We start from the raw sequence: 1,153,433 nt of genomic DNA, 5'->3' as shown, positions 1-1,153,433 counted from the left end.
TGGGTGTCTTAAATGAAAGCATTAGAAGCGGTCTGAGTAAAACGCGTCGCTCACACACAATAAATCTGTTTTTAAACCTCTGATTAAAAGGCTCAGTAAACTGTTGGATGCAATGCACTTTATGTAAAACACATAACATATCTCTTACCTTTGTGTTGTAACTGTTATGAACTACAGAAGAAGGTGCGTTAAGCTCGTCATCCAGCTCCCAGAATGCGCAATACGTGTAGAGAAGTGGATCCATTAAGCGCATCATTCTGCACCCGGGATGGGCATGGGCCCTTTTGTGCCACTTTTCATTAGAGCAGATATGTACAACAGTGAAGTATTTTCACTTTGTGCATGTACATTTTTCAAGTATCTGTACTTTATTAAATTTTTACTTTGAAAAAAAGTATTGCATTACATTGTGAAGCGTATATCATTATGTTCAGTCAACTTTCATAAATACGTTATAGTTTTGTTCAATACAATAAAATGCATGCAATTCTACACTGATCAGGAAAAAGAAGTACTAGTATTGAATCGGATCGGTAAAGGAAAAGCTGGTATCGGCCCACCCCTGCTTTTTAATGGACTTGGAATTTGAATAGCTTTAGCTATAAGTTTCTCACAACAAAGCATATCATGCTATTAAATGTAACCGTGAATTGGTGTAAAGAAGACCTGGTTGTCCAGTCGCAATTTTCTGTCAGAATTGTGGGTTAGACAATTTGATTTAAGTTCTAATCTTTTGTCTGTTTTCCTCAGCAGTTTGTGAAGACCTGCAATGGCCTAACCAGTACTCGGAGCACATCAACACCAGCTCTTCAGTTGTCAGTACAATGTCATTTGCAGTTTGAAATAAAACATTTTGTCAATTAAATGGTCTCTCTATTCTTAATAAGGCAAATGAGGTGTTTGGGGGGAGAAATTAAGTACATTTCTCTGGGATAGGTGTGGAGGGAGTTTGTTTCAATATCCTGATATAAGTAGGCAACTTGGATTGATGTGATGTTTTTGGAAATTTTAAATAAGGCTACCATGATAAATATTAATTATATATTAATCATATATTATTATATCATATAATATTAATCATTATAAATAAATGAGCTAACTATAGTTTATGAACATTGAATATAATAAGTAAGCTCAAATCAAGTTTTGTTTTCGATATATGAGGGGCAGGTATTACTGATTTAAGTTATTTAAAGTTGTCACAATATACGAGTTTATCTCAAGAGATCCTTACACGTGGTTGGATCTGTTTGTGGTGTGCTTTTACATTCCAATTCCGTTTTGAGGTATTACTTCAGTCGTTGGTCATAAGATGTCCACGAGATGGCGCGCTGTTGATTGTAAGTGTGGCCTATCCCAGGCACCGACACAGCCCGTGTATAAACCGCAAGAGCTGTTTGTTTTTGCTTTAAAGGCTGACCAGATTCTTTTGTTTTGCAGATGTTTAGGTCAGAGGCTCATTCATTGTTTAGATTAGTTTTCTGGTCCCCATCTGGTGTCCTTTATTATCAAAATTATACTAGTGGGTTGTATATCAGCAGCACTGATTAGTGCACATAGCATTTGCAATTTAATGAAACCTTATATTCTGCCAATGATGATTTAAAAGGGGGACAGTTCAAATTACTCTGCAAAACAAGTCTGTTGCCTACTGACTGTTGCTCTAAAAAGGTGAGTCATGCAACTCGAACAAAAGCCATCAAGTTCCTGTTGAACCGCTTCCAACAAGACAGACTTGAAAGCAAAAAAATACTTTTTATAACAGTCCTATTTATGCACAGCCATCAGACTGTGAGGTGTGTGTCTTCAAAGGACATAAGTGCATGAGATAGCTTGAATGTTTATCCCCGACTGTCTTCATGTCCCTGAGTTCTCATGTTTCTCCCAGGGAAAACAGGGTGACTGTCGGACAAACTCACCAGGGTTTGTCACCTGCGGTAAACATCCTGATGCTGTGCAGTGCATGAACAAGAGAAACCATTAAATGTTATCAGGTCATTGTGCTTTAATTATATTGACACAGACATTTTAAAAGATGTTATTTGTTAAATAGGTGCATGTAAGAGATGTAAAAGGCATCCCAAGTAGACTAGTAGTGTGCTTTCTTGTAAATGAATCACTTACTGTCAAAGTTAAATTAGCCCTGACCTAGTCATAGTCGACATAGTCGTGCAACCTTTGTTCATTCTACATAGGGTAGCTATGCCTGAACCTCTGCATCCATTAAACAACAGAAGTGAGCCAATGAAGCATTGAGTTTCACTTGGGTCAGTAAGCAGAAAGACAGGTCTGACCCTTCTCCAGTTTCTTTGTGCAATAAGTGAATTGTAGTGATGCAGTTCTAGAGGAAACCACTGTAATTCAATGCTCGTAGGTCTGCAATCACCAATGTTTATAAAGTCAATGTCATTTATACAGAGCACAAGGGTGCTGGACATGTAGCACCCTTTGACCCAAGTAGGGTGCCCAAAAATACCTTTCAAAGACAGACAGAGAAATAACTGTGCATTGAAATTTAATCTTAACTCTCGCCCTGTCTATATTAAAATGACTCACAGTTAACTGGGTTGGTTGTAAATACTATGGGCTCAGGGGCGGGCCGGCCATATGTAATATCTCAACTTTTCCTGATGGGCCGCTAATGTATGGGGTCGTAATTGACGCTCGGGCCTGATAAACTGACGTTATTAACACGAATGCACGCACGAAGGCATTAGCGAGACGGACACGTATACATGTAACGCAATAACACGTCACCGACACCCCCCCAACCCCCCCCCCCTCGACACAAATGGTGGAGGGCCGATGTGGGCCGAAAACTCCAGGGCCATTTTTGCTTCCCAATCCGCCCCTGTATGGGCTTAACATCTATTGGGCCCTTATCTTTAAAGGCTTCCTACAAGGACATTAACATGCTTACAATTTCATCAGATTACATGGAAATATACGTTTTTAATCAAAGAAACTAAATATACTGCTTTTTAAGTTCAATTCTTGCTTTGTCTTAAGACAACAGCATTTTTCTCAGTTAGCCATTGAGTGTGTTTTCAAGTACAAGTGAAACAGGGCAAAGGTTCAAGGGCAATTCTGATGTTATGGTGAGCCCTCAAGAACTACAGATCACAAACAAGTCTGATTAGATGATGACCTTATAAAAAAGAAAAAGTATAAATGACAATACTGGTTTTATCTATGGAAAATAAGTCTGCAGTCTACACATCACTTTTTTCAAACAGCATGTGTATGCAATGCAAGTTAAAATAAAAGAAAGGAGCTAAATCAATGGTTTTCTAGACATCCCAAGTACCTGGCGTTTTCAGCTTTTGCAGAGTTAGATTTTTCTCCGTTTCTGGAATATGTAGAGACATGTGGCCTATCATGCATATCATGGAAAAATGCACTGCCTGCACAATCCCAGCTCTCTGTTTATTCTGCCTATTGTATAAGACTCTTCAGGGAATGTAAGATTAACAAATCCCTAATGTTGTTTATTTTTAAAAGTCATAGGGGGTTCGGCTATACCAGATGTTCGTAAAGTTAAAAAAGTTCCCAACTTGTAAAGTATTTTATAATATGCTGGAATCCATTTGAACGTGCAACCTGATTGACCTTACAGATATGTAAGAAAAATCATTTTAACAGAAAACAGAAAACATCTATTCATGAATGTTCCAGACTGAATGGCTCTGTCAGACATATTACTTGCAGCTGAAAGCAAATTACATTATGACAAACATGAAATGAAAAATTAATGAATAGAAGATACGAGTCCTCCAACTCAACGATTTGGCAGAAGTTTTAGAAAATCATGTTTTCTAACATTAATTATTTCAAATTCTAAGATTTAAATATTCATCAAATAATACGTGTGCGTGTTTTAAGATCCTTGCTGTGTTTCTCATTTCTGCAAATTCGGACACATTCACATTTTGCACAAACCATCAGAATCTGAAAGAGCTTTATTGCCAAGTGAGCTTTACACACACAAGGAATTTGTCTTCCAGTGCACATATAGTTGAAAGTGACAAGACATGTAACAAAAATAATAAAAATAAAAAATATGCAGTACACTTTTGAAAAAAGACAATATATGACAAAAGAGCAACAGAGTAACAGTGTATTGTATGTACAGATGTGCTATATACAGTACAAGTTGTAATGTGCTGTATACAAACTATGTAAGGGAATTGTAACAGTATTAAATCAGTAGCCTAAGTATAATAAGTAAATAGATATGAGTATAAGTAGTTGGTATTGCACATATTTTATTGCACAGTGGGGGAGAACATTTAATCTGTTGAAGTAGATGGCCTGAGGAAAGATACTTTTCTTATGTCTGGCGGTTTTGATGCTTAGTGCTCTGTAGAACCATATGGGGTGACTGGTTGAAACCGATTTAGTGAGTCTTAAGAAGAAATGGAGAAGTGATATCTTTCATGTCATTTATCTCTACAACAGCTTCAGTTTATACACTACATTCTTGTTCTCCATTATCTATTATAATAACCAAAAAACTATACAATTTAAATTCACACTATACTGACAATATAGGGTGTCAATATGTTTTGTTTAAAATCATTTTTACAAGTCTGCCCGAACTCAACACATTTTAAAGCATCCTGTGATTGTACATTTACAGACCCTGGGTAAAAATGCACACATCTGCAACTGACAACCGTTACAGCATTTAATCATCTGTAAAATCTGTACATCCTCAACTTTTTTCAGCCTCAAGGGTTCTAACAGATTCAGCTATGCACAGTGCTTGAGTATGCATGGGGAAATGATTTGGAAAACATCTGCGTAATCAATTAGTTTTCAGTTATACTTTAGGCTATATGTATGCATTTCTACACCTCTCAAATACGATATAAAATATAAATATAAAATAACAACATGCACAACCTAACTGAAAGGGCACAGGGAATATCTGATGCCTGCATGTGTTCAGAATGTGAATAAGCTACAGCTGTTGCATTTTGTCATGTCGTTTTAAAGATGGTCCGCTGCGCCAAACTGCTGTTATCTGCTGATTAATCGCTTTATTTAGATGTTGAGTGACACACAGCTTTACACAGTAATGTCAGTAGCAATTAATAGAAAAAGAGCAGATAATCTGATGAAGCTACTGAAGTTACATAAATGGATCTGTTTAAGTTTCCTTACTCCAGGTCCTTAGTATATCATTTTTGAACAAGATTCTAATATTATTCCAATTACATGACAAAAATATATTTATAAGTACAGAATAAGTCAAGTGTAAGCAGTAAACTTAACCAATAAAAGCTATTCTATAAATGTTCATCCTTTCTAAATAGCTGTATATTTGTACAATTGTGTTGTCAGAGACAAATGGTTTGTTTGACTATTAAGATAATAAGGTACACATCTGTAGGTCAATATGACCTGAAGCTAAATATTAACTTATATTCCTACAAACAAAGGTCAAGGAGCAACAAACCGGAACTGCAATACAAAATGTACAACACATTCATGTGAGATGTATTACTCAGAATATACATACAGATATAGATATGGAGATAAGATATAGATATGAAATACAATATGTTAGTAATATAGTAGTCTTTGACATATTAGTATTACATAACTGACAGCATATTCAGTTTTGTTATATACTATAAGATTGTTCAAATATTTTTGTCAGCAAATCAGATTTTGGTATTAAGAGAAATATGTCAAATTGTTAAAGTGCAAAGCGGTTCAGTATGTCCTGCACTATGCCGTGCCTTGCATCATAGACACACTGAGGAAAAACGGGAGCAAAATAAGAAGTAAACCCAAACAATAGTCCTATAAAGAGAATTATTTGTTCAGGTACAGAAAGAATGTCATTGATGGGATTCACAGCAGGCTATTTTTACCCCATATGTGTTTTCACCAGAGAATATGAGTTGTTTCCTGCTACTTCAGTTTAAGTGTTTGAGAGACAGACCACGGGGTGATAAAGGACATTCTCTGATGAGTCTCTGTAGGATCTGGGTTATGGGAAGATAACCTTCACATTTGTCCACAAGGAGGCAGGCGAACATTAATTCTAACCAGCCCGGGCCCCAAAAGTCTCTCCTTTCAAGCACATACACTGAACACATTCCCAGATGTGGTTTAATGTACAAGCCAGTCAGAACAGAAAGCACTTGTGTTCTGTGCTAAGCAAAGACGTTAGATTGTCATTAACAATGATATTTCTGTGTTGTGATTTTGTTATCAAGCAAGACGTTTTCGACTATATAAACAGCAATAAATTGGCTCCTGTTCTGAAGAAGTCTGAATGATGTGTTATCTTTATTCTTGCTTTCCATTTAAACAGGTGTTATGCACCGATGTAGTTCAGGTCAGATGTGGCTTCTCAAAAAGACTTTAGCGTGAAGTCCACAGAAATACACAAAAAAGAGCAGAAGATACGTGTATGCTTTGTGACAATGCAAATGTCTTGTAGTTGTAGCAAATCACATATCAAACAGCAACACGGTTCAGTTTACGTGCTTATATGGGACAATGCATCTGGATACATGACCCGAACAGAAAAAGAAGATAACATGTTTTTCCTCTCAAACAAATAACAAAACAGGTTGTATTAAAACTGGCTCATAGGTACAGTATACAGATAGGCGGCCACAGTGCAGTGATGATGCAATAACACAAAACAGAGACATCATCTAGTCTAAAACTGGACTGTCAATAGCTAAGAAATATATAAATCATTCTGTTGTATGGTAGTATAAAATATTTAATCCAAACTTATTATTCATATTGAACCCTTTTTTGTACTATAAACTACTCCAACTTTGTCATTTTTGGCTCATTTTTAATCTGAGTTGAAAACCATTAAAATGTATACATTTATGATTATTATACAATGAAAATGATCAGATAACAATATAAGGTTTAATAGGGCTAAAAGAAGAGATGGGATAAATAACGTCTTTTGTCTGTATAACCAAGACTTCAGTATTGTTTCTGGTAGCCATTGGAAAGCATAATAAAATCAAAATAAATTCCACAAAATAAGGCTATTAAACATGAAATAAGTTCAACGTTTTTATTCTGTGGTGCTTACTTCAACCTGCTTATAATTTTGGGGATAAAATGGTTTATATACCTATAATGCTTCTTTCATGCAAATCTGGATTTTCCGCCGTGATACAGATGTTGCACATTTAGAATGTGGGTAAAAGGTCGTCTTGCCGGGTGTAACACCATCTTAACTGGAAGTTTGAAGCACAGCTGTGCTGGTTGTTCCGGTAGCACGTCTAGTGGATGACTAACGCATCAGTGTTTCTGGGAAACGCGTGGAAAGGGCAGATACTGAATATCCTTTACATTCATATGCTAATAACTCTCTTCAAGGCTATTCAGCATCTGAAAAGACTGAACTGCATAGTCTGTGCCTCGCAGATGATGTGTACATTAGATATCCTGGTGGATGAATGTTCTGGTACTTCATTAAGAAGAGATGTGAGGTTTTTGTCTATCAGTAACGGGTGGTTTTAGTAATCAAAAGAATGTTGATTTGTCTTTCATGCATGCACTAACCGAAGGCTGAGCAAAATATGTGGAGTGGTGTTAAAACATTGACAAGCCCCCCCCGAAAAGGTTTAAATGGTACTACATCACCAGCTGAAACAAATCTATTTAAGGTAATGATACAATATCAATCAATAACATGTTAAAGGCACATGGGTCTGAGGTCACGAATATATATAATTCCGAATGAAACTGGCATCTGTTTCAACATCAGTAATTTTGGCTCCACTTACAAATGTTGTTTTGACCATGTTTGCAAAATACACAGCAAAAACAGGAACATTGAACAGCACCCAAATTCTTAAGTATAAACTCAGTAACATTTGTACTTTGATTTCATTCAAGTGAAGTAAACACCTAATCCTTCACACAAGAAGACAAAAGACAAGAAGAAGTGTTGCTTTTCTATGGGCAAGGCACATTCCCAGGCATTACCTGACTGATCCTAGGAGGTAACTGAGTCTGGCCCTCAGAAACCTTTAAATGCTAGTTTTCTGTGCGTGAACTTTCCCCTAATTCTCACACTGCTCCTCCGTGCTCACAGTGGAACAGACCACCTCCGACCACGACACGCAGTTACGGCACGTTCTCCTCATCTCTCCACACAATGCCTCTTTGACAATATGACTTCTAACCAGGAAAACCCCCAATGTTCATTGAGAACATTATGTTTATTTATAGAAATGATGTATAGTTCACAAATGCTATATATTTGGAAATGAATACATAAAAACTTTTTTTTTTCAACCAATCAAAAAGCGACAAACCCAACCATTGGGTTTTAAATGAGCGTTTACCAAACTGAAATGAAACATTCACTTTTAGAAATCCTAGGATTCAATATTTACATTATACCTACATAGATGGACTCTTTGTTTTATAAAGTAATGCTCTTTAAACTGTAATGAATTTAATATTATAACTACCAAATTCAAGTAGCAGCGATACAAAAATTACATAAATAAATTGCTTCATATTTATTATTGTTCTTTGCCAGCTAAACCTACATCTATCAATAAAATAATGAGAAATCATACGAAATCTCGCTGGTTGTATCCAGGTCCATTCTTACATCATGGTCCATGTCTACAGCAAATAGGGTTAAGGAGGCGGAGACTGAAATCTGAGCAGACTCACACACTCCCTCCAGACAGCCAGCCAATCAAAACGCCCTAGACGGCTCAGCAAGGGTATAAAATCGAGTAAGCCCTTCAAGAACATGAGCCTCAGCTCTCGAGAATTCTGCGACAGCTAACAAGAACAAGTCAACAGAACAAGTTAGAATAACCAGAAAGAACAGATACTGCACAAGCAAGATGAAGGTATCACTGGCAAATCTGCTGTGCATCACAGTCTTGGCGAGTTCTGGAACAAGCTCTCCACTGGAGAGGAGGGGAGCTGCTGGCAAAGAGAAGAAAGTTCAGTATGCCGCTTGGGATGATGTTAATGTGCTTGCGCATGGCTTGCTGCAGCTAGGTCAGGGTCTGAAAGAGCACGTAGACAAGACCAAAGGCCAGATGAGAGACATCACAGTCAAGATGAAAGTCTTCAACGTGACCGTATCTGAGCTCGGCAAGCTGACCCAGAGGCTGCTGGAAGACAGCGAAGCACTGAAAGCAAAAGCGCAGAACCTGGAGGAACATGAGAATCTGGTCCTCAACATGTCCATGGATCTGCAGGAGAAAACGGAAGAACTGATCAGAGACAGAAAGAGGGACCAAGAGAGGATGAATAAACTGGAAGAAAAAGTATATGGCATGATGCAAGGAGAAGGTCTGGAAGCTAGCAATGGCAACAACAGTGATGTCCGGCACATTCAGGTATGTGGACAATGTGCTCAATAAAAGTGAAGAAGTGTGTGTGTTTACCAATAGCCACAATAATGTATGACTTTAGACACTTTTTATCAACTGCCTTAACAAATGCACGAAAATGCAAACATTCAAGACTTCATTTGTAAACTAATAAAACAAGAACGAAAACAACAGTTTGAGTACCTTAAAAACAGTGTACAGCTTTAGCAGAATGCAGGATGAGAATATGAGACACGTGTGTGGGCGTGATCGCGCTGCGCTAAACGGCTCCGATAGCCATGGGGTACGTGCGAAACATCAGCCCCTCGCATCCAACGAAAAGTCACTTATTAGCAACCTGTTCACTGTTCAGCCTCGACCTTTGATGCAGGAAGAAACCGCTTTATCTGAACTGTTAATAACACTTGATACACAAGCACCCAGATTAGATTTCAGTCTTTTACTGTGCGCACGGACTTCGCGAGTTCACGCTGTTAACAAGTTACATTACATAACTATAAAGAAAGCCTGTGCCGATTGAAGAGACCGGTTACACTGGAAAATACACGATTTTAGTCACAGCCATAGGAACTGTATTTCCTTTCTTATTTACTTATTTCGGTAACTTGGTTAATGGAAAAAATCTCCCCAGAAGTCTATAGGTAACGGCTAACAAGTTATCTGTTGTGTTGCAGTGGATGCTGGAGGCGCAAAATAAGCGCATCGATGAGCTGGTTGAGCGCATCAAGCAACAGCAAGAAAAACTGGACAAACAAAACATTCGCATTCGGACTCTTCAAAACCAGGTAAAATATTAACAAATTATGAAGCAGGAAAATACAAATATACGAAACGGTGGGATAACTGCGTCATCAAAAATATATATATATATATATATATATAAATTGTAATTATGTATAACGTTATTATATTTCATGTGACATGCAGATTCATATAAAGAACGAGCAAGCTTCTCTTAAACGTAAGGAGGGTGACATTCATCTCAACACGAGCTCTGAACAGCGAGATTCACCTATCGGTAAGCGTCATTTTGTTGTTTTGATACGATTATAAATGTGTGATCTTAAGAGATGATATGGCTTGCGGACAATAAAACTGTAGATGTAATGCCAAAAATATACAAGTGCCGCTTTTGCAAAAATCAAAACCAAAAGCATGCTGGGACATGCAAGACTTGTTTTGCACCTTAAGTGATATTATGAGCTGTTTATGAGACATAATGGAGGTTGGACGTGTTTCAATTAACTGTTAGGTAAAAGATCAGACCCAACAATGTAGCACACAAAACATTTTGTTTCTGACTGTTCCTCAAACGTTTGTTTATTGTCCGAAACCAACCACAAAGTTTTATGAATGCATTTGCGAGCAATGGTTGTCTGTAAGTAGGTGAAAGGTGAGGCTGACTGAAACACATGGAATGAGGGAACGGAGTAGTCATCCAAACTAACGCAATACAGCCTCTCGTGGCCAGTTCTGACATCAGTAGGATTAAAGAATCCTTTAAAAGAAAACACTTTCCCTGGACATGTTCCAAATGTGTGAGAGTTCGTAAGTCAGAGACAGACAATCCCCCTTCAGCCCCCTACCTACCCACTCATCTGCTCAGCCAGCCCTCTTTATTGTAATGATCACAGAGGATCTGACACCTCTCTAATGCCATATGCTTTGAGATTTTGGCCATTTTAGTATTTTTGAAAACAAATGAAATCACACACCGCACATCCGCCAATTGCATACCTACTCTATACAACTACACACATTACTGCATATAAATGAAATAAAATCTCAAATGAGTTGGGTTGCGTTTAAATATAGGGTGTCCTACTTTATTAGTAGTAGCATCGAAACCGAAGACTAAAAAGTCTGCATCCGATATATATCCCCCTGAGGGCTGTTGAGTTGGGGCTCAAATAGCAGCAGCCGCCTCATTCCTTGATCACTCGCTGCCCATGCATTGTGATGTCATCAGAGGGGTGCTGTGCACGTGAAGGAGGCATGCAGGAGCCAAGTAGAGGGGGCAGGGAGGAACAGCCACAGTAAACATATTGCTCTGGGGGATGTCTCTGCTTGGGAACTGGGGGAAAGGTCATGTTTACACCCTCAATTGTTTCAGCCAGGTCAGTGTCGAAATGTGAAGCTCCATTTGTTAGGCAAATGTTTGCAAGGTAACTCGGTTGAAAGAGAAAACGGCATAGCACACGTACTGTGCGAATGAATAACTTGCATAAAGGTACAGAATATACACATTAAACTTCGTTTCAGACAGATATGAGGGTTTGTTTAAGAACAACCGACCAAAAGATTTGGACTGCGGCCTGGATTTCAAAAAACAAGTTTGCTTCTTGGTACTTAGAAGTTCAAGGTTCTTTTTCTGAGATAAGAGTTTGTTATTAAACAGTGAGACATACACGTGAGGGACTTCCATTCTGTGCCAACCCTTACTAAGCAACAGGTGAATGTCAAAGTGATTTTTAGATAAGTAAACATGTTTGTTTTTATACAGTGGTGGCCTCAGACTGTCACGAGTTGTTACTGCGGGGTGAGACTACTAGCGGATTGTACACCATCCAGCCATCTGACTCTCAGCCCTTTGAGGTCTACTGTGAAATGACACCCGGTTAGTGAAAAAAACTTCTTGCATACCTTCTGACCACCTTAAGCATTTTTTTATTTCTAGTGGAGTGTTTAGTGTCACACATCTGAGATCACACATTCCATATTCCAACATACGAACAGCCTGTAATCTGTTTGCTTTGTGTTCCTGTCCGCAGAGGGTGGATGGACCGTCATCCAGAGACGCCAGGATGGATCGGTAGACTTTGATCAACTATGGCAGGCCTATGAGACTGGCTTTGGAAACCTGAATGGTAAGAATCCAGCGTTGTTTGGTTTTCTTTAGGGACACGAAAACAGACTCGTGCGTGTGACAAACTGGTTCTTCTCTCTCAGCACAAAGCTACTTCTCTTTGATTATGTAAAAGTGATTACCACACTAACAAGGGACGCTGAATGCCAGATTAAGAATAGAGAATCAGATCAATCCTGACTGGAGAGGATATCCCAGATCCTTAATACCGCTAATCCTTAATTTAATTGACAAAGTGACTAAATCTCCCATCCTGTTTTTGAACTTTAGATTTAAACAAGGTTACACGTTTGAGTTACACATTTCCTTTGTCATTTTCAGGCGAGTTCTGGCTCGGTCTGGAGAAGATCCACTCTATGTCCAAAGCTGGCAACAACATCCTAAAAGTGCAGTTTTCTGACTGGAGAGATGAGAGTCAGAGCATCACGTACTCCTTCCGTCTGAACGGCCAAGAGAACAACTATTCTCTGCACGTTCTGGAGCGGACTGCTGGGAACCTGGAGAGCTCCCTGTCAAGCGAAGGGTCCGGTGTGCCCTTCTCCACCCGCGATAAAGACAATGACCAGAAGAATGACCTCAACTGTGCCAAACAACTGTCAGGTGAGATGTTTTTATGTATTTTCCACAAGCTATAAAAGAGGTTTCTATGTGCTCGTATTCAATATTCTAACGTTTTCTTTTTGCTTCCCAGGTGGTTGGTGGTTTAGCAACTGTGGCCGCTCGAACTTGAACGGGAGGTATTTTGTAACCCCTGCACCAAAGCAAAGGCATCAGAGAAAACAAGGAGTGTTCTGGAAGACCTGGCGTGGTCGCTATTACCCGCTGAAAACTACCACCATGATGATCGCGCCCGCTGAGATCGAGAACAAGTCATAGAGGACACGAACCTTTCACGTGAAAGACACGAACCACTGGGCGGGGAAAACTGCCGTTCTTAACCTGCCAAATAAATTAGTGGTGCTGGAAAGGTTTAAAGCTCACATAGGAGCGTCTGCCAATCTTCAGATTGTTGATGAATGTCTAGCAAGATTGGTGGACACTCAAATCCCAGTCTGAGTAAAAATGGGCTATGGTGTCTAATCAGATGGAGAAGAACTAAATGTGCCTCGGGCCCTGCAAGAAGCAGCATGTTTTATATGGTGTAGGCCACTGTAAAGATCTGCTACGTGTTAAGACAGATCTAATAGGGAGACAGAAAGTGAGCTGATGCTTTAGCACCATGGCAGCACTAAATAAAAGTGCTCGAGCGAAACATATGGACCAAATAAGCTAAATAAGCTTGAGCCAGTACTTTTAAAATGCGTATTGTAAAGGCACTGTTTATGTTATGTTGCGTCAAGGCATTATCCACAGACAAAGATGCATCAGTAGGTTTGATAATCATGAAAGATTTGTTACCCGTCAGTCATTTTCGGTTGTAAATTATTTTCCGGGTTACGTTCTCTCTTTCAAAAGCTGTACTTGTGTACTTTCCTGTTTTGAAATCAAAAGGAGTTCCTGTGGAGATCCGTTTTCTCAGTCACATTGACTGCCTTTAAACATTTAGAACTGTTACTTCTGTGTACATAACATGTATGCATATCCTTCGTAGCATTACAGCTGTATTCTTGCCAACCTTGAATGTTTATGCTCTGATTTCTACTTTATTTAAATGTTGTACAAATCTTTATGTATTCTCTCTCTCGCTTATAATTTATGTTTCGCATAAAGTAAAACGTTTTGTTATTGTTTTTATAAAAGCGTTTGGTCTTGAAGAGGACCAATAAAGATGAATTTTATTTTACAAAGTCCTCTTTGTGATTGTTTTTGAAGTTTACACATTTCATTTTAATAACATCTCAATACTGTCTACAGTGCATGAAGCACAAGACAGGCTTGTTCAGATCCGATCTTGTTCTCGGGTGTTAAGAGGATGTACAGATCTCTCAGCAAGCGTATGGGGTTAAGTACATTTGAAACACTAAGATGGCAGGTGATGGTGGAATGTCTTGACGGTGCTCAAGCTTGCACTGTGCCCCAGAGCCAACAAACACGGTGCAGCCATTCAGCAGGTGTCTGCACGTGTACCCATAACTTATCTATACACTTTTCATATGTCCATAGGGGTTGGTGTTTGGAAAGTGAACCAAGGAAAGTGGTGTTTTATTTCATGCTACAATTTTACTTACAATAACAGAGGCTTATATTATCATCCAAGGCTAATATGAACATATAGCAGTTTTATTATAAATGACTAGACAACCAATGCACATCACTACAGATTTGATTCTTTGTCTGAACCAAACATTTCTATGTCCTTCAGCGTTGCTAAGAAGCAACACCATATGGTCTTTACCACACGTGAACTTAACCAAAATCAGCTTACTCTTCTGACGTGACTTTAAGTAACCAAGTTAAATTGGCTTGTGAGTGTCACATTCAATGTTTCACACCTGAGACTGACTCTTAATGTGCCAAATTGCCACTAATGAGCTTGTCGATACTTAATTCCAAATGACTTTACTCTCTAGCTGTGATAAGCTGTGTAGATAAATGGAAAAGTGTATAACATGAACAACTTCACAATCAAACACTAACGCTGACGCTAAATTATGCAGTGGATTGCAAAACATACCATACCAAAGAAAAACTGATGGTATAGGACAAGGTCACTGCATGTACTATAGTTTCTATATGTACAGTAAACACATTCTTTATTGGACCATTACAACACCAAGAGCAAACCAGACCCATGCACAAACAAATACTTTTTTCTTATATAACAGCCATTATGTTTAGCTATTATGTTTGTTAAAGCTTCATTCAATAGTCATCCTTTTCGCTAATGCCTATAATTTCAAATAAAGTATTGTTTTTCCTGTTAAGAGCCACTGGGCGGAACATTAAACATTTAGTTTTATAACAACTTCAACTCAGTCATTAAATCTGAAACCCAAACCCTGCAGTATAAACCCCTGTTTTTTTGCATTTCGGTAAGTTGCATTTCACTAAAGAATTGATTTATGCATCGTTAAAAACAAATGTTGCCATTATATTTTTGCTAGATTTTTTTAAGAATATATATTAATAGCTAACATGTGTTTCAATGTTAAACTATTACAGTTTGAGCTGAACACTACCTGCTTCAACAGGAGCCAAGACGATAAATCAGTCCCAAACACAAGGCCAAACAAACACCCCGTCAAAATGGAATGCAGTTGGAAGGAGAGAGATATTCGATCATTTTGACAGAGAAATTTTAAAACGCTTTGTTTGAAAGCCAACATACACTCGAACAAATTTGCACCTACGACGACAAAGGCTAGGCCGCAAAAGAAAATCACAACCTCGTGCATTAAAATGAGGAAAGAACTTGTAAAACAGCGCCATCTAGTGTAATTCCACGCTACGCTAAATTGTTATAGGCAACACATGTAGTATATTGCTCACGATATTTCATTTACAATGGTATATACATTCAGAGCATCTCTGTAGAACCATTTCCCAAAAACAGAAAAACAATTTGTGCTTGTATTATTTATTAGTGAATACATTAGATAATTTAATAGTTGATTGTCCAGTTTTCGGTCTGATCACAATATTCACTTTTAAGAACACAAAATCAATTCCGTGCATGTAAGAGAGGTAAAATAATAGGCTACTGCATTAAATAATAGTAAAATAATGCTGCATTCACATGCATTCAATCTAAATGTGTTTTTTTCAGGTTCTAGTCGCAGACATTCAGACAAAGAAACTAATTAAACCAACCTAATTTTTTCAAATTTCTGATTTATGGAAGCTGGCATCAATAACCGTAAATTTAAGGTTGAAGGCTTAAAAATGAAGGCTGTGTGTATCACTGATGTTGTGTATATTATCTCTATCCCACTTAGCGACAGGAGGTGGCAGTATTTGGTAAATTTTCACGACGCTTGTATGTAGATCTTTTTAAACTGTGGGCCCCGTAATGCAATCGTGAACTGTCGAAATGGAAGAAGTTTTTCATTGAAAAACGTGTCCTGAATTTTATTGCAATCATTTTGTTAACTACGTAGCTTCTTGTTACATCATTTGATGTCAAATGTAAATAGTATGCAGTGTAATGGATTTTGAATATTTGTAAAAATGCACGTGTGGTACACATAATTCACACATATCCCTTACAGATTGATAAAAAAAATGCTGATCATTTTGTGCAAAGAAACATCTACTTTATTATGTATAAACATTTTTTTTTCCTTTCAAGGCAAAGTAAAATATGGGTGCCTTGGTGCTTACAGTATGTTTAGTCTACATCAGCACCCAACCAAACCCATGTCTAAATTGTGAATGATGACAATATGATTGATCCTCACCATTTACTTTAAACCCAGTCTTTACTACATCCATCTACTCACCAAATTCCATTTGAAAAGTAAAAAACATGGTAGAGCATACATTGCCGTATTTAATTTAAGCAGAGTAGCACATAGGCACAAGAGTTTAACCTGGATTTTTGCAATGACAGAACAACGAAGGACAAATACTGTAGAATAAAAAAGTAGTGACTCCAGTTCCTAATTTGCAATGTTCAAGGTTCACAAATTTATACTTCAAGTTCCTTTTACGATACTATAATCCAAAGAAAACAAGGTTTGCTCCAGTTGTTCTGGCTCTGCAGACAGGGAAATATTTCAGAAAAGTTCAAATAACAGTGAGGACAAAATGCTTATACAAAAACATTAATACAAAGATGACCTCTTTAACACACATTGTATAAACTGCAAGTGAGACTTTAACTAAGACAATACATTACAAGAACGTAAGCCACATTCGTAGCTCTTCGTATCAAGTGAGGAAGTATAATATTCGGAATGTCAAAAGCAGAAATGACTCTGATACGCTGCTGAAATGACTGCTAAAACCTTCCTTTTTGCACTTTACAGGAATGTGTTCTCACTTTCAGTTTTTTTACATATTAACAAAATAATACAGGGGAAACAAGCTCTTAAAAGAAGACATTTGACCACATAACTCCAGTACAATCACATCTCACTAGTTTAACTAACAGTAACAGCATGAAAAATTCACCTCACCGTGTGCTTATCTGAGCAAAAGAGCATGATTATAAACCCCTGAGCATGTTATACCTTCAACGATTGAATTGGGCTCTTGTGAAGCTCTTTTTTGTCTTAATATCAAATTTTTAATCAACAGCTTGATTAGAAAAAAACACAGTTCATCATATTGGGATTATAGTGCTGTAACCGTGCTATAACCCTCTTACATACTTGTGTTTAACATCAAAGTCGAGATCAGCATTTACAAAAAAACAACAACGAGTAATCAAACAAATACTAAATATTATTATAGTGGTTGTGCAATTAAATGACTGTAACCATACATGACACAAAACGTATCAAAAGATAAAAAACACTTAAACAGTATTAGGTCTCTTGCTCCAAATTGTCAAAACATACTGTTTATAAAAAAAGAATTTTTAACATTACATCTAAAACATACATGATATGTTCTGTATTGGTCACTTACAGCATCTACATCCAGCAGACGGCACTTTTACTGTGGTGTAATGACATGTTTTGGCTCTTTTGTTTACAAGGAAGTGGTTACTTTTACAGCCATTCAGGAATCTTGGCCATCATCCTGATAGCCCTGGTAACCTTCATCTTGATAATCCATGTAGCCAGTAGCGTCAGCCCCTCCTTCAGCTGTGCCGGACACACCACCTTTGGGGCAGTATTTGGCATCGTAGATTTGGCGGCCCAGTCCAAAATTCTGCCCGCTTTGGTTGGCCCCTTGAGTGTAGCCCATTTGCAAAGACATGGTGGAGTTATCACACTTGTCGGTGCCAATTTTTTGGTCGTAGATGGCACGACGGGTCCCTGGAGCTGTCATGCCAGCCTGGATGTAACAGGTACTATTTAGAGAAAAGGAGACACCTCACACATCGTATAACATGAGGCACAAGGATGGTGATACAGTACTTACCTGACTTGCACCCTTGTTTGTCCCCATCTGAAGACTGATGGTTGAATGGTCCATTGGTGGCAGAATGTGTGACTTAGGGTCATAGAGATGCCTTCTAGTACCATAAGCATTCATTCCAGCTTGACTTGCACATTTATTAGTTCCCATCTATAGAGACATATGTTGCGACTGAGTAAATACAGTATATAGACTTATAGAAGTGCATATACAGTACTTGGTGTGGTCATACTACATTTTAAGACCAATTTTTCAAATTCCTATACTACTAAAAACAGTTCTGCATTATAAATCAGATTTTTTTAAATATATAAACATCATACCTGAAGTCCAATGACACACTGCCCAGCTTTCATTTTTTCCTCATCGAATGCTCTCTCCTGTTTCTCTGCATACTTCACTCCAATATCTACGCTCGAGTTGATGCCCTTGGTTTTAGTCTATAAGCACAGTAAAGTAGGTTTATTTATTAAGACAGTATACAATATTTATTTATTAAGAATAGTACAAAATAGTCAAATAATTATTGCAAACATTAATAAAAAGCAAAATATTTTAATGTACTGTAGTACTACTCCTTTAAGGGAAAAAAGCTCACCATGCCAGCAAGAGCAAGAAGGGTGGTCTGAACCTGTGTCATATTTCCATTCTCAAAAATATCATTTGCTTCAAAAATATCATGTGGTTTGAGACCATAGGAGGTGATTGCTTTAATAAAGTTGGTCAGATTCTCCAGCTGCAACAGAATACAATAGGTTAAAGGAGTTCACCCCCCAAAAATCTGTCATTTATTCACCCTTACGTCTTTCAAAACCTGTATACGACTCTTATTTCAGTGGAAAACAAAAGAAGATATTTTGAAAAATGTGGTTTTGTGTCAATAGGGGCCAGTGTTGTTTGGTTACCAACATTCTTCAAAATATCTTCCTTTGTGTTCTGCTAAAGAAGGAAAGTCATATAGGTTTGAAATGACATGAGGGTGAGTAAATGATGAAAGTGTTTTAATAACATGCAAGAGCTTAAAAACATTTGATCAGTAGCTTAAAACAGTAAGTAGAAAAGATCACCTGATGCCAGTTCATAGATGACTGGTTGATCTTTTTCACAGACCCCGGCTGAAGTTTGTTTATGAGCCTTTGGGGAAATACATGTAGTGTGTTAGTGTATATGAATCTAGCATTGAATATACATGAACACAACCACAACACTAAACTTACTCGCAGAGTATAACACCACTTTTTAACCCTTTCTGGAAGTCGTCTCCGATTGATCGTCCAGTAACGTCTTCGATCCAAATGCGTAACTCTTCCTCTTTCTGGATGTCATACTTCTGTGCAATCTAGGGGAAATGTGGAAATGACAGCAGTTATTATTCAGAAAAATAATTTCTTTAATGCTTCACGTTATATACACACATGGTTATATAAATAAGTCCAATGTTAAAATTCATGCTTTATACCAATATCAAGTAAAGCAGTTTCAGCACTGTTCTTGACGCGTCCTAACTGTTCAAGATCAAGTGTCCAACAAAACAAGCGAAGTAGAAGCTTAGAGTAACTTAATATATCGCCAAGCACAAACTGTGTCTAAACGTGTGTTTGTGAGTCCAGATTACAATGACATTTTAACACTTAAGTTAAGGCAACGCCCCAAGAACTACTTGAGACATTTCTTTTATGTTTCCGTGACATTCTTAACAAGTAACTTTATATCTTTTGCGTTTCACCAACTTTAACATGACGCACGAACGAACACAACGCACGAATTCCACAATTCAATATGCATTAAGCTTACAAAAGGCACAATTTATATTTAAACTCGTGGAGTAACACGCGCGTAACATGTTAATACGACAGGAAGTTATGAAACATATGTCGATTTACTTTCGTCAGAAGCAGACTGCTCGAGCTTTCGGTGACTAGTTGCAAAACACCAAATAAAATGTCAAGTCGCTTTAAATACTTGAGAAAAAAAAAACACTTCATGAATTTCCTCAACATACCTTGTTTTTTACTTCCGCTGAAAATCCGTAAGCTGGACCTCTGTTGAACTGCGAAGACATGGTCGAGAACTGAAGCAGACAAAGTTGCGAAACAAATATTTGCTTTTCGGGAATTGAAAGAATGACCTCGGCAAAGTATGTGATATTTTAGCTCGCTTTACTATTTTAGCTTATGCAGATTCAGTCCTTCCCCGTTTATTCCGCCACCAATAAAAAGTACACGCCACGCCCCTTTTTGGCCGTGATTGATATAGAAAACTCCATATATGGCACTGAAGTACCAAATTCCTTTAGAAGGGAGTATCCCGGTGTCCATCCTGGTATTCAAGGCAGGCGCGCAGTAGCTGTGGAATGAGAAACCTCTGGGAATACAGCAGACTACTGAATGATGTCACTAACATTCATTCAATAATTTTCTGGAACATACATCTTCACGATACGTGCTTTCAAAGACTTTAAGCACAACTTTAAACAACCCTGTGGTGATTGATAATTTGTTTCTGGTATGAACAAACAAAACAGTGAAGCTATTTATCTTTATTATAGCTGAATAAAAGTTGTAAAGATTGACTAACAGATGACACAAATAAAGATTAAAGGAATGAGCATTCTGTCGTAATTTGTTCACCATTTTGTTGTTTAAAACATATGACTCTTTCTTATGTGGAACACAAAAGAAAGATTTTGAGAAATGTCTCCATGGTTTTGCGTCCATATAATGGATGTTGTTTGGTTAACAGCATTCTTCAAAATATCTTCTGTGTTCTGCATGCATACATACAGGTCATACAGGTTTGGAATGACATGAGGGTGAGAATATAATGAAAGAATTTTCATTTTAGGGAATTTGCAAACGTTATCTAGTGAACACTGACAACAGATAAATTGGGTTCCATGACACACCATCTAATACTACAACAAAACGACACATGAATGAAAATATGTTGTGTTGTTTTCTCTCCGAGTTTCATAAAGTTCCTGAAGTTACAGTGAAAAATACAAAAAAAAGGTAACACTTTACAATTAGGTTGTATTTGTTAACATAACTTCAAGGCATAGTTCTCCCCGCACAACGGAGGTACCCATTGACTTGCATTGGTTTTGTTTCCATACAATAGAAGTGAATGGGAATGTTGTTCAGTTTACAACATTCTTCAAAATGTCTTTAGCCAGAAGAATGAGTCCTACAGGTTTGAGGGTGAGTAAATGACAGAACATTTATTTTTGGGTGAACTATCACTGTAATGCATTCTCTAACAAGAACTAACAAAGCAAAAAAATAATAATATTGCCATGTTAGTAAATGGCTCGTGCGTTTTTTTATTCATGTTAGTCCACTGTGCATTAACAGTCAACAGTTACAACTTTGGATTTTTAAAATGTATTAGTAAATGCTGAAATGAACATGAATCACAGTGAATAAATGTAAAAGTATTGTTCATTGTCAGTTCATGTTAGCCAATACATAATAAATACAACCTTATTGTAAAGTATCACCAAAAACACCTACGCTTATCCTTATAAAAAGCACCTCAAATATGAAGCTTCGGGGATAACCTGAATGTAAGAAAGCGTACCATGATGCAAATAGTTTTGATCATTTTATTTTTTTGAACAAACGAGTGATGTTAAACACTGAACAAATATACTGATCAAAAATGATCAAAGTAGTCTCTCCTCTAGATTTAAATTGCAAATTATATTTGCAATACCCTAACCAAGTATGAGTTCAATGATGGCCTTTGCTTTAGAAACAACGCATATACCTGGAATATCTGACATTGTAAGAAAACATATGCTGTACTTTTTAAACCAAATGAAGCTAGCGGAAGCCTTTTCAAACTTTTTACATCAAAGGCACATTGGTAGGACGAGGGTAGCAGAGCACACAGTGTTTGCAAGTCGGCAGCAAATTGGTTTCAACCCCTTTCACAAGACATTTGTCTTCAAACAATGGCAAGGCATGTTAAAAATTTTTTTAGGAAAAAAACACGATAAATAAGTAAAACTGAAAACACTGAATGAATAGTATGACCGTAACCTATAAATCTAGGTCTATGAATGTCTGTGAAAACAGCAACACAAACGATTGGGTTTTTCATTCAAAATGCTTTTTCTCCCAAATTAATGACATTCTCACACACAAACAAAAATGAAGACTTTTACATGGACTTCAAGAACTATGTACAGACAAGCAGGATAATGCGCATATTTATTGACACATTTATAGCACAATGTGCCGATTCAGAAAAAAAAGACCATGGCAGATGCCAAGAGGGGTTTCTTTCTGTACCACCTAAACAAAAATCTAAATGCCATACATTCACTAAGGCTCGTCAAATAACAAAGTCATTGTTGAATGGTACTCAGTAAGGCAAAAAATATCTAAAGGAATGATAAGTATATTTCCAGCATATAAACATTTTCCTGCTTTCCTGTCCTCACAGTATGAAGATGAAGAGTAGCACCCTCAGTGGCCATTCACTGCATTCAAACATTCTCCTCTAGGACATGATTACTTATCCACATGTTTATCCATATTTGTTGTTTTTTGTTTTTTTGTTTGTTTTACAATTATCTAGGCAAACAGATTCGTTTAAAATATCGTTTTATTTAACACATCTAAAAATAGATTGCTCTTCTCCCATATGAAAATCACGTCTTATATATCGAGAAAGAAACGTTAAGCAAGAACTGATGTCTGGTACAGTATGGAATGTCGGTATCTACTGCAAGTAGCATGCGCTTGTGAAAGCCGCTGTGGAACAGAACGCATTTTAAGACGCCTCGTGTACATCACAAATAAGGGGGCACATATGCGACGCAAACAGAAAAGCCTCGAACATATCTGCACGTATCTTAGTGGATAAGAAAAACGAAAAGAAAACAAAAGTGGTCAAATAAATAGATGCATACATGATAAGAAACTTTTATAATTTATTCTTTGTCACATAAAGCTTTTTGTAACTGCCCAAAAAATGTTTATCGACTTGCTTTTAAACATATCTGTACTGCTCAATGCTCGCTCTGACCCTCCTATTCACACATTGTGCAATAACTGGCCCAATGAAATCCCTGCGAGCCATTATATACAACCCTTGTTTGCAAATTCTTGTTGGTAGCAGCACATTACAAACAGGACACCTTTTCAGCTCCTTCCTGTGGAAAACTGAACTTGGAACAACCCTCGTTCATTCATTACACCTGTAAGATGAACCTAGCGCAGAGCAACGAGGAGAGCAACTCTCTCTCTCTCTCTCCTCCGACTCACAGTGGGAACATTGAAAACTTTTCCAGCACAAACCCTGTTCTCTCAGTCTAGGCAAACATATGGCAGGATGTTCAATTTGCTCTCATCACCATGAGGATCCAACGATATGCACTCTGTCCAATCATACCAGGTTCCCTTGGTGTCTTGGCAACCGTTCACCCCTGGCCAGTGTTCACTGTGTATTCTGAGAAGGTCCTCATTCGTTACCTCCCGAGTCACCCCGGGAAGCTCGCTATCAGGGTCGCTTGGTACTAAAACATGCATTTTTTTGGAGTCTTTTACATCGTGTTCCTCTCGCTTCAAATATTCAGTCATGAAAAAGTGTGCCCCGTGGGTCTGTGCTCCAGAGGACGTTAGAACATTGCTCTGGATATTAAGGTAAGATTGAATGATTTCGTTTCTGGACAGCTCCTTCCAGTTCGTCTGTTGAAAGGGGTTGGGGACAGACGTAGGCGTAGGCATAGTCATTTTCGTTTGGGGCATCTCGGTCCTTGCGATCTCTGAAACTGGCGGCCCTTGGCACTCTTCCTCGTGGTGAGATTCTTTCGGAGTGAGGGGCTTAATCTGTCCCGTCACGGGATCGAACGTCAACCTGCGTTCTTTTAACCGCACGGGCTTCGTTCTGTCCTCCGAGGTCTGTCCCTGAAGGTTTACGGTGTAGTCTCTGGGCCTGTATTTCTTCCGCTTTTTGCCGTCCGAGTTGGAATTCGCGCCCTCTCGCTCACTCTTGGTCTCGGAGCCCTCCGAGCTGTGGGTCACTTGGTGGGTGGTGAGAGGGGAGCCAGTGAGCGGCTCCAGTGCTGCGCTGACGTGTGGGGGTTGGGAGACTCTCTCGGTCGATCTTTGCAAGTGCATGGAGTCTTCCAGCCCTACGGAGGATGGACCATCACCGATGCACATCTGGGCGGGGGAGGGTAAAGGCTGCAATGTAGGCAAAGGAGAGGGCACTTGGGCAGAATTCTGGGACGGGCTCGAAAGAGTCCCTTTTGGTGCATATGTCGACGACCTCTTTGCCATTGTCTCGTGCGGTAAACTGCGTGGACTGGAGGAGTATCGAGGGCTTTTAGGCTGATGCTGCCCGTCTCCGGCACCATCCATTCTCGCGTGCTGCTGTAACACTGACGTTTTGAGTAAAGAGGAAGTGCTAGGTAGTTTGGTTAGCCCGGGAGAGCTCGGATGAGGCTTCACAGCATTGACAGGAATTTTGTTGTGCCTGTCGTTCTCAAGGTGCTCCGTGCACATTCTGTCGGATGGTGCGTCATTATCTTTCTCTGGGAGAGGTTCGGGACTCCCCTTAATTCCATTTGATGGTGGGGAAGATGAATATACTTGCTGATAAATGGATGTTTTTGTCATTTTGGCTGGCAGATGGGGACTGTCCCTTTGCTCCGCCCGCCGTTTTCGAGTGCCGGATTTCTCAGCCTTGGGCGAGTAGGTGTTGTGGACGTCATTCCGGGTTTTGAGCTCCGGGGCGATCTTGTTGGGTGGGGGGACCGCTGGAGGCGTGTCTGTCCGGCAGGGGTGAGCACCTCCATTGGCGGAGCCTGGGACGTTCGGCACTCCTCTTGCAGGAGTGTCGCTTTGGCCGGGCTCAATGAGCTTCTGCCAGTTCCGCAGGAGTTTCTTGGCACGTTTGGCAAGGTCCTCATCCTTTGTTTTCTTTCTTACATCATTAATCAGTTTTCCTAAGCGAGTTTCCTGCATTGAAAATACAATTTTAATAAATGGGGAGAAATGACTCACCATAGCTGGTTGTTTCATTACAAATGCACTTCTTTTACATTAAAATATGTTTAGGAGAAGACAGTAAACAGTTAAAAAAAGCTCAATATTTTGATCAACACTGCAAACCTCAAGTGCTTCTTTGGTGATGGGGTATTTCTCCAAATTGGTGATAACATCACGAACTGCAACCATGTTACAGATCTGTTTAGAAAAAGAGACAACAACAACAAAAAATAAGTAGACAGAAACATAATTATTATTACTTAAAGAATATTGTGCTCTGTATTCAAAGCTGAAAACAAGAGTTCAATGAGAATTGAAAAACCCACATATAATAAATTATTTTAAAAACAATCTAATAGCAGTCTTTCTCACTGCCAAAAATAAAAATACTGTCTTCATTCACACACCCTTAAGTTGTTTCAAATCTGTATAAATGTCTTTGTTCTGTTGAACACAAAAGATGATATTTTGAATATTGTAGAAAAGCAAACAGTTCTGGGGCACTTTTGACTACCATTGTCATTTTTCCTACTATGGTAGTCAATGGTGGCCAAGAACTGTTTGGTTACAAGCATTCTTTCAAATTTCTTTCTCTGTGTTCATCAGAACAAAGAAATTTCTACAGATGTGGGACAACTCGAGGGTGAGTAAATGATGACAGAATTTTTATTTTTGGCTAGACGGTCCCTTTAATATAAACAATTAAACACAATGATACAATGTTTGGCAGAGAAAAACTGGAGTTCAAATATTAAAATACATGAATCACAAAATATATTATTAGGCTAAATATAGAAAATATAGAAATATATTAGGCTAAATAATACTGATTTTGAACTTGAAACATGTACATTCCACTGCAACTAATGCAACTAAAGTTTGGCCTTAGCGGGTACTTTTTTCCATACTTAAAGCCTGTATTTTCCTCCTAAGAACTTCAAATAGGGTCATTGCCTGTAAATAAATCCCCACGGATGTTTTTTTTTTAAACGCGCTGTATTTCCTTAGTTAGGCTACCTTAGTTCATTTTATTTAATGATGGAAAAAGATGCAAAGCTAAACAAGACAGTCACTGACCATGAAACAACAAAGAAAACAATATTTATATGCGGTGGTGATCAGCAGGATTAGTAATTCTTCTCCAGATGACGGTCACATAATAAACAGGACAACAAGCACTACAATGGCTCCGTCTTTGTTTTTAGGATCAATTAACAGTCGGCATGGAGGTATCAAGCCTGTTTATTTTATTTATTATCTACTAGAGGTGGGCGGAATGGCCAAAAATCTATTTCACGGAATGAGTCATTTTATTTCACGGTAACGATATATTTCACAGTAACAATCTCCCATTATAATTCTATATCTTATACCTCATTTGTCTTAGATTGATTTCCTTTATTTATTGATTTATTTATTACAGTTCATTTAATTGCTCACCATAGTTAAAATGTAGGCAAGTCATGAAAATGTACTGAAGATATCAGATTAAGTTCTGATAGTGAGATTTATTATTTATTTATATTTATCTTCTGGCTATATCATATGTATACAGTAGGAAGATAGACAACATGTATAACAATGAAGTATGAATATATGCACAAACAAGAACAGTGTATGACTGGTGTTATAAACTTGGGTTTCATGGGGTCTATACTGTAGGTCTTTATCACTCTTCACTCTCTATTAGATGAGCATTTTGTCTGTTTGTTTATTCTGGCGCTTGTCTTTGCACTGCGAGTCTCCGGTGACACACCTCTACTCCACACATGTCTCCCAAAATGGGGGAAAGTGGCGCGTCACGTCAAAGCGCTCACGCGGCGAGCATCATCGCTCGTTTCCAAGAAAGTTTTCCCGCCTGAAGTTAAACTTTATTAAAACTATTAACAGCTTCACAAAGCAATCTGACTTCTGAAATACGTGGTGAGAATGAGCAGAGAATATTTGATACGTTAATTTGTTATGGGTTGATTAATTCACTTGTTTTTTCAGAATAACGCCCAATTTGCAGAGCGCCGAGTTAACCACGCCTACTTATTTACATTCCTCGGAATAGAAAAATCTCTTACGGTTCAGATTTTATTCTGCGGTAACGGAATAGTCCGTCATACCACCCAGCCCTATTATCAACATTATAAACAATAAAGCCAGATATTCTTGTCAGATCTGGGTTTTGTTACCGGGAGTTAGAGAAGAGCAGTGCATTTTCTCCGCTGTCAGATTGTTGAACAGACTTTCACCAGAGTAAAATAGACCTATATGCTTGTTTTTCTTATCAAGAACATGTAAAACAAAATAAACAAGATAACCATATATCACAGACTGTCAATATATGTTGCGTTTTGTTCGTTTTGTTTTGTATGTTTGGTTTTTGTATGATTTCGCTTCGCGCAGGTTTAAGTGCAGTTTTTATGTACCTTTCTATTTTTTTCCAATGTTGCTAATCTTTTCAACATTAAAAAACCTATATACATGATATAATATTAGTGCGTTATGAATAATTAATGATAATTAAGCTTGACAAATTACGTCTTTATTTCCCTAATTTAAATAAACAAATATTCAAATATTAGTTTTTTATTAGCTCAAATATTCGAATATGACATTATTGAAAAATGCCCATCCCTAATCTAGCGGTGAGATTGTGAATTGCAACAGAAAGGATTAACGTTTTCACTTTAATTGTAGAAAAAAAACTCACCTTTACGATATATGTTTGATTTCCTAAATAAATAACGCTATTAATCAAATTAATCGTCAAAGCGCTCACGGGGCGAGCATCATCGCGCGTTTCAATGAAAGTTTTACCTTGGCTCTGTTGTGGAGAAAATATCAGTCTTGTAGTTCAAAAAATCTCTCAGACAAAGAAGGTCCAGGTGTCAAAGAGTTAACTTTATTTGCTCGAGTCAAACAAAGTGAGATGGTCTGAGTCATCAAAAAAACCAAATGTTTTCCAACGTGCAGTTACAGTGAAACTTCTGAAAGGTATATCAGTCTTGTAGTTCAAAAAATCTCTCAGACAAAGAAGGTCCATGTGTCAAAGAGTTAACTTTATTTGCTAGAGTCAAACAAAGTGAGATGGTCTGAGTCATCAAAAAAACCAAATGTTTTCCAACGTGCAGTTACAGTGAAACTTCTGAAAGGTGGTCCTCTCTAAAAACCAATCAGGTACTTTCCTGTTATCTCTTATTTTTTATTAACCAATTGTCGATTGCCTGCCACCAATAAGTTCCAGGCAACAAGGTACGTATCTAATGGTGGTACGCTCGCTATTACCTCATTTTTTAAATAATCTGCATACAATGGTTACCACACGAGACCACCAAACAAGCCATGGTCACCATACGAGACCACCAAACACACCTTGGCGTACGTGCGTGATCATGGTTACTTTTAAACAGTGGAAAGTCCCCAGGTTTCAGAGAGAGCACAACATGTCTCAAACTTTAGGCCTTTAAAACATCACTGGATTTTACCTTGTTACATTGTGCTCAAATGTGCTTAAAACATGCTTAAAGTGACATTAAGTGCATTTATATAAACAATCATTAGTTACAGGTACAGATTGTATCATTAAATCATCAATTCATCTTCAAATAATCAAATCATCATCATAAACCTTCTTATATGTAATCATTCTTGATTAAATGTGATTTCAGATCAACCCATCTATGTCTGCTAAAGTTCCTATGAATACTTAATATTTTTAGGTAATTCTCATTTGTATAATAACAGTGCTCAACACATGTAAATATCTCTTGTTTGTGTTCATATGTGCTCAGAAATTACACAATAGCTAGCCTGAAGTTAAACTTTATTAAATCTATTAACAGCTTCACAAAGCAATCTGACTTCTGAAATACGTGGTGAGAATGAGCTTTTTTATATGCTCGCGCAGATCCCTGCACGTGAGCACTGTGCGGGTGAGAGAGAAAGCGCCGGACTGGAGCGGATCACAAAGCTATAGACTGAAAGAAGGTCAAAAGAATATTTGATACGTTAATTTGTTATGGGTGGATTAATTCACTCGTTTTTTTCAGAATAACGCCCAATTTGCAGAGTGCCGAGTTAACAACGCCTACTTATTTACATTCCGCGGAATACACGGAATAGAAAAATCTCTTACGGTTCAGATTTTATTCCGCGGTAACGGAATAGTCCGTCATACCACCCAGCCCTATTATCAACATTATAAACAATAAAGCCAGATATTCTTGTCAGATCTGGGTTTTGTTACCGGGAGTTAGAGAAGAGCAGTGCGTTTTCTCCGCTGTCAGATTGTTGAACAGACTTTCACCAGAGTAAAGTAGACCTATATGCTTGTTTTTCTTATCAAGAACATGTAAAACAAAATAAACAAGATAACCATATATCACAGACTGTCAATATAAGTTGCGTTTTGTTCGTTTTGTTTTTGTATGATTTCGCTTTGTGCTGGTTTAAGTGCAGTTTTTATGTATTTTTCTATTTTTTTCCAATGTTGCTAATCTTTTCAACATTAAAAAACCTATATAGAGGATATAATATTAGTGCGTTATGAATATTTAATGATAATTAAGCTTGATGTGAAACTGTGACTAAATAAAAATGTGACAAATTACGTCTTTATTTCCCTAATTTAAATAAACAAATATTCAAATATTAGTTTTTTTATTAGCTCAAATATTCAAATATGAAATTATTGAAAAATGCCAATGGCGTGGTGGCAGGTATGGATATGACCAAGCACCCGAAATAATATCAAAACACTTCAAAATAGCCTCCATTATTCGCAAACGGTGGATAAAACTAGGGATGCTCCAATCCGATATTTGTATCTGTGACAATTGGCCCTATCTGACATCAAATTTCTGCTAGGCGATGTAAAAGTTTACGGAGATGCTGGCTCTTAAACGCCTTTGCGCCGCCGCTGTGCTGTGCGCAGTGTGTGACATTATATGCTAGCAGCGTACTCTGTAAGCAGGTGAACAAGCTAACATATCAGGGAAACAGCATCGAGCTAGCAACAACATCCGCGATTTAGAGGTATTTTACAACAGCTATGCCAACAAGTTCCACCTCTGTTGTAATATATGCTGAGTAAATGTTCCGAGGTCGTCTAGTTTAAACGGCACATCTCCTAGTCGACACTGAAAACAATGGTCGATTACACGAAAAAATTACACAAAATGTTATAATTCAAATTACTTTCATTTTAATATTTTGTTTAAACATTTTAAATAACATACTAAAATATGTTTGAAAAAAGCATTATGAATAGTTTTTAAAAGTGTATGAGGAATGAAATGTTTTAATTTTAGGTCAGATCTAGCATGCGTTTCCTTTGTGCCACTTGCAGCGTGCTCAGAAATGACCACTTGAAAGATGAGTTGTGGGGGTGTTTTGAAGGAGGGAAATGGTAGGTTTTATGCAAACTATGTCATATCAAAGTGGCATAATAATAATAATAATAATGTCACTGGAGCCATACTTAACCATACTGTATTGGTTTCTTATTGCCGCGATGCAGAAAACGCGGACGGAAGCGCGGAATGTAGGCATAAAACGTAAAAGTAGAAAAGCTACATACAGTTATGTTAACAATTACTTAATTATAAATTATGACTATTCAGTTTGTGCAATAGTGAAAAAAATTGCTTAATAAATAAAAGAAATGCAAAAAACCATGTTCGGTGTTTGGTATTATTCGGCCTTCGGCCAAGTGTTTCACATCATGTTCGGCTTCGGCCAAGAATTTTCGTTTCGGTGCATCCCTAGTTTTCTGTAAGGATAAGTGTAAAAACATCCCTTACCTCTGCAGAGTGGCCATGATGTGCGATGCATGGACCTTTAGATCAGAGGTTTGGGTTCTCAAACTGTGGATTGCGCCCCTCACGTGGGTAGCACAGGGGAATAAGGTGGCTCACGCAAGTCACTTGGCTGTTGTGGTGCATTACAGTTAAAACACTGAACATGGGCAGTATAAAACCCCTGGTTCATCCGTGCTGTAAATGCGCTGGTGTCACATCCGTGAAAGCACAATAAATGTCATTGTTACTTTTCTTAATAAACTTTTTGTCTAATGCACTGCAGTAGCCAAGTGACTTCTGCCATGACTTGCGAAGCCTACAAACAGCATTTATTTTATATTAACTCATTACTCCATGGCATGCCTTATTTTTAAAACCAAAGCACACCCACACATCAGCTCTGAGAACTCGAAGCGTTCATGTAGTTTTCGATATGCTCGCTTCCACTTAATTACTTTCGGCCGTATGTATATAACATGATTTTAAAAAAATTATGGATAGTAGAGGTATCACTATCGATAAACTATCAGAAAAAAATATATTGCGATAGTTACATGCATCGATATTTTTGCACAGCCCTACTTTACACTAGTTAACGATTCTTTAACCTTCAAACTTTTCTGGTATATTTAATAAACAAATTATAGATGTTCTATTATAGATGTTCTTCCAGAAAAATGTTTTCAATAGCCACATGTCTAACAGGTCTCAAGACAGAAAACATTCAGACAGCAGTCTGATTCAAACAATATGCTTTTGTTCCTATAATTTACACATTCATAAATACTGTATCTACATCAGCAATGTTTTGATAACAGCAGTAAGTGAATGTTCACGACAGAAAGACAGTAATGTACTGTATTTTAACTGCGAACAGCAGATGAGGTAGTTTAACCAGAGGAAATGATTTAAGATTTATCGGCTTTAATATATTGGCATAGATTTTATTATCGGCTGATACCGATAACATTAAAGATGTCCATTTATCGATTTATCGATTACCGATATGGTCGAAAATGTATCGAGCATCCCTAGTTAAAATTGATGTCTTAATTCATGACTCCTTTAAGGAAAAAGAGTAAACCACTTAATATTTTGCAAATGCTGGCACTGATTTACAATATTATCATGCAATATTAACACAAAATCAATAATCACGGTTACACACGTCACGATTACTATCAATACCACTCTACTGCAACATTCCTAGTTAGGATATGCTACATTGTTTGTTTGCGATCACATCACTATACTGAAAAAGCTGATTTGCGTTGCATCACTATGGTGACAACTTCACACATTTATTTCATTTTAACGCTTTTCTCCTCTCCTCTCCTCTGTTGAGGAGCTAGCCAAGTTAAAGTTTGCACTGTGGCTGTCACCCTTCCCAGCCAGCAGAATCTAGTTAGGTCTGGGTCCCCAGTTAGCACTAAACGCAACGTTGCCGGACAGTAACAGTTAGCTGCTTATGTGTGCTCGGGTTAGCCATCTACACAGTCCACATGGATTCACAAACATCGAGGACAGTCACGAGCACAGTCGTGGCTTTTACGGTTTCCATGCATCAATACAAACTAATCTGTGATTGTGATTTAGGTTTACATACAGAATCAAGCAAACATTCTTGGCTAACTCGCCGCTCCTAATATAAATCCATCTGCTAGCGCCTGGCTAGTGCCACTGTGTCACCTAACGTTAGCCACATATCGAGCTTGCTTCAGTACTAAACTGCGACGCACAAGCAGACAACAACCTGTGTCATGGCACTAATGTATAGTACGGATACTATTAAACTTATAATAAGCAGCGACCGAATCGAGCGGACCATTCTAAGTAACACATCTGCTCCAGAACTCAATAGCAGGTAGCTTGACATCAAACGGCTAACGGATAACATGTAACTATGTCACGCAGACTTCACACAGCATGTCATCCGTGTCTGACCACACCGTGCATGTCAAACCGAGGTGGGTGGTTGTATAAACCTTTCGCTGCACGTATACCTTTGAACTTTGCGCTAACTCGTGGCTGTCTAGCTGCTCGGTTAGCACAGCGCGGAAGATAAATGTGGCTGACTGACGTTAAGTTAGCAAGCTAGCTAGCTAACGAACGCTAGACTCAACGGTGTGGTGTAAAATAAAGGAACGAGCCTGTATTTGTGGTGGGCAAAGTGATCTTCGACACTCGGGCGGCGGGAGGGTGAGCGGGTTACTCACATTGCTCTGGCTATCGATGGCCTGCAGCAGCCGGTCTCTCATCTGCTGCGGGGTTGCGGAGGCCGTTGTCATTGCCTGCTCGGTGCGAATCGGCCGACGGGGGAAAAATCCTCCGGATTCAAGGGCTTAATGGATGGCAGGAAGTCACAGGCCTCTCGGGGGGATCGAGAGGTGGCGGAACCACATGTTTCTGATGTGACTGTTGGCTTGAAACGGTGTGTATGTGTGTTCAGTTGGGAGATGAAGATTCGACGGCTGTCGTCTCTCTCCGCCTCATTGCGTCGAGCGCTCTCACCGATCTCATGAACTCCACTGGATCAAAACCCCAGCACCGCTGCATTATGGGAGAGCGCGACGCCGCCTGACGTCATCACGCAGGCTGGAAGATACACAATGATGCAAAACACATCAATATTTTTTCTTTCTTTTTACAGTAATGCTGTCGTAAGTCCCAACAGCTATCTGGTTGAATTAATTTTAAAACAAGACACCAGACAAATAATTGTTCATTTGTACATTTTTTATTCAATTCAATAAACAAATATTAATGCAAAGGTACAAAGACTTTAGCTTCCACACAGAAAAATACAGTAAGGACAATGGAATTGAGCTTGGTAACATTTTGTTTTAAATAAGTAGCACACATCTACACACCTCACATCGTTTTATAGTCTCCTTTTTCCTTTCTATATTTTATAGAAAACGATTAGTAAGAGGAACATGGTTTTCTTTCATTTTAAAGGGTCAGATAAACAAACCACAGAGCTGCAAAGCTGTTCCTGAAAGCTAGGTTTGCATATTTGGCATGATGACCTGTTGCAAAAAATTTAATTAATGTCTGAACTTTGCCGTCTAATGTATGTGCAACATTTGAATCATCATACATTGAAAAAATAGAAATTAGCTGCCTTTGTAGAGATATGAACTACTAAGACAGTAGTTCACATTCATTAAATGCACATACTGTAACAGGATTGTAAAGTTTTGTTTATGTGTTTTAATTCCACTGGGTTTTGTTACCATGTCATCTCGCCTTAAAAAAATGTTTGTAGTTAAAACAAAAGAATACAAAATCACTTGATATGAAAATACTTCCAGTTGCAAGAGTTTTAGTGATGTAATAGCATTTTAGATATACTCAGAGCTTGATAACTGCAAAAAAGCAGGACATCACATTAAGACTTACAGGTATTTTAATATTCAGTACCATGCAGCAAAAGTTCACCCAATATAAAGAAAGTTTTCCGTGTTAAAGGCTGAAGTGATATAGATTTCATGTAAATAGGTGGCCAGGAAGAAATAATACAGTATAAATAACTGTTTTAAGATTTTTAAAACAGGGGTGTCCTAATTTAAGTGTAAAAATAATATCCATATGAGGCAAAAGCACCTACAGTTACTCTGAGCATAATTAAATTAAAATAATTGAACAGAATAATTAAAGGGTAAAAGTAACCGTTTTTGGCTTTTTCCAATGGCTTTGTTGATAAAACAGAACGAATTCAGGTAACGTATACATGCACACTTTATGCACAAGTTATTTTCTGGTCTTATGAACAGGGCATTTTGGCAAATGATTGAAATGATTAATTGAAATGACTGATTAAAAGTACTTTTGAAAAGTAGAAAGAAAAAAGTTGTTGAAACTAGTTATTTTGTATAGGGTTATTTTGAAAAAAAAAAACTATTGGCACACTCATTGATGCATAAAATATATAACCATTAAAAACACCATATCTGCTATTGGGGGAAAATAGACAATACTTTATCAATGTATGGGAAAACAACTTCAACACTTTGTATTTCCCATGAAAGATATCAAGTACAAAAGAAAACCTTTTTATAATACTCTGTATACTTCAGTTTATATCCAGGTATTCTGGTAAACAACGTATTCTGGTTTTTACCTGCATTATGTAGATACTTGTGACAATATTTTTAATTAAACCTGTAGTAAACTGCCTTACAGGAAAAATACATTTGTAAATCTAAGAACTGAGCAGATAAAGCAACCATAGCAAAGAAACCACAGATCTACATTGCAGCCAACAGACCTTGAGCATGAGACAGTACTTGAACATCAAATTCCATATGCACATACATAAGAAAAACAAAACAAAACAAAACAACATCTGCCAGAAACTAATAGATCTACTGCAAACACTACAAAACAAAGACAAAAGAGGATAATATTTCACAAAGCTTTAACAAAGTTCAGTGTATAGAAAGCAATACTGCATGTAAATCTGCAGCAGGGATTCTTAAAATTTGGCTAGAAGTGTGATGTCACTTGATAATGGACACAGATGTTTATTTAAACCATGAGTTAGAGGAAAGTTAGAAACCCTTGAACAAAGGGACAGTATAGAGTCCACTTCAAGCATTTTAAAATGTAAAAACATAGTTCCATATTGTTTGTTTTGTTTATATATATATATATTAAATATTCATTATATTTTACGCTCTAATCTTAGATTTTAAAATATAGTATTAGTGTAGCATTTATGTACATGAAGGCTGTGTATACATTAGTTACTCAATAAGTTTCAATGATGAAAGACCTTTTTTTCTTCATGCTCTCCTTTTTTTGGCCAGTACTGGGTTGCTTCAATTCATGGTAATGATACACTTTAATCCACAGATGAAAGCTTTACAAAGATGGTGAATTGAGATACAGAAAAATTACCTTCCTTCTTTAATGCATTTTGTTAATATCGGGGCACTTTCATACTTTCCTAAAACTACATAAAGTTTTTTTTAGCATTGACCAAGTATAAAATCATAATACACAACAGACACTTTTCACGTTTTCAAAAATACTTGTCTTATAGTAGAAGGCAAAGTCGGCCAAACATAGGGGGAAATAGACCCAGTGCACTTAACAGTCACTCAGAGGGGTGTAAAAAGTACGCAAAAGAGACCGAGTACTGATTAAAGTGCCAAGTAAATGTAAGAAGTGATCTACTCTCGTTAGAAGTTCACATAAACGCTGACTACACAGATACAGATGTGAAAAAATGTCAAAGAAAGCTAAGAGTGAACAGCTTACAAATCACCAATACTTGCGATGGTGATCAGCTATGAGCCTCTGTACAATGCGAAGTGAAATGAAGGCGTCACACTGATGCACATGGAAAAGTTCACGTCACAGTAACAAAATAATGCTAGCTCATAATATGTTTGGTCCTACATAAAATGTGATGAAATACATTCTGGAACTTTCCATTAGGCAGTCAAGTAAAGGAATATAACAGTAACTGTTTACCTGACACATCCTTCCCCTCAAGTATTTTACATTTTTAACATACACAGCATGATCCTCATGAATACAATTGTCTGTGACAAAGCACATGTCGGTCATGCTTTAAGTTTGTACACAGGTTACAAATTTACATGGTGCAATCATGGGATGAACCCCTTACAAAGTGGAGATCTAAAAGCATTTTTCATGCATTTTCCGCTGCTCTTTTGTCCACTTTGCTGAAAATAAAGCAATCCATGCATCCATAAAATTCAGCTGCACTGACTCAGAATCTTTAGATGCTGTAAAAGCAATACTTCTGTTTGAGCTATTCTTTAGTAGTTTTTGTGTGTTAGAACATTTGATTATACTTTGCATAGATTTAGGGTTTTTCCAAATCTGGTTATCCCTTTATATGTAGACTAGAGAAACAAAATTTCTTAAACATATATACTTTTATATTTAGCATTATTTACTTTAAACATTGTATTAATGTTCTTTTTAAAGGTTTTGTAAACAAAATCCTTACACTTATAAAAGTGGTAAGAGTATAAAAATCGAGAACTAAAGAAAACACAAACATGATAGGATTTTCAAATAAACAAACAAAAAGTAATACTTAAAGAGTACTAAACCTCCCCCTTTGGGCATATGATGTCACGAGAACCAAAAGACAAATGAGCGCAGTGCACCAAAGTCACAATAAATTACAGCTAAATTTACAGTACCACATTTCACTAACAAAATACAAGAGAATCTTCACAGAACGGAACTGACAAAATACTGAATCTTCTCAGTGTAAGGCAGAATCTGGTTATCACAGTGACTAGTTTTGATACATGTATGCAAACGAACATCATAATGATGTACTGTGTCTTCGTGTTTCTTTCGTAGCAAACGTAATCTGTAAGTAATGCCAGCATTATTTTGATTGTATCAGGTTCACTGCAATGATAGTAAACATGACTGTGCTTACAGTTACATGCAGACTACACAGAGGTCCAAAATGAAATGTTTGATTGAGAGGCAGTTGATCTGCTTAATTTTTTAATTAGTGCAATGGTGTGTAAGCATGTGCATATTTTGCACATCTAATTGTGTACCATATTAAGCATGTGTGATATAAAGATTTTTTTTCAACCAGATTCATTTGAACTTGAACCATTATCTCATTACAGTGTGACAAAACTAGACATTTATGACAGATTACAATCATATACTCCGACCACACTGAAGAAACATAGCTGTCCTTGAGTACATTAGTGTTCATGTGTAAAATGTGTTTCATGCATGAGGACATCAGTACTGCCCTTAAAACGGGGAGGATTAACACTCCTTTCTAACCATTCTTGGTGTCACACAACACTTGTTTAAGAATATAAATAATAAAAGCAACCCATGGCAAACAATGTGGTGGCATATGCAAGTATAAAAGTGCATAAATAAATATCTGTAGTCAAAACAAAGTGGCATGTAACACAAGTTTGTAAAAGGTGAGCTGCAAATATATGAATGACACTGGAGGGGAGTAGAAAGGACTTCTACAGAAAATAAAAACGGAAGGACATATGGAAGGGAATCGAGGGAGAATACAGATTTATTCAGTCATGTAGTGTTAAAGGTGTCAGAATAATCCTAAGAAATTATGGGCTGCGTCTTTGAAAGGTTGATTCATTAGTTTAGACTTTTAGAGTTTTTCTATGAGAACATGCTCAGTCATCACAGCCACCACACACCTTCCTTAAAGGTGGGCTTTGAGAATCGGTTAGGACACGCTGTGAAAACTTGATACCGATCTAAAAAAAGGACAAATGAATATCATATACCTAAAAGATTACAGCCTGTCCATTCGGAAAGCGTCTTCTGTGGCGGAGTCTGCAAGAACCATGTCGGGATCGTTGAGCATGTGCAGGCCGTCCAGCGTTAGTGGGTCGATTTTCAGCTCATCCAAGGGGAACTGGGAGTCTCCGTCAAAGCTCATGTCACCTGTCAGGGAGTAGATCTTTCAGTAGGCCGGGGGGGCTAATGTGACTACAAAATGACCAATTTAATACTCTAAACTTGAATCTCAAATCCTCCTTGATGTTGACATTGCTGGTATTTACTCAAGCATATGTACTACAAAGCTACAGGCAACATTATGCAATATCTGACTTAGGCAGGTGCAATACCTGTGAGAATGATGTTGGGGATGTTCCCATGGCTGCTATAGCCTAGCTGCTGCGCGTCCTGCAGGTTGCCGTGGCTACCGGTCAGGTTGAGCATTGCGGCTTGCGAGTAGTTTAGAGTGGATCCCTCTGTGTAAAGACTGTTTGAGCTGATGGGATTCTCAATCATGTTAAACTGCTCCAGCTAAAGATTGAAAAGAATGTAGTGTAGGTTTGGAAGATGCAAGCAAAACAAAAAGCAAAACATATTTTGTGAACATAAAATGAAAACGCTGTTCTTGTCCCATTGTCAATGGTTAAAGGGATAGTTCAGCCAAAAACGTACTCACCCTCTTGTCATTTCAAACCTGTATGACTTTCTTTCTTCTGCAGAACACAAAAGAAGGTATTTTGAAGAATGCTGGTAACAGTACAACAGCGGTACCAATTCACTTCTATTGAATGGACAGAAAACCAATGCAATTGAATGGGTACAGTAACTGTTCGGATACCAGCATTCTCTAAAATATTCTGCAGGAAAAATAAAGCCCTACAGGTTTGAACCGATGACAGAAATTTCAGTTTTGGGTGAACTATCCCTGCAACTTGAATCTTTATTGTGACAGTATGTATACACTTGGCTACAGTAAACAGCTGTCACCATGAACATGCCCCACATTTTTTTAGAATTAAAAACACAAACTATATATAGCTTAAAATAAAACTGATGCTATCAAACTTTAAAAAAATAAAGAAAAAAAGCAGCATAAAATGTGGTCTGTACAACTTCTAATAAACAGAAAACAGCAGTTTCACCATTCCTAAAATTCCCACCTTTGATGTTAAAAAAACATGGGTTTAAAAACAACTTGGGCATGAATAAGTGCTCTCTACTTTATCAGAAAAAAAGAAACCCTAGGCATGATAATCTCAAAGCTTTCAGCTGCCCTCTAGTGCCCAATACATGTAAGAGGCAAGGAAAACAATAATTCTCATATCTAGACAAAACGGATCCTAGAAGGTTGGAGGAATCCTAGAGCTCCAGTAAAATTTAACATTGCTTTATATGCATGTGTGACCTGTGGCTTATAATCCCACTGATGGTCCGGAACAGCTCAAGAACAAGTGAGGTTATTTATACCGGACACAGTGGTCTCACCTGCTGAGACAAAGCGCTGGTCTGCCGGGGAGACAGCTGCTGGTCATAAAACGCATCACCAAAGACACTTCCCAGAATGGAGGAGTGCTAAAACAAGAACATATCAGACATAACCATTTGTGAAGAGGTTAAAGATTATCAGTAGAGACCACTTACTCTCACTGTACAGGCCTTTAAAGGGATATTTCACCCAAAAATGAAAATTCTGTCATCATTTACTCACCGTCAAGTTGTTCAAAAAGTTGAATCTGGGAAACCAACAGTTCTGGGTCACCATTGACTACCATAGTAGATTTATATAGTTTTAGCTATACAGTTTTTCCTACTATAGTAGAAACTATAGTTTTAACATTCTTCCCAATATCTTCCTTATATAGCCTTCCTTCCAATAACTAAATGTATACCGTTTAGGGGTGAGAAAATAATGACAGAATTTTCATTTCTAGGTAAACAATCCATTTAAAACAATATAGAAGCTCATATCAGACTTCACATTTCACAAACTTAAGTTTTTCATTACAATTAATGATGCAAGAAAAATAAGTGTATCAACATGAAACCAGCCATTTCCATAAACACATGGTGCATGTGTATATACAAAAATGTTGATAAAGCATTGAGGAACAGATGAATAAACACCTGAATGTACTGTAAGATCTCAGATTACCATGTCATGTTGTCTAGCTCAAACTGCAATTATTATTTCAGACCTTCATCTGTAATAAAGCAATAAATCCCAAGAAGCAGTGGGTTACAGTGAAGCGGATTGCCTAAAACCCCCTGTTATAAAATGCACTGTAACCCACTGCTTTGCAGGGCTTATTGCTTTTATAAAATGGTTATTCCATATGCGTAGCAAGGTTTCATAAAATAAAGTAAATAAAGTGATATTTAGGCTATGTAATGCGGTCAGCCGTTATAAATCGGGGTATTTTATATCGGCTTAGAACTCGGCTCAACCAATCAGAATCAAGGACCAGAACTGACCGTTTTATAATGACTTTTAGAGAACAACAGGAAGGAGATGATTAACCAATGAGAACACAACAAGTCTCTAATGTTGAGGAAAGTGTGCCTGAATATTACTTCCTGAATATGAAGAAAATAGTTTTCCATTTGGAATTTTATATGAATTCTCAAAAAAACAATCAGCTGAACTTTAGATGAATTATAAAACTCATCTTAAAATTCAATTGAACTATAATTACCCCCTGCAGACCCCTGTTGAAGACACAATATAACAGAACTCACGTTTCAAATCTTTCACATGTTGTTACATTCATTTTTAATTTCAAGGATCACAATTGTTAAAAGCTTCAAACTGACACTCAGTAGTAGGTCAATATACACAATACATATGAGTAAGTGAGAGAAAGTTTAACAGGAATGGGACGTTCACCGAGTACATTTAAACCATCTCGCTACTCATCACGATACACACAAAAACTGAGTGGAGCTCAGACACACAGCAAAGCAGCCGGGATCAGAGAGACTGGGGACAGGACAGGACTGAGACACACAGAGCAGCTAAAAGGACAGTTTCCAGATCGGCTCCAAACAAAACAAACTACAGGGAGGAAGCAGAGGCTGCTGGATTCGCCCTTACTTGAGGCGAGCCCCCCGGAGAGAAGCCTTGATTGGAGACCGGAGAAGTCGGAGACTGATTGGCCGAAGACCCCACCCTACAGCGGTACTGCTGGAGGGAAGAAGCCTATGTAGGACAACACCAAGTTAGACCACCAGAGCCCCTGTAGGGGACCTCTGAAAGGGAACTGTCATGAAGTGTCAGGGTTACAAGGCCTGTGTCTTTAAAACAAAAAAGTTTGACAAAAATGAGATTCAACTATGAGATTTCAATTACACTACCAGCACCCTGTCATCAGGACAATGACTGTAATCAGAACAAAACGGCTGCATCTTCAAAAAAAGAAACTGTAATGAAGAGACCAGGATATCAGGTCGAGTTCTGTCAAGGCTAAGCAAATGTTCAAAACAAAGAGAGTTTAATTGGTGCTTATTGCTTAAGCACCAAAAACAAAGTTGGTAAAATACATGATTTACACTGCCAGTAAAAAGCCTGAAGGCATTTTTAAATTTGTGTTTCTTGCTATTAAAATCATGATGTTAAAAGCACAATATGTAATTTTTGCTGCTAGAAGGTCACATATTAAAAAAAACAACAAAGGTGTAGCTTGATAACGCTGTAAAGGAGCATTGAATAAAATTAAATAAAAAATACTGAACAAAAGGATAACGCAATGAGCAAGGTCGTAACACTGGAAAAACATTGTTAAAAACATTTTACATTTTTAACATTTTTTGGGATATTGTAAGTACACACCTGAGGAAAATATATAACACTGCTATTGTGTTTCAAATATTTTAAAGGGGTCATATTTTGCCTATTTTTCAAAGTCTTTGTTATGCTATGATGTGCTAATCAATAGGTGTTCATGTTTTGATTTTCGAAAAATCCTTTATATTTTACACATTTCACCTGTTTTACACCATCATCTCGATTCTCAGAAAACAGGCTGTTAAGTTCCTGGTTCTATGATGTCCCTCTTTCTGAAACGCTCTGATTGGTCAAACTGAGCCAGTCTTTTGTGATTGGTCTACCGCTTAGAGTGTGTGTTGGCAGATGTGGTTTATGCTCAAACAGCTTTACTACTCACTAACTAAATTTAACGAAGTGAAATTCCATCAGACCTCCCAATTTGATGCAAAAATCGTACATCTTGTGCCTTTAGGGCTCATATGTAAGTGCTTGACAGTCTCAGAAAAAAATGATGGTGGCAATCATATATGAAAACACCTACAATATGGTTTTAAAAGCTCAAAGTTGGTTGAGAGTGTAGCAAAGGATTGTTAAAGTTGATTCAATAAAGTTGAACGATTATCATTTCTTCACCCATTCAATTCCCATACACTTACTTCTGACTAGTATTCATCAAAAATGTAGAAAAATAGAAAGAAAAAATAAGATCGACCCCTTTGACAGGTGGTGTATTTTAAATGTAGTTAAATCTACAGTATCAATTCTCATTTCGTTTGACACTCCAGAACTAGAAAGCCAAACACCAAAGAAGCTAAAGGTTGAGTTCAAATGTGATCTTACCGTATTAATGTCAATGTCCCCAGAGGTCTGTGTCTGGCTGACTGAGGCAGGTGGCAGTTGAGTGTTCTGTTGGAGCTGAGGAAGTCCACTGACTCCCATCTGTGTGGACGGCTGACTGAAGAAAGCATACTGAGCTAACTGCTGCTCCAGCGTCATGGTGTCTATCGTCACCGCCTATTAAACAGAGATCCAGACTGAGTCTTTCAAAGCCTGTGAAAGATGCTATTTTATTCAACTGATGCAGATTTACATTTCCGCATCTGCGTCTCCTATGCATTCTAATGTAGCATATTACAAAGTATATGTGAGCACTGTTGCAAGACATCTACAACTGATCTGCGTGTATATATCACATCGAACTGCCACAACTAACACTTCACACTTAAGTTTTCTTTGCCAAAAAAGAAACAATGTATAAACATCTCTACTACAGTACCACAGCTGAAAACGTTGGTATCAATCCAATAGTCTTTTGCAGAGCTGGCAGGATGCATTGTGAACTGCCTGTCATTCCTCACACTTACACCAGCAAAGTATTAATGCGTGTTCTCTTACACAACCTTCTGGACCAGACAGCTGAAGAGGAAGAAGAACTGAATGTTCTTTCTGTAACACCAACCTGAATAACTGCACACAGATGGTTTCAGCAGATGAAGGTGTAAGAGCAGTGTTACCTGAGCTAGAGACAGTGGAGGAGAGAGGGTGGGAGAAAGCTGCTGGAGACTCTGATGCAGCTGGGAGTCTGTGTTGAGAATAAGAGGAACCACATTCTCGTGTCGGCGCTGAATGCTCACCGTCACCGTGGGCCGGGCTGATGTGAAGAAACGTCAACATTTAGAACGCACACAGTAAATTCTGTTTTGATTCTTTTTAATGTTAATGTGAAAATCAGCAACACATGTTGGTTACATTGTTACTGACATTTTACAAACAGACAGGACTAATCTAATATGTATCTAATATGTACAGGTTTATCTGAAAGTTGAGAAATGTCGGTCCATGATGTTGAGTAAAATCAGTGTAACATATTTTTGTAATTTCTTTAAAGGGGTCATATGGCGCGAATACGTGTTTTTCTGTGTCTTTGGTGTGTTATAAGTTGCCCATGCATGTATTAGACACGTAAAATTGCAAAAATGAAAGTGTCAGAACAAAAGATGCATTCTATCTAAAAGCGAATGCTCACCCAGACCTGCCTGAAACGCCTCGTGTAACCACACCCCCACAAATCTATGTCAGTTAGTGGTATGATTTGACTAAGACCGCCCAAATGTATACGCAAGTAAGGTGGGCGTACTTGTAAATCTCATTGTATCGTCGCCGCCGCAGCCATGTCGTGGAGACGCTGTGTGTTTCGTTGCGAAAAGAAAGCCTCTTTGTTTGCCCTTCCAAAAGATGAGACAACTAAAATCGAATGGTTACATTTTATTTACAATACTGTTCCAGAACAGTACAATCCGAATATTCAAGTGTGTGCAGCGCATTTCACAGATGATTGCTTCATGAACCTGGGAGAGATCAAGGCCGGCTGTGCACGAAAGCTTTTGTTAAAAGGTGGGGAAATTCCAACCATTACAACTTCGCAAGGACAGTTTGGCGCTTCAGATTCGCAGCCTGTAAGTACATTTTCATTGTTCATATTTTTCATATATTTCATATTTTCTTTGTTACGGACTAACGCGAGTTGAGTTTGTCGTGTGTTTGTAGCGCATGTTGTTTCTTTGTGTGATCTGCAAATGCAGACATGCACGCAAAGTGAAAAAAGACAACATAAGTCTTAATAATCAGTAATTATGTTCCAACTAGAGGCAACAAATGTCGTGTTTATAATGGGGTTTATTGTCTTTGTTGAGTCGCGACGAGACATGGTGTAACACTGGTTGATCACTAACGGCAAATCTTTATAACATCGTATATAAAAGGTAAAACAGTTAGCTATAGTTTTTAACCGTTGAACATAATATTTACAAAAAACCTTGCCAATCCTTTACATCCTGTCAGTACAATTGCTTTGGAACCTGATGTTCCAAATATGGTAAGAGGCGTTGGATTTCCGTCACACGCTTGCAGTATTCGACCCATCACTACTGGTTAACTGGCCAATCATAGCACACCTCGCTTTTCAGAGCGATGAGCTTTGTAAAAAATCTGCGCGTTTCAGAGAGGCGGAGCAAAGAGGAGATACAAACATGCACGGTATGTGGAAAATACAGCGTTTTTGAACCTTAAATAGTGTATACACATTGCATTACATCTAAAACAAACGATAATATTCGCTTTAGCCGTGTCATATGACCCCTTTAATATTTTAGATTTTTTGAGAATTTGGTGGTTTTATGTATTATTTATGCAATAATTATTGTCTATTTTTCTATCTAATATAATCATATTATAATTCAAAACTATTCCTATTCCCATTCATTTCCTATGGCAGTCAGAAATAAAAAGGATATTTTTAAGGATAATTTAGCCTGTTCTATTATTAATTTTTGAGTTTGCATTCAAGTGCCACAAACTAAGTCAATGGGACATTAAACTTCTTTCCTGTTTGCCATTCATTTCCTATGGTAGTCAAGAGGACCATTTAGCCTTTAAGAATCACATCCATAATTTTCTGCACATAGCAAGTGCCACAAAAGTCGCCAAGGTTTGCACCATTCCAAAAAAAAGTAAAGAATTTAAATGTTTCAGTGATAAGTGACCAAAGGATAAATAGGGGTACCTGAGGGATAAATATTTTTTATGTCAGCTAAACTGTAGTTTTGGCCAGCGTTCAGTGTCAATCACCTACACAGCTAGTTTTATGTCTCTTGAAGCCTTCTCTTATTTCATTATCTTCTCACATAATCATTTTTGCTTTTTTAACACTTTTTAAATGTATTTACTTATTTGGCTAGCCTGTGTGTAAATATCAGGTACAATCAGTCAGTCATCATCCCAAAATAAAGCCCTTCAGGATGATAGACATCTTTACATACACAAAACCTATACTGTATAATCTTATGGTTGCGTAGATATTGCATATGGTTAGTGGAACCACCTTGGCTGGCAGAAGTGAGGCCCATGTGAGCGTTGGCCAGGTTGCCAGTGCTGTTGGAGGCACTGAGAGTGGAGGAGGAGTCGTCAGGGTCCAGAGGTGTGGGGAGAGGTGGGGGGATCTGGATGTTGGTTAGGTCTGGCAGGGAGCCGCCCGTGTTGTGCGCCGCTGGGATTAGAGATGCAGTCATTTCCTGATCTGGAGATGGAAATATGCTGGGAAAAGGAACATGAGGGCTGTTAATAGTAATTGGATGTGCCTCAACAGAAAAAGTTTCTTGCAAACAAGGCATGTCATAGTAGATATAATGTCATCGACTTAATTATATCTATGACCAGTAAAGTATTGAGTCTACTGCTGTCAGAGTGTTTTCAGCTGCAACAAGATAGGAAGTGCTAACGAACACAACTATTGTACTATGTCCAGATGGTTATGTTGGTTAGGTAGAGTTATCAACCTCCTCGTCTGTATCATTACAGAAACCATAATGGTAAACAAGCTGTTTGCACACAAAAGCGGTTTAGTCACTGTACTGAAGAATTCTTCTATTGACTTTTTAGCTAACCTTGGAGGGAGGGGGGCTCTGATAATAGTTTGCTTTTATGACCCTTTTACCTTGTAACCACCAACTGCGATGCAGCAAGGCCGTTCCATTCACCTAAACTTTACAGGCGAATTCAAAAAGAAAATTTTTTTTTCCGTTTTTTTCCCCCCCAGAAAATTCTGCATTAAACTCTCTCCAAGACTCCATATGAATAGCTGCACCCACAGAACTTCACAAAATTATCCTCGGTTATCTACTGATCTATCAGATGAACATGGAATGAAACCAAACTTACTTAATTCCAGGTATTTTGTTTGATTTGGGCCTTGATGATGTATTCTATGAAAATAATAAAAATAATAAAACATCAATAAATGAACAGACAGAACTACAGTAAAGCCACGGTTGTTCAAGTATACCTTTTTATGATCCCATATCTGTTTTTGACCCTCTTTGTCCAAGTCACTCTCTGGTTCCCCTGTTCCTGGCATAGTGAGAAAAAGAACTACAGAGAGGGATGAAAGCATACATTGAAACAAGTGTGTAGACAATTCTACAAGTAAAGCCCATTGCACATTGAGTCCGAAATTTGCGTCCGAAATTTCCGCACGTTAAAAAATAAATACGACCTCACGTTGTGTCAATCACATTTACACACTTCCTCCGATATTTTCGTCCGTCATAAAAAAATTCGGACCGGGTTCAATTTTCTGCGTTTTCGCATCCGTAGCAAGCATTTTGAGTGGCCTTTTATAACAATTCAGAGACACCGTACAAACGAGCGCCAAATACGAAAAAACGCATACGAAAATTTCGGACTGTATGTGCAAAGACCTTTACAGTTAATTATAATGCTTACACTATTACAAGTATTCTAGACTAGAGGAAGAAACACAAACTAAATACATTACAAACCTTGTTTTGGCTGCAAATCTTGAGAACCTCCTGCAAACCCATCTTGTGGGGTTGGGTTCAAAGTGCACTGGTGCAGGGCAGAGTCTGAGTTGGTCCTACAAAACAAGCACAGAAAACAATAATGAACCATGTTCAAAGTCAGAGAACTTAAACAATAGATTGGCAGCACATATTTAAATAAAATGTTGTGTCGGAATCTATTGACATAGTACAAAATCAGCAATTAATCTGAAAACTAACCCGTTTTAAGGATATATGTAATTATAGATATTAAATGAATCAGTTTCTCTGTCTTGCAAGCTCTGCACATACGTTTGATCTTCAGCACATGCAAACAGTATCAACTCTCACCTCCTCCAGCTGGTGTCAGGTGGTGGTGACAGATACACCGAAGCATATGGGCAGCTATCAATGTGAGAATCAACATTAAGGAAATCATACTGTCTGAATGCAAAACCGATCAAATCTAAACAGCCACACAAATGTTAAAAAAAACGAAAGTTTGTTTTTGTATGCTACCCAAACCAAACAACAGGGTACCAATTCAGTTTCTCACAGGTTCCCCGCCTATCTGCATGCATAAATAGACTCATAAAGGATATCTGACGTCCGTGTTTGTCCACAGAGAGGGGTCTGCGGTGTGGGGATGTGATGCGATTCCTGTCTCGATACACCCTGTCCACCAACCCATGGTGACGAGTCATTCTACTTGTGTCCAACCCGGAATTCTGAAAAGGAGTCTATACCAAATAACCAAAAATAGCACCATTTCTACATTTCACTTTTATTCATGCATACCATCTGTTACATTTTATTGTGCGTAACAGAGCTCTTCTCACCTGAAAGGGAAGGTCAATGGAGTTGTTTCCAATCTGATTGACATTTGGCAAAGAGCCACCGTAGTACTGACCTCGGTTCTGACCAAGCTGTAAATACTGTGTCTTCTGTAACTGTAACTGCAAAAAAAAGGATAAACTAAGAAATACTGACAATAACTTCCCAGCTGCCTAGCTTAACAAACATTTTTAATGCTTTATGATTATTGATTCTAGCAAGGGGTTGTCTGCACTGAGGCAGTTAATGAGTGACCGAAAAGGTTATAGGTTCCTACCCCACAGGGGACAGTCCTCAATGTGTTATTCAGCATGGCACTTTGCACCAGATTGTTTCAGGAGGTAATCTGTCTAACCTAGTGTGAGTGTGTATGTGTATAAATTACACAAACAATTCCACTGAGCCCAATCATGTGGGGGATTAGGGCTGTCACGATTATGAAATTTGGCTGACGATTAATTGTCTAGTAAATCGTTGCGATTATGACGATTAATTGTCTGTTTTAGAGCTTTGACATTTAATTCTCATACGTTTTTGATTCAGCTTTGAAACGACCATATTGTTCTGAATATAAAAAATATGTTTTTTTTTCTTGGAAATACATCAGAAAATATTGGTTTATCATATATTTAAGGTTTAGGCTTTTACCTGTCAAGAATACAACCGCCAAATACTTGTAAATTAAGTAAATTGATCAGGAGTGAAGCCACCATTAAAATGCTATCAGTCATAGAAAAGCTTCTAGTCTGTTTTTTTCTCAATTACAAGACTACAATAAAATTTTACTTCTATGTTAATGAAATTTTGGTAGACTGGTTTTCACACTGAGATTATTTTAAATAATATTAAATTGTACTGCAGGTTATTTTTATGGTATATGCTTTAGTTTTCATTGTGTTGTGGTGGTACATTTTACAGTTATTACAATGCTTTAGTTACAATAAATACACTAAAATATGTAACATGCAGGCACTACAGCTCTCCCTAGTGTCTTCTACAGAGATGTGCAATAATTGCGATGATCTGAAACCATCGCGATGAGACGATTATTTAATAATCGTGACAGCCCTATGGCCGTGCCTACAGAATTGCATGTATGCATGAGAATAGATTAAGCCTGACTTTGTAAAAGTAGGATTCACAGTTATAGTTTTAGATCAATTGTATTTCATCATTTAACATTCACTCCTGTTCTCTATTATATATGCTCTATTTTTTATAAATGTTTATCTTATGCATACTTTCAAGAATTGTTTATATATGTTTATCTTCCTAGTGAGTTTTTCTCACCATTTTATCTTACTCACTGAGGTTAATTCACTCAAGGCAGTATTCTTTGTAAAACCAAAGATTGATTGTGAAAGTTCAAATAAATTTGAATTGAAAATGTTTCTCTTTAGTTTTATACATCCACTATTTCTATAAATATAGAATACGGTGTCTTATAATATCACATTTATTTATCTAACAGATTTTTTTATACAAAAATATATCAATATATATATGGATATGCATTTTAGGACGGGGGTATTTGGGGGTGCTTGGCATCAAAGTTTGAAAACCCTTTTGACATCATGGATTTATGTTAAAAGAATGCTACATAACCAAACCAGTTTGATTTAACTAATTGCTGTCTAATATATTGCTTTAGAGCTGCCTTCTACTAATGTCAGACTATATGGAATGATTCATACAGTACTGACTTCATACAGTGGCAGATTAAATATATATGAAGAAATGAATCAACGAAGAAAATGCAAAGCTCAATAAAAAACTATGACCATTATTCACAAAGAGCATCATGACTGTCCTGTCATCACAGTTTGTTACTGAACAGGAGTGTTGTGAAACTGGGCTGAGCAGAGCAGAGCAAAGAATGCTGAACAACGCAAATACATCTACTGCTTAAAACATTTATTGAGCACATAGTAGAAACACCAATACACATATCTAGACCAACATCCTGAGTTAAAAACGACACCTGAAACGAATACTTAGATGCCAAATTGCGCATTACAGACGTGACACGGATATGGCCTTGATCACAGTGCATATGTATAATGGTGAGCGACTAATGTGGGCTGTCAAACACACATGCTCAATCCATTCGCAATGATCCACTGCAGCTGTAAGCATGGCAACTTTTATAAGGCCTCGTCGTGACCGTATGTTTATAACGGCGTCAATACGGCTATCCGTTAATCAACCCCAGAGATTAACGCACACCAGAAAGGGGCGTTTGTTATTGTTTACGTCTCGACAGGCGGCTTCCGTGCGCGTCGTATCAACAGAAACCATAAGAACGATAATGAACGCTGTCATTACAAGAGAAAACATATACTTACGCGGGCCGCCCGGGTAATACTCAGGTCTTTCATCACCTCCTCGAACGCAGCTGTCTCCTCCGCTTGCTTCTGGTTGTGCAGCGCGATCTTCTCGCTGAATTTGCGCGGATTATTCGAGTTCGCCATGTTTTACTCTTGTGCTCCGCTCTGCTTCAGCGTCTATAGACGCTGCTGCGTGCGCGCCTCCGTGCGAGTGGGTGTAGCGAAAACACGCACATCTGGAACGCGCGAGTTCGGAGGACGAACGCAGTTTCACGAATGCTATCGTTGCAAGTGTTTTCCTTTTAGATTTTTTAATTATGCTTCTCTGACTTTCTTTCTAAGATTGTTGAATGCACTGTTGTCTAATGTAGTGCATTTGTTTGAGGCCAATTTGTTCCCAGCAAAATTACATTGAAAAATGTAATTGTGCTGATGTCCCTTTCAGAAAATCTTAGCAAGCGTATGAATTTAGGGAGAGATCATTTGGCAAGATGTAAACACTGGTCCAGACCAGAGGCACTTCCGGTTTCATTTTTATTTATTTATTTATTTGACATCTTACATAATTATTCCTAAATATATTAGTTTAACATTTTGATTCGGTTATAAATGTTCTGTTGGTTGTATTTTGTTCATTGTGTTTGTAAAAAAACTGAAACATTCTTCTGGACCAGCGTTGAACCAGCGTTGTTTAGCCTACGTCATCCGAAGTGGTCAATACATGTTTTTAACAAACAACTTGACTGATATTTGTCACTTGATGGCTCAACTGAACTTTTGTCATTGTGGACAACTGTTATAATCATGATTTAAAACAAAGTTAACTTGCTAGTTTACTGTAGAATTTGAATAGAGGACGTTTGAAGTTATTACAGGTGCTGTGTGTAATGTTTTAGCGGCATCTAGCGGTGAGATTGCAAATTGCAACCAATCGCTCACTCTTTTTCCAGAAAGAGATAACGTATTTATGAAACGCACTCCGTAGAGCAGTTTGTCCGTTTAGGGCTACTGTAGAAACAACATGGTGAATTCCATGTAAGGGGACCCACTGTGTATGTAGATAGAAATAGCTCATTCTAAGGTAAAAAAAAACCCATAACGCTTCATTATGTACGGTCTTTATACACCTCTGAAGACATAGTTATGTTAATTATATTGCATTTCTGACAAAAGATCCTCCAAAAATTACATACTGGTCCTTTAAAGGAGTCTTGGTGTTTCTCTGACCCCATAGATAACATGAGGATCAAATTAAACAATATCAACAGTATGTAATGTGTGAAAGGAAGTCATTCACAGCATCTACTGGGTGCTGTTGTAAAAGTGAGTGTTTGAATAGAGAAATAGAGAAGTTGCGTTTAAGATAGCTTAGATAACAATAGGCTAACTGTTTCACAACATGTGTGTCACATGTTCCACAGCTTTTCCTTTCAGCAGCCAACAGACCATGATTTTACACCCATGCAGGATGCAGACAGTCTCTTAACTAAATTAGTAATTTAGTTATTTTGGTGGATCTTGTATCAGTTAAAAGCCTTAAAGGGGTCATATGGCGTGAATACGTGTTTTTCTGTGTCTTTGGTGTGTTATAAGTTGCCCATGCACGTATAAACTGCACAAATTAAAGTGTCAGAACAAAAGATGCATTCTATCTTCTAGCAGAGCAGTGAATATAGATGCATTCTATAGAGCAATGCATTCTAACAGAGCAGTGCAGTGTTGGCTTGCTCACCGGGAGACTGCATTTATTTATTTATTTATTTATTCATTTATTTATTAGATATTATTTATTATAATGATCTTGCTTGGTCTATAAACACCATGAACTGTGCTGTGTTTTACCTTTCTGTGTTTTTCTTATTTGCTCCTGTAAAGCTGCTTTGGAACAATGCACATTGTGAAAAGCGCTATATAAATAAAATTGAATTGAATTGAATTGAACTATCTAAAAGTGAATGCTCAGACCTGCCTGAAACGCCTCGTGTAACCACAGCCCCACGAATCTACATCATTTCGTGGTATGACTTGACTAAGACCGCCCAAATGCATACTCAAGTAAGGTGGGCGTACCTGACAGTACAATTGCTTTGGAACATGATGTTCCAAATATGGTAAGAGGCGTTACATTTCCATCACACGCTTGCAGTATTCGACCAATCACTATGCACTGGTTAACTGGCCAATCATAGCAAACCTCGCTTTTCAGAGCGATGAGCTTTGTAAAAAATCCACGCGTTTCAGAGAGGCGGAGCAAAGAGGAGATACAAACATGCACGGTATGTGGAAAATACAGCGTTTTTGAAACTTAAATTGTGTATACACAATGCATTACATCTAAAACAAACGATAATATTCGTTTTAGCCGTGTCATATGATTAAAAGACCATTGTGTCATTTTTAGCGACATCTAGCGGTGAGGTTGTAAATTGCAGACAATGGCTCACTCCAACCCTCCCCCCTCAATTTCAAAGCACCACAGTGGCTGACACAGAACTAAGATGTCATCATGTTTTCACTTCTTTGCTGAAGGAGATAACGTTTACGAAACGCACTCTGTAGAGCAGTTTGTCTGTTTAGCGTTATTGTAGACACAACATCGTGAATTCTATGTAAGGGGACCTGCGGTGTATGTAGATAGAAAGAGCTCATTCTAAGGCGATAAAAACATAACGCTTCATTGTGTAAGGTCTTTATACACCTCTGAAGACATAGTTATGTATATTATATAGTATTTCTGTCAATAGATCCTCCAAAAAATGACACACTGGTACAGAAGAACCTGTACAGCTCCTGTTTATTTGGCTTAGGGTAAAGTTAACAGTGGTAAATCCAGTTTCTGAGTTTTGGCTCCCTAAGTATAAAAGTAGCTGTTTGTTTTGTTTGACCTACTTAATACACCGTGCAAAAAAAACAAGAGCAATGTAAAAAGCAATTTACAATTATACGCCTAAATGAGAATTGAGTATTTTTTTCACTGGCAACTGATGTAGATTCTTTTATATTCATCCCATTTTATTCCAAGCGACATCAAGTGCATTCAGGTACACGTTATCACTGGGCTCTCTTGGAATTTAACCCATGACCTTCATTTTGATATGCTTTTACCAGGTAAGCTAAAATAATGGTAAATGATTTATTATTTCCAAAATAGTTACACTGCGTATCATCATAGCACTCAGTCCACTACCAAAATAAACAATCATGCAAACATAGAGGTTAATTTAGATGCAGGTGCACAGTTTTCAACAGCAGGGGGAGATGTACACAAGTGATCAGGACAGAGATTTCAACTGACATTACTTTGTCATTATTTTACTTTTAGGCAGAGGTGTAAAGAGTACCTGAAAACCATACTTAAGTAAAAGTACAGATACCTTGCAGTGAAAATTACTCCATTACAAGTTACAAGTCACCAATTCCAAAACGACTTCAGTAAAAGTCTTCGAGTATCTGATTTTAACAGTACTTGAGTATTTTACTCATACTGAATGTAGGCTCAAAGCAGCACTATAGTCCTCAACACTTAAGAGACACGTCAGTGAAAAACAAGAAACAGATGATTCGTGAGGAGAGCAATCGCATTTATTTTCTTAAATCATAATAAGACTGAACACCTCAAAATGGCACAAATCATGGTCGACACCATAACCTACGTCATTACAAACACCCAAGTCTCATTTAAGCTCAAGTGCTCATAAGTAAACCAAACTCCTTCAAAAAGGTCTCTTCAATATAACGGATAAATAAAATAATGTTAAGTAGAATTAAAAAGTCAAAGCCTTTTTGCACTGGACATGCTGGTTTGGGCCTCATGGCCAGCTGCAGTCATGTCCTCATTTCACATACACTGTTAGCCCTTACCTGCCATTTCTACAGTAATATATTGGCAACACTGTTGCCAGCTAGTTACTGTAGGTGTTTTACAGTAAACTACTGCAATGGCTGTTTGAAGATACATTATTAAAGAATCTATTAACGCACTTAAGTCACACAGTCTTAGATGAACAAGTGTAAATAACAGATGAACACAATAAATCTGTCAAGATTTCACCAGAGGAGAATTAAACACAAACATCAATAACATCTTCACATATTACAGACACCACTTTCACTTTATATCTGTCATCTGTGTAAGATCTTATTGAGATTTAACTCTAGTTCATAGTGGTTCAATTATGTTTTAAGTCACCATTATGGCGATCAGTGTTTGCTTTGGTTGGACTCTTTGACTTTCTTGTAGCTTTAAAATGTACACTTATACAATAACACTGAAAGGGACTTTACAGGAACCGCAACTTTATGTTTGCTTAGTAACTGAAGATACATCTGAAAGAATTCAATCATTAAATAATAATAATATAGCATTTAAGATTTATTAAGATATGTTTGGTAAAGTGATTACATGTTATAATGGAAAGATCTCTGTCAGAAAATCTTTCTTTGCAATTGAGACACAGTTAGACACTTGACATACAAACCTCATCAATGGTGACAAACAATCATGAATGAGTTTTGTACTATGTACCCAGCATGCATTGCAGCATGAAGCTGTTCAGTTGATTGTCACCATTGTTGAGATTCATATGTGAATTGTTCATTTCTCTGTGTCCGACTCATTCTATAGGTTAATATTTTGTCTATATAGTGTGAGAGCACTTTTGAAAATTGAAATACTATACATTCTTTTTACTGGTTTACATCACTTCATGGCAATAGTCCCACCACATGGTCAAATTTTGAGCAAACATGTTTAGAGCACATTTAGGAAGAGTTAGTTTTAAAAACAAGAGCTTTTGTAGATGTGTGACCTACAGTAACTAGCTGGCAATAGTGTTGCCAATATATTACTGTAGAAATAGCGGGTTAGGGCTAACCATGTATAAACCGCCAGCGATTGACATCTACCTGATACTGCACTCATATTCATATAAAGAAGCCATGTTGACAAGTTTTTGTAAGTTATGGCAAAATCCACAAGATTGTAGTACCTTCAATGCCCTGTGAATGGCAATATTAATTATAAGATAGGTGCCATGCAAAATGTAATGTGTAATTGCATTAGTCATTACAAATGTATTGGAGTAAAGAGTACATATACTTGTTCAAAAATGTAGTTAAGTAGAGAGTAAAAGTTGCTAATATCTTTAATACTCAGTACAACTACAAAGTAGCCAAAAAGATACTTAAGTAAAGTAACTAAGTACATTTACTCCAATACTTTACACCACTGCTTTTAGGCGCACACACAGTGTACACGAATCTACAAAAAATCCTACTGTGAGCAAAAACTACATTTACTGATGTCCGTTTGTCTTGCAGTGTTAGCATAACTAAGTTCCTCCTTTTCACAGAGCATGTCTGAAATGTCTATCAGCGTTAACCACACCATCTGAAAACTCTCATAAAAAAGATTTTTTTATGATGGTTGAGCTTTAGTTGAATCTGCTTTTATTTCTGTCACTTTGCTGTGAGTGGTGTGTAACAAACTCATAATTTAAACACAAGGTTTGTAATTGATACAAGGACTTTACTATACGAGACTACTTTGAGAGTAGGCTACATTCAACTATGATCTGTTTTATCTTTTAATAACTTCAACCAAATTTGCGTCTTTTTATATCAAATGGAAGCTGTTTACTGGACGTTAAGTTTGAAGCACAGGAAGAATGATTGTCTGGGGGTGTTAATTTCCAGGTTGCATGACTGCTGTATTGAAAGAGGAACTTTGAAGAACTTTCAGCCAAAAGAAACTTTAAACGGCAGCTCAACCATTTGCCAGCTGCCTTGATATAGACAGGTGATAAAGCTACACCTACACATCATGGTAAGGTTATTTTTATGATTTACAATTTAGTTACATTAGGTTAATTTAAGTTACTATAATTCAGTTTCAATGTTATGAATTCCAGTGTATATATCAGACTTTCTCTTTGGTCTCAGAATTTATGTAAATGTTTGATTATCAATACAATAACATCCGATTTATTTTTTAGACCACGCCTGTAAATGAAAATCATGAAGCTAATTCTACAGTGACTGTAGTATTCTCTGAGGGCAAATCATCGCTGGGACTTGCTGTCGGTTTGCCAATATTATTTGTGGCTTTACTGATAGTGGGGATAGCGGCTATTTTCTGGTTTCGCCGCAGACAAGCAGTTGATATTGAAGTATCGAATAAACTACAGAGCCAAGATAAGAGCCATGATGCTAAAGCCAGAGAGTCTCCTTACAGTGGATACGCCGGAGGACTTCAGCCCCCACCGCTGAGCCCAATCTATGAGAACTTTCAAAGGGGACAGTCTGCTCCTCACGAATTACAGAGAAGTGCCATACAAAGTGAGGACATCCACAGGTAAAGTGCAAAGTACAAGTCATTCCTAAACTTCAGAAATGGAGATCATGAGAATCCAGGTGAAGGGGGTATTGTGATAAGTATATTAGGCAGAAACAGAATTTCCTATAGTTATTTGCTGTCAGTTTTGCAAGCTCACTGTGACATCATGAATGTGTTGTAATAGTGGTATAACAGTGTTTTCCCAGGTATTTTAGCATTTCAGACTGTTACATGATAGGAGTTTCTGTTTTGCCGCAATATTATATTGAGAGAAAAGAGTTACAGAGTTGTAAAATACCATAAATGATTGTCTTAGTGTGAGTATTTTAATGCAATATGGAGAGATTGATAGTGATATTTTTGCATGCACATTTATCAGAGGACTGAATTTTACTTTTGCTCTCATTTAGACCCCATGATGTGTACCTTCAGTGTGATTCAAATGAAGCAATCTACAGTAATGATCCTGCCCTTTACCAGCCAAACCCAGAGTACTCTGAAGATCTGTACATCGTGCCGGATGTTTAAAAAATGTTATGTTCAGTATTAATCCTGAAAGTGTTCGATACAATAATTTACACCATGATGTCAAACAAGACTATACGCTTCACAGAGGGTTAAAAAAATCTTAATATTGTAAGCAAGAACATTTGAACCCACGTGATTCATAAAATGCCCTGGCACATACATGAGCCATTTTAATTCAGTTTAGTGACAAAACAGGTTAAACAGCAAAACATAATAATTAAGACGTTAAAAATGAACACCAAGCCTTTCACAAGAGCCTCTTCAAAGGGAACATAAAAGGACACATTTTGCAAACACAAAATCTAATATCAAGTTTAATTGTTTAGGTGACCATAACACATATGCGATTTTTAAACATGCCTTTTGATCTTTATGTCAGCTGTGAATTTAGTCCGACTCATTGGAAGATCAGAACTCTGAAAGTTCAAAGAACTCTGGAAGGATGAAACAGTTGAAAATGTCACTTTCACAATCGCAAATAAAATATAAGGAACCTGAGCAAATAAGGAGGTTTTCTGCAGCACTAAGAACCTTGAGAAGTGTCATAGGCAGAGATTTGTTTGTCAATTATAATATCTAGTTTCTATGAATTGCTGTTTAACCTGTTTGTCATTGCGTCTCATGCATTTTTGTTTATTTGTGTCTGTGTGTGCCTGCGAGTGTGTGTTTCAAAAGTACATGAGAAGCAATTTTATCTCAGATTGAGATTTAACTTTGCATTTACATGGTATTATCTTGGAACACCACATTATTTTTTTGCTTTATTATTAGCTTTAGCCACCAGACTGAATGTCCCAAATTAATAAATCTCTAATTTGCAGTGCCCCAACTTAAGTCTATTTAACTTATTCATAATGTAAATTTCTCTTGAGCACATCAGATCTGCTTTTTCAGGCCATTGGTTGAATTTACTTTTATCATGTTTAATTCACAACATTAAACTAATTTATGTGTACCGATGCCTGCTGGACATTATTTTTAAAGCTATTGTAATACAATGTATAAAGGATAAAGTATAAGGTCAAAATCATATTTTATTGTCTAGAGAAATAATTGTATCATGTAATAAAACATATCAGATAATAAAAAATATTTTGAGTCAATAAAATCTGCAGAGACAAACATCGACCAATGTTTATGGGGCACAGTGACATAGTAAGTATTGAAATACTGAGTCACTGATGCGTCGTGTAGCTCTCTTCTCTCATGTGTTTGTTTTAGAGACCGTTGACTCTCTGGTCAAGGTCAATGTATAGCAGTTACAGATGGTTTCAAGGAGTTTGTTTATGGCATCACCTGACCTTGTGATATTATCTGCAATTGAGCAAATATTGTAAAAGGAATATTTGAAAGGTTATTTCCATTCTTAAAGCCATAAGTGGAAAAGTGTGCATCCACAAAGGTACATGATAAGAGTGAGTCACACACAGATGACTCATACTGATGAGCTATTCTCTGCTATTGAATAGGACGAGCAAGAAAATTGAGGTAGTCATGTTTATGTAAAACCAATACTTTATATGAGGATATTCATTTTTCATCTTACAGTCAAGAATTGCTTTTAACAGAACAGCAATTGTTATTTCTGGAAAATATTTTTCTTTGAAAAAAATACAGAAGGTTTCATGATTCAAACTCGCAACACATTTAACGAGTTTCCAAATAAATTACAATAAATATCTCCAGTATGCAAAGCATGTAAAACATACATTGACCTTTCAACATTTCAATGTAGGCATTTGGCCCTTGGCATTTTGCTTACGAATAAACCAAATGCATTTCATAAATGTAAAGAATGTTACCAAATGTGTGTGAGAACTCTTCACAGTTTATTATGCTTTCACATTCTTATCACATTCATTCTTTATTTTAAAAAGCATGTTCCAATCCAGTTCATGCACAGTGGCATTCGCTGACTATCAAATCATTGAAGGGTGTGAGCTTTAACTTTCCACGACTGTCATAATGCATCAGAACCATTGGTTCATAGCTGGCTGGTACGCAGCAGGGCTGAGGCGCCGTCCCCTTGGACATGAGATATAGACGAGACTTTACCTGTGTGTGCATACTGGCGGGTTTGTAATTATGTGGGCACGAACCATCACAGTAGTGCATCGTGTAGCCCGAAGGAGCGATGATCCAGTCTGACCAGTCAATGTCTTTAAAAGAAACGTTTAGCGACCTCCTCCTGCATTGACCTTCATCTTCCTCAGCAGTCAGAGCTCTCCTGACCCTCTTCGCTGCTTGGTTAAGTTTTAAACTAAGGCGTGGTGTGGATTTAGCATGTAGTGGTCGTTTTTTGAGGCAAATTTCAACCACTAAAAGCTCAGCACTGCTGTCTTTGAGCCACTTCTCAACCACACCTGTTAAATCCAACATAACGTCCTGTGTAGTCAGGCCTTTTGTGCGAAACACAGCCTCTGTTTGAAAACCAGAGGGTTTGTGCATTCTAACCAGAATGTTCTTTGTAAGCCATGGTCTGTTTGAAGTTTTATGCCTGTGTGGTCTGTGAATGCGCAGCCTTGCTTGTTTAAGAGCCAGTCCATTGTTGATGCGGGAGTCCTTATGGAAGGCAACTCTCAACCATTGTTGCTTTAAATCCGTAGAATTTAGAGGCTCAACTGTTATAACAATAAAAAGTAACCATAAAAACACAAATCAAAGTCTAAAGATGTGTGTGTTTCGCTTTTTACATGAATTATAACAAATAAGGGTTTGTACTTTTCTGAACCAAGCATTTTTAGAGTGTAGTTTTAAGTTAGAGTTAAGTTAGTTGTTTTTTAGTCCACACATAAATGGTATAATAACTTACATTATTACTCATAATTTACATAATAACACTGTAATGTAAGCTTACCTGTGATTGGAAAGAGCACTGTGGAGGCTCTTGTTCTCCCCTGAAGCTTCTCTTCTTGCGTGGAGTTTCCTCTAAGGAGTTGTCGTATTCTCCTGTATTGATGAAACATCCTAACCAGGTCCTGATGAGAAGCTTTTTCACCAGCTCCAGGTGGAGCGTCCAGCCCCAGGAACTCTAGAATACTCGCTTTCAGAGCCTCAAGCTGTAGGGCTCTGTATGTTTCTTCATTCTCCTCTCCAAGACAAGAAGTAAAGAATACAACCCAGACAGAAAGGAGAAAGTAAAGTGCGACTAAATTCTGCATGGTAGGTTCTGTTTGTTTGTGCTATCTTTGTGTTGGTTGATACTATGAATGAAATTCCATGCATGCTTTTATTTATACCTCGACTGGCCACGCCCCACCAATGAGAATCGCTGCTGTACTCCCACACTTCAAACTGCACTTGCAAGAATATTACCTTCACCATGACATCATATGTTCAAAAAGAAATCAGAAATAATGTTGAAATAATACCCAAACAAACAAAAGTAAATTAAGTTTAATATTTCAAAGCATCCTAATTATTTACTACAGGAAAATATTCATGTAGTAATTATGAGCATGATGTAACAACAAGCAATATGGAGTCATGGAAGATGACTTAAGCATAGGAAACTATGCAGTCCACGTAATACTACATATATAGCACTCTGTGAAGTGGACCAAAGTTGGGTTTGTAAACATTAACATCTATTATTTTCAAAGCATAATCACTACACTGACTCGAAATATGGGTTTATCAAGGACTGTGTGGTCTCTGTTCCACTGAGCTCATTTTGTAAATTATTTTTAGTTTTGTGTCAACACAACGTTTGTTTACACATGGTGCTATGTACAGAAGCACAACTAAGCTACAAACAGTAGTAAAATTATGAAAAACTAACCAAATTTGATAATGATAATTTGCAGTAATGCTGAAACCTGTCACGTGTGGAGTGTCACATGCTCAGATGACTCTTTCTTTTGTAAAAAAAAAAAAGTGTGTTAAAGGGTTTCGGTAAGGTATGCTTCGGACAAACACTGAGGCATTCATCCCCTCAGAAATCCAAGAGAGCAATGTTGAGTAATCTTTTGGCCAAACAAAAGAAGTCTAAAAAAACGAGACACACCTTTAATGAATGTATTTTAGGAATAACCTCAAGCGTTAGGAAGAACAACAGACTAAATATAAACTATTGCCTATATGTATTTTTTTTTAAGTAGACAATACTTGTTGTATTTTATATTGGTTGTTGTTATTGCCACAGGTTAAAACCATTCGTTGGGCATTTAGAACACACAAAATTGTCCAATGCATTTAGTTTATAATTTAAAGTTTATATAAACTACATTACAAAACACTCAACATTATTTTAAACTCATCTGATTAAGAAAACTAAAATAGAAATCTCGTGACATATAGTCCACAAATAGACTATTCTTTCCAGTTAACTGTGTTAAGATATCTATGTGATGGTATTAACAATTGCAGATGAATTGCATAGGACATTCAGGTAGCCTATATGATAATCGTACAGTCATTGAAAAAGGTTATTGGGTCGTTCGGCTATATAAGCTATAAGTAGATAAAGAAGTCAAATGTAAGGTAGCAACAGTGACGCAAATCTCGGTTGTGAAGTTAAAGATAAGAAAAGTGAGTGATAAAGAGGAACGATAACGATTTACATGATCAGACATTCCGATGGTGTCATCATGAAAACTAACAAAGTCATTTGGGTCATTGAGTCCCCCTAGTGGCTATAGTGGGGAATAGCAAAAGATTCAAGATTTGTCACATACTGTAGGCCTACACAGTTATTTAGAGAATATACATCTAGCAGTGAAATGTAGGTCAGTTCAGCTCCAAAGGTCAGCTCTGCGATTATTATAAAATACAATACACAAAAGAAAAAATATAAATAATATAAAGATAAAGATATACTGTACATACTGTAGTCTTTGATAGAGTACATTACATTTACATTTAATGCATTTGGCAGACGTTTTTATCCAAAGCGACTTACATTGCATTGTATTATACATTTGTTTCTGACTATGTGCAATCCCCTGGGATCAAACCCATGACCTTGGCATTGCTAGTGCCATGCTCTAACCACTGGAAGCCACAGGAAAGTAAACTGTAAATATTTACATAAGCAGGAATGTGCAAGAGAATGTGCAAACAGATAGTAACACAAGGTGGTTACTCAGCAGCAACAAAAAAAAAGAGCAATCAGTGCTGTGTGCAAGTATATCAATGTCACTATATTGGATGTTGAATGTTCTTAGAGTGCAATAAGTGAGGTCAAATGATGTTAAGAGTTTAGGAGCCTGTTGGCCTGGGGAAAAAAGCTTCTCCTAAGTCTCTCTGTTTTGGCCATCAGGCTACGGAAGCGCTTACCAGATGGCAGCAGGTTAAAAAGACAGTTACCAGGGTGGTTGAAGTCCTTTATGATTTTTGCAGCTCTGCTTTTGCAGCGTTTGAGGTAGATGTCCTGCAGAGATGGTATAGAGCAGACCCAGAGATGCGCTCGGCTAAGCGCACAACTCCCTGCAAGGCTTTGCAGTCTTGGCTGGAGCTGTTCCCATACCACACTGAAGGATTGTTGGTGAAACCCTGAATTTCCTCAGCTGTTGCAGATAGTACAGTCTTTGCCTGGCTTTATTCACCTGTGTTTGAATGTGTGAAGTCCATGTCAGGTCCTCAGAGATGTTTACACCGAAGTACTTTCATTTACATTTAGCAGACGCTTTATCCAAAGTGATGTACAAAGTAGGGGTAAAACAGTAGAAGCAATTTGTGCAACAAAAGAACAACAATGCATAGGTGCAGTACAACTGGTCTCAGTCAGCCTATCACAGTATACGACAATATACAATTTATACAAAATACACAATATATTTGGTCATAATATGCATAACTATATACTATTAAGGATTTTTTCTACTGGCCCAGTCGGGCAAGTGATTCCAATTTTTACTGGCCCTGCCAAAATTTTCACTTGCCCTACCACAAAAAAAGTGTTAAATAATATCTAGTTATTTGTTTGTTGGTTTTTTACCTATGTAATCTTAATAAATAAGCATATGATACCATAAAAACTATTAGCCTATAAACTAAAAATGTCAACTATTGTTGAAAACAACTAATCAGTAAGTAATCAAATAAGATCAAGTGATCAAAGTAATAAAGCAAACATACAAATAATTAGTGCATTTCAGGTGTTTTAGATTGGTCTAATAATAGTATTTATCAGGTACAGAAATTAAATAATGTAAATACTTAGTTGTCTTCACTGTATTAAATATAATATTGATTTAACCTTACTAAAGTTATAATTCAATCAGTGAAGAGCCGTGAGTGTTTTTTGTCTTTGTTTGTTGTTTGATGAACAAAACTGAGACGTTTATTATGCTGCTGCCCCTTTAAGAGAAGCACGGATCTAATGTAACACACGCGTTTTGTTCCCGTTAGACATAATTGATTACTTTTTACAAGTATACTTGGTAATATTGGCATTTTGGCATAATTTTGTGTCGATATGTCAGATTAAGAAGACGTGAAAAAGAACTCAATTCAGTATTTTGCGTGTAGTCTGATGCGGCATTCCGGCTGCGCATGTATATTAAACAGCATGTGAGAACCGAATCCAGTGCTCTTTTGCATCTTCTTGGGAATATTTAAATAGGCACGTCTTAAAAACGTACAAATTATAAAGTTCTCTCAAGTGGCCCGAGGAGGATCTCCCATCGGGCAGTCCTTTATCTCGAGCCCTGCAGGCTTACATAAAAGAACAGGCTTCTTTGACTGTATTTTGGATCAAATCAATGCAGGCTTGGTGAACAGAAATGACTTTTGAACAGTAGTGTACGTCCAACAGAATAATTTTAGCATAATTTACCAATGTAGTATTTACTATTTTCCCTAAAAACAACTGTATGATTGACACTTTGTGATAATGTTTGTTCCAAAAGTCTTGTTTAAATGCAAGAAACTAGTTTATTAGACATTAAAAATATAAATTGTGACAAGACCGGCTGTTAGTCGTGTTAAACCGAGTTCACATTGCCCGATTTTCAAAGTCGTTGCATCACTGTTCTTTTCACACTGCATGACTATCTTGTGTAGCATTCAGTTGCCGCAGTGTTCATATTGAACGATGAATCGGCGACAGGAGATTACACACTGCATGACTTTACAATAGGTCAGAATCGCCGACCACTGTCTGGTCCGCAAACTACGTTTCACAACCAAACGCAAAGGAGAAGTGATACGTGATATCAGAGTTCTCGCGTGACATTGGAAGCCATGCTTGCTGATGTGGTCTCCTCCCCCAACCTCATTTTGCCTTCTATCTTGCCTTCTCATTGGCTGTAGGTCATCGCCGTTGTAATTTTCAGTCAGAACTCACTTCACACAGCAGGATTTTGAGTCGCCGACAGGTGCAAATATTTAGCATGCCAAATATTTCGCGGGCGTCTGCGATGCGTCGCCCACTCTCTCAGATCTCGTCTTTGATCATTCACATTGCGTGATTGTCACTCGCGTGAACGAGCACCGATTTCCCTCTGATTTCGGAAATTTGTCTGTGATTCCTCAAAACTTGTTGGCGACTGGAAATCGGGGCAAAAATCATGCAGCGTGAAATCGGCATTAGTGTTGTGGGGATTTTTCAACGATTTCAGTGCAGTTTACATAGTTACGTCCAGTAGGTGGCAGCAAGGGACTGTTATGAGTGAGTGCTTTATTCAGGAAATAACTATGGCTATCAATATGTAAATCATAGCTATTTCAAGAGTGAATCCCGCATTTATATGCCGATGTAATTCCCGAAACTTTGTAGCGTGTATGTGGCCGTTGGTTTTAGCAGCATGAAAAACAAGTTTTATACAATTCTGAACGGATTAACTGAACGGATTAGCACAGAAACCGCACAACGAGCACTCCCTTTATAATTACTAAAAAGCTGTCACTCATCTTCATCGAGATCTCTAGCACCCCAGAACCAGGCCTAATAATAATTTACGCAAGGAATACAAAAGCCCCGACATGGAGTTGATAAATATAGTGGATAGATATATATAGAGAGAGAAAATTACCCCTCAAAAAAGTAGAAGCTTCCCCTTCCCGACTGCGAGTGGAGGTTTATTAATATTCTCCAATTTTTAGCTGAAGTTAGCTTCACCGGAGCGACGCCAGTCATGTCAACGATGTCCTGCGCTTAGCGGTCTTTAGACGTGGGGCGGGGCGTTTAAAATTTAAAGCGATATGACAACTAGCCCATAAACAAACTTAATATAAATTATTGTAAATAATTAATTCACGAAATTTACCATATCCATTGCATGAATTTAATCACATTTGTCATTATCATTTTTACTCAAATAAAAATATCTGAGGGACCCCCTAAGTCTATTTTTTACTTCTTATGGGGGTCCCTAATGCCTTATGCATTAATTAACTATTAATTTTGACAGTATTCAACATAGGAGTCTTTTAAACTTAAGAAACAATAAAAAAATACATAAAAATACAAGCGGACCGTGTCCCTAATGCCACAAACAAACAAAGCACATCAAGCAGACTATAACTAATTGAACTAAATTGAACGGCGGAAGAATACTAAGGCGAACAACCATGGGCCTGACTGGAAGTGGATGCTGCCTGTCAGTCTGGTTGGCGGAAGAACACTTAACGTTACACAGTAGTTGAGTTAAGTGAATTTATAGCTTGTTAGGGAAATAATTGTTCATTTTTGGCATAAGTAACTTGTAAATATAGAAATAAATTCCGTTTCAGCTATGTTCTTTGCATAATTTTTTACGAAGATGCGCTTACCCTGTAACTTAATTAACGTATTTTATAGTAGTGTCGATGGTGCGTTATGCTGCCTTCGTACTCGTGCAATCACATTCTTTTTAGTCACAGAAAAGATGACAAACCAAGTTTCTCTGTCTGCTATATATTATTAAGGTGGTCATGTTGATATATTTTAAGTGTATTGTGTCGTTATAAGCCCGCACCCTGCTTTGTGTAGGACAGTGGCTGAGGCGCAAAAATAAACCCGCCTCGCGCCCATTATAAGTGGTCTGTCAGTCATCTTGCAGATGAGTTGGTATTCATTACTATGGAGCCAGAAATATGACAAAACAATCTGAATTTGAATTTTGTAAATCTGAATTTTAGATGCACAAAATTGAATATTTCCTGACATTCAATATAGTTCTGAATTTGAAATTATTTAAATAATATATAAAAATTTCAAAACACAGAAATTCAGATTCAAATTCAGAAATGGTTCAGTGGGTAAGGTTAGCTTCCGGGTTCGACAGGGAAGAGTAGAAGATCTCGGAAAAGTCAAACGGAGCGCTTTGGCCACAATGGCCAGTTATTTATTCTTATTATCCAATCAAACTCCAAACATGCTGTTTTGGAGAGTGGAGCTTCTTACATTGCTATAAAAAGGATTTACAATTTTCAAATTGCGATCACGCCCACAAGACTACACGGGTTGATTGTTTGTTGCTGCAGCATAGCCAAGCTCATATCGCTGCAATTTTAGGCAGCTGCCCGGGATGTGTGCGCTCATTGCCTGCTGCCTCCACTGTTTGCGCTCACTCCCAGCGTTTGCTGTTGGTGCTTTTACCCACTGTGTGCTTAGTGCACGCTCGCTGCCAGCTGCCCCACTATGCGCACTGGCTTCGAGCGTTTGTGGGTGCATATACATTTAATATATTAGACATGTATACAATTTTTATAAAGAACGTTTGTGGGTCCTGCAAAGTCAATGACATACGTGGCACGTTGCAATAAAAGTTATGTATAACATTTAATGCTACAATAGAGAGAAAATGAAAACAGTTTAATACAACTTACCAATGTGCCCAGACATTTATTTTAAAGAATATTTCCACTAATTTGTAGTTCTCCGTCAGTGCTTCGCAAGAATCTTTCGCCACTGTCTTGCCCACTGCCCAAATGCGGGAAAGCAAAACGCTTCTCGCCAATATTCAGCCAATTAAATTCTTTGCCCACTGGAGCCAAGGCGCAATGTTTATCATGATTGGATGATACTGAACGGTTATCTTTCAAATGCTTGTTGCACTGATTTTCTAACCTTAAAACAAATTCCTAAGGGCAGAGACAAAACAGAGCTTTTAATTTCAGAAACTTAATTTCACACACCCTTAAAAATGTAAAACCACTGTTAATTACATCAAACAATATTTTAATTCTCAAAATCAAATATACAAATGTCAAGATGGACATAGGCAGACAATTTAACCATACAATTTTATAGAAGTCCTTATATAAAGCGTTACACAGAAAATCATGATTTTATCACACATAGGCCTATGTTAAAATTGTTTATGTCCTGTCTCCTGAATTGTGGTTTTTAAGTGCACACTGCACAAGGGTGTCAAATGTGTTCATGTATTTGTAATAAGACATGTTAAAAGGGCGATTCCACGAAACAACCTTGAATGTTGTTGTGACATGAAAAAATTAAGTTTTTACCATAGCACAGATGTCCACATCTGGTGGTTCAAATACGACTTACTACTTTGTGCGTCTTCAACTCAGTGATGACGCAAGCTGCGTCTAAAAACACACACGAAGACCAACATATACGAAACGCGCTCTGTAGAGCTGTTTGTCCGTTAGAGCTTACTGTACAAAACATAACAAATCCGCTCCCTATGTAGATACAACTGGTTTATTCTAAGGTAATAAAAACATAACTTTTCATTACGTAAGGTTTTTATACACATCTAAAGACACAGTTTTGTATGTTATATTGCATTTCTGTTAATAGATCATACAAAACATCCCGCACTGTACCTTTAACAGACTGTCATTTGTAACTGCAGTTGCGACATTACGCCACAGTGGAGGCGCTGTTTCGTTATCAGCACACTGACGCGCTAAAAAGAGTTGCAGAACAAGAGCCAGCCTGTGTTTCACGGCTGTTTGTTTTGCATCCAAGTACGTTTAATTTCTTGACATTTATTGAATTAACATGACGTACATCATTGTAATGTCTTTAGCTGTGCAGTTGGATCGTTGAATCAGCGTATACTGTACACAGCGAGTTCGCCAGTATGAACGCACATTGCGTTCAGAACGAATCGCACACGAATGACTCATTTGAACCGATTCATTTAAACTATTGAACTTTTCAGTCACTAGCGAATATAAGAGATCCTTGAATCATTTAAAGTGAACCACAGAGAACGCAAGATGTGAATGAGCTTTGCTCATTTAGAAAGACTGGTTAATTCAGTTGGATATTGTGGGCTGAAAAGTTAGTTGAAATGATAAAAAAACATTTCTGTTTGGTTGAATAAAAGTTATGTTTTATATAACTTAATAATTGTCATTTTTATCTAATTTTATTAGAACTTTTAATATGTCAAAGTCACTTTGGTTAAGCCACTTAAAGGTACGGTAGGCCTAGTGTGTGTGTGTGTGTGTGTACAAGATCAGCTGTTTCTCTCTTTTATAGATGTGATCAAACTAAATACTCTTCGAAGATACGAAGCATGCAATACTACTCTAGGTACTCAATATTAATATGAGATTGGCAGAAACTGCTTGTGTTATGGCAGCTTTAAAAGCCTTTGCTTATTGAATTAGATTTGAGGGAAAAAGGATGACATGCTAATTTTATATAGTAAAATGCAACAATATCAATCCTAAATGTTAATAAATTTATTATGTTCACAAAATCCCACATCACTGCTAAAGTGTCTGTGTAAATGTGTCACTCTAGACAAAATCCATACATTTGGTGTACACCAGAAATATAATTATGGCATAGGGGTGGACACATGGGCAGAGAAGAGCTCAGGGTGTATAGCTGGCTATACGCTCATCTCTAACAAGCATTTGCTCCAGGAACACAGTGCATCAGGCACACACTCTAATAGGAAAGGTCAAAAAGCAGTGGACTGTAAAAACATGCATTTCCTATTATTCCCACAACAAAGAACTAAAAAAGTAAAAATAAAAAAATGACTAGAAACATAAAGGAAACTGTCTAGTTCATTCTATCATTTGTGCTTAAAATCATTTGACTGTGAATAAAATAGTCCACATTATTTACGACTTGTAAACAAAGGAAAATGACTGGATTCTGTGCATAAAAGAAGAGGAACAAAAAGGGATTCATGCAGTATTGCAACGTTGTTTAAATCAATGTTCTATTGTTAAATCAAAGGATTGTGGTGACACTTGGTGACACGCATTAATCAATCAGCGCACGGTATCCCACATGACCGACAGTGCCAGGCTTCCCGAATTATTGCATCGTGTTTCTGAAGGAAATGTTTGATACTATTTACACTACCAAAAATGTAATAAATAAAACTTGAATACTTTAAACATAAATGAAAATGTCCCACAAATAGATTCCAACATATTGTAATTGTTAACCCTCATGGCAGAGATAGGATATCATATTTAAAAAAATGTCTCAGTGGTTTTGTGCTCATACAATAGAAGTCAATTGGGGCCAGTGTTATTCGGTTATAAGCATTCTTCAAAATATATTTTTTTGTGTTTGTTCTGCAGAAGAAAGTTATCAGGTTTAAACTGATATAAGGGTGAATAAATTATGAAAGATTTATTTTTTATTTTTAGGTGTATCCCTTCAAAGCTAAATTGTTTTTATAATAAACAAAATAAAAAGACTAAACAAGGACCCTTTAAATGTATTGTCATTAAATTAAGATTCATTTTAACACACTTTAACACACAGAATTAAAAGTTGGTGGAATAATGCTCGATTTGCATTTAAATTCACTCTAGTTCACTCAGCTCAAAAGCCTAGCTTACTGAAATATAGATTTAATTATACACATCCGTTATTTGATTGGTCGTTTACAGATATTCCCATGGTCAGGTGACAGCAGTGTTTGAGGGAGACTCGGGTGAGGAAACTGGGTTAGTTGTCTGATGAGTGGCAGACATTCATCACTAAAGCATGGGTTGAATGAACCCATAGTAAACATAGTCTACATAATACAGACTACTGTCTTCATAATGGATGAGCCGAATATACTGAGACGACGTGGTCTTCAGGTAAGATTTTTACAATGTTGAAACGGACGGCAGCATTTATAGTTTGAAAACAGTGGCTTGTAAAATAAAAGGGCATTGTCTATATGATTAGAAAGAAGACGAAAACTCCATTAAGCAGTGTGGTTCGGAATGTTGTGAATCGACACGTTTAGCATACATTTGCATACGTGTGATTTATAACGTTTTTAAAAACGCGTAAGTGGCTGGCGTGTGTTTGTAAATAAACGCTCCTTTTTGTCACACTTTAAAAGTGCATCCTCTATGTTGATCAGATTTAGGCTAACATTAATAATTCGATAAAACAAACGTGTGTATTTGATATTGTAACATTGGTGAAAAATTAGTCTTTGCTTTTGATTTAATGCACGTTTCATGATGACAAAACATTAGTCGACACGTTTCATCGGCTGTTGCCATGGTGATGAAGGCAATCGTTATGCTCCAGTCTGTGTATGACTGAATGGACTTGTCTTTCATCCTTTTCTCCAATAGGCTATTTGTGGTTTCCTGACCATCCTTGAGCAATTTATTTAAGCCTGGACTTGATTCTCTTCAGATGTGTTTTGCACAGTGAATTTGCATGTAAATATGAATAGCATTAAATATATAAGCGGTATGATGACTGACTGGTGTTCTGCCTTCACATGTCAGGTCTAACCTGTTACTCTGATATAAAAAACATGTCTCGTTGTGTTCCAACAGCTACATTTGCATATGCTCACCTAACCTATGGCAGCTAAGGCAGCAGTGTAAAAAACATGTTGTTCTTTTCCACAGCAGTTTAAATTAAGCAAGTGAAGATATTGTTGTTGCATATTTTTAACACATCATTCAGTAAGAACAGCCAACTGCTTACTTTATAAATAGTGTATATACATGCTTTAGGAAAGATTGGGCACAAAAGAAGTAAAAGACACAAGAAAACCTTTGTTTTTGGCCATTCTGCATTCAACACAGAGCACTACATTGACAGTCCCTTTGAAACGCGCCAACACACTAAACGCCTGCTACCCCCTTTTGAAACAAGATGAGAGGACACAAGCATCTCCTTCTTCTCAGTGTTGGCAAATTGATATCCAAAAGCATATCCATAAGTAAACAGGGTCAATAGGGTTGAATATTGGATCTCAGCAATGAGATGGGTTGTGCTCCATCATCAATGGTTTTACTGAAAGCCTTCGCTTTTAGCCTGAATATTTGTATTTGTAAAAGAGCTATTGCAGCATCTCCCAAAAATTAAAGGAATATTAAACAATATAACAATTTTTATATTGATTAATTAATGTTGTCATTCTAAACATGTAAAGTTTCTCTTCTGTGAAATACAACATGTAAAATTATACGATTGTTTATTCATGGCCTTTTCCAAAGATTAAAGCACAATAACAATCATTCTTCACCCTGAGGCAATGACATAGGCCTAATAAAAAGCATTAAAATTAGCGTTCAATTAAAAAGCTGTTTGATGTAAAAGGCAATGCTGAAAACATAGACAACTTTTATTTCAAAACTCCATTTTCATGTGTACCTTAATCTGGGCTTGAGTTCAGAATGACTTTATACAACCGAAAAACACCAATGCTTGCATTATTTGTTATATACAAGTCATACATCAAGTTGTTTCTTAAGATGTATCTTTGGTTTAAAACGTCCACATTAAATGCCTCACAGATGTGAATTGAAAAGCACTGTCACAAAGATTTGCTGCTAAGTTATTAAGATTCATATAGAACTGAATATATATTATTGTGTATACACATTGGAATTGCTCACCCATGAATCTCATGAGGTTCAAGGTCTCCCTTTCCCATCCTTTTTCATTTTTATTAAATGCAATATTGGCAGATGCTGCATTTTGGGGATGTTTTGCTAAAATAAAATAGTCCAGGGCCCTGTTGCATAAAGCACCTTAAGTGTAATTTTCCCTTAAGTGTGTCCTTAAGTATACCTTAAGTTTTACTTAAGTTATTCTCCTATTGTCTTTGGTAAAGGAAAATCACCCCTTAAGTGTCATACTTAAGGGAAAAACTTAAGGTGCTTTATGCAACCGGGCCCAGACCTTTTGTATAACTGTTATGTCTCTTAAACGTTACTCACTTAAATGAACTCAATCTTTATTACTTTGCAGAAGGAACTGAGCCTTCCACGGAGAGGAAATATGTAAGTAGATTTCTCAATATTGTAAAATAATATTTTGTTAACCCCACATTTATGGTCATTAGGTTTCATTTAGCTTTTCTAAGTTCCTAAGCACCTTAAATCTAATGCCCTGTGTAGACTAAAAGGCATAAATATTTACCTTTTGATACCGAAACCAGCGTTAAACCCATGCTAAAGGATTTAGTATTATATTAACAGCATTGAAATGGTTTAGTATGGGACATCTGTGCGCGTTAAAAGGAGGCGGGTTTAGTGGCCCCGGCACAGTGACGTTCACACCCCACCGTGACCCTTCTTTCAGTTAGGCTCTATGACAGCTTCCTCCACTCCACACACCCGATTTTCTTTTATTGTTGCCTTCAATTTATAATCGTTATGCTGGTTTTAGTGCATCTTTAACTCCGCGAACGTCCGCTTCGATGGATAATCACCGGTGCCGTGACAAGGCTTGAGTATTACCAGACGATGGCATATTCCAAAGCAATGTGCTAATGTGTCAGTTGTGAAAAAATAACGCGATGATGGTATCAGTGTTGCTTTACATAAGGCGCTTTCTGTTTACTCCGTCGTATTATAAGCAATGGAGTCCGCGTCGACGTGGAGTTTGTTTGGGAACTGCGTTAACCATCGCTGCTTTCTCTCTGTACAATGTTGCGCTTTATCATCGATGAGGATTTGTTGACTGCGGGCATAAAGAAGACGGGCGTATCGACATCATGTCTGATCGGAATTACTGGACTGTGTGCCCGAGTTACAAAAGTCAGTTTGTTTCGGGAGGCTTAGTGAAACGACCCAAGAGGTAACTATAGGTTTGAGTGTATTCCTATTGTGATGGCGATTCGTTTAGCCTATTCATCTTCGAGCTTGCGCCGTAATTTACAAACTTGGTGCAACTTGAGGAAAAACCCAGACACATTAGAGAGAAACGCGATAGTTTTTTTGAAAATAGATTCTTTTAAACACCGAAACGGCACTGTATTTTCAAATAAGTGCGTTTAAACGCAGTCTATCCCGTTGTCGACAGCGTACGTACGCTGTTTTTCCACCCAGCCCGTTTTTGTTTCCGACATTAAACGTGGCCCATGCAAGGCTGTAAGCGTCTGCTGTTCATTGTCTTGTGTTGGCGGCGAGTACTCACATTCTCGTGTTTAACACTCATACAGTTCAACCGCCACCATCTGTAGGCCTATGTGATCGTTTTGTTGTTGCATTTTGGTTTAAAGCATGCACTTAATTGTAGTCCTGCAAAATGTTGTAAAGTTGTTGAAGTAATGTTTAGGGCTTATATTTTAATCATTTGTGAATCTGCCAGACGGTGGTAACAAAGTCAACATTCAAAGCTTTTAGATGCAACAGTTTGCATTGTAATAACGTCGCCTTTACGCAACAAAATATATGGGCATATACTGGAAAATAAAATGCAATAATATACAGTATTAAATAATACATTTCCATATATTGGAAGCAAGTTCTTATATTCTTTCAATATATTCATTTTATATTATATGTATATAATTAATATTAATATATGGTTTAATATACTGACAGTTTATATATATATATAAAAAAATCATCTTTTATCTAAGGAAGGGATCCCGTTCATCCAAAATTATTTTGTAATTTACTCGCACCTATATTATTACAAACCTGAATGACTTTCCTTCCATAAGATCTGTTATATAGAAGAAAGAGTCATATACAGGTTTTGAATGACATTAGGGTGAATGATGAATTTTTATTTTCGGTTGAACTGTCCCCTTAAAGATCATTCGCCTGAAAATGAAAATACCTTCATAATTTGATTTCAAACCCGTGTAACTTTCTTTCTTCCGCAGAACACGAAAGAAGATATTTTGAGAAATTATGTTATGGCCCCCATTGACTTGCATTGGTTTTGTGTCCATACAGTAGAAGTGAATGGGCGCCGGCGCTGTTCTGTTACCAACATTCTTCAAAATATATTTTGTGTATCTTTGTGTTCTGCTGAAAGTCAGTCATACAGGTTTGAAACGACAAGAGGATGAGTAAGTGAGGAAAGAATTTTAACTATTCAACTATCACTTTTTGGAAATGTGTTTGTACACCCATAATGTTCAAGTGTGGTCCAATAATAAGGTTATTAACAGCTTTGTTAATGATGGGAGATGGGAAAAGTATTTTTTTAATTACACCAAGATTTTTGTCCACAGTAACCGAAACAAAAGGAAGAGTCTTGCTCCTTCTCCTACCCTATCAAGGCCTCTCTCACCCCTTCCCTTCCAAACAGGTACCTATGATTATACCGCTATTTGCTCCTCGCTTAATTGAGATAATGACAGATGTTTGATTTACACTGTCATTGTTGATAAACAAAGACAAGCACAATATGCTTGCACAGCCATACCCGCTGTTTAAATATGTCGGTGGCCGGCAATTTTACTGCATAAACACTACTCAGCACAGAATTGCTGTGGCGTCCAATAACACTGCAAACCAACATTATGTGCAGGTTTATCAAAAAATGTGTCTTTTCTGCAGGTAGCAGCCCACTGGATAGTCCCAGAAATGTCTCCAGTAGTCCATCGGTTAATTTCCCGTTTATACGGAGGTAAGGCACCACACTACAAATGTGTCCAGATTTGTACACTCTGGTATTTTCAGTTCCATCTTACCTGCCCTTTCATAATGACACTATTAAAGCAAGGAATGAGTGTGATCTGCTGGCAGGCTTTCTAGCCGGCCTATTAGTTTCTGTTTGCTGCAGTTGCCCCCAAGGCTGTGCTGGGGATGGGAAGCTTGGCATTAGTCATAGCAATTGTAGTGAAGACAGTGTGTAGCTTCTTGACTTTATGCTGCCCTGATTATGTACGGAGGTTTTATTCACATTTTTGTTTTAAAGCTTGCTCATACAACTGAAAGGATAGGACTCTATCAACATCTCTCTATGGCCCAGAAAACAGGCATCTGTTTCTATACCTCTTGATTCCTGTGACACATATATGTAATGCAATGTCCTAACCAAGCACTATATAAGAAGATTTCAGTGACCAGCATCTTTGCCGTCCACACTGAAAGCAAAAATGCTGATGCGAACAAGTTCTCTCTGTTTTTGCAGCTGAAAAGTGCAAAACACATTCTTTGTTTTTTAATGACTTCTGTGATGCTTCACCAGTTGACATGCTTTTTTATTTTCTGTGTGGAAGATGGGGAAACAGTCATATAAAATTCAGCTCTGAATGTAGGAAAACAGTCTATTCAGTCTACAGCACTTGTTTGCTATTTAATATACAAAAGAAGTGGGATATAAATCTTTTGGGTTATTGGTGTCGGTGTGGCTACCCCTCAGAAATAGGAACTAAGCAACTGTTAATACAATGCGTCACTTATTGTCATAGCTTATTTGGGAAAGCTTTTACACGAACTTATATCACTTGTCACTTCAGTTATTAGTTTTATTGTCATTATCATATAGCAGACTGTTAAAAGATTTGAACACTGCATATAAACACGACCTGAGTTGATGACCAGTCATTGGTCTTACCTCTGTGGAGTAACCTACACTCTGTCGTGCGATGTCTGAATATTCCTTTCCAGGACACGCATGATAGTGTCTTACTATCTCTGTCCTATTTTAGAGCGGATACCCGAAGATGGTCTGTGGCATCGGTCTCGTCTGGATATGGAACCAATCCACCCAGTTCTGCTGTTTCTGTGAGTGGGCCACTCTCATTTATTCTGAAAAGATGCTCTTTGTTTTCCTTCTCTTAGCCTGTTTTTCCACTGATCAGCCTACTGTTACTGCAACAATGCATACAACACTGCTGTTTCATCTTATCGTGTAAGAAATGTGTCTGTATATTGATAGTTTTTGCTCTTTACATTATTCAGCTAAAGTCACTTATTCTATTTCAATCTGTACTTCTGTTTATACAGTATACATGCTGTTTTTGCTAAATGTGGATTGTGCAATACTATTACTTATTATCACTTTTATTCAGCTACAGTCACATATTCAGTTTTATTCTATTACTTATGTTTGTACTTGCTCCATATACTTTTTCTCTTTTACTTTATATTCACTTTTATAGTTTATTTGTCTATTGCCTGTAGAGTCTGTTTATTGTTTTATGTTTATGTGTATTTTTAACAAGTCAGCGCTGCACCTTATTTCATTCTATACAGAGCTATACAATAGCGGGGTTTCCATCCAAAGTTGCGAATTTATCTTATGCGCAAAACTGGAATATCGCATAAAACATTTTCGAACAAGCACCGTTTCCATCCAAATAGTCAACTGTCACTTCCTAATAAACTGCCACTAAATATCAGTAAGAAAAGTAAGAGAAGCCACTGAATATAATGATTTTCATATAGAATAATACTTGCACAAGCAGACGATTACGAAACACAATAAATGCGGTGCTTTTGTGGAGGCCTGCTGTTTGGGAAACACAGTTGTGACAGTTCTAAGAGGCAATTACAGAAATACTTGACGACTTTGCTCAGGTATTTAAGAATGACCATAATAATATTTCTGATGCTGTGTAACAAGATCAGTACTCTGGTTAGTCAGGTTACGCCGTCTCATAGTGCAATTACGTGACTTTTTGGAGGAATTTATTCGGCAAATGCGTTTCCATCTCCCATTATTCGCCTTAACCCTTTTTCGCAAAAATGAAAAACCACCTCAAGCGAGCGTAAAAACGTTTTGCGAATTAAGGGTTTTTAATTCGAAATTTGGCGTTTCCATCACTCGTTTCTGATGCGAAACTTCAAAATGCGAATAAAACCAGAGTGATGGAAACCCGCTTTCTGACAATTAAATTTAATTTATTTTCAATTCTTGGAAAGCGTTAAATAATCATAGGTAAGCCAGTGGGAAGAGACTGATAAATACACAGACAGCATGCAAGAATTGCTTATTAATGTAGTTCTGCACACCTGAGCTTTGTGGATGGGTGATCTGTTTCAATATTAATGTTTCTCACAGTGTTCCAGTAATCCCATCATCTTCTTATTTAAATATAGGTTTAATACTGTTGGCCAGTCCTGATTAACTCACAGTAGTGGTGGATGTTGGGAACAATTAATTGATTTATTTTATGGGGATTCATTAGAAAAGGACCCTTTCTCTGTTTTGAAATGTAATATGGCTATTCATGGCTCACGCAATGAGGTCAGCCTTGTTTAACAATGTCCTATTGAGCTAGTGTCAGTGAACACTTTATGCAGAAGGACGCTGTGAAACTTTCCTCTGCTTTCTTCCAAGCGCTTGTCCTGTCATGTGCTTATTCTATCAGAGATCTGAGTTTAGCTTGGCCTTAAATTACCATAGGCTAATGGAAAGTGCCCTGTAGCTTTCTAAACCAAATATGACCTGCCTTGCTATGTAGCGTGTGTTTTTTTATGTCAGAAGTCCATTTTGGAGTGTATTGCTGGCTACTAGAATACAATACTGTATATTGTGTTCTATTATTGCAAATCCACATGTTTAGGATTTTAACCTCTCTTTCTCTCTCTCTGCACTCCAGTCTTCCTCCTCCTCGCAGGAGCTCTTGCACCAGCTGCCCTCCCAGCCCACCCCAGATGACCTCCATCGCCTCTTCAAGCATTTCAGGAGCTCGGAGAGTGTGGCAGATGAGGATGGACAGCTCTTACCTTTCCGGCCTCGCTCAAGAAGTCTTAGGTATCTGCTTGTTGTTGGAAAAAAACAAGATTATGGAAGGAGAAATCTGACTGGCAGAATTTTGATAACGTCACATAGCAGCCGTTATCTGCTTGACTCGACACGTTTGGATGCATCGTCTAAATATTTCGTAGATTTTATTAAATTACCATGGCAAAAAAGATATGACCCAACAACAGATGTTACTAGTTATAAACCATATGCATGCATATGGTTATTCGATTATTATTATTCAATAATAAATGATCAGTTTCCACCTATCACATTAGTTTGATAGAATAATACTGGTACTGTACTGGTATTGGAGTTTTGACTAAACAATGTCCTTATCTTAATTTGTAGCCCTGGGCGAACGTGTGGGTCTTTTGATAATGAGATTGTGATGATGAATCATGTCTACAAAGAACGCTTTCCCAAGGTAATTGAGCTCTGACATTTAAACATGCTTTTCATTATGGACGCGACCAACACTGGGTGTAATGTCATCACGTGTTGTTTACTTTGTTAAAATTGTGGCTGTGGGAAAATTGACTGCCTCGTTGCTCCAGACAAAACAAATGGCAGTCACCTACGCAGTCTCACAGCATCTCATCATTCCCGCAGGCCACGGCTCAGATGGAGGGGAGGTTGCTGGCCGTGATCGCAGACTTCTCTCCAGACAGCGCTCCTCCTCTTGCCGACGGCGTGCTGGGCTTCATTCAGCACCAGCTGGTCGAGCTTGTCCGAGACTGCCTGGAGAAGTCTAGGAAGGGTCTCATCACATCTCGCTACTTCGTGGAACTCCAGAAAAAAATAGAAAATTTGCTGCATGAGGTAGACACTAGTTTATAAATCATTAATTTGTTGTTATTATGTGGTCTTTTGTTTTTGTTGTGTGTATATTAAAAATATCACAACTACTGACTTATTTTCAAGGGGATAGTTCACCCGAAAATGAAAATTCTGTCATGAATTACTCACTCTCTAGTTGTTCCAAATCTGTATAAATGTATTTGTTCTGATGAACACAGAGAAGGATATTTGGATGAATGCTTGTAACCAAACAGTTCTTGGACCCCATTGACTACCATATAGGAAAAATGAGAATGGTAGTCAAAAGTGCCCCAGAACTGTTTGCTTTCATACATTCTTCAAAATATCTTCTTTTGTGTTCAACAGAACAAATAAATGATAAAGTCATTTTTTCTACTATGGTAGTCAATGGGGTCCAAGAACTGTTTGGTTACAAGCATTCTTCCAAATATCTTTCTCTGTGTTCATCAGAACTAAGAAATGTATACATTTGTACATTTTTTTATACAGATTTGGAACAACTTGGAGGTGAATAAATGAAGACAGAATTTTTATTTTTGGGTGAACTATCCCTTTAAGAGCAGTGAATACGAATTGACGGAGAGCCTCATGACTCCAGACACAAGACCCCTGAAGCTGAAGTTATTCCATTTAATATGAAATTCCCTTCGTTTTTCCTCTGAAAATGATGTTGAGCAAATGCTGTGTTGCAGCAACATAATGGAGATACAGAGAGTCCCCGCCGTGTATCTATAAAAGGACGTGGCCCTGTGTTTGTTATAAAATAAACTGGCAACCTTCATTCCTCATACCAAGCCACTGTTGTCATATGAGGTTGTGCTGGAACGAGTGAGGCAGAACTGCACACTAGTCATCTGCTGGGTCTTGCGGTTGTGTACCCAAGCATGTTCAGTCTAGAAAAGGAAAGATGGTTAATTAGGGCAAGTTAGAGACTGTGTTGTCTCCCTGAAGAGCTTTTGCTTCATGCTTCTGAAGTCATGAAAGGCAAATGAAGGAAAGAGGTTGAGCAAACTAAGCGAGAGAAAACAGGTTGTGGTACAAGAAATTTCATTTCCAGTTGGATTTTGTGTACTTGATTTTAAGGAGTAGTTCACTCAATAAAGAACATTTCTTCTGTGGAGCAAAAAATGAATTATTAGTAGGAAATAATTAATTCAGTTTTGGTTTGTTCAAGGTTGTCACATGACGTCAAAAGACTCCGAGTCATATGAACTTCAAAAACTGTCCTATTGTATTCTGAAAGCATGCGGGTTTGGGTTTGGAAGAGTAATAATGACAGAGTTATCATTTTTGGATAAATGAATCCTTTAAATGTGTTGTTTATCTAAAATGTCATCATTAGCTGGAGGGGTTTTTCTTAACTTTTCTCTGTTATCATCATCTGATGCATGTCACGATAAATTGGGTCTTATTAAGCCTCTGTTCAAATCCTCCAGTCCAAACTTCATGCAAAAAGTTTGTTTTGTTTTGGCCTCGAAGAGTTGATTTGCATTGGCTCTGTATGTGTGTGTTTCCTCAGGCGTATGAGCGCTCTGAAAGTGAGGAAGTGACTGTTATCGTCAAACTCGTGAAGAAGATTCTCATCATTATTTCCAGGCCAGCAAGACTTCTGGAATGTCTGGTAAAATGATGACTAACTAGTTCTGTGTCAAAAAGAAATGATATGTTTTGCGTTGAAAATTACTTGAATTGTTTCTTTTGTAATTATTTACATATTCGTCGTCATTGTCAATGTTTGACACGCATCTTTTTTTTATTATTTGACAGGAGTTTGACCCTGAAGAGTTTTATCAACGGCTTGAAGTTGCAGAAGGTCATGCAAAAGTTGGTCAGGGGATCAAGACCGACATCCCCCGTTACATCATCAGCCAACTCGGTCTCACCCGAGACCCTCTGGAGGGTATAAACGCATATTATACTATCCAAATATCATTTTGTCCATGTTAATGTCAAGCAATAAAAAGTAATAACTTAACAATTGATTGATATTCTCCTTTCTTTGAAATCAGAAACTCCAACCAGGGAACTGGATGACACTGCAGAGGTAACAAAACAAAGTCCTGGCATAAAATCTGTGTGTTGAAAATAAAAGTTGTATTGTTCTGTTCACAAGTAAGTGTTTTGTTTCTTGTTTTGTATCAGAATCGTCCTGGAACCACAACGCCTCGAAGAAAACCCCTGGAAAGAGATTTTGAGACCATAAAGCTTATCAGTAATGGGGCTTATGGGTAAGCTCACACTAAATGCAAAGTTATTCAAAAGACATTTAATATTTATACAGAACCCTGACTAAATGTAGATCAGAAGTTCTCAGCTGGTGATTCAGGGCCCAAAATTGGTCGCTGGTCAGTTCTAAAGGATTGTGGACTAGAGCCCTAGCCCAGCCCTGGCCCGAGACATTCAGGCCCGAGCCTGGCCCTGCCCGACAAGCTTATCAGAATTCTCAGCCCGAGCCCGCCTAGAGCCCGATTTTTTAATTTATTTTTAATCCCATTACACAGCCAGTACTACTGTTGCAGCCATTAAAATAGTTCCGTTTTGTTTTTTTAATGGCAAAGAAGTTATATATATATTTTTCCTTTAAGTTAATTTAGAAAAAAATTTGGAGCATTTTTTTGTTTGGTAAATTAAACTTTTTGTTTTTTAAATGGACGACTAAGCGGCTAGCGGCCGATGGTGAGTTGACTACGCTTGATCAATTTAGTCTATCAAATCAACACTGGTCTTGCCTGCAATAAAATCCAAAGATTTTTTTTAAATAAAGAAAAAGCAATTTAAGCATATCACAATGTTAGTTTAATATCACCACAACAGTAAAAGGACACTTTTTTTATAAACTGAGGTGCTCTGCTGCTTGCAACGGCGAACAACGTGCTGAAAACAAACAAAAACGTGTAAAATCGAAACAATTTAAAATAATAATAATAACAACAACATGCAGATTGTCTTACCTTACACTTAGGCAACAATTACCAATGAAAAAAGTCTAATCCCAAACAGAAAACGAGACAGCCTCCTAACACAGGTACAGCCACAAGAACCATCTCTTTTCAGTTTTTCTGTGTTTTAAGTTTGCCATTTTTCTCTTTATGTTCTCCATTGCACGTGAGGTGAATAGTGGACGAGGGAAACCTGTGTAACGCACGGGCGCAACTGCGCGCAAGCAGAATGTGTAATGTGTGTCAGCGTGATATGTAAACTTGTTCAATGTTTTAAATTGACCATCATCAACTTCTTATCGCTTCTTTATTTACTGAATTTCTAATATACAGTATATTAGAAATATTAATGAATGTCTAATATATAAAAAGGAGGACAAGCCTAAAACAAGCCCGAAGCCCGGCCCGCTTGCGAGCTATGACGTAAAAATTGGCCGAAGCCCGGCCCGAGGGGCGAAAATAAGTCGGGGCCCGTTGGGCCCGGGCTGAAATGCAGGGCTCTATTGTGGACAACAAAAAGATTAAACACAAATTTTCATACTTGAGTTGTTGGGTTGTTTGAACAACTTGCGATTAAGTAATGTTGATGTCTGATGTAAAATTTGGGTCCAAAAGCAAAACCACTTGAGTACCTTAATATCTAGAGTACTTAGAATTGAGGTCACTAGTTGACTAATGGCGCTTTTCCACTGCATGGTAGTTCAAGTTCATTTTATTTGTATAGCACATTTACAACAGCCACTTGACTGACCAAAGTCAAAGCACACATAGGAAAATTTACATTTAAAATTTTAACAGATACCCAAGTCCAGTACTTAAAAGGCTAAAGAAAACAAATAGGTTTTTAGCAGAGACTTAAAAACAGACACAGAGGGGGCCATTCTAATCTTTAAGGGGAGAGAGTTCCAGAGACGGGGACCGTACCGTGCAGTACTATGGAGTGGAAAAGCGCCATAAGACTGCCAATCAGCTTTGATCCTAATTCAAGAGTTGACTCACAGGGCAGTGTACCTGGTGCGGCATCGCGGGACGCGGCAACGGTTTGCCATGAAGAAGATCAACCGGCAGAACTTGATCTTGAGGAACCAGATCCAGCAGGTGTTTGTGGAGCGAGACATCTTGACGTTTGCAGAGAACCCCTTTGTGGTGAGCATGTTCTGCTCCTTTGAGACACGACGCCACCTCTGCATGGTCATGGAGTATGTGGAGGGTGAGTCAGAAGTCCTTTTCTGCATTTATTCTGCATTTATCGTTTTTACACTCTGAGCAATAACACATAATAATAATAATGTTACATTACACCTTGCAGGTGGAGACTGTGCAACTTTGCTAAAGAATATGGGTCCTTTGCCAGTGGACATGGCCAGAATGTACTTTGCGGAGACAGTTCTGGCACTAGAGTATCTTCATAATTATGGCATCGTACACAGAGATCTCAAACCTGACAAGTAAGAGCTTCTTGATTGATGAAATCTGCAGTGACTCCACATTCTGCAGATATAGAGTGGTGCAGGGATGACGTATTTTTGTAGGCCAACCTGGAAGTTAGTGCCACACTGGTTCCCTCGACCGAAAGCCTATGCATTTTTCCCATAGACTTTTGGAAGATGGCAAAAAATAAGCTCTGTGATTTAACAAAGGTTTATGATACTTGCATGTTTTGTCTATCAAGATAATCTACAAATTAACACAACATTTGATACTTTTGAAGCATTAGTACCATCCGCAAAAGTAAAAAGCTAAAATGAGGCTATAAACAGACTACACTACCGTCGCTCGATATCAATGTCACCACCAGCAAGCCTATGACAACTTTTTTCAAACTTTATTAAAAACGTGTTTCCTGGCAAGTCATTACTCCATGAATGAATCCCCATCCACGTTTTTTAGAGATTTGTGCCCATGTTGCATTATTTGTGAGATTTATATGCGTGATGACGTCTAACGTCCCCGCCAAAAGATGTAATCACTTTTAGCAACTTGTTAGCAACCACCATTTTTAAGACATGATGAATCTTTAAAAAACATGAGCGGGTTATAACAGCTGTGCTTTGTAATAGATTAAAACTAGGGCTGTCAAACGATTAATCGCGATTAATCGCATCCAGAATAAAAGTTTGTGTTTACGTTATATATATCTGTGTACAGTGCATATTCATTTTGTATTTATAAACACAAAACATACATATACTTGTCTGTATATTTAGGAAATATTTAAATGTATTAATTTATATTTACCAATAATTTAAATTCTAAATAAACCTTTATTAATTGTTATATTTTATATTTTTCTAAAATAAATGCATTTATGTGTATGTGTTCATAAATACAAAATTAATTAGCACTGTATACCGACATAAATTACGTAAACACAAACTTTTATTCTGGATGCGATTAATCACGATTAATCGTTTGACAGCCCTAATTAAAATGTGAAAATATTTCGATGTTTTGTTAACCACAGATCTGAAAACCCTTTTAAAAGACCCTCTGACTTTGGGGCGATGTAACCGGAAGTGTTAAAATGTTAACTCGCTTCCGGGGTTTGCATACAAAATATGTCTGCTCTGAGGTACACTGTTGCATTCATGGTTTGGGTGTCGTTTTTTTTCTTTCAGCTTACTCATAACAGCAATGGGGCACATCAAACTGACTGACTTCGGTTTGTCTAAAATCGGTTTAATGAATATGACCACAAACATGTATGAGGAACACATGGAGAAAGACACAAGAGAGTTCATTGATAAACAGGTCAGTCATCACCATACATGAGTAACTCGCATCAAATACTGTAAATATTGTGTTTGTTTATATTAAAAAATATAAACTGAAAAATGAAAAAATTTCAGCAAATAATAAAATCATTGTATAATTTACTCACCCTGATGTTGCGCTATATTATTTTCTTCTTATTACAAATTGTAACATAGTCGAGCTTCAAAAAGTAGAAAACAAAATGTTTGTCTAAAGCACAGATTACCGAAATTGTCATTTTAAACTGCCTGTGTCGTTTTCCAGGTCTGTGGCACTCCAGAGTACATTGCACCGGAGGTGATCCTGAGGCAGAGTTATGGGAAACCCGTGGACTGGTGGGCCATGGGCATTATTCTGTATGAGTTCCTGGTGGGCTGTGTCCCTTTCTTTGGAGACACACCAGAAGAGCTCTTTGGTCAGGTGGTCAGCGGTAAGAATTGAACCAATGCTTATAAGTAAGGGTTTGTTCTAAACCCCTAGAAAACACAAGCAAACAACCAGAACAGCCCAGCAATACCTAGTTTATGATAATGTGTTTGTGTATATTCCTTACTTCACAGATGAAATAGAGTGGCCAGAAGGTGATGATGCACTGCCTGCTGATTCTCAAGACCTGATCACAAAACTGTTGAGACAAAGTCCCTTGGAGCGTCTGGGCACCGGTGCGTGTTCATAAGAGGCCGTTTTTCGCCCTAATAAATTCCCGTTGATGATAAAGATATCCACTTTTTATGATAGATTTTTAATTTAGACTGGCAATTGAATCGTGTGTGATGTAATGCACAGGTGGAGCAGCAGAAGTCAAACATCACATCTTCTTCCATGGTCTGGACTGGAGCGGGCTGTTGAGGCAGAAAGCAGAGTTCATTCCACAGCTTGAAACTGATGAAGACACGAGCTACTTTGACAGTAGGTGGCACTCTTGTTCTTATTATGATGACCTCTGATATATTATGCAGACGTAACCCAACCTTCTGTTCTTCTGCCGTTTAGCACGTTCTGACCGGTACCACCACTCTGAAGAAGACGATGAGACGAACGATGACGAATCCTATCAGGAGATCAAGTTCTCCTCCTGCTCGCACCGCTTCAGCATGGTGAAGCAGCTAATGTTACACCAGCATTTTGCGTTTGCTTGTTATGCAGAATAATCATTTAATGCATTAAGGATCTGGGTGATTTGACTTGTTTTTATTATGTAAATCAGGTTTACAGTAGCTCAGAGCATCTGGCTTCTCCTTCCAACTTGAGCCTGTCGTCTTCTGAGCGGAGCTGCAGTGAAGAGAAGGAAGACAGATGGGATGGTCATTCATTGCTCTCTCCAGGAGAATCCCCCAGACAGCTGCCAAGCAGTGATGGGAAGCAGGATGGCCAGAGGGGCAGGTGAGCAAAAAACAGCATACTACTGTAATCTTAAAAATGGCATACTACTTGTATATTGTGCACAGAATGCACATGAATTGTATGAATAGAATGCAGTGTTCCCAACTTGACCTTCTACTTCAAATATACTGAATAAACTAGAAGTAATTACAGACGGTTACTTTGCACAATATAATCCTTTTTAAACTATTTATTTGCTTGACCCTTCAAATTATGCAGAAAAAACACATCTACCATTTGCTGGTCAAAAACAGTTTGAGCTTGATTTTGCGTAAAAGTTAATAATATAATGATATCTTTGTGTTGGACCATATAAAAACTCACAATATCAACTTTGACAATGTTTATTTAAAAAATACATAGTAAATGCATTTTATAATACAAGTAGTGTAAACCGTCCGACAGGTTTCTGTCCGACAGCTACGATTTATTTATATGATTTTTTTAGCTTGCGTGTGATGTGATAAGAAGCGTGCGATAAACATGTGATATGCTCATATTGCTGTTTAAAATGTTTCGTGTGGAATAATGCCTACTGTTAAAATCGTATGATGGGCCAGTAAAAAAATTGTATGAAGTATTTAGTTACTACTAATAATGCCACGTTCATCGCCAGAGACTAGCAGCAACAGAGCAACATGATCTTATTCATTTCAATGGTAGCTTAGCGACATGTGCGACAGTGACCGTTGGCAACAGGGCAAAGCTGAGAGTGGCAATAATCTTTTTTAAATTATTAAAATTGTTGTATTTTTACTTATTTAACCCTAGTCCAAGGCCAAGAGCGTCCTCCAGTTCATCCCAGCCTGAGAGGGGCACTAGTCCTCTAGTTTTAAACAGCACTCAGAGCCTTGAGGCCATGCCACACTTTGCTTTTCCTGAGGATGAAGGTAAGATTTTGTACATTACATTTTATTTAGCATTTTGTAAAATCAAAGTGCAGCTAATAATCTACATATGCTCACTATTTTATCTTTCAGTAGGACTCGTATCAAATCTTCAGCGTATACGACTGCGCAGCAACTCAACTGGCACTAGGCCTGCTAATCGCAGGGGCCACAAGGGTCCACGTCGCCTTGGACTTCAGCAGGAACCCACCGAGAAGTCAAGATCACCATTCACATGCAAAGTCCCTAAGTCTGCGTCTGTGTCTGGCCTTTCCCTCATCGTAACAGCAGGTATGGAGATAATGTATTCGTGCAGTCTATGCCCCGTCATGTGATACCATCACACTGATACCAAGTGATATTCATGTGACTGCAACAAACAAGTAAAGCAGGTGGTATCATGAAAACAATGAACAGTTGAGTGGAACTTATTGAGGAAGACCTTTATAAAAATAAAAACATTACTTAAAAATATGATTCTATAGAAATGAACAGTGTTCGATACACGGTGTCAGTATGGTTGACACTGTTGGTAAGGTCATGATTTCCTTATCATCGTATAGATGACATCCCTGGTGGGATCCAGACAAGCCCCAAGTCCTCGCACTCCTTCTCATCCAACCCTTCATCTCGGGACTCTTCCCCCAACCGAGACCTCTCTCTCAGCGCCAGCAGCCTTCGACCTCCTGTGGTCGTCCACAGCTCCGGAAGGAAGTACGGGTTCGCGCTCCGTGCCATTCGAGTCTACATGGGGGACACAGATGTGTATTCAGTGCAACACATGGTCTGGGTGAGTATAGTGGATGAAATGTAATTTACAGTCATAATGAAGTTATTTGATGGTTTGACCCATTTCTATATATATNCCAAAAATGAAAATTCTGTCACCATTTATTCCCCATATACTATATATATATATATATATATACTGTATATGACCCGTTTATACATGTGTTGTCGTTTATCTAGAGTGTTGAAGAGGGCAGCCCTGCTCATGAGGCTGGACTAAGGGCTGGTGACCTCATAACTCATGTGAATGGAGAGTCTATCCAGGGTCTGGTACACACTGATGTGGTGGAGCTTTTACTGAAAGTGAGATAAATCTGGAATTACAGTATAAGTTATACAGCCGAAAAAGATGCTCGACGATGCTTTTCATTTTTTTGTAGAGTGGAAGTAAAGTGACCCTACAGACAACTCCTCTTGAGAACACCTCCATTAAAACCGGGCCTGCAAGAAAGACCAGCTCAAAGGGGAAGATGGCACGACGCAGTAAAAAGAGCAAAAGAAAAGAGGGTCAGGACAGGTTGGGAGGATGTTTTGTAGTATCTTCTTAATTCAAGAACTTTATAAACACGCAGCGTCCCACTGGGACTTAAAATTAAACTCAACCCTTAACTTGATATTGTGATTTTTCTAGCAAACGCCGCAGCCTTTTGAAAAAGCTGCCCAAACACAGCCCAGGGATACAGAATAGTCGCAGTTTCACAGCGGGGTTCCAGCACTCGCCTAATGATAGCTTGTCGGATTCTCCAACACCAAGTTTGTCTCCTGGGCCCAACACGCCATGTAGAAGCCCAGCTCCAGATCTGTCGTGTGGTATGTACAATCTCTTTATTTTCAAAGTAACTACGGCGTATCGATTTATTCTGTTTTGGTAGCTGTTTTTTTCCAAAATCATGAACCTTATCCCTCATATAAAATAATGTAAAAAATATTAAAATGGATAATAAAGTTTAAAATGATGTAATGAAAAGCATGTTTTTCTACTTGTTTTACAGATTCAAATTCTCCACAAAGTTCCTCACCATGCTCAAGCTCTCCAAATTCACCAATTCCTCAAAGCAGACCAAGTTCTCTTCACGTTTTGGGATCTAAGATTGGCCTCCGCTACAGCAAAGCAGGCCGCTGCAAGTCTAACAACAGTATTCCCCCCTCTCCCCTCGCCTGCAATCCCTCTTCACAGCCTCTGTCTCCACAGTGTTCTCCATCGTCTCTTACTGGAATTCCTAAAAGCATGCATTCATTTCATAATAAGATGATGTCCCCACCAACCATTGTCAGACAGACTGCGTGTCCCCGCAGTGCAGAATCCCCCCGCTCGCCTTTACTGAACAGGGTTCAGTCATCGGACAGGCAACATGGAGACAAAAGGGCCTTCTCTCAAAGGCACACTGCAGAGGTTCCCCAGGGTGAGACTGAAGAACTTGAGTCACAGATGAGTGACATTGCCTCAGGTTTTGTTTGCGTCGGTGACCATGCCAGACAAGGCCTATATCTGGCTGGTCAGCGAGTGAGGGACCCAAAGGAGGTGGTGGTTATGAGGAAGCTAAACTTATCGGAGAGACGAGATTCATTTAAAAAGCAGGAAGCCGTTCAGGAGGTCAGCTTCGATGACACCGATGAAAAAGAGGTCATGATATCCACACCGGTTCAGTCTCAGCCTCGTTTTAAAGTAGCTTGGATCGGCGCAACACAGACTGAGGGTATCACTGAGAGGACCAGTGAGCATGGATCCACGCTAAAGGAGAAGAGGGAGAAAGATGAGGGGTGTTAGCCGTAGATAAGACCAGAAAACTGTGAGACTCCGATGAATAGGTGCTTCCGTGATAGCATAACCAGAGAAAAGACAGGGGTAGGACGAAAGATTTATAGGAGAAGATTTGTAAGTAGAGGTCATTCATTTGCCAAAAGGTCTTTTCTAAAATGGTCGTATGGATTGACTTTTGTTTTAGGTTTTTCAGGTAGAACGCGGAACTTTTATAGATTTTTGGAAGAGTTTATTTATTACATTGAAGGTAGCTTGTTTTGCGAGGCAGTAATAGAAAGAAGATAAAGTAGGACCGCTTTCTAAGAATTTGCACATACGTGGCCCTGCTGAGGTTCTTTTGCTCTCACGTTTTTCTATGTGATGACTGGTCATTGAAATTTTAGTTGACATCTTAACAGAGAACTTTTTCTTTTTTATCTTTGGTGTTTTGTCAAAATGTATGTACATCTAAATGTATCTCGCATTAATGTGGTCATGTCCCTCAGTACCAAAAGCCATTGGGCCAGTGTTGGCATTTTAGTGTATCATGTTTACATAAGAAAAATTGTTCTCAGTACGCTAATGAACAAAATGGCTTACAAAATCTAGTATGGTCATGTTTTGTAATGTTTTGAAACCGTATATTGCAGTGTTTCTGCTATATATATACTGGTTGCACAACTGATTTTATTTTACCTATGTAATCCTTAACACGTTTAAATGGTGGTTTTATGCGTTTCAGTGTTTAATAGTCTTGAGTTGTGTAAAATTTCCACAACAGCTGCGTAAAATGAAATAAATAAATCTCATATTCCTCTGCACGATAACCTTCTGCAATGTTGACTTGTTCAGTTATACAGAAATTATGGAAATGAACTTTGTTGTGTGCGTAACATGAACTGTCAGTGTAATTATTTGCTTTAAATTCATTTCCGATTTATTATTCAAAACTAAAAAGATGAAATTCAGACATCTGTGAATTTTAACTTGCACTCCCTGTCGGACTTGTCAGAATGGTGTTGAACTATTTCCTCATTCACATGCTACCTTTAGTTTTCTTTTATATGGTACTGTGGTAGTTTTTCATTTGTATTTCTGTGTAGTAGCTATATTTTCCAAGGGCAGCATTGCAGGTGGTTTTTCTTGGCCTGGATAAAAAACTCTTAGCTCCTAAACTAAATCCACTCACCATCAACTGTTTGTAAAGATTGGAATTCAAACATTAAACAAGTTGCAAATTCATGATTTGCTCTGGTTTCAGTGCTTATTGTGACTGCATGTTTTTTGGTCACTCATAAATGTTGTAGAGCCTGATTTACTGCAAATTAATTCCAGTAATTCCATTGAATTACTGGCAGTTAAACCACACTGGCAAACAGAGGTAACTTCCTGCAAAATTTACATGTTTAACATTGTTGAACAAGTTTACAGATCATTTCAGTTGGGCACTGGTGAAGAGTTGCTTTTTAAAAGCTGTTCAGTTCAATACCTGGGACCAGACTTGCGACATTTTTCATCATCAGTAAGAGCTTCGTTTTGGATGTGGTCGCTTTAATGCACTGCCAAGCAGGATGGCGCATAGTGAGTGCAAGAATAATGCGGACTAAACCGAGATTTACTCTTTCGGATGTTTTCGGCTCATTCCGCTATTTTCCGTCCAGATTTCGCTAGTTCTCACGCAGTCCTGCCGCTCTGTGCTGTGCTGGAAAATGGCAGTTCGGCAAGTTGGAAAGATTTGTGCGGAATGAAAAGGAAAAAGAAAACAGCGCTGTAGTGTAAAGAGGGAGCGGACGGGAGTTAAAAACGCGAGTGCGCACTTGGTTCGACAGAAAATCAACAAAGCCTTCGCCACGACGCGATACTGGTAAGTTTTCCTAAGTTTTGCACATTACGTTACTGTACTCCGCGGTGCTGGCTAGCACTCTCCGGACGTGGGGAAATGGTGGAAAGGACACGCCGCGTGCTACCACGTATAATACGCGTAGACTTATTTATATTTGACTGTTTTAAAGCAACGTCTGTTTACGATAGAAATAGCGACAGAAATGTTTGAATCGATATGTTTGCGTGATGCACAAGCATACTCGCCTTGTCTGATGATCAAGGCAGTAACGTATACACCGCGAACAGATTGCAAGAAGAGCTCGAGCAGTTTCACTAGAGTTGCATGGCAACAACAATCAAACTTTTCGGATTCAATTTAAACAGTTCTTAATATAAAGGGTCCATCGCTCGCTGCTTATATTCGCGGCCTGTGTTTGACGATGCATATGCGTCGGTCTATATCTGGAGTCACTTTAACTTGTAAAAGCGGTTTTACAATGCACGCCATCTCTAAAACTAAGCACCGCGAGCAGCGTTAATGCCACGGCGATAATAAAAAATGAAATCTGGGAGAAATAGTTATAATGATACTTCTGTGATTTAAATTAGTCAGTTACGTCCGCCAATAAAGTGCCGTCTAATGTATGTTTCCTTGCGTTAATTATTTGAAGCATTGCACGCCATGTATCCAGAGGGCATTTTCTGTATGCAGTTTCTTCAGTGCTGCACAGTCCAAGCTTTAAAAGACACATTGTTTGCAGAACATTATCTGTCACCAGACTCATTGGCATTAGTCAAGGTACTTGGACCAAATAAAACGAGCGAAAGAAGTTCTTACATAAGCTTCATCGTTGTCCTTCTCCATGCAAATTTGCTAAGTACTGTCCTCATTTCTTTAATGTTAGAAGGTCCTGTTTATTGATTAAGCGCCCTACCTTGATAGCCCCATGCAGGCAGAAGACCTGAATCCTGATCCAGTTTCATCAGTTGAACTCCTACCAGCAACAACGGCCTCTTGCCTTTTAAAAATGTCACAAATGATCTTAATGTTACCTGTACTCCTAAAGAGACAAGTCTTGTCTGATAAGTGACACTCTTCTGATTTTGCCTTACTGAGAATTGTCTCCTGTCTTACAGGATTTCTGTTATTTTCCTCCTAAGCTAAATCGTAAGGAAAAGGTTGTCCATTTATGTAAAATAATGGTTTGGGTTTTGCTCACTGCCTGGATACGTTTTCTAATATTAGAACGTTTGCTTGATTTGCTCCAGCTTCTCTGGTGATCCTTGAGCACATGGCCATATTCTGCCCAATAGGAATCCAGCATTACCTTTTCCCTTCTGTAGCAACAGTGAGTCTCCTGCCTCCATTCATTAATTATTTTGTGGTCTGCCTTGGTCACAGTGTTTAGCAAACTGCTCTGCTCAAACCGAATAAAGAGGAGGACAGGATTCTTGAAAAGACTCAATTTGTTTTATTGTCATGATGATTTGTTTCATAAGAACTTTTAGCACTCAGACTTGTAATGGACCTTTCCTTTTTTCATGAACGAACTAACTACATATTTAAACAGCAGTAGCTTTATGCCGAGTACTTTAGTTATAATAATGAAAAGGCGAAAACGGTTATGACATACTTTTTTTTTTTTGGAGGGGGTGTTTTGGTGGTGTGAGGATTGCGGGCTGTGGTTGGGTATGTCCGTGCCACGTGTCTGTGCTACCACCTCTTTTCTTCACACAGAGGATGTCGGACTGAGACCCTAGTGCGCCTGGTCAGTTGAAAAAGTGGGGTGAGTGTTGCCCTGTGATGCCAGTCTGTGTTGTCGGACACTTTGGTTTCGTTTATTTGATTGTAATCTGGCGAGGTTTGTAAATTGGACGCTTTCTTGGTAAGCGAGCATAAACCTTTGGTTCGAAGGTGTGTATGCGCATGAAGAAAAGTCGTGGGTTTTGCGGTTCAGTAACATGATGCGTATTGCGAAGTATTTCTAAAAATTTTACTATGTTCTTTTGCTCATGGATTCTTGGAAGAGTATGGATTTCAAATTGCCAGGTTTGCGAAATTGCGACGTGCACCCATTCTGAAATCCTGTTTCTAGAAAACACAACACGTGACTGAGAACATGTGTAACAAATATAGGTTGACCGGTATCTTTTTTACATTTGCTAGAATTGCTGCACAGTTTAAAGGGTTATATAAAGGTTATTTATATTTCTGCTTTTATTTTTTTAAAGGTAAGCAGAAGAGCTTTTTTGTAGTTTCACTTTGCTTTAAGATTATTGTGCTCATAAATTCTTTTGGTCATATCCATAATGACCATGTCAACTCTATGATACATGTATGAGGTGCATCATAATTTGATTGTGTTTAGTAGAACATTTAAGTATTTTGCTTTTAAAACGCTGCTGTCTTTTTTTTCTTCAGTCATCAACTCATCATGTTACACTGGGAGGAACGCGTTCTGAAGTGGAATGTTGAGTGACCTGCTACCAGACGACACCAGCTAATTTGCCAAAAGGAATCGGGATTTGAACTTAATACTTCATTAATTTCCCTGTGCCTGAACGAGCATGCTGCCGACTCATTCTCTCTGCTCCATCATTTGGCTGAACCGTGGGTTCAAGTTAAGAAAAATTCCCTGTTTGGTTAACACCGGTCAGGTCTAAGCTGCAACGCTAAGCTTCCAACGGCACAGGCCCACTCTGTTGGACATGCTTTTAAGCTCCAGTCAATAGCCTTAGCCTTAAACAAAACGTCCCTCTGTCCGACATCACCCACGCCCTCCCAAAGTTTCATCCCAAGTCCAAGGTTCTTCTGCCTGGGGTGATTTTTTTATACTCTGAGAAAATGGCTACCGATGGCTTCCAGTACAGATCTCTGTACGCCTATTGTAAGGACCGGGAGAATGATATTGACCTTGAACCTGGTGATATTCTGACCGTGGAGAAGGCGTCTCTACTGTCAATGGGCGTCAAAGAGGGTGACGAGCAGCACCCGGAATGCATTGGCTGGATTTTAGGTTTTAATGAGCGAACCAAACAGAGGGGAGACTTTCCAGCGACGTACGTGCAGTATGTTGGAACTGTGAAAATGTCAGTGTCATCCTGCCAGCCTCGTTCTCAGAGACCACTTCCTGCTGTTCCCAGACCTGAGCCAACAGCCTCAGCACCGGGTAAGACTCCAAAAACCTCTCCTAAACAGTGGTACAACTCTATCACATCTGATTTAATAGCTTATCTGATGCAGACCTTTTTGTGTGAAAAGTAACTAATAAAAAAACGTTGCCTTTTAAATGTAATTCTTGCTTAGTAGAACAAAATATGTTTAAAATCGTATTGGGATTATTATCCAGGCCTGTATGTAATTTAGAAATTGCAGCGTGGCAAAATTAAAGAAATGTAAATAAATCAAAATTAAACATAAAACCGGACAAAAAACATAATTTTTTATATACACCTTTTTTATTATTTCTAAAGCGCATTTAAATCCAGCTTACACTAACCAAAACAGAATAAAAACACACAAAAAAAGAATGAAACCAACAACATCAAATTAATATGCTGTGAAAATGGAAATAGCACAACTGTTTTGAAGCAATTTAGATTCAGTTTTAAACTGTTTATGTTTATTTAGTCGTCATATCGGTTATAATATGTGATTTTACAGAGAAATTTGCTTCTACTGTAAATAGAAGCCTGCTGCCATAGTTGGGTATTTGTTTAAAAAGGATTTCTGATGTCTAATTCAACAAAATCTCGACATTTACAGACATGAATGTTTTTTGCTGCTTCTCTTTTGTCTCCAATGTCATCTAGCACACCTTTTATAGATCTTACCCTTTACCCTTAAGTTTCAAGATATCTTGTGTTTCCCTCTTCAAATCGCCTGTATTTCTCTGGCACTTTCCCCAAGCTCTCCCTCCCACTCCATCTATGCCCTCAGGAAACAGTAAATTATCGTATGTTTAGAGGACTGGGAGTTGAGCAGGCCAATCTGGAGAATGGAATTATGTATCAGATAGAGCTTTCAGCTTCATACGCACATTCCACTTTAATCAGGTGATTTTCGCTTCAATGTCTTCTCCCTTTTTTAGCACAGCTAAAACTCTCCACTATTCCAATGCGGTGATGTTTATTGCTATATAATAAAAGTCATATTTATTGTATGGTGCTTACTGACAAAAAGACACATACTGCTAAAACTGAAGAAGTTGCGTTGGAAAACAGAGTCTGCAAATGCATAAATGTGCTGCTGCCATGCAGTCTCGCTGAAAGTATTTAAGTTACTTCTAAAAAAGAGTTTAAAGTTGGCTAACCTATACATTTTTCTCAGATTTTTTCCCTGTAGAGGTAGAGAATTGACCTACATGCCTCCAGAATTTGCCTGCTGCTTAAAAACAATTTGCATGAGGATGGAAAAAAGAGAAGCATAAGGGTACGATCACACAGAACGCGCTTTTCATGTTCGAAAACACGAGGCGCGCCGCGCTACTCTTTTGGTGACTCTTTGAAAAGAGCAGCGCGCAGCGTTTTTTGTATGTTGCTAGGTAACCCGAAACAGCCACAACAAGTTTCTCCTCCATGTCTCCAGGCGTTCCGAGCATCTGTAAACTTCCGTTGCCACAAGGGAAGCCCCGCCTCTCCACTCATTCGATTGGACAATGGAAAAAAGTGCACATGACGTCATGCACTTTTCTGCTCAGAGTTGAGTTTTTTCAACTTCGGGCGCTCAGAGCGCTCCGCCTAAAACGCGAGGCACAGCAGGCGGCAGAAACGCAAGGCGCCCGGCGCGCATAAGCAGCGCGCAAAACGCTCCCTGCCAACTGAAAACAATTCAAAAGAGGCGCGTCTCACAGCAAAAGATGCGTTCTGTCTGATCAGGCCCTAATACTGTAGTATTAAGAATCTAGAAATGTAGATTAATCAAGCAAATTATATTATATATTTTTTTTCCCGAACGTTAAGCAGCATTGACTTACATTATTTGATCATTTGCAGGATCTTATCTTTTATTTGCATAAAATGTGCGCTGGTTAGAAATGACAAGATCTATTTATCAATCACAAATATTTATTTGAATGTTGATCAAATTAAAACCATCAGCATATAGGCCATGGGTCAAGTATTGGGATATTTGACATTATTATACAACATACAATTTTTTTTCTCATTTTAGTTTGGAATTGTTCACCAACTTATTAGAAGGTTAAACTTGGATGTTGATAAACAGACGTTTTAACTGTTAGGATGTATTTCGTTTTTTAATTGATTTATTAATTCAAAATTAATATTTAATATTATCAATTTGGGGTGCTACATTTTTTTCTCTCCAAAAAATCCTCATTGGTTTTGAGTAAAAAAAATACTAACTCAGATTTTATTGTTTATTGTAACATCAGTAGCTTTAATGTAGTGTTTTGTTGGTAGTTTGTGGTGAAGCTACAGCCTTCTGTCAGAAGCTTCTGTCTGAAAGATAGCATTTGACAGTTGACACATCAGATTTATGAAACTAGATGGACAGGTTTAATCATTTTTCTGTATTAAAGGGGTCATTTTACGCGGCTAAAACGAATATTATTGTTTGCTTTAGATGTATTACAATGTGTATACACGATTTAAGGTTAAAAAAACGCTGTATTTTCCACATACCGTGCATGTTTGTATCTCCTCTTAGCCCCGCCTCTCTGAAACGCGAGGATATTTTACAAAGCTCATCGCTCTGAAAAGCGAGGTGTGCTATGATTGGCCAGTTCACTACTGCGTAGTGATTGGTGGAATACTGCAATTGTGTGACGGAAATGTAACGCCTCTTACCATATTCGGAACATCAGGTTCCAAAGCAATTGTACTGACAGACGATACAATGAGATTTACAAGACCGCCCACATTACTTGCGTGTAGATTTGGGCGGTTTTAGTCAAATCTCTCCGCGAGCTGACGTCAAGTTGTGGGGGTGTGGTTACACGAGGCGTTTCAGGCAGGTCTGGGTGAGCATTCGCTTCTAGATAAAATACATCTTTTGTTCCGACACTTACATTTTTGCAAATTCACGTGTCTAATACATGCATGGGCAACTTATAACACACAAAAGACAAAGAAAAACACGTACTTCCGGGCGAATGACTCCTTTAAAGATAAAATGTCCATAGTTATTCTTAAATATCTTTAAAACCTTAATAGCACAGTAATTACAATGATTTAAAACAGCTTTATAGGTAATAATTGGTTGACTCTCTCAGCCTTCTCCACATGAAAGACACTCACATATCTAGATTCAGAAACTTTTCCATTTTTCTCTCCTGTGGTTCACCGGCCTACAAAACTTCTAATTTAAGACACACTGCATGTTTGAGACACACCCTTTAAGTGTAACTTAATTAAACTGGTAGATTTAACAGATTTGTTAACATTAGGAGATGCATTAGCTAATAAGAACAATGAGCAATATAGTTTTTCAACATTTATTAAGCATTGTTAATGTTAAAGGAGCAATGTGGAGATTTTAGCGACATCTATTGGTGAGGTTGTGAATTGCAACCAAACGGCTCACTCCACCCTTCCCTTTCGAAGCTCTAAAGGGCTCAGCACACTACATTCGAAATCGAAAAACGAACATCTGTGACCTGATTTCGAACAAAATCTGGTCCAAACGACAATTTGTTTCACTAGTTTGCAGCAGCAAACCAAACAGAACTCTTCGGGAAAGTTCGTGTTGGCCGGTAAACACCCTCGAGCCACAATTGGTCCATGGCCATTACGTAATAGGTGGGGGTGTTGTTTGTGTGGCCACTTGCGCAGAGGCTATTTGGATACGTCATGTAAACCCCGCCTCCAGAAACAAAGGGGTGTTGGATTGTTTGAAAACACTATACCGTCTCTCAATGTTTTCGAGCTTCGTTTTACCCCAAACGCAGAACGAAAGCGCAATTCACATGGACTATGCCGAGCCCTTAAGGCGACTCTCACAGGACAAAGATGTCATAGTGTTTTTGCTTTTTTGGCGAAAGAGATAACGTATTTACGAAACGTATTTACGAAAAAAATATCACATTATGTAACCAAGATATCAAATGCTGTAAAAATATTATTCAGTGCTAGTTCATGTTAACTAATGTTAACAAATGCAGCCTTATTGTTAAGTCAATATAAACACTTTGACTTTACATGTCAATTATGTAAATCCGCAATTCTAGATAGAATCTGATCTATGACGCATTTTCTGTGTTTTTTTATTATATAATAAACAAACATGCAAGATGTATGTATTTGTAACAGACAAATAAGACTACTTTGGCATTTTACTTTATTTGTACACAGCAAAATCGCCAGTGTTAAAAAGGGTCAAATTAATCTCACAGTGTTTATATAATCCACACTTTGAGAGTGTGGATTATACTGTATATACACTGTGTCAATTTGACCTTTTTAACACTGGCGATTTTACTGTGTAGATGTAACAATTTTATGCAGTCCTAAAATACATCTACGTGTATAGATTTAATCTAAATCCACTAACACTATCCGTACAGAATAAAACTTATTTGTTTCACAGCCTGTGACAAAAGGTCTCTTTTTTCTCTCTTTCTTTTCCTGGCCTCAGTTTTACTGCTGGTTTAAGTGAACCATGGCTTGGCATTTCTACAGTCTCCGCCTGTTCCTCCTCCCCTGTTTCACAGACTCTTCTGATACTGTCTCCAGGCAGCTATAAACTATCCACTCGCTACAATTCTCAGAAAGAGAAGGCCCCATGAATTCCCCCCGGCTCCATACCCTGAACCTTCCTTCACAGAATTAGTACAGGGCTAGTTAAAGCCTCCAATCTGAGCATGTATTCTGAATCTTCTCCATGGTACTTTGGCTTGTTTAATTAATACAACTGGGTTTTATCTACAACGCTTCATTAATTGTGACAGATTGAAAGATTTCCTAAATTGTCCCGGCTAGGTTTTTTTGTTGGCATTTAGATCGAATATGATTTTTCATTGAACTGTTAAAAATAAATGTGCATGCATAAATGCATTATGCAATATATTTGTAATCCTTTAATCTGTTAGAGTGAAACATTTTCTGGATTTATTTCCTCTTTGTGTTAAAATCCAGTCAGACCAGAAGCTGGTTATTCACAACTGAAAGAATAACTTGTGGCTTTTATGTTGTGGTGTTTCTTAATACTGTTTGCACTGCATTAAGATTAAAACATGTTGAGAGCTTTAGAGTTCCAGTGAAAGGAAATGGGCAAGGCCTTAGGTTAGCCATGAATGAGGTGCCCAGATTACCAAACAGTACAAAGTAATGTGGGTGAAAGGGTGTCTTACATAATCATATTCACCGAACACAAAGACATGGTTTTCCATTAGTAGAGCATGACTGAATCCAAGTTAATGAGTGCAAGTGAGGCAAAGAAAAAAATCCACCAAACTGCAAAGCTAAGTGGGCTAGCCTGCCAACATTTTGTTTAACTTGATATCAACGAGCATGAAATTGAACAAAAGCGATTGAGCAACAAATGGCTGGTTTAAAGAAGTGCATGAAGTGCTGTAGAATGAAGCCAGTTGTTGTTGTAATCATGATTAGCCGTTGCAGTTGTTTTTTGAGAGGCATGTTTTGCTGTAGGCCAGCCAAGATGCAGACTACCAGGACGACTATAATTGGGTAATGATTAGTTGGTTCCCGCTCCAAAAACCAACAATGACTTGAGGACCACAGCTGTTTTTCCTAAAAACAGTATTTTGCACAAAACCCCTGCTGCGTGTTTTTAAGCATGTGGATGCTGTGTTTGGATTTGCAATTTAAGTGACCTGGAGCTATGAGAAAATATGGTTAATAAATAAAATGTATCATACCATTAAAGTTAGTTAATGTTAGAAATATAAAAATAACCAGGGCTGGGGAGTAACGAAATACAAAATTTGAGTAACTGTATTTCATTATAGTTACTTTTAAATGGGCTGTAATCAAATTACAGTTACATCCAAAAAGTATTTTAGATCACCAAAGTGATTACTTGAAATTGTAATGTCATTTACTTCATTTAAGCATATTATAAACTGTAGCCTCAGGCAACTAATGTAAACAGCAATCTGTGATTCTCTGACAATCTGCAAAAGCATCCTTAATTACAGTTATGCTCACAAGTTTCATAATTCTTGCAGAATATGCAAAATTTGAATAATTTTAACAAAATAAGAGGGATCTGGTTTCATAGAAATCGCATATTAATTGTATTTAGTACTGTCCTGAATAAACTATTTCACATAATGAAAGTTTACATATTCTCCACAAGACAAACTGACTTAATTTATACAAATTGCCACATTAAAAAATGTACATACCCTTGAATCTTTATTGTCCGTTACCTGAATGATCAACGACTGTTTTCATGTTTTGTGAAAGTTGTTTGGGAGTTTCTTGTTTAAGTAATTTTTTAGGTAATTGTGACGTTTTGTCTCACAGTTTTGACTTTTTCCTCACAGTTGTGAGTTTGATCTGACTTCTTTTCTTAGAATTGTGAGACATACACTCACAATTGTGGACTATAATGTCCAATGAGGGAAAACTGTAAAACTGCTGTTGTTTAAAATAATATGCAGAGGAAAGCCAAGTCATCTGTTTGGTGATCCCTTTGTTTATATGTACCTTATAGTATTCCAAAGTATTCTAAAGTATTTAGATAAAGTTACAAAACTTGTTACAGATTACTTTTAAAGCATGTCTGAAATGATTTCTCTTAAAGTGATAGTTCACCCACAAATAAAAATTCTGCCATCATTTACTCACCCTTGTGTCGTTTAAAACCTGTATGACTTTTTTCTTCTGCAGAACTCAAAAGAAGTTGTTTTGAAGAATGTTGGTAACCAAATAACATTGGCCCCATTGACTTCCACTCTATAGAAAACAAAACCTCCAAGACATTTCTCAAAATATGTTCTTTTGTGTTCCACAGAAGAACAAGTCGTACACTGGTTTTGAACAACAAGAGGGTGTATAAACGATGACAGAATAATTATCCCTTCAAAGACGAAATTTTCTATGATTCAGAAGTATTATATGGAAAGACATTTGCTGAATTAGAATTCTTGACTTTGTTAAACACATTTTAAATTTAAAAATCCATAGATTATTTAAGAGTATTTTTTTATCAAAGCAAAGCTGGCTTAAAGTGGAAAATGGGAAGTCTTTTTTGTGTGGATTGAACATGGATTCATGTCAGTTGTCCATGTCGTAGTTAATGCGCGAGAGGTAGGCTTACTTCCGAAAGAGGGAAAAGCAAGCAGAGTTCCATGCTTAACGTGCAGTGGAAAAGTGAAGAATGTGCTGACATGGCACTTTGTCTGAACTCCAAAATTAATAATCAGACGTGGTTTAGCCTTGCACTGCCAGGAGAAGAAGGCAGCCAAGCTCTGGCCTCTTTGTGGTGGGCCTGAAAAGGAGGGTCTGGCACAAGGCCAGTGGGCTTTTGCTTGTTCAGGATTTTTGATTAAATCGTTTATTGTGCTCTGCTCACGCGAAGGGCCGAGGCTGCTCTCACTCCAGAAGGACTGGAATAAGACAGGAGGGAATGGAGGCTTTTTTCCTCCGGTAAAAAATATATATTTTGTATTTGTTTATATTTGTTGATGCTATTTAATACTTTGCATGTTTAGTTGTTGTTTTTAGCCATTAATCTGTTTTTTTTTATATCCGTAAAAAGCAAAATATATAAAAACTGTGAAAACCGAATTAAAACCTTATCCATCCAAAGGCCATCAATCTAAAACATTAAAGAAGAGAGATATGTGGTCTGCACTGAGTTCACTATTGGCTCAAAAATACCCAGATTGTATAGAAGAACTTCTCATTATATCACATCACAGCCTCCTCCGCTAAACAGTTGCTGCTTTTGGCAGCTTTAGTTTCCCACAAAGGACGGCACATTTAGCTCTTTATTTAAAAAAGGTAACAGGCAAGTCAAAGTCAAATTTAACACACTGGGCTCAGGACAGTAAGTCACAACAGTAGGTGAGGAAGACTAACAAGAGTTGAACATTTTCATTTTTGAAGCGTACACTTACTTCATGAAGATTTTATATATTTATGTAAATAAAAAAAGAATGCAAGTTATGTCAACATTACTCTTTACAATATTCAATGAGAAAATACGCAAAGTAGTTCATTCAATTCTATTATAAATATAAGCAGAGGTTTAAAGGAAATTTTCTAAGTTTTTTTGTTGTTGTTCCAGCCCCGGACCTGACCAAACAGTTCACACAGTCGGAAAGCGTTCCCCCTGATCTTGTTAAGTTGGTTGAAGCAATTGAGCGGACAGGTAACACTTTCCATCCATTCTGTCATTGACCGTCATGTTGAGGGCTTTATTGTTTGCGGTTTGCACGTCAAAGTACTTGACACCCGATTCCAGTGTGAGCAAGAATCCCTGCGGAGAGCCTCCAGCCACAGGCAGAAATGAAAATAAAAACAATTACACTTAGAATGCCTTTATTTAATAGATTATTTCCACATTGAAAATAATACCCAAAGCCAAGGAGGTGCGAAATGTTTCTCATTAGACCATATGGCAGTTACTACCATCCAGATTTGCTCAGCGTTCTCTATGAGCCCTCCTTCTTTTTCACTTCTGAGTGAGAGATGGAGTGACGCTCACACTGCCTGGCTCAACTGAAGCCTTCGTTTTACTTCTCCACAGACTAAAACATTGAGGGATAGAGCTCTCAGATAGCTTAACTGGATGTATTTATAGCTTCAGGCTTTTACATTTAATGTTTAGGTATGACTCTGATGCTAATCCAAGCATGGAAGGGCTATTTTTGACACGTGGATTTTCTGCTAGGTCTGGACTCTAGGATACTGTACAGGACGTCCAGTCCCTCAGCCACTGATAGTCAGAGCGTTGCTGGTGAGTTCAGTTGCTGTTGACATGTTGACGGCAACATGCAGCATTGCATTGAATAATTTGTGTTTTGCATGTTAGTTTTAGGAGCTGTAAGCTGTTTTATTCTGTAAATGTTCATTTACATTCAACCAACGTTTAACCAAGAAGATAATGGATAACTTTTACTTTTTTAATACTTAAAAAATACTTTTTTTTACTTAATTTAAGTTTGACCACAATTTAATTATTACCTTATTGTTAATTTACATTATTGGAATAACAGTTTTACATTTTTTAGATTGTTTCAAAAAATGATTTAGTGCACTTTAGAAAAAAACCAGCAAAAATTGTGTAACCTAGAAATACTGCAGAAATAATCTAAAAATTCAGATTCATTTCACATACTTATGTTTATTGTTTTTCAGTTGTGTTCTGTTCATTTACTGTATTAAATTGTTTGAATCTCAGGTTCTCAGTGGTCTTTTGAACCCTACTATGTACCATAAAAAAGTCAAATAACCAGGAGTTACATGACAAAGTAAAACACTTAACAGCCAAATTAAGTTACCCAGATATTTGGTTACAATAATTGTCATATTTCTGTGATTGTACTGTTTGCCTTTTTTTCAAGCATTTGACAGTCATGTATTAGAACATCGTCGCTGTCCTTCCGAAACCTCGTTTGTCCAAATTCTCTGTTTTTCAGAACATTGAAAAAACTATACTTTTTTCAATGATTAAATACTGTTTTTGTCAAAGTTGACAAGCACTTTTTTAAAACTTTTTGTTGGTTAGATTTTTACAAAACCCAGTGGCAAACATAAAGAGTGACATTTATGGCAAAAATAAAAATCACAAAATACGGAGATACAATGTTTCAGAAGGACAGCAGCGGTATAAAACATTCATCTTATAGAGTTCACACTGGCAGGTAGAGTCTTTCACTGTATGAGATGTCGGTCATGATGTAATTTTTCCGTGTGCAGAGCCGCAGGAGCTGGACGTGGGACAGTGGGACGTTCACACACTCTCGGAAGCTCTCATTCGGTACCTGCAGGAACTTCCTGCACCTATCATCCCTCCTTCTGTTTATACAGACCTTCAGACAGCAGTGCAGCTAGAATCGGGTAAGTGCCACTTTTTGCAGGTCTGCCAATGATGGATGAACGGCGTCTATAGAAAGTAACAGAATAATACGAACAGAATAAGCAAACAAGTGCTGTCGGCCAAGAAAATGCGAACATTTTCCCTTGCATTTGCCTGAACGGCTTGTGAGATTCACTGTGGGGGTTTCTTTCGGTAACAGATGCTCCTTCAATGAGGAGACGAGAGCAGTTGTTGCATGCGCTGGAGAATCCTGCCGTTCCACTACAGAACCTCCTGACACTGCAGTATTTACTCAGACACCTGGAGAAGGTCTTCCAGTGTGCAGAGCAGAACGGTCTAGACATTCACACGCTCGGCCAAACCTTTGGCCCTCTGCTGATCAGGGGCCCTGTGAGCGGGTAAGTGGGGTTTTTGTATTCCCCAGTTAGCTTTATCCATACTGTTTAGAATAAACTGCTGAACTTTAGTACACACGTAAACCTTCCCCGTTTCAATGTGTTTGATTTACAGGTCAGAAGAAAATGAGGAGTTCCCTGCGGTTGTCGTTGAGAGACTTCTTTTGGAGAGAATTTGGTTACAAGAGCCAACTCCTCCAGGTAAATCACTTGCGATACTTTTTGTCAGTTTGAGTTACTTTTTATTCAATAATTCAAATTGTGGACGTGGATGTTTTTTTACTTGGGGTCAACCGGGGATGTCCTTGGCTCTATAATAAGGGCCTATTAAGGTCTTTATGGTATAGCTAACTCCTTGGTCACAGAGAGGGCGCCACCCATAAAAATTTAGTCTCAGGCCCTGTGAACTTAAACAACCCGCAATAAAGATTTTTTGTAAATCTAGTTGCATATTTTTAATATTTTTAAGTGCTGCCAGCTTGCCTTTCAATGTGTTTACTATAAATGCGTGTCTCATTTGTTTATACACACTGCGTATTGTGTCTAAATTATTGTTTGTGTTAATCGACAGCATTAAAAAATTCAGGCAAATCACAAGCTTTCACTATAAACTAATGTAAAAGTGTGCTGTGGACAAAATATTTATGAGAGGGAAGTCCCACAGTTTATTGAACTTTCGGGATTTCAAAACATAATGAGATAAAGACTTTTACTTCAACCTGCAATCTGGATATCACTTAAACACCATGAAAATCTCATGATGGTAACTGAAATGTACCGGATTTGTTATTTCCCATTCAAAGTTGATCGTTGAGTCACATTACCACTTAAGCATGGCAGGTTGTTCCAGGAAGACTCCTTATAATTGATGATGGTGTGGTTCTTCAGTGATGCACATAACATTCTTGGAGCACAAAATAAAGACTCTATTTATTTGAATCATAAATATGTTATTTGTCTTGTTCATTCAGCTCGCTCTCCTAAACCGCCCAAAGCCATGGCCTCATCTGTTACCAATGGAAACAGCAGCTTAATGAGTGAAGCTGAATGGTACTGGGGAGATATTTCCAGGTAAACCATCACCACGATGATTACTTCATATTTTTGTAAGTGATGGATCTCTGTCTGATGTCAGTGGCTTTATTTTGTGTTGTAGAGAGGAGGTGAATGACAAAATGAGAGACACTCCTGATGGTACCTTCTTGGTGCGGGATGCCTCCAGCAAAGTTCAGGGAGAATATACCTTGACGCTCAGGTGAGTGGACCTGCAGACGAAACGTTTTGTTTGTTCGCTATCAATAAATGCATTACGTACGTGCTGGTCCATCGTTTGTTTTGATTTGCATCATTGAGGAAATCAGTAACAGGAACATAAAGTGTGATCGAAGCCTTACCTTGTTTATTCCAGGAAAGGAGGAAATAACAAACTGATCAAGATTTTTTACCGTGGAGGGAAGTACGGCTTCTCAGAACCTCTTACTTTTCACACTGTGGTGGAGCTCATCAACCACTACCGGCATGAGTCACTGACCCAGTACAACGCCAAGCTGGACACGCGTCTGCTCTTCCCCGTGTCTAAATATCAGCAGGTGCGATGTCTCCGCTCTTCACACATCTCAACATGATCAAACTGATGTGTTCTTTTCTTTGCAGTCTTTATGGTAATGACATTCTATTTATAAAAATCTTCACGAGGGCTGGGTCGTATCACAGTATATCCACGCAAAACTGGTCATTTTTGGTAAAAAATGGTAAAAACGTTGTTGACCAGTAGAGGTTCTGCTTTACCATTTCTACATTTATCAGTGTGTGTAATGATATTACTTTTAGGTTGACATCCATTCCAAAGAAAAATGATAATAATGAATAATTAGATCATACTTTTTGAATGTCAAGTATAGGCCATGATAGAGTATATATCATGTAATATGAAGGTTCTCATATCAAAGATTTTGTTCATACTGTACCACCCACCCCTACTGTCCAGCTGCAGCGTGAGGTTTTTAAAAACATTTCATTTTTCTCTACAGGATCAGGTGGTTAAAGAGGACAGTATCGAGGCGGTAGGTGAGCAGCTGAAGGTCTATCACGAGCAGTTTCAGCAGAAGAGCCACGAGTATGACGTACTGTACGAAGAATATACGCGCACAGCACAAGTAGGTCACGTTTCATCTCAGCCTTTTAAAATGCATTGGGATGAGTCGCTAACAGAGATGATCTGTACAATCTCTCAGGAGCTGCAGATGAAACGGACAGCCATAGAGGCCTTTAATGAGACCATCAAGATCTTCGAGGAGCAGTGCGATACCCAGGAGCGCCTCAGCAGAGAAAGCATCGAGAAGTTTCGCAGAGAAGGCAACGACAAAGAGATTGAGAGGTAGTCTCGCTCATGTCCCATTATTCTCTGCTTTACGCCATGTGTGGCTCATATATCTAGAGGAGTCATTTTCTTTGTCTGTTCAGAATACAGAACAACTCTGAAAAGCTGAAGTCCAGAGTGACAGAGATTCATGACAGTAAGAGAAAGTTGGAACAAGACTTGAAGCTGCAAGCCATGGACAATCGCGAGATAGACAAGAGGATGAACAGCCTGAAACCAGACCTCATCCAGCTGAGGAAGCTTAGGGACCAGTACCTTGTGTAAGAATATGAAAAATGTGCTTTACTGAATTCTGGTGGGACAGCATGTTTTCACTGATGATGATCATGAAAATCCTTTTTTGCAGATGGTTAACCCAGAAAGGCACCAGACAAAGGAAGATCAACGAATGGTTGGGTATAAAGAACGAGTAAGTTTTGTTCAACGTGGTTTTGCGTTTTGTCGGTTTTTACAAATTTAGAAAATAAACAAGTTAAAACAACACAGTTTTTTTGAATGAATGAACAGAAATGACCAGACTCTTGAATTTGTAAATGTTAACAAGCTGGAATGGGTTAATTCCGGCATTATGGATGTGACATATAAACACTCAGAGAATGTATTTGTTACCAATATACTGAACCATCTGTTTATATTTTAGTAAACCTTTGTTGATAGAGTCTAAACATCAGAAAAATATCAGTCTATGCACAAGTTTTCGGTTTTGAAAAAGAGAAATAAACGTGCGTTATGGACGTGACAGAAAAAGGACACAGTTTTTGTGAGACTGCATACTTTGTAGAATTTCTGTGAATTAAAATGCGCAAACCAGAAGCAATAATACCAAATAACCAATAATAACAAATGGAGAAGGGATGCCTCTTATAGAACATAAAATAGTTACTTTATTTTAATTTTCATGTGTCTGTAATGAGAAATGGCACTTACCAGACTATGGAAAATCATATAATACAGTAACGCACAGTATTTGAACCCCCAAATGTTGACATCTGTGCTATCGCTATAGTAAAAACCAATTGATAAAAACTTACCAAAGTAGTATAGTAGGCATATGCGGTATTTATTTTTACGCACTCACATTTTTACAAAAAAAAAAGATATGGATACTACATAACTGCCTAAAGAGCCTTTTTTTACGTACTGAGATTGATTAACGTGGGCCCAACATACAGTATATCACATGACCAGTGCACTACATCATATGCTCATTAATGCCTTGTGACCTTACAGCTTCTACTCTCTGTTGGATGATGATGACGATCAAGCACAACACGATGAGTGCACTTGGTACGTCGGGGACATTAAGCGCACACACGCAGAGGATCTCCTGAGAGGCAAACAAGACGGCACCTTCCTTATCCGAGAGAGTCAGACCCAAAAGGGCTCCTTCGCCTGCTCTGTTGTGTGAGTTACTCTCGTATCTCAACTGACAAAATTCGATCAAATCCATACCTCAAATGCTTTGGATGAATGTCTGCTAAATGCAGTAATGTCTTTATTTTCAATAGCGTGGATGGAGAGATCAAGCATTGTGTCATTTACAAGACGGTCACAGGTTTTGGATTTGCTGAGCCTTACAACCTTTATGGTTCCTTGAAAGACTTGGTCCTGCACTACAAACACACCTCCCTGGTCCAGCACAACGACTCACTGAATGTAACCCTGACCTACCCCGTCCTCGCACAGCATCCTAGATGAGCACCGGGACACGACGAGACACATTTAAAGCATGATTAAGCACATTATACGGAGCAAACTATACTAACACCAAACTTTTATGTTTATCCTAGAAAACAGATAAGCACAATATGTTGTTTTTTGCAAGCCCGTAGTTTTCCGTATTAGGACTAGTCAATTACCGTAAAATCAGAGCTTAAATACTTTTATTAGTCGTCCCGAAAATAAAGAAAAGGTTTCGAAGACGTTGCAAGTACTGTATTGGTCTGCAGAGTTCAAACTTACAGATTCTGACTGTGTCTAATGATTCCATGAAAGCTTGAACTTGCGCTCTGTCTTGGATACAACTGTGGCTGTTTCTCGCCTATTTTAGATTAGGATGCCAGACAGGGATCTAGATGAGGAATTAAGTGAAAGTCGCAGCTGTTGAAAATCAATCTTTTAGCCATTAAATCACTGCTGTGGGTTATCATCCTATGTGTATTATGTTTGGTAGTTTGCTTCTGCCAACCGTTCAAATAGATTTCTCTTTATGTGAGTTGTCCTAGAGAAGATGTGAAACAAACAGTTTTTTATATCGTAAGTGGTGGAGGGACACTTCAGCCCTCGTAGCTTCTAATCTGCCTCTTTAAAGCTAGTTGTCATGGTTAGTAAATAGCCATCAACAATTTTATACATTTCTTTTAAATGTCCTACCACAGAGCTGGAGATTTTACTGGTTTCCGTGGGCTCGTATTCTAGCAGATGTTGGTGCTTCCTGGTGCTTTATTTTTGTCTCTTGTAACGTGAGAATGAACGCATAGCTGTAGAGAAGCATTGTGATCCAGGACAGAGACAGTGAGCTGAAGACAAAAGTGATCCCAAAGCAACGACAAGTTCAGTCTAAACTCCATTTGCTTTAGAAAGTTTAAGGGCAATGAGGTTATCCAATGCAGCGAGAAAAAATGTGGAACAGATTCAAAACGTTTTCACGTGCGATTTTAGAGTTTCGTGGAAGTCATGGTTACAGACCACAGTGTAATTCTGCAAAAATATTTATAGAAGAAAGTGTTTCATACTGCAGTCATGGCATGGTTTGACTCGTATTAAGCCAAGCGATACACTGGTCAAAATCATAGAAGTTGGATAAAAGAGAAAAAAATCACTTTAATGAGTGAAATTTAAATACTAAGAATTGGTGATTAAATGTGACGTTTTTGGAATTTGCACAGCCCGGAGTTGCCAGAAAACTGCAATGTGAGGAAGTGCATGAAAGATGGTTTTCTTGTGATTAGGACGATAAAGAATTCTTCATTTACACAGATTAGACCTTTCAAGTAGTCCCACAAGCAGATGTTGAAATATTTCCCTACAAATCAAGTTCGATTGGCATTAAATGGAATTCTTCCATTGAGTTCTTTAAAAAATTGTAACTACCTGTAATTTTAAATGAATTCTGTTACATGCATGTACTTTAAATGCTTTTTAATGGCATTTTCATTGGCAGTACCGAGTTAAAGAAGAACATTGCCATTTTGACTGTGTGATAGATGTTAGGAGCCCTTATTTGTAATGTTAAACATTAGCTTTATAAAGAGGTTTGGTATTAAACAACCAATTATGCACTTTTGAGGATGTCAGTTCATAACATAAAAGCATTTGATAGTAATTTTATCCATTAAGTCGTTTTACAAACTTAGCTAGCAACAAGGTTAAAATACCGTACGCGTAAAACTGATGCAGTGTAATATTTTGAAGGCAAGTAGAAATATAAACTTGTGAAAATGACTTTGGAGCGAATTTAGTGTAGCTTTTGACATCTTTCAGTTCGATTCAATTTTGTTTATAAGTTCGCCACAGTCAAAAAATGGGGTTAATCCTTTACATGGTTCGTAAGTGTGTCTTTCGGTATAAATGTTCGGTTTGTTTCATCGTGGTGATAAGATCAGAAGTTGTTTTGTTAAAATAGTGTCGGAGTGGAGCGAGAAACAGCGACTTTCAGCACAGACACTGTTTGTGATTTCTTGTATGTTCAGATTGACTTGTTCGAGAAATGAGCCAGAGTGCTGGATGTGTGTGTGAGCAGAGTAAAATCCTTTAAATGCACTATACGAGCACATCTTGTGGTGATATGATGCATTGTTGGTGACAATATATGAAGCTTTACAAGCCTGTATGAGCAACAAAAAATAATTTAGGTACAAGTTTTAGTTACAGGCCTAAAATGAATCAGTGGTAGTGTCATAATGTGTTATGGTAGTGCTGATACTGGTTCTGCTTTATATATATATTTCTTTTTTTTAGAGAGAGAGAGGCTATAATTCTGTCATTGTTTTATGTTTCTCATTGTGAGTAATGACCTTAAGAATTCAAAGATAAGCTAGCTTGAATATCTTCCATTCAGTACAGTTACAAATGTTTACAGTATCTAATAACCAAATAGAAGGTGTATTTTCAGACGTGCTCTGTCTGTTCCTGCGGGAATCTGTACAGACTGAGTTACTTGTCTTTTTTTGTGCCTCAGTTGTTTTAAACTTGAAGATTTTTTGTTTCCTTCTTTGTTTACTTCGAACAGTGCTCCCTCACCTTGAAATGTCAGATAGAAATATATTTTGAACAAGGAAGTTTAACACAATCTGTTACAGTGTCTTTAAAAAATGCAAATGTTACCCAGAGCAGGTTTTCATCACATATTTTCCCAACAGATATATTTTTCTTTTGGCTATGGTACAAGTACTGTAACAAAAGTACAGAAGGAAATATTAATAAAATTCTCTTGTAGAAAGCAATTTTTCGAAAAAGTGCCAAGGTAAATTTGGCAGCTTCTTTTTTTCTATTTTCTAAAAACCATGGATGGACAAATCCTAAAAAGCATAAAGCAAAATGTTTGATAGAAGAGTATTTTCACGTTGTTATTAACCACAGTATTTGTCAGTTATTTTCCCATCCATTAATAATACACTTCCGAAATTATGTTAAATAATTAAATTGTTCTATAAATTACTTTAAAATATGAAATGTTTCCTTGATGCTCCTTTTTTGGTGCACAGGTCACAATCTCTATCTATATGCATTTAACAAATGTTTTACATTTTATTCATTCAGTGTCCTTTCTTCTGTGTTCTACTTTTATTTCCCTGTTCAAACAAATACCTAGTCCTGTTTCCCTGAAGTGCATGACATCTATTGAAGCTAATGCACACCAAAGTGCCATTAGATCTTTAAAAGAGGGGGAAGCACTGTTTGTTGAACTCTACTGTGCACATTTTCATGTACATAATCTGCTTCCCTCATTTCTTTTCACCCCAATCTGTTTTTGGGTGCAGATTTATTTCTGTGTACAGTTTGCATCAGTGTTGTTTGTCTACCAAACAGGTACACAAGTATAGAGACTTGGCTCTTTAATAGGTAGATGAAATTATTTTTAAGACAATAAAAACATATTGAGTCTATTGCACCTGCTTGTCTGTTGTCATCAGTTTGACTTTGTGACCTCGGTTTCTGAAACAGTGGTTGCTTTTACCGTTTACAGTGTCATGCTGAAGCAGCAAAACTGCATCGTCTCTTAACAAAAACTTCAGGAACTGGTCTTTTGAAATGCACCTTTTTACATTCCCTGCAGATGATAATATCTGAACGAATATGATGAAAAACACTGGAGAGAGTATTTTTAAAAAAGTAGAATTTACCAGCAGCTAAACCTGGAACTAAACCATTGACCCTGCAAAGCAATGATGTTAATGTTTACTTCTTTGTTGAGTCATTGTCGGATGTCTTATCACAAAGTTGTGCGTATTTAATAGTGTGGAAAAATTAAGAAACAAATATAACTCTTGCCATGATAGTTGTTGTGAAACCAATTCTATGCCGATTGTTTACTTTGGACTTAAGGGATAAAGTTGATAGTTTTTATGCTGATGTTTTCACAGTAGCCACTCATGTGATGGGACAATAATTCACACAAATGACAACTCGTGACAGTGGCTGTCTGTCTTTACAGTAAACCACTCTCGTCTTCGGGGTTTAAGTTCTCCTGGATTTTAATGACGTCATTTACACTTTCCGCCAATCAAAATCTACTGCTTCAGTTTCCGTAGGAGGGCTACGATTTAAGATGGAAGGAAACGCGCTCACTTCCATTGAGAGAGTAGGGCAAGCATTAGCAGAGTAGTCATGCTTGGTTTTAACGTGTTTATGCTGTTTTTTGCTGTCTTTAGTCAATGTCAGGGTAGATTTGTATTTCCATGCAAGTATCCGCAGTCACAATGGTGCGACTCGCGAGAGATTGCAGCGGAGTGCGGGGTAAGTGCTTGTATGAAAACAATGAATTTGGCACTGAAGCAGAATATTTCTTAATCAGCAACGATTCAAATGTAAACTAGATATTTTATTAAAATGCAGCGAACGATAATGAGACTTATCTTTCAAAGTCGGTATGACTGGGGGAATCCCGTTCGGTATTTTTGCGGAAGATGAAACTTTTGTGGCAACACCAAAGCCTCGTTTAGTACTATGAACAAAACCAAGTAACGTTAGTTCCTTTAATACTGTTTTCAGGTCCTGGAACAATGCAGGAAGTTTAACATGACAAAGGCTATTGCTAACCCGGTGAATGTTAGCCTTTACTACGAGTCCCTGTGTCCTGGATGCAGACAGTTTCTTGTGTCACAGCTCGTGCCAACTTTTATTATGTTGCAAGACATTATGAATATTGAACTGGTTCCATATGGGAATGCACAGGTACAGATGTCTCGCATCAAGAATTGACTAACGTTCAATGCAATAATGTTGCATTCCAAAAGTCTCAGCTTTTGCTCATCCAGTGTTTCTGTCATAGGAAAAACCCGACTACACCTTCGTATGTCAACATGGAGAGGATGAATGCCTGGGTAACATGATTGAAGTGAGGTTTTGCCATTTATTTCATCACTTATAATTAAAAAAGTTGACGGACTTGTATTTTTGTGCTGAATTGTAGAGGTGATGATAATGAGTCATGTTAATGTGTTTCTACTTGTTTTGTTTTTTTGTCAGACCTGCTTGTTACATACATTTGGCCTGGACGCTGTTCCAATTATTTTCTGCATGGAGTCAGCAGCAGATGTTCTGAAAGCTGCCCAGCCTGTAAGCGGTCATCTTAAATTTTACTGTTCATCACTTTATTATGCTCATCCTGTTTTTTATATAAATGGGTCTGATAAATGATTCAATGTTTCTTTATAAATGTGAACCCCAGTACAATGCTAATCTGTACCTCTTTTATCTCAGTGTCTTGGAATCTATAAGCCTGAAGTAACATGGGATAAACTTATGGAGTGTGTGAAGGGAGATCAGGGCAAGAAGTTAATGCATGAAAATGCAGTGAAAACAAATGCTCTGAAACCTCCTCACGAATACGTGCCTTGGATAACCATTAATGGAGTAAGGAAGTCTCATCTTTATTCTTCTCAAGGAAGTTTTGTTTTTGTCAGTGTTTTTATAATGTGGTTGAATATTGTTTTGTTTTGCAGGAGCACTCTGATGATCTTCAGAATAAAGCTATGTCTTCTCTCTTCACTCTTGTGTGCAGTTTGTACAAGGTTTGTTACCTACCTCTTTGTGAGTCTGCTTATTATCATTTCAAATGTATTATTATAACAACGAAGATCATGTGACATATTTGTTGTGTTCATATTTAGGGTGAAAAAACAGCTCCTTGCACTCTTGGGATGGGGAGGAAAACCAGCAGTTACTGCATGAACTAAATCAGTCGATAAATGTGACAAAAGCACTAATGTCCAGAATGTAACAGCTGTATGAAACGTTTATGAATAAAAACATTCTGTAATGTACTGTTTTTATGGTCTGCTGAAAACTACAGGTGGCTTCATGACCATAGTTTTGTTCGAACCTTTTTATATCAATAAATAAATTTGACAGCAACATGAACAGCTTTCCTGTAGCTCACTCAGTGGTTGGAGCATGGTGTTAGCAACGCCAATGTCATGGGTACGTTCCCAGGGATTGCACAGACTTGGAAACAAATGTGTAGTATAATGCAATGTAAGTCGCTTTGGATAAAAGCGTCTGCCAAATGCATAAATGTAAACATTATACCACCTTTGTAATATGTTGTCTTAAGCTTAAGTTATAGTCGTGCGTAGGACCTTAATGATCTGTGGTAAATGTTATTGTTAAAAGTGTACTTTACTCATCCTTAGTTTGAATTTTATGCTTATCATTAACCTGAGCCTTTCCACAATAGGCTGGTCAACAAAGTGATAAAGGAGCTATACTAATAAACTGAGAAATCGACCACTATTCAAAAAACAAGGGTGGTTCTATGATCGGGGCATAGGGGTCATGCTGATGTGGCTGCGCAAAGTTGACGCAATCTTGATGTTTGTGAGCGCAACCACGTTACCCAATGCCCATGTGACTTTCTCTGCCTCATGTACAGGCAGTTTTGCTCATAGTTTCTGCGTTTTGACTGTTGTTAATTTATTTAAATGAAAGGTAAAGATGCTAGTGTCCTATAGAACTACTTGTAAAAGTTGTCGGTGAATCTTTAACGCGGTCTGTTGACAGAGATCGCAAACTCTAAACATATTTTTTATGTAAGAGTATTAGGATGCTCTCTTGTCTGATTTAGGTTAGCAACGTGTTTCAGTATTTATATACCTTCATCGTGTATCCCGCATCGTTTCACCTGGAGTAAAGGAAAAGAAGTTGCGAATGAAGCCGTCAAGCGCTGAACGTCGTTTTACGTTACACTCTTGATACTGAATTGAATCGGACACAACATGATATCGCGACAGAGTAAGGATTTTCTCATACGGATCGCCGGTTACTGGAAGCCGCTTTTCAGAGGCAGATTTCTAATCGTGACGAACACAGTAAGTTGTGGAGGAATGCTTGCAGCCGGCGACCTCATCCAGCAAACGAGAGAAACACGGAGAACACCCGGCCGAACACGTGATTGGTTTCGTACAGGTGAACCAAACAAACACCAAACGTTTAGATTATTAGAAAAAGTATAACTTTTTATTAAATTTGGTATATGTATATGTACCAATGTAAAAAACGTTATTTTTTTAGTTATAGCATGTGAATGTCATGTCATGCAAGTAACGCGAGAGTAATTAAATGAAATATCATGGTATTGCGCCCTCTATAGGTTGCATGTTTGCAGTCGGGTGCTCCATGGGTCCCTTTATGCACTATTGGTACATGTGGCTCGACAAATACTTTGTTGGTAATGGCATTAATAATGTCTGCAAGAAAGTTCTCACAGATCAACTGGTCGCGTCGCCAACACTGGGAGCCTGGTATTTCCTTGGTAAGATGTTCGTAAGAATCTTAATCTGAACATTAAAAAACAACACATCTTAATAAATTGTATTGTTGAAAGACAAGGTTATACTGTGTATTTATAATATTTAAGTAATATTATAAGTGTTTTTCATGTCTGTTAAATAAAGGCATGGGTGTAATGGAGGGCCACACACTGTCAGAGGCACAGGCAGAATTCAAAGACAAATTTTGGGAGTTTTATAAGGTATGTTGCACTCTGCACCTTGTCTTGTTTTTTGTAGAACCAGAAATGCCAAAAAACGAAGTTTTTAATACAGCTTTGCAACTCCATTTAGGCAGATTGGTGCGTTTGGCCAGCGGCTCAGATGGTAAACTTCTACTTCTTGCCTCCCAAGTTCCGTGTCCTTTATGTAAATATAATTACTCTAGGATGGGACACTTACCTCTCCTACCTCAAACACAGTAAGAAATGTTTGCTTCTGTTACATTACAAACAGAACATTATATCAAACTTACTCAACAGATGTAATAGTGTACGACTAAACTAAACAAAGGGTTAACATTTGTTTTTCCAGGGGACCAAGTAGGGGACACAACAGATGCTGATTGATGTCTGAAGAAATGGTGGACTATTTGAAATGTGATCACAAGCAACAGTGTTTTTTTTTATTTCAAGTTATAATTTTCTAATTATTTTATCTATATAATAATATTGCCCTATTGTTTGATGTTTTTTTTAATGTTTTCAATTGTCTTAAAATGTGTATTGTAGACACATGAATGACTTAAATTATATTGTTTTACAATTATTTTCTTTTAACGGTATAGTACACAGTTTTAACAGTAGTTTTTTACTGTAACAAGTCATACTTTGATTTCAGCCTACCAGAAATGCCAATACGTCATGTGAAGGTATACTTTTATATTATGCTACTTTAGAAGTATCCTGTCGTGTTTGTTCGCCACTGACCTATACATGAACAGTTACTATTCCATCATTGTTTTTCACAAATTGCCTTCATTATGTTCATGCTTGTAGTATTTTTTATGATGAAAGAAATGAGCTCTATTATGAGATATTTGATCTCTGCGTTGTCATTTATGGAGGACTAAACCTGCAAAAATTATAAATAAATTAATGTATAAATAAATAAATATATAAACGAATAAATGTAATAATACGAAAATAAATAAAGGAATGAATGGTTTGATAAAACAAAATAATTCGTTTTAGCTATTATTGATCTTAGCTTTAACTTTTCTTTTCATTTTTTAAATTGATTTATTATTTTTTGTGTCCCTTTTTTAATTATTTTTTATTTTTAGATTATTTTATTTATCATTTCCTTTTATTTTTACATTTATTTATTTATACGTTTATTTGTTTTTATATTTATTTATTATCGCATGTATTTATTTCCACTTTTATTTGTTTATTCTTGAATTCATTCTTACTTTTCTGTGTCTTGTATGATAATTAGATGGGTTGGTCTTGCCTACTATTGGTTCAGCGTAGATTGAAGCGTTTGATCGATTACTCTTGATTTGTTTTGGACTAACGTCACGTCACTCACTGATCGTTTGCTTCGTGTATAACGTTAAGTAACTATGGCGGGCGCACAATTAGCTAGAGAGATACGGCATTTAGCCAATGAAGTCGATAACCATGCATCAAATGACGGTGTGTCATTCAGATTAGGTGCGTTTATTGATGTTTTATTACAGATTGACGGCGAGATAAATGACAAAGTTCTCCCTCGGTTGTTAGCCTCTTTGCAGCACATTCAAAGTCTGTGCGAGTCAGAGGGTGCTATGGTGGTGTTACAGTTCAACTGGTGAAAATCATAAAGCACAAAATGTAATAAGGTTTAACTACACAGATGAGCTTGTAAACCGAAGTCGCAAGCTAACGCTTTGTCAAAGTGATAGTTATAAGCAGCCTTTCGGTTAGTAAAAGCGTAAAAATTTTATGTAACAATGTAAATGAATTGAGACATAGTGAACTTAAGTCACAAGTTAACACGGTAGTAATGAGCATCGTTCTTTCACTACAGAGGCCATCAAATGGAAACCATTCATTCTAAAAAGACGTGGTTACTAAACGGTACTCGTAAACTTTACTACATTTCATAAGAGATAAATAACACAGAGGTCACAAGTTAACACGGGCATCTTCCCTTGATTCATCCAGCTGCATATTGTTGTGTGACATTTTGATATTATTGCAATGATCTGCAGCAACTAACCTTCCGAAATAGCTTAGTGTGATTGTTACCGTAGTGACACGCTGCCTCGCTTTATTGTACGGGTACGAATCCCGTGTCAAATCGCTTTATTTATTTTTACACCTCGCTTCAGCCGTTACGGGCGATCATACCAATAATTTGCAATCTTAACAAGAATGTCAAAATCATGTAACAAGAAAGTCTGTGTGTATTAGACATCTTACTATTAATTCGTCTTGTGCTTTCAGAATCGACGAATCTGCTGAGGTTGTTCATGCACCTCTTTGGCAGAGGACCTGTAATCGGAATTTGGTCACCACTTTAGCACCCTCTGACTCGCACAGATTTTGAAGAACTTTGTCATTTATCTCGCCGTCAATCTGTAATAAAACATCAATAAACGCACCTAATCTGAATGACACACAGTCATTTGATGCATGGTTAAATGCCGTATCTCTCTAGCTAATTGTGCGCCCGCCATAGTTACTTAACGTTATACACGCAGCAAACGATCAGTGAGTGACGTGACGTTAGTCCAAAACAAGTCAAGAGTAATCGATCAAACGCTTCAATCTACGCTGAACCAATAGTAGGCAAGACCAACCCATCTAATTATCATACAAGACACAGAAAAGTAAGAATAAATTCAAGAATAAATAAATAAAAGTGGAAATAAATACATGCGATAATAAATAAATATAAAAATAAATAAACGTATAAATAAATATATGTAAAAAATAAAAGGAAATGATAAATAAAATAATCTAAAAATTAAAAAATAAATAAAATAATAATAATTAAAAAATGGACACAAAAAATAATAAATCAATTTAAAAAACGAAAAAAAAGTTAAAGCTAAGATCAATAATAGCTAAAACGAATTACTTTGTTTTATCAAACCATTCATTCCTTTATTTATTTTCATATTATTACATTTATTCGTTTATATATTTATACATTTATTTATTTATAATTTTTGCAGGTTTAGTCCTCCATAGTCATTAGTGATTATTTGTTGAACTATAAATTCGTTTTGGTGTTTGATGAATACTAAAATAATTTACAGTTAATATTTATACAATTTTAATACTAGTCATATTTAAATGTAAAAGCATCAACCATAATTTACATGAATTAAAAGTTTAAACCTTGAGGCAGAATCCTAATATGATGGCTCAGACTCGCTCTTCTATCAAGGTATCCATCTTTCAGTGTGTGGTTGACAGTCCTTGACAGCATGTGAGCTGCTCTGCAGTCAGCACAGACAAACCTGCTGAGTGAGAGTGACAGGACACTGTTTGTCTTCATAGGGGCTTCCAACCTGTGATAAAACACAGGTGTTCTAACAGTATGTTCCCACATATGGTTTTGATCTATAAAGGTTACTTGCCACAGGCTCTGAAAGCAACCTTTTTCAGATATTGTCAGAATATGGAAACTTGGACTGTGCTTAAAATGCATTTTGTCAAATGGCATACTTTTTGAAGAAAAACACTACACATCTTATCTGATTTATGGTAAGTGATATTTGCTTTATATTTGTCCAAGTTGTTTGATAAATTGATTTTTATTAAAGATTGTTGATTGGCTGGTGGTTGGTGTGCCTTACAACTGTTTATATTATCCAGCTGTATTGGCCGGTAGACTTTTTCAGGCACCTAAACATTTTTTTCCCATTTCATTTTGAACGCACCTTTACTAAAAAAAAAGTCAAGAGTGTGTGACTGCCTTGCAAGTCAACAATATGAAGAGAAGTTCTTCTTTGAAGTCTTTCTGGTCGTCAGAGGTAGGTTGTTTAAGTTCATCAGTGGTTAGAGGAACAATTTCACAATTTGTTGATCTCTCTGGTTTAATCTTCATAGACATCTGTGTAAATTCACTGACTATGCAGATTAACACCATTGTAACTTTAAAAACATTTGAAATAAAAAGTGAACTACATACAATGAAAACATATTTCAAAATACATGCAATTGTTAGAAGTACATAGAAATGATGTCCATGATACAAATGCGTTGTTAGAGCTTGTTTTAGATGATTGACTCGCTTTCTTTATTTCAGAGAGAATGGGACTCGGTAAACCTCCAGGGCCTGCACGGATCCAAATCCATGCCCAGTCACTGTACAGTGAAGAGGACGTTTTCAGGAATCCTTCAGCTTCCTCGGCTGTCCCGTCGATACTCTGCAGGACTTCCTGACAACAGAACAGCACCCAACAAGGCCACGTTCTGCTTCGAGGTCACCAAAGGGCTGGAGGCATCCTTAGACACTCTGCAAAATTCCCGGTAATCCATTTATTTGTTTAAAGGTTTTGACTTAACGGAGAGCTAAAGATAAAAAGCGCTTATTAAGCAACAACAGGTTTAGGTTTTCTACGTATGATCTGCGTGTATAGTTTTGTGGTTTACGTCAGACGAGGTCAGTTTTTTTCTGGTTGGTGCAGATCATGGGCCTCATTTATAACCGTTACGTACGCACAAAACATGCCCTGAAACAGGCATTAGACGCCCCTTGTCTCCAGAATGTGTGTACGCATGGGTCAGAGTTTGCGTGCAGGTGCGCAAATTTTTCCGTCAAGTTTGTTTTTATAAATCCCATCTTTTGCGTGGGAAGTGGCGTACGCCTCTTTCAGGGCATGTTTCGTGCGTACACAACGGTTATAAATGAGGCCCCTGCTCAGTTTAAGAATGAGGAGTGACTTGTTTTTACAATCACATCTTGCATATGTGGAAAGGTTACATTAATTTTGCACTGAAACAGATTTTAGTTGATAACGCAGTATCACAAAGCTGTCTGTCTCTCGTACCTGTTTTCAAAATAATGGCATTTTAAATGTCAGCAATTTAATGCCACGTCAGAACAGTCTGTATTTCTATGTTGTGTATGTTTTTTTGGGGGGGGGCAATAAGGTATAGTTCCTTTAAAAATGCTATCTTTAAAACTTGGCTATTTTAGCATTTGCTCCAGCAATGGGCAAATTCAGTACATTATTTCAGCATATGATGCGAGATGCTGTGGTACATTGTGAAAATAATCACGACTGAAGGACACAAGTTTCTTATCGAAGACTTATGCCTGCATAAAAAGTTAAACGTTGTGAATAAATCATTGCAATTAACAAATTAGCATCCATGTCCACAAAACAATTTTTATTATACAGTATATTATTAAAGGCGCCGTTTTTTTTTTATTAACAGCGGCCACTAGCGTTGTATTATAGATTTGTCACAAATCGCTCAGTCCAAACACGACGGTGGCCACCACAGTACAAAAAGATGTCGTTCTCATGTTGACGCAGGGAAGAGATTTTGCGGGCATTATAAAAGACTGTAGAAAGAGCTATGTCTTATGTATTACATAAAATAAAAGGTTTGTGGATTTTAAGTTTAAAAAGAAGGATAAAAGTCAGGCAGGAGCTAGGACCTCCGTTAATATTATAAAGTCTTTCCAGCAGAGACGCGTTAGGACCCGCGGTACTAAGGCTTTTAGCAGAGATACTCACAGATATCTATGGAGATACTTTCCAGCAGAGAGTCGTTGGAGAGAAAGATCGTCTAAAAATCACCCCCGAGGAGATTGCTTTGATTCGGATAAGTATGTGAGTAGCATTGGTTTTTCTGTTTGTTAGAACCAAGATATGTTGTTGTTGTTGTTATTGTTCTAATATTAGCTGTGTGACGGAGCAGTTTTGAGCGTCATTGTTTATCTGGAACCGCTTTAATATTGTACTCGTCCAGATACGCGAGAGCGCGTTGGAGCTGAAACTGGAGAGCGAGCGAGAGCACGTTTTAATCTTTTACTCAATGATGAATAAACTTTCAGTTAATCCGCGGGTCACATGCGTTCCGCACCGAAGAGCACGATCCGTACGGATCTTCCCGTGATCTGTTTCACCACGATACCGCGGCAGAGAGGAAGAAGAAACGCGCGTTGTAGAGTTGTTTGTCCGTTTAGGGCTGCTGTACAAAACATGGCGGCGAATTCAATGTATGTAGGGCCGCTCTGTATGTAGATATAAATAGCTTATTCTAAGGTATTAGAAACATAACGGTTCATTATGTAAGGTCTTTATACACCTCTGAAGAAATAGTTTTGTATATTTTATTGCATTTCCGTCAATAGATCCTCCTAAAAACGCCGTATTGTTCCTTTAAGGGAATGTAATGATGATCAACATGTTAACATTTACAGACAGCAGAGGGAGCCAATATCTCCCCAAAGGCCAGAAACAAACATCCCTGACAATGAATCAACAAGAAACCAGTTAAAACAGATGCATAAATATGTGCAGTTTACAAAAATTCTTTTTAATAAGTTACAAAACTTACTTTCCAGCATAACATTTTTGCTTTTGTTTAATGATATTCTTATGTTTAGAAAAATGTAGCTACAAACAATTTCACACAACTGTCGTAAAATGAGTAATACCTAGGACCTCAATCTGTTTCCTTTAACATATTGTATTTTGTTTTTGCATACATAATTCATCAAGCGGGCAAAAGATCACAGGGAACCTTTCTCCCCCCCCCCGATAATAAAAGCCCATGGGCCCCATGATAGAGGGCCATCGTGACACCAGCCGTGCTCTCTGTTTGACTTTATCTGACTTTTCTTTTTATAGGCAGGGCATTCATGTGATTTCTCCCGGTAAACCTAGAGCATGTGAAAGGCTTACGCATCTCTCGGAGGAAATCTGAACGCCATGATCTGTTCTGTCTTCATTGCACTAGTATGTGACGTTGGGTTTTCGACATGTCAGGGGACTAGAACAGGAAGTCATTATAGAGCAGTAAACACTGGACTTGCTCTCTAATAGGGCTTAATGTGGAGGCGGGGCTCTATCGTGGGGTCCGCTCATTGTAAATCAGACTTCCATATTTAGTCTGTAAGAGGGAAGGCTTCCAAGTTATGTAAACAAAGAAAATTCACGAGGGGAGATGTTCCATTGCTGTGATGTCTGGCTCCGTTGTGATCTCTGAAGCAAGGCTGGATTGGTGGGTGAGAGATGTAGACTCGCAGCTCTGTGGTTAGTGTGTTGATACAGCAGTGAGGTTGACCGACCCATGCCACATCTACCCACTTGGCAGACAGTTGTGAAGACACAGGAACTCTGCCGTCATGAGCGATGTGCTCTCAGAGAGCTCTGAGGAGGAGAGACCTCAGAGGCCTTCTTATCTCAAGCTGAAACCTAAGGGAAGCTCTCCCAACGGCTCTCCCAAAATGTCTCCGCGGGACTCTCCTCGCAGTTCACCCCGCAATTCCCCTCTGCTCTTCCGGAGGCTGATGATGAACCGCAGCATCGCTTTGCAGAGACGCTTCACTCTGGCTCACACTCCAAGGTAGGATCTGAGTCATCTGAACTTGGTGTTTGTCATGATGTGGTTCAATGTGAGGGTTGGCCACCGAATTCACCTCAGCTGTGATCTTACCTCAAGGCTTCGCTTCAAAAAGACACACAGGAGTCTTATGGCACAGGGACCTGCGTAACAAGATGTCACAAGGCGAAGTTTGCAGCTGCTTTTAACACTTGCCCCCTATGTGAAGTTTGTATCAATGGTACACTTCTAGCTACAATTGTAATCATTAGAATCAAGGAGGTGGTTTGTCTGCTGTGTGGAATCATGAAAAGATCTCTTTGTGTGGGAGGATGTCTTGACCTGTTGTTTATTGTCATCTCAGGGATCAAATGAATTCAGCTGTTTTTGCGGCGTTATACTTGTTGTGTGAAGAACAGTGCAACCTTTACGTATAATGTATAAGTGTGTACAAGGATCTGTATCAATCTGATCTGACCCTCACAAGTTACTTCTGTAGGTGTAACTCAATGTCAGAGAGGTTTAATCATTTTAAGTAATATTTTTGACCGGTTTTGAAACCAGTTTATTCACATTTAACCGTAGGAAGCACATTTTTAGGTTGTTTACCATGTGTTTAATGTTTAATGCTAGGTAGTTAAAGTGATAGTTCACCCAAAATAAAAATTCTTCAAAACCTGTATATAATTCTTTCTTCTGTGTAACCCAAAAGAAGATATACAGAGAAATGTCTCAGTGGTTTTGTGTTCATAGTGGAAGTCAATGGGAGCCAGTGCTGTTTGGTTACCAACATTCTTCAAAATATCTTCTTTGTGTTCTGCAAAAGTAAGAAAGTCATGCAGGTTTAAAAACAATTATTAAATGATTAATAATTTTCTTTTTTTGTGTGTCTGAACTATCCCTTTAAAAAGATGAAAAGAACTATGGCTTTATTCGTCATGTTCCGACCCAAGTAGCAGATTCTTTAACAAACGGTGAATAACAGAAAAGATAGATTAGATGTACTGTAAATGTCTTTTCTTTTTTTTTTGCAATTGCATTCACAGAATTTACACTCTTAAAGAGAACGTTAACATGCACTACACTGTGACAAATGTGGCTATTATATAATGCAAAACATATTATGTTATAAACTCCAAAAATGGTTATAAACCTTTTTGAAAGCTGCGCTTTTAAAAGATGGGGCCAAATGACATCTGCAAAGCCTTTGTTTTGGATATGAGACAGCCTCTGTTGCTGTGTCTGTTAAACTTCTATTAAGATTTGAGGAAGTCAGAGCCTGACACAAAACTGTAAACATCCCTCACCATACATGCGCGTGCGCGCACACACACACACACACACACACACACACACACACACACACACACACACACACACACACACACACACACACACACAATAATTGTTGAGAAATAATCGGCATACTTCACAGGACGTATTATATCTTGCAACTTTAATGGTACTAAGACACAGACGTTGTTTTACTAATTTATTGACTGATTACAATAACCAAGTATTGGTTACTGGCCAAGAGCTGACAAATGCACTCTTAGTTGTTTATCAAAGAATAAATCTGCAAGGGAAGTGTTTCAGCTGAAACGTTTAAACACGGGTCACAATGTTCATGTCAGCTAATTTGTGTGATGTAAGTGGAAAAGAGTTGACCTGTTCTGTTTCACTATCGTCTATCTAATGGAAATTTAAGCAAAGCTGTTCTTCTGGTTCTGTGTATAGTTGAACGCCACATAGGTCAGATCTGACTTTAAATACTGCAAAGATCTTATAAAACAAAGTGTGTCAAGGATTTTAGTGAAGTTAAACTGTTGGAGAATTATGGCAGGATGGTGTAGGACCAGGAAAGATTAAACAAGCCGTTTGTCTGTCAGAATAGTGTCCGTAGGAGATAAAGCAAATCAGAGCAAGACAATTTATTTCCGGTAGTGTTGGGAACTTTAAAGTGTTTTTATCCAAATGTTAAAAAATGTTAACAGATCTGTTTGGCCTTAGAAGTGTTTGAAAAAATCTAGTTTGAATAATTTAAACATAAGTTTCATTAATTCACTAATTCAAACTTTTAACGAGCAAATTGTGACAAATACTTTGACCCAAGAAAAAGTCAGTATTGAGTGATCTGTTTCTGTAATACGCTTTACCTACACTCTACTTGCAGTACGCGTCAAACTGCATGTGAAGTTCCACGTTCATATAATTTTTTTAGAGAGGAAATATAACTTCCTCTGATTTTTTGCCGTCTTATTTACTTAAAGGGGACATTTCATGAAAATCTGACTTTTTCAATGTTTAAGTGCTATAATCGGGTGTCTCTACCAACTCAGAAACCGTGAAAAATGACAATCCAGTAACTTTGTTTACGTGAGCCTATCTCTGTAAGCCTGTGAGAAAACGAGCCGTTCAGATTTCGCTCGCTTTCTGACGTAGGTAGTCGTTCTTATTATAATATTACCGCCCCCTTTTCTTAACGTGTCCACCCATGGCGCTGCCACCATTTTTGTTTCCGCAAGCGACATATGTGAATTAGTTCCGACACCATGGCAAAAGTAAGCAAAGCATTGTTGGCTGCACAGAGCAGCACAGAACACTGTTCCCAGCCTGACAGGAGAGCAATGGATTTATTTTGTTTTCAATGGAAATCTACGAGACTGAACGAGGCAAAGCTGCAAATAAAGACATTGTAAGTACCGTTATTTTTTAAGTAAGACCTCAGGGACCTGTGGTAACTTAAAAGTAGGTAAAACGTCATTGTGAAACGTTTGTCCGTTCACGCAAAGAAAGTAATGTGTATGGCTTGTAAACACGCAACGGGATTGTCCTGTGTAACGTTACTTTCACTTAGAGAAAACGCGATGCGTTTGTCTTGAGTATCTTCACTTATAGATAGCAGTGTGTATGGTCTGTAAACACGCGACTGGTTTGTCATGTGTAATTTCGCATGTAGAAAACATGACGCCTTTGTTAGGAGTGTGTTCGCTTTTAGAAAACAATGTGTTTGGTGTTTAAAGACGGAAACAGCGTTTCTCATTCACTTTATGTGACCCTTCTTTTGTCGATGTAAGCACAGGCTCACAGCCCTGGCTGAGTTTACTGTGAAAAGGGGGCGGAGACTAGCAGCTCATTTGCACTTAAAGAGAGACACACCAAAACAGCGCGCTTCTCCTCACATGCAAAACTGGGCAATTACGGCATGGTATAATAAAAGATATGCGGTGTATTTTGAGGTGAAACTTCACAGACACATTCTGTGGACCCCTAAGATTTGTATTACATTTGTGTAAAAGTAGAAAGAAACCTCTCCTTTAACAATACTACTGTACTACTATTATTTGTTATTAGTACTAATGTTGTTTTTACAAAAGAAATTCAAAGGTTGGGCTAAAATGTCTGCATGTCCATTTCCCCATCTGTTTTAGAAATCCATATATTCATATCCAATTTGGGTACAAAGCAGCATTGATGTACCAACAATCAAACATTAATTTACAGAATTTGTTTAGAATAGAATATACCTTTATAATAAATAAACGAAATAAGCCAGAATCAAGTAACAATGTGCAAAATAAATGTGTTATATACTAATATAACACATTTATATTAGTATATAACAGTTTTGTGCACGAGCAAAGGAAATTGGCGTGCGAGCGGAGAGATTCGCGTGCTCGTATTGCTCTCGCCTTGTAATAATGCGCTCGCGACATTTGTCATTAAAATAACGCCATAGTCAGCGCCCTTCGGCGTCACCTTTGAACGCGCAGGGCACTCCTTTGGCGTCGTTTTTCGACGTGAAGGGCACTCGAATTTCACCGTCATTATGAAAATGTATATTAGATATAATTTGCAATGATGATGTTTCGGGGTTTAATTTAAGTTTAATGGCCAGGATAATTGTGTTTACATGACACTATTCAGATAGTTTGAGCAAGTAATGTAACAGTGTATTTATCGTAATATAAAACACATAATACAAGCAGTCACAATGTCGTTCAAAAATACAGATATTCCAAGGGTACCAACGCGAAACGATCGATTTGTATTTGGAACAGATGCGAAAGCGATCACCGTCCGCCAATCTCAAATCCAGTGAAGAACGAGGTTCAAGATTTGCCGCCAGAGGAAGTTACGTCAGCTTCGATGCCATTGGCTGTCCCGTATCTCGTGACCAATCGCGTGATTTCGTTGGTTTTGAACGTGAAACGGTATTGGCTCCCACAACCGACTGCATCTAGCTGTTCCGGCTTATCATTAAAAATGGGTGCCGACCTCATGCATTCACGGACACGCACGGCATCTTCATGTAAAGTTATCTTACGGCTTTGGTGCAAAAAGGTGTTCGAAACGAGTTGTTTGTTATGTTTTGTAATGTTTTTGGTCAGTTTGTGCAATAAATACCCCTGAGTCTGTACTTTTATTCGCGTGCTGTGTTTTATATGGCTGAGAAGTGGTTAGGGTTAACGTTAGGTTTAGGGTGAGGTTGGGGTTAGGTGCTACAAAATTAAAACCATAAGTAATTATGAAATACTAAGAAGTGCACGCATCTCGGTCTGGAGCATTTAGAAAACAGCAACGCAGTTCCCTGTTCGTCGAAAAACGACGCCAAAGGGGTACCCTGCGCGTTCAAAAGTGACGCCGTGGGGCGCCGGATAGACGCGATCTTGCGCTGAGTCATAGCCAGACCTTGCGCTGAGTCATAGCCAGACCTTGTGTTGAGTCATAGCCAGACCTTCTGTTGAGTCATAGCCAGACCTTGTGCAAAAATGTCCCACTTCTTTACATCATAAATAGCGCAGTGCATGCCCGTCTGCTACGCCACTGCCCATATGACCAAAATGACATGATCCCCATTGCATAACACCTCTGCGAAGATTCGACTGTGAGTAGAAGAAATCAAGGGCTAATTATAGTCCAGGCGAATTGCGCTTTCGTTCTGCGTTTTGGGGTAAAACGAAGCTCGAGTTCTTTTTTCGGGTTTGCTGCAGCGAACTAGTGAAACGAATTGTCGTTTGGACCAGATTTTGTTCGAAATCAGGTCACAGACGGTCGTTTTTCGATTTCGAATGTATGCAGAGCCCTTCAGGCTCCTTCGATCGAAGCATCGAATCGTCGACTATTCGGGGTCACCCCTATATCCAATAAAATTATTTAATACATTATTGCACATTTATTTGTTTCATTAAATTGTTATTTCAAACATTATTTAAATATTTTTCACATTTAATGTAATGTACGTTTATTTCCAACAGTTAGACTACTGTACCATATGCTACCAGTTTATAGGTAAAACTTTAACTTATTTAATTCTAATGTTTTATCTCACAATTTAATGTGAAGGTGTCACACTGCAGCACTATTATGTACATAGAAGTAATTGATTTAATAATATGAGGAAAACTGATTAGCAGATTTCAAGGATCCAAATAGAGTTTTTGTGTGTCACAGCACTCCACTATTGGTGATAGAATATTAGACTTTTAAAACTAGTTTTTAAAACTATTTTAGAGTACTTTTTATAAGTTCACAAAAAAAACCTAAAACCGGCCCGATTAGATAATTAAACATTTTTAATTAAGGATTTAAAAAAGCTTTTTTGTGCCCACTAGAGGGTGGAGCTGAGTACATTGTCCATACTTTCCCCTGTATTGAAATTCCTGTAATTTGGTACCTGAGAGGTAAAAGGTTTGTGTGTTTTTTCCAGTATTATCTCACTGTCACAGAACATCTAATCACTGTTATAGTTAATGTACATTCTATAGTCTATAGTTTATAATTTAATGATCAGTTTATTTCAAAATGTTTTGATAGAAGCATTAGTATAGCAAAGGTATAGTCTATAAGTACTAGTTTAATATAGTCTACTCTGATGAGTTTGAACAGGTTTAGGAGTTTGCGATGCTCAGTTTGGGGTGTTATGTCAGGGTTCCTCATCTACTGTATCTTCTAAACATGTGAAACAGTGCTGCTGAGTTCCTCTGGCACTCTCTCTGTCTCTCTCTCTCTCTCTCTCGCTCTCTATCTGTCTCCCTCCCATCTCTCTCTCTCTCTCTCTCTCTCTCTCTGTCTGTCTGTCTGTCTCTCTATCTATCTGTCTCCCTCGGTCCCTCCCATCTCTCTCTCTCTCTCGCTCTCTATCTGTCTCTCTCTCTCTCAATTTTCAATTTCAATTTTTCAATTTCAAGGTACTTTATTGGCATGATTGCGTGTTCTTACAATATTGCCAAAGCATTGAACATATAACAAAACACATACAATAAGTACAAACATTAAACTAAAATTAAAATAAAAAAATAAAAAAAGAGTAAAATTAAAATAAGGTGCTGAGTAAGGCATAAATATAGAATGAAATATAAAATAGAGTATATGTAAGTAAACAAATTAAATATGGAAATAAAATCTCAATATCAAAAGTAAATTTCAGGCAGAAACATGAGAATGTAATAAAGTCAAGAGTGTAGATGTGCATTGATTGTAGCAGATGAAGGCAGTAGTTTGTTTCTGAGGGTGTGCAGCTGATAGATGAATGAAGCAGCAGCTGATGTGTGTCTCTTCTCCCCCAGTAACATCTGCATTCGCTCTGTTTCTGAACACCTATCAAACTCTGGCATGACCTTTGACATTTTGTGAAAGTGATTCTCTCTCACATCTTTAAATTGATCACAATGAAGGAGAAAGTGTGTCTCTGTCTTGACCTCACCAGTGTCACAGTGTGCACAGACTCGTTCTTCGTTTGGAAGCCATGTTTGTCTGTGTCTGCCTCTCTCTACGGCCAGACTGTGATCACTGAGTCTGTATTTGGTCAGGATCCGTCTCTGTTTCACATCTCCAACAGTGTAGAGATAATCTGCCAGATTGTATTTCCTGTTTAGGGTCTGATACCATTCTAATTTACTTTGGTTTTTACTTTCCTTCTCCCAATGGTCTAAATATGACTTTTTACTTTCTTTGATCATTTGGTTTATTCTGATTTGGTTCTGTTCGGTTGTGCCGGCATGCATTAGTTGGTGTTCTTCTCTGAACTCTTAAAATGTTTCTACAGAATTCAACATGCAGGGATTCTATGGGGTGTTTATCCCATTTGGAGTAATCTGTCAGACACTGTAGACCCCAAACCTCACAGCCATAAAGAGCTATGGGCATAATATCGCTATCAAAGATTTGACACCAGACTGGAATTGGAATATCTATTTGGGTGAATCTGCCTTTGATGGTGTAAAACGCTTGTCTAGCTTTCTCTTTCAGTGCATTCACTGCCAGACCAAAACCTCCTGACACTCTGATTTTTAGGCCGAGATAATCGTAGTGTAAAGTGTGTTCTATTGTAGTGTTTCCCAGAGTGACTGTGTATATCTGTTATCCTGTAATCTGTTTTTTTTCTGGAAAATCATAATTTGAGTTTTTTTCAAATGTACAGTCAGGGCCCAGTTTTGACAGTATTTCTCCAGCAGGTGTAGGTGTTGCTATAGACCTTCGGCGGTGTCTGACAGCAGCACCAGATCATCAGCATACAGAAGACATTTCACCTCAGAGTTGTTTAGCGTGAGACCGGCTGTTGCAGATTGTTCAAGTAACACGGCTAACTCATTGATATAGAAGTTAAACAGAGTTGGACTCAAGTTACATCCCTGTTTTACTCCGCGCCCCTGAGAGAAAAATTCTGTTCTTTTATCGCCAATTTTAACTCCGCATTTGTTTTCTGTGTACATGGATTTAATGATGTCATAAACTTTTCCTCCTAAGCCTGATTGTAGAATTTTATAATATAGGCCGTCATGCCATATTGAATCAAATGCTTTTTTTAAATCAACAAAACATGCATATATTTTTCCTTTGTTTTTATGATGGACGTGCTCATTGACTAATGTCTGTATAGATGTGGTCGGTGGTGCGGTGGTTTGGTAGAAATCCGATCTGACTTTTACTGAAGACATTGTGTTTGGTAAGGAAAGCTTGAATTCGAGTATTCAGGATACTACAGAAAGTCTTCCCCAGATTACTGTTCACACAAATGCCTCGGTAGTTATTGGGGTAAAATTTATCTCTGCTTTTATATAGTGGCTGTATTAAGCCTGTATTCCAGGATTCAGGAAAGTGTCCAGATTGTAATATCAGATGAAATAGTTTTAGGAGAGCTTCCTGCATCACTGTAGGACTGTGCTTTAACATTTCTGTTCTGATGTTGTCTAAACTGCATGCCTTCCTAGGTTTTAGTTTGTTTAGTGCTTCATTTAATTCTTTCAATTAATTTTCAAATTCCCTCCCATCTCTCTCTCTCTCTCTCTCTCTCTCTCTCTTCCCTCTCTTCTCTCTCTTCTCTCTCTTCTCTCTCTTCTCTCTCTTCCCTCTCTTCCCTCTCTTCTCTCTCTTCCCTCTCTTCCCTCTCTTCTCTCTCTTCCCTCTCTTCTCTCTCTTCCCTCTCTTCTCTCTCTTCCCTCTCTTCCCTCTCTTCTCTCTCTCTCTCTCTTCCCTCTCTTCTCTCTCTTCTCTCTCTTCCCTCTCTTCTCTCTCTTCTCTCTCTTCTCTCTCTTCCCTCTCTCTCTTCTCTCTCTCTCTCTCTCTCTCTCTCTCTCTCTCTCTCTTCTCTCTCTTCCCTCTCTTCCCTCTCTCTTTCTCTCTCTTCTCTCTCTTCCCTCTCTCTCTTCTCTCTCTCTCTCTCTCTCTCTCTCTCTCTCTCTCTCTTCTCTCTCTTCCCTCTCTTCCCTCTCTCTTTCTCTCTCTTCTCTCTCTTCCCTCTCTCTCTTCTCTCTCTCTCTCTCTCTCTCTCTCTCTCTCTCTCTCTTCTCTCTCTTCCCTCTCTTCCCTCTCTCTTTCTCTCTCTTCTCTCTCTTCCCTCTCTCTCTTCTCTCTCTTCCCTCTCTCTCTCTCTTCTCTCTCTTCCCTCTCTCTCTTCCCTCTCTCTCTCTCTCTCTCTCTCTCTCTCTCTCTCTCTCTCTCTCTGTCTCTCTCTCTCTCTCTCTCCCTCCATCTCTCTCTCTCTCTCTCTCTCTCTCTCTCTTCTCTCCCTCCTCCTCTCTCTCTCTCCTCCCATCTCTCTCTCTCTCTCTCTTCTTCTCTCCATCCTCTCTCTCTGCTCCTCCCTATCTCCTCTCTTCCCTTTCTCTCTCTCTCTCTCTCTCTCTCTCTCTCTCTCTCTCTCTCTCTCTCTCTCTCTCTCTCTCTCTCTCTCTCTCTCTGTCTCTCTCTCTCTCTCTCTCTCTCTCTCTCTGCGTATATGTTGTGGACCCCCATAATTAAGGACACACGACACCACATAACAGCGCAGTAAGCCCATCAAGTCAGTCGGCCCCGGCAATCTTATCCATCCATCGGATCGAAACGCGTGCGCCATCATGCAGTGGCGGTGCCCTCCCATCTCTGCTCTCTGTCTGTCTCTCTCTCTCTATTCTGTCTGTCTGTCTCTTTGTCTGTCTGTCTGTCCGTCTCTCTGTCTGTCTGTCTCTATGTATGTCTGTCTGTCTGTCTGTCTCTCTCTCTCTCTCTCTCTGTCTGTCTGTCTGTCTGTCTCTCTCTCTCTCTCTGTCTGTCTGTCCCTCCCATCTCTCTCTCTCTCTCTCTCTCTCTCTCTCTATCTGTCTCCCTCCCATCACTCTCTCTCTGTCTCCCTCCCATCACTCTCTCTCTCTCTCTCTATCTGTCTCCCTCCCATCACTCTCTCTCTGTCTCCCTCCCATCACTCTCTCTCTCTCTCTCTCTCTCTCTCTCTCTCTCTCTCTCTGTGTGTCTCCCTCTCTCCCTCCCTCCCATCACACACTCTCTCTCTATCAAAGGCTGGTTGTTTCAGACTAGAGTTTAGTTTCAGGACTTCAGAGAATGGAACCAGGCAGCTGGATATGACAGCACATTCTGTGGGGCACCTGACGGTGGGATTATGAGCCTCTCATCTGTTTAGGAGCAACATTTGAGACTTTCATTCAAAGATTAAATTAACTAATTATATTGGAGAAAACCCTTTACAGTTTGGGAGCATCTTTTAATTGAGCTCAGTTTTGTTTTCTTTAAGATTTGATAGTTAACAATGTTTTATTTTTTGTAAATTAAAGGATAATCATCATTATCCTAGAACTTTCTAGGAAACATTCAAGCAGACTTGCAGCTGGAATTTCCTGCAACATAGGGTCTACGTAGACCCTATATCCTCATGTCTACAATGTGGCTCCTTTAGGTTTAAAGTGTTGATGTCTTAACAGCCTGCTGTAATACAACTGTTCAGACAAACTTACAGCGTCCATCTACATTACATTTAAGCAATCGAGAAGAACACTTTGTTTCACTCTTTTGGAATTTTTTTGCAGTTTAGTGACTGTGGGACACCAGTATGTTCCTTAGCAGCTGGAGATGCTGGGCACAAAGTGGACGCGAGATCAAAACCTTGGCATAATGTCAGTCTCGGATGAAAAATTAGAAAGCAGCATTTAGTGTTGCAATAAGTTCCATCCTTGCTTTCTGAAGCTGTAATCGCTTCAAGTTTTAACAGTAACATCCCACAGTCATCTCTCAAAATGAGTAAAGATCTTCGTTTCCCCAGGAAGGCAATGCAGGTCGGGTACTCGACACGACGGCACTCGTGTATTGGGTATGTACAATCGAGCAACCATAATATTCAGTTTAATTCTGATGGTGTCCATTGCTTTAATTGACTTCACTGCTGTGTTAAAATAATTTTTAAAGTTGAAATTTTAACGTTAACAGATACTTTTGCATAATGTATGTCCCCCCATGGTGTTATAATTTTTGTGGAAGATCAAGCAAATAAGTCTTAAAGAGCACTGCAGCATTTTAACATATCTTGAGAATGAAATTATTTTATTTAATTATTTTAATTAAATTGTTATTTCATAGTTTTTTCTGTGTAAGGCTTCTTTTGCAGGAGCCAAACCAGCATTTTCATAAAATATCTGTCATCAGATATGAAGCTGTGATGAGTGCACCTTCTAGTGGACAAAGATGGTTTGGAAATATTTAGTTAGTTTCATCTCCACTGTTTGGGGTTTTTGATAAGTAACAGAGTATTAAGCTAGCAGAAAACAGAACCGGCTGTCATTTAGTGTGTTGTAGCTGCTGTATTTGGGGTCTGGACAGCCTAAGGCCAGTAGAGATAGAGAATCGATGGTTTAGCCAGTGTCTGTTGATGCTTGCCTGTGGGGTTGTTGAGGAGCTGCCAGGCAGAGTCATGATGGTCAGACACATCACGCAGCTTTACACATGTCACTGAATGACTGTACAATCTATAATGTAAGTTACGTTTAGTCCATATTTATTATCCAAAGCAACTTACAGTGAATTTGTCATATACATTTTTATCCCATCTGGAATCGAACCTATGATCTTGGTATAGACTGTATAGACCGTTTCATCAGATGCGTGTGCGCCTGACCCCCAGGTAATGCCAGTAACGCCAAGGTTATGGGTTCGAACCCAGGGGATTGCACATAGTCAGAAACAAATACGGATAAAAGCCTCTGCCAAATGCATAAATGTAATGTTAATGTAAATGAATGGGTCCTGCAGTTTGGTCACATTTAAACAACCCGTATGGTACATTGACATCTAGCGGTTGAGCTTGGTATTGCGGTCTAAATTCAAAATATTGGAGAGACAAGTTTAGCCAAGTAACGGTTCTTCTCGGTTTCTTTTAATTGTTATCAGAAATAATCTACAGGCACTCTATTGTTTGTGAAAGTGTACCAGAAGTTCAGTTGGAGTCACAAAAGTGCACATGCGCAGTAACGATTGTTTATGTTGTTAAGATGAAACCATCTATACTTATATCACTGTGCTTTACCAGTTTATCTGCAGGAATTATTTGAATTGTATGCTCTTAAATATTTGTGCAATCACATAGAGATGTCACTATACCTGATGCTTTATTGTTATGTTTACGTGAGCACATTCTAATTAGAAAATGTAAAAATAATGCTGCCTGTGTTTTATCACTATATAATTGAACTAGTTAATCTAAAATCTAAAAATCTAAAAAAAAAAATCTAAATCTAAATCTAGTTCAGTTGTCAGAGAATGCAAGATCATCATATCTGAAACTGCTTGAAGGGATGCTCCACCTCAAAAATGAAAGTTCATTCGCAAGTCATTTTGTACAAATAAATTGTGAATAAATTATAGTGAAATCAGTATTGTGAATCGCATCGCATTGCATCCTGAGCTGAGTGAATCATTACATCCCGTATTGCACATGTAAATCCTAAGAAATACCATACATTTTAAAATTATACCTTTTTTATTTCTTTACTGAATACTATTCTATTTTTCTCATGTAGGTTTGTTCCACAGTGTTTTCTGTAAAGCAGCTCTGCAACAGTGCAAAATAGTAAAGTACTGAAATGACTTTTAATTGAAATAAATTGAATAAGCTAAACTGTGCAGAAAGCTTTGCAGATTTCTGTAGAATTGCACGTTTATCAAATATTTCGGCTAATTTGATAATGTTTTCATCTATCAATAAGGCTGTAGTATAGTTAACTGATTTAACACAACTTAACAGATCCACTCCACAGATTTCCCCTCCAAAATCAATGCAGAAAATGTAAAGATTGCCATTGCTTGATGATAACAGTCAAGACAACAGTCTGTGCTGTATTAGTAGATTCATTTGAGAAACAACCACTCTTCAATCTGTATGGCTCTCTAAAGGACCTGTCACAACTCCGCACAGCATGTCACAGTGTTACACTGTTTACAAGAGAAGCTTTCACTTTCAGAGACACTCTTATTCTCCACGTGACTCGGACAAAGCGGTGACTTGTTTCCTAGATGTGTCTCGCCACAATAGCCATCCAAAGCAACACAAGTAATGCATTAGGGCGCCAAAACATGAGATTGTACATTAACCTCCTTGTTCCTCAGATGTGTCTACTCTGTACCAGAAATGTCCTAAACAATCAGACCGTGCAATGCCTATACTACAGTACATCTGTCTTATCATTTGAATTTCGTGCTTACAAAACACTTACTGTGTTGACATAGACACAAGGGGCCTCATTTATGAAACGTTTCCACGCAAAACTTGCCATTAATCAATATGGACGTGAGCGGTTGCTACGATCAAATCTCACGACAGGTCTCAGCTCGTGTACGCAAGTTTTGAGATAGGTACGTGTAGGCTTTACTCTTTTGATAACTGATAAGGAATAATGACAAATGTAAAGATAGATTAAGTTCTGTCGTTTAGTAAACATTGTAAAATTAGATTCCAATGCGTTTTCTTATTTTCATTACATAAGTAAAGTATTTTCTTTTCTAGCCTAATTACAGTAGCCTATATGATCATTTAAATGTTTAAAATTACAAGGTTAACGGGTGCTTTAGTGTACAAAACTTCAATGAAATTGTACATTACTTATAAGATTATTTACGACAATTAAAATGCACAATTAAAAGTAAAACGTTTAAAAAACTACAATAGGCCTAATCGATATATTTACAAGCAATGGGTTAGTTTACCAATTGGCAAGATCATAGCTTCTTTGTTCGACAAATATGCATTCTAATGAAAACAAACACAAAACACATGATTTAATGTTTTTTTTTATTTGTGCGATGTTCACTTGGGAGTGGAAGGTGCGAACTGGGTCACAGCTCGAGGTTGCCTGGCTTTGTGTGGCAGGCTCCAGGCCGGTTTGTGGGGGCAGAAGACCGCTGGTTCTTGCCTCTGACAAATCTGAAAGAGAAAAAAAGAAACGAAGCAAACATAAAACTGTGTGCTTGATTTAAGCAGCCTGAAATGCAAGATTAGCAGCACCCCGTTTAGAAACATGCACCCGTCTCCTCCGCCACAGACCATTTTCTCTTCACCTACATGAAAAAAGTTAAACATTTACACATTTAATTGCGCCGCAAAAATGATCAGTAATTTACATCTACATTCGTTTTTACATTAACACATTAATGTAACTCAAACAAAATTCTTTAAGACTGAAGTCAAATTAATTTTGTTTAAATTTAAATGCATTACACAGCCAAAGTAATTTAAAGCAACAACAATACTTTCAGTGTAAAACGATAATAATTATTTGCGGTCATTTTTACCATATCCAGTAAATATCCAATAAAATATACAAACCTCAGCTGGAGTTCGGTTCGCTGTTGCCCGCAACAGTGATCTCTTTCCAAACTGTTTTTCACTTCTTCGGATTTCGCTTTTCAAGGTTAAAGTTTACATATCTAAACCGTAAAAGTTCCTCCTTTTGGCCGGATTACGTTTCTCCATGTCGCAAAATCCAGGGGCGAGGCGTCTACACCCACGAATTTAGAGGGGCGTGATATGTAAATTACGATCGATTTCAGCCGCCGCATTTATCAAGGTACGATCATTCGTACGATGAGATTGGCGGCATACGAATGTTTGATGAATCAATATCAAATAAATGAGGCCCATTAGAAGGATCTATTCTGTAATAGAAATTCCTTACACAGTCGAATAGTGTTACTGTGGTTGTTTGAATGTATTTCTCTTTGTACGCAAGAGATGGGGTTCTCTTCATTTGTGTCTTTGGCCACTCTGACTTTTAGACTTTTTTATTTAAGGTGGATTCGGATTCATTGCGCCGGTTGAACAGTACAGATTGTAGCAGCAACTTAAGTTGAGTTCGTCAGCGACATCGAAAGAGAAAGTCAAATGAGGTGAACTAATCACAGGGCAACAGTGTCAGTATCCATAGGACCCAAAAATAAAAGCTCAGGGCCCTGGATAGTCAATAAGGGCTGATGCTGTGACTGGAGTTACTGTGTGCGTCAGTGTGCTGCTCCATATTTTCAGCATGGCTGCTCTCCCTCATTGATCTCTCAGCCTCTCTCACTGATGACGGGAACTCTGACGACCCGTCTGCCCTCTCTCCATTATAAATCAGCAAACTAACTGAAACTCTTTAACTGGCCTTTGTCTTTTCGGAGATTGTTAAAGTGCTCTTAGACAGTAGTCTGGTGACACCTGTTGGTAAAATGATATTATTGTGAAATGAACCAGAAGGCACGTTAGTGATCTTGAACTGTGGAAAATTTAGTATTACGTTGTGTTATACGTTTTAAGTGATATTTCGTTCGTGTCTCCGGTGAGTCCTGAATTTGGATAGAATGATGGGAAATATAGAGTTTAGAGACTGTGGTCGTTGAACGTGTTTCACCAGCAGGGGCCGCTATAGTCTATTGTTAAATACCTCAAAGTCTGGACAACATTGATGCTGGTGCTGAGGCTCGTCTGCAAAATGCATGACACATTTCTGCATGATTCGTGATGCCATATGAACGTTTTGGTGTTAATTTACTATGAAGCATGTTATTTCATATTTTCCTTTTGTGATTCCATTTTATAGTGTTTACATTTGAGATTTGCACTGTAACTAAAGCTGAGCTGATTTTAACCTGTGAAAATGTCACAGGCTCAATATTCGCGACTTCACAATATTACAATGTCAGATTTTTTTTTTCAGATATTTTTATTAATGTTATCACATTAATACAGCATTTACATTTTTAGCTGCCAGACACGCTTCACTGCTGGCCAAGCATTAAACCGTGATATGCCTGTTATGTCAGCATAGAGATGTCATGCCTGCTGTGACATCTGTTTGGAGATTTCCCCTTTACAGTCTTAATCCTGGCAAGAGCGCTTTTATATGCCCACTGATATTGTCCTGTTAGACTAGCCAAAGCTCTGTAGTCATTCTCTCTATTTACTCAATACATTTAGACTAATTTATAAATAAGATAAATGTTTCTCTTCACAAGTGGTTTATGCTTTGTGTGTAAAATATAGATACATTATGGAATTGCATACAGTGCAAAATCATGCATACAGTGAATGTTACAGAGACCTTATAGACATGCTTTGGCAACTGAGATTATTTACTTATTACATGTATCTTGTTATATTTAGGGATGTGTTGCCTTTTGAGTTTTAAATGTAGTTTGTTTCAAAAGTAAACTTTTGCGTATAATACCTGTAAAACTTCTTCACAGTATATATACAGCTCATCTGGTACCAGCCCATTAGAGACATTCCCCAGGCCTAAACACTGAGGTCTGTTTGCTCTCTGGAACCGATATGTTTCCAGGACACTGACGTGAAGTTGAACACTCTGAATACGCTGTAACCTGGGGTTATAAAAAAAAAAAAAAAACAAGCACTGAGGTGAACACCAGAGAATGTTTCACTGTGTTTCAGAGCGAAAAATAACGCTTTAGACATTTTATCTTGACCTCTAATTCCTCACATGGTAATTTATTAAAAACTTGCATCTTTATACATGGTTTCAATCCATCAGTAATTGGTTATTCATTGCACTGTGGAAAACGGTTATATTAGTTGTTAGAAAATCATACCACACTGACATTCCACACCTGTTCATTTTATTTTGTTTGATAGGTTGAAATTTAATTTAAAGAGTTTAAGCATCGATGTTCTAAATATCTTGTCAGGTTTATTAAAGCTGATAGAGTTTAGAAGGTTTTTATCTTTTAAACCTTATGAAAACTTTATTTTAAATCGGCACAAAGTTTGGCCATTGGCTGAACCCAGATTAACAGTTCTGTGGATGAACTAAAGCCCTCTTGTTATTCATATTGGTGTGCTAAATACATGTTGTGCACCAATGCTTAAAGGGATAGTTCACCCAAAAATGAAAATGCTGTCATCATTTTCTCACCCTATTGTCATTTCATACCTTCCGCAGAACACGAAAGAATATATTTTGAAGAAAGCTGGCACCCATTCACTTTTATTGTATGTACACAAAACCAATGCAAATGAATGGGTGCCATCTCTGTTCGTTATCAACGTTCTTCATAATATCTTCTTTTGTGTACTTTGGAAGAAGGAAAGTTTGAAATTATGACAGAATTTTCAGTTTTGGGTGAACTATCACTTTAATATTTTGAGGTCTTTATAACATTATAAATTGACAAAGACTAAACTAATATTCCATTATTTTCAACCATTTGTTTAAGAATATGATCAACAAATTGCCCATTGTTGATTCTTGGATCAGGATTATGATGTCCTAAATCATTGTTTTGATAAATACATGTACTGTAGATAGTCCAAACATGATATTTCAAAAGAACATTCTTTCTTTTTCAAAGATCCTTCTTGACCCACATGGTGTCCAAGATCATTAGCATGCAGAAACGACTATATTCTGGCAGTCTCTGTGTCACGAGGAAGGCGTGTTCCCCGAACTATACCTTTTGAGGTTACTTAAGGTAAACCTTCTTAAGTGCGACGTTAGCAGGTGCTGTCCATGGCGGTGGTGCTGAATAGGTTGATATCGATGCCTCGAGAATCGATTGTTCGCTCTACCTTGCGCTATAGAGTGGGTAAAGTATTGAGAAAACAATGTTTATTATAAAGAAACGCTTGCGAAATGGTACGCATTGCATTTATCAGGGCTCACTGAAATAGTATAAATAAAGAAAGAAATATGTGTGTGTGTGTGTGTGTGTGTCTTTGCGTTCATGTTTGTATATCCCGGTGGGGACCTAAACCTGAATACACACCAACACATGGGGACTCGTGTCACCGTGGGGACCAAAATTGAGGTCCCCAGGGGCAAAAAAGCTAATAAATTGTACAGAACAATATTTTTTACAAATCTAAAAATGCAAAAAGTGTTCTATGATCTTTAGGTTTAGGGATAGGGTTAGGGATAGGGGATAGAATATACAGTTTGTACAGTATAAAAACATTACGCCTATGGACTGTCCCCACGGGGATAGTCAACCAAAGCCTTTGCGTGTGTGTGTGTGTCAGTGGTGTAAAGTATTGGAGTAAATGTATTTAGTTACTGTACTTAAGTATCTTTTTGGCTACTTTGTAGTTGTACTGAGTATTAAAGATATTAGCAACTTTTACTCTCTACTTGACTACATTTTTGAACAAGTATATGTACTCTTTACTCCACTACATTTGTAATGACTAATGCAATTACACATTACATTTTGCATGGCACCTATCTTATAATTAATATTGCCATTTACAAGGCATTGAAGGTACTATATCTTGTGGGTTTTGCTCTTACTTACTAAAACTTGTCAACATGGCTTCTTTATGTGAATAAAGAGTGCATTATCAATTAGGGTTAGGATAGGGTTATCAATGTCAATCGCTGGCGGTTTATGTGAAATGAGGACATGACAGCAGCTGATGATGAGGCCAAAACCAGCATGCCCAGTTTAAAAAGGCTTTGACTTTTTAATTGGACTTAACATTATTTTATTTATCCGTTATATTGAAGAAACCTTTTGAAAGAGTTTGGTTTATTATGATCACTTGAGCTTAAATGAGACTTGAGTGTTATGGTGTCCACCATGATTTGTTGCAATTTTGAGGTGTTCAGTCTTATTTTGATTTAAGAAAATAAATGCGATTGCTCTCCTCATGAATCAACTGTTTCTTGTTTTTCACTGACATGTCTCTTAAGTGTTCAAGGACTAGTGCTGCTTTGAGCCTACATTCAGTACGAGTAAAATACTCAAGTACTGTTAAATTCAGATACTCTAAGACTTTTACTGAAGTCATTTTTGAATTGGTGACTTGTAACTTGTAATGGAGTAGTTTTCGCTGCAAGGTATCTGTACTTTTACTTAAGTATGGTTTTCAGGTACTCTTTACACCACTGGTGTGTGTGTGTGTGTGTGTGTGTGTGTGTGTGTGTGTGTGTGTGTGTGTGTGTGTATGTATGTACAGTATTTATAATTTTGCAAGTGTCCGATCCCACACCCTCACGGCCATACGTTTTCTGCATTAACCAGCTACATTAACAGGCTGTTTGGCTTCGCTTGTTTTTGAAAGGGTCATTTATATTCTCATAGTTTGCCATCGTGTGTTAATGTTCTCTATGATCTGTGTTGATTCACATTATTGCCGTAAATCACTCATTTGTGTATAGGGATAAGTGTCCCATCCAGAATGCCAATCACTCCCAGAATTTAGAATTCTAGTCCCCCTAGCCAGGGGACTAAAATGTTCTCTAATGAAATTGTGCAAATACACTAACTGGTTCCGCGGACCGCACCGTCTTTGATTTTAAGACAACTATTCGCTGTCTCGCTGCCATAGTTTGACCAAACTCCCCATAACATTCATTCCCTTTATATAGACTACGCCTTTCCTGTCAAATGGTTTGCCATGCAGCTGGTGTGCCTTGGGATAATAGGCTGTAATTAAAAACGCTAACAACCATCAGTGTATGACAATTTTATTCGTGAGAACACTTCAATAGCCTACACTGAGTGTATTAAACCAGAGTATTTTATTTGTAAAATTAAAACTAAGTTAAAGTAAAAATGTAAAGTTAATACTAAATAGAATTTTATATGTGAAATTAAACTGCGATGTAGAAAAGCTTTTTGCATAGCGGTATGAACCATCAAAAGCGATAAGGTATAGCTAAGAGCGGTCCAGACCAACCTTACGAAAGTATGACTTACAGAAGGTATACTTAACTAAGAAGGTTTCGGGAAACACGTATTAACGATAAGGTACAGCTTAAGGTATAACTTAAGAACGACGTAGCGTTAAGAAGGTTTTGGGAAACACAGCCCATTTTCTCTGCCCTGGGAGTATTAGAAGTAGAGAAAAGTAGGTCCAGAGAGACCTTGGAGATTATTTCTGTATCATTGTTTGTTAAAGTACACTGCAGAGGAAGTTTTGCAACAGAGAAACCAGCTCAACCTCTGTATTTACTAAAATGAAATACAGCAGCAATCGTAATGACAATTCAGTACTCACCTGGTCTCAAGTGAGGAGTTGTACATCCTTGAGATCCCAAACTAAATGTATAATCCATCAGGAGCGAATATGAAGATTAAGGACCAATAAGAAATATTGGCTCGGGAAGTTTTGTGCGTGTCCGTTTCAGTTCTTGGCAGCGGTACCAGGTGCAAGTGTTATCTTGAGTTTACTGTAAATCACTCTTGAGGGAAAGGAATAAATGTGAAATGGATTAAACTCATTATACATTACATGCTTTAAAAAGCATTTTTTAACTCACATTTGTGTATAAGTAATCGAGCCACTCCAGTATTAAGAGGAAATTAACCATTGTGGATGATGTCTTTCCATTTTGTTGTATTATTTTAGTGCTATACTCTTTCTGTATGTCAACATTGGTCCAATTGACATAAATATATATAAATATAGATTTTGTTTACACCAATGTAAGTTTGGTAAAACATTAACTACACACTGTATGTGTCTAAAAAATGTTTTTAAATGCTGGAGACACAGGAAAGGGTTAACGTCTGATCCTCTTCAAGGGGGCAGGAACTGTGCTTTAAGGCCCCGCCCGCTTTTTGGAGAGTGATCTCACAGTAAGGGGAACTCAAGCCGTTTTGCAGCTGTGGGCCAAAGAGTCTGACTAAAGCGTGTCACTGACTCTCCAACGTAAGCGCAGCTATCATACATCATCAGAGTAGCACAGGGGGGGTGAGATCCCAACACCCAGAGGACAATCCTTGACATGAGAAGTTTCAAGAACGATACAACAAAGGAGAAGATCCATGTGTAAATGTTTCCTGAGCATCTCTTGAGGTTGCTGTGTGAGTCACACATGCTTTCAGAGTGAAGCATGGGCTGTGACGAAGCCCGTCGCTCAGACTCATATCTCCATTCACTCAAGATGTGTCTCGCAGGAGGTGAGAGCTAATGGACTGGTTCTAGAGCACAGTGCTGTTTTTGCAGTTTTTCCTGTTGTAGTAATTGCCAGAGGCAATGAGGACCCATTTTGATTCACAAGCAACGTTAACCTCTAGAAAGAATGAAAGGAAAGTGGATTTTTGTGTGCTTATTCAAGTATATCTGAAGGTGTTTAGGGGGTAACGTGAGAGACTGGATCACCGCATGACTGTGCCGGCAAGATGAGTGTGCCGGCAAACTGTGGATTCTCCTTTTTAGCGGATCGGGCACTAAAGCCACGGAACTGGAATTTGAATGGATCCCCATGTGCCGTCAACAGACCCATCGACATTGTGCAAAAACGCAGGCGGTAATGAGCTTTCATCATTTGTGTGTGTATTTCCAGACAGCATTACTGGCAAATACAATGGGGTCTGAAAATCAAGACCAGTATTGAAAATGCTCGGTGTCTCGATTAAAGCAAGAAAATCTGTAATATTGCGCAAAGGATGTATTATGGTAAATGTGAATATTTTATTTGTTTTTTATGACTTTTTTGTTATAAATTCTTAAAATCATTGAACATTTAGTTTTTATTTTAAAATTCAGATTTTCAACGTGGGCTCGCACTTTAGACTCCACTGTATGTGTTACATGTAAAAATACTGGTGTAATTGTGTTGGGCAGTAACATTGTATTAACTGGTTGCTTCTTTTAAGAGCATGTATTTTTCTAAATTTAGCTGTATTAATATATACTTGTTGTATACTTCCACATTATTATATATTATTATATATACTCCAGGCATAAACCTTTTGATATTCACTGACCTATATGGAAACTTTGAGATAGCTTCAGGCAGTGCGATTTATTTTGCCATGATTTTATGTTATTATGTGTGTGCAGTCATTAACTGTTACCTCAATTCAATTCAATTCAATTTTATTTATATAGCGATTTTAACATTGTGCATTGTTCCAAAGCAGCTTTACAGGAGCAAATAAGAAAAACACAGAAAGGTAAAACACAGCACAGTGCATGGTGTTTATAGACCAAGCAAGATCATTATAATAAATAATATCTGATAAATAAATGAATAAATAAATGAATAAATGCAGTCTCCCGGTGAGCAAGTTGGCTTGCTCACCGTTTCACTTATATAATAATCTGAAAAAAGTGAAAGCCTTCCATATAGTGTGAATTTTGCAAGGCATGCAACATTTCTTCTTTTTGTCTTCACTAACCTGGAACATTAAAGATGAAAAAAATTCTGTCACAAATTACCCTCAAGTTGCTTCAAACCTGTATAAATTTCTTTGTTTTGTTGAACACATAGAAAGATATTTAGAATATTGTTAGCAACTGAGATTTCTGGTAGTCTAAAAATGGGAGTCAACAGTGCCCCAGAACTGTTTTTTCCCTAAATTACTCAAAATATCTTGTTTTGTGTTTAACATTTTTTTTTCTACTGTGGTAGTCTATGGTGCCCTAAAAATGTCAGTTGCTCACATTCTTCCAAATATCTTACTTTGTGTTCAACAGAACAAAGAAATGTATACAGGTTTGAGCAACTTGAGGAGTAATTCATGACAGAATTTTCATTTTTGGTTGGACTATCCCTTTATGTATCAGTATTCTTCATTGTTAATGACTTTAAAAGTGACCCACTAATGTTAGTTCTGACCCACTAACATCAACTAAACTTTAAAAATAATGACCGTTCCCCCAACTCACATACTAGTTGTTGGAAAGAGTTGTTTGCATAAAACTAAACTTATACTGATAAATAACTGTAGTAGCATAACTGTAAATGTTGGCTGAAGCGTTTTCATAAGAGCACTGCTGCATTGTGTCCTTTGATATTTCATTCAACAATAATCTTGAATTGTGAGTGTGATGTGCCAAAGGCTAGTGGTGGTGTAGTAATTTTGTTTGGGATGTACGGGGCTTCTAAAGTACAAAGGAAGTGGGATTGAAGGGCTTTTGATTTAAAGGGAACCATGAAGCCTCTGTCCTCCCACAGTTTCAGCAAGACTGCATAGATCAAGCCAGAGTCAGTTCACTCCTTTTGGACACACACATCTTGACAGGAGAATTACGGATAAAACGTAGTTTATTCCTATTTCATTCCACCATTTATTTTTTTAGGCCATATCTGTGTTTATCTGATAAAGTACAGAACATACAGAACAAGGAGTTTGAGAGTTGGATAAAAAATAAAACTAAGTTTAATTAGTAGTGATTCATTTGAGGGAAACTTGAGTGCGAGGGAGTGTTAACTTAATACACATGCTGTATATTGTATAATACAAAGGCGAATGTTGAAATTGATTCAGATTTGAATAACATAACATTGACTATTGGTTAGTGTGCAGTCATTAAACTGCAAGAGACTTGAATCAATAGAAGATTCAAGTTAAAATACATTCATACCAATTGATTTCAAAGTGTGAATGCAGACATCTGTCTCTGCTCATAAGTCCACCTTTTTTAGAAACTGTAAACCATTTGTCAACTGTTCAGCATATTTTCTAGAGCCAAAAAATGATTTATGGGATTCAAAGGATTAGAATCACCAGAGGCTGGGAGTGACATCTATGCTGTTAAATGCGAGGAGCAAAGAGTTTCTTAAAGACCAAGCAAAATAGAGGTTAAAGCAACACTATTAAACAAGAATCTGCTGGGAGCACCTTGCAGTTATTTCAAGTTCTTGGCCTTAAGTTGCTGGATTCTTATGAGAGACGTTTGCTGTAAAATGGTTTTTTAAGACTATCTATTTGTCTCTTTTTTTGACTGCATAGGGGCCATTCAGACAGAACGCATTTTTCCATTCCGATGTGCTACTTTCCCATTGCTTGCACACGAGCGCCGCGTTTTTAAGACGCCATGTCAAGTTAAAAAAAAAATTTTTTACATGCAGCGCTTCTCATCAATGTCAGTTCTAAAAGCAGTTAACCGCAGTAATTGTAATATGATTCTTATCATTACTGCATCATTTAACACGTGACGTTACTGCAGTCTTTTTATATTGAAATGTATTATTGTTGAAGTTTAACAAGTAAAATACTGTTATTACCGCTGGGTTAATATATTCAGTACAGATCTAAGACTGTCCATAAAGTGTGAGGGAAAAGTTTTAGATTTTTCTTAGAAACTAGAAAGGCTTTAACGCATTAACTGCTCTTTATTTTGAGTAAATGGTTACATGAAAGTGTAACACATCAAGCCACATTTGCGTAAGTGTTACGAACTGCTCTGAGGCTTGATGAATGAGGATCTAAGTGCAGCTTTATTAAACAGAGTCCACAAAACAGGCGATGGTCAGGGCAGGCAGCAGAGGTTCACAACACCAAAATACAGTCCAAAGGTCATACACGATATCCAATATAAGAGAATGCTCAGAAATGCAGGGTGTAACACTAAACAAGACTTCGCAATGATTGAAAGAACAGACCAGGCTTATTTAGACAGAAGTGACAAGGTTAACTACAAACAGGTGAGGGTGATCAACATGAGTCCAGCAAAGGGTTATGGGAACCGTGGTGCAGTGGTGGGAACCGTGGTGCAGAGCCAGAGAAGGAGCTGGAAGCCACGGAGGCGCTGGCCGGGCTGGAAGGCACGGAGGCGCTGGCCGGGCTGGAGGGAGGCGGGGAGCTCGGAAGCGTCCATCCTGGACGAGGCGGGGAGCTCGGAAGCGTCCACCCTGGACGAGGCGGGGAGCTCGGAAGCGTCCACCCTGGACGAGGCGGGGAGCTCGGAAGCGTCCACCCTGGACGAGGCGGGGAACTCGGAAGCGTCCACCCTGGACGAGGCGGGGAACTCGGAAGCGTCCACCCTGGACGAGGCGGGGAACTCGGAAGCGGCCACCGGTGCGGATGAGCAGCGCACAGCCCAGGCACACAGCAGAGCAGCAGCCACAACTGGCAGAGCTGATTCCAAGGACAACTCCTCAGGAACGGACGCCAGCGGACTTGGGACCACCGGACTGGGGACCATGGAGACTGGAAGTTCTGGGCTGGAGACCCTCTTGGCAGCAGATTCTAATGAGGTGGCCATCTTGCGATTGGACTCTGGATTGGCGGCCATTTTGCGAGTGGACTCTGGATTGGAGGCCATGACGGATGGTGATGTTGGCTCTGGGCCAATTCGGCTGCTAGATCCGTTTCGTGGCAAAGTCTTCTGTTACGAACTGCTCTGAGGCTTGATGAATGAGGATCTAAGTGCAGCTTTATTAAACAGAGTCCACAAAACAGGCGATGGTCAGGGCAGGCAGCAGAGGTTCACAACACCAAAATACAGTCCAAAGGTCATACACGATGTCCAATATAAGAGAATGCTCAGAAAATGCAGGGTGTAACACTAAACAAGACTTTGCAATGATTGAAAGAACAGACCAGGCTTATGTAGACAGAAGTGACGAGGTTAACTACAAACAGGTGAGGGTGATCAACATAATAAATCCAGCAGTGATGGAGACTACAGCTGACAGACGTTACAGTAAGAATTATGTGAGTGTTTTTATAATGTGTTGCGCAATGGCGTACACATGGCTAATTTTACTGCACTAACAGGTTATTAACAGGGTTGAATGTGCCCCTAGAAGGTGAGTTTACACTAACTTCAATAAGGGTACTGCAGATTTCAAAAGTGTGCCAGAGTTCAGAGTAATATATGGAAAATAATTCCAGTAACATCCTATTGTGAAAACATCTTTAGAAACTTTAAATACTCTTTTCATTCTTGATAACACAATATTCACCACCAGATTGCTGTACGTGAACCTCTCCGAAATAGCAGGAAAATGTACTGTATTCTATGTGGAAATATCAGGGTAATGCGGCGTCTCTATGACTTAATTTTGGCGAACCCCCGCTCGTGCTTAAAATGTCAGTCTAAATCAGAGACAAACCGAGTTTATTTTTAATCTTGACCATAAATGTTCAGTGGAAAGCTGAGATCACAGCGCTGCTCTCACTCCCGGTACACCCTATTGTGCCTCAGAAATCTTTATACAATCTCTGCGGCTCTTGCCGGTATGGATGTGCTCCACTTTTTATGTGTACAATTAGGAAAGAGCAGCATGCACACAAGCGGTGATTAAACAATTGTGAACACATCCTCTGCCTGCAGTGTCTACGCAAGACTGTGTGACCTGTTGCTTGACCTTGTAATTAGCAGCTTCATCAGATCGGTAATGTCCCCTGTCGTGAGGCTTCTATCTCAAAACAAAAGGTCTTTATAAAACCTAAATGCACCTTTGCTTTGGAGTAGTCTTAGCTGCACTTTTCATCTCAAATTGCAAACTTTCAGTCGTTCTGTGTTGTGCAACACAGTAACAGTTTATTGTGTGGCAACAGCTGTCTTCCAAATCTCCTGTGGTATGTTCATATGTCTGGGCCCATGGGTGTCCATTGACGTCATGCGAAGTCTTAAATGTCATTTTCTTCTTGTTGATTAGAAACAACGGAAAGAGGAACAGGACAAACAGCTATTTGGCTGTGTCCCCATAGACTGGTTATTCCACCATGAAATTAAGTGCGAGACTAGAATTCATATGAACTCATTGCCCCATCTTTCTGTCTTTTAAGCCCCGGTTTCACAGACAAGGCTTAAGGCTAGTCCCAGACTAAAAGGAATTTTGATCTGTCTTAACTGAAAATATCTTGCCCTGACATACCTTAAAATATATCAGTGCCATTGTTTTGTCTCAAGATGCACATCGGTAATGTTGTTTCTAAGGCATTTTAATAAAAGTGACTTATATAGCCTAAATTAACTAAGGCATAGTCCTGACTTAGGCTAAGCCTTGTCTATGAAACCGGGCCTAAAACAAACATCTTTGTATTTTACACAAGATGTTTTGACTAGAGTTTGTGTTTACTATCTGGTCATCTCATGGTGCAGTGCAACCCTGTAAATGTGCCCGGGATAGAACTGACGTAGCAACGGTGTCTTGTGAGGCATGTGGGTGTCAAGTGTTTAGATACTGACGGAAAACATACAACATGTCATACATCTGTAGAGGATTTAGTAGCAGCTTACTTTTGTAGCAAGTTAATCCCTATTTAGAATCAACTTCTAAACCGTTCTCAAATAAATTATCCAACAAAAGTCTGACATCACTATTGTAGCGCCTCATTTTTAGTTTATTGTACTTGAAAAACATAAATCTTTCAGAATATTTAATGTATTTTTATTTCTTCACATGTCGTTTTCACAAGCAATTTAAAAGTATTTAAAAGCCGTATTTAAAGGAACAGTTCACCCAAAAGGAAAAATTTCAAGTTGTTTCAAATCTGTAGAGATTTCTTTGTTCTGATGAACACACAGAAATATATTTGGAAGAATGCTTGTAACTGCTATAGTAGAAAACATTCAGATCTCATCCCCTATTGACTCCCATAGTATTTATTCTCCCTACCATGGCAGGAAATGGGGGATGAGATCTGTTTGATTACTGACATTCTTCCAAATATCTTCCTTTGTTTTCAGCAGAACAAAGACATTTATACACGTTTGGAACAATCTGAGGGTGAGTATATGATGAATTTTCATTTTTGGGTGAACTGTCCCTATAAAATCACCAGTCCTCTGTACTTCTACTCTGTCTTCATGCCCTGACAGCTTCACACATGCTTATTCTATCATGAGCCACAGGAGGCATCCTATTCCCAGAAAAACAAGCCATTTTTTTCCACAGCACTGCAAGCAGAAAGACCTCCGATCACGTCGCGTGACATTTCTAGCTGTCTGAGCTTATTGGTGGGATTGACCAATGATGCAAAAAATTGTCATGGCAGTGTAAATACAGATCACTCTATACTCTGAGGTTAACCTTATGGGCTCCTCTTACAATGTGTCATACAGAAAAAGATCCCAAATAAACACTGTGCAGTTCACAACAGACTTACAGAGCTCTAAACAATTGTGAAATTGACTTGACAGTTCATTTTGTTAATGCATTTGCAAAAACACGTAGACAAAAATGTTATACTTATTCAGTATTATATTTACAAAATGTGGCCTAGTACTACGTTCATACTGTATGTATTCTTCCTAGTTTTTCTCTGGAAAAAAATAGTGTAATCAATATTTCCCCTTTATTAACACTGCTGCCAAGCTCCAGGGAGCCAGTGGACCTTTCCCACGTTCTCCTGCATGATGTGCTGATAAATACAGATCTCCCTTTAGGATGTTTTTAAAAGTTTAATCAGTACATCGCTGATGCAGTATTCATCTCTCAATAGCCAAATAATCGAAAAATCTTATCAATTTAATATTTGAAATGATAAAAGTCTAGCCAACTGTAAATAATGAATTTTATAAAAACGTTGAAATTGCATGCATATGTGCACAATGCACTGATATTGAATTTTTTACTATTATTTCTATTATTTTGATTTCTCTTGGGGTTTGTTTCCCAAAAAAGCTGAGACAGATATAACATTTGTTTTTGTTTACTTGCGCTTGCAGGCGTATTTTTAGCTCCTGTGTTCTTTTTTATACGCTCTCCGCATGCAATATAAAACGCAACTTCATTCAGCTGTGAAATTCCCAGCGATGAAGGATGTTCTAAAACGGCAACGTGGAAACGTGTGGGTGGATGGATGCGTGGTCTGAAAATAGCGCGGCAGAACTTCCCATAAATATTCATGAATGGGGGAAGAATCTGAGGCTACCTGCAGAGCTAAATATAGCGGGTCTCTTGCACAGAGACTGGCTATTAATAGCTTTGGATAAGCATCTCTCTCTCTCTCTCTCTCTCTCTCTCTCTCTCTCTCTCTCTCTCTCTCTCTCTCTCTCGCTCTCTCTCTCTCTCTCTCTCTCTCTCTCTGAGTGTGCATTGGCTGCAGGGACCCATACACAGCATTAAAGATGAGGGACGGACGCAGAAACCGAATGGATGCGACTGATGCTGCTCCGAGCACAGGTATTTTTAGAGATGCGTGCGGTGTCCCCTCACGGCCGGATTGTACAGTAGAGATGCGGTGATGTGTGTGTTTTGTCCATTCAATAGGGTGCTCTCTCTCTCTTTCTCACTCGCTCACTTCTGGATGCTGTCACACGAATAGGGTGCACTGCGTTCATTATGTAATGCAGTGTTACAGATATTCGCACTGACTTCATGCAACATCTGTGGAAGATGTGAATGGGTACGTGATGTAGAAAATGCTGTGCATTTATTCAGCTGGATTTTACAAGCTGAATGAACCATTTTGGGAACTCATCTGATGTGTTTGATGGACTGAAGAATGTGCATCCTTTCAATCAACACCCCATAAACAAATATCAGTAATATATGCAATGTATTTTTTGTTTGTGAAAACATGTTTTGGCTATTGCTTGACTGTGTTGTTTCTCTCCTTGCACGATGTAGATGAAAACCTTTAATAAGAATAGATTACTGTCTAACAGTGAATGCAGAAGAGGCAGGACCATTGACTAATAAAATGGCCATATATGGCGTGTTAATTGTGTGCCAGTTTGATTGGGAATTGACTTCACCTGAGGAGGTTATTTTTAGCCCTCTCACAAGCTCCCACGTCAGTGAGCCCAGGTTATTTTTAGCTCCGCATTCCAGCATCACATTGACCTTGCAGAAATCCAACCCATTCAGAGCTGCTTGTGTCTCACGAGGTCTTACGCACTCCACAAAACCTGAATCCATCACTCAGACAGACACATTTACTGCACTCCAGCTATGCTTTTAAAAACCTTTTACAGGTTGCACTAATACAGCAACATGAATATTTATTGTATCTTTAATTAAAACTAACACTTGTTAGCTATAGTCACTTTAAAATCAGAACATTAGTCAGACTTTTCCCAGCATGCATAGAGTGGATAATAGTCTATTTTAATGTGTCTTTTTGTGTGTTTAGAGGAAAATAAGTAAAGATGCATGTTGATGTTGAGTGGTTTGTTATGTGGGGTTTTGTCAAATTATTTTGGGAGTTATGACAGTCGGTGAATGGGCATTAAATGCCAAGACTGTTCTGTATATGCTTATAGTAAATAAAGAGAACATTTGAGCAATTTTCAGCATGTGATCAGTTTTACTTGAATGACGTCGCTGTTCACTTACAATATAATCATTTCAAGTTCATTTAAATCTGGATGTCACTAATAATATCTGAATCAGTGGTTTAGTTTGAATCAATTATTATCACTTGTTTTATCCATCCTACACTGTAAAACATTCCTGTAAAAAACTGTAATATTCTGGCAGCTGTGCTGCAAAAAAAACTTTTTTTTTTTTCTGTATTAAAATTATAAGTCTTTCATGTTATTATACACCTAACTTTGAATGAATGAATGAATAATTTCCTTCATTCATTCATTCATTCATTCAACTTGTAACTTTGCCATTTATTTCTATAACTTAACCTTTTTTTACTATTTCAAAAATACGTAAAAAGATCTTTTTTTGCAGTGTAATTGTTTTGTATATGTGCAGATATGAACATGACAGGCAGGTATCATTACAGTATATTGACAGTATTGGCACTTCCTCTTCTCATATGAGTTTTCACTCATTTTGCACTGGCTACATTGCTTCCTCAGACAAAACGCTACGTACTGGATGAAAACACTAATTTACTGTAACATGCTTGACTTTGCACCTAGTAAAGAAGTGGATTACAGTACTGTACTGTTTTGATGTTCTCACTTTTTTGAGTGACGTGGTGTCAATGCTTGCAGGCTTGATTTTGGTGAAGCATTGAATGGTATCCTGGGTTTGAAGTCATGGAGATCAAAGAGACTGTAGTCTCGCGTAGCCAGACCTTCGTACGGAAGGTCTTGAAGCTTTCGCCGCTTTCTTTGTGAACCTCGCATACGTTTAAGAATGAAGTGTTTAGTCGATAGTGATGAATTCTTATCGCAACCGTTGTAAACCCGACAGCTTGCTTCTTAGATCGGACGGCTTCATGTTGTTTCCAGGCGGACAGTTAAAGAACGCGACACACACGTCTCCCGGAAATCCTGTGAAATTCAACCAATCAGATGACGACTTCGAACGTGCTGAAGTGTTTCCAGAAAAGTGTGCCTTATGCATCAGGGCCCAGTTGCATAAAGCACCTTAAGTTTTTCCCTTAAGTATGACACTTAAGGGGTGATTTTCCTTTACCAAAGACAATAGGAGAATAACTTAAGTAAAACTTAAGGTATACTTAAGGGAAAATTACACTTAAGGTGCTTTATGCAACCGGGCCCAGATGTTTAGCCAATGGTCTGTGGGCATGACGTCTGAGGCTGAGACTAAAGAGACTGTAGTGTACAGTGTGTAGCTCTGTCATGTTAACTCGCAAGCTTGGTGCTTACGTCTGAATTGACGCAGGAATAGGGAGTCTTGCTGTGCAATTGTGTGTGCCTGTTTTCATCAAGGTCATGACCTGCTAGGTCGTAAAGCGTACGTGACCACAGTAAAAACACTGGGTACATCTAACATGATAGGAGTGTAACAGGAAAATCAACCAACGCAAAATATCCTAGGTCAACTGTATTAACCGTCTGTGTTTCTTTCCTCAGTTTTGATGTGGAGAATGGATTGTCAGTGGGCCGCAGTCCTCTGGAATCTCAGGCCAGTCCAGGCTCTGGTCTCGTGCTGCAGGCCAATTTCTCCCACAGTCAGAGACGGGAGTCCTTCCTGTATCGCTCCGATTCTGACTTTGACCTTTCACCCAAGGCCACGTCCCGGAACTCATCCACGGCCAGTGAGCTGTAAGTATTTATGCCCCGTTCCTACACCCCTAATACAAATAAAATAAATATAAAATAAAAATTACAAAAATGTAGAACATCTAACCCCAGACCTTGATGAATTACTACATCAATCTAAATCAGAGATGTTTAAATGTATATGTACAGTATGTATAAATCATTGCTGTTCTTTTGGTAAGGTATAGGTAGTATTTATTGTCTCCCTTAGGAGAAATTCATTCAGAGTAAAGGTGCTGCTGCAACATCCACACATGACACATATTACATTACCAAAACAATACAATTACTGTACATAAAAAATAAGAAAATCATCCATTTCCTGTAATACCAACTATTGCAGTTATATAACATCTTGCTGTAGTTGCTTAATTAAGGTTACAGACAATGGGACAAAATGAAAATTTATATCGATTATGCCTGCATAATGGAACCTTGAATGAACCTTTTGAAACCTCGGGTGTCCAAATTCACTGTTTTTCAGGAAATAAAATACATAAATACTGTTGTGTCAAAGTTTACAAGCATTTTTTTAATACTTTTTATTGGTTAGATATTTGCTAAACCCAGTGACAAACACAAGGAGTGACTAATAGTAATTATATAATGAAAAAATAAAAATCCCAAAATATGTGAAGGACAGCAGCGATATGCATATACTGTACATCTATTTCATGAACTCTGATTTGTTATAATTGAATTCCAAAGCCATTAAAACAATCATTGTTGATGTACAGACTCATATACATGTACCTTGCAAACAATAAAACAAAACTTTTATTCTTTTTAACCATATATGTCACTATTGTGTACTGCAGGATCTCTTCAAACCAAACCAAAATGCACACTGTGCACTCAAGTGGAAATATGTAATTCTCTGCAAAATATGTGTAAAAATCTCAAATCTTGTTTTATTTCCTAAGAAGCCTGACTGAGGCTGTCATAAATTCATGCATAAAAGGGTTACCGTCAAGAATAGGTGAACCTGTAGGTGTCCACTCTACATATTATATACATTTAACTATAGCTAAAAACAGAAAACAACAGATCAGTGGCTTACATGTAACCACGAAAACGTTTGCTGTGGTTTTATATGCCTGCGCATGCTGTTTGATACGCTACAAACAGCACATGTTAGCCTCTATACTTCAGTTACAGTCAGAAAGTTCTGTTAATTGTGACTGTAAACGCTGGCCTCAGAACAGATGTGGCTCTCTCCAGCTGGTTGATTATGTCTGCAAAACCGTTCCCACAAGACACGCCATTTTAATAGTGTATTACATCAAATCGTGTTGCTCTGTCATTTTGGAAAGTCCAAGGCTCTGGTTAAAAAGTCCTTATTATTACCACTTCCAGCTGTTCTTTCCATCCGAGCACGCTTGCATGTCAGCTTCGGTTTGCTGGGATTACCGTCGGAAAAAGGGGACCACTTTTATTTTTCCAGTCTGCGTCAAAGCTATTTACCCCAATCTAAACACCTTAGTTTGTGATTAATGGACTGCAGGTCACTGACTCTTCCTTGTGTTTTTAAAGGAAAGAGAGTTTGAAGCACTGGGAAGTCAACTGGCTGACTCGGTGAGAAGAGATATTGAAAAATATTGACTTGGCTCTTGAAAATGCCGTCCCGCATTTACAGGATCCAAGCCGATTCTTTCCCCCCAGTGTCTATAAGCTCTGACCAGTCTAACCTCAGAACTTCCTCTGTATTTTCTTCACAGCCATGAGCGATGTGCATGTGACGCTGTGTTAGTGTCGCTCAGGCTCACGGAAGAAGCTTTGGAATATATGAATCAAAGCACATTTCCCAGCGTGTTCCCTGGTTCAACTTCTCCTCTGCTGCTCCTCACATACACGTGCATGACACACCCTGACCACGACCACGCTGAGCCCATTATGACGATTTTCCCTCCGCTTTTAATGTATGATTCCTAATATCCCATTAGAGATCAAGACAACTACAAAAAGAGTCTTAGGTGCCTTTTTTCGCTAAGTATTCCCGTTTTCAGCTGTGTTTCTTTATTGCCATCCAAACTGCATGTTATTCAAAAGCGTATTACCGCCTACTTGTCCTTTGGAATGATGATGTGTTGTAATGTGAAGCAGACCACATCCATTACTCTTACTCCTACTTATACTTTTTCACATACCCTCAAGTTATTTTCTGGACCTCAGAATGAGCTGTCTATTCAAATGTGTAATGTTGCGTTTCATATATGATCGGTTTGTGTATTTTCTTTTGCAGACATGGAGAAGACATGATAGTTACTCCGTTCGCACAGGTTGGTGGAGTGGTTCATGAAAACGTGCTTGCATATTTGATCTTATGGTTGTTTGTGTCACAAAGTGGTTTTGAATAGTCACTCTATAAAAGAATGTGGTCATTTGTTTCTGCACCCCCTACATTTTCAAAGACAGATTAATCTCTTAGTATTTTAAACTTGCGTTTTTGTGTAAGTGATGTGTGCTGCCTTTGGCATTGGTGGGAATAGCCCTTCCGCTCTACGCAGCTCGCTTTACGTAGGATTTGCGTCATCGCTGTTCTCAGTTTACAAAACAGGCCAGGAATCCAATACCACATTTGTCAATATGGATGCTGACAGATGTGAAATCTGCATGGCTTTGAAAATCAGATACCTTTCGTGTCCTCTTTATACAGTCTGAAAGAAAAGCCAGACATATTAAGCAAATCTTTGGGTCACTTTGTAACATTTATTCTGAATATGAAGTTACAATTAAGTGACATGTAACAGAAGAGATTAAATGAAATATACAAAATATATGGCAATTATCAGCAAATACATTTTTCTTGTAGGTCCTTGCCAGCTTGAGGACTGTGCGAAGCAACTTTGCAGTTTTGACCCATCAGCAGGACCGTGTGCCGAGCAAGTAAGCCTTTTAACAGTTACAGTAAACTGTGTGATGCCTCTCCAGTTATTCATTACATTATGTTTGATCTCCACTGACATAAATCTCTACAGGAGGTCTTCTGGAAGCCACCCACCATCCATGTGCAAGTCAAGTCTACCAGGTTAGAAAATAATCTGCCATAGAAAAGCACAGCAAATGTATATTTTGCACAATGCCTTAATAACTATTTTCATTCATCACAGTACCCTGTAGTATGAATATGTGACCCTTTCTGTGAAATCCGGGCTAAAGTCTTAATCATAATTGAACTGATTTCTATCTTTGATGTAAGTTCAGTACAGTTAAAGTATAGTAATTCACAATAGTATAGTAATGAGCAGTATGGCTAAACAGTGTGAGTATAGTACATGAGCAATATGAGTATTGTAGTGAACAGTAGAAACGATGAACAGTATGAACACAGTAATGAATTGTATGAATATAATAATAAACAGTATGAGTAAAGTGATGAAAAGTGTGAGTACCTTAATGAATTAGTGATGAACCGTATGAGTAAAGTAATGAACATTATAAGTATAGCAATGAACAAAATGAGTATAGTAAAGAATGGTGCATTGCAGTGATGATAAGTATGAGTATAGTAAAGAATAGTACGAGTGCCGCGGTGAACAGTATAGTATTAAACAATATGAGTATAGTGAAGAAATGTATTAATACAGCAATGAACAATATGTGTATAGCAATTAACAATATGAGTACAGAAAAAGAACTGTATGAGTACAGTACCGAACAATGCATGAGTACATCATAGAATTAAACGATACAAGTTCAGTAAATAACAATATAAGTACAGTACCGAACAATACAAGTACAGTGAAGAACAATGTGAGTATAGTAAAGAACAGTATAAGTACAGCAAAGAACAATGTGAGTATAGTAAAGAACATTATAAGGACAGTAAAGAACAATGTGAGTATAGTAAAGAACAGTGTGAGTACAGTAAAGAACAGTGTGAGTATAGTAAAGAACAGTATAAGTACAGTAAAGAACAATGTGAGTATAGTAAAGAACAATGTGAGTACAGTAAAGAACAGTGTGAGTATAGTAAAGAACAGTATAAGTACAGTAAAGAACAATGTGAGTATAGTAAAGAACAATGTGAGTACAGTAAAGAACAGTGTGAGTATAGTAAAGAACAGTATAAGTACAGTAAAGAACAATGTGAGTATAGTAAAGAACAATGTGAGTACAGTAAAGAACAGTGTGAGTATAGTAAAGAACAGTATAAGTACAGTAAAGAACAATGTGAGTATAGTAAAGAACAATGTGAGTACAGTAAAGAACAGTGTGAGTATAGTAAAGAACAGTATAAGTACAGTAAAGAACAATGTGAGTATAGTAAAGAACAATGTGAGTACAGTAAAGAACAGTGTGAGTATAGTAAAGAACAGTATAAGTACAGTAAAGAACAATGTGAGTATAGTAAAGAACAATGTGAGTACAGTAAAGAACAGTGTGAGTATAGTAAAGAACAGTATAAGTACAGTAAAGAACAATGTGAGTATAGTAAAGAACAATGTGAGTACAGTAAAGAACAGTGTGAGTATAGTAAAGAACAGTATAAGTACAGTAAAGAACAATGTGAGTATAGTAAAGAACAATGTGAGTACAGTAAAGAACAGTGTGAGTATAGTAAAGAACAGTATAAGTACAGTAAAGAACAATGTGAGTATAGTAAAGAACAATGTGAGTACAGTAAAGAACAGTGTGAGTATAGTAAAGAACAGTATAAGTACAGTAAAGAACAATGTGAGTATAGTAAAGAACAATGTGAGTACAGTAAAGAACAGTGTGAGTATAGTAAAGAACAGTATAAGTACAGTAAAGAACAATGTGAGTATAGTAAAGAACAATGTGAGTACAGTAAAGAACAGTGTGAGTATAGTAAAGAACAGTATAAGTACAGTAAAGAACAATGTGAGTATAGTAAAGAACAATGTGAGTACAGTAAAGAACAGTGTGAGTACAGTAAAGAACAGTATGAGTACCGTAAAGAACAGTATGAGTACAGTAAAGAACAGTATGAGTACTGTAAAGAACAGTGTGAGTACAGTAAAGAACAATGTGAGTTCAGTAAAGAACAGTATGAGTACAGTAAAGAACAGTATGAGTATAGTAAAGAACAGTGTGAGTACCGAGCTAAACAATATGAGTACAGTAAAGAACAGTATGAGTACAGTAAAGAACAGTATGAGTACAGTAAAGAACAGTGTGAGTACCGAGCTAAACAATATGAGTACAGTAAAGAACAGTATGGGTACAGTAAAGAACAATGTGAGTACAGTAAAGAACAATGTGAGTACAGTAAAGAACAGTATGAGTACAGTAAAGAACAGTATGAGTACAGTAAAGAACAATGTTAGTTCAGTAAAGAACAACGTGAGTACAGTAAAGAACAGTATGGGTACAGTAAAGAACAGTATGAGTACAGTAAAGAACAGTATGAGTACAGTAAATAACAATGTTAGTTCAGTAAAGAACAACGTGAGTACAGTAAAGAACAGTATGGGTACAGTAAAGAACAGTGTGAGTATAGTAAAGAACAGTATGAGTACAGTAAAGAACAATGTTAGTTCAGTAAAGAACAACGTGAGTACAGTAAAGAACAGTATGGGTACAGTAAAGAACAGTATGAGTACAGTAAATAACAATGTTAGTTCAGTAAAGAACAACGTGAGTACAGTAAAGAACAGTATGGGTACAGTAAAGAACAGTGTGAGTACAGTAAAGAACAGTATGAGTACAGTAAATAACAATGTTAGTTCAGTAAAGAACAACGTGAGTACAGTAAAGAACAGTATGGGTACAGTAAAGAACAGTATGAGTACAGTAAAGAACAGTATGAGTACAGTAAAGAACAATGTTAGTTCAGTAAAGAACAACGTGAGTACAGTAAAGAACAGAAGTAAGTATGTTAATGCTTAGCCGTGCTGTGCCCTGCAGAAGAGCAGCTGCAGAAGTTGGCAGTAGAAACACTGGACGAGTTGGACTGGTGTCTCGAGCAGCTTGAGACTCTGAAGACACGTCACTCTGTCAGCGAGATGGCATCCAACAAGGTAGAGCTTCTAGAATAACAGATGACATGTTAATGGCAGGCCTCAGATATCCAGGGTATCACCCATGGACATTTATAAAATGTTGCCATGGCTCTAAGGCAGAATAAATAACCAACTAACACAATACGTCAGCACCCACAGACTGGAATACCCAGATGCTCCACATGCCTTTGTATGAATTACACATGCAATAAATCCAGCCGTTGCATTTCTGTTTTGGACTGGAATGGGATGCATGCATATTCTGAAGCACCCCAACCAGATCGTGTGCTGAAAAATGTGAATGAGTGGAGCCATGTATGAATCTGTATCCCCCACCCCCTTCACTCTCTCTTGTTAGCCCACCCACGCAGTAGCCACGTGGATATATTTTCTCACTATCATGCACACATACTTATACGTGATCATGTCCTTATTAACATCAATAATGCATCTGACATCCATTCTCCTTTCTTAAAAAATCTTAAAATAAAACATTTGCAGTAACACAAGTTTCACATAAATAACGTCTCACATTTACATTACAAGGATAACACATCCACACACAAAGCATCAAGGCACTCCCGCATCTTTTCGTCTTCAAACCTCGTGCACATGGTGCATTCCCAGCCCCCCGTATCCACCCCATCCAGCCCCTCCATATGCTGTGGAGCCAAGAGCCAATCAGACGCCTCCCCTTGACCTAGCCTCGGTTGCAGAGCTTGTCTGATTGGCTAGCTCGCATCCGGCGCGTGGCAGTGAGTAGGGAGCTACCTGGCAGGAGGGAGAGGGGCTGTTAGGGGAGGAGTCTGTTCTCTCTGTTTACACATGAATCAGGCAGAGTAGGAGAGTGGAGCATGCGGCAGCGATGCAGCCTGACTCCAGCCAGCGGCATGCGCTCTCAGCCCGCCACAGGTGCTGCTTCTGTGTCCGTCCGTGGCAGCTGGAGCTCCTGGTGCTGGGTTGAGCTCTGCAACGCTGGAGATGATGCCGCCACATGCAGCGTGGACTGTTAGATTCAGATCAGGCAATCTGGACCACAGCACAGAACGTGGTGGTAGCATGTGCATCAGCTGGAGGGAGCTTCTGTTGCAGTGGATGTTCTGTACGAGCTTCATTTTGCGCTGAAATGCCAGACGTCAATTACCTGTTCTCTGTCTCGTGGATGTACATTCAGGTAGGAGAGTGCACATGGACTGTGTTCTGCATGCTCATGTTGTGGTGATGCTGCAAGTCTGGGGTATTTGTTCATTTGCACAAAGCTTTCGCATTGTATCTGAAGTCTGATGTTTTGATATTAAGTAAATCACAGATGGTGCAGTGTATCTAGTTAATAATGTTGAAGAGGATATCAGCCTGTGTGTGTTTGGGTGTTTCTGATGTCACTGTTTGTGTGTGTGTGTGTGTGTGAGAGAGAGAGAGAGAGAGAGAGAGAGAGAGAGACTGTTCTACAGAGGCTCTGACAGTACTACTGTTTGCTGTCTCAGTAGAAAGTGTTTCATTCTGAAACCTCGTGTATGATTACATAATACCACTACACAGATAAAAGGCACTCCTCAGCTCAGCTCAGCTCAGCCCAGCCCAGCCCCTAATCTCAGATGCTTGTAGAAGCTGTGAATGAAGGGTTGCTATATTCAGATCTGAGTGTCTGTGATCTGAATACTCTCACTTTCCATTAAAGCCATGTGATGTTCTACTTTGACTCAATGAAATATGCTTAGTCTTTTGTACAGCAAAAAACAAAAGATGGACATTTGATGATGTTTATCAGTGAATTGTTTTGTGCATTGAGACAACATCTTCAGGTCTTGTGTATCTCAGTTAAATAAATGTAATACAATGGTCACAAAGAATATGTTTATCTTTTGTGTTCTGTCCTAAAGTTTAAAAGGATGCTGAATCGAGAGCTAACACAGCTGTCAGAAACAAGCAAGTCAGGAAATCAGGTCTCGGAGTTCATCTCTAGCACCTTCTTAGGTAAAACTAATGCTTACATTCAGATACAAAATGTACAGTATAGATGTCTGTTTGTTGTCTACAGCTACAGTGACATCCAAATGTCTGAGGCCAAGTCAAAAAACTATTATGCATTTTCATAGTAAATTACATGAACAGCATAACAATTTAAAGCACAAAAATTAAATGTTTAAAACATTTATTTGATCATCCCCATTTTAATGTAATGACAGCATGCACTTAAGATAGAATTGGACTCCTCCAGTTTGTGCAAAACCTGATGGACCATGTAATCCCGGCATGATTTGAGAATGCTCCAGGAAGCATCTTGTGTGCTTCAATGGAAGCAAGGAAATCTGACCTTTTGTACAAAGGAATGAACATGGTCATAAATGTATTTATTTGACTGGTGCTCTAGGAATAGTAAAGAATCATAAATCATAGGTTTTTACATCATTATGTGTGTTTGTTTGTTTGTTTGGATATTTTAGAAGTCCGGACACTCCCAAGTTTGAATGTAACATTTTGTTATTAATTATTATTTTATCATTAATGTGATCTCAGACTTTTGGACCCTACGTCATACAGCATCTCTACCTGTATTTGTTTATCCTACACATCTCCTATGTTCTTCAGCAGTTACTGCCACAATGCAGTGGAGCACTTTGAATCTATGTCAATTAGGGCTGTCAAACGATAAATCGCGATTAGTCGCATCCAGAATAAAAGTTTGTGTTTACATAATATACGTCTGTGTATTGTGCATATTAGTTTTGTATTTATAAAAACATACACCTACATGCATATCATTTATAAAAATATAAAAAACTATAACAATATAATAAACATTTATATATAATTATTTGTAAATATTTCCTAAATGTGTATACGTGTATGTGTTTATAAATGCAAAATTAATGGGCATATTTATGTAAACACAAACTTTTATTCTGGATGCGATTAATCGTTTGACAGCCCTAAATTTAATACGTAGGGTACGTTGCTGCATCTACGACTGTATGTCGTCTGAATCTGTGTTTCAGAAAAGCAACATGATATGGAGATTATGTCACCACCAACCAAGGAGAAGGAGAAGAAGAAGCGGCCCATGTCCCAGATCAGTGGAGTGAAGAAGCCCACACAGAGCTCCAGCGTGGCAGCTTCCAGCATCCCACGCTTTGGCGTCAGCACTGACCAGGAAGATCAGCTGGCCAAGGTGAGTACTCACGCCCAACATCTTATCAGGAAACAAATCCATCATGGTGAGCGTGGGCCAGTGTTGGGTAAGTTACTCTGAAAAAGTAATTAATTACTAGTTACTAATTACACATTCAATAGTGTAATTAGATTACTGTACAAATTACTCTCTACAAAAAGTATTTAAATACTTATTACTAATTACTTTCTATATCCTATATCAACCGTGATTAGTTAAGTGAGTCAAGGATAGACATAAAACGACTCTCAATTCATTCAAATAAATAATATAAAACTACATAAAGTACAATTATTAACTGACTTTTATAACAAATGTGAGAAAGATACATTAATGCATGCATTTTAAAGTTAGATTTTGAATTTTAATGTCAATTCCACTATTGTATACATTACACAGTATTTAATTCAGTTACATCAGAAGTAACTGTAATTTAATTACAGAACAATTAAGAGTAATCCCTTACTTTACTTTTTTAAGGGAAAGTAATTAAATTACAGTAACTAATTACTTAGTAACTAGGTACACCCAACACTGGCGTGGGCTGCTGTGCAGTTGTACAAAAGATTTGGGTTGATTACATCCAACTCTCTTTTGCAGGAATTAGAAGAGATCGACAGATGGGGTGTGGATATTTTCAAGATATCAGAGTATTCCAACAACCGACCGTTAATGGTAGCAATGTACACAATCTTCCAGGTATGTGATTTGAAGTGTTTGGAGCACGAAAGGAAACACATTTAATGTCGTTTGGGATCAATTTACCTTTAAATTCCTTTAACTTTTAATCCACAGGAAAGAGACCTGTTGAAATCCTTTAAAATTCCTGTAGACACATTCATTACCTACATGATGACATTGGAAGAGAATTACCACTCAGATGTTGCGTACCATAATAACATCCATGCAGCTGATGTGGTCCAGTCCACCCATGTTCTCCTCTCCACTCCTGCCCTGGAGGTTTGTCTCCAAAACACCCTTTTTCTTCCTCTTTTAATCAGAATTAGAGCATACATTACTGTCCTAAGAAATCGTTCTGGACTCCATGCATCCGAGCAGCCAATACACAACATAATCACAACACAATGTAATATATAGAATGAAATAATCACAATATAAAATAAATCGGCATGAAATGTTCCATAACAAAAATAAAGCAAGATGCTTAATATGTGCAATTCTGTATTTCCAGGCTGTATTCACTGACCTTGAGATCTTGGCCGCAATGTTTGCTAGTGCAATACACGACGTGGACCACCCCGGAGTTTCCAACCAGTTCCTCATTAACACAAGTGAGTTGGCCGTACCAGAAGCAACAGCAACTTGATATCGTGGTCACTGTGTTGTTTACTAATATAATACGTTTCTTTAGACTCCGAGTTGGCTCTCATGTACAACGATTCATCGGTTCTGGAGAACCACCACCTGGCTGTTGGCTTCAAACTGCTGCAGGAAGAAAACTGTGACATTTTCCAGAACTTGAACAAAAAACAGAGGCAGTCGCTACGCAAAATGGTCATTGACATGGTGGGGAAATCTTTGTGCATTCTTCTACTGAGAGAAAGTTCATGTATGCTATCAACAAGTGGTTTTGTTTATCTGATGTGCATTTTTCTCTTTGCAGGTCTTAGCCACAGATATGTCTAAGCACATGAATCTGTTGGCAGATCTTAAGACCATGGTTGAGACCAAGAAGGTGACAAGTTTGGGCGTGCTACTATTGGACAACTATTCTGATCGCATACAGGTTAGCATTTGTTATACAGAACATTAGCATACAGAAACTTTGAGCATCTGTGGAGCTTTTTCAAATGTGGAATTTGTGGGGAAGTTAATAAACCTGGTTATAAAATTATTCAAAATAAAACTTTTAGAAATCACAGAAATTCAATGAAAATTTCTGTAGTGAATACATTTTCTTCGGAAGTCGGTGGCCATGTACAGTCCTATCTACTTGAATAGACCGTCTTAAATTGCTGGCAAAAATCACAACGAATAGCATAATTTTCCGGTCAACAACTAAACCTATCATCAACTATATTATAACTTTTGTTTCTTAAATCTAAATTGCGCTAAAAATACATCTTTTGAGCTCGCTACTGCTCATGCACACAGGTTGGCAAGCGTCTCATAACCAGAGCCATTAAGAGAGAGAGTTCTGCCAACGGAAGTCCAAAACGCTGGAGCATCACGTGATTCATGGAACCTTCAGATAGTTCCAGGAAGTTATGTTTTCTCTTTAAATGCTTTATTTTTTTATTAATTAAATTGCTTTAGTCTTTAAATGGGTTAGAAGTTTACCTCAGTTAGTCGCAGCTCCATGTGTAACTATAACTTCTGGCAACTATTGAGAGCCTCCATTGCTGTGAAAAAAACTGTTCCATTGGAGTCAACGAAGTTGACGCGACTCTCTCTCTCAATGGCTCTGCTCATAATGAGACTGTTTAAAGCCCCACCCCAGAGAATCGTCAATCTTTATCGATTGACGATTGGCTCTTTTACTAAAAGGCGGGACTTCCTCCACTAGAGGGGCCATACTGATCGTTGTATTCCCTCCCCATTCATAGTAATGGCAGTGCATTTGTTAATAACTACCATGTTTGGTTACACTTAACTCTAAAATATAAAATCTGTAAAGTGCAGTTTGTAGTAGATCTCTAAAATGATTTTGAAAAACCTCCAGTAATCACAAATGACTGGAAAAGTTGTGGCAATAGAAAAATGAGTAGGAATCCTGCATCTATTATTATTATTATTTTTTTTTCATAAATTAAAACAAAATCTAAACTCAATTTCAGTTTTTGAATGTTTGACCAATCAAACAGGTTCTTCAGAATATGGTGCATTGTGCCGACCTGAGCAACCCAACAAAGCCCCTGGAGCTGTACCGTCAGTGGACGGATCGCATCATGGTGGAGTTCTTCACTCAGGGGGACAGAGAGAGAGATAAGGGTATGGAGATCAGTCCCATGTGTGACAAACACAACGCTTCCATCGAGAAATCACAAGTGAGTGGGAAACACCAAGCACTATTGAGTACAACTATCTATTTCTGAGTTTTATTATAAAGATGCTTTAAACCTCATCCGTCAGGTGGGCTTCATTGACTACATCGTGCACCCACTGTGGGAGACATGGGCCGACTTGGTTCACCCTGATGCCCAGGAGATTCTCGACACGTTGGAGGACAATCGTGAGTGGTACCAGAGTATGATTCCTCACAGCCCCACTTCAATCCCAGAGGCAAAGAGCAGTGTGACCGGGATGGGAGCAGTGGGGGGAGGTATTACTTCAGCGGGGGAGAAGTTTCAGTTTGAACTGACCTTAGAAGAAGAAGGAGAGTCTGATGTCGAGAGTCCCGTGGATGAAGAGTTTAACCTTGATTCCACCCGGACTGATTCAGATAGCAAACATCCATCTTCAGCTTCCTGCACACAACAGGCCAACCTGACCACACGGTCCCCAGGCTGCAGGACTCTTTCTTTTGAGATGGGTGAGCAACCAGACAGTGAAGACGAGGACAGAGAATTTGACCAAGAAGGGAAAAGCGTGTCATTCCTGAGCCTGGGAACATAACAACAATGCACTTTTTTGCTTTGTTTTAATTTACATTAGTACCTCTTTTGCACCAGCTTCCCATCCCTCTCCATCTCATTCTTAACTTCCTCGGGCAGACGGGACACAGAGCAGGAGAGCAAAGGAGGGACCGGAAAGCTTCCTTGGGACATGTTTTTACACAGCCGTCACCTCGCACTGGAGAAAGCTCCTAGTCTACAGACTCTAAAAACGTTTTGTTTTTGTAGTTCTCAGTCTTGTGACTTCAGAATGGTGTTTGGCTTTACTGTCATGCAGTCTAAGCAGAAAACTGCCGGTGTCTTATGGACGAGGAGGAAATGTACTTTAAAGTGTCTTCCCGTGACATCTGGGGTTTGATGTAATGGAGTTTTTAGTTGTCAGAACATTTTTGATGATGATTGATACGCAGGAAACTTGTATGTTTTTATGTGAGACAGATGTGCACTAAAATGTTTTTTAAAAGATACACTGTTGACTTAAAGCTGGTTTATATAGCTGAACAAAAACGACCTTACCTTAACATAACAAAACACCTCAGGACACAAAGAAATGATGGCTTTCATGTAGCACACAGCTTTGAGGGTACCCATGTAGCGACCACAGTCTTCCTTGGATTGCTATGAAAATCTTTAGACAGAAGATCTTTTGTATTTGTATGTGGCTCCACCTAGTGCTTAATAGTAAAACTAGAGCCGCAGACTTAACACTCCGACAGAATACAGTGGCTCTGTATTGTTACGCACATTTGCACAGAATATACTTATTTCAATTGAGCTGTAACTTAAACCCTTTCTCTTCTTTGCTTCTTTAATTTATGTCATTCACATTGTTTACATCCTTCTTGTTTTCTATTCTGCACCATCCAAAGCATTATTATAATGTATGTTGAATCCATTTTGCAACAGCTTGCTTCTGATACAGTAGCTAGCACTTTAGAAATGTCTTTGTCATTGCCAAACATTGCTCCATTAGTAAGGCCTGGAGTGACTAAAACACACCAAGGTCAGCAGGGTTACCAGCACGTGTACACACGCTGTAAGTTGTGATGTTTGGTCTATGGAAAGGCTGGGCTCTGACATCAACGTTAGCCGTCGAGTGAGTCGAAGTGAGCAGTGTCCTTAAACCACATGTGTACTTTTTCTGTGCAGGTCACACTGAAAATATGAGACGCTGAGGTATATTAAAATCTTTACAAATGTATTAAATTCTAAAGGAGTCAACAATTTTGTTATATATTGAAAGCTGTAGAATGCACAATTCATGCCTAAATTAAACTGTCTAACACAAAGCCAAAGTTAGTTTTCTGTCCCAGACTGTTTCTGTTCTTTGGTTTTTGGTGATGGATCAATCCTCTGCTCTTCACAGGGACATAACCAATGATGGTACAAGTGCCAAGCAAGCATGATTCGTGCCGTACTGTAATTTCCATTTTGCCACTGGCTAATTTCCACCAATGACATCTACAGACTGTAATACACCAGTTTGATCCTTTCTTTATTTCTTCAACTGTGTCACTTGAAAGCATTTTGTCATTTGAACACATTTAATTTTAAATGTAAACGTTTATGATAAATACGTTTCATAAGTCTTTGATTAAGTAAACGCGTTCATCAATCAAGTCGCAGATTTGTGTGCCATTTTCATACAATAGTATGGATTTTAATCTTTGTATTCCTCTTAAAATATAAATTGATTACATGAAATTGGACTTTTCATCAGAGTGGTGAAAGAAAAACTGAGTGGTCTTAAAAGGTTAGACTTATTTCTCATCATGGCACGCCTCTGTTTTGGTCTTTTCTTGTTGCATCTGCCGATCTGACCATCTCGACAGTATCGTTTACCACTACAACGCTGTTACTCAGGTTGCTGTGATTGTTTTCTTGTTCCCAATGCCAATAAAATAAAATATTAGTAGTCTTGTCTCAATTATGTCAGCTTTCCAAACCAAAAAAATAAAAGGCGGAACGCATAAACTCTTGCATCCAGAAGGCCAGGTAAGGTAAGGTACATTAGCTGAACGAGCGTGTGATTGGTTAGTCTGTCAATCAATCATCGTGTAGCCCCGCCCTCGGCTCCAGTCGGGTGACGCAGCCAAGAGAGCAGGTGCACGGGCTGAGAGCAGTATCCAAACCGCACTAAATAAACCAACCGTTACGGTAAGCAGTTTTTTTCCTCAGACGACTTTTTACAGCTTCATCTTTTATTTTGAAATAATCAAGCGTCGCGTTGAGAAAACAGGAGACCGATTTTACTTTTAAAACAGTAACCTTCACTTGACACAGCTAACTGTGATGTTCTGCTGTATAACGTTAATCCATTTACGTTACTGTCTACACAAACATAACGACTGGCTCGGTGTTAAACACTCATTTATGATGAATTGTATCGGTGCGATGTTAGTCTCTTATGACCCTAATAGACATGAAAATCTATTAAGCGGATAGATGCTAACTAACGTTAAGCTCTACTGACTAAAGCAATATTAACGTTAGGCATACAGCAACGAAAGAGAGTGCTATTTCATTTAAACGCATCGACAATGATCGTTAGTATAAGTATGGAAATAACACTGTTAACACATGCAACTGCTTCTTGCTTTTATCTCACACAGTGCATGTCAAGCTTGAGCCATATGTTTCAGCTAACGTTAAACCTGAAATAGACGCACAGGTACATTGATGAATAGTCTAAATAATAAAAGACTAAAGGAGAGCAGGTCATTTTGTTATGAATGACGAGTCGTATGCTGATTCGCCCATGTTATGGAGAAAGATACCCACTATATAAAATACTGATAAGGGAATAATCTTTCCGTAGGCACGCCTGACAACGTTACAGTGCTCAGTTCTTGACAGTCAACTAAGCACAGGGTTTAGCCTTTACAAAACCTTTCAAATCCCTCACCACCCTCTGACTGCCTAATGCAATCCACACTTACCGCAGTATCTCGATGGTTACACCCTCTATTCACTTTATATTTGCAATGTTATTCAGTAAACATACTGGGAATATAAAAGCTATTTATTTTGACATACTGACAGGAGCAGTTTCTGACCAATGTTAAATTGTGTGTAAATAATCAACATTTTGGTTGTGTCACTTAATTGCTTGAATGTCTGGAGAATTCACGAGAAAGGACTCGCATCGACAGATTTCTTTTAAATATTTGGTTTGTTAGAAAAGAGTGTTATTTTCCTGCCATTGTACAGGTAGTTCTTGTGTTTTAATGGTACCCCTTTACTTCCATTGTTTTTTTTTTGTGTGTGTGTCCATACAATAGAAGTGAATGAGTACCGCCGTTGTTCGGCATTCTTCAAAATATCTTCTTTTGTGTTTTGCAGAAGAAAGTCATACAGGTGTGAAATGACTAGAGGGTGAGTAAATGATGACAACATTTTCAAAAATGAAAATTCTGTCATCATTTACTCACCCTCAAGTTGTTTCAAACCTGACTCCTGAATAAATGTTGTTGTTCTGCAGGAAAAAAGGTATTTTGGAAGAATGTTTGTAATCAGTTTTGGGGCACTACTGACTACTACTGTAATGAGGGGGGGGAACTATGGTAGTCAATGGTGCCTCAGAACTGTGTAGTTTCCCACATTCTTTCAAATATCTTCTTTTGTGTTCAACAAAACAAAGAAATTGATACAGGTTTGAAACAACTTGAGGGCGAGTAAATGATGACAGAACTTTCATTTTTGAATGAACTATTCCTTTAAGCACCTGCCTATTTCGTTTTATAGCATCCTCTTCTGCCAATAGATAAAACCATGTCCTAATTTTTTTCTTTTTTGAAATTAAAAATTTCATTTAACTTTAAAATAAGTCATTATGGAACTGAAATGTTGTTTCATGTATGATATCAGTAAATAGAATTTGCAAAACTAAGTGTCTTTTATTTTGTTACCAAGTCTGTTTTATTGTTGCAGATGGCCTCAGCCAATGATGCTCGATATGGACAAAAAGAGTCTTCAGATCAGAACTTCGACTACATGTTCAAGATCCTGATTATTGGTAACAGCAGTGTGGGCAAAACCAGCTTCCTCTTCCGCTATGCTGATGACTCCTTCACACCTGCTTTTGTCAGTACTGTGGGCATAGACTTTAAAGTAAAGACCATCTATAGAAATGACAAGAGGATAAAGCTCCAAATATGGGTGAGGAATTTATCTCTCATGTTTTCTCTCTGCTGAAGTTCTAAACAATGGGTTTATTTTCCAGTGGAGCACAAATAGAAATTTCTCATAGTGTCTGTATCATTTTTCTCTCCATCTTTTTAGGACACAGCTGGACAAGAGCGGTACAGGACCATCACAACAGCGTACTACCGTGGAGCTATGGGCTTTATTCTTATGTATGACATCACCAACGAGGATTCCTTTAATGCCGTTCAGGACTGGTATGATGTTATTTAATTTTGTGCATGGGTCAAATAAGTGTTATGTATGCTGTTCAAATGATTTAACTAACTGTCACTGATCTCAGGTCCACACAGATTAAGACATATTCATGGGACAATGCTCAAGTGCTTCTGGCAGGAAATAAATGTGACATGGAAGATGACAGAGTAGTCTCTTCAGATAGAGGAAGACAGCTGTCCGAACAGCTAGGTGAGCACAAATTCACAGAAGTATATAGGATTTGGGAACCAGGGTACTAGTCTCGCACCTGCTACAGCAGTTTGTTTGATTTTAATGTAACAGTGGCATCTCTCAACTGTTACAGGCTTTGAGTTTTTTGAAACCAGTGCCAAAGACAACATCAATGTGAAGCAGACGTTTGAGCGACTGGTGGACATCATCTGTGAGAGGATGTCAGAAAGTCTGGAGTCTGGCGATTCCAACGTCGCCGAAAACAAACTAGGACCTCAGCTCAACGAACAACCGCAGCGGTCCAGTAGGGACTGCGCTTGCTAAGGATCGTTCTCAACTTCTCCACCAATCACTTCCCTGCAGACTGAACATTGGATCTATCCTCTATACTAAAGGAAGGCTTGGGTAGTAGGAGTCAGATCTGATGTGATCTTATTTTCTGCGTCACCTTTGTAAGGTTGACATCCAAACATTTCTTAAACATGTTGGCATATGTAAGCAATGTTACTCAAGTTAATTGGACAAAAGTATGGGGGAAATGAATTTCGAACAAAAATACTCCGTTAATCACGTTATTGTGGCACAGTATCAAAAAGTCTCTTTCTTGAATGAGCTTTCATGAATATTTGTATCTATGTTTTGAGTTTTGTCGAGGTAAAGTTGTATACATACAGTATATGTATACAGTTGACACCAGACTGTTGTATAGAAACTATTAGCATAAAGGGTCAATCCTACAGAATGAAACGTTGGTAGAATTTTAAAATTGAGCGCACGCTAATACATTTGTTCAGTTTTACTTTTAAATAACTCCATGTTAATATATGACATAAGGAAAGTAAAGATGATATTGTGGTATAGATGTAATAAGGAAGAGTTTATAAATGTGTGGTTTTTGTAATATGAAAGAATTAATTACTTTAAAAAGATATGGGGGATTTCAGGACTACATTAATGCATGTTCTGCTTTTCCTCTGGTTCTTCAATCTTTTCTGTTACTGTGCTTGTGCGCATGTTGGTATGTCAACATATACGATTTTTGGTTTACAAGCATAGCTAAGAATTGCTGTCATTCTGCAAGCCAAAAATATAATCAAAGCTTTAATAAAGAGAAACTTCATCAGGGTCATTAGCTGTAAATAGTTAAATTAGTTTCTGGAAATGTAATTTTAATGAGCAAATAAAGTAATAATGCATTGTGATTATTATTATGATTGATCCCAGGTTTTAGAATATTAAAAAGATATTTTATAGATAACTGGTTTATGCAGGTATAGATAGGCAGGTTATGCACCATTGGTTGATCACTTTCTGTTAAATCACTTCCAATATGTTATTGCATGTTATGTTAAAGTGATAGTTCACCAAAAAAACGAAAATTCTGTCATCATTTATTCACCCTCTTGTCATTTCAAACCTGTATGACTTTCTTTCTTCTGCAGAACACAGAAGAAGATATCGTGAAGAAAGCTGGTAACCAAACATCAGTGGAACCCATTCACTTGCACTGGTTTTGTGTCAATACAATAGAGGTGAATGGGTGTCACTGCTGTTAGGTTACCAACTTTCTTCACAATATCTTTTGTGTTTTGCGGAAGAAAGTCATACAGCTTTGAAATCACAAGAGGCTAAGTAAATGATGACAGATTTTTCATTTTTGGGTGAAATTCTGCCGTTTTATTTATTTTATTAATAATTTATTTATTTACATGCATTTTTTTATTAGTAGAAATTGAGGACAGAATGAGCTACTGCACTCTCTCTGAACAAGCCTAGACCCCGGATGTGTCACTTTCAAAACCCGATAAATGTCTCTGTAGAAATAGCGAGTGCTGGTTTCCCCCTATGCAATTCAGAAGCTATGCTATACCAAATAGTCTCTGAATATGCAGGGACATTTTCTGTGTGTTTGTGATGTTTTTTTAATAAATTATACGTTCTTAAAATTATGAATTTATAACTTGTTTATGATCTATTCTGGTCACATTACAGCAGAGTCACAGACGTATACATTTTGAGACATTTACATAAAGGTCGCTGTTAGAAGCAGAAGCCAATACATTGGGTTTGAAAATCTGTTTGGTTTTGATACTCTTTTTGTTGTAGTTTGTTTCATAATGAGTTTCTTGTATGTTTGTTATGTTGCTGTTTTTTTTATTAAATTATAGATTTCCTTACCATTTGACACTGTTTTATTTCCATAAAAAGAACAAGAAAAACTGTTTTAGGTAATTTACCTCATGTCATGTTGTTTTCTCACTGGGTGCAAAGAATAAGGTTAGGCTAAACCACTGTATTGGAAACTGATATAAACGGCACACAAAATAAGTTTTGTTCAGAATGAAATGGCCACATGCATTCCATCTATTGAGTTAAATAAAAAGTCTGTTTGAAATATTTTGTGGTGTGATGTTATTTTTACACTTCAAATCACTTTTGAACTAGAGAGTGACCCTGGTTGAGGTGTAATACCAGTGGTGTAGTCGGGGCCATACACACGCATGCTTATGCTTACTTTTTCCATAGCCCTGTTTGCGTATAACGACTTTTGAAGATCTATATTAGCGTATACCCTCCGCATACCCACTTGTTTTGCTGCTTAACAACGTCTCCAAGCAGCTTTTGCTTTCCCTTTAACTTTATCGCCTTTTACATATTTTGTTTTTAAACACGCGATTCTTTCATTCAGTTTCTTAAAAACCTCCGACAAGCGCGTCATCTTCAGTGTTGGCAGCGCGCCAGAGAGGAGTTCGTCCTGTGAGTGACTGAAAGAGTCCCGCTAAAGCCGTCAGGTAACATAACATTGATAAAACTGCTCACTTTAAATCAAAATTGCTTTAAAGTGTTCTTACCGGCAGTGGGTACTCTGTATCAAAATCCTACTCCCCGAGAGATTACGACTCCCCTGTTTTCCCCTACAAAAATTAGGGTTAGGATTAGGTGTGGGGGCGGGATTTAGAGATAGGGACCAATCACAAAGCAGCATCCTAAATGAATGAACCAATCAGAAGTAGGGGAGTCGTTATCTCACGGGGAGTCGAATTTCGGTACAATACCGGCTCGAGAGAGATTGACACTGAATTCACAGGTTCTCTTGCGCTGCTTTATCTCTTTATGATATTGCGATGAATCTTTAATATCTGTCACAACTTTTAATACTAGTTTTATTTAGGCAAAGTTACATCTGTATTCTGTACCAAGTAAAAATATTGTATTGTGGTCAACAGTACTGGCATAGACCTGTTTTTTCCAATGATATAACTTCATAATCAAAGCATAAGTGAAGAATTATGCATATTATATATATATATATATATATATATATATTAATAAATGGCATATTTAACTGTAATAAATGTCACGTTACTAGAAAAAAACACACACTGACTAATTTGTTTTTTGGCCATTTGGGGTCGGGATGTTGTGTAGTATAGTACACCACTGTGTAATACTGTTCTGCAGAGATTGTGAACACTCTTCTTTAGGTTATTTATTTATTAATTGACAAATGACAAGTCCACAGATGTTTAATGAAAGGAGTCTGGGGAATTGAAATCATCCAGAGTTGAAAGTATAAATTGTCAAAGCCCTGTCGCACAATCTACTGTAGGCTATTCTGAATATCACATAAATTACTGCGCTCGGCTCTTGTTTCCATGTTTATGGATAATGCTCCTGATGTACAAGCTGATGGGATTGGACAAGGACAACAGATAACAAAGTGCACCCCAGTTTACTACCTACCTGGTGAATTTTGGTCTTATAGTCACTACCATGCATCCGCCACAGACCTTTCTCAACGTGACGGGACTGTTGTTGACGTTTCTTGGGAACAGAATTACTCCACAAACTACTGGTATTCTGTAGCAGGGTGCGGATTTTATCAAGAACAAATGGATTCTTGGGAAACAAACAGCCACACAAACTTGACCCAAACAGAGGAGCTTTACTTTGGAGAGAATGGACAAATGAGAGAAGTAACCATGTTCAACAGTTCAGATCTGTACCCTAAAGAAGTCAATCTGAACTCTGATGGGTTTATCTGCCAGTGGCTTGAGCAGACCATAGGTGGTCTACAGGCTTGTAAGAAGACATACTGCACAATGAGAGACCTCATCTCTCATCTGACAGCTCAACATGTTGATGGATCCGTAAAATCGAATTATGTTTGTCTCTGGGATGATTGTCCCCGCGAGAGGAAGCCGTTTAAGGCCAAGTATAAACTGATCAATCACATACGAGTGCACACGGGTGAAAAGCCCTTTCAGTGCTCATTTGGATGCCGAAAGCAGTTTGCACGTGCAGAAAACCTCAAAATTCATGAAAGGACACATACAGGTAATGCCAAAAATACTTGATTTTTTTGTACGCATCTTTTGTAAAAGTTCTGTATCTTTTATCAAGTGTTTGGATTGTGTTTTGTTACAGGTGAAAAACCTTTCAGATGCACTTTCGAGACCTGTGAGAGACGCTTTGCAAACAGCAGTGATAAACAGAAACACATGCGTGTTCACACATCTGACAAACTATATCTTTGCAAGTTCTGCAATAAATCGTATTCTCATGGGAGCTCCCTCAGAAAACATTTTAAGGTAATTTACAAATTAAACCAGACATATGTCGAGCTTCCTGTTCCATACAGTCAAACCAAAAATTATTCAGACACCAAATAGAATGTTTGATATTTTTTATAGTGGGTGCAGGACACTGTAGTTCATTTACAGTATGTAAGTGAGGATAGCAGAATACATATTATACCCCAAAATAATTCAGACAATTTGACCTGTCCGTGTTTTATACTTTAATTGCTAATGCAACCTTTTTACAGACTGAACAAAATTAAGCATTGTTTGACAATTGGCTGCCCATAATTTAACAGCTGACAGCTATTTAACCTAATCCATTACATAACCTTTCTATCAAAGATATCTGACATTATCAAGATGGATTTGTTCTGACACAGTTTAACTCTAAATTCTATTTTATTACCATTTTCTAAACTATAGTGAATAAACTGAAATGTTGACGGTGTCTGAATTAATTTTGTTTTTTTATGCGCACACACACTCTAAATTAATATAGTTTTTACAGATAATTTCCTTTTCATTTATAATTTAAATTATACTTTGAAATTCAATTAAGTTTGATTTAACATATATAAACAAATACATATGGCTTTCGTTTCTTTTCTCTGTCTCTATCACTGCAGGTCCACTTACCATTTGTGAAGTCAATTCAGAACTGCTGCTATGACACCAGCTATTAAGATCCAACCTTATAGGTTTAATTTCCAACAATATTTATCAGGTTTAATGTAAAAGTGATAAATATAGCTGTTATTTTTCTTAAATATATATGCATACAATGTTTAGAAACAGTTTGGAATCTGTAAATAGCTTTTAAATGTGTTTTTTGTGTATTGGTCCTATAGGCCACTCTAAACAGATTTAACAATGCATGTTTAATACTGTTATCTTATTCGTGGTGTGAAACTTGAAAGATTTCTGTATTTTTTAAATGTCAATGTGCCGGTTAATGTAAACAATTACGGTTAACTGTGTTTTCTTCACCAGACAGAATAAATCCTTCAAGCATCCTTCAGATGTCTCTGAGCAGACAATTGTGTTCATTAGAACAGTCTGAACTCCACTAATCTGAGCTAATTCCTTCGTGTGTAAATGGTTTACCTGAAATAAATAATTTGCCAACAGAACCATTCTGCCACTGTATAAAGTTAACATTTATTTGAATTAGTTCCTTGTTTTCTGTGGGGAAGTAGTGATATAGTTCAGAACATTCTGAAGGTAAAAATCCTGTCGACAATAAAGAATAGTTGTCACACTAACTTTTAACTGTAACCAATTTTAACAAGCTGTTACATCTAAATTTTCTAGTATGAAGGGGACATATTAAGTGCAGTTGTCATCATGACTACATGCAAAATTATAAAGATTTTCTCCTGTGAGTGCTCCCCAGTGATTGTCATTCTGATGGGTTCTCCCACTGGACTTTATCAAGCTGGCACCTGTCAGTTTAAAGTACAGCTGTCAGTCACATACCTGCATCTCTTCAGATCCTCTAATTGTCATATGCCATTCCCAAGCTTCATTGATTGGCGTTTTTCCCTCGAGTCTTTCTTTATAAAGCTTTCTGTAGGTCTATCGTCAACGCAGATGTCACATTCATTATTAGTGTTAAAAAGTTTCAGTAATATTAATTAGGCCTATTAGACACCAGGGGACGCCAGATCTTTGTGTAAACCTTGATTGTAGAAAAGACTGCTATAAAAGTAGAGCTGATCTCAGGTGTAGTCTGATACTTACAACCAGTGTTGGGTAAGTTACTCTGAAAAAATAATTAATTACTAGTTACTAATTACATATTCAATAGTGTAATTAGATTACTGTACAAATTACTCTCTCCAAAAAGTATTTAGTTACTTATTACTAATTACTTTCTATATCCTACATCAACCTTGATTAGTTAAGTAATTGAAGGATAGACATGAAACAGCTCTTTTAGTTCATTCAAATAAATAATATTAAACTATAAGTAGTATTATTAACTGACCAAAGTATTACAAATGTGAGAATTATACATTAAAGCACAGATTTTAAAGATAGACTTTGAATATTTATGTCAATTCCACTATTGCACACACATATTACACAAAGTAATTCATTTAATTACATCGGAAGTAACTGTAATTAAATTACAGAAAAAATAGGAGTAATCCCTTACTTTACTTTTCAAGGGAAAAGTAATTAAATTACAGTAACTAATTACTTAGTAACTAGTTACACCCAACACTGCTTACAACACCAAAATGTTGATTGCCGAGGTATCTTTTTTTTAAAAAGCATATAGTTCTGTTTTAGTTTTATAAATAATTTACCATAGGAGAGTGGCAAATCTTGACAAAATGTCTATAATACAGGTCAGATATGTTGTTATTAAACCGAATATAACCTATAAGTACAAAACAGGAAAAACATTCATGTCCCAAAAAAGATAGGTATAATAACGGTATAAAAAGTGAAATAAACATAGGTTTACATATAGAATATAAACGTAGTATAAAAATGTAAGCATAAGCATTACAAAACTTCTACATTGCAACAAAAATCCGGTATTTTTATTATTTCTGATGATAAAGGTTAAAGCGGCCACATATCTCATGACGTCATGACGTGCATTATAATATTACGTCTGTCTGATGTCAAGATTCTTCTGTGTGGTACCAAAGCTGACGGTCATGATAAAGATCAAAAGACATAAGTAACCCATGCAGAAGTAATTGAAACACTGTTTGAAGCCTCGGGCCATCTCTTGAATATGTAGTTAAACACGGTTTAGACATCCATTAGTGAGTTTGATTTGGTTAAGGTGACAGCATAGTGGAGGTCTGCTGCATTTTCCTAATATTGACTGATGTGTCTACGTGATGAAGAGGACTGGCATTGACTCATCAGATCTTCTCTCCTGACTGTAAATCATAAGATCCACCGTTCGGTGTCAGTTGTTAATCATGTTTTTATATGTCCTTTTATATTTAGGGATGCTTTTCAGAAGCTTTAAAAAATTCCCTGAAGACAAAAAACAACATTCATCCTGTTCGAGAGTTTGCATATAGACCACTTCAGGAAACGTAAGCAATGCTGGTCTAGCAGAACTGCATAAACGTTTATTCAAAACACAACCAACAGTATTTAACCGAATCAAAATGTTAAACAAATATCTTCAAGATTTATTCTATGTAAGATTTGAAAATAAAATACAAATGAAACCGGAAGTGCTTCAGGACCAGTGTTTTAACCTTGTTAAGTGGTCTATAAAGATCTGTCTCTTATTATGTTGCGCCTTCTTTATAATCACTAAATGTTTGCAAGTTGAGCTGAGTCTCTCGGTTGTCCTCAGTATGAAAAGATGCATCGAAACATTATTGTCTGTTGGAAAGGGGTCAACTATTTAGAAGATGCTGGAAAAGCAAAAAATGAGCAGGACCTAGAGGACTTTTTTCTGAGGTGTCGTGGATAGTTTATAGCTCAGATCAAACAAGAGATTCATGAATAATATCACACTGAAACAGATTTTTGACAAGACTTTTTGACAATAGCCCTGAACTGGGCTATTTTTGTAACTCCATCTGTTATTGTGTTTTTTGGACTGTAAACATCTTTTATGTTAAATCGCTTATTAAAACTTTTATTTTTTCTAGTTATTAACATTTTGCAGATTCTGTACAGTATAAGGCAAACAGTGGGTAACCCATGAGTCCAATTGTATTATAAATCAGGCAAAAACTAAACAAATAGGCTAAACAACAAGAAATATACAGTATATAGTACAATTTATACCTAAACCATCATCATATACTGTATGTGTAATAAATTCTGATTGTCTTCTGTAGTAATTTCTGTTTTACAGAAACCGGTCTATAAATAAATGCAGTACATTGTGTACCATTTTGTAACTTTTCTATAGATAAACATTGGTCATCTTTTTGTGCTCTCAGTCCCCCAAACTATTGTGGATGACTGACTCCCAGGCGTTTTTATTTTCTTAGAATCTGAACTTTATTAATATTAACAATGATATGGCCTCGTGAGACTGAAAACATAAAATATGTGCGTGCGCTATATTAAGATTTCCTGGTGATTTCCTTCTTTGAGTTTTCACACAGATTTTAGAGAACATGAAATCTCCAACCTTGTAATTGACCACTGCATTAGTAAACAACTGACCTAAAGCATAGATTTATTACTCTTCATACTGAAGCTGAAATGTGTGTTACTTCCCTGATAGTCTCCTCAAAGCTGCAAACAAAAAAAGGATTATAGAAATAAATCCAGAATGACAGGGAAGTAGTAAAAAATTGAACACGAAAGAGTAATTATACAAAGAATATGAATGATAAATAAACGGGGCAAATCCAGTTAGATAGTCCTTGTGTTCTTTGAGGTCTGTCCATATCTGTGTTTCATCCAGAACCTCATTGATTCAGTTTAGTATATGTGGCTTGATATAGGGAAAAAGGTGTTCTTTGATTGAAATGACACGTTTGCTAAAACTTTTTTTTGCTGAATGCATATTTGAATTTATAACTAGAAACTCAGTAACAACTACTTTATGTTCATAATAGAGGAAAATAACAAACAAAAACACTTTAATACTGTCTAACTTCCTCATAAAAATCTCATCAACTTCCAAAGAGCTAAACAATAAAACTTCCCTGGGCTTGTCCTCTAAAACCAGGTAGGTCTTTTTTTGTTGCAAATATCATCAAATTGACTCACGCAATATAAAATGAATATTTTTAGCATGCTGTGTGCTTACATTGCTCATGCACTGGGAGTGAGACGCTGAGGAACTGAAGGGGATATTCTGGGCAGTGGCACATCACTGACTGTGAGGTGAGAGTTCTGCTCTTCATCAGAATTCCTCAGTAAGTGTTGAGTTTATGTCTGATAGTTAAGAGCAGTCCACCAGATCAAACTCATGTACTTGTTAATAGAGACCGCATGAGGGGAATGCCTATTGCAGCATCCAGCCAAAACAATATCCAGATAATTCAATGGTGGGCCAAGTAATGCATTAGATTTTATGTTGTGTACCTATGAGAAACACTTTGTCCCTATATTCCACAGTGACGGCTTTTATGTTTCCTGTAGCCTACTGTGAAGCTAATGCTAGTATTATTCAGGATGTTTTTCTTATGTATGTGACTCACATCAGCAGTGACAGTCGAGGGCAGAAGTTAGAACCCAGAGTCTTAGTCACGGTAAATGTCCTAAACATAATTTTTACCAAACTCATATCCTGGCAATGAGGAAAATAGCTAAAATCTTTGCCTATAACAATTTTTTTATCTTTATTTTTTCCAAACATTTAAAAAGACAAAGTTATTATAGGCTATAAGATTGCACCTATATCTACATTTTACTTATGTGATTGAATTTATTATAACATAGCAGAGTAAAGTAAGAATTCAATAGTATGTCTTATGCAACATATCTGGTTTATTAATTCCATCAGCAGGACAAATGTGTTTTTGTGAGACAACAGGGAAATCTTAAATATCTATGCAAACAAAATGATAAAACTCCCTGAGGGGGGTTTGGTGTGTTGGGGGGGGGTTTGCTTATAGCTTTGAGATTGTCATGTTGATTTAGCTGTCGACAGACTAGAGCGCTCTCTGGGGTAAAACTACATGGGAATCAGAGCTGTGAGTTTTGTTCATTAAATCTGCCTTTAAAATCACATATGAGTCTCATTATCTTTGTTTCACAGTACAGCGCAACAGCGGTTTCCTATATTTAAAATCCTCGGAAGTTTACCAAAAGGCATTTTTGTGTTTATGTGCATTATTAATTGTATTTCATTATTTTCAAAATTAGGTATTTCCAAATCTACATTCATAGATCTGATATTTGGTAGCAGATTATTAATAGAAATGTTGCTCTTTAACATTTACCCCAAACAAACGGTGTAACAAATATCCTTGAAAATGGCAAAGAAGGGAACTGCAGACATCAGGATCGACACTGCTCCCTGAAGGCAACATTAACTTTTGAGCTCATGAGAGTATTGAATTAGCTCCCTATTGATGGCTCAGCAAGTAATCCACCATGAGACTTATGCACCACACTCACTGTCTCTGACTAATACCCATGTATCAGTGAAAAACAATATTTATTGTAAAAAAAAAGAAAAACGAAAAATGCTATTCTCTATATTAGGTGTTACTTATGACCTACAGTATTTCGATATAGCGTAAATTAAACCCTGTCTTTGTATAGTTTCTATAGGATTATTTATGCTAGTGCATAGATTAGTGGGTAAATCTCTAAATCTGGTAAACATGCATTTTTCTGTTAAATGTCAAATGTTTCCATGTCATAAAATACGAAATTTATGTTTTACAGGCATGACCAGATCCTGGCACACACTGATATTTTAAAGAAACTGTCTCACAATTGAATTACTTTTAACTATGACATCACATCCAGTTGGTTTTCAAGTCTTTTAGTGTAAAAACCTAGCTGTTTTGATTAAATGTTTAAAAAAAGACGAAAGACCAACAACCGAATTGATGAAGCAGATGGAACTGCCCTTGGGAGCTCACAGTAAAACAAACCCATGTTCCCAGTGGTCGACCCTATAGGAAAAAAAGAAAGAAGGAAAGCAGAGGAAAGAAGTAGCAGTTTTAAGATGCAGGGCTAGGAGAGATTGGCAAAATTGTTCATATAGTAAAATGCACTGCATATATTAAATTAACATTTTATTTCATAACAAAAGGCATCTGTTGATTTTTCTAAGCTTACAGTAATGAAGCCTCTCTTACAGCCACTTCTGATACTCTGCCTGCTCTCTCTCATCATGGACATAATGTCCAATGTGTTCAACCTGCTGTCTAATGAAAGTGCCGGAATGAAATATTGTTTCCTTGAAATATTGTAACATTCTTAATCGTTAAGTATTTTTCCCCTAATGCTACCAGATTTACTTGCCTTTTTGGGGCTTAAAGGATAATTAAGCAATTTGTTTTATGCTAATTAGTAAAAGCTTTTAGTTTTAAACAATCAATTGCAAGATGACATGCACAATCGTCAGAGCAGAACATTGTGTATTTTTGTGCAACAGAAAAAGGTGACCAAATAAACGATGGGAAAATCTGTCTGTGCCCTAAAGGGTCTCTCTCTATATGCCCCCACCCTTGCTCCCATGACCATGGATGTATCCGGCCAGTACAGCCCCTGCAGTGAAACTCTGGCGTAGTTGTAGGACTATGGGAGAGGTATAAGAGGGGCGCTGAATACTGGGCACTCATCACGACAGATCTTTTAAAACCACACACTCATTTAATTTTGGAAAGACTTAACAGCCTGGATGTTACATTTTACAAGGTAAAAACAAAAAAGGAAAAGTTTTATTATATTCGCATCTATATTTTAAATGTTAACATTTAATCAAACCTAAACTTAACTTAAAATGAAAAAAAAGGCTAAATTAAAGCTTATCTTCAACCTTAGCAAAGAACTTCATAGATTCTATATTTTATAATATTTGTTTGAGAATTAGTAAAAACTAAAAAGAATATAACCTCAGGAAGCAAACAGTGAACAAATATGTTTGTAATAGAACATATTTTCACTATCAAGGAGCATCTAATGTGTTATCTCTGTGTGTTTGTCTGGCCATGTGCAGCTTCTCTCCAGCCACTAACCCACCACTGATGTATATCACACGCTAGTTTATGTGACGTCAAGATACGCTGTCAAGGTAAGTGGAATCTCACATTTTATGTTTGTGACATTTATATTTGATGGTATACATGTTTCCTCCATTCTTCTTAGAGATGGGGTTAATCTAAACCATATTTTTAGGGAGTCCAGAGATTTGTATTAGATTGTCAAAATAAGATTAAAGCAAAACAAAACATGTCCCTTATCAACATGACTAATTGCAGTATTCTGATCAGAAATCACATCCTAAACAACACCGGATGTCTGATAAGCGTATTAAAATAGGATTCTTAGACAGAGTGATATTCAAAACACATGAACCTTGTAATGCAATGTTGCTGTTATGGTTGCTTGCTTCCTTTGGCATTTCCACTCCTTCATCTGCTTGCATAATAGTTTTGTGATAAAACTAATGAATTTAAAGCTTCTAGCAAAAGATGAAAGCTTTCGTCCATTTGCTTCAATGGTGAGAATCCAGTGGTCATAAAAGATCAGCTAAACAAATGTTTGACCTTTTAAAAAAAGGCATGATATTCACCAAAGAGAGGCAGCCTGGTCTCAAACTCTTTTCACATTGTAAAGTTATGGGAGTAGTTTTAATTGAATCACCAGCCTATGTTCTCACAGTTAAATGTCATTCCACATTAAAATATTTAAGATTCTGCACATTTCTAGCTCGCCCATTAAAAAACGTTACATTGACATTGTTAACTGTTTTGTCAGATTTTCTCTTAAAATCTTAAATCATGCTGGGAAAACATGGACCATCAGATTGTATACAAACTTTTAAAAGTCCATGCCAGCTTAAATGCATTCTAAAATTATCTGCATTTTTTTATATAATTTGTAATAAAAAAATACTTTATAGGTTTAAATTGGGTTTTGGGGTTTTATCTTGATGATTTAAAACAGCCTTAAACAGTTCAGATATAACAGATGAAGCATAACTGGATTAAACTATTAATGAAAGTGGTGCACTTTCGAAACAACAACAAAAGGCGAAGCTAAATGACGTTATGTAGGAGAGTGGAATTATGGGACATGTCGTTTTCACCATCCAGAGGCGTATGGAGATCGCCCATCATGTTCACGGACGAGGTAATGAATGAATTTTATTTTATGTCATCGTAATGAATTTGCTTGCTAGAAACGTGGAATGTAATTCTACGTTAGCCCGCGACTGATATTGGACTTTGTCAATTGATTTGGTAGCGTAATGTTACACAGTTACAGTTACGTGTTTAAAACAGTCATACAGTCGTCGTCTAAAAAGTAAATTTGAACGAACCCACAGCATTTACAAGTAACGCTACTGGCTACATATTTTTGTGCGACATATACTGTATTTCATAGGGTAACTGCATTCATAACTATTCAAATAATCTGTGCATTAATATTTCGTATACAATAAAAACAATTTTGCTTACCTGTCTATTAAAACACATGCGAGAGCGGAGTCTCTGTCGAGCTCTCTCCATTAGAAGCTCTCTCCATTACAAAACGCCACGCCGATAGTAATCCTTGTTTTTTTCGTTTGTCCATAAACCTGCTTCTCTCATTTGGCCTTCGTTTACGCTTTTATGGGTTTCCTTTTCTCGCCAAAGAGTAATCGTGATCCATACTAACAGAACAACAGATGCTGCGTCCCAGATGATGTATAACCACTTCCGCATTTGCGTGTTGCCGTAGTTTCTACAACCGGAAACTGATGGTAGTGCGGAGAAGCAGATATTGAGTCACTGATATGCGACAAATACAAGGGAGACAAGGGACGGGCCATTATTTTAAATAGGAATTTCTCAGGATTAGCACATTCTTGGGAACATTTGGGATAATGTAAGTACACAACTGCATGAAATATATCACACTGTGCAAGTGATTTTTGGATATTTCATAACAAAATTCTTCCATATTGTGGCTTTAATTGTCTTTATAGGCTTTCCATGCTCACCAAGCTCTTAAATAACATGAGCAGAGCGACATCTGGTGTTTGTTGTAATTATTGCACCTTAGTCTTAACCTCTTCATCCACTTTGTTCTTTTAGGACTCCTTTTGTGATGAAGCTCTGCAGGCTGTAAAACTGAAGGACAAACATACAAAATGGAAAACTTTACGACCGGCCCTCTCATGGGCCTTGATCTTAGATGTAACATGACTGGGAGCCACAATTTTATCTTCACATTTATTCCGGTGGTATACAGCTGCAACTTTATTATCGGAATAGTAGGAAACATCATGGTAGTGGCTGTCATCTACTTCTGTTTGAAACTAAAAACCGTTTCCAACATATTTGTTTTGAACCTTGCGATCTCAGACCTGACTTTCCTCCTCACCCTGCCCATTTGGGCCATATACACCGCCACAGGCTACCAGTGGCCTTTTGGAAGCTTCTTATGTAAAGCGATCGCTGGTATGGCCCTTTTTAACCTATATACCAGCATTTTTCTCCTAACTGCCCTCAGCATTGATCGCTATCTTGCCATAGTTCACCCAGTTCAGTCCAGACAGTGCCGCACGGTGGTCTACGGCCGTGTGACGTGCGTCTTAGTTTGGGTAGTGGCTTTGTTTCTGAGTCTGCCCACCGCTGCCATACGGAGGACACACTTTATCCAGCATAGCAATGTAACTGTATGTGGCATCCTGGACAAGGAAGAGCTTCGCAATGTGTTAGCTGCTCTCAGCCTGATGAAGGGCGTGCTCGGGTTCCTTCTGCCCATCACCATCATCCTCACATGCTACTGTCTGATTGGCCGGGCTCTTCTCAAAGCGAGGAACATTCAGAAGAACTCAAAGTCGAACAGGGATGAAGCGTTGAGCATGCTGACCGCTGCAGTGCTGTCATTTTTCCTCTGCTGGGCACCACATCAGATCTTTAACTTTATGAACATGCTAATCACCATCAAAGTGATCACCAGCTGTGATGTCATCGAGGTCGTTGATACTGGATTGCCTTTTACCATTTGTATTGCCTTTTTCAACAGCTGTATGAACCCAATTGTGTACGGTTTTGTTGGGAAGAATTTCCGCAGGAGCTTGCTGAAGCTGAGGAGATGCTCCTCAAAGTCGGTTGCCTCTCATCCCACCCTCAGTACCAAGATGAGCTCTCTCTCGTATCGAAACTCAGAGTCAATTCACCTCTCTGTTGTTAAAACATCCTCACTGTCTCAAGCCACGTAATCAAAGCAAACATTATTCACCAATGAATCATCTTTAAAGACTGATACTGTTGGCTCAAAGAGAAGATTAGTCTCTCCCTATAAATGACTGTTGTGACTGGAACGGGAACACAATATTGTGATTCTTTGTTCTGTTGCTTTACATTTACAGTACATTTGAGCATTAACATTACACATTTTACAGTACACTAAGGTTCTATTAGTTAACTATTTTAGTTAACATGAACTAATGCTGAACAATACTATTACATTTAGTTCTTCTTAGGTAAATGTTCATTTCAACAAACATTTTTAAATCAAAAGTTGAAGTTGTTAACATTTATGCAAAGTAACTTACTGTGCGTTCAGCCGTAATGTTTTATCACCATGTGCATTCCTTAAAATATTGAACCCATGAAGGTTGTATTTTATTGCAGTGAAGCAACAGAAATTTGTTTTACGCTGTGTATAGTGAGCTCAGTGAAAAGTGTAAATTATGAGCAAACATTACATTATTGATATGCTAGTTAATATACTATCATACGTAGATTAGGAACTTTGTATAAATCTACAAAACTCATGCGGCTAGAATTCTGTCTGGGGCTAAGTCCGGTGATCATATTTCCCCTGTTTTAGAGTCTTTACACTGGCTCCCTGTCAAATATCATATTGGTTTTAAAATCCTTATGTTAACTTTTAAGGCATTGCATGACCTGGCTCCTCAATACCTGTCTGATCTTTTAATTCCTTACAAACCATGTCGAAATCTACTCTCTTCTCAGTATGGTCTTTTAGATGTTCCCAAGACACGGCTCCGCTCCATGGGTGATAGAGCATTTTCTGCTTATGCTCTGGATCTGGAACTCTCTCCCGATAAACATCAGGGAGGCAAACTCACTAGCCATTTTCAAATCTCTTCTTAAAACATTTTATTTCAGGACTGCTTTTACTTGACTGGATCTTTTGTTTTGTTTTATACAGTATTTTATTGTGCTGTTTTATTAATGTGTGATGTATTGTTTTGATTTGTTTTATTAATGTGTGATGTATTGTTTTATTATTGTTGTGCAGCGCTTTGAGAAAGAAACTTTTAATGGCGCTATATAAAATAAATGTATTATTATTATTATTAACTGTGAGAAAAGCAAGTAGGCCCTATATGGCACTTTTCAGATTACTAGAGATAATAAAGCTCTTTGGTGTAGGCCTATGTGCGTTTTATTTTTCACTAATTTTATGTTACTGCAGAATGTACTTTTTACACTGTATTTAACCCCAAACAGGACTCTTTATTGGGTCTCCATGATAGCATCGATGTATAAGTACTGACATGGTTAGTGTCATTTAGCATAAAATGTATATTTTCACCACTTTGAGAAGTCCTGAAATGTGTGTAATAGCCAAGTAATTTTTTTGTGGTTAAATTGTGTCTTTTAATGGGGAAATGCATTAAAATATGACAATGACAGTTTATTCATATAGCACAATTAATTTCAACTCCAGTTGACCAATATGCTTTCCAGTAAAAGATATAAACAGGAGAATACAAATCACATCATACAAACATCAGAATACAAATCACATCATACATCACATCAATCATACGCTTGAGAAAATAAAAAAGTCTTTAGCCTGGATTTAAACACACCTGTTCGTCTAAAACGAACAGGTAGCCAGTGTAGTGAGTGCAAAACCGGAGTAATAGGCTTCCTCTTTTTAGCCCCACTTACAGTAGAAGTCGAGCCGCGGCGTTCTGAACAAGCTGTAAGTGGGATAGAGCTGTCTGGCTAATCCCGACGTAAAGTGAGTTGCAGTAGTCCAATCTAGATTTTGAAATCTTTGAGAGAAAGAAATCCCAGATTTTTTCCAAGTGATTTTAAACACGGAGACATATCTCCCAAATCCAGTGTCAAAGAATTTGAGGATTCAGACGGGCTAAAAACTATCATTTCAGTTTTCTTATCGTTAAATTTTTTTTAAATTAGTGAAAGCCAAGCCTTCACATCCGCCAAGCATGCCATTAGAGACTCCATACCCAGAGAGTTGCGTTTCGCAGGCAAATAAACCTGGGTGTCGTCCGCATAACAATGAAAAGACAGCCCATGTTTTCTAAAAATCGAGCCAAGAGGAAGCATATAGAGAGAAAAAAGCAAGGGAGCCAGAATCGATCCCTGGAGGACCCTGCAGGGCAAAAAGCCTTCCTCAAGTATTGTTCCCTCATCTTAACAGAAAAACTCCTATTAGCAAAGTATGATTTACACCAGTCTGAGCTACCCCTCTTATGCCAACACAGTGTTCTAAGCAATCAATGTGAACAGCATGATCTATTGTGTCAAAAGCTGCCGTCAAATCTAAAAGCACAAGAACAGAAAAATCACCTGAGTCACAAAACAGTAAGATACCATTAAGAACCTTTAAAAGTGCAGTCTCAGTTTTCAACCAAGAAACTTTGTAGTTGTAAAAACACAATTTTTTCCAAAATCTTGGAAATAAAAGGCAGATTGGAAATGGGCCTGAAATTTGTTAGAACTGATGGGTCCAGATTGCCTGCTTGAATTTCAAAATATTTTTTTACGTAAAGAGCGACTGACGTAAGTCGTTTTTGTCACTGGATGACATCGAAATAAAAGGAAGTGTAACGTTACAAATTTTGGCAACAAAAAAAACGACTACACGACTTTTATGCATGAAAGCATGAAGCGAACGTTTTTTTATACATTACAATTTAATATAACTATTTCTAGACTATCTAAAGTAGGCCTAATATCAGATAATCTGAGTTTATAAATTATAACTACATTTAACTGAAACAACAATCGTGTCAATTCAGTCTCTGAAGTAGACTGCGTGGTGTGCTAACTCTGGTGGGCGTGTCTGTTGTCAGACTTCACGTGATCATCATCTGTCAGTAGGCGTGTGTGACTTCACGCAGCACTGCGCGGACTAAACAGCATATGACGCAAGAAGTACCGCGAGAGCAACCTTAAAAACCGCTCTCGCGGTACTTTGATATCAAACTGTAATCTATCTGCGCAGCTACGCGTGAGGTCGAACACACGTACTAGTATAAATCCTCTGAGAGCACGCACTTGCTTTCTCTTGTCGTTTCTCAGAGGCCTTGTTTCTGGCTCGGTCTGGCTGTGTTACGTGAACCATGGCAGGTAGGCAATTTCATATGGACCGCCAAATGTCGCCTGTGCATGTCAAACAAAGTGAATTACCGTTGAATTTGCGCTACTGTAAGGATGTATACGGTATATAACCTGCACTGCGTTGTTTGGGAGGTTGCAGGACTTTGGATATTATAGATGACATTTTAATTCGCTGTAATTTAGGCTGTCCGGACCATATAAACTGCGGTAACGTGTGAATTGTTGCGTAAGGGCCTTTTGACTTCTCCTACGCAGTAGTGCAAACAGTTGTTTGTTTGATACACAATATTCACCGCACAGACATGCTGCGGTTCGTCTGCGTTCACAGCAAACTGTAAAGCGTGTCTCTATTTCACAGCGAAACGCAGAGCGTAGTGCGTTACACTTTATGAGTTTATCTAAAACGCAGTAGTAGATGTGTAATGTTTATTCCGAAGGACATCGGCACAAAAATTGCATTTCAGTGTAATCTTTCTGTTCAAACCTGCTGTAAAGACGACCATTTGCTCTCGTTTCTTATCAACAAGGCATACACTTATTTCATTAAATGAAGTATTAAAAAATGCATAAACGTATCTTTGAATATGATGGGGTTGTTTTTTTGTTAAACAAGATGTTTTAAATATTAGAATTGCGTAGTGATCATGTTTGTTTGTTTGTTAATGCAGACCAGGCTTTTGTCACACTTGCAACAACTGACAACTATGCCAAAGGAGCAATGGTACTTTGCCAGTCCTTGAGGAACTACAACACAACCAGGAAATTAGTGGCCCTAATCGGCCCCAATGTCTCCGAACCCTCCAGGTAACTTGTTTGTTTTATTTGATGTCTTTCTGTTGTTTTGTGCTGTCTCAGATATTTGTTTTTGTCCATGCTGCTGAGATGTGATCTGTAGATCCGTCATTGTCTCTGTGTTATATTGCAGAGCAGTGCTTCGTAAGTTGTATGATGAGGTCAGGCTGGTGGACGTGCTGGACAGTGGGGATGCTGCACACTTGGCCATGATGAAGAGACCTGACTTGGGCGTCACGTTTACGAAACTCCACTGCTGGACTCTTACTGAATACTCCAAATGCGTGTTTATGGATGCAGATACTCTAGTGAGCGTTGTTTCTCAATGCTGGTCGTCATTTTTTTATTTCTGTGATGTCATATAGGTTTCTCTACCGTCAACAGGTTTTGTCTAACATAGATGAATTATTTGAAAGAGAGGAGCTGTCTGCAGCACCAGACCCCGGCTGGCCTGACTGCTTCAACTCTGGTGTGTTTGTCTTCTGTCCCTCCAATGAGACTTATGAGAAGCTTATTACAGCTTGTTCAGAAAACGGCAGCTTTGATGGTGAGTGACACACTTTGATCACAGTCGTTATATTTGTTGAAAGAACTCTGGTGGTGGGGGTATTAGTATTTCTGCTCATTGAATGGAGGTTTGCAAAGTGCAGATGTTGTGGAAAACAGAATTCCAGGTTCCAAATTCTCCCTCATAAATGGTGCCGCTGTGGAACGGGTTACGTGTTTCGCAGCACATCTTGTTGATGCGGTCTGGGAAATAACTGCACAAGCTTGCTAGAGCTATACACGGCCATGACGAAGTTCTTTATCAGGCATATGTTGATGAACACAAGAAGCTCTTTGGAATTTCTTATTTTTGGATGTACCTCTCAGACTGGAGTTATTTCTGAGCTTCGTGTGGGGAAAAGTAAATAAAGGCCTCTCCATATCTATGAGAGACTCCAGTCAGTGAATATGATTGAATTGCCTGCTTTGTACCTTTTGACCCTATAACTCAAATTGTTGTTTTGCTGATATATACAAATGTATGTATGTGTATATAATCCAAATTCATGTTTGGGCTTTAAACAGGAATCTTCTGTTCAAGATTAAGTCTCAGACTAAATCGCAAACCACAAAGTATTGAGCCTCAGTGTTATCAGTATTGCTCTGTACTGGATATCTTTGAGAGGTTAAAAGAGCATGCGTGTTTCATGTTTGTTATCTGTCCATTAATATGTGGCACAATGTACAGAGAGGGTATTTAGTTCCTGTAGTGTGATTGATTAGTCCTGTGACATGCTATACAGTCTCTGAATGCAATAGAGGTCTCTGAACATCTACCAGTGTCTAGATTTTGGTTGAACATGTTCATGCTCTTGTCATGAGTATCATCTTGTGCTTTTCATGTGTAACATTCAAATGTCACATGTTCAATGATTATCCGAGGTCAGCTGGACTTTCCCTGTCCACATTCCCCTGTGTTTGCTTAACTCTGACACTGTGCAAAGACCTGGATGTGAGCTTACATTTGTTTAGTGGGTGTTTACTTACAATAGTGACACGCAGTATTTAATGATGTTAAATGATTATAGGGCTGTTTGTAATAATCAATATAATTTTTCTCGCTCGTTTCATTTTATTGATACTTTTTAAATGTTCTGTTTAAATTTGTTAATATACATTTGACGGATGGTTTGTTGTGAGGTATGCATATCATATTGTGTGTACTCAAATTGTTGTTTTACTGATATACATACATATGTATGTGTATGTATATAATCCATATATCATATCTTGTATAGGATCACCTGAAATGTTTTTCTGTGCTTTGTATTCTTTCATTGACTTGGTTTGTCTTGTTTGTTCTGTCAGGTGGGGATCAGGGAGTTCTCAACAGCTTCTTCAGTGATTGGGCAACAGCAGACATTTCAAAACACCTTCCTTTTATCTACAACCTCAGCAGCATTGCCATCTACACCTATCTCCCAGCATTCAAACAGTGAGTATGTGCATGGATCATTTAACAGATTGAACAAATGTCCTGGGTTTTGATGGTATATGTAATACTCACTCTTGTTTTAAAGACCCCCTATGGTGAAAATCAAGTTTTTAATGTTGTTTTTTATGTGCTTTTAAAGGAGTAGTTTACTTTAAAATTAAAATGTCATAATTCACTCACTCACATGTCATACTGTGAGTCTGTGTGTTTTTATTTCTTCTGTCGAAAACAAATTTGAGGCTTATGAGGAAAGCTTTTCAGGGGGTCTTCTCAATACAATGGACTTGAATGGGGGGGGGCTGTTGGTTAAGGTCTAAATTTAAGTTTCATCGCAGCTTCAAAAGGCTCTACACGACACCAGCTGATGAATAAGGGTGTTGTCTAGCGAAAAGATTAGTCATTTTACAAGAAAACTAAAAAATGATATACTTTTTAAACGTAAATATCTTGCTCTGCCTCGAAATGCCTCAAAGATGTGCGTCCACGACTTCACGTACTACGTAATCACGTTGGAAAGGTCACGCAAGTTCCGACCTAGTGTTTACAAGAGTTCTTGGATGTTGAATAGACACTATGTATAATGACACTTTTCACACTGCGTTTAACCCCGGGTTATCTTCACGCTAAACCCCGCTTTTAACCCCGGGTAAACTGATGTTTCACACTTGAAATTTCTAAAGCAGGGTTAGCAGCACCACTTTTGCAGGGTTAACCCTGCATTACGGTGTCAAACGTGTGCAACAAAGCGAGGATGGAATAAAAGGACCAGACGCTTGGCAACGGACACCCAATCAAAAACTGAATCACGCTTGCCTCATTTCACAAGCTGTGCACAGTCACAGAAACTCCATGCGTCCATTGCGCTGTGTAAACAATCTTGAGTTTTTTATTTATTTGAGCAAGTAACGTCTTGGAAGGCTTAAAATGGCCAAAAAGGATTTGCGAGGTGTCATTTTTTTCCCCTCTGATGCGGAACAAGGTATTCGGTTATTTAAAGGGACCATGCACTATTTTTATTCAGTCAGTTTGATGCGGCAGTATTTATAAAATCATGACTGTTGACACCGCAAATAGGAATGTTAACCCAGGGTTTAGTGATGTACAGTGGGAATTGTCTGGTTATGAAAACCCAGGGTTATCTCTTAACCCCTGGTAAATTATAAGCAGTGTGAAACGTGAAACGGATAACCCAGGATTCTGTTTACCTGGGGTTCAGAATAACCTGAGGTTAACGATTTCAAGTGCGAAAAGCTCTAAAATGTCTTTGTGCAAGATTATTGTTTAAAATGGTCAGTTCGTGTGAATATCAGCGATGTTTAAAGGTCTCCTCAGACGAGCACTTTCAACAAGTTGGTATGATTTATTAAGGTCTTCATGAAATGTCTGGAACATACAATGGCTGTGTAAACTAAACCCTCCTTGCCTCGTCAAAAACAGCTATGCTCACAGCAACCCGTTCTGGTGCATGTCTCTTTAACTGATGAGTTACAGCGAACCCCACCCCCCTTCTGTCTGGAACACAACACAACACACGTGTAGTACATTACCCTTACAGTTTTGGCAGCGTCCGAACTGCCTAGTGCGATTGAGTGGAGGCGGGGCTAGTTCGCATATTCATGTAGATGTGTATACTTAAAATAGCTTGAATATAACTCTGCACCTCAGCTTCTTTAAGACAGGAGAAATAATTTTCACAAGAAAAACTCTTTAAATGTTATTTTGATGGTCAAAGATTAGTTTTAAGGGATAAAATTATCAACCACAGGGGGACTTTAAGGTGTTGTCTGCATATGTTCCTCTTTTGGTATGACTGTTGGATTTACATGCAGCAGTCACTGGTTTGTGTGGTGCGACTGATGCCAAGGTCAAATTAAAGCCTGATCACGTTGTGACACGTTGTAACCAAAGATGTAAACGACATCAGAAATCCTTTCTGTTCTTGGCCTTGCACCTTCCACCAAATACATACAGGCCTCCAAAAATAGTGGGGCTATTTTAATGCCTTTACACATAGCCTAAATGTCATTTTGACCAGTCGGTTATGTGATCTGTTTTCCGTTAGCAACGGTAGTGTATCGGATTCATAATGGACAATTTGTTCCTGTGTCTAACAAACTAACAGACATCTTTTTTGAGCATTTTACCAGCTTATTCACTTTATTACTAATGTTTAAATGGTTTATGATTTGTTTAATGTTCCTTTCCTGTAGCTCAGTGGTAAGAGCATGGCGCTAACAATGCCAAGGTCGTAGGTTCGATCCCATGGGATTGCACATACTTAGAAAAACAAAGTGAATAGGATAATGCAATGTAAGTCGCTTTGGATAAAAGCGTCTGCCAAATGCATAAATGTAATGTGTAAAAAAAGATGTCAGAGTGTTTGGGATTGCTGAAAAGATGTCATTTTAATGATGTCTTTCCATTCTTGTTGCCCCCAGATATGGCCATGATGCCAAGGTAGTTCATTTCCTTGGCAAAATCAAACCGTGGGACTATAGTTATGATACCACTAGCAAAACGGTAAAAGGACAGTCCCAGGATGCTTCTGACATGCACCCCAACTTCTTGCTTCAGTGGTGGGAGCTATTCTCTTCCTTAGTTTTGCCCCAGATGAAAGAGGAATATGGTGACCAGCCCTTCCATTCCGGATGCACAGATGTGAGTAGCGCTTAAACTGAATTAACTGCTGGGATTGGTACAATCATCACAATTTCTGAGAGTCATAACACCACGTTGGTGACCTTACTTTGAAAAACGTTAGACTCTGTATATTCAACACGAATAAATTATTGTGAATTGATTGGCTCATGGGGGGGGGAGTGGGGGGGGAAGGTTTTGTAGGAGAATGGCACCAGGTGGGTAGAGGTATGGGTTTAAAAACTAGCGGGATATCTGTATGCACATTTATAAACTTCCACATACTCAAAATAAAGAAAACAATAAGGTTCATTTTGATCTTATTGTAAAGTGGCTCTTAATTGTGTGGGCCACATCTATGTATATATAGTTTATATAACAAAACTTATTAAAAATGTAAGTTTGTAAAATTTAGCAGCATCTAGCGGTGAGGTTATGAATTGCAACTAATGGCACACTCCACCGCTCAACCCTCCTTTCGAAGCACCACGGTGGCTGACACAGGACTAACATGTCATGTTTTCACTTCTTTGCTGAAGGAGATAACATTTATACGAAATGCACTCTGTAGAGCAGTTTGTCCGTTTAGGGCTACTTTAGAAACAACATGGTAAATTCCATGCAAGGGACACGCGGAGTTTAGTAGATCGAAATGGCTCATTCTAAAATATTAAAAACATAATGGTTCAATATGTTAAGTCTTTCAGTGGTGTAAAGTATTGGAGTAAATGTACTTAGTTACTTTACTTAAGTATCTTTTTGGCTACTTTGTAGTTGTACTGAGTATTAAAGATATTAGCAACTTTTACTCTCTACTTAACTACATTTTTGAACAAGTATATGTACTCTTTACTCCACTACATTTGTAATGACTAATGCAATTACACATTACATTTTGCATGGCACCTATCTTATAATTAATATTGCCATTTACAGGGCAATGAAGGTACTACAATCTTGTGGATTTTGCTCTAACTTACAAAAACTTGTCAACATGGCTTCTTTATATGAATATGAGTGCAGTATCAGGTAGATGTCAATCGCTGGCGGTTTATACACGGTTAGCCCTTACCCGCTATTTCTACAGTAATATATTGGCAACACTGTTGCCAGCTAGTTACTGTAGGTCACACATCTACAAAAGCTCTTATTTTTAAAACTAACTCTTCCTAAATGTGCTCTAAACATGTTTGCTCAAAATTTGACCATATGGTGGGACTATTGCCATGAAGTGATGTAAACCAGTAAAAAGAATGTATAGTATTTCAATTTTCAAAAGTGCTCTCACACTATATAGACAAAATATTAACCTATAGAATGAGTCGGACACAGAGAAATGAACAATCCACATATGAATCTCAACAATGGTGACAATCAACTGAACAGCTTCATGCTGCAATGCATGCTGGGTACATAGTACAAAACTCATTCATGATTGTTTGTCACCATTGATGAGGTTTGTATGTCAAGTGTCTAACTGTGTCTCAATTGCAAAGAAAGATTTTCTGACAGAGATCTTTCCATTATAACATGTAATCACTTTACCAAACATATCTTAATAAATCTTAAATGCTATATTATTATTATTTAATGATTGAATTCTTTCAGATGTATCTTCAGTTACTAAGCAAACATAAAGTTGCGGTTCCTGTAAAGTCCCTTTCAGTGTTATTGTATAAGTGTACATTTTAAAGCTACAAGAAAGTCAAAGAGTCCAACCAAAGCAAACACTGATCGCCATAATGGTGACTTAAAACACAATTGAACCACTATGAACTAGAGTTCAATCTCAATAAGATCTTACACAGATGACAGAAATAAAGTGAAAGTGGTGTCTGTAATATGTGAAGATGTTATTGATGTTTGTGTTTAATTCTCCTCTGGTGAAATCTTGACAGATTTATTGTGTTCATCTGTTATTTACACGTGTTCATCTAAGACTGTGTGACTTAAGTGCGTTAATAGATTCTTTATAATGTATCTTCAAACAGCCATTGCAGTAGTTTACTGTAAAACACCTACAGTAACTAGCAGGCAACAGTGTTGCCAATACAGTATATTACTGTAGAAATGGCAGGTAAGGGCTAACAGTGTATGTGAAATGAGGACATGACTGCAGCTGGCCATGAGGCCCAAACCAGCATGTCCAGTGCAAAAAGGCTTTGACTTTTTGATTTTACTTAACATTACTTTATTTATCCGTTATATTGAAGAGACCTTTTTGAAGGAGTTTGGTTTACTTATGAGCAGTTGAGCTTAAATGAGACTTGGGTGTTTGTAATAGACGTACAGTAGGTTATGATGTCGGCCATGATTTGTTGCAATTTTGAGGTGTTCAGTCTTATTATGATTTAAGAAAATAAATGCGATTGCTCTCCTCACAAATCGACTGTTTCTAGTTTTTCCACTGACATGTCTCTTAAGTGTTGAGGACTAGTGCTGCTTTGAGCCTACATTCAGTATGAGTAAAATACTCAAGTACTGTTCAAATCAGATACTCGAAGACTTTTACTCAAGTCGTTTTGGAATTGGTGACTTGTAACTTGTAATGGAGTAATTTTCACTGCAAGGTATCTGTACTTTTACTTAAGTATGGTTTTCAGGTACTCTTTACACCTCTGAAGTCTTTATACACCTATGAAGACATAGTTATGTACATTATATGGCATTTCTGTCAATCCTTCTTAACGTCACACATTGCACCTTTAAAGTATCAGTTGAATTGAGTTTCTACGATAGAGATGTACAAAATGCTGTGGGTCCTCAGAACCACTACTTGTGTGCTTTTAACATATTTTACTTCTAACTTATCTGAATTGTACCCAATGATTAAATGCGTAATTCTTACTAGTTTTCTAAACAACTCAAATGAATCCTCTTAGATTGATCTTGAGCATTTGGGAATAGGTGTGAGGTATGCCTGAAATGTAGAACCGTCATGCTTCACTGGATTATTTTTGGCTTCTGTTGTATGTGAAACACAGCTTTCGGACAGCTTGTCCTGTGTATACTGAATACTAACAATACATTTAGCTACAATTAAGAATGGAAATTTGTTCTGCTCAGGGCTCCAGTGTATGTTCTGATTTGTCTGCTTTTCCTTTCAGAGTAATATTCACGAAGATGTGGCTCAGGTGCATATATCCCATCACCCCCCTCCGCCTCAGATGTCTTCTCAGGAGCGGAAACAGAGGTGGGAGCAGGGCCAAGCTGACTACATGGGACTGGACTCTTTTGACAACATTGAGAAAAGACTAGATTCCTTCCTAAAGTGAGGTGCACCCAGCAATACATCAAGATATAGTTTTGTACTGGGGTATGTATAGGGCATAACATTACAAACACTTAAATGCATCATCACTTAAACTGGTGTAAAAGTTGTCTATGCAGCTCAACCATTCAACCTCTTTCATTGTGATTGCAACAGTTATAAGAAAGTTTTGTGTAATTCGGTGTATCCACACTTTGCCTCATTTCCTGAGGTAACACCAGGCAAGCATAACATGTCTCTGTCACTCTGATACTGCTGTAACATGTTGTTTGTTTAGTTACTGTAATTTAAACGTGTAACCGTCCAAGAATTTTCAAGTTTCATTTGTCTTGTGTGTTTGTGGAGATCAGAAACGGTAGGAAAAAATCATACAGCAACCAATGCCAAACCAAACCTTGTAAATGTGTTTTACACTGCAAGTATACAGCTCATCACTTTACTTTCAATATTAATCCACTGATGACCTTCTTAATGATGGTGTTTACAAGATGCTTTGTATACAGCCGACTCCTGTGAACCGTCATTACTTTAGCTGTGATATACATCGGTAACTCTTATTGTTTGTACCAAGGTCACTCCACCCTCGCTTACTGGGCAGTCACTCCCTGTACCAAGGTTATGGCAACAATGTTTTTGCTACACTTGGTTCCACCTTGTACTATTGTTAACACAGTTTCTGTAGCTGTAACTACTGAAAGTTTAACTTTCCTGTAGCTCTGCCCTTCCCCTGCAACATCTTAAATAAAGAACAAGTAATGTGAATCTTGTTTTACTGTGAACTCTGATTAACAAGTTTAATCACAAAATACACACAGTCTTTTAATGTAAAAATGAAAATGCTTTGAACCACTGTTTAACTGTGCATGGAGAAAGAACTGAATAACTGAAACGGACTAAATAAAGTGTCACATTCAACTAAGCACTGTATCTGAAATGAACTGACAGTAGTCAAACTGGTTGAGAATGTTAACACCCTGGTAAGACTAAATCTCCATGAGGGCTCGGATGTCATCGATCCGGGACTGTTTTCGGTCCTGTGGGGTTTTTGTTCCAAAAGCCTTAGCCACAAGCTCCTGCTTCTTCTTCTGAATCTTCACCATGTTCTCCTCCACTGAATCTTTTACAATAAACTACGAGGAGAAATTGAGATCTTGCATTGGTCATCATTAAAGAGATCTTTTATTCACCCTCATGACTTTACAAACCTGTATAACTTTCTTTATTCTGCAGAACACAAGATATTTAGAAGAATGCTGGTAACCGAACAAAGGCAGTTCCCATTAATTTCTACTGTATGGACATAAAACCAATGCAAGTCAATGGGTATTCGGTTACCAATGTTTTTTTAAATATCTTCGTGTTCTGCAGAAGAAAGTCGTACAGGTTTGAAATGACAAGAGGCTGAGTAAATGACAGATTTTAAATTTTTGACTGATATTTTAAAGTTAAAGAACTGCAACAATGTTGCCGGTGTATTGACCATATATCTTTTAATACATTACAGTGTTGAGCTAATAAGGTAGCCATTCAAATAGTATTTTATTATATCCGTCATCCCATTGTGTTACCACTGAAGAAAATGGCAAGCATGTAAAAATAGCTATTGGGATCAGCTGCTAACATTCTTCTGTGTGGCTGCCATGGAATAAAGACTTACCTTAGTGATCACCACATCTCTGCTCTGGCCTAGTCTATGACATCTGTCGACACACTGATCTTCTGCTGCAGGATTCCAGGCCTGGAACATAGTTAAATCATACTGACATGTTCCGTGTATAGTGCAACAGCAAGGAATAGCTATATAATGATGATACTGCCACCCAGTGGTTGACATAAAATACAGCTCGGTGCTTTACTCACTGGATCCATCATGAAGACATGGGACGCTGTGGTCAGATTAAGCCCCACCCCTCCTGCTTTGAGTGACAGCAACATGATGGTGGGGCTTCCAGGAGAAGAATCTTGCAAGTCCTGAATGGCCTTTGCTCTGGCCTTTTGAGTCATAGAGCCGTCCAGGCGTGTAAAAGAGAAACCATATTCCCTGCAGATATCGCTGGTATTAGCACACAAAATCACTAATGGCTTCTAATGTAAATATTTTGTACGTTCTGCATTGAATGACTTTAGCTTGTACCTCAAAGGAACCTCCAAAATATCTAAAAACTTTGTAAACTGAGAGACCACAAGACTCTTCACAGTGGGATCTTCATTACGGAGCTTCAACAGGATGGTCATCAACGCATCCACCTGTGATCAGAAAAAGACTTTAGATGGCAGCTCATAATTAAACAATTCTTTTTAATACAGGAAACGAATGGTGTCTCAATCTATCTCACTGCATATTTACACATAGTAAACACCTAAAAAAACTGACAATACATTTACACAAGTCAGAACTTATAATTAACAAGGAAAAATTTGTAATGGTTCGTTGCATTGAATCTTTGACATATATTCAGAATCATTGTCTGATACAAAATCAAAACCTATAGCAAAAACAAGCAACCAAAATAACTAAAAGTGGCAAAATTACTTTTGAACTTGATCGCCACTTCTCCCCAGTGACTGATCCAGTCTCCAGCTCTTCTCCAGGATACTCCACTAACTCTTTAGTCTTGATCTGAGCACGACACAGTGGACATCTGGCCTGCTCCTATGAAGCAAAAACAATCAGAGTTCAGGAATGACAACACAAGAGTCTTCAGTATGGATACCACTGACACGCGGCCGTAATGCTGACCTTCTCTGAGCGGATGACCTCACAGATGCAAGGCCTGCAGAAGACGTGAGCGCAGTATGTAATGACGGGTTGACGCAGAGAGTCTAAACAGATAGCGCACTCCTCATCCGAACCAGAATTCAGCACCAATGTAATCTTATTGATGAGGCGTTCCCGAAGCTCACTGGGGGTCACGGGATCTGCTAATGCCAAGACAAGATCATTACAGTGGTATTATGTGTGGCATTTTACATAAAATGAGTCATGCATATTCGAATAATCTACATGCATACCTCCCCCTGTATATTTTCCGACAAGACTAGGGTGACAACAATACTGCCTCAGACGAACCAGAATGGCCAACACATCAGCATAGTTTGTCATGACGGAGCCCTCTTGGAAATACCTGTGAAGACAAAAAGATGTTTTCTGATTTTATGTAGTGGTGTTGCCCCTCACATCCGTAGCGGATGACAGCATGATGCCCACCTGCCGATGATGTTCCTGCCCTCAGTCTTGACCTGCTCATACTTCTCCCTCTCCTCTTCAGAAAGAGTCACATGCTGCACAAACACTGTCCTCTCCGGTAACTGCACCACCGTGCGACCATCCACCTTACTGGTCTTAGTGCGTCTCAGTGTAATCCCCTTGACCAGAGCCTGCAGGTTCCTGAAAACATATACAGCAATGATACATTTTGGATCTTTTTCCTCAAGATGGAAATGATGGGAAGAATGGGATCCGAAAATGTCAACAGCTGGATTTAAAGAACCAAATCTGGAGTGTTATTGTTAACATACTGTAGTCCAACTCTGTCGCCCATGGTTACAGGTCTCTGAATAATTCTGCTCCACCACTCCTTCACATCAAATGGCTTCAGCTTCAAGAAGGACAGAAGCATATAAAGATCCTTCAAGGAGTTTTGAATAGGCGTTCCTAAATGGGAAAATAACTGATTTACAGACACACAGACCAATAATCCTTCCCATGGTTTTATTTCTAGTATGAACGAACCAGATAGGATCCATCTGCGCTCTGATTGGAGCTCCAGGACAGCTTTGCTTTGAAGGGCGCTGGGGTTTCTCACGACGTGACCCTCATCCAGAACCACTCGGAGCCAGTTTACTTTGTGCAGAGGACTGCTGGCCTTGTTCTGAAATTTGAAATCAATTGAGTTTGAATGCTTCTTCATATTTACTATTTATCCAATGCTTTTAATTTATACCGTGGGAATTTACAATGGTTCTACTAGAACTTCTACATCCACTCACTCCAAAGTCTGATGAAAGAACATTGTATGTCGTGAGAACCACATCTTGACTAGCCAGAAGGCTGACCGATCGGTTGCGTTCGGCACCGTAGTACAGATACACGTTCAAAGTGACATCAGCTCGCATATGTTGCTCAAACTGATCCTGGGCAGATATAAAACACAAAAGACGGAACGTGTTTTGGTGATTTTCTTTAAACGTAAAACGATTTGACATTGTAAACACTCACCAGCCAGTTGCTAAGGACCGACAAAGGACATACAATCAAAGTGGCTCTGGCCCCAGAGCCCCCAGTACCTGCAGAGGAGCCCTTATCCGCACCTATAACAGATTATTGTTTATTAATTTAAATTAAAACTCTTTATAATACAGTAAGAAAAAGGCAGAACAAATGTTGCACTCACCAGACCTCTTCTTTACGTTCTTCTTTGGAGGCATGACTTGTGTGGAACTGCATTCCAGAGCGGCAGCAAAGTCATCATCGTCCAGCAAAATCACTTCTGAGACAAACAAAGCAATGGCAGTCACATCTTATACTAACTAAGGCCGTTCAGTTTACCCACAGAGACAAAAAGTAAAAGTACCTTTTGTGTTAGCAGACTTTTTTGAAGTTTTCTTTGTAGTTTTTGCTGTAAGAAACACAAATGTGTGGCATAATCAATGGTTATCAAAACAAGGCTGTCATATCGGCATAATGGAATAATTATTGGCAAAAATTCTGACACTGGCATAGTGAAATCAACCTTTTTTCCGAGGTACATCTTTATCAATGGTATCAGCAGAGGCACTATCAACATGTGATCTTTTCGATGGGGATGACTCCACTACTTCCTCAGATACTTCTCCACTTTTCCCTGTAAATCAGCAATGTAGTGTTAATAAAATATTCGTTTTCTGTAAAAATGTGGCTTTTTACAGGCACCTGCATACAGTTAAGAAGGTGTATGTATAGTGTAAATGTAAGCATGATATTTTACCTTTTGAGGCTGACTTCTTTCTAGAAGTAGAAGGTTCAGATGATTCTCCCTGAAATATATATATATATATATATATATAATATATATACATATACAGCCACAGCCACAGAGAAAATTCAAAGACCATTTTCAGTTTTTCTGAATTTACTATGGTGAATTTTACTATTTACTGTGATTAAAATTTTTGTTTCATTCTGTGAAACAAAAAATATTGTTTATATTTGCATTTATTTGCAGAAAATGAAATGTGGAGAAACAGGTCAAAATAACAGAAAAGGTGCTCTGTTTTTTTTTCAGACCACAAATACTGCAAAGAAAACAAGTTCATATTCACTAAGTACTATTTGTACATGTACTTAGGAAATGTTTTAAAAAAAATTGTGATAACCTCGATTTTTAATCACAGTTTTCATGTGTCTTGTCATGCTGTCAGTTTTTCCGCATTGCTGTTGGATGACTTTATGTTTGAGTTTTTATAAGTGTATCAGACAGTGGACCGGAATGGTCACAATACATTTAGAAATGCTGATTAAATGAAAAGGTGTCTTAATTTTTTCCACAGCTGTATATATAATATTTATTCATTGCCAATTTATTACTAATTTCTATAGTACTTCAAAGGTTCCAGCAATCAGTTCTGTAACCCACTAACGTCCTTTAGAAACATTACAAGCAATTCCATTTGCATCACACTCACACATTTCTCCAGTGGCAGAGGTTTCCCATTATGGAAATTAGACACTATTAAAGCAATAGTGGTAAGGGTTTTGCCCTGAAAAACATGACAAAAAGAAACATTGAAACTGAATGCTAATACAGCATACTGACCAGCAAAAAGGACATCTGGTTTGACTCACCAGCCCCATATCATCAGCCAAAATTCCACCAAGCACTTTCTCTGGCCTTTCCTTAACAGCAAAGTTAGTGAGAACGTTAAAGTAAAGGCCACCCTTCTGCTCCCAGAAAGGAGGCAGATCACTGCTGTTTTCACGCGAGGTCATCCATGAGAGCGCCTGCTTTTGATGTGGGAGCAGTGGAGTGCACACCGCCTGTATGGACACAGGTTAACAGAGACATGATGTGTGATGAATGGGCGACATTAAAAACAACAGCTGTGAGTTTGATGTTTTCTTTCTGTTTTTGCTCTTGCCTCTGCCGGTTCCATTTCTCTTGTTTTATCCTCCATTAAATCGTCAAAGAGCTTGTCAAAGGCACTTTTAAGCTGGTGTGGTATAACAGAGAAGTTGTTTAGTAAATTCAGTGCAGTTAAGCAGACAGTATGAGAAACAGTATAAAAAATCTAGATCAGTGGTTCTCAACTGGTGGGTCACAAGCCATTTTTGGGCTCTGTTCAGACATATTATACCAAACAAGTCACATACGCCATTTACCTCTTCTGCAGTCAAGGGAATGGCAGATATTTGTGAAGATGATTTGAGTAATCCTAATGGATCCCTACCAAATGATGTTTTTGCAGTGCCTCCTTAAAAGAATGAAGTAACAAAGTAAAGAGAATCATGAAAGCATCATGTGTTTGCCAAAGATCATTAAATAGTGGCAAATGGATAAGTGAACCTTTGAAGTCAGTGCCAAGTCTGAAACCATGACGTCTCATATGGTTGTGAACAGCCTCTCTGTTTTCCTCTTTGCCCAAGAAAGTGAGGTTCACAGGCATTGAGAATTTATTTGTCTCCCCATAGGGCACAATCCTATTAAGAAATTAAAAGCATTACAGCAGTTTTTGCCTAACTAAATCTGACCAGATGATTATTATTTGGGATAGCAAACGCATTTTATTTTGTCATGGAGCTAATCAACTGGCAGTAAGATCTGATAAAGCAAATTACTTCAAAAAATATTGAGAAACTAATTTACCCTTCCACTCTTGCCAATTTGTTGTCAATAATATAGGCCATTGCGGCTGCCAGCTCTTTCTTGATGTGCCCAACCTGACTACCATAAACATTGGCAACCACCACTGCGTTTCTGTCATAGGGATTCTGCGGCTCTCTCACCAGTGACACCATCTCTCCTCTGTTGACCTGTAGCAGAGGTCACAATGTTGTTAACCTTTAAAACACTGAATAGAGTTGCAAAGTCCATCCAATCCAATGAACTTTTTGATAATTGCCTTTTGACTAGAGTTTCTCAATCGATTCCAATCTATTTGAGGTATCTCACATTCCTCTTTTAGTGTGGATAGTATGCAGTTGCGAGTTCCTAGACTGTACATATTCATAAGACCATTTTGTTTGCTTGAAATAACCACTACATTAGTGCTAAATAACTAAGATACTGTATATAATTGTTGGTCAGACTGAGAAACGCATTAAATGCAAGCATGCTTACCACTCCAGAGTAGTATCGCAGACCAACTACTGTGCCTTGAATATATCCAATCTCACCGCTCTCCTCCGTCTCCAGGTCCTGACCAGCATCTTCTGTTAGATTTGCAATTTCTTGGGATATTGTCTCTGCACGGCCCACATCCAAAAAATCGATGAAAGCTAATAGACGTACATAAGTATTATAATATTTAGCGTTCAATAATTAAATACACTGGTGAACATTTTAAGAACAAAACCTTTTAGTTACAACTTATTTTTACGACTGCATTTTTTTACCGTATCTCGGCGAGGCGCTGATCGACGGTGTGTGAGGCTGCACAGAGGACCGACTGAAGTTTGACTGCATATCTACAAACAGACCACCATACGAATAAAGACACCGTTTTATAAAGAAACCCAATCCTCCATTAAAATCAAAATGTGTAAGCAAGCAGAAATGTAGGTCACATTAAAAGTAAGAATATTGCATGAGTTACCACGTACAATAAAACCTGCACAACATAATAAACAAACAAACACGTTTACGAGGATCAACTTATGTTAAATCGCTTTAGCAGCCTAGGCACACTCACCTAACGTTACTGATCAAAGAGTTCAATACTGCAGAGTTTACTGTAAACGGATCCAAATCGCAATGCTACATCAGCGATGAGCAGTGCGCTATATAGATTGGCTGTAGTGAAGTTTATGTCAAATGTTTAACTTAACGGTGGCTGTCAAAACACCGAGGCGCGGCTCTTTTGAACTACACACTTATTTCCGGTGCCTGAAAGCGCGTCCAGTACGTCACTGGCACGTGAACCAATCAACAGAGACTGGAGGTCGACGTCAGTACAATACATTTATTACGCTAAAACTTTTGATTTATTTTCTCGGATCTTACATGTGTGTATAAGTTCTGAATGACAAAAGAAAAACACACACACACACACATATATATATATATATATATATATATATATAAATCTTATATATTTTACAAAAATATATTAGATTGATAAATTATTTGGCATTACATAAATGAAACCATCGAAAATAATTATCTTGTAGACTTTGCAGAATGATCATTTACACAAATTAAGTATGCAATAAACAATATATTGAATACTTCTTGTATGTTTAATACTTTAATTAAATACTCAACAGGAACCAAAGAAAACCTACAAGTTCACGGTGGAAATAAACAACATTCACAGTTCACAGATTGCTACCAGTTACAGATTAGGTTTTGTAAAAGAAAGTGGATTTTAACAAAAACAATCCCAATGTGTTTGGTTAAGCTCTGAAGAGAAACAATGTGCTCAATTCATTTGAGCATGTTTTGCCACTGACAGCATAGAAAGAGCAGTCATAAAATCATGACACAAATACAACTATGAAGTAAAAAGGGTAAATATCATGATCATTCAGTATGATTCATTTATCACATGTTAGGTGTTTTGACACATTTACTACTTAAAGGGATACTCCACCCAAAAATGAAAATTCGTTCATCATTTACTCACCTTCAAGTTGTTCCAAACCTGTATAAATTGCTTTGTTCGGCTGAACACAGAGAAAGATATTTAGAAGAATGTTAGCAACTGATATTTCTGGGATATCATTGACTAGCATAGTAGGAAAAATGATTGTATTATTTTTGTTGCTCTGTTCAACACAAAATGGAATATTTTGAAGAATTTAGGAAAGCAAACCGTTCCAGGGCACCTTTGACTACCATTTTAATGGTAAAATAATTAATGTAATTACATAAATGTGTAAATGTAATTCATGACATAATTTTCATTTTTGGGTGAAGTTTCCCTTTAAACTTAATTGAAAGATTGTACATTTAAACAGCAGATGACAAGAACACCAAGTACATACAAATAATGAGTGAAATGATTTCTTACTAAAGGCAGCAGTAGAAGTACAAAGCTTATCATACTCGTATACATCCTTATAAATGTTCAGATTTAAATTCACTTAATAGCACATATTGGACCAATGTTAAAGCATTGTTAACGTTTTATTTATTGTATGGCATTGTAAATACACATCCATTAACATAAAATTAAATCGAAAGAATTCTAAGAACATTTCCACAGTCAACATAAATTCATGTTCCTTATGTGAAATGTTGCAGATTGATGCCAAGCTTAAAATGTGAAGAGTCTGTTGCTCCTTTAGGTTTAGGATAACGCTTTTATCAGGAACAGTTTATCTCCCTGTTCACTGGTAAATATGGGGGCCTTTTTGTAATGTTCCACCAATTTTTCCATGGAGCTAAACCTGCGCTGACCAATGCAGTAGAGTCCATCTTTTTGCTGCACCTTGAAATGCTTGTTCTTATACATTGCCTTCAAAGTAATGGAGAAGTCGTTTGGCTGAAAAGCAAAAAACAAAAAGTATTATTCACGTCAAAGTACAAATGGAAAAGTCTGACTTTTTTGCATGCTGCCTAGATCGGAATAGTTGCATACATAGAAAGTAATTATGCAAAATATCATTCAGACCATAATAACTGAATAAAAGGCTGCTTGCAGACACTGACGTCATTTATGTAAAAATTGTCTGTTTGGAATGTAATACAGCTGCTATAGGATCTGTGTTTTTTGTACATTGTCACTTACAGATTAATTTAAAAAAGAACATGGCAGTTTGGTCAGTACATCAATAACTAAAAGTGTGATGACAGATTTACCGTAGACTCGCTGTCTCTGATGAGAAAATCACCATCCACACCCCTCTGGTTCAAGACCATCTCTGCCTGGTGTCGTGTCACTTTGCCATAGTACCACAACTGTCCTCCAAACTTTCCATTTATACAAGGCCTAATGTAATCATAGTTTGAAGTAGGTGGTCCAGACATTCCCATTTCATTATTAGACGTCTGTACAACTGTAACATGGTTCTTGGGCAATAGACCCACTTGGCCATTTTGTTTTCTGCACTTCCACCATTCAGGGTCATTCTCGGGTTTCTCCAGCACATCCATAAGTTCATCTTTGTTAAAACTGAGCTCCTCATCATTACCGGAGCTAAAATGATAAAGTGCTTGTACGGTCTGCAGAACAAGAGTGGCATTGTTATTGTGAAGTTTTTCTTTATAAGTGCCTCCTCTCATTGTCCCATGTACGTCTTCTGTGACGTAATTGGAGGGGAACCATCCGGAAAGGCCTTTATAGGTTCCTCGCCACCATCCGTCGCTGCACTTCTCCATGACAGTGACCTTTGTGCCCTTGACCAATGAAAGTTCATCCTCACGTTTTGCAGTGTAGTTAAACTTGACCAGTGCTGGTAAGTTGAGGTCATAAAGTCGTTCATCATTGTCACTGTATTTATCAGCTGTGGAGGCCAAATCTTTCATGCAGCTTTTCTGCTTTGCCTTTCCAATCCCTGCAAACAAATGAAGGGTGATGTATTGTTAGCATGTTAGCAAGAGTATGTTTCCTGTTCTTTTATCATGGGTATTGTGTCAGTTAATAAACGTAACCTTTGAATCCATGCTATTTTATCAGCAAGAGTTTATACTTTAAAGGTAATTTAATTTATACTTTATAGGCCTACACTTTATGCACCCAAAAATAAAATTTTGTCATCCAAACAGTTTTGGGTCACCATTGACTACCATAATAGGAAAATTTACGGTATACATTTCTTTGTTCTGTTGAACACAAAATAAGATATTTTGATGAATGTAAGAAGGCAAACAGTTCTCGGGCACCTTTGTAATTTTTTATACTCAATGGTGCCCCAGATCTGTTTGGTTACAAGCATTCGTCCAAATATCTTACATCTACATTTATGCATTTTATCCAAAGCGACTTACATTGCATTATCCTATACATTTATACATAGGTATGTGCAATCCCCTGGGATCAAACCCACAACCTTGCATTGTTAACGCAATGCTCTTACCACTTAGCTACAGGAAATCTTCCTTTGTGTTTAGCAGAACAAAATAATTTATACAGATTTGAAACGACTTCATGGTGAGTAAATGAGTTTTTTTTTTCATTCATTCCTTATAAAATATCATTTTAAATAAACATATGCGCATATTCTATTCATTTTTTTATTTGTCCCCTTTTGTGGCAGGACTGTGACTTTAAACACTCCTACCTACAGTATTGGTATGTAGGCTATTTATACTGACTAATAACACATCAATCATTCCCTTTAACCAGAAAATGGGAACCTCCCCTCCAAATGAAAAGGAAGTCTAATTTTTGACCATCCGTGCATTTCAACAGGAAGAAAAAGCAGAAGAGTGATAGCAACATTTCCTGTAAAATGCTCTGACTGACAAAACCTCACAATATACTCTTCTGCTATTAGAAGTTAAACCTTTAAAACTCATTTTACAACAACCCATAAAGACAGCATTCTTAATTACCATGGAAACCATAGGAAGATGTCTGTGATAAATGACGATCATGGTCATCTGTGACGTAACTCAGTAAAACAATCATGTGGACGTGTGGAAAAGTCAATGAACTGCATTTCAATGGAAATTCCAGGCGAGAGTAATGAAAGCAGAGCTGCACAGTTCATAAGTGTCTTTATATGACGTGACTCAAGGACATAGCTTGAGGCGCTGTATCCTGCCTGCTTTTGTTTCATTTCCTCTGACGAGCAGAACATCGGCACCTCAGCTTTCCAGTCAATTTCCACATGCGGAAAACCATTCAAATGTAGAGATAAGGTGGAATTCTTCCTAAAGAACAGAACCTCTGACGAGCACCCAAATGAATTAGAAAGCGTATAGGGCCTGGTACCACAGATCTGTGTGAAAACAGAAAATCTTGGGAAGGATTAGTGTAGAATAAAATGAGTTTGCACACTATATACTTTGAAAATGGCTTTGCATGTCGGTTATTTCCTAAGAAACGTACTGTAGAGCATGTTGGATTGACCTAATTTTGTCGTCATCTGTGCTCAATATTAAAAGAGCTCAGTTCTGGTTTTCAATAAGCTGAATATGATTATCAATGTAACGTGACCCGTGGCAGTCCGCACAGCCAAAACACCCCGCCTTTGTTTCTGTTTTGCTGAGCTCACTCCACCAATGACATCATAAGACAAATAGCCTCCTCACAAACACAACTAGTTTCCAAAAACTCAGCAATGGCAGCGCCATTAATTCTCTGCACAATGCAACATATGGCCACGCATATAAAAACCTGTGAACTTAAAGGAGCACTCCACTTTTTTTGGAAATAGGCTCATTCTCCAACTCCCCCAGAGTTAATAAGTTGAGTTTTAACATTTTGGAATTTATTCAACCGATCTCCGTGTCTGGCGATAGCACTTTTAGCATAGATCATTGAATCCAATTAGACCAGTAGCATCGCGTTCAAAAATGACCAAAGAGTTTTGATATTTTTCTTATTTAAACTGGACTCTTCTGTAATTTTATCGTGTGCTAAGACCGGCAGAAAATGAAAAGTTGCGATTTCTAGGCCGATATGATTAGGAACTATACTCCCACTCCGGCATAATAATCAAGGAAGTTTGCTGCCGTAACATGGCCACAGCAGGCGCAGTGATATCACGCAGCGCATTTCCACATGAAATGAAAACGCAATGCTACTGGTCTAATTGGATTCAATGATCTATACTAAGCTATACTAAAACTGCTATCCCAGAGATCGGTTGAATAGATTCCAAAACGGTAAAATTCAACTTATTAAAGGGTCATATGGCGGAAGTACGTGTTTTTCTGTGTTTTTGGTGTGTTATAAGTTGCCCATGCATGTATTAGACACATACAATTGCACAACTGAAAGTGTGGGAACAAAAGATGCATTCTATCTAAAATCGAATGCTCAACCAGACTTGCCTGAAACGCCTCGTGTAACCACACCCCGGCGAATCAACGTAACTTCGTAACATGATTTGACTAAGACCGCCCAAATCTACACGTAGTTAAGGTGGGCGTAATTTTAAATCTCATTGTATCGCCTGTCAGTACAATTGCTTTGGAACCCGATGTTCCGAATATGGTAAGAGGCGTTACATTTCCGTGAAATGCTTGCAGTATTTGACCAATCACTACGCACTGGTGAACTGGCCAATCATAGCACACCTCGCTTTTCAGAGCGATGAGCTTTGTAAAAAATCTGTGCGTTTCAGAGAGGCGGGGCAAAGAGGAGATACAAACATGCACGGTATGTGGAAAATACAAAGTTTTTTAAACTTTAAATGGTGTATACACATTGCGTTACATCTAAAATAAACAATAATATTCGTTTTAGCCGTGCAATATGACTCCTTTAACTCTGGGAGAGTTGGAGAATGAGCCTATTTCCAAAAAAAGTGGAGTACGTTCCTTTAAGCACGCGTTTCTGCTGTCCTTTGACCTCCCAACCGTTTTGTTCTTTTCGTTATCAACCTGACAATAAAGAACTATATATTTTGCTTTGTGACTCATTTACCGCAGACTTTCTGAATGCAAACAACAGACACATAAAACTTCTGTATAGAACATCAGGCATTTTTCTTTTGTGCTTGGTGACACCCCCGTTTGGTATACAATAGCCTCTCTGAACTTCCATGGCATACTAATGCACAGAGAAAAAAAGAAAGGCAGACGTTGAGAGCAAGAAAGAGCGTTGGCAGGAAGCCATCTGAGCAGCCAGTCATTTTTCCCTTCTTCTCCGGGAAGCTGAATTTTCTAGTGCATGTATTCAACGTATTCAAAGGAAAGCAAACAAAACCGACGTAACAAAGGCAACCGCAAATAAGGAGGGTCATTTTCTGACATACTCTTTTCATTGCGCTTTATGCAAGCTGCACATCGCTGCTGTGCTTTTGTTCTTGAGGTTTCACTGCCGTCCTGTACAAACTTTTCACTGTCTCGTCCACTATAATGTGGAATAAAACAATCTGAAACGCTCAGTGCGTTACAAAGGGTACAGATTAAGGTAATGATGGAGAAACAAACACACACTCAAAGGCCTTCATTATTCATCCCCTCACATCCTAATGTGTTTCTGTGCTAGAAATCTGTGTTGAATTACAGAGCTTCCGGTCCTTTACAGAGCAGCTCAAGTTGACAGTACTGGAGTTTTTTTGGGGTGGGGGGAGTGCTACGCGTGTTTCTGCTTTGATTTTTTTAGATTGTCCAAGTTACGCTCTTAAAAATAAAGGTGCTTAAAAGGTTGTTCACAGCGATGCCAGAAGAACCCTTTTTGCGTCCACAAAGAACCATTCAGTCAAAGGTTCTTTAAGAACCATCTCTTTCTTACCTTTTTATAATCCGAAGAACTTTTTTTCACCACAAAAAACCTTTTGTAGAACAGAAAGGTTCTCCAGAAAAGGTTCTTTATGGAACCATTCAGACAAAAAAGCAGCTTGTGAGCCTGGAGGGGCGGCTGCTATTTCCTCCCCCTTATGGACAATTGATAGAAAACAGAATGTTTTTGAAGTACCTGGATGTAGTTATGCTCTCCTTTAAATTCATGCAAACTTAAATTTAGGATTCACTGTTGTGTGTACTTCACAGCCTTTCATTAGACACTTTATTGATGCACCATGAGAGGTAGAAATCATATTTTTGTTTTGAAAACTATAGAATATGTTTGATAACCTATTGTACAACATATTTAGAATTAAAAGTTGTGAATGAAAGTTAACCCAGCAATTATAAAAGATATATATTTTTAAATATTATTCAATTTGTTGGATTTAAAAACACGTTTTCATATTAATATCAACTATACTCAAATCGCTGTGTGGCTTTCTATAAATCATTCAATTCAAAGTTGTCACTTTTTTGTTCTTTAGATTTATTCATTTATGCACGTTTAAGAAAATACAATTATGGAAATCAAAGTTTTAAACTCTGCTCAGACCCAAATTCTGGGAACAGTGTCATTTAAAATTGAACAGAAAATCTAATTAATTTACTTATCAATTTACTTGGACATCCTGATGTTCACCCAAATTTCAAGTAAAGAAAAAACACCAAAAACATTAAGTTATAATTAATTAATTGACAACAGAGAGCTGAAGTTGCATGCCTTGGTTTCAAGTTCTTTTAGAAGCAGACATCCTGATTAAAAACTGAAACCTAAAAGCAATTGTGAGGACAAGAACAGTAGTTCTTTTATTTCTTCATAACCCTGTGCATTTACAGTAAGTGCATGTGCAGTCAGCTTTGAAATGCTTATCCACCCACTTCAAGCTTTTCAATGGGGCCAGAAATGGAAAAACAAAAATGCGGCCAATTACACATCACTGACATCACAAGTAAATACACTAAATTCACATCTATCTTTGATACATCACTCAGAGAAATTGTGCTTTCTTCAACAGAAAAGTTGTCAATGCTACATGCAAAAAGCACAATGGCAACAACTCTGTTCAATGTGTAATATTCAGTCATTCAAAGAAAAGAAAACGGTACTCACGAAAGAAGTGTTTAAAAAGATTTGCCATATCCATTACGAGCTCTGCGAGCACTGCTCCCTCTTTCTGTAACAGAGCAGCAATTTCATGAAAACTTCCTGAAAGTCCAGAGTTATTGACAGAGCAGCTCTCCACCCCACCCACATGACCACTTTTAGCCAATCGGGTGTCAATGGTTCTTTTCTGTGGACTCTAAAGTGGCTGACCGGGCCCCACACACTTATGTGGAAACTCATCATGAGACGCTTGTGACATTACAGACAGAGAAAAAGAGATCAAACAGACCATTGGGACACTCCTAAGATTACTATATTTTATATGTCAAGGAACTAATAGTAACCAATGACAGAATTTTAGAGATTTTAGGGTAAACAAACTGTTCTTCGATAGAGACTGTACTGCAGTTTTATCTTCCTAAGTTAAGATGCAGGTAACAAACAAGTTTTCATAGTTCTCTCGGGTCTTTGACTTTTAGATTTGTTTACAACCCTGAAGAGCTCTTGAGAAGATGAGAGTGTCAACTGCATCTCTGGAGCACCTGGTCCACTGCACATGGCTGTAATTTTAAGAGAATGAGGTCATAGTTACAGATACCTGAACTGCATCCTGAAGGGTTCAGTGCCTGAGAAAAGGACACACACACATGCACACAGTCTGCTGTAAGCAACATCCAATCTTTACAGAAAAAAATATGAAATGCGAGCAATTTTCATTGTTACAAAGCAGCTGGAACAATGGAACACAGTGCCTGGAAATCGATTTTCATTTTCCTGTCCCTTATGGATCAAAATTATATGGGAATATACGGCAAAATATAATGCGATATAATACACAATACATTTCCATATATTGGAAACTGGGGCTAATATGTTTCAATATACAGCAATATATGCATTGACAATATATGCCTATATATTGAACATATAAATATATTTAAAAACGAAGACAAAAAAAATCTGATATTCGTCACATTTAATCTTTTATTGTATATAATGCACGTAGATGTTCCCATATAAATGTGAATGTATATTATATGCATATATGGACACATTCACAGAATGAGTTGAAGCAGATTTCTAGTTCCCAGCATGCTTTGCTTCTGACTGTTAAAGGAGAGAAAAATGTTTAAATATAGGTGTTATTTCATCTCTTTTTGCTGAATAATATAGGCGGAGATCTGTTAGTCTTTATTGTTGTATTACTTTGAAATTTAGTGGGGTTTCTAGTATGTGTAAATTTGCGGTTACCATGGTGCTGAAGAGTAGATCCTGTGGTCAGGATAACGATTGACCAAAATACCATCAAGATGTGCACTTTTCATTGCAGCGATTGTTTATTCACTAAGTGCTATAGTATGAGCAGGTGAGCTTAAGCTATTGTAAATTAGCTATATTTTAAAATATAAAACATGTATATTGTAAATGGTTGTTAAACATAAGAAAAATATTTTACACATTTAATTACATTTATTCGTTTGGCAGACACTTTTATCCAAATATATTTCCATATATGCGTGTGTATGTATGGCATGAGTAAATATATTATGTTCAATATATTTTTACATATACAGTACCATATCTTATCACATGTACATCAATATATTAAAAAGTATATTACTGAATATAAAATTTACATACAAGAAAATATGTTTTTCAATGTATGAAAAGCGGCAATTCCTTATGTATTATTCAATATATTGTAATATATTTACTCAATATATTATTCTGTATATTTTCCAATTATGTCATTTAATATATTTTTAATTCATATATTAGGAAATCTATTTTCTTTCCGTAAGGGGTAGCACCTTGAACGGAAAGAAAACAGAGCCCACAAAATCCAAAACACACAATTCAGTGCCTGCGACTCATCCAAGACCTTACAAATACATGACAGCTGTTTACTAAAGCACAAATGTTTTCACTTAAGTGCTAGACTATTGCATCATTTGGACTCCCGGCACTCATAAGAGTAAAACATTTCTAAATTGCCAAGTATCAGAAAAGATGGGAGGATCCAATCGATGTGGTAGGCCAGGTAAACCAAACCATGTGTGTTCTGACTCAGTGTCAGCACTGAGATCAGGTCTCCTCACATTGAACTTCTGCTTTTAGAAGCTGTATTAGACATGTTTCACACAGTGGATGTGGTAACATTTGCCAATACATTGGACAAAACCGGACCTAAGAAAGAACAGGACTGAGGACAGGGACAACTTAGGGACTTCCAAAGCCATGAAGAGAAAATGCCTGTGTGAGATATATGACATAGTATAAGTGACATACTGTATGATTGAAAAGCTCACTCACTTTAGGCTTTCACATTGTTCTCAGTTCTCTCTTCCTTTAAGTTGCTTGTGATTCTTTACACAAGCATGAGAATTCATGTTAGATCCATGGATGATGGGCTTTGTTTTTAGATTTGATAATGACAAATTGTAGTATTGAGCATTCAAATATTATGATGTTACACTCAAAAAAATGATTTTACGATACTGTTCACTTTATTTAAACAATTAATTTTGTTTTAACACCATTGTATTAGGTTTTATGTTCAAACACAATTGCATTGTGTTAAACGGACTAAAAACAGTAATGCTTTGGCTTAACTAAATGTTTACATTTTAAATTAACATGTTTCAATCAAATAGATCAAAATCCTATTTGATGCTTGTTCAATTTACTAAAATAAATCAAGTTAACACAACATAAATGAATTTAGTTGTATTAAAGTAGCGTTATTAACTAGGAACAGGATTTCCACTTCCCATCATGCTTTGCATGGGCTGAATAGGGAGAGTAAAAGTTGCAATAAAATGTTATTTTATACATCTTTTATCAAAATGATGAAACAGGGATATTTGTTCATGTTTAATACTCTTTTATGTTTGTATTTAAAAGAGTTTCTGGTGTGTTAATGTTTTTGGGGGGTTACCATTGTGGTAAAGTGTAGAGCATGTGCTTGGGTTGAGGACCTGCTAACCAGATTTAAAATTGCTTTAATAAAAAAGCAGATACTTGGGGTGTGCCGAAAGTTTAACAAAACCAACTTCTGGCTAACTCCGAACAATAAGAGCTTTATTTAACTTATTTAGTGTGTTAAAAATAACAGCTGGTTCCACATAATGGAAACATGTTATCGCTACTTAAATACTTTTAGTAGGATGAACTTATTTGATTCAAGTTATTTGGACATTATTTGGACATGGTTGTTTAAGTTTACTCAGTTCAGTTTAGTTCGTTTTACATTAAGTATTTGAGTAGAGATAACATATTTCAGTTGTGTGGAACCACTGTCCATAATTTAATTATGTTCGTTTAAAGTATAATTTTTTTCAGTGTATTTGAGTATTCATTCAAAACCTTTGTTTTTGTCATTTTTACATTTTCTACACATCCTGCACACTTGACTTGGTGTCATTAGTTGCTGTTCATAAGCTTTCATGGTGGGAGATAGTGACGCGAATCCTTTAAAGATTTAAGTGTTTGATGAACAGATGTGTGTGTTCTGTGTGTGCGTGTGCCAGTCTGTGTGTTTAAAAAACTAACATGCAACTCAGAGACTGTACAGCTAAAAATCAAAAGTCCATCTCTGAGTCCTGTTCTGAAGTCTACCATGCAAGACCACATCTGCATCTCATGAGGCCTGTGAGCAATCACTTCTCCACATTCACAGAACTCAGCAACAAGCTCTTATTACAGTGAACCAGCAGGCTGCCATTCTTTGAAGCAGTTACAGCACAGATTGTCATAGGTCCTTGAGCCAAGCCTGTTGATTTCTCTAGGGAGGCAATAAATGCTTGCACATGATGATATGGCATGAAATTCAGGACTGTGTTGGTGATAAAGTAAACCACAAATGTTAAAACTACTACATCAATAGGCTGACATTTAAAGGGGCATGTGATGTGGGTGCAGGTTTGCACACTAAAATGATTACAAATAGTCTTCGGGTTGTATTGAAAGTATAGATAAAAAATAAAAATACTAGTTTCATGTACTAGTTGATGTTTTTTTGCTTTCATAAAAAACCCAATAAAAAACGTACATTCAATACTTCAATTAAAATGCAATGTATTTTATTTTTATTTGTGTTTTACTGTATATTTTTATTGTATATATTAAAATATGAATTCATCGGTTGTACAAGTTGTATGGTCTTTATTTGGTCCATTTCTGCCACCTTTTGGACGGTATGGAAAATTACAATGTCACAGAGCAAACATGTGCAAGCAACACTGATAGGTTCTCATGGAAATGCACTCTAAAACTGATGCTTGTTTTTATTCATGAGAATACAGGTCTTTGAAAATCTATTTGCATTACTATTTGATTATATTTAAAACAAACAACAGATACAAAATAGACAAATCTGCGTTTTCTCTTTTTAGAGAAACATTATATGCAATCGCCTAAATGAACAAATGTTTTCATTAAATTATTATTCTTTGGCTTTTTCGTGCCCAGAAAATGAACGTTTTAACTGTTTTTAAAGGACCTTGCCTGCTACACTCAGGAAATGCTGTTTTACTGCTGTTGAATATTACTACTGTTTATATTACTGCTGTTGAAATGCTGTTAAGGTCAGAATTCCTTTTAAACTGTATCCCACGACATCTTATGGCAGCAGAGATCCGTCACTTCTGTCAGATCACATTTAAACTGACTGAAATTCACTAATTCGTCCCAATATATGGGAATATACTGGAAAAATATAATGAAATATACTGTATTGAATAATACATTTCCATATATTGTAAAAATTGCTTATATTTTTCAAATATAAGAAAAGCAGCAATTCCTTATGTATTATCCAATATATTGCATTATATTATGTATATTATACAATATATTCTATATATTTTCAAATACATATTAAATGTATACATTGACAGTACATATACTGTATAGGAAAATATGTTTTGCGCAAGTCATGTTTTGTCAAAAGCTCCTCGTCTCAGATTTACATCTGCTTAGTACCAACAGGGGGCACTCTTGACCACACACATTTAGAGAATCATACAAATGGTGCAGGTATATTGCAGGCATTTTCCATTGTATAGACCAACTTGTGCAGCAGACTGTTTTTTATTCTCATACTGAATTTTAATCATGTTTTAATAAATGCATTGTGCTAAACTGCCTAATAAAATATGACACATGAAACACGTTTGACAGGGTAAAAATAATCACTATCCACTTTAAATTCACATAATACAGCAAACAAAGACAACTTCACAAATTGCACTTTATCAATGACATTAAGATCTTTTTCTTAAACATTCACAATAATCTCAATCACAGATGGACAGCATTAATTTAAGGCTCGAAAAAACAATATACTTCAAAACAATCTACAGTATCAATAAAGAATCATTTGATTGGTGATTCAAGGATTTCTTCATACTCCTCTCTTTTGCTCTTTCCCACCCAGTAAAGCTTTACGGCGGCCAGCACAACAACACTGATGATGATGATGAGACCCCCTATGATGTCATAGACTGAGGGAACCATACGGAGAACGATAAGCTGCAGGAGCATAGCGACAACTATCTCCATGTGCTGCACGGTGCTGACAAGCGCAGGGTGGAACTTGTTGAGGGCATAGTAAACCCCCAGGAACGCCACGGTGGAGCAGATGCAGATGCTGATGAGATACCCCCACGTCTCTGCATCCAGCGGAATGATGGGCTCCTGTAGGATGAACATAGTGGACAGCCCCCATATCATTCCGGTCCAGCCGAAGGTGAAAAGTGCTACCCACATACTCACCTTTTCTTTGATCGCCCGATATATGATCATAGAAAGGGCGGCCATCAGACCTGCCATTACTGTCATGGTGTATCCAAAAGCCTCTTTCCAGAAACCCAGAGATTTATGCTCGCCTACAATGTTAGGTATCATGACCAAGCAAAGACCAAAGACGCTACTGATGACCGTCACCACGTCTGTCATTCCCAATCGCTCATCAATGAGTAAAAACGCCAGTACAGCGCTAAAGGCTGTCGTGGTGGCCCTCCACATAATGGTGCCGTTGCTAGGCGGCACGATAGCAAAGGAGGTATACGCACACGTGATGGAGATGACGTTGCACACGCCATAGAAGAAGAGCCGCAGTCTATAGCCCTTGGGTCCAAAGGCGGGCTCCTTATAGTAAGACACAACACAAATGGACAGGATCTGGATGTCAGAGCGGATGAAGAGAAGCTCCAGCGATGGGACCTTCGAGCGGTCGGCTGCCAGACGCGTGATGAGAGCCACGCAGCCGTGAGCCAGAGCAGCCCCAAACAGAGCGGCCCACGTCATGCGTGAGGAGAACACAGAAGCCTCCCCAAAGCTCTGCAACTGACCTCCCACCCCTTTTTCTTTCTGATCCCCATGCTGTTTTGAAAAAGTTCTGCCAGACTTGCTGGAAGTCAGTCGCTTTCTGTCTGAGGTCTCTTCAACAAATGAGCCAAAGTCTTCGAAAGATGGAGCATCCTCGTAGCCCTCATCTCCAGGTTGGGGAAAGTGAGTGGCGTATTTAACCGTGACTGTGTTGGGGTGGATTTTGACTCTCTTCTTGGAGCCAAGCAAATGCTTTGTCGGTGGCTCGTCCATTTTGGAAAACCAGCTGTCCAGTAGCTCCTGAATGTGAAGGGAAAGAATTGCACACAGATCATTCATAAATAGTATTAACTCAGTAGTAAAGCTGTTTAATATCTCACAACATCATTCAAGCATGGCACATATGACAAGCTTTCTGGTTTACAGGGAGTATTTTTGGATCTGGAACAAGTTCGTTTTTTTCTCTCAAAATGACTGTAACCTACATACTATATGCAGCTACAGACTGTATCTATGGCAAACTCTACTCAAACTAGTCTTTCGGTATTGCGTTTGTTCATTTTACATGTAGATTAATTTCAAATGGGGGAGATAGGATGTATTTATGTTGTTATAATTGCAATAAGCTATACATTTATAGGGACCATAATGTGTGGACTATATTTGAGCTATTTTAAGGACATGGTTTATGACAATGACGCTTTATTCAATGATGTCACTTGACGCAAAAAGCAGTAGATGATTCAGACATCGGTGAATGACATTTGGCATCTAATCAAAGACCAGAACCGATCGCGCGCATACACCGATTTTATGAATGAAGCAGAACGCGCGCTGTCAGTCTCTAGTACTACACAGAGCTGGGACGCATCATCCTTTAATCCAGCATGAAAATGTACCTTTTACGTCGAATTAGATATCTTTTATATGAAACTCTTTACGGATTGCATAACCAAATGGCGCATATGAATTAGAAAGCTGCATATGAATCAAAAGCAGGTGCGCAGCGACAAAGAACGCAGATCATCTCACCTGTCCTCTCAAATACCTCTCGCCATTGAAGATCCTCGAATGACTGTATAAAATCCTTTGATGATTGCTCTATTTGTAAATCAACATGTTTAGTCCTCGCATGTCTTTCTGTACGTGGAGACATTCATGGATTTCTCTGCATGGATACCAGGGCACCTCAGCTGGGTTCGCTGTGGGTTTTCTCAGGATGCTTGCAGGAAGGCAACACACCGGATCGATCCTGAAGATCTCAGAAGAACGGCTTGCATGAAACGTGATGTGGAGGGTGTAGACGCCTGCGTCAATCAGGGGGAGGAGCGTGTCATTGACGCAGTACAACTTTACCTCACATCCTTTAAATGACATGTTTAAATGTCATTATTCCATATAGAAATGGTTATCCCTTCTACTAATCACTCTGTTTATTAAAATTTGTTTGTTTTTTGCAATTTCAAGGCAAAGCGGGTAAATCATCACACAAATGTGATGTAAAGAATGCAAATTACATCCAGACTTACAATAGGCTACTTCTCGAGTCATGTCTGTTATTTAAAACAAGGACCAAAATTGCATGGCTTTGTACAATTTCCCTATAGTTGTAACCATAAAAATAGCTTTAAATGTAAAAGTTAAAAAAAGCTTTCAAATTAAAGTTAGCCTATTATATTAATTGTCGGCCTATGTTATTTCTTAAATTATGTCATATTATAAAATATTTGTTGTAGAAATTGTTAAATCATATAGCTTTAATATTAACATGATTGAATTGTGTTAATTGCAAACATAGTGCATTATTATAGCTTTATGGCTCAAAGAATTCTGTATGCACTGTTGAGACAAAGAAGATGACGTACTTCCGTGGTATAAAAAATAAAAATGGAACACTGCCCTTTGCAGCCTTTTTAAACATGCATTCCAAATGTGATCAGATTTAAGAGTCAAGAAGTGCATCATTTATATTTCATGATATGATGTGATCCCTGTGACTCCTGTTAGCATAATGATGGGAGATCTCAGCAGGAGCATTGACCTCCCGTCAACTGATTGATATTCTGATAGCTTTTTCAGAGACACAGTTGTGTTTGCAAATTTATTTTCAAATAAAAAATGTGGGAAAAAAACAGTTAAGTCAAGATATTGTAGATCTTTGCATGTCTTTTTAGTTGAGGATAATATTAAAGTCCAATTTGTATATTTCCCAAATGTGTTTATCCTACAAACAATTTGATATCTTTATTATTATGTGTTGAGTGAATTTGTATGACTCCTCTGTTTTTAATTAGCTGTTGACTGCTTTTGAATAACCCACAAAGGCCTGTGAAAACAGCAAGGCCCTGTTTCCATAGTAACCACATCAGTGTTCACCAGAACATGCAGTTCAGTCTAGAGGACCATCCATTTGTCTTGAAGTATTTATTTTTCATGCTCAAAATAGCCAGCATGTGACGCTCCCTGAATAAACACTATACATGTGAGCAGATTCGTACATGTTATTAACACGACATGGTCGTTGGGACATCTGCTAACATGACTGGCCGGGTAATTTAGGATTTTTATGAGTCAGACAGGAAGCTTGATGACTTCACACGCCCCAACGTATCATCAGTATTCTATTTCCATGGATTTCACAGATTTTTAGGCTGTATCAGAAAATGTCCCCAGCATCTCTGTTTGCCTCTAATGGATTGATGTCCATTTCATTCCAGTTTTTCACCACATTGTGTCTCAAACAGACAGATCAAGGATCCTTAGAGACACATCCAAGCTCTTTTTTTCTTTGAGCTGTGTTGGAAATGATGGATGACACCAAGAAAAGAACGTTAGCCTACTAATGTAATTATCTCTGTGAATGTGCTTTCACACACTTAGAGAACACATAAGTGAGTGAGCATGATTTATGCTGTGAATTTGTTAATGTTTTGTGATTTTTATTACGTTGTTTCCAAATTGTACCATAGACTAATGTTACACCAAGGTAAAGTGAAAATGGATTTTCACTTATTTTTGGTTCATTTCACTAAATACATTTTTACAATGTGTGTACTTTCGCTTTTGCATTTAACATAGAAACACAGATAAATATACTCCAGCATGTCTTTCCATTCAAATATTGTTTTGATGACATAGGCCATAATGCAGCATTAGCCAATATTTGCTCTTCCAAAACATAATGGGCAATCTGGGCTTACATGTTCTGAGCTGATGTTTTTAATCAGTATGTCAGCGTAAATGCACAGTTTAGTGTCTTCTCTGCAGTTTCTGATAAAACACAATTTATTCATTGTAAAAATCAACCATTCATTTCCCAAATCAACCTGCTCTCCCTTTGTATCTCTGCAGAACCCAGCTAAACATTTGTAGTGGTTTTTATATCTGGGTGAATGCAGAAAACCATGATGTATTCCTGGAATCGTGATGCACTGTGGACAGAGTGAGATAATAACCTTGTCAGAAAAGGATAACAGCTCTAAAGCAGAACTGGAGTCACAGAAGATAGATTTATAGAATTAGATTTATACCAAAGAAATACACCCTTTTCTGCAAGAATACAAATAATGTTGATGTATAATATGGTATACTGCTTGAATACAGGCCTCAATTGAGAATAATTCTAATAAATGTTCAAAGCAGGAGTCATAGAGTTCGTGGGTAAATGGATAAATCAGGCAAGTTTTTCATGTTTTTGTGAGCACTCACCAATGATCCATAAGCAGCTCATTCTTTTTCAGAGATCAGCTCACCGTCTCATTGATTTCAACATGATTAAGAAACATCAGATGAGAAGAAAATGTTATTGCGGCCATGTCCTGACTGAACCAATGTGACTCAACATATTTAACACACAGATTTCCTGGGGTTTTCATAACCAGATTATGAAAAAGAACCAAACCATATTCATTGCCTCTTACTGTTTGTTTGCACTGCTTAAACAAGAACATTGTAAATGAAAGCCCAACTTTCTCTATTTGAACAGCTCACAATAAAAACACTGCTTCTCTCTGTTATTTAAAAGCATTAAACAACAGATCACTCTACTCACGCATGAGGAAATATTGAAAGGCTACAGCAGGAAAAGAGAGATGCATTAGAAAATACTTTTTCTTTTATTTATCACAGGATTTATTTTTATACATAATGATTTTAAACAACGTTGTAGTTATTTGTCTTTATCATATCATTATATAAAGTATACTGTTTTACATGGTCAACTTATGTTTACATTTTAGCAGATGCTTTATATAGCCATATAAGATCTTGTGATCGCATGCACAGGCAAATGAACACAGCTGTTCTGAAGTGTGCACATGTAAACCCTGGGCTTTTAAGAGAAGTCTATTAAATGTAGTCAACCCTCAGAATAACCTTAGATAATCTTCTCTGAGATGAGTTTGACATCATGTCCTTCATAGTCACATTTAAAGCAGAGAGATAGCTGCAGGATAGCCGACAGTACAAATAATTTGTTCATTGATGCTGCGTAATTGTTAGTGCAAATATAAAAATACATCAAATTTCCTGCAGAAAGGAACACAAATTAATTGTAAATGCAATGCTTTTTTCCTCTAGGAACTGAAATCTAGTCAAGCAAAAGCCTTTTTTAGTCTTTTACAGTAATCCATTCACAAGGAGGAAATAAGCCCTTTGATACATCACATCTAAGCTGTCTGTTTCAGTGGAGATTTGTCAACAGGACAGAAAACCGAAATTGTCCAGTGTTTTTATGGGGTCTCTAACTTAATTAAAGGAATTATTGACCAGCTAAGCTCCATTTGGAGAGAACATCTCTTTGGACTACAAATGTAAATGTACATTTACAATGTGTAATTCAAATGGTTCCCAGTGGTCTGTGTTATGCACTGTTGGTTTATCTCAGTCTCAATAAACCTTACTGAGCTTTGTCCTGCATTACACAGCTATAAATAATGATACACCACTATGAGAGTCCAAGTTGATAGATTTTCAGCAACCTCTTCAGAAAATACATCATACGAGTCACAAGCAACATGAAAGAGAAATGCTCTCTGACAACATGATTGTGAAATGCTAAAAGATGACGGATGGCGCTTATGGGAGGCTGGAGATTGGCCATCATAGAGTGTTCTCAACCTCATTCATTTTTAGTGCTGCAACACCAGTGAAAGGGAGGAAAGTGAAACAGCTACTTCAAGAGCTCAGAGCAAGGTTACATGCTGTAAAAAATAGAGCTACACTAGCTGCTGGACATTGCTTTTAGATGGTCCTTGTTTCAAAGGCATTTGGCAGGCATTGTGCAAAAAAGGAAATGTGAGTGACACTGTGCATCACAGCATCACACTGTACCACTTTTATCAGCTTTTCTCATAGTGCTTGTAATGTTGACCTTGCAGAGGTAATCACCTTTGTGAATTTATGGACAGCCCAGGTTATAAACCTTTTTTGTCGACAGTGTAAGTCAATTACACAGTCAGCTTGACATTTTCCTGTATGTGAACTGTATGGACAGATAATGTAACTCAGAAAAACAAAAGATGTTTTGATCATTGGAATACAAAAATCTGGTACATGTGCACAGCCTTTTGTCTTTTCAACATATACGCTCTTTAAAGACAAAACTTTAGATATTAATAACAGAAATTGTTGTTCTACCAGTAAAACTCATCAAAGCCAGAAACAGCTGTGGCTATATTGACTGCCCATGATCATCCAGTTTTATAGCCTAATCTGCCCTCGAAATGGCAGAGAATGTTTATGATTAACCATTAAAATAAAGCATTAAAACTGATCAAGCAATCATAGATCAGATAGACATCAATAGTCTGTGAAGTCTAGGTATGAATGAATGAATGAATGAATGAATGAATGAATGAATGATGGATGAATGGATGGATGGATGGAGGCATCATTTAATGTTATGTATATAATGTACAGCCATGGACAAAATAAGAGACCACTCCAGTTTTTAATCAGCATTTCTGAATGTATTGTCAATTCCAACCCCGTCCCTGACTATTGAATTTTAACAGAAACAAACCCCAAGTCACTCAACAGAGAGTGAATGAGAGAATGCAAAGATGCATGAACAGCATTAAAAACCAGGCTTATTCCATCGTATTCATTTTTTAAACCTTTGTTTTGTGTTGTTTAACCTGATACCTGCACAAGGAAGTCAGCTTTCTGACAATAACGTCTTAATTTGTGTCAGGAGTTATGAAAACACCCGCAGGATTATCATGAAAGCACTTGACATAATGTCCCTCAGCCCTTTTAGTTCAAAAGTTTGCATACTTGGAGAAATAATGCTGGACTGTCATATGTTTACTTTAAATGTCTGCAGAAGTAATTTAGTCAGGAATAAGTCACACAACAGCAATGTGAAAGACTGAGAAAATGCCAAGACACATGAAAGACACAAAACAAAGGAGTCCACTGAAGGCATGACAAAGCGAACATCAAGTATAACGTTTATTGAAAACCATGAACAGCACAAAACAAAGACCTAACTATATACGAACCACAAACTTAACTTGACCAACCCACCAACAACAGCTTAAAAAAAGGACAGATAAAGTGAAACACAAGTGCAAGATAATAAGAAACCATGGAAACTAACAAGGCAAGGTAACATGAGGGTAAGTAGCAAACAAGAAACAGCCCCATGACTAACTAAAAAATAAAAGACATGAAATTGTATACATTTTTACTATACCATTCAGTGACTCCTCATACTTTATGGATGGGGCTTTATTTATTCTATTCCTGTAAAGATAAACCGAAAAATTCACTGTTTTGACAAACGTCAACAACCACATTTTGGTTGGTGTAAACACAACGAGTAGATGTTTGTCAGTGTGAATTTGCCGTAAGTGAACCGAAACCATTGGAATAAGGGACATACAGTATATTGAATATTCAGTATATATATATATATATATATATATATATATATTTGAATACAGTTAAAACTAAAGAAACTCTGTATAAAGTCACAAGATTTAAATAGCTTGTCACTGAGTCAGGTAAAGGCTGTTATATTTATTTCCACCTACAGTACTCTTGCTTCCGCCCACTATTTGTCTCTCAGAGGAAGGAAAGCAGGGAATAAACTATCTTCAAGGACTTTTGTCCACGGTAATTACATCCCTCATGTCAAGCTGCTATGGAGACAAAGAGGAGAGCAGCAATCAGAACAAACATTTACTGAAGCTGTTGAGAATGGCTTTGTTTAAACTGACCTTGTCTTCAGATTGTCACTGAGTTACAATGAATTAACCGCAAAATATATATTGTCATTACAAATTGTATATTTACAATACATGGCAAAAGTTTCTCTCATTGACATACTTTACAACACGGGTGAAATGTTCTATATGGAGTTATGTTACGTATGTCCTAATCTGTGTTTCCACTATACTTATATTGTAAATATAAACAGATTTTTACATTTTCTTAAGAAATGATTGACACTTTTCATGCATAGTGGGCTGCAGGGGCTTTGTTTCCTTACGGGACCAGGGGCACTGAGCGCGCATTAACAGTGTGGGTAATCGTGGCCTAATGGTTAGAGAGTCGGACTCGTGACCAGAAGGTTGCCAGTTCTGCTTCTGGTGTATATGTGTTCACGACTTGCAGTGCGTGAGTTCACTACTCACTGGATGGGTCAAATGCAAAGGTCATAGCTGACAAATAGGTCACTCTCAGAAGACAGGTCCAGTGGAGGATAATCAAGAACTGGCCAATGGTACAGAAGAAGCCAATGGCTGTGGTTTAGGCGGATGGACACACCCAGGTCTGATCAACCTGCAGTGGGCCTCCCTTGGCTGAGGGTGTCTTGTGATAAAGGGCTGAAACACCCAATGAGGCTGAGGTGCACAACTGACGATGTGTCGCATTGATGGGAACCATACAAAGAGCATTATCAGCAGCACCTCACTAAAAGGCATCTTTCACCCAGGATAATGGATGTGATGAAAGTGGGACACACAACTCATGAGATGTCTCTCTGACATTGGCAAGGAAAGGTAAGTATGTTATGTATAATCATTAATCCCCCAAACACAGAGGATGCCTACCCGACGAACCCAGTGAAACCTCAGATCTCCTTTCCTCTATTCATATTCTTGACTGCTTCCCCCTGTCATGCATAAGGCGTGGGAAATGTCCTATTGGGCAATTCAACTGTGCTGAAATAGTGGGATTATAACACCTAGTCCTATTAAGCGAATCACATCCACAATGTTTAATATGACTACTGGAGCTGAACTCTCATGTTTCCATGACATTATGGTACCTAGATACAGTCTGGACGGCATGAGTTTATTGTCAAAGTACATCTATTGGACATTCTTGTCCGTTTTCTCATTTGCCAGACAAAAAACATATGTTTGATTGTTTAGAAAAATAATAGCAAATAATAATTTAGCATCCACTAAATATTAAATAATAATCAATGACTCTGAATGCTGATCGCCAACAGAAATAACCTGCTAGCCAGAGTTGTTTCATTCCTGTCTTACCCTCAAAGGAGCAAAGTGTCCAAATCTATATTTTCCTCTGTAAAACAAGGGGAGTGTCATCAGTGCATTAGCAAATAGTGCTCAGTGAAGATATTATGATTTGCTATTTGAACTCTGCAATAGGAAGACATACATTTCAGTAGATATTATAAGAGAACAGAATCCAGTGAATGAGAAGACACTGAATAACATCTGACACATTTTAAAAGCCACCTTGAAGAGCACTGCATCTGAGTCTGTCGTGTCACAAAGCAGATCACTTAACACTATGGAGGACGAGACCTTTAGATATAAAGCCTTTTAAAACATGCGTGTGCTCATCATCTGGGCTCCCATCAGTGACTCACTCTTTCCACCGCTTGTTTCCATTTCCATTTTTATTTTTCTGGAACAAGAATCAGGCCTGGAAAATTCTCTTTTGTCGTGCTCATAAATCTGAAGACAGTCTAATCGGGTTAGACGACTCAAGCCACCAGGGAGATATGCTTGTATCCATATACATATACAGTATATCTATATCATATGCATGTTTTTATTTGTTGTCTTATTCTCTATTTGTGATAACTAAAGGATCTATAAAACATATTTTTAGATATAAAATCTATAGGATTTTAGCACTTTTCAAATATTTTTCTTATCTCATTGGCAGTTTTTATCTTATTGTTTGGGTAGGTTATGCTTAAAGTTCACCCCAAAATGAAAATTCTGTCATCATTTACTCACCCTCTTGTCATTTCAGACCTGTACGACTTTCTTCTGCAGAACACAAAAGAAGATATTTTGAAAAATGTTGGCATCCAAACAATGGCGATACCCATTCACTTCTGTTCAGACACAATAACAATGCAAGTCAATGGCTACTGCCTTTGTCCGGTTTCCGACATTCTTCTAAATATCTTCTTCTGTGTTCTGCAGAAGAAGGAAAGTCATACAGGTTTGAAATGAGAAGAGGGTGAGTAAATGATGACAGAATCTCTTTAAAAGAATGATGTTTGTAATTAATTTAGATTTATTATTACTGAAAAATAAGACAAGAATACTACATGACAAAACTAAATGAGCCAGTAGGCCTTCAACAGGAAATACAATCACAGAACAAATGAAACAGACACACTTGTATGTATCTAGAATGAGATCAACTACTATCAAACTGACGTTTGCATCGCTATGATCTGACATATCACTTGAGCAAATATCATAGGCAGAATTGCTTTTGCATCTCCAGCCTCTCCTTACAATGTGTTTGTGTACTGTAAACAGTGTGAAACATTAGCCGAGCAAATAGACAAACAGAGTGCCACCTGTTCAGCCTGGTGTTGGATTTCACTGCAGTGTGGGGTCTGCATAGAGGGATTTATCTCTTAGATTCGGATCAGTCCCCATGAAGACGCTGCGGCAGCCTTAAAACAGCTCCAGAGAGAAGCTGCTATGCTCACGGGCAGCCAGGCGAGGTAAAACCCCATTACATTTAATGCCAGAGCCCTCGTGTGGCTATGCAGAGCAGGCAAGATGCAGAGAGATGATGCATGAAGGAGACATACACGGTGCGCTTTCTGAGCAACATGTTACCGCTATTCCTAAGAGAGCTCTCATTGACTCATAAGGATTCAGAGAGATCAATTAACCAGCCAAGATAATGTCATCTAGATTCGGTCTGTCTTCTGTATACTGAATGTAATCGATCTATCCAGATTCAAATAAGTTACAACCCACATACAATTATTATCACATTCATATAACACATCACATATATTACATACACATTAGATACGAGGAAAATATGTTTAATGTTCTAGTTTATTTGTCCAGTGACATTTTGTTATACAGTCAAGATATCATAAAATGAAACAACTTTAAAACTGAAAGTGGCTATTCTAATTGTTTTCTAATATTAAAACTTCTTATTTTGTTTATTGAATGATAAATCAGCTTATGAAAAGTAGCCTACATTACAAATGCGAGGGGGTTGTCCAGCTTAAGTGACCGTCACCATAAGACACTGTTATCATTCTAATTTTTGCGAAAAAGATGCAAATCTTGTTTCATCTGTAATACATTTGGATAGCGTCTGGTGGTCTGACGGGTTTTCATTGTGACGTGGACCTCTTATTTAATTTCGAATGACTAAACAACAGGCTGCAGGCTACACGACGAGAGGTCAGTGTTGACCAAACCATACATTACATTAAAACATCTACTAGTGCAGTTCCACAAAGGCCACTATTAAGTTGTCAATTACTGAAGAATTAAAGCTTTAATAAAACACAAGCATTGACGAGATTTAATAAACGCAAGTTAAATAGTCAATGAATAAGTGTCAAAATGTCCCTGTCATTAAAAACATTTATCAATACGTCAAAAAGAAGATTTGATATATTAAATGTACTCAGCATCAATAAAAAACAAATGTATCTCATGTGTTTCACAGCAGCTTTTGAAATATCAGTTAAACTGAATCTATAAACCGTAAGCCAACTTCATTCGACACTATATAATAACTCGTCTTTGTAAGAAAATAAAAAAGCATAACAGCGCCAAATTGGCTGTGTTTAACCGTCTAGACTGCAGACACGCTCGGCCTACGAGGGTCTCTCCTCCTCCCCCCGCCGCCCCAGCGCCTCTGCTGTTACCGACCGTGTCCGCCAGAGGGCGCTCGGGCTCCGGTGTCAACACGCGCCATTCGATTGTGGAAAATGCCACCAGATGGCGGTTTAGGATTGCTGCTCTTCTGAAAGGCGCGGTTCCTTCTCCCGGTCCAATTTTCAATTAATAAATCCATATACACAAAAACTTTTATCGAATTCCGAATATCGGGAACGCCAATGTATACGACCATGAGCATCTCAGGTGAGTTTCGCGCGTTTTTGTGCCATTAGCGCTGTGTGAAGGGTAGCGGGTCTGGAGATTAAAGATGGAGGACTGCGGGGCTGGTGGGGGATGGGCGGCTTCTCCTCTCTCAGACTCGCTGCATCTCCTCAGGCCAGAGCCGCAGCCGAGCTTTAGCTGCTCATCTGCGGCAGTGCGACCGCTCGTGGCTCGATCGTGGAGAAATGTTTTTGACATTGTGTGCAGACGTGCGTCGGCTTTGTCGCATACAGTGAGCGGTACTCGTTATAAAAGCATCGGTGTAAGTTAGATATGGCAGACACTGATTACTGCGGGTTCGCGTTGATAGCTTGTTTATGGTTTTTGCTAAGACAGTTCACTGGATATAATGAAGGTCCCCTTTTTAAATCAGCCGAAGCCAGTTAGGAATTTTAGTCTTGAACTTGTCAACAGCAGCAGGATCAATTTATTCGGCATCTTTGTTATATTATGTCTCGTCATGGAGCCCGTTCATCTAGTGTAAGCAAAGAATAAAGAGCGATACATGTGTGATGATGTTGCTGTAACAGACGTTAAGTACTGTCACTTAATATGGGAGAGATTTTCGCGGGTAAATATGTGCGTATTTGAGGGGGAGGGGTTGAGTTTTCACCTTTTGTTTTCATCTGTAGCGTTTCTGACTGAAGATAACGCTTGTAGTGTAACTTCACACTCACTTCACACTTCAGCTTTGTTGTTGCACTGTTATCTGTCTCTTTTTCGCAGCTTTAAAAATGTTAACTTAGCAACTAGTGAGATAGCTATACTTGTTGTTATAAATATATACATTTCTAAGTTAACTCATTCACATGTTTTAATATGTTGACAGTTGAATTGCGTTATCTGGGAGTTGCGCTTTATTTCCGAAACACAGGCCTACTGCACCATTTCAATGTGTGTTTTGTGGTTCATGCTATACACTACACACACTGTTACACTACACTTCAGTTTTCCCAGGTTTATCAACTTTTTTGTGATAGTCTGTTTTAGTAATAATATGGTAAATTTCCAACGTAAGTCTTTGTTTATACCCAAGCAATGCAAAATCAAGAATGTATTTACAACAAAAATATAAACATACACTTAAAATGAAAATTGTTTAATCATTTACTCACCCCCTTGTCATTTCAAACCTGTAGGACTTCAGAACACAATAGAAGATATTTTGAAGAAAGTTGGTAACCAAACAGCACTGCCCCCCATTCCATTCTATTGTATGGACACAAAAACAATGCAAGTGAATAGGGGCCAGTTAACAACTTTCTTCAAAATATCTTCTTTTGTGTTTTGTGGAAGGAAGAAAGAAAGTCATACAGGTTTGAAATGACAAGAGGATGAGTAAATGATGACAGAATTTTTAATTTTGGGTTAACAACCACAATTCTGTGCTGTACGGTTAAAACACAATAATGGTCTAGAACAGAAACATAAAAAAAACCGTTTAATTGGCCGATATAGTACTGATGTTCTACTGGTTAATTGTTCATGTTAGCAAAAGAGCTGAACTATCATTGCACTTTATTTATGGAGTTTTGGAATATGTACATTTACATTTCGTTGACTGTGAATTGTCTATAACAAAAACAACAGCTTGTACAGAGCTGCTGCGTAGCGGAAAACATCTAGCTGAGTTTGTCTATGATGTGCAAATGATGTAACTGTTTTCATGCAAAAAGTGCTGGTCTGCTGGCATTAAAAAGTCTTGAGGAAACTGATCCCAGTTCAGTGTGTAAAATGTGAAAACTTAAGTAACGGAAATTCATGTTAAAAAAAAACTTTCCCAAACCTATATGAACCCCGGCAGAGCGTATCGAGCGCAGAAATACTACGTCATACGTCCAACTCGTTTTTTGACAAGTTGACAATGTTACGCATAAGAAACAGTGTAAAAAAGTCAGAATGCATGAAATAGCATTTTACCCCCCCCCCTAAACAAGCCAGTTGTGTAGTTTCTTTTCAATAATGTTTGGTACTTTTAGTTGTTGGTCTTCTCAAATCAAATCAGTATTATTGTCACAAATCAGACACAAATTCTGGGCATGCTGGTGAGAATAAGATCAGTTGTCTCTCAAGAGGTGTGTAAAGTCACCTTGAAATCAAAACTGACAATTATATTTAAATTATAAATTATTTATCCCTGTCCATTTCATTAAAAACATTAACCTCCCTTCCAAACGACATCTCTTCTCTGCATGATGTTTGTCTCGGCCTGGGGGCGGGACTACTGACTGTCCAATGGTTTTCCAACTTCCAAATATCCAGTCTTTTCCTGAGGGATGAAATCATTTCCTCAATTCGGAAGCCATTTCACTCAAATATGTCACAATTAGGAAAAAACACTGCAGCTTTAAAGTCAACATGAAATGTGCTTTTTAAAAAATCCACGATCTTAGTTTAATGGGAATGATTTATTAATGCAATGCCAAAAATACAAATCTAATAATGTAATGAAATTGTAGGTATTTGCAACATTACAGCGCTGTCACGTACTGTTAGTCATTTGTTTTGCCATACTCGTATTCATACCATTCTGGTATTGAACATCCACTTACAATAACAATAACATTACAGTAGTGAAATAGTACTGCAAACCGAGTTTAATGTTGACGTAAACAGTGGCTCATCGAGTCCTTTACCAGCCAGAACCTGTTCTGTGTCAGCATCTCCAGCTGTTCACCATTACCCTACACAACACACTCATAATGACAACTTCCTTCCCGTCTGTCTGCTTAACTGTGTGTGTGCTTGTGCATGTGTTTTAACAATGATTTGTGCCTGTCCAGAATGATCTGTTTGATGTCAAAAGGGTTCACTTTAGAGTCACACGTGCAGGAAATATAAATTTATTCGGGGAAGTTTGGATCCCATCTGTTGGTGTGTTATCTAGAGATAGATCTAGAACTGTGGTAAACCACATGATTCTGGCCTTAGGGGATGTTTTATAAATCATTCTCCTACTGTTAAGATTTAACTAGACTCATCAGCCCTTTCATTGTGTTCATCAGTAGCCTATGCCCAGATGGAAGAGAGGCTACATTTTGTGGGGATTTATGGGATATGTTAAAGTCAATGTGTAGTGCTGTTCCTAAAATATTTGATTTAGGTAATTTGCAGTATTTCTGAGTAATACAGAATATTTACCACGAAATATGTAGACTGGAACTTGATGTGTCTATTAAAGAAGCAATTCATAACTTTTTGGTTAAAATAAACAAAAATCATTTACTAAGCAAGGATGTTGGAAACTGTTTCCTAACCTACCCTGATTGTAAACAGTAACCTCATGAATAATTTTAAAGCGGCCCTAACACACGCGGTTTCTGCTAATCTCATATTAATCTTGAGTACCTATAGCAGGGCATAGAGAAATTGGAGGCGGCCGCCTCCGTCAAATGTCGTGCCGCCTCAGGCTCTCGCCAAAATTAAGTTGCGAGTCTTCACAAGAAATGCTGCGTGCATTTATCAGACTGTCATTTGTAACTGCAGTTGCGACATTACGCCACAGTAGAGGCGCTGTTTCTTTATCAGCACACTGAGGCGCTAAAAAGAGTTGCAGAACAAGAGTCAGCCTGTGTTTCACGGCTGTTTGTTTTGCATCCAAGTACGTTTAATTTCTTGAAATTTATTAAATTAACATGACGTACATCATTGTAATGTCTTTAGCTGTGCAGTTGGATCGTTGAATCAGCGTATACTGTACACAGCGAGTTCGCCAGTATGAACGCACATTGCGTTCAGAACGACTCGCACACGAATGACTCATTTGAACCGATTCATTTAAACTATTGAACTTTTCAGTCACTAGCGAATATAAGAGATCCTTGAATCATTTAAAGTGAACTACAGAGAATGCAAGATGTGAATGAGCTTTGCTCATTTAGAGAGACTGGTTGATTCAGTTGGCTATTGTGGGCTGAAAAGTTAGTTGAAATGATAAAAAAGCTTTATTTGATTAAAAAACATTTCTGTTTGGTTGAATAAAAGTAATGTTTTATATAACTTAAGAATTGTCATTTTTATCTAATTTTATTAGAACTTTTAATATGTCAAACTCAAAGTCACTTTGGTTAAGCCACTTATTTTTGAGCCAGGAAAAACCCTGTATAGAATAGTATTGAATACTTTGTATCTTCGAAGAGTATTTAGTTTGATTACATTTATAAAAGATAGATACAGCTGTACGATTATTTCCGAAAGCATACGGCGCGTGCGGGGGGGGGAGGGGTAGAATGAACTAAAGCACGTGCGCACCCATTGCCAACAAAACAGACATCAGTTTCACTCACGGTATGCGGTTCATGTCCGGCATCTTTTAGCGCTGGGATGGCTCCATATATCAGTTCCAAATGATCTCCAAATCCAGCGTTATATCCACCGTTTATATAACATTCATCACCCAAATGCAGTGAACAAACAAACACCTGAACTTCGCGAACGTATGCTCTCTCTCTCTCTCCTGCACACAAGTGAAAGTGACATCCTTCTCCTGCTCTCCTTGCTGCCGCGTGGGTGTGCCACGTGCTTTTCCGGGAGAATTGTCCAATAAGGGACTAAGAAAAATTGTTACGAAACAGTTTGTTCGAAAAAAACTTTCCGAAACCTGTACGATCGCTGGGGGAGTGTATCGAGCACAGAAATACTACGTAATACGCCCAACTCGTTTTTTGACAAGTTGACCATATTAAGCATGAGAAGACAGCATGTTTAACATTGTAAAGAAGTCAGAATGCATGACACACCGTCGCAGCACGCCTTTAAAGTTTAGCTGTCGGGTACGATTTCAATGGAAATGTCAGTTTGACGTCATTTGAGTTCAGCCCATGTAAAGAGTACGTAAAGTAACCTCTAACTTTACATTTACATTTATTCCTTTGGCATCCTTTATTCATTATAACCTGTAACTTGTAAAGGTGAAGGTTTTGGGTTGCAGCTTTGAGAATAGGTTGGATCATGACACATGGTTTATACTCGAATAAAGCCAAATGGTTGGGTGGGGGAGGTTGAAAAGTTAAAGGGATACTCCACCCAAAAATTACAATTCTGTCATGAATTACCCTTAAGTTGTTCCAAACCTGTATAAATTTCTTTGTTCTGTTGGACACAAAAGAAAGTATTTGGAAGAGTCTAGGAAAACAAACTTTGAATGGTAGTCAATAATGTCCCAGAAATCTCAGTTGCTAACATTCTTCCAGCTATTTTTTTTTGTGCTCAACAGAACAAAGAAATTTATACAGGTTTGGAACAACTGTAGGCTGCTGAGTAATTAATGACAGAATTTTCATTTTTGGGTATACTATCCCTTTAAAGGGATTTGTCATCCAGAAAGGCAAACGACTTAAGAGGATTTTTTATCAGTTAAATTGACTTGATAAAAAGGCAGAGCAAGTCACATTTTGATAAATGATTATAAAATTGACATCTGGAGTAAGGTGCATCAATGAATCATACATAATAAAAACATTATTTTGCCTTTGACTTGACTGTATGTTTTTAAATGAACACGCATGCATTGGTGGATTGCACTTAGTAAATGACAGATGTTACAATTCTGTGGAAATCTGCCAAGCTTTCTTTCGGCGCGGATTCTGTGTGGGCCTGTTATGATATCAGTTTTGTTAGCTTCTATTTCTAATCATCTTCAGCTGCCTTGTACATAACACACAAAAATGAGCCTAGACACAGCATAAAAAATGCTTTCATGTTTTGAAAACTTAACTTCCACTTTTGGAGAGAACATTGGTGGATTTACAATTCAACACAGCATTTGGTACTATCTGTATCGACTGGTACTACCTATCTTAGACCATTTTAGTTTAGAGCACATGTACCAAATTTTACCCACCTCAGGAAATGTCGTAATACTTTACTTTGTTGACATTTCTGTGGTAACAGAAAGTAATAAAACAACATGCACCTTGTTATCTCTCTCATTTTTCAAAATATAGCCACCATGTTTCAGTCAGGCCATGCTTTGCTATCTGCTAGTCAGAGGCAGGTGGGGGAGGGGCACTTCCATAGAGAGCATTTGATTGGACAGCACTTTGGACAGACTGCAAGTTAGTCATCACTATTTTTGTTCTTTCTTAGAAGAGAATGATATATTCTAACTGTTAAATGCGTATGTATGCCATAAGTGAAGTACGTGAACTTTCAATGCCATCAGACACATGGATTAAAAGGCACAATTTCATGTGAGTCAGTCAGCATCGGTCTATTTCAATTAAAGTAGTTGATTTTCTTAAGGCTGTTTCATACTGGACGCAATGCGATAATGCAACTGCATGTAAGGAGCAATATGGAGATTTTAGAGGCATCTAGCGGTGAGGTTGCGTATTGCAACCAACGGCTCACTCCACGGCTCATTCGAAGCACTATGGTGGCTACACAGAACTAAGATACTCTGTTTTCAAATGAAAACGCAGTGGTGTAGACAAAGTCTTAAGGGGGTCGCACACCGGATGCAGAAGCGCTGAGCCGTGCAGCGTCGCGTCGCATCTACTGTTATTAACTTGGTATAATCAAGCGGTTTTCTGTATTAATGTGCTGTTTTTCCGTTATTCCCAAACAGATAAATGCATCTAGCAGTTTATGGGAAGTCAGTGTGTACATTAAAGATGATTTCAGTCAAATAGCATCTAATTTAATGTTATATTATGCGAGTGGCGCTGCAGGACTCAGAACAGCGTCCTGAGTTGTAGTAGAGCGCCGCCACCAGGCCTGTGTGTGTGCACTCATAGAAAACAATATGTTCATTTTTACAAACAGTGGCGCTGCGCGGCTCAGCGCTTCCGCATCCGGTGTGCAAGCCCCTTTAGTCTGCTGGGTTTGTTTATAACTGTTACTAGAGCAGCCAAAGCTATAGGAACACCTTAACGACCCCATAGCAAGAGACATATTTCCGGAAATATCAGTTTTACGACATTTGATTTCACCCATTCAAAGTAAAGTAACCTGCAATTCTATGTTGTAAGCAGAAATGGCGATATAGAGGCAAAAGTAGCATAAAAGCAAAGAGTATTTGTTAGATCCTTTCAAACCCATAACAATTAAAAAGGTTTTGTTCAGCACAAGTATCGGACATCACATGCTGCATGTTAAGTGTTTTTGCAACGCTGAAAATGGGCGAGATTCATTTTATACTTTTAATTCATAGATGCAGAAAATGCCACTTTATGTATGTATAAAACGTGCATAGAGTTTAAAGATATCCATATTTATGGATAAAAGATGCAAAACCTATACATCTTCGTGTCCCCCTTTCCAGCCCTGAGTGTTCGACATAGACAAATGTTGCAAAAGACAATTAATGAAACAAAATGATGTAAGAATTATTCAGTTCCAGGTTTTCTTATTTTGATGGAATGCGTTTTGAATGAGAAACAGTTCTGAATAATCAACCCTATTCAGGGCTCCAGACTAACTTTTTTTCACTAGGAGCAATGTAGCCCCTGACTGAAATTTTTAGGAGCGCAAGCAGATAATTCAGGGGCACACTTTAAATCAGCCTGCAATGCAATTATTCGATTATTTTCCCCCAAATAACCGTATTACTGATACTGACAAGTTACTTGATGACCGCAGATTTGGTTCTGCTTATTTAAAAAGAGACAGAGTCTACAGAGAAGCTTTATTATTGATTGGTGCTAAATAGAGAGACTGTAATCTGGATTCATTTGAACCAACAGAAATTGTGTTTGTCAAAAATTATATATTTAATTGTTAACAGTGTTACCCATTAAAGCAAAATGAAAGGTCTTGTGTTATTACGTTTTTACGATGATTTTATTGTGTATTAGGGACACTTTTCCTCATGTTCACACAACAGATGTAAATATAACGTCAAATAAAACTTAACAAGAGCATTCGCCTGTCGTTCGTTTCTTGCTGTTAACGGATTTGAAATGATCCAGCGCTGTTTCAAGTAGGGCTGTCACGATTATGAAATTTGGCTGGCGATTAATTGTCTAATAAATCATTGCGATTATGACGATTAATTGTCTGTTTTAGAGCTTTGACTTTTAATTCTCATACATTTTTTATTTAGTTTTGAAACAACCATATTGTTCTGAATATAAAGACTATGTTCTTTTTCTTGGAAATACATAGGAAAAGATTGGGTCATCATACTTAAGGTTTAGGCTTTTACTGTCAATAATACAATCGCCAAATACTTGTAAATTAAGTAAATTGATCAGGAGTGAATTGAAGCCACCATTAAAATGCTATCAGTCATAGAAAAGCTTCTAGTCTGTTTTTTTCTCACTTGCGAGACTACAATAAACGTTTACTTCTATGTAATGAGATTTTGGTAGACTGGTTTTCACACTGAAATAATATTAAATTGTACTGCAGGTTATTTTTATGGTATATGCTTTAGTCTTTTTTTTAAGTGATTGTGTTGTGGTGGTACATTTTACAAGTATTACCATGCTTTAGTTACAATATAACAATAAAATATGCAATATGCAGATGCACTACAGCTCCCCCTAGTGTCTTCTATAGAGATGTGCAATAATTGCGATGATCTGAAACCATCGCGATGAGGTCAAACAATCGCGATGAGACGATTATTTCATAATCGTGACAGCGCTAGTTTCAAGTAATCAACAGGTAAATGACGTTTCCTGCACTCCTCCGCAGTTAGTTTCGTTTTAAACGTCTCATATATCAAATCGTTCGTCCTCGGGCTCAAGAAATCCGTCACAGCAAACAGCGACTCGTAGTAATGCGCTCACGTTGTGTGTGTGTGAACTTGTCAATGACCACCTGGATTGTGCTCGGAAACATCAGTGACACGAGTGACCCGCGCAGTTGACTATCACACACAAGTGGCGGGTCGCGTTATACTCGTCTTTCCACATGAAATAACAACTAGAAGAAATTCCAAATTTGCAGGTCGCAAATGCACGAGTACTTGTAAAAAATGCTTGCGCTTTTTCAAAAACTGGTTGCAAAATGCGACGATTTAGTTGCAGTCTGGAGAGCCCTGCTATTCATCAGTGAATGTTGCCAATAGCTGCTTTATTTCCTGTGTTGGTACAGAACTGTGATCTTCAGTTCGTCTCCTGCTCTGATATGAATGACTGCACAGATATGTGATTATCTCTCACTGGCATTACTCTGAAAACAAACCGTAAATGGCTTTTGTGTTCAGTGAAAGACTGTGATGGAAGCTTGTTAAAGGGCAGCAGCTCTGACAGAATAGGATGACTTCATGCTGTGGCTCTCTGTTTCTCCTACAGTCTCCATTTTGTGAACGCCTGCAGTGGAGCGGCCATGACTGCCGCTGATCTGACATCTGCACAAAAGCTCACTGCCTGTCCCATTCGACTACATGCAATTGGTGTGTGGATAAAAATGCTATTGTTTTTGCTTTTTAATAAAATGTAATGGTTAAGAGTATTGACTAGATGGAAAATGAGTTTTTGTCTTGTGAGACACAAATATAACACATTGAGAGCCTGAATTGCTCTATAGCTGTAAAGCTCCCAGTGGATCGGTCTCATCAGTTATTACTGTAGTTTCTCACATGTTCAACACCAGCTGTGTGTGTACGTGTGTGCGCGTGTGTGTGTGCGTATGTGTATATACGCGTGTTAGAGGAATACAGCAATCAGGAACTTTCCTCTCTTTTTCACAACTAAGAATAGTTCACTTAAACATTAAATCAATTATATACTTATCTTGATGCTGCTTCTATGCTGTCATTTCTATTGAGAAACACAAAAGTGGTATTTTTACCAAAATGGCATCGGTTCTTGCGTGTGCTGACCAAACACAATGTATATTTTTATATTCTGGACTAAACAAGGGCTAGATGCAAACTTTGGGGGAGGGGAAGATTAAACCACTCTGTTCCTCACAGCTGGAATATACCATAGATAAAGCTATAGCATGACTTCATCAGATTCAAGGACAAGAACAAGCTGTTGTATAATTGAGTGCCTCAGAGATGACATATTTTTGTATGCAAACCCCGAGTTAGCATTTCAAGACTTCCGTTTCCATCGCCCCAAAGTCTATGGGTTTTTTGAATGGGTTTTTGGTAAATCACCTGAAATAAGGTCTGTGGCTAACAAAACCTCTAAATATTTTCATGTTTTATTGTATGACATAAAACACACCAGTTATAACCCGCTTGTGATTTTTTAAACCTTTATCGTGTCTTTAAAATGGCGGTTGCTAACAAGTTGCTTAAAGTGACTACTTCCTTTGGCGGGGATGTTAGACATCATCACGCATATAAATCTCACAAATAATGCAACATGGGCACAAATATCTAAAATCATTGTTGGGGATTCATTCACGTAATAACTTACCAGGGAACACGTTTTTAATAAAGTTTGAGAATGTTGTCGGAGGCTTGGGGGTGGTGACACTGATATAGAGTGACTGTAGTGTAGTCTGTTTATAGCCTCGTGTTAGCTTTTTACTCCTTCCGATTGTATTTAGGCGTCTAAAGTAGCAAATATTGTGTTAATATGTGAAGATTGTCTTGATAGACAAAACGTGTGAACATCATGAACATTTGTTAATCACACATCTTATTTTTTGCGATCTTCCAAAAGTCAATGGGAAAAATGTATAGGTTTTTGGTCGAGGGAACCAGTGCGGCGCTTACTTCCGCGTTAGCCTACAAAAATACGTAATCTCTGAGGCACGCCATATAAACACACAAGTTGCTGGAACTGTTTTACTTTTATGGTGCTTTTATGTTTTTTTAGGTTTAAAAATGTAGTAAATGTAGTCACTGGACTGTTGTTAAATGGCAAGATCTGTCTAATGATCTGGTTCATGGAAAAAAATGTATGAAGGTTGAAACAAGGGCAAGTACATAATGACAGAGCTTTACAGTGAACTGTTTCTTTAATGTGTTCTTGATTACTTTGTTTAAAAAAAACCTGCAGAACAAAACCAGGAAGTCAGCACAATGCCATTCAGTGTCACAGCTGCATTCTCACGCCCCACCTAATAAAATGATTTTACACCGGAGTCAACATTCTGTGTCTTTGAATATCAGGTTTGATGCGCGCTAAATGTCTTTATCCATTTAATCTGAAGGTATTGGAGTCTGCTGTTACAGATGAAGGTTTTACTGGCTCTGAAATTTTCCCTGTTATGGTGTTTTCTCTGACTTACTGTGTAGGGCAGTGAGTCCCAACTAAAGGTATTTAAGCAGGTTCTGGGAGGTACTTGGAAAATGTAAGGTTTTATTTAGTCAAACCTAGAAATATTTGAGCTGTCAGTTCATTAAAGTAACTTGGGAGGGTTCCATGTTAATTCCATCATTCATTCCATTATTTTTCCAGTTCCTTTTTAATTAAAAAAAGTGTAATGTTAGTAAAGAGAGAGGAAAAAAGGTTAGGAAACACAGATTTAGAATAGCAAGCCTACATTCAGGGCTAATCCTTGTAGACTTCTCCATGATTGGAGAAACATCCCTGAAGATTAAGGGCTTCACACGTCCCCTGGGTCAGTCATCTGCTGTTTGGATCACCTTATCTCATTGGTGTGCAGTTAAACCCTTGTGCTTTAAACCCTGCATTGTGCTGCCATTTAAGTGTTGTGGTGTGCAGAGCGCTTTAGAGTGTGTTTATACGCGTTTATAAAACAAAAATGTTTTCGTTTGTGTTTTATAATAGTTTCATGTACACACAACACTGTTGTTGAAACGATCTGCGTTTACATGGATAAAACAAGTAAAAATGCTGTATTGCGCATGCCAAGCCAGTGAATGGCGATGTCACTTTGTAGGGAAACACTCTACCTGTACGCACACCCAGTTTTAAGCCAAAAGCACTTTTAAGGCCATGTTCACATTTTACTTCTTTTTTTAAATCAACCAGCGTCTGTTTTACATCATAATTCTAAGGAGTAAACCGTGTTTTCAAAAAAGTCCTGAGTGCTTTTTCAAACGCCAGCTCTGGCATCTTTTTCTGCAGCTCAGAGCATCTTATGAAGTTGAAAAAAGTTCTGAAAAAACTTTTCTGAAAAAAAAAAATGCCCTACCTCAAGCACTTTTTTCACAGCTAACCAATGACAGAGACCTGTTTCCATAACAACATGAGATTGCATTTCTAGAGAGAAATTAGTATTGTAGTTTTTAATTATGTGATTAGTTATTGCAAAGACGCTCTCTGTTTATAATTCAAATAGAATTCCGATACGCTACCTATAAAGCCTGTATCTCTGTGCTGCCTTCATGCACAAATGCTGACTCTGAACATTGCCGGCTGCTATTTGTAACCACAACGCTGCAAGGTTTTTTTTTTTACTAAAAAAGCTCCATTGTCAACTTTTTCTTGTTAAAAAAAGAAGTGAAATGTGAACACAGCCTTATACACTTTGTCGATGTGTATGTGTGTTTACAGTTCGGTGTAAAAAACATTGTAAAACATTAAGAGGGTTCTGCAATGACATATGTGTTTGAATGTTTGTGAAATTTCAATTTTTTAAATATTATAAAGACTCATATTGGTCAACCATTAGTAGGATTCCAGTTCTTAGTGGTTCTTATTTGAAACTTATTGCCATATCCTCTTTGCTCCTTCTGTGTTCCTATTTGTTCACTGCAAGTTAATTCTTAAAATGTCTGTTTACTCCGATACGATCTCCCTTTCCTTCACCTGACATTCCTCTTCTGCGGGTGAATGGCCCCTTTGTAGTGTACAGTTCATTGCTGCGGTCGTGATGAAGGCTTGTCTCAACAAAGCCCTTTTGTTAACACACTGCACTCGGCTGCTTATGTTCTTAAGATTTAAGACTTAAGATTTAACTCTGTCACATTCCATATGTTCGTTAGGCTGGAGGATTTTTTTCTGCAGACTTAGGGCCGTGACATATCTATGATTGGAGGAGAACAGATGGAATTACAGAATCAGTGGAGAACCCAAGCTGCCGTCTTACTGAGATCTGGTTTCAGTGTGTTGTGCTTTGTCATGTAATTCTTCTACTTTGTAAGGCAGAAATTGTCCACTTACCCTGGCAGCCAGATAATGAGTTTGGATGAAAATATATTTATGTAACTGCTCCGTATTGCCTGTTATTACCTCAACATCACACAGTGCCGTTAAAATATTTTTTCTCTGCAAAACAGATGGTCAGATTGGTATTCAAATTTTTTTTATCACTTTGAGATTTCTGTAAATATAAAGTAAATAATATAAATAAAATAATATATAATAATATATAAATAAAATGTACTATTATTATTATCAAGTCTTCAGCAGTTCACCAATTATTTTTTTTGTCGTCCAGCCACGGCTGTCTTTAAATACTGGTTTAGGGTGTAGTATTTATTTTTAGTTTAGTATTTATTTTATTGTGCAGATTAACTTGGGGTGTGACGAGATCTCGTGCCACGAGATCCGATTGGTCTTGCGAGAACACAATATCCTCACGCAATTGGCATGATGGAGTGCTGGGCTCGAAATTGTGACCATTTTAGTCGCATATGCTCCCTATATTTAACCTGTGCGACCTCAAAATATGTTTGGGAGCATTTGTGTGATTGCACATTTTGTTGTGGTGCGACCTGTTTTCATTACTGTACAGAACATGCTAATAATTGCACAAAGTATGTGCTTGCTGTGAGTTACAGTGACTGGCCCGGCCATTCATAAAGACAATGGATTTAAGGATGAATAAACACGATGGATTTATATATTTTTGACGATCAATATTGATGTCTCGCCAATGTTAGCTGATGTTGCATGAATTTCTTTAAAATACAGGTTTAGAAAATCCGATTTTTTAATATAATTCACCGAAGTACTGAAAACCCTGATGTTACACACCCCGGTACTGTAGTTGGCGATATACACCTAAACATGTTGGTTGCAACCCTCCATTAAAAGGAAAGAAGAAGGAGAAGAACGTTCGTTGATGGTTAGTTGCAGTTGATGTGTTTTGTAAATATAGTTCGTGTTTTTTACTCAAAACAATTCAAACTTAATTTGCGGAAATTATTCAACATTTTACTGTGGTTGTTTTGTATGTTATTTTGCTTTAAATATAAAATTCCTAAATTATTTGTGTTCACATTTTTTATTTTTATAACAAATAATTTATTTGATGTTTCATTTATTGTTCACTGCTAACAGTGTTGGGTGTAACTAGTTACTAAGTAAATAGTTACTATAATTTAATTACTTTTCCCTTGAAAAAGTAAAGTAAGGGATTACTCTTATTTTTCTGTAATTTAATTAGTTACTTTTGATGTAATTATACTGAATACTTTGTTTAATATATGTGTGTGCAATAGTGGAATTGACATCAAAATTCAAAGTCTAACTTTAAAATCTGTGCTTTAATGTATAATTCTCACATTTGTAATATTTTGGTCAGTTAATATGTGTACTTTATGTAGTCTAATATTATTTATTTAAATGAATTAAAAGAGCCCTTTCATGCCTGTCCTTGAATCACTTAACTAATCAAGGTTGATATAGGATATAGAAAGTAATTAGTAATAAGTAACTAAATACTTTTTGGAGAGAGTAATTTGTACAGTAATCTAATTACACTATTGAATATGTAATTAGTAACTAGTAATTAATTACTTTTTGAGAGTAACTTACCCAACACTGACTGCTAATTATTATAATGTTTACTTTCTAACTACAAACCTGGAAGCAATGTCTGGATTTAGTAACATTAAATGTATTTAATATAATTTAAACAATAATTTTGTAGCATTAAAACATTACAAGTATTTAATGCACATTAAAACGGCGCCGTTTCATAAATTACTTCCGGGTTGAGTTCAGAATTAGGTGACGTATATCCGCTCGAGCTTCGAGTGGAGGTGACGTATTTCCGCTTTTGAGTGGAGCACCACTCACCCCATCGGCTGCAGCCAGCCCCTATTGATTTGTTTGGCCACCTCAATTAGATTGATATTGATGAGCTCATATAAATTAAACTTCATTCCGTTTCGACACAGCAAGTTAAACAAGTAATGTTGTACATTATACATATATACAATAATAATAAAAGTGTAAATGATTATATGTTTTAAAATTATTAAATAGATGACGACTAATTGGGACAATAAAGACCTCGCTACAAACCTTAACCTCATACACTTTATTTTTAAATACCTATTGGCCATTTTCAAATATTTTCTTCGTTTTGTTGAATATAAATGTATGATCTAATATGTGATGTGAATGTAGTTCGGCAAAAGGGGGATTCGTTCTTGCACTCGTATGTAGTAGGGATGCAACAATACAGCTCACCCACGGTTCAATACGAACCTCGGTTTTTCGCCCACGGTTTTCGGTTCGGTTCGGATGGCTTCGACACATTAAAGTGTTTTTTCATTGTTTTATGCTTACTGTGTGTGACAGGAACAGTAAAAACTTAAGAAAAAAACCAATTTTACTTAATTTCTCTTTATTTTATTTTATTTTACTTTACTTATTTTATTATCTTTAAGCAAAAATCAACTTCCTGGTGTATTGAATAAATATAAAGATTTACACTGGCAGCTCACATCAGTTTTTGGTTTACTGTTCATCAACATGCCAGTAAAATAAGCTTCTTAAGGAGGTTTTAAAATGACGTAATGCAAAACTTGCGATTGCTGTAATCAAAGTAAACATACACTCAATGGAAAAGGCCAAAGATAATATATTAACAATGTGCGCCACTGCCATTGCAATAAATTGGAAGAAATGCAATGCTAAATAGCTGCTTGGAGGTGCTCTTGCTATGACGTAAATAGCTGTCCGAAAGGCCGCCGAGTAGCATGACTTTCGTTAAACGGACTTTGGCATGGTGCTGTAGACGTTCTTTCTGCATGTGCTGAGAGCAACGTGAACGTGCTGCTTTCGTATGCAGTGTAAAAATACATTCTTGATGTGCCAAATTTGGACAATATCACTTTAGTACAATGGGCATACAATAAAGCCAGCCCACGTCTGTTCGTCAGCATTATACTCAACAGCACATTGCTTCTCGTGTTGCAGGCAGTCTCGCTTCACCGCCCGACAACAACTCGCTATTAGATATTACTCGTGGGGATGCGTTTATCTATCTCAGCATACAGACAAACACGGACAGAGCCAGTTCACAATGTAATTAAGCGCACAGAATTTTTTTTACGCAAAACCGTAAAACCGCAATTCACTTACACGTATTGAAGCGTGGAGGTCGTACCGAACGGTTCAATGTTATATTGGCATCCCTATTATGTAGCATCAGTACTACTTGCCACGCGTCTTACTCACTAACACCACAGATGCAGCTGCAAGGGTGGCATTGTTTTTTCACTCTATTTTTTTTTACAAAGAAGGACCCGCTCACATTTGCCCATGGGTGGATGTGCAAAAGACACAAAATGTAAATGGCCCCTAAGTGATTCGTACATGGCATAGTAATAAAACATTCAGGGCTTTACTGAAAACTTTCGGGGCTTCAGCGGGCGGCATCATAATCTGCAGTTTTAAGGATAAAAGTATTTTAACAATGAAAATGACACATTACCTTTAAGGAAACAGTGGACAATTTGAATAAATAATCCTTTATTATATTTATTTATTATCTATTCTTTACTAATTTTTCCTTTATTTAACTTTATTAACTTTCGAGGCACTGTGTTAAAAAAACGTACGCGACTGAGGCTAATGTGTAATCACAGAGCTTTATTTCTCCTCAGTGATATCAGTTTCTGTTTCCCTGCACATTATTTCACTCTTTTACCCAGCCCTGTGTCACATTAAGAGGCCATCAGTTGAGCTTGTTCACCAGTCTCCCATCACCCGCCATTGATTTACTCTTAATGGAAATTCTGCCCTTGACCAAACCAAGAGAGTCACAATTCAGCTAATGCCTTCATATTCTCAAAGCTGCTGCAATGTGTAGATCATTTTAAAGGGAAACTTCACCCAAAAATTAAAATTCTGTCATCATTTACCATCTTCGAGTTGTTCCAAATCTGTATAAATTTCTTTGTTCTGTTGAACACAGAGAAAGATTTTTGGAACAATACTTATAACCAAACAGATGTTGCCCCTATTGACTCCCATACTGCGATATTGCACACTCTCTATGCAATTCTCATTGGAGTTTTCAATGTAAACGCACACGTTCACTAATTCGTATAACAGAATGGCGCAGAATAGGGTATGTGTGATTTGGAATATACCTTATGTCTAAATAGCTTTTTGGCTGTTGATGAATTTTCTTCAATAGCCTGCACAGCTTATGTGACATCAGCGTGAAAGGAAGGTCATACAAGAGGAACAAGCAACGTATAACTTTGAACTTGCCTTGAGAATGCAAATATTGTCAGTTCTCATTTTATGTTGGCTTAAAGGTGCTATGTGTAATTTTTTGGAGGATCTATTGACAGAAATGTAATATAAAATAATAACTATGTCTTCCGAGGTGTATAAAGACCTACATAATGAAGTGTTTTTTATTACCTTAGAATGAGCTATTTCTATTTACATACACTGCTTACATGGAATTCATCATGTTGTTTCTACAGTAGCCCTAAACAGACAAACTGCTCTACAGAGCCCGTTTCATAAATACGTTAATCTCCTTCAGCAAAGAAGAGAAAACGTGATGACATCTTATTTCTGTGTCAGCCAACGTAGTGCTTCGAAAGGGAGGGGGAATGGTGGAGTGAGCCATTGGTTGCAATTCGCAACCTCATCGTTAGATGCTACTAAATTTCAAACACTGTACCTTAGGGCTGCTCGATTATGACAAAAAACATAATCACGATTATTTTGGCCAATATTGAGATCCCGATTATTTAACACGATTACTCATTAACTTTTAAAACAACATAGAAAATAAATAACTTTGCTTTTAAACTGTGAATTCAACTGAAAAATAAATGTAAAGAAATAGCACAGCTGAACCACTGTAAGGAAAGGGGTGCGCTGTGGATTTATACCACAAGAAAAGAGAGGATCCTTGCAAAATGGAATGTGGCACAATAATCGTTATATAATCGATTATTAGGGCCCGAGCACAAAGGAGCAAGCCACCGGCTTGCACCGTAGTGCAGAGCCCTTTTGTTTCTGTGTTGTTTCTTCTTCTTCGTCTTCTGCCTCTTTGATCACTAATTTGAAGGCTTAAACATGCTCAAAAACTCACAATAACTTGCACACGCATCAGACCTGTCGAAAATTTACGTCTGATAGGGGTTTTAAAATTAGGCGTGGCAAAATGGCTCGCTAGCGCCATCTAGAACTGCCCAGACCGCTACGATAAACGTACATGCACCAAATTTGGTAGGCTTACGGAACACCCCGAATCATTAAGAAAAGTCTCTTGGAGCATATCTCTAAACCCAACAGGAAGTCAGTCATTTTTAATTTCCTGTGCAATTTGGTAAATTTGAGAAATTTCCAGGTGTCGTACTTTAACAAACTCCTCCTAAGGTTTTAATCCGATCAACATCATATTCATGTCATTCTCATCTTAAGGCCTTTGCGAAGCTAAATTGCAAAGATCCTGACTTTTCGTGGGGGAACGTGACCCTGGTGGCCTGCCAAAGTTTGGCGTTTCGCCATGAACAGGAAGTTGTTGTAACTCAGGCCTACAATGTCCAACAGGCCCCAGACTTCACACATTTGATAAAAGTGCTGGCCTAAAGACTTCTACATGGTAATATTCAGATACTGTTATAGCGCCACTATTGTGTATTTTCTGAGCACTGAGCACATATGAACACAAACAAGATATATTTGACATGTATTGAGCACTGTTATTCATCACAGTTATAAATCCACTTGATAAAATACCTAAAAAGTATTAAGAAGTATTCATAGGAACATTAGAACATAGATGGCTTGATCTATAAGTAGGTTTATGATATTGATTTGATTATTTGAAGATGAATTGATGATTTAATGATACAATCTGTACCTGTAACCAATGATTGTTTATATAAATGCACTTAATGTCACTTTAAGCATGTTTTAAGCACATTTGAGCACAATGTAACAAGGTAAAATCCAGTGATGTTTTTAGAGGCCTAAAGTTTGAAGCATGTTGCTCTCTCTGAAATCTGGGGACTTTCCACTGTTTAAAAGTAACCATGATCACGCCACGGTGTGTTTGGTGGTCTCGTATGGTGACCATGGCTTGTTTTGTGGTCTCGTGTGGTAACCATTGTATGCAAATTATTTTAAAAATGAGGTAATAGCCAGCGTACCACCATTAGATACGTACCTTGTTGCCTGGAACTTATTGGTGGCAGGCAATCGACAATTGGTTAATAAAAATAAGAGATACCTGATTGGTTTTAGAAGAGACCACCTTTCAGAAGTTTTACTATAACTGTAGACTGGAAAACACTTGGTTTTTAGATGACTTGGAACATCTCACATTGTTTGGCTCGAGCAAATAAAGTTAACTCTTTGACACCTGGACCTTCTTTGTCTGAGAGATTTTTTGAACTACAAGACTGATATTTTCCACAACACCACTTGCAGGCAACCAGGAAGTGGCATGTTTCAAACTGTGCTTAACTCCTCATAGAGATTTGAACAGATCCGCATCATATTTGAAGAGTACAGCCAGTATGATCTTCAGACCTTTGTGATGATACATTGCAAGTTCCTGACTTTTCGTTGAGTCGCGTGTCCGTGGCGGCCTGACAAAGTTTGATGTTTCACCATGAAACAGGAAGCTATAGTAAATCAAGTACACAATGTCTGACTGCCCTAAACATCACATGTTTGATAAGAGTCTTGGCCTGAACACATATCCATGGCAGTGTTCACAATGTGACACATTTAAATAAATAACAAATCCTACTATAATTCGCCTGCATTCATTTTATCACCTACCATTTACTGTTTTCCTTACACAATCGGGAGCGGTGGCACTTACTTATCTATCATCTCAATACCAAGAAAGAAATCTCTTGGACCCATGCTCTAAACCCACCGGGTAGTTTAAATTTCCACTGCACGTTCTATGCAGTTTTTGCAATTTCCCGGTGTCCTATTATAACAAACTCCTCTTAGAGCTTTAATATGATTAACTGTCAGGATTTTGGCGGCAAGAACCCAAATGCAGGCAGGCAATGGCAATGAAGGGGTTAAACAAGATATTTATTAAACAACACAAAACAAGGACCCACGATGGGGTAAAACAGCAACAAGAAATAATAAACAAGCACAGAACGAAGACTGACTAAACACAAGACTGAATAAACACTTGACAAACTAAACTAACACTTACTACAACAAATGATAACAGGAACAAGAGACACGGGAGGAAACGAGGAACATCAGCAAACACAGTAGCACAGAAACAAGGACCGTAGGACACGAGAACAACCACATACATACAATGCACGAGCACAAGACAAAGAAACACGAGGGTATTTAAAGGCAAGACAAACGAGGGATAATTACATGGGGCAGGTGTGGGACATTAAACACTCGGGGAAGGATAACGAGGAAACGAGATGGCGGGAACAGAGACGAGACACTGGAAAAACACATGAGAGGCATAAACATCTCATGGTCTTCCCACATAAAACCCAAGAACTCTGTCCCGACCCCACCACACGACTAGAATTTCATAAACAAGACGGTGGGACCGTGACAATTAACATCATATTTGGTTAGTCTCAAGTGAAGTTTTTTTGTGATGCTAAATAGCCTAGACATTGACCTTGAATGTTCATGTGCCGGTTTCACGCACAAATTTGTACGTACGCACGCTTAGTGAATGAGACCGGTTGTCCAGTCTGCTCCAAACTTAACATGTTTGATAAGAGTCATGCCCCGAAAGATGTGTTAGATATGTCAATATTAACCTATGGTACTGCACCACGAACTTGCAGCAGGAAATCTGGTACATGTAAATAAATTAAAGTCTTTCTATAATATAACTTCCTATATGCGCATTGTCCACCGTTCGCTCTTCCTGAGGCCAACGGCTGGTGCTTGCACTGGGTTGTGGTGGCACTTTCCACGAGGGCCCGATCATTGCTGCTCACAGCTTTAATTTTGTTTTTGTAATTGTTGAAGGCCAAAATTGACGATTACAATTAATTTTTGATTAATTGCACAGCCCTACTGTACCTTTAAAATGCAGTGGCATGACGTTAATGTTTATAAATAGGGATGGGCATTTATATTTCATATTTGAATATTTGAGCTCATAAAAACGAATATTTGAATATTAGTTTATTTAAATTAAGTTAATAAATACGTAATTTGTTACATTTTTATTTAGTCACAATTTCACATCAAGCTTATAAATATCATTAAATATTGTCCTGTTTATTACGTGACCATCAGCTGAGGAAGAATTACTAATCCTGCTGATCACCACCGCATATAAATATTGTTTTCTTTGTCGTTTCATGGTCATTGTCTGTCTGCATTTGCATCAATAAACAAAATCAACTAAGGTAGCCTAACTAAGGAATTACAGCGTGTTTTAAAACAAAAAAACAAAGTTACAAGTATGATTTCAGTCGATAGAGGGCTGCATAGGTAATAGCAAAGGCAGTAAAATTTGTCCAGTGAAGAGTTGTCCTACCACTAAAATAATTTTAGAGAGATTGTTTTAAGTTCGAAAAACTCCCTAGTGTTGCTTTAAAGGAACACACATCCTTGATCGATCACCTTCTCTAAGTGTGTAGTAATACTGAACAGTTTACCTTTAGCAATTGAATTTGCTTCTCTTTCAGGCTGCATATAATTTCATTGATGTCGAGTGTAACTGAAGGTAATTTAGTTTAACCCTGGGCTCCTCGTGTAATCTTAAAATAATTCATTCAGTATTGAATATGCAGGCCAATATTACTTTGTGAAAGCCCGGACACTTTCTCTCACACACGCGCCATAGCCATTTGTGGCTGTTGGATTAATAGCTCATTGTGTGTGTATGTGCACGTGTGTGTGTGAGATATAGTAGTTGTTTCCAGAGATGGGAACGTGGCGCACGCATGCGCGCGGTGATTTTACTGTAAAGCACTTAACATGCATGACATGTATTCCAGAAGGCAGGCGTTACCATGGCAACCCTTGTAGGTCATAAGCTGCAGGTTTGATTTGATTGGCTGAATGAAGAGAGCACACACAGGAGAGATCAGTCAGCGTGCAGTACTGTTTATCTACAGGATGTCCTTTTGGATCTGCTCTACCAATTTCATTTCTCTCTTCAGCTGTATAATCTCTACAAGCACTTGAGATTTGCTTTCCTTATTTAAATACCTGGAACATATAATTTTACACGAGCTTTGTAGTGTGTGTTTGCATATGATCAGATAAGATTATTTTCATCTTTATGTGTGTGTTTGTCAATATGTTACTTGTACTTTGTACTGTATGACATATCGTTTATTGCTACCTGAACTCTCTGTAAGTCGCTTTGGATAAAAGCATCTGCTGACTGACTAAATGTAATGTACTTTCTACCTCATCACAGTGGGAATGGGTGGTGCGAACAAAATGTAACATGATAATCGTTTCATCACAGTAATAGTATATTTCACAATATAGTTAGAAAAAAATTGTTTATCACTGTGTGTAATCCAGTGATTTAAAAACGTTACCATTTAAAAGTGTTTATCTATCTTGTTTGGTTTATGAATACCACAAGATACTCATGATAATAAATATAAATATTAATAACTGTGCATTGTATTCAGTTTGGCTTCATTGTGATATGTTTTGCCCACCATCATCCAATGGCAAGTTGCAATGTTTTTCTGCAAATATAAATATATATACATTTTTTATCTATACATATAATAAATATATATTATAAAAGTGTAAATTTGCTTTGCAATATGAAAAATATAATGTCCTACGTCAGCGCCTCCTTTTCTTTTGCTTTGTGTAATCTGTTTCTATAACTGTGAATATGACACAGTATTCTTGAATAGTGAATGAATCTTAAATCTTAATATACAGGTCTTAATAAAGGCATCTCAACTTGGACACGGCCCCATGTGTGAATAACGTCATATCATCAGACCATTCTGCTTGATGCTTATACTGTGTTAGCATCAGCCCTGCAGCACAATATATAAATTAAATTGCTTAGTTTTTTTTGTTTTTGTTTCACAGAAAAATTATAAATGATGGCTGAGATGAAAAAAGTTTATTTTGTTACTAAGTGAATACATCTGAAATGGTCCATGATTTACTCTATAAATAAATTAGGGCTGTCAAACGATTAATCGCGATTAATCGCATCCAGAATCAAAGTTTGTGTTTACATCTGTGTACTGTTCATATTAATTTAGTATATAATCACATACACATACATGCATACAGTATATTTAAGAAAAATATAAAATATTTTTTATAAACGTTTATATACAAATTCAATTATTGGTAAATATAAATAAATACATCTAAATATTTCCTAAATATAAATACAAGTAACTTTTATTCTGGATGCGATTAAACACGATTAATCGTGTGACAGCCTTAAAAAAATCTCCACATTTTTCATTCATGTTCATTGTTCATCTCGCCTTCAGTGGCTCTCAGCCTGTCAAAATGACAAGTGAAACCTTCTGTGGAACCTTTAATGATCCGGTCTGTTTTGGTTCACACCTTATGTGTCTTCTGCACCAATTATACATCTATGCTCTCTCATGTGACTTTGTGTCATAATCTATTATTACTATTCACTACGGTGCAAGGTGGCGTTAAGTGGTAATTAGCATGTTCGTGACGTCATCACGCTGTACTTGCATTTACTCTCGGAACTTGCTGTATTTTAATACAACTGCATGCCCAATAAAGCCAACAGGGCTGCCAACTCTCCCGCATTCGCCGTGAGACTCACACAATTGACTGTTTTCTCAAGCTCTCACGCCACACATCCATTTTCTCACGCAGGGTCGCACCGCCATTTTTTTCTGTGGTGTGTAGTAAAATTTGTGAAATAAATGCCTATCTGTATTTTGGTGCTGCAAACTTTTTTCCTCGGCGGTCTAGCAGTGGACCTCAATGTCAAAATAAGGTGGCCATTGGCCAATCAAATGTAAGAAGGCGTTAAGGTTTGAGTGCAACGCACGACGTTAGTGGCTAAACATTCAATGTTTTACATTTTTTAAATAATAGAAATGTTGAGCGACGGTAGCTACTGTTGCAAACTACAAAACGCTGTTTTAAATGGAAATATGTAATTTAAGAAAATGTATATTAGATATAATTTGCAATGATGATGTTTTGGGTTTTAATTTAAGTTTAATGGCGAGGATAATTGCGTTTATGCGAATGGGAGCGACTTCACTTCATGTATTCACGGACAAGCACGGCATCTTCATGTAAAGTACGGCTTTGGTGCAAACAAGTCTTCGAAACGAGTTGTTTGTTATATTTTGTAATGCTTTTGGTCAGTTTGTGCAATAAATACCTGTGACTGTACTTTTATTCGCGTGTTGTGTTTTAAATGGCTGAGAAGTGGTTAGGGTTAGGTTTAGGGTGAGGGTGCGGTTAGGTGCTACAAAATATTTAAACCATAAATAATTATGAAATGCTAAGAATTGCACGCATCTCGGTCTGGAGCATTTAGCAAACAGCAACATAGTTCCCTGTTCGTCGAAAAAAGACGCCAAAGGTGTACCCTGCGCGTTCAAAAGTGACGCCGAGGGGCGCTGACCGAGCGTAAATATGTGACGAGTCGGGAGTGAGAACGGGTTGATGCGGTAGACAAATGTGACCTACGGAGGCAGCTCTTGTCTGGTCTATGCTCAAAATTTAAAGGGACAGTTCACCTAATATTAAAGAAAGTATGTTATCAACTCACAGACAGTCACAGTACTTCTAATGCGAGGTTTTTTTTTTTACAACTTTCCGTCATCCCATACCCTCTGTAGTTCCTCCACAACATAACCCCTCCACAACACACTGAAGGTAAAAACTCTGTAAACACCGCACCACTGCGCGCCCTTGTGTGTATGCACAGGACGAGGGGCTCTGTGACAGATGCATATGCACCGCGAGTTTCTGCTGACCGTGCGCGTGTTTTCCAAAACGGACCAGGCATTGTAAGTAAGCTAATGACTGGGAAACACACGTACCTTCGCGATCGTGTTCAGGGCAGGGGTAGTAGCCCACGATCACGCTCTAATGAAGGGAAATGACAAAACGGGGAGTTACAAATTGCCTTTATTGGAATCCGTCAAATTGACGGACGGCCTTCAGATTTTTCAATCACTGGTTAAAAAAATATGTCAATGATGGAGAATTTTCGGTTAACGTGACCTCTGCTGTAGTGGTTTGCTTTGGAGTCAGAATTATTATTGTCTTGTAAGGCTGCGTTCATCAGACTGTACTCTACAATATTTGTTATTGTAAACAATCTCATTAGTTTTACAGTGTGTTTAAGTTACATCTGTTAAAGTGATTTTGTCTTGATGCGTACAATGAGAACAGACTTTAAGTTCCAGTTTGAACTGACTGACTAATAAATTTCTCATTTGTGTCATATTAAATGCTGCCTGACTTTTCACAGTTGGAAGCTTTCTGTTAATAAAACAGGGACGTGATTTGTTTCCGCCCCTAAGAATAATAGTTCACCTAAAAATGAGCAATTTGTTTTTGTAATTTAATGGATATTACAGTAGTATTTGAAGTCAAAATAATGTGTAATAGATTTGATTTTATAATGTTTGCCATGAAAGCACTTCATTCAGCTGTTTTTGTACCAGTATTTTTCAAATCATTGCCTTGAACATGTCTGAATGAGATGACAATGTGAACAAGGAAAATTTAGTGCTGTAGTTTGCAGTAAAAGTATGCACTGTTTCTCATAGATCTATTTCCTCGAGCAGCCTTGCTTTATCGGAGTCCAGGTCTGTTACAGACTCTCAAAACTCGCTGTGTTTTACACCGCTGAATGCATCTTTGGAGACTAATTGGCTTGTTGTGGGTCTGTGCATTTGGTTATGGGCCATTATGGATTCAAATGTAGCCGATGGTCAATAATATTGTCTCAGCTCGGCTTGGCAGTCATCCTGGGATGGCAGCCAGTGACTGAAGAGCAAACAGAAACACACTCACAAATATTAACATCATTTATTTGTGTCCCTGTGAGAATGTCGCGCAATTTCTGCTATGCCATCAAACCACCAGTGTAATTGAATTAGAACTTGTGCGATTAAAAACCTATTACAGCGTACCCTATAGCACATTCATTCACGTGTGTATAAAGGTCAAAAATAGCTTTGAGTAAGTTGACAAAAATTGGTTTGGTAAGTAAATAAAACTACATCAATTATTAGGTTTTCTAGCATGTTTATTAGAAACCACAAGATAATACGTAGTTATATATATACTAATGTAGTTGACATGAGCATCTGTTTACTAAAAAATAAATGTTATTACAACTGTGTCTTCTGGTATCTTTAATGCATCTGTTAATAAATCTATGTTTATTACAAAAATGGGTCTAGTATAGTGGAATATTTACAGTAATACGATAATATGGGGATGAGTACAGTTTTAGTGAAATGTCACGTATGACACATGTATGATAGATAAAAAAACATAATAATAGTAGAGATTAGGGCTGGGCGGTATGACGGAATATTCCGTTATCGCGGAATAAAATGTCAACCGTAAGAGATTTTTCTATTCCGTGTATTCCGCGGAATGTAAATAAGTAGGCGTGGTTAACTCGGCGCTCTGCAAATTGGACGTTATTCTGAAAAATCAAGTGAATTAATCCACCCATAACAAATTAACGTATCAAATATTCTTTTGACCTTCTTTCAGTCTATAGTTTTGTGATCCGCTCCAGTCCGGCGTAGACATATGCCCGGTTAACCGAAAATATATGTCACGTGATGTATGCACAACTTGTGAGTGAAGTACGGTAAAATGCTGCTGCATCCGAAAGCCAGAGGCCGCTCTCGTGCAGAAACTCCAAATACGCACTGCAGAAGAAGATCATAACACACGTAGTAGTAGGAAATGCCTAAGGACATGTTTTTATCACCAATCCTCAAGCCTCCTCAGGTATTGTCATGATAATAAAGTATATTTATAATGATCATGTTTGACGGGTGTTGCTTTTTCAAATGCACATTATAAGCGACTCAAACTCACACTGCTTTTAGATCGAGCAGCATTTCTACTGATCCCAGAGCCGTGCTTCACGGACAAGCTACACATCAATAAAATAAACGATACCTTGCATTATCGCAGCCAGCTCGGTTTCAGCAGGATTTGGTGGTAACCGCGGTTAATCGGGCACATGTCTAGTCCGGCGCTTTCTCTCTCACCCGCAGTTCACGTGCAGGGATCTGTGCGAGCATATAAAAAAGCTCAGAAGTCAGATTGCTTTGTGAAGCTGTTAATAGTTTTAATATAGTTTAACTTCAGGCGAGCCGAGGTGAAACCGCGTGAGCATTTTGACATGACGCGCCGCTTTCCCCCGTTTTGGGAGACGCGTGTGGAATCACCAGAGACTCGCAGTGCAAAGACAAGTGCCACAATAAACAAACCTAAAGACGCAACACACTAAAAATGCGCATCTAATAGAGAGTGAAGAGCGATAAAGACCTACAGTACAGACCCCATGAACACCAGTTACCAGTCATATACTCTACTCTCATTGTTTGTGCATATATTCATACTTCATTGTTATACTTGTTGTCTTTCTTCCTTCTGTATACATATGATATAGTTAGAAGATAAATATAAATAAATAATAAATCTCATTATCAGAACTTAATCTGATATCTTCAGTACATTTTCATAACTTGCCTGTTTTAACTATGGTGAGCAATTAAATGAACTGTAATAAATAAATAAATAAAGGAAATCAATATAAGAAAAATGAGGTAAAAGATATAGAATTATAATGGGAGATTGTTACCGTGAAATATATCGTTACTGTGAAATAAAATTACTCATTCCGTGAAATAGATTTTTGGCCATTCTTGGCATTTCTACTTAATCGCTGAGAAGAAATATTTGGTAAAATATTTATGTGAAAATAAATGTTAAAATTAATTTAGTGCATAAGTGCATTTATAGTTGTTTTCATGACATTTGTCATACTTTTACATCTCTATAAAGATTTGATAGGCTCAGGGAGAAGGAAGGGAATTGCTCAGGAGCTGTAAAGCACAGGCGATTATATCAGGAAAGACAGATCCCGGGTAAAAAGGCACTATTTTTCCTAACAGTAGTGTTCATTTTTGCACATAGCACCGGTACTACAGAGGTTTTGTAGCACAGGCCAAACAGTTGTAGCACAAGTGTACGTCTGTTAAAATACACAAATGCAGGTCATCACATAAAAAGACTGGTAACAGGTAAAAGGACATTAACGTTATACAGATGGATAAATTAGGGCCATATAATATTTAGTTTAATAAAAGTATTTTCCTTTTTCATTTGTCTGAGTTCTGTATTTTCTATGATTTACTATACAGTGGTTAATACATTTGTCCATAAAAGTACTATAGTATACTATATTATTTACTAAATTATACTGCAGTAAAAATCTTGTGTACTATAGTATATTTAAACCTTACTATAGAAAATACTATAGTGTTTACTACAGCTTATAAAGTAAATTATTTTATCATCTGGTTTAAATTTAGTAAACATTTATTTTGGTGGCTTGTCGCGAAGACGCTTGAGTTACAGTGTGTTTGACAGTAGCACTCAAACAGTGAAATGCTCGTAAAATAAACTATGTGGCTGAAGTTCATGTGTTCATGTTCTCGTATAGTAAGATACAGTCAAATCCACAAGTGTCACGCTTGTAACATGTTAAAGTGTGCAACACATTCACTTATAGACACTAGGGGTGTAACGGTTATCGGTAAAAAATTGAACCGCACGGTTCTCCACGAACGGTTCGGCTCATCTTAAATCTGACGACACATTTATAATATGGTTCGTTAAAAATTATAATGCGTAAAACAGACTGACAAAGTTCAGCTAATGTATGTTTGTCGATGGATACACATTTAATACCTACAACAAATCAAATAACGTAGACGTTGTGAGCGCGCGAGTGCAGGTGAGACCTGAAGCACATGTTGCTGTTTAAACTACACTCATTCAAGTCTTGCCAATTTAAACATTTAAGTGCAAGATGATGCACAAGAAAACTCGCTTGCGTGCTGTGAAAAGATCCAAAGCGCGCTTAAGGAAAGTCTCAGACATGGCGCAAATATTGAGTTGTCTTGGAAGTCTTGCGCTTAAACGGACAAATTCACACACGAAGTAGGTCAACATGCCCCTCTTGTCGAGTATCTTAACATAGTAGGTTGTGTCTTAAGTGAACAGACGAAACAGATGAAAAACAATGCATGTGTACAGTATCAGTGTACGGGATCTGTTGCATTCGTCTTAAAGCGACAGCAGCATATTCCTGCTGTCTGTTAAAAGTCAAGGAAATCACTCACTGCTTGCTTGTGACTCAATAGCTTCTGTAACTTCAATTATGATTCATCTTTATTTAATTTGTACATATGCAATGTTATGTTTTATTTGATTACTTTAATCCAATTCTACCGGTATATATACAGTATCTTATTTCATTTTCTGCTTTGCTCTATTGTTTTATTGGTGCTGTTACTTGTAGCTTGATTATTTGTTCTTATTTTTATTTGTCAGTAGTCCCTTTTCCCTGAACATAGCACAAACCGAAACCGTGACCATAAAACCGCGAAACAAACCGAACCGTGAGTAATTTGAACCGCTACACCACTAATAGACACTCAGAACAAGCAGAGGATATCATTTAAATAACGTAGTAGAATTCTGCTTTTGTGATTCCTTCCATGTTTTCCCACATCGCGCAGATCATAGGGCTCTAGATCAATTGACTTGATGCAGCCGGAGAACAAGTTTTAATTGCAAAAACTAAATAAAAATGAAAATAATTATTGGTGCGCCATTAGTTAACTTCACACACAAACAAGCACAACGACAAACGCACTTCACACAAACAAGCGGCTCTGTCTAATGCACGTCACAAACTGTGTGCTATACTATTAAATTTATTCTTAGCACAGACCGATTTTTTCGTAGCATGTGCTGTACTAGTGTTGCACGATACACCGGTACTAGAAACGTACCACGATATCCTTTTGTTAAAACGGTACCAATTTCTAATTTTTGGGGTGCGGGTACTTTAATGATGCGCGCCTTTCAAAGAAAACGCATCCTGAAATGCATCCATTTGCGGCAGCCGTATGTGTGCGCGCATGTGCTCTCAGCGCTCTCTTCAGTCAGTGGATGTGTACAACTTTCTTTCCTCGTATTTGCGCTGCAGATATTTGACAAAATAATTATGTAAATAGTCATGCTGTTAATCTGCCAATAGGGAACAATTTTGTTGTGCCATTGAGGCACTTTGAAGAGAGAGAGAGAGGCCATCTCAACTGCGTTAAACCATTTCAGTGTGCCTCAGATTGAACATAAGGAGCAAGTGAAGCACGTCTCATGCCCACTGCTTTTTACACAGTAACCTTCTGACTAGGGATGTGCACGAATATTTAAATATTCGAATATTCGATCCGCAATAACTATTCGAATAATAAAAATGCTATTAGAATATTCCTATTTTTCATAAGAATAAAACTGCGTCACCACAAGGTTAAGTTACCGTTACAGAAGACCTTAGAGTTGTCACGTCTTATTTAACGCTTCTTCACTTCTTCTGTAATTATTTTTTAATGTACAGAAAATATAAATAATAATTTGTATGTGTTCCTAAATCTTTGTTCACTCAGATCGCAAGCTAGTTTAAATATTTTAAGTTTACACACTGGATGCCCGGATCACGTTTTATGCTCGGCTCACATCACCATATTAAAATGTTTCAAAACTGGTGAGCCACAGAATTCGTTAACATTACTTACATTAGGTATAAAAATATCAACCGAATATTAAATGATTAACAATAATTCATTTATTACCATTACTTGTTTGGAGTGGTTGTTCTTAGTAAATTAATATTCGTTCGTTAAAAATATATTTAGTAATGCTAATTTCAACAACTTCAAACATGAAAATGTACATTTCACTGCAACAAATGTTAATGAATTTGTCCTTAACATAAGACTGGCACCTTTTTCCATACATAAAAGCAAGAATTTTTCTTCTAGAAGTTCAAATAGGGTCGTCGCCTTCAAGTTACAGCCTGTAAATAAATTTGCACGGATGATTTTTTTGTTTGTTTTAAAACGCGCTGTGATTCCTTACCTTGGTTGAAATAAATAGGCCTACCTTATTTATTGATGCAAATCTAATGCAAAGCTAAACAAGACAGACACTGACCGTGAACGACAAAGAAAACAATATTTATATGCGTGCTGATCAGCAGAATGACGGTCACGTAATCTGGGTTTTGTTACCGGGAGTTAGAGAAGAGCAGCACATTTTCTCCGCTGTTGGCTTGTTGAACAGACTTTCACCAGAGTAAAATAGACCTATATGCTTGTTTTTCTTATCAAGAGCATGTAAAACAAAATAAACAAGATAACCATACTGTATATCACAAACTGTCAATATACGTTGCGTTTTGTTTTGTCTGTTTTCTTTTTGTATTATACCGTTCCGCGCAGGTTTAAATGCAGTTTTTATGTATTTTTCTATTTTTTCAACGCAAAAACACGATATACAGGATATAATATTAATGCATTATGAATATTTAATGATAATTATAAGCTTGATGTGAAATATAATTATAAGCTTGATGACAAATTACGTCATTATTAACTTAATTGAAATAAACCAATGTTCGAGTATTCGTTTTTATGAGCTCAAATATTCGAATATGAAGTTATTGAAAAATGCCCATCCCTATTTCTGACGCTTGTGTTTTATTCCCTTCTGGAAATCCTCATGGTGTAGCTTTAAAGACTTTTCTTCCTTTTTTCAACCCAGACACTGACAGCTTCTCATTTCAGATGTTGTTTTTAAATATACTGTATATTTCATGTTCTGGCTGACGTGTATTGACTCATGTTTTCTGAGCAAGTGAATTCAGTAGCAGCCAATCAATAAAACACAAGCAGTGACTCACTGAATCACATCCAGAAACAACACGAACAAGCTCTCGAACACTTTATTTAGACATTTATCTCTCAACCCTTCCTGGAGACGACTGAAGCCAAAGCCACAGCCTGAAAAGTAGTTTGATGTGAGCTTTATTGAGAAGTGTTTCCAGCTTTGCTTGTAATCTGTTCCAAGCTGTCTACACTGAAAATGACTGATGTGGTGTGCCAAAAGGATAATGTTAATTTTAAGTGCAACAAAGCCTTGTTTGATTATGGTGTGGACAGTGATGGATGCCATCCGGTCTAAAATTAACACACGGCAATTTACAAATTTCAGTATAAATGGGCTTTGACCTTTATAATACATCCCCATTACGGCAACAAACACAAATCATATCTGTATATTCGAACAACTGTTACCTTTTATTTTGTTCCATACATAATAGGACGCACATGGAATATTCCTTACATTGCATTAAATCAACATAAATTACAACATTTGAACTATACTAGGTTGAAAATATGATAGTATCCCAATATTTGAAACAAAATATTCAAAATTACAGATTTATTTCCAAAACCTCAAAAACAACTTTTTTCAATAACAGTTTTGGTGTACACACAACGTTATAGAATTCAATATTGAACATTCTGTATGTAAATAAAATTTTACAATCAATCATCACTGAAAAATTTAACTGAATTTAACATACAATAAAAATCAAGAAATTGATTAAGAAAGCCAAGATTAAAATACACAACCATAGCTCTACAAATGTTTATTTTTTGACAGTTTTATATCGCAGTGCATGTTGTACTACAACATATCGTGGCACCCCTAATTTGTATTAAAATATGTGCAGATTCATGTGCAGTAATATCTTTCCTAGGACAGATGGAAAAAATTAAAAGACCATTTCCAGTTTTTCTGAATTTACTATTTTTATGTATGTGTAAATGTCTCGTAAATTTCAAACAAAAATATTGTTTCTCAGCGTTTCCCATACAATGCATTTACTTGGGCGGTCCGCCCAGGTATATTTATGGCCGCCCAAGTATTTTAGCGTCACTTTTTTTTAATCCATCCGTGCTAATGACAGTATCTGTGATCGAATAACTAGTGGATAAACAGCGCTTAGGCGTCTTCTCTCCTTCCTGACTTGTTTGGTGTGAGTGGAGCGTGGCCGCAAGCATCTCCGTGTTCGCATTAGTGGTGGGCGATACTCTAAAATTGAGTATCGATCCGATACCAAGTAAATGCAGGGCCAGTATTGCCGATTTCGATACCGATGCCAATACTTTTTACTTTTAAAAAGCATTCACTTGAACTTACATTTACTTTCCTGTAAATTAAATGTCATGATTTATGAGATGAATGCATCATCAATATGCTAAATCTCAATACATTTTCATGACCACTAAAATATTTTGTGATTTGTGCTCTTAATGTGCCTGCAGGCTAATTAATCATGTAGATGTTAAAACACGACATCATTTAAACCAAATAAATCTATTTATTTAGTTATTTATTCCTGCAATCGAATTTGCAAACATGAACTTTGCACCAAATTATCACTGGAAAATAGTAACAATAACAGATTAACAGAACAGAAAAACGATATATAACAAAACAATTTCTCGTTATCCCAGTACTACTTCTCTAGCTTTAAAAAAACCCAAAGTGGACAAAATTATTACTCAAGAACAAAGATTTTAAAACTGCTTTTCCGTTTTTGTTCAGTGCTATGTTTAGACAAAATAATAGAACAAATTAACATGTTTCCCTTTCATTACACTTTTTTAAGTGAATTTATAAACAAAGTGCACACTATTATTTAAGCACTTTATTGACTTTCTGTCTAACACAATAAAGTACTTTCAATCTTTGGCTTTTTACCCCCAAAGGCCCACTGCCATACATCGCAGTTCGCAGTGTTTTTATTCACCGAGGTGAAAAAACTCCACACGATGCTCCTCTTCTTTTCGCCGGCTGCAGCAGCGTCTGCGTGCTTGCGCTTGGCGCTGCTGAGTCACGTGATAGCGGACTACAAAACACAGCAGGGCATGGAGGAGCAACCTGTGCAAAACTAGGTGTATGGGAAATAGTTTTTCTACATTATACAATTATTAGCTACATTAGTAAATAAATAAAATCAGTAGTAAAAACTAAAAACACATTAGTATCGATATTTTTATGTTAGGATCGATCCTTTTCGATACAACCTCAGTATCGAAAGTATCGATACTTCAGGATCGATCCGCCCACCACTAGTTCGCATGCACTCTCTTCCGATGAGCTCCATGTGTGTGCGCGAGCCCTCGGCCTAAATTTAACTGTCACTTAAATTTAAAATCAAAGAAGCGTTCGTAATACAGCAACACATTGTCGAGAAAGGGCAAACAGCATATAGCCGCTCTTTAATGTAGATGTACTGTATTTTGATTTTGTCCGATGATGTTGCGTTTATAAATCAGAATTTTAGCAGCGGTTAAAGTGATTGCTGGTGGCATCCCGTTGTAAAATACAGCCATGTTCAGACTTAAGTTCTTTTTTGAAGCTGCTAGCATCTGTTTTACATTATTATCCTTTAACCGTGTTTTCAAAAAACGTCCTGAGCGCTTTCTTAAACGCCAGCACCGGCATCTTTTTCTCCAGCTCAAAGCGTCTTTTGAGGTTGAAACAATTTAAACTTTTCGGAAAAAACGCCCTACGTCAAGCTCCTTTTTCACAGCTAACCAATGACAGAGACCTGTTGTTTCCATAACAACATGCGAGGAACGTGATTGGTCGAGAAGGCTCATGCTCGAGAAAATAAAATGGCGCCTGAAACGCCCGTTGGAGGATGGTTTTGTATAAATGTAAGTTTAATTTTCACTTTCAACAACTTCTGGTTGCATTTCTATCGAGACATTAGTATTGTAGTTTTTAAATTTGTGATTAGTTATTGCAAAGACGCTCTCTGTTTATAATTAAAATACACTTCCGTTACGCTGCCTATGTTTCTCTGGGCTGCCTTCGTGCGTGAAGTCATGGCGTTCGGCTGCTTGTAACCAAACGCTGCCAGCGTTTTTTTTTTGTTTTACTAAAAAAGCGCTTTTGTCAACTTTTTCTTGTCAAAAAAGGTGCTAACACTAACGACGTGATGACGTCACGCATATGCTAATTAGTTTGTGACGTCAAAAAAAGTGCTAACACTAACACGATGTGATGAAGTCACCAATATGCTAATTAGTTCGTGACGTCACCCGCGCCACAAGTCTGTCAAAATCATATGGGAAACACTGCATTCTATTTGCATTTATTTGCAAAACTGGAGAAACAGGTCAAAATAACAGAAAAGATGCTCTGTTTTTTTTCAGACCTCAAATACCGCAAAGAAAGCAAGTTCACATTCACTTTTAAGCAATGCAACAATAATATTTGTACATGTGTTTAGGAAAAGTTCAAAAAGTTATTTAATGTGTCTTGTCATGCTGTCAGTCGTTCACATTGCTGTTGGATGACTTTGCCACTGGTGAGGTTTGATTTTGTTAAAATTCAACAGACACTGGACTGGCCACAATACATCTAGAAATGCTGATTAAATGAAAATCTCTGATGGTCTCTACATTTTTTTGCAGCTGTCTATCGTGATAAGAAAAACTTTGCCACTTTGGCAACTTCAAGAAGCACCTTGACCCCATGACCTGGTTAATTTGTAACCTGGGTGTGTTGTATTTGTGTCCTGTGTCCTGCAGTGCAGTGTAGGAAGGTGGTGTGTGGTCGGTCGTTGTGTTATGAGCCTTTAGAGGGCTGGTGTGATGTGGGGGAGGTCATATTTGGAGCATTGCCACATTCACGAGGGGGGTTAGAGGGTCATCCAAATCCAGACAGCTTCCTTTCACTCAGATTACCCCCTAAACCTGGGCTTACTTCCTCAGACCTGATAAATAAAACACATATAGTACAAGAAATAGCTTTCAGAGGTTACACTGGTTAAAGTGTGTTTTTGTCTGGGTAACGCAACGCCGTGATGATGAATTTCACTGCGGTGCAGCTCTTAACACCTGCAAGACTGAATGTTTTAAGACACCTGCAGTGTACAGCCATCTAGTGGCAGCCATCTGTCCTCTAAACTAAAGAGGATAATCTTCACCTCACCTGTACACTGCTGAAAACCTGTTAAACACTGACGTTTTACCAACTTTACATGATTTAGTGAAATCTCACTGTATTGCCTATTACTGAACTATACTTTTTGTATATAGTGCTAGTTTACACTGAGTGATTGGCAATGCTATTGATGCATTATGTATGGGTTTTGGATTTATGTAATTACTTTTCCTAAGACACTCAAGTCTGCACTTCTTAATGGAAATCATCAATGGGACATTTTTTAATGCAGGCTATATATCTATTATTGAGTCTGTCTGCATGAGACCAACAGATACGAACGTGAAAGTGTATGTGATTCAATGCTTTTAAGTATTAGTGAAGAGGGAACATTTTAATGAAAACTTTCTTAGCCTGCCCCCTACTGTTGTCCAAGAAGTGCTTTACATTCTCTAGAGTTCAACTTTCTGTAAAACAGTCAAAACTGACTCACAAAGTGTGTTTATGAATAGTACTGCCTGTTAGACTCCGAAGAACATTCATTTTTATTTTTCTGGACTTAGAAAATGCCACAAAACATATTTTGGTATCAAATCAAAGAATGATGAAAGGTCAAGTACTTTATAGTTCATACTGCCCCTAGTGGTCATAGTTAACTTTCGTCAGAACAATAATGTACATCCACATTAAGTGGGTTGTTTTACTTTTATCCACTCATTATTTTGCCATTATTTTGTTGTGAACTATTAAACAGTTCCCTATTTGTGTACAAATAATAACAAATAATCAAGTTAACAATTCGCTTCTATTCAGTCTGGAACAAATTAATTTGACATTCACTTTTAGCAAGCCTTGAAGTAAATCAAATGATGAAAACGTATCAGTTTTAGAACAGAATCCCAATTTTCCAATCACATTTAATATTTAAACCCACTAAAAGAAAATTACACGAATAAGAAAACGTGCCAAGGAAATACACACATTTATTCGAAAAGGTTTATTGATATAAAGCGAATGTATTTTTTAAATGTTGTATTATGATGAATTGAATTCATGTGTGTGCACCTGGATGCTGTGGAAAGCTTGTTTGCGGTTGTGTAGATTGACATCTCTGTTAATGATGTGCTGCTGCAGTTCATAAAATAACCAGTTGGTGTCACTATTTAATCTTTTTAAAACTCCCTCTCCATTTCACTGGTTCAGGTTACAGACCCTAAAAAATGGCTTGGCATCAACTAAAATGTGTTGATTAACGCTGATACTTTTAAAACAAGAAAATTGTGCAATATGTAAAAGTCGCCATCCATTATTTTATAAGAATATATTTTGTAACTTTGTAAAAACAATTCATTGTGAAACCCTATGTCAGAACAATGATTTATACCCCTTTTGTTCCCACCTCTCTTCCCGCTCTCTCTTCTGTAGACTCAGAATTACAGTGTTAAAACTGTACTGTGATCAGCACTTAAAGCACACTGAAAAGCCTCAACCAGCAGAGCTCACAGCACTACACATCAGACCTGTGACACACAACCTGTCTGTCCATAACCATGATCACGTCAGAGCTGCCAGTCCTACAGTGAGTCTCTGCTCTTTCATTCATCCTGTGATAGTATGTCGGCATCGGTTTGTATGATAAGTTTATAATATATTTTTAATTAATATGTACGCTTACAAAACAAGTTTTTTGTGTCATGTGCATTCATCAGATCTTACTAACACAAATGCTTTCATGTGAATCTTTGTTAGAGTTTTCATGAAGACCTCATGCTCTGTTGTTTCTTACAGGGACTCCGGTGAGACGGGTCAGGATACGGTGAGTCTCAGCATGAGTATGAGCGAGCTGGATGACTCTGGTGATGGAAAGGCCAAGAAGAAGAGAGGAAGGCCTGGCAGACCTCCTGTACGCCTCTAGAATCTATTAACATGATCAACCACCTCCATCGATGTGTTGTTTGTGGTTCACCATTGCATTTCCATTCTCCTCCTCGCTCCAGGCACCCAACAAAAAGCCCCGGAAGTCACCATCGGAAAAAGGGCTGGTGGGGGCCCCGCGTGGACGGAAGGCCAATGGGATGGCACAGCACAATGGCGAGGGAGATCCTGTCACTCTTTTTGAAGTGGTCAAACAGGGCAAGAGTGCAATGCAGGTATGGGAACAAACTCCATCGTATAATTGATAAATGTGTCATATTTCATATTTTCACGGAAATGTATACATTTAATTGAATCATTATTGTCATTTTACAATTTAATGTCAAAACACCCAGTCTTTAGGTGTTCAATATTAGTTCACAGCTTTCTGAAAGACTATTTTGGAGTCAAATATGTGTGTATGAATTGAACTGGTGACACATCTATCCATGATTTTTTCAGTCAGTGGTTGATGACTGGATTGAATCGTATAAGCAGGACAGAGATTTAGCACTTTTGGACCTCATCAACTTCTTCATCCAGTGCTCTGGCTGTAAAGGTAAAGACAACTCGCGTTTTAATGCAACTTATTTTTACAGGGGGGTGAAAATGATCTGGAGGCCCTTCATAGACATAGATATCATAGATATCAACTTTTCTCATTAATATTAATAATATGCAGTAGTGTTCACCCAGTAGTCATAATGAAAGCTGGTAAATTTTATGTTGGCCATAGATGATCATTAGTTATTTATTTATTACTAAATATGGTCTGAATGAACTTGCCATTGAACTTGCCATTGATTGAACCTGGTTGCCATGTTCATAATAATAATAACCATAAGTGACTCTATGATTGATATCCAGGCACTGTTAGAATCGAAATGTTTCGCAACATGCAGAACGCTGAGATCATCCGCAAAATGACAGAAGAGTTCGATGAGGTAAGTTTTCTGTTGTATTTACAAAACGTCACAGATGATTGAATTGTTGTGTGAGTAGGTCATTCTTTGTGTGTCAATGTAGGACAGTGGCGATTACCCCTTGACCATATCCGGTCCATTGTGGAAGAAGTTTCGCTACAACTTCTGTGAGTTCATTGGCGTTCTGATCCGACAGTGTCAGTACAGCATCATCTACGACGAGTACATGATGGACACGGTCATCTCTCTGCTCACGGGTCTGTCTGACTCACAGGTCCGGGCCTTCAGACACACCAGCACTCTGGCAGGTAAACGCCTCAACAGATTGTGTGTTTTGAGTCATGTTTTGATTGTGCCACAGTATTTAGAGTTTAAGGGATTTACACAAAGAATGTAATGAGAATTTGTCTTGTTTTTGTGCCTTCAGCCATGAAGCTCATGACAGCTCTGGTGAACGTGGCTCTGAACCTGAGCATTCACCAGGACAACACACAGAGACAGTATGAAGCAGAACGCAACAAAATGGCGGGAAAGAGGGCAAATGAGAAGCTTGAACTTCTTCTCCAGAAGAGGAAAGAGGTATTGTGTCTTAAATACTGCTGTCTTACTCTATATACAGCTAGTTTCTACACCCAAATCATTTATAGGCTCATTCATAGTTTGTTTAAAGTCGACATGAAACGAAAGTAGAAATTGTCTTATTTTCCATATCGTGACGTATATCTGAGTAAAATGGCTTCTGAAATGGGAAAAAAATGTTGTGTGGCACTTAATATTGTCTGTTGAGAACTGATTGGATCATTGTCCTTTGCTAATTGCTAATCCCTGTAATCTTGTGACAGGAAGTGAATAGAGGTGGTTTCGAAGGAGGCAGGAGGTTAACGTTTTAGTTGAAGATTATGTGGGCACATGAATAAAAAAATAATAATGAAATGCACAAATAAGTTATTATAACTGTTTTAATAATAAAGTTATTAAAAATAAGTAAAAAACACTACAATATTCCTTTAAGAATTTGTTGATTTGTCAATTTCCATTTCACAGTGACTAATATAATCAGGCCCAAACTTCATCTCAGTATAACGCATTTCACCAGTTTAAATCCACTCAGCCGAATTTCAAAAACAAGAAGATAGGATAACTGAAATATCTGCTTGGAGCTGTTTTAAAAGTGGCTGACTTCCATAAAGGGACTTTGATATAACTCAATGTGCAGTCATTATGTTGCAGAGCATATATTTACATGATCCTACTTTCTCACCAGCTTCAAGAAAACCAAGACGAAATCGAAAACATGATGAATTCAATCTTCAAGGGAATCTTTGTTCATCGCTATAGGTGACTAAACCTGTGGATCCTCACAATGATAGCGTGCTACAGCACGGTTGAACGTTTAGTAATGTTTCTTGTGTGATTGACAGGGACGCAATAGCTGAGATCAGAGCTATTTGTATAGAGGAAATTGGTGTGTGGATGAAAATGTATAGCGACGCCTTTCTGAATGACAGCTACTTGAAATACGTGGGATGGACCTTACATGACCGGGTATGCTGTCTTTCATTACACAGAGAAACAGCTTTGTGTGCTTCTCTAGCATTTCATTTTTAATTGAGTAACATCAGCGTCTTTCATCTTCAGCAAGGCGAGGTGCGGTTGAAGTGTTTGAAAGCCTTACAAAACCTCTACACCAACCGGGAACTTTATCCTAAACTTGAGCTCTTCACAAACCGCTTCAAGGTAAGAGGATGTTTTAGGTGCAATATTACACATTTTCTGAATGTCTTCTCCATTTTGATGCCAGTAAAATCTCCTCATAGGATCGGATCGTGTCCATGACCCTGGATAAAGAGTATGATGTTGCAGTAGAGGCCATCAGACTGGTGACGTTGATCCTACAGTAAGTGATGAGTCAGATGTAAACTCCAGTGTCTGCTGTCTGAAATCGTCTCTTCATCGGATGGTCTTTATTTTTTCAGGGGTAGTGAGGACGCTCTGTCTAATGAAGACTGTGAGAATGTCTATCATCTGGTGTATTCTGCTCACAGGCCTGTGGCTGTGGCTGCTGGGGAGTTTCTACATCGAAAGTGAGTCCATTTCCTTTCTTAATATACCATTTTTTTTACTTAATGTGTTTTTTCTCTACAGTCGTCTGAATTTTTTTTTACCCACCTCGCATACTACACTATTTTATGTAGATATGTACCAGTATCAATTTTTCATCTTACGATAATTGTTAGGACTTTTATTATGACATACAGTATTGTCACCGTGTTGCCTTTTTATATTACTGTAATCACCAAATAAGTTATGATTTATATATGATTAAACAATGATTTATAGACAGCTGAATATTGCTGCTGTCATTCTAAAACCGTGTATCTCTATATTTTGTGATTTTTTGTTTTTGGCATAAATCATTATTATTAGTCACCCTTTTTGTTTGTCACTGGGTTTTGCAAATATCTAACTAATAAAAAGTATTTCAAAATGCTTGTCAACTTTGACAATACAGTCTTTAATCAATTAAAAAGGACTGTTGTTCTTGCCATTTCTTGAAAAACTGTGAATTTGGACATTTGAGGTTTCGGAAGGTTTGTTATCCGCGCTGTGCGGCAGACAGCTGAAGTTTTCCTTGGCCTAAAGATTGGACAAAAGGCTCCGATGTACAAAGAGATGTCTTTGATCGACTATGTTTACTCTCTGGCTCGTGTCATGTGTAGGTTGTTCAGCAGACATGACCCTCAAGCGGAGGAGGCTCTGGCCAAACGCAGGGGCAGGAGCAGCCCCAACGGAAACCTCATCCGCATGCTGGTCCTCTTCTTTCTGGAGAGTGAGGTAAGCCTGATTTCACATATGTGACCCTGGACAACAAAACCTAAAAGTCTTATGGGTAAATTTTTCGAAATTTAGATTTTTACATAATCTGAAAGCTGACTAAATAAACTTTCTATAGATATATGAGTTGTTAAAATAGGACAATATCTGGCTGAGATACAACCGTTTAAAACTCAGGAATCTGAGAGCGCAAAAAAATCAAAATATTGAGAAAATTGCCTTTGAAGTTGTTAATCAGGGGCACTGTGGCAGACCATCCACTCACAAAAATAAAGTTTTTATATATTTAAGCTAGGAAATTTACAAAATATCTTCATGGAACATGATCTTTACTTAATATCCTAATGATTTTTGGCATAAAAGAAAAATCGATAATTTTGACCCACACAATGTATTTTTGTCTTTTACTAAAAATGTTCCCGTGCTACTTAAGACTGGTTTTGTCATCCAGGGTCACATATACAGTATTTGGTTAAAGCACCAAGATGAACTGTATCTGTGTACTGAGATGAAACTATTGTCTGGGTTGTTGACAGGGTTTACAGGTTTAGCTCCAATACATATTAAAGGGGTCATATGGCGCGACATATTAAAGGGGTCATACACGTGTTTTTCTGTGTCTTTGGTGTGTTATAAGTTGCCCATGCATGTATTAGACACGTAAAATTACAAAAATTAAAGTGTCGGAACAAAATATGCATTCTATCTAAAAGTGAATGCCCAGACCTGCATGAAACGCCTCGTGTAACCACACCCCCACAAATCTTCATCAGTTCGTGGTATGAGTTGACTAAGACCGCCCAAATCTGTACGCAAGTAACCTGTCAGTACAATTGCTTTGGAACCTGATGTTCCAAATATGGTAAGAGGCGTTACATTTCCGTCACACGCTTGCATTATTCGACCAGTCACTACGCACTGGTTAACTGGCCAATCATAGCACACCTCGCTTTTCAGAGCAATGAGCTTTGTTAAAAATCCGCGCATTTCAGAAAGGCGGGGCAAAGAGGAGATACAAACATGCACGGTATGTGGAAAATACAGCATTTTTGAACCTTAAATGGTGTATACAGATTGCATTACATCTAAAACAAAGGATAATATTCGTTTTAGCCGTCTCATATGACCCCTTTAAACTTATCTGAACTGTGTAAAAGGAGGGTCTGGGCTAAGATTGAATAGCTCTGGTTGTGTGTGTTTGTGTTTTCAGCTGCACGAGCATGCTGCTTATCTGGTGGACAGTTTGTGGGAGAGCTCACAGGAGCTGCTGAAAGACTGGGAGTGTATGACAGAGCTGCTGCTGGAGGAACCAGTGCAGGGAGAAGAGGGTACAGCCAACCTGAGACAGTATTAAAGCTGGGCCACACTAAAAGATTTTTCTTCAAAAAACCCCCCCCCCACAAATCTGGCGATAAAAAATCATAGATTTAACAGTTTTGTTCTTATAGTGTGTGGAGTGCCATTATGTGATCAAAACGGTACACCACATTCTAACAGATTCCATTCACAAACAACCAGAGTCCTGGTCCCAGTTGCAAAAACGTATCCGCTAAGTTAAGACGACGTCTTAACAACTAGTCTCACTGACTAGCAGTTAGTTAGGACTAATCAGTCTTACTTTTCATATTTCAATTAGCCCAATCTACCTTTTTATATAACTGATTTAAAGAAGTTATGCGTCTTGAAGAAAAAAATAAATGGCTAACTTATAAAACTAGTCTAAGCAGTTTATGCAACCGGCCCCAGAACGTGAACACAGGAAATCTCGCAAAATCGCGATAATGGTGTTTGGACTACTTTTTACCGAAATTTGCAAGAAAAAATGTTTGTATAAAGTTGTGGAGATGAACCTGCAGCTTTTATAGCTTGCTTTCTTATTTGTAGAACCTTGTTTTATAGTAATCCCTCACAGACACAGTATCATCTTTTGTAGATGATTTTTCTCCTTTCTCTGTCTTCAGTGTTGTCGGACAGACAGGAGAACGCTCTGATCGAGCTCACTGTGTGTACTATCCGTCAGGCCGCGGAAGCACACCCACCTGTGGGGAGAGGGACTGGAAAAAGGGTGAGAACTGTCATTTTGTCTGCTGTGTATGTATATATTCTGAACAATAGAGTATAATTAAAGTCTATACATTTCAAGTTTCTTTCACTGTTGTTTTAGGTCTTGACTGCAAAGGAAAGAAAAACCCAGATTGATGACAAAAACAAACTAACCGAGCACTTCATCATGGCACTTCCCATGTTACTCTCAAAAGTAGGACAGTAACATAAATTTCAATGCCATATTTCAGAATTATTTCTCACATGTATCAGAAAATACTTGTTTGTGTTGATGAATATGTCTTCCACCCACAGTACCAGACAGACGCAGAAAAAGTTGCAAACCTACTGCAGATACCTCAGTTCTTTGACCTTGATGTGTACAGTGCTGGGAGAATGGAGAAGGTAAACCGGACCTTCACAAACTCACCCCCTGTTGTGTATTTTTTATGCATTCGCCTGATGTAATGCTGAATTTTTTTAGCACTTGGATGGGTTGCTCAAGCAGATCAAGATTGTAGTGGAGAAGCATATAGACACAGAGGTTCTGGAGGCCTGCAGCAAGACCTACAGCATCCTGTGCAGTGAGGAGTACACCATCATGAACCGCGTGGACATCGCCCGGAGTCAGCTCATTGATGAACTGGCCGACCGATTCAACCACTCTGTGGAAGAGCTGCTGCAGGCGGTGAGGACAGACTGATTGTGAGAGTGGTTGTTGATGTGTAACTCCAAATGGTGATCATACACAACCAACACATTATTAGAGAGACTGGGATTCAATACTGTGGATGTGTTTTCTGGATCATTTCTTGTCTTGGTGTAACATTCTGTGGCCCCAAAAATTACTTGAGACACTTAAAATGTCTGAATGGGATCTGGCGGGTACATAAGTCTGTATTAGCGAGTGAAGATATGGGGATGCCGAACCAGTGGTGGTCTTGTAGGCCAATTTGATGTGAGCGACAATAGGGAGCCAATGAACCCTAATGAAGAGAGGAGTGACGTGTGCTCTCTTCGGTTCATTGAAGACCACTCTTGCCGCTGCATTCTGGATCATCTGTAGAGGTTTGGTTGTGGAAGCTGGGAGTCCAGCCAGTAGCGCATTGCAATAGTCCAGTCTGGACAGGACAAGAGCCTGGACTAGGACTTGCATAGTAGCATGCTTGGACAGGAAAGGTCTAATTTTCCTAATGTTGTAGAGGATGAATCTACAGGACCCGGGTGGTGCTGGCAACATGATACGTGAAGTTTAGCTGATCATCGATTATCACACCCAGGTTTCTGGCCGTTCTGGAGGTGCGATGGTTGATGAGCCCAGTTGAAAGGAGAGGTTGTGATGACTCTTTGGGTCGACCGGGATTACAAGATGTTCTGTTTTTCAACGTTTCAGGAAAAATGACAATGGTAGTCACAAAAGTGCCCCAGAACGGTTTGCTTTCCAACATTGTTTAAAATATCTTCTTTTGTGTTCAACAGAACAAAGACATTTATAAAGTAATTTTTCCTACTATAGTAGTCAACGGTGGCCAAAAACTGTTTGGTTACAAGCATTCTTCCAAATATCTTTCTCTGTGTTTATCAGAACAAAGATTTTTATACAAATTTTTTATCATTAGTAGAGTTGGTCAATGAGTCAAGTATACTGATCAAAGCTCTTTCTGATTGGCTGCTTGTTTGCAGGGCGAAGAAGCAGATGACGATGACATCTACAATGTTCTCTCAACTGTGAAGAGACTCACTGCCTTTCACAAGTATGCTGTTTGTTTCTTCATTACATCTGACTGCTTGTCATCAATGAACTCAATCAATTTGTCTCTTGTTTCTATCAGTGCTCATGACTTGACCAGATGGGATTTGTTTGGGAACTGCTACAGGTTGCTAAGGACTGGAATAGAGCAGGGATCTATGCCAGAGCAGGTGCGTCTCTTTCACTTATGATGAGTTAAGTGAATCTCACACAAACACCTTCAGGTCAGATTTCACCCCAATAATAAATATACAGCCACGGAAAAAATTAAGAGACCATTTAAAATTTTTATAGATGTATTGTGGTCATTCCTGCCCAGTGTTTGTTGAATTGCAGCAACAAAATCAAACCTCAGGAGTTACATGAAGTCATCCAACAGCAATGTGAAAAACTGTCAGCATGACAAGACGCATGAAAACTGTGATGAAAATCAATGTATGGCTTAAAAGTGAATATGAACTTGTTTTCTTTTCAGTATTGGAGGTCTGAAAAAATACAGAGCATATTTTCTGTTATTTTGACCAGTTTCTCCAGTTTTCATTTTCTGCAAATAAACGCGAACAGAAACAATATTTTCGTTTGAAATTTGAGAGAAATATTGTTAGTAGTTCACAGAATGAAACAAAAATGATCATTCTACCTAAACACAATAACACATACCTAAAAATAGTAACTTGAAATGGTCTCTTATTTTTCTCCGCTGTACAACGAAGCTATTTTTTGGACAACTAAAACATTTGCAATGTAGAAAAAGATCAGTTATGTCAGTTGTGAATTATTGATTCATCATGGTAGTTTGTTGGACTGACAAATGACTGATAAAGGTGACTTTTTTAATAACGTTTCGTCAGTTTTATTTGTACTGTATTTTAGTTACAAAAATGTATAGACAGGATGATTTAATTACACATGAAAATGATGGTTGTGGGGAAATAACTTTTATAACCTAACTGTTATAATAATATCAGTGAAACATGACACAAAATATAATCTATATCACAGTATTATAGAATCTACATAACCCAAATACTGGAGATGTGACTGTTCTCAAGAACTGAAGCAGCATTGATTTCATGTAGATAAAGTCATATTGTGATACTTAGTGTCTTGCCTTGTGTGGTTTGTAGATAGCAGTGCAAGCTCTTCAGTGTTCTCATTACTCAGTACTGTGGCAGCTGGTGAAGATCACTGAGGGCTCCCCATCCAAGGTCTGTATCACACTGGTAACGACTAAAGACTGGCGATATTGAAAATGAAGTAGTGATCTGAGAAATGATCTGAACTACTATTTTGACCAGGATAACACAACACCATTAAAGATGTTCACCACTAAATTGTTGAGCGCAACAGTGTCTTAATACTAAACAGACATCATTATCTTGCTTTTTCAACTTTAGGATGATCTTCTAGCACAAAGAAGGGTTGTCAAGTCTTTTCTAGCTGTATGCCAACAGTGTTTATCAAACGTCAACACGCCGGTCAAAGAGCAGGTGAGATCCTGTTAGAGATATTCAGGAAGGTTAAGTTTCTTACGGAGCCACCAACCAATTTCTGCTTTTCTCTCTGTTTCTCAGGCGTTCATGCTGTTGTGTGACCTGCTGATGATCTTCAGTCACCAGCTCACCACAGGGTCCAGAGAAGGTCTACAACCGCTGGTGTTTAACCCAGACAGCACCTTACAGAACGAACTGCTCAACTTTGTCCTGGATCATGTGTTCATTGACCAGGATGAAGAGAATCAGAGCATAGGTGAGTAACAGCGTCACTTCTCAGATACCCAGATAGTCCATTTAGTCCACCTCTGTGATATGTAAGTAAGTGTTTGGTAGACAAGCTGACACGCCATGTCCTCACATACACAGAAGGTGATGAGGAAGATGAAGCTAACAAGATCGAGGCCTTACACAAGAGGAGGAACCTTCTAGCTGCTTTCAGCAAGCTCATCATATATGATATAGTAGACATGCCTGCTGCTGCTGATATCTTCAAACACTACATGAAGGTAGGACATCCATTGCTTTATTATATTTAATATTAAAATGATGTGCAGTTTTTAATAGTATTATGTTTTGTAGTACTACAATGATTATGGAGACATCATCAAAGAAACACTAAGCAAAACCAGGCAGACGGACAAGATACTGTGTGCCAAAACACTCATTCTGAGCTTACAGCAGGTGAGAAAATATGTTGGCGGATATTATGATACTGGCTTTGTCATTAAAGAGCTTTTTTGTAATAATTCTGCTCTTTTTCTTTGTTGATCAGCTCTTTAATGAGCTGATCCAAGATCAGGGTCCTAACTTAGACAGAACCTCATCTCATGTCAGCGGCATTAAGGAATTAGCCCGCCGTTTCGCCCTGACCTTTGGATTGGACCAGATCAAGACCAGAGAGGCTGTGGCCACACTGCACAAGTGAGTAATTTGTGCCATGTAACAAGGGCATGTTTAAAATAATTTAAGACAACATAGATATCATCACTGTCGGGTGTAAACCTCATATCTCCAAAACCGCAACTCCAAACCACTGTGCTGTCAAGCTCGACCTGATTTTGCCAAGTGGTTGATGTCTTCAGGACAACATATTTTGTTGACCTAAGGACAACATTTTTATAAATAAAACCTAAACCTAAACCCACACCAAACCCCAACCCTAACCATAACTTACTCCTAAAACCAGAGGGAAATGATAAGTGAAAAACAATGGTCTAGAAGCACCTAATCCTGGTTGGAAGATTCAACTTAAAATAAACTGTAAACTTATTTCTGAAATCTGATTGGTTGATTTAAATGTTGTCCCAGGGTCAACATGATGTTGTCCTAAGGATATCAACCACTTGGCAAAAACAGGAGAGCCGTGTTGTCAAAGTTGATACTTTTCATTGGTTAAATATTTGCCAAACCCACAGACAAACATGAAGGGTGACCAATAGTAATGATTTGGGGGGGGGAAATTCTCCACTTTATTGTTAGGTGTCTCACATAGTTGCATGACTGTGTTTAATGCGATTTCATATTTTTTTATTTTATTCAGAGATGGAATCGAGTTTGCCTTTAAATATCAGAATCCAAAAGGACCCGAGTATCCGCCTCCAAACCTGGCTTTCCTAGAGGTTCTCTGCGAGTTCTCCTCGAAGCTGCTTCGCCAAGACAAGAAAACAGTGTATGTTTGTGTGAGCACCGACTTTGACACTTGTTTTCATTATTATGGTCATGTTCATGTGCCTACGATTTGCCTTTCTCTTTTTTCTGTTCTTGTTATGTTACCTGCATGACTTCACAGTCACTCGTATCTGGAGAAGTTCATGACCGAGCACATGATGGAGAGGCGTGAGGACATCTGGCTGCCGCTCATCTCCTACAGGAACTCTCTATTGACGGGTGGAGATGAGGACCGCATGTCCATCACCAGCGGCAGTAGCAGCAGTAAAGCTGGATCTATACGAAGCAAGAAGGGCCGCCCAGCCCTGCACAAGAAACGCATCGAGGGTGAGGATGCCAGACGAATAAAGTTATGTTTTTGTTAGTTGGCTTCACTACCCTCATAATAGACGTGTGTGTGGTGTCCTGGTTCTTCAGAGGAGAGTTTAGAGGGCTCTTGGATGATGAGGAATGACACTTTGCGGACCCCAGGAGCCCTGCAGACCCCCCAGCTCACTTCCACCGTACTCCGAGAAAACCCTCGCCAGGCTGCCGAGCACATCCCAGACCAGGACTCCGAACCCGGATCTGAATCAGACTACGTACATAAGTAAGTGGCGCTTACATCTTAAAGCAGGGGTGTCCAATGTCGGTCCTGGAGGGCCACTGTCCTGCAGAGTTTAGCTCCAACTTGGCTCAACACACCTGTTTGGAAGTTTCTAGTCTGCTTTGTGAGACCTTGATTAGCTGTTCAGGTGTGTTTGATTAGGGTTGAAGCTAAACTTTGCAGGACACCGGCCCTCCAGGACTGACTTTGGACACCCCTGTCTTAAAGTATTCAAGGTTGTATTGAGTCATGGTTGGGAGGGTTGAGTATAAATGATCTTGGATTGTCTCAGTCCTCAGATGCAGATGTCCTGGCTTGGACAGCAGAAGATGGAAGAGGTGAACAGGAAAGAACGCACAGCCATGAACTACATGAAGGCCAGGAGTGGAGGAGGAGTACGACACACTGTGTAAGTGGAGAAACCAGTGTGGGATATTTTAGTGAACTGTAAAGATTTTTCAGATTTGGTTTGTATATGTATTGGTAAGGTACATATTGTTTTTTTCCCAATTAGACGTGGTCTCATGGAGGATGACGGCGAACCCATTTTTGAGGATGTCATGATGTCATCTCGTGGACATCTAGAAGACATGAGTGAGGAATTCGAGGACACTATGGTGATTGACCTGGTAAGAGCCAAGCGGGGTTTAGTCTTGTGAATGTGATGTACTAATAAAACCAGTGAGCTGCTTGATTTTATCTAGTTTTTCAATGTGTCCTTCACATTTTTTAGTTACTGACATTTTACCACTTCAACAACATACAGCCGCTGTAAAAGATTAAGAGACTATTCCAAATTTTCATTTAATCAGCATTTGTAGTATTTTGTCCATTCCAGTCCAATGTCAGAATTTCAACAAAATCAAAGCAATCATCCAACAGCAATGTGAAAGACTGACAGCATGACAAGACACATGAAAACTGTGATATCACATAACATTTTTAACTGTTCCTAAATACACGTACGATTATTACTGCTGTATTGCTTTAAAGTAAATATGAACTTGTTTTCTTTGCAGCATTTGAGGTCTAAAAAATACAGAGCATCTTTTCTGTTATTTTGACTTGTTTCTTCAGTTTTCATTTTCTGCAAATGGGAACAATATTACTATTGATATCAGTTCACAGAATGAAACAAAAGGGATCATTTTACCAAGCTATCTCTTATTTTTTTCCAGAGCTTTACATGTAATTAATGTGGAGTATTATCCATCAGATGATCATATATCAATGATAATGTGGAAAATATTGACATAAACGACATTGTCTAAACACCCTGTTGTGTAGCCTCCATCCAGAAACAGGCGAGAGAGGGCGGAGCTGAGACCGGACTTCTTTGACTCGGCAGCCATGATTGAGGACGAGTCGGTAAGGCTGAAGCAAGCTTTTCTAATTTATGTGGTCTTTATTTTTATGCATGATTTATTTATTTATATTTATATTTTTCTCAGGGTTTCACAATGCCCATGTTCTGAACTGCCATGACGAAAGGTGAAAGAGCGATGTAAAAGCATGTGCTGAAGAGGCATTCACTTCTAAACGTGGAAGCACCGGTCTCCAGTTGAAGTGAATCTGACTTGAACTTTCCAAAAACCCTCAATCTTTTATAAAACGCCACATCAGAGGAGCTTTTATTCATTTAGAGATTATTTTAACTGATGCGGTCCAGTCATATCTCTACCCAGCGGTTTATTTCGGCCGGCTCATATAAATCACACAGGATAGGATCTACGTTGTGATACAGATCGATCATGTAAGAATGCACAGTCCCATGTGTTAAAGATGTACATATTGTGTTCACCCATCCTATTGTGTAGACGCCCTGTACATGTAAATAATGAAGTCGCTTTTGCTGTCAGGTCAACAGATGGTTTCTTCCTCCCACACCACATTCAGTAGTAAATGTTGGTAAATCTTCAATTTCTTAATTTACATGTAAAAGAACACTATTGTTTTAAACAGAGTAAACAGTTTGGTTACAATAATAAAAACGCAGTTAATATTCAGACTGGAGGATTGTCCTGAAAGAGCATCATTTTCTATGGTGAAATCATTTGAATGGTCAGTGCTTTATATTTTATCTCCAGTAGATTTAGTTATGAGGTGAGGTTTATTTGTGCGAAATGTCTGTTTGAACATGCATTGATCGAGTGAGGTGAATCAATCAAGCAGATGCTGGCCTGTCAGGTCTTAAATGAGATCAAATGACAGTATTATGACACCGAATGCCTCAGTTTAAGTGCTCTATGGTCCCGTGTTCTCAAAAAGTGATTATACTGTCCACAACATAAGTGTTGCCATGATTGTCATTACCTCCCACCCCGAGCCCTGGTTAGTTTTGCTAGTGTACCTGTAAATTGTACAATTTCAATATAAAATGTTTTTCTTTTGTACAACCTAGAAATGACGTACCACTTTCCCTTTTAATGGAAAACTGTTTTCTTCAGTGAACTTATGGAAAAGTCACTTTTTCAGAAAAAAATAAATATGTAATCATGAACTGTGGGAGTGTTTTATTGTTTTTGAGAGTTTTTGTTTAAATAAGGTAACGGGTAAAGGAGATAAGGCACAACAAACCGTGTTTTAAAACATGATTTTTTTTACATTTCTCCAGTCTGAGCAACCACAGATGTCATGAAATGCTATAAAATAAGTAGTGTTGAACAAAGATTTACAGGGGAATGTTGGCATGTTTTTTCCAGGGGTTGGTCTGTTTTTTGCTGGCCAACACTTCTAGGTCTCTACAGATCCTCTTGCGTGTGGTTGAGGGCTGAATGATGTCATCCACAAAGCCTGTGTAGCAAAACGACAAATATCAGAAAACCACTGTAACTTAGCACAGTCCTATGAATTGGTGTGTTTGTTTCAGATCAAATTGCCAGGTTGTGTCATATATGTGCACCTCTGACAGCAGCTGGGAAGGGATTTGCAAACTTCTCCACGTATTCGGCTTCAGCCTCAGCTTGGTTTTTCTTTCCTCTAAAGATGATCTGAACCGCACCCTTAAAAATTCAATAACATGCACAAAAATAAGAATTTGATTGCTTGACTGTCAGTCAAATTCTAGTTAGTGATATACCAGTCTATGTAAGTGTAGTCATCATGAGGATATAAATAAGACGTTTCAGTATCATCCATCTGATCTTCAACATCAAAACAAAACCAGCAGAAGGAAAATTATCAAGATGCATAGTGATCTCCAGTGTAATTCTATCTTCACCTATACTAGGCTTAAAGAGATCATGTTAGACATCTGACTGACATGAGAGCGGAGGTCTACAAGTGACATGGCATTTTTCAATGTCTCTGCACTTCTAGTTATACTTCTAGATAGATCTACAATAATTGTCTCCGCTCATAAGTCTTTAGGGTTACCTTTGCACCCATCACTGCAACTTCAGCAGTTGGCCAGGCATAGTTGACATCTCCTCTTAAATGTTTGGAGCTCATCACATCGTAAGCACCTCCATAGGCCTAAAGACAGCAGATGCAAGATTTAATACAGAAGCAAATTAGTTTACCAACCCCACCCGTACATCAGCCTCCCACCTTCCTAGTGATGACTGTGATTTTTGGAACTGTCGCCTCTGCGTACGAATAAAGCAGTTTGGCTCCGTGTCTGATGATCCCTCCATACTCTTGAGCTGTGCCTGTTACATCACAATATGCTCTTTTAATACCTTTTATGAATGTTAAAAGCAGCTGGTAACTCAGGCTAAATGAGTCTTAATGTAATGTTATGGATCTTCAAAGATACCTGGCAGGAATCCTGGCACATCTACAAAAGTGATGATGGGAATGTTGAAGGCATCACAGAATCGGACAAATCGAGCCCCTTTAACGGATGAGTTTATGTCCAGGCAGCCTAGAAAAAAACATTTTGTATGTAACAAAAATCAAACTGCTGTTAAACTAAAAATAAACCTGTATAATAAATTCTTATATAAACACCCACCAGATGCCACTTTAGGTTGATTTCCTACTATGCCCACGGTCCGGCCGTTCATTCTGGCAAATCCCACCACAATATTCTTAGCATAGTTGGGCATAATCTCAAAGAATTTCCTCTCATCTACTATCTGTGAAAGTCAAATGAGAATCTGCATTATCAAAGAAAACTTATTTGTACATGTGCATCTCCGTTTCTATTTCTGTAAATATTTACGTACACTGTGAACAACATCTAGCATGTCAAAGGCTTTTGTGCTTTCAAGAGGAACAAGAATATCTAGACCAGGACACAGGCGATCTCTGAGGAACACAAATTGACGTGATAAAAGAACATGCCACGTTATCAAAGAAACTGATGGAGATAATGTAAACTAAAGATAATACATCTAGTGTGTTACTTGGGATCGTGACACTCAATGACTGGAGCTGGATCCTTGTTGCTCAGTGGAAGGTAATTGAAAAAGTCTCGTAAGTTCAGAAGGGCATCAATATCATTTTCAAAGGCCTGATGAGCAACACCTGAAACACAGTGAAAAAACAGAACTACTGTTATGCTACCTGTAAGCCAAGGGAATTTACGGTCAAGCTAACAAACCACGTCTGTTGTTAAAAAATAATATCATGCTTAATAACACACCACAAACATCTTCACAATAACATACTTGGAGGTACAGGCAAGGAAAATCCATCAGACGGCTGGACCTACCAGACACTGAAGTGTGGGTTTTTGCTCCACCCAGCTGCTCCTGCGTCACATCCTCATTTGTAACAGACTTCACCACATCTGGACCGGTGATGAAGAGATAAGAGGTGTCCTGTAAATACAAGATAATTGATCATTTGGATGATCATTATGCATTTACGCTTTAAAATGTAGACTGAGAATGTGTTTAATACATTGATTCTCTTACCTTCACCATGAAAGTAAAGTCTGTAAGAGCAGGTGAGTACACAGCTCCACCTGCACATGGACCCATGATGAGAGAGATCTGAGGAATTACACCTGACGCCATCACATTACGCTAAAGAACAAATATAGTAGTCAAAAATAAATCCTTAAACATATTAAATATAATTTCATGTCAGACTGTTCATTTTACCAGAAATATGTCAGCATATCCCGCAAGAGACTCAACTCCTTCCTGAATGCGGGCTCCACCGGAGTCATTCAAGCCTATAACCGGTGCTCCCACCAGCATTGCCTGGTCCATGATCTGTAGAATAAAATCACAGCGGTTTTTATTTCAGCTCGCAGACTGTAACTTCAGTAAACTTGAAACAAGCAAACAAACTTGCCTTGGATATCTTCTGAGCATGCGCCCCTGATAAACTGCCTCCAAACACTGTAAAGTCCTGACAACACATAACTATGTTAGAAGAATAGTGAGCTATTCAAAATCAGATTTTATCCAGATGATGTGCAAAATAGTTTTGTACCTGGCTGAAAACATAAACCAGCCTGCCGTTGATTCTGCCCTGTCCAGTCACCACACTGTCTCCTGGGTACTGCGCAAAAAGTTGAGCAGGTAAATGTGGCACACTACGATAAGCGTGATGTATTTGCAAACATTTAAAATGCACATAAAGCAATGTAGGTGTTTGGCAGGGTGTCTATAGTATGTAAGCGTCTGACCTTATTATGATCTTCCTCCATGCCGAAGTCAGAACAGCGATGCTCCACAAACATGTCACACTCCACGAATGAATCAGGGTCAAGCAAGAGCTCAACTCTCTCTCGCGCTGTCAGTTTACCCTAACAGAAACATTAGTAGAACTATGATCATTGCAAAATGTTCTGCTTTCTTCGTATTTTTGCACTCATTTTAAGACAGTTTTATTATGTTAACGTTACCCGTTTGTGCTGTGCATCTATTCTCTTCTGTCCTCCTCCTGCGAGCGCTGCATTTCGCTTCTTTTCGATTCTCTCCTGCACAGACATGTGACGGGAACAATACCATCTTGCGTTTTGCAACAATTTTGATTGAGCAACTGTGCCATTAGGAATCTGATATACGCCTTTTAAGGGATATTTTAGACTTTTTAATAGTCCCAGACTGCTTCGCATTAACGCGTAGGTCGCCATTCCTGCTACACGGAGGGCACAGGAAAGCGTCGAAAATCATGACGATGTTCTTTAGCCAATCACCGATGGGCGTTATGTTTTAAAGCCAATCGCTATGCGATTAGTGAAGAGGCGTGGAGACGGGAACCAATCACTGTAGAGACGTGCTTAGTTAGGCAAACATGGTCGATGTAGTCCTTACTAAATGTGAAAAAGTATAAACTACATTTCCCGAGAATTGTGGCAGAGACCTCAGATTTAGGGGAAAATGTTTTTTAGTTATTTCCTATCTTACCCAGATTTCGAATTTATGACTGAAGATCGAATTAAAGAGAAAACGTTGGTGACTATTAGTAAATACTAAATCGAATAACTTAAATGTATTTATTTAAATAATACATAATTTATTATTATTTCCTGTACTTTACATTTCGGTGTTTCATAAGGTGTACACACATTGCCATTGTGGTAATATTTCAATTGCGCAATTCACTGAAAACATTGTCAAATGATTTAAAACCCCAAAAGTAGCACAACATCTGGTAAAAGGCGTTTCCCAAAATATAAAATAAAATCAACATTTACAAAACACAAACGTTTGCTTGTTTGTTTATTCGTTTCATAAATAAATTCTTACAAATGTTACAATGCTGGAACAGGTTCCATTTCTCCCCACAGGCAGTGTGTGGTTTATACAGTCACACACTAGGGGGCAGTACTCACGCATGTCATGTTCAAATCGAGGCGCTCTTTACTCTTGTTTGGTATTGTCTCTCAGGATGCAAAAGTTAACAGTGGAATAACAACCATAGCTTTTGTGAATATTTTGGTGTAGATAGAATTCAACCAAACGCCGCATAGAAGACGTGTCCCTAAAACGGAAGACTGTTGGACTTATTAAGAGAAAAGCGGCCGTGTTCCAAAACACGAAGAAGTGTACACAACATTAGCTAGCAAACGAGCTAGCAGCGTTTAGCGAATTGTGTTGTCTGTTGTTAGACCCAAGTGTGCATCCACCCGCTGTTACAGACTCGGGCTATTTCAAGGATTATCATTTTTGGACATTTCCTTTTTTAAGCTTTTACTTACGAACTGATAACAGCTCCAGCTGCAGTGTCTCTCTAGCGACAGTAAACCGCAAGGCCTGTTGTGTGGACTACTAAAATGCCTTTTAACATCTCTGTCTCTGTGTGTTTGATCACAAAAGAGCAGCTCTTTGGATTTTGAGGTAATCGGTGTCTAGCATGGAACGTGAGAGTTGAGTTAAACTACAGTCTGCGGTTAAACGCCGAGCAAGGTTTTATTTTCACAGTTCAGATGGATAATCTCTGCAGCAACAATCACATCAAATAACGTTTTGACATGTTAACGGGCATAAAACTCAAACCGGCATCCCTGCTTGTGAGTCATGTCCTCTTACACTCTTTGTTTGTGGCGTTGGGTGAAGCCTGGTTGATTGAATTCTCACAGTTATTCTGCATTGGAAGTCTTGGTTTCGTGAACGAGCATCAGGCTCCCTCTCAATACTGTAGCAGCTGATCGTCTCGCTCTGTTATAAACGCAAATCGCTGAAATGAATCCGGTAAATGCCACCTCGCTGTACGTGTCGGCGTGTCGCTCTCTCATGCAGTGCGACCCCCAAGACCCGGAGACATACGGAGGATTGTTTAACGTTCTGAATTTCTTTAGAGACTCTCTCTCCTGCCTGGCGTGTGGTGAGGATCTTTAAAAATCTAGATTCCTTTCATGTGTGATTGCCTGCAACTAATGTGTTGTTTGTTTCCATCTAGGGAATTTGCTTCAGGATCCAATTGCTCCTAAAAATTCATCTTGCCAGCACTACGTTTGCATGGGTTGCAAAGGTGAAAAGATGATGTTGAAGCCGTCGTGCAGCTGGTGTAAAGACTGGGAGGAGTTCGAGGAGAATAAACAGCTTCAGATTCTGGTTGACTGCTATAGGAATCTCTGCGATTATGTGTCGGTGTGCATCAATACTCAGCAAAGCGCCTTGGGGGTCGAAGGTTATCCCGAGGTGAAGAAAATGTTGGAAGAAGTGTTAGGGACAGTAAAGGAAGAACAGGAACAGTTTAGCATTTCGGACGCGCACAGTCAAACAGACAATTTGGATGCTCCTCACATTAAAACCGAGGCGGAGTCCTCGAATAATTCTATTGATGTGAACCCGTCTGGCTCGGATGATGTACTGTTGACACAAACTGAGCTGGAGACACGCAAGCCAGTCACTGTGAGGGAACCTTTGAATTCGAAAGAATTAAAAACAGACGCTGTTACTGTAAATGTCTTAAACGGCAACATCAGTCAGGCGAGTGGCGCTAAGCTAGTCGCATGTGCAATGGAGACCCCCGAATCTGATTTTGAGAACAAAGACCGCTCCATTGCTCAACAGCACAAGACTGAAACGCCAGCGGAGCAAAGTCAGCAATCGTCGCTGACCACCGTTGCATCAGACCACCCACAGCAGCCTCAGACGGGTATGACGTGTCTTGCCGCATCCCACCGCAAAGTGAGACTGAGCCGAAAGCGTTCTCGCTCTGAGAGTGACAGCGAGATGATCCAGCCTCTGCCCATCGCTAGTTTCATCCAGGGGCCCTCGGTAGCGGCCACAGCACCGGCGAAGTCAGCGTGTGAACCTAAAGCTCCCTCCCAACCCGCTGTGGTGGTCTCCAATGGAGGTGTCCTGAAAGTCAACAAGGCCATGTTGGATTTAACTAAGAACATACAGGTAAACGCAGATTCGGGTAATAAGAAGGTTCAGTCGAAGAGTAAAGTCGCCGTCCCTAAATCGAAGGGCAAGGCGAAGGACAGGGTGCTCCCTGCTAGTATATTACCCGGACAGCCCACCAAAGTTGCATACAAAAAGACGCAAGAGAAGAAGGGTTGCAAATGTGGCAGAGCAACTCAGAATCCAAGTGTTCTTACCTGCAGAGGTCAAAGATGCCCCTGCTACTCCAACCGGAAGGCCTGTTTGGACTGCATCTGCAGGGGCTGTCAAAACTCATACATGGCCAACGGGGAGAAGAAACTGGAGGCCTTCGCCGTGCCGGAGAAAGCCCTGGAGCAGACGAGGCTCACGCTGGGCATCAACCTCACCAGCATTTCGGTGCGAAATGCTGGGTCCAACGCTGGAGTCCTCAGCCTCTCCGCAGGCTCACCTATGGCCTCGTTCCTCACTTCCAGTGCCGATGAGGACCAGAATTTTGAAGATGCTCTTGAGATGCATTTTGACTGTTGATAAGCTGTCTTGCTACTGATTTCTCTCTCTCGTGGGAGGGTTGAACTTGAAAGCAGCCATGTTTGATTCCCAGTTCAGTCTGACAGAAATTGTTTACCAAAACTCTTAACTTTCATGACTTCTACCATCACATACACTGCTGTAATGAAACGTTACTGTGAAGCTAAGTGTTATGGCATTTTTATTTGGTTGTTTTATTTTGAAGGAACTGCACGCTTCACTGCATTATTTTTTACAATCATATTAACAAATGGTAATGTTCCTTGACCCTAACCTTAAGAGATGTTTCTGTTTCCCATGATTCAGTCATTGTCGGATAACAAAGTTTGTTTACATGCTACTTGCTGACATTTTGTCATGGTGATTCAAGGTTATTTTTAAATGCATAATGCTTCAAAATATAAACCGAGGGTGAAGTTATACACTTATGTACATTATCTACAGTCTCACAATTTTAGACCTTACTTTTGGTGAAAAATGTAGCACTTGGTCCCAATATTGTCAACGGGTTTAGAGACATGTAGACTTGTACTGGTTGCCATCGTGATCACTTCCTATGTCATCGTCTTTTGTGTCTCCACAACTGTTAGGTCTGGTTCCGTGCATTCCAGTCAGGATGTATATATATATTTTGTTAAAGAGATTATTAATTTTCTTTATGGAAACTGTCGATACAGCCCTGCCTCTGGTAGCGCTGTCACTTTTTCAATGTCAAATCAATGTTTAAGAGAATGTTCAATGTTGCCCAGATGATTGTGTTCGGCTCGACATGGCTCGAGCAGGTGGTTTTGGTTTTTGTAGGATGATGAAGCACAGATGTCTCAACCCAATGCATTTCTCAACCCTTAAAATAATAGTATTTTTACATTTACTAGTGTGTCTAGCCAGCTGATTCCTTTCATCTCCATTAATTTTGACAAAGCTGGGCTATACCGACGTCTCACAGTACAATATCTACAAAGATTTCAAGAAAAAAGTGAATGTAAGTGTGTTCAGTGTTGCCTGCGAATGTACTCATGGCAGTGATGTTATTTAAGCAATATAAAAATCAGATTTGTAGATGATAAACAACCCATTACTCAACATTTGTTTGGGCAAAACTGTAAGCAAGTATTTCAATATTCATATTGCCTGAGCACCTTTTAGCACCCATTGCCTCAGACTCTACTTAGTTGTGTCGTGTTGCGATTGTGTTGTGATACCTGTTCTAGGGACCAAAACTAAAAATACATGTTGAGAAAGGTCAAAGAACATCTTTACTGTTCCACTGCACTGTTTCATGTCTTATATAATGAAATAGATTAGGCAGTGCTTCGTCAGTATCTTTAAATATGCTTGAAAACACTATCAGTAGGGCTTTGACCAAATATTAAAACTCTTCTTAGTTAAGTCTTGGATCTTATAGTGGGGTATAGTGTTGTATTTTCTAATCCTATAGTTTGGTAGCGTTGTTTTATTTGTTCCTTTTGCTCTTCAGTGGTCATTACTTGAACTCAGACTTTAGCTTCTTGATTTTAGAGAACTTCGAAGATTATTGCCGGTTTGTTCACTGCCACGTTTATGAAAATTGCAGAACGCAACAAAAATAAATTATAGTTTTTTATTTCTTGTTTTTCAAAAAGGTGTGTTGAGTCATGTATTGTGTGTATGTGTTGTTTAATGTTTAATGCAGCACATATAATAGCTTGAGTTAACTTGGCTTGCTTTGCAGTGAACTGTGGGTGAAGCACAGCTGCCCTGGTTTTATTTCATATCTACAGTCATTTCATCATTTGGCCACGAGAGGGCTACATTGTAGCTCTATTGACAAAATTGATAGGGGTGGGCAAAGTCGGTCCTGGAGGGCCGGTGTCCTGAAGAGCTTAGCTCCAACTTCACTCAGCGCACCTGTCTGGAACTTTTTAGTCTGCCTAGTAAGACCTCGATTAACTGGTTCAGGTGTGTTTGATTAGAGTTGAAGCTAAACTCTGGAGGACACCGCCCCTCCAGGAACGACTTTGGAAAAAATGTTTTTTTTTTTTTTCAAATTCTGTCACCATTTACTTACCCTCAAGTAATTCCAAACCTGTATACATTTCTTTGTTCTGATGAATACAGAGATAGATATTTAGAAAATTGTTAGCAACTGACATTTCTGGGACATTATTGACTAGGCCTACAATAGTAGGAAAAATTATTGTATTCTTTTTTTCTGTTTAACACAAAATGAGATATTTTGAAGATTGTAGGAAAGCAAACCGTTCTGTGGCACCTTTGACCGCCATTTTAAATTTTCCTACCATGGTAATCAATGATGAACAAAGAAATTAAACAGGTGTGGAACAACTTGGGGGGGGAGTAATTCATGAAATAATTTTCATTTTTGGGTGGATCATCCCTTTAAAAATATTACTTGAATGAGTGGTTTTAAACTTAGTCCTGAGGCTCAAAATCTTTGTTTAATTCTCTTTTCAATGAATGTAGGCGTTGGTATTGCATTGTTTAAATATGTGCACTCCGACAAACTCTTATGATAAGTTCATTTTCATGCATTTGCAGATGAAAGGAACATAAAACAATAAAACGTAACCTAGTCATTCTTAGTGTTAAAATATTTAGTTTTATTATTATTAAGAAATAATAGATTACAAATACTAAATTCCACCTGGGTAGACAATTTTTTAGTGCAGCCACAATACACAATCCTACAATTCACAGTAAGAATATGAACATTTTGACAGCTTTTTTGGGGGCGGGGAGTAAATTGGAAGTCCATCGCAAATAAGACGGATAGTGAGATTCGACTTATTATTAACTGTGTATTAGCGTTATGGACTAAATGCACAGAAATGTAAGCATTTTTTTAAATATCTTGCACACATTATAAGTATTTTCTGAATAAACAAAAGTGAATGTGGAATTGTCACATACAGTACAGTATCAAGATAAATCTGTTTGGGTTGATTTAGTTTTTAGTGTATTAGTTGAAGAGGAACACACTTCTGGAAACAGTATTAGTTTCGTATAAAATACTTAATTCAAACACATGAAATAATCAGTCTGTTAGTATGTTACTCCATCTACAATATGTAAAACACAAATCCTCAGTCAGTAAAGATAGAAATACTGCACTTGTGAAATTTCCTGTGTGGTAATATTGACATCTGCTGTCACCTTTACCTTTCGCTGCATTTGTACATGTAAGTCAAACAACTACAAATTTTCCTCAAGCCAAGCGATATAATTCTGCACTGCCCTTATTCCCACAGAGAAGAAGCAGGGCCAGAAAGCAAAGCTCACACAGCCATGAAATCCGTCTTCATAATGGTCATTTGTGACAGGCACCCCTGCCAGCTCCAGCCTCCGGGCATACATAATCCCATCATCCCTCAAAACATCATGCTCGCCAGTTAAAACATACGCACGCGGCGCCATACGCAAAACCTCCTCGTCTGCGAGTAAAGGTGCAGCCCTGGCGTCCAGTAATGCCGGTACATCCTTTAAGATGTTGGAAGACCCAGTTACAGGGATGACCGGTTTATAATGCTTTATCATCCGTTTGGGGAGGAGAGTGGTCCAGTCAAGCTTTGAGCGGTTCAGCGACATGTGGTTTTGGTCCTGAGCTGTGTGGTTATTAATCAGAATAGAGTGAATGAGGTCAGGGTCGGCACCTAGATATTCTAGCCAGAAACGAGCCATTAGTTTGCGATACAAGATGGGAACGTTTTGGTTTTGTTGATAGGAAGCTGTGTTGAAGTCCAAAGCTTGGAGCACAGGGTAGATCAAGACCTGAAGCTTGAATTTCACAGAGATACTGTTGTCTATTCCAATCTAGGGAGAAACAAAAGTGCATATTTCTCTTAAAATATTACCATAATCAAATGACATTCAAGCCAAGCTGAAAAAAGCAATTCTAAAAAGATTATATCAATAATATCCTATTTTTATCTCATAGACAGTAATGAGACTAAGAGCAAATTGAGAATTTTGTGTAATTGTTTTACCTGACGTTTCTAAAAAAAAAAAGACAGCTGTAGTCTCGCATGTCCTTGGTACTTTGAAAAATGGTCTCAATTTTTCAAACTGTGCTCATACAGTATTTTGGAAGATACAAAACTCTGCAATCAGAGATTTCATTGTATGTTTTATTGAGATAATGTTAGCGCTGTCATGGTATACGGCATCGCTGTGTGAACAACCTTTTAAGCACCCTTATTTTCAAGAGTGTATCAGATTTTCACTACACGATTACCGTGGCCAATGAATTCACAGTAATGATATTACCACAATATCTATTTAAATGTTTTTTTTTACGCTTATTTTGTGTTTTCTCTTTTTTTGGCTAAGAAACAATTTCCAAAATATTGTAAGGAGGTGGAGAGAGAGAGAGTTTCAAACCATTGTGACTCTTACGGCAATATTTTAACACAATATCGATCATTGTAATATCACAATCAATATCAATAATATCAGTTGTCATTACTGTTATGTTGTGACACCCGTGGATAACATTAAATGTAAGTGAATGGTGAATATGTTGGTAACCGAACCACAGCAGTACCCATTCATTTGCATTGGTTTCCATTCAATAGAAGTGAATGGGTACCACCTTTGTTCGGTTACCAATATTTTTCTCTTCTTCATGCAGTCATGCAGGTTTGAAATAACAAGAGGGTGAATAAATGATGACAGAATTTTCAGTTTTTGGTGAACTGTCCCTTTAAGTTGTAAATTTGAAAATTGGTTTGCTGTGATGTACCCGCTGCGCCACTGCAGCAGCCAGATTCCCACCAGCACTGTCTCCGCACACTGCTACTCGCTCTGGATCCACCAAATATTGTGCCAGAGTTTCTGGCTTCAGGAAGTGCTTAGCGGCCTGGACGCAGTCTTCATACTGCACAGGGAAGTGCACATCAGGTGCCATGCGATAGCTGCACAAACAAAACGCACTTCCAGTGTGACTGTGGTTTTGCTCTTTCTTACAGTGTGTGAATGATCAGGGTATATACTCACTCCACTGTCACAACCACTGCATCCAGATCAGCCGACATTTGTCCACAGAGACTGTCATATGAGCCCAACTCTGATGGCAGATTAAAACCAGTCACAACACATGCACACATATGTACAATTTCTGAATGTTATTCTTCTATGGGCCCTAATGGTTGTAATACAGTATTAAAAAGACATTGTCTGTGACACACTTGGAGCACCCAAAGACCATCCACCACCATGGATGAATACAACCGCCCTCCTCAGATGGCCTTCTTTCTTTCCAGGAGGGTGGTATATGCGCACGTGGACACCATCAAACAGAGTGTCCTCCACCCAGATCTCATTATACGTGGCCGGCACCACACTCTCAAAACTGACCACGGCAAAGTTGATCACACGAACACTGTGACTCAGACCCACCGAGTGAGCAACATCTCCCTAGAAGACAACAAACAAGGTTAGATATGTGAACCCGCTTTATGGTTTTGAAATACAATCTGCATGTTGTGATATTGTTGGTACATTGACAAAGGGAGTAAGTGTCATCATACCGAGGCGATTGAAACAGAGAGAACAGTTTGTAAAGACAGTGAGCGAACATTACATCTTGCCCTTGGGTACATTCTGTGGATGTGGCAAGTTGGCCATAGTTCATCAGAACAGGCTGATCAGGGTCATCTCTTAACATGTCTCTTCAAAACACATTTTGCTTTGATAATAGGGAATGTTGGATATTTTCTTTTGAGTTCTGAGCTGTTCGGAGATATTATCGTAGTAACCCTTAATAGCTTTAATGTACTATAAAAAGAAATCATTGTATGGACAAAAATGTAAAGGACTTTGAAAAACCAACTTAGAATCTTATTTTGATTCAGTTGAAAAATGGATATTAGAGTTAGACATCACAATCATCCAATCAGAATAGCCCTTTCTCCAGTTCACCTGCAGGATTGTTTAAATGGGGTACTTACCATCCACACAACTCCTCGAAATGTTGCATCCAACACCATCAGTTTCCATGGCTCTGAAATTTGCCCAGGCAATGGGATGTAGATGTAATAGGCAACAGCAATTGATAAAAACAAGGTAATACCGCAAAGCAACTTCATCACGCAGTGGTGTATCTCTTCCAGTGTATCTGTAGCTGTCAGGAGGGTAGACAATATGACATTGAGCAATTGTGCAAAGATTTTTTTTAAGTTACTGCAACTTCCTGTAGATTATAAAATAGCATTCTGGGAAATGTAGTCCGTATTTAATCAATCAACAATAGCATACTATACTTGCATAATACCATATACAATGCCTTCTTTATTGAAAATTAATTAAAAATCTATTATTTTAATCCATTTTACTTTATGAGGTCTCTAATGAAAGACATTTAACTAAAATCTACAGTATAGTGTCCTTTCATGTATGGAATTTAAATACAAATAATACACCTGAGATCAAAAATCATTCTAAAAGATATGATATAAAAGACAATGCTCAGTGACAATTGTAGGTCACACTTTTGATTTCAGTCGTCATGTCAAATGTCCACCACTAGGGTTCCCTGTTGTTATAAGAAAAAAACTCGTGACTTTTACATTTCTTTGGTTCTTATTCTATGAACAACGTATACAATTAGAAAAACGACAACTTTCATTTGAAAACGTATGATCAAGCCAATTCATGCAGATTTTTTCAAATGTCCTTAATATCATTCAAATTGAGGGAATAGAGAGTTTCTTAAAGTTATATTCAGTTCCATTGCCTGTTTCTGTATTCCATTACATTATTAAAAATACATCTTTTTCATGATAACATATAATATAACAGATGACTGGTGTGGAGTCATCAGTAGGCTAAATGTGTGTAAAAAAAAGCTTTTTGCATTTGCATCAGTATCTGTTAATCATCAACTGCTTAGTGTCAAATAAATCAAGGCTTTGGTTTGAAGGAAGTGGAGGAGCTGTATGGTTTGTACTTTAAAAAAAATCCCAAATGGATTATTGTTTTGCTAGGCTTTTATAAGGAATTCTGATAAAGCCATAAAAAACTATGTAATAGTATCATATTTGATTATCAGGATCAATATTTATTTATTATTTACCGTGTTTCAACACATCTCAGCTTTATGGACAGGCAGTACAGTAATAGTAAAGCAGTAGCAGCGTCTAAAGGAAAGTGCTTTCACAAATGTATGTGATGCTCCATTTCATTACTGTTGATGAAATGGATTGTGTCACAGAAATGACATATTTGCCATACGCCGAGTGAGTATGGGCTCTGCTGAATAGAAAACCAGACTAATGGTAGGGTTGACATTTACCAAAATCACTCCTGACCACGATCAATGCATGCAGTCCATGTGCGCTTATAGCAGTTCTGTCTCAACCACCTCATTTCGTATTTCTTTTACTTCTGTGTTGTGATTTCTGTAATTGGAATAAAGCTGTGGCTAGCTCAGTGCAGGACTGCCAAGTCAGGGTAAAAGAGCAGCAGGCTTTTCCATCATACATTTGCCTTATTTGCATTATTATTGCCAACCTTTCTTCTCATTCTGAGACAAAATGCCACCAACAGATGTTTAGTTATATTGTGCAGCCTCGGTGAGTTAACATTATAAATATCTGTTGAAGAGAAATATTAAGTATGACTGTTTAATTATAGTAACACATTAAATTAAAAATCTGTTTAAAAATGGCATTTGTTTTCAGGCATGTTCTATCAGAATAATGCTACAAATATGAACGGGAATATATGAGATGTTTTTTTCACTTTAACACATGGCTAGTATTGAAAATGGATTATTGTTAGCCTGGGGCCCAAATATATGAAATAAAAATGAAACATTGCTTAATGAAACCATATGTGTGAAATGACTATGAGACCGATATTATCCTGACTACTGAATATTTTAATAGATTTAAAGTCAGAATGATACTAAACACATGCAGACTGGGTTTAAATGGTTCTTACACTGTTGGAAACAAGCACGGGTATTTTTTTGTCCAAGCATTTGTCAAACAAATAACATGAGAGAACTCTAATGAATGATAAAAAGATTTCAGATTGCATGAAAACCCAGTCACTGTAATTTACAGATCAGCTGGAAACATTTCTGATGACATTTACGCATGAAAAAGCTTTTTTAATCTATCATCGTTGACAAAAGAAGACTTTGTGCTTACCTTCAGAACAAAATGTTGCAACCACTGGATTTATTTCTTGTCTTTTTCAACATATTTCGTCACCTATCTTCACTCTCCAAATGACATTTAATTTAAGTCATGTTACAGATGATCACGGGAGTCACCTCACTAAAGGTGTACAGCACAATTGTTGAAGGCGACACCTCCCTACATGCAAGTATGTGACTAATATGATGTTTACCCTGCTGGAAAAACCAGGTCAATCAACCTAAGGTGGTAAAGCGGGTTTTTGGAGAACAAGTCTCTTTTTAGAACCTTGTAGAATTATTTTAGCCCTGGCGCAACAGCCTTTGCCAGGTTTGCCTTGGCTAGAGCTTGGCTACATGATGACCATAAACCTGTTTTAAAATGAAAAACTACGCTGTGAAAATGTGTGGTTGCTATCTTAAGAAACAGTCTATCTGACCCAACCCTAAAACCTGATGGTGTAGCCATTGTTTACATTTCTTATTTTACATATGGAGTTTGTTGAATTCAGTGTTTTTTACGTAATGTAAAATCCAATCTAGTCTGTAAATCAGGTTGATTCCGTCATGTGAAATAGAGTGAGACCCAATGTCTGAGACAACATTGAGCTGGGATTAAAAAAAAAATGCTTGATGATGTCATCAATGAAGTAAGGGGGCAAATAAATGTAGAGTTCATTAGCAAATAACTTTTTTATCTTGAAAAAAGTTGTTTAAAATGTTCAAAAATCATGTTTTTATTGGGCATTCCAAGTTATATCAATCAAACTGCAGTTGGGTTGTTTTGATTAAGTAACCATAACTCAAAACATACAGCTAACTACCACGAGAAAACACAATAAAAAACATGATTTTTGAATTTAAAGAGTTATCTAGAGTTATGTATTTCTGAAATACTACTCAGAAAACTTATTTATATACCAGGTATCATCGCTGACACCTTGCTGGAGGTCTTGGGACTTTATGTCCTTGGTTTATGTCAGTCATATCCTTTTCTCAGACAGGGTTCCTGCTGGGGTTGAAAGTGCAGCAATGTGATAGTGATCCTTTCATGGTCTTCTTTGGTTCAGAATGTGCTCAGTGTTGACAGACTGAGTGATGCAAATCTTTTTTTGTGTTGGAAAGATACAGTAGATTTTGAGAAGTTCATGTCGATATCATGGCAGGAATACTTCACCCAAGAATGGAAATTCAGTCATCGTTTACTTACTCTTTGGTTGTTAAAACATGAGGATTAATTTTAAAGAGGTTATAACTGCTTTCTTAAAATACAGTGAAGCTGAATAGTGAGGCTTTCCTTCATTAACACCTGCCTGCTGTTATTCTTTTGTGTTTGTGTTGATGAAAGAATATAAATGAGTTTGGAACAACATGAGGGTGAGTAAATGATGACAGAAAGCGTTTTTTTTTGGTTGAAATACTTGTATAAGGTGAAGATAGAATGGAATGAAAAAATGTGCATTTTTGATACACAGTTTACAATGTCAAATAAACGTTTCATTTGAAAATGATTTAATGTTCTTATGATGATGAGTTTTAAATAATTTGAATGGCTTCACACTTGCTAACATGATTAAATGACATATGTACATAAATGCATTGCCATATGAGTTAACCTGATATCAAGACTCAATAAAAGAAAAGTAAGAAAAAAAGTAAAGAAAAGTGACTAAATCAAATAAAAGAAAACATTTTTCAAAAATCACATTTATGTAATTGCTGCGTCACAGTATAATGGTTTTAAATGAAAGGGACAGTTTAAGAGAAAGATATTTGGAAGAATGCTTCTTGGCCACCATTGACTGCCATAGTAGGAAAAATGACAATGGTAGTCAAAAGTGCCCCGGAGCTGTTCCTACATTCTTCAAAATATCTTCTTTTGTTTAGCAGGAAAAAAAATTCTTAAAAAATTTAAAAAGTAATTTTTCCTACTATTGTCCTACATTCTTCAAAATATCTTATTTCGTGTTTGGCAAAGAAAAAAAATCCTAAAAATTAAAAAAGTAATTTGGGGTCCAAGAACCGTTTGGTTACAAGCATTCTTCCAAATATCTTTCTCTGTGTTCACCAGAACAAAGAAATTTATACAGATTTGGAACAACTCGAAGGTGTGTAAATGATGACAGAATTTTATTTTTGGCTGAACTATGCCTTTAAGGATTTTTTTAAACCTAAATCAACAGAAATCAAAGACGTAACTCACTTAAAAGACTCACACTTGCGTTTACAAGATCTGTTAATGCATATTGGCAAGGCAAATCCAGGGAGACACCCATAAGAAAAGATGCGAGACGACTGGAGATATAAAACACTAAATAATTCATTTCACATGGTGTTCCTTGGATCAGTAACAGCAGTCCTCTGAACAGCTTGTTGAAATAACAGGAGGCTGATTTTCCCATATGGGGCATCTTTTATACACTCTACAAGAGACTCAGATTGTTTTACTCACAATGACATCATCTCTCATCATGTTCCTCTGGGCTGGAGTTGCACTGCTGGCCTCAATCACCACAGAAACATTCGCCAACTTTCATTTATTGCAGTTACATCTGAGAGGAGAGAGGGCAGATGAAGTCACAGAGAGTCCTTAAAAGTCAAAAGACTCCTTTGTCCAGGCCCTTACTGTGCTAATTCTAAACAGAGGGACTTTAATGAGTTTTTGAGATCAAAGTTCTTTGATACCCCTATCAGCAGCTTTGAGAGCCACCAAGCTCTCCAGTCCCAAGAGGAATCGGATTCAGAATCTGAGCGCAGAAGAAAATAACTATTCCCTTACGCTCTGCCATTGTTTCATGTGGAATTTGTTTTAAAAGAAGGAATTTGATTGCCTGGCCGACACAATGCATTTAACTAGATAGCACAGCCTTGAAATCCAGACGGGCAGTTGTTTAGTCACTAAACATGAAGCAGCCAGTTTCCATAGCACCGGGACACACTGGATTCAGACAAAAACGTGTGGAAAAATACAGATCATGGACACTTTGAAAATAAGCTGCCAATTTAATTAGAAAGTGAATTGAAAATCTATGCATATGAACATCTATTTCATTAGGTATAGCTGAAATGCCATCTTCATATTTTCAGTTAGAAAATATGAACTCAGCTCAGAGGTTAAGTTCAGAGAAATCTGAGCATGACGTCTTACAAAGAAGGCATACTTGTAGAAATAACCTGCAGGCATCACAACCAAGCCACGCTAACCTGCACCTAACCTGCATTTACATTGTGACTAACTTGTACAAACAGGCACTTCATATTTCCATACATGTCACGGTCCTGCCTTCTTGGTTCTGTATTTCTAGTCGTGTGGCAGGATCGGGACGGAACCCTTAGGTTTTATGTGAGAAAGCCATGAGTTGTTTATGTTTTGACATCTCATGTGCTTTCTCGTGTCTTGTCATTGGCCCCGCCCCTCTCGTTTCATGTATTGCTTCTCTGCCGTGTCTAATGTTTCCCACCTGCCCTGTGTCATTATCCCTCGTTTGTCTCTCCTATAAATGCCCCCATGTTTCTTTGTGCTGTGCTCATGGATTGTGTGTATGTACTTGCGATCAGTGTTCCCGTTCCCGTTCCCGGTCCCATTCCCGTTCCTGGTCCTGTCCCTGTCCCTAGCCTTGTCCGTAGTCTGTGAATTTCTTGTGTTTTTACCCTGCCGTGTTTTTTTTGTTTGAAACGTTGTGTCGCTATTTGGTTTGTTAGTTTATTTTTGCCCCCCCGTGGGAAGTCTTTGTTTTCTAGTTTTGTATTTTAGTTCGTTCCTGTTTTTTGACACCCCCTTGTGGGTTTTTACTTGTTTTTTTATTGAAGAAATAAAAGATTTCTGTTAACCCCTTCACCACTACTCCTCTTCCTGCCTGCATTTGGGTTCTCTCCCTTGCCATACCCTGACAATACAGATGTACAGTTTATGTATCCCAACTGTGCTCTTTAACACTAAAACCGCCATGCTTACCCGTGGATGTTTTTCAAATGTACACAACAGATTTTCAATAAAATTGTGTTATTTACAATCCCCTGTTGTTAATTTTTTTTTAGAATAAAATCAGATTAAAAAGCGGAGCATTTATACCTATAAGCGCCGTCGGGTCAAATTTACCTCTTTATTATTTAGGCTTACCCCATGTTTTGTTCTATTGTCCCCCTTATACATGGCATAACTAAACAAATGAATAATTATTTAGGTAAAACTGTGCGCTTGGATTTGTCGTTGCATCAATTATTATACCGCTAAGAAAAGTGATTTTCTTTGAAAAGTGATTTTCTTACTTTAGCTTTGAACATAAAACAACAGTACAAAAACATATTTGATGACTAAAAATAATCATTTCATGTCTCTAGACATAACAGTGACATAAGTTTTTTAGCAATACCAAAACAATATTCACGTGCATGGGTCAATTTTACCCGCTGGCAGTTAAATATATTTTACAAAGCTTGTGTTTGTCTGTCATGGTGAGTTAAGGTTCACCACCTTACATTTGATTCAATTAAGCACATGAGCAATTAGCGCATGATGAATTTAAACACAGCCGTTATTAGACTTAAGGCAACCAAATCAAAACTGCACTAAAGTTCTCTACAACATGCTACAAACAAATGACAAACACATCTGTTTATACTATGCTGCTATACCAAATACACTGTTTACACCCAAATAGTTCACCCAAAAATGAAAATGTTTCCTCATTTACAAACCCTCAAGTTGTTCCAACAATGTATACAATTCTTTGTTGTGTTGAACACAAAAGTAGATATTTTGAAGAATGTGGAAAACTAAACAGTTCTGGGGCACAATTGACTACCAGAGTAATTTTCTTCCATATGGTAGTCAATGGTGTTTGCTACAGACATTCTTTCAAATCTCTTTCTTTGTGTTTAGCAGAACAACGACATGCACACAGGTTTGGAACAACTTGAGGGTGAGTAAATGATGACAGAATTGTCATTTTTGGATGAACTGTTCCTTTAACAGGGATTTATTCTAAAATAAGTATTTTAATTGTGAAAGCAGTGCAGGTTGAATAAGTCAAACAAATGACTTTAATTAATGTAAATGTAAATGTTTCAATAAAGAAAAAAACTTAAAGAAACATCTAGAAACATCAGATCATAAAATCTTCCCCGTGGACCATCTGCTTTTATTTAACCAGAGAAGGTGATTTAACATCTCTCAGACAGTAACTGCATTTGCAGTCAGTAAAGTACACACACATTTTGCAAATAAAATGATGTGCAGTGTGACATTCCTTCCTGAAAATCTTTAAGAGAAGCGTTACAACTTGCAGCTGCTTTCAAAATGTCTCAGTATGAGACACACAGTTATAGGGATAGTCCACCCAAAAATGAAAATTCTGTCATGAATTACTCATCCTCAAGTCGTTCTAAACATTTTTTTCAAAAAAAAACATTTGTTCTGTTAAACACAGAAGAAGCTATTTTGAAGAGTTTAGGAAAACAAACAGTTCTGGGGTACCTTTGACTATACCATTTTTTGACTTCACCAGAGATGTCAGTTGCTAACATTCTTCTAAATATCTTTCTTTGTGTTCAACAAAAGAAAGAAATTTAAACAGGTTTGAAACAACTTGAGGGTGAGTAAATGATGACAGAATTTACATGTTTGGGTGGAGTATCCCTTTAAATATATACACTTAATAATGATGTGTAGCTTTTCTCTTTTCAGTGATACCAGCATGTATATTGTATTTTTGATGATGATCGTCAGTATGGGATGCTGGTGTATACCTTAACCAGTTTTCTTGGTCAAGCAAAAGAACCATGCAGGCTGGCCATTATTTTTTATTCATGCTGGTTTATTCTGGTTTCATCTTTTCAGAGAGGGTTAAGTGTTTGGGGATCTGAAGTGTGTGTACGGTACACATACACACCGCACTCCCTCACTTTTGCGTCTGTGCCAGGCTGTGCCACAGTTGAAAGATCTGCACAAAAAGGATTGTTTCACTGAAGTGAAGGTACGCTTGTAAATTTATCCAGATCAGATTCCTGCAAATTCCACACTGACACTCCCCTCGGCAAACTGCCTTCATTCTGCTCCAAATCTCAATGTAATCAAAGAGCCGATGGAAGGAGATACAGTTCACCCTGAAAAACAGAGAAGGGCTTTGACTTCAAAGGAGTTTTTGATATTTCCCTGTTAAAAATGACGTATTGATGATATGCTTGACCCAGAGAAAAATTGATCTGATTTGCATTGGAATTGTGTTATTGTTACAGTATTTGAAAAAAATCATTTTAACAATCCAGCTGTATGGTTGTCACAACTTCTGTCAGGCAACACATTTGCACTTGAAAGAGTTTTACTCTCTGTTCCAAAGTGACATCAGAGTTATCGAGGAAAAACAAGCAGCTAAAGAGGAAGCTCGAGTGATAGTGGAGGGTGGTGCTTATGGAGGACTAAACCTGCAAAAATTATAAATAAATAAATAAATGTATAAATAAATAAATATATAAACGAATAAATGTAATAATATGAAAATAAATAAAGGAATGAATGGTTTGATAAAACAAAATAATTCGTTTGAGCTATTATTGATCTTAGCTTTAACTTTTCTTTTCATTTTTTAAATTGATTTATTATTTTTTGTTTCCATTTTTTAATTATTTTTAATTATTATTATTATTTATTTTTAGATTATTTTATTTATCATTTCCTTTTATTTTTACATTTATTTATTTATACGTTTATTTATTTTTATATTTATTTATTATCGCATGTATTTATTTCCACTTTTATTTATTTATTCTTGAATTCATTCTTACTTTTCTGTGTCTTGTATGATAATTAGATGGGTTGGTCTTGCCTACTATTGGTTCAGCGTAGATTGAAGCGTTTGATCGATTACTCTTGACTTGTTTTGGACTAACGTCACGTCACTCACTGATCATTTGCTTCGTGTATAACGTTAAGTAACTATGGCGGGCGCACAATTAGCTAGAGAGTTACAGCATTTAGCCAATGAAGTCGATAACCATGCATCAAATGACTATGTGTCATTCAGATTAGATGCACTTATTGATGATTTATTACAGATTGACGGCGAGATAAATGACAAAGTTCTTATTATTGTTTTCATATTATTACATTTATTCGTTTATATGTTTATTTATTTATACATTTATTTATTTATAATTTTATTTATAATTTTTGCATTTAGTCCTCCATAGGTGCTAACTGTGAACGGATAAGAATCAGGAGGAATCTTGTTCAAGAAATGGGCCACCAACTGGGAGTGTGATGGTTTAACCCCAGTGTTGATGCTTCACATGTCAGATATTGTGATTTCGCAAGACACTTTATTTCCAGTTTGCCCCTTATAATACTAGCTCTAGCTTTACTGTGAACCTCCTGTGAAACATGCATAACAGTAATTGTATTGTACCAACCAAGGATTGAAGAAACACCAGGTAGGCTAGTGTTTCCTAGTATATTAATACAGTATATGTCGTGTTTAAATGGACTTTAGCTCATAGCTTTTGCAATGTACTGATCTGTATTTATGTGTGCTGATGTAAGTAGCAGTCTGGCCTTGAGCCTTGCACACATCACTGCAGACATTTTTTAGCAGACGAGAGAAGATCACACCCATCCTCTAGCTGGCAACCTTCAGCACTTCTACGTCTAAGCCTCTCACTAACAGTCTCTGTTTCACCTTTTTCTCTTATTTCCTTTTATTGCTTGTGGTTTTTCATTCCCTGCCCACTTTTTCACCTCACAGGAAGTTGACAAGGAATTTTTACCTATTAATCTACAGTGCATGAATCATGACTTAAGCGCACAAGATTTTGAAACAGTGATATTATTTAGGGTAAAACAGCTTTAAATAATAAAACACGACAAGAATGATTTAGGCCATTTTTTGTCTGTTTCTACCCAGCAAAGATTCTGTTTAAAAATACTGTTTAAAATTCTGTTTCTAGGATTTGCACTTAACTGGAGGTCTATACTTTACGTTAACAGTAAGCACTTTTGTTCATATAAATTGATTTTTTTTTGCTTGGCTGGAACAAGACATTTTTGAAGCATGCTATTGGAAATCTGCCATCTTTGTTTATGATGCTTCATGGGTGCTTGTTGCTTGCTGTTTTGAAGCAAACACTGTGGCCATAAATTCCTGTGACTATCACTTTTTCCAAAATAAAATAAATAAAATAAAGTGAAGAAGTTAAGTTAAAAATTAAATTAAATTAAATTAAATTAAATTAAATTAAATTAAATTAAATTAAATTAAATTAAATTAAATTAAATTAAATTAAATTAAAGCAAAGCAAATCAAATCAAATTAATAGCAAATATAAAGTCCATCAGCTGTGTGACTTAAAATAAATAATTTTGTAATAAACTTCTACAGATATTCCTTTAACGGCAAGTGCAGGTTACAAAAAAGAACAGAGTTTAGCTGGTTTTTAACATTTTTAAACTCATGTCCTTCAGCTGTTTTGTCAACAGTCTGCCCATTGTCCTGTGGGATTGTATTTAGTTGGCAACTTACTGAATGGCTTACAGAAATGAAAGGAGTTGCTTCATTCATTACACATTTAGTTTTAAATTATCCCTTTGAGGTTTGTGGTTTAAGTATTGTGTTGCCATTGTTCTCCTCTGCAGAAGCATAAAACCATGAGATTTATGATATATATATATATATATATATATATATTTTAGTTTGTTTATAATGTGTACAGAATGGCACCCTAAGGCCATTTTAGGTAAAGCAGAAGTGTTCATCACATAACCAACTTCCTGCAAGCATGCTCTTATTCAGTTTATTTGTAAAAAAAGAAAGAACGTCATGAACCTATAGAAAACCCATCCATCAAGCCAGAGAAGGTGTGGATTTGAAAGAGTGTAGAGCTCATGTTAGGCTGTGATGAAATGTGCTTTTGTTATGTTTGTACATATTATTATTGGACGCTTGATTTAGTTAACGATTAACAAAGTTCTCAAAGTGCCGGAGCAATTACATATTACGTAAATGCTGTTTTGGAAAGGTCAAATAATCAAAACTTTAAGCCCAGAACGAATGTCTGTGCTCAGCTCAGGAGTCTTTCACACCAAATCTGGCACTGCATCCGCGTGAACAGTCTGAACACATAACCTCATGCAATTTTGTGTTGAGCTGCGGCGGTGCCATTAGTCTCAACAGTAGCGCATTCTATTTCAGCCGCATGTTAACACGTCAGATCATTGGCTTTTTATACTTGGGATTTGTAGACAGTTGCGAAGCGTGTTGCGTAAGTATAGGCTACTGTCCACCTACAGTGACTGCGACCCCTCAATGAGCCCAGACTTTCCGCTGCCGATTTACCTCATATGGCAGTTTTTGTCATGCCAGAGGTTGGAGAAAATGTTGAATTTATGTCAATGTTTTTTTAATGATAATCAAAGCCACACTGTGGTAATGCAAGAGGGAGCTACTGAAATTTAAATAGCGGGTCTTCACTCAACATAAATTTTCATATGGAAAAGTTGTATGTCTGGCTCAGTGTGGCTTTCAAGCCCACCAAGGCTTTGGATCAAGAGTCTTTGATTAAGACTAGTTTCTGGACTCAACAGCTGGAAATATAGGCTGCCATCATCCTGCAGATAACTTAAGCAAACACTTAATAAGTTATTGTGTGTCCAGCAGGGATCTGTCACTGTTTTTCTTGGCCTAGACCGAATGAGGACGCGCATGCTGGCCGGGACTGCAGTTGACTTCCGGTCTGTGGCTAGTGTCTAATAATATAACTATTTACAATTTCATTTATGTTAATATTAATATTAATTTATATTATTATTTTATTGTATAATAATTATATTAAATAAACGATACATCAATTTTGTTAAACGTTCATTTTATTAAATAAACAATTTGTTGAATGGGTCCTGTAGCAGGTAAAGAGCAGGTAATGATGGTGATTCATACGTTGTGTTGTGATCACTGTGAAGTAGGTAAAGTAGTTCTGATTGTCATTAATGTGTTAAAATGGTGTTATACTGCAATGTGAAATTACAACAGTGTTATGACTGTAATATTAGAAATTAACAAAATATATTTAAAAAAAAGTTAAACTACTGAATCAATGAAACATAAGGAATCAGTGTATGAAACTAAACAATGGTGACAGTCAACAAAAGAAAGCTTCATGCTGCAATGCATGCTGGGTAACATCATAGTACAAAACTCATTCATGACTCCCAGCATGCATTGCGGTTGATCTGTTTATCTGAATTAGTTTGATAAATGTCACCATTGTTGAGTTTGTATGATGAGTGTTGATGTGTAAGTGTGTTAGTAATCGATTGTGTTTATTTTGTCACAATAATTTAACACTTTTTAATCAGGATACTCGCCTGAATAAAGAAACCTCAATATAATTCATGAAGCAACTCAATTTTATTTCTGCTTGACACTTGTCTTATAAAGCAAATTGCTCAAAATTAACATTTTCAATATATCCCTTTCTATATCAGTACAAAGTGTTATTGATATGCCATCAGAAGCATTGAAAGAGAATTGACTTGATGAAAGTCAAGAGTCAACCCTGATAGCACACATGCATCTGGTTTACGTCTATTTGACGTCTGCATTTACATCTGCAAGACATCTACAATACATCGTTTGCTCATCTGCAATACGTCTCGGAGATGTCTGCTGTCAGACATCATATAGACCTCTAGAAGATGTCTGTAAGATGTTTATGATTTAGAATGGATGTACAACAGCTCTTTCTAAGATGTTTAGCAGATGTTTTTAAGCAGCAGATCTCCAGATCTTTAGCAGACGTATTACAGACGTTCAGACGTCTCCGAGACGTATTGCAGATGAGCAAACTATGTATTTAAGATGTCTTGCAGATGTAAATGCAGACGTCAAATAGACGTAAACCAGATGGATTGTGCTATCTGGGAAGAGCTTAACTAAAACAAACACTCATCACAAAAATGGTGGTGTTGAAATGTCAACATTTTTTAATGATGAAAAATGAATCACTGACAGGCCATGTGGGATTTCGTTACAAAGATAAAGGTTAGGATCGTGTTTTTCCGATAGTTTTATAGCTCACCATGAGCGCATATTAGCATTTTTTGTTGTTTGCCTATAGCATCTTAGAGCGCTTTTCCACCATCGCGGCGAATCGTTCTCGTTGCTTAATCGTTCCACTCCGTGCCGATCCATGCAAGCCGGTATGTAAATGCTTTAAGTTTTCACCGCAGGGCTGAAAACGGAAATTTTTATAATGTAAACACAAACGCGTCGCGCGCGCTAACTTGGTAACACAAGAGACTGAGCTATAACGCCTCTGCGCACATTCATTAGCCCGATTCAACATGGTTAGACAACCGTGCCGAACATTCAGAGCCGAGAACAGTTTGTAATTGTGCCGTGTCGAACCAGGCCCATGTGGAAACATAACTGTAACCATTTCAGACTGTGCTTAGAACGGTTCGGCGCAATGGTGGAAAAGTACTCTCATTCATTGAGCATTTGGACCCGGAAACAGTATATGACCTTCCATATATGGTGGTGCGTGACGTCAGACTAAACAACCGAATAGAAACAGCTGCTATTGTGGCATCTAGTTATTTATATGTATGGTGTGACCTGCCACGGAATGCGTGGCGGAAGAACCCAAGTGCAGGCAGCGGGGATGAAGGGGTTAACGAATACTTTATTTAACAGAAAACAAAACACTGAACAAAGGAAATACCCACGAGGGGGTATCTGACAGAACAAACTAAAATACAAAACTTGAAACCAAAAACTTCCCTCAAGGGGGCAAAACGGGAACTAAAGTCAAAAACAAACACAACTCGCTTTCAGGGACACACAGAGCAAGGCAGGTGCTCGGGGAACAAGCACAACATACGAGACATTGAACACAAGCAACTCAACGAATCCGCACAAGACAGCAAACACACGGGCATTAAATAGGGAGACAGACAAAGGAAGATAACGCGGGGCAGGTGAGGAACACGAGACATGGCAGGAGAGCAATACAGGAAACGAGAGGGGCGGGGCCAATGACGAGAGACGAGAAAGCACATGGAATGTCAAAAGATAAACACCCCATGACTTTCTCACGTTAAACATAAGGGATCTGTCACGATCCTGCCACAAGACTAGAAAATCCTGAACAAGAAGGCAGGACCATGATAGTGACCAATATAAGATCGATATTTAACCTTTTAAAATAATAAAATACATCTTTAAAGTAATAAAAATAACAATAAAAGTGCAAATACGTCAGAATCCATCACAGATTTAAATTTGTATTAACGTTTTTGTCTGGTTGCGGTCATATACGCAGGGCTCTCCATAGAAATGTCACATTCTGAAAGTCCAGTGTGACTACTGCATTACCCATTTGTTTTTAACTGTTACCAAGACAACCATAACTTGCAACGCCTACTAATGACTTCATAGAAAGAGACAGACGACACACAGCCACAGAGTCACTGGTGGTGTGAACGCAGGATGTTTACTGCATTTACAGTATTCACTGTTGTGCATAGCACATTCTGAGTGTGACGTGTGCTGGCTACACACAGTTTGGCAACGCTTGTTGTAAACACTCATTATAACTTGCTTTCTGAAACCTCTAAACCTAGTTTAAACATGCAGCCGTTTTTGTTGGCTCATTTCAGTCTTGCCACTCCACTGCACCGGCACTGCTTATCTTCCATGGTTGTTTTTCATTCATTATTTACACTTGATAGAGTGGAACAACTATAACAACTGCCTTAATTGTGTTTTTCTGAGGCATGGACCTTTAGTTAGCCGAGGAGTTTTATATTACACCATTACAAAGCAGGGAGGTGGACAGTGTCTCTATAAATCTGTGCTCATTAAAAGGCTATGAGAATAAACATCATGCTCATTAGCCAGCTCCAGATCCCATCACGCTTCCCTCCTACAGATTTGAGGCAGATCACTGGGGTCATCTTTTGTGGCTTAAGTCCAGTTCTCTGATGTGGAGGCCTTCATGGTTCAGCGCTGACCCCTGACATGGAGGTACAATGGCTACTGTGTTTGGTTGCCAGTGGGCAACAGCGGCCCGACTTTGACCAGCACCCATGGAGAACAATGAGAAACAGGCAGTGCACCAGATTCTTGACATTTATTCCTCTTTCAGAGTGAAAGAGCTCTTTACTTCCTTTCTGTCCACGCAGCTGACTTCTCTGTCTTTCTCCACTCTCTTTCCCATCAGCTCCTCTGGGATTTAACTGAATCCTGTTGATGGCTTTGCTCTTCTCTGTGGCCCAGCCAATACTGATATTCTTCTCCCTTAGTTGATTTTCCATCTCAGCTGTAGGTGAAGACACGGACAGCTATGACTAAAGCGGAGGGGTCATGCGTGTGAGCGGATCTAGGACAGCAGTCCCAATCAATATTTGTATAGAGGACAAATCACTGATAATGTTATGCGGCCTGTGTGAGTAACAACACAAAGGAATATAAAAATGAAGCAAAAATCACAATTTTATATGATCATGATGGGCACTCAAAATACATTTTCCCCTTTATCAATGATCATTCGAATGATCTTTTCAGGAAAACTGTGGGACTTTGGTGACACATTTAAGCAACTGAATGCAGAACAAAAAAAATCTGTCTTGTCAGTAATTTGTCTTGTGCAATTGTTCACAAAACCCCTCCCATATTGTTGCCATTACAGCAAATTGTATCTCCTATTATAGTGTCATCGCCTGGAAAGCTCAGAACCAGAAGACTGCAAGAATCTCCTGTCCACTGCTAAAAAAATTTGATTTTGGGTGAGGGGTCGACCTAGTGTTGCTTTCGTCAACGAAAATTATGACTAAATATGGTCGTCAACGAACCTTTATCACATGACGAAAACGAGACGAGACGCAACGTAAATGCTGGTCATGTGACGATGACTATAATTAAATGTATAATGCAATATTGTTGACGAATAAAAACGAGACTAAATGTGGCTTACAAAATAAAAACTATGCTAAAATGACTCTTCATTTTCGTTGACCAAAACGAGACGAGACGAAATGTTATAACGTTATTTCGTCTGATGCTTTAACCTAGACGCGGAGCGGAATCCTGTTGTTTAAATGTCATCTGGCTGTTCTGAGTGAATTATGTGCACAGTTTAACATACAACACGAGTGATGGTCGAGGATTTATCTGCGTCTGCACTGTATGAGGATATGAACACATGAACTTCATCTCCACACTTGCTCTGAGAGTTCATTTTACAAGCGTTTACTGTTTGAGTGAAGCTAACAGCAAACACAAAAACTGAAGCGTCTCCCCAAAGACCCGTCAAAATAAAAGTCCCGTTAAATTGAACACTCAGACAAAAAATACTTTAGTGAACTATAGTACTTGCTATTGAAAATTGTAGTGCCCTTGTAGTAAATTGATAAACACTGTATACTATAGTAAAGTTTTTTACTGCAGTTTACTATAGTAAAATACTATAGTATACTACAGTAATTTATGTGGACAAATAACCACTATTGTATAGTAAAAAAGGAAAAACACAAATTAGAAAAATTTAAACAAATTTAGATAGTGTAAAAATTATATGGCCCTAATTTACCCATCTGTATGTAACATGAATGTCTTTTGTCAGTTACCTGCCTTTTCATGATGAACTGCACTTGCATCATTTTTTTTAAATGATGACAACTGACAATTTATACTTGTGCTCCTACTGTTTGGCCTGTACTACCAAACTTTAAACCTCTCTAGCTCCAGTGCTATGTGCAAAGAAAGTCTGCATTAATTTACTGCATTCTGTATGCTACTACAGGGCACTGAGGGCAGTCACTCTTTTCCTGTTGGTTCTTTGCAATGCTGGCAAATGTAACCTTCCAGTTGACTTGCGAAATCACTTCCATTTGTTTTATTAATTTATTAATAAAGGATATTGGAAATAAAATCAGTCTGGGTAATTACAAATACTTTGATTTGAATAGTCACACAGCAAGAAAAAGAAAATTTGTATAGAAAAAAGATGCATCGAGAATCATTTTATCATCACATCGCAGCCCTCTGAATCGTAATAGAATCGCATCATGACGTGCCTAGAGATTCCCACCCCTACCGATGGTCTTAAATTCAAATCAGAGCATCTTCCGTGTCTGGAATGGATGTATTCTTGAGTCTATAAGGTAACAATAATATAATAAGATAACCTTGTTTGAAATGGGTTTGGCTAAAAGAAAATTTTGGTTTCATCTATACTACTAGGTACTTATACTATATTGACTGGGTTAAATAGAATTGCATTACTAAAAAGAGACTAAAATACAATTTTCATTGACTAAAACTAGAGTAAATGTCATCAGTTTTCGTCGACTAAAACTAGACTAAAATGTCATCAGTTTTCGTCGACTAAAACTAGACTAGACTTAAAAGAGTATGAACGTGACTAAAACTAATAAAAACTAAAATGACAGCTTGACACAATGACTAGACTAAAACTAAAATTAAAACAGGCCGCCAAAAACAACACTAGGTCGACCTTGTGGGTCTTCTCACTACGTTCATACTGACAGGAATTCTTTCCAATGAGCTCAGTCTTTAAACTTTTTATTGTTATTTCATTTGCTCGCCATGTGGATTCAAGGGCAACTCTGTTTTGTAGCGTGATACATATTACAATAATTTAAAAGCATCTGATTAGACTCAGACACACCAAACAAACCAAATGTTTTAGATTCGGGGACCAATTGTAAAAGCTGTATGCCATTGAAATACTCTTAGCGATTTAACCCTTTAAAATGTGATTAACTACTAAACTAAATATGGAAGGTATGGATTTGCTGTACGTCTATATGATCTGTGTATGTCAGTGTTGCCCACACATATTGTCTTATGTCCCCACAAAGCCTCAAGGCTGAAGTATTCTTTCATCTATACCAAACCTTATATGTGTTCAAGTCTTAAAAAGAATAAAGCATTTACAACAAAAACTCATGAGATAAATAGCAATAACACACTTTAACCCTTTGAACTCCCTAATGTAAGTTACAACCTTTATTTTATAGGACTAACTGTAAAAATGTTTCCAAGTACCCTGGAACCTGAGTCAATACCCCCTGAGGTGAACTATATGTAGTATGGTTGGGAATCACTGGTGTGAATGTTATCATATTACTAAAAGTCTGTCTGAAAACATAATAATACAACATACCAAACCACAGTGTATGCCCGCAAATCCAGAATTGTACATTGAACTTGTCAGTCAGTTTTAATGGTAACAAACAATTTGTATGTGGTTTGACATATTTTAGGAAACCTAATGTATTTTTTGGTTAGAGTTCAAGAAAGGGAGTATACCTTTTGAGAGCTAGTTACACAGTTGTGTAAAAACATCCAAACAAATATAGATACGAATCAAGATATTACAGAATTTCTCAAATGTATTACAGAAATGTTTATATAGTAAGGGAGAAGGTTCATGTTAAAAACGCGTCTCCTCAGGGACAGACTGCAACAGTCCATTTGGGAGAGAGACAGTGTTGTTTCTAAAATAACAGACACGCTATTAGACAGGTATTGGATGAAACTGGCTTTAGTCCTTAAAGACTTAAAGATGGTTTTGTTCCATAATGAATAGTAGAAGAGTGTACAATTTGTTTGCTTTGTATACTTAAACAGAACTATTTTCCAAATTACACAAATGTGTTACTCCTCCAAGCATTTTTATGTTGCATGTGACCTCAGTTACATGCAAGATTATAGAAAGATTTGGCGTTTTGGCATGTACTTGGTCTATGATATGCTGTGAAGATATGGAGTTGAAATGATGCAGAGGGGCTATAACATGCAGAGATGAGGACTCTCTCTATCAAGACCATGGACTAAAAATCAAGCATGGCTTGCACCATGTAAATGTAATGTAAAAGCATGGCATGCACCTAAACCTTCATGTTCCTTACTCTCACAAATGTCTTCTATGATAACTGAAGCCTGAAGGACAAGCAGGCTCAACTGCACTTAACAGCCCCATTAACTTTAAATGTATCTGCACACCTTGTCAGGTGCCCGTTTGACTGCACAGTCTTTGTTGTCTGTCTGTAGAAACAGACAGCCAAAGAGTATAAAAATAACCACGAATGGATAGTTACATAAGCGTGTCTCTCTTCTTTTCTAGTTTCTTTTGATCATTAAAAAGTTCAATGAAAAGTAGGCTCAGATCATTTTGGACTTCATTATATAACACATCAAAGTATATGTGTGGAAAGCAATCCAAGCGTCTAAAGCATTCAAATTGGCTTTACAAATAAATACAAATCAAAAGTTTTTACATGACTTGAACGCATTAAAAGAAGAGTTGAAGTGACTTGTAAAGCAATTTGTTTGTAAAAATGAAGGAAATATTTTAAAATGATGGATCCTAAAATGTTTTCCATACAGAACATAACACAATAGCTGATGTAGATCACAATATGTGTGTTAAAAATAAAGAGGCAAAAAATCGAAATCTATCTATCTATTAGAGATGAGAGGACGGTAAGTTTAGTGTCAGCGTTTATAAATTCCCGCCCCAGTGTGTGTATGCGTGTGTATGCGTGTGAGGAACTGCCCAGTCCGCGCGCGCTGTGGCTCCGCTCATTTTGCACTGGCTGCTGACAGAAAGCAGACGTGACGCTGTTACTCCACGACACATTACACACCGAACTATCGCTTTGGATATCGGACTGTCCTTAAATCCCAGATGACACGCCTTCAACCCGGAGCGAGACGGTACGTGTTCGTCGACGTATCGAGCCTTTGACCGTTTACGATTCTTACGTTTCACGTTTGCGTAGAAGTTGCGCGTGATTGTCACATAACGCGTCTTTCTGACTGAAAAAGAGGGGCTTAAGTTCAAAATTGAGTTTATTGTTAAAGTTGCGGTTCGAGGAAAATCCCATTTCGCTGTTTGTAAGCTGATATTGGGCAGTGTTGTGAGTTTCATACACAGTGTTTGGACTGGAGCGTGACTTAACGTTACCGCATTGACTGTTACACCGTATCATGCATTTGTTTGTAAACGCACTGCGTTGTATGCTTTCTTTTGAGTGAATTTAAACGGCACTTTATATAATTATGTTATTTGTAGCTTTCCTGGTGTACTTTGTTTGTCAGTTTCACTAAAGTGGACCAATGATTTATTAGATTGAATGAGTTTAAATGCTGCCTTTCATGTTGTATATCCTCACAGGCATGGTGCTGTAAAACAACATTTATACATTACTTGATCATTCAAAACTTAACGGTTTTGCTTTAATTCAAGCTTTCAGACAGTTCAATTAAATGCTCAATTTGACTGAGGTGGTGTTTAACTCATCCTTGGGTAGGAACTGGCACAGCGCATGTGTCCTGTGCATCTTGGAAAGATCAGATCTCTGTCATGATGTCTTTATAAATATCTCGGTGGGGTCTCGCCGCTGTGGGTGTAATTGGGCATCCCGCCTGCACTAAATGCATGCTTGTCCTGCTTGAGAGCAACCTTGAGCTGTGCTCTGTTCTTTGTCACTAGCCTGATAACTTCACAGATACTGAGACGGCTGGCCAGTCTCGGGATCGTTTCCTCTCTAATTAGCCCAAAATAGCACCGGATCACAGCTACGGGATCTCTTACATTAATCACTCGCTGAGTGCCGGGATTGATCGTTCTGGGTCAATCACAGCCTGTTGTCTCTAACATGTTTTCTTCCCCTCTTGGACACATTACGGCGACTGAATTATTCAGTGGCACCAATATGTGAAAAATGTGCTTCCTAAATGTGCATCCCGAGAGTGAAATCATTTGGCAGCTGGTTCGATTACTCCCCACACATCCAGACTGCACGGGCTTGGTTGGCTGCCAACGTGCCACAGTGGAGTGTATTGGTAAGACTTTGGTCAGCTGTGGTTTGCTTCTCTTCCCATTGTACCCCATCCTGCCCTGGCTCGCTATTGACTGGAACTCATTAAACTCCGTGTGGAGGTTAGGAATGAACCACTGACCCTTAGAATGAGACTTTTTTTGGACATGCCATATGTGTGTGGCCCACAGAAAAGTGTGTTTTCAGACCAGCCGAGATGCTTGTATAAAGGCCATATGAAGAGACAGTCAGCAAGGACTGAACACATAGGCTAAAAATATAAATGATGTAATAAAGGAATATTCAAAATTTTGCAAATCAGATATTTAAAACCTAGTTCTGGCATCGTTTTGTATACAAACGGTTCTCTATGCAGCTTGTGCATGCAGCATTACACACACTCCCAATGAATTGCACATAGCAATTTTAGAGGCATACAATTATGCTAGCGCAGTCTATATACCCCCTGTCCTTGTTTAAGTTGAGCAAAGCAAACCTGGTAATTTTTGCAACCATTTGGTGGCCCAGACAGTCTATTTCTGGGTTGCCAGATTAGACAACATTTGAGTAAAGTCAGCGCTGTTATATGAATAACAAGCACGCTGGATTTATAAAGGGTTGTTTGAAAAGAATGTTAACAGCCCCCAGTCAGAGTATGTATCGGAAGTAATCCGTCACTGAATGGAAGCTCTGCTATACTGTTGCCTGCTGTAGATTTGAACGGTTGTCCCACCATGTGCGGGACACGAAATGACAGCTGGACTCTCAAGTAGCTTTCATGGAGGCCACACCTGCACAAGATCTTCAGAAAGAGCAGACAGCCCTGACCATCTCATGAACCCCTCAAATTTAACAGCCTGTTAGCTCCTACCACATATGGAGAATAGATAGAATCGATAGTTTGAAACTGAACTTGTAGTTGTAGGAATAAAAAAGCAATATTTGGATGAGTCGTACTTGTGTACATACGTTGTAGAGTTTTTTTTAATCAAAGTTAACAGGTGATATTTGTTGCTCATTCATTTTTTCCCCAATGTCATCGTGTACCTCCTTCCATTATGAGCATCTGTAATGGTATGTTATAGGATTACAACACAACTTGTGTTTACAAACCAGAAAGGCTTGGTAAGCACAGAAAATTTAAATGAAATACGTTTACAATGCCAGGTTCACCCAGGATAGTCCATTTATTGTATGCATGTTGTCTATGTTGATTGAAGAGATCACCTCAGGAAGGTTTATATCGCCAAAAACAGCCTTTTCCACCACGGTGCAACATTAAGAAAACCCTCAGGCAAGCGGACGAAGATTGTGATCTCTCTCCATCATTTATCACTTGCTTTCTCAACTTGTCTTCTCTTCCATTCTAAGCTCAGGTATTTCCATGCCACAATGTTTCTCAAACATTATAGATTTTATTTAGCAAACTTCAGCATCGCTGTAGGGAGAGGATTCCCTAGAAACCTTCTGAATATAGTTTAATTTAGATGCAAAAACGTTCATGTTGTGTGAGGCCCATCTCCTCGCGCAGTTATTTCCATACAAAACCCTGCTGTCTGTGCCCTGAATAAAACTAGCAGCTCACGACTTGTGTGTGCGCGGTGCAGACTCACTGCTATTGGAGATCTGAGGCTTGCGGAATAAGATGTGACAGCTCCCTGGTGATGCCCAGTGGAATAGTGGGGTTATGATCAAAATCGCTCGGAAACCATAACAACAGATCTTAGCAAATCTCAGACATTATTACGTATCTTGCCATACGTAATGCTGAAGCTAGGTACACCATGGCAGAGAAGGATTTGAAAGTGTATTCTTTTGTGTGAAGGGAGTTGTTTTGAATGCTCTATATTTCTAAGGGCCAAGGTTCAATTCCCACAGTTCTTTATAGACTTGTGCCTCTTTGGAGATTCATGTGGCGCCATTCAGAAAAGAGGTTAATGCTGGTTAAGTTTGTGTCCTGGTTTGTCAGAAGGCAGTGTTGTGTTTTTTGATTGGAGTTTTTCCATCATTTCAGCCTTAGCAAGGGAGGGTGAAATGCCTGCTTGGGGCGGAAAAAATGAACAGTCCAGGGTGATTGTCACTGAATCACACTTTACACACACTAAATGAAGTACAAGGGCAAGTAAACAAAATAATTTAGTCCATTTTTTTGTGATTGTACTTTTGTGCTACAATGCAAGCCAAATCTCAGGCTGTGTTCCTATGATGTGATCTGTTCATTATTTATGACCCTTTTTATTTAGGATGTACTCTCTTACGATTTTTTGTGTATAGACATTTCTCAGCTGCTTTCACAGGATGTGGTAACTCCCTCTCATAACTCCTATTGGGCAGCTTGCTGAAGCTCTAAAGCCCTTTTCACACCGACAGCAACGTCCAGTAACATATAATTCACACGCCAGATATCATTCTTTTCCTTTTGTATATCAAAGTTTGCGATTTCCGGTGACATGAGTGACTGCAACTTTTGGTGATCCAATGTGGATGTGTTAAAGGTCCAGTGTATGAGATTTAGCGGAATCTAGCAGTGAGGTTGCGAGTTGCAACCAACAGCTCTTCTTTGCCACAGGAAGTTAACGTATTTACGAAGCGCGTTCTGTAGAGCAGTTTGTCCATTTAGGGCTACTGTAGAAACAACATGGCAAATTTCATGCAAGGGGACCCGGGGTGTATGTATATAGAAATAGCTCATTCTAAGGTAATAAAAAACATAACACTTCATTATGTAAGGTCTTTATACACCTCTGAAAAAACATAGTTATGTATATTATATTGCATTTCTGTCAATAGATCCTCCAACAAATTACACGTTGACATTTATCAGTATTATTTAGGGAATTCACTGTTTTATATTCTTGCCCATATAGACAGATCGAGTTAGAAATTGTTGGTATTCTGAATAAGTTTTAGTCATGCATTTGATGATATTCAATCAACTGTTCATCATATGATATATTAAACTCTGCTGGCTTAGTATACACTACAAATAGCTTCCCTGCAGAATGTTCATTTGTACTGGAAAGAAAAGAATGTTAAAGGCTAGCAGTACAGTAATCTGGTGACCTCTGATAAAAATGCCTTTGTCTGTTCAAGCATTCAGATTGCATGGCAGGTGAGGAGAAATCTGAAAACTGCTCCCTCCAATTTATTTAAAACTCAGCCATTGCCATAGTAACTATAAATCTATAAGTGGAGAGCAGTTTTTCTGTGGTTAAGATTTTCTCTTTTGAGGTAATGCAAGATGTTTAAGAGGCGTGAGGAAGCTGATATGTAAAAGTGTGTGCCGCAGGTTTAAGAGCAGCTAATGAGCAGGTGAGTGTTTTCCACTGTGCTTTAGCAGACTGAGAGTAGACGTGCATAAATTATGTTTAATAGATATAATCTGAGTTTGTGAATAGCAGTCAGTTTGTGTTTGGTGGTACAAATGTTGATCGTCTGTAGTTCAATTAGGCGCAATCCATGGATTACTGGTTTACAAATCACTTGCAAGGTTGAACTTTTATCACTTGGGATCAGATTGTTTATGTATATCTGAGAAGAAATGTGAACCAGAATTCTTTGGTGCTGTACGAATGATTGTGACATAATGGATGACATAAACCATACATGCCTTATCTTGTGTGCAAGATGGTGATGCACATCAATAAGACAATGGAAATCATTGTGTTTTCCAGTGTAGTTCCACAGCTGAATTATCCCTCATTCCTCCAGATGAAATAGCTGTGATCAAGATCCCTATGCCCAGTGTGATGGGTGGTCATTTCCAAAAGGCCATGTCACTATTTTGCACTTGATGCCCATCACAAAACTGTCCTTTAAACTTTCTTCAATCCTTCCGCAGTAATCTAATCCTGAGCCTGGGTTCCTTCTGATACAAAGCAATACCAAACAAGGGGTTGGGGGCTCTTTAAGGGGTTCCTCGCTGCAGGTCTTTCTCATAAAGAGCGTATTATGCACAGTTCTGGAGCAGAGCCCATTGCCTGAGATCCCTCATGCTCACAGCGGGATGTGTTTCCTCAGGGCAGCACTGGTGTCACTGCACAGCCCTGTAGCGTGCGGTATGCAGCGTAATGAGCAAATGTCCAATCTGCTGGCCAATCTGTGTCCTCCGTCGCAACACTGTTCTCTTTTGTGTTGTCCACTCAGCCGTGGAGGCAAAGAGATTCTTCCAGTGCCAGGAGCGCTGCCAAGAGTTCCACAGGAAACGTAGAAAGGAAAGAGGGCAAAATGGAGTGAAAAAGAGAACAAAGCTATTGTGTGGATTAGTTGTGTGCCTCTCTTATTGCCTTATATGAATGACAGTCTTAGAACCTTGTAGGGTTATATTTGTCTGTGTTAAATGTTTTATGGCAGGCGTTGCCTCTACTGTGGCATGATGTTATTGTGGGTACGACGTTGAGATAAATTAGGATTTTGAACTTTACTGTGGCGATGAAAATGTGAACGGATAGAAAGCCAGCAAATGATCCTCTCTTTTAATTATGGAAACCAGCAGAGGGGTGAGGCCATGGGAACGGCAAGCATGTGGAATAGTAATACCAGAGGGTTGCCGCCCCACTCCCCTGTTTATTTTCTTTCTAAACGTCATTACCACAACAGAACACAATGACCGGTGGATCCTGAACTGTTTAGCACATGCAGGGGATTTTTAGTGCCTACTTCAGAATATGACCTGGTTTCCAAACCTTCTTGACTCTCTTCATCTGCAGAAAGAAGATATTTTGAAAAATGTTGGTAACCAAACAATACTGGACCCCATTGACTTCCATTTGTATGGACACAAAACCACATTTATCAAAATAACATCTTTTGTGTAAATGATTTAATAAAGTATTAAATGTGATGGTGTACATTGTTGTTGTTTAGATGGATCCGGCAGCTGTGAGTCAGATTGGGGTCGAAGTGGGTGGCTCCACCCCAACACTTCAGGGGGAAGGTGCTCACTATGCATTCGTTCCCTCTTTCTCCAGCCTAATGGCTCCATTGCTCAGTCGGGAAACATAGAGAGAAAGCAGAGATCGTAAATCAGACCTGTCCCTAAGGGAAAAAAGAGAGAGGGCCGAAAACATGCTTTAAAACGCTTTGGCACGTCCCATAAATGCAGAGCTTGCTGATGTTGTTTATGAATGCTACCTGATGGGTCTGATACCATGCTGGTCAGTCTGTTGTGGTTCATTGATTGCGATTTGTCTTTTTGGATAAAAAGTGGATGTTGGATCTTAGACTGAGGCCATGTTGAGGTGGTTCGTGGGCGTCAAGATTTTCAGGGTGCCTGTGATCCATTCTGCCTCGCAGGCTGATGTGCATAATTTCAGAGCATGTACAACCGGTAATGGCACCCCTGTGGACCGTGCAAGACCTACATATATGAAGACAGATAGGTCAAAACTATAGGATTTGTAGACTAGTCTTGGTATTGTGAAAGAAAGAGATTGGAGTGTTCTGGAAAATTCTTTGCAATGTTCTATTAATATCCCTTGACATTTTTCAGAAAACATTTATTATTACAAGCCATCAGGGATTAGCAATTCTCGGAGGACTGCTGTTGAATACTGATGTATTTCCTGTATGAAAGTCAATGCTGGGTTTCTTGTTGAATTCTAAATGCAAAATGAAACCTCAATAGATTAAAATCTGCAGCACCTTTTGCTGTAAGATTATAGGACAGAATTTCTTTGTCTGCAGGGAATAAACTCTGAGCTCAGGCATTGTTTTTTGGAAAGATCTTAATTATTGTTCCCTGGAAAACACCCTGATTATAGGTGTGGTTCCTAGTATGGAACAGACTGTAACAAGGTTGCAACATGTCTACATGACTGTAATATCAATGCTAGGCTGTATATGTAGTATTGTATTGGATCATGGAACGCACTTCCATATTATGGCAAAAATACTTCTATTTATGATATGCATTTTTCAAATGACCTTTGAGCCACATGTGGCCAAACGTGATTAGTATTTAGCAGCTAGTGTTCTCTTTTCACCCTATTTATTCTGCTGGATTACTCAAACACAATGACACATTTCCTTCAAGCTGCGTTTAAGTAGTTTCCATGGCTACATATGCTCTTGCAGCTGGATGGGCAAAGTGAGCAGACTGCATGGAAGGTGGCGTGCTCCCAAGCCCCCTCCTCCTCTCGCTCTCTCCCCGAAGGACTTGTTTTGGCGGAGTAGAGAGGGATTTTCTGGGAGGCTTGTACTTCAACTAAGAGTAGAGGAAGTTTGATTGAACAGATGTTGTAACCTAGCACAGGTGTGGCCTTACTGGTGTGGACTGGCTACTGAAGCTGAATTGGAGAGAGAGAGAGAGAGAGAGAGTAAAAGCATCTACAGGCATAGGGTGCTATTGAGAGTTGAGATGTTACTGTGAAAATCAAAGATAGGAGATTTCTTGCTGATGTTTTGGTCAGGACTCCTTTGGGAGATGCATCAAGGGCCTGTAATGTTTACTTGATAAGACAATGTATGTATTTGTTGTTGCGCTATGTGTTGTCTTTCGTTAGCTTTTTTAAATCTCGAAAAGGTATTAAGATAAAGGATAGGGATGCACCGATATGTAAATTTTGGCCGATAACGATAACCGATAATTCTTTAACATTGGAAGCCGATAACTAGTGGCCGATATACAGCATCTAAATATTAAAATAAATTCCCTAAGACTGAAACAAAAGGCAAAAAGGGGACAACTGCTTTTATTTGAAAACATTCACCGCGGATAACAAGTTAACCATTAGTTTTCTTGTTTCCCCTGAAAATCATGTACCAAGCCTACTTTACACCAGGTAACTTTTCTTTAACCTTCAAACTTTTCTGGTATATTTAATAAACAAATTATAGATGTTCTTCCAGAAAAATGTTTTCAATAGCCACATGTCTAACAGGTCTCAAGACAGAAAGCATTCAGACAGCAGTCTGATTCAAGCAATATGCTTTTGTTCCTATAATTTACACATTCATAAATACTGTATCTACATCATCAATGTTTTGATAATAGCAATAAGGGAATGTTCACGACAGAAAGACGGTACTGTACTGTATTTTAATTGTGAACAGTGCAGATGAAGTAGTTTCACCAGAGGAAATGATTTAAGATTTATAGGCTTTAATATATCGGCATAAATGTTATTATTGGCAGTTACGATAACATTAAAAATGACCATTTAACGGCCGATACCAATATGGTGGATAATTTATCGTGCATCCCTAAAAGGAACGCTTTAAAGCTGAAGTGTTTGTTTGATGTTAAAATACTTTCTTCTATTTCAGTCTAATGTGAATCAGGTAAGGCATTCATAGGTTGATTCCCCCAAAAAGTATAAATGCTGTAGCTCTGGAATATCAGACAGGTTTGGAATGACATGAACTATATGAAGGAAATTTAGTTTTTGTGTGAACCAGCCCTTTGAAAAAAAATAAAAAAGTGGCACAGTTGCAGTACATTTCTTGATAGATTGAGCTATGTTGAAATCAAAATTTCTGTCTGATTCTGTAATGCTTCTGTTTACTGGTCTCACTTCAGACGTGTAAATATGAAGACTTTGTTCTGGATTAACACCCAGTAATAATAAATTCTGCTATGGTTCCTCCCAGGGTGGGACAGTAATGGGTGTAAATTGTAAATGTGTGTATCCCTCCTTTCGTATAAAAACAACTTTCTTGTAAGAGCTTGTTATGAAGGGTGTATAAAAGATTGAGCCTCATTATGTTTTTGTTTATTTTAGGGCATGAGAGGTTACATTGCACTTCTTGTTCATCTAGCAAAGGTCTGACCAAGTCTTAAACTGTTAAAATGATCAGATTGCATGGGTAATTGTTGGTAAAAGTCAAGCTTGCCATGGAGAAAACGGCCTGTGTCATTGTTTGTTTTTGCCTGTTGTTTTAAATGGTTGTTATACCATATGCATCTGCCAAACTAGGTCCTATCACGCAGCATGTTAAAATGGGACATTTATATTTGCATGTTTACTTCGGGGTCAGGTCAACACTGAGCTCATCTGAAGGTTTCCAAAAATACAGAACCTAAATAGCCTCAACTTCTCTGAGGTTACAAGTTCAGTAGCTGCTCAAATAGACTGATACGTCCAACATTCAGTAAACATTCTCTCAACACTTGTTAGAAACATGTCCTGGTCATATTTCCCCCTACAATAAGAATTAAACTGATTATTAGAGGTAGTTAAAATAATAATTTTACTTAAAAATGTAACAGATATATTTGTGAATAAAACCAGTGTATTGTAGAAATAGTAGGCCTATGTGCTTGAACATACGTCATGCGCAAGCAAGAATGTTTTAGTGAGATTGTTCAATGTATACATTATGAAAATGCTAACAAACCTCTAAAATGATAATGGTAAAATGATAAATAAAGGTTAAAGGTTTAGGAGTGGACATTGGTCTGGTCAGTTGTCTGACAGTGATGTACTAGCCAAAGGTCCAAAGGCCAAGAAAAACAATCCTTCAAAGCTCTAAAATTTTGATGCTGGCCAAGAAAAATATATCATGGAGCATAGAAGTTTTGCACCTACTCAATCATGATCTTTTTTCTTTTTCGAGTCAACGCACAAGCCATGGCCTGTGCTGTCCCATTGGGCAATGCATGTGCATTGAAACTCACATTGATACATACTAATTTCGGGCAGGCGGGATTTGCAAACAGCTAAATATATCAGCTTTGCATGATGAAGCGAACATTAAATGTGGCCATGGAGTGCTTCCAAAAGCCGCTGATTATTTTTTAGGCAGTTTTGGAACACATCTACCCAGTCTTGACACAAACTGTAATGATGTCATGAATCAATTTGCCAAGTGATTAATTTTACTGTCCTTCAGTGCTACAGAAACTGAAAATCTATAAAGGAAAAGTTTTTTCAAAAATGGAAAGTTTTCTGCAGAAATGTAGTTACTAATGTGTAACCGTGCTCATCACTTATTCGTTATTCAACTAATAATGTCTTTTATTAATATTTTTTAAGGCAGTGCCCCACTGGCCAACTCAAAACTGTTTAATTTTTCAATAAGTAATAGGATTTTACACAAAAATTGTAATGCAATTAATATAGTAACTTGCTCCTTTGAATATGTGTTTGTCCCTTATTGCTTACCGTAGAACCTGCATGTTAATTGATTTGTTCTTTGAACTAGGGCTGTGATGGTGGCCGTGACAACCGCACCACTGCGGTGGTAAAGTGCCATGACGGTGGTGAACTGCCACCGGCGGTAGTGCACGTCATTTGTGACAAATATAAGTGTAATAAAAATGACAGTTGCGATAAGGATTGGTATTTGTAGCCTTTCAGTTGTGGATGTTTTTATTTAAAAGATTTTACATTAACACAGAAATTATTGGCATACGTTACCGTTGGTGCGTTCAAGCACGGGCCTGCGCGGCAAAACCCAGGTTATTCTGTGGGTTTGCATTGGATCTTGTTTTGAAATGAACCGTTACATAAAATCAAAACCAGCTATGACCTGCTTGTTTGGCGTCGGAACGTGCGCAGGTTGCCGCGGTTGCAGAGAAACATCTATTCATTTGCGCTCTGAGCACATCTTCTGAACGCGCATTTAGTGCAGCTGTACACATCTTAATCTGAACAGTGTCAACATGTTAGTTTCCCATCAATGAGTAGTAAAAAGTAACTTTTTTATGGCAATCTGAATACGAAAGCTAAGGTAGGTTTAAATGGTTTGTTTCAAATGGAATTGTTAAGGACTGCAAGTGTTAATACGCCACAACTCAAGTTGTCACTGCAAAAAGAGCTTTTTTATTTCATATTTAACTTTATTTAAGTTTTCATTATTTACTTATGTTTATTTAAATGTTGCTGCTGTGCTGTGTGCCGTTTCACTGATGGATTTGTGCATTAAACATGGACATTTGCGCATGGACATCGACATTTGTGCATTAAACATCATATTTCAAAAAGTATTTAAATAAGGTCTATATTTCTCTTCCACTCGTCATGTGGTTGCTACATGCAAATATAATAATTTGAATATTATTTATATAAACAATATATACTTCCCAACCACCGCAGTTAATTTGGCCATTACCACCGCGGTGGTAAAAAACTGCCACCGTCCCAGCCCCATTAAGTTACCTGGCTGCCTTAACATTTTTAGTTAATTCAACTTAAAAATATTAGTTAACATAACAATTTTCCATCAAATTCAAGTAATAACTAATATTTTTGCGTTGAATTAACTAAAAATGTTAAGGCAGTCGGGTAACTTAATTTTTTATTACGTGAATTTGATGCAAAATTGTTATGTTAAAGGGGTCAAATGACACGGCTAAAACAAATATTATTGTTTGTTTTAGATGTAATGCAATGTGTATAGACGATTTAAGATTCAAAAACACTGTATTTTCCACATACCATGCATGTTTGTATCTCCTCTTTGCCCAGCCTCTCTGAAACGTGCAGATTTTACAAAACTCATGGCTCTGAAAAGCGAGATGTGCTATGATTGGCCAGTTAACCACTGCGTAGTGATTGGTCGAATACTGCAAGCGTGTGACGTAAATCTAACGCCTTTTACCATATTTGTAACTTCAGGTTCCAAAGCAATTGTACTGAAAGGTACGCCCACTTTACTTGTGTATACATTTGGGCGGTCTTAGTCAAATCATACCACGAACTGATGTAAATTTGTGGGGGTGTGGTTACACGAGGCGTTTCAGGCAGGTCTTGGTGAACATTTGCTTTCAGATCTTTTGTTCCGACACTTTAATTTTTGCAATTTTACGTGTCTAATACATGCATGGGGGGCAACACACCAAAGACACAGAAAAACACGTATTTGTGCCATATGACCCCTTTAACTAATATTTTTAAGTTGAACTAACTAAAAATGTTGTGGCAGCCAGGTAACAACAAATCATTTTTTATAGTGAGGATATTCTGTATCCATTTTTTTCTTATAGTAGACTTAAGTCAAGGAGAACATTGCAAGAGCAGATGTGGGCACATGGGAAAGCTCTATAGTTTATAGAAGTATGCCACTTTTTCCATGATGTTAGAACCTGGATAACAGCATTGTTTTTGATTATGCCACTAGTTCTGTGGTTACATTATGGGTGGATGCCAGTGATTCACTTACCGTAAGGGTAGACTTCAGTGGAACAGAATGGATTTATATTCAAGTGATTCATGGTGTCATATAGCACTGCATTATGGTTTGAATAAGTCATTTTTCAAGGGGAAAACTTCACAAAGTCTTTAGTGTAGCATTTAGTTGTTCTTCTTCAAAAAAGTGGAGAGAAGGAGGTGGGTGGTATATAGCATGTCTGTCTTTCATTTGAACCAAAAGCCCTTTTTTTGTTTTAAAAATGTCAATGTTAGCGACACACTGATTCAGAGTTACATTCTTTATTCCACAGGTTGCGGTAAGAATTTCTCTGGAATGCGAGAGCTGTGCTGTGCCAGTGCTGGACTCACAACAAACAGGTAATGAATAGAAGGGGCAGGTAGCTAAAACTAAGCCCATGTGATTGTTGACAGATGGTGCTTGTTTGTTTTCCTCGCTTAATCTAACTCCCAAGCACATGTTATTTTACTGGGTTTCTACAAACGTAATGGCTGCAGAAGGTTGAGCTTACGCTATTACCACTGTACCACCGAACCCCAAAGGCACCATACCGAACACCTGTGTGTCTCCTCAGAACAAGTAAACGTCTATTTCTTTTTTGTATGTTAATGTACCATTTCTGACAAGGGACCTTTTCAAATGCCATTGAGGAAACTAACACATGACGGTAATGACACAGCCTGTAGCCCTCGACTGTATTCACTTTTTTGCTCTATAAAGATTATTTGAGTTTGATGAAAAGAGAAACTCTCAGCAGATGTTGATAGTCAGCCATGCTGTTAACCTACAAATCACGACGGCTTTGTGTGAAACGCTGCGTGGTCCACCTTAGTGTAGCCACGGTGCTCAGAAACGCACATGAGTCACACTTACTGCGGTGGTAAAACAACCTCACAATCTGGCCTCCGTCTCACGGGACATTCTTAAGGAGTGAAGTAAGACTGACCCAGGAAACCTCCCAGCATTTTATTCTTTGGATTATTTCTCTTTATGGGAAAATACAGTCACCACTCCCTCTCTGTGTAGTTCCCTTTGAAAGAAGAAAAGTCAGGCAAAGCAGACAAAGCACAGGATCAAATTCAGATTAATGCGTCTGCACATTGAAACCTTGAAATTTATAATGAACAGTAAGAGAAGAGCTATTGTTTTTTTTCTGACATGCAGACAAACAGACAGAGACAGACTGGTGATGTCAGAAACACATCAGGTTTTGTTATTGTTATGGACATATTGTAAAGTGACTGACTTTGAAAATATTTTTTGTTCTTGTAGACACTTCATATGAGGTCGGCAAATAAAGCTAAGATTAATAATGTTAATGAATTATGTCACACAAATGTTGTAGTGCTCTCTCTTTTAGTGTTTTCACACAGAGATCCTGAAAATACATGGAAAATGTGTCCAGGAATTTGTCCCGGGATTGTTAGATTTTGTTCATCACACTGCCGGTGATTTTCTGGAATCTGTACGTGCGTTCACACACATGCCGTAAAGATCACGTAAAGACACGTGACGTGTGATCAGCGGTTTGTGTGAATGGGGTTTGCGTGATAGCAATGATAGTCTCAATGAAAGACAATGACATCATTTTTTAACTGGCCTTTACCAGCTAAGCAAAATTTTTGCCAATTGATGATTCTGTTGTATTGCATCATGTGAACCTATTCCTGTGTCATAAATCACAGCTGACAGCTTTGGTAAACCACATGTGAAGTTCTGTTCTTTAACTGCTTTGAGTTTTCCTCTGATTTTCTTAATCACAGGTTTACAGCACAGCCTAACATTCACTTTATCCATCGGTTGGAACACATGAGTTGAAATATTGAAAACATGGAGTGCCAGCTCAAAGACCAAACCTTTCTTTTAAGAAAGACTGGACAAATATCTTGCGGCCATAGATGTTTAATATAAATAAATAAAACCAGCTGTTTTCACTTCGACGTGTCTAGACCTCAATGTATGTTTTTTAACAAAAGTAAGTCCAGAGGTCTCCGCACTGGTTGTGTAATTTTGTGCATAACAGGAGTAAACCCATCCCAAAGGAATGAGTTTGTGAAGCTTGAGTGAAAACACAACCATCTGGTTGGAGACTGAGACTATGTCTGTCATTTTTGATTGAGTCGAGCACAAACAGCCTACAATGATGTGCTCAAGGCACGTCTCCATGCGGCCCCATGGGTTTTGTGGGCGAGCAATGGTTATATTTTTCCCTGAAACATAGTGGGCAAATTACATGATTTTTGGATTTAATGGTTTTATGTAACCAGTGCTAAGGCCAATTAGCATTGTTTTTGATTGTTAGCAGAGAAAATGAGACGTCGCCATGCGATGCAGTACATTACCTCATGATACTATACAATATTCTCATGTCAAGTATTACAATTTTCATTTGTCACTGTTCATTATAAAGGAGCTGGTCAGTGAGATGACAACACATACTGTAGTATTCAGGCAATACATACCTAATAATTTAGATTATATTAAAAACCAAACTTGGAGTGAGGATATCTTTGCACAAAGCACCAAAGTCAATGGCAGATGTAAGAGAAAAAGTGGGCTAAAGGTAGCAGTTTCAGTTTCAATTTATTTATAAAGCACTATTCAAACAACAGGGCGTTATACCAAAGTGCTGTACAACCATTAATCAATAATACAGTCCAAAAATCCTAGCAGTCATAAAAACAGACAAGGACACAATAAAATGATTAAGAACACGACTCAACCCTCTACATTCACACAAGATACAGAAAGGAGATACACCTTCAAGCAACTCTTAAAAGAACTTAAAGTTGGGGCAAGTCTGATATAAGATGGTAGGCTGGTCCACCTCTTTGTTGCTACCACTGCAAAAGCCCGGTCACCTCTTCGCTTGTACCTGGTCCTCGGGACACATAGAACCCCTTGTTCTGAAGATCTTAAAGACCTGGGTGGCTTGTAAACCTGAAGAAGCTCAGATAGATAAGGCGGGGCTAGTCCATTTAGACCCTTATAGACAAAAACTAAAAGTTTAAAATCTATTCTAGCTTGGATTGGTAACCAATTTAAAGAAGCCAGTACAGGAGAAATGTGGTCGTACTTGCGGGTCCCCACCAAAAATCTAGCTGCAGCATTTTGTGTTAGTTGCAGCCGTTTTACGGCTGTTTGGCATACACCCACATATAGGGAGTTAAAATAATCAAGTCGAGAAAACACAAAGACATGAATCAGCTTCTCCAAATCTTTGAAGGATAAAAATGCTTTGACCTTTGCCAATAATCTTAGGTGAAAAAAAGCAGATTTCGCAACCAAATTTATCTGTTTGTCAAACTTCAACTCACTGTCCAACAAAACCCCTAAATTTCTGACCACTGGTTTACGGAGAATGTTCAGCTCACCTATATTAATCACGCCATGCATGGCTGGCCCTCCAAAACAAAACAAGCTCAGTTTTACTAGTGTTAAAATTTGAAAAGTTACTTTCCATCCAGGCTTTAACCTCGTTTAAGCAAAGCATAAGGGAGTCCAGCGAGGTCTCATCGCTTTTTCGCACGGGCAAATAAATTTGTGTATCATCTGCAAAAAAGTGGAAAGAAATCCTGTGTTTGCGAAAGATTGACCCTAATGGTAACATGTATATGGCAAATAGCATAGGCGCAAGAATGGATCCTTGAGGGACTCCACAAGTCAACGTAGCAGATGAGGAAAAGGTCCGGCCTAACAGCAAAACTCCTATTCGAAAGGAAAGATCTGAACCAATTCAGGGCAGTACCATGCAATACATCAGAAGTTCAAAAATTAGTCAAAGCCGTTGTGTTTTTTTCTCTCTTCCTATTATTTATTAGTGTTGTCACCACAATGTTTTTATTCTGTCAAGAGAGTGCACACAACTTAGGTGTTAAAGGTGTTCTTAATTAACAGCGGCCACTAGCGTTGTATTATAGATTTGCCACGAATCGCTCAGTCCAAACACGACGGTGGCCACCACAGTACAAAAAGATGTCGTTCTTATGTTGACGCAGGGAAGAGATTTTGCGGGCATTAGAAAGACTGTAGAAAGAGCTATGACTTATGTATTACATAAAATAAAAGGTTTGTGGATTTTAAGTTTAAAAAGAAGGATAAAAGTCAGGCAGGAGCTAGGACCTGTGCTAATATTATAAAGTCTTTACAGCAGAGACGCGTTAGGATTAAGTCTTTTAGCAGATATGTACTCACAGATATCTATGGAGATACTTTCCAGCAGAGAGTCGTTGGAGAGAAAGATCGTCTAAAAATCACCTCCGAGGAGGTTGCTTTGATTCGGATCAGTATGTGAGTAACATACTAACATACCAAGATATGTTGTTGTTGTAATATTAGCTGTGTGACGGAGCAGTTTTGAGCGTCATTGTTTATCTGGAACCGCTTTAATATTGTACTCGTCCAGATACTGGAGAGAGAGAGCGAGAGCGCGTTGGAGCTGAAACTGGAGAGCGAGCGAGAGTGCGTTTTATTATTTTAGTCAATGATGAATAAACTTTCAGTTAATCCGCGGGTCACATGCGTTCCGCACCGGAGAGCACGATCCGTACGGATCACGGATCTTCCCGCGATCTGTTTCACCACGATACCGCAGCGGAGAGGAAGAGGAAATGCGCGTTGTAGAGTTGTTTGTCCGTTTAGGGCTGCTGTACAAAACATGGCGGCGAATTCAATGTATGTAGGGCCGCTCTGATATAAATAGCTTATTCTAAGGTATTACAAACTTAATGGTTCATTACGTAAGGTCTTTATACACCTCTGAAGAAATAGTTTGTATATTATATTGTATTTCTGTCAATAGATCCTCCTAAAAATGCAGTATTGGTCCTTTAAAGGTGATTGAGGACTAATAAAGAACAGTCTGCACAGAGTATGCATGTCATTCTCTGCCTCATTTCTCTTCTCCTTAAATCACTCCAAACTCCAGAACAAATGTATAATCCTTTGAGAGGACTCCAGCTCCAGATGCACTGAGTCAGAACCTGCAGAATGACCTACTCTTCCCGCTTTGACCAGTCTCTAATTTTGAGTCTGACTCAGTGTCGGGGTGTAACTAAAAGTAGCGTCTACTAACTTAGCTTCTTTTTTTGGGTGACGGAGCTCAGTTGAGCCTGTCGCTTTTCCAGTAATGGGGAGAAGTGACACAGTGACACAGTGCTCTTTTTTTAACAAGCAGTGGTGTGGTACAACAAAACGCCACATTGCTGTTTATGTGCCTGTTACAGCTGAACAAAGATATTTTTCTTACCTAAATTGTCTACCTTCTTATGCAAAGCATATGAATGTTTGATTCATTTGGCTCATTCTAAGTTAAAAATTATTCAGCAATTCATTTTGTTCTCTGCATACTAGTTGCTAAACAGCAGTTCAAGTCCTTTTAGTGCCTATATTCTGTTGTTATCACTCTTATAAATTATGGTGTTTTCTAGTTTTATTGCTTGTATATTCATGTATCTGTTTAAATGCTTGTAATGGTAATGCCTGAAAGTTCGGGGCCTGTCACTGGTCTGACTCGTGTGATGCGAACTGATGCTTATTGCATAGTTCTTTGTTTGACTTTTGAGGTTTAAGCAGCGCTTAAACTTACTGGAGGCAAACCACAGTTCTCCTCTACAAAGTGCACTTTAAAACTGAGGCGTCTTCTCTGAGAGTGGGTTGTGACGTTTGGGAAGTGGAGCCACTCTGTCTCTGTCAGACAGCTGAGGATGGATGTGTGAAGCCTGTGCGCTCCATCCTACATGGCACAGTCTCGACTATCCAGACCTGATCTGAGGATCACATGCACTAAGACGAAACTAAGAATAGATTACAAACGCCTTACATTAAATAGTAAGGGGGTGTCAGCAGAAAAGTAAGCTAGTAAACCAAATCGGTATGGCAGTGGTTGGCGTCTTTCCTATGGCCCACATGTTACACATAATTACCCAAGGCAGAACTCTATTCTTCTACTAAACCAAAGCATTGTTTTTGTGAATTGGCAGTCAGTTGCTATCTTGAGCTACATCACGTTCTATGGTGGTTGATGCTCCGTCTGCGCTGCCCAACAAAGTTTGCTGATTCTGTAATGTTTGAGCACTTGATCAAAGCACTTCATCGCAAGTTTCTCGTACAAAATGGCTTTGGAGATAAAGTGATATAGCTAAATATCTGGTCAGGCAGTTTTTACAACATGATTATCAAGTTATAAACAGAGACCCGAAGAAACGGTTTAAACTCTGAACAAGCCCCTTCATATTTGGCCCAAATTTAGCTCTCTAAAAATATTTATTGTTCCACATGCAAAAAAGCTTGTAAAAGGAAGCGCCGCCCTACAGTATATCGTCAGTGGCTTGCATTCTAACAGTCTCGGGTCTCATAATAAAACACAACACCAGCTTCTCTCTGCAGTTCCCTATGCCCACATATGCTGCCTTTTATATTATTCTTTTTCTCACATCATTAGAGCTGTCGGCAGACAGCGACCAATGGGAAATCCACCCAGGCCCATATTTAAAATTCACCAGTCAGCTTAATGCAGTCTGCACAGCATGACCTTAGATGGACATATTTTCATTTAATCACAGTGTCTTTGCTATATAAGAAGGCACAATTTTCTTCCACTCTTTGGACATTACCAGTGGGTCATATGAGTGAAGCGAGATAATATTGTTTACTGTTTAATATTTGATAATGGTAGAGTCATTGTTTCTGATTATGATACATCCTCACGATTAAGAAGCTTTACACTGAGACTTGACAGTAATAGGCCCCGGAATGAAGATATATGTCTCTCATCAAATCAGGGTAGAGCTTTGCATGATTAAAAAGGTTTAGGGCTCCGTTAGAATGAAAGCTTTGTTGAGTGTGCTTGCATTCACCAGCTCTTGTGGCTATGCTTAATAATCATAAAACATGTGTGTTCATGTATACTTTTGGAATGGTGTTCTTTTATTGGGGAAAGGTCATTCACAGTTGCATCAGTGTTTGCCATGCACTGTATTCCCGAACAGTATAATCTACTCATCAAAAATAAGCAAACTGTACTCAAAACTGTGAAAAAGTTCATTTATCTTACAACTTTTAAGTGTGTTTAACTATTTTGATATTTTTAGTTCCAGGGACACAAAAATAAGTCACTTAACTAAAAAAAAAATTATATCTTCCAATGATGTCAGAGCGATTCCCAGCATGCTTTGTGTGGACTGGATAATGGAAGTAAATCTTGAAATAAAGTGTTATTTTATGTATTTATATCAAAATTACAATGGGGGAAGGCTTATACATGTTTAGTATTCTGTTCTATTCTGTTATTTAAAGAGTTTTGGGGCATTAGTGATTTTAATGAGCTAACCATTGTGCAGACGAGTAAAGCATTTGCTTAGGAGGAAAACAGACTCATTTCAAATTTTATCTAAAGGCATTACATTGATAATGCTACAGCTGTAATTGGCTGTTGTTCCTTCATGACAACATTGATAAGTGAAACACAAGTAAATGTAAAATGAAAAATTAAGTTTATAAAAAATGAATTATTTTGAGTTTACTATACTTACGTGTTTAGTGTTCTTTACTCAAAAGAATTGAGTTATCAACTTAAAAGTTTTGTGGCAATAAGTTTCCACAAATGTTTTGAGTTATCTTAACTTATCAGGGTTTACAGTGTGTCTTTCCCCTTTCTCTTATTTTCTTCTCCACATAAACACATTTACTGACATTGTGTGAGCTTTCAACTTGCACATACGTCTTGGTGAATCATCTTGCGACCGGAGGTGGGTAGTAACGCGCTACATTTACTTCGTTACATTTACTTGAGTAACATTTTGGAAAATATGTACTTTTTAAGTCAAATTAAAAGTGTGTACTTTTACTCTTACTTGAGTAAATTTCTAATAGAAAATCTGTACTTTTACTTCGTTACATAACTTACATTGCGTGACGTTCCTTCATTTTAAAATATGCTTTTTAAAACGCGTTGTTTATTTCAAGGTCGTCGTCTCTTTTTACGGGCATTCCCGAGTGATCGATTCTTTTCTTTTGAGTCGATTCTTTTGAAAGCATTAATTGAACAATGGGCAAAACCACTTGAATAGGCTAATGAATCAGTTCAAATGATTTGTTCAGTTCGCAGCACGATCTGAATCATCTGAAGCAGGATTACTCACTCCTCGTAGCGCGGAACTTAAGAACACGCAGAACACAAAGAGCGTTGGATGAAGTGGATATTAATCTATATCTATACAGTCAAAACTGCAAATGTGTCATATTGTTTGCCAGCAATGATAAATGCCCGCCATATGCGCGCACCCGCGCGACCTGTTCGTCAGACACAGCAACATGCGCGTTACCTGTCAGACACAGAGACGTGGGCTTGCAGAAATATACATTTGAAGAACAGAAGGAAGAAAACTTGTTGATGGGCGTGTGGTTCACTGTTTACTGTTTGTTTACAAGTAAGAGCGTTTCACAACACACACGTGACACAACACGAGAAAACATGAGCTTTGTTCAAAAATGTGTATTTCATTTAAGAGAGCACTGCAGATGTTCTAGATCATCTTAGGAAATGCTCTGAGTTTAGTTCATGCTTTAGTTTGACATGGTCTATTATTCTAAATAAGTTGTGTAAACTACATTGACATCAGGACTAGATGAAATTTACAGAAATGCTTGTCTCTTCTGTGTTTGTCTATTCTTTAGTCTCTCTAGTATATTGCAAAGATATCTGCTTATGATTTTGTGATAATTAAAATAAAAAAAATTAATTATGATAATTAAAAATATTGATTAAAATGTAATATTAAAATATTGGCGTTAATATTAATTTTATGAAGTAGGCCTATATAATCAGATACAAAGTAACTAAGTAACTAGCTACTTGAGTAGTTTTTTCATTGCATACTTTTTTACTTTTACTCAAGTAATTTTTAAACTAGTGACTTTTACTTTTACTTGAGGAACAATTTCTCTAGTTACTTGTACTTTTACTTGAGTAAAGATTTTGGCTACTCTACCCACCTCTGCTTGTGACCCCGCCCTCGTGGCCTTGGGGCCCCCCCGGGACTCAATGGTGTGAGAATTAGGATGCTGTTGATATGATGGACTCAACGGTGTGTGAATTAGGATGCAGTTCATATGATAGAGTTTGTGAATTAGGGAGACTGGGGTCTCTGCAGAACAAAAAGGGGCGTTTCTCAATTCTGGGGCGTTTTCAAACTGGTATAGGCATTTGATTTGCAAAAATCAAGTTGCTGATTCCCATTTCTATTCTTCTAATGGACGGTTAAAAAGGCCTATCCTATTTAGAAATGCCAAATAATTCAGAAATGGGCTTTTGCCCCTTTTGATTGGATGGTTGAGAAATGCCTATACTAGTCTGAAAACGCCCCATACTCTGTAGAGATCTATACTTTGAATTAGAATACTGCTGATGATGGACTCAAGAGTGTGTGAATTAGGATGCAGTTGATATGATGGACTCAATATAGCTGTTCTCTGCTCTGTAAATAGAACTGTAAGGCTGTGGTGTTGGATCACTTGACCGTCAGATGGTTTGTTCATTTCAAGGTTGTTACCGTGGACCTCAACAGCATCTCAGTACTGGACATCCTCTCCAGAATATTTGTTTACTTGTTTTGTTTGGCCTGTCTCATGGGTTCAGTCAAGGGATCAGGGCTTGGCTTATAGGCTGCGGAAGTTAGCCCCATCTGGTAGATGCTGTAACTGTATCATTATGCTGGCAAAAACTCCTTTCGTTCAGATGTAGCTTTTGATGGAATTCATTTTCACAAGCAACCTTCAATACTATGAATTAACAAAATATTTGTTATTTAAGCATGGAAATGATAGCTAAGGTGATTCACCAGTGTTTATAAAACTGAGACCCATGAGCAAAGATAATAGCATGCAAGTCACATTGTGTATAAGGCGAGCAGCTGCCATTAAGATGAAAGGGACGGAACTGGATGGCTCTCTCCACACATTATAGAGCGTCTTAATTCTAGCTGCAGACAAGGCTGACAATTTTGTTTTTTTGATAGGTCGACTCAGACTTGGAGCCAATTTGTGGCCTGTATTGATTTATGTCACCCCAGCTGTAGCATAGCAGGGAAGCTGGGGCTCCATATCTGAAGTCAAATAATCTGAAGCAAACACAGCTGTCACGTTCACCCTGCACAGTATCACACACTCGCTTCCCCTCGATCTGCTCGTCATGACTATTAGCTGCTAATTACCCCCACTAGGGATGGGCAATATTATATAGTTTGCAATATACCGGTAGAAATTCTCCACACGATAGGAATGAGTCTTCCTGCGATATAAACGCTAAATCCTAGTTGATGACGTATTTCTTTGTGAGACCCATTCACAGCTCATATGCAGAGCGAAAACTGGCATAGCGGAGAGCAGACTTGAAGCTGAGAAAGAGTTTTCAGAGTGCACTAAAAGAGGTGCTCTAACTCTCGTGAAGGATGGCACTGTAGATGCATCCGAGTTGATGTTTAGTTTCACTTTCGTTTTATTTAATTCGTTTGTTAAAAGCTAAAAGTCTTTATTTAAACATTCGTTAGATGTTTTGAGCGCATGCGTATTGTGCATTATACAAGATGCATGAACGGAGCGTCCAATGCGCAGCTCGCGCTCACATGGACTTTCATAGCGACGCAGCGCGCACCGCACTGCTGCCTGTTTACATCTAGTACAATAATGCGAGTTTGTATTATGTTGTAGATTATTTAATAAGATTTTTTTTTTTTTTCGAGTCATAGACAGATATGTTTCTGTGAGAAGAGAAGAGGTTCAGTCAGTTCACGAGAGAGTGATTGACAGCGTGATGCCATCGTTTCCACCCAACAATAGACTACAGTTTAGGTATGACCTGATGTGTCTATGGAGTTTAAGTTCATTTAATTATTTATTTACTACAACCTTTTGAAGTCGAATGTCACCATCATATTTTATATTTACAAAAATACTGTAGGTATATTTTAGGAGCTTGTTTGATTTGGGGTATTTCTGAGGCTCTAGACTACATGGAGCTACTATCACTTAGAAAAGAACAGAGGTTCACTCAGCAAAAAACAGAGGTGGATGGTGTTATAGTTATATCGTCATTTGTATCGTTATCGCAACAAATACCAGAAAATATCGTGATAGAGTTTTAGGGCCATATCGCACATCTCTAACCCCCACCAACTCCTCAGGCATTGCATTACAGGCAGATTAGATTAATACTTTGTTGTAACCAGATGTGACGCAAGTAGGCAACATGCGATAAAAGCTCTTCAATGTAAGAGTTTTTGTCTACAGTATATCACCTGTGATGACCGACAAAACATTTTGATTAATTTCTATTTCTGCAGCTTCGTGCCAGATCGTTGGTCCAATATCCTCCTCATTAATTGGCCTATTTTGTCCTGCATCTCACAGCATTGCAGTGTGGGCAGAAATAAAAGCTTGTTACTGCAAAACTGCGTCACATCTGATTAAAGCCCAGATTACAGTCCCAGTGAAATTAAAAATACCTGCCTATTTTTTCACGAATATTGCAGCATTTATTGTAAATAGTTTATCAATGTGGGTAATTTCAGTCTCTACAGTCTCTTTTTAAAAATCGGATGCCCTCATAATCTTTAATTAAAATCTGAAAATGCACTTCCATCCTGTAGTGACTATCCATCTTAGATGACGTATGTTAGACGGCTTGGGTGGAGCAACCGTTAACCCCTCCCCTTTAACTGTCAGTCTGCTGCCAGTTCCATTTCAAAATGCAACGGCTGTTTTTATACATCCAATCAAATCGCAGAGAAAGACGAAAGCCACGCCCTATTTTTTCTCATTCAAAATTCCATTTCACTCGGAAATGCGTCAAAATACGGAAGTAAAAACGATCACAACTTCTGGTTCACGGGGACTTTAAGAGGAAGCAAGGACTGAATGTGTTAAGCTCCATATAACATCCTCCTCCTGGAATATTGGCGGTTTGCCTGAGGTCTCATGATTATTGATGTTATGAGTTGTCACAGCACCTGTTCTTTATTTATGAGCTTTAAAATATCAGCGCTGAGATGGATAGGTGCTTTGACATCAGCGTGAGCAGGGACAGACATTTTGCTGAGTTTGGAAACAGGCACTTTAACTAGATCTCATCTAAAAGCTCAGCCACAAATCAGACGTTGGAAACATCTGCAAAAGCAGTGTCCTTTTAAATTCATTACTTGCATTTGTATATGGTCTGGACTGAGCGTTCCTAGTTGGTGCAGTCATTTTTGGAAAATGCTGTATGCCCCTGGCACGTCCATCAGAGACAGCAGCAGTAAGCTAATGACTTTACTACATGGACGGTTTACAAAAGATGAATGACTGTGAGACATGAAATCTGTGAAAATGTGCTAATATACTTTGTACAAAAGTTTGTATTATTCTCCAGAGAAAATAAAGCAGATGTATGAGATGTCATGGCTGACCTATTAGTGTCATTCAGAGTAGGTGTTACTGAGCTCTAGTCACTGTGCCAACACGTGTGCGCATGTAATTTTTTTATATGAATTGGGCACCGTGATTTACTAGGCAACTACAGTGCCAGGCAATTTTATTTGTTTTCATCTCTACATTGCTTGCAAATTGTTTTCAAAAGGGGTTAAAGCTTGGGTGGAGTCTCTTAGTGTTGTTGGTGTTTGTTTTGGGATTGCCGAATGACATCATTAAATAAAAACAGATAACAGGCCTGGGAACAGGCTGAAAAAGGAAAGTGTTGTATGAAGTTCAATTCATACTAAACAATAAAAAGAGTTTTATATATAGACCTTGTTGACGTGCCGATACGTGTCTGCTGAGAGCAATTGGGCAGTGATAAGTCTTATCATGATGGTAGTGTACTGTAGATGTTTCATTTACATGCCAGCTGTATATTTTTACAGTTCTGCTGTTTTTATCTGGAGCTGTTAAGATCAGTCAGGAAATGGTCGGAACTCCCCTGGGCAATTCAGTGAAATAATGGCTGTCCAGAATTGCCGGACCTGTAGCGATAATTGATCTCTAACAGTGGTCACATTTATATGCTGTTGCGGCCATAAATAAAGCAGCTTCTACAAGGCATTTTAGAGCATTGGCTATCGTCTCTGCTCTTCCTGTAAATTTGACCAGTTTTTTAAAAACCTTGTCGACATTCATGTATTTTATCGACAACACTTAAAAGCCCATTAGTGCTGTCCTGATTAACCTCTGGAAAAAAAACGTTTTCAGACAGAGCAGAATAAGTGTAAGGGCTGACGATCTCGCACTTCCTGTGTTCGGTAATCACTTTAAGACTTCCACAACCATATATGTGTTCGATTTAACACTGAGGATGCTTAAGTACAGTAGGTCTAAGTACGTAGTCTCAGTTGTTTCCACATTTACTGCTGTATCTTGTATGCAGCACTGATGACTATTTTTTTGTTCAGAAACCAAAATCTGACAGTAAATGGGGCCATCCTGGATGAGAGGTGTATAGGCCTTAGATGGTGGACGAACACAGCTGTTTTGGTAGGCCAGCAGGAAGTGTGCTGTGTGTTGTATTTTAAGTTCTGGAAAGTTCAGTATGGCTTCTTCTGTGTTAGAATACAATTGAGATTTGTAGGGCCCCAGGAGTAACTAATGTTTAACTAAGATGATGGTGCAACCAATAGCTTTGAGAGTGCATGCAGACTATAGTGTCTTGTTAGTGCTGGGAGGCTGAGAGGGGTCAGACGTAGGTTACAGTGAACGCATTTAGCTCCTGTCTCTAGTCTGCTAAAGATGAAAACTTGTGTCCTGTAGAAGATCTCAGATGTTTATTCACCATAGCATCAGCACACTGTGTGTGATGTCATTGTGCGTTTTGTCTTTAACTGCCTTTGAAAATTGAAGAAGCCACTTGAAACAGAATGTTAAAGCGTTTGCATGATTTTTGCAAGGCCTGTCAATTTATAAAAACAACTTAAGTGCATTTAAGGCATATATTTTTACCAGTTTGTGTGTTCCCTGCCATTTAAACTCATGATGTAGGTGCTGCTAGTGCCCTAGTGTGACAGTTGACTTGCAGAAACCTTTAGAACAACAGAAATTTATATCCAGTTGAACTACTAGAACAAGTCCACGGTTGAAAATGCCTCTAGTCTACAAGAGGAATGCTTTGACTTGTGATATGTCTAAAGTGTGTGTTTTATAGAAAATATGCAGGGTTTATAAAGTCTTAAGTTTGTAGGTAATGAAGAGGTTAAGGTTTGCTACAGCCATGGAGGAACCAGACAAATTCAGGTCAGCTGTCTGACAGGATTATTATTTAGAGTGGGGAAAAGGGATCCAGGATGCAGGGAATTTCTCCTGTCTGCTTGCACACACACACACACACACACACACACACACACACACACACACACACACACACACACACACACACACACACACACACACACACACACACTCACAGCTCTTTCTCTCTTTTGGTCTTACTCACTGTCACACCACCTCTTACTCAACCCAAATGCCTTGGTGTGTTCTGGAAGTTTTCCATAGGCAAATTTATCTTTATCAATAAACCTTTCTGGACAGGCCGAGGTCCAGAAAGAGCTCCGAGATTGTTCTATAATGCTATAGCTGAAATCACAACAGACTGTTAGAAACGTCAGACGTGTCTGAGCACACATACATGTAACAGGGGACATTGCTTATGTTTTATATTTGTTGCTTATGTAACTTATTTTTGAGCAGATTTTAAATTCTTTTGGAGAATTCTTGTTTTGGAACGTTATAGCTCTATGAAAATTGTATTTAGAAATGTTGTTACTTGGCATGATATAATTAATACAGCATAATTAAAATATTGCAGTACTTAAAAATAAACCTTTGCCCCAACAGTAGTAGAAGTGTGGTATTTCTATCCATTCTGTTGTTTGTCGCATCTGTCTGTTAGTTGTGAATTGGCTTAAAGTGATAGTTCACCCAAAAATAAATATTCTGTCATCATTTACTCACACTCTTGTCATTTCAAACCTGTGTGACTTTCTTTGTTCTGCAGAACAGAAGATATTTTGAAAAATGTTTTAACCGGCTCCCATTCACTTGCATTGGTTTTGTGTCCATACAATAGAAGTCAATGGGGGCCGGTGCTGTTTCGGTTACCAGCTTTCAAAATATCTTCCTTTGTGTTCTGTGGAAGAAAGAAAGTCATACTGGTTTGAAATGACAAGAGGGTGAGCAAACGATGACAGAATTTTCATTTTTGGGTGAACGATCACTTTAAGTATGTGGGTCCCTTTGTTATTAGACCAGGTAAGCACTGAACTAAAACACCTGCGGCTATGAAGGGTCTCTTATTCAAGACTGACGTACTTCGGTTTCATTTACCGGACCAATGACCTGAAAGAATGGTTTATAGTACGGTTCTCATCTGAATGAGACAGCTCATATGCTGTTCTCTTAACCGAAGGAATACATTTAAAAAACATTAGCTTATTCTCATTAGAATAATAGAACAATTCTTAGTTGGAATTATTTGAACACTGAAGTGCTCTCTCATGAACAAATGATATTGTTAAATTAGAGGAGTTTGTAAATGAATGTTAATGTGTGTTCATTGAAAGGTAGTGAACTTTAAAGTGATAGTTCACCCAAAAATAAAAATTCTGCCATCATTTACTCACCCTTTTGTCATTTCAAACCTGTATGACGTTCTTTCTTCCGCAGAACACAAAAGATATTTTGACGAAGACGAAAATATTTTGAAAAATGTTGTTAACTGGACCCCATTTACTTGCATTGGTTTTGTGTCCAGACTATAGAAGTGAATGGGGTCCAGTGCTGTTTGGTTACCAACTTTCTTCAACATATCTTCCTTTGTGTTCTGCAGAAACAAAAGTCATAAAGGTTCGAACTGATAAGAGGGTGAGTAAATGATGGCAGAATTTTCATTTTTGGGTGAACAATCACTTTAAAACACACAGATATCTAAAACTCCAACTCCGAGTCGCTTGCATTTGCTGTGACGTGTGCTGAGGAAATGTATGTAATATATTGTTTCATAGCATTTTATACAATTATGTGTTTGCCTTTGCCTCTATCCACATTATTTTTGGCGTAAATGTGGGCGCCGCCATCTTTGAGCTGTTTGTGTTTAGACGTCCGGTGAGCCACTATAGCTAATGGAAGTCGTGTTGCGAGTAAGACAAGTGTGCTGTTTTGACTGGCTAGTTAATATTTATTATGGAATTCAAAGGCACAAGCTTAATGTATGCTGTTAGTGGTTGCCATAATAGTTGGTACAAATGCAAAAACATGTCTACGTTTGTTTTTACCTTAATCCACTCACCAGAGCTGAATCTGGATGTCGCGATTTTGTTGATCTGCAGCCATTATTAATTATTTTAGCCTACTGAATGCCCTTTCTCCTGGACACTTCACCTTCTTGACTACAATAACTAATAAACATCGTTCGAAGGCAGGCATTTATGGTGAAGGTGACACTAAATGTGGAAAAATATTATTATTATATAATAGATTACATATAAACAAAACATATTTAGCAAACTAAATAAACAGTATGTAAATAGTGGTATAATAATATTAGCAGCAGTTAAAATTTAGCTGTTAGCATTTTTATATGTAATTAGCAGTTTAAAACTTAACAGGCTAAAGAAAACCTTACCTGCCAGCGGATCACAGCTGCATGACTAAGTTAATTCATTAATTTGGCAGACGCTTTTATCCAAATCACATTTAACATTTTGTCAACACGCTAAACAGTACTGATAGCCTAGCTTACCAGGCCATGTTACTATGAGGGTTAAAGCTGAAGTAAACAAGGGAGAGAATGAACAACATGAAATCATTTTTATTTAATAGACATAAAAACAGACAGTTATTGGTTAGTATGTATTTTTTTTTTAATAAAGTTCTGATGGATGCTGCAGCTTGGTGGAGACCTGCGATACAAGAGCAACCAGCCGTCTCAATTCTTCCGTTAATAGTTGTAAAGATCCAGGAATGTTTGCTCCACTTCGACTGGGATTCACATCTGCTTTTAAAAACACGAATTCGTGGTCAATGTCATGTATACATTTTGACCGACTTTCCCACTGTGCATGTAAGTTACTGGTAACTTAACGTTACATCTCTGTGCATTTATAGTTGCGCATCGAAGACCCGTCAACTCCGAGAGAAAATACGAAATAATGGAATATATCTTCATATATATCAGGCCACTTCCTCCTCCCACTGTGTAATACATCGCGAGAGGGAAAAATATTCTCCAGAGTTGTTTTAAAGGTGTTTTGAGCGTGCTCCCCCGACACCCCTTCCATTGTTTTTTCCACTGGCCGGTGTCATGATAAATTGAGTCCCCTCTCGAAATCGGTCCCATTTAGGACCCCGCGTGATTCTGTTGCCTAAAAAGAACGGTTCTCACTAAATCCTTGGTGTTTCGAGTGTGACGTCATCACGCGGCCTAAAGTGAACTTCTAATGGGCACTCCTTTTTAGCGCCTAATTGCAATTCTTACAAATTTACATTACGATTTATGTCGCTAGTACTTTGTTAAAATGACCATTATTGTCTTTTTCATTAAATGCTTCACATAATAAAAAATTTAACAAAATTTAAGTTTACGAAAAACATAGGAGCATATAAGCTTGATGTAACATACACGCCAGTATTTCTGGGTCAACATCTGCTTAACAAACAAAAAACATCACTTTTGATATTTTAAATACCATGGTTTTGACCTTGGTGTTGTTGACGCTCTCACCTTGCTCTGTTAACCCACATCAGCCAACACAAGTTTCTCCATCATTGCAGTCTCTGGACGTTTCAAGCAACTGTAAAGTTCTGTCACCAAATCGGAAGGCCTTCCTCTCATTTCATTCGATTGGACAATGGGAAAAAAGGCGCAGGACTTCAAGCGCTTTTCTGCTCAGAGTTGAGTTTTTTCAACTTCAGCCGCTCAGAGCAAAAACGCGAGTCGCCCGGCATGCATAAGCAGCGCGCAAAATGCTCCCTGCCAATTGTTCAAAAAACTATTCAAAAGAGGCGCGTCTAACAGCAAAAACGGCGTTCTGTCTGATCGGCCCCCAACACATTTCGCGTCACGCGCAGCAGGCGTGCGCAAATAGTGGGCGACGTGGTTGCGACGCAATGCGCACATTTTTATAGGCGTGTCGGCACCGCATCGAGATGGATATAGTTCAACTTTTCGGAGTGCAGTGCACCGCGGGCTCATTTGAAGAGAGAAAGCAGTGCGGCTTGCATTTTCCGCACGGTTTTAGACGCGAAATGTGAATCGGGCCTCAGGCAGTCTTTCTGCACTAACACAAACTAGTGGGGTCCGCGTTGACACGATAGAGTGGTTATTTATTAAGGCTGTACTCCATGGAGGAAGGAAAAAACCTCTCGGCCTTATAAGGTCCAGCTCTTTTCAAATCCCCAGGAAGTGCTGGGTAAGACAAGGCATGACTCATTGTTTCTTGTTTTGAACATGCCAAAAAATTAAATTTTTTACTTTTATTTTTGTTGCTTTGCCTACGTTAGGTTTTTCTCTGTGGTTTGAGGTTTACCAAGACTTACTCAAGCTTCTGTTGAAGATGATGTAGGTGTCAGGTTCTCTGTCCCCTCTTTCTTGTAAATTTAAGATCATGGGTTTTCAACCACATCCTATACTGTTTAGGGTCTCACAGGTGACAGTATGTGTGGAGCTTTGCAGATTTTTAACCCACTTTAGTTACAATGTTGGTATTAAATGTACATGTAAATGAATGGTGTTTACTTTTTACCGATGATGTAAAACGTGTCTTCTAGCACATCTACACCAGATGATGTGTTTTGCTGACATTGTAACAATACTAAGTGGGATTAATATTCGTGAAGTTACTCTTTTAGGAATACCAACACAGCTGGTTCATTACATTGAATTCACCATTGTTTACAGGTAGTGCACATAATATTTTTAACTCATAAAGCAGCATACGGTCTGATAAAGATTCAAAAGGCTGAAAAGATCAAGTTCGTTTTTATGTTGCCTAGAGTTATGTCAGAGAGTGAATCAGTATCAAAATATAGCCTGCAGAATTTTCCTTTAAGAACTCAAAGGCAATGATTTATTGTTAAAGGGGTGATATGACATGGTTGAAACGATTATTATCGTTTGTTTTAAATGTAATGTAATGTGTATACTAAGGCTGTGAAAAAATATCGATACATGTAACTATCGCAATATTTTTTTTTTTTCGATAGTGATACCTCTACCTTTAATCATGTCATATACATACGGCCAAAAGTAAGTGGAAGCGAGCATGGCGAAAAATATAAGAACGCTTCGAGCTCTCAGAGCTGATGTGTGGGTGTGCTTTGGTTTTAAAAATAAGTCATGGAGTAATGAGTTATATCAAATAATGCTGTTTGTAGGCTTCGCAAGTCATGACACAAGTCACTTGGCTACTGCAGTGCATTAGACAAAAAGTTTATTAAGAAAAGTAACAATGACATTTATTGTGCTTTGTGACACCAGTGCATTTACAGCATGGATGAACCAGGGGTTTTATACTGCCCATGTTCATTGTTTTAACTGTAATGCACCACAACAGCCAAGTGACTTGCGTGAGCCACCTTATTCCCCTGTGCTACCCTACATTTTCTATTTAAAGTATTGCAATATATCGCAAATGTGTATCGTATCGAAATACATAGCAGTATTATTGTATCGTGACCCATCTATCGTGATATGTATCATATTGGGAGGCACTTGGCAATACACAGCCCTAGTGTATACACAATTTAATGTTAAAAAACGCTGTATTTTCCACATACCGTGCATGTTTGTATCTCCTCTTTGCCCCGCCTCTCTGAAACGCGCAGATTTTTTACAAAGCTCATCGCTCTCTGAAAAGCGAAGTGTGCTGTGAATGGCCAGTTAACCAGTGCGTAGTGATTGGTCAAATACTGCAAGCGTGTGATGGAAATGTAACGCCTCTTATATTTGGAACATCAGGTTCCAAAGCAATTGTACTGACAGGTACGCCCACCTTACTTGCGTATACATTTGGGCGGTCTAAGTCAAATCATACCACGAACTGACATAGATTTGTGGGGGTGTGGTTACACGAGGTGTTTCAGGCAGGTCTGGGTGAGCATTCGCTTTTATATAAAATGCATTTTTTGTTCCGACACTTTCATTTTTGCAATTTTACGTGTCTAATACATGCATGGGCAACTTATAACACACCAAAGACACAGAAAAACACGTATTCACGCCATATGACCCCTTTAAAAGAACTCCTCAAACTGGGCTGATCATCTATGAACTTTGTGCAACATTTCAGCATAGTCACAGTTTCCTGACCTTTTTCCCCCAATGCAGCAGACGGTCATTCAATGGATTGGTGGTGGCAATGGATTTGCAGTGGTGGCATTGGAATTTTTTTTTTTTGGTCTTGGTCAAGTGGCTTTTAACTGTTGTAATTCTACTCCTCTGGCCTTTTGCTACTTTTCACAATCTTTCCAGAAGCTTATTTATGTGTCTTGTGTAGCTGGATTAAAGAAATGGACCTCTGACTCAGTCTGAAAGCAAAAAACAGGGCATGACTGCCAATAGGGGAAGAAATGTTCAACCACAAGTCTTTCCAGCCATGCCTGATATGCCATAATATTAAAGGGTACGTCAGACACTAGGGACGTGTAAAACTACATATCTTTATAATCAGCTAGTCAGTGGGTTGTCTGCAGGATTTATTAGGTTGACTTTAAAAGGAATTAACTTCTCATGAAGCGTTTACAGTATTTACAGTCTCTTGTGTGTGACGTTACATCTCTAAATGTATTTTAATTACCAGTATTATATAAACTTATTCAAGCTGCCACATGTATTAGACTAAACTAGACAAACTAGTTGATCTCACTAATTGACATCCTGACACATAACCTGGCTTTTAGATACCATAGACCAATTTGTAAGGGATTATTTATGGAAGCTCTTGAAGTGTTAAATGAGGAACAACAAAGTCTTTGGGCTTTGTGAAGCTGGTATGTGAATGATGGTGTTAAAGGTAAACCTCTTTTCGCTTGATGTGAAATAAGTCCTGACAGTGCCATAGCTTTGCTCTTTTTCTCCAGCTTCTCTCTTAATTCTTTCACCCCTTTCTCCTTCATTTACCCACTCATTCTCTCTATCTCTCTGTCTATATGCTAATCCCTTTTCAAGAGCAAACACACAAGCATCTAGACTGCCACTGAGCTGGCACGCATGTCACTGAGGTATAGAGCTGTCAAATGAGAAAACCAGAGTTAATTTTTATACACTTACTGGGGCATTGTCTTATGTACAGAAACATATCTTAATGAAGATGATTCTTATAGCTTTAAAAGAAAGCCATGTTTGAAGCCATTGTGAAATCGTGACCACTGACCAGGTATGTGTTAAGTAAGTTGTATGTAAATTGCACCGGATATAATGATTAAAGTTCTCTGCTGGTCAGTACAATACAAATACAAATACATAAATTAACACAAGATGTTTTGCAACATTTTTGTAAATGTTTACAAAAGCTTAATCTGATCTGGTCAGCAGTGATGAGCTGTGATTTATGGAATGTGTTGAGGAAAGTCTTAAGATGTTCTTGACCGTAAAGCCAGGCTCTTCTGTGGTTCATCTGGAAACTGGAGCTCTCATCTGAAACTTGACTCCACAAGCTCTTCCTTAGAAGACCACACATCACTTATTAATGGCTTTCTCAGACGCCATGGTTGAATACCTGGTTTTAGTGTCTGTTATGTAAATTCCTTTGGTCACAGCTGAGCTAATGATGGTTGTTTCTTCATTTCAACCACTGTGAAATGAGGAAAAGCCATAGTACATAATTGCTGGTGGTCAGTAATGACTTTTGGCTTAACCAGTAGTGCAGGGGCTACCTGTTTTTACAAACCAGGGTTTTTTCATTTTTAATTAATTTATCATTATCTTTAAAATACATTTATTTTTTTGTTGGTTGTTAGACTGACATAAGCCTGTTTTGTTTTATAGCTTCTGGTTTCAGATCATTTCATTTTCAATAGTCTCTTATATGTTCCACCTTTCTTGAGTCTTAAAGTGATAGTTAACCCAAAAATAAAAATTCTATCACCATTTACTCACCTCTTGTCATTTCAAACCTTTATGACTTTCTTTTCTTCCGCATAACACAAAAGAAGATATTTTGAAGAAAGGTGTTTCCAACTCATGAGTCCAACTCTCTAACCATTAGGCCACGACTGTCCCATAATGAAATATTTGGACGTGTTTGATGATGTCATGCCGTCACTGAATTTTCTCTGGTTTGGTCACTGTACAAGACTGTAATGAGTGGAATTTTATGTATTTTTGTTTAACAAAGAAAGTGGTTTGGAGGAACGGATATTTATGAGGTGTTACACTTTTTCTTTTTTTGCTACTCATATGAAACCACGTGACGCACATGGCAGAACTTGTCAGGGAATTTTATGGGTTTTGCTCAGCAGATCTTTTTAAACACCGTTCTTTATTTCTCCCCAGTTGAAGGTTTGTACCTGATAGTGATTTTTAGGGGCCACTGGGTTCCCTTTCAGCACTTGTTATATGAAATCATTCTCATTAAGAAAGTTCTTACTGGTTATCATGATGTCAGCGTCCAGAAGATAAAGTTTCATTCGCACAATGGAGCGTAACTTAAACAAACCCACTATATGTTCTGGCAGCGCACCAAAACCAATTATTCCGACACATTTTGAGTTTGGCTATAGTGTAGTCAATAATGAATAATTGTGAAAGTCTCTGAACAGCTGGAGGACTCAAAACTAAAACCTGCCTCCTGTGGGAAACAGCAGCATTTCTCTTCCAGAAGAGCTTCATCATCTGTTCAGTAAGGGGTGTGGATGTGGTGACCAGCAGAAAGCACCTATCTGGTGTGGATGGGGCTTGAGAATGAGTCAGCAATGCTCTGCATTCCAAGGACCGGACACTAATGTGTCTATCCTGGTAGACTGTGTCATCAGTATGCCGCTCTCCTGTGGCTGTCTATCATCCTAGCTGGGCAGCCGTACTACTTCGTCACTGAAGTGGCAAGGTGCTGCGCTACAAGATGCCAGGTTTGAGTTACTGCCTCCTGGACGCCAGTCTCCATTAAGATCTCTATCTGCTCTCCCTACATCCCCTTCATCAAGTATTTGGACACTTAGTAAATTGTATTTAATTAGATAAAATGTCTATCCAAGTGACAATTTTTTTAACTGAACACTTGTTTTCTTTGCTAGTAATGACCAACTGGCCACAGGGCTTTAGTGGATATGTGAAGTCAATTCCTGTCAGGTCTTATTCACTGGGGCCTCTAGTAGAGTGATGACAGGCAGTGCAACACGTCCGTTATTAACATGTTTTGTTAATGTGTTGATGCACGATGACAATATATCAAGCTGGAGTGGGATTTTGGACCAACAAAATTTGTGGACGGAGAGGCCTAGTGCAACGCCAGAGATGCAAAGCGACTGGCAAGATGTCCTTTCACACATGCTTTTCACAACATTGGCCGGTTGGGACAAAAAGTCATATTTGAATGTAATTGGTAGCTTTTTTTGGTCTTGTTTTATTGAGTCACGTCTGCTTACAACACCGTGTAAGAGTTACATAGCAACAAGTAAAAGTCCTGCGTGTTGCTTGTAGAGCCCAAACACTTTCTTTAAGCTTTGTGTATATCTTCCATGTTTCTCTCTGTTTGAATCTTAAGTTATCTGCAGGTTTTCTTTTCCACTGCTGTGAAGTAAAAACTGTCCCATCTGCACTTCCTGTTCTTGAGTTTAAGCCTGGGCCAGGAGCTTATAAATTCCCATGCTGTCTGTCTGTAGCCCATGCCCTTTGTGAAAAGCTTCTGGACAACAGCAATATCTAATCTTCTAAATCCTGCTGGAGGGCCCGGGTGGAGGAATAAGAGATACAGGAAGTTAGAAGAAAAGAGGAGGAATGAAATACGATAAAAAGGCTTTCACGTGATAAGATACATCTGGAAAGCGAATCCTGGGTGTACTGGCACCATTAGTTTTGTCAGTTGAACAAAATGGAAATCGCTGTGTCTTTGCTGTCCCGTTCTCATGTCTCCATGAGCTCCAATCAGTTAGTCAATGAAAGTCTTTGATATATTGATGAGTAGGTAGTGTGCAGCAGATGTTTAGTTTTGTACCTGGTAAGAAAACTAGTGCACAATAAATGCAGTCATTAAAGTTAAGGAGCTGTTGCAGCTACAGCACCAGATTATCAGTACAGCTTTTTTCAAAGGCTGCTTTGTTGTGGCAGAGGGTTGATTGTCTTGTTTCTGTAGGCTGAGCTTTAATGTTGTACCGATGTCTTCATTAGGGTATGAACAGTTATGACCGCTTCTCTATTGTTCCATTTGACTGATGGCGTTTCATAACAAGTAACTGCACTAATAATATGCACCGATTAAGATTTAATTGATCATTTATGAGTTCTTCCTGTTGCAGTAATATTCTGAAGTATAATCTCTTGCCTTTCTGTATGGGTATAATTTATGTTTCCAAAAATGTTCAGAGCCTTGGAAAGATTTGGGAAGAATAAGACATTTTTTCTTTTACAGGATCATAGAATTAGGTCACTGAATATATTTCTTCAGGCTTATAAAAAATCTAAAATAGAAAAAGGCTGTGTTTTTTATTTTATTTTGTATTTGATATTATTATTACATCTGTGTTTTACAGTGCAGAGCAGGATATGTTCCTGGATCATCATCCTCACTGTCTTCCCTTACACAAAGATTTTTTTTCGGTTACACTTTATATTAAAGTACACAAATTAATTGTGTATATAAGGTAATGCAGAATTCATATATGCTTTATACATATTAATATACCACCAATATGCATGTTAATAAGAAAGTAGTTAATATTCCTTAATCCTACCCAATAAAAACTACTTAATTAAGAGTTTACTGAGGCAAAATTAATATTTCATAGTTAAGAAAGAAATAGAGAAATGGACCCTAATCTAAAGTAATTTTTCATATTAACTATAAGTATATTAGTCTATATATTTTCAAATATTATTTAATACATTGTTAATATGTTAGAATATCACAGTTTATTGACTTGTGGAATTGCCACTTTTTATATATTGAAAAATATAAACACTTGGAAAGGTATTATTTAATATATTGCAATGAATCTTCCAATATACTCTCATATTTTTTGTTTAGTAAGGGTTGTCATTGTCAAACAAAGTTTAACCTTATCTGTAAGTATTAAACCAGAGGGAAATGTTATGCTGATAGTACAAAAATTGTATAAACCCCAACCCCAACTATTGGTTGAATGTTGTTAATGGAAAAAATGATGATGCAGGAACATGTCCATCAATGCTGCAAATCTTTGTAAAGCTTCTACATGCATGGTTTTCATAAATCTATCCTCTTTTTTTATTTTAAATCGTTTATGTATGCATTCATGACATGTGCATATTAAAATCATTTTGGTCGAAGTGCATTTTTGACAGTAAAATTCTGATAATAGCTATAGTGATATTGAAATTGCAAGGCTTTGTCACTTGCAAAGTGTCTAAAACCTATTAAACCTTAATCCTCTAATAGCTTCATTCCATTCCAAATCTTACTTTCTGAATATTAACAAAGCACTTCACATTTTGTAATATTTCACAGAAATTGTTATCTTCAGTTTTTCCCATCCTCTTAATGGCTCCGGCATCCATCTCACTTTCTCCCCTGAGGCTTTGAGGGTTAAATGTGCATCCTGGTTACCGTGTGAAGTAGTAGTATCCAGTCAGCTTGTAATCCTTCCTTTATGAACGTATTGTTGTTGCAGGCGGACGCTTTTGAAAGTCATTACTCTGAGACAAACAAAGCGTGCTGCAGGCCCCCTTTAGCAGTTTGTGCACAGCAACAAGACTGGGCCTGACCACTAACAAGTGAGAGCTTACACAAGCTCACGGTTTCTCCTTCTTGGGCTTCCGGTTGCTGATTCTTTAATGATCTGTACAATATATTGTATCCCTCACTTCCTAATTGGGCCAAGTATAAGCAGACCAACATGATTTATTGCTCCACTTGCTTAAAGTAATAAGATCTGCATCCTCGCTGAGGATGAGGTGTTTGAGGCATTATTTGTGGAAGACGTGACTGTGCTACCAACATTGCACAGCCCAGAATCTTGATGTTGAAGACCGCTGTCGGTTGTGACAGAAAACACTGCGACTTCTCAGCATGCGAGTGTTACTCTGTAATTAAATGTGGAATGAATGTGCTGTGTGAAAGTGGCAAGAGGAGAAAAAGGTGCCCAGCAGACACTGGTGCATCTGTTCCTTATGCTTCTTCCAGAGGAATACATTTCAAAAGTGTGGGTGGATGTTGTCTCGCTCTCCAAACAGTGTGTGTTTGTGTTTTACGAGCAGCTTTCACCATAACAATCACTGCATGGTAATTACAGCATTAAAATGAGATAAAGAATGTTGCCTGACAATTAAAACCTAATCTTCCAGCGACGTTCCTCTCGATTTTCATACTGTTCAATACTAGCCACCCCAACACAGCTAAACAAGGTTTAGTCATGAAACCAGGGAGGTCCTATGCGGTAAGAAGATTCCCATCAGACGTATAATGTGTTCGTATGGGTGTCCATACCCCCTCTGTGATGTGCAGGTGTAAAGCTCTGACTCTGGCACCCCACCGGCATGGAAATAGAAATATCCACCCAGGCCAACAGACGTCCCAGCAGGCAAGGGAAAGTGCAGGATCATGTGTTGATCGGCCCATTAAATGGTCATTAAGAACCCATTGCTTTGGTGTGTTTCACACATATCCTGTCATATTGAGTTCAGCCTCACTTGACAACCAGCTATGTCCAGGCCCTCTTTGAAAGCACACTGTGTTATTGAGATGGTCTGTTTTGGGGATACGGGAACTCAAGAGTGTTATCCTCTACAATAAACAAGTTCTTCAGTGTGTCTGTACTGAGAAACTCAACGCTGCACATGGAAGACCGGGACACGCACAACTGTCAGCCACCAATTTCCTTATATTTACTTAGAACCATTGATATTTAACAAAGAAATGCCTGTTATTCTTTTCCTGCAGGAGTGATATACATATAACAGTTTGAGTGAAGACGTACACTGTATGGCCAGCCTGTGTTATGTGGGCACCCATCCTTTTAAACTTGTTTAGCATTTAATTTCAAAAACCATTAGCATTAAAAGTCTAGAGTTGGTCCTCTAATAGCTTCCACTGTTTGGTGAAACTCGGCTTCAGTAATTTGGTCCTATTCTGAGCATCAGTGGTCAGGCTGTGTTGTTGGATGATGGGGTTTGGCTTGCAGACAGCATTTTAGATCATTTGAGTGATCTATTCTATCATTTGAATGCAGGTCAGTTCAGTTCTTCCACACCAGACTGAACTGTTTATTTATGGACTTTGCATTGTGCGTAGAGACTAGATCAAGCGCCCATCCCAGACTAGCCACAAAGTTGAAAGCATATGCAATTCTCTAAAATGTCATTGTCTATCATTGCATCAGAATTAGTCTTTAATAGAATAGCCTAACCTGTTGACTTGAAATAGGTGTCCATATATTTTTGTACTTTATTTCAGTGAATGTGATTAGGTTTTACCCATAATATGCCTAAAAATAAATATTAAAATATTCTATGTATTAAAGAAGAAAGCTTCTTTTGGGTTCTTCTATTATTAATTTATGTTTATGATATGCAAGGGTAAATCCTGCTATGCTGAAGCTGGCTGGCTGTCCTTTATGGATGTGATACTCCTTTTGTGTTCTATTGTAAAAAGCAATGACTGTCTATATAAAGATAAAAGTGCAACAGGCTGGGCAGGCAGGGCCAGTCCATTGTAAACAGTTCCTCCAATATGCAATACCAACGGTGTGGATTGCAGGTTCTCCCTGTAAACTCCCTTACCAGGTTTTTCACAAAAAAAATCTGTCTTCATTTACTCACCCTCGGATTGTTCCAAACCGGTATACATTTATTTGTTGTGATAGTCAATGGTGGCCAAGAACATTTTGGTTACAACCATTCTTCCGAATATCTTTCTCTGTGTTCATCAGAACAAAGACATTTATACAGATTTGGAACAACTCGAGTGTGAGTAAATGATGACGGAATATTTATTTTTGTGTAAACTGTCCCTTTAACTGCTATGTATTTGCACGTGAGTGTTGTGTGAAGCAACTGCATGTTCTTCATAATACTGAGATTATTTGGAATGTTCTTTTAACAAAATGTTGCATTGAGTATTCACTTAAAATGACCTTATTTGGATGCAAGACAATAATCATGGTTATATGTGATAACCGTGATTAGATCACATTATCTTGACAGACCAGTAGAGATAATAGTGGATTCATATTGAAAAACATTTCTGGAGACTTCTGGTCTAATCTGATATGGTATGTGCAAGGAAGTGCAGTTTTAAATGTAGCTATTGCTGTGAATGCTATAATGAGTGATCATATTCAGGGTTTATATGAGGTGAGATAGTGTTGGAGATTCTGGATACTCTGCTGTTGATCTACTTAGACGTGCAGAAGACTCTGCTTTAATGAGGCCTGCTATGAGAAGAAAAAAATAATATTAGCTTTCCTGTGGCTCAGTGGTTAGAGCATGGCACTAGCAATGCCAAGGTCATGGGTTCGATCCCAGGGGATTGCACATAATCAGAAACAAATGTATAATACAATGCAATGTTAGTCACTTTGGATAAAGGTGTCTGGCAAATGCGTAAATGAAGATGGAGATGGAGGAAAAACACAAGGGCCAGAAGGAATAAGAAATAGAAGTCAAGGAAAGAATAAAAGAGTACACGACGTTGGGATGCAATTGGGATGAATAATTTTTTAATGCATGCTAATAATTTGCTTCTTGTATACTTGCATTATAATAAATATGCTTATAGTCCCTCAATGACTCAACTGTTGACTTCATTAGAGAACAAAAGGAGAGTATGAACAATCTTTAAGTCCATATGTTCTCAGGAGCTGCTTGTCCTCTGCAGGGCTGTATAAGAAGCTTTTTGGAATCTTTATGTGCAACGTACATTAAACATTTCTACATACAAGACTATGTGTAAAAGAAAAATGTTTTTACTCCTTAGGTTGTATTACTCCTTAAGTTTGAGGATAAACATAAACATAGACTCTAAAGCATTATTTTTGATTACCATACTAAAAATCGGTATTGTCAGAATGAAGGAGGACGCTATTGTATTTTTATGGGAGAAGTATTGTTTAAGTGTGCCGTTTGTGGACACCTGTCTCTTGAGTAAACTTGCTATTTTGGAAACAGAGTTGGGGGGTGGTGTTGTCAAAGAATGTTAATGAAGCGTCTGTGTTCTTTCATCACAAGCTCTTTAACAGCTTCTACTAAAGTGGGTCTCTTTGAACATGGTTTAAGGACTGCTTTTGATAGCACAGGAGACACAAGATGCCCGAGGCTTAGATATTCTTCATAACCACATGTCAGTCTTACAGTATTACAGCTATACAACTATTACAGTACTTAATTTTATTTCTCTGTTCCTTTTTGGTTGAAAGATGTGGTTTGCGGTTCACTGGTGGTTCACTTTCATGCTGTCAAGTCTGTGTACACTGTCCTTTTTATGACTCAAGAATAGAACCAATTGGTCTTTGACTGAGCCATTTCTCTGAAGAAGAGCAAGGCCGGATGTTCAGTGTTCTTTATTGCTTACACAATAAAGAACTACACCTATCATGAGTCTGAGGGTGCAGTTGCACAGCCTAGGGTCTCAGAGACTTTATATACTTTGATTTCTCTAAATAAGTGCCATCTGTATCTCCCTCATCATCTTTTTGTGTTTTTACTCACAGGTGACGTTCACGTTGGACTCTCAAAGCAGGAAAGCAAGAGGAAGTGTGAAACATCTGCTGAACACATCGCCAGAAAGCTGTCACCAGGTGTGTTGTTCTGGCATTGGAGAGGGATCCAAAGGACATCTTTATGCCCACAGGCTTCCGCTGTTCACAGGGGAGATGATCTGGAGCGCTGCACACAGGCCTATCATTAGGCCATTGGGGCCCATGCTAAGAAATGGATAGCTTTGCCACAAAATGTTATAGTGCAGCTTCCCTTAACTATGGGGCACCGGTGAAGGATCATTATGGAAATATTTGTTTTCTTGAATTCAGCATAAGCAGCAGTTTTTGGAGAAACTGCATATCAGTGTGTGGCTAAGCAAAGCAATTTAGCTTTTTTGGACTTTTTTTATATTAATGTGTATAGCATTTATTGTTTTTAAGTGAATGATTTACATCACATAAACAGATTTACGGATTTATGAATAGACAAAGACCATGGCAGCCACCTATCGCATTGTTGTCAGCAGCATAAACTGTTACAACAGTGTTGTTATCGACCGTCGTGTCCAACATACTGTACACTACTGTAATGGACCCTGCGGTGCCATTAAACATGGACTTAACTGCACAGTGGCTCACCGGAGTACATGTGCTGAGCTTCTTGATACCCCCATGTCCAGACCATGCTCTGAACGGCCCATCAGCATTCATGAGTCGAAAACCATGGAGAATGGCAACAGCGGGCCCGGTGCTTTTTGTGATGACTTCCACCAGGTTGTCCCTAGAGTCAAGAAAGGATCAGCCGTCCAAAGCTCAGCCAGTCTTAAGGATATTACAGGCGAGGCCATTAACCTGGCCAGTGGGAAAATCAAGGAGTTTTCATTTGAGAAGATAAAATATTCGTCCAGCCATGTGACTTTCAGAAAGGGCCGTAAGGTTAGGCCAGATTCCTTTAGTAGGAGGTCTACCGATCTAGACATCATCTATGGCCAATTCACAGGCAATGATGAGAACTGTCCTCCGTTCGGCCTGTTTCAGAAGTCTGTACTAGAAGAGCACAAGCTGAGTCGCAGTGCATCCCTGGAGCAGAACTTAAATAATATGGCCACGCTCTACCTTAACAGCCTCACGGAGGAGAACCTAATTACCCGCATTCTGGAGAAAACTAAAACAGACAGCAGTGCCTCAGGAGAAGATATTAAAGCTTGCCTGGACATTCTCCTCAAGTGCTCAGATGATCTAAAAAAGTGCACTGACATCATCAAACAGTGTATCAAAAGAAAGTCAATGGGTGGAGGCAACGACGACTCAAGTAATCCTGAGGTCATTTATAAAAACGTGATGGCACGTCTTTCCAACTACCTGAAGAGACTTCCTCTTGATCTGGAAGGACAGGCTGGAAGGCAAGAGCACAGTGAGCTTGCTGAACTTGTGAATAGCTTACATGGGCTACAGCAAATTCCGTTCTCCCCCATCTTTGGCAATGAGCAACCTCCACGTTATGAGGACGTGGTTCAATCTTCTCCACCCACAAAGCCTAGGATCAAATCCCCCCAACCAGAACCTCACGAAAGCTCTAGGGATCTTGCAAGCAATCTGAAACCCATTCAGAGCCTCTCTGGTTTGTCAGCACGAACATCTCCGTCAACTAATGGTTTTCAACATGGCAGCTTGCCTTCAGCCTGCAGTGGCAGCTGTTCAATACCCTTTATGTGCCACCACACGGTCCCAACCTGCCGACCGGACACATTCTCTACTACTAACTCTCTTTTGTCTGCCAGTAGCGAAAACCAGTGTAAAGATAACATGGAGATGCTGTATATCGAGGAAGAGGATGGAGATGTGGGGAGAATGGCAGACAGAACAAGTAAAGGGGATGGGAAGCACAGCTGTGGACTCTTAGAGTCCAGACAATACTCCAAGAAACCAGCTGGCTACTCTGAGCCTAGTGACAGCGTTTCAGAAAAACTTAATGAGCTTAACAGGAATGGAACTGCATTCAAGCCTAAAAATGATTCAACAATCAATCAGATGTATTTGTCAAAAAGCCTGGACTCCAGATTGTTCCCAAAGTCAACCTCACACGTTTCTAAAGGAGGAGTGGATGACATTGATAAGCTGCTGATGGACCTTGAGTGTCTTTCCCAGAACATGCAAAAGGAGCCTCCACTGCCCCCTAAACTTAGGAACTGTGCCCAGCAGACCAGCAGCTCCCCTCAGCACCAGCATTTTATTGACAGCTCAAGGGTTAAAGACATATCTGCAGCAGGTTCCTCTGGCCCATTGATGACCAAGCAGTCTGGGCCAGGAGTTGAGGCCACAGAAGAGGATGATGGAGCACTGCTTCTCAGGATTCTTGAGAGCATTGAGAGTTTTGCTCAGGAGCTGGTGGAAAGTGGAGCTGGGAGAGGAACTCAGTCTAAGGAGCGTGAGGTCATGCGTCTCCTCCAGGAAACGCTGGCCACCACCAAAGCAGAGGTGGCTTCACATCCACTGCCTTTACCTCCTTCTGAAACCACACCAATGCCTGTCGAAACACCAAAGTCCACACCTGCACCAACACCCTCAAGTGCCCCTATAGCCATAGCTACAAGTACATCTACTCTGAGGGACACAGGCTCAACACTTCTAATCCAACAGATGCCTGAAGTCATCAGGGTGAGTTTGTCCAAACCAGATAAATGCATATAGATGCATATAGGCATGCATCCGTGATGTGGAAAATCCGTTTGACCATTAGCTGTGCAAAAGTAGAGCCTTCATACTGTTGACAGGAACCCATTAGAGATCAGGTTTCTTTTTGGAAAGTTGTGGTATTCATAATCTGGGCCAATATTAATTCATTTATTTTTCTTCAGAAAAAATGGAATTTGCTATCATAATAATGCAGGAATAGGCAATGACGGTCCTGGAGTGGCTCCAACCCTAATCAAACACACTTGAAAAATCTAACCACAGCCTTTAGGATTACTTGAACATGACGTTTGACATGAGGTGTTTTATTAGGGTTCCAGCTACTGTATAATATGCAGGACATTGGCACTTCACGACCGACGTTGCCTACCCCTCGATTAATGGCTGAAATACACTACACTACTTTTAAAATCTTGAAGTATTTTGCAAAAAGTTATATGTCTAAGTCTATAAGTGTATGGGGTTCTATTTATTTTACTCCTTATTGCATATGTGTCTTAACTATTGCATAAGGTCTAGGTAAATGAACTTCTGCAGTCCTAAATGCTGGTTTTGAGCTGTCCTAAATATTGGTTTCATAGTTTAATGTCAAAATCAACACATTTTAGTGGGATAACCATCTTTGGTTGTGTTTTCAGCACCTTTATATTTTAGCCTTTACCTGGTAATTTTTCACAATCCTTTGTAATAGCCTAGATTTGTCACATACACACTATTTGATTATTTTGACATGTGTATGTAGAAGCAGTAATAGCGGTAGTGTCTTGCCGCTGACAACGCTAGTGGATTGCAGAGAGGCACTTTGCAGCTAACTGTGGGGTCAGTATCATGTGTCTTCTGAAGCTGGCTGTCAACTTAAGCCCATTTTATTCACATCCATCATGGTGGGGAGAAGAAAGCACAATTTGTCATACTCTAGTTCAGGGGTCCTGGGTGAGATTCTGACAAGAAAGTATTTGTTTATAGAATGATATGAATTTCTATAGTCAAGATGGTCCATGATACCATGATACTTCAAATAATCCTTATTTATTCTTTCTGTTAAAGTGTCGTGAAACTACAGTTTTAAAGGGGTCATATGACACGGCTAAAACGAATATTATCATTTGTATTATCAGATGTAATGCAATGTGTATACACGATTTAAGGTTCAAAAACGCTGTATTTTCCACGTACTGTGCATGTTTGTATCTCCTCTTTGCCCTGCCTCTCTGAAACACGCAGATTTTTTACAAAGCTCATTGCTCATTAACCAGTGCCTAGTCATTGGTCAGTACTGCAAGCGTGTGACAGAAATGTAACGCCTCTTACCATATTTGGAACATCCGGTTCCAAAGCAATTCTACTGACAGGTAGAATTGCCTTACTTACCCACCTTACTTGGGTATACATTTGGGCGGTCTTGGTCAAATCATGCCACGAAATGACGTAGATTTGTGGGGGTGTGGTTACATGAGGTGTTTCAGGCAGGTCTGGGTGAGCGTTCGCTTTTAGATAGAATGCATCTTTTGTTCTGACACTTTAATATTTGCAATTTTACGTGTCTAATACATGCATGGGCAACTTATAACACACCAAAGACACAGAAAAACACGTATTTGCGCCATATGACCCCTTTAAAGAATGCATAAAAAAGTGGATAAGTGCCAGCCTGTCACTGCTCACCAGGTCACGACCCTGACCGTTACTTACCTTGACACTGCAATATGTCATACATTTGATACGACATACACACATTCTGATCTTTTGTAACGTTCGCAACATGTTAATTAAAAACTAGACAGTAGAAAATAGTCTACATAAAGCACCTTCCTGATCAAATTAATGGAAATCCATCACACCCTTGTCTTCACATATGTCTGTTCACGTTTCAAAAATGTGTTTCATGACCCTTTAAGAATTAATAACTGTCAACTTTCCAAAGTGCTTCCAAGCTGTTTATATCCTGTGTCAATCCTCATGGCACATTTAAAACTTGCTCTTTACGTGTCCTCTGTTCTCTCTCTCTCTCTCTCTCTTCCATCATCTTTTCTCACACTGGTAAATCCTCACATATTTATTTTCCAGCCTTTGTAAACCAATACCGGTTCGAGCTCTATCTAGGGCATGCTATTTATGACGTTGCCATGACATCTGTCAAGAGTGGAACCCCCCTAATAATGGGGCTCCTCCTCCAGTCCTATTTCTGTACCTGCTCTGTGCATATCTAAGAACCCTTAAGGTGGATGATTCGCATACTTGCACACCAGCTCGAACACACGCATGCAAACCTCTATTTGTATGCAGAGATGTGCCCTAATGACTATTGTGATGTTTTTAGTTCCATATTAGACACGTTGCAGAAGTGTTTTTTTGTTTCTTCAAGCTAGTGAAGATACTGGGTTTCATCTAAAACAATGAGGTCACATTTCAAGTATCAAGGTTGTTATTCTTCTTTTTCATATTACAAATGTTAGAGTGAGATGTTTAGATAGGAAACATGCATGTTGTCATAAACATCATCCAGGAGCAGTCTCTCATTGGTCCACATGTTATTTTGGGACCAGGCTGTGTTGCTGTAGTCATGCAGTTGGTGTAGTGGACACACCGTACTTTCAGAGAGCACCGGTAGGTCACAGCAAGAGCAGGCAGTGGGAATTTTGGCACAGACACTGTTAATGGTGTTGATTTGCCCAGGGCACTTCTCCTCCTCCTTGTCATCCACAGACAAAGGTGTCAGGAGGACTAAATCAGTTTGCTCCCGCCTACTATTTCATTCCGGCAAGAGACTGGCTGTTGCCAGAGGGAAAACGGAACCAGTGTTGCTGTGGGGGTGACAGCTAAGTTTGGGAATAGCTTTCTGCTCACCCGATCCCCTCTCTGGCACCCGAGGGAGCAATAAAAATAAGAGCGCTACGCCAGGAGCCCTGCCCACTGCCCCATTTAAACACAAAGCTGCCAATCACAGAGATAAACAAGGCTGGAGAAAGGTTGGACCCACGTGTTCTTCCTCCGAGCAGTGTCAGATGCGTTTACTTTTTATGAATCTGCGGAAGGGTCTTATCTTTAACATGGTGCACAATGCCCCAAATGCACCCTGGTGTTTAACCGACCTTTTTCCATGATTCGTCTCATTTAGTTCCTGTGTGTCCATCACAAACACAAAAATACGGAATGGATCAAGTTGTGGTCCATCTGTCAGCATTTCAGCACCTGGGGAAACATCTCCAGATCTAACAGTTGCTGTTGTGCATTGCTGCAGACCCGAGTGTGGTCTTTGTTTGTGTGTGTCTTTTCTTAACATGGTTCACTGCTAGACCAAACAGCAGGTGAGCTTGAAAGTGGAAAGTCAATCTGGGTTTGGGATTCTTGCCTCTGTCTCATTGTTGACGGTAGTGGGGGGTTGGGAAGGGGCGGGTAAAGAAATTGTCATTAAAAACAAAATAAAAAAACATGCATGTTGCGTGCAATTCCCTATAGCCTATATTAAATATTTGGGAATTTATATTTTCATATTTTATTAGGTTCTTTGATAAGGTTACAATACGTTGTTCTACGTAGCAACGTAACTTGCGTGATGTCCCCAAACCGGAGGAAGATGGAAGACGAGGTGCTGGAGAAATTAAGGTTGGGAATTTACATCATTAAAAGAAAAGAAGGTCAAGCTGCTAAATCTGATGTTTGGGACCGGTTCTCAGAAATAGTTGCAGCAGGAGTCAACAGCAGTATCGGCAACGTGAAGTGCAAGTTTCTATGGTTCATAAGCTTATGTTGTTGCCAGTTTACAGGGCAATGTAATCTAAGGGCTGTTTCCAAGCATTTTTAGGCTGAAATAAAGCCTGTTTTCATTTACATTACAATGCCTAGTATGTCTATTTAATGGTCGCGGGGCATGTTGTAAAAATAGATACAGCGGTGCGGGCTGGGGCTGGCCAAATAATTTCATAAAAGCGGGACCCACGGGTTGGAAAAAACCCTGACCCTCGCATCACTAGTTGACGGGTAATCTCTTTCTCCGAATGCTGGAGTTAGTGCTTTTCTCATGAGATTGTCTTTACTACAGCTCTCTATTTCTTGGTTTCTTTCAAGTTCTTTATGGTAAAAGTCTACAGTACTAGTGGCCAAAAGTTATATCCGGGGGACATATTTGCGCTATACCTGACCCTCTTGGTTTAGAGAACCATCAAAATAAGTGGTGTATGGTACAAAATGGATAAGGCACTAAACCTTTAAGGTATTTACAGGACAAAATTATTTAGCAAAAAAGCAAACCACAGTGTATCAGAGAATATGGATTTGATTTGAATATGCAAAAAATTTATAGAAAAACAACGCTTACAGGATTTAAAACATGTATCGATTACAATTGTGGTAATATATTGTAGTCTTTATAAAGTTTTTTGCATGTGTTGTGTTGTAATTTCTTCCCCTTCTTAAATTCTTCTCAATGCTGAGCTGAGCTTCAGTTTAAAGGTGTGATGAACTGGGCTTGTTTATTTTCTTATACTGTTGTATGAGGTCTACTTATGACGTTCGCGTGGATTTTACATTTAAAAACATCAAAATCGATAAGTAATAGGCTATTTTCTACCTGGGTTTTGAGGCCAGCTCTACAAACGCTCGGTTTGAATGGGCGTTCCACCATGAAGGCTTGGAAGTAAACGCCCACTGCTATGATTGGATAGCAGTTTGCATAGTAAACTTAGTTGGAGCCTTCTGTGAATTTGGTTAGCGACATAACGTTAGGTTACACATTAGCACCATTCGCACGAGATTAGCATTATCTGGGGACCTCGTGTGATTTATAAATTACCTCCCCACATCAGTATTTCATGTGACGCATTCGCACGGGATAATTTTACTCAAATTTACTGACTTATTTCCCGGATGTGATGGCAAGGCTTCGCGTATAGTTTGTATAGCCTATAGTTGTATTGCGTTTAATGATATATGACCATACCTGTCAGCATTTGAGACCCGTGATCGCAAACCGGACGGATCACTGCATCTCAAATGTTATGAGTTTCCATGATAAATAAACAAACCAGAGACTCCTGGTAACCTATGGATATGACCCAGCACCTGAAATAATACCAAAACACTTCAAAACAGCCTCCATTATTCGCAAACGTTGGATAAAACCTTGAAAATTATGTATGAGCCCGCCAATTCACAGAGATCGGGCTTAAGATGACAGACAACCTCTGCAATTAATACAAATGACTAGAGGTCCCCAGGTAATACTAATCCCGTGCGAATAGTGCTCAGGGCATATCAAGCGATAACAAAGCAATAGTGACGCATAGTACAAAAATGTTTTACTCACATAAGATTGCTGCGCCATTCCTATCGGATCCAATATTGACGGCACAGCACTGCTTTTTAATTTTAGTCTCTCCGCAAATCCAGCATCGACCTTTGCTTTGTTCACGAAGGAATCCTCGGAGAAATGTTTTTTCATGTTTTTCCCACATGAGCTGAAACGTCTTTAAAATAATTTTCCTAATATCGGAATCTGAAGGAAGGTTATGCAGCGACTGTATTCTTCCACAACCAGGGATGGCACAATATTTAGCTATCTTTAACAGCATGTTTGTTCATATTGTTAGTAGTTCACAGAAATAAACAAAAATGATCAACCTTAACACATACCTACAAATAGTAAATTCAGAAAAACTGAAAATAATTTTGAAATGATCTTAATTTTTTCTATGGCTGTATTTAAAATGCAATAGTCTCCATTGAGTAAACCAATGATTTGAGGCCTGCATATAAAGCCTGCCCAGAGGCCGTGCCCTCCACAGTGGATCGGAGTGGATCTTTCTCTGTTGGCATGACCACATGGTGCAGACAAGGCAATATGTCCTTCACTGCACCTGTCAGGAAGTGCCGTTAATCTCCATAGTGACAGGGAGTTACGTTAAGAGCCGCAGACACATCACAGTCGGTCACCACTGGCCAGACAAAATTCCTGCAGTGTTTCCCATTCATTATTTAATTAATGAATGTCTATTTAATGAAATGAATAATAAAATGTATAATTTGTTCCGCCAGTTTCAAAACGAATCACTCCCATTTAAAATAAAAAAGCGCTCATAAAACAACAACACATTGATGAGAAGAGCAACGGCAGTAAAGGCTGCATGAGACAAACAAGTAGGCTAATAGTGCCAAAACCGCCTCATATATATGGTCTTCAATGTGAATGTATGGTGATTTTGTCAGACGATGTCGCGTTTATACCTCAGGATTTTAGCAGCAGTTGAAGTAACAGTTGGTTGGACACAAGATGTTATTGGGTCGTGTTTAGTCACTATTTTATACTCATTTTATGTCTGACAACAGAACAGGTAATATGTGAAAATAGCATTCAGTTGTGTTAAAATACTGCATAATGTGATCAGAGAATAGAAGCAAAACAGATTTCAAGTGCCAAAACTAGACCACCAAACGCAAACACGGCGTGACGACGTCACAAATATGCTAATCAGTGTGTGATGTCATCAGCGCCACAGTCTCTCAAAATTCTGTGGGAAACACTGTTCCTGTGAGAGGGTCGGGTCGACACGACACTTCAGATGAAAGAGATAGAGAGTGAAGAAGAGCTCCAGAGTGCCCTCGTATTTTACTTGAATATAGACATTAGCAAACAACATCTGAAATATGTGTGAGTGTGGGAGAGCAGCCCAGTCTTGATAAGTGTTTGTTGTTTGTGTATCACCAAAACATTGCTATGAGTCCATTTAAAGTAAGTTATCTTCAGACCTTGTTTTATAGGATCCTGTAAAGCCTTCAGCTTTGACCTTATGTGAAATTTTGTAAGTATGGTTAAATGTCATTCACGTATGTGCTAACTTGTATACATTAAAATGACCACAGAGCAATGTTTTGGTGGTGGGCAAAGTGTTTCCCTGTAAACGTGTTAATGAGAGAAAATAAGCCTGCATGATAGAGACTAGTTAGTTTGCCTGCTCTGAGCATTAAACCAAGAACAGCATGAGACCCAGAGGAGGAAACAAAGACATGAGAAATGAAAAACCCACAACAAAGTGACTAAGAGCAAAGACGAAGAAGAAAAAACATTTACAGTATATTTACTGATAACTGATGGCTGTCGACAGCTCTTTTCAAAACACATTTCTGTCTGTCAGAGTCAGAATCACTCAAGTCTCAATCAAGTGACAGCATTGTTGCCTTGCTGAACATAGATAACACACATAATGAAACATGAGTACTGAATGAGGATTCTTGTGTCTCGGACCTCCTGTGGTGTCCACCTTCTTATTTTCTGGAATTGTTTGCATGGGGTCAACAGGGAATTACATCATCAACACGGCTGCCCTGCACTGAGAGGAAATTAAATCACAGCAGGGGCTTGAGCCAAGAAACCCCTGTTCACACAACATCCTTGTGTGAATCTATGCCTGTTGCTATTTGTCAAGTGTTTCCAATACAGAAAGTAGAGGATATACCTAACGATACAAAACTACATGGCAACAGCCTTTAAACAAAAGTGCAGTGTTTAATCACTGATGAGCACTGAATATTGTACTCCTAGCCCTTGGGAATTCCCAGGATTTAGGATTTCGAAAGGGTTTTGCTAATGGAATACTTCCAATTGGGTGCTACTTAAATCTCCAAGCTGGCAGGATGATTTGGCAGTAGAAAAACAGGAGCTTTGTGTTACCTTCTGTGCCATGACCATTAGCGCTGCATCAGGAACAGTAGCTACTTGTAAGTGATAATGTACAGGCAGCTGGTTGTTATCGCAGAAATAAGCCCCGACAGTGTGATACAAGACCCTCCGCTTGGCAATTTGGTTTAATCTTTTGAAAATATGATTTTTCAAAATAAAAGGCCACTCTAAAATGTGCAAGTTTTGAAGGAGCGTGCAATTGGCATGCTGACTGCAGGAATGTCCACCAGAGCTGTTGCCCATGAATTGAATGTTCATTTCTCTACCATAAGCCGTCTCCAAAGGCGTTTCAGATAATTTGGCAGTACATCCAACCGGCCTCACAACCGCAGACCATGTGTAACCACACCAGCCCAGGGCCTCCACATCCAGCATCTTCACCTCCAAGATCATCTGAGACCAGCCACCCGGACAGCTGCTGCAACAATCAATTTGCATATCCAAAGAATTTCTGCAAAAAAACGTCTCAGGGAAGCTCATCTGCATGCTCGTCGTCCTCATCGGGGTCTTGACCTGACTGCATTTCGTCGTCGTAACCGACTTGAGTGGGCAAATGCTCACATTCGGTGGCATCTGGCACTTTGGAGAGATGTTCTCTTCACAGATGAATCCCGGTTCTCTTTCTGTCGGTCTCTCGACGTTGTGTCAAGACAGAATGGGGTTTGAACTTGAGAACCTATCATATCGGAGTTGACTTTTAAAAGGCCAATGAAATTGGCGAATGGCATGAGCATGCCAATCTCCGCCCCGTACATACGGGTATAAAAGGAAGATGGCGTGCCCCATTCATTAACCTTTTGTTCTTTGGAACCTGGGAGGCTACATGCTGAGCAATTTCATCTGCGAGTTTTCTTTACTGCTGGATCCTCTTCTGTGACTTTCCCCTGGGCGTTTTGGCAGAGTCAGAGGCATCGAAAAGAGCAGATTTCCTTTTTTCGCTCCACGGCGTCTCTCGACATGTCTCACCGCTGTGCTTGTGGATGCGGCGGGCTCATCCTGTGTATCTTTGCCCGCAGACGGCCGCCACCTTGAGAGGTCGGCCTAGACTCCCGTCCAAAGCGTGTAAGTTCTCGTCCGCACTCGTGTCGAGAGCTTACACCACTGCGGTCCAAGCTGCCTCCGCCCTGCACGCCATGGCTATCCTGCAGGTACACCAGGCCAAGGCGTTGAAGCAACTGCACGAAGGAAAGTCTGACCCAGGGATTATGCAGGAACTTTGCACCGCCACTGACCTCACTCTCCGGGCGACTAAGGTGACGGCGCGAGCCCTGGGTCGCACGATGTCCACTTTGGTGGTCCAGGAGAGACACCTCTGGCTGAACCTTGCACAGATGCGCGACGCCGAGAAAGTCCGCTTTCTCGACGCGCCCATCTCGCAAGGTGGGCTGTTTGGGGATACGGTCGAGGACTTCACACATCAGTTCTCGGCTGTAAAAAAGCAGAGAGGCGATTAAACATATTTTTCCCGGCCGCCTTCAGGCCCTCGAGGTCTCATGCGGCGTCCGCTCCGGTGCAGGCGCCCCCGCGACAGGCGGCCCCCCAGAAGTGCAAGACCCCACGGAAGAGAGCATCATCTTCCTGGCAGCAGCCACAGAGAAAGCGGAAGCTCACCTGATGGGAGGAGCCCAGGGGGATCGAGAGCGGGCACGATGTCAGCCATTCCATCGCGATCAGGTCCGAGGGGGACGGTCCCTGCCCCATCCCCTCCTCCACCGGGCCTGGTGGCCACTCCTTCACAAAAATAGTTTCCTCTCTCCCTGGGCTTTTCTCTCCACAGACAGTTGCAGCCTCTCCCCGACGTTGCGTCATAGATTGTGGTACCGCAGCAGACCCACAGGCATCAGCGCGTCGACCTCCGGTCCCAGCAGGCAGGTAAGTCAGCAGTGCCGCTTGGACCCCCCAATACAGTAAAACTGCACAATTTAGAGTGGCCTTTTCTTGTGGCCAGCCTAAGGCACACCTGTGCAATAATCATGCTGTCTAATCAGCATCTTGATATGCCACACCTGTGAGGTAGATGGATTATCTCGGCAAAGGAGAAGTGCTCACTAACACAGATTTGTGAACTATATTCTAGAAAAAGTCTTAGATCTTTGAGTTCAGCTCATGAAAAATGGGGGCAAAAACAAAAGTGTTGCATTTATAATTTTGTTCAGTGTATATTATTAAAAGACATATTTAGATTTAATTCTGTCAAAATGATTTGCTGCGTCCGAGTTACCAGATGTTGTTAGTTTTGAGAGGTTGTTATTTGGGAATAATGAACCTGCAAATGTCGCGACTGGCCAATCAAAATCAAGCATTCCAACGAGCCGTGTAATACATTTTTATAACAAATGAACTGTTGCTCATTTATTATCTTGAATGTCTGGTGGTTTGGTGAATAAAATGAGTGGATATACGCACATTCTGCAAGTTCCAGTTTGATCAAATATGTTTTAAAATTGAATCATTCAAAAGGTTGTGTTTTTAAAGATCTGTTAAATTAAGGTCCAATGTGTAATTTTTGGGAGTTTCTATTGACAGAAATGCAATATAATATACATAACTATGTCTTCAGAGGTGTTTAAAGACCTGACATAATGAAGCATTATCTTTTTATCTTAGAATGAGCTATTCCTGTGTTCATACACCGCGGGTCCCCTTACATGGAATTCGCCATGTTGTTTCTACAGTAGCCCTAAACGGACAGAGCGCGTTTCGTAAATGCATTATCTCCATTGGCAAAGAAGAAGAAGAAACGAAATGACATCTTTGTCCTGTGCCAGCCACCGTGGTGCTTCGAAAGAGAGGGGGGTGGATTGAGCCATTGGTTGCAATTCACAACCTTACCGCAAGATGCTGTTAAATTTTATACACTGGATCTATATATGAAAAGCAAAGAATTAGTGTAGTGGTCTGTCTGTGTGCTTGATATGTCAGTGTCATTTTAAGAAAAATATCTTAATGTTAACTTATGTCTACAGTATTGTTTTTAGTCAACCGAGTTGGTGAGTGTTTTAAATATTGCTGCTGTCCTTCTGAAACCTTGTATCTCCATATTTCATAAATTTTATTTTTTGTCATAAATCATTATTATCAGTCACGCTTTGTTTGTCACTGGGTTTTCCAAATATCTAGTCAATAAAAAGTATTAAAAAGTGCTTGTCAATTTTACAACACGCTGTTTAATCATTTAAAAAATGTTTTCCTGAAAAACTGCAAATTTGGACATCCAAGGTTTTGGAAGGACAGCAATGATATGTAACAAAACCTTGTCAGCTTTAAAAAAAACATTCCATTGACATTCCATTACCCTCACCAGACTTATTTGTAATGCTTGTTCTGAAATAGCTCTGGAGATTGGGTGGAACATTATTATGAAACTTTGTCTGTTTTGTATGTGCTACAAATAGTACTTAGATGTGCATGTGTTATGCTTAGCCAAAACAAACTGCCTTTAACAGCAGGTGGGTGTGGTCAATGCCAAAACTTATTTTCTATAAAAGTTTAATGTCTAATCAGCCAAATTCTAAAATTTTTATTACTTTTATACATAATTGTTTATTTATGTAATGTAGTATTCTGGCATATGTGTAGGCAGACAGAGCCCTTCAATTAACCATGCTGTCTAGAAGTTGTTACTCAAGATATTACCCATAATAAAGAAAAAGACAGAAATCACATTCAGAGAGTCGTAAAACCCTCCAGACTAACCATGTGCCCTGAATTTGAGTAATCATAGCAATGATGCTTGTAATGTCTGAAGCTCTGCACAAGTGCTTATTTAGAGGCAGTGAATACAAGACTGCTGAATTCACACAAATTGAATCTTCATTGTGTTCAGTAGTGTTAATGACTGGTTTTACTTCTGTAGCTGGCATGAGAGGGCAGCATTATAGTATCTTACTTTCATCATTATAAACCCTTTCTTGTTATGGTCTGGTATATTTACCTGCTTTGTTGGTTGGTGTATACCAAAAATCAAGTCACAATAGAGATCTCAAAATCACAGCACCTGGAGAACTGGTGACTATCCAAACCAGAACAAGTAGAGTTAGAAAAGAGCATTCGATTTTTGCAGTGACTTGTCTCTATGATCAGTGTTTTGACCGCGTTGCTGTGAGCTTTGGCTTTGGTGGGTGTGTTATTGCAGCTGGTTCTGCTTATAGGATTGAGTGTATCAGAGGTTGAGAAAAGGAAATGCACAAGTGAAAATTGTCTTTAGCTGACATAATATAGCTTGGTGTTACTAGAACGAGAAGTTGTGTGTTCCCATGTGTTTAATCCTTGGATAATGACTGAACTGAACAAAGTCAGAACATCTAAATGAAATATTCATTCAGACAGTTTACTTAGCTTGAGAAGTAGTAAGCGGTAAGTGCTGACCATGACCTTCAACCACACATTTACAGTAAACCAGACTATTTGACTATACAAAGACTTCAAAAAGCTAAAGGCAGCTGTCTTCTGCCCAGTCAGTCAATAACTAACAATAACTGTTTAGTGTAAAGGAACCTTCTAATTTCAGACAGACATCCAGGGTAGCATATAAAGTCACTTTTAATGATCAAGAACAAAGTCGAGTGAGTTTGACTTGACCAAGTTTTTAATGAGTACAGTAGTTTATTTCTCAGTGGAAATTGAGTAATTTTTTGTCATTAATAAATATACAGAGGAAATCTGCACGCATGGGGTTGTGGGACATGGTAGGCAGCAAAGAGATGATGTACAAGTTTAGTGGTGTCAAAAGTTGACCTGAAAGGTTCAGCTTAGTGGAGCTTACACAAACATTGACTTCCGACTGAAAAAACCTTTAAAATATTGCATTCAAAGTGTTAGATGAGACTTTTGGAGTTCAGGACTTTTCAGCCAGGCATCAAAGCCTGCCATCTAGTGTTTCAAAGTGACCATACAAAATAGATCATACAAACGGCACAGCATCACATGTATGGAAAAAGACAAATGTCCCACTGGTATTACAATAATCCTCATTTGTTGCTGTTACTCACCCCTGGCCATATTTTCCACCTGATCTAATGCAGTCTGTGGTATTTGGGAGCTGACAGCCAATGAAAGCTCAGAGATTCCCTTTCCGCAGAAGCCTCGCTCTTCATGAGTCTATAGACCATATCCCCTGTCTAGGACAGGAAGTGAAGGACTTGACACGTTGCACTTTGTTTAGAAACTCTCAGATCTTAACCACTGCCATTCTGCCCCATAAAACACCCGCCTGCTTCCTATATCTGAGGTGATCTGTGAAATTCCTGACCTCAAACTGTTTTACATGAAGCGAGGAATACATTGAGGATGAAAAATGGACAGGTCGTATGGGCGCATTTCAGAATTCTGATGTTCGTGACCTTGTCTCTGGGTGATGAGTAGAAGTCTGACAAACACTTCAAGTGTGACATTATTGACACGAACGGAGTGAAGTGGGAGAGATGAGTCACATTTCAAAGCTTTCGTGGTGAATCCAGTATATAGATATGTATGTTGTAGACATGCTTTGAAGTTTTTGAACTGTTGTCATACGTTTTGTTTTTCAAGTACTCTGATCCTGTATAAATGTGGCAATGAAGTGACGTTTCGTATGAATTAAAAAAATTGCCTGTAGTGTATAAATAATAAAATCATCTGGCTCTAATAGATCATAATTAAGCTCATACCCCCATCTGCTGGTGAAGAGTATTGGTGCAGTAGCCTCATCTCATAACATGACGTTTTCATGTCCACATGTGAATTACAGGAAATATTTCTGTCAGTGTTTGTGCATAGGTGTTTAATGTATAGGTGACACTAACCATTTTTATAACAGAATTTAGAAGGTTCCACTTCGGTTGTTGATGTAAACTTTGCGCCCTGCCCTGTGAAGATATACTGTGTGGCTTGCAACTGAAATTTTGAGAATAGGGATGAAACGATATGTACATTTTGGGCCGATAACCGATATATTGGCCGATATACCGTTTCTAAATATTTTCTGAGACTAAAAATGTTTTTTCCCCCCTGAAAATCATGTACCAAGCCTACTGTACACTAATTAAAGATTCTTTAACTTTTCAACTTTTCTGGTACAATGTTTATTTAATAAACAAATTAAAGATGTTCTTCCAGAGCAACCCAGAAAGGTGTTCTCAGTAGCCAGAAGTCTAACAGGTCTCAAGACAGAAAGCATTCAGACAGCCACTGTCGGCTTCAAACAATATGCTTTTGTTCCTATAATTTACACATTCATAAATATCTACATACTACATCAACAATGTTTTGCTTTATGTCTTTTTGCTAATAGCAGTATGTGAATGATCATGACAGAAAGACAGTACTGTACTGTATTTTAACTGTGAGCAGCGTGCAGCTCAAGTGGTTCAACTAGAGGAAATGATTAATAATTTATCGGCTATAACATATCGGCCTAAATTTTATTATCGACCGATAACATTAAAAATGTCCATTTATTGGCCGATACCGATATGGCCGATAATTTATTGTGCATCCCTATTTGAGAACAATCCTATAGCAAGAAATATTCTTATTTGTCACTTGAGTATTCAACATAGAGATGTTAAATCTAGAAAATAAGTGAGTTATTTGCAGTATGTTGGATTTGGGTCACTTTGTAAGCCAGAGGCTTTGGTTGCCCAGTCCAGCAAGTCTTTTACACAGTGAATAAGAGTGTTGACATCAATTAATGTACACAACCATGCATAATGCTTGATTTTGTAATAAGACTTTTATCAAATACGTTTGGATGTAGAACTGCCTTAGTTAAATAATGGAAAGAGTCATAACTGAAAGATCACAGTTCCACTGCACCCCTATATTTGTTTTCAGGCTCTCAATGTATTTGAGTCTGAAATCGTGAGTGGGGCCTTAGGCCAGAACCTTTAAGCTGCTCTGAGTCTGCCCTGCCCTGAAATAGATGGCAGGCAAGTGGTAAACAACAGCATGTGGAGATTACATTGAGCAAGAGTCACCAACACAAGACAACACGAATCTACAAATCAATTGCAACAATACTGCATGTTCATGTCACCTTCCAAGTGTTGTTTGAACGGTACCACACCAATGTACTTATTCACAGTACAAATATATGTGTTGTTTCACGATAAAAAGGTATATAGCTGCTGGATTGAAATACATATTTATATTTAATAATCTATACAATGAAGTCTGTCAATACTTAATACTGTGAATGTTAAAGTGATGATTCACCCAAAAATAAGAATTTTCTATTCATTTACTCACCCTAAGATTGTTCCGAACCTGTAGCAATTTCTTTGGTCTGCTAAACACAAAGGAAGATATTTGGAAGAATGTCAGTAACCAAACAGATCTCATCCCCCCTTTACTGTCATAGTAGGGAAAATAAACACTATGGGAGTCAATGGGACATGAGATCCAAATATTCTTGTACATGTACACATGCCTGCCACTTCCACAGTCTGTGGGGTTAGTTTAACATATCCTCTCCAGTTCTGTAACAGGAGACCTGGAGTGCATTTAAAATTTTCACAAACTCATCCAATCCTCTGCGGCCCGCACCCTTGTAAGCCGTAATTTAATGGCACTTCTTGCAGTGGCTCCAGCGTGCCGTTTTTCTTAAAGGAAATCCAGCTCGGAATAGAATGGGGCCTCATAAAATCCACTTCCTCTGCCAGTGTGTGCGAGGAAATAAGGCCTCTTTCATACCCCCACATTCCACAGAGGCTCGCATAAGTCCAGGTAAAGGGTTATCACTATGGTGATGGCATTTGGCACTGCTATTTTGAAGCAGTCAGACTGAAACAGTGGCGTGTGTGTTGGAATGGGCAAGTGCGTGTGTGTTTGTGTGGTGGGGGTTGGGTATTTGTGTGTGTTTCTAAAGTCTGCCTGGTGCCTGCTGCAGAAATAAACTGCAAATTAGAAGCTTTATCTTTTGGGGATCGTTTTACACACATGGCAGTAGCTCCTGCGTCAAAGCATGCGAGAGGAGGTGGGGTGCGGAGGAGATGGGCTGTCCTGTACCGGTGCTGTCTTTCTGCACGACTCAGGACCGAGTTAGACGCCTTTGCCATCTGCACAGTCACTCCAACTGTTTGGGTTTCACATGAGTTATATGTGTTGAGACAGGCCTGTGTGCTATGAACACCAGTTTGCTTTAATACCGTGCGAAAGGCTAATAAGATAGTGTTGATCTGTTACCAGCATGTGTTATTTATGTAACTCATAACAGAATATAATAGCTTTAGTAAATTCAATTAAAGAATTTGCAAGATGCATTATATAATGGCTATAGCATAGTTTGAGATATCGCTTTAACCCATTTACACAACAAATACAAAAGACCAGCTCAATGTTTTAAAAATACAGGAAATTGTAAATGCAGAACATTGCCAAGTGTGTTGCATAGGTTATGGTCATGGCACCAGTTAACCTGCAGCTTCTCTGCTTTGTAAATAAACATCAAATCAAACAATAGAATAAAGCTAAGAGTAAAATATGCGTTCTAACAAAAATCTTTATTATAAGACTGACACTTGCATTATAACTGCATTAATGCAGTAGTTGGCATGTACTGTATTAGGGGCAAAACAAAATTTCCCCTTGTTTTACTCACCCTCAAGGCATCCTGAATGCAGTCGGAGTTATAATACCACATATCATTTTTCTTCCAAGCTGTAGAATGGGGGGCAATTTTTTTAAGCTCCAAAAAGTGCATCCATCTATCAAAGAACTGCTCGACATGGCTCCGTGGTTTAACAAAGGTCTTCTGAAGCGAATTCAGGGCTCAACGCTAAGGATTTTTTTCTACTGGCCCGGCCGGGCAAGTGATTCAAATTTTTACTGGCCCTGCCAAAATTTTCACTGGCCCCACCACAACAAAGTATTAAATAATATCTAGTTATTATTATTATTTTTTTACCTATGTAATCTCAATAAATAAGCATATGATACCCTAACAACTATTAGCCTATAACTCAAAATTGCAAATATTGTTGAAGACAACTATTCAGTAAGTAATACAATAAGATCAAGTAATCAAAGTATGTGCAATAGCACAGATAAATGTAATAAAATCAGGTACAGAAATTAAATAATGTAAATATTTTATAGTCTTCTCTGTATTAAATATAATTTTGATTGAACCTTACTAAAGTTATAATTTAATCAGTGAAGAGCAGTGAGTGTTTTTGTCGTCGTTCTTTGTTGTTTGATGAACAAAACTGAGACGTTTATTATGCTGCTGCCCCTTTAAGAGATGCAAGGATCTAATATAATGTAACACACACGTTTTGTTTCCGAAAGACATAATTGGTTACTTTTTACAAGGATGCTTGGGAATGTTGGCATAATTTTGAGTCTATATGAGAAACAAATCCAGTGCTCTTTTGCTGCATCTTGGGAATATTCAAATAGGCAAGTCTTAAAAACTTTGACGATACAGCACTGGCCCGATCGGGCAAATGACAGTTCCCTCAACTTGCCCAAGGATCTCCCATGCTGGCCCTGGGCCATCGGGCAGTCCTTTATGTCGAGCCCTGGAATCGATGCGTTTGTTTAAGAGAAATATCTTAACGTTAATGTCTAGCCTCCGTTATCCCTCGGCTGCGCGTGAACCAGAGGCTTGTTTTTCTGGCAAATGATGGTGACGAAAGACGTATCCTATAGAGGGTATGCATTGACGTCACTTTCCCACGTGCACATGTCAGGATACGCCCTGGGACACACTCCCCTGGGTGGCAAAACACCCAGCAAAATGGTTAAGGAGAATAGTAGAGACAAAGAAACCCGGACTAAAACACTCAATTATTTGCTGAACTCAACGGTGATCATTACGACTTCCCTATTATTTACAAAGGAATCCGGTGTTCCTGGACATTGAAATGTTGCACGGAATTGCGTTTCCTGATATTGTAAGCAGTCATTTTGCACGGGGGCGCGCTCCGGCGTGCTCACGTGGGGTTCACGTGGTACACTGTAAAGTGACGACACATCCATACCCTCTATAGAGGGTATGCACGTGTCGTCACTTTCCCACGTGAATACGCCAGAACGCGCCAGCTTGAGTGGTAAAACACTGGGCAAAATGAATGGTTACAATATCAGGAAACGCAATTCCATGCAACATTTGAGTGTCTAAGAACACCTGATTTCCTTGTAAGTCATAAGGTAGTCGTAAGGATCACCGTCGAGTCCAGCTGCTTGTAGTTTCAGCAAATAATTGCATGTTTTAGTCCCGGTTTTTGTTCCTCCTATTGAATGCAGCCATTTTGCCTTAGTTTTACCACTCAAGGGAGCGTGACCCGGTGTGTTCACGTGGGAAAGTGACGTCAATGCATACCCTCCATTGGAACAAAACGTAAAATGCAGCGTTCATCACCGGAACTTTCAGACACGCCTGCGTCATTTGCTGGAAAAACAAGCCTTAGGTTCACGCGCAGCCGAGGGATAACGAAAGTTAGACATTAATGTTAATAGTTCTCTCAATATGAATATTTCTCTTAAACAAATGCATCGATTCTCTTCAGAAGACCTTTGTTAAGACCACAGAGTAAGCAGTTAAGCAGTTCTTTGATGGATGGATGCACTTTTTGGAGCTTCAAAAAAATTTCCCCCCCATTCACTCCCATTCTACTGCTTGGAAGAAAAATTATACGTGGTATAACTCCGAATGCATTATTCTTCAAGATCAAGAAGAAAGTCATATTCAGTCAGGATGCCTTGAGGGTGAGTAAAACATGGGGAAATTTTGTTTTGCCTCTGAAATATCCTTTTAACCTCATTTGGATTTGGAACACCACCATATTTATTTTGATATTAATTACTGCGATTTTTATTTGTGCATGCTGATGTGCAGCGTGTATGTCTATATCATCACTCGTCGGGTGGAAACGTCATATGCCAGGAAATAAAAACTGACTCACAAATGTTGGGGAGTAGCTATCTACAAGTAGCGACCACATTTTCAGTAGCTTGATAGTAACTAACTTTTAAGACAGTATAGGATCCCCAATAGCTTTCAGTATTTCTTAAATTACAGTAAATTGTACTATAGTATTATAGTAATTACTCTGTTAAATGATACAACAGTATTCTGCCGTGTTAACTAGTAAATTGATCAACTGTAAAAAATCCTGTAGTATACATTAATATTTACTATGTTAAGGTTCAATTTTACTACAGTAAAATTTACTATACTAGATACTAAAGTATAGTACAATATTTTTTTATGCTGGAAACAGTAAATGATGACGGAATTTTCATTGTTGAGTGAACTATCCCTTTAACTACTTTAACAAGTAGTTAGCTTGTAGCTTTAAATCTTCAGGGTTTTTTCACAACTTAAATAATAAAACTATGATGAGCATTTACATTAGCTGATCTGAAAAATTATCCGATCCGTGAACCTAAATCCGTAAAATGATCCAAACTGTGAGTTTTGTGATCCGTTGCACCACTAGCATATCAAACTACAGTTTATAGATTTGCTTCCCCAACACTGTAACTTCATGAAGGTTGACTTTTAGTAATGATTTTTTTTTTAAACTAAAAAACATGAAAATAGAGATACGTTTGACAGTGACAATATTCATATTATTCATTATCATATACAGTACCGATGAAGGTAGAAAGAAATACGTTATGAAATGTAAGAATGTGAATGTTGTCTCGTCTCATCACTTTCAGTACGGATCTCATATAACTATGCACCTCCTCCGTGCCCCATCCTGCTCCAGTCTCAGTGGCCTGTGCTGCACTTGCTATGCCATAAATCAAAACACTTAAGCATAGCTTAGAAAACTGAAATTAAACTCTGTAATACTGGCTACAGGCAGCAATGCACTTTTTCTTAGTGTTGAGAGTAAAGAGCACCCTCTTACTGAGGACCAAGGGACCAGGTTTTGGGTAACGTTGCCAATGGAAAATTGTGACATCGTAATGTAAGAGTAAGGGGTAGAGACGGGGCAGTGTGGGGGACGAGGGGCACATCGTGCTTCAGCTGGCGATGGCATCCCAACACTGTGCAACTGAGACCTGTTGAAAATTATTGGAATGAAAACATTATTATTCCTTCAAACCAAACAAATTTAGCTGAACTTTCATTCTATTCAGCATTATCGAGTATTACCTTCAGTATTTTAAATCCTAGAAAGCCGCTGGTTCAGTAGTTGAAAACAGTCTCCAAAAGGTTACTCAGATAGGTCATTTCGATAGGTCATGACAGTAGACATTTGGGGAACTAGAAGATGACACCTTTATAGCGTTCTGATAGCTCTGGCATCCCGCATAGCGGATTTGCCCTAATTGAAGACTCAGCGTGGCGCTGGTGTTTGCACAGTGTCCAGTATGATGAGAAGAAGACAGGTGTGATGAGGCCGGTTCCTGTCAGTGCAAGAACACACTCAGCACCTGCAGAGCCATCTATATGCCCGGGCACTGTTACAGCACGTCCTAGAACAAGCTGGCCGCCGTAAGTGTGCGGACAGGTGGGATTCTGGAGCTGAGGTGAAGGGGGTTGCAAGTATTAACTGTCTCCTCACTCATAGGGTTTCCCAGCGTTGAACAGCACTGCTGGGCTCAGCGAATGCACTCGCATGCTTGCATGGACAAGCCCCTATCTCCTTCAACACCCAGAAACTGTTTCATAATCCAGCCACCTAAAAAAACTCCAAAGACGGGGCATGATTTGGGATGTTTTTAACTGCAGTCTAAGGGAAATCCCTTAATCTTAAAAATTCTGAGTGCAAAAGGAATGCATCTTTTCTTCATTCTTATCTGAAAAAATATTTTTTAAGAGTGGGTGCGTTGCTCTTTTGCTAAATCCATGTTTTCGTATATTGTATATAGAAGACTATACAGTTTAGGGTCCCGTTCTCTTGATCCTACAAATCTTGTAAGCTGAAGGTGAATGCTTTAAGTGATAGTTCATCCAAAAATGACAATTCTGTCATCATTTACTCACCCTGTTGTCGTTTCAAACCTGTATGACTTTCTTTCATCTGCAGAACACAAAAGAAGATATTTTGAAGAATGTTAAAGGATAGTTCACCTTCAAAATGAAACTTCTGTCATCATTTACTCACCCTGTTGTCGTTTTCAATCTGTGTGATTTTCTTTCTTCTGCAAAGCACAATATATTAAAAAAAAATTGAACACTTGGTCCCCATTCACTTCTATTCTACGGACACAACACCAATGCAAGTCAATGGGGACTTTTAAACATTCTTTAAAATATCTTATTTTGGAGAAAAACAGTCATACAGGTTTGAAATGACAAGAGAGCGTGTAAATAATGACAACATTTTCATTTTGAAGGTGAACTATTCCTTTAATAACCGAACAACGGCAGTACCGATTGACATCCATTGGTTTTGTGTCCGTACAATAGAAGTGATTGGGTACCACTGTTAATCGATTACCACAATTCTTCAAAATAAGTGAGTTTAGTGTTTGGTCTATTTTGTACCTGAAATTTTAAAGGTTCAATCTACATTTGGTCGCATTATTAGCAAACATTGTAGAAATATACAGTATACAAATTCCTTTTGGCCACTACAGTATATACCTACATGCGCCACCACAATATATGTTGAAGCAACATATCAGACAGTCCTAGTTTTATGTAACTATTGCACCAAGTTTCCTGGGTAGTGAGGAAACGAATGATAGCTAAAGGTGTAACATAGTTATAGTATCCAATTCTGTCTGAATGTTCCACACGTCCACTGACACATTCCAGCACTTCTGATAGCATAGACTTAAGTTCACACATCTAAACGGTCCAGGCAAAGCCAATAGAGCATATTCACACCGAGAGATTAAACATTACTCAGCTAGCACTGTATAAGACTGCGAGTCAAGAAGACTGTGTTCTGGATTCATATTGTTGACACTTCTGGATTCATATTGTTCAACAGCGGAGGACATTAAAGACTTGGCCTGCCCTGCCCTAGTGTTTCTTGGCATTGTGCTGTGATTTGTCAAGCTTCGTGACTTCGCAAGAAATGTAATCACCTAAATATACACAAGACCCAGGATTGTATTCTTCATACAAAGTGTGCTTGATTCTCCTGAAATAACTCGCATGCTTGGTTTGACCTGTTTTGTGGAACACAGGGTCCATCTGCTGGGAGCCATCTGAGGTCATTTGTGACCGTTTTTATCCAAGATGTACACTCCACCACTGTGTTTCATAAAACTATCAAATGAAATGGAGTAAATGATAAAAAATCTCCTCACCGTTAAAAAGAACAGAATGCAGATGAATGTATGTTTTATTTGTCATCCAGACTCAAGTTGAACGTGTCAAAATGAACGAATGAGACATGACTGGACTATTTATTTGATTTACGACGACCATGTGAGAACATTTCTTAGTGTAATTCGGCCCTGGCCATGGTAGTGTTCATGCTCATGTGACACACGAGGGTCGTAGTGCTCCCGTGAGGATGCAGATTTGAGTTTGGACCGTGTCATTTCCCGTTACCCTGTCACCCCACCTCCTTTTTTTCAAGTCTGTGTGGACTAGACCCCTAGTGTGGTGTGATACATTGTAACCAGGACAACCCGTTTATTAGAAGAGACAAGTGTATTTATAGTTTTTTTTGGCCAACACAAGAATAAGTATTTCATTACATACACTTGGAGCTGACTGTAATATCTTGTCGTCTTCTCCAATGGCCGTCCTTTGCAGTAGAGGAGGCTGATGGTGTTAGCAGCAGGCAAGGCTCTTTATGTCCCTCGGCCCTGCCCACAGTGGAATCTTCATGTGTTTGATATTCTCCTAACAGCTGCCGCAGACAGAACAGGGAATGCTGGGATTGCTATGTACAGCTGAAATGTCAGGAGGCCTCCTGTACAGCGAGTGTTATTTATAAGGCTTAAAGGAAAGAGGAGAAGATCTGCTGGGCGTTAGGGCTTTAGTAACGCAAAGGGATCTGCTCCCCCTGCCCGCATCATTTTTTTCTTCATGAAAAGTTCATTGGTTTATTTGTGCAGATAAAATGTAAACATAGCACTGATTAAAGCAGCTGTCTGCCAATATAACCACACACCGGCGTTGCATGGATTTCTGGACAGATAGACAGTGGATAATTTACACGCGCTGGCGCTAGGTGTCACTGTCCCTTTTAGTTTTCAATTCGGTCGTTTCATGAGAGGGTTAAATGGACGGTACAATAGCAGATAAAGGAATAGTTCGACTAAAATTGAAAATTCTTTCATCATTTACTCATCCTTGTGTCCTTCTAAACCTGTATGAGCTTCCTTTTTCTGCAGAACACAGAAGAAGATATTTTGAGGAATGCTCCTAACCAAACAACACAGGCCCCCATTGACTTCTTTTGTATGGACACAGAATCACTGAGACATCTCTCAAAATATACTATTTTGTGTTGCACAGAATGAAGAATCAAATACACGTTATGAACGATGCAAGGTAAATAAATGATGTTAGAATTTTTATTTTTGTAAACTGTCCCTTTAAATATCTTTATTGTCTACACAAATTTTGTGTTTAACTGGTCAGTCATTCTAAATGCAAAAATGAACCAGTCACTTGGACATAGATCGTTTTCTAATTTACAAGTGTCATTTAGTTTAACTGCATTAAAGAAAATGTTGTGTGTATATGGCATTGACCCAGGACCAGTGTGAGAGTTTCGGACCAGATTGCAAATATTCTGCATGGTCCATTGTCATTGCATCTTGCATTTGTTGATCTTGTGTTGTTATGCCATGCTTGAACAAAACCAAACTTGAGTTGTGAGTTTTTCATGATGAAAACATAACATTAAAGGTGCACTTCATTTCATTGATGTTATGTTATGCTATGGATGCAGTGCCCTTAACATTTCAGACTGCATTACTCAACTCCCAAAGTGCACCCTGTGAACCTCTGGGTGCTGGACATTGCAGGGCCCTGGCCACCTAAGCTCTCCCCTCGGTTTCTCTCTCTCTCTCTCTCCCTGCCCTGCTCTGTGCATAAACAAAGTCTTGATCGACAGCAATTTGCACTTCATCTGTGCTCTTGCTAACTTTAGCCGGAGGTGGGAGGGGGCTTCCATTCCCATAATACGACTTGCTCAGCCATACACAAGTGCGCACCACAGACATTTGATCAAACTGATCCCCCTCCCCTCTGTATCATCGCGTTCAGCCCCCTGCTCATCAGGACAGGACGGGCGCACAGAGGGTACAGGTCTGGGAGGCAGACCCCAGAGCGGCTCATGTTTCGCAGGGCTGGGAACCCGTTGGCTATGGACTTGAGTTGAGATTTGTGTTTTGTAGTTTCCAAAGGCAATTGGGAGGCTGGCGGCCTGGCCTCTTTGGTACAATGCTCCTGGATTCCAGGTGTCACAACAGCAGACAAGATTCTAGGAATAGCTGCTTGCACCAAGACACATCCACCATACATCCCAGGACGAAGCCTAGCAAATGAGAATTTTGAAGCGTGCCAGCGCATGCGAGTGAGTGACAGCGGGACGAGAGACACTACGAGGGCCACTGTCCGGAACGGCTGCTAAACGGAAGTTAATCCCCGTTAACGGAAGTCACAGAGGACGTACTTTGTTCATTTCACTTGGGGATTTTTCTCTCTTAGCACTTTTCGAATTCTTTTGACATTGCCAATATGATGATCAAAGAGGCCTCGTTGAGGGAGGATCCCGACCTGCGGGGGGAACTGGCATTTTTAGCCAGAGGTTGTGATTTTGTTCTCCCGTCACGATTCAAAAAAAGGCTCAAGTCTTTCCAGCAAGCTCAGGTCAGTAGGCAGCCGTGCGTCGTGAGCCTCTGCAGTTCAACAAAGAATGCTGGCTAACTCTCACATGCCAGGCAAGACAAACTATTCACAGGCAGATACCAACTTGTTTATTAATAGGACAGTGGAAGGGGGTGAGGCAGGGCAGGAATACAGTGTCCAAGTGTTGCGTACGGGAGCTCTCAGGACGGGGGGAGGGTGTGGATTCGAACCACAGCTGCTCTGTTCAATACTCGGTGCATGCGGGCCTGCGCTGCACGCTTTAGAGTTCTTCAAAATTCAGTTGCATTTCAACAGCTCCGGTTGTGTTTGATTGACAGTTCAGAAATGAGCAGCTTTAAGTGCGAACTTTGACTCTAGGGTTTTGCCCAGAGACTAGAATAAGAACAGTATGTGGGGACTATGCATAGAATGTGTTGAACATTTCCACAGCTTGTTATTAGAAGTTTAACCTTGGTGCTGCAAGGTCCCTCAGGAAAAGAATGCTCGAGTATACGGACATCAGCTGTTTGCTGTCAGTGTCTGGCCTGTAAATTGGTCCGTATGTGTACAATGTTCAGTTTGACACATTTGTTGAGTCTTAGATGCTACACCTTGGCACATTCACTATATCTCCAGATCTTAAAGTGTAATGAAAATTATCATTGGGGATTACATTGGGATCTTTAACGCAATGTGATCTTCTGTGACAGAAAAGGCTTTTCTTACTCGTTAATTTGATATCACATACTGATACATATTGATAAACCTAGTGATGTAACAAGTGATGTAAGTACACACGTCTAAGAACATGCTGTCCATTATACAATATATTGACTTGTATATAGATTTTATTTGAGTGTATATTACGAAGATATCTTATGTATTGATTTTGCCTGGAGGTTTTTATTATTAAGTTATTGGTGGAAGAAGTTACTCATCCTGACATTTAGATTTTCAGTCTTTTATACTGATATACTTATTCAGGAGGATCTAAGAGAGAAGTTGAACGATCTAATGAGAAATGAATCGAGACGAAGTTTAACAGAAGGTATAAATGATGTACTAGGATGCAGTTAGTTTGCTTTGGCTGGTGAATGCACATCATGTGTTATGAGTGTTGGGTTGTTCATCACTGGTCTTTATTGAACGTCCCTCTCCATGTTAAAGGAACAGTTCTCCCGAAAAAAGAAAATTCTATGAAGTTGCTTCAAATCTGTATGAATTTACTTTGTTGTGTTGAACACAAAAGAAGATATTTTGAAGAATGTATGAAAGCAAACAGTTCTGGGGCACTTTTGACTACCATTGTCATTTTTCCTACTATGGTAGTCAATGGTGGCCAAGAACTGTTTGGTTACAAGCATTCTTCCACATATCTTTCTCCGTGTTCTGTGAACTGTCCCCTTAACATCACTCTTCATATCCTCTGTTTACTTCAAACATTTCTTCAGGTAATCACTTTCCCACTCATTCTCATTCACAACTCCTTCCTGGTGGAACATTCTTCCTAACTCAGTCCGGTCAGCCACATCTCTCACAACATTCAAAAAACTACTTAAAACCCATCTCTTCTGTGAATACTTGACAGACAAATGAGTTAAAAAAAAACTCTTTCTCTCAACAGGTATTGGTCTGGCTTTTGTTGAAACTAGTAAATTTGTATTAGCACCTATTGTATTATTGCTCCTGTATGACATATCGCTTATTGCTCCCTGAACTCTCTGTAAGTCGCTTTGGATAAAAGTGTCTGCTAAATGACTAAATGTAAATGTATTTGTTAGTATATTCTCTTTCCAGACTTGGAATTTAATTCATCCTCTCTTTATACAAATAAAAGGTTCTTCACAGCGATGCCATAGAGGAATAAGTTTTGGTTTCCTAAAGAACCATTCAGTCAAAAGGTTTATAAAAGAGACATTACTTACCTTTTGTGAAACAAACTTTTCTCTCTTTAATTGTCTCTCACTGTGTCTCAATAGATTCAGCCAGAGAAGAAACCTGGAACGCCTCCTCCATCTATTGCACCTGCACCCGCCTCGCCAACCCCACGGCCGCCCAGCCCTCCACCGGCCAAAGTGGTGGCCACTCCTCCACCCTCCTCCATAAACATTCCACGTTTCTACTTCCCCAAAGGCCTTCCAAACTGTGCTGCCAACTATGACGAGGCCATTGCCAAAATTGAGACGGCCTTCACCGAGTTTGAAGAGGAGAAAGCCGACATTTATGAAATGGGGAAGATAGCAAAGGTACATATAAATTAATTCTAAATCAATTGCTTGTTGAATGAGTCATAATGTGTGAACTGATTTTAGTAGTCTTGCGTTGAAAGCCATCTCATATCAGTCCTATTTTAACTATAATTAAAAATTCTGAATGAGCATTCTTTAAAGCAGCAATACCCATGTGCGCTGCATCTTCAAGTTTATACTCTCAAAGTTCAAGTGTGCAATTTCTGCACTGTAGCTAAAATAAATGATTGCTATCGAACAGGTTTCCCAAAAACTTTCACCATCTGACTTAGCTTTTGGCTCACATATAGCTGAATATTAAACTGAGAAAAGAAAAAACGTATTTTAACATAGAAACAGCTCACTTTGATGAGCTTTAAAAGTTATGTTTATTTTTTTAATGTTATAAATATGGTTTTGTTTTCTATTTTGATGAAAGTGTTTTCACAAAACAGATATTACGTTTATTTTCTCAGGCATGTGGTTGTCCCCTCTATTGGAAAGCAACCATGTTTATTTGTGCTGGTGGAGAGAGGACTGGCTTTGTTTCTGTCCACTCATTCATTGCAACATGGAGAAAGTGAGCTTCTGTCACAACACAACACAACACAACACAACACAACACAGCACCTTTAGTGAACAAAAAGTGCTTTAAAAGTGCTTTCTAAATCTATGTGGAATAATGTGTCCTTTAATCCTTATTTTAAGGTTATTGCACAGCTGCTATGATGATGCATCCAAGTTTGTTTACTTGTTGGCCAAACCAGGCTGCAGTTACTTGGAACAAGAAGATTTTATTCCTCTGTTACAGGTTAGAATATTGCTTTTGCATTCTTTCTTTTTTTTAAGATTGTAGTATTTTTTGTAGAGATGCATGTTGATACTGATACAAATTATTATTGTTGATTAACAAATGATCGAAGGTTCTGATATCTATATTTATTGATTATTTGTAGACACAAATTCAGCTATAGCCTGACAAGTTTTATACTACAGCGAAATGGTGATGGTTTGAAATTGGTTTGAAAATATTGGTGGCTGATCATTGGTGCAATTTTAAGTTTTCATTATAAATGAGTATAGGTACTATTTTGTAACAATTCAGGAAGAAAATAGTCTTCTTGCCCCAATTTAAATTGTAGTTATTATGCAGTATTAATGATTTTTAATTTAGAGCTTATAATAAACACCAAAAGAGATAATCAAGTAGTAAAATTGTATTTAAAGGTGATTATGCGTAACATTTTATTAACGTTCCAGTATATACTGTATCCTCTTAACATGAAGAAACTTTCCAAAGTCATTATTCCTTTTTGTTGACAAATGGATGCCTTATTTAACAAATGTCATGCACTGTCATATTTAACCAATGGCTTAATTTTCAAGGTCATTGTATTGGAAAAGCATTTAAACCAGAACTTTTATGCCTCACGTCAAAATCAGATGTTTCAATTAGATCCTAAGTAGGTTTTAAATGCCCTGCCACATTGTTTAAAACAGATGATTAGATTGCCTGATTTTGCTAAGAGAAATCTGTTCAATTGCGACATGCCCTGTTGAAAAGAGATTGCAAATGACCTCCAGTGCAGTTATTCAGGATCTTATGTCTGAGAGGCTTTATAAAGAATTCTAACAGCGTACAGTCAGGTACAGTAGATTGTTGGAGACATTTGAACCGATAACATCCAGGATGAAAACCTACATGTATGCATGTAACTAAAGGTTAGCATTTAAGTTAGTTTACATTTTTGATATACTGTACAGTATGTTGATTGTCAATAAGACCTGTTGCAATAAAGTCTCTGGTTAATTTTAGGATAATACTGTTCTAAAATAACATTTTCCGGATTTGAACAAACATGTCAAACTTTAGTTAACTTAATGCACATACTGTATAATAAATGTTCACTTTATTCTTTTGTTAAATTAAATAAACGCATGAACAATATACAGTATTAAAACCCAATATATTTAAATATATAAAGAATGCAGTTAGAAGGAGTTTGGTAGACTTTTAAACTTAGATTGAGTCATCTCACTCTTGTTTTGTTTTTCTTATTAGGACATAGTGGACACTCATCCAGGGCTAACGTTTTTAAAAGATGCTCCTGAATTCCATTCCCGGTACATCACAACAGTGAGTAACTTCATTAAAGCCTCAGCGACACCTGACGGGAGATTTTTCATTCTTATATGGTTACAAGAATGCAAGTGTTGTTGTCACTGGAACACTCTGTAAAGTAATCTTTTATTTTCTACCATCACTTCATGACTATTTGAGCGTTTGCTTAACCACAACATGACTTTTCTTTGTCCTGGTTAATCATCTGTCTGGCACCCGGCATCTTTTATTTTTAGCGTTGCTCCAATATTTCCACCTTAAGTTTGAAAGTCTTGTTAGCTTACTGAAGTGTTTCCCATTAATCAGATACAGCTATTTGATTCAGGTCGGTGGACAGTCATAGCAGTAAGACATGGAGCCCAATGCGTCTGTCTGTCTGTCTGTCTGTCTGTATGGGGACAGCTGCAACACGTGCTGGACAGAGAGAGAGAGTGAAGGGGGAGTGGGAAGGCCAATGGCGTCAAAATGGCCTGACATCATGGAAAGACGGATGCCAACAACAGGCCGCTGACCCTGGTCTTGCACAACCCCATATTTAGACACTTCCTTGCACTGGTGCACTGGTTGACACACCCTGCTACCAATCGCTCCTGTGAGGACTGATATACCGGGAAATGCATATTAATCCACACTATGATGTCACTCTTTCTCTTTTAAATAGAGGCCTTTGTCACCACTGGGCTGGATATAGTGTCTCAGTACAACCAGTTGGTAGATAACTAAATACATGTGCAAAGTAAAGTACATTATGTACAGTACATAAGATGACTAGATCTGAAAGATTTAAAATGATCAACACAAAAATTTCAATTATAGTGAATAAAGGGAGAATTTTTAATCCTGTCATTATTTATTTACCGTCGTATTGTTCAAAAACCCGAATATGACTGTGGAACACTTAAGAAGATATTTTGAGAAATGTGTTCGTGGTTTGGGTCCATACAATGGATGTCAATGGGGCCAATGTTGTTTGGTTACCAACATTCTTCAAAATATCTTCTTCTGTGTTCTGCAGAAGAAAGAAAGTCATACAGGTTTGGAATGACATGAGGGTGAGTAAATGATGACAGATTTTTCGTCTTTGGGTGAACTATGCCTTTAATCTCTAGAAATGACCAAAAAAAAGCATTTTCGACAGCCTCATATATAACTCCATGATGTCCTCTCTTTCTCCTCTCCAGGTGATTCAGAGAATATTTTACACAGTTAATCGGTCCTGGACAGGAAAGATCAACATGACCGAGCTCAGGAGAAGCAACTTCCTCCAGGTACACACTATTCAATGCCACCATCGCCCTGCTCCTTCATTCAATCTTTACAATCTCGGTTTAAAAGTCTTTTGGTCACACTTTATTTTAAGGTCCAATTCTCAATATTAACAAACCATTAACTACGACTTTTGCCTCAATAAACTCCTAATTTGGTGCTTATTAATAGTTTGTATGATAGTTGTTAGGTTTGGATACAGCCAACATGCTAATAATATGCATGCTAATAAGCAACCTGTTAATAGTGAGAATTGGTCCCTATACTAAAGTGTTACCAGTCTTTTATCAAAATAACACTCTAACTTTCTCACTAGACACTCGCCCTGCTGGAAGAAGAGGACGACATCAATCAAATCACAGATTATTTCTCTTATGAGCACTTTTATGTCATTTACTGCAAATTCTGGGAGCTGGACACTGACCATGACCTCTTCATCGACTCCAAGGACTTGGCCAGATACAACGACCATGGTGAGTACAGAAGGAACCTGTGATAAAAATATATACTCAGGATGTGTATCATACTGACACCAGACCTGTCCACCTCTATCGATGTTAAAGATTAAATGCGCGTGAAGGCAGCACATGCTGTTAGTTTGGCTGAGTGTTATTTAGCTTCAGGTCTAGGAATGTGTGGAAATAGTTTTTGATGGATCTCTTCTCTGTGTTTGTGGCAAAGCTTCATCAAGCAGAAACATTGAGAGGCTGTTCTCAGGAGCCGTCACGCGGTAGGACCTGTCGATGAAAAGTGAAGCAGATTTTGGTCCGTATCCACATGGTTTATGAGAAATGTTCTCTCTTGTAGGGGAAACTCAGTGCAGAGAGAAGGAAGAATGAGCTACGCTGAGTTTGTTTGGTTCCTCATCTCAGAGGAGGACAAAAAGAACCCTACGAGGTATTCACACAGATCGACTATATTCAGTTAATGCTTTGCACAGATTGTAGATCGTCTTAGTGAACATGTTTGTTTTTACACCAGGAATGGAGAAATAGTGAATAACTCTTTTTTTTTTACAATGGCCCTATATGCCTTTATAAGTGTGTCCAAGTTGACCCAAATGCTTGGGTCTTTATCTCTTCAGTATAGAGTACTGGTTCCGCTGTATGGATATGGATGGAGATGGCGTTCTTTCTATGTATGAATTGGAGTTCTTCTATGAGGAGCAGTGTGAGCGCATGGAGGGGATGGGCATTGAACCACTGCCCTTTCAGGATCTCCTGTGCCAGATGCTGGACTTAGTCAAGCCAGAATGCCCAGGTATGGCAAGCCGTAGAACCAGGAAACACTTAAAGGAATCGTTCACCCAAATATACAAATTCTGTCGTCATTTATTCACCCTCATATTGTTCAAATCTTTATTCTGTGTAACACAAAAGGAGATATTTGGAGAATGTGATTTTGTGGGTATCCATACAATGGAAGTCAATGGGGTCCAGTGTTGTTTGGTTACCAACATTCTTGGTCTTCTTTTGTATTCTGCAGAGAAAAAAATGACTGTACCATCATTTGTTTTGGGTAAAAGCGTCTGGATAGTGAGTGAATGAATGTATGAATGCAAATTTAATGCAAAGATTTCACTGTGTTATGGCTCTTATCAGGTAAAATTACTCTTCGAGATCTGAAGCACTGCAGGATGGCACATATATTCTACGACACATTCTTCAATCTGGAGAAGTACCTGGACCATGAGCAGAGAGATCCCTTTGCAGTGCAGAAGGTAAGATTTTCAGTTCTACCAGAAAGACTCGGGAGATGATATCGTGAATCAATAGAATTTATTGAACAATAGACTTGATAAAACAATAAGATAGAAGACTTTGGCGTAGGCCCCATTCGTAGCTTGAATCTGAAGGGTTGAAGATTCTTGCCATTGCTGCCTGCATAAGTAGGCAGGGGCGGAGCCTACCCCCCCCCCAATGCATGGATGAGGCCAACCTGGTGGTGGTGGGGTGGAAGGAGGTAAACTTCGATGTCAGTATCTGTGAACGCAAAAAGGGGGTGAGTAGAGGGTTTATATACTCCAAGTGTTGGATGATGATTGGCTGGAACTACTTGTAATATATGACGTAGCATTAAGTCTTTCTGGTAGAACTTGCGCTAAAGCTCCCATTTCTCTTTTCATGGAAATGGGTGGTCATCACATTTCTGGCTAACTGTATTTTTTTGCTTATTTCTGTTTTTGTCATTTTAATGGCGTGTGTGCATGTATCAGGATTTGGACAGTGATGGCCCAGAGCCCTCAGACTGGGATAAATATGCTTCTGAAGAGTATGAGATTCTTGTGGCAGAAGAAACAGCCAATGAACAGTTGCGAGAGGGGTGAGCCACTGCAATCTATAATGAACGACATCACATAGACAACCAATACATCTGCATCTGACACAGTACGTTTGCTTTTTCAGATCTTTCGATGACGATTACGAGTCCGATGAGCTCACAGTCTCCTCTGACATTGGAAATAAAATGGATAAGCTGGTCATATCTGATTTATCGGCATAAGCCTCTGTTGTCATCTCCACGCCTTGGCGTTCATCGTCGCCATGAACGGATCACCACCACCCCATGTTTTCCCTTGTTTTCTGAAAAAGGGGAAACCATTTTTTTTCTACATTTCATTACGGACATTTGGTGTGTGTGTGTGTGTGTGCTTGTGTGCAATAGAACAAATTCTAAAACCCAAAGGCTTTCATACACCCATTAAAGGCTTTATGTGCAATATGTCTTAACGTGTAAATGTAAAAGCATTGTTTTTCCACTCTCTTACTCCCTCATACTAAACTGCCGGCTGGTTCCATCCACCCTTCATAAAGACTTTGATGTGAAAAATGGACTTTAGTTACTTTGGAATATGTCTAGAATGTGCTTTTAATGTGAGTGAAATTATATGTGATGCTGCCATTTTAAGAAGCGGGGAAGGAACAGCAGAGCTCACGTTATTCTTTGTGACACACGTAACTCACTGAAACTTCAAGAGTCTTTAGACTGAATCCAAACCACAAGTCATGAGAACAGCATATATTCTTGAGCTGCTATGCTGCGATGCACATTAAGGGACATTGCAACGGTGCAAAACTATTACATAGGTTATGTGTTGCTCCTAGTGGTCACTGATGGTATTGCAAGTTGTTGCTTAAAGGAAAAGAGAACGTAGTGACTTTTTAGCTACTTAAACTTAAAGGCGGGGTAACCGATTTCCGAATTACGAGTCGGGCCGAGTACCAAAACAACCTTGTAGCCAATCAGCAGTAAGGTGCACAGTGCACAGGACGGACATTAGCCGAGCCGAGCGCTGACGAAAGCGAAAGATGGGGGTAGGGGTGTGTTTTGGTGATTTGAACATCAACAACGGCTAAGAGAAATCGGACACCCCGCCTTTAACCACAGGTATAAAAACCTCTATTACATATGAACCGACCAGGACAATCTTAAACTTGAAAACATTTTTGGGGAATTTTCTTTCACAGCCATATCTTCAAGATTTTCAAATCTTTTTACTGAAATGCAAACATGAAATATATATATAAATTCATTATTCTTTTCATCGTCAAGGTGAAGTGTACAGAGACGTATGTCCTATAGCATTTTGTTTATGTGTTGAAATGTTTTAAATGGATCAGTAATCCAATGAATCTGTAATGTGTAGAGATCGAAAAGTGAGCTATAATGCACTATTTATTCAGTGTGGGCATTGTGTGCGAGATTATTCAGAATCAGATCAGGTATAATCGCCTGTCCTGATACAATCCCTCATATCTGATCTCTTATTTTCTTTTATAATTTGCAAACCTTACTGTTTCAAACAGGTTGCTCTGTCACTCTTATCAGCCATTGGTCAAACAAAACAGGTGGTCCCGCCTCAGATTGATGCTCTTTTTCTTTACAGAAATCTATCTGCAAACAGCTTACTTGGTTCTCTCTACAATCATCTGGGATAAGAAATAGTATTCTAACATTAAACAATGCCATACACAACCTTTAACAAATGAATCTTTTAAGTGCCAGACAGGCAGATCAGTGTTTTACCAATGTCTCTCTCTGTCTGTCTATGTGTGCTTAATGGCCAAACCCCCCTCCATTCTATAACACTCTTTGGTTAATGTAATTAGTGTAATATATTTATATATGTGAAGTGGTTTGTTTTTGTTTGGGCAGCCATTTTTATGGTTTACTAGTAGCTTTTCTTGTATTGTAGTCTAGATTTTTTTTGACCTATAGGACATTTATTTTATATAGCCACTGTAAATGTCTTTGTATTTTTTTTTTCCCATGTGATTGACTCTGCCACTGAGTGGTAGAGAAATTTTAAATTATTCTATATCTCTAACTGCCAGTGTTATATAATGTGCATTAAGCTGAGTGGGCAGGGGCTTTATGAAGGAATTCAAAAGGAATTCACTGATCGGTGACAATCAACTGGATGTGTTTCCGTGTTAAAGATGAGCAAGTAGCACTTCTTAGAAAACAGAGCAATACAACTGCTGTAGTGTATTACAATTATATCCGGACAATTAGACGTTAAGATAAACAAACACACACAAACCTGAATCTAAACTTGACTAATGCTAAAATTATGCTTCATCATTTTCATCACTAGCACATTGACCGCTATGCAAATCTGATCTTCTGGACAGCTATTGACAGCCACAGAAGCTGTAAACAAAAAAAGTTGTTAGCTTGCAACTTTTCTTTTTTTCTTTTGAGTTTTATATCTTTCTATGTGTTTTTTTGTTGTTGTTGTTCTGAAAAGTCTTGCTTGCAGACAGTGACAGAAAGGGATTTAAGGAGAATGATCTCACTGTTGAGATGCTGTTGTGTTCGCATGAATTTTCCTTTTTTTCTTTTGAAAAATTACGAAAATAAATAAAAATGTTAATTCATGCAATGTTCAAAGGCTGTTAATTCCTAACTGATAACGAACGGTGATATGCGAAGGTTCTCTTTAAGGTTTAGTTTCAACACAGGATTTTAGTTAACATTTTTGACAGCATCAGTTAAACAGTTAGAAATGCTTTGGTATAATGAAAATGGTTAGTAATGCAAACAAATATGGATCATACTGTACTTTGATGGTCCTTTAACTTACTCTACTGCAGGTTCAGTCCTATAGATCATGACCAATGACCTTGAAGGAAGATTCTTTATTGGAGCTTTCCTCATGCATGCCTCTTAAAAGCAAGAGTCACAATAATATCTCATGATATCATAAAAATGTACCGTGAATGCATTATAAGCAAAAGTGTTTGCCAAAAGTAAACGTTTGAAAGCCTTGGGTGTTTGATATGAAAACACATCTGCTTTTGTAGACGTTTAAGGAATAGGCGTTTCTTAAAGCGGCCGTAACACACGCGATGTCTGCCAATCTCATATTAATCTTGAGTACCTATAGAGTAGTATTGCATACTTCATATCTTCGAAGAGTATTTAGTTTGATCACATTTATAAAAGATAGATACAGCTGTACGATTATTTACGAAAGCATACAGTGCGTGGGGGGGGGGGGTGGGTGGCTAGGCTGAACTAAAGCACGTGCGCACACATTGCCAACAAAACACAGACATCAGTATCACTCACCGCATGCGGTTCATGTCCGGCATCTTTTAGCGCTGGGACGGCTCCATATATCAGTTCCAAACGATCTCCAAATCCAGCGTAATATCCACCGTTTATACTTGCATAACATTCATCACCCAAATGCAGTGAACAAACAAACACCTGAACTTCACAAACGTATGCTCTCTCTCTCCTGCACACAAGTGAAAGTGACGTCTGCGCATGCTCCTTCTCCTGCTCTCCTTGCTGCCGCGTGCCTTTCCGGGAGAATTGTCCAATAAGGGACTAAGAAAAATTATTAAGAAACAGTTTTATATGTTCGAAAAAAAAACTTTCCGAAACCTGTACGATCGCTGGGGGAGTGTATCGAGCACAGAAATACTACGTAATACGCCCAACTCGTTTTTTGACAAGTTGACCATGTTAAGCATGAGAAGACAGCACGTTTAACATTGTAAAGAAGTCAGAATGCATGAAACACTGTTGCACCACCCCTTTAACTTTATCCCCTTTACATCCACAGAGATCAAGACATTGATGCGGATCTACAAAACAATGTGCTTTCAAAATCAGTTTTGTTTTAGAATATGAGATCCGCTGAAATGAAAATTGTGAGATCAATCCCACTCAGCATTGCAATTTGCCCCTCAAACGATGTTTGACAATAAAAGTAAAATAATCATATTTATATTTGGCTGAGGACATAAATAAGAGTGATGTGTATCTAATATGTCGATTTAAACATAAAGCCTCTGGCAAAAATCTGATGCCGTGGAGTCTTGAAGAAAAAAAAGCACATCGGAATGATTTCTGAATTCTGGGCAGGAACTCAAGGCATTAAGTGAACTCCAGGCCAGTCTCTGTTTTTCACTTTGTGCAATTCCTTTTTTCCGCTATTTTGGTCTCCATGGACAATTGTCTGTTTAAAGAATGTTCATCCCATCTGCAAAATGCTCATCCCAGGTGTCTGTATAAAAATATGTCCTCTTTACACTTCCCATTAATGACAAACTACAGTGGGAAAGACATTCTCTGATCAAAACACCCAGACGCATGTACTACGCATGTGTGTCATGAATTATCATTACTTTCCATCCACCTCTCCTCTGGAAGCCTGTGAGAAGATTGTGTTACCCTGATGAAAACACCGAGTTAAAACACATGGTCGAGCTGTTGATGAGAACGTGTTCCATTCAGACAGAAAAACACACTTACGGTGTCATTCGGTAAATCCCAAACTGTGTCTCGTATCTGCCTGATACGTTTATGACGGCACTTTTATCTAGGCCTACTTCAAAATCCAGCATCCTATTCTGTAATCATAAACCTCCAAACTGTCATTTGACATGTTTATACTTGTCAGGAAAACACTTGATTCAGATAAAACACTGAATGTCTGCACACGGATTCATGATTCATCAATTTATTGATTCAATGCTTTAACCTAGTCCAGGTGAAAACCTTGAGGTCAAAAGCAGATTAGAGAGACAGAAAGAAGCACGAAAAGGGAGACAGTCTTGCACACTTTGAATCCTTTTTAATGTCAGAAATGGTCTTTTCCGTGACATGCTGACACCTCAGACACTATCACAGCACTTCAATAAAGAGAAACACACTACCCTGTATCAGCCACAAGCTGTCTCTGATAAAGAGAACCACAGATCCTATACAAGTTGATTACTTTCGCTTATTCGCTAAAAATTCTTATCTCCAGGACATCCCCTAACCATTCAAACTATTTTATAATGTCATGGAGGAACACCTGGACCCTGCAGTGAAATGAACCCCATTTATACCACCCTACATCACCTGAATAAATATTATAAATAACCAAAAATAACGTATTTCTGGTGCACTTTCACCTTATTTCATTATGTTTGGCTTTACGTCCTGCCTCACAAACCAGAACCATTTAGCAAAACCTTATAATTAAAGGAATCAATTTAAAATGAGCTCTTATGACACCTGTAAGTCAGGTTAAAAAAACTCTTTGACATCCAAGCAGCCCTCCGAACTTGAATAATACTTGTGAGTTTTGGGACACAGACAGCAATGCAGGAAAAAAGGCCATGCAAAGATTTGCTGTCTAGATAAAATGCTTACCATGAAATAGTTATTTCCAGTCATTTTCCATATGGCTATCAGACATCTGAAGGTCTGATGCAAAGGACTTTGTAGTAATGTCATTTGGCAAGGGTAAAAAATGTCACAGTTTAGACCAATAGAAAAGTATGAACATACGCCAATATGCTCAATTGCTCGTGCATTTGATGCTTCTACAGATTTTGGAGGATTCTGCCCTGCTGGTGGCAGTAGACGCATTTAGTCCGGGCGACTTGACTGCCCTCGTCAGCAAAGTGAAATGTAGGACAAGGGGCAATGAGTTTGTTCGGCGGTGCTACCTCGATTTTAGGATACAGTATTAACTATTTTCATCTATCTGCCGGATTATTCCATGAGTCAGAGAGAGAGAGAGAGAGAGAGAGAGAGAGAGAGAGACATACAATAAACCTAAAATTGTTCAAGTAGATAAAACGACCTTTCTTGTTTTTTTCTTCTAGTTTGTCTGATGTTCTGATACTAGGGGCGTAATTTCCCCTGGGGACATGGCCCCCTCACTTTTCAAAATCCTGTTCGTGTTCCCCCCACTTTTAAATTAGTTTGTAATGATTTTTTATCCACACGCCGTCATCGCCACGGAGAAATACTAGGACCGAGCAGCACACAGAGAGTCTGCCTGTGTCGATGCGCGCGTCGCGTGCACACTCTAAAAATAGATCACTGAAAGATTGTTTTCAATCTTTTTTATTAGAATGGTTTTGATTAGAATTTAATAGAAATTTGTTTTTACGTGGTAGTTGTTTCGGTAGTTAAGGTGTTTCCTTATAATGGACTTCTAATGGGAAGAACCGTGTAACGCGTGCTTTATTACTTTTCCCGTTTAATAAGGACTCGTTCTTTTAACAGTTAGTGTTTATGACAAGGCTTGACCGAAACGTGGGCTTCCCTGGTCGTTGTTTAGGTACGTTAAACCTCGTTACGCATTTTAGAAAGTCAAACGGCTCGTCACCTTCCGACCGCAGATTCAGGTTTACAATCCAAGTTTTCCTCCGTTTCTCAGTCAATACTCGCATTTCCCCCTTCATGAACATCAACTTTTGCTACACAATAAAAACACCTTTTGGTTTCAAGGTTTAATCAATTTAAACAATCAAAAACAACGCAAGACATAGGTATTTTGAATTTGTCATAAGATTCAAATCAAAAACATTTTCTCCCATTTTGTGTCCCCCCCCACTTCTCAAACCGAAGTTACACCCTTGCTAACAGACTTGAAAACATGCAAACATGCTTGCAAAAAGGATACAAACACAACAGAGGACACACCCCTCGCTCAAGCACAAAAGAAATCTGTGAATTATCAAGTCTGTGCCAGTTTTTGACCCATTAGGCTACAGCTTACTTTACGGCGGCAACACATAAAAACGTTACGGCCCAAACTTAACTTCCGTTAGATATCCGCATATCAACTGTTGAGTATTTTTTATTTTAGTTAATACACATACAATAAAATATTGATATCAATTAATATGAATAAAAATAAACATTAAACACATTTTTATATTATAACCAAACACAGACCGGAAGTTAACTTTGGGCCAGCGCGTGCATCCGTGCAACTATTTTTCTTGAGTGAAAACAGTTAATTTAGATACCACACAACTCATTTTACTTTAATGTTTTTTTTTACTAAACGTGAGTCAAAACCAAGCATCTTCTATCAATCTGTGTATACAACTATCAACACGTGTGTCATCAGTTTGTGGCATTAAATGAACACATTTATGTGATAAAGTTTGTGAGACAAGTAAATTTATGACGACTGTTACATGGTAGCATTGGCATACATTCTTATTTGCTGTGTTTCTTACATCCTCGGTTCGTTGTGTCTGGTTCGGCTCAGTTCGTTTATTTGGTTCGTTACGGTAAAGGGGCAGGATCTAGCTGACATGTGCTGTTGGACATCATTGACATGGCCTCGGGATCTCCCCGCTTCTCCCTGACTGCGCTGTGGTAGGCAGACTAACGCAGGGGATTGCCAAAGTTGTGTCTGAGGTGGAAGTGGAGCGCTGGAGTTTCTTTCAAGACCATTTTATTGCAGCGAGGTGAGCATTTTTACTTATCTCTTGCTGTGTCTGTCTCGAACCGCAGTTCGTGCGTTTTTTCCCCCTCATCAAATGCGTTTCGGTGAAAATATGTCGGTAACGGAAAGTTGGTGCATTTTTGTGTCTGGATGGCGGTGACGCCTGGAGTCTGGGTTAGTTGGCCATCCGGGAGGAGAGGCAAAAAACTTCATTCCGCGGCAAAACAAACACTGTCGCGACGATTATTATTCTAACAAACCGTTATTTGCATGTAGATGCTTTGAGATTGTTACACAACTTTGTAAAACCTCTAGCAGTTTACGAGAAAATATGCAGTTGACGCCTGCGCCGTTAATTTTCAGTATGGATAAAGAGGAATTTTGGCGAATGCGCCATGTTTTATCAAACGGGTGTGAACAGTGTGTTTAAAAAAACTGTGGCTTGGAGTTGGCTAAAAAACTTTAAGTGAGATCTTAAGGATGCTGAACTTCTTCCAGGTGTCGTTTCATAGTGAATGTAGCATTGCAAACAGGCTGTTAACGAAATTGATAGAAGTGCATGTTGTTTTTCGTAGCTGTTATGATGTTGTATAATCTTTGACAATGAATAATAATTGCTGATGTGCACACTCGTGGTGTAGGAGATGAAGTGAAGGTGGTCGACTCCATCATGCCCTAGTATTCCAGACAGCCTATTCTTAAACAGCCGCGTGTGTTTACGGAGGAAAAGCTTGCTCTTCCCTTGTCATGTCAAATATCGTGAATAATAAACGTCAGCTGGGTTCTTGCGTGTCATGTTTTCATTTCTAAAACTGTGGTTTAAAGCAAAGTAATAATAATTTTCCAAGCGTCTGAAAATACCAGTTGCGCTGGGAATTAAAGCGCGGTCATTACGATGAAGACGCGTTTATTCTCTTGGATGTTGCTGGTCACTGAAGTAAAGCTTCAGAATAGTGTGTACCCGGGGGTCTATCCCTGCCTGGATCTAGAGGGCTTATAGGAGAAAAAGACGCACGTTATCTGTGAAAGAAGACATGTGATCTGCTGTAAATGACGTCAGGTTTGCATTCTCCAACGGAGTGAGGGGTTTCAACTTTTTTAATGTAAAATTATTGCACTCGTGCTAAGAACTTATTGCTCGGAGTCTTGCAGATATTTTCCTTACAGATATAAAAATACATTCTTCAGCTCTCGATCAGCTGACTACCGCCACAAACTTCAAAATTAACCAATAATTCGAAAAATGTGCGGAAAAGTGACACCCGGCTGTTTAAAATCATATTATTTTAGATGATCACAGATGGCGTTGACCAGAAGAATATGATCTCCTACAATTTTCTACTTTTGCATTGACATTTGCAGCTCATATTTGAATAGCAAAGAAGACAGACTGATATCACATCTGCCCAGTGCCCAGAAACCATGAGACACTTTCAAAACAAAGTGGGTGTATTATTATTTTTTTGACATCCTTTGTTGATCAGTCTTGCAGCTGTGCTTGGGTATTGCCATGGCTCGTCCTCTTGGACTTTGGTTATAGCTGAAGGAATGTGGTCTTCCTCTCAGGTCACAGGGTTTGTACCTGGTGAGCTGGAGATCTCCCCCCCCCACCCCCCGGGCTAATGGAATAGTACACAAACTCCTCCCCTCCCCCTGCAGTTCCACATTATCGCGGGAGCAGCTCGGTGCTTTGAAGTCTGCTGATGTTATGCAGTGCAGCGTGATAAAATCTGTTGTGATTGTTCCTAATTGCAGTCCACCTTCTTGAAGATGTTTCCTGATTTTCTCTGACCGGTGCTCTGCTCCGAAAATGTTTCATTTCTGGAATCAGCGTCACACTTTTTAAGGAAAATTTATCGTCAAAAAAACGTGTTTATCATAAATCATATTAGCTCCACCACAAGTAATTCAAAACCCCGGAGTTCAGTGGCCTTGGTCTGCGTTTTTGTTTTAAAAAAATGCAGTTGGCAACATCAGCAAAGTCACATGACATGTGCTTCACACTCTTTATCTGTTTACTCTCAAGTGTGTTGTTCTCCCTCGATGCTAAAAAAAGTCCGCGTCTCTTCAACAGACTGTTAAGCAAGACGCAACAAGTTTGTATCTGTGCTTTAACCATTAGCGCTTGGGAAGTATGCATGGGGTGATGATGTGGCCGTCAGCTGCTCTGTGAATCAGTCTTCTGCTGTTCATCTTGAATCGGCAACCACAGAACATTAGTGCTGCATTATTCACAGGACCGTTAAAGCAGCCTTCTGTCATAGCGGTGATGACTCTACCATTGTTTTTGCACTGTTGTTTGCTAGATCTTTCACTCTCACATCCCTGACAGTGTTCTAGCATCTTCTGGTGTCGCATGTTTGTTTGGCACAGTGCTGCTATGTTTGCACATCAGGCTTCCGTGTCTGCTTGGTGATTTACTCTATTGTTGACAGTTGATTTAGATGAAGATAAAAGAGGCCTTTTAAGTCCCTTTCCCATTGCTCCCCTCCATCCAAGTCTATAGTCAACTCCCTGTCAGCGGTACATGCGAGGAGTTGTGAAGATGCCACAACATACGTTAAAGGTCCGGTGTGTAATTTTTGGAGGATCTATTGACAGAAATGCAATATAATATACATAACTATGTGTTCAGAAGTGTATAAAGACCTTACATAATGAAGCGTTGTGTTTTTATTACCTTAGAATGACCTATTTCTACCTACATACACCGCTGGTCCCCTTGGATGGAATTCACCATGTTGTTTCTACAGTAGGACAAACTGCTCTACAGAGTGTGTTTCGTAAATACGTTATCTCCTTCGGCAAAGAAGCGAAAACGTGACGACATCTTAGCACTGTGTCAGCCACCGTAGTTCTTTGAAAGGGAGGGGTGGAGTGAACCGTTGGTTGCAATTTGCAACCTCACATCTAGATGCCGCTAAAATCTCCACATTGCTCCTTTAAAGGTCCGGTTGAACGCACAGTTTCTGGCAATCTCATATTAATCTCGTGTATCTGTAGAGTAGTATTGCATACTTCGTATCTTCGAAAAGGATTTAGTTTGATGACATTTATAAAAGCTAGATACAGCTGTACAATTATTTCCGGAAAAATACGACCCCCCGGCAGGTGTGCGGGGGGTGGTAGGAGGAACTAAATCACGAGCACACAATACATCATCGCATTGATTCACTATAAGTTTGCGTTGTTTACATTATGCACGTATGCGCCGATTGCCAACTTACCGCGTGCTGTTCATGTCCGTCATCTTTTGGCGCTGGGACCGCTCCATCTATCAGTTTCAAACGATCTGCCAATCCAGCGTTATATCCACCGTTTATATAACATCCATCACTAAAATGCCGTGAACAAACAAACACACCTCAACTTCTCAATATTGCAAGAGTAACGAGCTGCAGCTGCATGCCACAGAGGAGCCAATCTTGACGCAGCGCAGCCAATCTTGATGGTAAGCGGGTCTTCCTATCGCTCATCGGTTGACGTGTGGGCAGGTTATTCTTTCGCTTGCCGTGGGCATGCTTCTCCGGGAGAATTGCCCTTAAAGGGACTAAGAAAAGTTGTTACGTAACCTTTTTTCATGTTCGGAATTTTTTTTCGAAACCTATGCGAACCTTGTGGGAGTGTATCGAGCACAGAAATACTTCGTAATACGTCTAACTCATTTTTTGACAAGTTGACCATGTTAAGCATGAGAAGCCAGCACGTTTAACATTGTAAAGAAGTCAGAATGCATGTAACAATGTTAAATCACCCCTTTAAGAACAATGAAATTAGAATTAGAGTCTTTTACTCTGCCTGTTAGCTCTGATGTCATATAAGCTACTGTTGTCCTAGTAGTTGAGAAAATTTTACTTTACAAAATACAATCGCACACACTTTTTTTTAAGTGCAATTGAATTGACCGATATAAAAAGTAAATTAATACGTCCCACCCAACACTTCCTGTTTCAAAAGGAAATATGTCTGCCCATTTTTTTTCTCTGGGATCTAATAAACTGTTTTGCATCTCTCTACAGTGTTGTATTGCCGGAGATGTGTCAGGGGATGCTTTTTTCACTCCAGTTCCTGACATCCACACATGCCAATGCATTATTTAAATGTCCAGGGTCGCACATTAGCTAAAAGCAGAGCGGAAAAACGCTCAGTGTTTGGTCAGGTGGCCGCTGGTATATGTTCGTGCTTGCATTAGCATTCAGAGTGCAGAGATCGGACGCTGTTAGCTGGGCGACGGAAACTTCTGATGCGACAGCAGTTCATTAATGATGCTATTATTTGACCAGAGATGAGGACGGTTTTAGCCTCTTGTGGCAGGCATACATGTGCAATGAGAGGGGTGAAGAGCCTGGCATCAGAGGCTGCATTTATTTTGGTCCATTTATCGCCACCCCTACCGTGCTTACTGTTGTAATTCCCACAATGCCCCCTTAAGGAATGCATATGCATTGCTTGATACTCTCTCAATCCACTCTATGCAAACACATGTTTACATACTGTAATTATAACGCACCTGACAATCAACCAGTCATGTTTTTCTCACAAGCTACATATAAAGATGTGCTCCCTCTAGTGTACACACAGCAAAATAGTGGTCACGTAGTGCCATAAAAGGTCAAATTCATGACATCCAATCAAAAAATATGCGTCCACTCATGCGTAAACGCACGTCTTTATGTACCGCATGTAATTCGACTGCACGCGGCTTGGAACAAAGCAACAACTGCTTGTTAAATTAAAATGGATAAGTGGTTGCAAAGATTTAGGCCCGCAGCCACAGAAAGAAAATCGACTCCCAGCAGCTCGGATGATCCACAGTCCTCTAACCACACCCCGGGTCCCTCCAACAGCACTTTGGCTGCAGGTGTAAATCAACCACCCGCTCTGGTTGACACCGACACAGATAGCGATGCATCGGAGACTACAGCGTCAACTCAGGTTCAGCAGTTCACAGAAAGACGATCAAAAAGGTGTAAATATGATGAGAAATACATTTCATATGGATTTACTTACATTGGCAGTGACGAAAATCCCAAACCTCAGTGCGTTATATGTGCAAAAGTACTCTCTCATAACTGCATGAAGCCAGCGCTTTTGCGCAGGCATTTAGAAACAAAACATGCGACTTTGAAAAATAAATCGCGAGAGTTTTTCGAAAGACAGTTAAGACAACTCGGGAGTAGTAAGGCCCTTATAACAGCGTCAGAAAACCTTAATAAGAAAGGACTGGAAGCATCCTACATGGTGAGTTACAGAGTGGCTAAAACGGGCAAATCCCATACTATTGTGGAGAACTTAATTCTTCCTGCTGCAGCTGATATTGCGGGTATTATGCTTGGGGGAAAGCCAAAAAAACAATACAGAAGATGCCGTCATCAGACAACACAGTTTCACGTCGCATCGCTGATATGGCAGAAGACGTTTTAAAACAGCTATTGCTTCGCATAAAATCCAGCGAATTCTATGCTTTACAAATCGATGAATCAACGGATATAGCTGGTTTGGCTCAGCTGCTGGCATGTGTCCGGTATATTTATGATGGTTCAGTTATGAAAGATATACTTTTTTCCGTTGGAAGGCAGAGCAACTGGAGAGGAGATTTTCAAAGTTTTAGATGGCTTTGTAACATCACATGGACTTCAGTGGACAAATTGTGTGGGCATTTGTACTGATGGAGCGAAAGCCAGCAGTGTTGGGTAAGTTACTCTGAAAAAGTAAATAATTACTAGTTACTAATTACATATTCAACAGTGTAATTAGATTACTGTACAAATTACTCTCTCCAAAAAGTATTTAGTTACTTATTACTAATTACTTTCTATATCCTATATCAACCTTGATTAGTTAAGTGATTCAAGGATAGGCATGAAACAGCTCTATTAATTCATTCAAATAAATAATATTAAACAACTATAGCGAGGAAGGCGGGGCGAGAGCCGTGGGGCGGGGCCGGCGGCGTAAGTGGCAACGAGTGTCAGCTGTGCGACCGCCGGTCCCCGCATGCCTCATGGGGGAGCTCGGGAGCATAAGAGCACGAGCGACCGGACCATCGAGAGAGAGGACACGGGCCCGGAAACTGTTAAGTTTGTTTATGTTCGTGTGGCCGGCAGTCGACCGTGAGGTGGCTGCCGGCCTTTTATTTGTTGGATTATTGTTTATTTATTTTGATTAAAGTTTTGTGAATGATGCCGGTTCCCGCCTCCTTCTTTCCCTTCTATTGAACTTTATTACAACTACATAAAGTACTCTTATTAACTAAAAGTATTACAAATGTGAGAATAATATATTAAAGCACAGATTTTAAAGTTAGACTTTGAATTTTGATGTCAATTCCACTGTTGCACACACATATATTACACAAAGTATTTAGTTTAATTACATCAAAAGTAACTGTAATTAAATTACAGAAAAAATAAGAGTAATCCCTTACTTTACTTTTTCAAGGGAAAGTAATTAAATTACAGTAACTAATTAGTAACTAGTTACACCCAACACTGCATGACAGGCAGGCTGAGTGGACTGGTACCACGTGTGCAAGCAGTTGCGCCCTGTGCGGTTTGTGTACATTGCAGCATCCACAGAGAAGCGCTGGCCACCAAAGGAATGCCTGAACGTCTTAAGGAAGTTTTGCAAGATGCTGTAAAAATTGTAAACTTTATTAAAGCAAGGCCTTTGAATTCTCGTTAATTTTCTGCATTGTGCAATGAAATGGGCAGCGACCACGTCACATTGTTACTACATACTGATGTACGATGGCTGTCCAGGGGAAAGGTTCTCACACGATTGTTTGAATTGAGGGATGAACTTAAAGCTTTTTTTATAGACCATCCCTTTGAATCGAGTAACTGCTTACATGACGAAGAGTGGCTTACAATATTGGCCTATCTGGGTGATGTTTTTTCCCGTCTGAATGAGCTGAACATCGGATTGCAGGCAGTTGCCACAACCATATTTAATGTACAGGACAAAACTGAGGCCATGATCAGAAAGTTTGCTCTCTGGACTAATTGCATTAACGAGAACAACACCGAAGCCTTTTCATCATTGCATGATTTTTTGCTAGCTAACGAACTCAGCCTTACTAACAGCGTTAAGCGTGACATAATGAAACACCTTTCTGAGCTGTCTTCGCAGTTGCGCAAGTACTTTCCCGAGACAGACAATTCAAACACCTGCATTCGCAATCCATTCTCTGCAAACAGCACAGCGCACCTTCCTGTTTCTGAGCGAGAGAGTCTCATTGAAATCTCTACGAGTGGCGCTTTGAGAATCGACTTCGCACAAAAATTACTGACAGACTTCTGGATAGCTTTGCATGCAGAGTATCCTGCCTTAGCCGATCGCGCTTTGAAAACATTACTGCCCTTCTGCACAATGTATCTTTGCGAGAGTGGGTTTTCAGCACTTGCCCACATAAAGAACAAATATCGACAGACTCTGCATAGAGAATGATTTGAGACTCAGACTTTCTCCGATACAACCAATCAAGTTTGGGAACCACTGTCCTAGACTTCCTGTTTTCTTATGCCCCCTCCCCAACCAGCAGGACCTTAGACCACCATCCCTCCATCTCACCAGGTCTTGTTAAGCCACCCCCCTGCAAACACTCCCCCTTACAGTGTGTGAAATTTGGAGCCCTGATGGAAGATGAGGAATTTCACCCTTTGACCTCTGGGAGAGAGGAGGGGTGAAAGGGGGCTATCCATTCTTACAGCTCAGATCTGTTTCAGCCTAGCCTTCAGGTTTTTGAATTACGCAAATTATTAAAAAAGGAGTGAGCTAGGGATGGGCGATATGGCCCTAAAACTCTATCACGATAATTCCTGGTATTTGTTGCGATAACGATAAAAATGACGATATATCCATAACGCCATCCACCGCTGTTTTTTGCGTCAAGTGATAGTAGCTGCATGTAGTCTAGACCCTCAGAAAAACAAATATATCAAAAAGTAAAACTTACCCCAAATCAAACAGCTCCTAAAATATACCTACAGTATTTTTGTAAATATAAAATATAATAGTGAGATTCAACTTCAACAGGTTGTAGTAAAGAAAAGTTAAATGAACTAAAGCTCAATAAACACATCATGTCATACCTAAAACTGTATATATTCTATTGTTGGGCAGAAACGATCGATCGCATCACGCTGTCAATCACTCTCTCTTGAACTGTGTGAACCTTCTCTTCTCACAGCAACATACACTGAATCTGTCTATGACTCGCGCTACAGAAAGAGACCAGAAAAATGCGGATAAAATAAATCTAATTAAATAATCCATGCTTTATATACACTCATATACTTATATGTGCTCATAAACATATTTAAAATAACGTAATACAAACTCGCATTTTGTAAACAGGCAGCAGTGCTGTGTCGCTATGAAAGCACATGTGGGCGCGAGCTGCGCACGGGACGCTCCGTTCATCCTGTATATAACAGGCAAGAAATCATATTAAACAATTTCCGCACGCGCGCATAACATCTAACGAATGTTTAAATAAATACTTTTAGCCAAACTAAATGTTATGGTGTAACGTATTATGACTATCAACGAATACTTAACAAACGAATTCAATAAAACGAAAGTGAAACTAAACATCAACTCGGATGCATCTACAGTGCCATCCTAAATGAGATTTAGAGCTCGTCTTTTAGTGCAAACTCTTTCTCAGCTTCACGTCCGCCCTCCGCTATACCCGTTTTCGCTTCACATATGAGCTGTGAATGGGTCTCACAAAGAAATACGTCATCAACTAGAATTTATCGTTTATATCGCGGAAAGACTAATTCCTATCGTGTGGGGAATTTCTACCGGTATATCGCAAACGATATAATATCGCCCATCCCTAGAGTGAGCACATTTTTAACTGTTTAGACTGCTTGTTTACAGACACTGTGTACACGTATTAATGTTTAAACACATTATAAAAGTGAATTTTGCAAAATACGTGCCCTTTAAGGTTTTCCAAGGTGTTTGCAGATGCTGAGTGCTGCCTATGTTTTGGCGGCTCGCTGTTCTTTTCCCCAAATGACCCGACGAGAAGCGGCGAATGGGGTTCTGTTTAAAGGCTTTGTGTGCAGCGAGGAGGAAGTGGTTCTGTTTGTTTAAACTGAGTTGCCCTCATTGAGAGCGCTCAGCCATGTGGGACAAATGAGCAAAATTTGTCCCCTCAATTCCAACACCCACATCCCTCCACCCCATTCTCAGTGTCCTCCACTGGACTGAATTCATCACACTGGTTTCAGCTGGGGTTGTGCCATCATAGTAAACAAGTCGCCCAGGTTCCAGTATGTCAGATCGGCATTCATAACTAGTTGTTTTCAAAAGCAATACATGGGTGAATTATGTGTCTGTTTCCATGTGTGTAGATTCTTTGTAGAAGCACTTCTCAGTATTTTGGAATCATGCACTGCTTTCCCTCAGACTGCTCTGAAATCTCCCTCTAAGCTCCACTAAAAAAAGGAAAACTCTTGAAGCACAGCTATGGGTACGGACTATGGAGTGAGTCATTTTCATGTTTGTGGGAGTTAGGCTGCTTCCTCTCAGCTTGGTCTAAACACAAGTTCACAGTGACAATAAAAGGCTCAAGAGAGCTCAAATCGGCGACCTGGCGGTTTACACGTTTAGAAGTGCGGTGCATATCGGCGGTATTTTAGACATGACTGTTTTTTCCTGTTTGTGGACAGACTGCGTCACCGCCGTGTCTAAAACGTCCCACTACAAGAGCCACTGAAGGAATCTTTAAACTTCAGCATTCTTGAGATTTTCACTGTGCGGCATTCTTGGCTTCAATCTTATAAGACATTCTTCCTTCAAAGCGGCGTTTATTCACTCTGTTAACTACATTCTATTTTAAAGATCTTCTCTAAGTGATCATTATAATATAATGCCGTCTGTGATATTGTAATTCAGTGCATTTCGCAGGCAGACAGTCAGTTACTGTGGGAAAGTGTTAGAAGACAACATTTTCCTTCTCTCTGTCCTCCTGCGTTAACAGCTACGTGGCAGTCGCACATCGGTCAGGGACTTGGAATGAAATTTACAGCCTTCTGGACATCTGCCTAGTCCACATCCAGATGGTTGGATGAGTTTTCTCTTTCTTTCTCACTTTGGCAATGTTGGATTGCTGCTGAAAGATTTCATCTCTTTTTGGCCTTTTTTCTATTAAAGTGACAACGAAGTACCAGTCCTGCTTCTCGGTTATCTTTTGATCGTATTGGATTTTTTTTGTGTAACTTTTTTAGTGCTCCTTTGTCCTGCTTTAGCCTTGTATTGTCTCTTCCTAAGTGGCTTTCGCTTAGTTTTGAAAATGGCTTTAAATTTGGCAACATGCTTTTGTTGAGTAATAGGGAACTGAACTGTAAAACATGAAGCATGAAACTTCAAATATGAATAAATCAGACAAGAGTTTTTCTTTGGTGGCTTGCCAGGGTGTGACAGGCCAAGGTCTATCACAGTTAATCAAATGAATGTGGGAAAGCGGACTAACAAAGCTTTTAACTGCTGTCGATTATGCATGAAATTACTTCAATCACTGAAACTGTTTGAGATGGCTTTGGCATGCAGTTCATTGAAAAAACAGAACTGAATGCGTAGTACTGAACACACTGAAGGGATTTTTTTTGCACTGTAAATCACAGCTAGTTTTCAGCGGGTGCCTGCAGCATGTCAATACCCAATCAGAGATGAAACTTTCTTCAGTTCTCAAATTTTTTCTGAAAAATTGTTCTTTACATTTTTTTTGTAGAAATGCCATTTTTTTTTAATATTTTGTCTCTGTTTGTCATCACTTACAGTTACATCCAACATTGAATACTAGGGATGTAACGGTATTGTAAATATCGAAGTATCGAGATAGCAAATCTTGTCGATATTATCGTGGTCGCATGACGATAGATCGTCCAGGCAAAGTGTAGCTTTTTCAGCCGAATGGAGCGAGTTGAGGGTAGCGGGAACTACAATTCCCATTAACCCATGCGTGCCTATCATCCTCTGCACTCTGCTGCCGCCCGCTACAGATCAAGTTGAGCGAAAATGGCGGATGCCGCTAGTGGCATAGAAACAGACTTACAAATTGTTGAAGCTAAAGCAAATTATAAATCGGATGTGTGGAAGCATTTCGGGTTTCCCGTGACAAGAAACGAGAAAGGAGAAAAGGTGACGGACAGACAAAAAACAATATGCAGACACTGCCAGACTGCAGTGAGGTACAATTCGGGGAATACGACTAATATGAAGAGCCATTTGTTACATCATCACCCCGAAAAGTTTCATGAAGATACGAGGAGCAAAAAAAAAAATATAGCAGTGAGTGAAGCAGTGAATAATGTGAGTACCTGACTGTTTGTGAGTTGTTAAAAGTTGACAAACAACTCAAACTTTATTCATGTTAATTTTTTCATGTTTCATGTTCTCAAAATTTTTATGTTATTAATTTTTATGTTATTATGTTAGTTCCTCTTTCTTACTGACTTTACTGTTCTTTGCACTTTAAAATGACCTAATCTAAAAATAATAAATGTGATCTTTGTTCAGTCATTGTTTAATAAACACTTATGCCACATTTTTCGAAGTCTTCATCTTATTTTTATTTTTTCCTGCACAAAATTCAATAAATATCGTACCGTAGTCTTCATATCGAGGTACTATCGTATCGTGAAATGTTGATACCGTTACATCCCTATTGAATACAGTATTATGTACAGGAATTTTTTTGCATTCTCGTGTATGGAAACTGAGATACACCAAAGCAAAGCTCGCAGCCTATCGTTTACTGTGTAAAATGTCTTTTCTTTCTAGCATCTGTGGATACCTGAGCAATAAATTTGCAGTCATGTGCGAGACATTCATCCATATACTTTTGGTTCTTAGTGTGCTGTAATGTTCCCTCATTAGAGACTTGAGCTACTTATCACCCCTGTGGTTTAAGGGAGCCAGTTGAGTTTAGTCTGTGAGGAATAGTCTGCAGTAACCGTTGGAGATAATGATGCTGTATGGCTGGCAGATAGAGTAAGAAATAATGTGTACAATGGCCCGCGCCATGCCTGTCTATCTGCCAAAGTTGTGTCAAAGTAGCGGTAGTCTGCTATTCCCAAGGCCTTTCTGATTTCCCTGTGAAAGAATGGCATTGTTCAGGGCGGCCATTCCCTCATTTTCATATAATGCCTATAAACTCCAGGATATTTTTTCCCCCGGTCCCATAAAGGCAAGCTGCCTGGCACACAGACTGTAAAACTATGATGTGGGTTCATTTGGCTGAGCTTTATGGTGTGGCTCGTGTGTGGATGGACACAGAACTATCTGACTTTAGGCTTGGCCAGTTTTCAGTACCAACAAATGTGTGAGGGTCAAATTAGGCACCTTGGTTCTAAAGTGAAAATCTGCTATAGAGCCCTGCGTGGGACTGATTTCATAATCCCGCTCCCGGTGAATTTCTGACCAATCCCGCCCGCTCGATAACCGGAGCATCGATAAGTTCCTCCCTTATCGGTTCTGCTTTCGGTCCTCAGGAAAAAAATATTATATGTTATTGCTACATTAACGTTGTCTTGCACATTTTATCTCAACAATAGTTTCTAATTTTCAATAACACCAAGAATTTAGTCTTTGGCGCAAGCATATTCGCTATTCCCAGCAGAGCGCTCGCGAGCGAGCAGAGCGTCACGTGTCTCTCGTGCAGTTTGTGTCCACACACACGAACAGCTGCACAGAAGAAAGACGCTCTTAATTCGTGACAATGGCAGAGAGAACTAAACGTTCAAAAGTGTGGTTACACTTCACCAAAGTTGATGCTGACAGTGACAATGCTCGTTGCCACAAGTGCAACAAAACCTTTGGCGGAAACACAAGTAATCTGTCAAAGCACCTGTCAAAAGTGCATCATGTACAGACAGAGAGATGCACTGTTTTTGACTGCTTAGCTCAACCTAGTTCATCTCTTGATGCCCCATCTACGTCAGGTATGTATGCTGAATGCTAACAGACGTTACTTGAACTCTGACATTCTTTATATATGCTAATGCCATACACCCTATTTAAAGCAACTGTAAATTCGATCTAACTGGTTTCCATAACCTTAAAACTATGCTAATTCCACATGGGTGAAAGGAAATTACACATTTAATCAATTTTCTATTAACTACTTAAAAAAATAAATCAGCCTATACGTGTAATCATTTATTATTACACTGAGATCTGAAAGAATTCAGTGCAGTATGCACAAAATAAACATGCACAAATACGTAACTATTTAGAGTAAAATTCAATTACCCTTATAAAGATTGTGAAATGTATTTTAAGATGCAGCAAACCAACCCACTCCTTCTGATTTCGTTGGTCCAAGAAGACATATCTTTATATCAAAAAGTACCGATAAGAATACCATTAAAGTACCGGACCGATAAGCAGTATCGATAAGAGTAGTAATACCTTTAAAAACTTAACGATACCCATCCCTAGACCAGCATTCACCTTGGACCTATAAGCCTGATAGCGTGAAATACACAAATAGTATTTTGTATTTTTACCTGAGCTGAATGAATGAAGAACTAAGCAGTTTAAATGACTCTTATCACACATTTGTGCTTGTTTGTGCATAATACCAATTTAATGCAAATTTCCAGAAATTCTGAAAAAAAGACATTAGTCTTTGCATTAGTGACAAGACAGTTTAAAGGGATAGTTCACCCAAAAAATAAAATTGTGTCATCATTTACTCACTCTTTTGTTAAACATGTATGACTTTCTTTCTTCTGCAGAACACAAAAGAATATGTTTTGAAGAATATTGGTAACTGAACAGCGCCAGCATCCATTCACTTGTATTGTAGAAAACCAGTGCAAGTCAATGAGTACCGCCGGTTGTTTGGTTACCAACATTCTTTAAAATATCTTCTTTTGTGTTCTGCAGTAGAAAGTCGTACAGGTTTGAAATGACAACAGGGTGAGTAAATAGTGACAGAAATTTCATTTTTTAGTTGAACTATCCCTTTAAATGATCAAGCTGGAATTTGGAAGTCAGTTTGTATTGCTCTGTAGTAGTTCTGTTCTCTGAGGAAACTCCGTGAATAAAAGACTGTTTGGAGGATAGAGGGACATGTCGGGGTGGGGGAAACTCCTCTGTGACGTAGTGTGGTCCTCCCTTCAACTGTCTCAAACAGAGTGACCAGTGTTACTGTCGTCTGTGCTGCTCATAAAGGCGGCTGTGTGTTTCTTTACATGTTGATTATTTTGATGACCTAGTGGGAAGGTTTTCTACCTAGACTTTTATCTTGTAGATTCCAAAAACAAACCAGGTTAATTTGACTTGTTTTTCAGTATTTATTTTGTCCAGTTAATGCCTGATCTTGATGCAGTGCTTCTATGGGATAGAAAGCAGGGAAAACATACTCTGTTTCAATACTTCATTTCACCTTGAATGGGCCAATCTAGTGTCATGTTCATATATTTTATATAATACAGTCAATATTTCTTTTACTGTAAATCAGTTTTGATCTGGTTCCTATTGAGTCCTTTTCTTTGTAGCATTTCTTCTGTGTTCTGCTCTAAATACTAAGACAGAAGAGCATTTACAGTAAAAAAGCAGTTGTGATAAAATAATATCAGTATTACATCAGTATTGGTTTTGTGAGGTCTAGACAGCAGTAAAGTAGGTCAGGTCATGGGCACATGTCCCTGACAATGGCAACGGTCTGTGTCACAAAGTTCACAGAGGTTTAGCAGGCTTTTTCCTGGCTCAAAATGAGGCGGAGGTGGTGCCATCCTGATCTTGTACACACACACTTAGGCCTACCGTACCTTTAAGTGGCTTAACCAAAGTGACTTTGAGTTTGACATATTAAAAGTTCTAACAAAATTAGATAAAAATGACAATTAATGAAGACTCGCAACATAATTTTGGCGAGAGCCTGAGGCGGCACGACATTTAACACAGGCGGCCGCCTCCAATTTCTCTATGCAGGAAAAACCCTGGTTTAGGGACTATATGATTAAGCTGGTGGGCCTGAACATGTCAGTGAGCCCTGGCTGCCGGTAGTGTTTGTATAAAACTGTCAGCAGATATAGTGGGTACACCTCCCAGTCTGTCTAATATAAAAGCCAATAACTTGTAAGCAGGAGTCACCTGTCTCTTTCATTTGTAATCTGTCATAAATAATGTGGAGTTTTTGCATTACCCAGCCAGGTGGGAATTGACCTATTTCTGATATAACCCGCTGTAAGTTACAGCCTAATATCTGCTTGGCCTGAACCCAGACAGCTTTTCTCTGTTCACAGGCAATGCAGCTGTTAGCAGGAAACACTTCAGTGCTTTTCTCCATGTGTTTCTGTCTGCAGGACTTATCCCACCTGGTACCACCAGTACTCACTGTAAGAATAAGAGGAAGAGTCCATGTCTGACGTATAGTTATTCATGTGTTGTCTTAACATTTGTGAGATCCAGATGTGCAAAGGCATCACAAGGATGAAAAAACCAAGACCAGAAAGGGAAAACCATTCTGGCTGTTTTTGAAAAGGCAGATTCTGGTTCTGATCCAGTCCAGAACCGTGTCTGTCACTGAAGTCAGCCATAATGAGAATAACGTGCTGGGGTGGGACGTCCTGTCAGATGTGGTGCGAGACGATCTGCGTTCTGGAATTGAGCGTTCAGCATCTGCTCCGCTTGTTTACCGGAAGAAATGTGGAGTGGAACCTTCTGCTGATGTTCCAAAACAGCTGGCTTTACTGGCCCTCCCTACAAAAACGGCAGTAAATCTTTGTGCTTGTGTGTTTGGGTTGTATACGTGTGTAATCGCAGCTCATCGATGCCAAAAAAAGAATCTTGTGCAGTTTCTCTAATGTGATGCTGAATCAATGGCCAGACTTGATTCGAGCTCACTGTGATGAGCGAAGAGACTTTAGATGCGGCCGGGTCCAGACGTACCGACTCCTCTCGCAAGGGAAATGATGCACAATGCAGGCCGAGCCAACTTGCTTTCCCACAAATTGGAGGTTGAACTGAATGATCTCAGATACCCCTTGCCCCACTGGACATTGTGACTGGGTGATTATGCATGGAAGCGTTGTGTGCTGACACGGTGTAAATAATGCAGTGGCACTCTTTCGCTTATGTACTGGCTTTCAAAGCAGCTGCCGAATGCTCTCATTCACTCTACCATGCCAATTTTACCCTCCTCTCTCCTTCGCCTAACTTAAGAGGGGTTCACGCTGAAAGTAATTTGAAGCAGAGCCTGCAAATTCTGTTGGGAAGATTGAATTTTGAGTGTTACTTAAGATTCTAATGCTTAAAGGAACAGTTCACCCAAAAATAAAAATTATGTCTTCATTTACTCATCCTCAAGTTGTTTTAAATCTGTATAAATGTCTTTGTTCTGATGAACACAGAGAAAGATATTTGGAAGAATGCTTGTAACCAAACAGTTCTTGGCCACCATTGACTACCATAGTAGGAAAAATTGCTTTATAAATTTCTTTGTTCTGTTGAACACAAAAGAAGATATTTTGAAGAATGTAGGAAAGCAGACAGTTCTGGGGCACTTTTGACTACCAGTGTCATTTTTCCTACAATGTTAGTCATTAGTCAATGGTGACCAAGACTGTTTGGTTACAAGCATTCTTCCACATATCTTTCTCTGTGTTCATCAGAACAAAGAAATTTACACAGATTAGGAACAGCTCGAGGATAAATTATGACAGAATTTTCATTTTTGGGTGAACTGTTCTTTTATGGTGGGGTCTTGACAACATTTTTCTCTTCAACACAAACCTCAGCAACTGTCTTCATAAGTCCCCCGAACAATAATTTAATCCTTTAAAACTCAAGATCAAAATGACATTTAAAAGTTTTTCCCCTGTAAAAATAATTGTCATAAAATGCTTGAAAAAAACTCTACATCCTTGCTTAATTTAGTGTAGTTGGATTCGTGAATATACAAATTAGTCCCTGCCTCCACTCAGTATCATCAGTTCAGACTACCTGATCCACAAGGTCAATCGTGCAATGTGATTGGTTACAACACGATTGTGATGTAGAAAACAGGCTGTTTCAAACTTTTTTATAAGTAAACTGAGGGAAATTATTAAGAAAAGGGAGTATTTTGAAAGCTCTCTTCAGACGAGCACTTTCAACAAGTTGGTATGATTTATTAGGGTCTTCTGGAATGTCTGGAACATATTTTGCTTAAAAACACTCAATGGCTGTGTAAACAAAACCCTTCTTGCCTCGTCAAAAACAGCTATGCTCACAGCAACCTGTTTTGGTGCATGTCTCTTTAACTGATAATGAGTTACAGCGAACCCAGCCCCCCCCCCCCCTCTTGTCCGGCGTGTCAACACACTGCCATGGCAATGGTTTAGCTAAATTATATTTCCTGAATTCCTCTGCGGTTAGTTTCATCTTAAATCATTCGTCTCAAATCATTCGTCCGGAGACAAAAAAATCAGTCACAGCAAACAGCGCATCCTAATGCGCTTACGTTGTGCGTGTATGCTCGCCTAAAATCCACGGAATCCACTGCAGATCTCAGCAGAATTACATGGATTTTAGCGCTTGTCGTTGACAAGTTATAACGTTACACACACAACGTGAGAGCTAGTTTGCTGTGACAGATTTTTCAGCCTAAGCACGAATGATTTGAGACGTTTAAAACGAAACTAACCCCAGTGTTCGCCCCTGTTCATTAGCAAAACAAACAGCTTGCTGCAGCTAAACATATTAACGCACATAATGTATTAACATTCATACAGCTAAACTCCAAGTGTCCATCTGCACTTATACAGTAAGTTTAACACTGGCTTTGAATGTTCTATTTAGCCAGTGACTGACTTAGCTCCCTTCGCTATCATATGCTAACGTTATCCTCCTATATATACGGTACATGTACGTCAATTCAGACTGTTGATAAATATTACTTACATCAGCAGTTTTGTCTCATTCAGTTTTCTCGATCCCTCTTGACAACTTTGAAGCTAATCCTGCTTGTACTGTCCCAGGTTAATAAAGCACTTTGCGCGAAGTGATTCGCGCAAACAAGCAGGTTTTTACTTATGGTTTCTGATGGATTTCTACTAAAAATAAAAGAAATCCACTCCTGTCTCTTCCTAGGTTTACACTCTTTGCAGCGACTACATTGTATGTTGTCCACGAACTTTAGCCATGGCGTCACGTACACCGCTGTCGTTTGTGAAAACAACAATGGCGGAGCGTGGTGGGTGGAACTGTGTAGATTAAGGGGTGGTAACATTATAATAAAATCTGCTTTGGACGTCACAATCGGAGCGAAATCTGAACGGCTCGATTTCTCACATGCTTGCAGGGAAAGGCACACCAAAACAAACATACTGGGTTCTTATTTTTCATGTTTTCTGGGTTGCTAGATGCACCGGGGACCCGCTTATAGCACTTAAACACAGAAAAAGTGGAGTTTTCATCTGATGTCTCCTTTAAGGGAAAGAAAGACTCAGCAATGGTGTTGACTCATGCAGACAGCACATAAAAAAATAACAAAAACTAAATGCAACATAAAAAAATGTGATTTCCACCACAGGGGGACCTTATAGGTTTATCTGGGCGTCTTCAGACTAGAAAAGTAAATCCACCCATTCAGAACATATCTCTTTTAGTGTTGATGTGATGGAGCACATTTGCTGGGATGAGAGTTGGTGCTAGCTGATGTTCCAAAGGTTCAAATAAGAGAACATTCTCTCTTAAAACAAGCCTTTAAAAACTTTGCTTGAACATTGCTTTTACAAGGCGAGAAAAGTTTTTTCTCCTGCTAATGTGTGGTTAATTGGAATGTGCTTAGTACGTGCACATCAGTTTTTCATTAGACTTGAAAAATCTGACAAGGTCTTAGCTGTTTCTGGATGGTGAAGTAAAACTCGCAAAAAGTAAAATGCTGAGGCTTCCATTTGTCAGGGCCAGGTCTGGACACGTCAGAACCCAAGAACTCGAGACATTTTTTCTGACTGAAAGGTATTTGCTGGAAGCCAGGTGAGGGACGTCCTCTGTGAGGTGTTGCTATGGAGAGAGAAGGTCTCTGCTGTTGTCAGTTTTCTCCAGTATGATTAGCATAAATGTGTTTCCTATCAAGCATCAAAAAAGCAATTGCAGGACTACTTAATGCATCATTCTTGCTTGAATGTTGTTTCTGTTCTTTGTTTTTAATAAGAGCTCTTGAGGTGCTCTTGTGTTCAATCAGCCTAATAAAACAGCTTGTGTCTCAGGCTGGCTCCAGACACAGGGAAGCCTTTGTTCCTGACACTCCCCAGTGGAAACGGTACACAGTCTGACAGAAACACAGGCTTCTTCACATCAGGTTTACCAGTCAAGTGCACCTTAGTCTTAATAATCTGAAGTGGTGTACGTGTCACTATTAGAGGTCTGCAACCCGACCCGAGCCCGACGGGGCCCGAAAAACTTGCGGGCTTCGGGTCGGGTTTGGGTTAATGTTTAATGAATAGCCTGAGGTTCGGATCGGGTTTGGGTTTGTAACTAGAAAAATATATAGGCTATATACAAACAAGTTTGCGTGCCGTGGCGTGTGCTTGTGTGTTTGCTGCGTTGTGACCACAAAAATACACGAGAGAAAACACACACTTTTCGCATAAACTGTTCTGCGCACATGCTCCCGCTCTTGTCCTCGCTGTCACAACACAGCAGGTGATGGTAAGATGAGTGCGATAAAGCAAAATATTAACGATGGAAAACGTATTACAGTTCCAAATGATGCAGGGTAAGCTGCACTCTGGAAGAATTATGATCTTGTCATTACTGTCAAGACTGGCCCGTAGATCCTCAGCATCCCTGCAAGTGACGTTAGCAGCAGAAGCGAGAGGAACTTCAGTGCAGCTGAGCTAACTTTTAATCAGAGCAGGACGGCGCTTAAACCAACAGTTCCAGAGGGTTCAAAAAATATTTTTTACTTTTACACCTGTTCACCCACAGCAAAGTTTCGTTATTGGTAAGTCTGTGCTATTTCTTTTCTTTTCTTGTGTGTTCACTGCTGAGGGGGCCGCCGTGCCTTGATGAAACTGTGTTTGCCTACATGTAGCTATTTGTTTAATTATCATCGCAAGTAATCATAAAATGCAGCACATTTCAACAAAGCTTGCTGTTAAATGCACTTCGGGTTCGGGCTTAAAATGTAACTGTAATGGTCGGGCCGGGTCGGGTTAAACAATCTCGGGTACGGGCTGGGTTCGGGCTTTCGTTTATAGCCCGTGCAGACCTCTAGTCACTATCACTATCAAAACATAGTAGATGATGTCTCTCGCTTGTAATTATTGACAGAACACAACTTTAACTGGTGTATGATTAACCTTAGTGAGTGGACATAAAAATGTTGCAGAATGGTAGAGTCAGTGAGATAAGACTGCATGAGAGGCTCTCAACTATCTGAGGTAACTGCTGCAAATGTACCAGAAAACATTTGATTCTTTCACCATCAGGTGTGAAACGTTTATTCTGCCTGTCTAAACAGTTAATATAGCTAAACAGAGTTAATATAGACATTAAAGCCCGATTTCACAGACATGGCTTAGCTTAAGCCAGGACTATGCCTTAGTTAATACTTTTAATAAAATGCCTTCGATAAAAACATTACTGGGGTGCATCATAAGACAAAAAAATGACAATGGCATATTTTAGGATATGTCAGGGCAATTTATTTTCAGTTACGACAACTTTCATTTTAGTCTGGGACTAGTCCTAAGCCTTATCTATGAAACCGGGCATAAATGTTCCTGACCACAGTATTTTACTTTACTTCAATACATACTCTAGTCAAGTTTATCTGTACTTTCAAAGTGTTTTTACTTTGGAGAAAATTTACTTCTCTACATTCCAATGCATAATGCCATACTTTGTACTCCAATATTAATTCAATATACACTTTTGCTTTTTTTACCTTTAGTACTCAAGTACATTACAAATCTAGTACTTACTTTTACTAAATTTTACTTAAATACTAAATGTTAAAAAACAACTTGTATTCATGAAATGAACTATGAATACTATGCTTTATAACGTAGTGAAGTAAAAAAAATCAAAGTAAAATTGGTCTGATAAAGTACAGATTTTTGTCCACCTATGTACAGTATAAGAGAAAACAAGCTAAAACAAACAAAATTCAAGATATTTCTTATTGTTTGTTTATTTTTTAATGACGTAAATATGACGTAATAATGGTCCAAAAGAACTTCCTTTTTCAGTTTTGTAACACTAAACACACGTTGGAACTAGGGGTGTAACAGTTCAAATTACTCACGGTTTGGTTTGTGTCACGGTTTTAGGGTCACGGTTTCGGTTCAGTTTGTGCTATGTTCAGGGAAACGGGACTACTGACAAATAAAAATAAGAACAAATAATCAAGCTACAAGTAACAGCACCAATAAAACAATAGAGGAAAGCAGAAAATAAAATAAGATACTGTGTATACTGTATACCTTTCAAGGTATAACTGGATTAAAGTAAGCAAATAAAACATACTGTAACATTGCATATGTACAAATTAAATAAAGATTAATCCTAACTGAAGTTACAGAAGCTATTGAGTCACAAGCAAGCAGTGAGTGATTTCCTTGACTTTTAACAGACAGCAGGAATATGCTGCTGTCGCTTTAAGAGGAATGCAACAAATCCCGTACACTGATACTGTACACATGCGTTGTTTTTCTGTTTTCTGTCTGTTTCGTCCGTTCACTTAAGACATAACCTACTATGTTTGTTAAGATACTCGACAAGAGGGGCATGTTGACCTACTGCGTGTGTGAATGTGTCCGTTTAAGCGCTTGAAAGACAACTCAATATTTGCGCCATGTCTGAGACTTTCCTTATGCGCGCTTCGGATTTTCTCACAGCGCGTAAGCGAGTTTTCTTGTGCATCATCTTGCACTTAAATGTTTAAATTGGCAAGGCTTGAATGAGTGTAGTTTAAACAGCAACATGTGCTTCAGGTCTCACCTGCACTCGCGCGCTCACAACACCCGGGTGATGAAAGCATAAATGACTGGTCATATTACAGCATACGTCAATCCTATTGAAATTTGTCTGTTATTTGATTTGTTGTAGGTATTAAATGTGTATCCATCGACAAACATACAGTAGCTGAACTTTGTCAGTCTGTTTTACGCATTATCATTTTTAACGAACCATATTGTAATTGCGTCATCAGATTTAAGATGAGCCGCGCGCGGTCCAATGAACCGTTGGTGGAAAACCGTGCGGTTCAATTTTTTACCGAGAACCGTTACACCCCTAGTTGGAAGTGGAACAGAATACAACCAACAGAACATTTATAACCGAATCAAAATGTTAATAAATATTTTTAATACTTTATTAAATACGTAAGTTTAAATAATAATTATAATAATATATAATTCAATAAATAACTGAAACTGTGCTTCTGGACCAGTGTTTACATCTTGCGAAGTGGTCTTTAAATATTGTTTCTAGTGATGCCAAGTGGGATGGTCTTCAACTTTTCTAGTGGACAACAGAAGACATTGAAGTCCAAAAGCTTGAGATCCACTGCTCTGCATCTTCCTTGTCTCACCTCTCTTTACCCCCGCATCCCGTTTCTAGCAATAGCTTATCCTCGGGCTGCAGCTTTTTTTGAGCTGGGAGACCAGTCGAGACGTGTCTTAGCTGTGGGGGGAGGTCTTTTTTTTCCCATAGTTGAAAGAACCTTTAGCGGAGAGGAATTCCAGCACTGCCAGGGCCGGTCTGCATAAACGACATGTTATTACGTCAATTACAGGGAACGGGTAGACTCGGCTCTGTGTGGGCCGCCCCGAAATAAACCCTCAGACAGTTTCTCCTCCTTGTCACTCTCTCTTTCTGCCTAACTTCAATCAGACTCTTACCGTTACCGTGTGTTAAAGAGACAGAATCCATGCTGTTTGGTGGGCAGGTAGGCACACACCTTGTGGTGCATTATGCAGGTATGCACGTGCCCGCCCACAGCATCTGAACCTGGTGAACTCTCTGGCTCGGTCTGAATGGGTGCACTCATTTAGCTCAGCTCCGTTCCAGAGAGACCTTATTACACATCTCCATCGCTGCTCAACTGAGCCTCTGTGTAAAAGCTAACAGAAGTCTCCTGCATTCCTCCCAACCCCCAACGCCCCTTCAACCGAGGTCCACGCACACCCTCGCCCCACCTCACCCGGAGCTGCCTGCACAAAGGTGCTTCACTCTGGGGCCAGCCTTTCTGCTCCCCTCTTTTCAATACCTATTGTTGGATGCGGCGAGCTTAATGGGAGACGTGTGAGAGCTGGTTTCCCACCATATTTGAGTAGCCTCCTGACTGCCAGAAGAGAGAGCAGGTTAAGGTTTAGCTGGGTACCGTTCTCTCAGTCTCCACAGGTGCCTCCATCTTTTAGCTGTTGGCACTTGCAGGATGTGATGGATAGTTCAGGTTCTTTCTGGATAGCATACATTTGTTTTAAGTTTGATGTCCAGTCTAGAATTATGGTAAAGAGCTCTAGTGCAGAGGATAACGCTTGTGTCCGTGTGGAAGACATGGATTTGCAATGTCTCAATTTTTGCAATGGTCTTATGATTTCCTGTTACTATACTCCTTGTATCGAAAAGTGGTTATAAAATGAATAAAAGCTAATGTTATATCTCATCTGGTCTTTTTGGAGGGCAGGTTTAACCAGCAGTATAGATATTCAACACCTGAACTGAATTCTCTTTTAAGAATATTCCCAAGGGTCCAGCTCTTACTGTATGATGTCACCTGAGAGCATTGTAGGTAAATAAAAACATCACAATAGAAGATTTTGAAACATTTAATTTATTAATGATATTAATGTAGTATATTAATGATAGTATATTAAAGGATATGATGTTTACCTCATTTGTTTCTGTTTACATGTTCAACTGTAGCATGACCTGGATAAAGGTAAGCTGACTTTAAGAGATGCTGTTGCTATGAGAGACGGCTGTTACCATGGTGTTACTCAGTTCTGTAAAAACATTAGTTGTCCAGCCCTTGTGGCTGAGGTGTACGTGGTGTGAAGGTTATTGCCAGAACGTTCTCAGCGTTTCTGCGAAACATTCAGATTTATTACACGGCTCGTTGGAATGCTTGTTTTTGATTGGCCAGTCGTGACATTTGCAGGTTCGTTATTCCCAGATAACAACCTCTCAAAACTAATAACGTCCGGTAACCCGGATGCAGCAAATAATTTTGACAGGTTTTTTTTACAAATTAAATATAAATATGTCTTTTAATAACATATATGACATTATATTTACAAATTATTAAACCAAATTTCCTGTTCGTGACATTTGAACATTGTTAAATAATCCTTAAAATGAAAATAAATGGCTTTTCCTCGCAGAAGGTCTGCATTCGATAAAAATGAGCTAATAAAATATTTCAAATTCACATTTGTTGAGTTTTTTTCTCATGTGGCAAGTAGCCGTGTAATAAGTGGGATAATGTACAAGCAGCCGGTTGTTATCGCAGAAATAAGCCCCGACGCGAAGCATTATCCCTTACATAACACACAGACTTCTTTATGATTTATGCATGTATTTCTACACAGCCATTATTACTGTAGCTGCTAGATGTTTTATTCAGTAAATAATAAATGTATTGATTTGTGGCCTAATAAAAGTTATTTTTGGGGTCTGTAGTAATGGTGAATTATTTATTTTGTTGTCATTAGAGCGGCTTGCAGAAGATATAGTGAATGACCTTTTTGATTTGTTAGCAGACATCTCACTGCCTGTGTTTAGACTATGATTGAATGAATGAATTGTCGTCCAGCCATGACAAAGTGTGATTCTGAACTCGAATGGAAAACTCAAGATTTTTCATCAAATTAGACATCACTTTATATTTAATTCTCACTCTCTTTCCAGTATCAACATAATATCTCTTTCTTGGTCTCTCCCTCTGTATGTTTGAAAATGGATGGCTGTCATTATAAATGATAGTTAGAACCACAACAGGCCAAAGTCACAATTCCTCAGATCCAGAAACATCTAAACACAGCACTGCTGAATGCTGAACCTCTCAGTACATCGATCACTCATTACAGCCAGGTCAAATTATACTTCTGTCTCTTTTGTTATGAAGATTACATAATGTGGTCAGATGTGCTCTTAACTGTGTTTATTTATGACTGTATGAGTTTCACAATTGAAAGATCAACTTTATGGAGATGCAGATTTCATATTCCAACAGGACTTGGCACCTGCACACAGTGCCAAAGCTACCAGTACCTGGTTTAAGGACCATGGTATCCCTGTTCTTAATTGGCCAGCAAACTCGCCTGACCTTAACCCCATAGAAAATCTATGGGGTATTGTGAAGAGGAAGATGCGATATGCCAGACCCAACAATGCAGAAGAGCTGAAGGCCACTATCAGAGCAACCTGGGCTCTCATAACACCTGAGCAGTGCCACAGACTGATCGAATCCATGCCACGCCGCATTGCTGCAGTAATTCAGGCAAAAGGAGCCCCAACTAAGTATTGAGTGCTGTACATGCTCATACTTTTCATGTTCATACTTTTCAGTTGGCCAAGATTTCTAAAAATCCTTTCTTTGTATTTGTCTTAAGTAATATTCTAATTTTCTGAGATACTGAATTTGGGATTTTCATTAGTTGTCAGTTATAATCTTCAAATTAAAAGAAATAAACATTTGAAATATATCAGTCTGTGTGTAATGAATGAATATAATATACAAGTTTCACTTTTTGAATGGAATTTGTGAAATAAATCAACTTTTTGATGATATTCTAATTATATGACCAGCATCTGTATATCGTATGCGATAATATCGTAAATGTTGTTTTAACGATGTGCGAAATCACATTATCGAGTATGTCACTCACTTTTAATAACCAATCAAAAACCCGCATTCACTGTCCACGAATTCACTGCGTGCTTTGGTCACCTACTGCGCCGTCTGCGCGTGCGCATTCAGAGCGTGACATAGCAGTGCATCCATGCGGTCTTTATGACATAAGTTAAAGATGAGCAAGAAAACAGGGAGAGAAAATATTCAAACACCAACAACCTTGCAACCTACGCTGGATTTAATTGCCAGACGTGGGTCGTCATCATTAGCATGAAGGTGGTTTGGTTTTGAAAGGTCAGACGTTATTCAAAAAACGCCAATCTGCAAACTTTGCCGAAAGTCTGTAGCTGTCAAAAGCAGCTCGACAACCAATCTTTTTCACCATCTTCGAACTAGTTATCGCCAAGAGTACGACGAATATGAAAATCTGCAGGAATCAACTGAACACGACCCGTCTGCAGCAGACAGGGTAAAAGCAAAAAAACACACGCAGCAAACATTGGGGGAATCATTTGGCAAACAAGTACCTTACAACAAAAAAAGTGGCAGATGGCAAGACATAACAAATGCGGTCAGCAATTATATCGCCAAACTGTACTGTGTCATTTGTTTACATTATAGTACAATATTTGACTGAATCTTAAGTGATTATATTTTTTGGCAAATTGTTGAAAACTGTTAAATTTTCTCTAGTATCTTTGTGCAATTGTACAGTGCTACTGTTAGCCATGTATTTTATTTAATTTTTTTGACACATTTTACAGAACTTGAAGAGAGTCATTTGTTTATAAATGCAAACATTTAAAATTGTAATGTGAAAAATATTTTCATTGAGCAGTGTTTTTTAATTTCTTTGTTTTGTTATTTAAAATAATAAACCTTAAGACCTCTCTTCAATTTATTGTTTTCATTATTACTATTATGAGTAATCAATATTCTGTTAGCGTGTTGCAAAATTAAGCTAGTAGTACAATATAAGACTTACAAACATATTTTCTAAGGATGCATTTAAAATATCGTTTGGTTATCGGCAAAATCCCAGAACACATCGAGATAATCATTTTTTGCCAATATCGCACACCCCTAGTATCATGCTATGTCATGCATTCTGACTTCTTTACACTGTTAAACTTGCTGGCTTAACATGGTCAACTTGTTAAAAAACGAGTTGGACGTATGACGTAGTATTTCTGTACTTGAAACACTCCCCCAGCACTCCAACTTTTTTCGGAAAGTTTTTTTATAATTCTCGATCCCTGTGACGTCAAAGGGATCCTATTCCTTGTATTGGCCATTCTCCTGGAAAAGCGAAAGAAAGAGCCCACCCCCGAGCCAACCGATGAGCGAGACCCACTTGCCATCAAGATTATCTGCGCTGCGTCAAGATGGGCTGCTATTGCGATAGTGAAGTTTAGGTGTGTCTGTTTGTTCACGGCATTTCAGTGATGGATGTTATATAAACGGTGGATATAACGGTGGATTTGGAGATCGTTTGAAACTGATAGATGGCGCGGTCCCAGTGCTAAAAGATGCCGGACATGAACTCGTGCTGTAGTTCCATCCCACTCTCCCCACTAGTCCCACCTCTAGCGACTTGTGTTTTTCCGGAAATAATAATATAGCTGTATCTCTCTTTTATAAATTTTATCAAACTTAGTACTCTTCGAAGATACGGCATGTGCAATACTACTGTATAGGTACTCAAGATTAATATGAGAACTGCCTGTGATACGCAATCTTTTATGAATTTGAAGTCTGATTAAAAACATGCAATGTTCAAATAAAATATACAATGCACAAAATACACATGCTGATGCTAAGAATGCTGATATGCTAAATGTTATGGCCAGAGAAGTCCCAATAAATCAGTGTTTCCCTACCTGTGTATGCAGACTTTGCAGAGCAATAACCATTTTTTCTGTTCCACAGCTGTTGAATTATCCTGTTGCTGAATTTGCTCTTTAACAAGCATGTTAAGCATTAGATGCTGAAAGACACTGTTCATTATTTTCTCCCCTAGAGAGTATTGCTCAGAACCAATGACAGAACTCTTCTTTTGATGAGCTTTGTACCTGTTAACATTACTTTGATGCCAAAACCCTAACACGTCATACCACATATACAGTACAATAACATGGTATACACTCTGTGTTGAATGATCTAAGGGTTCACAAGATATAAAATGGCTCTTTCATGTTTGTTAGTGTTTTTGTCCATCCATCTGATGGACATTATGGCATGTGAATGCCCAGGTTTATTTTGTTCTTCACACTGTGTGATATGCCCTGGGCTGATGCTGATTGTATACAAAAGACAGCAGCTTTCTCAAACCTCCTGTCTTGTCATTTGTAGAATTCAAGGTCTACTGGTATTCTTCTTTCACTCCAACTTCTCTCTCTTGATTTCTCTTGATTTGCTATTTTTTAAATGTTGTTAATCAATCCTCTGTGTCTTCAACTTCAGCAGGTGATGCATCTGAAGCACAGGGCATGAAGAGAATACAAGATTTCACCCCAACTGAGCTTGTATGCTACTGAGCTGTGTGTTTTTTTTTTTACAATTTTTACAGTTTTTTACTCCCACAGTTGAATGTGCAGGACTTTAAAGGGATAGTCCACCCCAAAATGGAATCACTATCCCTTATGTTGTTCCAAAGATATTTGGAAAAATGTTAGCAACTGACATTTCTGGGCCATCATTGACTACCATAGTAGGAAAATTGATAATGGTAGTCAAAGGTGCCCTAGAACTGTTTGTTCTCCTAAATTCTTCAAAATATCTAATTTGTGTTCAACAAAAAAGATACAATATTTTTTCCTACCATGGTAGTCAATGGGGGACAAGAACTGTTTGGTTACAAACATTCTTCCAAGTATCTTTCTCTGTGTTCAACAGAACTAAGAAATTTACACAGGTTTGGAACAACTTGAGGGCGAGTAAATGATGAAGGAATTTTCATTTTTGGGTGAACTGTTCCTTTAAATAACATCTATGTACTTCAAAAAATACCTTTCTGTCAATAGCTATAATTTTTTGGGATTCTGTCAGCCAATTTGTGGTGATCGATATTTCCTGAGGTGCACACAGAAAGTCTTATTTTCTGACAAAGGTGGATGATAGAAGTTTTTTTAGATGCAAAACCCTGTGTCATTGCCAGTGTGAAACTTTCACAATTTTGATATTACTAAACAAAATGTATCATGCCACTCAATAGAAATGAGTTTTGTGGTTTTGTTTTTTGTCCGTCTGGCTAGACTGAAACTTTTTTTGGTGCAGACATTATTAGTGTAATAAGACCACAGCGCTGTGTTTTTGGTGAGGTTACAGATGGTTCACAAGATGGTTCACAGAGCCGACAGTCTTGTTGCACCCCTGACCTTTTGTTTGCATTCCACAAGTTAGGAATTAGTCAGACCCGACCCTGAGTTTCCAAAGGGTCAGCGGCATGCAGCTTGGCTGTGAAGGAACAGTTTGTGGTTCAGCGTTCGACTGACCGTTCCCGCAGTGTTTGTTTATTTTCATTTGTTCCTTTTTTCGTGCCCATCTAGACGACGGAAACCGGTTGGCATGTGACAGGAGGAACCGGACGGGTGAGGGAGAGACAGACAGATGGAGCGAATGAGAGAGATGGAAACTAGCTGTGCCGCACGCCTCGCTGCCCTGGATTTAATTAGTCTGTGTGATATTTATGCATAAATAAAAGTGGGAGCTCCTCAGTCTTTCAGCCCACAAATCTATTGCCTGGTTACAAGAGGCACATTTTTTCCCTGTTGCATAAATCCCTGACTCCAGAAAGTCAATTCAATTCAATTTTATTTATATAGCACTTTTCACAATGTGGATTGTTCCAAAGCAGCTTTACAGGAGAAAAACAGAAAAACACAGAAAATGTAAAACACAGCACAGTGCATGGTGTTTGTAGAACAAGCAAGATCATTCTAGTAAATAATATCTAATAAATGCAGTCTCCCGGTGAGCAAGCCAGCCAACAATGCCCTATGGCGAGGAACCCAAACTCCAATGATAAATCAATGGAGAATAAAAAACCTCGGGAGAAACCAGTCTCAACCGGGAGGGCCAGGTCTCCTCTGACGTGTCACAGCTGCACTCAGTGACTTTGATTAAAAGTTACCGAGTAAATGTTTATGAAGAATAGGGAGAGTTTATTAGTTGTGATTTAGGAAGTTTCATTTGTTGAAACATTCGTCTCTATACATCATGGCCTTCTAATCATCCCCATATGTACTAATTGGCTTCGTAACTCTGTCTCTTCTCCACCAATAAGCTGGTGTGTGGTGGGCGTTCTGGCGCAATATGGCTGCCGTCACATCATCAAGGTGGATGCTGCACATTGGTGGTGGTTGAGGAGATTCCCCCTTCCATGTAAAGCGCTTTGAGTGTCCAGAAAAGCGCTATATAAATGTAATGAATTATTATTATAACAATGGAAGCTAATTCCATGTTTTCTAATAATGTTGCCAAGGGGCAGCATGTATATGGAGAATAGCAAGGGTCCTAAAACTGATCCCTGAGGTAATCCATAATTTACTTGTGTTAGATTTGACGATTCCCCATTTAAATTAACAAATTGATGTCTGTCTGTTAAGTAAGATCTGAACCATTCTAATGCCTGTCCCTGAATACCGGTATAATTGTGTAATCGATCTAAAAGTATTTTAGGGTCTACAGTAGGGCTGCAACAACTACAGTGAGGGAAATAAGTATTTGATCCCCTGCTGATTTTGTAAGTTTGCCTACTTACAAACAAATGAAGGGTCTATAATTTTTATGGTGGGTTTATTTTAACTGATAGACACAGAATATTAAAAAAAATCAGGGGAAAAAAATGTTATATAAAGGTTATAAATTGATTTGCATTTCAGTCAGTGAAATAAGTATTTGATCCCCAAGCAAAACATAACTTTGTACTTTGTGGAGAAACCCTTGTTGGCAAGCACAGAGGTCAGACATTTCTGATAGTTGGTCACCAGGTTTGCACATGTGTCCGGATACATTTAGTCCACTCCTCTGTCAATCTTTAAGGTTTCTTGGCTGTCGCTCAGCAAATTGGAGTTTTAGCCTCCTTCACAGATGTTCTATAGGACTAGGGTCTAGAGACTGGCTAGGACATTTAATGTGCTTCTCCTTAAGCCACTATTTGGTTGTCTTGGCAATATGTTTTGCGTCTTTGTCATGTTAAAGGCTCATCCATGACCCATCTTCAGTGACCTAGTTAAGGGGAGGAGGTTCTCGTCCAAGATTTTACGGTACATGGGCCCGTCCCTCAGCCCCTCAATGCGGTGAAGTCATCCTGTATACCTGTAGCAGAGAAAAAGCCCTAAAGCAGAATGTTTCCAACACTGTGCTTCTCTGTAGACATGATGTTCTTGGGCTCATAGTCAGCATTTCTCTCCCTTCAAACACAGGAGTCCATTTTGGTCTCACAGCAGTGCCAGCACTTTCGCCAAAGCCTTTTCTGAATCATTTTTATGTTCATTGTCAAACTTAAGACGAGCCAGGCGGGCCTTCTTGGGCAGGAGGACCTTGCGGGTGCTTCAGGATTTCAGTCTACTGTGGCATAGCGTGTTACCAATGTGTTACCAATGTTTTGCTTGCTAACTGTGTTCCCAACTGTCTTGAAATCATTAACAAGCTTCTTCCGTGTAGTTCTGGGCTGATCTTTAACATTTCTCATGATCATCTTTACCCCATTGGGGAAATATTGCAGGGAGCTCCAGAACAAGGGCATTTGATAGTTATTTTGTATTTCTTCTATTTCCAAATAATCACACCAACAGTTGTCTCCTTCTCACCAAGCTTCTGTCTGTAGCCTATTCAAGGTTTGTGCAGGTCTCCAATCTTGTCGCTGACATCCTTTAAAACCTATTTGGTCTGGACCATGGTGTTGGAGAGGTTGAACTGGAAGATACAGATTCTGTTGGCAGGCATCTTTTATATACATAACAAGCTGATTTAGGAGTACTTTCTTAAAGTGACAGGACTAATCTGTGGTCCATATAGGCACATAACCAATCTGTGGAGCCAGAATTCTTGCTAGTTGGTAGGGGATCAAATACTTATTTCACTGACTGAAATGCAAATCAATTTATAACCTTTATATAACATTTTTTTCCCCTGATTTTTTTTAATATTCTGTGTCTATCCGTTAAAATAAACCCACCATAAAAATGATAGACCCTTCATTTGTTTGTAAGTAGGCACACTTACAAAATCAGCAGGGGATCAAATACTTATTTCCCTCACTGTATATAGTTGTATCTAACATATTTGTATGTGTTTCTTGTTCAAACACAATTGAAATGTGTAATACTAACATAAATAGGCGACTCTTTGACATAACTTATTCCATTTGTGTTGGGACAACATTAATCATTTTCATTGACTAACCGAAACTACACAGTGGACTGAGTTCCCAGCATGCATTGCCCTTATGACTGGATTTAGATAGTAAAATTTAAAATTAAATGTTATTGTATGTGTGTTTTTGTGCAGGATGAAAGATAAGGAGACTTGTTAGTGTTTACTGTTCTGTAATGTTAAAATTTAGAAGATTTTCTGTTGTCTGTGATTTTTGAGGGGTTACCATAGTGGTGAAGAGTAACGGTTTTACTGAGGTTGGGGACGAGCACATTTATGCCATTTTTCATGTATGCAGCCTTACTCAGTGAGTAAATAGTCTGCAAGTGGTCATGCAGTAAACTATCTGGTGCTTCCTGCTAGCACCTTACATTACATCTTGCTTACATCACTGAAGCATTCAAATTTAATTGGCTCAACACAAAGGAATTACATTCATCTGAAATAAAATAAATTGATGAACTTAAACTGGGTGAATTGTGCAGACAAATAAATCTTAAATTCGAATAAATCAATTCAATTGTGTGGAAATAGGTGTCATAATAAAATTAAGTTAATCCAACAACACATTTTTTTGAGTGTGTGACGTCAGTTGCAGTTACAAATCAAGCGCGTCTTCTTCCCTTGTAAAATTACCGTTTTAGATGTGTCTCTCCATGCAGCATGAGCTGCGCAGTTTTAAATGTCAGACGGGGTTCTCCGTGGATGCGTCTCTTCGTGCAGCATGAGATGCGCAGTTTGAAAGTCAGATGTGTCTCTCCGTGGATGTGTCTCTCCGTGCGGCACAAGTTGCGCAGTTTTAAAGTCAGACGTGTCTCTCGGTGCATGCGTCTATCCGTGCAGCGCTAGGTGCGCAGTTTTAAAGTCAGACGTGTCTCTCCGTGGATGTGTCTCTCCGTGCGGCACAAGTTGCGCAGTTTTAAAGTCAGACGTGTCTCTTGGTGCATGCGTCTCTCCGTGCAGCGCTAGGTGCGCAGTTTTAAAGTCCAACGTGTTCTGCATGCATCTCTTCAAGCTGCGCAGATTTAAAGTTTAAAGGGGAGAGGTGTTTAAATGACAAAATTATAGATTATATTAGTAAAACCCAATTTGTGGCGTTTGCACTTTGCAAAGTACATAATAGGCTAAATACCCTGATATGGTGGTTTATTTAGTTCAGAGGTGGATAACGAAGTACATTTACTTGAGTACTGTACTTAAGTACACTTTTTGAGTATTTGTACAGAAATATTACTTTTTCTGTTTACTTTTTACTGTACTTCACTACATTTGAATGACAAATATCTCACTTTTCATGGCACAAAAAAATTATTTCCTTGGCCGACCCTCCCCTCGCTCCCACGTTTGGGAGACTATTGTCAGTTGCTTCTAATATGACACACATGAATCAACTCACCAGGTGTATTAATGATGGAGACATTCACAACATTTTGGGAGAAGGCTAATGAGTTCAGTTGTGTATACTTTTCCCATATCTGATTTACTTATTATAAGCAAAAGATGTAATTACATTTTATCCGATTAATCGGAAAAATAATCGTCCAACTAATCGATTATCAAAATAATCGTTAGTTGCAGCCCTAGTCTACAGTATTGAACGCAGCACTAAGGTCTAGCAGGACTAGGAGTGAGATGTTACCTTTATCTGATGCTATAAGCAGGTCGTTTGTCATTTTAATGAGCGCAATTTCAGTGCTTTGATGCAGTCTAAAGCCTGACTGAAATTTTTCATGTATGTCATTATTTTGTAAGAAAGAGCACAACTGAGTGGACACTACTTTTTCTAGTATTTTAGACAGGTAAGGGAGATTTAAAAATCGGTCTATAGCTTCCTAGTTCATTGGGGTCTAAGTTTGGTTTCTTGATAAGAGGCTTAATGACGGCCAGTTTAAAGGGTCCTGGGACATGGCCTAGATTAATTGACGAGTTGATAATGTTATAAATTGGCTCAATTGCAACAGGTAGTAACTCTTTTAATAATTTAGTTGGTATGGGGTCTAATAAGCATGTTGTAGGTTTAGATGTTGCAATAAGTTTAATTAAATCTTCCTGTTTTATAGGTGAAAAACACTGTAGCTTTTCTTTTGGGGCGATGGTTGATACTAATTCATAGGACAGACTTGGAGGTTGAGTTTTTACTATTTTCTCTGTAAACAATTTCATGAATTCATTGCTACCAAGGTGTGGCGAATAACCAGGTCATGTGACGCCTTCCCAAATTTATTAGAATCCTTCCGTGTTTGTAGCCACGTCTGTGTGCACATCGTGCTGTGGGAGAGGAATGTTGTGGATGTGGCTCGCCCACATCTCGTGTCATGTGATGAGGGTGTAAGTTGTTGCGAGTTGTTTTCCCAGGATAACATTTGGCAAAATGCATGGGACATGAATTAAGCATGCATATGTGTGTTTGTGAAAGCTTCTCACTTTATAAGGCTCCAGATGACTTGTGTTAGCAGGGTTGTGCAATCATGACCCACAGCTGGCCCTTTCCGCCAGGCTGACAGGAAACAGGAAAGTCAGGGTGTGCATGACCAGTTTTTTCTCTTTTTGTGCTGTGCAGATCTGGACTGAGCAACTGTGCCAAATCACCCACCATGTGAAATAGTCGAATAGAGTGTGTGTGTGCTCACATACAGTGTGTCTGTGTGACCGTACCATACTGTACTTACCTTATTGTCTTCCACAAAGTTAAATACACGGTCTGCTCTGAGCGGCCTCTTGAATGCAGGAAGAGGCTCAGTGTGTTTTGTTCTGAATGGGAGAAAAGTGATATTCATCTCCGGTTATAGTCAAAGCGCTGCCATTCAAAAATACCCCGCTCCTTCATTCAAAAACACCTTTCCTTTTGTATTTCTACAGACATGTGAAAGGCTCTGGAGAATGAGTCTTTGCACTACAGGGAGACTTTAGCAGGTGGAAAGAGAAGACATACGGCAGGTAGACACGCCAAAACACAACATAACAGTTGCGGAAAGCCTTAGCAACGGGGCTAAGCTGTTACACACTTCACTGAGGTCTCACAGTATGCGAGGAGAAAGAAATGAGCAGTGTTCCAAGCGAGAGAAAAATATTTAATATGCTGTTTGTGGGTTTTGATGCTGGTGGTAAGTGAGTTGAGGACCACCGACATAACACGTTGCCTGAGGCTGGAAGATTCTTCTCCTCCCTAAAAGCTCTTATCCACATTAATGCCCACACATTCACTCACGGACATAAACACTCTGTCTTTATGAGGCGAGTAAATTCACTTGGAATAAAAAAAATCGGTGAGACATTTTCTGCTCTGATTTTTGGAATTAACCTGTGAATTAAAATATTGTAAAGTGTCATTAATGGAGTTGTTAATGTTATTACAGTAGGAAGCATAGCAGACATATACAAAATATTGAATGTGTTTCATAACAAAGTCATAAAGGGTGGGGCTTTTTTACAACCTTGTGAATGGTGGCTGTTCAAAAAGCAGTTGGCTCTTTTAACTGTATAGGTGACACGTTGTTGTGGTTTCCACCGATCATTTTTCTATGAGTGGTTTGTCTCCTCATACTGTGTCTGCTAATACTTAAGGTGGCGTAAGGCTAAGTTACCCTTCATCAAAGGGGACAGTTCACACCAAAATGAAAATTCTGTCATTATTTACTCAGCATCAACCTATACATTTTATTGTTGCAATGAACACAAAAGAAGATATTTATGAGATTGATTTTAACCGAACAGTTTTGGGGCACCATTGACTTCCATAGTAGGAAACAAAACTACCATGGTAGTCAATGGTTCCCCAGAATGCTTTGGTTTCCTACATTATTCTAAATATCTTCTTTTGTGTTCAACAGAACAAAGAAATGTAAACAGATTTGAAACAACATGAGGGTGAGTAAATCATGACAGAATTTTCGTTTTTGGGTGAACTATTCCTTTAAAAGCGAGACGGGTAACCTCAGATCTCACACTGGGATCTCCTTACTTCTCGCTATAATCTGATTTCATCTAAGATTAATTTGAATGCAAGTTGAAGAAATATATTGTGAAAGCTACTGAGTCAGAGTGAACGTATTTCCATGGTTTCAATCAGAGCTTGTTTCTTGGGTCTAATAAGGTTTGTTCGGCTGTTGCCAGCTGGTTTGACTCACTTTGAGGACAGTTATAAGTGGAACACTTTAAATAAAGGAGGAGAAGATACGATGGCAAATGAAAGGATAATGGGGCCCATCAGTGCCCTAAAATAACAGTTTGCTGTTATTTGGTGGGTGCCGTCAGTCATGGCATGATCCGCGTGGGTTCTCGTGTGTGTTGTGACAAGGAGGTTTGTGTGTCAGGCTGTGCAGGAAAGCGAGCGCCTCAAATTGAGAGGGGAAATGACTTTGAAAATTATGTAATGAACAGGAAGGCCAAGGTCCCATTCAGACATTTAAAGGGACAGTTCACCCAAAAATTTAAATTCTGTCTTCATTTACTCACCCTCAAGTTGTTCCAAACTTGTTTACATTTCTTTGTTTGGTTGTACACAAAGAAAGCTATTTGGAAGAATTTTAGCAACTGAGATTTCTGGGGCACCATTGACTACCATTGTAGAAAGAATTATTGTGTAATTTGTTTGTTCTGTTTAACACAAAATAAGATATTTTTAAGAATTTAGGAAAACAGACAGTTCTGGGGCACCTTTGACAAGCATTTTAATTTATACAGGTAACAACTTGAGGTTGAGTAATTCATGTCAGAATTTTCATTTGTTGATGAACTATCCCTTTAAGTCCATCCACAGGACATCTCTCCTATTGTGTCTGCTTGTTGTGCTGTAGAACCTGCTTGTGGATCAATGACGTGAAGCTCATTTTTTTGTGTCACTGGGATTTCATTTCATTTAAAAGGGTTAAAATTTCAAAATAAAGTTGCAAATTACTTGCATACATTCTCTTTTCTGAGGACCAGGACTGAAATTCTGGTTTTAATTCATCTTGAGAGAATAATTGGGGAGAGAATGATTGCAGAAATGTCTATGTAAACCGTAAAAACTTGATACCAAAAATTAACCTTGTTTAAAAACGATGAAATTCTCAATAAAAGACCATATTAGATAGCTTGCATAATCTTACATTAGTCCTATTTAATAGTAAATAAAAGTTAATGGAACACCATTGTTCTAAATATTATAATTAATGTGGGGAATCCTGTGAGTCAAGTCATATTCATGAAGTGTCAAGGTGGTGAAACCACCATTTAAGGGGCAATTTTGTTAATATTGTGCAAGAAGACGTGATAGGAAATGAAAGCACAGAGAAGAACCCCTAACTGCTGCATGCAAAGGTTAGAAACTCTTTTTAAAAAGAGATCATTTGACATGTTTAGGGTGTGTCAGGTATTCTTAGGTATGCGTGTCAAATGGTTTGACCCCAGAAATATATTGATATTTCATCATTATTATAAAAATGAGTATTAACTTGATAAATTGCATTTGAAATATTCTCACCAAGGCCGTGTGTGTTTACATAGGTGTCCATATATGCCTGTCAAATTTGATTCAGTTACACCATTGGACTTCTATAACAAACCTTTCTGTTAGGGGCCAATTTAGTCAAATATCACTAATTTATGATGCTAATTGAAGATGTAATATAAACTAAACTACTATTTGGAACTATTTTCAAAGTGGCGCTTTATCCACAAGTTCAGAATTAAAGCTCTGTAAGTCCAAGATGTATTCAATAAACAATGGTCTTTGGCTGTATAAGCAACATGGTCAAGTGGTCAATTGGCGTAACCAGCATTTTTCAGAAAAATATAATTATATACGGGAAAATGTATGCGTAATAAAAGAGAAGCATCTAGTTTAGTGTATGTATTAATATGGTTTTTACCCATTTTTTACCAAGATTATTTAGAAAACAAAGGTGTTTTCAGCATACGTCCCAATAAATGTTGCAAAACACATACAAATTTATATTTAGAGAATAATAAAATCTATTTTCATGTGATATTTTTAAATAAATTATTTATTTTTAGGAGTATATTTACATTCCATCTAGGTGGATAAAATATTTCATATTTCGCATTCTTTGCCAGTTACACCATTTGACATATTTTATAAAAATTCACTTGGAATAAACACTTGGAAAAATGCACATATCTGAACTGCTGAATGTGCATTTTTCCAAGTGTTTATTCCAAGTGAATTTTTATAAAATATATGAAAATATTTAATTTTTTCATACATTTTGTATACATTTCATTTCATTGTCTACCTTGTAAAAAATCTTATTAATTATCACTTTAAATTTAAATTTGTCACCGTAAATTTAAAAAACTGTAATTGAGCCAGAGTCAGTATATATATATATATATACACTCACCTAAAGGATTATTAGGAACACCATACTAATACGGTGTTTGACCCCCTTTCGCCTTCAGAACTGCCTTAATTCTACGTGGCATTGATTCAACAAGGTGCTGAAAGCATTCTTTAGAAATGTTGGCCCATATTGATAGGATAGCATCTTGCAGTTGATGGAGATTTGTGGGATGCACATCCAGGGCACGAAGCTCCCGTTCCACCACATCCCAAAGATGTTCTATCGGGTTGAGATCTGGTGACTGTGGGGGCCATTCTAGTACAGTGAACTCATTGTCATGTTCAAGAAACCAATTTGAAATGATTCGAGCTTTGTGACATGGTGCATTATCCTGCTGGAAGTAGCCATTAGAGGATGGGTACATGGTGGTCATAAAGGGATGGACATGGTCAGAAACAATGCTCAGGGCTGGCATTTAAACGATGCCCATTGGCAATAAGAAAGTGTGCCAAGAAACTCCCCCACACCATTACAACTGCTGGTCATGATTCCAGTTTATTCTGTTTGCCAAATTCTGACTCTACCATTTGAATGTCTCAACAGAAATCGAGACTCATCAGACCAGGCAACATTTTTCCAGTCTTCAACTGTCCAATTTTGGTGAGCTCGTGCAAATTTAGCCTCTTTTTCCTATTTGTAGTGGAGATGAGTGGTACCCGGTGGGGTCTTCTGCTGTTGTAGCCCATCTGCCTCAATTGGTGTGCGTGTTGTGGCTTCACAAATGCTTTGCTGATACCTGCGTTGTAACGAGTGGTTATTTCAGTCAAAGTTGCTCTTCTATCAGCTTGAATCAGTCGGCCCATTCTCCTCGACTCTAGCATCAACAAGGCATTTTCGCCCACAGGACTGCCGCATACTGGATGTTTTTCCCTTTTCACACCATTCTTTGTAAACCCTAGAAAGGTTGTGCGTGAAAATCCCAGTAACTGAGCAGATTGTGAAATACTCAGACCGGCCGTCTGGCACCAACAACCATGGCACCTCAAAATTGCTTAAATACTTTCTTTCCCTTCGACATTCAGTTTGGAGTTCAGGAGATTGTCTTGACCAGACCACAACCCTAAATGCATTGAAGCAACCTGCCAGTGATTGGTTGATTAGATAATTGCATTATGAGAATTGAACAGGCGTTCCTAATAGAGCCTGTATTGGTGGTATTTAGGGTTCAACGTACACGGTAGACCCATGCGATTAATTTTCAAATTAACGCGTGAGAAAATATTTATCGCAATTAACGCAGCATCCGTTTGTTTTGACATCCTTTGTCTAGCGTTACATTATGTAATCACGCTCTTACTCGTGTACAGGCTTTTAAACCACTTAAGCGCGATTTTAAACAGTTGCTTTGACGCGTTCAATGGAGATAGACAGCTTCTAAACTGTGGGACGCGGCAAAACGCAACGCGAGGTCCAGTCTGGTGTAAACAGTCACCTGCTAAGGGCTGCGTCGGTGAATCTCTGTCAGACAGCACATCTGTGTCAAGTTCTCTTTCGTGCTTGAATGGATAAAACCACACAAGATTATGTCAGAAAGCCCGTTTTGTCTAGCATTTTCTTAAGCACAGACTTCAAAGTGTAAAATAAAATCTTAAATGAATGCGAAGAGTTGTGAAAATGGGAGTGCGGTGACGGTCAGATCTGCGTACTGAGACAGCTCTTAAAGGGGCCACGTTCTTAAACGTGCTGCTGTGACTCCTGTCACTAATGTTAATCAAAGAACAAAATAAAAGAAGAAATCAATGTGATTTTATAGCTTTAATGAGAATTCTTCTGCATTTAATTTATAATTTAGCATTAATAAAGACTGTAAAGTGTCCTTCAATTCGTGTATGTTTCCTACACGAGCTCTCAATTATACTGTTGAATGGCTATAATTCATGTTAAAATAATCAATTTAATAGTGACATCAGTTACAATACTAATATCAAAATGTTAGCTTTCATAAAATGATGCTGTTAAAGAAATATGTTGTTTCTACATCAATTTGAAGATTAAATGTGAAATTATTAAAATGTAAAAGTATATATTTAAAATATAATAGTTATGTGCGATTAATCGTGATTAATCACAGAAAAATTAATCCGATTAATTTTTTTAATCGATTGACAGCACTAATATATATATATGTATATGTATCAACATTTGATTTTGGTTTTGCATTGTTGACATACAGATATGTAAAGACCAGTACTGCTGAAGCAGACGATACGAGATCATATGCTGAATGAAAAGGTTTTGTGGTCTCAGGGCTCTGGGTGTAAGCTCAGTGTGGCCTCTTTGGCCCCGTCAGACAGATGGGGTGACACCTCTGTGAATTATTGTCTTTTACGTCCTCTGTTAGATTTGAGAGGCAGTCCTTAGTTTTCGCTTTCAGCAGCAAGCTGGGCCCCTTCACACAAGGCCATCTCTCATCCCACCACTTCCCTCGGCCTAAGTGAACAAGCGGCCGATTGTTGCGTACTATCCTTGAAGGAATTTTTCAATTTAGCTTTTTAGCGTCCTTTGGAATCGACACTTTATTAATCAGACATCCTTCCATAGAAGAGGAAACCTTGCGAATTTAGCTGCGAGCAGAAAACCCTTCATGAGAAAGAAGTTGCTGCAACTGAAGCAAAACAAAACACTTCAAACAAACAGCTTTCCTGTAGGTCAGTGGTTAGCTCAGTGGTTAAAGCATGGCCCCAGAGATTGCACATACTTAGAAACAAATGTTTAGTATAATGCAATGTAAGTCGCTTTGCATAAAAGCGTCTGCAAAATGCGTCAATGTAAACAGAAGCATGAGGCTACAAAAGTACATGAAATATTAGGCCGGACTTTCTGTAAACTTTCTTTCTCATTGTAAGTTTCCATCGTAAGTGGTACAAATCCGAAAATAAATGCAGGCTTCAGTTTCAGTGGAAATCCTTATTATAGCTTTTGATGGGTGAGAGGCCGAGGCTTAGCTTAGGCCCCATTAGCTGCTAAAGCAGGAGGGATCCAGGCATCAAAGCAGCACAGCACGATGTGCTCAACTGTGCTAATCTCAGCCTAACCACCCAGCAGTTTAAAGGGGTCAATTGGAACAACATAAGGACAACAAAAAGCATAAGTGCAATAAAAAACTAGTCTCATATAGCCTACCACAGTATACAAAGCTAAGTTTTTTTTTTTTTTTAAAGAGTAGAAAAGAGATACAAGTCAGAACTGATCAGTATGACACGGCTAAAACGAATATTATTGTTTGTTTTCGATGTAATGCAATGTGTATACACAATTTAAGGTTAAAAAACGCTGTATTTTCCACATACCGTGCATGTTTGTATCTCCTCTTTGCCCCGCCTCTATGAAACGTGCAGATTTTTTACAAAGCTCATGGCTCTGAAAAGTGAGGTGTGCTATGATTGGCCAGTTCACCAGTGCGTAGTGATTGGTCGAATACTGCAAGGAAATGTAACGCCTCTTACCATATTTGTAACTTCAGGTTCCAAAGCAATTGTACTGAAAGGTACTCCCACCTTACTTGTGTATACATTTGTGCGGTCTTAGTCAAATCATACCATGAACTGATGTAGATTTGTGGGGGTGTGGTTACACGAGGTGTTTCAGGCAGGTCTGGGTGAGCATTTGCTTTTAGATAGAATGCATCTTTTGTTCTGACACTTTCATTTTTGCAATTTTACGTGTCTAATACATGCATGGGCAACTTATAACACACCAAAAACACAGAAAAACACGTATTCGCGCCATATGACCCCTTTAACCTGTCCCCTGGAACTGGGACTGTATCAGGACTGACAGCTGACTGAATTAACTCCGCTGCCTTTTATTGAGTCATGTTAACTCTCTTTTCTCTGTCGTTTTGCTATCTCTGTCCTGCCTCTTCTCTCAGAATCCTTACTTTAGCTCTCTGGCACTGTGACTTGCCGGCTTGGAAAGGTCATTAATTATTGCTGGTTAGCTGTAGGGTTTTGTCGCTGTGTGTGGCCGTCTATTGGCCTCACTCCCTCTCTCTTTTTCATCCTCTCTTCCTTTTACTCTCGAGTGTATGATCGTGCAATTCTCATTGACTCTATTTGAAGTTCTGTAACGTTTTTATCACCATGTCTGTTTGAAATATAAAATTGCAGGTTACTTTACATACTTACTTTTACATGGGTTGACTTTTCCCACAGAATCCGGCCCAACAGTGCAAATAACATGTATATTTTTTAAGTTACATATTGCACCTTTACAGGTGCATTGTGTGAGATTAAGAGGAATCTATTGACAGAAATGCAATATAATACACATAACTCTTCCGAGGTGAATAAAGACCTTACATTATGAAGAGTTATGTTTTAATTTCCTTAGAATGAGCTATTTCTATCTACATACACCGTGGGTCCCCTTACATGGAATTCTCCATGTTGTTTCTGCAGTAGCCCTAAACGGACAAACTGCTCTACAGAGCATGTTTTGTAAATACACTGTCGGCAAAGAAGCGAAAACGTGATGACATGTTTGTCCTGTGTCAGCCACCGTAGTGCTTTGAAAGGGAGGGGTGGAGTGAGGTCTTTGGTTGCAAATAATATATCAAATTTCAAACGCTGGACCTTTAAAGTCACTGGTATTTTCAGTCATATCATACAAATCTTTTGAATATTCACCTTTCTTATTTTAAATTTCTGTGTGTTTGTTTTTTGCTGTTTTTATCATTTTTAGTTCATTGTGTCTATCAGTGTTTTTTACTAAGAAGTTGGATTGTTTTAGTAGTCAAAACCCCAAACTCTGCTTCATACAGTATAGACAATACACAAACGTAAGAACAAATACAATTAACCAACATTTATAACAGAATCAAAATGGTAAAAGAACATCTTTAAAACATCTTAAATTATATATGTGAAATAAAAAAAACGAAAACAGGAATTAGTTCTGGATGAGTGTTTTCCTGGGGGGCCACAGATTTTGTGGCATTATATGAAATATAGAAATGTATCATAAATTTAATGCAAACAAACATCAGAAAAATAAGACCACCAACCAAAAGTATGGATGTTCCAGTATTGTATAACAGAATTTGTTTTTGGTTTATTATACATTTTTATTTGAGGAAGGGCACAAAGCGGTGCACTCTACACAAAGGGGCATTACAGTGAAAAGATTTGAGAACCACTGGCATAGGTCATGGCTCTGCATGACAGTGGTGGTCCCAACCCTGCTGGTATATCATCTGCAGAGATGGTCTGTCATTCCAGATTGATCTGTCTGCATTTTCAGGCCAAAGCTTTCTCCTCACACATGCGTCTTTATCCCAGCCTTAGTTCATGGTGATGGCTCAGTGACTGGGTCTAAAGGAGGTCACCATCTGTATAATCTGTTTACCTTTGTTTTGCCATGTCAATCTCACCTGATGCACTGCATATACCCGGAGCTTGAGGAGTGGTTAAAAGGTGATGATTGATAGATGGAAAATCAAACAGTCAGGGAAGAAGAGAGACAATGGATGGACCACATTATGGTGCGGGATGGGATGGGTTCAGATTTCTGCTCGGCTGGTGTCCACAAACATGTATAATGTCTTTAACTGAGTTAAGAAACATCTGTCAAACATAAGAATTTAAAATTTAGAATTAGCTAAACTCAAACCCATTCTATCCTTCCAAAAATTTGAAATAGTCATCCACGCATTCATTACCTCACGCCTTGATTACTGCAACTCACTCTACTGTGGAGTAAAGCAATCATTGATTGGGTGCCTTCAGACAGTACCAAATGCTGCAGCCAGATTGCTGACTGGGAGGTGAAAATTGGATCACATTTCTCCCTTTTTAACTTCTCTCCACTGGTTACAAGTTAAACAGAGAATTGAGAATAAAATAAAAAAAATTGTTTTTAAAGCATTGCACGGACTAGCACCAGCATATCTCTCTGACATTTTAACCCTCTCGAGGTCTCTTAGATCAGGCAGTCTCGGAATGCTCTTGGAATGTCTTGTTCATAGATCTAGGTTAAACCATCGGGGAGACCGAGCTTTTGCGATCATAGGCCCTAAACTCTGGAATAATCTTCCAACATCGATCCGGATGGTGTCATCACTTTTTATTGGGGCATAGGTGCAACACTGTTGTCTTAAAATATGTGATGCCAGGGGGGCCTTTGAGACATCTGTGCCCAGTGCACATCAAAGTCATAATCCGTCCCTGCCCCAGACTGTTTGGTGTGTAGCTTGCTGTCCTGCGCTATTTGGTACTATGTTGTTACTTTTTATGTGATCACAAGGGGGGACTTGAGTCATATTCGAGGCTTGGGGGTCATATTTGGTATGCCCCTATGTAAATCATGAGCTTTTGAGGTCTGATGTAGTCAAATGTTTTGTGCATCTCTTCATACCCATAGCATTGCTTACAGTGCTAAAACTGTTTACATATGTGTTCAAGTTGCAAACGGGTGGCATTGCGTTCGAAACGGAGAAAGTTGCGCATCAATTCCTTCACCCCACCCTTCTTTGATGACTCAGTGACCTTTTAATTCCCCAAACCCTCCCCCCCGGCCTCCATTAACCCAGAGTCACGCAGCACTAAACCGCTCCATCATTACCGTCTTGAGCGAATTGCGTTTTATCAAAGCTGAGTTCATCGTTAGTGGTGAAATCACTCGCCACAGCCGAGTTCACTCTACAGGTCTCAAAACGCAAGCTCCGGGGGGCGGCAACCCTCTTTCGTGTCAGTTACACAATCTTCTCATTTCTTAGTGCATCCTGGTTCACAATAACACCGCTGTGCTCTACGGTTGGCTTCAGTTGCCTGCTGAGTCATCCGGTGAGGTGGTGCATCTCCCAACCAGTCACTCGAACATCACAAACCAACCGAGGATTGTGAAACCAAGTAGAATAAACAAGCGCATCCACTAGTTTTATGAGCATTTTGCAGCTTTCGCATGATCTTTTGTCGACCTTGTTTATATTTCCTTTTTTGATTATCTGTCTTTCTTCTAACAGAAAGGCAGTCCAGGAAAGTTCTCCATGAATGTACGTCACAATGATGATGACCGACCAGATTCCGCTGGACCTGCCGCCGCCGCTATTGAACGGGGAGGTGGCCATGATGCCGCACATGATTAATGTTAACGGGGATGGATCGCAACAGGTGAGTGTGAATGTGCACAGGGCTCGAGCCAGAAATGACTCGATGTGGGGGCATAGTTAGATTGTTGGTCATTTTTTACATTATTCTATTTAGGTCTAGATCTATTTTTGGGTTTGCCTCGGACTGTTCACCACCATATAATTAAACCACATTATTGTTTTATATCGTCACTGTCTTTTTGAAACCTGTATGTCTAAATTTGCTGTTTGCTTTTTTTTAAATGACTAAATACTGTTGACAAGCCCTTTTTAAATACTTTTTATTGGTTAGATTAGATATTTGCAAAACCCAGTGACAAAAATAAAGGGTGACTAATTATAATGATTTATGGCGAAAAAATAAAAATGATGAAATATGGAGATATGAGGTTTCAGAAGGACAACAGTGCTCCTATATTAGGAGAGCATTTATTTTATCAGATTTTTATAGTATTTCTTACTATTATAATAGTTTATTTTTTACATTCTCATTGTTTTTTGACAGATGTTTATAGAAGTTATAGTTATTAAAGGTGATTCTACCTACTTTGTTAATTCTAGCCAGGTTTCCATCACCCTGGTTTTATGCACATTTTGAAGTTTGGCATCACAAACGAGTAATGGAAAGGCTAAATTTCGTAATAAAAAACGCTAATTTGCAAAAAAGTTTTTACGCTCGCTTGAGGTGGTTTTTCTTTTTGAGAAAAACAGTTAATGTGAATAATAGGAGATGGAAATGCATTTGCCAAATAAATTCTGACGTTGCGAACATTAAACCCACAAGACTAAGCGGCTGTTACCGTTGATGGTGTCTTTTTGGTTTTCAGATCTTTTTTATTTACTGTTGGTTACTAGGTTACCAATACCACCAATCCGCTCGAGGAACTTGATGGAAACGCACCAATTTCACATTATACCATGTCTACACCAGACCTGGGGCAATGGGATGTGACAAAAGACAATAGAACTAGGGCTGTGCGATTTGGGGAAAATATCCAATTGCGATTTTTTTGACAGACATTGCGATTGCGATTTGATTTGCGATTTTAACTTTTCTAATTCAAACTTCAGCTCAATATTGTTGTGTGGAGCACAGTATGGGTATAATTACCCTGCTGAAAGAAAACAATAAAAAAAACATTACAGAAATTCTAATTGTTTCCATTAAAACCATTACAAAATTCATTTTTGTAGTGTGTTTTGGGCATTATTCAAATCGGGCTTACTGTTGTTCAATTGGTTCCCAGCTTCAAGATTACATCACACCAATAGAATCCAAATACCAGTGTACACTATTATAGTTTCCATTAAAACAAATACAACTCCCATTGTAACCCTTAAATCCATAACATTTTCTATTGTGTTAGTGAATTTTTTAAATAGTTCATAGGTTACATAGGCTGATTTATTATTTTTTAAGTATGTGGGATTTTTTAAAACTAGTAGAAAATGTGCTGAATGTTTAATTTCATCCAAGTGAAATTAGCAAAACAGTTAGATAGAATTTACATTTGTTTGAAACCTAGGCGTGAGTTGACACAGGGTGCGCGCGTGCGTCAAGGCAACAGGCTGTGTGTGCGCATCAAGTTTAAACGGCTCGTCCACGAGACGCGCAATGCGGGGCAGAGACGTGCGAGTATGAAACAGGCTATGTGTGCGCATTAAGTTTAAACTGCTCGTCCGCGAGACGCGCAACGCGGGGAAGAGTCGCGCGAGTATGAAAAAGGCTATGTGTGCGCATTAAGTTTAAACGGCTCGTCCGAGAGACGCGCAACGCGGGGAAGAGTCGCGCGAGTATGAAACAGGCTATGTGTGCGCGTCAAGTTTAAACGGCTCGTCCGCAAGACGCGCAACGCAGGGAAGAGAGCGAGTATAACACAGGCTGTGTGTGCGGTCTTCTGAATTGGATGGTTCTTTAGCATTTATTTGCCTAATATGATCGATCTGACTCTGCAGATGCCATAATAACACACTCTCTCTCTCTCTCTCGCTTTCTGTTTTTTTTTTTTTTTTGATTAGGCATAACGGAGGTGCGCTCACTCTGTTGGTTAGCAAGAATGCCACTCAAAGCGGGCTTGGAACAGACGCGTTTCCTATGTTTCACATCGTTTCCACATCGCAGCCTCTTGCGATTAGCAAATCGCAACGTCTCACATCGCGATTGCGATTCGATTTCGATTAATCGTTCAGCCCTAAATAGAACGCATTAGAACCCATTATAATTGAAAAATTTGTCCACACTGGATGCGGCGCGACGCGGCAATCCCATTAAAACAAGCCGTGTATCGTGTTGGAAACCTGGCTACTGTGGCTCTGTGGAACCATCAAAACATTGTGTTTGAGCATATGTCTGTTGCCCAGTGGAAGACGGGGATGTGTTTAGAAAATGTTAAACCATTAGTGATGTTTTAACTACAACAACAACCGTAACCAGAGTATAGCCCTAATATTAGCAGTTATGTTTGCTAGTGACACAGAAATTGCACACTTCACCTTTAAAGAGGAACTTAGTGGGTGCACTTCAAGTTCAAATATTGTGATGTGCTGAGAGAACAGTGACAAGTTCATTTGCGGTTCAATAATCAGAAAATGAGAACTTGACAACCTCAGTTGTTCCAGGTCAACTGTTCCCTGAAATCCACCTGACAGTTATGCTGTTCTTCAGAAATCCTTATGGAAAACAAATACTAAAAATATTTCAAACAAGCCTAGCGTTCAGCTTCTTGAAACTTTCAGTGTATTGGTCAGTCGGATTTTTATGAATAGGCATAAATTGCTTGTGTTTTCTAGTATTTTGGTTGTTTTAGAGAGGTTTTGGGCTGAAAGACCAACTACATCCTACCTTAACCTAGAACTCTGTATTCTTGTTATGCCGTTTTGTTCTTCAGGGTTATGCCTAAAACAATGAGGAACATTCAAGTGTTCTTACATTAGACATTCAAGGAACGTTCAGAGCCCTTAGGCACGCTTCACCTCTCCCTCACACGTCTCTGTAGATCTGCACTATCAGAGCGGATCTGTCTGTTCTGATCTCTGCTCCAGGTGCTGCAGATACAGGGCCAGGCCATGTTTCCTCCGGCCAGAGAGGAAAGAGAATCAGACCCTTGAGAGAGAGGGCAAAGGGCGTCTGCAGCAGATAGTGAAGGTTAAGTGCTCTGAATACTGCCAAGTTCACATCCACTCTTCTCACAGAGAAGAAAGACCGTACAACCTTCTTGTCCTGCAGAAAATACTGTTTAGGTTGATTTATGCTGGTTAGTGTAGGCCTGGTGCTGGTCTGACTGGGGACCATCATAGCCATGCTGTTCAACAACACGGTCTTTGGTCATTGATTGAGCAAGTTTGGTGGTTAAAATTGTATAATACGATTGTGATTCTGCAGTTTATGCTGATGAAAACATATACCTTGAATTTTGCAATAAAAGTGTCTGCCTAATTCACAAATGTGAATATATTTTTTAAAAGCTGTGATATTTTTACATTTTTCTCTTTAATCTGCTTTGTAATCTTAAAGAGAGAGTTCACCCAAAAGGTTTACTCACCATCATATCATTCCAAGCCTGTATGATTTTCTTTCTTTTGCAGAATAAAATATTTTTAAGAACGTTGGTAACCAAATTACATTGACTTCCATTGTATGGACACAAAACCATTGAGACGTTTCTCAAAATATCTTCTCAATCTTTTTTTTTTTACAGAGGAATGGGTCAAATACAGATTTTGGATCAATAAAGAATTTTCATTTTGAGTGAACTATTACTTTAATATTTTCTTTCGATTGGATTTTAGATGAGTAGAAATAAACTGTGCCTTATTGTAAAAGTATTGTTAGAAATGACCAAAAGTATTCATTCTTGGCGTAAAAATGTGGATGCAGTATTGTAAAGGTAACACATTGCAGTACCTTAAACATACAATTGTTCCTCCACCCTTGATATGTTGGTTAAAGCGATAGTTCACCCAAAAATAAAAAGTATGTCATCGTTTACTCACCCTCTTGTCATTTCAACCCTTTATGACATTCTTTCTTCCACAGAACACAAAAGAAGATATTTTGAAGAAAGTTGTTTTAATCTGACCCCCATTGACTGGCATTGGTTTTGTTCATACAATAGAAGTGAATGGGGGCCAGTGCTGTTCAGTTACCAGCTTTCTTCAAAATATCTTCTTTTGTGTTTTGCAGAAGAAAGAAAGTACTAAGAGTTTGAAATGACGAGAGAGTGAGTAAATGATAACACAATTTTCATTTTTGGGTGAACTATCACTTTAACAACAGTTTTGGGCTTTTTAACAGGTTGACTATACAAGTTTAGTAGACTTTATTTAGTGTGGAGGATTCGGTATGTGTTGAGCCGCAGGTGCCCAACCTTCACAATTAATTATTACATGCACGACTGTCATATGTAGTATTGCCCACAGAATTTGATCTGACATGCAAAGGTGCAACATTTGTGTAAGGTTGTGCAAGTGTACATTTGCATTCTGCAGATGTTATGTGTCTATGTGTTGGGGAAGTCATTCATCTGCATGATGTGTGTTCTGGGAGGATGGTTTAGGCAAAGGGAGGGCGAGAAATAGAGAGAACACAATCCTTCTCCCTTTTTTCAGTTTGACACGCCAGCGTTTCCATAGCAACAGCAGCAGCAGACATTGTGTGTCTGCATGTGTGTGTGTGTGTGTGTGTGTGTGGAAGCTGGAAGTAGGTGCCCAGATCACCAGGGCTGAAGCGAGGAGATGGGAGGTCCGCCCGACACAATCTTCAGGAGCGGAGCTTTGAAGAAACCCAGCTTCAGACACGCACACACGCACACGCTGCTCTCTTTCACGGGGCTCGTGTGCCATGGCGGGCCAACTTTTTCACATCTATAGGCACGTGTGTACTCTCAACAACCTGTGTGCAGAAAACATGATGGTAAGCAGCCTGGAGCAGAAGATTTCGAAGTGACCGAGGGCTCGGATGGAGATGCTGTGCTGTTTTGAGGGAAAATTTCAACATCTGCTTACATCATCGTTCTTGACTGTTGCGGTCACTGTAATGCGATGCTTTTGGTTTAAATGTTCCATGGCTCATTTTTGATGGATTAATGCATTTAATGGGGAACGTAACTTCAGAAACTTGTTTTCTTTTGTCTCCGATTGTGTTTGCTGACAAAACTTTGACCTCACCGATCCTGCTATGCTCTTACATGCATATCTCATGTCTGCTTCCACATGTTTCACAGGTGATCCTCGTGCAAGTCAACCCTGGAGAAACCTTCACCATCAGAGCAGAGGACGGCTCCCTGCAATGCATTCAAGGTATGGCACGCTTTCTGTCATGTTACACGCTTCCGCTGTGTGAATGCAACAGGTCCTGACCCCCTCCTCCCTGCCATCTGCGTGCTGCCGAGCTCGGTGTTACTGGATTTGTTTGTTGATACGCACATCGAGTGTGCGATGTGCATTCTGAGATGCTGTTCCTGTTTGTATGGTGTTTTTACTGGCTGGTGGTTATTAGATTTGGAGCAGGTGTAAAGCGATGAGAGGACCGGCGCAGAGCCATGACTGGCATGCTTCTGGGGACATAAATGGCAGAGTATACAGATTACAAAGCCTCTTTGTCTAATTGTCTAACTTTAACATTCAATGTCTTTGGAGCTAATTAATGATGGACAAGATGTTTTGTTTGACCAGACTTCGTGAGACTTGAGGTGTCTGGACAGCTGCTTGTGTAAAGACGGTAGTTGAAGAAATTCACGCTGAATTGCAGACCGTTCTTTAGCATTGCTTTCTTGATATAACTGAAAACATTGAGGGAAATTTTTAGAGAGATAGTTCACTCAAAAATGAAAATTCTGTCATCAATTACTCACCTTCATATCATTTCAAACCTGTGTGACTTTCTTTCTTCTGCAGAACACAAAAGAAGAGTGAAAAACGTTGGTAACCAAACAACGTTGGCCCCCATTGACTTCAATTTTATAGACATAAAACAACGGAGACATTTCTCAAAATATCTTCTTTTGTGTTCCTCAGAAGAAACAAAGTCATATACAGGTTTTGCACGACATGAGGTGAATAAATGATGACAGAATTTTTATTTTTGATTCTCCATTGGGTCAATGTATCCTCTGTCATCCCTTATATTCCCAGCTATGAGTCAGCCAAGTTTTTGTCAAACCAGTTCCCCTTACAAGTAAAGCATCAAAACAGCTGGTCATACCCAGCATTAACCTCTCCCTTGAACTATCTGTGAAAGGCTAAAAGTCACAAGGAAGTACTTAGGTGAGGCCTTTGAGGTTGCGCCATTGTGTCGGACAAAAGCGCACTGGCACATCCGACACTCAGCGAAAAGCATACCTTATGTCATCACGGTGTTGAAAAAGCGACAGACAGAAAAGGTGCGGCGCACGGAGGAAAGGGCCATTTCAGATGCACGTGTTTACAAAAAAGGTCGCTGGATTTAATTAGAAGTGTCGACTGAAGCAACCGACTCTGAAGTAGCTGCTTTTTACATAGAAGCTTCTTTGTCATTACACAAACCTCAGAGCAGAAGCCTAGATTTAGGATTTTATATAAAGTAACCGCTGTTTAGCTCGTGGACCGCTGGCAACACAGAACGCAGAGAAAACGGTTTAAAAAGGCTCGGGCCGAAAACACCGTCGGAAAATCGGAAGGTTTTAAGTAAATTCGAAGGTTTGGTCTTTTTGTGGCTAAGTCACAAGACTTTTAGGTCTCTGGATTCGTTTACTGTGAGGCTAGTGGAAATAGTGGAATGAGGAGGATAATGGGTAAGAATTTTATAATTAAGGATTCTTATTGGTCAGTTTTTGTCCTCCCACATCTTATCTTCTTTTTCTGTAAAAACAGCACTTTTTCCTTAAGCCGTCCCACGAGAACCCACTCACCTCTATATTTGACACTCTTACGCAAATTGAGCTGTTTTTAATCATCCCTACCCAAGTTTTAGCCGTACGCAAAATCTTAACCCCTTGTCTGCTGGTTGCTATTGTGAGCATTGCTAGCGCTAGCGTGTTTTCACTCAGGTGTTATTGTGCTGCTCTCTGAATGAGTGACAGGTCATTACTATAGTCAAGCTCTGTGTTTACTGCAGTTTCAGTCTGTTCCTATCTCTGCTAATTAGAGTGAACTGTAATCTTTGTCTTGTTTAAACAGGGTGACATTTTTAGGGGACTGCTTAACAATCCTCCACCACAGTCCGCTTTGGGCGGCAAGGCCGCTTTCCCTCACTTTTGCGAAGGGAGGGTCCTGTTTTGCGTCTTTCTGTTTGCTTTGCGTATTTATTTATTTATTTATTTTTTTGCATCTGCTGTACTGTGAGTATATTTGTGAAATTAAATGTGTTTTTATTGTTTATGGAAATTGGCTTCTGTGGTGTAATTGCAGGTTTTGCTGAGAGCACGTTCTCATTCGCACAATGTAATTTAGCAATGATGCACAGAAGTCAGCAATGAAGTGCAGTCAGCAAACGCTGCATCAGATTTTCTGCACAGCGTGCTTTGAAAAGATTTTGTGTATGCCTAAAAGTATAATAAAATGATATGCGCCTAATGAATTTGTCAGAGGCCCATGAGAGTCACAGACTATATAACACTAATTCAAACAAGACGAACACATTTGGGCAAGGATGACATTTTGCATTCTTTGATTGGTCTTTGACTTCAGGAAGACAAAAGTGTTCTTGTTTTTGCCATTGGACTGTATCTACATGGGCTGAAGGTCATTAGCTATCTTTAGATGGCCTCGTGAATGGCTATTGTGCCATGAAGTGAGTGACTTTCTCAGTTTACCGTACGTTCACAATGTAGTGAGACATAGAGGCAGCTTCTGTGCAGAGATGGGCACAGGTACCCGAGTGCTTGCATTGATTGATCATGAACACAAATCGTGTGACTTCAACTTAAAAACATTTGACACTATAATTGAAGTTACAACAGTATGCCAGTGTGTAAAGATAGGTTTTTTTTTGTTTTGTTTTTGTGTGAATTTTTTTGTTTCACATAACAGTTTTACTGTATTGTATGTAGTGATGTCTCAGTCTCATTGTGTCTGAGACATTGCATGTATAAAGACTCGCAGCACAGTATTACTGCTGGAACTGATTAATGGGATTCCATGTGACGGTACACAGAACGTATGCTTATATGTGCTCAGCACAGAGCTGTGATGAATAGAAGGGTGACAGACAGAATCCAAACTGTGGCCCTGAAGGCAGCTTCTCTGTCTCCAGCAGACGTATTACAGAGGTGAAAGTGTGCTACAATCCCTCCTTTAGGGTTTATTTATCTATGTGCATGGAGCATCTGGTCCTCTATTTATGTTTGGAAGCGCGGTCGCCTGAGAGACAGGTCTCCCGTTAGATAATAGGTCAGCTGGAGAATACACTTAGGTGCTGTGCAGTAGTATGTTTTGAAGAGGTTTTTATCTCAGAATGAGTGCAAGATTGTGTGAAGTGGAGAGGCTCAGAGATCATGTTTTTTTGTATGCAAATCCCGGAAGCGAGTTAGCATTTTAGGACTTCCGGTTCCATCGCTCCAAAAAGTTTTTTTTTAATGGGTTTTTGGTAAATCGTTCGAAATAAGGTCTGTGGTAAACAAAACCTCTAAATATTTTCACGTTTTAATCTATGACATAAAACACACCAATTATAACCCGCTTGTGATTTTTTTAAAGCCTTATTGTGTCTTAAAAACAGCAGTTGCTAACAAATTGCTAAACGCAACAGCGGGGACGTTATAAACATATAAAGCTCACAAATAATGCAACATGGGCACAAATCTCCTAAAACGTAGATGTGGATTCATTCACGGAGTAATTACTTACCAGGGAACACATTTTTAATAAAGTTTGAAAGAGTTGTCGGAGGCTTGGTGGTGGTGACGTGGATATCAAGCGACCTTAAGTGTAGTCTGTTTATAGCATCGTGTTAGCTTTTTACTTCTGGCGATTGTAATTCGGCTTCAAAAGTAACAAATGTTGTGTTAATTTGTAAAGATTATCTTGATAGACAAAACATGTAAACATCATAAACCTTTGTTAATCACAGAGTTTATTTTTTGCGATATTCCGAAAGTCTATGGGGAAAATGCATAGGTTTTCAGTCGAGGGAACCAGCGCGGCATTTACTTCCGGGTTAGCCTACAAAAATACATCATCTCTGAGCCTCTCCCTAATTAATGGCATATTACAGGTTCAATACAAGTTAAGTTCGGTTGATAACATAAAGAGGATTCATATTGATCTTTAAAGGGGTCCTATGTTGTCTATTTTTCAAAGTTTTTATTGTTTATGATGTGCTAAACAAGTGTGTTCATGTTTCGTTTTTCAAAAAATGCTTTATATATTACATATTTCACCTGTGTTTTACACCGTCATCTTGATTGTCAGAAAACAGGCTGTTGAGTTCCTGGTTCTATGACGTCCCTCCTTCCGAAACGCTCTGATTGGTCAAGCTGAGCCAGTCTTTTCTGATTGGTCTACCGCTAAGAGTGTGTTGAGATGTCCCACCCATCTGTGTTCCAGGGGGCAGGGTCAATGGAAATTTTGGGATTCATGATGTCACTAAACTAGGAAAAAGTTCATTGTAGTCCCAACGAGCTGTTCATTGTAGTCTTTAAAAGTGATTTCTTGTAAAGATTTTTTTCCTTTTCTGTGAACAATGAGCGTTGCCACTTGTTTATTCTCAAACAGCTATATTACTCAATAACTAAATTGAAAGAAGTGAAATTCCAACAGACCTCCCCTTTGAAAAAGTCCTGATCACAGCAAATGGACTTAACGCTTTGGATAAAAGTGTCTGCTAAGGCCCAATCCCAATTCTATTTTCTACCCCTTCGCCTACCCCTCACCCCTTGAAACAAAGTGTCAAGGGTTACAAATTTTCCGATAAGAAATGGGACACCACTACTACACTGTTATACGTCATCATACGTCATTGCTAGCTCCTAACGTTACGTCAGAGGACATGCCCCGATGCGCCGAATAAAAATATATTTTCTAATATTGTGCAGTCAGTGCTGTCCGCTAGCAAACTTTAGCGATTTTTTTTGCAAACGTTAAAAGAACATCACCGTAAATACAAACACAAGATTGAATGTAACATACATAAAATGAAGAATTGTCATAAAAATCCTTATTAATGTCAAAAATTACTTACATTTATTGGTCTGCTTGCTCGAGTGAGCAGCCATGTTGGAAATTTCTCTTAGCCCTTCGTTTGAAGTGAGCGAAACGAACGAAAAATCTTCGTTTGAAGGGCTATCTGGCCCTTCCCCTTACCCCTACCCCTCCAACCAAAAGAGAATTGAGACACCCCTTCACGTGAACGCGCCAAACGGAGGGGTAGGGTAAAGTGTAGGGGAATTGGGATTGGGCCTAAATGACTAAATGTAAATGTAAATCTAGCGGTGAGGTTCCGAATTACAACCAATTGCTCACTCCACCCCTCCCCCTTCCTTTCGAATCGCTACAGTGTCTGACATGGGACTAAGATGTCACCTTTTTGCTTCTTTGCTGAAGGTGATAACGTCTTTATGAAACATGGTTTTTTTATTTGCACTTTTCTGGTGCTAATCCTTCAACCCTGAATGCTTTAATAAGTGAATTTAAATAGATTAGAAAATTCTGAAATGGCCTACAAAATATTTAAGAAGTAGTTATGAAAACAGAAGAACTGGAGCTGTCTCGAGCTTCTATTTGTTTTACAAACCACAAAGACGAATGTCTATGTTTATGAGCAAGAAATGTAGTGAGAAAAAAGAGAGATGTTTGAGTGGCCACCAGAGCTCCACCAGAACCCAGGGACCTGGAAAAAACACACTGGGCCTCATTTATGAAACGAGCGTACGACCGAAAACTGGGCTTACGGTCATTTCCACGCAAAACTATGGACGTGAGCGGTTGCTACGATCAAATCTCACGACAGGTCTCAGTTCGTGTACGCAAGTTTTGAGATAGGGTGAAGGTCTGTGTACGCTTTACCCTTTTGATAACTGAAAATTAATGATGACAAATAGAAAGATTTTCGTTTAGTATAACAAATGTAAAAATGGATTCCGATGCGATTTCTTATTTTCCTTTCTAGCCTAATTACACGATCATGTAATTGTTTGAAATTACAAGGTTAACGGGTGCTTTTGTTTAAAAAAAACCTTTCATGAGCTTTTAGGCTACGTGATAGCTTCTTTGTTTGACAAATATGCATTTTAATGAAAACAGAAAACATGCATGCTTTGATTTTTTTTTATTTGTGCGATCTGCGATGTTCGATGGGGTGGAAGACGCGCAATGGGTCACAGCTTGAGGTTGCCTGGCTTTGTGTGGCAGGTTCCAGGCCGGTTTGTGGGGGATGAAGACTGCTGTCTGCCTCTGACAGATCTGAAAGAGAAAAAATAAATGAAGCAAACATAAAACCGTGTGTGCTTGATTTAAGCAGCCTGAGTTGCAAGATTAGCAGCATTAGATTTTAAACCTTTATCCTGCTTAGAAACATCTCCTCCGCCACAGACCATTTTTTCTTCACCTAAATGAAGAAAACTGTATAAAAACATTTACATATAAACATTATTCTATAATTATCCTAAAATTATCAGTAAATTATATCTACATTCATTTTTACATTAACACTTTAATGTAATTTAAAGTTTTTCAAGACTGAAGTCAGATTAATTTTGTTTAAATTTAAATGCATTATACAACCAACCTAATTTAAAGCAACAACAATACTTTCAGTGTAAAAATAATACTGAAACACTAATAATAAAATAAAATAAAATATTTGCGCTCATATTTACAAAACATAAATATCCAATAAAAAAATACAAACCTCAGCTGGAGTTCGGTTCACTACACCAACGCTGTTGACCATAGCGATCTCTTTCCAAACTGTTTTTACTTCCTTTGAATCCAATCTGCTTTTCAAGGTAAAACTTTAATTTCTAAATCAGAAAAGTTCCTCTTTTTGGCCGGATTACATTTCTCCATGTCGCAAAATCTAGGGGCGAGGCTTCTACACCCTGAATTTATAGGTGATAAACGTGATATGCAAAATTACGACCGATTTCAGCCGCCGCATTTATCAAGGTACGATCATTCGTACGATGAGATTGGCGGCATACGAATGTTTGATGAATCACACCTAAAGCCTGTCGTAAAACGATTTCTGCGCATGTATCTGTGCCCGTTTCTACGTTAGATTGATAAATGAGGCCTATTGTGTTTAGTCCTATAGAAAGAGACAAAGGCACTTATACTATCACTCTATAGTTAATTTAACAGGTAAATGAGAACATTTCGTTCTTTGAGTCTTTTACTGAATTTATTCCAGCCGAGTTAAAAAGCACAATGAATGCAAAGAAGTCAAACAGCCAGGAAAGTGCACAAGGTTAAGTCTGATTGAAAGGGAACATTGTCTCATATCTGGTTTTCACAGATCCTTCTCAGATGATGTCTGGTAGGCGCTCAAAAACCAGTGCCATTTTTACTGACATCCCATCTGTCATTTTTTTTCATTCTAACAGCATACAGGTTTGGAATGACATAAGGTTGAGTAAATAATGACAGATTTTTCATTTTGGGCGAATAATTCTTCTAAAGACCCAGAATAAACGCTGACATACTTACAAAAACAGGACTCAACAAAGGGTGACAGAGAATCGCAGATGGCTGAGAAAGATCAAGGGCAGACGGAGTGTGAGAATTCTTCCTGTCTACTGGCCCAAGCTCAAGCCAGTAGAGCAGCATAGGGTGAAAGGGTTCATTTGGACAGGACCCGGTGACCGTGGCCAGAGAGGCACGGCCCAAGACGTTTTGCCCGGTTATTCCAGATGTGCCTCACAGGCCTGGCAGAAGATTAAAGCTCTGTTGCCCATTCCTCAACCACACCTTCTTAGGACTGAGAGAGAGAAACAGATCAGGTCTGCATACCATGCCTCCTTTAGATCTTTGCAGTTTCAGCAAACTGTAACATTTGCACTTTAACAAAAATGTCCTTCGCAGCTCATGCTAATGCCATAACCAGTTATTACCAGAGGACTGAAATCCAAGACCAAACCCTAAATGGAAACTTGATTTCATCTGGAGAGAATGTAAGGTCCAGTAAGTCTCCATTAATGTGAAGACGCAGTATTTTTGGTGGCTGTGCATTACAGCTTTCCTGTAGCTCAGTGGTAAGCGCATGGCGCTAACAAGGTTGTGGGTTCGATCCCAGGGGATTGCACATACTTGGAAACAAATGTATAGGATAATGCAATGTAAGTAGCTTTGGATAAAAGTGTCTGCCAAATGCATAAATGTAAATAGTGTATGTGAAGTTGGCGTTGCAGGGATTGCACAACTGGTCCTGTCACCTCTGTGATTTTCTCTGAACGTTTAGGTTTTTGCAATTACACTTCACTAGAGACAAAGAAGTTGCATCCTTTAGCATTCTTATTCATCTCAATGTTGGTGTCTTGTCTGACACAGAACGTCCAAAATGTACGTTCTTTAAAATCAGACTTGTTCAAACAAATTAGATTTCTGACGCACACAGCTGTCCATATTTTCTCAATTGTAAGTGCATTGCAACATCAGAAGTGCCTTGTAGTCATATGACAAAGCACCACTTTGGCAAACCTTTGTGTTTTTCCACTGCCCTTACGGTGCACCCATTGAAATCAGTTGATTCGTAGCATTCTCTGACATAGCCTACACTCTAGTGTGTACTTGCCCTTACATTGTAGCGTTGTCCAGGTTTCCAGGGAAGGCTTAGTCAGTTTTTGAACATGTTTTATGACCTCTGTCTCCATCTGAACTCCGTCTCAACGTTCGAGAAGTCCAGATGCAGCTCTTCCAAGAACGAGTGCTAATGTTCCTCTGAAACAAAAGGGTTTTTAGATGGAACTGGGCGTTTCTTAACCCTCACGCTAAACTGAACTTCTCAAGTCTGTCAGCAACTCGAAGTCTACCAAGCGACATGCCCCACCTCTCTCATCCCCTCTGCTTCACCTCAGCCAGACATTCACACAGAAGTCTTCTGTTTTTAATCTCTCCTCGCGCCTTCATTTGCTTCTCTCGCTGGGAGTCTAGTCCTACAGTAGTATTCTTCTGCTTACTCTACACCCGCTCTCTCTCTTTTTCGTAGGCAGGCTGATCCAGACAGCTCGAGTGTGACCTGGCAGAAGTTTTGTTGCATGCTGACGTGGCTCTGCTGTATCAAGGCTGCTAAAATCTCTCTCGCTCGTGTTTTCTTCCCTTACTCCATCTCTCCTACTTCGTGCTGCAGAAGCTGGCAGTCTGTACTTTACTCTCACAGAAAATCCTTTAATTCTGATTAGGCTGGTTATTTGATATCTTCTTTGTCCCTGGAAGAGTGTGGTTGGTATGGTGATGTGCCATACTTGCCTGCTGCGCTCCAGCTGAGGAGACTGTGGTCTGTGCTGGAGCCAATGATGGACATGACTCCTGAAAACATTCTGCTGATGCTCACATTTTGTGGGGACAGTTTAAAGGGAAAGCTCACTTTTGTCTTTCTGCAAAACCAAGTAGTTGCAGCATGTCTTTGCAGTGTAATAAAAGTGGATGGTAACTAGAAACTTCCAAACAGTAAAAAAGTATCTTAAAAATCCCTGTTGAAAAAACAGCATCTGCCTGGTTAGGTATGTTTTGAAGCAAGGTAGCTGGTTTGAGCTGGTCATGTGCTGGTCCCAAGCAGCTAGCCCTTACGAAAATTAACCATGGTTTTTTTGTTGTACAAGTGTAGTAACCATGGTTTTTTGGTGCATTGATTACTTGGGGCAAAACCATGGTTTTACTACAGTAACCATCGTTTACTATGGTTTTTACAAAAACATGGTTGTCAAAACCATGGTTATTTTGTGATAACCATTGTTTTACTACAGTAACCTTAGTAAAACCATGGTCAATTTTCGTAAGGGCTAGCTCAGGACCAGCTCATGACCAGCTTAAACCAGCTCATGACCATCTTAAACCAGCTACCATGCTATGGACAATAGGCAGTATATTGGATGTACAGATGTGCTGTATACAAATTATACTGTTATATACAAGCATTTATATATATAACAGTCTCTTGGATATGGGAAAATAAAAGGAGAGCTCGGTGGGATCTTTTCCTCTAGGTCTATAAGGACTTATGTAATGCATAAGGACTTCCTCTTGTATGTCAGTTGAAGGTAGTCTACAGTTTGTGAGTGAACCACCGTTGTCTCCTCATATCCTCCTGGTCAGTATAGTGAAGAACCAGCGAACTGTTTACATGCTCCCACATGTGTCTGTTAATGATTATCTGTGCCTGGACATCATCTCAACATCCCTGTTGTGTATTGAAGACTGAATCTTCTGTAATACACGCACATATGTTCTGCTAGTGTCAAAATACTATTGGTTTTAATGAGACCAACAGCACATAAAAAAGAAGAGGATGCCTGAGGCGTAGCACACAGCTTGTTCATATGCATCTGCTCCCTGAGAGTTCTCATATAATCGGTCCTAGGGAGCCACAGGCTCCGACTTAACGGTTCCTCTCATGTTAATGGAGCCCATTAACTTGGTTTCCTGCATACGTTCCTAACATCCTGCAAACGTGTCTCTACGTTTAAGATACTTGTTTCCCCACCAGATTGGGGCAAGTTGATGGTGACAAAATATACATTTTTCAACAAAAAAATAAAAAGTTCTTAATGTGCATGTGCGACCTGCGTGTACAAACTACTTTACACGCAGACTATTCTCATGACTAAATTGACATGCCCCACCATACTTTGGGCATTACACAATAACTTCATTTGGTTGCCTGAAAACAAAACCTTTGAGAAAGGGTTTCTTAGTCCATGTTTTTGAAAACTATATCTTTATCGTTTCTGTGTAATACAGAAATGCTAATTTTTGAAAACAATGACACGATGTGCATGCCTATTATTATACATATTCAGTTTATACAACAAACAACAATGCCAGACTATGGGACTATGTGTGCTGCTCAACACAAAGTAAAGCAAAGTGTAGGTTTGCTGCACGACTATGACCAGTAGAGATGCACTATTTACATATGCCAAATCTGTGTGAACGGCAATTGTTTTGACAACGTTGACGTGTGTATGTGAAACTTTTCAAGAACGCAAAGATAAAACTTTTCTTTTTTTTACTACATGGTTATCATGTAAATACTCCCTAAGAATAGTGTACAAGAATAGAGATTAAGGACAAAAGAAGGTCTTAGGTATCCATGGTGCCTTTTGCTACTTAAAATAGGCTCAGTTCCAAATCCGAGTTGACTTCATTTCTGTTTTAGGCAGCTACTTTTAACCCAGCATCCTACCTGTAACTAAAATGGAACCTCGATTCTGTACATTGGCAACAACTTGGCAGATGCTTACTCGGTTTGACCACACAAATAGTGCTCATAAACTGATTGACCTAGGAGAGGATACATCCTTGGAAGACTCTTTTATTACGTTCAGTATCACAATAAACATATCAATTTATTTTTGGAACAGTGGTGGGAGTACCAGCAATAGGATACATGCAATGGCACACCACAATTCGTCCAAGTCTTCACATGCATATGATGTCTAAAAATGCTTTTTATGTAAGATCACTATGGTTTGGGACAGAGCCACTTTATGCGTCCTTTGATCCACTTCCCAACACTAGACTCATATAAAAACATCTTCCAGCCAAACCAGTGCTGGCCAGTTGGTCACATGGTCACGACTGTCATCCGTGCCAATGTTCCAGCTCACCTTAGCGACGCACGCTGACTGCTTTGTTTTTTTTATCTAGTTATTCTGGCTGGAGATAGCAGATTAGGGAGAAGGAATGCGAGGCCTGGGCCTGATAGCACCATGAGGGACTGTGAATTTCAGCTATGGGAAGCATGGGCTTATCCTCATTCTTCAGCCTGGAAGGAATTCCTGCATTCTTTCCCTTGTCCTTTCAGAGAAAGTTCAGCTAGACTTGAAGCATAATGACAACAGCCTTAGGTTAACTATCCCTGGACTCGGGTCTCAGGTGGTGTGTAACACAAACTGGGGTTTGCTAGGATCCTAATCTGTGTGATACTTGCATGCGTGTCAATGACGTGTTTTATTACTGTAGTTGTTGTTGGTAATGTTGCGATGTGGCAGTATTGACGTTCCTTATCTTTCTTTTTCTATCATTGGTGATGTTTTTGCAGGCATCGCACAAGTCTAAAGGCTAATGTACCTGTACATAGTCCAACATTTAAATAACACCACAGACTCAATGCAAAAATGTGTAGTCTATGAACCGATCTAAGTTTACCTCAGACAGACTGTGTCAAGATGAAAGATGAAAGTTCATTTATGTTTAATGCTGTAGAGGAAAGACATCTGCTGAGTTTGAACCCCATCCAGAACATTTTATTATATGTCTCTCAACATTTCTTACTTTTTCCTCCTCCTTACATACAGTACATTGACAAGTATGTTTCACTTTGTAAGTGTTCCCGTCTTTAAGACTTCCATTGTAATCAGTCTAATGTTCTCCATCTTCTACCTTTATCTTCTTTTAACTACCTCTCTTTAAAGGAAATACACAGAATCATTCTCACAAGTTTTACTTGATTTGTTAGGACAAAGATTTGGAATTTACAAATATAATTTAACCTGTACACATACTGTATATACTGTACACTTACTTTCAGTCCTTTTGATTATTTGTTGATTCATTTGTTTTTTGGGTGCTCAGGAATGACCGGGGGAACTCCTGACCTGATTCATACCCAAGGTCTGGGTTAGTCAAACTGGGCTGGGCTTGGCTGATATGTAAGATGAGTGAGGTGAAGGTTCTGTAGGGGGAAACGGAGCTAGTTTCCTGACTCGGCCGGTGCGGATCTGAGATTTAAAAGATAAGAAGTGAATTTCCACAGCGCTCCTTGCACCAGACTTGCATCCCCGTGGCGGAACTGGTTTACACGTGGTTGGAGGATGGGGAGATGAAGGAAGCAATAGGTGGGGGGGCCCACATGGTGCTGCTCATTTACTCCACAGCATCAATACTGTATTCTGACACTCAGACATCCAAGCACTAGCGCTGATGAGAGTTTAGTTTTTATGAGTATCACAATCACTCAGCTGAGATGAAAGTATCTGTTCAAAACAGCGTTACTGTTACAATAGGCAATCAATTTGGATTGAGTCATATGCTGTAGTGGAATGTTTGTGAAGTGGATTGTTGAAAGCTTGTTTGTGCTAGCAAACCAGATTGGTGTACCTTATTCTTACCAAATTCTCACAAAATGTGAAACATTTTTAGGCTTTTTGGCATTTTATTAACAGGTACAACTGCTTGTGCGCGTTGACCGACATTATACAGCCTTGGCAAATCTACATACAGTATTTAACATACATTGAAAAATATCCAGGATGGCTGCCAACCAGTAAATATGTGCTTTGAATTCAGTGTCAAACACCAACAGTTAGCTGGTGCTGTGAGAAGACATTCGCTTTTCCGCTATGTGCTTTATTTTATTTCTCAGGGCCAAAACCGACAAGGACCTTCCTGGACACCGTAGTTGTGTTTTGTTGACAGGATATAGGGGGAGGAACAGTATCCAGGGTAACTAATGAAGAGAAGTGTGTTTGTGGACTATTTTCAGAAAGCTTATCTGAAGGGCAGAGCAGGACACGGTTTAGTCTCAACCCCGGCATTCCTGTCATATGATCTCAGGCCATGTCCAGGCCACCCCCTCCTCGATTCGCTCAATAGAGAGGTTTTATTGTGTAAATTGTGTATAGCATATTGTTTTTTATTTTTTGGTCTCTGTTTTAATGTCACTGTCATGCCAAGAAATAATTTGGAGGCAGAGAGAGAGAAAGAGAGAGAGATGGAGCTTGTGTTCACGAGTGTGTGTGTATGTGAGATATTTCCACGTCATCACTGGCTCCAGGTGTGTGACTGGAGAGATGAGCGTGTGAGGAGCGAGACGGCTGCAGTAAACACAGCTGTTGAAACATACAATGCTGGACGTCCTTCCCACAGTGCTCTTCTCGCCATCCCAATGCGGACCAGCAGTGTCTCTGTTCTTTGTGCAGTGCATTTGTGGCAAAACACACACACAGTAGCAGGGTTTTTCCTGGCTCAAAATGAGGCGGAGGTGGTGCCATCCTGATCTTTGAGTTTGACATATTAAAAGTTCTAATAAAATGAGATAATAATGACAATTCTTAAGTTATATAAAACATTACTTTTATTCAACCAAACAGAAATGTTTTTTAATCAAATAAAGCTTTTTTATCATTTCAACTAACTTTTCAGCCCACAATAGCCAACTGAATCAACCAGTCTTTCTAAATGAGCAAAGCTCATTCACATCTTGCGTTCTCTGTGGTTCACTTTAAATGATTCAATGATCTCTTATATTCGCTAGTGACTGAAAAGTTCAATAGTTTAAATGAATCGGTTCAAATGAGTCATTCGTGTGCGATTCGTTCTGAACGCAATGTGCGTTCATACTGGCGAACTCGCTGTGTACAGTATACGCTGATTCAACGATCCAACTGCACAGCTAAAGACATTACAATGATGTACGTCATGTTAATTCAATAAATTTCAATAAATTAAACGTACTTGGATGCAAAACATGCAGCCGTCAAAACACAGGCTGGCTCTTGTTCTGCAACTCTTTTTAGCGCCTCAGTGTGCTGATAACGAAACAGCGCCTCCACTGTGGCGTAATGTCGCAACTGCAGTTACAAATGACAGTGTTAAAGCAGTGGTTCTCAAACTTTTTTGTTGTAAGGCCATCTTTGTGTAGAGTGCATTGCTTTGCGGCCCCCCAAATAAAGACTTATAATCTTAAACTTAAAATTTTAATTAAACCAAGAAAATATTCAGTTAAACAATGCTAAAACATCAATTCTTTTGGTTGGTGGCGTTGTTTTTCTGATGTTTGACTGCACAAAATGTATGATAAATATCTATATTTCTAAAATGCCACAAAATCTGTGGCCCCCTGGAACCATCTTGGGGCCCCCCAGGAGGCCACGACCCCCAGTTTTGAGAACCACTGTGTTAAAGGCACGCAGCATTTCTTGTGAAGACTCGCAACATAATTTTGGCGAGACCCTGAGGCGGCCACCTCCAATTTCTCAATGCAGGAAAAACCCTGAGTAGTATTGGAAATCCATAGGTATTTACACTTTCTGTTCAACGCTTTTGGTTTTGTTAAAGATTCCTTTAACAGTTCTTTTATTGATAATTTTGTAGTAAATAGGCAGTTCAGGTTGCATTTATTGATCTTTAGCAACAGATTTTTAACTTTAACAAAAGTCATTAATCACGATTACAGTGACTTGAAGTGAGAGATGCAGGCAGCATTGTAATGCATATTTGTGAAAAAAAGAAATAATAAGTATGTCACGCTGTACAAACATGTAGCATGGAGGCCGCCATTATTGTTTGGGGAATACTCAGGCATGCCTACAGACTGAAGGCTTAATATGCATGCGTATGATGTCATCCTTTTTGGATAACGCCGCCTTCAGAGTTTACATGGGAACGATAATGCCGTCGTTTCTTGCACTTTGAGACCCGTTTTTAAAAGTTTGCGCTTTCAGTCCTCAAAAACGCTGTTGTGTTGTAAATGAACAGCCAAAACGCATAAAAAGTTTTCCGTTTTTAGTTGAAAAGGGTCTCGTGTGAACTAACTGTGCGTTCACACTGCCAGCGACACCTATCGACAAAGCGACTTTGTCATTCCTTTCAATGGAGACCTGGCGACTTCCGGCGACAGGAGTGACAGTGACTGTTAACGACTTTATGCAAATGATGAGCGACTTTCGGTAGCGACTACCAATAGGAGTAAAGCAGCGTAGCTCATGTCATCCATCTCCTGTCAGTTATAGCAGGGTTTGTTTATAACTGTTACTTAAGCAACCAAATGTAGGAACGCCTACAGAGTAGCTGGCGGTGTGTACGCACATTAAGGTGACCAGATTTTTTAAATGAAAAATGGGGACAAAACATTTTTGTCTTTTTTGTTGCATATAATTATTAATGAGTTTTTGTACTATTGCAATTAATTACAATAGTATAATATTGTTTGCAGATCAAACTGACCATAACTTGTTTTAATAAAGTTAACCAAAACTCAGTAAAACAGAAAACAGTAAATAATAACCATTACAGTTACAAATGATCAAAACAGTTGCATGCATTAACACAAAATTCAATAACACTAAGAAAATATAACAAATATGAAAACATATGACAAATAATACTAGTAGTTACCATTCTTAACATTCTCTAATTGTATTTAATATTTTCATTTTTACAAACTGTATACAGTCATTACAACCAGTGATTAAATCTTTTTAAATAACTTTGTTTGTGCTTTTAGTAATGGACCTTTACATTAAGCTTTTTATTTGCAATTTAGGCTCATTTCTACAAATGTAATGGTTGTCAGTGTAATTGCTATCGCTTAGATAAATATATTTATTTGTTTATATCGCTGCGTACTTTCACCAACGTATGTGTGGGAATCACTCAGTGGTGGGAATTCTGTGTTGTGACGACGGAACTTAATGGTAAAGTTAAATATTTCGTGCAAAACAATCCGGCTCCCTGGCCTTACCCTGTTATATAACAAACAAACAGTTTTACTTTAATTTAACATGAGTGGTTAGTACCTTGAACCCGATAACTTTGACTCTAGTCTTTTGATATTTGATAATAACTTGTGATGACACTTCATTGACAACCCAGCAACTGGTAAATATTGGACAGAACACACCCAGCACATTGGGTTACGCATTTTTTTTACCCAGCATGCTTGGTTATCGAAAAAAACTCCAAATGTAGTCATTTTAACTATTCATGTGTTTAATTCTGGGTTATTTTTGCTGGGTTTTTCTTAATTTCTCCTGTGCTTCATTGTTAATCAAGACCTTGGACATTTATTAAAAAATTCAGATTTATTTGACTGTAAAAATAATTGTTAATAAAAATATAAACTTTTACAGTAACAGCAATATTTATAGATTTGCTTAAATACAAAAATAGTTACATTATTTAAATACATACAATATGTTTAATATCAAACATTAACAAGCATTATAAAATAACTTTAACAATTAACATTCTCCACAATATGTAGCAACAAATATCAATTAATAAAAATAACTAATAAATGAAAATATGGCTAATATCAAACATTAGCAGTATAAATAACATTTGTGAATAAAATTCTGCACAATTACATGTTGCAACAGACATATATCACATGTCAATTAGAACAATTATCGGTGAATTATTAAAATCGTTCATAAACAGTAAAATTTGAAATCTGAATCAGTAAAAACATTCATAAATGTCTACTTTTGACTGTATTTAAATAAAACAAATTCAGATATTAACAAAAACATCAAGGAAAAAATACCAGTTTTAAGTTATTCCTCAGGTAGAAGCCAATTGCCTGGGAAAGTTAATATCAAACACGTAAAATGCTTTGAAACATACATCAACAGCTGAAAGCAGCATGGCTTGTTTTCCAGAGCTTATCCATTCAAAATGACAAAAGACTGAGATATATATGCCGAATGATTCCCATCGCGAGGACAATAAGGAAAGGGTTTCGTGAGTTCTGTCCGGTGAAGAAATTCTACCACGTTTGTTCCAATCTATAAAGTGATTGGAGTCCAATCTGATAAAATATCAATACTCAAATACACTTAGCACTGTGTCTTTCTGACATGAGATATATATAACCTTGAAATTATATTGTTTGGTTTAAAACAGAGGGAGCAATATAACGTTAAGTGACTGGCTGCTTAATGCCCAGAGTGGACACCGAAAGAGGCGCTCGCCGGTTTCGACTCACTTTGTTAAATTCTCATTGAAATTCATAGACTAAGTTTACATGTGATAGGGTTAACTAAAAACTGTATTTATCCGCAGTGTCGCACATCTTAACAGGACTATGCGAGTCAATTTATGTAATGGCGATCTGAGGTAACAGTTGTTGGTCGTCTAAATTACATCACTAATGTTAGTGAAGACACCGTTGCCTCGCAAAATGTTAAATTCTGCTCGTTTTAATAAATATTCATTTAAAACTTACTTTCAAATTGCTCCAACCAGTGACCTTGCCCCTTTGTTCTTTAGAAATTAAAGTTGCGGAGTACACTCAACATCTTCAGGGCGGGAAGGTGAGCCTCTTAAAACAACCCAGCGGTGGGTAGAAACAACCCAGCACAATATCCCAGCAGATTTAACCCAACAACTGGAAAGCTAAAACTACCCAAAGGTTTTTAACATGTGGAAAAATAACCCAACAAAACAACCCAACGGACTCAACCCAGCATTATGGGTTAAAAAATAACCCAGCCATTTTTAGAGTGTAGATTCATCTTAACACGATACAAAATGTGTGAAGTTTGTTGAAGCAAAATTTAACACAATCTAAAAACAATTTAGTTTTTTTACCCTTGCTGGGTAAATATTTCAACCCAACTGCTGGGTTGTTTCCATATAGTTGGGTACAGACAACCCAGCATTTGAGTTAAAAATAACACAGAGTTTGGTCATTTTAACCAGCAGTTTGTTCTGTCCAATATTTACCCAGCATGGGTCAAAGACAACCCAGCACTTTTTAGAGTTTAGTAATATCGTACAGAAAGACTGTTATTTAAAGGTTTTATTTATTTCCCAGTATTGACATAATACTGAACTACTTGGTTGCTGTAGTTTGTAATTGCATTTGCAATGCAAAGGTTGCAGGTTCACACTATTCTAAGCCACTTTGAATAAATATCTGCAAAATGCATAGATGAACAAATGTAAATGCACTTTCAGATATTCTGGAAATAAATGAAGTGGATTTTGGTACTAAGAAACATAGCTGGTCGATAATATAAAGAGGAAAACCATCAGACTGTCTTTAAAATGGCACACTAACTAGTGCTGGTAGAACTGTCTTGTTTCCTGACTGCATGCTCTAGTCATCTGTATACCATCTGAGCCATACGCAACACACATACGCTTTCTTTGAAGCACATCAAAGCTTCATGTATGCAAAACACTTCACCCTCTCAACACGCCAGAGTTATGAGGTTATAAAAACATTATGCTTGCTAAACTGACCCGTCTCTAATGTTCATTATTGTCACTCTGAACTTAAATAGTTCATAACACAGTTTGGTCTTTTAAAGTGTAGCTGTAGCATGCCATCTCAGTTTTCTTTACACATAAAGTCATCTGTTGTGATGATGGGGTGACATATTACTGTATAGCTGGTCACCATGACATGTTCATGTATGGTTTGTATCCCATGGAACGTATACATTGAATGGATTGTAAATTGTTTTGAGTGAATATTTGGATGTAAATCTCTTTTTACACCTGACATTAACAATCTGCCCTGAAAGTTGTTTCAGTAGGGCCCTTTGATTTCTGCAATGTGGAAACCACCATGTCTGCATTTGTGGGTCTCCTCTCACAGAGACTTTCTATGCAACCTTCCCCAGGTCAAAGTAGATCAGAGCGGCTCAGTTTTTGCATGTCCCGTTCAGTTCTGCGCTGACTCTTGTGCGTAAGCTCGGGAATTTGCTGTGTGCTTGAAAAATTTTGTCTGAACTTCTTTGTTGTCTTTTCTTCTGGGTAGTTTCTTGTGATACGTTGTGCCACCATGAACTCACTTTATTAACTGTTATCTGCTCACCCTGTCCTCATTTTGTTTGCTGGTACGTTAAATATTTGCCACCGGAAACAGGAGTTTACAGGAAGTCAGCTAGGATATAAAGGTTAAAGAAGGGTCTTGTGCATCACGATGAGGTGCGAGTCGCTCAGCATCAGGGGCTGTGTTTACATGTCTCTCTTTTCCTTAATCCCACGAGTCAAAGAGTTCAGCTCTTCTCGCTCTCTCTTTCACTTTCTTTCAGTGTCTTTATGTAAAGTCATGCCAACGAAGCTTTGTTGATTCAGACTGAGGTACAAAAGCATTCAGGTGCTTATAAAGTACAGGTGTTGTGCATAAAGGAAATTAAATAAAAGAAAGTGCTATAAATAGACTCTTTCAACCTCTCGGTTTCTCTACAGAAATGTTAACATTTAGTCATTTAGCAGACGCTTTTTTATCCAAATTTTATTCAAATTAACAATGCAACAATAAAGTTAGAAATGAACATAATTTTCCATTTTTGTTGATTCTGAATGATTCAGTATTTAAAGTGATAGTTCACCCAGAAATTCAAATTCTGTCATCATTTACACCCGCTCTTGTCATTTTAAACCTGTATGACTTTTTCTTCCGCAGAACACAAAATATATTTTGAAGAAAGTTGGTAACCGAACAGTGCCGGCACCCATTCACTTCTACTGAATGGACCCAAAACCAATGCAAGCGAACGGGTGCCAGTTAACAACATTCTTCAAAATATCTTCTTTTGTGTTGTGCGGAAGAAATAAAGTCATACAGGTTTGAAATGACAAGAGCCTGACTAAATGATGACAGACTTTTTATTTTTGGGTGAACTATCACTTTAAATAAACTAAACTACTGATCTGAGTTTGCTACATTATTATAGGTGAGCTAATCCAAGTGTGTAAGCATCCAATGAGAAGTGTGTGTGTGGTTCTGGCCTCAGTAATAAACCCCGGACTGTGGAGAGGCCTCACTTTCACTTTAAAACAGGAAGTCATCTGTGCTCTTATTTTTCATTTCCATGGTCCTTAAGAATCGGCTAAAAACACATCTCTTCCGTCAACATCTGACCCATTAGTACAGTCTTCTACTACTTTTCTACTTTCCTACCCCCCCCAAAAAAAATCTTAGCTTCGTATACTGTGATAGGCTGACTGAGACCAGTTGTACTGCACCTATGCATTGTTGTTCTTTTGTTGCACAAATTGCTTCTACTGTTTTTCCTACTTTGTATGTCGCTTTGGATAAAAGCGTCTGCTAAATGACTAAATGTAAATGTCCTGTTTACACACTCCAAGCTGTGACACCTCTCTATTAGAGCGAGAGAGAGAGAGAGAGAATGTGTGCAGCTGCTGGGAACAATGAGTCACCAAAATCAGCCTTATTAGACCGGTAACAAAATGCCTTGCCATAATTAAACCAATCATGTTAGAGCTAAACATTCTCTTTCTCTCTATTTCTAAAGGTGTGTTCAACTGTTGACACAGATCAGAGAAATGTTGTAATCGGTGCCCTAAGTATTTATTAAAAATACTTTGGACAGCAAAAGAAATCTATAATTTTGAAGACACTGCTGTAGGGTGTGAATACAGTGTAAGTCAAAGTTAAAGAACGCATCCTGTGTATATGTTTGTTCGATAACTTGTTTTTAAAGGTTCTCATGCTAACTACTGTTTTCTTTCAATAATTAATAAAAAAACGAACTCTTCTCTCTCAAGAGGTTTTGTCTAGCTTTGTGAAACCTAGTAACTTCTTGTATTATTGGCTCCTGATGATGTATCGCTTCATTTTTGTATAAAAGTGTCTGCTACTGTAACCTAAATGTACAGGAAAGACAGAAACATGTCTATGGGGCGATTTCCCGGATGGGGATTATTTTAAACCAGGATTAGGCCTTCGTAAAAACCTAAATGGTTAAAACCATTCCTTACAAAAAACATTACTGGTGGGCATCTCCAGACAAAACAAACGCACTGATGTATTTTAAGATATATCAGTGTACGTGGTTTTCGATCAAGACACCTCTAACATTTAAGTCAGTCTGGGAAACCGCCCCTATATGTCTCAATTTTTTATCTTTAACTCAGTTGTTCCTTCTGCATAGCGATACGAGTATTTTAGATATTTCTTCTGAGAAAAGAAAACTTGCGTTCTGACATTGTTTCACTGTCTGTGACTGTGGTCAGATTTGCCAAAATACCAAAGTCTGGACTGAAGAGTCAGAGATTTAATTATGATCTCATGGCATAATAACTATTTGAAGTTTTGGGGAACAATGTTATTTGGACAGAATGTTTGATCTGCTCTCTCCTCAGTGACTGTTGTGTTTTAGGGTTTGGTTAGGATTGCACCTTTATACTTGCTTTGTCTAATAATTGATTTTGTATAAAACTTGTACAAATTCAGATCAAATCATTAACTTGTAGGGCTGTTCAACAGTTAATCGCATCCAGAATTAAAGTTTGTGTACTGTATATAATAATATATGTCTGTGCACTGTGCGTCATTTTGTAGTTATACACACATACACCTTTAAGTTACTACGTCAGTTACGTATAACCAAGCACTAAGAGAGCAGTCTCTTAACTGTATTATTCAAGAACCAACATGTGTTTGGTTGGTTCTCAGGGAAAGCACTGAATACACGCATGGTATCTGTCATCCGTGCGCTCTGTGTTTGTTTGTATTCATCTGTCCACACTTCTGCATGATGATCTGTGAACAAAGGCAGGCCTCGCAGCCCAGAAGACATGACGTTAGCCCTGGTTCTGGAGCTCCTCCAGACTCAGAAATAGGTCAGGTTAGTAAAAATAGGCCAAGGGAGGGTCTGCTGCTAACTTTTATAGCTCCGTCACCTTTTTCCTCTCAATCCACTGGATCAAACATTAAGCCATTCCCATATCCAAATAAAAATGTCTGTTTCTGTTGGTCTGTGGACTCCGAGTACGTGCTTGCTATTGTGACTGTGTACTTGGAAAGTGTCTGTTAAAGGGGTCCACAACTTTCCTTTCGGAAGTTTATGCGTTGTTTACTGAGGTTGATGTGGTGGAGGTCCTCATTTCCTCCCGATAACAACACGGAAGCGCATTCACATACAGTCAATTTGCTTATCCGCACCGCACCCCCATTAAGTGAGAAAATAAATAATGAGGTCAGAGGGAAGGTCTTTGACTCAGCATTGTTCTCCACTCCTCTGTTTCTTTATGCCCTGGGGAAAGCTTCATTGCTTTTCATTGAAGCTGCGTTTTCTTAGCTTTAAGGACTTGATAAGAGTTATCAGTTTATCCAGTTTCGTTGGTGTGTCGACGCTGTCTCCGATGTTTCTTCTGTACACGAAATCAAAACCAACACATGAGATCTTTATTGACATACACTAAGAATATAGAGCTATGAAATGGATGTAGAGGTCATTTGAAGGGATAGTTCACCCAAAAATAAGAATTCTCATGTACTCGCCCTCATGTCATTCCAAACCTGTGTGACTTGAAGATATTTTGAAGACAGTTGGTAAAAACACAAATTTGACTACCATTCATTTTATGCCCACAAAACCACTGAGACGTTTCTCCAAATATCTTCTTATTTTGGGGTGAACTGTCCCTTTAAGCAAATGTATGCATTCAGTTGCTGTCAATGAGACATTTAAGGGTCTGCTTTTACATTCTGCTTTTATCTCACCCCTTCAATTCACTTATCTTTATCCTCTTTTACTCCAGAAGGCTCTAGACGAGATTTTTGTGGACATATCTCCATTCTAGTACTATGACAGCTTTCTCTCTCAGTTATGAAACACCTCCATCCACCTCAGACTCACAGTAGCTTATCAGACTCAGACGGAACAAGATAAAGACCAGGAACAGTTGCCAGGCGACAGTGGTTACAATAAAAAGGACAGCGTTTAGATAGGAACAACTCCTGACATACACGTACACATTAACTCTCCTGAAAACGTAGGTTTGTACGTACATGTGGTCTGCTGTGGTTGTTATGAGGTGTAATTATGGACAGAGACTGCTGATTTGAATCTCCATTACAAGGTTGAAGAAAGATGCCATGTTTACATATAGAGATGTTCTGTCTTTTAACACTCTGTTACTTAGTGGTGCTTGTGTAATTTATGTGCCACTAGCATTATCAGACAGAATCAGGAAAGTAGTTTTTCATGCCCTGGTCTGGCCAAACCGATAATGTTTAAACCGGCTTTTAACAATAGCTCCGTTTCTATTACTCTTCAAATAGCACAAATTGAAATTGCTCAAATACGGCCAATGGAAACACATCAATTTTGCGAAAACTCCCATATACCGCAAAAAAAGTTGGTAACACTTCAGTATAGGGGGCAATTCTCACTATTAACTAGTTGTTATTAGCATGCCTATTATTGGCATATTGGCTGTTTATTAGTACTCATAAAGCACATATTCTGCATGACCATACTCTACATCCCTAATCCTACTCAATATCTTAACCTAACAACTATCTTACTAACTATTAATAAGCAACAAATTAAGAGTTTATTGAGGCAAAAGTCATAGTTAATGGTTTGTTAATAGCGAGAATTGCCCCGTATACTGATGTGTGAACAAAAAGTTTTTACGCTCGCATGAGGTGTTTTTTCATGCAATTCGATAAAGGAATATTTCGCAAAAACGGCAATGGAAACTGTTTTTGAGGCATTTGCAGGTCACGTGGCGTACGATACAAAGTCACATGATCATTCTTTTAAGATGGCACAGTATGTTAAGGTCTAGATTTCCCTTCACACTTCTTCAGAGTAGGTGCCGGTATACACCTCTAAAGTTGGTTCGCCACCGGCCATAAAGTTTAGACAGGATGACTTAACGTGAGATGAAACAAATATTGTTATCGAATTGAATATTGAATTATTTCGCAATGTTTTGTTATTGACTTTAAGAAAATATTCAATACGTTTTGTGCTAATCTGTAAGAGAGACCCAGTTTAGATTTAAAAAAAGCACAGTTCAGTTTTAAAGGCCTTCTTAGTTACCGTACATTTATCAAAATATCAACTTTCTCATATTCTGACATTTTAGAAGAAAAACTTGTTGATTTAATATAATAATAGAGTACAGAGTTATCAAATGAATGTGGTGGATTAGCATAGCACAGATAAGAATTTGATGATAAATCTATGACTTTTCCCCAAAATCCCCATTTGCTCTCCATTTAATCTCAGTGCTATCCAAGAGAAAAACTCAGATTTCATTATTTGAGAGGAGATTTCATTTGATTATTCATTCCTGTGGGATCCCATACACTAATGCTGATGGGTCTTTCTGGATGGATCAGTGTTAATCATGTCTTGGATACATTCTAATGCAAATATGTTTACTCAGAACAGTGTATCCAGGCATAACAGATGCAATGGTGAAATGTCCCAGAGGTCTGAGCTCAGGAACAGAACAGGATGACTGGGAGTTAGATCAGTGGAAAGGAAGGTGAGGGTGAGCTGTTAGGTATGTCTGGAACTGAAACAGAGTCTGTATTTGTTGCTCACACTCCTCCAGAAGCACAGAGCCACAGTACCACACGTCTTTTCAATATAGGGACTGACCTAGATTTTGTAAGAACTAAAGCCTGCTGATTCATGGCTGAGACTAAATGTGATGCTTTTATCTGGAGGAAAGAAAAAATAATGCCGCACAGTTTGGAGAACTGTTAGGAATGTGTTGTTTTTAGTGTTGGTCTGCCTGTAGTAAAGGAAGACTTAGATTTAAAAAAAATCTTAGGATGTTACTAAGCCCCGCCTCAAATGCTACTGACCAATCACATTTTGGCAGTTGTAGTCATGTGCCGTGTTATTAAATCTTTTGCTCTTTTCTGTTTAGTCTACTCTATTGAAGTCCTGTTTGTTTGGATGGTTTTCAACAGAATTTACTGAAAAATCATAACCTTTAAATACATGTTTGTTTAAAGTGATAGTTCACCCCAAAATGTAAATTCTGTCATCATTGACTCACCCTCGAGTTGTTCCAAATCTGTATAAATTTCTTTGTTTGGATGAAAGCAGAGAAAGATATTTGGAAGAATGCTTGTGACAAAAAAATATATATATACAGTATATATTGTTCTGTTTAAGAAGATATTTTGAAGAATGGAGGACAGCAAACAGTTCTGGGACACTTCTGACTACCATTGTCATTTTTCCTGCTATGGTTGTCAATGGGGGCCAAGAACTGTTTGGTTACAAAAGCATTCTTCCAAATATCTGTCTCTGTGTTCATCAGAACAAAGAAACGAATACCAGTTTGGAACAACCAAAGAGTGAGTAATTCGTGACATTTTCATTTTTGGGCGAACTGTTCCTTTAAGCCTTAACTGAGCCTCAATAAAGTAAACAGTTGGCTGATCACATGGTGAGACTCAGAGAGACGTGACTCTAGATCTAGTCACAGTGACACTGAACAAAACTCAGTCCTGCTCTAGTTGTCTGCTGATTCACTTGATTGCTCTCACTTTCTTTCAGGAAACATTTATAGAGTGCCTGTTTTGCCAGGAAAAGTACAATGGGGTTGGCAGTTGTTGTGCGTTCGGTGCTTGTGCTATTGTGTGCAGCAGTAAATCTGACCCAGGCTTTGCTCTGTCTGGCATGCTGCTATTTCAGCCCTGTGTCCTGTCTCACTCAGTTCCTGCTTTCTCTCTCTCTCTCTCTCTCTCTCTCTTCACCGTTCTCATGTGGAATGGGTATAGTGGTGTTCTCCGAGTGACGAGCAATGTCAGCAACAACAGACTAATAACAATAGCAGGCCTGAGAGCACATCTGCATCTTGTTCACCACACTTACAATGTCCCTGAAGCCCACTTTCTCTCTCTCGCACTCTCTCTCTCTCCCCTGCCTTGTTGTGTCAACCACTAGAGTAGGTTTCTTGATTTTCTGAACAACCACAGTAACATAGTCTCTAGACTGATACTAACAAAAATGGTATCTTTATCTACAAGGTTTTCTACTCTGAAACACCCAAAGCACCAATGTAGCACGTTTTTATCCGTACTAATAACACTTATTAACAAACATTTAGATACAGCGTGTTTTTTTGTGGGCAGGTTATGTGTTAGCATAGTCGGCTGCGAGCACTAGCTCCATTTTAAGAACTAGTGCGGGGCTCCAGACAAAAAAATCAGTTAAGGAGCCATTGGCTCCAATAGGGGAAAAAAGCAGGCGCCAAATAATTTTTTTAAGAGCCATTTAACATGAACTTAATAAGAAATACTTTTAGTTATCCTGTTGTGTGTAAATCTTCCCTCTTATAAGTTTTGCTCATAACGTTTTTCTTTCAAGTTGTTTTCCCTCATAAGCAGGGTCATACGGAACATACAGGACTTTTTTGTTAATTCCACCCTAAAATTTGGGAAAACTGCAGAATTCCACAGAATAGTTTGATATGTGTTATAAATATGTGTAAATGTGTTCAAATAGTCTTAAAATACTGCCTGTCTATGCATTTAAAGGCAGATGACAGCAGATTGGGTTCTGCTTATTTAAAAGAGGCAGAGAAGTGTTATTGATCATTGCTAAGACTGATTAAACTCTGAATACACCTGACCAAATTCCTCTCAATTCTTTTGAACCAACAGAAATGGTGCATGTAAGGACCATATTTATATATTATACTGCAAGAAAAAGTAGGCTATATATTTTATTTTATTATTACGAAAGGGCTTGTTACGTTATTATGTTGATTTTTGTTTGTAATAATGACACTTTTCTGCATCTTCACAACACAATGTAAAGATAAGTTTTATTTTATAACTTAAGAGAATTCGCCTTGCTGTGAACGGATTTGAAATGATACGGCGGTGTCTTATGTGTCTTATAACAAATACGTTCCCTGAACTTCTCAGGCTCATTCAAATCCATCACAGCAAACAGCGCATACTACTAACACGCTCACATTGTGTGTGTCTACTTGTCAATAACAAGCGCTAAAATCCACGGAATTCTACGGAGTTTTCTGCGGAGAGCTGCGAGCGCTTATTCCGGTGCTGCCTCATCGAGCATTGGTGCACGCACGCAGAGTGTAGAACAAACGCAAACAGAGAACAGAGCGTTGGAAAATGCTTGCGTAACCAGTTTTTGTAATATGTAACCATATTTTTAGTCACAAATGCGACCGTTTTAGGCGCAGTCTGGAGCCCTGTAGTGCATTTTCAGTTAAGTGGGAATCGGTTAGATAATCTGGCACCAGCTGATTTATCCGTCACTGTAGACTAGACATCAACCCTTTCACTCGTTTTTTAATGGCAACCACAGAGTTTTCCTCTCCCATACACCCCAGTATGTAGGTCAATAGCCAAAACAAAGCAGCGGTGATGTGATATAGCTCCACCACACCAGAGCTTTGCAGTTTCTTCTCAATGTGCTCACCGCATGTGTGTTTTTCTGGAGAAGGAGGTCGCGAAGAGGGACAAAAAACAAGTCCACGTGCATTTTTTATCCTGTTGTTTTATTCTTGTAACTAGGTTTGTCTGTTCTTTCGACGTTGCTTTATCTCCACCCTAAAGGAATGACAACAAAAAAGTGGGTTTCCAGAACGTGCTCTCGGATTTCACCTGAGAACTTGACACAGATCAGCGTGTCATAATCTCAGCCGTGATGTGCGTGAGATTGGGAGAGGCTCTCATCTGTGGTTACTGTGAGAAAGATGACCACTTGGGACTGTAGGCATGGAGAGGAGATGAATCTGTAACTCTAGAGATGGATTAGACACCGGATCTGTACACGCTACCCTACAGAGGGACGGTCACATGGAAGTCTTGCTTGAAGAGTGTACAGGAGGCCGTAAAGACCTGCTTTACCGGCATGTTTTGTGAATTGGTCATTAGTACCCGATGTTGGTGTTGATGGGCTTTGCCAACTATGCCAACCTAACGTTCGCAAAACGTCACAATAACGTAATTTGAGAATTTGTGGCATCAGTTATAATTGGTCCCGCTTGGTTTGCTTTGCTTTTATTTGGCTTTTGTTACAGAGGTGGTTCTGTCCATGATGAGAAATTGAACTGTACTGTATAATTTATATACCGTACTGACTAATCACATATAAATAAAAGGTTCTTAAGTAAGTCCAAGTAATTCTTATATATTTAAATGTCATTTGCACAATTTTGCCAATCCAGAAAGCCCATACAGGTCGACTAGTAATCTTGGGTCACCATTCAGACCAAACCTGAGCATTGAAACACATGCTGGTGTAAGCCATTTTTTCTCTAGGTAGTCACTAGACTGTCATTTAAAAGACAGATACTAAGGCTGTTCGAGATTAAGCTTCGTCGGTCGGTCAGTGTAAATCTGCAAATTGCTCTTGAATCTGGCGTCTGCCTCAGCTGGGTCACCCGCTTCTGCTTTAGTGTTTACAAGACATTTAAGTGTGTGTTTCTGCAGCCCTGCTGAGGTTCATATATCTCCCGCAGTCTGGGAGATCCTGAGCTCTTAGTGTGGTGCATGTACCAGGCTGATGGATGAAGGGCCAGCGTGGCCCGGAGGTCCTGTTGGTTTACGTTGTGTTGGAGGAGTTGTGCTGGAAGGGTGCGGGACCACCCATGTGCCGGCTGTCTTCTTTCGATCCTCCCTGCTCATCCGCACACGGACGGAAATATACACAGACTTCTGCTCAAACACACACTCACTGACACAGGCATCCAGTTCTTCCCAGGGACGGATGAAGACATCATGAAAGCGTTCAGAACATCTAAACAACACAGACACATGAGTGTACGCACATGAAGTTTATGATTAGTTTACAGAGCCGTGTTGTCGAGGCACCTGCATACTGTATATTAGGGATGTGACAATATTATCGATATAATGTTATCGCAATAGAAAAGTTGTCTCAATATTATTGTGCTCACATGACTGTATGAAACATGGAGATTGTCAGAAAAAATAATAGATTTTACCTTTGGTGCGTATGGCACGTTTCCAAGTCATCATTTGTCATTTTAAATATTGCAATAAATATCGTACCGCGGACTTTAACCCGGGGTATCACCGTACAGTGAGATTTTGATATTGTTACATCCCTACTATACAATAATAACTGATGGGATTGATAGAGGAAATAAGATTCAACGGAAAACATCACGTACTGTTATTAGCGAAAGTTCTCCAAGGTCAGTCATTGTCGGATTGTTATATGAGTGTAAAGTTTATGCACATTATAAAACAGTTAATAAATTATTGTTATTATATCATATTATATTGCTGCTGTCCTTCTGAATCCATATCTCCGTATTTATTTTATTTGTTTGCCATAATTAATTATTATTAGTCATATTTTATGTTTGTCAGTGGGTTTTGTAGTTATCTAACAATAAAAAGTGTTTGTCAACTTTGAATACACAGTATTTCATCATTTAAAAAGTATAGTTCCATTCACTGAAAAAGAGTTAATTTATTACATTACATTATTTTATAATTTCTTTATATTATAGACCATTTTGCAAAAAATAGAAACCATTTGACATTCATTATGTGTAGTTACATTCTTGTGTTCAAAACTGTGGAGACTCAGTTTTTCCATTGCTGTTGTGTTATAGTCCTTGCAGTGCAAAAACACACACTTTCTATAGTCTATAACTTCTTTGTAGCATTAAAGCAGAACTGTATGGTAGGGAACGTTTAAAGCAACCATCATTTCATGGTTTCACATGAACCCAGGCGACCTTCACAGGCAAGGCGACCTTGACAGAACAGTAGACCGAACGCCAAGAAGACGTCAGGCTGATGTATCTTTTTGAGCTGCAGATCTCTTCTCTGTCCTCGAAAAATTGTCCTAAACAGGTGTTTTTCCAACAATAGCTATCATTTTTAATCTGACAGTGTTTTAGTCACGTGCATGTGCTTGACAAAAAAATGTTTTGTGTTTAGTGGTGCATTTTTTGGGGTAAACTGTGGTGTAAATATAGAGAAAGCCTTAGTAAGTCAGGAGAGGTGTGTGTGTTCTCAGGGGGGATCAGACTCGGTTCAGGGGCCTTCCTTTCCCACAAAGGCCTACTATACAGGGGAGTGGTCCGATGGGAAGGCTAATAGAAATCTGAGCTGGCAGGGAAGAGCTAGGGCTGGGCTTCACTGAGAGAACTTGTCCTCCTCAGGGCACTCATGCTCTCAAAGGTTTACATGCTCCCAAGGTTTCAGCTTTACGGGGCCGAATACCTCTACAGCGGTTTGAGGGAGGAGGATGGGAGTGCATACTTTTAGCGTGCTATTTTTATAGTGGAGGAATGGCACACGTCACGTTCAGTAGGGTCAGACCTGCTTGTGGGTGAGGTTGTTCAAGAAGATAAACAGACAAAGAGTGAAGAAACTAAATTTGTGCATTTTCTGAGTAAAATGTTTGTCTGTGTGAAACTGCCATGCTGCGGTGTTGTTGGATGGTTGCTAAGGTGCTCTAAATGTGGTTATCACGGTTGTTAGGGTGTAGTTATGCGAAACTAATTTGTTCCATGACCTCAACGTGGATCTGAGCAGTTATGATACTCATGCTTGCCCTTGCAAGCACCATTAAATAGTGAAAATTGGTGCAGCAATTGTTACGGTATTTCTGAGCAAAGCAAGAGCTTTAAGAGAGAATGCATAACCTCATTAGAGTATTAGAGACTTGGCTACTGAGTTGGGTGGAGACGGCACATTCAGCTGGAGTTGACGGAGTTTAAAAGGACAGACATGTAGGAGCACAGCCAACATACAGCCCACTCGCTGCACACATTCTGGCATGACTTCAAGCCATGTTTGAGAGAGCATCACTTTCACATGTTTATGTACCGGAGGTATGCAGCTGCTCTGTGTGTGTATGTGCATTTAAATGAGACGGTCTTAAAGAGAAAAAAATGGACAAAGGCAGGAATCCACACGAAGGGGGGCTGAGGGAACGTCATCTCAGTATGGCCCCCTAAAAAATGTATGTGTGTGTTGTATGTAGACAAGGATTTCTGATGGAATCTAACGTTTCACTGATGAATTTCAACCATGTTTGCAGAAACCTTTTTGAACCAAACATGTTTTTCATCCTTTGCGTCCCAACTCATCATGGCTGCTCATTTGAATAAAGCTCCAATCACTTGTACAATATACTGTATATGTTTCTGCACATCAAACTGTGATCGTATAAAAGCGTTAATACCAGGCACCGTTTTAAAGTAGGGGGATGCACTGCACTGAGTCTTTATGTGTTTTATGCGTTCATACTTGCACAGACACCCAAACAATAGCATAATAGAAGTTTTCAGCACTAATGGGAACTAGATTAGTGTCACGTTCTGCTTTATACTTTCGGCTGCACAGTGATTTATACTTTCTGCTACCTACCTATGGCATATACGTAGATTACTGACACTCAACAAGTTAATATTGAACATTAATATTGTGTTAATATGAAACTTTTATTGTTAAACTTGTGTGATGGTAACTTGTTTCTAACACACATTTTATACATCCAACATTACTTCTAGACAATTATTTAATATATGTTGTCTTTATATACTACCGCTCAAAAGTTTAGGATCACTCTTTATTCATATTTTTCCACAGTTTAGAATAAACAGTTTCGAAACCATGAAATAACACAAATGTAGATGTGGGAATTATGTGGTGACTAAAAGCATCGAAAAACAAATGAACTCTTGTTATATTTTAGCGTCTTTAAAATAGCCACCCTTTGACTAGAATCGTATACATTTCACATTTCATACAGATGGATATGTATTTTAGGACGGGGTCCCCACAAAAGGTTGATCATATTTTGGGGCCCTTTGCATCGTAAAGCTTGAAAACCCTTGGTCCAGGAGATACGTGTGCACGAAAGACAACTCACCTTGTAAGACACATTATGATTGGCGGTAATGGTGTTAGTAAAGGGTGCCTAGAATGAGAATGCGGATGTACTTTCACACGTAGCAAAAGCCCTTGAGTGATTAAGTGATATCATCTTTTGACCCCTATGTCTTTGGTAGACTTTTGACTGATCAATATAGCTCTGATTTTTGATGTTTAAGCACATATAAGTGCAGAAGATATGTAGCACCGGTGACTCGAGCAAGCTTAGATATAGCAAGCCAGATATGACCTCTGCCCTCCCTGTGGCAGTGTGCACTTCTACCATTGACTGAATATGCACTGTGACTGCATCTTTTACCTCTGTGAGCTGATGCTAAAACTCCCTGCTTCATTTTTTAGCATAAAGCCGCCAGACCTCAAAAGCACATCATTATAAATCATAACCACCTCCTATCCCCATTATCTCAAAGTAGCAGAGTAGATAAAACCTTAAACCCAGTGCAGCTGAGTCTGCAGGTTCCCAAAAGCTCTAAGGAAAACGTCTGAGCGAAGACACATAATGCAGAATGGTGCTTGGTTTGGTTTAGTTAGGACTAGATACTCATGAATCGGTCTTATAATACACTTGATGGGATTCTAATGGAGCTGGTGATTAATAGAGCCCGAGGTTTTGCCAGGAAGAGATGATGTGTGTGGCTTTTTACTGGATTGCTATATCATACTCTTTTTATGGGCCTATTTAATTGGGCCCGAGTCTGGTTGTAGCTGCACTCCGCTAATGTGACAGATGAGCAGCTTTTAAAGTACAGTGTGGTATGTGAAAAGAGTTTTCTAATGATGTTGTAAGTGAAAGTGTGTGTTAATGTGTGTTTGTGTGAGAATATGCTCCACATAGACTTCAGTTGTTCTGTCTGGTAACCACGTCAGTAAGCACAACACTGTGTGGCTCAGTCTTATAAAATACAAGTATGTTGTTGTATCCTTAACTTTTGAACCACTTTTGGACTTTAATCTTTTGAATTAGTTTGCGCATTAACTATAGTCCTTGATTCTGATTGGTCAATAGCTGTGCTTTATTCACAACAAAACACAGCTAAGACCGTTTCACCTAACGATTCTGTGCATCACTGCACAGCACCCTTAAGGGGGTCTCACACCGGATGCGGAAGCGCCAAGCCACGCAACGTCACGTCTAGGACAACTGTTATTAACTTGGTAGAATCAAGAGGTTTTCTGTATGAATGTGCTGTTTTTCCATTATTCCCAAACAGATAAATGCATCTAGCAGTTTATGGGGAAGTCGATGTGTACATTAAAGATGATTTCAGTCAAATAACATCTAATTTAATGTTATATTATGCGAGCGGCGCTGCAGGACTCAGAACAGCATCCTGAGTTGTAGTACCGAATAGCGGCGCCGGTGTGTGTACACTCATAGAAAACAATATGTTCATTTTTTACAAACAATGGTGCTACGCTGCGCGGTGCTTCCGCATCCGGTGTGCGAGCCCCTTTAGCAACCTAAACTAAACATAGCTGCGCCTCAATTTGAAGGCTGTGTCCTCCGGAGGTCACATTAGTTGATTGCATAAGTCATCGAGGTTGTCTAATGTCAGTTAAAAACATTATAAAATGAACATTGTAGTTTCATTCTTACCTTGAAATGTAACTCTTGCTTTTCTGAAATAAAACCTGAAATAATAAACCTCAATGACTTATGCGCCCGGCAAATGTTACCTCTGGAGGACGCAGCCTTCGAATTGTGACGCAGCTTTTGTTGTTGTTCAAAGTCAATCAGGGACTATTTTTCCAGCGGAAGGAAAGGCTTTAAGTAAGCAATAAGGTACGAGAGGCTGTGCTTTATCGAGAATATATCACAATATTGTTGTTAGGCGTCATGCCGTGATATATTCATGATAAAGCACTAGCCTCGAGTACTTTATTGCTTTTATAAAACTGTTTCCATAGAATACAAATATTAAAGCCAAAGAAATATGTATCAGTGCAACTTTTACGAAGTTAAAAAACTTTTTATGCTGTTTATATACTTTACATGAATTACAGAAGAATTCTATCCCTTTTGTCGTATTTCTGAAATGTCATAGACATTTTTTTTCCCATCTCAAATTATGTGTTGTGTTTAAAGCATTCTGTGGTAGAGAATGGTGAAACCTCTGACATTTGAAAAGGTTTATTTAAATAAAATTGCAGTCTTGTTAAAGGACGTTTCTATATAGTTATGACCCTACACGGGATTGAGAAGACACAGCGAACATGAGTTAGTGAACTTAGTAAAAAATGTCTCATACATTTTCACTCTTGCCTAGGTATACATTTTTTCTTCATTTGAATATCAACTGAATTGAACTGAATTTTTGTATAAAAACTTGTCAGTAACTGTTGGCCTGTTGTAGTTGGTCATTATATTCAAATTCATTAAATTCACATCCAATCACAACAAACACCTTTTGACCAGGTTATCTTTGGTTGTGGTTGTTGGCATGCTTGAAACTGATCTTGCTCAGTAAGATTAGGTCAGTTGGCTTGTAGGACCATTATGATACTGAATGCCAAAATCAAAATATTAGGGGTTTTTGGGGAGCAAGTTTTAACAGTTATGGTAGTCTTATTTTTGTAAAGCATTCAGAGTGTTCTACATAATATATTTGTTGGTCTTCCTATAAATATACCCTTGATGACAGATCTGAAGATTGAATACACTGTAGACCGATGAACTGATGTAATACTAAGTGACTGATTGATTCTACCAGTGACCCATCGACTGACTGATCGAAATGTTGTTGACTGACTAGATGCATTTCTGAATAATTTGAGCCTACTGAGTGACATACAAGCCTAATACAGTCTCCAAATTCCTCCTAGCGGGATGGAAGGATGGATAGTTCAGGCTCATACATTCAGGCTCATACATGGATTTCTACAGTCCCTTGTACAAGCTTGATTTCTGTGGCCGAATTTTTTCTCTTTACTGTGCCAAATCAAATATGGTTTTATAGATTCGACGTCCAACAGGGGCTCATTGAAATGTAATAAAAGTTATATTGATTTTCACAGAGTTTCAGCGAAAGTAAACAAATACCCACAAAATTCACTTCATTGTTGGAAAATGTATGCATTCGCTCAATAAATAACAAATGTTACCAGATTTTATTGGCTTTTTGAAATATGGGATGGAAAAATACTCCCACTCCAGATAGATGGAAGAAAACGTGTTTCTATTCTCTCTCTCTCTCTCTCTCTCTCTCTCTCTCTCTCTAATTATAGTTTGGTTTGTCAATATATACAATATAAAGTTAGATTTCAGTAAAATAGTAATTGGAAAGTAGTATGTCACTTGTTTCGTTTTGAAGAAAATATATTTTTTCGGCTTTGTGGTTTAGTGTAGAAAAACATGACAAAAATAAGGTATATTGTGACAGAATTTCATTTTTGGGGGAACTACTCTTGAGTTGCACATTTTTTCTATTATTTCTTGTTTTATCTCTGTTTTGTTCTGAGTCAGTGAAGAAGTGTTGGTGTACACACTACTGTATATAGGTGTATATTGATAAATGTGGGTCCTGATGTCCTGTGAAGACCTGCAGCCCCCTTAGCATGGTGGATGTGATGGTTCTTTCATGGTTGAACAAAGACTTGTTGCTTGTCGTCAGGTAGAAGGTACTTTGGTTCCGTTGGGTTCGGAGGGTTTTTTTGTGAGAATTTGAGCATCGCGATTGTGTGTGTGCACCCACTGGCTCTGGATCTGCAGGAATGCTGGTGTTTGCTAAACGGAGAGGGCTACAGCGACTGTCCAAACACACGTCTGTTTGCCAACTGGGTGCATATTACTGTCTCTGTGCTGGGAGCCTCAGTGGCTGGCCCCTGAATGGAGCCTCTTGTGTGGCGAGAGAGAACCAGAAGCATGCTGGCAAGAGGTGCGCTGAGATCGGAAAGACAACAGCGCTTAGTGCCACTGCCCTCTCCAGCATTCTGGAAGCGCTACAAGGAGCCTCTGTCACTCCGTCTGAAAACCTAGAAACCTGTTATCAGCCTTACAAGCCTTCCAAAGCTGCTCATATTCATGTAGATTTGTCAGGGTGCATGTTGGGTTGTGTTTATCTGTTTCTTACAACAGGGGATACGAGGCATTCTGATGCGTGTGCCGTGCCTTACCCGTGCCTCGCGTTTTTTTTTGCTGGCTTAGACATTCTTTTGAAGATTAACCTACCTGCCGTCCTGGAATTTCTAATTACGTTTTGAATTATCGTTCCTCGCTTTTCATGTATCCCATGTCCCTGCCTCTGGACACAGCAGTAAATGGAGAATAAGCTCAGGTTTGATTCACGTAGTAAAGGTGAAGAATAGCTTAAGTATCTAGTATCTACAGAAGCTTACGTTATCAAGTACCTTATAAAAAATTCCATATGGAAACCTATCATGACGTCCTCCATAACCAGACCAAAGTTAGCGGATACTTCAGAAATGGAGCGTACTTCAGTGGCAGCGAGCGCATGAGAATACATACATTGAGAATCTAGTTTCAAACTCGGCCATGCTTCAGAGATGCTCAGCATGAAGAGGAGATGATTTGGGGTGTGAAGTGCTCAAGAGCAGGGCAAAGAAAGCAGGCAGTGTCTGTCAAGTGTAGATTTCACATGAGTGCTCTCAGTGTATACAGGCAAAGCTTGGGCCGTAAAGACGTCCTCTGTGGGCTCTGCACACTCCACCAGGCCTGACCGTGACTCCAGGCAGCTCTCTTCATTAAAGAGCACTAACTCCCACAGGCCCACATGTGCTCCCTGTGCTCCGCTGCGGAGGAAAGAAGGGATGAATAATGTATTTGACATGAAAGAGCAGAGCCTGTTCTCTTCCTCTCTGCATAGTCATGTGCTGGACACGCACAGACTTTATGTTTCAAGGCTGTGCGTCTGACATGCCTTTGACAGGTGCTGAGGGGGGCTGGTGATGGTATCAGATACTCATGCTATGAATTGGGCTTTGCTAACTTTCTCATGTTATAATACATTTGTGATACCATAATAAATGGATTGATTGAAACTTGACTACCTTTGGACCAAATAATAAATAAAAAGCAGTCAACAAGAGTCCAGCATAGATGGAAATTCCTTCAGTACTGTATAAAAAGCTTGCCAGGTTAGAACCTCAAGAAGCTTCTAAGATAAAATGCGAAGTGTACGATTCTAGTCAAAGAGTGGCTACTTTAAACTAAAGATGCTCAAATATAACATAGTTCATTTATTTTGAATGCTTTTAGTCACAACATAATTCCCACAGCTATATTTGTGATGTTTTGTGGTTTTGATGGGTTTAATATTCTGAACTGTGGAAAAAAATGAATAAAGAGTGATCCTAAATGTATGACCGGTAGTGTGTATATAACTGTGAAGCTTCAATATAGATATAGAGAGATATTGGATGGCGGTACGCAAAAATACCATAGTACTTTGTTATTTGTGTGAGCTTGCGCGTTTGTGGTGATACCTCAGCACATACTGATGTTCAATGGAAACTGTTTCCCATCATCAGACAGCGTTGGGATTACCGGTTTGGGTTGGATTTACAGCCAGACCTTGAGGAAAAAACTGCTCAGCACTATTTGATATTTTTTCCATTACTAGTTGCCTAATCTTCCTTTGTAAAGGCACTCATCCGTAGCTTTTAAATAGAGACAATTATATCATTTATTTTAACTTTCACAGACATCACTTAATTATTAGTTCAAGATGGACACAGTGGATGTCAGTGAAGTCAATGTAAAGAACCCCCACAGCTCCTGTCTGCCTTTTGGTTGGTCAGGTCAATTATTTCTCTTAGTACCTTGTACATTGGGTCAACTGTGTTTGTGTGCATGTGTATGTGTGGGTGGATGTACACAAGACAGACCTTGATTTCTTGCATAAGTTAAGTAAAGATGGCTAAACACACAGCTTACACCTGCCGAACGCTTGCCCACACTCACGCCCACGTTCATGCGAATGCACAAATGCAGAAGGGTAATGGCAATTCATTCAACTCATTCGACTTTGCTCTGATTGACAGGCTGTTTGTGTTTACCATCATAGACTAATGGGTTTGTTCTACTAGCAAGGTCATGTTCCTGACTGGAACCCATGTTGTGCAGCACACAGACGCACTTACACGTAAACACACACAGTTCCAGTAAGGACTCCTCCTCTACTCTCACCAGTTAACCAAAAAGACCCTTTGGAATCAGCAGGAGTTTAGCTGTTACTGGAAAATTGCTTCTGTTAATCCAGCCTCTTGATTTTTTTTATGAATTATATTTAACCGTTTTTCTATACTGTCAATTTATTTTCCTTAAAACCACTTTACACTAATACTACAGTATGTGACTACAAGCATCTTGCATTATTGGAAGCAAAAATTTTAAAGCTTTGAAAGGACAGTTTAAAAAAGTAGTTAGCTCCCTAGAACTATTAACAAAAAGCATCTATTTTGATATATAACTGTACATAATACAGTATATAGCTGCCAAATTCACTACACAATAAAATATCATATTTCGTGATTGTTTTGCCGTGACGAGTCATTATTACTCGTCACTGGGATTTGACATCTGGGGTTTTGGAAGGACAGTGACGATTTGTAAAATGCTGCACTGATATTTGTGAGTTGGAATTTTTGCTAAATGAATCTGTGAACTGTTTTTGCACCGGTTTATTGGACGGTTATGGACTATGTAAATTATCTGTCTTCTATCCAAGATTGTCCACAACAATCCAACATTTTCAGGTAACACATGAACTGATAAACAAATGTAGAGGAACGTGCTGTAAGTTGCTATGGATAAAAGCCTCTGATAAATAATATAAGAGGTGTCCTCTCGCTTTAAAGTCCCAGTGAAATTAAAAATGACAATTCTTGTTTTTTCATGAAATATTGCAGCGTTAATAGTAAATGGCTTATCAATGTGGGTCATTTTCATTTTTAAATTCACGTACCCTCATAATCTTCAGTTAAAATCTGAAAATGCACTTCCGCCCTGAAATGACTATCCATTTCAAGTGACGTAAATTAGACGGCTTGGGTGGAGCATCCGTTAACTCCTCCCCTTCAACTGTCAGTCTGCTGCCAGTTTCATTTCAAAATTCAACAGCTATTTTTACACATCCATTCAATTCACAGTGAAAAACGCAAGCCACGCCCTCTAATTTTTTCCTTTGAAATTCCTTTTCACTCGGAAATGTCAGAATACGGAAGTATAAAGCGATCGCAACTTCTGGTTCACAGGGACTTTAAAGGCCCTTTCAATTCCAGTGGGTTTTAAATGGCAGTCAGCGTTTTATCATTCAACCCAGTGATATTGTTTCTCTGTATCGTTTTAGTTGCAGTATAGACTCCGCTGTACTCTTGAGTTTCGAACTATTTTGAAAACGTGATACCTGTAGTTACAGGTTCTTGGTGTGAACGGGCCTTAAGCCCAGCGTTTCTCATTAAAAACATCACACATGAGCAGTTCTGGAATGTTGTTCAGGGTATGAGATCGTAGCATTGATGTTGTTATGAGCAGGCCTTTGGCAGCTGCTGTAGAGTCAACTGTAGAATTCATTACAGGCCATCCTGTGATTTATGCTGGCCAAAGTATTATAGAGCTGACTGCTGCTGTCTCATAGGAAGATGATGTCTTTACCAGGCTTCACCCAGACCTCCACTACTGTGAGGGTTCAAGAGACAGAAGGAGACAGGGACCGCAGTGGAAAAGTCAACAGCGCGATTTGCTTCGGATTTGAATACATTTTTTCTAGTGTATCTGTAATTAAGCTGACGAAGAGGTTTTGTGTCTGGTTTATATTAGACTACCTACAGTAGTGAATACTTTAAAGGTACAGTGTATGAAATTTACCGACATCTAGTGGTGAGGTTGCGAATTGCAACCAACGGCTCACTCCCCCTCCCTTTCAAAGCACTACGGTGGATGACACAGGACTAAGATGTCGTCACGTTTTCGCTTCTTTGCCGAAGTAGATAATGTATTTGTGTAACGTAAACGTAGTTTGTCCGTTTAGGGCTACTGTAGAAACAACATGGAAAATTCCATGTAAGGGGACCCACAGTGTATGTAGATAGAAATAGCTCATTCTAAGGTAATAAAAACATAACGCTTCATTATGTAAGGTCTTTATACACCTCTGAAAAATTAAGTCTAAATGTGGAAATATGTGCATCAGAGAAGAATTCTGGAACAATATTTTTTCTTTTTCTTGTGTTTTTTTAAATAGCTAAAAATACTTTATATACATATACATATATATATATATATATATATACTGTATATATATAAATGTGTGTGTGTATATATAAACACATATACAATACTTATAGATATATAAGTATTTTTAGCTATCATATATACAGTATATATACTGTATACATTTCCTCTCTATTACACAAAACAGCTTACTGAATGTTTCAGATTTTTGAGTAAATGATACAACCAGCAGACAAATGAACAGTGGAAAATGAGTGTTTATTTTGAGGAAAGCCTCAGAGTGGGCCTTGAGGAGTCTGATGTTGATTGGAAAAACCATAAGCAGGTATGTGATGTCATGACTGGTGATCCCATCAGTCAAAGCGAGAGAGGGATATGAAGAATAATTGCGCAGTAAATCAGACCTGACGAGAGGCTCACAAAGCGACAGGAGACTTTCCATGCTGCCTGAGTCCTTTCCAATGCTCCATAACAGTCTGTCTGGACTCTGCTTCCATTACCCACAATCCTTAGTTCACTGTGCCAAGTGGGCCGGCGCTTTTTGGCCTGTTTGTTTGTGTGCTTTATCCATTGCTGTTTGGTGTCCAGCAGTTACTGGCCCGTTGAGAATGGAATGATTTTGTTTTGTTTAGCTTTTTGCTGCAATGCAAACATATTTGTTATAATGCATAGTTGGGTGGTTATTAAAAAAGGACCAGTGGAATTCATGTGTAATGTGCATGAAATATGCATGCTTGGTTTTACAGAAGAATAAAGGCTTATGATGTTTGGGTCTGTGTACTGCAGTAAATTTAGGTATTTAACTGTTTTTTTTCTCTCGTGTGCACACAGGGCCAGCAGAGGTTCCGATGATGTCACCAAATGGATCCATCCCACCCATCCACGTGCCCCCCGGCTACATCTCCCAGGTGAGTGCTGAGCTTTGTGCGTTGGAAGAAAAGCAATAGAACAGCAACTCATAATATGTATTTTTATGATTTGCATAATGAGGCCGTATTCTCTTCATTCCTTAAAGTGTGTTTTTTGTGTGTGAACAGGTTGTTTGTTGAGAATCAATACCCTCTCAATACTGTCAGCAATTTACCAAATTGTAGTTTATGGCTGTAATGTACAGAAGGCCTGGTGACTATTTGGAAAAAGCATAGATGTGCTTTAGTGTCCAATCCGGTTTTAATAGACATCAACACAGGAAATTAATCTTAAAGTGATTTCATGGGGATTTAGAGGAATATTCCAAGTGCCTTATTCTTACCACAAGACATATTGTTCTTATTTAACAATGCCCACAACCCTGACAACCTCATATCTTCTCACTTCTAAGAGTAGACGTGGTCTGCCCAGAAGCTCTTACTGCTCAGTATTATAATCCATTAGACATTAAACAATGAGCTCATTCCAAACCATGTGGTGATCTCTATCTGGCAGCTCAAATAATCAACAAAGCAATCCTTAGTTTTCATTGAAAGATACGATCAGTGCAGTCAGTCACAGATCTGGACCTGGAGCCTGGTGGTTACATTACATCTACATTTAGACCTCACCTTAGCTAAGCATCTACCCGCAACAAGCTAACAAATGGCTCTGTTCTGTTTTTTTTCAAAGGCTATTAAGTGTGCGTGTGTGTGACTGCAGTTTAAAGTTGATATATTTATTGGCCACCTGTCCAGACCAGTACTTCAACTTTCTTCACCCTTTCATGGATCATAGACCCCTTGTTGGTGTTAGATATTATATCAAATTGAGTAGTACATTAAAGCCAGGCCTAAACTATTGTATTTTCCTTTCATTTATCATTTAAAGGGCCATATTTTGAAGAGCCGAGCAAAAAGAATTACAGGTTAAAATGTCAAGAAGGGCCAAACAAAGATGGGGTCCCATACAACCGTTAAACGTCGAGTAAAGGTTATTTGTTGTTGTTTTCCAGAAATCCAGAACACAAACAAATTAGGCGTTTGTGTACATAGGGTTTCCTAACTTTTCTGTACTCTGAACTCTTTAATAGGACAACAACAGAAAGATCAGCCTGAAAGCCTCAGCTTCAGTTATAGAAGACGACATCTTTGATATTTACTTTACTTGATGTCACAAAAGACTCTCCTTCTTCTCATAGCTCGCATTCCACAGTCTCTGTTAGTCTGATGTTTCACATAGACATGATGATGAAATGATGGCTTTCTGAGCGCTCGGTGTTTGAATGCAGTTCAAGCCTGAACTTGATGGAGGACTAGATAATCGCTCCTGACATCTCCTCTGACTGCTGGATACTGATTGATAGACATGTCAAGTACACTCTGATGTACACACACACACACACACAAACACTATTGGGGTCAGCAGGTCACACGGATGGTTTAGGATCAACACATCCATACAGACTGCCAAAGAGATTTTTAAGACATGTTTAACCTTTCCCTTTATACATAGTTTGAGATGCTTTTCACTTTTTAGCATTCTTTTTTGTAACAATTATTCTCATTTGTTCTTCCCTCTCAAGGTGCTGGAAGACAACACAGGGGTCCGAAGAGTGGTGGTTACCCCTCAGTCTCCTGAATGTTACCCTCCCAGCTACTCTCCCGCCATCTCTCCAACCCATCACTTACCTCCATACATGGCTCCCCCACCCTTTATCCCAAACTCGCACACGGCCTACTACCCTCCCATCAGCCCTGGAGACATTCCACCACATCAGTACTACCAGCATCATATCCCGCCTATGTACAATGAAGGTGAGTGTGCTTAGGAACACAGACTTATTTTGTGTGCTAGAGTTGTCACGAAAGCAACCTCCTTCGGCAATAACAAAGCCAATGGAATTTCATAATTCTCTATCTAGTTTCAACACGTCAGCAAAAACTATGTTATTGAATTATTTAATGTTACAAAGTACTATACAGAAATATGAAATGAAATCAACTGAATGTGTCCTTAATTTGTAAACATAGCTTCTGTTCTGCTTTAAGTAAACAAATTAAAAGAAAAAAATATTAGGGATACAACATGATTATTTGTTTTGTTTATAAAAATGTATGTTATTATTTTTCTTATTTCATGTTATTTAAAAAAATAAATGTTGGATTACATCTTATTTCTGACTCCCCGCCATTGACAATATTTTTGTCATTTATGACCCATTGCTTCCTTGCAACTTTTTCAAGCTTTACATTTTTTCAATGTTATTTGTTGGGGGCTCAAACAATAAAACAAATGCTCCGTGTTTTGATCATGGTTGTGAATTCGAGACTCTGGACTTTCATTTGATCTATTGTTTGTTTGTTCATACTGTATAATCATAGAAGAAAATATTCTCGGGGGACATAAAATTTGGTTCATGATCCAAAAAAAGTTTTGAGTGATACGTTTTTCAACTAATTGGGGTGAGTTGGCCTTGCTTACATTGCAAAGACAGGCGTTTTGAACAAGTCATTTGACCGTGCATGCTACTGCATTAGCATAAGCCACAGATAAAGGCTTGTTGCCATTGTTTTTTGTCATCTCAAAATTTTCTCTTTTTGACCTATGTGAAAGATTCATGACTGAATGTTGAATGTGATTGTGTTCCTGCAGAGATCATTCCACTGTACGGGATGAATTACATTGGACGAGATGAACAGTACAAACCTCCACCAAAGAAGATGAAGGACCGACTGGAGCGACAGAATCGTCTCAACAGCCCCCCCTCTCTCTACAAGAGCAACATGGGCTGCAACAATACGTACAACGGCTACGGCAAGATCCATGGAAATGGAGGAGGTGGTGGAGGAGGAGGGGGAACCAGTCCCGGTGCTAAAAAAACAGCCCGGGGAACTCGGAGTAGCCCCAGGTCTAGTGAACCTGACTTACAAGGTAAGAGCTTTAGCACTCTCGAGTTAAAGTAGCAGAACAGACTAAATTAATAAATTACTGTAGCAGAACGTCTGTCCCCCATTGTCTCCTCTTCACTTTGTTCTTGCATGATGTAAAGGAAAAGCTAGGTTACAAACCACAGAATTCCAGAAGTTGGAACACATTTGCGCGTTTTGCTCTGTGCCAGAAAATCTCAGCAAGGTTTACCCAATACATATATATAGATGTTATTGTGGTTACATTAAATCATCTCATACACAGCTAGAATATTTAGCCTCTAATGTTCCACAGCTTCCATTAGACATCTGTAATGCATGTTCCCTCTACCCTCAATGTTTTTTTCTGTTCTTGTAAAAAGAAGAAAGAGATAAGTGCATCAATAGAGGTCGATATGCCGCAGAAGCTGCATAGCTGGGAATCGCCAAGGTGCTATCGTTTTTCCAGCACCCACAATGTGGCCCTTGTTGCCCATGTTGGGCCTCTGCTGAATGGCGCCCCACATACCTGTGGAGTCACGTTCTCTCCATGAAGGGGTCCTTTGAGCCTGACCACCAATCCTCACCACTTCTACATGTGCCTTATCAGGCCCCCTGCCGTGTTGTTTAGAAACCAGCTCCACTTGAGATGTATTCTCATGCCGTTTCCCACCCGCAAGGATGTTTTCTTAACATAAACATTTTTCAATGTATAGATCTATATGGCTTTAAACCCACACCTGTTATCTATAAGATCGATGATGTTACTACACAGTGTCTTCTGCTAGATATTTTTCTATTCAAGAGTCTTTCAACTTTCAAGCTATAGTGTATTAGAAAAAATATATTTTGTGCTTAGAAAAGGAGCATTAATGCTATATACAGTATTGATGGCGATATGTTAAAAACATATCCTTTGGACATGAGATGTACAGTACCTTTTAACAGGCTTCAGTCAAGAAAAAGCAAGTCTTATTTCTGGGAGTTTATGTAGCATTGTATTGCAGGTGTTGTGAGATTGACTCGCTGTAGACTGACAGCATGGAAGCAGAAATTAGTTTGCTGCCATCTCAAGCCGTCTGTCCTTTGATCAGTTTATCATAGACCTTCATAATCTAACAAGCTGAACGAGACAGACTCTTACCAAATATATCCATATGGTGTTTTGATGATACACATACTTATAACTGTAGGATCAAAGACGGGTTATGAGAGGAGATAAGTTTTGTATTCGTGAAGTTAGTATTTGCCACTTTTGATATCTTGTATTATACTTTCTGGAAGAGAGTAGTGTCTTGTGTATAGTTAAAACTACAGCCATGGAAAATAACTCCATTGGCGATTTCTTCCAAATGAAAATATTGTCTTTTATTTTTTAGAAAATCTGGTCAAAATAAGATTTGCAGATAGCTTCAATACTGCAAAGAAAAAGTTCATATACATGTTAAAATGACATAATACTGTTTTTACATGGTTTTTAGGATCATATGATGGAAGAAGCCTATGATGGAATTTTTTTCATGTGTCTTGTCATGTTGTCAGTTTACATGTTTTGTTCCCATTTTTTTTGGATGACTTTGTCACTCCTGAGGTGTGTTTCTGTTGAAATTCAAAAGACACTGGACTGGAATTGTAACAATACATACAGAAATGCTGATTAAAGGCAAAACTGGAGAAAACTCTCTTAACCCTCCTATTGTGTTCAATTTTTAGCAACACTTTTAATGTGTGGGGTCATTTTGACCCCAAACACTTCAATATACACTCACCTAAAGGATTATTAGGAACACCTGTTCAATTTCTCATTAATGCAATTATCTAATCAACCAATCACATGGCAGTTGCTTCAATGCATTTAGGGGTGTGGTCCTGGTCAAGACAATCTCCTGAACTCCAAACTGAATGTCAGAATGGGAAAGAAAGGTGATTTAAGCAATTTTGAGCGTGGCATGGTTGTTGGTGCCAGACGGGCCGGTCTGAGTATTTCACAATCTGCTCAGTTACTGGGATTTTCACGCACAACCATTTCTAGGGTTTACAAAGAATGGTGTGAAAAGGGAAAAACATCCAGTATGCGGCAGTCCTGTGGGCGAAAATGCCTTGTTGATGCTAGAGGTCAGAGGAGAATGGGCCGACTGATTCAAGCTGATAGAAGAGCAACTTTGACTGAAATAACCACTCGTTACAACCGAGGTATGCAGCAAAGCATTTGTGAAGCCACAACACGCACAACCTTGAGGCAGATGGGCTACAACAGCAGAAGACCCCACCGGGTACCACTCATCTCCACTACAAATAGGAAAAAGAGGCTACAATTTGCACGAGCTCACCAAAATTGGACAGTTGAAGACTGGAAAAATGTTGCCTGGTCTGATGAGTCTCGATTTCTGTTGAGACATTCAAATGGTAGAGTCAGAATTTGGCGTAAACAGAATGAGAACATGGATCCATCATGCCTTGTTACCACTGTGCAGGCTGGTGGTGGTGGTGTAATGGTGTGGGGGATGTTTTCTTGGCACACTTTAGGCCCCTTAGTGCCAATTGGGCATCGTTTAAATGCCACGGCCTACCTGAGCATTGTTTCTGACCATGTCCATCCCTTTATGACCACCATGTACCCATCCTCTAATGGCTACTTCCAGCAGGATAATGCACCATGTCACAAAGCTCGAATCATTTCAAATTGGTTTCTTGAACATGACAATGAGTTCACTGTACTAGAATGGCCCCCACAGTCACCAGATCTCAACCCGATAGAACATCTTTGGGATGTGGTGGAACGGGAGCTTCGTGCCCTGGATGTGCATCCCACAAATCTCCATCAACTGCAAGATGCTATCCTATCAATATGGGCCAACATTTCTAAAGAATGCTTTCAGCACCTTGTTGAATCAATGCCACGTAGAATTAAGGCAGTTCTGAAGGCGAAAGGGGGTCAAACACCGTATTAGTATGGTGTTCCTAATAATCCTTTAGGTGAGTGTATACAAAATTGCTCAAAAGAAAAGTTTTATTTTGTTTATTATCTTACACAATTAACCTACCTACAATATACATATTAAGAAAAAACACAGCTTTTTCATATTTCTTTAATTTTATAATACATTTTTTTCTACATGTAACCTGTTGCGTTTACCTAGAAAAAGCAGCATTTTGCGACCACATGAATTTATAGAATATTTAGGATAATATTAACATTTATTACATTTGTTGCAAGTTTTTTTCAAAGGGTAAATGCATTCAAGCTATACATTATTTGTATACTGTATCTACAGTATACATTGTTTTATACAGGAATACGTGTTCCCTGGCTTTTGAACCAATGACCTTTGCAATGCTAATGCTTTACCAACTGAGCTACAGAAACACTTCTGTATATAGGCTATACATATGTATAGATATACACCACAAAAAAACAACATTCAACAGCTTCAAAAGTTTTCCTGTTTTCTCAGTTGAATAGAGCATCGGTCATGGGTCCCTACACTGCAGTATACCCTGTTCACTGCCAGTCATTTTGAATAAAAAGATCCACCAAAATGCAAAATTGTATATGTAAACTGAACACTAAATACAATTTCACAATAGTTAGTACTTTTTTTGCTACTGGGAATCTGTGTGCAGATGTGTGTGTGGTGTGTGTGTGTGTTTTGTTGGTTGGTGTTGTGTTGTGTGTGCGTGTGTGTGTCTGTGGGGGTGTGTGTGTGTGTGTGCGCGCGTGTGTTTCTGATGTTTGATACGATAAGTACAAACTAAAACTAATATTTTACTTATGTTGGCAAGAGAGATTCATCAGGAAAAGGTAAAATAAAACAAAAAAATATTTAGCATAGAAAGTTAAGAATAAAAAGAACTTGGGGTCAAAATTAAACGATTAGGTTTAAATGTGTACAGACATTCTGAAAACTCTGTAACATAAGATGAACATGTCTATGAACTATTTTAATGAAATTAGAAAAAGTCAGAAAGAATCAAGTTTTACATATGTATTTAGCATATTTAAAAAAAAATTAAAAGTAGCTTTGGGGTCAATTTGACCCCAAACATAACAGGAGGGTTAATTTTTTCCACGGTGTGTATTTAAAAATGGCTTAAGGATTCTTAAGCTATAGCTAGGGCTGTCACGATTATTAAATAATTGTCTCATCGTGATTGTTTGACCTCATCGCGATGGTTTCAGATCATCGCAATTATTGCACATCTCTATAGAAGACACTAGGGGGAGCTGTAGCGCATCTGCATATTGCATATTTTATTGTATATATTGTAACTAAAGCATGGTAATACTTGTCAAATGTACCACCACAACACAATCACTTTAAAAAAAACTAAAGCATATACCATGAAAATAACCTGCAGCACAATTTAATATTATTTCAGTTTGAAAACCAGTCTACCAAAATCTCATTAACAGAGAAGTAAACGTTTATTGTAGTCTCGCAAGTGAGAAAAAAACAGACTAGAAGCTTTTCTATGACTGATAGCATTTTAATGGTGGCTTCAATTCACTCCTGATCAATTTACTTAATTTACAAGTATTTGGCGATTGTATTATTGACAGGTAAAAGCCTAAAAGTATGATGACCCAATTTTTTCCTATGCATTTCCAAGAAAAAGAACATAGTCTTTATATTCAGAACAATATGGTTGTTTTAAAGATGAATAAAAAACGTATGAGAATTAAAACTCAAAGCTCTAAAACAGACAATTAATCATCATAATTGCAATGATTTATTAGACAATTAACCGTCAGCCAAATTTCATAATCATGACAGCCCTAGCTATAGCCGAAGTAGGCCAAGTGGATGAGATGCTGCACACAAATTTGATTTTCAAATCCGCTCCTTAGCGCCGACCGTTCTCAATGTCATTCTGCAAGTGAAGAAAGCTCATCCTTTGTGTAGTCAGTATCTGGTGTATCTACATGGGTTGCTGTTGCAGTGTAAGCATCAGCACGATGCCAAGAGGCTTAGAGGGTGAGAGTAATGTAACATCAATGTGGAAAAAAGGTTCATGTCTATCTATGTAATCTCACTGTGGTTTGGACGCAGACCCTACATACTGTATGAGAACATAAACAATAGAGGTCTGTTACTATGTTCAAAACCACAAATTCGTTTGTTCATTCATTGTTTTCTGTATATTAGATGATTTTTGACATGTCATGTCCCAAATGGTGAACAAAAGTACCTACAATCCAGTTCAGTATGAGCCACATTTCAAGAAAAACTGATTTATCAGATTTCAGATCACGTACTATGTGTGTCTTGTTTAGGTTGGGTTTGTTAACCAGATTTTATGGCCTGATTTTGCTGTTCAGATTATATAAAACAAAACCGGTTTGAAACGGAACACCGAAGCATCTCGCTCATTTCACTTACAGAGGTCTAGATGGCCATCTGCGCTTCACTTCTCCCAAAGCATAAATCATCATGACCGCACATGCAAACTACATGGCTCCCCATGTCACGCCGGAGATCAGGTTAAAAAAAGCAACTCGCAAAAGTGAGATCAGACTAAAAAGCGAAGAGAGAAAGACACCGACAGACAACAAAAGGGCAGACATTCCAGCTGTCTAACATATTTTGTTGTTGGCATAGCAGCTCGAAGGTCCAGGCCTGGCTAGCAGACGCAGCTGGAGCTGTGAAAACAACTCAGCCTCTCTTCTTCTGCACCTCGCCTGGACGCTCTTTGCTCAAACCGCCCCGTGGGCCCGAGCACGCTTTCCTCCGCTCATGAAGATCTATTACATAATGCAGGAAACCACATCCTGCGGCCCATCGGCTCTTTAGTTCCTCAACTGCAGGATTTTTGTGCCTCTTCCTTCATTAACTAGATTAGACTGAGGCTAAGCCCGTGTGCCAAGAAAGACCGGCCATTGGATTAACCCCCCCAAACCTTCTCACAGTCTCAGGCTTATAGCATTTCAACCTTAACTCCTCTCTGTCGCCGACTCTCCTCGCATGTTTGCATGGACTCGAGCAGAAACAGATGTTCTTTTTTGCTCCTCTTTGGCGCTGAGCTCTTCCTCCAGCCGTGTGCTTGCCCTCCGTCATTACCGACCAGAAGTAACAGATGTTCCCTAATCCTCCATCTTGGCTTTGCGTCACTGCCACAATGGTAACAGTTCCGTCTCTCACATACGCTCTATCATATCACATGAGTCATAGAGTTTATGCCCTCCGGTCAATTTGATAGCGAGCAACTAGGTGACGCAACTCTGGGAAACCAAATCAGATGAGAAGGTCAAGACCAGATAAGAGCTGCTTACCGAATGCCAACTCACCGTCCATTTAAACATGACCTTTCCATTATTTACACATGCTTATTTTGCCATTTACAATTGGAGTGCTAGAACTGTCACCTATCATGATGGCAATATAAGTTGTTCAAGGCGTTCAATAGCAGGAGGTTTTTAAAAGTCTGGTTAGGCTGCCACAGACAGCACTGAACGCTGGGCCAAAATCAACATTGTGTGTTTTTTTCTGGGAAGTCCCTCTTACGGCTCTTACAGTAACACAAGGCACAAACCGTTTCAGTGGAACAACACACAGAGTGTTTCTGGCACTTTCCAGGAAAACTGTATACTTTTGTATCCTGTGAATACTCGAAAGTGTTATAGATGACAAATCCAATGTGCTGAGATATATTAGACATGTTAAACTCTAAACTTAAAGGCACAGTTCACCCGAAAATGAAAATTCTGTCATCTTTTACTCACTCACCCACCCTATTGTCATTTCAAACTTTAATGACTTTCTTTCTTCTGCAGAACACAAAAGAAGATATTTTGAAGAATGTTGGTAAACCAAACAACGATGGGACCCATTAACGTTTATTGTATGGACACAAAACCAATGCAAGTTAATGGGTGCTGCCGTTGTTTGGTTTACCAACATTCTTCAAAATATCTTCTTTTGTGTTCTGCAGAAGTAAGACAGTCACACAGGTTTGAAATGACAAGAGGGTGAGTAAGTGATGACAGAATATTCATTTTTGGGTGAACTATCCCTTTAAGTAGCGATAAATACTTAAATACTTTTGGCAGCAGCTTTTGCCAGAGGGGAACTGGAATCCCCTGGTTGGGCCTGGGTTCCCCTGAGGTTTTTTTTCTCGATTAGAGTTTTTGTACGCGTACTTGTCTGTGTAAGTGTGTGCGCGTTTGTGTGTGTGTGTATGTGTGTTAGTACGTGTGCGTATTGTGTGTGTGGAGTGTTTTGTATGTGGGTATGTCTGTCTTCTTTGTTTTCACATTTTTCTTGTTTTTGCAGGTACAACTTTAATTGTTTTGCATATAGTCAATGCTTATGTCTTATGTACAGCTGCTTTGTAACAATGAAAATTGTAAAAAGCGCTATATAAATAATGTTGAGTTGAGTTGAGTTGAGTTGAGTTAAATAAGCCTGACATGAAAAAGTACTCTGTTGTGAACACATGGAATATCTGTATTGCATTCCCCCTTAAAAGAGATTTTTGTATGTAATAGTCATACATATTGAAGTTAAACCACTATGGTGTGTTTGTTTTTTCGAAAGACTTTACGTCTCGTGCCTTATTTTGCACCCTACTTTTAAGTTCCTTGTCTGTTCCAGAGCTATTAGTGTTGTGGTGGTACTCATGTAATGACTAGTTGCAGTTCTATTGTTTCATTTATCGTTTTCCTCCGACTCTACCTCCTAGGAGATGTCTTGTTCTCTTTCAATAGAGGGAGGAAAAAGAAAACAAAAAGTAGCATTAAACTGGCATCTGTGCCACTGCCTGGGCTCAGTCCAGATCAGTCTCTCTGCAGCTCCTGTTTCTTTCACTCCATCATTGTAGGCCCGGCTCTCTCATTTTCCCCTCTATTCCTCCTTACTCTACACTGCCAACACACTCCATTCTTTGCAGTTCTCTTCCAGGAAGCGCTGGCTTATCCCTGCGTTGCTTGGCAGCGGTTAAGCCATGCATCTCTGGTGTGAGCGAATGCCACTGAGAGTCCCTCTGGAGATAGCTGGAGACGTGGAGCTAGCGCACTGAACACGAAAATGAAAGAAAACATTAGTTTATCAATTACGCACACAGTTGAAACCGTGTTACAAAGGTGGAGTGTTTATAACCTTTGAACTTTACACAAAGACATCATTACATAATGTTATTAACAGCTAGATTTTTCATGAGAATGATCGCCAGGTGGGCATCTCTTGATGAATACTATGAGTTTTTTGGTCATTTTGTCAAATTGAGCCACGTGATTTGAGGCATCGTGTCTGTAGCGCGAAATGGTGCGAGATAAGTGGGTGTCCTTTAGGCAAAAGAGAGGACATGTATCTGCTGCGAATACTATTGAGGGTCTTTCTAGAAATAACTGGACGCAGAGCTAAAGCACTAAAGGAGAGACTGAGACCTGCTTGGCCGTCCTGAAGCATTCACAAGCATCCATCCTACTGATGGGACTGGAGGATTCCAGTCTCTGAAAATGAAAGTAAATAACAGTGTAGCTGACAGTTAGACATTCTCGACGTCTCCTTTTGCCATTTATAACAAATCAAAGAGGGGCTAACATTTATACATTATAGTTTGCTCATACTTTCAGACTCTACAGCTTTTCAGGCTGATCAGGTTTGTCTGGTGTTCAACTATGTGGGCAGTGTACTGCTATTGTTACGTGTAAAAAGGATATGGAATACATAGATATACAGTATGAATATCATTATGTATATAATCATTTCAATATTCAGGTTTTTTACTGTTCATTCCAAGCAATATCAATCAAGCTGCAGTTGGATTGTTTTAAGTAATAATAACTAAAACACAGCTAACTAATACAAAAAAAACATAACGCAATAAAAAACAAGATTTCTGACAAAATTTAAAAGCCAAGTTATCTGTTTTTGCAAATGAACTCTTTTAATTTGCCATGCATTTTTGCATAAAATGACCATAACATTTGACCAAAAGTAAGTCTTTATTAAACGTACCATGTCAACATTCAGTGTTGGTTAGAAAAAGTAAGTGAACCCTGTAAATAATCTATTTACAAAATAGCGGAAGTGTGGTGATTTCAGGGAGTTTTTGAAAAAATGAAAAACGGTGGACAGATGAATGTATAGGTAGATGAGTAGATAGATGGCCATTGTGGGTAAAACCCGTGTGTGTGTGATGAGGCTATGACTGTGGTTCTCAGGTCGCTTTGTGAGAAAGGGATTAGACAGCCAGCTGTTGAACTGATGGAATGTGTGCTATTCTGAGATGAGAATGGTTGGGAGTTGCAATCTTGCTCCCTCACCACCCCATCATTAGTGAAATATTTTCTGCACAGATCTGTGTAATAAAGATTTCTTTTAGCATTTTATTTGGCCGCTTTCATTCTTCCTGCGTTCCTGCCTTTAAATAATATCTATTTTTAACATATTTGGTGTATTTTGAAAAGTATTTAGCTATCATCACGATCTCAATTTCTGTCATTCTAAATCATATTTTTGTTAAGCTATTGCTCATTTTTCCTGTTTTCTTGTATAGTCTCACAATACCCCTCTTGGTCGTGTAGTCTGTTTAATGAATGCATTCATTGAATGCTTAATTCTGTCTCTTCCCACCAGGTGGCAGAAATGAGCATGAGCGTGCGTGCCTAAAGATGAACGAGTCCACAAAAGCGCTCTTTATTTTAGTGCGAGTCGCATGAAAAAAGCTCCAAGAGGCTTTAATCTCAAAATAAACAAACAAACCAGCTCTGCTAATGGAATTTGGGACTGTGATACATGTTTTAGTCTGACTGATCACTGATACTGACACACAAAGTTCTCAGTAACTGCTTTTCAGAATGTTAGCATGTGTGTGCTGTTTGTCTGCAGTACATCTACTGCTTTAGCACCAGCATTCAAAAACGAACGCACACACACAGACGCGTGGGTGGAGTTACCGCCTGGACTTTTTGGCATCTGCAGCTCTGTGGGTGTTCTTGCTTTTTTAATAGTCTGCAAATTCAGTTTTTGGATGTTTACCAGAACCCCTCTTGTGTATGCTTTCGTTCATGTAGAAAAAACACACCTGTCGTAGTTTTCCCAGACATTTCTGTAAGGGTTTGAACAGTGTGGCAGGGTCAAATGTGAGCTCTCCCATGACCTAGTTCATGACCTTTGACCCTCAGGATAACATCACACACTAAACAAATACACTTCTTTATTTACATTTCCCAAAATATTTTCTACTTTTTCGTGATGCTAGGGTGCTTGCTACAGGATTGCTGTGTGGTGGCCAAGAGTGTTTTTTCCCACTCGCTTCATTGTCTGCCAGATGTCGCCCACCGTTCCTCAACAATCTGCATGATTTCCTCAAGCAAAGTTTGCTGCAGTACTCTGAAAAACAGCTGCTTGCCTTGGCCTTTTTTCTCCATTCAAATTCCTTCAACTCCAGTTCTGTCGTTCATATGTGGCCGCTCTGTCTTTACCTTCCTTCGATTTCTTTTTTACACACCGTGTCCCCTCCACCCCTTTACCGCTCGCCTGTCTGTGACCTCACTCCGTAATTAAAGTCAGACACACCTCTCCACCTCAGATATCTAGAGAGACCCAGAAAAGAAGGAAATGAACCTGTTCAGCATGCTTCAGACCAATAACAGCGTCTTGCCTTGTAAAACGGGAGATGTTAGTTTCTTTCCTCCCCTCTTAACTTCTCTGTTTGTTTTCATGTATGTATTGAGGAGCAGCAGTTATTCAGAACGTAGCAGGAGGGCGAGAGAGAGAGAGGGCGGTACGGCTCCCTATAGCGACGGCATGCGTGAGAAATGGATGTAAAGCTTTGGAAAGTCGAGTGATGTGCTTGGCAGCAGTGAAACGAATATGGGCATGATGGTGGATGAGCGCATGATTGACAGCAGCCATGCAGTTTTGTTTTGAGTGAAGACAAAATGATTTTATTTTTAACCCCAGAGTTAATCCAAACTTACTTGATTGAATACCTAAATATTGTAACTCCTTTGCTTTTTTAAATTCCAAACTTTATTTCTAGGTTTTAATTAGCTTGGATTTTAAAGGAGCAATGTGGAGATTTTAGCGACATCTGGTGGTGAGGTTGTGAATTGCAACCAACGGCTCACTCCACTGCTCACCCCTCCTTTTTGAAGCACTGCGGTGGCTGACACAGGACTAAGATGTGTCAAGTTTTTTTTTGCTTTTGTCGAAAGAGATGACGTATTTTCAAAACGCAATCTTTAGAGCAGTTTGTCTATTTAGGGCTACTGTTGAAACACCCGTGGTGTATGTAGATAGAAATAGCTCATTCTAAGGGAATTAAAACATAACGCTTTATTATGTAAGCTCTTTATACACCTATATTATATTGCATTTCTGTCAATAGAGCCTCCAAAAAATTGCACACTGGACCCGTAGGTCATATTTTTATTGTATTCTCAGACTCATTTTTCCACATCTACAGTATCTAATTATTCAATATTCATCACTTCTCAGTTATAACTACGTCTGTCACACAATGATAGATTACATTAGTAAGCCTTTCTGGCTTCTGGGCAACCCTGTGTTCCATTTGCCTGCCTCTCGAGGTCATGTTTAGTTGACTGTGTATGACATTACTGTTGCCATGACACGCAAGAGTCAAAAACCCTGTGAACTCCCAGCATGCACGCTGTTTGAGAAATAAATACACATCAATCACACACATGTAGTGTATTTGGGTCGATGACAAATAACATGCCCCTCAACATTTCCATCAGTCTGAGGTTAAAAACGTTGAATGTATAGTGGTGTAAAGAGTATATTTTGACATTGGGACATCAGTAAAGTATGATATCATGCTGATACTCAGAAATGGAAGTGCCGCTCTGAGTTCTGTATTATCCACTCTCACTTGTCTAAAACCCTTATCAAAAAAAGGGAATTTTGTGGATTTGAAAAAAGCCACACACACTCATACACACACACACACACACGCACACACACACACACACACTCCCCCATATGCACAATGATTTACAACACCAAGAGCAGAGAGCGAGAGAGAGGTGTGGGAAAATCCTATTTAGAGATGCTCATGTGGAAACTAAAAATTCCAAAATGTATCTGTGATTTAATTTAGGGGTAAGAAAATATCAGTAGGTGAGTGTAATACAAGTCAATGGAAAGCTATAGAGTACCGCGATGGCCAGATGTGTTTGGCAGATAACCACACAACCTGTAAAGATTTAAAGGAAGAGTTCACCCAAAAATGAAAATTCTGTCTTCATTTACTCAAGTTGTTCCAAATCTATATAAATTTCGTTGTTCTGCTGAACACTTAAGAAAGATATTTGGAATCATGTTTGTAACCAAACAAAACTAGGGCACTATAGACTTCCATATTAGAGAAAAAACTACTAGCGAATGGTGCCCCAGAACGGTTTAGTTTCCCAAGTTCTTCAAAATATCTTCTTTTGTGTTCCGTTTTGGAACAACTTGAGGGTGAGTAAATGATGACAGAATTTCCATTTTTTTGGTGAACTATCCCTTTAAAGGTTTAATCTTTGAGGTAATTTTTCATGTGCAGATTTCAGTTTGATGTTGGAGTCGTGTACGAGTTACAGATACGATTCACTATGAAGACAAAACATAACCAAAGAACTTGTGTGCCCTGACTACAAAATGTGTGTCGGAGGGCTGCTCTTTCGTAATGAAATATTTCACAGTGCCATTTTGTCCAAAAAATTGACAGAAGGCAAATGATGGACACTGTTTATCCGTTTGGCACTTTCAACACAGTGTTTGCTGTTTCCCGCTCAACTGCGTTTATTTTCTTTTTCTAAGAAGTCTGTGACCTGTGAAAGTTTACTAGCTGGTAATGCTCTGTTTGTGTTTTAAAGCTGCCCTCTGCTGGATCATAGCTGAATGACATGCTTTTGTTTCTCTCCCTCTCTGGTCTACAGATCATGATTCAGAAGCAAAGAGAGTTCAGGATGTTCTTTCAGGAATGGAAAAACCACAGGTGAGTCTGGAATACATATTAAAACAAAAAAAGCAAAACAAAAACTACTGGTTTTAATGGTACAGTATACGATAAACATGATGTCAGTGTATTAATACTATAGTACACTGATGGTACAGACTGCAAATACCAGATCACATAACCGAGGCTTGTGCTAAGAAAAACATAAATATTTATTTTAACATACGCAAAGAGAAAAGGCAGCAATATTTTCATTCAAATCTGTGTACAGTTTCTAAACTCGTCCCTCTGTCGCCACATAGTGGCAGCATTTAGTTTTTTTATGTTCCACTGTCACATGCTTGGGTGCAATAAACACATTGTTTTCTGACCAGGGTGTTTTTAACACATATTTTAACCATATGTTCACTGTTCAACAAGTCAATTTCTAAGGGTGCCAATAATTGTGACCAAGGTGTATTAGAGAAAAAAAATCATAATGTGATGTTCCCCCCACTTCAAATTGTTTTACTGGAATATTGTAGATATTTTTTTTTAATCAAAAGGAGAAACAATGCAGATTTTTTTACAGCCTTCTTTGCTCGTATTTACCAAGGGTAGGGCATTGTATATATACACTGCATTTCCATTAGCCAGCAAGGCAAATCACAAAAAAATTGCATTATTTGGAAATACTCTCAACAAACGTTCTTCTGCAGTGTCATTCGAGACACAGCCAGGATTTAAACAGGCTGGGAAGGATTGTTTTCCCAGAGCCCCAAAGGCAGACAATACATCTGCGGTTTAAGGTGCCCCAAGATAAGACACTGTGAGGGATGTGCAGAGTTGTAAATAAATGGACTTCAATTCTCACCCTATCCTCAGCTTCTAGTGAGTTCAGTAATGGATTGACCTTTCTTTTTTACTTTGATCCTGAAGTTAGAATTACCTCAGCTAGTGTAACTCTCCCAACAAATCACAGAGTCAAAACACACTGTGGGTATGGCACATGATCCTTTATCACGCTGATGTTTAGTGGCAGGTGGTTTTCTTTTTATTTCCTGTACGACATCTTTCCATTGTTAAGGAGGCGAGTTGAATTGTCAGATAGGTCTGGAAGAAGCAGGATGATGTTGTAGAAGTCAAAGAACGGAGCATTCAGTCTTTGTGCTTTGTGTTATATTGGCACATAATAACATCACACAATGTGTAGTTCTCTCTTGATGTTAATAGTAGAACACACACAGATGCAATCTTAAGGACATTCGAATGTAGTGTATATGTAGAATATAAAGTCCTAATGATATTCAAATGTGAAGTCTCCTTGAGGTCACAACAGAAATAGGTGTTGATAAAAGAGATAATGAGTTTTGAGTGTTTACTTTATTTCTATACTGTTAAAATGTATACCCCTCATAAAGTCATAATGATTTTTTTATTTAGCCTATGGGTGAATCCCACTCCCCAGAGCGAAACATTTCCTTTATGCTAAAGAAAGAACCGCAGGTGCACAGAAACTGGATGCTGTAGTGGATGAATTAATGAATTAACTGTATGTCCCTTAACAAAAAAATGCAGCTTAAAGTGATTTTTAATTATTTGCTCTTATGTCATTCCAAACCGGTATGACTTTCTATTTTTTGCAGAACACAAACAAAGATATTTTGAAGAAATATTGTGTTTTGACCGAGACATTTCTCAAAATATCTTCTTTTGTGTTTCACAATAATGCATAGATATGCAGGTTTTGAGTGACATAAGGGTGAATAAATGACATGTTATTTATTTTTGGTTGAACTATTCCTTTAAGATAGTAGCTGTGGAACGTGTCTTCTATCTAGCCATTGGCTGGTTGACCAGCTATCTTATTTGACAACACCGCCACCAGCTTTAGCTGGATTTTCCAGCAGGGAATCCATCTCCCCTTCGGCTTTGTGCGAAAAAGATTTAAAGCACCAAGTTGAGATCTACAGTATATGTGAGAGAATCCAATATTGAAAACACACAATTTCCACAGAGACCATAAGATTGCCTACAGAGAAGTGCGGAGGGGACACAAGACTAGAATAATAGAGTAGAATGAGCTGATAGAAGAGGTGTTACATTGACTGTAATACACGTGAATAGGTGAAAAAATGTAGAATTAATAACCTGAAGTAACCTTAAATTGGCTTTTGTGCTTTTTACTGTATAGAGCACAAACTGTTAATCATATTTAATTGTCTTAAATTGCTGTCTGGAACTGGTCATGTTCATTCTTACACATTAGTACAATAAAAGTGCCCATTACACTTGATTTATGCATTTAAAGGTGCAGTTTGTAACAATTTTGCAGTAAAATATCCAAAAACCACTGGGCCAGTGTTATATATTTTGTTCAGCTGAGTACTTACAATATCTCAAATGTTTCCAACTACTTTTAAATCGTGTGAAAATCGCCATTCTAAACAGTGACACGGGGCTGTGCAGTCACCTGTCAATGGCGTCATATCCACGTTCCCCTTAGTTACCGCCTTTACTGACGTAGAAGCCGCATGACAACAGTGTCGTGGACAAATGCGGAAGTAGTGTCTAGCGTCTAGCTAGCCACTAGCTTGTTTCGAGGAGTCACTTATTTATGGACCACAATTATACGCAACATTTATAAAACTTTATTGCTTTACCTCATCCGCTAACATAATTTCTCGTTGCCGTCTGATTGATGGCCATCAGCGGTGGAGTTGAAGACAACAGATCCCATCATTCCACGCTCCTTCACAGCGTCATCAAGCTACGCCATTGTTGTTGTTTTGATCGTGCGCCATCTAGCGGCGGTTTTTACAAACTAGCTTTAAATATCCTCTTATTTCATTTGACCTTTTCATTTTGGGAAAGTCTATATCTCTAAGGTTATGTGTGCATTTGATGGCAGCCAGTTTGTAGAGAATCAATTGCAGTGGTTTCACAAGTGCCATTTGAGGCCACTGGCATTGCTTGTAATGCACATTCAAGAGGCAACAACCATAGGTTATACACAGACAGTTTTCACTCACACTTATTCTTGCCACGGGAGAGATTGTGTTTTGGGAGTGAATTGGCAAGCCGTTGGTTTTTGGTGTTAGATTGCTTCTATCCGATTGAAGGTAGCATAAGACTTGTGCACGTCATACCCATTTCATAGTCAGTGCCAATAAATCGTCACTCAGTCTGTTTTCATCTATTCTTTTACTTTTGTGCTTTACATATACTGTTAGTAGTTATACCAATTGCAACTTTTTAATTGCTTGTTTTTGAACTTCCAATGTTGCAATAAAAGCAATTAGTATTAAATGTGTCTGGAATGAATTGCTGGGCTCACATTTTGACTCTCAACTCTTCAGCGGCATCTGTTCAATTCATTACTCCAATCTAATTACTTTAAAGGTCTGAGAGACAGCGTTTATGTATTTTTTCTTATGAAAGCTAGTCAGGTGTCCTAAATAACTTTTACCTAACACTGTCAGATTAAACATCCAATCATGGGATTTTGGTTTGAGATGCATTGAAGATGCGTGTTATAAATTGTGAACTAATAAAGTGAAAGTGAAAGTGACCGATTAGTCAGTGACCCATACCCGAAATGTGACCTCTGCATTTAACCCATCCAGAGAGTAGTGAACACACGCACAGCAAGTGGTGAACACACGTACACGTCTCTGCTGACCACCTGTGAATAGATAACTTGATAGTCATAAACAGAGTAAGATATAAATGGGGCCTTTAATTACGACAATGACTCAGTTGTTTGGGATGCACAATATCAAAATTTCACATCAACATTTTTAACACATAAAATAAGTAAATAAATAAAAATAGAAAAATGCACTAGTAACGTAATTTGACCATCATGTTAATTCGCTTAATGTTTCATAGTCTCTAAATTATATTACGTTTTTAATTTTTCTTTCTTTAAAGTACTGATGTAAGTAAGCCTTTGAATATTTCTGATGCCCATCCATTTTAAAGTTAAATTTGTTGTAATGGTCATAAACTCAGTCATCTTTCTAAACAGAAACTGATCTTTAGACAAGTCATTTTACAAGGGGTACTATTACTATATTTCCCCCTAAAAAGTTACAAAGCGCTTATTAGTAGTCTGAATCGAATCATCAAAATTATGAAACTTAAGAGTCATCAATGTAGATTGTACTGAAAAAATGGCAATAATTCTATGTATTATAGATGGTTTCAGCAGCAACGACGTAAACATTGAAGCAAAGAGATACAGTATAATAATGAAAAATCAAGACACCGAATACATGGTATTATAGACGGTTTCATCGGACGCATGCGCCTGGCCCAAACTTAACTTCCGGTAGACCTCCGATCAATAACTGTTGAGTAATTTTAATTTAATTGAATACAACTAGTAAACGAATAAAATTAGGGCTGGGAAAGTTAACACGTTATTATCGTGTTAAGGCATTAAATAATTAACGCCGACAATTAATTTATCGTGCATTAACGCAGTTTTTTAAAGTATTATTTTATTTCGAAAGTCCGTTGCTCACTGGCTCTGAAATGTACAGACAAACCATGGGTCACAGAAGGGGTGGGATGTTGATCGGTATTGGCTGGGGAATGGCGTCAACACGCATCTCAACCAATGAGAGCATTTGGGGTGGACTGCTGAAGCACGCACATGAACCAGGAACATCAGAACTGAATAGAAAGGTACCGAACTCTTACATGGACATTTCATTTTAAATATCTTCCAAACGGCGGAGTTCATAGAACAAACCACTCCATTTCTACTACCCTCCTTCAGCCATGCGCTTATCTATCAGTGCCCTTGCCCCACAAAGACGTAATATGCGCGGGTGTAAGAGGCTTATTAAATGCTATTGATGATAAAGCAGAAGGAAATCAATAGTCTGCAGAAAACAAAAATTTTCCCAGCTAAGGTACAAAACAGCAACGATAACGAATTGTGTTGCATGTGTTCAGTGTTGGGTAAGTTACTCTGAAAAAGTAATTAATTACTAGTTACTAATTACATATTCAGTAGAGTAATTAGATTACTGTACCAATTACTCTCTCCAAAAAGTATTTAATTACTTTTTACTAATTACTTTCTATATCTTATATCAACCGTGATTCAAGGCGATTCAAGGATGATTCAAGTGATTCAAGGATGGACATGAAATGGCTCTTTTAATTCATTCAAATAAATAAAATAAACTACATAAAGTAGTATTATTAAATAACCAAAGTATCACAAATGTGAGAAAGATAAATTAATGAATGCATTTAAAAGTTAGACTTTGAATTTTAATGTATATTCCAGTATTGTATTTAGTTAAATTACAGTAACTAATTACTTAGTAACTAGTTACACCTAACACTGCATGTGTTGTATGCAGTGTGAGGCTAATGCAGAAAACATGTTTTATAATGTTCGTCAAACAGTAAAGGATGGGCCCAAAATACTCACTCATATTAAAGGAATTGTGTTCTCCTTATATGAATTGTTAAGATAAAGAAAAAAGTAGCATACAACAATTTAGTTGTTTAAGATGTGCTTTAAATACACTTTAAATACAGTACACTTTACACATTTTAAGTCAAAATTGTTAATGCTACTATATAAAGGAAATACTGTTGTAAAAAAGCACATTATTTGTTTAAAGTGTTTGCAAACCAAATCTTATTGCACTTTTGTTCATATAGCAGTACTTTTCAAATAAAAGTGCACAATACACTACTTCTGAATTCATTATTGAATTTTACGCTTAACAGTGCGGTTAATCGCAATTAATCACAGAAAGTCATGCGATTAAATAGTTTTAATCTTGCCCAGCACTAAATAAAATATGAACATAAATTAAATACAAAATAAATTGTTTTATTACAACCAAACACAGACGGGAAGTTAACGTTGGGCCAGTTGCGTGCATCCATGAAACCTGAAGTCTGTAATGCCATGTATTCGGTGTCTTTATCTTTCACAATTAAACTGAAATTGTCTTTCTCTTTACTTCAGTAACTACTGTATAAATGTATGCAAAACTGTGAAAAGCGCTATATAAATAAAATTCAACTAAATGATTGTGTAGTCAATAATTTGAATATAATTCAACTCTTTGCATTAATCTATCTCATATCGATTATGCCTATCGCAATATTTAGCAAGTGATCGCTGTGATTTTTCTACGGTATTGTGCAACCCCCTTCATAAGAAAATTACATTCATTCTGCTCTATTTCTTAAATTGAATGTTGCTTTGATGTATCATCTAAAGCCAAGTATTTCAAAGGATTTTTACTTGAAATCAATTTCATTCATAATATGTTGAACTGCACATTCACGCACTCTTTTTTTCCATATTTGCTGCACAGGTTTTTAATATCCAGGCCCGGACAGCCACATTGACCTGGGCACCACCAGCAGGCCTCCAGAACAGAGACTGGCACAGTAATGGACACCCTTTTACATGCAGTTATGAAGTCACTCTCTCAGACAGGGGCCGTAATGGCCAGTACCGCATCCTCTACAGGTAAGACTGAATGACAATATAATGGCAGAGCACAAACTATGCTGTTCAAAAGACATTTTCACATCATTGTTGGACAGAAGTGTAATATGTTTTTTCAATTTTGGTTGTCTGGTGTCCCCACCAAGCTTCTTAACAACTAACAAAAGGGTACTGTAGATCCATCTTGATGCCTCTTTGTGTACTCATATATGTTCACCACATGAAAGTTAGATATGAACGCATCACACATTGAGCAGAAAGACTCATTCGAATCAGTCCTCCCACCAGGACGTGTATGAATCGATATCCAGACAGCAGCTCTTTAAACAACTACACTCACATAAATGATCCGACGCCAACAAAGCAAAAACAGTGAGTGAAGGGAACACCTTTTCCCCCCGAGCTGTGTTCCTCAGTAACTGAACAACACCCCTGATGAACAGTCAATTTTGTGCTTTTGAATACTCTAACTGCACTTTAGAAACTCCATTGCTGACATCCATTGTCTGTCGCCATTTCATTTTTATCCATTCAGCGGAGAAGAATTGGAATGCAATTTAAAAGACCTCCGACCGGCAACAGACTACCATGTAAGGTAAGTAACATCTTGGCCATTCATTCTTGAGCTCAGCAGCAGCTCATATTAAAGCTCATCTTAACAAGAACTCATGCTTTTTTTGATGATCAGTATTGTCATTCCAATGAGCTCCAATTATCTGCAATTATTTACTCTTTTTTTTTTTTTTTTTGATATCAAAGTAAACGGTAATGGAATATTAGTCATTGTGTTTAAGTTCCCCTCTGTTATTCAATCACCTTGGTGCTTCTAAAATGGCTCTGTAATGGATGTTGAATCACCTTCGATTAATTCATCTGAGAATGCCGTGCAACACGGCGCTGGAAAGGTCACGCTTAAGTGTGATGCATGTTCTGTCCTTAAAAAACCTGAGTGTGATGTCGTCTGTTGGTGTATGGGCTTCTTGAATCACCGAAAGCTCTTGTAGAATTCAGAGTGCTGAACAGGTTTTACTGGCTTTTATTGTTGTAACGCGTTGAATGCCAGGTTAGTGCTAAGTCACGTGGTAGAGCTTGACCTTCAACCTCTTTGAGTATGGAGAAGACCACAGTCAGAGGTTTTCCTCTAAGGGGTTATTTGATCAACTCTTTATAAATACGAGTGACCTGTTGGTAGTGTAAGTGTCATATGTGCCCATATCTGGCAGTGGAGAAGCAACAAGGTGAAACATTTTTTTAAGCTCATATTTTTCTAAAAATCAATTTTTAAGCAATGTGCCGTCATGCGTTGACTTCAGACTAGAGACCAATTCATCGGACGCGCGTGCCGGGACTGCAGTTAACTTCCGGTCTGTGTTTGGCTAGTGTCTAATAATATAACTATTTAATTTATGTTGATATTCATTGATATTATTCTTTTATTGTATGTTCATTTTATTAAATAAACAATTTGTTTAATTTTGTTGTATGTTCATTTGATTAAATAAACAATGTGTTGAATAGATCCTGCAGTTTGGTCGCATTTAAAGAAACCGTATGGTGCATTGACATCTAGCGGTTGAGCTTGGTATCGCAGTCTAAATTCAAAATATTGGAGAGACAAGTTTAGCCAAGTTACAGTTTCTTTTGCTTGTCATCAGAAATAATCTACAGGCACCCGATTGTTTGTGAATGTGTTCTGGAAGTTAAGGGCAGTCCACGAACTCGCACATGCGTAGTAACGTTTGTTTATGTTGTCACTTGGAAACCGTCCATAAAAAAGATGAGCAAGGAGTTGATGGATTTGACCTCATCTTGCTTCCAGGTCATCAAATCCTAAGAAACATATGATAAAATGTGTACATTAAAACCATTTTAAAAAAGCGTGATAGATGTCATGTAAACTTTTTAGTTGGCAGTGATCTGCTCCTAACCATTCTCTGTTGACAGTGCGTCTCTTTAGCAACCCCAGGTTCTTCTGTATGACTGTAGGTGACTATGAAAGAACGATGACTGATAAACATGTATGTTTCTCCTCAGAGTGAACGCCGTGTGCAATTCAGTGAAGGGCTTGTGCTCGGAGGTTGGGGCCTTTACCACCCACAGCAGTACTCCAGACTGCCCGCTGCCCCCTAAACTGTCCCATCGCACCAAAAGCACGCTCACCCTGCAGTGGAAGGTTAGACACCATTAATGTATAAATGGGTTGAACTAGAACCGTGCCAAAGATCAGAAAGAACAGCTTTTGTTCTTTGTGTAGTGCTTCTGCAAATATGGAATGGTTGAAACTGAGATTGACTGAAATGTGTGTGAATCAAAAGTGAATGAGAGATTTGGCAGTTTATTTTCATTGGGAACAATGAAAACAATTTGTGTACATTTGTGTATTTTTGACGTACTCTGTATTCAAAAAAGCGTGTGTCCAGTACACAGACAGATTTGCATGTTACACAATAAATACAGTATTTCATGAAATGAGGTACTGTACTAGTGTTCCCTCTTTTTTCTCCTCTTAGGCTCCGGTTGACAATGGATCAAAAATCACCAGTTATCTTTTAGAGTGGGATGAGGTAACGCTGCAGTCTTTTTTCACAATAAAGAACAAAATAGATTTCACTTGATCATTCCTGAAATGACGCCTCGCTGACGTCAGCCCAATTCACATCTGTACCCATTCACAGACAACAATGTTTTTAATGGGGTTTCGAGCGATCACACTGAAACACACCCTTGGCGGTGGTTTTTAGAATCTGAATTCTTTCGTGAATTTTGTGTGGGGTAGTGTCTGAAATGTTCGATTGGACACGAATAGAATATGCTTCACTTCTCATGCACTTGGCTATTTCCTTCATTCTGACTTGCATGGAGTGTCCACGATGTTTGCGTTTATCATGTGCTTCTATCATCTGTCAGGGCAAAAAAACCAACATTTTCAGGGAATGTTACTTCGGAAGCCAAAGGCACTACAAACTAACTCGCCTGTGTCCGGCTATGGCGTACACGTTTCGGGTGGCGGCACGCAACGACATAGGAATGAGGTATGATTATATAATCATGTGACTTACACATGCAGACATACGTCATTTGCATACTCCAACAGCAAACGTACATACTTTATGATGGGAAGATACATAATTCTATATAGAAAGACCTGTTAATGTTACATCAGGTGACAAAATCATTGTCAAATTAGACATATCATTTAGAGTTAACTATAAATAATTCAAAAGAGTCTGTTTTGCATAATGGTTTCAGCACACTGTGGTTTGGGATGCACTAATTCTAATCTCGCATACTATTTAGGTTAATATGCAGATTTGGATATAGGAAGGGTTTGCACATAGTTTGACCTGCAGAGTTTTGAGCTTTGAATGGAGGTTATACAGGGGATAATAAGGCTTTTTCTATGGCTTGCGTACATTATGAATATCTCTCAACCCTCTGTGTGATAAAACAAGCCCATTATCCCTCTGTAAACTGATAATATCATCATCCCTCAAGTCTTAATGGAGTTATAAAGTCACCTTGATGTAGCCGAACATACTCTTTCCCTCTCTTTCTCAATATTCTTTGGCCTGCTTTAAGAACAGGAAAAACAAGAAAAAAATATTTTTAGTTTCCCCACATCACCTCTGTCCTTAAAGGGTTTACCAGAAAATGAAAGTTCAGTTGTCATTTACTCACTTTCATTTCGTTCCGAATCCAGCTTTCTTTCCACTGCTCTTTTTTAATATAATGAAAGTGAATGGGGACCAGGACTGTCAGAGGCTACCGTTTAGCCAACATTTACATTCATGCATTTATACTGGCTTTTAAGTCAGTATATTATATTTTCTTTTATTTAATAGAATAGAAGTTATTTTATTGGATTATTCAGTAACACTTTATAAATTTATGCATTTGGCAGACGCTTTTATCCAAAGCGACTTACATCGCATGATACCATACATTTGTTTCCTGAACCCATGACCTCGGCATTGCTAGCGCATGCATGCATTCCCTGATGATCCAAGCCATGACCTTGAGGTTGCTTTTGTAATTTCTGACTAACTTTTGTGAGGAATTTCTGTGGTCCACGGTTTTATTTTTAGGTGCAGTGTTCATTTCCCTCTACCTGACAGACAGTTAAGCTATCAGACTGAGATATGTAATGTTTGGTGGACAGAAACGAGGCTCTTGAGGAGAAATGGTTACTGTCACAGAGAATGCTTGGCCATCCCTCCTGACATTAATATCAGTGAGACATTCAGAGGGTGAAGCAGCACGGCTAAAATATGAGTCTACTTACAGCCAACCACCTTTCGACCGGTCTGAAGAGTGCATTTTTTATTACTTTCTTAAGTTAGGGAAAAACTCATTTAACATCTCTGGTTTCTCAGTGGCAGTTATAGACATTCTCCCGCAAGCAGTAAATACTGTGGGCTCTTGTAAACTTGTCACAAGCAGTTAAATGGAAGAAATAGGATTTAAAGCTGCTATTGAGAGGAGAAAGGGAAACTATTCAAATTCTCAATTCAGCCTGGAAGGTTCAGATTGCAGCTTCGTTGGAAAGTAAACTCAAATGAGTACAGCCTGAGAGGAATGCTAATGAATATGATGCTTGTAATGGGATGTTAAAGCTTTCGTGTAGCTCAGTGGTTAGAGCGTGGCGCTAGCAACGTCAAGGTCATGGGTTCGATCTCAGGAATTGCACATACACAGAAACAATGTAAGTCGCTTTGGATAAAAGCGAAAATGCATAAATGTAAATGTAATGTTACAGCTCATGCAGAGCAGTATTTGATGCAATTAACTATTATTCGGATTGTCAAATAAATCACATTTAAATGAATATTTGCTTAAAAAAGGCCCTGAATAGCAATACTGTCACGGTCCTGCCTTCCTGGTTCTGTATTTCTAGTCGTGTGGCATGATCGGGACATAGCCCTTAGGTTCTATGTGAGAAAGCCATGAGATGTTTATGTTTTTGACATCTCATGTGTTTTCTCGTGTCTTGTCATTGGCCCCGCCCCTCTCGTTTCTTGTATTGCTTCCTGCCGTGTCTAATGTTTCCCACCTGCCCTGTGTAATTATCCCTCGTTTGTCTTGCCTATAAATGCCCTCATGTTTCTTTGTCTTGTGCTCGTGGATTGTACTGCGTTTTGTACTGTGTATGTGAACCCTTACCATGTGCTGTGTTTCGTGCGTTTGTCTACCTGTTCCCCGAGTTCTTGCCGTGTCTATAAGTTTGGTTTATTTCTTTAGCCTTAGTTTCTGTTTTGCCCCATAGTGGGAAGTTTTTCTTTGTCTTTTTGAAAAGCTTTTGGTTATTGTGTTCAGTGATCCCCATCGTGGGTTTTTGTTTTGTCTTTTGTATTTATTATTAAAGTCTTGTTTTGTTAAACCCCCTCACGCCTGCCTGCAATTGGGTTCTCCCACGCACCCCGTGACAAATACTTTATGGTGGCAGATGAGTAAACCATTACAGTAAATAAACATAACAAAAAGTGGCTTTTAAGTCAGTATATTATATTTTCTTTTATTTAATTGAAAAGAAGTTATTATTATTGGATTATTCAGTAACACTTTACATTATGTTAACAACAGCTACTGTAAACCCGAATGTTCAAAGTAATTAAATAGTTAAAGTAGTGTAAACTTATTTTCATATAAAACATTTTACTAACTTAAATATTTTACTTTTGAGTTAGTATAACTTAATTTAAACAAGTTAAATCAACACGATTTGTTGGGAATGATTTTCAGTTCCCAGGATGCTTTGTGTGAGACTGCATTAGGAGAGTAAATTTTGAAATTAAGTGTTATTTTATGGGTTTTTATAAGGGATAAGCCTTGTTAATGATGAATGTTCATCTTCATTCTTGGGTATTTAGAAGAGTAGATGTATTTTTGACTTTTGGGGTTACCATCGTTCAGAAGAGTGGTGCTTATGCTTAGGTTGTGGGAGGTGAAATAGCAGTCGTGTGTGTTGCATCACTCTCTGTGAAGGCTGTTTGTTAATTGTTGATGTAGCTGAAATGTTTAGGTTGTTTTAATAAACCTTTTTTTCATTATTTAACTGTAAATAAAAAAGGAGTTACCTTACTAAATATTACATTTAAAAGGAAATAACATGCATCATGAGTACAACAAACTCAAAACTTGATAGTTCTGCTTACTTAAAATTGGGAACATCATAACACAAAAAAGATTTGATGTAACTGATTACCTAACATTTTTCAGTTTTCCCAACTTATTCGGGTTTACAGTGTAGTGCATTAGCATGAACAATGAAAAATACCTACTAAAGTATTTATTCATCTTAGTTCATGTTAATTTTTATCATTTACTAATACATTTTAAAATCAAAAGTTGTATCTTTTAACATTAGTTATTGCATAACAAACTAACATGAACAACTGTTTTCGTCACTAACATTACCAAAGATTCATAAATGCTGAAAAACATTATAACTCATTGTTATTGTTAGATAATGCAAATACAAATACAACCTTACCTTTAACAATTAATCATCTTTAACAATCTTTTTAACCTAACCTAAAAAGACTACTAGGCCTTCAGATGCTTGTCTCCTTTTCTCTGTGCATGGTTTGTGATTCTATACGCTATGCGGCTTTGTCAGTTTACATGTTTTCCTGTATGTGTGTGTGTGTTTCAGTGGCTTTAGTCCTGAGGTGGTTTTCTACACGACTGGAAGTCTGCCGCACCTGCCCCATGCTCCTCGGCTGGTGCGTGCAGGCATCACATGGATCACGCTGGAGTGGAACCGGCCAGACGGCTGCACCGCAGAAGAACCTGTCACATACACGCTGGAGATCCAAGAGGAAAACATTGTATGCCAATAGACGGTCAAAGCTACATGCATGCACGCTTTTGTGGTCTGAACTTAACTTCCGGCAAACATCCGCAAAGAATAGAGTGCCTGTAGATTATTTCTGATAACAAGCGAAAGAAACCGAGAAGAACCATTACTTGGCTAAACTTGTCTCTCCAATATTTTGAATTTAGACTGCGATACCAAGCTCAACCGCTAGATGTCAATGTACCAAACGGTTTATTTAAATGCGACCAAACTGCAGGATCTATTCAACAAATTGTTTATTTAATGATAACAAGCAAAAAAAAACAAGTAAATTACATTAGCTAGCAAGTTAAAAGTATGTCTAGTAGCCAGTAGTATTTTGGGTTACCAGTAGAAGAACCGTTACTTGGCTAAACTTAAATGCAACAGTTACACGACCCATTCAACAAATTGTTTATGTAATCAAATTAAGTAAGGAACAATTGACGACGGGCCGTTCAATTAATCGAAAGTTAATGCACACCCCGAAGTGGTTTATAACCTTTCTGTTGTTTAAACTTGGCGAAGTGATATGGAACTGTAATGCGGTCAGCAGACCTGGAAACCAGACCTTTATAGGTGTGCATTTACTTGTTTTTTCTTCCAAAATAAGGGTATACGTACAGATTCCGTCTGAAAGTGCTGATATAGTAGTCTGTATGTTAAACTGAGAAAGAATATGTACACACTTCACCTTTAACTACAGTATAGATGACTGTCTTTCAAATGAACAGGGCTAATAAGCCTAACACGGTGTCTACACCGGACGCGCCGCATCTAGTGTGGACGAATTTTAAAATTATAATGGGTTCTAATGCGTTTCTAATTAGGGCTGTCACAATAAACCGACGATAAATATCACGTGATTTATGCACAGCTTTTGAGTGAAGTACGAGAAAATGCTGCTGCATCCGAAAGCCAGAGGGCGCTCTCGTGCGGAAACTCCAAATACGCACTGCAGAAGAAGACCATAACACGTTCTAGAATCTAGGAAATGCCTATATCTTTTTATCACTGTTACTCAAGCCTCCTCAGGTATTTTAATGATAATAAAGTATATTTATAATGATCATGTTTGACGGGTGTTGCTTTTTCAAATGCACATTATAAGCGACTCAAACTCGCACTGCTTTTAGATCGAGCAGCATTTCTACTGATCCCAGAGCCGTGCTTCACGGACAAGCTACGCATGAAAAATATCGACACATTGCATATCGCAGCCAGCTCGATTACAGTAGGATTTTGTGGTATCGAGATAAATTATCGTGCAGCCCTATTTCTAATGTCTTTTGTCGTGACGCGTCATGCCGGTCGCGTCCGGTGGAGACACGGTGTCAGACTTTTTTATCGCTTAGAAGAACATAACAATACATCATGGTCATTAACTTAAGACTTGTTGATGTTTAAACACGGTGTTGTTGGTGTTTGGTGATGCAGGTCTGCACTGTTTGTTGCTGTCTCTACAGGGAACAGAGTTTCACCCAAAGTACACTGGAGAAAACTTGACATGTACTGTAGAGGGCCTGAAGAGAAGTACACAGTATAAATTCAGGGTGAGTGAATTTTTAAAACAAAAGTCATTAAAAAATTGTTCATCAAAAACAAAAAAGGCATTTTATATTGTACATGTTTAAAACATTAATGATTTAGTATTATCCGTGCATTGTTTTGTGGGCTGGCTAACTGTCCAACACAGCATAAATATTGAAAGCTTTACGTTCATCACAATAAATGCAAAATGACTGTCATTGACATGCTCAAAAACACAAAGGTATTTAATTTGTCTGTTTAAAAAAGAACAGCACTTTCCATTAAGTATTGGTCAAATGTTCAGTGTCAAGTGATGATGACATCATGTTTTGGACAAGCACAGTGTACTAATGATTGGCCAATAGTGTGCTCTGTGTGTGACACATGCTCTTAACAGGTACAAACTGTTATGTTTACTCGTGTGGGTGAGAATAACTAATCCATCTGAACATCATGTGTGTTTGTGTCACGGTGGCACTTGAGGAATTAAGCCCGGATCATACATTGTTCATTGCATTTACAAAAGTGCTTCAAACTCTTTCTGTGTGCCAGTGACTCATCCTGTTATTGCTTTTTTCTGTTATTATTTGAGATATTTTTTTCTTACAAAGCGGACTCTCGTATGTAATTGCAAGCGGATCACGTCCCACAACAAGCGATGCTTTGATGGAATGAGTGGGTCTGGCTTAAGTGCTTTTCTAATTAACAGTAGTTCTCTGAATAGTGACCAACACCCCTTGAGGGTTTTTGTTGCGGCATCCATAAAAGCTGCGTTTGAAAATAATGGCAGTGTAAAAATGAGTTATGTCATTACCTCTAAATTTGAAGCCATTGTTTGCAAACAAAAAAAGTGTGATCATGCTGTGTGTTGAAGGGATGATCTAGTTCTATTTTTGTTCTATTTTTGTTCTATTTTTGTATGATCTAGTGTTTTATATTTGTGGAGGGCAGTCTAAATGATGATTAGGGACCTGATAGATTTCACATTGTTTTTTGTTCACACGTCATATTCATGCCTCATTTGTGCCACCTTTGTTGTATCAAACATTAATAGATACAGTATATGGGAATATTGTGAATATTTATTTAATTTAATGATTTGCCACCTAAACATAGGTATGAAAGCACATGTGGGTGCGAGCTGCGTACGAGACGCTCCGTTCATCCTGTATATAACAGGCAAGAAATCATACTAAACTATTTGCGCACACGCGCATAACATCTAACGAATGTTTAAATAAATACTTTTAGCCAAACTAAATGTTGTGGTGTAACGCATTATGACTATCAACGAATACTTAACAAACGAATTAAATAAAACGAAAGTGAAACTAAACATTAACTCGGATGCATCTACAGTGCCAACCTAAACGAGATTTAGAACTTTAGTGCAAACTCTTTCTCAGCTTCACGTCCGCCCTCCGCTATACCCGTTTTCACTTCACATATGAGCTGTGAATGGGTCTCACAAAGAGATACGTCATCAACTAGAATTTATCGTTTATATCGCGGGAAGACTAATTCCTATCGTGTGGGGAATTTCTACCGGTATATCGCAAACGATATAATATCGCCCGTGCCTTGCGCTCAGACTGTTTGCGTCAGTGTATGACATCATATTATACTTTCAGTGCATACCCTAAATGATCTGCGCAGCACTCCGTAAACTCCGACACACATCTTAAAACTGCTTCGCACAACAGAGGTGGCCAGATAGGTGGCCATCCATCATTCAGGGGTAGCCGTGGCCACCCATGGCCACCATGTAGCTACGCCCCTGCTTGCAAAGACAAGAAAAACGATTGCTTACACTAAATGTTAAGAGTGTGAATGTACTTTTTATGTCCAACACCCTAGCAACCTCATCACTTCACCCTGGCATCAAACCACAATGCCCACTGGCATCATAGCAATAACTTTTTGCATAGGAAAGCACAAGTCACATTTATCTCACAAAATTGTTATTGCAGTCTGTTTTACACACTTTACCTTAACGCTGGTTTGTTTAATCATAGCCCTCATGCTCAGTTACCTTTTCAATTTCATTTTTTTTTATCTTACAGCTCATAGCCTCTAATTTGGAGGGCAGGAGCAGTCCCAGTGAGGTGCTGGTGTGTAACACCAGTCCGGACAAACCCGGGCCCCCCTCCAGACCTTGCATCAGGGGTCCTATCAGACCCTACAACTTCAGTGTCAAATGGGGTATGGGATGTTTTGTGTCTGTGCGTGTGCGTGTAGCAGATCTCTTCAGCTTGAGCTGTTGCATTTGGTGAATCGGTTGCTGACTGTGAGGGAAATTGGAAATCTTGTTTATGCTGCGCGCAAATCGATTTGCTTTGCACTCGGTCTTCTGAATCTTTTACAAATATAGATGTATGTGTAATAAATCTGTATTTTGTAATACACAGAGTGCAAAGATAAGTCATATCCTTCAGACGATATTGTTTTTGCTGAGTCCAGCCTGTGAAGCATGTGTCAGCCATCATTTTGATGTCTGTCTTTGTGATGCACTGCTAGGTGTCTGACACTTTCCAATTCGATTCCTCATTTGTAAAGGAGGATATGCCTGCAGTTGTTTTGTGTCCAGTTCTGCAGTGTGATCAATGCCGTCTAACTATTTTCCTCACAGTAATGAACCAAACTGTTGATTCCTGACAGCTGCTGTGAACTTGAATTTTTGAAATATGTCCCTTAGCAAGGAGATGTTCCAAACTAATCTAGATTTGTACATCTGTTTGAATACTTGTCTTGACCCATGGTATATATGCCTTATTCCCTCCTATATTAAGCACTTACAGTATCTCACAGAAGTGAGTACACACCTCACATTTTTTAAATATTTTATTATATCTTTTCATGTGACAACACTGAAGAAATTACATTTTGCTACAATGTAAAGTAGTGAGTGTACAGCTTGTATAACAGTGTAAATTTGCTGTCCCCTCAAAATAACTTGACACACAGCCATTAATGTCTAAACCGCTGGCAACAAAAGTGAGTACACCCCTAAGTGAAAATGTCCAAATTGGGCCCAAAGTGTCAGTATTTTATGTGGCCTCCATTATTTTCCAGCACTGCCTTAACCCTCTTGGGCGTGGAGTTCACCAGAGCTTCACAGGTTGCCGCTGGAGTCCTCCTGCATGACGACATCAAAGAGCTGGTGGATGTTAGAGACCTTGCGCTCCTCCATCTTCCATTTGAGGATGCCCCACAGATGCTCAATAGGGTTTAGGTCTGGAGACATGCTTGGCCAGTCCATCACCTTTACCCTCAGCTTCTTTTGGGGTCGTTATCATGTTGGAATACTGCCCTGCGGCCCAGTCTCCGAAGGGAGGGGATCATGCTCTGCTTCAGTATGTCACAGTACATGTTGGCATTCATGGTTCCCTCAATGAACTGTAGCTCCCCAGTGCCGGCAGCACTCATGCCGCCCCAGACCATGACACTCCCACCACCATGCTTGACTTGGCAATCTTATAGCCTAGGCCATCTATATGTAGAGCAACAATTCTTTTTTTCAGATCCTCAGAGAGTTCTTTGCCATGAGGTGCCATGTTGAACTTCCAGTGACCAGTATGAGAGAGTGAGAGCGATGACACCAAATTTAACACACCTGCTCCCCATTCACACCTGAGACCTTGTGACACTAACGAATCACATGACACCCGGGAGGGAAAATGGCTAATTGGGCCCAATTTGGACATTTTCACTTAGGGGTGTACTCACTTTTTTTGCCAGCGGTTTAGACATTAATGGCTGTGTTGAGTTATTTTGAGGGGACAGCAAATGTACACTGTTATACAAGCTGTACACTCACTACTTTACATTGTAGCAAAGTGTCATTTCTTCAGTGTTGTCACATGAAAAGATATAATAAAATATTTTCAAAAATGTGAGGGGTCTACTCACTTCTGTGAGATACTGTAATTGTTTATTTTACATTGTGTTGTGACATGGAACTATATATTATCATAATTTATTGTCTTCTACAATAGTTATACCATGGTATACTTTAAAGTATCCTGGAGTTAGGGTGACATACTAATAAGGTAAATACATGGTGCGGGACCCATACCATTAGTTTAGTATGAAGTATTGTAAGTGTAATTGCTGTTCAGACACTTCTCTCCGAATTTTCTCACTGTGTATTTTTGTGGTGTTACATTTTTATTTGTGTGTGTGTGTGTATTTATATTCTCTGTTTCTTCATACTGTAGACCCTCCACAAGACAACGGAGGTTCAGAAATCTTAAAATACCTCTTGGAGATTTCAGAAGGAAGTTCTGACAGTACGTGTCATTTTATTGATGCATGCAGGAGCACGCCTTTCGCCATTTGTCTGCACGCTTTGCATTTGCACGTTCATTTTGTTTGCCTCTGGTTAATTTGCGTAATTGCAGGTCTTTTCATACCTCATCAAGTATTTAAAATCTATCTATTCCTTCACACACCATCTAAAAACTGCCAAGAACTCAATGTTTGGCAGTAGGCAGTCACATAAATCCTTTCAGAAAATGTCATAATTCATCTTTTGTCCTCATGCATCTGTCCTCCGCATGTCGCCTTTTTTGCTTTCCTTTAGTAATTTTTTATTTTCTCAAATTTCTCAACCTAGAAATATTTAGCATTTGTTTAAATGTTTAGAATGTTCATTACACTATACTATACATGTTTTTTTGTAGTGTAATGACTTTTTTGAGTGTTAAAACACTGACTGAACACATGGGCTATAATATACACTATGGAACTGTTCGTCCTAAATATATTTGACTCGCTTTTTTTTTATGTCTGACAGCCAATCAGTGGGACATTGCATACAGTGGGCCGGCCACAGAGTGTGAGTGTGACAACTTGAAACCTGGCACTTTGTACAGACTTCGCACCTGCAGCATCAGCACCGGGGGCCACAGCCTGGTAACGCACATCTCTAATAGGAATGTGACCCTCCATTAGACAGCAGCACTGTACAATTGTACCATTTACACAATTTCAAGAAACACATCCAACTACTTATATTGTACTACAAATATTGTATACATAGTCTGTATACATAGTCTTGTGTCTATATATGTTATGCTGATGTTTTTCCATGGTGTTTGCAGTGCTCGGAGAGTCTGTCCGTGCGTACGCTGTCTGTAGCTCCAGGACGTTGCCAGCCTCCTAGGATTGTGGGTAAAGCCAAACATAAAGAAGTGCACTTACAATGGGGTGAGAGTTTTCACGAACCCATGACATAACCATTCATTTCTTTCCCGTTTCCGAACCGTTCTTCGTATTCATCGATCTTCTAAAGAGTTTAGGTTTGCTTTCGTTTTTAGCCTCATTTATGTCTTCTAGGTTAACACATTTAGGAGATGCTTTTATTCAAAGCAATTAACAGTTTTCAAAGTGCATTTTCTTATAATGTATTCCTACTGATCCATTTACTGTGACACTGAATTGTGACACTTGACACAAAACTTTGCCTATTTGTCAACTGTAGGAACAGTTCAAGATTAATATGTCCGCAATTTCTTTGTTGTTCTACATCAATGCAACATTTGCAAACAAATTTTATGGGCAGAATGAAATGATGCAATGATGAGTCAGAGCGGTTGTCCGCAGTGCGCCTGACTCTCTCGTTCCCTGTACCAGATCTATCAAATGGAAGTTAATAGCTAAACAGCCTCTGCTGGGTAACAACTCTGAGAAACCCACCGCAAATCGCTTGGTCTAATAAAGTTCCTCAAAAAAAAACATGGTAGATTTACTTGGGCTTTTGGAATGGCCGAAAATCTTGTGATAATGTAATTATTGTTTAGCTGTAAATTCATTTAATATTGTGTGGCTGTAAATTCGTTAAATATTTAAGCTCCTTATTTTCACTATGAAAGAGAACCTGTCACTTTACACAAATATGGGACAAAACTAGATTCGGTTGAGTGTCGGTTTGTCCTTTAAATTGTACCGTATGTCAAATGTGCTGTTGTAATTTCTTAACTCCATGGATACTAATTGCTTTGTTTTTTCTGCTCATGTCAGACCGTCCCTCCTCTGAGGGGGCATGTATGGTGAGTGAATACAGTTTGGAGATGAGGGAGGGTGAGTCAGAGCCTGCCGAGGTCTATCACGGCTCTGATCTGGAGTGCACAGTGGGCAGTCTGCTCCCTGGCGCCACCTACAGCTTTCGACTGTGCGCTGCCAATGAGGCAGGGGTGAGTGATGATGTTTCCTATACAAAGTAGTTTTACAGTACTTTAATATCCATCTCATTAATGTTGGTACAAAATTACAATTATTTAAAATGCAGAGCTTTGATGATAATTAAATTCAGCCATGTAAGAAATGCAAATGACTTGAATTTAATGAAACATCCTATTTAGATTTTATGTTAAAATGACAGATTGAAGCTATATAATATCAACCGTTACAATGTCTCATTCAGAGACTGAAGTACATTCAGTGAAGATTGGGTTGTATTCGTCTCTTTGTGTGTGTATGTATGTATCCAAAGTCCCCACAATGCACCACAGGTTCCAGGAACTTTTTTGTGGCATTGAGTGTCTGATAGGTCTCATCTTCACTTTAGTCACGTAGTTCAGGTAATCATTTGAATCTATCCAGAGATGAGAGTCGTGTGGCAGGAATCTTTTTAATCAGACTGAACTGATGCTCTAGTTGTCATCTTTTCCCTCTAGTAATCAATGAGGGTATTTCTCCATCTTTAAGAAATCTGAAGAATTATTTTCTTTTCTGTCAACAGCACTTAATGTTCAACCCAAAACGAGAGTTCAGGAGGCCAAAAGCAGCTCTTCTGTTGTTCTTTATCCTCTTAGGTTTTGTTTGTCGTCTTTCTTTTTGACAGACGTGTTAATTCAGCATTCAGAGCGAGTGCTAAGGCTGCTTGAGAGATTTTAATCCACTGCTTTGTTTACTTGGATTGTTTGTGTGAATCAAGCTCTTAAAGAAAGACGATTGGAAACATGATTTAAATCTTCGGACATAATGAATATTTACATTTAGACATTTAGCAGACGCTTTTATCCAAAGCGACTTACAAGAATTAGGAAAAAATAAAGTGATTTATCATATGGAGGCCATAATACATGAAGTGCTTATACCAAGTTGCTAGTTTTTTCATTTACATAAAGACATTAACAGAGAACCTCCATTTTTTGTGTTTTCTGAAGGAATTGACCTTAAAATGAACTAATACACTGTATGTTTCTACACAATTGTTTGTTTTGTGTAATGTATTCAATGACCACGTTTACATGGACGTCAGTAATCAAATTATTTGCCTTATTCTGAGTAAGCTAATATTACGATTAAGGTGTTTACATGAGTTGCTTTAAGAATATACCTTTCATGTTCCCGTTTTACATGTTACACTACATAGTTCCATTAATGGCATACGTCATTACGTCCCTAAGCGACGCCGTTCGACGTTCCCTCCATAATTTCATGTATCAACAAACAGTTCGTCTTCGCCATGGTACCACATACAGTTTTTGGCGTTTCATTTATTTTCTAGAATTATTGGCATCTTTCTTGTTTCCCGTTCGGACCAAAAATGTGCTTTCTTACTTGAAGCCATGTTGTTTGCCGTAAAACGAAACGGCTGTCCACTGCTGTGCGTGTGTGTAACCTGTCGCAAAGTGCCGTGAAAGTTCCTACGCGCCAGTAATAGTGCGATTAAGGTGTGTACATGTCTATACCGCACTTCGATAATGCGACTAGAATAGGAGTACTCCACCCGTCTTAATTCGATTTGCGTTTACTACGATTATGAGTTTAGACGGATTAAGCTAATAAAAAAGTTCTGTTTACATGGTCCATTCTTAATCCGAGTATTGTCTTAATCGTGTTAATATCGGATTACCGTTGTTCATGTAAACGTGGTCACTGTTGCTCTCTCTTCTCCTTTTCGTAGTACGGACAGTTTTCTGAACCAACAGAAGTAACAACTGCAGCAGGTCCTCCCGGTCAATGTGCGGCACCATCCCTCAACTTATTGTCCAACACCTGTGTGCTGGTCAGCTGGGAGGTACAAATCTCGTTCATTTCGTGCAATTTCATATTAAAGGAAGCACAGTTTATTCATATGTATGGAGCATTCAGCCACCAGATACATATATGAATTCACTTTAAAATCTGATTACAATAGAATAAAATGGAATTGTGGTGGCAACAGGATCAAATAACTCAATTAATATAATCAAGTCAAGGAATAAAATTAAAATGTCAATTATAATAATATTTTGTTTTGTCAGCATATATTACGTACTAGGGATGTAACGATTCACTCAGCTCACGATGCGATGCGAGTCACGATTCTGATCTCACGATGCGATTTATTCACGGTTTACTGACGATTTATTTTTACAAAATGAGTTGAAACAAATTAGAAATGAACAACTTCCCTTGCATTATTTCTTAAATGCTTCACGTTTCTTTGTATAATAAAATAATGTTTTATTTCAAATATCAAAACTAAACTGCAATTTTATAACAAATTAATAATAGAAAAAGTCTCTTTAATATAAACAAACTAATACTGTCTGAGCTTTTCTTGGATTTTTTTGCATTTAAGAAATATCAGCATGTCCACGTTTAGATTTGCAGTGAAAATAGCGGCCCCTGCTGTTCAAAAAATGTATTGCGATTCAGTTCACACCTCAACCAATTTGAATCGTCACTCATTATAACCGATTTTCAACCAGCTCACGCTGAATCGTTACATCCCTATTACGTACGTATACAAACATTTATTAATAAGAGCTGAAATGTTATTTCGATCGTTTTTGTATTCACTGTTTGTTCTTGCTTCTCTGTTCAGAGTCCAGAGAGCTCAGGAGCCGACATCTCTGAGTATCGTCTGGAGTGGGGCAGAGAGGAGGAGCCCATGGAGCTCATTTACTGTGGCTCTGATACACAGTGTGAGATCTCTGACCTGACACCTGCTACTCATTACTACTGCAGACTTCAGGTAGAACTGAAGTGCTTACTATTTCATTACTCATCACTACTACATTACCATACTCGTGTCACTTGAACGGGTTGATTTATTTATGACATTTATTGTTCATGCGCAGTGATTTCCTATACCTGCATGCGTTTAATTGGCTTGTGAGGGTGGAATAATTTATCGATAAGGTCGAGCAGAGAATGGCTTTTAAAGTTCAATTACCCACACTGTCATGATGCTTTGCTTTTTAAATGATTGGAAATATTCAGCGTTTTATTTGTAATTAATGATATGGCTGTCTGCTTATTATTTTCCGTTATGACCCTTAATGGCCTTGAGACCAGGAAAGCGAAAATAACTGTTATTAAATGTTCTCAACCTTTACAGATGCAGAAATCTGCAATAAATAAGGATGTTTTTTCACTCTAAAACTTCGTTTTTGTCTTTGAAAACATAATGATTATGAGATCATTAAAGTTAATTCAAAGGTCATAGTATTTTTGGTGGTAAGATTGAATGTGATTAGCATATTAATATGTTTTTATGATTATGTTCTTACATGGGTGCAGTGTATGTACTATAGTCTCACAACCCGACCAAAGCTGAATATACTTGTCAGACTTGGTATATTTAGCCTGTGCACTTTGCTCATATTTTTGTCCATGTAATTATGACTAGAACACTGAACGAGTATAAAAGGAAAAGTAGGAAAAGTCAATGCCTCATTAACTGTTTCTGTTTGTGCACCGAGGCTGTAAAAACCCTCATTATGTCCATTATGTTTGCTGGTTACGTCAAGATGACGTGATGCAAAGTTTATTAAGATCATGAACAATGTTCATGATAATTATTTTGATTTATTAACCATTTCAGACCAGTGTTGGGTAAGTTACTCTCAAAAAGTAAATAATTACTAGTTACTAATTACATATTCAATAGTGTAATTAGATTACTGTACAAATTACTCTCTCCAAAAAGTATTTAGTTACTTATTACTAATTACTTTCTATATCCTACATCAACCTTGATTAGTTAAGTGATTCAAGGATAGACATGAAACGGCTCTTAATTCATTCAAATAAATAATATTAAACTACATAAAGTACTCTTATTAACTGACCAAAGTATTACAAATGTGAGAATTATATATTAAAGCACAGATTTTAAAGTTAGACTCTGAATTTTGATGTCAATTCCACTATTGCGCACACATATATTACACAAAGTATTTAGTTTAATTACATCAAAAGTAACTGTAATTAAATTACAGAAAAAATAAGAGTAATCCCTTACTTTACTTTTTCAATGGGAAAGTAATTAAATTACAGTAACTAATTACTTAGTAACTAGTTACACCCAACACTGTTCCAGACACATAACTCAAATGCCTTTACAGATAATGATAAGTGATAATGAGATACAAATTACAACAGTTACACCGTGTCTACACCGGACTCGAACATCCAGTGTGGACAAAATGTTAAATTATAATGGGTTCTAATGCGTTTCTAACATCTTTTTTCGTGTCACATCGTGCCGGTCGCGTCCGGTGTAGACAAGGTGTTACAGTCTACATGTATATGGACAGTATTCACACACCACACAACTACGGCGTGTGCTTATTGAACATTTCATTTTAAACCATTGTCATTGATGGGAAACCATTGTCATTGAAGTCTTCTGCACGTCTAGCTGTTGGAACATGGCTGGTTCTTCCACACCACACTCAACATTTTTATTAATTGAAATATCAAAGATTTGTCATTTCTTATTTGGTTTGTTAGCAGTCCATTACATATCGTACAAAAAAGCAGATATATTACTACAACACATCACAAGTACTGCTTTGTTATTTTTCTTAAGGCTGCAAATCAGGCAGGTGCGGGACCATACAGCGAGCCGCTCAGCTGTCAGACCCCTGCCACTGTGCCTGACCCAGTCTCAGTGTTGTACGTACTCGACCACGACCCCACATACAGTAGCGTATACTCGCCTTCCACGTGCTTGGCTTTAAAATGGGATGAACCCTGCAGCAACGGAGCAGAGATCACCTCTTACACACTTAAACTGGGAGAAGAGACCATCAGCCTGGGCAACAGCTTGTGTCATTTGTTGCAGAATCTACAGCCGGACAGTGAATATAGGTATGTGCATGTAGATGCATTACATTACTCTCATGTGTCTTAGGTTGCTTTCCAGTCCAACAGTGCAGATGTTTTTATAGTCCTGTTTTCTCACCTGTCAGAGACCATACGAGACCATAAATGCTGTCAAGAAACGATATGGCTGCACACCTTCCCAGACAACCATACAATGCTTGTTTAAAAGCATGTACTGTAGGAGGTGAGGAACGCCCACCTCACAACAAAGGCATGTCCATAATAACAACCATCTTATTTACCTTTAAACAAATACTAGTAAAGCAAATTAAAGCTTTAAATGAACATTCTTTTCTATTTACAATATCACATGTTTCATAGTTGTTTATATTTAAAGGCGGAATGGGTGAATTGGTAAGGTGCTAACTTTAGCCTGCTAGCACTGAAATCATGATCCCACCCTCCATGTGAATCGCCGTCCAAAGCCACGCCCCCCCCCCCCAATAACGATGTCATTGAGCTAATTCATAAAGGTCCACAGACTACATAAGCAACAGAATCAAAACCCATCAAACCCATCGTCAGCTCTTAAAGGGGCCGCATTCTTAAACCTGCTGCTGTGACTCCTGTCACTAATGTTACTCAAAGAACAAAAGAAAAGAGGAATTCAATGTGTTTTGTAGCTCTAATGAGAATTCTTATGGATTTCATTTACCATTAAAGACTGTAAAGTGTTTGAGAACTTCTGTATAGTTCCTACCTGTTAGACATGATAGCTCTCAATTATACTGTTGAATGGCTATAATTAATATTAAAATAAATAAATAAATAATCAATTTAATAGAGGCATCTGTTGCAGTACTAATATCAGAATGTTGTGTTTCATTCATAAAATGACGCTGTTAAAGAAATCTGTTGTTTCTACATTAATTTGGAGATTAAATCTGAAATTAATAAAACGTAAAATTATTTTTAAAAACATTTATTTTATGTGCGATTAATCACGATTAATCGCAGAAAAAAATTGTGTTTCCTGCAGTATGGGACAACGACAATGTATACCTAACACTGCTTTACAATAACCCTCTGAGGCAATTGTGTATCCTGCCGAGAGCAATAATGCTTCAGATGAGGTCTCATTTGCATTCAGGTTGTCATGCGTCTCAACAGAGTTGTACATTTGAGCGAAGAGTGAAGCCACAACCACGTCACCACCTCTGCCTGTTTGGTGGATGGCAGGTAAACAACAGCATGTTAATGACCCTTTTCGGCAGTGACACCCAAAACAGAGCGTCTGTCCCCGCATGGGGCCACCGCCGAGCGCACATCGCCCCCTCCAGCAGCCGCTTTACGCAACCCATGTTTTTATCTGAGAGCTTTCATTATAGCTTTCGAATTAGTGGATGGCATTCTCATCATCTGTGAGGAGGGTGAATTTTTTATAACTCACCCGTTTAACTTATATTAAGCCTTCAAATTCAGGAAATTAGATGCGTGGCCACTTGAGTGATAAGTGGTTTCAGCAACCAGCCGCCTCGGCTCCAACCACGCCACGATTATCCGGGAGTGACGCGCTGCTAAGATGGCGGCGGCCGGCTCCGCCCACTTTAAGCATCAAACTCCTCGGAAACCTACGGGTGACGTCACGGACACGAAATCCATATTTTACACAGTCTATGGTCGCATGGCGCCACGACACGGTGTTAGGGGTCAGGGTTAGGGTCAAGTTTGTTTTGTCCTCCCTGACTCTAATGTGCTTCTGTTACCCAGAGCACAACCAGATTCTTATGTTCAAAATCAGATATTTGAGCGAATGGGTTAACATGCATATGTCCAAGACAGTCGTTATTGTATCTTTTATCATTAGTTCACCACTGAACATACACTGTACTGTATACACTCACCTAAAGGATTATTAGGAACACCTGTTCAATTTCTCATTAATGCAATTATCTAATCAACCAATCACATGGCAGTTGCTTCAATGCATTTAGGGGTGTGGTCCTGGTCAAGACAATCTCCTGAACTCCAAACTGAATGTCAGAATGGGAAAGAAAGGTGATTTAAGCAATTTTGAGCGTGGCATGGTTGTTGGTGCCAGACGGGCCGGTCTGAGTATTTCACAATCTGCTCAGTTACTGGGATTTTCACGCACAACCATTTCTAGGGTTTACAAAGAATGGTGTGAAAAGGGAAAAACATCCAGTATGCGGCAGTCCTGTGGGCGAAAATGCCTTGTTGATGCTAGAGGTCAGAGGAGAATGGGCCGACTGATTCAAGCTGATAGAAGAGCAACTTTGACTGAAATAACCACTCGTTACAACCGAGGTATGCAGCAAAGCATTTGTGAAGCCACAACACGCACAACCTTGAGGCAGATGGGCTACAACAGCAGAAGACCCCACCGGGTACCACTCATCTCCACTACAAATAGGAAAAAGAGGCTACAATTTGCACGAGCTCACCAAAATTGGACAGTTGAAGACTGGAAAAATGTTGCCTGGTCTGATGAGTCTCGATTTCTGTTGAGACATTCAAATGGTAGAGTCAGAATTTGGCGTAAACAGAATGAGAACATGGATCCATCATGCCTTGTTACCACTGTGCAGGCTGGTGGTGGTGGTGTAATGGTGTGGGGGATGTTTTCTTGGCACACTTTAGGCCCCTTAGTGCCAATTGGGCATCGTTTAAATGCCACGGCCTACCTGAGCATTGTTTCTGACCATGTCCATCCCTTTATGACCACCATGTACCCATCCTCTAATGGCTACTTCCAGCAGGATAATGCACCATGTCACAAAGCTCGAATCATTTCAAATTGGTTTCTTGAACATGACAATGAGTTCACTGTACTAGAATGGCCCCCACAGTCACCAGATCTCAACCCGATAGAACATCTTTGGGATGTGGTGGAACGGGAGCTTCGTGCCCTGGATGTGCATCCCACAAATCTCCATCAACTGCAAGATGCTATCCTATCAATATGGGCCAACATTTCTAAAGAATGCTTTCAGCACCTTGTTGAATCAATGCCACGTAGAATTAAGGCAGTTCTGAAGGCGAAAGGGGGTCAAACACCGTATTAGTATGGTGTTCCTAATAATCCTTTAGGTGAGTGTATAATGTGTTAAATATGTTAAGTTACTCTCACAAAGACATTATCAATCAGGGTCAAACACTTGGTGTGGTGTAGACTGTATGGTCATTTGCTTTGAAATCGATTATGTCTTTTGTCATTAGGGGCGTTCAGACAAATGAAATCTCATGAAAGGTTAAAGTATGTTTTGTTTTCAGCTAAATGTCAGCCAAAGAGTCGTGTGTTGCTGGAGAAGCTGCTGTTAATTCAAGTCCGCTCCCCAACCTCCCCATATTCCAATTCCCAGATTTTAATTTGATTTAATAATACGACATGGCATATTTATGAATAATGGGGTGCTGTGCAAAGCGTAGCAAGTCTTGCAGCCCTTAAATATAAATCTGAATGAACTCACCAAGGTGAAAGTTAAGGATGCGGGTGATCATCTTTGCTTCTCTTAGACGTGACGTGGCTCATTCTTCTCACCTCGACGGGGATGAACCACACCTCATTTCACGAAAAGCCAAAGCTCTTTATCATGTACAAACAAGAAGTAGCCTATTGTTGTGTCGGGGTTTATTCGAGTGTGAAGTGTTCCACCCCAGACCTCTGACGCTTGCTGTGTATGTTTGTGTTCCTGTTCAAAAAACACCGTGTTTATCTGGGAAATGTCATGCAATGTAACACGTGGTTGACAGGAAAACTAGGGTACATCTGTTGGTCTGTTGATAAACAAATGTGAGTCTGTCCTACACTAGATCCATACACGCATATTCAGAAGATATTCAGCACGCGTGTGAACAATTTGCACGTCTAGAACAAACAGCAGTTGCAAAATGACAGGAAATGTTGTGAAACATGTTGGTACACTGACCGTGCTTCTGTTGTTTCCATGTGTCTCTATTGACAGTCTGCTTGTTGTGATTGGAAAGCAAACCCAAATCCAGATATGCTTGAGGCTTTTGCTTTACAATATGGAAAGTTCAGCTGTGAGATAAGATGGCTTGACTCTCTTGCTATAAGCAAGTATTCAGTTGTTGACCTGTCCAAAATTCTGTTTAAGTTACTCTTGAAAACGATCATATTGTTCAATTACAATATTAAATGATTTCTTTTGATCAGTGAGAAGATCTGCAGGGTTTCTCGTGTCTTACTCCATATAAACAAGTAATGTGATAATGATCAGCTATTTTATTACTTGAAACGATATGTAGCGCCAGTAAAGTTGATATGGTTCCACAAAGAAGCTTTAACTTTCTTTCACAAAAGGTTCTTTGTAGTGAAAAAAAATTCTCTAGGCTATAAAAAGGAAAGAAATGATTATTTTAAAGATCCAGTGTATGAAATTTAGCGGCATCTAGTGGTGAGGTTTTGAAATGCAACCAACGGCTCACTCAACTGCTCCCCCCTCCCTTTCGAAGCACTACGGTGGCTGACACAGGACTAAGATGTCGTCACGTTTTCGCTTCTTTGTCGAAGGAGATAACGAATTTACGAAACGCGCTCTGTAGAGCAGTTTATCCATTTAGGGCTACTGTAGAAACAACATGGTGAATTCCATGTAAAGGGACCTGCGGTGTATGTAGATAGAAATAGCTCATTCTAAGGTAATAAACACAACACTTCATTTGTTTCTTTATACACCTCTGAAGACATGGTTATGTGTATTATAACTACATCTGAAAATCCCTTGCCATCCTCCTACGAGAGCCTGCAGACTGACTGACCATCCCAGCCCCATCTCAGGCAATTCCATCACCACCCAAGAGTAAAGCGACCATCTGACCATCCCAGCTCAGGCAATTCCATCCCCAACCAAGAGCAAAAACGGACTACTTGTCACGTTAATGCTGAATTTATAATACTTGATATTTGATGCTAAACTTACATCACATGACAGCAGTTTGAAGTTATAGCTTTGATTGGAGGTTGCTGGGTGGGTGTTTGTGGGGAGTGGGGGGGGGGCTTGTTGTGGTTTGGGGGGTTTCATTTGTTGGGGCTGTGTGGGTCTGGTTTTGTGGTCGATGTCAGACAACAGAGGAATAAAGTTACATTATGCCATTACTATTTTTCCCTGGTTGTTCCTCTGTTGTCTGGTGTCGATCGCAGAATGGGACCGGGTTGGACCTGCATGGTTTTGGCGGGTGGCTCTTCCTGTTCTTCGTGGACGTTTGCTCGGTGGCTTTTGGTGGGGGTCACTGAGTGCAGCTATGACACATCAGAGGAGATCTGGCCCTCCCGGCTGAGCCTGGCTTCTCCCGAGGTTTTTTTCTCCATTTATTCATCGTTGGAGTTTGGGTTCCTCGCCACAGCAGGGCAGTGTTGGCTTGCTCACCGGGAGACTGCATTTATTCATTCATTTATTTATTAGATATTATTTATTAGAATGATCTTGCTTGGTCTATAAACACCATGCAGTGTGCTGTGTTTTACCTTTCTGTGTTTTCTGTTTTTCTTATTTGCTCCTGTAAAGCTGCTTTGGAACAATGCACATTGTGAAAAGCGCTGTATAAATAAATTGAATTGAATTGAATTATATTGCATTTCTGTCAATGTATGCTCCAAAAAATTACACACTGGACCTTTAAGGACCTTTGCCTAAAGGGTCCTTTGTGGAACCAAAAATTGTTCTTCTGTGGCTTTACTGTGAAGAACTTTAATATTACTTTTATTTTTTAGTTAATAGACCAACATTCAGAAATCAAAATGGGGTTTGAATGGTACGGTTTTGATGAAATAAAGGTTTGTTATAGGAATTCCTTACTTGTTAATGAGTTATTGATTTGCCTCCACCCATAGACCTTGTGCTGAAGTTCAGATGAAGTCTGTACTGCCCCTCATACAAATCAAGCTTTAGAAAAACATAAACAATTTTCACCTTTCAGTAATAGCAATCGTGGACATTGCTTTGTGTAATGCACACATTTAGTGGATTACAATTTCATGCATTACCAGTTATGAGATCCAGATTGAAATATTGATGTCTAGGGAATAAGAAATACTTTGCTCTGCCATTTCTCACTTTTTTTAGTTAAAGGCCTCTTTTTCTGTAAGATTGTTCCTTTCTGTATATCATTTAGGATCACCTGGTGTACTGTACTCTTTTGTCCACTGTAATTATTGGAACATTTTGGTGTGTGATATATATGTATATTTTTGGGATTTTGCATTGTTGTCTAGTAGGAAAGTTCAAATCTCAAAAAAAGCAACATTGGCTTTACTATAAAAACAAGTATGAAACTTGTCCGCCGTGTGTTGTAATGGCGTTGTGTCTCTGTGTCAGTGTGCAGATTCAGGCAGTAAATGAAATCGGTGCTGGTCCCCTGAGCCCTCCCCTGCTGGCCCGCACCAGGCAGCTGCCCCCCGTCCCACCCAGACTGGAGTGCACCGCCGCCGGACCCCAGAGCCTCAAACTCAGATGGGGAGACAGCAGCAATGCCAAGAACATGCTCGGAGACGAGATGGTCTACAACCTGCAGATGGAGGACAAGAACAAAAGGTGAGTTTGTCTCTATCGTGCGTTATAAACATCAGTAGATACACTGCTGGGAGGAAAATTGAATTCATTTTGAAGGCAGACTGTGAGCAGTGATTTAATTTGGCCAAGGTGAGATGTCACTGGAGCTATGATAGCTCATTTTGTATATTTTAGTAGAGATTTTTTTCGATAAACATGCCGATTAAATACAGAGATAAAACAATTAGATGACAGTTTTCTTTCAGAAATAACTGTTTGAAGTTATTACTAGTGTTATGGCCTGTACTAGACCAGACAAACCAACACTATACAGCAGAGAGACAGGCCACTGCAGTTTAACCTACACAAGTTTGGCTTATGTCCTACATCTAATTGTAATTTTTGATAGTATTTTTTGGCAAACTGGCATATTGGCAGTTGCTTGTGAGCGGGCGCTGAGCCTGACAGATGGGAATTTAATCAAACATAATGCATTCCCGAACAGCAGTTTCAAAAATCATTTTATTGTTAGTTTGGTTCATTTTCTCATTATGCGCTCTGGCCAGATGTAACCTGCCGCTAATGGTCAACAGACGGAACGTTTTTTTGTACCAGAATCCACATGAACCTATTGTAACTCTCCTAGACCGGTATGAGATTAAAGGGACAGTTCTGCCCAAAAAAAATTCTGTCATTTAGTCACCCTCAGGTTGTTCCAAATCTAAATAAATTTCTTTGTTCTAATGGACACGGAGAAAGATATTTGGAAGAATGCTTGTAACCAAACAGTTCTTGACCACCATTGACTACCATAGTAGGAAAAGGACAATGGAAGTCAAAAGTGCCCCAGAACGGATCTTCTTTTGTGTTTAACAGAACAAAGAAATGTATAAAGCAATTTTTTCAAACATTCTTCCAAAATATCTTTGTGTTCAACAGAACAACAAAACTGACACAGGTTTGGAACAACTTGAGAGTGAGTAAATGAAGAGAGAATTTTCATTTTTGGGTCAATCAAGAGTTGATTGAGATTTTTCTTAGGATTCTCTTTTGCTTCTCAGTTTAAATCTCATATGTTTCCTTTAAAGTTTCACAAATTGTAATTGGATTTAGCTATGCTAGTCTGATTCGTTTTATATTTTACGATTGGATTCATTTTATTTTTGTATTTTTTGAATTTGAAAAGATTTTAGGTTATAAACGTATTAACTTAGTAAATTAATATCTAAATACTACCTTGCAATGTTGGTATGCATTTGGTACATATAGTACTACTGTATATGTAATATGTATATATATTATTATTGCATCCAGTTGTTTATTGCGTCTTATTCTGTTCAGACAGTGAAGGTCACGAAATGAAACTTCAAAGACACAGTTGTAAACAGAAAGGCTATCATTTGGTAACATAATCTCTGTTTGTGCAATAACCCTGATCAAATTAGAGCAATAACCATTCTGACTAAAGCAATTGCCACGATCAACATTAGAATTTGGTAAACATTTCTTTCTTTTTTTTGGCACATTCGCTATGCTAATTATAATCAATTCAGCTGCTTCGATCAATTCAGAGCAATGAGGAAAGATCAAACTCCATTCGTTGCTGAAATGGGCTTTGAACGTTCTGCTATTACATCCAGAATCCTATTAGTGGTCAGATTGCCATAGTAACCATAGATGTACTATCCATCAAATGAACAATTGCAGGTATTCTGTCAGACCTCTTCTCTCTGGACCACTCTGGTCATTTTTTCCCTTTGAAAAATTGTTTCTTCTGGATTATGTTTTATAATCCACTGGATGCTGTGGTGCCACTTGACAAGGTTGATGTTCAGTTCTGTTTCTTTATTTACACAAAAGCTGCTAGAAAAGCATTCCAAAGTAAAACAGCCTTTGGTAGAGATGCTTTGGCAAGTGCATGAGGTACGTCCAGGTTTAAAAGGCCTCGGTAATGATATGAAGTATTGACTTTGGGTCACTGGTTTGTTATCTTCCTCTCATTAGTCAGACATAAAGTTGGCAGGAAGTTCTTAAGTGGTTTGATCAGTCATTAAATAGCAGCTGTTGGTTTGCGCTGTCATTTTGACATGAGGTGTTTGTATATTGGACTGATGCTGTTTGGCTAATGGCACATGGCACGGTGTGCCTGTTACTCAGAGCTGACTGCCAATACCAGACATTTCTGCCTGAGGTATTTTAATTGAGAGCCAAAAAGGTTAGATTAGATTTAAAAAGGTAGAAGCTGTTTTACAGTGTCATTGTGATTTTTGTGTTCTGCAAGTGCAAACACAAAAAACGGTTGTAAAAGAGCATCTTTTGAAAAAAGATACAAATGTATTAGAAAAAATCATTCACAATTCACAGAACAGCTTATGACTCTTTATATAGTATTGGACACTATGTCAAACTTAATGACGTCTAATATTTAGTCTGTAAATGTATATTTGAGAAAAAAATCAACTACTTCTTTAAAGGTCCGGTGTATGAATTTTAGCGGCACCTAAACCTTTCGAAGCACTGACGCAGAACTAAAATGTTGCGTTTTAGCTTCTTTGCTGAAGGATATAACGTATTTAGGAAGCGCGCTCTGTTTAGGGCTACTGTTGAAACAACATGGTGTATTCCACGTAAGGGGACCTGCGGTGTATGTAGAGAGAAATAGCTCATTCTAAGGTAATAACGCTTCATTATGTAAGGTCTTTATACGCCTCTGAAGTTATTATATTGCATTTCTGTCAAAAGATCCTCCAAAAAATGACACCCTGGACCATTCAATTACAAAAAAAAGAAATAATGAAACTGTTTGTGTTTTAGGTTTGTCACAATCTACAGAGGCCCGAGTCACACATATAAGGTACAGAGGCTTTGTGAGTCAAGCAGCTACTGTCTCAGGATTCAAGCTGTGAGTAAGGCAGAAGAGGGACACTTCTCTGAAATACACACTTTCCATACCACCAGGTCTGTCCCTCCAGCTCTCAAAGGTAAGTTTTCCTCTTACATGCACAGCAGCGCACACTTCTTCATGTGCTGGATCGCTTCTTACTGGAGGTTTATATGTGAACTGCGTATTGTCCTTTAGCTCCCAAAGTGGTACAGTTGGAAGGGAATGTGTGTGAGGTCAGCTGGGAGAGCATTCCACCAATGAGAGGAGACCCCATCATTTACATCCTACAGGTGCTGGTGGGAAAAGAGTCGGACTACAAACAAGTGAGTTCCTATTCTTTAGATATAGCTTTAAAATAGCTTGAAATGGAAACGTATTCGAATATCAATTGATTTGATTCTTTGCTAGTCATCTTAAATTTGTTTGGTTTGCATTATTATGTCTTGCATTTCACTTAAAATATATGATGAAATATGTGCGTATTCATATGGAGACACTGAATTGTTAAAGCAGTGATCTCACTCGTATACCTTGAAAACACTGTATCTACTTTATGTTTCCTAAAATACATCAAAAAATCTACAGGAAGGGGCGAAACTAAACAAACCTTTTTTTCCCCACTCTACGATCTTTAACTTACAAATTTACACTGTATCAACAATGTTTTTCCACTGTCCTCTACTGGTTTTTACACTCACAGTTTCTACAAATAATGCTTATTCATGGGTAATATTTCATACTTATTGAGATTCAATGATAATGGGATTCCACTATAAAAGGCTGGAAATGACTTGAGTGTTAAATGTCTCATTCTGATTTGATTTATAAATACATTATCCCATCAGAAGGTCTTTTCCCATCATCTATTAAAATACAAGAGCTCTGCTAATGGACTAAACACACACACACCTGCCCTGTGAAGGTTCTGATCATAGTAAACCCACAGAACAGAGTTTATAATATATTCAGAAAAAAATCTACTTAGTCTTTTTTATGAGAACTTCTACATTCATTTTCAACTCGTGTGGTATTTATTTGCCCAATTTAAACATTTTTGTAAGAATCAAATTGGACAAATCTGTGGAGTGGCTATTTTAAAGGTCATCACTTTTTTGTGTTTAATATCTAGCTGTATTCATTAGGCATCATTACTGAACTAGTTCATATTTGACATTCTTTAAGGAATACAGTAGTTTACCTCACAATGAATTTCAATCGAATATTTACTCATCCTCGTGCCATCCATGACGCGAGAACCAATGATATTCAATGTTGAGATATGTGTAGCCGATGTGTAATTTACTCATCTATAGACCGTTTCATCGGACGTGCGTGCACCTGACCCCCAGTTAAATTCCGGTTTGTGTTTGGCTAGTGTCTAATAATATAACTATTATATTTAATTTAATTTATGTTAATATTCATTTGTATTATTATTTTACTGTATAATAATTGTATTAAATAAACGATTTGTTGAATTTTGCTGTATGTTCGTTTTATTAAATAAACAATTAATTACAGGGTCCTGTAGTTCAGTCGCATTTAAAGAAACCGTATGGTGCATTGACATCTAGCGGTTGAGCTTGGTATTGCAGACTAAATTCAAAATATTGGAGACAAGTTTAGCCAAGTAATGGTTCTTCTCGGTTTCTTTTGATTGTTATCAGAAATAATCTACAGGCACTCTATTGTTTGTGAAAGTGTACCGGAAGTTCAGTTGTGGGTCACAAAAGTGCAAATGCGCAGTAACATTTGTTTATGTTGTTAAGATGCAACCGTCTATACATGTTCGAAGTCTAATGCGACCTGTCTTGGCAAAATATGCTTAAAATATAAATCATCTCAGAAGACATTTATTAACACCCTGGAGTCATTTGGATTATACTTTTATGATGATACCGTAAATGCGCTTTTTTGGAGGCACTATTCAATGCCATTACAAAGCTAGAATATTTTTCAGAATTACTTCAATTGTGTCTGACAAAAAATGAAAGACATCTACACTTAAAATGGCATAAGGGTGAGGAAATTATAGATTACATTTAATTTGGGGGTAAACTTAATTCCTTTAATGATTAGGAAAAATTATTGTTTGTATAAATTCAGAGTTAATTGGCTGTCGAAGTCAAAGGCTTACAAACATTTTTACTTTTAGTTTGAGATATCTGTGTAGTTTTTATTGCAGAATTTATAGACCATTAAGGCATTAAATCTTCCGTCATTAGGGTATATTTCATTTTATTGTGACACCTTTGAGCATATGATGCAATTTTGACAAAATACGTGTTCTTTCTGCTCTATTGGCAGTAAGAGATATAGCAATAGAATAAGCCTGAGATGGGCCCATAGGTGATAAAAGACAAGTAAACAACAGAGAGAGCACAAGTAGAATAATATAATATTCCACCCACTTTTGTCACCTTATTGTTACAAATGTTAAACATTTTATTCATCATCAAAAGTGAGAGTTCATTGAGTAGAGTAAATGGAAATATTAGGAGATGAACCAGTGCCACATAAATCTAACCAGCAGTGTGAATGCACGTGTCGTGAGGACTATCAGTTCTCTCCAGGGAGATACATTTATCATGACCGGAGCGTCAGAGTCTTGTTACACTGTTGCTCTGTGCCTTTTTTATGTAAATGCAGGAATGGATGGGAGAAGCGTGTTGTTTGCATGTAAAGATAAGTAGCATTAGTGCATATGGAGCGTGGGCCCCTCGTGTCAGTGTAAAATGGCAACAGATGCTGTCGTCTGTAACTGTTTGCATTGGCTCTGACATGTCTGTGTGTATTGTGTGGGTGTGAGGTGGATGAGCTACTGCCGCACCAACCTTTCTGATTTAAACGGGACAGTTCACTCAAAAATGAAAATTCTGTCTTCATTTACTGAGCCTCGAGTTGTTCCAAATCTGTGTACATTTCTTTGTTCTGATAAACACAGAGAAAGATATTTGGAAGAATGCTTGTAACCAAAGCTGGAAAGTAGGAAAAATGACAATGGTAGTCAAAAGTGCCCCAGAACTGTTTGTTTTCATACATTCTTCAAAATATCTTCTTTTGTGTTCAACAGAACAAAACAATTACAAATAAAATCCTACTATGGTAGTCAATGTAAATGGTGGCCAAGAACTGTTTGGTTAAAAACATTCTTCCAAATATATCTCTCTGTGTTTATCATAACCAAGTCATTTATTGAGGGAACAACTTGAGGGTGAGTAAATGAAGACAGAATTTTCATTTTTGGGTGACTGTTTTTTTTTTATGTAGTCTTTTTATTCTATAGAGTACAAAACGTGTAAGTTAGTGATCTGGCAGGAATCTGACACTTACAGGGTTAACAAATCCCATTTTTGCAAAAATTACTCCTGGTATGTAATTGTCACCCACCAAATTGGTCATCTAATGGAGTTTGCTTACATTACGCATTACGAAAGCTTACGAAACTGCTGTCGTAGGTTTTTGTAAATAGACACTACTACAGCCCATTTAGCTTTTTAACCAATATCACACAAGCATGTGGGTTTTTGCCCTGTCAGTGAAAATAGAAATGAAATTTTGTGTAGTAAACACAAACACAGACGAGCAGTTCCAGTGCTGTTATACATAATATATCAACATTCTTTGAACATCACAGATTAGAGAAACTGAGCTAAATGGCATGAAATACCTTGCAGTTTGAATTGTTTTGTGTGTGTGTGGTGGTTTGATTTAGCTTGTTTATGGGTCTGTTGAAAAAGTAATGGGCTTGTTTTTGGCCAGCATTCATTAACACAGACTGTTGCGCTCGTAGTATTAAATCTTCCTGAGCTTCAATAACTTCAGTTTTATTCCTCCATCATAATACCTTTCGACCATGAGCACTTAAATGGAAATGGAAAAATGAAATAATAGCTGTCAAAAAGTGTTGGCTTGGATTACGTTTATTTTTGAATGCTTTGTATTGCTAGGAGGGACATTTTATACATACATTTGCTTAGCTTGTGTGTTTCTATTGTACAGTTTTGTGTCTTTAGAAATCAAAAGTATCATGGACATGGTGGGGTGCAGTATAAGCTGGAACGTTTCCCTTAAATAAAATATTTAGTTGTCTAGGATCATTTGCTGTACACTATTAAGTTTCCTGTGCTACAGGCATTTGGAGAGAGAGAAGATTGACTAAAAATGGATTAAATGTAGTTTTTGTGTAAACAGTAGTGGTGACTTTTTTTAGTAAAGACTTTTCACTTCAAACAAAGCGAGAAATATAGTCTTGAAACTTTTCTAAACGGTTCGTGCCATGGTGTAATATCCGTGCAACTGATATAAACAGTAAAGGTATCGGTATGTAGCTGTGGTATTAATGCTGTGTAATGAAATGCACGTTTTGGCTTCTTATTGGTGACTTTTCTTACAGTGTCATCAAATGAAAAGTGTCCATCATCCTAGTGGTAAAATAAAGGAAGGTTGTGGGTGGCTCGCGAGAAATATTTAACAGCTGTTGCTTGGTAGATAGGCCAAAAGTTACTGGTACATGAGCAAAACTCTGTCAGTCAAACATGCGTCCGATTCTGCATTTTTATTGAGTTTCCTTAAAATTCTGCTTTAGTGGTAAACTTGTTTTCAACTGAATTGCATGCATATAGTGTAACTGGAAAAGCTTTTCTGGGGTGAAAATATTTTTTCTTTCTTTGGGTACGTAAACACAATGTCAACATTGTCATCGCTTTAATTCTGTTGTGACCACAAAATGTGATATTTACATCAAACATGATCCTATCAGGTCAGGAGCGTATGTCAGCACATGCTCCTCTGTAAAGCTCATCCTCATGTTACTGTTTGTAAACGCTGTGATTTATCCTCATCATTATTCATGAAAGTCTCTGAATAGCAACCATTTCTTTCAATAACAACCATCAAAATTTACTCAGACCTCTAAATTAATATTTGGATTCCATTAAATTTACTGATAATCTGTCAGATTTATAGAAAGTGTTTTATAGAGAAGTTTTATAAAAACAAATATTTGGTCTAAAAAATAACTAAACATGGCCAATATGTTCAAACATCATTATTTATTTTTTTTACATTTTAGACCAAAAATGTCTAGCTAAATGCAGTATATAATATCCATGCATTAAATGTAATAAATTGTCCTTTTTTTCTCTCCGTCTCTTGTTTCAGTTATATAAAGGAGAGGACACGACCTTCCAGATCTCTGGCCTGCACAATAACACACACTATCGGTTTCGCGTGTACGTGTGCCGGCATTGCCAGGACAACACTCAGGAGCTGTGCGGACCCGTCAGCCCATCCTCGCTCTTCACACTGCGCCGCACAGAGCCGGTGGCGCACGGAGAGCTCAGCTCCACAGAGACGGGAAGACCCACCGGCTTGTTCGCCACAGACGAACGCTTCGCAGCGCTCTTAGTGGGAGCCTTCGCCGCCCTCTCCTTCCTCATCGCTTTTATGATGGAATACTTCTTCATGAAGTGACATATAGAGAAGAGAAAAAGCAGCCTGCCAAGAAAAAAAGAAAGAATTTTCTTACGAGGGACACATACACACGAACACTTAAATATACACGCGCGGCAAATGAACTGCAGGCTGATTATGTAAACAGGCACGCTTTTCTCTTTCTCTCTTATCCTCTGTGTCTCTACAATGCATTCCTGAGCATCGCTGTTTTATTCCACCTGTCGCAGCGTGTGGATTTTGCTCTGCGCCACACCTTGGAGACGCCAAATCACATTGCGGAGCCTTACGGAGAGTGGCGTGATAGCCTGTTTTTGCATGCTTCAATTTTTTTGTATCCCTTTAAGTGGACGTATATGTCTGGAGGAAGATGTATTGAATTTTCTCCGCGTTCATGGCCTTACTTTGTTTTATCCAAGCGTGCTTCACAAAGTTTGTGTTATAGCCATATGCGAGTTCTTGGAATCATAGCTTTATCATGAAAAACATGTTTTTGTATCCCACGATCACAGTTCAAAGCCGGACATCACCGTACACTTCACCACACTACTTCTCAGAAACACTAAATACTGTTACTGTAGTAAAGGCTGGTGTGAAGCCCCCTGCATTAAGCTGCCAAAGCAAGTTGCAATCCATGTGTGGTTTAAGTAATGCTGCTATTGTGTTTATTTTTTCCTGAGAACGGAATCAGTTATCTAATATATAGATATAAGTATAAGATTTTATAGAGGTATTGTAATATAAATAACAAGTTTGAAGTAGAGATCTCTTTAGGAGCTTGTCAATTCACAATCTAAGGTGCTTTATAAATCTGTGGTCAGTAGTGGTGGCAATTGAGCTTAAGCGAGTTAGATTTGCCATGTATGTATGGCAACAACACCCTTTGCCACCACGCGCCCTCCCAGTGAACGTGTTTGGATGTCGCGTCGACCCCGACTGGCCATCTTTGCGTATCTGTCCTAAGGTGCAGGCCGCATGGTGGGCTACTTTCTTGCCTACCTGCCCCATAACTCGACTAGGCTAATGTCGGCTCTGATTCTTGGGCTTCGTGTGGTGTCTGTAGATCCAGGGACCAGCCGATGGCTGGAGTCACAAAAGCCAGTAGCTGTGAAACCGGCTGGTTTTGTTCACGTACGCTGTGAATTTCCCCTGTACTCTTTTTTGTTTGTTTTGTCTGTGGCCCTACATGTCATATTGAATGTTCTTTTTTGAAACCATATGAAAGCCAGTTGTACATTTTTAAGGTGCTTGATCAACATGATTTGGGAAGCAGCGGTGAACTCCTCCACCCGCTGCGCCTTTATAATGATGACTGATGTTCATGCCAAAACAGCCTGATGCGCGTCTTTAGCCAAGTAAAGGTACAAACCAGCAGTTCCCATTGATCCAAAGAGTTTCTCTAACACACTTGCAGACCAGGGGAAGTTTTCCAAAAGGAGACTAAAGGGGAGGGGTGTTAAGCAGGGCGTGGCTTGTGTGTAAGCCACACACCCTTGTTCCCTTGACTGACAGCCTGTATTGTACCTCAGGGACATGGACTTTTCAGAGGTGAAGACGTAAATGCTATGTTTCTGAGAGGGTGCTGCAAACACTATTTTACAGAATGATATTGCTGTCATCACTCTACAGTAGCGTTATTTCGTTGTCTGCCTCCGCAGTTTTTTAAATGCATTTATTTGATCCGTTTCTCGCCTAAGCTGTGCCTTGCTCCAGTTGTCCGTAAGCAAAATCGTTTACTAGCTCTGTATTCCTTTGCCAAAGTTAATGGGAAAGTAAGGTATCATTCTTCTAGGGTTATTTATACGATCTATTGCATACAGTACTTTAAATGGCAATTAAAGTGCAATCTTCATTTATTTATTTTTCAAGAAATTAAGAGATGTAGTTATGTACTAATTCTTTTTATTGTAGCATGTTTTTTTCCAGTTCAGTTTTTTATGTATTGTAGATTAATGACTAAGGCCAGCATTCCTTTCATTTGTATTTCTTTCATTAATGTGGAACATGTAGCATGTACAATGCTAAAACATTTCTATACCATATAATTCCTGTTCACCTTCAAGTGCCGAAACTCCAGCTAGTTGTCTTCTCATAAAAAAACGTAGCAAATGTTTAACCTTCCGTTTTTAATTTGTATGTAATGGGACATACGTTACGTAGCTAAATTTTGCATTGCTAAAGAGTGTTATAACGCTTACATTATCTTACCGTTTGCCAAAGCAAAGGCTTGTCCACTTTGTTTCTCTGTTTTTTAAGGGTTACTTGACAAATCGTTTGTGACGCTAGAACATCGCTTTCTTGAAAACGAATAACAACAGTTAAACTTAATCTACGAGTACACTTGTTTTGTTGGTAGTGAAAATCGTGCCATTTATACAAATAATCCTTTTGAGGTGAAATTTGACATGTTATTCACACTGAGAGGATGCAAAACAATCAACTGTTCTAAAGCAAATTACATTTCTCATTTCCTTTTTGTTTTGTTTTTTCAAGACGTGTCATAGCGCAATAGTGAATTTATTCCAGTATTTTTGCCAAGGAATTATATATAGAGGTATATATATATATATATAGATATATAGTATGACAACTAACAGAAATGAAGCACTTTTTAAAGCAAAACATTAATCTTTATTAGATTTGTCTACATAAACGTGTATTTCCTAGTCAACATTTGTTTTTTAAAATCAAAAGAATCATGTTTTTTGTCTGTTAAACTGACCCACACAGACTTCATTGAAAGTCTATTGGTGACTTGTTTTTAGGTTTAGTTTTGCCCATGATATAAGTAGTGTTTGCTCCTGACCAGTGAGCACTGGGAATACACATGTAATGTTTTTGTTTCTTTTCTTATTAGTCCTTGTAAAATAAAATAAAAAAGAGAAAAAAAACACTCATTTTTGTGGCCCAAGTACAGTTTTGTATTTTTATATTGCATTTTATTCTGTTTCATCTCTGTTTTGTTTTAATTATGGAAATAAATTTGAACGTAATTGCTTGAAGATAGATGAGATCCCCGCATTGTCCCAGAGAAATGTATAGAACCACGAGTGTATTCAACGATTTTCCAAAAAATGTATTTTTACCTCACCATTGAAAATGAAAATGAAAAAATCTATATATATATCAAACATTCCAGGCTTGTCATGATCTAAATTTTTTAAGTCATAAATTTTTCCTTTTATTGTAAATGTTACACATTTTCATATGCATATATATAAAGAAACTGCCATATCAATGTTAATGTATAGATTTTTGCAAATACCCTATGTACGTAAGACTTAACTGTATCTGTAGCGTGTATGTAATATATTTATACCCAATAAATGTTTTAATTTTTACTGACGATTGTGTCTTGCATTGGTGCTATTAATCTCTTCAGTTAAATCAGTGGAGCTTATGATTAAAATCAATTTGCTTCTTTTCTTTGCATGTTATTAAAGCTGAGGCAGGGTTTTACAATACTGATAATCTATATATTTATCACCATAGACATATATTAACTAGACGCCTCATTGTCTGCTGGATCGTACGTCAACGCCGCCATATTGGTGAGGGCAAAAGCCGACGACAAAGACATACGAGTGAATGGTGAAGCTGCAGTTTTCTGGATCAAGACACAACATCATTTTCATTTCTCAACTAATTTGAATACTTTTCTATTTAAATGGAGTACAGAAACGTTTTGGCTTCAGTTAAAGATGGTTATAGACTTGTATTTATGTATTTATTGTCATACGGAACTGTCAAAACTCGGGCTTGTCAAGCAATCATTTAGGCTAAATAATTGTGCACACTTCGCTAATGTTAAATAATTTAAGGTAGATTAAATGCACGTGATCAGAACACAGCTCGTTCACTTTAAAATCCTGGGAAAAATCTAAACAATGCGTCTTTACTATATGACTATAGTCTCGCGTAGCCAAACTATTTTGCTGCCCACAAAGTCAACACCATTCATTTAAAGTCAGGTGGGTGTAAACCTCTGAAAATGGTTTTGGTGTAAAAAAATTATATTTGATTTCCTGAAAAACATTTATGTAGTTTTAAATCTTCTGAAGGACATTAGTAAATGAAAAAATAAGATGTATAAATGAAACAATAACAATTTACACCAAAACCATTTTCAGAGGTTTACACCCACCTGACTTTAAATGAATGGTGTTGACTTTGTGGGCAGCACTGGATGTTTCTATCTATTGTAATAGTTGTGTATGAGTCTCTTGATTGTCCTCAATGTAAAAAGAGGAATCTCGACATCATACAGTTACTGCTGGACATGAGTCAAATATCCAGAAATGCTGAAAAAGCAAAGATTGTGGAGGACCTGGGTGATTGTTTTGAAGATCGGTGGACAGTCTAATGACTCATGCCAAACAAGAAACCCTTAAACAACTATGACTAAACATAAAAACTGTCATTGATTGTTTAGGTAACATCATACAGTATTAAGAATCAGGGGCGTGTAAACTTTTGCCCTGGGCTATTTTTAGAAATTCTGTTATTATTCTTTAGTGTGAACTATATGTTAACATTTCTTTAGTGAAATAACTTGCTCAGGGCAGGACTAAATAAAAAATACACCTTAATTTTCAAAAATCCTCTTATTTTTCCAAAGGTTTCAGCTTTTTCCAGATTCTGCAAGGGGTGTGTCAACTTTTGAGCACAACTGTACATCATGTTTTACTGTTGTAACGGTTTTACTGGATTAATAAAAGAACATCTATAACCTTTGAAAATGTCTAAAATTACCACAGAAAAAGCCATTTCCACAGTGAAAAACATTAGTTTTTATATAATACGTAAATTAAACTATATTACCATGGGTGTTTTGTTCGATGATTCAAATAAAACTCAGAAACAATCTCTACATGTCTCTGCTGCGTCCCAATTCGCCTTTATTTTAGTGCGTATAGCAAGTTTTTATATTATTCATTGACTCCATTTATTCATGGAAAGTTTTACTGTATACTAACATGTATTAATTTAGCAAAGCAGCTTTTATTTAATGTTTATGATGTTAATTTACTCCACCCTCTCGCGGTGAGTTGTGCCGTTAAGTGTCCATGGATTCAAACTTCACCGGAAACAGTAGACCATCCAGGTACTTTGAGAACACTCATTTCAGCATACTATGATTTGGGACATACTAATTATATTTTCGAATACTATTTAGTACTCATTTCTTTAAAACTGACCAAAAGTTATGTTTAGACTTCTCCAAAGCAGAGCTGTAGTTTTTTATTTATGGTGATTGCAGGTTGGAGTATGGCATATGGTGGAAAAATCTCATATTGCAGCATCACTGTCTTCCTCACGAGGAGAGCTAACTGATTTATGATTCCATTCTCTTCTGTAATTCTCCTCTTCAGTCTGGGTTCTCTGAAATTGCTTTGACATCAATGAAACACCATCAAACACTGACACTGGAAATAAAAATGCAGGGTTTTTAACGATGTCCTAAAATTGATTTAGTATTAATGAAGATTTATCTTTAATAGGATATCTCAATCGTGATATTAATTCCATCAATTTCTTATTACGATTATTTGGTTAAAGCTCATGTTAGATGGCTAAAGAGTCATGGCATGTACATATTTTTGGAGCAGTTGTAAATGAGCACATAGTTCTAGTTTGAATAACTATACTATGTGTAAAACAAATGATCTTTGAATTTATACAGATTATTTTTGAAAATCACTTACAGTTTTGATTGATAAATAAGGAAATATAACACAACAGAAATCCAGTGAAACATGGGTATATTTACATATTTTACAATATACACATGTATGTTTATTTATATACATTATTTTGGAATACAAGTGACATGCTGTTTCCACAGCAGAGACGTACACCCTTTGGAATTTACAGTGTGAAACGTTTTACTTTACAATAGAATTATTGCAATGGTTTCAAATGAATATTTTTTCTCAATGACTATCCATTGTCACTGCAGTACAAATAAAACACATTTTAACATTTGAAATATTGAAAACAAACAAAAAACAATCTTTTCACAATACACTATGCTTTTGAAGTACTTTTTATAAGCCAATGCAATGCAGGTTTTTGTTTTGCCTTTAACTTATTACTCAAAGCATTTGGGTTTTGTGTAACATTTTGCTTTTCATCTGAAGTAGAGCATTTTGCATCCACACATAAACAGAGTGACACACATGCTTAGAGAACATGTTATTCATGCACAGAATGTAAATGAAGGCATCACCTCTGCGACTCCCTCTATCCGGGTGCAGTAGGATGCTGCTGTATCTACAGTGCTCATTTTGTCTTCCAGATTTCATTTGTATTTAAGGCAACTGAAGTTATCTCTCCTAAATCATTCTATGTACACACATATGTTTGTAAAACAACAAATGACTTTAAATAATAAATATGATGAATCTTTGAATCTTTCTAAAATAATCCCTGATCTGTTGAGGAGATGTGTTTGAGAACTGATTCAACATCCATGTGTAGTGTTTTTAAGTCTGATTAAGGGACTATCATGTGAAAAAATGAAAATCAATGGTGTGTCAGGTGTGTGCGCAGCGGGACGTCTGAAATGGTTGGTAATGGAAAAGGCAGTCTGTCAGTCACAAACTCACAGTGGATTCTGTCCAGCACGGAGAACCCTCTCTTTTGACCATCGATGCTGTTCTTCTCGGGTTATTGTGCAATCCAAACAGTTTGCAAGCTGCCATTCTGTACTTCTTAGACATGATGTTGTATAGAATAGGGTTGATCGCAGCGCTTAGATAAAAGAGTACAAAGGAGATGAGATTGCAGTAATGGCTAATGACAGACAAGACAGGAGATCCCATCTCTGTAGATTTGGAGATCAGGTAGCGTCCAACATGAAAGGGAAGCCAGCAGAGCACGAAGGCAAACACCACCACAGCTATTAGGGAGAGTAATGAAATTACTATAGTCATTTTTACAGAACCTTGTAGTTACGACACCGTTAAACATTAATGCATTTAGCATGATATAAATAAAATATTCTGAATAGAAAACAGGATTCATGCACTACTTCAACTTCCTATCCTAATTTGCGCACAAAGATTCCGCAAGCATGGAGGTATTACTTTTGACTATAAAATAATAACTTAGATGTTACATCATAAGCACATGCATGTCAACTATTTTATAGTGCATGCTAGAGTTGCAGTATTGCTAAGTGCAAGTCTTGTGCGTAACGGGAACGTCGTGCGTAAAGCGCGCAATATGCAACATTGTCGTGGTTGTCTGACAGTGTAACTTACCTAACATTTTCACTGTTTGTCTGTTGTTTTTATCACGACTAGAAACATTTTCTCCAATCGTCTCCCTTTTTCTCTTCCAGAGCTTTCGGCCGATGAGACTGTACAGAACAGTTAAACAGAACACGGGCAAGAAGAAAAAGATGCTGGAAACCCAAACCATAATGGATAAGAGACCAGACCGAATGGCATATTCCGTCGCTTTGCATTCGTTAGTATCCCATGAATTTGTCCCGTTTTCATGCTCGACACCAACAAGAACAAAGACAGGTCCTGCGCTAAAGAAAGATACTGTCCAGAGGACCAAAATGACTCCTCGCACGCGACCCTTGGTCACGATCACCTTGGCCCTAAGAGGAAAACAAATAGCAAAGTATCTCTCCACACTGAGAGCAGTAATGTTCAGAATGGTCGAGTATGTGCAGCATTCACTGACAAACTGAAATAGTTTACAAAGTATGTTGCCGAAATTCCAAGGTCGGTACCTCCAGATTCTATATAAATCCAGGGGCAAGCAGAAGAAAATGAGTAAATCCGAAAAGGCCATGCTGGATAGGTACAAGTTGGTGGTGGTTCGCATGTCCTTGAATTTTGTCACCACTAAAATTGTCATCAGATTTCCTGTTACGCCGATAAAGAAGAACAGGACGCAGGTGACGGTCACACCGATTAAAACTGGAATGGGAAAAATGTTGACTGGGGGCTCGATTCCCCAGTAAGTCGCGTTTTCATCCCAACTGCAATTGAAAGAACAGTTGGTCCTGTTAACCCAGGTAGGCATGCTGCTGAGAGATCACGGACCATTTAAATCCTCCTCTGAGAGAGAGCTCGGGGACGACAGTCTCCCCAACGACTCTCCATACTGCTGTGCTCAAGGAGCGGTGCCCAACGTTATGACTTAACTTAAACAGCTCGTGTTTTCACTACAAGCGTACAGATATCCAGTTATTAAATGCATGTCATCTGAACTGCACTTTCTTGCCATCCACTCCACATCTAAAAATGTTCCAAATGATACGAAACGATTTCAGGACGACACTCCAACTTCTAATGCTGCCGTTATCTGTTCACCCGGACAGAAAATCGTTAGTCTTGGAAGCTTTTTAAGGTATGTTGGAGTAGGAAGATAAGAGACAAGTGTTTAAGGAGAGAGACGGAGAGATGAAATCACCTCGCAGAGAGAAACGTGCGAACTGCGCGTATCAGTTGCGCGTACTGGGATTCGACCGCTAGCGTTCAGTCGGTCAGTAAATCATCGTTTCATCATTGATTCAGTGGGTGCATAACAGCAGTAGAGAGCTTTGTAATTGGTCAGAAAATATACATCCCTATTATGTATGGGATTTAAATCCGAAACCTAGTGGAATAAGGATGGGATTTTTATTGAATACTGCCATCGTGTGGTGACGAGAAAAGAACGCAGAGTATGCGATAAACTAACATATCTGTCAACCTTGCTATTATTCACCCATATTCTAATGGATTTAATAGTTATAATGGTTTATTGGTTATAATTGTATTGGTTTTAACTGTATGATCTCTGATATCTTATATTGGTAATGTGTTGGGTTGTGTTGGTGGAATGTTATCTGGCCGATGGGAACACCATTAAATCCTAATGGAATAAGTCCCAAAATACACAAATTTTTCAAATGGTTTAATAGCTATAGGGTATATAGTGCTATCGTAAGGGAAGCCATTAGAGTTGGTGTTAAATCCATTCTTTTTAGTACTAGAATCATGTGATTTAAACAATATATTTTTTTATTCCTGCTAAGAGGTAGCGAAATTTTGAAATAACAAGAAAGTTGAAATATACGAACACACTTTGATGTCGCATTATCTTAAAAAAATATTAAATTTAAACATCCCATGTTTTTTATTTCATTTAATTAATTTCAAGTTTATTGCCATTAAAATACAACATTTTTCACAAAACACTTTAAAACAACTTTACATGAAGTCATAATGTAATGTATAAAGTCTTTAATGTCTTATATGTAATATCTTAATTGCCGATTCATATTCCTTGAGGTCCATCTTGGAAGAGGAAGGGGACAGGGTGCAAATAAAGGTCAGGACTGAACATTTGGTTGCACCTAGAAGTCCTATGGTAACCACAGGATATGTCTCCAAACGAAGACCTTTAACCTATTAAACTGAGATAAATTGTAGTATTTAAAGTATTTTCACAATATATTACATTACAGAATACCTAGATTTTGGGTAAATTTAAGTTAATAACTACAAAGTAACCTGGTTTCACCATAGTATATCATGTCCAAGCAATAATTTGATAATTATTCTTTATTTGTGAGAAAATTGATCAATCGTGCATATAGATTAAATATTGCAGGATGAGAGAGTTGGTACCACTGTACCAGCACTCATATTGTGCTGCTCTGTTCATCATATCAATGTAACACAAGATAGGCTACAAGCTTTGGAGGATTCGCTATTCAATAGAGAAGTAGTTTCTTTAAAAAACAATAACACGCTTTCCTCACCCACAGAAAAGTATTGATTCTTCAAATATTCTCAAAGTATTGAGTCAGGCCATCATAAACTTATCACATGTTGACAATCATGGTCAGAGAGTTTTTTGCATTTTTCCTATAAGACAGTAATAAAGATCATTGATTACAACTGTAAACACACACACTTTCTCTCTTTTATACACGTGATGCAGGCACACATGCAGAAATACACATGCTTTGCGCGGAATTAAGTTTTAGAGACAAAGAAATGGTTATTGCACTGCAGTCCACTAGATGGCAGTAGTGATACACGCTACGTATACATTGCAGAACTCCAGAAAGATTCGTAGAACACTGTGCATGTGATTGGATGTAGTCGTCGACTCGTCTTATGTTCAAATATGAAGCCCTTGCAAAAAATGTATCATACATGGTAATGTAGTTGTATCAACAGACCTACCAATAATATTTTATTAAAATTTAAGCTTAAATATTAACTTTTGAAATGGTTAGTAGATAGATAAAGGGTAGATGTGACCATAATGAAACTACACTCTTAAAAAATAAAGGTGCTTCACGATGCCATAGAAGAACGTTTTTTGTCTAAACGGTTCCATGAATACCCTTTAACATCCAAAGAACCTTTCTGTGTTACAAAGGGTTCTTGTGGAACCAAAAATAATTGATCACTGTGAAGAACCTTTTAAGCACCTTTATTTTCAAGAGTGTAATTATTATATTCTTTCTCTGCATCTGTCTTTCTCTCTCCGTCTCACTTTCTCTCTAAGTTTCTGCCCCTCTTTCCCTCCTGCAGTTTAGAGTGTTTACTGTTCAACTGGCATTGTGTTTGTGCTGTGTTGGTGTGTGTGGGACAGAAAGAGAAAGACAGAGATGTTTGTTTGCTGCTGTGATAAATGGCAATGCCTGCCATGTGAGTGCAAAGGTATGGCTGCTCCGGCACACCCTGCCGAGGTAATTATTACGGACTCCACAGACTAGAGGTCTCACATCAGACAAGGCGGAAAATTGAAAATATAAATGATTTATGGTCCCCAGAAGTCGATATCTCTGTCTTTGTTGTTGGCCATAAGAGAGTCGGATACGCTGGGACGTCCTTTAGTGCAGCACCCTGCTCTTGTTTCTCTGTGATTAATCCATTTAGATACAGTGAAGTGTAACACTCCTCACAATGGAAAGTAGATGCATTCTGGAGAGGAAGGGCTATAGGAAAATGCTCACAGTTTGTTTGAATAGTAGAATAACCTCTCTGAGGATAAATTATGTCTCTGACTGCAGTGCAGAGCAGTTTGAAGTAAAGTTGGTTTGACATTTCGACCTCCAAATTTGGGAAATGATGCTCATCATTTTAAAATCTGGCAGGTGCAACAATGTCAGATCTCTTGCGACCTGTTGAAGATCGGGTAACATGCTATTTCATGCATTCTGATTTCTTTCTTTACACTGTTAAACGTGCTGGCTTCTCATGCTTAACATGGTCAACTTGTTAAAAACGAGTTGGACGTATGACGTAGTATTTCTGTGCTTGATACACTCCCCCAGCACTCCAACTTGTTTCGGAAAGTTTTTATAAGTGTGGATCCCTGTTTCGTAACAGGGATTCTATTCCTTTTATTGAGCAACTCTCCCGGAAAAGCACGCCCACGGCAAGGCGAAAGAAATAACCCGCCCACGCACCAACCAACGAGCGATAGAAAGGCCTCAAGATTGGCTGCGCTGTGGGCCTGCAGCTTGTTACTCTTGCTATAGTGGGAGAAGTTGTGCGTTTATTTGTTTATGTCATTTCAGTGTTGGATGTTATATAAACGGTGGTTATAACGCTGGATTTGGAGATCGCTTGAAACTGATAGGCCTAGATGGCGCGGTCCCAGTGCTAAAAGATGCCGGACATGAACTGTACGCGGTAAATCACGTTAAAGTGGAAGTTCACCCTAAAATCTACTTTGTGTGATTTTTTACTCACCCACAGGGTTGGATTGGCCATCGGGCATTTTCCCGGTGGGCCGATGTACTTTTTGGGCCGAAACGGACGCATGGGCCAGAGAGACGGACGGATTAGTAGTGTGAATCGGCCGCGTATGCACGGAACGCGAATGCAATTGCGAATCGGACATGTATGCAGGAAAGGCAATGACAGCAGCACAACCTACCACTCGCCAATTTAACGATGTCTTTAGTACTTTTCTGGACCTTGGCAAAAACTGACACCATGGTTTCAATGAGGAGGCCTGGAAAGCTCTCGGATGTCACCTAAATATCTTTATTTGTGCTCCGAAGACGCCGGAAGTTCTCTAAACATGTTTAACGTCATGTGGGTGAGTTGGTTTTTGGGTGAACTATCCCTTTAAGTCATATGTCTGTGTTTTGTTGGCAATCGGCGCACGTGCATAATGTAAAAAACATGACGGGATTATTGTAATGATGAATTGTGTGCTGGTGCTGTAGGGTGTTTCTCAAACGCAAGGACACATACTAGTGAGGCTGCCTCCTGACTAGAGCAGTCCTTCTAACGGTAGATGTTTAGAGTCCTCTTCGACATTAAACGCTAGAATGAGACGGTCTAGTAAGAGCGCATGGCAATGTCATTACTGTTTCGCCCTCATCCGGAGGCCCCCTTGTTGAGAACCACTGCGGGCGGTTTAATAAAAGTCATTTACCGGTCTGTGTAAATATTTTATATTTTTATTTTATTGTATATTAATTGTATTAAATTACATTAAAACTACTCAACATTCTTTGTGGAGATCCACCGGAAGTTAAGTCACATAATGTTTGTTACCACTGAAACCATCTTAATATAATTCCATATTTTGTGATTTTTATATTTAGCCACAAATCATTATTATTAGTCACCCTTCATGTTTGTCTCTGGGTTTTGCAAATATCTAACGTTAACCCCTTAAGTATCAAAAAGTGCTTGTCAACTTTCACTATTTAATCATTACATTTATTTATTATGTATTGAATCATTTAAAACGTATTTTTTTCCATTTCCTGAAAAACAGCGAACTTGAACGTTTGAGGTTATAAATAGACATACATCGTTTATATTTATTTTTATCTTACGCATTTATATTTACACAGCGAGAGTGTTTTTCTCTTTTAATCTCATTTATGTCCAGGAGCGAAAACTGAAATCTCAATAGCGATGTTTATTTTCTTTGGAGATATCTCACGCCGTCCTAAATGCATATAACGGCTGAGGATGGGAGGGGTTTAGTGCGACTAACTGCACTTGATTGGCTGAGTGATTAAGACTGACACCTGGAGATGCCCCTCCCCTTCAAACACGTTGGTCTGAGACTGATCTTTCCACTGCACTGCCCTGCCCTCTTGTTCAGACTGTTTGGAGTAACAGAAGGGGAGAGAGAGTCTTTAACACTGTCTGCTGAAGTGTGTTAGTCTTTCATTATTGTAGGCAAACAACGCGCTGGATTTATTATGAGGGAGTCACGTCTACAAGGGCAGGTCGGTAAAAAAACTTCTGTTGTTTGTTGCTTCAAACTTCTGTCTCAGCTTGTAGAGTTAAAGGGAATGAAGACTGGGAGGGTTCGAGCTCATGACCAGTTACAAACTTGAACATTTCAACAGTGTGTGTTTGAATAAGTAGCCTCAGTGTTTGTGAATGTACTGTATGTGACCGTTTTTCTGGTGCCAGTATGTCTTGGCTCTTGTCTCACTCCACTGTGAAAGGCTTTTGTATCTGTGGTGGAATGTGTGACCAGCGCACAAGAAGGAAAAATCAAGCTCCAAAATCCTTGTTTTGGTTTGTGCGGTGTTTGAACTTATACAGCCTCTTGTATTCACTCATTCTCACTTTTTGCATGATAAAAATTCATTGATAGTTATTCCTGCTTCTCTCTTGTCAATGGCGTATGTTGTCTGCTGATCTTATACACATTTACCATGTCATTCATTAATCCGAATACAAGAGACTTCTGACCCTGAGCTGCTGGGAAATTCATGTTGTTACTGATATGCTTCATTGAGTATAAAGATGCACCTTCAGGGTCAAAGTGCATTTGCTTACTTGTAGCTCAGTGGTAAGAGCATGGTGCTAACAACGCCAAGGTCGTGGGTTCGATCCCAGGGGATTGCACATATTTTGAAACAAAATGTATAGGATAATGCAATGTAAGTTGCTTGGATAAAAGAGTCTGCAAATGCATAAATGGAAATGGAAACAGACAGCATTACAAATGTTTCTCTGATCTCAGGCTTGGAGAAACTCCAACGTTTGCAATCAAATACATGTTAAACAGGAGTAACAGTCATATGTCGCACAACAGGTTGCCGTAAAGATTTTAAGCTTTAGAGATTCAGTCTTTCCCAGATATGTACAAAACATTATGTTTGTTTGTGGCTACCTCTGAGTAATGTTTTTAATGATAACATGATCTGTGGTTGCTCTCTGCAAATGAGTGTTTTATCCGCTCTTCAAAATGAAATTTCCCACGGCTTTTTAGTAACATGCCCCAAGACACACAGGTCATTTAAATACGTGTGGCAAAATTTTATTACAAAGCTGGTTGCATAATATGTTATTGCTCTCTGATTAAAGGCTGTGAGGTCGTTCTCCATGACGATCACAATGGGCAGGAACTTGTTGTCAGGAAGCAACAGCTGATATCAGCTAGTAAAATGAAATAACATACTCACAGCCTCTTTTTTTCTGTGCATTATCTTTATAGTCCTGCAATTTAGTTTTCATAATACCATTAACCTTAAGCAAGCTTGTTTAGAGAGAGTGGAGTTAGTGTCTTTAAAGAAAGGAATGAGAAGGGGCTAGTACTGAAGGTGTCTTACTGGTTCATATTGCCATCTGAGCCCTGGAGCAGATCTTTTATAAAGTTTTCACCACTCTATATGTCATTCTTTGCACGAGTGGTTCTCATCTCACCGGTTGTGACACAAAAATGGGTTTACCGGCCTGTCCTGTTATAGAGCTGTGGACCACAATGAAAGGATAATGCTTAATGCAAATAATAAAACTGTTCAAACAAAATTGTAAATGATCCTAGTTGACAAATGTCATGTCTGTTCTTAGTAGGTACAAACCAATAAACCAAATGTACATCATTGAGACAGCTGTAGGATAAACACACTGCCTAGAATGTAATATGTAAATAGTTTATGTCTTATGTCTGATTGTAAATGATAGGTCATTGTTTTTACATTTGCGCTGAAGTTGAGAATGTTTTGAATTTAGTTTTCTTCCTCCCTCATGGATTGAATCCATGACTTTGCTGTTGTTCGCAACATGATCTACCAGTTAAGCTAACAGGAATTTGTCAAATCTTTGTGAAAGAACAGTAAATAAGTGAATGGACAGCTGTGCTTTTCCAATGCAAAGCTCAAGGGACTTACACAGGAAATACAGTAGAGCTTAGTTTATTAAATGTTCACATCGTCAAAATATGTTTTCTTAAATAGGAATGTAGTGTTTTGAGATGGTAGTCGTCTAAATATTTTATCAATGGATTGGTAGTGATATGATTTATTGCCCCTCTCTGACCTGTGCAGCCTTTTAAAGCTCTTGAATTGTCATTGGACAGGTGGGCATGAGCCACAGGGTGAACGAGTCCTTGTTAAGAACTGCTTAAGTGAGTTTAATACAAGTTAAAGGCAGGCACAGTTCGCCCAAAAATAACAATTCTGTCATCATTTACTACACATTCTTCAAAATATCTTCTTGTGTTCAACAGAACAAAAATGATAAAGAAATTGTTCCTTGAGGGTGAGTAAATGAAGAGGTGAACTTTTTCTTTAAGCTCTGGATGCTGTTGATTTACTAAAAGATTTCAACACTGTGTTTAGAAATGCACTTACTGCAGCAATCTGCAATTTATTACATTTATTCAAAGAGCACAAATTAAATGTTTTTATTATTGCACCCGTGATCAAGTATTTTCTTCCAATGACATTGTTTAATGTAAATGATGAAACTTATAGAACCAGTTATTGAACCAGGAATTTCTGTACATACGTTTACAGATGTTTTGAAATTCTGGTGTCCACTTGGATTACTGTCCTTGTGAATGAATTAGAGGTCTTGGTTACTACAGTGAGGTTTTAATTACTATATTGTGTCGAAATGAAGGGAAATCTGTTTGAAATCTAGGAGGGCTGGGGTTGCTTTTTGAGTAAAGCAAAAGCTTCCAAAGGTGGCTGGATTGGAAAAGATGATGTCATGGCTGTTTTTATTGTGGAGTTGCCAAAGAGCCGCTCCTCACTGCTAGTCTTTTTTTGTCTTACGTAATAAAAGAAGTTCAGAGGCTAGTTCAACTACCTTCTCTCTAACACATGATTTCCCTTACACAGATTTTAAATGGTCATTGAGCCATAAGACAAAAAAGACCAGCCAGTATCTTCAACCCACCACCAGCAGCCAAATGAGAAAATGTTCCATTGTGTGTAATAGAGGGTTTTGTGGTGGAAAAGTGCACTCGGCAGCAAAATTACAGCAGTCTAAAGAAAAGCGGCTGGATTGAGAGAAACCGGGGGGCCTCTCTGTCTTTCCTTATTTGCTCTCATAATGATGTTTTTCCTTGGGAATACAAATGTTGACTGTATGTTGTGTGAAAGGGGAGAAAATCGAGTTGGCTGTTGCATTTAGCTTCATGGTACTTGTGTGAATGTGTGAATTGTGTAAGTAACAAGTGCCAACTCAAACGATCGGTTTCAGCATAAATTATGTCTTTGCCAAATTCGCATACTTATTATTTGTACTTTATTATTCTCTGTGTTGTTTCCTCCAGATATCAAACCGTCTAATATTTTAGACCAGTGGTTCTCAAACTGGGGGCCGTGGGTCCAGGGGGCCACAGAGTTTGTGGCATTTTATGAAATATAGAAATTGATCATAGATTTAATGCAATCAAACATCAGAAAAATAAGACCACCAGACAAAAGAATTGATGTTTCAGCATTGTATAACCGAATATGTTTTTGTTTAAATAAAAATGTTACATTTTAGATTATAAGTCTTTATTTGGGGGGCCGCAAAGCGATGCACTCTACACAAAGGGGGCCTTACAACGAAAAAGTTTGAGAACCACTGTTTTAGACACACTGCAAAACCTACATCTGTAATTATCAGATCATTTAGTCCCTCCCCCACTTTGCAAAATCATCACCCAATAATGAATGCGTGGCGAGTACTGTATGTATGAATGGCTGTGCTGAATCTGTTGTGGCATTCAGATGGGTACCACCAGTTCTGGTTTCCTACTCTGAATTCCTAGTTGAAAGCCATTTAGATGACTTGCAGTATGTTTGAGAGCAGCGTGATCAGATTATCAATGCTTTTGGGTTTTATGGAAGTTTTTTTTACATTTACATTTACATTACATTTATGCATTTGGCAGACGCTTTGACTTACATTGCATTGTACTATACATTCTTTTTGTTTCTGACTATGTGCAATCCCCTTGGATCGAACCCATGACCTTGGCGTTGCTAACGCCATGCTCTAACCACTGAGCCGCAGGAAAGCTTTTTAGGATTTGTTCTCCAGAGACATTGCAATAAACAGGATGTGGCATCTTTTTTTAATATCTGCTTTTGTGAGAGAATGACATTATGGTCCGATCTTGTCTGTTGTTGGATTAATGTTCCCAGAGTTCACAGAAGTCAATGCCTCACAGGGAAAGACATTGACCCCTGACCTTTGACTGAAAGAGGAAATGTTTTAAATAAAAATGAGCTAACACAAGACAGATTCATGAATTTTAAGCATTTAAACAGAATTTTAAGCATTTCAACACTAATTATTATGAGCTGCATCAAATAAACGGAACACATCATGTTTTTTATAGATGGTTTCAGAGGCAACAACATAAACAAATGTAATGTGGCCCAAACTTAACTTCCGGTAGATCTCCGCGACGAATCAATAGCTGTTGAGTAGTTTTACTTTCATTTAATTTAATGTAATTTAATACATTTAGTATACAATCAAATATGAATATAACTTAATGTTAATATAAATTAAATTTAAAATAAATTGTTATATTATAACCAAGCACAGACCAGAAGTTAACTTCAGGCCAGGCGTATGCCGCCAGTGAAGCCATCTATAGTGAAAGACAAGTGCATTAACCATGTTTTTTTGGCATATTGATTATCATTGGCAAAGCATGTAGTCATGGTACAGTAACCATGGTAGTTAACAATGGTTAATTTCTGTAAGGGATTGTTTTGCAACACAAACCACAAGCAGTATTTATTGCAGCCTCTGTCTGGCTAGCATCTACAGTGCCAAGTGACTATTTTCACTAAAATAACAATATATTATTTATTGCCATCGAGATAAAAGAAACCGTTTCCTCTCTTTAAATGCCCGTGCACAGCTTAGTTCGTTGCATTTTAATATTTGCATTTAGCACTGTAATATTCCCAATGTTAACCCGTTTAAAGCAGACCTGTGACACATTTTGGAGTCAATCATTGTACATGTGTACATGTGTGTGTATAAATAGGCAATGCTGGCCCTTCAGGTTGAAGAATGCTGAATATGATCCTGCAGTTCCAGCAGAAGTGAACTCGACCTCATAAAACAAACATGAGTGACACTGTGGAGAACCTGGACACCAGGGAGCTGGGCTTCTCAGATGCTGAAGATGAACCTGAAGAGGTGGACTTCAATGAGTTCAACCCCTCGGGTAAGTGTTACATCGAAAAGCGTCCATTATGTACATCTAAGTGGTTGAATGCACATTCATTATTTTAACTGGAACCAGAAAAGAGTTAAGTTTGTTTGATCATATATGTGCTGTTGAGAGAGAGAGAGAGAGAGAGAGAGAGAGAGAGAGAGAGAGAACGCTCGTGTCTCCTCAGGAGTGCTTCAGTTGCCCTGTCATGTGTTTCAGGTGATGTCCGGATCCCGTTCTCAGCGGTGTACAGGACAGTTGGCTTTAAAGAGGCAGAAGCCCAGGTGTACCTCACCACTGCTCCTATAACTGCTAAGATACTAGCGGTGGAGCGTTTCACCAGGAACCCAGACCGCTTTAATATCAAACACAGAAGTGTGTCCAAGGTAGTGATGCTCACATTTCAATCTGTTGGACGTTTAAACATATATCTTTTGAACAGATCTCACACTGTGTCCACAGGCGATGCCAGCTGTGTTTAAAATAGAGTTGAAGCATGGGAACTTCACCTGGGTGGTGAAGAGAAAAGAGAAACATTTTATGGAGCTACACAGAGAGCTTCTGCGCTACAAGACCCTTATGAGGATCCCGCTGCCCACCCGAAGGTCAGACCCTGCTCTTCATATGTCCCGCTTTACACCAAAGATATTCATATTAACAAGATGCGCCACTGCTGGTACAATGAATGTCGATGAATGCAACGCTAAATATGGCCACGCTAGAGAAGGAAGTCCCACCTTCCAGTAAAACGAGCCCATCGTCAATCAGTAAAGACTGACAATTCTCTGGAGCTGGGCTCTCGTGAGGCGCTTGCACTTAATGAGGTGTCCTCGGAAAAGGTGGTTTTTAGCATACTTTAAGCTTAGCAAACCAAAGTTATGATGTATTTTTTGTTCAGCCATACTGAGAGACGGAAGAGCGTCAAAAGAAGTGAGGTGAGGCAGATGCCCATTCTACCTCGGGGAGGCAGAGACGAGCTGGTGCGAGAGGAGCAAGTGTCTAGCAGAAGGGTGAGTCACAAACCCCTGATCACATGACCTGAGAGGGATCACAGACAGTGTTGAGAGTGATGTCATAAGGCGTGTGAGTCTGTGGTCAGATCTCTCCCACATCACTCGCATGTTTTATTGTTTTCAGAACATCACAACAGCCAGTGGAGTCTCTGGTTTTTACATCATCAGTTTGAGTCACGTGAGAATTGCTCACTGAATATGTCATGATGGTTAAGTCCCGATCATGAATAGAGATCAACAGTGACTGGTCGCTTCTTTCCAGTAGCATGGCTTTCAGTAGTCTTGTTATTCTTCTCCATACTGTGTATATTGCTGGAAATTTCTCGATGAAGAGTTCTGAACATTGAACCAGACCAACTGGTTTTGAGATCAGTGAAATATCTGATTTGAAGCAGAACGTATTTGCAAATAATGTAATGCCTTTGATGAGGAGATAAACTGAAGAATGATTTCTATAAGACACGAGAACACAAGACACAAATGATTAAATAATAAAATAATTTGATTTGGGGAAAAAACACTGGGATTGTTTTTGATTTTAGCTTAAATTCATATATTGCAGTGTAGCTCATGGTAAATAAATTGGAAGCGCGCTAGCTAGATGACTTTAGCTAGCCTGCCAAAACCCTTATCACCCTTTCCATGGTAAATATGTTATCACTAAAAAGTTTGCTTTGTAGATTTCAAAATGTTTAAATATAAAACAAATTGACAAATTATTTTGTTTGCTTTGCAGAAACAACTGGAAGACTATCTAAACAAGCTGCTGAGGATGGCAATGTACAGAAAATACTATGCAACCGTAAGCTCACACTGCATTTAATGTTCCCATTGGAGGGATTGTAAAGAGTTCATGCTCTGCAGAGCTCACATCGAGTTATCTGTAATGAAACAGCACGTGTGGATCGATATTAAAGATGGAGATTGTGTTTCCAGACCGGGTTAATGTGCAATTCTCTGAGCTCTGTGTTCAAACAGTTTTATTCAAGGACATCCGTAATTCTCTCCATTTTCTCTCTGTCTCCCCCTCAGATTCCTTCTTTCTCTTGAATGCCCTCTGTAACAGTCAATATAGCAGAGGATTTAGTGTCAATTTCTTTTAATTGAAGAACGTAAGACACAAATTGAAGAACATAAGACTTTTAATTAAAAAAGAAAACTTAGCTTTGTATACTGTGGTAGACTATATGAGACCAGTTTTATTGCACTTATGCTTTTTGTTGTCCTTATGTTGTTCCAATTGCCTCCATTGTTTACCTCATTTGTAAGTCGCTTTGGATAAAAGCGTCTGCTAAATGACTAAATGTAATTGATGAATGAGTGTTTTTCCTTTTTTATTATTATTTTATTTTTGTATTGATGAATCTGTTATTTACTGTATGTTTCTTATTTGTTAAGTCAAACACCTTGAGTCCAACACAAATTTCCCCTTTGGGGGACAATAAAGTGTATTTCATTTCATTTTATTTTAATTGAAGCTGCATGTCTGTCTCATACGTATTAAGTGGAATTGTTTGTCTTTTCTAGATGGAGTTCATTGATGTGAGTCAGTTGTCCTTCATTCAAGATTTGGGCCCAAAAGGCTTGTGAGGACAAACTCTTTCTGTTTTAAAGAGTTGATGTTTTGTTGGTTTTTGAGAAACAAAAATGTTAAGAATGGTGCTAAAATGGTTTATGTTTAGATTTGTTTTCATTGTTCTTATACATTTTCATTACTGTAATATACTGTAGTATTTGTATTTCAGTTAAATACAGTGCGAATGTTGTAAATACTGTCAAATATATATCTGATGCAACAAATAAAAAAGACAAAAAGCATTAAGAGGCTTAAAAATAGGCTTTTGTTTTTAATGCTTATAGTAATGATGTAATTTCTTGTAATACCCTGTTTGTTTCTTTTTAGAGAAGGCATTGTTTATAAAAGGTCGGGAGGTCATCGTATTCCAGGCATAAACTGCTGTGGCCACAATGAAATCTGCTACCGCTGGTCCAAGAGGTAAAACCCTACAATTTATTCTTAAAGCACAAACTACCTACAAGTCTGATAAGCTGGAAGAAAAGATAAAATGCATTTAAACCATGAGGCTGTGCTCTTCATTTTGAGCTTTAAGGTTTGCTAGACTTTTTAAAGCAGTGTTATCTGTGAAAATACTAAAAGGAGAGTGCCCACACAGTACTGTCTTAATGGAGACCTGCGGGTGTTTATCTCTTGCTTCACTAATACCATATGGTTTTCATTTTATGATAAACTGACATTGTAGCACTTGAATGTGTGCTCCCTCTAGTGTACAAACAGCACATTGCTAGTGTTCATGTGCTGTTAAAATGATCCAGGCAAATAAACAAAATATATTTTCTGTGGTCAAGCATGAGTGGGCATCCTGTGTTCGACATCTACAAATAACTGTATATGTGGAAAAAAGTTCGGGAAACACTTTTATATACAATTGTGCATGTGTGTTTAGGTGGCTTGTTGTGAAGGACTCTTTTCTGCTGTATATGAAGCCGGACACGGGTGTAATTTCATTTGTCTTGCTGGTGGACAATGAGTTCAGCATTAAAATGGACTCCAAATACACCGAGACCAAGCATGGCGTGAAGATAGAAAACCTGTCCAGGTATGTTTGATTAGACAATCCATCTAAAATTGATTTATTTTGTAATATCTATATAGCAGTTTGTTTGTGTGTGAGGGTAGGCATGGCCAAATGTCTCGACAATGATGTTAAAACCTTAGATTACCAACATGTGGGGCGAAGCAAACAATCTCCGTAAGAATAATGGCTTAATTAACATGATATTGGTTCATTTCATATCTAAAAACGGATCAATATTTGATTTAGTGGCAGTGTTGGGTGTAACTAGTTACTAAGTAATTAGTTACGGTAATTTAATTACTTTTCCCTTGAAAAAATAAAGTAAGGGTTTACTCTTATTTTTTCTGTAATTTAATTACAGTTACTTTTGATGTAATTAAACTAAATACTTTGTGTAATATATGTGTGTGCAATAGTGGAATTGACATCAAAATTCAAAGTCTAACTTTAAAGTCTGTGCTTTAATGTATAATTCTCACATTTGTAATACTTTGGTCAGTTAATAAGAGTACTTTATGTAGTTTAATATTATTTATTTGAATGAATTAAAAGAGCCCTTTCATGCCTATCCTTGAATCACTTAACTAATCAAGGTTGATATAGGATATAGAAAGTAATTAGTAATAAGTAACTAAATACTTTTTGGAGAGAGTAATTTGTACAGTAATCTAATTACACTATTGAATATGTAATTAGTAACTAGTAATTAATTACTTTTTGAGAGTAACTTACCCAACACTGTTTAGGGGGCAGAAGAAATTATACAAGCATTAAAACAGTCAATTGAAAGTGATCATGATAAAAAACAATGTGTGTGTGTTCCTTAAACAGGAAACTGGTGCTGAAATTCTCCAGTTACAGAAGTGCCCGCTGGTGGGGTCAGGCCATTGAAAGCTTCGTCCGGAAACATGGCAAGGCCTTTTTAAGGACCCACCGATTTGGATCTTTTGCCAGAGAGGAGGAGAACATACCCTCGAAATGGTACAATTTAGAAACCCGTCATATTTGAATCCTGCACCGTCATATCTAATGGTTTGAAAACATGCTTCTTGCATTTAATTGTCCAGGTATGTGAATGGTAAAACCTATATGGAGGATGTTGCTGATGCACTGGAGGAGGCAAAGGAGGAGATCTTCATTACAGACTGGTGGTATGAACACATTGTTTTCCCTTTTCCAAAAATACATGTGTTTTAAAAACACTCTGCACATTAGCTAACTGCATAGTTCACTTTTAGTGATTATCACATTAAAGATATCAGTTTAGGTTTTCACAATATGCACCGGAATTACAAGACTAAAGTGCTAAAGGTTGGAACTGTAGTGGCATAGCAGTAGTTACTGTAATCCTACACGCAGAGTCAGTAAAAGTGAAGCATGGGCTTAAAATGGGAGGTGTATGTACGTCTCTCACCTCGCTGGTGTTGAGTTTCCAGTCATCCTTATTTCAAAAGTATAACGCCTGGAAAAGACTCAATGGTCTTATCCTATCTGTGACTGTGTAACGGTGTAAATGTGTGCTATTGATGTAGTTTTAATGGCTTTCAGTGAAACATTTTTGTACTAGTAGATTGTGAAAGATCAAACATTCTTGTCACAGACGGTATTTAATGTCAACACTGGATGTCGATTTTTATCCATTTGACTTCTGAAATGTGATGCATTTCCATGTGAAACAGAATATTCAGGGTGGTCTCCACTTTACTGTATTCATCGAGGTTGAATTGTGCAAGTAGATGTTATGTACTGTACCAGAATGGAGCCATATCTGAATATAAGTTTATAACCAACCTTCTCCAAAATAGCACTGTTAAAACATGGTTACTACCAATGAAATTATAAAGCAAATGTACAAATAGACCAGATATGTTTATGGGAAAGGAAATATAGATTTGTTTTGGTGTTGACTCTACAAATGTGTTTGCGATTTGTGATTCCTTTTATTGTGTTTGTGGTGTGCAGGCTGAGCCCTGAGATCTTTCTGAAGAGACCTGTGGTGGAGGGCAATCGCTGGAGGCTGGACTGCATTTTAAAACGCAAAGCCGTAGGTCCCTGTAGTTTCATTTTTCCTGTTAATTGATGCCATGCTCATAATTTCACGTTAATGTGAAGCATTCAATGGAGGATTCATTTGAACAGAAAGCTACACAGATTTCTGCTGAATTGGAACATTCGTCTTCCTAAAAAGTGAATGTCACAAGCCTCCCCAAAAAAAACCCATAATACTCTTTGCTCCATTTAACACATTTTACCATGACTCATTGCATTTAAATTAATTGCGTACGTAGTTCATATATACAGCGAGGGGGGGGGGGATTAAGAGATCACTTCAAAACTATATTCCATTGTTCTGAATTAACTATTTATATAATTTTTGTTTCATTCTGTTAACTACTAACAATATTTATTCCAAATTTCTAATAAAAATATTGTAATTTGCAAAAAATGAAAATGGAGAAACAGGTCAAAATAACAGAAAAGATGCTCTGTATTTTTCAGACCTTTATCACCGTTTCCATGTGTCTTGTCATGCCTTCAGTCTTTCACGTTGCTGTTGGATGACTTTGTGTCTGAGGTGTGATTTTGTTGAAATTCAACAAACACTGGACTTGAATGGCCACAATACATCTAGAAATGATGATTAAATGAAAATTTGGAAAGGTTTTTTAATTTTTCCCGCGCCTGTATTTTACCTCCAAAAATCGATGCAGAAATCAAGTTCTGTCCAGGCCTGCTAATAACTAAACAAATTAAAGTTGTTCTTGATAAATAGACGGCAACTTTTTTGTGTGTTTTAGGAACAAGGAGTGAGAATCTTCATCATGCTCTATAAGGAATTAGAGCTGGCACTCGGCATCAACAGTGAGTACAGCAAAAGAACGCTGATGCACCTTCACCCTAACATCAAGGTAACCTGCGTGCGACTCATGCGTTTATTATTTTATAATTTGAGACCATATCATCACAACACTCCTCTCTCTCAGGTGATGAGACACCCCGATCACGTGTCGTCCTCCGTCTACTTATGGGCCCATCACGAGAAGATTGTAGTGATCGACCAATCAGTTGCTTTCGTGGGAGGGATTGACCTAGCGTACGGCCGTTGGGATGACCGTGAGCACCGTTTGACTGACGTGGGGAGCGTAACACGTTCTGTTGCCCAGGCAATGGAGCAGGTTAGAGTCAACACATCCATACAAACAAAACACTCATTGCCGTGTATGAAGTCAGTTATTACTTCATTTGGCTGCAGTGTTATTGCCACACCCATAAGACACCCAACTCATGTTTCTTTTTAAGTTTTGCAATTACGGACTCTGACTGGATGTTCCTACCAGTTATAATGTTGTGGAATCATCTCTTGTTTTGATATTTAGAGTTCGAATTCATCCACACCCAAGAAAAAAGGTTTCTCTGGCAGTCATTTAATGGATGGTGACTCAGCAGACCTGCCCAAACTAAAAGGCATTGGTCGTACTCGCAGGGCACGGTTTAGCCTGTATCATCACCTGCAGCGTGGTCTTCATCATGCCGACAGTATCAGCAGCATCGATAGCTCCAATAGTAAGAGACTCATCTGTAACTAATAGAAAACACTAGTGGTGTTTTTATAGAGGCCGTAACACAATACAATCATTTGTGTGGTGTTGTTTTTATTGTCTGCTGATGACTGGTTCCTCTGTGACTTTCACTGCTTGCATAGCATCTGTTTGAAACATCTGTCTTCCATAAACAAATCTGTGTCATTCTTCATGGATTCTATTGAGATGGCTTCAACGATACAGATGTTTTAACATGTCTGGGAAATTTCTTGGGTTCTGAGTGTATGAGTTTCTTTATTGCTACAACAACAAAGCCTGGCTTACAACATTTTTTTGACCTTTAAAAGATGAGATCTTGAAATGTACTCTTATCGATTATCTGGATCAATAATAGTGGAAAGGAGGTTAAAGGGGTAGCTCACCCAAAAAGGAAACTTCTGTCATCATTTACTCACTGTCTTGTCATTTCAAACCTGTAGGACTTTCTGTAGAACCCAAAAGAAGATATTTTGAAGAATGTTGGTAAACGAAAACCATCGGTCCCCATTGACTTGTGTCCATACAATAGAAGTCAATGGGGACCAACAGTTTTTGGTTACCAACATTCTTCAAAATATCTTCTATTGTGTTCTGCTAAAGAAAGTCATACAAGTTTAAAATGTCAAGAGGGTGAGTACATGATGACAGAGTTTTTGTTTTTGAGTGAACTATCCCTTTAAAGAATTATTTTTAGTTTGTTTCTTTTCGCTGCATGTGCAGTGAATTTTGTTCTCTCTACGTGTTAGCGGGCTGCTCGAACAAACGTCCCATCATTTTCTTGCTTTAGCTCTCCCTGTTTGTTCTCTCTTCAAGAGATGACATAATATAGATCAGTCTGCAGTCTATCTGAGAGAGGATTAAGTGTGTTTGAGACTGGTTTACAGACGAGACAGCAGAGATGTGCTTTAATGAACTGACTTTGACCTTAAACTTCTGCACCACCTGAGATTTAAACACAAGATTAAATGACTGTAACAAAGGAGATTTCACCTAATTCTTTAACACAAACTCATAATAATTTCCTGTTGAGATAATCAGTGTTTTATGTCTCTCACGAACGATTCTGTCAAGCTTGTGGTGTCATTCTTTTTTGGGGGATATAAAATATTACTACACATTTTGTTACAGAGTTTGAATGAGTTAGTTTGCATAATGATTATATGACCTGATGGATGTTATTTAGTCATTTTACACCTGCAGCTTCTGCTAAAGTTTGTAACCAATTTGTTTCACCTCATATGTACAGTATGTATCATATTATGCAATACTTATGCATGCACTTATTATAATGCAAAGATATCCATATCATACAAACAAGAGTGTATAAAGGGTGGTTCACACAAAGCGTGTTTTTCCATTCTGCCGTGCTACTTTTCCATTGTTTTTCTATGTAAACGTGCTAAGTGGACTTGTTTGACCATGTCTGACGTCTTTTGCAGCAACTTGCACATGAGCTTAGCATTTTAAGGACGCTGTTTTTTTTATGCGCAGCACAGCTTATTACCGTCAGTTTCACACCATTGGGCCAATCAGAAGGCCCCGAAGACTGGGCAAGAGTTTACAGAGTTTACTTTTGTTTACAGTAGTAATATGGTTGAGTTGGGTATAAACGGCGGTCGGAGCCAGCTGCAAATGGGTGGGTCAGCTGCAAGTGGGCTGTACAAACCTCTGGAGACATTTGATTGGTTTATTTAATGTTGCGATTTGTAGTATTGGTTCATGATCCACAGTTGTATATTTTGTATTTTCCCATAAAAAATATAAGACTAACCCGTCCCCCAACCCAAACCCTAAACTTAACTCGCATGAAAGGGCAGCTCAATCTGATGATAGCACAAAATATCAGAACAGCAGCAGTGATATGATAGATTTTAAAATCGGTACCACAAAGATAAACTCCAGTGCTCGCTGTGGATCAGAGAAATTGTTTCTGAAATCGAAATACAAGAAAAGGTGTAATTATTATTTTTATATCACTCTATTTGTGTTGCTTTTGTGTTTATTTGATGAAACTTCTATTATGTCATGCTTGGCCGTAACTTGAGGCTGCAGAGAACTTCCAATGAACTAAAACGCGCTTTGTTCATAAAAAGCTTTTTTGTTTTATTGTATATTCATTTGGTGCAAATTGTGATGAAAAAGAAATGTTAAACCATGATGAAAATGTAGTATTTAATAGGTTTTTGCGTTACTCTCACCACTTGCCAACCTTATTCAATCCAGCCTACTTGCAGCATAAGCTCCTCCCACTTGAAGGTCTTGGTGTAAGCTCCTCCCACTCGCAGGTCTCCATGCTGCAGCGATATCTACTTGGAGATGCCGTGGCAATTTTTGTAATCAAACGTGCGTCTCGAGACCTTCGTGTTCTGCGCTGTGCTTTTTAAAACGACTCCTGAGCACTGCGTTATGCCATTTTGCGTTTTGAGTTCTATTTGAACGTCCCCTTATGGCATATATAGCACAGCTATATTTACAACAATTAAAGTGACCAAACTGGAGTACTGTGCAATCTATTCATAGCCTTTATTCTCTAATATAATGTGGACATGCATATATTACAGCATGTGCATGTGTTTGTCTTCATTTCTGTGGGTGACTGAAATTTGCAGTTTAGCAGAAGTAACTGTGGTTTTATGTGACTTGTGTCTGTTCAGAGAGTGGCTCAATACAAAGTCTTCAGACAGGTGTGGGGGAGCTGATGGGGAACACACGCTTCTGGCATGGCAAAGACTACTGCAACTTCGTCTACAAAGACTGGGTTCAGCTGGATAAGCCTTTTGATGGTGAGCCACACTTTTCCTGACTGGCAGCTTTTGTTTTCCTCATTACAATGATTGTTAATTCGGGTAATCCAGAGTTAATTGTGTTATTAAATGAACTTGTGACAGATCTTTAAAACTGTGCTTTGTAACACCGTGCTCTACTGTAGATTTTATTGACAGGTATACGACTACCAGAATGCCTTGGCATGACATCGCCTCAGTGGTGCATGGGAAAGCGGCCAGGGATGTTGCCAGGCACTTTATACAGCGCTGGAACTTCACCAAGGTGAGATATTTACAACCCCTCTGCTTGGCTCTGACCCAAACACTTCAAAGTTCTTTTACGCTTGACAGACTATATTGCCTTTGTACGCTTCTTAAATCCCACTTTAAGCACTGGCATTTGGTGTCGCATAATGCAGTTCTGCCACAATAAAATGAGTTTTTGCTTCTAGATGATGAAGCCAAAGTACAGATCGCTCTACTACCCGTTTTTACTACCTAAATCGCACAGCACAGGCAATGATCTGAGGTACAAAGTTCCAGATTGTGTTCAGACCAAAGTTCAGGTGAGAAACAAACACACACACAAACAAAAACACTGTGCTGCTCTTGCAATTATGTCTATAGTTTAACCGGTCGAACATTGCATTTGAAACGAGAAGGTTATAGGTTTGAATCTCTGAGAAGGTCATGAGTTTGATCAAATGTACAGTATATCTTGAATGCACTGTGAGCATCTGCAAAATGAGTAAATGGGAATGGTCTTTCAGGTTCTGCGGTCAGCTGCGGACTGGTCTGCTGGAATCAAGCACCACGAGGAATCTATTCATAATGCCTACATTCAGGTCATTGCCAAGAGCAAGCACTTCATCTACATTGAGGTACATCACCCACTGTTGGTGTGTTGCTTTTTGGTTCAGATCTGCAGACTCTGGTTTAGGTACAAAATGCATAATGCAGTACCCATAATACATAAATAACACTTTTGACATTTAATTTGCTCATGTTTTGTAACAATTTTTACTATTCATTTTTTTAAATGTAAGTAAATAAAATGAATAGTGCTTTCAAAATTATTGTGACAAATCTATTCCAAAATAAATGTTTGTGTTTATTAGGGCTGTCAAATGATTAATCGCATCCAGAATAAAAGTTTGTGTTTACATAATATACAGTATGTCTGTGTACTGTGCATATTAATTTTGTATTTATAAACACATACTGTACACATACATGTATACATATTTAGGAAATATGAAATAGGCTGTGTTTATTTATATTTACCAATAATTTAAATTATATATAAATGTTTAAAAATGTTTATATTTTTCTTAATGTATGTGTTTATAAATACAAAATGAATATGCACAGTACACAGACATATATTATGTAAACACAAACATTTATTCTGGATGCGATTAAACACGATTAATCGTTTGCCAGCCCCAGTGTTTATATAATATATGGGTGTCTGACGTGTATATTTATATTAATATTTAAATACACAAACATACATGTTCTGTGTATATTTAAGAAATACGATTAATATATATTTACATTTATACATCATTTAAATTCTATTTAAATATAAATGTTTTTACATGTTTTATTTAGTGTATTTGAGATACAAGCTTTCAAATAAAACATAGTGGCTGTAAAAGAAGGAATGGTGTCTGAATTAGTAACCATAGAAAAGTGACCATAGAAATAATAACAAAAATAATATTAACATATTAAAAGATGAAATTGTGTTTATAAATAAAAAGGACAGAGACAGAAATATAAATGTATTTTTGTAAATATTTGCTATACTGTATGTACTGTATGTGTGTGCATGTACAGTATACTGTATATATATATATATATACAGTATATACACATATAACCATACACACACATCCATATTTTATATAAACACAAACATTTATTTGCAATCTTGATCTGACAAAACTAAAAGTATACTATTCTTTTTTATTTTTGTTAATGTAATTTTTGTTTTGTTACTTGTTGTTATTTTCTTTTTAAAAAGGTGACATTTTTCACCTCAGTCCGCCTGAGGAACTAAAGTAATTTGTTTCTGTGTTTCAACGTTTCACTTTCTTTTAGAACCAGTTTTTCATTAGCTGCGCAGATAACAAACTTGTTTACAACAGGATTGGCGATGCCATTATTGAGAGAATCATCAGAGCTCACAAGTAAGTGGTGAAATCTTACAGTGTAGTAAACACTGATTGTCATTCTTCACCATTCACTGGACAGGTGAATCCTTGTAGGGATGTGCAGCCAAAGATGCTCATGCTTATCATTCTCATTTAAACATATTAGCCATATGCATACTCAGTATACAGACGAAAAATCTGAAAAACAATCTATGTTTTGAACATAAAATGGTCACCCATTCACATGTATGCGTTTGCTCAGTTCAATCGAGTCGCTCCATCTGCAGTTAATTTGCTTTAATATAAAATGTCTCTTATCACTTAGTCCCCCTCATGTTAGTCCATACTCCTTTGATGATGTTTTATCTTGCCTTTACCAGGATTGTTATGGTGCTCCTGCACAGACATAAAACACAAACATGTTTTCTCTGAAAAGATTCATATCAGTTTCTAAGCAAGCATAGTTGTGTTGCTTGCCATCTTCAATAAAGCCATGTGAGATACACGGTAAACTATCACCTTTCCATACTAATGCAGGCCTGGAAACCGCACTTCTCTGTGATGTATCTGATTCACATGAGAAACAAGCCTCTTTCTGTCATGGCTCAGCTGTAGAGACAGGCCTGTCTTTAACGCGCAACGATGGCTAATGAGGATGTAGCACCTGCCACTGCGCTGATGTGAGCCAGACATGGGCTGCTGTACACCTAAACGTGCCACTCTTCATTTAGTCTTCACACACATTGCCCTCGGTAGTCAAATACTGTGCTGATGTTTGTACTTGAGCAGTGTTACTCTAGTCTAAATATGCTTAGAAATATCTCTGGGACAGCAGTCGTTCGTAATGACTGTATAATTATGGGGGTAGCAAAAAGATTGAGCACAAGGAAATGTTGCTAAAGAGAAATTAATTGGAAAGGTTGTTTTGCTGTTGGTGCCACAGGAATTTGATTTAAAGGGACAGTTCACGAATGAAATTTCAACATTTATTCACTCATGTAAACTCATGTTTTTTCAGTTTGTGAAGTTATTGAAACTGATGTTTACTTTATCATTTCACAGAGACAATAAAAGGTTTCGTGTGTATGTTGTGACTCCTCTGTTGCCTGGCTTTGAAGGAGACATCACTACAGGAGGAGGAAACGCACTTCAGGCTGTCATGCATTTCAACTACAGGTAGGAATATTGTGAAATATAGACAGTGCAGCACAGCTGACAATAAAAGCCACTTTGAGTAGGAACAATGATGTTTGGAACTGAAGAGGATGCAATAGTGGTGACAGATTTACCATTGACACTTGAAGCAGTTTTGGATGAAACGGGTTGGGACTGTCTGTGTGCTTTTGGTGCCATCAGGTAATAAGTGTTGGCATGACATCATTTTCAAGAGAGATCCCAAGAGATCTCCAGTCCCAAGTGATTCGGTGTCCTTCCAGGGGATCACATGCTCAGCTAAGCCACAGCATCCTCCTAATTTATTGACCTCCTTAACTTCATCATTTATCAGGATCAGGATTTGATTGGCTTGTGTTTATGTGACACATGCAATACTGCTTATAATTTTATGAGATGACATCCCACCTGTGAGGCATTTGCTCTGTCATCAGAAAACTGCACCGCAGTCGTTCCCTTCGCAGTGATGCAGCAGTTAATGTTTTCTCTCCCTTCTCTGATTAAGATTTAATGAGTTTGGCAATACACTAAACAGCCCCACAGCTTCTTTCAACTCTATCAGCACTGATGTACGAGACAAACCTTTCATCTCTTGCTTTCAACAGTCACACAATACTCATTCTAATCTTCACTATAACCTACCAGTTTTACATTTTGCATGTCTTTTGGATGAAAGAAGGAATTTGTCATAGGAATTATAAATGGCGTTGATATGAGGATTATGACTGTTAGACAGTGCTGCTTTGTGACACATTCATTCCATTACACACACACAAGAGTCACAGCAAATAAAGTCTTGTCTGGAAAATGAATGGAAATAAACAGTGCTTCCATGTTGCATTAAATATGGAAAAATGCGCTGCGTGGTCTGTTTATTTATTCATTTATTGCGTTTTTTTTTTTACATTGCCTGTAAAATTCATTTTACTGCAGTTTTCCTGCAAATGTGCCGTGTTATACGGTATGTGGAAGCTTTACTGCGCTATAAAGTTGCTTTTGGATGCTAACATTTTAACAAGAGAATGTAGTGATGTATAGACTGATATAATGTTAAGACACTCCTAAGCTACTAACAATAAAAATTAGAACTTAAGTCGCATTCTTGTGTGTATGTTTTGATTTTTAGGACCATGAACAGGGGAGAGTACTCTATAATCTCTCAACTGAAGAAAGAACGTAAGTCTCTCCGTCTTTCTCTCTGTGTCAGATGTTGGGGTAGGAGTGTTGAGATAACTCGATTGTGACTTTAAAGTGAACTTGACACTGTGCTGGCAGTGAGCCGTCTGACTGTCTAACGTTGTTTACTACTGAGACATCTGAACCGAAGTTTGGTGGCGAGAGCAGCAAACAAAACATTCTTTGAAAAATGAATGACCTGTTTTATGAACTTAGGGCCTGTTTTCTGAAGTTTCCACAGCCGCATATTTACATAATGGCTAAACAGACCAGACCGTTCTGGTTCCTTCGTATTATATGTGCATAAGAAAATTCACTCTTTTTAGAATTATGTAAATGGAAAGAGGCTTTTTGTTAGGGGCATGTTTGCAAAATAAGTATTTCACTCTTTTACTTTTTATTTTTCTACAGTGGATGACCAATGGATGAACTACATTTCTTTTTGTGGTCTGAGAACTCATGCTGAGCTGGAAGGCAGACTGGTGACTGAACTCATTTATGTTCACAGCAAGCTGCTCATCGCTGATGACAACACGGTCATACTTGGTGAGTTAGCAAGAAGAGGAAAAGTTCACGCTAACAGTTTAAACGGCTTTTATTTTCGCTCGCATTGCACACCTACTTTTACATTGTTGGCTCTGAGAAACTCTATAATCCACTTGGTGGCTAGATGCTGCTGCGCCCCCTTGTGGTGAACTCTGATAAAACCTTGACTTTGAAGCAAATGTTGAAAGACATCTTTTTAACTTGACTTATTGATTCATACGCCAAAGGAAAATATATTTTAATGTTAATTGAGCAACAACGACATCAGAGAGGAGCAACGCATAACATGTAGATATTAAAGCTCAATTACAAACTACTGGTTTTGACGTTCATTACTAAAAGATGTCATTTTAATGCGATGGTAGATTGTTGTTCTATATACACTTTCTACACATTACTGCACTAGCAGATCTGTAATATTAACCATTGGCCCTCGCCTCATATCTGTGTTTCTCAAAAAAGATCAAAGACAACATGTGTGAAAGGAGAGGGAGAAAGTCATTTCATATAAAAGTATAGAGTGAAGACGCTACAAGATATCAAATGAAAAAAGCTATAGATCAAGATGTAGGAGATAGGGACATTTAGCCTCATACTGCAATTGAGGTATCTCTGATGCTGTAGGTGGAAGATGTATGTGCTTTTGTATTGGATTCAACAAATGCAATTGAATGATATAAATAGTCTTGTTTTTTATGAGAATATAATGTGCCTTTGGCTTAAATTTTTTTTTTTATTCTAATGCATTTCTTTTTAGCAAACCTACATGCAGCCTTTCTTTTTAAGTTTTTGATGATATACTTGCAACACAGTCTCACAGGAATTCGTGAAATTGTCATGAACCGTAATCTATTAATTCGTATTCATCAACACGAATTTCCCCCTTTTTTAGTGATTTTTGCGTGTCACCCAGCACGACTTTCCATCAGAAGTACTTTAATACTCGATATCTTTCATACTGTATGTATAAATATATATCAACGCAATCTGATGGGAATTCATACCTATTTTACAAGGTGGCACATTTGTGTGAATTCCTGTTTCCTACGATCTTATTCGTATGTTTTGTTATGATATCACTGGACTTAACGACTACAGACCTGTCGCTCTCACGTCTGTGGTTATGAAGTCATTTGGGAGACTGGTCCTGGCCTACCTGAAGGACATCACTGGACCCTTGCTGGATCCTCTTCAGTTTGCCTACAGAGCAAACAGTTCTGTTGATGATGCAGTCAACATGGGCTGCATTATGTTCTGCAACACCTTGATAGACCTGGGAATTACGCAAGGATCTTATTTGTGGACTTCAGTTCGGCCTTTAATACCATCATGCCTGACCCTCTCTCAGACAAATTGACCCAGCTCTCCGTGCCCACCCCAATCTGTCAATGGATCACTAACTCCCTAACAGACAGGCAGCAACTAGTGAAGCTGGGTAAACTCACATCTGGGACTCTCACAATCAGCACTGGTGCCCCTCAGGGATCCGTGCTCTCCCCACTGCTCTTCTCCCTGTATACAAACGATTGCACTGCAAAAGACTCCTCTGTCAAGCTCCTGAAATTTGCAGATGACGCTACCATCATCGGCCTCATCCGCAATGGAGACGAGCTTACAGACAGGAAGTTGCAGAGACTTCAGGAGAACCATTTTTAGCTAAATTAGCCTTTGCGGCTGTGATTTTAGGGTTTGGGGTGAGGTAAGGTGTTGGTTAGCCAACTCCTAAAGTATTTGCGACTTCTTTTGATATCAGGTTAGTAATATATAAATGTACATACACACGCGGTCTGTGTATCGAAAAATTGTTGTGCTGGTGACACGAAAAAAAAGAGGAAATTCGTGTTGATGAACACGAGTTAATAGATTAAAGTTTGTGACAATTTCACGAATTCCTGTGAGACTGGGTTGATACTTGACATTTTAAAAGAATAGTTCACTCAAAAATGAAAATTTTGTTTAAAAAGTATAATTTATATATTATATAATTATGTACAATGTTTAGATGCTTGGTCATACTGTTACGAATAACGAATGAACTAAAAATAATGCAGATTTCAGCAGAATCAGCATCACTGGTACTTGTTTTGCTTCCCAATCAGCTTCGCTCATAATTCTTTTACTGTTCATGTTTGTCTCTGCCTTCCAGGCTCTGCCAACATCAATGACCGCAGCATGTTGGGTAAGAGGGACAGTGAGGTTGCTGTGATTTTTGAGGACTCTGAAACGATGCCATCAGTAATGGATGGACAAGAGTACCAGGCTGGCAAGTTTGCCCTGCAGCTCAGACTCGAGTGCTTCAAGTAAGCGCTGATGAAAACCCAACAGTCCTAGCAACACAGCACTGAATCTTAGCTAAAGCTGTTTATTTTTCTTTCATTATGCAGAACCATTCTAGGTGCCTTTAGTGATCCAACCATCGATGTGAGTGACCCCATCAGTGACCGATTCTACAAAGACGCGTGGATGACCATCTCGGGTCGGAACGCCACCATTTATGAGAAGGTACGTGACATTCAGATGCTTTGTTGTCTCCCAAGGGCATGTGTTTAAAAGAGTTTGGCTGGTTAGCTTTAGCAGTTAGCATCTACTAACTAGTTGAAAGCACTTTTCTCCATTTATTCCTATTTGAATATACATTCTGACACTTTGACTTTTGGTGCCATTGCAGGTTTTCCGCTGTCTGCCCTCCAGCCTGGTGCGTAACAAACAAGAGCTCCTGAGTTTCCAGTCCAAATCTGGCCTTGACAAAGAAGATCCTGCTAAAGCTCAAGAGCTGCTGAAGAAAATCAGGGGCTTCCTGGTTCAGTTCCCACTGGATTTCCTCTGTGAGGAGAACCTCATGCCCTCGGTGGGCACCAAAGAAGCAATGGTGCCCACTGAGATCTGGACCTAATGCTGCCAATGTAAAAGACAATCCACTTCTTGTGATAAAATGAATTCAAAGGTAGACATATCGTTGGTTGTGAAGTTCCACACAGAGCGAAACGAAGAAGCGAAAGATAAGTCTTTTATCACAAACAAATGTTCGTGTTCATGTTGTTTTGTACCTGTTATCAATGTTATGTACATATAATCAATATAATATTTTATAAGCAGCACTACTAAAATGTATGAATGAAAGTTGCTTTTCTAAGATGCCAAAACAGAAGGGCCTTTTAAATAAATAATATAATTTTAATGTCCATAAGGAAGTTCCGATTTTATTGGTGGATGGCCTCCCGCTCGAAGAGAAGGCTAAAGTGGAAAGTGGAAGTCCTGTCACATGCAATTTTGTTACTGGAGCCCATTCTTCAGTGCGGCGTCCCCAGTGGAACAGCATTCATGACAGGCTGAGCCCAGTAATATGTGTTTTCTGTCTGTGAACCTGCTCTTAGACTGAATCTGCTGAGGCTTTTACTGTCCGGTCCTGCCGCCTGTCTCTAAGTGTCAGAGCTCTGGGGAGAGCAGACAATCTGTCTGTGAATTAAAGTGCTGAGTGTCTGAGGGCCTTTGTTGCCCCTCAGCGCCCAAAAGCAATGTGTGACTCATCCCATCCTACGTTCACACATGCCACGGGTGTGTATTTATGAGTGTTTTACGATTGTTGTCATTTTTACATTCGCCCATGATGTTTCAATATCAGGTCAGCCATTTCCTGCAATTACTTGTTTTTTGTTTTGTTTCTTTGGTATTGCCACTTGTTTAGGTTGGCATCTTATTGGACATTGCCACCTGCTTTTGGTGGCATTTTATTATGTTTTAGCTGCTCACAGTTGTATCTCATTTATCAATCAATTAAAGACATAATGTGGATATATGAATGACAATAGCAATTATCGGTCATATTCTCAGAATCAGTTAAATATAAGAGATAAGATCTCTCTTTCTTTGTTTTTGGGAAAATCACTTTTTGGATGCTATAGATCACTGAATCTATCCAGAACTAAACAAACATGGCAGTTCTGGAGGTCTTGGTGAGAAATTGTCCTTTATGAAACTGCACCATTTCAGGCATGTCATATGGGCCCGGTTTCACAGACACGGCTTAGTTTAAGCCAGGACTAAGCCTTAGTTGAAATAAGATATTTATGTCGCTTTTATAAAAATGCCTTAGAAGAATACATTACTGGTGTGCATCTTGAGACGAAACATTGTCACTGATATATTTTAAGATATTTCTGGGAAAGTTATATTCAGTTAAGACATGTCACACATTCATTTTAGTCTGGGAATGCTTTAAGCCTTGTCTGTGAAACCGGGCCATGATGTCTGTGAATTGTGACGGATAATATGTAGTTAAGCCTGGTTTCAGAAGATCTTTGTACAACTCTGTATTAATGCATTTGTACAGCGATTTGCACAAAATAAGCCCCAAATAAATCCTCAAAGCTAAAAAAAAGTTTTGTGAATGCTTTTCTTCTGGGTTTACCGTACTGTAATAACAGATCTTAAAATTTCAATGTCTCACTTTCAATTTTAACACAGAAATCCAATCAGAACTTGCCTTTTAGGCACCAGTTGCTGGGACATGGGTTTTAAAATGATCGTGTTCTTCTGAACATTAGTTTAAATGCTGCTGTTTGATGTGGGAACTGGCTCTGATGTCTGCCCACTATCGGTGGAAACCTGGAAGTCATTATGAAGCAATTTATATGCAAATCCGCCTCGTCCCCAAACGCACCTCATTGAAGAAGGCATCTGATAGAGACATCCCGACATTAATGACGTGCTTTGAGTGGTGTTCTGAAGTATTGAATCATGTTCAAAGGTGTTGAAATGAAGAGACTGTTTTGATAGATTATCTCTCTGACCTTAATGGCTTCTTTGGCAATGGTCTGAAAATCTCCACCTACTCAACACATTCATATATTCAGTGCATTTGGTTTCCAGGAGAGTTACGTGGTCGATTGCTGAGTTGTCATGTCTCACTAACCACACGTGTCATTTGAAAGCGTGATTACTGTATATTGTAGTGCTCTGGTAGTGTAACATGGCTCATTAAGCAAATTGTCCTCTGCTGAAAGATACCTTTCAGGATGAATGTGCATTGATAAGTATGCAGAGTCCGTATGTTAATAATCACTCACTTTGCACTGCTCATTATTCTTGTAATACACAAACAAAACAACAAATGTATTCGCACACCGATTGCTATTGGATTCAAATCATTAAACAGTGATGCAATATCTTTATATAGCTGGTGTAAATAAAATGATATGTGTGGAAAAAAACTAAAATGTTTATAATTTATAGGGTATATTTTCAACAATAAAATTATAGCTTTTAACAGGCTGGGTTGTCTGTGGCTTGATGTTATGGCCCGATTCACATTTCGCGTCTTTTCCGCGCGCATATTCGTTATTTTAAATGTAGACGCGCATGTGCGGTGCGACGCGCTCTTTTTTTCAGGCGCGTCGGCGCCGCATCGAGATGAAAAAATCTTAACTTTTAGAAAGCCGCAAACGCACCGCAGGTCATGTGACAAGAACCAACCAGCCAATATAGACAAACTCAATGAAAACGGAGACACAGATGATCACAGCATAACTAAATCTAGTAGCAGAGTTATTGCAAGGTATTTTCAGTGCATATAATCCATATATCCTTTGTTTATAACTTCCTCGTCTCAACGGCAATCGTGGCCGTTGCTTAGCGACGAAACACGCCAGGAGAGCGCAAAGTCCAGGGCCCGGTTGCATAAATCACCTTAAGTATGACACTTAAGGGGTGATTTCCCTCTACCAAAGACAATAGGAGAATAACATAAGTAAAACTTAAGGTATACTTAAGTACACACTTAAGGGAAAATTACACTTAAGGTGCTTTATGCAACCGGGCCCAGGCGCTTTGGAAAAAAGGAGAACGCAGTGCAGCTCGCGTTTTCCGCGCGGTTTTAGACGCAAAATGTGAATCGGGCCAAATGGATTTTCCCTTTTTTTATACAAATCACTCTGTTGCTCATACTCCAAAGCTCTAGATAGAGCTTCACCAGCTCAGATGATCACCAGGGGTCTCATTTATAAAACTGCGTAGGATCCTCCCATAGTATTTATTTTCCCTACTGTGGCAGTAAATGGGGGAGGAGATCTGTTTGGTTACTGACGTTCTTCCAAAGAACAGAGACATTAATACAGGTTTGGAACAACCTGGGGGTGAGTAAATGATGACAGAATTTTCATTTTTGGGTGAACTATCCCTTTAAGCTCTGGAGAGAATGGTGATTTGCAGGGAACCGTAGATCTACATGTGGGCATGTCTAAAGAGCGACAAGGCATGTTGACTGTCCAAGCTGTCGCCCCCTTGTGGTTGCATGCTGTAGTCAATTTAAAACAGAAGATTTACTCTAAAATTATAATAATATTTAAATATAAAATACTTTGATTCTAACATAAAACAGTGTGATATGAGTTATCAATGAAATAGGGGTTTCAAGGGAGTAGAAAGGTTAGCATACTCAAGTTACTGTATATCATATGTGTTTGTTACATTCTTTTCCACAGAAATGCTTCTTAAGAAGTAACCCAAATTCCATTTAGACCAGTTTGTCCTTTTCAATTTCTCTTTTGTCATTCAAAGGCTCTGCTATTAGAATCGTCTATAGAGGAATCAACTGCTAAAAGAGCATTCGGTCACTCTATGGACAAACAAGAAAGCCTTTCAGCTGCATGGGATGGACTGAAAGAGCTCTTTACAGCTAAACGTGCGTAATCCCTCAGCCTGAAATACATAATAAAACCAACATAAAATGTGCGCACTGATGACACAGGGAAGTGATTTGTGTTGCTCTGTGAAGAGAAAGAGAGAATCAATAGAACGAACATTTGAAGAAACACAGTCTAATGGGACCGAGATATTTGCGGGTCTCTTCAAAACTCAAAGCTGTATTCACCCTGCCCCTTTCATCCCTATTTAAGATCAAGCTTGAGCTTAGTTCAACAATTCCCAAGCTTCTTCCTGGCAGATCCGGTTGATTACATAAAGCCTTAATTTTTTGTGTCCAAAATCATTTGATTAATTTTGACAAATTACAAATTTGTATCTGCAATGGCAAACTGCAGTTGAGCTGTGTTTTCAGTGCAGTATGCAGCACTTAGCTCTTGGCAGTGGGCCCTTGAGGACACATCTATAGGTGATATCTACAGTGGGTGGCCTGTATAGCCCTGGAAACTGTTACAATACTGCTCTGTTCTCTTACACTGTCACTAATGACAGTGAAAAAATGCAACTGGTTTGGGCCTTACACAAGGAATCAATTTCTATCCATGAAGAGTCTGTTTAGATAAGAAAGGTAAAATGTTGCTTTAAAAAAACTGCTGGGTCATAATAACAGCACTGAATGAATTATGTTGAGTCTATAGAGTTTGTGTACACTGAAAATCCGAAAATACCAATTTGTTGCTAATCATTTTTTCCCCACACTATAATAAACAAAGTGGGTCTGGTAAGAATTTGACTAAGCAATATATGACATCCATACTTCCCTAACTGAGTTCCAGTTGATGTAGGTCAGAATCACACATTCCTCATTTCATGTTGAGTCACGGAAAATATATTTTATAGCTTGTACATTATCCCGCTTATTACACAGCTACTTGCCAAATGCCACATGAGAAAAAAACTGGACATGAAATGTGAATTTGAAATATTTTATTAGCTCATTTTTACAGAATGCCGACCTTCCACGAGGAAAAGCTGTTTACTTTCGTAAGAAACAACGTTCAAATGTCACAAACAGGCTATTTGGTTCAATCATTTGTAAATATATGTTATTAAAAGACATAATTACATTTAAGTTGTCAAAAAATTTGACTTGAAATTAGATTTGAGAGGTTGTTTCTGGGAATAACGATCCTGCAAATCTTGCGACTGGCCAATCAGAATCAAGCATTCTAACGAGCCGTGTAATAATTATTGTCAGGTGAGGTGGGAAAGCACCTGTACATTAGTTAGTAGCAACATCATACTACTATGATGAAAGCGCACATAATTATAGGGTGTGAAATGAAATTCACTGTCAGGCCCCTGGCTGATAAAATACATTTTCACTAATTACTGAACTGAGGGAAAAGATCATGCAGGGAATAAACATATATCAGCATATTGTGAAACAGTGTCACTGGAGACAAAACAATGCAAAAACTAGAAAGCTATGTATGTACACAAAATAAGGTATATAGTATATAAAAAAACAGGACATTCAAATAAAAAATAAATATCAGAATTTGTTTTATTGTATAAGTATTGCATATACCTGAAAGTCAAAATTTAATTATATTATATTGTGATTAAAGATTACAATAAACATAAATGACAAATCATCTAAGACCAGACATGTTGTAAGAGGCTAAATGGGGAAATTCGCTTAATAGGACTAGGTGTTATAATCCCACTATTTCAGCACAGTTGAATTGCCCAATAGGACATTTCCCACGCCTTATGCATGACAGGGGGAAGCAGTCAAGAATATGAATAGAGGAAAGGAGATCTGAGGTTTCACTGGGTTCGTCGGGTAGGCGTCTTCTGTGTTTGGGGGATTAATGATTATACATAGCATACTTACCTTTCCTTGCCAATGTCAGAGAGACATCTCATGAGTTGTGTGTCCCACTTTCATCACATCCATTATCCTGGGTGAAAGATGCCTTTTAGTGAGGTGCTGCTGATAATGCTCTTTGTATGGTTCCCATCAATGCGACACATCGTCAGTTGTGCACCTCAGCCTCATTGGGTGTTTCAGCCCTTTATCACAAGACACCCTCAGCCAAGGGAGGCCCACTGCAGGTTGATCAGACCTGGGTGTGTGTCGCATTGTTACAAGATCAAGATTAAGTCAAATCTGACTTGTGCTTCAAATTTTATTATAAACATGCCTGACACAAAAAAAACAGATCAACGTTACGCAAATGTTTTTTATTTCAACCCAGGGTTGGGTCAAACCCAGCTGATAAATTAACCCGACAATAGCACTTTGGGTTGAATTTGAAGTCTAATCAAGACAGACCTGGGGCCTCATGTACAAAGACTTGCGTTGATTCCATACTAAAACATTGCATACGGACAAAGCCAACGCCGCGTACACACAAAAACTTTGCGTACGCCAGCTTTCACGCTCACGGTCAGATGTACTAACAGTGAAATTAACGTGAGAATGTGCGTTCCTCCACGCCAACTTCATGTCTGGCGTGAGTTTTTTTGTGCGTACATTTACAGCTTTGTCCGGACCGTACGCAATGTTTTAGTATGGAATCAACGCAAGTCTTTGTACATGAGGCCCCTGGGGGCCTCATGTTTATAACCGTTGCGTACGCACAAAACATGCCCTGAAAGAGGCGTACGCCACTTCCCACGCAAAAGATTTATAAAAACAAACTTGATTGAAAAATTTGCGCACCTGCACGCAAACTCTGACCCATGCGTACGCACATTCTGGAGACAAGGGGCGACACAAATGGTGAGTTAGTGAACTTAGATTGCAGAAACTAAGATTGATAAGAACTATTATAAGCATTAATGCCTCACACACATTTAATTTGACCTCATATCAGTTAAAGATCAACATTATCACGAAGATTATCTGCGCTTGTATTGAGCGATAATTGTTTCATGCACCTTCTTGTAAAATCCAACACAAATCTTAAATAAAAATTCAATCTAAATATTTAATCAGCGCTGTCTCACCATCACACTATGAGCGCATGATGAGGAGATGATCCGACTGAATAGGGACAGCATCAAATACGATAACTGCAGAACACAGTGTAAATAAATACTAAATATATTTCCTTATACTGTGCATAATCATCAAATGTCAAAGTCTGACAATTAAGCTCTCGCACAATCGTTTCTCTTTATGTTCTCGTTATCAGTCCTAACTACGTTCATAACAAAACCGGGATGAAGAAACATTCGTCTTTTACAATTATGTCTTCAAATTGTATCTCAGGTGAAGGACACCACTAATTAATGAGGTGATTTTAATGAGGTGTTAATGATCAGTCTAAATGCTGTAAACATTTAAATGCTGCAGAGACCTTCTTTGGCATTAATATAATAATAATAATAATTTAATAATTATAAAAATGATTAATTTGGAAATCTCAGTGAATCTCATGTGTGGCCATTTGTGATTTCGTTACTTGGATAAAGGATGGGATCGGGGGTTTTCGGCAGTTTTACATCATTTTTTGTTATTTTTCTATGGCATCTGATAGCGGTTGGACCCGGAAACGGTATACGGCCATTATGGTGCGTGACGTCAGGCTTAACAAGCGGATTGGATGCCAGGCTTATTAATATAAGAATCAGCATTCATGAGGTGCTTTGCATTGACTATTTATGGGTAAAAATGGGCGTGTACAGGGCGGGATACGTAAGCACACTTGCAGGTGATCTGTGATTATAAAGCGAATATTGCTTACAGGTGTGCGTACGGACGGTTTTATAAATCTGAATATTTTTTGGCGTACGCTATTTTTGGTTTTCGGGCGCACGTACACTTTTAGCAAGGAATAGTCAATGGGGGATGAGATCTGTTTGGTTACTAACATTCTTCCTAATGTCTTCTTTTATGTTTTGCAGAACAAAGAAATGTATACATGTTTGGAACAATCTGAGGATGAGTAAATGATGAGAGAATTTTAATCCCTTAAGCCCCATTACACCAACGTAAACAGATACAAATAAAGAGGGGACAGCCAGAGAAAAAAATGCATTCATCCAATAAATGATTAAAAACGTTTGGAATCATGAGAAGGACACATCAGAAAAATCTGGCTTGGACTTAACATTTTAAGTAAATAGCGACTTCTTATTTAAAACACCCATGAGACTGCATTCAAGTATGAGAGTTACATTTGTGTCGAATTGTTGCTGAGCAGCTATTTTGTAGGCTATGGAAGTTGGCTAATAAATACATCTATGGAAATCTAATACAGATGTATATTTATTGAAACTTTCACTACTTACTTTATAAGACACTCTATTAGAATCTGCTCTGTACAATGGTTCTGCTCCTATAGCCTGTTTTCAGATAATGTAAGCTATGTCAACAGCGTTAGCTTTTGACACTGAAAGACATTTATAACAATGTTAACAATATAGTATGTAACATACTATCATGATTTGTGAGGAAATCAAATATTTAAAACCAGTTATCATTAATTAGTAAAATTATCTGCATCCGTATGTTGAAACTCAGCCTTTCCAGCATGACTAGATCATAGGTCTGACAGTTTGAAGGAGCAAAATCTCGTGACAAGCTGAAAAGGTAGACTAAAAAGAAAACGACTTCCTAACATACATTATACAGGTGAATTTTCCATGAAACATAGTTTTAGCGTGGCTGTGCATGCTGTCAAGGGGCGCAAATGTTATAATAGCAACAATAAGGGTGAATTTGAAATGTATTTTTAGCAGAAATAACAATAGATTAAAAAGAGGTAAATTGATTATTATTATTAGGAGTAGGTCTACAATCCTGTAATATAGACTAAATGAGTCTAATGATTAAATTTTTTGTATTTTAAAATATTTAGGACAAACATACAGTACAAGGTACAATTTCCTCAAAACGCAGGACCAATCCATAATATGGAGCGATTTTAGTCTCATTAATTATTCACGCGTAAAACAAGATACACACATGCGTAAACAGTTTCACATGAACAAAACCTAATTTACGTGCACAAAGTATAAATATACATTTACAAAAAGCAATTCACGTGCGTAAAACAAAACTATTTTCTCATAAAGTACGTTTCGCAAACATACGACTGTGCACAAATATTTCGAAAGTTTAAAATGTACACGTTTATCGTGTTATGTGAATGTGCAAATCGTCACTCACGTGTGAATCGCCTTGGATGTGTGTGTGTGTTTTTTGAGACTCTCCTTGCAGCGCAACCCCTCCCACGTGAGTTGTCGTACTCTTTAGCCAATCAGATTCAACCTTACTATTCAACCAATCATAAACGCGGAGAGCACAGGACTCAAGGAAAACGGCTCTGCGCACCTTTTGCGCAGCTACACATCTATGCGCCCATACAAAACAATGTTTCCAAGAACTAGTTATTTATTGTCCTTGTTCATTTAAAACATACATTGTATGGACATAGAAACATGAACATATCTCATCTATCAGGCACAGTTTGTTACCCAGACGGTTTTTAGCAGTTCAGTGGAAGTGACTGCTGGTTGTGTAGTTTTTAAGTGGTCATGTTCACTCACTATTTCATACTTTTCTCCTACAAAATAAATTAATAAAAACAGATTTATTGCGTGGCTGTATTATGTTTTAATACAGCATCACAGCTCAGAGAGTAGATTAGCGAAACTGTACAAACGAGCCTTTAGTGCTAACATTAGAGCTCCTTGAGTTCTGTGCTCTCCACGATTATGATTGGTTGAATGGTAAGGTTGAATCTGATTGGCTAAAGAGTACGACAACCCACGTGGGAGGGGTTTCGCTGCCAGGAGAGTCTCAAAAAACACACACACACATCCAAGGCGATTCACACGTGAGTGACGATTTGCACATTCACATAACACGATAAACGTGTACATTTTAAACTTTCGAAATATTTGTGCGCAGTCGTATGTTTGCGAAACGTACTTTATGAGAAAATAGTTTTGTTTTACGCACGTGAATTGCTTTTTGTAAATGTATATTTATACTTTGTGCACGTACATTAGGTTTTGTTCATGTGAAACTGTTTACGCATGTGTTTTAGCCGTGAATAATTAATGAGACTAAAATTGCTCCATAGACCAAAGGCATCCTTTGGTTTTGCGTTGTTTATTGTAAAAATTCCCATCGTAAGACCTCTAAGTTATAGACATTGATTTACTCAAACCATCAAATCTGTTTTGCATTTCTACGTGACAAAACCACACACAATGTACTGTACATGAAAACCCAAGTTGCTTCCAAAGAAGTAAACAGGTTTTCCTTTGAATGTCAGGTCTGTCTGGAGATAGGGCAAATGGGCGGTGCTAGATATAGACCACGCCTCTTTCGTAACCACTCCCGCAAATCTGATTGATGATGCTACTCTTAAGACAAGCGGCATTGAGATTTCACAGGCAGTGTGGACTGTGGAGACTGGAAGATGTGTACATGGTGCTGAAAAATATGCCGTCCTCAAAGCACACGATGTTTGTCGTTGCTGCGGTAAAATCGTACTGAAAGCTTGTGTTGCATCGGTGGAATCCACAGTTAAAAGAAGGATTGTGAAGAAAGACAGATCCAAGGGACGCTTAAACCGCGTTGCGGAGGACATCAGCGAACAATTGTCTGAAACCGATTCAATTCAGTTTCTTTGTTTCTCCTTTTTCTGTCGTTTTTAACATGGCGAGCGATTCTCCGGCTCGGAGTCTGGATGAAATAGACCTCTCAGCGTTAAGGGTGAGTTGTATGTCCTATTTTATAAAGATGCACAATGATGTATGTTGGTGTAGCTGGAACCTGCCGTTACAACGGCGCTACGATAACGACCAATACAATAATGGAAAGCGAATGAAAAGAATGGATGTGAGAACAGCCATAAAGCATTGTTTTTGATCAGAGGCGTTTTGAAGAAATGTTCAGCTGATAACGAGCAGTGCAGCTGTTTGTCAGATCAAGTAACTGTTTTGAATACTTGTTACAGGTTATATTGCACTAAAGGGTCAATGAATTATAAAATTAAATCTGTTGTATCTTAAAAGCCATATAAAGGAACGAAAAGCCACGTTGTTTGTGTAATGTATGTAAAGGATTAGCCTACTCTTTATGTCAAGACTTTGATCTATCCAATTTACTATCGTTAAGTAAAAATGAAAACGTAAGTGTTACTTGTGCACTGCTGGTCTGTGGTCTGTATGTCCAGCGAGTGTATGTGCCATATTCATGGTTTGATATGTTAAAATCTTCGCGCCCTAAATAAATAACTCAACATGCTGGATAAACTGGGTTACTTCCCAACAAGGCTCTGTTTTTATACATGCATCACTTCTCCGCTTATAAAAACTGTGCCAGTCTGGCTTATTAGTGTGTTGTGAGCGCGTGTGCGTGTTCCCGTGGTGGCCAACTGTTGGAGCATGAAGATAGAGGCCATTTGTATGAATCGGATTGTGCGTGCTGATGAATGTGTGCCTTGAATGTTGATAAACGTGTGTAAATGTGCCCTTGGTCAGAAAGCGTGTGTAAAACGTAACTGGACAAGATTTAAGACATGATCAGCTGGGTGTCATAAAGGAGGATTTAAGAATGGCAACCCATCATCCTATAGCGTCATCATGAGGCACAGTTTCACCGCGGCCGTAAACCAATTACCTCGTGTGCTGTAGGATCTAATGGGTCGAAGGAAAGCACGCGAAGTGCTCGCCTTTCTCTCCAAGTAGCGCATGGGATGGAAAGATTATTGCAGATAGCCATTTGAGTGCTTTTGATGTGGGCATCTATTGTGTCTGGTGCATTAGCGAGCTTCAGTCTTTCACACATGAATCTGTTTGTGTGTGCAATGTGCATGCATCAGCGCCACAGGTCACGTGGTGCGGCACTCAGTTTAAATGGCAATGTAGGAACTGTTAACTGCGATATTAGCATGGCTGGGATATTGTTTACCTCACACGATTGAGTTTGATATTACTTTTCATATCAAAAGTTTCATATTTTATTCAATCTAAAGCTTTGTGTCTCCAAGCAATGTGCAGGCTGACAGAATATCTGGAGTGGAGTCTGTAAATGGAGTGGAATGACAGATCTTCTTTTCCCCCACTCACAATTACTCCGGCTTCACTTTGGGTTTTCTTATCCCACAACTAAACAAACACCCAAAATCCGCTCTGTATCCACTGGTCTGAAACGTTGGAAACAGTCAAATGATGCTATAGCGACGGTCAAACATCCCAGTACTGTTAAATGTCACTCTCAAAACACGGCTTGGCCAATAAGACTATCTGAACTCGTCATATCTATTTAATACCAGCCGTGCATTCTGCCCTGCCCTTTACAGATCACAGAGACCGTGATATATCGCTCTTGGTTATTCACACCCTCGATATTGAAGGAGGAAATTTTTAAGGCCACTCACATCACTTTCTGACTTTTACGTTCTGTCAACAGGGGCTAACAATGGAAGACGCTCAGCAGGTTTTTTACACAGAGACCATTTTTTTGAAGGCCTTAAATCTGTGCATCAGAGTAGAAGAAATTGCCACGCTTTTCTCGACCTTGCCCCTTTACTTGCATTACTCTCCCAAGGCCGATTAAATGGCTTAATGTCATGGTATAGTCCTCTCGTGCGGTCTAAGCTTTCATTTGATAAAATGCCTGATAGAGCTTGAGGCCACTGCAGTCTTAGAAAACATGTGACAATGCAAGACACCCAGGTGCTAATATTTTCCCTTTTATTGCGGTTTGTGCAACATTTTTTTTAAACTCTGCATGCTGTGAATGTCACACATGCAACTGGGAATCATTCCTCTTGTCTCAGCGAGTGTTTGCATAGTCTAATGCTGCAGTTCCATAGAATTACATTCATGTGCTTGTGAACGTGTTAGACTGGAAATGCAAGCTCAGGGCCGTCTTTTGGGCGGTGCAACTGGTGAGACCGCACCAGGCCCTGCCTGCTAAGGGGCCCCCGCGGCAAGGGGAAATGTTAAAAATATTAATAATAATAATTGAAAAAATGTAAAAATTTTGGTTTTAGTATTTTAGTTGTTTCTTTTGAAGTATGAGTTTATTCTAAATAATTATCTGAGCTTTGTAAGGATATTTCTAGTTCGGTTCTTTTGGTCCGGACTAGGGATGTCAATTTAGACAAATTACCATAATCGATTTTCATTTACATTAACGATCAATTATTCGTTAACATTAATACTGAAATATGCCTCTGCAGTGGCATATAGGCATGACGGCGCGCAAAAGCCACGCAAAATGGCATCTTCCTCACCTGAATAAAAAGGTTTCTAAATAAAAAAACATGCCTAGTAGCATTGTTAAAATGAATCCGTGTGATTGATAATATAATAAAATTATGTATTTGAAAATTAACATATGGACCAATATACAACGTGTCGCTGCCTCAGATGTGCACTCTGTAATTGCATATAAGTAGACTCCTATCATTGCGTGCGTCTGCGTGAGAGAATTGGTTGATTTGTTATTATAAGCGTGTTATTTTCTTTCTAAATGTGCATAGGACACAGCGCATGGACACTATTGACAGTATTACAGAGAATCTGTAGAATTCGAAAAAGGGCATTTTAACTCACAAATGTCCATAACGTGTTACAACCTTTAGCGGTCCTGAAGTTGACACTTGTGTCTCACACTGAGGCATAATTTGCAGGTGGGACGAGTGGGACATGTCGCCACCACTTTTTGCCAAGTCAATGGTTTCCCGAGCACTTATTTGAATAAAACTAAACTTTTAACTAAACTGGAACAAACACGCTGTAAACGCGCCGCTTGCACATCCATTGTCCAAGCACAAAGGAAATGCGCTAGCCATGTAAGGCCCTCGCACTGGGGCCCGTGGCACGCAGCTTTTTATTTTTTCAAAGTGCTCGGGACGGAAGCTTGCTCTCTCGTGGTGACTGCATGCGAGTGAAGAGAGCGTGTTGCACCTCATTCGCGTCGTGACTGCGTCGCTCCCTATTTCAGCGTGCTTGCCTATATTTGAACGGCACTCACTTAATCCTTGGTGTTTCGAGTCAGATCCGTGGGCGTGGCTTGTTGGTTTTGACTAAATCTTTGGTGTTTCAAGTCTTACGAAACCTTTACCCTGACCCACACCCTAACCCTAACCTTACTTACTCTAACCATCTAAACTACCTATGATTGGTAAAATTGACGAAAAAACACATTTGGGTGATCACGTCTGACTCGAAACACCAAGGACACAAAGGACACCAAGGATTTAGTCAGTGCCGTATTTGAACCATGAGCCGTGGCTGAAGAGCGCAAGATAAGTATCTCTATTTAAGCGCGCTTCCCACGCGTCTGCATTTAAAATAATGAATTTGTACATTGAGCTGTTGTACAATGGCCTAAGGCTCGACAGAATGTGGCACTGTGTAGGGCTGCTCGATTATGACAAAAATCATAAACACAATTATTTTGCCCAATATTGAGGTCCCGATTATTTAACATGATTACTCGTTAACTTTTAAAACAACATAGAAAAATAAAAAAACTTAAATTGAATTCAACTGAAAAATAAATGTAAAGAAATAGCACAGCTGAACCATTGTGAAGGAAAGGGGTGCGGTGTTGTTTTATACCACAAGAAAAGAGAGGATCGATGCAAAACAGAATGCGGCACAGTAATTGTTTTACCTCGATTATTTTGTTTTCGTGACTGTTGAAGGCCAAAATTGATGATAATGATTAATTTTCTATTAATTGCATAGCCCTACAGTGTGGAAACTTTAGTGTCGCTGTATAATCATACAGCATACACTGATCAGCATACACAGGTTTTTGTCTATTACCCTGAAGTTCTTCTGGCTTTTTCTGTTCATTTAGCTACATACATTGCAAACTCATGTGAACACGTTTTGGACCAGACTTTTAAAATCAGATTTTTGATAGTTGTAAAAATAATGTTGTGTGAATGTAAAAGCACTTACTGCACCACCATTCATTTGAATCTAGCCAGACTAGTGTGCATTCTCTTGCATGTTGTGTTTTGAGTGAGAGATGAGAAATAGGTCACACAGAAGCAGAGAGCGCTGACATGTGCACAGCGGTGAGGAAACATTACAGTACAGCACATGCTCAGATTGGCCATTCATAACCTCTCTGGAACATAAGCAGAGGTCTGTGTGCCATATATATAAGCAGGATGTTTAGCTTTACCTGGTCAACCTCGCCTAGTCTCGAGGGACGGACATCTGAAAATGAGCTTCAGTGCTGTGACCACAAACCTTGAAATGAGATCCTTGCCCTTTCTGTTTGTTGTCTTGCGATTTTTAGCTCCAAACAGAAGTAGGTAAGACCTTGGTTTGTTCAGGGGTCCTATACAGAACAGCAAGAGGGTTATTAAACATGGTTTTGATGTGATGTCAGAATGACCTTCGTTCACCCATATTAATGAACAAGTGTTTTCACGATCCCTGCAGGTGTGCGGTTGAGCTATGGAAAGTGGGCTCTGTTCAGTCAGGCATGTCAAGGTTCAAAGCTCAGTAAAATTGAGTTTAGTTTTATGGATTTTAGTCCGTGTATGTTAGCATCGAGCATAGCATATACTGTATATGCTAGTGTACTCTTACATGTTGACCGAATGCACCTTTTGGAGAGATATATATATATATATAATTTTGCAGATACTGTTTTCTTTCTCCTTTACCACATTCTCCCAGGTTTGGATTCTGTGCTTCCCTTTCATTCAAAAGCTTTGCGAGTTGATGGAATATTGCAGAGCCTGATGCTGTGAAGAACAGGTGTCTGCATGTGTACTTCAACAGTTGTGTGGGAGAAATGGTGAAATCATACCTGCGGTCCTACAAAGTACAGCAGTGACAGAAGAGCTGTTAAAAGGCTCTGCAGGTGACACTGTTGGGTTTGATGTGTCTACTCGGGGTGTGTGCGATACTCATTGTGAGAGCTGCTGGTCGAAGCGGTTTGTTTTGAGTGCCTTTTTTTTGTGGTGGTGGATTTATATATGTGCTAGTCACTTGCTGTCACACCCCAATACTGAGCTACATTCCATTTACTGCCATCCAGGACATTGGGTTTCTTGTATAGCATGATTTATTTATAATGAGACTGTGTAAAAAATGAACTGCTAAATCTATCCAAACCCCTGTTGGGATCGGACTGTTTTTTTCCTGAGGAGGTCAAGCAAAATTGTTTTGCAGACACATTTTGATGTTTATTTTTAACTGTTTATAGTTGAAATTGTCAAGAACTTTGGAGAAAATTACAAATTTAGTTTTGTTCATTTAAAATTCATTCTGAAATTTGCTTTCACGATTTGCATTACAGTCATTTATACATGTTGCATTAGATGAAGGTGATAACAACACATCTGTAACACTCGTCTCAGTTAAAACCACAGAGATCCTAATTCTCCTTCATGTAAATAATTGTGAATCAAATAGCCTGCGACTGCGAGATACGGAGTCATCTCACTCTCTAGTGCTGTAGTTAAGAGCTTGTCTGTTTGTGTATACAGACAGGTTGTTTTGCCTGTGCCTTGCAGCATTAGCTGTCCTGAATCCCTCCTCCCTGCCGTCGTCCACTGACCTATTTCCTGTCTCCACACCATACTAATGTGGACTTTCATTTAGTTAAGAAATGTTTTACCGGTTTTTTAACATCTGTTTGGCACATCTGTTAAAAAATGCTTTCAATCAAGGTTTCTCACAGTAGGAAATGTTTTCTGTGGTCCCTGACCTTTGACACAAAACTTTGAAAGAGATGCTTCTTAATTTGATTTAAATCCGAGTCATTGACTACGTTTACATGCACCCTCATAATGGGATTATAATAGGATTTTGGCAATACTGCAATTTCACTTTACCTCATGTAAACGCAATCATTCGATTTAAATAATGTGATTATCGAAGTAACATATGTGGCGTACGCCCGGTTTTAATCGCAATATGAAGGCAATAATCACCTTTATGTTGTTTTGATCAAGGTGCGCATGTGCTTCTTAACGCAAATTTATGGTAAACATTACAATCTGAAGTTTTACTGTCAACACAACTCTCTGTCAGCAGTCTTTGCTCCTTTTTTTCTTATAGAAACAACGCGAACGCAATGACCACGTACACCACCGTTACGGAGACATTCTTTCCATCATATTTCTATATTTATCACGGTGCTGAATAACCATAAAATACGTCCACATAACAGTGTTTTGCATTTGACGCAAAAATATTAAAACGATAGCCAGTAACACACACCTACTGTATCTAGGGGTGGGACAATAGATCGATATAGCGATGTGTCGTCGTCCTCCTCTGTACGATATGAGAATCGATACGCTGGCGCCAAACATCAATATTTTAAATAATTAATAAAACAAGATGCTTTAAATATATTTCCAAGATACTGAACAACATGAAATAACAGGCAGTTATTAGTTGTTTTTAGAAAGTTGTGATGGATGACGGATGCTGCAGCTCGGTGGAGACCTGCAATACAAGAGCAACCAGCCGTCTCCATTCTTCCGTTAATAGTTGTAAAGATCCAGGAATGACTCCACTTAGACCACAAATTAGTGTTTTTAAAAGCAGATGTGAATATCAGACTATGTCATGTACAAATTTCGACCGACTTTCCCACTGTGCATCATGTAAGTTTGGTAATTTGCGTCTCTGTGCTTTTATAGTTGTGCATCGAAGACCCGTCAACTCTGAGAGAGATAATACAAAATAATTGAATATATCTTCAAATGATATATCAGGCCACTGTGTAATACATCACGGGTGTGAAAAATATTCACCAGAGCTGTTTAAAAGGTGTTTTGAGCGTGCTCCCGTGACACCACTTCCATTGTTTTCCACTGGCCAGCTAATAAAACTGAAGTCTCAAGACAAAAAGGAAGTACTACACATTGTTTACTTCTTGAATGGCCTATATTAGGCCTGTAACTGACTGCTGAAAGAATGTAATGTACTCTGTATGCCCACAACAAAACAGTTAATTTAAAATGAGTCATTCAACATTAGCCAAAAATATGAGTAAACGAAAACTGTTGGATTATTATAAGCTACACTGCAAAATGATTTTAAAGAAAAACATCCATGCAAGCAATGTACGTTGAGGCTGAATGACAACCATTTCAGTTCACAAACTTCACGTCTCTCTAAACTCCGCCCACAAAAGCTGACTGTTCTCTCAGAAGGTGTACTAGGGATGCACAGACATAACTTGACATTCCAAGTTGTTTAGGACAGGGGACTGTGTGCACTCCGCCACTGCGCGATGTCAAAGGATGTTGGGAGTGGCGGGGCTTCAAACAGCCTGCTCCTGTCTGAAGTACACCAAAGTTTTACCGACTGGTAAAGATGCTTACGTTTGGGAATTTACTCCCACGCCGCCAGTCCCGTGTCGTGTCTTTCTCTGACACTTTAAAATGCTTTGAAAACACTGCCGACATGTTTGCTGCATTAATAAAGCGTGCGCGACTCTCTCTGGTTGCTGTTTGATTGCATCATACGTCATGTTCGGTAAAATTTATTCTGCCATATATTTCACGTATTCGTCTGAACACCGAACATGCCTTTTTTGCTATTTTCAGCTGAATAATTTTGCTTGTCAAACATTTGGCGCATTCCTAAAAAATGTATCTCAATTAGTCAATTTTTGGGGATTTATATATGTCCCTGGTCACATTGAAGGAACACGCATCGGTTCAGTGAATGGTTTGATGTGACTGAGCTATGGTTTCGTTGCACTGTTTGACAGTAGTGTGTTGGACACCAACCAGTTGCCAAAGGTATGCCACAAGTTCACCAGTCCTGTACAATCCACTGGACGTTTATTTTAAAAAGCTAATCAATGTCAAAGACTTTGACCGCATGTTAAATAATTACCTTCTGGTGAGAAGATGCTTAGACAATTTTCCAAAGTCGCCTCTCACGACTCCGTTTTGAATGCAAGTGTGTCTGTCCCTTGAGCGTCGTAATGTGCTGTCATGTATCTCTTGCACATTTTGCACAAATCATTTAATTTTAGTTGCATTAAACTAAAACCTTCAGCTGTGCTTTTAATTCAGTTTAAGAGTGTTGATCCATTTTGTCTGTTCGAGGCAGTACTTCGAGACTCTGCTTGTGCTCATTGGGAATGGCAACATGGTATGTCACTGCAATTAGATGTTTGCCTTGCTTAATTGGGAGCTTTGACAGCAAGAATAGGGTTGTGGTGCCAACGGTTTACGTTTTCACTGCGGTATTGATCAACCATTCAGTTGACGTTGGCCTCCTCCAGCAGACGTGCTGTCTGTTGACGTTGGAACCACCTTCATTTGCCTTTTACGTGACTCATTGGCTTGCGAGGACTGCTACATGGCTCGAACCTCCTGACTGTCTTCAAGCAGCATAGTTTTGTGGTGCAACACATATTTAGGAGTAAGCAAACACAGAAGATGAAACAAGAAAGGCCTAAAGGTAGATTGCCAGGTGTTCTGTGTAAGAATCCATTAAAATATTTGCTCGTGCATACACTGTTCTATAGGATTGAACTGGTTTAATGTTGCTGGGAACCTGTAGTGCACTATTAGAAGTGTTCACGCTGAGGGCTGTAACCTGAACGAGGAAATATTTTGAAGTTCTTTCAAGCTCTGTTACGCTTGACACTAATTACAGTTCTGTCACGAACGTCTGAAGCATCTTGGCAGGTTTGTCAATGAGAGACAGTCATGGTGATAAATTTGACTACAACCCCCTTGGTATTCAATGTAACGTCTGGACTTCTATGGCTTTTATGAAAGATTTTTACAGAATTTATTTTTAAAAATTTTAATACTATAAGTTCTTATTAGAATAAATTAATTAATAAATTGTGCACATTGTAATATAGTACATTAGGCTGTACATAATAAAGTATGCACAGTAATCGTATTGGATAAGTTGTGGTCCACATGAATTCAAAATTGACCTTGTTTTGTTAGTAAACCACCTTGTGTGGTTCAAAACCTGCATATGAGTCTTTCTTCTGTGAAACACAAAAACAGATATTTTGAGAAAATCAAAGGGGTCCAAAAGTTTTTTGGTTACCAGCATTTTTGAAATATCATCTTTTATGTTGTGCAAAATAAATAGTCATACATGTTTGTAATGACATGAGGTTATGTCATGACAGAATTTTCATTTTTGGGGGAACTACTCCTTTAAGTGTTTAACTTCTGGGGCCAGTTGTAAAACTTAGCTGCTAATTTAAGACTGCGTCTTAACAACTAGTCTCACTGACTAGCAAACACTCTCTCCCTTGCTTACTCCAGCTTTAATCCTCCTAGTAGCATGGCCTTGTAAACTTGCGGTACTGTTTAACGTGTTGACAAAATGTTTATATGCTCTCCTACTTGTAAGTCGCTTTGGATAGAAGCGTCTGCCAAATGAATAAATGTAAATTTAGGACCAATCAGTCTTACATTTACTTTTAGTCATTTAGCAGACGCATTTAACCAAAGTGACTTACAAATGAGGTAAACAATGGAAGCAATTGGAACAACATTAGGACAACAAAAAGCATAAGTGCAATAAAACTGCACTGTATCCTGTGGTAGGCTATATGAGACCAAAGTTTTTTTTTTAAATTTAAAATTTCATTATATAGAAAGAGTAGAAAAGAGATAGAATTCAGAACTGATCAGTCAGGTGCTGACGGAAGAGATGTGTTTACAGCCTATTCTTAAAGATGGCTACAGAATCTGCTGATTTTGTAGCAGCGGGCAGATCATTCCACAAATGTGGAACCGATCCAGAGACGGTACGTGAGAGCAAATAATTTTTTTCCTTTTTGGGATAGCGCCACAAGACATCGTTCGTTTGCAGAGCGTAGGGGTCTGGCGGGTACATACGTCTTACTTTTCAGATTTCAAATAGACCAATCTACCTTTTTATGTAACTGACTTTTAAGAAGTCAGGACCAGTCTTGAAGAAAGGAAGGAGATGTCTGACTTGTAAGACTAGTCTAATTAGTTTATGCAACCGGACCCTATTTTGTCTTGGCTTCCACAAATTACATTACATTACATTTATGCATTTGGCTGACGTTTTTATCCAAAGCGACTTACATTGCATTATACTATACATTTGTATCAGAATACGTGCGATCCCTGGGATCGAACCCATGACCTTGGCGTTGCTAGCGACATTCTCTAACCACTGAGCTACAGGAAAGCTTGCAAATATGCACATTTGAAGCTTCTTTCCTCCTTCCGTCTTCTGCCATGTTTGTTTTCTGTCAGGTGGGTCTATGGAGTGATGGTGGGAACCAACACACTATTCTGCTTGTGTTTGCTCAAACAACAAAAACTCGAGGGATGTGCAAGGTCCTTAACTCTTTGTCCCATCACGCTTTCCAGCTTCACACCTCCTGCCTCTCTGACAGTATGCAGCCTGACCCTCATTTTCTAACAAACCAAGACAGGACGGTGTAGAGGGAATGTGAATGCGTCCTCCAGATGCAGCAAAAGAATGGAGAGAAGAGGAAATAGATACAAGAATGAAACTCATTTCAATGCTGCAGTGACTGACGTGTGCTGATGTAGCCGGAGAGAAGGGCCATCCTGGCAGTCCTGTCAAACACAGCACAGAGCCAGCATGAGATGTTCGAGGTGAAGGAGAGGGGGAAGAGGGCCGAGAGACCCGTAAAGAGAAGGGCTGACTAAGAAAAAACAGATAAAACATACGCTGTGGATTTATGTCGCTTCATCATAAATGTGTCATTTAACACTTGCAGCTCATACTCTCATTGAGCTAAAGTCAACGTGAAGGAACCTACTTAATGCACTTTCCTATATGGTAAATGATTTAGCAATGCACTTTCTTCCTAAGAAAAATGTTTGTTTTATAATGTTTTCATCAAAATTTAATAACTTGCGCTGCCTCTTTCCTTCTCGTCTAATAGTGTAATTATTTTTTCACCTCTCCTCTCCATCTCGCTTCTTTCTGGTACATTGCTTTCCTGTCCGTAACTTCTAGTACAGAACATTTTTTAATGAATTCCCATTTAATAAAGTCAAGCCCCAGCCAGTCTTCTGAATATCATGTTAATTCATAAATATGTTAAATTACAGAAATCCGATATGATCGTCGAGAACATTTCTCACCTGCTCTGCACCTCTGATAATGACATGGCTCAATTTGGGATTTGATCTGCTTAAGAGCTTCTGCTACAAATGCCTCTGTGAACACGTTGGTCGGACAACCTCCTTTCAGCTCTTACAATGAAGGTTGTTGAAGCAATTTCAACTAAGCTTTTAGCATTGAGACCACCTTGGCGTGAAATGGAGTTTGAGAATGGCCATAAACCCGGATGTTTTTCTCTAATGTTGTGTGGCTAGCAATGACTCAGAATCGACAGTTTTACCCTGAGGGCTGCTAGCATGAAATGCAAATATTATTCTATATTGACATGCAGCACATTTGTATCACACATGTAAAATAAATTGTCATTCCCTGCTAATATGAGGTAATGGCATAGTAATTGAAAAGATTGGTTGTGTTGTTCGTAGCCTATAGTGTTGTCAAAAATATCGATATTTCGATAAGTATCGATACTGAAGAATCTGAAACGGTTCCAATACCCATGTCCCACGTATCGATATCAGCTGCGCGTTCCCGCTCTCTTTCTCTTTTCCGACAGTGAGTTAACACACACTGCACATGAACGCATAACAACAGAGCCCCGCCTCCTCTCACATACTTGACTCGTTTGTGGCAGTTAAATCGTGTTTATGTTAGAAAAGATGGCCAGTCTCAGTAACACATCTGGCGTGGTGCACGCTCGTTACGCTTCCCGTGTTTACCATAGCGATCCATGTATGTGCGCTGATCAATAATTTTATCCACTCGTTTCATTCGCCCTGGTTATATGTTGTTTATGTTAGTACAGAGTCTCCGCAACAGTTCTCATGTTTAATGCACGCGTTTCTGTCTTTATGTGCGCTCATCAATGATTTCATTCACTCGTCTCGTTCGCTCCGGTTAATTTGATGTTTGAAATAATGCTGGTGCGGGTAAAGTCTCCGCAACAGTTCTCGCGTGTGATACACGTTTGCACTTCCGTGTTTACCATAGTGCTCTATGTATGTGCGCTGTTCAATGATTTCATCCACTCGTCTCATTCGCTCCGGTTAAAAGTTGTTAATGTTAGAAAGATGTCCAGTGCGGAGTCTCTGCAACAGTTCTTGCGTTTAAGTATGCGTTTCTGTCTATATGTGCACTGATCAATGATTACAGTATGGGCCTATGTGAATAAAAGCCAATTTAGCCAAATAAAAATGTAGGCTATTAACTAACATTAACGAACAATGAATGAGCAATACATTTGTTCAAGTATTTATTAATCTCTTTTAAATTTTAGTTAAAAAATACAACTATTTATGTAAGCTTCCCTGTTGAAAAATCCAGTATATGCTGGGTAAGGTATGTTTTGATCGATGCTGGTTTGATCTTAAACCAGCTAAGAACCATCTTAAATCAGCATATGACCATCTTAAACCAGCACAAACCAGCATCAAAACATACCAAACCAGCATAGGCTGTTTTTTTCAACAGGGTCTGGTCCATTAATACTGACAAATACAACTTTGATTTTAAATAGTAAATGTATTCGTAAAATTAACATTAGATTAACAATTAATAATAATGTAAAAATATATACCTCATTGTCTAGTCTTGTTCAATTTAACTTCAAATAAAATTTAAAAAGGCCTAATTGCTATTGCTTATTAGGGCCTTATTGCTATGGCAGTTTATTCCCGTGGTATCGAAAATGGTATCGAATATCGATTTTTTTTAGGTATTGAATCGAAGTTAGAAATTCCAGTATCGTGACAACACTAGTAGCCCTAGTTGAGAACGTTAAGCAGACCTATAAAAGATTAGAAAAACAGACATAAGCTGTGTCTGAAATCGCATACTGTGGCAGTACATACTGAATTTGAATAAGTACCTACCTATCGATTCTTAAAACAGTACGTTCTATATAGTATGAGTGGGAGCAGAGGTTGCGCTAGACTTTTTTTATTGTCCAGACTCGTAAAAAATCTGTCGTAATCTATTATTACCTGTCGTGTAATTAGCATATTCATGATGACGTCATCGCGCTGTACTGAACTTGCTGTATTTTAATACAACTGAATGCCCAATTAAGCTGTTGTCGTTGTTTACATTAATTTATATATTTAATGTTTTGTTATCAGACATAAAATAATTACAGACAAATGTTTGTTCATATGTCCAGTCCAGTCAGTAAGAGTGACAGGTAGGGATGGGCGATATGGCCCTAAAACTCTATCACGATAATTCCCGGTATTTGTTGCGATAACGATAAAAATGACGATATATCCATAACGCCATCCACCACTGTTTTTTGCGTCAAGTGATAGTATCTGCATGTAGTCTAGACCCTCAGAAAAACAAATATTATCAAAAAGTAAAACTTACCCCAAATCAAACAGCTCCTAAAATATACCTACAGTATTTTTGTAAATATAAAATATAGTGAGATTCGACTTCAAAAGGTTGTAGTAAAGAAAAGTTAAATGAACTAAAGCTCAATAAACACATCACGTCATACCTAAAACTGTATATATTCTATTGTTGGGTTGAATCGATCGATCGCATCACGCTGTCAATCACTCTCTCTTGAACTGTGTGAACCTTCTCTTCTCACAGCAACATTCACTGAATTTGTCTATGACTGGTAAAGAGAAAGAGAACAGAAAAATGCGCTACAGAAAGAGAACAGAAAATGCGGATAAAAGTAATCTAATTAAATAATCCATGCTTTCATACACTCATAAACGTATTTAAAATAACGTAATACAAACTCGCATTTGTACTGTATGTAAACAGGCAGCAGTGCTGTGTGTGCTGTGTCGCTATGAAAGCACATGTGGGCGCGAGCTGCGCACGGGACGCTCCGTTCATCCTGTATATAACAGGCAAGAAATCATATTAAACAATTTGCGCACTCGCGCATAACATCTAACGAATGTTTAAATAAATACTTTTAGCCAAACTAAATGTTGTGATGTAACGTATTATGACTATCAACGAATACTTAAACGAATTAAATAAAACGAAAGTGAAACTAAACATTAACTCAGATGCATCTACAGTGCCAACCTAAACGAGATTTAGAGCTTTTAGTGCAAACTCTTTCTCAGCTTCACGTCCGCCCTCCGCTATACCCGTTTTCGCTTCACATATGAGCTGTGAATGGGTCTCACAAAGAGATACATCATCAACTAGAATTTATCGTTTATATCGCGGGAAGACTAATTCCTATTGTGTGGGGAAATTTTACCGGTATATCGCAAACGATATAATATCGCCCATCCCTAGTGACAGGTGCTTGTAAATGGTGTTTTGTACTCTCACATGCAAGTTGCGGTTTGGTCATGGATGTGCTGATGGGTGTTTCTCATTCTCGCCTTTTGTTTTTGAATACTAAAACCTTGTATACACCGGACGCGATGCGGCATGACAATACCATTAGAACAAGCCGTGTGTCGCGTCGCATCGCGCCATGTCCGGTGTGGACAATTTTCAATTATAATGGGTTGTAATGCGTTCTCTTGTCGCGTCGCATCCGGTGTAGACACGGTGTTTCGGACATAGTAGTCATGACTCTATGGAATTCGCATGATCATATTTGTACAATTTAGTACATTAGGTTTAGGGGTGGGGTTGGGGTAGGTGCTTCAATATTGCTTTTTGTAATAATCATACATTTTTGTACGATTCCCGTTGTACAAATTCATGCAAATTAGCCACCTTGTAAAATAGTGTGAGTTTCTGTTAGATCAGGTTGGTTTGAAATGAACGTCAATTTTTTAAGGTGTTGAAGATAAAAATTTTGTCTGTTTAAAATGAAAAACAAAAGCTCCAAATGTTTTCAACCTTTAGTTACTTCAACCTTACTTTTACAGTAAGCAAGCACCATAACAGACCAGGATCCTGTCTCACTTTTGTTTGCTGTTTAAAACTGGTTTTAAACAGGTTGAGCGGATTAGCTTGCTGTAGATTGTGCGCACACTGTTGTTTGTGTTTGTGTAGCATACCTTATAGTCAGTTGATGTTGATTTATTTGTTGATTGATCATATTTTTCTAAGCTCGCCAGGATAAATATTATGCACTGGTAACTTTGTCACTGTGTGTGTGTGTGTGTGTGTGTGTGTGTGTGTGTGTGTGTTATGAAGCTCTCTTCATTGTGAGCTGTGTGAGTTCTCTGTGCAGTATTCAATCCCTCTTTTTCTCAAAAATCTTGTCATGCCACTTCTAACACATTCTCCACTGGCAGACAGGGTACCATTCCAAGAGGATTAATATTTACATTCAGCTCAAAGTGCTGTTGTGCAGATTGTCCACCCTTGACAGTCTGTATGAACTACAGTGCAGTTCACATTTTATTTCTTGCCACTCGACATAAGGACAAGATATTCCCCAGTAAGCAAAAACATGCAGTCGCCCCAGTCCTCACCGTGCATGAAATTTAGTTTAAGAACAGTCAGTGAATGTTGAAGCTAAACTGAAACGGAAGAATCACAGGCCAGGTGTTGCCCTTGAATAGGGATGCTCATTTTCGGTTAATTTCCCTAACCGAGAACCGACACTCGTTATCCGAGCATCAACCGTTAACTGATAAGATTTAAATATTAAATTGGAATTCAATAAAAATACATGCTGCATCTCATTTCGAAGACTGTCCTCCGGAGGTTGCGTTTGTCGGCCGCATACAACCTCCTGGGGGTGTGCGGGGGGAGGAACTAAATCACGAGCACACAATAGCCTACATCATCATCAATTTTTTTTCCTCTTATACTCCTTGGTCACAATTATAGGCACCCTTAGAAATTCTTATGAGTAAAATATCACACCAAGGTGACTAGAAACATGATGTTGTCCAGTCATGACTTCTTGCTTCCATTTCTGTAAGCTCGTGGTACTGTAACAACCGATAACATTCGCACACACACGCACACGCACACACACGCACACGCACACACACACACACACACACACTGCTGGTATTGTCCTTGTGAGCAATGTCATCTCTGAAGATATTACTCCCTCTTAACCGCTTTCTCTCAGATGGAAAGAGTGCTTGCTTTGAACGGGTTTTTGATGTATGGGGAACATCAAGTATCACATACTAGCTAGTGTTTGGGTGAAACCAGATTAAATGGCCTTCTTCCTCGCATCTTTTTTTGGTGATTCTTTATTTAGGTGTTAGATGGAGTGTTGGATTTGAATCTCACACTTGGTTGGGTGCAGGCCGTGAGAGATGCTTCATAGCAACAGTTGTGTGATGGAGGATGCCAGGGGTTTTTGTGTCCCTGTGAGCTGAGAAGTAATTAGCTTGCAGGTGGAAACATCATGTTGTAAAAGCTGTTTATTAAAGTCTGGGTAAAGAGATTTCTGAGAATTATTTCTAAATGCATTATAGATGTTAAAAATGTGTTGCTGTAACATGTTACGAAGACTCTGAAGCAGAGGTTGCGCCAGACTTTTTTATTGTCCTTCATTTTGATGTACAGGCTCGTAAAAAATCTGTCATGTTCTGTTATTACCTGGCAGTCACTATGGTGCAAGGTGGCATTATGTGGTAATTATCATGTTCACGACGTCATCACGCTGTACTTGCGTTTACTCTCGGAACTTGCTGTATTTTATGCTGCCCTTCACGTGTTCTTGGAAATTCAATAATTCCTACTTCAACCCGGAAGTAACGTCTGGATTTAGTAACATTAAATCTATTTAGTAACATTAAAACATGAATGTTACTAATGATTTAGTATAATTGCAACTAGGGCTGAAACGATTCCTTGAGTAACTCGAGTTATTCGAATACAAAAAATCATCGAGGCAATTTTTGTTGCCTCGAAGCCTCGTTTAATCCATTTAACTACAGTACACACGGAGCACTGCGTTTCCCCACGGACCGTTATTACTGACGCACAGCCCGCTAAACTCTATTCATGTTACAGGGCTCTCAAGTCTCATGCGTTCACCGTGAGACACGCGCATTTTAGTCTGTTCACACGCTCACACTTATTTCTCATGCTGATAAATAACTGATAGCTTATAGGGCTGTGACGGTTGCCGTAACAACTAACAACCGCACCACCGCGATGGTAAAGTGCCGTTCGCCACCGTCACGTCACTCTGACAAATATAGGTGTAATAAATATGAGAGTTGCGATAACGATTGCTAGTTGTAGCCTTTCAGTTGTGGATGGTTTTATTTAAAAGATTTTAAATTAACAGAAATTATTGGCATACGTTTCCGTTGGTGCGTTCGAGCGCAGGCCTGCACGGCAAAACCCAGGTTATTCTGCGGGTTTTGCAATGGATCTTGTTGTGAAATGAACAGATACTAAAATCAAAACTGGCTATGACCCGCTTGCTTAGTGTCGGAGCGCGCGCAGGTTTTGCCGCGGTTGCGGAGAGACATCTCTTCATTTGCGCTCCTGTGCACATCTTCTGAACGCGCATTTAGTGCAGCTGTACACATTTTAATCTGGACAATGTCAACAAGTAAGTTTCACATCAACGAGTCGGAAAAGTAAAGTTTTTATGGCAATCTGAATAGGAAAGCCAATGTAGGTTTAAACAGTTTGTTTCAAATGGAATTGTTAAGGACTGTAAGGGTTAATACGCCACTGACTGAAGTTACTGCAACAAGAGCTTTTTTATTTAGTATTTAGCTTTCTTATATCATTTAAGTTTTCATTATTTACTGATGTTTATTTAATGTTTTATATGCTGTAGCGTGCCGTTTCACTGATGGATTTGCGCGTTAAACATTGACGGATGTTCATCCTCATTTATTTCAAATATCATATTTCAATTATTTAACAATTTCAAGTATTTAAATAAGGTCTATATTTCTCTTCCACTCGTCATGTGGTTGCTACACGCAAATATAATAATATAAATATTATTTATATAAATAATATATATTTCTCAACCACCGCACCACCGCGGTCGATTTGTCTATTACCACCGCGGTGGTAAAAAACTGCCACCGTCACAGCCCTAATAGCTTATTGAAATGGTGAACTGATATTTTACTTAGTTTTAGTCTATTTTACGAGTGAAACTTGTTTTCCGGCTGCATTGAGTCCATCAAACTAGATGCGGACTAGTGGACACCGAATCCTGTTAAAACACATTTCATCTGTCTGGTCTGCGTGTCTGAGTGAATGAACTGCACAGTTTAACGTGCTACACGCGTGATGCTCATGAATTTGTCTGCGTCTGCGCTGAATGAGGACATGAACTTCACCTCCAGAGTTGCGCTGAGAGTTTATTTCACAAACATGTTATTGTTTGAGTGAAGAAACAGACATACTAAAAAATAAGCGTCTTCTGACAACCTGCCAAAATAAAAGTCATAGGCTATTGTTTGAAATTATTATTTCCATTTTTATTCATGTTTCTTAGTTATATATTTGTATTATATTGCATTTTGAATTTAATATGGCAATGGAATGTACTAAATGGGTTTAGTTTTCACAGATATTAATGTATGCTATTTCAGCAATAAAAACTAATTGTTCTAAAAAGGAAACAAATTAGTTGTTTTACTCATTTTAAGAGACCTGTCTTATTTTCTCTTGTATATTTAGTATTGCTTTTTAATAAAGAAAAAGTACTTATTATCCGAATACCCGATTAATCGATGGAAAATCAGTAGAATACTCGATTAGTAAAAGAATCGATAGCTGCAGCCCTAATTGCAACATTACAATTATCTGCGAACATCAAAAGAGCACCGTTCCATAAATTATTTTCGGGTTGAAGTGGGAATTATCACATTTCGGAGAGCACGTTAAGGCAGCATTAATACAACTGAATGCCCAATAAAGCCGTTGTTGTTTATATTCATTTATTAATAATGTTTCTTTTGTCCGAAAGAAAATAATAATTACAGACAAATGTTTACTTTCATATGTCTAGTCAATAACAATGACATGTGCTTGTAAATGTTGTTTTGTACTCACTCACTTTTAAATAAACTGCGGTTTGGTCATGAATATGCTGCTGCTGCTGCCGCTCACTAAACGGAAGATGCAGAGAGAGACATTTTTCTGCTCACTGAAAGTTAAGGTCTAAAGGACGTAGTCGCTTTTCTGAATGAAAAAACCCTGTAAACACCGCACCACTGCGCGCCTTTGTGTGTTTGCGTGCACGCAGAGCGAGGTCTGTGACAGATACATCTGCACCGTGAGTCTCCGCACACGTCCGGAAACAAACGGGGGAGTTACAAATTGCCTTTATTGTAATCCATCAAAATGACGGACGGGCTTCAGATTTTTCCGTCACTGGTAAAAAAAATCTGTCAATCGGTTAACGCGACCTCTGCTCAGAAGCAGGTAGTGCTGAATTGTGGAGTTAAACAGTAGCTGTGTCTCGTTTCGTAAGGCTGCGTCCTTGTGTCCTCCATAGGTATCATCCTCTAAAGGATGCGGTATACGGAGGATTCTCAACATAGAATTAAACGAGACATCCTTCATGGGACATACTGGCAGAAAAGGAAACGGGAAGTACCGCGTTGCTATGACAACACGTTGCACTCGCACACCTGTCAAATTAATTAAAATTATTTCTACATAATTTAAGAGGTAAAAGAGGTTGGTTGCTTTCTACCCTAAACAATGCCAAAAGAGTTAAACAATTATACAATTTTTGCCTTACTATTTTAAAACGTTTAAAAATCACTAAACACTTGTAAACCTTTATACTACATATAAAAAAGTGACACAAATTGTAAACTGTTAACATTTAAACACCACATATTTGATTGAATGTGCAGCTGTTGCTGTTTATTCAAATAACAGACGTTGGTCGACGCAAAGAATTGTGGGTTATCTCTAGCAACAAAGGATACAGCTCATGTATCCTCCGAATTCCTGTCAAAGAAGGTCGCATTTGAAGGGTGCCTCCGGAGAGTCCTACCTGATTTTATGAAATGAGACGGCCTCGATGACGTAGCAGTCTTTGAATGAGACCTCTGGAGGACGCAGCCTTACGAAATGAGACGGCCAGTTTTTCACCAATTCTCTGTTCAGGATGTTTTGGGTGGGGCTAAAACGGGGATTGACGACGCAATGGAGCGTCCGAGCATGCATGGCCCCTTCCTTATCACTAGAGCGCCTAACATCAGGCGTCTGCTCAGTCATGAGCTCAGGGGTTGTAAGCTCTCACATACACGCTTTCAGGCTCTCTCACGCGCTCACTCTGCCCAACTAAACAAATCTCATGCTAAATAACAAGCAAACTGTAACGCAGATGCGAATGAACGGAGGGGAATAACACGAACTGGAGGAGGATCACTGCACGTGATCGCGACGTGCTTCAGTGATTGTCTATTGATGAATATCGGCCGCATTGACTCGCCCGTGTTTCAATTCTAATCCTCCCATAAAACACTTCACATATAGCTTACTGGGGACTCAGGTTGAGCGATACGAGTGGGCGTGGCTTCAGTGTCAACAGCGGACACGCCCCCAGCTTTTGAGAGCAGAGAGTCCTGCTTATTTTTCCAAGATTTTGATAACTTATTTTATTTACTTTGATGTGTGTTTCTCCATTCAAATTTGGCTGGGTGGTTAATAACACATTTTTCTGTTGTGTGACAAACTCGGAACACATTTTAATGTCAATTTACTCCTAGTTTAAATTCAACATGTCCACTTTCTTTTTGTCAGTGAATTATTGGAGAACATTTTCCAATGTAAAATGCTTGTAATCTGTGAAAATGTGATTAATATTTTGCTTGACCATTCTGGTATGGATTGCCCAGTTGCCACAATCCATGTGTGTGTGTGTGCACGTAACATGAAAGATCGCAAGTATTTGTGAGCGCCTCCACATTTCATTTATGTATTTTGGGCTTCATTTTATTGTACAGATCTTTTTGTACAAACATCTCCTATACATCCTAAATATAAATCATTCACCTACATGGTGTTACATGATTACGGACGAATGAATATTAAAATGAAAAATGCCGCAACAAATGTTGATAAGTGATCTGAATTTGTTATCTGTGTCTAATGTTTGTACGTATATTGACCATACACTTTTCTCTCTTTAGGACCCTGCTGGAATATTTGAGCTGGTGGAGCTGGTTGGCAATGGCACCTACGGTCAGGTTTACAAGGTAAAAGCCTACCCTTCATTTTGCTCATTTTTGCTTGTCAGCAGTTTCTTCAGACGTAGGCCTATATTTAGGCTGCATCTGATCCTGTCTAAATCTTAAAAATGTAAATTTGGTGCTGATATTTCTTAGGCAGGTTAGGACTTTTGTATTGTACTGATGCATGTAAATGTACTGCATTATATCTGAAGATACTGTATTCAACATATTTTAGATTGTATAAAATATTAATTTATATTATATAAATTATTTATTAATATAAAAGTTTAGTATGCATGTGCACATAATGTATGTATATGTTTATAAATAGTCATGGATTTCGCTATGAACCATTTAAGGGATAGTTCACCCAAAAATGAAAATTCTGTCATTGTTCCAGACCTGTAGAAAAACACAAAGGAAGATATCTGGAAGAATGTCAGTTTCCAAACAGATTTCATTTTACTGTCATGGTAGGGACAATAAATACTCTGGGAGTCAATGGGGGTTGAGATCTGTTTGGTAACATTCTTCCAAATATGTTCCTTTGTGTTTAGCAGAACAAAGAAATGTATACAGGTTTGGAACAATCTGAGAGGCTGTTTGTATGACGCCGTTTTCAACTGAAAACGGAAAACCTTTTATGCGTTTTAGCCATTAGTTTAGACGGAAACTGCGTTTTGTGGGACTGAAAACGCAAACTTGTGAAAACGGGTCTCAAAGTGCCACTTTTTGAAAACGTCGCCGTTTCCATGTGAACTGCAAGACGGCACTTTCTGAAAATGATGATGTCATGCGCATGTGTATTACGCATTCAGTTGCGCGAGTGTAGCCAAAACAATATGGCGGCTTCCCGTACTGTGAGCTCTCGCTGTTCGATTATGTAGCAACGTTTCCCCAGAAAAATTTGGATTTGCTTCACTAATAAGACCAGCTGAGACACACAATTTACATTCGTCAGACTTTAAACACACATATATGTCGACCAACGGTATTAAAAAGCACTTTTGGCTTATAACTGTGCATGTGTATGTGCCAAGCCACGTCCTGTTTCTTTACATAACCGTTTCTTTCCACTAGCCTGGCGTGCATACTACAGCGTTTTTATCCGTTTTCCTGGATCTGTGTTAATGCAGACCGTTTTGATAACACTGTCATGTCACGTGTACGTGAAACTTTTCAAAAACGTAAAAGAAAACCTTTTCCGTTTTTCATCGCTTAAATGCAGCCTGAGGGTGAGTAAATGATGACAGAATTTTCATTTTTATGTCCCTAAATTCTGCTCAGGACATTCTCACTATAAATTAAAATAAAGTGTCAAAGCTTTGGGTAGTGCACAGGATCGTGACAATAAGTGTGTACTTTAGGGCCTGAACTGAGCCATAGCTATCCTCCTGATAAACATGTAAATCATCATTCAGTCAGATTGAAGCTCAAACCGTCTCGCAGCCCACCAGAACAGCATACGGACAGAAAGCTGCTCCCTGCGGCAGAACCGGGACATATGCTCGGGAGGCGGAGACAGGAACGAGTGGAGAGCTGGTCAAAAGACCGCAGAGAGAGGGAGCAATGTAGGAAGTGAGTGAGATAAGACCTGGCCCTGTACCAGAGTTAGCAGATAGAACCTAAAAGAAGCTCTTTAGTGGGGGAAAAGTGATACAACACTTTTTTTTAAGGGGACAAATGTCACCACATTCTACAAATACTGTTGTGTCTTGTATTATTAGGTATGTGGAGTGATGCAATCTCATTCGAGATTCAAGACCAAAGTGATAGTTCATCAATTCTGTTATTATTCACCCTTATGAAGTTTAAAACCTGTATATGAGTCTTTCTTCTGTGAAGCACGTAAGCAGATCTTTTGATACTGTATGTCTCTGTGGTTTTGTGTCCATTCAATGGAAGTCAACGTTGTTGCATTCTTCAAAATATCATCTTTTGTGTTCTGCAGAAGAAATACTGGTTTGAAATGACAAGAGGATGTGTAAATGACAGAATGACAGAATTTGGATTTTTGTTGGAATGTTCCCTTTAGCACACCTGCAGACAGATCATCTTCATAAGTGTCTGACTGCTTTCTACCTTTCGGATGCCAGTCGTGGATCATCAGAAACCGGATGACACATTTTTGCTGAAGTCATCTCTCCCTCTTGTGCGTTTTCTTTCTCCCCCACTTCCTTCAACTCTATCTGTCATGTGTTTATCAGAGACAAACAAACTCACTGGTTAGGCGTGTGGTTGGTTCAACAGGAACCGATAAGGCTAAATGGAGCACAGTTTAACTGGATTGATAGTGAGTGTGTCCTTTCACATGTGCGTCCATGTTTGTCGCTGATGCTATGCATCTTTTCCCTTTTGGGACGAGCTTAGCGCAAGATCACCAGAGAGACCGTGTTCAGTGCTCTTGGAGAAGTCTGAAAATGGGACGCAGAGCTTCATCATGCTATGGTGGCCTAAATTGAAATATGTGGTGTTCTCAGGGTCTGGCCCACTTTCTCTTGTCTTCTCCCTGCATTGATATATTGTCCATGTCTTTGTATGTTAAATATGTTAAACTGCTGCTGTTCTTTTGTGGTCTGTTGGGATAAAGGGACAGTTCACAAAAAAATGAAAATAATGTGTTCATTCCCTCATATAATTCTAAACCTGAATGACTTTTTTTCCTTCTGCAGAACGCAAAAGATATTTTGAAGAATGCTGGTATACAACATTGGCCCCCAGTGACTTCCATTGAATGGGCACAAAACCATTGCAACCACTGCAACATTTCCCAAAATGTCTTTCGTGTTCCACAGAAGAAAGATTCATCTACAATTTTGAACCACCTGAGGGTTCCACTGTGTCTATGCGGCAATATTGTGTCACCAACTTGACTGTATGTGACAATAACGTGTGGCCACAGAGCTAAACCGCAAGGGCTGTGGGCATTCTTGGCTGCAGATTTCACATTTTCAAAGCAATCATCATTACAGTATAATTTTAGCTCTGCCCGGGATAGCTCAGCGTTTCTTGCAGGTAATGAATAGCATCGTTTTTCTTCGTTCTGCCCAAGACAAAAGAATCAGGATGTGGGAACTTGTGAAAGTGCAAGGGCTGATCTGAAAGCAGATGAATGCTGCTCTCAAGTTATTTTGGATGACATTGACCTATTTTTTGGCTCTGCCACTAGATAAAAATATCTCTCTGTAAATGTCTCCTTGTGCAGTAGCGACACCTGGTCTGAGCCGTGGCACCTGTAGAGAAAAGCTTTCAACGCACCCCGTCAGTTTGTTGCTTACTGAAACTGCCTCTTGATGACTTTTTTCAGAAAAATTCTGTCTTTCTGTCTATCAATGTCTAAAGATCGGCTTTATGGCCATATTGGAAAAAAAAGGCTTAAGCAATCACATTGTTGTCTGAAATCTGTAAATCTCATTCTGTTGAAGATCTAGAATTATGTTTATCTTCCCACAAGCAGATTTTGTCTAACTGGCATGTATCTTCCTCAGAAAACAAAATGGTCAAGTCAGAAAGTTGTGATTGGCATATACTTTTTAAATACAATTCCTATAAATATCTGACTGGCATTAAACACATTCTTTCTTTAAAGGACCCCCCCACACACACATATGTACACACAAGAGCTTTTGAAGACTTAAATCAGAATGAAATACATCATGTCAGATTGACTCATGGGATGAAATCATTTCAAAGCTCAATAGCACTCGTGAGTCTGGGTGGAGCGACGTTACTGGAATTGAACGATTTCTGTGTTTTTGTGCTTTTGTTGTGGCTGTTTGAAGTTGAGAGTGAAGTTGAGTAACCCAAACAATTTCTGTGCCCTTGTTGCTGATGATGACTCAATGTCAGATTCTTACTGGGCTAGTATGTCTTTGTTTCAAGCCTTTAGGGCGACTCCTGCTGTGAACTGGGTGAGATCCTATTGAGGTTATGATAAGTGAATGTATGATTAATTTTGCCTTTTGATAAATGATGATCTGTTTACTATATATCAACATTGCAAATTTCCTTGTATTCACATTCATACCACATAACACATGCAGTGTTTATTATTATTAAGTTTTTGGTCCCGCCTGTTTGCGTTTCACTTAAGACATGACTGACAGTGTTTAAGATTTTGACCCACACAGCCATATTAGCTCAAAATGTGCACGTTCAAAAGCAGCACACAGATCTCTTGATCCCATTTAATGTCTATGCTCAGTTTTTCTGCTGACCAACAATTGTCAGAAAACCTTGTTTTTTTTATTTTTAGCATAGTTCAAATTCCATCGACTGGTTATAGGGGGTGGCTTGTCTTGTTTACACTTGCCCTTGGCAGAAACCAACGTATGAAACAAAACGAGTCTACTTGCCAAACCACCAGACACTTGCTTGATGCTTTGCCTATTTTGGCGTAGGTTATCTACTTTAAATAAGCTACAGTGTAAAATAGTTTTAAATAAACTTGTTTCTCTGTATTTATTTGCCTTTGTTAAAAAATAAAGACCACTAAAAACGATTCTTTTATTGTATTGATTTTCAACCGTATTGGAAGCTTCCTTGTCTTTTATTCAGTTTAACCACGCACCGTTTAGATTATCACCAGGGATAATGGTTCCATTTTAGCTTCATTAGATCCGAGTGCAGCATCCTGCAACCATCGATCTTCTGCTTCAAACACTCACATTTTAATCTCGTTCTTATTCTCTCTTTTTTGGAATAAGTTAATTCTCCTTCTGTCACATCTCTCTGATTCAGAACTGCTGTAAGCTTATAATACATAAGACGAACTTTTCTGTTCTCATACTATGAATTTGTTCTCCAACTGTACCTAAACACACGGCTTCTTTTATATACGGTGATGTCCAATTGATAAGTTCCAAGAATAGAAAGGATTGTTAAAACTGAATAATTTAAAGCTCTTCCTCAGCGTCCTTAAATATTTCATGCTGGTTTTCAATGCTGAAATTCAGATCTAACAGACATATTTGGTTGTGTATGTTGTCTGTTGCTAAAAGTCGGCTACAGGCGACCATGAGCTCATGCGGTGAAGATGTTTTCTAGTTGTCGCTCTTTACATAATTCGGCGTAAGAGAACATCCGAGACGAAGACAAATGTTGGTCACTAACAAGCAGTTGGCTCAGTCAAAGGCATCCATGGTGTTTGCGGTGAAGAGGGGAGATTAAGATGTCGCTTGCACTCACTTCTACAGGAATTACATCAGTTACAGTTCTGTATCTCTGTTGTGCTCAGCTGCTCGCCCATTCATAAAATTCTGAGATTGAAACGGGACGTTCATAAGTAGTTTGTAGAACACCCTGAGGTGAGGCTTCCTCCACCCTACACCAACAGGTCTCCTAACAACAGATGGCATGAATCTTTGCATTAGCCAAGACTGCTCTAGGCTCAGGCATGAGGCGAGGCACCCTGTTGGTATGTGCATTCTCTTCTCCGCTTCATTCTTGACAAGAAACATGTTTCAGTAATAGGTGGAGATGTTATTAGGAAATACTGGATGTAGCTAAATTTCCTTAGTAGTACATATTATTTGTTAATGGTGCCGTAATTGTGAACTAACGCTTTGTTTCCAAGAATTGGGAAGGGCCTTTTATGTAAAGAATTTATGTATTCATCTTCCTTATGGCAGTATGTGCCACCTGTTTCAGCAGCATGCTTTATTGTTATTTAAAAAGCTAGGATGCATACCACCCCACCCCTAGATATTAGAATCAAATCAATGTGTAATCTAACGATCTATATCGTTTAGTATACAGCTTGATTTGATTTAAAAGTGTGAAAATAAATACATTTCGATTAAACGCATCAAATTTTAACTTAAGTATTATCTCTAAAAAACACTAACAGCAAGGCAGAATTTCTGCTAGTATTAATATGGCACATTTATTTCTCGAAGCATAAATGAAGAGGCAATAAAATAGCAGAGTTTGTCACATTATAAGGAGAAGCTAAAGAAGAAGGATTGACAGAGCAGAAATATAAGCCATAGACCAGAAATATCTGACACGTGGATTTGTTTTGTTTCATTGTCACATGAGTTTAGTAGTTGCTCAAGCAGTTGGTTGCAGTCGTCTCGTTCAGTGGTTCCCCTACAGACACCCAGCTGGCCGCAGTTTATTAAGGGATGCGGTACAAATGATTGTTCCTGTTTGCTTTGTACAGAAGCTTGGCTTAATCTTAGTTAAAAAATAAGACCGTATTCCTAAACTGCTCTACAGAGCGTGTTTCGTAAAAACGTTATCTCCTTCGGCAAAGAAGTGAAAATGTGACGATATCTTAGTCCTTTGTCAGCCACCGTAGTGCTTGGAAAGGGAGGGGTGGAGTGAGCCTTTGGTTGCAATTCGCAACCTCATCACTAGATGCCTGGAAAATCTCCACATTGCTCCTTTAAGTGTGTCAAAATATAATTTCATAATAATTAATTGCCGATGGGTTCAATAAACTGAAGTATTTTGTTGTCTTGATGTTTGAAAGTTTTGGCTGTAAAACGAGACACTTTCTTTCTGTTCATTATCCGCATGTTCTCTTGAACAAGAAACTAATTGCATTACATGCACATATATCACAGATTTGTCACTACTTGTGAGTTTTTTTTTCTTTGTCTCACGCAGTGTATTGCAGTAATTTAAGAAAGCAAAGCCGCAGAACAGACCGCAACCAGCTGACTGTTACCACTTCCATCTTGAGAAACAGTCTGGTGACAGTCTCAAGTTTCAGTCTCTGCTCAGTTTTCTTGCCTTTAGATTGATGCAGTGGATCACTTTTTTTGTGCCGGCCTTGCTTTTCCCTCTAAAACCACTTTCAGAAACACCCATAAAATCCACCAGAAGGCTGTTGCTGTTTTGTTTGCATGTGCCTTACATCACAAAGGCCGAACCTTTTTCCGGTTTCATAAACCTTATACTGTACTCCCAATACAGCGCTGTAAAAGCTTGCTGTGGTTTATAAAGGCATAGGGACTTCATGTAATTTCAGGCAATGTGTCTGGGTGCCATAAGAGCTCTAGTCACAATTCAATGACTCTTAAAGAGTCTGTGCTTCAGTGGAGTTGGGCATCTGGACTGTCCCTCGCTCAGCTGTGGACTCTCAGCATGAAAGAGTGAGACGTCACTGTGGGACCTGATGTTTCCAGCGGGGATGATTTGGTTATTGTAAAGTGCTAATGATCCGGACGCTGAGAAATGCTTGCAGGAACTGCAAATCATATGTTGCTGACTGAAACTAAAACCTGACAAAATTTCCTGTCAGCACAAAACTCACCCACATCAACTGTGTTCTCCTTCATTGAGCCACGCTCAAAATGTCAATACGTTAAAATTGTTTTTAGCAGTTTGCAGTAAGCACACAAAACTCGGTTTAGGTTTGATTTGCTATCTGATTTCTTATAGTGTGAGAAATAAGGGTGTGACGAGACACTTATCACACGAGACTGAGTTCACGAGAAGGAGATGAGATGAGATTTTTACACTTTTTTTAAAAAAGAAATCCTCAATTCTTTTCTTTTATGCTTTTTGCATAGTGCTCGTGTTAGCAGAGGTGGCGATCATATCACACCCTCAATCCTCCTTCCTCCACTGAATGAACCCTCATAGCCTTCAGAGAAACAGTTAAAACCACTTAAACGCATCATGTTTTATGCTAACATTGCACATATGTAAGAGATAGAATGACAGATTATCCGTTTTTGAAGAGGTTTGCCTGTGAAATGTATTTAAAATAACGTAATGTGAACTTGCAATTGCTATACTCAACACACACCGCTCGAGTGGGATAATCGCATGCTTGCCTTAGTCATGTCTCTCTTTTGATGTTTCTCCTAAGATTGTAGGAACAGCTTTGTCAAAAATGTGGAACAGAAATCCTCTGCCACAGCAATCAATACAATCTCCCAGCGTAATCACATTTTCACAAGTGTGCGTTTGTGCGAGTGTGCTTGTCTAAGTGTAACCTTCCACTAAATGCAGGCAGAGGATGATGACGCAGGGCGAATCGTGACCAGAGAAGAACACGTAACATTATCGGCCATCAACTTCTGTATTTGTTCAGCGTGGAAAGATTTGAGGGTTCAAAGGGAAATTTCCCTCTCATTTATTCCCTTTAGGCCAGATGTGGGGCGTGCGATTATTTACATTTATTCATTTGGCAGACGCTTTTATCCAAAGTAGGAGAGCATATAAACATTTTGTCAACACGCTAAACAGTACCATTAGTTTACAAGGCCATGCTACTACTATGCAAAGAAGAGAATGAACAACAATTTTTTTTACAGACAGACAGACAGACAGACAGTTATTGGTTAGTCAAATAAATGTGGAACAGGTATGTTTTGAGCTGTTTTTTGAAAGTTGTGAAGGATGCTGCAGTTCGGGTGGAGGGGGGAACCGAATGAGTAAAGGTTTTTGCAAGCGATTTGGTGCCTAGCTGTGATGGAACAACCAGGCGTCGCTCATTTTCAGACCGAAGATGATGGGAGGGGATGTAGACCTGGTGCAGTGAGTTAAGGTAAATGGGCGAATTTGCCATTATCATTCTGAAGGCCAGTGTCGGATTTAAACTTGATGCGGGCGGCAACTGGCAGCCATTATTGGGTTGCAGGAAACCTCATGCCAGTCTGTCGCATAGCAAAACCGAGTAACAACCTTCCTCTGACTTCCTGCTATCAGTGATTTGTAATAAATGGCTTATTGCCATTTTAAGCCAAAGACGACCAGTTTTCATCATAACTGTAATCTAGGTCAAATGGATTCGCATTAAAAATGCATCAGCACTACCTCTCTCCTTGATCACGCTCATTAGGGTCATGAATTATCAGCCTTTGTCCTTGTAGGTCAAAGACCTGGGGTGAGTTTGTGAATATTGTGCATTTTGCAGTAGTTTAATAGGGACCTTTGTGCTCATCTTTATTAAATGATTTGATCTCCCTACATTCTATGCTCAACCACAATTAAAACCACAAATTTGATCCTGGTCTAGTGTGAAAGACACTAGGCGTCTTTTTTCAGCCCAAGGTCGGGGGGTTGACTGTAAGTCACGGCCTGGCTGAATTGAATAATGAGCTGAGCACAGGCCGGCTTGTGTATCACTGTATGCAGGGCTTTGTAAAGGATGATGTCTCGTGACTGAGCTGTACAGTAAATCTGACCTTTTTAATGGACAACAAGCTTTTCTCCTCAGTACACACGCCACAGTAGTGGAGTGGAGCTTTATACTGTACACGCAGTGCCTTTGAATCACAGTATTCATGGCCAGACACAAAGACTTGATGTTGAAATGGTGGGAGGGAACGTTTTTTGTTGCGAGTTGTGATGTGTAGGTTTATTTTCTGGTAGCGGCTGTATGATTTAGATAAGAGAGCTTTTAATGATATTTTTTAGTGGTTTGTTTTATTAAATGGCCAGTATGTGACGGTTTATGGAGAGATGGCAGTGAAGAGGATCGGGACATCTTGCTGGCTGGACTTGAGTCTTCATCACCCGAAAAAAATTACAGCCACAGAAAAAATCGAGGCCATTCCAAATTTTAATTTAATCAGCATTTCTAAATGCATTGTGGCCGTTCCAGTCCAGGGACTGTTGAATTTCGAACAAAAAAAAATTGAGGTTATCACAAAAAGTCATTTTTAAACTTTTTAAAATGTACAAATATTATAATTTCTTAAAAGTGAATGTGAACTTGTTTTCTTTGTATTTTTTCAGACCTCAAATACTACTGAGCATATTTCCTGTTATTTTGACCGGTTTCTCCAGTTTTCATTTTCTGCAAATACATGCAAATAGAAACAATATTTTTATTAGAAATTTGGGATAAATATTGTTAGTTAACAGATTGAAACAAAAATTACAATTTTACCTAAACACATACCTAGAAGTAGTACATTTTTGATGCTGCTGTAGATTGAATTACGTAAATTTAGGCGGTTCTGCTTGTAAAGTAAAAGGTCTAGATATGTAATGAAATGTATTAAAAATTCATTGAATAATACTCTATTTCTATAGTAACTAGAAATCGTTTTTAGTTCTGAAATATTTATCTGGTTAGATATTGCGGCTCAAAATGATTGTAAAATCTGGATATAGAGGCATATCCCAGTTCTCATGTAGTGTGTAGATGATTATAGATTGTGTGTGTGTGTGTGTGTGATGCATTAGCCCACTTTGCAGTGAAGGCCACATCAGATTTGATACCCGTTAACCTAGTAATGTCTTGCCTCCCCTGAGGCCCAGCACCTCTTGCTGTTCCAGTTCCCTTATTGCCAACCAAGGGTCAATTAGCAGAGCCTGATGTCAATATCCTCCCATCCTCTCCCAACCCCATCAATATTCTGTCCTTAAAAAGCTATTTAGACCTGGCCCCTTTAGAGATGCCAGATTACCACTTTGACTGCTGATAATACTCTTGATCGATTGATGGCACTTACCTTTTATTTCTGTGTGTGTTTATCTTTGTTTTTGTAAAAACTGCTATGATATTAAAGGACCAGACAATGTTTCAGATGCATTTGCTACATTTATGAGCATAAAATGCCACGTTTCTCTAGATTACCAGGATTTTGCTGTGCTGCATGGCTACTTAGTGGAAGCACTTGTGAGTTTTGCTTCTTGTCCTCTCTCCTGCAGTCTTCTCTCTTGTAGACAGTGCCTGGGCTACGTAAATGTATTCCATCATTCCGATGACCTCCCAGGACTGCCGGAGCATGTCATTGCTTTTCTCTGCCTGCCTCACTCTCTCTCTCGCCCTCTCTGTCTGTCCAAGCTAAGGATAAACGAAGCTGTCTGCATCTCCAGTCCCCACCTCTCTCTCCTCTCACCTGCGGACATGTTGGTTGTTTGACAGGCTTTCTGGGCTGGCAAGGCATTACTAGGGATGCACAGAAATCGAATTCGTTGAGTATTCACAGCTTAAACACAGCGAAAGTTACTTGAACATTCATATGATGGGCAGACAGTTTTAGTGATACCATAATGATTTTGTTACAGTGCAAGGTAATTTTACAACGTCTTACTTAAAAAAACTTAATTTTACAGAATTTTACAGTTTTTTTAACAGATTTTTCAGGCATTTTAAAAAGTATTTTCAAATTACAGAAAAAGACAGGAAAAACATGTAATTTTACAAGAAAAGCTGTTATTTTATGGTATATTTGTGGCGTCCCAGCTGCCGGAAAATGTCTTGTTTTTTTATACTGGATTTTTTAAACATTCTGTAATACATGGAAATGTATCATGTATTATGTTGCTTTTCCTTACAATTATAGACAGGTTTTTCTTAAACACTTGCCATTTTTAGATAATTGTTAGTATTCAGTTCCTGAACATCTTAATATAAAATAATTTTATTTAAAAAAGTAACGTTACTTTTATTAATTAGTTTAATTGTTAAAAATATGACTTTGAGCTACATTGAGTGTTGGGGTATTGCCTACTAACATGCACTTCTTTATCAGCATAAAGATTTAAGAATAAAATTATTTAATATTATATTTATAAATTATTTAAGTGTGAAACTGAATTATTGTAATTATTTTTTGACTATAGCATGTCACACTGTAGGACAACATCCTTTCAAAGAACATCATACAGTTTACAATGTTTTAGTTTTTGAAGCCTTTTTGCTTTAGTAAATGTCAAAAATGCATAGCGTTTATTTAAAATAAAAGGATAATCATTTTCAGTTCATTTTTTATTTCGGCCTTCATTTTTTCTTTTGGGCTTAACTCGGTGGGGGAAATCTCAGGGGAATTTATAATTATTTTACAAAGTGCCTAATTCATATTAATTTATGTGATGTGAATTGTACAAAAATGTGCGTCGATTAGAAAAAAGCAATGCTGAAACCCTCACACCTCACCCGACCCCTAAACCTTACTGGTGCAAAAAGAGATCATAGCAAAACTAACAAATAAGATTCATACTCGCATTATCCACCTCGCAAAATATTTGCAAATTCCTGTGAGATTGTGTTCAAACTTCAGCGGCAGTTTTCCACAGGGGCCTCTGACACGAGGCCTCAAACACAAGAGTGTTTGAGTCTTGCGGGGGGAAGCGTTTTTTTTCGTTTCTCTGCCTGACACATTGCCAGCATGTCAACAAAAGAGCTACGATTTGCATCTCTCTGCCTTCCCATTTTTGGTATTGCAGTCATGTCTGGTGTCTGTAAGGTTTGGGGATAATAGACTTCTGTGAAGGGGTGAAATCCGTCTAATCAGGAATTTCCTTTTCCATTCACTCACCCTCTGCTTTTAAAGCCTAATGGTGGGTGATGTGCCAGACCCTGCTGGTGTAGAGTTAGAGTATGTGTTGGGCTCCCAGCAGGCCTTGAGTTCCTCCAGGATTTGACAGAATCTATCCTGTCCTCTGACCAGAAAATAGGAGTGAATTATGCTAGAATCTAGCTACAATTTGTTTGTGTTTTTATCAGATTTATTTAGTGGCACAGAAAAGTAGGGAAGGTGCTTTCCTCACGGCTGTTTAATGTATGATTTTTGCTGTGTTGTACCTTATTTTCTAGTAACATTATTTGCTCTACACATCCTCGGTGGAAGTATGTTTATGTCTGGGTTGTCTGTAGAGACCCAACATGATTCCTTCTGGTGAGTATAAATACAGTCGAAACATCTGCTGCGGAGTCACCGGGTGGGTGAGAATGAGCCTTCAACTGGCACTTATGAGCCTTTCTCGGGTTCTTCAGTTGCTGAGGGGCTCCAGACGACTGCTGAGGCGAGGAGCATGATTAGATTACTTGATAGAACATCCATCACTTCTTAAGAGGAAAAGAGGCATGAGAAATCTGGGATTGCTTTTGGCATGACATATCATCATGTTTAACCATCTCAAGGCCCTGTGGGTCTCTCATGTGGAGAGAGGGTTTGGTCATTTGCTCATGTAGTTGTTTTAGGGCATCTCGATGCTCGATGAGTCAGCATGGAATAAGCGTCCGCAGAAAACTTCCACGGATTTTAGCGCTGTTCATTGACAAGTAGCCTACACACGCAACATGAGCACATTACTAGAATGCACTGTTTGCTGTGAGGGATTTTAATGAGCCTGAGGAAGAGCAATGTGATATTTGAGACATTTAACATGAAACTAACCACAGAGAAGTTCAGGGAACGTAATTTATCTGTCTATTACTTAAGACAGTGCTGGATCATTTCAAAACCATTCATAACGAGAGAGTGCGCCTGTCTTTCAAGTTTTATTTCAAGTTATATATCTTTACATTGTGTTGTGAACATGCGGAAAAGTGTCACAAGTGTTACAAACTAAAATCAACATAATAACGTGTTAACTCAAGCCCTCTCGTTTTGCTTTAAACTCTAAATGTATACTTTTTCATAGTATATATAATATACAAACATGGTCTTGACATGGACATTTTCTGATGGTTCAAATGAATTCAGAGTACTAATTTGGTTTGGTGTATTCCGAGTTTAAACAGTTTTCAATAAACTGCATCAATCAACAAAGGTTTTCTGCCTCTTTTTAAATAAGCAGCACCAAATCTGCTGTCATCTGCATGTAAATGCATAGACAGTCAGCACTTTAAGACTATTTGAACGCATTTACACATATTTATATTTGTGTACAAATGTAAATGCATTTAAAACTGTTCCATGGAATTCTGCAGATTTTTCCCAAACTTTAGTGCAGAATTAACAAAAAAGTCTGGAGATTCTGTATGTAAACACACTGAAGAAGGCATTAGCCGAAACGTCTGTGTTAATTTGTCCCCCATGATGGAATCAAATTTAATGTTTGTATCTCGAAGTGCAAATCATTTTGTGTGATGGAGATTCTGTATGGCCTTGCTTATGAGGATAAACAACTTGAAAAAGTTCATTTTATGTGGCTCTTAAAAAAAATAATTTGGCGCCTGTTTTTTCCCCTATAGGAGCCGATGGCTCCTTAATTAATTTTTTTGTCTGGAGCCCTGTGTATATTCAGTCTGTCCCTATGGATGTCCAGCAGCACTCTAAGTGAAAAAAGCCTCAAGAATCTGCATTAATTTTTTGCTGTGGTGGATGAAAAATGGAAAGTCTACGGTCCACCAAGAAGCTGATCCGATTGTAGATGTCAGACTTGCATGACTTGACAAATAGCGCATGTAAAACACGCTTGACACTTTTGCCTCGGAACCCCAGGTTTCATATGATTTGACTGTGTGATGCATAAATCCTGTCAAAAAGCATAAATGTGTTATGCTCTCGGAGCCGGTCGGTCCTTTTTGTATTGATTAATGGCTTTGTCTATTGTATGTCAAACACGACTGTTGCCATGGCGACCAGCTCCAACAAATGGCTGGCATTTGGCTTGTGTATTTTTGTCCACAGCCAATTGATACCTGGTTGCGTAGCAAATCGTTTGTTTAGTGACATACAGCAGGGCAACACGTCCAGAAATAGAAACTCAGGGAAATACGCATGTTGAGAATTAAAGTGATAATTCACCTAAAAGTGAAAAATCATTTGAAAAATCATTTACTCACCCTCTTGTCATTTCAAACCTGTAAGACTTTCTTTCTACCCCAGAACACATAAGATATTTTGAAGTATGTTCTTAACCGAACAGCGCCGTCACCCATTGCCTTAAATTGGTTTTGTGTCAATACACCAGAAGTGAATGGGTGCTGCTGCTGTTAGGTTACCAACATTCTTCAAAATCGTATGTGTTCTGCGGTAGAAAGTAAGTCATATAGGTTTGAAATGACAAGAAGGTGAGTAAATTATGATAGAATCTTCATTATCACTTTAAAGCAATCGAGATGGAAAGAATGCTGCGTTTACACAGTTATACTTGAAGCTGCAGTCTGTAACTCTATTTGCTTAAAAAAATCTGTTATTGAGTAAATACTTAAATTATCTTTATCTTACCCTGATTTACAACAATAATAACGAATCTTCTTTATACAGCGCAGCCGTGCAGACACGCGTCCTCTTTATACAACGCGGGCTGCGCCGACATGAGTCGTCTTTATACAAGGCGGGCTGCGCCGACACGAGTCTTCTTTATACAACGCGGGCTGCGCAGACACGAGTCTTCTTTATACAACGCGGGCTGCGCAGACACGAGTCTTCTTTATACAACGCGGGCTGCGCAGACACGAGTCTTCTTTATACAACGCGGGCTGCGCAGACACGAGTCTTCTTTATACAAGGCGGGCTGCGCAGACACGAGTCTTCTTTATACAAGGCGGGCTGCGCAGACACGAGTCTTCTTTATACAACACTTATACAGTTATAAAGTCATGCGGGTCTGCGCAACTGCGCATCCTCTTTATACAACGTGAGTTTCACAGTTATAAAGTCAGTCCAGTCTGATCTATACAGTGCAAGCTTTTATGCCCCTTAGCCTTGTTCATATTTGTTTACAATGTGATTTGTGTCACAGAGCAGCGAGAGTCACGTGACGAAAATAAAACATTTGTTGGAATCACGATGATGTCTGTCAGCCATCGGCGAAGGATGATGGCGTCATCTATCGGCCGAACCCCAATAGATTCACTTCCAAATATGTTTCCTAATGTTTTTTCTCTGTTAGTTTAAATATTTAAACATCCCTTCACCAAGGGATGAGTCATTTTGAAGTAAAACTGTTTTAAAAAGACTTGTTTTGTAGCGAAATATGTTGAAATTGGCTTATTTTTCGTACACCTTTAGCAAAGTTTTTTGTTTTAAGAATGAACTCCACTAGATTTTGTCTGAGTGCTTTGAGGTATGTTGGTGATGTGCCCTTTGCCTTTTAACGCTGAGGCATACATCACACAGGTATGATGTATATATCCTATTTCTATCGATCCAGCCTCGAAGGAAGGAGCGAGAGAGAAGTGGAATCTAGTGTGGAGAATAAAAAGATTTACCCGACTGAAAGTGGAGAACATCCAAACGGATGATGAGTCAAAAGAAGAGCATGAGTAGACAGTGACCCTACTGAGAGACCAGGTTTGCCATAATTGATTTGTTTATTCCGAGCTTTATTTCTAATTTGGTTCGGTTATTGTTTTTCAGATCTATCCGACCCCACATTGTGTGCCAGCAAATCCTTATTTGTGTGTTGTTCTCTATTCCTATTGTTGGTTAGTCTTTTGTCTCAGATTCTCTGGACTAGTGAAATAACAGATTGCGTGTTTTGACTCTTATCAGTACGATTGTTGGGATGAAAACATTCCACCAAATATCGGCAGCCACCTGAAATAAACGATGCCAAGTTGCATCAGTATTTCCTCTGTGCAATCTGATTGGCCGTTCTTGACAGGCACACTGTTCGTCAGTGACTTCCTGTGCGGCAGCTTCAATGGGCACTGTCACTGGGCGAATCCTCCATCTCGCCAGTCTTCACTGTAATTACTTTGCATGCTTGTCTGACTCTCTGTTAACGCCAGAACACTCTCAGCGCCCGCTGAATTATTCCATCGATCCTCTATTTGTTTTCTCTTATTTAATTCTTTCTGTTTCAGGCTAAACGGTCAGAGGCAACGCAGAATAAAGCCATTTTTCAGGATTATTTACAAACCCATTATTTATGGGATGTAAGGGAATTATTTTTTGCGCAGTGTTTACAGCTTTGATGAATGACCAGCTCGATTGTCTCAAAGAAAGGTCAAACGTCTTGTTGTGCTGTTGAGTGTAGAGGTTTGCGTTTACCATTCTGTCTGCTAAAGCAGGGATTTTCAAACTTTATGGTGCCAAGGACCCCCAAATAAGATTAACCTTTTGTGAGGGACCCGCATTCTAAAATACATCTATATTTTTTGTGTGTAAAGTAACGTTTAAACTTTTTAAAAAAATAGTGATATTATAAAGACAACATATTGTTTCCGAACTTAAATAGTCGGCTAAACTTTCACTTGGAAAAAGGAACTATAGTGTCAAAAACTAGAAAGATACAAATAAACGATTCTGGAAACTATGCATGTAGCAAAAAAAATAAAAACACTTAGAAATGAAACAATCATAGTGTGCAGGACACAATTACAATTTTTACTTTATCTTTTTCCCTGAAACTTTCTGGGGTCCCCTTGCAAACTTCTGGAGGCCCCCTGGGGTCCCCGGGCTCCAGTTTGAAAATGCTGTGCCAAAAGGACAGCACGCCATCAGCCTGCTAAAGGCTCTCCATGATGCTCGTCAATGAAGTTCTCCAAAATCATGATTTGTGAAGCTCTCTTTTTTGAAATGTTGCAGCTGGAATCCTACTTCTGGTATTTGTGACTTTCACTTTGTGCCGCTTTTGTATGATGTAGGCATCCAGCTAGCTCAAAAGACTTTGAAGTACAGCCCGTGTCTTGTTTTCCTGCATATTGTCCCGGCCAATCACGTCCCTGAGCTTACTGCCTCCGAGTCCTGTGCTGATGTATGATGGCAGAACAGGAACTGGCTGTATGGATTTGCTGTACTAATTTGCGACAAGAGATGTTCAGAAACAGTGTGATTGTGGCCTCCGTCCTAACAATGTCGCCCCTCACAGGGATGGCAGCGTGGCCTGCGGGCCAACAGTTTCCATACACCCTGTTCACCATATACCATCCATACACGATCTGCTTTTTTATGCACTTAGAGGACATATTAGCAGTCACTGATGTATTCACGCACACACGGTGACACGCATTAGCCATGCATCTACTGTACATGTAAGTCCCAGGGTTTTGTGCAGGAATGAAGCTCGCAAAATGAGGTGTTGTTTCAGAGACTTGTAATTCTGCTAAACAGAAAATGATCAGAGATGCGTGGTTGTTTGAGAGTGGGAAATCATAACTTATTTATGAACTGTGTTCCAATTTCCAGTTTTGTCAGCGTGAGCGTTTGAGTCATTTGTTTTATACATAGATAAAATCAGCTTCTGTCATTGTGGGCTTGTTAAATACCAGGGATGGTGTAGGCAGAAGACAGGCTGTAAAATATAGAAAAGAATATTGAGAATGCAAAGTAGGAATAAAAGTAATGGCATTTAATTAAAGGGATTGTTCAGTTGAAAATGAAATTCTGGTTGGACCAAATGAGCCTGAGGTAAACCAAACTGAAATAACTAGAACCAGTCTTTTAGCGTCTGTAAAGGGACAACTCTTCATTTACTCACCATCAAGTTGTTCCAAATGTGTATACATTTCTTTGTTCTGATGAACACAGAGAAAGATATTTGGAAGAATGACCATAATTTGAAGAATGTAGGAAAGCAAACCGTTCTGGGGCACTTTTGACTAGATTGGTAATCTTTCCTGTATGGTAGTCAGTGGTGGCCAAGAACTGTTTGGTTACAAGCATTCTTCCAAATATCTTTCTCTGTGTTCATCAGAGATAAATGTATACATGGAACAACTTGAGGATGAGCAAATGATGACAGAATTTTTTTTTTGGTGTGAACTGTCCTTTTAACACAGTAGTCCTTTTAGTCTATTGTGATTTTTGTGTAGTTTAATGGAATTTACAGGATTTCATTGAGTTTGAACACCTGCATGACTGGAAAAGTAGAAATGGATGCTTGGGGCAAAGTTGCCAACATTGACTGAGAAAAACTGACTTGCTGTAAAAGGGACTTTTTCCACAAGAAAAAAAGCACTATTCAGGAAAATTGTGTATTGCATTTACTCTTAATGCCAATAAGTATTCTGATCTTTTTTCAGTGTTTTTTCTTTCTTGCTGTTGTCCTCGCTTTATTTTCCTCATCTGTTCCTGTCAGTGCTTGTATATATTTGTATTGTATTGCTTGTATATACAATATTGTATGTTTTATATATATAATACTCCCACCAGATATGGATTTGAGCATTGAGTGAGTTTTCAAGTCCGCCTGTAAAATTTCAAAAAACATTTTCCAGCTTGAAGTTGAACAGGATTAATGCGCTGTCCAATATGAGCTCTTTCATTCAGAACTTGAGACCCGCTTTGAAGGGGCGAGAGAGAATTTAATTTGCTTGCTCGCCTCTTTGTTTTACTCATCTGGGTGGTTTAGATTGCGTTCACAGCTCAGGAGACAAACAGCAGTTGGAGCAGCTCTGAACTTTAATTTTGTCAAGCGTGTATTTGTCGTAGCCCTGAAAGATATGGATTTAAACCGAGCAGTTGAAATATTGCCAGGACTCTGGTACTTCACAAACTTGCTTTATTTTCTCAGCACATATAGATGCTGGGGCCACACCAAAATATTTTTTTAATCTTATAAGAGTTTTAAACGGTGCGAGAACACAAACATGCGGAGAAAAAATCCTAGATTTAATAATTTTGCTCCTATAATGTGTGGTGCATTTTAATATAATGAAGATGAATAACATGTAGTGCACACCCTGCACATGCATATTTAGTTTAGCCTCACGAGTCATATCTATCATTCATGTTTATTTGGATAATGAATAAATAATTATCCTTCATTCTGCAGTTTTCTGTAGACCCGACTTGATGTCAATGTTTAATGTAACTATCGGCGAGTCTATCAAAGTGTCTGCAAACTGTCTGAACTTAATTTAAGCAGGAGGAAACCGTGCCAAATGGCTAGCGGGCACCGTTCCATCAGCCCTGTTTATCAGGCCAGATTCAGCAGTTCTTATCCTCCGCTGTATTGCACTGCTTACTGTAATTGTTGCTAGGTTACTGTATGGGGAAAAGCCACTTGCATTTTAATGGTTCTCAATGGGCTTTGTAATTGAATTGGTATGCAGAACAGAGACCTAACAGGCCTGATGTCTGATTATGGCTGATTGCACACTGGGTGAAAAAACATTGTGTCCAATTATTTGCAGAGGCTCTATTTCTTGGCTCTTTTGGATGATGCTTGAATCACAAGAAGGATTGTGTTGAGAGTGACGGAGAAGTAATTTTTGCCCCCGTGTTCATTTAAAGCTTGTCCAGCCAACTTCAATGGAGCAGTACAATTGATTTGGCTTGCTTGATTTTATTCCACAATAATTCTTGGTGAGGCTGGAAATGATAAATTCATTTTAATTTGTGTTTTTTAGGAGCTGCTTGTGTTTATCTGTTTAAAATTCTATTCTGTTTTATTGGCTCCGACACCTACAGTCTGTTTTTCTCCAAAGCAAATATACTGAAGTTGAGTTTAGAAGCAACATCCTAAAGTCAAATTTATATATTTAAACAACAAAACAAAACTAACCCAACCCAAGGAAATCCAGGGTTTTTGGAACTTGACTATTCGACCAGTGCAGTACTTTTAATAAACGTGTGACAGACTTTCAAGAGAATGATGATGGTAGTCTTGTTATCCAATATGACAGGGTTCCTAACTTTGTTTTAGTCCAAGGGACCCCTTGTGCCTGGTACACTATATGTTGTATTCAGTTATGTGTTTGAAGATGTGTGTAAGATACCATTTACAATGTTTAAGAATCTGTGCTGCTTTAATTTCAATAACATTGAACAAGTCCTTATTCTTTAGCATGACTTGCATCACATTTTAATGCGTTTAAATGTTAAAGGTACATTGTTACACTTGGCTGAATTTTTACAGCTTAATTTTAGTATTGGTCAAGGTGTCAAGGTTAATTGTTTAATATTTTTGTTCAATACAATTTTATATTTGAGATTAAGATGATAATTCCCACACCCCCTGTTGACCCCCCTGTGCTCTATGATGTCTGCATCTGTGAAACCTGTAAAGTGAGTTGGAAGGCTTGCATGATTGCGCTTTAAGGATGAAGCAGTGCTAATGGACAGGAGCTTCTTGTTAATTATAAAGTCATCTTAATGTTTGCTATTAAATGTTACGTTGGGCTTCAAACTTTGCTGTCTTAGCAGTGCCATCCCTTATTCTCTCCTTCCCCTCTCTCTGTCAGATATTTGCACCTCATGGGAGTTCTCTGTCATATGGTTGCTCGGAAATGTTGCGTGTGAATTTTAAATATTGACAAACGACAAACCACACTGTGGGATTAAACTTGGATAAATTGGCTCTCTAAATCTGCCCAGTTATTTGCTATGCTCGAATGCTGTGGTTCTCAAACATTTTCGTTGTAAGGCCCCCTTTGTGTAGGGTGCATCGCTTTGCGCCCCCCCAATAAAGACTTATCTTAACTTAAAAATTGTATCAAACCAAAAACATTCAGTTACACAATGCTGGAATATCAATTCTTTTGGTTGGTGGTCTTATTTTTCTGATGTTTGATTGCATATTAAAATTTATGATCAATTTCAATATTTCATAAAATGCCACAAAAAATGTGGCCCCCTGGATCCACCCTGCGCCCCCAGTTTGAGAACCACTGCTCTAATGAACCAGATTAAGAAAAAGGTTACATTTTGCACAAAACATTCTGTTTACATATTCAATATAACAATAGATCATAATGATTATACTTGTTTGTCACGTGGAACTTGGGAATTTTAACATTTCTGCAGTGAGCGGGAATGAAGCCCCATTTATAAACTATGCTTATCTGTGCTTGTTGCAGGCTGCTCTGTTTTCCAATTCTTGATCTCTTTTAGATACTTTGTTCCATCTCCACTTGTGGTTGTTGGTCTTTCAAGAGGTGAAAAGTTTGCTCTGCTGTGGTCTGGTGGTGGCACATGTCCAAGTCTGGTTAAAAGTGCGCAGTCAATTTAAGCTTATCAGGGATGCTCACCTTGCACTGCTCCTCTGCAACCATGCAGACAAGCTGCAAGCCAATTGGTTTCAGAGGGAGCTGAGCGATGAGAGACGCGCAGTTCTCAGTTGCATCTCAAGCAGTCCTGCGATCTCATTAAACCCGGTTGTTTTGCTGTGACTGCTGCCGATCCTTGTCATCTCACCCCGGAGCCCTCTGTCAGGAGTTTTTTCTCTGTATGTAATGCACCAGAATGAGACTGAGCCAACTGCAGAAGACTTTGCTTGCGATGTAGGAAATTTGCGATAGACTGTCATTGGGAGCTGAAGGAACATGCTGGAATACCACATATGTTGAGGAAGCCACAGAATAACACATGCAAGATTTGATGGTCCAGTGTTTGTGTGCAAGGGGACCTGGGTTTAAATCCTAAATGAACAAAGTTCTTGTTCAGTAAACCAGTTCACAGCTAGCGATCACCATGAATTTGGATCAACATGATGAAAGTTATTAGATGACAAAGTTCAGTGTAAAGCAAAATTTGAGTCATGTGAATAAGATTTCTTCCTTATGAATTCTGTACCATGGTACATTGATGGTATCGGATGCTAATTACAAGGTTTTCTGATACTGTGAATATTTTAATCTTATTTTTTTATTTGTATGTCATGTAAGGGATAATATGTGCAAGCTGCCGGTTGTTATTGCAAGAATAAAACCCTGACAGTGAAGTGACAGTGAGTTTATTCTTGCGATAACAGCTGGCTGTCTGTACATTATCGTGCTTATTTATCAGCTACTCGCAAATAATTGAACATTAAATATTGATTTGAAATATTTTATTAGCTCATTTTAATGAATGCAGACCTTCCACGAGGAAAAACTGTTTACTTTCGGTTTAAAGTAAGACACAATGCTCAAATGCCAAGAGCAGGCAATTTGTTTGAATCATTTGTAAATATAATGTCATGTATGTTATTAAGAGACATATTTATAATTATTTTTTGTGTAATATTAAACTTTGCCTGTCAAAATGATCTACAACATCCGGGTTACCATGTATTATTAGTTTTGAGCGGTTGTTATCGGGAATATCAGACGATTGGAATGAAGCGATTGGCCAATCAGAATCAAGTTCCAGAGTGCCTTGTAATAAGCAGTAGTATAGTACTATGTATAGTGACACTGTACAGGACAGACAAGTCCCTCTACACCAAAGCCCAGACATGAACCACACCAACCAATTTTAGGATTAATTTGAAGGTTGACTGTGAGCCAGACCCCATTGTCTGACCTCATTGATGTTCTTGTGTCTGAACGGAAACAAATCCCTGCATTTATGTTCCAAAATTCTGGTGGAAAGCCGTTCCAGAAGATTCTTTGGGAACTAAACGGTCAGCAAGCACAGCCTTTGGGCATATAGTGTACTTAAAGAATACTAAAGGTGCCAAAAATGTCCATAAATAGAGCACCATTAAGCCACGTCTAATACTTAACATTAGTGTGTTGTAGTTCTTTGTAAGTCACTTTGCTATTAAAAAGAAATAGTGTTTTAAAGTGTGTGTTACAATGCTCCATATAAAGAGCCCTATTCATCCTCATCATCTTTCATTCCCGCTTTGTTTACTCTGAGAGCCAATTTTTTATAATTCCTGTTTGTTTGCTTATAAAGAAGCCTTAAGATGGTGTTTGGGGAATGCCTGTTTGAGTCAAAGAGAGTAGTAGAGAAATAAATACTGAATGCCGCATTCACGTGATATGTTTTTAAAATCTAGTAATCCTCTTTCACGCTGGCTGCTACTGCAGATCTAGGTCTCAAAGTCTGGGATAAATACTGAATGGTGTTGAGATTATGAAAACACGGCTTTAAAATGCACTCTGCGCTGACTCCGTGCTATTGGAGAAATCTCACTTGCAGTGCAATGCAAAACAGTGACTGTGCTTTATTTAAAGTGAGATATTGGGTATTTTAGTGATGATACACTTTTTGCTGCGGTCAAGAGTTTGTCGATGGTGTCTTTATAGTGCAGGGGTAGTTCCAAGAGGTCCAGTCTTTATATTTTCTTCCAAACGGACAGTGTTTTTTTAAATAAATCAATTTTAAATCAATTTATCCCAGTTATACAGTATATATGATATGATCTTTTATCAGGCCATTTATTTTATATTTTGATATCCACAGTATGTAGCTCAGGAAATTCCATCCCCAACCAAGAGCAAAGACGGACTACTTGTCACATTAACGCTAAATTTACAATACTTGGTATTTAATGCTAAACTTACATCACAGGACAGCAGTTTGAAGTTATAGCTGCACTCAGTTACATTATGCCATTATTATTTTCCTTGCTTATAACATTACTCTGTTGTCTGATATCGATCACAAAATAAGACCAAATTAGACCTAAACAGTTTCAGCAAATGATATTTCCTAAATCACAACTAATAAGCTCTCCCTATATTTCATAAATATTTACTCAGTAACTTTTAATCAAAGTCACTGAGTGCAGCTGTGACACGTCAGAGGAGACCTGGCCCTCCCGGCTGAGACTGGTTTCTCCCGAGGTTTTTTTATTCTCCATTGATTTATCATTGGAGTTTGGGTTCCTCGCCACAGGGCAGTGTTGGCTTGCTCACCGGGAGACTGCATTTATTAGATATTATTTACTAGAATGATCTCGCTTGTTCTATAAACACCATGCACTGTGCTGTGGTTGACCTTTTCTGTGTTTTTCTGTTTTTCTTATTTTCTCCTGTAAAGCTGCTTTGGAACAATGCACATTGTGAAAAGCGCTAAATAAATAAATTGAATTGAATTGAATGCATATATGCATGCATGCTATGTATGTATGTATTGTAGGCTCTGTGGCTAGGGGAATGCCCTCTTAATAAAAGTCTAATAAATAATATTTGTAAATAAAAAAAACTACTGACAACATACAAACAACAAATCTTATGAAACAATTAAAATGCTCTCATCATAAACAGAAAACATCTTTACTTACTAAATTAGCCTTTCCATTCTATATTTAAATGATTAATTTAAATCCCAATTAGAACGTTGTTCATTATAAAATGTGACCCTGCATTTGAAAACACAGCAAAAGTCTTTTAACTGTTTTCTACATAAAATCATCCTACAGAATATTCTGTGAAAATATAACAACAATATCTTCAATATTGACTGAATAATGCCATTTCAAAGATTGAAATCTTAGTGAAATTAATGCTTGAAATTAATCTTTGATGCTTGTTGTCTAATAATTAATTTGATTATGAGTCTTTAGCCTGGGTTTTCACAGGGTCACAAATGTTTACATGCTGACCAATAATGCTAATGCTAAATGTAGATAAAGACGTTATGGTTAATAAAATATCTCAAATCTGGTTGAAAGGATGGAGACATCTAGCAAACAGTAAACAGACTGACAGATACAAATACTTTAATATTGCTGCATTTTGTTTACTGTTGTGTGTCCATTTACCTGCTGTGTGTGTCTGCACTACTGTTGTTAAAATAAGCGTGTCTGCTGCTCTTCATGCTGCGTGTCTTTGGCAGGAGAGAAGCAGCGCGCGCGGAGCGGAAAGGGTTAAATTGAAGCACGTTTGGCGCAAGACAAAGATATACGTTAGTGGCAAAAGATCAATTACATAACTGTTCCTGAGAGCGCGTGTGATGCGATTCTCTGTTGTGTAGACACGCGGCTCAATTTAAACAACTGAAATAGTCAAATGCTTTATTAGGCTATGTCTTGCGGTCCGGATGGAACGAATCAAAGGTCAGGATCCAGCCCGCGGTCCGCCAATTGAGGATGACTGTTCTAGTGTCTTTCTGTTCTGGACTGAAATCAATAACTGAATACCTGCTGATGGTAAAATAACCCAAGAAAAGAGAATTGGATTTTTTGTTGAATGACAGCCGAATCTATTCACAGAGGCTTTGAAAAGCAGCCCTGTCTGGCCCGTCTGCTGTATGTGTGTGTGTAGTTACAGTAGTGGAGGTTATTATGCTTGTGTAATGAATGGTAAGGGACTGTGCGTGTTTGAGATGAGATGAATCGCTGGCTATTAATGGGGCCTCCTGAGGTGGTCCTGTCAATTGCCTGACAATCTTTCTTTTGGCTCTCTGACAAATAACCAAGGACAGCCGCCTTATGGCCAAATCCAGCTGGTCAGGCTAAGATTTTCTACAGAGGCGATTCCTTTTATCCTTCTGGCATTTAACTGTCAAGATACCGTTTATCTCTGGTGTCTTTGTATCTTTTTTTGAGGCTTTGCTGTCTCTATATTTTGCTGTGTTTATTTCTCTGGTGTCTGAAGGATAACATATTGTTGAGGTGGGAGCCATTGAGTTTTAATTAATAAAGTGCTGGCTGCCGATTGGCTGATGCTGTGAAAGAGTCTGTCACCATGCTTGTGACCCACATTGGAAGGATTTGGCAGATAGCTTAAGAAATACATGAAGCAAGACAGGACAGAAGACTGTGGCATGGGTTAGCAGGACAAGGACTTGAGCAGACCTGACATATTCTGAAAATTGTTATTTTCAATGTTAACATATTGTTAAAATTCTCAACAAAAAAAAGTATTTTTTATCGAAGTATTATCAAAGTGTGATGCTATCAAAACATGACTTTGTTTAAAAATCCTCGCCTTCCTGATTAGGGATGTACGAGACTAATCGACTAGTCGTTTAAACGGTAAGCTCCTACTAGTCGATATTGAAAACAACAGTCGATTACACGAAAAAATTACACAAAATGTTATTATTTACATGACTTTCATTTAAATGTTTCGTTTAAAAACCTTTTAAATGACATACTAAAACAATATCTTTGAAAAAAGAATTATTAATAGTCTTTAAAAGTGTATCAGGAACGAAATCTTTTAATTTTAGGTCAGATCAAGCATGCCAAGTCAAGTCAACTTTATTTATGTAGTGCTTTTTACAATTTTCATTGTTACAAAGCAGCTGTACATGACACATATTGACTATAAGCAAAACTTTGAAAGTTTCCTTTGTGCCAATTGCAACACGCTCAGAAATGACCACTTTAAAGACGAGTTGTGGGGCTGTTTTGAAGGAGGAAACGGGTAGGTTTTACGCAAACTATGTCATATCAAAGTGGCATAATAATAATTTCACTGGAGCCATGCGTAACCATACTGTATTGAGTTCTTATTGCCACTATGCGGAAAATGCGTCGGAAGCACGGAATGCAGGCGTAAAACGAAAAAGTAGATAATGATCTAAAGCTACATACAGTTATGTTAATAATTACTTAATAATAAATATCAATATTTTAATATTTAAAATGCATGAAAGACGGATTTACATTATTTGATGGCAGAATGAGCTGTAAATGCAGTGAATGCATCTTGAGCACACTCAATAAATCTGAGATGAGAATGTCTCAGCTTCTAGATTCAAAGAACTTTGAAATGTCTTTGATTGTAACGTTTAGCACAAAAAAGCGCTTAAATTTTGAGAGTTTACGCAGATTCCTCAGACGGAGTTATTGTTCACAAACATTGAGACGACTTTCATCCGAGCATATTGCTTGCATTTCCTCAACAAGAACATGTAAAATAATATTAACATCATAATCACATGCGGACTCGAGTGTTTAGCCTGTATGTTCTGTAGTGGCTTTTTCATTTGCTTTGCGTGAGATCAAATGCGTAGCTTACTTTTTGTCCATTGCTTTCTATTCACTTTTTTGTTTATACACATGTTGCTTTGCTTTATAAATAATATAAATATGATATAATGTAGGCTATCTTGTTTGTTGATCGGCTATAGGCCTTCCCTTAATTATAACTTGTAGGCTACTTAAATTGCGACATAATTAAAAAAAGCTATGTTTTTTTTTTCATTCAGCATCATTTAAATAAACAAATAATGAAACCTTCGTTTTTAAGCTTTTGATTAATTGTTGTTAAATATTTTAAGTTTCATGATTTCAGTGTAATAGTCACACTTGTACTAAAATTCAATTTAAAATTTCAATTAAATTTTAGTAATCAAATTAGAGTCCGAAAAAACAGACTTAAATGAGAAAATAAAATGGATTTTGTATAGACTACATATTTTAAGCCCAGGCACAGACCAGCCAAAGCAAACAAATGCTAATGGCGTCACTTCTTGCAGCCGCTAAAACGATCTAGTCAGGGTTGGCGTATCAGCAAATGCAGAAATATTAGTGATCATAACGTAAGGAAAGTGGAACACATGTGCCTGTTTTAGCGACATGAAATATTGGATATGAACAGTTATATTACATTTACGCATTTGGCAGACGCTTTTATCCATAGCGACTTACATTGCATTGTATTATACATTTTGTTTCTGACTATGTGCAATCCCCTGGGATCGAACCCATGACCTTGGCACAAGCTTGATTAATAGCCTACATTCTTTAGTCTTTAAAATGTGTTACATAGGCCCTATGCAAAGTTTTTGGGCCGCCTTCTGGGCCATTCTTAGTTTTAGACTAGTCGACTACACGGTTACAAAACTTTAGTTTAAATGACTGTCAAATTAGTTGTAGCGCACATCCCTAATCCTGATATGGTAACGTTTGCTCAACCAATAGCATGAGTTGTGTTTTTTGACCAATGGAAGATATGTGGCGTGTTTTTGAAACCTGTTTGTGAATGGTCATTCTCTTTTCTTTTTGCAAGTATGAAATGTAGCAGCATCTAGTTTTTTTTTGTTACGAATTGCAACCAACGGCTCACTCCACTGCTCACCCCTCTTTTTGAAGCACTACGGTGGCTGACACAGAACTAAGATGTCGTCACGTTTTCGCTTCTTTGATGGAGATAACGTGATTTAAGAAACATGCTCTGTAGAGCAGTTTTTTCCGTTTAGTGCTACTGTAGAAACAATACGGTGAATTCCACGTAAGGGGACCCGCTGTGTATGTAGATAAAAATAGCTTATTCTAAGGTAATAAAAACACAACGCTTCATTATGTGAGTTCTTTATACATACAATCTGCAAAAAAATGACACATGACCTTTAAATGACACCAGTGGCAAATTCCGTTATTAAGATTGTCATTATTTCCCGCATTAGTATTTCAAAACAACTCTCAACCCTATTGACTTGTAATTGACATTTCGTTTCCCTGAGTCATGGTTTCAGTCAGACATGATTGCCGAGTTGCGAGAGACACCGATGTGTTAATGACTGTACATGCTGAGGTTAAAGACATGCCGCATGGTACGGTGTAAGGAAAGCTTGTGCTGTTTTCTGTGTCTGCTACTCTCCCTGTAATGAACCCTCTCTTTCTTTGTCCACTTTCAAATCTGGACTTTACGGACCTGCACAACTGCAATCCTTCCAACTTCAGATTTCTGTGATTCAGAAATGAGGGAAGCCTGCCTCAACTGTAAACCCACATGTGATTGGGATTTAGAAGTACTGTGTGCGTTTTGTGTGTCCATGGGGTATTTCACTGTTGGACACTAATACGCTTATATAGGTTATTAATGATGTTGATGTGTATGCTTTTGTCATTTAAGATAAATAATGGCATTTAATAGACAGTGATGGCATACTAATGGTATGAAGCGTGCATACGGGTCAAGCCATTTTACGAGCCAAAAATATAATCGTCTCTTCCAGTTTAAATATTAGTAAAACTAGTTCAAGATAGACAAATATTTAAAAACAAACAAAAATTGTTAATGAGAAAAACGTGTATGAATTATAGGTGTAATCTATTTTCCAATTATAGAACAACTGTTTTCTTTGTAATGAAAGGTTTTCTCAGGTTGTATTTGTTAGGATAAGATCGTAATAACAGCCGGTAATACTGGAAATGAACACTCCCAAAAACACTCGTATGAGTTGATCGTTGGCATTTGTGAGTTCCACAACATGTGTGACTGTATCTTAACAAGTTAATCTATTAACATAATATGGTGTTACATACTTAAAATGCATACAATTTGTTTGCAGTCGTTTTATTTGTTTGCCTGTTTCTGTATGGGGTATTTGATTTGAGACTTGATTTATACTTTGTTTTCAGGATGTCATGAAGGAGGGTCATATTGCTATTTGTCATTTCATCTTTTACTGAATCAGTGTTTGTTTTTCTGCAGGGCCGACATGTCAAAACGGGTCAGCTGGCTGCCATCAAGTGTATGGATGTCACAGGGGTGAGTTTCTTTAACATTTGACTTCTTTAATGCTCTGAAACTATTGTCAAAACTACACCATGGCAAATATTCCTGGCTGAAATCTGCAGGTTTATTTAAAGAGTTTGTTGCCAATTTAATTTTTTTTCCAAAATCTTGTTTTTATTGTGAATTTCAATTAATAGCAGTCTAACTGCACTTGTTTTGATGAAGTAATAATAACCCAAATAAAATACAGCAAACTAACACAATAAAACACAATAAAAACATAACATACTAAAAACAGGATTTTTGCAAGTTAACTCTATTTTGGCCTAACTTTTGTCATCACCAGTGTTGGGCAGTAAAGCGTTACTGTAGTTTGATTACTTTTTTGGTAATGGAGTAATTTAACGCGTTATAATTCCTAAAATAGTAATTAGATTATAGTTCCAAGCCCAGGTAACTATACGTTACAGCTGTGTTACATCGTTGCCGTTGTATCGTTTTATCATTTAAATTGTAAAAAGCGAAATAGCTTTTTCAAAGTCTGGATGCCTGCCTGTCGCACCCGCGACGTCATCAAACTGAAACGTGCCTGCGCGGAAAGTACTACCAAAGCCACTCTATGGAAAGCCTGCCACCTTAAGCTAAAAACTCGTAACGGCCAATGCTATCGCGAGAGAGAAACGTATAGTATTTGTAGCTGGAAATACAATCATTATTTTGAGTTTATTTCTGTCAAAGGCAAGAACATTGTTGTGCGTTGTCGGTCATGTGGAGGTAAGCAAAACCCTCTCTCCCGCGAAAAACAACCTGAAAGGGCAGTACAGCACGGTTAAACTTCTGGAGAAAGTAACGTCACCGGGCACGGAGAGCAATGAATCAACTTCTACTGTCAAGTGCCAGGCTGCTATTAGCAACATGTTATGTTTTGTCAGACTAGGTTTTGTTGCTCTAACGCTGTTATATTTGTTAAATGATTTGTTAAAATGTCACAGAGTTGAATTATTATTATTATTTATGACAGGCTTTAGTATGGAATAAGCAGAAAGAATGTATTAAAATAATTAAAGTCGAGATAGAGTAGAGTATGCACTTCCTAATAAAGTTTATTCTTGAGAAGGCTAAAGAGGTTATTTTGTGTTTTTGAGGGGTGGGGGGTAGTAATGGAACGAGTAGTGTAACTAATTACTTTTGAAATAAAGTAATCAGACCACTTTTAAAAGGAGTAATCAGTAATTTAATTACATTTCTGAGTAACTTGCCCAACACTAGTCATCACAGTCAATTTCAGTTATATATTTTTATATCAATTAATTAAAAATCCTTTCAAAATTGTAATCATACAAAAATGAACCTTATTCACAAGACTGTAATGATGCGTTCAACGGTCATCAGCATCGTAAATCCGTCATCGTAAGGTTTTTTGTACGTTTATAACACTATACTTTGTATTCTATTACCTTTGCATCAAATTACAAAAAACAGTTAATGCGAGGGTGTTTCTTATATAGCGTCTATGGAAGTCATGGTAAATTTGACATCATTCTCTCTTGACTGCCATTATCAGTGAAAGCACTGTCGTTGAGTTTTTCTTTTGAAAAAAAGCTATACTTAGACAGTCATTTGTTTGCTGCTAGCATGTCATTTTACTGAATATTCGAGCCCAGTCTCATGAATTGCATATAAATAACACGCGCGTTGCATTATCGTGAAATACGTACGCCAAAGTTCGATTTTGTGTGCATAAATACACCTATTTTTGCGTGCATATGATTTAGCGCACGTGCATACGTTAACCAGCAATTTGTCTTATTAACCTGTCCCCAAACCCTAAACCTAATGTTAGCGTGCGTGCAGTCCTAACAGTATTATTTTAATTATTTCAGTGTTTCCTCTTCATGTACGTTTCAAAATGGCTGCTCTCCAGCGAGGTGCACGCAAACATTGGCTTATCATATGCACGCAAAATCGAACTTTGGCGTACGTATTTCACGATAATGCAACAGCGTGTTATTTATACGCAATTCATGAGACCGGGTTGAATATTCAGTCAGTTTCATATTATTTCAGTCATGTTTGCTCTTTTTACTGGTTTATATATTTCAAGTTTCTTTTTATCTGATTGTGAAGTCACTTAATGATATTTCATATTTTATGATTTTATCACAGTTAAATATATTTATGAATAATACTTAGATTCTATTCCACAAAAATCCACATTTTTTTTATAAACCGAGCAAACATCCAATGCAGTTAAAATGGAAACAACATTACAAAAACATTACAACATGACACAGTTTTAGTCAATATTATTGTTTATTTCCCTGCAAATTCCCACTTTTGTAGGTTTTGAGAAAGACGCGTCTTGTCTGCCTGACCTGTAGTAAAAGCGACAGAGATGATGAGAGTTGAAATGAGGTCTGTCATTATTAACTCAGATTGCTGTTCATCAGCAGCCGCATCCATCATCTTGCTCTTGAAGAGATCGTTGAGTGGGGAGCTGAGGAGTCCCAGAGGACTACTCCAGTCAGAGTCTAATGAGGGGGTCTTACGGCTAATCCCATGCCCCCTTTTCCCCTCAGCTCTCCACTTCATATTAAAGCACCTCATCTTTAAGTGGGCCATCCGCTGTCGTTATAGGTCAGCCAGAGGGGTCTCTCTGGCCTCGAGCTTTACTTAAATTCGAGAATGTTAGATGCCACATATCCCATGATCCCCTGCTGCATGTGTCCTCACAGGAGGAAGAGGAAGAGATCAAGGCTGAGATCAACATGCTGAAGAAGTACTCCCACCACAAGAACATCGCCACCTACTATGGTGCCTTCATTAAAAAGAACCCTCCTGGCATGGACGACCAGCTGTGGGTGAGTACTGTGCCCCGCTGTGCCATCATTGAAAAGAAATGGAGTGTGTCCATCTACGGGTTGCGCAGTGTAAATGAGCCTATGGGGATGTGTATAAAAATGGGTTTTGATGGGAATTGCTGAACATTGGTCAAAGCGGCTTTGTCTTGTCATGGAGAATAAATAAAGATCTGTGCTGGGAAGCGTTGAGGAATCAATAAGGGCTGTGAAGTTTTTTCAATACCAGAAAAGAAAAGTTTAGTTTGATTTTGTTTCTGTTTTTGCTCTGTTTGAAATTGGTGAGGTCAGTGAGGCCAGCCGGATATCTGAAGTGTAGACCTGTTGTGACAATGGAACAGGGTTCTTTTCTCCTCCCTGCCTTTAGTGCTGTCCGAATGGCCCTCTCCATCTACTTCCATTTTCATCCATAGTCGGATCAGCCCTGATAGCGGCAGGGTAATTTGTGTTGTTTATCAGGGGGTGCAGGGACTCGCTGCACCAATAAAGATAGACATCACGGGAAATGGAGTGCATTTGTGACACGTCTCGGCACCGAGTGAGGAGAGACCTTTCAGATGAAGGGTGACATTCCCACTGCTGCAAGACTTAAGGGCCGCAAAACTCAAATTCTCTTCAATATCCCCCCTGACCTGCCAATCACAAGGTGAAAGATAGTGAAAGATGCTGTTGGTATGAGAAAGTGATTGAAACTCGCATTCAATTTGGTCTTGGTTTGGTGCTTGGCGTTCATAGATGCTCTGGGATCAGCATTGGGTGAACATGAAAAAATCGAAAGGGAGCTTCTGTTGTTTTGTTTGCAAGTGTTGCATTGTCAAGTGATAGTTCAACCAAAAATAAAAAATTCTGTCATTTAGTCACCCTCTTGTCATTTCAAACCTGTATGACTTTCTCTCATCTGCAGAACACAAAAGACGATATTTTGAAGAATGTTGGTAACCGAACAGCACTGACCCCCATTTACTTCTATTTTATGGACACAAAAACAATGGAAGTGAATGGGTACCGCTGTGTTCGGTTACCAACATTCTTCAAAATATCATCTTTTGTGTTCTGCAGAAGAATGAAAGCCATACAGGTTTGAATTGACAAGAGGGTGAGTAATGATGACAGAATTTTCATTTTTGCATGAACAATCCCTTTAATGAATTTACTTGGTTTTAAAAAACAAAAATAAGAAAACACGGTTGCATATTTGCATATTGCGTCTTGCAGAACTATGTGGTTTATGCACACATTTGTCCAGCGGGACACATTCATGCTGAGTCATGAATAAGTGTGATAGCCTGTGAACATGAGTCAGTATCTTAAAATAGGGAAATTTATATGCACCATGACCCAAAAGACAGCCTCATCAGCAAAGCTAGATGATGTCGTTTTTCCAAATTTATGACATTGCAGGCAGGGAAATAACAAGTTTCATGTGATTTATAGTGTAATGGAGAAGTCAAGCAGCACATTATAAGCACATATTATGTTTCGCAAGATTGTTTGTTAAACATTGAGTGGATTTATCACTGACTAAACTTCCCAACACTTACAGCATGCTAGCCACAGATGTTAAAACTTTTATTCCAGTGAATAAATTATGTAATAAAGTGTTGCCGTATTTAACCGGAGGCCAATTTCCAAAGCCAGACAGCTTTGAGTGGCTGTTGTGTGGTCAAGCACACATCCCTGGCATGTAGTGGTTGAACCTGAGGGCTCTGCTCAAAGACTAGATGGGACACTCTTCACTGAAGAGCGATTAGCGGAGCTAGAAGCACAAGTCTATTCCAATTACACAAGGAGAACAAGTCTCGACTCTGAAGGGGATCAGCAAATCTGACTAACTTGAGTATTTTCTACATCCTTCCATCCTTTTCCAAGCTGTGCTACTAACCCTGATACTACATGTCTGGTGGTTACAAGCTCTCACAGCCTGGCCAAGCTGGTTAGACTGGTTTGTTTTGAGGGTTTTTGAGCACTTGTTAACTTGTGAGTCATATGATTTGTTACTCTGCAGCAATGAATGTCTTGATGTACAAAATTCATTTTTTTACTAGGGCTGCACGATATTAAAGAAAACTGTGATATGCAATTACTTGCTAAATAATGCATTTCGTTGCAACCATTTTCAAGTAGATTTTAAAATAAAAAAATTGTAACCAACATGTTTTACATTTGTTGATCTTTCACACGTCACAGTGTGCATATGCAAACACAGGCACTGACATTCACATGCCACATGCCATTCACATCTGACATATTGAAGCATTAAAATCATTCAGTTATTGCAGGCCATTGCAATATGCATATTGGGATGTGCACATTCAATATTTTAATACTTGTGTTATTGTGCAGCCCTAATTTTTTTACAGTTGTTTCAGACTGAAATTAAAGTCTGAGCGAGTCAGCGAAGACACAGTGATTTATTTGACACAGATGAGGACAAGGCTGTGAGCACCAGACATTTAAAGGGATAGTTCACCCAAAAATGAAAATTCTGTCATGAATTACTCACCCTCAAGTTGTTTCAAACCTTTATACATTTCTTTGTTTGGTTGAACACAAAGAAAGATATTTTGAAAATGTTTGCGACTGAGATTTCTGGGGCACCAAAATATTTGGAAGAATTTAGGAAAACAAACCATTCTGGGGCACATTTGACAACAATTTTAATGGTAGTCAACGGTGCCTCAGAAATCTCAGTTGCAAGCATTTTTCCAAATATCCTTCTTTGTGTTCAACAGAACAAAGACATTTATTCAGATTTGGAACAACTTGAGGTTGATTAATTCATGACAGAATTTTCATTTTTGGGTGAACTGTCCCTTTAATGTGTTCTACTGTTTTTAGAGACTTGGTCAGATCCTTATCCACAACCTATGTTTTTCAGTTTTTTCCCAGGTACACCTCTTCTGCAGGCTGCACTTGTTTTCATTCGCAATTAAAAAGCCATCCAACAAATGGAGAAGGGATGGCTCTTCTTAAAACGGTTATTTTATTTAAATTGTCATGTGCCAATTTATGAGTAATTTGGACCATGAATGTGACAATTCACTTACCTAACTATGGAAACTATGTTTGAATACCAAAAAAGTGCTTTAAACTTTGAGATACTTTACATGGGTATGTAAAACAACAAAATTCACTCATGCACATGTCAACCATGCAAACATTAATAAAACACTAATTTGACCCTTTTTCACATAGAGGTCACTACTCTGGACAGCTACAGTGTATCTCCAAACAAAAACAAAACTCTCCGTCAACTCATCTGCAATTCTCTTTGAATAATATGTCTTCAGATCTTGTTTTACCTTCCATACGGCAATAAACACACACACACAAAATCCTGACTGAGGTGGGTTTATTTGAGATTATTTTACAGTTTCTCAGAACTGATTTTTTCACATGAACAGTGGAAATCGAGTTATTTGTCAGTTGCCCTTTACATGAGAACAAATCTTGTTTTCCTCTGTAAGGTTCACGGTTTCCGTGAAACCACATGGGCTAAGATTAAGATCAAGATTAATAAGTGGTGATTAGCTAACACACTCCCTGTGTAATATGAGATTTTCTGCAATACACCAATAACGCCTTTTGGATCAGAAGACTTACCTTGTCTTCAAATGTCAATAATAGTGGAAAAATCATTACCCTTAAAGGCATATTTGTTCTGCAAGTCTCCTGGGTTCAAATGATTTGAAATGGGATTGACACTGATACTGATACTGATCCAGCTTGTCTTTTTAGAGTAAACCATGTTTAATGTATTATTATGTTGGCTATACTGTTCGTTTCAGTTTATAGTATATTTTATGCTGCAAAAAATGTTCACCAAACTTCTTAGGAGGCCTCAAGCTTTATTCTGCATGTCAACTCGGTGCCTTTTATGCCCCTATTTGAACGCATTCTTTCATTTTCACAGTTGCCAAGCTAATATTGGAACATAGCTTGGGGCAATGCTTAAAGTAAAAAGTCTCTCTTTCGATGTGTATTTACATAATACCTTTCACTCTTGGCTTTTTCCTTGTTGCCTGCATAGGATAGTGCATTGTCGCCCAATCAGTGACTCATCTTCTAGCATGTTGAATCAAAATACCATTCACATCAAATGTTAAATTGAACGAGGAGCTCTGAAAGCTCTTCATGTTTGCTCGCAGAGAGAGAGAGAGAGGAACAGAGTCATTGAGAGCATGATGCTGTTCTCCTGTATGGTGTCTTCATCCTGGCCATGCATATTAATGGGCTTGCTCTCTCTCTCGGCTTGTGGTTGAACAGTCCTCAAATATTTATGTCCTGCATTTAAATGTCCCTTTTTGAGTGTTTTTGTGAATGCTGCAGTATTCATCTTGTTTCTCTGTCTTGGTATATAATAAAATCCACCCAGGGCTCAATGGGGCGCAATCTTTTGGAAAAGTTACAGCCTTATTAAAAGAGGCAGTCCCCATTGTGCTGTTTGTTTGTTTGTTTGTCCTGGTTGGGTTTATGATTGTTTTGCCGTTTAAATGGGTTGTTCTAATATTTTTTTGATAAGCTGATGGCAGACGAAAGCAGAAATAAGATTAAATGGGGTAACAGCACAGATATGAGCAGTGTTGGGTGTAACTTGTTACTAAGTAATTAGTTACTGCATTTTAATGACTTTTCCCTTGAAAAAGGGAAGGGTTTGCTCTTATTTTTTCTGTAATTTAATTACAGTTACTTCAGATGTAATTAAACTAAATACTGTGTAATATATTCAGTAGTGGAAATTACATCAAAATTATAAGTCTAACTTTAATGTATGCTTTAATGTATCCTTCTCACATTTGTATACTTTGGTCAGTTAATAAGAATAATTTATGTAGCTATTTGAATGAATAAAATAATAAGCCGTTTCATGTCTATCCTTGAATCGGTTCTAATCAGGGTTGATGTAGGATATAGAAAGTAATTAGTAATAAGTAATTAAATACGTTTTGGAGAGAGTAATTTGTACAGTAATCTAATTACACTATTGAATATGTAATTAGTAACTAGTAATTCATTACTTTTTCAGAGTAACTTACCCAACACTGGATATGAGATTCAGGGGGCCTGTACTAGATACACAAATCGAAGCGTTGCAGCATCTCTGAACTCTAAGGATGAGCATGTGTGAAGGACAAAAGGACAGTCTTGATTTGCGGCTGTATGTGTGGTATAGATAGTGACTCGTGCTGTCTCCTCTGCAGCTGGTGATGGAGTTCTGTGGCGCGGGATCAGTGACAGACCTGATCAAAAACACCAAGGGCAACTCGCTGAGGGAAGACTGGACCGCCTACATTAGCAGAGAGATCCTCCGGGTAAGTGGCTGTACTTTATAAGAAATCCTGCGTGTCAGTGTTCAAGTTGGTTTTAGAGCAAGGGTGATTCTCATGGAATCTCGATAAAAAAAAAGCAGATTTCCTTTTTTACACATAGAAAACTATTCAGACATGTTTAAAAGTATTATTTCAAGACTCACACATTTCTGAACAATTATTCAAAGCAACCTTAAAAATCTCATTACCGCAACACTGTAACTTACATTTACATTTAGTCATTTAGCAGACGCTTTTATCCAAAGCAACTTAGAAATGAGGTAAACAATAGAAGCAATTGGAACAACATAAGGACAACAAAAAGCATAAGTGCAGTAAAAACTGGTCTCATATAGCCCACCACAGTATACGAATCTACAGGGTTTTTTTTTTAGAAAGAGTAGAAAAGAAATGATGATCTTGTAGTTGCTGGCAGATCATTCCACAAATGTGGATTAGATCCAAAATAATGATATTTTCAGCAGAAAACACAAATAAATACAAATACAAAAATAAAGTATTTATTTTTATTGTATACAAAATACACAAAATACAAATATAGTTTATTCCTAGGCTTAATTTTTTGTTTATGATCATTTTTTGTGTGTGACTGAAGTAGGTTTTATATTTAAAGTCATTACTGCCTTGATGTTTCAGTGGTTTCGTGAGAATGACCCACATTGTTTGCAGGTGACCTAGTAGTCCTAACTTAACCTAGAATGGGCTAGCTGATCCAGATGTTTGGTTACCTAGGGGTGAACGTGGTTTAGAGCTGGTAGTGTCCATAAATGGCCATTTTTCACTAGCTCAAATCTTAAAACCTGCTATAACTTAATGCTGTTTTTATCCTGAATTTTCTAGCAGGGTTTATTAATGCATACAGTGAGGCATGAAACGTTTTTCGACACTTAAAATTTGAAATATCATTGCATAAAAAGCTAAAATAAATGCCAAGATTTTATGTTTAAGAGAGATAACACAAGCACACTTCACATTTCGCAAAAAGGACTTGTGTAGTTTTAAATAACACAAGAGAGATACTCTTCGGAATTAAAACATAAAATGTCAGATTTTGTGCTCCGCTATTAAGGGCAGTCACTTACAACCTTTAGTTTGTGAATGACGAGTTCTCCCATTCTTGCATCCTTTGATCCAGTTCATTTTTCTCTCTCCACCAGGGGCTTGCTCATCTCCACAATAACAAAGTCATCCACAGAGACATCAAAGGCCAGAACGTGCTGCTGACGGAGAATGCTGAGGTCAAACTAGGTAAGCCCTGTACGCTCAGATAACTTTAAATCCAACTCTGCACATCGAAAGAGCGTAAATCCTGTGCAGGAGATTGCAAGTGAAGCACAGCCTGGAAATGTTTAAGAGGTGTTCATCGTGACCGGTGCCTTCTTTGAGACAGCAGGAAAATAAGGATGACTGTGAGAAAGCTGGTAGATCGGAGGTAAATCAATTAGCCAGTGTGGCTCTAAATAATTGATCACTTAGTTCATGACAGTGCTACTCAAGCCCATTTGATAAATACGTGAAAGGCTTAATGCAGATTTGTGCTTGTGAAAGGAGCTTTTAAAAACGATGTGCATCTTAATCACCTCACTTCAGTAGTCAGGGCACTGTTGTTTATAAAAGCAGTGTTGAGGGTTTTACTATGCATCACCTCCTAAAAAATAAGACACTAGTGTCCCAGTGAGTAGTGCCAGCGCTTTATCCCATATACATCATATACTGATTCACAACATAGAGAACCGATTGAGGCACACAGATATTCTGTCTCGCTCTATTTTTTATTAACCAATGAGATTTTATTGTGCGTGTGTGTCTGTTCAGTGCAATTCTGCAGAAATGGAATTCAAGTAACCTACAGAATATCCTGCCACAACGTTGGTTATTGGCTTTACTATTAGGATAGATGCCAGACACAATGTGACAAGTCACAAGCATTGTACGGTGAGGACATAGTGTAAAACTATGAGACAGGACATCAGGGGATGTGGGAAATGGGCTGATCAGGGCTCATTTAGCTCTCTGCAGGGTTCCAGTCATAACAGAGGCTGTTTTTCTGTCGAGATACGGCAGTAATTACAAGCCAATTTCATGCAAATGTCAACCTCATGCAAGTCAAAAATGTTTTCACCAAAGGTTTTCACCATACTGATAGCTCAGATATCAGATAAGTGTCTTATTTTCCTGGTCTTAAATAAAAAAACACATTGACGGATATTTTTCTGATGTCTGGACTCGATCAACAGGGATTTAGACAAATATCAACAGGTGGTTCATTATATTGGTCATAAATACATTCTCTGATGATTTTTTGATTTAAAGGTGCAGTATGTAACAATTTTTCAGTGAAATATCAAAAACCACTAAGCTAGTGTTATATATTTTGTTCAGCTGAGTACTTACAATATCTCAAATGTTTCCAACTACTTTTAAATCGTGTGAATATCTCCATTCTAAACAGTGACACGGGGCTGTGCAGTCACCTGTCAATGGCGTCATATCCTCGTTCCCCTTAGTTACCGCCTTTACTGACGTAGAATCCGCATGACAACAGTGTCGTGGACAAATGCGGAAGTAGTGTCTAGCGTCTAGCTAGCCACTAGCTTGTTTCGAGCAGTCACACTTATTTATGGACCACAATTATTCGCAACAATTATAAAACTTGACCTCATCCGCTACCATGATTTCTCGTTCCCGTCTGATTGATGGCCATCAGCGGGGGAGTTGAAGACAACAAATCCCATCATTCCACGCTCCTTCACAGCGTCATCAAGCTACGGCATTGTTGTTGTTTTGATCGTACGCCCTCTAGCGGCGGTTTTTACAAACTGCACCTTTACGTTTTGACTGCAAATGACAAATTCATAACAGTAGAATTGCTCTAGACCAGGGGTTTTCAACTTTACAGTACAAAAATCTTTTGTGAGGACCCCCTTCCTTAAATAGCCTAGATATCCATCTCTGTTGTTTGTATAAAGAAACTTTTAAACTGTTATGTTTTTGATATTTGTACTGTAGCAATTTTCATAACAGCTTTACAAAGTATACTGCCTTGCAAACCCCAGTGAGTGAGATAAAGGGAATTTATTATGAGAAAAAAACACTATAGATAAAATTATAAATAATTCTGGAAAGTATCCATGTAAGTACGAGTAAGAGATAAATAAGAGAAACACAGACACTCAGTTTTTAAAACGCAGACACCCAGTTTGAAAACCCTAGACTAATGCGTATACTGTATAGTACAATTACACCCACCTGTTGTGTAGCCCCCTGCGATACTATAATAATCGCTTAATGAATAATTCTCATTGTACATGGCTGATTTATTTATACCGTTCAAAAATCTGTTGGTACAAAACTTGTCCGGTTGAACTGAACACTCATGTTCTGCTTGGCCTGGTGTGTCAGAGTTGTCATGGTGGTCGTAGGGTGTTAATAAACCGATCACTCTGTCTGTTTGATCTGAACCCCAGTGGACTTCGGTGTAAGCGCACAGCTCGACCGTACTGTGAGTCGCAGGAACACTTTCATCGGCACACCTTATTGGATGGCACCCGAGGTCATCGCTTGTGATGAGAATCCTGAAGCCACATATGACTATAAGGTGAGCTCTCCTATTATGTTTATAAACTACATTGATAAAATATTAGCTTGAATTCAAGAGAAGATCTAAAACATCATAATCCAATTATTTTCCAAAAACTACAGTAGTTTCCTTACTAGTTTCCCCTTCAGAAATTCAAAAGAAAAATGTGTGCAGTATAATCCTCGTTGTCTTCCATCACATGCAATACATCTGTTAATGTCTCAAATGTTTGTATTTCGTTTGTTTACGCAAAAGCGTTTATGAATTGGATATTCCTCTACTGATACTTAAGCTGGTGCCGTGTTGTTGTAGAGCAGCGTCTCTCTCCTTCATTCTGAATTAGTCTGAAGTGATTTAACCAGAAGGGGAGTGTATTGATCACAGGTCCTCAATTTACTCAACACATGCGTGAGCATATGCAATCAAATTCAAATAAACTGTCCTTGGAAACAATTTAGCCCCCATTATCCACAGTTCACTCAGGCTAATATAGAGACCCGCGCCACAGCTGGCAGCACTGATAATGTCGCAATAACAGGACACACATCTAGCCTTGCCGAAACACAGACTCCTGCAAGACCTCTGCTTCCTGTTTAAAGAAATATTGGCCCCTTTCTCTGTCTGTCGTTATGCTGTAGTCTGTCCGTTTCATTGCTTGTTTAAAAATTCATTCCTGGTCTAGCTCAAAGCTCAGACAAATGTGAAGTATGAGAGTGCTTTTATTGCAGTATGAAATGTCATCTGTGTGCAGCGGTTTTACTCCCTGTATTGAATAACAGAAGCATGCTGCGCTGCGTTTATATTACTGCATTTATGTCATATCAGTTTGCCTGTATGTCAACGACATAATGCTCCGTAAACCTGTCTTAAAGGGACAGTTCCCTGAAAAATATAAATCTGTCATCATTTACACACACTCGAGTTGTTCCAAATATATATACATTTCTTTGTTCTGATGAACACAGAGAAAGATATTTGGAAGAATGCTTGCAACCAAACGGTTCTTGGCCACCATTGACTGCCATAGTAGGGAAAAATGACAGTGGTAGTCAATAGTGCCCCAGTACTGTTTGCTTTCCCACATTCTTCAAAATATCTTCTTTTGTGTTCAACAGAGCAAAGAGATTTTTCCAACTATGGTAGTCAGTGGTGGCCAAGAACTGTTTGTTTACAAGCATTTTTCAGGTTGAATTAGGGTGGGTTGGTGAAAAGCATTGTTGATCTTTGTCACCTAACAGTGAGATGAATGAAGAGAAAGAAAGTAAGAGATTAAATTAATGTTTTTTTTTTGTAAAGAGAATTCTTTAATTTATGTTATTAGCGTCAATCACGAGGACACGCTATTCAACAAATCATGTACCGTAACCGATGTTTTCACTTGTTTTGAACAGTTCCAGAGAAATGTTGTCAGCGAGCCAGATTTCCAAGGAAGGCAAATTATGGTGAAGTGAGTCATTCTGAATGACAGCTTTCAATTATGAAACGGGTAACATCTAAAATCTGGTTGTACGAGTCGTGTTCACACGTCACCACACAAACTGAATTATAGGTTAACGTGCCCAGTTGTTATGAAACATTGAAGCGGTAAACAACCTACTGTACATTTAGGCTCATGACCTTATACAGAATTATACAAATAAAGAATAAATTAATTGGTGTTGTGACATTTAAATCTAACTTAATATAGTGTAACACAATATAATCCAGTTGTTTATAATGGTGCAATTATGTGAAAGTGTTTTTCTGTGTAGTTCTCAACATTAGGTCATTGTATTTTATAAGTAATTAATTATTTATGTAAGTGATGTTCTGTCATTGTGAGGGCAGGTGTCACATTTCCTCACTGTATTGCCAATGTATATCGTTTTGAAAAAATTGCAATAACACAATGTATTCTATATTTAATAAATGTATGTTTCTAATGCAATTTATGTACTACTAATACAATAAAGTTGCTTTGCAGCAATGCAACAAAAATGCAACTATTTTGAAAGGCGCTACAGAAATCAATTTAGTTAAAGAGTACAAATCAATTCACGTTCCCTGGCATAATGTAAAATCGTGTTATATATTTGAGCTAGTCTTAAACTTTAATTTTGCATCCCGTTTCATGTGCAGTTTCTCTCTGTCTTGTGTTTCAGAGCGACCTGTGGTCATTGGGAATCACAGCCATCGAGATGGCCGAAGGAGCACCGCGTAAGTAACACGGTTCCCCTTCACTGCTCTGTGCGTATGGTTCACATTGTCACAGCTAGGCTGCACTGAGTCCAAAGATACGTAATGACATTGAGTAAAGCCTATGTGAGTGTCACAGACTTCATCTGTTTAAAAAATAAGAGGTTCAGAGTGTGCTGATCTCAGCGGAGGGGCTGTCGTACAGATGGCTGCGAAATGACGGACGGGCAAAAGGGCAGGCAGACTGTAGAGATCTAGTCCTGGCTGGAGACGGGAATAATCCTGGTGTCCTGCCAGGGCGTGAAAAGTTGCTAGGCAGTGCATTTCAGGACAAGCTAGATTTTTTTAATGCAGTGCATTGGAGGGTTGACTCAACCTTGTCATTACAACAAATTGATGTGTGTGTGTGTTTTACGTGTACGCTGTGTTTTTGTTGGCACTGGCGTATTGGCCTCGGTATGTGGCAGCAGATCGGTGTCCAAAAGTGACATGGCTGCTCAAATCCAACTGTCCTCTATGCTGGGGGAAGCTTGCCAACCCTTGCAGGCTGAAAGAGCTCTGTGCTGGGAACTCACAGACACCTGCCCACACAGTCGCCACCTGCATAGCGCGCAAGTGTATTTCAGACCTGATATTAGCTTCATATTCTGTCGATTTGTCGATAGCTAGGTGTCTAATTTCACACGCATGTTGAAAATTGAGTTTTTAACCTCTTGGTGACATGTTTGTTGTTTCTGAGAGCTTTTAAATTGAAGGCTGAAGATATATGTAATATACCACAAATGAGGAATGGAGCTGTTTTTGAAACCTTTGGACCTTTATTGAACTAGTTACCAGAAGAAACGAGCTTTTGCCGCACCACTTTCAATGTTTACACGGCACCAATTTTCTGCTCATATCTGATCATTCAGCAACATTGTCCTGATCTCTGTAGTGAGCGGGACACAAACATGTCTTTCCACTGGAGCCCTTTGTGACCCTGCCTGTGAAAACCCATCTGAAATCATTTTTTGTGATCTGCTGTTTTCTACCTAAATCATCCTACATAATGTAAAGAAAATTCTGTGAAAAATAACCTTTATATCTTTAATACTGACTTTGTGAAGCATAGTGACATAGTGCAATGAATGGATGAAATAAAATGATTATGATCTTGTAAATAATGTGTCTGGATTTCACAGGCAGGGTGAAATATGTCTTATATGGCATCAAATCCAAATTGAACACTATTATGACTGTTTGTTAGTAATGTTTTATAACTAAAGCTACTTGGTTTGCTGTCTTGTTTTATAATGCAACATCATTTAAACGCAAACTGTATTGTTGGACTGAACAGCTACTAGACAGCCAGGTTGTTAAAGTTCTCTTTGTTTTTCCCCCACAGCTCTGTGTGACATGCACCCAATGAGAGCCCTTTTTCTGATCCCTAGAAACCCAGCCCCCAGACTCAAATCCAAGAAGTGGTGAGCAGCGCTTTCTTTGTTCACAGAGGTCACAGACCCTCGCTGAGACCGAACAAGATTTCACAAACACGGTCCAGTCTACTGTTAAAGGCTTTAGTGACTCGTCACTGTTTGTTTCATCTGTCACATGTGATCTTCACTTGATAGGTCTGTCCTTCACACGCACAGCCATCCAAGCACAGATGCTTCGAGAATAGTTGTGTGGTAGGCTAGACATATGGATGTAGTTAAAGGGATAGTTCATCCAAAAATGAAAATTCTGTCATCAGTTACTCACCCTCGAGTTGTTCCAAATCTGTATAAATTTCTTTTTGATGAACACAGAGAAAGATATTGAATGAATTCTTGTAACCAAACAGTTCTTGGCCACTATTGACTACCATAGTAGGATATGTTACAATGGTAGTCAAAAGTGTACCAGAATTGTTTGCTTTCTTACATTCTTTAAAATATCTTTTTAACTGAACAAAGACATTTATAAAGCAATTTTCTCCACTATGGTAGTCAACGGTGGCTTTGGTTATAAGCATTCTTCCAAATATCTTTCTCTGTGTTCATCAGAACAAGGAAATGTATACAGATCTGGAACAACTCGGGGGTGAGTAAATGATGACAGAATTTTTGGGTGAACTGTTCCTTAAAGAGCTGCTAAGGCTTAATACAGAAAATACATTTGGGCCCGGTTTCACAGACAAGGCTTAAACCTAGTCCCATACTATAATGTGACCTGTTTTAACTGAATATAACTTGTCCAAAAATATCTTAAAATATATCAGTGCCATTGTTTTGTCTCAAGATGCACACCAGTAATGTATTCTTCTAAGGCATTTTTATAAAAGCGACATAAATATTTAAATTCAACTAAGGCATAGTCCTGGTTTAAGCTAAACTGTGTCTGTGAAACCGGGCCATGATGTTTAGTTCACTGGATTAAGTATTTCCTATTATTTTGTATTTAATAACACCATAAATCATATAACATTATAGTGTGCGTGTTATTGAAAATGATTGCAGACTTGATTGTCGAATGTTGTGTTCATGTAATTTAAATGAAGTGGAGGGACCGCATTATCACTTTAATGAAAACATATCTATGTGAAACGGAAATTGAAAACTCAGTCAAAATTACTAAATAGAAAGTGCTGTTTACCTGTTACTCGGTGTGTTTTACACACTTTCCTGACGTTCATGTATTTTTTCGCACAATGCATGGATAACTTTATTACAAAAGATAATACTTTATATAATGTACACCGCTTAAGTGTGCTGTGTAAAACAGTATTTCATGCTTCCTATTTCATGCTATACATATTGCAAGTGTAATCACGAGGAACAGCCTAGATGCGGCAGTTAATGTCGCAAGACTTCCGAATAAACAAAACATCAAACACACGCGAGATACGCATCAGAGTTATCAAGCAGTCACAAAAAGTAGAAAAGAAGAGAAGCCTCCACCCGTCTCCTCAAACTTCCTCGTATATCTGCAGGTCAAAGAAGTTCCAGTCGTTCATCGAGAGCTGTCTGGTTAAGAACCACAACCAGAGGCCCAACACGGAGCAGATGCTCAAGCATCCGTTCATCAGAGACCTGCCCAACGAGAGGCAGATCCGCATTCATCTGAAAGACCATATCGACCGCACCAAGAAGAAGAGAGGCGAGAGAGGTGAAAACACACACACACACGCAGTGACCTTATCAGCTTGATCTATTAGAACATGATATGTCCTGTTCTGTATGCGGCTCATGCTTTCATTATACGCTTTATGTCACGCACGCGTTAAACACCAATGACTTGACGCAGTACCATGAAGAGACTGCTGAGATCTTGTCCTCGGGCAGCACTCCATCTCTGCTGACATTTAGCATTTATCACACCACTGTACCGCCGCCTCCTTTATTTCCTAGTCTCCATTTTGCTAGATAAATAGCCCCCTAAAATGCTACTTGAGGTTATATTGTGTGAGTTTAGTTGTAATACTCCTCTCCCAATGGCTATTTTGACATCGCTATACGCTGTTTTTACAAGACCTTTTTTCAGAGCTAAACTCTCTTTTCCGAGTCAGTTTTTTAAATTGCTTTTAGTCAACTGGTCCCAAAGTAATTTTTAGTAGATATATGAAGTCTGAAATCTCACATAAGGACTCTTTAGTGTCCAGAGCGGATGAATGGGGGGTTGATGTGCCATTTCTCTATATCTGCCGTGATTCACTCTGTATATTAGTGTTAATACAAGAGTGTTAAAACGTATTCAGTATAAGGTATTTTTCCTCAGGATATCACCTCGGATTGCGTCCATGTGACTGTATCGCTTTTCCTATCACAGTCATTGTTGGAAGTTTGATCATGGTATACAGTATTATCATGGTATTTAATTTGGAAAAAGTTAAAACGTCTTTTCCTTAATTGCAAGTTTGACTTTCACAAATACAAAAAAATAATAATTACGTATAAAAATAAAACTAATTACACATAAATGTATGAAGTAACCAACTGTTTGAAATATCTTCAGATGCAAAAGAACACAACTCTAAAATAATAGTTGAAATTGGCAGTCTAAAATATATATCAACCAATATCAAGTGGACTTGGTGACGGGTGATTTAAGTGGACTAAATGTGAAGGACATCGCTATCCATCAGGGAAATGTTTTGCCTGTTTGAATGTAACCGATGGACGTTTTCACTCCTGCAGATGAGACGGAGTATGAGTACAGTGGGAGTGAAGAGGAGGAGGAAGAGCGCGACATGGGAGAACCCAGGTAACCCACATAAGATGTTTGGTGTTGGATTTATGGTAGAAAAAACTCTGAGTGAACTTTAAAATCTTTCACTAATTGTGCCCCCCTTACAGCTCCATCATCAATGTACCCGGGGAGTCCACCCTGAGGCGGGACTTCCTGCGCCTGCAGTTAGCCAATAAGGAGCGATCAGAGGCCATCCGCAGACAGCAGCTGGAGCAACAGCAGAATGAGGGACACAAGCACCAACTACTGGCTGAGAGACAGAAGCGTATCGAGGAACAGAAAGAACAGAGGCGTCGGTTAGAAGAGGTACATCTAGGGTTGTCAACTTTGTCACTTTGAAATACGGGACAAAATTTGCCCTGTGCAGCAGTGCTGATTAGCATATGCATGACGTCATCGCGTCGTATTTGCATTTGCGTTTACTCTCTAAACGGTTACATACAGTACTGTACAGTATTTTAACACAACTAAATGCACAATAAAGCCGTTCTCATTTACATATTTTCTGTTTTCAGAAATGAATAAAATAGTAGGCTACGCGTCCGTCTGTGTAACGAACTATGTGCATATGTACAGACGAACTACATTCTACATTCATGTTGCAATGCGCTTTTCTGTCAAAAAAGTTGGTTAACACCTCAACACTGCTGACAATTCTGACATATACAGGTTTTGAACGATATGAGAGTAAAAAAATAGTTTTTCTTCTGTGGAACACAAAAGATATTTTGAGAAATATCTCAGTGGGTTTATGCCAGTGGACATCAAAGGGGCCAATTTTGTTTGGTTACCAACATTCTTCAAATCTTTTTGTGTTCTGCAAAAAAGAAAGTCACACAGATTCGTAATTACACGAATGAAACAATAAAATCGTTTTTGGTTGAAGTTATTTCTATAATAGATGTCCGAAAATAATCATATCTACATTTAGAGAGCCGTTTATGCCGACTTGGATATATTTAGGTATATACACAATGACGTGTATGATGATGATGTCCCACACACCAAAACATAGCTGAATTTCTTCCATATGGATCAAACATCCAGAACATGCGTGTTGATGTTTTTCTTCAAAGTCTGTTTTTAGAATACAACCGCTAGAGTTTGGTAATATATTAAATCTTTGCCATGTATTCTCAATGAATTTGCTGGTGATACACACATATGATCAAAAAGATGAAAAATACTGAGAATTTTTCACATCATCACCCAGTCTTTACGCTTTCTGCTGGGGATAATTGAGTTACTCTTGTTGATTTGGGAATTATATCTCCCAAAAGCATCACCTGTCATATTTAAGACACTTGTGGAATTTCCCCAGAGTCTCATAAAGCACATAAAACCAGAGGACATGGAGGAGAAAGTGTTGCTTTCTCTCTCCTACACTTTTACTAAGAAAAGACCCAACCGGTCATTCAGCTGCATATGCTATGTGTGTGTGTCTCTCACAGCAACAGCGACACGAGCGTGAGCTCAGAAAGCAACAGGAGAGAGAGCAGAGACATCGCTATGAAGAGCAGCTCCGACGAGAGGAGGAGAGGAGACAGGCTGAAAGAGAACAGGTATACACACACGGTTTGTCACAGCACTGCTCTGAGGACACCGTTGGAAAGCACAACTACATGCCCAATTAAAGTGTGTGTGCGTGCGTGCGTGTGGCTGAAGGAAGGTTCTGTGGAGAGTCAGATAAGACCCACAGGAAGTGAGCGCACAGCACTTGTGCCCTTCTCTTTATCTGCCCCAGACTGACCAACCATCCAACATCCCTAACTGTGATGTGTGTCTGTGCCTGTATGACCTTGAACTGTGCTGCCACACATACTGTTATAGAGTACCTCAGAGATGTCGCATTTTCATATGCAAAACCCAGAAGCGAGTTAGCATTTAAGCACTTAATGAGCCAAAATGAGGTTTAGAGTTAACAAAACCTCTAAATATCTTCATGTTTTAATCGATGACATAAAACACTACATCCTTTGGTGGGGACATTAAATGTCATCGCGCATATAAATCTCACAAATGATGCAACACGGACACAAATATCTAAAAACGTGGATGGGGATTCGTTCACGGAGGAAATACTTACCAGGGAACACGTTTTTAATTTAGTTTGAGAAAGTTGTCGGAGGCTTGGTGGTGGTGACGTTGATATCAAACGACCTTAGTGTAGTCTGTTTATAGCATCATGTTGGCTTTTTACAAGTAGCAAATTTACTGTGTTTATCTGTAAAGATGATCTTGATAGACAAAACGTGCAAGTATCGTTAACCTTTGTTATCACAAAGCGTTTTTGCGATCTAAGTCTACGGGAAAAATGCATAGTCTTTCGGTTGGGGGGACCAGTAGTGCTGTGCTAACTTCCGGGTTGGCCTATAAAAATTTGTCGTCTCTGAGGTACTCCATTATGACGGGATTGTAAAGACACGGGTGACTTGAATCAATATAGATGTGAATATTTCTCTCCTCTCTTTCATTGATGTGAATAGGTTAGCTGTGTTAATGGCCGCTGTTTTCCAGCTCCGACACACTCTCGCACACTTCTCGCTCTTCCATCATCTCGCAGTCGTTTGCTCTTGATGACACGGCAGTAATACTCGGATTCTTCTCTCACTTTCTCAATCTCTCTCTCTCTCAATACCCTCAGGTTTTTTGTCCTCAGACTGTACTTTCAGGTACACTGATGGGAAAAGTCCCAACTCTCTCTCTCTCCCCCCCGCACTCTACACATTCACACCTTCTCTTTCCTCATCCGACTATCTGCTCTATTTTTTCCTCTGTTTACTCCCACACACTGACTTTTTATATCGTATTCTTGTTTTTTCGCCTAATTTCTCTTCTTTTGTATTTCACTTTTGTGTCACTTTATCATGTTAAATAATCTCCTCCTGTCACACTTTCACTCTGATATAAACTCTTTTCTCTGTTTCCCTGTCTTCTCTCTCTGGCGTCGGGGCTGGGCTGTAGGAGTATATCCGTCGTCAGTTGGAGGAGGAACAGAGACAGCTTGAGATCCTGCAGCAACAGCTCTTACAAGAGCAGGCTCTCCTAATGGTAACGGAGAGAAGAGACTCGCACCGCTGTACCCCTGAACCCTGATCTCTTCCCTACCCCGCCCATATCATTTTACCTCTGGCCTTATGTTTACACGCCCTTCTTGTGACTGTTGTGGTTGTGCCGATACAGTTATTCTGGTCATTGTTTGTTTTGCATGTGATATGGTTGTTTTGCGACTGTTGTGATGTGATGATTCATGACATTCCTCTTAATGCATGTTATATTCATGCCAATAGTTCTTGCTATTGTGACTGTTGACTGTCCAAACAACAGAAGCAAATAATATCAGGTAGATGGACAAAATGGCAAAGCTGATAAAAAATATTTTATCTGTGCCAATTTTTTGGTCTTCTGAAATCCCAGCATGCTTTGAGGGATTTTAAGTGCTTGTAGGAGTGCTGCAGAGTGTAGCAGGTGTTCTCTTCATTCTCTGCTCTCATAGGAGTTTTGCAGTTCTGAAGATGCGAACTTTCTTTTTATTGAAGCCACCTGGGAAGGGCAGGTGAGGCCTGTATTTTCCAGGTATCTTTGGGTGCGTTTATATTTTGCATTAACATTCTGCCTGTATCTGGATGTTGTCCTCATACACATTGAAAAGACAAGTGTAAACGCGCTTCGGATCGGAATGTTATCCGATCAGCTTGTCCTGATCAAGAGTTAGTCGAGGACGCATTGTGATCGGATCTCAGTGTAATGTAAACGCAATCCAGTCAGTTTATCTACATTTACCGGTACAACTTCACAGAAAACCCACCCGCTATCATTAATCTCTCGTCTGTCCTAAGCCTGTCAGACTGCGGATCATATGACAAATACAGCGGAAAGTTTACTCTTGCGCACGCACTCTTGCACAGTCGTTCATTTTCCCACAAAATGACAGATTTATTACAAAATGATTACAGTGTATCATTATTTGCAACCTACAGAGGATGTATGTCAAATCCAGTGTTGGGTGTAACTAGTTACTAAGTAATTAATTACTGGAATTTAATTACTTTTCCCTTTAAAAATTAAAGTAAGGGATTACTCTTCTTTTTTCTGTAATTTAATTAGTTACTTCGGATGTAATTTATCTAAATACTGTGTAATGTATACAATAGTGGAACTGACATTAAAATTTTAAACGTTAAAATGCATGCTTTAACATACCTTTCTCACATTTGTAATACTTTAGTCAGTTTAGTCAGTACTTTATGTAGTTTTATATTATTTATTTGAATGAATTAAGAGTCGTTTCCTGTCTATCCTTGAATCACTTAACTAATCAAAGTTGATATAGGGTATAGAATGTAATTAGTAATAAATAACGAAATACTTTTTGGAGTTATTTGTACAGTAATCTAATTACACTATTGAATATGTAATTAGTAACTAGTAATTAATTACTTTTTCAGAATAACTTACCCAACACTGGTCAAATCACACGAGATGTTTTACTTGACCACTTCAGCTGTTTCATCACATAGGCTATTTGTGACGGCCACGAACGGGTTTTACTCGCACACACAGCGCCAGTGGTGTTTCTAAATGCATCGTTTGTTTATTTTCATGTCACAGACACGAATAGCAACACTATACCAGCTTGTTTCCAACATAGGCTGTGTGTGTGTATTTACTGTTTAGCTTACGGCGTAATATACTCTCTGTTTTCCCGCTGTCCCGAGGGCTGCTGCCGTGTCTCGTACCGTCCCCGGAAGACAGAAGCGGCAGCCGCGCAGCTTGAAACTGATCTCTGAATACACCGTATATATCATTTACACACAGAAACAAGATTGTATAGTGTTGCTTATAGCTGATGTCAGTAAACACGCTATTTAAGGCGCAGACCAAAGAAATGACGTGCTGTCACTTTCAGCCGAACCAACCCAAATAGACGAGAACGATGTAAGTGGTCGCTTTTGATCATAGTAGCTTCGGCCTACTTATGTGATTATTTTATGTGTCTGTGACATGAATAAACTAACGATGTGTTAAAAAACACCGTTAGAGTCTGTGTGTGTGTGTGCGTGTGCGCGCGCGCGCGAGTGAAACCCGCCACAGCTCAAGTACAAAAGCTTGTTTAATTTTACAAACGTCCTCTGCTTATACTTTCACATATAAGATCATTAATCATTTTAACCATGGTTTACTTCCCACCGCTGCCTCGAGTTCAACATGGCTGAGAAGGATACTTTCCAGTGTATCAAATCTGTAACATGCTCATCCTCCCCGTTATATGTGTTGTGTGAAATCTCCCCGCACCGGTGCTATTTTTAAATTGCAGGCTTATTAAAGTAATGGGCGGGAAACTATAGAGATCCAATCAGATATCCAGATGTGGAAGCCACTTGATGTTGACAAGTGTTAACGCGCTGTGTCCTGATTGTCTGAAGATCCGATCTGCTTGTTCGGATCACCGAGATCGCATGCTAATGCCAAATATTAACGCACCCTTTGTTCTTTACTTTGACTCAACTGAAGTCACAGATGAGATGGAATGAAAGTAGGACCTAGTCGTGACCCAGCTCGGTGCCGCAGAGGCTGAACATATGCCTGGCATGTAAAGATGCCATACTTCTGACTGTGTGTTCAGTCATGTGATTGAGGCTTAGTCCTTAGGTACATGGATAGATCAGAACTAGAACATTCAAATTTTTGGTCAATGTACTTCAGATTTACGTACTTGTTTGCTACTGTTGCAGGGTATGGTCTGCATTATCTTTTTTTAAAGACCCCATGAGATCTATTTGCTTCGAGGTCATCTGTATCACTAGTGTATTTCTACAAGTTGAAAGAAAGTTGAGATACCAATGTACGGCATGTTTCTTAACGTAGTTTCGAGAGGAGCCTGAACATCCGGTCCTAGCCACCTACTTTCAACCTCCACCCTGTTTCCTCCTCCGGTTCGATTTGGCCTCGTTTTTTAATTCTGCAGTCTCTGGACCAAGCTCCAGCTAAAGCGTAATTTATGGCCGTGCGTAGGACCTACGCCGTAGGCTGTGCGTAGCCTGACGTGCACATCTCCAAAAATGTAACAACGCGTCAACTCAACGTGGACCCTACGCGGACCGCAAGTGCTGTGATTGGTCTGTTTGAACCTCTCCCTCAGGTCGAAAAACTCTGCGTCATCTCCACTCAAACGCATTTCCTAATGAATTATCCAAGTAAATTATTTGTTCTTCTGTTTTTAACATCTCAAACTGCAACAAAAGCTTCTTCTTCTACGGCTCTTGTCTTTGTTACACAAGCAACACGCGCGTGGGCACTGGCGCCTAGTGGTCATTGTCTGTCGACGCGGACAACGACGCACAAGTATAAAGGAAAACCGGTGCGTTGCCTACGGCATAGAGGCTACGGCGTAGGTCCTACACACAACCATAACTTGCCCTTTAGACAGCAAGCCCAATTTGTTTAGCGGTTACGTTTTTTAGGACTGCATGGACATGTGTATGTAAGGTGTCAGTTCTCTCAAGGATAATAATGGACTTGCTTATAACACCACCTGCAACTAGCAAGTAGCTAATTGTAGTATGTGGACGCGCCTAAGCGCAACAACTAAAAAAATGCACTCCAAGCCTTTTCATGAGGTCTTTAAAAATGTGTTGTGTGCCACTGTTTTTCCTTCTTATGTGATCCAGCGTGTGTGTGTGTGTGTCAGTGTACTGGCTAGCATGTGTGCCATATGCTCATTGTGCTTCTGTGATACTGTATTTGAACCCATCTAGTTTATGTAGTGTCACAATGGCGATTAAAGGGTTTCTCTATTTCTGTTGTCAGGAGTATAAACGCAAGCAGCTGGAGGAGCAGAGGCAGGCGGAGAGGTTGCAGAGACAGCTGCATCAAGAGAGAGCTTACCTTGTTTCTCTCCAACAACAACAACAGCAGCAACAGCAACAAGACTCCAGACCTGCAGAGAAGAAGCAACTATACCATTATAAAGATGCAGGAAACTCCAGCGATAAACCAGCCTGGGCCAAAGAGGTATATAGCTGACTCAAGAGTCATTGCTTCTCTTTATCTGTGTTTGTCATTTTCACAGCAGTTCAGCGGTGTCCTACTGTATAAAATTCCGAAAGTTTTTTAGGGTCAGCAGCTTTTTAATGTCAGCCTGGGAAATCAATCAACGAATTTGTTGATCCTGATTGAGCAAAATGTGACTTGAGCGAATAACTCTTGTTATCTTTATTCCAGCAAAATGGCCACCAGAGGGTTTGTACAAAACAATTGTTAATCTACAATTGTGGTGACAAATATTGTAACTTAGTTTTAAATAGCATGTGTGCAATATGGAGGGTAACAATTAATTGATAATTGATTAATTGACTGTTAACTGGAAAGTTATAGTCAACTTAAACTCAAATGCATCCAGATGGCAAAAACTGCATATAAAATCATCTAATAGCTCATTTTATACAATCAGGCATAAGTCTTGGGATCAAACATTTCAGTCAAGGGACTTTTCTATTACAGTGCCTCGCAAAAGTATTCATCCCCCTTCATTTTATTCACATTTTGTTATGTTGCTGCCTTATCTTAAACTTTAAATAAAAAAATTACATTAATCTACACTCCATGCACAATAATGACAAAACAAAAAACAGATTTGTGACAACTTTACAAATTTATTAAAACTGAAAAACTGAAATAAGTACATTGCATAAGTATTCATACCGTTTTCTGGGACACTTGAAATTTAGCTCAGAAGGATTTGTTTTGCTTGTTGATGTTTCTACCTTTCAAATTGAGTTAACCTGTGGCAAATTCAGTTGAATAAGTATGATTCGGAGCGGCACATACCTCTCAATAAAAGGTGCAACAGCTGAAAATGTATATCAAAGTAAACACCAAGACATGATGTCAAAAGAACTGCCAGTAGAGCTTTGAGACAGGATTGTATTAAGGCACAGATCATGGGGAAGAAAAATCTGCTGTATTGAAGGTTCACAGAAGCATGTAGCCTCCATTTATCCTCAATGAAAGAGGTTTGGAACCACCAGATCTCTTACTTGAGCTGACCTCCTGTCCAAACTGAGCCATCGATGGAGAAGGGTCTTGGTTAGAGCGGTGACCAAGAAGCTGATGATTACTCTGGGTGAGCTCCATGATCATATATGGAGATGGGAGAAACTTACAGAAGGACAAACATCACTGCAACACTCCACCAATCTGGGCTTTATGGCAGAGTGGCCAGACTCAAGCCTTTGCTCAGTGAAGAGCTCAGAAATATGCAAAAACGTACCTTTCAAACTGTCAGAAACAAGATTCTCTGTTCTGATGAATCTCAGTTTCATGCATCATGTCTGGAAAAAATCAGGCACTGCTCAACACCTGTACAATACCGTCTCAACAGTAAAGTGTAGTGGAAACAGCATCATGATGTGGGGGTGTTTTTCAGCTTCAGGGACTGCATTTGTCAGAGTAGAAGAAAAGCTCAACGGCACAAAATACAGAGAAAATGATCATGAAAACCTAACCCAGAACATTCAGAACCTCAGACAGGGCAGAAGGTTCATTCTCTAACATGACAATGATCCTAAGCACACAGCTAAAACAATGCAAGAGTGGCTTATGGACAACTCTGTCAGTGTCTTGAGTGCAGAGGTGGAAAGAGTACTGGAAATTTGTACTGAAGTACAAGTACTGTTACATTGCTGAAATTGTACTCAATTACAAGTAAAAGTACTGGTGTTAAAGTAATTGAGTAAAAGTAAAAATTACTCTTCTCAAAAACTACTCAGAGTACTAGTTACTCGTTACTTTTTAGTCTTGGTTATTTAATGAATTAAGAATAATTATTAATAATCAAATTTGGAGATTTATATAGAAAATAGCTCCTTATAACAAAACACATATTTACCTTACTGATAAAGCATATAACTGGATACAACTCAGACAAAATAACCATTCAATGCGTTGTGTTGTTCTGTCTGTCTGTCTGTCTGTCTATTATGAGCTCAGTTTTCCAGGTAAAACCATTTATGCACTTCCAACACTGTTCAATCATGTGTACTAGGCCTCACAATGCAGAAATTAATACATAAGAGCCCCAAATACTGCATGCAAAAAATGCAAAACATTTGTAACCTAAATTGCATTGGATTAGCATTAGCAGTCATATCTGTAGCGGAGCTGGTTGATCAATTACTCAAGCTCAAGCCATCCAACATGTATGTGACATTATTTCTTAGGTAGAACAATAAAGATTTTTACCTGGAGTTGTGGTCCATGGTTTTTCATGGTTCATGTCTTTAAAAAATCAAAATACAGACAGAGGCAACATAAAAGTAATCCCTGCGGCTTCTTTCGATGTAATGACGTCTTATTTAAGCGAATCGATCGAACTGTGCAAGAAACTGAACGTTATTACAACATTATAACTGGTAATGCACAGTTTGCGAAACTGCTTTGCATGCGTTCCAATCGCATATGTTCCCTACTCACTTGTAAGGGCAGAGCACTTAGTGTAGAGACTTTGGAGAGAGATGGACAATTTTATCTCATGATATAGCCGTTTGGATGAAACTTGGCGAACGGAGTGATACAGGAACTCAATATTTCTCCATATCTCGGACGAGCCTTCGTATTGTGTCCCTTTCCCGCAGTGACTTTCAAGCGCGCAAAACCGCCGTTTGATACGCGCCCTGCCTGCCGCACACGTTCCTCCTCCATGATTAAACTAAATTAGCGGCAGATGTCTTGAAATCTGTGTGACGCAAGTTTTCTATGCGCGATTTGAGTGGACGGGGTCACGTGACGGGATTGATTATTCTCCTTAGCCAATCACATGAAAATTAAACATATAAAGTAGCGACGACAATGTGAGTAAAAATAGCGCAGTAAAAGTACCGATACAGCACTAAAAATGTACTCAAGTAAAAGTACACTGTTTTTAAACTACTTAAAAAAGTACATTTCCTGAAAAAAACTACTCAATTACGGTAATTTGAGTATTTGTAATTCGTTACTTTACACCACTGCTTGAGTGGCCCAGCTAGTGCTTGGGCTTGAACCCAACTGAACATCTGTATAAACCTGAAAATGTCTGTCTACCAGTGGGGATTTCTTTAAGACTGCAAGGGAAGCTCGGCTTCCCCTATAATGTAAAGAATTTAATGGTCAAATATGTACTATTGTGTTAACATTTTATTGACTAAAAATGCGTTAGAACACGTTCATCTTGAAGACGAGTTTGTTCAGAATCAGCTACATATAGCAGGTCGGCTGACTCAATTTCCTTCTCAAACATTCCGGTAGCGTCACAGTGCATTTCCTTGTTGAAGCCTAGCGTCCATTGACTTCAATGGGGCTGCTTTGAACAGTTTTTTTCAGTGCTTCGAAACTAGACGGCCATTGGATAAATGCTGCGATTATGTCCCGCCCACGGACGCTCTGCGTCTCTGGGGGTGAATGGAGGAGTGGGCTGGCCTGTACTCCGGGCTTCTGCGTGATGATTGGAGGGTCTGTCGAAAGACTGCATCTCCTTTTGATTGACAGCGATTTTGTACTATAAAAAGTCGCTGACGCTGAAGCTATTCAAGCTCAGACAATTTTTATGATGTAGGCCGATAATGAGCTTCCCCTCTTTGAAAGACCAGCAGCCGCCACTGCTGTCTACTGATGATCTCCATCCAACCTGACGGAGTTTGAGAGAATCTGAGGAGAAGAATGGCAGAAAATTGCCAAATGTAGATGTGTAAAGCTTGTCACATTGTACCCAAAAAGATTTGAGTCTGTAAAGGTGCTTTAACCGACTACTGAGTTAAAGGTATGAATAGTTATGCAATGTATTTATTTTAGTTTTTTATTTTTAATAAATTTGCAAAGTTCTAAGTCACAAATCAGTTTTTTTGTTTTGACATTATTGTGCATGGAGTGTAGATTAATGTAAAAAAATAATTTAAAGTAGTTAAAGATAAGGCAGCAACATAACAAAATGTGAATCAAACGAAGGGATGAATACTTTTGCAATGCACTGTACATAGTCATTAATTTCAAAAACTCCACAGTATTAAGGCCAACCAATTAATTAATCAATAATTTTAATGATAATCGATGAATTGTATTCTTAATTTACAATATACAATGTGTGTATACCATTCATATACCATTCATGTTGTTTTAAAAAAAAATTAAGCTGTATCTTAGAATATTTATTATTTTACAATTGATGATTACATTTTTTTTATACTTGCTCAGTCTCAAATTAAATGGTAGATTTAAAAGTAAGAATGTTTCATTTTTATTTTTGTGGACATGTCACCCCAATTGTAGAATGACCCTGAACTTAAAGTAAAAGTGTTCACCATCTCATCCAGACTCTCCTTTAATTTTCCTTTATTAGACATTTTATTTTGCCTGTGTTTTTTCTTTTCTTTGACCAACTTTTGTTTGACCCCAAACCCTCTCGACTCACTGTTTCAGGTCCATGGCCCGCCCCTGAAACAGATCCAACCCATGAACAACAAGCCATCCACGCCCCCTTCCCATCTGCAGAACGCCCCACGCCGGACCCCGTCCGACCCCTCTAACCTTATTCGTGAACAGGTCATGCAGCATTTGCAGCAGAGGAAGCAGCAGCATCGCGTGCAGTCCTCAAGTCAGCAAGAGAGTCGAAAGAATTCAGCCCTGCCCCAAGACATTAGCCAGCAGGTCCGCCATGTTAAGGCCTCCCAGGAGGCCCGTGGACGCAAGCCCAGCCCGGTTAGTTCCGAGAACCTGGCCAGACCTCCAAAGATGGAGCCTCGCAGGTCCTCGCTCTCACCTTGTCGTAGAATAGATGTAGATGATTGTGACGAGCTGCTGTTTTCTACTAGTCCCGATTGCCAGATCACAGTTGAGGAATGCTTCCTGTCTAGATCCGCTCCAGAAAAAGCCCTCCGAGAACAAATGCCCAAAGAGAAACGCTCAAAATCGGTGGTGTCTAACAACCTCCTGATGGTGCCGAAGAGTCCGTGGGCATTGCCTCTCATAACATTCAGTTCAGACGAATCAGTTTATACTCCTCGCAGCTCTTCCTTTATTGACTTGTCTTCATCCGCTCCTTCCAAGTTGTTAAGGCAGGGTCTTTACCCGCCCATTTGGCGCTCCAAGTCATATGAGGGTTTGCTAAACGCGCGTCTGAAGAAGCCCAAAAGGTCTGCTGGCATGGCAGAGCCATTGCGCACATTCTTGAACTGGTTTACTCCTCGCACATCTTCCAGATCCAGCTTGGACTCTTCTAGGTCTCCGTCCCTTGATCGTCGTCGTAGCTCTACCCCCACCCCTACTTTATCCCCTATGGAATCTACGTTGTTCTTCCAGAATGAGATTAGTTCCCCTATCCAATGAGCTGCTATGATCTTATTGTAAATAGATGTAAATAGCTTCATACTGCCGCAGTTCCTATACCTATACCAAATAGGACTTGGCATAATTTCAATACTATGGAGACTTTTCAATTTCCTTTATATACATAAATCATTTTAATAGTTTGCTACATCTAACCTGCTGGGATGAGCAGCGTTCCAAGAGGTCTCGTGCCCAGTATAGCAGTCTTGCTTGGATTGCATTGTAGTAGTTGTCATTTTTTTTAGATCTAGTGTACTGTATATAATTGTGCATATTAATATGGATTTCGTTAACTTTTATCATGCCCTAAAACAGCAGGCCATAAAACATAGACACCTCCCTACCCTTCCTTCATCGTCATGTCATTCTAAACCTGTATGACTTGGTTTGTTCTGCAAAGCGCAAAGGAAGATATTTTGAAGAACGTTATGGTACGGTACAAGTTGGTACAACATTGACTTGCATTGTATGGACACAAAGCCACTGAGAAACTTCTCAAAATATCTTCTTTTGTGTTCCACAGATGAAAGACTCACATAGGTTTTGAATGACACAAGAATGAATAAATGCAAGATTTGTTTATTTTTGGGTGAACTATCCCTTTAAGCATCCCATGCGCATCTGACTGGCTCTTACTAATCCGAGAAATCACAAACCCCCCTCTCTCATTTGTCCGACTATGATCCTGAGACTGATTCTGAGCTTCATCAGATGGCCCATCATTCTGCCTGGACTCCCTGTGTATTTATGTAAGCATTAGCTCTTCATTCAAAGAATCGCTGGGTGCTTCTGGGTGCATCGCCGGCTGGTGATGGAGCTCTGTTTCTCTTGCAAGGCAGCATATGGTGAACGTTTCAAATAATATCAATGAGGCATCAGTGCATCAGCTTTGAAAAAGATTATACAGTACATTATTAATGTTGGGGAAGTGTTTGGTTTTCTGGAAAGCCATCTTGGCATCATTACAAAGTGCTTCTAGAAAGCTGAAACGATTCCTTGTTTTGTGTCTCTTACACATGACCACCAAACCGTGACGAGTGTTAAAAGCTATTTTCTCCATTTATTTTGAGACGAGCAATGATACTGTAGGTCATCTACTTAGAATTATGATTGTAGATGTAGTGGTTCACACCTCTGAGAAAACTGGCTCCACTAACATTGATTCTTGTTTAACTAACAAGCTTCATTTTCTTTCTCATGTCGACAGTAGGATTCGGCATCTCTGAGAAAATGGGATCCTTAACCGATGACTGTTCTTCTTAGACTCTTAGGATCTGTTGGGGCAAATAAAAAGCCTTCAAGTTGTGAGACACTTGCAGAGGAGCATAAAGTCCTACCAAAATGTAGACATTCAGGACAGTCACACCTTTCACTTTGCATGAATACAAATGCAAGTCTATATAAAAGTTACTGATTATGTCGACTGAACCGCACACACTATTTGTATGATATTCTTTTTCTTGACAGCTACCAGTACCAAGCAATGTCTCACATCTTGGCTTTTTCTTCTGCTAAAGCAGATTCTTTGTCCAGTGAACTTGGCTAAATCATCTATCCTTTGACTTCTCAAAGGTCTTCTATTTCTCTGTCTGTTCTTCTGAGGGGCTCCTAGAACATGCTGATCTGCTATAACCGTATGTTGTATGAATGATATGATCAACATGCAACGCTGAATTCAGCCTTTAGCTGAAAAAATGGCTTTTCTCTCACAGATCACGTCATAGTTTCTAATAATTAACTTGTCTTGTAGTGCTGGCTGATACATATCTGAAACCCATTGATGTATAATTGGGTCATGACTCATGAGTTTGGGTGCATGACAAGAGCATTTTTTTTGTATTTGCTGGTTTTCACTTGTGTGATTGGTGGTGGTTGCAGTTAAACAGTCTGGCTTGTCCTTATTTGGTTTTTCTATTATTCATGAAGGTCGAGGAGCGCTCCAAACTCAACCGTCAAAGCTCTCCGGCCCTGCAGCATAAAGCGGCCAACCGTATCTCTGACCCCTCTCTTCCACCTCGCTCTGAGTCCTTCAGCAGTGGCGGTATGCAGCCGCCACGGACCCCTCCCGTGCACTGCCCTGTGGAACCTCAGGTACAACCTCACCTTTTATTCACTGTGATAAATGTGAGCAAAGCCAGTTGCCATCCTTCTACTACACCCGTTGACCCTTTGGCTTTGGCTTTGGCTGTTGGAGATGTAGTTTAACCTTGGTTTCTCCTCAGATGGCTCATCTGGTTCCTGTGAGGTCTCACAGCTCCTCGCTATCAGCATCTCAGTCCGTGCATGATCAGTCCTCCAAGGGTGTTTCAACCTTCCAGGAAAACCTGAAGTCCCATCGACCAGAAATGCCACGGCAGAACTCCGACCCGACTTCAGAGATGCCCCCTCCGGCCCCTCGTGTTCCCAGCCGCGAGGAGAAATTTGACCGCAGTTCCCCCTGGCTGCGGCAAGAGGACCTTCCTCCAAAGGTCAGAACAATTACAGCAATGAGTGCACCAAGTAATATTTAACATGTTCACAATCACATTTTATTTAAACATTTTTTATACGTTTTTAAAACGTTATATAAACGTTTGTTATGTTTGTAGTTATCATCCTTGGTGTAAACATGCCTTAATGCTCTTGTTTTGGAAGACAAATAAGAGCTAGTGAAGTTTAAACATGTAATTGCTTAATGCATTATTAAATTGAAGCATTTGGATTCAAATACTGTAGATGAGTCAAACACTGTCTTTTCACTCTTTGCCTTTTATTGAGTCTTTGTTTTGAAGAGGAGCAGATGTTGGTGATCATATTTTGATCCTCTGTCTCCCTGACACTTGGTCATTTGTGCTTTCGATTAAAGTTGTGCGGTAATACCCAGGTGCCTCAGCGGACCACCTCTATCTCCCCAGCTCTGGTGAGGAAGACCTCTCCTGGGAATGGAGACTTGGGTTGTGTGGGGAGAGCAGCTTTGCAGCTCATACGCACCAGGTCAGCTCTCATCCCGATCACATGATGTGAGCATTCTCTGTTATCATTGGCTTTATGTCTGTTGATCTGTGCAGTAATCCAGACCTGAGGAGAACGGAGATGTCTCTGGATGTGGCTCTGCAGAGAACCAGCAGCAACAGCTCATCTAGTTCCAGCACACCCAGTTCTCAGGGTGGCTCCCATCCTGGCTCCAGTGAGAGGAACCTGCCTAGAGGTGAGCGCCCTTCGCTCTCAAAATGACTGTCAGCTACTCAACCATCAAGAAACCACAGCCACTGCACAGCATCACTTTATAGAGATGTTTATTCAGAGTAGTCTATGTGGGTGGTCGTGTTGTGAGAGTGACTGGCGCAGTCGTGATTGTCCCAGCATGCCTCAGCCTGACATCCTCTGAGGAGCTGGCAGTCACTCAGACTCCATCCTGGTTATTTCTGCCGAGCTCCTTCAGTTCCTGTTCCACTCTGTTCACCTGTCAGATGTGCAATCCTGCGCTCATTCTTCAGAGAGATGGAAGATGATGCACAGTATGACATACTGGAGGCGTTTGTTGCCTGTTATAGATGTCTAGTTATTCTGGGTCCAGTATGTATTTCCATAGGTCAGAATTTTAACTCTGCTGTCGCTTAGTTCAGAATGTCAACTTATTTCTCATCACACTGTTCGAAGGCAAACAGTATTCAAGAAACTTAAAGGGATACTTCATCCAAAAATGAAAATTGCGTCATCATTTACTCACCCTTAGATTGTCCCAAACCTGTTCAAATTTCTTTTTGTTGAACCCACAGGAAGAAATTTTGGAAGAATCTCATCCACCATTTACTGCCATGATAGGGAAAATAAATACTATGGTAGTCAATGGGGGATGAGATTTGACAAAAAACTGTTGGGTTACAAACATTCTTCCAAATATCTTAAATGACAGAATTTTCATTTTTGGGTAAACTGTTCCTTTAAGGAGAACACATTTCTGTGTAAACCGTTCTCAAACTAAATCTCAGCTAGGCTGTTACATCCGGCGCCATAGGGAACAATGGCATTTCGCTTCAGGATGCACATAGGATTACGATCAACAACGTGAGTCTAATAATTCAAACACTTTGCCATACGTCCACAACCAAAAAGGAGAAGCACTTCAGGTTATCCGTTTCAAGGTACATCAACAAAATTATGAAAAAAAGCAAAGTGAACTTTTGCACTTACTAGAGGCATGTTCACAGAGGCACTTAACAATGCTCACCCGTAGTGCTGTCGGTTTGCTGAAATTTGTACGTTTTCTTAATTTACACATTGTTATCACTTAGTGAAAAATCCCCATAGTGCTACGAGAGTGGAAGTGATCTAGCTGGCTGAGATTTTAGCTGAAGTACGTCATCGTCCCGTGTGCATATACCCTATTGTCACCTTCAACAAGAAATCTTACCAAAGATGGATCAGTATGGGTTTTTAATGACCATTTCTTAAAAAATTGGCACCCTCCAGTCTTGAACAATTGTTTTGACACTTGTATGTATTGGTTTCCAGGTTCTGGTAAATCAGACAGATCTCAAGTGCCATCACAAGAGGCATCAAAGCCCACTCAGGAGGAAGTCAAAGAACAAAACAAACCCAATCGACCTGCGGTAAGGTCCTACCACGTTCTTGCATTCTGACTTCTAAACTTCTGTTTTTCTTTTATCTTGTGTTTTACATATCTAATTTTGGAGGCCTTGAATTTTTCAAATGAAGTTGTTGCCTTCAAGCACTAGATAAAGCAGCTTTTAGAACCAATTCTGCCAGTGTTTATATTCAGGGTGTCTTTTGGTCATTCAAAGCCACTAAGCCCTGATGTTCAAGTGTTTATTCTAAAAAGGTGCACATTAACATAACATTTTTAATATGAATGTAGTTTGAATTCAAGGAAGCAGTATTTTACGTAATTGTGCAACTTCTGAGAGTTTTGAATAAGACATTTAATTTTTCAATATGAGTAATATGTAAATGCATATACAAAATGCAACAGTCCTCTCTGAGAGATCAAGTGAGACTTCCTACATGTGTCTTCATGGAAAACCATGGCTTATTTTTTCATTTATTTTAATATATATATATATTTTTTATGAGGTATACCGAGTCTTGAGGGAAGCGTCTTTGAGAAAAGAAGAATCTGTTCGGCATGATGAATGTTTGTACACAAGCTGAAATGGTCTACATAATTAGCTGTCTAACCTACAATCTTCTCTCTCTCTCTCTCTCTCTCTCTCTCTCTCTCTCTCTCTCTCTCTCTCTCAATACAAATACAAATTGTGTCAGTGTTTTGTTCTGTTGTGCTGGTTGTTCTTTTGTCGTGGCAGGACTTGACATATTTTGCAGCTAGGTTTGAGCTTCTTTAGTTTTCTCCCAGTATGTATGAAATCTTGTCCTTTTGTTGAAATGTGGTTAAAGTCTTTGTGGATGGTTGTAAACTGGGGAAAGATTGTTTCTCTGATGTGTGTATAGTTTGGACATTAGATTAAAAAGTGCAGCTCTGTTTCCACTTGATTCTGTAAGCAGTGTGGACACATTCGCTCTTCTCTTGGTGTGCATGTCTTGTCTGTGTTTGCCCGTCTCTACCGTGAGCTTGTGATCACGGAGTCTGTACATGGTCAAGACTTCATTTAGGGTCTGATACGGTTGTGAGGTATTCTGCCAGTTTATATTCTCTGTTAAATGACAGATAGCATTCCAATTTACTTTGCTGAGCTGTTGCTTCTGTCCAGTGTTTGAGATATTTCTCTTTTTGTGTTTTTATCATTTGGTTTAGTCTGGCTGGGGTTTGGGGTTGGCTGGGCTAGTTAGTAGAGTTAGTTCTGAGATCAGTTGGATGAAGGGCCTTCTCTCTGGGTTCAGCTCTTGATGGCTTAAGGCTTTGTGATGGAGTGTCTCTGTATCGCTGTTCTTAAGGCGAGTGTAGAATTTTATAGCTCTTTTTTTGTATTTTAATTATTAGAGGATATAGTCCTAATTCTGCTCTGCAGGTGTTGTTTGGAGTTTTTCGCTGTACCCTTAGAATGGTTTTACACATTTCTGAGTCTCTATTGGGTGTTTGTCCCATTTGGTGAACTCTTGGTTGGTGAGAGGGTCCCAAACCTCACATCCATACTGCGCTATTGGTTCTATAATTGATTGGATTATTTTCAGACAGATTACAGTTGGGATGTCAATTTTGATATTCTTTTTGATGCCTTAAAATCTCTTCTTGCCTTGTCTCTCAGGTCATTCACAGCCTTGTTTAAGTTTCCAGTGTTACTAATGTTTATTCCAAGATATGTGTAGTTCTGGCTGTGTTCTAGTGGCATGTTGTTTAGTTTGAAACTGTGATGTTGGTTTTGGCGTCTGGGCCTTTTTTGGAATATCATGATTTCAGTCTTTTTAAGGTTAACTGATAGGGCCCATGTCTCTCTCTCTCTCTCTCTCTCCGTCCTCTTTATCCAGCTTGTCACCAGAATTTCAATCAGTGCTGTAAACGCGGTAAACATCCATCATCCATCTTTCTCTGGGTCCAAAGGTTGCTTGGCAGAGGACTGTGGGAATGCTTGTCTGCTAATCTCAATAGCTGTGCTGACTTGAAAAAAACTTGTCCTCTTTCACCCCCTAAACTTTCTCACCAATCTGGATTGCCCGTGGCTTTGTCAATAGAATCTCTCTGTGTGTGGGTGTGTGTCTATAACCCCCCCCACACCCCACCCCCATTTGGCTCCGAACGTAGTGCTCCAGCACAAATAACCCCAGCCACTTGTTGGCAGCCTTGCTGTTTCCATAGCAACGGGAGTTCATGAGAGGCCGTCCTTATTTTGGGTCAAGAGCTGGGATTATGGTTTAAATGCAAACTGATTACAGATGACCTTTACTTGAGAGCTCTAAAATACATAGTCAAGACATTTCAGTGTCGAGCGTTCATGATATCTGTTGTGGTGGGGATAGTGAGAGCTTTTTAAATGGATACATAATTATTTTATTATTCAGGCACCCTCGTGTCATTCCAAACCTGTATGACTGTTCACTGAAGGTATTTTAAAGAATGTTGGTAACTAAACAACACTGCCCCCTATTGACTTCTAATGTATGGACACAAAACCAATGAAAGAGTCATATGCAGGTTTTGAATGACTCAAAAGTGAACTGTCCCTTGAATATGTGTGGGAGAGGGACGTTTTTTTAATATATCAATCTTAAACTAAAGAAGTTAAAAGTACAATTCCTAATAATACATTACCCTGCTCAACGGACGGTGACGTAAGGAACACCTTTTTCGGGTCCAAGCATCTATTCATTTCAAGCGGGGCTACAGCTTAAACAGCTGTTTATGAGCACTGTTTAGTTTACTCGTATAGCATATTTAAGCGAAATATGTATCAACTCAAAGTATACACTACAGTCACCAGGCTCACGGAATCTCTGACGTTAACATTTGAATAAATTCTGAAGAATAAGTCGCTGAAAGACCATGTGGGATTTCGTTATGAAGATAAAGGTTAGGATCGCGGTTTTCCGGTAATTTTATAGCTCGCCATGAGCGTATATTTGCATTTCTTGTTGATTTTCTGTACCATCTTATTGAGCGTTTGGACCCGGAAACAGTATACTGTATGTCCTTCCATATATGGTGGTGCGTGACGTCAGGCTTAACAAGCGGATAGCTGGTTTAAATTCTGACACCCAGAATCCCTCCAACCATGGCTGACCTCGCTGGTACTTTAGCTAAAAACTAAAGGTACTGATTTATCATTGTAATTAAATCTCTTCTACTTGAGCAATTCTTAATAAAGATTGTGCACCTGCTGAGTGAGATTTAAGGCCCATTCATACCAAGAACGATAAGTGTATTGGTGTCCACAGCAATGGTATCTAAGCTTGTGCAATGCAGTTTCCCATTTATAATGCTCGAGCCCTTTATGAATGGATGATTTTTAACTATAAAGCTGGAGGAAATGAGTTATCGTTTATACACATGTTATAGTTTTAATAACTCTTATTACTAATCTCTCTGTCTCACAGGATCTGACTGCCCTGGCTAAAGAACTGAGAGAACTACGAATAGATGAGATCAATCGGCCGCCACTCAAACTGACTGACTACTCGTCCTCTAGTGAGGACTCTGAAAGCAGTGAGGATGACGATGGGGAGAATGTGGGACATGACGGCACTGTGCCAGTCAGCGACATTCCCAGAATTATGTAAGCTCAAACCGCTTCTGGCTTGTACCTCAAAATTCATCGTTTTGTTGAGGCTTGCCGGGAATACATTGCACAATGGTGTACATGCCGGCAGTTATGTCTCCTTTTTTCCCCATTATCCCTCTTTTACTGTTATTTCCTGTTCTTTCTCCCATAGAGATATACACTTATATTGGTGTATAATTTAAGTTTGTGAAATAATTTCCTATTTACCTGCTGTTTGATTTTAAAATCTGTATATTGACCAGCAAATCAGACTTCTGTGCTTGTCGTCCACAGGCCCTCGGTTCAGGGGAACAATGAGTCTTTCACAAGCAGCCGTGATGATTCTTTTGGTGATTCCTACAATGATAAATCTGAAGATGGCACCTTGAGAAGAAGAGAGGTGAGTCCCTATGCCAGACTGTGTTCACTTATATTCTTGTATCTTCTCTCGTATCCCAAACTTCGCGCACACGCTAATACTGTGTAAATAAGTCCCGCCCACTTTCAACTTATGTTCAAATCTCTGTATAGACAAATGAGAAGCAGCGTTTGGGACACGGTGAGAGCAATGGTTTCGCTGGTCACGGGAACCTTCCGGACCTGGTGCAGCAAAGTCACTCCCCATCAGGAACACCAACCAGCCTCAACTCCCAGGACCTGGACAGTATGGATGAGGTAGATTATCTAAACAGCCATTATATTATGTGATATTTTAGCTTGTGTGCTTAATAGGGTCATGCACATTTGAATCTGGCTTCTACAGACCAATCAGGACAGAGCAATTCAGAAAGTTGTATATTTACTTAATAAAATGTCAAATTCTGAACAATGAATTGATGTTATCATTTTTTTAATGAATTTGCAACTTGACTGAAACTGCCTGCTTGACTTATAGAGCTCAGTTTTTCTATCCTTTCCATCTAAACACATGATTTGCGTTTTTGCTGTTCCTTTAGCCACTAACCCAGACTGTTGTTTTTTCTATTTGTCTGGTGTTAAATCTTCCTTCTGAAGCTGATAAGGTTCATTGTTGTTTTATCAGTTTGGGCTCAGCGGTGGATCGCAAGCTTCCTTTACTCCTTTTGTGGACCCTCGCGTGTATCAGACCTCCCCAACGGACGACAATGATGAAAGCTCAGCAGCTGGTAAGTAAACCAACCACAAACATAGTTGTATCAATGTGTGCATACATTAAAAATGAAAAGTTACTAAAACAGTTCTTCAATTTGGGCTTTGAAGATTTAAAAATGTTTTGGACTTGAATGGAATAGAGATTTTGCTTCCTCCTGACTGGTTATTCTTGAAGTGTCCTGATTCCAGTCATAAAAGATTATTTTACGCCTTCTCACCTTTGCAGCTTTGTTTGCTAATGAGCTTCTGCATCAAGAGCAAGCCAAACTAAATGAGGCTCGAAAGATCTCTGTGGTCAACGTCAACCCCACCAACATCAGACCCCACAGCGACACACCAGAGATTCGCAAGTACAAGAAACGCTTCAACTCGGAGATCCTGTGTGCTGCTCTGTGGGGTATGCATAGTTTTTGGAGCATTTCTTCATTTAATTGCCTTTAGTTTTTTAAACCTTAATTCTTGTTGTGTCAGGTTGCATATCATTAAGATTTTTATTTATGCAGGGGTGAACCTGTTGGTGGGAACTGAGAACGGTCTAATGCTACTAGACCGCAGTGGTCAGGGGAAGGTCTATAACCTCATCACTCGCCGACGTTTCCAACAGATGGAAGTGCTGGAGGGTCTAAATGTCCTGGTCACCATATCAGGTACAAAAAAAAGCTTGACAGGTTCATCAAGGAGTAGGGATGCACGATAAATTATCGGCCATATCGGTATCGGCCGATAAATGGTCATTTTTAATGTTATCGGTATCGGCCGATAATAAATGTTAGGCCTTTATATTATAGCCAATAAATAATTTCCTCTGGTTAAACTTTACACTTAGTTAAAATACAGTACAGTACCGTCTTTCTATCGTGATCATTCACTTGCTGCTATTGTTGATGTAGGTACAGTATGTACAGTGTTTAGGAATATGTAAATCATAGGAACAAAAGCATAGTGTTTAAATCAGACTGATGGCTGAATGCTTTCTGTCTTGAGACCTGTTAGACATATGGCTATTAAGAACATTTCTCTGGGTTGCTCTTGAAGAACATCTATAATTAGTTAAAAAATATACCAGAAAATAATCGTTAACTAGTGTAAAGTAGACTTGGTACATGATTTTTAAAGGGGAAAAAAGAGAACCAATGGTTACCTTGTTTTCTGCATAATGTTTTCAAATAAAAGCAGTTGTCCAGTTTTTGCCTTCTGTTTCAGTCTTAGGGAATTTTATATTAATATTTAGATCATATGTATTGGCCAATATATTGGTTATCGGCTTCCGGCCAAAATTTACATATCGGTGCACCCCTATCAAGGAGTTCATATTTCTGTCAAGTTTTACATTCAGATGAGATGCACATTTTTAAAGACAGAAAGCATTCAGACAGCAGTCGGCTTCAAACAATATGCTTTTGTTCCTATAATTTACACTTTCATAAATATCTACATACTACATCAATAATGTTTTGCTAATAGCAGTATGTGAATGATCATGACAGAAAGACAGTACTGTACTGGATTTAAACTGTGAGCAGCGTGCAACTGAAGTGGTTCAACCAGAGGAAATGATTCGTAATTTATCGGCTATAATTTATCTGCTTAAATTTTATTATCGGCCGATAAATGGTCATTTTTAATGTTATAGGCCGATAATATTTTAATAAAATTGCAGCCCTTTTATGTGTCTTCCGGGGATACGCATCATGTTTTATTAACATGTCAGCCATCTCGCTGGTGTTTGTAGGGAAGAAAAACAAGCTACGTGTGTACTATTTGTCATGGCTGAGAAATAGAATACTGCACAATGACCCGGAGGTGGAGAAGAAGCAGGGCTGGATCACGGTTGGCGATCTGGAGGGATGCATTCACTATAAAGTTGGTAAGTGAACCACTTCAAATCGAAACTCCAATAACATACTTTGTTTAAAAAATAAAACAAATTGAAGTTTTCAGTCTCGCAGTTACCCATGATCCTCTTTGGCATCTCATATTTACAAATAAGTTCATTTCTGCTCCATGCGAGTTTGTTTTTCCTTTGTCTGCTAATATTGGGGTCAAAAGAGAAAAGCCTTTCTGTAAGTGCAGAGGCGTTTGATCTGGATCTCTGATGCTAATGAAAGGATTGGCATTCTGCTCAGGTCTGACAGCGTGGAGAATAGCAGCATGGGAACAATCTGCTTCTCATATGAATATAACACACTGCCGCTGTGAGCTACAGGTGACTGAAAGACTGATTTACTTTGTTTTCAGTGAAATACGAGAGAATCAAATTCCTGGTGATCGCATTGAAGTGCTCTGTCGAGATTTATGCATGGGCCCCCAAGCCGTACCATAAATTCATGGCTTTCAAGGTATCACTATATTTATACTTCTTTCTTTATGGTTTCTCGTTCTTTCGTTTTTACTTTGTTTCCTTTTTTTCTCCCTGAAATCATTCACTGCTATTTAACCAAGATCGTTCGTAAATGAAAGGGTATCTTTTCTGCCTTGGAGCAGCTGTTTGCATGCATTAACTGCCTGTTTAATGCTTACATAAGCCTTAACAATTCCTCAGACTGTTCAGTATCCGTCTCTTTAACCGATCCATTGTGCCGTTCCCTCTGGCAGTCTTTCACAGAACTGCCGCACAATCCTCAGCTGGTGGATCTGACTGTAGAAGAGGGTCAGAGGTTAAAGGTCATCTATGGCTCTAGTGTGGGCTTTCATGTGATTGATGTGGATTCTGGAAACCCGTATGACATCTACATACCCTCACATGTAAGTGTTTGGTAGGCTGGACATTCTAATGTATTTACTTGGAGGTCCAAATTCGCTGTTTTTCAGGAATTGGAAAAAGAACACTGTACTTGGTGAATGATTAAATAGTGTTTTGTTAAAGTTGAAAAGCACTTGATTACTTTTTATGAGTTGGATATCTGCAAAACCCAGCGAAAGGGTGACTAATAATAATGAGTTATGGCCAAAAATAAAATCACAAAATATGGAGATAATTATGTTATAAACTAATCCTTTTATTAATTTGTTTCTAATTCAACTACAATACATATAATACAAATATTTGAGTACAGGAAGACAAAATGTTAAACGGGTGCAAAACCTGCCACCTACTATGTGTTAAAACTACACTTTAACATCTGGTTGACATTCATAACAATCAATAAACATTGTTATTAATAACACAGACCGTTATTATCAATACCCATATATTGCAATACCCCTGATGTGCTGTGGTTTGGCATCTGTAAAAACAAGATTCAGATGTGCTCCTGGGTAGGGGAGCTGGTCTTGAGCAGCTTCGCTCTGATTGGTTCAGGTTCCCCTGGCGATGTGGCTCATGGGTGTTATATTCTAATCTTGGTAAAATAACATGTGCCTACAAACACATTCTGGTCCCCTGACAGCACCTTTAATTGTGTAAAGGTGCAAGGATGATTCCAGGAGCCTTAAAGAAGGCATATAAGCCGTTATTCAAACCTCATTTATGAAGAAAGTGTATAATTATGTTGTGTAAGTGGATTTTTTACCAAGATTTCCAGAATATTCCAAGGCAAATGTTAAAAATTAAATGGCTTAAAGTTTCATAGAAGCAAAGGTCCATAATTAGATAACCTGCAGTTTTAATTCCCTAGTAATTGAATGCATCAGTCCAGCTGGAGCTGTTATTACATTTTATTTTAATAAGGTGGGCTCTGTGCCACGAGCCTTTATTTTTGTATCGGGAAGAGAATTAGTGATTTTCTCTTTTGCCTATAATATTATTTGCTATGATATTAAACAAAGTCTCCTATAAGACAGAATGTTGCCCTCTAATGTTCATTTTAAGCACTACAACATAATCTTCTGAAATGCTCTCCTTCTCTCTCTTAGATTCAGAGCACTGTGACCCCTCATGCCATCGTGGTGCTCCCTAAGACTGATGGCATGGAAATGCTGCTGTGTTATGAGGACGAGGGTGTTTACGTCAACACTTACGGCAGAATCACTAAAGATGTTGTCCTGCAGTGGGGAGAGATGCCCACCTCTGTTGGTGAGTATATTTTGTATTTAAAAACAGGAGATACAGACGTGCTCAAATTTGTTGGTACCCCTCCACAAAAACGAAGAACGCACAATTTTCTCTGGAATAACTTGAAACTGACAAAAGTAATTTGCATCCACCATTGTTTATTCCATATTTAATAGAAATCAGACTTGGCTTTTGATTTTTTATTCAACATAATATTGTAAGTAATAAAACAAATGAAAATGTCATGGACAAAAATGATGGGACCCCTAACCTAATATTTTGTTGCACAACCTTTAGAGGCGATCACTGCAAGCAAACGTTTTCTGTAGCTCTCAATGAGACTTCTGCACCTGTTAACAGGTAGTTTGGCCCACTCTTCCTGAGCAAACTGCTCCAGCTGTCTCAGGTTTGATGGGTGCCTTCTCCAGACTGCAATTTTCAGCTCTTTCCATAGATATTTTCCATTTTCCATAGGATTCAGGCTACAATTCCATGGACCTTAAACTTCTTAATAATATTTGCAACTGTTGTCACAGGAACATCAAGCTGCTTGGAGATGGTCTTGTAGCCTTTAGCTTTACCGTGCTTGTCTATTATTTTCTTTCTGAGCTCCTCAGACAACTCTATCCTTTGCTTTCTCTGGTCCATGTTCAGTGTGGTGCACTGCACACAATGATACCAAAAAGCACCGTGACTACTTTTCTCCTTTTAAATAGGCTGAATGACTGATTACAAGATTGGATACATGTGTGATACTAATTAAAGAAACTAATTAGTTAGAAAAGATAATACATAATTGGATTATAGTGATATTTCTAAGGGTACCAACAAATGTGTCCAGGCCATTTTAGAATATCTTTGTAGAATAAGCAATAATGCATCTCTTTCCACAGCTTCTTTGCTTTATTCTATGACCGTGGTTCTCAACTCTGGCCCGCGAGATCCATTTTCCTGCCGAGTTTAGCCCCAACTCTGATAAAACACCTGAAGAGGCTAATCCGTGACTTCAGGAACAGACACGTTCAACTTAATGTTGGGCTGCGCAGATTGTTTGGCATATTGCATTAAAGTACCGCGAGAGCGATTCAAATGCGTACCGAGCAATCTGCCCTTGAATCACTATCGCGGTACTTTAATGTCATACGCCGATAGATTTGCGCAGCGCCGCATTAAGTTGAAAGCATCTATTCCTAAAGACGCTGATTAGCTTGTTCAGGTGTTTTATATCAGAGTTGGGGCTAAACTCGGCAGGAAAATGGATCTCGCGGGCCAGAGTTGAGAACCACTGTTCTATGACATACCAAAGGCATGCAAGTATACATGATACAATAGCTTTTAATTTCATCACTCTTCAGGAGGAATGAAGCATTATTTCAATGAGCTGTAAGGGTACCAACAAATGTGAGCACGTCTGTACTACAGGTAACTGTTTTCCAGACATGTACTGTACCATGGTAATATCAGGGTATTCTTTGAAGTGCACATGTCATATTTGGTATCAGGGTGTGTATGGCAAGAAATGGTGTGTCTTTAGGTAAATCAATGTTTTAAACGTTTTAAAGTGTTAAATTACTCTCAAACACTACATCAGAAATGTGTTTGTTTGTTTGAGCTAGCCAGCCAGACACGCCAACATTGGCTCGACCAACGGCATGATTTTGGTATCCAAAATCCACTCTTTGGAACAAATATCAGGTTAAGAAACAGTGACTCACGGCTTAAGACAAAGTTAGTCCCATGATATTTATCCGAACGGAAGGATGTATCCTGCAGTATGTCTTAATGACTAATATTACTGTGAGTTCACGCTCTCTTCGATATCCGTCTGTCCTCTAGAACAGCAGCAGAGAGTGTGTTATGTCAGCTCATTCCAGCAGAGCTTGAGGGATCCGCAGCCAACAGAAGTCCTCAAACACACAGACTCTGCCTTGTGGGTGAAGATGAAAGTAGTTTATCCAAAGTTCAAAAACGTTTGAACTAGGCTTCAACTTCTTCCAACTTCTGCTGTGATATGAAAGATATAAAAGAAACATCAAGAGTTACATTCACCCACTGTTTGATGGGTTTTGGCAAATCCCAACTGTCTGTCAAGGATTAAAAATATGCACTTTTTATACATTTCAATTAATCAAGTATGTTTTTCAAAAGAATTCCCATTTTGGAAGAACTTTGGTATACAGTTTCAGGTTTGTTATTTTGCATGACGACTACCGATGCAGGAAGGCTCAAAACTATGTTTTGTTTTGCAGCTTACATCCACTCCAACCAGATCATGGGCTGGGGAGAGAAAGCCATTGAGATCCGTTCGGTCGAGACGGGACACTTGGATGGTGTCTTCATGCACAAGAGAGCTCAGAGACTCAAGTTCCTCTGTGAGAGGAACGACAAGGTCAGACACTTCGATTGAAAAGTTAACACTACGTTCGATTCTATACAATTCTGACATTAACATCTTTCCTGCTGAAAAAGCTGAAAGAGGCCAGTTTGGACTTGTTGTTGTTCCAGGATGGATTTGGGATGTTAGTCTGTTAGTCAGGTTAAGATGATTTTCTTCATTGTAGCTATGAGGGATGACCAGAATTACCTCATAGAGCAGCTCAAGACAGTCACATAGGTACTATATTGCAATGTTGTTATCAATATACAGGATGTTGCTTGCAAAGATTTATTTAGTCATTAAACAGCTAATATCCAAGTTTTAAGTGGAGAGAAATGCTTTTTAGAACCAGATGGCGTAGTTACGACATTAACCAGCAGGGGCTTATGGGGCCATGCCAACCAGCCAAACCTTGACCCTTTGCCAAAACGACTTAAAAAACCCTCAGAACAGCATGAAATGTACATTAAATAGTGATCAATAAGATGCATTAGGATGGTTATTTGATCACCGTATGGTCCAGTGCATGAAATATAGATTTCATTTATTCAGCTTTTTACTGTTTAATATTTAATGTGACTATAGACTATTTTACAACTGTTGTTTCTGTAGGTGTTCTTCGCCTCGGTCCGGTCGGGCGGCAGCAGTCAAGTGTTCTTCATGACGCTCAACAGGAACTCTCTGATGAACTGGTGAAGCTCCTGCAGACCGAACACTGTGGAGCCGTTTCTCCCGTCTGCATTCTGTGTGAGCGCACGGTACATTGACACTGGTCTAAAAAAAGAAAAAATATACAGACTCGAGGAGTGAGCCTTGAGACACGGGCGTGTTTCTGTAGGGAGAGCACTGGCTCTCTGTACACTGCTCATAAAGATGCAGTATCTGAGATCACCTGCAGTGGCACGCAGTCCCCAGCAGGGGATCCGACGCGCTCAAACTCTGTTTTAGACCTTATTTGTGGCCTCTGATGAAGCCCGAAATCAGTTCTTTCAGTATTTCACCCCTTTACTTTCCTGCCCCTGTTTTCCTTCTACTTTTGATTGACTCTTTCTTTTCAGGTTTCAGTGAATTTGAGTCATTTGCATGATTGTAAAGAATCTGAGTATTTAAAAGATCAAAAAATGTGTGGATTAGCACTCGGGCTAAGATCAAGCGTTAGTCTCTTGATTTTCCACTTTCCGGTACTGGCAACAGTTTTGCCAGTTTCACGAATATCTGTGATGCCAGTTTTTTTTCTCAAAGGAGAACAACAACTAATACTCAAAAAGAAACAAATAACACAGGTGCTCATTTGTATATTGTCAACAAGATCCATATACTGTACATTATCCAAAGTACTGTATCAAAATGTAGTTCAGCTTGTTAAAGTGTTATAGCTTTGAAGTTGAAAAGGTGGAATTGCTCGACAACATTACTGCCTGGGTCATGAACGGTTCATGTTGGAAACCATGTTTTGAATTCTTTCGTTCACTTCTCTGGTTTTCTTTTGGAATGTTTTAAACATGACAAAACCGGAGAAAGACTGTTTACAGAGTAAGATCGAGTCAGATTAACATTACATTGAGGCGTATGTCCCGTTCACTGTTTGCATGTGTTGTGTAGACACTGGATCAGATTTTGTACGATGTTGTACGATCAACATATCGGATTAACACAAATTCCCATGAGTCTAGGATTATAGTAAAAATAAAAGAAATATCTAAGCACATGTATTTCAGTAACAAATGTGGATTGAGGAAGTCTTGAAGGATTTCGTTCACGCAGGTTAACTTGTGCCAGACACTGTAATGAAATCTAAATCAAAGGCACATTGATTTTCTATTTTTGCGTCTTCTGCCATCACTGTTGGGCTGTTGTTAACATAAGACTCTCTTTTGAAGATATTCTTGTGTTAAGCTATAGTTTCTTGCACTTTTATTAACAATTCCCAATCGGTCAAAATAAACTCAAAACTTTCAAAAAAGGAAAAAGAGTGTTTATCAACAATAATGTAGAACTCACTATTATTGGCCTGTAATATCAGAAATGTTTATCTTAATGTTTTGTTTATAACTACTACTGTAGGAGATACCAGTTACATTAACCATACTGTATTGTTTTTGTTTCGTTCATCTTTCTGCTTTGAATTTGATTATTTGCATTTTTTGTTTGTTTGTCTGGGGCTTCAGTTCAATGCTTTCGTTTTTCAAGTCACTTGATGTTTGCACAGTATATAGATATTTATATTTCTTTCACATCTCTTACATAGCAAAAGAAGAATATTTGAATGGTGATGGAATGAGAAGTTTTTAGCAATAATGTCCTGCTGATGTATGTATGCTGTGTGACACACTGTGTTGGCCAGTGCTGGGGAAGAACTCATTCGGACCTCGCTGAGCTCTTTTAATGAACAACTTTATTTGACACTCAAGAATGGATACTGAATCTTTCTGTCTTAATACGTTTTTAATGATCGTCATTCTTTTGGAAGCTATAAACAAAGTTTTGGTTCTATTATGGTGATAGAAGCACTATGTTCTGTTTTTGTTTGTTTGTTTTTTTATTTTATGATAAGAAAAATAAAACCGATAAGTACCTTTTTTGCCTTGCCTGTGTTCCGTCCCTCCTTGTAGAATCTGTTCTCACATAGCTCACTAAAGCTCAGTGTCGCTGACTGCTGAGACGACCCCAGACTTTGCTCTTCGATAGTAGGTGTAATATATTAACTTCTTGCACAAGCACAATGTCTTATCCAGTCGCTTTTTGTTATGCTGATCCAAAAAAATCCAACAATGCTGACACCTGACATTCTTTAAACAACTAACATCACAAGCACATTAATATCTCAGTCCTACACTATCCCAATCATTTTCAAATAGTGTAATATTTTAAGGAAAAGGGTTTTCATATAAACACTGTTGTGGTACATGGTCATCGGTATGATCAGGTGTATCATCTGTTGTGAGGTCTCTTAAGCACAGCACAAATGTGCGGCATGATCCTGCTGTGACACGATTGATCATTTACTGGCTATTGGGAAAGTAGCCGAGAACCTTGTAGCCACTATTAGCGAAGAGAAGACTCGCTTCCTCACGCTTTCAACAAAATGGAGAAGGTAAATGGATTTTCCATCTTAACAATAATGATCGGATACTGGAAATGTATGTGGAGCAACTTATTTGTATTTTGAGTGGAACAGTGTTAAATAGTGTTTTATTGTTTAAGGTTTGTGGGTTAGTTTCGCACAAGTTCTTTTTTCTTGAAGTAGTAACCTCTTCATGTGATGAGATGCAGAATACGGAGTGCAGAGGTTGTTTGTGCTGTAATTGGGATGTTACGGAGTTGATCATTAATGTTACTGTGATTTTAAACTAAATAGAGCCGTTGTAGAGCAGTTGTAAATTGACAAATGAATAACTGTGAATATAATAAGAGGCTTCATTTTTTTGAGAGATGCAGTGACTCTTGCACATCATTCTCTTTATATAGTTTCTTTAATGTATTTATTGTTATTACTATAATATGTTATTAATATACCTTTCTCTTAAACTGTGCAATAAGCTGCAAGACGATTATCAAAAATGTCATCTGAATAGAATACAATAGCACACCTTTATTTTCATTGTAAACTCACTGTATATTTCGGCATACAACGAAACTTGGAGCACTGCTTCTGATGGTGTTAGAAAGAAAAACATGTAACCACAGAAAATAACTAAGATGGACTGTACTGTAGATGGTCTTATGCGCCTGACCCAAAGTTAACGTCTGTGTTTGGTTATAAAAATTTGATTTACTGTATATTCATATTTATATGAATTGTTTTGAGTTAAATTAAAACCAGTTATTGATTCTTTGCGGAGATCTACCAGAAGTTATGTTTGGGCCACATGAGGTTTGTTTTTGCTGCTTGAACGTCAGTCTTATGTATGTACAGTGTCCTAATGAAAATTCAATTCATTCATAATTTTCATTGCCACTACATAATGAATTTGTTTGCATGTAAGATTTTCAAATATCTCCAGAATATAACCTATAAAACGACCCATACTGTGGTGTGGGGACCAACCTACACTCTAATTAATGGTTAAATTAACCCAGAAAATGTTCATATTTGACCCAATAACCCAATATAAGTCTAATAAGGAAGCATCTTAATGAACGTATTGTAAAACTTTCTTTTTATTGTAAAACTTTGTTAGTCATTATTGAAGAATTGTTGTAAATATTGCTCTATATTAAAGCATCAATGAAATTGATAAATTGAATCGATGAAAAGCTCTATGATGAAGAAACAAGTGTGTGTATATGAATGGTCTCCTGTGTTCACGTCCTGCAGCAGTTAACAGGCACACTGGCTCTGGCTGTGTTCACAGCAGCTCTTGGTTCTCTGCAAATAGGATACAGTTTGGGAGTCATCAATGCACCACAGAAGGTCTGTCAGACATCACATCCAATTTTTGTACACTTAACACAGGGTTTATTTCAACCTACCCACTACCTAAGTGAATATCTTGGACATGGCAAAATATGGATTCACCTTCTCCAGGTTTTATGTCCAGGAGAAGGACATTTGATTAAATAACATCAGCATGTCATTTTGTGTTGAAGGTCATTGAGAAGCACTATGCTAGATCTCTAGGTGTCTACAATGAAGAGCTGACTCGTACTGAGGGAGCTAACAATACGACACATGAAGATTCAACCCATCCTTCTGTGGTCATGTACTGGTCTTTATCAGTGGCCGTGTTCTCCATCGGAGGCATGCTGTCATCCTTTCTAGTGGGCTTTGTTAGTGACTTCCGTGGAAGGTCGAGTATCTTAATCTGATAATTGTGTACAAAAAGATTACACCTCAGTGTTGAGGAGGCCAGTTGTAAAAGTGAAAAGGTTTTAAAGCAGGGCTTCTCAAACTGTGGTACGCGTACCAGTGGTACTCGAAGAGACCCTTAGTGGTACGTGACACAAAAGGAAATTAAAACTATATATTCATTTTGTGTTTTAAATACAATTTCAAATGTTATACATGAGCGATAAATACGTAACGCATCTCATACAGCCCATGTGCAATTTTAATATGAATTATTGTTTATATATCATTGGTCGATGTAACTCAGGCGTGACAGGCAGCTCAAACACAGAGTGGGAGCAGACAGACGCTTGTGTGTCTGTCACTCTTTCTTCCGATGAGCTGCTTGTAAATTAAGCTTCTTATGTATTTTTGCACTTGAACCGCTGTTTAAAGCCGTTGTTAATGCTGTAAATTGAAGGAACAGTTCACTTCACACAAAAATGAAAATTCTGTCTTTATTTACTCACCCTCAAGTTGTTCCAAATCTGTATACATTTGTTTGTTCTGATGAATACAGAGAGAAATATTTTGAGGAATTCAATTCAATTATATTTATGTAGCGCTTTTCACAATGTGCATTGTTCCAAAGCAGCTTTACAGGAGAAATTAAGAAAAACTGAAAAACACAAAAAAGGTAAAACACAGCACAGTGCATGGTGTTTATAGAGCAAGCAAGATCATTCTAATAAATAATATCTAATAAATGCAGTCTCCCGGTGGTTTATTTAGCAAGAATGCATGTAACCAAACAGTTTTTGGCCACCACTGACTGTCATAATAGAAAAGGTTGCTTTATAAATGTTTTTTTTCTTCTGTTGAACACTAAAGAAGATATTTTGAAGAATGTAGGAAAGCAAACAGTTCTGGGGCACTTTTGACTAACATTGTATTTTATCTATGGAAGTCAATGGTGGCCAAGAACTGTTTGGTTCAACCATTCTACCAAATATCTTTCTCTGTGTTCATCAAAACAAAGAAATTTACAAAGATTTGGAACAACCTGAGGGTGAGTAAATGATGACTGTCCCTTTAATTAACAGTTAAAGATAATTGATCTTCCTGAATTCAAATGTTCTGATGTGTCAGAATATGTCTCTTGTTTGTGGGTCTCAACATTGTTTCACAGGATCAAAGGTATGCTGGCTATAAATGTCCTGGCCTTAACTGCAGGGTTGCTCATGGGTCTGGCTAAGATGGGCACACCTCACCTCATGGTGATAGCAGGACGTGCTGTCATGGGACTGTATTGTGGTAAGATGGAGAACTTTGGCCGTACTGTGCTCACAGAGACACGAGAGAACATACTACTGCTATATAATGCACTTTAAATTAGATTTTGACAGATGATGAATGTTTCCAGTAACCACCTTTAATGTAATAAATTATACAAGGAATAATGTACAATCAGCCGGTCGTTATTGCAAAATCGAGATCCTGATGCAAAGTGCAGGGGTCTTGTATCATCCTAAAGTGGATTGACCTGCTGACTGTACATTGTCTTGCACACAGTATGACATGGCTACTTAACAAATAAACACATTTGTGAACATGAAATATTGATTGAAATCGGGTGACAGTGTACTATAATTGACGTTTTTTCTGAAGAGAAGCTTTAAACTAATCTACAAGTATTATAATTTTACCTGTGGATTAACATAAATCACATAGGCCCGGTTTCATAGACGAGGTTTAGCCTAAGCCAGGACTATGCCTTAGTTAATTTAGGCTATTAAGTCGCTTTTATTAAAATGCCTTCGAAAAAAACATTACTGGTGTGCATATTGAGACAAAACAATGGCACTCACATATTTTAACATATGTCAGGGCAATATATTTTCAGTTGAGACTGCTCAAAATTCATTTTAGTCTGGGACTAGTCTTAAGCCTTGTCTGTGAAACTGGGGCATAATTGACTATTTCTAGTACTATTTGACTCGATTGACTCTCTTATTATCCTAAATGTGTGCTCTCACTGAGCGTGTGTGTGTGTGCGTACTTGTCTGTGTACGTACGTGTGTGTGTGTGTGTGTGTGTGTGTGTGTGTTGTGTGTGTGTGCGTGCGCATCCGTGTGTGTGTGTGTCTCTGTGTCTGTGTGTGTTGGTGCGTGTTGTGTGTGTGGAGTGTTTTGTGTGTGGATGTGTCTGTCTTCTGTGTTTCAACCTTTTCTTGTTTTTGCAGGTACAACTTTGATTGTTTTGCTTGTAGTCAATGTGTCTCATGTGCAGCTGCTTTGTAACAATGAAAATTGTAAAAGCGCTATATAAATAAAGTTGAGTTGAGTTGAGAGAGTTATTGCTAATACCATTTCATTTGTTTATATTTGACTCCTTTAGGGTTGGCATCTGGCTTGGTGCCCATGTACATTGGAGAGATTTCCCCAGTGAAGTATCGAGGGGCTTTGGGAACCCTCCACCAGCTGGCTCTTGTAACTGGCATCCTTATTAGCCAAGTGAGTGTCTTTATCGACTGACGATTGGATCTTGTTCCTAGAAGGTGGGACTTTATTCGCTATAGCGGCCGTATTGAGCATTGCGTTCCTCCCCATTCATTGCAATGGCAGTGGCGCATCTTATTAATATATATTATCTTTGGTGTCAGTCATGTAACGGATCTAATCCACAAATTGAGTACATTGAAATGAATTAATTCATTACAATATAGCGCTTTTCTGGGTACTCAAAGCATGGAAGAGGGGAATCTCCTCAACCACCACCAATGTGCAGCATTCACCTGGATGATGCGATGGCAGCCGTATTGCGCCACCACACATCAGCTTATTGGTGGAGAAAAGACGGAGACAGAATGTTCACAAATGACCCTAATTGTGACTGTCATTTCGATAAAAAAGCATTAGCATCCCTGACCTTCCACAGAAAGACAGTTGATGATCTCTTGTTTTTTCTGTTATAAATATAAATATACTGTCAGGTTTTTGTATTAGCTTTTCAATTTTGTGGTTTAAGCTCTGAATTATGATTGTGTAAAAAGCATTCATAAAAAATCATGTGGCGCGGTTGCGCTTCGGGCGACCCGGGTTCGATTCCCGTCTCGTGGTCCTTTCCCGAACCCCCACCCCCTTCTCTCTCTCCCACTTCGCTTCCTGTCCCCTCTCTCACTTAATTGTACAATAAAGCAAAAATGCCAAAAATAAATCTTAAAAAAAAAAGATTTGGTCAGATGTCCTTGAATTCTGCAGGTCATTGGTCTTGATTTTCTGCTGGGAAATGATGACATGTGGCCAGTGTTGCTGGGTGTGTCTGGAGCCCCGGCCATCCTGCAGAGTTTACTGTTGTTTCTGTGTCCCGAGAGCCCGCGTTACCTCTACATCAAAGTAGGCGAAAAGGAAGAGGCATGCAAGAGTACGTCCCAAACCTTCTCACTCCCAAACTTCGTCATGCAATCTTGCATTACATATCAGGAGATTTCAGAAACTTCATAACCAGAATTATCTAAATGTTATACTACTGTATAAATCAAATGTACAGCCTGAATGCACTTTAAGTCACTTATAGAAAATGCCAAAATGAGGACTGACAGAATAATAATGTTCAATTCTTACTGCCGTCTTTTCTGGTAGGTCTGAGAAGGTTAAAGGGGGATTACGACATGTCAAAGGACATCTCAGAGATGCAGGCAGAGAAGGAAGAAGCCATGAAAGAACCCAAAATGTCCATCCTGAGGCTTCTTCGTGCCTCTGTGTATCGCCAGCAGCTCTTTGTGGCCCTCATGATGCATTTATCACAGCAGTTCTCAGGGATTAATGCTGTAAACTAAATCCACCTCCTGTTCGATCATAAATAAATAAAATGATTTCTATCTGACCATCATTTGCTATTAGACAATAATAATGTTTGATCTGTTTTTTTGTCTAGATCTTTTATTACTCCACTGCGATCTTCCAGACAGCGGGGGTCGGTCAGCCCGTGTATGCCACCATTGGAGTGGGAGTTCTAAACATCATTTTCACCCTCGTTTCGGTAAACAGACGCTAATTTAAAGGCAAACACTGGCTGCTGAGGAACATGCTTTGGTTTCTTGGAAACGGCAGAGTGATGTTGTCTCTAAGGTCTTACCGTCTCTTAATGCTTCATGACAGTGACTTAAGACTCAACTGAAGTTTACAGAATATTTTAAAATATGACATTTACGCTTTATACACATTCTTGTTAACGTGTACTGTGAGCCAGTGCCTCACTTTGTATCTGAATGGTTAAAAGAGATTTCATCATACTCACTGTCATGTCATTCTGACCCTGTATGACTTTTTCTTCTGCAGAACACAAAAAAGGCGATATCTTGAAGAATGTTGGTAACCGAGCCACATTGGACTCCATTGACTTCCACTGTATGGACTCAAAACCACAGAGACATTTCTCAAAATATCTTCTTTTGTGTTCCAGTCATAAACAGATTTTGAACGACGTGAGGGTAATTAAATGATGACAGATTTTTTGGGGTGAACTGTGAAAAGCAGGTGGATGAATAAATGTTAGAGCGGGAGAGTTTGCTCAGCCTGCCTTCTCTATGGCCAGAGCTGGAGAGCAGCCAGATCTTATCTGGGACTTTGCTGTGTTTATCTCTGTCAGTTCAAGGGCAGCCTGCAAGTGAAAACAGTTTGGAGTAATACGTCAGGAGCCTTTTATTCAAATAATCTCAACATTTTATATTCATTTGGTGCTTTTAAATAGCCAAAAGTCATTTTCTGATAATGTTTTTGAGAATTATCATAGTTCACTCTTTGCATTGAAATGCCATTCTTTTGTGTTTGCATGTGTAATCTGCAGGTGGTTTTGGTGGACAGGACAGGCAGACGGACTCTCACTATGGTTGGTTTGGGAGGAATGTGTTGCTGTACCGTAGCCATGACGTTGGGCATGGCTTTACAGGTGTGGTCGTGGTTGTGTTGGGAAAGCTACTTTGAAACTGAATATAAGTTTCTATACATGGCTGAACCTGTGTCTGTTTTTAACGCCTCATTCTTAATTCTTTGCTTTTCAGGATGTTTACTCATGGATGAGCTACGTCAGTATGACAGCCATATTCCTGTTCGTGTCATTCTTCGAGATTGGGCCAGGACCGATCCCATGGTTCATTGTGGCTGAACTCTTCAGTCAAGGGCCACGTCCAGCGGCCATCGCATTAGCTGGCTGCTGTAACTGGACTAGCAATTTCATTATTGGCATGTTTTTCCCTTATTTAGAGGTACAGCTATTCAAATTTACTTCCATGTTTTACTTTATTTTCAAAATAGAAGAAAACCTGAACATTCTACTTTGGTCCATAGGGGATTTGTGGGAGCTACGTCTTCGTAATCTTCACGGTACTTCTGTTCGGGTTCACTGTTTTTATCTACTTATGTGTGCCTGAAACAAAGGGGAAGACTTTTGAGGAGATAGCGGCTGTCTTCCAGCGCAAGCGAGACACTTCCCACTCCAAAGCTCAAGTTGAGACTGAGTTGGAGACGCTTAAGAACTCTACAGAGGCTTAAAGATGGTCATTAGTCGAGATGAACCAGATTCTAAGGAAACTGGAATGAAGAACGTTATTGCTTCTCACACTGAGAGCTCAATCGTTTGTAAATAAATGGCCTATTGTCACATCTAAACACAACAGCATACAGTACACATGTAGTAAGCAACATACACAGGGTAGCTTGACTTTTGAGCATTTGATGTTGAATTTATTGAGACTTAATTTTATACATTATAAAGTATATTGTTTAACTCGTTTATCTTGTGTAGTACAAGTCATTTTTGAAAGCAAGGTGATGGTCACATTTGCAAGTAATAGTTTTTTTGTGTGTTATAGAATACTTGCAATGATTTGAATTCAAGTGCTCTTTCAACTATATAAATATGTATCATGTATACATACAGTGGCTTGCAAAAGTATTCATCCCCCTTCATTTTATTCACATTTTGTTATGCTGCTGCCTTATCTTAAACTACTTTAAATGATTATTTTTTTACATTAATCTACACTCCATGCACAATAATGACAAAACAAAAGACTGATTTTTGACAGCTTTGCAAATTTTTAAAAAACAAAAAACAAAAATAAGTACATTGCATAAGTATTCATACCCTCAACTCAGAAAATGGTTATAGCGCCTTTACAGACTCAAATATTTTTGGGTATGATGTGACAAGCTTTACACATCTGCATTTGGCAATTTTCTGTCATTCTTCTCCTCAGATCCTTTCAAACTCTGTCAGGTTGGATGGAGATCATCAGTAGACAGACATTTTCAGGTTTCTACAGAGATGTTCAGTTGGGTTCAAGCACTAGCTGGGCCACTCAAGGACATAGACAGAGTTGTCCATAAGCCACTCTTGCATTGTTTTAGTTGTGTGCTTATGATCATTGTCATGTTGGAGAATGAACCTTCTGCCCTGTCCGAGGTTCTGAATGTTCTGGGCTAGGTTTTCATGATCATTATCTCCGTATTTTGTGTACAGTCCCTGAAGCTGAAAAACACCCCCACATCATGATGCTGTTTCCACTACACTTTACTGTTGAGACGGTATTGTACAGGTGTTGAGCAGTGCTTGTTTTTCTCCAGACATGATGCATGAATCTGAGATTCATCAGACCAGAATATCTTGTTTCTGACAGTTTGAAAGATTCGTTGAAGTACGTTTTTGCATATTTCAAGTTTCCATGTGTCTTCACTGAGCAAAGGATTGAGTCTGGCCATAAAGCCCAGATTGGTGGAGTGTTGCAGTGATGTTTGTCCTTCTGTAAGTTTCTCCCATCTCCATATATGATCATGGAGCTCACCCAGAGTAATCATCAGCTTCTTGGTCACCGCTCTAACCAAGACCCTTCTTCATCGATGGCTCAGTTTGGACAGGAGGTCAGCTCAAGTAAGAGATCTGGTGGTTCCAAACCTCTTTCATTGAGGATAAATGGAGGCTACATGCTTCTGTGAACCTTCAATACAGCAGATTTTTTTCAGAAGTCTTCCCCTGATCTGTGCCTTGATACAATCCTGTCTCAAAGCTCTACTGGCAGTTCTTTTGACCTCATGTCTTGGTTTTTACTTTGATATGCATTTTCAGCTGTTGCACCCTTTATAGAGAGGTATGTGCCGCTCCAAATCATACTTATTCAACTGAATTTGGCACAGGTTAACTCCACTCGAAGTGTATAAACATCAACAAGCAAAACTAATGCTTCTGAGCTAAATTTCAAGTGTCCCAGAAAAGGGTATGAATACTAATGCAATGTACTTCAGTTTTTAAGTTTTAATAAATTTGCAAAGTTGTCACAAACCTGTTTTTTTGTTTTGTCATTATTGTGCATGGAGTGTAGATTAATGTAAATTATTTTTAATTTAAAGTAGTTTAAGTTAAGGCAGCAACATAACAAAATTTGAATAAAATGAAGGGGGATGAATACTTTTGCAAGCCACTGTATACACTAGAGCATATTGTATTATTTACTGCGTAGTAATGTGATCTCCAGTTAAAATTATGACAAAGATGTTTCAAGTTTCAGTTTAAGCTGAAAACATTTCTATGTCATCGGATGCAGAGATGAGGCTTTGGACTTGTTTTAGAATTACAGTTTATGTCTTATGTTTGCCTTTTTTAAGTGTAATTATATATACATTATATATATATATATATATACATTTTATGTTGCCAAACTGTATTCTTTTGAATCTGTCTAAAGCAAAGTAATAAGTTACCTGTCAAAAATTAGTAAATAAATTTAAATTAGTAATAATTTAACCAAAATTGATCAAGAGGTCAGAATACAACCAATAGACACAGCAACATAACAAATAAAAGGTTACTCTAGTATTGTAGTTTATTTTAAATTGTTTTAACTGTATTTTTTCCACCTGACTCATTGAGATGAATTGAATCAGGTTTGTGATATTGTTTATGCATGCAGTCAGAAGTAGGGTTGCACGGTGTACCGGTGCTACGGTAGCATCGCGATGCTAAAGCTACAAAATACCCGCAATGCCTCTCTATTTTTGAAACGGTAGTACCGTAGGTAACGTTGCATATGCGCATTAATAGTCATTTGAACACTTACATCTGACTTTTTGCGGTGTTTATCTGATGAATGACTCGGGCGAGATAATGATTCAAATTAGCGTTTTGAGCGAGTTGGTTAAATGATTCACTAACTCAGTGGAAAATTGACGCCACCTAATGGCCGTCTTAGTTCTGCATTAAAGCCTAATATTTCCCTTTATAAAGACTGCTGTATCAATGAAATTTGTCCCACATTTGAATTAGTTCCCACGTGAAAATGATCTAGTGTACTTTAGTATTTACTACAGTAAACTACTAAAACTCATAGACACTAGTGAGTTTGAGTCTTACCATAGTAAATATTTAAGTATACTACAGTATTTGCTGGGGCTGTGCACGATTAACCGAAATATATATCACGTGATCTATGCACAGCTTGTGAGTGAAGTTCGGTAAAATGCTGCTGCACCCGAAAGCCAGAGGGCGCTCTCGTGCAGAAACTCCAAATACGCACTGCAGAAGAAGACCATAATAGAATAGAATAGAATAGAATAGAATAGAATAGAATAGAATGAGCTTTATTGGCCAAGTATGTTTCCACATACGAGGAATTTGTTATAGTGACAGAAGCTCCACAGTGCAACAGAAAGACAGCAACAGGACAGGACACAGATGAAAAAAATATATATATATACAATAATATAGAAATAGGCAATGTATAGAAATAGGCAATGTAGTTCTAGGAAATGCCCAAGGACATGTTTTTTTATCACTGTTACTCAAGCCTCCTCAGGTATTGTCATGATAATAAAGTATATTTATAATGATCATGTTTGACGGGTGTTGCTTTTTTAAATGCACGTTATAAGCGACTCAAACTCGCACTGCTTTTCGAGCAGCATTTCCTACTGATCCCAGAGCCGTGCTTCACGGACAAGCTACGCATAGTGCAAAGTATAATACAGTTTACTATAGTAAATACAAAAAGTTTAATCTAAATCTGTGTTTTTTGTATAGATTTAAATTATGAACATGGCACAGCATCGTGATACTACTTGGTATCGAGATACTTCAGCTGGTATAGTATCGTAAGACATGTTTATGGTACCGTGACAACCCTAGTCAGAAGCACAGCACAGTCCCATTAAAGAAAATAAAAGTAGTTAGGACACAACTTATTTCAGTGATTAATAACTTTGACCTCGCATGTTATTTATAGCCATCATATAGCTTTACAACACTTTTGCAAGTTATATGGACTACTTTATGCTACTTTGTCTTTTTTGGAATTTGGAACAGTTGTTGTCAACCTCGGTTTTCGTTGTAATGTATAAAACAGCCAGGACGTTCTGCTAGATAACTCCGTGTTGTGTTTGTGTGGGAAAAAAAAACTGATAAACATATTTCAAATGACTTTACTGTGAGTATATGATAACAGAATGCTTTAACAGAATTTTTTGTGTGAACCGTTCTTTTAATTGATGTGATTATTACTGTGTGACAAACCCAGATAAAGTACTTTTATTTGTTTCAAATCAAATCTTATACATTCATATACATTAGATGAATAGTCAGTGTAATTTCTAAATTATAGATATATTTTACCTTACAATCCAATATTAAACCAAATGGCTACTTTAACCATACAAATCCCAATTTCGTCGTCATATCTGACGAATTTGAATTCAATCATGAGCAGAAATAACCGTTTAATTATTATTATTATTTTTTAATTGATATAATAGGCTTTATGCATATATTGTTTGGATGCAAAAAATGAATACCTTTAAAATACTTTTATGTTTGCAATACACATAGGAATCAAAGTTTGTAAAATGAGAGTTGAGATCTTAATATAAGTAATGTATATTGGAGATATTTGGAAGAATAGTACTTGGGTCTAATTTAACATCAACCACAATTGAACAATTTCATTTCTAAGTTCATTTTTTGTGATAATTATATAAACTCGGCTTTTTGTGTTACATTAACCTCTATAACGTCAAGTTTCAACTCATCAGCCTGTTTTGTGAAGATAATAATGTTATTCTTGCAATCTTCTGTAATGCATGGATGTCCTTTCTATAATCTTCGCATCACATCATAAGATGATTAAATAACAACACAAATTTAGTGTCAGGTGACATGTTGGCAAGGGAAGGAGGGGTCAGGAAGTGCATGTCACATAGCTACCGCTAACCTCCCCGCCTATTTGGTCTGTTCCACCCTACATTGTGAACATAGTTCAATGAAAAAACTGTACTTTTTGTCTTAACTGATGTCATCCAGCTGTCTTAAGCACAAATACACACAAAAAGCTCTCTAAATTGCTAATGAGACCGTAGGGCACTGAAGACTCTCCTCCCTCCCGCATGCTGCGAAGCTCGTAGCACACAGTAAAGGTGTGTGCGCATGCGCAAATCCTCTCGTCTTTTGTTGGAAGTGAATGACTGGCGTTTTCAATGCTCTACGCTCCAGCATCGCAACATTTATAAGTGAATCCCGTGAGTACAGTATTCTAGGTGAATAAACGTCTGCGAGGGGATTTAACGAAGTCGTTTGATCGTGTGACCAGAGAATCGGGGTGTGGAGTTTGCTTTATATTGCATGCGTGCTCGAGCTAATGAACGTATCAGCATAACGGCCTGCAAAAGTTCACGGTTCAGCTCCGAGTAATCTGTTTACTTTGCTACCAACGATACGCCACAATTTGAGTGTTATCCCACAGCAAATGCGAGGTTTATACGGGTTTGGAGATCTTTAAGCGATTTTCAATGATTGGGTTTTAAACACGGTAACTGTAGTTCCGGTTAAGTTTGTGTGCGGCTGGAAACCGAGTCATTCATCCAGCCCAAACGTGTTTATCGGATCAGGCTGTTGTAGTGGAGATTAACTCTAAACGCTTGTTATTGTGATAGTACGTTAGATTTGGTCATTACGTTTATTAAAATTCGTATACTTGAGCAAAAAGCTAAAAAAAATAGAATTGAGTGTAACGTGGTCTAACGTTACTAGCGTAACGTTAGTGCAAGTGCTCGTAGTATCGCTAAAAAGTTAGACCTCTGTATTCCGGTGAGGTTTTAAGATCAATAGAGTTGTGTGTAATTTATGCAAACTGCGAATTTCTCGGCCGCATTTTTTGTCATTTTATAACCGCAAAACTGCACGTGTTTGAAGTGCTGCAGTGCTTTCCAGGTGCCTTATGTTTAATACTGCAAACACAATTCACATTATCTATTAGCTAAAACGCGACTTTGAGCAACAGCCGTTATATAGAAACAGAAAAGTATTGGTTAAAAACTAGTTTGGCTACCATGTGGTTTCAAACGTGGTAACTTCATCCCACGTGCAGCATGGCAAGGCCATGTTTCTTAACGCACTTCATTTGATACCATCACCTCATCGTAGTCCCTCCTGTACCTTTTATACTGGAATGGTTTGTTCAGTATAACCCACTAATTTCCTTATTCATTTTATTTTTCACAGAATCGTCTGCACATTAACCCATCATGGCTGATCTTGACACTGATTTCACCAGTGGAAATGCTGGAGCTTCTTTGACCTTCCCCATGCAGTGCAGCGCCCTGCGCAAGAACGGCTATGTGGTGATCAAAGGACGTCCATGCAAGATTGTGGAGATGTCTACCTCCAAGACTGGCAAGCATGGACACGCCAAGGTACCTTATTAGTAAACCATACTGCCATGGGACCCTTAAAACTGTGCTTGATGAAATACCACATTTTCTGTGGCATCAAATCTGAATCGTCTTAAATATTTGTTTTAGGTGCATATGGTTGGAATTGACATATTTACTGGAAAGAAGAATGAAGATATATGTCCCTCCACCCACAACATGGATGTGCCTAACATCAAGAGGCTTGATTATCAGGTCTATTTTTCTTCAATGTTTTTGTGTGTAGTTCTTTATTCTATCTGATTTTTAATATCTGCCAGCATTAAAATAAGACCGGTAATGAAATCACACCGTGTCTGCACCGGACGCGACTGGCGTGATGCGATCCATGTAATTTTTTACATATAATGGGTTCTAATGCGTTCTATTGTCTTTTGCTGTCACGCCGCGTCCCGTGTAGACATAGTATAAGGCGGTCCATGTTTTCCTTTAGGTTTGCATTAGGTACATTTTATAGGAAATCTTTTTAAATGACTTTAGATAGTTATGTAGTAATATGCATTCCAAAAATCCTCACCTGTGCACTTGTTGTAGTACAGACACAATCATGGGTTATGCATTATGGACTAGAGCAAAGATGGTAGATATTAACAAGATGCGCCACTGCCATTACAATGAAAGGAGAGGAATGCAACGGCAAAGTCCGTTTACAGAAGTCGTGCCACTCGGCAGCCATGTTTGCAACGCCTCTGGGCAGTTAATAGCAAGTCCACCGTCCTATCTACTTGAATGGGGGAAGGAATAAGTAAACAACATATGTCCCATCATTAATTAAATCTGACATGAACTGTACCATAACTTGGGTTTGCTAAGCTTAAATTGCTCTAAAAATCACCATCTACTGTGCATGCGCGAGAGCGCATGCACAGTAGAGCGCCTCACGAGAGCCCCGCCCCAGAGAATCGTCAGTCAATACTGATTGACGATTGGCTCGTTTCACTGGCTGGCGGGACTTCCTTCGCTAGAGTGGCTGTATTGAGCGTTGCATTTCTCCCCGTGCATTGTAATGGCAGTGGCGCATCCTGTTAATATTAATATCTTTGGCAACGCTCAATATGGCCCCCCAGTGCAGGAAGTTCCACCTTCCAGTAAAAAACAGCCAATCGTCAATCAGTACTGAATGACGATTCTCTGGGGCGGGGCTTTCGTGAGGCTGGAAATCTATAAAAAATGACGATTCTCTCGGGCGGGGCTCTTGTGAGGCGCTTATCAACCTGTCCGCATGCACAGTAGCTGAAGCAACCTCGAAAAAATATCATTTTAGTGATGCATTATAAATTATCGGCCATATCGGTATCGGCCAATAATCGTTAACTAGTGTAAAGTAGGCTTGGTATATGATTTTCTGGGGAAAAAAGAGGTGTAATGGTTACCTTGTTTTCTGCAGTGAATGTTTTCAAAGCAGTTGTCCACTTTTTGTCTTTTGTTTCAGTCTTAGGGAATTTTATATTCATATTTAGATACTGTATATAGACCAATATATCGGTTACCGGCTTCCAATGTTAAATAATTATCTGTATCGGCCAAAATTTACATATCGGTGCATCCCTAATTTTTTTATGCAGTTTAAAACTAGGGCTGTGCAATATTGGCAAAAAAATGATATCTAGATATTTCCCAATAACGATATCCTGCACGGGTCCTGTTTGATAAACCCGCACCCGCATTTGGAATTCCTGGTTAATGCATTTTTAAACATAGTAGTACGTCAATAGGGCAGTTTCGGGAGAGACAACCAACAGTGAACCCACTAAAATATTGTTAGCTAGTAATTGGTATTCTATATTTGATTAGTGATTTATGTAATGTGTTTTGATTTCTGCAAAATTTGTTTAAAATGGCCTATATTGTTCATGTGATATTAAAGTTTTCCTTACCTTTTTTCTGTAGGCTAAAATTCTACCAAAGCTGCTAAAGGCTAAGCTGCCATCAAGGCTAAATAAAGCTTAGAGTACATAACTAGGGATTTTTAAGGTCCTACTTTGGTTTATGGAGTTTCCAACAACAAGTTTATGTACATGGGTGTCAAAAAAACACTATTTCGTAATAATAGGCAGTCATTTTTACCTTACTTCTTGACTGACTTTCAAATGATTCGTTCCGCGATTCATCGGTCTAATCCCCTCCTTTCCGCTAGCCTAGTCTGCTGTGATTGGTCTACCGTGAATGAGGCTCATGAGCTACAGTGTTTGGGGGAGAAGAGTGAAGTTTTTGCAGGCATTCCTAGCAAAATGTAGGCGGGGATTATATGTAGTGACGTAAATCCGCGGCGGTTCGTTTGCGTGATTCAGAGTCGACTCCCTTTTTCCAAGCCAATAACTTTGTTCATTCACCTTCGGATTTACAACTTGGCAGACTGCTTACTTTCAAACACGCCAACATTACACACTGCATGTAATGTGATTTTCATGATCTCATGTTATGTACTCTTTAATGCAGAAAAGGGACGAGGAGCATGATGAGCTAAAACGTTTATTGTGATATGAGTATCGAGTCCTCACTATAGCTGTCCATCAGTTGCACGTGATTGGCTACAATGCTCAATGCTGCAATCAGAAACCAGCTCTTCAGACAGAGCTTGAACACAAATAAGCATGTGTAAAAGCAGCTTCGGATCAGCTGAGGCGAGTCGAAATAGTCTTGGCTACTGGATCCGCGTTCTGCCCGCGCGTGTTATTTCCCGACCTGCACCCGAACCTCAAATGACACATGAATAATTATTCCACCCGTTACATCAAATATTAGCGGTTCACCTGACGCGCATGCAGGACTTTGGTCTTATGTTGTACTAGCTCCACCTTACGTTACCAGGATATTCATTGTTGATATTATTAATGGAGAATGAGAAAGATTTACTCATCAAATCCTGTCATCATTCACTCATTCTCATGTCAAACTTTGTGACTATTACTTGTGCAGAACTTAAAAGAAGATATTTTAAAGAACGACATTAACCAAACAACACCGAACCCCACTGACGTCCATTGTATGGACAAAACCATTGAGACATTTCTCAAAATATCTTTTGTGTTTCTCAGAGGATTCATATACAGGTTTTCAACAACGTAATGGTAAATAAATTATATTTGAATGATATACAGAAATTATATTTTGAGTAAACTATCCCGTCAAGGAAACGGTCTTTAAATGGAATCATTCAAGTGGAAACGCAACACATCACTGGTGTGCGGTGAACTGTGCAGCATACAAGCACACTGGATTAGAAAAGTAGCCTACCAAAAGTCAAAATTTTTGCTCTTGTATTGCTCTTTTCTTTGGAACTGTTCTTAAATCGTTCACCCATGCTCTTTGAATTTTAACCTTATTGTTCCCACATCAGAGCTTTGCATTGCGGCTTTGAAATCAGGTCTATATGGATTTTTTCTTCCGAATTTACAGTATTCGTCAGGAAAACACTAATGAACTCCTCATAGTAACATCACTTCACCTGATGCTGTCCGCTGTGATCGTGTGCGCGAGCACCTCTGCTCCCCGCTGCACCATTTAAGAGCAGACTCGGAGCTGACAGAAACGGCGCGATCGGCTAAAATGCTAACCGCGCTGTGAATGTGAACTCGCAGTGCTTGACTAAAGTATTTGTGAACACTGAGTGCTGTTTTTTGTGGAGCTTAAAAAAACGCGTGACATACTCGATAAAATGATTTCGCACATCGTTAAAACAAGATTTACGATCTCGCACACACACCCCCAGTTCAAACTTAGTAAATCAAAGTTATTGTACAGTTCATGTTTCAGGTTTGATTATTGATCAGAAATGCTATTTAATTGTGATTTTTGCCAGCGATTTTAGAAATTTCTGCCTTCCCCCATTTAAGTAGACCGTTGTCTTGCGATGACGTAAATAGCGGCCTGGAGGCCTTGCAAACATGGCCGCCGAGGAGCACGACTTGCGTAAACAGACTTTGACTAGAGTCCAGTTTTTGTCGTCAAGAACTCGCCATTTACAGCAAAATATTTGATCTGTTTTGTAGTCTTGTGGAATAACATGCCTTTTTCCGCTTTGGTCTCGGCACAGTTGGTCGGCATTACAGATGGCTACCTTTCCCTCTTGAAGGACAATGGAGATTTGCGTGAGGACCTCAAGCTGCCTGATGGAGATTTGGGCAAAGAAATCGAGGGCAAATTTGAATCTGGGGATGAATTTCTGGTCTGTGGCTATTGTTTTTGTACTTGCACTTATATGTGTAGCGTCTGCTGTTTATTTTGATCATTTTAAAAGCACTGTAAAGCTGTGATCTTGTGTTGAAGTTCTATTTCTCTCACTTGTTTTTAGGTCTCCGTGTTATCCGCCATGGGGGATGAGTGTCCGATTGCCATCAAACCCATGAGCTCATAATGAACAGAAGATGACAGTCTGGTTGAGTGAGGGCTTCTACCACAAAATATTACATTTGAGTTCCAAACCGTCACCAAAGTCACAGTCTTCACAAACCACCTAGAATTGCTTCTGTTAGTCAGTTATAAGATACTGGACCTTCACAAATCACTGAGGTTTCCTACACACTTGTTCTTCAGCCATTTTTCTGCATCCATTCCTTTCTTCGTTTCACAGATGCACTTTTATCATTCAGTCTTAAATATGGGTATAGATTTTTAACGCTCTACATTGTGCAGTAAACTTCAGTGATTTTTATTAACGCCATTGGGCCTTAAACTGTTGCATGACAGGCAACAGATTACCTGGAAGATTACCTCTTTAAATGACACTGACTAGTTTGCTGGCATTTTGTACATCTGTATTTAAAGCCTGCATCTCTCAGGTAGGCTCGAGTTTGTCTGAATGTTGCTCTTACAACTTGGCGCTTCTTGGGGTTGCCTGCAACCAAGCAGGCATTGTCCTTTCTTATTCAACGGACTAAAAAGACTTTCTTTTTACGTCACATTGCATTCAGACCAAATATACGATGTAAGTGATCAATGCATTTTGTTTGGCACTTTTAAGTTTTGAAAGTATTTTTTGGAGTTTTAGTTTACCTGACTATTCTGTTCATTCTTCAGTTTAGGCTTACAAAACACACACACTTGTATTTTGGTAGTTGTTTACTCCGCAAAACCCCACCTTATTTCTGTTACATCTTTAAGGGATGCATAAGACAAATAATTCTAAAGAATGGCTTTGAGTTTTGCACTAGCTAATGAGCTGTGGTGCAGTTGTAATTCCATTACCTCTGTAACAAACTCTGTTTGTGTTAAAAGTGGCTTTGCTCAACAAAAACCTGATTTAAACCCGCAGCTTTTAGCTTGTTCTTTCTGTTTTCTTTTGTGTGTACTTACGGACAGGCACAGTGTGCACTAAAGGGCTTCAATACACATTCTTTAAAATTCATATTCTGTATAATCTTGTATGCTACCTTCTTTTCCTTAAAAATGTAGTATTTTGATAATTCAGCTCATTTTTAGTTACTCAGCATAATTGTTTTCATTGTAGAATGTGTATCTTTACATTTCGCTTCCTGTGGTTGTCTTGTTTTGAATTTGATTTATTTGTTTAAGATGAGCTGGCTTAGCAAACAAGAAGGCACTTGGTTGGGCAGAATGTTTTGTCCTAGTGGTGTTTTCACCTGTTCTGAATGTTTGTCAATTTGCCACGTACAGTAAGAAGAATTATATGACTATATAGTATTGGAAAAACACATTGGCATCTCAAACTTGGCAAATGTCTCAGGTTTCCAGCATTCAGGTATTTTGCAGGGCATAGTATTAGCCCTAAAGTCTTTGTCTGTCTGCAAAGAGAAACAGACGGTGGAAGGGTGTTATGGATCTAAATTAATCAACTCAACTTAAAGATATTGCGTCAGTTCATGCCTGCAATTATATGATATGTTATTACTGGATGCATGTAATTGGTTTGTCTCTTGAATTCAGCAGTGCTGTGAATCCTGAAACTATGTCCCAGTAAATTTGCATAATGATAAGTGACGGGCAGAAGGAGACTGTTAAGAAAGTGAATCACGCAAGCAAATGAAAATGATAGCATTCAGTGTTTTCATATAGTGAATGAATATTGTTAAAAACCACAGATGGGATAAGAGGGAACCAAGTATAATAAACTGAAAAGAAAAATAAGGATTCTGTGTCTTTGTTTTTAAACTGTTTGCATGTTTAGTTTACAGTCTTTAAGCCTAGATGCTTAAGACTCAGCACAAATATTTTGACTAGACAACATTCATGGCAGCAATTTTAAGCAAAATCTGCTTTGTTTTCTGTTCATGTTTTTTTTTTTTAAAAAGGGAACAACCTGCCCAGCATTTTTCCTTTAAGGCTGTATGAGTTTGGCCTATACCTGTTGATACAGTATGTAGCATTATCGTAAAACAACTCAAGTGTCATACAGTAATCTTCCATTATGAAATTCTACATAAGTGTTTTTTGGTTTAATTTTTTGGTGAGTTATTGCAAAAATAGTTAAAGGGATAGTGGATATCCAGAGTAATAAAAACCTGCATGTTTCCAATGGAATGTCAACCATTTCAGTGGCTATATACTATAAATGTTGTTCAAATAGTGTCAGTATAATGGCTGGAACACACTACAAGACTTGTTAAAATCGGAACAGATTTTTTTAAACTAGACATCATACACTTGCAGACTTTTTGAAAGTTTCAGATAGAAACACACTAACTGATCAAATCTGCAGACTGGCACAGACTTTCTGCAACAAGTCCAGACTGAAAATCTGAGCAAGTCTTGTGTATTTTAGCCTTAATCTTTTCACTGCAATAAAAAAGCAATTATAATGAAAGCTTTATGTAAATTTAACTTAGTTATGGATTACAGTGTTGGTTTTGTTCGTTGAGACAGGCCATAATGCACTGTTGACACAAGATGTTTGACCAAAATTGTTTCCTGAACAGTGCATATTTATTTTGGAGAGGTTACAGTTGCCTAGTTGTGATATAAGTTTCGTTGCGAGTCTTGTGTCCAATTTAAATTCACAATATAGTGTATAAAGTCTGGTCTAGTATTAACAAATTAGTGACCCTTTCTGTGAAATCCATTATTAATGTCACTATGATTTCAATCTTTGACGTGGCCTTACTCTGTCAATATTGAATATATAAAGTTAATGTTACAAAAAGTAGAAAACCGTAGATGACTTAAAACGACTAGCTGGGTTTTCACTGGCAGGGTGACATTTTATATTGTATCCACTAGATGTCGCTATAGTACAGTATAACTTGCGCCCCAGCTCTGCTTAGTTTGCTTTTCATCATTAAAACTTAGATTGACAGGTTATCTTCCATTTTGCTGTTAGCTTCTCCCAGTTTATAAAAGTGCTTTTAGGCATTGCATGATTTTTTTTTTTACAGAAAATGTGCTCCTCTGGTGTGAAATGAAGAGCTCTGTTTATATTTCTCCGCTCTTGAATCTAGAGGTAGACATAGACTCAATGCAGATGTAGATGCCTTTTCATCCATCTGGTCTTATATGTACATGCGTGTTTAACCAAACACTCTGTTCCACCACATCTATTACTCGTTATACACACAAATCCAGGGGTGATTCTTGCTTGTCCGCACATGTACGGCTGCACATTGCTTCCATATGGAGAAAAATCTAATTTATTTCTAGGTCCTCAGAAAAGCCTTGTTTCATTGTTGGGTCATGACTGACAGCTGGTTCTCACCAAGAAGATCAAATTTAATACAGCACTTTATGTTCTGATTCTTTTCTTCTTCTGAAAGTGAAAACAAATATGTATTGTAATAACTTTAGATGTGGTTTGTATTCATATAGTGGCATCAGATCTATGGCGCCTGTACTTTATAGTACATAAACTGTCTGGTTTTCTAAAATGTAGTTGTTTATATGTGTCTAAGTGATCCCACATTTCACCGGAGTTACTGCAGTGAGAGAATATCTAAGAATGAGTTTGTATTATTGCATGTCCAAGTAGAAATGTTTTTTTCTTTTTGCCATCTGACTTACAGGTTCACTTTAATAAGTGTTGCTTGGTCCTACTAGAAACACAAATCTATTTTTGCTTTCAGTGTATATAGATGAAGGATAATTTTTTTATCGTTATGATTGCTGTGAAGAAAATATTTTGACTAAAATATATTATGCCCAAATGTGCATACATTTATGGGTTATAGGGGCTCATGTTGTTCAAAACCTGTGGAACACATAAGAAGAAATTTTGAGAAATGTCTGTGTTTTTGTGTCCATGTAATGGAAGTCAATGTTGTTTGGTTACCAACGTTTTTCAAAATATCTTCTTTTGTGTTCTGCAGACGATAGAAAGTCATACAGTTTTGGAATGACACGAGGGTAAATAATGAATAATTCTTAATTTTTTTGTGAACTATTCCTTTACTAACAACATATGGTACGCAGCCTGCACAGAAGGTGGTGATATTTGACAACTGCTGTTAGTCATACATTATTGTGCTTTGGTTTCCAAGCACTATCAAATCAAAACATGATCTAAATAACTGTTCTGGTAAAAAAAACAGCAACTCACTTCTGTTCTTATTTATACATTTTTTATAAATACATTTTTAAGAAAATTTATTTTTAAGAAAACCCAATGTCACTTAAAATGAGCATACATGGCACATTGTGGTTGATTGACCTCTGACCCATCATTTAAAATCTCTCATCCTAAACAGTGGAGGTGGTTTTGTTTTGTAGGAAACAAGAACATTTCAGTAAATACGAGCTAAAGCCTTCCAGCAAAGAAAAACGCCCAGTTCATCACAGTACTCGCCTCTCTGAGGGTCAGTAAAGTGAGTTGAGTTAAAGTATGATTCATTCTGCTCCTGTGTAGTCAGAGCTAATGCATACCAGGCCGTCACCACCTCGCCCTGATCCCAGATCAGAAGTAACCTCACTGCAATCTGCCGCTGTTGCAGGGATGAGTTCAAAGCCCACCCGACAGAATCTTGATACTGTGTCTATCTGATTACATTCTCTCTTGCAGCTGGTTTCACAGAAATAAGTATAGAAATATGAAATATGATTGATATTAAAATTCAGCCAACCAGCCTGAACACCCCATTCTGTGTTGGCTGGTGTGGAGACATTCTGAATGCTAAACATTTAAATATGTCCATTTCATTTATTCAACGACTTCAAAAGAGCCAAATGAAACATTTACACTCCATTGTTTGGGCAAAACGATGCTCACAACATATGCTGGGGTGCAAAAACCAACAATGTTAAAAGGGCCACATGGTTTAGATTATTTGGGAAAATCACCCTACATAAATTGCCATTAAAGGGACCGTTTACCCCAAAATACAAATTCTGTCATGATTTACTCAACCTCGAGTTATTCCAAATCTGTATACATTTCTTTGTTCTGCTGGACACAGAGAAAGATTTTTGGAAGAATGCTTGTAACCTTAACAGTTCTTGCCACCGTTGACTACCATAGTTGGAAAAATGACAATTGTAGTCAAAAGTGCCCCAGAAAGCAAACAGGCTTTCCTACATTCTTCAAAATATATTCTTTTGTTTTCAACAGAACAGCAAAATGTATGCAGATTTGGAACAACTTGAGGGTGAAGACAGAATTTTCATTTTTGGGTGAACTGTTCCTTTAAATGTTGGAAAATATCCTATGTTAACATTGAAATATCACTCACAGCATTCTGCTAATAAAGGAAGGTTTTTGATGGTCAAATTTGTGATATAATGTTAGGTTAGAACTTAGAAAGAGAAGAGTGAGAGAGTGAAAGGATAGTAAAGGGTGAAACTGTTAGTCGCTTTCTGTTTCTGACCTGCACCTCACACACAGTAGAGGGATTTGGTCTCCAAATCATAACCTCCTCTAAAGTCATTACTTCTGATTTGAGTGGGGTCAAAAGAATTACAGCACTTTGCCATATGAAAATGCCTTGTTTATTACAGGATTAACTTAATTTCCTGTACATTCCTTTGTAATGCGCAAACTGGGTCTTTTTCCTTACACCTACTGTATCAGCATGTGGAGTTCTTAGTCCTCTAAAAAAATATATAACAGCTCATGTCACAGAATACTGTACATATATAGTGGCCCAGTTTCTTAGTTTAGCTTAAGACAGGAATATGCCTTAGATAAATTAGGATATTTAAGTCACTTTTATTAAAATGCCTTATATAAAAACATTACTGGTGTGTATCTTGAGACAAAACAAAGGCAATTACATATTTAAAGATATGTCAGAGCAATTTATTTTCAGTTAAGACAGCTCAAACTTTCATTTTAGTCTGGGACTAGTCCTAAGCCTTGTCTGTGAAACCGGGCAATTATCATTCTGGGTAAATTTTGGACAGGACAGTTGGGTTAAAATAAACCAAACTATGGCTTGAAACAACCTAGTATTTGTGTTTTGTCTAGTATTAACACTAGTATTGGCATTTGTCTTTATGGGGCGGTTTCCCGGACAGGGCTTAAGACTAGTTTCAGACTGACTTAAATGTTAGAGGTGTCTTACTCAAAAACAACTTGCTCTGACATATCTTAAAATATATCGGTGTGATTGTTTTGTCTCAAGATGCCCACCACCAGTGCTGGGTAAGTTACTCTGAAAAAGTAATTAATTACTAGTTACTAATTACATATTCAACAGCGTAATTAGATTACTGTACAAATTACTCTCTCCAAAAAGTATTTAGTTACTAATTACTAATTACTTTCTATATCCTACATCAACCTTGATTAGTTAAGTGATTCAAGGATAGGCATGAAAGGGCTCTTTTAATTCATTCAAATAAATAATATTAAACTACATAAAGTACTCTTATTAACTGACCAAAGTATTACAAATGTGAGAATTATACATTAAAGCACAGATTTTAAAGTTAGACTTTGAATTTTGATGTCAATTCCACTATTGCACACACATATATTACACAAAGTATTTAGTTTAATTACATCAAAAGTAACTGTAATTAAATTACAGAAAAAATAAGAGTAAACCCTTACTTTACTTTTTCAAGGAAAAGTAATTAAATTACAGTAACTAATTACTTAGTAACTAGTTACACCCAACACTGCCCACCACTAATGTTTTTTGTAAAGTATGTTTTTAAAAACGACTTAAATATCCTAATTTAACCAAAGCCTGCCCTGTTTTAAGATAATCTCTGTCCGGGAAACCGCCCCCATATGTCACTGTGAAGAGAAACAGTATTACATCAGCTCCCAGACGAGAAGCCGAGTGTAAGCAGTTCTGTAGTTAAACCCTTTTGTGTAGACATGATATTCTGTTTAGACCAATAAAGTACACACAAATGACATCATAACCTTCTTGTATCTTTCGTTGTCATTTTCCCTTTGATTATGGTTCGTCTATGAGTTCAGATTGTTGCACATCAGCGTGTCGTATTCATAAATGTTCCAGCCACACGGATAGCACAATCTTTTTTAAGGGAGTGATTTTCTGGAATTGCTTCTGGAAGTGATTTTGTATTTTAGCCAATGACTCAGTGTACTTTACACCACCTTTCACATTCTTTTATAATGACTCGGAAACTTACAAATATGTATGAAGGTGAGATTGTAAACTACAGAAGCATTCGTCCATCATGTGTTGATTGGCAAGAATGACTCGCTTTAGTAAGGACGCCCTGTTAGCAGTATTAAGGTTAAGAGCTGTTAGCGTAGAGTCAGGTGGAACTATGGAGGAGTTGTTTTTTCTAGAGGAGGTAAATATGATGCAGTATTATTAAATAAGCTGTTCGGTTTGCTTCGGTTTCACTGGGTCATTGTCCTTTTATCTGGACTGGTCCGTGTGTGTCCCTACAGGGGTTCAGTTTTCATGGACTCATAACAGAGTTGACACTTCCCATCACCCCCTCTTTAGGTTCCTTTTGAAGTGAACTAGCAGAAAGCATGAAAGGTGAAGCACCAGATGAAGAGCACTGGAGCTAAACAGTTGGTTTTCCCCGCCCTGCTTTCCTGTAAGGTTATTGAATCCATATTTGTGTGGGTTAGAGGAATGAAAAAACATCTACAGTATGTGTCCCCTTTCGAGTGAGGATCCATGTTTTTCAGAAAACTTTTACAGCCAAACCAAAGCAAAGAGTTTTCAAACGTTATCTGAAGTGTGCTCTGTTAGTGCAGAATTGTTTAGATAAGATTATGACGTATTTGGTGGATTTTACATTTTTTTCAGAAAATTTAAGACGTTGAATTCACTCAAATGAGATGCAGAGCACAGGTAACTAGTCCAGTTCTTTGACATACTAAGATATGTTTTGGTAAATGGTTGCACACATGTAAAACAGCTCAAATACAGTTGAAGCATCTTGTTAATTCCTATGTTGTCTCCCAGCAGTCTCCAACAACAACAAAAAACGTTTCGTCTTTTTGAATACTGGACCACGTAATTAAATCAGCATTACAATTCTTAAAAAAACTCAGTTCTCAAATGTGAGGTCTCAGTAGAGTCTCTGCCTTAGTGCAGGTGTATAAACAACTCAGACAGACAGAGACTTTATTGGTTGGGATGTTCTGAGGAGGATGATTTCATGGGATGAGAGAGGCTCAGACTGGCTCTACAGCTGATCTTTCATCGGTAGCACGGTGTATCATATCCTTGTGAACTCAAATGCAGTTCTCTTCTAAAGAACCTCCAGGAATTCCCTGAGGTGTGCTCCCAGTATTTTACCATGATCAGAATTTTTTTGTGCGCCTGTGCATTTTGCACACAATGAACCTCTATATCTCTTTTCTGTTTGCCACTGATTCTTTCAGAAGCTCTTGTACGTTTTCATAAGATGCCCACATCTGGCTCTATGTTCTTCAGCAAATCAATAAGCATGTGTTTAGGAGGGAGAGAGAGAGATAGGGGGTGATGAAAAGGTGTCTGTATTGAAAACAGATGAGGGAGAATTCACTCTAATGGCTTACAGGAGGCTTTAAGTGCTCGGGCATCATGCACCTTCCTCCCTTATTTTTATTTTTGCTCAGCAGGTGTTCGTCTTATTAGATCCTGAAGGATTTAAAGGAAGAAATAAATATAATTTGAATCTGATCAGTGCGTCTGTAGTCACCAAATTCTAACCTAACCCTAACTCACTAAAGTAAACAGAGACGTACTCTCCAAGGGACAATTTATTGTTGAGAAAAAATGCTTGATTTATGCTTGACTAAAATAAAAACAGTGCCGCAGTCAATATTACACAATAAACCCCTTCAGGGTGATATACACAAACCTGATCATCTGGGAGTTTATAATGTTATAATGACTGACTGCACTTAAACCACATTTCAAATGAAAAATATTCTATATTAAAAGTTAAAAAAACTTAAAACATCTGAGGTAAACTGCAAAATGTATTAAACAAGTGGTTTTTGGTGATGCTGGCGCTATCTACCATCAAACAGTGTTGAAAAGGGCTAACAAGGGTTCCCTGTAGTTCCAGTCATCCTGCTGAGAAGCATTTACAGAAAAGGCCAGATTGATTTTTGGAAGCTTATCCATGACTAAGGCTAGATTTAAAAAACGTTTTAAATTTATTTTTTGTAAAAAAAATTTTACAAACGTGCTGCTTCATTGTTTGAAGTAATCATCGTTGAATGATACTTTAAGCTGCGGTTTAAGCACACGATCCGCTTTAAACTACTGTTTGTGGAAAAAGTTCATAGCAAAGATTGAGTCAAAGTGAAAATAATACTGTTACGTGGGCTTTGACGTGGGTAGGACACAACTGTACGAAAGAAAGATAAACGCTTATTGCCCTTCGTAACAGTTCAACAAGGCCGCTCTCATCAAACGCTTACGTGAGGTCTATCTCTAAGACTTTATATTGGCTAGCATGCTTCTTTCTCCACCAGATATATTTTCTTTTTAGGATTTTCAGAATAATGGCATGTGCTGAGAAAGTGCTGACATTGTTGAACATCTCACCCTGTGATAGCTTGGAGCGATTCTCTGTCTGAATAGAGAGCAAACATAAATATGAAACCCACAAGAGTGATTAAACAGAAGATATTTTAACATTTTCTTCACTTTGAAGAGGGGCCTTTGAAGAGTAATTCTTAGATTTGGCAATGAGATAACATGCAGGTGAGGAATAGACTAACATCCTTAATGTGCCTTACATAAGGCTGGTTAAATGCGGTATGTAAGACTGTTTTTCTACTTGAACTAGTTTGGACTGCCTCACGGACTTTGTTTGGACTCAGACTGAATGAAATGTTCCTCATGGAGGCAAAATCAACCGCACATGTTAAGGTCCGTGCTTGTTTGAAGAGCCGAGTCGAGCACAGTTAAGAAAACAATAGTGCCGGAATACAGTACTCCCAGATTGAAGGCCGGCAGTCTCCTGGGAGTGCTTAATAATCTTTCTTGGCACGGATATCCTCGACAGAACATCATCAGTGTGTCTGTAAAAGGAGGAAGTAATAGCAGATCTTTAGATATGGCTGCTTTGTGACAGAACGTTACATTTATCAGATCACATGATCAGGTGACGCAAAGTGAGAGAATTTCGGCATTCAGAATGAAACACTTTATTTATAAAGCTAAAGTGTGCGCCTTTTTCTATACATTTTCCTATTTCAATTTAAAAGACTGCTATAAGAGACAAAGCTACTTACACTAGCGGTAGCTTCATATTCCCAAAAAGTTTACTGTAATACTGTGTTGCTTAAAAAGAATGCTTTCTTTGTATCCGCCAACATAGTGAAATTAGCTTAACCAACAGCATCAGTTTGGGGTGGGACTAATTGTTTGTCTGGTGACAGGAGGATGAGGGGAACTGATTTTTTTGTGGAACATTTCAAGTTGATAAATCTCACATGGATTGTAATGTAGAACCTTAAAGTGAAAGTTCACCGAAAGATGAAAATTTGGTAATCATTTACTCACCCTCTTGTCATTTCAAACCTGCATGACTTTCTTTCTTCCGAAGAACACAAAAGAAGAACGTAACCAAACAGCGACGGCACCCATTCACTTCTACAGTATTGTATGCATACAAAACCAGTGCAAGTGAACGGGTGCTTTCACTGTTCGGTTACCAACATTCTTCAAAATATCTTCTGTTGTGTTCTTCGGAAGGAAGAAAGTCATACAGGTTTGAAATGACAAGAGGGTGAATAAATGATGACAGAATTTTCATTTTTGGGTGAACGATCACTTTAAGACTTTATTTGTCAAACTGTTCTCATACAGTATTCCTCACAGCCCTGTTTTCATTATTTAAAAAAAAACGGAATATGATGTTTTTCCTGAATGAAGTGTTCAATTACATATAACTCAGTTGCAGCAATGATTTCACTGTAGATGCAGTACACGTATATTCTTATGTTAGGGTTGGACTATACTCAAAAGTCAGATTAGTCCAAATGCGCAATGCGACTCTTTTCCTGACTGCGTCACACTAGGGCTGTCACGATATCAGATTTTCACTACACAGTTATCTCGACCAAAATCATTCAAGATAATCAAATAATCACAATATATATTGATTTAAAAAATAACTATTAAAATCTTTTTATTTTGTGTTTTCTCTTTTTGGCCAATGAATTACACTGAAAATATGAGTGTGAGGCGGATAGAGAGAGTGTTTGTTGTGGCTCTAAATGCAAAAGTTTAAAGAAGTGCTGAATTATTTTCAATATTATTAATAATGTTTTTTAATATCACTGTTATTGTCAATACTGGTATATTGTGACAGCCCTACTTCACACATCACGTACTAACAGTGTCTTTTCAAGGTGTTGTTGTTTTGGTGCGGACTGACATGTGGGCATAACGTAAATGCTTTAGTCTCATGCCCAAGTGATATCACATGAGGTTTCCTGGTGTTCCATCAGTTATTTTAACTCATGTTTTATGAATGCATTTAACATAAAGGGCTTATGTGTACATCAAAAGAATCTTTTTGGCATATCAAAATGATCCAGAGTGAAAACCAACTCTTTCCACATGAACACATGGCTGCTTTTCATGAACGATGTGCTATGAAAAATGTGCATTGGAACAGTGGGAAAATGTTTAGGGGAATTTAGGCTTTGCTTTCTGCATAAAATATAAAATATGGACAGGTTGAACTTCTTTACTTATTTGCTACAGCATGCAATGATATTCTAGAGAATTGTATGATTTTAATTTTATAGCAACAGTTTGGGCATGGCCATTTTCTAAGCCAACATGACAATGTGCAAAAAGCAAGCTTGAAATGATTGATTTAGTCTTGACTGAACTTTATAAAGTCCAGATCTGAACCTAACTGAACAGCTTTGTACACAGCGGTACAGTCATTTCAAAACAGAAAAAGATGGAAACACATTTTACTGTATGGTACAGCAAAAAGATTTGTTTTTATTGGAATTACTGGAACAAATAACCATGTTTATTAGAAGCTGGCGTCCGAATACCTTTGATATAGTGTATCTATTGCGTTGTATATCTGTATTGAGAGGTAAATCCATTTCCAGAAGCTGCAGGCCTTTTTTGTGTTTATTTTTGTTTAGAACTTTATAAAAACAGTCATTCCAGTTCTGTGGAAATAGATGCATAGTTTAGTAGAGTCTGTGTAGATCATTGTCTTTACATTGTATCTTGCGGTCAGGCATGTTAAATTAAAGAGACTACAGGGATCTCTGTTTCTACACAGTACGGTAACTGCAGATCTGTGCATGTGATAAGACATTTCTAGACTTTGAAAAAATGGTTTGAAATGATAAAGGATATCCTTCTGACTACACCAGCCTGTGCACACAAGAAAAGTGCTAAAGGTTAAGAATCAAGAGGGTGTTGAGCAGCGATTTCTTTTCTTTTGTGCCAGGCCATTGTTCCTCAACAATGAAAACACAGAAAGGTCTAGGACAACTGAAATGTTTCCCACTAAGCGTTGTGACTTACACTGCAATGTGCTTCATTAACTGCGTGGATAATGTTTAGTAATGGAAAAACAGGCCAGCTGGAATATTCCGGACAGCTGCTGGGATGAGCTGGCTAAACAGCTCTCACTGTTCCTGACGTTGTTGGGAACCTCATCGCTGAATAATAAACACCAGTGTAGTGTAAAAACAATGGGAATGTTCGCAGCAGTATTTGTAAAACATTTTCAAGCACAGGAGTGTGGGAATTTAAAACTGTAGCTGATCTTAGACTGGAAATTCTAATAATTGAACTATTGTTTTCCTTGTGAAGGTTTCATTACTAACCAGGCGGTGCACAGAGAAATTTGAAAGAGAGAAAGATGTTTGAGTCAGTCAGTTTGAGAGCTGTAATTGAATTAGAAACATCAGGAATTCTTTGATTGGGGTGACATCCTCTTTGACCCTGCTGTACAGAGCAACAGATGGGTCTGAATGAGGCTTTTGAAAAGAAAGTCAGAATGGAATCTGCATTTTTCTTTTCGTTACTTCCATCTAATTGTACATGTCAGAGGTTACTGTCTTCATCCTCTCTAGTCTCCTTGAAGAAATACTATAGTCTGGTCATTATTTGTTCACCCTCATGCTATTCCTAACCTGTATTTTTTTTCATGAAACGATTTTTGTCTTCATTGCATCTTTTCAAACCGTCTTGCAAGCAATTGGTATTTTAAAGTGTGAAACAACCTACTATACATGTTGATTTGTTAAAGGTCCAATGTGTAATTATACAGTACAGTACATAACTATGTGTTCAGAGGTGTATAAAGACCTTACATAATAAAGAGTTATGTTTTTATTACCTTAAAATGTGCTATTTCTATCTACATACACCGTGGGACCCCTTACATGGAATTTGGCATGTTGTTTTTACAGTAGCCCTAAACGAACAAGCTGCTCCACAGACCAGGTTTCGATAATACGTTGTCTCCTTTGGCAAAGAAGTGTAAACGTGACGACATCTTAGTCCTGTGTCAGCCACCGTAGTGCTACGAAAGGGAGGGAGAGGGGTGGAGTGGGCCATTGGTTGCAAATGAAAACTTCACCGCTAGATGCTGCTAAATTTCATACACTGGACCTTCACAATGTTACAATGTTAAGTCACAATGTTAAAAAAATCCTATTATAGTAATAGTCTAGCAGGTGGTCTGTAAAATATTTTTTGTAAAGTAAAAGTACCTGTTTTTCATGTTATTTTTACCCAACTTGCAAATTCTGTAATTTGACAGAGTTTTTTTTACAGCATTTAAAAAAAACATGAAAAATCTGTCAAATTACAGGGTTTTTTTTACAGTGAGTGACTGCTGCGTAAAAAAAAAAAAAAAAGTGTAATCTGGCATCGCAAGGCTCTGTCTTTGTCCCAAACGCTTTAATGTTCTTTACAACATTAGATAGTCTTCACTAGGCCATCATCATGCAGACTCAGCACTGAAAGCCACTAGAAGTGACGGGAATCCTCCAGAAGTGAATGTGGCCCTTTTCATGCTAAAGCAACGTCTCAAATCTATCCCTAGATATCTGCATTCGCAATTGTTTAAAAAAACAAAGAGCTCTAAAACACAAGAAAAGCTCATCAGATCAATTGTGTTTGATGGAATGTTAATAATTTGTTAATCTCCTTCTTCACCCAGCAGGGATTCCTCGGTAGTCCAAAACATGCTTTCAACCGACAAGATACAAGCAAGGGGGGGCTGACGACTGAAGGAGCTAATCTATAACGCTCAAGTGCAATAAATATCTAAGGTCTTGGCCAAGTTCTCCAGAAGATCTGCTTATATTGGCCCCATGCCCCCGCTCCACTGTTTTCTTACTCTGCTGGTCATCTCCACTGAAAAATGCAGAGCAGAAAGATCAAAGGCGCTCCTGCTGGAGGTCCAAAGATGGAGATGGATCAAGTTTGCTCTCGCAAAACACAAACCCTTTCAACTGCTGTTTCGCTCCAGTGCCGTTATGATCTCTGTAACCGGATGATCAAAGTAGCCAACCTGTTCGGGACGCCGTTTTCAGCGGTAGCTCGACTTTACTCACTCTCCTTGCACGTCGCTGGTGTGAATCGCTCAACCACTCGATCGGCTCGGTGTGTATTTATAGAAGGAATGTTAGGTTGGGAACATTCTGTTGGCATAGTCTCATATCCATCTGTATGATGGTCTAGCGCTCACCCTCTCGTTTTATTCTCCTTTCCTTTGATTTGCTGCGTTTCGCTCTAATGTTCAACAGCTGTGAAACCAATGATTTTTTTGTGATTGAAATGAATAGTGTTTCTACCTAGAGATTTAAATCTGCTCAGGGGTTTGTGCTCTTTACGGCCAAGCTGGAGAAATACCATTGCGTATAATTTATTCTTTGCTCTCTAAGAAATCACACACGTGGCTTTATATAAATCGTGTAACACAGGTCACCTGCCAATCAAAAGTGTGTGTTATGAAAATAAAATCTTTCTAACCTCTGAAAGCCCAACAGAAATGTACAACGACGGCTTGGTTAGGCAAGAATATTTAGTTTAGAAGAAACATGACACCAGGATGAGATCAAGAGCCAATGTTGTGCTTTGTACAAAGAGGGACCTGAGCAAGATGGGAGATGTGATTGATATTTCCTTCCTAAACCCAAATAAACCTGCTGTACTAATCAAACTCCTCTATCAGAACAGGGACTGAAAGTATTTGCATTTCCAGCTAAGTGCAGTGTTTCTGTTTCTCTGTGACTCACCTGGATTAAAGTAAATTTTAACGAATGACCCAAGTGCATGGCCGTGTCACAACCTCAGGTTTTCATTTTTTAGCAGAAAACATTCACTCCCGATAGGAAACACTATCCAAAGGCAAAACAGTTCAACTTACATATATCTGAAAGACATGTAACCGTGAAATTCAATTTATTTTACATTCGCTATTCTTTAAATGACATATTAGGCCATTGTGATATTTGGCGGTTTGCTGGTTCCTGCATGCTGTAGGATAATAATCTTATGTCTAAATATTGTGACAAACAATACTGTAATTGCTTAAAATCAGTGGTGGACAGTAACGAAGTAAATTTACCTGAGTACTGTACTTAAGTACACTTTTTGAGTATCTGTACTTTACTTGAGTATTATTTTTTCTGAGTACTTGTACTTTAACTTTACTACATTTGAAAGACAAATATCATACTTTTTACTCCACTACATTTATAAAAAGGTCCAAAAGTAGAAAATGGTTTCTATGCAGTGGGTTTTCTTGTGTGCTCAATTTATCTGGCTTGCGATCTGCCAGGACCTTTTACTGTTGCCAAGTATTTCAGTTTTTCTATGCTCGCGGTTTTCCGGCAAGCTTTGAATGGCCATTTGGAAGATTTTTTTAACGCAACTCTGGGATCTTCCCCGCTAAACTAATGTAAACGTAGGCGCTGCTACACCATTGATAGCGCTCTGAAAAGGCAAATAGAACAATAAAAGACGAAAAAGGCACATGTTAAAGTGTGGTGTAATCATCTGTGGGTTACAATCAGTCAAAGATCGTAGAAACATTGTCATGAAAATGATCGGCATAACGGCTTAACGGTAAATAAGCATCACATACACCTTGAGCTACACGTGCGTGTTAACTTCTGATCAGCTGCTATATCATTTAAAGCGATTTGGAAAATGAATGATGTTTTTACTGAAGTAACTATAGTTGAAGTATTACTGTTGAAATAAAAACTATAGAACCCTGTCCAAAATACAACATAAAATGTAATGGATTTAATGGTTATAATGGGAATTGTACTATGGATACTTGTTGTCTACGTGTATGTTATGGATTCTATTGATGGGATGGTAAATCCTATTGGAATAAAACCCAAAACACGCTACAAACAGGAATTTAATTTAAAAATCTCATTCTAATTAAAAAATTCATTGTTTTTTTCAGCATGGATGGTATTTGCAGTAAAACCACAGTATCCACAAATTTACCATTTTCTATATATAGGAACCATACTCCAATTAATAATCTTTAGTAAAACCACAGCAACTAAACATACCATAGTTTCATTATACTAGCTATAGTTTATGTTTGTAGTTAAATTATGGTAATACAAATGGTAATAAATCCAACAAACACATGGCTTCTACACTTTACTATTTACAAGAACCTTACTACTTACTGGTAAATTGCTGCTAAACCTGGTAAAGGGAATATCCAAAATAAAAGAACACTGCTCATAAATACATATAGGCCTAGGGGGCTAATGAGGATAATTAGGCTAAATGATCATACAGGATTATATCTAAACTAAACATATATGTGCTAAACATATAAAGCTCTTAAAGGAGTTGCTCACTGCAAAATTTGCCCCCACTGACTTCATTCAAATTTTGAAGTGAACTACTCCTTTAATACAACTGATACTGTGAGCTACTCAGTGTATTCAGTAGGTTGCTTCAGAGGCATAAGGTATACGACAATAAAACAATGCAAAACTGAACTGACATAAAGGAAATGTACTTTTAATACTTGAGTACATTTAAAAGCACGTACTTCTGTACTTTTACTTAAGTAAGAATCTGTTTTTACAACTTTTACTTGTAGTGGAGTAATATTTGACCAGTAGTATCTGTACTTTCACTCAAGTAAGGAAGTTGTGTACTTCGTCCACCTCTGCTTAAAATACATTAGTTTAGATGAAGTAATGTTCTGTTTCATTGTGATCAGGTCAAATGGACACTATATGACACTGGCAGAAACATTTTTACATTTGTGACAGCATTATTGTAAAAACAGGACACTGTGCTTACATGAACATAAACATTTCACCATTACAGACACAAAATATTGCCTGGAGCAATACAGGACAACTAGCCAAACATTCAAAACCAGGGCCGAAACCAACTAATAAAAATGTTAAAAAATCATAATAAAAGACATGCAAAAACAGAATGAATAGTTACTTCACTACAATATAGCATATATTATACTTTAAATACATTTTTACATGTTTTTGCCTTTAATATTTAGGTACATTTAAAAAATCTATAGGCTACTTTCTTTTACTCAAGTACATTTTCAGAGCGAATTTAATGTTATTAAATTCTTAAGTAAAAAATGTATCAAATGTAATGGAGCAGAAGGTATATGCTTTGGTTCTATATGCTGTATATGCAGAAGGTTCTATATGCTTTGAAATGTAGTGAAGTAAAATTTTTCCAAAGTACATATATAAGTATAATATGCTGATATTACATTTAAGTATTTCCCACCTCTGCGCTTCTGTAGCCTAATTGTTCAATATCCACCCATTGGTGTTACTGGATATGTATTAAAACTAATACCTAACAATTATTAGCAAATATTTTATATCCTTATGAAAATAAATCTTTATATCAGCCTAATTATACTCTTCCTTCCTGCTTTCTGGGCTGGATGTACCCAATGTTTCCTAAAATGTTGTGACCTTGTTGTAGAGTGCTGATCGCAGACAGACATTTCTATCGAGATTGACTAGCATTAGCTGAGTGCATGAATTCATCCTGTTTAAAATCTTACAGAATAACCATACCATGAAGGATGGTATTAAACATCTCATATCGATTGAGAGTTAAATACTTTTAATTTTATGAAAACTCTTGTGCATTTTCGCTTTATTTTGTGTGGGCTGTTGTTGCAAAACTTTAGATAGGCCCTGCGAGACTTGCTTCGCAGATGCTTTGAACAGCTGTAACTATTTTCCCCGATTTGTATTCTAATTTAAACCAATTAAGTTCAGATAAGCGTAATAAAGTTAAGACTCCTGTCCGCTTTTGTTTTTTAAACTGTGAATCCCGTTCCACACACATTCTCACACATCTCAGTCCTGCTTCAGAAGAAATAGCCTATAAACAGACACTCAATTGTTTTGACCCACTCGTAGGCTGTTATTCTTTTCAGACGTAGGGGAATGTTTTTCCTGGTGTACTGCCACATTTCTCCCACTAGGTTTTCCAGCATTCTTTCAGCAGGGATGTTCACTCACATCTCATTTTATCTCATCACATGATCCTGTGAGTGTGTGTGAGGGTCAGTACACATGCACTGTCACATAAATCAAGTGCAGTACATGATGAGCGTGGAGTTCCGGGGAAACTCACTTTTGTAAGATATGATTCACACATTGACATTCTACCCCTGATAATGTCATTTTCACCAAAGCGTACAATTTACACGATTCTAACACACGTAATAACACATAATTAGGAGTATGTTGCCATCGGCGAGACTGTTTTCATAAAATACTGAGATCATACATGTGGTCTTTATAAACCCTAAACCTAAACCTATATTTCAAATATACATTTTTCAAATTTTCAAATATATTTCTAAAAATATTTTTTTGGGGCCGAGGGTTACATTTACATTCGTTAAATATGTATGTTCATGATGGGCTTTATTTTTGTATATTAAAGTGACATTATATTCTTTCATTTCATGCTCTCATTATTTTATTCTCTTTATTAGTTTTAATTGTCTTTGTTGGAATATCAGTCTCTCTCTCTCTCTCTCTCTTTCTCTCTCATTATGCATGTGTGCTGCTTATCTTATAAAAATGAGATGAAGCGCCTCATGCATCAGCTTAAAGAGCATGAGTATTTGGGTAAATTAAAGTATGGAGCTCGTCTTGCTTATGGCATATTCGCTAAAACTAGAATTTTAGTTCATATTCTAAGAAATCTGCACAGGATGCTTCATGGGTAGATGGATAATTGTCCTCTAAAGCTAGTCAGAAAGTATTATTGATCGGTCATACCTCTGGCTTGAGTCAGTATGATTGGACCGTGCCTCCGGTACACAGTGTTTTAGTCAAACCACCCACCACACACAAGGATGTGATCGCCGATGAAGCTGGATTAAAGAGTGACTGTGTTTGCTTTGTGAAATCTGAAACCAATGGGTCCTAAATGAAACACGCTTACATGCTGCTTTCTGGACAACTCAGGCTATTGTTACATTCGAACAAACAGATGTGAGACTAATATCAAGAGTGCAATCAAATATTTCACTTGGTCAACTATTGTCTTTGTTTGTGGTCAGTCTACTGTTGCAAAAATAGTGTTCCACGCAAGTGTATTTGACCACCTGGTGATGAGAGGACTAAATCTTGTATTGTTTAACACAGAGAACTCTGTTTTCAGCAATAATAGACATTACATGTTGGTCTGCACTCTTAAAATAAAAACAAAGAAGGGGTTTCGTATAGCGATGCTCATTTATTCAAAGTTCCTTACAAATATTTTTTATTTATTTATTTATTTTGGGACTTATTAAGGGGTCCTTAATATAATATAAATATAAATCCTTTAATAAATAAGTACATTTTTAATGCAACGTGGTCCACTTTAGGTTACCGTGAATAAGTAATAATTATGATTACAGCTTTATATTTTGGACAATAAAAATCTTCATATTCATATCAAAATGTTTAGATTAAGCAAATCAGTGTGTGTATGTGTATGCAAATTTGTGTGTATATTATCTTTTATCCAACAGCAGCTAAATTGCGTCACCTCGATTGTTTTTAAAAATGACATGTAGCTTACTGGCACCTTCTGCAATAGGTGCTTTAATATATCAAGCATCACATACCCTCTTATGGAGATTATCATGATCAAGGCATTTTTACAGAAATAAAACATTGGCATAGACTCGATTTCAAGGTCTCGATAACAAGCAGATGTTTTGGAGCCAGGTTTCCCCATAACACCCGTAACAAACTCTCTGGCAGCTTGCTTTGTTTTCATCCTCCCTCCAACCTCAAGGCCTTGTTCCCATCCTCCCCTTCTCTCTGGTTGACATTACAGGCCTTTGCGCTGGCCTTGGTCTGGATATACTCCCTTTATCAGAGCTGTGACAAGGGCTGTATCAGTGAGTCAAACAATGAGCAATTCATGATACGGGTTAAAGATGTCCACAAATCCCTAAGAAGGCCTCTGACTGTGCAGGAAGTCAGGAATTATGTAACACATGTCTGGAAGATTTTTCACAAATGATCCATCACAACCTATTGTTTTCTATGATGAATAAATGCTATCTGGGGGTGGTTTGAGCCTTTATTCTACAAAAGGAAAACACATTTTTCTTCTGATATCTTTTATAGGGCCTTTGGACTCTGCACCTTCTCTCACCCTGGTATCAACTGTACAAGACCTCCTGATATAAATGGGGAAAAAAGGATGCTTTGTACATTTTCCTGTGATTATCAGCATTGCTCCACACTATTAACTTCCCAACTATGTTTATTTTCGTGTCCTGTGCAAGGCAGGGAAATATCACTCTCCTTCCTGCGAGCGCTGAGACATAAATCTGATATAACAAGCTGTTGCTCTGGAAGCAGGCTGAACTGAAAGCATGTCTTGAGCATTACATTTACATTACATTAATTCATTTGGCAGACGCTTTTATCCAAAGCGACTTACAAGTAGGAGAGCATGTAAACATTTTGTCAACACGCTAAACAGTACCGTTAGTTTACAAGGCCATGCTACTAGAAGGATTAAAGCTGGAGTAAGCAAGGGAGAGAATGAACAACAAGATTTTTTTATACACAAGACACAGACAGTTATTGGTTAGTCAAATAAATGCGGAACAGGTATGTTTTGAGCTGTTTTTTGAAAGTTACATGTTCTGCTTAAAATATCACTAGATGCATTCAAGCACAATTATTAAACATAAGTCCATGCATTGTATAAATAGCTTTACAACATACTGTATTATTTAAAGGTTGGAAATGTACAGTATGCAGTATTATGAAACAGGAAATATACTGTACTTCTTTGGGGCCAGATGTTGTATTTATAGCAAGAATTATCTGGAGCAAACAGCCAAACCTTAACCCTTTGAATCTGTTCTGCATTAATATGGATACATGTGCATAAAAACACATGCTATTTTGATATGAAAGGTCCTGCATCAGGTTGAGCTGGTTGTAATGTGAGGACAGTAGCTAATGGGGACTGTAGAGTTCAGACGCAGCTGGACTTAAGGGAGGGTGTGGAGATTTGACCCAGCTCGCAGAGGAGAGGGTGCACAACTCTGGCCATTAAAAGCCAGCTGTGGAAACACAGACAGATAGAGAGCAGCAGAGCAGATTCAGGTTGCAGGTGTTCAGCAGGCAGGAGAGCATGGAGTTGTTTTCCTGAACCGTCCGAGGGGCGCCCACTCATTGGAAGCCTCTGTGGCAATAATTTCCACTGTTAAAACAATGGATGGGGATGGTCATAGACATGTTTACGATGAGCAGATGATCAGCCCTGATAAGCTAATAGATGGCAGAGATGGCATAAGCAAAAGATGGCAGAGATGTTTAAAGGGGTCATATGGCGCGAACACGTGTTTTTACGTGTCTTTGGTGTGTTATAAGGGGCCAGATGTTTCCCATGCATGTATTAGACACGTAAAATTGCAAAAATGAAAGTGTCGGAACAAAAGATGCATTCTATTATAGCGAATGCTCACCCAGACCTGCCTGAAACGCTTCGTGTAACCACACACGAATTTACGTCATTTCGTGGTATGACTTGACTAAGACCGCCCAAATCTATATGCAAGTAAGGTGGGCGTACTTGTAAATCTCATTGTATCGTCGCCGCCGCAGCCATGTTGTGGAGATGCTGTGTGTTTCGTTGCGAAAATAAAGCCTCTTTGTTTGCCCTTCCAAAAGATGAGACAACTAAAAACTAGGGCTGTCAAACGATTAATCGCGATTAATCGCATCCAGAATAAACGTTTGTGTTTACATAATATATGTCTGTGTACTGTGCATATTCATTTTGTATTTATAAATACAAACACATACACATGAATACATATTTAGGAAACATTTACATGTATTCATTTATATTTACCAATAATTGAAATTATATATAAATGTTTATTAATTTTTAGATTTTTCTTAAATATATGCATGTATGTGTATGTGTTAATAAATACAAAATTATTATGCACAGTACACAGATATATATTATGTAAACACAAACTCTTATTCTGGATGCGATCAATCGTTTGACAGCCCTACTAAAAACGAATGGTTACATTTTATTTACAATACTGTTCCAGAACAGTACAATCCGAATATTCAAGTGTGTGCAGCGCATTTCACAGATGATTGCTTCATGGACCTGGGAGAGATCAAGGCCGCCTGTGCACGAAAGTTTTTGTTAAAAGGTGGGGAAATTCCAACCATTACAAGTCTGGCGCTTCAGATTCGCAGCCTGTATGTATATTTTCATTGTAAAAGACTTTGTTACGGACTAACGCGAGTTGAGTTTGTCGTGTGTTTGTAGCGCACGTTGTTTCTTTGTGTGATCTGCAAATGCAGACACGCACGCAACGTGAAAAAAGACAACGTAAGTCCTAATAATCAGTAATTATGTTCCAACTAGAGGCAACAAATGTCGTGTTTATAATGGGGTTTATTGTCTTTGTTGAGTCGTGTCGAGACATGGCGTAACACTGGTTGATCACTAACGTCAAATCTTTATAACGTCATATATAACAGGTAAAACAGTTAGCTATAGTTTTTAACTATTGAACATAATATTTACAAAAAAAACCTTACCAATCCTTTACATCCTGCTCAAGTCGCGCTGGCAAAGTTTATGTATCGGCTTGATCATCTTCATTTTCCGGATCAGATTCGGGCTCGAATTGATAAGGAAAGTACCGATGACATTTTATCACCTTGTCAGTACAATTGCTTTGAAACCTGATGTTCCAAATGGTAAGAGGCGTTGGATTTCCGTCACACGCTTGCAGTATTCGACCAATCATTACGCACTGGTTAACTGGCCAATCATAGCACACCTTGCTTTTCAGAGAGATGAGCTTTGTAAAAAATCTGCGCGTTTCAGAGAGGCGATAATATTATTTTTAGCCGTGTCATGTCACCCCTTTAATGCAATAAAGATCATGTCTAAACTGAAGGTAAAAGTGTTTCCTGGCGTGTCTAATGAGTCACAGCTGCATTTCACACAGACACAGAATTTGTGAATAAGCTCATTATAAAATACTGAACAATGAAAATCATTCTGTAAACAATTACATCATCCTTACTCATGGAGAGGCAGAATTGATCTCCCTATGTGGAAATATGTTTATTTGTGCTCGTCAGAGTCATTAAACATCAATTGTCTCCTCCAGTCGAAGTGTTTTCTCATCCAAAGAAAAGATCCAATAAGGAATGAGTAATAGACATGCAGAGTTGTTAGCGAGACTGCTGTAAACACAGCTCTCTCGCATACACCTTCTGTCTTTTTTCTCTTTTGTAAAGTCATAACTATTTATATCATCTAATAGACTAAGAGGATACTGTTGCCGCCTCAGCTGCACATCCAACTCAGTATTCCTTTAGGTCCAAGGCTGCAGAACTCAATACCTGCAGGCTCAATTTTCATGGTATTACCATGGTGAAATGCTCGAGTGAAATAACATACTGAAAATGTGCAGCTTTGTTTTTGACCAACACATTTGTGTCTCCACTTTACATTTGCACTAACCTACACCAGATATAATAAGCATTTTTGGAGATCATTCTAAGTTCTCATGAAGCACAGGAGACTTATCTCTCTTTACCTCGTGTTCAAATAACAGACTCAGATTTAGGAATGGCTGAGTCTGGGTTGTAAGAGGCTGTTGTTCACATTACCTGAGTTTACTTTGCAAATTTAATTTCCTGTTTGACCAGCGCTGTGTTTATAGAGGGCAGGTGCTGATGTTTATGTTGTTGTTACTCAACTCATTTTCTCTGTTCACATTTGATAACAGTCCAAAAACAGAAGCCAGGAAGATCAAACCACACTTACAGTTTTTCTTTTTAATACTTTATTTTTGTTTGAATGATAAAGCAACTCACTCCTGTATATTCTATGCTTTGAGTACAATATTTTTGTTATTTTGTGTTATTGAGATTAATATTGAAGTTATAGATGCAAACTCCCCTTATTCTCTCAAATACAGGTAAACATAAACAAATGACACAATGGTTTGGTTCTATTTATGTAACAGTTACTGCCGGTCCTCAAATCTGATTGACCATAACACATCCTTCTGTGTTTGATAGTATGTTACACTTAACTCACACAACATCTCTTATCTGTCTTTAGGGACAGTTGACTCCTGACAAGTATATTGATATTGTTGAGGAAAAACTACTGAAAAGAAAGACAAAATTATGATTAAAAAGTTATCACATGAAAAAGAATAGCACTGAACTGGTCAAATATTAAAACATAATTCATAACGATGTTGAGGATTAAGTGATATTGCAGAGAGCATGAATTATAAGAGGTTCTATATGTCCCCAATACCTATGAAAACCTCAGTCATATTTAATTACACAATAAATCTTCACAATCATAACATTATAAATATTAAACATACAAGTCTGATAAATGACGCCTGGCTGAATGAATTCCTTGTACGTGTTGCATTATTTAAGGAGACAAGAAACCTCTGTGGTGGTTCGGATTGGTTATACGGGGATTAAAATGCTAACACCATAAAGTATGGTGTAGCAGCAAGCAATAGTTATGGCATGTACTGCAGATCTGTGGGAGGAAAACAGGCCTAGTTCGAGTCCCAGTAGATTTGCTTGGACAGCTGTGTAGGTGTAAGCTTACTGTAAAAGATACTTTTTAAACCCATGATCATGACTGGAGGAGTCCCAGTGCCAAGCTATGAATTTCGCAACTACATCAACAATTTTTAAAAGAGTTTTTGTATTACATGCTTTTAGCATTTTCTACATATGCAATGCAAAAATCATCCATGTTTCTCAGTGGTTCTCAGTTTTTTGCTTAAAGCAAACACATCATTTAGTGATGATCGGATTACGATCTAATCATGACTTGTATTGATACTTGCTCCATGCTTTGCAACACCAATCTTTATGCTACATTCCCCTTTCTGCCATCCCCAAATGTGTGTGCATGTGTTTATATATTCTCAGTCCATGATAATAAAAGGAAGTTTCATGCATATAATCACTCTCTCTTTTTGAGGTGAGTCGACCTCTGTGCCCACAGCAACTACAATGCCATTCATGTGCTGCATGCTGCAGCTAGTGTTACTATGGAGACTGTATTGAGATAATCAGGATTTACCAAAGAATGGAAAGCTATTAAAACAAAGAATGATTTAAAAATAGAGGAGAAAAGGAGAGAAAGAAAGAAAAAGATCAAATTAGCATCTCCAAACACTGTGCGCTTTCTCTAACTGCAAGCTTTGATGTCTGTTCCTGTTTTTGGCAGGCATCAGGGGTATTTGTTGCTGTATCATTCTATGTCTTCGAAGTCAGCCAAAGAAATGTCGTTATAAGCATGCAAGCGTAATTAAAAAATCTGAATAAAAAATATTTGATACTAAAATATACAAAAATAATACACTGGTAGTTAAAAATGAATTTCTAGTTTAGACTATTAAATGTTCATGTGGATTTGGTTAGGGTGTTTTCCACAATTTTGTAACGTGTAAAAGAAAATAACTCCATCCTTCCATCTACTTCCAAATGTTTATGTTCATTTTGCAGCAGACATTCTTCTTTGCACAAGTTTGCAATGTGGTAATGATTTCACTCCACAAGTACACCTTGAGGCTTTTGGGATGTCGGCAGTAATCAGCTACGCATAATTAAACACCTTCATCTAAACTTTTCCACCTTTGAAAGGCACTTCCTTTTGAAAGCTGCTGCTAAAGAGCCAATTTTCTGCTCATCTATGATTCTTAGCAAGAAATCCCCAAGCCACATGTTGTAAGTGGACTTCTCTCACACCAGACCTGAGTAAAAGCATTTATACTTAGAATAGAGCTTTCTAGTAGATAATACATGATATTGATTGTGGAGATAGAACGTTATAAATTATGTTTTTAATGGCATTTATTTATTTACATTTACATATTCATTCAGCACTGTAAATATATATAAATGGCTGCTTTTTGTTGATCAATGGATGGGTTGCTTTGCCTTTCTGACAGTCTGCCCATTACAGTGTTTCAATTAATTAGCCCTTCTGACAAGCCCTCCATCCAACTTAAATCTGAATGACTCTGGCGCCAGATGGTGCCCAGTTTTACTGATAGAATTTTGGCCCTCCCACTTGGATGACTGATGTAATAGAAGGATCCAATCACATCAGCCTTGCTAAACTCCCTCTTGGCACCAAGAGAAAAACAGAGAGATTCCCAGTGACTTGAGCTTGAAGATGGATAAGCGTAAGAATGATGAAGAGAGTCTTTAAAGTTGTGAACTTGAGAGAACAACAATTTGTTATATAGCGTGTTCAGTTCATGCATCACTGCATTTTACTGTTTGCAATTGCTTTCACAAAAAAAGACTTAGTGGTTACAAGCGGGGATGGATGTTTGTGGTTTCTAATATCAGTGGAAACAAGTGGAAACGCAGCATGAGATTACCAGAAAAGTTGTTTTGCTTTTGTAGCATTGTGGTGGGGAAATGTAACAGGACAATGCACACCTACCAAGAGCACAATGTACTAGATAGAGCTGACTATGCCACCCCGTAAAAGCGGGGAAATAACTACCCAAAATAAAGGCACACAGGTTCGTGGGTCAAGAATGAAGGGGAGACGTGGGTAAAATGTACAAAAGTTTTATTCAAGCCTTACGAGGAGTAGATCTACAGTAAATATAAAAATATCAATAAAATATTGATATTCACGAGGTTGCCCAATTGAGCTAAAAAAACAAACAAAAAAAAATCCTTGCACTTCACACAAGGATCAATAAACCAACAAAACAGGCCGAGGCTTACCAGCAGGAGGGTAGGCTAGCTGAAGTGAGAATCCTAAAATTACACATGTGCATACACACACACGCACACAAAAGTGAAAAGTGGTTAGAAGCAACACAGCACTCCGTTTTCGTACAACACCACCACTAGTCAACACCAGCTAGCCTCCCAACCCCAGGGCCTATCAATGCCTGCAACAAAAAAACAAAAAGAATCAAAACCTCTTAACTTATAACAAAAAAAATCAAACAAATCAAAAGACCAACTTAGGAAACTAAACAGAAAATCAAGATTTATCATAATAATAATATTATTATTTTACAAAACTGAAAATAATGAATAACAGAATAAAAAAAAAACTCAGAAAACCTCAAAAAACTCAAACAAAAACAAATAACTGGCACAAAGGCTTTCGAATTCAAGCCCAGGAAACCACCATCAAATTGATTGGTAAGTGGCAACGTCACAGAGTAGAAAGACATTCGAAGTAACATCAGCAGGGCGACATCACGATCGCCAGTTCACACAGTCATTAGCGTTGAAATAAGACCGAATAAAGAGACAAGCAACAAAGTAGCGAAGCAACTCAACACAGCAGCAAGGTAAACGGCAGCCAGGTAAATGGCAGCAAAACAACAGCGTCGTCCTCCTATAACGCTGAGCACACACGGCCCAGCTTCTCCAGAAATACAGACATGTCGTAGAAGAGCATCAGTTTACAGGAACTAGTCATCACACCACCTAAACCATACAATTGCTCACCGCACAGATCGTGGCAGACGAGAGAATGGTACAGCAGAATGGGAATATGAAAACTGAGGATAGTGGACAGCCTGCACCCAACCAAAGCATTGAATGAGCTACGCCATCAGGGGCCCGTTTCAGAAAGGAGGTTTAGTGAAAACTCTGAGTATATTAACCCTGAAATGAGGGAAACTCTGGGTTTTCCGTTTCAGAATGTGAGGTATGTCAAACCTGAGAAAGCGGGGTAACTCAAGCCCGTTTCTAAAGGAGAGGTATCTTATACTCAGAGTCAGTAACCATAGTAACTTACTCTGTGAACCTAACCTGGTCGGGAGCAGGTTTTCTTTGGTAAACCCAGAGTTTATTTCGATCTCCTCCCCCTTTTAAAGCGCAAGTGGTGTAACTCATCCATTCATTCATTAATACAGTCATTCATGGCACACATTTTGATTACACAGAGACCATCTCAGTGACTTATACTGTATGTCATATGTGCTTTTATAGAGGATTCATGAAGAGGCTGCATTAATTCATTGGAATGTACTTTGATTTCAGGAGAGCACCGAGTGGAATTTTGTCATTTCCCTGTGCATTTTTATTAAAACTGTACAGTTTTTCTTTACAGTGAATTAGATGTATCAAAATATATCTCATCCATCCTTACACATAAATAAAGTGCATGAATAAAGAAATGAATAAATACAGACATACATGCAGAAATGAAGCGATAAAGGTAATAAACAAGTAAATTTGACATGCAGCCATTCCAAGTGAAATCTGTTCAGAGCAGGATTCGAACCGGCGATCAGTCTAACTTTGCACGAGAGTCTGACGCCCTACAGGTGTCCTATACACCATGACGTCTTACTTGCGTAACTACAGCACTCATGGCGAGTGAGAACATACGATTTTTTTAATTATTTCTGTTGTTTCATTCATTTAATGATTAATTTATTTGTTTTTTGGTATCAATTTATTCATTTAAACTTAAGTCATTTTCAGGACATCAGTAAATCGAGCGGAAAGTGTGCCTCACTCTCATGTGCTTTCTGCCGCCATGTTGCTTTTTTTGGTGCTGTTGCCATGGTGAATCGTGCTATCTTCGCTCAATTGATGATGGCTTTTTAAATCAATGGTGCACGCGCGTAACCTAGAGTGAACTTACTTAGAGTGGATTGAACTAATTGAAATCACCTGTTCTGAAACCGAAAACTCAGAGTTGCGATTCTCTGAGTAAATCAACTCAGAGTTCACATTTTAACTCGGTGTTGGTTGAACCTCCTTATTGAAACAGGCCCCAGCTAGCCCACCAGCCAAACACACCAAACAGTCAACGTGCACTCTAAGAGGGCCGTTCCAGCAATGACGCACCCCAGGTGACATAACTCCACCCTTAAATTGTCAAGCATGCGTGGAGAAGAACCCAATTGCAGGCAGGCGGGGTTGCAGGGATTAACAAGACAGGTTTTATTAAATAAACAGAACACAAAACAAAGACCCGCGATGTGGTAAAACACCGGAACAAGAAAACAATAAACAAGTACAGAACAAAGACTAACTAGGCACTAGACTGAATAAACACTAGACAAACTAAACACTTACTGAGACGATGAAACAGCACGACAGGAACATGCAATACTGGAGACCACTGGACGAGCAACAGGACGAACTGAATACAATGACCGAGCAACAAGACAATGAAACATGAGGGTATTATAAAGGCAAGACAAACGAGGGATAATTACACAGGGCAGGTGAGGAACATTAGACACGGCAGGGAAGCAATACATGAAACGAGAGGGGCGGGGCCAATGACAAGACACGAGAAAACACATGGAGTGTCAAAAGATAAACACCCCATGGTTTTCTCACACTAAACATAAGGGCTCTGTCCCGATCCTGCCACACGACTAGAAAATCCTGAACAAGAAGGCAGGACTGTGACATAAATAACCAAGGGACATTTGCTGATAGGCCATCACTAATGGTAGCCACACCCCAAATGCAAACACACGGATCACATCATCAACACTGACACACTTTGTATTGCAACACTTTACAACGTCAGGAAAATCAGACTTTTCTTGTATTCTAGTGCAAGCTGTCAAGACTTGGCTACTGCCATTGTGTGTTGGCTGGCCAGTGCAACCAAGCCTCTCCAAATGATCCAGAAGGCAGCATCCTTGTATGATTAGTAAATGATTGACACCTGGTTCTTCCTTGACAAAAAGATCAATCTCTAAAACATCGAATCATTCAGTTCCTCATTGGTGGAATGAGAAAAACAGAACTGAAGAAATGACTAATGCTTAACCCTAACCTTTCCACTATTTAGCTTTGTTTAATGTTGCTAACAATTTATTATTATTTAATAAAAACTTCTCTGCTTTAATGCTGTTCATTTTCCCCAGCTTCATTACTATTCCTACTTAAACTTATCTTTGTGTATTTTATTGTTGGCTGTTAAAGAAATAGTTCAATAGTTTCAAATCTGTATGACTTTCTTTCTTCTGCAGAACACAAAAGACGATATTTTGAAAAATGTTGGTAACCAAAACCCATTGGTCCCCATTGACTTGTGTCCATACAATAGAAGTCAACGAGGACCATCGATTTTTGGTTGGTCTCAACAGATACAAGCCACTTTTCTCATTTCATATTTTGCTACAAAAATTACAGCATAAGAAATGTAACAGCCCATCTGTCAATGAAACAGTTCATTATTTTATTCCTGAGAGCTAGAGAACCACATTTTACCCAGCCGCTCACTGAGAGACTGATGAGTCTGACAAAGCAATGCAGTATATACTTTGTAAATTGAACTATAATTACCAAGAATCCCATTAGTGCTCCATTCGAGAGCTTTGTGAACAGACATTAAGAATTTACTACATTCTGGAAAGACTGTACTGTACTGTACTGTACTGCTCAAGAAAATATGGTACAATCATTTCTAGGCAATGTAATGGTGACCTTAATAACTGCATTTAGCTTGCCCAGTGGGATAAAACACAACATAAGCAGTTAAGAAGACCAACAAAACACTACACCAGGTTTCTCTTCAGACAAGAGGACCTTAACATGAATGACCATCTAGTCTTGCAAATCCAGACATTAGACTGCCACCAAAATGTCTTAAACTGGCTGCTCGTAAGCAGAATTAACAACTATGACTGATTGATTCACATTTTATAGGCAGCTCTTTTTCTCTAAGTGAGCATTTCACAGCGGTTTGAAGGATGTATCATACCATGAAATTTTAATTGAAGGCACAGCACGTTCTGTAAACCATTGGACAGAAAGCAAATTATTAAAGAGTGTAAAGTAAAAAACTGTACAATCTTGTGTGCACAAACTCATGGTCAGTCAATCAAGTCGGTCAATCAGATACTTAATCGAGAAAGTCTTATAATTTTGGCTGGGAATGGATTTGCACTTTACTTAATGGCTTCATGTCCCTTTTTAAAAGGTCGGTCAGTTCTCTTTGGTGGCATATCCGCCGGTTGCATGCATAGTCAGGGTTCTTCTTGTTCTGCATCACAGGAGGCTTGGCATTAAAACCCCTCAGTGCAGGCTTGCCACGCACCATCTGAGCAGTCAGGGCTATACGCGAATCATAATGAGCTGGCTTAGAGGTGGCACTCCTTAGGTGAGTCTGTGCCTCAAAGAGAAACAGACAACGGGTGATATCTGACTGATGCCAATTAGTAAGATCATAATGTTCAGTGGCGTTTGCTCATGATGAAAAGTAGATGGTTCTGAAACATAAATGTTGACTATTTATGACCGAGTTTATATTAAATGGCAGATTTTGGTATCTATTGTTGAAAGATTTTTCACATAGGCTATCATGAGCATTATTGCGTAGAGTAGATTTGAGTAGGTTTGGCAGTGACACGTTTTTATGAGTTTTTGTTAAGTTCTGACATTCATATGAGAAGAAGGTGTGAGCTGTCACAGCAGAGAGAGAAAAATATGGAGTGAGGAATGCTATATTTCCATCAATGCATCTGCTGATCTTTTGACATTTTTTATATTACAGCTGAGAAATTACCTCTCTGCGCATTGCGCAATGGTATCTTTGAAAATTAGATGTTAACCACACTATACCTTACCACACAACTCCTCTAGCTGAGTTTAATCATGCCTTGAGGAATATTTTTGTATGTTGTTGTTTTCATTATTATTATTGTGTGTTTTATATTGTAGAAATACTCGAAAACAATTCTGAAGTCCACTCAGCTCATTTTATATGACTGCCTTTAAACCAGAAGCTTAAGGCGGTGGAGAGAGCATCAAGGCAAGGTTAGAGTCCTAAGGCTCTTTAGCCTGTTTCTAAGCACAGATTTGATGGACAGAGATTTGCCCCCAATATTTTCAGCATGAATCCCACACGTGGTTTAAGACCTGGAGGGCATTTAACAATTTCACCAAGAACAAAAGGCAGCAAAAGAAAGATTTCAAACTGGGGACCATCACAAGCTCATAAAATGAACTCAGTTATTGAGCAACAGACCAGATCCCCACCCTATGACTTTTACTCAGGGTTATTGAACTGAACGAGTCATGTGTATCTAAGATAAACAAAAAATTGCAGTATACAAAACGATTAGATAAAACGCGTTGGATGTATGTTGTATAAATGGTGTAGGACAGCCTTTTTTATGTGGTGCTAGTACGCCTTTTTTGGTAGTTCCTGGTTCAGTCTGATGCGCATCATTTATCACTGCGTGTTCCCAATTTACGTCACTTTCATCTCTTGGATTTTACGCGTTTACAATAGATGCGGCAGGCGCAGTTCCAATTTCCTGCCCATCCCCTCGATGGATGCACAACGGAGGATTATTCGTTTTTGCTATCGCAAAAAAGATAGACGAAATCATAACCTCATTGACGTAGAGAGTCATAATAAATAATGAATTTTGTGCCTCATCACGTGTAAACGGCGTCTGAATAATTTAACCCCTGCGTTGCTAAACGAGTGCACGTTCCTTTTTGTGCGTGCCCGTGGACGGTGCGTGCAACTGCAGCATCAGTGATGAAGCATTTCGACCTTAATCCGTAACGACGATTTCTTCGCAGGCAATGCTGCTTTGATTTACGGTGTGTTATATGTATATTATGTACATTTGGTGAAATGCATCCTGTTTGGATACCACCTACTTTTGGACTACGCCACCGTATCACTCTGCCCTGAACCGCAGCACATCACATCAGCATCGGCACAGCTGGACAGCGGGCACCTTTGAAGGTAAGAGATGACCAAACATAGACCCTATAGGTCGGCCAAAGTAGGCTACACGAGATGTACGATAGTTTCTAGACTGTTTTAATTGCAGTTAGAGTCGTGCACGAGCTTAGTCAGCATGTAAGCGTACGCGTTTGAAAATACCCAATAATATTAATAACCCGCTATTATAAGCTTTTATATATCTCCTCCCATGTTTAGGAGTACTCTTTGGATATAAAGGATATGTTATTGCATTTAAATTTCTTTATAAACTGATATTGACTCTAGACGCTGAATAGTCGACGAAGACATGTTTGTAATATTCGCTGCCACCCTGATGCTTTCAAAACGTTTATATATGTAGTTGTTTTCCCGGGAGGGGCGGTACGAAATGTCTACATTTCAATTACATGCTCTTTTGTTCACATTACCTCAGCAGACTGGTGTAAAGATGTACATAAATGTTTGATGACATGGCTGTTAGATCGACAATGTCCTCTTTTGATGGCAGTGTACGTCTATTTGTTGTAGTTAGTGCTCTCGACGTTGAAACGAGGTTAATCTCCTACTACTCGTAGATGCAGCGTATAAAAACAGCAGCGAGGCTCGATGTGGCCGTCTTATTTTCCGCTGTCGCTGACCATGGTTCTGAAATACACAAACGCTTGTTTATACATGACGAAGTTGCTTTTAATATTACGTTAAGCCGTATCGTAAAAAAATATTGACAAATAAAGAGAATTTTAATCTTGTTTGATAGAAAGAGTCATGTAATATGCACTGTGTCTGTCTCTCTCCCTCTTTAGAGATGTGTAAGTGAATTAGAACTAGCATTGGTAATTATACTTGGCTTAACTGATCCTAAAATAGTTCAATATAAGATCAAGTTTTGGTCGTCTCATAAAAACGTTGTAAAGATCTATGTGTTGTAAACTGTGTCTTGAAGAAATGAAATCAAACTTAATGTTAAAGTCAAATAAGTTGGTAGAGGATTTAGGTGGTTATGAGGATAACAGATGTATCAAGAAACTGATCCACTTGTGGATGCATTCATTTATGTGGCCACTCCCTTCAGATTCCTTTTTGAACTCTGACTCATGAGTTATACATGGGCGTGACTCACGTTTTTAAGAGAACTGGCCTCCTATATGCTGGAAAACATTGAACAGCCATTTTGACATCAGTTATTCTGTTTGCACACACTCTAACACAATTAAAGCCTTTCCATCAATTAGGACCACGTGCAGAACTGTGTTGGTTATGGTAGTGAGCAAGGGACATAACACAATCTTGGTAGCCTTGTCTGTGGTATTGTGCGCCATAAGATTATCTCATTAGACAGACCCAACTTAAATAATGATTGTTATAGATTGTGAACTATTACATTATTTTTACTTTTTTGTGTTTATAAGATTGTTGCATATATAGAAAGCCATATATAAGCAAAGAAAAGAGATATCAGTCCTTGCCTTAGGGGACTGTTTTAATTAACAGCCTCTGTTGCCTGAATATTGTTGCTATGACCAACAGATAAGCAACATCAGGCTGCAAGAAACTCCAGACTGAATTCTGTGGTCTTTGTATCCTGATACTTAGAGATATATGAATTGTGCTGAGGGAGTGGTACTAATACCACTCCACTAATTCATTCCACTCGGCAGCCAGTTTATGTAACTGTGCAGTGCACTAGAGGAGGATGGGAGTGGAGAGCAGGGAAAGCAAGAAAAAGGGAGTTGCACTTTATGGCCTTGACAAAAGATATAGCTGGATGAGGGTTTCATCAAACAATTTAGTCCTTTAATTCATTTAAAAAAAGAAACGCAATAAACAGTTTTCAGCATTTTCAACATTCAAGAGGAGTTTAATTTATAATACGAAATGAACGTTTTCTGTGATCCTACTTATATTATGCACATTTCTACCTGAAAAGGCATAATTTGGGTATGTTTGCATTGTTAGTTAAGCATAAAATTCAAAATGGTGTTATTTACCCTCACCTTGTTCAGAACTTCTTTCTTTATTATTGAATAATGTAGACAGACACTGGTCTTTATTTTCATCCTGTGCCAGTAAACACTAACTGGCTGTAACCCTCTGACATTCTTTATAAAATTTTAATTTGTGCTGTAACAAAGCCGAAAAATATCATATTGTTTGCAATAGTGGACGTCGGTCTGTTTTTGGGGAGGGGGGATTGGGGAAGTGGCTATCTCTTATAGATTTTAAATTTAATTTGAGGTCTGGCACTTAAAACAGCAAAATAAGCATTGTTGGACAGCCTGTTGAGCTCTCTCTCTCTCGCTCTCTCTCTCTCTCTCTCTCTCTCTCTCTCTCTCTCTCTCTCTCTCTCTCTCTCTCTCCACCCTCTGCTAGAGATAATATTGGCAGTGCTGTGCAATTAAAGAAATATTCTTATACAGTGTGATTCTTTGCACATTACTGAAGGAGTACGTGCAGTTCTTTAAACCACCATTTCCACACACCATCTGCTTGGGCTGTAGCTTCTGTTGGTTTTTCTATTTTGTACTTTCCGGTTTAAAGCAACAGTCGCCATCTCTATACAGAGTGACATGATGCAAATGAGAAGGATTAACGTTTTTTGGTATTTAGCACCATTTTCATAGCAAGCATGATGTAGAATTATGCTGTGTAAACTGTGGACGAAAGTGCCACAATGGTGTCACCAAGGCCCTAAACATTTACTTAGAGCCTAATGACGGTGTATTGTATGTGTATTTGAATTAAATGTAACAACAGATCAGATAAATCACTATTAATTAGAAACCAGAACTAAATTTAAGATGATAAAGGTTTTTGTAGCCTGCTATCCTGGGGCATACTGCATTGATCGCGTAAACCCTGTGGGTTTGTATACTGCCATCCACTAATAACAGATTCACATTGACAACAGCTCAATCAATCAGGCCTTCTTAACACAAGCCATAAAATACGCCCAATCTCTTTACCCCCACAATCAGCTTATAATGGAAATCAATTCTGCCTGCAGATGGCTAGACACTCTCTGTCACCTTCTCCCTTACCAACCACCCTTAACTATTACAGTGTTTAAACTGACTCAGTCATAGATGATTTATGTGAACTTGACATCCACCTGCTTTATCTTAAAGCATGAATGCCACAGCCCACTCGCTTTATGCTGTTGAGTCAAATTGCAGACAATATGCTTTGTAGTGGTGACTGAAATGAATTTATTAAGCATCAAGATCATAAAATCTTAAGTTAAAAATATTGTCTGCAAAAAATTAAAACCATGTCTTTTGATTGTTCTGAAATAGAAACAAGGGTGACATGCACAAGCAAAAAGGCTATCACACAACATTCTGTACAGAGCCTCTCTTTAATAATTTATTGAGCATTGCATTGTGTTTATATTTATAGCTTTGGCATCTTGTCAATATCTGTACCACTACACTGCACTATATTTTACAACCTTAATGCTATTTCTCTTTTAAAAAATCATATGTACTTTGTTCTGTTCCAACCATAAATTAGAAATTTCTAAACATATATCAAGCCAAACATAAATAAGGCCTAGCAATATAAAATTGGCTTAAAACACATTCTATCTAAATATTATTAGAATACAAACCGCATGTAACACTCTTCACCTTCAACATTAAATCTTTATCCTTTTTATGTACCTTGTGCTGTACCGTTCATCAAAGTTATTCAATTTTGTGTTTTTCTCTATTGATATACAAAAACACTCATTTTAGGCAAAGCTGTGTATGGAAGTTTTTTATACTGTAGCTCTGTTTTGTATGTGTGAATTACTCTCATACACAGTGTTGCGCTGCAGGCAACTGGCAATACTGAATGTGTCATAATGTCAGTGGTTAGAAACTCGTATTGGTTTGAACACATCAACGTCCCTCCAGCACCCTGAAAAGAATAAACAGCTTCAGTGTAATGTGACTGTGAAGGTACTGATTCTAGTCCATATGAAACTTGCTGAAGGCTGGCATATGAACTTTTTAGCTTTAACCTTTACTTTTTCACTTTAAAACAACAGGAAGGACATTTTCCCATTTCATTGTTTCTTTAGGAAGCACACTGCTAACTATTGCACAATAAGGTAACTAATGTACGTTCTAAAAATGTTGGATTGGTTTCAACTCATGGTTGGGTAAAATATGGACAAATCCAACTGTGTTTCAGCCCAAAATGCTGGATTGTTTCAACTGGTAGTTGGGTAACAACAATGCATCATAGTAAATTCATTACCATAAAGTAACCCAGCATTTTTAAATGAGATTTTCTCCGTGGCTCTTTTAGTTTATTTCCACAAAATTAAGACATTTCTGGCAGCATAGCACCCAGGTGCTGTAAAACTCAATACCGGTAATTTGTGATTATTGGAAAGCAGACAGAGGCAGGAGAGATCATTATACTGGTCAATACCCATGTGCTCATGTGTGAGGAATAGATTGCTCAACAATCTCTTACTTTCATCCTGCATACAGTTAGTCAGACACAGAGGAAGAAGAGAGAGAGTCAAAATTCCTTAGAGAGTTACAGGATTAATGATTAAACGTAAAAGTAAAAATACAAATATAAAACGGTGTTTGTAGATTGATAGAGAAATTGGTAGAAAATAGAGAAGCTTGAAAGTAACAGTAAGAAAGAAGATTAGAGGATAATGAATGTTTAGTTTTTAAAACTAAACTAATGAATGCCCAAGAAAATTGTCAATAAGAAGAGACAGGATTTGTTTTGTCTGCTCCTATTTGGCTGCAGACCCAGGGCTCATCAGCACATTTTATTGGATTTTGACGTGTAGATCTTGATGTTATCCCCTAGTTCCTTCCCATCAAGATATCAAAATCAAGCTTTTAAAATGGGTTCCAACCTTTTATTTTTTCATTTTTCAGCTTCATTATCACATCTTTTTGAACTGATTATCTAGATAATTTTTCAAATATTTTATCAAGATACATTTGAAATACAATATAACTGGAGTATATAAAGAGTCTCTGAAGGGCATGGCTGTCATACACACAGTATGTTATGTAAAATCTTATAATAACACGTCAACCTATAGTTCTGTCTCAGATCTAATCAAATGAAATTGAAACAGTTCTAGAAATGACATCTGTCTCATCATTAAAGGAACAGTTCACCCAAAAATGAAAATTCTGTCATCATTTACTCACCCTCAGATTGTTCCAAACGTGAATACATTTATTTGTTCTGCTGAACACAAAGGAACATATTCGCAAGAATGTCAGATCTCATCGCCCATTGACTCCCGTAGTATTTATTTTCCCTTCTATGGCAGTAAATGGGGGTAAGTCTGACATTCTTCCAAATATCTTCTTTTGTGTTCAGCAGAACAAATATATTTATAAAGGTTAGGAACAATCTGAGGGTGAGTAAATGATGACAGAAATTTAGTTTGTGGTAATCCATCCCTTTAACATTCTTTTGCATGTCTTCAGTATCTACAGTATCTTTCAGTAACTAATGTTCTTGACAGTATTGTTTAGCCAAACAGATCCAATACAAACAGTCTAACAGGCTGCAATCTTTTGAGATGTTTGAAATGTTGCGCTAGCTGTTTTCTATTGGATTCTTTCATCTGCTAAACTAAACTGACACATTTTTCTGAAACACACACTTTCCAGGCTGATCTCTGGAAGCTCTCTGAGCTGTAAGCAGGCTCCAGAATGAGTGGTCTTTTTGCCAAACTGGACCCACGGCGGATCCATTGGGGGGCAACCTGGTATACCTTCCAGTCCCGCATCCTGCGCACAAAGCCGGTGGAGTCTATGCTGGAGAGCACAGGCGGCACTGGAGCTCATGGCACTAAACTGGCACGTGTGCTCTCCACCGTGGACCTTGTTTCTCTGGGAGTGGGAAGCTGTGTGGGTACGGGCATGTACGTGGTATCTGGACTCGTTGCTAAGGAAATGGCAGGTCCTGGGGTCATTGTGTCTTTCATCATCGCTGCCGTGGCCTCCATCCTGTCAGGTGAGTGCGGCCCCAACTTCCTGTTCCAGTCGGTCTGACACAAAAGAGGAAAATACGCCAAAGAGAAATCTGTCATCTTGCAATAAACCTGCCTCCAGCGAAGTGTGACTGTTGGAGATTATATCCTTGGTAGTGTTATAACAACATTTTTTGCTGATCCTGGGTCAGTAGATCTTCAGCTGAGGGATAGCTAAAGGGACAGTGTAAGGGATGTGTAAACAATGAAAGATTTTATGTTACTATATCTCTTTAGCACATGCAGTATTTTTCTTCCTGGCTGATGTTTCAAAGTAAACATGATCATAAGGTTTACTCTGGACGCCATGCAGCACCAAATACTGTAGAATCAGAGGGAAATTTCATTTAGTTGTGACTATAAATGCCGACATAAAGATCCAAACTGAAAATGGAAAATAAATAAATGATATGTTTTCCTGTAAGCTGCTGAACTTTCCATTCCAATGGAAACAGAAAACACAAACTTATCGTGGAAAGTGCATATAGAAAATAACTAGGTTTACAGTGCATGCCCTTCTATAGCTCTGATGGCTAAGAGTGAATAGAGTATTAAATGTACAAACACATAATCCTTATCTTTTCTATTGGTAGTGGGGTTTATGAGGTTTTACCATGTAAAGAGGGATTTCTCTCTTGACATCCAGCCCTGTGGGATTTTCTGGGTTTGACATTTGAGCATTGTTCCGACCCTCTAGTCAAAAACAAAAGCAAAATCAATGCTCTCATCTCAGCACCTCTTAAAGACTTACCTTTCCTTTACTGATATCATATTAACGTACCCATAACAGACATTCAGATATTACACAGTGTCATAGTAATAACTGGAATCTCTCCACAGGTGTGTGTTATGCTGAGTTTGGTGTGCGAGTGCCTAAAACCACAGGTTCAGCCTACACCTACAGCTATGTGACAGTTGGCGAGTTTGTGGCTTTTTTCATTGGCTGGAATCTGATTTTGGAGTATCTGATCGGCACAGCGGCAGGAGCCAGTGCACTTAGCAGTATGTTTGACTCGCTGGCCAATCACAGCATCAGTGGCTTCATGATCAACCACATAGGGACGCTCAATGGACTGGGTGAGTAGAATGCAGTTATGGACGCTTTCACGCTATTACTTTGAGGGCATGCATGGAATCTTTGCTGTCTTTTGGATCATGGGAATACTTATTCCAAACGGAGGTATGTGTGTGTGCGTTTATACTCACCTTGCTGACTACTGATGTTCTTCAGACTGATGACCCATGCATAACGCAGCCTGCATTCTTTGCATTATATTCACAGCAAACATGTGCAAATGTCCATATGTGTTCATCTTTTTAAAGCTTTAGTTTTATCTTAAGGAAAAAGCAAACGGTATAAACAGCTGCCACTACTTTACAAATAATACAGTGTGGGAAAGTGGGGTGTCATAGAATTTAGGTTTTAAAAGACATTAAGGGTGAGCAGGTGATGACACAAATTTCCCTTTAATTTGTCACCTGAGTGTAGTTACTTTTAAAGAATACACCGTGGAAAAGGGACCTTTAACTTCTGCAGTCAACAGCTTGATGGCCCGACAACAGCTTGTTAAGCAACCTGCCTCACAGTTTCTCCTCCAGTGTAAAAAAGATGCTCCAGTTATAATGTACTTTTTAGGTTCTGGTATTTGGTATTGAAATAGGAGAATAACTTTTCAGTTGAGGGATTTTGAGCAAATTTAGATCTGGATGTATTCTGCTTTCTTAAATGTACCTTTGATAAAAATGCTTTTTTTTATCTTGAATGCTATTTCTTTTTATTTTTTAATCGTATGTGGAGGGAGAAGAAACAGTAGGATTTTACTGAGACAACAAGCAGAGCAGGTTTTCATGCATAAGTTAATAGACCATTAGATAGATATTGCTCATGTTATACTAGATCTGCCTCAGACGGAAGATCACAGCAAGCCAGTAAAATTTCTTCTTAAAAAACATTCTCTTTAAGTCTATTATACTCTGTGCCCCTCCATCTGTGTGTCTCTGTCTCACACAAATAGTAGCCTCGTCACGATTCATAATCATTTCCGTTTAGTATTCTGAGTATTCTTAGCAGTACATGGTTTATACAGTACATGAGTGCATTAAGGGGTTATCTGAGGATTGTGTGTTGTGATGATGTGTAAACAGGTGTATAAGCTCAATACAGGAGACAGGAGATCGAAAGGCTTCAATCTGTTACTGTATTGAGTAACATACTCTGTGTTCTAACAGGTTTAGGACAAATTATGTTATCTAGGCTACCTGTCTACCTACATACCTAAGACACAGCCAGCCATCCATATATCCATCCATTGCAAAGTATTCAAACTACACAAGGCCTAAATAATAACCTTAACATTACGGCTTTTTGGATTTTGGTTTTTCATTTGATGATCTGTTGTTGTGTCAATTGTTTTGGAATTGATTTTGGCCCACGACCTTTTTTTACATTTTAGGTAAGGGCGAGCAGTCGTATCCTGACATCCTGGCCCTCGTCATAGCCATCCTTGTGACTGTGATAGTTGCTCTGGGTGTGAAGAACTCAGTGGGCTTCAACAATGTGCTGAACATCATCAATCTGTTGGTGTGGGTCTTCATGATGATTGCAGGACTGTTCTTCGTCAGTGGGAGCAATTGGGACGAGGGGCGATTCCTGCCGTATGGCTGGTCAGGGGTAAAAAGAATTTCAAATCGCTTAGTGAACCTTTCATCCCTACATGAACTTCTAAACATGGTTAAAAAACCAAGAGTGATGCACCAGTAAATAACATTCAGTTTTTGTTGATGTCATGCCTAATTTAATTTCACAGTGAATAAGAAAAGTTCACGTCATCTCATAATGTTCCACTTAGGCTTCAGCACAAACAATGATGAAGAAATTACATTGTCTATGCTGTCTGCTCAACAGGTCATGCAGGGTGCAGCTACCTGCTTCTATGCCTTTATAGGATTTGACATCATAGCGACTACTGGAGAGGAAGCTAAGAGTCCCAACACCTCCATCCCTTATGCTATCACTGCCTCTCTGGTCACCTGCCTCACTGCCTACGTTTCTGTGAGTATACATGATGTGAAGCATGACATTTAATAAGTAATAATTTACTATTTATAGGTATGTGTTTAGGTAAAATGTTCATTTTGTTTTATTCTGTGAACTACTGACAAGATTTGCAATTATTTTCAGAACCGGTCTTGTTCAAATCGTCCGGCTTATTGAGGAATGGTGTGCAATGACTTTTATAAGCGATTGGGCGTAGGGTGATTGATAGGGGTCAAAAAATCACACGAAAAGTCCCATTGACTTAACATTGCATCGAACTTTGACGGGTCATAGCTCCGAGCGAGGATTTCATTAACATGCGGGTTACAACATTTGAAGAGGCCGGCAGGCTCTGTAAGAACATACCTCACAGTGGGGTATAAGTTGTACCCCTGAGGCGTAAGAGCCACCCAAAGTTCCCCATAGACTTATAATGGGGCAGGAAATATGCCTATATAAGGCATTAAAAAAGGCCCAGTGGGATATCTTTGCAGCACAGTGTCGTAGAGACAAGGGGGTGGGTTCATTTTACTCAGACAACCAACCAGTGTCATAGGATCATCATGAAGCTATAAAGCCATGCCCATAGCAACCATTTACAGCAACCTTGCAACCGTTCCCATAGACTCCCATTATAAAAGGCCCAGATGGATATCTTTGCAGCACAGTGTCATAGAGACAAGGTGGTGGGTTAATTTTACTCAGGCAACCAATCAGACTCTCAGGTTCATCATGAAGCTATAAAGCCACGCCCATATCAACCATTTATAGCAACCTAGCAACCGTTCCCATAGACTCCCATTATAAAAGAACCAAGTGGATATCTTTGCAGCACAGTGTTGTAGAGACAAGTGGGTGGGCTCTTTTGACTCAGGCAACCAATCAGTATCCCAGGGTCTTCATGAAGCTATGACTCCACACCCATAGCAACCAAACAGATTAGCTTAGCAACAGTTTAGCCAGGCCTATATCTCTGCATCAGAACATCGTAGAGACTGTTGCTTAGAGTATTATCAATTTGCAAATGTCAAGCCACGCCCATAGCAACTAAACACATTAGCCTAGCAACCGTTAAGCAAGACCTTTATCTCTGGTTCAGAGCATCGTTGAGATATGGGGTTTGGTTCATTTAATTCGTGGCTTGGAGTATCATCAGTCAGCAAATGCCAAGCCAAGCCCATAGCAACCAAACAGATAAGCTTAGCAACCGTTTAGCCAGACCTATATCTGTGCATCAGAACATCGTAGAGATATGGGGGTTGGTTCGTTTCACTCGTGGGTTAGAGTATTAACAATTGGCAGATGCCAAGCCACGCCCATAGCAACCAAACAAATTAACTTAGCAACCGTTTAGCAAGGCCAATATTGGTTCGTTTCACTTGTGGCTCGGAGCATCATAAATTGGCATCTGCCAAGCCACGCCCATAGCAACCAAACAGACTAGCTTAGCAACTGTTCAGACAGACCTACGTCTCTGCATCTGAACATTATAGAGATATGGTCGTTGGTCCGTTTCACTCGTGGCTTAGAGTATGATCATTTGGTAAATGCCAAGCCACACCTATAGCAACCAAACACATTAGCCTAGCAACCCTTTAGCAAGAACAATGTCTCTGCTTCTGAACATCGTAGAGACATGGGGGTTAGTTTGTTTTTCTCATGACTCGGAGGATTGTCAATTGGCAAATTCCAAGCCACGCCCATAGCAACCAAACAGACTAGCTTGGCAACCGTTCAGCCAGACCTATATCTCTGCATCAGAACATCTTAGAGACATGGGGGTTGGTTAGATTCATTTGGGGCTGTCAGTCAGCACCCTAGTGACTGCCCAGTGCCTAGTGACTGATCTAGTGTTTTTACTACTATTTGGGAAGAGTTCAGAAATGTATATTTCATGAATAACTCTGATTTGTCACTCCTGGTGTTTGTTTTTGTTGGAATGAAATGGCTACCATACATGTAGAAATGATTAAAGGCACATTTGGAGTGGTCTCTTAAATTTTCCAGAGCTGTGTACAAGAGCCATAGAAAAATAAAGTGTGCATGCAGCCCTTTCACAAGATTTGAAACAAAATCCCTTAAGGTTTCTTTGTTCTTTTGATTTAATATGTAGCCTTTGTGCTCCCAAACAGAGTCATTGATTATTCTCTTCGTGAAGCACATAGTAATTCCAGTGCTGTCTGCCTGTAGGAGGTTGTCATAGTAGAAAAATGAGAGATAACTCACCAGCAGGCACCTTTTCTGCATCTCAATGTAGATTAGATTAGTATATTCCCATAAACATATGTATTTATATTTTTAATTCTACACACATCACCATCCTCCCCCTCCACAAACAGTCTATCATCTTTCTCACTTCTGTTTTGGTTTCAGCTGGGAAAAAATGGCCTGTACCAAAATGGCTCTTCATTTTCACATCTATGAGATCGTATGATGAGGCGCAAATGTGTTAATTAAGTGTTCACCCCTCCATATGTCATTCTGTTTTTGTTTCACATAGACAAATTTTAGTCTAGGAACTAAAGTTCTCAGTCTATATGTCTGTTAGGGTGTGCAGTATGTTTGTGCATACAGTATGTGTGCTTGTGTTTATCATAAATAATTATCATAAATCATGGTGTAAATAAGCAACTAAAAATTTATTTTACAATTAATTACCATTTAACTTAAAATACAAATAATTAATATAAACTGGTTGTTGCGAAGCTTTTTACTCCAAAATGTTAAAGTTTGCTGGTTAAATGCACATTTGAATTAAGGGACAATTCATTTTCTGCGATTCAGAGAGAGGTAAATCAATCACACACTATCTCTTTTTTTCTATTACAACATTATCTTTTATTTCTGTCTCAGGTGAGTGTGATCCTTACTCTAATGGTTCCCTACACTGAAATTGATACAGAAGCTCCACTGATGGAAATGTTTTCTCGACATGGCTTCCAAACTGCCAAATACATAGTGGCCATCGGCTCCATTGCAGGACTTACAGTCAGTTTGTTGGGATCCCTCTTTCCAATGCCAAGAGTCATCTACGCCATGGCAGGAGATGGTTTGCTCTTCAGGTAATAATAAAGGAGAATCACCAAAAGGTCATGTTTGATGTGCGATGATTTGTAATGTGTAGCCTATTTTGTCATATGTTTTATATGATGGTTTGTTTCAACGTTATAATACTTAGCATAATATAAACAAACAAACAATTATAACAAATATAATTTATAGGTTGATGTAAAACATAATGGGTTTGCTGAGATTTCAACTAGGGCTGTCAAATCAATTAATCTCTATTAATATTTACATAAATAAAGATAAATATTTGTGTTTTTATAATAGGCCTATATGTGTGTCGTGTATATTTATATGTATAAATACACAAACATACTTGCATATATTATACATAATTTAAATTATATTTATTTACATGTACTGTATATATTTATGTAAATATTTGTTATATATACAGTATATATATATATATATACATGTATGTGTGTGCATTTATACAGTACATAAAATGTGCACGACACTTTATTTTGGAATAGATTAATAACGAATTATCAATTTGACAGCCCTAATTTCAACATTCCAGCAACATTTTTACCAGGTTTGTCTTTTAGTTAGACTAATAGTTGACATAGCAGCTTTTAAGAAGCCTGTTTGATGAAATATTTATTTTGACAGTTTAAACACACTTCCCCTTTAACTCCTGCCATTACACATCCGCAAATCTCTTAACATTTTAAATCAATACTAATGTAATTGTCTGTCTAAAAGACTGAACATTTCATTGATGAAATTGGTATTTGGATAATGGACATAAGAGATAGCTATCATGTACACAGTCTGACCAAAGCTGTATGTTTTAGGTTCTTGGCCCAAGTAAGTACATACACAGAGACACCTGCCGTGGCCTGTGTGGTGTCTGGGTTCTTCTCGGCTCTGATGGCTCTGCTTGTCAGCCTGAGGGACCTGATCGAGATGATGTCCATTGGCACTCTGCTAGCCTACACGCTAGTGTCGGTTTGCGTGCTATTGCTACGCTACCAGCCTGAAGGAGACATCCACGGTTTCGTCAATTTTCTTTCAGAGCAGAATTCAAAGCGTAAAGAGGGGGTGTTGGCCGAGTGCGAGAAGGAAGCCTGTTCACCGGTAAGCGAGGGTGATGATTTCGGAGGACCTCCCACAAACACCTGTGGAGCAAAGAACCTCCCTTCGCTAGGAGACAATGAGATGCTGATTGGCAAGCCTGACAAATCCACCTACAACGCCAGTCACCCAAACTACGGCACCGTAGACATGTCCTCAGGTATCGAATCGGACGAGGCGGACAGTGTGTACCTGCTCAAACTGAAGAAGCTGCTTGGGCCACGCTATTACACCATGCGCATTCGGCTTGGCCTGCCGGGCAAGATGGACCGGCCCACTGTGGCCACAGGTCGCACCGTCACCCGCTGTGTCATTCTGCTCTTCATTCTCATTTTCTCTTTCTGTTCCCTCATCATCTTCGGGTCGGGTCAGATCGCAGAGGGTCAATGGTGGGCCGTGCTACTGCTGGTGATATTGTTGCTTGTCATGATGCTCTTAATCTTCATCATCATTCAGCAGCCCGAGAACCCCAAGCGTCTGCCCTACATGGCTCCCTGCGTTCCCTTCGTCCCAGCCTCTGCCATGCTGGTAAATGTTTATCTCATGCTCAAGCTGTCCAGCATCACTTGGATCCGTTTTGGCATGTGGTGCTTTGTGGGTGAGTTTTGGCATTAATTTATGCGGAGAGGATAGCAGACTAACTTGTGATTGTCTTTTATATGAACAAAAATCAGCTTAGGGACTGTCAATAAATTGCTACACTTTAAAAAAAATAAAGGTGCTTCACTATGCCATAGTTGAGAACCATTTTTGTGTTGTTTCATAAAGAACCTATAACATCTGAAGAACATTTCTGTTTCACAAAAGGTTATTTGTTGTGGAAAAAGAAACTGAGTGAATGGTTCTTTGAGGAACAATAAATGGTTCTTATATGGCATCGCTGTGCAGCATTGTGCAGCGCAGCATTTGACACTATGGACCGTGCTGTGTTACTCGCCTAGAAACTGTTTTCTGACACAGCATCTGTGCATCACATTACATCTGTGCATCACCTTATGCGTGTTTGTGTCTGCAGGTGTTCTGATTTACTTTGGCTACGGCATGTGGAATAGCACCCTGGAGATCACGGCTCGTGAGGAGGAGGCCCACGCCAGCACGTACCAGCGCTATGACATGGGTGTGGACGACAATTTTGCAGCTGATGATGATCTGCATCCTTCAGGAGACGGCGGCCAGTTCCAAAGCTGGAGCTCCCAATAGGGAAGAGGCAGCCACCAAAAACAGCAACACCAGGAGCAACACCATCTCCAGGACAAGGCAGACAACAACAGGACCTCACACAGCAGGGCCAAAAGCAAAGCTACCAAAGCCAGTCCAGGCTTTGAGGCGCTGGTGGTTGATGATGATTTGGACGATCCTCTGGAATGAGAATGTAATTTGAATGTACCCGTGACTGCAGAACCCTTGGGCTAGGTTGTTATCTCTGCAATGAATATTTATATCATTCCATTTCTTCATTTGCAGCCTTTTTTCACCATTGGTAGGATAATCTCAGTGGTTAGGGTGTATTTAATATATCTTTCAAACGCATTATAAAACTTTTGGATATTTTAAAATATAACATAGCTCCCAAATAGTCCTGAGTTATAGTTGTATTTAGAGTAGTGAACTCTACAGACTCACCAAGCACTTAAACATGTCCAGTTTATGGGTTCATTTAATAGCACCCCACCCCCTGAAGTACAATGGCGAGCATGAAATGTATTGTCATCTAGCGGGTAGTTTACAGTTGCCCTGTCAGCTATCACAGTCCCTCAGCTTCTCCTGAAACAAGCCTCGTAACTGAGAAGAGGGTCATTTTGCTTAGGTCTCTTTCTCTGTTTCACATCTGTTCACTTTCTGTATGTGGGGTCGATTTAAAACCAGCCGAAATGTTGCCATTCAAAGCCCCTTGCTGCAAAAGTTCACTTTAAAACCAACCGATTTGCACAAACTTGTTATTTGAATAACTTTGCTATTCTTGCTTCAGATATTTTCCTCCTTATAAACGCCATGAAACGCAAAATGCTAGGACAGACGTTTAATGGCCTCCAGTTGATTCTTCCATGTTAACATCTAGCCCAAGTGAGGTTTGGACCGTAGGTTGTCACAAATAGTAATTGGACTTTGCTTGCAATAGTGCCTTCATCTGTTAATGTGCGATTTAAATATGTCCATCAAAATGTCCATGCTTGTTTGTTTAGCATTTTCACATTTTCGTTTGATGTCGACGTAAGGAGGCATTGCCATGCTGTAGGTTTGTTTCCCGGTCAAGGTTCTTACACGTGTGCCTGTCAGTCTTCATTTTTCACCGCTCCATCCATCTTATGCCAGTGATTCCAGTCCATCCTTGCAAGCAGGCAGCTCTGTGTAAATACCAACAGTGTGACCGCAGTACGATTTGTCTTTCAGCTGGTTAGTGTATATTCCCTTCGAAAAAAGACAGAGGCTACATGAAGTGCATGTAGTGAGGAGCGTGTTGTGAATTTTTATCTGGGTGTGCTCTTCTGCTGTTCCCTCCCCCATGATTCACGTGGCGTCCGACTGATTTGTCCAATCCAACTCTATCTGTGTTGCAGCTGTGCCAGCCGAAAAGTCAAAAAGAAAAACAGAAAACCAAGCCAGGCCTCAAATCCATACATATTTACAAATGCCAGGTCCACATCATGGGAGGCCTTTGTGTTAACAATTCATTGAGCACATCATGCCACATTGCTTTTCATTTTTCTTCCTCTCTCTTGTTTGTAATATTTAGAAAAATAGACGATTGAGAAGCTTGCTGTCCCATAGGCTCTCTGCATACATTTGCCATCAAGCGTAGTGTATAGAGCTGTGTTTGGGGCCTGGGTTGGTTTGTTTCTTGCATCTGGTCTTTGATGTGATTATCTTTGTTGCTGTGACATTTTGCTGAATGTGTAGCATGTTACAGACATACAGGGCCCAGAGTAAAACTGTGCTATTTGCATGTGTGGTGAAAGACTTGATGTAAAACTCAAATGTAGCATTCTGAGACGTAATGAAAGCAGTCTGCCCCCCCCCAAACAGAGCGGACTCTGTTTACAAATCAAGCCAAAGTCTGCGACCTCTTTGTTTGCTGTATCTGACAAAAGACACCATTTTACTTCCGTAGAGCAGAGCACCATATAAAAGCGTAGAGGCATGACAAAGAAATCAAAGAGAGGTATTTTTTTACAGGCATTACGAAACTTCGGGTTATCTGCGGGGTAGCTTATCCACCGCTGGTGGTATTTTGTGGGTTCAGCAGAACTTCTAAAGACAAGTTGGGAAAGCGTATATTTTTAATGACCGATAAAAGGCGATTTTCATTTTTATGTTCAAATTTGCCTAGTAGGCTTGATGAGGGCACGGTTAACCAAGACAAAAAAATACAGTACAGAGATATTTTGTTATTTGGAATCTGTATGAAAAAAAAGGTTTCCACTACTGCTTTCAAAGTCAGCTACTATTGTTATTTGTCTTTGCGAAAAGGTACAGTGTTTGTACTTTGTAAGCTATCTTTCCTGCTATCATAGTTTGTTTGGTATTTGTTCAGGAAATGTGTAGACTGGCTTTCCCTGCAAATCTGATATTTGTTTCTGCTGTATATTTTGGTATGACGTGGATGTATTCTGGTTTCGGATTTTTTTGTACGAATCTATTTATTGTTTCTTCTTCTTGTGGTTTGCTCTCCCGTTGCACTGTGTAATAAGATGTTAATATTGCTTCCATGCAACAATGAAAGTCATTTATTGCAGATCAGATAAGACTCTTGATTTTCCTTTTGCTTAAAGGCAGTATCACAAAACCCAAAATCAGACGTAACAAATATCCTCACGCGGATGGCTTGTGTAAGCGCTGCAGTCTAGTTCCGTTTCCTGTGGGGTGGAGCGCCGAGCCTAGAATAACACTGATCTGAGGGCAGTACCTGAGCACAATGGAAACATGGTCATACTGGGAGGGCCGCCATGGGCTATGCAGAGGAATGAGACAAACGATACCGTTCCATTATCATCGCTACAGTGGTGGTCTATGTCGATGTGGTACAATATGGTTTTGAGATATCAAAGCATGTTGTTATGTTTAATTCATACAGACCCGTCCGTCTGTATGGCACAGACATCGACCTAACCAGCCCTCCTGAAGCACGCTCCTCTTGTGGGAGGGTCTTCATAAATGTTTTTCCTATGAGACACTCATAGGACGTCATTTGTGTTCATTTTCTGTCATCTATCTAAATCAAATTTAAATGTAATGTCCTTATATTGAATGTAATTTGTTGGGGGATCATCGTCCCTGTTGTTCTGATGCAAAATATCCTGGTGCTAAACAAGACATCCTCGATGTGAGGAAGATGGTGAATGTGCTGGCAGTGTGTGATAGTTTCTATTTTACAGGGAAGCTTAAAATACCTTTATGTAAATGGCAGGCACTTTTATGCTTATGCAAACATATTCATGCGACAAACAAAACCAAAATCTTGTTTATCATCAATTGCTTCAATAAGTTACTTTAATACTGTAGTACATTTTCACAGGGCCCAAAGCAAACTTTTTATGGGCGAGTCTCCTCTTGTAGGCTGTAATAATAGTGGACCCCTCTTGTCAAAGGGTCCAGGACAAACATTGTCTTCCCAAAAACAGCAGTTCTCTTAATACTTTTGTTAAAGTCTTTTGCTTCCAAAGGTCATCCTAATTCTGAACCTTTAAGAAAAGAATCACACATATTTCCCAATTCATTTGGTAAACATACTAGACATATTTTTTCACCACAGATTTCTCTGTTCTTCTCAAGGTCAGTCCCAGTTTCCAAGCAAAACAGCCAAGCTACAACTAGTGAGTCATGCTCCTAATATTTCCATCAGTTTACAATTATTACAATTATTTTCTTGGAAAAATGTTAACTCGGTAGCACTTTAAAAAGGAAAATGAGGTTGCCGTGTGTTTGTTCCTAATGCAGTAACTTCCTAAAATTGTAACCTACTTTTTGCTTTCAAAGAACATGCAAAACCTTTCTCCAAGCAATGAACAAATGGGGGCTGGATTAATATCAGAAGAATTCTCCTTTCAGCCTCTTATTTCCTGCTGGTTCAGGTCATTCTCTGCTTTGTTTGTCTGTCTCTCCCTTTCTTTTTATAAAATCACGTGCAGCCATATTTCGAAAAGAAATATACTGTAGATAACAAAACTTTTTTATTTATTTATTCCACCATTAACTACCTCCAAGCAAAGAATGAAAGGTTAAAGGATTTGTTAACCCAAAAATTAAAATTCCCCCATCATTTATTCACCCTTATGTCACAAGATATTACAAAATAAGAAAATCTGAAGAGTTACTCTTTTCCATGCAATTACAATAAATATTGACACAAGCTTTAAAGCTTTAGAAGTTACATGCAAGTCAAACTATAGTGTGAGAAGCAATATGATAACCTTATGTGAAAAACGGGTGAGAGAATTAAAATTTTGGGGTTACCTATTCCTTTAAGACTTACAAATAAGAAGCAATAATTAAGATGTCCAAGCTGCACCATTTGTAAAATAAGATTATACTCACATGATTATATTTACTGTCTTTTTTCAATCCCACTAAACCACAAAGACAAAAAATGCTAACATGTAACTCATTTCTATAGTAATCAGCAATTTATGACTGTGTCCCCACATATTGTATACCAGCATTTACTGCATAGGATCCTATCTACAGAACAAAAGATGAATGGCAGACACAACCACACCATATATCTGCATTTATGGACGATTACAACCATTAACCTTTAAAATCAGTCCTGACTCTCATTCATTGAGTTGTGCATCAGTCGCAATGGAACCAGCTTTTCATTGAAGAGAAATTGATACAGGTACAGACTGTGTCTTGGCTTCTTGAATCATATGTGCCCTTGAGTGTTGTTAGCTAGAATGAATGAGTGGATTAATGATGATGCAGTACACATGCATAAGCATCTGACAGGTGCTGAGACTCAACAATTGAGTAACATAGTTTACAGTTCAGTTTCCCACAGGATTTTATCTAAAAATATTATTAACTATTCATATGGCCTATAATAATAAAAAGAATAATTTTATAGCTGAAGAGAAGGCAATTTCACATGGACAACATTGTTTATTATATAACAAATATAATAAAAGCAGCATACAGGTATTACAATAAATAACAGACTCATTACTGCTTTGGTCCAATTTTGGTCTATAGGTACATTTGGCCAGCTATTATTAATTTCCCAATTTAACTTCACTGTGTGTTCTTGACATAAACAGTGTTCTGAAATTAATCAAGTTCTTATATAGCTGTACAAAAAGAAAAACAACATTGTCAAATACTGTTAGTACTCATATAAAATGCAAAATGCATGATTTCAAAACTTTCACTACAAAAATAAGACTTAAAAGGCACATTATATTGTGTAGAATCAGTAAAAACCATGAAAAATCCTTCAGTACAGGTCCTCAGATTACAGCAGGTCTTTCACCAGCGCCTGTCCCTTATTACTGTATATGTAACACTGCTGCCAAGTCAAATGCCTGGAGTTCAGCTGTACGATAACAATCCACAGTGTCACCACTGTTGATACAGACACGGATGAAACACAAAAGCAAAGGGAAAGAGAGCAAAAATCGAATGGGTCGGACGAAATTGCATAAAGTCTGATGAGCTGAAGTATTCCCAATGCTCACACGTGTGCGCTCTTGGCGTGGTTAGTGGAGGCAATGCTTTGATGGGTGGGGCCTTGTTTGGAGTAGTACAATCGATTGTTGTCAGTGTATGAAGCAGGGGTGTCAGCTGAACAACAGGTGATCATACAGCCTCCCAGCAAACAGAGTGCAGTGCCCACCCAGCCAGAATACAGGGAGAATCCGAAAGACATCAAGCCCCTCTCGTGATGGGCTCCAATGGGAAACCACACAGTGGAGATGATGCCACAAAAAGCTGAGAAAACAATGACAGAGAATTAACACAAAAATGTATTCTGTTTTGCTTGTATTTTGCATAAAATCGTTGCATTATTGTAACTACAAATAGACGGTAAAGTCTTTTGAAAGATAGGGGTTAAACGGCAATGCTGTAATTATAGCTTTCATTGTTGATTACAGTTACGCATAACTCAACCAAAGGAAATATGGCTATTAGATATGAACAAATGCAAGGCTAATAAGAGTACCATGGTTAAATCATAATCCCGGAACATCTATTTTATTTCTAAATGATTGCAGAAATTAAACATATTCCCCGTGGAAGCAAAAGTTGTCTCAGCAGCGAACCCTTCTGAAGAGATTCATAACTCAATCAATAAATATCATGCCTACCAATGATCAGTATTAGGATTCCTCCGAGCACTGATCGCTTATTCTTGGCGCTTTCTGGTTCACTGCCAAGGTTAATACAGGACATGGACATGAGCACGAGCGCGACAGCAGGCAGTCCCAAGATCGATGCTGTGACCATTAGTGCTCGAGATGTCTGGATGTAAGCTGGAGGAAGACAGAGGAAAGGTACAATCTTATTTTTTTTACTATATATTTGAATTTCGTGGAAGTAATAAGATATGAAATATCAGATATCCTAGGTGTGATTTAAATATCACAGAACAGATTAAAGCTATTTAAACCATTATAAGCCATATATTATGATAAGATGTCACTATAGTGGCATCTATATTGTGTTTTCCTATTCCCATCCGTAATTAATGTACGAAACTGATCTTAACTCCCCAAAACTTTAACAAAACAAGTTTACACCCACCTGGTAATTCCAGAATTTGAGTCAGTGTGATGCAGTGATACAGCGCCGTCGAGATCACACAGTCTGCCCACAAACCTTTTGCCTCCAGTTCATCCATCTTCCTACAGGTGTTCATGTTATATTTGCAGGTGACGACCCAGTCATTAGTGGCAGTGGCAATGATTAGACCGATCCAACCCAAACAACTCATCAAAAAACCCGTGAACTGTATGCAAGTGTTCGCCATGATGTACTAAGGTCCTCTTCTACTTTAAAAACAAAACCAGTCAAATAATCGGAAGCCTGAACGAGTTACTTTGCGGAATTTATCTGCGGTAGTTTCCAAATATTTTAATCCATTGCGCAAAACTCATGTTGAGCTGAAATTGCTTATGGTGAGCAGCATGATCTTAAAGTATAGTGACCCGTTAGCTGTGCTTTTATAGGGGAACACGGACAAGAGAAAAAAAACTTTCAGCCAATCACAGAGGCACTCTCCAAGGTTACGCTTTATCTCTCATTTTTAACTCGCAGCTTTTTCTTATAAAGGAATGTTCATCTCTAAAATAACAGTAAAGGATACGTGAATATAACGTAAAAGTTACGAACTAGGCGTACTCCAAACCTCAAAGAAAACTGATAACTCATAATATAATCTGTTTAAATTGCTAAAGAAGCGAGCGGTGAAACGTCTCTTAATGCACCAGGACATTGATAGATTTGCGATGTATGGCTGCCCTCTGCCGGTTTAGTTTTCAACAAGCTTTGAGAGTTTACTTGCTATACAAATGTAACAAAGATAGGCTAACTCCGGAATAACTACATAACTCAGAAATTATGTGAATTCAATTTTACCAGATGATAAAAGCATCTGAAGACACATTGAAAACAGAAGAGAGAATGTCCAGAAGCCTATAATAAAACCATTCAGGGGGTTGTCAAGTACATTTTGTTTTAAAGTAACTTTACAAAAACAAATCTTAGAGTAATCCATAAATCACTAAGCAAAATGTAAACAGAAGCAGAAAAAAATAAGAGAACATTTCAAAATGATTTTCAGTTTTTCTGAATTTATAGGTATGAGTTTAGGTAAAATGATCTAAAACTAACTGTATTTCCCCCAAATTTAAAATTAATTGGTTTCTAACACGGGAGAAACAGATCAAAATAGAAAGGGTGCTCTGTATTTTGTCAGACCTCAAATGCTGCAAAGAAAACAAGTTCATATTAAGCAATACATCAAAACAGTAACATTTTTATCACAGTTTTCATGCATCTTTCATATTGCTGTTGGATGTGACTCCTGAGGTTTGATTTTGTTGAAATTCAACAGACACTGAATGGCCACAATACATCTAGAACTCTTATTAAATTAAAATTTGAAATAGTCTCTTAATTTTTTCTGCCGATGTATATAATTGCATCTTCAAGATATTCGTTTAACATTTTGATTAGGTTATAAATGTTCTGTTGGTTGTATTTTGTTCAAATGTTTGTATAGTGTTAAAAAGGTCTTAAGGACCAGCGTTGGACCAACATTGTTTACGTCTTCCGAAATGGTCTATAGATATGCTTTTATCTCAGTTAGTCTGGCCATGAAATGATAAGATATTTCTTGTCTTATTATATTTTGCAGAACGAAGGAACAGTTGACCGCAAATGTGAGACAGGGGTGACCGGGGATAATAGTAACATTTTTTTTACATAACTCACAGACTACTTGAAATACACTAGGCATCCTTCGATACAAGAAAGAAATATAGGTGCACTAATTAATAAAACAATTTATACATTTTCACTAATAAGGACAAGACTATAATATTAAACTAAATGCAAGAAGTCCCCCTTGGTGGCAGTTGTAACACTGAAATAAATCAAATTAACCCAATGTATGTCAAATAAGAGCCTACTTCAGAGTAATCACTTTACTGCTGTAGTATTTAATAACATTAATTACGATTTTTTTGTTTATGATTCAAATGACAGAAAAACTTCTGCCATGAAACTCTAGATGGCGCAGTCCTATAGTCTAACCCAGGGGTCTTCAACCGGTGGTCCGCGGCCCATATGGGGATCGGCGGTGGAACTGCAAGGGGGCCGTTAATTACAGTTTACTCAGGCAACTTTTTGTTAAAAATGTAAAGCATGGGTACAGAAATATTACAACCAATGTTCTCTTTAAGTGCGCTGACTCAATTTTTTTTAACAGACAGACATACAGAGTTATTGGTTAGTCAAATAAATGTGTAACAGGTATATTTTGAGCTGTTTTTTGAAACTTGTGAAGGATGCTGCAGTTTGGATGGAGGCTGGTAGTTCATTCCACCACATGGGAACCGAATGATTAAGAGACAACCCCTACCTCCACTAGAATAGTATTTGTGCCATTAACCAGGGTCAGTCATCTCATTGAAGCCTTAATAAAAACTAAGGTTCAAATAAATGTTTAATTGTCCATCTCACAGTGAAACGAAAATGTTTGATGCTGCAAATCCCTTAAAATAATCAAGCAATCTAAATTAAAAACAGAAATAATACACAGAAAAGTATTTAGCCTATGTGCAACAATAACATAATAATAACATAATCCCTGCTCCATGCATCTCTCATCTAAGGGCTGAACCCTCCGAGAGTTGTCATGATAGAACTTCTTTTAGATGATTGGCTTCAAATGCATTCAAAAAGCAAAAGTCTACTTCTAAGTGTGTCAACACAACAAGGTGCTTACATTGGACCATGTGGCTCAGGAGCCATTGCACTGATGTTGCAGCCGTGATAAAATTTTGTATGCTAGCTTGCCACACCTATATTACCATAGATTGTTCTTGTAAAATTTTACCAATAACCTAGAGATAAAATATATGCTATTTTAATTTCCAGATAATGACCAGATAGAGTACAAGGCAGGTGAGTTCTGACCCAGACATCACTGCCAGGGCATCAGTTAGATGTTGACTATGTTGACTATGTTTAAAGTTCCAAACAGATCCAAAAGAACAGAGCTATTTATCCACTAGGGGGACTCCTTTGACTTACAGTAACCCAAAGAAAGTCTATAGTACAAGTAGACTGTCTTGAGACAGATATGATTATCATTTCTATTCATCTTAGAGGCAAGTCAGCAACATCCTTCTTTTGTAGTGCTCTTACAATGCAGCACCAGACACCGAAACTGCCTTCCAAAATAAATCAGACACAAGTGAACATCTAGTATAATATAAAGATATGTATAATGTGCTGTGGTGTATGTTGTTTAGAAATAAACAGAAAAGACAGCTACTTTCAAGGTCATCAGTAAGATGCTTTTGACCAACGTCATCTACTAGCAGAGGTTAAGTGAACTACTTTCAGCCGACCCTTATGCCCTTGTTTTTTTCAGTCCCTTTCAAATATTCCAAACCTGTTTTAATCTAATCTTCAATGTTTGCTTTATTGCTGTCAGTTTAGCTGCACTGTTGTAAAGCATTCCATGTAACCTGAATATTAATAGGAGTTTTAGATGCATTTTAAAAATCTCAACAGTCTCTCTGTATAATCTAGAGTGAATTAAGTGGATAACATCTTGTATTTCCTGCATTCATGGTTGACTTCACTAAATATGTAGACCTTTCTTCTTACCTTATTAGAGCCATGCTTGGGAATGTAATAAACTGTCAACAGCACCCTTGTTCATCCACGTCTGCCGTTCTAAAGATCCTCGAGGGGCTGGAGAAATCACCATACAAAGATTTCAGGCACTTCATCATTTGCTCCAGGAACATGGCAGCATTGGAATGTGAAAATTAAGCTAATGAAATGGGTCCTGACGTCAGTCTGACAATGCTAGATGATCAAAATGTATCACAGAACAGATCTATGCTATGTAAACAACTTGCCGGGTGGACCGAACATCTTTAAATCACCTCAGAAGGAGGCAAGAGATCAAATAATCTGGGATTTTACCTCCGTCACTGAATTACATCCCTCATGTCAAAGCTTCTACTTGAACAACAAGGTTGTTAGCGGCTGGGGGACATCATGAAAGCCGGTGGATATTTCTTCTGATCTGTACAGGGACTCATCTTCACTTGTGTAGCAGTAAATGATCTTTAGACCATAAAAGCTTTTCTCATTGGCTTGATGCTGATACGTTTCTTACTTCTTTATGGAGTCTGATAAGGAGCTCAGTGATAGAGTTTACCATCTTCATCAAGGACATCTAAGCATGATTTTCGGGAAATTCTTGAAAATGTCAAGCATAAAGTGCCAACATCCAAAGCAACAAAACTGGTCATTGAATAGATTTATTAAATAATCAGCATCGCTAACTTTGATGTACTGTATGATGTTGGTAATACATTTTATACTATGGGTGAAGCACATTTGTTTAGGCTTCATGAAATGGCATTCAGACCCTCGGAGTGCTCCTATAAATAATTGTGTAATTTCATGCACTGCCTCTCATTAGAGCCACAGATATTCTCTCTAGTGACTGATGGTGCGCTAGCATTTGCTCATTGTGTCTGACCTCTTTCCTACCCGCTGAAGGTTATTTGGCTTTCTTACTCAAAATCTATCCATATATAATCTATATTATTTGGGGAAAATTTGAACCGTGCTCGACTACTAACGAATCTTTTGCGGGTGGGGAGGGGGGGCTGTCAAACTTGTTACTCTTTACTATTTCATTTGAACCCTCAAATTACAAAGTATGCTATCATATATAGTCTTCACAATGTCTTGATTTATGAAAGTGACCTATTAGTCAGATATGGTGACCCATACCCGAAAATGTGACCTCTGCATTTAACCCATCCAGAGAGTAGTGAACATACGCACAGCAAGTTGTGAACACACGTACACCCGGAGCAGTGGGCAGCTTTCACTGCAGTGCCCTGGGAGCAAGTAGGGGTAAGGTGCCTTGCTCAAGGGCACCTCAGTCGTTACCCGCCGGCCCTGGGAATCGAACCGGCAACCTTCTGGTCAACCTTATGGCTCTTCTAATACAATCTCTTGATTTATGCTTATGGCCAGTCAAATGATTTTACTGACAATGTAATACATTAAACTGTGGTCATTTGTTCATGCAAAGAGATCGCACAAATACAGTACTGTAGAGAACACAGAGTGTTGAATTTAATGTTTAACAGTTTCATGTATAAGGTTTAGGAGGTTTCAAAGATTGTTTCAGTCTAATATTTACGCATGTCTTAAAACCTTACAACTCTGAGGACACTGAGAAAACGTTTCTGTGCATTGTTTATGCATCATGGGAAAAACTACACTTTTTTATTATTTCTAATTCTAACAACATTTCACTTTGTAATACTTAAGTTCCAAGTTTTTTGCTTTAATGTTTTCACCCAAAGGTTCACCCAAAAATGAAAATTGTCATCATTTACATTTCAAACATGTATACTTTATATTCTTCGGAGGAACACAAAATAATGTTGGTAACCGAAGAATGGCGTTACCCATGTTTTGTGTCTAATAGGAGTGGGTACCGCTGTTATTCAGTTACCAACATTCTTCAAAATATCTTCCTTTGTGTTCTGCAGAAGAAAGTAAGTCATACAGGTTTAAAATGACATGATTGTGAGTAAATGATGACAGATTTTTTTATTTTGGGGTAAAATATCCTTTGAGGTGCAAATTAAATGTGGAAAAACTTTTACTTGAATTATTATTTTTGGCAATACTTAACTCATTAAGTACAATTTAGAATTTATTAAACAATACATTTCCATGTATTGGAACCAAGTGCTTATTTTCCAACATAATTGAATATTTCTTTGGACAGTCTTTAGCTTTGATTACAGCACGCATTCACTGTGGCATTGTTTCGATAAGCTTCTGCAATGTCTATAATGTCTATTTTTCCTGTACAGAGTTGCATTAATTTTTCACCAAGATCTTGTATTGATGATGGGAAATGCTGACCGCTGGACTCTGTGGTGGCCAATCCATGTGTGAAAATGATGTCTCATGCTCCCTGAACCACTCTTTCACAATTTGAGCCTGATGAATCCTGGCATTGTCATCTTGGAATATGGCCATGTCATCAGGGAAGAAAGAACCCATTGATAGAATAACCTGGTCATTCAGTATATTCAAGTAGTCAGCTGACCTCATTCTTTGGGCACATAACGTTGCTGAATCTAGACGGGCAGTGTTAGATGGCATCTGTCCTCCACCAAAACTGTCGATCAGGGGGGGTGTTGTGTGTAACGTGTGCATTGCGTTACATGCATACATGTCCGAATCGCTAATGCCTTCGCATTGCGTGCATTCGCGTTTATAATACGTCTGCCAATCGGACCCTGGACGCAGCTATAGGCCGTCGGTAGGCCGATTAGTCAGTCCGCCCCTGCCTGTGAATGCTGCCGGATCACGGACTGAGGTAGGACTATTTGATAGTCTCTCCTCCTAATGTTGTCTTGGCTTCAGTCTATCTAATTCAAAACACTAGAGACATTCTCTTAATGTTGCTTTAGCATCTTTATTTTATCTTTTTAAATCCCTTAACTTTAAGGATTAGTAATAATAGAAATCATCTGAAAAGCTGTTGATTGATTTTCTCATTCACAACTGGCAGTACACTAGGCAGAGAAAAGGGCTAGCGAGCTCCCAAACACATCATGATCAATGAAAAAGACTAGTGCCTCCCACCCCATCTGTGCCCTAATGAACACTAACTACGATTCATTGCTATTGGCCTTCTATGGCTTCTCTCAAAGCCATAGAAGGCAAAACAGCCACCCACCCCACCCCCCATCATTCTCTCAAAGCCTCAGATTTACTGCTGCTGTGCCTCCAGTGAATATTATGCAGCGATTTGTCTCGCTCGGCACATAAGACAACAAACCAATGTGGATCTACCACGGATAACTAAACAGCTATTCCTCGAGTCTTTTGCAGGCCTTTATCCTCTTTTGCTTTACGTCCACATGTCTGATTGTCCTGCTGGCCCAAAGGTAGGTTTGGAGCTGACTGTCACTATTTGTAGGAAAATCATGGGATCCAAGGTTTCTCATTTCCTATTCAGCTCTCAGTAATCTAAAAAGATCCTACAAAGGCTTCACAACACAGAAGGGATTCTCTGTGCACCAATAGTCTCAGGTTTGCCACTTTTCAGTATCAGGTTTGTATTCACAACTGACAATATAGTAAGTCTGGGTGTCAGCAACCGTGGCGGTATGCTTGCTATGGTAATATTTGCAAAGCTGAGGAGAAAACCCAAACCTCTATGACACTATAAAGCATGTGACTTAATTCTCAGATCAAAGAAAAAGTTACTTCCTCCCACAGGCATATCAAACTGTCTAGAAAATCGTTTACACTGCTCTGACATCTATGTTGCTTCTTAAGAAGTTCCTCTTCCAATAGTTGTTTTTAAAGATAATACTATTCTTGTTTCATAGGATGCATTAATACTGACCAATAATATTGCATTGCTCCAAGTGAAATAGAGAACAGACTTAATATATGAGTAAGTCCTGAGCTTTCTGTTCTTTGCGGACGGAAACACTAAAGTAAGAATAACTCTTGGTGTCATTTCCTCACACTCAAGATTAAAGGCAAATTACACTGCCTGCCTCCTTCCGCTGCTCCTCTGTTTTATTAATCAACCTTATTGCCTCAAAACATAACCAACATGTGGATATTTCTCTGTACTGATATCATTTATTTTAGTTGTAATTCAATTGCATTCTGCAACAAATAAAAGTGCAGCAAAAGCACAATAATAAAATGACAAAAGATGCAGCATATCTTTTAGTAACACATCGCTTTAAGATTATATTAGTTAATGCAATTGTTGTAATAAACAATAATGTGTATACATTTAATATTACAAATTCTAGCATTGAACTACATATAATAATAAACAATAGAATATTTTAAAATTAAGAACTATTGTTGTTCATGATGCCTTGTGCATTAACTAATGGTAATGAAGAGGACCGTCCTCACAGGAAATCGTAACTATTTTATGAGGTTGCTAAACCTAACCTCACTGGCGCTAAAGCAAATCGTGCAAATCGTACAAAAATGTACAAATTCATACGAATTAGCCAAAATCAGCCACATCATAAAATAGTTACGTTTTTGCCGTGAGATTGTGTTGAATGTTCCCTGTTGCTTACATGTGGCGTAGAGTGGTTCAAGACCTTCAAACTGTGTTTTCAAACTGTGTTTGATTTTGGAAAAGGGCTTGAATTTCCTTTCTGCTAATTTCTGAATTTACTTAAAGGACCATTGTGTAATTTTAGCGGCATGTAGCTGTGAGGTTGCGAACTGCAACCAATGGCTCACTCCACCCCTTTCTTTCGAAGCACTACAGAGGCTGAGAGAGGATTAAGATGTGCTGTATTCACGTTTTCGCTTTGTTGGTAACAACATTCCACGTAAGCTGTAACGTCAGTCAGCTGCAGTGTCTTCGTGCTCCACAAGAGAGCACTTTCTGGATCATGCGGACTTTCATTATTCACTACATTTCCCATAACCCATTGCCCGGACTCATTGAACACTGATCATTCTCACCTGTGTGTAATTACCTCTGTCAATGTAAGCCTGGTTCAATCAGTCTGTCATTGCCAAGTCTTGTTTGTGTCCCACTGCATTTCTGAGTGGTCGTCTATTGGGAGTATTTGTGTTTTGATCTTGGACTTGCTTATCGTTTTGGACCCTCTGCTGCCTGCCCCGACCTTTGCCTGTTATATCGTTTATGCCTGTTTTCTGCCTGCCCTGACCATTGCCTGTATCGTTTGTGGATTAAAGCTGCATTTAGATCTTCAACCCCTTCAAGTCTCGGAGCAGTTAGCGACACAAGAAGACCTGCCCTGTGGATAGAAATAGCTCATTCTAAGGTAAAAAAATAACGCTTCATTACGTAAGGCAGTGGTCACCAACCCTGCTCCTGGAGATCGACCGTCCTGAAGATTTCAGCTCCAACCCCAATCAAACACACCTGAACTATCTAATCAAGGTGTTCAGGTTTGCTTGATAATTACAGACAGGTGTGCTGAAGCAGGGTTGGAGCTGCAGTCTGCAGGACGGTTGATCTCCAGGAGCAGGGTTGGTGACCACTGATGTCAAGTCTTTATACACCTCTGAAGACCTGGTTATGTATATTATATTGCATTTCTGTCTATTTCTTATTATATATGATATCTTCATAGCTGTTAAATTTTCTACCAATTGAATCAACATATCCATAGGATTTCCATCATGAGTTTGACATTATAAATGACCACCTTGTTAGTTAGCTTTTGACCATTCTTGGCAAAGCAATCCCCTGACACGGCACTCTGCAGAGGAATTGCTTCTCTTCATCTCATCATCATCCATCCCTCAACACTGTCACAGGTTTAAATCTACACCACCCAGATTCCACACAATCGGAGGAAGTCATTAAGCTGCCGCTATCAACAGCCTAATCACCAAAGATTGTAAGAATGTGGTTTGATGTGGGCAATGCTAAACAAAATAAATGTGGCTCCTGGATAAAGCATGTGAATAATTCCTACTGAAACAAGCCTGCTAAAGTATGCAAACATTGTTTAGCCCAAAGATAGAGTGACGTGAAAGGAAATGCTGAAATGTATTCATATACTTTAAGGTGTTTATCAAAAGAACTGTTTGCTTGCTTGTAACCTGTGTACTTATTTGGCTGGCATTGGTTTTGGTGTGCACACGTTGTGAATGAAAATCACTGCATAATACACTTCGAGTAACCGCACTTCCTACAACATCTCTCTTGTGCTTCATTAATGGAATAGTTTATCCAAAATAGAAGTCTATCATTCTTTACTTTCACGTGTTTTCCAAACATGATTTTAGAAGACTGTACTGGTCCCTTATTTCTATACACTTACGCCAAATGAGGACTACAGTTTTCAAGCATGAAAAGGATGCTATATGCAGAATAAACGTATCATGAAAATATGTTAACACCTATGACCACTTCTTAAATCATATATTAGCTTCAGATTCACTGAAGTATTCCTGCACTGAAAATATCATTTTAAAATGTCCGAAAAAAGGTTTAGATTGTTGTTTTGAACTAGATAAGTCACAGAAAAAAATCAAACTACTTCCATCTTCGTGCTGTTATGAACGCATTAAGAAAAACTATCTCGGATGAGCAAGACTTTAAGTGAATCATATGGCTTTGAATATACTGCATCAGCGCTCTTTTTGTGGTGTTTTTGGTCTTTTATTGTGTTTTGACATTCTTTCTAAATCTTGATTTCCCCATTCAATACATATCCCCAAAAATGTCTCCTTTTGTATTCCACAGAAGACAGAAACTCATGTGAGTTTGGAACTACATGAAAGTGAGTAAACAGAGTAAGTTTCGGAAAATTATTCCTTTAATACAATATCTGTTGATGCTTTTCTGAAAGGTTGGAAAGTCTTTGTACCTATAACGGTCATAAAGAGACCATAAAATTTGTTGCCAGATTCCTCAGATGGATGATACTGTATGTGATTCTATGCCATTTCACACTTGGCAGCAATTGGTGTCTGTGTGGAAGCATTTCACCAGCCTGATTCAAATCTGTAAGAGTAGGCAGTTCAAATGATTTAGTGATCCAGAGCGGGAACTAATGGTATTTAAGGATATAATAGACAAATGGAACAACTTGGGCAGTGAAGTTTGTAGAAACATTTGACTTGTGACATTTCAAGGACTTGTTTAATGTACTTGATCTTGGCCTTTGGGGAGTGCAGTGGTGAGACGGATTCAGCCAAATCTTGTCAGTGGCGTTCCTGAGTGATGGCTTCTTGATACAAATGTTAATAAATATGTTGATGCTGCAAAATATATGATTCATTTCTTTTTACAACTGAAGCCATTTTAAAATCACTTGGGTAATTTGGTGAATTTGTTCATTTGGGATGTTTTTGGCAGAGGTTTGACTACAAAATTATTGTGAAACAGTCTTTCATATTGGCTCAGGGGCTACATTCTATTTTGAGCCACAGTCTCCTGTTCCCTAAAATACTTGAACAAAAATATCCCTCAATGGCTGTTTAATGTTTGAATTTTCGTTAACCAAGCAGCATGGCTTTCAAGTCAATGAAATTATGAAATAAAATAATGGGTGAAATTAATCAGGTTGTTCCTAATTTGATTTCAGAAAGCATTAGTTGAAAAAATCAAGATGGGAGCAATATGAAGGCAGATATACCAGTCTTGTGATGCGGGATCATCATTAATGAGAAATGTAATCGGCTGTAACAACTTTATTACATTTTCTGACCTAAATGGATGAGGTAGATACACTTTCATATTCTTAGATAAAAAAAATCAAAATAACATGCATAAAATGTAAAAGTTACACTTGATTCATATTCTCTAAATAAATAAACAAAATACACCCACATACATAAAAATGAAGTAGCCTAATAGATTTACAAAATGTTAAACCCATAAAGGGAAGTGACGATCTGTTAGAGGAGGCATATGACACCAAGTCTCAAGAATGTATTCAAAATAATGGCAACATGTAAGTAATAAAATGATGCATAGGCTATAATGTGACGGTATGTATATTTTATTTGCCTTTTTAGGCAAGTCTCTGCTTGTGCAGAGCTGCCAGCAAAAGGCCAAACACTCATTAACAAACTAACCAATCAGAATGGATGAGGCAACGTCATTTGCATCTGTGGTCCAAAAGTGTTTTTGTATAAAAAAATACAAGACTAACCCCTCCCCCAACCCAAACTCTAAACCTAACTCGTGAAAGGGCAGCACAATCTGATGGTAGCACAAAATGTCAGAACAGCAGTGAATGATCGTTTTAATAATTGGTAACATAAATAGAAACTGCAGTGCTCACAGCGGTTTAGAGAAATTGTGGTTTCTGAAATTAAAATACAAGAATAGTCATAATTATTATTATTTATATCAATGTAAAGACATATGTTTCTGCGTGTTTATTTGTTGAAACTTTCATTATGCCATGCTGGTCGTAATTTCACATTGCATTGAACTTCTGGTGGACTAAAATGTGCTTTGTTCATAAAAAGCTTTATTTTTCATTTTGGTTTTATTGTATATTCATTTGATGCATTTTCACAAATTGTGATAAAACAAAACTTAAAACTACGGTGAAAATGTAATTTTTAATAGTGTTTCCATTACTGTCTCTAACTCCTGCCATCCTCAATCACCGTGTGAAAATCCAGCCTACTTGTGGCCTAAGCTCCTCCCGCTTGCAGTTTGTGTCGTATGCTCCTCCCACCTGCAGTTCTCCGGGCTGCAGCCATCACTACATGGAGGACATAAGAGATCCGTATGAATAGCCAATCATGATCAGCAATGACCTTTAAAGCCAATTAGCTTTCAGTATTGTTTTACTGTATTAACTACATCTGTACTGTATTATAAACATCAATACATGCAATACTACATGCAGCCTTGTTTTCTGTAATAAAAATGACAATACAAACATGTAACAGACAACAACCACTGCGTCTTGCATTAGTTATTAAAAAAACACTAGTGAGAAGAAACTTTCAAATGTAGGCAGAAACACAGAGAAGCAACAACAAATTAAACTGAGTTGTGGACACATGCAATAAATGAACGGCAGGAGCATGTAAATCTGCCATAATGAGGCTGATGTACTGTAGTGTTGCAGGCCCCGGTTTCTGAGACCGTTCTCACAGATTACTGTACCCTGTAAATACAGGAGAAAATAATGAGAACAAGGAGTCACTTCTGTTCTCTCACTTCTCTTAGTGTGATAAAAACACTGTAGTTCCGTTAATAGTGCGACTTCCCCTTCAAAATAACAGTCCTTAACTCTTTAATACAAACAAAAAGCACATTTTCTTAGGAACCCATAGGAATCAATATAACCATTTATAAAATTAGTAATAGTGACCAAAAACAAACAACCCAACTGTGTACACAATTTGTGAGTATCACACTCTCCCTGACAACAAATAAGATAAAAAATAAAATGAATTAGCTAAATCTCACACACAATCACCATACTCAACATACAGTTGTTGTGAACCCATAAGGAGTGTGGATGGATGGTATGTATGGATTGGGGTAAGTGATGGTTGCAGTGTAACTGGGCAAGTCCCAAGCAGGTAGGTATGTAATGGGGTAAGCTGTTACAGAGTTCACTGTTGCATAGGGATGTACCACAGGTTGACCTAATGTGTCATAGGTGTACAGTTGCTTTGGTATTCGCTCTCTGGTTGATCTTCTAACCTCAGTTTCTTCCCTTAGTGGACCCTCAGCCTCTCTCTCTAAATCTCCTGGGTCACTCCCAGCATTCTCTCCCCCTTCCTCGACAGCGCCATTTGAACCCAGGGGTACTACTGTAGGTCAGTATTTGTCTTTCCATTTAGTGAACTTTTATTTGCTCTTGGTTGCCCTCTTTTTGGTGGCTCATTTGAGTTCTCTTTCTTGGGTTTGATGGTCTTCTCTTGCAGACACCAACTCTGGAACTGAGCAATGCTTTGGTGCGGTCCAGCTGGCTGGAATCCTCAACCAGTATCTTTCCTCACTACTTTCCTCAGCCGAGTCAGTCCTGTCACCATCTCTGTCATACTCTGCTGCTGTTCTGTTTATCTATCTCTTTTTCCTTCTTTGTCTTTCAGTTCTTGCCGGTTTGGATGTTGTCATTGGAGCCTCCATAGGTAGGTCATTTACAAGCAATAACAGGTTCCGATGTAACGTTCTGGTTTTACTGTTGCCTCTGTTTTCAGGGTAGACTACATACACTGGATTGTCTGAGACCTGTTCTTTGATCACATAAATCATCTTCTCCCAGTAAGAACATAGTTAACCTGGGCCTCCGCGCTCTCCGATGTTCCTAACGAGAACACTGTCTTCTGCTTTCAGTATAACTCCTCTCGCTTTTTGGTCGTATTGTACCTTCCCTCTCACACTTGCTTGTTGACTGTTTCCCTCAGCAATCTTGTATGCTTCAGCCATCCATGCTGTCCACTTGCTCGTATATCCTTCTGGTGTGATTTCTTCTTTCTGCTCCACCAGGCCGAAGATCAGGTTTATGAGAAGGTGAGGATGACGCCCGTACAACAAATAAAAAAGAGAGAACACCGTGGACTCATGCCGTGTACAGTTGTATGCATGTACGATTTGAGGCAAGTGATCGTTCCTTCTCTTTGTTGGTCAGTGTCCTTAACATCTGTTAGAGGGTCCTGTTCAGTCTCTCGACAGGATTCCCTTGAGGGTGGTATGGAGATGTTCGGGAATGGCCAATTCCAGCAAACTGTCTAAGGGTTCTGAAAAGCTCGCTTTCAAAATCTCTGCCCTGGCCATGATGCAACTTGGCCGGGTACTTAAAGCGTGGAATGTAATCCTGGAACAAATGCTCAGCTGCCGTCCGTCCTGAATTGTTCTTAGTAGGGTAGGCCTGGGCAAATCTTGTAAAGTGGTCCATGACCACCAAGATGTACTCACATCCTCCACGGCTTGGTTCCAGGTGCAGATAGTCAATACACATCCAGGTGCAGATAGTCAATACACACCAACTCCACGGGTGAGTGTGTTGTAATGGACCCCATGGGCGCCCGGATGTGTTCGGTCGGTTTCTTTTGCTTTATACATTGGCACTTCCTGGCCACATACTTCTCCACTTCAACTTTCATGTACGGCCAGTAAAATCTGCCTCTCACCAGACTCCGTACTCGTTCTGTGCCGACATGTTGCATTTTGTCATGAAGATGTTCAAGGATGAGGTGTAGCCTGTTCCACTCATACATCAACTTCCTGTTGGTTCACGTCACTCCTCCCTTCATCTTGTCCGTAAGTACAGCACCATCCTCTTTCCACGGTCTCACCTGTGAGATTACTTTATCTTCTTTTTGGGCTTGAATCAGTTCATTATGCTCTATTGCTGGCAGCCAACTGTAAGTTGTCTTGGTTCTTCCTCAACAGTTTACATGTACAGAGCAGCAACCCAAGCTACATGACTACCTGACTGCCTCCCCATACTGATGCACTTCCCCCATGGGTAGCCCTTTGGTGCATTCCAACTCATACGCTTCAATGTCCAGGGGAAGCCGAGACAGGGTGTCTGACTCCCCGACCCATCGATGGCCCACAGCGTTGAGCTTTGCCATGCTCATCACATACGTCAGGGGGTTATTGTCGGTATACACTGAAGTGTGGAGCGTAGAACAGGTAATCCCAAAATTGCTCGCACACCGCCCACTTCAAGGCCAGAAATTCCAGTTTGCCGCTGTGTAGCCGGTAATCCTTCTCCGCTGTTGTCAGGGTCGGGAACCATATCCAATGACCCTCAACTTCCCATCTTGCCGCTGGTACAGGATAGCCTCTAGGCCCCTTTCAGATGCGTCAATGTGGAGCGTAAAGGGTAAGTTGAAGTCCGGATATGCCAGTACAGGTGGGTTTACCAGCATATTAATCAGTCCTTCCAGCGTCTGTTGATGTTCTCTGGTCCACTTTATTGGAGTCCTGGAGGGGACTTGTGGCCCTTTGATTTTCTTCCTGCTGGGTGAGTCCAGTGACATCTCAGGCTTTGCTTGCAACAACTCATACAGGGGCTTTGCTACTCTGGAGAAGTCCTGAATGAAGGCACGGTAGTAACTAAGGAACCCAAGTAATCTCATCATGTCACCCACCATCTGGGGAGTCTTGTTTGTTAAGGATCGGACAGCTTCCAAGTCCTTAGGGTCTATCCTCACCCCTTCAGCTAACACCAAGCTCCCGACATACCTGACTTCACTCAGAAACATCTCACATTTCTCGGGTTTTAACTTGACACCATGCTGTTGGAGGGCCTGCAAAACTCTATGGACACTGCCTACATGCTCCTCAATGGAGCTGGCGTAGTATAGGACATCATCCAAGTATGGGATACAACACTCATCCCGGAGTGAGTGGTGCATCTCTTCCATGCTGCGTTGGAAGGCAGCAGGCGCATTAGATAATCCAAAGGGGATATGGACCCACTCATAGAGGACCCAGGATGTGATAAATGCTGTCATGTGTCTGGACCCCTCTGCAATGAACCCTTGGTGATGCGCTTTGCCCTGATCCAGGATGCTGAACAAAGAGTATCCTCCTAGTGTGTCAATCAGATCTTGTATCCTGGGCAGTGGATGTCGGTCTGGTATGGTTTTCTTATTAAGAAGACGATAATCTACACAGAGCCTCAGTTTACCATCCTTTTTGCGGACACAGACCACTGGAGCGGAATGTGGCGACTTTGATTTTACAATCCATCCTTTTGCCAAGAGGTTCTGGATGTAGCCTTTCACCTCGTTGAACAGGGGTTTTGGTATTGATGAATACGCTCTCTGCACTGGGACGTCATCTTCAAGAGTGATCGGCATCTGCAAAGTTGGTGTGCACCCAATGTCCTCACCATCTCTGCTGAATGCACCAGACTCCTCATATAACATCCTCTTGACCACCTCCAATTGGCTTTCGGTCAGATGCTCCAAATCGACTGGTGGGTGCCACAATGTGTGTACTGCATCTTCTTGGATGGTCGCAGCTTGGACCTTTGCTATATGCTTCATCCGGTTAGCTTGCTCAACATCCACTATTCTCTTAATTCGCTGTAGTGTCCCAATCAGAGCCACAGAGCCACATTGGCCCCTGTGTTATTCCCAATGGGTATGGTGATGTAAAAGTTATGTTCAGGTGTCATCTCCAAAAGGCCCTCTCCCATGTCCAAGTATCTTGGGTAAGGACTATTTTCTTGAGGTTCAAACAAGACCATGGAATCTGACTCCCCCAAGTTTGAAGAGTTTCGGCACTTCACCAAGTCATCTGTCCAGATGGAATAACTACCCCTCCATGGGCAATCCTTAGGTACTCTTCACCATAATTGTCTTTCACATCCTGTACTGCCTGAACTAAAGTTTGTGCCTTTTCATTAGAGACGTCAATGGCTCCTGCCAGCAGGGAGGCAAGTGTTTGCATTAAACGTCCAGACTGTCCATTGATCAGCTCCTCCACAACATTAAAACCTAAGAGTGGTTTCTCGATTGGCATTTTACTCACCAAGAATCGAACGTTGATGGTTAGACTGGGGTCCTCATTTCCTAGCAGATTGAGAGTGATTACTGTCCAGCCATCAAATGGTATGGGGTCTCCACTTACAGTGTAAAGTCGCATAACATCCAAGAAGCTCCCGAAGCGGCCTCACTTCAACACCTGGTTGGTACCTTTCCCTCCATGCACAGTCAACCATACTAACTTGTGCACCGGTGTTGAGCAGTGCTTTTACAGTTAGGCCATTTAAGTTGCATTGAATCAGAGCCTTGCTCCCTATCAGCTTGATTACGGTGTCGGTTTTGGTCTTACAAGAATTTGGAATGTTTACCCCTTGACTTCTGAAAATCCCCCCTTTCCCCTTGGACTCCTGCTTTGTTTGATGGTTGTGTTTATGCTCTAGCGCTTCTCCCTCCCCAGGTTCGGCTGGCTTTGGTCGGGCATCTTGTTGGGACACTCGCTCTTCGGCCACTGGTTGCCCCGTTGCAGTGGCCAGTTCCTGTTTCCCTGCTGCTGTAGTCATTGTAAACACGCAACTGCCCGGTGTCCATCTTCACCACAGTTAAAGCAGTGTGTACAAGTCTGTCTTCCTTCATTCTCACACTTCAGGCAGCACTGTAAGTGGCTCACTCTGCGAGAATTTGGCTAACTGGTGGAACATCGACAGGCACCCTCAGTTCGTGCTAATATTGAGTTTTGTAGGGCATCTACCATGCTAGTGAGAGCATCAATCCGGGCGGTAAGCAGTTTAATCGGGTCGCTTTGATTTTTTTTAAACTGACTCTTTCACACACTGCACTTCCCTTCCAGGCTCCTCACCGATCTGAGCACTACTCGCCATAGATGGTTTGACTCTGGTTGGTGAGCCCAGTCGCCTTAGTCTCTCGTTCTCGTCACTCGTGATTTTAATAATGTGGTGGAGGATAGCATCATCAGTTACATCACGCTAACAAGGGCTTCTACTCATTGCAAATGTCTTTAAACCATTGGCCTAGACCTTGATAAACTGTGTGTAAGAACACATCTTGTACTGTTGCTGCACTGTATTTCCTGTTTGAGTCCGCTTGCTTCGCCGCAAAGAGCATTTTTTTGTTTCAACCCCTTGACGCGATATAAAAACTTCTGTGGGGTTTCGTGCTCGCTCTGCTTGGTACACATCAGTTCTTGGAATAGTTCAGTGGAACTTCTATCCCCCAAGTGTGATTGCAGGAATCCTTTTAGCTCCGACATGGTCATGTCGTCCTTATTCATCAGCATACCCTTAAAGATACCTGGCTTGATAATTCGCAACACTCCTCGGACGATATCAGCCTCGCTAAAGTTCTCTTTCAGGCCATTGTCTATATGTCGGCACACATTATTGTATGTGATGTCTGACGAATGATCCCCAATTTGGCCCCCATGTATTTTAAACTCATGTATTTTAAACTCGCGAGGCTGGATATATGGAAACCCGCCTAAAGGGAATGCTAGGTCATTGGTTACACAACTGGGATGACCAGTGTTGTTTTCATTTGATGCAGTATTCCCTCCCTGTACTACAGTGTGGGTTGGATTAGTGTGCTGTGTGGGTGCCACATACTGATGAATTTTCCTGCTAATCTTTTCGTATTCCTCTAGCATTTTACGTATGTCTGTGTTTGTTTCAGGTTCTATCCCCCTAGCAATCCCTGTGTTGGCTGCAACATGTGGTGAAGTTAGGTAAGTGTCCGCAGTTGATAGTGAATGTGGGACATGTGTACGTTGAGTGTTAGTGTCAACATCAGATGTACATACTATAATGCAAACCTCTTTTGCTGATTTTACAGCCTCTTGCAATGTCAACAGTTCACTCATATCTTGGTCTTCAGATTCAAGCAAGTGTTCGCTGGTCATGAAAGCATTGATATGCTCATAACAACCCTCACTGTCCTCCAGGTCCAGTTCAGATGTGTCCCTCCCTGGAATTGACCCGATGAGCTTGCCAATACGGAACAGTTGATCAGCAGGTAGTGTGACCAGATCCCTCCTGATGTCCCACACCAGGTGTTTCCTTATGCGATCTGCCATGATACTGCTCTCCGTTGCCCCTCCCGTCGTAGCTACACACAAGGATGTAGACTGCCACCTGCACAAACCCCTGTGCGCGTCTTGATCCCTTGTCTCCTGTGGATATGGCAGCTGCTGACTTCTAGCCCCAACGCCGCCTGGTCCCAAAGGTCCTGAGATGCCTTGATTAGCGTCCTTGTGTCACATGGAGCTGATCCCGGATGAGCCCCCAAGAATCTGTTGCAGGCCCCGGTTTCAGAGACCTGTCTCACAGATTACTATATCCTGTAAATACATGAGAAAATAGTGAGGCCGAGGAGTTGCGTCTGTTCTCTCACAGCTCTTCTCTTAGGTTGTTCTCCCATTTAGCTCGGTTGCTCTCAACTGTGCCCGGGCGCGATTGTCTCCACTCCCCCGCTGGCCTGCTCTCACATTGATCTTTACCATCCACACCCGGGCACGCTTTCATCATTACGATGCGACTGCTTCGAAGCAAACGTAAACAAAGCAGTCCCTCTCAGCACAACAGAATCCATCGTATTGTTCAATCAGGGGCTTATTAGATGTGTTTAACTTCATGCGTGCGCTGCACAGACCGGTCTGCTTAAATGATGTCATTGTCATACGAGAGCGATACGAGAGTAAACGGCTCATTATGCTTTTAAATCACCCTCTCGTACCTTATTATTGTAAAGCCTATCATTACACACGTTGGATTATGTTTGACAAACCTGGAGTAGTTTTAGCTGTGATGACACACGCCTGCATGTGTAAGTGCGCTGTTTATAATTTTTTTACGGTGACAGCTGAATCTCAGGGAGGAATTTAAACATTCGCATAAATTACGTCATGCTTTCAGTTCGGTGCTCCAGCACGATTTGCGCTCACACTCTACATGTGTACCACGCCCGAGCCCAACCGCACAGTGCTCTGACCCACCTATTCCAAGCGAGCCAGGGACCGCTAAACGAACCATGCCCGGGCGTGATACGGAGCAATCACACTAGTCAAATGAACAGTGCTTTGGGGGTCAAACGTGCTCGGGCACAGTTCAGATTGCCTAGTGAGAGTACACCCTTAGTGTGAGAAAAACGTTGTAGTTCCATTAACGGTGCTATTTTCCCGTCAAAATAAGAGTCCTTAACTCTTTAATACAAACAAAAAGCACATTTTCTTAGGAACACCGGAATCAATTTAACCATTTATAAAATGAAAGAAAGAGAGATCAATCTGCCCTGACCTGATGTTTCCGATATATGTACATAACATTATATTATTATATCCCTTCATTCTGCTACTTACATGTATATTTTTAATGTATATAAAATCATCCTACCTGTTTATTTTATACTGCTACGGTTTATTTTTCGTTGTTAAATCATTCTACATATTTATTTAATACTGATAGTACAATTTGATAGGGTTTTGCACTGTAAATTAATTTGTGTTGGTAGGATAATCTGACAGGGTTTTTACGCTACAAATGTGTTTTACGTGTTAATTTTAAAATGGTAGGATTATCTGACAGGGTACTTTTGCATTGTAAAATCATCCTACCTGTTTATTTTGTCGATGTGGTTTAGATTATATTCAATTTTGCCCTGCGGTAGGAAAATCTGACAGGGTAGGACAATTCGACAGAACACCGGTAAGAACAAGACGGGTGACACGGAAGCGCGAGGTGATCCTCTGTATCTTATTTGATTGTAATGATCTGCATTCTTGACACTCTTGTCAGTGTAAATGTAATGAAAAGCCACAGAATTTGTAAAATTACAGAATGACAGGGCATTATTAAGTGTAAATTTATGTGTAAATTAAGTGTAAATACAAATCTACGTCAGTTCGTGGTATGAGTTGATTAAGACCACCCAAATCTATACGCAAGTCTGTACTGTCAGTACAATTGCTTTGGAACCTGATGTTCCAAATATGGTAAGAGGCGTTACATTTCCGTCACACGCTTGCAGTATTTGACCAATCACTACGCACTGGTTAACTGGCCAATCATAGCACACCTCGCTTTTCAGAGCCATGAGCTTTGTAAATAATCTGCGTGTTTCAGAGAGGCGGAGCAAAGAGGAGATACAAACATGCACGGTATGTGGAAATACAGTGTTTTTGAACCTTAAATTGTGTATACACATTGCATTACATCTAAAGCAAACCATAATATTTGTTTTAGCCGTGTCATATCACCCCTTTAAAAATATACATGGTGCAAACATTCCAACAAGAAGACATGTTTTTCTTTTTGATCTTGGAGTCAATTTATCTTAAATGTTTTATTCATTTGAAATGACTACAGTTAAGATTCAAGAATATTTTTCTAACAGGTGAACAGTTTTTTTCTAGCTGTACAACTATATGAACCAGTATGGATATAACCAAGAACCATGTGGAAAGAAACAAACAACACACTCCTCAGGGATTCAGCCATAGTTCCACATCTCTTTTATCCCAGGCATCAATGAAAGAGCATACATAAGTAAAACATTTGAAAATATCTCCAAAGAGGTGGAGAGATTGTCTTGCTGTTGGAAGCTTTCCATTTTCAGTAGGCTATTATACAGGACCGGACAGCTGATCCCTGTCAGAAAATCTATAGCGCTCCAATTTTCTTTACACTGCTCCACTGCTGCTTGACTACTCCTGCATCTCTCTTAAACACAGAGGCAACACACCTGAAAAGCATTAAACAGGACAGCATCCATTATTATGTGTGCTTTTAATGCCTCTCATTAGCCTTCGGGACATTGTGAAAAAAATTTCTTGTCAAGCTCTGTCAAAACATATTATTGTACAGCATTTGATTTCTTTTTCATACAGATGCATAATGCAGCACGGAGGATCTCAGTTTGATTTATTAGTGAAAAAAGCATCTCACCTCTCTCAAAAAAGCCAAGGATGTGAGATAGGGTTATGCAAGGTCGAGTGAGCAGCGATCATGACTAGACTGTCTCCCGTGCCACTGTTCTGCATGAACGCTCGGCCCGTTCTCAACACTTCCACATCTGCAAAAGGTCAGTGACTGCAAATCGACATACTGTGTGAAGGGTAGGGGAATCAGAATTGTTGCGTAAAGACGGTCTTCAAGTAGTAACGCATGAACTGCAAAAGTTGTATCTGCCCCTTTTAATCACTCGGGTCGGGTTAATGAAATGCTTGACAGGCTAATCATCTCAAAAGCTACAGAAGCTCCTCCGCTTCTGTTCTTGTTGAGGTCATTGAGGAACGCCTTATTAGAGGGGATGGAGAGGGTTGAAAATAAGTTTATGAGGTTCAGTTGAACTTCTAGATTGATGTAGAGATTTCTGTTTTCATGCACACTGACCTACCCCAGAATCTAAAGGGTCAGAATCAAAAAAGTAGTTGTTTGACTTTACTTGGACATCTATAGTATTGTGATGAACTGATCTGACTAAAGAATTTCTGAATTGAAAATAATCGCAAAAATTAAGTTATGATTTGTTTTAAGTTTTTGAAATTGCTGTTTTTCCCAAATGTTAAATTAACCTATTTTGTAGGGTAACTCATTTGACTCCTAAAACATACTGTACCAAAACATTAAAAACACTCAATTGCTAATACTGTATAATATAAAAATATAGTCTTGGAATATTTAGCCAAATCATTAAAGATGAGGTAACGCACGCAGTTTCTGCCAATCTCATATTAATCTTGAGTACCTATACAGTAGTATTGCATACTTAATATCTTCGAAGAGTATTTGGTTTGATCAAATTTATAAAAGACAGATACAGCTGTACGATTATTTCTGGAAAAAGACGAGCGCCTGGAGGCGTGCAGGGGGCGGAACTACAGCACACAATACATCATCGCATTGATTTACTATAAGTTTGTGTTGTTTACATTATGCACGTACATGCCGATTGCCAACAAATCACAGACATATAACTTACCTCGTGTGGTTCATGTCCACCATCTGTTAGCGCTGTGACCGCGCGCTATCTATTAGTTTTAAACGATCTCCAAATCCAGCGTTATATCCACCGTTTATATAACATTCCTCACCGAAATGCAGTGAGCAAACAATCACAGCTAAACTTCCGTCAGCTGAGTGAAGCGGCATTGATGGGCATGCTCTTTCTCTCGCTGGCTGGTTGACGCGTGGGCATGCTCTTTCTCTCACGCTGGATTGTGGGCGTGCTCTTTCGCTCATTGGATGATGCGTGGGCGTGCTTTTCCGGGAAAATTGTCCAATAAGGGTCCATTCACATTTTGTGCATGCATATTCATCATTTTAATTGTAGACATGCAACAAGAGCGCTCAAATAGGGAGCGACGCGGTCACGATGCTCATTTGGTGTGACGCTCCCCTTTTCTAGGCGCGTCGGCGCCATATCGAGATGAAAATATTTCGACTTTTCAGAATGCCGCACGCGCTTGTGACAAGAACCAACCAACCAACCAATAAAGACAAGCTCAGTGAAGATGGAGACAGATGATCACAGCATTAATAAATCTAGTAGCAGAGTTGTTAAGGTATTTTCAGTGCATATAATCCATATGTCCCTTGTTTATACCTACTCGTCTCAACGGCTGGCGTGGCCCATGGTTGCTTAGCAACGACAGACGCCAGGAGAGCTCAAACTCCTAGGCGAGTTGGAAAAAGGAGAAAGCAGTGCAGCTCGCCTTTTCTGTGCGATTGTAGACATGAAATGTGAATCACCCAAAGGGACTAAGAACCCTTGTTACGAAAAGGGAATCCATGTTCGAAAAAAACTTTCCGAGAACAGAAATACTACGTCATATGTTCAAATCGTTTCTTGACAAGTTGACCATGTAAAGCTTCAAGAAGCCAGCACGTTTAACAGTTAGAATGCATGAAATAGCATGTTACCTCTGCTTTAAAAGAAACAAACTTCCAAACCTCTACTGCACTAACACAGTCAGCTACTAACACAGCGGCCCAATGCAATGACTGTACAGATTAATAAATAGTATGCCTTTAATAATTAACATTTTGATGGGGAAACCAGGTTTTCTGCCCAAACAATGTCCATGTGTGGTGAGTAATTGTACAAAAATCAATGTATCCTTTTCCCCAGCTTTCAGGACCCACATGGGGACCGTACAGGGAACACTATAGAGGGGGAAAAATCAGCAGGTTATTCCAAATGATTGTGGCTTGAAAAAACAGTTATATGCCCACAGGGGACAAAAATGGGACTGCAAATTATAGAGGGACCATGAAAAAAGAAACGATCAAGAGGGGACCCCTTAAGTTTTTATAGCATACCCCACAGAAATGGTTGTTCTAGACAACATATACTGTACTGTACACATTTAGACACACAAGTTTCCAAATATACCACATTTAGATATGTTGTGAGCGCATATCTCTGTGGATTTGTTAACTATATCTAAACCATGGTAAAAATAAATGCAGCTCCGCAATACTAGCTTTCATATATGTATTTTAATGTTTTATTATAATATGGGGTAAATGCCTTGAAATAAAGAACCTTAACCCTCATCAAACTTTAATGTATGGAACACAAGTTATGATTCGGGAAGGAGTAAAGCTGAGAACGGGTTTTCCATAACAAATCAAGGTCAGATCTGTTTAAGGCTCAAAGGGGCCCTGTGAAAATGGTTGCGTTTTTCTGTTCCAATAAAAAAATTAATTACAAAATATATCATCAACATAAGAAATTTGAGTAAAAAGTTCAAATGAAATATTCAAAATATTATGTTTGTTTGTTTTATTTCTGTGGTAATCTCAGCATGCACTCAAGCTGGCACAGATAAAGCTTGATGATCCATGTTATTCAAGCAGGATGTGAGAATGTACAAAAGAGCATCTTGTGTGATTCAATGGAAGTAAATTGAACCTTTTACACAAAGAAGCTAAAGGTCCAGTGTACGAAATTTAGTGACATCTAGCGGTGAGGTTGTGAATTGCAACCACCAGCTCACTCCACCCCTCCCCCTTCATTTCGAATCACTACTGTGGCTGACACAGGGTTAAGATGTTGTCACGTTTTCGCTTTGCCACAGGAGATAACGTAAAGTTAAGAACGTGTTTTGTCTACTCATCTTGGGGAATAACAGTTACGCTGTGACACTATACCATAATAATGTGTGGTAAAGTTAATTAACCACATAAAACTCATTAGTTTTTATCTGAATCACGTTTGTTCAGTTTGATAGAACAGAGAGGGGTTACAGAATGTCTGGCCAAATTAAATGAGGTTTTACATAGATACCCTCCTGCTGTGAACTGTCCCACGCTTGCTATTTATGCGTTCTGAGTCTGACCCTTTTTAAATTGAAGCCCAAATTACCTCATAGTTTCTTTTCAACTCAAACACAAGTTAGAAGAAGGATAAGGTTCGCGATGTTCCCATTTTCACAGTCAATTATTTCACTTGTACTGCAAGGCTTTCCAGAAGCAAGGAAAAATTGCCTTTTTTTGGCACAGTAAGAGAAAGCTGTTGCTTCAAGCGAAGTATCTTGTAATATAGGATGTAGCACTTCAGATTTTAAAAGAATTATCCATTTGAACTTCCTCTGCCCAGCGCATCCGGATGGTCCATCACATCTAACGTGCCGCCAAACTGCTGTCTAGTGCACACAAAAGATCATGCTGAAATCGGTCAAGACGATGTGCTGAGAATGTTGATGTCACACAGCGTTATTCATAAATTGTACTCTTTCGCACATGGTTCTCTGTAGAGAACTATGATAGATTATGGAGAGCTGCAACATGCACTCAGACGAATCGCCGATGCTACATTCATCCACGCCTTAATTGCACAGCCTCTCCTTGATGGCGGTATACGTACCTCTGGAAATTCATCGACTCAACTGTTGCATCTCACTACATAAAGGACTGTCTAATGTATGCGTATGACACAGTAACAGACCGAAGTCACAGGCGGGGAGGCTGAGGGGGGATTATCTATATGGGTTCTCACATCTGGTAAATAAAGTGGGCGTAATCCCTCCAATATAAATGTGTTTTTTAATTGGCTTCCTGATTAAAGTGTAATCCATTTTTATATATTGGACCTAATGCAATAAGGAGGCTACAGTCACAGCAGCCGGTTGAATTAAAATCAGAAGGATGTATGAAAATTAATTCTGCATTAGGCTTGTTGAAGCTGAATAGGAGACAATGGTGCCTCCACTGAAAGTCAAGCAGGACAGTCCACGTGTCACGAAAGGATAGTTGCGTAGGCGGCTTGTGAAATTTTGATTCGGCCCTAAATCACCTATACATATCCACAATATTGAGACATGTGGGTGTGTATGCACTGGAGCTGAAGCAACAATCAAGCATGCGTCAGTGGTTACATGTTAGTGTCTAGTTTAAGACAGACAACATGGTTCACAACTATTAAATTGAATTGAAAGCACCTTGAGCAAATGGCATTTGATTATATCCTTCAGGCAAAAAAGATTGGGTTGTGTAGAACAGGAAAAGAGATATGTAATACTTGATTTGTTTCTGTAATGGATTACATGTTCTGGACTATATAGAGTAAAATATGTTGCCTGTATATGACATGACATGTAAACTGTCAGGAAGCATGCTGTGCAAATGTGTCGCCCAAATTTTGACATGGTTCATAAGCTTTTTCTCAATCAGTATTCGCTAATGCTCTAATTAATTAGTCACTCTAAATAATACTGTTATTAGCAGCAAAAGGACTTGAGTGTCCAAAGCTTTCCAAAATGCATTAATAAGTGCTTAAAAAGAGATTCAGGTCTAGCAGTGCTAATATGTTTCTTGTCAAAAATGTAATGGGGAAAAATCTATTCACTCTTAAAATAAAGTGATAGTTCATCCAAAAGTTAAAAAGTATGTCATCATTTACTCACCCTCTTTTCATTTTCATTGTATGACCTTCTTCAGCAGAACACAAAAGAATATATTTTGAATAATACAGGTTACCTAATAACGGAGGTACCCATTGACTTGCAATGGTTTTGTGTTCATACAATAGAAGTGAATACCGCTGTTGTTCAGTTACCAACATTCTTCAAAATATCTTCTTTTGTGTTTTGCAGAAGAAAGAAATTCATAGAGGTTTTAAATGACAAGAGTCATGTGAGGAAATGATGACGGAATTTTCATTTTGGGGTGAACTATCCCTGACAAATCAATGACGTTTTGTCAGGCTGTGGTTCTGTAAATACCTTTCTGTTGTGCTAAAGGTTCTTTGTAGTGTGAAAAGAAACCCTCAGACTACAGTGCTCTGGCTTTATTGAAATTTAAATAACCATTTTCTTCACAAATTAACATTGTGAAAGAACACCAAAACTACTCTATATGGGTATAGTTGTAACTGAAAAGAGGGAATGCTTATTTTTGATGTCTTTGTATTCTTTACCTCATTAGACATCCTAGGGTGACCTGACTGTTTATAGCAAATGTGCAGACATCATTTTCTGAAGTTAATCAACCCTTAGTCCCCTATTAGGTTAGGGAAGCATGCGTTTGTGTATTGAGCACTTAGGCACACATTATCTGTTTAATTACAAGGAGAAAGTATGTTTAATAAATTTATTGCAACACATAAGCATCCATTCCTGGAGAAATGCCTGTTGGATTTATAACATGTTCTGCAGAACGCTACTTTTCTATACTGAATCTAAATGCCTTTCATGGAGACCTTGGATGTTAATGGGATAAAACACACTAATGGTCTATTGTTTTTTTATGGAACTCTTTTATAATACCTTAACGCTCTTAAATAAAGTGACATGTTAATATATTTGCTATGCTGTTCAAAAGCAAAAAAAAGGCTAGTGTAAATGAATTCTATGGAACAGTGCATTCATGTTTCCATGCAATTATTTTTTAATTAAAGCTTTTATGAATAGTGTATTGTCCTTGAACTGTGCCAAACCTTCTGAATTCACGACACAATTGTCCCCGCTTTTTCTTTTCCTAGGACTTAGACACAATGGCCCAGTTTCACAGACAAGGTTTAGCTTAAGCCAGGACTATGCCTTAGTGGAATTAGGATATTTAAGTCGCTTTCATAAAAATGCCTCGGTAAAAAACATTACTTGTCACGGGTGTGGCAGGAAGAACCCAGATGCAGGCAGGCAATGACGGTGTTAACTAGACAAGATTTTAATTATAAATAAAAGACCGAAACAAAACACCCACGAGGGGGTAAACGACAAGGTGACAAAAATAAAAATACAAACACCAGGACCAAGGCTAACTAAACACTAAACTAGACAATACTTTGACAAAGGCTAACTAAACACTTACTAAGACTGGGGAAACAGGAACACAGCAAACAGGGAATACACGGACCGTAAGGCTAACATCAAAACACTGGTAGCACGACAAACATACAAGTTCACAGTACAATCCAACAGCACAAGACAAAGAAACATGAGGGTATAAATAGGGAGAGACAAACGAGGGATAACGACACGGGGCAGGTGTGGGTAATCAAACACTTAGGGAAGGATAACAAGGAAACGAGAGGAATGGGGCCAATGACAAGACACTGGAGAGAACGTATATTATTGTCAAACGGACAATAATATGTTTCTCTCCACACATAACCTAAGGACTCTGCCCCGATCCCACCACACGACTAGAATTTCATAAACAAGACGGTGGGACCGTGACAGAGCCCCCCCCTTATGAACATCCAGGTTCACCAGAGGGTTGAAAACAAGACATGACAGACTGGAGAAGCGGACAAGGCAAACAGAACAAAATCAAGGGTAAACATGACAAGACAACACAGGACTGGGTGAGACATTCAAAAATAACAAAATGGAGGGGGGACCAAACAAGGGCCCATAGGGGGCAGTACATAGGGGTGGGGAAAAGTCCCAGTCCCCGGCTGCGCTCGAGGGCGCGGAGTCCTGGGGGACTTAGGGGGAGTCCTCGGGGGGACAGTATTTGGCCCTGGCAGTTTCCCAGGGGCCAGCTGGACAGGGCTTGACGCCGGCTGGAAGGCCGGCTGGACATGGCTTGACGCCGGCTGGAAGGCCGGCTGGAAGGCCGGCTGGACATGGCTTGACGCCGGCTGGAAGGCCGGCTGGACATGGCTTGACGCCGGCTGGAAGGCCGGCTGGATCACCGGACTGGACGCCGGCCGGATCACCGGACTGGACGCCGGCCGGATCACCGGACTGGACGCCGGCCGGATCACCGGATTGGACGCAGGGCTGGACACAAGACTGGACATCGGCCTGGACACATGACTAGACACAGGACTGGACACAAGACTGGACACAGGACTGGACACAGGACTGGACACAGGACTGGACACAGGACTGGACACAGGACTGGATCGCCGGCCGCACCGGACCGGACACAAGACTGGCCACCGGCTGCACTAGACTGGACGCCAGCTGCACCGGACTGGATACCGGCTGCACCGGACTGGACACAAGACTGGACACCGGACTGGACGTCGGCTGGACACCGACTGGATTACCGGACTGGACTCCGGCTGCTGCACCGGCAGGGAGGGAAGTCCGCACTGCCCGCCGCTGCCTCTTTCTCCTCAGTCTGGCCACCCGCCCGGTGGCCGGCTGCAAGCAGAAGGCAAACGGTACGGTCGGCTCCGGGTTGGAGTCCTCTGAGGATGACGCCCAGGACTCTCGCCTTCCCCGCTTCCCACCGAGGCTGACTGGTGGTAGGGAGGCTGCAGGAGGTGAGGAGGAAGATGGCGTGGAGTTCCCCAAGGTGAGAGTTCCCACCACACGGTCCTCCGGAATGGACGCCAGACCGGGACGAGAGGAGATTGGATGATTGCTGGGAGAGGAGTCTTTGCCACACTCCTCTCGAAGCTGCAACCGTTCCACTAACTGTGGGAACGGCTGGTAAACCAACTCCTCCCGCTCCAGAAAAGATGGTGGGTCATCCATCCCGGCCATGAGGTAGGCACTCACCAGCACCTCGGGGACGGATGCCTTCCTGGCCTCGACCTCCCGAGCATAGTCCAGTAAAGGCCGATGGCACTGGGCTGGGAACGGGCCACCTCCGGCATGTGACTGGGAGGCTAATGCCTCCCACCATACTGGGTTGCCGGTACACGGCCACCGGCTGGTTGGGAGTCTGTCCATGGCTGCCTGCTGGGTTCAGTTAGGGCTGTTGGATTCTGTCACGGGTGTGGCAGGAAGAACCCAGATGCAGGCAGGCAATGACGGGGTTAACAAGACAAGATTTTAATTATAAATAAAAGACCGAAACAAAACACCCACGAGGGGGTAAACGACAAGGTGACAAAAATAAAAATACAAACACCAGGACCAAGGCTAACTAAACTAGACAATACTTTGACAAAGGCTAACTAAACACTTACTAAGACTGGGGAAACAGGAACACAGCAAACATGGAATACACGGACCGTAAGGCTAACATCAAAACACTGGTAGCACGACAAACATACAAGTTCACAGTACAATCCAACAGCACAAGACAAAGAAACATGAGGGTATAAATAGGGAGAGACAAACGAGGGATAACGACACGGGGCAGGTGTGGGTAATCAAACACTTAGGGAAGGATAACAAGGAAACGAGAGGAATGGGGCCAATGACAAGACACTGGAGAGAACGTATATTATTGTCAAACGGACAATAATATGTTTCTCTCCACACATAACCTAAGGACTCTGCCCCGATCCCACCACACGACTAGAATTTCATAAACAAGACGGTGGGACCGTGACATTACTGGTGTGCATCTTGAGACAAAGCAATGGCAATGGTATATTTTAAGGTATGTCAGCGCACGTTAATTTCAGTTAAGACAACTCAAACTTTCATTTTAGTCTGGGACTAGTCTTAAGCCTTGTCTGTGAAACCGGGCATAAAATTATTAACTCAAAATAGTTGGCTTCACTGTAAAAAACGATTCTTGAGGGTGTTAAATAAAACCCATTAAAATCAGTTAAATTTTACCTAAAAATATTGGTCAGCGAATTAAATATATAATAATGGGTACAGTCTACCTACGCTACCTACTTTTTACGAGTAATAAAGGCAACTTAAAAAAACAAAGTAGAATTTACCCGAAAATTATGACACTGCGGAGTGCGCGCGCATGCATCAACACTCCGGCGGGAAATTAGGAATCATGAGACGTATCCTCTTTAGACTCGCTGACAGGATTTGTGGATCAGCCGGTAAGTTCTTGTTCAACTTCTTTATATCATCATGAATGCAAAAGTTGACTGACTTAAACGTAAGCTCTACCGTTATATTCTCCTTTGGGTTAAAAGAAGTTACGCTGTTTTGTTATCAGTACAAGTGAGGCGAGTCGCAGATATTAGATAATATAGGTGGTGAATGTCACGGAGACAGCCCTCACAACATAAGAGGATATGTGAATAATGTTTATTTAACTAATGTAAAAATTGACATGCATTTTGTTTTTATTTTTAACAGGTAGGAGAACTTGAAAGGCAAACAAAGTGATGGTGATGCATAATCCCACAGCTGAGCAGGACTTGTATGTCAATTGAAATTGATGTTAAGAATAAGAAAATAGCTTTGAATGTATATTTTGACATTCAGTGAAGACATTGGTTTGTTTTTTAATAGAAAATGTTCAAGAATTTGTAATGTGAGCAATAGTTGTACTTGAACTTGAATAGAAGGGCTCTTTTGTACTTGCATTAGGGTTTCATATTTTAGAGGTTGGAGGAGCTGGCTGTCTGGTGCAGTCTTAACAACCTGGAGCTTAACACGCTTAAAACTGTGGAGATGATCGTGCACTTCAGGAGAAAGCCCCCTGTTCTCCCCAAACTCACTATCATGAACAGCACTGTGACTGCAGTGGAGTCATTCAGATTCCTGGGCACCACAATTTCTCAGGATCTGAGTGGGACACTCACATTGACTCTATTGTTAAAAAGGCCCAGAGGCTGTACTTCCTTCACCAGCTGAGGAAGTTCAACCTGCCACAGGAGTTGCTGAAACAGTTCTACTCTGCCATCATCGAATCCATTCTCTGCACTTCTATAACTGTCTGGTTCAGCTCGGCTACCAAATCTGATCTCAGAAGACTACGGAGGGTAGTCCGGACTGCTGAGCGTATCATTGGTACAACCATCCCCACTCTCCAAGAACTGTACTCATCCAGAATGAGCAAAAGGGCTGGTAAAATCACTCTGGACCCCTCACACCCAGCACACTCCCTTTTTGAACTGTTACCGTCTGGTTGACGCTACAGAGCACTGAGCACCAGAACGACCAGACACAGGAACAGTTTCTTCCCGCAGGCAATCCATCTTATGAACACTTGACATTAAACGCGGAACACACAACTCTATTTTACATTATTTATTCACCAAATTTGCACATATCAGACCTGTACATACATAATTGTCTATATTGTATATTGTGTTTTTTCTGTTTTGTACATTGCCTATTTCTATATTATTGTATATTATTATTATTATTTTTTATCATCCGTGTTCTGTCCTGTTGCTGTCTTTCTGTTGCACTGTGGAGCTTCTGTCACTATAACAAATTCCTCGTATGTGGAAACATACTTGGCCAATAAAGCTCATTCTATTCTAAAGATGAAATGTTTGTGTCAGCAGTCCATGTTTATTTTAAAATGGAAGATGTTCAAGAAGTAATTTGTAAAAGTGAAGTGGTATGTCACTTGAAATTGAATGTAAGAGGATTTAAGTGTTTAAAAAATAAAGTGTGTTCATTGGAAAAATGTAATTACAGTCTCCTTTCACCATTTTTAAATAAATTCAACCATCTCTTAATAAGTAACATTTAATTCTTTATATTGGCTATATATTACTAATAACAATTAGGTAGATGAACAATACCTGCTGTCAAAGGGTAAAAATTACCCAATTTTATTAAGTAATTACTTGTATAATATATAAGGTAAAATTTACCCAATTTAATTTAGTTTGTTATAATTTATAAATTTAGGTGCTCTTTACTCAAACATATGGGGTAGCATATACTCCTTTAAAGTGAGTGCAAATTGTTACCTCAATTTTATTGAGTAGATTTTATAGGTTGTTTTTTACAGTGTTGGCAGTCACTGGTGGGTTGGGGATTTTGCACCTGCTGTCCTGACTCCATGATTAATTAGCTGAAGGTTTAAAGATATTTTAATAATGTTTCATAAGTGACCTTCGGGGGAAACCTGCATAATCTGATATTCTACCCAGCCTGTTGTGGCCAAAGCCAAGAGTTAAAGTCTCATTACAACGCAACTGTTCTCCGACTAGAGCAGTGATGCCAAGACGATCTCAAGTGGCACAGCACCTCCTCCTCCCTCAACGGCGCGCACACCACCTCTCCTTCCACACTTGGAGCAGCTGGAATGGATGAGCTACTTGCGTTTTAACCGAGACTACATCAGCGCGCACGCAAACCCGTTAAGGACAGGAAACATTGGACAAAAATAGAGCGATGCCATCTTGTGACGAAACCTCAATCCAGTTGCGAAAGGAGCAGGATGAATTTAATGCTCTCCAGATTCTTGGCATACCTTCACGTCTGGCTCCAGGTCGCTCTTCAGATGTTTATTTACCCGTGTCATCTACATCCCCAACCTTGTCACATCTTGGCACGCATTGGTCACACGGTGCGTTTGGGTGCGCTCTTGCCGACCCGCCAGCAGTCCAGGATACAGGGCGCACTCAACCGCGCCCTGGTCCACCTCCGGCAAAGTGGGAACAACTTCTTACCATACAATCTGAGCTTGGAAGTGTTGTCCCGAGAACCGCTCAATGGAGACCCGGAGTCCATGTTCAGGTGCGTGTGTCAGGATATCGTTGTGCAAGGAGTCTCCGCCGTGCTTGCGTTCCCACAGAGACACGAGGAGCTCGTACAAGTGGAGTTTATGTCTTCGTTTTTGGAAATACCTTTCATCAGCATCCTTGAACAGGGTGAACCTCTTAAGACTCAGGTAAACGCTCGTTTTCACGTGTTACACGGGTAGCGATTTATTTACTTTTATTACAGAGTGATCTTTAGGGTTTGCGCTCGAGATGCGCTCAAACTAATGTGCCATTACGAGCGTCTTTAAAGTATATTTCTCTGTCCCGATGTGCTGTTTTTGTGTATGTTTTCCGTTTTTTATATAGTTGTAGAAGAAAATTTAAATAATAAAAATCTGCCATTCATGTTACCGAGTCGTTTCAACATAATCCCGGAAACTAATCGCGTAATGATACAGAAAATAGGTTGAGAGTTGACAGTTTTCAGACAGTTGTGCCAACCCCCGAACAGATATTACTGTAAAATAGAGAGGCACACAGAGATTGGCAGGCATAAAGAGAGTTTAGATTCTCTAAAAGTTGAAGCTGTCAGATTTATTTTTGGCAGTGCTTTTTGAATGATGGGTCCAGCACAGAGATCCTGGTTTATTCCAGTGGAACAATCTCAATACTGTTCAGGGCTCAGGGTTGAGATGTGTGGACACTCATTAGTATTCAAAGCAGCAAACAGAGCGGATGCCAGTCACACCAGTTGTTTATGTCTGACTCCAGCAGTGCAGCCAGTTGCAGCAGTGTGTATGAGCAGGGAAAGCTCAAAAGATTTCCCTCCCATCAAACTCTGCCAGCATATGGACACAAAGGAACAAAGACATCACGGTTCTGCACAAAGAGGTTGGAACAGTGGGTCAGCAAAGACATTCATTCATAACAGCGTAATTTTACTGACATCTTATAAAGTGTAGTGCTCTCTTGCACATTTACAGGCACCCTGCTTGCAAGTGCTGCTTCATGTATTGTGTTATTAATGTGAGTCAGAGAGGAAACATAACCAGGTCCATTTATGTGATTAATGAAAATGATTTACAAAATCTTTATGATTGCTTCATTTTGACATTGCCCTCAGGAAGTGTACAATCATTAGTGCCTATCATCCTTGAATGAGTCGAGCTTGGCTCGTGGCATCGCCGTGGACTCATTAAATTTACAAGTTACTTTAACAAATTAAAAGACAGATCTAATGTTATACATTTTCCTGGCCAGCGTGGAGGATGTACATCAGATGGATTTTCATTTATTTTAGGCCGCAACCCCCCGAGATATTGCACAAGATTTCATGTCTTTTAGTTTCCAAATTAATATTCTTTATAGCGAGTGAATAACTTCCCCTTTTGGCTCTTCAAAGAAAAAATAGCCATTCTCCGGTGTCTTTTGCTGAGCACATAGGCTGAATTCGCAAATTGTGTCTGAGCGATTCAAATGAAATCTAGTTTCTTTTTTTTCTGTAATTTTTTATCCCTCTCACCCAATCAGATTACCATATTCTCAGTATGTCTTCATTTATTTTGTTTGCAGACCAAATATGGTGGCTGGGCCTGTTTAGTCGGTGAAATTCTTCTGCTCAGCTACGCTTGAGTGCTTATTAACTTGTTTCTCTTATATAGAACATTTTCCCAAGCACAAAAGGAAGATTAGCACATGAAAAACTCAATTTGTCCTTTTGAATGAAATTACATTCTAATCCAAGGCCTTTCTCAATTATGCCTCATTGTTAGTTTAGCTCACAACCACTGGGAGAGTTATTAAGCTTAATGAATCTTTAACTTAAGAGGACTGTTTAGAGACTGTCCGAATGTTGATTTCTCAGTTAAACCCCGATGTTTTAACAACTCGAGTGGAAACCAAAAATGACATTTTTAATGCACACCTAAATCAAGACATTAATTTGTGCCAAAGCTATTATTATGTATGTGGATGCCCTCATTATAACAGCGTGGCCTTTTGCCATTGCAGTCTTGACTTGTATTGGAGAAGTAACCTTTGGAAGACTAATGCGTTATTGAGCCATATCCTTTGCAATGCATCTGCCTCAGATCAGATCTGACTTCAGCTATATCGGATTAGACTATAATAGTACTTTGTGTCAAAGTGAGACATGTCATTCATAGTATAGTTTGATTAAACCTGTATCAGAAAGTACATTGTAAAATAAATCATGTATAAATCTGGGATATAAATCTGAAATCAGAAAATAAATTAAAAATATCCCCATCATTTTTACGACTCAAATTGAATTTCGAAGAAACCATAACATTTGTAGTTGATGTATTTATATTCATATTTTAATTCATTAATATTTCAGCTTAATATTCATTAAGTTCATAACATTATTTATGCTGTTGTAATTGCTGTGTAAAGGCACATGTCAGCCAGTCTGCCTAGATGGTCCTGTATAGACGTTTTACACCATTTTTTCTGTAAAGTCACTTTTTACCTTCATGTATTGTGAGAAACACTATGCAAATACAAGCAACTTAGTTTAAATGATACAATATCGCTCATTTTTGTGAACAACTTGCACCAAACACATATTTTTAAAAGCACCTGGTGTGCAAGCAGTTACAGTAATAGTCACAAAGGTGGTCTACGCTTGATCTCACGCTACATTGCCATGCGAGTATCCACCTATTCCCAGCCGGAACAATGCTGATCATCAGTGCATTGCTCAATTGTCCGCATCTTGGATCGCTCCATTATAGAGGCTGAGGGCGTAAATAAAGTGTGAAATACCTGGAGGAGATGGTCTGTAATCTCCCACATGTGCAGGGCCGAGATAAGCCCAGATGGGCAACTAAGGTCTCTGACAGTAAGGATTGGGAAGAGCGGAGGTGTATCAGGCAGGTGAGGAAGAATGCGCTCCGAGCTACGCTTGTGGGGTCAGTACGGCTCTGTTGCCGGGCACCTAGCTTTACAGCACCCAAGCACATTCATATGGTTTTAATACACAGCTGTGTATGTAGTTTAATACCATCTGGATTTGGGTTAATGCCCACGTACTGTAAGCCGAGAATACTCTGACCCATCAAGTTAGCGACTTTTTTGGAGGCTCGGTGCTGATGTACATTTCATCACTTATTGATGCACCTGCAAAAATATTACAGCTTAATTGAATCTGGAAGTCCATTTCCACTCACTGGTTGAGCTGAAGTAATTTATGACTCTTCCTCAACCCCATACCTTATTTCCGCACTACAACGTGTGTTATTTGCAGTTCAAGCCTTTCTAATCTTAGGTGAGCTCCTGATCTCTCAATAAAACGCAATTGAATTGTCACTCTGCTTCAATCTCAGCTCTCACTAAATACAGCAGAGTCTCACAATATGATTCACGCTGGCTTTCAGATCTCGCCACAGAGATGATTCATTGTTTTTATTTTGGCACTTGGCAGCGTTACGGTGGGCAAGCGCTGACCAGGCTGCATTTCATTCCAATAATATTTCTCAAGAGCGCCTAATTCTTGTTTTGTTATGGAAGAAATGTTGCTGCTGTTTTCGTTGTCTTAATAGCACACTTCAGATTTTTTAATTGTTTTGCTATCCACAGCTCATAGCAAAACAATAAAAGGTCTGTTCGTCGTTCTATCCCTTAGATCTAACAGACTCTTACAGTATTTTTCAAATCAATTTTCTTTTGAAGAATCCACTCAGTGTCTTGGCATGGGCTGAAGCCTGTATCTAAATCTGCTATCTCGTTGCCTCGCTGACTGCTTTGATGACAGAGCTGGTGGAGAAAACAAATGCGCGCACGTGTGTGTGTTCGTGTGTGTGTAAGAAAGAGAGAGCAACGTCTGTGCATCTTGGCAAACAGCATTTAAAGATTGGCTGATAGATTTGCATAAGCGGGTATTACAGTTTAGCACTATGGAAATGCTACGTTTGGTACAAAGTTCCCTCTGTGTTTCTGTTTCCCTCTGTAACTCATTTTTCTATATCCACTTCCTCCATTTATTTTTTTAATACTTTTTTTTAATACTAATACCATTACTTTTGTCTTTATCTCTTTCACTCATCTCTCAGGTCAGTCTGTTTCAATTATCTTCCCCCGTTTTTCGATTGGATAGAAACATTTTGGCTGGATAAGAAGGCAAGAGATGGCCGGTCGAGCGCGTGTGAGGCACGTACAGTAAATGCAGCTTTGATGCTCATTAATGAGTGCATGTACTTTAAGCACTCTGCATTTCTGATCGGTGCAAATTTTATTATGCACAAAAAGGAATTCTGCTTCAGTTAAGCTGCAAGTGAGGGATTTTGCCTTATTTAACCCACATTTTTTAAACACGCTCGTCTTTTTTAACACCCCCAGAACTTTTAGAACTACTTACATTTTGATTTGTTGAACAGACCATTTTGATTTTGCAGTGCTTGGAACAACAGAAGCAATTTTAGGATTTATAGCTCGTCAGAGCGTTTATCGTTCTGAATGCCAGTTTGTGAACTTGTAAAATAAGAAATTAACAGTCACAACGTTCAATAAAGTGAAAGCCCATCTGTTTTGACGCCGCAGTAAAACTTCTCTTCTTTCCGACTTTCACCTACAGATTCATTATATCCGCCCTCATTCCCTTAGATGAAATTTAATTTCCCAGTCTTGTAATGCGCCTCAAGGTGGGTCAAACTTTGATCGCTATTGCAGTTACAGTGCAATATGGAGCCTGTCGCTAAAGATCGGCTCAACGGTAAGCGTAGATATGCAGAGACAGCTATGTGGAAGTGTTTATTCAGCTCTGTCACACTCACTTACTGTTGCCTCTGTGTTGCTGATGATTGCAGACATTGTGCTGAATTACCTATTGTACCCGCCTGCACCTTACTGCATGGCTGTCCGGACCCTTATACATGCATTGCTTGGCTATCAGAATTCTTGTTAACTTTCATCTTTTTTCTGTGTTTCCCAATTGCTGTTTCAAAAGCCTAGGAAAACATGACCTGCATTGCCCTGACATCAACAATAACATTGTTTTTTGTCCCCTATATAGACAACACGTATAGGCAAAAGGGATCCACATGTATTTTCATTTTACATCCATCATGGCCTTGAAAGCTCCAATCATATACTGTACGTGCAGTCACTGTTTAAAGTAAATATTTTTTCACGGTTAGAATTAAGGTGATAGTTAAAAGCAAAAATGAAAATTGTGTCTTCATTGAAAATATCTTCTTTTGTGCTCTGCTGAGAAAATGCTGTGGGTTCACATCCTAGGCAATACACGTTGAAAAAAATGTGCACCTAAATGCGTAAAAATGAGAGAAACTTAATTCATCTAGCTTTACCTGTCTTAAATTCAGATGATTCTTTTTAAGGGGTCATATGGCGCGAATATGTGTTTCTCTGTGTCTTTGGTGTGTTATAAGTTGCCCATGCATGTATTAAACACGTAAAATTGCACAAATTAAAGTGTCGGAACAAAAGATGCATTCTATCTAAAAGCGAATGCTCACCCAGACCTGCCTGAAACGCCTCGTGTAACCACACCCCCACAAATCCACGTCAGTTCGTGGTTTGATTTGACTAAGACCGCCCAAATGTATACGCAAGTAAGGTGGGCTTACCTGTCTGTACAATTGCTTTGGATGCAATATGGTAAGAGGCGCTACATTTCTTTCACACGCTTTATTCGACCAATCACTACGCACTGGTTAACTGGCCAATCATAGCACACCTCGCTTTTCAGATCGATGAGCTCCGCACGGGGCAAAGAGATACAAATATGCTCGGTATGTGGAAAATACAGCGTTTTTTAACCTTAAATCGCGTATTCATATTGCATTACATCTAAAACAAACGATAATATTCGTTTTAGCCGTGTCATATGACCCCGTTAACTCTTTTTCCATTCTTTTTCCATTTGGCCTGGTCTCCCCAGGGTTGCATACAGGAAAAATCACCAATATCCAAGAAAGCCAATCCCACATTCTCCTCTCGCACAACCTGGGAATCTACTGTGTTTGTGCTCTGCCCTCAGCCACCAACTCCAGGCCTTCATCTTGACTCGACCTGATAAATTTCTGCCCACTAGCAGTCTGTGTTTTCTGGCATCCTGACCTCCTGGGAGGATTGAGGCCTGCTGTGTTCACACATCGATTCCAAAATGTTATTCCTTCCGAGCAGGGACCATGTAAATGTCAAGCAAAACTTGAAAAAAGACGATTGATCCAAGCGTGAAATCAGGATTATCTGCAAAGCACAGACCAATAGTCTTTGAATAAGGAGAATTTCTATGATGACAACAGTGAGGTGTGGTGCTCTGAGTCTCAAGTGAAGGAACTGGAAAATGAGCTTAAAAGTTGCCGTTATAAGTTTACAAAGCTTTCTCTAAATCGTGGCTAATGAAATATTTTCATGAAATACAGTAAGAAAGAAACCAAAATCCTCTCGCTTGTATTACAAGTTATCATCGTAATTGGCCTTTTAAAACTACTGTAGAATAGATTAAAGGGAGAGTTCAGCCAGAAATGAAAAATGTTGTCATCAATTACTTTACTTTATTCCAACGTATATTACTTTCTGTCTTATATGAAACACAAAAGAAGGTATTAGGCAGAATGTGTTATACTTTTACCATTTTCTCTTGTGCATCATACGTACATTACAGTATAGTAGTTCCACAATTTAAAATAACATTACAATATAAAGACCCAACTCATCAAACTACATCAAAATTGATTGATTTGTGTTTTACCCTTCTGTGTTTTTACTTCAGTGTGGATTCATCATTGATATTATAATGCTAAAGATTAATTAGCTTCATTTGTCTTTAATTCAGCATATTTTAATTACATATAGAACATATAGAATATAGACATTTGTTCAAAGTATTTTAGTTTTTAATCTGTGCTGTAGCCACTCCCCTCCAATGCCCACTCTGGACATCTTCCAGCCAACCCCAACATAGCTGGCCAGAGCTGAGCCTGTTTCATTGTATGGAAAAGAGTGAAAGGTGACTGAGGCTGTCAATTCCTAACATTTCGCTTTTTTATGTTCCATTGGGGAAAACTGTCATAGAACAACATGAGGGATGTAAATGATTTTTATTGATGGGAGAGCTGTCCCATTAACTTGCATGTATATCCAATTGCTATAATAAATAAGGTTGTATTTGTTAACTTTAGTAAATCCATTAAAATAACAGTTCACCCAAGAATTTACTCACCTTCATTTTCAAATCTGTACAAATTTATTTGTGCTGATGAACACGGAGAAAGATATTTGGAAGATTGCTTGTAACCAAAGAGTTCTTGGCAACCATTGACCACAATAGTAAGAAAAATTGCTTTATATATTTCTTTGTTCTGTTGAACACAAAAGAAGATATGTTGAAGAATGTAGGGAAGCAAACAGTTCTGGGGCACTTTTGACTACCATTGTCATTTTTCATACAATAATAGTCAATGGTGGCCAAGAACTGTTTGGTTACAAGCATTCTTCCAAATATCTTTCTCTGTGTTCATCAGAACAAAGAAATTCGGTCATTTTAATGTCAGTGCATGTTAGTTCACTTTGCTTTAACTAATGCTAACAGTTACAACATTTTATGTAAAAAATGTAATAGTAGTAAATGCTGAAATTGCCATGAACTAAGATTAATAAATTGCTAGTTCATGTTAGCTAATGCATTAACTAATTCTTAACAAATACAACCTGATTGTAAAGTGTTACCACATCAACTTACATGTATCGTGATTTCTTTGGTTAGGCTACATAGGGTTACCTAAAGGATAAATTTACCCTCAAGTTAATTAAACATTTCCTTAATTATTAATAGGTAATTAATCACTGGCCTGTCATCAATCCTGAGAGAAATTATGTGTCATGCATCATGTATTAAGATCCTTTCTCAAGACCACCATGAAGCAGGCTGACCTCTGAAGGTTTTTGCTGTTGAATCAGATCAGCGACGACATTTTTGCATAAAACTCGAGAAGATTATTCTTTACTCGTGATGTCCTTCGCGCGTTTCAAATGCTATCAGTCAACTTTCTGAGAACAGATTTGCATATGAAGTGTGTAGATGAGGCCGAGCAGAGCGGGCTGCACATGCCAGGCTTTACAGAGAGAGGATTTCGTGCGGATGGCAGCTGCTAATTGAGCAAAACTCAGTGTGCACTTTATGGAACTTCATACATACGCCATACGTTGATTTACATTAAAAAGGATGTTTTAACCCGCTTTCAACATGTGCTGCAAGAACAGGATTTAGGGCAAAATGTCACATTGAACAGACTGATCCCCAAAGACGTCGTGTGATGATTAAACCTAGTAGCTCTGTTATCGTTCCTCTTTTGCTCACTCTTTTTGATGGAGACGTCAAAGGTCAGTGGGGAAGCAGCTTATCTGTGTTCATTTCCCTCTGAGACTGAGGTCTCCTCTGGCCATTGGTACGCTAATAGTCTTCAGACCACGTTACAGTTAAACAGAAAAGTTCATTTTTACCTCTTGCCAGTGTTTGGGTGTTGCATCAGGAACAATGTGATTTTAATTACATGTTTATTTTGTCGTTAGATATTATTCTGATAACTCTTCCACAAGTGTTTTATTATTACAGATAATAAGATTTAAATTGTTATCTGTACCCAAATTTTTGTTAGGTTTAATTGAAACTTTAATGTCTTTAACATTTCTAAGATGAGACCTACAAAAGTACAGTAATCTTTTTACAAACTTTTTTAATTATTATTTCTCAGACTTAAATTGTAAATGTGAAGAACGTTCTTCAGTGTTAAACCCCTCTATTAATTCTTTTCGCTGACTTTTTATCCACAGTTACTACTGCTTTAAAGTTTGAGCCTGTTATTTTTAGCAACTCCACAGGTTTTGAAAAAAAGATCATTTTTTCAAATTTTAGTCCATTGTCCTAAGACTTTGGAATGTTATAGATGTGGTTATTCTGAGTAAGCACTAAACTCTGGCTCCACAAGGACTATCCCTGCAATTAGTATACTGTAACTTAAAAAACCCACTGCAAATATTTATGCATAAGACATTTTAAATTTCACTTATGAATATTTGAAATGGTGCTTCTAGTGCAGGCATCCAGATACAGTGCTCAACAAACTGATTTGACCACCAGCATTTCACAGTATTTGTGAATATAATATTTTTATGTTTCTGTAATGGTTAATCCACCAGTATGTGTAAGCTCTTTAGTCAGTATTATTTCTAATGCTTAAATATAATTATTGTTGTTATCCACGCATTTTCAAATGACTTTTTAACAGGAAAGGCAGAAAAAATAGTCAAGCATAATTTTTTATTTATATGCCAAATTACAGTCAATAACAACCTAGACTGTGGAAAGTACATAAAAACAATGCCAGCAAGAATGCAAGCTCATATTAAGGCCAAAGGAGGAAACTCAAAATACTAATTTTGGGGTTTTTGTGTGAATAAAGACTATTTAGTTGTTTCTGTTTGTTACACGAATAGTGTAGAAATCTGTAAAAAAACAGGTGGTCTAATAAATTTATAAAGCATTGTACTTATATACATATATACAGTACTGTATACATTTTATATACTGTACATATTTACAGTATACATTTCATACTATATACAAATATATTGTATAATTTCCCAGCATTCATAGTTTACATAATAAAATGTAATGTATATATGCATGGCCCTCGCTAGCACAATTTATTCCGGGCTCTAGCCCCGATTGTTTGTAATCTAGCCCCGATTGTTTGTAATCTAGCCCCGAATGTTTTGGCCTGGAAATATAATAATAGGAATTCAATTTCAAATTCGCTGCTGACGCTGTGTACACGATGTTGACTGCTGCCTCTCTCCCACACGCGCCGAGTCTGACACACACACAGGCACGCACATACACACACCGTGTGACTGATTTCAACCTATCCCAGAACATCACCATGCAGTTGAGCTGCTCGACAAAATAAATTATAACAGTGTGAGGGTAGAGAAGACTACAGAATGGTAATGGCGTGTGACAAGAAACAAACAAATCTTTTTTCATTTTGGGAGAAGACAAAGAAAGGTAACTTTAGTGTGCGAGTACACGCAGACGAAAATGTACACCTTTAACTCATGATATAAAAATCCGGATTATCACAACAAGCCCGCACAGTTTTTCGTGATTCTGCTATTGCAGCATAATCTTAATCAAAATCAATGCAAAGATAGCAAAAATGAATTGTATCAATTTGTGATGCATTATTTTTACGAGGATAATGCACAGATGTTGCCTGTCGCTCATGTGAGGTCAGTGAGTGGTCTGTGTGAACCTCTCTTACCTGGCTACTGCCTCACATAAGTGCCAAGGACTGGGCGAAGCAATAATATCCTAATATATGACAGCATAGTGGAGCAATATTGTTTTTTATTCCTTGTAAAAAACATAATCCTTGAGCAAATGCTTCCCGTCAGCGCGCGGATCTTGTCTTTCAGGCTTATTGCTTGAATGAAAAAATATGTCAAAATGTCTGTCGATTTTTTCACAACACAATCGGGCATGAGGTAAAGAAAACATTTTGGGAGAAACGTTTTGGGACGTGTATCACTGGATCCTCTCTTTACCGCAAGTGCCAGCAGCTCAGTCACACCAGCAGTTATTAGGCCACTGGCTGTTGGTGTTTACTTAAAAATTTACTTCAAAACCTATCATTTTTTATTTATATGTTATATGTTATTTATATGGTTAACCATTATCAATTATAGTTATTAAGTATTTCTATTCATATAAGTACTTTTAGTATTTAAGTAATTAAAGTTGTAAAAAAACATTACAAATATTTACAAACAAGGAAAAATCCTTAAGGAACTGACTGTTAATTTCATGCATTATTATTGCCCAGCTCATAAACGTGAAAGCACTAACGCATTACAAACATTACCATATGCTTTTTTTGCTTAAGTCAAGTCTCGAAGATACTCTTTGATGATTCCACCATCGAAAAAACAAACAGGAAAAATACATGGATAAAAGAATCATAAATAACTTTGAAAAGTCCACAAGAGAATGAAGTACAGTTGACATAAGTAGCTAGACATAGATAACAATGGGTTAGATGTATAAAGTTTCATATGATTTTTTTGTGTTTGATAATATATTGCATTAATGTGTTCATGCAAATCATATTTTCCTTGAGAAGAATTAATTTAAATTTATGTGATTATTTTGTGTCTGCTAATAAACTATATTGCATAAAAAAGTTGATGCAAAGCATATTTTCCTTGAAAAAATACCCTTTACAACCTAATCCAAATTCCCTACATTATCCCCTAATGTTTTAGGCTCAGCCCCTGATGGTTTTATATCCTAGATACGCCCCTGTATATATGTATATAATAAAATGCATATGAGGCTTTCAAATTGGACCAATCTGTCTTGTTATGTAACTGACTTAATGTTATGATCACAAAAATGTGATGACTAACTCGTAAAACTGGTCTAAGCAGTTTATGCAACCAGTCCCTGGTCTCACAGTGTTTACACCTTTCCACAGTTCACTGACCCGCACTACTGAATGTTTAAGATCCTGTTCTGGTAAATTTAGATGGAGTCATTTGGTAAATCACATCATCCATAAACTCACATATCCCCAAATGGCTTTCATTTTCAAATATTACTTTATCGCCCAGTGGGAGTGTATCGTGCTGCATGACTCACAATGCCTAATGCAAGAAATCATTCCTATTATGAAGTGTAAAAAATTATTTTGGTTTCAAAGCCCTAGATACCTCATTACGGTGCTGTTTTCTGTCTCACGGTGTTATAAATTCATGAGCTCTCCGTTCACTCATGGAACGGGACATTTTCGCAGTGTCGTATTAGAGTCACTGTGGAGCAAACGAGATTTGGAAATGTATCAAGAGTAATAACAAGTCAGAGTCAAGACGGCTAACATTTAATAACGCAGGAATGCTATTACACTTTGGACACAAACTGGGCACAGCAGCACACGCTGGACAGTGATGTAGTGATATATGCAAAAAACGTAGCAAGTAGCAGTAACAAGAAATAACCTCACTTTCCGTCCTTGAAGAGGAAAAACAATCCCAGTTTTGTGCAAAGTAATCACACTTGCAGTTCCTGAAAGAGCTGAGCTTTGAGTTTCTTGGCTTAGATTTCCTGTTTGATCATTATACCAAAGTTCTGATTCCTGCACAACATATGCAAAGATAAGTAAATTATAGCACAGCTTTGTCAAAAATCATTTTTACCATTCTGATCTCAGCGCAAGAGAAATTATTAACCCTCTGATGCATGAATTATTGAATCACGATATGAAAGTGTTTAATGTTTCTTTTCCTTCCAAGATAGAACGCAGTCATTTCCCGTCTTTTTCTTTCTTGTTCCAAAATGATGTATTTGAAATTGTCACATCTGTCCACTGTAAGATTAAGTTTAGGGTTATGAAATCAATTTGTCGAAGCAATGCATGTGACTTTAAAACCATTAACATTAACGATATTTACTACAGTCTGAATGTATAAAATAACATTACTTAATAAATTATGATCTGTCTCAAAGTAGAAAAGAGGCATTGACGTGCTAAAGAAAGGTTGCATGTGTAAACAACACAACCTTCCTTTTACCATATACCCGAACATTTGATGTATTTTCAGTTATGGAAAATAAACTGTGACATATTTCCTAAATAAAAAACGAACTTGTTTTTACATGCTGTATCTGGATCTTCTATAATAAAACAAATTGGTGGATATGCCAGAGGACTTGACCACCCTTAAAGATATAAGGAGGTCATTAAGAATTATGGGTATGGGTCAAAGTTAACGTCTAACTCTGATGTTATGGCTTTTGAAGATCCGTCTGCTATAATTGACATTCATCAGAGGGTTACATGATCACATTTCATGTCTTGTTTTCAGTTATTACCATAGTACATCAGTTCATGTAAAGCATTGGACAGACATTCGTGGTAATATAAAGAGCTGTCATCTCTTCACGTGTCAGATGATGAGATCAGCCTCCGGTACAGATTTAGACACAGAGTGTCACGCGTTTGCAAGACATGCTTATATGTAATGATGTGGTTAACTGAATACAGAAGAGTTGACACTTAATATCTGGCAAGCCGAGAAAATATTAAGGCATTACTTTCAAATCACATGAACACATTATGGATGACAACTAGACTGTTCATCTCTCAAACAAACCCCGCTCTCTTTTTTCTAGCCTAATTTATATAGCCTACACACATGAATCACTTCTAAATTCACAATACTCCAAATAATTCATACAGTATGTATGATGGTATATCGCATAAATTACTTCTTTATCCCGACGCAACCCTTTTCAGATTTCACTCAGCCCCCAAATAGAGCCTCAGCTTCATTCTGTGATTAGACATTTATTTTTTTTGCGAGACTGCGTAAGCGTTTTGACATTATTCAAATGTATTCGTAAATCACTGCTGATTCCCACAGGGGTTTGTCTTAATTGGGTTACTGTCAGTCTTAATAGAGAAAAGACTGTATTGATGTACCTTTCTCTCACATTTCTCTCCACCACCCCGTTTTTCCATTCAAAACTTTCAGAGTCAGAATTTGATACCATCCACTAGATAAGCATTTTTCTTTAAAGCACTTTGGCGCAGCATGATAGAGGTCTAAAGATTATATCCAAGTTGATTACGGTGTAGTAATAACAACGCTGAATCAGCGTTTCTGTTTTCACACTAATTAAATGCAAAGGAAATGAATCAGACCCTAATTCTAAAATTAGTCCTGAATAAGTTGCTTTATAAGCTCATCACCTATCGCAAAAGACATCATTGGGTAGTATAGGAATTTAGCAGTCTGTTTTGGAAAGATAGACTGTAATTTCCAATTTCTCAGCTCAATTATGGTTAGACTAATGCACCTGGTGCTATTGCGGTGCGAGAGTGACAGATGCATTCAGCACTTTGTCTTTACACCTGCACAATAATTTGATGGCAAAACTACTGTTTGCTCAGGCTGTTGCTATATTTAATATTACTGAACAGCACTCGGTGCATTTACGAGCTGTCAATTAAAAATAATGCTCATTTATTTGGACCTGATGCCGAGATGGATTCTGAAAATTGGAAACGCGGTGAGATGTGGAAAAGTGGAAATGGGAATGGACGTGTTTGGGTAATGGGAATGAACCCGCAGGACGCGTTGCACAATCTCTGTCAGGTCGTGAATCCATTTGGACGTTGAAAATGTTCCTACTGGGTGCTGGTATTGGTTGGAGAAGCAGGTGTTTTTGGATCGATTGAGCAATGAAGGGCGCAGGGCTGCAAGTTTGTGTTCATATTTAAGGTGTTTGTTTGTTGTTGGTTTGTTTTTATACACTTGGCAATGCTTGGATATAACGGTAAATAAAAGATAAGCCTGCTCCTGTTCTCACTTCTTATCTGAGCTCCCATACGCACACAACACAACCCATTGTCCGTTTCTATTTTTTAAACCATTATCCTATCCTTTAGTTTCAGCAGAGCAGAACTTCACTGGCAAATTAAAACAAATACATGTAGTATTTTTATCTCCCGTCTTCGAATCTGTGCGGTTTGCCATCGCCGCGTGCAGTTGTCAGCTCGTGCCTTTATTTGCAGATGGGTTGCGCTGTGAGTAATGGTGAAAGTCACAGGGACACATGTCAGAGCTGCTACACAGGCAGTAATGTTATTCCAGTCACACAGGTTTAAGCTTTTCGTAGGGACTCCTCAGTTCTGCGGCCCCTGCTGTTTGCTCACAGTCCCACACCAGGTTCAAACACTTCCTCTTCCCCTCAAAACAGCCGAGCCTCCCATCTTTCTCTCACGGCACATTCATGCACGCCCCCCTGTCAGTAGCCATCAAAAACAAGCAAGCGATTGCCCGCAGCTATTCCAAAAGCATCCCATTTTGTTTCTTGTTCTAGTAAACTGTTGCTGTTTTGAAGCTGCCTGTTTTAAGAGCCTCAAAAGCTTTGTGGTGTATTTTTCAATCGAATGATTCAGATGTTCCATTAATCTCCATTATTGCAGTGCTTGCATAAAATAAGTATTGTTTTCCGTATTCTTGAGTATGGAGTCAACGCGAGTTCAGCGAGTAAAATACTTTTCTATTTGCCTATGAGGCAGCTCAGGGAGATGCAAGTCACAGGAGATGTAACACCCTTCCCGGATTTTCCTCGTACTTATTCAGAATTATAGTCATTAGGGAAGCCAATAAGCATTGGCAGCCTGAGGATGTCATTATTCCGTGTGGGGTTTATTTTTGTTCTGATGAGGAATAAGACCTAACTGAGTTTGTGTTCTCTGGGTTCAGAACCGGTTCCACCTGCAGATGATGACACGCACACCCCCCTCCGGACTGGCGGAGCTGCTGTTAGCGGTGTTGCTGAAGGGGGGCTGGCAGGGCGGGGCTGCCACTCTTTGTCCGGAAGGCGGCAACACGGGCATGCCGGAAGAGTTGGAACAGCTGGGTCATCTGGGCGTGGATGGAGCGCACTGGCACCTTTGGGAGACCCTCAACCTGTCCAGACTAGTATCCACAACAGCAGAGGAGGGAAAGGAACAATTAAGGGAAGATAAGGTGATGAAGGTTCTCTCACAGCTCTTTAGCAGGACTCCATCTGCCCCAGCGTCCTCCGTGGTTCTCTTCAGCTCCGACCCAGAATGCACGGCCACTGTACTACGGAGCGGCCACCAGCTGAGTTTTGCGTTTCCCCCGATGCAGTGGATTATGGGATACCCTCTTAGTTTGGATTCTCTACAATCTATCGGCTCTCCATTGGGCCTTCTGGCTTACGGGGAGGTGAATCGCAAACCCCTGAACTTCTACATAAGAGATGCCCTGCAGCTGATTGGCAGGGCTGTGTATGCTGCGACCATGGTGAGACCGGACCTGGCGCTTATCCAGAACATGGTCAACTGCTTTGACAAACCCAATAAACATGAGTTGCCCTCCTCTGGACAGTACCTCGCCAGGTAAGCCTATTGTGTAGTCGTGTAGCTGTGTTGGGAGAGCTAACTGCATGTAGCAATGCAACAAATTACCTCAATTTTTCAAAATCATAACAGTAGCTCATCTGTTGTCAAAAAAGTTTAGATTTTCCACTAGCAGGCTATTTTTCCAGCTAGAATTTGCATGTCACATGATGCTTATGCCCTTGGTTTTAATGGCCCAAGCCCAGCTATACACACTAGAGCTGGATATTGTTGCAGAATTGGACGTTAACAAATGGCTTTATATATTGAAATGAATGTCTTTCAAGGAGTCATATACTGTAGTAGACTGCATGATTGTAGGCAGCTCATGCAAACCATACACTAAAGCCCCGTCTCTGTCCAAGACATCAAACATCAATTTAAAAATGCAGTGAGCAGATTTATAATGTCACTAATGGATTACCTATAAAATGAGACTCTATTAAACCGATCTATTGTCATTAGATACCCTTTATAAAGCTTTTGCATGTTTATCTTTTGAAGATGTATATTTCTATATTTTGCTTCAGTGTGCCCGTATAAATATCAAAATGCATTTTTGAACAATCTTTGACAGTAATATTTAAGTACAATTTTTGTATGAACAGGGAGGCCTACAGCAGAAGCTATGACCCACACAGAAATACGATCCATCATCGAGTCAGTCTGGAATTACACGAGAAAACAAAAAACTGAGACTGAGCGCATAAATCATAAGATATGGCAACATGTCCAAGATGTCTGGAACAAACTACCTGGAAACTACTCGATGGAGAGATCAGATCGCTGTGTGGGCCACACCTTCTGTTGTATAACTCGTTTCATACTTTTTTGTTATTGTAGTTAAAGCCAAAGAATATGTGAAACGTATTTTACGTACGCACACTGGGCTGTCAAACGATTAATCGCGATTAATCACATCCAGAATAAAAGTTTTTGTTTACATAATACTGTATATGTCTGTGTACCTTGCATATTAATTTTGTATTTATAAACACAAAAAATACAATTACATATGTATGTATATATTTAGGAAATGTATTGATTTATATTTACCAATATTTAACATTATATATAAACATTTATTAATTTTTATATTTTTCTTAAATATATGCATGTATGTGTTTATAAATACAACATTTATATGTACAGTACACAGACATATATTATGTAAACACAAACGTTTATTCTGGATGCGATTAATAGCAATGAGTCGTTTGATTAGTATGTACTCTGTACAGTTATGGTAATGTACTGTAACGTTTTTTCTTTGTATCTTATTGTGTGGCTATGCAGTATATTAAAAACACTGGCTACTACTTATAATTCATTATCACTAATTTGCTAGTAAACTGGGCACATATTGCAGTCATTTATGCTAAATGTGGTCATTGGTGTGGGTAGACAGTAACAGTACGGACATTCTATATTAAGATTATCATGAGATAAAAATGTCTGTATTAGTATTCCACACACTTAACTAGCATTACAGGAATATTCTTTCTTGGCCGCGGCATGCTTTCAGATCCAAATGTTACTGATGGAGCCGCTGGAGACTTTAAAATGCAATTAAATGACTCGAGGACGTTTTCAATACGTCTGTACCTCCTTAATGAAATACAGTACATATCCCTGTGTGCATTTACATAAACAGTCACGTTAGCGGATACACAATGATGTGTATTTTTAGCCGTACATAAGTCATTCGTGTCACCTTTCTGCACCGCACATTCTATCCTCTTAGCTCACTCACTGACCTCCAGAAAACAGAATGGAACACTTGTGCATTCAGGCTCTCTGCCCGTCTTAAATGCCAGTGTCCGGTCCATTGTCAGGAGCTCGCAAACCTCCTGTCCACATCCTCTCAGCTTGATGCATTGTTGTCATTGTGCCAGTGGAGGAGTCTGGAAGGGTTGTGACATTCACTAACAGTGTGTATGCACATGTCTGTGTAACCTTTGTGCTAGTGTTTTCAGAAAGAGCTTCATTGCCAAGTGTGTTTGCACACACAAGGATTTTTTTTGTATTTGAAGCTTCCAATGCAGACATCAACAGCAGACACATAATAGTAAAGATAAAGACAAATTATACAAAAATAAAAGAGATTGTTTTCACTAAGAAACCACGGTTCATTCTAATCAAAAGTAAAAAAACATTAATCACAGAAAGCAAGAAAATTATCAAATACATAACTTGCAGTAAAATCATACACTGTCGTAAAAAAAGGTTTAAAATTGTACCTTTTCTGTCGATGGGGTGGTACCCTTAAAGGTTCCTTTTTGTATCTTATACGGTTATACAACACAAAATGTTACACCTTTTTGTGTATGTTATTGTACCCTAAGGAGTGGACCTATTGTGTACCATTTAAATATAAGTGTTACAAAACATTTAACAGTACATTTGAAGGGTTCACAATAGGTCCTTAGGGTACCATAATGTAAAGACACAACATTATATTATGTTCTGTATACTTGTAAAGATACAAAAAAAGCCCCGTTAGGGTACCACCCCATTGAGAAAAAAGGTGCGATTTTGAACCTTTTTTCTGACAGTGTACGATGTTGACTTCCATTACAAACTATTAAACAATTAAGTGTCTATAGAAGTGTAATCGATCTATTGAGTTCATAGCGATATTAAGAAATTATACTTGTCTAAATACGTACATGTTTGCAGTCCCTAGTGCAATCAAAACTCTAATGTTGTAGATGTGGAGAATAAAAGAAAATTAAGAGAACTGATTTAACCATTAGGTCTCTTCTGTAATGCTGGTGCAACTAGACAGAAGATGAATACTGATAGTAGATGTTAACGGTAAAATTATACAGAAAACTGTCCAGCGAGACAGTCGAGCAAGGTGTAAAATGAAGAGATTATTAAAGAATTCATCTTGTGTTGTTTGCTGCATGTCTGGTGATGCAAACTACATTCATTGTTCTTTAATGTGTGGCAATGATGTTAAGCTTTTGAGAGTAGGGTGTGTTAGTGTGTTGTCAAATTCAGATGAACAAAAATGATTTATGCATCTGTACCGTTAAAATGTAGAAGTAAATAATCAATGGGACATGTTTTATCATTATCGTTACAAAATACAGAGATTGTTTGGTGTATCCTAAATGAGCGCAATATTTGTATTTCTTTTTTTCACTCCAGGCAATGATCTGTGTGGAATTAACAGATAATAACTGGTAAACAAATCGAAAAGTTGATCCTGTGCCTGGGTTGACTCGGGATGCAATCAAGCTCCAATTCCCAAAAGTGTGAACTCTTATCGCTTTAGGCTGGAAGAAGCCTTGCCAATCTACTTACTTTCACAAATGAGATTTTTTTTACGTTAAAGAGAAGTAGAATCACATCCAGATAGGAGATTATGGTAGTAAACTTTCCATGAAATGATAAAATGTGAGACAGAGAGCCTCTGAGATTTTCCACTGGATGGAATACAGTGATGCAATCTTTAATATTCACCTCATAGTTTAAAAATCCCCTCAACCCCCATTTCAGGGAATGTATTTGCTCTGAGAAATGAGGGTATAGCGCAGAAGCCCAGGAAATAGGCCTAAACTCATTCTTTGGCAAAATCGGGAAAAAAGAAATACCAAAACACATTGGGATTATTGTTCCACGGAGATGCAAATGCATAAAGTTTAATAATAGTCAACAACAGCATTCTGTAGCTTTGAGGTATAAAAAACAACCCGCTTTTTGAGTGGCTTACACAATATCCGCTGTCTTTGAATTGCTCTCACATGAAACCGAATATTTTCAATGGGTCAAACGTGGGCTATCAGAAGAAATTAATGATCCAGCCAATCAATTTTTCTCTTTTAATTTCTGTTCTGCTCTGTTTTAATGGAAGTGCCTTTATGGTCACATAGAGTGCATATCATTTATAGTCTCATTTAGCCACACATCACTAGCCTCTTACACTAAAGATTTCTCATTTTCCATCTGTGACCCAGACATCACGCACTAGCCTTCGGACTACTGAAATCCTCACCTGATTTATTGATGAAAATCGATTATCGAACTAATTCATGGAACATATTCGGCCATAAAAGGGTAAGCAGTTTGGTAAAAGTGTGCAGGAATCGCATGACCTATGTCCAATAATATGATTTATACATTGGGTGTTATTCATGTTTTATTTATTTGTTACACTTCAATGAAGGATAGCTAACGTCACTGATGTGGTAACTTTGAGGTTAAGGACATGGGCTGTCAAAGATGGGAAATTGGTTCAAAAGATTTAGTGCAATTCAGCCTCTGCATGGCTTCTTGGTCATAATCCTGCACTTATGTCCTTTTGACTTTGAGGATGGATTGGAACTCCGATGTTTCAAGATTGATCCATATTTCCCTTTCCGCTAATTCTGCTCTCTTGTGAAAGTATTTATGTTGAATTTAAGAAAAGTTATTTTGGAAAAGTATATAATCTCTCTCTCTCTCTCTCTCTCTCTCTCTACTATATAAGTGCTATACATATATATATATATATTTATACCACGGGGCTGTTGAATGCTTCATTCTGATTGGCTGACGAACGTTCGACGGGTGTGCATTATTTTTCAGTTAAACGCACACCTATGAAGTAGTTCCAGATTTGTCCACCGAATTACAGTTCCATATCACTGCGCCCAGTTGAACTTAAATGTAGCCTACTGTCCACCAGTGAATACGTATCTAACAACAGACAAAGTGACAGGCAAATTCCATTGTCTGAGAAGAAATAACTATTATTTATGGACAGCATTTGAACAACAATGGCGAGAGCACTGTACAGGACTGTTCAGACGAAAAACTAAAGCATATATCAAAGGTAACGGCAAACTACATGACACAATCAGCGGGTTAAAGATAAAACACGAAGCACAAACATAACAAAAACAACATGTTAAATTCGTCTGTGGAATGGGTAAACGGGACTTAAAACACACAGCAGGAAGCTTTCTATGCCACTGCGAGAACCGCAGATGGCGCAGAAACCTCCGTGTCACATTTTTTCTCTTAATACTTTTCTTATACGACAGGGGTGTTAAATACGAAGAAAACAAATCAAATATAGATATTTGTCTTTTCACTCTCAGTGAAGCAAACGCGTGTGCACGTGCACTGTCTGTCTTCCTCTCGCTCTCGGAAAACTGCATATGCAGCTCAAGCAACGCCTTCAGATGAGATGCGTAAGAAATTATTCCTACCAGCAAGTGCATTCTGGGACAAATACCATACAAATGTCTTGAGATAAAACATCGTAACAACGTCTTGTGGTATCGGAACAACGTCTTGTGGTGTTGTGACCGTGGTATAAGCGGAATAATTGACTCCGGTCCATTCAATTATCGAAAGTTAATGCACACCCGAGGCATTACCACCTCGGGGTGTGCATTAACTTTCGATAATTGAACGGCCTGTCGTCAATTATTCCTTACGTATATACAGTTAGGGCCATAAATATTTGGACAGAGGCAAATTTTTTGTTGTAGAATCAACTCCAGACCTTTAACATGCTTCATTTATGACAAAATTATTTAAGGAAAAGCCCATACATGTGAATAAAACAGCTTTTTATTTACCTGTCCAATTACTTTTGGTCCCTTGAAAAAGGGGGGCGCTTCATATTAAAGAGCTGTAATTCCTAAATCCTTCAACTAATCTGGATGTGAATAAACTCTAAATAAAGCTGAGAGTGTGCACTTTAAGACAATATCTATTATAAAACTGTAACTCGAAAACATATTGATACACAGCTAAAATAACAAAAAATGTGCCTCTGTCCAAATATTTATGGCCCTAACTGTATATATATATACTGTATATACTGTATATATTGCAATTAAACTAAGGGATAGTTCACTTAAAGATTAAAATTTACTCACCCTCTTGTCATTTCAAACCTGTATGACTTTCTTTTTGTATGAGGGTTTTTGGTAAACTATTCCATTAAAAGGAAATATAGAGGAAAAAATGTTTTCTATTTAAAAATATTTTGAGTCTTAAGACTATATCTTGCCTTGGTGGGTCTGATGAAAAAGTTGGGGAAATGCTGGTTTATAACAAGCAAAATAACCTTGTTAACATTCAACAAAAATTGATGTAATGGGTCTGATTCAACCTACCTACGTTACACCAATGAAAGTTAAGATTTAGTGTAATATAAATTATAAGTTGGGATTTAGTAATAATATATCCTAAAGGTAATTGCACAGTATCTTTTCTACATTTTACAGTGTTTTCTTCTGTTATCTAAACACTGTCTGTGCTTTAGCTGGAAGCATATTTATTCTCCTCACAATGCTTGTGTTCCTGCTGTGCACAGGTTCTTGTCAAACACTTCCTTCATGGGGCTGACAGGCCCAGTGCGAGTACAGCGCTCCCTCTCCAGGGTGCTTACCTCCCAGCGTTACCATATCTGGAGTCTACAGAGAGACCCTCTAGGCCAGCCCAGTTGGGTGACCGTGGCAAGCTGGCAGTCAGGCCTGCTGGAAGTGGAGGAACAGGGGCTGTGGCCAGGCGCGACCCAGCGTCAACGGGAAATGGGCCCAGGGATCAGGCTAGGCGGCCGTTGGCAAGCGGGGCTCCCAGTGGCAGGGAGCAGATTGCGCGTGGTGACCTTGGTTGAGCATCCGTTCGTATTCACACGGGAGGTGGATGATGAGGGCCAATGTCCGGCAGGTCAGCTGTGCCTTGACCCTCAAACCAACAGCTCCGAAGTCCTCAACCAGCTGTTTAGAGAGCTGGAGCAGACGAACATCAGTTCACTGCCAACTGACATCCGTAAATGCTGCTATGGCTACTGCATCGATCTGCTGGAGAAGTTAGCTGAGGACATGCACTTTGAATTTGACCTGTACATCGTGGGTGATGGGAAATACGGCGCGTGGAAAGGTGGTCGATGGACCGGGCTGGTGGGCGATCTGCTCAGTGGTGTAGCTGATATGGCCGTCACCAGCTTTAGCATCAATTCGGCTCGAAGCCGAGTGATCGACTTTACGAGTCCCTTCTTCTCCACTAGTCTGGGAATCCTGGTGCGCAGCAAGGACACGGCCGCACCCATCGGTGCCTTCATGTGGCCCCTTCATTGGTCCATGTGGGTGGGCATCTTTGTGTCTCTGCATATTACGGCACTCTTCATTACACTGTACGAGTGGAACAGTCCGTTCGGCATGACGCCGCACGGACGCAACCGCATCAGGGTCTTCTCGTACTCGTCTGCTCTGAACCTCTGCTACGCAATCCTGTTTGGTCGGACTGTTGCCAGTAAAACACCAAAGTGCTGGACAGGAAGGTTCCTCATGAATCTTTGGGCCATATTTTGCCTGCTGGTTTTGTCCAGCTACACGGCCAACCTAGCAGCTGTCATGGTCGGGGAGAAGACCTTTGAGGAGGTGTCAGGGATTCACGATGTCAAGGTAAAACTTTGCATTACTGGTTAATTACACAAATATTCAGTTTATTTCTGTCTTATGTCTACTAGTATTACAGTAGAGGTAAAATGCACTAATATGAGAGTATAGGAGTATGTGCTCAATCTTGTTTCACAGAATCAATCCCCTTTCATTCTTTTCAAGCTCCATCACCCGTCTCTAGGGTTTCGCTTTGGCACAGTTCGAGAGAGCAGTGCTGAAGATTATGTGAAGAAGAGCTTCCCCGAGATGTATGAATACATGAGGCGCTTCAACAAGCCCACCACTCCGGATGGAGTTTCTACACTGAAGTAAGTGTTTAGACCCAGGAGAGAAAGCAAAGCGATAACAGTCACCTGAATGTACAGGTACCGATGGTTGAAAGTCCAATGTACAGAAGGTAACTGCTAGATGTAGTACAATGATTAGGAAGGCCTGAGTGGCTTTCCTTCCTTGCAGTAAATACATTTGCAGTACAGTGTTTTCAGGGTATATGTTTTGAAAAAGATAAAATCAAATGATCTTGAGCAGGTGAGCCAGCACACAAGATAAATTGTACTTCCCTAGGACTACGGTAGAACTACTTTTTGTAGTGTTTTTAAACAAAGAGAAATGTTTGCATGCAAAAACGGTGCCAGCTTTTCTTTCTTTCAAACAGAAATCAAAGGTACAACAAAAATGATGCTGTTGTTTTTGCTAATATTTCATTAAAATGAACTAGAACGGTTCTATTAACTGTTGAATTTAAAAAAGCCAACTCTTCGCTAGCTTAGGGATTGTTATTTATGCGAGAAAACAAAAGCACTATTACAGATTTATATGAACACAATCAGTTATTTCCTCATTGCTGGTTGACTAACTATTCATTAAGTTTAATATTGGTGCTTAAACATTTTTGACAGTTATAATTATTTATTTATGAACCTGAAGAAAGAAAAATCACAGATGTTCTGAGTTATTTCTCATTGACAATAATAGTAATAAATGGAGACCAGAAATCTCACACATGTCTCCAGTAGTGTTTCAACAATGTCACAAACTAAGCTCAGATTTGCTAAGACTGCAATCATAAGTCAACATTATTCGATATTTTAATATGTGCTCAAACGTTCATCGTCATTTATCCAAATCCAGATTATTTCAACTATACAATCTACATATTTCAGCTCCATACTCTCAATGTATGTTAACAATTGTCTAATTTCTATGTCTCGTTTCTATTTGTGTTTCAACTAAGCAATAAGAGAAACATTTGAGAACACAATCTGATACGGTAGCATTTTACAGTAAGATTGTGTTTGTTAACATTAATGCATTACACTCTAAAAAAAAGCCGTAAAAATAGGGCACAATATACTGTATTAATATGAAGGAATTTTCCGTGTTCATTTTTACAGTTGTTTTACCTGTATTTTACATTTTGCACTGCATTCATTTGCATTTTAGCATTAATGGAAATGTCCGTAAAATAAAGGAAAATGTACTGGTAATTTTCTGCCAGTACTTTATCTGTTTTTTTACGGGATTTTTTTTTACAGTGTAGCTAACATAAATGAACAAATGAACAATACTTCTACAGGGTTTATACAGTTTTCATTATGTTTATTTCAGCTAATACATTTTTTTCAAAATCAAAGTTGTAACTGTTAACATTAGTTGCACAATGAACTAACATGAACAGTATTGCCATTAACAAAGATTATCAAATGCTGAAAAACGATATTGCTTCTTAGTTCATGTTAAAGGGATAGTTCACCCAAAAATGAAACTTCCGTCATCATTTACTCACTCTCAAGTTGTTTCAAACCTGTTAAAATTTCATTATTCTTCCTGAACACAAAAAAGATTTATTGTTATTATTATTTGAAATAATATTTGTAAACAGTTCTGGGGCACTATTGACTACTTATAGTAGGAAAAATTCTACTATGGTAGTCAATGGTGCCCCAGAACTGTGCAGTTTCCCACATTCTTTAAAATATCTTCTTTTGTGTTCATCAGAACAAAGAAATGTATACAGGTTGGAAATAACTTGAGTGACTTAATGATGACAGAATTTTTATTTTTGGGTGACCTGCTCCTTTAACTAATAATGCATTACCAATACATATACAACCTTATTGTGAAGTGTTACTGTTGAAACTTATATGAACAAAACTCCTGAGCTATAGAAGGGCAACCTCTGAGCAATACAATTCTTCTCTGTGTTAGGCCAATTCACAGACCACTTGAAATCCTTAACAGTCCCCAAATGGTTTGTGGAACCATTATGATAAGAGATGGAGATCTCAGAAACAGCCGAAAGAGAACAGTAATTGCACAGAGCTGCTGAAGATCTACTTCATACAGCCAGACAACAAACAGCCCAGAAGCTGTAAGCTCACAATCTTGATCCAAATGAATGGGTCACAGAAATCGTTTAAAATAAGAGGGCAACATGTCAGTTCTTACAACCTCAAGAGCTGTTGACACTGCTGCAGAATTAATGTGGATCTCAGAACGGAGCACAGTTACGATCATTCTTCTTTCAAGAGGCATTATGCACACCAGCTAGCTCGCTCTTCCTAAACAAACAGAGTGTAGAGCGAGTCGACAGCAACAAGTGTCTGCTTTTCAGGCTTTAGCTCTGTTGTCTCAGCTTCCATTTATCCCTGAAAGAAAGACTGCGGCAGACTCCAGGCTAAGAAGCAAGCAAGGCAGTCAAATCCTCTAAACTTGCTGAATGGGGCCAAAGGTTCTCTTCAAAGATGACAGATTTCTCCCCGGCAAGCGAACGCTCACATGCACGCACACACTAAGATACATCTGTGGATTCAAGCTCTCACACTGTGCAGTATTTGTCTTTGTACCTTGTTTCTTTTTGAATGATGCAGGTTTTTCTCACAGATCAAAATTCCTCGTGCTCGATTCACATGAGACACCTTACACGGTCAGCATTTTTAGAGTCGAGATCGCAGCGAGTTCTGAATCCTTGGGGGCAGGCTTTTTTAGACAAGCATCTGGACAGATTTCACTCTCAAAAATATGTTGCTGAAGAGACTTACAGTAGCTAGTTTTATCCCATGACATTTTCTCAAACTCTGCACTTTATTTTTTAGTCACACCTGAGGTTAAATAAGGTCAACAGATGAGAAAGCATGACTATTAAAGGCACAGTTCACTCCAAAATGAACAAAACCCTTATGACTTTTTTCTTTGGAACATAAATAAAAGAATTGTAAAATAATACTCTTTTTTTATGCGTTTTGAATGAATGATGGCTGACTTTGAAATGTACAAATTAGAGATAAATTTAGAGAGAGTAAATTTCTCAAATTAGAGAGAGTAAATTTCTCAACCGATACCGGTTATTCAGAGTGATATCTGCCGATACCGATTCTGAAGATAAAATTATTATTTCTTAACTTTCTGAATGTGATTAATTCATATAATGACTATTAATATTGAACATCAAACTGGTGGTGTTTCTTAATATTTTCTATATACAGGGCATATCGTCCCTGATCATCGGCTGTTTTTAAACTATCCGATAGCCGATAGTGTGAAAATTTGCTTTTAATTTTGTATTTGCCGATAGGCTATATTGGTACATCTCTAGTCAAAATGATACAGATAAAAAACACATATACACCTCTTCCAAGCTTTGAAGCCACAAGATTTGCATCATTTAAGTCATTCTTTACGGTGTTTTTTAAAGCTTGAAAGCTCCATGGCCCAATTGTAACTGCATAAAAAATATTTTTTTTAAGACAGAAGTTTGTACAAGTTTGGAACATAAGGTTGAGTAATTGATAAACGTGCTTGACAAATAAAGTGACGGCATTATGAAACATATTTGACAAGGCTGGGCGTTTCAGTCCTTTTCAGCCAACGTTGTTATTACTTTCTATTGTGTTATTCGGTCAACCTACTCGTTCCATTAAAACCGTTGTAATTAGCAAAGCTTGAATGGAGACTGTCCGTTTTGTTTCTCTCTGACTATTTTGTTCTGTGTGTTGAAGGACAGATCCTCCTCAGCTAGATGCTTTCATCATGGACAAAGCTCTGCTAGACTATGAGGTTTCCATAGATGCAGACTGCAAACTCCTGACTGTAGGCAAACCATTTGCTATTGAAGGTAAGGTCCTCCCACAACCTTGTGTCCATTAAGAGTCTAGCACCTTTGACCACGCTACATTGCTTTATATTGACTTACAAAAACCCTAGTTCACTTCTGCACATACAGAATAAAAATCCCAGCCCACATTTAGACCCAACAATGAATTCACCTAAAGGCTGTTGTAATTACCCTCCAAGTCAAAGGAAGCCAAGTTCGACACATGTCATTTCATAAAGCAAAGCTTTTACGGTGTGTAGATGGGTTTCATGGAAGTCGCCCAGCTGTGATGCACCTCCCGTATTACTGTGCGTGCATAGGAATTTTTCCCGCTGTCTTCCAAGTCGGTTATTTCAATTTCCATTTAGGTGTGCTTTGTTGGCATGACAAAGTGTACATTCGTATTGCCAAAGCATTTGCAGCTGGGCTGCATACAATATGTAAACAAACGAAAAGAAAGATAATAATAGTAATAAAATAAAAAGTGTGATGTATGTAGTGCATTTAAAGTGGTTTATAAAATAATATATGTAAATATATAAAACAGAAATAGAGTATAGTTTAGACAAGATTTACAAAATCAAAATATACATTTAAGTAGCAGAATAAAGGGATATGATAATATAATGTTATGAACATACTGTATATTGGAAACATCAGGTCAGGGCAGATTGATTGTTTTCTCTTGTGTTGTGACCGGCAGACACATATTGTGCAGCTAACACACAGCAGTCCTTGTGTCCTCCTAACAAACACGGCCGTTTCTCATCGTATCACAGACTTTCAAACGTCTGGTGTATGTACTTGATTTTTCCATAGGACACTGTCCTTATATCCGTGTATTTTGTGCATTCTGGAAGTGGAGTTCTGTCTCAATTTTGTTGAGATCACAGTGTGGACACAGTCTCTGGTCCTGTGTTATTACTCTGAGCTTTGATTAGATGGTCGATCAAGGCAGAGCGGTCACAATCACGTCCGCTGGCCCTAAATGCACGGCTCCATCAGGGTTTGCAAAGCCCGTAAACAGTGTGCTGCATAATCAGGGCATGCAGACATAAAGCAAGAGTTCAATTCACGTGGTTTACAACGAAATGTCCCTCTAAACATTATGGTAATGTGTCCTTACATGGAGAGAACTCAATTTAGGAGAGGCCTTCACTTCCGAATGGGCTTTGTCCTTTAAAGTCCTTGTCGTATTTGCAATGATTTATGGAGGTCGACAGGTCACTGTACTGTTGATTGTAGACATTTCTGCTGTTGAATGCTCTAATATTATTGGTGGGCTCGTAACTTCTTAAAGGCACAATATGGGCTTTTTTTGCATTAAATTTTTTTTTCACATGCATTATTCTAATTGTTGTAGCAATGGCCAAATCCAGAGAAGTTTGCAAAGTCCCTCTTTGTTGTGTAAAGAAGGCTGTCTGATGATCGTGTCATGTCCGTGTTAGCCTTGGTTTCCTTTTGTGAGTCTCATCGGGTTTATATCCATCGGCAGTGGAGCTGAAGACTAGAACTCTTATCATTCCACACTCTACAGCGGCATGAATTTGCGCTTTTGTTAATGTCTTGCGAGTAAAAATTACATACTGTGCCTTAAAAATATGTATCTAATCTGAATGGGATGTTTTGCAAATAAAAAGACGTCATTCTGTCTTGACAAGGAATTCATTTTTTCGCTGACAAACATTCTGTAGTGTAAAGGCGTTTTATTGTATATAATATACAGTCGAATAATACATCGCATTGTGAACAAGACACGTTGTGAATGCATGAATCAAATTTGTCTAGAATGCTGACTGTTTCTGATATATTTACCTGTATGGCAGATTATATGAGTTTATGACAACACTGTAAGGTCACTGGACACACCCACTTAATATCACTAAACTCACTTTTATTCATGTTATCACCCAACTCTCATTGACAATAAAGGACTTTAGTTCGCTCTATTCTTTCAATCCGCTATTAGTGTGAACACTTTTTAACACAACTGAAAATCACTTAATGTTACGACTGCCGAGATCAAATCCATTACGATTTTCCCACCAGCCAGGAGTGCTCCCTGTCAGATGAGTTCAAAAGCGCACGTTTTGTTTTTTCTTGTTGGCTAAGCAAAATGCAGTCGTGCAACTCTGTAGGAGAGTACAGAAGTTTATCAAGATGCAAGGCCTGTTGTGCTATGTGCTGCAAGGAGGAGAGGGATTGCTTGCCAGGAGTGATGTGTGGGTTTGCTGTTAGGCAAGGGCTTTGATGAAATTTGTGGATGTCAGAGCATGCTCGTAGTCAGAACCGGCTCTAAGACAGACGTGCTGTCTTGCGGTGCATCGACACAGAGCACCAAAGATTCATACTTGTTCTTTCCAAGGCTCTCTGACATATCAATAATGGAGGTATCACTGCTATCAATACACACGGTCAAACGTTGAAGCGCTCTTAAACAAACCCTTATGGTCTTCATTTGGCTTGCCAAGCTTTACATCAGCTGGTGCTTTTCAAAAGTGAGGAAGCACAGATGTCACTCAGCAATGGCAAAGTGTGCTGTCTGGTAACACGGTACAGACTGATGCTAGCAATGCCAAGGTCATGGGTGCATGTACAGATAAATATCTTGAATGCATTAACGGTTGTTTTGGTTAAAAGCAAATTCATTCATGTAAATGTCTACACAGTGAAAGGTGTAAAGAAAAATTATTGATCATGCTTAGGAATTTCTTTTTACAGTATTAATCAATAGCAATAGACAGAATTATGTCCAAATTTAACTGCATCTCATTACGATCGTTGGTAATTTAATCTCAGATAAAGTCATTCGTGTTGGTTGCAAAGTCCCGCCTCCATAATATATGCAAAACCAGGCATCTGGGCAGGACTCCGAATTACGCAAGTAGAGTCTGTAGTTTCATGAACATCGATCTTTGCTCCATTAAAATCAATGGTAACAGTATCTGCCATAGACTGCTTTAGTGCGGATCTACATTATAAGCTGTTTGTCTGAGCAGTCTGGCATGTATATTCATGTCGATTCAACCAGCATAATAGTGCAGTATGATTCTATTCACTAAAATATTTCAATTCTTCACGAATAGTTTGTAGAATAGTAGTTTACATAAACCGTACATGTGTCCTATGGTGTGACATATAGCAAAAATGTAGAAAAATACATATTTCATATTTAAATGAAGAGTTTTTAAAAATGATCAACAGCCATATTTTTATTGTGCTTTCCAATCAAACTGCAGTTTGGTTGTTTGATTAAGTAAAAAATAACTAAACACAATAAAAACATCATAACACAATAAAAACACATTATTTTTGAAAATCTTTAAAACTGAGTTATCTGTTTTTGCAAATAAACTCTTCAAATGTAAGTCATATAAAATAATATATTATTAACATATGTTATAATAGGACACGTGTACGTTATTTTGTCAACTACCCATGACATTTTCTAAGCAGCCTGTGCCTCCCAGTCTTAAAGCAATCGCCAAGTCTTAAAGCTTCACAGATCCTGCTTTGTATGCCAGTCAAGTGCCTTTAAGACTTAAAGCCGTCTGACCTCACTTTCCCTTCGTGTTCTCAGGTTACGGGATCGGGCTGCCCCAGAACTCTCCCCTCACAAGGAACGTGTCCGAATATGTCAGCCGCTACAAGTCCGACGGCTGCATGGACATGCTACACGACAAGTGGTACAAAGTGGTTCCCTGTGGAAAGAGGGTTTTTGCTGTGACAGAGGTGAGCCATCAAAGGAAACAGTGTGTCTGTGAGTATGTTTGCATGCATTGAGCAAGAGCTTTCTGCCCTTGACCAAGTCTTCCTCACTGTCAGACGGGTTCTTTTCCATCTGAGAAATTCTTTTGTTAGGAATAACTGTCTCCTGCAGTTTAATAGCCAGTCTGTCACAGGGACGCAGTGTCTCCACAATCCATTTTCATTCCGGAGGGCTCTGTGTCAGCCGCACCGCCCCACACACCTGAGGTTGTGAGTAGCAGTCGCCAAGACGCTCCATCAATGGCGCTTCAGTCAATAACCTCGCAGGGGCTGTAGCACTCCTGTAAGACATTGTCTTGGACAGTCTGGCTTCATTACCTAGCTGTTGTTATGAATGGGAGACTTCATGAGTAGAAGCAATGACATTTGTTTTCGGCCTCAGTGCCAGCTGGAACTCATCTCAGGGTCTTAACTCTCTCACTCACTCTCTCTCTCTCGCGTTCTCCCCCTCCCTCTCTCTCTCTCCCTCCCTCTCTGCTCTGGAGCCAAGCTGTCCTGTCACTACAGACACCATGCTGTAAAACCACTACTTTGCTGTGCAATAAATCCTGCAAACTAGCAGGCAGAATCGACTGTGAAGTCCCCCAGTCGGTTGTCCTCTTTGAATGAATGTTTATTCCCGTTTATTCCGGAGCTGTTTATAGAAGCAGCAGCTTCAGATACAAACAGCAGCAGTTTATCTTCCCTGTGTTATTCTGTCTTAATTAAATTAGTCTGATATTTTTTTCAAAGAGCTTCTTGGTTCACAGCCAGGCACATAGATATGGAGAAGGGAGAGCAACATTAAGCAGTGCATCTGGCATGCTCTCAAAAGAAATGGAAAAAATACAAATAAACAAAATGCCAGGGTTTGTGTCGGAAAGAAAACTTTGTAATTCAGTGCTATGGCACAGCTATGTTATTGTGCCAACAGAGTGTATAACGTCGAGGTTAAATATTAACATTTTTATATGGTATCGTCACTTTGCAACATTAGCATTATTTTAGTCACGGCAGACACGGTCATTAATAATTGCACACGAGTGTTCCTACTAATGTGTGCGGAAAAGGTTTTCATGCAAAATGTGCACGTATAAGTACATACGTGGAAATTGTGAATGACAACCTTTTCTGTTTGTATTATGCTCACATAAATGGGAGCCTTGTTTTAATGTCTATAAATCAGGATGCTTGTAATTCGTAATTAGCATAAAACACACAATCTCCATATAAGGGCTTTCTGTCACTCAGTCATCCATTTATCACTCTGTACAACACCTTCTTAAAACCAGTTGACACACAGTAAAGACCTTTTATATAACCTATAACTATATGTGATTGACTGTGTTTCATCACGCTATAATATTTACATTCATTCATTTAGCAGACACTTTTAATCTAAATGACTAACAAATGGCCAATTCTGTGCAAATGTCAATTTTAATATTATAAAGTTATTAAGATTATACCAAAGGTTTTCACCATATGATAGGTCAGATGTCAATATTTGGTGGTCTAAATACCCATCTGAAGTCTATTTTGGTTTTTAAAGCTTTTTTGTGTTTTTAAAGCATAGTCAGGTAAATTGTCACATCCAAAACTATGGTAGGCAAATCCTGCCCTTAATAAATTAAATGAGGAAAATGAAAACCAGAATAACAATTTCATTATACATAACTGCGTGCACAATATGTTCATATTGTCATATGTTTCGTTTTTACACTGACAATGTGTTGTCCCTGTCAAATTGAAAAAGGAAATGCAATTGGCGATTTGACATTTAATTTTCACTAAAGTCTCGATAATATGCAAATATGAAAATGAAAGGGCAAATGTGAAAAAGAAATTGCAAAAACATTTTTACAAAGGTTTTTATTAATGCTCACGCAATAATACTGACACAATTCAAGTTTCATTTTATTTTCTCTTTTATTTAATTTTCGTTTTCATTTTCAAAGTCATGCAAATTACTGTACATGTTTATCTGTGGGTGTGGATGAGCGTCTGCATTTGTCATGATTCTGCCTCATCTTGTCATGTCTTTCTTGATCTTGTGGCAGAATCACGGCAGGATCCCTTGTTATATGTGGAGAGAGACGTTTTGGCCCTGTGGGCCTTCCATATACTCCCTCTCTCCGGTGTCGCGTCTTTTAGCCCCGCCCTCTCGTTCCTAGTTAACTTCTCCTTAGTGTTTGATCCTTGTCACCTGCCCCTCACCCTCCATGTGTTATCATCCCTTGTTTGTATTCCCCTTTAAAAAGCCCTCGTGTCTATTGTCTTGTGCTCGTTCGTTGTGTACTCTGTTCCTCCGATGGTCACTGTGATTACCTGTTCCTGTTGTTGCAAATTCCGTAAGCCTTAGTAAGTGTTTAGTTCAGTCTAGTTCTTGTCTAGTGTTGTGTAAGTCTAGTGTTAGCCTGTGACCCCATCGCGGGTCTTTGTTTTGTGTCTTCTGTCTTTTAAATAAAAGTCTTTTTGTTCCCCCTGTACTACCGCTGCCTGCAATTGGGTTCTCCACACCGTTCATGACAGCATTACTGGGAACGCCCACAAAAACGTCATATCCGTTTATGCCATGGGGGAAACAAACCATACGAATGAACTTGTGTAGATCTTGTTAGGAGCTTGGTCTTAGCTCTTGGTAATTATTACGACTGACATGTGCTTGGTGCAATACCTAAAAGTTGCTGTGTGGTTTTCTGCATCTGTGATAAGTTAACAGACGTCTGGACAGACGAACAAACTAAAGAATTGGAGAGCCCTGCATCTAGCGTGCCCTGAACTATGCTGGAGCGCGAGCCCCGCTGGCCTGCGCTCATACTGTACATGTACCGTAATGATGAAAGCGTGCTCAGGTGCGGATGGTAATGTACACTATGAGTGCAGGCCAGCGGGGGAGTGGGAACAATCGCGCTTTCATTTTATTTTTCATTTTGGCAAATATTGTGTGCGTAGTTATCTATAATGAAATTGTTAATCTGGTTTTCATTTTCCTCATTTAATTTATTTATTTAAATTTGGCAGGATTTACCTTCCGTACGGAACTGCCCATGTTCCTCAGAAATGGGCACATAAAGTTAAATAATTATTTTATGTTCAACAAAGAGACATCTCTTCTCCATTTGTTGTATTATTGCTTCTGGTTTGTAGGATTTCTGTGAATTTAAATGTACAAAAAAGTATCATTTTTGTCACATCCATAATGTATGAAATGTTCTCCCTTTTAAAATAGAAAACTCGTTCATTGACTGATACTGTATGTTTCTGTTGTCTGGACTATAAACAGGGGTTTAGTCAAATACAAACAGATGAGTCAATATATTGGTAATAAATACATTTACTGAAAATGTCAGATCCATAACGCTGGAATTACCCAAATGAGAGAGTATTTAACATTAAGCATAGTGTACAAAGCTGTGTTTACAGGTAAAGAGGAAAAGAGCTGAAGCTAGGGAAAGCGGCACAATAAGATAGAGAAGCATTTTGGTTACACCAAGAGCCTGTGGTTTTTCATTTGAGATGGTTCTAAATTTGATCCTTATTTTAGAAAAAAAAAGATAGATCATGCTTACTGTGTGAAGACATTTAGACGCACACACTCCGTGTGCACGGTTGGCTCATCTTCAAAGTGCTCTTCTCAGTAGTGGCGTTTGGATTAGCTATCACATGCTGTACTGCAGCCTCATCTGGCCTGTAAGGTCAGCCAGAGCTTAGCAGAGTGATGGAGTCGCGTCTATGCATGTGCGCATCTGCATTTTGCCACTAGAACCCTTTCCAAGAAACTGACATCATGATAAAGAGCTGTAGCAAATCCTGTTACGTGCTGAAAATGAATAGTTACAAGCGAAGGTAGACCGTGACTGCGAGTGATGTAGTGCCAGTTGACACGGACGCAGTCTCGTGCTAGATGACCAGAGTTCAGACAGTATCGCAAAGCCCTTTGTCCACTTTGATGTGCTCTATTAGTGTCTTATATTCTGCCAGGGAGTGGGGTGTTTTTCCTTTTCAGCAGAACCAAGTGAGCATGACTTTAATTTCATTTAGAACGTGGACATTATATAAAATTGTGATTAGTTCCGGTCAGCAGGAATCCTTCTACAGATCAAAGCCATGGCAGGGGAATGATGATTTTTTTCTGTAAATGTTGGTGCGTCCTATGCCCGAGGGGAAAATAACAAAAGGTCAGGCACAAAGAGGAATACCTGGGAAGAGTTACCATTATCATTTCTTTTCATCTGGAAGAGCAGTTGCTGAGTCGGCATATGTAGCCACGCAAGTGTGCCATCAGCATGATGCCATCTTTGGGCACTCGTATAGCATTTGGGGTTCGTATAGCATTTTGTTAGCCAATCACCTGAGCCATATATGACATGTGACTTATTTAGTAGCTGCAGGACCATGACATTTTGACTACGTTTGGAAGAAGGCACATACAAAACTAAAGGAGACAGGCAAAAATATAAGTTCATTTTTTAGAGAGTACGTTTGATTTTTTCTGGAATAGCTGTCAGTGGAGAAATATCCTTTTTGTCAGTTTAAAGTTGGAGTTATGACGTTTATCAGCAGGGGGCTTACTGGGGTCATGCTAACCAGCAAAACCTTGACCATGTGGCCAGGGGTCTGCCTAACTACTCCGCCCCTAGAGGTTTTAACAGGCTGTTCTGAGCACATCCAGAGTGATGTAAAAAATATCACTTGACTGTCAATTCTTATTGATGTCTTTACATGATAAACCCACTGACAAACTGTACTGTGGTGAAGGTGCACACAGCAGTTGTCATTTATTGACAGAGATCGTGTGGTGTGTTTTTGTTTTGTTGTGTATGTGTTCGAAGACGCTGCAGATGGGCATCCAGCATTTTTCGGGGCTGTTTGTGCTGTTATGCGTGGGGGTGGCGGGGGCTTTGCTCACTCTGTTGGGGGAACACGCTTTCTTCAGATTCATCCTGCCTCACCTCCGCCACCAGCAGAGATTTAAATACTGGCTTCACACTAGTCAGGTGAGCTTTTGACACTACATGATACATCTGATAAACAGGAATGTTTAACCCTTTAAAGGGATCCTTCACCCAAAAATGAAAATTCTGTCATCATTTACTCACCTTCGAGTTGTTACAAATCTGTGTAAATTTCTTTGTTCTGATGAACACAGAGAAAGATATTTGGAAGAATGCTTATAACCAGACAGATTTTGCCCCCCATTGACTACCATAGTAGGAAAAAAATACAAGTGCCCCAGAACTGTTTGCTGTCGTACATTCTTCAAAATGTCTTCTTTTGTGTTCAACAGAACAAAAAAATGATAAAGTAATTTTTCCTACTATGGGAGTCAATGGTGGCCAAGAACTGTTTAGTTACAAGCATTCTTCCAAATGTCTTTCTCTGTGTTCATCAGAATAAAGAAATTTATACAGATTTGGAACAACTCGAAGCAGGGCTTAACATTAAGCATTGTCATGTGGTTGTCCTTCGGACAAGTAAATTTGTTATTTACTTGTCTGAGTACAAATATTACTTGTCCGAAGATAAAAAATGATATTTCATTTGAAATGTCAATATAATTGTTTCGGATCCTGATTGGTCAAGTTTGATTATAAGCGTTTTACCTGCCCGCTGCAGCCACCTAAATTTGTTAACACTCCCCATGATTGCTATAGAACAAAGGCAAGCAGTAATTATTTTTAGTGTCAGGGATGTACCTTAACTTTTTTGCGCATAGCACTGGTGCTACAGAGGTTTAAAGTTTTGTAGCACAGGCCAAACAGTTGTAGCACAAGTATAAAACGTCTGTTGTACAAGTGCAGTTCATCCCATGAATAGGCAGGTAACTGACAAATGACATTAAAGTGCCCGTGAACCGGAAGTTGCGATCGTTTTATACTTACGACATTTCAAAGGAGAACATTAGTGGGCGTGGCTTGCATTTTTCACTGCGAATTGATTGGATGTGTAAAAACATCTGTTGCATTGATTTTGAAATGAAACTGGCAGCAGACTGACAGTTAAAGGGGAGGAGTTAAAGGATGCTCCGGCCAAGCCGTCTAATTTAGGTCATTTGAGATGTATAGTCATTTCAGGGCAGAAGTACATTTTCAGATTTTAACAGAAGATTATGAGGGTACATGAATTTTAAAAAGAAAACGACCCACAATGATAAGCTGTTTACTATAAACTCTGCAATATTTCATGAAAAAATAAGAATTGTCGTTTTTAATTTCACTGAGACTTTAATGTTACATACAGATGGATAAATTAGGGCCATATAATTTTTAGTTTACCTAAATTAGTCATTTTGTTTTTTAAGTTATGTGTATTTCATTTTTTACTATACAATAGAGGTATATTTGTCCACATAAATGACTGTAGTATACTATAGTGTTATTTACTATAGTAAACTGCAGTGAAATTCCTAGATACTATAGTGCATTTGAACCTTACTAGTATACTACAGTGTTTACTACAGTTGATCAATTTACTACAATTTCCTTTAGCAAATACTACGGTGGGTTTTTTTTTGTCTGAGTGTTCAAGTTAACTGGACTTTGATTTTGTCGGGTCGTCGGGAAGATGTTTGAGTTCAGTTTAGTGTGTGCTTGACCATAGCTTCACTCAAACGGTAAAATGCTCCTAAAATAAACTCTCAGAGAAACTCTGGAGATTAAGTTTATGTGTTCATATCCACATACAATGCAGACGCAGACAAATCCTCGAACATCACTCGGTACGTTAATCTGTGTACCTAATTACCTCGAACAAGCAGAACAGCCAGATGACATGACGTTATTTAAATAACAGAACTCCGCGTCCGCATCTAGTTATATGGACTCAATGCGGTGCGCCATTGATTATTGTCACACACAAACAAGCACAACCACGACAAACGTAATTCACACACAAACACGTAGCTCTGTCTAATGCACCTATTCTTATTATTCTTAGCACACATCGATTTTTTTCGTAGCACTGTTATTACTATTTTTTTCAAGTTACTTGTCCGGTCGGGGAAGTAAAATTCTCTCTCACTTGCCCATACAAATCATTCACTTGTCCCGGACAAACGTTAATGTCGAGCCCTGCGAAGGTGAGTAAATGAAGACAGAATTTTCACTTTTGGGTGAAGTATCCCTTTAATGCATAAAGGTCACTACATGGGGCAACTATCAAAAAGCATTTCACCTAAACCACTACAGAGGGGACAATACTGCACCAATCTATAAACCGTCGCCGCTTCATATGTCCACTCAAGTGCAAAATGAAAAGTGAAAAATATGTGTAAAATTTTTTTTATGCCTTAAGAGCAATAAACTGACAGAGATGATCATAATTCATGCCTGTCAGAGTTAATAGCCTTTAAAAACATTTGTACTTTTGTCTAAATGAGTTTGACCAGTGCTGTTAAGACTGAACCACTTATCTGCACACGCTTCTATTTTTACAAAAAAATAAGCATGTAAGCATGGTTATTGTTTAAAATCCTTTTGCTGATGTGACGCTTAGTTCCATTAAAAACATGGGCATCTGCACCCTCTAGTGGTTCAGTGTTGAAAGCACAATAATGTAGAGGACATTGTGTATGGGTTGGTTGGCATGCATGGATCCACCACACTGCACATTCCGAATGTCTCTCTTATCTGATACACTCCGTTCATTTGATTTGAGCTGATTATTTTAATAATTTCATGTTGTTTGTTGTGTTGTTTTATATTATGTATTGCTTTGAGTGTGTTTTTTTAGCTCTTTTTGTTATTACAGAAAATCCATCGTGCATTAAACATGGGTTGTGAAGATGACAGGAAATCACAGGCTGAGAGCACAAACAGATGGTAAGCTGGTGTTTCAGATAAATTCCACACTTTCTTACAACACTTGCAATTCTTGTTTTTACCTAAGTTTATACCTAATGTTTGTTTTATTTCAAGGCTCTTTGAAAGACCTGCTACCGATTCTGTGGTTATATGTTGTTCTATAATGGCCACTAAGTATTAATATTGATTTGTCCCTGGCAACTGGTTTGCCATAAAGCTGTGTTGATGTCTTTTGTAGTGCTCTGCAGCCTCTTTCTTCTCACAATAACAGAAAAATAAATAAATGAAGACAGTTTCATTGGACGCCCGAAGTTAAATTTCGGTCTGTGTTTGGTTATAATATAACAATTTATTTTATATTTTATTAGTATTAATATTAATCAATAGGATTATTTTATTGTATATTAATTGTATTGAACTAAAACTACTTAATCGGTTGTTACCGCCCACCAGCAGCCCCATATGAGGCAATTTCAATGCTTACGGATATGTTGCATAGTTGGACAAATTTTGATTTAGTTTTAATGGGGGATTTAAATTTGGACTGGTGTTCTCAATCTTCAGATGCGCTTAAGGACATTTGTAATTCTCTGTGTCTGGATCAATTGATTAAGTCACCAACTCGTTTAAATGAAAAGGATATGAGCAAATCATCTTTGATTGATGTTATCCTGACAAATGTACCTAATGTTTTCTCTGCAACTGGAATTTTCTGTAATGATATTAATGATCACTGTGCAATATCTTGTGTGAGACATTTTAAGATAAGTGTTCACCTAGATTTTTGTGCCAGTTTAAACATTTTAATGTACAAGCATTTTTGCACAATGTGTATAATAGTGATTTACGAGCAATTCCATCATACCTGATGTGGATGTATGGGATTATTTTAAATCTACCTTTTTGGAAATTTGTGATAAACACGCTCATTTCCGTAGATTTCGGGTAATTGGAAAAAATAATCTGTGGTTCAATGAATCAATCTCGGAACTCATTAGGCAAAAACATAAGGCCTGGTCCACAACAAAGAAAACTAATGCTGTGGATGATCTTATTATGTATTATTACAGAATAAATGTACAAAATGAATAAAATCCAATCCAATGGGAGGCTCTTACCTATTTGCTTAGTTAAATAGTTAAAAATTTGCTTACTTGGACGGGCAGTTTATGTTTAATAGATATTTTACTTCTGTCAACTCAGACTCCAGTAGTTTTTTTAGGTACTGATAATCAGGGAATTGATCAATTTTAATAAATCTGATTTATTTTCCTTCACCCCTATATTACCTGTTCATAAATTATTATCAGCGTTAGATTGTAAGAAATCTGCTGGGTCAGATCAAATTGACCCAGTCTTTTTAAACATTTCTGCAGATTTTATTGCTGAACCTATTGCGTCATTTTTTAATTTGATTTTATCAACTAATATTATTCTGGTATCCTGGAAATCGGCTATGGTCATGCCTTTATTAAAAGGTGGTGATTCTTCTGATTTGAATATCTATCGTCCTATCTCCAGACTATTGGTTTTAGCAAAAGTATTTGAATCTTTAGTTAATGATCAAATTAAAGATTACTTAGATAGGCAAAATATTTTTAATGATTATCAGTCGGGGTTTAGACCTGGCCACAGTACCATAACAGCTGCTACACTAGTTACTAGTATTTCATTTCCACTCTAGATAAGAGACAGCATTGTGCCGCTTTATTCGTTGACCTGACTAAAGCTTTTGAATTTGTGGATCATTCCCTATTGTTACAAAGGCTTCGTGATATAGGAATTAGTAATAGGGCCTTGAGTTGGTTTAATAAATTATTTGTCGGATAGAACCCAATGTGTTTCTGTAGATAACTACACATCATCAATGTTAACAGTTAAGAAGGGTGTCCCACAAGGATCTTTATTGGCTCCACTTCTTTTCTCTATTTGTATAAATGAATTAAGCAAGGGAATAGCTTCGGCCAAATTGCATTGCTACGCTGACAACACAATTATTTATTCAGCAGCCTCCTCGTTAGCTCAAACTATTGAAATACTTCAGGATTCTTTTAATATTTTACAGCATAATTTATCAAAATTGAAATTAGTTTTAAATGTAAACAAAACTAAGTATATCATTTTTACTCTTAGTCGCTCTACGTCAAGTGCGCCTTCTACTTCTACCTCTGATGGTTTGCATATGGAGAGAGTACCAGCCTATAAATATCTAGGATTATGGCTTAACGAGAAGATGACTTTTGATGCTCATTATTTGGTGAAGAAAATCAAACCAAGAGCAGGTTTTCTCTTTCGCCAAAAAATGTCTTTCCTTTGGAGTTAGAAAGCAAATTATACAGAGTATGTTATTACCCATTCTGGTTTATGGTGATATTATCTATATATATATGCATGCATTTTATGCTGTACAACAGTGTAGGATCACAGATGGTCATCTTTATATCGAAGAAGGAAAAATCACATGTTGTTGTATACTGTAAAATCGTTAACTGGCATACTCCCAAATTATATTACTAATCTTTTATGTTTGCATAGAAGTAACTATTCAACCAGATCATCTGTTGGAATACAATTAGAAATACCAGCAATACATCCGGAGCATGGGATATCAGCTTTCTCTTATTATGTGTTTCAATGCTAAGCTACATGCTACGAACTAGAAATGTAATATACAATAATTCACCAATTTTCTGTATGTCTCTCATTTACTTCATTATTTAATTGCATTTGTATTATGTCAGCCTCTTAGTGCTGTCTTAATATTGGTATTGCATTGGCCATTTAAAACCTATATCGGTCGACCACTACTTATTTTGTTCACTTGTGCCTGACTGCAAATTATCTTTTACAATTTTATGAATATCCTTATAGGAAGTAGTGTCTTTTTAGTGTTTAGTTTTGTCATTGTGTCTTGAATGTGTGCATTAAGTGTTGTTTGTGTTTAAAAAACACCTGATAATGAAACTGGAAAACAAGGGGAAATCAATATCAGTCGATAGCCGTGTGGATAATGTTGCGTTTGCTGCCATAATGGTGTATTGAAGAAGCTCTGTGTTCCCATTGATCGTGAAGTGTGTTAGTGCAGTGCAGTGTCCCTTCGTCTTGTAGGACTGATTAGTGCTTTGTCTTCCTCTCAGTTCCACCTTGTGCCTGTCAGAGAACTGTAACCTACACCGCCTGCCATCAGCCGTCCCCACCTCCTCATCCCCTCAGCCTTCCACCTCCTCCGCTTCCACTTCCTCTTCCACAACCAAATGGAACAATCAGAGCGCAAAGGCCGGACGAGAGGCCAAAGACCATAACAAACATGTCCACTTCAACCTGGAGACGCTCAACAGCTACCAACTCCAAGCCCCGCCCCCTGGTCCCGAGAGGAGCCGTAGAGGGCTGGTGGGTAGTCCACCAACCCAGTTGTGTTCCAACGGCGGCCCCAATCTCAGTCTCAGCCTGGTGCTCTCACCTCCGGCCTGCCCGGGAGCGTCGTCGCCATGGGAAGAAGAACTGAGGGAGCTGCAGGGGAGGATCGAGGAGTTTCGTGGCCAGTTGAGAGCTGCCCTGGCCAGGAGAGCAGAGCTCCAGCGAAACCTGGTCAGACAAAGGCTCAGCCAGCCCCAAACAGTCTCATCCTCTAATCCTGCCGAGACGTCGGCCCCTTCCAACACCAACACCCTGACCAAAGACATTAACAGAGGCAGGTGATGTATGTGACCGGAGCGGTGAATATAGGGGACGTTCTCTCATCTGAGGATTCATGCAGCCCTATATCCTGCTTTCTCCTTGATCGCTGGGGTGTTAGAGATGGATTGAACATTATGTGATGGAGATTCAGTTTGTAATCCTGCAGTCCGGCTGACTTCCAGCTCAAGAGAGAAAGCATTTATCTGTGTGTATTGTGTGTCTGTGAATGTGTGCGTGTGCGTTATAAGCTGGAGAGCAGTGGACAGAGAACAGACTCTTAAATACAACATTCACTGCTTGCCAAGGTAAGTATCTGCAGCTACAGTTGTTCAGTATGAAATAGCTTCTTTTTTTTGTAAATAATTCAATGGGATTACTTAGTGGGATAAGCAACGATGGACCAAATTTTGTTTTGCTGTAGTGTACTTTTTCCACACTATACTGTATGAATAGACATGATGTTTGCTTATGTGTTTTAATGGTGATAAAGTATGATTCTGTAGGAGATGTGTGACTTTCAGATGGTTCATTTACCCTGAATAATCTAAATATTAAAAAGTCTGACTGGTCGATTAATGCATTTACTACAATTAATAAATCATTTTTTGGAAAAAGTTTTGCTGATAAAGCCTAAATATTTTTGTGCTAGTTAACTGCAGTGATCTGTTTAGCGTCAGACATTTTTGCCAAATATGTGACTTTGGCCTTGATTCAGTAAGTGTTCAAAATCAACAATTAGTGCACTGTGCTCTTAAAAATGCTAGGTTGTTTCAGTCAGTGGTTGGGTCGATATGGACAAACACAGCCATTGGAAAAAAACAGTATGGACCTATTTGTACTGTTGGTTTAAATTAACCTGGAAAACTTTCATCTTTGACCCAACCTTCGGTTGAAACAACTCAGCATTTTTTTTAGAGAGTACACTTGAAAAAAAATGCTGGGTTGTTTTAAACCCATGGTTGTGTCAAAAATGGACAAACCCAAACGTTGGGTTATAAATAAATCTATGTTGGGTTGTTTAGCCCAAAATGCTGGGTTATTTCAACCCATGGTTGGGTCATATATAGACATTTTCCTAGAGGTCACATTTTCAAAACCACTTCACAGGCGTAGCTTGTTGATGCTGTGAAGGAACGTGGAATGGTGGAAGTTGTTTTGACCTTTAAAGCTGATGGAGATCAATCTGATGGGACTCACAATTCATGTTCATGATGACATTTTTTATAACCGTTACGTTATAATATATGATAGAAAAAACAACCGAGTGGCGTGCTATAGATGTTACAACTGGATTTTTAAATGAGACTCTCGGTTTTGCTGTAGGTGTGTGCATCTGCATCCGGTGCTGCACAGTTTGATCTGCATATGAAAACTATCACAAGAAAACTAAATAAACTAATTAAATAACACTGTGCTTGTGGTTTTTGAATATTGTAATGCAACAATCTACATGTTGTGCCTTTAATTTAACCCACCGGTTTGGTCCTTTTTAGGTTAAAATAGGTTAACATTCCCTGAAATGTTGGCTGTAGCTTTCAAACTGTTTCAAGATAGCAGTGTTCAATTTCAGACTTCAAAGAAAGTTTTCGAGATGGAAGCGTCTGAGGGAGGCTGTCAGGAGGCTGAGGATGAGAATGTCAGACTGATAGACGAGCTCCATCTTCCACCGGGAGACTGATGAACAATGGCCTCATTATGTTGAGTTGTTTTTCTTTCAGAGAGAGAGAGCATGCTTGGCTGCCCATTAAGTGTTTGACAAAATAGTCAGTGTGAAGATTTGCCCTCTCCGAGGTTTACTGGCCTTGCTTTCTTCAAGCTTGTGTGTATTGCAGGGTTCTTTGTTTGAATATAAATGGTCTCTTAAGTAAATTATCCCTTGCTAGAAGGCAAGACAAATTTACATTCTTTAAGTCCAGAGAGAAAAAGGTTGTTTAGTCTGTAAAGTATGGACTTTCTTTCACAGTAAAGCAGGAAGGAACTTTTTTGAACAGTTTTATAACTTCTACAGGTAAATGGAAAAGGTGAGATGGAGGAAGAGGGTGAACACATGCTGTCAGTTCCACAAGAGAAGAGACATTGCTGTTCCCACAAAGACTATAGGGCCTACATTTCTGCCATGCTGAAATTTGCACTGGTGCTTTTTAAAGTATGGAGTCTAACCGATTACCCTGTCAAATAGGTTCACAACCCTGTTATGCCAGAACTGCTACAGGGCTGCAGAGCTTAAACTGCTATCAATCTAAGACTATGGACCATCTTAATATTTGTAATAATTGATAAGCTTATATTAAAGGGATTCTTTACCCAAATATGAAAATTCTGTCATATTTACTCACATTCGATTTGTTCCAAATCTGTACAAATTTCTTTGTTCTGATGAACACATAGAAAGATATTTGGAAGAATGCTTATAACCAAACAGATTTCCCCCCCATTGACTCCCATAGTAGGAAAAATTACTTTATCATTATTTTATCATTTTTGTTCTGTTGAACACAAAAGAAGACATTTTGAAGAATGTAGGACAGCAAACAGTTCCGGGGCACTTTTGACAACCATTGTATTTGATGATGATGATGTGACGTGTGGCCAAGTATGGTGTTCCATGCTCAGAGTTTGTGCTCTCCATTTAACCCATCCAAGTGCGCACACACACACAGAGCAGTGAGCAACCATTGCTGCGGCGCCCGGCGAGCAGTTGGGGATCGGTGCATTGCTCAAGGGTCTCACCTCAGCCGTGGTATTGAAGGTGGAGGAGAGCGCTGATCATTCACTCCCCCCATCCCTGCTGGCACTGAGGCTCGAACCGACAACGTTTGGGTTACAAGTCCGAGTCTCTAACCATTAGGCCATGACTGCCCCAAATTTTCCTACTATGGTAGTCAATGGGGGGCAAAATATGTCTGGTTATGAGCATTCTTCCAAATATCTTTCTCAGTGTTCAACCAAAGAAAGAAATGTATACAGATTTGGAACAACTCGAAGGTGAGTAAATGATGACAGAATTTTCATTTTTAGGTGAAGTATCCCTTCAAGTTATTGAGTAAGTGATGATGTACTTTCAATCTGGTGCTGGGTCCCCAGCTGAAGAAAAATGGCTGCTAATTGCAAATGCAGTTTTTCACCACAAATAACAACATTGATCAGTGGCTAATCCTAAAGCACAGTCTGTCAAAAGCAGGGCATGAATCACACACCATTGTTATCCCATAATCATTTATCTTCATTCGCATCATCCTTACCATCATATCATAGCCTCTAGCTGAAGTGCAACCCTGCTGCTACAGTTTAAATGGCATGAGCCAGAGCTGCCATATGTCACTGTCATTTCAGTTCCATACCACACACAGCCTTACACTGCTAAATCCTTTCAGGAAGAGAGAAACCAGTGTCCATTATTAGCAACTGACGTACATGTATAAGCTCAGTAGTAGGCTACCATCCTTTACAGAAATGGTAACTACAGGTGCTGGTCATATAATTAGAATATCATCAAAAAGTTGATTTATTTCACTAATTCCATTCAAAAAGTGAAACTTGTATTATATTCATTCATTACACACAGACTGATATATTTCAAATGTTTATTTCTTTTAATTTGATGATTATAACTGACAACTAATGAAAATCCCAAATTCAGTATCTCAGAAAATTAGAATATTACTTAAGCCCAATACAAAGAAAGGATTTTTAGAAATCTTGGCCAACTGAAAAGTATGAACATGAAAAGTATGAGCATGTACAGCACTCAATACTTAGTTGGGGCTCCTTTTGCCTGAATTACTGCAGCAATGCGGCGTGGCATGGAGTTGATCAGTCTGTGGCACTGCTCTGGTGTTATGAGAGTCCAGGTTGCTCTGATAGTGGCCTTCAGCTCTTCTGCATTGTTGGGTCTGGCATATCGCATCTTCCTCTTCACAATACCCCATAGATTTTCTATGGGGTTAAGGTCAGGCGAGTTTGCTGGCCAATTAAGAACAGGGATACCATGGTCCTTAAACCAGGTACTGGTAGCTTTGGCACTGTGTGCAGGTGCCAAGTCCTGTTGGAAAATGAAATCTGCATCTCCATAAAGTTGGTCGGCAGCAGTTGTTTGATCTATTTTAAAAACTTAATGGAATACTTGTTTTGGTTTCTCAATCACATTGCCAGAATTGGTTGCCAATAAGGTACTAAACATAATTCTGCTGTACTTGCAGTCATTCTCCACAAGAGGTCTCCTGAGATGTTTTAAATTACAGTAACACAAAACCAGTCTAGGTTTTGTCTAAATGAATAAGAGCTTGTAAATGAAATGCAGTAATACAGTATGTGATTTTTAAATATGACATTTATTTTACAAACGTAAACATGCATTTTGTTTTTCACATAATGACATAGGTCGTATTTCCCTGTTTATTTCGAAATTTTATTTCTGTCTACCTTGACTCGAATCTCTCCATCATCTTACCAGTCACCAGCACCACTGACATTATACAGCCTCGAAAACACAGCGAAGATACATTAACACACACCAGGAAATGGAAATGGCACTGCAGTTCAGACTGTATGTATCCCAATGAGCTTGCCCCTGAGTGCTGTACAAAACGAAAATTTTAACACATGCGTCTCATTTATTGAAATGCATGATTGTACGAGATAAAGTTTTGAAATGTGAGCTGGACAAAAATCAGTCATGATACAATCATTCAGTGTTAGGCCCTTAAAAACAAACCACAGCAGCAAATTTGGTCCCGATGCAGACTGACCTCCAAAGCATTTAATCGAGATTGATCTATGGAAAATTGTTTCAGGAAGAGGCCTTTGAAAAGAGTTGAATACTGTGACAAGGTGAAAGTGGTGGAAGCTGCTAGGTCTAGAGACACCTGATCCTCCATTTTGAGTCTGTAATGAGTGTGTACGAAATTGATGAGAGCGTGAAACATGTGAAAGGTGTGTGACTAATTGGCCAGAGAGGACATGAGAATTGAGGCTGAATGGTTGAGTGATGATTTTATTAACTCCCTGCAGCTGGGTCCAATCCTGGGTATTGGAGAACTGCCCAAGAGGCCTAATCCAGTCTCCTGGGAAACCACTGGTAAACCCATTGCTTGGAAAATACCCCCCTGTTCTTCTAGTGTGGGAGAGGGGGGAAAATAGGAGGAGCTGTTTTTATTTTTTGCCCTTGGTTTTAGTTCTCTGGTATGCTGCATTTGCATTAGTGCATGCTAAATAAAACAATACAGACTTTTTTCATTTCATTTTTTTACTTAAATTGTATGTTTTAAATTCATTAAAACATTTATTTTTATATTTTGTTATTGTGTGTTAATTTATGTTTATTTATGTATACATTGTATTTCTTTATTTCTCCCTCCTTATTCCTAATTACAAGCATCGTGGGTCTTAAACTGTGAAATGTTTAACAAGATGGAAAAGCAATGCAGAAGAGAGCACGAGATAATCTTAAATCATAACATGTTCACCCTCTAAATCAAGCAAGCAGGATGCTGTTCACTCATGCGAGAAACAGCGCGGAGCGAGCGTGCGCCCGAGATGACGCGCGCTTCGCCATGTGCTGCCTTTCCGCTTTTGACTTGAAACATACCTAGACACAAAGGGGCGCATCGCATGGTCAAAATACAGAGCCCCACCCCGTGCAAATAAACAAAGATCCTAAGCTTCACGCTGGTCTAACGTAATTTCTGTTAAGGGTATCTGAATATTAAAGCGCAAACATGACGGGGCAGACGGTCCACATGCACAAAGACAGGACCGTTTTAACCCTTGCGGTCGTGAACGGAACTCCCCATCCACGCGTGGCATCGCTCGAGTGCCTGCATCTCTTTTGTTACACGTTATTGGATGATGAATGAAAATAAGCGATGGTTAAAGGAGACGGGTTTGTGCGTGCGAGTGTATGTTTGTGTTAAAAAGTGAACCGCCTCTTCCCTCATTTCAACTGTCCCCTCCCTCAAGAATCCCCCCTTTCCCAATAGCCTTTTGTGTTCAAGCACTGTGCCCTACACAGTGACTGCATTCCTTTTTCGTTTACTATCGACTTGCTTAAGAGGTCCGCGTTTGAGATCTCCACGAGAAAGTGGCACAATTGCGTGGAAATCTACTTCGGAGACTTTGGGTTGGGGAAATAGAAGCGGAGCGTCCGGGTTCATTCATACTTTCATACGTCTACTCACCTTTAGCGGATAAGGGGGAAGTGGACACAAAGATATTTTGTTCAAGCGTGAAATGGATTAAGTCCCATCGAGGAAAGCTGGAGCACCACAGACGAACCAAGAGACGGAGAAGGGCTCGGAGGGAGTCGTTGAATTTTCAACATCAACGAGAAAGAGGTGAGACCAGTCTTGTATGCTGACCGAGCCTGTTCTTGGGAACCCAAGCAAACAATGATAAACCAGACATGCTGAATCGTAATTTCTAAATGCGTAACTTCCCGTCTCGTTTTTTTCTAAATGCATAGCCTATAAATAAAAAGTACGTTTCTACCACTAGCTTTCGTGTTCTGTACGACATCCAGAAGCACATGACACCATTTCAGAATAGGAAAGAGGTGTGTAGTGTGAGACAACTGACCACTAGGACATCTTGAAATTCGCAAAAATAAGCCGAAATGGAAAGAAAATGTAACAATATTCCACTTTAAAAGGCCGTGTCGTGTCAATTGTGTGCTCAAATCGAGGTCAAAAATGTCTCGTGGTTATTTAGAGCAACATGAATGACCATCGTTACCATTATGATTATAAAGTCACATCTTATTTGGTCAGTGTCTGTGTGAGCGCGCAGCTCGCACTCAAAGCTCTTTCAGTACCATGTAGTGGACAGCGCAGCTGGTACAGTAGAACACGAGTCTGACCCCAGATCAGCTTCCAGTGGCGGTTTCCTAAAGTGAAAGCAGCTTACCAAAAGGAAGTAGATTCGTTTGGACAGATATGTGTTGATTTCTGACTGCCAAAAGCAGGATTTGCGGACATGACATACCACACCGTTGTGTCTTCATATGACTACCAATAGAAAAGCATGTGTTCTTAGATTACAAGTATGGGCCTTAGATTTCCAGGCTTTATCTTCTAACCTGTTTTTAATGCAACGCTGAAAAGGTTTGAATGATATGTCCTATTCTCTCCGCACTCGGTACAAATTTATTCAGCACCAACTTCCCACCAGCTCTGACATATCGCTGAAGAGGTTCACTTGATTGCCGCTTTACTGCTAAGCGCTTTTTATTTGCCAGCCAATACACTCCTTGACAGCACAGACATGAGTCTGTTCATTCCCAGCCCTCTCCATATCCCCCTCTCTCCAGAGAGACAAACAAAGTTGTGCAGGATAAATAGTCCCCTCTCCCCTGAAAAGAGCTTTCTTTGTTTGTGCAGTGTGAGCCACGGAAACCAATATGGTCACCATGTGTCACCCAACTTTCATTAGCTGTCTGCTTGGGGAGAGACATGGGGAGGGATATTCAGGCATGCTGTAAAGTCCATTGATGTCTTGTGTTGGCATATGCAAGATTATACATTTATAGTTGCTGTACTCTTTTTAATATGATACTTGGAAGCATTGAATCCTGTATTCACTGACTATGCACTCTGCAAATACTTTCGGAATGATGTAATATCATCCAAAACCATTAAATCTCAAAATGTTTAGGTTGCATTGCATTCGGTTTTCAAAGAAGAGTTCTGCTCTTTTGAAAGCTGTACTTTACAGTAAAGCATCACAACATCTTTTGTTTGAAGACAGTCTGCTGTGTCATAGAAAAATAAAGCCACGTCCTTGCAACTGTAGAGATCTTCAGCTCCAAAGAATGACTTTTTTATAACCAGCATATACATATTTTTGCTAAGCCTTTCATCATGGTCTGCCCTCTTGTCTAAAACAACAAGACCGTGATGCTGAAAATAGTTTAGATTTTACTTAAAATCAAAATAAGTGCATTTCATTGAAACCAGATTCATTTTTGTGTATACAGTTATAATTGTATTTGATATATACAAATACAGCCACAAAAAATTAAGTTTGGCCTTTTATCAGCATTTCTGCATGTATTGGGTTAATTCCAGTCCAGTGTTTGTTGACTTTCTACAGAAACAAACATTAGGAATGACAAAGTCACCCAACAGCAATGTGAAAGACTGACAGAATGCAAACACGCATGCAGGCTGTGATAAAAGATCAGGCTTATTCCATATTCCATATATTAATTTTTAAATGATCCTAAAATACATGCAACATTATTATTGTGCTGTTTAAACATGAATATGACATTTGTAGTTTTCAAGATCTGCAAACATTAGGCCTATCTTTTTTGTTTGACCAGTTTGTCCTGTTTCAATTTTCTGCAAATAAAAACAGTATTTTCATTTATGATTTGGCAGAAATGCTGTGAATTTGTTATCTGTGTATCTTATTTATGTTATCTGCAATTAACTAATATGTTTGCCATTATTCTGTCTTTCTTGACTATTTTTACTTTCAGATTATACTCGGCCAAACCCCAAAATGTCTCCAAAAGACAAGTCTAAGAAGAAACTTCCCAAAGACAGCATGACATTGCTGCCCTGCTTCTATTTTGTGGAGGTATGCTCTGATGTGTCAGTGTTCGAGCTGTTGGGGTAAAGCTTTGACATCTGCTGTTCAAACCTCCTTCATTTTGCCCTTAAATTGCTTAACTATTGTAGTAACCACTGACTCTTTCAAGGAGAGTCATCTGCTGTTTACAAGAGCTCTTCACTTTTTGAGCTGAAATGTGCATTTTAGCTGTATAATAAATTACATTTATGCTTTACAAATGTAAAGTTGTCATAGAAATGATATTAGTAGTATAAATGCTGTTTATCTGACATAGAGTTAGTCATAAGCTGGTGACTGGAATAACAGCATTTCTTAACCTGTTAAATGATGTCAAGTACATGTTTTTAGACACGGTTAAGAGGTTTAAACAGGATTGTAGCGAGGATTATTTAGGATTCAATTTCTGCATTCTTATTCAATGAGACAATGTAAAAAATAAATTCTAAGAAAAATCCTTTACAGATACAGTAGCCCCAAAATGTATTTGAAAACATTGGCCATGCAAAAAAATTGCAACGGAGTTCTAACTACTAATCTATGACTTTTAACCAATTTGAATATCTGAAGTTAGTTACTTTCAAATGCACACACATGATAGTAGAGGTAATCATTTTTTCTCACACAGCATTATTGTAGTGTTATATGCAATTCACTGTTATTGGCTCAAGTAAGATAAACATATCCTCCCAGTAAGCATAAATGTAGCCTTAAAGGCGCAGTTTGTAAAATCGCACATTCATAACAGATATGTTCAAAACAACAACAACGGCATAGCTTGATGACGCTGTGATGGAAAACTGTCCTCTTCAAATCCACCACTAATAATCAATCAGACGTGAATGAGAAATCACATTTATGGATGATGTAAAGTAATAAAGTTTTATAAATGTTGCGTTTGATGACATGATTTTATTTCATTATAATGAATTAGACGCGTTAGACATAATTCATAAAATTAATTTATTACTATTTAGTCAGATGATCTAAAAACGATTACTGCTTGTTCAGTAAATATATACATGACAATATATACGTGACACTTTGTCCACGAGACTGTGTTGTCATGGTTTTTAAGGCAGTAAAAGCGGAACTGAGACTGTGTTATTAGGGAGATGCAAGGTCTGGAGAAAGCGTAACGGCTTACACGAATCACGTGAGGCACCTCAGCCAATCATATTACAGCCTCTAGTCTCCTTTCCTGCATTCCACTGAAGGTTGCAGGGTTTCCATCCAGTGTCTTTGGTAAGGCGGATATGACGCCATTGACAGGTGATTGGTTAAAATGGCAATTTTCTCACTATTATCAAATTTGAGATATTGTTAGTACTCAACTGAACAAAATATGTAACACTGGCCTAGTGATGACAGAATGTTCGATTTTTGGGTGAGCTATCCCTTTAAGACATTCATGTTGGAATTGAAATGTACAATAACCTGTGAGTGAAAAAATCCCCTGAGAGTGAACACTCGGTGTTGTTAGTTGTAATTGTAGTGATCATAAATACGATTTACTGAATTTATTGACCTATGATCTGATACAGATTAAAACACCAGAAAGTGTTCAAATATCCTCTTTTTAATTGTAAACAGTATTTTTCTTGTCAGAAGATGCTAAATATAAACTTCTTTGGTTGAGGAATGTTTTGCATAAGGTGTCCTTGAGAAAACAATATATGCCTTAAAAAATAAAATAAAAGCCACTTGGTTTTATATTTTATTATCCAAAGCGGTGACATTTATAAAAATTTCGTGTACGGCCTAAGTGTTTGTATGTCAAGCCTAATGCTGTTTGTGTTAATAATTCATGAATTTATCAATGCTTTAAATGTTGACTGATTCCTCCACTCATTACTCTTGTGCCACCTTCCACCCTCTCTCTCTCTCTCTCTCTCTCTCTCTCTCTCTCTCTCTCTCTCCCCCTCACTCTCTCTCTCTTAGCTTCCGATAGTTGCATCTTCCATGATCTCCCTTTACTTCTTGGAGCTGACAGACATTTTGCAGCCAGCCAAAGTAGGGTACCGTTGCCATGACCGCACACTGAGCATGCCCTATGTGGAAACGGGAGACGAGCTCATTCCTCTGCTCATGCTGCTCAGCCTGGCCTTTGCTGGCCCTGCAGCGTCTGTGAGTATTCATACTCTATTCATAAACGGCCTAATTTATTTATCTTAGTGTAGTTGAATAATACACAGTATCCTATTACCTTATTCAACCAATTTATGAAGCGCATGATGCTGTATGGTCAGTGCTTAAAAAGGTTAAGGACTGAGTTTTAGCATCTTGTTTAAGCATAAATAATCGCTGGACAGATTGGATTTGAACTGTTGCTTCAGGCACTCTGGTTTTCTGTGTTCCTGGCTTAGATCATGCTCGGAGAGGCCTTGATGTACTGTATGCAGTCCAAGCTGAAGATTCACCCGGGTTCTGAAGGAAGTATAAATGCAGGAGGGTGCAATTTCAACTCTTTTTTACGCAGGACAGTCCGTTTTGTGGGTATGTTAATTTCACAGAGATACTCTAAAGTGCTATGTCTCAAAGGGATAAGTCACATAAAAATAAAAATTCGGATTAAATAAATCAATTCAACATTTATTCACCCTTGTGTTGTTCAAAACCTGTATGTGAATCTTTCTTCTGTGGAACACAAAAGAATATATTTTGAGAAATGTTTTATTTTAAGTCTCATTGGTTTGGTTTTCATACAATGGAAGTTAATGGGGTCTAATGTTGTTTGGTTACCAACATTCTTCAAAATATCGTCTTTTGTGTTCTGCAGAAGAAAGTCATACAGTACATGTTTGGAATGAAATGAGTGTGAGTAAATGATGAAAGAATGTTTATTTTTGGGTGAGCTGTTTAAGGCCCATTTACACCCAAAATGAACTATAACGCTCATTCGTCATAGTTATAATTATTGACTCACAAGTCCACATAAGTTAAAAACATGTTAAAACACAAATAATCTATAAAAAAGCTTTGAATAGCATTGCGCTTAAGGACATTTTGATGCTCCACTTGTTCTATCACAATATCCTTTGCTTTAATACTTGGGACCTGAATGACATTCATTATTCAGACACTCAAGAACGTTCGGGCAGTTTTTCTATTTTTGAAGAAGCATATGGTCGAGTGTTGGCCACGTAATACACGCACACACAAAAAGAAGTCTGGCTCAGTTAGCACAGTTTCACACTGACAGTTTCTCTTTTCCTCACAGGTGTACATGTGTTTGGGCTGTGTGCCACTGCACTGGTTACTGACGTTATCCAGCTGGCCACTGGCTATCATGCACCCTTCTTCTTAACCGTATGCAAACCCAACTACACACTGCCTGGTGTGGCATGTGATAAAAACCCCTACATAACCCAGGACATCTGCTCAGGCCGGGACCAGTATGCCATTCTGTCAGCCAGGTGACTAGAACAGACCTCTGTTAAAACAAACTAACTTTTGACACATACAGTACACACTTAAGAAGGTCATTCTTTGTTCCGCTGTCTGCATTGTTTTGCCACCTGATTCATGGGAGGAATTATGTAAATCACGTAACAATTCAAACGTCTCTACTTCTGCTGGGCTGTGAAAGATGCAACAGACTGCTATGATCTGGCATGCATGCTTGGACTGTAGCTTAGGCATCTAAATCGGCTGTTTAAAATGCCTGAAGTGTGCTCGAGTATCCATGTCTGTATTATAAATTATAATTCTTTTCTTCATTATTTCATCATCATTGGATAAATTACTGCTGCCATGTACAAAAACATTAATTGTCAATAACATTTTGTTTATGATTTGCCTTGTTGTCTTGGCAGCTACTGCAATTTGTCAGAGCTTGTCAAATTGCATCATCATAACATTTATTTATTGGAGGGACAGTTCACCCAAAAATAAAAATTCTGTCATCATTTACTCACCCTCGAGTTGTTCCATATCTGTGTAAATTTCTTTGTTTTGTTGAACACAGAGAGAGATATTAGAATGCTTGTAACCAAACAGTTCTTGGTCATCATTGACTACCATAGTATGAAAAATGACAATGGTAGTCAAAAGTGCCCCAGAACTGTTTGCTTTCCTACATTCTTCAAAATATCTTATTTAACTGAACAAAGACATTTACAAAAATAATTCTACTAAGGTAGTCAATGGTGGCCAAGAACTGTTTGGTTATTACAAGCATTCTTCCAAATATCTTTCTCTGTGTTCATCAGAACAAAGAAGTTTATACAGATTTGGAACAACTTGAGGGTGAGTAAATGATGACAGAATTTTATTTCTGGGTGAACTGTTCCTTTAAAACTTCAGTAATTCATTGAATAACAGTGTCATAGTGTGAATGCTGAGACCTTATTATAACAAAAATAAAATGCATTTTTTCATTAACTTACATTAAATATTTAATGTTTATATAATGTTTTACTTGCTATAACAATCTCAGAAAAAAGGAGGTACATGTACAGTACTGTATGTATACATCAATATGTACTTTAGCGATACTAATATATGCACTCTTCAGGTGCTAAGTTGTATTTTTTAAAAGGATTCCACCCCAGTGACAGCTAGCTTTTTTGTAAGAGTTTACCATAACAATGTTTCCCAACAAGGATTACAAATAAATTTGACCTGACTTTGATCCCAAATCCCCGTCAGTCGACACAGAACACGGAATTAAGCTATCGAATAGATAGGACATTGTGTTTTGCTCACTGAACCGTGATCTGTTCCTCTCGCATCTCTTCCCTGATTTACATTTCTTTATCATATGCTCAAATTCTTGCTTGTGCTCTGTGATTATTCTAAATAATCACATGCTAGGTGTTACTAAAGTCCCCTTCACATTTTCTCTTTTTTCCTCTCGCTATATTATCAGGAAAACCTTCCCCTCCCAGCATGCCACTTTGTCTGGCTTTGCAGCCGTCTACATATCCGTAAGCATTTCTCTTTACTTGCTTCGACCTCAGGGAACTTGTGCTTTGAATATGTTTTGAAATATTAGTTATTAAAAAAAGCACGATAGCTGTGATGCTCAAATAAGAACTGCTTTTAGGAGGATCCATTAAAAACAATGTAAGGTGCCCACACAGCTTCGTGTCTCCCAGCTGTAGTGTTTTATGAGATGCCCATTAGTTTTCTTCAGTTAGCTATGCCTCATTGACCTTAATGTGGGGTTCCAACTATTAATGAAGTCATTCTCTCTGGACTGTGAAAAGAGACAGGAGAGCCGCTGTAATTACATTTACAATATTACACAGCCCATTTTAATTGGAAGTTATTTTTGGTCTCAAAGCTCATTTTAAATTTGTGGGGTTTTACCCACCAGATGGGTCATGCTGTTGTGAATTGTACACGTGTTTGTCTTCATCAGATGTACTTCAACGCCACAATCTCAGACAGCACCAAGCTGTTGAAGCCCATGCTGGTGTTTGCATTCGCCATAGCTGCAGCCCTGGCCAGCTTGACCCAGATCACCCAGTACCGAAGTCACCCCATCGACGTCTACGTGGGCTTTGTGATTGGAGCTGGCATTGCTGTTTACCTGGTGAGTCATAAAAGGTTTTCTGGGTTTGCGGCTCTGATCAAGTTTTTGCTTTGACAAGTTGCAGAAGATCTCTAGATTTATTTATCTGCCTCCTCACACCGTTTTCTTAACTGTCTTTAGCACGGTCTATATTTAGGACTTGGTTTCAATTAGAGGAGAAGAAATCCTCTAGGATTCTTCAGGAAATGTTTCACAGTTTTTTCTCTCTCTTCTTCTGTCATTCTTCACCGTGCCTCTCCGATAAGCTTCTGTGCTATAATCTCTCTTAACCATTCGAGAGGGTGGAACTCCTTTCTGAAAGTGTCATTTGCATTGAAAGAGAAAAAAAGGTCAAAGAAAATGGGATAAAAGAAAAGTTTTGAAGCTTTGAAAGCTCATTACAAAAACATTTTATTCTAGGATGCTGTACGTTTTCTGTTCCAGCATAACAATGAGCTTGAGTTTAGTGAAGTTCATAACTTTTCCCGCTATTGACTCAATTTTACGACTTTTATGAGACAACGCTTCCCCGGAATTAATGATGTTTTCACTGTTACAGAGTGAAAGTACAGCATTTATAGATCCAAAAGCAATAAATACTTGTCAAATGCTCATCATTCTAAATTCAATCTGGCTGAAAAACTGTTTTCTTAGCTTTTGTGTTGTATTTTTGAAGAAACCCACCCTCATTCATACGTTGATAAGAAGAACAGAATAGTTTTGTTTATATATTCAAGAAATGATTCGAGCCTATTGCATATATAAAAATTTGATTAGCATGCACTCTAAAAATCTGTCATTAAAGGGACAGTTCACCCAAAAACGAATTCTGTTTAATTTTGCTGTACATTGCTGGCCATAATCTAAAGCGTTACCCAAAAGAACATGCCAAACCAAACCGTTCTGGGTCACTATTGACTACCACAGTAGTTTTATTTTCTACTAGTCAGTGGTGCCCCAGAACTGTTAGTTTACAAACGTTCTACCAACTATCTTTTTTTGTGTACAGTGTAACAATAGCATTTGAGGCTGAGTAAATGATGACAGAATTTTCATTTTTGGGTGAACTATCCCTTTAACTGAACACACCTCTGTGTGTAGTTAACAACAATACATTGTGTGTTACTTTGAATTCATCCTTGCGTTTTCCCTTTTATTTACTAAACAAAAAAATCAACTGTTTCTGAGGAACTACTTTGTTTGACAGAAGATAGATAATTTTATTAATACAATTGCATTTTATTTGCTGTTTTAATCTTTGAAACCTTGCTATGCATGTGTGTCACGGATTGCGGTGGACAGAACCCAAATGCAGGCAGGCAGTGAAGGGGTTAACAAAAACAAGACTTTAATAATGAAAACAAAACACCCTCGATGGGGAAAACAGAACTGAGAGATTTATAAAAAACAAAGACTTCCCACGTGGGGGCAAAACGCAAAGACAAGATCAAAATAAAACTAAAATCCACAGACAGGGCAAGGCGGCAAGGCAACAAGAACACGGGTAAACAACCACAAGCATATACAGCCCGCATACATACAGACCGTACATACAGACCGTACATGCAGACCGTACATGCAGACCGTACATGCAGACCGTACGTACATGCAGACCGTACATACATACAGACCGCATACATACAGTGTAATCCAACAGCACAAGACAAAGAAACATGACGGCATTATATAGGGAGACAGACAAAGGATAATTAGCAAGGGGCAGGTGTGGGTAATAAAACACTCAGGGAAAGTTAACGAGGAAACGAGATGGCGGGAACAGAGACACGGACCGGAGAGAGAGAGAGTATGGAAGGCCGAAAGGTCAACAATCTCTCTCTCCACATAAAACCTAAGGCTTTGCCATGACTCTGCTACAAGACCAAGAATAGACATGATATGATGAAGCAGAGTCATGACAATGTGGAATAACCGTTTTATAAAAGCAATAAGCCCCACGAAGCAGTGGGCTATAACATTATTCAAAAAGGCCTTTTTGAGACTAAAAATGACATTTGAGAGGAACACTGAGTCAGAGTTCATCACCCAGAATTAGTGCCTGACCTCACTGATGTTCTTGTGTCTCAGTAGTCACAACATTTAGTGGAAACCCAAACAAGAAGAGTAAAAGCTTTTAGAGCAGCAAAGTGAAAACCAGCCTTCTTTTTATAACAGTACTATCTTAATTAAATGTTAAACAAGCATGATGTGAATGTCTGCATACTTTTAGTTTCATAGTGTATGTGCAGTTCAGTTGTCTTTATAAAAAGCGCATATTAATAAGTGTTACAGTAACAACTTTCTTCCATCCTTCCCACACTCCAGGCATTATATGCAGTGGGGAACTTTAAGTCTAATGAAGACACTCCCCCAAAGCCAATAAAACAGCCCCAACCTCCACAAAAAGATCCTCTGCGAGAGCTAACACAGCGTGGCCATGACTCGGTCTACCAAAAAGCCCATGCTTCTGAGAGCAATGATGAACTATCCGCCCCGCCGCATGTTGCCAGCTTGAACCGTAAGGTGCGTCGAGAGAAGGCCTCCATGGGCATCCTAAAGAGAGCCAGCGCGGACGTTGAGCTCCTGGCTCCTCGCAATCCAATGGGAAAGGAGACCATGGTGACCTTCAGTAACACCTTGCCCCGCGCCAGCACCAACGCTATGGAGGAGCCCGCTCAACGTCACATGACCTTCCATGTGCCAATGGACTCACAGCGTTCGAAACAGTTGGTGTCCGAATGGAAGCAGAAATCAATGGAGATGCGCAGTCTTAGCCTGCGGGACGAAGAAGAGGATGAAGCCACTGTGGAGGGAGCTGACGGCAGAGAAGGGGGAGTTAAAGAGGAGATGGGCATGCCCACCTCCCTTTATCCTACCGTGCAAGCCAACAGTGGAGCAGCAGTGACGGCAGCAGGGGGTACCAGGGTGATGATTCCCCAAAGACCTGGTGCCCCACAGTTAGTTCACATCCCCGAAGAAGCCACCAGACCACCACCTGTGTCACCCAAAAGCGCAACCACTCGGGCTAAGTGGCTCTCCATGACAGAGCAAGGAGGACCAGTACCAGCTCCCATGCCAGAACTGCCACGATTGCCCAACCAGCCTCGGGTTATGCAGGTCATTGCCATGTCTAAGCAACACGGTCCGGTTACTGTTACCACACCCAAGTCTTCTGAGACTGGCTCCTCTTGTGCCACCTCCAGCACAGGCTCAGAATCTCCATACTACCGCATCCCTTCTGAGCGAGACAGCGCCAGCATCATCACAGTAGACGCCCATGCCCCTCACCACCCAGTGGTGCGTCTTTCTTCAGGCAATGGGAACACCTGGGACTGGAGGAGCACCTCCAACGGCAACACTGAGGTTCACGAGACCAGCCGAACGCTGCCCAGGCAGGACTGCTTGCGTGATTATCGTCCCATCAAAACAGAGTCCCTGTGCTCATTTACCTCTGAACCTGACCCAGGAATCCTGCCTCCCCCACCTCATCCCGACCTGCTGTTGGACAGCAACCTCAGCCGAGATTCGTCCTTCCAACGCAAGTCCTCCATCTCATCTAAAGACTGGGAGCTTGGACAGCCTCAACCAGAACCTGACCACTTCTTTAAGAACTTGCAAACAAACAGATCATTTAAAGACTAACGTGTGTACTGTAGGCCAAAGCAGTGACTCTACATACTTCTTTCTGGAGAAAACCAATGTGAATATTTTTGGGTGAGAAGACAGGCTTTTTGGTTATCTCACATTGAGCATCTGGGGTGGATTAGTGCAGAGAAGCACCAGAAGGCTCACACAGACTTGAGGGGCCAATTGTGAGTCTCTGTGAAGAAAGCAGCCACACAAATCTGATTAGCTCAAAGGAATTGTCAAATATTCAACCAAGTGAAATTCAAATTCAAGCTGTAATGTATCAATTTATCACATTTTCTTCATCCCCAGCTTCAGAAATGCACAGGAAAATGTGCCACTTTTAAGATACTCTGACACATTGAAGGTATTTATCATGTATCAGGATAAGGTTAACCATAATTCTGTTTTAGAGTTCACTATAAACCTGGATATACATTTTATTGTACAAGAGGAACTCATGTTGCAGTTCTTAAATGATTCAATCGGATAAAGAACCGAGTCAATTTTATTGTGGGCTGGAAATATGGGCAGGTTAGAGTTCTCATCACAGCTTTTTGTGCTTTTTAAAGGGATGGTTCACCCAAAAATGAAAATTTTGTCATGAATTACTCTCTAGTTGTTCCAAATCTGTGTAAATGTATTGTTTCTGATGAACACAGAGAAAAATATTGGGACAAATGCTTGTAACCAAACAGTTCTCAGACCTCATTGACTACCATGGTAGGAAAAATCATAGACATAATAAATAACTAGACGCCGCTTTGCTCCACTGCTGCAATACGTCAATGGCACCGCCATATTGGTGAGGGCAACAGTGCACTAAAAGACCACTGAACCCAATGGGAGAGCTGCACTTTTTCGGCATTAAAAGTACAATCATGTTTACATTTCTTAACATATTTCAATGGTTTACAATATACGTAGTGTACAACTTTACCATATCTCTAATCGCTTCATGTCTCGATTATAGCCTACTTTAAAATTAATGGTTGTCATAAGGAAATGTGAAATCCATTATTTGTGCCTGTTATTTGTGAGAATCCACTAGATGGCACCATGTTCAGTGATATGTTATAGACATGACAAGCCACAGAATAAATAACCACGTTGCAGTAGTCATAAAACAGACATGTAGCCTAGAGATTGTTTCTAAGATTTATTTGAATCATCGAACAAAACACCCAAGGTAATATAGTTTAATTTACGTGTTATATAAAAACGAATGTTTTTCACTGTGGAAATGGTTTTTTCTGTAGTCATTTTAGACAATAAAAAGATAGAAAGATGTTCTTTTATTTATCCGGTAAACCCGTTACAGCAGTAAAACATGATGTATGTGATATAGTAAAACAAATAACACTGCCGTGCATTGTAAGTATGAAATAGCAGTATATAGTCATATAGTAAAGACGAATTGTGTCGAATTTTCCCACAATTTTAAAGTGAACGAGCTGTGTTCTGATCACGTGCATTTAATCTACCTTAAATTATTTCACATTAGCGATGTGTATACAATTATTAAGCCTAAACGATTTCTTGACAAGCCTGAGTTTTAACAGTTCCGTATGACAATAAATACATCTTCAAGTCTAACCATCTTTAACTGGAGCCTAAACGTTTCTGTACTCCACGTAAATAGAAAAGTATTGAAATTAGTTGAGAAATGAAAACGATGTTGTGTTTTTATCCAGATAACTGCAGCTCCACCATTCACTCGTATGTCTTTGTCGTCGGCTTTTGCCCTCACCAATATGGCGGCGGCATTGACGTACGATCCGGCGTACAATGAGGCGTCTAGTTAATTTATATATGTCTATGGTAAAAATGACCATGGTTGTCAAAAGTGCCCCAGAACTGTTTGCTGTCCTACTTTCTTCAAAATATCTTCCTTTGTGTTTAACAGAACAAAGAAATTATAAAGTAATTTTTCCTACTATGGTAGTCAGTGGAGTCCGAGAATGGTTTGTTTGTAAGCATTCTTTCAAATATCATCAGAACAAAGAAATTTAAACTCGAAGGTGAGTAAATGATAAACAGAATTTTTATTTTTGGGTGAACTATCCCTTTAATGAACGCTTTTCTGCGTATCAGTTTTATGTAGGCCTAGTCACTTTCTGCTTTTTATACTAAAATATACTCTTGCTTGTTTGTGTGTATTGCATGTGTGTTTATTTATGTGTCTTTTTGACCTTGAATGGACTGTTACATGTCTGAAGGGATGGCCTCTTTCATTTTGCTACCCAGTGTTGAAATTTTTGTAACAAACTTTGAAAAATAAAATTGTAATATTATTGTCTGCTTTTAGTCAATGAATCTAGTGCTTTCTGGTAATTGATTGGCATTAGAAAAAAAAACCTCACACACATTTTGCTTGATTTGGGGGTTTATTTGCATAAAAGCTATGTCACTATTAACAGAATTTCATTAGATTTTTCTTCCTTTTAAAATGTCATTTCAGGTGTTTAGATTGCAGTGGGAAATCCTGTACATCCCAGGTTGTGGTAATCTGTCTGCATCCTCCACATTTTAGCAAAAGATTAGGAACTGCACCATGAAATTGCTTTCAGCACAGATTTTCTGTGTGCATTTGTTCCTCTTCCTTATTTAAATACTTCCTTTAGTGAATTAGGTGCTAAAATAACACAGACAGTGTAAATAAACGCTGCTATACGTGGGTGCAATTCTTTCATAATTCCCTCCTGAGTCTCTGAAAACCAAGTGACATTTATGCATTGTGTTTGTTGTTTTCCTTCCCCCTTTTCATAATTTAGATCAGTTTTGATAAATGGATCATCATAAGCCGTTTTAAATTATTTAGCTTTGTAATTTTTCATAACTTTGAAAACAGAATCAACTCGTGCAGTCATGTCTTTAATTAACAGCATGGGAGGTGCAGTGGTATGTTTTTTATATAATCATTTTTTTAAAGGGACAGTTCACCCAAAAATGAAAATTCTGTCATGAATTACTCACTCTCTAGTTGTTCCAAACCTGTATGAATTTCTTTGTTTGATTGAAAGATATTTGGACGAATGCTTGTAACCAAACAGTTCTTGGACCCCATTGACTACCATAGTAGGAAAAATTATGGTAGTCAAAAGTGCCCCAGAACTGTTTGCTGTCGTACATTCTTCAAAATATCTTCTTTTGTGTTCAACAGAACAAAATAAATTATAAAGTAATTTTTCCTACTATGGTGGTCAACGGGGTCCAAGAACTGTTTGGTTATAAGCACTCTTCCAAATATTTGTCTCTGTGTGTTTATCAGAACAAAAACATTTATACAGATTTGGAACAACTTGAACGTGGGTACATGCAGGATGACAGAATTTTTATTTTGGTTGAACTATCCCTTATGTATGAAATCCCATTTCCGCCACGTGATAAAAAAAATCAGGCTCTAAAAAGTCATAATTATGAGATACAAAATCAAAATTATGAGATAAAAAGTCATAATTATGAGATAAAAAGTCATAATTATGAGATAAAAAGTCAAAATTATGACTTAACGTGCACATGCGCAGTGCAGCCAGGACACCGCACGCTGGTGACATCCGCTGGTTAGAATGGTGTAAATGCAACTCGGTGGTTTTACAAACCAATTGCGATTGGTTATATATATATTTTAGTTATTTGTTTTCAGTTTTCAGTATTTTTTTTAAGCTTCCAGTGCAGACATCCAAATGCATCAGCAGACACATAATAATAAAACAGAGTACAAAATATATAAAAATATAAATAAAATACAACTGTAAATAGACAGTTGTACAGAAGTAATATACTGTATGTAAAATAGATTGGAAATTTGCGAATATTCAAATTTATTAAAAGCAATATGTCCAGATGCTCTAGTACTCCTTCTGAAGCACCGGCCAGAGGGCAACAGTTCAAAGATGTTGTGTCCAGGGTGTATCAAGTCTGTAATGATTGCACTTTACAAGAGTGGGAAAGAAAGCACCAATGATCTTTTCAGCAATCTGGACTATCCGTTCTTGTCCACTTGTGATCAACTGAGTAGCCGAGGCAAACCTGACAGGGATTAAAGCACACAGAACAACCTTTGTTGGGCCCTATGTGGGTCTCCCACTTCAGGTCCTTTGAGATGGTGGAGCCCAGGAACCTGAAGGACTCCACAGCCAAACAATTACAAAATATTGTGTGTTTTGGGCCACATTCAATGTACAATGTATATGGAATCCTTTCAACAAAAGATCTATGAGCTACTGAAAAGTATTTCACTGGTTCCTATCTACCAGATAACATGCCTGCTGAAGCCAACAAACTACCAGTAAAAACCCAGAGAGGTTTCTATTGTGAAACATGCAGTAGTAGTAATATCATAGATTTGTGAAGCCATCTCTTAAATGCATAATTTTTGATGTATGATTTTGGAGGGCAAAAAATACACTGCTGTTTAAAAGTTCTAAAACACTTGAATGTTTGACTGAAATGTTTCTCATGGTCTTAAAATCTTTTAATCTGAAGATGTATGTTTAAATGTTTGAAATGACTTTAGTAGACAAAAATATAATCGTGGCAACATATTAATTTATTTTATTAGACGACAAAAATTGAGGACCAAATAAAAAAAGCAGCCAAGAAATGAATAGATGAAATTTCTGCCAATACTATTGAAAAATCTTCCTACAAGGTGAAATTTCAAGAAGCTGCTCGATCATGCTAAGAGTACAATTTAGTTTTACAATTTTTATTTACACCGTATTAAGCAACGGATGTCGCAAGCGTGCAGTGTCTTGCCTGCACTGCGCATGTTAAATCATAATTTCAATTTTTTATGTCATAATTACGATTTTCAATCTCATAATTTCATTTTTTTAATCTCATAATTATAATTTTCAATCTCATAATTTTGATTTTTTTATCACATAATTTTGATTTTCAATCTCATAATTATGACTTTCAATCTCATAATTATGACTTTTTATCTCATAATTTTGACTTTTTATCTTATAATTATGAATTTTTATCTCATAATTTTGATTTTTTATCTCATAATTATGACTTTTTATCTCATAATTTCGATTTTGTATCTCATAATTATGACTTTTTAGAGTCTGTTTTTTTAATCACATGGCGGAAATGGGCTTCCATACTTATGTGTGTGTTATGTGTGAGATTATCAAAGATCGTGTTTTAAAAACATACATGACAAGGGAACATAAAGTACGGTTTTTGAAAGATGACATCCATCAGCATGCGGGTTGCAGTAATACCCAGTGTCGTTTTAAACTAAAGGAAGGCTTAATACATCATTATCTGGGCTTTGGTTTCCTGTAGAGAGTATCTCTTCTGATGTACGAATCCTGCTGCACACAGTTATCTGTAATGACATCTTCAGAGGGAAAAAATAACCAATGTGGTTTGTGTTATTTTAAATACGTAAAGATTAATATTGCCTTGTGGGAAAATATTCTCTTCCTGTTGTGTGGTTACTATCTAAGAATGGACCACATTAATAAACTGATGGGTACAGACAGTGATCAAATCATATACTCATTTCAGAACGGTGCATCAAACATTCAGTGCCTTTGGCCAAGTCAGGCTGTGACAAAATATTGCAGCTCTACGGGAAGAGTGAATGTTTCCTTAGTGGGTCATAAAAAGTGCTGCAGCTTCTTTTGTGGCAAGACTGTGACTCGTCTGTGCTTCTGCAACAGCAGGTTTGACCTGCTTCTGATGGGTGAAATTTACAAGAAGCAAAAAAAGTAAAACATCAAACTGTATTTTTTGAACTTGAACTTTTGAACTTGTATGTTTTTTCTTCTGAGGTGCAAGCTGGGACTGAAAACTATGCTGTCCGATTTCTAAAATGTCAAGAGATTGCGACATGGTAAACACAATCAGAACCACAACTGTTTGACCTGATCAAAGCAACCTCAACCTTTAGGGACTAAAATGCAAGATTCACCTTTAACAGAGGAGGTGAAGAACCTGGTCTGCCTTGCTGGTCAAAGATAAAAAGGTACAATCTCTAATTGACTTATTCAGGTTGCATTAAACAGTTGTGTATCACTACCAGTGTTGGGTGTAACTAGTTACTAAGTAATTAGTTAATGTAATTTAATTACTTTTCCCTTGAAAAAGTAAAGTAAGGGTTTACTCTTATTTTTTCTGTAATTTAATTACAGTTACTTCTGATGTAATTAAACTAAATACTTTGCATAATATGTGTGTGTGCAGAAGAGGAATTTACATCAAAATTCAAAGTCTAACTTTACAATCCGTGCTTTAATGTATAATTCTCACATTTGTAATGAATAATAATACTTTATGTAGTTTTATATTATGTATTTGAATGAATTAAAAGAGCCCTTTCAAGTCTATCCTTGAATCACTTAACTCATCAAGGTTGATGTAGGATATAGAAAGTAATTAGTAATAAGTAATTAAATACTTTTTGAAGAGAGTAACTTGTACAGTAATCTAATTACATTATCGAATGTGTAATTAGTAACTAGTAATTAATTACTTCTTCAGAGTAACTTACCCAACACTGATCATTACTAAAACAGAGGCTTCGACTGTTTTGTTAAAGCAACAAGTTCTTTCAAATACATTGAACTGGCCTGTATATAACACCCTAATGTTCATTTTTTAAAACTCCAGAACACCCTTAAATGATTCCTCCAGACATACATTTTATCAAAGTTTGTCTTGTAATGAGTAGGTGACATGTCACTACAATTTCATCAGTAGAGCCACTTACATTTTCATCTTTTGTATGTATGTTTATTACTATTACTATTATAACACTGAAGTACTTCATTTTTAAACAGGGGTATTGCATAAAAGAATGAAATAACAAAGTGATTTTAAAATGCAACTTGACTTGACCTCCTCTCATTTACACTTTTGTTCATTCTTGCATCTTGCAGTGATAATGTTCAGTGTAGGCGTAGTGAAGGGTGACTTGAGCATGAGTGAATTGATTTGAATTTCCTTGAAGATGCATGAAGAAGATTTTAAATGGTTTGGTTTGATTGCTCTGGGCATATCATCCAGGCTTAGGCTGTGACACACATTCACTGTTCTTAGAACATTAATTAGGAAGACTGTAAGTTTGCTTGTTATACATATCCAGACAGGACTGTTAACAGGCAGAATAAGAAGCAATCTGGTCTGACAAAACACAACATAGGTGTGCATCAGTTTTTCTTTTATGTATTTGATTTAAATATATATAGATCGCACATTAAATAAAGTTATATTTCAATTGGCTCACTATACTGTAAAATAATAAATTCACTTCTTCTTTTTTAATTCATTATTTCTCATCAAAACTATGAAATACCACAAACGTAACTTAAGTGTCACTAAAGAAAAAAATGTATATTCTTGTCATCTTCTTAAGAGCTTAGTTTTCTTATTAAAAAATTAATTAGGGCTGTCAAACAAATAATCATGATTAATCACATCCAGAATAAAAGTTTATGTTTACATAATATACTGTATGTCTGTGTACTGTGCATATTAATTTTGTATTTATAAACGCATACATATATTTAGGAAATATTTCTATTTATTTATTTATATTTATCAATCATTTAAATTATAAATAAACGTTCATTAACTTTTATATTTTTCTTAAATATATGCATGTATGTGTATGTGTTGATAAGCACAAAATAAATATGCGCAGTAGAAAGACATATATTATGTAAACACAAACTTTTATTCTAGATGCGATTAATCTTCATTAATCAATATGTTGGCAGTTATATTGTTGTCTACAAAAATAATTTCAAACATATCTTTAGATGAAAATATCTTTAAGATACAAGAATTCAATCAAGTGATCCTAGAATTTTGTGTATATTTAAAAATTATATTTTACAAACGAAATGCAAGTGAGGACCTATGAGAGGAAAAAGCACACATTTATGCAACATTGAGTGGAATTATTATACACATAATCATAAATTGCCATGATAAAAAGCACTGATAAAGACTCCAAACACCTCTTCTCAGATTAGAGTTTACACTGTTTACACTTATAGGAGCTACCCTTCTGGCACCAGCCTATATGTCTTTTCTTGTTTAGAAAGGCTGCATTTGAGTTTTCACACAACCCGCTGTTAGGTCTCTCCACTCCATCCTCCCTCTCCCAGCTCAAACCCCAGGCGATATGTGTGGCACATATGCTCTGAAAATAGAAGGAACCTGGTGAAAAAAAGTCCCACATTGGGGATAGGCCAATGGTCTGGTCCGCTCAACACTCCATGTTGTTGTCATGGAGAAAACAAGGACAGTAGTGAAGGGTGTCAACAGTGTTGCTTTTCATGCATTCTCAACAGTCCAGTCTGAGTTAGAGAGGATAAATCGACTTCAGACCTCATGGGCGCAGACTAGAGTGTTCTTTATCAGGGTGTTCTTTATTTAAAGTTGCAGAGTGTCACCATACAGAATTATAAAAATGACTAGATTTAGATTTTAGTTTTTATGTTAATTTGAGTTAGTTTTAGTAATTTTGGCATGCTTTTGTCATTTTATAAAAAAATTATGTTGCTAATATGAATACATTTTTATTTTAGTTTTGTTTATTATTATAATTTTAGTGAAAAAGTGAAAGTGACCTATTTGTCAGGTATGGTGACCCATACCCGAAATGTGACCTCTGCATTTAACCTATCCAGTGAGTAGTGAACACACGTACGCCCGGAACAGTGGGCAGCTATCACTGCAGCGCCCGGGGAGCAAGGAGGGGTAAGGTGCCTTGCTCAAGGGCACCTCAGTCGTTACCCACCGGCCGTGAGAATCGAACCGGCAACCTTCTAGTCACTAGTCTGACTCTCTAACCATTAGGCCACGACTGCCTTTTAGTGTCAATTTTTCATTTAGTTAAATTTTCTTGAACAGAAACGTTTTCAAAGTTTTAATTTTAGTAACTAAAATAACCTTGTCACCAATTTCTATCTGCAATTGTTCTTACCATCTGCAATTAGTCTTACACCAAACTCCAAATTATAGACAAAAGCAATTGTTGGGTTGAAATGAACCGTTTTGAGGTTGAAACAGCCCAGCATAGGCCAATTTCTGTTAATATGTACATGGTGAGCTGGTCAAACAAACCAAAAAAAAGGTTTTTGGATGAATGGTTTACACATCTATAGCTGCCTTTGAATATTAAGTAGGTATGGCAGAAAGTATTTTAGTACCAAAAATAAATAACTAAAACTTCTTCACTTGCTTACCTGTTTAAACTATGCAACAGCTTCACTCTCATTTCCCATTACAATATTAAGGCAGATATCTACCAAAACCATTTGCCTTTCTAGCCGTAAAAATCCCCTGAACTTGCATAAAATAAATCAGAATCTAATTTCAGTGTCGGAAAAACATTTAATTTTTAATGTAATTAATTCCAGAAATAAATCCTCAGTGTGTGCAGATACGGTGTGTTTGATCGGGTGTGATCAGCCTCTGGCAAACGTCTGCTGCTTCCCTCTCAGAAGAGAGACAACACAAATTGTCCTTGTGTAGTGGAGCTGTAGCGTTGACCTTCAAATGTCAGAAACGGTCTGATTCATATTGAAGTTACAAAAGGCATAACTAACATCTTTATTGGCTCAGCCCTTGGCTTTATGCTGGCTCATAAACAGCTATGTGTGCAGAGACAGGCCAATGTGGGTCGCTAGTAACAGCTTTGCTAAGCCTCCATGAGTCATGCTCTTCCAGGAGAGCATTCATGCATGTCTAGAAACCCAATTCTCTCATGTGTAGTAAGAACTACCTATGCTCACCATTTCATCTGCAGGGCCCAAAAAACAAGGTTCACGAGTTGCCTCGCAGATAATAAAGTGGGATGGGTAGTATGCGTATTTGGCATGCTGTCCCGGGGAGAGATTCCTCCCGAACTCGGAGCACTTCACCCTTGTCCGGGGAGAGGGCTCCCCGGAGGGATCTGCCCGAACCCAGAGCGTTCCCCCCATTATACTGGAGGAGAGAGAAGGTAAGACGGCTTGTCTATTTGTAGGGGTTTTCTCCCGTGCTGATATAGGATGGTTGGTGTGATTGTTTATAGAAATGCATGTGCTCCTCTCGAACTTTGTTAATAAAACATAATTTAGAGTTCACGAACATGGTTTATTGGGTTCACTACTAGTATAATTCTTGAGCAGAAATGCAGAAGGCAAAAGATTTGGCTTGCTAATGTGTTGAATATCATTTGAAAGGATGGCTGTTATTGTTTGTGTATGTGCGGACTGGTGAAAACACAACTCATCACAGTTTATTCCTGTGCCTTTGGGGAATGTGACATGTTGGAATATCCCTGATGCAAGTCAAGGAAATTGTTTTCTGATTCCTTCACTATTAAATATGGATTACAGTCATGCTATTGCTATTGTTATTGCGTCCAATTTCACCACTGTCAATTCCCAGAAGAAAGGTTCTCACAACCTTGCATTTTGTTCTGACATACTTGGACTAACTTCACAAGTTTGAAATTTTATTTGTATTTTTCTTTCATTTGTTATATATTATTTGAAAATGATTCTATGAGCATCTTTTGTGCTTCATTGTCTTGAAATCTATCTGTAAAGTATCAAGGAGTTAACAACACCAAACTTACCTTCCTTGATGTGCATCACTAATATAGGACAGACTCTTACATGTTCATTTTACATATACATTTTCCTTCTTGATCCTAATTTTTTAAGTTTATTTCCAGGATTAAATTACTGTATATTTTGAATCTTAAATTTCTAATGCGGTCTTGGACCTTTTTATGAATGGAGCCTTTACGCCCCCTACAGGAGGTTTTTGTCATTTTTCAGTGTGTGTCAATTTTGTAAAGTCCAATAGACCTTAATGCTCTAAAGCATAAATAAATCTAACTCGCGATTAATGTAAGGGATATGAAATCATACAGAACAAGAAACCAACATTAATTGACATATTCCTTAGTGATTATATTTAATTGACTTTATAGGCACATAAAGCAGTACAAATCAACAGACAGGCGGGTTCATAAGGGTTATATCTATAAATTGATATAAAAAGCAATAATACAAATATATATAATTGAGGTTTTGTGCTGCTAAATACTTATTAAATGTAAATATCCCAAGATATATTAAAAAACGTTTTTTTTGTGATTGTATAGACTTATACATTTAAGTGCTGATTTTCAATAACCTGTTAAGATACACTGTAAAAACAATCCATAAAAAATTTCTGGCAGCGGGGGCACCAATATTCTGTAAAATAACATTTGTTGTTTTCTTGTAAATTTGCAGTATTTTCTGTAATTTGAGAAGTTTTGGCTGTCTTTCAAAAATACGTGAAAATCTGTTAATAAAACAGTATATATATTTTTTATTACAGTTTTTGGACATTATACGTGAAAAATCTGTTTAAAATTTTTTTTCTTTTTACAGTGTAAGTAATACAGAGATTAACATTACTGAAAGTTTTAACTACAAGTCTAGCTCAAAGCACTAGCTCAAAGCATCTTGATAAAGGTCAACCAGGTCGATCTTGGTCCTACAGTACCAGCTGATGGAGTCTATGATGCTAGCTATGATATTTAAATAGTAAACATATATGAGGAGCTAGTTGTAATTTAGAACAGCTATTTGCACAGATTACACAATTTTGTCCTTGGGTTTGTTGCAGTGGTTTTAAACTTCAAACCCTCTTATAATTTTTTTGTGAATTCTGTACTCCATACTAAAATTCCAATATCATAATAGTTTTATAATCACTGGAGAACACAACCACAAAAGCATACACTCAGACAAAGGTCAGCTATTATGAATGTAGATTTTGACCTATTATTCTCATCTTCATTAGGCAGACCAAGTTTCTGAATACCAAGTAGGTGTGTAATATGTAGTGTTTTTAAATGTCTAGCATCAGAAAGTTGTGACACTACAGAACATAATACAGTGATTTTCAGGTAAGCTTCAATAAATTCATTTTTTTCTGGGGATGAAGTTTTTTTTATCTCAAGCAATTATAATATGACCTATTTTAAAATATTCTTGACACTTTGCTTAGCCACCACTAGGGGGATTATTTCACCGTGCAGTTTTACTACTACCGCCATCTAATTTCTTACAAATTAAAGATTTGTTTTAATTGTAACCCTGCTGAATGCCCTTCCCAGCTAACAATTTTATGTTCTAAGAACGTAACCTTTACGTTACCGTTTAGTTTTAAAAACGTTATTTCTGAAAGTTCTAAAAACGCTCTAAGTGTCCAGTTTTTTAGACGTTGTATTAACGTTCTTGCTTGGTTATAAGAACGTTAAGAAAACGTTCCATTTACTAGCTATATAAATGTTCCGACAATGTTTTTTCATGGTTCTAAAAACGTTAGAGAACACATTAATTCATTAATTTCAAACATAGGCCCTACCCTTAATTAGTTATTTTTTCTTAAATCAAGCGGGTACCATGTGGTACCGATATGGTAGTCGTGGCCAAAAGTTTTGAGAATGACACAAATATTTATTTTCACTAAGTCTACTGCTTCAGTGATTTTTATGTTTAGATGTTACTATGGTATACTGAAGTATAATTACAAGCATTTCATAAGTGTCAAAGGCTTTTATTGACAATTACATTAAGTTTACGCAAAGACTCAATATTTGCAGTGTTGACCCTTCTTTTTCAAGACCTCTGCAATTCGCCCGGGCATGCTGTCAATCAACTTCTGGGCCACATCCTCACTGATGGCAGCCCATTCTTGCATAATCGATGCTTGGAGTTTTCCAGAATTTGTAGGTTTTTGTTTTGCTTGAGGATTGACCACAAGTTCTCAATGGGATTAAGGTCTGGGGAGTTTCCTGGCCATGGACCAAAAATGTTGATGTTTTGGTCCCCGAGCCACTTAGTTATTACTTTTGCCTTATGGCAAGGTGCTCCATTATGCTGAAAAAGGCATTGTTGATCACCAAACTGTTCTTGGATGGTTGGGAGAAGTTGCTCTCTGAGGATGTTTTTGTACCATTCTTTGTTCATGGCTGTGTTCTTAGGCAAAATTGTGAGTGAACCCACTCCCTTGGCTGAGAAGCAACCCCACACATGAATGGTCTCAGGATGCTTTACTGTTGGCATGACACAGGACTGATTATAGCGCTCACCTTTTCTTCTCCGGACAATCTTTTTTCCGGATGCCCCAAACAATCGGAAAGGGGATTCATCAGAGAAAATGACTTTACCCCAGTCCTCAGCAGTCCAATCCCTGTACCTTTTGTATCAGTCTGTCCCTGATGTTTTTCCTAGAGAGAAGTGGCTTCTTTGCTGCCCTTCTTGACACCAGGCCATCCTCAAAAAGTCTTCGCCTCACTGTGTGTGCACATGCACTCACACCTGCCTGCTGCCATTCCTGAGCAAGCTCTGCACTGGTGGTGCCCCGATCTCGGAGCTGAATCAAGTGTAGAAGACGATCCTGGCGCTTGCTGGACTTTCTTGGGCGCCCAGAAGCGTTCTTCACAACAATTGAATCTCTCTCCTTGAAGTTTCTGATGATCCGATAAATGGTTGATGTAGGTGCAATAGCCTTGCCTGTGAATCCCTTTTTGTGCAAAGCAATGATGACTGCACGTGTTTCCTTGCAGGTAATGTTTAACAGAGGAAGAAGAATGATTTCCAGCACCACCCTCCTTTTAAAGCTTCCAGTCTGTTATTCTAATTCAATCAGCATTACAGAGTGATCTCCAGCCTTGTCCTTGTCAACACTCTCACCTGTGTTAACCAGAGAATCACTGACATGATGTCAGCTGGTCTTTTTGTGGCAGGGTTGAAATGGAATGTACAGGTACATGTTTTTTTCTTTGCAATAATATCAAGATGTCACACAACAATATGCAGCTGGATGAATCAAGGGAAGATGCCCGTCTTAACTTGTGACCTCTGTGTTATTTATCTCTTATGGAATGTAGTTTACGAGTACCGTTTAGTAACCACGTCTTTTTAGAAGGAATGGTTTCCATTTGATGGCCCCTGTAGTGAAAGAACTATGCTCATTACTACCTTGTTAACTTGTGACTTAAGTTCACTATGTCTCATTTCATTTACATTATGTTACATCATGTTACATTAAATCTTTACGCTTTTTCTAACCGAAAGGCTGCTTATAACTATCACTTTGACAAAGCGTTAGCTTGCGACTTCGGTTTACAAGCTCATCTGTGTAGTTAAACCTTATTACATTTTGTGCTTTATGATTTTCACCAGTTGAACTGTAACACCACCATAGCACCCTCTGACTCGCACAGAAGAATGTGCTGCAAAGAGGCTAACAACAGAGGGAGAACTTTTGTCATTTATCTCGCCGTCAATCTGTAATAAATCATCAATAAATGCATCTAATCTGAATGACACACAGTCATTTGATGCATGGTTATCGACTTCATTGGCTAAATGCTGTAACTCTCTAGCTAATTGTGCGCCCGCCATAGTTACTTAACGTTATACACGAAGCAAACGATCAGTGAGTGACGTGACGTTAGTCCAAAACAAATCAAGAGTAATCGATCAAACGCTTCAATCTACGCTGAACCAATAGTAGGCAAGACCAACCCATCTAATTATCATACAAGACACAGAAAAGTAATAAATTCAAGAATAAATAAATAAAAGTGGAAATAAATACATGCGATAATAAATAAATATAAAAATAAATAAACGTATAAATAAATAAATGTAAAAATAAAAGGAAATGATAAATAAAATAATCTAAAAATAAATAATAATAATAAATAATTAAAAAATGGACACAAAAAATAATAAATCAATAAAAAAAAGAAAAGAAAAGTTAACGCTAAGATCAATAATAGCTAAAACGAATTATTTTGTTTTATCAAACCATTCATTCCTTTATTTATTTTCATATTATTACATTTATTCGTTTATATATTTATTTATTTATACATTTATTTATTTATAATTTTTGCAGGTTTAGTCCTCCATAGACGTGAGCACGCTGATTACGTATGATGTATGCGTGAACGGGGTGCGCAGTGGTATGCAAAATACGTTGGCTGAAAATATATATGACCAGTCACAGAGTTCATCCAGAATGTTTTGATTGGGCGAACGTTTTTTGGTCCTACGCATTTCACAGACGATATATAATTTTAAAAATATTATTTGACCACTATACTTCTTGATTGCTATCAGGATGTAAAGAGATTTCCAACCAACATGACAAAAAATGTTATTGGACAGGATCGCCCACCCTGCCTTTAAGTGTAAACAGCCAAGTGACCTTCCCCAAATGACCGTTTGGAAAGAGCTGGAGTCGAAAAGCGGAGTAGCCAATGGACGGACCGCCCACAATATATGTTAAATATTCCCAATGAGTTATTACAGAAACAATTTATTAAAGTATTTTTTGTCATCTCTGTCCCCACCACTTTTCAAAACAAAGTTATGACACTGATATTAACTACCCTTAAGAAGCTGTAATGTTAGCTAAAATAATAATAATTGTAATGTAGGATTACAAATGCAAAACCAATAAACACAGCGCAGACATTCTTTAACTTATCCAGCAGCTGCAACAAGTCCATTCTTTGGTTAAAATATCTGCGCGGTTTTGTACCATTGTGCGTGCTAACTTTGCCCGACACTATAACGGAATGTAAAATAAATCCGAAGTGTTGCAGCTGGCATTATCACAAACAAACCGATTCTAATTTGGTATATTTTCTATTTAGCCTATTTAAATGTTGTGCTGGGCAAAGTCACAGCCCTCGAGTGTGTCCGGAGGGAGGCGTATCTAAGCATCTCGCTCTCACTATAGCAAGAAATGACAGACATTGCCTACCCTACAACACAGTCGCGCGGGAAACAAAGGCTAGTATAGAGTCAACAGTCTCGCGCTCCATCCCAACCCATCAAGCCATGTGAGAGAGAGGTAGAGAGAGAGAGAAATTTGCTGTACAAGGGACGCAGGCAGAAATATTCACCGTCGGGTTGAGCGCCGCTCCCCGGAAAACAAGGCTACACCTCCCTGCCAGGAGCTGAACGTGCAGGAGAACAGAATTAATGCCCATCATTAGATAGTAGGCTAGTAGTCATATTGATTACCTGTATCGTATACGCCTCTGAACGGGGGGTTGGCTTTTTCTGAGCGGAGGCGAGTGATACATTTCCTATTCAAGGGGAACAGGTCTGGTAACCGAGTGAGTATTTATTTGATTCAGAACAATTGTTATTTTTCTTGTGGTTTTTATTTTCGTTTTCTGACATCTTTTTACACTACTGTAAGCTTGGCATGCCATTGGCGCTTTAAATAGTCCGGTCGATATTTTAAAATATGTAAGACAGACAGACGTGGTTTTATTAAGACAGCACGAATAACATAATTGCGCGACATAGTGTAACAATGTTACAGTTACTTTTCCACAGAGAAAACAGTCGGATAGTATGAGACTTTACGCGCGTTTCGTCTTTCATCATATATTGTGTAAATCAATGATTTTCATATTCAGTGAAAGGACAACAACGCGATGATGCGTTTTGCAGCGCGTCCTCTCCTAACATCAGCATGGGTTTATTGTTCGGGTGTGGGGAAGAACCACGTTATATACTGATGAAACAGGGTGGGATGATCCAATATGGCCGTGCAGACCTGGATTTAACATCATATGATGCAAAATTGCCTCGTACACAACTGCATATTAATCATTCAGTTTGTAAATCTGAATTATTTTTTCCGCGCGTAAAGTCAAATATTCTTCAGAGCGTGTCGTGTTGAGCATCACCTCTGATGCGATTATTCTGTCTCAGATTTGAGCCTCTCCACACCCACAGCGTCGATCGTGCGCTCGTTCCCCAGCTGGAAACGCTTTATTTTCCTCAAGGATGATGTGAAACGAGACCGCAATAGTGGTTACGCAATGCACCGTTAGTACCACGAAGCATTTTTATTGCCAGGGTTGCGTAACATAGTTTGTGCTTTTGTATACTGTGAAATGCATGTCTCGTGTTTACCTTTGGCGGAGAATGACAGGACGCGCGCAGCAACGAGACAGTGATGTCAACGCGGTTACATATCCAATGACAAAAGCTTTGTCAATCAAGTTTGCGCTCGCGTGAACATTTGAGGCACTAGGTCATTGCGGCCACCAAAGCATCACCATTGATGAGAAGACATACAGCATTATTGACTCGAGGTCGCTGTGTATGACTGTTAATTAAATTAGTTCAGGGGTTTCTGGTAACTTTTAGAGAAAATAATAATCATTTTAAATACTTGCGTAAACTCGTTGGAGGTACCCACAAGTTTACGCATAGGCCTAACCCGGTATGTAGACCACAATCTTTCTATTAAAAAAATGAATTATGGAGTCATTATAGCACAAGTTTAACTATAAACAATATGGTTAAGCACATTTGTAGTTAACAAACATTTTCTGTCAGGAACTTGACTGCACTTTTGTTTTACAATTTACAATTCTGTTAAAATATCTGTATCTCAATGTCTGGAGTTCATTCATCTTGTTGTTTTGACAAGGTATCATTAAGGATTTCTCTATGACAGATACATTTTTATGCCAATGTGGATATATCTTATGTATCTTGAAATATTTTACTGGCCTGCTTGAATGTGACATTTGACTCAAATAATTCAAAAATACATATATGGTGTTGTGATCATGTGGTCTGTCACTTCACAGTTGTAACAGTCCAGCAGCAAGGGCTCCTGACAGCTGCCCCTGACTGGACATGGTTAAGAGTTAAAATTAAACAGCTCTGCCACTTATGCTTAACCCCTCACCTATATATTTCCCTTTCTCTATCAGAGCTCTGTAACAGATAATAGCAGTAGCTTAAGTTGGGACGGGCTCTTCTGATTTAGCCCTCTCTGCAGTGCTCACGTCAGCCCTTATGAAAATATCTTAACAGCAGTTCAGAACTTGAGTGCACACTTTATGACTCATTTTAAAAACTGACCAATTTAGAGGAGATCTTTAGCAATGGATGTCAGTTTAAACATTTTTGAAAGTGGTAATGGACTGAATTTACTTAGGGTTGATTCTAAGGCTGTTATCTTTAAGAACCAGGGTTTCAGCACTAGTGGAGAGAAACCTTTGAAGCAGTTGGTGTGTCCCACATTCTGTATGCTTGAAATGTATGTATGCACCCGTGGTCTGATTTAGGATGTTGGTATCCTTCCTTCCTTTTCTCCTCGCCACACATTGGCGGGGCCCTTGCTTATTGCAGATCTCAGAAAAAGGGAGTGTATCTTGGTATCTCCACCAGCTAATCTGGACCTGCTCAAAATCCTCATGTTGAAGTTTCTCAGGTCTCCCTCCCACATTCCTCGCAATCAAATATCGCTTAGAATGTAACGTAATGCTTTTCTGTCTGTTCGTGAGTTAGTTTGGGAGGGGTTTGGCTTTTATGGTCAAGTTTGTATTTCGTTGAAATATATATTTTGTGTCTTGTATTAAAAACAATTCATATTTATAAAATCTCAAATGGCCCTTAATTTTTATTACCACTACCACTGAAAAGAGTCTTAAATGAGGCTGCATTGTTTTCCTGAGTGCTCTACAATTTCACAACAAATGAACTGATTTTAGATTTGCAATTATGCTTTGTTCAATATAGCGTGCCTTTAAATTTAGTTATATTATCCTACAAGCCATTAAAAATCCAGAGAGAGAGAGAGTGCTCTCAGGAGAGATTTTCTTCACCATCCTTGTCTCTGAGGAATGAAGATGGGTCTGCTTTGTTGTAATTTGTACTAGAACCTATGCTTAAATAGGACCTGACATTGTTTTTGTCAAAACAAAGCTTAAATTAAATTGCATCTTTGGTTTATGTCTTAGGTCTTGGGTTAATGCTGTGGCATGTGTTTAATGCATTCGATTCTCTCATCAGCACTCGTGCCATGATTATCTATTGGCTGCTCTTTGTCACTTTTGGCATTTTAAACACTTTTGTTGGCCAATGAGTGATCCAGTGAAAAGGTCACAGTGTGGCTTTAGTGTGTTGCCCAGCAGTGGACTAGAGGGGGGAAACAAGCTCTAATATAAGTGCAACCACACTGGAGACTTCACAGATTGGATAAAGCTGGCTAGTGTTGTGTTTTTCCTGGACTCCCAAATGCTTTTCCAATGCTGTCAATGAGATGTGGCGAAAGGAAATGGCTGCATGGTGTTGAAACTTTTCAAGGAGTTTCATCTCATTCTCAAACCACTGATGCAGTGTTGATCTAATTTGCATTTTATTATAGAGTGTAAAATCTGGTTATATTTATCCTCAATTAAAATGACCTTTAAAGGAAGATATTACTGAACAACCCTAAAACAGTTTTATTCATCCATGAAAATAACTTGGATCAAATGTGACTGTGGGCTTGTTGGCATATAGACTTAAAAAAAGGTCAGTTTATAGAAAATTGTTATGCATGTTTTGTCGATTGTTATCTGTGTATCATTTGCTTGTTGATTCTATCTGTTAGCGTACTTCATGTTTTGTGAGTGGGCCTTTCTCCATGAATCATCATAGCGGGATCTCAAATGCAGCATCATGCTTTAAAGTCACTATGAAACGGAAGTTGCGATTGACTTCTTTTCCGTATCGTGACGTATATACGAGTGAAATGGCTTCTGGAATGAGAAAAAAATGTAGGGCTGGGCTTTATTTGCCTTTCCCTTTTTGATTGGTTTGTTGTAAGTTAGGCCTGGAGGGGAGGGTATAAAAATGCCTGGCCAGTCAGTATAGTCCTTCCTCTTTTTTGGTTGCTGACGTCATGTGGTGAAGAGTTGTTGTTGAGAGGGGGAGAGGAGCTTAATGGTTTTGATTAAAGATTACAAGTGCAAATGAATTTTGAAAAAATAATGGTGAGTACAGATGAATAATTTTTGATAATCGCTGCAGCACTGTGTAAAACACTGCTAAATGACTAAATGTAAATGTAAAACACTTAGAATTTTCCTGTTTGATTTCATGGTGACTTTAGGTGTTAATATAAAATTAGTTGTTTCTCTGTTGATCTTGGGTAAGTTTGTGTTTACCAACTGGTCTGAATGGGCAGAAGTAAATCGTTTGCTTGGATTTCATCTCACATGATCGATTCCATGGTCATTCTTGAGGTCTGATGTCAGATGGTAAAAAATAAATATAGAGGAGAAGTAGAGATAACATATCAACAAACATTTTACAGTTTGCTCAGTGAGAGACCATGTGACAGGCTCTGCTCTGGTGGGCCATTGAGATTTCTAATCATCTGGATGTTTTCCCCTGCAGCTGTTTTTCACCAGAGAAGCTCTTTTTCTTTGGACCAATGCAGAACCCTGCAATAAAACAGGCTATGACAAAAGACATCTTTGTGCCAGGTTGGGCTTGGCCTTCCCTTCTTGGCTATCTTCTTATTCCATGGTTGACCTCTTTTAAAGTCCCTTTTTTAACTTATTGTATGTTTTCTCAATCCTTTCATTGTGTGTTTGCCTCCTTGTCAAAAGACAGATCAATGTAGCAAACAGCTTTAAAACCACTGAACACTGTCATGCTCATGTTGATGTTTGTTTAAGTTTGAATGTTGTTAACAACATGCTCCACCATATTAGAAGTGCAAAGATGACTTTGAGTGCTTTTCCACCGTCGCTCCGAACCGTTCTAAGCACAGTCTGAAACGGTTACAGTTTTCACGTGAGCCTGGTTCGACATGGCACGATTACAAACTGTTCTCGGCCCAGAACGTGTGCAGAGACGTTTTTTTTTATTGATGCTCAAATCAATACAAATAAACAAAATGCCATATGATACAGCAAATCAAACATCTCAAATCAGTATAACTATGTGCGTGCAGAGACATTATAGCTCAGTCTCTTGTGTTACCAAGGCGTGACGCGTTAGTGTTTACATTCTAAGGATTTCCGTTATCAGCCCTGCGGTGGAAAATGAAACCATTTACGTACCGGAGTGGAACGATTAAACAACGGGAATGATTCGGCGTGATGGTGGAAAATCGCTCTTTGTTTTTTTGTCATGTAGCCAAAAATGTGTTCGTTGCATGAAGCAGTTATTTTTCTTTAGCAAAGTTGCTCTTTCCTTTAGGTTTAGCTGACTGTATGTCAGAGTTCTGGAACCAATTTAGGAAGGAATTCAAAGGACTGTTAACAGTCATGAAATTGGCATGCCATTCATAACTTTCCTCTTCTTCCATCTCTGCTGGACCGCTGTGATCAGCTGCATTCTGGGAACAAATTTGCATTCTGCCAGTGTATAACTGTAGTTTGATTTCTGAAAAGAGTAAAACAGCCAGCCGTTTCTCTTATCTATTCCTATCGACCTGTTTTCCCTCGAAGGAAAGAGGAGCAAAACATTCTTGACTGACTGGACTCATATTTTACAAGAGCGAAGCATGTGTAAACATAAAACAGGGTCCATCTATAAAACGTATGGAAATGCAAGAGCTTAAAGATTTTGCTGGTGAGGAAGTAGACCAAGCCTCTGTATCTGACACAACAATTGCTCACACAAATCACTGTTTAACATTGGATTTTTTAGTTACTGTTTGTAAACACAACACCTCAACACCAGGAGCCCCTTTGTACTGTGGCTGAATCCACAAACTTACAAAACAAAGTAACTAAATATTTAGCTTGTATGCCTATGCAAATTGACTGAATTTACAGTTACAAGCATACATGTACATCTAACATCTCTCAGATTTAGACAATGAACACGGTTTGTGATAGACAGGAAATTATTCAAGGTCAAAGGTGGTTATTTTTTGGTGTTAAACTGTGAATCAGTAATGATTGAGAGGAATTATTTTTGTCCGAGTTGGTAATTTTGTTTTCTGGAAAATACTGCATTTAACAAACATTTTTAATAGTAATTTGATGTCAAATCAATAATATTTACATTACAGTTTCACGTTTCAGACATCATCTTAGCTGTACTAAGATAAAGATTATACAGTATCTAGTAAAATAGGATGTGTATGTATTGTAAACTTAAAAAAAAAAAAGTGTATCCAGCCTGGTGTACAGTTGACGACAGGATTTATCAATCCAAGAATATCCATTAGTGAATATCCACGATTGAACAGTCTTGGACCAGGAATACCTGGTACAACATACAGTTGGTAATATATGAGCTACATTACCTATATTTTATCCTTTGCAGTGTGCTGGTGGCATTTTCTTGTGACTAAGTTAAATGAAAAGTGATCCTAATTGCTCCATTACTCCTGTTATGGCTATAATCTAATTCCACTGCTCTTTTCTGCAGGATGTCGGAAGCTTTGTCACAGCAAGAGAGACTCCGGGCTATTGCTGTGAGTAAATATAGACGTCAATTATAATACACACTAGTGTTTAAATGTTTAGGGTCACTTACGTAAGTTTTCTTTTTTTTTTCCTTCAAAACTGGAACAATACATGGAACTATGGGATCTGTGTCAGATGTCTTTAGATCTTAAGGTTTTTATCTCATGAAAAACATTTCAGTCAAGTGACTAAACTTTTGAATGGTAGTTATGTTTGAAAAAGTTTAGCATCAGCATTGGGATACAGATAGATGCTCACAGAGGCTTAAGGGATTTTAGTCTCATGGGATATTTGCCCCCCAGTAACAGTCCCAATACAGTATGTCAATGACCATCTATAATGGCTAATGCATGTTGAGCCATCAGAGTTTAAGCACTTTTGTGTGTTTAATTATTGATGGGACTTCTCACCAGATGAAAGCTGCTTTTAGCTGTTTGTTTTGAGCCTTTCTCTGAAAAGAGTTACAGAGAGATATGCGATTTCAGCATTATGACATGCTGAGGAAGTGTTAGCTTCAATCAGGACAACAAGCCTAGATGTAGACATACTCTAACTCATGTGATTACTGCCATTAGTCAAATTTATAAGCTTACATTATGTGTGGTATACAAATAAACTTGAAATAATGTCTAGTGGGCAGTTTCTTTAACTACAAAATAAAGGTGCTTTACAATGCCATAAAAGCACCATTTTTGGCTGAATAGTTTTATAAAGATCTTCAACATCTGAGGAACCTTTCTGTTTCACAAAGTATTCTTTGTTGTGAAAAAAGGTTCTTTATACTAAAAATATAGAAAGAAATGGCTATTCTAAGAACATTTGACTTAATGGAAACAAAAATGGTACTTGTATGACAATGCTGTGAAGACTTTTTGTAGAACCTTTTTTTTAAAGTGTGCATATACATGTGTGTTTTGTTCACTTAGATTTGCACAGAGGTTATTTCATGTTAAGTAGGACGTATGTGGATGACTTTAATATTCTTTCTCTGTCTTTCAGGAGAAAAGAAAGCGGGAGGCTGAGATTGAGAACAAAAGAAGACAACTGGAAGATGACCGCAGACAACTGCAGCATCTCAAGGTATTCAAGAAATAATAACTAATAGATAGTGAATGTTTTAAAACACAAAAAACGATTTAATTGTAAATATCCTTTAAAAAAAAAAAACATCGCACCCATATGGGGTACTCATTGATGTAGCTTCTTTCTTCTGTGTCTGCATTCAAATGCTGTGTCACTATGTCATCATTTAGACTGCTGGCAGAGGCGTTCACACAAGGGTTAAAGGTCAGAGTGCTTTGGTGTGTCCTGCTTATGTAATTTTCTGACTGTCTAGCCTCAGACTTCACGTTTCTATTTAAAGGCTTAGTGTTGAAATTCATAATGTGAGATTGATTTTTGGAGAGTTTTGAAGTCGCTGAAAGGGGAGGGAAAGTTTTAACAGCAGTTTCCTGTTTGAAGGGACAGGGGAAAAAATCTGTATCCTCCCTTTAAGTAAAGTTCTGCATTGTTGTGGCAAGTGTAGTGCTTTTGCAAATGTTTTGTAACACCCATCTACGTTTTCTGGGAGTCTTGAGAGTTTTTAATGAGTATTTTAAGTATTTTATTTTCTTTGTACTGAAATTAAACCCTTGCCGATTAAACGGTCCAGTTTTATAAGCATTCCGGTGTTGTAAAAATAACTCCAAAATTAATCACATAAAAAAATAGGTTACCGGAAAATAATAACAACCCCATTATTTACTCTCTCTCATGCCATCTTAGGTGCATATGAATTCCTTTCTTTAGCCAAAGAAAATTTCGTCACAACGCATATGACAACTAGTCATGAGTAGGGTTGGGTATCGTAAGAAATTTTCCTGTTTGGATTCCGGTTCCATTTTTGCCTTATGATTCCCGGTTCGGATTCCGGTTCCATTTAAAACCAATATATTTTTTTACTATTTCACTATTATTTTTACTATTTTTAATTGAATTGAATGTAGTGTTGCTGACTGTAAGGTAGTAAGTAATGTTGAGTAATGCTAATCCATTAATCACATGTGCTTTGATGAGTTGATGATTTTACACTGCCAATAATAAATTAATAAATACATTTTATTTTATTAATAAATTAATGAAATATAAAACAAAATAAATAAAATTTTGTTTTTAAATGTTAACTGTCATTTGTTGCTTTTCACTATTTTAACATTTAAAATGCATGAAAATAGTATTTTCCATCACTTTGTTTATCACTCTTGAAATGACTTGTACACTAAATAATCTAACCCTCCTTTGTACATAACAACAGCAGTCTACTGGTCCATAAAGGTTGCTCAGTAATGTAAATGACAATTTGAAAGAAGTATAATGTAATTTAGTGGCGGCAAGAGCTGCGCGCTGCCAGTGTGTGTATAGTCAAACAAAACAACGTGCATAGTTATCAAGGATGCGAGTGCGCATACAGGAAAACATTGTGTTGGACAAGACGAGGCGTGACGCATCTGTGGAGTGCGCTTACAGTCAACAATGTGTTCGTCAAAGATGCGGTGCGATGCGTCTGGGGTGCGTGCACAGTTATGGAAACTGATGTGTTCGGCAGTTAAAGGTCCAGTGTGTCATTTTTTGGAGGATCTATTGACAGAAATGCAATATAATATACATAACTATGTCTTCAGAGGTGTATAAAGAGCTTACACAATGAAGCGTTATGTTTTTCTTACCTTAGAATGAGCTATTTCTATCTACATACACTGCGGGTCCCCTTGCATATAATTCGCAATGTTCTGTCAGCCGTTGTAGTGTTTCGAACGGGAGGGGTGGAGTGAGCGGTTGGTTGCAATTCGCAACCCTGCCGCTAGATTTCATTGACTGGTCCTTTAAAGGCGCTCACAGCTGCTCACAGCGCCAGAACCGTTTTTGGAACCGAAACTTATAAATTGCGCACGGTTCCGGTTCTTTTCAAAAAACAGACCCGGTTCTGGATAAGAACCATTTCTCGGTTCCCAACCCTAGTCATGAGACACGTGAGAACCAATGAAATTCATTGTGCCACCATATTTGAACTTACCACACAAGGCGGTCTGTTATAGAGGGCATGCATTGACGTCACTTCCGCACATGAACATGCCAGGACACATCCCCTTGAGTGGCAAAACACTCAAAATGGCTGCTTTCAATAGGAGAAACAAAGAAACCGGGACTAAAACGCAATTATTTGCTGAAATTAAAAGCAGTTGGACTCGACAGTGATCCTTACAACCTACAAAGGAACTAGGTGTCCTTGGACACTGAAATGTTTATCAGGAATTTAGTTTCCTGATATTGTAAGCAGCCATTTGCTGAGTGTTTCGCCACTCAAGGGGATGTGTTCTGGCGTGTTCACATGGGAAAGTGACGTGCATACCCTCCATTGTCTGTTTAAATTTAAACGTGACATAACAATTGCTAAATAATCTCAAAATATGAAATGCTTTCGCTCACAAATGCATTGTTTTGCTTCAGAAGAAAGCTATCAACTCACCAGAATTACTTTTAGGCGCTTCAAAACCTTACTTGCTGAATTTACAAAGCCAGGAAATTTATTGTAACCCTGATTGTGTTTGGCTGAGGAAAGAAAGATCACATACAGTACACCTAGGATGGCATGAGAGTGAGTATGAAGTGATTTTCCAGTGAACTATTCTTTAAAAGAGGTTTTCTAATACCTCATTGTTTAAACAACAGGTGGTCCCACTTAAAACTCAAGTCTTTGGTTGATTCAATATGGCTGTGTTTGGACATGAACAATGTCACAAGTACCACAGACCTGCAATGTTTACACTTAATGTGTAGGTCACCTTACCTAAACTAATCCATTAGCTAAACTAAAATATCATGTTGATTGATATTTTAACTGCATGCATTATCATCATGATTTTTGAATAATCCATGCCTGTCCTCAGTTACCAAATATCCGGCAAGGCAATAGTTTCCCTTTTGTTATCTGTCACGACGTGATATTTTTTGTTTATTTGTTTTATACCTGCCATTGTTTTTAGCGCATAAGGGATTTTGCTCTATGGGGAACAATGGAACAAGCCCTGTTTCCTACCGAATGAGACTCGGATCCTTTGTCCTCCCCTCTGTGCTGCGATTGTATTGCATGTGCTTGTGGATGGGTGTGAACATGTGGTGATGTCAGTATATCTGTCAGGATGCCAGAATTTGCAGTAACAATGCCAGACCGGAGGGTGGTGGGACTGAAGGATGAGGAAAAGATCAGAGAGGGCCAACTTGGCCTGTTTGGATTATTGCTATTACTGTGGGTCACCAGATATAAATCAAAGCATAGTAACTTCTTGTTCATTTGTGTTGATAAATATGTTTAAAACCGATTCAGATTTTTGATGTTAATAAGTATAGAACGTCTGGTTAAGAAGACTGGATAGGAGACAGTGTGTTGGCAAAAAAGACATTTTAAGGAAGCAGAATGAACTGTAAGTTCTGCAGACTGTGTCTTTTACAGTGCATTTGACTGTGTTAAATGAAAGAATCTTTTTAGTTTACATTTTGCATTTTTTCTCTTATAATTATGAGAGGGATATTGTTTTTCTTTTAGTATATTTGATTGATTCTAGTTAATATGCATTTAGCAGATGCTTATAATATTTGCAAAGGCATTCCTTAAAGCAACTTGGAAATAAATGATTTGCCCTGTTAAACAGTTATGAGGTCTGAGTTCAAATATACAGTATCTTATCCTCGCCACCGTTTGCATGCTGTTTTGCACTATTTGCCTGGCCAGGGTGGCTGCTTTAGAATTAGAATTTTGAAGTTGTACTTAATTAATATTGCATATAGGAATTTATAGTCTGTTTAATATTTGGCCTGTGCTCTCCTTTATCGTAAATGTGTGCTTTTCACTGTGCGTGTGTGTGCGTGCGTGCGTGCGTGTCTGTGTGTGCGTGCGTGCGTGCGCATCCGTGTGTGTACACATTTGTGTGTGTCTATGTGTGTTAGTACGTGTGCATATTGTGTGTGTGGAGTGTTTTGTATGTGGGTGTGTCGGTCTTCCGTGTTTTCACCTTTTTCTTGTTCTTACATGTATAACTTCAAATGTTTTGCTAATAGTCAATATGTCTCATGTACAGCTGCTTTGTTGTAACAATGAAAATTGTAAAAAGCGCTATATAAATAAAGTTGACTTGACTTGACTTATCCAATTCTTCCAAAACTAAATTAAGCTTTAAAAACAATTGAAATCTTTTTAATCATGTTTAGCACTTACAAGCATGTCAAAAATGTTATTCATTTTATTAAATTTATACTGTACGAGCAGAGCATTACATTAATCTGCATGAGACTCTGATTTTGTAGTTGTGTTGCTTAAACATGGTCAAAAACGTGTCTGTAAAACATTAATTTGTTCTTAAAAAGTAATGAAGTTTAGGTAGGGCAAAATAAGTTGGAGCCAAACAATACTTTAGGTCTTAAAATTCAAATAAAGCAGCCTTGATTTAATGAAAGTTTGTGAACGCTGAAAATGAAATTTTGACTGTTATTTGGCTCCAAAGCAAGTGCCATCCTCATTTTTCAGTTTTAAACACTTTATGAACAACACAACAGGTGTTATTGGAAGCTCTGGGGTATTTCTTATCCTTGTTGTCCTGTGTACACTGTTTGTTTTATCTGCAGTATGCTTAGAAAAGCCTCTTCTGACCGCCAGTCAGAAACAGCTATGTTGGCAGTAGTAGCTGGCAGCAGCAATTGTTTGGAATGCCAAACTAGTTTATTTTGAATAAAGTTACACATACGTCTTCAATTACTGATTCTCTCAACAGTGTCCAGCGTCACCTTAGATCAGCACTTCCTGCTCTTCTTTAGTTTAGATACTTATTTTACAAAAAAGTATATTGCACATAGTAAGTGTAATTTTGTTGCTGTTCTCGAGTTTACTATTCTTGTCTCATTCGATGCTCAATCCCTCATGCATGTGATGCTGTATACTTCAAAATTATTCTCACCCCTCGAATCATATTCATTTCATTCATCACAAAATAAGTTTTGACTGAATGCACATATCCAAGTTGCTTTAGTGAAACAAGCCTCAGTCAAGTCCCACTCAAACTGGTACTCAACATATCTTCAGTTTCTCTGCCACGTGTCGGGCACAGATGTCAAAACTCTCTGTGTCAGCAGTGGTGCATCTTCCAGCCCTGCCAGTTTTACCCTGCTTTCTGATTCCTACAAACAAGGACTAGAGGCTCTGGCAGGAAATCCTGTTTCAGCTGGCGCCTGCTCCTCTCTCCAGCATGTGCATAGTATGCATTAGCAGCAATGAAGAATGCCCTAAAGTGAAAAACTAATGGAAGCTAATGGTCATGTGCTTCACTAACACTAATGGTCCAGACAACCAAGGAGATTTGTCCACGTCAGCACAGCTAACATTATCTAACTTTTCAAGAGCACATTTTGTCAATATGCAATTACGGAGCATCGTAATGGTTGTGTTTTATATATAAGAATAATATAATATTTTAACTGTTGTTTAAGTGATGTTAACTCTGCTTTGACAGTCGAAAGCACTGAGAGAGCGATGGCTTTTGGACGGAGCGCCATCCAGTGGAGAGGATGAGGCACAAAAACAATTACAGGAGGATGAAGCCAAAACCAAACTTTTGGAGAAGACCATCCTCAGGTTAGGGCTCATCTAGACTTTTTTAACAATGCTTTTCTTTGTACCAAAAATGAAAAGAATCACGCATGCATGATATATTTCATCATTACCTGACAAAACCTTTCTTTGAATGAACAGATTAGAACAAGAGATTGATGAGCTTGAGACGGGAGGCAATGAAAATGTAAGATTTTGCTTCATTTGTCTCTCATCTATCTGCTCACATTTATTACATTTAGTGAAGAATTTAATACCAAATAATGTTACATCATATGTCTTCTCTGCTAGGCACCTGATGGCCAAGTAAAGGGTGAGTGTGACTATATATTTAATATAAAGTATTATTTTAGGATGTTTAGAATTTTAGCATGATAATTCAAGCACTGCCTTTAAAAAAGGTAAATAAGAAAATGTAAATCTATCCAACCTCACTAGTTTACTAGTATGCTGTTGATATTAAATTGCTAAGCAGTTTCACTGTAAACAAGCAACACCCGACAAATAAAACCCATAATATTTTAGGGCAATATCCATTAAAAGTCAACACTCTGAAAAAATGTTGGGTTATTTCAACCCAGCGTTGGGTCAAAAATGGACCCAACTGTTTGGTTATAAATTCAGCCATGCTGGGTTGCCTAAACCTAAAATGCTGGGTTGTTTTAACCCATTGTTGGGTTATTATATATTGGTAGAATATAAAAAATGTCCTGGGTTAATTTAACCCAACAGTTGGGTTTGTCCATTTTTTATACAATCCTGGGTTGAAATAAACTCTTTTTTTTTTAATCCAGCGTTGGGTCAAAAAGCGATTAACCCCATGTGTTGGATTATAATAACCCACATGGTTTATATTTGACCCATTAATGGTTTAATATAACAATCCAGCATAGGTTAATCTGCAACCCAACAGTTGGGTTTGTCTCTTTTCATGGATTGAAAATAACCCAGCATTTTAACTGGTTGTTCACCTTTGGTAAGAGTCAAACAGCAGTGTGAGTTAAATTATTTTTTCTGTTTCATTCATCTATTTCAGCAGTTGAAAATGGCCTACAGCAGCCTAGCCCAAATTCAGATCAAAACATCAAGAAACAGATCACAGGCATTGAGGCCAAACTGCAGTGCACCAATCCTGATGCCATTGAGAATGCCAGCGCAGAGCACCCCGTCACCATGGTGTTTATGGGCTACAAGAATGTAGAGGATGAGGCAGAGACCAAGAAAGCATTAGGCATGGAGGAAACAGTGAAAGCTGAATTTGTGGTCATTGAGGATGGAGAGAGCAAAGGAGGAAATGAGGGGGCCAAGGATGACCAGGCTCCACCCAACGGCAGCACCTCCAGTCCTGACAAAGCTCAGGATGATGCAAAGAAAGAGGAATCAAAAGAAGAAGGCAATTCAAAAGAAAAGCAGAGGTGCAAGTGCTGCACAATCATGTGAGTCTGGCCGCTCACACTGAAGTTCAGACTCTCGCGGAAAACTGACACCCTGATCATAACGCAACCAGGATTAAGTATACCCTGTATGCTTATAGCCTAATTAACTTTTGTTGTCTATGTATTTCTTTTTTATTTTTATTAATATTTTTCTATATTTCTGTCTTGACATTTATATATCTATATATACATATATTTTCATTATGTAAACTTACGAAGTCCAGTATTTTGCTTGTTGAAGGACAGAAAATGAGGACCACAACAGACTCCACTTTGAGCAACGACGTGGTTATAAAACATTTCTGTGGCCCTCATGCTTATTTTATTTTACTTTATTTTAAGGAAAATAAGATACACATCTCGATATATGAACATTTAGCTATTTATCTCCTGTATGCATTTGTGTTTTCAAGATATTCGTTTATTACTCAAAAGAAATGACTATATTGATATTATGATGTTATGATGCATTTTAATATATATTTGGAACCTTTTGTTATGATTTAGTTTTGCCAAGTCATCTCAGATCACTGTGAACACTGGTACATAGAGTATAGTCTTTGTCCACAATCGTACATTCTGCATTACTCATTAGGCCATTATCTTTGTAAATATAATCCAGTTATTTATGAATGTTCATGATAAAAATACATTTAATCATGTTGTTTAAAATAGATGGCTATATCTACCCCAGATCCCCACTCTTAACCACAGCAACTTTTTAGGCCAAACGCTATTTACAAGATTTACAGTCCATTAAAAAAATAATTGATATTATAAAGCTGTCTTTTTATGGGACATAATTTAGAAACATTTTTTTTTAACTTTACATTTTTGTCCATAGAAGTGTCTTAGCATATGTGTGATAGCATTTTTACAGTGTATTTACACTTTGAAAAGACACGTTTCTAATATTTAAAGAAAACTGTAAAAGCATATTTTTTTTGTATTTTATGTTCTTTGTTACTAACTTGTTGCTGTAAATTGATCCATCCTCATGTTAACGGTGTTCAACATCAGTTTAAATGGTTACACAGTTCATCCACAATAATCACTTATGAGTTTTAACTAAAATGAAATAGCTGTAATCATATCTGGGGTCTAAAACATGTTTCACATTCCACATATTTCACAAGTCCAACAGCTTTGTAAATGTAGTATTGCTGTCTTTCTGATATTGCAATTTAATGAATTATTTAATTTGGTGTAAGACATTACGTGTTGTGGATATCAAATAATGTCATGAGTTATAGGTGCTTTATTGGTATGCCCAATGCCTGTTATGGTCCAAGTGTTTAAATCAGGCACAATGACAATAAACAAAAAATGTTTGTTTAAAATTATGTATTTGTAATTATTTTTAATTACATGTACCCTAACCTATAATCAACAAAGTTGCAAAGTTTCATTTTTGTTAGATTTACTAGCAAAACATTCATTATTACCAGTTATTATTACCAGAATAAGCTTTATTTGCCAAGTGTGGAAACACACAAGGAATTTGTTCTGGTTACACGAGAAATAGAAAAGAATATAAAATAAATATGATATAAAAATATAAATTATATACAAAGGTGCAGTAATGTACATTTTTATAACCACAAAAAAACTTTTATTGAACTTAACAACTAGGAGGTTATGGTGGGCAATGGAGTCTATGTGGGTCTCTCACTTCAGGTCCTGTGAGATGGTAGTGCCTAGGAACCTGAATGACTCCATAGCTGTCACGGTGCTATTGAAATGGTGAGGGGAGGGAGTGATCCTCCTAAAGTCCACAGTCATCTCCACAGTTTTTAGTGTATTAAGTTCCAGGTTGTTTTGATTACACCAGACAGCCAGCTGTTCGACCTCTCCTCTGTATGGAGATCCATCACAATCCTGGAGAGCAGTGGAGAAAGAACACAGCCATGAGGAGCTCCAGTGCTGATGGTGAGGGTGCTGGATGTGAAATTCCCCATCCTCACTAGCTGTTGTTTGTCCGTGAGGCAGTTTGTAATCCACTGACAGGTAGAGGTGGGTACTGAGAGCTGAGTGAGTTTTGTCTGAAGGATGTTTGGTATGACTGTATTAAAGGCCAAGCTGAAGTCCACAAACATGGATGTCCCTGGTCTTAAGGTGTTGCAGGATAAAATGCAGCCCCATGTTGACTGCATCGTCCATTGACCTGTTTGCCCGATAAGCAAACTGAAGAGGGTCTAGCAATGATCCAGAGATGTCCTTTAGGTGGGCCAGCATGAGGCCAGTCTCTCAAACGACTTCATGACCACAGATGTCAGGGCAACAGGACTGTTGTCGTTTAGCCCTGTGATCTTGGGTTTCTTAGGCACGGGGATAATGGTAGAACGTTTGAGGCAGGAGGGGACTATGCACTGCTCCAGTGATGTATTAAAGATCTTTGTGAAGATGGGTGACAGCTGGACAGGCTTTAAGGCATGCAGGTGAGACAACATCTGGGCCTCCGCAGCAATGAAATATACATTTGAAGTGTTTGGAGATATTATCAGTGGTCAAAGCCATGATTAAATTACAGTTGAAGCAAAGAGAACACACTTTTAGTGTTTAAGATATTAACAAGAAGTTTAGTATCAAATTTAAACGATCATTTTAAAGTCTTAAACAGACCAGATATCAAAAAACACTTCAAAGGGCGCTCATAGGGGACTCCCTTTCTGTGTTGAGGTTGCCATCTGCAGGCTGAAACTAGGCCCATGCAAAAACATACCTGTGAAACTGGAGTTTGTACTGTAACGTTAGTGTTCTTAACAGCTCTTAAATGATATTAGCATTAAATTAAAGTACTGCTCTTAGTGGATGGCTATACAGTCATGTGTTATGAATAACAATTAAGACATTTTCCACCATGAACAGTGGGTGGAATTTAGTCGGAATTAGGCCACTTTTTGCCATTTAATTGCCCCAAATTGCATGAGCCTTCAGACTAGAAGTGCTCAAACCAGAACTAAATAAATCAGATAAAAAAGTGTATAAAAGAAATAAATATAAAACATCATACATCTTTTTAGTAACATTTAGTAATTTATTTTCGGTTTATTCAAGGTATATGTCCCTAATTCCACGTGATAAATATCTGTGATTGCAGTAAATATCAGTTGATGTTTTATGATCTCGCCACAGCAGAGCAGTGCAGTGTTGGCTTGCTCACCGGGAGACTGCATTTATTTATTTATTTATTCATTTATTTATTAGATATTATTTATTATAACGATCTTGCTTGGTCTATAAACACCATGCACTGTGCTGTGTTTTACCTTTCTGTGTTTTTCTTATTTGCTCCTGTAAAGCTGCTTTGGAACAATGCACATTGTGAAAAGCGCTATATAAATAAAATTGAATTGAATTGAATCTCGCAGCTCTTCATCATGCAGAACGACTTCTACGCACTCCGTCCCGACCATTGACGGGTTCAGCCACAGTTCACTCTGCTTCTACTCTCATTTCTCACAGTGGCGACAGGGAAAAGTTTTCGCAAACTTTTTATGACCGCCTTTCGAGATTGAAAGCCGTCTTTGTCCAATCCCGGTGCTCAAGGAAACGTAAGATCCCGCCCACAAGCGGCGCTCAAGAGTCGATTGGCCAATAAGAAAGCGCCAATCCCCCCTCCGCCATTTTGTAAGGATATAAGAAATTCTAGCAGGTCTACCTCCCCATCTACGACAACCTGTAGTCTTGTATAGTGCCATGGACGGGTAAGTTGAAAAACACATTCATTACAAGTATAATACTCCATGAAACGGTTTATTCGTTTATATTAGTGGTGGTGACTTAACAACACATGCACTTTTAAATTGTGTGAAAAGCCGTAAAGTAAGGTGAAAATGGTGATTTTTTTACTCGCCTCTGCCTTCCATGGCTCTTCATAGCTCCTGTTCCGGAAGAGCCCGACTGAGTCCAAAAGTTAGATTAAACTGAGCAGCAACCTGTTGCACGTAGTCTAGTTGGGACATTTGCTTGAAGTACAAGCGAACTTGAGCTACAGTTGTTTGTTAATTTCGCCGTCAAGCGGAAAATATCAAATGGGGCTACGGAACAGACTCTTGTTTGGCAACCAACGTGTCTCAATTTCCGCATTGTTGTTGGGTGGCTAGCTAATTACCTGCTAGCCTGCTAAACCAATGCCAGGTCAACTTTAGTCGAGCTTTATTCGTTTGTACTGTTGTTGGACGATAAATGTTTATTTAGTAGAGAATGATCTTTGCTAGTTTTACGATGGTCCGGCTTACAGTAACTTTTAGTGACGTTCGCGTGGCGAAGACGTTCACTCAGCGTTAAGAGCTGAGCTGTCTTTCTACTGTAATATAAAGGTTTGGCTATTTAACGTCTTATATAAACGGTTTTTTACATGTAATATGGGTGATTCAAGCTGCGTTTATAGTTAAAAACGCGCACGTATGCAGAATGTAAAAATTTCACTTTATTTTAAAAGTCTTGTGTTTTTTTACTCCTGCAGCCGTTTAGAGACTGATTTGTATCCTCTGGGATCCAGTTACGTCACTGAAATAGAGTAAGTTTCACATCTCACCCTTAAATTGACTTTCATAAAATTTGTGGACTAAATTGAACTTTAGAGGACACGCAGTAGTATTTTCACGAGTGTAAAGCAACTCTTTTTATTCAAGGCCCAATGGCAGTAATAGTGGATTAACAGGACTGATTTGTTTTTTTATTGCTTTGTGTCAGATTGCCTTTTAGGAAAGTGCAGTTACACTTGTTTTCTAGAGATGTCTAAATTCTGACTTTTTTCCAGTTTTGTCAATTACAGCATTAAAACAAGTCCTATTTGTCTCTATCAGGTACTATGATAGTCATTCCTATATTGGAACTAAAATCTGTAATGCCCAAACTGTTGCCCCTTGTCATGTTATTAGGAACAGTTTCATCAAGTTTAATCAAATGCTTATGATAATTAATTTTCATTATGTTCCTTTTTTTAGCAGTGTCCATGATATAACAGTCGGCACAAAGGTATGTCACGTTTCACTTTCCTGCCTTTTTAACGTGTTAAAATGGCTTTTCCACAGTCCATTTTGGCACTCAACAATATTACTTGGGTTATATCAGGTTTTACAGGTCTACTCTTCAAGCATTATCCTCCTCATTCTCTTTGTCTCCTCCCTTTTATTGTTTTGTATTTAAATTGCTGAGATAGATGGAACTGTGATTATTCTGGTCAAAGGGCATCTGCTGTTTAAACAGTTGTTGTGATAAGTGACTGAATGTTTTTATTGTTCTATAGGCAGGTTAAATGACACACTGGGCTGGCTCCTTTTTTTTGCATGTTGCACATGGTCTTGCAAAAAAGCATTGTTGACTTATGTGGTTACAATGTTTTTTTTTATGTTTAGAAGTGTTTGTAACAGTGCGATGGGGATGCCTGTTGTTGTTCCCCTTATGTCTTTGACGCATGTAAGGAGGACAGTAGTCACAGGCCTCCTTCAGACTGAGCATTAATTACTGTAGCTGGAATGCTGTGGTTGCATTCCTGTCTCCCTGACCCCTTATTTAAAACAGACTGCGCGCTCACCCAGGAGTCTATGTCAATGAATGTAAACATGTTGGTACCTGCAAGTCTTCAGCTCCTAGAGGCGAATGTGGGAGTCAAAAGTTCTCCGTTTTTTTTCTGTTCTGTGCAAGCAGTTAAGCTGCAGTGCCCAGCAGTTAAAAATAGAGGAAGGAAATGCTAGAGTTGGGTGGATGTCTCTCTCGAAACAATGGCTTGTTCAGCTGGAGAACGCTTGCCTGTCATAACTTTTCTGTGAAAGTGATGTTAAAACCTGACTCTCGCAGTATTTAGCTTGGAGGAATGTGGCAGGCTGCTCTCTTTGAGGAAACCCAGTTCTATGTAAACAATGAGTTTTCATATTCCCTTCTGCAAGATAATTCTGACCTTGGCTGTGGTGTAGATTGCTTGTTCTTTTGTGGCTTTGTCTAAGGGCCTGCTCGCATTGTCCCAATCGAACTGCACCCGTGCGCGTTTGACCCCTAAAGCCTGGTTTGATTGACTAGTGTGAGTGCTTGCAACCACGCTCTGGCACGGTTCACTTACTACGCCCTGGCGTGGTTGGAAGAGGTGGGCTGGAGCGCGGTTCATTTGAAAAGGGGGCAGTGTGAGCGCAGACCACACCGGAGCGTGGAACATGATGCGTGACGTCATTTATGCGACAGACGGAAGTCGACGAAAACAAGAAGCGTGTGTCAGTTATTGAAACAACATGGCTACGAAAGGTTGCCTATGTAAAAATCTTCTGAGACGTGCAGCATGACGGTGTGAACATTTTTGAGCGACATAAATGATAGCTCGAAGGACCAATATTCTATGCATGTGAGAGCGTTGGGTATCATCGCTGGGGAGGGGGAACAATCACGCTCGGACGCGATTGAGAGCAACCGAGCTATTGTGAGGTACGCCCTTAGGTAGAATTTACGTATTACATCACACAGAATCAGGGTGTGGTAATGTGTCCTGAGACTGTTTGTAGTAGACTGGCAGTTTGAGGTCTGTGTGTTGAGCTTTGGTAACAATACTTTCCTTTTGGGCTGGAAGAGAACACGCATTGTTGTAATGACGTGTACAGGCTTTAGCTGATCCAGTGCATGTGACTGCCTCAGAGCCCTACCATATGAAGTGGTTTATTAAGAGAGTGATGCTGAAGGATTTGCTCATTTTGCTATTGACCAGCCAAGCAGCTCTAGCTTGGCCTTGAGTAAAGCGCTTTGTGTTAGTGTAATGGCAGGACACAGCTGGCCTTTGTTTGCATTTCTCTTTTTTTTTTTTTTTTGTTCTGAACTTACCAGTGATCTTGATTATGTAGGTCTGAGCCAAGAATAGTTGTCATTAGATTTGTTGTAATTAATGTCTCATTCATAAAATAGTCGTCACAAATTGCATCACAAAATAAATTGTGTACTGTCATTTGCAGTATATTATTACGCTTGCCACATTAAAATATTTATTAAGAAAAGAAAATGTAACGCTGCTGTCCTACGGAAACATTATCTCCATAATTTGTTTTCTTTTTAGTTCATAAATCAACAGACATGCTTTGTTTGTCACCTGGGTTTTGCAAATATCTAATTAATAAAAAGTATTTAAGTGCTTGTCAACTTTGACAATGCATTATTTAGTCATTTTAAAAGTACAGTGTTTTTTTCCATTTCCTGAAAAACAGACTATCTTTTAAAATGACTAAGTAATGCATTGTCAAATTTGGACATCAGAGGTTTTCGGAAGGTTATTATACATAATAATAGCATAATAGTTAAATGGAATGTTTCTTTCAGAGGGGATCCGACGAACTCTTTTCCTCCTGCATATCAAACGGACCTTATATAATGAGCTCTGGAGCAGGTAAGCATTTGAACGGTTAAAAAATGTCAATTTTTGCACATTTCAATCTAATCGGTTAAATTTTTCTAATAGCGAATGGTAATGACAGCAAGAAGTTTAAGGGGGACATCAGGAGCCCAGGTGTTCCATCACGAGTCATTCATGTACGCAAGCTTCCAAATGATATAAATGAAGCAGAAGTCATTGCTTTGGGACTTCCTTTTGGCAAAGTAACCAACCTTTTGATGTTAAAAGGAAAGAACCAGGTAAAGTCTCTATTGTCTTAGTCAATTTATATAACCCTTTATCAATACGCAGCACATGTCTATAGAAAAAAACAGTAAGCAAACTAAAGACATCTGTGGCAGATACCTCCATAGGGTATTAGATTAAAAAAGGTTTTGCGTGAGGGTAGTTCTCATCTTCTGTGGTGTTCCTCACAGGCCTTCCTGGAGATGAACACAGAGGAATCAGCACAGACCATGGTCAGCTATTACTCCTCGGTTACCCCTGTTATCCGGAACCACCCGATCTTCATGCAGTATTCCAATCACAAGGAGCTGAAGACCGACAATTCACCCAATCAAGTTGTGAGTACAAAAGAAGTGCCTTATGCATTAAATCAAGAGCAGTTCATCAATGTCAATTATTCCGGGAGGAAGGATAATCTAGATTTCTGTCCTGTCTCCTCAACATCCCATAGAGGGCACAAGCTGCACTGCAGGCTGTGAATGCAGTCCAGACAGGCGGTCTGTCTTTGGCCAGTTCTGATGGAGTGGGCATGGGGAGTCAGAGCCCTGTGCTGAGAGTCATTGTTGAGAACCTCTTCTACCCGGTTACTCTTGACGTCCTTCATCAGGTACTTATTAACCCTTAAACAACAATGATTAGTCACCACTGCCAGGGTTGACGCTTCATGGTTTCCCTTTTATCCAAGATCTTCTCCAAGTTTGGAACAGTTTTGAAGATTATAACATTTACCAAAAACAACCAGTTCCAAGCGCTTGTCCAGTACGCTGATGCAGTGACTGCTCAGCATACGAAGCTGGTGAGTAGCACAATGGTTCAACATAACGGATGACTGATCTGGTAAATCCCACCTTAACTCTGTAATCATTTGATGATTTAACAATTCGCAGTCTTTAGATGGCCAGAACATCTACAATGCCTGCTGTACCCTTCGCATCAGCTTCTCCAAGCTCACCAGCCTGAATGTTAAGTACAACAATGACAAGAGCAGGGACTACACTCGTCCTGACCTTCCTACAGGAGACAATCAGCCCTCCTTTGACCAACAGGCTATGGCTGCTGCTTTGTGTAATGCTTTCATTAATTCTTTTAATGATGTTCACACTGCATGTGTAAAGTCAGGAACTAAGTTGATTTTCTCTCTCAGCTGCTCCTGGTATAATCTCTGCTTCACCCTATGCTGGAGCTCATGGTTTCCCACCAACATTTGCCTTTCAGCAGGCAGCGGGTCAGTCCACAACACTCCTAATGGCTCTCTGTGGAATGCAGTGGCCTAGTTCCTCTGCATAGCGGCAGTTCTGTATAGTGATGGCTGTTCCTCCCACAGGTCTGTCTCTGCCTGGCATGTCTGCGGGGGCTCTTGCGTCACTCGGCGTCCCCGGGGCCGCGGCAGCCGCCGCCGCTGCTGCTGCAGCTGCCGGTCGTCTAGGCCTCACTGGTCTCACTGCAGGAGGTCATAGCGTCCTACTGGTCAGCAACCTTAACCCTGAGGTCGGTGCTCTGAGTTGTTTAAATTCACTTGGCTGTTATGTTGTTAGCCTATGATGGTGTAGTGAATTATTTCGAAGGCCCCATAAAATTGGTTGACTGACAGTTCCTTGTTGTGATTGCTAACTGTAAGGGGATGTGTGTTTACTGTACAGTTTGGTGACGAAAAGCCATAGAACTTATGGGGAAAGATTTTTTTTATGGGTTCTTTATAAAATGGCTGCTGTTACATTGTATCTTGGCATAATAATTAAGGTGATAAATCAGCTGCCAGATTTTAATTTGTTTAGCTAAAGACATTTTCAGAAAATGTACTATACAAGAAGAAATTAAGCATTTACAACTAAAGGATAAGTAGCACTGAAATCATTTGACAGTATTGTACAAACATGCACATCAACGGTTTTTAATGTGTTGACTCTTGTCTAAAGCCATCTGAAACATTTCATTTCTAGTATTTCTTTAGAGCTATGAGAATATATTGTCTCTATCTTTCCTGTATTTCATTGTTAATCTTCTCTCTTTTTTTTCTTTAGTGTTCCTATAGTGAAAGGCATTTTAATTTAGCAAGTTCTGCTGACTGGAACACTACATTTCTTTGTGTATACTGACCTTGTGTTTTTTTTACTTCCTTTTTCTTGTTTCTGTCCCTCCCCACTCCCCCATTTATTATTTTAATACCTTGACCTGGAATCGTTTGCCAACTTGACTGCATCACCACTATTTGTTTACTCCCATACCTACCCAACCAATACTTCTCCCCATTTAATCCAATATTAAATGCACATGCATTATTTTTTCAATGTACAAACAACAAACACGACAACGCCCTCCACCACAACCACATTGTCGGATACCCTTCCCCTACCTTTTCCATCATGAACAATATCACCCACCTTCATGATCCTACCACTGTTTTTTTGCCATTCCCATGGAACTGCCTCGCTGTGGACATGTTCAACCTCCACTGTCCTGCCTCCGATCTTTTCCTGTCCCTTCCTCCCTACGCTGCCTTCCTCTGCTGTCTTAAGAGCGTAACGCCCCAATGCCTCTTTATTCTTTTCGGTATGTTATCATTGGCATCTCCTTTTATTACCTTTTTTGTTCGTTTCATATTTTAACTTCATCTTAAATGTGTACTTGATTTATGTATGGGGGATTAAGAAAATGGCAACAAGCTGCAGCTTTTGGGGCTTTATTTGGCAGAAGCAAAACCTCTATGGCGAATAACAAAACATTTGTGTTGAATTGTGGTCCTGTCAGTTACTGAGTTTGACTTGTCCTGGCCACCTGCTGTTATGACGTCACACACTTTACAGAGTGTGAAATGGTGACTTGACAACCTAAATGTTGCAGCTTTTTGCTTAATTAAAATGTCATACCCCTCAAAGGAAGCTATTTTTTTATTGCTGTTTTTATAGTATTTAGGAAGTAGTATGTTTGATTCCTTGCATGTTTTGCCAATCAGCAGAGGTAGTTTTTAAAATTCAGAAAACATTCATATAAATCAATCGAGATGACTTGAAGTACCCCAAAGCAAAATTTTGATTAATGTAAGATAAAAATGGCTCTGTAGACTTGGGCCATGAACGAGATCTAGTCTCATTTCAACAGCAATGCATGCCTGTCTTTTCATTTGTTTAACTGAATTTAAAAATGACATTAAGATTTGAAACCTTACATATAAGACATGAAGTTTATTTCTGAGCATTTGATTTTGAAAATGGCAATCGTATATTTGTTGATGCCTTTCCCTTGTCCTCATGTAGCTACTGTTATCTTTTGGTAGGTGTGTATGGTGATGTCATGAGGGTGAAGATCCTCTTCAACAAAAAGGAAAATGCTTTGGTGCAGATGTCTGATGGAACCCAAGCCCAGCTAGGTATCTATAAATGTCCATAGTTTATTAGCTGGATGTTTGTGATTCTACAACATTGTCCTGTTATGTCTTTTCATTTTTAGCCATGAGCCACTTGAGTGGGCAGAAATTTTACGGCAAGGCTTTGCGGGTGACTCTCTCAAAACACACCACCGTGCAGCTGCCGCGTGAAGGCCACGAGGATCAGGGGCTGACCAAGGACTACAGCAATTCTCCTCTTCACCGCTTTAAAAAGCCAGGCTCCAAGAACTACTCCAACATCTTTCCACCTTCCTCTACGCTCCACCTGTCAAATATCCCGTGAGTGCATTGTCCTTTCTTCAATCTGTTGCATCTTTTTTTTAGAAATGTTTTATTTACGATATTGACTTTATTTCCTGCCTCCTGTCCAGACCTTCTGTTACTGAGGATGAACTCCGAGGGTTGTTTCTAAGTTCAGGAGCTGTGGTTAAGGCCTTCAAATTTTTCCAGTAAGTGTTCGAAGATTATTCCTACAGATGTAGTCACAATCCAATATGGGTGGCCTCAAATATGTTGCTAATCTCTTTAGGAAAGACCGTAAAATGGCTCTCATCCAGCTGGGCTCTGTGGAGGAAGCAATTGAGTCCCTAATCAAATTTCACAATCACAACCTGGGAGAAAACCATCATCTCAGAGTGTCTTTCTCCAAATCCACCATCTGATGCCGTTGGTGGGTCAGGGAGGCTTTTGTACTTTAGAGTAGGGGGAAAGGACTGTCACTTTAGACCAAACTTTAAGACTTCCACAATTTATCACTGTGGACAATTGTTTTCCACAACACACACTTAATCATTCCTTTTATTATATCTATATTCACACACACATTATATATATATATATATGTCTATTTGGATTTCTACTTTGACCAGTAGACCAGAGGAGTACTTTAACCCAATGTGGTATTTGGGTTTTAATAGTACCTTTCCCAGACAGTTTGTCACACATACCGGTTTTAGTTTATTGTTGGCACACATCTGATCATAAATTCTGCGTAGTTTACACTTGTGCCTCTGCGGAAACCCGCACACTTTCAGGTTGCACACACAAAGCCTTCTTTATTTGAACCTATAATTAATGTTTTCGGGCTTACCCACTTTATGCCTTTCAAACAAGCTGTGCCTTACATGGTGCTTTAAGTATACATCTACACAATTGCCTTCACGATGTCTTTGATGTTGGTTCTGTCACAGGAGCCAATAGCCTTGAACTTGAAGTTGCATACCATTTCCAGGTTAAAAGGCAGCAGTGAGCTCTTTACCAGCTTTGCCTTTGTATCTGACTATCACAGTCTTTTCTTATACTTAATGTGATTCTACTCCTTAATACCGTAAGTTTAAAGAAACATATTCTATAGTTTCATTACTACTGTTTTCTTTTCTTTTTAAGAAAGATTTACACATTTCTATACTGTATCAAATATGGGCATTGGCCCACCACGCTTCTGTGTCTAAACCACCTTATTCTCCATGTATTTGTGGAGTCCACTTTCTCCGTTGATTTGCTTGTTTTGCTACTCCGATTGGAACCAAATAATACAGTTAATAGCCTTATAGCATAGTTTTTGTCATACATGTGTCAAGTCAATCGGATTCGTTTTTTTAATGTTTTCTTGTTTGCCAATATTCTGTTAGTTGCCTTTGGCAAGAGTTTTAATGAATGTGTAATTTTAGTTAATTACACGTTTCTATTGGACCTCTGATCATTTGTTAAAGAAATTAGCATTATAAAAGTCTTAAGCTGCTTGTTTGACGTTTGCCTGAACCGAGACACCTGTGATATGACTTGACTGTTTTGGCACTTTTGTATTAAGTCCGGGGGGGGGGGTTGGGGGGGAGTGTCTATGTTAAGGCCATGGTCTTTCAGTTTCATCTTGTTTGTGGTATGAACAGACATTTCTTTTCGTTTCTTACCCTTAAGCTTGTACTTGTGTATAGTCAAAAATGCTCTTTTCTGTTCTTGAGCCTTTGTGTAAGCAGAACATTGGCATTCCTGACAGGTGTTGATTTTGTTTTCATTATGGCATGATGGACCAAAGCATCTTCTCTGTTCTGCCAGCCAGTTTTGCCTCTTCTCAATGCGTATCATAATTCTGTATTTCTTCTTGCCAGCTGCTTTGATCCAGTGGGCAAGAGTAAGGCAAAGTTTAGAGGGCTCGTGTGTGTGTATATTGTCTTTTTGTTTACAAAACACCTTAAATACATTCTGGCTTAAGTATATATATATCAAATGACTATTTCTGTTCAAGAACAGAACCAAACAAAAGTCTTAAGTAGAGATGGATTTTATATTACATTTAGTTATACTTTTCCATGTGTACATGCAAGCAACTTTAAAAACTGTTGAGTGGGTGAAGGATACTGTATATAGGGTTTTTTGTACAAGTTATTGAAAATCAGCATTAGTTCTTTTCTGAAACATGTATATTTTGATATGGTAATACCGGACATGCAGCTCACTGTAGAGCCTTTCTTTTTTATTACGCAATATTAAAGAGATTCTTACACGTTGGGTGTGAACATGTAATTTCCCCCTTAAAGTATATCCTTTCTTTTGATTTCTTTCCTCATGTTTCTGCCTTCAATAAACCTTTCAATTTCTCACTTTCATCTTATTGTTGTTGAATTTCTGAACATTCTAAACATTTTCACATTTCACAGCTGGTTAACAATCTTACCTTTTTTTTAATCCAGCCTCACTTGTGAGGTGAGAGACCTATAATAGCTTTCTGGTTTAACTAATTTTTTTCCTCGGTTTCTTGTTTCTCTTCTGAAGTTAGCTTGGTATAAATATTTTAATTTTTACATGTAGCAAATGTTTTTTCATAAATTCATAATGACTTTCATATGAGTGGCACTGAACATTTTGCTCTAAGCCAACAAATTAGGCTTTTAAAAATGACGAAGTGTAGTGGTTTGTTCATATGAAGCTTTCTAGAGCTGTTTGCAGTCCCTTCAGATCTATAAAATAATATAGTAAGTGCATGTAATATACAACGTTTATGTTTATCTAGTAGTCTGTGATTTATTTGATAAAAGGTTAGTCCCGACTCTTAGTTTAAACGTTACAATATTGATCTCTATAATTGACGTCTCGTGAAATATGTCGCTTCTTGTACAGCAGGTGGCGCACTCGCTTCAATAGTATTTTTGGCGCATATTCGCAGAGCCGAGAAGTAAATCTGTTTTCACGGCTGATAAAGCTTGGATTATTGAATCGGGCATAAGTGACCGAGAACAGCTCCTTTAAAATGCGTCCTCATTAGTCAGAAAGTTATCTAATAGTCCTAAAGCAGTAAATTCGGTTGTTCAAAACAACGTTTGCTCCGCATATCTGTTGCCTGACGTTTCAGTAAATAGCGAATAAAATAACCTCTCACGTGAAGAGGTGCTTGTTGAACCGCAATTTAATGCAATATTAGTACGTTAAATAAGTGGCAAAATAAATACGCCGCGGGGATGAAACGCATGGGATATCTTGTGAGTTTGAAGAAGCGAGCGCATCCTTAGGCCCCGCCCCTTTCCGAAGGTAGACCGGTGATGATAACTGTCGTGCACGAATCTGATTCTGGATGATCTGATGAATTACGAAGTAGTACGTGAGTTAAACTTCATTAGATTTCCACCACAAAGATCGTATTTGATCTGTAGAAGCTAAACCTTCAGCAGACCTAAAAGCTGCCATAGGTAGTGAGAAAAGAGAGATGCGTAAGACAGAATGTGACAAAATTGCCTTTGTTCCTCCAGGACTGAGGACTCCGCGAAACGAGTCGATGTGTGCGTGGGGTCCGATCTTTCTCACTGTAGCGAGCTGGAAACGACACGATTCTTGCAACAACTGAGAGAGAACTTGTGCAGATCAGATAGCCAACTGAAGAAACGCGAAACTGAAAGGCGTGCGTAACTGATGGGGATGTGTTTCACGCGTGCTTCTCGTGGAGACCACATGGGGTAACGTTAGAGGTATCTGGAAGTTGCTGCGCTAAAACGAGGAGCATCGCAGTTGGAGACGCGAGCGCGCATCGCACTGTCCCGCATTCAGATGATGGACGGGTTTCTGATGCGATAGAAAATCCGACTGTACCTTGGACCACAGTGGACCCCTGTCGCGCTATAAGAATTTATTGCAATGGATTTGCCCTAAAAACGTGTCGTTTATAAAGTGATCTAGAGAAAGTGATGCTGCTGAAAATCGATTTGGATTACACGCTTTCTTATAATGTTAAACAATTACCTACGCAGACTTTACTCAAGCATCTAGGTATTTGAGAAGTTTTATCTGAAGTAGAAGACCGTGAGTATTCGTTTCGAGGTGAAGACGGAAAGCAACAACTCAAATGGAGTTGCCGGTGGTGTTTTTTACGGTAGTGTGTTGGGTGTCCGTATGGTCGGACGACAGGATCATCTCAGATAGACATGCGGTCTACTGGAACAGCTCAAACTCCAGGTGAGTGTCCAGTGTTCGTACCTGTGGCTCTCAGAATCCTTCCATAAGGTGTAAGATAAAGTTTAAATGGGTTTTCATAGAATCTGTATTATATGCTTTTATTGTGTTTCTAAATCATCACTAAATGTTGGATGAGAATTTGTAAACGTATTTGGTTTTCTTTTTAGGGAATATGCTATATCCTAGTTTGTCACTTGAACCCTTTTCAAGTAACACACTGTCTGATATTGACCAATATGGGTTTTTAGTAACCAATGCAAATATAGATGGTGGCAGATGTTTGATATATCACATGCACACAAAATGCTGATTTTAACACGCAGTAAAATCGCCAGTGTTAAAAAAGTCAAATTATAATTTGACCCTTTTTAACACTGGCGATTTTGCTGTGATGCTAATTTTATGAAAATGTTTATTTACTGTTCATCATTGGTGAAAATTTCCTTCCTTCTTTCCTTCGTGACCTCTCATTTTGCCAAGCTTCTTTTTGGTTTTAAGTATTACGCAGTGGTTTATCTCTGAACTGTATCACATTTAAAATCAGAAACGTTTATTTTCCTTTAGCATTGTTTTGGAACTGAAACTTGTCCAGTGACACTTAATGGGACAGTTCACCCAAAAATTCTGTCATGATTTAGTATTTACTCACCCTTTAGTAGTTCCAAACCTGTATCGTTTTTTATTTGCTTGAACACAAAGAAAGATATTTGGAAGAATGTTAACAACTGACAATTCTGAGGCACCATTGACTACCATATTAGGAAAAAGTAAAATGCTAGTCAAAAGTGCAGCAGAACTGCAGCTTTCCTAAATTTCTCAAAATATCTTGTATATAATGACAGATTTTTCATTTTTAGGTGAACTATCCCTTTAATATACACATATTGGCCATTTATTTGCTCTGACAGATACATATATGTCTATCAATATTTTCCGTTTTTGTACTGAAGTTAATAAAAGCACCTTGGCATCGTGATGTGTGTGCATCATAAAACAGATTCATAATGAGCAGCAACCTCAAACACGTTCCCAGACCGACAGAATCTGAAATCACAAGTTCTCATTGAAGTTGTGTGACATTGCCCATTTCTCCTTATTTCAAGGGTATCTGTGAGCAGGGGTCTCTCACTGGCGTGGATGCTTTTGCTCAGGGGATGTCAGCCTAATGGCTTTTGACATGCTGCTCCTCAGGTAGAGCTTGGCTAGATAAATAAACACGGCGAAGGTTCTCTTACGGCTGAATTAACAAAGTTAAGAGTGGCTGTCTTGCAGTACATCTGTAGTCTGCTGAGGTTTAAAATATTAAAGAGGCTCAGAGGAAGATTTCTTTGCGGTCCGGGTGCGCACTCTTCCACCTCAACAGAACACAGAGCTGGATTTGAATTTTTTCCCATTAAATAAGCCACAGGGACACATTCAATGTGCATTAATCCTTATTTAGCGGGATGCGTTACTAGCTCCTCCTGATCTTGCGGCTTTGCTATGTTTAGATAAATGATGTAAAAGTGAAGTGTGCAAATCCCAAATCCATTTTCCCTTATTTATGACAGGCAGTTTCTTCTGACTCCGGTGATGAATTTGCATGCCTCATTTTGCCGTGCTTTTATTGGATTTTAAACATTGTTATGTGCCGCATTAGTTCCCATAGATAGTGAGTAAAGCCCTGTTGTATTCTCGAGTTTGTGCTGACAAAGAGCATGTATTTCTCTTACATTTCATCCAATCAAAAAGAAGAGCATTCGCACCCCACTAAGGCATTGTATATGAAACAATACCAATAAATAAAAAAGTACAGAAGCAGGGTCAGTTTTACTGTTCAGACTGTCCTGCCATGTCTTTTGGTTCTCCAGGAGTATTATAGTCAGGCCAATTCACCTTGAGCATTAAAAGCTTGCTATGAATCATATTTTTTCTCTCCTAAGCTCCCCGTCAGGGGTTTTCTATTGAAGCGTGCACAGAAAAGAAGATGGACATCCCCTCAATGCCAATATGGTTGGCCTCTTGGGGGTCCACATGAAAAAAAGTAAGATGCCCAGCTCTGTAACCCAAGAGGATGGACTAATCTAATCCTGTGGTTTATCCTTCAAAAGGCCCTCTTTTCTTGAAAGCTTTGAGGTTCTTAACAGAAGTCCCGGCTCATAGCCTCTCGCTCAAGTTGTGCTGCGGTTGGCTGGGGACAGCTCAGTGCTCGATGTTGTCTCTGCCTTCGCGAAAGAAAAACAAGTTGAGCCGAGGAATCCAGTCCTCACAGTGATTCATAGATGGGCGCTGTCATTATTCCCTTGACAGCTCACACTGCTTTTTTTGAGACTGCTGCCTTTTGAGGCCCGCTGTTGAAGTTCTGTCACAGCGAAGCATCTAAAGGTTATTTGCATGCCGCTTCATCTCTAAATTGTCACTATTATGGAAACAATGAATATGTGAAAAGGTCTAGATGGAAGCCACAGATAGCCCCGAAAACAAAACAGACCATGAATATCGAAAGCAAAATTGCATCTGAAGTGATGCATCAGCGAGCCCGGATCGCAAGTCATTATATTTGCTTATTGTTATTCACGATTGAATTTAATTAAACATAACCTCTCGTCTGATTGTTTGCTCTTGGATGGGGTTGCAGAAGCATTCGTATCTAATGATTTTCACGATCCACAGCTGTGTTGATGATGTAATGCCTTTGAAATAGTTGTCTTGTGCCTTTGAGCTCTTTAAAAGAGAGATCTCACAGCAGCAAATCACTAGCTAAGATTTATTCAGAACCCTTCTGTTTTTCTCGTCATTTACATTTGCCCACATTTTCGTTGGAATTTTATGTCGGAAGTGAAACCCATTTTTCTCTTCACGCTCATTTGTCCTTACATATTCGTATCTGTGTCGAGAGATAGAAGAATGTGCTTCCCAACTCGGTTTCCGAGTATCGGAGCGCTATCAGGTTTCCTTTCGTCAGACAAAGCAGGTAGACGTCAAGTGCGGCTGTTTGCACAGTAAGAGGTTCATGTTCTGATTTGACATTCCTATCTATCTTAGGCCACCAAAAAAAATCAAGATGTTTTCACCCATCCGTCTCCAAAGAGACAGTCCCCCTCTGAGGCCACCGCACTGAAATCTGCAGAGGAGTTACATTTTCAAAATGCAGCAGAATCCTTCCAGGAAACAGAGTCTTTTGAAAACAAGAGAGGACGTTTTTTAAGTTTTATTTCTTTGTTATCTGAGTGGAAGCTTTGATGTTATTTTCTAGGTGCTTCACCAGTGACTCATCATCGTATGAGAATCAGTCTTAAAATATGCAGGTTCACAAACTCACCTCCTTGGTTTTATCATTGGGTGTGTATTTAGTTTTAGACCTAATTGTTCTCATAATCCAAATAATTCAACATATAACTGTTAGTTATGTATCTCTTCACAGTAAAAGCATGTGTTTTCAAGCTCTATTAGACTTTAATTACGTCTCAAGATCTGCTGCGTATTAAAGTAGTTTCATGCTTTCTCAAGGCTTAAAAATTTCAGCATGTGGATGTTTATCTGAGGAAAACAGAACAAAACATGTAGAGAGACAGACATGGTAAAAGGTACCAGTACATAAAAGTGATGCTCTTAACCATTTAAAAATAGCACGAGGTGCTGCTTTAACCCTGTGGCCACAATAAGGCCTGTGGAAAACCATTATATAAATCCCTGTTTTTAGTTTCCCCGAGCAGTTCACAATTCAGGGGGACTTAAATTTTCTCTTTAAATCCGTAGCTTGCGTCATTGTGAATGGTTTTGTGGATGCTCTTGTTTCTGAGTGTCTTGCCTTTACTGCTTGCAGTGTTTGCTGTGTCTGTCTCCCGGGAATACAACTCAGATTTTTTCAAGCTGTCGGAACATTTGCAACACTGTGGAATAAAAGCTCGGCATTGTTTCAGGGCATGCGGTTTCCGAGAGGACGCATGCTTGTTCAGCAACCGTTGAATGGGCCCAACTGTATTTGAAATGTTTCAATCAGATTGGCAGAGAGATTTCATCATTGTAATTATTTTATCATCATTTTATTATGGACTCTTTGCACTAAAGGCGAGACGGAAGCTGCACCTGAAGTGGCAACATATGCCATGAAATTTACACAAAATTGTAATTGTAGAAATAAACCTTGTTTTTTTTTTGTGGTACAAGTGTAGTTTTGTGGTTTTTTGGTGCATTGATTACTTGGGGCAAAACCATGATTTTACTACAGTTACCATCGTTTACTATGGTTTTTACAAAAACATGGTTTTCAAAACCATGGTTATTTTGTGATAACCATTTTTTTACTACAGTAACCATGGTTTTTTGGTTTTAACTGTAGTAAAACGCATGGTCAATTTTCGTAAGGGATATAATTACGTTATGTTAAGTATTACATTATAAATGTAGAAACAAAATTCTAAAAAGATCGTGATGTTGCATTTCATTTGCAAAGAACCATTTTAGCATCTGATGCTAGATGCTAAGCTAGTTTATTGCTTGGCATACAGTAGTGGCCAAAAGTGATGTCCGAAGGGGATATATTGGTGCTATATTTGTTTTTTAATGTCCCCTCGTGTTACAAACGGTGAATTCCATGTAAGGGGACCTGCGGTGTATGTGGATAGAAATAGCTCATTCTAAGGTAATAAAAAAAACATAACACTTCGTTATGTAAGGTCTTTATACACCTCTGAACACATAGTTGTGTATATTATTTTGCGATTCTGTCAATAGATCATCCAAAAAATTGGGCCTCTACTGTATATTATCTTAAAACTGAATTTAGATCCGTTAGCAAAAGTAGCCTTAACCTGGCAGTGCAAGGAGGTCTTTAGACGAAATCATTAGTTCAGTGCTGTCCCTTCGCATTCTGCACTAATTGAGTGCACTCAGTAAATTGTGATAATGTCCTTCACCTCCTTTTAGGTGAAGAGTGGGAGTCGTGATAAGAGACTGAATCAGTGAATCAGACACACAGTGTTTGCAGCTCATCAGGCCTGGCTGATTAATAACATCTCCATGGCACTTTACATTATCGCCTCAATATAATGAAGAGCGTGTTTATCTCCCTAGATCTCCTCTGAATCTGCACACTACACGGGATTCATTCTTTCATACCGTAATTGTATTTTACATGTTGTACGGTGCGGTTTTAACTGGAGAGCGTTCTCGAAATGCGATTTAGAGTTTCCCGACAGAGCCGCTGTACTTTGAGTCAGGGAGCGTGAAGTTTTCATTTCTGTTGCCTTAAACCAAGCTATAACTCTCTATTGTGCTCAGCACCGGAAAGTGGTTGTCTTATATCAAGCCCATCGCTGTCTGTGTTTCCCGGCCCCTCACAGACATTCCCACTGTGGCTCTTAATTAAGAATGTTGTCACAGAATAAAACTTCAACAGATTGGTTATTGATTGAAAGTCCTTTCTTGGCAACAGTCTTCGATTCCCCCATGACTTTTCGCCAGGGGCTGCTATTACACGCGAGCAATATTAGGTACCGCATGTTTAACTGCTCCATTATTCTCCAAAGCCATTTTGCGTGCTGTATATTTGTTTCGTTTGCTTATTTATCACTTATCAGCGTCTTCTGTCTGAGGATTGAAATGGGTGGTAGCATAATTCCTAAATACATTACACACACAACTCCGTTCTGGCGTGTCTGCTTAAAAGGCAATTTAGGATATAAATCGAGATGGCAAAGCAAAATGCTAACCCTGTTGGCAGTCTTTATGCATAGATTCCAGGATGTGGAATGTGTATCCTTCCCCGAGGCTTGTTCTCACATACGGTTATCTCAGCGAGAGATAAGATATCATTCAACGTTTGTTTGTGAGACCTCAGCTAACCACAGATCACCTCCATCGATTAGCATTTCGGCAAACACTTTTCAGCAATGTTAGTCCTGACAGGTCTGACTAAATCCTCCAATTAAACGCAAACCCTATCAGCAAAATGAAAGTGTAATTGACATCATTAAGGAGGAATTTAAAAGACATTTCATTTTAAAAGACATTAGACTTTGTGTAGTTTGCACATTTCTGAGAGGAAAGACTGAAGCGTACCAAGGAGTATTGGAAAGGGACAGTTCTTGGCCCCTCATCTATCTCTTTACTATGTCACGCTCTTTTTGGTTTTAATGCCAAACACTCTGCGAAGAATATCAATGAAGAGCGAGAGAGAGAGGGGGCAGGCATTGCTAATTTTTAACACCGTGAAGAATATTTTATGCATCGAATCAAAAAAGCTGCATAGTATTTGACTGATTGGCTGCAGTTCAAACATGGCAAACTAACAGTGTGAAGATTCCCAACAAACATGTAAAGTTTGTTGGTTGTTTATGAAATGTTGAAGATTCGTCCTATAAACTGTTTTATATTCATGTTTTGCTAAGCACGGTTACTAATCTTACACAGTAAAATCGCCAGTGTTAAAAAAGGTCAAATTAACACTCATAGTGTTTATATAGTCCACACTTTGAGAGTGTGCGTGTTAATTTGACCTTTTTTAAGACTGGCGATTTTACTGTGTACTGGTTAAGTCAACCAGTTAGTGTTCATTTCTTGGTCTCCATAACAGTGATAGCCCGTTGCCAGACTTGAAGAATTTTTCTCTGTAAACTGGCTGGAATCAGCACTAGAATATTCTCTGGACTGCAGGCGGAGAGCCCTGATGCCATACGAGGTGCCAGACACTCTCTCCCGTTGGACATATTTGCCCGCTCAGATTAATGGCAGAGATGTTTTCTAATGGACCATAAGAGCTGGTTCCTGTTATGCACTCCAAGTAATAATTTATTCACCTTTTGCCACACAGTGTTTTCAACCTTTCTCCTAGTAGCAAAACAGGGCAATAACTCTCTGGCCGTCGTCTTAGATTCCTCTGCTTCAAGCACGTGTGTGACTCCCCCTGAGAACTAATTAATTTTCCAAAATCTTGCTTATCTCACTTCTGTTTTCTAAATTGAGGGGATGTAGCCACTCGTTTGTTGTAGGAGGAAGGATGTGCAATGGAGTTAAATTTGGCACAGAGGGTACTTTTGGTATTTCCCAAATTGCTGCTTTGTGATGTGCAGAGAGACCCATAAAATGATAGATTTGACATGGTTTGTGTAAAAAAGGAGCTGTGATTGGTTAAAGTGATAGTCATCATTTACTCAACCTCTTGTCAATTCAAAGATGCATGACTTTCTTTATTCTGCAGAAGATATTTTGAAGAATGTTGTTAACTGGCCCCCATTCACTTGCATTGGTTTTGTGTCCATACAATAGAAGTTAATGGGGGCCAGTGTTGTTCGGTTACCAACTTTCTTCAAAATATCTTCTTTTGTGTTCTGCAGAAGAAAGAAAGTCATACAGGTTTGAAATGACAAGAGGGTGAGTCAATGATGACAGAATTTGTGGGTGAACTATCACTTTAATGCTGATCTTATCATCATCTTCTAAGAGGTCTCACTTTACTTTTCAAATATTTTGTTTGAATTCACTTTTCTAATTTCGCCTCATGTCATTGCAAACCTGTATGTCTTTCTTCTGCAAAATATTTGACATTTCGAAGAATGTTGGTACTCAAACAACACTGGCCCCCATTGACTTCCATTGTATGGAAACAAAACCACTGAGATATTTCTCAAAATATCATCTTTTGTGTTCCACAGAACAAAGAAATTTATTATGACCAATAAATTATTTTTATTTTGGGGTGAACTACCTCTTTAACATAAACGCAACATGTCTACTGGCATTGTAATACAAAATTTGCTATTGCACAATAAATCTAATGAATGTGGATTGTTTTGTTTTAGTGAGTGTATTACACAACAGTAGTTCAGTGCAGATTAACTAACTTGATAGCTCTCCAAATGGAGCCTCATACCTAAAGTAATTAGATATTCTAACTTGTGTGCATATTGTATCTACGTTTCAGTTTAGATTTTTTTCTCTTTGGAGATATTCCACACTACCTCCAAAGGCCTGAATCCGGTTGCCTGTCAAAAACGCATCTCTTTTGCATCAATTTCATGCATGTTTGTGTGCGTTCACCTATGTTTGTTGCTCACAGTGTTTTAGTTCCGAGCTGCCCGGTCGCTTTTCGCTCACACTGGTGGGAATCTCATGGTGCTCACTTTAATTCTGAAAGGCAGGCCTGTATAAATAATTAATTTCCCCTTTGCTAGCCTTATTTCCGCATGTGGTACAAGTGTTACTGCCAGTCTATAGGGGAGGGTATTGGGGAAATGCAGGAAAGCTATGAAGAAAGTAAAAACAGTCGCTGCTCTTTTCTATCATTCGTTTCCTACACTCCCTTTCCTTCTTCTCTCTCACTTTATACGATTTTTCTTTTTTGTTTACGCAACGCCTTTGTTCCACATATCACCAGTGTGCAGATTGTTTATCCCGAGCCAAGAGCAATCAAACACTCGAATACTTCGACGAATGAAAATCATCAGAGCCTTACAACGTTTACGTGCAGGTCGGTTTTGGAAACTTGGCGGGTTTTACAAATTATGAAATGCCACGTTGGCCTATGAGGAGTCATAAAATGAATGTGGTTTAGAAATAGAGATCAGACTTGTGTCTGCTTGTTCATCTGAGAAAAGTTGGGTTTCTCTAGGGCATGAACAAGCTGAAGACAAGCTTCAGTTTAATGGATAACCCCATAATCACTACAGGGAATCTACTTAAGAAACAATTGTTCTCTGGGGTCATGAACCGAAGAAAATGTGGTGTCACGGAGTTCAGTAGTTTAATTTAACGTGTATCTGGTAAAAATGTTATAAAAAATAGCTTTTACGCTATTTCCTGTTGTTTCCAGGCATACGCTCAAAAAATAACTCTTTGGCTGGATCTAATTCAATTGTGGACAGTGGTTCCGAACTATGGAAATTAGTTTTCTTAACATTAAATTAAACTGTGAACTCTACTTAGATACTTAATGTAGTGGAAACTGAATTGAGTAAACACAGAATTAGTTAAACTAAGGCGTCCAAATGTCTTGCAGTTAACTTGCTAGCAGCAGCATGTATGTTAAATGTAACACATTTTTACCACTTAATTAAGGCATTTCATCTATCCAGTCCCACGCAAAGCATGCTGGGAACTGAATTCCCCTGACCTCTTTCAACGTACTACATTAATCCCAAGAAAAGTAAAGTAAATTTCTACATTTTACACATTCAAATATATTGATTTGCATGCAATGAAATCACACAGTGACCAAATGTTAAAGAATAATTTAGCAAAGTGAGAAAAATCATAGTTAGTGTAGTTTAGCGTGAAAGCATTTGTCTGCAGCTCTAATTTTAAATACCTCAGATATGAAGACATATTCTAATTATCTTCTTCAACCAGATATGACATTTTTCTTATCAAATGTAGAGCTGGCTCGTGTTTTTACAATGTAATTTTCACCAATACACTATTAATAATAGCTCAGTTTTTTTCTCAGGAGAATGAAGTTTAACGCAGCCCCAGTAAATATCTGTCTATAGTGTCTTTTAAATACCAGCTTGTAAGGTTTAGAGTTAGACGTCGCTTTTGGCCACAGTTATAGAAAAATGCCAACCTGATCTTATGGGAATTAATAACTATTTCACGAGGTGGATAATTCTTATGATCTTGTACGATGTAGGACAGAGGAAGGACAGTTCTTCACATGCAGTATTGATTGTTACTAAAAGTGAATAATTGTAATAATGACAAATATATTACAAATAAGATCAGCTAAGTTCCCAGTTAGAACATATTTGTGATGAAGGGTACTTCAGGAATCCTACTGATAGGGTTGTGTGGATGCATAAGACAAAAATAGTTTAGAAACCTAGTACCTTTCCTCCAGAAGCTACATGCTACCTAAGCCTGCTTTTGAAATCAACACGTGTCCTGTTAATATCTGCTCGCAGTAATGTGCTTTTATTTTCCTATACTCGTCCAAAGACCCCGAGTGACAGACGAATGCGAAAATGTAATACAAAATTGTAACTAGTGCAATTTGCTCAGTGCACACAGATGGCTCCTACAATGGCCCTGCTCACATTAGCTGTGATTGCTTTTAAATGATAAGTGTCATTGAGAAGCCACTTACCAAAAAAATGGCTTTGGCAAAGGCAGTGAGCGTCTAAAAATGCGGTGCATTGTATGAAAGGAACAGTGTGTGGTTTACAGCTTGTCACTTTCTAAACCGAACCCCTTCCCTGAACAGACCCTTTAGTCTGTGATGCTCGAAGAAAAGGTTTTTTCCCCTTAACCCACAAAATTACTGTCTCGTTATGGTCTATTTGTGTTGGATAGATTTCCTCACTGCTAATCTCTGCCATAGAGGACATCGATGCAACGCGGGGATGGCAATGCATTGTGGGTCAGACCCAATCCTACACCTCCTACATCTCCTTAGAGGGCTATTTCACTTCCTCCCTCCCCCAGTTTAATGTGGCTCCGTACAATTATAAAAGCCTCTCTCATTGCACACAATGCTTTGCCCTGCAATTTCAGGCCCATTTCTGATGCAGGTTATTATGCCGGCTTAGAGGTGACTTGCAAAAACTTTTACCGGTACATAGAGCTTGAGAAACAGAGGGGGAGAGAGAGAATACAATGAGCGTAGATTTTCTCAGGTCCTTCTCTCAGCCTGGCAGGGAGTGTGGGTGGACCACCAGATTCAGTTTCCATGACTGCTCAAGCTCACATTTCAGAATTCAGATCTGGAAGCTACATGACATGGCAGTGTTTTTCAAATGTAATTTTATACACAGACGTTTAGGTACATGGCCGCTCATAACAATGTAGAACACGGTCACATCAAGGTTATAGTTTATATACTATATACAGCTGCGGAAAAATGTATTCATTTAATCAGCATTTCTAGATGTATTGTCGCCATTGCAGTCCAGTGTCTGTTCAATTTCAACAAAATCAAACGCCAGGAGAATCCAACAGCAATGTGAAAGACTGACAGCATGACAAGACACATGAAAACTGTGATAAAAATGAAATAAAAAATAACTGTTAAACTTTTCCTAATTACATGTACAAATATTACTGTTGTATTGCTTAAAAGTGAATATAAACTTCAAATACAGAGCATCTTTTCTGTTATTTCGACCAGTTTCTCTAGTTTTCATTTTCTGCAAATAAATGCAAATAGAAACAATATTTTTATTTGAAACTTTGAAATATTGTATATAATAATAATAAATATAATAAATATAGTTCACAGAATGGAAAAAAAATATTTCACCTAAACGCATACCTATAAATAGTTAATAATAATAATATTGGCTTACATACTATTTGAAAAATTTGTACTAAACAAAAATGAGAAATGTTGCCTCTGCAATGAACTGAAATAAGTTTGAGTCACTAAAGTAATTAACTGAAAATAAATAAAAACTTATCAAGAAATATAAACCGAAATAAAATAAAACTTATATAGAAACATAAAAATAAACAAATAATTAATAATATGCACTTTTTTACAAAATTGCTAAAAATAAACATAAAAACGAAATAAAAAATAAAGCTTATTCAAAATATTAATAAAACTGAAAAAAATTGTTTCTATATTATATTTATGCATACAATTTCATTTCTGTGCTCTTACACTGTACTACAAAAATATAAAACTTCATAAGGAAGAAAGGTTTCTCTTCATTTTGCAGTCTGAGACGAGCAGAGACATTTGCCACATACATACTGTGATTGATGATATATACTTCTGGGCATTCAGGCTAACAAGCTGCTTGTGGACTTACCGTCCCGTCTTTAAGGTTTTAACGTTTTTTCTTTTGCATCACCTTAACAAAATCAATCCATTTCCATTTCTCCTGAAAATAAGTATTGACTCTTCTGAATTAGAGCTAGTGCTCCAGTCAGCACATTACAGGAATCAAGTATGGTCAAGCAGGGTTGAAGCGGATCTTTAAGGAGTATTTCAATAGCGGGTGAACTTGATAAGTTCTTCTGCCGCTCTTCCACTGATCTCTCTTGTTTGTGACAGACCAAGCCATCACTCTGTATTTGCGATGCATTCAGCCAGGCTGACTAAACACGAGCAGCCTCGCAACATCTGTCATTCCAGCCGATCTGGATTTATTTTTATGTAGCATATTCTGACGGAAAGGCTGTTTGTCGTGAACCTCATTAAATCCCCTCCGTTTCCTTGGCACACGGAGCACGTGTGCGGAGTTTGTCAGAATGATCTGAGAAGATTTCAGACCACAGTTTGTGCTGATTCATGGCATTCATCAGTCTGCCGCAGTAATGAGCTTCTTGAATCAATATCAGTAAGCAGAGGATGAGAAATGTGATGAGGATGAGAATGGCCGGTTTAACGCTGCCTTCTGCCTTCCCATCGCCATCAGTCTGCACTTTAACGCATTGTTCGGGAATAAACTGTCCATCACGTCTTAGTGTAGCACTGACACGAGCTTAAACCGACTCTCGTATCTCTTCCTAAGATAAAGTAAACAAGATTGAGAGTTCTTCAGCCTCATTTAATCATGCTGAGATTTCATACATATAAAGCGTGTTTGCTTTACAAAGATATCTCGCAGCACTTGAATGTAGATTCACTGCCAGAATATATTGAACAAATATGTCTTTCACTCTGGACTGTCTAGCAAATTGCTGACAGAGAGCAGCAACAGTTATTTATTATTAACAGAAGTGTTAATGTATTGATTGAAGGGCTGCACCTAAATAATTGGCTAACGCCTTACGATATTGCTTTTCTGACACAGCCACGAAGAAGCTGTTTGATGGGTGATTTTAGCAAGAAAGCAGTTGAGCATTGCATTATAGGTATATGCTCACTGCCGGGGCTCTTTTAATAAATGTTTGGCAGTGTTGAGGGGTTATTGACTAAAAGAGGCGATGCTACTAACTTATCGGCACCTGTCAAGCACGTGAAGGTTGTTTTCTTAAGATTACAGCATTTCTAGTAACAAGTTATTTTACTCTGTTCAAGTTTAATTCTTTTAACTTAATGGTCATCCTTTTTTAATGTCACATAAATATGATCCTAATTGAGAGGATCAGAGATGACATATTTTCGTAGGCTAACCCGGAAGTAAGTGCCGCGCTGGTTCCCTCGACTGAAAGCCTATGCATTTTTCCCATAGACTTTTGGAAGATCGCAAAAAATAAGCTCCGTGATTAACAAAGGTTTATGATGTTTACACGTTTTGTCTATCAAGATAATCTTCACAAATTAACACAACATTTGTTACTTTTGAAGCTGAAATACAGCTAACACAATGCTATAAACCGACTACATGGTCGCTCGATATCAACGTCACCACCACCAAGCCTCCGACAACTCTTTCAAACTTTATTAAAAACTTGTTCCCTGGTAAGTTATTACTCCGTGAATGAATCCGCATCTACGTTTTAAGAGATTTTTGCCCATGTTGCATTATTTGTGAGCTTTATATGCGCAATGACGTCTAACGTCCCTGCCAAAGGAAGTAGGCCCTATGTGCTTTTAGCAACTTGTTAGCAACCGCCGTTTTTAAGACACAATAAGGCTTTAAAAAATCACAAGCGGGTTATAATTGGTGTGTTTTCTGTCATAGAATAAAGCGTGAAAATATTTAGAGGTTTTGTTTACCACAGACCTTATTTTCGGGCGACGTACCAAAAACCCATTCAAAAAACCCATAGACTTTGGAGTGATGGAACCGGAAGTCCTAAAATGCTAACTCGCTTCCGGGTTTTGCATACAAAAATACGTCATCTCTGAGCCTCCCTATTGTTGTACATTCTGATTTGTGAACTAATTTTAAATGGGTAGCTTGACTGGCGTTTAAAGGCACAGTATGTAATTTTCTCTGCTAGCCGTTGCAAAACGATAGCAAAGCTTGAAGATACTGTCTGGAATTATGGGAATTGTCATCTTTAACTCCCCTGCCGATGTAAATCAATCTGATGAGACTCACAAATCATGTTTATACATAAAGTTGTATAACCGCTATGTTATAACGTAAGCCAATAGAGTGGCTTGATAGAAAAAAACAACAGAGTGCCGTGCTGGACGCTACTGTTACTGTTTTGCATTTTTTATGATATTAAAATTATCGACTCAACAGTATTGCCTTCAAATCCCTATCTCGAATACTTTGAAGTTATATGGCGTCTGGTCTGCACAGCAACTCATGAAGTCAGACTCACCTATGATTAGGGTTGGGTTTTGGTTATCGATTCTAGTTGTTATCGATTCACAGTTTTGTTTCCAAAGCTATTAAAAAATGAAACGTTTAGATATCAACCTGTATGGTCATTTAACATGCTTATTGACTGGTTTGCAAAAAAATATTTATTTATGAGCACTGATTTGTGTACTGTATATATACACATAGCAGCCATTTTTATTATTTTTTTGTTTACATTAAATTGTTAATAAATTAATGTTTTGTTAATTTATATTAACATAGTTTAACTACAAATATCATGGTGAAACTGTAGTTATTATAATTAAACTATGGTAAATTTCTGGTTACTGTGCTTTCCAGTTAAACTATGGTTACTATGGTAAAAATATGGTTAATTTTCATAAGGGCTTTTATTGAGATATCAGCAGATCACAAGTTAACACATGCACATTTCTGAAAATGCACACAGGAATTGATGAGAGAATCAACTTGATAAAATTTGATTTTATATCAAGTATCCGACTCCTAACCTTTCAATTCCGATTCTAAAATTGAAATTGATTTAATTCCCAACCCTACCTATAGTTTCTACGGCAGTAAATTCAAAAACCTAGGAAAACATGGACATGATGCCATCGATAAGCGTCCTTCTTTACACAACATTACACTGGTCAAAACTCTGCTTTTCTTGGATTCAAATATTGTTAGGATAATGTAACACAAGAGAAAATCTAACACTGTGCTAGTGGTTTTTGGATATTTTATTGCAAAAATCTTACATATTGTGCCTATAACTAATTGAAATTGTGAGTGTAAGAGCCTGGAAATCTCAAGATCACTTCCTCGTCACTGCTTACTAGCTTTACAGCAACATGTTGTTTGGCGTAATCTCTAGCTATAGGCACATAGCAAATATTATTTTTAGAAAAAGGAACGTTCTTTCCTCCAAAGCAGGGGGCAGTAATAGTAAACATACTTCTTGGAAGCAGGCACGTGGAAGGGATCAGAGAGCAAGCTGATTGCCCATTGGTGCATTGTCTGGGGAGTATATTCAAGGCTCCAAAGCTGGAGTGAGGTGCCCCTCCTGGCGATTGGTGGGTCAGGTCCCAACAGAAACGGCTCTCTGAGAAGGCGTTGTTTCCCTTGGCAACATCACAATCCAGGAGGTCACAAAAGGCTGGAGGGAAGAGGCTTTGGGGTTCAGTTCAGATGGTTTATTTCTCCCCTTTTCTGTCAGGTGGTGAAAGAAAAGGGGAGCTGGGATTACACTGGACAATTCTTCCCTCTCTCACTTCTTCCTCTTGTAATGTGTGTTAGAGCAGGAATCCACGTAGTGGATCTGAGCTTTTTGTTTCCGCCTTCTCGCTCCCTGCTGAGTGTGGACCTCCACCAATTCTCAGAGAAGCATCTTTCCACACTTAAAAGCTCAGTCTACTTTATTCAGTAACAAAGAAACAGAATAGAACAGGTTTTATTGGCTATTAGAGGAGTCTGAATGTATCTGGAGCTGAGTTATGGAAAAGCTACAGCAGTTTGCAAAGCTCCAATATATAGTTTCTTCTGGAACATCGAAGCAAGTAGGAGTTATTGTAAAAAAAAAGATCTTTTGAGGCCTTATTCTTTCAAATTCGACAACATGCAGAGTGCTGCTGATGTGTACAATAAGAGCAAATAAATGAAATCCTTTGAATTGTACCTCTCCTCCTGCGCCAAGGTGCTGAAATACAAAACCTAACGCTAAAAAATTGAAACATAGGAATAGAAGATGACAATGAATAATTCATAAGACATAAAGTAAGCATTTTGCGTTCCTGTTTATACCCGTTCCTCTGGAGAATGAGAAACAAACATGCATGTCAGTGCGGTAATTTGAATCACTTACTTTCATTGTAAGAGCAATGTTTTGTATTTGTTTGTTCGAACTCCCTGGGGAGAGATGTGTTTATAAATTTCTGATAGCATATCGCTGTAGTTCGATCCCACGAGGTGTTCTCAAATGACACAAGCTGCTTTTAGTAAGCTAGGATAATTTTGCATGACAAACAAGTTACATAAACCACAAAATCATTTGTTAATATATGTGTACTGTCAGCTTTGTGAGGTAAAAATGACGACAGCACGCCTATAGGTATTCCACACTTTTAACCAGCTTTTCAGTTAAATAGGCCTACTAAAAATAATTTTGACTGTCAAACCAGAATTCCTTTTTGGTTTCTGTTACTCTATTATATTCTGCTGATGCCTGTAAAATGAAATCTGATGCCTGCTGGGAGAATTTTTTGTCCATTCTTGTTCTTACTAATAAATGCACTGCTTTTTGTAGGTTATCTCTCAGCTTTAGTTGGGTCTCTGTATACTCAGTATATTAGTTGCTTATTGAACCAGAGTGCAACCAACGGCAAAACAGAACAAGATCATTTAAAAAGATGCATCTGTTTCAAACAATTTGTGAAACTGTATGTAATGTACACATTTTTGGAGCGAATTCTTATAATAAAAAACTCTTTCAAACTTTATTAAAAACTTGTTCCCTGGTAAGTAATTACTCCGTGAATGAAAAAACGAATAGTTGTGATGCTCTTACAATTATACCCAAACAACAAACAATAAGCTGCTATTTGTTGAGTGATGAAATGGCACATCTCCCAGATAAAAATCTTAGAAAGCTGTGAGGGAACAAGACATGAAAATATAGTTCGATTTTTCAGTGGTATTGTATAATCATAACACAAGTGTATAAGTGTTGTTATATTGAACCATTTGGAATATATGGACTCAATAATAGGATGATAATCAATAGCTTTTAATGTTTAGTTTAACACCCCAAACTTGTGAAATAGTGATGCAGAAATATTGAAATGTAAAAAAATCCATCCACATGGCAGTGAGTGAGTGTGCAAACAGAAACCTGTGCTCAGTAGACGCTTCATCTGGGCTACAGCTCGTCTCAGCATCAGATGGCACGCCCACAGACCACCCACAGTCCATTCGTCTGATGCATATATTGCCCGGAAAATAAAAATGCACTTTCTCTATGTGACAAGCTTTAAGCTCATTGGATGATGTATTGCAGCTTCTGGAAGTAAAGTTTTCATATCTTTTAGCAAAAAAACTTGTGTTTCTGATCATTGGATTTGCCAAGATTTTAACATTAAATCTTTAACTAAGTAGGTTAGTTTGTGATACTTTTGCCTCAGCTGCATGCATATGAGAAGTTTATACATTTTAAATTGGTCTTATGGTGTGAATGCATTTTTTTCTGTGTCTTTGAGGTGTTATAAGTTGCCCATGCATGTATTAGACAGGTAAAAATGCAAAAATGAAAGTGTCGGAACAAAATATGCATTCTATCTAAAAGCAAATGCTCACCCAGACCTGCCTGAAACGCCTCGTGTAACCACACCCCCACAAATCTACGTCAGTTCGTGGTATGATTTGACTAAGACCGCCCAAATGTATATGCAAGTAAGGTGGGCGAACCTGTCATTACAATTGCTTGGGAACATGATGTTCCGAATATGGTAAGAGGCGTTACATTTCCGTCACACGCTTGCAGTATTTGACCAATCACTACGCACTGATTAACTGGCCAATCATAGCACACCTCGCTTTCCAGAGCAAAAAGGAGATACAAACATGCACAGTATGTGGAAACATTAAATCGTGTATACACATTGCATTACATCTAAATCAAACGAAAATATTCGTTTTAGCCGTGTCATATGACCCCTTTAATTACAGGCATTTTCTACAAATTTTTCACAAGTGTTCACAGTAGTTCCCATAGACTGCCAGGATATTTTTTAAAGAAATGTTTTACTTTTAAACATGATTTTGATTACATTAACTCGAATATGAATATTGCCCTAAATAAACGTCGGACTAGATCGGTGGATGCTACGTGAGTTAAAGACGTATATAAATATAATAATATATTATAATATAAAATTCAAACTCAGTTCATATACATCTCAGAAAAGTAACACTTTTGTAGCGCCCTCAATCCCACAATCCACCTCGGGAGCGTGGCGCTCAACTTCCACAGAAGTTGAAAATGCTTGCGTACCTTCAATCAAAATGCATCAGCGTAAAGAATCGTAACTGAATTCACTGTACATTCGTTGCCACAAAGAAGCACCTGCGGATGTCTGAAGCGAGTCTTATTGAAATTTTGTACAAGAGGCTCTTTGGAACCATGCTATAATAACACTTCTGCGCCTTTTGTGAGTACAGTTCTTGGTGAAAGGACGTACTTATTAGCATGAAGAATGAAGACAAATTGTGTCGAAAATGATGAAATGCAACTAAACGTTGCTATTATGGAAGTCACTAAGCACATCCTTCTGTAGTCTATGTATGTATGATCGAACCAGATAATCGAAATTACATTTGTCAGCAGTCGTTACACAGATGTGTTTCTGATTAGTCGTGACACTCTTCACATCTGTGTATCGCATCATTCTTGATCTGATTTTATCTAAAGGGGCTATTGGTACCCACCACAAAGTGCTTTATGTACCAAACACCCACTTTTGCCGTTGAGGGCATGAGAACAATGGCACCGCGCATCTGTACATGAGGTCTGACAGAAAACTATACACCCCACATGAGTTACTGTGTATCTCACTCATTCTATCTCGTCGCTAGACTGTTATTCTTTTTGTTGTGAAGGTTAGGGAGTTGGCAGGAGCCTCATAAAGCCATGCGGGGGGCAAAAAGCAATCTTTTCAGGAAGGCCTTTTCCAACATAAAGAAGAAACTGCCATGATTTTTTAACCATTCTTTCAATACCAAAACCTCCCTCTCAATACTGGAATTGAGAGAGAATGAGTTGTTATGTCTTTGTCTTTCTGCATCTACTCAATACCTTTAGTGCATTAAATAAATGGGGTGTCACTTTAATGCTATTCTATTATTTCATTCATTCAAGTGTAAAAAAAATAACACGGGATACACTGTTGTGTTAATGGAAAAGAGGTCAGTGCCGCCGAAATGCTCAATATGTTATTCCAGAATGCCACAGTACAGCAATGAAAGCTCCAGTTGAGGCTCTGCTGTTGACAGCATACTACTTATGAGATACAGTTGGTACAGTGACACCTGTTTGCAGTTTATTATTCTCTCTCTCTCTCTCTCTCTCTCTCTCTCTCTCATCGTGGTTGTTTCCCCTGAGTCTTCTAAGCCCCAGATGGTGAGAGTCTCTCATCTGAGAGATGAATAATGAACTGGCATACATAAGGCTGCCCAAAGAGCTCTTCAGGACCCCTCCAGTCCGCACCAGAGCTTTGCTTGTAAATCATCAGTTAGTGATAGCATCCGGCTGTCAGTGATTTAATTTAATGTGTAAATGTGTTCTTCATTTGTGCGTATGAGAAATCATCATTGATGGAGGTGATGCATTTGTTCAGGTTTCACAGCGATTGTTTGGAAAGAGAAGGTTGCTTTATGAGACGCTGCTTTTCTGGTTTTGTGTGAAATGTGTTAAAAACGGCTGGACTTGGTGAGATAAGGCTGAAGCCCACGTTGTTTGGTTCTCTCTGAAGGATCACAGAGCTGGTGGAGGTGGGTGCCAACAGAGAGGCAGGCAATAAAACAGGAGCTCAGCGTGAATGCATAAATAACATGTCAGGGGTGCGCTGTGCTAAACATAATGTCACAACAGCGTCACGTAGCGCGAAGTTTATTAGCTAAAATACACCAAGTTTGGTGTTACTGATAGATCCAAATTAGAGTTTCATGGCTTTTCGTCCGTGTCTTTCAGCTTTGAGGTCAACAGTAGCAACAGTGCTTAGATTGTGGAGTCAACCAAGCCAGAACGGAGAGAACCTGGTGGCAAATTCCTCCAATATAAGGCATCTTGTTATGCATCATTAAGGGCATAAAGCCCTTAAACATAAAAGAGCCAAGATAATTCTGCATGAAGGAGAGCAGAGCTCTCAGGAACACTGCTTATGTTAACGTCATTACACTCTTTCAGCATCATCAAATCGCAGCTTTGATCCATCTGGTTATTGCACAGAACCAATTCAGAGCTAATTTAAGGATATTGATCTGATATCTGGGTTACAGTGTCAAGAGTGAGACTAATATGTGATTGTCTTGTATACAGTATCAAAGGGAATTGTCAGATGATTTGATATATTAAATTGATTTCTGGGTCATGAATTGATACTTTTGTAATAATTCATGTTTAGGGCTGTCACAATATCAGATTTTCATCGCAGCATGATAATGGCCAAAATAATTCACAAGAACATATATTGCGTGCGATATCTATTGAAATGTTTCTTGAAAATGAAAAAAAATACTCGTAACAGTCAAATTCGTCTTTAATTTTGATTAAGTGTAGCTGAATTTATGAAATTATGAATATGCGTAGTATTAACATGATATATATTTTTTGCCAATAATCAATTATGTTTAGTATAGTTATTCCAAAATATGTTATGGTTTGATATTTTATCCACTTATTAATTTTCCGTCTGTATTTGACTTCGGTCCTTTGCACAATTATATTCTTAGATTATTCTGAATTAGTGTGTGCACTGATGTAACGCTGTAGTATGTTATCTTCTAAGATTTGCTTTGAATGGTGATCAATATCCTTTTCTACCAAACATAATTATGTGAAAACTTTACATAAATGCTTATTCTTGGCATATCAGTGATGTAATATTTTTTTACACATGCCAAGAACACTACTACAATAAAGTGTATATTTATAGTAGTTCTATATATTAGGCTTTTTTCTGTGTTAACATGGTTTGACCTGGTAAAACATAATATTTTGATATTCATTAAGCAGGAAGGCAAACTGAACGGCTCCACCGTCTTGGGAAAATGAGAAAAAAATGAAAGAAATCTCCAAGACTGTCTCCCACCTGGTCATTTCGCTCTGAATCACTTGCTCTCTCCGTATTTCTCTCTCATATATTCTCCTGTGTTCTGGGGTGTAATTGTCCATCTGCTTGGCTTGATCATGTGGGGGATTCAATGTGACTCTTCTCATGCAATTTATTAGTGACATTTAAAAAGCTAGAATTTCATCTGCGAGCATCTTACCAAATGTTAACTCAAAGTCAAGCAGAGTCGCTAAGAGGCCCTACACCACTTCTAAAAGCAAGTCAAGTCCTAATGACTCAATAGGAATCACTGAATCACTAAGTCATTGCACATTTTGTGGATAAATGTTTAAGACTAGCATGCCACATGAAGGTGTAATGAATTATAACTTTCAGGTTGACATTTCAGTCTGTCGAACTGGCATACATTACTGCAGGCTTGAGCATACAGTGCACTTGCAGCAAATGTTAACGTTGCATTTGAAAATGATCTTTTAAAGTGTTTACCTGCTCTACGCATATTTGCAAGTTCAAGCCTAACATGTGTAATTTCTGTGTGCTATTATTGAAGTGTGCTGTTGCACCAATTAGTTCTTGTATTGAAAAAGTACACTTGGAGGCATGGGCGTAAATCTCATTTAACAGTAGAAGGGGGGACAATAAACATAAAATTTCTCATGAGAAATTTTTGAAGGGGACACAAATAATACAGTCAACACAATACAGGACACATTTACTTTTTCTCTTTTTTTTGTCTCTGTTGTCAAGACAGGAAACAAGTATAAAAACACACTACATGTTAACAATGAGTCACTTTTTAAAAACTTAAACGCTTTTTAATCCTGAGTTATACTGCAACATCGTCTGACAGTCACCATACATCTACATTAAAGAGTGGTGGTCATTTTCCCAAGCAGTGCACAGCCTCCGCCAGCAAACTATGTGCGTAGATGTACTATGTTCATGTTCGTGTACCCAAACAGTCAGTAACAGTGACAGATGCTTAAAATTTGTGTGTTGTACTCGTTGATGAATCGCCTGAGTTTCAGTCAACTGAATGTTTAGCTCATCCGCCACGCACACACTGCACGAAATAGATGCTGAGAAAACGACATTTTCCAACTGAATGAAAGCTGTGCACCTTTTGTGGACAAACGGGGTCTGAAATCCGCTAAATATAGTGCCAAAGTCACTAAATTGTCACCAGTATGTGCGCGAGGATCGGTGGCTAATTGTGGCCGTTAATGTTAACATCATACCAGGTTGCCATAAATAAAACAATGCATGCTGTGTTAGTTGCAGTGTGTGACGTCCTATGCAACAAGCTATTGTAAACAAGCTAACGTTAACTAGCTAAGTAACGTTTTAATCGCATAACATAGCATATTCATGGGAAAATACATTGGTAATCAGCATTTTTTGACACAACTAATTTATTAATGAATCAGCATCACTACATTAAAGAGAATCACTTCATTTAAAGTGAATAAAATAGCCTTCTTACTGGACTTCAACAACAACTGATGAACTGAGCCGCATAACTTACCTGACTCATGTGTAGGTGAGATGAACGGGGTAAGCAGGCAGTGGGCCAAACCACTGACGCAGGGGAGGGGGAACTCAACTGTTTCTAAACTTAAAAGCATTTTTTGCGTTTGTATTTTTTTTCTAATTACACAATTAGTTTAGGTATAAATAAATACATTTATTACAATAGACAGTGCGATTTTTAATGATTTGGGGTAGGGATGCACCGAATGTTCGGCCACCGAAAATGTTCGGCCGAATATAGCCAAAAACGCATATGTGAAGTGGCCGAATATATTTTACCGAACAGGACTCGTGATACGATCAAGCAGCAACCAGCGCAGATAGAGAGAGAGAGAGAGAGAGAGACGCGTGCGATTTATTACTGCCGCAAACATTTTGGCAGTGCGTGTGTGTGGAGCATTTTAAAGTGTCAGAGAAAGACACAGCACGGGACTTGCCGCACGGAAGTAAATTTCCGAATGAAAGCGTCTTTACCGGTCGGTAACTTTACTTCAGACGGAGGCGGGCTGTCTGACAGTAGCCCCGCCGCTCGCGACATCCTTTGACATCATACAGTGGTCGCGTGCACACAGTCCCCTGTACTAAACAACTTGTCAAAGTATGTTCTGTGCATCCACCAGTGCACCTTCTGAGAGAACGGTCAGCTTTTGTGGGCGGAGTTTGGAGGAGAGACGTGAACTGAAATGGTTGTCAGTCAGCATCAGTCAGAATTGCTTGCATTGGATGTTTTTTTTTTTCTTTAAATCTTTTTGCAATGTAGCCTATCATAATCCAACAGTTTTCTTTTATTCGTATTTTTTAGCTTATAGGCCTAATGTGGTATGACACTTTTTAATGAAGTGTTTTGTTGTAGGGGTACAGAGTAACTTACATTACATTCTTTTAGCAGTCAGGTATAGGCCTAATTAATATAGGCTATTCATGAAGGGAGAGGGCTCAATTTTTTGATTGAATTGACTTTGTTTTGCTCAATTTTATATTAAATTGTATTGTATTTTATTGAAAAGCAAGACAAATTATAAAAAGCACATTTTGATTATTCAGTTTGTGCAATAGTGAAAAAAATGGCTTAATAAATAGAAGAAATGCAAAAAACCATGTTCGGTATTATTCGGCCTTCGGGCCAAGTGTTTCACATCATGTTCGGCTTCGGCCAAGAATTTTCGTTTCGGTGCATCCCTAATTTGGGGGGGACAACCTTCGGATGGAGGGGGATGTGTCCCCTCCGCCCCCCCCCCCCGGGATTTACGCCCATGCTTAGAGGTATACTACTAGTACACGTACACTAATATTAGTATATTACTACATAAGTATACTTAAGAATGAACTTTACCTAAGTATACGTAATAAAATGAACTTGAAGTAAAAAAATGTGTGGGCCAGTTTCGTCTCTAGTTTTGAAATAGTACACTTACAAGTACACTACTAGTACAGTACACTGATATTATTATACGTACATAAAGTATACTTAAGAAATAAGAATACTTGAACCTTACCTAAGTATAATTCATAAAATGAACTTGAAGTATACTTATTTTTTGTAAGGAAAATGCTGTTATGTTCGACCAACAAACACATTCCAGTTTCATTTGGGGCTGCTAGAAGAACAGAAATGACCCACTTCATCTTTAAATCCTTGTTCTAATAAGCACTTGTCAACATGATGAAGTCTGAAGGAATTCTCTAGCAGGCTAGTGTTAAAGAGGTCGAAATTGAACTAAGATTAGATTTTTGGTTGCTGTTTTTGTTATAAAAACAGATAGTTCCAGACTCTAAATTGTCATTGGATGAGAGTTGTGTGAAGGCATTGTAAAGTAGCTAATACATCACATTGGTTAATTAGCACATTAATTCCACGTTAATGTGGCAAGTGGCTACATTGCGGGGGTACTTACGAACACCTCTTACCTGTGGTGAAATGTAACGCATGGCCTCTCGTGGTTTATTGCTTTCATTAACATTCTGAAAAGAAGAAGTGTAAGGACACAATGAAGGACTTATTTCAGAGTCACGCATAGTTTAACATTTTGCCTATCATTTAAATTCTAGTAGGCTAACGCACCTTTTGCCCAGTAGAACCATTTCTTTCTTGTCCATTACACGGTAAGGGACAAAATGGTGTCTTAGATCACGATGACACATTTTGTGCGACTGTAAGTGCTAATGTGGAGCTTCTGGCCCCCAGCACTTTATGAATATGAACTCTTGACAGCTGTTGCCAGCAATAACTGCACAGTACACTACTTACACAACAGAAACGGGACATTTCCCCCAAGCGTGATAGTCTGTTGGGGGGTAGAGATATATTACAGTAACGCTCATCAATGCTAATAAGCTCCAGAGGGGCTCTCAATAACAATTAGTTTCATCATCTGATCCCAGAGCTGTGTGATACAATCTTTAAAAACCAAAACGCTATGCCAACAAGTAGAGATGTGTATGTGTTATATACTGGGTGAAAATATCATAATCATTAGTCGACATGAACTGAGAATGTAATGATGCTTTAAACGGTCACCGGAGGTATTAAACAAGATTCCTTTATCAAAACTCCTACACGTTGTACCTAATCATAACAATCGTTTAATGTTGTAGATAAACAACATAATGAAGCTGAAATCAACACTACAAATAGCGCAGGGTCTAAATGATCATTAATGAAAGTGCTTCTGTTTTTAATATTTCTGGGATGAATCCTGTCATCCCAGCGGGATTTGAGAAAGTTTAGCATCAATGCAAACAAGAAAATGTCACAAATTCTTTTGCGTTTTATTTGGCAACATTCTGTGTTTAAACTGCTTCAAAATACTAAAATTTTCTGTTTGTTTCCAGGTACGAAAATACTATGTGCTTTCAGACACCAGAGCTTACTGTAAGCTCACCACAGAGCTGGATTTTCCACTGAAATCATACATGCATTGTGTGTTTCAAATTGGAAATGCGCTTTCCCTTTTCTTTTGAATTCATTTATTCAAGTCCATGATGCACATCGATTTCATATGAGTCGATTCATTTTCAAGCTCCGTTTGATGCGCCACCGCCCAAGGGCTAATTACTACAATGAATCCATTCATTCTCCATTAACACAAGAGCGAGCTTTTGTTTTTCCAAACAATAAGAGAGAAAAGCATGCGTCGGCGAGAAGGGGGAAGGCCGATGGCCGTTGATATTTCAGAACGTCTCGTACACAAACTGACTACACTCATTCACCCACAGGCAACATCTCAAATTACTTCACCTCTCCGTGCTCCCTCACTAGCCACTGATACTACTGCAGTTCACCGCTCTTTCCGAGCAGCAGCAGCGGCGGCGTGAGTTTTGGGTAGAAATGTTGCAGTTGTGTTGTGTTTCTTTGTTGTTGACAGTCAGGTGTGGGAGGGTGAGAAGTGTTGAGGGACACTGCAGGTACCCTGGGTATCTCTAATTGGCCCCAGGTGAATAGTTGTGTCAGCCGTGGAGGTGTGTGGGAGATGAAGAGGCACTTGTGGAGGAGCTGCACACCGATTGGAGGGATCGATCCCCGATTACAAATTCACCCATATCCTGAGTTAAAGTTGAGTAAAGGGTTCATCTGAAACTTTCTTCTAGGAAACACATTAGTAGAAATGCTGAGGAATGTACTGGCTATGTTTTCTATCAGATTGTTAAGCTCCTTAATGAAAAAAAAACAGATGAAAGTTTTATTTAAGTACTGTAACTGTAAAGCTTTTGCACTACAGTATATTCTAGGCCACAGAATAGCTTTGTGAATTAAACATACATAACCTAAACATAAAGGCTAAAATCTTGCTCTTTGTTGTCCATGTTTGGATCCAATCAAAAGTAATGCCTTCAGATGTCATGTGTCGCACAACCAATGTGCAGGTTAACACTTGGCTGCTGTCCTTCTGAAACCATGTATCTATTTCGTAATGTACCATTTTTGCAATAAATTATACTGTTATTAGTCACCCTTGATGTTTGTCACTGAGTTTTGTAAATATCTAACCTTAAGAAGTGCTTTTCCACTTTGACAACACAGTATTTAATCGTTTAAAAAGTAGGCTACAGTGTTTTTCAATTTCCTGAAAAACAGTGAATTTGGACATCAGAGGTTTCGGAAGGACAGCAACGATTTGAAAGATGAAATGTGAACCACACCTTGATTCTCACGTAAAGCTATCATGTTGTCACTGTTAGGCGGAAACATTGTATCTCTATATTTCATGATTTTTATTTTATAAATCATTACTGTTGGTCACCTTCATGAATGTGTGTGGGTTTTACAAATATATATCCGGTGAAAAATATTAAAAACAGCTTCCATATAATATATTAAACAATGCATTTCCATATACTGGAACCAAGTGCTTATATTTTTCAATATATGACAGGTGGCAATTTCTTATTTAATATATTATAATATTTACAATGTATTATTCAATATATTTTCAAAATTATATTAAATGCTTTAATATATTCACAGGTTATTTATGGGAAAATGTATTTTCTTTGCATTAAGGGTGTATCACAGCAGTAAATGATGACCGAATTTTAATTTCTAGATTTTATAGCCATTCTTTGCAGCATTGATGAGGTCAAAATATTTGCTGGGAATACTGCAGTTCATCGCTCATATTGTATGATGTGCATGAGGAATGAATTCATTGTAGAAAGTTAACAGAAGTTAAAATGAGCTTCTCGCTCGAGCATTGATTTTGGGGAGATATTCAGTGGAATTGATTTTTTTAAAAGAGCGTTTATGTGCCAGAGGTGGAGTGTAAAGTTGTTAAAGGTTGCGAGAGAAGGAAATGTACAATATTGTCAAGCTGGAGGAACTTCCTGAAGGTTGACTAAGATCAACTGAAAAATCTCACAGGGGAATAAAATCAAAGCCCAGTTCAACATCAACTTCTGTTAGCCCAACATCCTTTGAAAGAAAGCAGAGCAGTCGGGCGTATCGTTTTGAGAGTTGAGAAACATCGACCATACAATCTCTTTTATCAGCAAGTTTAACCTACACAACAATTAACATGCCACTTTTTCTTATGATGACTAGCATCTCTGGCTGCTTTGATGTGCTAATGAGCCGAGGTCTTTTTTCTCCTTCCCCATCGTAGAATGTGTTTACATAACGCAGAGCACTGGGAGCCCGTGAGAGGCAGCGTGCCAGCGCTGCCAGGAGAGGCCTGATAGATCTCAGTGTCTGATCTCCGCTTAGCCATGGGCACTGAGAGGCAGCGGGAGAACCCGGGAATACATTATCCACTCTGGGAATTTTAAAGAGGGGAGATAGTGGGAAAGATAGAAGAGAGAGAGTAGTGTGTGTGGTGCTGAAGATGGAAGATTCCCACAGACCTCTCTCTCTCTCTCTTTTTCTTTCCCACTCCATTCAAGCGATCACTGATGTACTGTACTTGTGTCCTCATTCTGTAGTTCACTTCGCTTTATTTATTTACCCTAACAGGAGCGCCGCCATCCTCTCAAGGTCAAACTTACTTAAGCAGCATTACGTAACCTCAGTAAATATTCTCTTTGTTTCTTTCGCCTGACGTGAATACTAAAGCGTGCAGCGAGTTGCGCATGCTGATTTGGAAGTTTGGAAGATTCTACTCTTTACACAGCTGATTGAAGTTTAGCGCTGCATCTAATTCATGCGATTTAAATATTTCACACACATGGCTTGATTACCGGTGCGGGCGGATAAATCAGCTGCCGCCTCGTGATTACGTTACCCAAAAGACCAGTTTTGACTCATTTCCGTGCTGGTGGAGGTTGGTTTGTACCGGCTATGGCTGGTTTGATGGTAGCCGTGCTGTCCACCAGCAACACTTGACTGGAAAGCTTGTTGATCATGTTAGTCCTGTAGGTTTAGCTAGTAAAGCCTGGGGGATATACTAGCATCCTATGGTTGTTTTTATGTTCTTTAAAATTCAGTAGTTGCTATATTTACTGGTGTGGAAATGTTGTCATACATTTTTGATGAAAACCTTCAGGAAATTATTGAGAGGAGCCTGTTTAGAATATTTATTTCTGGAAATAAATCCTATTTATTCAGGAAAATTTGATGGAAACTCTCTCTCTCTGCACGTTTTTATGAATAAAATACATATCAAATATTAATGAGAAAGTCACCTGTGGTGTAATCTGCACATGGGCGTGGTGCTCATTTCTTGCCTCCTAAATCACATGAGAAAAGCACGAAGGGAGAAGAGTGTTATTAGAAAGCGCCGTAGTGGAATGAAAATAAGTCGCCGTTCCCAGACCTCAATCATTCGCTGGACACGGACCAAACCTCAGTGCTAGTGCAGCGCCAAGGACCCGGGAGTCAATCGATGTGACAAACTGCTCACCATCTGTTTAGGAGGATCTTCCCCCTTTTGAAACTACCTGCCAAGGGTGCATTGATCTCAACAGAGCCTTAGGGAAGAAATCATTAGCATTATTTGCGGATTACGCTAAGCATTAGCATTACTTACAGACAGTGTTTGATTCTGGATGTTGCCAGGGTGCAGCCACTAACGAAAACGTGCCATGGCATGTGGTGTTTTGGATATGGTGGTTTGGATTTTATGCATTGGCCAAAAGTATGTGGGCACCAAATACCAAACCCAAATGTGCTAGCTGAGCATTTCATTTCAAATCCTCAATAGAGAGTTGATACTCTCTAACAGCTTCCACTCCTCTGATGGTCTTCGCACTAGATGTTGGATTAGGGTTCGTGCAGACACGAGAGCACCAGTGAGGTCAGGTAGTGATGTTGGGTGATTGGATCTGGCTCGCAGTCTGCATTGTAATTCATCCCAAAGGTGTTTAATGAGGTTCAGGTCTGGGCTTTGTGCAGGCCAGCTAAGTTCTTCTTACACAGTAAATCATTTCTTTATGGACCTCCTTTGGCTTTGTGTATAGTGGCATTGTCATGCTGAAACCGAAAATGATGTCCCAGAAATCTCAGTTGCTAACATTCTTCCAAATATCATTCTTTGTGTTCAACCAAACAAATAAATGTATACAGGTTTGGAACAACTAGAGAGTGCTATTTTCATTTAATCCTTTAATGGAATAGGTTACCCAGAATCATTTACTCACCCACATGCCTTCCCATATGAGTTTGTATGGACGTCATATTTTTGAGCTTCCACAAAATGGCACCAATATATAGACATAAAGTCAGATATTTTTAAGAATACTCTTTGAACACTGTTTGTGTTGAAGAAGAGAAGTCACATACTTCTGGTATTGCATAAGGGAATTTTTATTTCAGTTGAACATTTCCTTAAATTAAAAAGCGCTCAAATTGCTGCCAGAAAGTTGAAAGCACTCAGTTCTCTATAATGTCATTGTATGTTATGTCACTGAATTAACTTGATTCTACATGAAAATGCATTTTTGACAAATATCTTCACTATTGTGGAAAGAAATAGGATGTGTTAAACAGGGTCCATGTTTGCCAAAGCCAACAGGAATCACCTGACCAGTGACTTCACAGAAAACTTTTCTCAGTTTTTACCTGTAAAACAACACCAGCAATACTAAAATGAGGTAAAACCTGTATAACGTTTTATAAATGACTCTGTAAATGTCCCATGAATTCTTATGCATAAAACATTCAGGCACAAAGGCTTGTGGGTATTCCTCATTGCATTCTAAACTGAATTTTTTTGAAGTGTATAGATTGTGTAGGTTGACAAGTTAAATGAACTAAGATTTTTAATTTATGGGACCAAACTCAACATTTTAGGCATGATTACTTGATTCTTTAAAGTGATAGTTCACCCAATAATAATAATTCTGTCATCATTTACTCACCCTTTTGTCGTTTCAAACCTGTATGACTTTCTTTTTTCCACAGAACACAAAAGAAGATATTTTGAAGAAAGTTGGTAACCGAACAGCACTGGCCCCCATTCACTTCTACTGTATGGACACAAAACTAATGCAAGTGAATGGGTGCCAGTTAAAAACATTTTTCTAAATTTTTATTTTTGGGTGAACTATCATTTAAGGACAAAGAACATTTGTTCTTATAGCGTTTGAGACCATCTGATACCACTTCTATACTACTGTATGTCTTCTCAAGCCTGAATTTATTTCTGTTGTCTCTCATTTTCCGTTTTCTAATACAGAGATGAGCGCCATTCATTTCTGTTGTTCCTTCAAAGCAAAGCTACAATGTGCCTGTCAGCCACGAGCCCAATATAAGTGACAGCAGAAATGAAGAATTAAGAAAAAGGAAACAAGCTCTGGAGGCAATGGCATAATAAAATCATCGCTCTTTAACACTATTCAATTATCCTGCTAGAAGCCCTTAAGAAGTTATACGCATGTATCAGTATTACAGTATTACCCCTCCTTCTCCGCTGAGCTCTTAAATACCTGTCATTGTGCTGTTTCCGAGCAGCACGCTCCAGCACTTCTTCTTCTTCACAGGTGTGTGTTTGATAGTGAGATAGCTCCTAATTCAGATGTTTCCCGCTCACAGTTATCTTGCTGTGATCAATGCAACATGACAGTGCTGCTTTTATCAGGGGTATTTATAGGCCAGACCCTGTGGTCTGTTCCAACCTCTGACACCGCAGACTCATTAAGTGCCAATCACAGAGCTCCCATACCTGAGATCTATTCCCACGGTAAGTGAAAAACCGTGTCTTTGCTGGCATCCCCGTCGCCTCACTGTCCTTTCTGGCACTTGGAACTGAGAACTATTGAAACGTTTTTGAATTTCTACATTTTTTAAACTTCTCACTTGCTGAATCACTCAGTTTTTTTATTGGGCCACGTTGACGTTCTTACTAAGCTTCACAGTAACAGGCAATCAAAACGTAGGTAATGTTTCAGTTATGTAATGTTTTATGCAATTACGTAATGTTTAATGTGATTTGTGGAAATTTTTAAATGTATGTGCAGTTGTGCAGAACCAAAACTGTAATGATTATTCGAATTTATGTTGTGTTCCAGACACCTCAGATTAAGGATATTTAAGTCACTAGAAGCATCTTGTGTGTGACGTCAAATGATGCATCTTCCTAAGGTTGATCGACATGCCCTGAGTTCAGAGGTCAGACGTCTGACCTTGAGCGCCTCTTAAAGGTCAAGTGTACTAAATTTAGCGGCATCTAGTGGTGAGATTGCGAATTGCAAGCAAACAAACGGCTCACTCCACCTCTTCCTTTCGGAGCACTACAGTGGCATATACAGAACTAAGATGTTGTCACATTTTTCGCTTATTGAGACGGGAGGGGGTAGGAAGACATCAATGGAGAAATCAATAGATCTGGACTACACACTGGACCTTTAAGGCATTGTTTCCAAGTCTGAGGTGCGAAATATCCTAAATACAAGTCGGCCCAAACGTAGCATAACATTCAAAAGCCTACTGTTCAATAAAAATAACATATAACCATAATAGAACCATTAAGTGGAATCAGATTTCGATTTCCATCTCCGCTCCTGTCGGTGTGATCATGTTGCATTGAGAAGGATCTGAAAGGACTTAAATGTAGATCAGTGCATACACATACCTTCAGCATGAAAGTGTTTGTCAGGCTTGAGTTGCTTTGAACTGATTGAATGCTTCATTGAATTAGATAATTCCTGTCACCTCATCACAGCTCATCCCTTGAGTCAAATATCTGCCGCCTGAAAAGCATTTGCTGTTGCGTATTAAAGACCCCCTACATCCCTGTTGAAAAAAACAGCATATGCTGGGTTAGGTATGTTTTGATGCTGGTTTGACCATCTTAAACCAGCTAAGGACCAGCACATGACCAGATTAAACCAGCACAAACCAGCATCAAAACATATACCAAACCAGCATATGCTGTTTTTTTCAACAGGGATATGCAATGTCATTTAGACTACCAAAGCTCGTCTCACAAACCAAGATAATAAACAACAAAGACAGTGAGAATTTGCAATAATTGTTGCATGTACTGTAAGGCACCAAAATTTAAATACGTTAGTTTTAATCCAAACTGTACATCACACCCGCTAACAGGGGATGTGTGTATGGGTTGCAGTGCTAATCTGAGCACATGCCAAGCATCCTTTTAACACTGTTCTTAACGGGCTGTTAACCAGGAGGGGAAGGATCGCCCCCTTTTGGGGTCTAATTAGCTAATGGCATCGAACAAGGGAGCGAGGCGCAAAAGGAAGGAAAATAAGAAGCAAGCAGCAACGCTAGCAGAGATAATTACTAAACTTCAAAAGGAAATATTAAAAAGTGAATAAGACCAGGAGCATCAGTTTGAATTAAGTGAATAATTTAGGAGAAGTGCTTACCCTGCTGCCCAAGTTTTTATTTGGGGCAAAAGGAGGGAAACATACACCAGCAGGATTTACATTTGCATTATTGTTTTTGCCCCAGGGGCTCGGGCGCTGTTTAGCAGCAGAAGGTGGTTTAAGCCTGTCATCATGAAACACTATTTGACCATCGGCTAAACTGTTGGCTAAGATATTGAAATTCACACCAGCTAATGTATGAAAGTCACCTACTGTGTGCTAACTACTACGAAACCATAAATGTTTGTCGAGCTTTTATTTGAATGACTCCATCTTTCATTGACCTTGATAGAACTAAATATGAAAGTCAGCAGGGTCTTTTGTTGTTGAGTCACCTCTTTGACAGCTATTCCCCTGCGCCTGTGTGGGAAACATAAAAAATGTATGTTTGTAAAAGGACTCTTTTATTTTGAGTTGGTGCCCCAAGACATAGTTCAATTATGAGCCCGTCTTTCATTTTGTATGTTTGCAATTTAGTAAGCAGGTCTTGTTTGCACAGACCAAAGAAACATAGCGGCGACCCTTTAATGTAAGTTAAGGGCCAGCTAGTAGAGCCCCTGTTGAGGTGAATGAGGTCAAGTTACAAAAACTGTCTGTGCTTAGTCAACACTTATCAGCTGTTTACACCTGATACTGACCTGCTCTGCAAATCTTCTGTGGCCACTTGTGATGAGATTTCTATGGTAGGTACCTTGATTTTGTAACTAGATAAATTGAACACTACAGTACGTCAGAATGTTACTCTGAGAATTTTTGTTGTTGTTGTACCTCAGATGTTTTTTAAGGCATAATTAAAAAAAATTTACCCTCATGTGGTCAATAACTTGTAAATGTCTCTTTCTTCTGTGAAACACAAAAGATGATATTTTGAGAAATGTCTCTGTGGTTTAGTCTATACTATGGACGTCAATGATGGTCAATGTTGTTTGGTTACCAGTGTTCTTCAAAATATCTTCTTTTTTGTTCTGCAGAAGAAAGAAAGTCATTAAAGGTTTGGAAATGATGTAAATGGTGACTAAAATGAGCATTTTTCGAATAAAGAGAATGATTCCTTTAAAGCTGCACTTTATAGCTTTAGATCATTGATGGGTTTTTGCTGTTAATTGTTATGTTATGTCATTATTACCGGTTACACTAAATGCAATGTTACACTGTAAATATGCTTATTTTTAACTACTTCAGAATGTATGGTAACACTTTACAATAAGGTTGTATTTGTGATAGTAAATGCATTAGCTAACATGAACTAACAATAAACAACATCGTTTTTCAGCTTTTATTATTCTTTATTAATATTTGTTAATGCCAATTGTTCACTGTGCATCAACTAATGTTAACAGTTAAAAAATGAATATTAGTAAATGCTGAAATGAACAAACTAAGATAAATAAATGCTATCGTTCATTATTATTTCATGTTAGCTAATGCATTAACTAATGTTAACAAATACAGTACAACCTTGTTGTAAAGTGTTACCGAATATGGTTTGGATGGTTTGATCCAATCACAAAAAAAGCATTTATCACCCATTTAAGCATGTTTTGGCGTCCTACACTTGTGATCGGATCACCCAACGCAGATCTAACATCTGTCGGTCAGAGAAAATGAGAATGAGAAATTAGTTTGTTAAGGAAACAGATTGTAAGCGACGGAGTGAAAATTATGCCAGTTGAACCCTTTTGAGATTGTGCCAGCTGAACTCACGCCAATGGAACATTCATCACCAAAAACTGCATCTGTGTATACAATACTCATGTCTAAGAGGGAAAGTGCCTCGTGGATGAAGAATTAAAGTTAGGTCCGTATGAATTCTTTTCATTCACTTGGCACTCTGACTCTAATCTTTATCATGGGTGGGATGAGCACTTCGCCAGTCTAGTTTTTTGTGTTCTGCCTTTGTGAAGCTCTCCTGTGACGTATACTGTAAAAGAATAGAAAGGGAGAAAGTACCATCCAGAAAGGAGCCTCTAGGCAGCGATTTGTTCATTTGCTTTAAAATTAGGCTGCAGCAGGAGCCGGTTTTTCCCTTGAGTGTGTCCCTATTTCAAGAGCTCGATGAGGGTCAAGGTTTGGTCAGTGGAGGAGAAAAACAGCGTCCTCGTTTAAACAAGAGCCACTGCTGCTTTAAAGCGTCGGACCAGCAATTGAGAGGTTAGCCAAACCTCCCACAAACTGTTGTAGTTATAGCACTTACACACCCTGTGAGTGTGGTCTAAACAGAGATAACTAACACGATTATTCACATTTTAATAGGGCCATTGATGTGACGTTACCCCAGCATCCTGCAGCTTGGCATGCTTTTCTTCATTTGAACCGTTTTGCACTGTACTTTTGTAATTGGTGTATAATTATGCTGTTTTATAGCTTCGTATTAAACGTCACATTTGCACTTTTTAAGATTTGTTACACCACAGGACTATTTACGGATGAAAAGTGTAATTAGGGGGGTTGTAAAAAAGTGAAACGTTAAGTTTTTCCTAAACTCATTGGTTAAGCCAATTATGTTAAAGCTATCAGACTCAAACTAACAGACTGCAATTCTGTTTGCCGCTGCTAATGGTGCAGAACGTGCACACTTCACTTCGTTTTATTGAACTGCAAAAAGGCATTAAAACTGACCAAAAACCTTGACACGATGATATGTCACTGCATCCAAAAATATCAATGTCCATTAAAATCTTGACGTTAAACAAAAACATCATTTGTCAACTAGCCAGCAGTGTCGTAGCTTTTTCTTTGTCTTTGATCATTGTCACTGCGGCTGTTGACTGCACCCGCCTGTCTTTAGGTTTAGTAGTTTAGCTGTTTAGGTGCTTTAGGCGCTCAGTATTCTGATCACTTTCTATACCAGCACTCAAGTTTGTAGCCATGTGCCTGTGTGTTAAATTGACCGTTCTGTCTCAGAGCACTCATGCATTTCAGCAGTGAGGACAGCTTACCACAGGAGCCCCCCCTGATTAGAGCCATTCAAAGGAGACGCGATGGAGGGTGAAAGCAGAACACAGTACTATTTACAGCCTACACACTTGTGTGAGGCCGCTCGGACCGCAGCATGCGGCCACTCTTTTCGGCGCGCAGTTGGGGCACGTCCGGCACGCTTTCGTCCGTAGCTGGAGGGGGACTGACCGGGTCAGTCTGCCAGAGATCCAGGAGACAGATCTGCCCAGGGCTGCGGCCTGAAAGCGATTTTTCACCTTTATGAGACACAAAAGAGAAATGGGGGAAAAGCGGCAAATCGTATCTAGCTGGCAATGGGGCTGAACACATGCTGTATTTGTTGATTAATTCTTTGAAAAAGGCAACAGATGGTAATGTTTTGCAGCTGTCAGAGCAATTATACAATCAATCAACCTAGCCCGACCTTCACTTCAAATACTGCAAATTTATTTATCATCAGTGACAAATGGGATACGTATCAACATTTGTTTCATTTATTGAAATATTTTTATTAACCTCATGAGAGTGATAAAGGTCTGTTGTAGAACAGAGACAGCCAAAGTTCAGTTTGTGTCTTATTACATTATCTCTGTCCGTATACATTTTCTGTGTTTTGTGGTTAATGTGCAAGCCACTTACTAAATCATATTGATGGCCTTATACATAGTCACAGTTTCAGCTGGCACATAAACTTGCTCTTTTGGTCAACTCCTAACTCAGCTCAACACTCAACTCAAGCCCTCGGGCCGAATTCGGAACAATTTGTCATATATTTTTAGTGAGTCACTTTGTATTTCAAAAAAGAAATAATTATTATAAATATTTAATGTTTTAATTTTACCTGCGTGGCTTCATGAACACACAATCTCGTTTTAATTTACAGAGTCTGTAAGTAGGGTTGGAAATCGTTTGTAAGAATGGGTGTTATTTATAGAAATACTGAAACCAAAGACTCTCATGATATTAAGTTGCAAATAATAGACATTACTGCAGCTGTAATGACAAACATCACATTTCTTTTGACTGGGGACTTGTCATCAACATCAAGAATTAACCGTGTGAATCTTTTTATTGTATTTATGCTGCTTTCTAGATCATTGTATTCTATTTTTTCTTCATCTACTGTTACTGTTCTTTCACAACCTGAAAATATTTCTTTATTTGACAAGGCGTGAATTCAATGAAGACCCATCCACACCAAGAGTGATAACTATAAAAGAAAACTTTAACAATAACTATATTAGTGTGCACCTCGAAAAATGTTATCCTAATCTGACGAGAATTCACAACTATTTTACGAGGTGGCTAATGTGAATCGTACAAAAACGTACGATTATTAAAAAAGCAATACTGAAGCCCCTCCCCCAATCCCACCCCTAAACCTAATGTCATTGGCGTGAAAGCAAATAAAACATGCTAATATGATCGTACGAATTCATAGAAATTAGCAACCACGTAAAATAGTTACGAATTCCTGTGAGATTGTGCTTTACGATCCCTTTAAATTTGTGAATCGTACCATCCATTAAATTTAAATGGATTTTGATTGGCTGTCGATGTTTTGTCTTTCATCAGCTGGAAAAAAATAGTTATTTAGTTTATTATTAGTTTAGTTATTGTTTGTGGTGTAGACTCCACTGTTCACTTAAATTTGGAAGGATTTTTTAAACTTTATAGCTATAGCTTTATGTTATTATTGATTTCCACTGCCTATTCTTTCTTCTTAAAAATTACGAAAAGTATCATTACTAAAACAGTTAAAAAAACAGAAACATTAACTGGAATCAGACTCTGTACATCTCTGGCTCCCCTGAGAGGAATAAAAAGAGATTCATATGATTTGATTTTGGTCTTAAAATTTGAGGGTGGGGTCACATGTTCTCGTTCAGAGGCGGGTTTCAGGCTTCAGTTCTCTACTTAACAGTCACCTTCACTGTGTGAGCCTTATGAGTCTGGAGGCAATCAGGATACCTATTCTCTCTCCATTCTCATTCTCTCCTTGTGCACAAACTCACAATCATGTCTCGTAAAGAGGGTGATGATGGCTGTCGGGTGAGCTGCATGTGAGGCCGTGGCCTCATTGGAGCCCCTGTCAGAGGAGAGAAGAGCCGCCTTCACTCAGTTTGCAGACACTGTGGGAATTACATACTCTTGTCTGCTTTCGTGTAAAATCCACTCCACGACAGCTCTGAGCCCTGTTTCTTGGGTGGCTTCATCTGTAGGACCATTGGGTGGCTTCATCTGTAGGACCATCACGCAGAAGCTGAGCGTCTCCTCTGTGGACAGCTGTCCAGTATCATTAGGCTTCCTCGATCAGAGAGACATGCGACGACAGAACCGCGTCTCACCTGGTGAAGGTGAAGCCTCCACACCTCTTAGTTCATTTCAGCAAAAAAGACTTGATTTTTCTTTAGATGTTTTACTACACTAAAGAGAAAGAAACAATAAATTACATTTCTTTTTTATCTCAATTGTTTTTCATAGTTAGCGATGAGAATAGACCCTTTCTTTGGCTCTCAGACTTTTGTTCTTAGAAAAAAACAGCAATGGTCTAATGTTCAGTAAAATTCTCATCAGAATTTTCTGTGACCAAATTGTCTAAGCTTTGCCCTCGACATGAATTTTACAACTCTTATGTTAACAATTGTTCCATTTGTTTTGATCTTTTGTTCTTAGCAATAAAAGAGAATTATCAAGAAATATTCATTTCCTCTGGGCAGTGCTTCCTGAAGTATATACAGTACATTAAAATATATTCAACGGTTTTGATTGGAGGAGTTTAGTTTGAAACTTTTTCTTCTGCAGAACACAAAAGAGTGTAAAAGAGTGAAAAAAGTAATACAGGACAAGAGGGTGAGTAAATGATGACAGCACTTTCTTTTTTGGGTGAACTATCCCTTTAACAAACGTGATTCTATGTGATTGTGTTTTATTACACATTGGTTCTTTTATCATATCTCTGTTGCTTCTGTTCACAAAAGCAATACGCTATTTGAAGCCATGCATTACAGTAATTTATGCCACACGTACAGGCTCATACAGTCTCTGCGGACTTTATTTTGTATCGCCCCTTACACTCTGTTCCCATGGAAAAGGTCACTCTAATGTAAAGTATCTTGTGGCTTATTAGATTTGCACAGCTGTAATTCACTTTGTGTCCTTTTTCCATTGATGCATTTTCTTATCTATTTATAGCTATAAAGGAATCAACAACCCACAAGACTCTTGACAATTTGAAGACAAAAACTACTATAATCGTCATCCCTCTTATTATAATCCATATTGTAGTCAAACAATAAGAAACTTTCCAGCTGCTTCTATTTGACACAAAGCTTTAAAATTCATTTTACGTGAAATGAATTAGAAAATGATACGTTTTCTAGTCCAGCTCACGGTGCCCTTTGTAATAAGTCAAACAGGAGCCAAAGCCTCCAGTCCTGCCTGCAGTGTCATGCAGAAGAGCGGCGAAATCTCCTCGTTGCGACTTCCGTACGTGAAAGCTCATAATTTCACGTTTAAAAAGATTACGGCCCCTGCGAGGCCGCGGAGGCTCCCTACGGGCGCCGCGCTACCTTTCAATGGCATAGCCAGCTGAGGAGCCGAGCTGCCTAACAATGAGTCAGATATTAGGGCCGGCGCTGCCTGTGGTAGGATGCCACACTCCCAATCCAGTAATTGTATCCAAAAGTATTATTTCTTCCCATGCTACGGTATACCCGCTGCTTTTCTGTCTCGGCAGAGGGGAAATAATGAAGCGGGCTGTGTGCTGTGAGGAGGCTTTGGACAGCCTTCATCAATAGGATCGGTCGCTTCCACGAAAGCCCAGGAGCCTGGCTACAGCTCTCAGCTATTGTGACCAGAGGCAGAGTTACGATCCAGACGTCATCTATCATACACCAGGCTGCTAAAGCAGTCAATGGCCCTGATTAATCACCTCAGCCCGGCATTGCTATGGAGGAGCAATAGAGGCTGGATATTAGGGCTTTATTTATTTTTTTCGCCCTCCATCAATTCCACATAATAGATTAGATTGCAGAATGCCGGAGTTCAGTCAACCCACTTTCACCTGCCTGAAATATGTGTGTGTTTACATGCACAATCTTACACCAATTATGCTAAGTGTCAAATATTTAAAGGGATAGTTCACCCAAAAATAAAATTCTGTCATCATTATTTACCCTCATGTCATTCAAAATCTGTATTTGACTCTTTCTTCTGTCGAACACAGAAGAAGATATTTTGAGAAATGTCGGAGTGATTTTGTGTCCTTACAATGAAAGTCAATGGGACCAATGTTGTTTGGTTACCAACGTTCTTCAGAATATCTTCTTTTGTGTTCTTCAGAAGAAAGAAAGTCATACAGGTTTAGAATTTTATTATATCTCTTAATATACTAAGTAGGTACAGGCATACCTAGATTTCACTGTGCATGTATAGAAGAATATTGGTAACCGAACAATGGCAGTACCCTTTCACTTCTACAGACACAAAACCAATGCAAGTCAATGGGTACCGCCATTTGTTTACTTACCGCCATTCTTTAAAACATCTCTTGTATTCTGCAGAAGAAAAAAGTCATACAGGTGATGAAATGATAACAGAATTTTGGGTGAACTATCCCTTTAACCAGCAAGGTGATGGATTATTTAACATGTTTGTTTTGGTAAAAATGCAAAAAAGCATAATTTTCTGTCATTGTCAGGTTTATTTAATAAGCTAATTTTTGACAAGCGTTTTGTTGTACGTTTAAACACTCATTACGAGACCTGCTAGACAACTGCAATAATTATGCGCACGGGTGAATTTCAATTCTGCCGATTTGATGATTTCATGTAATCGAGTCTCTCAGCTCCATGAAGTGCCCTGGAAACAACAGCACTGGTGACATCATCAAGACTAGATCTGACCCACTCGCCCAGCACGGCTGTCATTCGGGAGCACTTGTTTCAAATGGCAGCACTCTCTCGCTCTCGCTCTCTCTTTTCTCTTTTGGCTGCGTCAGTACATCCTCGCTCCTCTTGACATAACAAGGTCCGGTTCCCAAGCCTGTGCATCAGATGCGGGGAGCAGATAGCTCCAGCGATAAGTGGCTTTTCTCCTTTCTTTTATCTTGCATGGAAGAGCTTTGCCTTGGAGCTTTGCATTCACAACATTGTTGCAGCCCTTTGCTTTTCCGTATCATTAAAAGCCCCTAGTGTCTCGAAGGGCTGGCATGATGGCAAAAGGCCTGCTTGTGGCAAGAACACAATGGGAAACTCTGGAAAGCCTCCAGGATCACATCGCTGTGGCTGTGGTTTGCCATAATGTGTAACGCAAGTGTTTTTAATGCCAGAGTTTCAGATCTACTACTTGAGAATTAACGCAGAATGATAAAGTGTGTGTGTACATAAGTATCTACTGTATAATTAGAAAATTGTCCTCAGAAGCGAGCTAATTTATTTACTTAATCCAATCAAGTTTTTTGCTCAAACTTTAGTTTTGTTAGCATTTGTATAGAATTCAGTACAATTAGCTATGTACAGCCAAGGAAAAAAATGATTCCAAATTTTAATTTAATCATGATTTCTAGATGTATGTTTTGTGGCCAATCAAGTCCGGTGTCTGTTGAATTTTAACAAAATCAAACCTCAGGAGTGACAAACAGGAGCATTTTTTTTACTTTTCCTAAATACATGTACAAAAAATACTGTTGTATTGCTTAAAAGTGAATATGAACTTTTTTCTTTGCAGTATTTCAGAATCGGAATTAGCTTTATTGGCCAGGTGTGTTCAAACACACAAGGATTTTTTTTAAATAAGCTCTCGGTACATACGTACATTGCCTACATGACATGAGAACAGGAAGAACAATAAGTAAATAAAAAATAGGTAATACTAAGGAGGAAAAAAATAACAATAATGTTGTTGTATACAATTGGAACCGAAGATCTACGTATGTACAGATTTGTGTATTTACAGTATATGCAGCTGTATAAGTAAAAATATGCATATGTATTTATTTACATAATACTTGAGAGAGAGGTGGTGATTAGGAGTGAAGACATGAATTGCAGAAAAACTGTTAATAATTCTGTGTTAGCTGTTTAAGCTGGAGATGGCAATGGAGAAAAAATGGTTTTATGCCTAGAACTGATGGGCAGAGATCTGTAACACCTGCCTGAGGGGAGAAGTGCAAACAGGTTGTTGCCCTGGTGAGAGGGGCCTGTGGTGGTGTTACCTGCCTGTTTCTTTATTCTGGAGTTGTACACGTCCTGAAGGTTGGGAAGGTTAACATTTGAGGTCTGAAAAAACAGAGCATCTTTTCTGTTATTTTGACATGTTTCTCCAGTTTTCATTTACTGCTAATAAATGCAAATAGAAACATTTTAATTTGAAATATGGGAGAAATATTGTTAGTAGTTTACAAAAAAAACAACATTTTACCTAAACACATACCAATAAATAGTAAATTCAGAACAACTAAAAATAGTTTAGACTTTTTTCTACAGATGTACATACTGTTTTAAATAGCATTTAAGTCTAAGGCATTCTATGAAGTAAAAAGTAAACGTGTGTAGGTAAACGTGTTTTTTTTTTTTTTTTTAGTGGAACATGTTGTTTGACGTCGCCTTTCAAAAATATGTTTTTCATTTCTATTTTTCTTTAAAGTTGTATCAATGTGTATTCGACTTTTTAATGTATTTAGTGTTAATTTGTCTGTTCAAACCCTGAAAAGCTGTTGCCCTGATCATTTTTCTTTTGTGCTGGAAAAATACAAATCTGATTAAATTTAATTACATCATTTGGTATTTATACATTTAAAAACACCATGCTCACTGAAATAGCTTCAATGTAATTAACTACCTTTTGTTAGTAGCTTTTAGTGGAACTGGCTTGTTTTCAAGAAGGGTAGCTTTGCCATGGCAGGCTACACTTTAAAGTAGCTTTCCAAGTAGCTTTGTGTGCGTGTGTGTGTGTGCGTGCGTGCGTGCGTGCGTGCGCGTGCGTGCATGTGTGTGTGTGTGTGATGTTGTGCCTCTAGTGATCCTTTGATACAAAGACTGGGGAAAAGTAAGAGAGCAAGACTTCCTGTAAGGCTTAAAGAAATGCTCATATATGCCGTAGCTACTATTAATAGCAAAAGCCTGCAAATTCACTGAACTCTGCCACAGGATAAATGTACTTACAAACTGCCCCTGTTATGCTTGTGTGTGTGTGTGTGTGTGTGTGTGTGTGTGTGTGTGTGTGTGTGTGTGTGTGTGTGTGTGTGTGTGTGTGTGTGTGTGTGTGTGAGTGTGAGAGAGTGACCCAGTACGTGTATAGTGGTGTGTGTGTGTGTGTGTGTGTGTGTGTGTGTGTGTGTGTGTGTGTGCGGGTATAAAATGATTATGGAGGTTTTTTGGGGGGTCATTCAAAACTGATATCTCTTTGGATTATCAAAAGTGGATTACAAAGAGACTTTAAAATAAAAAAGAACTAAAGTTTCTCTACCTTAAAGGTCAAGTGTGAAATTTTTTTGGAGGATCTATTGATAGAAATGCAATATACCTATGTCTTAGAGGTGTATAAAACCTAGCATAAAGAAGCAATATGTGTTTATTATCCTAGAATTAGCTCTTTCTATCTACATACACCGCGGGTCCCCTTACATGGAATTCATCATGTTGTTTCTGCAGTAGCCCTAAACGGACAAACTGCTCTACAGAGCCTGTTTTGTAAATATGTTATCACCTTCGGCAAAGAAGCGAAAATGTGATGACATCTTTGTCCTGTGTCAGCCACTGTGGTGCTTCTAAAGGGAGGGGGAGCCGTTGGTTGCAATTCGCAACCTCACCAGTAGATGCCGCTAAATTTCATACACTGGACCTTCAAAAGTATAGTTCTCCCGAAATAACAATTCTGCCATCATTTTTCACACTCCCATGTCTTTCAAAACCCACATGACTTTTCTTTTGTCGGTGGAACACAAAAGGAGTTATTTATCAAAGGAATGGTGACCACAGCTGCCAAGACAAGACTTTCAGTGAAAATAATTTTTAACTTCGGTCTGTTTCTCACACAAATTTATAATATGCCTTCTAAAAATGCGGAATGTAGTGTATGAGTTGTATAGACAAATGGGATGCATTTTATTGTTGTTTTAGTAGCATGATAGCTGCTGGTCCCCATAGATTTGAACATGTTCGCAAAACATCTGAAGTTTTGTTCATTGGAAAAAATAAAATCACATCCAGGTGTGGAACAACAAGAAAATGATGACTTTTTATTTTTTTCCACTTTTTATTTTTTTTAATTCTTTGAACAATCGAGTCTTAACCGAATGTGAACATAAAACCACAAAAGAAATTTTGTTGTGTTCGGTTCTGCCACATTGCATATTTTCTGCAGTTTTGACAGTGTAGCTGTGCAGGAGTGTGTTCTCATCCTGTGAGCCTTTGCTCTGTCTAAAAGAGGCTTCAGATGCTCGAGCGTGAAGATCTCCTGAATATCAAAGTTCTGAGAGACAAAGAAAAGAGAAAACGTGAGCCGACAGCAGGTGAATGAGGAGCCTCACGCTGGGAGAGACTGATGTGTGTTTGTTTACGATTCTGCACGATGCTCCACCTATCTGTGAAAGCTGGATATATATAAATGTATCAGAGAGAGAGATCATTTTGATAGTTCTGAGCATCACTGTTTATGATTCAGCTCTGATTCACGTCTGTTAAAACCACCCCCACCCGAACCCCAGCCAGATCTGAGGCGGTTTGTGAAAAGCCATTTATTGCGTTTGATGATGGAACCAATCAGCGGTTATAGATAATGAAGTTATGGAAGCCACTGTAAATTCACAGATCAATATTTCACCATGAACCATAAACAAGTTCCTCAGGGAGACTTTGAGAAGGTCAGTGTGTTTCTGGCAGGATAGTAAAGGATGTGCTTCACTCACGCACACACACACGGATGGGATCCCTCAACATATGGCGGGATGTTCGCCTCACCCTGATATATGTCCCCTCTGTAAGCTGTTCGTGCTTGATTAGAAAAAAACGCCTTTGCGCCGTTTACATTAAAGGTCAGGAGCTCCAAACTTTCAGGAGATTGATTCCTTTTGATAGTATAAACAAGTGATTAGACAAACAAGTCACTTGGGCTTGTTTGAAAGGGCCTGCGATGCATTTGTCAGTTTAATGTAAACTTGACCGTGGAGAGATGGTATTGAGGTAACAGTTTAGAAATGTGCTTAATCTGAAACAGGTGGACTTGATTAGGACTATGAGAACTGATTTACAGACACATATCCAGAGATGTTCCGCTGTAGGGAAAGTCATTTGCCGCAGGTTTTATGGGAGAGCTCAGTGTCTCCTGTAACGCTACTTTGTGGCTGTATGAGGGAGCTGTTGAGTCTAATGTACCGTAGCAAACAAAATTATAGTTGATCAAAGATGTGAGCTTGGAATTTGACTTGACGTGTATATTTATATATACAGAATTATTATACACAGTACACACACATACAGTATATTATGTGAACAAAAACTTTTATTTTGTCGCAACTAATCGTTAGCCTTAAGGTCTTTGCACATACAGTTCGAAATTTTCGTATGCGTTTTTTCGTATTTGCCTCTCGTTTGTAGGGTGTCTCTGAATTGTTAAAAAAGGCCACTCAAAATGCTTGCTACGGATGCGAAAACGCTGAAAATTGAACCCGGTCCGAATTGTTTTATGACGGACGAAAATATCGGAGGCAGTGTATAAATGTGATTGACACAACGTGAGGTCGTATTTATTTTTTAACGTGCGGAAATTTCGGACGCAAATTTCGGACTCAATGTGCAATGGGCTTTACTGTAAATTAAAGGATTATTAAAAACAAAATGTTTCCAAGATGTTTTTTATAAGAATATTTTCTTAGAGGAAATTAAAAATTAAGATGTTTCTCATTAAATTGTTTTATTAAATTGTCTCAAATGAGAATGTAATAGTAAATTCATGTAGATTATAGACGGATGCGAGTGCCTGGCCCAAAGTTCTGTGTTTGGTTATAAATATAACAATGTATTAAATATTTGTATTCAATTCAATTAAAACTACTCAACAGTTATTGTTTTTTTGAGGATGTCTACCGGAAGTTACGTTTGGGCCACATTACGTTTGTTTATGTTGTTGCAGCTGAAACCGTCTATACTCGTTAAACAAAAGGTGCTACAAAAGGTTCTTCATTGTGATGCTTTTGAAGAATGAGTTCTGGTTCCCCAAAGAACCTTTCAGTCAAAGATGTTCTTAAAAGAACCATTTCTTCTTTATCTTTCTAGAGTCTAAAGAAACTTTTTCCACTACAGAGAACCATTAGTAAAACAAAGGTTCTTCGGATGTTAAATAATGGTTCATATTGGAACCATACAGCCTAAAAAGTTCTTTAATGGCTTTGTGTAGATGTTCTAATTTTCAATAAAGTTGATGTGAAATGTTTGAGTTCATATCAAAATTCTACCTTCATAATCAACATTTTAATTGCAGTAAAACTCCATTTTTGCCATTGTTGAGATCTCACCTAAAACTGAAGTAGATATATGTGAGACACAGGAGAGATTTAAGCAAACGTTTCCATTTAATCACATTGCTGTCTAGGATCAACAATAGCAATATGAACGAGATCCCATCTGTGATTTGTCTCTATTACGTCTGTAGTTACGATCAATTATAGGGCGTTTGGGGGGGGGGTGATCTGAGGGAATCACTGGTGTAGGTCTATAAGTATGTGTGTGTGTGTGTGTGTGCTGACATCTGAAAGAGCCATTAAGTTGAAGGCACAACAAGCAGCCTTTAAAAAGGCACTTGGCCTATAAGTGCAGCTCTGTGATGAAGTTTGTCTAGTTAAAGGACAGACAGCGGGTGCTGGAGAGGGCCACTTCCCTATATAAGAGGACAAGACCTCATCCCGAGCAATGAAGGGAAATGGACCAATAGCTGACAGTCGTTCCTCACTTACACATGTGTGAGTGCTTTCTGCTGTTTTCGCTTAGTTGGTCTATAAAAAGACAGGCTTATAGAGTTCAGATCAGACACTGTCACTGGTTTGGAAAGTATTGTGCTCTTGGTCTGCTCAGAGCGGTAATTTCTTTTAGTTTGTTTAAAATAATTTTATAAGCACTGGGAAGTTATTTTCTTTTGTGTAGGACGGTGCGTATCTCACAGAAACATGATTTTTTTTTAAATTGCGAAATTGACCCAGACAAGTTCTTTGTGTAATTTACTTTACAAAAATTCTGTAATGCATTAAAACTGTGTTGTTTTTCAAAGCACAGAGCATTTTGTCTCACGTCACAAGAATAAACCTCAGTCTTATTTCTTATTCCGCCGACAGCCGGTTTTTGCAGTGAAAAGCATATATACACGCAGGACTCCGGCATCACACGGCAGTCACACACATTTTGCAGCCTCTGTAGGTCACACTGACTTTCAAACCGATTCACTAATGCTATCTCTTGCCCCTCCACCCCTTCCCTCTCTTCTTTTTTTCTTTTGCTCTAAAGCTGCATTCTCATAAAACACATGATATATAGCGAGAAACCCGAAAGCGAAGCATGAAAAAGACTTTAAGAGTGCCAGTGTAGTTCAAAGCTCAGATTACGGGTGCTATTTCGTATGAAGTTTATGATTTACATGACAAGCTAATTAAATCAACTCGCTTACTGAATTTGCCAGTGGTTTATGTGAACGTAATCAACATGTTCATTTATAATGTCATTTTTGACCTTCAGAGTTGTTTTTAAGGGCTCTCTGAAACATCCTCATTATATTATTACAAAGAGAGGTTGCAAATGTTTGTGTGTTAGATTTTCAGTATGTTCTGCTTTTCCATTCTCTCTTTCTCTCTCTCTCTCTGCATAATGGTGACCTAGATAGGAAACGTGCATTGTGGCTTTTCATTACAGCTTATTCTGTCGCCTTGCCTGTGGCTTTCTGCCCAACCGATTTAGCCCTTGTGTGTTAAACATCTTTCTGTAATGCTGTATGGTCTGAATGGCGGCAAAATAAAAAAAACATGAAATTAGGAATATTAACAGTCGTAATGTCATTCACTCTCTGACTCTCGGTTGCAGGTTCTGGCAGGGGGAATACACTGTGGCCGTGAGCATCAACGACTACCTGGACGTGTATTGTCCATATTACGAGACCCCCCAGCCTCACAGTCGCATGGAGCGCTACATCCTTTTCATGGTTAACCATGATGGTTACCTCACCTGTGAGCACCGCATGAGGGGCTTCAAGAGATGGGAGTGTAACCGCCCCCAGAGCCCTGACGGACCCCTGCGATTTTCTGAGAAGTTCCAACTCTTCACCCCCTTCTCGCTTGGTTTTGAGTTTCGACCTGGACACGAGTACTATTACATATGTAAGTGTGCATTTCTAACACAACCATCCCAAGCAACCAATACAATATTTGACATTTTATAAATTATATTAACATGCTGTTTATCAAAATCAAGTCACATCTAGTTTAAGATTTTTTTAGGGCTGTCAAATGATTACTTGCGATTAATCGCATCTAGTGCATCTAATATTTGTCTGTGTATGCACGTATAAATTTTGTATTTATAAACACATACACATACAGTACATGTGTATATATTCAGGAAATATTTACATGTATTTATTTATAGTTACCAACAATTTAAATTATATATAAATGTTTATTTATTTTTATATTTTTCTTAAATATATGCATGTATGTGTATGCGTTTATAAATACAAAATGAATATGCACAACACGCAAACATATTGTCACGGTTTGGCCGTGTATATAAAGCGCACAACAAAAAATGTAGAAATCCAAAAAGTCTCTTTTAATAAATCCACAGGGAGTAATCACAGAAGCAGGGAAACAAAACCAAACGTAACATTCAAATAATAACAGACAATGAACTAAGGAGAACATGGGGTAGAAATACAAGGGGAATGCAATCAACAGAAACAGAAACAGGGGCGAACTAATAGGTAACTATGGAAACAAATGCCTAATGGCTGGAACACACTACAAGACTTTTAAAATCTGAACAGACTTTTTTAAACTAGACATCATACACTTGCAGACTTTTTGAAAGTTTCAGATAGAAACACACTAACTGATCAAATCTGCAGACTGGCACAGACTTTCTGCAACAAGTCCAGACTGAAAATCTGAGCAAAAGTCTTGTAGTGTATTTTAGCCTTAAGCGGAACAGAAACTGAATCAAAACAAAGCATAACCGTGACACAAAAATTATGTAAACACAAACTTTTATTCTGGATGCAATTAATTGCGATTAATCGTTTGACAGCCCTAGATTTTTTACATTCATTTTCAAAAAGAACTTTACATTTATTTGTTTTAGCTACTGCAGTGCTGACTGTTGTTTGCTGATTATTTATATCCACCTTCTTTAAGATTTGTTTGTCATCTGATCCTTGGTAAACACGGCAGGTGTAATGATGCTTTCAGACACAGAGCTGCATGTGTACTTAAGCAAAAATCATTATTTCACGTCTTCGTTCCTGAATTAATTTCGATGTAGATGTGACTAAAAAGGCTGATGTCCGTGTTTGTATGTTTTCACCAGTTTGACCCATTTGTATAATTGGTTGACCTGTTGTAAACATATCACAGTAGTACACCAACCCCCCCCACCCCTTTATTATTTTTATTTGTATTACTCTTATTACACTTGCACCATGCTTTAGGACCTCTGAGAGAATTAAATGTCAAGGAAAGCAAATGAGACTTTTCACTTTACTTGTATCCACCGGTGATTTGCACACAGTTTGATCTCATATCTCATCATATTTGTTTTGTTTTGTTTCTATACTGTTGATTATTTTCTGATCTAAATATTTTCAAGGAGGCTCTAGCTTCATTGCCTCTTGGGACAGAACGTCTCTGAGTTACAACGTGAAAAGACACGGGTAGATTAAGCGAGGAATTGAAATGGAGAAATAGAGAAGCTTTAATCTTAATAGCCTAAGAGTTTTTTTTTTTAATGAGAAACATCCAACAGCTTAGTCCCATTAACCTCCCAGCATTAACAGGAAACGTGTCTTTTCATTATTTGTTTTACTGTCCTCTGCTGAAGAAAGTTTGGTATGACTTTACCAAATTAAAAATAGACATCTTTTTATTCTTTGTTTAGTTTCCTGCCTAGCTGATTTAGCGAGATGACATGAAAAATGTCAGTAAAAACAGAGAGCAAGACAATCAATATTTTATATGGTGATTACAATTCAGGACGTAAGAGGCAGATGTGGAGGGACCGGAGCCACCTGTGTGCTCTGTGTACAGTATGGAGATGGGCGACTTTGAGCTTTGCAGGCTTTGTGTCACTGTCCATCAGGAGACATCCCTCAGACGAGCCTTTCTCTCTCCCATGGAGATCCTACATGCTTTTCATTTGACTGTTGATTATTCCCTGATTGACAGCTCAGACTGAAAGACAGAGAAGCTTGCATTGGGACGAAGGAGGGGGGGGGTGTTGTGAGTCAACATTCCCTCCACACCAACCCCCCATAAGTCAGCGGGGCGTAGCACTGCTTATCATACACGCCGCAGTGTTGTCTCTTCACACGAGGGAGAAAGAGACATGCCACAAAGAGCAAGAGCAAGAGTTCAAAGATGCACTATCCTCCCAAACTGTTTTTAATGCACCCGCCTCCCAGCTCCCAGCCAGGCCCTACATTGTGCAGGCTTTTGTTTCAAGGCTGGAAAAGGCCTTCGGACACCCCACCTCCCCCCAAGAGCCACTCCTTGAGAGGATTGTTTGGAGACCGGCAGCTCTGTGGCCATCACAGGCCCTTGGGAATTGATGCTTTGAGGCGGGGTCGGGGGGTCGCCGATGAGAGATAGATCTGGGAGGTTATCAGGGGGAAGTGGGGGCCGATCTTGATTGTCTGCTGGTAAAAAGAACACGTCCATCAGGTCTAGTCAGACTTAACCCCAGACTTCCTTCTCTCCGCCCGTATTGATTGGCCGTGATGACATCTTGACAGGCGTCTTCTACACTGCTGCCGGCGGTCGAGGTTGGGTGCTCTCCAATGAACCGAAGATCCGGTGTAGTGGACAGGAATACACAATGACCTGAGAAAGGCGATGGGGGAGGGCGGCTTGGTCTGAAGATGACAAACTCCCGACGACTCCTCGTGTACTGCATCAGCTTGACCGGGACATTAAAAAGAAGTGGATGTGCCGGGCGATCATGCGCATTTCTTTTTCTGTGCGGGGGTTTGACAGATTCAGAGTTCACATCGTATTTTACGTTCCCTTTCATTGTCGTCAGAACCTTATAAGGAAATAATCGAGAGGTTTGTTAGGTCTGCACAGCAGAGATGAATGAAGTCATCTGTCTGAAGGGTCACGTCTGGAGAGTCCAGATGAGCTGTGCCGGAGATGGACTGGTGGAGGCTGATGTTCGAGAGCCGGCTGACTCAATGGCAACTTAGGTCACAGACTGGTCTTCTGTGGGATAATTTGCTATGGGGCACTTTGTGTGACAGGCTATTGTAAGTGACGACACCAAGCTAGAGAAGGTCAGAGCAATCTCCTCTGAATGGAGAAAATATGGGACTTTGTTCTCGGTTTGGTTGTCGAGGGGTCAAACTAACTCTCGGGCTTGAGAGACGTTTAGTGTCATCTCGGAGCAGCGTCAGAATCTTAAACAGATTGATGAGCCACATATTTATTCAGTGTCTGAATGTTTCTGTTTGCCATAAGCACATTTGGCTGATTGAAGTCAACTTCCTGCATTGTGTGGAACTCATTATTTCTCTCCCATTTCCTCTCTTCCTTGTCAACAGCTTCTCCTCATCCCAACCACGCTGGCAAGCCTTGTTTAAAGTTGAAGGTGTATGTTAAACCCACAAGTAAGTCATCTATCGCACACTGCCCGCCGTCGAAAATTATATTATTCTTCATGTCCACACTCCAGCCAGCTGTTAGATATAACAAGCATGCAAATAACTTAGTCACATCTTCCAGGAACATTTTGGTAATGAGAATTCATATTTATTTTCAAGATGCGAGAATGCATCCATCATAATAACAGCTGAGTTCTAATGAGAAACGATTAGAATGAGCGTGAATTATTTGTCATGAACTCATCACTTAGCATTGTTAAATATAAACAGTCAGGAAGTATAAGTTCTGTTTATATATTGGCGTCGATATACATGGTCGATATAACAAACCAAACGTTTATTAACTGCGTCAAGGGCGGAAAATGTAATGTTCTATAATAATAAGTCAAATATGAATATGAGTTGATGTTGTTAATAAGAAATAACCTCTGAAGTTGTCTTATTTGTATTTTTTTAGCTTTGTGCCTCTGTTATAATGTTGATCCAATCTATGTGCAATTTGTTTGATAATACAGCGATAAACTTGCCTGTATACTGTACCCAGGGGTTTTCAGACTTTATTTATTTATTACGTACTTCTATACATTTTTTAGATTTTTAGATTTTAGAAAAAAATGTATACATAAATGATTTTTATGTATAAAAAACCGTTTCAACTTTGTTAGGTAAATAATAAATGTGATATTATAAAGAAAACATATTTTTTAACTTAATTTTTTTATTTGAAAGTTTTTAACTTAAATAGTTGGCTACACTTGTTGGGTGTATAACCCAGAAGAGAAAAAAAATCAGTTCAAATGTATTTGTACTGTATCAACTTTCACTTGGAGTGAAAAAAGGAAATGTGAAAACATTTCTGGAGACTTTGCATGTAGTAGAAAAGGAAGACATTTTTTTCTCCAAAATTTTCTGGGGACCCCTTGCAACCTCTGGAGGCCCCCTGGGGGTCCCCGGAGCCAACTTTGAAAACCCCTGCCGTAATGCATGTGTTTGGAATTGGCCAAGAGTTGTTGTTAAAATCAGTATCGGCCCCAAAATAATCCTATCGTGTATTCCTCCTCGCATCACCTCAAATCTCAAACCTCTTGTTACATGTGCACACCTCGATTGCTTTGTCGTTGACAAATTGGTATGTGAATGCACTTTGAAAAGCAACTCTTGAAAACGTAAGGCTCTGACTCTACCTCTAAATGTATCTCCGGTTGTTTTGTTTTTTATCATTGGCACAAATATGTCAAGTTCCTGTAATCTATGTAACTCCTTGCATGCAAAAAAAGATTTCCGTCTCAGTAATTAAACTGTAATTAGGTCAGTGCTGTAGGCCCCTGCTGCTTTGAGTAAAGGTATGAATTTCCTACCTCTTCCTCGCCGTGTGCTGTCTCTCTTTGTTTGTGTGTTTCAGATGGTTCGGGCTACGAATCTCCAGAGCCTTTCCTGACTGACCGGAGCCATCGCTGCAGGGCAGACGGCCCGTGCCTAGCTGCGCTGCTGTTCCTGCTGCTGGCTCTGCTGCTGGCCCGCATTTAAAAGCTCCACAGCGGCCCAGACTGCCTACCGTTCTCCCTCCGTCCATACTCCCTCAGGGAAGCCCTCTTCTTCAGCCCACGGCTAATGCGCAGTCTGAGTCTGATCTGAGAACAGAGACGTTCGGCCTGCTCTGGGGCTTTATGCTTGTGGGACAAATTAGCAGCTGATGTAGTGAGACTTGAGCACCTGGAGTGTGTCGTTGAATGTGACCTTTTATATATGCTGTCATGTAATCAAGGCTTAATGTGTCATTTTTTCACCGCGTAGGTCATCGCAGTTTCAATCAACGGTTTACAAGTGACTTTAAACACTGATTTAGATAGCTATAAAGCCCCCCGCATCACCTTTCCACATACGTCATACTCAATCCCGGTCTATCTAGAAATAGAGATTTTTTCCCAGGTAACAAATGACACCAAAGGACTCTCTTCAGAGAGAAGAGAAACCATGATTTGTGATAGCCAGCAATTAGAGAATTAGTGGTAGACATTCACATGCATGTGAAACACTGTGAAACGGATCTTCTTACAATAGTGATGATATATTTTTCTTAGCAACAAAATGAAAATAGACCTTCTAGACACTGGCGTGAAGGCTCAGCTGGTGCAGCTTGGATCAGACAGCCAGATGTCAGCGCTCACTGCTGGCCCTCACCTCAAAACTGTGTGTCCGTGTCGTGGGGGTCTACTAGGAACAAGGACTCTGAATCTTCTAGATTAGAATACTCGCTTTGGTGCAAAACCCAAATGCCGCTTAATAAGACTCTGCGTCGGTTTTCTTTCAGCTGTGTGGGATGAGGAACAAAATGACTTTTTCCAAACTGATCTGTGCAGATCAGGCATCAGCCACTTTTAAATCACCAGTGTAAGATGACAGCACTGCAGGCTCGGACAAAAAGGAAATGGATTTTTTGTATTCTATTTCATGTTATTTTTGTAGCATTTAAAAGCAACATTAATTATTCATGTGATATGAGGAACGGTTTTAGCGTCTTGAGTGGCGATACAGCATGTGAGTCAGCAGTCGGATTATTCAGAGGGGCCCACTCGTTCACTCTTGCTGTTGTTATTGTGATCTTGTCAAACTGTATTCAGTATTTAAAGAGACAGAAAGCATTTCTTTCCATCTGATTTGATCGTGTCCTCTTTTTCATGTGACGTTTTGTACAGACAACATGTTTTGTTAAACTGAAGAAACATGCTCAAATTAAAAACAGAAAATAAAGAGGTTTTGTCTATAAAATGAAAAGACAGTTGCTGTGAGGAGAGATGGATGTAGGGCTTTATTGTATGAAGTTGACAAGTGACATTTTGGCTCAGCTTGGCTTTCTCGATTTGAAGGTTTTGTGTGGGAAATGGTTTGTGTGTGTAAATATCGAGTCATGTGTGAGAGCCTATATTAATCCTTGCATTATGGGATGAACCATACGTAATGTGCAATGTATACAAGCAGTTTAAGATAACTTGTAATATTTTTGCAGAATTATGCAGGTCATGAAAATCCATTACATATTTTAAATGGATTCACGCAAAAATGAAATGATGTCATCATTTACTCACCCTCTTGTCTGTATGATTTTCTTTCTTCTGCAGAACACAAAATTAGATATTTTGAAGAACACCCATTGTATTGGATTCGTGTCCATAAAATGGAAGTGAATGGGTACCGCCATTGTTTGGTTACCAACATTCTTCAAAATATCTTTGTTTGTGTTCTGCAGAAGAAAGAAAGCCATAGAGGTTTAAAGACAAGAGGGTGAGTAAATGACGACAGAACTATCACTTTAAATAATTTATAGGTTTAAATAATCCTAGGTTATTAAATCAGCAAAAGTTTTTCAATAATGGTTAAACGAGTTAAAACCCTTTCTTAAGAGCCAAAAATGCAACTAAAGCATTGTTAGCTTGGCAGAGGAGAAAGATTCAGAATTCTTGAATTGTTTTCCATAATAAGGAGAGAATATATTTGTAGCAGGGGAGCGGAGTGCTCCAATCACAACAGAGATATATTTGGGAATATGCCTATAACATTGCAGCTCAGAGATGAACACGCAAAATAATAAAGGTCATTTTGTTAAATACTATAGTAAAGTTATAAAATACTACAATAAAGTATTAAATTTTACCCTACTAATGGCAAAGGTGATTAAGTAAAAAGAAGATTCGTTCTCCATTTTCAATACTTTTTAACAACAGAACAATTAAAGAAAAAGGAGCAAGTTGTACATTCCCATATGGATGATTTTGTTAAAGGTATGGGATTTTAAGAAAAACATTAGCTTATTTGTAGTACACATGCATTTAAAATCTGATTGCTTTGGCATTGTGTTCAGGTGCAGGCTGACGTCATGATGACCACATTCATGGTCATCATACACTGGTGCACAGTGCTGACATCAGCTGTGGACTTTGGCCTGAATGCTCATTCAGCTATTAGGTGAGGGATCGGTGGCCTGCCTGGGCTCAGAAAACTGAATGTCCTATCTGAATATTTTATGCAATGTAGACTATGATAAAAAATACATGGGCATAGCATCAGTGCAAGATCTGCAGACTCGAAGCGCTGGGGAAGCGATCCAAACATGTAGATGCAAAAATGAAAGAAGCGTGGCTCTGCAGACTTTTTGAGAAATGTTATCATAGATTTAACAATATATAAGCAAAAGATTTATATCTTATATCTTGGTTCTGTGTCACACCATCAGCATTATGTTAGTTTGTTATTATAAGCAACAAGAGCTTTGTTGTAAAGTATGTAAAGATCGACTTAATGTAAATGACATCACGTGTGCAAATTTTTCAAAGAAAAATGGAGCTTTGTCGCCCCCTAGTGAACGAAGCGACTCAATTCATGGAGGGCCGCAGTTCCAACCCTAATCAAACACACCTGATTCATCTAATCAAGGTCTTTAGGATTACTAGAAACCTCTAAACAGGTGTGGGTTGGAATTGGTTGGAGCTAAACTGTGCAGAGCTGCGGCCCTCCAGGAATTGAGTTTGACACCACTAGTCAGTCATTTGATCTCAGACTTACATTATTATTGAAATGATATTTTTGTTCTACTGTACATGTGCACCCAATAGCTGACATTAATCATTTTAAATCATATTTTAAAATCAGCCTTACCTGCACTTGCCTATCTGTTGTAAATATGTTGACCTCCCACCGTTCCCTCCCTGAGGTAAAGAACAAACAGATGCCTCAGAGCTCCAGAGCAGTCATTGCGTGTCGAGTCTGTCTGTCTGAGACATGAGCTCCTTCAAAGCCAGTAAAGGGAACATATCAAGAGTTAAACATCTACAGAGAGCTCACTTCAAAAACCTTTGTGAAATGAAACGATTTGCGGACAAGCAGAAAATTCTCAGCAAAGATCAGAGGAGGTCAATGTTTTTGATCAACAAAGAAATACAAGAGGTTCAAAAGACACTGATGGAAATAAAACTGATAAGTGGATATTGTCATCAAGCCTATACTGCTCACCTGAGATCGGTAAGTATTGCCTTTTCAACTTTCAAAGAATATGAGAAAAACCTTGGTAATATTGACTTGAATGTTGCAAGCGGAGACTCTGTGAAGTCAGATGTCATGTTTGGCCAGAGGCATGACAGCATGAAAGATTGTTTGTTTGAAGAAGACACTGGTGACCGTGAGAGCGATTTGTCAGAAGTGAATGAGACTGTGGACACAAATGCATGTAAGAAACTCAGTTCCAACAGCATTCACTTGACAAAGACTAAAAACTGTGCTTCACCATATGAGCGTTTAAAAAATGGTTTGGGTGAAAACATTAAGGGTGATTGTTTCGATGTCTCATCATCTCGTTTCGATGTCTTGGAATCGTCCTCAAGTGAAAAAGTTGAAGGTGATGCACATCCCCCGAAGACCTCCCAAGCAACACATGACACAAAGACAGATCTGAAAAACAGTTCCTCGTCTCCTACACGACTCACCCGTCACAGAAGAGCAACATCAGTCCACCAAAAAACTGATCTTCGTAAATGTCCCACACCGGTAACTATGAAGCTCCCGGGGGAATGGAAAAACAGCAAGACGTTGTCAAGACACATCCAATATCAAGACACCAAGAGCAATGCTAGAAGCCACATATCAAAGGCAGCCATGAAACGTGGCCTTGATCTACTCATCAAAGAATATAATGATCCCCAATACCTTGAACTTTTGAACAAGAGAAAACAGAGAGTTTTGAAGGACAAGGTGTCTGACTTTGTTTCAGAGCTTTCAGAGAGCAACTGTAAAGCTCCTTATGTTTAAATTGTAAATAAAATGAACATGATCAGTTTTGAGGATGATACTAGCATGTCATATTGCGCAGGTCCATGTCTGCATAAAAAAATAATAATAATAATTTCACCTCTTCAGGCCACATGTTCCATACATGTCACAATGATGATTCTTGTAATAAAACCTACAAGGTCATTTTAATATTCCATTGAATCCTTAGATTCAATAGCTATGAGGTTTTGAATCTCATAAGCAATTTATTATTAAAACTTACCATAGTACTCTATTATTTATATAGCCTATGAACACTCATTGTTTAGCTATCACATGAGAGATTCAATTTATTTTCCATCATATTTTTTTCAATTGGTAAATACAGTCCAGACATGATTAAATAGTGACCTAAACTTCAAATCAATATAGGTATCAATGCATTTTGCAATTGCGGTTACTTTCAGGCCCACAGAAGATGCACAGATTTGGGGGCATTTTATGAAATATAGAAACTTGTCATACATTTTATGCAATTCAAACATAAGAAAATAAGCCCACCAACCGAATAATTGATGTTTCAGCATTGTATAACTGAATATGTTTTTGGTTTAATTCAAATTGTAAGTTTAAGATTATACGTTTTTAGAACCACTGCTCTAGAGCCATCACTAAGTGTCCCTAAATAATCCACACACACTAAAATATACATTGCTGCACAGTTCTTAGCAACCACTTTACCTTGAAACATTTAAGAATCAATACACTCAATTCTGTAGGTGCTTTAAGAAGTGGCCTATAGTTATTGGAACTGATGGGTCGTTGCAATTTTGTCTTTTTGCATTTAAAGAAAAACCGATTACGTCCATTCGCCATAACTGATTGTGTACCAAAAAACAGGTTAATTTCTTAAAACTCAGTTGTCTCTCCTTGAAAGAGAAACAAGCCTGAGAGTGCACCTAGAAGGCAAACGTTTTTGGGTGCTCCAAAACGAGTAAACAGTGGGAAAACACTCTTTTTATGAATTATGCTTTACTTAACCATGTACCTAATACTACAAACATTGTGTATGCTTTTGGTAAGGGTGGTAGATAAACATTTTAGATTCAAATAGGATATCAAATGAGTGAAACGTACATGAACCATTTTGATGTTTGGCATTCCGTGAGGGGTTCACTTACACAGAATTTTGCATAATTGAAACATTAGATCAGCCAAAACATATTAAGAGACTAACATTTCTGGAAGAAGTGTAAAGTACTTTAGAATTTTACTCTCAAAGGTCAAGTAACTATAATTTATCTGTGTTTTTGCTTCCATACACAGCATACCATATATCGTCATTTTTACTCAACGTCATTTGAAAAATATATGTCAATTTTTACATTAAAAAGTACATTAAAAGTCATAGTAATTTCTTGATTTTACACAAGCATTTTACTCAAAAATTGTTTTACTTCAGTAAAAGTAGATGTTTAATGTACTTAAGTGTTAAAAACACGTAAAAACGTATTTTATTAAATGTACTGGAGTAAAAAACATAATTTATGCTTTATATTGTAGTGGAGTAAAATTTACCCAACACTCCGATAAAGATACTTGATAAATGTCCTTGAGTAAAAATACTCAAGTACTTTACACCTTTGATTGCTAGTCCACAACAATATTTTGAATAAAAAACAACAACTAAGCAACAACTAACAGTTAAAATAAACATTTTGGGGGTTTTGCCAAGAATAAAATGATTCAGTCAAGACTGCTTTATGGTATAGTTGTGGTATTGTGGTCTTCATTAAAGGCAGCAGAGGTTGTAAATGGTTTTGCATGTGCGTGTGGTGGGATCTAACTACAAAATAACAAGTGCCAGGAGACTGTGCTGACATGCCTGTGTCACAGACCTCACACTTCTAATGAGAGCCAGTGGGGGTTTCATGGGAGCCTAACAACCCTCCCATTTATTTCTGCAAATCTGTCAGGGGTCGGAAGATTGCTGCTCTTCTGATGAACTTCACAAACTCTGTGAAAATAAGTGATTATTTCTTCACTTTTTCCAAATGCATGCCCATATAATTGAAAGTCTAACAGTTTAGTGCTAATAGCTGGTATAAATTGTATTTCACTGTGCGAAGGGGACAATTTTGGCTGGATTTCAGAGATTTCGTTTGAAATGCTAAGCTCTGGCTAACCTCAGCCAGATTCACTGACTGAAAATGATCGTTTAATGGTTCTCAACGTACTGTTCTATATGCGATATCAACTTTATTAACTTTGGAAGTTCAATTCTGCGGGCACTACTGAAAAACAATGTAAAACAGCAGGCCATCCGAATCTCATCACAATCTGTGTCAGAAGCTCCAGGGGTGATGACGAGTACTTGATTCCTTGAGGGGAACATCAACAGAGATTAACAAAGACGAAGTCACACCTGACAATGTATCATCTTTAGAAATCAGCCATAATTTGTTCATTATGAATATTCAGATTTTGTATAAAGGATGTGATGAAACTACTAAAACCTGTGAGCCAATGCTGTTTAAAACAAATTGAAAATCAGTCAAATGAAACATGTATTCTACCCACACAGCTGGCACATTCGTACACTGATAATAATGTAGTGAATTTGAAATGCATGGGTAAAAATGTAAGAATTTGCACATAAAATTAATTTCATAATTAAAGATTATATTTATGCCACCTAAAATCTGAATCCACTATACACCCTTTCCAGCAAATACTTTGCTTTATCTTGCATACTGATTTTGGGAAAGCTATCATAGGTAACTTATCTCTCTCATTTATTAAACACTCGTAACATTAAACATGGCTTAATATGAGGAAAGAACATCCTGAATGATTATTATAAATAAAGTTATGTCTGTACACGCACAGTGAAAGCTACAAATCCCAGCATGTTTAAGAAGCAAAGATCAAAATCAGACATTAAGGTCATCACACATACTGTGCATACATAATGACAAGAGAACAGTAAAATAATACAAAAACAGTCTCTTTACAGCCAAAATTCTCAAATCCTGGTCCTTCTGAAGGGTGCAACTATTAGTTGAAGATGACAGCAATATTCAGTGCTCTCCACGCTTTGCTGGTTTTCCAAATTCAGAACAGGGCTGGCTGCACACGGGTTGGAGGGGAATGCAACGGCCACGTTGAATATTTCAACTCAGCAAGTCAGGTTGAAGGCCGATCCTCTGAAGCACATCTTCAGGCATGCAAAACACGGGGTTCACTGGTTTGATCTGCTCATCTCCCAGCAAAGACAGTCCGGCCACACCAAACAGAGTGTGGAACGGATCAACCTGGATGGAGGATGAAAAGAGAGGAGAAATAAATGCATCTGGTAAGAATGAACCACTGAGATGGATAGAATCTATCTGTTGGATTTTAAGTTTTGCATGAGCAAGGTGCAATGTGAGCTCACCATGTCTCCAGGCCTATCTGCAAACCCTCCAGTCTCTTCATCCTGGCAGGCAAGAATAAAATTTTGCAGTTTTGTTTTGTCAATCCAATGAATTCTGCCGATGATCTTTAGTGAGGCAAGAACCCACCAGGAATAGCAGACATCAGGCAGCTAAAACCAGAAAAATACAATATAAAATATGCTTTTGCTACAACTTTGTTTGCGCTAACCCAGGTTTATTATGGTTTTAAAAATATCACTATTTTACATTTCATTGAGTTTTAATGATTTTTTTCATTTATATTTAATTTAATCAACTATATACCCATGATCTGCAGGACTGCTTACCTTCTCTGGTCTCCCATTCAGACCTCCTGACGGTAACTGTCTTTCACAGAGCCACCAGCCCAACAGATCTGCATTTACCTGATGCAGCTGTCCAGTGATGGACAAAAAGCCTGTACAGCAGTAAATCTGCACCGGAAATATGGGTATCACTTACAAATACACTAAAAACGTTGTTTGTATTAATGTTGATATGAACATTAAAATAACTCGCCTGACCAGCATGTGACTCTGAACCAGGCCTACAGCCAAATCCACCATCAAAGTTCATACAGGAGAGCACAAACTCCACTGCCTTGTCCAAGTTGATAGCATCCAACTTTCCCTGCAGATAAATATGTTTTGTTATACGCACTAAAACCACGCTGGAACATGTTAAAACAATTTCATATATACTATTTGAATACAGAAAAATTCAAACCAGTAGTGCCAATGTTGCAACCGCACAGAAGGAAAACCTTGTATCTATTTCTCCTGTTAAAGAAATAAGAAACATTGATTAAGTTATATACAATCTAACAGTGGTTTACTTTGTACTAGTGATTTATTTCATTAAATATTCATGCATATGAGCATACATGTACCCCATTTGTCTCCTACGAAAGAGCCATCGTCTTGCTGCAGTCCTTTAACATAATCCACCACTTTGTCCACATCAATCACATTGATGCTATCATACAAACATAGGATCTGATGGGTCATAAAAAGTTTTCTTTATAAGTCTTCATAAACGATTTGTAACTAGGAATTTTTTATAACTTCATTGTAGCATTTAGCAAAATTCTTCTGACCTGCACAGCACTGAGGGTATAGAGGAGATGAGGGTCATGGCCAAGGCTGGCACTGATACCTCCACAGTCATGCTGGCAGGACTTGATGAACTCTATGATCTCCTCACGGTTCATTCGAGAGAGCTGACCCATAAGGTCCATTACTGTCAGGCCCCAGTAGATGCCACTCATTCGTAGGTACTCCGAGAGGGTGTACTCCTTCCGAAGATAGTACAGAATATTTAAATTAGCATGATGAGATTTAGAAACATGCCTCTAGTTTAATTCATTTTTAGCATTTTAAAGCCCTTAAACTTACGTAATCGTCCTTCTTGGAGCCATAAACTGCAATGTAGTCTGCATGCTTGTCTAGAAATACAGTGCTGGGAGCATCATGTTTAATAATCACGTCTTTAACCTGGGTCCCCTGCAAGAAAATGTATGACTTTAGGTCAATTAATATAAACACACCCTGTCCAGCATTTAAATGTGCTGGCTAACGCATACGCTGATTGGGTTGACTGTCAGTTAACCTTTTCTCCTAACGTGAGTTTAAAACCGAGGCTGTAAGCTGTAATGAATAGCTCGAGGATGCAGCTTGTTTATGTTTTCTCCTAATCAGATTTAAATGCGCGCTGTTGTCTTGTTCACCATCACAACTAATCGCTTTTTCCTAACAGCAGAGGAAGTACATTAGAACAAACTATGAATGACCGCACAAAGAAATATCTTTCTTTACCATCCTGGCGAAGAAACGATGTGGACTACAGGCTGCGCCCTAACAGTCACACGCGAGTGACGTCATCAAAGTGCTCGCGATTTCTACCGGTGCCCATAAAGAACAAAACGTGTCACGTTAACTGGATTTTAATCCGTGGATCATTTTAGTAATCTCCATAGTTGGTTATATCAAAGATGACAATACATATATTGCATTTGTAAAATTCATTTTATTGAATCATTTTAAAATTCAGACAAAAGCGAATTTAGCATGACTGTTCGTAACCATAGCTCTACCATAGCATAACTCTCTTTCTATTGGCTGGCCTCTTATTTTATGTAAGGGGATCTGCTTAAAATCACATGGACTTGTATGAATTATGGGGGTGTCACTCTCTCATACATCATTACACGCGAAATAATTTTGGACGGATCTTTATTTAAAGTGCACTGCAGATGTTGTTTATTCTTGATTTTATTATATTCATTGTGATCAACTCATACCAAAGGCAAAGAAAGCATGACGGCTCTTCTCTGCACAGATTAAAGGGTTACTAAATGCTTAACTGTACGACATCCTGATCTTGGGTCCACATCTATACAAAATATTAATTCATAAACATTACAAGATTTTTGCAGAAACTGTTGGCTAGATCTAAAACGTTAATATTTCACCCTGTTTTCCTCTCAATCTTCTGCCAGCAACCAAGAAGAAACCTCATGGTCTTAACGAAAACTTGGCTATTGAGAAAGAATTCAGAACAGGCTACTTTATTTTGAATGCACAATCCATTAGAAAAAAACGATTGTTTAGTTTAACATTAATTGTTCAATGCTCCTAACACAAATATCGTAAGGCATGCTGATGTGACATAAGGCAAACAACAAACTGACAATCATCCTGAGATCTATTGATCAAACATTTTCATGTACTAAACAAAAACATTAGCTTCTTGCATGAATGTGTTGGCTATACAGATTTACTGTTTGTATTTCCCAAAGTGCTCTCTTGAGATGATAAGCCTTTGGATTTGAGCAGTTCCTTCATAAATCTGTGGAAAGCAGAACAAAAGACGGTAAAGTTAACATTTCTGCAAAATCAATAAGCAAGTATAGACTGAAGTAACAAGTATAAATATTGAGACTACAACCCTGACCTGGTAAATCTTAGCATCTCTCATCAGCTTCTCCACAGGATATTCACTATTAAAACCGTTTCCACCAAAGATCTGGACGGCATCACTGGCACACTGGTTTGCAATATCACCAGCAAAGGCCTTGGCAATCGAAGCGTAGTACGTGTTCCTGTGGCCCAAATCCACTTCCCAGGCTGATCTCTGATAGGCCATCCTCGCAAGCTCCACTTTCATGGCCATTTCAGCAAGGATAAATGACACTGCCTGATGCTGGAGATCAGAACACTATCATATGTACACCGTAGATGCATTTTTAAATTCCATTTGTCAGTCTGAGTCTTTACATTTTATTACCTCTGCAATCAACCTGCCAAAAGTCTTTCTTTCCAAAGCATACTTTGTGGCCTCATCCAACGCTCTCTGTGCAAGTCCAGTGGCACCTGCAGCCACCTGAAAAGCAGAAATGCTCAAATTCAAATTTTATACAGGACAGTGTTTATTCAAGCAAGTTAATTCATCAATCAAACTTTATTAATTACTGTATGGACTCACATATCATAGTTGAGATCGTAATAATTGATGTAAAGTACAAACTCACTGGTGGTCTGGTCTTGTCAAATGCCCCCATGGCAATCTTAAAACCAGCTCCTTCTCCAATCAAAACATTCTCCTTTGGAACAACGACATCTTCAAAGGTGATGCCCCTGGTGTCGGAGCATCTCTGGCCCATGTTTAATTCCTGTTACCAGTAAATGAGAAACTGGTGTTATTAATAGATTACTAAATTAAGTTTACCATAGTGTCAAGAGCTCGTACCTTTCTGCCAGGCTGGAGTCCTGGGGTGTCAGCCTCAACAATAAAGCCTGTAAAAGCCTTGTTAGCAGGGCATTTAGGATCAGGCTCTGTACGGGCCAGCAGGAAGTACCTATACACAGTACAAACAAATAAAATGGTTTATAGTTATACCCCCCAAAAAAAATTAAGCCAGAGGAAAAAAAAAAAAAGTATATTCCAGAGTTCAAAGTGATTCACCAACCAGTTTGCTTTCCCCCCATTTGTAATCCACATTTTCTGACCATTGATCACATAATCGTCTCCTTTTCTAACAGCCCGGGTCATAATTCCAGCCACATCAGAGCCTGCACCCGGCTCAGTCACACAGTATGCCTGTAACACGTGCTTGGTTATTATCACCACATGTTCAGATTACTTCTTCGGGCTTTCCAGCACAGTATAAATTTAGACTAGAATAATGAAAAGAAACACTTACACACATTATTGGTTCCTCTGTCATCCTGCCCAAATATTTATTCTTCTGAGCATCATTACCAGCAATAATGACTGGCATTTGCTGGGTTTACAAAAAGATTCAAATGTAATTTAAAGTAAGAAGTGTTTGGCAGTATACAATAGCAATTACAGAAAAAAATACACCCTGTGGTTTAATAAAATTATGACATATGTATATTTTGTAGAATTACACTTTAAAAGATGAAATTAAGCTCTGACTTACTCCAAGAGAGTTCGCCTCGATGGCTGTCTGTACTCCAGTGCATCCATAGGCCAGCTCCTCTGTGATGAGGCACGCGTCAAATATACCCAAACCCATTCCACCTGTGTTGGTAATATCCAACTCCGTAAGAATAACGTCACCAATCAACAGGATGCTCAATGAATAAGATAGAGTACCTACCGCAATCCTCAGGAATATGACCATTCATTAGACCCAGCTCCCACGCTCTCTTAATGAGAGGAAATGGGTACTGCAATGAAGGCAACAGAAATAGCAATTTTAATAAATCATAAAATAAACAAATACATGTAATGCATGTAAAATGCCATTATGTGCTAACAGCACATAAGATAACAGGTGCATTTATGGTTTAAACAACATACTTCACCACTTTTATCATAGCCTGGGGCAGCAGGAACAATCTCCTCACGTGCGAACTTTCTTGCCAACTCCCGAAACTCTTTCTGTTGGTCAGTTAATTCTGATAAAAAAAAAAAATTTTCTTTGGCATTTCTGACTACACAGTCAACAGATTCTCTAGATTATACTACGACAACAGAAAAGACAAAAAATACCAAAGCTGAACCCTCCATGGCCTGTTTTTGAGGTGGCAACTTTGGCACTAGCTTGAGCACTTGTGCTCTGAAACCTGAGCCCAGCCTGAACACCGGACCTCAAAACCTGTCAGACAATTATGAAATAGAAATCACATTCTATTCAACATTATTCAATTCTGTATATTTATACAGTACATTTAATGACGCACCCTATTTCAGATACAAAATACTGGTAGTCAACAAGGAAATGAACCAAAAAAAACATGTTGATTACCATTTCAAATATCACCATGTGTGTATATGCAATATTATTGCATTTAATATTTGCATTTTTGCTAATATGTGACGATTGCGCGCGCACGCACGCACACACACACGTACTGCCCACGACAGGGTGACAAAAATCTGGAAATCAAATCTACTAGTCACTACACAACAAAGAGCACAAACGTCAGTAGTTAGAAAATTTTACAAGTTAATATTTAAGAAAATTATATGATCTTACACAACGACCTTTGTGTAAGATTATACCACCAACGACACAATTTACAAACTGCGTAGGTCGACTTGCTTGGGAATGAAGCGAAGTTAGCAGCTGCGTTTAAGTGTCTCACGACCTCAACAAATTTTACATTTGACATGCATTAACTGACATGACTATGCAAAAAAGGAATTACCTGTAAATAAATCGATAGAAATGCGTACTTACCTTAGTGAGAAGCATTATCTCTTGTTGACAGTGCTCAAACTTGAATGCCTTGTTGAGACCTTTCACCTACAGCAAAAGCGAAGCATCCACCAATCAGAAACCTCTTCTCCTTATATCTAAATAGCTTCTCCTTCTTTTATGTTTAATGGCGGTTGGCAAACCAGCTTTTGGCGCATTACCGCCAACTACTGGGATGGAGTATGAAGACCAAGGAAGAGAAATACAGAGAAAAAAACACTAAATCTTTCAGGTATTTTAATAAAATAGGGTACACTCTGGACTGTTTTGTGCAGTCTGGAATAAACTTTAAACTGTTGATTCTATTCCAAAACTTTTTAAATTTTCAAAAAGTTGATCATATAATGACATTTTTAAGGTTGGAATCGTCCACACACAACACTGCTAATATTGCCATGAGTTCTGTTGTAAATACTGAGATGTAGTTAGAAGATCTTTTAAGAATACTATGCTCAAGACATGGAATACATATAGCTGCTGCAGCATTTCCGGACTCTGGATTCTTAGACCCATCTGTAAGTATCTGGAATTTGTCTTTTTTAGATTCAGATTTGCCACTGTTGTATCTATAGGTATATAACTTTTAAAAAATAACGTTTTTTATGTTTTGCAGCTGGAAATCTATTGACGGCATACTGTACAACCATGGAGGTATTGTCGATGTAACTACCGTATGGCTCATATCTATATTGTCAATACCTATATCCTTGGCATCTGTATCAGCACTCCTTCCAAAACTATTATAACTTTCATTTTCATGTTCCCAACAATCTCTTAACACACGTTTAACTGGATGTAATTCTGTATGTGCCTTCACAGAGCACTAATTCGCCATTTTCAATTTAATTCTTCGAATCTCTAAAGGCCTTTCTGCCATTTCAACCTGCATTGCTGAGACAATGTTCTAAATGCCCCACATGCTATTCTCAGTGCTTGAGATTGAATTCCATCAATTTTGTTTAATAAGGATGGAGCCGGTGAACTATACACTATACAACCATAATCGATTATTGGCCTTATTACTGCACAATTCACTCTCTTCAATGAATGCCGGTGTTGTGCCGAAAAACGACCTGCCAAATTATGACTCCCCCATTCCCCACTAACGTTAGGATTAGGTGTGGAGGAGGGGTTAAAATTAGCTAATCCCCTAGCAAATCAATCTACTCCTGCAAGACACCTGAAAACATTCATTCCTTTTTAACATCTCTCTTCTATCTTCTTTATGTGTGATGAAAATCCATCCAGATTCCAAGGAACTTAGATTCTGAGACCTGTTCTAATACTTTATCATATAATTTAAGTTTAACACTTGGTGTCTTCTTTTTCCTTGAGAAACATATTACTTTTGTTTTTTTCTACATCCTGAAGCTCTTTTTTAATGTGGTGGCAACTTACTTTTTAGTTGCATAACCGCCACCTACTGTACTCCTCAGGATAAAGAAAAGAACATTTTTGGTGACACTTGTGGGAAGCATATAAATATTCATGCGTTTCTTGTTTCGTGTCAAAGTTCCACTAGAAACATTAGGTTGTATTGTTACTTGTTAATATGCACAAACGTTTGTAGATTTTGTTCCGTGTTATGTTTAATTCTACAGCTATAGGCGTTCTTACAACCACTGATTTGCCACAGGTGTGGCGAGGAAGATACAATCCAAATAAATGAGCAAACAAGAATTTTAGTTGTGCACTAATGTTTTACCTTGAGAGTCTTTAAAACTGTTGATAACTGGTATAATTATATCTTTGCTGGCATAATAAAGTTTTGTTGCAATATTTCTGTGGCATTCCTTAGCCTACATAATCAGACTTTTTTATGAATTTTGTGGTACTGCATATATCTGTCTCAACCTCATGTTGGCAAAAGATGCAAAAACATTTGAATAATTTTCTTATGTTGGTCTAGAATAGATGAAAAACAATATAAACAAACAACTTTCTTTCAAAATTATGTAAGAGTGTTTATAAGATAAATATCCTTTATATTTTGTATAATAAAAAATGATAATAAGTATTTAAAGTCAGCAAGCCCCATTTTTTCTAAAAACTAACACACCAAGGCCCGGTTTCACAGACAAGGCTTAAGGCTAGTCCCAGACTAAAATGAATGTGTGACCTGTTTTAACTGAATATAACTTGGCCAGAAATGTCTTAAAATATATCAGTGCCATTGTTTTGTCTCAGGATGTACACCAGTAATGTTTTCTTCCGAGGCATTTTTATAAAAGCGACAGAAATATCTAAATTCAATTAAGGCATAGTCTTGTCTTGAGCTAAACTGTGTCTGTGAAACCGGGCCCAAATATTTTCAGTGGCGCTTTAACAAGAAACAATCTCATGAATATGCATGCTCCGCCCATAACGCCTACGCTCTAACTTTTGCCCTGCTTTCTTACGTAACAGTAAATATGATCAGAATGATCTCATAATTTAGTTTAGATAAATGTTAAAACAGACTGTGTCTGTATATTTTCAAGATTTACGACAGAGCACCAACGTATGCAATAAAACTAAGAGTTTGAAAAAGAGCTATTTAAATAACATTTACCTTTGACTATAATTTATTGGCTCTCCATATTTGTGTGATGATGACAAGAACAAACTATATATAATATAAACAATATAATGTAATTTATATAAATACAGATAAAATCATGTTTTTAATGTGTTTTATTGTGTAATCAATCAAACAAAACAATCAAAACAACTCAACTGCAGTTGGATTGATATTAATTGGAATCCACAATAAAAAACACGATTCTCTTTTCGAGTTTTTTGCACATGAACTCTTGTAATTCAATGTTGTTTCTATGTTTGTGCGTAATATCATGATTAACATTCAAATGGCATCAGTACAAAATAAAAAAAAACATACACGGTATAAAATAGAATAATATAAAAAATATTATATTAGATATTTATTTATTTTTTAAATGACAACAAATTAATTAGGAAGTACTACCATGCGTGTACCAGACAGTTTTTCCAGTAGGGGGTGTGAGGTAAACACACATGAGCGGATAGCCAGCCCTTCAGACCGGTAGAGATAGCTGCCTTGACAGATGCCAGTTAGTTAGCTCAGATCAGATCCACGAGAAAGATCTAGTGGCGGTAAAAAAGCCGTCTCTAGATTTTAGGTAGACATAGGATCTCTTTTAACGCCGGCAAATAGGGACATACCGGAAAAAAACATATGTACGTGTAATGATCGCTGACGCCCGAACTCCTCAGTGTTGTTGACACATCCTCAGCTAGCTGTCCGGCTAGCTAGCGCACTGAAACTTGGAGATGTCTCCGGGCGACAACCCTCACACTCTCCTGGGGAGGATCCGATTTTTAAACAAGTGCATTGAGTGCTTCCGAAAAAGCGAACCTCTGCCGGAGTCTTTGTGTTATGTCCCGAAAGAGGTTTGTTACAAAATTTGTAAAGATTCATCATCGGGCTCTACTTCCGCGTCGTCGTCGTCGTCAACAGCTGGTAACTCGAGTGGAAAGAGTGTGGTGTCGGTGTGGGAGAGCCCACATCAGGCGCCACACAAAAAATCATGCAAGTGTAACATTGAGCCAAAGAAAGGGACGTGTATACGGACAACAGGGGAAGAATACTGCAACAGCCACGGCCTGTGGGTCAAAATAAGCAAGGTGAGGTATCGATCTGTAAGCGGGAAATGGTGTCAGAGACTGATCTGATTGATCTGCAGTCACAATGTTTGCCAGTGCCTTACCATGACACAACACTTCCTGGTCCGTGACGTCAGGGCATGTAATGTGTTGATGTCATTTTTACTGTGCTGCTCAATGGCTGTTGTAGCGAAATCGTCATTCAAATGAAGTTCAGTCTGTTTTGTTTGTTTGACTGTGCTGCCCATCACAGGAGCAGCTGGAGGAGTATCGACCCGGTCTGGACTTAGAGGAAGGCTGGATTCTGGTGTGTAAACATACAGAGGGTGGAGACAGGCTTGTGCCGGTGGAGTCTCCGGACACTATTAGCCGACAACAACAGCTCTTTGGCTATGACCACAAGCCTTGCAACAGGTTTGTATCCCTGTGAATGCCATCCAAACTCACTTTTTTCCAAATTGAGAGCACCCTGATGTGTGTGCTACTACGTTCCGTTTCGACACAAAAAAAAAAATTTTATGGCCTCAAATGAAATGAAATGAAATGAATAAAAAAACCTAGAGAGCATGAGCAACCATTACACGACTTGTCTTAGACATGGCTGTTTATTCTTATATTTTGTAGAATATAAACTACTGTTATTTGTGCACTGAAAGTATTTTTTTATGTTTGGCTGGGGTAGATGGGAGCAGGTGGTGGATGTAGAGTACTCTTTACATATGGGTGCCAAACCCAAGGTGGCAGAGCCAGATGAAGCTGCTGTTCAGAAACTGAGGTGAGTGCTTTGACTTGATACCAAAAAAATCACATTATCCATTATATTAGGTATAAAACAGACAAGCAAATCAGACAAGCAAGATGTATTTTTTTGTAGCTGTAGGGCATTGTTATATTAAGTAAATATGCTTGTTCCTGTGATTAATAGTTTGCATTTAAAGTAAACACACTCTGTCTTCAGGTATGTACCTCCTACATGGACATTTGAATGTGATGAGGACCTCGTTCACTACTTCTATGACCACATTGGGAAGGAAGACGAAAATCTTGGCAGTGTGAAGCAATGCGTGACCAGCATTGATGTTTCCTCTAGTTCGGTACATAAATGCTAAGAATCAAGCTATTTACAGTGTAAGACATATTTCATGCAAGTATGCAAACAAGGATGCATTGCAAGTATACGGTCCTGTTAAACAGGACATGAAGTATTAATTGTGGCCTGACACAAGCTTATGGTGCCTCTGTTAAAATACTTGCATTGGGTATGTTTTAACTAGCAAAGAGCAGAGAGATTTTTCAGATATTACCAGAGACATATCAGATATTGTAGACTAGTAAGTGAGTGTTTTTATGTTTAAAGGAGGACCCTAGTGGTGGAGCAAGCTGCCTGACAGATGGAGACACTGAGACATTCTGGGAGAGTGATGGCATGCAGGGACAACACTGGATCCGTCTGCACATGAAGAGAGGCACTGTGGTCAAGTAAGGTCATCTGCTAATGGATTTTTATTATTCATTTTTATGATTATATATTATTTGTTTATTAATATGCAACTAATGCATTATTTAGGCAATATAGCTGTTTTACTTTGACACAAGTATTTTATACTAACTCTAAGATGGTCTTTAATCTACATTCTCTGTTTCTTTACTCAATGGTGAATGTGCACATTCTTCCTTCAGTGTTTGTTTATTTTCTCTTTTAGTAAACTGATATTGACTGTGGACTCAACAGATGATAACTACATGCCTAAAAGAGTGACAGTATATGGTGGAGAAGGAGACAACCTTAAGAAGTACAGCGACGTAACAATAGATGAGTAAGAAGGATGAGTTTATTGCATTTCAAACCAAGTTGCATGTGCAAAAAAATCTGAGAGTTTTTTTTAGAAATAACAATTCTCTCTCAGCAATTTAATAGGAGAAGTCTGTGTACTGGAGGATATGACATCACACTTGCCTGTTATAGAGGTCAGGATTGAGGAATGCAGAGGTAAGATTCATTTAAAAAATGACATGCTTTTTGTCATTTAAAACTGATAAAAGTAGACTCAATACTATTTACACTAGTTCTGTTTTTTTTATTACGGTGTTGTGCTTTGACGTAGATGAGGGAATTGATGTACGGATCAGAGGTCTAAAGATCAAATCGTCCTGTGAGCGAGACCTGGGCCTGAATGCCGAAGTGTTCCAGTCTCCCAACCTAGTGCGCTACCCAAGACTGGAAGGCACGGCCCCTGATGTCCTCTATCGGCATGCACTGGTCATTCAGAGGTGTGTTTGCTTCCCAAAACAAATAGCAAGACTCTTTTTATGATCAAATAAACTCAAGGTTTTCTGTTTTTATAGGTTTATCACACTCCTGGACAGTCTGTTGCCTCATATGGTTCCTGCATGGGACTACAGCCTTGGAACATTCAACCATATCAAAGTTCGTATTTAAGACAACATGTGCATTTCTTATGTTTAATCTCGTTCAAGATTTCCCTCAAAAAATGTTCTTTATAAACTCTACTGTGTTTTGAACACTTACTGGAAAATGCAACATTTTGTTGTGCTAAAAATTTCCAAACCAAATTCTTGATGTTTTGGCTTTTCAAACTCTGTGTTCTCCCATTAGAGCATAAAGCAGTTCCTGTTGTTGTCGAAGCGCCGCTCTGCCCTCATCACCCAGTGCCTGAAGGACTCTGAGACCAGTAAGCCTAACTTCATGCCCCGCCTTTACATAAACCGTCGCCTCGCTATGGAGCACCGTGACAACCCCAGTTTGGACCCCACGTGCAAAAACGCTGTCTTTACTCAGGTATTCCAGACAAAAATACAAGCACAAAACCCATTTATTCTGTGTCTTACATTATATTTCTTTAATTTCAGTGTCAGAGGGTAAATGTTCAGTAAATGCTCTTTGTTATCATGTAGGTGTATGAGGGTCTGAAGCCGTCTGACAAGTATGAAAAGACTCTGGATTACAGGTCACTCTCTCTGACATTTTTGTAGAGCTACTCATTGAATAATTATTCTATTGTACTTTCATAATAGACATTCATAAAAATGAATGTTTTTTTTGTTGCAGGTGGCCAGCACGATATGACCAGTGGTGGGAGTGTAAATTTATTGCAGAAGGCATCATTGATCAAGGTTAAATAAAGATAAGCCTCTCTATGTCCATGTAGTTTACAGAAAACCCTAAATATCCCGCCCTTACCTGTTTTGTCTCTTGTAGGAGGTGGATTTCGAGACAGCCTAGCAGACATGTCAGAAGAGCTGTGTCCCAGCTCATCAGAATGCCCCATGCCTCTTCCATTCTTCACTCGGACCTCTAACCAGGTAATGCTTTACTTAGACACCTCTTCCTGTTCTGTTGGCTTCTTTGGGAGTATACTTGTCTGTGACTCGCTTCTGGGACTTGCTCCTGCGTGAACTTGTGATTGCAGAAGGATTAATAAGATGTTTTTGATGGATATATTGTTATTAGGGAGCTGGAGAAGCTAGAGACTTTTACGTGCCGAATCCTTCATGCAGGGACTTCCATAAGTATGAGTGGATCGGGCAACTTATGGGAGCAGCTCTTCGTGGGAAAGACTTTCTGGTCAGTACTTGTCTTGGTCTGTAGTGTAACTGCATTAGCGCCATTGGATTCATTTATTGTAGTATCCCTTGTTGGAGGTGGGGTTTCATAATATTTATCTTTTAGGTTCTGGCTCTACCAGGGCTGGTGTGGAAGCAGCTAATTGGAGAAGTTGTCAGTTGGAACAAGGACTTTCCTGCTGTTGACTCAGTGCTGGTATGAAGCTCTTAAATCTCCCCTTATGCATTTATTCCATGAGGTTTTCTGCTGACTGCTTTCTTACATGAACTCTTGTGTGATGGAACATGTTTGGTGTGTTTTATTAGGTGAAGTTGTTGGAGGCTATGGAGCATATGGACAAAGAGACGTTTGATTTTAAGTTTGGTCAGGAGCTTGTATACACCACACCCCTGAGTGATGGACGGCTGGTGGAACTCATTCCAGGAGGCAGTGGAGTGGTGGTCCAGTATGAGGATCGTATGGAGTTCATACGCCTGGTTCAGAAAGCAAGACTTGAAGAGAGCCGAGAACAGGTATTGCCACATACAATAGGTCCGTTTTCTCTTAAAAATTGCTATTGTGTTGTGAATTAGCAGAAAAATAGCTTGCTAATAGCAATTTGTTGAACATTTATTTAGCACATACCAAATAGATATTTTCAAATTTGTCCCCTAAAGTCATGTATTTAATGTTCCTGCACTACAGATAGCAGCCATGCAGGCTGGACTGTTGAAGGTGGTGCCACAGGCTGTGCTGGATCTTCTGACATGGCAGGAAGTAGAGAAGAAAGTTTGTGGAGATCCAGAGATCACAGTGGAGGCACTTAAACGCCTCAGTAAGTCATACACCAGCTGGCACATTTTAATATAATAATGTCCATTATACCGTGAAATACAGTAGTCAACATTTGAACTGGATCAAAAAAAGTTAATCAAAGTTGTCCTAGACAAGAACGGGTATTGTTCTGGTCTTAGGACAATTTTGATGAACCTTTTTGATCCACTTCAAATGTTGACTACTGTATATTAAAATGCTTTTTACTTTCTGTCAGCACGTTTTGAAGACTTAGAACAAACGGATGTCAGAGTGCAATATTTATGGGAAGCCCTCATGAACTTCACCAATGGTTAGTTAAGTTCTTGTGTATGTAAAGAGTTTCCAGTAATATTTCAAATAAAATGGGCCTACTTTTCTTGCTCATGTTGATATTTTCTGTTACCAGAGGATCGTAGCAGGTTTTTAAGATTTGTGACTGGCAGAAGTCGTCTTCCTGCTCCAATCTACATCTTTCCAGACAAACAAGGGTAAGTAAAGGAAGTGCCATGTGAATTACAAATTAGATTTAAAGGATAATAGTACTTTAGCTTGTGGCCTAAATAAACAGTGAGAATATGCTTTGTTTTTGTCCAGGTCTGAAATCACAGATGCACTTCCTCAATCTTCCACATGTTCCAGCACCCTTTATCTACCCAAATACCCAAGGTTTGTTTTTATTTAAAATCATATAATGTGAGTGAATTAAATAAGATGTCATAATGTTTGACTGTTGTTAAATCTCAATTGACAGTGCTAAAGTTTGTGAAGAGAAGCTTCGCTATGCCGCATACAACTGTGTGGCCATCGACACAGACATGAGCCCTTGGGAGGAGTGACCTGATATTCCCATGTTTACAAATTTTACACCAGGATTTTTTTTGCATAAATTAACTGTAGCCTTCAGCATCGTGCAAATGACCATGTCTACACTATTGCCAATAACATCTGTACAGTATAAATAAAAATGTTATAAATGAACTAAGTCCCTTTAACTATTATCTTAATCTATTATTTTTCCAAAGTGTATAAATGACCATTTGAAATTGTATGGAAATTGATTTTGCATAGTAAAGTATGCTAGTGAAAATCATTCTGTTGATCATGTACTTGGTACTTTTTTTTCATTACAACCTATATTTGTATTTATTAACAATTTGTGTGAGTTGAATAATTATGTTGATTTGAATTTATATTATATTTGATTATATTGAATTTATTTCAAGCATTTTCGTTGCCAGCCCGAGCTCCAGCCACTATAACACACATTTATGGTTTAATGAAAAAAGATGCCTCTGACATCCCTGGGTTTATTTCATTAAAATGTTGATGATTAATTCATTACGCCAAAAATATATAAATATTCGAGATAGAATATGTAGCAGAGCTTCAATAAAAGCTGTGCACCTAAATAACCTAACGCAGCTTTGGACTATACAGTGATTTTCCATACAGAAATAAGCTTGGGTTAAATAAATAAACAAGACACAAACAAATTTGAGCCATTGGTTTGTATGCAACGAGCAAAGACGTTTCTAGAGGCTGTCCACCATACGAAAAGTTTAATAATTAAGCCTAGTCTTTTGTGCTGCTTACTGTGGTTTTACTACAAATAAACATGTTCAATTTCCGTAAGAGATTATTATTAAACACTACACTGGCAATTGCTTATGCAACAAAGTACTACCACGTGGTGGCAGTCAAGCGTTTTTCCCGTTTAAGCCCCAACAGATGTCCCTCAGCGACGAACTAGCAACTACTCTCGCGATACGTCGTTGCTTGAAACCCGCCCATGAGCCTTTGCGATTCCTCTTTCTAGCCGGCGCCTGAGAATGGGTACGTGTTTTCAGAATCTGATCGCTGGAACAATCCGTCGTCATCCTCACTATCTGAAGATGGCTTTGATTAAACTTGTTCTGTGGTATATCGTTAAAGTAGTTTACCAACGATGTAGTTTTAAATTGCACCGTCCGGTGTGTTTTTAAATCACCTTTGGGTGAGGAGTTTGCAAAATCGTTGGAGACATGTCTCAAGATGGCTGCGTTCATGGGGTACAGTGTTCTCAAGCAACGTTTAGAGTGTAGATGATGTTCTCGACGTGCACCGGAACGGGACAAGACTGTTAATACTATTTTTACGAGTATTCTCAAGAAAATGAAGCGTCTGTTTGAGAGAGTTTAAGAACTGCGTTAGCGAGACATGCTAAACGCGCATGTGGCAACCACTGGAAGACATGAGAGCATAAAAATGATTTAATCAGTCGCGAATGGTTAATGTTCACCAAAGATCATTTGGTCCATATTTCCAAAACGGTTTGCAAAAATGACCAAAGAAGAAATGTAGCAGCCTTCGTAGTTTTAATCCTTAGCTAATGTTAGCTTGGTGCTAAAGCGCATGTCATGTCTGCGTTGGGTCAAATCGCGCCGAACTATGTTGATCTACACCACATAACTTGCTGCGAAGCTTGAGTGTACATGATGAATCCAATTGCGGAATCCGATTTTAATGTGCGGATACACCTTGGAGAACTGAGCACTCATGTGTGCATTGGAAGTGGGTTCTTTGTAATGGCTCCGACTAGTTTCTCAAACAATTCTTGCAATCTCTTTGCACTACAGGTATCTCAAGGGACAACTGGCACAAACGCCGCAAGACCGGTGGCAAACGTAAGCCCATCCACAAGAAAAGGAAATATGAACTTGGGCGTCCTCCAGCAAACACCAAGGTACCAGTATAAGTGCATGTAGCCATTATAAATGTTGCTGCTGGGCGATGTGAGTGATGTAAACAGTTCCTTAGGTTGGTCATTTTTGACTGTTTTGGTCAAATTACTTGATCTACCAATGTTAGGATTAGTCATAGTTACACTGACACATGGCCATAGTTAAACACATAACAGACCAATTGATACAAGTTTTATGTAAGTGTAACACTTTTTTTGGGCTCTTTGTAGATTGGACCGCGTCGCATCCACACAATCAGGGTCCGTGGTGGAAACAAGAAATACCGTGCCCTGAGGCTTGATGTAGGCAACTTCTCATGGGGCTCTGAATGTAAGCGTTTTTACATGTGATACTGTTTGTTAAAAGATACCTGTCGGTCTTTCGATGATGATAATCTGTCAAGTTTTGCTACTGAATGCCTTTGATGGATACTCTGTTCCAACTCTGAGAAAGCTTGTTTCTGTTGATCTGCTAATGTTGTGTTGGATTCACTTTTAGGCTGCCTTAAAAATGTATTGTCCATTGCAGGTTGCACCCGCAAGACAAGGATCATTGATGTGGTCTACAATGCCTCTAACAATGAGCTGGTGAGAACCAAGACCCTGGTGAAGAACTGTGTGATCCTTGTGGACAGCACTCCTTTCAGACAGTGGTTCGAGTCTCACTATGTCCTCCCTCTCGGAAGGAAGAAGGGCACCAAACTGGTAAGATTGGGTCATAAATTGGGAGTAGTGGTGTCTTTTAATGTTGGTCTTTCTTTGATGATAACTTGTCCAGTTCTGCTACTGAATGAAAGTGATGCAGTTTAAGACTCTGAGGAAGACTTGAATTAAAATGTTTTTTTCTTTGTGCAAAAAGAGAATGCATGACAAACTTAATCTTATTAAATCATATTTGTTTTTGTTTGATTTGTTGATCCAGAGTCCTGAGGAAGAGGAGATTCTGAACAAGAAGAGGTCCAAAAAGGTCCAAAAGAAGCTTGATGGACGCAGAAAGAACAGCAAAATCAGTTCTCTATTGGAGGAGCAGTTCCTGCAAGGAAAACTGCTTGGTAAGTTTTGTTGCAACGTCTTCGTGTTTTATTCGTGTGAAATATGATGAAACTTAACCAGTTCTGCTACTGACAACAGTGCTGACTCTATATTTTCTGATATGCACAAAGGTTGACGCAGCAACATTTGGTTGTAGATTAAAGTGTTTAATGTGTTTTTTTATCCCTCCCCAGCTTCCATTGCCTCCAAACCAGGACAGTGTGGTAGGGCCGATGGCTACATCCTTGAAGGCAAAGAACTTGAGTTCTACCTGAGGAAAATTAAGGCCAAGAAAGGCAAATAAATGTACAGCTCTTTGATACGACCATTAAAGAAAATACCCCAATCCAGCATGTTAAGTGTGTGCTTATTTTATATAGGCCCGGTTTCACAGATAAGGCTTAAAGCTAGTCCCAGACTAAAATAAATGTGTGAACAGTCTTAATTGAATATAACTTGCCCAGAAATATCTTAAAATATATCAGTGCCATTGTTTTGTCTCAGGATGCACACCAGTAATGTATTCTTCGAAGGCAATTTTACAAAAGTGACATAAATATCTTAATCTAACTAAGGCATAGTCCTGGCTTAAGATAAGATGTGTCTGTGAAACCGGCCGTAGAGTCTTCGAATTGATGAAAAGGCAGGTGTTCTCATTGGTTTGTCTACCAAGGATGTGTGATTTTATTAACATAATTTTCTGTTCGATTATTAAAATGGAGGATTGAGAAAGTTAAGCAGAATGTTACTGTACTGCGTTAACTGGTTATAACCTCCTAGAAAAATGACAAGTTTTGCTTTGCCTTGTATTTTCCTTTACTAGTGTCATTGCAATACTTGTCTACAGTTTTATATGGTCACATCTTTAAGAGAATACAGATTTTTTTAACATTAAAATTAATAACCAGTTCAAATATACATACAAGTTGTAAGTAATTATAGTCTGCCTGTAAAACGGGTTCTCCAAAATTAGTCGTCAAGCTCATCTACAAAAGGCTTGACTATCATTGAGGTAATTTAACCAATGCATTAGCTGTATGGGCTTAACGCCTTGAATCTAATTACAATTATGCTATGGAATTGATGGAGACTTAAAGGAATAGTTCACCTTCAAAATATAAATTATGTCATCATTTACACGCCCTCTTGTCATTTCAAACCTGTATGACTTTCTTCAGTAGAACGCAGATATTTTGAAAAATGTTGGTAACAGCACAGCCCCCCATTCACTTCTATTGTATGGACACAAAACCAATGCACGTGAATGGGGGGGCTGTTAACAACATTCTTAAAAATATTTTCTTTTGTGTTGTGCGGCAGAAAGAAAGTCATACAGGTCTGAAATGACAAGAGGGTGAGTTAAGGATGTCAGAATTTTCATTTTGAAGGTGAATTAGGTTCTTCATTGAGATCTTTTCATTTTTTCTTACGAAGTATATATTTCTCTGGTTATGCTTCGTTGTTATACAAAATTATTTGTATAAATTATGACAGACTTGTACATTTATTGGTACCCTTATTTATAAATGTATATATGGGGTTTTACATCCTATCTGAATAAAGTTTATCTACACGACAACATTGTTTAACAGTTTATCTAGGCCTCTTGGTTTGTTGACCCCATAGTTTCAGGTGAACCCAAGGGTTCTTCATAGTATCCCTGTTGCATTGGCATGTTTTGTAGCTGTCGTGGTGACAGCATGCTGTTCTTCAGGGGTGTTTCAAGTGCTCTGATGGAGTGTTCATCCTTGCATTTTGCCCTGCAGCAAAGACACCTCTGTTGTAAGCCCTTGCTCCTTTGCTTTTTTACTTTGTGTGAGGTTGGCCACACATTGACAGCAAGAATTGCTGCTTTAGAGCTCTGTACAAATTCTTCATTTTCATCCTCTATTATCCTAACACATGAAAAAGAATAATACTTCAGAGGGGAACTTGTGAAAGTGAAAACATGAAGGTTATAAGTCATTAATTCATTACAAACAAATGAAAATATAATGCTTTATGTACTGAATGTAGAGTTATGAAATTATGTTGAAACATTGATCACAGCACTTGATAATGTGGAGGAAACTATAACTTTATTGGTTATTGTGGTCATCATTTTACCTCATGTCATGTGTTGAACCCATAAAGACAGGTTTTGTTGTAGAAGAAGGATACGAGGGACCCATGTCAACCCAGTATTTGTCCTTCTCAAGGGGAGGGAGATTTTGATGCATGTCATCTACTGCTAACATAGAAACCTATATAAAATGTAAAAAGAAGCTAGAATGGTTAAAATAAAAAAAGAACTATAGATTTGGTCAATATATTTATCAATTTAGTTACCTGAATGTTCCGATCTATGAGTTGATTGGTTTCAAAATCATCGTCGTCTTCTCCAAATGGGTTGATAATGAGTTCCCCTACCTTCAAGAACACAATGCACCGTCAAAATCAATGAGAATTTAAACAAGTTTGTTGATCAAAATATGACGTTTGCTTATTACACATCGTACCTTTAACCAGCCAGCATAAAAGAAAAATTCCAGGAGAGTGAAAACTGGGACATACATGTCCAGATGAACACTGTGCTCTTCACGATTCTCAGGTTTAATAAACTGTCGCCCAATTAGACAGAATGTGAAAAAGGAGTAAACGGCCAATGTTACAACCTGCATCCAGACAAAACTGAGATGAGATTTACGCAGTAAACTACACACTTAAGCATTCTGTGTATTTCTGTTAGTGATGCTTCACTTGTGTGTAAACCAGAGGGATGCTGATCCAGTCGTAGTGAAAGAGCATGCTGCATTTTGACCTGTAGTTATTCAGCTCCTGGAAAACAGGAAGTTAGTTTGAATTGTTTGATTATTGCGTATATACGTCATGTTGACATGTTTAAACACACTTACATCCATAAGCAATCTCAAGGCTATATCATCTTTAACACGGCCCTCTTTTCTTGCCTGTGATGCCAGATTTGCAAACCAAGCAAGGGGCATCCAGTATTTGTTAAAGTCAGAATACAGATGATTCAGTTTCTTCTGCTCCTCCACAGTCATGAATCCTGTGTTTAAAATGATGAATCAAATAGGCCTATATATACAGTATATATTCCTGAAGAAAATTACAGTTCTGATGAATTAGCTTCTTTTGAAAGATATGATTTGGTGTAATCTATATTACCCTGTTAAAGGAATAGTTCACCTTCAAAATGAAAATTCTGTCATCATTTACTCACCTTGTCATTTTAAACCTGTGTAATTTTCTTTCTTCTGCAAAACACAAAGATATTTTTTTAAATGTTGGTCCCCATTGACTTCTATTGTATAGACACAAAACCAATGCAAGTCAATGGCGACCTACGGTTTTCTGTTACCAACATTCTTCAAAATATCTTCTTTTGTGTTTAGCAGAAGAAAGTCATACAGGTTTGAAATGACAAGAGGGCATGTAAATAACGACAGAACTTTCATTTTGAAGGTGAACAATTCTTTTAAGAGTAACTAAATAAAAAAATCACCAGTGGCTCTTGCCTAACTTTATTCACTTTGTGGATTTTATCAGTATTTTTCAGATGTAAAAATAAGATCTTACCTGCCTCCACAATGTCCTTCAATTTTGGAAATCGCTTGCGTACTCGTGTGCTGATGGAACGCAGGATGAGAACAGATGAGAGGTTTGCGTACCTCATGAGAGTACGCCTCAGCAAACGCCCTCTTTCATCTGTACCATGAACATTTCCAGAGACAACCATCATGAGGTTATCTGGCAAGGGAAAGCTTGTATATTGACCCCACCAGCGCTGAAACGCCTGTGTCACGTAGAACCCTAAAACAAACCACACTGGTTTAACAATACAAGGAATCCCTGCATTAACGCTACTCTTTTGTTATACTCCATATTATTTTGCTTACCAAGAACAAAGGACATGGGAATGAGTTTAGCAAACTTGTTGCAATGTCGTGCTAGTCGCTCGAATAGTTCCTGCTGATGGTTGTTGAGAACACACCTGTGACATGTTGATGGAACCCAATCCACAAATTACATTCAATGCAAAAAAGTAATTATAAGAGGTTAGCTGTTTCCACATTGTGTTTCCTACCTTTCAAGTTTTTGAATGCTCACTCATAACCATAACTAAGTATTTCTGACACCTCGCATGTCATTCGCTTTCAATATAAATGTCTGCCAAATGTATGCATACATTCTTAATTCTTTAATTATAAACTTTCTTTATACCTGTACAGAATGCTGAATAAGCCGTACAGTAAGCAGAAGACCAGGAATTCTCTGTACAAGAGCTTGTAGATGCTTCCTCTCCATCTGAAGAGCAACTTTGAGAAGCCTCCAAATCGAGCATTAGCCACCTTGAGAGTGTAGGATACAGTCATGGTGCAACACTAGAGACAACAAAATCTCTTTTGAAAAGTTTCTATTCACTTTGACATTTATATAATTGCACTTCAATTCTGTCAACATTGATTTCATACCTCAGTCCGTATTCCTTCGAAGAGACACAACACTTCTTGTTTCCTCCTTTATATCCCTCTCTTAAATATGGACCTCTTAATCCATCCGGTGATTTATGGTTTGGGAACCCAGATATAGACAGTGATCACTGTCAGTTTTACACAGTTCTCAGAATTGATGTAATGAATAGATCGGTTACTGATGCATACACACACACACACACACACAGTAAACCTCTAATTTATGACTATATGCATTTATCACTAAAATTATCTTTTGATCAAGACTGTATTAGTACAAGGTAGTTATGTATAAAAGACATGATTTCTAACAACCATTGAGCAAACCACAGGTTTCGTGTCTGCCCCAGAAGGTCGTATAGCATTGGCCTATATGTACAAAGAAAGGAATGGGTACACGTTAAGCATGTACAATAAAACAGTGATTGCCTGAATGGCTTTTGTAAATAAAAATGATAGATGCCTTGTACAAAAGTATTTACATAACTCGTAAATTCAGCTCTTATAAATCCACTGTCACATGCCCTGTAGTAAAACTATTCTCGTGTGAACGGTTCTCATCAAACACACAGGGATTTTAATGCGAGTACACAGTGCTTTTATCCAAATGAACTAAATCAGTATTGCAAGTTAAATCAGGGAGATGTGCATTGTCTTGAGAAGCTTAGTTTGTTAATACTCATTGCTATTATACCATGATGATATCCTATAACAGCTTGTCATGTTGAAACCTTCTCACTAACAATGACTAAAGAATGTTCTTGGAACATATCAAAAAGGTTTAAAAAGGGGGAAAGATTAAACCTAAATTCTTCTTTTATTTCTCGAAAAAACCCAACAGATTTAAATATGCACTTTAAGTGCAATATTACGTTTCAACAGTCTACGCTTAGACTAAAAACAATCTCTAGGAGGCGCTAACTATTAAGGGAGAGAGAGAGCAAACCAATGTTAAAAGGGAGAAAAATATTTAACCACATATTTTGTTGTTTTGTTGTTCTAAGGCTGTATTACCACAAAACCAGTCTTAAGTAGCACTTGAACATTTTTAGTAATAGCCAAAAATTCATTGTGGGTGAAAATTATTGTTTTTTCTTTTGTGCCAAAAATCATTAGGCTATAGATCATGTTCCATGAAGATATTTTGTAAATTTCCTACCGTAAATATATCAAAACGTTTTTTCTGTGAGTAATATGCTATGCTAAGGACTTAATTTGGACAACTTTAAAGGCGATTTTCTCAGTATTTTTATTTTTTTGCACCCTCAGATTCCAGATTTTCAAATAGTTGTATCTCGGCCAAATATAGTCCTATCCTAACAAACCATACATCAATGGAAAGTTGAAATGCTTTCAGATGATGTTATAATCTCATTTTAAGACTGGTTTTGTTGTCCAGATTTTATTCAATTAAATGGTAAATCTGGCACAGAAAAGCTGGTTAAATTAGACAAGCACACAGGTTGCATGACAGGCACTCATGCTTCAAAACCATAAATAAAATAAAACGTCAGACAACCGAAAAAAACATGCTTTTATGTTCAAATATAAAACCATTAAACTTCAAAACAATTTTTTATTAAAATAATATTATATTAAATTAAATTCTATTTTGAAGACATTTTTGCATAATATGAATAAATGATTAGGTATTAATATGTCCAATATAAAACCAGTTGAGATGCACTGCTTCTATTTAGCAATGGAACATGTATTTCGCCCAAACAATCGTCTATTTTAGGTAGGCCTAACTTAGTTTGAGGCTGTTATCTAGGTAATGCTTTTGTCTGTACGAATATAACGATCAAAACAACTTTGGTAAACAATAAATTAAATGTCTTTATTTTGCCACTCCAGACAATAACAATTATGGACATAACCTAATGAATTGTATTTTGGAATTATAATTATAATTGCAATGTTTACTTAAAGCAGCATCTAAATGAAAGTCTAAATTATAAAGCTTCAAGTGTAATTTTGTGTGTGTTAGGGCAAGGTTGTAAAATATAGATTCACAATGCTAAAGCCCACACATATCTCTTTCTCCTCAAGCAGGGTAGGTAGAGATTCCTGTGAGGCCATTACAGTGTTCCTAGTTTAACTGGGGCTGAGTAACCCAATGCTATAATTACAAACTCCTACACAGAAGGAAATCAGAGCTACGGTTTTATTACTGTTGAGTGATTTCAGCCTCTAATGAATAGGCTGGGTCATTATGGGGACAAAGAAGTAGATAAATGGTGTCTTGTAAAGGCCATGCGAGATTGTTAAAGCGGTATATTTCGTTCATATTTGGTCCCTTAGATCAGATGTGTCCAAAAACAATGCAAAAATGTTAAATGTAATCATAATCAACGAGAACATGAGAGGGCATTAGTTGCTAACATCCCTTTAATGAACTGTCAGTTGCTAACATTTTTCCAAATAGCTTTCCTTGTGTTAAACCGTACAAAGTACAGGTTTGGAGAAACTAGAGGGTGAATAATTTATGACAGAAATGTCACTTTTGGGCGGAGTAATCCTTTAATACTGAAAGGATTCAACAATTGTTAAAACATTAATTCAAAACATTTATCTAGACTAGAGAATAAAATATATTTTATCATTTTAAGCATTGTTGTCGAACACTTTAAGTCAATTCATAAGTCAAATTGAATGTAACTTTACCAAATACAGTGTATTTTTCCTGTGTTGTTTGGCTTTTGCTCTTAAAAAACGTGTTACTGGTTGTGTTAGATATAGGACTAGATTCATGCTACAATTCTGTTTATAATAACCCATAACATAAAAACGTAATGTGAACAGTCAGTAGGCCTAATGTGAAAAAGGCTTGACCTTTTTTAGCCTTGCTATTCTTTTTAGATTCGCTTGTGTTAAAGGGGTCATATGGTGCGAATACGTGTTTTTCTGTGTCTTTGGTGTGTTATAAGTTGCCCATGCATGTATTAAGACAGGTAAAACTGCAAAAATGAAAGTGTTGGAACAAAAGATGCATTCTATCTAAAAGCGAATGCTCACCCAGACCTACCTGAAACACCTCGTGTAACCACACCCCCACAAATCCACGTCAGTTCGTGGTATGACTTCACTAAGACCGCCCAAATGTAAATGCAAGTAAGTATGGTAAGAGCCGTTACATTTCCGTCACACGCTTGCAGTATTCGACCAATCACTACGCACTGGTTAACTGGCCAATCATAGCACACCTCGCTTGTCAGAGCGATGAGCTTTGTAAAAAATCTGCGCGTTTCAGAGAGGCGGGGCAAAGAGGAGATACAAACATGCATGGTATGTGGAAAATACAACGTTTTTGAACCTAAAATCGTGTATACACAATGCATTAAATTTATAACAAATGATAATATTCGTTTCAGCCGTGTCATATCACCCCTTTAAATTTTGTTTGCTGAGTCAGGCTGACTTTATCTGAAAGGCAATTCCATACAGCTATCTTTTTAAGTACAGTTTGTAATTTTTTGGATGATCTATTGACAGAAATGCAATACAATACACATAACTATGTCTTCACAAAGACCTTACATAATGAAGCGTTATGTTTTATTATCTTAGAATGATCTATTCTATCAACACCCTTACATGGAATTCATCATGTTGTTTCTACAGTAGCCCTAAACGGACAAACTGCTCTACAGAGTGCCTTTCGTAAATACATGATCTCCTTCTGCAAAGAAGCGAAAACGTGAGGACATCTTTGTCCTGTGAGAGCTGCCATAGTGCTTTGAGCCGTTGGTTGCAATTCGCAACCTCACCACTAGATGCCGCTATAATCTATTGTATTTTATTAACACAGTAACAAGGTCAAAACTGATTACATTGTATACCAAACTAATGTCAATTTCTGAAATTTAGCAGTCAAACATGTGGCCAGTGACCATACATTAAATAACCCTCCATAATGGGAGATAAATATAAGCTCATCATGCACCAAAACTTTGGCAAAGCATTTGGTTCACTTACGATACCCATGTCGGATTTATAACTTCTGATAAAGAATCTCTTGATCTACGAATGCAAATACAGCTAAAAACGTTCTTCTTCATAATATAATACACAAGTTAAATATACGACACCAAATACATCTACACTGTAAAATCCATCTAAAACCATCTAAAACTGCAAATAATGAGAGAAAAGAGATACAAATCTAGATCAAATGTAAATATTGAGGCAACAGCTATATAATAGCTTATCTTAGCATCAGACTGATGGAGTCTGCAAACAGGCCCTTTTGACATATTATCACAGCAGTGCAGTAATTTATTCATGTATGGAAATGCAATGGTTTCACACTGGTTCAGTAACTTCCTTTTCGGTACAAATGTTCATTGTACTCTGCAACACATCATGACCAGTCATCCAACAGTGTAGATACAAAACTCCAATACACCTGACAGCATGTCAACCAAACACACAATGAATATCATCTTATGATGTCACGAGAGGTCCACGCTCTCATACTCCCCGTGATCGGAGTCTTCGATCTCGATCCCAGGTACCAAGCTGTAGTATTCAGTAGACTGGATCATGTAAGCTCTCTCCCGATCCGCCGAGTCTTTCATCACCTCGGTCACACTCACTGTGTCCAGATCCTGCTTGCCTGGAGTTCCTTCTGTGGAGCAAGTGGACGGCGGAGGTCCCAGCGAGTCCACCGAGCCCAGTTTGATCTCCACCTCCTCGTAGATATCCCGAGTGCTGCCCAGCAGGTTGGATGAGGGCTGAAGCATAAGTTGGTTCCTCAGTATGACGTCCTTTCTGTTGTCAGCGGACACAGCGGACTCGCCAGCAGCCAGTTTGGCATGCGGCCACCATCCGATGCACTGTGAGTTGTTGGATCTTTTGCGAGCTGGGCTAAACGATGATGTCTCTTTCCTCTTCTTCTTCCTGCCACAGCACCAGCAGAGCACTAGACTGAGGAGGAGGAGCAGAGGAAGCAGGATGAAGAGAGGGGTCAGGTTGGCCAAGTTGCACACATCGCTACTCTGCAAAGACCATACTGTCTGTCCGGCTAGGCTCTGAGGAGAGCCACAGGTCAGATTTCCCACAAGGCCTTGAAGGCTACTGGAGTTGTCATGTTGAGCACCTTGAAGCTTTTCCAACAGTGAGCATGTGCAAGCCCAGGGGTTTTCAAAGAGGTCCAGATGCTGTAGAGAAGGCTTGAGGACTGAACTCTGGAGAAAGCTCAGCTGGTTCCATCCGAGGTTCAGCACCTGCAACTGTTCAGAGTTCTGCAGAAATCGCCCCGGGAGATCTTTCAGATAGTTCATCCCCAGGTCCAGCACCTCCAAATGATAGGCTTTGGAAAGGAAGTCAGCTGGAACAGATGCCAGTTTGTTTTGACCGAGATACAGCTTTCTCAGTGAAGTGGAGGCATCTCCAGCATCCATAATGTGACTGATATTACAGTTAGTTAAGTCCAATATCTGCAGGTGTGCTTTTAACATGAAAGCAGACCAGGGCACCTGGTTGAATGTGGATCCTGAGTAGTTTAAGCAGCAAGTGTCATTGGGTACAAGTGATGGAAAGCGAGTTAAAACGGTGGCCGCTGGACACCAACATCCTCCAGTGTTTCCTTCAGTCATGTGCAGCATCTGGAGAATGCCAATTGCACATAAGACAAGACCTACAAAAAATTAATTCACAAATTAGAAAATATTACATTTACATTTATTTAAAGGTTCTCCAAATTTATATTTCACCACATTTACAGCATATTTATTTACAGTTCAGCAAAAAAACGTCAGTTGTCATGCTTACCAAAACGTTGGAACTTTAAAGGGATAGTTCACCCAAAAATAAAAATTCTGTCATCATTTACTCACCCTTTTGTCATTTCAACCAATTTTTAAAATGTTTGTTAACTGGACCCCATTCACTTGGATTGGTTTTGTGTCCATACAATAGAAGTAAATGGGGTCCAGTACTGTTCGGTTATCAACTTTCTTCAATATATATATATATATTTTTTTTTTTTGTGTTCTGTGGAAGAAAGAAACAGCTTTGAAATGACAAGAGGGTGAGTAAAGATGACAGAATTTTCATTTTTGGGTGAACTATCACTTAAAAGACTTAGAGCCTAACTCACTATTTACTTTAATTTAACAAAAAGACCAGCATTTGCTCAAATTTATACCCCTGTCTTCCACAGAACAAAAGTCATAATAATATGAAATAACGTGTCATGGTTCTGCCCCATCTTGTCTTGCTTTTCTTGATCGTGTGGCAGAGCCATGGCAGAACCTCTTGTTTCATGTGGAGGGAGGTAATTTTGGCCCTTATGGCTTGCCATACTCTCTCCAGGTCTCGTCATTGTTCCTCCCCTCTTGTTTCCTTGTTAGTGCTCGTTATTAGTTCATGCCCCACACCTGTCCCTTCTTGATTTGATCCATTATTTAATGCCCCTTTGTTCCCTGTCATGTGCAGGTTCATTGTTTCATGTGGGTGAGTGCGTGACGTGACGTGACGTGACGTGACGTGTAGTGTAGTGTTTTTGTAATATGTGGTAAATGTTATTTTTTAGTCCTGTGTAGTTTAGTTAGTCCGTGTTCCTATTTATATCTTTGTTATTTTACTCCCTCGTGGGTTTTTGTTTTGTATTATTTATTAAAGTCTTGTTAACCCCTTACCCACTGTCTGCACTTGGGTCCTCTGTCCGTGTCTCACCTCCCCGTTCATGACATGTCATGACAATGTGTGTTAATGACCGAGTTTATATACATTTCATTTTTAATGCCATTAATGTCAAAGTATAATCAAATAGGCTTTTCATTTCAACTTATCACTGTTTTAGGCAAGTTGCTTTAACTTAAAATTGCTTAACTTTTAAGTTACAATAATGTATACATATACAGTATGTTGCCATGACTTCGTCACATCATTATTTTCACCACCAGTATAGTGGCACCAAATATTTTTGTGGAAATTATTCTTTTAATAAATTTCCTTAACACTCCTCCCGCCTCACCTCTTTATGCAGGTAAAGCCCTGTATGAAACTTAAATCATTGGTTGAGCCATTAACAAGTCACACCCCTCAGACATAAAAGAGAAATGTTTCAAAAGCCCCACAATGTTACACTTTTCACTAAAACGACTAATACATTCATGTTACATTTGATTCTACATATGTGAAGAGTTAAATGCCCCGTGCTTGATCCTCTCTACTCATTCTGTTATGTTTTTGCTTGACCTCCAGGGATCTGCTAGCTCAGGTTGAGGAGAGAGGTAAAGGTCCCATGTGTGTATACACTGCCATGGCTTCAGCACTGTTGTCATTTGTGAGAGAGTTGGCATGGCGATGAAGTGAGTCTGGGATCAGGAGTCCACGCTTCACAGAGAAACATCTTATATGACAACCATGCTGCTCACGGTTGGTTGGGAACTGAACAAATATGTAACACACATATCCTGTGATGGCTGAGGTGCAAAATAATGAAATGCATTTCTCTGTTAAGTAAACAGAAATGTATAATATAATATATTATAACCTGTATAACACAATATATTTAAAATCAGCATATTCATTTTTACCTTTTAACTGTCACTAAATTTATTGAGAATACACATAAAAATGCAAAATCTAAACTTAATAACTGTTCTTTTTTTAAATGCCATTTTTTAGTTTACATTGTTGTTATTATCAGAAAAGAAAGTCTTAAGTCTTTACTTGTCTTGGACTGTTTAGATGAGAAGATTGTTTTCTTCTGCTGTGAAGTCTACATGTTTTTCTCCCACAGTATACCATCAGACTTTCCTGATATAAACAATGGGAGTGGAATGTGCAAAGCCCTGACAACGCAGAGGTTCCACATCAAGAACGAGGCGCGAGGAACCGTGCCAACCAACCCAGCCCACAACCCTGCATGCAGAACTGCTGAAATACTTATTAAAGCAAAGATATCATCAACAGGTTTTTGTTTACACAACACGGGTCTGAATTTTTCTCTGTAACTGAAACTATTGGGCTATTTCATCTGAATAAGTGAAGAACGTGACAAATCCATTCACTATTAGTTATTACACACAGCCCGCTAGTTAATAACATGAGTCGTTTAATTTAATGATTTCCAAATTCACATTAAACCCTTTATTTTATGCATTTAATGCCAGTGTACTACTAATACCACCAATCTAAGATTAACCCAGCAAACACAGAACGTTCCCCTAACGTTAGTTTTTGGTTTCCTTTTGGTTATTTTTTGGGAACCAGAAAATAAGGTTCCCAGAACGTTGCAGGCTGTTTTTTTAAATAACCAGAAAATAACGTTCTCTGGTGGTTATTTTTTTGTAAATTTTTGCAACCAGAAAATAACCAGAAAACAACGTTCCCTGATGGTTCTTTTTTTGGTTCTTTTTTAATGGTAAAAATAGTCAAAACTGGTAAACGTCAGTGACGTGCAATACAGAAATTATAAGATCACATTAACACATGTTATACTGACCAAATGAAATGAATAAATGTGCCCTTTAATGGCTGAAAATAATAAACTAGTTAAGCTAAATGAAAATACAATCTTATATAATCCATGTGTATTTCTTTAGTGTAGTTGTCTGTTACTGTATGTGTGCGCTCGAGCACGAGCATTCTCCGCTCTGCCGCGCATTCCCGTCATTTAAAAATTAACGTTCATTTCGTTTTACCTCACCCACAAATACATTAGTTTAGCGGTTTATTTATTTTAAGTTTTTATTTAAAAACGTACAGATTTGAGAGTAAACTTAGGCTATATTTTCGTGATTTTCGATTGCTTTTACACATCTAAATCAACAGACCATGATGTAAGGACTGAAACTCATGGCTTTTGATTGTTATATCTAACAATCCGCGTTATACTTTTCCGGTGAGACAAGACTATTGTTAGCCTGAAGATAATTAAATGTTTATTCTTCTGTCAATAAAAATCTGCTTTAAATGTTGTGTTGAATTCATTGGTTATTTTATTTCAATATCTATAGGCCCGGTTTCACAGACAAGGCTTAGCTTAATCCAGGATTAGACCTTAGTTAAATTAGGATATTTAAGGCACTTTTATAAAAATGCTGCAGAAAAAACATTACTGGTTTGCATCTTGAGACAAAACAATGTCACTGACATATTTTCAGATATGTCAGGGCAAGTTATTTTCAGTTTAGACAGGTCAAACATTCATTTTAGTCTGGGACTATCTTAAGACTTGTCTGTGAAACCGGGCAATAATGTCTGATGTTGAGGTAGGCCTACACACATGGTTTTATTAGAAATGATATACTGTGCTGTTTAAATCGAAAATTAGGCTACTTCAGTAATGAAAAAGGAATTATTAGGCTAAAAGAATAATCTAATGCATTGATTTCATCCTCCATATTGTGTGGGATGATGTATTTTACTTATTTTAATTAGATTAGCGATGGATAAAACGCAGCATGGATGTATTCATTACTGACGTTGTGAGGCCAAACGGACCCGACAAAAATATTTTAGGATAACGTTCTGAGAACGTTCCCCTAACGTCAGTTTCTGGTTCCCAGAAAGTTTTTTAAAGGTTTGTTTTTGGTTATCTTTACGGTAATAAAATGTTAGTTTCATGGTTTCTATAACGTTAGCGGAACGTTCCCCTAACGTTAGTTTCTGGTTCCCAGAAAGTTTTCAAAGGGTTTGTTTTTGGTTATCTTTACGGTAATAAAATGTTAGTTTCATGGTTTCTATAACGTTAGAGGAACGTTTTTGGTTCCCGGAACGTTATGGGAACCAGAAACTAACGTTCTATTTCCGTAAAGAAAACTTTCCTGGAGAACCAAAAACGAACCTTAGAAAATAACGTTCTGGGAACCAAAAACTAACGTTAGGGGAACGTTCTGGTAACCAAAAACTAAAATTGTTAGCTGGGAAGTTACTTTTTGGCTATGATTCAGAAATAACCTTATCAAAACAAGAGCTAAAATTTTCAGCTAAACAGATCTCTTGTGTTCTTGTATGAACACACACAAACTTCACCTCATAAACGTCTCCAAATATTCACGTTAAATTCATACATTGGATCAATAAATCTATCTCCTCAGTGTGCTGTTTAATGACTTCTTAGCCTAACAGTGAAAATCATTATAGTCATTCTGAATGATTGTGTTATCCATTTATTGTGCAATGTGAATCAATTCGGTGAGGTTAAAGGTAAAATTGTTCGAGCACAGAGTTTGTATGATGAAGGGGCATATGTTACAAGCATGCTAAAAGTTATAGTTTCGACGTTTCTACATACATGTCAAACTTATCCTACATGATCTCATCCCAGAACAATGAGCGCTGCTACACCCAGTTTCCTCCCAGATAGCGGTTTAGTCCACTCATGCGCAACTATATAATGAATCTGGTTAACGCTGATAAAACAACAATAAATCAATGAAAACACTGTTCAAAACATACAAAACGTGAACATAACAGCTTTTTCGTTCAGGAACGAACTTATATTGGCCTGGCAGAAACAACACGATCTATACATTATAGCGAAGCAATTTTACAACAACATACGTGCATATAATTTATGGCCACCTGTGCGAGTAGGCCTACTGACGATACTAGTGCAAGTATGTAAATGTGACGCTTACCTTCAGGTATCATTACGTGAACTGTTGCGTTGTGTTGCTGTGTCCTGTAAAAGAGCTGTCATTCAAATCACTGGGATACACAACCCTTAGAGCAGCAGCTCTACTGTACAGTATGTGTGCGCAGCTGGGCGTGGCCTCATCCATCAAACACTGAGCGGAATGTGGAAACTCTCCTTCCTATGTGTGTATGCCAGAACGCTGAATGTAAAGACTTTTTGAAATGTTCGTTTGTGCTCTTTATACTTGAATTAATTTTCTTATTATATAGAATTGCGTTGTGTGAATTCTTTAAAGTAGGCAACAGTATAATCACAGGTGTATACAATGAAATCTTTTTTATGACATTTCTTTCCAACAACCTTGTCTCGCACCTAAACTTAGACCCACTGTAAGCTTACTGTTATGTATACACGCGGCTACTTATAATTCCTATTGACTAACTCACGCCAACAGAAAATGTTTTGTATCAAAAACATTCTTTACTTCCTTTTTTCCACAATGAGAACCCCCCAAGAAAGAAAGAAAGAAAGAAAGAAAGAAAGAAAAGAAAGTCTAGTCAGAAAACTCATGTCAAAATCAAAACAAAAGTTTTGCTTTTTCAAACAGTTTAAGGGTTTTTTAAAAAAGAAAATAAAGAACAAACAAGCAAAAAAAGCCTTTTTAAAAATCGAGCCACACGACTGGTAGCAACTCGTGGCTTTTTTGCCTATGCATAGGTCTATGGCATAGGCAAAAAATATTTAACGAGCGAAATTGTGAGGTCACAATATAAAGAAAAATGTTGTAGCCCATGCAAGGCATTGTGATTTTTGGTGTGTTTTGAAGGCCTTAAAAGTGGACTAGACTTTGGAGTAGACTTTGAGCTTTGTAACTTTGCAGATCATTTTTATGCTCAAAAAGCAACATAAACTACAACTAAAGCTGAAAAGGTGAAACTGTATAGCTAGGCTACTCAGTGAACGTATAATCAGTGAACATATGCAAAATAGGACCCTTTTAAGAAAAGTTGTTTAAAAACCAATAGATGGCGCTAGCGGCGTAGCCAATGAATGGGCCTGACGGTCAGGACTTTTTTTATTAATTGTTGTCGTTTCATTGATTCTAATATTACTACAAATGTGATAATATCTTACATTTTAAAATAAATGTGTTTTTGGATAGAGTTTGATTGACATCTTCAGGCAACTGTTTTAGTCTATGAGTTTGTGTGAGTTCCAGCTGCCTGTCTCGAATACTTTAGTGTTAGAAAATCAGCCTCTTGACAAGCAGTGTTGTTTTATAGAATTTAGCTATGCAAAAATCTATAAAACATTACTTTTAAAACCCTGTAAAGTAAACTTCTGCCATCTAGTGGCAACTGGTTAAATGTGACCACTAGATGGCAGCATTTCACTAGTAATGGTTCATAGTTTCTGCACACACGGATACATACGGATTAAACACATGAAACAGCCAATAAATATACTTTTTATATGAAATAAATGATAATACTTTCTATGGGAGTACAAGATACTGTACTAAATCCTGAAAATACATGATTTAAAATGAAATAATGGCGAGGCATTGACTTCTAGAGAACTGTGCTAACATACAACTGCAGTTATATTTACCATAACAGATATTGAACACAGCTAGTTATAGGTAATGTTAGTACATCATCAGTTCCTGAATTGTTAAAGGGACAGTTCGCATAGAAATAAAAATCTGTCATCATTATTCGGTTCAAAACTTGTAGCTTATATGATTATTCCTTCTATGTAACACAGAAGATATTATGAAAAATGTTTCAGTTGTTTTGTGACTATACAATGTTTTCTTATCTTGTTACCAACATTTTTCAATCGTCTTCTGTGTTCTTCAGAAAGAAAGGCATACAGTTTTGGGATGAGTATGTGAGTAAATGCTGAAAGAATTTTCAATGTTAGCAAACAATCCCAATGAAGCATTAGTTAATGCACCAGTACATGATTGTTTGTGGCCAATAAAAAAAACCTGAATAAATCCATATTCAACAACTGCATGCTCTATGTAATTTATTTATTTGATAGATGACCAAATGGTGCCACCATGTGATGTGTTATTGGTATCACATATATGAAAAAATACAACAAAATTATATAACAAATGGTGTCATGTGACCACCTCAATGTAAACAGCATCTCTCCTCAACACTCTAGGCACATTAAACACAGAAAAGTACAGTGTCTATGCAGAAAACAAGCTACGACATCAGTGCCGAAGCAGAGGGATTTTAGCGCCGCCATCATTTACAGAGACAGTCTTATCTCTGACTCACTGCTTGAGGAATCTCAGAAAGAGGATGTGGCCCCAACACAGTGTTGAGTGCATTCTGTGCAGATATCTGTTTAGATCATTTTCATTCAGTTTCACGTTCTCAAGGACCCCTGCCTTCATGTCCCCCAAATCACTCCTACGCTGCTGTTCCCAGGTACAGCGGATTAAAGCTGTTGCTTACTTCTCCGGCTACAGAGAGCAGATCTGACTGAGGCAACGGTCATAGATGCCAACCGGAACAAAGAAGGGAGGGGGGTGATTTCCACTCGCCGCCGAGGTGTCCTGGGACAGACCGTAGCCTGCCAACAGAGAGAAAGGTACCAGAATTGGACCAGGGATGGAGGTGAGGAGCTGATGTGAGATGACTGACACTTACCAGATGAGTTTACACAAGTAAAAGCGAATCCATTTTGGTCAAAATTGTGCAGATCCTCTCTTCCGTTATTAGAAATGTGCTCGAGCCGATTACAAGAGGCCTGAAAAACTAGGCAAAGACACAAACATGGAGTAGGACAGAATTAGCTAAACACGATAAACTGTTTTATTTGAGCAACGCTTGATATTAGTTGATTTTATTATGTGGCTGCGAAACCAAATGTATACATCCTTATTTTCCCAATAAAAGAACAAACATCTTTTTTTTACATTAAATCACATCAATAATTAATTAAAGGATTTCTGAACCATCCTAAAACTCTCATTGTGTTTACAGAGGGATCCAAACATCTCCTTTCCAGCCCAGTTCGGATTAACATGCACATGGATCTGATTAAATGATCTAATTTAGTGGTTTTCGAGCTGTCGTTGAACACCGATTTAAAAGAGCCAGATTTAAATCATTACCACTTGTTATTATAATTTAACCACGTAAACAATAGGAAACCAGCAAAGGCAACCATAAATTTTTAACGGCAACAATGGCTCCCTTCATGAAACACTCTCTGTGTTCCCGTAAGAGAAGACCTTCCTGTAACAGGCCGTAAAAGCAGCTGAAGGAGGTATTTGTCCCACACTTTAGTCCACCTACTCTGCTGACTAACTCCGTCTCATTTTATAAAGTTAATGCATATTCCAACATTAGTGCCAACTGGTTGGTTTTCTGGAATATATTCCTGAAAACAAGCTGGGAATGCCATCACCAATTATTTATTTTTCAAATCGCTTTACTTACCTTGGTGATTTAGTGGTGCTTCATTAAACGTTTGGTTGAATTTTTGATGCGGGCTTTCAGAGACAGACTGTAGCTCATTGGTACCGTTAATCATGTTGATTCCACAAACCAACTGAGAAATTCTGAAAGAACAAAGCAATTGACTTTTCTATAATAAAAATGCCAAATGTAGAGCATGTTCAGTTTATAGAAGAACACACATACTTATCAAATGTGTATCCACTGTAAGGGAAAATGATCTGCCATAAATGTACTCTATGATCAAAACCCTCACAATACAAGATGGTGTCCTACACAAAAGAATAACATTTCACGTGGATATTTAACTACATGATTCCCGTTATGTAGAAATCAATGCAAGAATCTTTTTAAATGTATTCTTCCAAATGTTTCCAAAACATGGCTATCATGATGAGGAGAACCACACCACACTCACAGCTAGGCTGTGAAGAGCCACTTCATGTGGAGTCCAGCATTCAGACTGATGACATGGTCCCTTACAGAATGGCCTTAGGGAGTTTGGCCCAAATGAGATCACTGTTACTTATAAACAAGATGCTCTTGTCAATATGACTCACATCCTTTCAAATGATTCTACACCACAGTGCCAACCAACCAGCTACAAAATGCTATTTAAGGACAATCTGTCCTTTACTTTATCCACCTCCTTTAACATAAAAATGTTATGGAGGTATGGGCAATCTTGAATGTGACTTAAAAAAAAGAGTGAAACCACCGAAAAGACAATGCATGAAGAGGGGAGAATATGGAAATAATGAAGGTAGAAATATGTCATACTTACAGGTGTGATTAAAAACATACAAGGTGTGATAATATTTGCATAGCTTTGCATGTCTGCATCTTATTAATTACTAATTCATTAAAAATAAACAACCCAAATTGTAAAAAATCTATTTAGTAAAAAGTCATTATTTTTACTACTTTTTGGGCATGTGTAATGTTTTAAAATGTTTAATATTTTTCCACAAATTTTTAAATCAGGTGACAACATTTTTGATGTTTTCAATTATACTGTAGTATTTGCTGCTCTGCCTTGCTATCTGGGAGCCAATTTTATTTTGGTTTTCTAAAATTAAAACTTTGAAAACGTTTCTGTTCATTGAAATCAAATAAACTATTGACCTAAAACTGATTGGAAAAACGTAACTAAAGGAAAAATTGAAATATATCCTCAAAAATAAACTGAAATAAGTTTAAAGCACTAAAATTATAATAATAAACAAAAACTAAAATAAAAAGTGTATTAATCTTATATATAGCAACATAAAAAAATAAATTATAAAATGACAAACGCATATACCAAAATTGAAAAAAAAAACGTTAACTAAAATTGACATAAAAACTAAAAATCTAAAAATAAAAGCAATTTTAAAATATTAATAAAATAAAACTGTAATCAAAACTAAATTAACTCTGCTGGGAACTAACTTTATTTAATATAGAAATTCAATGCACTTTTTTGATACACAGAAAACAGGACTGGATGTCTCTGAATAAACATTTTATTTGTATTGAATTCAAATGTAAGCTTGCAACAAAAATTTAGCCTAACAATCCAGAGCAGACTTTTCAGCTCAGAGTTTGGTAACGTAAGCAGAAATATACTGTCATCATGTGCCTGGTGTACGGTGTTGGACATCAGTTGCCTCAGCAGTACCGCATGAGCAGATAAGTGTTGTGTGTGGGAGCCCTGCAGCTCCGCCGTGTGTGTTGAACTGATGGCTGTGTCCCGTATGGGCTTCTGTCAGCACAAAACTCAGAAAACAGCTCCACTTTTCATATTTGCCGTTATAGCCTCTCTATAGGCAAAGCCCAGCCACCACAGCCCTCTGGCAGGAATGAGAAGAATTTTTCATGCAGCCTTTAAAAATCCCAATTTACCCATCACACTGATTCTCTGCTGGGTTGACACTGTGCTATTTTTAGCTAGCATGGAGTGAAAGACTTGAGGATCAGAATCAGAATCAGAAGAGCTTTATTGCCAAATGTGCTTGCACACACAAGGAATTTTCTTTGGTGTTGGAAGCTTCTAGTACAGACATTCAACACAATGACAATACAATATAATACGATTTACAGTCTAAAACATTCTAAATTGTGCATATATAAAATAAAGACTATTTTACAGAAAATGGGGGATAATAACATATAAGAGACATTGTACAGGGTAGTATATAGTAGAACAAACATATTAACAGATTGTATGTACACTTGTGCAAATGGATAATTTAGTAAGTAGAGGTAGTGTTATATACATGTATACATAAGATGTAGATATAATAAGGCACTATAGTGCACACTATAGGAGTAGTGGAAGTGGAATATTGCTCTTAAGGAGCAGTTATCTGTTTAGGAGGGAGATTGCCTGGGGGAAGAAGCTGCTTCTGTGTCTGGAAGTCCTGGTGTTTGGTGCTCTAAAGCGCCGGCCAGAGGGCAGCAGATCAAAGAGTTTGTGTGCTGGGTGTGTGGAGTCAATGACGATTTTTCTTGCCCTGTTTTTCACTCTGGAATCGTACAGGTCCTGAAGTGTGGGCAGAGGAGCACCAATAATTTTCTCAGCACTACGAACTGTCCGTTGTAGTCTTCGTAGGTCTGATTTGGTGGCCGAGCCATACCAAACAGTAATTGAAGTGCACAGAACAGATTCGATGACCACTGAGTAGAACTGGGTCAGTAGCTCCTGTGGTAGGTTGAACTTCCTCAATTGACGGAGGAAGTATAACCTCTGCTGGGCCTTCTTTACAATGGAGCCTATGTGGGACTCCCACTTCAGGTCCTGAGAGATGGTGGAGCCCAGGAACCTGAATGACTCCACAGTATCCACAGTGCTGTCCAGGATGGTGAGGGGAGGAAGTGATGGAGGGTTCCTTCTGAAATCCACTATCATCTCCACTGTCTTGAATGCATTCAGCTCTAGGTTGTTTTGACTACACCAGGCAGCCAGCTGAGCAACCTCCTTTCTGTAGGCAGATTCATCACCGTCTTGAATAAGACTGTGGTGTCATCTGCAAACTTCAGGAGTTTGACAGAAGGGTCTGTAGAGGTGCATTCGTTTGTGTAGAGTGAATATAGCAGTGGAGAAAGAACACATCCTTGAGGAGCTCCGGTGCTGATGGTACATGTGCTGGATTTAAATTTTCCCAACCTCACTAGCTGCTGCCTGTTCGACAGGAAGTTAATAATCCACTGACAGGTAGAGGTTGGCACAGAGAGCTGGGTAAACTTGGGCAGGAGGAGGTCTGGGATTATGGTGTTGAAGGCTGAGCTGAAGTCTACAAACAGGATCCTGACGTAAGTCCCTGGTCTGTCTAGGTGTTGTAGGATGTAATGCAGTCCCATGTTTACTGCATCGTCCACAGACCTGTTTGCTCGGTAAGCAAACTGGAGGGGATCAAGAAGTGGTCTGGTTATGTCCTTCAGGTGGGCCAGTACAAGTCTCTCAAATGACTTCATGACCACAGATGTTAAAGCAACAGGCCTGTAGTCATTAAGTCCAGATATTTTGGGTTTCTTCTGTACAGGGATGATGGTGGAGCTTTTGAAGCATGAAGGGACTTCACACTGCTCCAAAGATCTGTTAAAAATATTAGTGAAGATGGGCGACATGGTAGGTATCCTGTCATGTTCAAGAATCCCACTAAAAGATTAATAGCATGGCCACCTTTTTGTAGATCTGATGGTCCTGTATACCAGCAGTCTTCAACTAAAATTGCTTGAGGTCCAGTAAACGAACCCTCCTTACCAGCCAAGGTCCAGACAATTAAATACCTAAAAACATGAATTGATGGTTTTTGGCAGACCAAAGAAATAAACATGTCTTTTCATATCTATACGACAGCATAACAATTTCTGACAACAATATAATGAAGGAAAATGTGCAAAATGCCCTAATCTCTAAACCTGCACTGAACATACAATCATTTCAACATGAACAACTTTAAAAGAAAACTAAAGTGTTGTTTTCTGCTGAACGGAGATGAACAAATAGCAGCATCAAGTTGTGACTGATCATCCTCTGATAACATTTCAGCTCTTCTTGTGGCTTTTGCAGCTGAATGGGGGGGGTTTGTTTAATATTTTCTTTTAGTTCATGTCTTTATTTTCCTTCTAAACGTGTTTCACACGCAGCCTCCATGCACTCTTTTACTATTTTCCCAACAGTAAAGGGCTTGTTATGTTTTCCTAAGATCCACTGTATTCTTAGTGAACATTCATATGCTCGTTGTTGGGCGGTAAGTGAGTGAGGGAGGACCCGTGTAGATCGCTACTACTGGGCTTTGAGATAATATATTTTCCGTGTCCTTACCTCGGACTGCTGTGAGTAAATTTCTTCTAAGTGTCTACGTCTAGTTTCATAATGCTGTTTAAGGTTTCCACTTTTGACAACCGCAACAGACTCAGAGCAAATGAGTCAAACCTGCCTCGTGCATGTCGATGCAGGAAGAATAAATTCATCTCGGAAAACATGGTTTTCAGCGTCAACTTTTCTTACTTTTGAAAAGGACATTGTTTTTCAGTCAATGACAGTTACATCAGTATGGAAGCCCAATTCCGCCACGTGATAAAAAAAATCAGGCTCTAAAAAGTCATAATTATGAGATACAAAATCGAAATTATGAGATTAAAAGTCATAATTATGAGATAAAAAGTCAAAATTATGTTTTGTATCTCATAATTTCGACTTTTTATCTCATAATTATGACTTTTTATCTCATAATTTTGACTTTTCATCTCATAATTTCGATTTTTGTATCTCATAATTTCGACTTTTTATCTCATAATTATGACTTTTTATCTCATAATTATGACTTTTTAACTCATAATTTCGATTTTGTATCTCATAATTATGACTTTTTAGAGTCTGATTCTTTTTATCACATGGCGGAACCGGGCTTCCATACATCTGTCTGCGCGCTGTGCATCGAGTCTGTCTCTCTCGACTCTCTTCACTCATCGACGTCTGAACGTAGCAACAGTGCGCATGTGTTAACTGTCCGTGGCGCCGTAGGACCCAAACTGCTACTGAGCGGACCTTGATGTGCCTGGTATAAATTCGATTGCATTAGAAAATAATGTTAGGCGTTCATTTATTTATTATGTCAAAAGGCTTTGAGGTCCGGACGGACGCATCTCGCGGTCCGCTAGTTGGTGACCCCTGCTGTATAGCCTACATAAGTACACAGGTGGAAGAAAAATTACTACAAAGCACAAACCCTGTACACTGTACAGTTAGTTTTGTCGCTATAAAACATTCCCTTTAAATGCTTTTGAAGTTGGAAAAAGGTATTTTAATGCAGGCCATTCTCATGAATTGCGTATAAATAACACGCGCGTTGCATTATCGTGAAATACGTACGACAAAGTTCGATTTTGCGTGCATAAATACGCCTGTTTGTGCTTGCATATGATACGCCAATTTAGCGCGCGTGCATATTAACCGGCCATTTGTCTTATTAACCTGTCCCCTAACTCAAACCCTAACGTTAGCGTGCATGCATATTATAACCTCTACCCTAACCCAAACCCTAAACCTAACAGTATTATTTTAATTATTTCAGTGTTTCCTCTTCATGTACGTTTCAAAATGGCTGCTCTCCAGCGAGGTGCACGCATACATTGGCGTATTTATGCACGCAAAATCGAACTTTGGCGTACGTATTTCACGATAATGCAACAGCGTGTTATTTATATGCAATTCATGTGACCGGGTTGTTTAATGTGTATGTAACTTTAGAGATGGTCCCTAAATTCACGAATATCGAATGTTTATTGTCAAATCAACTTTATGCCAGTGAAACGCGGCAATGAACGCATGCTTTATATGCGCCATGCGCTCGTGTGTAAACACATTAAGACAATTTATAATATAATCTAAAATAAAACAGTATACAATATTCGTTAATGTTCCTGTAGGAAGGAGCTTGTTCTGTTGACAGAGGCTTCAATTCCGCAAGACTACAGATTTCAAAACTGTGCGAACAGAAGCGTGGGCACAGATTATGAATTTGTGGGTACAGGTTTCAAAAACTGAGGGGACGGTTTACAAAACCGAGAGCACGGATTGTAAACTCGTCTGTACAGTTTATTAATCCGAGAGCACGGTTTTGTAAACTGTGGGAACAGTTTTAGAATCTGTGAGTACGGATTTTTAAACTGAGGGAACGAATTACAAAACTGTGGCCACGGTTTTGCGGGTCTTGTTTTTTTTTCTCCGAGGGTTGATCAGACGGGCTCCGCACTACATTGGTCAACATAATGTGACTGTAAAATTTGTTCCTAAAAATACTAAATGTATAAAAAATGTTGAACATAAATGAATGAGTGTTGCAATGCAATGAAAAGCATAGAAAATGGGAAAATAGAGCTTTGGCAAAAACATAGAGCTTTGTGGATGGAACCAACTGGGCTGCAATGATTCACATAATCACCAAGAAATAGCCTATGGTGTTGCATCAAAGCAATTTAAAAAAGTTGTTTATAAATCTGTGGAATGATCTTTTACACAGGCACGATTAAAGTCTTACGTAATACAAATGACACTAATGCCACAAAGATAAAGAGCTTTGATGAGCGTGTCTGAATATAATATACCGTCTCAGTCCAAGCATGCAACATTTTCAAAAGCACTTCAATGTGTCAAGTCTTCATTCCAAACAATTACACAATGCAAGTTTATTCAATGACTTGTGAGAAGTTGATGCATGACATGATCATTAAAACAACATCTCTAGATTGGGTAAAAATGTATATAAATGTAAAGTGTTCATTTTGTGTGCTATGACTATTGGGATTTGAAAATCGCTAAAGAAAAGAACATCTGCCAAATGAACAAATGTAAATGTAAAATGTAATTTATAAATATGAGGTCATATAACTTGACTCATCTTACAAGTAAAACAAAAGGCTGTATACGATTGTTTGAGTGTACAGTAACTAAATACTATATATTGTGCTGTACTACACTGTACACTAAACACTAAGCAGTTTTTTTGGCAATAACTGTTAATGACAAAAACAAAGAACTCCAAATGATACCCTTGCCACACAAATAACCCAAAGCTATTTATTATAATATTATTTCAAAAGAAAACCCGTCCGCATATACACACTCGCACAAAAACCCAAACAAACCATAATGCATACGTCATTTAAAAATCTGTCAAATTAAGGTTTTGAAATATCAATAATACAGTGTAATCAATGCATCTTAAATAGTTATTGCAACCAGGTCAGATTGTGACGCCAGGGTTTAGGAAAGAATTTAGTCAAAAAGTGTGCAATATCTTTCAGAATTAATTTGGGAGAAATTGGCTTTCTGCTCATGTTGACTTTATTTTGGCGTCACAAACCTCTTTCGATGTTTCTGTCACTAGTGAAATTTAAGATATCTGAAAATTGGCAGCCTGTCGGATTGTTAAATCAGATTTGCTGATGTGCTGTTATTTGGTGAAACACATTTCATATTTACTGCCACACTTCTTGGTGTTTATGTCGCATCACTTCAATAGTGATTTCTGTTTACATAAAGAAAATGATCACAAACAGTGAGCTCAAAAAATCAGAGATTACGAGATTACATTGAATATCAGGGATTGAATTTCAAACATTTTACATGTATTTGGTAATTAAAGCAAAACAGGAAATGCAAAAAATCTTAAATTTGTGTTTATTTTCAATTCATATTTTTGGTATGCTGATGATATCATCACTTGTAAAAGAACTGCATTTTATTAAAAGAACAATTTTTTTTCCTAGTTTCCTAGTGGCTTGATACTAGTAGACATAGGCCTGGTTTCACAGACAAGGTTTAAGAAATGAATGTGTGACCTGTCTAAACTGAATATAACTTGCCCAGAAATATCTTAAAATATATCAGTGCCATTGTTTTGTGTCAAGATGCACACCAGTAATGTATTCTTCTAAGGCATTTTTATAAAAGCGACATAAATATCTTAATCTAACTAAGGCATAGTCCTGGTTTAAGATAAACTGTGTCTGTGAAACCGGGCCTTATTGTCCCCATGTTTCTGTAAACGCCTGGGTAAACAAAAGTTCATAATTAAACCCTGTATGTGGGGACAGCATGAGAATCCCACATTTTTCCTGAAAGAATATGAAATTATACTGAACTAAAAATATTCATTTTCCGTATGGCATTAGATCATATAAACAACTTTGCAAGAAAAAATCTTAATGATGAAATCAAATCCTTCTCAATCTGCAAATATCTGCACAACAGTAATAGCAACAGAAAAGGTCATGGCTTGACTGTGTGTTTTAAAAAGACTCACGCAAATGCTCAATGATAATATTTTTCGAATTAAAAAACATGTGTTGCTTCATAATGTCTTGGTTCTTAGGGAAGAGAAGATTTGCTTCATTCACACTGGCCTTGCTCTATTCATGGGTCTACTAAATGCTCTGATTTAGGCAAATATGTGCATGGCAGATGGACTTTTTCATCCAGTGACAAATAGCCAATTAGCCACAAGTAAAATTGTTCCCATGTGCATCAAACAAGCAAACTGCTTTGTTTTACACAGTTTGTTTGAGAAAAAATGTACGTTTCGCAACATTCCCAAGTTTTTCCGGATCCAGTCAACAGCTATCAAACTTGGATGTCCTGCCAGAGATTTGGATTGCAACACTTATCATAATAGTCACGTTTATCATGCTCATACTGACAAATGTGTTGAGACTCACCTCGGTCGACTGATCTTGTTACTGGACAGATGGTTGTGAAGCTCCATGTTACGGTGTGTGTTTGACTGGTCCAGACTCATACTGATGGATCTTGCTTTGTTTCCGCTGCTGGATTCATTGTCCTCTGAGTATGCTGTAAACCCAGAAAAGCACAAATGACTTTTTTATAAATTGGAGTTGTAGTTTTCAGTTCAAGAATTACATTATTCAATAATAAAATTACATTTAGTCTGCTTTTAAATTTGACGCACCATAGCATGAACTACATCCAAACATGCTGTAACATTTTAATTTCTGATCCTCCTAGACATTCAGATCAGCTCAAAAATGAGTAACATAGACAGTGCTGCCAGCTCAAGTTATTAACCTCTCACAGAAATGATTGAAACTGAAACACTGAGCTGTTTGTTTCTCCTTCTGCAGAATTAGAGCGCTGCAATATCTGTGGCTTCTGTTTGCCTGCCACATCTCAGAAAAGCAGCGAGCCGTCTGAGACAATTAGTGCTGACAGCACTCCTGGATTTACACTTCAGGTGTCGGTTAGTTGCCTTGCACCGTCTGACAGCTTCTTGACTCAGTCGCAAGCATTTGAAGGCAAAGTGTGTGGAATGGAAAGATTCTGGAGAGTGTGAGGGACATGCGTGGAATGGCCGCTTGCCCACGGTAGGTGCCCCGTGACCGAGAAAACACTGAGCTTTTGAGCGTGTCGGAACGGCTGATGTCAGAAATAGTACGTAGTGCAAATCATGGGTAGGGAAATGAAGGGAGTGGACAGAGTCGCTGGTCTGAGCACCAGCATCTGTAATGTTTAATGCTTAATGCATATGCATATTAAATTCAAGTTAAGGTTGAGAATAATCTTAAAGGTCCAATGTGTAATTATTTGGAGGATCTATTGACAGAAATGCAATATAATACACATAGTGTTCAAAGGTGTATAAAGACCTTATAATGAAACATTATGTTTTTATTACCTTAGAATGAGCTATTTCTATCTACATACACCACGGGTCCCCTTACAAGGAATTCATCATGTTATTTCTGCAATAGCCCTAAACGAACAAACTGCTCTACAGAGCGCCTTTCGTAAATACGTTATCTCCTTCGGCAAAGAAGCGAAAATGTGACGACATCTTAGTCCTGTGAGAGCTGCCATAGTGCTTCGAAAGGGAGGGGGGAGCAGGGGAGTGAGCTGCTGGTTGCAATTCGCGACCTCACCACTAGATGCCGCTAAATGTCAAACACTGGACCTTTATTTATCATTCCTTTCTTTGTGACAAATTCATGTCAAAAGTTTCACAGGCCTCCTATTGTAGTCAGCAATTCAGTGAGGTCAGACCCAAAGACCCATTTGAGAGTGTGCTTACCAGTGAAGCTTTCCTGGTGAATGTTAGTGAGAGAGCCAGAACACCTGTGGTCTGGGCTGTGTACAGCAGGAATAGAGCCATGGAGATGCTGCAGGCCAAGGCACACATCCACAACTTCCTGCTCCACCTTATTGCGTAGCTGGCCCTGTCAAAGCACACAAAACATACACAAAATATCTTCGTTGATGTCCTGCTATGACAAAGAGGACGCCACAACATTTCTTGGTAGGGCGTAGTGTTAGCAACAGCAAGTTTATGGGTATGTATTCATAAAAATGTGTAATTTTAATAATACAGTAAGTTGCGCTGGATATGAAGCATCCGCCAAAAATATCCAGTAAATGTAAACCTGCTGCTCATAACACATTTTTCCCAGCAGGTACAGCTTGACTGAAAGCACATCAGAGTCTCATTGAGGCTGCAACAACTTTCTGTTGTTAATTCGTCTTTGCATTCATTGAAGCATGTTTGCTATTTGCATGTCACATCTGGCCTCTTGAGGAAACAGAACTGCGCTGCTTATTAACTGTATTACGGGAACACATGTGTTGTTGCTTAGAATGCCAAAGCCATGGGAATACACAAAGATCTCCTTTATCCTCCTTTGTTCACAGAGCAATAATAGCCCATAAAACAATAGGCCTTTTCATCAAGGATCATGGGGATGAAGATTACTGATGGAGTTAATGTATTTAACAATGTGACTTCATTTATCAGCTTATCTAATTAGATGCACATTGTGGGGGGTTTATTTCGGAGCATTAAGGTTTTGAGTAGAGCTGAAGTTGTTTCATCTATAAAACTAACATACACTTGAAATTGTTACCTTGTCCTGTGTCTGCAGGGCTTTACCGGAGTGGGCTTTGACGTGTTTGCGCAGGGAACTGGGGTCTGTGTAGCGTTTGGTGCAACCTGGGAGCTGACATGCATATGGTTTCTGAATAAAGCAAAAATGAACAACAAAAGAGATGAATTAGAAATTCAAACGTTTCATTTGTAACCTTGTTTTTTTATGATTTTTTTTTACATGGTTTTGCACATATTTAACCAAAGAGTTCGCCAACATTGACAACACCGTGTTTAATTATTGAAAAATGCAGTGTTTTTTCCCCGTAAAATGGCAGTTTTTGAGAGTTTTTAGTCTGTCAGCGACGATTTTTTTATTTAAAAGCAATGAGCCTACGAATTAAAATATAAGTTACAAAATACCATTTAAAAGTTTTGAATTATTACAAAAGTATTAAAAGTGTGTATATTAATTTTAGTAGACAAACCATAAAACCAAGATATTATTTCAAAAAGCATTATTTGAACTATAAAATTAATAAAAGCAAACACTGTTAAAAAGATGCTGTAAAGGTTCTTCAAAGCAATGCCATCACCATTTTTGCCAAAAGGAAGAATTTTTATGTTTCAGTTTTGTTAGTCAACATAATTCCCAAAATACATTTGTGTTATTCCGATAATTTATGTCTTGATGAATTTACTATTATATAATGAATAAAGAATCAGTAAGTTTTATGTACCTCCACTGCCCTCCACTGTATCTCCATCAAACACAACTCTTCATTCAAACTGAAGCATTTTTTCCCCTTTAAAAATACAAAAACTATAAAGAGAATAATGCATCATGTTATGAAAATAAATAATGGACTTTCTAAACTCCAAGTGCATGCAGAGTACGAAAGTGTATTTCTGGTCAAAACCTGAGATCTTCAGACGTTTCACTACATCAAACAAATCCTCCACAGGATGTGACACAGGTGCAGAGTGATACACAAAAAAAGATTCTGTAAATATTAGGAAATTGTTCCATCTGTCCAGTCCAAATATTAAACACACATGTCATCCTGAGCTACACAAATTCTGAAAACAATAATTAATGATGATGTGCCACTAGCAACATACTTTTGACATCATGTTTCAGCTGCACGTCCAGAAAGTATGATGGTCAAAAGTGAGGAAAAAAGAGAAGCTTTATTGGACTTAGACCTACACTTTCCCAAGATCTACACACTGTTAAAAAAATGTAATTTTACAGGTAATGGTCTGTATTATTTTACAGAATTTTTCCTTTTTTCCATTAAAAAGTTAATGCCTGTTATTTTACGGATTTTTGCTGTACTAAAAATACTACTTATTAAATTATGGTTAATTTCTTGTTATTTTAAATTACAGAAATATTATGTTTTTTTAAAAAGCAATTTATAGTGTTTTTACAGTTCCCAAAATGTAATGAAGTAATAATTTACGGATTTTCTCTGTAAAAAAAAATGTAAAATTGCAACTGCTTTGTCATTAAATGCAGTTGAAGGTCATTGTGTATTTAGGGTATTTTAGAGGTCAACTGGTAATTCTACAGACACAAATGTAATTTATTTTGACATTTATTTTTGTTCTCACCTAAACAACATACAACTTTGCATTTTGACAACTTAAATATAGTAAACTGTAGTAAAACAACTTTTGTAGATCTTATTACGTTTTTGAAACTTTGCCTAACATATTAAATATTAAAATAAAGTATTTACGTGTGCAACTGTTATCAATTCACTATAGCTAATACAACATACAGTATTTTAGCAATTTGTAATAATTTCTGTAATATATTACAGTACGGCAGTATTTTTAATTTAAACAACAATATTGTAATTAATCTGCAATCAAACTCTCCTTTTGGGCATATATTTATTTTAGTTGTGTAAGACTTCCATCATCCAATGAGAGGCTGCAAATTTAAATTTGGCGCACTTGCGTCTTAACGGCTGTGAGTGGCGGTACTAGTGCGAGCAGCAGAACCAGAGCGGGAGTTTTCGAACTCCAGTGGATTTCTATGGTAGCCAGGCAGGCACCGCGGGAAACATCTCTGAGAACAGCCGTGAGCAGTAGCGTGCGAGTGACTGTGAAGAAATTTCTTCCGCTCCGATGGAAGTATATGACATGTAGGCTACATTTAAAGCGCCAATACTTTTGAAACTGTGAGGAAAACAACGCGCCTTTAGCGCCTGCTTCACTATACTATATGCTTCACTATATGCCACCATGTCAGTCAGAGCAACCGACCTCCGGATGAGGTAAGCGTTTTATAACACATTTAAACGATTATTTCATTATTTCATTTCGTGTGCTGCACTTTTTGTCTTAAAGCTAGTTAGCACTCTTCTGATAAACCTGGAGGCCTAACGTTACTGTAATGTTAGCTATGGTTAGCTAAGGAGTAACGTTAAAGTTAGCACATATAATAGAGTAATTTGTGTTCTCGAGATAAGTTTTTTTTTCAGAGACATTTTTATGAACGTTTTTGGTTATAGAAACGTGTTTCCGATCCAGAGAGATGATTATTACACCTGTAGGTAAAGTTACACTGCAAAAAAATGACATTCTTGCTAAGTGACAACAAATCTCACCCCATTGGCAGATTTTTTTGCCTGTTTTTACCATAAACGTACTTAATTCTTATATAATTTTACATAAAACAAGACTAAGGCCCGGTTTCATTATGCTTTAGTTAAATTAGGCTATTTAATTTGCTTTTATTAAAATGCAATAGAAAAAAACATTACTAATGTGCATCTTAAAACAAAACAATGGCACTGATATATTTAAAAAAATTTAGTTAAGACCGCTCAAAATTCATTTTAGTCTGGGACTAGTCTTAAACCTTGTCTGTGAAACCGGGCCTAAATACCTTAGGTCACTTTTCCTTAGGTCAGTAATTGTTTATCGATTTAAGAAGTTTTAGATATTTTTAATAAAAACAAGACAAAACTGCTGCTTAGTAAGAATGGCACTTTTTGCAGTGTAGGTAAAAATGATCTAATGTTTTCCCTATACATTTTGTTTTAATTTCATAGCAATACTCTAACGTTATATCTTAATTTTCTTGTTGATGTTTTGTATGTCTATCTGTGGAACTTGTGCTTTGTATGTGTAAATGTTAATACAAACAATTTATTTTTAATATTTTTTTTTCAGGTTCTGGGGATCTAATGCTTGTGATAATCTACAGCAGATGACCATGACAATCCAGGTATAGAAAAAACTGGACTGTTTATTATCTAAAATCTACTTTGTACATGTGAACGTAATACAATTTATTTAAATATTTTCAGGTTCTGTGGATCGACTGCTTGTGCTAATCTACCGCAGGTGACCATAACAATCCAGGTATGGAAAAGATTGGACTGTTCATAATCTAAAATCTACATTGCCAAAGACGGACAAGTAATTTGATTCCATAGGATTGCTTTGACAGTGGCAATAAATTAAATTTGATCTACACTGTATCATTTTCCTATAATATGCATTATTAATCATTTGTGTTGTCCTTGTGGGTCCACTGTGACTGTGCAAGTGCAAAAGTAACTCTTGGGAGGTTTTGCTATAAGAAAGTAAACTGAATATAGTGTATAATGTATAGAGATTTGCAGTTAGTCTAAGTATTTTGCTGCGACCGTTGATATCTGAAAAATAGGTTTACCTGATGGCATCTAAAATGTATGTTTTTCTTTCTTCAGCAGATAACTTCAGGATTTATAGAAGGCATATAATGACAGTGAGCGGGACCAAAACTCTGACAATCCAAGTCACCTATTGGTAGCATAAGTAATCTATATGACTCAAGTTGCACAAATAATGTCTAGATGTGTAACGAATACCTTGCATGTACAGAGCTATGTTCTGAATCTGATGTACTCCGCTTGTATTCCCACTGTCAAATGAACATTTAAAAAAATATATATTTTTGCATTTCCCCAGAATGTCTTTTTCTGTTTCATTGAAGGTACAAAATAAAGTACTGTTTTTTAATATTGCGTATTTATTTTACATTTTTACACAGAATTTAACAGGAAATTATTGTAGGCCTGTGACCTTAGTTTCATTATAGATTCAAATAACGGCTAATTACTTTTAATTAACAGTATTGTAGGTTTTAAATGTAGCTACTTTTGGTGTATTTTAATAATATATATCTTTAATTAACTGGTAAATGTACAGACATTTGGTTTTTATTAGTAGTTTCTTAGTTATTATACATATAAAATGTTTTTTTTTAAGTAAATTCCTTTGTAGATTGACAGAGAAGCTTAATAAAATTGCTTAAAAATTCCTAAATTTACAGAGATTACCCAGAAAAGAAATAGCTTTTTATGTATTTTGATATAATTTATCTGTTTTTACGCTGTTTAATGAGCAATTATCAACAGTGCTATACTGTAATTTAACCAATTTTTACCGCAAAATTGGCTCTGTATTTTTACAGTTTATTTCATGTAATTTTGTGAAACAGTTTTTTTCTGTAATTTTACGGAAAATGTCTGGAAACTCTGCTGCCAGACTTTTTACCATTTTATTTAACAGTGCACACAATGGGGGTTAAACCACAACACAAGTGACATAATGATAACATCCCTGTACATGACTTACACAGATGTGTTCTACTTATTTGTGCAGTCTTAATACATCTATAGCATTATAATCAAAACCTTGTGGACAGCATTGAACGAAACCTCCCTGCTTAAATAAATGAGTTCTGTTGACTTAAGTGTGCTAAGGAAACAGATATGGCCGGTGGACTGCTTGTTACACAGCGTTGCAGGTTGGCATGAGAGCCACAGTGGCAGAGATGTGAAGCCAGACTGGTAGCTGCTGGACTAGTGTTTCTCTCATTTAAATGAAAAGACATCTCTCTGCAATGCTACACTATAACTCTAAACGTAGCGTAAATAATACCCTGTTATTTTAGGGGACTACGTTGTCTGGAAAAAGTGACGAGTAAGCATTCCCTGCTTATTTGTTTTCTTTAGTGGTGCTTTGGTTGATACATACCCTATTGCCTCAGAGTGGGAAAACAGAGGCAATGATGAAAATCAAGAAAGAACTTGCAGACAGTGTGTTGACTAGTAGCCACTTCTTTCAGTGGACTTTTATAATAATGGATAGGACCTTTTGCCCCCAAAACTACTTAAAATGTTTGTGGCAGGTATTATAAAGTTCACATATAGCCAGTATACATTGGGATCCTAATTAAAACATTAAAAAAAGAAGTTTCTGTAAAGGTTTTAAAACTAGGACAAATAATAATGACGTCAAACCCAAAATATGTGCGATTGTGCTCTATTTTTAGGTCACAAATAATACATAAGAATATTTAGCCTTGATCACTTTCACTTTTTATTACTAAGTTCAAAGTCCAAAATTCCTTGTTTCGTTTTAAACCATGTTGGAATAAGGTGAATCAATGGGTCCATGCCACATGGCAAAAGGAAGATATATACCAGCAATACAAGGCATTTTTTTATATCATATGAATATTTCAGTGTGACTTTTTATTCAAATTGTTGACTGTTTAAATTTTAACATAAAATGAATTAATTCTGAAAAATGTTACATGAAGCTATTCATATTTTCCATATCAGTGTATATACAACCTTTTACTGATGGCTTTTGTTTTGAATCTGAATGGCAGAGAGAATGGCATACATACAGTGTCCAAGTGTGTGCGCTGGTGTTTGGCCCGATCGCTGGAATTGCTGAAGGCTTTCAAACAGCCGGGATGTTGGCATATGTAAGGCTTCTCTCCAGTGTGGCTGCGTAGGTGGATCTTTAAGTTCTCCAGACGGGAAAATGCTTTGTTGCATCCCTCAAACTATGAGAGAAGAAACAAACACACATAAACATATGAATATAAAGTCCTTACAATAGCACAAAACTATAAAATCTCAGTGTTCAACACTACGGTAGCACATACATAAGCAAATTATGACATAGGATCAAAGCATGCCACTTTGCACAATACGTAGAAGTTCAAGAAACACCAGTAAATGAAAAAACTGAAAATGGCAATAATGGTTTGCGGGCAATATTCATTCATTACGGTGATTCCAGAACTGTGTATTCAGAGGCACCACAAATGTAAAAATGCAAGCAGTGTTTGATAGAGAGTTAATGAGAAAGTGGTTAAAAGGGTGATGAAAGCATTATATTACCATTTTTTAACACTAGATTGTGCCAAATTTAGAAAATGTTTTTTTTTTAAGTACAGTTGCCAAATTTAGAACAGAACATGTTTTTTAAGTACAGTGATGTTTGTCAAGATTTTAAAAGAGTACATTTTTAGAACAAAGTTTTTCTAGCAATAGGAACAAATGATTGGACAATTCTGTCATACCTTTTTCTTTTGTGAAACACAAAAAGTTTAATTTTGAAGAATATTCACTTCATTTCTTGCAAGGTGGGTGAGGACCAGGGGCTGTTGTTTAGCCAAAGTGCAAAAAAAACTAAAGTAATATGAAAATGTTATTAAGAAATAAACTTTTTAAAGCTATGGTCACTCTCATTGTACAATAAAGAGTGGACATTCAGCTATAAAACTTCCATTGTGTCACAAAGACGAAAGTAACAGCAGTTCTCTAAAGGGTTAGTAAATGATGACAGTATTTTCATCTGTGACTAAACAGTCCTTTCATCTGAAAAATGTGTTGTGAGACTATAGATGACAAGCCACAAAAACTGATATCATCCTCTTGTTGTAAACCACAATAAGTGCTTATTCACGTTGTCAGTTCATGCACATTTTTAGGCCTCTTCTGAAGATCTGCACAGACACACATGCACATGCCACTCCACACAGTTTATTAAACAGAGCATGTTCAAAGCTGCTTCCTGCTAGAACGCCTCTGCTAAGATGTTTGAGTTGGACACAGGCCAGCGAGGGAGTCAGTTATAAGACCAGCTGATTCAAGGTGACAGCAGCAGTCATGCAGACTTTTGCTTGGAGCAACTCTGTAAAATTATAAAACACATTTTGGCGGTCCATGTGTGATGTCATGGTGGGGTTATATGAAAAATGAACAGGGTTTCATTGAGCATCTTTACGTCTTTGCATTTATAACTATAACATTTAGACTGTGTATGCAGTTATGTTTATATTTATCCATGTAGTTGATGCTTTCATACAACATGACTAAGAAATGCACATTTGAGCAGACTATTACTGCACATAATGCAGCAAGTGTCGAAGATCAGAAAGAGTTGTAACATCTTCTGGTCAAACATCTGTAAATCAAGTGTTTTTTTCCCATATTTACGTAATAGTTTAAAAATCTAAACTGTCTAAATGAAAATTCAATCTGTTTTAACAGTATGTGACACTAACACTACTGTAATACTAACGCAAAACATAGACGTTTCGTTTTTGTGCTACTTCACCCAAACATGAAAGATGTGTCATCATTTACTCATCATCTTATTTCAAACCTGTATGACTTTCTTTCTTTTACAAAACACAAAGGAAGATCATTTGAAAATTGTCGGTAACTGAACAGCAACAGTACCCATTCACTTCTATTGTAAGGACACAAAACCAATGCAGGTGAAGGGGGACCATCGCTGTTCGGTTTCACAACATTCTTCAAAATATCTTCTTTTTTGTTCTGCAAAAGAAAGAAAGTCATACAGGTTTGAAATGACAAGAGAGTCAGTATAAATAATGACAGAATTTTCACAACATTTATTTATTATTTTATTAATTAATTACATTTATAATATTATATTATAACAATTGTAAAATGTTTTAGATATATCAGTCATGATATTGGTAACATGTAGGTTTAAAACTTTATGTTTTATATTAAATTAAACAACAGAATCTGTTTAATGAGACAATACCATAAATGTCCTTTACTGTCCAATAACATTATAGAAGACAATTCTAAAAAAAAATTTTGCCCTGTAAATCCTTAGATTTGTACAATGGGCTCAGTAGGGCTGATAGTTGTGTTTTTCAGCAGTTTTTATTTCTTCGCTACATATTTTTTCTTATAACCATATGGCTGTTTACATTAAAAACTGTCAAAATTACAAATAATATCTATTTAGTTTTGATTGAAGGTCAAAATGAATTTATCTGTCAGGATCAGCCTGCGATTATTGTTATTATTGTTCAAATAGTGAAGATGTTTTTCAACAGGATGCCAGTGAAGAGCCACACATGTATTTGATATCTTACCAAATAATCGTCCTCTGACCACCACAGTTTAGAGAGAAAAATAAAACAAAAATAAAACACTAAACAGCAAATAGATTAAATTATATCCGCTGGCTATCTGACATCACTAAAAGGAAACGCATTTCTTATGTTGTTCATTGTGAAGAAAATAAATAACAGCTTTATCAAAGGATTCAATTAATACGGTTTTAGGACACTGTTATCATGCCTACCATAATATCTTTAAGCATGTAATGCATTTATAACTGTTGACAGGAAAATCATTATATTAGTGTATGTGTATTATATTTCAATGTTTACAAATCTCAAACGTAGATCAAAATGGATGAAACATTAGGATTTATGGTTAGTATAACTAAGCACTGGGCATAACTAAGCATAACAGAAAGTTTTGAAGCGTAAGAATCCTTCTTCGAAGTTGTCATGGAAAGAGTTTATTCAATTTATCATTGCACATTATCAATCTCCATGAAGGCTATTCTCACAAATAGAATCTGCAAATATCAACAACTTTCAAATTTCTTAATCCCCAAAATCTGCAATGCAATTTTTGGAGTTGGAGAGAAATTGAATCCACATGTCAGTCTCTCTCTATTAACTCTTACATCACAGAATTGGCAAAGCTTAAACTAAAAGTCTCATTCCGGTTGTTAATCCTTGTTGATTGATTGGAGCAATATGTATTAATCAAACATAATGTTTAATGCATGTTTACGCAATTGTGGCATATGATTCCAAATACAGCATAAAACCCCCTCTAATGATTATAAAATATTAAAATTATAATATTAAACATAAAAAATGAAATATGATGATAATTAAAAATGAAAGAATAATGCTTGGCCACCAATGTTATACTTTGCCACCACTGACTACCATAGTAGTAAAATTTGCTTTATAAGAAGATATTTTGAAGAATGTATGAAAGCAAACAGTTCTGGGGCACTTTTGACTACCATTGCAAATTTTCCTACTATGGTAGTCAATTGTGGTCAAGAACTGTTTGGTTACAAGCATTCTTCCAAATACCTTTCTCTGTGTATTAGAAAAAAGAAATTGTAAAAAATTTGAAACAACTCGAGGGTGAATCAATTATTTTTGGGGGGTGAACTATACCTTTAAATAGATTTTAATTGTTAAATACAGCCAATTCAGGAAAAACTACATTCTTATCATATTGTGTTAATTTGATGATAGGTGATCTAACGTATTAAGTTAAACAGCTTCGTTCATTTTTTCAGTTAAATCAAATTAGTTTATGAGTTAATTAAACTTAAATTCTGTTGAACTGACTTAAAAATCTAGTTGTATTTTTAATTGACTCATAAAGCTCATTTTATTTAACTTAAAAATTTAAGGCAGCTTTGAATTTTTTTACACTGTGGGAGGTTCCAAGCAAAATTGTGTTATTTATTTATTTATTTATTTATCACAGCTTTGTATTGACACTGGACAAATTTTTGGATATGAAAGTTGAACTCACCATGCACTTGTTTGGTTTCTCACCAGAATGGACTCTCATGTGAATGAGCAGCTTGTATCGAGCATTGAAGGGTTTGTGTTGACGGACACATCCGGCCCAGAAGCAAGTAAAGTCCTCTCCTTTCCTCTGGTCTATGTGAACCTTCTCTATGTGTCTCACCAGTTCTTCTTTCCGCCCATAAGTAGCCCTACAATCCATCCACTGACATGATTGTCCATCACTTTGATTCCCATTTATTCCACCATCTCCAATAAACCTGCTAGGTCCCGAAGCATTTTTGCATTGCTGTAGCGTAGAAAGTTCTTTGGCATCACTACTATTGTGAATATTAAGATGCTGAGTTCCCTCCTTGTCTTTGTTCGAGTCAGTGCAGAGACACTGAAGCAGTTTTTCTTTGTTTTCGAAGTGCAGATGCTTCTTACTCATATTCTTACAAATATGATATTTAGAAGCATGTTCTAACTTGGGGGTCTTGGGAAACAGACACCTTTCTGGAGGTTTCTCCTGTTGCGTATAACTGAAGAGAAGGTCCTGGCCCTCAGGTGGACCACAGAGAGTGGAAAGAGATGGAGATGTCAGCTGAAACTCGGACACGGAGCTGGAGGAATGGCTGGAAGAAGGCGAAGAGAAAGATGGAGAAAAGGTGCTAAAAGATGAAGAAGAGGAGAATAAGAAGGAGGACAATGTATCGGGGTCATGATGTATGTTACTTCCAACCGAGGATGTGTCGCTTTTCACTCCACTGATATACGACACAACGGCTCTATCTATGGTACAGACTAAGTCAAGATCGTCTGCTGCAACTGAGACTGGCGACTCAAAAGAGCTGCACATCTTCAGGTCTTCTATCTGAATCGCTTGGTTTAAATGCTGGTTTACACACGACAGGTAGTCCTCATCATTGCTGTTAACAGGACCACAGTGTTCCAACTGTGCAACTGCTGGACTGAGCCGAGTAAGCCTCATGATGTTCTTTGAGTGTCTTTCCTATACAAATGGAATTGTTTGAGCACATTCCCTTAAACGTTCATTGTAAAATCGCTTCTGTAGGTTCGGGTCTCTCCAATGGTTTTTCAATAGTGCATCTATGGTCATCTCCAAAGTACCTGCAAATAAACATTAGATTAGAATATGGACAATAACATTGATCCTGTTGAAGCAGTTTTCAAGTGATCCTTTTACAAATCATAAGTGGGAAACCCAGGTGTAAATATTCTTTTTTGATGAACTGTCCCTTTAAGTGAATATTAACAAGTTCAATCTTTAACGCACTGGAACACCTCTGTCACGTCACCACACCTGGCGGTGCCATACATACTGTAGCTGTTGAAAGCCTGCAGACCGCTGAGGTCAGAACATGGTTGAATGCATTAGTAACCGCTGGTTCAGAAAAACCTCATCCGGTCCTCTCATGGATTGGACTTGATTACACTTTTCTCTCCCACTGTATGTTTTGCTTCTCTTTAGGTGTGCAGGTAGCAATGTTCAGACACAGCGGCCCAGTGAAGATGAACAGAGAGACATTTGTGCCCTGGCAGATTGGTTGGAAGCTCTGGCAGTGGTGGATGCAGAGATCTGGTACTGAAGGCAAAGTTTTCTAATGTACCACATCCTTCAGCTAATGAGAAGCAGGCCTGGAACAGTGAGGACGGGCTCTTCAAAAGCATCTTCTGTCCAACAGGCACACTACTGTGCTACTTTAACACTCCACACACATTTATTTAAGTGATCTAGTGATGTGCTGCCATGATGATTTGGTAAACTTATTTAAAGTTGAGAAAGAGTTCTTAAAGGCACTGTATATAGCTGCTGCGTTGACTGCTTGCATCAAAGCAAAACATTGACCAGAACAGGACTGGAATATCTAGAAAATTATATTTGCTTCATATGTTTTTGTTGTGAATAAAGATAACTATGTAATAGAAAGGAAAATGTATCTCTGCTACATAAGAGGTTTTACATTGAGAAGTCTTGTCATGTCCTGACTAATAAGATTCTTGGTCTAAAAAGATTGCTTAAAAACATGCATCTTCACTTTGCAAACAATTTTTCTCAAGATTGGACAGAGAAATGCTGAAGATCTTTAAAATTCCTTTCAGCAACGTTGGATCAAACACGTTATTAAACACTTCAATTTAAAAATTGTGGAATGACACAGAGAGAAAAAAACTTTATCACTTTACAATGATGTTGTTAACATTAGTGAACTAACAATAAGACATTGAGTTTTTTTCAGCATTTATTTATCCTTCATTTATGTTAGTTAATGTCAATATTAAATATTAATGTTAGTTAATATAAATACAATTATTTGTGTAAGTTCATTGTGCATCTATTGATGTTAATAGCTTCAACTTTTGATTTTAAAAATGTCAATGCTGAAATGAACATGAACTAAGATTATTAAATGCTGTAGAAGTATTGTTCATTATTAGTTCATGTTAGCAAATGCATTAACTAGTGTTAACAAATACAACCTTATTGTAAAGTGGTACTGAAATAACCTGCCAAAAAGTAGAAAAAAGTATTTTCCTATTTAATACCACCACAATTTACTAAACACAGCTGCGTAATTTAAGGCTGGGAAATGAGCACTTGTTTAGCAGTAAAAACTGATTTCTTCATTTGAAATTTATTAGAAACTTACAAAGCACTTCTTGTCAAGAGCAAGTACACAGCAAGGTCATATTTTCAAGAGTGGCATCTCACGGCATATTTTGATTTATTAAAACAAATGAAAATTACATGCTTTTTTGCTTTTCTTTCTTTGTGTTATGCTGTGTAATTCATCATCAGCCAAAATTGTGATTAGTATGTTTATCATCTCCTGAATGGCAAAGAATAAAGAACATACGTGAACCTGCTTAGTAATTACCCAGATTTATTAGCTGGCAGCAGGTGCTTGGCAGCTGTTAACTGTGAACTACATCGAGGGAAAAACAAAATGAACTGTTATGTTCAGGGTTGAAAAGTATTGTGTCATTTTCAACACTGCCACTTTCAACAAGCCAGAAATCTTTGAAGTGCGTTCAAGTTTAAAGTCCATTCGAGCCAAACTAGCAGGATTACATTTATGCATTCGGCAGGCGTTTTATCCGAACATTCAGTGTATTCAGCCTATTATCATCAGTATGTGTGTTGACTCAGAATCAAACTCGTGATCTTGGTATTCTCTACTAGTTGAGCTATACAGAAACAGTAGGATTATCCATCACTCTTCATTGGCCATAAAGCAAGATTGATTGTGAAACTGAAAGCATAGCCACTATTATAGTATTGTATATCTTTGTATGAATCCAACTTACATTGTAGAATCAACATAACAAATAATTAATCGAGCATTTATTAAAATGGGTTAAAATTCTAATTGACAGCTACCTGTTTCCTTCTTATTTTAAAAAAAAAGAAAATATTGCATCAAAAATAAAGAACAGCAAACATTTTTTTATACTTTATACTTAATTTTGTTCTCTTTTCATGAAATACTGTAACATTTAAATGGTCTTAAACACTATGCTGCGGTGAAATCCAGACCATTTTCCACCTGAGCCACTATAGAGGTTTATTCAATATAAGACAAAAAACTCTCATTCAAACCCCTAAAATCACACAATACTCTTACAGAACATTACACATGTCAAAAAAAATCTCTAAAAGCCACCGGCATCAAAAATGAGATTACGATGTTGAGTAGACTTACTCATTCACTGAAACACTGAAAAAAAATATAGGATTTACTTTATTTTTAAAAAAACAGATAAATTAATATTCTTACAATAAGTTTTTGCATCTGTGTGCAAAAACTTGTGCAGATAACACAAAAAATAAGTAAATCCTATTACTGTCCTGTTTTCTTTCAGTATGTTATTCAAATTATTTTGCTGCAAAAACCGGTAACACACTCTGCCGAAAAGTAAATGTAGGTGTCAGAGAGTGTAAATGAAAGTAAATGTATATGGCAGAGAGCGAATCCAAGTGCACGCACAATTTAATAACATAAATCCACATGAAACAGGGCACAGAATGAAACCAAAGACCAGAACAACCAGAGTAACACCGTTAACGACTCATAACCTGCAACTAAACCATGCAAGAGGACTCAAATGCACAGAGGAATTAGAGACAATTAACAACAGGTAAGAAAAATTACCGTAGCCAATGACAACAAACTGGGTTAAACCAACTCAACACAGAAGGGGAGCACAGAAACAATGGAAACATAACATAAATCCAAAACAAGACAAGGGACAGGGATCATTACAGGAGCCTGATAAACGAAAAGTCGTCCGATGGATTTAGAGAGTTTTTCATCTTAACTCTTCATTTGGACCAGAGTTGTTCACATCTTGCCAAATGGGCTATATGATATATTCTATACATACTGTAGGCTATTTAATACATTCGTATGGCATTGGTGGTCAAAAAAGCTCCAAAATAACAGTAAATTGTCTGTGTCCATTGGCCTTAGTGCGGCACCAAGACAAATAAAATGTTCTTTATACAGTTACGGAAGACATCTGGATACATAGACTTGTGTCTCATAGAAGACATTAACACAATAAAAAAAGATCCTTGAGTATCATATTACCGACTGGTGATATTAGGCATTGATGAAAAGAGCGCATTAAAGGACGACTACGACCGACCACACGGTCAGTTCACTGTCAAAACATTTATAAGCAAGTGCATCTGTGAGAAGAACACTCAGCTGAACTCCTAAACCAGAAAATTCCACCGAAATGACAGTGGTTGAATCCAAACCACCAGACATGGACAGAGCTTCTCCACAAAATGTGGTGGGTATGGAGCTGGTACTTACCATCTGCCAATGGCTTGGCGTTGAAGCAGACGAGACCTCTATAAAATACACCCGGTTAATTGGTTATGACTTGAATTTTATATTTCAATAAAAATATTCTGGTCCTGGTTAAAAAAACGACTATGATTACCGAGTTGCAAAATGAAATGTTTAAATTAGGAGCAACCCGAGATGTCATGGGGAATAAACAGACGACAACCGATTTAATTCGAGTCACAATTTGTTTGCTTTACATGTATAGTGTAACATCTTTGGCCACACTGAGCCAGTACTAACAGTAGCCAAGCGTCTCTGTTAAAGCTCCTTCAGTTAGAAAAAGCTGTTTCCAATCAGGCTTCCAAACCTCAACTCTTTCAACCTTTCTGAATGTAAATAAAACTTTAAACGTAAATGTGTGCTTCAGACGTGTAAAGAAAGACAGTTTCACCTATTAAATACACCACACAAATAAAACCTGAATGATTAAGTCTTAGAAGTGAAGCGTATCTGGGATTGTACATTGGTGTTTTTGGGACCCTCACAGGGAAAATATTTAATGATCCCCCACATCTTATTGGTCTTAGATCATATTTCCAAGCATTCCATGAAAGTAAATGGAATCCTGGCTTTTATGTACATGTGAGGCAAGAATCACTGTGACATTCAATCCACAGTCAACAGGAACCAAGTCCTGCTTTACTGTCTCATGTCAACACCATCATTATCACATTCAATTAACTTTAAGAGTGAAAACAAACCACAGCAATACAAATAGGGTTGCCAACCGTCCCGTATTAGCCGGGACGTCCCGTATATTGAGCCTGCCGGATTAGTCCCGTATGTGACTTCCCATGTCCCGTTTATTGACTGCTCCGCGGATTGAAGCAACAGCAGCAGCAGCGGTGGTGATCAAGACACTTGCGAATGATATTGACACCTGTCATTTAATCACAGCCCCTCTGACGCGCATCAGTTTACATAAAGTAGGCCAAAATGCGGCATTGTTTTTGAATCTACAAAGCATGCATCAGTCACTCACACGGTCACACAGACCTCCGCGTCACACAGACTCGCACGCAAGCGCGCTCGCTAACACACACACGCACGCACGCACGCGCACACACAGACAGAGAGGCGCGCGTAAACCAGTGTTGTGGTGTTAACAAACTTTTGACAGAAAAGCGCATAGCAACATGTAGTTTGTCTGTAGGACATACACATAGTTTGTTACCCAGACGGACGCGTTGTCTACTATTTTATTAATTTATGTCTGAAAACAGATGGAAAATATATAAACGAGAAAGGCTTTATTGTGTATTTAGTTGTGATAAAATGTTAAAATACTGTACAGCACTTATTTAGAGAGTAAACGCAAATACCAAGCAATGACGTCTTGCCTTTGCTAATTAGCACTGCTGCACAGATCAAATTTTGTCCCGTATTTCATAGTAATAAAGTTGGCAACCCTATATACAAATAAGATCAGTAGTACAATGCTTTAAGACGTTACATGGACAGCATAAGGGATTCAACAGTCACTGAAGCATTTGTTCACAGGAACATTTTTGGAATCTTAAACGGCCCATGAAATATTTAACTGCAGTGATTTATAGCCCTCAAACAATGCTGGCTTACAATATGCAGTATAATGGAACACACTGTGGCACCACAAACTTGTATTATCATCACAGGAAACTAATAGACATAAAAGAATTTACGTTTTTTAAACATTCAATTGTGCACTATTCAAAATGTAATTTAACAGTAATAGGTTGTGTTAGTAGTGTATTTGTTAAAGAAATATTATGATGAGGTACATTTTCTATAGCAGAATGACATGTTACTTTGAATTCTCATCATCTAAGCTATCACAAGGTACTATCATCAAGAATCTGTGATTAGCTGTTAAGCAAGATATTATAATGAACAACATGTTACATACTTAGCAAAGTGGTCAACCTCTTGGGTAAATACTTTATTGTATTAAAATTAAATAAATGTTCAGCTCTTCAGACCTAAAAATCTGAGGAGAAAAATAATATACTGAAATAATATACTAATTTGGTATACCACAAGTTAAAACACTGTTAAATTCTGAACGGATTCGTTTGTGTTTTTCAATTTACACAGACAAGGAACATTTTTATAAGAAAAGATGACCACGGTCATCTGAGGTCTAGGACCGCACTGGACACTTCAAGCTAGGATGAGGTTGCAGTAAGTGCACTCTAAAAATGATTCTGTTAAAAAAACAAAATGTGTTGTCTTAACTGGACACATCATTGTGTTATTTCTGGAGCAACACAAACTGTGTTAGTTGTAACTCAACTTGTGACACAAGTTCATATTCGATATCATATTCAGTATCATAAGTGAATTATTCTAAGTAACAAAATGTTCTTATAGCTTAAAATAACAATGCAAGGCTAAGGATTTCTGCAGATATCTGTGGTCAGTGTTGATATCTGCAAACATTTAGCTCACCATTGATGCGCTGGCAACTCCAGTAAGCTTCTTAAACTGTATAAACTTAGATAAACAAATCATTTATTTCACCAAGCAAAACTGAAGCATAATATGCATGGTCTGGTCTTCATGCTGAAACATGAATGAATATACCTTTTGCATCAACAAGAGATGTTTTTAATTCATTTTACTTAGATGTTTAAGATTTAAACAGTTGATTATCATAAACCCATGATGACTTTAAACAGGCATTTATCTAAATAACATTTACTTGGATCCAAACAAAACACATGCGAGTGAAGTTGTAACATTTAGGCCTACTCACGTTATTTGTAAACAAACTGTTCCAAAGACTGATTATAAATTATGCTCATAAAAATCAACAGCAAAAAACCCCACAAATGAATAAAAGAATACACAAGGAAACAGGCTAAAATGTCATTTTTCCAAGTGAAACTAACTTAAGCAAATTTAGTTGGGGAAAATATGTCCAAAAACTAAACCATCTTGTCTGAACATCTCAACTGAACAAAATAGCCGATGGCCACTTTCTTGATTATTTCTTCATTTCTTCTTTCTGTCTGCAATGTTTGAATAATAGGCCTATCGCAAGTCTTTTTTAAACCACCTAATTGATTTATGTTTCCTGAAATCTAAGCCAGTCTAACTTAACTTTATAAATCAGCTGGAAGATGACCAAGAGAGAACTCTCATGTGTCCTTAGCAAGAACACAAAATTAACTGGTGAACAATTTCCAGGACTTACAAACAAAGTGCATATTTTATCACCACAAAGTTGGACGTGCATTGCTCAAAAAAATGGAAAATGGTTCCGTTCAGTTTTCATTTGTAAATGTATGTTTCATACAGCACATTACTTTACACATTTAATAAACTAACAATGAAAAAAGAAGGCTATTTGACTACACATTTTCTTCATTTGAGTAGGCTACAGAATGATGGAACAACACATAACAAATCAAAGTATAAAAACAGATTAAAGACATCATTTTACAATTAAACATTATAGTTGTATTTTCTGTGTGTTGTTTGTATTTTAATGAGATAAACGTGCATTAGGCCTACTTACCAAAGATTGTATAAAACTGCCAGTCTCTCTTCCTCCTCAGCTGCAGGACCAAAACTAGTGTCCATCCTTCTCACAGTGCAAGAGCCAAACCCATTCAACCAGACAAACTTCACAACAAACGAGAAAAGTTCCGCCTTCTCGCACTTTACTATGTATCTTAACACAAAAACCGGCTACATTAATAATACGCAAGTAACAGCATTGTCCTCATCACTTGAAGGATATTTACGTTGCAGTCGCTTTTACAAAGATACGTTAAAGTTTCCCACAACGAAAATAATTAATGAATTTCAGAAACGGAAACCACAAATTAACAGTGGTTTGCCAAGTATTTGTAAACTATATGGCGCTATAAAGATGGTTACTGCACCTTTAATATGTTAATTTTCGTAAAAGACATCTCACACTTACAAATGTATCGAATTACGAAGCTGTGTGACTTGACAAGAACACCTCAGAAAAATATCAATGCAACTTGATGTGAATTTAACATAACGCATGATATAAATACTCTGCTGAGATTACACAATAAATCATTTGTATTCAGTGCTTAAAGTCACGTTAGAGATTTAACTTAATATTACATTCATGATATTACGCCAAATATGTAATCGCACGGTGGCCTGTCAAACCGTTGCGCAATGCAGTCACGTAAACTACATTCAGATAACAAACAGCGACATCTGCCTTATATTTGTGGTACTGCTACCTTAACACTGTCAGAACTACATTTACAGAAAAATATTACAGAAAAGTTTATTTATTTTTATGAAGGCTTCAAAAAGCTGACATTTAAACAAATAACACAAATGTGGTCATGGCAAACTGAATAATTTGAATAAATTGCTGTGCCTGATTCATGTAACCATAATTACCTGCAATACAATTAAGACTGCTATTAAAACATCTTAAATATGAACAATTACCAAACGAATAACACAGAAACAACTCCAATTTATTTTTAAGGGGCATAATAGTTTAAATATACTCCAATGCAGAGTGATGATATCTTTAACCATTTCCCCACCATAATATCCAACAGTCTTAAAGCCTCATGCTAGTACAATGGAATAGTCATGCGTTATAAAAGATGTAAAAATGATTTCGAATATAACTGGGATTTCATCGTGCAGCACCAGACTGTAAAGCAAAATATTTTATAAGGCCTTGAGTGAAGTACCGTGCTAACCCTCCAAATAAATCAGTTCTTTAAAAGATGAATATCATCCTGTGATATCTCTTTTTCTTCCACTGACCAGCACACACAAATCCAAGGTCATCTGTGATAAAGTTGTGGCTTGTGCACTATTCTTTAAATTCCAAAAACTGTTGAAGTCTTTTTCGATGTTCTGTTGATATTTTCACGGCACTAAAAAAGCAAATGCACAATAAAATTATGGGTATACAAAAACATGACCGTACACATGGCAAAGAAAAACTATAAAAAAGACTGTTGAGAGTCTTATGAATTTTTATTTATGTTCGGAATTTAAAAAAAAGTTTATTGTTCAGAAATGCATTACTCTTATGAATGGACTTACTTCAAGTGCTCTCCAAAAGTGGTGGTTATCCTGTAGATAGCTGTTTTAAGTGCCGCTCGTAGAGCAAACCTTAGAGTTTTAAAGGTGGAGTCACCCACACTGCAGGCCGTCCTCACAGGCTTGCTGGAGGCATGGGGTAGTTTGAAGTGTTTATCAACAGCCTACAATTAATTGACATGTATTAGTACAGTTTGAAATAATTGTCATTTGACAGTGAATTTCCATGATATTCCAGGTATCTTCCAAGATATTTCTAGGGAAGATTTATATGCGCATAGCAAGGATCTATTCTTAGTAAATTACACTTATAATTGTAAGGAAGAAATGTTTCTGACAAGACAAACAATGTCTCAAGATTATAATGGGACTTTCAGGCAAAGAATCCATGATTTTCCAGGCTTTCCAGCAGAAACCTCTCTTAGTGCCTTACCTCTAGCAGGACTACCAAGAAACTGAGAATGCTGGGCAAAGTGGTCTGCACCACTCCAAACTGGTCCTCAGAAAAAGAGGCTGCCACCAGATGAGATAGTCCTTTAAACATAAAATAAAAATTAATAAACACATATGGACACAATTATTCATGTATCTCCTAAAAATGAATTCTACTCCTCTAACCTTGAAGAGCCCAGATTTGAGCTTGACTGTCAGCAAACAGAGCTTGGCTGGAGGCTTCAGGAAGCTGTTCAAAAGTAAATATTTGTTCAAATATTTCAAAATAACATTTTAATGTTTTAAAGCCCAGTTTAGTGTTTCAAACAACAGGTTTATACACAGAACTAAGATACTGTAATTGATTTTAAAGGGTTAGGAAAAAGATGACTACACTAGAAAATATGACAAGTTTACATACAGTTTACTTCATAACTTTACAGTAAAAATAAAATGCAACATGAATAGATGGCGGAAGATTGTATAAAGTGAAAATGAAAAGTCAGGATTTAATTTATATTAAAAACTGTATGTAAACTGGGTCACAATCTATAATCTAACACTACAAACTAATCAGATCCACCCAGACGGACAAAAACGTGGCATCTACACATGCATTAATGATTCGCCTCATTGCTAATCTTCTGTGGCAGCATGCAGATTTAAACAGATCATTCAAGTAATGCATGCTTACGGTAATCTTACCTTGTTAAATAAATACACTATCAGCACCCGCTTTGCCAAAAAGCTTTTAACCTGAGCAGAACAATAGAGAATATCACAGGAACATGAGTTAACCGTTCTCTAGGCCATTGATCACACTGAAACGTGAACTGGCCTTTTTTTCCTACAACCGAACTGGACACTCTTTGCGTTCGCGTTCCTGTGGATACACACGCTTGGAAACCAAGCAGGTCTACAAAATTAAAGGATTAATTTATGGTTCTGCTAGGATTTGATGTTACCTGCTCTCTTCTGTTCTGGAGCCACTGGGTCAGGAAGCTGGGCTTCAGATTGGCTGGAGGAGGACTAGGAAGAGTAGCAGGAGAGGGAGGAGGACTGCCATTGGTCTGTGACTCTGTCCAAAAAAGATTAGAAAGTGACGTGAACGTGTCGAAGATGTACTAATCTTTGCAGCGTAAACACTACCTGACCAACTAGTCACTGTCTATTATGCTGGTAATATTAAAAGGATATTTCACAGGCAAAACAAAATTTCCCTATGTTTTACTAACCCTCAAGGCATCCTGACTGAATACGACTTTCTTCTTGAAGAATAATGCAGTCGATGTTATAATACCACGTATCATTTTACTTCCAAGCGGTAGAATCGGAGTGAATGGGCATCGACTTTTTGAAGCCCCAAAAAGGGCATCCATCGATCATAGAATGGCTCGACACGGCTCTGTGGTCTTAACAAATGTCTTCTGAAGCGAAACAACTGATAACGAAAGACATTAACGTTAATAGCACTCTCAATTTGGATATTTCTCTTAAACAAATGCATTCAGATAATTATATTTCATTCTGCTGTATATAGCACATACCTTGTACATACAATAGTCTATTCTTATTTTTTACTTGTACATATTTACATACAGGCATAGCTTTACTCTCTATATCTTTATCTTATGTTTATTGTATTGTATTTCTTAATTTTTGATACCCATAGGCCCTTATTTAAATCATCTGTGTACTGTATTCTTTTGTGTTATGGTCTCTGTGTACTGTTGTTGCTGTTTCTGTGTTCTGGATGCTCCTGTCACCAAAACAAATTCTTTGTATGTGCCATTTGCTTCAGAACACCTTTGTAAAGACCACAAAGATGTGTCGAGCAGTTCTTTGATCGATGGTTGCACTTTTTGGAACTTCAAAAAATTGCCCCCCATTCACTCCCATTCTAAGTAAATGATAAGTGGTATTATAACTTGGACTGCATTTGTCTTCAAGAAGAAAGTCATATTCAGCCATGAGGCCTTGAGGGTGAGTAAAACTTGGGGAAATTTTGTTTTGCCTGTGAAATATCCCTTTAATATAAATATATTGATAAGAGAAATGCTTAATTTCTTTGTTCTTTATTGATTATCTTTTCTAATCTTTACACCAATAATAAAGGAAATAAATGTAAACTATATTTAACTTTACATAAAGGAATGTATACAATATTACTGATATGGTACCAACTACTGTAATTTTGGTCTCATGACAACAATACCAATGCCTCAAAATTGATTTGGAATTAAATCTTTCATGGGCTTCTCAAAAATCTGTCATTTAAATAATTCGATCCAGTCCAAAATGACAACATTCTTCTATCGGTCTTACCTGTGGAGGCACTCCACAGTTTGGGTCCTCTCCTCATGACATGAGGGCTCTGAACAGAGCCGAACCAGGGAGACTGGGGATCCTGTTGACCAGCCAGGCGACGAATAGCAGGTGAGGAGAACGGGCTATCCAGATCTGGGGTGAAAGGAGCCGTCAGAGGGCCGTGCATACCCCCCACTGAGGACTTAAGAAAAACGGACCCAGGAGTCCTGAGTGGCATATTGGGTCGAGGTGTCTCAGGCAGGTCCTCGGCCCCTAATATGACTACAGACAGGGAAAAACACTGAGATCAATCAGCAGTTTAGAGGTTAGAAAGGCGAGTGCAAAATTTATGCCCAGTATCAGATGTGCCCTTGCTGGATGTTATGTAGGTGGCTTTACCTGAGCTGCCTGAAGAGCCAGATTTGGTGTCACTGCTGGCAGACTGAGACTTGATTCTGCCGTTAGAGGCAACGGCATCCTGATGAGCCACTAGTCTCTGTGTGAGCTCACTCAGCAGAGACAGACATTCCTTACTGATCGCATTCCAGTTATGTGGGTGACCGCCTACATATACAAGGTACATTATATTAACAGTGATGAAAATGAATGAAAGTGCATTTTAGCAGTGGAGACAAAATATTCAATAAGCCAAGATTGTCATCCCATTAGCTGACGTTTAGGTATAGTCATTTGATATTCAGAGGAGTAAAATAGATTTCAACAAGCAAGAATAACATGTTCCGAGTTGTCTATTGGACAGCTGCTTAATGCTATATATAAGCAAGCATGTTTGTACCTGGCTGACTCAGACTGAAGACTTCCTGCCTGCGTGAAGGAGAATGTTGCGATAAGAGAGCCAAGTCCTGCAGAGCCAAAAACTGCAAAAACACAAGCATGAGCAAATAAATAGGACTAATTTTGATCTTTAAATCTTTCAATTTAAATCTTTAAATACCCCAGTATCTATTTTGCTGGGAAAAAAACAAAATCCAAAACAAAATGGCAACAAACCTTCATGACTAAAGTGTTTTTCTCAGACAGGACTTTGGGCAGACACTGTTCTGCATCCTCAGTAAATAAAGACTGTACTGGGAAACTGTAGGCCTGGTAATACATAACCAATAATCAGGGTACTTGGCAACACAAATGCTATAGTAAGCTCACTGCTTTCTATCTCAGAATGAAAGAAATCAATTTAAAAACCTCAGTGACGTAGATCCTGAAGAGAAGGATAGTGATGTACCAAGTCAGGTACAAAAAAGTGCCACTAATCGACAGGTGGTAGAGAAGGGAGAAATCTAACAGGCCAGTCAATGAATCCAAAGGTTGAAGAGAACTATAAGAGTTTAAAAAGGTATGTTAAATATACAGATTCATCAATATAATTGTTTTATTCAGACATTAGTATATTAGTATACAATTTCACTTTATGCAGACTAAATTGTCAAATCTGACCTGTCTATCTGCAGATTAAGTGCGCTAGAGATCCAAGTCTTGGGAAGATACCCTAAAAACATGGACAGCATTCAAAATCATCATTTTTCTATAAAGATTTGCTTCAAGTAAATGTAAACGATTACTCCTGGAACTCACCAAAAAAAAAATAAAGCACAGTGAAATTTCTGGCTGAATACAAGGCTTGAATAACACTGCACTTCACCACCATGGTAAGAGAGCCCTTAAACCGGAGGTAATTGTATTGCTTCGAAGTCAATGTGGGAGGGACAAGGAGGGTTTCATTAATGACTTATTCATGCACGCGTTAAACATTCAGTTCACATTCATTCTAAACTAATCACAGCGTAGTTCTTAACTAGATACTTGACAGTATGACATGTTTAGGAAAACTGAACTGAATTGCCAAGTACTTACTTGTATGGGTTGAAAGGACACATAGTACATATTTTGAACCACTCCCAAAAAACTATGACTGTATCCGATGAAGGCCCCAGCCAGAAGAAGAAAGAGATGGTACTCATTCAGACAGGTTATGAGCTCACCGCTATAAAAGAAAAGATTAAAATAGTGTTATTAATTATACATTGTTAGAAAGTATAGAACACATCAAATCTGTCATTAGCTTTCCTGTGGCTCAGTGGATAAGAGCATGGTACTAGCAATGCCAAGGTCATGAGTGCAATGTCAAGGTCATGGGTTCGATCCCAGGGGATTGCACATAGTCAGAATCAAATGTATAATACAATGCAATGTAAGTCGCTTTGGATAAAAGCGTCTGCCAAATGCATAAAATGTAAGTGTAAACACTATATGGCAGGCAAAGAGTGCTGAAGTCATTTGACCTACATACGTGCAAGACTGACCCACAAGCAATTTTGGGATAAGATTACTGACAGAGTTAATTAAAATGATTTAAGACAACAGCATACGTGTCATTTCTTTAGGAATGTCCAAAATGCAATTCATGTAATGTGATCTTTTGTTGAACAGTTAAGTGTATGTGGGACAACAAAATCAGGCCATGTCATGAACCAATGCACATATCACACCTCTCACTTAGCTTGCAATGACTTCCTATAGTGCTATAACGTCCACCAATGATTACAGAGGCACACCACATCATCAACATGCCCATGATGCAGTACACCAAAGAATGGACACATTGCCGCGGGTGAAGGACTGTCCCCAGGAGAGCCACACGGGAACAAGGAATGGAAGGAACCACTAAAAGATACACAACGAGTTCTGTAATCAGTATACCACACAATAAAACACAAACAGCATATCAGATTTTTCTTCCGTTTGTCCATAAATTACAAATCTGTGTAGTTGTGTCTCCAGTTGACTTACAAGTGTAGAACTCCAGATTGAAAAATCCGGTCGCCAGAACCACTCCACACAGGACAACAAGAGAAAATATGGTGCTTGGGGCAGTCAGTAGACTTACGCATTCTGAAAGCAATGTTTGAGTTGTTGAATAAAGAAATGACGGTTCAATAAATAATGTGGATTTGTCAGTAAATCATGATAGCAGCCATTAAAGTGTTGTTCTTGAGATCATTCATTTTACCAACAATCCACTGGATGGGATGAAACAGACAAAATCTACTGAGGAACACAAAAAGTGCAGTTGTCAGAGGTAAAAGGATAACTGTCCACGCGATGCTCGCCACTGCCCTCCATATTACAACCTGTAAAAATAAGACGAGTTAGTCCATACATGTAACAGACGTGATTTTTAACTTTCCAAAAAACATTTATTGTTTTACAATAATCTGGTACAAAAATAGTAAAATAATTAAAAAGTGCATTAATTTGCCTGCAAATTGTTCTCTGCATAGCATAACTGAAAACCACAATGATGAGGTGCAGAAAGTCTTGAACTAACGTTACTTAACGAAACAGTTCTCTGACTCTTCACACACTTCTCTAAACCATCGTTGATAGCTTATTTGACAAGTGCTTACCTTTCTTATGAACCAACAATTCTGTTTAAGGGAAAACATGTTGTCATACTTGGTCAGTCATTCATTACTTTTGTAAAATCCATATCAACACGGAAAAAGTAAGAACAAGCACCGCGCCACAGATTCGAAGGACCTCGTAAGGACCACTGCGGTTGTCTAACTTATTGCCTGATTAAAATCACATTTCAATTTCGTGAGCTGAACCAATGGATTCGCTTTCTTTCTAATTTCCTATGTTAATAACTACAAACACATTGTTTGAAATGATTAATGAATAGAACTTATTCTAATACATTACAATTTAACGCAATCTATGACCTTTTTATTTAAGAGATACTAGAATTAACTTATGAATAGATTATTTTAATGTTAAACAGTAGTAACTCATTATACACAGCTTTTGTAAATTACATCAAACATGTATTTATAAAAGTACAGTAATAATGTGAGTACACAAAATAAAGAAGCTGGCCTTTAATGCTGCAATATTAATGTAAAATGATTTTAGACCTAGATTGTGCATAAAGAGACAAACGTGTATCAATCAATCAATCAATCAATCAGTGCAGGCAAACATTAAAATGTTTCATGAAATAATTCTCAGTTGTGTATTCCTTTCGCCTCATTCTGAATCAAAGCATTTTTCTCTCGATGAGTGCCGTTTGTTAACGTGATGCTGCGTCTCTCCAAGTTGGTTCTACTTTTATCCATATCACGACGCGTCTTGGTCTCAAATGCATTTGTGGGTAATATCTGAGTTGAATTTATAGACATGTCAGTCTGGACGCCTTTATGCACCACTGGCTTTTGCCCGGGTCTCAGAGGTATCGCAGGCAATGACAGCTGTTCACGTTGAGCTTTCTTATCCTCCCATAACTTCAACAAACGTCGCTGATTATTTGTCATATCTTTCAGGTTTTGTTGCAGTGACTGTACTTGGTCTTCCAGTAGTGTCTTTGATGTCACCGTGTTGGCCAGTTCAGACGTCAGTTCATCAATAGTCAAACTTAACTTCCCAGCCTTTTCAACAAGCGAACCACATTCACGCTCCTTCTCGTGCAGATCGTTTATTATATCCTTGGTAGTTTTACCGAAAAATGTCGGACTCGACTCTAACCCAATTTCAGCCCGCAGAGTCTTCGCGTGCTTCCGAAGCTCCTTGTTGTCCAGAGTTAGTTGCTTCAGTTTCTGTTTGAGCGCTTCGGTCGATCTCATTCTCGACTCGTATTGTCTCAGTTTTTCCCTCATCGCGTTCTCACGGTGCAAAGCATCGTCTCTTTCCTTTCGGCACTTTTCTAAAAGCTTCAGCGTTTCGTACTTGGATACCTTTTCCACTTTCCCAGCCATGTTTGTTGTGCTCATTCAAATGCAACGTTGGAAATGCAAATGCACCCTTGATACAGGTAGGGTTAAGGGTTCCTTTAGCAAGTTTTCCATTTGTAGTCAAGTCAGCCAATTCATAATACTGCCATCAGATGCTTAAGAATCCGAAAAAAAGTCTCCGTTTTATTTTTAATCCACTGTGTAATGATAAACTGCGCCACAGAGACTTACGGATCTGACATGCCTCCACAGAGGTTATAGGTTTGGGAGTGAACATCAGTGTAACTCTAAGCTAAGGCTAGAATGACCATTAATTAGGACACACACCACACACTGGCACAGTTTCAAGTGACACAAAATTTGTTAATTTGGAAAATGCAGCTCAGCCATTTCATAAAGACAGTGGCAACTTAAATAAAAAAAATATTTGATCTAATGAATGTGATTAATAAAAGGTTTAAAGTGCACTGGTGATGGTAGACAGAGACATATGAAACGTTTGCACTGTATCAGATCCCGACATCAAAGACAAGATAGATTAAATCCATGACAATAAACCTTTGTTTGTGCATCCTGAATGAAATTATACTCTCCACCAAAACCATGTGGTGTCACTATCAATGTCACCATTAATCACTGAGACAATAAGATCTTGAAAAAATCGTGTACGCTTAGCATATGTTCAACATTTCTGTTTGTATTTTTGTGTGTCGAAATTTGTGAACTAAAGAAAGGCTCCATATTATATTTTCTAAGTGAGTTCATATCTGTGATTTCGAATGCACATTTTATTTACAGTATACATACAATATACAGTGTAACAAAAAAATAACAATAAAACAACAATGACCTCAGTATTGTAAAATATTTAAACAATTTTCTGCGATCTAACTGTGGCTGTCAGCTTCATTAAAACTTAAGTAGCTAATCAATCAATGTGTCTATTTTTAATTACGCTCATTTAGATTTACATTATTATTCCATTACTTCATCCTGATGGAGAGTTTTTTGTACTTTAAAACATTCTAAGTACATGTACACGTTTCAAAGTGTTAGAAACAGGAGATTGACCCTCTTGAAAACAATCTCAAGCTCAATTATCACATACATATTTAAAACACCTCTATCTTTTACTTGGCAACAGTACAGTAACATGTGTCTTAACCTCAGTCGAACAAACTGCAAATCAGAAAAAATGATGTTCTGCTCACAAACAAAACAAAGCAAAACAATGTTCAAATTAGGGTTTAACCTTTATATCTTTAAACACATATTAGAAGATTTAGTGAAATCCAAACAATCACAAGTTCATTATCAAGATACCCGATTCTGTCTAATAAGGCAACAGGAGAGGCTGCAATTACAGAAGAATAACCGTTGCAGGAGCAGAGATTATGTACAGGAAGTCTTGTCTCATGTTAACGTGGAAACACCATCACAGTTTCAAAGTCTTATCAGTACAGCTACAATTGAAATATAGTCATCTTATCTAGACCAGTGCCCGCATGGTCATTTTTGTGCCAAATTCCCTTAAACTAAACATAAACAGTAAAAGTCAGAGTACATAGAGAGTGCCACACCTATAAAGACTTAGTTTTTACAATGGCCTCTATAGTTTAATTTGCTTTTGTGGATAACAAAGAACTGGTCGCTTTCAAAGAGTCTTTATGATCCTCGGCTGATTCTGTCTCGTAGGTACTGAAAAAACATGCCTGTGTGAAAGAAAATAAGGAGAGCACAAATCTTTCAGACATTGACAGCACTTTTGTTCTTTAAACTCCGCTAACACAGCATTCTCTAATTGAATGAATGTATTTGATGGCACATGATAGCCATAAGGATATGGTTCTGCTCACAGACTGGCAAGTTTCCAAGACAGTCAATAACTATTGCCAGTATTTCCATGAACATAATCCTCCACTGGGAAAACACATCTGACACCAGCAAGTCTGATCCATTAACACCGCAAGAAGCAGTGCCCAAAATTGTGATGTTATGTTAAACATGCACAACATCAGATGCTAAAAAGTGTAACTCGATTTAAATGCTTGAAATGTTAATGTCTGACAGCTAAAGAATGAACACAATAATTTATAACGCATAAAGTTTCTAAACGTACTTTGCAACCAACTGCAAGTAGGACGTGTAGAATCACAATGGATGTCATAACTGCAATGGTAATCCTTGGTTTATCATCCCTGGTGGCTGGCCAGAATGTCATTACCAGCACAGACCCTGAGAGACACAAAGCTACCACAATGGAGCACCACCTCAACCCTTCACTTGGTATTATCCACAGTATCTGTTTTTCACAAAGGCACACAAACAGGTTAGTAAGATGTAACTTCAATGCAATGACAAGAGAATGCTAAATCAAATTAATTTGATCTGTGCATGTGTTCATCATTATACACAGAATAATGAGTACTATTGAAAATGACTCACCACAGCAGGAATATAGATGGAAAGGGAGTATCCATAGACACAGACTATCTGTAGGAACGAGTAGGACACAAGACTTGTGGTCTTTCTATTCCGCCAAGTAAGAAAACACCACAAAGCTAATGGCACTAACCATGCATAGCTGTAGATTGCTGTAGCTGCCATGGTTACTTGAAAAAAATAATGACATCAATGGTTTGTACATGTTTTAAATAACAATATATTATATTTGAACTTGTGTTAACATTAAACATTTAATGACACCCCTCACTCCTTTATTTATAATATAATTAGGGCTGTTAAACGATTAATCGTGATTAATCGCATCCAGAATAAAGGTTTGTGTTTACATAATATATATCTGTATACTGTGCATATTAATTTTGTATTTATAAAGACAAAACATACACATTCTTATCTATAAATTTTAAATGTATTAATTTATATTTACCAATAATTGAAATTGTAAATAAAAGTTTATTAATAGTTATATTTTATATTTTTCTTAAATATATGCATTTATGTGTATGTGTTTATTAATACAAAATGAATATGCACAGAACACCAGCATATATTATGTAAACACAAACTTTTATTCTGGATGCGATTAATCACGATTAATCGTTTGACAGCCCTAAATATAATATATGTTTATATTATAATATAATGCTTATTTTATTCATAGCTTTTGTATGAGCTTAAAAACTATTTTACATCTATTAAGAAAAACATATTTTACCTTTCCTGAAGTCTGGCACATATTTGTATTCTGGCTGACCCTGGTGCTTAAGAAAACTGGACATGTTTCCACTAATAGCGATGGCAAAAACAAGAGTTGCACAAATCCAGAAAGGTCCTACAACAAAGGAGATCAATGCATTTACCTTTTCTAAACCTTTATTCTTCATTTTCTTGAATTCTGTGGAAGTTAGCTCACCATACAGGTCCGGCTTACTCCGTAAATAGACCTCAACAAAGTTTTTTCCAGGCCACGGTAAAACCGAACCAACTATTCTGTTCTTTACCTATGAATAAATAAACAGATTTTTAAGTCTTGTTTTGCATATGGTTATCATTATGATTAAAACAAATCTTTATTACAATATTACACAACATTCACTGCTTATATGTGGGTATTGTGGTGGATAAAAAAAAAAAAAGAAAAAAAATCACAAATCTTAAAATGATCACAATGCTGACATATACAATACTGCATATATACATATTTGCTTTAAAATGTTTACATTCATTGTAGTGTGATTGGTGACTGAGGCAGTAAAGTTCAAGTGGTTTTACCTGATGACTGTCCACATCAAATAACATTTGGTAGTACTCAAATGTCCAGAAAGGTGCACTTTTTCTTTGATCAGACAGAAACTGTATGGAAAAGCAAAACATGATTGGAGTTCACCTGCTATTTGGAAAAATGTATATTAGGTTTAGTTCAATGTCATAAATTTACCTCAGTTTTGTCATCTCCGTTCAAAGTAACGTTATCAGTTTCGTCCTCTAGAAAGCCAGTTTCAGCACTTCGTTGATTTCTAGATTTAACGGGGTCATCAATCGTCACTGTTGTGGCATCATCAAATTCTGAAAAAAATCGAATATATGAATATCCTATTTAAAATCAAATTATTTCAGATTAGGGTTGTTAAAGAGTAGTAACTTGCCTTGAAACTGAAATTGAAAATCACTACGCGCCATCACAAATGTACGTGTTCTGTAAATAAAAGCATCATATACCTGTTAGTCAATACAATTTGTATTTATTACGATTTATTAAACTAGAGGATTTAACGTTACCACTGTACAGTGTCCTGGTCATATGCACTGCAGGTATGAGAAAAGTTGTACAACCTGTTGACAGTCGGACGTATGCGGATATCATCAATCACCCAAAACAAAACACTGCAGTTTGTTGCGAATTGATTTGTAAGTATATAAATGTCTCAAATTACTTTTCGCGCTTTTAACTACAGTAAAAAGGACAAGATCAACGGTTATACCGTCGTTGTGGTCAACTCACCAACTGAAATGATTTAAAACTTTGTTTTGAATGTGTGAATTTTAAAACGCGGAAATAAATATCAAACCGTATATAATACAAGTCTTTGCTTATTAAAAACAGTTCTTATGTGGTTTTGAAAACAGGTTAGCCATGGAAAAAATAAAAAAGTGACTATTGCTATCTATCGAAGAATTATACTAACTGTGAAATTTAAAAACACGTTTGAATGTGAATGATTTTTTTATGTAAAGACTTTTATTTTGGTATGTAGCCGGTTGACGTTTCTCCAGGAGCGCGACGCTTTTAATTGCCTTTATATCTTTTTTACTTGACTACATTCTTGTAATTATACCCTTTAATGAAATAGCCAAGTCAAAATTTGAGATAAAATCATAGGTTGTATGGTTTACTGAGCTTGGAGCCGGTTAGGATGTACTTAAACGATGACTATGGAGCTGTTTATGTGCGAGAGAAAGGAGAGCTGCGTTATGTAAACGCAGATGCTCCGCAGCCGCACAGACTCTCCTTTAAACTGTGCATTGACACATTACCCTCAGCCGGCCATGGAAAGAGAAGCGATCATTTCATCTTTACCTACAACAAAGAGGGAAGTCTGCGGTACACGGTTAAATCTTTATTTGATATATCATTGCAGTTCATTGCGGATCACATTGAGCATGTCGATTCACTGGTCGGTTTTCCTGAGCAAATGGCTGATAAGTTGTTCTCGGTGGCTGAAGAGAGACACAAGTTCACCGACCCTCAAACTGCACCCAGAGCACTGCAGCTTTTCTGTGAAGCCTATGAAGAACTGGTGCTGAAATCACTATGTTTGAGAAATAGGTAAGAACTTGTGTCAAGTGAACATGGCAAGCAAAACAAACGTGTCTACAATTTAGTGATCTGCCTAAATAGTCTATATAATGCCATGCTGAAGAATCTCTTATTTTTTCTCAGGCATCTTTTGATATCTGAAAGATTGGAAGAGATAAGACAGTTTCAGAGTCTGGAATGCCTAGACCTCTATGGATGCAGATTAGGTGACAGTCATGACATTTTTACATACATAACCTCTGAGGCTCTGGCTAGGTAAGAACAATGCGTAGTTCTTTTACTGTGTACATTAAATTATACAATAGCAGATATATTTATTGCATATTCTTGTTTCTGCAGTCTAGTGAAGCTTTTCATGGGTGCAAACCGCCTTTCTGATGCAGGCCTGCAGAGATTGACAGCACCAATCAGGGTCATGAAGAAAGGCCTAGAAAACCTGTAGCTTCTAGACCTCTCTGGTATGTTTGTGACAGATTTATAGTCAGAAATCTCTGTATTACAATAAACAATAACAGGTGTCTAAAACCAGGTTGAGTTTAGAGTTGATGCTAACTTACACCTTTGCCCCACTGTTGATGTTGATACAGAGAATCCCATCACAGAGAAAGGTCTGGGATATCTAACATGCTTTCCATTGCTTAAAAAACTAGACATATCAAGGACAAATGTAAAGGTAACACACATGTTTAATTAACATAAAATAGTTTCATTACCTTTCTGTTGGTTTCTTGGAAGTTTAATTGCGTTTCTGTAAGTTTTAATAGAGGTCTTAAATCTGTCTTAGCTTAACGTGACATTGAAAGGATTCTTCAGAAGAAAGATGGGAATGGTCCTCTCAGAGATGCCTTTAAAGGAGTTTGCTCACTCTGATTGCAAAACAGAGGGCTGGGCTGAACAGGTAACGTACACACACAAAAAATCCATATCTGTGTATTGTTGCTCATGTAAAGATTTTATGTAAAGGCGCTCCCTCCGCTCTAAATTTTATTAAAATCTTCACTAAGGTCATAAACCAATGGGAAATTACTGCTTCAGAAGTGCCAAAGACAGAAGACAAGCCAAAAACAAATGCTCTGCGTTTCTGTGAGTTTTTTTGAGACATTTGTTTTTAATTGAAATTTTTTTTTGAATGTTGAATTGTGTCTATAATACTTTAGCTATCAAAACACCAAACATGAATATTTTATTCTGCTTAATTTAGGTTATATTGTTTTTAGATGGAAGGGAAAAGTTTGTTCGCGAGACATTAAACTCCTTGTCTAGGACAAATGATGTCACAAATGAAGACAAAGTGCTGGTTCACTTTTATAGGCTTGATTCATGTGGTGGGATTTCTTCAGTAGAACACAACACTCATCCCACAACTGTTGCTACTGTACAGAAGGGCAAGAAGAGGAGACTGTCAGGGGAGGAAGAAGAACAAAGCATAATTCCTCTCGCAAAGCGCCAGTCTCTGTCAGCTTTATCTGCAGAGGACTTAGATCTGTTAAATAGTTACTAAGCAACAACAGGCATCCTAAATATTTGTCAATGCAGTCCTCTGTGAGGAAAAAGACATTGAAATGCTTTTAATTTGTATTTTTCACAATTAAGTTTTTCTGTAATTCATGTCTTTTTTTTGTTAAGGCTTCATTGGCATCTAGGGGGCAACATACAGTCATACACAATACAAATTCATTTTGAGTAATCACTTGTATGTGTTTTGTGAATATACATTAGTTGTGTCCAGATAAAACGAAATTAAGATGGTCTTCAGAAGCCCATGTTAAAGTTCTTAAGTGTGTCACAAGATATAAACTTTGTAACAACCTCGGCATTTGTACATAATAGCTCTGTTGCCCTGACGTGTCTACAAATATCATGCATTTTGTCCATTCTGAACAAATGACGAAACACTGTGCCGTTGAAAAAACGTATCAATGACATTGTTTACAAAACAAGGGCACCGAACAGATTTTTGTAAGGTTGTTTATTAAGATGACAAATCTAAAAATTGTAAAACATTTTCATTTACATCCCCTGAAATTGACTTCACTATGATTTTATGACAAACCATAACTTTAAGCGTAAACAGCACCTTAAACATAAATCTAAATGTTTTACTGTTTAACACAAATCACAAGCTGTTATTGATTACACAAAAAAAATCTTTACAAAAGGGTAGTAAACACTCAAGGAAAACTGAGATCCTACAGAGGTTTCATTCTGACAGGTAATGCCTCTAAAGTGCCAAAACAAGACTAAATATTTCCCAATAGTGCACACCTTTCAAATTTAAAAAAGGAGAAACATAATCCATAGTAGTGAGTTTGAAACAATAATCACACTTTTGACTGCGGAGACCAAATATCTATTTATAAAACTTATTCATAAGCATGAAGACCCCCATTTCCAGATGTTTCTCCTTTGTGGTTTCAGTGGTTTTTAAATGTTAGACTGATCCAGGTTGACCTTTGATGGTAGGGGTCCTGCTTCCTGCTCCCCCTCCTCTCCAGGAGATCTAATAATGACCAGAGACGACTGCAAATAAGGGACCAGTTTCTGATCCTTCATGTACTCCATGTCCCCATATATGCTTAGTTTCTGTCGAAAGAAAGTGAAACAAAGGTGAAAATACTGGGATCAGATATTGTTTATCAGGTGAATTTCTTAATGGCTAGCTGCAATGGCATCACAAATAAACTGTCAATTCTCTTCAATTTCAAGATGGAACACCACAAAAGATATCAATTATATAAATAAAAAAATCTGAAGCACACTTGAAAATGTATGAATTTCATTGCTTTATATAAGGGTGCATTCATATTTGTAGTTCGGTTCTTTTGGTCTGGACCAAAAAATAAATTTAGTCCTGGTTCGCTTAGCGTTCAGACTGGCATTTTAACAGTGAAGATATCGAGATTTTAACTAAAGATATCGAATCTAACAGCTTACCTGTAAAGTCCCAACGTGATTGGACAGCTTTTATGATTTATATTCTAAAATGGAACTTACCAGGCATCCAAACCAATGCTGTGTGCTGGGTTATACATGCTCAGTGTATGCCTGCGCATATGGGTACTTTTAGCAAGCCGGTAACTTGCGAAGACCTCATTAGGGCTTTTCACACTTGAAATCGTTAACCCCGGATTATTCTAAACACCAGGTAAACAGAATCCTGGGTAATGTGTTTCACGTTTCACATTGCTTATAATTTACCAGGGGTTAAGAGACTCTGGGTATTCATAACCTGATGTTTCACACTGTACATCACTAAACCCTGGGTTAACATTCTTATTTGCAGTGTCAACAGTCATGATTGGATAAATACTGCAGCGTCAAACTGACGGAATAAAAATAGTGCGTGGTCACTTTAAATAACCGAATACCACGTTGTTCCACATCCGGGGGAAAATGACGCCTCGCAAATCGTTTTTGACTGTTTTAAGCCTCCTAAGACTTTACTTACTCAAATAAATAAAAAACTCAAAGAACTGTTTACACAGTGCACAGAGTTTCTGTGACTGTGCAGAGCTTGTGAAATGAGTTAAGCGCTGTTCAGTTTTTGATCGGGTGTCCGTTGCTAAGTGTCTGGTCGTATCATTCTACCCCCGCTTCATTTCACACTGCACACATTTGGCACCGCAATGCAGGGTTAACCCTGCAAAAGCGGTGCTAACCCTGCTTCGAAATTACAAGTGTGAAACATTCGTTTACCCGGGGTTAAAAGCGGGGTTTAGAGTGAAGATAACCCGGGGTTAAGCGCAGTGTGAAAAGCCCTATGAAGTATTTAAAGCAGTCAAAACAGCACATGCGAAATCACTTGATTTTCAGGTCGTATATTGTTATCACTTCCTGTTTTTGGTTCGGTTGGATGTCTTCGGTCCGTGTTGCGTTCATATTTCAATCGAACTGCGTCACAGTTCGTTTGAAAGTGGACCGAGACCTTTCTTTTCACCGGTCTCGGTCCGCTTGTTTGGTGCGCATCAGGGTTCAGGTGGCAGCGTACACAAATAAACCGCACTAACAGAGCAATCGCACCAGAGTTCGTTTTAATTTAAGCAAACATGGCATATGTGAACACACCCTAAGTATCAAACCAAGTGGTGTTCACACTTTTAAAGCCAGTTTTTCAGAGAAAAGTAAGTTAAATCATAAAATAATATATAAATCAATACACCATTCAAAATTGAAAAAAAAAAAAACTATAGGACAGTTTATGGTTGTTAAATTGCTGTAAATAAAATGAATTGCACAACATATACCAGTTTTAAATCTCAAAACACATTTTTGTGCCGCTGTATACACATAGAATCAGACACACCCAGTGAATGGATCATCTATTCAATTGATCTTTGCCTTGTTGGCAAATCTTCTAGAAATTAAATGCCACTTTCACAGCTATATGGGGTGTAAATCCCCATGTATGACAAAGCTGGTACGCGAGATGCGTTTTACCTCAGCAGGAACATACTGCTCAACAGCAGTGGACACTGTGGCACAACAGATCCAGATTAAAACCAACACAGACAGAACCAAAGTGGTAGTCAGAATCCAGCCAGGCAGCCACGGGTTCCTAAAAAAACCCAAGATAATATGAATATTTATGAAAAATACCAGAACAATAGGATTTCCTATACAGATCAAGGTGTGACCAACCTTGAGAAACAGCTGAAAAGATTGTAGTCATCTTCAGAGTTTCTTTTATCGATGAACATGTCTCTGTCTCTCTCTTGAATGAACGTCATTGGATAGTCTTTATAAACAGGGTTGTTTATTTCCTGATCTACTTAAAAAAACACAAGGGGACCAGTATCAACTTTTTAGAGATTGATACAGTATTTTTATGTTGATAAAAGTGCTGTCTATAATCTCTTCACCGCTTCTGGCACCAACAAAATTAAAAAACACCTTTAGGATATGGTTTATTATCATTTAAGTCTGCAAATGTGTGAATAACATTATTATTTACAACAAACGAGAAGCAGAAGTGAGGTGCTTACAGGTGCTCTGTTGCTCTGTCTCTACTGCTTCCCTCTGAAATTCCAGCTGAGGGATAAACTGAATTTGCGGCTCAGACTGATAAGAGAAATCAGTTACACTTAATCATGTTTTCTTCATGCACCATACTATGGGATCAGAATCCCATAATCTACATGTCATACATCCCTAATGATACATCAACATCTTGTAAACAATACACATAAATTGAAAAAGTCCAATAATTTAATGTTACATAACATAACAACATTACCTGGAAAATGACTACTTTGCCATCATCTGCCTGGAGATAAAATGTCCAGGATGAGGTGATAAAGCTGTGGGCTTGGCTCATCATGTCTTCCCAAAAACCTCTCACCAAAGTCAGCGGGTATAGAAGATGGATTTTGGGGATCATAGTCAACAACTTCCCATGCCAAACAAAAGAAAAACATGTAAAACAGTATATGTGGGAATTGGGAAAACGCATTTACTGGGTTGTACAGAAGAGTCAAATGCTTTGTTCACAATACCTCTTCCATTCTTTGCTCTGCAAATGGCAGTTGACTCTGACACCCAAGATTGCACGCATATTGTTCTTCTGACTGGGTGTAGGCCTCGCGACACGCTGCGGGAAGTTAAAGAAACGCAAGTGATTATAATACAATTACAATTATAATGGACTTTGAGAGGAAAACGACTTCACAGACGTAACACTATATTACCCGACTCGCATTCTGATTTGGTTTCGTTGAGATCCTTGCTGTCACCCACAAACTGACAAATTGAGAAGAGACGACATCCTCTTTGACAGGCGTACAGAGCCTCTTCCTACAAAAACAAAAAGGCCGAAATAAACATACGACGGCACTTTTCATGCTTTCCACTTTCAATTCACTTTAGTCATTCTCTGCAATATGTAATAACTTACAAATACATAATTACTGACTAAAAATAAAATAATTCCACAGCGTTAATACGTTTGCATTGTCTTAAAGAGAACAAAGCTAGTTGAATGTTTTGGCTTATTAGTGAAGCTCACGCTTACCCGTGGATAAGTGTGCAAACTGTAGGTCATTTGACATGTTTTATGGCAAGACGCCGTGTTTCCCAAAACACCATCAAACACATCGGAAGATCCAGAGGTGCTTACAATTATGCAGAAGAAGCTCATAAAAACCCCGCAGGAACGTACAGCACTCATTTTTTGTGAAGTACCAAACGTCGAGTTACGACGCTTCCTTGTTTGGGGAGCTGTGAAGATATCGCGAGATTTGCAGAGCACATTCTGCGCATGCGCTGTGACGTCTCTCGTGAATAACGAGTTTCAAAAATAAAATCATTACAAAACGAAATGAAACTTAAATAATTTACAAAAGTATCTATTTTATATCGTTATCTAGATTACGTATTACAAATAACTTGCATTGTTATATCTGTGATGTTTACAAGTGCAAAAATATCATAACGTCAGAGGCATCACATACAACGGTCTTTATTGAAAAGCAAATATCTATACAACTGAAACATACACTATTTTAATTTAAGTCAGTTTCAAGGGATCTAAAAACCATGACAAAAATAAGACAATTGTTTTCCCCTCAATGAAGCCATTCTTTCTCAACATCAAAGGAAGTTCCTAAATGACATTATAAAACACCCTATAGATTACCATTGAGAACACGGTTTTTGTGCCAATGCTTCAAAAAGAGGGGGTGAAAGAGAGAATGTCTCCCACATTGTTTTACAGGACAAAATTTGAGGCACAAAAGAACACCCAGACATATTCTTTATAAAAGCCAGCAGTCTCAGTGTTTGCTTTTTTTGGATTTCTTGTGAGAGCGGTGAGGCGATCGTGACGGAGATCTTGATTTCTTTGAGGATTTTTTGGGTGTTCTTGACCTGGACCTGCGTGACCTTTTGGGCGTTCTTGGCGGTGAAGGAGACCTAAAATGATAAATAAAACCAATTAACATCTCAATTCTGTGGACTGGACACACTAATTTACACTGACAACACAAAATACTGGAAACTATGAAGAAATAAATTTGTATACCTTTTTGATGATTTGCGGTTGCTGTCTCTAGGAGAGTCTTTATAGGAAGATCGAGAGCTGTCTTTCATATAAGATCTTTCAGAGCGTGGTGATGGCGACCTGCCGCGTCTACTGCTGCTACTTCGGGTGGGGCTGGGCGAGGGGCTGTGTCTTCGTTTTCTGGGGGCAGGGAGAGGAATAACAGACTGTGTCAAGCAAATATACACCAGGTCATTGTGGCAGTATTAATGCAGCAACACTATCTTAAATGGTCTTTAGAGTTTTACAGTCTCTTACTTTTCTTTTCTGCTTGGTGTGGAGTCATCTTTGTCCTTTTCTTTATATGACACATCAGACTTCTCTTTGTCTTTCCTCTCTTTTTCTTTCTCTTTGTCTTTTTCCGTTTCTTTCTCCTTCTCCTTAACAAGACACAAAAATTGTGGCTTTAAACAACAGAAAAGTGAGAACAATGCGATTCTACAATTTAGCTGCTTCTAACCCTCTGTAGTAACTTGTCCCGATAAAGCTCTACTTGTTCTTGAATACTCTGTCCAGACTTTTTGGGTCGTTTTCCAGATTCAAGTTCATCTTGAAACTTCATGACTTTAACCTGCAACCGGAAAGAAAAAGAAATGTATAATCTTCAAAAAATTTTAACTTTTGTTTAGTTTAATAAGAATGTAGATATACCTCAATTTCTCGTAGTTTGGCACGTTTCTCCTCGCTCGTCTCAGAAAATTTTGCAGACTTTAAATCATATTCTTCTCTAATAGGATTAGAATAGGACTGCTGCTCTGCAGAGCTGGAGTTCTTCAGAGAGTCTTTGCTCTCAGTTTCATGTGTTGTTCTGTGACAAAATATTTCCAAAGTGAATTTAGTCAAAAGAACATGACAGATGTTTTTTTTTTTGCCGATATAGAAATGATCAAGAAAGTGTCACTCAAACATATAGTCCAAAGAACTAACCTCGCTTTACTTTTCTCAGATTCTTCAGGCAAATCAAAGACCTCCCATTTTGATGTGGTTATGGCTAAAAATAGACGATAATCAATTTTCTGGAAACAAGATCATGAAAAAGAAACTAAAATTATGTGATGAAAATCATCAGGAGTCAGGTCTAACCTTGAGCTTCCAAAGCAGCACCATCCACTGCTTCCCATTTTGATGGGGCTACCTTAAAACCTGGCTTCTGCTCCACTGAAAGAGAAAACAATTTTCAAGAACACGTGCGGTTTTATAAATGTATGTAACATGAATGAGGCAAAACAAGGATTCCAGACATTTTATATGGATTTCTTTGATACATTTCTATTTGCATGTTACACATAAATCTTTTGAATTAACACTTCAGTTCATACATTAAAAACATAAACCTTTAGAAGGCGTAACGATATCACCACTGACTTCAGAGCAAATTTTATTTAACTAATATTTCAGTGCAGAGAGATTTTTCTATTATTGTGGCACTTCAGTGATAGTATGAATGGAAAATTTGTATTTTTAGCAATCTTACAAGGAACACCATCCAGGTAATCGTCCACTCCCTTGATAGGCACTCCATCCAGGTCGTCAAGAGGTGCACCATCAATTTGTGCTCCATCAATGGGTGTCCCATCAACATCATCCAGAGGAGCACCATCCACATCCTCTTCCACAATAGGAGCACCATCAATGTCGATGCTGGTCTCCAATTGCTGAATAAAACAAAACATCCATATTTAGTCTATGAATAGACCAGTTCTGACTAATACTTCGATGTTACAATTCCAATTCTATGAACTGAGTAAGCCATTACCTACCACACTAACCTCTGGAATCAACTCTACAATCTCCTTTTCTGGATCAAGACTGACAAGTCCCAGGAAAATGTTCTGAAGTTTAATCAGGAAAGGATCAGGATACACTGCCCAGTCCTCCCATGCACGGAAACAGGACATTACTCTTTGCTGTAGAGATAAAAATAAACATCAAGTTCTGAAATTCTACATGTTAGAAAACATTTCTGTTAAATAGTAGTGTAACAACAAGTCGCACCTTGAAATGCTCCGATTGTAAGTGGCCTTGTATGGTCTTATATGTAGCGTTGAGGTCAGAAAATATCTGACCAAGTTTTGTTTCAAAGCTGTAAAAGAATGACAGATGATCACGTTAAACTAATATATATACTAATATAACTAATATCTAACATCACTGTGCACTTAATTATCAAATCTAATAAAATCATGACACACTTACAATTTCCTGTAGTAAGAGGCATTCGCAACTTTTGCAGAAGAGTTATACAACACATCTGACACCAAATATAACCTAGCAATCTAAAGAAAACAAAAGAATGTGAGCAAAAATGAACACACAAAAAGTGTCTGATAAATAGTAATTCTACTGCAAAGTCTGACCTTCTTTGGCAGAGGGGTTTTAAGTATGGACAAAGACTCAGCTATGCATTCCACAATCTCCTCAGCTGCATCAGCATGTGTAAGGCAGAAGAGCATGGCTTCAGCAATGTCACTCTTCCTTGGCGTAAGACCTCGAAGGGTCTCCTCCAGTTTATCCCTTTCACTGCAACAGAAAAAATTCAGTACATACACTCAAAAGCCTGGTAGCCCCACAGTAACTGAATAGTTAATCTCTCCATGAAATGAACCACAAAACAGAAAACAAACATGTTTTGATATGCATACTCGTCTTTTAAGGAGCCCTTCTTGCTGGATTCTTCATCATCATCAACATCATCGTCATCATCATTTTCGCGTTCTTCAGTAGCGCCGTGTAAATATGGGTTAAGGGGAGGTGGTCGCCAGTTAGATCCATTCTTAAACATCCTGAATTCCTCAGTTTTCCATTTTGTTGGAGAATCGCCCTACGAGTATACCATATGTTTGTAAAAACTGGACTTTATTTTCTAGAAAGTAGAAAATAACTAAAAGCACTAACCTGTAATATTGTGTACAACTTCCACCGGTAATAGACATGAGCCGGACCTTGATTTTCAAATAAAAATCTGTCAAACCCATAAAACCATGTTTAATTACAGACCACCCTCAAAGGACCAGCACAGATCATTAAAAAAGTAAAACACAAAATCGACATTTTGATTCATTAACTTCACGCTTATAATAATTGCCCACCTGTAGAGTGGATTGTTAATCTCTCGGTTCATGATCATGGCCTCAAACATGGGTCCCTCACGCACCACAAACTCGATCATTCGATGGATTAGAGAGAGCAAATTCCTACAAGAAAAACACAGTTAAAGCGAAACAGATTCAGCGCCATCGCCTAAACAGCTCCTACTCCTACAAAATGACATCTGATGAAATGCAACATTTTTGCCCTGAATCAATAGACATGCTTTTTGAGCTTTTAAGATTTAAAACTGACTTGCAGTGTGACAGCTTGTAACAATCAAAGCATGTAAACCCTCTCTACATCAACAAAATCTAAGCCATGGGATGCTTCCCTCTTGACTTATAACTGGACCTTCCTCCGACACCCTAAATGTGATGTTATGTGACCTATTCTGTTTTTGGAAAATAGATAAGTGTGAATGGAGAGGGACAAAAATCATGTAAGCACTTCTAAAGTCAGTTAAGGGATTGGGTCAATAACTGGGTCCCTGATCTGACTTGTGAAGTGGTCGATAAATCAACAGATGATGTTTCTCTAATGTACTGAAACACAAATCACAAGTATTGGAGCCGATCATACCGATGTCAGGCAATCATTGTGTATACTTTCCCCAATCCATCCCGTGACGCTTTTCTGGTCCCTCGCAGCTGCAGACAGTTCAACTTGTGCTGCTCACCAAGGCCAATGTCAAAGGTCACTGAGACTATGGGGATTGGGTGTCGCTTTTGAAGCACGCTACTGTGGCAGTTGAAGTGAGCAATAGCAAGAGGGGTGGTCTATCAGTAACTGAAACTAGGTGATGGTGTATTCTGTAGTGTTTTAGTTGGTAAATTAGTAGCAGTGTAATGAATCATGGCTGATGAATTTTATCCGAAACCTTAACACCACCGAACAACCAAACTGTCAGCCATGCCTAACCAAAGACATGTAAGATGACCGTCTATATAAATAACATCAATCATTTGATAAAACAAGATAAAAATCAAGGATCTTAAACGCAGTGAATTCTTATACTTATGCTAACTTCACCATCTGGACAGCGTAAACACAGAACCTTTGTAGACGAGTTCAAAATATATATGCAGTTTGTATAGTTAGTAGATCTTTTCCTGGTTTTCATGCAAGGCCTCAACTATTGCTCACCCAAACCAGCCTCTGGTAGCATGCGTAACTCCAATCGTTCAAACTACAGAGATGGGATAAGTTCTCTACAATTCATAAGAATTTGGAAAAAAGAAAAGCATGTACCTTTCTGTTGGGATAACCACTTTGACTATGGCTTGCGACAGAGTCTGGATATGAAGTCACATCAGATAATAAACATAGAATATATGTGAGTATTGTTAAAAAGAAACAAGCATAATACTAAATGCAACATATACTCCTACAACAAACAAAGTGTTCTATGGTGTCAGTTTTAAAACTTGACTGAACACACACCCTAGCAGAAAAGAAAAAGCTACAAGATATACATTAATAATATATTTTTAAACATTTCTCTAAATTATCCTCTTTACAAACGCAAACATATTTCTTTCAACAAACAGTATCAAAATGAATAGCGTCATCTTAACCTAACTTTGATAAGCACCAAAGCCTACAATACGTATTGTCCAATGAGAAATCTACTCTTAAAACACTTACCCGTACAATCAGCATGGTACATATGTAATTTATATTATGTTACAAATGTGGTTCAATTTAGAAAACTACACAACTCTAAAAACACAGACCTTATGCACAATAAAGGAGAGCAAAAAAATAAAACAATAAGTGTTGCACTTTATCCCCAAATGAAATTACAATATATTGAAACATTACTAGAAAAGTCAGTGCTCCTAACTACATTTTTGACCATGCTAACGGAAATCTTTTTGTCCCACGTGTGCCAAGTTACCTTCTCAAACTCCTCTTTGCTCTTGGGAGGGGGAGGCATAGGAGCATTGGGGTTCTTCAGCCTTTCTTTGGGCTGGGCATTAAAGGGCAGTCCAGAGGGTGGAGGCGGGAGGGTGTGCTCCATCATAGAAGGTGGAATGTATATGGGGTGAGGAGGAATTGGTACACCTTTGCCCCATCCCAGTTTCATTTCAAAATTCATGATCATTTTTCCTGAAATAAACAACGTTTCCAGACTTGATCAATGACTTCATTCAAATAATAAGAGCTAACAGAATTAATAGTTGGTTAGACATTTACCATTTAAATTTTTAAGTGCACGTTCAGCATCTCTTCTCGTCATGAAAGCTACAAAACCACAGTTCCTATCCCTGGCCCTCTCCTCATCAGTCCTGGGCCACATAATTTTCACACTGGCTAATGGACCGTAGCGACCAAATTCCTGACAGAGCATCTCCTCATTCATCTGTTACATAGAGAGCAAATATCAGAATGGAACACTATAATAGAGATGATACATTAACAAAAATATGACATGAAGTTACCTGAGGATTTATGTTCCCTAAATAAAGATTTGTAGTTGTTGGATCACCAACATCATGTGAACCAGGAGCTGAATCATCCAAAACTGAAAAGAAAAACAACTGTTCTGAATGGCAAATCAATTTTTATCACATTTGCACCCCAACGAGTCACAAACACCAAATTGGTTACATAATAGCATTACACAGTATATAAAACAAAATTACCACTGGATGGACGGTTTCTTCGTGAAGAACCATCCGCTAAAAGAAGCAGAAAAACAGTGTGAATTTCATTCCTTCATTATGGATTATACGCTGCTAGGGGTGGCCATGATATGCAGGAGGAGCAATGACTCCAATGACTGAAAAGAGGGGGATACAGGGGAAAAACCTCCTACATCTATGCATCAAAACAACTTACACGATCGTCGTCCTTCCGCTTGGAGAACCGGCTCAAAACGACTAACTCTGCCCTTCAACCTGTGACGTTCATCACGTTCCTCCTGTATCCTGCAAAACAATGAAGGATTAAATTACGTTCTTATTTATGTTGAAGTTGCTATTGTCGATTAAAAATAGAGAAAACACCAACTGTTTTAGTTCTTCCTTGAAGAGTTCAAGGTTGCTCTTTTTCTTTTCCTTTTCTGCCTTCTTTGATGCCTAGGCAAAGAACAGAGAATAACTGGCTTTAAAATAAACACAAACTTTTTTAAAGTTTAAATAAAAAAACACGTACATTGCGTTTGTCTATTGATAAAAACTGTTGGGGAGTTTCCAAAGGTAAAAAGCTTTTTGTTTCCAAAACTCTCGACTTCGGTTTGTAAAGCTTTCCTTTCTTCTCATCAGCTGCTGCCTCCTCTATAACAGATGAAGCAGCACAATAAAAAAAAATGTACTCGTTGTCCAGCATAGTTGTCAAAAATAGTTAAGTATTCACACAAACATTCACACCATTTGTCATTTGAAATCAGTGGACTTCACCACTTTGATCCTAGACGCATCTGATAAAACAAACTAACCATATGGTCATTGCAGGAACTTGCAAAGGACAGACATACCTTTAGTAGCATTGGCAATGCCACCACGGACAAAAGTCTTCACTTTTCCTTCTCCGCCCTCAAAGGCAGCAAGAAATTCCTCATAGATCTCTGCAGCTGCTCTTTCATCCTCCTATAAAAACACAGATTGCCTTAATCATACAGCAAAGCACAATGACATTGAAATTGTGTTCTAAAGCCTGTGAGAATTTAATGGACATATTTAGTTCAGTTGCAGATTGGAAAGCAGCAACATGTTTGTCTTCTAACTACGAACAGACATCAATGATGTTAGTCGGTACTGTGAGGCTGCTTTATGAATGTTTTGGGACAGCAGAAACTGATCTCAAGAACTCACCTTCTTCTTTATTTCATCTTGCTCTTTCTTACTTAGTGTTCTTTTTGCAACCGCCATCTTGCCGATACTAAAGGCCTTTAATTTACTTTCCAATAAAGCCTGAATGAAAATATGAAAGTCATTTATTATTACACAAGTAATACTGGAGATAAACGAAATGCCCACAAAATGAGAAAACCCCAAGAAAATGAAGTAAGGTACCATTGATAGAATAAATATTTAAAAGAGATCCCAAAGGGACATGTATACAACAGTAACGTTAGATATATGTTGAAATCTCTATTATTCTTAATTCACTTAAAATAACAGCGTCTGCTGAATGAATAAGTGTAACGTTAACCCATACTATAGTACAGTCGGACAGATAATGGAGCTGATGTGGCTACAACAGCAATTTATATTTGACGGCACTATATCATCGTTTCAGTTGACAACGTTCACGTGGCTAGCAACATTAGCAAACATGACCATATTAGCTTATAAGAGCAAAAAAAATACTTCATTTGATTGAGAATAGCTATTTTTTCATTAAGTATTTTAATACTTTTAAACGGTGTGCCAATCTATTCTACATCACTAAGTTATCTTATCTAGAAGTCTACAACCATTTTTGTTCGTGCTTGTGTTAGCTTTGTCAACGCACAATTAACACAGCAGCGACACGTAACGTGCTTTTTGGTGTAGTCACATATAATGCATTGAGATAGTAAATATGATAAAATACAACATAAATTAGAGTTGGATTTTAGTCTGGTTAACTTGTAAGGGAAAAACGTGCAGCTAACGTTAACTAGCCTGCTAATGAGTTAGCTTCACAACCAAACAGCTGAAATTATATTTCGCATGTCACAAAGCAACACACGACTTTATTAAACATAACGTTTTCGCATACTTATCTTCATGAGTAAGAGAGGTTTACTTTAACATTATTGATTTAAAGTAAAACGCCATAAAATACCTTTGAGCTGGCTTTCTGCGCCCCGCCTGGCGTTTTGTCCGCCATTTTGCCCGACACTGTGCAAGCGCATGAGGCGCGTTCACGTTCTTCTCATGCTGACTGAACGAGTCAATTTGACGTCTTGCTTTCACAGGACGCATTAGTGTGCCTCCCAGCAAAGTCTTTAGCTTTTGGAGTTAAATCGAAAACCATATAGTACTGAGTGAATGCATGTAATTTGTTACACAGGACATTTGTTTTATGTAGCTACTGCGAAGTGTCACTGGACGCAGATAAACTTGGTTTGGATGCCATCTACCGTAGCCTACTAAATCCTTGCTTGATTTTCCCAAGACACACCTGGTATACGGGTGAGCCCATATCGTTTTTGTAAATTAATTTTCAATTAATTATTATTCAAAGACCTAGCCACACTCTCAGCGAGGCTTTGGGCTCTGGATCCATAAAAGATTGAAAAGGATGAATTCATATTACACTAATTGCTCATTTAGGCTAGGTAAGTTACACAAATCATCACGAATGAGAATTTTAGCCAAGCATTTATTTTTTATCTTCAGGGCTTCACTGTGAACAATATAATTACAGTTTTGCAAGACAAACACTTAATGATAATAAATAATTACAAATTTCATAACAATAAACACAGACAATAAATGCATATCTTTATAACGAGGTAGATTTTATCATGCAAAAATAGGGCAAGGATATGTAGCCTAAGCATCATAAAAAGTAGGCAGTATCTTAAGAAAGGCCACTCCAAGCAAGCTGATCAATTGGATTGGCAGTTATATTTATTTAAAGTTACATTGTAATTATACAGTCATTCATTAGACAAGTTTCTAAATACCCATCATTATGCAGACTTTCTTATGATTCTTATATTATATAGCCACATAAACAATATTGTAAAATTATTTTATTCTGATATGTTGTTCAAATAGCCAATAGCCTACTTCAGCATTCAACATTATTACTATGAATTAAGTAGGCTACATTATTGTGGTATGGTGTCTATAGGCTACACAAGAGCTTGTATTTTCTTAGTTGTTTTTTAGTTCCTTTGAAGTAGCCTAACATTTGTGCACTGTGTTGTAAATAAGAAAAACTGAGAATACAACTTGTAACTTGTAAGGGTCTCATGGTTAATATTCAAATAAAGCAAGCAGGCAATTAATTTCAGTCATAAACACAAGCAGGCAACTTAAAACGTGTTGAAGATATTGCTCCGCTATTGGCATTCACCGCGTGCCTTAATTGAAATATATTAAAAAAAGGTCCACCGTGAACACGTACAGCGTGAGCCTAAAGGCAAATAAAGCTTTTTTTATTCTCCCTACTTTATGACTTTATGCACCACAGGCGACAGGCAAAACAAACATTCTACCATCAGGTGTATTTATTCAAAAGGACGCTTGAGATATTAAGATATTAATATCATTCTCTATAGCGAGGATGCAGTTCATATCCGATGATAACGGAATCCCATGTTCTGGCTCCAAGTCTGCTGGGCAAAGCACAATTAAATCGGAAGCGCGGTGATGTATCATCCATCAAATAGAGTCAGGCATCTCTGCAACCTATAAAACATCGAAAACATAACAGTTAAACAATGATGCCAACAAGGCCTGTTCGACATGGACAGTTCACGTCGAGCATCAGGCAACATTCTGATAGTATAGCCTAAATAAGAACCAACTGTATGCTTCATAGCATCAAAAGAAAACAATTGATCCAGGTTTCTTATTATAATCAGATGTTCGAATACAGAAAACAAACAAATGGATTTCATATAATACGCCTGCTGTCGGTAAATTCGCCAGCGTCCGTGTAATATCCTGCATCATGACCGTTACTGCATCATCCTACAATTGTGGATGAAACGGATTAATTATCTACGTTCATTTTAGGATTTGAAGTTGGTGTACATACCTCTGTGAAGTCATGCAAACTTGATAATATCGCTGCTAATATTGCAGCTTTGAAATGAATGGCGAGCCAGCAGAATAGCCTAAATATGGAAACTGCGCCGAGCGCAACATTACGATGGGAGCGTGTGACGTCACCATGCAGACAGATGTTCCTGCGTCCTCGAGTTGAGCTTTATGTCAGAGTCAGCAAATGATATGTGCCTCGCGATCAATTGAGGATCCTAAAGGACAATACTTTCATGTCACGGAGCGCTTTTAGATAAAAAGTGGCATTGTTAAAAGTATTAAAAGTGAGAATTTGATGATGAATTTTGAGATGGAACAATGCAACAGTAAAAACAGTTGCGTTTACATATTTTATGGGGACATTCCATTGACGTAATGGTTTTTACTGTACAAACTGCATACCCTAAACCTAACCATTAGAGAAAACCTTCTGTTATTTTAGATTTTCTAAAAATGTTATTTTGTGTGATTTAGTCCATAGGCTTGTTTCTTCGTGTGAATCCTACATGTCCCCCAAGGATAAGGATTTTGAAATATTGCATCTTTGTGGGGACATATACCCCATACATAGCCTACCGGGTTTATCAGGTCCACGCACGCACGCACGCACGCACGCACGCACACAAACGTACTACTCTCACATCACATCTCAGGAAAATAAATCAATGGTTCGCTGACTTCCTCTAACATCTGGAGGAATGACCAGCGTTCCCCACTTAACACAGACATCTGGACCCAGTGCGACAAAAAGAGACAGAGGTCTACCAAACTGGCTTGGTTAATGTTTGACGAAACGGCATATATGTACAAAGGTGAAAAAAACATTAGGCTACATTAGAAATGACATGATTTGTGCGGCTCATTCCCTGCCCCTTTTACGTAAGCTGCTGGTCTTAGAGGAGAACATGCAACTCGATCGGGTCCCGCAGACATGAAGTCTGCCGAAGTTGAAAACATTGAAGAATTAAATAGTTTGTCTATTGATTCCAGTCGGATTGAAGTGTACTTGACAAAGCTGAAACAAAAAGCAAAGGCAGAAGCAAGCATTCGACACTTGGATTTGCCGAAAACGTTTTTGATACAGTTTCTGAGGGCGAGAGACTTTGATGTTGAACTGGCGTTGAAGGTTTGTAGCATTACTTTGCTCTAAATGAATTAGCCTAACTACTTTTCTTCTGTAGTGATAGTAACACTTTGCTGCAGGATTTGATTCGAAAGCCTTGGCGAGATTTGCCACATAAATGAACGTAGTCATAGTGTGTAATGTACAGTATGTAATGTATAGTGTGCAAAACCAAAAATTCTTGACTTGGCTGAAAACCGAAACAATGTGTTTTGATTACCTTTTGTTCTGAATGACTTACCATACTTTTTAATGCTGTTAAAATAATTTAAGAATTTATCATGTTAATATTACGTTCTTGCTTTTAAAAATAACATCCATATTTGTAACCTATATAAAAAAGTTATATGCTGATCAATGCAATGTTGACTTTAAACAAGCTACGTTTTAGTTCATTTAAGATCTTGCTTTATTAAAATATAATGATATAAAGAACTGCAGAAAGCTTGATCTCAAAATCTATTTATGTTGTTATATTTAGCCCAAACTTCCAAACTTTGAAGAATACCAATTTTAACCCCACATTACAAGATGTTAGATATATCTCACAGTCTGTATGCATCCAAAGCCAAAAATAGGTGATATTAGTATTCATCATCTTTTCTTTTGGTATCCAGCATGCATTGTAAACATACTGCACTGTAATTCATCTCCTGCCAAGTAAGATTTTCAGATAACTTTAAAGTTATTGTCCAGAGATTTGATTTTACAGCAGTGCACACATATACTTGCTCACATTGCATGATGTCAACCATTCTTCTTCTTCTTTGCATCATGTGTGTCAGTAACATTCTGATACAATTCTCTTGAAAAAAAGCTATAAACTGAGTTTACATATAAATCATAATGAGAATACTATAGCCTAGTCTGCATATATAATGTTTTGTGTCTCCTACACAGCTGTTGATTAACTATCACAAATGGAGACAAGAATGTCCTGAAATTACTGCTGATCTGCGCCCATCATCCGTCATAGGACTTCTCCAAAACAATTACCATGGAGTTCTGAAATCACGAGATAACGCTGGAAGCCGAGTTTTAATCTACAGGATTGGCAAGTGCACATACAAAATATATATATATTTTTTGTTTTTGCTGCTACAATGGCAAATATCACACATTTTCAATCACTGTTTCCAGGTCAGTGGAACACCAAAGAATTCACAGCTTATGAGGTTTTTCGTGTGAGCCTCATAACATCAGAGTTGATTGTTCAAGAATGCGAGACTCAAAAAAATGGACTTAAAGCTATATTTGATCTCCAAGGGTGGTGCTTTGCTCACGCTCTGCAGACCAATCCTTCTTTGGCAAAAAAGATATCATCTGTGCTTACAGTAAGTATATATTCAAAGATGATGTTCTTTTTAGATCATGTGAATTAAATCAAAACATCTGCTTTACTGTCATAGGACTCCTTTCCTTTGAAAGTCCGTGGCATCCATTTGATAAATGAGCCCATTTTTTTCCGTCCTGTCTTTGCCATGATTCGCCCATTCCTGCCAGACAAAATCAAACAACGGGTCAGTCCTATTTACGTACATGTATATAAGACATTGAAGAGAATTCACATTAGTTTATAACATCTGTGTTGATGCTATTAACACTGCCGTACTTTTCTTAATAGATTCATATGCATGGTAGTTCATATGCCCGGAGTCTCTGTAGTTGTTTTCCGAAAGCTATCCTCCCTCCTGAGTATGGTGGCACAGGACCCAGCATAGATGAAGTGTGTCAAGAATGGACTGAGTACATCATGCAGTCTGAAGACTATCTACATAAGGTCTCTACAGGCTTTGGTGGAGGAGATACTTCACAATGTTCTGCCGACAAATGATTACAACAAAGGCACTGCTTTGTTTTTGTAAAACAGTGCACTTAATATTGGTGAAATTTATAACCCTATTTCTAGGACTGAATGGGGCAGCTTTTAAAAGTGTTTTATATTCCAGACTGGAAAAGCCACTTTCACAGTCAAAAGTGACATTCCCACAATTACTTATTTTAACGGAATCATACGTCTGCATAATTTTATTGAATTCTATATCTTACAGATATTGCAAGTATTTAATATACCTCTGAAGATAAAAATCAAGAGATGTCGATTTGCACAAGTTGTTTTCATCGGAAGACAAATCATTCTGAAGTCAATTGTGAATAACACAACCTGTAATGTTAACTGAAATATAAAAGTGCCTTTGCTACCTTCACTTCAGAATTACCAGTGTAGATTTCCATAACAATGGACATAACTCAGGAAGAAAATCTTTGTGATTCTGGACGTTTGATACCAAGAGTAAATTAAGCAAAACTGCTATTTGTAGCAGTTTAAAGTGGTCATACTGACTGAAAAAAGTGAATGAATCAGATGTAAATAAATGTTTTAAAACTAGCTGCATTTTAAATAAACAACTTAATACATTCAGGTATTAGTCAACACCAGGAAGTGGGCGAGTGAAGCTACACTTTGTCCTAATGCCTTTTGTTCACTCTTGAGCAAATATGATCAGAGACTGGTGACCTTATACTTGATCTCTTTGTGTTTACACAGGTTTACTTGAATTTCTGAAACACTACATGTATCTTTACTGCATATGTATCTATATGTGTTTGAGAAATTGACTGTTTTACATTACTGTAATTACAGTGTATTATTGTCATAGTAAAAAATAGCTACACAGACACAATGTGTGCCTCAAGTAAACAACCAGACAATTGCAACAGTCATTGTGTGGATTTTTTTTTACCAATATCATGTGTACTTACCAGAGGTGGACAGTAACGAAGTAAATTTACCTGAGTACTGTACTTAAGTACACTTTTTGAGTATCAGTACTTGAGTATTATTTTTTTGAGTACTTGTACTTTAACTTCACTACATTTGAAAGACAAATATCATACTTTTTACTCCACTACATTTATAAAAAGGTCCAGAACCCTGTCCAAAATACAACATAAAATGTAATGGAATAATGTTATAATGGGAATTGTACTATGGATACTTGTTGTCTACTTGTATGTGATGGATTCTATTGGTGGGATGGTAAATCCCATTGGAATAAAACCCCAAACACACTACAAAGAGGAATTTAATTTAAAAATCTCATTCTAATTCAAAAATTCATTGTTTTTTTCAGCAGGAATGGTATTTGCAGTAAAGCCACAGTATCCACAAATTTACCATTTTCTATTTATAGGAACCATACTCCAATTAATAATCTTTAGTAAAGCCACAGCAACTAAAAATACCATAGTTTCATTATACTAGCTATAGTTTATGTTTGTAGTTAAATTATGGTAATACAAATGGTAATAAATCCAACAAAAACATGGGTTCTACACTTGACTATTTACAAGAACCTTACTACTTACTGGTAAATTGCTGCTAAAACTGGTAAAGGGTATATCCAAAATAAAAGAACACTGCTCATTAATACATATAGGCCTAGGGGGCTAATGAGGATAATTAGGCTAAATGATCATACAGGATTATATCTAAACTAAACATATATGTGCTAAACATATAAAGCTCTTAAAGGAGTTGCTCACTGCAAAATTTGCCCCCATTGACTTTCCATAGTAGGAATAAAAANTTCATTAAGTATTTTAATACTTTTAAACGGTGTGCCAATCTATTCTACATCACTAAGTTATCTTATCTAGAAGTCTACAATCATTTTTGTTCGTGCTTGTGTTAGCTTTGTCAACGCACAATTAACACAGCAGCGACACGTAACGTGCTTTTTGGTGTAGTCACATATAATGCATTGAGATAGTAAATATGATAAAATACAACATAAATTAGAGTTGGATTTTAGTCTGGTTAACTTGTAAGGGAAAAACGTGCAGCTAACGTTAACTAGCCTGCTAATGAGTTAGCTTCACAACCAAACAGCTGAAATTATATTTCGCATGTCACAAAGCAACACACGACTTTATTAAACATAACGTTTTCGCATACTTATCTTCATGAGTAAGAGAGGTTTACTTTAACATTATTGATTTAAAGTAAAACGCCATAAAATACCTTTGAGCTGGCTTTCTGCGCCCCGCCTGGCGTTTTGTCCGCCATTTTGCCCGACACTGTGCAAGCGCATGAGGCGCGTTCACGTTCTTCTCATGCTGACTGAACGAGTCAATTTGACGTCTTGCTTTCACAGGACGCATTAGTGTGCCTCCCAGCAAAGTCTTTAGCTTTTGGAGTTAAATCGAAAACCATATAGTACTGAGTGAATGCATGTAATTTGTTACACAGGACATTTGTTTTATGTAGCTACTGCGAAGTGTCACTGGACGCAGATAAACTTGGTTTGGATGCCATCTACCGTAGCCTACTAAATCCTTGCTTGATTTTCCCAAGACACACCTGGTATACGGGTGAGCCCATATCGTTTTTGTAAATTAATTTTCAATTAATTATTATTCAAAGACCTAGCCACACTCTCAGCGAGGCTTTGGGCTCTGGATCCATAAAAGATTGAAAAGGATGAATTCATATTACACTAATTGCTCATTTAGGCTAGGTAAGTTACACAAATCATCACGAATGAGAATTTTAGCCAAGCATTTATTTTTTATCTTCAGGGCTTCACTGTGAACAATATAATTACAGTTTTGCAAGACAAACACTTAATGATAATAAATAATTACAAATTTCATAACAATAAACACAGACAATAAATGCATATCTTTATAACGAGGTAGATTTTATCATGCAAAAATAGGGCAAGGATATGTAGCCTAAGCATCATAAAAAGTAGGCAGTATCTTAAGAAAGGCCACTCCAAGCAAGCTGATCAATTGGATTGGCAGTTATATTTATTTAAAGTTACATTGTAATTATACAGTCATTCATTAGACAAGTTTCTAAATACCCATCATTATGCAGACTTTCTTATGATTCTTATATTATATAGCCACATAAACAATATTGTAAAATTATTTTATTCTGATATGTTGTTCAAATAGCCAATAGCCTACTTCAGCATTCAACATTATTACTATGAATTAAGTAGGCTACATTATTGTGGTATGGTGTCTATAGGCTACACAAGAGCTTGTATTTTCTTAGTTGTTTTTTAGTTCCTTTGAAGTAGCCTAACATTTGTGCACTGTGTTGTAAATAAGAAAAACTGAGAATACAACTTGTAACTTGTAAGGGTCTCATGGTTAATATTCAAATAAAGCAAGCAGGCAATTAATTTCAGTCATAAACACAAGCAGGCAACTTAAAACGTGTTGAAGATATTGCTCCGCTATTGGCATTCACCGCGTGCCTTAATTGAAATATATTAAAAAAAGGTCCACCGTGAACACGTACAGCGTGAGCCTAAAGGCAAATAAAGCTTTTTTTATTCTCCCTACTTTATGACTTTATGCACCACAGGCGACAGGCAAAACAAACATTCTACCATCAGGTGTATTTATTCAAAAGGACGCTTGAGATATTAAGATATTAATATCATTCTCTATAGCGAGGATGCAGTTCATATCCGATGATAACGGAATCCCATGTTCTGGCTCCAAGTCTGCTGGGCAAAGCACAATTAAATCGGAAGCGCGGTGATGTATCATCCATCAAATAGAGTCAGGCATCTCTGCAACCTATAAAACATCGAAAACATAACAGTTAAACAATGATGCCAACAAGGCCTGTTCGACATGGACAGTTCACGTCGAGCATCAGGCAACATTCTGATAGTATAGCCTAAATAAGAACCAACTGTATGCTTCATAGCATCAAAAGAAAACAATTGATCCAGGTTTCTTATTATAATCAGATGTTCGAATACAGAAAACAAACAAATGGATTTCATATAATACGCCTGCTGTCGGTAAATTCGCCAGCGTCCGTGTAATATCCTGCATCATGACCGTTACTGCATCATCCTACAATTGTGGATGAAACGGATTAATTATCTACGTTCATTTTAGGATTTGAAGTTGGTGTACATACCTCTGTGAAGTCATGCAAACTTGATAATATCGCTGCTAATATTGCAGCTTTGAAATGAATGGCGAGCCAGCAGAATAGCCTAAATATGGAAACTGCGCCGAGCGCAACATTACGATGGGAGCGTGTGACGTCACCATGCAGACAGATGTTCCTGCGTCCTCGAGTTGAGCTTTATGTCAGAGTCAGCAAATGATATGTGCCTCGCGATCAATTGAGGATCCTAAAGGACAATACTTTCATGTCACGGAGCGCTTTTAGATAAAAAGTGGCATTGTTAAAAGTATTAAAAGTGAGAATTTGATGATGAATTTTGAGATGGAACAATGCAACAGTAAAAACAGTTGCGTTTACATATTTTATGGGGACATTCCATTGACGTAATGGTTTTTACTGTACAAACTGCATACCCTAAACCTAACCATTAGAGAAAACCTTCTGTTATTTTAGATTTTCTAAAAATGTTATTTTGTGTGATTTAGTCCATAGGCTTGTTTCTTCGTGTGAATCCTACATGTCCCCCAAGGATAAGGATTTTGAAATATTGCATCTTTGTGGGGACATATACCCCATACATAGCCTACCGGGTTTATCAGGTCCACGCACGCACGCACGCACGCACGCACGCACACAAACGTACTACTCTCACATCACATCTCAGGAAAATAAATCAATGGTTCGCTGACTTCCTCTAACATCTGGAGGAATGACCAGCGTTCCCCACTTAACACAGACATCTGGACCCAGTGCGACAAAAAGAGACAGAGGTCTACCAAACTGGCTTGGTTAATGTTTGACGAAACGGCATATATGTACAAAGGTGAAAAAAACATTAGGCTACATTAGAAATGACATGATTTGTGCGGCTCATTCCCTGCCCCTTTTACGTAAGCTGCTGGTCTTAGAGGAGAACATGCAACTCGATCGGGTCCCGCAGACATGAAGTCTGCCGAAGTTGAAAACATTGAAGAATTAAATAGTTTGTCTATTGATTCCAGTCGGATTGAAGTGTACTTGACAAAGCTGAAACAAAAAGCAAAGGCAGAAGCAAGCATTCGACACTTGGATTTGCCGAAAACGTTTTTGATACAGTTTCTGAGGGCGAGAGACTTTGATGTTGAACTGGCGTTGAAGGTTTGTAGCATTACTTTGCTCTAAATGAATTAGCCTAACTACTTTTCTTCTGTAGTGATAGTAACACTTTGCTGCAGGATTTGATTCGAAAGCCTTGGCGAGATTTGCCACATAAATGAACGTAGTCATAGTGTGTAATGTACAGTATGTAATGTATAGTGTGCAAAACCAAAAATTCTTGACTTGGCTGAAAACCGAAACAATGTGTTTTGATTACCTTTTGTTCTGAATGACTTACCATACTTTTTAATGCTGTTAAAATAATTTAAGAATTTATCATGTTAATATTACGTTCTTGCTTTTAAAAATAACATCCATATTTGTAACCTATATAAAAAAGTTATATGCTGATCAATGCAATGTTGACTTTAAACAAGCTACGTTTTAGTTCATTTAAGATCTTGCTTTATTAAAATATAATGATATAAAGAACTGCAGAAAGCTTGATCTCAAAATCTATTTATGTTGTTATATTTAGCCCAAACTTCCAAACTTTGAAGAATACCAATTTTAACCCCACATTACAAGATGTTAGATATATCTCACAGTCTGTATGCATCCAAAGCCAAAAATAGGTGATATTAGTATTCATCATCTTTTCTTTTGGTATCCAGCATGCATTGTAAACATACTGCACTGTAATTCATCTCCTGCCAAGTAAGATTTTCAGATAACTTTAAAGTTATTGTCCAGAGATTTGATTTTACAGCAGTGCACACATATACTTGCTCACATTGCATGATGTCAACCATTCTTCTTCTTCTTTGCATCATGTGTGTCAGTAACATTCTGATACAATTCTCTTGAAAAAAAGCTATAAACTGAGTTTACATATAAATCATAATGAGAATACTATAGCCTAGTCTGCATATATAATGTTTTGTGTCTCCTACACAGCTGTTGATTAACTATCACAAATGGAGACAAGAATGTCCTGAAATTACTGCTGATCTGCGCCCATCATCCGTCATAGGACTTCTCCAAAACAATTACCATGGAGTTCTGAAATCACGAGATAACGCTGGAAGCCGAGTTTTAATCTACAGGATTGGCAAGTGCACATACAAAATATATATATATTTTTTGTTTTTGCTGCTACAATGGCAAATATCACACATTTTCAATCACTGTTTCCAGGTCAGTGGAACACCAAAGAATTCACAGCTTATGAGGTTTTTCGTGTGAGCCTCATAACATCAGAGTTGATTGTTCAAGAATGCGAGACTCAAAAAAATGGACTTAAAGCTATATTTGATCTCCAAGGGTGGTGCTTTGCTCACGCTCTGCAGACCAATCCTTCTTTGGCAAAAAAGATATCATCTGTGCTTACAGTAAGTATATATTCAAAGATGATGTTCTTTTTAGATCATGTGAATTAAATCAAAACATCTGCTTTACTGTCATAGGACTCCTTTCCTTTGAAAGTCCGTGGCATCCATTTGATAAATGAGCCCATTTTTTTCCGTCCTGTCTTTGCCATGATTCGCCCATTCCTGCCAGACAAAATCAAACAACGGGTCAGTCCTATTTACGTACATGTATATAAGACATTGAAGAGAATTCACATTAGTTTATAACATCTGTGTTGATGCTATTAACACTGCCGTACTTTTCTTAATAGATTCATATGCATGGTAGTTCATATGCCCGGAGTCTCTGTAGTTGTTTTCCGAAAGCTATCCTCCCTCCTGAGTATGGTGGCACAGGACCCAGCATAGATGAAGTGTGTCAAGAATGGACTGAGTACATCATGCAGTCTGAAGACTATCTACATAAGGTCTCTACAGGCTTTGGTGGAGGAGATACTTCACAATGTTCTGCCGACAAATGATTACAACAAAGGCACTGCTTTGTTTTTGTAAAACAGTGCACTTAATATTGGTGAAATTTATAACCCTATTTCTAGGACTGAATGGGGCAGCTTTTAAAAGTGTTTTATATTCCAGACTGGAAAAGCCACTTTCACAGTCAAAAGTGACATTCCCACAATTACTTATTTTAACGGAATCATACGTCTGCATAATTTTATTGAATTCTATATCTTACAGATATTGCAAGTATTTAATATACCTCTGAAGATAAAAATCAAGAGATGTCGATTTGCACAAGTTGTTTTCATCGGAAGACAAATCATTCTGAAGTCAATTGTGAATAACACAACCTGTAATGTTAACTGAAATATAAAAGTGCCTTTGCTACCTTCACTTCAGAATTACCAGTGTAGATTTCCATAACAATGGACATAACTCAGGAAGAAAATCTTTGTGATTCTGGACGTTTGATACCAAGAGTAAATTAAGCAAAACTGCTATTTGTAGCAGTTTAAAGTGGTCATACTGACTGAAAAAAGTGAATGAATCAGATGTAAATAAATGTTTTAAAACTAGCTGCATTTTAAATAAACAACTTAATACATTCAGGTATTAGTCAACACCAGGAAGTGGGCGAGTGAAGCTACACTTTGTCCTAATGCCTTTTGTTCACTCTTGAGCAAATATGATCAGAGACTGGTGACCTTATACTTGATCTCTTTGTGTTTACACAGGTTTACTTGAATTTCTGAAACACTACATGTATCTTTACTGCATATGTATCTATATGTGTTTGAGAAATTGACTGTTTTACATTACTGTAATTACAGTGTATTATTGTCATAGTAAAAAATAGCTACACAGACACAATGTGTGCCTCAAGTAAACAACCAGACAATTGCAACAGTCATTGTGTGGATTTTTTTTTACCAATATCATGTGTACTTACCAGAGGTGGACAGTAACGAAGTAAATTTACCTGAGTACTGTACTTAAGTACACTTTTTGAGTATCAGTACTTGAGTATTATTTTTTTGAGTACTTGTACTTTAACTTCACTACATTTGAAAGACAAATATCATACTTTTTACTCCACTACATTTATAAAAAGGTCCAAAAGTAGAAAATGGTTTCTATGCAGCGGGTTTCCTGTGTGCGCAATTTATCTGGCTTGCGATCTGCCAGGACCTTTTACTGTTGACGCGGTCAGGCCAGCCTCCACTTTGAAAATGACTGTCAAGCCAGCCCTCACGGTGGTTTTCTGTGCGCGCATATATGACAGATTGCGGTAGGAGCGCGGGAGGACAAATTTCAAAATAAAAGCGGTTTCGCACACTATCATTTGCTAGTGTTTTTCCGATGGCGAGTGATGTTGCTAGTGCAATGAGAGATTATGTTAAACGGTTGCTATGTAGTTTCTATAATGTTCTGGGTGATTTCTAGGCCGTTGATGAGGTATTTTGGTGGTTGTAAGAGTGTTGCTATGAGGTTTGTGTGGCGTTCTCTGTGTGGTTGCTAGGTCGTTGCTAAGGCATTCTGGTGGTTGGTTTTGGCCTAGTGGGGAAGTTGTGGCCTGGTGGTTAGAGAGTCAGACTCAGACCATAACTGACCATGAAATAACTAAAAATAACTGACAAATAGATAACTTTTAATACAATATCAGGACAGTCTGATGTGGTGTTTTTAAATAAAAGTCCCCTGAATATCCTAAATACAGTGTTTTTTCTATATGTTCAGATAGGTGTTAAAAGGAAACTACCTGTTTTGTGAAAGTGATTTCACCTCAATTCATAGTACACCATCTCAGATTGTCCATCATACAATATCAGGACAGTCTGATGTGGTGTTTTTAAATAAAAGTCCCCTGAATATCCTAAATACAGTGTTTTTTTATATGTTCAGATAGGTGTTAAAAGGAAACTACCTGTTTTGTGAAAGTGATTTCACCTCAATTCATAGTACACCATCTCAGATTGTCCATCATACAATATCAGGACAGTCTGATGTGGTGTTTTTAATAAAAGTCCCCTGAATATCCTAAATACATGTTTTTTTATATGTTCAGATAGGTGTTAAAAGGAAACTACCTGTTTTGTGAAAGTGATTTCACCTCATATCATAGTACACCATCTCAGATTGTCCATCATACAATATCAGGACAGTCTGATGTGGTGTTTTTAAATAAAAGTCCCCTGAATATCCTAAATACATGTGTTTTTTTATATGTTCAGATAGGTGTTAAAAGGAAACTACCTGTTTTGTGAAAGTGATTTCACCTCATATTCATAGTAACCATCTCAGATTGTCCATCATACAATATCAGGACAGTCTGATGTGGTGTTTTTAAATAAAAGTCCCCTGAATATCCTAAATACAGTGTTTTTTTATATGTTCAGATAGGTGTTAAAAGGAAACTACCTGTTTTGTGAAAATGATTTCACTTCAGAATCATAGTACTACCATCTGAGATTGCACCTCATTATTTTCAGGACTGTATGATGTGGTGTTTATATTTAAATGCCTTCAAAATGTCTCATACATGCTATCTTCTACATTTTCAGTTGTTAAAGGGAAACTTCAGTTCCAAGAAAATAATTCCATTATAAATCTGACAATTTCGTTTATGTGTTTTTATTCACTGCTGAGGATGATTCCTAACTACCTCACTCAGATTCCAGAATTTAATCATTTTTGTAATTTTTGTACGAAGATTGTCCCTTTTAAATAACTGCAATAATTAGGATCATGGCTCGAAGCACGATAAATATGAGTGCAAAACGACACTACTTCAAGTGCGCGAAGCTGTACATGTTAGTTTGACGCTATCAATCAGAGTCGAATCCACCTTTCGCCAAACAACTGCACATTTTCAGAATCATATCATGACGCATTTATTTTTCAACACTTTTTATTTTGGTGTTTTGCGACGCATGATCTCAGTATGCCATTGTACAACTTTAGTCATATAAAAATAATTTCCCAACAAATCTGCAATAAAATTGTTGAGTGGCTAGTGTTAACAGGACCAGCTGAGAAAAGCTGTGCAATGTAACTGACTCCCCAATTTCAAGAGTTGTCTAGCGACAGACGCTTAGCCGCTCGTTAGAGCGCTCGTCTCCCATACCGGACCAGATGCTGGCTTCGAGAGTGCCACTAGATTACATTTTGGAAAACCCACTAGCCACAGTATCAAGTCCTGTTTATAACATATTAAGTTTATCATTTATCAATTTATTATATTTATTAAAGTTGAATGATTTATAGTTTTACAGACCTCACTAATTTTCAAACCCTGTCTACGACCATGAAACGGCTAACCTTAGGTAATACTAGAGTCAAGGGAATTAATGTGTTAAAACTGCCCAGGTTAACTACATGTTAGTGAATGTTTGTACGTTAATGTATTAATTAACACCTCAAAGTAAAACTTACCAAATGGACAATTAATAAAGAACATGGAGTTCTTCTGAGTATGTGTAATGAGCAGCTGGATTTGTAGTGGTCCTCTGATTACACATTTTATCGTTTGTATGGAGAGTGGGGCATTCACATAAACAGTATTAGAGTTAGAGCTTATAAGAATTTGAAAAAATAAATAAATGTGGGGGAAACGACAAAAATGGTCCACTTATTGAGAAAAAGAACCACCCCTTCCACAAGGCTGGCTACGGCCCTGAACTTAAATGTTAGATGTGTCTTAATCGAAAACAACTTGCACTGACATCTCTTAAAATATATCCGTGTGATTGTTTTGTTTCAAGGTTTTATCATCAACAAAATACTTTAAGTATCATAAGTAACAGACACAAAACTGATTTATACACAAATATGGATACTGTCTGTGTTGATGTTTTGTGATTAAAATTCCTGCTGTGTTATGTGCGTTGCATTTTACAACTTTATTTTTTTTAAGTTGTACATAAATAACTTAATTTCACAATTATTACATTTGGAGATAGTTTTACAAGACAGAAGAGAAAAGTAAAAAACATAAATGGTAAAAAAAAGGTTATGAGATGTGTGAAGATTTAATAGGTGAAAGTTTTTTTTTTTATTTAAATAAGGAAATTATTATTAAATAAAATTTTTTATTTAAGGTTATTTATCAAAACATTGAATAGGGCCATTCAGCTGTCTTTCAAAAACAAAAAAGAAAAGTCACACAATACTCCTGTTCACTTTAGTCAACAAGAAAAAACATATTCCTATAATGCTAAGAAACGATGGTTGATAAGGGAAAAAAGCAGTGGATGCAGCAATAAGCATCATGGGCAATGACTGACAAATTTTGATGGTTGAATGTACACACTTCTTTAATTTATACAATATTGCATATATTGCAAATATATGCATACAAAGAGTCAGACATGAGACCAATTAAAGAAAAAAAGCAATCACACATTTTTCCTAAACATAAAAACATCCAAATTATGTGTTATTAGTAACTCCCTGAAATAAAAATGAAAAATCATCCATCCCCATGCTAAAAACTTGGGTGTTGTTTTTGACTCCGAGATGAACTGTGTGAAACAGGTTAATTCAGTGGTGATAACATGCTTCTACTTTATTCGGGTCATAGCTAAAATGAAACCTATGCTATCCATGAGTAATTTGGAGAAGATCATCCATGCTTTTGTCTCAACCAGGCTGGACTATTGTAATTCTTTGTACTCAGGACTGCCTCACTCAGTGGTACATAGGCTACAGCTCGTGCAAAATGCAGCTGCCAGATTATTGACTGGAGGGAAGAGGAGCGATAGAATAACCCCTATTTTAACTAAATTACAATGGTTACCGGTGATCCATAGGATTGATTTTAAGTTATTAGTTATGATTTTTAAAACTCTTAATGGCCTTTCACCAGTGTATTTGTCAGACTTGATTACCCTCTATAAACCGGGAAGAAATCTACGATCGGCCGATAAATTATTGATCCAGGTTCCTCCGTCCAGATTAAAAAGGAAGGGGGACAGGGCCTTTTCAATAGCAGGGCCTCGCTTATGGAATAACCTTCCTTTAGCCATACGATCTGTCCCATCTCTCTCTGCTTTCAAATCTGCATTGACTAAGCATTTCCTTAATATGTCGTTGGATCCTTATTAAGTAGGCTCCGGCAAAGTATTGCGGCACTCTAAACAGGCTTAGGAGAGCTGTAACATCTGTTTTGTCTTAATGTATTTCTATATGTGTTTAGACGATTGAAGCTTTGTGTTTTGTGTTTCCTTTTTCTATTGTTTTGTTTGGCTCTGTCCATTTTATTTTATTTTTTTGTGTGTATGATTGTCGGATGTATTGTACAGCACTTTGGGCTGCCCGTGTGGCAGCAGAAATGTGCTTTATAAGAAATAAACCAAACCAAACCAAATAACTATTCGTGATCATTATTGTGATCAATGGGCTTTAATGTGTAAATCAGAAACATTTCTAAAATATAGTAATAAGATGTACATTCACATAGCCAGGGAAAGCAGTTATATTCTCATATTCAAGAGCAAAGAGTCAATGCCTAAACTGAGAACAAAAACAAGTGACAGATGCTAAAACTTTTTAGCATCTCATAGACATAAATCATTTACACAGATCAGAATAATTAGGGGACAGTAAAATAATTAGATCTTTGTCAAATCGAAGTCATTATTTTTAAATATTTATACGTATAAGCACCACACAAAAGGATATAATTGAAGTGAGGTGGAGTTGAGGAATCCATCCCCTCAGCAGTGAATAAAAACACATTAAACGAAATTGTCAGATTTATAATGGAATTATTTTCTTGGAACATGAAGTTTCCCTTTAACAACTGAAAATGTAGAAGATAGCATGTATGAGACATTTTGAAGGCATTTAAATATAAAACACACATCATACAGTCCTGAAAATTAATGAGTGCCAATCTCAGATGGTGTACTATGATTATGAAGTGAAATCATTTTCACAAAACAGGTAGTTTCCTTTTAACACTTATCTGAACATATAGAAAAAACAGTGTATATAGGATATTCAGGGACTTTTATTTAAAAACACCACATCAGATGTCCTGATATTGTATGATGGACATCTAAGATGGTGTACTATGATTCTGAGGTGAAATCATTTTCACAAAACAGGTAGTTTCCTTTTAACACCTATCTGAACATATAAAAAAACACTGTATTTAGGATATTCAGGGGACTTTTATTTAAAAACACCACATCAGACTGTCCTGATATTGTATGATGGACAATCTGAGATGGTGTACTATGAATATGAGGTGAAATCACTTTCACAAAACAGGTAGTTTCCTTTTAACACCTATCTGAACATATAAAAAAACACTGTATTTAGGATATTCAGGGGACTTTTATTTAAAAACACCACATCAGACTGTCCTGATATTGTATGATGGACAATCTGAGATGGTGTACTATGAATATGAGGTGAAATCACTTTCACAAAACAGGTAGTTTCCTTTTAACACCTATCTGAACATATAAAAAAACACTGTATTTAGGATATTCAGGGGACTTTTATTTAAAAACACCACATCAGACTGTCCTGATATTGTGTATTAAAAGTTATCTATTTGTCAGTTATTTTTAGTTATTTCATGGTCAGTTATGGTCTGAGTCTGACTCTCTAACCACCAGGCCACAACTTCCCCACTAGGCCAAAACCAACCACCAGAATGCCTTAGCAACGACCTAGCAACCACACAGAGAACGCCACACAAACTCATAGCAACACTCTTACAACCACCAAAATACCTTCATCAACGGCCTAGAAATCACCCAGAACATCATAGAAACTACATAGCAACCGTTTAACATAATCTCTCATTGCACTAGCAACATCACTCGCCATCGGAAAAACACTAGCAAATGATAGTGTGCGAAACCGCTTTTATTTTGAAATTTGTCCTCCCGCGCTCCTACCGCAATCTGTCATATATGCGCGCACAGAAAACCACCGTGAGGGCTGGCTTGACAGTAAGTGATGGGAAGTTCGGATCATTTTACTGACTCGGATCTTTGAGTCTCGTTCAGCAAAATGAACGAATCTTTTTTCGAGTCATATCGTTCATTTCGTTCATTATGCAAACGTTGATCACATTACAAACAATACAAAACTATAATGCTATAAGAAACAGAAAAGATTAATTCATTGTTTACCTGGGTCTTTAGTCTATGATTAGCTCACCACACCTCTTATCTGACAAGTCCTCGGGTTTGACTCCTTCGTTCATCACGTGACAGCGTCGTAAGCTAAACCAATGCAGTCAGAGCCGGAAAGAGAATTGATTAGTTCACCTCTCGAGTCTTCGGGTTTGATCGCTTCGTTCATCACGTGACAGCGTCGTAAGCTAAACCAATGCAGTCAGAGCCGGAAAGAGAATTGATTAGTTCACCTCTCGAGTCTTCGGGTTTGAATCGTTCGTTCTTCTTGAATTCCAGTACAGGACCCATAGAATGTTGCGCAATGCGCATGCGCGGCTGAACGAATCACTCCCTACGACGACTCGTTCTTCCCGAGTCACATTAAAGATTCGTTCAAAATGAACGAATCGTTCAAGAACGACCCATCAACTTAGATTGGAGACATGATCAAAGTGGTCGCTGACCGTTCACTTATCACAAGTATTTCACTTTAACTCGCGGTTTTCCGGCAAGCTTTGAATGGCCATTTGGCAGATTTTTTAACGCAAATCTGGCAACTCTGGGATCTTCCCCGCTAAACTAATGTAAACGTAGGCGCTGCTACATCGTTGATAGCGCTCTAAAAAGGCAAATAGAACATTAAAAGACGAAAAAGGCACATGTTAAAGTGTGGTGTAATCATCTGTGGGTTACGATCAGTCAAAGATCGTTGAAACATTGTCATGAAAATGATCGGCATAACGGCTAAACGGTAAATAAGCATCACATACACTTTGAGCTACATGTGCGTGTTAACTTCTGATCTGCTGCTATATCATTTAAAGCGATTTGGAAAATGAATGATGTTTTTACTGAAGTAACTATAGTTGAAGTATTCCTGTTGAAATAAAAACAATAGAACTCTGTCCAAAATACATCATAAAATGTAATGGAATAATGTTATAATGGGAATTGTACTATGGATACTTGTTGTCTACTTGTATGTGATGGATTCTATTGGTGGGATGGTAAATCCCATTGGAATAAAACCCCAAACACACTACAAAGAGGAATTTAATTTAAAAATCTCATTCTAATTCAAAAATTCATTGTTTTTTTCAGCAGGAATGGTATTTGCAGTAAAGCCACAGTATCCACAAATTTACCATTTTCTATTTATAGGAACCATACTCCAATTAATAATCTTTAGTAAAGCCACAGCAACTAAAAATACCATAGTTTCATTATACTAGCTATAGTTTATGTTTGTAGTTAAATGATGGTAATACAAATGGTAATAAATCCAACAAACACATGGCTTCTACACTTTACTATTTACAAGAACCTTACTACTTACTGGTAAATTGCTGCTAAAACTGGTTAAGGGAATATACAAAATAAAAGAACACTGCTCATTAATACATATAGGCCTAGGGGGCTAATGAGGATAATTAGGCTAAATGATCATACAGGATTATATCTAAACTAAACATACATGTGCTAAACATATAAAGCTCTTAAAGGAGTTGCTCACTGCAAAATTTGCCCCCATTGACTTTCCATAGTAGGAATAAAAATGACTATGGAAAGTCAATGGGGGCAAATTTTGAAGTGAACTACTCCTTTAATTCAACTGATACTGTGAGCTACTCAGTGTATTCAGTAGGTTTCTTCAGAGGCATAAGGTATACGCCAATAAAACAATGCACAACTGAACTGACATAAAGGAAATTTACTTTTAATACTTGAGTACTTTTAAAAGCACGTACTTCTGTACTTTTACTTAAGTATCTGTCTTTACAACTTTTACTTGTAGTGGAGTAATATTTGACCAGTAGTATCTGTACTTTCACTCAAGTAAGGAAGTTGTGTACTTCGTCCACCTCTGGTATTTACTGTACGTCTTTATTCAGAGATTATGTTCTCTAAAGCTGATGTGAATTGAGCTAACTGCTTTAGGATTCCTTTCCTTTTATTTGATATAAGCTATGATTTAAAATGATAATAAAAAGAAAATATTAAACATTGAGATAAGAACATTACTTTTGTTTTCAACCTGAGAACATATCAACCAAATCAAACGTTAGCGAATCTACTGCTCCTGAAAACAACTACTTCAAGCACGCCCTCTGCTGGTATAAATGATCGAATGCAACACACGAGATAGTGTGTACAACATTGAGTAGATTCAAGATATGCAACTCAAAAGAATGCTTAAAATTACGTACATTGTACAGTGAAACGACTTTAAATGACATTACTCTCTCACGTGTGCCAAATGTAAAAACAGATGTGCGGGAAAGGGACCATATGGCCTCCTTCACCTTTCAGTCCATCTCAACACCTCAATCTAACACAAACTATTGTGATGGTTGTTTTAAAGAAACATTTGTTGCACATCTTCATTTCCAATTTTAAAACTGTTGTGATCAATATTGAACACAAAAGGTCAACTGGGTTAACTAGATGATCTAATTAAGTAAGATTCTCTTTCTTAAACTTCCAATCAGATTGGAACCACATTGTCTGAATGTTTAAAATAGTTCAGGTCCGACCAAACAAGTATGCTGATTATTTCAATGTTCTATCCTCCCATATAATATTGTAATATTTAAGGAAACACAATTTTAATTCAACTGTGTAAAACAAAGCAAGCTTAATAATTATTTAAAGTGCTTCTAAATAAGTAAAAGCACAAACCCCTGAAAACAATTTGATAGTTTCAGTACTTCGTGAACTTTAGGATGAGGTGGACAAAAGCGGAAGGGGGGCGGGGCGCAACATATAGATCTGAGTCAGGAGAACATTTTGTGCTAAGAAGTTAGAACACATGCCTAACTTGAAACTTCAATTCATCTCCACAACAGATGAAACGTTATTAACGTCAAAGTTGAACGGGCGGGTGGAATAAAATGCCCTCTAATACTTCTGAATACAAGCCACTTTAATAAATACATTTGAGACGAATACTTCTTTAACCTGAGGGAGTAATGTTGCAAATTTGAACTTTTGTAAACATTGTATCGGTCGTCCATAACACACTATTTCGACCATAAAAAAACTCATTTTACCTTTAAATTTTTATAGAAAAACAGACATGGATTTATCTCGCGATAAGTGCAATCTTCCATCTTGCCACGTTCCAGAGTTGGCAAAAACGGGGGATGTAAAGGGCGGTCCTGCCTCGCAGGTATCCACACGATTGAATAAAGTCACTGGCATCTGCTCGACGATTGGATAACATTTTAATTTTCTCCGCCTACATTGCCTTAGTATGGATATCACTGGTCGAATGCTTAGTCACTCAAAAGGGGAAGGGTTGCTATGGACTTCAGCGTATGAAGGCATAGGGATTTGATTTTGCAGGGACTCATCAGCATCAGAACTGAGACTAGAATTTAAGACCATTCAATTTCTTCAGCACAATAAAATCAACGAACCAACAATTGCAATGGCTCCGAAGAAAAATGCAAAAGGACATATCAAAAAAGGTTCGTAAATTGACATTTTTTCCGAAGATACGCGTTACCTCACTAGCCTTTTGCAGAAGGCCTTAAAGTTAATCGGGCGGCGGTTGCCAGTAATGATTTTGCTGATGTAACGTTCATTTAAATTGCTCAAGTTGCATTTGGGTTGGGGTTATAAACCACAAACAGCCAATATTAAAATACATTACGTGCGCGTGGTCGAAATGTACCCCCAGTGTGGAATGTAGACTAAAATCGTACTTTATAAACTAACAGTTGCGCTACATTATAACTAGTTTACGTGCGTTTACGTATAAGTTACGCCACCACATTTGCTTCAATCAGCAGCGTCACAGTCTGTTTACTTGAACATTAGACTGCATTCCTTTACTCTCTACGGCCTGGTGTACCCATTTGTTTTTGTTAATTCAAACGGCAACACGTTCTTGACCTATATTTCTAATGTTTGCTCATGCTGGAGTCAGGGTTGCTCAGCGAGATCTTCTAAATGCTCACGTGTCAATATTGGTTGAGTGTGGGAGGGGTTACACGTGGTCTCTGGGGTCCCGTATTCCGCCAGGGATTTAAAAGACCACTTTCCTTTTCCTTTGTTTGTAGGAGTTAACGCTCTAGTTGAATTTCGTAACTGTTGTTATGTAAGAGTGATCATAATGTATTTGAAAACTAACGTGGATAAAGCTTTATGTAATAAAGGCCGAGAAGGCACGCATTTCTGATTTTAACCATGTACCGTGTGACTTTGTGATACAATTTAGATTAAATGCCTGCTTGCTATGTTACGTGAAGAGAGACCATCTGCAAAGATTTCTTCTCCTTTTAACTCCATTCTTTCGGCTAATTTCGGTTCTGCGAGTCATTCCAATTTTCTCGATCAAAGCCATTAACTGGTTTCCTGTACCTAACGCTAATACAATAGCCGCGCCTCTGTCTACTGAAGGTTCTGCAAGAGTTCAATTCATTGTAAATCCAGTTGTTCTAAAAAGTAGTGTAAGCCTCCACCTCTTTTATTCAATGTTGAAATGACTCTTTTTAGGGCTTTTTCAGATGCACAGAATATCTGGCAGGATGCCATAGAAATGGTAAAGAAATGAGTCCGTCATGGGTGGTGTGCTTTAAATAACTCTGCATGTTTTTAATCTGGTGCATTTATACTAGTATGTGTGTTTGTGTGTAAATGGTTATTGTTGGTAAATAAAGTTGAATGTGCGTCACAAACATGAATCAATGTTCACAATGGTCATGTGAAGATTGTTTTGTTTATTCAAGTCCATACGTTCATCACCAGCCAACAACCAGATGTTCTTATGAAAAATAGATATATAACATTTACATTATGGTGTACCTATAAATGTTTGTAAATTAGACTTCGTGATCTGCTTGGGATTAAGAAAACTTGTGAAATGCTTGTATTGAATACGTTTGTCCTATGCCCATTGTACACTATTGACTTTTAAACCACAAATTCACTGTGATAATGCATTCGGTGAGAATGTGTGCTGGACTGGTCATACAGGATTCCAGGCAGGGTTAATTGCTGATAAGATCACATAATGGGTAAAGTGCCATTGCCTGACCCCCAGATTGAAACTGCTTGCTTGGAATGGGATGCATTGAGGCGTGTGTAGGTATGTCTGAAGAAGAGCATTTCAAAGCAAACATGGCCCATAAAATAAAGCATTATGTACTTACAAAGGCATTGTCATAGCAACTTATACAAAGGCAATTCATGAGCTACAAAAGATTTTTGATACACAGTATTTCACAGCAGATCAATTAAATAAACGAGGGAGGGGAAGAAGTTGATCGGGACACAATGGAAGCCATCTGATAACCTGTGGATTTAGAGACAAGTTAGGCACGTGTGACTAAGGGGTGTGTCTTGTTGATGAAGTCTGATAACAGTGATGTAGTTTAAACTGTACTGATTTGGTATTATGTAGTTTTTTTATTCTCTGATAATGTTTGTTTAATGTCAAATCAGGTTTTCACAATTTTGTAAAGCTGCTTTTGACAAATCCAATCTGAAGCCACTGGTTTCATGTTTGTTGTTACAACAAGACATTAGTGAGTCCTGTCCTTGTATGGGGAATGAATAGCACTTTGGCAGGGAGTCACTAAAAGTTTGTTGAGGAGTTTAGTTTACACATAACAAGAACATATAAATGCAGTTAAGCATTACAATTGTGGCTTGTTCATTTCTTAGATGGTAATTTGGTGACCAATCAGCCTTTTCTGTTTTGTGGCTTATAGCAGGATGGAGTGAGAGCTACCCCTACCCTTTCATATGAGTGCTTGAGATTTTCTGGCTTTCATGCGGACCGTTCTAAAAATAATCCATTTGCTGGTCTAGTTCCATATTAAGTTCCGGCACAATTCACCAGGAACAAAAGCAGGAGAGCAGCAGTTGTAGAGAGGTTTGGGGTAGGAGGACCGGGTTAAAAGACGCTCTCTTATTCCCCACTTCGTTTTATGGAATGGGGGAGCCACAGGCAGAGGTCAAGGTGGTGAATGAAGAAACAGGTTTGTATGTGTTTGCACTGATATAACCTTCAGGATGAAAGATGACATTTCATTAAGCTTGGGGGTATGAGATAAAGCCTTAGTAAAAATGAATCGTGTCATTTTAAATGTTAAGTTTATTAATCAATTTAATTTTATGTTTAATTTGCATGGTGTGTATAGGAACATTGGAAACTTGATTATACGTATTACTGCTGGATGAGTCGTCTTTTGAAATCAGTTTGACAAAATATTTTTCTTGTCTTGAGGGTGTTTGCAATACTGTTTGTATAGCTGTAACTAACTGTATAGTTTGCATCAGTTTCGTGCTGTGCGTGCATGAGTTGCTTGTGTGGTTTGACCTAGAGAACGTAGCGGACAAAACACCTGTTCATTCTTCCCACCAGAGCTCTAAATGCAGATGTATTTATACCAGGGTTCCAAGGGGAGCGTCAGCAGCCTCAGAATAACTGTACTCTTTTAGCCTTGCTGCTTTGTCACCTTCCGATTATTATAGATGTGATTTGATGTAGGGCTGTCACGATAAACCGACGCTAAATATCACGTGATTTATGCAGAGCTTTTGAGTGAAGTACGGGAAAATGCTGCTGCATCCGAAAGCCAGAGGGCGCTCTCGTGCGGAAACTCCAAATACGCACTGCAGAAGAAGACCATAACACTTTCTAGAATCTGGGAAATGCCTTTGGACATCTTTTTATCACTGTTACTCAAGCAGTATGTGTTTTTCTGTGTTTTTGGTGTGTTATAAGTTGCCCATGCATGTATTAGACACGTAAAATTGCACAAATAAAAGTTTGGGAACAAAAGATGCATTCTATCTAAAAGCGAATGCTCAACCAGACTTGCCTGAAACACCTCGTGTAACCACACCCCGGCGAATCTATGTAACTTCGTAACATGATTTGTCTAAGACCGCCCAAATCTACACGTAGTTAAGGTGGGCATAATTTTAAATCTCATTGTATCGCCTGTCAGTACAATTGCTTTGGAACCTGATGTTCCGAATATGGTAAGAGGCGTTACATTTCCGTGAAATGCTTGCAGTATTTGACCAATCACTACGCACTGGTGAACTGGCCAATCATAGCACACCTCGCTTTTCAGAGCGATGAGCTTTGTAAAAAATCAGCGTGTTTCATAGAGGCGGGGCAAAGAGGAGATACAAACATGCACGGTATGTGGAAAATACAACGTTTTTTAAACTTTAAATGGTGTATACACATTGCGTTACATCTAAAACAAACAATAATATTCGTTTTAGCCGTGCAATATGACTCCTTTAATGATAATAAAGTATATTTATAATGATCATGTTTGACGCGTGTTGCTTTTTCAAATGCACATTAGGGCTGAACGATTAATCGAAATCGAATCGCAATCGCGATGTGAGACGTTGCGATTTGCTAATCGCAAGAGGCTGCGATGTGGAAACGATGTGAAATATAGGAAACGCGTCTGTTCCAAGCCCGCTTTGAGTGGCATTCTTGCTAACCAACAGAGTGAGCGCACCTCCGTTATGCCTAATCAAAAAAAAAAAAAACAAAGCGGGAGAGAGAGAGAGTGTGTTATTATGGCATCTGCAGAGTCAGATCGATCATATTAGGCAAATAAATACTAAAGAACCGTCCAATTCAGAAGACCGCACACACAGCCTGTGTTATACTCGCTCTCTTCCCTGCGTTGCGCTTCTTGCGGACGAGCCGTTTAAACTTGACGCGCACACATAGCCCGTTTCATACTCACTCGTCTCGCGGACGAGCCGTTTAAACTTGATGCACACACACAGCCTGTTTCATACTCGCGCGACTCTTCCCCGCGTTGCGCGTCTCGCGGACGAGCCGTTTAAACTTGATGCGCACACACAGCCTGTTTCCTTGACGCACGCGCGCACCCTGTGTCAACTCACGCCTAGCTCCGCGTTTCAAACAAATGCAAATTCTATCTAACTGTTTTTTCACTTGGATGACATTAAACATTCAGCACATTTTCTACTTGTTTTAAAAAATCCCACATACTTAAAAAGTAATAAATCAGCCTATGTAACCCTTAAATCCATAACATTTTCTATTGTATTAGTGAATTATTAAAATAGTTCATAGGTTACAATGGGAGTTGTATTTGTTTTAATGGAAACTATAATGTACACTGGTATTTGGATTCTATTGGTGTGATGTAATCTTGAAGCTGGGAACCAATTGAACAACAGTAAGCCCGATTTGAATAATGCCCAAAACACACTACAAAAATGAATTTTGTAATGGTTTTAATGGAAACAATTAGAATTTCTGTAATGTTTTTTGTTGTTGTTTTCTTTCAGCAGGGTAATTATACCCATACTGTGCTCCACACAACAATATTGAGCTGAAGCTTGAATTAGAAAAGTTAAAATCGCAAATCAAATCGCAATTGCAATGTCTGTCAAAAAAATCGCAATTAGATATTTTCCCCAAATCGCACAGCCCTAATGCACATTATAAGCGACTCAAACTCGCACTGCTTTTAGATCGAGCAGCATTTCCTACTGATCCCAGAGACGTGCTTCACGGACAAGCTACACATTAAAAAAAATATCGACACATTGCATATCGCAGCCAGCTCGATTACAATAGGATTTTGTGGTATCGCGATAAATTGTCGTGCAGCCCTAAAATTATTCATAGGAATCTTTCGTTTAACTAAAGCAGATGTCGCATGGATCATGCTTTTTAAAAATGGAAACAATTGGTTGGTCTAGACTTTTAGCTTTATGCAGATATAAACAGCAATTTCCATAAAATATGGTGGAATGTTCTTATGCACACATTAATAAAATAATAATCCCACTTTAAAGGCATGGGTTTATTATGTGCATGTATTGCTTATTGATACGTGTACAATATTTTGGTACACTGAACTGGTAAAGGGATAGTTCACCCAAAAATGAGAATTCTCGCATCATTTATTCACCATCTTGTCATTTCAAACCTGTGTGACTCTTTCTTCAACAGAACACAAAAGAAGATATTTTGAAGAAAGTTGGTAACTAACTGCACCCATTAACTTGGACACAAAACCAGTGCAAGTGAATGGGTGCCGTCACTGTTCAGTTAACTTTCTTCAAAATATCTTCTTTTGTGTTCTGTGGAAGATAAAAGTACAGATTTGAAATTACAAGAGGGTGAGTACACGATGACACAAATGTGACAGTTAATCTGTGTTTGCTTTTATGCTGATTTTATTTTTGAAATGTGTGTAACCTCCTTCTTTATCGTCATACAGAGGCCAAGCCGCAGCAGGCCAATAAGAATGGCAAGAAGGCAGAGGGTGCAGGAGGAACCTCCTTCTTCACCTGGTTCCTGGTGCTTGCTCTCCTGGGCGTCTGGACCTCAGTAGCTGTGGTGTATTTTGACCTTGTTGACTATCAAGGTGTAATAGGTAAGTCATCTATAGATTTCGCTTTGAGATCTCTTTTGCATAGGGATGCACTGATAAGGTTTTTAATGCCTTTTTTTAACAAACAACTGATTCCGATGCTGACATTTGTCACTTGCTCAATTATTTAACATTCTGTCATTAAAATAGACCACTCTATTGATCATGTTTTAAATAAGCCAAGAAGCAGTAAGGTATGCTAGCTAGTTTACTTCTGCAGTATCAAATTATTTTCATTGAACATGGATTGGATCCAGTAATCATCTAACAGGAGGCACAGAGTAAGGTTTGAAAAAATAAAAATAAGTAAACATGACTATCTTGAGAGAGAATTTTTGCATCAAATATTTTTTGATAACAACATTAACTCGTATTTGAATTTTTCTTGTAACTCATATACAGGTAATTCTAGTGCTGTTGCTTTATATATTAAACATATTTTTTTGTCCCACTAAAGTATTAATTATTTTTGTTATATTGACCTTTTTCACTCTATAGTTGATATGCAGATGGTTTGATCAAAAACAGCTTGTAAAATATTGTTGTTCATACATTAGTGCATCTCTGCTTTTGCAGACTTTTTTGTATACATTCATTAATATACTTATACTTTAATGTAATTCTTTTAATAACTGGACTTAATTTTGCATGCAGCCAAAGCAAAGGACTTGCGCTATAATCTTTCAGAGGTATTACAAGGTATGAAATCTAAAGCATTATCTGAGTTCACCTTCATAAACCTCATTTCATTGATAGAACTTATCATTCTCAATTGGTGTTTTTGGTATCCTTTTTTATAATGAAAATGGGTAGTTGACAAATAAACTGCATGTGCCCTATGGTATGAATTTAGGAAAAAAAAGGCAAATCTTTATTATGCTATTTTATATGATAAATATACTGTATATATTAATAATATATTATTAACAGTTTGCTGTCACACCATTGGACACATGTATGGTTTATTTGTCAACTACCCAGATATCATAATATATATAGTATAAGATTCTTTACCTAACACACATGTATTAACCTATGTAATTTGTCACATTAAAATATTATTGAAACTGTACAGACTTGTCACTTGCCAACATACCTAGTTTTTGGGCAAATAAACTCTTTGTTCGGACAGATGGCAAAAATTCTCTTGAAAATGTGAAATACAATGTTTACAAATTTGATCCAATCTGGTTTGACTTTCTATTAAAATCAAGCAAACTATGTGATATTCATTATAGTGACTGGTGGAGGAAATGGTGTATTTGGAAACAGTATATGACACAAGAAGATTAAATTCGATTTGAATTACTTTACTAGGGAAACTTGTATCCTATGATGCCGATGGGGATGGAGACTTTGATGTGGAAGACGCCAAAGTTCTACTAGGCAAGTGCACTGATTTCAATGAATTTATTGCAAGAATTTACATTTTTTTGCATGGCTGACTTTGGTTTACTTCTGTGCAAAATTGAAATTAAATCAGACCAATGCACGTGCATGGTACTTCATCATGCTATTGTATCATCATTTTGTTCAGCCCACACCCTTTTTTGATATAAGATCTTGCATGAGTTTGTGAATAAGACCACATCGACAATATTAAAAGAACTTGTTTGCTACTGGGTAAGAAAATAAAGATATTTATTTTTCTCCCTTTAAACCACCCGAGCCCTACGTTCATCCAAAACTGTTCCATTGATGCTTTTCACGCATGTTTCTTTTTCCTCATCATGTTCTGTACCTTGGCGTCTTCCGATTCTTTTAAAGCATCTTTACCCCCTTTTTATAGCATCGGATCTTTATCTACTTAACCTTGCAAACCACCTCCACCCTTTCTCTGTTTTCCTGCTCTCCCACTGTTTTCTCTTTCCCTCGCTCTCCTTATTTTCCCGTCTGTGTAGGGCTGACCAAAGATGGCAGCAAAGAAAACTCAGACTCTCTTGAGGAAGTGCTCGATATGTTAGCAGAAGAGGGCACTGATTGGTTTCAAGGTTTCTTCACATTCCTGTATGACGTTATGAGTCCTTTCGAATCGCTAGAGGATGAAGAAACCGAGGCAGCAGCGGAGGATGTTGCTGGCGCATCACAGACTGAAGGGGTTCAGGGCCAAAAGACATGCGTTATTTTAGGCCTTCAGAATCAATAGTTTTCTACTGCGATTGCGACAGAAGCACTTTATTAGAGGTGGACTTGCTCCCTAGACGTCTTGGGTTTTGTGGCAAAGACTTGAGAAATGTTTTGTTGGTAAGATTACCAACAGGCTCTTTTGGGAACCTGTGAACTCTCTGATGATGTCATTATGAACATTTACACGTTTGTAAATATGTAGATTGTGCTATTACAACAGCTAAATATATTGACCTTTTTCATATGACCTAAGTGCTGTAAGTTCTGACAATTTAACATATATCTGCAGCATGCCTCAGTTCTCTTATCACCAACAACATAGTAAATATGAATTCAGTATGTACTGTATATTTAAGTTTTTCTTACAGGTTAGCACTGTGCATGAAACAACATACCACTTTTAATTTTCTTTGTGTCTGTGGGCTGTAAATAGTTTATTTTGGGGCAATTTTCCTCCTCAGGAATTCAGTGTTTTGTCTTTTTTGGTAGTGCTAAACACAGAATAAGTAGTTCAGTATAGGTGGTTTGTTACGCTTTTGTTTTTCCTTGATCAAATGTAAGCTGCCTTTGCGTTCCTTCTTCAAAGAAAATATGAACTGGCATTATTTTCCTCAGTTAACAAAAACTACGTAAAGTAGTAAGGTACTGTGGTCTAAGTTATGAAAAACGTAATCGTTTCTTCTATGCAAGAACTAGTTCAGTCTTCTCCAGGAATCTTCTCCTGAACCCCAGAGTTCTGTAACGTCAACAATTGGTTCCTACCTGCCAGTCGAAAGAACCTGTAATGGTGTGCCTACCAAATGTACTGTAGTGTTTATATATAGGTTCTGTACTACCAGTCCTAGAGGAGCATAAGTTTCAATCATGTAAATGTAACTTGCTCTTCGCACACTTTTTCCTACACACACACCTCAGGAATGATTTATGATAATGACTGTGCTTCAGGACTTGATGTGTTCTTTTGGCTAACTATCGCTTCACACAGTTTATTTGCCTAGAGAGCAAAATACGTTCAGAATACATATTGTTATGTAGCTTTTTAGCCGGAGTTGGAGAGCTACTACAAAAATATTGTACTTGTCTTAAGATTGAGAGATATCTGTAGTTGGACTGACTGCGCCTTCCAACCTTTTTTTACATTTCTTGCTTCCCTCGGGTCATTTCGATTATAATTCAGATTTTTTAAATGCACTTTGGCTTTTATCTGTGTTTATTATATGTGCTCACATGTTGATATCCGGTTTTTCAAACATTACCTGTCTTGTAATTGCAGTTGGTTTGTTTAAGATAGAAACGGGTTTCTTTGATTATTATGTAAGAAAAATGCCTTTAACCATTAATTTTTTTTAAAATCAAAAATGCATTCAGGTTAGACATGGGTGGATTAATTTGTCAATATCTTTTTCACACATTCCTTTGACACTAATGAAAGGAAAGGCAGGGCTTGCAAGCTATGACTTGTTTTGGGTAGCAAACGTTGACTTATTTTGACATTCTGTCTCATTCACACCAGATGAAAAGAAAGATGTTTCCAGAAGAAAAGGTATCTTGCACACTTGATCTTAGTGCATGGGGCAGACTAGCCTCTAGTGTGTTATGAGAATTTAACGGGGATTAAAAAGTTGATTTTGGAGTTTAAGATGGATTTGCATGATGGAGCTGACATTAAATATATGTCAAGTTACATTGTTATTTTTCTGTTTATCTGAGGAGTGTTTAATAGTAATTTATATATTTGCAGTTAATACTCTAAACCTGCATGTATTTAGACACTGCTTTTACAAACAAAGAACTACAAACTAATGTAGTTCCTCACTATATGTTTGTTAAAAGTGTATTCCCTTTCTAAGCAGTTTACAGATAGTACGAGATTTGTGGATTTTTACAATAAATAATCCTGTATGCTATATCACAACATGCTAATGAGGGTGCTCTGAATCCTGTTACTTACAACCCTAAAAGCGTTGTTGTGTGGCTTGACGTGTGAGTGGTGTTAGAACTTAGTTACAGTAATTACATCATCACTCCCCAGAGCTTTCCAGCGCCAGAGATGTTGGGTTGAAGCTAAGGGAAGCTCTAAAGCAACAGCTCACCATCATCCATGAGAGAGTGGAGGCCAGGAAGATAGCTAAAATGGCACTGGCAGAGGTTAGGAGCATCCTAGCCAAAGAGGAGGAAGAGAGGACCTTGAGCCGAATAAGGGAGGAGTCGGAAGCCAAGGCCTGGGAGAGGGCTGAGGCACTGCTGAAAGAGGAATCGGAGAGAATAGAGAAGGAAGACGTGGAAAAGGCCATGGAGAGGATTAGAAAAGAGAAAGAAGAGAGGGAGAAAATGGCAGAAAGAGAAGATGCGAAAAAGGCAAAGAGGGTGGAAAAGGATGAGGAAAAGTCAGATGCGGAGAAGGCGGCTCACTACAAGCCTGTTGAGGAGGAAAATAAAAAGGTTGAAAAAGATGGTAAAGTCAAAGGACCCATGAAGGTTGCAATTAAAAAGAAATTGTAAGAGCTGGTAAATGTTTTTATACAGTTCTACATTTTGTGTAATTTGCGTTAATATCTGGCTGAACTGGATCTCAGTCCTGATACCTTCTCGAGCAGGACGTCCTTATTTTCTTAAAGTGATAGTTCAGCCAAAAATGATAATTCTGTCATCATTTACTCACCCTCTTGTCATTTCAAACCTGTTTGACTTACTTTCTTCCACAGAACACAAAAGAAGATATTTTGAAGAATGTTGTTAACTGGCACTCATTCACTTGCATTGGTTTTGTGTCCACACAATAGAAGTGAATTGAGGCCAGTGCTGTTCAATTACCAACTTTCTTCAAAATATCTTCTTTTGTGTTCTGTGGAAGAAAGAAAGTCATACAGGTTTGAAATGACAATATGATAGGTAAAATGATGACAGAATTTTCATTTTTGGGTGAACTATCACTAAGTGGCATGCAGTGAAAGTTTATGGAGCGTTTGAGTGGTTAAAGCCAACAAGGTGCTAGTCACTGATCATCATGTGGAAATCCTTTCATTTCTCTTAATATTTTCTTTATTAGAAGGTAGAATCTTAGTTTACTCTAAATTCAAGTCATAGAGTTATGATTTTAACCTTAACATGTTTCTGATGTCAAAAACGTAGTGTTACTTTATGGACAAGAAGCTTCTTGTGTTGTCAATAAACTATGAATCTCTACATTTTTTTCAGTGCTTCGTATATTTTTCTTTGTGATGTAAAAACAACTAAAAGAATATTGAACATCATGTGCTGTTTATATCATGCTTCAAAAACAGTACTACTTTCACAAGAATGCTTGTCTTTCCTCTAAATCTATAAACTGTTCTATAAATAATCGCTTTTCCTCTTACTTCACCTATTGGTCAGTTGAAAATCTCAAATGAGTACCTTTTTGTCTGTAAGACGAAGTATAGAAAAGTTCCCTTGTGTAAACCTAAAGTCTCTCGTGTGACACAAAAGTAAACCAAAAGTCATCTGGCCACATGCTTGTTTCCTGTGATTGTATTCCACACATGCCTCATGTATGCACATCCACATGTGAAACCCTCAGGACTGACAGATAAACCCAGCATTGTGACCGGTGAATCAGTTGAGGATAAACCTGAACCTGTGGAAGAAGGTAAAGTGAAATCACATACAGGATCTGTATATCCTTCACACAGTGTTTATCCAATGAACATAGGTTTTATGTTTTCGCAATCAATAATTTATTTAAAATGGACATAGATGTATTTTGGCCATTCTAGTCCAGTGTTTGTTGAATTTTAACAAAATCAAACCTCATGAGTGACAAAGTCATCCAACAGCAATGTGAAAGAATTTTTTTTCTGCAAATAGAGACAATATTTTTATTTGAAATTTAGGAGAAATGTTGTTAGTAGTTCACAGAATAAAACGAAAATGATCATTTACCAGAATACCTATAAAAGTACATTTTAAAATCAGAAAAATGGTCTCTGAAATGGTCTCTTATTTTTTTTCCGTGGGTGTATGTTTGAATAAGAAAACGAGTAAGATGTGACTTGTCTTTACAGATCATTAAACATTAACACGGTCAATAAAGACATATGTAGCACTTACATTCTTTCTAAAAATAACCCTGATTGTCACTTTTGGGTGTTGGAAACATAAGCACTTTTGTACCAGGGACATAGCAATGATAAGCCAGTCTTACCACACAGCATCAACATTGTTGTGTATTCCTCACATAAAAATAACCAGATTGACCTGCAGGAACAGACGTGAATGACTAATCTTGTAAAGTGACATTAAAATATGTGTTTTGTGACTGAGTTTGTCACACAACAGAAAAGTGTATTATTAACCACCCAGCCAAATTTGAATGGAGTAAAAAACATCCAAGTAAATAAAATAAGTTATCAAAATCTTGGAAAAATAAGCAGTACTCTCTGCTCTCAAACGCTAGGGGCATGTCCGCTGTTATCGCTGAAGCCCCGCCCACTCACGGCGCTCAACCAACGTTGAGTCCCCAGCCCAGTAGGCTATATGTGAATACATTTTATGGGAGGATTTGAATTCAAACTCTTGCCAGTCAATGCGCAGTGATTCTCTTTCCGTTCGCGTTTTTCTCCTCCATCCATTCGCGTCTGCGTTACCATTTGCTTGTTATTTGGCGTGAGATTTGTTTAGTTTAAGCAGAGTGAGAGCCTGAGAGCGTGTGCGTGAGCACTAACAACCCTGAGCTCGTGAGCAGACACCTGATGCCAGGTGCTCTAGTGATAGGGGAGGGGCCATGCATGCTCGGACGCTCCATTGCATCATCGATCTCCCGTTTTAGCCCCGCCCAAAAAATGCTGAACAGAGAATTGGTGAAAAACTGTCTAACGGTTTAACTCCACAATTCAGTATTACATACTTCTGAGTCTTTGTAATTTGTTTCAGCAATACATTTCTAACATCTATAATGTGTTTAGAAACAATTCTCAGAATTCTCTTTACCTGGACTTTAAGATCTTGGTTGCATTATACATTATATTCGTGTAAAATACTAGTAACTACATGTTTTAAATATGGGTTAGGGGTTCAGGGGGTTAGTACACAGTTATACAGTTAGTACATTGTTATACAGTTAGTACACAGTTATACAGTTAGTACATTGTTATACAGTTAGTACACAGTTATACAGTTAGTACATTGTTATATACTGTAGTTAGTACAGTTAGTACTGGTAAAACGTGTGTGTACACATGCTTGTACTAAGGCTATACAAAGGCTCTTGATTCAGAATAATGGATGCTGTTTTTCTTTAAACAGATTAGTATAATAGTCAAGCAGTGTCTATTATGAACAGTGTATTTGTTTTTGAATTTGTGTCGGTTATAGATTCATAGTTACATTGTGGGGTTAGTCTCAATGCTCAAAGAACTTTTGTTGTTTTTAACTGCTTATGTTTCCTGCTCCGCTCCAGAGTCTATTGTGGAGGAAGAGATTCAAGCCACGAAAGCTGAGAATTCCGTTCCGCCGCCACCAGGTAAAACTTATAAATATGTAATTGTCACTATTTGACCCTTAAAAATTACTGTAACAGTTCATGCAAGAAGAATTTTATTACTTTTCTGTTTTGATCACAAACCTTTGTTTTAGTTCTAGAGTAGTTGTTGTGGCTTTAGTAATTATTGATACTTCTTGTACAATTTAATAATAAAAAAGTAAAATTGAGTAAAACAGTGTGTAGTACTTGACCCCTGCATACATCGTTTGTTAATTAAATATTTTGGCACCTACCAAGAGTTTTGTACTCCCAATTAAATTGTTTTGTTCTGCAGAACCTGAGGCTGTGGAGGAGGAGCCAGAGGCGGTGGAGGAGGAGCCAGAGGCTGTGGAGGAGGGGCCAGATGCTGCGGAGGAGGAGCCAAAGGCTACGGAGGAGGAGCCAGAGGCTACGGAGGAGGAGCCAGAGGCTGCGGAGGAGCAGGAAGTCCCAGAGGAAGAACCTGAAGTTGTGGAGGAAGAACCAGAGGCTGTTCCTGTTGAAGAGGAAACTGAGGAGGAGCCTGAACCAGTGGAGGAATCTGTACCACTTGAGGAAGTGGTTGAGGAAGTTATTGCAGCGGAGGCTGCACCAGTGGAGGAGGCTGCACCAGTGGAGGAAGCAGTTGAGGAGGCTGCACCAGTGGAGGAAGCAGTTGAAGAAGTGGTGGAGGAGACTGCACCAGGAGAAGATGAAGTAGAAGAAGTGACAGAAGAAAATGCACCAGTAGAAGAAATAGTGGAGGAAGCCGTAAAGGAAGCTGAGCCAGTGGATGAAGCGGTGGAAGAAGCAGAACCAGCAGAAGAGCCAGCAGAGAAAGCTGAACCAGCAGAGGAACTTGAACCAGCAGAGGAACCAGCAGATGATGCTGAACCAGTAGAAGAGCCAGTAGAGGAAGTAGTAGAAGTGCCTTCAGAAGAAGAAGAAGAAGAAGAAGAAGAAGCTGAGGACGAGGACGAGACAGCAACAGAAGAGGAAACTGAACAAGTGGAGGAACCAGCAGAGGAGGCAGAACCAGTGGAAGATACAGAACCAGTGAGTGAAACACCTGAAGAAACAGCTGAGGAGCCTGTCCTTAATGAAGAAACAGTACCGGAAGAAGAATTAATAGAGGAGACACCTCAGGAAGATGAGGAAGTAGAAGAATCCACAGTGGAGGAAGTAGAGCTTGAGGAGGAGAATGTAGAAGAACAGGGTACAGTTATTATGTTTTGGGTTTGTTTTCAAAGGTTAAAGGGGTCATATGGCGCAAATACGTGTTTTTCTGTGTCTTTGGTGTGTTATAAGTTGCCCATGCATGTATTAGACACGTAAAATTGCAAAAATGAAAGTGTCTGAACAAAAGATGCATTCTATCTAAAAGCGAATGCTCACCCAGACCTGCCTGAAACGCCTCGTGTAACCACACCCCCACAAATCTACTTCAGTTCGTGGTATGATTTGACTAAGACCGCCCAAATGTATTCGCAAGTAAGGTGGGCGTACCTCTCAGCACAATTGCTTTGGATCCCGATGTTTCAAATATGGTAAGAGGCGTTACATTTACGCCACACGCTTGCAGTATTCGACCAATCACTACGCTCTGGTTAACTGGCCAATCATAGCACACCTCGCTTTTCAGAGCGATGAGCTTTGTAAAAAATATGCGTGTTTCAGAGAGGCGGGGCAAAGAGGAGATACAAACATGCACGGTATGTGGAAAATACAGCGTTTTTGAACCTTGCATCGTGTATACACATTGCATTACATCTAAAACAAACAATAATATTCGTTTAGTTGTGTCATATGACCACTTTAATTCAGAATGGTGCTCATAAAAGAAAAGAAAAAATATGATGTTTAGACAAACACGTAACAGCAAGATGTCGAAAATGTTTGCAACAGACTAGGTGAGGAACACAGAAAATGCAAGTCATATGGTGAAGTGCACAAGAGTTCTATTTACTCTGTTTATTTTGATCTGTGCAAACAGTCTGCTTTAGTGTTTCTACAATTCAGCAAATACAGACATAATCATTCAAACAATCAGGGTGTGCCAAGCAATTGGTAATGATGTTTGTTTCTGTCCAGTTAAACAAGTCAGTAAATGTATAGTTTAGTGTGCATAAATAAAGTGTGGTCCCTCCTGTTTAAGTACAAACCAGAATGTTTATGCCATGCCCTTTAAGGTGAAACTAGAATTTGATCTTTAGACTTGCTTTAATGTGAAATGTGCTTTGTTTTGGCACAGAGGAAGCAACTTCTGAGGAAGAACAGACTGAGGAAGACATTGCAGGTTTGTGTTTTTATTTGACATTTTTTTAAACAAGCGATTGACATCCCTTTATTGTATTGAAAATCTGTTCACTTAGCTGGTTTTACTTACTACTTTTACTGAATAACCTATTTACAGAGGAAATTACTCAGACAGAAGAACAACCTGAAGAGCTTACAGGCTACAAATGTTTTGCCATTGATATTCTGTCATATTGGTTTTTCTTTTATGAAATGTTCATGCAGAGCTAAAGGTTGCTGTGTAAACAATTAACAAGATACATTTAGATGTATTGAACATCATTCGCTTTGTGTTACAGAAACATAAAGCATGAGGCAGTATGGAGGATGAGGAGAGGACCAGCACTGCCTGGCATTCCACTGGAACTGTGCAGCTGCCAATTCTCATCTTGGAGTTTTTTTTTTTTTAACTCAAGCCTATTTGTTAATTGATAATGTGGTCTCTTGTGTATAATACACTTTTTAATGTTTCTGTTTGGTTGTTTGATTTTTCTCCTTTCCCTTGCAGATCCTTATAATAATGACAAAAGGTTTTGTGTCCATCCCCTAACATAGATGTGAAGTAGCCATTTTTGATCACGGCTAATAGTCAGATTGTCGTTCCCTATTCTTTGTGTTTAAACAGCATCATGTTGCTTTGTAGCTCAGAGATATTGACATTTTATTCAGAATTTAACTTGTCAGCATGTCTTCATCAAATCTGTCTTTTTGCTTTAATGTGAAGGTACTATGCAAAGCTGCACTGATCTTGCGCTATGATTTCATCTTTAATTTTTGTACTACCGGTATGTATTGGGTCTGCATTTCCAATGTTGCATATCAAGGACAAGTTTATGCTGGCAGGTAGATAATTGTCATGTGAAGTGTGTGTGGAGCCTTTGGCGTGCATGTTTGTATGTTGGTTTGAAAGTTCAAACGTTAACCGTTTTGCGAAACAATCTTTTGAGCCATTTTTCTTATTAGTAGAATGTTTTCTCATTTGTCTTTATTTCTGCTTACTGTTAAGATTTGAGTACCTCTCTGTTTTTTGCCAAGATCTCACAATGAGCAGAAGACTTTCACTAGCAAAAGTTTTCATTTCATTGTGATTCTGCTCTGTGACATTGTAATACAGCTAATATGGACCAGTCCAAGACAGTGTACATTCCCTTCATAGGGTGTTCATAGACTTATATTTGGATGAGCTACAAGCTACTTGTTCCTGACAGACACCATGTCTACACCAAACGGGCCATGACAACATGCTTGTTCTTAATGGGTTTGTCGCGCCCCGCCGAATCCAGTGTGGAATTTTTTTTAAATTATAATGGGTTCTAATGCGTTTCTAATATATTTTGTCGTGTCGTGTCCGGTGTAGACACGGTGAGACACTCCAGCTGCTGTGCAATTTAAATGGGCATTCTTCATTACATATGGTGTAAGGCTCCGTATGTAATGAAGAATGCCCATTTAAATTGTGCTTCAAATATAGAGCAACCTGTTCTATAAAATACTTTTAAAAATACTAATATTTTTATAGCGGTATAAATCTAGTGCTTCATCAGTCATTACATGCAGATTAATTTGTTAACCTCACAGCCTGTGCATTCCATGTGCATTTATGTTGCTCCTTTCAACTGCTGGAGACCGTTTTGTTGTCTGCATACAGAAAAGAACGTGACTGGGGTGTCTTGTCACTAGAATATATTTCGCTAGATTAGTTTGTATTTACTATTGTCAACAGTATTGCCATGGTTATTATAATACGGTGTATGTCTAACCTAAAATACAGAGTAATTAGTTAAGTAATGACTTTGAAGGAAACTCTGGCTCTTGTTTCACTGTGGATTCTTTTCTCCTCAAGGTATTGTTTTATGTACACTGTGGTTTTACGGGCCCTGCCAGAATAAAGTTTATGTGATGGGCTTTAGAAAATGCTGCAAATCAATTGTTTTACTATGGCTGCAATGTATTTTTGAGGTTTTTTTTTATTACAACAGTAGAGGGCATTCTGGACCCTTAACACATTTGAACGCGATGTGAATTTTTAAAGTGGTATTAATTTTGCTTATTACAAACTTATTTCTTTTCTTTTTTAGAATTTTTAAGAATTCATTTTTTTAGGATTTGACGCTTTATAGTTGAATTGAATTTTACAAAAGTGTTAACCTCTAAAAGCCATATGTAAAAGGTTGGATTTAGCAACCTTGATATAGGCCATACTTCAGTGGACAGACACCTCACAACCAGCAATAAATAATTTATAAACTGAAGTTTACTGAATACTTTGTATTCAGAGGTTTACATGAAATCCTGCTGTATAGGCTTACTGGTTTAAGTTATTGAGGTGATTGTGGTTTTAGGGAGTTTTGGGTAACTTTGACACATCTGTAAACTGTAAATGTTTGGAGTGCTGCAATAAAGGTTGGGACAATGATAAAACCACCTAGACCTGTGTTGTTTTGTTCTACCATTTTGTTAAAACCATTATTCCTTATCACTGTAATATTACTGTTAAGTATTTTCTTGCCTTGAACTGCTTAGGTCATCTGCTGTACAAATGCGCACATCAGGAAACCATAAGGAATATTCAAGGGATTCTAGCATAAGGCAATTCATGCATTTAGTTTCTTGTTAAAGAGATGGTTCACCTAAAAATAAAAATTTTCTCATCCTCAAAGCCTGTATATGACTGGAGAAATACGATTTTGAGAAATATCTTGTGGCATCCGTACAATGAATGGGGGGCAACATTGTGTAAAGTTACCAACTTTCTACAAAATATATTTTGTGTTCTGCAGACAGGTTTGGAATGACATTACAGTGAGTAAAGGAAGATTTTTTAATTTAAGGACGTTCAACGAAAATCTAAGGATAGATATATAAAATATGTGTACTGTTTTTTTTTCATTTAATTATTTTTTTAACTTCCTGTCCATAAAATATGTCATTTTTATTATTTTGATCAGTTATTTTGATTATTTATTCTCCACCGTTGCTTTCGTTACATCTTCATTTTAGTTGAGTAGGGAACTTTTACTTTGACATGACTTTGACATGACATTTTGTCTATGCCGTTGCTGTTCTGTTTTTTTTTTGTTTGCTGTTCTGAGTTCGGTCCGGGTTAGTCTCAGCCTCAGACGTCACGCCCACGATCCGTTGGCTGAACGTCTGATACATTTGGCACACTTTTTTGGAAACACTTCAACGAGTTCGAAGTCGTTGTCTGATTGGTTAAATTCCACAGGATTTCCGGGAGACGTGTGTGTCGCGTTCTTTAACGGTCCGCCGGGAAACAAAACAAAGCGGTCCGATCGAATTAGAAAGCTTCCTTGTTCATCAAGACCGACTAAACGCTGCTTTTTTAAAAGTATGCGAGGTTCATAGTATAGATTCTTTGAAAGACGTCCAAGAGTTTTGTTTGAGGTACTTAGTGGAGTCTAAAAGAGATGTTTTAACTTGTTTGCCGACTGGATATGGGAAAAGTCTTCTCTTTCAAGCCTGGCCGACCGTCTCCCAGAATTTGGAGGGGTACTATTGAGATCCAATTTTGCTTGTTGTTTGCCCTCTCACATCTATTATGGAATATCAAGTAAAATACCTCAACGAGAAGGGGATATCCGCCGCATATGCGGGCCAAGATGAAAGAACAGACGCTGACATAGCAGTTGGACGGTTTAGTCTTGTGTTTGGTTCTCCAGAACTGCTTGTTGGAGTTAAAAAGTGGAGAGATATGCTCCAAACAAATGTATACCGGGAACGTCTTATTGGCATGGCTGTCGACGAAGTGCACACCGTTGTACAATGGTAAGTAATGCTGTTCTCTGCCAAGTTTCGTGTATTTTCTGTTTTAATGCATAAAACTTACTAAACAGCTGTTTTATGCTTACATTAGTTTGCTTTAGTTACGTGTATTTACATGTGTGTTTAAGCCGGTGCTCTAGGAGACGTGCGCCATCGTAAAAGTAAATTTGGAGACGATCGTGAATGAATGATTTACTAGTTGCACATCGGTCTGTAATTGTGGGGACATTTCCACGCCACTAAACATGACGCAGCACAAAACTATACTGGATTGGTAGCTTCACCTGTCAGTCATATTGTCTTTTGGGCGGGCCTTGACCAATAAAAGCGGCTAAAGTTACCAGCATGAAGGTCTGGCTACGCGAGACTACGTCCGGGTGGGATCCTGACGGATGACATTTTTGAGCGGAATCCCGGAAAATAAACAGGTGCACTCTGACCAATCGAAGGAGAGTTTACTCGCACACAAAGTGTCTGACGTCATCACCCAAACGTGTTTTTTCGTCAATTTTAACAATCATAGGTAGTTTAGATGGTTAGAGTAAGGTTAGGGTTAGGGTAAAGGTTTCGTAAGACTTGAAACACCAAAGATTTAGTGAGAGCCCGAGAGGACGAGGCAGAACTCAAGGCAAAACCGCGCATGCGCATCAGTAACTTGAGGGAAGAACCGTGCAAAACGGCGCATAGGAACCCGTGTTATTTTATCAACCGTAAAGGAGATGGAGTCGATTTTTTCAGTGTGCTATATGCCTTGGTAGTTATTTGAAAATAGCTCAATGATTTAAAGCTTTTTTCTCTTGGCTCTCTCGGTTTCTCTTTTGGACTTCTCCAAGAACCCGGAAACAACGCAGAGAAACAGGCTGACACTGACAGCTTGTTCGCATTTCACCGCTCATTTGTAAGAGTTTTGTGTTTTTAGTTTTAATGTGTGATGTGTAATTTAATGTGCCCAGAGCATACTACATTCTGTTTTATGTTTATGATTGATAAATGTCACAGTAACTGGTTCAGGGACCTGATAGTATCTGTATGTTAGCTGCAAAATCTTCAATATTTTGGTTCCGAATTTGATTGACAGAAAACTAAAGCTGCATAACTTACTGAATTTTTTTCAGGCCAACGTGTCTCATATAAAGGTTCACATATGTTTGAAATGCAAAATTGTTGATAAACCAAAATCTTTCGTAACCATTTAATATGTGATATGACCACACAGTATTTGCTGTGGGTCTAAAATGATAATCATTTTACATATACAAAATAGGAACAATGGTTACTAACACAGGTACCAAAAATACAAAAGTTCATGCTGTTACTGTTTAATGTGATATAGAATGTAGTTCCCATGTTATTTTTATTAAACTCGAGACACTGTTTTGGTAAAAACAATGATTACCATGGTAAGCTTTTGTTAAAATCAGAGACCCAGTTGGGGTCCTATTTATAGGCAAGACACTATATAAGGAATTTGCTCAGGGATTAAGAGTTCCAACCGCAGTGTTTGGAACAAAATTATTCAGAAAATAGACAAAAAATTAGCTACAGACTGCCTATAAAGAGCATCCTTATTCTCTTCTGTAAAAATGCTGTTAATGTAAGCAACTTCCAAGTTCAGAAGCACAGCCTTGAATTGATTTGTAACTGTAAATTATTACTGTAAGATGAAACTGATGAGAAGACATGTTTTAAGTCAGATCTGAAAGTGGGTCCCTACATAAAAGCAAGATGCCTGGCCTTTGGCAAGATGCCATGGACCACGCCGTGACCTTGGCCAGGAAAGCAGGAGAGGTGCGAATGCATTTTTTTTTAATTAATAAAAAAGGAATTTATACGTTATTGTAACTAAAAAAAACATTGTCTTTGTTGCCTTCAGATTGTGAGGGATGCTTTGCAGAATGACCTTAAGATCATGTGTAAAAGCTCGTCTGTTGATCTGGTGACTAAAACAGACCAGAATGTGGAGCAGCTGATTATTACATCAGTGAAGGAGAAGTTTCCTGAACATAGGTATTGAGCCCTTTATGATCAACACAGGGTCAAAATATGTCCTACACATAATACATGTTGTGATTTAAAGACAATAGACAAGCTCTGATTTGTTTCAGTTTCATTGGGGAAGAGTCAGTGGCTGCTGGAGAGCCTTGTGTTTTAACTGACAACCCCACATGGATTATTGACCCTGTGGATGGAACCACAAATTTTGTGCATGGGTAATTTATTTATATTTTATTCCCTGCTTTGCCTTTTCAATGGACGACAAAAGTTGACTATAGAAAACATTGCTGACACATGATATAACATTGCTGACACATGATATAACATAACATGACTAGTCGGTTATTAATTTTCATACTTGAAGACTGATAGCTTTGTAGCATATGGCATAAAAAAGTAATGTGCTCTTTTGTCCAGATATCCGTTTGTTGCTATATCCATTGGCTTCGCTGTCAACAAAACGGTAAGCATCATTTGCTTTCAATTGCCCTCTTATTCATTTTAGAATAACATTTACATTTTACATTTAGTCATTTAGCGGACGCTTTTATCCAAAGCGACTTACAAAGAGTTTAAGGAGCAATAAGCGATATGTCATACAGGAGCAATAATGCAATAGGTGCCAACACAAAGTTATTGGTTTCAACAAAAGCTAGACCACTACCTGTTGAGAGAAAGAGAGAGGGTTAGTGTTATTTTTTTTATTTTATTTTTTTCATTTGTCTGTCAAGTATTCACAGAAGAGATGGGTTTTAAGCAGTTTTTTGAATGTTGTGAGAGATGTGGTTGACCGGACCGAGTTAGGAAGAATGTTCCACCAGAAAGGAGTTGTGAATGAGAATGAGAACGAGAAAGCGATTTACTGCCCTTATGGGAAGGCAGTACAAGATGCCGCTGGTTTGCTGAACGCAGGGATCTTGATGGGGTCAAATTGATAATAACAAATTGATAGCACCGGTAACAGATGTTCGCAACCACGTGGCGAGATGTAAAATCAGAAACTGATGCTTTGCTTTACCCTTTGTTATCTTGCATGATTAGATTGTTATCATGAAGGTTGGAAGTTAAGCGCAGCTGTCAAATGAATCATTCCTCTCTTGCAGTTGGAGTTTGGTGTGGTGTACAGCTGCATAGAAGACAAAATGTACACTGCTCGAAAAGGAAAGGGGGCATTTTGTAACGGACAGCCCCTACATGTGTCAGACCAGAAAGGTAAGAGGGACACAGCTGATCTGATTGTATTCAGTATTGGCGGTATATGAATGTTCTCTAATTCTTTTCAAATCATATAATAGAGATCAACCAGTCAATCATCGCTACAGAGTTTGGCTCTAACCGAGATCCTGAAGTAGTTGCCAAGATTTTTTCCAGCATGAGGAAGATCTTGTGTCTGCCAGTCCACGGGTGTGTGCGCTGTTTATTTTCTATACACCTTCACCACTATTCAAAGCTATTTTCACTTCTTAATATTATTTCATACCATATGCATTACTTTCATATCAATGTAACATGCATTTCTTTTGAAGGATACGTGGTGTAGGATCTGCTGCTATCAACATGTGTCTGGTGGCCTCTGGTTGTGTGGAGGCTTATTATGAGATTGGCATCCACTGTTGGGACATGGCAGCTGGTGCCGTCATAGTTTCTGAGGCAGGAGGAGTTCTTAAGGATGTTGAAGGTGAGAAAAGCTACACAGTCTACACATAAATACGTGTTACATTATTTAGAATGTATCGGTCTCAATGATTATATTTTAAAACATTTATTTATATAATATGGTTTGAAGAGGCTTTCCCTAAATGTCCGCAGGTGGACCACTGGACCTGATGTCTAGAAGAGTTGTTGCAGCCAATAATGAAATAATTGCTGAGAGAGTCATTAAAGAGATTGAAGCATTTCCTGCTGTTAGGGATGACGTACCTGTAAACCCTACAAAATAAACCTTGTCTTTATTCAGTTAGTATTCTGTATTTTATATAAATGATCACTGGTTTAGTGTTTGAAAAATGTATAAAATTATAGAGCAACTGTATATTATAAATTTGATCCGGTTTACTTATTGAACGTCTTTGTTTTCATTCAGATCTAAACAAAGAGATATTTACTAGCAATATTTACTTGTGTATGTTCAAAATATTTATTTTCTTAAAGCATACAGAGCACCAGTATATTTTCTGGCAAAAACCATGAGAGGCAGCTGAGAATATATAACCACATTATTTCATAAATAAAATATCTTCAACAGAAAAAGGTGAGGCTGTTAGAAAATAATGTTTTATATTCACAGTTATTCACACAAGAAAATAATCATCTGCAACACAACCTTTCACACCCCTTACAGATAATGCCAAAACCCAATTCACAACGACCATGTGCAAACTTGTGCTCAGTAAAATGCATATACTGTGTAGCCGACTTAATATAAAATGAATATAAAACCTAACAACAATTATAAGTATGAGTTGACCCTCATTGCCAAGATTTTGAGAATTAAATGTGGTTTTTAAAGCCACATTCTTTAACAGGAGTGGAGTGCTTAGTACAATACAGAAGTTTTAAGTGCCTTAGAACCCTTAGTGCTTATATTGAAAAAAACATATAAATTCTGCATCATTGCCGGATGCAGTTCAGTATATGGAATGATAACAGCATATGTCCAGGATACAGATATGCTCTTCAATCGGTAAGCAGCAGTAGATGCTGCGAGTCCTCGGGGACTGCTCGACTCAAGACTGAGTACCATGGAGCTCCAGCTGCAGGAGGAGAAGTGGGGGAAGGTGTGGGAGGGGCTGTTGTCTTCAGTCCAGAGGCTGTACTGCTGCTCAGAACCACCCTCTCTTTTATAATCTGAAAGAATAACACCTAGTTATTCTGCATTTCCATGTTTTCATTACTATCATGAATACTTTACATGCAGTTACACTAAATTGACAACACCAACTACACCGCGTACATAACCAAAGCTTTACTTTAAACAGTGAAATGATTTTAATCCACAGACCTGTCGTAGCCTGTCCTCATACCGCTGATCTGCCTCTGAAGGCTGTTGCGCTGGGACCGGCAGTTTCCATCGGCACAGCTCTGCCCTCAGCTCAGCGCCATTGAATAGTACCAAAGGGTCCAGTGCGTTCTGGTTTATTAGCTCCACCAGACACTCTTTATAATGTAACCTACAAACACGCAGAAAATCTGAGAACATTTCTGGGTTTGCTTTGTTTATATGAGCATATTTTAACTGAATGACAAGATAATCAGAGCTTTTGAGAGTCTTGTGCCTTACGTGCAGTAACCACTGTATTCAGAGTAAGATGGTCGTCCACACGGCTCTTCTTTCACAGCTCCTGTTTCTTGGAACTCCATCACACCACAAATACCTATAACAGACAGGTTATAAAATAAAGATTCTTATAATAAAGATTCTTATTTATTCTTAAAATAAAGAGGCCTATTCCGGTGTAACGGCTGCTGCTATATATTAGATTTTTTATCAATTTGAAACCACTGGCATAATGATTATAGCATGTAAAAGGTTTATACAACAAACCGAAAGCTTATTCATTTACTGCATAAAGGCATTGAGTTGTAAAACATCTATGTCAAAAATAAGTTAATGTTAATAAGCATGTGACAAATATCGGTATCAAAGCCCCAGTGAGATCAAAATGAACGTTTTTCCTTTTATTAAAGATTTGGTAGCCTTAAGGACATCGATAATTGATATTTTCCTATGCGCTGACAAAACTGACAGTCTGGCACGTGCGCTCAAAAAAAATCTAGAAATTCCATGACATCACGCTACAATTTAAGCCTCTCGTTCTTGTCCAATCAAATCCGCTTTAGAACCAAAAGAGTCCCGCCCCCTTCTCTAAGAGCTGCGAAAGCGGCGCCTCATATCAGCCACTTGTTCGCACATTTATTATGTTCTACATGGTGAATGGCGAATAATTTATGCGTTAGTGTCACGCGAGCGGTTGCACGTGCGTGTCCTACGGTTCAGAGACACCATAGCACAGAGGGAGCTGATCACATGCGTCAATCATACGCGCAAATCCGCAGAGAAAACAGCGGTTTAATCTGACCACAGCAGTGCAGCTATCATTTTAGTCCGAATCTGTGCGATATTTGCATATTTAGGCCTCAAACTGCTGATCCACATGGGTCAAATGAGTTGATGTGATTGGTTACAGGTTTATGATGTCATTAACCGGAGCAGTTTCAAACCACATTTTTATTTTAACTTTTTTGGGTAAACTGCAGTTTTATAGAGAAAATATTCAGCTATGGTTTAAAATGATAAATCTGCACATGGTTTGTCTAAAAAATAAAAAACGCCACATAAATATATAACAACATTAAACGTTTACTTTCAAATCAGTATTATGCAAAAAAAAGATTCATGTTGTTAATAATTTTAGGCATGTGACAAATATCGGTATTAAAATCGGCCAATCGGTATCATGCAAAAAATGAGTTAATGTTGTAAATAAGCATGTGACAAATATTGGCCAATAGTTTTTTCTTAAATCTGTATCATGCAAAAAAAGTAAAAAAAATGTTTATGTTGTTAATTCCAATATATAGGCCAATAATTGTTTCTTAAATTGGTACCAGGTAAAAAATTAATAAATACTACTAGGAATCCTTATATAAATATGTACTGAAATATAACATGTAAACGTACAGCCAAAACTACATTTATATTTAGAAAGGGCAAATATCAAAGTAAATGTACCTTTTGAATGTCCCCCCATTGTACCTTTGCGTCTGAACATCAAAGGATGTGAAACTCCATAGTGCTAAAAAGGTAACAAAGAAAAATCATACAGATTTAGAATTACAACTAATTTAGCTTTTTGGGCACACTAAGACAGATCACATTAGAGACGGTTCTCACCTGCAGCAGGTTCTGTAGTCTCACAACACTCCAATCTCTTAAATGATACAGGCAGTCTCTGGGGTGGTGAGCATGTAAGCCCTTAGCTCCACATTCAGCAGAAAAATTACATGCCTGCAGAGACACCATTAATAACTCTTATTCTCATTATTTACAATTGATACAGAGATTTATAGTAATTCCAACAGGAGAACTGCAAGAGAAAGAAACTTACAGCGCCCTGTTTAAAAGGCTGACTGCAGCCACCGCAGAATTCATGCTGGCACTGAGTGCATTTGAAATGCAAACAACCTCCTCTGGCCAGGAAGAAGCGAAATTTGCATTTTGGACAGTCTGAAAGGGACGTGCAAAATGTTACCAAGGATAAACTGGAGCGCTTTAAAGTTCAAGGAGACTTTTTTATGTCTCATGTTGTACCTATTTTGTTCCTGTTCAGAAGCTGCTCCAGCTTCGAGTTCTGATACTCGGGGCTGTTGAGTTGTTCCCACTCTTTGAACTTCTCACAAGGGATTCCTTCATGCTGTGGAGCCCACTAGAAAACAAGCACCAAGTTCAAGAACATCCATAAATAAGACATCTGGAGCGCTATCAAAGCGACCGTGAGCATTTCAGAAGATTCTCACTAAACCTGAAACCTGTACAAAAACGTATGTGATGTTTGTGGAGAGATCACCTACAGGCCGTTTGCACTGAAAGCATGTGCTTTTCCCACAGCTTGGGCAGTCCATCCTCAGCCTGTTTGCTTCATGAAGAAGCCCAAAGCAGCACTAAAAAAAATAATAAACAGACACCTTTAAAAACATGCAGAAGTATGCTGTTGTGGTATATTTCATCTAATAAATACTTACATGTGCACACCAGCGGAAGTTGGGCATTTCCTGCAGAGCCTGATCTCTGAGCTTACTTTGGAAAAGCTCATGGATCTGAGGGTCTAAATAATACCTGATCTGCAAGCACAAAAAAAATACAGTATATAATATATTCAATTCAGTATATTCAAACTCATCAATTTTCATTGTAGTCTATACATAGTAATATAAATCAAGTTTGAATTTGGCATGCAATAGATTTTTTTTACTCATTAAAATTTGTTTTCATTTAATATTTTTAGCTTTTTTTACCTTTTCATTTTAGGATTCATTTATTGTGTTTAATTTACTTAGATTTTAGTTTAGTTTTTATTTATTTTCAGTTAATAGTTTAAGTGCCTCATCATGCTAAGGCAACATTGATAAGTTCCAAATTATTATTTTTTTAATAATATTTGGAGCTTTTTTCCTTATTTTATTTAGAGATGCACCGATACCGGATAGCTGATTATTCAGAGTGATATCTGCCTATACCGATTCTAAAGATTTAATTTATATTTCTTAACTTTCAGAATGTTATTAATTCATATAATGACTAATAATATTGAACATCAAACTGGTGATGTTTCTTAACATTTTCTATATACAGAGCACAAATGAATTACATTTTTCTGTCCTCTTTTGATTGACAGGATATATCGGCCCTGATCATCGGCTGTTTTGTGAAAAATTGCTTTTATCGACCGATACAGATTACTGGCCAAAAATGTTTTAACAGTTTATAGTTTTAGGTACTGATAATAACCCTGGCTTAAAATACTTTCCACTCCCATCTCCTCTTTCATTCCATCACTTTGTATCAAAGGATAAAAACGGGGTCGAAGCTCCACACCTGTGTGTCGAGTAGACTGAAGTACTCCATAGTGTCCTCCCTTCGGCCTCCTCGCACATCAGGGAGATTACAGAGGGGACAGACCGCGTGCACTATACTCTTTTCTTTAATGACAGAAGAGAAGTATTTCTTAAAGCAGCTCTCACAGAACGTGCAGGAACAGTGTGTCATGGTGATCATCTGAAGAGAAAGAAATATGTATGTAAAATACATTTTTGAAAATATGACGATACATTTTGATCATATAAAAATTGCATTTTATATATTCTGTCAAGAAAATGTCCATGCTATTTTCGCTTTAAAACTATGAAAAAATGATTAAAAGATTATTCTCTGTACAAATTATAGGGATGCACCGATACCATTTTTAAAGACAAAGACGCATTTTTTTCTGGTACTCGCCGATACCGATACCTATAACCGATGCCTGTATAATGTACAATAATGTTAATAAACCAGTATCTTACTGGTACATTTTCTTTTTTTCTTTTGTTTTTAGGTCTACTTAAATTTAAGTAATATTTTTTAATCAAGTTCTATTTTTTATGATAAGTAGCACAATTTTACTAGCACATTTACTTCAGTTTACTAAAGTAAACAATATACTCTGTGGTCAAATTATAAAAAATTTAAGGGGGGGTGGTATGGTAAAATGTGAGTGTATTATAACCAGTGTTGGGGAAGTTACTCTGAAAAAGTAATGAATTACTAGTTACTAATTACATATTCAGTAGTGTAATTAGATTACTGTACAAATTACTCTCTCCAAAAAGTATTTAATTACTTATTACTCATTACTTTCTATATCCTATATCAACCTTGATTAGTTAAGAAGTGATTCAAGGATAGACATGAAACGGTTCTTTTAATTCATTCAAATAAATGATATAAAACTACATATTACAAATGTGAGAATTGTACATTAAAGCACGGATTTTAAAGATTGACTTTGAATTTTGATATCAATTTCACTATTGCACACACACATATATTACACAAAGTATTTAGTTTAATTACATCAGAAGTAACTGTAATTAAATTACAGGAAAAAAATGAGTAATCCCTAACTTTACTTTTTCAAGGGAAAAGTAATTAAATTACAGTAACTAATTACTTAGTAACTAGTTACACCCAGCACTGATTATAACTTGTTCAAGTCAACCGGACTTTTATTTTGACGGGACGCCGCAAAGAGCGTTTGTTTAAATTAACCGGACTTTTATTTTGACAGATCGCTGCAAATGGTGTTTGTTTACGTGTTCGTGTCCTCGTGCAGTGAAACGCTGGCGCTGAAAGACCCACAAGCACAATGCGTTCAGTACACGCAACCGCACCACTCTTTCACACACGGTAACGCAAAACAAGCAGAATACATATTTACAGAATACATTATAACGTATTTCGTTAACTGTTACGTTAGCCGTTCAGCGCTAATTTCTTGTTAGGAAATGCCTGGAATTCCTCGATTCCGTCCGCGTTTTCCGCATTGCGGAAATCACAGGGCTCTATGTATGTCACGTTAGGTATCGGTCTTTGGTATGGTGTGTCATTACGAGTACGAGTACACGAGCTTGATATCGGACCGATACTGGTATCGGTATCGGTGCATCCCTAACAAATTAAATGCAATATCCTTTTTTTTTACTAAAAATGTAACACTTTTTAGTAAAATGCGAACTGAGAGAGATGTGCCAAACTGTCATGATGACAAAGAGACATGTCAGTAAAATGTAAAAACATTTGAAAGGTAAATAATTTCTTATTTTGAAGTAAAAAATGACAAAGACTTTTTTTTGTCAGGTAGATTCACGCATATGATATTATTTAACGTAAATAAAAAATTACACGTAAATAAAACATTTCAGTGGCTCCATCTGCCTAGGACACGTGGCAAATGCATTTATTCTCACCCTGTTGACGGATACTTGCTCCTGACATATAGGGCAGTCATGGGAGAGATATTTCAGAGCAGAGGGGAGGTCTCGGCACGACTGCACAGCCTCCAGTACATCTGTAGGGCTAAATTTGCAACCATCCAGACTCAAGATGCTCTTGAACATTTCCGCTTTCTCACCTTGGACACCACCTGGGATCTGACAGTAGGTTGTGTATATAGTGCAATCCTGTGCAAATGAGTGAATGAGAAGCAAGTGAAAGGGATATTCTGATCTGGACCTTCTCTTACCTCCATATCTTCAAACTTCTTCAGCTGAATAAGAAATCGCTGCTCATTAATTGTAATCACCCTTTCAGGCTGTTTCAAAACCTGCGCCGCATCTGGAGAAAACATGAAAGATCACAAAGGTCAACAAGAAAACATTTAATTTCACTTAACCTGTGACCCCTTTCTGAGCACAGATCTGAAGTGCAAAATAAACAAGCAAAATAGTATGTTTTTGATATGAGAATACTCCTGTTTATGTGATCACAGGGCTTTTAGTCCAAAAATGTGCATATTGGGGGAAATATATAGTGAAACACGATTACTTGATATTTCTTTAGACAGACTGATGATTTTAAAGCTCTGTCTGTTTCTTTTGCGATCACTCTTATGACTGCAGGTGTCTCCTGGGTCCTAAAGCACTCCAGATTACACTTGACACATGCAGACAGATGATTTTTTGATTTGCGTTGTGTTTAAATGAATGTCTGATTTACTTAAGGTTGTTTTCAACCTGAACATGAGAAACTTTTACAGCCCCATTGTGCTAGGATTAATATTAATGTTATTTATTTGATTTTTATGACAACAAAAGGTGCTTTTAACAAGTCACATCAATATAAAACTTGGAATCAGTACTTTTTGGACACCCCCAGCACATGTTAACAAAACCGTGATATTTGTTCACTATAATTATGATGTGAAAATTTCATACCGTTACATCTCTAATACTGGTTTATTTTGACAGCAGATTATCTATGGTTATTTTCTGTGTTAGATAGTCAAAAGAGTTTACATTTATTGAAATGTCATTAGTAGTGTATTTTTAAAACATTTCTATGAAGAAATCACACATGTGAATGTGAGAGCTAAATTTAGCATTAAAGCAAAAAGTATATTTTTCTTTTCTCTGATTTAATGAAAGTTATCACTGGTGTCCCATACCTCTGGGGTCTCTGAAGAGGACCCAGGCCTGGTCTGGCCGTGCTGCAGGATATTTGACATCCAGAACCTCTCCTCCATCATTCTGCTTTTTCTGTAAATAAATGGTTAGCTTGTTCCTCATCTTGCTTGGAGAGACCCCCACAGGAAGTCTGCTCACCACCAATCTGTGATGATTATCCACTAAGTTTTGCTGAGCCATGGGGTCACGGAGACAATCTTGCCACTGTACCCCAGCATGAAGAACATCTTTATGAAAGAAGAAAAGTGTCTTTCAATACAGTGTAACGTCAACATTATTTATTTATTATTATATTTATTATTTATATATTTTATTGAATTTGTGTTAAACAAAACAATCTCACTGTTAGCTAGAAAGTTTAATGCGTTTTTAAGGTTGTGTTATTTATGTGTTTTATAAAAACTATATTTCCAACCTTTACAAAATGTAAATCTTTGTCTCCATTTCTTGTACTTTTGTAAAAAAAAAAACTTTAATAGATGTTTAATGAAAAATATACATTAAAAATGTTTTTTTTGTGGTGAATTTTTTTAATTAGTAACCAGCATAAAGGAAAAGAAAATTGAGCCCTGACCAAACAATCTGCATGTTGTGACACTTCACACTCAGTACTGAAAAAAACAAAAACAAATAAGAATGATTTTTAAAATGATGTGATATACCTTTGCCTCTGTTGTCCAGTTGGTACACGTTGACTACTCTTTGTAACTGAAGGCTTTTGAACAGGTCATCTATTTCATTTACATCTGAAGAATTATGGGTTGGAGCTACAACAGAAAAAAATCAAAGATAAATCTAAAATATTAATCAAGATCTAAGGATTTTAGTACTCCAAAAATTCAAAGCAAAAAACATTTACCAGAGGAAGGAGAGATGAATGGATTTGTTTGGTGGTTAGTCTCTAAAGCTTGTGCTCCAAATGTGATCCCGAAATCCAGTAACTCCTGTGTGTATGATATTCTAACCTCACCCATGTCAGTTCCACTGGTCTGCGACGGACTACTGTGGAACTTTGTACTCTTGGGTAAAGCTAGCAGAAGAAACGTTATGGTTAGCACAGAAATGAAAATGAAAGTCTGCAATATTAACTGATGTCAATCCGTGTGAAGTGAAGATTACTCTATAGACCGTTTCAGCGGCATCAACATAAACGAACATTATGTGGCTCAAACCTAACTTCCAGTAGACCTCTGCAAAGAATCAATAACTGCTGAGTAGTTTAATTTCATTTAATACAATTAATATACAATAAATTATTAATATAAATTAAACACAAAATAAATAGACCTTTTTCCACGTTTCCGGGGTTTTCAGCAGCGGAAGTCGTCATAGTTGGGTAAACTTCTATAGCGGTGATTGGGAGACTACCACAAATATATTTTTTGTATTCTCATTTGCTCAAATTGCAAATTAAAAACTCAACGATAGTGCTTTCACTACTTTCAACAAAATGGAAAAAAAATAGAGAGAACCTGATAACGGCAGTCAAACGAGACAATGATGTCAAATTTAAAAACATATCTCGTGAGACCTATATTTTGCTCCACTCCTGTCTTACTGTTTTATATACAAGACGTCATGTGTATTATATGAAATTCTGTGGGATAAAATGTATTCTTTCCCCTGGATCTGTTCTAAACAATATATAGTATTTAAAACAAATATTCAATGTTTACTGTTGCTGGCATGCTGAGTCACTGGTGAGGTGGTCATTCCATGTTCAGCTGCAGATGAATTTTGCACAAACGTGTTGCCTGCATGCGGCCAGCTGCAGCATAAACAAGAAACAAAGAAGCGTGGTCATGTTTTCTTTAACTGTAAGTTCTAAACTGTTCAGCAAGCAATCACCAACCTGCCATATGATGTTACAGGACTCGGGTGGACCGGTTCAAGTAGTGAGGAGGCTGTGATTGGGTAAGTGGCAAAAAGGGGAGGTTCGCGCTGAAAGGCAGCAATCATTTCCTCCAGAACTATTGACAAGTTTGACCACCCCTGAGAAACAAGAGGCATTCAAATCCAGAGTCAAACACAAAAATTATTCACAGGAATGCGAAAAATGTGTTGTAGCTATGAAACTGACGTACAATTTTCCAGTTGCTGAGACAGTGGAGGAGAACACATCCAGACGCATCCACGTTGCTGCTTTTAGCATTGATCACCATAGTGGGTGAGGGGCAGACGAAACATCTGGGTGGGTTTTTGGGATGAGTCTCATGGATCCAAACGCAAACGGGAATGTTGTACTTGTTGCCTTTATGAAAACATGACGTGATTTTATCAGCAAGTTTCACCAAGTCACCAAGAAACATGGGCTTGAATGAGACTAGTTAGACCACTTAGCAAGATGTAAACACTGCACAGAAGCATTTATGGTTTTAGTTCTTATTTATTTAGTATTGGTATTTTTTTAATCTTACATATATACTTGAATCTTAAAGGTATTTGTTTAACATTTTAAATTGGTTATAAATGTTCTGTTGGTTGTATTTTGTTCAAACATTTGTGTAGTATTAAAGAACTAAAACAGAAAGTTCTTCTGGACCAGAGTTGTTTACATCATCCGAAGAAGTCTACAGAGTAAAGCTTGTAAAACCAGTTACCTTCATATGTTACAGGAACAGTGCCGCCTAAATAAACCAACTTCTTCTTATCATTGTTGGGGTAGACTGTAAAAAATAGAAGAATACTGAACATAGGAAATACATGTGCAAGAAAATGTGCACCATAAGCGAAAAGTATGTGAAGCTTATTAGTTTCAAAAGAGCTTTCAAATTACATTTATTTTCATTACTTGAAAAACACCCACATTACTGCATTTCTGCTTAAATCAAGCCTCATGCATGATTAAAAAATAACACCAAAGCATCTTCTGTAAATCGCATACACAGACTTCTGCTAAACTCTCATGTGTTTTCAAAGTGTAACTTACAATAATAGTCCACATACAGATGCAGGTCTGGGTAATCTGTCGACACACCTTTGATGTCATCAAGCACTTCATTGGGGTCACAGTATTTACACTATTGAGAAAAGGTTAAGAAAATGATCAAGAACTGGAGGGTAATAAAAGGCAATTTCCACAAATAACGTTACAGTACACTTCAGTCCCCCACCAGCTAAGGATACATCTATGCTGCCTTCAAAAATCTACCTGATGGAGGTATCTCAGGAGACAGGTGATAAAGCAAACATTGGATTCAGACGTGCCTTGATGCCTTCCTAGAGCTTTCGGACACAGCCTACATTTCAACCGGAAATGTGTCAGAATACGGAAGTAAAAACGATCACAATGTCCGGTTCACGGGGACTTTAAGGTACATGTCGAATATTAATATTGCATAGTAAACTTTACAACGATATTCCAAATTATTAACAAAACGTACAACCACGCTAACCTACAGTTAAGACAGCTATCGCCCATTAAGAAAATAGTTTTACTACTCAAAACTATCTAATACAATTTACTTTTACTACAATAATAAAACCAAGAGTAATCTTCCCAAAAGTCAATACAAAAACTGCTGAACTGATATTATTATTATAAAAAGATACTGAATTACAAAAGAAAAACGATATTAATTGAAATTATTTATTGACATTTTACGATACTAACGACAACAGCGTGTCGGCGGAATCTATGGTTACCATGGTAATTTCCGTACTAAGGGGTGTCAATGTGGCACTAATCAGTATAGAAATATATACAGAATCAGTATATCTACTACTGAATAATCTTCAGTACGTCATCCTGCTGAGTGAAATTTTGCAGCCGTGGTAAGTCATTCGCTTTAATCCTAATGTTGCACTACTGTTTATTAGCTTGTTAGCTCATTAACCATTACAGACTGGTGAAGCATAGCTGCCTCGCTACTGTTTACATGCACGTACCTCGACAAGTGTTTTATATTTCACATCAGCTGTAACACGCGACATGTTCACCCTTTAACCGCATGTGTTTACCGTCAAGTAACGTTATATTCAAGATCGTGCAAAATCATATCTGTTGCTTTCTCCATCGCTCAAGTTGACATGAAATACAGGCAGTTCTATTCTTTTAACCGCGAACGTCAGGACGTGCCGTAGATGTCGAAAGTTGAAATGTGGCTGCAGTGATCCGCCATGTTAAGTGTGGCAAGTAGCATAAGTTAGCGCTTTGTGTTTATTCCCTGCTTTATATTATATGTGTAATATTTTTTAAAACCCAAAGTACTGCTTCTTAAAAAAATGAGCTGTGTCTTAAGAATTAAAAGAAGGTCAAGCACATATTAGAAAGTAATAGTTATAAATTCAGCCAAGAATAAAGCAGTATGGCGACTTTCAATGTTGCACTTCCTCTTAGCAAACACTAGGTGTCAGTATAATACATCAAATTTGTCCCTTCAGCACCAAAGCTTCAAATGACGACGCATGAAAGGCTACTGCGCCGATTTATGATCGTGTTTTAGAGTTTACGTATTAGCAGCAGGATATTTATATTGACTGTTTATATAAAGACACTCAAATTTATCAGATCAACATTGTAACGTTGTGACCCATGTGAAATAATAAGTAAATAAGTAAACAAAATAACACGTTCAATGATGTGACTACCACACATTTGTATTATATTTTGGAAATACAGTAGGGTCCAAAAGTTGGGACGCTGAATTTTAGTAAAACCTGGAAATAAACAGAAAGGTGCAGGATGTTGGATAACAAAGAAATATTTTGACTTGCAATGGATAGAAAGTATTTAAGTGTCTGCATATTTTGATGACAGTAATACAATATAGCTACATTTGTCATTTGTGATATTAACCATGTTATTATATTTGAACCCGAAGTCAAATTCTAAACAAGATCTTTTCTAAATAATGCTAAAATAGGATCTTCAGGTTTGTCTATGCCAGTTAAAATGCATGCAGCTATTAAAGCAAAGAAAATTGCAAATGTTTTTTCCTCCCTTCAATTGTTTTCAGTTGTTTTGCTTAAAATCAGAGAAGAGTTTTCACAAGTTGTTTTAATAATTTTAACCACACTACATGACAATTCTGCGCTTTATAAAATCATATATTTCTAACAAAAGGCTGTTCCTCAAATTCCTCAAATCCTCAAACAACCAAAAGGCCTCATGTAGGGGTCATAAAATGACTGATGCCATCTAGAATTTGAGTCCCAGGTATTCTGGGAAAAACAATCGTGTGCTACGCTACCAAGATAACAGACTAATTTTGTGACTCACCCCATCGGTTTATTTTCCGAAACCTATGAGATGACCACGACACAGTAGTGAGTGGGTGGAAGAGCAGGGCACGGAAAGAAAAGTGATTTATGAGAACGAGATGATGATAAGAGAGGCACTGAAACGAATGCAATTGTCAGTCAATTGTGAAGGCACGACCCTGGTTCTGCTCATGACAATATCTACCTGCCATGTGTTATTATGCTGTACTGTGAAGGTGACCCCCAAGAGTATGAGAATACGGTCCTCTTGCTGAAAGTGGGCCAGTGCATCAGGGAAATACGCATACTGATAGACTTATCTTATCTTGATCTGTTCTTTTTCGGTAGAATATTAGTTCAAAGGTCTTATTCTTAGTTATTCCACCAGATGTCTATCAAAAGTGTACACATTCACCGTATGATTTATTTAGCCCATATCCTTATGTCTGTAAATGTTCTATAGCTTTGTATTTCAGCACATGTAAAATGTCAGTGTGGGGCTATACTAACAACATGACAAGGCACTTCTTGACATTATAAAGGTAATCGATTTCTTTGCGTGAATCACCTGACTGTAACATAACAGCTTTCTCAAGCCATGTTGGGATGGTCTCCCAGGTCACTCCTCTTTGTTCCACTGCCCTACTTCTAGACAATGGAAGCACACTTGGCTGCACTCTCCATGCATTTCACTTTGTTGAGGCAAAAGCAACAGCAGGCCTTTTACCCCTGGAGTGAATCTACCCCAGCTGTGCATTAAGTCCTGCTAGTCCCCATCTCTCTACACATGCACTCACACACGCGCCACCGCAAAGTGCACACACATGGCTTCACAGTCTTTATTGGTTCTGAGTTAGGCCGCGCGCAGCTGCCGCACATACTCGAAGCTAGGCTCAAACAGACCGCCGCTGTCTGAGGGCCCTTTCGAAACCTCTCCGAGGTTCAATAATGGTGACGTTACCGACAGCTAAGTCTCTTTGACACATGCAGGGTTTTCCACATGAAAGTGGGAGTGCGTCGCACACTGCTGCCTGGAAAGATATAAAAAGTCCCACAGGCAACGTGGTCGCTTTAAATTAGTAGATGTGCGAGACTTTGTGGGGATAGAGAAGCAAAGCTATTGGCCCAGTCCAAATAGCTGTAATTAAAACCTGATGCAGGGTGGAGGGCTTTTGACTGTCAGGGTGGGACTGTGAGGTCAAAGCGATCCAGATGGAAAAGTGTAAAAAGACCACAGACTTCTCTTTATAAGGCTTTCTCAAAACTACACCAAGAATGATAACTAGAATCATAACTATAACGGTAACTGTATTGTATTGGCATCCATACGAGATTATGTTTATTCTAAACCTTTTTAAATGCACCAGCCCTTCAAATTCAGTTAAATTAGATTTTGATTGGCTGGCAATGTTCTATCATTCAGCAGCTGGAGAAATTGCAACAATATTGTTGCTCTGTATCGTTGTCATTATAGTTGTGGTATTCTCATGAATTTAGAATGATTTCGAAATCTTTATATTCTTAGTTATAACTGATGTTTTTGGTGTGAACGGGCCTTTAGACAGTTTTACAATTCCTAATGCACCCTAATGATCATACCATTCATCTTGCCAATGTTCATGGAAATGGAATTTACATGGGCAGGGCCAAAAAAGTCAATTACATAAAAAGCCTGAAGAAAAACCCACAAAAATGATGCAGACACGAGTGGTTGTAACGTATGTTTATACGTGTCTGGTGTATATTCAAGGTTATGTCCACATGTGAGAGTTTGAAAATGTATACATGTTCTCTACTTTCTCTTTTTGTGTACATACCACAAGGTATTTAAAGTATTTTTGTGCATTTGAACTAGTCGAAGGCTAAGGAGGGCTTGTCAGATCCACTCCAGCCCAGAGAGGGGGCTCTCTAATGGGGTTTGTCATCTGCTAATGATAGCTCACAGCCGTGAGCCGCCAGAGGTTTAGGGGAGCTTTGCAGAAAGGGAAGAGATCCATAATGATTTGGCATCTCTTAATGAGAGCCAGTGGGCATCCTTGACCAGCGCTCGGTTTGCTTTACTACAGGGAAATGGCAAGAGAGAAACCCCCCACTGGAAAAGAGCAGTCGGCCGTTAACCCCACAGCCTGCCACAGCACATTTAACATCAGCACCTCTGTAAAGCTATCCATGCCTGAATTAACCCTTCAACCATCTGCAAGAGCACATTTAACACGAGCTATGCTTTTAGGGCACGGAGACCTGACATTTCAGCCTTAAAACCCCCGCAGCAGTTATGTTACTGACTCGAAAACACCTAAAAGTTCCACATATGAAATCTTCAACTGCACTTGTTAGGAAAGGTTGAGTCATACATTTACATTTAAAACAGACCTGTTCAAAATATGCGACGCCAGGCATATTTCCCTTTATCCGGGACTTGTCGTGTACAGAATTAGGATGAAACAAAAAGCACATAGTTCTGCATCTTATTTGATTCATAAATCGTAAATTGCTCAAAATTACGTCCCTGTTCACAAGCTTGTTGTAACATCCTATCTCTCTTTTGAAGTAACATGAAATGTTTTTCAATGCAATCAGTTGTTAAAGCAAAAGAATAGTAGGCTTTTTTTTGTGTGACAGTGAAAGTATTACTGAACACAGACACTGAATAGCATCAAGCTGTTAATGGAGGTGCCTGAAAACATAGCATAGTTGCAGTGCACTTAAACAAAATCAGCCCAGTTTTAAAGTTGTTGACTGATGAAGTGCTTACAATGCACAAATAGAGATAGTGTAACGGAGGCCAGCGAGAGAGAGCTGTGTGAGTAAACCTCACTCCCCGACCAACAGAGATGCTCTAGCGACGGATGCTAGAGGCTGCTGTCTTTAGCCACCTCATTAGAGCGTCCGTCTCCCATCCAGGCCGACGCTGGTTCGAGGCCCGCGCAGAGCAGGGCGAGTAGAACCAGTTACAATAGCACAGTCGCCACATAAGCATATAAACATATGCTGTACTGTAAACAATTTTTGCTGACTTCAATTGTTTGATTTTTTTTACAGTGCATTAAAACATTGTTGGAACATTGATAAACCGGCTTATTGCACTGATTGCTGTGTTGGAAGGAGTATGATCTATGATGAACTTATGATTGAAATCGGGCTATAACCAATTTTTTTTGTCCATAATACAAACTCCACTATGATACAGCCAACCCCTGTGGGACTACCCATCAAGCCCAAACAAGCTTTCAACATGACAGTGGGCTGCTGTATCACTGACATTATATGTGGCCATGCTGTAGGTATGTCTCCACGCTTGCTCTACCTGAGGTTTTTGTATGACAAATGACGCAGGTTATGAGTTGTTGTTTCATTGTCACCTGAGAGTTGAATGAATAAAAGATATTAGACATGGTAAAACTAGACTACAGATGATATTACAGCAAGCTTTCTCGCACAGAGAAACCAACCATAAAACACTGCTTGAAACTGAAGCAGAGTATCACCACTGTTATTTAATTAAACTGTAGTAAGTAGATCTTTACCGGTCACAGCCATATGAACATTTGAGGTTAATTACACTGGTGAAATTCAAGTTAATTCTGTTGTCCGAGTTTATTGAGTTCTCTTTGCTATGGTGCACTCTCATGCATTTTTTGCACTTACTTTGTCAAGCACACCTAAAAAATGTGCTTTTTTTCTCTACCATCAGTCATTTATATAAGATAATAACAGTTTTTTTTCACCCACATCATATGCTGTAAAAAACTGTAATTTCACAGAATTTTTGTGTTTTATTTAACAGGTTTTTCACCTATTTTTGAAATACATTAAAAAATGTCAAATTACAGAAATAGATTGCAAGTTTACAAGTCGGGTGTAAAATAACATGAAAAACACAAAATTGGACTGTATTTTCTGACTCCCCAGCTGCTGCAATATTAGCATTTTTTTAAATGTTTTATTTACAGTGTAGATTTTTATATTTTATTCGTTTTTTTTTGCAAAAACAAATAGCACCTTTCTTGTAAATATCTTAACAGAGGTAATATTAACCATATGTCTATATTGCGTGTAATTAGAAAAAGTAAACATCTGTAAAGTATTCTGCATAAATTGATTTAGAAACAAACATCAAATCAAGTTCTGTCAGATCATTACTGACTTAACATGAAAAATAGAGAATTCAATAACATAACTAATATTAACTAACATACTGATTCTAGTAGTAAGTAGGAGTAGTATAAACTAGAACTATTTCAGATGGCTTGGTGAAAGCATGCCTTCACGCCTGTCACCGTGTATGTGACAGCTGTCATTTTAGCACATTCTGCTTTTGGAAAACTGTGAAAGGAGTGTTAAGGCTGATTTGGCCCACATTCCCCTATAGCTGCATTGAGCCACATCATAAGTCAGAGTTGTAAGACTATGTCGTGCATGCACATCCACAGTATAATATGCAGGATAGCCAGAATAAAAATATAGAATTTAAGGATGAATCTCATGTGTTTAATTCATACATCCCACAATGTGTTAAAACTGCAGTTAGAGAAGAAATTAACAAGACAATTCTACTGACTATGAGAAATAAGAAGCACGCTTGAGAAATCAAACGTGGGCACTATTGATATTAATGTTATCATTTATATGTTCAGACTTGTACACTTTTCATGCCCTCAATTTATATGATAAATCACCTTTTTATTAGAGAGTTTGTGTTCATGTTATGCTTATGCGCTATGTGCTTCAGTCCCCAGAGTCAAAAAATTCAGATTTATATAAAAAAGTATTGTAATCAGCAAAATTTCTAGCCATTGAAATGTAGGGAACTGTTTGAATAAAGCTGTTTGGAAAGGCATTGATATTCAAGGTGGATTTATGTTTCACACAAAGTCAAACGTCAACCAGCTGTTCAAGGTAAATTGAGGTGGGTCAGAGAGAAAAAAACAACACAGTTTGATCGCCTAAATAATAAAAGTTTAACAAAACGTGAACCCAGGCAAATCTATCCAACTCAATGGGTTCCTATAAAGTATTAATGTATTAATGACCTTCTTTTGAAAAAAAGCTCCTATATGCAAATTTACCTTGTTCGTCTGATGCTCATCTTTGCAAGAAAACCACCTTTTGTATTTCAGTACTTTATACAGGGCAGGTTAAAAAGTCTAACATTACTTTTTTATATTTTTGCATTTGGAATGTCTCATTACAAATTATGTTACCGGCATAACAATTTGCATGAAAAGTAAAAAATGTAGATGAATTTTAAGAATCTCTTTGAGTATGCCTTTTACTTTAATGACAGAATGCAAAAACATGCTGATGATCTATCTTATCCCTGCATGAGGATAAAGCATCTTCCAAAGAGCATCCTGCATGCTTCAGTGAAAATCTGACCTTTATATGCTTCAACAGCAATCTGACCTTTTGTACAAAAGTGTTAACATGGTCATCAGAAATTGTCCTACATTTGATTAGTGATCTGAAAAGTATTCTTATTAGGTGTAAATGGGGGTAAAATTCATAGTGATCTCAGACCACATGTGCAGTCCAAACTGTGGGAATCCCCTTAGATAAATCCTTGCAAACCAATCTATTCTCTTTGGACAGGGTAAGAGGAATAGATTGGCTGCTTGGAATCTATTCTAATTTGAGATGTTCTGTTTATTGTACGTGGTCAGACAGATAAACAGAAAGACCACTTAAATTAGAAATACAAAGTGTGGTAATTCATGGTGGAACAGCATTGTGCATATACATATACAGCTGTGGTAAAAAAAATAAGAGACAACTCAAATTATTTTCAGTTTTCTGAATGTAGTATTTATAGGTATTTGTCTAAGTAAAATGTTTTAAAAAAAATTCTGTGAACTAGTGACAACATTTTCCCAAATTCCAAATAAAAATGTTTTTTTTGATTTACATTTAAAGGTCCAGTGTATGAAATTTAGTGGCATCTAGTGGTGAGGTTGCAAATTGCAGCCTTTTTGAAGCACTACGGTGGCTGACACAGAACTAAAGTGTTTTCGCTTTTCGCTTCTTTGTCGAAGGAGATAACGTATTTATGAAACGTGCTCTGTAGCAGTTTGTCCATTTAGGGCTACTGTAGAAACAACATGGTGAATCCCATGTAATGCTTGGGCCACACCAAAATATATTTTAAAATCTTATAAGAGTTTTAAACGGGGAGAGACCACAAACATTAGGAGAAAAAATCCTAGATTTAATCATTTTGCTCCTATAATGTTTGGTGCGCCCGTGACAAAGAAAGCACACCACACACCAACAGATTTTCAAACAAGAGTCCTGACTGTGAACACAGGAAATCTCGCAAATTCTCTCGAGATTTCAGAATAAGTTATTTATTATTTCACTGTAAGCTTTGTTTATTATATATGCGTTCATTATGAACAAATGTATACATATAACCTTTTATGTAATTTAAAAAATATTATTCATCGTTGAGAAATTGCTCAAGCAGCGTTGACTAAAGCATTTAAGGTGGCACAGCAGATATAACTTTATTGCAACTCAAATATTGTTGTCTTCACAGTAATTAAAAAATAATATTAATACAGTTTTGTAAAAAATTGCTGCGGACATTATCACCCGAAAGAGTCTCCACTGGACCTATTTTTTCTGTTCCACCTTAAAGCATCCGCACACTCGGGCTCCAACCACAACCGTCACTTGCACATAGCCTGGTTTTTATTGAAATGATTTGTTATTGAAATGATTTGTAATTGCGATGATAGTGTTTGTAATGCTTTTGACAGAAAATTGACAGAATAAAGAAAAGGGTTTGTTGAAGTGATAACTAGGGTTGTTATACTTCTGTCAGCTGGCTTTCTAATAGGGTATTGTTTTTGTCCCACGTGACAATCAACAGAGTTCTTGTGCGTTTGTCCTCGGGGTTTCCCCCACACATCAGGATTTCATTCACTCTTAACACACATCACATCACATCACATCACATCACATCACATCACAGGGAAATCTGATAAAATAATCTTTAGAGCCGTTTAAGATCATCGGGACCCTAGGACTGTCGGAAGGGGAGAAATCGGCCCGATTATCTTTTGGTTTGGCCCCAGCATAAGGGGACCCGCGGAATATCATTCCTGATGTTTGTTTCTGTTTAAATTTAACAAACACTGGAGTCATAATACATGCAGAAATACTGATTAAAGTCAAAACTGGAGTGCTCTCTAATTTGTTTCCGCAGCTGTATATATTAAAGCATGAATATTGAAGCCTTAACTGTACATTCACATCTTGTAAGAAGATCAGACATCAATAAAGTTTCTCCCTCTCTTCTCTATCTTTTGCTGTTACAAATGATTGCAGCTACTAGCTAGAAGTTGGGCCACTATTAATACCCTTAGTTTGCGGAACGGTCTTTGGGTTTAATATTTCATTGATCCCAAGGTGGCTTACAGACATGAAATATCCTGGGTTTCCATGGTGACCTACCACCCTCCTTTCTGCGGATCCCCGTGACAGAAAGTGGGCAAGTCAGCAGTCGCAACTTCTGCAAAGTAAAAGAATTACCCCAACCTGAACTAAGGCTCTTCTGTCCCCTAATCCCTTGATATTGCCAGTCTTTTAGGAGAATAATAGCTATGCACGAATTAAATAAATATATCACACCTTCCCTCCTGCTGTGTAACCCGCAGAGTGTTAGGTTTATTAATTTAATAAATCTCTCTCTCGCAGTCTGCTGTGGCAGCGAGTCCTCAGTTGCACTAAACATCGCCTGTAACCCACCGTTTACTAGAATTAAGACTTTGAACAAGTGCCAACACAATTTCAATAAGCTATCTTAGTTTCTGCAGGTCTGTTACCCCTCTTTGTCTCCTCCCAATAGGATCTTATCATTCCTTGCTGGATTTCATGCTTACATAAAAACATTTGCTTTACTGACTGGTTCACACAGACGGGTAGGTGAGGGAGGCATTCCAGTGGAGGAATATTCCTTTGGATACTTTTCATTGTTTTCAACAATCTCATTGGAATTCGTAACTACTTTACGAGGTGGCTAATTTGTGTAAATTAATACGATTTGTATGTTAAGTACAATTTGTACGATCTGAATTAACCGTGAGATCAGGTTGAACAAGCATAAAACAAAATCCTTGATGTGATGCAAAAGATGACAAAAGAACAAGGAGATATTATAAAAAACTTACTAAAGAAAACGTACTCTAAATATTGCCCTTTTTAAAAACATAATTTTATAACCAAAGTAACCTTTGGCATTACTGCTGAAAAGGCCATTATGAGTTATAGGGCGAATGCAAAAACAAAAATATTAAAGGAACAGTTCACCCAAAAATGAAAATTCTGTCTTCACTTACTCACCCTCGAGTGGTTCCAAATCTGTATAAATGTCTTTGTTCTTATGAACACAGAGAAAGATATTTGGGTGAATGCTTATAACCAAACAGTTCTTGGCCACCATTGACCACCATAGTAGGAATAATTGCTTTATATATTTCTATGTTCTGTTGAACACAAAAGAAGATATTTTGAACAATGTAGGACAGCAAACAGTTCTAGGGCACTTTTGACTACCATTGTCATTTTCCTACTATGGTAGTCAATGGGGTCCAAGAACTGTTTGGTTACAAGCATTCTTCCAAATATCGTTCTCTGTGTTCATCAGAACAAAGAAATTTATGCAGATTTAGAACAACTCGAGGGTAAATGACAGAATTTTTATTTTTGGGTGAACTGTCCCTTTAAGCAGACACTGACGGACCTCAATACTATCTGCGTCATACTGTATATCCAACATTGTTACATTGTTAATGTGGTTTCTGGAACATGTCTGTTTTTGCATTTATCACCTAGGCGGAAACCTTCAAGGTTCTTCAATGTTGAATCCCTTTGTTCATGCTTTCAGGTCATGAAAAATCTCTGATAAATCACTTGATTTCAAAACCACGCACCCACACAATTTCCTGTGCCGTCATATTTTGACGGCTTCGAGACAGAAGATTCTTTGCTACAGGGCTGTCTCTCCCACCTCTAATCAACATATTCTGTGGAAATCGTGAAAGAAAGGCCCCTTCTGGGTATTCTTTATTACTAGGCGAAACTGCTTTGTAGATATGTGCGAGGCATGTTCTTCTCAGGTATAACATTTAAATCTGTGGAAATTCTTTGTTTGTCTTGCCTGTGGGTTTCTTTTTGGTTTGTAATTGTGGCGTACACCAGTCACTCACATCTTCCAAAAGCTGTTAGTAGAGCTGAGCTCTTGTCATGAGCTTTACATATAAGACGCCCACAGTGTATGATGGTGAAGCACATCACAGACGTTGTCGAATTCTGCTTCAGATGTTTCTGCAACAAACTTTTTGCCCAAACAACTAGAAGCATTAATCACCACGGACACTGAAGAGAGAAAGGTGTGCTTTTAATTTCTAGCGCACAAGACAGCCTGTCTTGCCCGGTGAAGCGGTTTTGGTTGAAAGGTGATTAAAACTTTTTTCTCCTCCATCAACCAAACAGTCTGCCAGGGCTGTCCAGCCTTTTTCCTGAGGCTTGGCCCTGCCCACCTCAGGGAGTGTGCCATAATGAGATTTTACTCGCAGGCCAACGCTGGGATATGTGTGAGTGGAAATGCTTCATGGAAGGTGAAAACAAGAGCATTATGAATTTCTAATCCCTGATACATTATTCATTCATATTACAAGCCCAGAACACAAAGGCGGGCAGGAGAGCACTCACTTCAAACACTTCTCTGATATCTTGGTGTGGGTAACCGTTGCATTCTTCAAATGAAGACTAAGTCTTTAAAATGCATACATTATATGGGGGATACTTCACCCAAAAATGAAAATTCTGTCATATTTACTCACATTCGAGTTGTTCCAAATGTGTATAAATTTCTTTGTTCTGATGAACACAGAGAAAGATATTTGGAATAATGCTTATAACCAAACAGATCTCAACACCAATTGACTACCAGAGTAGGAAAAAAAACAATGGTAGTCAAAAGTGCCCCAGAACTGTTTGCTGTACATTCTTCAAAATGTCTTCTTTTGTGTTCAACAGAACAAAAAAATGATAAAGTAATTTTTCCTACTATGGGAGTCAATGGGTGTTGAGATCTGTTTGGTTATAAGCATTCTTCCAAATATTTTTCTCTGTGTTCATCAGAACAAAGACATTTATGCACATTTGGAACAAGTCGAAGGTGAGTTAATGAGGACAGCATTTTCATTTTTGGGTGAAGTATCACTTTAATGTCTGAAAATAACCGGCTCATGCACGGTAAGGACGGTGAATGAAGTTAAATAAGAGAGAAATGAATAGCGAGAGGTAACAAATCTGTCAGGAATGTGATTCTTTTGGAGGTGCGACAGATGTAAGGAGATTTTATTGAGGTATTTATCACCTCTTTGAAGAAGGACAGATAAAAGAATTCTTATATTTCTACCTCAGTAGAAAGTCGTGATTCTTGTACAGCACACATTACTCCGTGAGCTCTGGCACTTTTTCCCCACACCAACAACAGAATGATTCACATTCGAAATGGTCTTTAAGCAGCTCTGAGGCATGGCAGCCAACAGTAAACGTGATGAATGGTGTCAAATCGGGTATATTTAACTTCAAAAATGTGCTTCTATGTATTTTGTATGAATTGTAATGCACAGCGTGTCAAGATATATCTGTGAAACATGGCAGATATAGTACAAATTTTGACAGGCCGCTGGAGAAATGAGGTGGAGACGTGGAAAAATAGCTGCGGAAGAAAAATGTACTCAGCAGAGGAATAACGGGCGAACGCGAGTGGACTGAATTATGATTGGTTAAAATTAGATTATGGCTTCTTACTAAAATGAATCTACATTTCTCAGATGGAACTTGTACCAGAAGTCTGTTAATTTTTCTCCTTTGTCTCTCCATCCCAAAAGTGATTAAGTGGTGTGTTTCTTCAGTTGCAAAACTCCTTTACAAACAAGTTTCTGTTTGTGTTTCTTCTATTGCAGGTTTAATCACAGAATTTGATGACAGGGATAAAAGTGTTTGGAAGTCTAAAACTTTGCAGTTGTCTCATTGCTTTGACCCTTGAAGTGGATGAATGCAGACACGAGTCTGACTAGGACTATACAGACGATTTTATCGAACGCACGCGCATGGCCTGAAGTTCTGGTCTGTGTTATTGGTCTGGGTAGTGGCTAGTAATATAACAATTTATTTTATATTTAATTTATATTAATACTAATGTATAATATTAATTGTATTAATTGAAATTAAAACTACTTAACAGTTATTGATTCTTTGCCCGAAGTCTACCGGAAGTTAAGTTTGGGCCACATAACATTTGTTTACATTATTGCCGCTGAAATTGTCCGGTATTGCCAATAACCGTAAGATAAAAAACCCCACAGTTATCAATACCGCATTAATATTACACAAATAATAATATCGTAATAATTCAGCACTTGTTTTAACTTTTGCCTTAAGAGCCAGAATGGTTACAAACAAATGCTCTTTCTCCGCCTCATTACACTCATATTTTGTAATTCATCTGCCAACAAAAATTAACCACAAAATAAACAAAATGAAACCTATTTGACGGATAACATTGATTATTTCTTTAAAAAACTGATATTGCTATAATATCGGTATTGTGATTTTAACCATGATAACCGTATAGTGTAAAATGAGATATTGTGACAGTCTGACACTGAAACTGTTTGATGAGATGATTCTGATCACTATTGTTAAAGCCCCCCATTTCACTAGATCTCATAGTATGACCTCATTAGTATGATTTTGATGCCTGACATAAAAATGGGCACAATACAAGATTTAACAATATAAATGTTTTAACAAATCAATGTTTGCGTTTAAAAATAAATTAAAGTAGTATTGCATATGATTTATTCTAGCTAAGAAATTCTGATTAAGTGTTTGCTTCAATTGCTGAAATGACTTCATAGGAAGCGTCTATCATTTGCACGTTCCCATTACAAACGCATCAATATCTACACGTTTTAGATCATTAGCCGCAATAGAAAACAAGAGATTTCGAAAACAAGCAAGAAACCAAAATTACAAAACGACGACTAATAATACAACAAACACTGAAGTGGCGCATCCACAATTAATGAAGCAAAGACTTCCATGTACTCCAAACACCCCTAATCGTATTTTTGCGCTATAAGATGTTTACAGTTTGATGGCTAATTGTAACATGCGATGTGTTAGTCTCTCTGGTTACTGCTGTCTGTCTGATAATCCCTTGAAGAAGGGCGGATGATGAGACGTGTTCATCGAAGCCTCTCAGGGTCTGCTAATGCATGCTGATCGCTGCACCTTGACAACTTCTACACGGGACTCTTCTCCTGTTAAGTCTGATTCTATTAGCAGACAATACAGAATGAAAGAAATAGGGGACCAAAATGGTGGGAAAAAAATCAATTACTTTCAGAATCTCTCAGAGGACCCTGTTACACACTGTCGAATGACTCTGAACCAAAAGCTTTCCTTTCCGTGAGTGATGGCTCTTTTGTTCTTCGCTTGTGAAATCTTATTTGCCAGAGTAGGACATTAAGTCGGGTCATTGGATGCAGATGTGTTGTGCAGGAAAGTGGAAAAAGAGAATCTTAGGCGAGGAAAGGTTTCGAAGAATACCGCCTAAATACGCCTCACGCCACATCACACACACATCGTCACCTCATTTCAGCCAGTCACATTGCACAAACACACGCATACACGGATAGAGGCACAGATGCAAAAATCCACACGTGCACTTTCCTGCCACATTGACAGAGCAGTGTGTTCACAGCTGTTCCATATGGCTGTCAGTCATAGTGTCAGGCCTCTGAGCTGTCTCATCCATCCGGACTTCCCACGTGGCTCCTCCAGGGATAGTGATGCTTGATCTTAGAGGATTTAGAATGCATAATGCTTCGGTTTGACACTCTGTATACTTGCTCTGTGTACTGTATAGTTGTTGTCCATTCATGTCTAAGTACAACACTCTGTTCTGTGCAATTGTAGAGTTTTTGAAAAAAGAAAAGTAGTATTTGAAATAAAAAACAAAACCATTTTTAGACCGTATATACAGCTTTAAGTTCAAACAAGACGAACACGCAGTTTGATTTTACCATTTGTAAATACAGCCTTACATACAAGTACTTTCAAAGGTTTTTTAATGCAATATTCCATTAATAAATCAAGTAAAATCACCTAAATTAATCAAGCACATGTCACATGCTAAACGTAAATAAATCAATAAGAAATACTAATTTGAGCATTGGAGTTAACTTCTTTTTTAACTTCTATTTAACATAACATATATGATGTACAAGTAATTGTTGTCTCAGTATTGGCATTAGCAACAGTACTGTTCACTGAGTGAAGAAACACACAAGCATACAAGCTCAAGCATAATCTTTACCATCATTTCTTCTATATTTTAAAGACAACTGAACAATAAACACTATCAAGTCTTTTCATTTTACACACGTTTTCACAAAAAATTCTCTCCTAATGCTGTCGCATGCAAAGCATGCTGGGAACTCAATCCACTGCTCAGCTGGTGACATTAACAAAAAGAATTCATGTAGTCCCACCACAAAAAAAGTAAAGATCCTTNTTGAAGAAGGGCGGATGATGAGACGTGTTCATCGAAGCCTCTCAGGGTCTGCTAATGCATGCTGATCGCTGCACCTTGACAACTTCTACACGGGACTCTTCTCCTGTTAAGTCTGATTCTATTAGCAGACAATACAGAATGAAAGAAATAGGGGACCAAAATGGTGGGAAAAAAATCAATTACTTTCAGAATCTCTCAGAGGACCCTGTTACACACTGTCGAATGACTCTGAACCAAAAGCTTTCCTTTCCGTGAGTGATGGCTCTTTTGTTCTTCGCTTGTGAAATCTTATTTGCCAGAGTAGGACATTAAGTCGGGTCATTGGATGCAGATGTGTTGTGCAGGAAAGTGGAAAAAGAGAATCTTAGGCGAGGAAAGGTTTCGAAGAATACCGCCTAAATACGCCTCACGCCACATCACACACACATCGTCACCTCATTTCAGCCAGTCACATTGCACAAACACACGCATACACGGATAGAGGCACAGATGCAAAAATCCACACGTGCACTTTCCTGCCACATTGACAGAGCAGTGTGTTCACAGCTGTTCCATATGGCTGTCAGTCATAGTGTCAGGCCTCTGAGCTGTCTCATCCATCCGGACTTCCCACGTGGCTCCTCCAGGGATAGTGATGCTTGATCTTAGAGGATTTAGAATGCATAATGCTTCGGTTTGACACTCTGTATACTTGCTCTGTGTACTGTATAGTTGTTGTCCATTCATGTCTAAGTACAACACTCTGTTCTGTGCAATTGTAGAGTTTTTGAAAAAAGAAAAGTAGTATTTGAAATAAAAAACAAAACCATTTGTAGACCGTATATACAGCTTTAAGTTCAAACAAGACGAACACGCAGTTTGATTTTACCATTTGTAAATACAGCCTTACATACAAGTACTTTCAAAGGTTTTTTAATGCAATATTCCATTAATAAATCAAGTAAAATCACCTAAATTAATCAAGCACATGTCACATGCTAAACGTAAATAAATCAATAAGAAATACTAATTTGAGCATTGGAGTTAACTTCTTTTTTAACTTCTATTTAACAACATATATGATGTACAAGTAATTGTTGTCTCAGTATTGGCATTAGCAACAGTACTGTTCACTGAGTGAAGAAACACACAAGCAAAGAAGCTCAAGCATAATCTTTACCATCATTTCTTCTATATCTTAAAGACAACTGAACAATAAACACTATCAAGTCTTTTCATTTTACACACGTTTTCACAAAAAATTCTCTCCTAATGCTGTCGCATGCAAAGCATGCTGGGAACTCAATCCACTGCTCAGCTGGTGACATTAACAAAAAGAATTCATGTAGTCCCACCACAAAAAAAGTAAAGATCCTTTATACAAGTTTAAGTGGGTTCAACATGATAAAATTAAGTTGAATTCACTCAATAATTTGTGCATTTAGAACCACTCAAATTTAGGTTAAAAAACAAGGTCTACTGCCACACAGAATCATTTTTTTCAATGTGTTGATTATTTTCCAGTTTGGTCTTAGCATTCTGTAAGTGCGTCTTGTTGTTGAGGGTTTGAGTTTTATCAGGCAGGGGTGAAGGGCAGGGCAGGGTTGAGTCCAGACAGGGGAAAGCCTGGTGGGAATCTTGGGGAAAGTGAGGTTTTTTTAGCTTGAAGGGGTTGACAGCGCTGCACCATGTTGGAGTGGTTTGTCGAATGGTCGGGAGTTGAGTGCTTAGAGGACTGGTGACTAACAGGCACGGATCCCTGAAGGAAAAAGTCACAAGGGGGGCTGCCAACATAAAGTGACAAGAGGGAGCCCACCCATAAATCTGCTTTTCATTTTAATTAGCCTCAAAAAGCATAGGAGGGCAGAGGAATGAGAGGGCAACTGGGATGAGCTCCGCTTTCCTCAGGTCCTTTTCAACCCCTTAGTGCTGTCAGCTGGTTTGCATCGCATGTGACTCCTTTGTTGGCCAAGAACTTCCAGACAAATGTATAATCAAACCAAAATAGCACATAAACTGATACGTTTTTGACACAGAGGAAATTCAGTGAGCTTTGATAAAATGGGGAAAATTCATAACAAATAATAAATCAAATCACATGATGTGGTTTGTGAAGTGTTTCATTTAGGATTATTTGCTTCTGTGTCTCTCTTTGTTCAATATTGCAAGTGCAGATATTTGTTTTTGCTCATGCATGACAATACCGTATGCTTAAAAGAAAGCATTTCAAGGAACAGTTTTTGTAAATATTGACAATAATAAAATGCAGATAAAAAACAGAAGGAACCTTTTAAAAGAGTGTTTCCAGCAACAACAGTTTTTGTCTGTAATCATTTGAAACTGTTCTTATGACCAAAGCAAATCTCCTTCACACTTTTGCCTATAAAATTATAGTCTGACTGTGGAAATAGGGAGTGCATAGAGAAGCTAATATCAAGCGTAGGGTTAATTCTGGCAGGTCACGTGAGTCTAGCTTCCATCAGCCGATCACATCAGGTGCAGCTAATCAACGTTAACCAATAGCCATACAACACACACTAGACCGCGTCCTATTTAAGTTGCATTTCTTTATTCAACTTAAATATATGCTATTGTTAAATATTTGACGACAGTGGTCCTGACAGAATTATTGTTTGCTTTAAAAACAACAACCTCCATTCAAGGTCCTGTATAAACACAACTAATCAAACGAAGCATTATAAATGAATAGATGAAAATACGAATAATTAAAATAGTTTTCAGTGGGCAATGTTGTGAAACCATGGAAATTACTTTGATGTTTTTTAGCATCCAAGTTTCTTAAATCATTCTTAATTGTAGAAATATCTCTGCATTATGCATCACGAGATAAATAGAGTTTAATGTTCCTTACGCTTTATTAATTTCACCTTTAATATTGCTGCAGAGGAGCATGTTTATTTCAGCGATCAATACTTTATATACTTAATGGCATACAATACAATTTATCAACAATTGTTTAGTCAGACTACAAGGTGCTAGCTTGTATGGCTCTTACTTTTAATCAAAGAAATCTTTTTGATATTTAATATTTCATTCTTTCCAGACTTCTTTCATATTAATAATTGTCTGTAGGACATTACCATATTGCAATAGATACGATTTTCAAGAAACTTGTATGTTGGTCCCAATAACTTAAAAACTGCTATAATTTACAGCATACTGTAGATAGTTATTTTCTTTAAGATTTAACTAGATTTATTGTTCTATTGTCAAGTGATTTTATTGCATTTTAATGAGTTATTCTTTATGCATTTTTCTTTTCCTCCGCATGGCTCAAACCAATTCTGATGAAGATTATAAGTACTTCATTATGTTCAAACTTTTATTGCCTCTCCTAGCTCAATAGATCAAGCTCTGTGATCGCTGAACTCTGGGATTGATCTTATTTTTTACAGAAAGAATATTATTTTTGGCACGAAGCAAAAGCGGTTGCAATGATACTTGCTCTGTTAGTAGACATTTTTGCCCTGAACTTTCACCTCATAACATTGAAAACCACAACATGTTGAAAGCAATGTTCTCACAAAACACGTATTAAAAGATAAATGTCAAGGGTTATTTATTTTATCAATTATAATGACTTATTGAAAGAACCAGAACTGAGTACTACCAAAATTTATTTAGTTATTTATTCAAATTATAACATGAATTTCAAATTGGGATAAATGTTTGAGATAATGTAGCACCTTAGGGTTTGTAATAGCAATGATATATAAGGTATCAGATGTTTCAGATGTAATGGCTTCCAAATCATCATTAAAAACTGAATATTGAGTTTCTACTTTTTAGTTTTACATGTCAGTACTGTATATGTTAAGTAATGTCAATGTGTTCAGTTTTTACTATTTTTTACAATAATTTACTATAATTGTGTAATATTTACACTTCTTTAAGAATCAATCCTTCCTACACTGTAAAATTTCGCAGCAGGTTTGCCAGTAACTTACCGTAGATTTAATGTACAATTTAGTTTTAAGCATAAACTTACCTAGTTTACATATTTTTCTTTCATAAAACAAGACTAAATATCTTGGGTCACTTTTCTTGTTATGTATATGTATCGTAATTTAAGAAGTTTTAAATATTTTTACAGAAAACAAGAGAAAAATGCTTATTTTGAATCTCAAAAGTCAAAGTTTTTTTATTTTGATTAAAGTAATTGAAAACAGTACTAATTGGAAAGTATATTAAGTAGTAATTAAATCTACAGTAAGTTACTGGCAAACCTGCTGCAAAAACTACAGCATAGTTTTACAGTGTATTTTGTGTATTTATATTTTAGTGAGGCAAGCCAAGTACTGCATGTCCTTCAATCATCCACCACTGAACAGATTTCCTTCTTTTTTGTCTGGGTTAAATATATCTCCTGTAAGTGCAGTGAAAACTCACTGGTACATTTTCCTGGGCCTTTAACAATATGAAAAATTGCATGTGTGTCGAGAAGGTTTTTTCTTGGCTCAGGAGTGCTCAGCTGCAGAACCATGCAGGTGTGACTCCGAGAAACAGTCCTGCTGAGGACCTTTACAGTCTGATCCAGAGCACGGTCTTCGCCAATTTGCTAATCTCACCAATGCCCCCTGGTTCTGTTGCCTGGTAACAGAGCAAGCTTGGCTGCCTCTAATTAGCTGTTTGGGTGAGTCACATGAGTGACAAGTAGATGCCATGATAATGCACTTCGGCTCTGCGCCCTGGCTTTAGATCTACGGTGAAGGACCCAAAATGCACTTTTTTAATGTACTTTGAATTTGTATGTACATCTACAGGTTTTTCTGAATTTATTGTTTATAGTATGTGTTTATTTAAAATGATTTTTTTCTGTTTTATTCTGTGATCTAATGACAACATCTCTCCCAAATCCCATATGAAAATATTGTTTTTGTTTGCATTTAGTTGCTGAAAATTTAAACAAGACAAACAGGTAAAAATAACAAAAAGATGCAATGTTTGCAGATCTTGAATACTGCAAAGAAAACAAGTTTATGTTTAAACAACACAATACTAATGTTTTAATGTATTTAAGAATAAGTGAATTAATAAAAATATAATGGAATAAGTCTGATTTCATGCATATTTGCTTTCAGTCTTTCACATTGCTGTTGGGAAAATTTCTCAATCCTGAGGTTTATTTCAGATGAAATTCAACAAAAACTGGACTGGAATTGACACAATAAATACAGAACTGTTGAATAAAGTCAAAACTGAATATACAACTGTATATTGTTTTATATCTAGTTTACTGGAGTATAATAGTATTATAGTTGCAAAGTTAAGTGTATACAGTAAACAGACATTTCAATGTAACACAGTTTCACTCTTATCCTCCAGTATGTAACTGATGGCTACTTGCAATTCAGCACAGAAAGGGTTGGGGTATAATTATCAGAAGTTACAACCTTCACCACTTGAGACCCATTGTGAAGCCACTAATTAGAAGCGAATGTCTAGAACAGCTATAAATAGCTTGATTGTGTTTAATTGGTGGCCAATGGACAGAATGACATTTTTATTTTTCCCTTAACTAAATAACCTGTAATTTTATACAGCCAAGATTTTTCGTTCACTTGTGGACGAAAAGTATGAAATGACAATTTTGTACCCAGACAATTTTGCCCTCTTATGTTTGGGGGTGATTATCTCAGAAGAACCCAAACTTAGCCCAAAGTGATCCTCCCTCTTAGATCACTTGCATTGTTGAGTTAAGTTTATGTAAAGTATATGCAACACAAGAAACTAATTCTCAGCGGTGACAACGAACTGACAGCTTGGTAAATGCTAGATGTCATTAACAAACACAAGCCTTTGTGGCACATTCTTTAATTGCTCATGCACAAAAGCATCAGGAGAGAGAAAGAAAGTGGCCAGACTCAAACTGTGCGCCGTGTGATATTCAAATAATGGGATGGTGCAGCCATGTGCAAAATAACATCAAAGCCTGGCTTCTCTCTCTTGTCTTTCTCCACACCTCTCCCTGTCAATCCCTGCTATATGGTAAACTTATAAAAATGCGGGCATATAAAAATAAGAGCAGTTAAGCAGTTAACTGTTAGGTTAACAGTTAAGTTTGGGTTCTTCTGAGATAATCACCCCAAACATAAGAGAGCAGAGGGGGGACGTGCAGGTCTAGGTATAAAATTGTCATTTCATACTTTTCGTCCCCAAGCGAACGAAAAATCTTCGCTGTATAAAACTACAGGTTATTTAATTCAGGGAAAGATAAAAATTTAATTCCGTCCATTTCCGCCAATTAAACACATTCAAGCTATTTATAGCTTTTCTAGACATTCACTTTTAATTAGTGGCTTTAATGTACTTTAATGTACTTAGTAAAATAATAGGCAAGGCACGTTTATTTATATAGCACATTACATACACAATGGTAATTTAAAGTGCTTTACATAAAAATAATTAAAATAATTATCTAAGAATAATCACAGCAATAAAACAAGGAATTTAAAAACCTTTAAAATATTAAAGAAAAATGAAGTTCATTAAAACTAATGGTTTTCTTGGGAAGGCCGGTCAGAAGACCATTGCAATAATCCACCCTGCTGGTAATGAAGGCATGAACAAGTTTCTCCAAGTCTTGACTGGAAACAAAATATTTAATTCTTGCAATGTTTTTGAGATGGTAGTATGCTGATTTTGTTACCGCTTTAACATGACTGACTCCAGAATCACACCAAGATTCTTGACTTGATTTGACCCATAGAGTCAAGGTATGCATTCACCTTGAGAACTTCATCTTTGTTTCCAAATGCAATGACCTCAGTTTTCTCCTTGTTTAACTGAAGAAAGTTTTTGCACATCCAAATGTTAATTTCATCAATGCGTTGGCAGAGGGAGTCAATGGGGCTGTAGTCATTTGGTGATAAGGCTAGGTAAATCTGTGTGTCATCTGCATAGCTGTGATGTGCAATTTGGTTCTTTTTCATTATTTGACTCAGTGGGAGTATATACAGGCTGAACAAGAGTGGCGCAAGAATTGAGCCTTGTGGGACGCCGCATGTCATTGACGTCCACTTGGACTTATGCTCTCCTATACTCACATAATAACCTCTCCCATCTAAGTATGACCTGAACCATTTGAGGACCGTCCCAGAAAGACCGACCCAGTTTTCTAGTCTCTCTAGAAGTATGTTATGATCGACAGTGTCAAATGCAGCACTGAGATCTAGCAGTACCAGCACTGATATATTGCCAGAATCAGAATTTAGGGGAAGTTCACTTATTATCTTTATGAGCGCTGTCTCTGTACTGTGATGCGGTCAGAAACCAGATTGAAACTTGTCCAGGTATCCATTAGAGTTTAAGTAGTTGTTCAGCTGGTTAAAAACAATCTTCTCAATAATCTTGCCTATTAAAGGAAGATTCGATATTGGTCTATAGTTGCTCAATATGGTGTTATCAAGATTTCTCTTTTTCAGGAGGGGCTTAACAACTGCAGTTTTCAGGGAGTTTGGAAAAGTCCCAGAAAGAATTTAGACATTTACCACTTCTAACAGATACTTCTAAACAGTTTAGCACACTTTTGAAAAAAAGGTGTGGGAAGTGTGTCAAGATAGTATGTTGATGATTTGAGGTGTTGTACTATTTCTTTCAAAATTTTCCTATCAATTTCTTCAAAAGCAGACATAGTAGCTTGTTTTTGTGATCGAATCTGTCTGACCTTTGTATAACTTGCGGACGTGCTAATCGCCTTTCTGATATTATTGAGCTTCTCAGAAAAGAAGGAAGCAAACTCTTTGCATTTGCTGTCGGAGAGCATTTCATTGGGAATCTTTGGAGGGTTTGTTAGTCTCTCAACAGTAGCAAAGAGAGTGCGAGTGTTGTTTAAGTTACTGTTTATAAGGTTTGAGAAGAAGGTCTGTCTGACTTTGCCAAGTTTCGCATTGACATTTACATTTATTCATTTGGCAGACGCTTTTATTCAAAATGAGAGCATATAAACATTTTGTCAACATGCTATACAGTACCGTTAGTTTACAAGGCCATGCTACTAGGAGGATTAAAGCTGGAGTAAGCTATTTTTTTCTTTGACAGACAGACAGACAGACAGACAGAGTTATTGGTGTTATTGGAGCTGTTTTTTGAAACTTGTGAAGGATGCTGCAGTTCATATGGAGGCTGGTAGTTCATTCCACCAAAGGGGAACTGAATAAGTAAAGGTTTTTGCTAGCTATTTGGTGCCTCGCTGTGATGGAACAATCAGGCGTCGCTCATTTTCAGACCAAAGATGACAGGAGGGGATGTAGACCTGGAGCACTGAGTTAAGGTAGATGGGCGAATTTGCCGTTATCGTTCTGAAGGCCAGTGTCAGAGATTTAAACTTGATGCTTTCTGGCGGCAACTGGCAGCCAGTGAAGTGAAATCAGGAGGGGTGTTACATGGGTTCTTTTAGGCTGATTGAAAACTAGACGTGCAGCTGCATTCTGGATCATTTGCAAGGGCTTGACTGCCAGTAGAGAATTGCAGTAGTCCAGTCTTGATATGACCAGAGCTTGGACAAGCAGCTGAGAGGCATGCTCTGACAGGAACGGCCTGATTTTCCTGATGTTGTAGAGCACATACCTGCAAGTTCAAGAGGTTGCTGCGATGTGGGAGGTGAATTTCAGCTGGTCGTCGAACATCACTGTAGAGACTTGGCATAAGCCAAATGGTCGGAATCATTAAAAGATGGTGAGATCTGGATGTCTCGCCTCTTCAGGATACCTTAAAGGATCTGCCTGTGAGATAAGAGTCAAACCAGTTGAGTGCAGTCCCAGAGATGCCCAGTTTGGAGAGAGTGGACAGCAGGATCTGGTGGTTCACAGTGTCAAATGCAGCAGAGAGATCAAGCAGAATAAGGACAGATGACAAGGATTTAGCCCTTGCCTGCCTTAGATTTTCAAACGACAGACAGGAGAGCGGACTCCTTTGAATGTCCTTTCTTGAAGCCAGATTGCTGACTGTCTAGAAGGTCGTGCTGTTATAGATAGGCAGAGAGTTGGTTAAATACTACCCTTTCGATGGCCTTGGAAAGGAAAGGCAGGAGTGAGATTGGTCTGTAGTTGCTGATCACTGAGGGGTCGAGTATTGGTTTCTTGAGTAAAGGTGTTACCAGGGCTTGTTTAAATGAGGTGGGGACAGTACCAGTGGTGATGGAGGTGTTTATGATGTGTGCGAGTTGAGGCAGTAGAGACGGAGGGTTAAAATGGAGAGTTGAAAGCGTGAAGACTGTCTTTATACATGTCTTTATAGATATATAATGAATTTCAAGTTTCGTCTTCCGCCACATCCGTTCACCTTTTCTGCATTGTCTTTTCATACTCTATACTACTGTTGATTTTCTCCAAGGTGCTTTTTGTCTGCTAGTCTTATCACTGACTTTCACATTAATAATCAGTTATTAATGATGATCACATTTGTACTGTAAGTGTCATTATAATTAAATGAATAAAGAAATGTATCTATGGCAGATGCTTTTATTTAAAGCATCTTATAGTGCTTTTTAAGTTTTAAGTCATATATTTCATGACTAGGATTGAACCCATGTGCTACGTTGCTCTACCTTTCTTTAACACGCATTTACAAGCTTTGTTTTAACTTTACTTTGTTTCAGGAGTTATGGGTGTTGCCATTCCCACTATGAAAAAGAAAAAAAAAACAGTTTCTTGGTTTTATAAATAATAAAGCGTGAAGTTGAAGTGCCTGGGCTTGACCACAGCATATTTTTGGAGTTAGATCTGAGGTACTGAGCTCAAAAAAGGACCCAACTCCCTATTACAGTTTCTGGAGGATCACAAGAAACATTATCAACACATCTATATATTTCTACACGACCAGACAGGTTAGCCTCCTTTCGGTTTAGATGCCGTTCTTATCATTTGTCGATCAAATTTTTTAGGACCAAGGAAGATATCTTCAGAACATTTTTAGATCACACAGCCGAGCAGAAAGACAAGCGAAAGCTTGACAGAATGAAAACATGAAAAAAAGGAAGCCGACAAGGAGATGATGAAGGGGAAGCAGGAGATCTGATGAAGAAGAGGATGGAGAGGTAGACTAGGGAGCAGGTGCACACACTGGGATGACAGGTGATCCTCCCATCCTCTGTGAAGGAGAGCAGATGGGGGTAGACACTGGGGACAAACCCCCATTTGATCTGCACCAAACTTTTTGGTCAGAGAAGAGGAGAAGCTGGAAGGAGAATAAAACATCATGTCCTTGTGCTTGGATGGAAAATCTCATGATCCTTTGCAGTGTCTGTGAGCCACACACACAAAGGTGCATTAAAGGTGTTATACGTTTTTTTTTCTCTGTGAGATCCGCTTATGTTTCATAAGCTTTTTCACCCTCTGTCTCATAGCATAAGACGTTCACACTTTGTATATACAAAGAATAGCGCGTTTTGCATTGTATATATTTGAACTATTGTATTGTGTCATCCTGACTACTTTGGATGGCAGTCAATTTTGATTTCATGTTTACTTGAACAAGTGCTTACATGAAAACATCACATTTCTGCTTTTAAACCTTCTGGCTGAGGCTCTTGTAGGATTTTTATTGTAAGTGCATTACTGTTAATGCATTTCTGTTTTCTTCTGACGCTAATTAAAATCTGTTGCAAATCAAAAAGATTGTCTGTGTCACAGATGCAGTCCATAGATAACAACCTGCATGATTTATTTAAATTAAGCATTTACATATACACATATACACAATTGCCTTGTAGCTATTATTGGTGAACGAGAGAAAGTTGCCCAGATAATGGAGGTCAGTAATAACAGTGTCTGTGGGAGTGCCCCATATTCCTTTTCTTTCTGATAGTTGCAGTTTGTTTGATGAATGGTTCTTATTATAATTTAGACATCTGATACATCTGGGGGAGAGAATGTTTTATGCTTCACTTGATCGGTCTAAGGCATCCGCTAGGGGACGAAAAGTGTGCCTCTGTACTCCTTGAAATGTTGGGTCATTGTGTGGGAGGACTGGCTGCCATTTCATAGGCCATGCAATTTAATGGTTTAGTGGACACAAGCTAGAATATCAAATCTGACAGATATTTACTTTTGAGTTTAGGCATGAGTTCAATGCTTGCATCTGTTCGGTTAAGAAACTGATTTAACCATTTCTTTAAAGTCTTCTAAATACTAAATATAACCTCACAGCACTCAAGATTTCCCAAGAAGTCCAAACCATTTCTAAGTTTGGCCATGGTTATGCTATCCTGGCTTCTTCAATAGAAGCTCCTTTATTGTTTGGTCACCACAAATGTGGTTTAAGTGGATGCTTTGGACATAAGTGTGTATTGTACTGCCCACTTGTAATTGGGTCCCGATACGAGTCATGATACCAGCTATGTACACCGTCTATCATGCATGGAGAAAACAGGCTAAAGCAAAGGTTTGAACTAGTTTTACTTGGATCTCTTCAGCCTCCATTAAACCCATTTTCCTCTTTCTCTTGTCTCTCCATAACCCCCACCAGCATTAACCCCTCCTCCCCTCAACTCTTCCCTGCAGTCATTCCACCATCACGTTTTCTGCTTGGTTATTGGAGCTGAACATGATTCAATCAGAGTTGCTGATGAAGAAAACATTTTTTATTGAAAAGGGAAAAGTGGAAACAAAGGCACGCAGCAAGTGAAAAGGTGGAAAACAATAGCCTAGATTCCAACCAAGGGATGCTATGAAAGACCACAGGGGTTTGCTATCCTCACAATTTTTATTTCATAATAAATCTTAGATTAAAAAGGCATTATGTTTCTGGTTTACATTATGAAGTCTTATGCATATATTGAGATTGCCTTGTTTTGTTCATTTACTTCAAGGTCAAAGTCAGTTTTATTGTCATTTATTTCTTGCTAGGGCGGAAAGAAAAAATGAAAATGTAGTTTCCTGGGAAACCTCGGTGCAAACCTTCAGCATGTAGAAGTACATGGATTAGCACAGCACAGTAGCACATTGTCACAGGTTATAAAAAACAGGTTCCTGTGGTTTCTGTAGGATTTATTAAAAGATACCATTTGGATTTACTTCTCCTTGTCGTGCGAAATATCTATATAGGCTGTGCGTTTCAATATGGAGGACAACAAATGCATATTATGTGTATACAAACAAAAGAGAAATGAGTTTTTAATGTGCACGAGGTGTTCTCATTTTGAGGAAAAAAGCATCAGGTAAATTTATAAGTTAAATTTCCTTTCAAAAGTTTTGAGGTTTTTAGCTTTCATTATGTTAAATTAGGACTGTCGAATCGATTAATCACAATTAATTAATTCCACAATAAATGTTTGTGTTTACATAATATATACTGTATGCGTGTGCCACATATATTTATATGTACATATAAATATAAACAAACATACAATACATGAATGTAGTGAAGAAATGTGTGTGATATATATTTACAAATATAACAATATTTAATATATTTAAATATAAATATATTGATGTAAATATTTGTTATATATAAATATACAAAGCACACACACACATATTATGTCAACACAAACATGTATTGTTGAATTGATTCATCACTATTTATCAATTTGACAGCCCTAATTTAAATATAATGTTTCATGGAAAAGGATTATCATACGAATCATAATTTCATGGATTAATATCATACATTTTAAGAGCACAACTGGGACCTAAGTAAATTATTCTGTACATACAGTACAATCTTCCTGTACTACGTTACAATGTAATTTACGAGAGGCAATTTGTTAACTAATTTCTTTAGAGTTTATATGGGGTAATATCACCATAAATATATTTGCTGAACAGTGAGATCTAACACGAGGGGCAAGAGGTGAGTAAGAATTCATCATCTACGTTTCTTAATGAGGGGCATTAATAAATGAAGGGAGGCAGGCGAGTTAAACAATCTCTGTATAATGATACGAAGAGGAAAGAGCTTTCTCGCATTCCCTTTTGAAAAATTAAACCCTCGCTAAAATCGCTATTTTCCTTCAGGCGGCTCATTAAACGTGTTGCTGTCCACCTTGCTCGCTTTTTTAATCAACCTCCCCCTGTTACCCACTTTCAACAAAGGAGGGTGGATTTAAGAGGGTGCCATCAATGAGCGGCCCTCCCCTACAGCAAGGAGTTTCTGTGGATGAAGTGCCAAGGTAATTAAGACTCTTCTTGTGGCTCAGGCGCCGCACAACACCACTGCAGACTTTAGTGGACTCTTCAGTCATCTCAGGAGAAGTGTTGCTGAAGTCAGGAGAACATATTAATCATGGTCAATGTCAAAAAGTAAGTGCCATAGAACATCGGCCTTGGCAAACGTTGAGTCTTTAAAAATGGGATATATTTTTTATTTTCCATTCATTTTTATTACCTTGAAGTCGTACTGTCACACAAAAATTTAAATACCAAAGAAAAAATGTTCATGTTAAACGCTGGGACATTCAACAGCATCTTTAGGAAGCAGCTAATTAAAGCTGCTCACTATGTTTTCAGAAGCACAATAATAGCTCAGCTATGTTTAAAATTGCTTTTCCAGTTGCAGTGTCGGCAGTTAGTGTAACGAAAGGCTACATTGCCACATTAGTAAGTCTATATGTCATCGAGCAGAGAAACATGAGTAAGAAACGCACCAGGATCTTTTTTCTCAAGCTGTGGAAAGTGCAATTCATGAATTGGGTTCAATAAACTGGTTCACTGACTTCACAGAAAGTTTTATTTATTCGTATTTGTGGTAAAATAAATATTTAAAAAGTTAAACCCTGCTGCTTATCACAATGTTTTTGCTTGTACACATGTTGGTAAGATGGTAACTTTGCTTATGGCCATAGACAGCATAAATTACTTAGACTTATAAGCAGAATAGCATACGTACAGTATACTAGTCCTGTGTTTTAACATAAAAAACAAAAAAATAGATAAACATGTTTTTCATTTAAAACAAATGTATAGAGTCCAATAGTGATGTCCAACTTTGGAAAATCAATGTCTTCACTTTTTCTTCAAATATATTATTAAAGATGTGTTGAAAATGTTGTATTCATGTAGCAGTGGTGTGTTTAGAGTAGAAACTGAAGTTCAGCTTTGAGAAGAATTTAAGGACACTTGGCAAAAATTACACATGCACAACGTTTACTGAGTCAATGCTGAGCAGAATGACTATAAAATATTACACATGAGGATTGACAAAAATGAATAGTGATAAATTGGTAGTCATTGTCTTTCCTGTAGACATTCTTTCCATATTCAAATAAAACTTATATTACCTGTTTTGCTGTAGTTTGCACATACGTCTAGTGTTTTGTCCATTTTGTCCATTTCAAATTTTGACTATTAACTTGAGGGGGCATTAACTTTTGGTCACTGCTGTATATGGTTGAATGCATTTATGTTGTAGTAAATGACTGGAACTCACCTTCGCTGCTGTAGACACAACTCTTGGTGCAGTCGAGCACTCAGGTGCAGCATGAGGGAGGTATTGCAATTAATTAAGCTGGGAACAGATGAACCCTGAGTGTGTGTGTGTACAAATGTAAGTGTGTATAAGAGTAAAAACACAGAGGAGTGAACATTAATTAATGAAGTCAGGTTTCTGCACAAGTGTAATCAGATTGACCTCTTTGCGCACTGCCCACATTTACAGCCAATCATGATATCCTGCTCTGAGGCTAACGCGTAATGTCGAAACCATCCATTAAAAGAAAAAACAACTCCACGTGTATGCTCCACCAAACCTGTCTGATAACAGTTTGTGTCCACAGCAGTTTGTGTAAACAGCAGTGGTGAAAGAAAGTACACTGCAAAAATGCTTTGTCAGGTAACCTAAAATGTGCTTTACGTGGTAACATTTAAATGGTTTTGTTCAATATTATTGACTAAGTAATTTTTTAGATGGGTCGGATTACACCTTTTACACTGTAAATGCCCACACAAAAAATCATTATCATCATTTTTTTGTCTTGCCACACAGATCTTTCTAATCTGATTGGTCAGTTGTACTATATAGCTAGTATTCCTCAATAGGCACCACACATCTGAGGATTAAGTAATGTTGGCCTGTTCATCTCAAGTACTTTATCTATATATATTATATTTGATTAAACGATAAATAATGAAACATTCAACCTCATATCAATATTTGTCCAGTTATTTACTGATGTGGCAGGGAGCTGCAGGATAGTTTACAGTCAGCTGCTCATTATCTCAAAATAAACCCTGACAGGGTAATACAAGACTCTTCTGCTCTTGGTTTGGGGTCTTGATTGCCCTTTTGGGGTTTATTTAGCAATAAAAACCAGCTGACTGCACGTTATCCCTTACTTATGTATTGTGTATATGCCTTTAGGGCAAGAAACAGATCAAGTGAACAAAGAGTCTCTGTGGTTGCCCCAGTGGAGGCAGCATTTGTGTGACATTGTTTAAGATTTAAGAAACAAATTTACATTAAAATTTCAGAAGTTGTGTAGATTTAAAACCTTGATTCTTGAGATATGAGAAACACATGCCCTAAACAAAACAGCAACATTTATTATTTAAAATTAATAGAGATAATCATTATAACTTTTTTCCAATTCATTTTTCTATGACATTATCCCCAACACATTTATTTGTATAAAGAGACAAGATGTGTCTTATATTTATAAAATGCATTACTATGTGTTTTTTATATACTGTAGTTAATCTCTCGGAAGTCGAGAATGACGAAGCTTTGTGCAGTCATCTGTGGGTTCTCATGTGACTTCGAAGCCCAAAGGCAGAAGCACAGAGGTGGTTGCAAAGGGTGCAAGGTTCACCGGTATTTTGGGCAGGGGCAGCAGTTGCTCTGTGTCTGCGTTCCCTTGCAGCTGCAAGATGATAATGACGGTCCTCTTCAAATGTGGTGGCTGCTTTATTAATTTGGGCGCGCCAGCTGGCTTTGTCAGAGGCGGCAAGCTCCAACTCCTTTGGGTTCAGGTCAGCCCATTTTAGATATGACTTGAGGTTATCTTTGAATCTTTTCTTTGGGTGCCCTTGGTGTCTGGACCCTGCGGCCAGCTCTCCAAAGAAAACCTGCTTTGGCATCCTCTGTGGGTCCATTCGGATTACATGGCCAGACCATTGGAGCTGCCTTTTCAAAATCATGGATTCATTGCTTGTTGAGCCAGCTCTGTCCAGGACCTCTTGGTTGGTGACTTTGTCCTGCCAGCGGATCTTCATGATTGACCGGAGAGAGCAATGGTGGAACTGCTCCAGCTGTTTGATGTGTCTCCGTTAAAGTATCCATGTTGCGCAGCCGTACAGGAGTGAAGTGAGGACCACTGCTCTGAACTCTTTGAGCTTGGTGGAGAGGCAAATGCCGCTATGTTGTAAAGCGTTGGAGCGCAGTCTCCCAAGAGCTTGGCTGGCCTTTTGGACTCTGATATTGATCTCCTGGTCCAGGGATCTGTC

The 1,153,433-nt window shown here is 38.3% G+C and overlaps 53 protein-coding genes, 1 long non-coding RNA gene and 4 other non-coding genes across 103 annotated transcripts in view; 36 read left to right on the top strand and 22 right to left on the bottom strand.

Annotated features, from left to right (window-relative positions):
* rps28 (ribosomal protein S28) overlaps positions 1-865 on the top strand; it is a 2,316-nt gene extending 1,451 nt beyond the window's left edge. Inside the window, exon 4 of one of the 2 annotated variants that reach the window (XM_057334413.1) lies at positions 754-865. The gene's annotated coding sequence lies outside the window, so the exon portion shown is untranslated. Of the gene's footprint in view, positions 1-750 lie in introns of both variants that reach the window. The other variant, XM_057334414.1, reaches the window with a different exon arrangement.
* Positions 866-8,755: 7,890 nt separating this feature from the next.
* On the top strand, positions 8,756-14,009 carry angptl4 (angiopoietin-like 4). The gene is made up of 7 exons (XM_057334982.1): positions 8,756-9,365; positions 10,034-10,144; positions 10,287-10,377; positions 11,863-11,976; positions 12,131-12,226; positions 12,547-12,825; positions 12,917-14,009. Exons 1-7 carry the CDS (start codon positions 8,862-8,864, stop codon positions 13,099-13,101), a joined length of 1,380 nt encoding a protein of 459 aa, XP_057190965.1. The 5' UTR covers positions 8,756-8,861; the 3' UTR covers positions 13,102-14,009.
* A 2,371-nt stretch (positions 14,010-16,380) lies between these two features.
* On the bottom strand, positions 16,381-20,405 carry cnn2 (calponin 2). The gene is made up of 7 exons (XM_057333995.1): positions 20,195-20,405; positions 19,410-19,531; positions 19,260-19,326; positions 18,791-18,928; positions 18,516-18,632; positions 18,196-18,342; positions 16,381-18,108 (listed from the first exon to the last, which is right to left on the bottom strand). The coding sequence occupies exons 1-7, from the start codon at positions 20,252-20,254 to the stop codon at positions 17,830-17,832; spliced, it is 930 nt and encodes a 309-aa protein (XP_057189978.1). The 5' UTR covers positions 20,255-20,405; the 3' UTR covers positions 16,381-17,829.
* Positions 20,406-21,448: 1,043 nt separating this feature from the next.
* On the bottom strand, positions 21,449-33,559 carry crsp7 (cofactor required for Sp1 transcriptional activation, subunit 7). Its single transcript, XM_057334782.1, has 3 exons — positions 33,199-33,559; positions 25,317-25,391; positions 21,449-25,163 (listed from the first exon to the last, which is right to left on the bottom strand). Exons 1-3 carry the CDS (start codon positions 33,268-33,270, stop codon positions 23,508-23,510), a joined length of 1,803 nt encoding a protein of 600 aa, XP_057190765.1. The 5' UTR covers positions 33,271-33,559; the 3' UTR covers positions 21,449-23,507.
* A 149-nt stretch (positions 33,560-33,708) lies between these two features.
* On the bottom strand, positions 33,709-50,986 carry crtc1a (CREB regulated transcription coactivator 1a). 3 transcript variants are annotated; one of them, XM_057334001.1, is made up of 14 exons: positions 50,539-50,986; positions 48,199-48,315; positions 47,962-48,099; positions 47,711-47,772; positions 47,360-47,454; positions 46,864-46,949; positions 46,740-46,783; positions 45,904-46,115; positions 43,538-43,674; positions 42,864-43,037; positions 41,352-41,456; positions 39,746-39,832; positions 38,611-38,791; positions 33,709-38,425 (listed from the first exon to the last, which is right to left on the bottom strand). In XM_057334001.1, the coding sequence occupies exons 1-14, from the start codon at positions 50,662-50,664 to the stop codon at positions 38,274-38,276; spliced, it is 1,716 nt and encodes a 571-aa protein (XP_057189984.1). In that variant the 5' UTR covers positions 50,665-50,986; the 3' UTR covers positions 33,709-38,273. The 3 variants fall into 3 exon arrangements, with proteins under 3 accessions (XP_057189984.1, XP_057189985.1, XP_057189987.1); XM_057334002.1 differs by having other exon boundaries at positions 47,962-48,087; positions 50,539-50,984; XM_057334004.1 differs by lacking the exon at positions 41,352-41,456 and having other exon boundaries at positions 50,539-50,984.
* A 7,904-nt stretch (positions 50,987-58,890) lies between these two features.
* On the bottom strand, positions 58,891-60,566 carry LOC130554867 (inhibin beta C chain). Its single transcript, XM_057334743.1, has 2 exons — positions 60,240-60,566; positions 58,891-60,003 (listed from the first exon to the last, which is right to left on the bottom strand). Exons 1-2 carry the CDS (start codon positions 60,541-60,543, stop codon positions 59,276-59,278), a joined length of 1,032 nt encoding a protein of 343 aa, XP_057190726.1. The 5' UTR covers positions 60,544-60,566; the 3' UTR covers positions 58,891-59,275.
* A 9,629-nt stretch (positions 60,567-70,195) lies between these two features.
* On the top strand, positions 70,196-90,764 carry mast3a (microtubule associated serine/threonine kinase 3a). Of its 3 annotated transcripts, none has more exons than XM_057335139.1 (27): positions 70,196-70,342; positions 72,471-72,502; positions 74,692-74,768; positions 75,020-75,089; positions 76,117-76,192; positions 78,013-78,167; positions 78,510-78,585; positions 78,771-78,980; positions 80,500-80,601; positions 80,748-80,880; positions 80,990-81,024; positions 81,123-81,208; positions 82,921-83,129; positions 83,229-83,367; positions 84,538-84,670; positions 84,938-85,103; positions 85,234-85,335; positions 85,460-85,582; positions 85,667-85,770; positions 85,881-86,056; positions 86,828-86,946; positions 87,040-87,234; positions 87,507-87,733; positions 87,913-88,035; positions 88,113-88,249; positions 88,364-88,542; positions 88,725-90,764. In XM_057335139.1, the coding sequence occupies exons 1-27, from the start codon at positions 70,217-70,219 to the stop codon at positions 89,498-89,500; spliced, it is 4,086 nt and encodes a 1,361-aa protein (XP_057191122.1). In that variant the 5' UTR covers positions 70,196-70,216; the 3' UTR covers positions 89,501-90,764. The 3 variants fall into 3 exon arrangements, with proteins under 3 accessions (XP_057191122.1, XP_057191121.1, XP_057191123.1); XM_057335138.1 differs by having other exon boundaries at positions 87,037-87,234; XM_057335140.1 differs by lacking the exons at positions 70,196-70,342; positions 72,471-72,502 and adding an exon at positions 72,772-73,301 and having other exon boundaries at positions 87,037-87,234.
* Positions 90,765-90,906: 142 nt separating this feature from the next.
* pik3r2 (phosphoinositide-3-kinase, regulatory subunit 2 (beta)) lies at positions 90,907-112,187 on the top strand. Of its 3 annotated transcripts, none has more exons than XM_057335141.1 (16): positions 90,907-91,337; positions 93,720-94,467; positions 102,516-102,599; positions 103,122-103,187; positions 104,150-104,290; positions 104,470-104,668; positions 104,781-104,866; positions 105,637-105,736; positions 105,822-105,920; positions 106,074-106,254; positions 106,696-106,821; positions 106,900-107,042; positions 107,129-107,305; positions 107,392-107,454; positions 108,276-108,449; positions 108,554-112,187. In XM_057335141.1, exons 2-16 carry the CDS (start codon positions 94,143-94,145, stop codon positions 108,741-108,743), a joined length of 2,154 nt encoding a protein of 717 aa, XP_057191124.1. In that variant the 5' UTR covers positions 90,907-91,337; positions 93,720-94,142; the 3' UTR covers positions 108,744-112,187. The 3 variants fall into 3 exon arrangements, with proteins under 3 accessions (XP_057191124.1, XP_057191126.1, XP_057191125.1); XM_057335143.1 differs by lacking the exon at positions 90,907-91,337 and adding an exon at positions 93,091-93,183; XM_057335142.1 differs by lacking the exon at positions 90,907-91,337 and adding an exon at positions 93,112-93,212.
* Positions 112,188-112,784: 597 nt separating this feature from the next.
* ifi30a (IFI30 lysosomal thiol reductase a) lies at positions 112,785-114,623 on the top strand. Its single transcript, XM_057335144.1, has 7 exons — positions 112,785-113,003; positions 113,259-113,441; positions 113,539-113,604; positions 113,736-113,825; positions 113,970-114,122; positions 114,212-114,280; positions 114,380-114,623. The coding sequence occupies exons 1-7, from the start codon at positions 112,875-112,877 to the stop codon at positions 114,443-114,445; spliced, it is 756 nt and encodes a 251-aa protein (XP_057191127.1). The 5' UTR covers positions 112,785-112,874; the 3' UTR covers positions 114,446-114,623.
* A 498-nt stretch (positions 114,624-115,121) lies between these two features.
* mpv17l2 (MPV17 mitochondrial inner membrane protein like 2) lies at positions 115,122-117,194 on the top strand. The gene is made up of 5 exons (XM_057334496.1): positions 115,122-115,673; positions 115,858-116,019; positions 116,162-116,238; positions 116,330-116,456; positions 116,570-117,194. Exons 1-5 carry the CDS (start codon positions 115,484-115,486, stop codon positions 116,602-116,604), a joined length of 591 nt encoding a protein of 196 aa, XP_057190479.1. The 5' UTR covers positions 115,122-115,483; the 3' UTR covers positions 116,605-117,194.
* A 1,936-nt stretch (positions 117,195-119,130) lies between these two features.
* On the top strand, positions 119,131-169,489 carry pde4ca (phosphodiesterase 4C, cAMP-specific a). Of its 9 annotated transcripts, none has more exons than XM_057333251.1 (17): positions 119,131-119,736; positions 119,930-120,005; positions 120,281-120,504; positions 154,700-154,891; positions 157,131-157,167; positions 157,701-157,774; positions 157,867-157,916; positions 160,742-160,872; positions 162,735-162,828; positions 163,851-164,023; positions 164,624-164,722; positions 164,819-164,983; positions 165,216-165,315; positions 165,396-165,550; positions 165,648-165,770; positions 166,849-167,031; positions 167,117-169,489. In XM_057333251.1, the coding sequence occupies exons 2-17, from the start codon at positions 119,964-119,966 to the stop codon at positions 167,597-167,599; spliced, it is 2,325 nt and encodes a 774-aa protein (XP_057189234.1). In that variant the 5' UTR covers positions 119,131-119,736; positions 119,930-119,963; the 3' UTR covers positions 167,600-169,489. The 9 variants fall into 9 exon arrangements, with proteins under 9 accessions (XP_057189234.1, XP_057189233.1, XP_057189235.1 ...); XM_057333255.1 differs by lacking the exons at positions 119,131-119,736; positions 119,930-120,005; positions 120,281-120,504 and adding exons at positions 143,848-144,189; positions 144,359-144,539; positions 145,156-145,188; XM_057333250.1 differs by having other exon boundaries at positions 119,131-120,005.
* Positions 169,490-169,666: 177 nt separating this feature from the next.
* On the top strand, positions 169,667-174,573 carry rab3aa (RAB3A, member RAS oncogene family, a). 2 transcript variants are annotated; one of them, XM_057334090.1, is made up of 6 exons: positions 169,667-169,755; positions 170,941-170,973; positions 171,529-171,756; positions 171,880-171,998; positions 172,085-172,209; positions 172,325-174,573. In XM_057334090.1, exons 3-6 carry the CDS (start codon positions 171,529-171,531, stop codon positions 172,513-172,515), a joined length of 663 nt encoding a protein of 220 aa, XP_057190073.1. In that variant the 5' UTR covers positions 169,667-169,755; positions 170,941-170,973; the 3' UTR covers positions 172,516-174,573. The 2 variants fall into 2 exon arrangements, with proteins under 2 accessions (XP_057190073.1, XP_057190074.1); XM_057334091.1 differs by lacking the exon at positions 170,941-170,973 and having other exon boundaries at positions 169,673-169,755.
* A 9,414-nt stretch (positions 174,574-183,987) lies between these two features.
* On the top strand, positions 183,988-189,028 carry agtr1a (angiotensin II receptor, type 1a). Its single transcript, XM_057334466.1, has 3 exons — positions 183,988-184,097; positions 184,399-184,473; positions 186,482-189,028. Exon 3 carries the CDS (start codon positions 186,538-186,540, stop codon positions 187,612-187,614), a length of 1,077 nt encoding a protein of 358 aa, XP_057190449.1. The 5' UTR covers positions 183,988-184,097; positions 184,399-184,473; positions 186,482-186,537; the 3' UTR covers positions 187,615-189,028.
* A 1,608-nt stretch (positions 189,029-190,636) lies between these two features.
* Positions 190,637-200,167, top strand: gyg1a (glycogenin 1a). Its single transcript, XM_057334410.1, has 7 exons — positions 190,637-190,753; positions 191,413-191,548; positions 191,670-191,844; positions 191,921-192,083; positions 193,391-193,517; positions 195,956-196,175; positions 199,262-200,167. The coding sequence occupies exons 1-7, from the start codon at positions 190,747-190,749 to the stop codon at positions 199,427-199,429; spliced, it is 996 nt and encodes a 331-aa protein (XP_057190393.1). The 5' UTR covers positions 190,637-190,746; the 3' UTR covers positions 199,430-200,167.
* Positions 200,168-200,284: 117 nt separating this feature from the next.
* hltf (helicase-like transcription factor) lies at positions 200,285-207,509 on the bottom strand. 3 transcript variants are annotated; one of them, XM_057334407.1, is made up of 25 exons: positions 207,313-207,509; positions 207,017-207,088; positions 206,742-206,899; positions 206,268-206,434; positions 205,968-206,101; positions 205,784-205,875; positions 205,543-205,614; positions 205,250-205,441; positions 205,090-205,164; positions 204,393-204,441; positions 204,159-204,269; positions 204,000-204,044; positions 203,820-203,915; positions 203,645-203,736; positions 203,416-203,559; positions 203,159-203,297; positions 202,945-203,080; positions 202,634-202,813; positions 202,438-202,550; positions 202,166-202,347; positions 201,959-202,078; positions 201,560-201,672; positions 201,286-201,466; positions 201,083-201,163; positions 200,285-200,555 (listed from the first exon to the last, which is right to left on the bottom strand). In XM_057334407.1, exons 2-25 carry the CDS (start codon positions 207,084-207,086, stop codon positions 200,409-200,411), a joined length of 2,889 nt encoding a protein of 962 aa, XP_057190390.1. In that variant the 5' UTR covers positions 207,087-207,088; positions 207,313-207,509; the 3' UTR covers positions 200,285-200,408. The 3 variants fall into 3 exon arrangements, with proteins under 3 accessions (XP_057190390.1, XP_057190391.1, XP_057190392.1); XM_057334408.1 differs by having other exon boundaries at positions 202,166-202,344; XM_057334409.1 differs by having other exon boundaries at positions 203,820-203,912.
* Positions 207,510-207,776: 267 nt separating this feature from the next.
* On the bottom strand, positions 207,777-215,205 carry nck1a (NCK adaptor protein 1a). Its single transcript, XM_057334219.1, has 3 exons — positions 215,137-215,205; positions 209,424-210,118; positions 207,777-209,106 (listed from the first exon to the last, which is right to left on the bottom strand). Exons 1-3 carry the CDS (start codon positions 215,168-215,170, stop codon positions 208,912-208,914), a joined length of 924 nt encoding a protein of 307 aa, XP_057190202.1. The 5' UTR covers positions 215,171-215,205; the 3' UTR covers positions 207,777-208,911.
* Positions 215,206-219,213: 4,008 nt separating this feature from the next.
* On the bottom strand, positions 219,214-222,849 carry slc35g2a (solute carrier family 35 member G2a). 2 transcript variants are annotated; one of them, XM_057334285.1, is made up of 3 exons: positions 222,493-222,849; positions 220,906-221,760; positions 219,214-220,827 (listed from the first exon to the last, which is right to left on the bottom strand). In XM_057334285.1, exons 2-3 carry the CDS (start codon positions 221,731-221,733, stop codon positions 220,507-220,509), a joined length of 1,149 nt encoding a protein of 382 aa, XP_057190268.1. In that variant the 5' UTR covers positions 221,734-221,760; positions 222,493-222,849; the 3' UTR covers positions 219,214-220,506. The 2 variants fall into 2 exon arrangements, with proteins under 2 accessions (XP_057190268.1, XP_057190267.1); XM_057334284.1 differs by having other exon boundaries at positions 219,214-221,760; positions 222,493-222,833.
* Positions 222,850-232,567: 9,718 nt separating this feature from the next.
* Positions 232,568-284,126, top strand: stag1a (STAG1 cohesin complex component a). 2 transcript variants are annotated; one of them, XM_057333417.1, is made up of 34 exons: positions 232,568-232,811; positions 270,326-270,479; positions 270,689-270,803; positions 270,898-271,050; positions 271,277-271,373; positions 271,682-271,758; positions 271,841-272,045; positions 272,165-272,316; positions 273,002-273,075; positions 273,159-273,282; positions 273,376-273,474; positions 273,555-273,634; positions 273,714-273,821; positions 274,458-274,572; positions 275,783-275,900; positions 276,534-276,637; positions 276,737-276,829; positions 276,931-277,020; positions 277,100-277,303; positions 278,299-278,369; positions 278,448-278,535; positions 279,493-279,573; positions 279,763-279,855; positions 279,940-280,114; positions 280,228-280,367; positions 280,441-280,542; positions 280,634-280,782; positions 281,402-281,530; positions 281,651-281,856; positions 281,947-282,118; positions 282,408-282,524; positions 282,630-282,744; positions 283,403-283,483; positions 283,567-284,126. In XM_057333417.1, the coding sequence occupies exons 2-34, from the start codon at positions 270,451-270,453 to the stop codon at positions 283,588-283,590; spliced, it is 3,780 nt and encodes a 1,259-aa protein (XP_057189400.1). In that variant the 5' UTR covers positions 232,568-232,811; positions 270,326-270,450; the 3' UTR covers positions 283,591-284,126. The 2 variants fall into 2 exon arrangements, with proteins under 2 accessions (XP_057189400.1, XP_057189401.1); XM_057333418.1 differs by lacking the exon at positions 270,326-270,479.
* Positions 284,127-284,244: 118 nt separating this feature from the next.
* On the bottom strand, positions 284,245-288,163 carry pccb (propionyl-CoA carboxylase subunit beta). Its single transcript, XM_057333420.1, has 15 exons — positions 287,919-288,163; positions 287,700-287,819; positions 287,504-287,572; positions 287,363-287,419; positions 287,167-287,280; positions 286,978-287,088; positions 286,773-286,881; positions 286,465-286,585; positions 286,285-286,366; positions 286,071-286,194; positions 285,873-285,980; positions 285,665-285,765; positions 285,491-285,589; positions 285,018-285,117; positions 284,245-284,908 (listed from the first exon to the last, which is right to left on the bottom strand). The coding sequence occupies exons 1-15, from the start codon at positions 288,147-288,149 to the stop codon at positions 284,787-284,789; spliced, it is 1,668 nt and encodes a 555-aa protein (XP_057189403.1). The 5' UTR covers positions 288,150-288,163; the 3' UTR covers positions 284,245-284,786.
* Positions 288,164-288,864: 701 nt separating this feature from the next.
* On the top strand, positions 288,865-293,814 carry msl2a (MSL complex subunit 2a). The gene is made up of 2 exons (XM_057334559.1): positions 288,865-289,843; positions 289,919-293,814. Exons 1-2 carry the CDS (start codon positions 289,702-289,704, stop codon positions 291,379-291,381), a joined length of 1,605 nt encoding a protein of 534 aa, XP_057190542.1. The 5' UTR covers positions 288,865-289,701; the 3' UTR covers positions 291,382-293,814.
* Positions 293,815-293,966: 152 nt separating this feature from the next.
* On the bottom strand, positions 293,967-297,499 carry nceh1a (neutral cholesterol ester hydrolase 1a). Its single transcript, XM_057334560.1, has 5 exons — positions 297,327-297,499; positions 296,565-296,793; positions 296,374-296,443; positions 296,120-296,291; positions 293,967-295,191 (listed from the first exon to the last, which is right to left on the bottom strand). The coding sequence occupies exons 1-5, from the start codon at positions 297,462-297,464 to the stop codon at positions 294,574-294,576; spliced, it is 1,227 nt and encodes a 408-aa protein (XP_057190543.1). The 5' UTR covers positions 297,465-297,499; the 3' UTR covers positions 293,967-294,573.
* A 19,587-nt stretch (positions 297,500-317,086) lies between these two features.
* On the top strand, positions 317,087-396,858 carry ppp2r3a (protein phosphatase 2, regulatory subunit B'', alpha). 2 transcript variants are annotated; one of them, XM_057334051.1, is made up of 15 exons: positions 317,087-317,253; positions 329,743-329,809; positions 359,304-361,949; positions 388,345-388,611; positions 389,070-389,173; positions 389,302-389,404; positions 390,656-390,730; positions 391,897-391,983; positions 392,298-392,454; positions 392,663-392,711; positions 392,789-392,878; positions 393,066-393,241; positions 393,583-393,701; positions 394,197-394,303; positions 394,387-396,858. In XM_057334051.1, the coding sequence occupies exons 3-15, from the start codon at positions 359,787-359,789 to the stop codon at positions 394,481-394,483; spliced, it is 3,594 nt and encodes a 1,197-aa protein (XP_057190034.1). In that variant the 5' UTR covers positions 317,087-317,253; positions 329,743-329,809; positions 359,304-359,786; the 3' UTR covers positions 394,484-396,858. The 2 variants fall into 2 exon arrangements, with proteins under 2 accessions (XP_057190034.1, XP_057190035.1); XM_057334052.1 differs by lacking the exon at positions 329,743-329,809.
* Positions 396,859-401,559: 4,701 nt separating this feature from the next.
* Positions 401,560-553,828, top strand: fndc3ba (fibronectin type III domain containing 3Ba). 3 transcript variants are annotated; one of them, XM_057333414.1, is made up of 26 exons: positions 401,560-401,700; positions 447,182-447,325; positions 452,526-452,601; positions 493,839-493,915; positions 495,502-495,733; positions 496,572-496,850; positions 509,718-509,776; positions 516,073-516,230; positions 516,745-516,804; positions 518,244-518,382; positions 518,720-518,773; positions 519,117-519,241; positions 522,862-523,036; positions 524,511-524,597; positions 526,638-526,776; positions 528,792-528,863; positions 529,370-529,488; positions 529,677-529,782; positions 530,596-530,768; positions 532,487-532,600; positions 533,393-533,542; positions 535,385-535,665; positions 541,980-542,195; positions 544,968-545,134; positions 545,233-545,360; positions 550,201-553,828. In XM_057333414.1, exons 2-26 carry the CDS (start codon positions 447,206-447,208, stop codon positions 550,510-550,512), a joined length of 3,618 nt encoding a protein of 1,205 aa, XP_057189397.1. In that variant the 5' UTR covers positions 401,560-401,700; positions 447,182-447,205; the 3' UTR covers positions 550,513-553,828. The 3 variants fall into 3 exon arrangements, with proteins under 3 accessions (XP_057189397.1, XP_057189396.1, XP_057189398.1); XM_057333413.1 differs by having other exon boundaries at positions 401,561-401,700; positions 447,178-447,325; XM_057333415.1 differs by lacking the exons at positions 401,560-401,700; positions 447,182-447,325 and adding an exon at positions 451,978-452,215.
* A 2,427-nt stretch (positions 553,829-556,255) lies between these two features.
* Positions 556,256-558,919, bottom strand: ghsra (growth hormone secretagogue receptor a). The gene is made up of 2 exons (XM_057334439.1): positions 557,757-558,919; positions 556,256-557,392 (listed from the first exon to the last, which is right to left on the bottom strand). Exons 1-2 carry the CDS (start codon positions 558,532-558,534, stop codon positions 557,088-557,090), a joined length of 1,083 nt encoding a protein of 360 aa, XP_057190422.1. The 5' UTR covers positions 558,535-558,919; the 3' UTR covers positions 556,256-557,087.
* Positions 558,920-563,576: 4,657 nt separating this feature from the next.
* On the top strand, positions 563,577-589,139 carry pld1a (phospholipase D1a). 2 transcript variants are annotated; one of them, XM_057334538.1, is made up of 26 exons: positions 563,577-563,716; positions 568,747-568,911; positions 569,119-569,285; positions 569,362-569,504; positions 569,798-569,909; positions 570,649-570,714; positions 571,440-571,498; positions 571,816-571,908; positions 572,378-572,530; positions 573,341-573,490; positions 573,577-573,660; positions 574,472-574,553; positions 575,308-575,418; positions 575,494-575,685; positions 575,887-576,073; positions 578,745-578,873; positions 579,020-579,138; positions 579,308-579,421; positions 579,626-579,736; positions 580,962-581,050; positions 582,077-582,190; positions 583,314-583,363; positions 583,775-583,909; positions 586,056-586,209; positions 586,294-586,411; positions 586,578-589,139. In XM_057334538.1, the coding sequence occupies exons 2-26, from the start codon at positions 568,812-568,814 to the stop codon at positions 586,800-586,802; spliced, it is 3,057 nt and encodes a 1,018-aa protein (XP_057190521.1). In that variant the 5' UTR covers positions 563,577-563,716; positions 568,747-568,811; the 3' UTR covers positions 586,803-589,139. The 2 variants fall into 2 exon arrangements, with proteins under 2 accessions (XP_057190521.1, XP_057190520.1); XM_057334537.1 differs by having other exon boundaries at positions 568,729-568,911.
* A 7,810-nt stretch (positions 589,140-596,949) lies between these two features.
* On the top strand, positions 596,950-697,101 carry tnika (TRAF2 and NCK interacting kinase a). Of its 8 annotated transcripts, none has more exons than XM_057334930.1 (33): positions 596,950-597,290; positions 618,664-618,729; positions 648,341-648,397; positions 651,100-651,225; positions 656,424-656,534; positions 657,710-657,800; positions 660,020-660,150; positions 662,274-662,328; positions 663,692-663,770; positions 665,258-665,433; positions 666,462-666,528; positions 666,621-666,819; positions 667,965-668,075; positions 669,478-669,564; positions 673,324-673,527; positions 677,968-678,246; positions 680,800-680,964; positions 681,096-681,341; positions 681,737-681,846; positions 681,921-682,060; positions 683,368-683,465; positions 686,860-687,038; positions 687,318-687,423; positions 687,555-687,698; positions 688,066-688,168; positions 688,381-688,551; positions 688,658-688,801; positions 689,887-690,021; positions 690,393-690,493; positions 690,750-690,899; positions 692,010-692,169; positions 694,398-694,537; positions 695,138-697,101. In XM_057334930.1, exons 1-33 carry the CDS (start codon positions 597,234-597,236, stop codon positions 695,219-695,221), a joined length of 4,272 nt encoding a protein of 1,423 aa, XP_057190913.1. In that variant the 5' UTR covers positions 596,950-597,233; the 3' UTR covers positions 695,222-697,101. The 8 variants fall into 8 exon arrangements, with proteins under 8 accessions (XP_057190913.1, XP_057190912.1, XP_057190915.1 ...); XM_057334929.1 differs by having other exon boundaries at positions 681,719-681,846; XM_057334932.1 differs by lacking the exon at positions 669,478-669,564 and having other exon boundaries at positions 681,719-681,846.
* A 1,715-nt stretch (positions 697,102-698,816) lies between these two features.
* Positions 698,817-705,246, top strand: slc2a2 (solute carrier family 2 member 2). Its single transcript, XM_057333531.1, has 10 exons — positions 698,817-698,943; positions 699,096-699,315; positions 700,483-700,607; positions 701,691-701,806; positions 702,554-702,716; positions 702,935-703,122; positions 703,230-703,334; positions 704,142-704,243; positions 704,356-704,559; positions 704,642-705,246. Exons 1-10 carry the CDS (start codon positions 698,817-698,819, stop codon positions 704,843-704,845), a joined length of 1,554 nt encoding a protein of 517 aa, XP_057189514.1. The 3' UTR covers positions 704,846-705,246.
* A 4,470-nt stretch (positions 705,247-709,716) lies between these two features.
* eif5a2 (eukaryotic translation initiation factor 5A2) lies at positions 709,717-717,131 on the top strand. Of its 3 annotated transcripts, none has more exons than XM_057334833.1 (5): positions 709,717-709,852; positions 710,835-711,025; positions 711,134-711,238; positions 715,080-715,211; positions 715,338-717,131. In XM_057334833.1, the coding sequence occupies exons 2-5, from the start codon at positions 710,858-710,860 to the stop codon at positions 715,398-715,400; spliced, it is 468 nt and encodes a 155-aa protein (XP_057190816.1). In that variant the 5' UTR covers positions 709,717-709,852; positions 710,835-710,857; the 3' UTR covers positions 715,401-717,131. The 3 variants fall into 3 exon arrangements, with proteins under 3 accessions (XP_057190816.1, XP_057190817.1, XP_057190818.1); XM_057334834.1 differs by having other exon boundaries at positions 709,765-709,870; XM_057334835.1 differs by lacking the exon at positions 709,717-709,852 and adding an exon at positions 709,914-709,932.
* A 31,013-nt stretch (positions 717,132-748,144) lies between these two features.
* slc7a14a (solute carrier family 7 member 14a) lies at positions 748,145-764,380 on the top strand. Its single transcript, XM_057334237.1, has 8 exons — positions 748,145-748,623; positions 754,248-754,593; positions 755,450-755,686; positions 757,063-757,280; positions 757,515-757,661; positions 760,500-760,708; positions 761,513-762,390; positions 762,808-764,380. The coding sequence occupies exons 2-8, from the start codon at positions 754,290-754,292 to the stop codon at positions 762,990-762,992; spliced, it is 2,178 nt and encodes a 725-aa protein (XP_057190220.1). The 5' UTR covers positions 748,145-748,623; positions 754,248-754,289; the 3' UTR covers positions 762,993-764,380.
* A 115-nt stretch (positions 764,381-764,495) lies between these two features.
* Positions 764,496-769,900, bottom strand: cldn11a (claudin 11a). Its single transcript, XM_057334238.1, has 3 exons — positions 769,530-769,900; positions 769,094-769,258; positions 764,496-768,716 (listed from the first exon to the last, which is right to left on the bottom strand). Exons 1-3 carry the CDS (start codon positions 769,753-769,755, stop codon positions 768,460-768,462), a joined length of 648 nt encoding a protein of 215 aa, XP_057190221.1. The 5' UTR covers positions 769,756-769,900; the 3' UTR covers positions 764,496-768,459.
* A 32,739-nt stretch (positions 769,901-802,639) lies between these two features.
* On the top strand, positions 802,640-847,324 carry grin3ba (glutamate receptor, ionotropic, N-methyl-D-aspartate 3Ba). Its single transcript, XM_057332885.1, has 9 exons — positions 802,640-803,434; positions 818,562-819,223; positions 825,543-826,635; positions 826,795-826,940; positions 830,631-830,746; positions 834,306-834,457; positions 839,308-839,472; positions 842,225-842,295; positions 845,415-847,324. Exons 1-9 carry the CDS (start codon positions 802,982-802,984, stop codon positions 845,974-845,976), a joined length of 3,420 nt encoding a protein of 1,139 aa, XP_057188868.1. The 5' UTR covers positions 802,640-802,981; the 3' UTR covers positions 845,977-847,324.
* Positions 847,325-852,023: 4,699 nt separating this feature from the next.
* Positions 852,024-866,706, top strand: plppr3a (phospholipid phosphatase related 3a). The gene is made up of 8 exons (XM_057334850.1): positions 852,024-852,287; positions 854,432-854,532; positions 856,465-856,650; positions 856,890-857,019; positions 857,744-857,939; positions 859,394-859,451; positions 859,889-860,062; positions 862,364-866,706. Exons 2-8 carry the CDS (start codon positions 854,455-854,457, stop codon positions 863,678-863,680), a joined length of 2,139 nt encoding a protein of 712 aa, XP_057190833.1. The 5' UTR covers positions 852,024-852,287; positions 854,432-854,454; the 3' UTR covers positions 863,681-866,706.
* A 12,734-nt stretch (positions 866,707-879,440) lies between these two features.
* Positions 879,441-895,334, top strand: palm1b (paralemmin 1b). Of its 2 annotated transcripts, none has more exons than XM_057334543.1 (7): positions 879,441-879,824; positions 885,895-885,940; positions 886,932-887,012; positions 892,472-892,593; positions 892,711-892,756; positions 892,861-892,882; positions 893,609-895,334. In XM_057334543.1, exons 2-7 carry the CDS (start codon positions 885,896-885,898, stop codon positions 894,007-894,009), a joined length of 717 nt encoding a protein of 238 aa, XP_057190526.1. In that variant the 5' UTR covers positions 879,441-879,824; position 885,895; the 3' UTR covers positions 894,010-895,334. The 2 variants fall into 2 exon arrangements, with proteins under 2 accessions (XP_057190526.1, XP_057190525.1); XM_057334542.1 differs by having other exon boundaries at positions 879,445-879,824; positions 893,606-895,334.
* A 2,307-nt stretch (positions 895,335-897,641) lies between these two features.
* Positions 897,642-907,493, top strand: ptbp1a (polypyrimidine tract binding protein 1a). 2 transcript variants are annotated; one of them, XM_057334415.1, is made up of 16 exons: positions 897,642-897,712; positions 898,474-898,527; positions 898,958-898,988; positions 901,305-901,371; positions 901,444-901,616; positions 901,794-901,940; positions 902,054-902,209; positions 902,288-902,398; positions 902,490-902,667; positions 902,747-902,827; positions 902,927-903,090; positions 904,119-904,152; positions 904,877-904,969; positions 905,050-905,266; positions 905,359-905,436; positions 905,517-907,493. In XM_057334415.1, the coding sequence occupies exons 1-16, from the start codon at positions 897,705-897,707 to the stop codon at positions 905,647-905,649; spliced, it is 1,725 nt and encodes a 574-aa protein (XP_057190398.1). In that variant the 5' UTR covers positions 897,642-897,704; the 3' UTR covers positions 905,650-907,493. The 2 variants fall into 2 exon arrangements, with proteins under 2 accessions (XP_057190398.1, XP_057190399.1); XM_057334416.1 differs by having other exon boundaries at positions 897,652-897,712; positions 898,961-898,988.
* A 1,009-nt stretch (positions 907,494-908,502) lies between these two features.
* efna2a (ephrin-A2a) lies at positions 908,503-963,742 on the top strand. Of its 3 annotated transcripts, XM_057334162.1 has the most exons (5): positions 908,503-908,578; positions 908,731-909,430; positions 957,212-957,504; positions 960,933-960,998; positions 962,395-963,742. In XM_057334162.1, exons 2-5 carry the CDS (start codon positions 909,321-909,323, stop codon positions 962,517-962,519), a joined length of 594 nt encoding a protein of 197 aa, XP_057190145.1. In that variant the 5' UTR covers positions 908,503-908,578; positions 908,731-909,320; the 3' UTR covers positions 962,520-963,742. The 3 variants fall into 3 exon arrangements, with proteins under 3 accessions (XP_057190145.1, XP_057190146.1, XP_057190147.1); XM_057334163.1 differs by having other exon boundaries at positions 908,507-909,430; positions 960,933-961,000; positions 962,400-963,742; XM_057334164.1 differs by lacking the exons at positions 908,503-908,578; positions 908,731-909,430 and adding an exon at positions 910,576-910,621.
* Positions 963,743-968,215: 4,473 nt separating this feature from the next.
* Positions 968,216-972,088, bottom strand: rabggtb (Rab geranylgeranyltransferase subunit beta). The gene is made up of 9 exons (XM_057334200.1): positions 972,022-972,088; positions 971,602-971,709; positions 971,304-971,501; positions 971,097-971,202; positions 970,934-970,986; positions 970,727-970,837; positions 970,516-970,641; positions 970,189-970,338; positions 968,216-970,066 (listed from the first exon to the last, which is right to left on the bottom strand). The coding sequence occupies exons 1-9, from the start codon at positions 972,022-972,024 to the stop codon at positions 969,926-969,928; spliced, it is 996 nt and encodes a 331-aa protein (XP_057190183.1). The 5' UTR covers positions 972,025-972,088; the 3' UTR covers positions 968,216-969,925.
* A 129-nt stretch (positions 972,089-972,217) lies between these two features.
* On the bottom strand, positions 972,218-976,042 carry acadm (acyl-CoA dehydrogenase medium chain). Its single transcript, XM_057334084.1, has 12 exons — positions 975,918-976,042; positions 975,227-975,332; positions 975,035-975,132; positions 974,832-974,901; positions 974,652-974,752; positions 974,409-974,489; positions 974,175-974,305; positions 973,955-974,063; positions 973,737-973,877; positions 973,493-973,588; positions 973,160-973,408; positions 972,218-973,054 (listed from the first exon to the last, which is right to left on the bottom strand). The coding sequence occupies exons 1-12, from the start codon at positions 975,930-975,932 to the stop codon at positions 972,983-972,985; spliced, it is 1,269 nt and encodes a 422-aa protein (XP_057190067.1). The 5' UTR covers positions 975,933-976,042; the 3' UTR covers positions 972,218-972,982.
* A 2,858-nt stretch (positions 976,043-978,900) lies between these two features.
* hectd3 (HECT domain containing 3) lies at positions 978,901-984,918 on the top strand. 2 transcript variants are annotated; one of them, XM_057333992.1, is made up of 21 exons: positions 978,901-979,580; positions 979,813-979,973; positions 980,242-980,334; positions 980,518-980,653; positions 980,920-981,038; positions 981,263-981,376; positions 981,467-981,549; positions 981,665-981,830; positions 981,906-981,987; positions 982,177-982,359; positions 982,476-982,528; positions 982,630-982,694; positions 982,780-982,883; positions 983,032-983,145; positions 983,251-983,340; positions 983,451-983,657; positions 983,830-983,959; positions 984,176-984,250; positions 984,347-984,428; positions 984,535-984,606; positions 984,692-984,918. In XM_057333992.1, the coding sequence occupies exons 1-21, from the start codon at positions 979,227-979,229 to the stop codon at positions 984,774-984,776; spliced, it is 2,568 nt and encodes an 855-aa protein (XP_057189975.1). In that variant the 5' UTR covers positions 978,901-979,226; the 3' UTR covers positions 984,777-984,918. The 2 variants fall into 2 exon arrangements, with proteins under 2 accessions (XP_057189975.1, XP_057189974.1); XM_057333991.1 differs by having other exon boundaries at positions 978,903-979,580; positions 980,917-981,038.
* Positions 984,919-985,665: 747 nt separating this feature from the next.
* Positions 985,666-988,037, top strand: rps8a (ribosomal protein S8a). The gene is made up of 6 exons (XM_057334900.1): positions 985,666-985,773; positions 986,556-986,662; positions 986,891-986,990; positions 987,189-987,364; positions 987,582-987,711; positions 987,886-988,037. The coding sequence occupies exons 1-6, from the start codon at positions 985,770-985,772 to the stop codon at positions 987,993-987,995; spliced, it is 627 nt and encodes a 208-aa protein (XP_057190883.1). The 5' UTR covers positions 985,666-985,769; the 3' UTR covers positions 987,996-988,037.
* Positions 986,407-986,476, top strand: LOC130555169 (small nucleolar RNA SNORD55/SNORD39). Its single transcript, XR_008963083.1, has one exon. It is a non-coding gene; the product is annotated as a small nucleolar RNA SNORD55/SNORD39 (small nucleolar RNA).
* LOC130555174 (small nucleolar RNA SNORD46) lies at positions 986,709-986,814 on the top strand. Its single transcript, XR_008963087.1, has one exon. It is a non-coding gene; the product is annotated as a small nucleolar RNA SNORD46 (small nucleolar RNA).
* LOC130555173 (small nucleolar RNA SNORD38) lies at positions 987,414-987,482 on the top strand. The gene has a single exon (XR_008963086.1). It is a non-coding gene; the product is annotated as a small nucleolar RNA SNORD38 (small nucleolar RNA).
* Positions 988,038-988,408: 371 nt separating the features above from the next.
* LOC130555182 (small nucleolar RNA SNORA47) lies at positions 988,409-988,541 on the top strand. The gene has a single exon (XR_008963095.1). It is a non-coding gene; the product is annotated as a small nucleolar RNA SNORA47 (small nucleolar RNA).
* Positions 988,542-989,288: 747 nt separating this feature from the next.
* best4 (bestrophin 4) lies at positions 989,289-992,082 on the bottom strand. Its single transcript, XM_057333530.1, has 9 exons — positions 991,916-992,082; positions 991,591-991,685; positions 991,271-991,504; positions 990,586-990,740; positions 990,431-990,508; positions 990,190-990,345; positions 990,020-990,100; positions 989,798-989,934; positions 989,289-989,586 (listed from the first exon to the last, which is right to left on the bottom strand). Exons 1-9 carry the CDS (start codon positions 992,065-992,067, stop codon positions 989,289-989,291), a joined length of 1,386 nt encoding a protein of 461 aa, XP_057189513.1. The 5' UTR covers positions 992,068-992,082.
* A 3,643-nt stretch (positions 992,083-995,725) lies between these two features.
* On the bottom strand, positions 995,726-1,002,869 carry si:ch211-106k21.5 (slit homolog 1 protein). The gene is made up of 2 exons (XM_057334643.1): positions 1,002,765-1,002,869; positions 995,726-997,807 (listed from the first exon to the last, which is right to left on the bottom strand). The coding sequence occupies exons 1-2, from the start codon at positions 1,002,775-1,002,777 to the stop codon at positions 996,621-996,623; spliced, it is 1,200 nt and encodes a 399-aa protein (XP_057190626.1). The 5' UTR covers positions 1,002,778-1,002,869; the 3' UTR covers positions 995,726-996,620.
* Positions 1,002,870-1,004,782: 1,913 nt separating this feature from the next.
* Positions 1,004,783-1,035,985, bottom strand: LOC130553993 (zinc finger protein GLI4). 2 transcript variants are annotated; one of them, XM_057333357.1, is made up of 10 exons: positions 1,035,169-1,035,985; positions 1,026,815-1,027,920; positions 1,022,809-1,022,970; positions 1,017,848-1,017,913; positions 1,017,148-1,017,258; positions 1,016,322-1,016,466; positions 1,014,955-1,015,087; positions 1,006,231-1,006,352; positions 1,005,436-1,005,543; positions 1,004,783-1,005,358 (listed from the first exon to the last, which is right to left on the bottom strand). In XM_057333357.1, the coding sequence occupies exons 2-10, from the start codon at positions 1,027,778-1,027,780 to the stop codon at positions 1,005,249-1,005,251; spliced, it is 1,923 nt and encodes a 640-aa protein (XP_057189340.1). In that variant the 5' UTR covers positions 1,027,781-1,027,920; positions 1,035,169-1,035,985; the 3' UTR covers positions 1,004,783-1,005,248. The 2 variants fall into 2 exon arrangements, with proteins under 2 accessions (XP_057189340.1, XP_057189339.1); XM_057333356.1 differs by lacking the exon at positions 1,017,848-1,017,913 and having other exon boundaries at positions 1,004,783-1,005,543.
* Positions 1,019,514-1,021,096, top strand: LOC130553999 (uncharacterized). The gene is made up of 3 exons (XR_008962935.1): positions 1,019,514-1,020,351; positions 1,020,434-1,020,488; positions 1,020,839-1,021,096. It is a non-coding gene; the product is annotated as an uncharacterized LOC130553999 (long non-coding RNA).
* A 117-nt stretch (positions 1,035,986-1,036,102) lies between the features above and the next one.
* ndc1 (NDC1 transmembrane nucleoporin) lies at positions 1,036,103-1,043,023 on the bottom strand. The gene is made up of 18 exons (XM_057333359.1): positions 1,042,871-1,043,023; positions 1,042,474-1,042,594; positions 1,042,254-1,042,355; positions 1,041,953-1,042,127; positions 1,041,318-1,041,447; positions 1,041,039-1,041,147; positions 1,040,901-1,040,952; positions 1,040,649-1,040,781; positions 1,040,457-1,040,549; positions 1,040,242-1,040,323; positions 1,039,845-1,040,009; positions 1,039,464-1,039,727; positions 1,038,104-1,038,216; positions 1,037,844-1,037,894; positions 1,037,325-1,037,388; positions 1,037,140-1,037,240; positions 1,036,710-1,036,870; positions 1,036,103-1,036,537 (listed from the first exon to the last, which is right to left on the bottom strand). The coding sequence occupies exons 1-18, from the start codon at positions 1,042,907-1,042,909 to the stop codon at positions 1,036,474-1,036,476; spliced, it is 2,019 nt and encodes a 672-aa protein (XP_057189342.1). The 5' UTR covers positions 1,042,910-1,043,023; the 3' UTR covers positions 1,036,103-1,036,473.
* A 249-nt stretch (positions 1,043,024-1,043,272) lies between these two features.
* Positions 1,043,273-1,044,483, bottom strand: zgc:113691 (uncharacterized protein LOC503529 homolog). Its single transcript, XM_057333364.1, has one exon. The coding sequence runs from the start codon at positions 1,044,230-1,044,232 to the stop codon at positions 1,043,471-1,043,473; it is 762 nt and encodes a 253-aa protein (XP_057189347.1). The 5' UTR covers positions 1,044,233-1,044,483; the 3' UTR covers positions 1,043,273-1,043,470.
* A 359-nt stretch (positions 1,044,484-1,044,842) lies between these two features.
* yipf1 (Yip1 domain family, member 1) lies at positions 1,044,843-1,048,703 on the bottom strand. The gene is made up of 10 exons (XM_057333363.1): positions 1,048,662-1,048,703; positions 1,048,439-1,048,492; positions 1,048,306-1,048,355; positions 1,048,098-1,048,225; positions 1,047,932-1,048,012; positions 1,047,573-1,047,660; positions 1,047,375-1,047,491; positions 1,046,639-1,046,805; positions 1,046,313-1,046,495; positions 1,044,843-1,045,905 (listed from the first exon to the last, which is right to left on the bottom strand). The coding sequence occupies exons 3-10, from the start codon at positions 1,048,337-1,048,339 to the stop codon at positions 1,045,810-1,045,812; spliced, it is 894 nt and encodes a 297-aa protein (XP_057189346.1). The 5' UTR covers positions 1,048,340-1,048,355; positions 1,048,439-1,048,492; positions 1,048,662-1,048,703; the 3' UTR covers positions 1,044,843-1,045,809.
* Positions 1,048,704-1,048,919: 216 nt separating this feature from the next.
* On the top strand, positions 1,048,920-1,051,164 carry lrrc42 (leucine rich repeat containing 42). Its single transcript, XM_057333360.1, is given in 7 exon segments — positions 1,048,920-1,049,486; positions 1,049,601-1,049,732; positions 1,049,817-1,049,935; positions 1,050,065-1,050,150; positions 1,050,262-1,050,375; positions 1,050,482-1,050,560; positions 1,050,695-1,051,164. Coding segments are annotated over 7 exon segments (1,227 nt in total). The 5' UTR covers positions 1,048,920-1,049,073; the 3' UTR covers positions 1,050,979-1,051,164.
* A 130-nt stretch (positions 1,051,165-1,051,294) lies between these two features.
* tmem59 (transmembrane protein 59) lies at positions 1,051,295-1,055,697 on the bottom strand. Of its 2 annotated transcripts, none has more exons than XM_057333361.1 (8): positions 1,055,485-1,055,697; positions 1,055,162-1,055,267; positions 1,054,970-1,055,064; positions 1,054,711-1,054,863; positions 1,054,460-1,054,535; positions 1,054,116-1,054,245; positions 1,053,915-1,054,032; positions 1,051,295-1,052,060 (listed from the first exon to the last, which is right to left on the bottom strand). In XM_057333361.1, exons 1-8 carry the CDS (start codon positions 1,055,638-1,055,640, stop codon positions 1,051,902-1,051,904), a joined length of 993 nt encoding a protein of 330 aa, XP_057189344.1. In that variant the 5' UTR covers positions 1,055,641-1,055,697; the 3' UTR covers positions 1,051,295-1,051,901. The 2 variants fall into 2 exon arrangements, with proteins under 2 accessions (XP_057189344.1, XP_057189345.1); XM_057333362.1 differs by having other exon boundaries at positions 1,054,116-1,054,242.
* Positions 1,055,698-1,055,915: 218 nt separating this feature from the next.
* u2surp (U2 snRNP-associated SURP domain containing) lies at positions 1,055,916-1,064,455 on the bottom strand. Of its 2 annotated transcripts, none has more exons than XM_057334540.1 (26): positions 1,064,374-1,064,455; positions 1,063,416-1,063,514; positions 1,063,079-1,063,190; positions 1,062,757-1,062,878; positions 1,062,613-1,062,680; positions 1,062,442-1,062,530; positions 1,062,246-1,062,281; positions 1,062,042-1,062,124; positions 1,061,797-1,061,962; positions 1,061,498-1,061,709; positions 1,060,849-1,060,892; positions 1,059,600-1,059,704; positions 1,059,406-1,059,472; positions 1,059,153-1,059,331; positions 1,058,868-1,059,030; positions 1,058,707-1,058,786; positions 1,058,506-1,058,593; positions 1,058,271-1,058,417; positions 1,057,985-1,058,165; positions 1,057,594-1,057,668; positions 1,057,438-1,057,501; positions 1,057,162-1,057,318; positions 1,056,971-1,057,081; positions 1,056,769-1,056,890; positions 1,056,493-1,056,651; positions 1,055,916-1,056,383 (listed from the first exon to the last, which is right to left on the bottom strand). In XM_057334540.1, the coding sequence occupies exons 1-26, from the start codon at positions 1,064,416-1,064,418 to the stop codon at positions 1,056,245-1,056,247; spliced, it is 2,913 nt and encodes a 970-aa protein (XP_057190523.1). In that variant the 5' UTR covers positions 1,064,419-1,064,455; the 3' UTR covers positions 1,055,916-1,056,244. The 2 variants fall into 2 exon arrangements, with proteins under 2 accessions (XP_057190523.1, XP_057190524.1); XM_057334541.1 differs by having other exon boundaries at positions 1,058,280-1,058,417.
* A 2,765-nt stretch (positions 1,064,456-1,067,220) lies between these two features.
* Positions 1,067,221-1,070,392, top strand: LOC130554724 (alpha-tocopherol transfer protein-like). Its single transcript, XM_057334561.1, has 5 exons — positions 1,067,221-1,067,433; positions 1,068,331-1,068,484; positions 1,068,571-1,068,764; positions 1,068,840-1,068,950; positions 1,069,055-1,070,392. Exons 1-5 carry the CDS (start codon positions 1,067,239-1,067,241, stop codon positions 1,069,262-1,069,264), a joined length of 864 nt encoding a protein of 287 aa, XP_057190544.1. The 5' UTR covers positions 1,067,221-1,067,238; the 3' UTR covers positions 1,069,265-1,070,392.
* Positions 1,070,393-1,074,301: 3,909 nt separating this feature from the next.
* On the top strand, positions 1,074,302-1,077,410 carry LOC130554113 (alpha-tocopherol transfer protein-like). The gene is made up of 5 exons (XM_057333552.1): positions 1,074,302-1,074,514; positions 1,075,412-1,075,565; positions 1,075,652-1,075,845; positions 1,075,921-1,076,031; positions 1,076,136-1,077,410. Exons 1-5 carry the CDS (start codon positions 1,074,320-1,074,322, stop codon positions 1,076,343-1,076,345), a joined length of 864 nt encoding a protein of 287 aa, XP_057189535.1. The 5' UTR covers positions 1,074,302-1,074,319; the 3' UTR covers positions 1,076,346-1,077,410.
* A 9,362-nt stretch (positions 1,077,411-1,086,772) lies between these two features.
* asph (aspartate beta-hydroxylase) lies at positions 1,086,773-1,105,204 on the top strand. Of its 4 annotated transcripts, XM_057333550.1 has the most exons (10): positions 1,089,197-1,089,445; positions 1,092,704-1,092,859; positions 1,093,511-1,093,555; positions 1,094,174-1,094,242; positions 1,098,543-1,098,611; positions 1,100,421-1,100,483; positions 1,100,779-1,101,086; positions 1,101,117-1,101,678; positions 1,102,714-1,102,758; positions 1,103,057-1,105,204. In XM_057333550.1, the coding sequence occupies exons 1-10, from the start codon at positions 1,089,400-1,089,402 to the stop codon at positions 1,103,062-1,103,064; spliced, it is 1,371 nt and encodes a 456-aa protein (XP_057189533.1). In that variant the 5' UTR covers positions 1,089,197-1,089,399; the 3' UTR covers positions 1,103,065-1,105,204. The 4 variants fall into 4 exon arrangements, with proteins under 4 accessions (XP_057189532.1, XP_057189534.1, XP_057189531.1 ...); XM_057333549.1 differs by lacking the exon at positions 1,089,197-1,089,445 and adding an exon at positions 1,086,773-1,086,928 and having other exon boundaries at positions 1,100,779-1,101,678; XM_057333548.1 differs by having other exon boundaries at positions 1,089,192-1,089,445; positions 1,100,779-1,101,678.
* An 822-nt stretch (positions 1,105,205-1,106,026) lies between these two features.
* impa1 (inositol monophosphatase 1) lies at positions 1,106,027-1,110,491 on the top strand. 2 transcript variants are annotated; one of them, XM_057332964.1, is made up of 10 exons: positions 1,106,027-1,106,543; positions 1,107,374-1,107,438; positions 1,108,235-1,108,328; positions 1,108,414-1,108,547; positions 1,108,646-1,108,750; positions 1,108,953-1,108,998; positions 1,109,639-1,109,747; positions 1,109,831-1,109,939; positions 1,110,062-1,110,213; positions 1,110,345-1,110,491. In XM_057332964.1, the coding sequence occupies exons 1-10, from the start codon at positions 1,106,541-1,106,543 to the stop codon at positions 1,110,473-1,110,475; spliced, it is 948 nt and encodes a 315-aa protein (XP_057188947.1). In that variant the 5' UTR covers positions 1,106,027-1,106,540; the 3' UTR covers positions 1,110,476-1,110,491. The 2 variants fall into 2 exon arrangements, with proteins under 2 accessions (XP_057188947.1, XP_057188946.1); XM_057332963.1 differs by lacking the exon at positions 1,106,027-1,106,543 and adding an exon at positions 1,106,665-1,106,968.
* Positions 1,110,492-1,110,648: 157 nt separating this feature from the next.
* On the bottom strand, positions 1,110,649-1,153,202 carry si:dkey-181m9.8 (uncharacterized). Its single transcript, XM_057333529.1, has 23 exons — positions 1,152,800-1,153,202; positions 1,122,144-1,122,159; positions 1,121,407-1,121,494; positions 1,121,185-1,121,275; positions 1,120,856-1,120,921; positions 1,120,340-1,120,506; positions 1,120,108-1,120,247; positions 1,119,932-1,120,023; positions 1,119,115-1,119,285; positions 1,118,918-1,119,022; positions 1,118,237-1,118,482; positions 1,117,316-1,117,407; positions 1,117,041-1,117,253; positions 1,115,131-1,115,310; positions 1,114,278-1,114,376; positions 1,114,107-1,114,196; positions 1,113,847-1,113,961; positions 1,113,644-1,113,762; positions 1,113,430-1,113,543; positions 1,113,268-1,113,331; positions 1,111,816-1,111,909; positions 1,111,537-1,111,705; positions 1,110,649-1,111,382 (listed from the first exon to the last, which is right to left on the bottom strand). Exons 1-23 carry the CDS (start codon positions 1,153,200-1,153,202, stop codon positions 1,111,212-1,111,214), a joined length of 3,105 nt encoding a protein of 1,034 aa, XP_057189512.1. The 3' UTR covers positions 1,110,649-1,111,211.
* Positions 1,153,203-1,153,433: the final 231 nt, after the last annotated feature.

The sequence above is a fragment of the Triplophysa rosa genome, linkage group LG5 (assembly GCF_024868665.1).
Source record: "Triplophysa rosa linkage group LG5, Trosa_1v2, whole genome shotgun sequence".
NCBI classification, from domain to species: domain Eukaryota; kingdom Metazoa; phylum Chordata; class Actinopteri; order Cypriniformes; family Nemacheilidae; genus Triplophysa; species Triplophysa rosa.
Note: the sequence above shows the minus strand (reverse complement) of the source record. Positions and strands in the feature narration are given on the sequence as shown.

Coding starts and splice junctions, on each gene's coding strand:
- angptl4 (XM_057334982.1), top strand. CDS start 8,862: ATGAAGGTATCACTGGCAAATCTGCTGTGCATCACAGTCTTGGCGAGT. Junction 10,378..11,862: donor ACAGCGAGATTCACCTATCG/GTAAGCGTCATT, acceptor GTTTTTATACAG/TGGTGGCCTCAGACTGTCAC. Junction 12,826..12,916: donor CTGTGCCAAACAACTGTCAG/GTGAGATGTTTT, acceptor TTTGCTTCCCAG/GTGGTTGGTGGTTTAGCAAC.
- impa1 (XM_057332963.1), top strand. CDS start 1,106,933: ATGACATTTTTGAGCGGAATCCCGGAAAATAAACAG. Junction 1,108,329..1,108,413: donor TGGCCAGGAAAGCAGGAGAG/GTGCGAATGCAT, acceptor TGTTGCCTTCAG/ATTGTGAGGGATGCTTTGCA. Junction 1,108,999..1,109,638: donor GCTTCGCTGTCAACAAAACG/GTAAGCATCATT, acceptor CCTCTCTTGCAG/TTGGAGTTTGGTGTGGTGTA.
- gyg1a (XM_057334410.1), top strand. Junction 191,549..191,669: donor AATGTCTCCGAACCCTCCAG/GTAACTTGTTTG, acceptor GTTATATTGCAG/AGCAGTGCTTCGTAAGTTGT. Junction 191,845..191,920: donor TTATGGATGCAGATACTCTA/GTGAGCGTTGTT, acceptor TACCGTCAACAG/GTTTTGTCTAACATAGATGA.
- slc7a14a (XM_057334237.1), top strand. CDS start 754,290: ATGAGTGGTCTTTTTGCCAAACTGGACCCACGGCGGATCCATTGGGGG. Junction 755,687..757,062: donor AGGGACGCTCAATGGACTGG/GTGAGTAGAATG, acceptor TTTACATTTTAG/GTAAGGGCGAGCAGTCGTAT. Junction 757,662..760,499: donor GCCTCACTGCCTACGTTTCT/GTGAGTATACAT, acceptor TTTCTGTCTCAG/GTGAGTGTGATCCTTACTCT.
- mast3a (XM_057335138.1), top strand. CDS start 70,217: ATGAGTGGCAGACATTCATCACTAAAGCATGGGTTGAATGAACCCATA. Junction 70,343..72,470: donor TGAGACGACGTGGTCTTCAG/GTAAGATTTTTA, acceptor ATTACTTTGCAG/AAGGAACTGAGCCTTCCACG. Junction 86,947..87,036: donor TGCTTTTCCTGAGGATGAAG/GTAAGATTTTGT, acceptor TTTATCTTTCAG/TAGGACTCGTATCAAATCTT.
- slc2a2 (XM_057333531.1), top strand. CDS start 698,817: ATGGTCTCCTGTGTTCACGTCCTGCAGCAGTTAACAGGCACACTGGCT. Junction 699,316..700,482: donor GTTAGTGACTTCCGTGGAAG/GTCGAGTATCTT, acceptor ATTGTTTCACAG/GATCAAAGGTATGCTGGCTA. Junction 703,123..703,229: donor AGTTCTCAGGGATTAATGCT/GTAAACTAAATC, acceptor TTTTTTGTCTAG/ATCTTTTATTACTCCACTGC.
- LOC130554113 (XM_057333552.1), top strand. CDS start 1,074,320: ATGAAGTCTGCCGAAGTTGAAAACATTGAAGAATTAAATAGTTTGTCT. Junction 1,075,566..1,075,651: donor AGTTTTAATCTACAGGATTG/GCAAGTGCACAT, acceptor CACTGTTTCCAG/GTCAGTGGAACACCAAAGAA. Junction 1,075,846..1,075,920: donor AGATATCATCTGTGCTTACA/GTAAGTATATAT, acceptor TTACTGTCATAG/GACTCCTTTCCTTTGAAAGT.
- rab3aa (XM_057334090.1), top strand. CDS start 171,529: ATGGCCTCAGCCAATGATGCTCGATATGGACAAAAAGAGTCTTCAGAT. Junction 171,757..171,879: donor GGATAAAGCTCCAAATATGG/GTGAGGAATTTA, acceptor CCATCTTTTTAG/GACACAGCTGGACAAGAGCG. Junction 172,210..172,324: donor ACAGCTGTCCGAACAGCTAG/GTGAGCACAAAT, acceptor CAACTGTTACAG/GCTTTGAGTTTTTTGAAACC.
- rps8a (XM_057334900.1), top strand. Junction 986,663..986,890: donor GTCCTCCAGCAAACACCAAG/GTACCAGTATAA, acceptor GGCTCTTTGTAG/ATTGGACCGCGTCGCATCCA. Junction 987,365..987,581: donor GGAAGAAGGGCACCAAACTG/GTAAGATTGGGT, acceptor TTGTTGATCCAG/AGTCCTGAGGAAGAGGAGAT.
- nceh1a (XM_057334560.1), bottom strand. CDS start 297,464: ATGAAGTTGCTTTGCGGTATTACCTTGTTTTTATCAATTGCTGTTGCC. Junction 296,292..296,373: donor GCAGTGGTTGTGACAGTGGA/GTGAGTATATAC, acceptor TTGTTTGTGCAG/CTATCGCATGGCACCTGATG. Junction 295,192..296,119: donor CTGCTGCAGTGGCGCAGCGG/GTACATCACAGC, acceptor GTTTCTCCCTAG/ATTGGAATAGACAACAGTAT.
- rabggtb (XM_057334200.1), bottom strand. Junction 971,203..971,303: donor ATACCCTCAGTGCTGTGCAG/GTCAGAAGAATT, acceptor ATGACCCATCAG/ATCCTATGTTTGTATGATAG. Junction 970,838..970,933: donor TTGCAACATTGGCACTACTG/GTTTGAATTTTT, acceptor ATTTATCTGCAG/GGAAAGTTGGATGCTATCAA.
- mpv17l2 (XM_057334496.1), top strand. CDS start 115,484: ATGATATCGCGACAGAGTAAGGATTTTCTCATACGGATCGCCGGTTAC. Junction 115,674..115,857: donor ACGTGATTGGTTTCGTACAG/GTGAACCAAACA, acceptor CGCCCTCTATAG/GTTGCATGTTTGCAGTCGGG. Junction 116,457..116,569: donor CCTCTCCTACCTCAAACACA/GTAAGAAATGTT, acceptor TTGTTTTTCCAG/GGGACCAAGTAGGGGACACA.
- agtr1a (XM_057334466.1), top strand. CDS start 186,538: ATGGAAAACTTTACGACCGGCCCTCTCATGGGCCTTGATCTTAGATGT.
- zgc:113691 (XM_057333364.1), bottom strand. CDS start 1,044,232: ATGAGCACAACAAACATGGCTGGGAAAGTGGAAAAGGTATCCAAGTAC.
- fndc3ba (XM_057333414.1), top strand. CDS start 447,206: ATGTACGTCACAATGATGATGACCGACCAGATTCCGCTGGACCTGCCG. Junction 516,805..518,243: donor GCAACAGACTACCATGTAAG/GTAAGTAACATC, acceptor GTTTCTCCTCAG/AGTGAACGCCGTGTGCAATT. Junction 518,774..519,116: donor ATCTTTTAGAGTGGGATGAG/GTAACGCTGCAG, acceptor ATCATCTGTCAG/GGCAAAAAAACCAACATTTT.
- msl2a (XM_057334559.1), top strand. CDS start 289,702: ATGAATCCGGTAAATGCCACCTCGCTGTACGTGTCGGCGTGTCGCTCT. Junction 289,844..289,918: donor TCTCTCCTGCCTGGCGTGTG/GTGAGGATCTTT, acceptor GTTTCCATCTAG/GGAATTTGCTTCAGGATCCA.
- cldn11a (XM_057334238.1), bottom strand. CDS start 769,755: ATGGCGAACACTTGCATACAGTTCACGGGTTTTTTGATGAGTTGTTTG. Junction 769,259..769,529: donor TCAAATTCTGGAATTACCAG/GTGGGTGTAAAC, acceptor GTCTTCCTCCAG/CTTACATCCAGACATCTCGA. Junction 768,717..769,093: donor AATCCTAATACTGATCATTG/GTAGGCATGATA, acceptor TTGTTTTCTCAG/CTTTTTGTGGCATCATCTCC.
- pccb (XM_057333420.1), bottom strand. CDS start 288,149: ATGGCGACCTACGCGTTAATGCGAAGCAGTCTGGGACTATTAAAAAGT. Junction 287,281..287,362: donor ATGCTCAGAAGATATCCAAG/GCAAGTTTGTTT, acceptor TTTATTCTACAG/ATCATGGACCAGGCAATGCT. Junction 285,118..285,490: donor TTGCAGTGATGGGTGCAAAG/GTAACCCTAAAG, acceptor TGAATTTTTAAG/GGTGCGGTTCAGATCATCTT.
- asph (XM_057333548.1), top strand. CDS start 1,089,400: ATGGGGGAGCCACAGGCAGAGGTCAAGGTGGTGAATGAAGAAACAG. Junction 1,089,446..1,092,703: donor GGTGGTGAATGAAGAAACAG/GTTTGTATGTGT, acceptor ATCGTCATACAG/AGGCCAAGCCGCAGCAGGCC. Junction 1,100,484..1,100,778: donor TTCCGTTCCGCCGCCACCAG/GTAAAACTTATA, acceptor TTTGTTCTGCAG/AACCTGAGGCTGTGGAGGAG.
- best4 (XM_057333530.1), bottom strand. CDS start 992,067: ATGACTGTATCCTACACTCTCAAGGTGGCTAATGCTCGATTTGGAGGC. Junction 990,346..990,430: donor TCCCTCTGGTTTACACACAA/GTGAAGCATCAC, acceptor GTCTGGATGCAG/GTTGTAACATTGGCCGTTTA. Junction 990,101..990,189: donor TTTATGCTGGCTGGTTAAAG/GTACGATGTGTA, acceptor GTGTTCTTGAAG/GTAGGGGAACTCATTATCAA.
- efna2a (XM_057334162.1), top strand. CDS start 909,321: ATGGAGTTGCCGGTGGTGTTTTTTACGGTAGTGTGTTGGGTGTCCGTA. Junction 909,431..957,211: donor TGGAACAGCTCAAACTCCAG/GTGAGTGTCCAG, acceptor TCTCGGTTGCAG/GTTCTGGCAGGGGGAATACA. Junction 960,999..962,394: donor GGTGTATGTTAAACCCACAA/GTAAGTCATCTA, acceptor TGTGTGTTTCAG/ATGGTTCGGGCTACGAATCT.
- tmem59 (XM_057333361.1), bottom strand. CDS start 1,055,640: ATGAGTGCTGTACGTTCCTGCGGGGTTTTTATGAGCTTCTTCTGCATA. Junction 1,055,268..1,055,484: donor GTTTGCACACTTATCCACGG/GTAAGCGTGAGC, acceptor TTGTTTTTGTAG/GAAGAGGCTCTGTACGCCTG. Junction 1,052,061..1,053,914: donor AGCAGTATGTTCCTGCTGAG/GTAAAACGCATC, acceptor TTCTTTCGACAG/AAACTAAGCATATATGGGGA.
- palm1b (XM_057334542.1), top strand. CDS start 885,896: ATGTCGGAAGCTTTGTCACAGCAAGAGAGACTCCGGGCTATTGCT. Junction 892,757..892,860: donor AGACGGGAGGCAATGAAAAT/GTAAGATTTTGC, acceptor CTTCTCTGCTAG/GCACCTGATGGCCAAGTAAA. Junction 892,883..893,605: donor ACCTGATGGCCAAGTAAAGG/GTGAGTGTGACT, acceptor CATCTATTTCAG/CAGTTGAAAATGGCCTACAG.
- hectd3 (XM_057333991.1), top strand. CDS start 979,227: ATGTCTCCGGGCGACAACCCTCACACTCTCCTGGGGAGGATCCGATTT. Junction 980,654..980,916: donor TTGATGTTTCCTCTAGTTCG/GTACATAAATGC, acceptor TTATGTTTAAAG/GAGGACCCTAGTGGTGGAGC. Junction 982,695..982,779: donor AGAAGGCATCATTGATCAAG/GTTAAATAAAGA, acceptor TGTCTCTTGTAG/GAGGTGGATTTCGAGACAGC.
- acadm (XM_057334084.1), bottom strand. Junction 974,490..974,651: donor TCGAGGCGAACTCTCTTGGA/GTAAGTCAGAGC, acceptor TTGTAAACCCAG/CAAATGCCAGTCATTATTGC. Junction 974,306..974,408: donor CAGAGGAACCAATAATGTGT/GTAAGTGTTTCT, acceptor CACGTGTTACAG/GCATACTGTGTGACTGAGCC.
- eif5a2 (XM_057334833.1), top strand. CDS start 710,858: ATGGCTGATCTTGACACTGATTTCACCAGTGGAAATGCTGGAGCTTCT. Junction 711,026..711,133: donor GCAAGCATGGACACGCCAAG/GTACCTTATTAG, acceptor TATTTGTTTTAG/GTGCATATGGTTGGAATTGA. Junction 711,239..715,079: donor TCAAGAGGCTTGATTATCAG/GTCTATTTTTCT, acceptor GTCTCGGCACAG/TTGGTCGGCATTACAGATGG.
- LOC130553993 (XM_057333356.1), bottom strand. CDS start 1,027,780: ATGAGGCTTACTCGGCTCAGTCCAGCAGTTGCACAGTTGGAACACTGT. Junction 1,017,259..1,022,808: donor AGCGCACACACTTGGACACT/GTATGTATGCCA, acceptor TGCTTTATTCAG/AAACCATATGCATGTCAGCT. Junction 1,005,544..1,006,230: donor AGCACCACTAAATCACCAAG/GTAAGTAAAGCG, acceptor GTCTTTGCCTAG/TTTTTCAGGCCTCTTGTAAT.
- u2surp (XM_057334540.1), bottom strand. CDS start 1,064,418: ATGGCGGACAAAACGCCAGGCGGGGCGCAGAAAGCCAGCTCAAAG. Junction 1,062,879..1,063,078: donor CATTGCCAATGCTACTAAAG/GTATGTCTGTCC, acceptor CATCTGTTATAG/AGGAGGCAGCAGCTGATGAG. Junction 1,062,681..1,062,756: donor TATCAATAGACAAACGCAAT/GTACGTGTTTTT, acceptor TTCTTTGCCTAG/GCATCAAAGAAGGCAGAAAA.
- ndc1 (XM_057333359.1), bottom strand. CDS start 1,042,909: ATGTTTTCCCTTAAACAGAATTGTTGGTTCATAAGAAAG. Junction 1,042,128..1,042,253: donor CAATCTGGAGTTCTACACTT/GTAAGTCAACTG, acceptor TGTATCTTTTAG/TGGTTCCTTCCATTCCTTGT. Junction 1,037,895..1,038,103: donor TCCAGAACAGAAGAGAGCAG/GTAACATCAAAT, acceptor TGTTCTGCTCAG/GTTAAAAGCTTTTTGGCAAA.
- tnika (XM_057334929.1), top strand. CDS start 597,234: ATGGCGAGCGATTCTCCGGCTCGGAGTCTGGATGAAATAGACCTCTCA. Junction 651,226..656,423: donor GCATGGACGACCAGCTGTGG/GTGAGTACTGTG, acceptor TCTCCTCTGCAG/CTGGTGATGGAGTTCTGTGG. Junction 692,170..694,397: donor AGAGATGCCCACCTCTGTTG/GTGAGTATATTT, acceptor TTTGTTTTGCAG/CTTACATCCACTCCAACCAG.
- pik3r2 (XM_057335141.1), top strand. CDS start 94,143: ATGGCTACCGATGGCTTCCAGTACAGATCTCTGTACGCCTATTGTAAG. Junction 107,043..107,128: donor AACGACAAAGAGATTGAGAG/GTAGTCTCGCTC, acceptor TTGTCTGTTCAG/AATACAGAACAACTCTGAAA. Junction 107,455..108,275: donor TGGTTGGGTATAAAGAACGA/GTAAGTTTTGTT, acceptor GTGACCTTACAG/CTTCTACTCTCTGTTGGATG.
- pld1a (XM_057334538.1), top strand. CDS start 568,812: ATGAGTGACACTGTGGAGAACCTGGACACCAGGGAGCTGGGCTTCTCA. Junction 571,499..571,815: donor GATTTGGGCCCAAAAGGCTT/GTGAGGACAAAC, acceptor GTTTCTTTTTAG/AGAAGGCATTGTTTATAAAA. Junction 575,686..575,886: donor TTGCCCAGGCAATGGAGCAG/GTTAGAGTCAAC, acceptor TTTGATATTTAG/AGTTCGAATTCATCCACACC.
- yipf1 (XM_057333363.1), bottom strand. CDS start 1,048,339: ATGGCGCGTAGTGATTTTCAATTTCAGTTTCAAG. Junction 1,047,492..1,047,572: donor GAGTAAGCCGGACCTGTATG/GTGAGCTAACTT, acceptor CCTTTGTTGTAG/GACCTTTCTGGATTTGTGCA. Junction 1,046,806..1,047,374: donor TGTGCCAGACTTCAGGAAAG/GTAAAATATGTT, acceptor ATTTTTTTCAAG/TAACCATGGCAGCTACAGCA.
- LOC130554724 (XM_057334561.1), top strand. CDS start 1,067,239: ATGAAGTCTGCCGAAGTTGAAAACATTGAAGAATTAAATAGTTTGTCT. Junction 1,068,485..1,068,570: donor AGTTTTAATCTACAGGATTG/GCAAGTGCACAT, acceptor CACTGTTTCCAG/GTCAGTGGAACACCAAAGAA. Junction 1,068,951..1,069,054: donor CAGACAAAATCAAACAACGG/GTCAGTCCTATT, acceptor TTTTCTTAATAG/ATTCATATGCATGGTAGTTC.
- pde4ca (XM_057333251.1), top strand. CDS start 119,964: ATGAAGAGAAGTTCTTCTTTGAAGTCTTTCTGGTCGTCAGAG. Junction 157,168..157,700: donor TAGTTACTCCGTTCGCACAG/GTTGGTGGAGTG, acceptor TTTTTCTTGTAG/GTCCTTGCCAGCTTGAGGAC. Junction 165,771..166,848: donor ACTATTCTGATCGCATACAG/GTTAGCATTTGT, acceptor CCAATCAAACAG/GTTCTTCAGAATATGGTGCA.
- crtc1a (XM_057334001.1), bottom strand. CDS start 50,664: ATGGCGAACTCGAATAATCCGCGCAAATTCAGCGAGAAGATCGCGCTG. Junction 47,455..47,710: donor CCTGACACCAGCTGGAGGAG/GTGAGAGTTGAT, acceptor CTTGTTTTGTAG/GACCAACTCAGACTCTGCCC. Junction 41,457..42,863: donor GGGACATTGACATTAATACG/GTAAGATCACAT, acceptor TGTCCTACATAG/GCTTCTTCCCTCCAGCAGTA.
- crsp7 (XM_057334782.1), bottom strand. CDS start 33,270: ATGACAACGGCCTCCGCAACCCCGCAGCAGATGAGAGACCGGCTGCTG. Junction 25,392..33,198: donor CCATCGATAGCCAGAGCAAT/GTGAGTAACCCG, acceptor TTTTCTAAACAG/ATCTGTAACATGGTTGCAGT. Junction 25,164..25,316: donor TCACCAAAGAAGCACTTGAG/GTTTGCAGTGTT, acceptor TTTTCAATGCAG/GAAACTCGCTTAGGAAAACT.
- stag1a (XM_057333417.1), top strand. CDS start 270,451: ATGATCACGTCAGAGCTGCCAGTCCTACA. Junction 273,076..273,158: donor ATCTTTGTTCATCGCTATAG/GTGACTAAACCT, acceptor TGTGATTGACAG/GGACGCAATAGCTGAGATCA. Junction 275,901..276,533: donor ACCAGTGCAGGGAGAAGAGG/GTACAGCCAACC, acceptor CTCTGTCTTCAG/TGTTGTCGGACAGACAGGAG.
- si:dkey-181m9.8 (XM_057333529.1), bottom strand. CDS start 1,153,202: ATGAAGATCCGCTGGCAGGACAAAGTCACCAACCAAGAGGTCCTGGAC. Junction 1,120,507..1,120,855: donor TGTTCCTGTAACATATGAAG/GTAACTGGTTTT, acceptor GTTTTCATAAAG/GCAACAAGTACAACATTCCC. Junction 1,111,383..1,111,536: donor ATGAGGACAGGCTACGACAG/GTCTGTGGATTA, acceptor TTATTCTTTCAG/ATTATAAAAGAGAGGGTGGT.
- slc35g2a (XM_057334284.1), bottom strand. CDS start 221,733: ATGGACGAGCCACCGACAAAGCATTTGCTTGGCTCCAAGAAGAGAGTC.
- nck1a (XM_057334219.1), bottom strand. CDS start 215,170: ATGGATATGGCAAATCTTTTTAAACACTTCTTTC. Junction 210,119..215,136: donor TCTTTTTAAACACTTCTTTC/GTGAGTACCGTT, acceptor ATTTGTTTGCAG/GGATTGGAAAGGCAAAGCAG. Junction 209,107..209,423: donor TCAGAGACAGCGAGTCTACG/GTAAATCTGTCA, acceptor TTTGCTTTTCAG/CCAAACGACTTCTCCATTAC.
- ifi30a (XM_057335144.1), top strand. CDS start 112,875: ATGCTTGGTTTTAACGTGTTTATGCTGTTTTTTGCTGTCTTTAGTCAA. Junction 113,004..113,258: donor AGATTGCAGCGGAGTGCGGG/GTAAGTGCTTGT, acceptor TACTGTTTTCAG/GTCCTGGAACAATGCAGGAA. Junction 113,605..113,735: donor GCCTGGGTAACATGATTGAA/GTGAGGTTTTGC, acceptor TTTTTTTGTCAG/ACCTGCTTGTTACATACATT.
- grin3ba (XM_057332885.1), top strand. CDS start 802,982: ATGAATTTAATGCTCTCCAGATTCTTGGCATACCTTCACGTCTGGCTC. Junction 803,435..818,561: donor GTGAACCTCTTAAGACTCAG/GTAAACGCTCGT, acceptor CTCTGGGTTCAG/AACCGGTTCCACCTGCAGAT. Junction 826,941..830,630: donor GATGGAGTTTCTACACTGAA/GTAAGTGTTTAG, acceptor TGTGTGTTGAAG/GACAGATCCTCCTCAGCTAG.
- LOC130554867 (XM_057334743.1), bottom strand. CDS start 60,543: ATGCAGAATTTAGTCGCACTTTACTTTCTCCTTTCTGTCTGGGTTGTA. Junction 60,004..60,239: donor AGTGCTCTTTCCAATCACAG/GTAAGCTTACAT, acceptor TTGTTATAACAG/TTGAGCCTCTAAATTCTACG.
- hltf (XM_057334407.1), bottom strand. CDS start 207,086: ATGCAGTCAAACTTCAGTCGGTCCTCTGTGCAGCCTCACACACCGTCG. Junction 202,814..202,944: donor GGCGACAGAGTTGGACTACA/GTATGTTAACAA, acceptor ATATGTTTTCAG/GAACCTGCAGGCTCTGGTCA. Junction 201,673..201,958: donor AGTGGCGATCAAGTTCAAAA/GTAATTTTGCCA, acceptor TTCTGATCACAG/GTGGATGCGTTGATGACCAT.
- ghsra (XM_057334439.1), bottom strand. CDS start 558,534: ATGCCTACCTGGGTTAACAGGACCAACTGTTCTTTCAATTGCAGTTGG. Junction 557,393..557,756: donor ACAAACAGTGAAAATGTTAG/GTAAGTTACACT, acceptor TCTCCCTAATAG/CTGTGGTGGTGTTTGCCTTC.
- ptbp1a (XM_057334415.1), top strand. Junction 898,528..898,957: donor AGTTACGTCACTGAAATAGA/GTAAGTTTCACA, acceptor TCCTTTTTTTAG/CAGTGTCCATGATATAACAG. Junction 902,210..902,287: donor CTCTTGACGTCCTTCATCAG/GTACTTATTAAC, acceptor CTTTTATCCAAG/ATCTTCTCCAAGTTTGGAAC.
- ppp2r3a (XM_057334052.1), top strand. CDS start 359,787: ATGGCAGCCACCTATCGCATTGTTGTCAGCAGCATAAACTGTTACAAC. Junction 392,712..392,788: donor TTCTCAGGAGCCGTCACGCG/GTAGGACCTGTC, acceptor TCTCTCTTGTAG/GGGAAACTCAGTGCAGAGAG. Junction 393,242..393,582: donor AGTCAAGCCAGAATGCCCAG/GTATGGCAAGCC, acceptor GGCTCTTATCAG/GTAAAATTACTCTTCGAGAT.
- plppr3a (XM_057334850.1), top strand. CDS start 854,455: ATGTCTCCAAAAGACAAGTCTAAGAAGAAACTTCCCAAAGACAGCATG. Junction 854,533..856,464: donor CCTGCTTCTATTTTGTGGAG/GTATGCTCTGAT, acceptor TCTCTCTCTTAG/CTTCCGATAGTTGCATCTTC. Junction 857,940..859,393: donor TATGCCATTCTGTCAGCCAG/GTGACTAGAACA, acceptor CTATATTATCAG/GAAAACCTTCCCCTCCCAGC.
- cnn2 (XM_057333995.1), bottom strand. CDS start 20,254: ATGTCTTCGCAGTTCAACAGAGGTCCAGCTTACGGATTTTCAGCGGAA. Junction 19,327..19,409: donor AGTGGTGTTATACTCTGCGA/GTAAGTTTAGTG, acceptor ATTTCCCCAAAG/GCTCATAAACAAACTTCAGC. Junction 18,109..18,195: donor CAAACAAGGGTGCAAGTCAG/GTAAGTACTGTA, acceptor TGTTACATCCAG/GCTGGCATGACAGCTCCAGG.